This window comes from Diabrotica undecimpunctata, chromosome 9 (genome assembly GCF_040954645.1).
Source record: "Diabrotica undecimpunctata isolate CICGRU chromosome 9, icDiaUnde3, whole genome shotgun sequence".
Taxonomy (NCBI): domain Eukaryota; kingdom Metazoa; phylum Arthropoda; class Insecta; order Coleoptera; family Chrysomelidae; genus Diabrotica; species Diabrotica undecimpunctata.
The window spans coordinates 44,594,667-45,748,099 of record NC_092811.1 but is presented as its reverse complement, the minus strand read 5'-3'; the positions used below and the strand labels follow the sequence as shown (position 1 = coordinate 45,748,099).

The 1,153,433-nt window shown below is 33.6% G+C and overlaps 14 protein-coding genes across 18 annotated transcripts; 5 read left to right on the top strand and 9 right to left on the bottom strand.

The window, feature by feature from the left end:
* Positions 1-21,965: 21,965 nt before the first annotated feature.
* LOC140450596 (uncharacterized) lies at positions 21,966-22,625 on the top strand. Its single transcript, XM_072544252.1, has 2 exons — positions 21,966-22,275; positions 22,333-22,625. Exons 1-2 carry the CDS (start codon positions 22,194-22,196, stop codon positions 22,623-22,625), a joined length of 375 nt encoding a protein of 124 aa, XP_072400353.1. The 5' UTR covers positions 21,966-22,193.
* Positions 22,626-102,452: 79,827 nt separating this feature from the next.
* On the top strand, positions 102,453-106,291 carry LOC140450595 (uncharacterized). Its single transcript, XM_072544251.1, has 2 exons — positions 102,453-105,486; positions 105,717-106,291. The coding sequence occupies exons 1-2, from the start codon at positions 102,453-102,455 to the stop codon at positions 106,289-106,291; spliced, it is 3,609 nt and encodes a 1,202-aa protein (XP_072400352.1).
* Positions 106,292-108,076: 1,785 nt separating this feature from the next.
* Positions 108,077-109,333, top strand: LOC140450594 (uncharacterized). Its single transcript, XM_072544250.1, has one exon. It carries the CDS (start codon positions 108,077-108,079, stop codon positions 109,331-109,333), a length of 1,257 nt encoding a protein of 418 aa, XP_072400351.1.
* A 2,071-nt stretch (positions 109,334-111,404) lies between these two features.
* LOC140450593 (uncharacterized) lies at positions 111,405-112,616 on the bottom strand. Its single transcript, XM_072544248.1, has one exon. It carries the CDS (start codon positions 112,614-112,616, stop codon positions 111,405-111,407), a length of 1,212 nt encoding a protein of 403 aa, XP_072400349.1.
* A 97,655-nt stretch (positions 112,617-210,271) lies between these two features.
* On the bottom strand, positions 210,272-213,235 carry LOC140450591 (uncharacterized). The gene has a single exon (XM_072544247.1). It carries the CDS (start codon positions 213,233-213,235, stop codon positions 210,272-210,274), a length of 2,964 nt encoding a protein of 987 aa, XP_072400348.1.
* A 12,075-nt stretch (positions 213,236-225,310) lies between these two features.
* On the top strand, positions 225,311-229,006 carry LOC140450590 (uncharacterized). The gene has a single exon (XM_072544246.1). It carries the CDS (start codon positions 225,311-225,313, stop codon positions 229,004-229,006), a length of 3,696 nt encoding a protein of 1,231 aa, XP_072400347.1.
* A 12,636-nt stretch (positions 229,007-241,642) lies between these two features.
* On the bottom strand, positions 241,643-768,913 carry LOC140450061 (proton-coupled amino acid transporter-like protein pathetic). 4 transcript variants are annotated; one of them, XM_072543492.1, is made up of 5 exons: positions 768,694-768,913; positions 273,158-273,216; positions 262,358-262,498; positions 257,968-258,786; positions 241,643-249,560 (listed from the first exon to the last, which is right to left on the bottom strand). In XM_072543492.1, the coding sequence occupies exons 2-5, from the start codon at positions 273,163-273,165 to the stop codon at positions 249,158-249,160; spliced, it is 1,371 nt and encodes a 456-aa protein (XP_072399593.1). In that variant the 5' UTR covers positions 273,166-273,216; positions 768,694-768,913; the 3' UTR covers positions 241,643-249,157. The 4 variants fall into 4 exon arrangements, with proteins under 4 accessions (XP_072399593.1, XP_072399591.1, XP_072399592.1 ...); XM_072543490.1 differs by lacking the exon at positions 768,694-768,913 and adding an exon at positions 617,031-617,166; XM_072543491.1 differs by lacking the exon at positions 768,694-768,913 and adding an exon at positions 472,138-472,207.
* On the top strand, positions 526,254-893,740 carry LOC140450060 (glucose dehydrogenase [FAD, quinone]-like). Of its 2 annotated transcripts, XM_072543487.1 has the most exons (7): positions 526,254-526,377; positions 542,577-542,648; positions 844,282-844,327; positions 867,798-867,928; positions 879,170-879,385; positions 879,718-880,560; positions 893,043-893,740. In XM_072543487.1, exons 1-7 carry the CDS (start codon positions 526,296-526,298, stop codon positions 893,681-893,683), a joined length of 2,031 nt encoding a protein of 676 aa, XP_072399588.1. In that variant the 5' UTR covers positions 526,254-526,295; the 3' UTR covers positions 893,684-893,740. The 2 variants fall into 2 exon arrangements, with proteins under 2 accessions (XP_072399588.1, XP_072399589.1); XM_072543488.1 differs by lacking the exons at positions 526,254-526,377; positions 542,577-542,648 and adding an exon at positions 838,440-838,645.
* A 2,082-nt stretch (positions 893,741-895,822) lies between these two features.
* Positions 895,823-896,461, bottom strand: LOC140450589 (uncharacterized). Its single transcript, XM_072544245.1, has one exon. The coding sequence runs from the start codon at positions 896,459-896,461 to the stop codon at positions 895,823-895,825; it is 639 nt and encodes a 212-aa protein (XP_072400346.1).
* Positions 896,462-897,277: 816 nt separating this feature from the next.
* LOC140450588 (uncharacterized) lies at positions 897,278-898,636 on the bottom strand. Its single transcript, XM_072544244.1, has one exon. It carries the CDS (start codon positions 898,634-898,636, stop codon positions 897,278-897,280), a length of 1,359 nt encoding a protein of 452 aa, XP_072400345.1.
* Positions 898,637-898,753: 117 nt separating this feature from the next.
* On the bottom strand, positions 898,754-899,839 carry LOC140450587 (uncharacterized). The gene has a single exon (XM_072544242.1). It carries the CDS (start codon positions 899,837-899,839, stop codon positions 898,754-898,756), a length of 1,086 nt encoding a protein of 361 aa, XP_072400343.1.
* Positions 899,840-906,236: 6,397 nt separating this feature from the next.
* LOC140450586 (zinc finger MYM-type protein 1-like) lies at positions 906,237-906,944 on the bottom strand. Its single transcript, XM_072544241.1, has one exon. The coding sequence runs from the start codon at positions 906,942-906,944 to the stop codon at positions 906,237-906,239; it is 708 nt and encodes a 235-aa protein (XP_072400342.1).
* Positions 906,945-1,014,185: 107,241 nt separating this feature from the next.
* LOC140450584 (uncharacterized) lies at positions 1,014,186-1,014,680 on the bottom strand. The gene has a single exon (XM_072544240.1). It carries the CDS (start codon positions 1,014,678-1,014,680, stop codon positions 1,014,186-1,014,188), a length of 495 nt encoding a protein of 164 aa, XP_072400341.1.
* A 78,936-nt stretch (positions 1,014,681-1,093,616) lies between these two features.
* LOC140449457 (uncharacterized) lies at positions 1,093,617-1,152,512 on the bottom strand. Its single transcript, XM_072542633.1, has 6 exons — positions 1,152,357-1,152,512; positions 1,139,378-1,139,506; positions 1,139,257-1,139,292; positions 1,120,700-1,120,802; positions 1,112,627-1,112,694; positions 1,093,617-1,093,722 (listed from the first exon to the last, which is right to left on the bottom strand). The coding sequence occupies exons 1-6, from the start codon at positions 1,152,426-1,152,428 to the stop codon at positions 1,093,705-1,093,707; spliced, it is 426 nt and encodes a 141-aa protein (XP_072398734.1). The 5' UTR covers positions 1,152,429-1,152,512; the 3' UTR covers positions 1,093,617-1,093,704.
* Between the last annotated feature and the right edge of the window lie 921 nt (positions 1,152,513-1,153,433).

The following is a 1,153,433-nucleotide window of genomic DNA, read 5'->3' as shown; positions in this document are numbered from 1 at the left end:
AATAAACATCCTACATTTCTTGCAAATTCATTAGTACCTGTTAATCTCCATCACTCCGACACTGGCAACTTTATTTAGGGATTAGTAACCCTCAAAACTATTGTATTCTATTCTGCTTCAACCTTTATACCTGGTGGTCATACTCAATTTAAAATTGTTTTCCTATATACTTCTGTAAACTTGTTGACAAATATCTATTGTTCATTGAGTCACCAGTATCAACAGTTTAGGGATTTGCATACATAATGTGCTATCAATATGATGGAAATGGACTATAGATGATAATAAAATACAAGATAGGTTTACAAATGATTTATTTACAAAAAATGGTAATAAATAAATTTTACAAAACATAAACAAAAATTTAAAAACCATTTTAAGGATTTTAATGCTTTTTGATATTTGTAAGATGAATTACATTTTAAAAGAAATGTAAAGGAATTACATTGAAATTATATAAAAACAGGAGTAAATTGGTTTATAAAAATTTAACAAATCTTTATAACAGTGCCTAATATTTTATCCATAGAAACAACTGATTTGGTTTGATAATCTTTAGGGTTTTCGTTCTTTTCTACCATTATGCGTTACTCTTTTGTCTGAATTAATTTCTTATCTTATATAAAGTTTTTATTATTCTCGCTCATTCTGACTTTATAACATTGCTGATGGATACATTTATGAATCATACAATCAGTGCATTTCACAGTATCCTAATCTAAGTTTTTTTACGATACACATTTGGAAGTTCCCGCTAAGCAATATTTTTGAAACCAAATTACATAGCATAAAATTAGCAGAGATTCTTCTGGTGTCTATTCTTTACCAAAAACAAGTCCTCAAATTCCTTTATTCGGTTTCTCCCAACGCTTTTCTTACAATGCTCTTTGCAGAATAAATATTCCAATTTAATTTTTTCCCTGTTTTTCTTGGCTTAAGTGAAGTTTTTGAAGTACTTTATAATTTAGTATTGTATCCCTATATATTATTTTCAAAATTCTTCGAAGTTTTCATCTTATAGTTTTAAATATCCATTTGGATGAATTTAATTCTGGTTTTTCAGAAGTTTTCAGGTATGTCAAACTGTGTATATGTTAAGAAGCGTTCCACTGCTACTTCAACGCTGTTCAAGGCCCCCGCAAACCTGCTGAGCCAAAACAAAAACCACCCAAGAAACCAGCACCAGCGGCCCCCCCCAGGCCATCTCAGTGCTGCCCCCCCCCCCCCCCCAAGAAGGACGAGCTTATCAAGACTCCTACTGCTATCGAGCAATCTGCATTCCAGAAGAATCAGGTCGTTCAAGAGGTTAACATCAATGTAACCTTCTTCCCCTCGTCGTCTTGCTACCTTGATATCGTGCGAAAGGTCTATCAGGAAATGAAAGTAGACTTGCCAAACATGGAAAAACAGTGGACATACGAGTATTTTGAATACTACTGTGTCGCGCACTACTGGTTCCGAGCCCTGGTACTAAAGTCGAAATTCCAACAGGATCTGACCGCGATCGAGCTTGAGGTCATCAGAAAATATGAAGACATGAGCTTCAATCTCCCTGAACCGATTAGGTTATACCTAAACGCGATCGGAAAAACACAAATGCGTGGAGGCCAAACTCTTTATCCGGCATTCCCACCGCTTCCGACCCAAGCCATCGGCGTTGTCCCCGCCACATGGGGCGTCGTTACTGACGCTAACCACAATTTGTATGAGGAGCTTCCGCATCTAGGAATATCTATCATTCAAATCAGCTAGCTAGCTAGCTAGCTAATGATAAGCTGTATTACCTAAACTTTATGTGTTATAGGGTTTCTTGGAAAAATGCTTTTCATGAAACTTTTGAATAAATATTGCACATGAGAACTGATAATTTAAATCCTTTCGTAATCAGTTTCGTCAGTAATTCCACTATTTTACAAGATGTCCATTCTTTTGTTTTATTTGACTTTGTCATATCTTTTAATTGGATAATCTATCAAACAACTATATAATAAAATTTATACACTTGTACACTTGTGTGTGTGTATGTGAGAGAGAGAGAGAGAGATGGCATTAGACAAAAAATCTTTTTGCCACAGAAAAAAATTATATTCTTAAAAAGTTGTTTTTTTTATGTCTTTTAGCTCTGATAGCAGTCGTTCAAAAATCTATTACACCAGTGTTGTATATCAATGGTTTTGATTAAAGTATCGCTTCGCTTCTTAATTATTTCAAAATAATTTCGTGTTTTATATCCAGTTATTTCTTTTCGGTTGATATTCAGTCTTCTTCCTGACTGTTTCTGCTATTTTTTGTATATGCTATGTATGACAGCAACGTAATTTATTAAACATCTGTAGCCCTTTTCTCAGATATCTGAAGTAACAAGCAAAAAAAATAACTGGTTAATGTTATATTTATGTATGTTATTGTTTTGTAACTCTTCCAAACCGTAAGCAGTTTAAATCCTATTGCATTTTCAGTAATAACCAATTATTAATAAACAATTCTTACACTTTTGTATGGTTTTATCAAGCGCATTGAACATTAATTTTTATTAAAGTAAATACTTCCTATCGCTAGGTATGATGTTTTTGCACGGGCCCAGAATAATATTTTGCGTGACGCGAAATATCGAGACACGTGTAGTAACCTTGCGGTATACATTAATATCAACAAAAATGACATTAACATAGTGAGAAAACTCTATTGGAATCAACAGGCTGTGGTAACATTAGATGGAAATAGCACGGATGCGCAACAGATAAGTAAAGGAGTGAGACAGGACTGTGTACTTTCACCATTACTATTTAATATATATTCCAAAGAGTTATTTACGCAAGCACTTGAAAATTGTACAGAAGGGATCAAGATAAATTGTGAAAATATAAAGAAGATTCGTTATGCTGACAATACAGTCACTATCGCTGAAAGTGAGACAGACCTGCAGACGTTGCTAAACACAATTTGTAAAACTGGATAATGGGGAACAGTTTGGTTTAACAATAAACTTAAAGAAAACAAAAACCACGGTTATCAGTAAGAGGGGCAAAGTCATTACAAGGATCCAGATAAAAAATGAAGATATTGAGCAAGTGGACAAAATTAAACTTAGGAGTCTGGATTACGGAAGATTTGATTCAGAAATTCGCTCAAGAATAGAGCAATCAATAGCAACCTCTTTTAAGGATGAGGAAATTTCTGAGTAAAGAAAGACTCAATCTGCAAATCCGATATCGGATGGTAAAATATTATATCCACTTTATTCTTCTTTATGATGTCAAAGCCTGGACTGTTAATGTTCACTTAATGAGAAAACTAGAAGCTTTTGAGATGTGGCTTTTTAGGAGAATTTAAAGATACAATGGACCGGTCATATTACGAACGAAATAAATGGTGTTGCACAGAATGGGAAGAGACAGAGAACTTTTGATCATCATTAAAAGGCGAAAGGCAGCATATTTGGTGCACATACTTAGAAATGATAAGTACGAGTTGTTGCAGCTGATTATGAAGGGTAAAATCGAAGGAAAAAGGGGTCCTCATAGACGACAATAAGCCTGGCTGAAAAACATTCGCGACTGGACCGGGTTAAACACACAGACGCTCTTAAGAAGAGCAGAAGATAGAGACGAATTTGCAATGGTTATAGCCAACCTTCATTAGTGAAGACGGCACTAGAAGAAGAAGATATAGTAATATACATAATATAAATATATGTACACTTATTATAAAAATAAAATGACGTTTAACAAACTTCAATTTATTTTTTTAGAACTTTTTTGTAACAACTCAAGAACAATACAAAATTTTGTTCCATAGATCTTGTTTCTCTTTCTTATAGATGCCGCAGCCCGAGCGCCCGTCCTGTCATAAGCACTTCATTATCGATTACAAGTTTTAAATTGTTTATGGCTCGAAAACGATCAAGTTTACAAAAAAAAATATAAAGACCTGTTCAGAATAGTCTAAAAAATTCAAAAAAAATTTTTTCGGAAATGTAGAGTACAAGTGTGTATGTACAAGTAGAAAATTGTTTGTTTTCAAAGCAACTGAATCCTATATCTCTTGTATAATTTCGTGTAATTTCCAATAATCTTTTTTTAGGTATCGTAGTATCTTCCTTACTTTTTTTAATATATTTTTTTTTTACGCATGACATTGTGCTCGATTTCTAACAGTTTATTTCTTAACAGCAGACCATTCTATTAGATTAAGATAATCTCTCTCCTTATTTTTGGAGCCCTTGTCAGGACATGGTGACCCTCTAAATATTGTTAGCTTGCTGTCTCCTTTGATTGCTATCTTGTGCCATATGAACGGCTTCATGTAGGGATTTTCGCACCATAGTCTTCATTTGGTCTGCTCATCGTGTTGAGATCCTCTTAGTTTGCCGTTTTCTACCCTTTCTTCTACTACCAATAGTTTCATGGTCCGCGTTCTTTTAGCTAAGTGTCCAAAGTGATTAATTTTGGTATGCACGGTTTACTGTGTTTAATAGTCGGTCTTATATGAAGCTCTTCCAGAACTGTCAGGTTGGTTCTATGTTCTGTCTAGGACACGCGTAGAATTCTGTTATAGACTTTCATTTTGAAGGCTTTCTTCCAGACAATAAGGGCATTAACCAAGCTGAGCTTAGTATTCTTTGTTATTGTTCGGTCTTTCCATATTTTAATTAATTTAGATGTTCCTGTTCGGGCCATTGCTAGTCTATGCTTGATTTTTAAGGAGCAATCGCCATTTTTGGTTATCAGGGAGCCCAAATATACAAAGCTGTCTACCATTTCGAAATTCGACAATTGGTGTGTTCTGGCCAACAAAGGGGGAAGTGAGTCTCCCTTATGTAACAGTAAAGCCAACAGAGAGGAAAGTGGTCAGGCCAACAGAGAGGGAAGTGTTCTGGCCAACAGAGGGGGAAGTGAGTCTCCCTTATGTAACAGTAAAGCAAACAGAGAGGAAAGTGGTCAGGCCAACAGAGAGGGAAGTGTTCTGGCCAACAGAGGGGGAAGTGAGTCTCCCTTATGTAACAGTAAAGCCAACAGAGAGGAAAGTGGTCAGGCCAACAGAGAGGGAAGTGTTCTGGCCAACAGAGGGGGAAGTGACTCGCCCTTATGTAACAGTAAAGCCAACAGAGAGGAAAGTGGTCAGGCCAACAGAGAGGGAAGTGTTCTGGCAACAGAGAGGGTAGTGACTCGCCCTTATGTAACAGTAAAGCCAACAGAGAGGAAATAGGTCAGGCCAACAGAGAGGGAAGTGTTCTGGCCAACAGAGGGGGAAGTGAGTCTCCCTTATGTAACAGTAAAGCCAACAGAGAGGAAAGTGGTCAGGCCAACAGAGAGGGAAGTGTTCTGGCCAACAGAGGGGGAAGTGACTCGCCCTTATGTAACAGTAAAGCCAACAGAGAGGAAAGTGGTCAGGCCAACAGAGAGGGAAGTGTTCTGGCCAACAGAGAGGGTAGTGACTCGCCCTTATGTAACAGTAAAGCCAACAGAGAGGAAAGTGGTCAGGCCAACAGAGAGGGAAGTGTTCTGGCCAACAGAGGGGGAAGTGAGTCTCCCTTATGTAACAGTAAAGCCAACAGAGAGGAAAGTGGTCAGGCCAACAGAGAGGGAAGTGTTCTGACCAACAGAGGGGGAAGTGAGTCTCCCTTATGTAATTGTAAAGCCAACAGAGAATGAAGTGGTCAGGCCAACAGATGGGGAAGTGTTCTGGCCAACAGAGAGGGTAGTGACTCGCCCTTATGTAACAGTAAAGCCAACAGAGAGGAAAGTGGTCAGGCCAACAGAGAGGGAAGTGTTCTGGCCAACAGAGGGGGAAGTGAGTCTCCCTTATGTAACAGTAAAGCCAACAGAGAGGAAAGTGGTCAGGCCAACAGAGAGGGAAGTGTTCTGGCCAACAGAGGGGGAAGTGACTCGCCCTTATGTAACAGTAAAGCCAACAGAGAGGAAAGTGGCCAGGCCAACAGAGAGGGAAGTGTTCTGGCCAACAGAGAGGGTAGTGACTCGCCCTTATGTAACAGTAAAGCCAACAGAGAGGAAAGTGGTCAGGCCAACAGAGAGGGAAGTGTTCTGGCCAACAGAGGGGGAAGTGAGTCTCCCTTATGTAACAGTAAAGCCAACAGAGAGGAAAGTGGTCAGGCCAACAGAGAGAGAAGTGTTCTGGCCAACAGAGAGGGTAGTGACTCGCCCTTATTTAACAGTAAAGCCAACAGAGAGGAAAGTGGTCAGGCCAACAGAGAGGGAAGTGTTCTGGCCAACAGAGGGGGAAGAGAGTCTCCCTTATGTAATAGTAAAGCCAACAGAGAGGGAAGTGGTCAAGCCAACAGAGAGGGAAGTGTTCTGGCCAACAGAGAGGGAAGTGGTCAGGCCAACAGAGAGGGAAGTGTTCTGGCCAACAGAGAGGGTAGTGACTCGCCCTTATGTAACAGTAGAGCCAACAAAATGGGAAGCTGCCGTAGGATAAAAACGACGTCACCAATGAATGAGCTGTAAATTCTATAAGGGAAACACTCACTCATAAATGTTTATTTAGGTGCTGGTATAAATTTTGTAGGAACAAAATCCTATTTAGAAGACATTAAGTCACATTTTGATAAAAATGACGTCATTACATGGCATTTAAATCCTCCGGCAGCTTCCCATTTTGTTGGCTCTACTGTTACATAAGAGCGAGTCACTACCCTCTCTGTTGGCCAGAACACTTCCCTCTCTGTTGGCCTGACCACTTCCCTCTCTGTTGGCCTGACCACTTCCCTCTCTGTTGGCCTTACCACTTCCCTCTCTGTTGGCTTTACTGTTACATAAAGGACTCACTTCCCCCTCTGTTGGCCAGAACACTTCCCTCTCTGTTGGCCTGACCACTTTCCTCTCTGTTGGCTTTACTGTTACATAAGGGCGAGTCACTACCCTCTCTGTTGGCCAGAACACTTCCCTCTCTGTTGGCCTGACCACTTCCCTCTCTGTTGGCTTTACAATTACATAAGGGAGACCCACTTCCCCCTCTGTTGGCCAGAACACTTCCCTCTCTGTTGGCCTGTCCACTTTCCTCTCTGTTGGCTTTACTGTTACATAAGGGAGACTCACTTCCCCCTCTGTTGGCCAGAACACTTCCCTCTCTTGGCCTGACCACTTTCCTCTCTGTTGGCTTTACTGTTACATAAGCGAGACTCACTTCCCCTCTGTTGGCCAGAACACTTCCCTCTCAGTTGGCCTGACCACTTTCCTCTCTGTTGGCTTTACTGTTACATAAGGGCGAGTCACTACCCTCTCTGTTGGCCAGAACACTTCCCTCTCTGTTGGCCTGACCACTTCCCTCTCTGTTGGCTTTACAATTACATAAGGGAGACTCACTTCCCCCTATGTTGGCCAGAACACTGCCCTCTCTGTCGGCATGACCACTTCCCTCTCTGTTGGCTTTACTGTTACACAGGGGAGACTCACTTCCCCCTCTGTTGGCCAGACAATTCCCTCTCTGTTGGCCTGACCACTTTCCTCTCTGTTGGCTTTACTGTTACATAAGGGAGACTCACTTCCCACTCTGTTGGCCAGAACACTTCCCTCTCTGATGGCCTGACCACTTCCCTCTCTGTTGGCCTGACCACTTTCCTCTCTGTTGGTTTAACTGTTACATAAGGGAGACTCACTTCCCCCACTGTTGGCCAGAACACTTCCTTCTCTGTTGGCCTGACCACGGCCCTCTCTGTTGGCTTTACTGTTACATAAGGGAGACTCACTTCCCCCTCTGTTGGCCAGAACACTTCCCTCTCTGTTGGCCTGGCCACTTTCTTCTCTGTTGGCTTTACTGTTACATAAGGGAGACTCACTTCCCCCACTGTTGGCCAGAACACTTCCCTCTCTGTTGGCCTGACCACTTTCCTCTCGGTTGGCTTTACTGTTACATAAGGGCGAGTCACTACCCTCTCTGTTGGCCAGAACACTTCCCTCTCTGTTGGCCTGACCACTTTCCTCTCTGTTGGCTTTACTGTTACATAAGGGCGAGTCACTTCCCCCTCTGTTGGCCAGAACACTTCCCTCTCTGTTGGCCTGACCACTTTCCTCTCTGTTGGCTTTACTGTTACATAAGGGAGACTCACTTCCCCCTCTGTTGGCCAGAACACTTCCCTCTCTGTTGGCCTGACCACTTTCCTCTCTGTTGGCTTTACTGTTACATAAGGGCGAGTCACTACCCTCTCTGATGGCCAGAACACTTCCCTCTCTGTTGGCCTGACCACTTTCCTCTCTGTTGGCTTTACTGTTACATAAGGGCGAGTCACTTCCCCCTCTGTTGGCCAGAACACTTCCCTCTCTGTTGGCCTGACCACTTTCCTCTCTGTTGGCTTTACTGTTACATAAGGGAGACTCACTTCCCCCTCTGTTGGCCAGAACACTTCCCTCTCTGTTGGCCTGACCACTTTCCTCTCTGTTTGCTTTACTGTTACATAAGGGAGACTCACTTCCCCCTCTGTTGGCCAGAACACTTCCCTCTCTGTTGGCCTGACCACTTTCCTCTCTGTTGGCTTTACTGTTACATAAGGGAGACTCACTTCCCCCTTTGTTGGCCAGACACTTCCCTCTCTGTTGGCCTGGCCACTTTCCTCTCTGTTGGCTTTACTGTTACATAAGGGAGACTCACTTCCCACTCTGTTGGCCAGAACACTTCCCTCTCTGTCGGCCTGACCACTTCCCTCTCTGTTGGCTTTACTGTTACATAGGGGAGACTCACTTCCCCCTTTGTTGGCCAGACACTTCCCTCTCTGTTGGCCTGGCCACTTTCCTCTCTGTTGGCTTTACTGTTACATAAGGGAGACTCACTTCCCACTCTGTTGGCCAGAACACTTCCCTCTCTGTCGGCCTGACCACTTCCCTCTCTGTTGGCTTTACTGTTACATAGGGGAGACTCATTTCCCCCACTGTTGGCCAGAACACTTCCTTCTCTGTTGGCCTGACCACTGCCCTCTCTGTTGGCTTTACTGTTAGATAAGGGAGACTCACTTCCCCCACTGTTGGCCAGAACACTTCCCTCTCTGTTGGCCTGACCACTTTCCTCTCTGTTGGCTTTACTGTTACACAAGGGAGACTCACTTCCCTCTCTGTTGGCCAGATCACTTCCCCTTTCTGTTGGCTAGAACATTTCTCTCTCTGTTGGCCTGACCACTTCCCTCTGTTGGCCAGAAAACTTCCCTCTCTGTTGGCTTTACTGTTACATAAGGGAGACTCACTTCCCCCTCTGTTGGCCAGAACACTTCCCTCTCTGTTGGCCTGGCCACTTTCTTCTCTGTTGGCTTTACTGTTACATAAGGGAGACTCACTTCCCCCACTGTTGGCCAGAACACTTCCCTCTCTGTTGGCCTGACCACTTTCCTCTCTGTTGGCTTTACTGTTACATAAGGGAGACTCACTTCCCCCAATGTTGGCCAGAACACTTCCCTCTCTGTTGGCCTGACCACTTTCCTCTCTGTTGGCTTTACTGTTACATAAGGGAGACTCACTTCCCTCTCTGTTGGCCTGACCACTTTCCTCTCTGTTGGCTTTACTGTTACATAAGGGAGACTCACTTCCCTCTCTGTTGGCCAGAACACTTCCCTCTCTGTTGGCCTGACCACTTCCCTCTGTTGGCCAGAAAACTTCCCTCTCTGTTGGCTTTACTGTTACATAAGGGAGACTCACTTCCCCCTCTGTTGGCCAGAACACTTCCCTCTCTGTTGGCCTGACCACTTTCCTCTCTGTTGGCTTTACTGTTACATAAGGGAGACTCACTTCCCCTCTGTTGGCCAGAACACTTCCCTCTCTGTTGCCTGACCACTTTCCTCTCTGTTGGCTTTACAATTACATAAGGGAGACTCACTTCCCCCGCTGTTGGCCAGAACACTTCCCTCTCTGTTGGCCTGACCACTTTCCTCTCTGTTGTCTTTACTGTTACATAAGGGAGACTCACTTCCCACTCTGTTGGCCAGAACACTTCCCTCTCTGTCGGCCTGACCACTTCCCTCTCTGTTGGCTTTACTGTTACATAGGGGAGACTCACTTCCCCCTCTGTTGGCCAGACACTTCCCTCTCTGTTGGCCTGACCACTTTCCTCTCTGTTGGCTTTACTGTTACATAAGGGAGACTCACTTCCCACTCTGTTGGCCAGAACACTTCCCTCTCTGATGGCCTGACCACTTCCCTCTCAGTTGGCCTGACCACTTTCCTCTCTGTTGGCCTGACCACTTTCCTCTCTGTTGGCTAAACGGTTACATAAGGGAGACTCACTTCCCCCACTGTTGGCCAGAACACTTCCTTCTCTGTTGGCCTGACCACTGCCCTCTCTGTTGGCTTTACTGTTAGATAAGGGAGACTCACTTCCCCCACTGTTGGTCAGAACACTTCCCTCTCTGTTGGCCTGACCACTTCCCTCTCTGTTGGCTTTACTATTACATAAGGGAAACTCACTTCCCCCTCTGTTGGCCAGAACACTTCCCTCTCTGTTGGCTTTACTGTTACATAAGGGACTCACTTCCCCTTTCTGTTGGCTAGAACACTTCTCTCTCTGTTGGCCTGACCACTTCACTCTCTGTTGGCTTTACTGTTACATAAGGGAGACTCACTTCCCCCTCTGTTGGCCAGAACATGGTGTATGTACGGTAGATTAATATTTGCTCTGTCTACAATCATTATTTTTATTTTTTGGTGTTGATCTGATGTCCGAATTCTTCGCTTATCCGGCTTAGTCGTACGTGAAGGTAATCATTTCGGCTTTATTCGCTGCTAGTACAAGTGTGCCATCTAAGTAACGCGGGTTACTGATTTTTCCTTCTCCTTTAGTGATTCTCTTATCTCATTTGTCTTGTACTTTTCTTATTCAGAATATAAGTTGTATATTATTAATGATAGTACGGAGCACTGTCTAGTTACTTTTTTTTTAACTAATTTAAATATATTCCCCGTATTTTAAATTTTTTCTGAGTTTTTTTCATACGTATTTTTTATTAGATTAACTAGGTGGTTAGGTGGTCCTATATTTTTAATTATACTCCAGAGGGGATTTCATTTTACTAAATCTAAAGCCTTTGTGTAATCTATGAAACAGAGCAGCATTGATATTTTGTGTTCTCTCGCTGTTTCTGTTATCTGTCTGATGTTCATTATCTGCTCCCGCGTTCCTTTTCATGGTAAGAATCGGCATTATTATTCGGCTATCTCTGGAAGTAAAGTCTGGAAGTTCTTTAGTCGTTCATTGATTATACATATAGCAGGATTTTGCTTGCATGAGAAATACAAGCAATGGTACTGTAATTGCAGCATACGGTTAGTGTTCCTTTTTATTGATATGGATAAAGGCATGCCATAGATCCCTGGATTTTTTGTTTCCTAGTTGGTTCAGAGATTTCTTCAATTCTGCTCGTAAAATAATTGGTTCTGCCTCTCTGATTAAGATAATAGTCTTATTGAATTGCCACCTCTATTTTCTTAGCGTCTCTTTTACTTTCAAACATGTCTTTACAGTTTTTCCAAGTTTTTCCTTATAAATATAGTTTGTTTTTTTCTTTATTTAAGATGTTTGTAGCGTGCAAATCCGCTACTTTTTAGAATCAATTTTCAAATACCCACATTGCATTAGAGGTCCTCTCATTTAGCCGTGTTTATTTTCATTTTAGAAAATATTTGTTAGTTGGTCCATCTACATTTTGTGTCCGCCCGGTATAATACATATTCAATTTTATAATGCACATAGTGAGACCCGATTCGGATTTCAAAAGGTATTTCCATTATCCCGAATAGTATTTATTGAGAAAATACTATTGCCATTTTCATTTTGAATCCCTACATTATTTCCCGTAAAATAGTCATTCTTATACGATATTTTATTCCGAAGCAAAATTATTATCAAGTCGTTAATTTTTTGTAATTTTAAAACATTCAAAGTTTGGCAGTCTCAATAGAAATTTCTGCTTCCTTATCAGCTAATACTGACCTTCAGGTAATTTCTTTTGCTGTTATAAATACCACGCTGGTCCCATTGAGTGTGATTTTCTATCGATTCCAGTCGCCCAGTAGGTGTAACGAAAATACGTTCCTAGTTGACACCCAGAAGAAGGGCGTGGCCCTGATATTACGATGTTTCGTTCCCAGTAATAATATATAGTAACAGTTCCCCAGAAATAAAGGAAATAATATATAGTAGCAGTTGCCCAAAAATAAAGGAAATATGTAATAGGTACCAGTTCCCAGAAATAAAGGAAATATAATATATGTAATAGCAGTTCTCCAGATGGATCCATCCTTTTAAAACCCAGCAGTTTCACAAACAACAGTTCCAGAGACAACATATGAAAACTACCAACTGACGCCTCACGAAGAAGATCTTGAGCTGTAAATAACCCAGGACAGCACCGGAAGAAGCCCGCAGACCACAAGCTAAGTTTTTTTTAAATAGAATTTCGTACTTGCCTGTCAACAAGGACAGATTATTTTGTATACAGTAACTTCAATGAATACTAAAATGTAGATCCTTATTGTTACTAATAAAATGAGAGAATAAAGCATTTATACCGAAGTTCATTTCTTTTACTGATAGTGTACCGTATGGATAGGGAATGCAGAGGAGTGGAATAAAAGGACCCACAAAAGTCTCATGCTCGCCGCGTTGATGTTGGCGATGTTATCTTGAATTTGTTTCTTGGTCAGTGTTGGCATTATGAAATAAGTTCAATATTTCATCATCAACCTGAATACGACATGTTCTTCGTGTTTTAATATTTTGCTCCATTTAACATTGGTATTTTCAATTTATTTTATTTTCAATTAGTAGTTTGAAGATGACCGTACTTTTTTATTCCATTTTGTTATACTTTGTTCCTTTTGTTACAGAATGTCCTTTATCAATAATCTACTCTAATTTGAAAGCCAAAATAATTTTAAAATATCTGCGATTTCCATTTCTTACTAGGTACCTGTTTTTTACCTTATAGAATTGAATTTTTATAATTTTTTGAGCTCTCCTTTGTATAGCATATTTTTGTCTTGTAAATGTGGATATGATGAAATTTGAGTTTATTTTTCTAACAATGTTCTTTTCTTCTGAATAAAAATCTCTAAACCACAATCTAATTAATTTTCTTTGCCATTTATTCCTTCATTGATTATTTCCGTTTCAGATTCTTCATCTTCCATATTCAAGCTTTCGCAATTTCATGTAATAATATTAGAATCTTTCTTTATTTGCATCATTTGTATACATTACTTAGTGATTATGAAATGAAAATAATGACATTACACTGAGTTTGAGAAGGCTTCAATTCTATAAACAACAAAATTGTTCATATTAATATGTAAATGCTCATATTTTAAAATATTTATGAAAAAGTATTTTTGCGATACTTCAGTATAAGGTCATAATTTTTTATTTCCTATGTTATAAATATAGATTTACGAATTAGGTATCAACCACAAAGTATTTACCATTATAATGTATTACTCCAGTCATCAGTCTGTCGTCATTATACCCCTAAAAAATGCCTTAAACGTTGACATTGCAAACGATTTAAAAACGTTTAAAACTGCTTCTTTTCGATCATATAAGTACTTTTTCACGATTACATAATTTCAGCTACAAATTTCATCCAATACCATATTGGTAGAGGTATTTCCCGTAGCGCGCTAACATTTATAATGTGAAAGAAACATAATTCAAATGCCAAAAATATTTGTTGCCAAAACTCAAAATCGAAATTCTATGTTATAGATTCTAAATATTACGGAAATGAAACAATAACAATGGAAATTCCACTACGACTAATCAATGGAAGTGATAAATTTTATTGATCTTCAATTTCCACTTCGGAAATCTTTTAGAATGATTTCCTAAGTGAAAATTGAAACATCGATAAGCTTATTTTAAACTTCAATTGTGGCATATTCTTAATTAAAATAGTAATTGCTTTAAGATGCCACAAGAAAATAGCTTCAGAACAATACGTTTGTGTCTGCGGCAGCATTGTGGACCATCACTGGATGTGTTCCGTTTCATGTTTTGGCGGTGGAAAGAAAAGAGCTCTATGAGAGAAGAGGCCCAAACCTTACCGTGGCCGAGAGAAGACAGGAAAGGGAAAGGTCAATTGAAAGATGGCAAGAAGAATAGAAAGACACGGAGGATGTGGCACAGTAGACGAAGATGTTGATCCCGAACATAAGAGATTGGGTGGACTGTGGCCACAGGCGACTGGATTATTTCCTGACGCAGGTGCTGACACAGGACACGGGTGTTTTAGGGACTACCTCTTTAGGTTCGGAAAGGCTGACACAGATGAATGCCTGTACTGTATATACTCGGACACTGTGACACATACGATGTTAGATTGCAGCAAATTTATAGTAGAAAGGAACAGAATGGAGAGAGAGACAGGTGTAAATTTTGTTAAAGTGAGAGAATGATTGAAAATAAATCAGGTTGGACTAACATACACAGCTATATCCGTGCAGTGATCAAGAAAAAAGAAGAGGAAGAAAGACAGCTGGACCAACGGCAAAGGTAAGAGTGAAAGATGCTGCAAGTTGAAGCTAGAGAAGTGGGTCACACTGTATGAGTTAGATAGGCGTGAGTCAGACTGTGGGGAAGGAAATGCCTGTCTGAGAATGATGCCGAACTAGGAGCGATGAGAATCTTCTACGTGCTACCTGGAACGAGACAGGGAGCTTCTTGCTGATGAATGGAGTGTGGATGTGTATGAATGGAGAATGAATGAATGAAGGTAGTGCTTCGGAAGTGATGCCGGCCTTACAGCGGCCATTCTGCTTCCGGATCGCTGGATGACCGAGGAGGGTCTGGTTTAGCAAGTAGGCGTATTGCTAGGAGTACGAAGAACGAATGCTGCACTAAGGTCAGTCAGGCGGCGTCCTGGACTGAGATGTCTTTTGAAGATTCTAGACCCCCCCTCTACAAAGACGAAAAAAAAGTTTGATTTTGAGTGACTTTTAGTGGTCACGACTATAATGTTAATTTAAAAAAAGTAAAATTTGTTTAATTTACTAATGTTTGTATTTTGAGAACGATTTCCGAAGTGGAAACTGAAACGTCAATAAATTTACTTTAACCTTTAATTGTGGCTTATTCCCATTTAAATAGTAATTAATAAAAAAAGTAAATTTAAACACGTAGCTTATCAGTCTCATTAGAAGCGTTACTAAAAAGATTAAAATTCATTTATATAGGAGCTTCTTAAGTTTTTATGTTTATTTAGGATCCAATATTAGTTAGTATCAAGAATAAAATAAACATATCTTAAGAGTCTGAATAAGTATGTCAATAAAAAACAATTATATAAATTTTCTAATATAAAAATCATAGAAAAAGACAATAAAAAAGTGAAGTTGTTTCGCACCTTCACATTGTTTTGTGTTAATCGTTCACACTGCGTCATAGATTATATAACCGTTATTAATATCTCGTCAAAAAGTTCCAACATAACTGACAAAAAGCTTATCTACTTTCATAATATCAGCGAATTCTTTATACTTGTGTTCCTAATAAAAGAAAACTGTTTTAAGATTTCTGGTAAATGTTTCCCATCATTTTAAAGCAATTTGTGAAGGTATATTATTTACTTGTGCAAAATTTTAACATAAATGTTAACTTTTTTATTTAAATTTTAATTTTTTGTGTAAAACAAAATATTGTCTGTTATTTTAAGTAAAAATTATTAAATAAATGTAAAAATGACACTTGGTTAAGTTTAATTTTTTATTCCTTAACAATTATCTTAGCTTTTGTTTATTTTTCACGTTCTTAAATATCTATCTACTATTGTAAATGTTATACAATTAAATTTTTTCAGCAATAACTGTTTAAATCCCTTTTTCGTGGACATTGAGGGAGCGCACTGGATATTCAACTTTTTACCTCTTTGCCGTAAAAGGATAATTTACGACACACAAACAAGATCTTCCTCGAGGATATGTTCTGAGCATCTTAGTTTTTACCCAGTATACATATATAATACAGATATTGAGACAGCACTTTTGTTTTTTTTTTGAGCTTATCTCCACGGCCAACAATTTTTTGGATTATGGATGTATATTTTATTACTACTGTAATACTACTGTTAGTCATTTTTTACTTAATAATATAGATAAATGTATTTTAAATTACTTCTCTCTTTTTGTCTGGCCTCACACTCCGGATGAGTCTTATCCGCCATCACCCATCATTTTCTACGATCTTGTGCTTCAATTTCCCATCGTTGTACCCCGATCTTAGACAAATGTGCTTTGACATGGTCCTTCCATCTGTTCCTGGTCTACCACCTGGTCTTTCAAAAAATGTTGTTTTTAATACTCTGTTGTCCTCTGATCTTACCACACGACGTACCTGTATTATCAGGTTATGTTTTATGTCTCATTATGATTTCACCACCATACAGTCTTGTTATTTCGTCTACTTGAAGGCCAAACATCATTCTAATAACCTTTCTTTAAAATAGCAGCAGCTTGCAGCAACTTTAAAAATAATTGACTTGTACAGTGTTAGTTAAAATTGTCTTTTAAACAGCGTAAATCTTAATGTTGAAAGAAAGTATATTGCTCTTTTCCCAGCAGATATTCTTGCTGTGATCTCTTTTTTCTTCTTGGTAGTAATTTATGATTACTACCCCAGATATTTAAACTCCGTTACTACTTCGAAGTCGTAATCATTAATAGCTGTGTCTGTGATGTTCTGCCTAATTCTAGCCCTTCGAGTTTTGGTTACTACCATGTATTTCGTATTTTTTTCATTTACTTGGTGACCCAGAATACCTGCTTCCTCCTCAAGTCGTGAAAACAGCTTTCGCACGTCTTTTGTAGAATTAATACATTGTATCTATATTATCACCAAAGTCACACATCGGTTTTAAATTTTGGTTGGCAATTGGCATCTGTCAGCTCTGACGATATTTTACTTATTGTGTGTTTCAAGACAAAATTGTACAGCGATGGTGGCAAGTGGTCTCCTTGGGCGAAATTCGATTTTTATGGGCAAAGGTATACCTTTACCATGACCTTTGGTTAAAACTGTGAAACAATGACTGGAGAGAGTTTTCATTGACTAATCAGTTAAAATATACAGTGCTTCAAACAAGTGTTCCAAAGTCATATTCGCGCGCTGATTTTAACTTTATGTGTAAATATGGTGTGAGTAATTATTAGTCGACTAAAGTTTAGATACATAACGAATATAACGAAATAGTATAACGTATGCTGTAACGAAAACGGAATATGGAGATCCAGGTAAAACCATAAACTCTGCCAACTGTTCAACGAAGCACCGATCTCAGAATTCGTTAAACTTCCGAAACTTCAATGGACTGGTCATTTAGTGAGAATGGAGACCAAAAGGTTGCTAAAAAGAGCCCTAGATAGTGAAATGCAGGGTGCAAGACCAAAAGAAAGGCCATGTAAAAGGTGGGAGGATGAAGTGGCAGTGGACGCGCAAAATTTGATGGACATTAGAACCTGTAGAAGATCGGCGCGGGATCGGCAAGTTAGACACATAGTTTGGAGAAGACCAAGGCTCGATTTGGCTGTAGCGCCATTGGAGGGAAAGATAGAGAAAATTTGGATATGATTGTGAGTCTCAACATTGCAGAACAAGCCGAATAAAGATCACATTTTGTGAACTGGATCACATTTTTTTAAATGTTCAAAGTATAACAATTTTTTAATAGAGCTTCATTTTATGCTAACTGTCGAGGTATGCTAAGTATCCAAGCCAAAAACTATCGTGCTTTATCGGTGTGTGTTACTAAGCATTATCTAGTACTTTTTTCTGCTTCTTATAGTGCTGTACGCCTATAGTGTATTGTCTGATTGTCTATCCTTCTTGGCATGACATAGCTCGCTTGTGTTATATATGCCTGTCCAGTTCTTTATATTCCGTAGCCACACCTTGCCCTTAATCTTTCCTTGGATAATTAGTTGAGAGATTGCATATCTTTTCCTTCTCAGGATGTGGCCCAGGTATTACATTTTTCAGGTAGGTACATGATCAAGTTGTTCAATTAATTCTCCTTAAATAATTGTCCTCTTTAAGACTTCCTCCTTTCTCACCCTATCCGTCCATGGTATGCGCAACATTCTTCGCAGGGTCCATATTTCAAAAACCTTTTAAAACTTATTAATGTAGAATATTTTTCAACGTCTATGTCTCTAAACCGTACAACAATATGGACCACACATAGTATTTAATCAACCTGTAGCGGAGATGAAAATAAAGATAACGGTTACAATTTAATAAAATCTTATCTTGTTTGTTCGGTGCGGCATTTTATTTTATGTTCATGTTCATTGACCATTATTCCTAAGTATTTGAATAGTCTCACTTGCTCGCTTGGAGCATTATCTATTGGCAGCTGTGCTTTTAAAAGTGTGTTTTTTCTTATTGTAATGTATTTAGTTTTCCTGCATTTATTTGTAAGCCATATGTTTTTCCTACATTATTTATTTTATTTAGCAGCAACTGCATATCATGTTGGTTATTTGTGATTAGTCTGGTGTCGTCGGCGTAGGAAATGTTGTATATCGGGTACTCCTTGAATTTTCTCCACATAGAGGTTGAACAGCGCAGGAGACAAAATACAGCCCTTTCGTACCCCTCTTAAAATTTTAAATTCTTCTGTGTTTGTTCAATTGTTCAGCCTCAATCATGCTTTGTTCCAATAGAGATTGGTAAATGTTATATATTTTCGTTAATGTTGACGTTTTTATCATTTTTATCGCATTTTTATCATTGCGTCGGGACTTTCGTTAGTCCGTGTAGTTTTGTATAAGCGTATACAAGCAGAAAGCTGCTTTACGTGTACTCATTCCGCTCTTAAACCCAAATTGTGCCTCGCCCCTTAGTTCCTCCAGTTTTCTGAATATTCTTGTGTCGAGCATGTGAATACTTTAAGCACATGCAACTCTATAAGCTGACCAGTCGGTGGTCAGCTTAGAAATGTTGAATAAGATAAAATCGATTTAATATGGCCGGTGTTATATATGTCATTAAAAATTATTACGATGTTGTCATCTTCCAACAGTTTTATGGCTTTCGTAGTAATGGCATCTGGTCCAGGAGCCTTGAGCAAATTTGCTACTTTTATAGCGTAATCTACCTTGGCACAAATAATGAGATTTTCGGATAAATTTTTCGTGGGTAAGGTAGTATAGTTGGGAAATTCGATTTATTATCCTTAAAGAGAGATGAAACGTAGTCTGGTCAGATTTTAGCTAGTTTTTTCTGGTTATGTATGGCTAGTCTCCTTGATTATTTTTAAGGCTAGAATTATGATGTTTTCTGTATAAACTGGAAATTGCTTTAGCTTTCTTATGTAGCTCAAAGCTGTCTACCTTTTCTTGTAGTGATTCCAAGGCTTCACAACGTTCTTTCATCCAGCTTTATTTTGCAGTTTTTTATCTTATCTTACATTGGTTTTTTTTGTATTTATGTTGGTTCTGAAGTATTTTGTACTGTCTGCGTTGCTCCATTAGATCAAGTATTTCTTTCGTCATCCACTCGTTTTTGTGATTTCTTTTTATTTGATTGGCGATTGCTTCGTCAGCCTTGGCTATAGCCATCATTATTTTCTCAAAGCATTCCTCTATGCAATTTTCAATTGACGTCATTACGTATGTGGTTCTAAGCTATTCATTTCTCATTATTTCTCTCGTTTTTATGTATTTATTGTTAGCTGGATTTTTAATCTTTGCCAATCGAAGCCTTACATTTACGATTAGGAGATTGTGATCCGATTGGACTTTTTCTTCTTCTTCTTTTTTTAGCTTTCTATTGTTCATTCTTTGACACAGCACCACTCATTTTTACTTTTTCCTACTTTGTGCTGATTACTAATTGATGGCTCGTTTTATAAGAACCTTGTCTCTAACAAAACTAATTACACAAAAAAATGTCGGAAGAAAGCCAAAAACAAGACGGACCATCGGAACAAAACCAACACTAATTAGATTGTGATTTCCATACTCATACAGCCAATAAACACAACGACTCACCAAGAAACTTGACAAATCTTAGCAACGCATATGTAAGACTAAATAACTAACACTAAAAAAGCTATCGTACCAGGTAATCTCCGTACTATGTCCACTGCTGGATATAGGTCTCCAGTTATCTCCGGCATGCATCCAGTTATTCTAACACGCTTCAGATCGTCAGTCCATCTAGTTGGTGGGCGTCCGCTGCTCCGTTATGTTTCTTATCTTGGTCTCCACTCGAAAGTACGTTTTGTCCATCGGTTGTCTGATAATCTGGCGACCTGTCCTGCCCAATTACATTTTAGAGACGCGATTTTTTCGATGACTGTTGTTTTTGTTCTACGACGTATTCCTTCGTTTGGGATTCGGTCTCTCAGAGAGTATTAGTAGTACAATGTGTGTTACCAGGTAACACACATTGGTCAAAGATTTGCCTTTAGGCATATGGGTAGATCCGATTTAAATACATAGTTTTATTTACCAAACGCTTGAGGTTGGACCAAAACGTTCACCTCAGTCTGAAGCCGCAGATAGGGATGGACAGCAATGTTCACCTCTAATCTCGGCCCAACCGGAGGCTGGACCAAAACGTTCACCTCAGTCTGAAGCCGGAGCTAAGGATGAACAGCAATGTTCACCTCAAGCTTCGGCCCAAGCGGAGGATGGACAAGGACCACCTCGGGAAAACCGGCCAAAACGCCACAGAATTAGCGGCGCCGAGGCAAAAAGAAGGAAGAAGGCCAATGAGGCGATGGGAAAAGCACCCACGGGAGCAGCTCATCCCTCTCCAGCCCCTCCCAAAACAAAGGCGAAGATGCCCACATCGGAGGCTGACAACGGTTCCACCTCCAAAAGAAGACAGAAACCAACAGCCCCCGGTGTGAAGCGCCTTCGCCCAAGTACCTCCACAGAGGGCACGCCGAGGAAGCACAAGAAGTCTCGCGGTGGTGGAAACACCGCTGCGCCTTCCCAAAGCTTCGCGGAAGCTACCTTGAGACATCTCAAGGTTGCTATTATAGATAAGGTAAACCCGTATGGAAAGGTCACGCCGACCGGGCAAACCTTATTAAACACAGCCTAATCGAGGAGTTGGACAGAACAATCTTGTCACCCTCGAGCAGCCAGATAAAAGCACCCACGTTCAAGTCGTGGACTTACTCGGGTGAGATCATCAAAGTAGTCTGTGATGACGATGAGGCGCTTGCATGGCTGGAAAAGGCTACATCTGACCTCAAACCGTGGGAGGAAGCATCACTGTCTGTTGTCAGTCAGGATAAGCTTCCAAAACTTACCAAAGCCTCTCTATGGATCTCGGAGGATGCTATTAGCACCTCTGATGGCCCAGAAAGAGTGCTGCGGAGGTTAGCGGCGCAAAATCCAGACATGGCAGTTGCGAGATGGTGCACCTTCCACCATGAGGTAAAAAAGGATCCTAAAGGACACCTGTTTGTCTTCGGAATCGGAGACGATGACATGGTTGTCCTTAGGAAAAGGGCAATGAGGCTGAGCTGCACGTTCACCTCATTGTATCTAAAAACAAGCACAAGCAAAGTGCAGGATACCTCTACGGAACCAGGAACCTCAGACATGCGCTAACCGACTACGGTTGCTGAGACTGAGACACCCCTGGTCCCACAGCAGGGACAAGATCATCAGATATATATATCATAAAGACATGTTGACTATAATGGTTTAAGCAGAGTTTTTACTCTGCTTAACCCATTTTCGGCCAATGGTGCGTATACGCACCATTACCTTTTAGATTTTTTTTTTATTAAAGCATTTCAACAGAAAACCTCATTGCGGTAGTTTAATATACAACCTTTAAACATTTAATTCAATATATTATCTTTCTATTTTTATTGTTTCCTTGCTTTCTGTGAATTTTTTAATATAGTTCATGTTTACCATTTTAAAAATGCCTAGCCATAACTTTAAAAATAAACTATATGATACATTTTTGTTTGGACGCTTTTTATTTATTACTGTTCTAAAAAGATAAACAAATCTATGTATAAGTCATTTTTGGTGATAAGATATTTATTTTTCTAAGAAACAGATTGTCATTATATAGTGGTGCGTTAGCGCACCGTTGGCGGAATCTGTGAATAAGTACGCAGCAACTCGACAGATCTTGTCGGCTCATTCTTTAGTAGTTATAGTGGTTAGTTATGCGGTAGATTTCGTATCGACAAGAACTAAGTATACACGTGCTGTTTATTACTGAATTTAGCTATGCCAAAAAGACATATTTTGACCCATAGGGAGCTAGAAAGTGCGTTAGAAGAAATTGTTAATGATTTAGAAATAGAACGAGGTATGTTGATATAATTTTTTATTTTTCGTGTATAAATAACATCATAAATTTTGATAGGATTTGTGGATGCTGTCTATATACCACCTAATGTAGACGAGTTGACTGATGAAGAGGATATTGACGAGAATTTACTTATGAATGACGAATCAATTGATAAAGAAATAGCTGGTACCTTGGAAATTGAGGTTGATATCGATAATGACATTTGCGATGAGCCTGAAGAACCTGTGCCAGGAAAGAAAAGACGATTTTCTGGTAAAAAAGAGAGGGAAAATATAGAGTGGGAAAAAAAGAAGTTGTTTATACCCATTTACCTACCTCAAATGAACATAATAGTCTACAACAAATAAAAGACGCACTGGAGGGCAAAACACCATTGGAAATTTTCTTAATGTTTTTTGACGAAGAACTTTTGACCATGATAGTTGAGTTTTCAGTAAAATATGCTCGTGATAATAATCGTCAGGATTTTAAATTTTGCATAAAAGACTTAAAAAAAATTTCTTGGTATTTTGATACTATCGGGTTACCACATATTACCGCAAACAGATTTATACTGGAGTTTGGACGAAGATAAGGGTTTGCCTATTGTAAGAAAATGTATGAGTAGAAACATGTTCAGGAATATCAAAAGAAATATCCATCTATCAAACAATGCAAATCTCAATCAAAATGATAAATTCGCAAAACTTCAACCATTTTTTGAAGCCATAAACGCTAGGAATAAACAGTTTGGAATATTCGCCCACAATCTATCGATCGACGAACAAATGGTACCCTATTTTGGTCGCCATTCCTGTAAGATGTTTATAAAAGGAAAGCCGGTAAGATTTGGTTTCAAGTTGTGGTGTTTGTGTTCATCAGATGGGTACTTGTTTACTTTTATACCGTACGCTGGAGCAAACACGGAAAAAGAAAAATCTCCACTTGGACTTGGTGGCCAAATAGTGATTGACCTTTTATCTGCACTTGAAAATCCATTGCACCACAGAGTTTTTTTTGATAATTATTTTTCGTCGTATAAGCTTTTCGAAAAATTACAACAGATGAATTATTTTGCTACGGGTACCATTCGAGAAAATCGAACAAATAAAGCTCCTTTAGATGGGGTCAAAATATTAACAAAAAAAGACAGAGGAGCATATGACTATGCTTACAGTGAAAAATCCAAAGTTACTCTGGTTAGGTGGAATGATAATTCAGTTGTTACAGTCGCTAGTAATAATTTTGCTGTTCAACCACTTACAACTGCTAAAAGATACAACCGAAAAGAACGTAAAGATATCCAAATCCCACAACCTGACCTCATAAAACAATATAATAAATACATGGGCGGAGTAGATCTTCACGACAACGCCATTGCTAATTACAGAACAAATATACGAGGTAAAAAATGGTGGTGGCCTCTTTTCATCAATACATTAGATAGCGTCATAACTAATTCGTGGAAATTATGTAGAATAGCAAATAGTTCAAATATGTCTCAATTAGAATTCAAATCTTATTTAGCAGTCTGTCTGATGAAATGTGAAGGCGACGCTACAAAAAGTACCAGCATTGGGAGGCCACCAAGAGAACCCGTTCCATCAGAAGTAAGATTTGATAAAATGGGACATACAATAACAAAACATGCCGATAAGACTCGAAAAAGGTGCAAAGAGTGTAAAAATCATACTATTTACCTTTGTATAAAGTGTAATGTACATTTACATGCAGATTGTTTTGAAAAATTTCACAATAGAAATTAAATTAGTTTTTTTTGTTTGTACAAATTATGTTCTTGGATTTGGCCAATGGTGCGTATACGCACCATGTCATAATTCAAACATTTTTGAAAAAATTCCAAATTTTTTATACTTCTGTTACAAATAGCTCTCATTAACATAGAAAAATAAAACTTTACTAAAAATTAACGATTTTTTCTTATTTTGGCCAAAAATGGGTTAAACCTTGTAATATTTTAAAGTAACATATTTTACTCTTGCAAATACCGCACTGTCTAGTCCAACGTTTTATTCAAAATAATAAATTTTACCTGTTGTTAATTCTGCTGTTTTTTTTTTTATTTTTTGTTTCACTCTTGCGAATACCGCACTGTTTAGTCCAACGTTTTATTTAAAATAATAAATTTTTCTAATTATTTTCTGTAAGTAATTATTATTTATTAATTGCAGAATGGATCTTTCAGCTATTAATTCAACCACAAGTGTCTCGAACAAAATCACCAAGCGGTTGGTTGACTTGTCTTTTGGTGAGAGCTACCTTGTGTTAAAACTAAAACTAGTCAAAACCAGGTATGGAAATCGAATTGTCGCATAAACACCCGAATTTCGTGTTTTTCTACCATAGAGATGCACGGAGGTCATCCAGTCTAATCTAGAAAACTTTGAACAGAAAAGTATTGTTTAACACTGCTGGGAGTGGAGAAATTTGGAAGCGGATGCCAAACAACACCTAATTTTACGCTTAACAAAATATAAGAAGCACCTAGGTGAGTTTTTCATTTATTTTTAACATTATTACTATTTTATCGTTCAAAAATCATGAGTGACATTGGTGACCTGAGTAGTGACATTGTATAACAATTAGTTAAGACCCTAAATATTTTGTTTAAACACTATACACCGCGAGAAGCCGATAATTGGTTAAAACATACAAATGCATGTATCAATATTAAAAATGCAGATGAAGCATGCTTTTTTTGGAGCATAGTTTCAGCGTTTTATCCGCCCGAAGGTAATATCAGTCGTACTGCTTCATATCCACATTATGCAACAGTTTTAAATGTTGACGGTTTGGATACACCAATGACTATGGGGGGTATTTCAAAATTTGATTGATTTCAACAGCTTGTGATCTTGAACAGGATGTCTCTGTAGATGGTAGTTTGGTATGGAGTCATACAGGCTTTGCGAGGCAAGTTCGGGGTATGTTTATAAAATACTTATGTATACCGGAAATGATACGGATCTGCTCTCAGAAATTCACGGACGTGATATATCACGTTCGACAAAACCCACAAAAATTGTGTTGTCTTTGGCCAATGATTTACTAGGAAAAGGTCACAGGATCGTTACTGACAATTATTGTTCCTCACCAGAGTTATTTGACATTTTGTGCGATTTCAACATCGATGCCCTAGGAACTGTACGCATAAATAGAAAAAATCTTCCAGTACAAGTAACAAAAAAGAAGCCTAAAAAAGGTGAAACTGTTGCTGCATATAGAAAAAAAACTTCTGTATCTTAAAAGGAGAGATAAGAAAGATATAACCATGCTAAGTACAACCCATGACGCTAATATGATACAAGTACAAAATAAAAGAGGGCAATTATTGCAAAAACCAGAGGTCATAGTAGACTACAATAAAGGAATGGAAGGGGGAGTCGATCTATCAGATCAATATTTAGTCACATATAGCATGGCAAGAAAAAGGTTAAAAAAAAATACTATCAAAAAATATTCAGGCATTTAGTAGATGTAGCAATGTTCAATGCCTTTGTTTTATACAAAAAACTAGGTGGGCAATTGTCACATATGTATTTTAGACTTGATGTTATAGAGTTTTTGAGAAATATGGTTCATCGACAGCAATTTCCACCAGCAGAAGGTTAAATCCTGACACGCCCGCTCGACTTACTGGACGACATTTTCCAGAATTCTGTGATAGATGGCCGAGGAAATGCTGGATGTCACAACAAATTAAATGATGCTAAAATCGAAGAAATTGTCAATCATATTTCTAAATTATTATCAATCATATATCAAACAATAAATTATTTATTGTTTGGATGTTATTTTCTAATGAATTAGTTAGCTTAAAATGTGTTTAGAAGCTTAAATTGTTTTAAAAATTCTGTATTCTATCTTTTTGCAAACAAGATCTTATGGTTTTGAATGTTATTTTTTAACTCATTACCTCCCTTAAAATACGTTTAGGAGCTATATTAAATTGTTTAAACATTCTATATTAGTGGAATTTTTTTAATAAATTATTATTATTATTATTATTCTGATATACTTCTTTGTTTTAGATTGACCTAACATTAGATGATGAAAAGTCTATTTATTGAATTATTTAACACAATGGATATACCGATGCCAAACCCTCCAGTTTCTACAAGTACCAGGAGTGTTAATTTAAATAATATTAATATTGACTCCTTTACAAAAATACTGGAGGAAAAATATACCAACATATCTAGCCAATTCAAATCCTGGAGTATTTTAAAAGAAAAGGTAAAGGCTAGTGAAATAGAAATACATGAATTGGAAAAAAAAAAGAAAAAAATTGGAGGAAGAATTAAAAGTTCTTAATTCAAAAAAAACAAGAACATATTCTAACCTTTACAAATGCAAAACAGGATATGTTAAAAATTTATAGTTGTTATAATAAATAATTAAAATTGATACTTTTATTTATGTATATATTAGTAATAGATATGTTTATAATAGTAGTGTGTATCTTAGTTTATAAGTTTTATAAAATAAATTTATATTTCTACGTATTACTTTTGTTTGGGAAAGTATATACTATTTGTTTTCATATTTTTACATTTAATATTTTTCTGTTACGGTACTGTAATGTGATCCTAATTCAATGCTATGTATTCTAACGACTTTGGTAAAATATATTGCTTCCTGTAAAATTGCTAAACTGGTTCTCATTTATTATGTTTTAAGTACGGAGAATTTGACTTCCTTTGTTATTTTTGTCTTGTGTCGCCAATGCACACAAGTGTACGGTCACAATTAACTTAAATTTTCGCCACTCAAAATCGCAATACAATAGAGTGATTTATGGGTTTGCCCTCTTGCTACCGACCATCTCGAAGCGTGGTCAGAGGGTGGTTTCTGAAGATTTCAAGACGACACTTCATCCCCAGACAGCGAACCAAACGGACCTAGCGTGTTATAGGTTCTCGCCATCGAGCGTCGGCGGGCGCCCCGACGCGGTATCAACGAGATTTCCCTGGCTAAGAACACATCAATATTTCAAGGGGTAAGTCTATATTATTTGTACAAACATCAATAATGAGTAATACCAGTTAATTTCTTAATTTACTTACAGTTGTGTTTGCTATTTGTCGCTAATTTATTTACAAACCCAATATTACATTTTTACTTTATAATTATTTATCTAATACCATAACCAGCTACCTCTTAAGTTTTATACAAAACAACTTTTATTTTATGGATTAAGGAGTAATAACGAAAAATAGGTTTAAATGATTAAAATGTTAATTGCATAAATCTTCTACAAAATTGCATTTATTTCAAAAGAATTTATTATTTGTGTTTATAAATATCGGTAGTTACTGAATGTCGAGACTTAAACAGGTATAATAATACCGTAAACATGGCCTACTTTGCCCAGTGGGTTCAACTTTGCCCACTGTAAAGGTTACAAAATTTGTAAAAAAAAATACTTTGCAACATAGCAAAGTACCACAGTCGTTTACGCGCGCACTAAGAAACATGTAGAAATCAAGACAGTGTGAACTAAACTTCGAGACTGAAGTGTAACGCTGCACTAAGGGGTATTTGAGGCTAAAAACCGGTCATAAGTAGTTTTTCTAAAATTCACCAAATGAGACAAGTCATGAATTTTATAAAGTTCATTAACCGCTTCATACAGGGCGCACCCCACTTCCCCCATTTGATCAGAGCTCGCGCCTGGAAATTAGTCAAAACACTGCACTTGTGTGTATGCATGTCTTTGTTGACAGCGCTCTCGATTATTTTATATATTTGTCTTTGTTAGTATGTCGTCGTGTGGTGGATTATTCCAAAATTTCTTACTGAATATGGAAGTTGAAGGTATGTACTTTGTTTTATTATATATTACACTTAATTTCTCCTTAAGTTTCAGCATTTAAACTTATGTTTTAAATTTACATTTAAATAATGTTGTATTTTGACTAAAATTTTAAAACATTAGTGTTTTTGTTTATGTGTCGCACTACATTTAAGTTATTGTAATGAAGTTTGAATATTTGCCTAACCGAAACAGTAATAAAATCTCACCCCAAGGCACCCCATCTTTTTATTTTATTTTTACAGTTTATAGGTGCAATTAAAAAAATATATTTTTATAATAAATATTTATAATTTTTTTTGTAGATACTCCGGAAAAGGTAAAAACTATCACCAAACGAGAACTATATGGAATTCAAAGGAAATAAAATTGTTTTCTCTTTTGTTGAAATTGTTGAAACAAAAAAAAAATTCAACTTCACCAACTTCAATTTTTGAATAAGATCTACACCGAAAAAGAAACGGTAGACAGCTTCAACCCAGAAATTGTACCAGGAACACTCGAAGAAGATGAAGAGCCTGAAGTTTCTACCAACGTAAACCTGCCATCCAAGTCCGTAGGAACAAGGAAACGAAAGAAACTAGATGAGGTTGAGGTGAAAATGCTCAAAGCTCTGGAACATAAAACGCCCTGCAGTAAAATGTCCTTCCTTCAGAGTTTAATGCCTCATTTGACAAACTATTCCAACAGTGAATTCCTTCAATTTCAAGTGGGAGTGTTAAACGTAATAGAAAACATAAACAAACTAAAGGAAACTCCTCATCTTCAATCAAACAACCCCTCTTCTGTGCCCTCTTATCAACCACAACCTCAGTACATGCTTCAGCCATCTCCCGTTAACCAACCGCAAGCATTTGTCCATGTTCAACAACCTCCATTTAAACCTCAACAATATGCAAATCCTAGTTTTTCGGGCTACGTTAAAAATAGCGCACAACAGCTTCACTTTTCTCAATATGTACGTGAACAGCAAAATCAATCAAGGCCAACGCAGCAATCAACGCCTAAACAATCAGATTCACAATCCGAACTGGATAAAGCATCCGCATCTCAGTACCTACAGGGATTTAGTTACAGCGACTCTTCAACAACTGAAACTGAGCATAGTCCGTCTATTTCGGCTTCACGAGATTCCTCGATGTCTGATCTATTTTGAGTGATTAAAATTAAATAAAGTATATTTGCTTATTCAAAAGGTTTTATTATATTACCTACTACTGTAATATTATGCTTACCTTAAACATATTGCCAGCATTTCAACAGGTTGTATACAGTTTCTGAACTGCGTGTTTTGTCGTTTGTAGAACACTCTTCAGTTTCCCATGTAACTCATCAAAGGAGCGAACTGACATACGAAAGTAGTTGAAAAACTTTTGGTCATCGTTTCTAAGATCTTCAAATAATGTGTGGAACATCCCGACTTCCTCTCGTCTCTGATTAATTGGGTGAATCCAGTGAAGGCGATTGCGCCTTTGTCTTTTCCGACGCCGATACAGTATCCATAACGCAATAACTTGTTCGCGATCCATAATTTTCATCCAGACCAGACCAAATGTTCCGATGAACTGATAAAAATGTACGATTTTTATCGTTCAATGTGAAGTAGCAAAACCACGATTAAAAATCGGGCGATTTTTTCCCGCACGAGCGAAATCGTGTAATATGAAAGGAGCGTTAGCGTGAGCGACCGATAACAGAATTATAGTGCAATACACTAGTTCTGAAGTCGATTGCAAACGCAAAAACGGCTGCAGGAACAATGGTTACTACAGAACACGGTTCCGGTTTCTGTCGATTCAGACTCGCACACATGCATACTAAGCACAAATTCACATAACACACACACACACACACACACACACACACAAATCTAACAGTGAAAGGGGAACTCTTTATGCTACCGAAACATCCTCATCACCGGGACCTCCGACCATCTGCAGCCTCCGTTACTTTACACGGAGTTTGTGGGTGACCGGAGAAAATCTAGGTGATTCGACGGAGTAACATCGAAATGGTAGCGGCCGTCACTGTTTGATTTACACACACATTCACACAGAGCGAAATGCGACAGGTCAACTCTCGAAAGCCGAGGGCGATTCCACTCACGAGCACACTCGGTTACAAAATTACAGTGCAATACACTGGTTTTGGGGCCGAGTTAAGCTCGAGACTGCACAGGACCAATGGTCACTAAAGACCTGGCCTAGTCGCATCTAGCTCGAAAACCAACACATTCAATCTGGAAAGAACATCAATCCAGACAAACCCTTTCGCCCCTGGCTCACTGGCTGACAATACCGACTGACAAACCCCACAGAAGAAGAAAAGTGCTAAAACACCGGCGGTTTTTGGGACTGTTTGCTGAGTACACTTTTAAAAATCAAATTCAAACTCTAGCCTGAGGAGGGTCAACCGACCCTAAACGGGTACAACAAACATTCTCTCCTATCGAAATAAAGCTCCCTATCCTATCCTATCGAGAATAAACATTGTATGATGATACCGTCACTCATTCAGTCGCCAACCAGTCGCTAATTTGAAAACTAGGAAGCAAAATGAGTTTTGATACAGAAAGATTTATTGTAGAAATCGAAAATCGACCATGTTTGTGAAACAGTGCGTCAAATGATTACTCAGATCGCAACTTAAAAATTACATGTTGGGAGGAATTAGTTTATATTTTTCAAGATAAAGAAGAAATGAGCAACCGAGAGAAAAAACAACTATGTAAGTACAATGATTTATTACCAGTTTATAACATAAAATATATGTTAATTATTTATAATATATGTTAATTAAAATGTAATAACCCAAGAAAAAAATTTCCTAACCTAAGAATCCGTGCTCTAATTATATATTTCGTATTATTACAGATTTATCATGCATTATTATATTAGGTATAATCTGTAATAATAAAAAATATAATATAATTAGAGGACGGATTCGTAAGTTATTAAATATTTTCCTAGCCAGATATTAGAAAAATTCAAAAAAGTTAATAGGTAGTTATTCGTTTATGAGTCCTATATACCTATTATACATTTCTTTCTTGCTGTGGTAGTGGGTGATTAACAAAATATTCTGCCGGTTTGTCTCGAAATGTAAGTGCTGTTCTACCTCCTCCATTTCGTTCTTGATCTGGACCAGTTTGGAACCCCGGTATCGTCAAAGTATCGTCGTATGAATAGCCATCTCTTGACCGTACAAAATTGTGCAAAATGCAACATGTCTTTACTATTTTTTTTGCTAATTCTATATGTACATTCAACGGTCTGTGAAATATTCTCCACTTATTGGATAATATACCAAATGTGCATTCAATGAAACGGCGCGCCCTGGATAAACGATAGTTGAAAATTTTTTGCTTGTAACTAAGATTGTGTCCTCCATATGGTCTCATAAGGTTTTCGTGTTAACCAAAGGCTTCATCTCCTACTACCGTATATGGAATGTAGACACCATTTCCTAGTGGTTTGGCTTCAGGAATATTTAGAAAATTGCTAACAAGTTTCTGGTAAAAAGAAGTTTCTTTGAAAATTCCCGAATCACTTCTTTTTCCATACGCTCCGATATCTACATATGTGCAATTATAATAAGCATCACATATTGCAAGTAAAACAATGGAAAGGTAATGTTTATAGTTATAGTACAGCGATCCGGAATTTATCGGTTGAATTAGTCTGATATGTTTTCGTCGATAGCACCGATGCAATGTGGAAAATTCGAGTTTTTTTCAAATCCATTTGCAATTGTTTCCCAATCGTTTTTTGTGTTTGGCATAATTATAAATTTTTCTTAATGTTGGCATATTATGTCGCACACTTCTCGAATTATAGTACAAATCGTTGTATAACCAAGTCTGTAGTTGTAATAGAGTTCTTTGAACGTACCTCCTGATGCAAGATACCTAGAATAAAAAAAATAATTAAATTATCTCGTCAATTTATTTTTATCTATTATGTATATTATAAATATATTATCATCTATATTTATTATATATAAATTTTTATTTGTTTCAGGTGTTGCTTTACAGAAAAAGTGGAAAAGTATACGAGGGTGTTATACAAGGGAAGTTAGTCGACAAAAAAATTTAAAGTCTGGATCCGGTGGTGGATCACGAAAAAGTCAATATGTATTCTTACAGCAGCTGCAATTTTTAAAACCTGTGGTAGCTATTAAGGAACCAGAGCACGTTGCTTGTGACGAATCTGTGGAGAATATTGATACAGACAGGGGGGTGGTACGATGTCCCAAAAGGAAAAAAAAACAAAAGATACCACTACAGAACCTGAGAAGGATAAATTCCTTGAAACACTTAACAGAAGTATTCAAATGAGAGAAAAACATAAGGCCAATAGTGAGGACGAAGATAGACTATTTTTGCTATCTTTGTTAGGTACCCTATTAAAAGTACATCAAGAAAAAAAATGGTTACGAGGCTTCAAATGATGATTTGAATGATTTTCACGTAAATTTCAAAATATGGCCTCCATGACAGGATGCGCACGTAGATTGAGCGCATTTCATTGCACAATGTTGCCTCATTTAAAAAATATAATTATTTTTTATGGAAATAGAGACCTTGTTATTTCAGTTATGATTATTTGTTGTATTTACTTAATATTTATTTCTAATATATAATTAATGAAACATATTGCTTATTTTTGTCTGATTTCTTTCTTTTTTTTTCATTCAATGTGCTAAGCCTTGGCTGGCATGCCTTAGTTGTAAAAGTCTTACATTGTTGGAAAATAAGGAATTTGTTAATTAAATATAAATATTGTTTATTAAGTGGTTAGGTTGGGTTAGGTTTGTTGTGTTTTAAAGTTATTAAGTGATTTGGTTGGCATAATTTATATTGGACAATTTCAGAAAATTATAATATAATTATTATTGTGTAGCTAACTTCAATTTGCTCTTCGCGCTGTTGCCATGTAAATCATCAAACAATCATAAATAAGGAAATACCAATATTTTTTTTATTAATATGTATCAAATATATTAGCGAAAATTGATTTATGGTTGGATTTTGAACTGAAATTAATGTAAATGTTTTGTTTTTAACATGTTTATAGATTTGTACGTAAATATATGTCTAAACAAATTATATGGTATGGAAATATTTCTGCGAACATCGAAACTTGGCAATCATGTTTCCACCCTTAACTAAGGGATGCGCAAAAGTAGCATTTCTTTAAAAATTGTCGTTGCGAAAACGTGAAAGGCATTAAAAAAATGGCGTGTGTTGGTTGTAGCGTGGGAATCTTTGAAAGTGGTTTTGTGGCTAAAAATGAAGGCAGAAGGTCAATGGTTGACGTCGAGGCTCGGAAACCTCGAGTTACTATTGGCTAAGCAAGCTCTAAGACTTCTTAAAGCGTCACAAAACCAGTTTGTTCTGAACTAGGTTGCATCCGGAGGAAATTTATTCCCGCAAGATGGCAGCCAATAGTCAAGAACATAATGAGGGATGTGGGGGGGAACTGACACTGCAAGACATGGCGGATATCCGTCGTGCTGCAGAGTCAATGAACCCTGGGGTGAGCACCCGTGTCACCGCTGCTGACTGGGAAAGTATCCTGGTCGCAGCAAGCAACGTTCTGGGTCGCCCAATTACCAGACGTGTTGGTTACACGCCCCCGGCGTCTATGACCCTGGATCTGTCACGTACGATCGGCACCCTTTCGAGGGCTGTTGCCGACCTGTCCGTGTCACCTGTGCGTGCGGCGCCTGCAGTGCAGACGGCCCGTGCGCCCAGACCTCCAGTACGGGAAAGTGCCCAGCCAGTTAATACTGGCAGAGCGGCTCCCGCGAGCTACGCAGCGGCTGCAAAGTCGCCAAAGGCCCCCGGCTCCTCGAGCAGCGCCCGCAGCGGCCGCGCCTCCCAAAACCCGGACTGAGCCACAACGGCGTCGGGAGAAACTCTTAAGCAGGTGCTTAAGAGCAATCCCCGCCTGGCGGAAGGTTCTTGATTATGTCAAGATCTCCGAGGCCCAGATCCGAGCTCGTGTCGCAGAGTTAACGGACACAGAGGTGTTACAGGGAGACCCTGGAATACCTCCCCTGGTGCGGATAGGCATCATCAATGATGATGTCCTAACCCGTGTTCACGGGGACTGGATGGAGGAGATGGACGCCGAGGAGGCGCTCCGCAACCGTGTTGCGGCAGCGCGTGCCATCACAGCCAAGATGGCTGCTGGTGGCTCCTCCTCGGCACCCACCGCCCGCCCACCTGGGGAACAGCCAGTGGCAGTTCTCCCGGGTGTTCCCGTGTCACCAAGTCCTGAGGTCGGTTACCAGTACAGTAACTGGTCAACCGCCACAGTGTCCGAGGGCGAGAGTTGGCGATTGCCAATATTCTTCGACCCTCTCTGCAACGAGGATGTCTTGGCAGGAATAGCCTCCGAGGTCCAGTTGGACCCCCCGACTATCCCCGAGAAACTCCGGGCCCGTGGCAAACATAGCCACGATCCCAGTCGTCAAGGAAAGGCTCTAGCCTTTCGAGTTGACGCCTCCATGGTCGGTCCGGTGGCCTGGAAGAAGAAATTCTTCATCCAGGTCCTCACCTCGACGACGGGTGCCATCTTGGCATTACCGTTCGTCGATAAGACTAAGACCCTCCCTGTGGGCCACACTGTGGTCCGACGGGTAGGAGAGGGAGTCTCGGCAGTGGATATTACATTCACTGTGCCTGATGACATCATCCCTTGCTGCGCTTTGTCCACTGGTCCTCGCGGAAGCAGTGTACAGCGGATTTTTACTTCAAACACGGTGTTTTGAAGGAGGTGATAGTGTGTCAGTGCGGAAATACCTTAAAAATGGACAGCAAAATGACTTTTAGATGCAATAAAAAAGTCATAATGAAGAAAAAAGCTCCTAAAAAGTGTGGATTTTGTATCTCGGCAAGAAAAGGTACGTTTTTTGAACATGCTAGATTGCCGTTGGACAAAATTTTTCTTCTGGTGTCGGCTTTATTGCATCTTAAGGCTCCACGGCAATCTCTTGTGGAGAGTGAATTAGGGATATCTTCTTCTACAATGGTAAATTGGTACAGTTATTGTAGAGAAGTGTTTATTAGTTTCGCTAAAAACAACTCTACAAAGCTGGGCGGAAATAATACTGTTGTAGAGATTGACGACGTAAAATTTGGAAGGAGGAAGTACAATAGAGGACGTCTGTACACTGGCCAATCGATATTTGGAGGATACGAGCAAAACACTGGGAACTTTTTCGTTATTCCTGTTGATAGGAGGGATCCCGATACTTTGCTCGGAATAATTCGCGAATGGATTCTTCCTGGGACAACCATTTATAGCGATTGTTGGAAGAGAGATTAAGCGGAGAATAGGAGTGCAATCAGACATAATCGACTATATAGAGAAGAGACTATCCTGGTACGGCCACGTCAGAAGAGCGGACAGAGGACGCTGGATAAACAAAATCACAGAATGGAGCCCGATTGGAAGAAGAAAGAGAGGAAGACCCCGAAGGTCATTCAGAGATGAAATCGACGAGGCTATGGAGAAAAGAACCCTGCGAGATGGAGACTGGAATGACAGGGAAAATTGGAGAAAACGGTTGAGTGAAGGAAGACAGTGAAAACTGTGGAAATCCTTAGTAGTAGTAGTGGAAATCATATAATTGTTTGGCCCATGAAGGATTTAAACATCAAACTGTGAATCATTCCAAGCATTTTGTCGACCCTGATACTGGCACACACACCAACAACATTGAGAGGTTGTGGCGGGAAGTTCGCAGTAGTATTCCCAGATATGGCGTCAGGCAGGAACATTTTATTGGATACCTCGCCGAATTTTACTTCAAGAGGAGATATCCTGACCGCATGGAGAGGCTGTACCATTTTTTTAAAGCTGCGGCAGAATTATATCCACCAGCATACTAAGGTAGGTTAATATACATATATATTTGACTTCTTTTGATTTAACAATATATATCTTTGTTTGTTCCGTAAAAATAAATTTTAAATATGGCAACAATGTGCAGGTCTACAAAAACTCAACTAGTGCGCATAACGGTAATTTTGATGTGCAACTTAAATGAATTTGGACTATTTAACAATATTAATATGCATTTTTACCTGATTTAACATCAAAATCCTGTTGATAATTACAATTGTTTTATTACATGTCATATTATTATGATAATTTACTATTTTATTAGTTGTTTGTACTGTCCATTTTTAATGATCTACCGCCTTTTATTCCACTTTTATTTTTTTTTATCTTAATTCATACTTTTATTAACTTTCTGCATTGCAATTATTGAAATTTGGCCTTTTTTCGCATTTTTAGGCGAATTAAAAAAAAACCGCGATTTTTGGCAAATCCGTTTAATGTAAATATTTACCAATTTAAATTTTCTACTTAATTTTATTTAATGTGTAATAGTTTAAATGTAACAATACTAGAAATAAATGTTTACTAACCTCAATGTTACAAAGAGTTTTTCTTCTGGACTCACGGATTTTCTTAACACAGTATCTTGTTAAGTCAGATCATCCCAACATAAGCTCAATAATTCATTAAATGATGCCACTGACATTCTCACGTAATTGAAAAATTTGTGAAGTGTAAACACATATTAATGAATTAATGAAATATTTTAAATAAATTTCACATTTTTAAGGTTTTTCTTCAGTGTGAATTTTCGAATGGCTAGCCAAAGATTTTTTTAAGTAAACTGTTTAAAACAAACTTTTACACTTTCAATGTTTTTTCCAGTGTGCAATCTCCAATGTGTAATCAAATCACCAATCTAACATTTGGAATTATTACCTCTAAATTTCCCATAGCACTTCCAACTTATTTTTCTCTAAGTGCTTTCTGTTGTTAATCATAGGGAAAAAGTTTTTGGCCATATCGTTAAACATGTGGTCTGACAGTAAAAACTGCTTAAAACAAATTTTACGATTTTAATTGTTTTCTCTTGACTAAGTCCATTATTAAAATTAAATCTTGGGACTCCGAATTTAAGATCTCATACCAGCATTTATGTAAAAGGCTGTTTCAATTTTCTTTCGATCAAGGCAATTTTCATGATGATGTTGTAGGCATGGTTCTTCTATCATATGGTATCATAAAGTCACATCAAACCAATTTGATGTCTAGATTCGTCTTCTCGCACTTTACCAGATGCGAATTAAATAGTTTTCTTCGTATTAGATGAGCACTGTCATAAGGACACATTATTTATTCTTCAGGGTCGAGATAATGTTCCATTATTATCCAACTACTTTTTCTACAACCTTAAACAAAACTTGATATGTAGTATATAACTTTGATATGTACTATATACTCTATTCACTAGTAACTAAACTCGCTCCCAACTCTGCGCGCTTCACAACGCCCAATAGAGATGTGCTGTGATTTTACAGGAAGTTTAACAATTGTATAAAACCAACGTCAAAAAAAACAAAGCATTATTTAGATTCACCCTATAGTGAGTCTTATGGAGGCTGCCACGGCAATATGTACTTTAACTCAAATAACCTACATTGCTTTGTGATTTCTAATACTAACTTTACTACTCATCAGACTAATTATTCTATATTGTGTAGACTATAATATACTATTTCGTCCCGTTTCTGCGTCAACCTCGTATGTACACTTTTTTCATTTTTGTCGTTGAATTAATAATATTGTTGTAAACGATAATCTGCGTGCCTAGAAATAACTCGTAACTGCTATTATTAGCCTTTAATGGTATAAAATCTATTATGCCAACCTCGTAACTGCACTGCTTGTATTAAGTTTCTGCTCCAAACTCGTAACTACTGATAATAAGTTTCCCTCCTTTATTTTGCCAACACTTTTATTTACGATAAACGTTGCGCATATTATTATTAAATGCGAAAATATTATTAATAGTTATGGTAAATCTTCAGATAATTGTGGTAGTGATTCGTCAACGTCATATCATCCTGAAGCCTCAGATTATGCAAATGAAGATTCAAGTAGTTCTGAAGATATGAACTGCAGATTAAACTTCTGGCTTGGTTATGAGGAAGAGAAGAAATAAAGAACAAGGCTATGAGGAAAACTGGTTAAAAAACAAAAAGAAAAATGCTAGACAAACAGGTAAAGAATATTATAGTTGTAAAAGGGTCAAAGGTAAAAGAACTGGATTAGAGAAAAGAGAAAAACGGAGACTTACCGGCATGTGACTAACAAATGCAAAAAGAGTAAATATTTTAAATGTGATGAAATATCAGAAGCACACGAAAATATTTATTTCATGTGTTTTGGAACAATTTGATTTGGGAACAACGTAAAGTGATGAAAATAAATCTTATCAAAAGATGCCCAGTAGCAAGACGCACAAAAATGACACTGACTCTAGGCGTGGAATGTCTCTAAAACATAATTTAAAGATTTATAATGAACTGTTTAAAATTATTTCAAACTATTTTATTCTATGTATATGTAAATTCCTAGCCCTAAGTTTTAATTGTCTAGACGGCAACCCTGTCAGTGTTCTCTGGAGCGTTCATTAACGCACCAATTAGCGAACGAGGAACATCTGACATGGGAAAAATTGTTCATTGGTTGGAATAAGGGTTATTCCAACTTTTGAGCAATTCAAAATTTCCCATTGGCCGATTCTACGGGAAGTCCACTTTCCTACGTCATAATCCCTCCGAACAAAGGATTTTCGGATATAAAAGAAGGTGGATTTTCTGTAGTCGCCAGTTCGAGTTCACCTCGTATTATAAGACTCTAGGTACGGTGCTAGTTCATCCACCTAGAATCTGACTTTTATTTTACCTATTTTCTGCTATATTTTATTATTGATTTTTGTGTGCATTTAATATATATATATATATATATATATATATATATATATATATATATATATATATATATATATATATATATATATATATATATATAGGCTCGTGAATATGCTCTAGCATTTGTTACAAAATATTCTGGTTCATTTCTGTCACCTCCTACTATACTAAATCCTGTAGTATCCTGTATATATAGCTAATCTATGGATCCAACAGATTTTTGGGGCCGTAAATGAAAATGGGCTATGGCGTCGAAGATACAACTTTGAACTGTATCAGTTATACACCGATCCAGATATTGTGAAATTCGTTAAAGTGCAGAGACTTAGATGGGCTGGACACATTGCTAGGATGTCAGATCACGAATACACGAAGAGATTAACATTTTCACAACCAGAGCGCACAAGAAGCAGAGGACGACCACGAATGAGATGGATTGATGATGTGGAAGAAGACCTACAGATTCTGGGGGTTAGAAGATGGAGGGAAGTTGCCAGGAATCGACAGGAGTGGCGACTTCTTTGTGAGCAGGCCAAGATCCACAACGGATTGTCGAGCCACTTATGATGATGATGATGGATCCAACTCTCCAATACAACAAAAAAAAACAGATGTTGTGGATGGCTTTCAAGACAATGGTGGTGAAGAAGGAAGGCAGCCAGTTATTGCTGATAAAGTAATGGTTTTTATGGCACGAGGAATTTGCAGGAAGTGGAAACAACCATTAGCATATTATTTTAATGAAGGAACGATGAAAACTGATATGCTTGTGAAAACAATCAAAGAGGTCGTCATTTCATGTCAGAATGCTGATTTAATTGTAAAATCTATAATTTGTGACCAAGGTGCTGCTAATGTTGCAGCCATTAATAAGTTGTATGCCCAAACTAACGAGTATTTTATCCGAAAAGGGGAAGAAAATCGATTATTTGGCATCACTATTGGAGGTAAAGAGGTGGTCCCTCTTTATGATCCTCCACATTTACTAAAAGGCGTGAGAAATAATTTTTTTAAATATTTCTTAAGGTTTAAGTGGCGAAAAGTTGGTGCTGAAACAGCAAAATGGAAACATCTCACAAAATTATTTGAAATTGAAAACTCTGAAGATGACGATTACAAGCTGTGTAAAAAATTAACGGCACCACATACAGAATACAAAAAAAAATGAAGGTGTCAGTAGCTGCCCAAGTTTTCAGTAACAATGTAGCAGCTGTAATGAAGAGAATGGCCATAGGTAATAAAAATAATGACCAGGACATGCCAAGAGAGGCAGAAAGCACTGCTGAATTTTTATTATTTATGGATAAAGTTTTTGACAGTGTAAGTGGGACGGGTTTTAAACATCCAGAAAATTTAAAATGTGCTGTTTCGTCAAAATCAGCCCATCGAAAATTTTGGGTTGAAGCCATAAAAGTGCTTCCAACTATGGAGTTTTTTACTACCACGAAAGGTAAAATTGTTCCTCCTACTTTAAAAAATTGGGTACACACACTAAAAGGATTTTTGTACCTTTGGGATCAACTTCAAAAAGATGGTGTTTCCTTTTTATGCACTCGACACATGAACCAAGGATCCCCTTGAAAAATTTTTTGAATCCATTAGAAGTCATGGTCTTCGAGTTATAAATCCCAATGCAGCTTCCTTTGTAAACTCATTTAAATCATTAATTGTGAATAATTTTTTGTCTAGCCATTCTTACATTGGACAATTTAAAACGTATGTTAACTTCCCTAGTTCCATTGCAAACAATCTTTTTTGGATGCAGGTGGCCAAAAATGGCGCTTAAGGTGTTAACAGTTTGACTGCCGAACACACCTATAGGTGTGTTCTGGTGTCATGCTGCGATGCCGAACGCACCTATACGTGTATTATGTATCGATCATTTTTATCAGTTGTTGCAAAGCTGGCAGCGTGTGTAGAGGTGTATTTTTGTTGCTCAGTTTATATCAGTTTCTCGTGTTGGTTGTCAAATTTTTTTTATAAGTAGAGGTGTACAGTGGTTGTAACTGTCATCAGTTATTATCAAGTGTCTATACTACTGCATTATTTATATAAGCTTCTTTACAAACATTTTAATGTTGTTTTTTTGAACTTGTTGTAAAAAGTTGGTGTTAATTTTTTTTACATCAATATGGACGATCAAGCTGGGACGCTTACAAAAACGGCCTACTTATGGGAAAAGTGTAGCAGAAAAAAGAACAATTATGTCTAAAGAAGAACTTTATCAACATTTAACGAACAACTGTAGTAGTGATGAGGACTATTTAAGTGAAGATACATTAGGCTCCAGTTCAGATGACGAAAAAGAAACAATAGAGGCAATACTGTCTGAGATGCAAGGGAGAAGCCAAACATCGTTACCAGATAATAATCTACAAGAGACAGAAAGAAAATGGTGTATTGAAGGTATCATAGAAAATATTGAGTTCGCTAAACGTCAAGAATTACTAGTACCAGTACCAGGGGAAGGCAAACCAATAGATTTCTTCAATATGCTGATTACAAATGATTTCTTGCAAACTATTATAGATTAAAGTAATAATTATGCTGTGGAAGTTTTAGTTTGTCCAGGCACACGTGTGAAATCTCGCATTACAGAGTGGAAAACCCTGAGTTTAGATGAATTTAAAGTATTTTTAGGTTTATTTCTCCATACTGGTACAATATCACTTTCGCGACTAAGCGATTATTGGAAAACTGACCCCTTATTTAACTTACCATTGTTTAGAAGATACATGTCAAAAAATTGATTTCTCATCATCTTGAGATATCTTCCTTGTACTTCCCCTCCTAATCGAAATACAAGCGATCGTCTTCATAAAATAAGACCAGTGGTCGACTATTTCAATAAAAAAATGTGTGAAGTGTACTATCCAAACAGAGAACTTTCTTTAGACGAAGCTATGGTTTTGTGGCGAGGCAGATTACAATTTAAACAGTACATAAAGAATAAACGTTATAAATATGGCATTAAATTGTACATGCTAACTGAACCTACTGGGTTAATTTTGAAATTTTGCATTTATGAAGGTGTCACCGATATTTATGGCGGATCCGGACATACAGAGAAGATGATCTTATTTTTGTTGGAGGAGAAATTAGGCAATGGGCATGCTGTTTACTTAGACAATTTTTATAATAGTGTACAGTTGGCGAGAAAACTATTAGACAATAAAACGTATTGTACTGGAACCTTGAGAATAGACAGACAAAATAATCCTAAAGAAGTAGTAACCGCCAAGCTGAAATAAATCGATGTTCAAAGATGGAGTACACTGTGGAAAATGGCGAGATAAGAGAGACGTTACCTACATTCCCACAGAGTTTGGAAATATAATGGGAGAATTTAAAAATAAAAGAGGAGCAGTAAGTAACAAGCCTAAAAGTATTATTGCGTACAATACCTTTATGAGTGGAATTGACAGGCAGGATCAAATGTTGGCTTACTATCCCTGCAATCGAAAAACCATCAGATTATATAAAAAAAATATTTTTTCATATACTGCAAATGAGTTTACTAAATGCCCATCATCTCTATAACAAGTACTCTGGAAGAGAAAGGTTGTCATTGTATGATTTTCGTTTAGAGACTATAAAAAGCTTGTTGGATACATGTGGCAGTAAATAAAAATCAGTATCTTTACAAAAGATCTATAAAATTAGTAAAATAGAGAAAACGATACAACAAATGTCAGGAGCCAAAGAATTTACCAGAATTGCTCGAAAAGAATGCAGATTCTGTAGAAGGAGCAAGAGGAGAAAGATGACTAGTTTTGAATGTAAAGCATTCCCGGAATATCCTGGTCTGTGTGTAGAATGTTTTGATGAGTTTCACAAAAACTGATGATTTTACTGTTCATTTTTTATTGTTTTACCTTTTCATAACTTGGAAAATAATTTTGTTAGTTTTTATTGTAACCACTTATGACTTTTGCAAATAAATAAATGTCTGTATTTTACCACTACAATAGAATATTCTAACACACCTTATAGGTGCATTCTAGCAACTGATTTCCGTATCCGATGCCAATCACACCTATAGGTGTTTTAGTTTTTTTTGTGTAATTCTTATCACCAAACCTTCATATAACTTTATTTATATATTTATGTATACAAAATACACACATATCTTTAAAAAAAATTAGTCGGCACCGGACACAAATGTTATAATTTTTATCGGCAGTTAACCTGCTAAGCAATATGTTACCTCAGCTTTGTCACTTTTCAAGCATTACCTCTGTAATGAAATTATTGCTAAAAAATGAATTTAAAGGAAATATTTTTCTTTGTGAGGATCATAATTTACGAGATCTATTTCTAAATTATGTTTCCAAATTTCATTTATTTACCGTCTTATGTTTTACCACACAGATCAACATTTAGCAAATCTTTAAGGCCAGCTAAATATGAAAGAAAAGTTCTCGAAGTTAAAGCTCTCCTCAAAACTGCTGAATATGTCACATTAAGTACCGACAGTTGGACTTCTATTAATACAGAAGGATATGTAGCAGTTACAGCAGATTTTATAGCAACTGATTGGCAGTACTATGGGTGTTTACTGTCATGTTTTAAATATGATGGGAGGCATACTGCTGAAAATATAGCTCGTGAATTACGGCGAGTTGCAGATGAATGGAGTATTTCTGACAAAGTATACGCTATAACTACCGACAATGCGACAAATATTATAGCGGCAGTAAAAATATCTGGTTGGGTGCATATTCCTTGTTTTGCACACACTGATCGTTAGGAATGGATTGGTGCACATAGAGGAGCTGCAAAAAAAAGTCTGAACTTTTCAAACACAAAGTTTATATCAGTGTGCTTAGCAAATGAGTTAAATTTTGCGCCGTGCGTCAAAATACTGGATAATAAAGGACATTATATTTTCTTTAGTGAAACAGAATGAAGTGAGTTTTTATCATATCAAGATTTAATCAATAAATTTATAGTGAATGGTGAAAATCAAGACTTGATCGATGTCAAAAATTTTTGGATTAGTTTTGAAATGTTTCAAGACATTAAGGCCTTAAAAATATTAAGTGGTCACGCTACTGTATGGTTAGGCGGCAATTCCATTTCAGAGCTGTGGAGATTACTTTCAATAATTAACCACAATCTACAATCACTGAAGGAGCAGCACTTTTTCGGTACCTTCAAAATAATTCAACTTGGAGATAAAAATGTAGAAGATGTAATTACTGCAGCGCTTAGTATTATGGAACCTATAAAGTTTGTTAATCCTATTACCTATAGTTGAGCGTTGGAACTAATATACAAGTATCCCAATCTACTAAAGAATGAAGAAGGTAACATTTAGGGAAAGCAAAAATTATTTGGAGGAGGAAAAAGAGAATTTAATTTCAATAATAGAAAAGACCATGCATACTATTGAAAACAAAAAAAACGACAGTGTTTGGTCTAAACAAAAGCATATAACATGGGAGAAAATTGCTAGTGAATATAACAGCACATGTAAAACTGGCATTCGAAGTGGAACGCAGTTAAAACTGTTATATGAGGGATTGAAAAAGAAGCTTAAAAAACAAAAAGCTGATGATAAGGTAGGTAGTATAAAATTATTTGTTGTTTATATATGATAATAAATTGCAATTTTTACATGTTCAGACATATATCACAGGAGGTGGTACGAATGTACCACTTATAAAACCGCAAGATGAACGCATTCTTGCCATTATCTTTCTGTTTCTGCAATTACAAATTGATTTTAATAATATAAATGCATTGATCCTTATTTTGCTTACAGGTGATATAAGCAACTGCGAAGAAGATAGTGTCTCAGCAATACCACTATCCAGTATTGAGGAGATTGCCTGCACTTCCACCTGCAGTGTCTTACCCAATATCGTAATGAGAGGTAATAATATAATTTTAAGCACTATAAACGCCAGTCTAATAATTTTTACTTATAATGTGTCAACCCCAAAAATAAGGGATTGGGCAACAGCTAATACTACCCCTTCTGATTGTATCCAAGGTAAGATTTAGTATCATTTTACCTCAATACTATAGTTGCTAAAATCTAATAGTGTTCAATGTATGTCGAACTAAACATTTGAGTAATTACAATAAGCTGGTTGTTTCTATATTTAAAAAAGTAGAGCATGGCATAGGAGATAAGGCGTTTCTAGTTCTGTTAGAACTCCAGGTTGGTCAGAATGATATTAAACTATCAATATATATTGTCTTATATACAAACTAGGAGCATTATTTTTCAAAGTAAAACAAAAATAACTTAGGAATTGTTTTAATTCAGTTGTCAAATTTAGTAAAAACACATTTGAAATACCGTTATTAAAATCCACAAGGAACAATTAATTTCCTGTAATAGACTATATACTATATATCCCAAACAATTTGTAGTGAAAATCTTTTATATGAGTTTTACTATTTAAAAAATGTTTTGGGCTAAATTACAGAACATTTTTTAAATAAATATTCTATGTTCAGTGTTACTACAAGTTATACATGTTTAAAACCACAAAATAGATTTAAATGTTATTAAATTGGTTTTAGATTACATAATTGCTGATAATTTTATAGGATCTTAATAATAAGGATAAGTTTTAAGTAAATTCACTTCATGGCAACGTAAACTCCCACATGAATTACTAGTCTAGAGATGTGTTCTCCATTCGGATCTTGGGTAGCTACTTTAAACATCCTATAAAATTAGCAGCAAATATATAATCTAATACCAATTTAAAGTATTTGCTGCCATGAATTTAGTGGCTTTAAACATTTATACCTTGTAGCAGCAATTAAGATAGAATATTTATTCTGAAAACGTTCTGTACTTTAGCTTGACAGGGTTTTTAAATCAATATATCTTTTATAAAGGATTTTTTACTAAAATTTTATTTACATTTATTACCTACTATTCTATATAATATACAAATGATACAAATTTAAGAAAGCAATTAAATCACTGATCTTATATTCGAATAACTGTGGTGGGCAAAACAGAAACTTTTTAAGTGTTATCTTATGCAGCTGTCTATTTCCAAGTTAGTATTATTCATAGATTTTTAAAAAAGGATCATACCCAAAATGAGGGAGACAGCATGCATGCTGTAATTGAAAACGGCGAAAAAACGTCAGTCGGTCTTGTATGTTCCTGAACAATGGATTACTTTCATAAGAATGGCCAAAACTGTCGGAAAAGTATATAATGTAACAGAAATGTCACAAGAAGACTTCCTAGATTTCAAAAGCCTTGTTGGCAACAAAAATTGGAAAACTAACAATGGAAAGGGAATGATCAAAATAAGTCAAATAAAGGAAATCAGTACTTCGTATAACACACATGTTATTTTTTTTTAAGTATGATTTAAGTTCCGATTCTATCAGGTGTGATCTAACAAAAACAAAAAGGGGACCGTCCATCTCGTATTGATCAATATACACAGTAAAATTTACTGAGTTAATAACCCCACGCCGCGAGGGGGCGCCGTCACGTCTAGTTTGCATTAAGCTCCGCCTATTTTGATGGCCAGCGATCTTTCGGCGGCCGCGACGCGAGTCAAACAGTGAGAAAGCTATCGAGCGTCCGCACGCACGTCCAACCAGCTAGCATTCGTCAAATTACCTATCTAATTTGTTTTAAGTCAAGTTTAATATATTTGAATTAACATGGATAAGTGGCTTAGTAGTGTAAAAAGACCTTGTGCTCAAAATAATGTACCACCAACTTCATCTCAAGAATTAAATTGTGCAGTGATTCAAGATGATATTAAAAATTATTTACCATCGAGTTCCACTTCGGAGCCAGATTGTGCGGTAATTCAAGAAGATAAAATACCTATTACTATTACTAAAATTCGAAAAATTACTAGAAAAGATGACCCAGAATACATAAATATTGGATTTACGGTGACGGATATAAATAATGAGCCAATGAGGATGAAATTTTATCAAATCAAAGTATGAACCCCTCATTACTGAATCGTCATTTTAACACAAAACATTCTACATTAATTAGTAAGCAAACCGAAGGATTTTTTTCACCCGAAAATTAACAGAAATGAAAAGCACTAAGAAAGTCATGTCTTCATTTACTGGTAGTAAGTACCGAATAATCAGTAGAGGCATCATTCTTAGTTAGCCTAAGAATTGCAAAGTCAGGAAAAGCTCACACAATTGGCGAATAGTTGTTGTTACCTGCAGCAAAAGATATGGTTAACTGTATGTTGGGTGAGGCGTCAGCTAAAACGCTAGAACTGATATCACTGTCCAATAATACCGTTCAACGTAGGATCGACAGTATGGCATCAAATGTTAAAAATAAAGTCATCAATCATGTAAAAAGTAGCGATTTCTTTTTGATACAACTTGATCAGAGTACAGGGCCCTGATTCTATTTCATTTCGATGTCGAAATTTAAAAGCGACTACGCCATGACAGTCAGAATCGCTAGCGATTCTCATTCGTTTCGATTGTAGTTAAAACTGGGGATATTTACTTTATCATTTTGACACTGCTGAAAATTTGGGTTGGCCCTCTTGTTTATTGGCTGTACGCTGCACTACGCTTGTTGAATGTTTGTTTTGTTTACGTTACGTGAACGTATTTTTTTTTTCTTGTTTGAGTTGTTAAATCATAAATAGTGGACATTCGCAAATATATTTTGAATTGAAAGAAAAGATGGCAAGGAAAGAAAAAAGGCGATGTGGGAGATCCTTAACCCATTAGGTACTAGTGTGCCATATATGATACACTAAAGAACGATCTTTTCATTGTGACTTACAGCGCTTAACGAGTGACCTTCAAAACCCTAGTAGATGTTTTTAGGTCTGTTAGTATGTAGTTTAGTTGCAGGCGAAAGCAAAATATATTTGACAATTATTTGTTGTTGTGATTATAAGCTGAGAGTTCGTCTTTGTTTTGACTACGTACGAAATGTGTTCTAATAAAAGGTAAGTTATTTTTTTTTACCAGTACGTATTAAAAATTTTATATCTGTGTACAAATTTAGTTCATGTGATAAGTTGATAACATTTATGTATGTAAAAAAGGAGCATTAGATATACCCAGTGTTCATAAATTATGTGTTTTTGTCCATGTAACTTATATGGCACGCTAGTCTTTTACGGTACGCAATTGTTAAATCTACAAAAATGTTTTTATTTTTTGTTACAGATTGACAGTCAAGAGATTGCAGATCTCTTTGACTCAGAACAATTTTGGGAGGATTTTGACAATGAAACAGTTGATCGGGTTTATATAGAACCCCCGGAAAACCGAGAAGAATCAGACGAAGATTCCGGAGATGAATCTGGTGGTGGACTAGACAATTTATCAGGCAAACAACTTCAAGCGTCTGCAGAAATAGTATTCAATAGTGGAGAACGAATTGGTACTGACGATTATGGAAATACTGAAGATATTGCACATAAAGACTCCAATGAAGGTAATACCATACTCCATACTAAATCTGGTAAAAATTAAAAAAATAAAAAAATAGTAAACTGGTTGAAAAATCGTGACTTACCCGGGGACAGGGACAGTTAGAGAAAATAGACTAACAAGGAATTGTCCACTCCGTACAGTAAAAGAGTTAAAAAAGACACCTAGAGGTACTTATGACTATGCTGTAACCACAGATCAACAAGTAATGGTGACACGCTGGATGGATAATTCTGTAGTTACTGTAGCATCAACTGTTCATGGAGTTTCTCCAGTATCGAATGCAAGCCGATACTCATCGACTGAAAAAAAGAAAATAGGGATTCCTATTGGAAAATACAATGCTTTTATGGGGGGTACCGATCAAATGGATGCGAATACAAATGTTTATAGAGTTAGAATTAGAGGCAAGAATTGGTGGTGGCCCATCTTTACTTGGCTACTAGACACATCTATCCAAAATGGATAATATATAGAAAACATCACCCAGGTGCACCCCAACTGAATTTTCGAAGAGAAATAGCACAAGTGTATTTAACACTTACACTGCCACCATAGTGAGAAAAAGAGGGTCCTTCTGGCCGTAAATATTTTCCCCTCTATATACACACACAATTAAAAACTAAGCATATATTTACACGTTTCTTTTCAAAAAAACGTTAATTTGCGTTTGTTAGAGATGAGAATCACCATATGATTCACGCGGCCTTGTTGGCTGATATCGTTTATTACAGCCGTGTGCATCATATACCGATTCACACAAAAACAAGTCCATATAATTCACGCGGTCTTGTTATCTAATATCGTTTATTACAATTTTATGCCCATTCCCACAAGATGAGTCATTTCTTGCAAAAATGCAATTTCGCAAATTTCGCTATAAATGGATATTATTCATTTCCAAGCGTTAGCCCGTAGGTGTTAGTCGATTTCTCTGAGTATTTTGTGTAAATCTTTATACTGTGAAAATGAATTACGAAAAAGAACAAGAAAAATTAAATCGTCTGTGGCAGGAATATCTTTCAGATAAAGATAATGAACCATTTGAAGATTCTGATGATGAGTTTCTCCCTAGTAATTCTGATAGTTCTTTAGATAATGAACCAATTTAAAAAAAAGTAAAATTAATAAATCAACCAAGTACTTCTGGCACATCAAGAAATATATCTGATAGTGTAATGGAAACAATAAATAATGTTATTAAAAACAATTTAGAAGAAAGTGAAGATGAGGATAAAGAAAGTGAACACATTGATAATAGTGCGAATTTATCGTGGAAAGACGTGAGTGGACAGTATATGAAATTATTTGATTTCACTGAAATAGATGTTGGTGTAAAAGCAGACCTACACGGTGAATATTTTGATAAAGGTCCTTTAAATTTGTATGAGTTATTTCTTACTGACGAGGTATTGGAATTAATGGTGACGGAAACAAACAGGTATGCAAATCAGCTAAAAAGTACTGTAAAATTACCCCATGCCAGAATTTCTGAATGGCGTGATACAAATGTTGAGGAAATAAAATGTTTTATTGGGATCTTGATTTGGATGGGCTTATGTCGTTTTCCTACAATTGAAAGTTATCGGTCTAAAAGTAGTCTGTACGATAATAAAATGAAAAATTTGATGCCTTTCAACCGTTTCCAATTATTACTCAAGACATGGCATTTTCATAACAACGAAATAGTAACAGATGATAGATTACAAAAAATTTCTCCGTTGACAAACCTGTTGATAAAAAATTTTCAAAAACATGTTGTTCCCAAAGAGAATATATGTATAGACGAATCATTAATACCATTTAGAGGACGGTTGAGTTTTCGGCAATATATTAGTAATAAAAGACATAAATTTGGTATAAAACTGTACAAATTATGCATTGAAAAAGGATACACCTATAACTTCCAAATTTATTGTGGCAAGGATAAACTACCAAATCAATCGTCCTCTGAAAATGTAGTACTGACTTTGTCTAATAACCTACTGGAGAAGGGACGTACAATTTATACAGATAATTATTACACCAGTATTTCTCTAGCCCATAAATTACAGAACAGAAACACTCATTTAGTTGGAACTCTGAGAATCAACCGAAAATTAAATCCCAAACATATAATTGATACAAAATTGCAAAAAGGACAAACAGTTGCAGCTGAAAGTAATACAGGAGTGGTGATTCAAAAATGGAAAGACAAACGCGATGTTTATACTCTAAGTACAAAACACACTGCCGAACTCACAGAAGACAGCCAAAAGCCAAAAGTTGTAACTGACTACAATAAACATAAAATATACATCGATATGTTTGACCAAATGAAAACATACACCACCTCATTGAGAAAGGGAGTAAAGTGGTATAGAAAGTTAACAATTGAACTGCTTGTGGGTACTACGGTAGTAAATTCGTATATATTACACCAAGAAGTTTCAAATGAGAAAATGACTATAACAAAATTCAAAGAGAACCTTGTAGTAAGCCTAGTAAAGTCCATTCAACAAAACCCTAATCCTAACGACAGTCATTTGTTGGAAGACGTAGGTTCCAGTAATCGTCGAAGGTGTGTTGTTTGTTATGAAAATATTGCTAAAACTGGACGAAAAAACGCTCAATTGAAAACTCCTCAGTCAAGATATCTTTGTACACAATGTAATAAGCATTATTGTTTGAGTTGTTTTTTTGAAATACACAAATGTACAAAATAAACATAACTTTTAAAATTTTGCAATTTTTATTAATAAATAAAATTTTTGTTAATTTCTTATTAAAATAACAATGTATGAAAATGATAATTTTCGTTAACAAATAAATAAATAATAGTTGACTTGAGTATACAGTTTTTATCAGTAACCCACTTTTCAGGCTGTGAGAATCAAACATTGGTTAACATATTTCAGAGGCCAAATAGAGTTTCTGTTGCTTACAGCCGTCTATTTTCATTATATATCAACGATACATTGATATGAGAGACCAAAACTGCTTCTCGCAGCTTTTATAATTTGTGATGCGTGAGAATCGATATTTGATTCTCGTGGCTGTAAAGTCATATTACCCGTGCATCACGTTATGCTTCTCATGGCAGTGAAAGTGTTAAAAAGGTTTCAAAATCTACCTAAAGCTGTTGGACGACCAGCTACATATTCACCTGAAAGCAGGATTGCTGTCGATATTAGGTACGATCACAGTGATCACTATGTTGAATATGTTCCGAATGATAAAAGAAGACGTTGTGCTGGCAGTCACGCACAATCGAGCGCTGGGAGAACACAATGCGGCAAATGCAATGTAGGGCTGTGTATTCAGTGCTTTAGTGACTTTCACAAACAAAATTGAAGCTTTGTAAGCGATTTTCATATTTTCATAATTTTTGTAAACTTAACAATAAAAATACATCTTTCCAAATATTTGTTTACTTTAGTAGTATAGGGGACTACTGTGTCATATATGGCACATGCTGTAATATTGTTATTACCAGACGGGTATTTAAAATATTAGTTATATACAATATTTGGACACCCCTATTATAGAAAATATGAAAAATTACAGCAAATTCCAAAATTATAAAATTCAGTACTTAATGGGTTAAGTTATAACCACAAAGGTTAATATAGCCACTAAAATTTGACTTAGTGGTTATATTCTAATATATTTTTAAATTTACCGCAGCTTAGTAATATACTTGCCCTAAACTTTTTGGGTATCCTAGAGGCATAAACACCCTCTTCCAAATATGGTTCTAATACCCTTATCAAATAATTTGCAGCTTGTTTATTAAGCCGGAATTGCTGCCTAAATTGAACATCACTTAGTGAAAAAGGATTTTGAGTATCCCGTAACATTCTTCTTATCCTCCGTTGTGAGCGTCGGATATCTATCCTCTCTAATTCCTCCAAAACCAGCAAATGTCCGTAAAACACAGCCATATTAATACTTTTTGCCTCTAAACTGAACCTAAGTTCACTTCTCCCAGTCCAGCCAGTCATGTCAGATTAATTTCGACTCGAAATGAAATTTCAACCACTTTCTTGAAGTTGAAATTCATTTCGATAAATCGAAAATTAGTGACGTCATTTGGTTAGTTCAGCTGAAATCCACAAGATTCGCAAAGTCGCATTTCGATGTCGCCATATTAATTTCGACATGTTTTGAGTCGAAATCTTAATTAGAATCAGGGCCCAGATGTAACGAACTATGCTCAACTTATGGTTTACGTGCGGTATATACATGAAAATAAAACAATTAATGAAGATTATTTATTCTGTGAGCCGTTATCAACACGAACTACAGCGGATGAAATTGTCAACAAACTGGATGAATTCTTTGCTGAAAATGGACTTGACTGGATGAATTGCGTTGGCTTCTGCTCTGATGGCGCTCGAGCTATGACAGGTAGATTCGGAGGTGTAGCCACAAAAGTAAAATCTGTTGCTAAGAATTGTACTTTTATGCACTGCAGTATACACAGACAAGCGTTAGCAGTAAAACGAATGCCCGAACAATTTAAAAATGTTCTCCAAGATGCAATCAAGGAGGTAAATTTTATTAAATCTCGGGCACTTAACTCTCGTTTATTTTCAAACTTGTGTTCCGAAATGGGCAGTAACCATATTCAGTTGCTGCTACATACAGAGGTTAGATGGCTTTCGCGAGGCAAAATGCTGAACAGATTATTCCAGTTACGTTCTGAGGTGCAGCTGTTCCTGATGGGGACTGATTTTGAATTACGCAATCGACTGACAGACGAACACTGGCTTATATCATTGGCTTACTTATCAGACATTTTCAATCGCATCAACGACTTAAATCTAAGTTTGCAAGGTAGATCTACAAATAGATTTTTAGTAAATGACAAAATAAAAGCATTTATCAAAAAATTTCAAATGATTGAAAAGAGCTTGTCGAATGAGAACCTAGCATCTTTTCCTAATTTAGAAAATTTTATAACTAAAAATGAACTTACAGTGAGTGAAATTGTTATCAATAACATCAAAAATCACAGCCAAATGATCGTTGAAATATTTGAAGAATACTTTAAAGAAGATTATTCGGAGTTCAATTGGATAAGGAACCCATTCGTTTCGGATCTGGATAGTGTTCGTGAAAATTTAAGTGTAACTGAAAAGGAATCTCTGATAGAGTTATATTGCGATGGAGCTTTGCAAGTGGAATTCAACAAAGAAGAGCAGTGTGAATTTTGGCTAAAAGTTAAAAATGAATATCCATCGCTGTCCAGAAAAGCATTACTGTTTCTAATTCCATTTACAACCACATATCTCTGTGAGAGCGGATTTTCTGCTATGTTGATAATAAAAAATAAATATCGTAACAAGCTTAACATAGACACTAATTTGCGCCTGAAATTAAGTACAACTGAGCCAGATATTTCCTCTCTTATCTCGAACATGCAGCATCATTTTTCGCACTGAGTATATTGTATTTTTTCCTATAATTAATAAATAATAATGTTGTCATAAACAGTTGTTGCAGTTTTTATTACTTTACCATTTTCAAGGTTTTTTAAAGATTACCACAGTTCAGTGGTACGCTACTACTTTATAATTTCGTGTGTGGTACGCGAGATTAAAAGTTTGGGAACCACTGATCTAAAGTATACACAAATATTTTGCCAATAGATAAGAAGTTAACTGGCTTATTATGGCGTTGTGATACTGGAAAAATCCTACTATGTATCAGGGCTTCTATAGAAGTCTACATTCTAATACATCAGAAAAGTATGAAATCACTGCTAGCAGTGACGGCGATGAACTGTAATAACGTTTGTTTATAATATTTTGTAATTTAACTTCGATGTAGACTTTAATCATAAATACAATTTCACAGAACGATGGTATGTATTATTTATATTCCCGATTTTTTTCCAGCGAATACTGTACAAACTCATTCAAAATCAAAATAAAGAAACAAAATTGACATGTTTAAAAGCACAAATGGAACAATACGGTAAACACAATGGATAAATATAAAAGAATTTAATAAATAAGAACCCTTGATTTTCTGCGCTAATCAAGACTGACTATAAAGTCAGTTGAAACATTTTATTTGGATGCCATTTATAAGGGGAGTTCAATATCACATTTATCGGTAATCAAATCAAGTTATAAATAACACGTGTCAATGTTTCGAACGTATTTGAACAATCCCTGTACTCCGTATAAGAGAGATGGAAAAAACAGCATGAAAGTTACATCCCATCAAATAAATATTGGACATTGACATGTTATCAAAAATCACCAATATTTTACATACTGCTTGGACGTTCGCTACCGGTTGCTACCGCCGGCAATGATGCAGGTAGATAAGAAACAGCTATTGAATTATGCCAGTGCTGTGCAACTAAATGTTAGTTTAGTATTTTACGACGCGACCTGTTATTTTTATAAGTGTTAAATAATTATTATACTGTAAACTGCCTTTTGGCGACCATTTGAAAATGCGGAAAATATTAACCCAGAATCGAATTGTGTTGAAAATAGTTCAGAATTTAAGAACAAAGAACTACATATGCAGTGTCAACGTATTGTTTTGAACATATATGAGTGTTTAAAAAAAGAAAATGAACAAAACTCTGACACAACTGTTATAAATAGAATACGTGAACTTACCAAACTATCACCATCAACAATTTATAATATTGTGAGGGAAGGAAACGTAATAAATCACTGTCTAAAACGAAAACGAACGAATCAAAAATTCAGAAAAATAGACGATATGGATAAGAATGTTATTCGAAAGATTGTATAATTTCTACAAGGAAAACAAGGTACCTACACTGCATATGATCCAGGATGCTCTAAGAGAATACCCTGATTATGACTACCGATGTTTAGCGACATTGCGAAATATTTTGATAGACTGTGGGTTTAGATATAAGAAAATAAATAATAAAATGGTAATAATGGAGTCGCAGCGAATAGTTAAACTTAGGCAGAAGTATTTACATAAAATCAAAGAATATCGACAGTCCAATAGATTAATAATATATCTAGACGAGACGTGGTTTGACACACACGACGTCGTTAAGTATGGTTGGGTAGATAACTCTCAGAGCCGCAGTTTAAATACGTCATGTTCAAGGGGAAAGCGCATAATAATCTTGCATGCAGGTAGTGAACAAGGAATTGTACAAAATGCATTGTTACTGTCTGTCAAAAACATCAACGAATCATCTGCTGATGATCATGAAGACATGACCGCTCATTTATTTGAAAAATGATTTAAGGAACAACTTCTACCTAATATTCCGCCCATTTCTGTAATTGTCATAGACTCTTCACGACTCTTAAGAAAAATACCCAACAGTAGTACTAAGAAAGATGATATTGTAACTTTTTTGAGCGATAAGAAAATACGCCTTCCTAATAGAGTCCTTTTAAAGAAAGATTTATTAAGTATTGTAAAGTCCCACAGTTTTAACAAAGAATACGTACTTGACGAACTATGTAAGATACAAGGACATACGATTTTACGCTTGCCACCTTATTACTGCATTTTTAATCCCATACAAATAATTTGGGGAATATTAAAGAGGCGCTTAAGGAAACGCAATGAGTCACCGACATTGAACGCAATGCAACTAGACAACATACGCCAAGCAGTCAGCGAGTTCGATAGTGAGATTTTGAAGAACTGTATTTGCTATGTTATCGACATAGAAAATGAATACCCCATAGTGGATCAGTACCACCGTCCCAATTGTTATTCAGCCTTGTTTTATTCCACTTTGTTCATGATATTGGTCATAGGTGAAATACCCTATGCATTTTGAGAATGAGAATGAGAATGCGATTGCTTTCTCTGTTAACATTTTACTATAGTTGAGTCATAAATATTCTATGCGTATTGCTTCGTTTTGTTTTGAAATCTTTGATCTTGCATGTTTTGTGAATGAAGGATTTTTCGAGTCTGGATTGTAGTAACATTTGCCCATTCGTACGTTTGTCGTACCTCTCCGTATATCCATTTCCACTTTTGAAGGTTAGTGCCACCATGCCTAGCCCGATTCCACGCTGGTAGCCAGTTGAAATCGTGGGGAGGGCAGTGTAACCGTTATCAGATATGGCGATGCAAACTATGAAGAAAATTTGCTGAAATGGGCGGATGAGGTCGATGAAAACGAGAGCGATGCTGATTCAGATTCCGAATTTATTTATAGCGGTCATGAAAGCGATTAGGAGCAAGAAATGGAGGATAATTGTGAAAGACTTTCTAGTGAAGATGAAGATGTAATAGAAAAAGGTGAGCCATCGCATGAAGTTTCTGTAGAAAACTATTTTTACGGAAAAAACCGTTTCAAATGGTCCAAGATATCCCAAGGGGAGGGGCCATCAAATACGTAGACACAGAAAAAAACACATGGCGGTGTATTACCAAAAGGACACTAAGCTTGTAACGCCGAAACGGCTTGACGTACAATAACGTGCAAGGTATCGATGGAAAGGGGAGCATCCATCAAATACGTAGACACAGAAACAAAGACAAAGACATTGCCAAAAGGACACTAAGCTTGTAACGTCTAAACGGCTCAACGTTCAACAATGTGCAAGGTATCCATGGAAAGTGGAGGTGATAACGAATATGTAAGGACAAAATAAAGTTATTATACGGAGTAGAGGCCTGGATACTTTCCGAAGCTTCTTTAAGAAAACTCGAGACATTCGATATGTGGTGTTACAGAATTTTAAGAATTTCATTAGTGGATCGTGTGACTAATGTTGAGGTCCTACGTAGAATAGGCAAGGAATGCGAGAAGAGCGCAAACTATAATATCTTGGCCATGTTATGAGGAATGAACAGAGATACGCCTTGTTGCAACTCATTCTTCAGGGCAAGTTATTTGGAAAGAGAGGACCAGGAAGAAGAAGAATATCTTGGCTTCAAAACCTGAGAAAGTGGTTTAATACATCGACAACCTGACTATTCAGCACCAAGCAAAGTTAGGATAGCCATGTTGATCGCCAACAACCGGAACAGATAGGCACCGTAAGAAGAAGAAGAATGAGACATATAGAGAGGTATAACCTTCTACACTTCATAATACAGGGTAAAATCGCCGGAAGGAGAAGCCCAGGTCGACGAAAAACATCCTGGCTCTGAGAATGCTATCAAAAGACCAACGCTAATTTATTTAGAGCCGCCGTAAACAAAGTTATTATTGTCAATATGATAGCCAACGTTCGATAATCGGACCAGGGTACTGAAAGAAAAAGAATTATCTAACATATAGATACGGTTGCAAACTTTAATTTTATCTACAACAAGTAGAGTAATATTATGTTTTGTAGGTTGATATTCAACATAGATCTCCGATAAGAATCAGAATTATATGCTGAAACCGTAACGCGTTGCACGTCATATTTTATTTACAACGCGCAAGTAATTTATTGTTTTTAAAGTGGATAATGAACATAGGTTTGCAATTTTATGTAAACCCCCCCCCCCCCACCAATCGATAAAGATACAATAAACATACAGGTGAGAGATGTTGCAGATATGACAAACGACCAAGACTCAAATTTTCGATTATATTCAACTCCTATCATTGCAAGAAACCAACAATACCATTCTAAGATTCTTTTTAATGGATAGAAAGCATATATTTTTGAGAAAAAAAAAACGTATAACTTTTTAAAGTGTACCTCGTAACATGCATTTGAATAGTAATGCACTAACTTGGTATTCTCCAATTTGGCTAAGCGGATATGCACCTTATACTCTCTCTGCAATTATGCAGGAAATCGTTTGTTATCAAGTAATGACTCAGATATTCAATAACAAGCTTTTGCGAGCATTTGCTATTTACAGGGGTAAGATTTCATGTTTCTACATATTATATTCTCTACTGTTAGCAGTTTTTTTATTACAGCTCAAGCTTATAAATATAGATAAGCGTTATTTTTTATCATACTGCTTTTTAAGATGCTTAAATGTACATATACTCCTTTTTGTGCTCCACTTGTGAGAGTACAATATTACTGTAGTACATGTACGCATTATTTTGCTAAGGATGTAGCATCAGCGGAGTTTGATGCATACATCCAGCATAACTTAACCCTACACCCTAGGTGTCGGAGGCTGGCAGTAATATCCTCATACACATTTACCTGTAACGAACGGAGGCATAGTGTCGGCGTTGCAACAATTCTTGTTGCAAATGCCGACAATGAGTCCGACACTGATTCGCAAATAGAAGATAGTGATGACGATATTTCGGAGGATTCATATTAGATTTCTAAAAAATATCACTATTATTTGCTATAGAAAATTGAGTTTAGAGAGTATAATGTTATTGATCTATATAACGTTAAAAATCTAAATAGCTCAGACAATATATTTTTTTTAAGTGCAATTTTTAAAATTTATGTACAGTTTATAAATATTGCTTTTGCAGAGATACTGATATATGATTCTCCGAACGGAGACTAGTACGTATGGCAGTAAAATAAACGTGTTTATAAAACTTTTTTAATTCCTTCTGACATCAGTAAATTTACAGAGTAAAATGTATGGTCGTTACATTTTATTTTGTAAATGAATTGATAGTAAACAGATATATATGGACAAGGTTGGATGAGGTTCAAGCCTGCATCCGAGGTGACTTTCGATGATGTATGGAACAAGATAAATTCTATATATAAGAGTAATAGCACCGGACTCAATACCGAAACGTTCTGTCTCGGTATTACAACCGTAAAGAGGGCCACACCATTTCTTGCCTCAAATTCGAACTCTATAAACACTTGTATTAGCCGCTTACATTCGATACTTGAGAAACTCCATGAACAGTTGGTGCTGCAGTAACATATGTGTTACGCCATAATTGCATGTGTTCTATTTTCTAAGGCTTTGGCTTAGCTAATGCTAAGGTGAACAAAAAGTTATATGTCACAGAAAGCGTATACATAGTCATATTTTTCAGTAAATAGAAGTTTTTCAAACATATTATTTACAGGAAATGTTTTTTCGTCTCCCACACGGTACTCTATAAATTATAAAATTCATATGGAAGATATGTTCTATTATATATATACGAAACCGTGTATACGAGGGACCCCCTATAAATTCTATCTCGGACAGATGTCTTCTTTTTATTATAAATATCAAAGCGTCTCAACCGTTTTTTTTTTTTTTTTTTTTTTTTTTTTTTTTTTTTTTTTTTTTTTTTTTTTTTTTTTTTTTTTTTTTTTTTTGATGAAAATACCGTCGCAGGTGATGTTTCCGCTATGAAGACTCTAAATTATCACTGTTGACAATGCGGGCGGCGCATAAATTCTATTGTTGCATTATTAAGCAATCCATCCACTGGCTAATTATACTTTTCTTGTAAAGTAATTAGTAACGTTCAGAGATCTGTTTTATTATCGATACTTTGTTCATATTTATGTAGATAAAAAATAGAATCTTTTTCAGAGAAATCATTGCAAAGCATGCATGTGAACGTTAGCATGAAAAATAATACGTGTACTCCCTTCAACATATTTACTGAGAATGATTTTAAACATATAGGTGTTGAGAATATAACACTCTTTAAGTAGTAGATATCAATTATTTATAAGTAGAAAGGTCTTTTTCATGAATATTCAAGTATTTTACGATTTCGTTATATATACGGAATAGTTCGGATCAAAATATTCATTCTCACAAAAGATTACGTCAGCCCATCTGGAACCTTTAATATTACAATTAAAATACGTTAAAATATGTAAGCATTCACCCTGTGTCTTAGCGGATGTGCATTTCCTTTTAAGATTGCTCACACGGCCGCCGGAAACACGTGCAACAATTTTTTAAGAATCAGCTTTTTAGTCATATACAGTATTGTGGAAATGAAAGGAATAAAATTCGTAAACCGGAGACTTTAAAGAAAAATCCTGAAACCCGTCGATTTTTATTTTTAAATAAGCTATTCGTAAGAATACATTTTTATTTTTGACGTCATCTATGTGAGCGTGATGACGTCATTGCTAAAATTTTTAAATAGAAAGGGGGGTATTGTAATACATCATTTGAAAGGTCTTTTAAATACCTATTCAGCCATATAAATATGTCTGAGTATTTGATGTTTGTAATTGTTTAAAAAAATTGTTAAATATTTATTATTACAAGAAATATCTATCAAGTATTGATATGATGTATTATTGACACCCAAAAATAAATTTTATAAAGGCCATCACTGGTAATGAAAATGTCTTTTTTATCTACTTTTTACCTTTTTAAAAAAAACTAGTTACCTTATCAATATGAACATTGATAGTTGGACATTCAAACTTAATTATCTTTCTGTCAAGTGATTAATAGTATTATTGTAGTAAACGTATTCAAAAAGTCTTTGTATCTTTGAACATGAAGCTAACTGAAACGCAAAGAATTAAAATGCAAAATTGAGAAACGATTTAGAGAAATGGGTCATGTTAAAGACCTTCCTAAAGGTAGTAGAAAACCAATATCTGAAAACCAACAAGTAGACGTTCAAAGTAAGTTTAGTACAAGAACTTATGGAGGATGATTTTGATATACGAATTGAATTTTGTGACATTATAATGGAACGAAATAACAGATCCGATGTTTTTAAAAAAGATTATTTTCTCTGATGAAGCTACATTTCTACTAAACGGTCATGTCAATCGTCAAACTTATCGGTACTGGGCTACGGAAAATCCACACTGGATGCAAGAGTACCGTACTCAATACCCAGAGAAAATTAATGTTTGGGTGGGAATAATAGATAATAGGTGTATTGGAACATACTTTTTCGAAGAAAACTTAACAGGTCATAGATATTTAGAATTTCTTCAAAATTTCTTGCTTCCAGAATTGAACCGGTTGTTTCCAAACAGAAATGATTTATGGCTACAGCAAGATGGTGCGCCTCCACACTATGCTGTCTTGGTACGCAACTACTTAAACAACGTCTTTCCAAATCGGTGGATAGGTCGAAGAGGAACAATAGAATGGCCGCCTAGGTCACCTGATTTGACTCATCTTGATTTCTTTTTATGGGGATATTTAAAAAGTAAGGTGTATCAAAATAGACCACAAAATATTAATTAACTGAAAGAAAGAATACGTAATGAGGTTGTTCAAATAACTCCGGAAGTTTTAGAGAATGTTAGAGAAGAGTTCGCGGCACGCCTTTCTCATTGTATTTTAGTTGAAGGTAAACAATTTAGCACTTAATTTAGGTTTGGTTGTATTTATTAAATAATACTTAATAAATATTTATAGTAATAATAAAAATTAAATTATTTTTTTAAACAATTACAAACTTTAATTACTTAGACATATTGATATAGCTGAATAGGCATTTAAAAGACCTTTCAAATGATGTATTACAATACCCTCTTTTCTATTCAAAAATTTTAGTAATGACGTCATCACGCTCACATAGATGACGTCAAAAATAAAAATGTATTCTTACGAATAGCTTATTTAAAAATAAAAATCAACGCGTTTCAGCATTTTTCCTTAAAGTCTCCGGTTTACGAAATAACGAATTTATTCCTTTCATTTCCACCATACTGTAGAATGATACGGCTGGACGTAATATGACGCGAAATATTGCTAACGAGAACGTCACACTTCGGCGTTTTCACAGTCGAGAATATCCGGTGCACGTGTAACACGAATCAGCTTATTATTAATAGTATGCAGTCCTTAGTAATTTCCGGTCGAGTTACGTCATATCAGCCTGCCTATTTAATGAACGACTACATTCTGTTATACTCAGTCTACAGTTAACCTTTGTGATAGCGTGTTCGTTTTGTGTTACAAGAGAAATTTGTGCTACAAATAAAAAATTTAAAAAAGTAAGTACTATTTTATAAAGTGATGAGTGCCTTAAGAACCGGCAAAATTACGCAAAAGATAGAAAACATAATACGTTGTGAAATAAAAAGAGATGAAAGTAGTAGAGGTGGGAAACTATCGATAGAAACCTCTTATTTACATTACATTATATTAGGACTATCGATAGTTTCCCACCTTTAGACGTTAGCTTATGAGCTAGTTGACTTCAGTCATAATATTACAAGTATGACGTCGAATATTAACATTTTTAAATTTCGGATAAAGTAAAAACTAATTGCAAATGTTAATAAACAGTTTAATTAGTAGTAATTTGATAATTAATTCTGTGTTGACGAATATAGAATAACAAGCTATGATAATTCTGTACTGAGAAGAGTGTATGCGACGTCTCAAATCATAGTTTATTATTGATCAATACTTTAATTTTGGATAAAAAAATACTAAAAAAAAACTGGAACTGGAAAAACTCTCCGGACACTGGAACTCACTTAAAGCATGGGTGTATGTTACCTGAAGTAAAATTTAATTAAAATATTAAACATCAAATAATATTAACAACATCATGTACAATCTTTGGTAACATTATATATTTTAAAGGGTTTTTACTGAATAGTTTTCAATGCCGTGTTTATTCATCATATGTCGATATATATATATATATATATATATATATATATATATATATATATATATATATATATATATATATATATATATATATATATATATATATATTAATAAGATCCCCAAATTTGTAGATAAAATTAAAATTAGAAAGACCATTAAAAAATTCGAGAACACCCTGTATATAGAAATAGTTTAGTTGTACATGAGTGGTTTCTGAATAAGTGAATAAGTGATTTGGACAGTTTTCTCCAATAAAAAAGACAATACGGTTTGGACATAAGCAGTTAGATTTAGTACACAACTATTTGAAATTTGCAGTTATAATAGATTAGAAAGTAATAAGTAAGGATTATTGGTTATTGAGTTTTCTCCTTTATAAAAGTTAAAAAAGAATTCAAGGTCCTTTGAAAGAAAGTATTTTAACGTCAAGTAATTTTTGGAAAAACAAAAAAAAAATTTATGAACTAAGAATCCGATGATGCGTTGGATGAGAGGGAACTGTCAAAAGAACTGTCAAAATAACTGTCAAAATAACTGTCAAACTAGAAGGCGAATTTTGAGATGCTCCTAAAAAAAAAAATATTAATTTTTGGTGGTTTTCTGATATTGTAGAAAAGATATTGTAATTGAGAATTTATAAGAAGTAGTGTTTAGTGTTTTGTGTGGAAAATTAAGCAGCCATTGTGGTAAGCAGAGACGAATGCCAGTAGAAATAGAGGCATTACTGTGTAAGTACACACAGATATATTTTCGTTGTGTCTGAGAGGAAGCAGTTTGTTTATCTTGGAGTTTGGAGATTGTGCTAAAATCCAAGCAAAGGAACCAATAATTCTTTCTTAAAATTTTTATATTAAGAGATAGTTGATTTAGAAATATGTGTAGTTAAACCTTATTGATTATTAAGGGATGTGTGATTTGATGGATGATTGATTAAATTTTTTTTATTATTCTATTTATAGTGTATGGTGTAGGATTTATCCTCAACGGAATTTTCAATTAATTTGATATATTTTAAAATAAAGGACCATTGTTATAATATCAGAATTGATTGTCTAGTATTTTTTTTTTCTTTTTGTTTATCTTTCTTAAATGGAACTAGCAGAAGATACTTTGAAGCCACGTTTTAATTAAAAAAATTATATATAATAATTATTTTCAGCCCTGAGATATTTTTTGATTTTGATTTGTTTGATAAAGATAAACTTATTACTTTTCAGACTATATAAGTAGATTTACAATTATAAGCAAATCACAACAATTGGCGCCCAGAACGTGAGGGCTGGTAAAAAAGTATTACTGGTTACATTTGGAAAGAGATACAATTTGAAAAATAAAAACAACAGGTAGTTATAGTTTTTTTTTTGGTCAAGTGAATAATAATTTGGTACATTTTGTTTATGACATTTAAAATTTTATCTAAATTTATATTTTCTAACAATTTATTTTTAATTTTTTTTTGATTGACGTTTGATAACATTTGAAAATTTTTGACAAATATTTATATTTGGGTGAACGGAGGATTTGCCGTATTTGCAACAATTCGAGGAAATTTAAAGTTGGCATTTGGCGGGGACAATATTTCAAGAGATAAACAAATGGCTGCAACGAGAAGCAAAAGTAAAGAAAACAAAAAACAAGAAGAACATTTAGAACAAGAAGAACATTTAGAACAAGAAGACATTTTCGAAACAACAATTATGGAGAGAGAGAGTCAGGAATTATCAGGATTAGAGAAAATATTACAACTGATGCAAATACAATCACAAAAAATGGATAGAAATCAACAAGAAACCTCAAAGAAAATAGAGGAATCACAACAACAAATGAAACAAACAATGGAAGAAACAAAACAAACAATAAATAAAAATCAACAGGAAACAAAACAAGCCATAGAGGAGAACAACAAAAAAATGGAGGAACGCATAGAAAAATATGAAAAGGAAATAAAAGGATGTTTGACAATGATGAAGAACGAAATGGGACAGCAAGAAATGAGAATTAAAGATCAAATGAAAGAACAAGAAACAATTATTCAAAATACAATGAAGGAGATAAAGAACGATCATAAAAAGGAGCTAGAGAAATTGGAAATCAAATTTAAAAATGCGTTACAAGAAGACAAGCGAGAAATAGAAGAAAAAGTTAAGCAGAACGAAAGACAAATTGCGGAAATCAAGACGCAACAAAATTTTGGAGAAAAAAGGGAAATGCTTATCCATAGTACAGATGATGTGAAAATAAGGTTTGGCGGGGACGTAAAAAAATTACACCCAGTAATTTTCATAAATAATTTAAAGAAGAAAGTGCGGTACATCGGTAACTTCGAAACAGCCAAAGAAACGATAAGGAACCATCTTAAAGATGAGGCGAGTTTATGGTTTGACAGTAAAGAAGAGGAATTTACCAATTGGGAAAACTTTGAGAAAAGATTTTTGAACTATTTCTGGGGAAAAATACAGCAATTGGAGATCAACAAAGAACTGCAGAACGGAAAATATAACGAAAAGTTGGGAGTATCAGAAAAAGTCTATGCTTTACAAATCTACAACAACGCCAAACATTTAGAGTACAATTATTCATCGGAACAATTGGTAGAATTGATTGCCAGACAGTTTGAGGAAACATTAGAAGACCACATTACTTTGCAAAATTACAAAGACATTGATAGTATCTGTCAATTTTTACAAATAAGAGAATCACATTTACGAGACAGAAAAACTAGAAGACCACAAGAAATGCAGGAAAACAGAGATAGGAGACAAAATTATCGTCAAGACCGACCTAAAAGATAATTTATTCCGAGAAGAGAATACGAAAATAGAGAAAACAGGAGAGAGAGATACGAATCCAGGAACCAGCAAGGAAACCGAGACAGATACAGAGAAAACCACAATAGAAATACATACACAGACTATAAAGAAAATAACAATTACAGGAGGACAAATGAACAAGGATATAGGGACAACAGATACGAATCCGAAAGGCCAGGAGGAGTGAGAAGAGAGGTAAATAACACACAAATAGAAGAATACGGGGAAGAGAGACAATGCGAGGACAGAAGAAGTACAGAAAGACAACAGGAGGATTTTCGCGAAGGCGCTCACTAAAAACAAAGAAAAACACCGGAATTTTTTGTCACCCAAAGGAATTTATAAAACTCGCAGGACATAAGGACAAAGAAAATGGATCAAATTTAAAATATATAAACGGATTTATAAATGAGACACCCATAAAAATTTTGATAGATTCGGGTTCTGAAATTTCGCTGGTAAATAGAAAGTTGATAGAAGAAGTTAATTTGACAAATTTAATTTATAAAATACCTAGGGTAAATTTAGTGGGCGCGAATAAACGAACGTTAGCAACGATAAATGAAGGGATACGAATTAGGATACGATTGGGAAAGAAATTTTTTTCACTACAATGTGTGATAATGCCAAATATGTCGCATGATATGATAGTAGGAGTAGACGAATTATCGGAAAAGCATATAGTGTTGGATTTTAATAAGAAAACCATGAACATCGAGAATGAACTGATAGAATTGGAAGAAAAATTAGATAAGGACAAGGACAATGAAACAAGGAATATAGATGAAGCGGATGAAAAAAGAATAGTAGAAATGAATTTGGCAACGAAACAAGGACAAAGAAACATGAGAAGATACAAGCAGAGAAGTATAAAAGAAGTTAATGCCTGGAATTCCTCAAAAGAGACGAGTCCAGAAGAAGAAGAAAAGGAAAAGATAGAAGAATTTAAAGAATGGCATTCCTCATATGAGACGAGCCCAGAAAAGGAAAGGATAGAAGAAATTAAAGAATGGATTTCCTCAAAAGAGAGAAGTTTAGAAGAAGAAAAAGAAAAGAGAAAGGAAGAAAAGGAAAGAAAGTTAAAAGAAGACAGTCATACATGGGATGTATGGAATCCAGGGAGCATAAACGAAAAGCGAGATGATAAGTTAGAAACAACTGTATTTGAAGAAGAAGTGTATGCAAACGAGGACACCGAATACGCGGTAAATATATGTAAACAAGATAAGGAGAACGAAGGAGAACTAATTTGCGGAGAAGGACAAGAAAAGGAGATGCGTTTGATGTTAAAAAACTACGAAAATTTAATAAACGAAGAAAATAGAGTGGCCAGAAATTACGAGCATACATTTGAGGTGAAAAATTTGGGAAGTTTTCGTTCAAAAACATACCCCATCCCATATAAATATCGACAAGACGTGAAAAGAGAAATCGAGAAAATGTTGGAAGATCAGATTATAGAGAGATGTGATTCACCCTATGTCAATCCAATAGTGATAGTGAAGAAAAGCAGTGGAGATTTAAGGCTATGTTTAGATGCGAGAAACATCAACCAGCATACAGTATCCCAATATGAATCACCATTAAATATTGAGGCTATTTTTGGAAGAATAACTGGATCACATATTTTTTCCAAAATTGATTTAAAACATAGCTTTTGGTTGATTCCATTAGCAGAAAAATGCCGAAATTATACAGCTTTTTCAATTGATGGGATAGTATATCGTTTCAAGGTAGTTCCTTTTGGATTGCAAAGTGCATGCGCAGCACTGGTGAGAGCTCTGCACACCATTCTCAACCGTCATGAAGATTTTATTGTCCACTATATAGACGATTTATTGATTTTTTCTCCGGATACGCAAAGTCATTTGAAACACATTAAATTGGTGCTGGAAGAATTGGATCAGGCTGGTTTGAAACTAAACATAGAAAAATGCCAATTTTTTTAAAAGGAAGTAGTGTATTTGGGGTTTAAACTGGACACGAGCGGAATTACTTTAGCGGAAGACCGAGTAAATTTAATAAATGATTATCCGAGACCGAAAAATTTGAAAACTTTGAGAGGTTTTCTCGGAATGGTGAATTACTTTAAAAAACTAATCCCAGATATAAGCGAGAAACAAATACCGCTAATAAAATTACTAAAAAAAGGAGTTAGATGGAATTGGAAGGAAGAACAAGAAAAAGCTTTCTTAAGATTAAAAGAAGAGTTCTCAAAAGAAATCAAGGTGTATCATCCTATTTACCACCAACCATTTATTCTGAGAACCGATGCTTCAATTCAAAAATTTGCTGGGGTTTTATCACAAATACAGAATGAACAGGAAGTTCCGATATGTTTTATTTCTCGAGTAACGAAAACGCATGAAAGAAAATATAGCGTTACTGAACTCGAATTCGCGAGTGTATTATTTTGTGTTGAGAAGCTACGATTCTACCTATTAGGAGCGAAATTTACAATCGAGACGGATCATGCCGCTTTAGTCCACATCATGAAGAATCGATTAGTAAATAACAGAATACATCGAGGAATTTTGTTACTACAAGAGTACGATTTTGAATTCAAGTACATCAGAGGAAAGGACAATATCATAGCCGATGCTTTAACCCGGGATGAAGAAACAGGAAAAAAGGATACGATTGAATTGCATGTAGGTTTAAACCGATTGGCACAAGAAGACGGTATTTTCTCGCTTAATGAAATAAGAAGGAATCAAGAAGGTTTGGAGGAAAAGGATAAAAGAAGAGCAGAAAGAAAAGACGATATTTTCTTTAAAAGAATTGAAGGAAAAGAATTATATTTGGTGACACCAACACTGGCCGAGAAACTGATGGAAAACCTACATGTAAATAACGGACATATTGGAGCCCGGAAAGTATGGTTAGTTTTCCGTGAAAATTATATTTGTCGACAAGATTATTGTATAGCTAAGAAGATGACCCAAAAGTGCAGTAAATGTCAAAGATATAAAAGTAAGAATTACAAAAATGAAAATGTCGCCAAAAACATCGTATCCCGAAACAAATTGGACATCGTAGCAATCGATATGTTGAGTGATTTAATCATAACAAATCAACGAAATAAACACATCCTGGTAATGGTAGATGTATTTTCAAAATATGTGAAATTGTATAGTTGTCGCACGACAAAAGGAGTCGAAATATTGAGAAAAATTGACGATTTCATAGATTCCGTAGGAACGCCAAGGAGGATTGTATTGGACAACGCGACGTATTTTGGAAACGATCGTTTAAAAGGACAGCTGAGGGAAAGAGGAATAGAGACAAATTTTGTCAGCATTCGTCACCCTCAGAGCAATCCATCGGAAAGATTTATCCAAGAGGTAACAAAATTTCTTCGTATTGCTACAGATGGACAACATAATCGATGGGACAGAAAAATAACAGAAATAGAAAAATATTTAAATACGATCCCGAGCACGGTGACAAAAGAAACCCCGGAATATGTTATGAAAGGAATAATGCCAGAGAGGCCGTGGGAAGATACAAACATCCGAGAATATCAACAAGTTTTGGAATTGGTGCGGAGAAGACTGCAAAGAAGTAATGAGAAATACGTCCAAAGACAGGACCGTAACAGAAAAAGAAGGCCTGTCACTTTTCAGGTTGGCGAAAAGGTGCTGGTGAGAGCTCTGAGAGTATCCAACATCACCAACAATGTTTGTGCTAAGCTAATGCCGGTGTTTGAGGGTCCATATATCGTAAATAATGAAAACGGTGTAAATAGTTATGTCCTGAGACATATGGATTCTGAAAGAATCAGAGGAATTTTCAATATTCACGATGTATACAAATATCATGAATAGAAAACGAAAAGGTTTTTTTTTTTTTAAGTAGAAATAAAATTTTTGATTTAAGGAATTTGGGTAATCTCATTAGTTTGAAATTAAGTGTTGACGCGAGAAAATTTGTTGCATATGCGGAAAATTTTCATCTTTTCACCAGGCGGGGAGTTAATAAGATCCCCAAATTTGTAGATAAAATTAAAATTAGAAAGACCATTAAAAAATTCGAGAACACCCTGTATATAGAAATAGTTTAGTTGTACATGAGTGGTTTCTGAATAAGTGAATAAGTGATTTGGACAGTTTTCTCCAATAAAAAAGACAATACGGTTTGGACATAAGCAGTTAGATTTAGTACACAACTATTTGAAATTTGCAGTTATAATAGATTAGAAAGTAATAAGTAAGGATTATTGGTTATTGAGTTTTCTCCTTTATAAAAGTTAAAAAAGAATTCAAGGTCCTTTGAAAGAAAGTATTTTAACGTCAAGTAATTTTTGGAAAAACAAAAAAAAAATTTATGAACTAAGAATCCGATGATGCGTTGGATAAGAGGGAACTGTCAAAAGAACTGTCAAAATAACTGTCAAACTAGAAGGCGAATTTTGAGATGCTCCTAAAAAAAAAATATTAATTTTTGGTGGTTTTCTGATATTGTAGAAAAGATATTGTAATTGAGAATTTATAAGAAGTAGTGTTTAGTGTTTTGTGTGGAAAATTAAGCAGCCATTGTGGTAAGCAGAGACGAATGCCAGTAGAAATAGAGGCATTACTGTGTAAGTACACACAGATATATTTTCGTTGTGTCTGAGAGGAAGCAGTTTGTTTATCTTGGAGTTTGGAGATTGTGCTAAAATCCAAGCAAAGGAACCAATAATTCTTTCTTAAAATTTTTATATTAAGAGATAGTTGATTTAGAAATATGTGTAGTTAAACCTTATTGATTATTAAGGGATGTGTGATTTGATGGATGATTGATTAATTTTTTTTTATTATTCTATTTATAGTGTATGGTGTAGGATTTATCCTCAACGGAATTTTCAATTAATTTGATATATTTTAAAATAAAGGACCATTGTTATAATATCAGAATTGATTGTCTAGTATTTTTTTTTTCTTTTTGTTTATCTTTCTTAAATGGAACTAGCAGAAGATACTTTGAAGCCACGTTTTAATTAAAAAAATTATATATAATAATTATTTTCAGCCCTGAGATATTTTTTGATTTTGATTTGTTTGATAAAGATAAACTTATTACTTTTCAGACTATATAAGTAGATTTACAATTATAAGCAAATCACAACAATATATATATATATATATATATATATATATATATTAAACTTAGAGCTAAGATTAATATTATTATAAAAATTAATATTAAACTCACCAGTCTTCCGGGTTGAACCGCGTCGATATCCATTTTGCCGAGCTTTCGACATCCTCTCTGATGTCTTCTTCAGGGCTTCCGAGGTCTCAGTCTCCCGAGCCCCCAGACACTACTACACTCACTAGTCACTTCTAGTTCACTCACTAGTTCACTACTACGACTGGGACCAGGGGACGGTTCATTTATACCGTCGATGGTGACATGGCCTAGGTGGGGGTTAGGGTGGGGATTGGCGCGAGAGTTGGCGCGAACATTTCCGACAGTGGGATTTTGATTCGAAGATGGAGGGGGCGATATTTTGTTTATGAGAGGTCTCCATGTAGAAGGTAACCGTATGGCGTCATCTCTTTTATTAAGGCAATTTGGTCTTTTTTCTATTTCTATGGCTTCTCGGATAATTCTTGGTTTATAAAAGCGGATGGGGGCTATGGTTCTGGAGTTTTCGAAATCAATTTTGTGACCTGTATGAAGATGGTGTTGACCGAGAGCTGAAATTGAATCGGAATTGCGAACAGAAATGGAATGTTCATAAATCCTATTTTGAATTCTACGATTTGTTTGGCCTATATAGGATCGGGGACAGTCTGCACAAGGAATTTCATAAACTCCGTGCTGTTCGTTTGGAATATTGTCTTTGATTGATCGAACAAGAGATGAAAGTTTTTGTTGGGGGGTAAATATTGTTTTTATTCCTCTTGGTTTAAGAATTTTGTCGATTTTGTCAGTGACACCTTTGATGTAAGGAAGAAACGCTTTCGTATGATAAGGGTCTGAGTCTTTGGATTGAGATTGAGTGGGAGATTGATGTCTGTGGATGCTCCTATTGATGTGATTTTCGCGGTAGCCATTTTGGATGAGGGCTTGTTTTAAACAAGAAAGCTCAGCGGATCTGCTTGCATCATCGGAAAGGCGTATTGATCTGGATACAAGAGTATTAATGACTGAATTAATTTGTGAAGGTGGGTGGTGAGAGTTGGCATGCAAGTAACGATTGGTATGTGTGGGTTTTCGATAGACAGAGTAATGAAAACCTTGGGATTGGTGTTTCTTTATGAAAACATCGAGAAACGGTAGGGATGAATCAGTTTCTACCTCCATCGTGAACTGGATACTAGGATGTATACCATTCAGATGGGTTTGGAAAGACACCAAAGCATCCCTGCCATGGGGCCAAATGACGAATGTATCGTCAACATATCGTAGCCAACATGTGGGTTTGAGCATTGATGTGGATAGTGCTCGGGTCTCGAAGGCTTCCATAAAGATATTGGCAATCACTGGAGATAGAGGGGAGCCCATTGGGGCACCATTTATTTGTCTGTAGAATTGTTATATTGAATTAGATTGATTGATATAGAACTGTATATATATATATATATATATATATATATATATATATATATATATATATATATATATATATATATATATATATATATAAATATATAAATATAAAATTTTAAATGTCATAAACAAAATGTACCAAATTATTATTCACTTGACCAAAAAAAAAACTATAACTACCTGTTGTTTTTATTTTTCAAATTGTATCTCTTTCCAAATGTAACCAGTAATACTTTTTTATCAGCCCTCACGTTCTGGGCGCCAATTGTTGTGATTTGCTTATAATTGTAAATCTACTTATATAGTCTGAAAAGTAATAAGTTTATCTTTATCAAACAAATCAAAATCAAAAAATATCTCAGGGCTGAAAATAATTATTATATATAATTTTTTTAATTAAAACGTGGCTTCAAAGTATCTTCTGCTAGTTCCATTTAAGAAAGATAAACAAAAAGAAAAAAAAAATACTAGACAATCAATTCTGATATTATAACAATGGTCCTTTATTTTAAAATATATCAAATTAATTGAAAATTCCGTTGAGGATAAATCCTACACCATACACTATAAATAGAATAATAAAAAAAATTTAATCAATCATCCATCAAAACACACATCCCTTAATAATCAATAAGGTTTAACTACACATATTTCTAAATCAACTATCTCTTAATATAAAAATTTTAAGAAAGAATTATTGGTTCCTTTGCTTGGATTTTAGCACAATCTCCAAACTCCAAGATAAACAAACTGCTTCCTCTCAGACACAACGAAAATATATCTGTGTGTACTTACACAGTAATGCCTCTATTTCTACTGGCATTCGTCTCTGCTTACCACAATGGCTGCTTAATTTTCCACACAAAACACTAAACACTACTTCTTATAAATTCTCAATTACAATATCTTTTCTACAATATCAGAAAACCACCAAAAATTAATATTTTTTTTTTTAGGAGCATCTCAAAATTCGCCTTCTAGTTTGACAGTTATTTTGACAGTTATTTTGACAGTTCTTTTGACAGTTCCCTCTCATCCAACGCATCATCGGATTCTTAGTTCATAAATTTTTTTTTGTTTTTCCAAAAATTACTTGACGTTAAAATACTTTCTTTCAAAGGACCTTGAATTCTTTTTTAACTTTTATAAAGGAGAAAACTCAATAACCAATAATCCTTACTTATTACTTTCTAATCTATTATAACTGCAAATTTCAAATAGTTGTGTACTAAATCTAACTGCTTATGTCCAAACCGTATTGTCTTTTTTATTGGAGAAAACTGTCCAAATCACTTATTCACTTATTCAGAAACCACTCATGTACAACTAAACTATTTCTATATACAGGGTGTTCTCGAATTTTTTAATGGTCTTTCTAATTTTAATTTTATCTACAAATTTGGGGATCTTATTAACTCCCCGCCTGGTGAAAAGATGAAAATTTTCCGCATATGCAACAAATTTTCTCGCGTCAACACTTAATTTCAAACTAATGAGATTACCCAAATTCCTTAAATCAAAAATTTTATTTCTACTTAAAAAAAAAAAAAAACCTTTTCGTTTTCTATTCATGATATTTGTATACATCGTGAATATTGAAAATTCCTCTGATTCTTTCAGAATCCATATGTCTCAGGACATAACTATTTACACCGTTTTCATTATATCATTCATCATATATATATATATATATATATATATATATATATATATATATATATATATATATATATATATATATATATATATATATATATATATATATATATATATATATATATATATATATATATATATATATATATATATATATATATATATATATATATATATATATATATATATATATATATATATATATATATATATATATATATATATATATATATATATATATATATATATATATATATATATATATATATCGGTTCTATTCATACATTTTCCACATCTTTCGCAAAGTAGCTGACGTCTATCATAATCAAATTGCCATTTTTTGAAATCTTCAGGAAGAAAAATTATATGGAACCCACTTTCCATTATTTAAACCTCCTTTAACCTCCTTTACCAACCTCCTTTACCAAGTGGTATCGTTGTGAAGCTACCGCTAAACAAATTTTTACTGAACATCCCAGTGGTTCCACGGTGAATCTACGTGTGTATTGTGTTGCCTATAACGATTCTCTCTATACACAAAATTTAACCCTTTGACTGCCAAGCAAAATTATTACAGGTTACGTTTACGCCAAAATTTTTTATAATGAAAATCCACATTTTTTATAATTAAGAAACGTATGGGAGGTCAGTTTAATTTATTTTTCCAAATTTAGTGTCATTTTAGACAAAAAAAAATTGTGTGATAAAATGACGCACGCGGCGTAGACTAGAACAAAATGGTTTGTACGCCGTGTGCGCTTATGTGACGCACACATTTTGGAGTGGGGAAGCGTACTAAACTTCGCACGGTAAGACAGGTTTATGCAAGTCAGTACGTTTTGAGTTATGGTTACGTTTAGTTGTATTTCGTAGTTTTATTGTTTACGAGGTTATCATAATTTGGTTGTATTTTTTATGCTGTTAGTGTATTAGTTATATTAGTTGGTATATTGTTAGTGTATCAGGACAATAAAATGTCTTGGGAAAATGTGAAAAGCAACAAAAACAGCTAGAAATATGGGCAGCAGATACTGACGAAATTGAGCTGGATATGAGCATTGAGAGCGGCATGAGCGATGAAATTGACGATTCTGACGACTCGTTGGCGGATAAAAATTATTCCCCGGATATAACAGAAACGTCAGAAGATGAAGCTCGTCCGTCGACTTCTAAACAAAAAAGAAAAGGTAACGGCTAGAAATAATAATAACAATTATAAGTAAATTTTATTATAAATATTTTGTTTTAGGAAACAAAATTGACCAAACAAATTTAACGAAAATTCGTAAGAAGTACACCAGTGCTTTTGAATCTGAAGTCGAAAATATAGGTAAATTGGTATATTATCTTAGTAGTTATAAGTAGATGAGGGTAAGGATCAGGACTTCCGGTCCTGATCCTCACCCCCATCTACATATACAGGATAAGAACTTCCTGATCCTCATCCCCATCTACATATACAAAATTAAGACTTCCAGTCCTGATCCTCACCCCCATCTACATATACAGGATAAGAACTTCCTGATTCTCACCCCCATCTACATATACAGGTTAAGAACTTCCGGTCCTGATCCCCATCTACATATACAGGATAAGAACTTCCGGTCTTGATCCTCACCCCCATTTACATGGGGGTGAGGATTACAGGAACGATCATCGATAAAAACGGTAAGATCGGAAGTCTAAGAATCCGTTAGATAAGAGAAACCGTTAGATAAGTTGTCAGATAAGAAAAACGTTAGATAAGGAGGAAGTCCACAAATAAATCGGTAGCATAAGATTAGATAAGAAAAAATATAATATAATAAATATCCGTTGGTATGATCGGAAGTCTAAAAATAAAGAATCCGTTAGATAAGAAAAACGTTAGATAAGAAGAAAGTCAAAAAATAAACAAATCGGTAGTATAAGATAAGATATAAAAAACAGCTAATTAAGATTGGAAAACTTATCAATAACAAGAAATGATAGGTTATCTTATCACTGTAAACATTATTATAAATAAGGGAATATTACAGCAGTATTTATTTGTATTCAATACTTTCTCAAGATGAAGTGTGATCAGTGTCAACGAGATTTTGCTAACAAAAGCAATTTAGTTAGACATAAAAGAAAAATAAATTGCGTTAGGCTTTCACGGCCATCGTCTAACTTATTAAACTGTTTATTCGGGCTGTTGGGCCGTTGTCTTCTGTTGAGATTTGTTCTCGACGTTTCGCCAACACTAGGGGTTGGCATCTTCTGGAGATGTTGATGCTTCGCTTGTAAGCAGAAACTGACGACGCGTTGTACTACGGAGGCAATATTTATAATTCCCACTCGCCTCCCCTCCACTGGTTTCGGCTTGAGGGGGCGTGTCGTTGTTTATAGTAGCTTTTCTATCTCCGTGTTTGGCGGGAAGGGCGTTTGTGGATTTTAATACTGGTATCCATGTTTTGTTGATTTTTAGTCCTTCTTCTATCCTATTGAAATTGTTTGGGTGCTTGTATATTTCCACCGCTTCCCGATATAACCGTGGGTAGTACTGTGAAGTTTTGTCCAGCATCTGTGTTTCTTCAAATAGTATTCGATGTTCTCCGCTTCCCAAAGCGTGTTCGGCAACGGCAGATTTGTCGATATGTCCTAAACGACAATGGCTTTTATGTTCATTTATCCTGGTGTTGGTGTGTCTTTTTGTGGTTCCCACATATACCATTCCACATGTGCATGGTATTCGGTATACTCCGGCCGTTGCTAATGGGTCGCGTTTGTCTTTTACCGATCTTAAACAATCCTTGATCTTCTTTGTAGGTCTGAAGATGGTCTTTATGTTGGCTTTCTTGAGTATTCGCCCAATTCTGTCCGTTACCCCCGATATATAGGGCAAGAACGCTTTCCCTTTACATTCTGTTTCTTCGTCCCTTCTTCTAGATACGTTGTTCATCGCCTTGTGTATTTCTCTTCTGGTGTACCCATTAGAGGTGAGCGCTTTTTCAATATAAAGCAGTTCACTTTGGAGATGTTGTGGTTTACAAATTCTCTTCGCCCTCTCTGCCAAAGTTTTGATGATACCTTGTTTTTGGCTAGGATGATGATTTGAGTTCCTGTTTAGGTATCTGTCTGTGTGTGTAGGTTTTCGATACACTTTATGTCCTAAGTGACCTTCCTTTCGATTTACTAATACATCCAGGAACGCTAGTTGTTGAGCTTTTTCTGTTTCCATCGTAAATTGAATATTTGGATGTAGTGTATTTATATAAGCCAGGAAATCGTTTAGTTTTTCTGCTCCGTGACCCCAAATCACAAGGGTGTCATCAACGTATCTGAACCATACCCTAGGCTTGTATGCTGAGTCCATTATCTTCTTCTCTAAATGCTCCATGAAAAGGTTGGCTACGACCGGGCTTAGTGGGCTTCCCATTGCTACTCCATCCATCTGTTCATAAATTTGGTCTTCCCATGAAAAGTATGTGGTAGTTAGGCAAATACGGTATAATTCCACCATATCCTTGGAAACTAGTCCCTCAATTAAATTCAGAACGTCTTCTAGGGGGACTCTTGTAAATAGGGAAACCACATCAAAACTAACAAGAATGTCAGATTCCTGCAAAGTTATTCCTTTGATCTTCTCAATAAAATGGGCGGAGTCTTTTACAAAGGCATCGTTTTTTCCTATATGTGGTTGTAAAATATCGGCCAGATGTTTTGCAAGGCTGTAAGACGGAGATCCTATGGAGCTCACAATAGGGCGGAGAGGTACATCGTCTTTGTGTATTTTCGGCAAGCCATACAAGCGTGGTGGGACTGCTTCGCTGTTGCATATTCTTGGCTTTATCTCCTCTGGTATGGACGAAGATTTAATAAGTCTGTTGATTTTCCGTAGGGTGACTGCTGGAATAACTTTGCTTTGTGTTAAAGGAGAGTGTATAGATCCTTCCCAGTTTATGTGTGACGTAAAGCAAAAAGTAAACCGCGTGTTGAGTGATTATATTAGAAATCATCACAGCGTCAAGGTTAGTTTGGAACTCTTTGGACTTTATATTATACCTGCTAAAGAAATATCAGAAATAAAGTCATTTAATACAAAAAATAAAATAGTAACAAAGTCCTCTGATCTCCACCAAATTTACGATGATTTTCAAGACGAAATAATGACCAAAGCTTCTGAGTTTGAAGAGTCGAAATCTGGTTGGAGTCTGAAGCAAGTTATGTTTTTGAATTTATACATTAACAGGTACAGTCCTTTGACAGCGTCATCGTATATAAGATTACCTTTTCCAATTGAAAAGAAAGGAGGTACGCTGAATATACAAAATCATGATAGTGCCTGCTTCGCTTGGAGCATCAACGCGGCAATATTACCTGCAGAAGGCGACCCTACTAAACCAGAATCATATCTTCATTATAATACACTGCTTATTTTTGATGGAATTGGGTTTCCTGTCCAACTAGGAGATATACATAAATTCGAACAGTTAAACAATATATCTGTCAACGTGTTTGGGCACGAAACATACTTCAAAGATGGAAAAATGGTCACTGAAGTAGTTGGTCCATTTTACCATACAGCCAGCCGTCAAGCTACTCATGTGAATCTTCTACTAACAACAAGTAGAGGGCAAATGAGAGTTCTAGCCGCACCATTCGTATACCCCCCACCACCGACCCCCCACCATTATTATACCCCCCTCCAATGGTAAGGTAAGGGGTGAGAGTTCTAGCCGCACCGTCCGTATACCCCCACCATTTTGTATACCCCCCACCATACCTCATACCCCCCCACCACTGACGAGGTCAACGACCGGTCAAGGTCAAGGGGGCAACGACCGGTCAAGGTCAAGGGGGCAACGACCGGTAAAGGGGTTAAAGACCGGTCCAGGGGGTCAATGAACGGTCAAGGGGTCAATAGCCGGTCAAGGGGTCAACGACCGGTCAAGGGGTCAATGAACGGTCAGGGGGTCAACGACCGGTCATGGGGTCAATGAACGGTCAAGGTTAACGGTCAAGGGGTTAATAAACGGTCAATAAACATTCAATGGCCGTTACACACGAACGAGTAAAATATACATTACCAGTGAAAGGTATTTAAAAACATTAGAAATAGATAACTTTGTTTTCATAAGGTAAAAACAAGAAGTAAATATTTCATATTTATTTTATGTAATACATTTATGACATTGGTATTTGTATGGTAGGTAAGTGTTAAATAGCGAGATTGGATAGTGCTCCAAACAAGGTAGCTTCATTTGGATGACTTCATTACGTCGAATATGTGGTGGAAGTTCATTCCATTTATCCAATAGATCAAACCCATCAACATGATCCAGAAGGTACCACGTCGGAAATCGTTCTAACTCTTGTTTGTTAAATAAACAAAAATCTTTACGGCGAAGATAATGATCCGTTATCACTTGTTCTAATAAAGGATCGTGTTGAATAAGATTTAGAATACAAATATAGCAGTCGCTGACGGAAGGTGGGTACATCACTCCATCAAAGGTGGAAGGCCAATGATTATAACAGCGAGTAATTTTCGTTAGAATATGTGAATCATTTTTCACTTCATCTGGCAGTTTATGTTTAATATCTCGTAACTCTGATGCTTTCATATACCGGAGATATTGTAATGGAAAATCTCGTAATTCTTCGAAAGAAAATACACTCAACGGAACAGCAGGAAAGTGTTTACTGTAAGAAGTCATGTTGAATACTGTTTGATTGCATGTAAAATATTACCGCAAGAATAACTGGTTATACTTCCCACTCACAGATACCTCCCTCTTACTGATAACCCACTGAGACCCCCCACTTACTAGACATAAATGATATAAGGTAGGGTGACCTGTATATCGAGTTAGTAAACATGTCTCAATACGACTTTAGTGATAACACACCCGTTCAAAAATATCGGGTAGATAATAAAAAAGATGTAATAATATGAGAAAAAAGTTTTCAGTTAAACAGATCGAAAAGCAAATTTGTGTCTATTGGGTTAAAGTACGGTGCGGAGTGTACACCAGTGATATCACTATACGGAAATCAAGGACAACGAGTAGTATTCACGGAAGAAGATTGGAAAGAATTTTTATACTACTGTTGTGAATTTATTAAAAGGTTCAATATTTATAACACTTACGGATTTAATTTATTTCTTTATTTATATTAACTTATCTGACAATAATTTATTATATCCGTACGTACAAATTCGCGAGCGCGGGTCTTGAGTATTAACTGTCTCTCCATATAAAAATGTTGTATTTATATACGAAATCCTGATATACTGGAATAGTCGAGAACATCAAGTTGGAGAATTCACCATAATTTGAATCTAGACTTCCACCGAAATTTCTACAATAAAACAGAATAATTAGTCATAAAAGTTAGGCCAGTATATTTATCGTAACATTGCCCCCCTCTTAAAAGATGGTTCCTCCTGGAACCTTGTCGGGACTGGAACCGGAACTGTATGCTGGTATCGGCAACTGGACCCTCTTTTACAACTTCCAGTTGTATAAAAATGACAAGGGACGGTTTTCTCTCCGCACCAGTAACTATGCGGATTGCAACAGACTAACACCTGGACTTCGGTGTCTTTAAAGATCTCCTCCACCATATTTCGGATAACCCTCCAATCTAATTGGCGGCACTCCAACTTTGGCATGGCTAACTTTTGCACGTCGGACTCTAGTACGTGCTCTCTCAATTGAAGTAAGGCTTCCCATACATCTCGGTAGGTAGGTTGGTCACGGGCAGTGTCTTTTGTTACCAGGTAGAAAAGGTAACGTGATGCATCTTGGAGTTTCAAGGTTTTACCGGGAGCTGGCACCTGGCATTGAAGTTCTGCAACTCGACCAAACTTCCTTCGAAAGACGGATGCCAACCCTGGTGCGTCTTTGATACTGGCCGGGATGGTAAGGGCCAGCGAGTAGTCATCGGGGAGCGCGAGTAGATCTTGCTTTTCTTCAGTGGTAACACCATGTCTTGCTTTACCGGTACCTCCATAGGCACCCATGAATTCCTCAAACGTGAGGTCAAACACATCTTGGACTTGGTTTACTTCCACTTCTTCATCTACGTCGTGGTCACCTTCGAAAGATGCCAACCGGTTATGGTGTACTATCATCGGCTTTCCCCTCGGAATCTTGCTTATTCGGTAGATGACATCGTTGATCTTCTCCATGATGAGGTATGGACCTTCCCAAAACTGCTGCAGTTTGGGAGAACAACCTATTCGCTTCTTGGGATTATACAGCCATACTTTGTCGTTCTTCTTAAAGCAACCCTTTTCGGCTTGTGTATCGTACCGTTTCTTCATTCGGTCGCTAGCGATCTGAAGGTGGGAACGGACCAACTCATGTACATCGTCCATTCTTCTTCGTAATTCGATCACATAATCTTCACCTGCTACATCTTCTCCAGGTCGACACCCAAATTCTAGATCACAAGGTAGTCGCATTTCGCGTCCGAATAGGACTTTGGCTGGTGTCTGGCCTGTTGATTCGTTAACAGCAGATCTGTAGGCCATTGTGAAGAACGGAAGGTATTGGTCCCAGTCTCGCTGATGATCGGACACCATCTTTGTCAAATACTTGCCAACTGTCCTATTCATTCGTTCTACCATACCATCCGATTGCGGATGATACGCGGTAGTTCTTGTTTTCTTCATGCCTAGTCTATCACATATTCCTTGGAATAGATCACTTTCGAAGTTCCTGCCTTGATCACTATGGATCTCCAAAGGCACTCCAAATCGGCTGATATATTCTTGGATCAACTTATCTGCAACGGTGGCGGCCTTCTGGTCTGGAAGTGCGTAAATCTCGACCCACTTAGTGAAGTAATCCATTACTACCAACATGTACTTGCCCCCATTTTCACTTTCTGGAAATGGCCCTGCAATGTCCAAAGCTATTCTTTCAAACGGGCTTCCAACATTATATTGTCTCATAGGAGCTCTCCTTTTCCGGTGAGGCCCGTTACTCGTAGCACAAATAGTACATTTCTTACACCAGTCTTTTACGTCGTCGGAACTGTTCATCCAATAAAACCGTTCCCGAATTCGCTGAAGGGTTTTCCTTACACCAAAATGCCCTCCCGATGGACTGTCGTGTAACTGACGAAGTACTTCGGCTATTCTGCTCTTTGGGATCACCAACTGTCTTCTCTTCTCTGAACCGTCATCATTTTCCAGGACTCGTTTAAGCAAGCCATCTTCGATGATAAATGAGTCCCACTGGGCCCAATACGTCTTAACTACTGAGCATAGGTTTGATATTTCCTGCCAAGGTGGTCGACGGTTTTCCTCTTTCCATTTTCGGATTTTCTGTATAACTGGATCTCTCTCTTGTTCTTCCCTTATCTTAGTAGGCGTCCAGTCGTCGTTGACAATCGTCGTTCTTAGCACTGCTGCTTCCTTGGATTCCGTTTTGTTGCAGTGGGGACACTCTGCTGGGCATGGCCTTCTGGAAAGAGAATCAGCGTTTCTGTGGCTAACTCCGGCTCGGTGCTCAATCTTAAAATCGTATTCTTGGAGTCGTTCGATCCACCTGGCTATCTGACCCTCTGGATTCTTAAACTGCATCAACCACTTAAGGGCGGCATGGTCGGTTCGGATTAGAAACTTTCTGCCATAGAGGTATTGATAGAAGTGCTCTACTGATTTAACTACTGCTAGAAGTTCTCTCCTCGTGACGCAATAATTCCGCTCAGGTTTTGAAAGAACTTTACTAAAATATCCGAGGACTCGTTCCTGTCCTCCTTGAATCTGAGACAGCACTCCTCCAATTCCCACATTACTTGCATCTGTATCTAAGATGAACTCTCCTTCTGGCAGTGGATACCCTAAAATTGGTGCTGTTATTAAATGCTTTTTCAAGGTCTCAAAGGCATTTTGGCAGTCTGTATCCCAGCGGTAATCTCTTGCTTCCTCCGTAAGTCGCGTTAATGGCTTAGCGATATCTGCAAACTTCTTAATAAACCTCCGGTAGTAAGTACATAGTCCAAGAAAACTTCTCACTTGATGTTTGTCAGTTGGTTTTGGCCATTCCTTAATGGAATCGATTTTTCCTTTATCCACGGCCACTCCTTCTTTACTGACTATATGACCCAGATAATTGACTTTACCTTGAAATAGCTGGCACTTCTTGGGGTTTAGCATCAATTGGGCAGCTTTAAGTCGATTAAAAACGTTTTCTAAATTCCTCAAATGATCTTCGAATGTCTCCCCCAAGACGATTATGTCATCTAAATAAACCAGGCATGTTTTCCAAGATAACCCTCTCAACACATTTTCCATAAGCCTCTCAAATGTCGCAGGAGCATTACAAAGTCCAAATGGCATAACGTTGAATTGCCACAATCCAGATCCTGTGGTGAAGGCTGTCTTTTCTTTATCGACTGGGTCCATTTCTACCTGCCAGTATCCAGACTTCAAATCTAAAGTAGAAAACAATTTACTTCCAGCCAATGTGTCCAATGTGTCATCGATCCGAGGCAGAGGATAACTATCTTTCTTGGTAACGTTGTTCAGCAAACGGTAATCCACACAGAACCTCGTCGTTCCGTCTTTCTTCTTAACCAGGACCACCGGAGAGACCCATGGACTCGTAGAAGGTTCTATCACCCCGTCTTTCTTCATTTCCTGAACAATCGTTTCAGCTTCCTCTCTCTTCGCCTGTGGTAATCGTCGAGCTGTTTGACGAATTGGCTTAGCATTACCAGTATCAATTTTATGCTTAACAACGGTAGTTCTTCCCGTCTTTCCTCCTTTCGGTACGAAAATATCACGATACTGCCGCAGAAATTCCCTTAATTTTCTTTTCTCCATCTGATTTAGAGACTGTCCTGCAACTGCAACCATTTGGTCGAATTTGTCGTTGGAATTATCAGATGTTGTCGCCTGACGGATTATGGATGTCACAGGTACACAAGTTCCTACTTTTGTCTCTTTCTTTATGGTCACTGGGTAGTCGTTGACATTGATAAGTCTCACAGGAATTTCTTTAGCCGAAGTCACCAATTCCTTTCCAATTATGATTCCACGACCAACCTCATCGTCGTGGTTCCAAGGCTCCATCATAACAGGTCTCCCTTCGTCTACAATTCCCTGTAGTCGCGCTACTATGATCGTTTCGCTTCTCGCAGGCACGACTGTATCTTCTGTAATGGCTGCTTGCACAGTGTTGTCATTATGTGGATGGAGAAATACTTCCTCGTTGCCAACTTTGATTACCTTATTCTTAAAATCCAATTGGAATCCATGCATATTCATTACGTCCATTCCTAATATAACATCCTCTTCGATGTCAGCAACTATAACAGTATGGACAAACTTTTCTGCTCCAATCCCCAATTGTACCTGGATTTCTCCATGAATGTTGGCATTTTCACCTGTAGCGGTCCGAAGTCGCAACCTCGTTGGTAACAGTTTCTTTCGGCTGTTTATAACTGTCGGGCGTATAATGGTTCTGGTCGCTCCGGTATCCACCAACAACGTATGCTTTTTACCATTTATGTCTCCATCTACATATACACTATCTTCACGACATTTCAAAGAAGCTATTAGTATAAGAGGGTCTTTGGAAGAGTTCCGGGTCGAAGCTGCCCCCCTAAGGTTGACTCGTTCTGGTTTTCCTGATGGTGAGTTTCTTGATTTTATGGTCTTCTTTTTCTTGCATGTCATGCTTTTCATCAAATTAAAGAGCTGGTCAAGTTTATCTTCATCCCCTTCCTCTTTTACAGTCCTAACTTTACTGTAACCGCCAGAGGCCTGCGTAGCTGACTCGTATTCGAGGGCGGCGGATAAAACATCAACCAGCGTCTTGTGACGAGCTAATCGTAGTGTTCTCTGCATTTCATGATCACGAAGACCATCAATAAACGTTTGAACGGCCAATTTTTCCATCATGTCTTCGGGAGCTGTTGGATAAGCATATCGTACTAATCTGGCAATATCTACCTCATATTCTTGAAGAGCCTCATCTTTCTTCTGTCTACGATTTTTAAGCTGCGACTGATATACATGTTCCAAATGTTCGTGGCCATATCGCATATTTAACCTCTTCTTCAGTTGTTCGAAATCATCGGTCTCCTCTACGGCTATGGTCTGAAGCACATCTAAGGCATCTCCTCGAAGAGCGATAGTCAGGTTTACAGCCTTTTCTTTTTCAGACCATCCATTTGCTCTTGCGGCTGATTCGAACTGTTTCATGTAGTTGTTCCATGATGATTTTCCGTCGAAAGTTGGGACTTTAACATGAATAGAACCTCCACTTCCTTCAAATTTCGGCCGTGTCTCCAACTTAAATTTCGTCTCGTCTTCTTTTATCTCCACTGTAATCGGATTGTTACCTCTCTCTGCTGTCCCTGTTTCTTCCATCTTCCTTTCCATCTCTTTAATCTTTTCTTCGAAGGCTAACATATCGGCAGCAACTTGGTTTTTTAACGAAGATATTCTATCGTCCAGGGCAGACATCTCAGAAGTGACTTTGCTTTCTAAAGAAGCGATGTCGCCGGAAACTTTCGAAATATCGCCAGAGACTTTGTTCTCTAATTTCGAAATCGACGAGATGACAGCATCATGTTTGTCTTCAAATATATAAGTCTCTGGATCTAGTCCTTCTTCTAGCAAAGCGTTCTTTAGTCGTTGGACTAACTCAGCCTTTTTTCCGGTAGAAGCTAATTCTCTGTCTTCTAGATGTCTTCTTAAAGTAGTCACTGTCAGCTCATAAATCGTCGTCATTTTCACAATTTATTTTATATTCACTTGTATTATTATTATAAGTCTAATTTATGTTCGATCCCACTTCTGACACCATTTGTTGTGAATTTATTAAAAGGTTCAATATTTATAACACTTACGGATTTAATTTATTTCTTTATTTATATTAACTTATCTGACAATAATTTATTATATCCGTACGTACAAATTCGCGAGCGCGGGTCTTGAGTATTAACTGTCTCTCCATATAAAAATGTTGTATTTATATACGAAATCCTGATATACTGGAATAGTCGAGAACATCAAGTTGGAGAATTCACCATAATTTGAATCTAGACTTCCACCGAAATTTCTACAATAAAACAGAATAATTAGTCATAAAAGTTAGGCCAGTATATTTATCGTAACACTACCAAGGAGTAATTACTAATTATCTGTACACGGTAGAAAGCAGTGAGTCTATAAGAAAAAGCTATAGTATAGAATTTGAAAAGGTACTGGAAGCGAAAGTAATAAAGATATCACAAAGTAACTCCTACATTTATTTAGGGTATGAAACCATCTGTAAATTATGGGAGGTGTTACCGCTTATACAACATCATATTAACCATTTGAAACAAGGAAATTTCTCGGAATATTTAAAGAGTATATATCCACGATTACAAAACAACAAAGGTGATTTTTATGAAAACGTGTTAAGAAGTGTCAACGCAAACACTCAAGTTTGCTTTGAAGATATAAGTAATATTTTGGAATTGGTGTACGTGTATCCAGAAGCATTAAAAGATGTCTGCACAAACGGGAAAAAGAGTAACTTTTAATGATCATCTTAACAAAACACATGTTCTACGAGTTTGGAACCACGCATATCGTCAAGCACGACAAAGGTACTGGGAAATATTTGTAATAGATTCAATAAGGTTTAAAAAACGAATCGAAGAAACTTCGAAAATATTATCTCCGATTTTAAATATAAATCATAGAATGTTTGTACACAATAGTAGGTTTAAATAAATATTAAATCACAAAAGTTTTTTATTTTAAAAATTTATTAAATAAAAAATGTTTAACATATTTTATAATTACATTTAAAAGTAAAAAAGTAACACAAATAACTAAATACCAGGATAAACAAATATTTGATAGATATTCCCCACCAACTTGAGTAGCACCAGAAGAGATGTAGAGCTGACGCCATTCTGTTTCATCATTAAGGTAATTGGGAAAAGGTAATCGTAGTTTATATACTGTACTGTTATATGGTATATAAGCGAATCTAAGATCTACTCCATTTAGCTTATAAAGACTCATGTTAGTCCACTGCGATGGCCAACTATCATTTTTTATTCCATTTCTATCAAAACATATATGAATATCGTTTACAGCATAAGGTTGGTAAATATAAAGTACTCCCTGCAAAACAGCATGTAAAATAAGTAGACCTGCTCCAGGCATTATTTTATCGCGAACTAAATTCTGTTAGATAAATTTTCTATATTTATACAACATTATTTTTACTAATCCACGAGTTGTGACTTTTATCTAATCCCAACCATTTAACATAAACTTGGTTAGCTTTGCGTTTTAATATCCGTTCCACAAGATAGACGTCTGAAAATTTAACTTTTTGAAGTTCTTCGGTGTAAAATGTCCCATTAATTTCCTCTTGTTTAGAATCCTCGAGTAAGTAGGTAGTTGGATTGGTTAACTGAACTTTTTTAATCTTAAATATTTCAGTACTCCAAGATGGTGTATATCCTTTAGCAAATGCGTGGCGATATTTACTTATACGAACATAATCCCCTCTTTGAAATTTTGGTTTACGTTTATCAACGGTTTTTAACCAGTTGTAAGCAATTATCTGCTTTGCATTTCGATTAGTTACTTTACTTGGAATGACACCCGTAGTTGAATGTTTGGTGTTATTGTACTGTTCAACGATAGATGGTAGTATGTTAACCCATTTATAAGAACCTTGCAAACTAAATTGTTTCCACAACTTTGACTTAAGAGTTCGTATCACACGTTCAGCAATACTTGCTTTTAAATTAGAATATGTGCTGTAATGATTTATACCATAAGATGACATTAGGTTTTTAAAGTGGGAATTATAAAATTCAGTCCCATTATCTGTTTGTAAATGTTTAGGAATTTTAGGCATTTGAGATAAAATTTTCTTCATACAATTGGTAACTTCAGACCCCGTTTTTCTTTTAATCGGTGACGCCCAAACATATTTACTAAATGCATTTATGACAATAAGAATATAGTTATATCCGCTGTTGTATTTAACAAAAGGAGTCATAACAGCTAAATCTGCTTGACACAAATCATGCAAACCTTTAATAATAACATGCCTCCGTTTAAAGTTTTTTTTTGCGGGTTTATGAAGTTCATTAACGACTTGTTCTTTGGGGTTAGACATTTTTTTCTAGTGGACACTGAAGAGTAATATGGACAAAAACGTTAGGATTCGTATCAAGTTTAAACGAAAGTTTATCACCTTTCTTTACATGTAAACCAGGTAATTCATGATATTTATACTCTATCGAATTTATTAAAACTAATCTATTAAAACTGTAATGTTGTACTGTTTCAATTTTAGCGTTTACAGAAAATACATACGACGTCCCTCCATGATCCAACACATAAAAGTCCTTGTTTAAACTTGTTTTTTCTTCTCCTTTTAAAGCTATTATACATTTGGTGTGGTAAGAAGATGGATCACAAATAAAATATAGTGGATTTGTAGAATTACCGTGAGATTTTAAATCAGTTAGAAAATGATTGCCAAATTTATTAATGGGCATTATTATTGAATTATACCACCTTCTCGAAGTTCCTCGATAATGGAAATGATTTCGTTACCGTGACCGTTATTTCCCGCAGATTGTGATGCTAGAAGTAGTCGAAGTCTATCTATTATCTCATTAAAATTGTCAAAGTATTTATACTCAGTTGGTTTCGTAGTGTATTGTTTTGTTAGTAAAGCCCCACCTTTTTTACCAGTAAATTGTTTGGCTCGATTTCTAGTTGTCGCACCAAGACTTGAAGGTAAAGAAGTTAATCTTTGTCTGTGAGGTTGGGGTCTAGTTTCCAATACTGGCTTAATAATAAAATAATATTTATCTTTTATTTTAGATTCCATTTTTCTAATTGGTAATTCAGGATTATTGTTTCTATGAAGAGCATTGGTTCGTCGTAAAATATCCACGTATTCGTTAACATCCCCCTGTTTAAAACTAACGGGATTAGCCTTAAACATTAATTCATAGAGACCAGGTGTCCCTATATACTTAACCCCTTTTATAATCATATCTGATCCGACCAAGTCGATATTTGAATCACCGATTGAAAATTTTTCGTTGGCCAAATCATGATACACTCCTAATATATGATCAAATTCACCTTTTGTATCCTCTATATTAGCTTTAACGTACACACGAGGTAAAGGTTCAGTGAATTGCTCATAGTACTCACCCATTACGTCAGGATTATTAACCGTATTGTTAAACTCTAATACAGTTTCTTCAAAATATCGATTTATATCTTCACTACTATTACCCCTTACACGTTGTGATGTAAATGTATCTTCTGCACTATCTTCTCCAAGTCGTGATTCAAATGTTTCTTCGATCCCGCTAGGTGGGATAAAAGAAAGTTCTCCAAAGTTGGCAAGTGTTTTAGATGAAGGAGAACGTTTATTTGGTGATGAAGTCGCAAGTTGATATAAACTAAGATTTGGTGTGCTTAATCGACGAGGATTAGACTTGGGAGATCCTAATTTAGGTGATTTAGGTAGTTTAAGTGGGACAGATTCTTGTTTTATATTACTTGTAGGTTCTTGTTTTACATTACTTGTAGGTTCTAATTTTAACAACAAATCCTTGAGAGGTTTTGTTATGGGTTGATAATTTTTTTCTAACTGACTCTGAGACTTGATAATATCACTTTTTAAACTACGATATTTTCGTTTTAATGCTTGGCGGGTTTTTAACAGTTGTTTAGCGATTCGAGTATCCATTTTTACTAACACTAAAAAGGTGTACTTCTTCTTTTATATATGTACAAATGTATCAAACCCTTTGCGATATTTTCCTGAAGATAACAAACAATCCTTATCAATCACTACAAATCCATATTTATCTTTCCAACAAAAAGAACAAAAATCTTTAAATTGTTGAAAACTCATATCAATATTGACATGGTCGTCATATATGTGTTTTAAATTCGTCATATCTTGTTGAAAAATCACTAAAAGATTGGCATTATCCCGCACTAACTGTTTTGGTATAGCGCTATAAGTTTGACACAAGTAAAAACAGTCGGTAAATTTATGTCTACCAAAACAAAAATAACTTTGAATAAGTTTTTGATCACACGAAGCAACATCATCAAAGATTATTATTGAATGATTTTTAATATCTTCTGGAGTAGGTATGTTTGCAGAATCACCATATTCTTCATACCCAATCTCAGACATCGGTTTAATTAAGTTACGTAGGTATATATATTTTGGTTGGTGAAGTGATTTAGAATAAACATATATGTTTTGAAATCTTAAACCATTAGGATGCTCAATCAACGATAATAATGTATTAGTCTTACCACATCCACTTGGTCCAATAATAAGACACCGTTTTGAATCACCACCATATAAATTACCGTGTTTTTTTATTTTATTATCTTGTGCAACTATATCATGGTTTGTAATAGGTAGCGACAGTTGTTGTTTTTCAATCTTCATTGTATTTGGGAATGATGTGAGTATATATAGGGTATCAGATTATATATAAAAGAAAGTATAATGAGGCGAAAAAGGATTAGTAGACATCGAACAGTTGAAAGAAGAGGTTGCGGATTATTAAATTCCGTCATCAATACACTACCAGTCGAGGTACACATTCCAGGTTATTCGTATTGTGGGCCGGGGACTAAGCTAGAAAAAAGACTTGCACTTGGTAATTCAGGAATAAATTTATTAGATAAAGCCTGTAAAGAACACGACATCGCATATTCCCTACATAAAGAACTTAGTAAAAGGCACGAAGCTGATAAAATATTAGAGAACAAAGCTTGGGATCGAGTAAAATCCAAGGACGCTACATTTGGTGAAAAAGCAGCAGCTTGGTTAGTTACAACGACGATGAAGGGTAAACGTAAATTGGGGATGGGGTTACGTAAGATTAGACGTCGGTTAAATAAAAAAGGTGGATCCCTTAAAAGAAAAAGAATAAATTTAAAAAAACCTATTATTAAAACCCCCAAAAAAGGAGGTTTTCTACCTTTATTATTACCGTTAATCGGAGCTTTAAGTGCAATTGGAGGGGGTACTGCATCAATTATGAAGGCTATTAACGACTCAAAAACCAACCGTGAACAAATAGCTGAACAGAAACGTCACAATCTTGCTATGGAAAAAGGAGGTAAGGGGTTATATTTGAAACCTGCTAAAGGGTATGGGATGTATTTAAAACCGTATTCAAAAAACTAATATTTCCTCATCACCCACTAACAGATGTCGATATAAGAAAATACGCAAAATTATTAAAAATCCCATATTTTAGAGACGTATTCATGAGAGATACCTTACCAAGTAAAATTCAAAAATATGAAAGCGGTATTATAAATATGGATTTAAATAAAGGTAAAGGCACGCACTGGACAGCTTATACGAAAGAGAACAACAATATAATATATTTTGATTCTTATGGTGATTTATCACCACCACATAATGTAATCAAATACTTTAAAACTGGTGGCCCTGTAAATATAAATTATAATTATAAAAGGTTCCAACATCATTCTTACAATTGCGGTCAATTGGCATTACAGTTTCTATATAACCATTATAATAAGGATGTGTGAATCAGTCTAAACAATAGAACCGTTCAGCAAATATGTCGTATAATTTCACCCTGACCGGAAAGTCGTGTATTTTAAGTTATAATTTTAATCCTCCCATTTACCTGGATGAAAGTCTTGAATATGAAGTTGGTTTAACGAACTTTTATTCTTTTAATTCTATACCCAACATTGATGAATCTAATAATGTATTTCTCTTTGGTCGCGGTAACATTACTTATACAACTGTTATCCCACTGGGCTCGTATGAATTGGAAGATATAATTCAGCTTTTAACGGGGTTGATGAAAAAAAGAGATAAAGATGCTTATATAGATATTATTCCAGATAAAAACACATCTAAAGTATCTATTAAAAGTAATTGTTCACTATATTTCGGTATTAAAAACTCTATAGGTAAAATTTTTGGGTTTAAGAAAAGAGAACTGGAAGCAAATAAAATTCATGTTTCTGATGAGCCAGTAAATATTTCAGTGACAAATGCAATCTGTGTTGATTGCAATATCGCTTCAGGCTCGTATTTAAATGGAGACCCGGTTCATATAATCTACCAATTTTTTCCAACCGTACCTAGTGGGTATAAAATAGTCGAGTCACCTCAAAATATTTTATATTACCCCATCAGCGTTAAGACAATCAACAACATTAGTGTAAAAATTGTTGATCAAAACGGTAAACTACTTAATTTTCGACAAGAAGAAATAACTATTAATTTACATTTACGACAGCGATTATAATGGTTCTAAACTTTTCCCGTCAACAACCCGATTACATAAAAAACTATAAAAGAACCGCCAAGAAACAAAAATTGAACAGTTTAAAAAAAACGATTGGAATATTAACACCATCTAATCGCTTATTATTAAAAAATCTTGGTTTTAAACTTTTAGTGTGATGGAAGTGTTACAAGTAACGGGTCAACCTTATAACGATACAACTATACAGGAATATCAATTTCACAGCTATTCACCATACATTCCCGGAAAGTTGAACTATAACGACGAGATAAAAATTCCCATATATGACCTTGACACATATACGCTCCCTTCAACATCATACTTAGATATAGAAGGAAAGCTACTCACCCACGACGATAAGGAACCAACAAAACTTAAATTTATAAATAACGCTATTTCTTTTTTATTTCGAGAGCTACGATATGAGTTAAATGGAGTTATTATAGACTCTGTTCGAGAGGTTGGACTGGTATCAACGATTAAAAATTATTTAAGTCTTAACGAAAACGAAAGTATTCTGTTCCAAAATGCTGGATGGTTTCCAAAAGCAGGAGATGAAAAAATAATAGTGGACGCCCATGGAAACTTTAACGTGTTTATCCCATTACGATTATTATCAGGATTTTTTGAAGATTTTAGAAAAATTATTATGAATGTAAAGCAGGAGCTTATTTTAATACGATCGAATGATGATGTGGACTCTGTTGTGAGTATAGACGACAGCGAACGACCTAAAGTTGAAATTACAAAATTACAATGGAATGTTGCCCATGTTAGCCCAAGCATGCGTGAACAACTACGATTGAATGGCATAGCTCATAAAAATATTGAGCTACCAATTAAATTCCGTTCGTGGCAAATGATTGAATATCCATCATTAAATAATACAACACGACATACGTGGGCGGTAAAAACTAGTACTAACATTGAGACACCGAGACATATCATTATCGCATTCCAAAAAGGAAGAAAATCCAAAATTACTAAAGATATGAGCAAATTTGATCATAACGACCTCAAAAATATAAAGGTATTTTTAAATTCTGAAAGATACCCTTATAATGACTTACACATTGATTTTGACACCAACAAGTTCGCTCAAATTTATGAGATGTTTGGAAGTTTTCAGACAAGTTATTATAATTTAAGTTTAAACCAACCGATATTTAGTCCTCAAGATTTTAAAACTAAAACACCACTCATACATATAGATTGCTCTAGGCAGAAAGAAGTGATCCAAAATGGGTCCATTGTTCTACGTATCGAATTTGAAACAAATACACCTTCAACACCTGATGTATCAGCATATTGTTTAATTTTACATGAGAAGGAATTTACATATAATCCATTAACAAAAATAGTAAAGCAGTATTAATACGCATGCGTTATAACTGTATATTAATTAATAGTAATAATTAAAAACGTTAGTTCAAGATGAAACGTTTACACGAAAACACAATAGACAACTTTATAGATAATTTAAAAAAACTTAAAAAACAAATTCAGCAGTACGAGGCTTTTAAAGAGGTTATACAAAAATTTAAACAATTGCAAATATGAAACTTGTTATTGACATCCAAGGTTTTAAAATTGAGAATAATAGGTTTATTTGTAAAGAATTGGCGTGTTATTCAGGAGATAAATGTGTAGTATATATATTTAAACCACCTTTCCCATTACGAATGTTACCTCCTAATTTAATTCAGCAAGCGACATGGTTAAGCAAACACCACCACTGCATCTCTTGGAGTGAAGGTTATACCCCCTTATACGAATTAAAAACAATTATAAAGGAATTAACAGACAAAGCTGAAATTGTTTATGTAAAAGGAATGGAAAAAGCGAATTACATAAGAAAATATTCTTCCACACCTGTAATTGAAGTAGGTGAATTTCCACCACTACCAGTATCGGAAGCAAAATGTTTTTACCACTCTAAACAGAAATGTATATGCGCCCTTTCAAATGTATTTTTTATTTATGAAAATTTTGTAATGGAGTAAATTTGAATAAAAACATTATATTTTTTACTTTTTTATTTTTTGATTCAAACTACAATAATAAGTTTTGTCTATAACCTACTTACAGAACCTAAACAACCTTCACATTTGAAGGGGTGTTGATACCCCTTAAACTGCAACCGTTTCAGAATCCTTGGTGGTAGCAGGTCTTCTATTGGTTTAAGAGATTCCAATTGTTGGTATTGGACAAGTTTTTGAAAAAGGGTGTCGAAAGTTGACGTCTTTTTTAAGAATTGGTCCACCCACAACCAAACGTCGGAAAATTTGAAAATTCTTTCCAAAGCTGTGTCTAATAGATAACGCTTCGTCAGGTATTCGTTAACGAACACACGTAATTTTATGGGTAGGCACACATTATCAAACATGTTGTTTTGACCGAGTTCACAAAGTGTCTCCACCCAACAGTATACACAAATTTTATTCATTTTTTTTTGTTGGTATAATATTCAATAGATGTTAAATTAGGTGTTGATTTTTCACTAAGTAATTTCACTTTATCCATAGTAATTTTAATACTTTCTTGAAACATGATTATAGTCTAAACTGATTTTGGAATTACATCAACGAAGTTATATACCATCGACCCCCACTAAACCATATCGAAACCGGTTTTAAAGCTCGTGGCGCTAATATCCGCACCTTTATTTGTTACCAATAATATATTCAACTCTATAATAAGTAGTACAAAAATATTTTATAATTTATTACAAATTATATATAAAAAGATAGAATTACATTTCATCAGTCTTGCAAACAGACATGTAGAATGCTTTATGCACTCATCAATAGGTATATCGTATGGCTCCCATTTGTGTATTTCGACCTTACAGTAGAAACGACATCGACATTCCCTATATGCTAGAACCCTGCTTTGCTTAACAACACGAGTTAACTGCACCTTTTCAATATTTAAAGGACGGTAAACGATCTTAAAACAGATGTATACTACCAAAGTTACCATCGTCAAGACACATTTTTAATTAAAATATATATAAAAATATTTTAATTATTTATTAACAAAATAAAAAAATTAATTATACATATTATTAAAATATATGGTATTACATTGTTAAAACTTCGTTGAACACATTTTTTTTTAACTTCGATATTTTGTCGCCAACATTTTTGCAAAAAAACAGTCGCTGTACTTTAAATGTTCTTCAATTGGTATATCGGAAGGTTCCCATTTATATATTTCAGTATTGCAGTAGAAACATCGAACTACATCACTAACCCCTGTATAGTAAAACCCAGCTTTGCTTAACAACAGGGGTTCAACTGCACCCTTCCAATATTTAAAAGAAAGTAAACGGTCTTCAAATTGCCGCCCAGTACGAGATATACTATCATTGTTACCGTCGTCAAGACACATATTTGACTAATAAGTTAGTTCGGAAAATAATCTATGTATGTAAACTTATATTGGAGGGAGGTATAAGCTTGAAATTTTTAAACAATTATCACATTAATAACACTAATTGTGCTATAAAAAAATTTATATTAACAAAAAAAACTGACAACAAGATACAAAACCAATAAGACCTTGACCGTTTGTTTACATTTGTTACCCACGTTCATATAATAAAAAGAATAAAACCTTGACCGGTTATTCACCTATCTTTGTTTGAACCGGTTTTTTGAATGCATATTCACTTTTTCTTGTCTATGGTCGGACTATAGAATTAAAAGAAAAAATCCAACAAGACCTTGACGGGGCAATTACCCCCATTGTTGTTAAACCTGTTTAGCTCAGTCTTAAAGATGCTACTTTCGGTTGAGTTCTATCCAAAAATATTTGTTAGACAGTAAGCCTTACACATTCAACCATGGAAGTTGGTTCTCCAAGTATCATTGTAGATAGTGGTGTATGTGACTCTAGTACAGATTGGGATAATTGCTGTACTATTAGTGAAGATGGCCCATGCGATTCTACTACGAATTGTAATCTATCTGTATGGAGTTCATCAACACTCGAGCTGTCAGAGGACTTATCTTCTTTGTCGGAGAGTGACATGTCTGATGTAGAGAATGACAGTTTATTGTATAGTGACGTGGAATTTGAGGATGTATCGGAAAATGATGTGTTTTTGGAACCTGTGATAGCACCACCCGAACTGATTGAGGATGTATCGGAAAATAATATGTTTTGCGGACCAGAGATAATACCATTCAAACTAATTAATGAACCGATAATTATCTATTAATCATTTAAATATTAGTACTTTATTATGGTAATATATTTGTAATTCAATTATGTTGCAAATCCTTATTAGTTATTTTTGTACTCAAATTCTATACTTATAACCATATACTTACCATGAAGTTTTATTAAAATCTCTTTTTAATAACTGTATTTAAAAATTTAAAATAAATGTCTTAATGCTTTTCTGTTTTTTCCTTTATTACATACAAAAACAAAATACATGCTTATAACAACAAATCTACTAAGTTATAAATTAGAGCTGGAGGGTTAGATAATAGAACAAGTGATGAGGATTTACTATCTAGGCGTCGCACTATCTAGCTATGGAAAGCTTAAAACAGAAGTGGAAGATCAAGTTAATAGAGCAGAGCTGCAGGTCACCTGAATGAAACAATATGGAGAAAAAAAATATCAGGAAAGAAATGAAAGGTAGGATTTACAAAACAGTCATCAGGTCAATAATGACATACGCAATAGAAACACAACCTGACACAGCGAGAACAAAAAGAATGTTAGAAACAGCAGAGATGAAAACCCTCAGAAAAATCGATGGTAGGGTACTATGGGATAGAGCTAGAAGTCTAAATCTTGAAAAGAATGCTAGAAACAGCATAGATAAAAACCCTCAGAAAAATCGATAGTAAGACACTATGAGAGAGAGCTAGAAGTACAGATATACTACGGAGATGTACGGTGGAGAACATTAAGAAATAGGGGAGAAATAGAAGAGTAGAATGAAATAATTATATGAGTCTAATAACAACAAATAGAGTAGTAAAGATGGTAAGAGACTGTCACCTAATGGGGGGGTGATTAGCGGAAAGACCATGAAAACGATGGAGCGACAACTTACTGGAGGACCATTTAAAAACGAATAGAGTCATATCTACACGAAATAAAGAAGAAGAAAATATAGAAACACCAATTTTTAGATGTTTTTTAACGATATAGAAAATCACAATGAAAAATATGTATACACAAAATGAAGAAGAAGAAAATATAAAAACAACAATTTTTAGATATTTTTTATTAAAAAATAAACAATATATACAAATATAAACATAATTAAAAGTAAACTATATATACTTATATACACAAAATGAAGAAGAAGAAAATATAAAAACAACAATTTTTACATATTTTTTATTCAAAATGAAACAATATATTTATATAAATATCTAAACACAATTAAAAATAAACTATATAGACTATATATACCTATATACACAACTAAAACTAAATATTATATACAAAATAGACTAAAACTAAATTTAATTGACAGGGTCGTCGGGATGGGATCTGTAACAAAGAAATAGCAGAATGTAAAACTACATAAAATATCATAATGATGTATAAAATTAAAGGCGACACTTAATGAAGAAAAAATTAAAATTTCACAATAGATAATAAACTAAATTTTCGTTGTAAAAATTCATGGAAAACTGTTTTATTATAATCCTAAAGAAGGAGAGGTTGGTGTACAAAATTAAAGGTGGTACTTAATGAAGAATAAATTAAAATTCTGTAATAAATAATAAATTAAATTTTCGCTTGTAAAAATTTGTGAAAAACTGTTTTAATTATGATCGTAAAAAGTAAAAGTTAAGGTAAAAAATTGGATTACTCACGGTTTACTCATCCCCCAGCAGCGCAGGAAATCACCACCAGCATTTTCGTTGAAAAAGTCTGTAACAAACAAAAAACATTATCAGTATTGTGTATAGTATATTTGAAGAATAAGCTGGAGTAAATTCTCAGAAAAAAAAACTAAATTGTTAAGCATATTTTAGTACGTGTGCTTTTCGTACAACGTCAATATTTTAGCTTATTTTACGTTGGGTTTGACTATTTAGATAGAAATTTTTCCATGTCACATGGACTATCGTAAAATTTAAATACCTGCTATTGTTAGAACTGTGTAGGCTAGGGTTTTTTCAGCTGGTCACAGACGTACTTTAAGGGTATTACATTATTTGTTTCGGTTTGTTAGATATTTAAACCATTTTCAAAGCATATTATATTTATATAAATCTGTTTATTTTAGTAACGTTATTTATGGTTATTTTTGTCGTTATGATAATGACCCATTAAATAACAAGAAATAAAGAAACTCTTAAAATACACAGGTATTTAGTTAATGGTCTTTTGATAGATTAGATAGAAAAAGTCGATTAGCGAAAGATGGTTTCTGATAAATGTGAACGCTATCTTAAATAGTATAAATTTCGATTTTGTTTGGAAAACCAATGATTAATAAAATGGTTAATGGTCTTTAAATAGTCATTCATTAATATCAGAAAATTTTTGTTTAGTCGATTATAAGCGAGTGAAGAGATCTGACACAGTTGTTTTTTGCAAGAGTGAATAGTGAGTTTATAGAATATGGAATTAACGTGTGATTATACACCAGTTAAAAAATTAAAGTTGAATCATTTATCACTTAACGAAAAGAGTGTTATCCTTAACGTCTACAATTATTTTAAGCAACACAATCCTTCCAATACTGTTGATAGTATAGTTGAAATTTCGTCTAAAGTAATGGGATATTCAAAATCAACTGTATATAACATTTTAAAAGAGGAAAAATCAGCTAGTATAACGCCACCCAAACCGAGACCAGGAAGACCAAAATTGTCGAAAGTGAATGTGGATGAATTCTTCAAAAATGCAATTCGTAGAATGGTCCACTCATTTTTTTTTAACAAACAAATACCAACTTTAGATAAAGTTTTACAAGCCATTACCGACGATCCCGATTTACCCACAATAAGTAGAGACCAACTTTGGAAAGTTTTGCATGAGTTAAACTTTAAGTATGAAAAAGTGGGCAGACAGTCAATGCTTATCGATTCCGAAGAAATTGTGTGTTGGAGACGAGACTACCTCAGAAAAATAAAAAAAATGAGGACAGAAAATAAGAACATTTATTATTTAGATGAAACGTGGGTTAATGAAGGTCATACTGTAGGGAGAGTTTGGAAAGACAAAACTATAAAAACATGTCGACAAGCATTTCTGGAAGGATATTCACCTGGTTTCAAGGAACCAACAGGTAAAGGTCGACGATTAATTGTTACCCATATAGGTAGTATGAATGGATTTCTTAAGGAGGGTTTACTTTTGTTTGAATCAAAAAAGACCTGTGATTATCACGAAGAGATGAACGGAGACGTGTTTGAAGAATATTTCGAACAGATGATTGAATTCATACCTAAAAATTCAGTTATTGTGATGGACAATGCAAGTTACCACTCTAGATTAGTTGAACGTTTACCAACTACTCAATGGAGGAAAGATGAAATTGCAATGTGGTTAACTTCTAAGAATTTAATCTTTGACGATACAATGACAAAAGCAGAATTATTAGAGCTTGCTAAAATTAATAAACAAAATTATAAAAAATATGTCATTGAGGAAATAGCCAAAAAACGAGGAATTGAAATACTTCGCCTTCCACCGTATCATTGCGAGCTAAATCCGATTGAATTAGTATGGGCCGAAGTTAAAAGTAATGTTGCTCGAAATAATACAACTTTTAAATTGTCAGATGTTACTATTCTTTTTCATAAATCAATATCCGAAGTAACGACTGAACATTGGCAAAAATGTATTAATCACGTTATGGATATTGAGAAAAATATGTGGAAGCTTGATCATATAATAGATAGCAGTATAGAACCTATAATAATTCATCCCGGATCGGATAACACTTCGTCTGAAACAGAATATGAGGAAGCTTAACTTTAAACTGTAGCTCAGAAGTTTATTTTACATTTGAACTAATTGCCGACAACTTCATTGTTTATTTTTTATTTATTTTTTATTGCTAATATAATTTTCATTCTTATTTCCAATATTATTAGTATTAAGAATATTATTATTTATTAATAGGAATATATAAAAATTTACAGTTTTTCTGTATGTATTTTACGTTTCAGTATAATTTATTGTATTTTATTATTTTATATTAACTGTATGTTTCACAAATAATAGAATTTTTATTCTTTTTATGTATATCTTTTTATTTTAAACCAGTATTGGATTGGATTACTTTGTTCTAAATATCCAAATAAATTTAAGGCAAACTTTTCTTTTAAGATTACGTTTTAGTTAGAAGATGTGCACGCCTATGTATTTCGAGGTGCGAAGATTAGTATTCTGAGAATTTACTCCAGCTTATTCTTCAAATATACTATAATTATTATTAATAACATTACGTAAATTTTGTTAGTAAAATTGTTGCAACATATTGTAATAAAAATTCTTACCTCGAGAATCCGTTCTTACAGTATTGGCCAGGAAAGTTTTGGTGTTTTTTATGTCTTGTGACAATCGAATTTGTTCTTCGTGGAAAGCCACCATAATTTTTTCAGCATATGCTAAAATATTTTCGGTGGCTTTCTTAAGCAGCTCACTATTTTTTACACTTTCGTTCAAACTTTCCTGGAGACGTTCCGCATGCTGCTCCAGAGCCGACACAACTCCCCCCTTGTAATTTTCGCAAAACGCCTGATGGTGAGTTTCTACTTTGTTCGGGATTTGTAGGGCGCTTGCGGCTACATTAATCAATGACGGCTCTGAATTCGATAATTTTTTTTCCCATACTTGGGTTTCCGTCAACGGTTTCTCTCTTGGTGGTGATTCCCTATCGGATACTTCTATTATATCTTCGATAGAGGGTAAGTTTTCATCTGAAAGTGTTCCCTCTTCAGAGTCGGAGATTTCACTATAGTTCGCAGCCTTTTCGGCGGCATGTAAAATTTGATCTGTCTCGACAATCGCCGCGGAGTGCATCATTTTCTTCAAATTGTTCTTTTTATTCAAATTTATTTTATAAATTAAGCGTTGCGCTTCGCTTATTTTTTTCGCGCCGACGAAAACCACACTTTCTTCTGAAGGTGCACGGCGACGCGATTGAAAATCGACTTTTACACACCGACGACGGCGAGACTGAAGATGACTGCGGTTTTGCAAACTCCGGTACACTTTCAAACAAAATTCTTTTCTTCGCCAACAACCCCGGCTCGCGACGCGCAGAACGTTGTTCGGTTTTCATTGTGAACAGAAGAGACTATTTGAAATTGCATAACTTAAACGGGGTTATACACAACAAACCGAACCCAAGCCAAGCAACGCGAAATGGTGGGTAAAACAGGATCTACACTTGCTGTAACAAAGAAAGGTGAATACTCGAAGGCGATGTAAGCTCTCGCAAATGAAGAATACTCTTCCATGACCTCTACATAGACAACAAAGAAAGGGTATTGACCGGCTATAGTTGAGTTTATGTCTGCACAGCTTTGCACTTATTGTTGGTTTGCACATCAAGTTTTTTTTCATTTTTTTTTTTTTTTTTTTTCATTTTTTATATTTTTTTATTTTTGAGGTTTTTTTTTTCTTTATTTTTAGTCCTACACCCACCTTCCAACCACTCTAATGAAAGGTCTTGACGCCAGGAATACGAATATGTTATTACTTTGAGAAAAACTTAACGCGTAAAGCGGTAAAACGCTAAAAAGCGTATTTTTAGTCCTACATCACGTTTCGACCACTCTAATGAAAGGTATTGACGCCAGGAATATGAATATGTTATTACTTTGAGAAAAAATTAACGCGTAAAGCAGTAAAACGCTAAAAAGCGTATTTTTAGTCCTACATCACGTTTCAACCACTCTAATGAACGGTATTGACGCCAGGAATACGAATATGTTATTACTTTGAGAAAAAATTAACGCGTAAGGCGGTAAAACGCTAAAAAGCGTTTTTTTTAGTCCTACATCACGTTTCAACCACTCTAATGAAAGGTATTGATGCCAGGAACACGAATATGTTATTATTCTTTAAAAAAAATTATGCATATAGTGGTAAAGCGGTAAAAAAACTATTTTTTGTTAAATTTTACTTTTAACCCTGCTTATAAATGCGGTAATTATCTATATTTGGAATATATTGTTAATTTTTGTAATTATTTACTCTAATAATACCATAAAACCGGTATTTCCAGTTTAAAACCGGTATTTCTAGTTTAAAACCGGTATTTCCAGTTTAAAACCGGTAATCAAAACAAGTTTATATTTATACCCCACACTTCTTTCGTTATTGTTCATTCTTGTGTCGTACAGTCACCTAGCTTCAGTCAACAACCATGCAGTGTAACTCTTGTTTAAAAGTTTTATCCAACAAAAGCAGTGTAAGTAGGCATAAACGGGAAAGTTGTCCGGAACGATTCAATAAAGGGAAAAAGGTGAAACTTAATGATGACCCAGATGTTGTTACATCAGCTAATAATTACAATTCAACCATTGTAGAAGCAACTCCCTTTAGATCTATTGTTCATCCAGTTACCACTACATCCAATGTTATCGAATGTCAAGATTGTTATAAAAAAATTTCTGGGAGAGGGCTAACAGGACATTTACGTAGTAATTCGCACGAAAGTGTTATTAGTAATGATAGTGGGGTTGAGAAACTATCAAGTGCGTTTAAAAATCGTATCGGTAGTTACCGCCTTTCTAGCAACAAACATCATACTGATTACTTAGAATTTTTTAGTGAAATTGAAGGTAACGTTTTGAAGCTCCTACATAACTATTTACATAAATTTAAAGTGTTAAAAGTTAATTTCGAACTTTACTCTATGTACACAATACCTGAAAAAGATACTTATGATTTAAAATCATTTAATACAAAAAATCAGATTATTACTATTTCTACTAATTTGAAACAAGCATATCAAGATTTTATTAGGGAGATATTACCCAAGGTTTCGGAAATACAAGAAAAGGAATCTGGATGGAGTCTTTTACAAATCCAATCATTAGAAGTTAACATTAATAAGTACAACCCTCTACGATCTTCTTCATATATCAGGTTACCACGACAAATCGAGATGAAGAAAGCAATTATTAATATAATGAATAAAGATGAAGCATGTTTTGGTTGGGCGGTAAACGCATCAATTTTTGATCCAACAGGTAAATCCAATCTTACTACTTCTTATCCGCATTATACTAGTCTCTTAAAGTTCCATAATATAGAATTCCCTATGAAACTCTCAGATATACCAAAATTTGAATTACTTAATAATATTTCGATTAACGTTTTTGGGATTAGTGAATGTTTTAAAAATAATATCACACAATTGGAAATCGTTGGGCCGTTATACCATACAAAATCTAAAAAAGCTACACATGTTAACCTATTACTTATTTTTGATGAGTACGGGAATAGTCATTATTGTTACATTAAAAATTTATCGCGGTTAATATCAAAACAAAAATCACACCATAATGGTCAGACTTTTCTATGCAATGGTTGCTTACAATTTTTCTCATCCTTAGAACGTCTTCGCAAACATGAAGACAACGATTGCAACTTTGTATATACTAAGCTTCCAACTACCAACATGATTCTCAATAAATATGGACATTTACAAAAAGAAAATATCTTACAATTTTCCAACTTTCAGAAACAAATGCAAGTTCCGTTTGTTATATATGCTGATTTTGAAAGTATACTGCAACCGATACAATATGCAACACCTTCTGATAATTCCTCGTTTACTGTCAAAACCTATCAGCATACACCATATTCATTCGGTTTTTATGTTAAATGTTATTTTGATGACAGTTTATCAGAACTTATCATTTATCGCGGTGACAACGTGGTTGAGAAGTTTATTCAAAAACTAGAAGAAAAAGTTTACACTATTTATCATAAATATCTTAAATATATTAAACATATGAAAAAACTCACGCCAGAAGAGGAATTACAATTTTTTACTAGTAAATGTTGCCACATTTGTGATAAACCGTTCGATATTAACGAAATTAAAGTTAGAGATCATTCACATCTAACAGGGTTGTTTTCTGGCGCAGCGCATAACGCTTGTAATTTAAATTACAAATTACCTAAGTTCATACCTGTTTTCATGCATAATTTAACCAATTACGATTCACATCTGTTTATAACAAAATTAGCTCAAAATAACGAAAAAATTGATGTTATTGCACAGACTAAAGAAAAATATATATCATTCACCAAACTACTTTTAGTTGATCGTGGTGATTTAGAGCAAAATATATATTTAAAATTAAGGTTTGTGGATTCTTTCAGATTTCTACCTCATTCACTGGATAATTTAAGTAAAACCCTAAATAATAATCAATGTCTAGAGTTACAAAAATATTGTCGATCAAATGAAGAGTTCGGATTGTTACGACAAAAGGGTGTTTTCCCTTATTCATACCTGGATAACTTTTCAAAACTTGGTGAGGTATCTTTACCCACACAAGAAGAATTTTTCGATATTTTAAAAGGTGAAGGCATTTCCGATGAAAAGTACTTACGAGCTAAGCGAGTTTGGGAAGTTTTTAATTGTAACACCTTAGGAGAGTACTCAGATGTTTATTTAAAATCAGATATTTTATTATTAGCTGATGTGTTCGAAAACTTTCGACATAATTGTTTATTTAACTATAAACTAGATCCTGCTCAATATTTAACAGCTGCATCACTTAGCTGGGATGCTATGTTGCGTAAAACTAATGTTCAGCTTGAATTATTGACGGATATAGACATGCTCCATTTTTTTAAAAAGGGTATACGTGGAGGTATAAGTCAGTGTAGCACTACAAACCTTTATGGTTACGCTATGAGTCAATTCCTTCCGCATGGTGATTTTCGATGGTTAGATGATGTAGAAATCACTCATTTTGATTGTTTATCAGTCGATGATGAATCTCCAAAGGGGTATGTCTTAGAAGTTGATTTAGCTTATCCTGAAACATTACATGATTTCCATAACGACTTACCGTTTTGTCCTGAAAATCTGATTCCTCCTAATAGTAAAGATCCCAAGCTTGTATTAACGTTGTTACCGAAAAATAAATATATTATCCATTATAGAAATTTGAAACAGTGTACTGAACAAGGTTTAAAGATAACTAAAATTCATCGAATTCTAGAATTTTCTCAATCACCGTGGTTAAAACCTTATATCGAATTAAACACAAATTTACGTAATTCTTCAAATAATGAATTTGATAAAAGTACATATAAAAATTACACAAACTCCATTTACGGGAAAACTATGGAAAACGTTGATAAGAGGGTTGATATTAAACTTTTATCTCACTGGGAAAACTTGCCTGGAAGCGTCGGTGCTGAAGGGTTTATTAGTATGCCGAATTTTCACTCTGTTTCAATATTTTCTGATAATTTGGTTGCAATTCAAATGAATATCCTAAAAATAATTTACGACAAACCGGTATATGTCGGTTTTTCAATTTTAGAAATATCCAAAATTCGTATGTATGATTTTTTTACAATTACATTAAAGCTAAATATGTAAATAATGCCTCACTTTTGTATACCGACACTGATTCATTAATTTTACACATTCAAACAGAAAACGTTTACCGCGATATCAAAGAAAACCTTCATTTATTTGATACATCCAATTACCCCGCCGATAATATCTTTAATATACCAAAAACACCATCAGTGGTTGGTAAATTAAAGGATGAGTTTAAAGGTAAACCAATTACAAATTTTTGTAGTACTGGTGCCAAAGCTTATTGTGTGACATTAAGTAACAATGATAACCTTAAAAAAGCTAAGGGGATTTCCAAAAACGTTATAAATAAATCTTTAACATTTACGGATTATAAACAAGTAGTTGATAATACTAATGCGAAAATTTATCGTAAAATGTATACATTTAAGTCACATTTACATGAAATGTATACTGAATTAAAAAATAAGGTTGCTTTAACTTCCCACGATGATAAGAGATATGTTATACCCGGAACTATTAATACATTAGCGTGGGGTCATTACAAAATAGATACGTTTATACCTAACCAACAACAACAAAATCTCGATTATTTAATCCAGCAAGCTAAACTACTTCTACCAGAAGCAAAAAATGATGGTGGGGATGAATTTTATGTAGACAGTTTTGAAATGGATTTTTTATCGTAGTGGGGGAGTTTGTTGGTGGGGTGTTTGTTTAATAACACGTTGTAGAGCTAATTCCTACAGTTCTTCATCAGCTTTACTGCTAGTATTTACAATGTGGATGTGTTACGTTACCGAAATTGAAGTTACGGATTTAAAAAGTGGTGGTCAAAACTTACACCAACTTTTTTCAAATCTGGAGTTTGATGCTTCTCATGAAGCCGTTTATGGTGCAGTGCGTCCATCATCTTATTCTCCAGAATTTTGTACAGAATTAGCTAAAAAATATGAAAAAGGTGCTGAAATCTGTGACTTGTATCTTAAAAACCAAATATGTTTATATGGATTTGTATCGTTACTAAAAGTTGTAAAGTTGGATGGTTATTTAATTCGAATAAAAGACTATCTTCCATCTGTTTTATACGAAAAAGAAGAAAATAACGAAGATGATACTTCCAGTAATGAAGTTATTGATAAAGACATTGATGGTGTGGTTGAAGATGGTTCAAGTAAATCACAAACTTAATAATCTTATATTTTACTTTATTGTATTAACTTTATTGTATTAACGGTATAATGTATTTAATAAAAGCATTTCTGTACTAATAATAATAATTGTTTTATTCGCGTATTTAGCATTTATTAATATGGTGTGAGTGTAAAATGTATCTTGTTTCCACCACATATTCTATATAATGAATTTATCCAAATAAAGCTACCGTGTTTGGAACACTATTTAACTTAACTATTCTCTTTCACTATTAACCTACTTTTTGTTTTTTCTTATTTTACTATATAAAAATAAAGTTTACTTTTGCTAATGCTTGTTTTTACATACCTGACCTGTTTGACTTTCACTAATAATGTATATTTTTATCCTTTGTGTGTAACATTCATTAACCCCTTGATTATTAACCTTGACCGTTCATTGACCCTTTGACCGTTCATTGACCCCCTAACCGGTCTTTGACCCCTTTACCGGTCGTTGACCCCTTTACCGGTCGTTGACCCCTTGACCGGCTATTGACCCCTTGACCGTTCATTGACCCCCTGGACCGGTCTTTAACCCCTTTACCGGTCGTTGCCCCCTTGACCTTGACCGGTCGTTGACCTCGTCAGTGGTGGGGGGTATACAAAATGGTGGGGGGTATACGGACGGTGCGGCTAGAACTCTCACCCCTTACCTTACCATTGGAGGGGGGTATAATAATGGTGGGGGGTCGGTGGTGGGGGGTATACGAACGGTGCGGCTAGAACTCTCATTTGCCCTCTACTACAACAGATAATAATGGAAACAGCCACTACTGCTTAATTACAAATTTATCCAGACTTGTGCGAAGCCAGAAGACTAAACGTCAAAACCAAACTTTTATTTGTGACGGATGCCTACAATTTTTCTATACCCAGCAACATTTAACCAAACACCAAGAATTTGACTGCAACCATCTACGAACAGAGGTGCCGTATACTGATTTAAAAATTAATAAATATGGTGAGTACAGACCTGAAAACATACTTAAATTTACTAATTTTGAACGACAACTACCGGTACCGTTTGTCATATATGCTGATTTTGAAAGTTTATTGAAACCTTTTGCTTACACTGAACCTAACAACAAAGAATCTTTTACTATAAAAACATATGAGCACGAGCCTTTTTCATTTGCTTTTTATGTAAAATGTAACTTCAATGATAAATTTTCTAAATATTATTCTTATCGGGGTCCTAATTGTGCGGAAGTTTTTACTGCCATGATTGATGGTATAGTACAAAAATTGTATCATAAGCACTTTAAACATGTTAAACCTATGAGTCCATTAACAAAAGAACAAATTAATGAATTCGATACAGCTACTTTGTGTCACATTTGCGGTAAATTGTTTGAACAGGGAGATGAAAAAGTGCGAGATCATGATCATTTAATTTCGGAAAACAATTTTCGAGGTGCCGCTCACTCGGTATGTAACTTAAATTATAAAATTCAAAATTATCTTCCTATTGTCCTGCACAATTTGTCTAATTACGATTGTCATCTGTTTATCAAAAAACTGTGTATGAACGAAGAGCGTATTGATGTAATTGCACAAAACAAAGAGAAATATATTTCATTTTCTAAATATTTATTAGTGGAAAAGTCTAATGACTCTAAAGCTCCAAATGTTTATATGAAACTGAGGTTTGTAGACTCTTTCCGCTTCTTAGCAAGTTCTCTAGATAAATTATCTGAAACATTAAAATCAGATCAGTGTAATGAAGTAAGGAAACATTTTCCTAATGAAGAAGAATTTAGATTGATTAGACAGAAAGGTGTTTTCCCCTATACATATGTAAATAGTTTTGAAAAATTGAACGAAACTTGGTTACCAAATAAGGAATGCTTTTACGATAATTTAAAAGGAGAACCCGTTTCTGACGAAGACTATAAACGAGCTTCTGAAGTGTGGACAATTTTTAAATGTACTACTCTTGGTTCTTATTCTGATGTGTACTTAAAATCAGATGTTCTGTTATTGGCAGATATCTTTGAAAATTTTAGAAAAGTTTGTCTGAAACAATACAATTTGGATCCTGCGCATTACTTAACAGCGCCTTCTCTAAGTTGGGATGCTATGCTAAGATATACAAAAATAGAGCTTGAACTTTTGGTAGATATCGATATGATTCATTTTTTCAAGAAAGGGATTCGCGGCGGAGTGAGTCAATGTTCAAAAAGGAAAGTTGTTGCTAATAACTCATTTGTATCAAATTATGATCCTTTACAACCAAATGCTTATATTATGTACTTAGATGCAACCAACTTATATGGAGCTGCGATGAGTAACTATCTTCCTACAGGTGGATTCAGATGGCTAGAAAACTGTGATAATTTTGATTGTTTTGCAATAGCAGATGATTCGTTCAAAGGATATGTGTTGGAAGTCGATTTAGATTATCCAACCAACTTACATAATATTCATAACGATCTGCCGTTTTGCCCTGAACCGATAAAGACTTCAAATAATCAATACACAAAACTTGTGCCAAATCTGTACGATAAAAAAAAAGTACATCATTCACTACCGTAATTTAAAGCAATGTCTTAAACACGGTTTACAATTAGTGAAAATACACACAGTGTTAGAATTTTCCCAATCTCCCTGGTTAAAAACTTATATTGATTTAAACACAAATCTTCGTAATTCGTCTAAAAACGAGTTTGAAAGGGATCTGTTTAAGCTTTTAGTTAACTCTATCTTCGTAAAGACTATGGAGAATGTAGATAAGAGACAAAATATACGCTTATTAAGTCATTGGGAAAACAGGAAGCAACTTAGGGGTGTAAAGTCATATATCGATAAACCCAATTTCAAAACATGTTCAATTTTTGAAGAAAATTTAGTAGCTGTTCATATGGAACGACTAAGAGTTGTATATGATAAGCCCCTTTACGTAGGCTTTTGCATACTTGATCTATCTAAAACGGTGATATGTGATTTCTTTTACGATTACATCAAACCAATGTATAAAAACAATGCTACTTTATGTTATACAGACACAGACTCTCTTATATTAGAAATTAATGCAGACAATGTTTACAATGACATTAAGAACAATATATCATACTTTGATACATCCAATTATCTCACCGATAATATTCACGGTATCCCCAAAACTCCATCAGTCATCGGAAAAATGAAGGATGAATTCAAAGGTGTTCCTGTTGAAAGTTTTATTGGGACAGGCGCAAAAGCTTACTGTGTTAAGTTATCAAATTCTAACTTATTGAAAAAAGCAAAAGGTATTTCAAAAAATGTAACCAAACATCAGCTTCAATTATCAGATTATATTCAAGTTATAGAAGATAAAAAATCAATTCTTAGAAAAATGTATGTTTTCTCGTCTCACTCACACACCATATACACAGAATTAAAAAATAAAATAGCATTATCATCATCGGACGATAAAAGAGTAATTTTACCAGATAATGTTCACACCTTGGCTTTAGGTCATTTTCTCACTAGGAGAAATTTACAGGGAGATTTAGATAGATTAATTGAGGAGGCTGTAGGTTTATGTGAAAATGATGTACAGTTGGAGGATTTAGATATGCTACATGATTTATATGTTGGAGATAACCTAGATTTAAGTCTATATATGAAATAAAAAACTTTATTATATTAAATAATGTGTTTTATTATTTATTATTTTAAAAATATACTTTATGAAGGTATACAAACTAAATATATTACAAAAAATTTAATCAGACATTATAAAATTCTCATACAAAAAAAATACATTTGATAAAGCGCATATACAATTGGTTTTTTCGTGGTAAAAACATGTAGATTCCATGGGTTGAAGATGGGGATACTCATCAAACTCGTACACTGGAGCATTTGAGTACTTCCTTATGTAATTTGCTTTTTCCAAACCTTTTACGTATACCATAGCAGCATTAGTTGTTATTTTTTCTAAAATATTTGGTAGTTGGTGAATAGGTGTGAAACCATTAGTCCAATTAATACAGTGATGATTATTCATCAGCCATACAGCCTGTCTATGAAAATCTGGAGGAAGCATTCTTAATGGGAATGGGGGTTTAAACACGAAATGAGTTATATGACTTCCATCATATGCTGCCAATTCTTTTATGATAAATGTGTTATTTTCCATTTTAAAACCTTGAACATCTATTACCAGCTTCATATTTTTAGGTTAGATAATTGTTGAACAACCCGTTTTTGGTTTTCGTAATACACAATATCAGCTTTTAGTTTAGCTATATTTTGAAGGTACTGCTCTAACCTCCGCAAATATTCATCCAACATTGTTAACTGACAATGTTTTAGTTGGAATCAACTATTAAATAGATCGAGGAGCATGCGCATTACAACTGCCTTACAATTTTAGTTAGAGGATTATAATTAAATTCTTTTTCATGTAAAATTAAACAATAAGCTGATACAGTATCACCAACATTTTTGCTGGTTAATTGTTGAACAACCCGTTTTTGGTTTTCGTAATACACAATATCAGCTTTTAGTTTAGCTATATTTTGAAGGTACTGCTCTAACCTCCGCAAATATTCATCCAACATTGTTAACTGACAATGTTTTAGTTGGAATCAACTATTAAATAGATCGAGGAGCATGCGCATTACAACTGCCTTACAATTTTAGTTAGAGGATTATAATTAAATTCTTTTTCATGTAAAATTAAACAATAAGCTGATACAGTATCACCAACATTTTTGCTGGTTTCAAATTCAAGTCTTAATGAAACAGAACCACTTTGAAGAATTTCTTTCTGGCGAGAACAATCAATATAAGCAATAGGAGTATTAACTTTGAATTCTTCAGGGTTAAATATAGGTTGATTAGTTTGAATATGATAGTAAGATTCTTGGAAATTTGCAAACATTTCATATAATGTAGCAAAGCGGTTGGTATCAAAATCCAAGTGTAAATCATGATATGGAAATTTTTCAGAGTTTAGGAACACACGTACATTTGTTAAATTACAATGATCAAATTTACTCATATCTTTTAATAATTTTCCTTTGCGTCCGTTTTGAAAAGCTATTGCGATATGTCGTGGACTTTCTAATTTTGTTGATGTTTTGACAGGCCATGTATGTCTTGTTGCATTGTTTAATGTAGGATATTCAATTAATTCCCAGCTTCTAAATTTAATAGGTAGATCTACATTACTACGAATTATCTTATTGAGCCGTAGTTGTTCGCTAATATTAGGTAGAATATGTGGTACATTCCAATAAAGCTTATTTAGTTGAATTTTTGGTTTTTCTGATTCATCTGTTGCGATGACTGCATCTAGATCATCTTTTTCGCGTATTAGAATTAATTCTTGCCTCATATTAACGACGACTTTACGAAAATCTTCAAATAGGCCAGACCATATTTTTAAGGGTATACATACATTAAAATTACCATGTGTATCTATAAGAAGGTTGCCATCTTTAGGAAACCATCCACTATTTTGAAGCAATTTAGATTCGTTTTCGTTATAAGATAAATAATGTTTTAATGTAGAAACTAACCCAATATTCCTCACAACGTCAATTATTACGCCATTTAACTCATATCTTAGTTCTCTAAACAAAAACGAGATACCATTATTAATTAGCTTAAATTTTGTAGGTAATCTGTTTTGATCTGTAGATATTTTTCCTTCTATGTAAATATAGCTATTACAAGGTAATGTTAGCTCATCCAAATCCTGAATAGAAATTCTTATTTCATCGTTATAATTTAAATTGGCAGTAGAAAATGGCTGGTATTGTTGAAATCTATAATCTTCAATAGTTGTGTCACTAAATGGCTGACCCAAAACATTTAATATATCCATTATACTAAAACTTGAAAACCAAGAGACTTTAAAAATACGCGATTTTCTGATGTTATCGAGTTGGAGGTTGGCTTTGTACTAATTTCTTTAGTATATATCTTATTTTTATATTGTTTATAGGGATGTTCAATGCGATAAAATTGCCATACCATTTTATTCAATTTTTCTAAGATGGAGTCTAACAGTAATTGTTTCGTTGCCAAAATTTACCAAGTTTCCAGCTTGATCGAGTATTTTCACAGTAATGTTGTTTATGGTTTTAACGCTGACGGGGTAATACAGTATTGTCAGAGGTTGTTCGACTATTTTATACCCGTTGGGAACTTGTGGAAAGAATTGGTGTATAATGTGCACAGGTTTTCCATTTAAGAATGATCCAATTGCAATGTTGCAATCGAGGCAAATTGTGTTAACTTTTAAAATGTTTACTTTGTTTATAGAAGTATGAGATATATTTGGTTCAAGTATAATTTGCGGAAACCCTAGAAGTTGCCCGATAGAATTATCAACATTAAAATTAATCCTATCACTGCTATTAATGATTACTTTTTCAGTTTGTGTATTTGCTGTTATATTAACAGTGGTACCAGCTGATAGCATTTCCTTCTCTATGAGTTTAATTATGTCATTTATTTCGTAAGCCCCTGTTGGAATTCTTAATGTGAATCGATCATTACTACCCCAAACAAGCAAATTATTGTTTTCATCGATATTCGCAATACTATTGAAAGTATCAAAATTGGCAACTCCTATTTCATAGTCCATATTTTCATTAAGATATAGTGGTGGGTTAAAGTCACCACTTAAAACGGAAGATGCTCCGCTTAATATGAATGTATATACCATGGTGGCTAAGAGATAACTGAATTAGATTAATTAGTTATATTGACTAAATAAAAATTTTAAGCAATAGTGGCCACAATGATACGAATTATAGTTTTGAATAACATTATAATTAAATTGTATAAAAACGTTTCCATTACTCTTAAAGTATTCAACTAATTCAGTAGGTGGGGATAAATTTCCATAAATTTCCGTCAAAATAAATAATACACTTATTCTTTTTAGAATATGCAGTCCAATGGGTTCCGCTTCCGTTTTCAGTATCAAGATTAACTATTCCACATTCATTTTGTTTAATTTTTTGCGGCAGAGAATCACGCATAAAAACACCACGAAAGTGGGGGATCTTTAATATTTTAGCATATTTTTCAAGATTTTTGTTTGTCAGTGCACGCTTAAGTAGCTTTATCGGGAGCGTTTTGAAGATTTTTTTTTTCCCCTTTCTGGTCTTTATTCCGTATCCTTTGTACGGTCTCAAGTAAAACCCCATTCCTTTTTTCGTTGCTTCTTCCATTGCTAAGTTATGTCTTTGTTGTTCTGCTAATTCTTCACGATCAGCTTTAGCTTTATTGACTGCGCTCGCAATGGAGGCGGCACCTCCCCCGACAGCTCCTAAAGCCCCTAGTAAGGGCAATAACAAAGGTAAAAAGCCACCTTTTTTTGGTGGCTTAATAACACGCTTCTTTTTTCCCACCTTTTTTGGTTTAAGACCCATTCCAAGCTTGCGTTTACCTTTCATTGCAGTAGTTACAAACCAAGCAGCAACTTTTTCACCTAGTTTAGCGTCTTTTGCTCTAACTCGTTCCCACGCTTTATTCTCCAATATTTTGTCTGCTTCGTGTCGGTCACGTAAATCTTTATTTTGAGAATATGCAATATCGTGTTTTTTACAAGCAGCGTCTAACGAATTTATTCCTTCGTCTCCTCGCCTCAGCCTTTCTTGTAGACGCGTTCCTGGCCCGCAGAATCTATATCCTGGTATATGTGCTTCAAACGGAAGTTTGTTGATTAGACTATCGATCAAACCTTTTCCACGACGTGTTCGCACTTGCTTACACCTCACCATTCTGGTACTTATATTTCAAACACACCCTATTTATACTTTCAGTTGTTGTCAAACTTGAATACAATGAAGATCAAAGAACATAGCCTACGCCTTCCTATTACAAACCATGATATTAACTCAAGAGAAGTCATGGGGAAACATGGTCTTTTATTTGGTGGAGATTCTAAAAGGGGTTTAATTATTGGACCAAGCGGATGTGGTAAAACTAATGCAATGTTATCACTAATAGATCATCCTAACGGGTTAAGGTTTGAAAATTTGTACATATACTCCAAGAGTTTACATCAGCCGAAATATATTTACTTACGAAATTTAATCAGTCCTTTAAAAGAAATAGGTTATGAGGAATATACGAATGCTGAAGATATTATTAGTCCGGAACATATAAAGGATAATTCAATCATAATTTTTGATGATGTAGCCTCATGTGATCAAAAAATTATTCAGCAGTATTTTTGTTTTGGTCGGCACAAATCTACAGATTGTTTTTATCTTTCACAAACTTATTCTGCAATTCCTAAACAACTTATTAGAGATAATGCGAATTTGTTGATAATATTCAAGCAAGACATGACAAACTTAAAACATATATATGACGACCATGCTAATATTGATATGTCGTTTCAAGAATTTAGAGATATGTGTTCTCAGTGTTGGAAAAATAACTTTGATTTTATGACTATTGACAAAGATTGTACATCGTCATCGGGCCGGTATCGAAAAGGGTTTGACAAGTATATAAGCTTATAAGCGCCTAACATGATCTTAGTCACCATGGATCCTCACTTGACAAAACAACTCATTAAAGGTAGACAAGCATTGAAGAAAAAATATAAAATTTTAAAACGGGGTATTACCAGTTCCCAAATACAGTTGGAAAAAAATTATGCTCCTATTACTAAACCCATCAAAGAATTGGTTACCGCATTAGAAGCAAAACAACCTTCTGGTGTTAAACGAGAAATTGTTACTCCTAAATCTGAAACATTAACCTCTCGTACATCATTGACTCCTATTAAATCTGACAACATGCCTTCTTTTGTAACTGAAAACCTAAGTCCTATCAAAAGAAATCCATCGACTTTCACAAAATTAACATTTATGACACCAAATGTAATGGATAGCACCCGTATGGAACCTACTAATTTTACAACAAATGAGACAACATTTGCATCTAGGAATACGTCACCTGACAATACACTGGAATGCGATGATGAATATATGGAAGATCAGATTTCTCAGTTTTATCGAACACTTCCTCAACATATTTTGGAAGACTACTTTGAGCACTTTACAACTCCCCTACCCAGAGAGTATATTGAGGGAATGGTGCGCGATACCGATAAAAAGTTCGATCATATCCTAGGCGTTTTTCACAACCCTGATGAAGAAAAATATTATGTAGGAGATTCAGAAATCAATTTCCAAAATGCTAATTTGAGAATAAAGGGTGTGGATTACAATGGTACTGATGGACTTTATCAACTATTATTTTTAAAAAATCCGGTCAGATATACCAAGACTGATATTGCTAATTTCGTTGATATAATAAAACGAACAAATGCACACCGCAGAGATAATAGAGAAGATTTGCCAGTTCGTAAATTCTCAGCTGATATAAAAGATAAGTGGACTCATATAGTTAAACCCAACTTAATTGAACGCCTACGCCCGAGAACTGGTTCGGTACCTGATTCAGTTTTAAGAAAAGTAATCACGAGAGGAATGTCTTCCAAACGAGGTGGAAATATGACTATGATGGATTATACAACAAAAGCAGTTGACTACAAATACTTCGATAATTACAATGAACTGGTTAAGAGATTAGAGTTGCTTGTGGCATCTCAACAAGCGGGTAACACAGGGAACAATAACGAAATTGTATCAATTATAGAGGAATTGAGAGAGGGTGGAATTATTGCATAAATAGAAGCTCATTCTTTATTTACCCACAGTACAAATATGCCGTTTAACAAGTTCAATCAACACTATCTTACTGTTTCTGGTACTACGGAAGAAAATGTTTCATCTCCTTTAGATCTTCCATTCTACATTTGTCAGCCATCAGATTATCGTAGTGTATGTATAATCACTATTCGCGGAAAAAAAGATCTTAAAGTTAACAAAGATTTCTTTGTATTGGAACATAAAAGTGTTGGTTATACTATTCCAGTGACTGGAACAGTGAAAAACATTGTATGTTATCCAGATATGCTAAAAGTAAAATACCAGAATGCATCCAACATGATATATGAGTTGGTTGACGGCAACGGTATTACTAAAAATGATATCATTGCATTCCCTCTTGTACAATACAAAGCATCAGATGAAATTTATGTTCAATTTACAGTACATTGCCCCTTAGTAAAAAATGAATAAAATACCAATAAAATTCTGTACATATTTAACGTTTTTATTAAATTTAACATACAATTAATAATACTTATTCTTCTCATTTTTTTGGTTACTGGTCCATCGCAATTACTGGTTGACTCCTTATCGGAATAATAACCAGAATCTTCATCATCGGTATCATATAGCACAGATGGAAGGTATTTTTTAAATCTTTTTAGATAGAAACCAAGATCTAATTTATGTAACAAAGTCACAAACCCATAAAGATCAATTTGTTTTTCTAGAAATAAATCACAAAGCTCACATCCTTTTGTATATCTTTTGGACTCCTGCTTACAATATTCATCAGGAAAAAAACCTCTTCCATAAACTAGTTCGTGTTCAGTGTCCCATTGTAGTTTTCTAAATGTTTCTTGTATACTTCTTACACCAGTCTCGAGATCTGTTACCGGTAGATCTTCAGAATACATTGCCCACATTTTTTAGTACACACTAAAACTTTGACACATAGACTGTTTATTTCTTTCCATTTATAGTATTTCTCCCCACCATTTCATGAAAAATAATCTTTTATTCTATTCATTTCCTATATTTAGGACTTCCTCATTATCTACTGATTTATTTTTGGACTTTTTCTTATCTGATAGATTTTCACCTTATCAACGTTTTTTCTTATCTACCGGTTTTTTCTTATCTACAGATTTATTTTTAGACTCACTCTCTTATCTAACGATATTTGTATCCAACGATATTAATCTATATTTAATTAATTAAAGCGATTGCATAAAAAAAGGTACCTTGTCTCGTTTTGGTTCATTACCAGATATGCATTTAAACAAGTTCAATCAACATTATCTTGCAAATTGCTCTTCAGATGAGATTATTTCGTCTCCTTTACGACAATTGCAATCAGCGTTCTATATTTGTGATTCTTTTGATTACCATGTAAAGTCTCTAATTCGTATACGAGGAGAAAAAAAAGTTAGCCTTAATAAAAAATGTTATGTTCTTGATAATGGCGGAACAGCATTTAAGTGCCCTCTTAAGGCTAAAATTGAAAGTGTTGCTCATTACGCAGCCGATGGAGATGTAGAGATAAATAGTAAAACATATAAATTTCATGAATTGGCAGGTATTACCCTAGAAAAAGACGATATAATAGTATTTAAGCTGGGTAAACCGAATAGTATCTGTATTGAACTTCTGTTGCAATGTCCTTTAGTAAAAAATGTCTAAGGCTCAGGTTGTTCGAGAACTGCATGCGCCAGCTAGAATTAATTTCCGACGACGACATGTTATAGTTAAAGGCTTACATGATCTTATACAAGCAGATCTAGCTATTATGAATTCATTCGCTAAAGAAAACAAAGGATACGGATATATTTTAGTTGTTATTAATGCATTCAGTAAATATGTTTGGGCTGTACCCGTTAAAACAAAAACGGGAAAAGACGTTGCAGCTGCTATGGCGAATATATTACACCAAATGAAAGTGTCTCCGAAAAACTTACAAACAGACAATGGAACTGAGTTTTACAACAAAGATTTTAAAAAACTTATGCACAAATATAATATAAACCACTACAGTACTTTTTCTAACCTTAAAGCTAGTATTGCTGAACGAGTAATTCGAACCCTCAAGTCATTTCTTTGGAAACATTTTAGTATGCAGGGTTCATACAAATGGGTAGATGCATTACCTCAAATTGTAAAAAAATATAACAACACACATTCTACTACTAACGCTGTACCCAGTAAAGTAAATGAGCAAAATGCCAAGCTCATATCAGCGTTCCACCACTTAAAAACTTTAGATCCGAAAAAGCCAAAATTTAAAAAAGGAGACCATGTTCGTATTAGCAAATATCGCCAAGCTTTCAAAAAAGGTTATACTCCAAATTGGAGTACTGAAATATTCAAAGTCAAGAAAGTTAAGCTAACCAATCCAACTACTTACATTTTAGAATATGAAAATAAAGAAGAAATTCAAGGTGGCTTTTACTCTGAAGAATTACAAAGGGTGAAGTATCCTGATGTTTTCCTTGTTGAAAAAGTTCTAAGAAGACAAGGAAATCAGGTTCTGGTCAAATGGTTAGGAATGAACCAGGAATCATGGATAAATAAAAATGCTTTAATTTAAAACTGTATATATATATTTTTTTAATAAAATACAATTTAATTATAAGTTTGTTTTATTATAAACCTTAACTCTATTATCTGTATCTAAAATAGGATTAATAACTTTAGCAGTTTCTTGAATACGGTGACGAAATCGTATCCTGTTAATCATTTCAACGTTGAATTCTCTTTTTGGCTTGTGAATTAGGTAGATTCTGTTTAAATCTTCCCTAAATGTTACCTTCTTCATTCTTGAGTAGATTGGGATACTTGTATATTAGTTCCAACGCTAAACTATAGGTAATAGGATTAACAAACTTTATAGGTTCCATAATACTAAGCGCTGCAGTAATTACATCTTCTACATTTTTAACTCCAAGTTGAATTATTTTGAAGGTACCAAAAAAGTGCTGCTCCTTCAGTGATTGTAGATTATGGTTTATTATTGGAAGTAATCTCCACAGCTCTGAAATGGAATTGGCACCTAACCACACAGTAGCATGACCAGTCAATATTTTCAAGGCCTTAATGTCTTGAAACTTTTCAAAACTAATCCAGAAACTCTTGACATCTACCACATCTTGATTTTCAGCACCATGAAGAAAATTGTTAATTAAATCTTGATAAGATAAAAACTCGTTCCATTCTGTTTCACTAAATACGATATAATGTCCTTTATTATCCGAGATTTTGACACATGGATCGAAATTTAACTCATTTGCTAAGCACACTGATATAAACTTTGTGTTTGAATAATTTAAACTAAACTTTTTTCACCTAGGTATACATTTTGCTCTACACAGGACGACATAGTGACTGTTAATGGCTTCTATAGCGGCTTAGATGTTTTTTATACAGTTTTAAAGTGGTGGGGAAGGAAAATATTTATGTTTGTGATTTTCTTACTGATTTTACTTTTTATTTCTGTTTATTGATAAGTTTTCCACGCTTTTTCAGATCTTAGACTTTCGCTCTTATCTCGGCTTCTTTTTTTATCTAACGGCTTTTCTTAAACTCCGCGCTTATCTAACGCAATTCCTTATCTTAGACTTCCGCCTTGTCTAACGGTTTTTCCTTATCTTAGATTTCCATTCTTATCTAACGGATTTCTATTTTTAAACCTCATATCTAACAGACTTCCTCATTATCTAACGATTTTTTTATATAACAGATCTTGTTTATCTAAGGACTTTTCCATTTACCGAGATTTCTATTAATATGAGTTCAAGACAATTGATATCTGCTTGTTATTTAAAGTGGTTAATTTCAGAAAGTTGTAACAAGTATCATGAATTCTTATCGATGTGTAACACCTGAGCTAGTGGGAGAATATCTTCTTACACCTAGTCTTCAAGAATTAGCTGCGAATTGTATATACTGGGCAGTAAGAGATACCTTAAATAATATTCCTGGTTATCATAACCAATCTCGTTTTGTGATTCCTAAAAAAAATTCTCAATTATTAAATATCCATTGTCTGAGAGAACTTAAGAAACAGGTAGTCAAAAACGGTGGAGGTGAAATATTCATTGCCTCAGAGAACTTAATAAGCAGGTAGTCAAAAGGGTGCCGGTGAAAACTAGACATTCTTTGCAATGTTTGATCCAATAAAAACAGATACCTCTGACAGTTTGAACTGTAAAGTATCTCACAATGAACCAGTTAATATATCCTTATGGAGATCTGATTTTAATAAAGTTCTTTGCTTAACACAGTATTGTTATAAAGTGTGTGAAAAAACTTTGTGTTGTTTGCTTTGGCAGTGCACTTTTAAAATCTACAATTGAAGCCTTCCATTTAATGGAACATTTCAGTGGAACAGTGTATACTTTAATTCCTATCGCTTTTAATTGCAGTGTATGTTGGAAAAATTTGTTTCAATAGACTTTAATAAGATATTGCCTTATTTGTACCACTAAACATTCCTGAATTAAAGAGATTTTAAAATTATCTACATGTATTTATTATATTTAAATTAATAAACGTTTTAAGTTTGACATCAATAATTTAATATAAGCCACTATATATAATAAAATATTATTTAATGAAAAAGTCAGATTTAATATTACTAATTAAAAAAGAGAAAAATGACCTGTACTATTTTTTAAACATATAATATCATAATTATCGGGTTTTAACTATCTAGTTTCCGGAAATTACGATAAGAATTTACTACATTCATTAAAGATTATGTAGCTGTCGTGCAAACTTATGTGATGTTTTTCTAAATGTTTTGATAAGATTTTCCCAATATAAGGTATTGTACAATTATTTTCCGTATTTTTTATTACTTTTTTTCACATTAGAAAAAATGAGGCTATGAGAGCAAGAGTGGGCTAACCAACATTTTGTTGATAATTGAGTTATATATTGCAATCACTTCTAACGATCTAAAGTTATAAAGCAAAACCGGTCTAACCAACATTTTCGTATATTATAACATAAATCTCGCCAGTAAGGTGATTTTGCATTATAGAAAATAACAAAAATTTGAAAACACGAATGGGCTAACCCACGAAGTTGTGGAATAGACCAAAATTGTTCAATGCATAAATACGTAAAAGAATGCAAGAGTGGGCTAACCATCCTCCATCAGTAATATTTAATACCCAATTTAATATTGGATTCCATGCACCAATTACGGATTCGCGCAAAAAATGTGATTTGTATAACAATAAAATAAAGTTCTCAACAGTGCAAGCAGAAAAACGTGAATTTGAAGTAACACTAGAGGTTCACTAACGAAAAGCAGACCGTGCTAGATGTGGTATGAAACAAGATGCAGAGTATGCAAAACAAATTCCTGAAGAAATTACAGTGATTGCAGTTGACTTGATGCGAATGTTGCCCACATCAGTTATCAGCACTGGAATGTCTCTACTAATAATGCTCATATGTATGTTTGGAACGAGACACAAGCATCACGAGGACCTCAAAAAATAGGATCCTGTTTACTGCATTATTTTAAAAATGTTGTTACAACAAAAAATGTAATACTATATTCCGATCAATGCGGAGGGCAGAACCATAACATTAAAATGGCTGTCCTTTGCGATTTTATTTTGTCACATCCTGATATTGTGGTGGAAAATATTGATCATAAGTTTTCAGTCAGCGGACATTCTTACCTTGCCTGTGACCAACATTTCGGAGTAATAAGTAAGCAAAAAAGATTTTTAAAGATATCTACGTACCTGACGACTGGATAAAGGTAATAGACATGCACGGAAGAAAGCACATTTTACAGTAATAAAGATGACAGAAAACGATTTTTATTCTACTAAGAAGTTAGAGAGAAATATAACAAATCGCAAACTTAATACACAAAAATCAAAAGTCCAATGGTTACAGAATCAGTGGTTGCAATACAAGAAAACAAATCCATTTACAATTTACTACAAATACAGCAATAATGTAGATGTTCTCTTTTACTCACTAGATGACAAAAAGAGGACATCCAGGGAAATACTTCAGCTAGATTATCTTTATCCCTAAGGTCGTCCAATAACCGAAGCAAAAAAAAAGATATTTTGGAATTACTTTCATTTATACCTCCAATACATCATGGATTTTACACAAGGGCCAGAACAATAAGATCCACTATACGGCAGAAAGAAGAGTTCATTAACGATGTAAATTAAGTATTTTTGTTACTTTGTTTTTTAATAAAGCATATTTTCAACATTGATACTGTTTAATTGTATTGTACTGTAGGTCTAATCCACATTAATATTAAAATTTTTAAGGACACGCTGATGCAAAAGCGGTCTAATCCACAAAAAAAGCTGAAATTTTAATATTTTTGTTAAATATACTGCATGATCTTCGAGTTTTTTGTTATTAGTTAATGATTTGTAAACAATGACCACCTTTTAGCATCGTATTTTAATTTTATAAAATTTCAAAAAAACGCAATAATTCTTGGTTCATGTAAATCCATTATTCAATATTTGGGGTTAGCCCACTCTTGCTCTCATAGCCTCAAATATCCTTAATGTGAATAAATAGTTAAAGCTTTGATACTAAAAATGATATTAAATAATCGTTTCTTTAGAACTTAGTTTTATAAACAAAGAAAAGCATGTTTTTATTTCTAGGTGATTTCTGTATCTGTTTTTGTAACACGTAAAAATATTACTATATATAAAATTATACAAAAGAAACTGATTGCTTAATATTTTATTTATCAAATACTATAATTATATACAACAGTTGTAATTTTATTAATACAAACAATTTTTTTATTTATATAATCTAGTGAAGCCTGAAGTTCTCTTTTCCTTTTTTGTATTCTCTGAAGGCTTAACAAGGCTTCTTCTTCCTTTTTCATGTAAGTTTCCAGTTTATTTTGAAGACTCATCTTTTTCTCCATTTTATCGCTAAGGGCACTGCTATTAATTTTTATAAATTTGACTGCTATTTTCTTTAACTTTTTATCCTGATCTTTCTCAGATTGTACTTCCTCGTTGTAGTTAAATGTTTCGTCCAATTCGCTATTGCTTGTAGATTCAACGTCAGATCGATTGTGATAACTTTCATCCAACACAAATTCTTCATGTCCTTCTTCTATGTTAATGCTTTCCCCAAACATAAATTCTTCGTGACCCGCTTCCATTGAATTTTTTTCTCTTTCATCGGTATTTTCAGGGAGACTTTTCATTGTTTCGTTAACTATGGAATTTATTGTACTATCTTTATCGTTATCTTCCTTTAGGTCTTCATATTTTTGACAAAACTCACCATTTCTTTCTGCTTCTACTAATTCCCGTTCAATTTCTTCATCACTCGAAATATCCTCAATCTGGGTAGGCGGATGGATGGATGAATCTGAATTATTACCATTAGTACGTTCCACGTCGGACCTAGGTGTTGATGATGATGCAGGTAACCCTTTCTTGAAAGATTTATAACCAATAGGCTTAATGTTAGATATATCACCAAAAAACACTAACGAACTTGAACTGGTATTCAACTTGTTTCTTTCGTTGGTAGTTGTTAAGTTCACCAAATGGTCAGAATCGGCATCTTTTTTATAGTGGTTGATTATTTTAATGCCTTTACCTCCAGCCCTAGGTTTGGGAATAACTTCGTTACTTCTAGCAGCTTTCATTATAACTAATATATATGAATAATATATATAATAATAAGAAGTCAACGATGACTGTAATAAGAAATATAACTTTAATAAAAAGTCAAGTAAGACTTTTGTATTTATACTTGAGGTATACCACTCAAATATATTTAATCTGTATCTATTCCAGAAGTTCTCAACTTTTTTTATTTAATTTTTTGTATTCAGAACAGGAGTAACTGCTTAGAATATTGCATATTGAATATTGAAAATTTTAAAGATGATTTATTTTTGTAAATGATTTCAGAAATTTGTTATAAACAGAGTTAAATAGATAATTTACATTTTTTCATAGAGCCGTTTACATTTAGTTGACTTCAACTTTTGGAAACCTCTGATTCACCTATGACTTTTTGCAGTGATTTTTTAATTATATAAGATTTGAAATCCCACGTACTTTTTCTAAAAATATATATTTGTATTACTTATCTTAAGGAAAAAAGGCATAATCTCGAGGATGTTTTCGTCTGAAAAGCTTCCGAAAAAACATGCGTTTTTAAAAGTTATCTTAAGGTGATTTTAATTATATAACATATAAATCCCACCTTATTTTTCTAAAAATATATATTTGCATTACTTATCTTAAGGAAAAAGGCATAATCTCAAGGATGTTTTCGTCTGAAAAGCTTCCGAAAAAATATGCGTTTGTAAAAGTTATCTTAAGGTGACTTTAATTATATAACATATAAAGCCTACATATTTTTTTAAAAATACATGTCTGTAGGTTGGTCTCAAGGAAAAAATGCAGATATTGTCTAGATTATTTTTAAAAAATATCAATACTGATACTGCAATCACGGTCCCTAACTTATATGTAATTTTTTTGTCGGTTTGGGATCTAATTTTAAATTTGAAGGTAAATTCAATTATTTTTAAAGTTTATCTTATTTTTTTACAAGTAAAAAGAATTTGGCTACACAACTGAGAAAACTAATTTATTTTACCTATGATACAGTACTACTCAGGCTTATAATATAAAACATTGCAAAATACACACTTTGAAGTCATGAAACAACCACATATATCACTCCATTCATGTTTAAAATAATATTTCTTGCAAGGCACAAATTCTCTTAACATTTCACGTTCTTCTGGAGAATACTTACACCACACGGCACTAGTCATATTTTTCATTACTAGAAAAATAATATTTTCTAATTTCGTATTTTGTGCTATCGTTGAAGACATTATCCCTTCAGTGTTTTTTCTTATGATCGGAAGTTCATTTAGTACTTTTATTGGTTTGATTCGTCTTGAGTTGGTAGTTTTTCTAAATCTCTCCTTATCTAGAAAAACTACTTTCCATTTGGAGTAAGACTGCCACATTTTGTGTTATTGAAAGTATTGAAAGTTCTTATTAAATGTTCTTACCTTATCTTAAGGATCGGAACTGGAAGTCTTAATACTGTATAACTGGGGGAGGGTGAGGATCAAGACCGGAAGTCTTAATCCTGTATATGTAGATTGGGGTGAGGATCAGGAAGTTCTTATCCTGTATATGTAGATGAGGGTGAGGATCACGACCGGAAGTCTTAATTTTGTATATGTAGATGGGGATGAGGATCAGGAAGTTCTTATCCTGTATATGTAGATGGGGGTGAGGATCAGGACCGGAAGTTCTTATCCTGTATATGTAGATGGGGGTGAGAATCAGGAAGTTCTTATCCTGTATATGTAGATGGGGGTGAGGATCAGGACCGGAAGTCCTGATCCTTACCCTCATCTACTTATAACTACTTATCTTGATTATTGAATTGTATTACAAGTAACATTCTTTTAGGTTGCCAGAGCCCAGTAACATTTTACAATTCTGAAGAATCGAGTTCCTCTGATACTTCTACTCCACACTCACAACAGCTATCACAGATAGACGAGGAATTATTTCTAGACGAACACAACATAACATGGAGAAAGTGTTCTGGCAGAAATCTAAAAAAATTTGTCTTTGATAAAACTCATGGAATCCCCCCAGAAGTTATTGTGGATTTAACAACAAAAACTGAACTAGAGATGTTTAAATTATTATTATTTGCTACGCTGAGCAAGTTATTATACAAAAGATTACAGATGAGTCACTAACTAAGCAGTCCCGTCTGAATGACTGGAGAGATACTAACGCTGTTGAAATGCACGTCTTTTTGGGTATACTTTTATGGATGGGTTTAGATAAAAAACCTTCTTTATCACATTATTCGAGTCGATCTGAACTGTATAACAGTCCGGCATGTAAAGTAATGACCAGAAACAGATTTGAGGTAATACTTCGAATGTGGCATTTTGCCAATAATGAAGTGTGTCCTCCAGAAGATCGTTTACATAAGATTCAAAGTCTTATTGACAAGCTTGTAACAAAATCTCAGCAATATTTTATTCCCTCCAAAACGGTATGCATTGATGAAACGATGATACCTTTCAAAGGAAGACTAAAGTTCCGTCAATACATCAAGGGTAAACGCCATAAGTTCGGAATCAAAATATTCAAACTATGTCAATGGTGGTTACACATATAATATGAAAATATATTGAGGAAAAGAAGTAACTAAGCAAGATGGACAATCAATTGCGGACAGAACAGTATTAGAGCTTATGGAAACTCTTCTTAACTCTGGAAGGACTTTATTCACTGATAATTGGTACACAAGTGTGAATTTAGCCAGGAAGTTATCAAATCAGGCTACACATCTCGTTGGTACTTTACGAAGCAACCGTAAATGTAACCCTAAAAACGTCATCAAAAAGACTCTCGCGAAAGGTCAAATTTTTGGAATGGAGAGTGATGATGGTATTACAGTATTCAAGTGGAAGGACAAACGAGATGTCCTGATACTTAGTACAGTACACACCGATGATATGGTAGAAGTATGTCAGCGACAGAAACCACTAGCGGTAGTAGATTATAATGCTGCTAAAACCTTTATAGACCTTTCGGACCAGAGAGCTTCCTACTCTTCGGCAGTCCGAAAGGCTCTAAAATGGTACAGAAAAGTAGCTGTTGAGAGTTTATTGGGGACAACGGTTGTCAATTCATTGTTTATGTATAATAAGAGCCATCAAAATAAACTATCTGTAGTAAAATTTAGAGAAAGGTTATGCAGTCAGTTACTCTGCATATAGATATTACTATACGGAGTATACTTTGCATGAGTAGAGATAATTTGATTTTAAAAATCTCTGTCAGGAGTGATTTATACGGGTAGTTTCATTTGAAGCTACTGGGAGTCACAGTGTATTTTATTTTAGGTAAGAAGAGATATAGTTATTTGGAATTGGAAAAAATGACAGACGAACAATTCGGTGAATTTTATGCACCAATTCCATCTGATCAAGAGTCTGTCATCTGAGATACAGATGACAACTCTGATTATGAGAATGAGCTTACAGAGCCTTCTGAATATGTCAATGTAAATACACGTATTTACGTAGCCAACGACGACAATAATCCCAGTACGTCGACAAACCATCAGGAGTACTTCCATGATGACAGCAGTGACGACGAACCGTTGGAGGAACCATTGACAAACTACAGGAGTGTCTCCTGGAGTAAGAATAGTCAAATTGAACCACTTGTTGAATTTACCAATTTTTCAGGACCGGTAAACATACCAGATGATGCTGTCATGCCATATCAAATATTTTTATGCTTATTTCCGGAAGATTTATTGGATGAAATTGTCTTCCAAACTAATTTATATACTACACAAAAATTAGGTGGGGCAACCAATTTTTCTCCAATAACTAAAAATGAATTAAAAGTGTTTCTAGGCATAAATATACTAATGGGGATAAAAAAATTGCTATCTATAAAAGATTATTGGTCTTCAAATGACGAAGTACGGGACACGTACATTTCCAGTAAAATGTCCCGAAATGTCCAGAAATAGATTTTGGAAAATTTTGGGCAGATTACATTTAGTGGACAGTAGGACTGAAGTAAAGAAAGGAGAACCTGGGTATGATAAACTATTCAAGATCCGACCACTTTTGAATAAATTGTCAGAGACTTTTCGTCATTACTATGCACCCACACGAAATCAAAGTATAGATGAATCCATGATACGATTCAAAGGACGATCATCAATTCGTCAATATATGCCTCAGAAACCCATAAAACGTGGTTATAAGGTGTGGGTTAGAGCTGATGAATCTGGATATATATCACAATTTGGGATATATACTGGCAAAGTTGGTAATGTCGCAGAGAAAAATCTGGGACAGCGTGTTGTCATTGATATGTCTAGATGCCTTACAGGAAGTTAGTCAAAAATTTATTTTGATAATTATTTTACCTCCTTACCACTTATGCATGAATTGAAGAAAGCCAACATATATGCCTGAGGTACCGTGCATAAGGATAGAAAAGGATTACCTAATGACTTCAGCTCTGATAAGGAAATGGTGAGAGGGGATATGATTGGAGAAGCAACAAAGAAAATATTGTTTCGTTGAAGTGAAGGACAAAAAAGGTATATACTTCCTTAGTAATTTTCATAGTCCTGCAGATAATTCTACCGTAAATCGTAAGCTCAAGGATGGGTCTGTTGCAGAAATATTTTGTCCGCAATTAGTGAAGGACTACAATGCTCACATAGGATATGTAGACAAAGCAGACATGCTACAAGCCATGTTATGAAATAAACCGAAACAGCAAAAAGTGGTATATGTGTATAATTTTGTATTTTCTAGATGTGGCACTAGTAAATTCATATCTTATTTTTTCTAAACGTGGAGAAGGATCTGTACTCACACTAAAAGATTTTAGGTTAGCTGTGTCACAGGGACTAATTGGAGACAAAACAAGAACAAAAAATTCAGGCCCACCTCGAGGAGAGGTGGACCCGCCCAGGAACAGCAGCGACGAAATAACGAAGCCAAAGAAAAACATTCAGGAAACGACATAGAAGAAGCTATGGCACAAAACAACGTAGAAATAATGGATGAGGAGCCATTCCAAACCGTAAAATGTACCAGGAGGAACTCCAATGAGGATATCCTAGGAGCAAGACAGAGGGCGTCAACAAGCGCAGGAACAGGATCCGGAGTCGTTACTAAGACCCGTTACCAATTCTTAGAAACGGTCAAAGTAGAAGAACCTACACCAACTACCAGCAAGAAGGAAAGGATCCCTCCCATCGTCATTTCAGGACAGCTTGGAAGCTACACCACCTTCATCAGAGAAATCAGAACATTTCTGGGGCATAATAACTTCCAGATTGCTCCAGCCGGCAAAGCAGGTACAAGGGTGTACCTAAGAACAAACCAGGATTACGAGAAGCTCAAACAGGACTTCATCTCTACAAGTACTGCCTGCCACACATACACCAAAAAATCAGAGGTCACTAAGAGATAGTGATGAAGGCAGCCCCCGGCATGGACCTAGATGATGTTAAAGCAGAACTACGAGATCAGGGAATTGTCGCAAAAGTGACAGAGATGAAAGCTAGACAGGATGGAAGAACTAGCAAATCCTACCTCCTCCAAGTCGACAAACAGCAGGACCTGAAGGAAGTGAAGAAAATCAATGGCATCCAAAACATTCGAGTGAGATGGGATGCTTACTCGAAACCGTCAAGAGCTACACAGTGCTACAACTGCCAAGAGTTTGGGCACTCAGCGAAAAATTGCTTTAAGGCTTCAAGGTGCATTATATGTGCACTTGGACATCAAACTAGGAACTGTCCACTACCGAAGAGAAAGGAGAACAAAGTCAGATGTTGTAATTGCCAGGAAGAGCATACTGCCAATTATTCAATGTGCAGGAAACACATTGAATACTTAGATCAACAAGCCGCTCGAAAGAACAGGAACCAGCCTCAACCTAAAGCCTGCCACCACACCCATCGACCTTCAGGACGACAGTAGGCAGACTATCTTACGCTCAAACAAGGGGAACCCAAGAGCCAACCTCCAAGCCAGAAGGAGTCAAGAGCGCATGGGCAGAGATTAACAAAATCGTCAACGTGGAAAAGATGATGGCCATTCTTCAGGATATGAAAAAAGAACTTCTCGCAGCCAAATCATTTGCAGAACATGCAATGATTTTCCTGAAATATGAAGAAATCTACAATGCCAATTAAGCATCTAAGGATCCTTCAGTTCAACATAGCCTCACTCCGGATAAGAATAAACGAACTTCGAGAGACGGTAATAAGGCACACTCCAGATGTCATTTGCCTGTCTGAAACAAACACGCTACATGACGGAGACTCAACTACCAAGGATCACAAATTATGACGAATACGGAAGGAGAGACGTGCCCAACGACAGAGGAGTAGCCATCTATGTTAAAAATAACATAGAATGGAACCAAGTAGTCATGGAAACCAACCACTTTGAGAACGTGGGAATCAAAGTAGGTGGTACTAATATCTTTTCTATTTACAGGAAACAGTCAGAAGAACTAGCCATTGAAGAATTAGATGCCATGCTTAACTCAGCACCAACCGTTGTCTTAGCAGGAGACTTCAACGCCAAACACATATCATGGGGATGTGTGACGGACACAGCACCAGGAACTGCACTACTAAGGTACTGCGAAGACAATTGTCATTGGTCAAATTGCAACACAATTGCAGCCAATGAAAATCTCCGAAGTGGAGTTTTGGTTATCGTGCAGGTCCAATCAGAAAACGGTCAAAAAGACCGATAATGACGGTTGGAACTTGACCTAATTTATTTCATATAAATATAGGTGCACGATGGCCAGAAAGCCGTTCTGGTAAGGACATGTTCTCAGAACCAGCCTTCTTGGCATATAAGAGCGGCGGGCGTAATTTCGGCCGGTAATCCCTTGGCCTACCTGCATAAATCAAGGGGTACCATTTATGACAGGGGTAATTTCGGCCGAGGGGTTGATGTTTACGATGAGATTAAAATATTGGTAATTACGCTTCATAGTTTCTGTAAAATATTAATTGTGTATTTATTTGGAAATACCTAATCCTGTGTACCTGTCGGAAATACCTTTAATTTACTTATCTCTTTATTCTAATAACTATGTTGTACCTACTTAAGATTATTCCTTTAAATGTATAAAATTCACAAATAACAGGTATAAAATTATTATAGCTAGTCAGTATTATAACTTATCTTGAAGCTACTAGTCGATAGAAAGCATAAAATATATTATTTGTATACGATGGCATCTGTTTCAGTAATTAAGAGTTCACGCGGTTGTGACTTACTAGTTGTAGAAAAGTTTCAGTTTTGTAAACAGGACGTATTAAAAAGTGGTGAAGTACGTTGGAGGTGTATAAAGAAAAATTTAAGATGTTTAGCCAAACTGTACACTGTTGGTGCGGAATACACAGTTACTAGAAGTGAATTAATCCACAACCACGAGTCCGATGAAACTACGTTGGAGAGAAAAATAGTGACGACTTCATGCAAGCGCAAAGCTGAGGAAGACATATCGGAGAAACCTTCAAAAATTATTAAAAGCGTTCTTTCAAATCATTTGCCAGAGAATTTGTCATCGATAGATGTCAGTCTAATAAGAAGAAATTTGTACAACAGCCGCCGTAAGCTCTTACCAGCCCTGCCTAAGGATATTCACGATGTACATTCTGTACTCGATAGTTATGGACCGAAAACCACAACAGGTGAAAATTTTTTGTTTATTAACAGCACAGCTGATAATATCATTGTTTTTTCTTGCCATACAAATATAATAAGTTTATGTAAAATGAAAGATTTTTACATGGATGGCACATTTTCTTATTGTACAAAATATTTTTATCAGTTATTTACCATCCATGGACTGGAAAATGGGCATTATGTTCCTCTTTTGTATTGTCTGTTGCCCAATAAGACCAGTGACACATATATGAGACTTTTTCTGTTGGTAAAATCTAAAATTTTTGAACTTTATAATATTGTTTTTGAACCGAAGGAGGTATTTGTGGATTTTGAAATCGCAATTCATAACGCATTAAAAGTTGTCTTTCCCAAAACCAAACTAAATGGTTGTAGATTCCACTTGCACCAGGCGTAGTATAGGAAAATACAATCATTAGGGTTAACCCAAATGTATAAAGATAAAAACTGCGAGGAAAGCAAATGGCTTACTCATACTTTTGGGCTAACTTATTTAGACCCCTCTGAAGTTGAAGATTGTTTCATATTTGATCTCATGTCATACAAACCGGACCATAAACTTATAGATAAATACGCAGACTATTTATTAGAAAACTACATAGCGCCAGAATCTCATTTTCCACCAAATATATGGGCATATGAAAACCCATCAATTAAAAGAACCACAAATGCCTGCGAATCATTCCATTCGCACTTTAATTCTAGTTTTTATTCAAGTCACCCTTCTATATTTATTTTTATAGAAAAATTAAAAGATTGTCAGATCGATGCATATTTAAAAATAAAAAATTTAAATATTCCAGCAAAAATTAAAGACAAACAAGTAAAAAACAAACTAAAATTTATCGAAAACATGGTAAATATGCTTCGATCTGACAATATTTCTAGAATTAATTTCGTTAAATCTGTATCACATCAAAACGTTTTTTAAAAATTTATAGTTTACTTAATTTATAGAAATAAGTTGATGTAATAATTTTATTGAAATAAAGAAATATTTTAATATAAAGCATTCTGTTATTTTATTTGATTTGCGGCCGAAAATACCTATGAGATAAGGAAGCAACTTAAAACCTCCGGCCGAATTTACCTACCGGCTTTTAGTACCTGCTCTTTTTCCGGCCGAAATTACGTCCGCCCTATAAGAGACCCTCTTGTTGATTAAGTTCCTAGAGACTCAACAGTTGTTTTTATTTAATACCTTGTATTCTCTTTCAGAATTTTGACAAAGTTTCAAGGCGAAACTTTGTCGGTTTGTATTAAACCGCCGCCATTTTTGTTGGATTTATTTCGGATTTTTGACTTAGTCGGATTTCTTGAATATTTTCAACATTAAAAACTTTTGGTAAGATTTTTCTCTTTCAGGGATTTATCTCATTAACCGTTTAAACGAGCTTTTGTATCCTTTTATTTTAAACACTTGTAAAATTTCTCCGATTTTAATACCTCTATATATATTTACTAATTTGAACTTTGAAATATTTTCAGGATAAAATAACTTTTAATTTTTCACCTTTTTTTATTTTTACTTTAGGGACTTTGAAGAAATATCGTAGTAAAAATAACTTGTATAATCTTTTTTAGATTTTATTCTTATTTTTTGGACTCTGAAGAAATTCAGATCCAAAAATAACTTAGACGGATTTCGTCTTATTGTATAATATTGTGCAACACTTTGAAATATTTCGATATTTAAAATAACTTGTGATTTATTTTACTTTTTCTTAGGTTCATCGACTTTCAAATTTTTTACTTAAATTGTTAATAACTATTTTATTTGTTGACTTTTGGTACATTTTTTTGTTGTTTTGTTCGAAAGGCACTACGCCTGACAACCCCCACCTATATTTGGGGCTCTGTCACATCTGCAACCTTTCGACGAATTTTGGACTTTTATAAAAATTTATAAATAAAATTTTTTATTTATTCTTTAATGACCTTTAGGTGTTTAATTAATCATAAATTTATTTCAGATTCTTAGTTTAGGCCTAATCGGCATAATTATCTTATAGAGTTCCAATCTTAAGATAATTATTCATTTTCTTACAGATTCTTAGGCTTAGTATCTGATTGTTATTTTATTATTGGTTAATAAACATTATTTGTGTGTTTTTAAACCCTTTTTATCCTTAGCTAGTGACCATAGACAATATCTATGGCCACTGACCGTGAACGCTATCCCTTACGGTCACAAACAGCGACGGACAGAGCGATTGACCCGCTTTCTCTCATTCCTGAGGGAACAGGTCATCAACATCGCAATAAGGTATATATTCTTCATTCTGTTTCAGATATTCCTAGCGTTCGAACGTGTGCTCTGGTGAGTTTTTAATCGTTCTGTAGTGTGCTCTGGTGAGTGATATATTTTGAAAATTTCTAATTTTTATAACAATTGGTAGTTTTTTGAAAATTTTTTATATTTTTTGATAATTCTCTGGTTTCTCGAAAATTTTTTGAATTTTTTATTTTTAATTTAACATGTTAACTAAACTTATTCAGTTAATTGCAACCATCTTAGGCTCAATTAAAAATAACTATAATGATGAAAAGATAAAAGAAGGACTCTTAAAATGTAACAAGGCAATCAAAAATATCAGGAACTCTATGAGATATGCCAAAACGATTGGCGAAAAGCAGCACCTTGAAGCCCAGATGAGGCATGTTAAAACTCTGCGAAATCAGTTAAAGGCCGAAAAAAAGAAAGGAGTGGGACTTACACCTACTAAGGAGACTGCAAAGCATAGGGTACAATGGGATGACTCCACTTCAGCGTTTAACTCTAGGATAAGAACGGGAGTCATCTCAAACCTTAAACACAAGGACCCGAGTAGTTTCCTTAACCCCTTAACGCCGAGTGAGGATAATTTGATACAAACCGTATTTTAATTTTTATATAACGTTTGTGGACGTAACTGGATCTATTGACGATTGTAGCGAATTCGGTACATTCCTGACTGTACAATTCGACAGATATAGCTCAAGGTCACTTCATCGATAAACGGAGGAGCCGATAGTCAGTTGTAGAACAACCTCTAAAATAATATTCGATTAGGCAACACCGCATCAATCAATGTCTGCTCGAGTCAAATCGTCACCATCGCAGTTATTTCTGTTTACTTGTACATTAGTCACGCTTGGGCAAGCGTTTTATTTTATTTGGGGTTATATCCTAACGTTGATTCTTAGTGTATTCTTGAGTTGGTTAGTGATCAGTTGTTATATATTTGCAAGTTTGTTTATAAAAAAACTAAAAGGTAAGTGCTTTCAATAAAAATATTTGGTAATTGTTTGATACATAAATAGATGAATATGATATTTAGATTGAGAAAATAGTGAAAAATAAACATGTGACTCACGGTTAAATGGTTTGTCGCAAATTTGCGTTAGTCGACAATTGTGTTATATATAATCTGTTATACATGGTTATAGATATATAATATAGATATATTTATATCTATATATAGACATATTTTACCGTAATAATAGATTTTATTTATTTCAAATTTACACTTTAAGCCATACAGTGGCGTACTAAAGATTTCCCTGGGTGGGACTTACATTTTGTAAGAAATGGGGTTGATGGACTAATACTAAAGATATTTTCAATAATTCGTACGTTTTTTTCTTTTATAGATGGTACCTACATCAACTTTCTATGGAAGAAAAAAATACGTTGAACTTCAGAAGAAATCAAACTGCCAGTAAATTATTTTAGATATTTTTTTAACAATGAGATTTTGAGCCACATGGTTGAACAAAGTAACTTATTTGCGACTCAGCAAAATACTAATAAACTACTAAGGTTGACACAGTCTGAACTAGAACAGTTTTTTGGAGTTACTATTTACATGTCTGTATTTGGTCTTCCAAGGTCTCGCATGTTTTGGGCACATGAAAGTCGAGTAACTCAGGTTACAGATGTAATGAGTAGAGATAGATGGGAAGAAATAAAAAGACAACTTCATGTAAATGATAATTCTAAAGTACCTAAACGTACTGATCAAAATCGTAATAAATTATATAAAATTAGGCCACTTATATACAAACTATTGGAATCCTTCTTACAGATTCCTCAAGAGCAAATGCTCAATGTTGACGAGCAGATGGTTCCGTTCAAGGGACAATCAGGTTTGAAGCAATATCTTCCCAATAAACCATATAAATGGGGTTATAAGATATTCATAATTTGTGGTAGTAATGGACTTGTACATGCTTTTGATATATTTACTGGTAAAATTGAGAAACATCCAGATGTTGTAGACTTAGGACCTAGTTCAAATATTGTTTTGAAATTAGTAAAGACCTTACGAAAAGATGTAAACCACATAATTTATTTTGATAATTTTTTTATTTTTATCACTTCCTACCAAATAACTGAGACCACGAGGTACTATTTTCAAATAATTCAATGGGCTATTCTTACAGTATATACCTTCTAGGACACGTGTATCTGTTAGTCTAAGATATTAGAAATTATTATGAACCAGCAGCCTAACAAGCATTAAAAAAGGTGTTGGTCCCATGGGACCAACGTGGCGCGTTAAGGCAACACCAGTGTTGGTCCCATGTGACCAACGTGGCAGGGAACGTGTTAACCTGTATAATATTTTAACTTAAAAAATAAATTATTTGCTGTAGTAAATGATAACTATAATAAGTACATGTATCTTTTGACTCATAGTTACCTACATAAATATATTAACTAACTCTTCAAATTTTTAGAGAACTGTTACGCAACTTAAACGTTGCTGGGACAAAGTAAAAAGACAGAGAAAATGGAGTTATCCAAAGAAAGGCAAACTCGCATGTCTACAGGTGGAGGAGGAGGAATTCCATATATAAATATTTTGCCAGATGTAGAGGTAATTGCAACCCATTTGTCAGAGGAAGTAACAAATTTAGTGGATAGCGATGCCCAGTATATGGAAAATAAACTTCGTAAGCAAATTGCAAATAAAACTTAATGACCTATTTATAAAAATAAAAAAATTTAGGTTCAAGAAGTAGAAGCCCTGTGTTTCGGAATAATCCTGTTGCAAGCTGTGATATGGCTACGGTAAAAGGTAATTTACAATATGATACTTAAAATGTGAATCTAATTTTGTTATGTTTTTAGAAACTCCCTCGACAAGTATACTGAGCGAGGAAATTTTGTCTCCTAGAAGTATTATCACGGACACTGAAAAAAGTAATGTCTAACTAACGATGTTTAAAATTGGTAACTATTATACATTATTGTTTGTTTTCAGCCAACACTAGTGTAACACCCCAAAGTAAAAAATCTAATTTATCTTAAACAGAACAATTTTTAATTAAAAAATGTTTTTCATATCATATCCTTTGAATAAAACTTTTTTCAATATCCTGAATTATAATTTTGGTTTAGATGGGGTGATCTTATTTGCTTAACAAGCAAAACTTTTTATAAAAAAAATAGTTTTTACCTAACCTCATTACAAAATTTTGATGACGTGTATATTCGCCCTTATTGAATTAAAAACACTTTTTCAACTTTAATCGCGTTTTTCTCAAAATGCCCATTTGGCGTATTCGCCGTTTGTCCACGGAGCGCCTCATATGTACTGTCAGTGACAATACATGTTTTTTAATTTTAAAAATTAAAAATCCGCCATTTTGAATTTTTTTATTTATGAAGCGACTTGCCTCAAACTCGGAATATAGGGGTTTACATTGACGCTGATTAAAAATTTTTTAGCGTTAGCGACGCTAAGTCTATTCATTTTATTAAATGAAATGAATAGACTTAGAAACATATCCAACTAGAACTAAAAAATAAAAAATAAATTTATTGTAAAAAAATCTTTTTTAAAAAAGCTTTTATTTTAATGCACTAAAAAGACGAAAATAAATTTTAAGAAGAATCTATTTATTACATTACACAATTTATATTATATAAAAACTTGAGGCCTTTCTCATTGTATTTTAGCTGAAGGTAAACAATTTGAGCACTTAATTTAGGTTTCGTTGTATTTATTAAACAATACTTAATAAATATTTATTGTAATAATAAAAATTTAATTATTTTTTTAAACAATTACAAACTTTAATTACTTAGACATATTGATATAGCTGAATAGGTATTTAAAAGACCTTTCAAATGATGTATTACAATACCCCCCTTTCTATTCAAAAATTTTAGCAATGACGTCATTACGCTCACATAGATGACGTCAAAAATAAAAATGTATTCTTACGAATAGCTTATTTAAAAATAAAAATCGACGGGTTTCAGGATTTTTCCTTAAAGTCTCTGGTTTACGAAATAACGAATTTATTCCTTTCATTTCCACCATACTGTAGAATGATACGGCTGGACGTAATATGACGCGAAATATTGCTAACGAGAACGTTACCGGATGCTACTGCATTCCTTTTTTTTAACATTTTCTCACACTTCGGCGTTTTCAGTCGAGAATATCCGGTGCACGTGTAACACGAATCAGCTTATTATTAATAGTATGCAGTACTTAGTAATTTCCGGTCAAGTTACGTCATATCAGCCTGCCTATTTAATGAACGACTACATTCTGTTATACTCAGTCTACAGTTAACCTTTGTGATAGCGTGTTCGTTTTGTGTTACAAGCGAAATTTGTGCTACAAATAAAAAAATTTAAAAAAAGTAAGTACTATTTTATATATTTAGAGGACTCGTATTTGATTTTATACACCATCATTCCAAGTTTGTCATATTGTTTAATTTATTTCTACATTGACCAAATACTGTTGTAAACTGTTGACACATGTATTCTATTAGAACATTTTCTTTGTATTTTCAGTAGATCATTTCGACAACTGGGTTGTAAACAAAAATACAATTACTTTAAACATTACTTTTTTTTTTATTAAGTATCTTTGCTACAATATTAAAAATATTTTCGTATTTCAAATAGACACTCTGGAGCCTCTTCAAAATATTCCGTCGTTGATTTGGTCTTCTTAAAATCATAATAAATGTCAATCATTCTTGCATCTTCATCACTTTTACGCATCAACACTCCCTTTTTCAGTGAAAATTCGATTTGATGAGGTAGATGATGTTTTGTAATTGCATCTGTTGGATCGAATACTACCTCATTATGTTCATTCCAGAAATGTGGCGTAATTACAATTCCATTTGAGTAGACTTTTGTACCTACTACCACGTTTGTCGTTATTCCATACTGCTTGGCAACTTCATGAAAGATTAAACTAGCCGGTAAACACACGCCTGCGTAGTTGGCTCGATTAAATTCTTGCTCGATACATGTCTTAATCAAGTTTTAACTGAATGGACTGTTTCATACTGGAGCAGCTGATGTGTCTGCTTTGACTGTTTTTCGATGAATGAAAACTTGTTGGTATTATTTAAAATAAATACGAGTGTGTTAGTGATGCAAAGGTTCTCTTGGCGAAAGTTTATGCAAATCTAACTGAATAGTTTTCAATGCCGTGTTTATTCATCATATGTCGATATATATATATATATATATATATATATATATATATATATATATATATATATATATATATATATATATATATATATATATATATATATATATATCGTCGGCTTACTGCCAAAACCCACTAACTCCACTTTTTGTCAATTCTGAGTTAAGTACGCCTTTGTACTTAATAATTATCAAAGAATGTACTGATGAAACCAGACACGTCCAGACAGATTTTAAATGTGAGAAACAGAAGGGTCTCAAAACAACTAACTCCAATGATGACACTTTTATTCAGCCAAAAACAGATATGTGCAGTTGTCTGTTAAAATAAAATAATATTTTATCATTTACAATATTATAGTTCTGCCAAAACCAGACAAGTGCAAGTTAAGTTATTTTCACTGTACTATTTCGGTATATTTCATGATAACTGTCTTTAGTTCTCAGCGTAATACGATATTGCACGTAGATAATTCGGTAGGTATTTAGAAATTTGCAGATATGCAATTCTTCTCCAGTAAATGTCTGGACTTGTCGACGCCCGTGTGTCTTCAATTTTAAACATAGATAGATTTATTTTGTGTTACAGTTGGTGAATTTTTTTGTTAATTTGTGGAAAAGTTTTATTAGTTGAAAATGTCTTCCCGTTGTTCTCGTATATTAAGCATGGCATTAGAAGCTGAATTACTTAATGGTAAGTGTTGATAATAATATCAGGTTTGTATTTTAATATCGGTATTTACGTTTTTTTATTAGACGATGGAATGGTGGTAGATGGCAACTTGTGTGCTAATTTAGACACTGATGTTATCGATAATAATTCGTTACAATCAAAAAAAGAGGAAACTGTCGAATTATCTCCATTTGGAATACCAATAGGCTTAAATAGCTCGAGTATTACGACAGAATCTGGTATCGATGATTTAGACCTCGACAAAGAAAGAGTGTGCCTCTCACAATGTGCCCCAATACTTGGGGCACATTGTGAGAGGTGAAAAGTACGAACTTTTAAGAAATATCATGCAGGGCAAAATTAAGGGCAAAAGAAGTGTGGGAAGAAGAAAAATATCGTGGCTTCGTAATCTACGTGAATGGTTCGGGTGTAGTTCGATTGAACTTTTTAGGCGCGCTGCTAACAAAGTCGCAGTGGCCATGGTGATTTCCAATCTCCGCTAGGAGTGGCACGAGAAGACGAAGAAGAAAGAAAGAAAAATTAATGATTTGGCAATGATTTTAGATTATTCTGATTGCTCCATAAAAGACAAAGATTATGTGCCTGTATCAGACAGCTCATTGGAAATAAGTAGTTTGGAAGCAAGTAAGTTTTTTTTCCATTTTTTTAGTTCCATGGCTCGTTGAGTAACTCTGAGTTTATTCGCGGATTTTTGCGTCAATAAGTTTGTATGGGCAAAACACATTGGTTATAAACCTTTCGCTTGAGACACATGGGAATTGAACTTTTTAGAATATGGCTTAGCTTGCTAAATGCTGCACAAGTCAAGCCTATTGGCCTCTATATTTCATGTGTTTGATTGTCTCTGCTTATCCTGATCTCGTGTCCCAGATATTTGTAAGTGTCTGTTTGTAGTATAGTATTTTTTTAGTAAATTTTGGTAAATAGAGATTTGTTTTCGTTTGCAAATTTAAGGTCTTTCTTGCTATTTTACTGAATAATTTTAATTTTAGGTAGTTCAGAGGGTAACCTTACCCTAAATAATACTTTGCCGAAAGATGTTACACAATCAATTACACGCTGGAAAAAATGTGACCCCAGCAAATGGAAGAAGAACATTAAAAAACGTCAAAAACTTGAAGCCAAGGCACCTAAATCGATTGATTGCAGTAAATGCCGCTTCAGATGTACAGACAAATTCTCTCAAGATGCGAGAAGCGTGATCTGTGCAAATTACTGGTCGACTGATTTTAACCGTCGAAAAGATTTCATTTTAAGTAAAGTTGAAAGCCATGTTCCTGAACGAAGAAGAGCAAAAGCAGGAAGTGTTAAGAAACAACGAGCAGATTCTAAAAAATATTTTCTTGAACTTGACAATCATAGAATAAGAGTCTGTAGAGACTTTTTTATAAAAACACTTTGTGTATGCAAAGACGTTGTTGAACATGCCTTCAGGTTTAAAGGAGAAGGATGTTTATTTGTTGGCAATGACAAAAGGGGTAAAAATGTACCCCATAATAAAACAGCTGATTCTGATTTAGAAGTCGTTAAAAAACACATTGAAAGCTTTCCCACTATGGAATCCCACTATACTAGACAATCTACGAAGAGGCAGTACCTTGACTGCAAATTGAGTATTGCAAAAATGTACAGCTTGTATAAAGAGATGTGCGAAAATGAGAATCTAACGCCGGTTTCCCAAATAACTTATAGAAGAGTATTCTGCAACAATTATAATATGTCTTTTTTCACACCTAAAAAAGATCAATGTCAGATATGTGCCAAATATAAGACAGCTGATTTGGAGAAAAGAAAGGAATTGGAAGAGAATTACGAAAGTCACATTATGCGAAAGAGCGATTGCTACAGGGCCAAAATGGAAGATAAAGAAAGAGCACATAGAGAGAGTAACTTTATGTGCTGCACTTTTGATCTGCAATGCGTATTACAGATTCCAAGTAGCGATGTAAGTCCGATGTATTATAGCCGTAAGATTTGTACTTACAACTTAACGGTGTATGAGTTGGCAATACCCAACAACTCATACTGCTTTTCATGGACCGAGCTAAATGGAAAAAGAGGAAGCCTGGAAATCGCTACGTGTGTATTAAAGTATATCGATAAACTCTCGACAGCTATTAGCGAACTTTCTCTTTTCTCTGACACTTGCAGCGGACAGAACCGCAATCAGAATATTAGTGCCTTTCTTTTGTATTTAGTACAAACAAATCCCAACTTATCTGTGATAGAACAAAAATTTCTCGAGAGTGGACAGTTACATGGAGGTAGACAGCATGCATAGTGCTATAGAAAAGGCGCAAAAGTATGTTCCAGTTTACACCATGCATGATTGGCTTAATATTTTCCGTATGGCAAGGACGTGTAGCTCTGGCAAGAAACCGTATATTGTAGAAGAACTGAAGTATAAGGACTTTTTTGACTTAGAGGCCCTGTCAAAACTAATAATGAAAAATCGAACAAAAAATACAAATGGCTACAAGTAAAATGCTTGAAATATTTAAAATCCAAACCAGGCATTGTGTTGTACAGGTACGATCACAGTTCGGAATACAAAGAAATAAAAATTTTTGATAAAGGTCGTCCTCTTAATCTGAGAGAAATAGATTTTAAAAAGGCATACTCCAAACCTCGGCCCATCAGTTTAAAAAAAAACAGGATCTATTAAAACTGTGCAAAACAGGAGTCATTCCAGATGAATTTCATCAATACTATAAGTCGTTATCGACCTCGAACGACATCGACGACAGTATACCTGAGCCTGATATGGAGGACAGTGATGTTCAAAGCGACCTGGAAGTTGACTAAATTTGTACAGCCAAAACCCGACAAGTGCCGGAAAAAAAATGTTTTTTTTACTTTTTTTTAACTTTTGCTTCATTTTAATAATTTTTTTACAAAATGTTTTGTTTATAATGTTATTTACTTTAATATTTTTCAGTCATTAAATCATTTTTAAATTTACACGATTTTTCATTTCAAATTAAAGTTTAAAACGTAGATTTCTCAAAACTTTAAAAAGTGGAGTTAGTTGGTTTTGGCAGTAAGCCGCCGACGATATATATATATATATATATATATATATATATATATATATATATATATATATATATATATATATATATATATATTGTTATGATGTGTTTTTTGTTTGAATTATGAGCAATGAGTATTTTTAATAATATAATATATAGGGTTTTTATCGCGGTTCTCAAAGAATTAGCTTGTAAGTACTTTTTTAAATTATCTTTATTATAACTATTATGAAACACACATATATATCTAACTTAGCCAATGTAAATTTAAAATAAACTATCTTTAAATTGATATTCTTATAAAACTAATTAAATTCTATAGACAATCTACAATTTAAACAAAACTATCTTCAAAATTGAAATTGTTATGACACTAACTAAATTATATTAACAAAATTTTGTACCTTTCTTTCACTGAATGCCTAAATGAACTGTTTTCTACTATATAGATTCTAATCTCCACTGAATGTCTTCGTACTTCAGTTATCCTTGTTTTTTGTGAAATTACTTTTTCCAATTATCAGCTTCTACCAATTTAAGATATAGTTTTCTTCACCAGCATTTATACACCACCAACCAAACCAGCAAACAGCATTTATATTTATTCTTCTTTTCAATATACCAATATCCACTTATTATAAGTTGATTTATACTAATCTCCAACCATAATATAATTTAATTTCTTCCAATATACTTTTTTTTTAATCTTCAATAATTATTTGTGTATAATTATAAATGTGCATTAAATTATATGCATAATTTTTAATCTTCATTTAACTCACTATATTAAACAATTGGACTATCTCCAACTAACTTTCATATTTCTTATAAAACTGCTTGACTGATTTACTAAAACTGTGAACAATTGACTTCACTAATTAATTGTGTCTATCTTCTACTAACTTTCATAATAAACTGCTTGACTTCTGACTAAAAACTTAAAAACTGCCATCTTGAATCCAAATCACGGGTATTTATATCTTTTCAATATTCTAGAACCATCTCGTAAGAGATCATGTTCCAATTTGTTCTATTTCATACTTGTATGAATTTTCTGGAACAAACCATTTCGCAAACATGGCCATCTCCGGAGATCCAGAGAATTCCATTCTTTTCTATTAATAATTTTGTTTACATTTAGGCTTTTCAGATCAGAATATATAATTAAATTAGTAACTAACACTCTAATTTAATAAAATACACATTTCAAACAATATATTATATAACCCCACTTTATATTCCCTTATGATTAATTTCTATCTGTCAAATTACTCCGAGAGTATTTTTGGTTGCCTATGCACATGGCTCACTTATATATATTTACAACATTAAAATTACTAAAATACAACTTTTTACAATTATTATATGCTAATTTATTAAAAATGCCCTCACATAAATATATTTTTATTAAATTCTCTAGTATATAACTTATTTAAAATAATCAAATACTTTTTTATATCTAATATTATGTAGTATATCTAATCTATAGTTTTATATCTAATATTATGTAGTATATAACTTATAAATTATTTTCTATAAACCCCAATCGTCACAATATATATATATATATATATATATATATATATATATATATATATATATATATATATATATATATATATATATTGTTATGAAATTAAAGCTCCTAAACAGTTTTTTTTTTATGAATAGTATGAACATAAAACAAAATGACAATATTGAATATACCACATATATATTTAACTCAAACAATTGTATTATTGTTGTTAATTTAATAGTTGAAACTAGATTCAACAATAAGAAAGAAACTAAAAGCAAAAATAAGCAGAATTCACAGACATGTAACAAACCAATAAGGACTATATTGTATCACCAGATTTAATTAATGTTTTCAAAATAATTTTATTATTATTATAATTAAAACCAGTTGGTTTATTATAAACAAATTTAGCATAATAGAAATAAGATTCTTTTAATACGTGAGTTATTATAGCCACTGAGTTATAGTTGGTTGATAAACACTTTTCAATTAAAAAAAAATATATATATATATAAAAAAAAAATTAAACCAAAAACAATTGTTGATCATGAAATTGATTATGATTTAAACTTAAGTTATTGTTCGTTATATATATATTATATTATTTATGTAAGAGATACTTACAGAATAAGCCAATATAGCCACAACATAAAGATACAAAAAGCAAATATCAAACCACTTCGGATCGAGTGGAAATAAAAACCATAAATTTGTATTTATTAATTAATTACAATTTTTATTATAATCCAAATTCTAATATATACAAGTCAATAGAATCTTCAACAGTCCTAAAACAGATAAAATATTTAAGTCATTTATTCACAAAGTAAGAAGTTTCAATTTGTTAGTAAACATACAGTTAACATGGATAGAGCTCGGAAAATAAAACGTGTTAGGAGGTGAAATAGGATATATCTCATAAATAAGAGTTCAGAATGATATAATCTTTAATGGACAGGTAATCTGAAGACAATTCTCAGTGATTCAATATCAAAAATGCTTTCAGATAGCTTTAAAATTAAATAAAAGCAAAATAAAAGCAACTAATTCATGTTAAAATTGGTGTATGTCAAATTTGTTAGTAAAAATTTTAATATTTAAATTATCATTTGTTGTAGAAATTATATGTCAAAAGAATGCTTAAATTCTCTAGTATTTGTTTCAATTCATTTCAAAAGTCAATATAGTTCTCAAGATTTAACAATTTATGAAAATTTAAAATATTTTTTATTTTAATCATAAATGTCAAAAATATACAAAAATCCTGTCAGATCTTAAAAAACATTGTCAAAATGCTTGGAGATCTGGTAAGCAATGAAAAATAAAAGATAGAAAATCAATAGTTACGAAGAGGGAGAAAATTTTTGATTTTTTTTCAGCAGTCACAATTTTTCAAAAGTATTTTAAAAAACCTTAAAAAAGTCCTGAATTATAACAAAGTATATTCAAATTACCTTGCCGATAAGAAACCATCGTTTCTGATTAAATTTTAGCAAAGCCTGCAGATTAACAGTATATTTTCCGATAAGGGAATTGTTAGCAGTCATCATAAAGAGGTCCACAGCTACCAGAAAGGTGAGTTTTTCCACTCATTTGAATTCTCGCTGAATAAAGAGACCGTTTGGTGTTTATTTTTGACTGAAGATCATTTAAAATTCATTTTGGGTACTTATAAATATTTCTCAACCATTGGAGAGATAATTCTGATAGTTTTGCGGCCCTAATCCATTAGAAGACGTCACTAAAAGATGCAATCTTTGTTATTGAAGATTTCCATAAAATTTTTAGAGAAGGGATTATCTGAAAGACGAAAGTGAACTTTAATAAAGTTAAACGCAAGTTTTGAAATTTCTTTAGAAATAATCTTACCTTTTTTTTTAAACAGCCTATATCATCCTAAATCATCTTTGTGTTAAAAAACAAAATAATTTGAAGTCAAGTTCACAAAAATTTTATTATCGCTTTTGTAATATTAACCAAATATAATTCACCGTTTCTTTTGCTTACTAAAATCATTAAACAAAACAGTTAAACTAAAAAAAAATTGAAGGATTATAAACCTTTGTTTTCGCTCTAAAAAGATAGTAAGTGAGGTTATAAATACTTTGACAAACAAACACGTATTAGATCTTAGATCAAGTATTTCTTGTTGCAACTTCACAAAACACTAATTTCATATACTTACTTCAATATTGTATTACGTCATAAATCTAAATCCATTCATATTAGTATTAAACGGTTAAGTATTGGCTTATTTATTGGAAGAATCTTAAATAATTTTTTTTATATATTATACAAGATATCGTTGTGTAATATTTAATTGATCACTTGTGAATAATTGCACAGTACATTAAAAATAAAACTTCTTGTGTGGTGATTTTTGCTTTATATAATTTTATATAGCTTTATCAAGCAGTACAGGTCACAGAACTCGCTTGAGTTAAGAGTCTGCATGTTCTAAGACAAATAAGTAAAAAAAAATTTAAATTCAAAATACAGATTTAGAGAATACAAGGTGAGTATAATAAATGTTTGTCAAATTTTTTTTTATTTTCAGGCGTTCAATAATTTTTATTAAAAGCATTTCTAAATTTAACAATATTACAAATTAATCAACTTAAAAAAAAAATTATTTTTATCTTCATAAAGCTAGCCGGTAAATAAGAGCAACTTGTAGTTTTCTTGCATCGAATTCACATATCATAACAATATATATATATATATATATATATATATATATATATATATATATATATATATATATATATATATATATATATATATATATATATCTGTTCTATTCATACATTTTCCACATCTTTCGCAAAGTAGCTGACGTCTATCATAATCAAATTGCCATTTTTTGAAATCTTCATAACTAGACCAGGAAGAATTATATGGAACCCACTTTCCATTATTTAAACCTCCTTTAACCCTTTTCATCTAAGTGGTATCGTTGTGAAGCTACCGCTAAACAAATTTTTACTGAACATCCCAGTGGTTCCACGGTGAATCTACGTGTATATTGTGTTGCCTATAACCATTCTCTCTATACACAAAATTTAACAAGGCTATATTCTCGCGGTTTTTTTCATTATCACCCGTCGATCAACAAACAGTCAGAGAGAGGTTGATGTAAAAATTTGGTTATTGTTTGCGTGATTGATAAACAATAAATATTTTTAAATGATGGCTGCTAAGTTATTTATATTATAGATATTACTATACAGAGTATACTTTGCATGAGTAGAGATAATTTGATTTTAAAAATCTCTGTCAGGAGTGATTTATACAGGTAGTTTAATTTGAAGTTACTGGGACTCACAGTGTATTTTATTTTAGGTAAGAAGAGATATAGTTATTTGATGATGATGATAGTGTGTTTGGCATGGAAACTAGTCCTTTTGCCACATATTTTTAAATGATTTATGTTATGTTTATCAATTAAAAACTTGATTGTACTAAATTTATATTATATATCCGGATGCATATAAGTGATTACATATGAGTTCGTATATAGATTTCTGATTCAATGACAGTAGGTGGGTTATGTTTACTGGAAGTTGCACATTACTTTTAACTAGGTTTTCATAAAACGTAGATGAGAGTGCTTTATTTTTAATACATCCAAACAGGATGTGATTAACATCCCACTGGGAAATATTATCGCATAAACACTTTCCTGATTCTATAATGTTTAATCTAGCCAGGTGCGCAGGAACAGCACCGTGACTAGTTTTTAATCTTGTAATAGTTGCTGCTGATCGTTTAGATATATTATAATGGAATATGTGTGGTAATTCTGTTAGGGATGGTAACCTAGGATGGATCTTGTAATAATGATTATTTGAAGTATTCGCCAATATTTTCCATTTGTCTTGCCAGTTAAAATTTATTTTTTTATTATAAAAATTGATTAGGTCTGATACTGTGTAAATATGTTCTTGTATACCTGAATGAGTAGAATCCTTAGCGAGCTCGTCTACTATTTCATTACCTTTTATCCCGGAGTGACTTTTTGTCCAAATAAATGTTATATCTCATTTTTTGTTTAATGTCACATATCAGCTCACATGTTTTATGGTTTAACTCAGTATTATTAAGTCCACTAAGAATTGACTTAGAGTCTGAGATGATCACAGCATCTTGCAAATTTGCGTGCTCTAGCCAATCCAGAGCTTTCCTAATAGCTACCGCTTCTGCAGTGTAAATAGAGCAATGTGGAGGAAGCTTTATTTTAAGTGATTTGTTTTTGGAAGGAATATACACTGCAGACCCTACTTTCTCATCGTTCAGTTTAGAGCCATCTGTGTAAATTATAGTTTTATTAGTATAATCACTCAATATGGAGTTCAACAGCTTGTTATTTATTTGATGTGAATCTGAATATTTCGGAAATATAATATTTAATTTTTGGAAGATTGTATTAAATTCTAATTTATAAGATGGTTTAATAAAATTTGTTGAAAGTGTAACCGGTAAATCATTGGTTTCCAGAAAGGCATCTGCTAATGGTGGTGAATTTTTTATTCTCCAATAATTGTTTACTAGATTTTGTATGGATAATTCATACAGCATACTTAGTAGGCCACTTGTTCTAGCCCTTAATTTTAATACATATTTTGTTGCTAATAAATTTCTACGATTTTCTAATGGCATTTCATTACTTTCAGCAAGTAACAGGGGGCATGGTGTTGATTTCATAGCACCCAAAGTTAATCTCAAACTTTTAAACTGAATACGATCTATTTTTAGTAAATGTGTTTTGCTTGCTGATCCGTATAACACACATCCGTAATCCAAAATTGATCGCACGTAGGTCCTGTAAAACATCAATGCAACTTTGGGATCAGCACCCCATTTCCTGCAAGTGACACATTTAAGGAGATTAATGCCTTTCTCACATCTTTTTTTTACATATTGGACATGTTTAGACCATAGTAATTTGGGGTCTAGGATTATACCAAGATATTTATACTCAGTGACAACGGGTATATCATATCCTGAAAGGTGTAGACTATCAGGCGTACGTAACCTATGTCTTGTAAATATCATAATGGCAGATTTTTCTGGGGATATAGTAAGTTCGTGGTCTTTAGTCCAATTATCTACTAGTTTCATGATGTGTTCCAGGACCTCCACACAATCGTCATATGAATCACGGACGGAGTAAATACATATATCATCGGCGTACTGTATACATTTTATGGAATCAACAAAAATGTCGTGTATACTTGCCGAAAATATGTTGAAGAGAATTGGGCTTAATACAGACCCCTGTGGTAATCCTGTATGAGTTATTCGTGGACCATATAACTGATTACTATGGTCTCTGATATATAAAGTTCGGTTGCTAAAAAGATTAACTATATTAGCGGATAAATTTGTGGACAACCCCAGTTTGCATAACTTTGAATGCATTACTGTTAAATTAACACAGTCGTAAGCGCCTTTAAGGTCTAGAAAGAAACATGCTAAATATTTATTTTTTGAAAAATTTAGTTGGATATCTGTTGTTAAGTGACTTATTGCATCTAGTGTTCCCAGACCAGATCGAAATCCATATTGAGTGCTTGGCAAAAGATTATAGTGTTCGACTGTCCAGTTAAGACGATTTTTGATAATTCTTTCGAAAGTTTTTGTTATACAAGACAATAGAGAAATGGGTCGATAAGACGATGAGAGAGTTTTGTCTTTATTGGGTTTAATAAAAAGACATATAATTGTTTCTTTCATTTTGTCAATGTAATTTCCTTTCAAAAGCCAATCATTAAATATTTTTAATAAATGATTTTTTGCCTTATCGGGAAGGTGGTTAATTATGGAATAAGTGATATAATCTTTCCCGGGCGCAGTAGATTTTGATATTTTAATAGCTGCATCCAGTTCTTGGATGTTTATTGGATTTTCTAGTAATTTAAATTTACTGGAATTGCATATTGATACGTGTTTTAATTGGTCTTGAACGTATGGTAGAGCGAACTTGTCAAGTAACTCTTCTATTAGCTCTGTTGAAATTGGTTGTGTCTTTGAATGATAATTTTTGTTAGCCATTTTATTAACAAATTTCCATATTTTGTTGAGCGGTGTATTTTTATTGATAGTATTTACAAAGTTGATCCAAGATGTTATTTGTTTTTTCATAAAAGTAACTTTGCATTTGGCTTGGATGTGTTTAAATTTTAGATAATTTTCAAGATTTGAGACAATATTATACTCTCGAAAAGCTTTTTTTCGACACGATATTAAATTTTTACATTCGTCGTCCCACCATACGGGAAGACCGGATTTTGGTTGAAATGATTTTTGAGTAATCATAGCAGAGTCTGCAGCGTCGCTAATTGTTTTTATTAAGTTATTAAACATTTCCAAAGATGTAACATCTATAGAATAAGTGTCTAGAAGGCATTTTTCTAAGTAATTTTCAAATATAGACCAGTTCGCTGAAGACACTTTCCATTTTGTGGAGGTATGGATTGTTCTTGGGGAATATTTCAAATCTATGGTGATTTGGATAGGGATGTGGATTGTACCTAGTGAGTCATTTAGAGGATTCCAGGTAGTAAAGCCTGTTAAATGAGGAGATACTAATGTTAAGTCTATCATTGAAGGACGTTCGTTTGGCCTGGATATTTTGGTTGGTCTTCCGTCATTGAGTAAAATTAGGTTAGTATTGTCTAAAGCGTCAGCTAAAATATTACCTTGTGCACTATCCTGTATGGAACCCCACCTACAGTGATGACTATTAAAGTCGCCACCAATTAAAACTCTGCCTTTAATTTGTCCAAATAAATTTTCCCAATCTTTGGATGAGACATTTATTTTAGGAGGTTTGTAAACACATAGTATTGATAATTTTACTTGTTCTAGAAAAACACCGCAAACCTCTATATTTGGATTATAATTTGTTTTGAATTTTATATCTGAAAAGGAAATGTTGTTTGCAACTAAAACAGCAACGCCTCCATAGCCATCACGTCGATCAACTCTAACATTATTAAAACCTTTAATATATAAATTTTTATTTTGTGACAACCAAGTTTCGTTCAGAAGAATGACATCAATTGTATGACTTTCTAGAAAATTAAGCAAATTAGTCTTTTGTTTTATAATAGATTGGCAGTTCCACTGAAGAATATTAAGTGTTCTATGATTCCCCATCACTATCGTTGTCTGATAAACAAGAAAGTATATTTCTGATTTCATTTTGAGTGACTTTTTGGAATTCAACTGAGACTAGTTTGGGGTTAATTTGTTTAATTATTCTTTCTAAAGCAAATGGAATTTCTTGTAGAATTTGTAATTGTATTTTTTCTTTATATGCTATAAACTCATTACGATATGGGTTAGGAATTATAGGATGTGACACTGATTTTGTTTTAGAAGTTGAAGGAAATTGTAAGGCAGTTTTACATTGAGTCGGGGATATGGCTTTTCGTTTAAGAGGATTAGAACTTTGTTTAGGTTTAGGAACGAATGAATTGTTTACTGTACGGTCATTTGCCGCAGTCGGGAGTTGGGGAAAGTCATTTAAGTTACTAAGCAATTCAAATTTATTATGTGTCGTGATTTTGGCATAGGATGGATTTTTTGCTAAAAACTCAGCTTCTTTAAATGTAGTATTCTCAATCGCCATTATTTTTTTAATATTATATTGATGTTGATAAGCTGGGCATTGTTTCGTTATAATCGTATGATCGTTTGTTTTACAGTGAAGACAATATTGTGAGTTACTACAACGGGAGTTGTCTTCGTGTTCTTTGCCACAATTTTTGCATAAGCTGAAAGTGGACTTACACTGTCTGAGAGTATGACCAAATTTAAAACAATTTAAACACTGTACTACAGGGTAAATGTATTGTTCAACTTGAAACCTTACCAAATCTAACGTAATATATTGAGGAATAATATTTCCTTCAAATGTTAAAACTGCCATTTGCCTAGGAACAAAAATGGTTTCATTATCTGAATCAATAAGTTTTCTTTTCATACGTCTTACCTCGGTTATTTTTTGGTCGGAAATAATATTATTCATCATATAATTTTCGTCCAAAAAAGTATCAACTTGTCTAATTATTCCTTTTTTGTGATTAAAAAAATTTGGAATATAAGCAATAAATTTGTTAGAAATAATTATGTCGTGATTGACTAAACTATTAGCACAAGTGTAAGAATTAAAAATTACTTTCACTTTATTTTTACCGACGAGTTTAATATCGAGAACATCTTTCTTAAAAAAGTTATTAATGAATAAATAATGACCTACTCGGACTGGTGATAAACGTCGATGGACTCGACAAAAACAAAAAACGGGCCTTTATCAGAAGATTTATATCTATTATTTAAATCAAAACGGGCACTTACTGCCTCCATATTTTCACCTTTATCAGGGGGTGGCTTTTCGCCACCCGAAGAATCATCCATTTTTAAATATAAAGAACAATCCTACCTTGTTTTATTATTCCTTACTATTTAAAAAACTAAACTTTAACTGCTTAGAAATTGACAACTAATTAGCACTTAATTGATGTGGACACTATCGATGCCAGCACACAACTGAGATATAGTTATTTGGAATTAGAAAAAATGACAGACGAACAATTCGGTGAATTTTATGCACCAATTCCATCTGATCAAGAGTCTGTCATCTCAGATACAGATGACGACAACTCTGATTATGAGAATGAGCTTACAGAGCCTTCTGAATATGTCAATGTAAATACACGTATTTACGTAGCCAACGACGACAATAATCCCAGTACGTCGACAAACCATCAGGAGTACATCCATGATGACAGCAGTGACGACGAACCGTTGGAGGAACCATTGACAAACTACAGCAGTGCCTCCTGGAGTAAGAATATTCAAATTGAACCACTTGTTGAATTTACCAATTTTTCAGGACCGGTAAACATACCAGATGATGCTCTCATGCCATATCAAATATTTTTATGCTTATTTCCGGAAGATTTATTGGATGAAATTGTCTTCCAAACTAATTTATATACTACAAAAAATTAGGTGGGGCAACCAATTTTTCTCCAATAACTAAAAATGAATTAAAAGTGTTTCTAGGCATAAATATATTAATGGGGATAAAAAAATTGCCATCTATAAAAGATGGTCTTCAAATGACGAAGTACGGGACATTTCCAGTAAAATGTCCCGAAATATATTTTGGGAAATTTTGGCAGATTACATTTAGTGGACAGTAGGACTGAAGTAAAGAAAGGAGAACCTGGGTATGATAAACTATTCAAGATCCGACCACTTTTAAATAAATTATCAGAGACTTTTCGTCATTACTATGCAAGAAATTCAGGTCCAAAAATAACTTAGACGGATTTCGTCTTATTGTATAATATTGTGCAACACTTTGAAATATTTCGACACTGGAAAATAACTTAGACTTAGAAAAATTTCAAAAACAATTTTTTTCTTAAATTGTTAATAACTATTTTATTTGTTGACTTTTGGTACATTTTTTTGTTGTTTTGTCCGAAAGGCACTACGCCTGACAACCCCCACCTATTTTTGGGGCTCTGTCACATCTGCAACCTTTCAACGAATTTTGGACTTGTAAAATTTTTCGGAGTTATAAAATTTTTTATTTATTCTTTAATGACCTTTAGGTGTTTAATTAATCATAAATTTATTTCAGATTCTTAGTTTAGGCCTAATTGGCATAATTATCTTATAGATTTCCAATCTTAAGATAATTATTCATTTTCTTACAGATTCTTAGGCTTAGTATCTGATTGTTATTTTATTATTGGTTAATTAACATTATTTGTGTGTTTTTAAACCCTTTTCATCCTTAGCTAGTGACCATAGACAATAGCTATGGCCACTGACCGTGAACCCTATCCCTTACAGTCACAAACAGCGACGGACAGAGCAATGGACCCGCTTTCTCTCATTCCTGAGGGAACAGGTCATCGACATCGCAATAAGGTATATATTCTTCATTCTGTTTCAGATATTCCTAGCGTTCAAACGTGTGCTCTGGTGAGTTTTTAATCGTTCTGTAGTGTGCTCTGGTGAGTGATATATTTTGAAAATTTCTGATTTTTATAACAATTGGTAGTTTTTTGAAAATTTGTGATGTTTTTTGATAATTCTCTGGTTTCTCGAAAGTTTTTTGAATTTTTTATTTTTAATTTAACGTGTTAACTCGTGACTGATGATACCTCGTTAATAGTCTCTGCACGTACACTAGAGGAATTAAAAATGACAATGAAGACTGTTGTTGACTGCTTTATACGCTGGTGTAATACCAACAGACTAATATTAAACATTGACAAGACGCAAATTATTTATTTTCATTCATACAACTCATCTAAATATGACTATATCTTAACCATCCACGATAGAAACAATATGTTATCTTCCACTCACTCTACAAAGTTTTTGGGTGTATTCATTGATTGTAATCTCAAATGGTCAGAGCAAGTGAATTCAGTGAACATGAAATTGAATAAAGCTTTTTATGCTATATCTAGAATTAAAAACACACTACCCATCTCGGCATTAATGAACGTTTATTATAGCCTTGCTTACAGCCACATGTGCTACAATGTAATTTTGTGGGGGAACTCAGTAGATAGTAACAAAGTGTTCATTAACCAAAAAAAAATTATCCGTAAAATTTTTAATTTGGATTATCAACAGTCTTGTAAACCAGTTTTTATTAAACATCAAATTTTAACTTTCTACTGCCTATATATCTATAAATGTTTACTTTATGTCAAAGAGGAAATCAATACATTTCCAGTAAATTCAGACAATCACTACTACAATACAAGAAGTGCTGAATCTTTACGAGTTCCTAAACACAGAACATCCAAATTTCAAAATTGCTTCAGATATATGGGACTGACCTTATACAATCATTTGCCAAAAACTGTGAAAGAAATACCACTTATCTCTAAATTTAAAAAAAATGTTAAAGATTTACTCTTAAGAAAAGCATATTATTCTATAAATGAAGATCTTGAGGACAAACTGCAATAGCTTCATATTTTACTTGTAAAAATGTTATTTTATATATTTTATGTTTTGTCAATTTCTTTTACACTGTAAATATTGTATTATACACACTAATGTTTTTTATACCAAATTCTGTAGTGACGTATCCTATACATTTATTTTGAATGTCTTAAAGGATCAATAAAGATGACTATGACTATGACTAACTAAACTTATTCAGTTAATTGCAACCATCTTAGGCTCGATTAAAAATAACTATAATGATGAAAAGATAAAAGAAGGACTCTTAAAATGTAATAAGGCAATCAAAAATATCAGGAACTCTATGAGATACGTTAAGACGATTGGTGAAAAGAAGCACCTTGAAGTCCAGATGAGGCATGTTAAAACTCTGCGAAATCAGTTAAAGGCCGAACAAAAGAAAGGAGTGGGACTTACACCTACTAAGGAGACTGCAAAGCATAGGGTACAATGGGATGACTCCACTTCAGCGTTTAACTCTAGGATAAGAACGGGAGTCATCTCAAACCTTAAACACAAGGACCCGGGTAGTTTCCTTAATGATTGCAAAGCCCTGTTCAAACGTCGGATTCAAAACGCACTTAAGAAAGACGAGGCAGTAAAGGTGAATATGGTATTTGGTGGAGACTTCGAGATAGCCAGCGGAGAGAAAATCCTTAAAGATACGAAATATTTCGCCACATCTAACTCACCAATCTATCGTGATACAAATCTTGAAGAGTGGTTTGAAAAAAAGTGGTGGAGCCCATCAGCAAAGATTTGGAAGAATTTCAAGAGCGAGATAGCGGATGGGCACTAAAAGCTGTTGGGGGGTGAACATAAACAAATTAACGCCTCAACTTGGCTTCCCATATATTGAACTTCCCTCTCAGATAAAAAGAAAGCATGCATGTATTAATGTTAAGAATGATAACGAAGCATGCTTTGCATGGGCTGTTGTATCGGCATTATATCCGGCAGCTAAAAATGTCGATTTATTGTCATCTTACCCACAGTACTCCCAAGTGCTGAAATTGAAGGGAATTCAGTGGCCTATGACCATCAAACAGATTCCTAATTTTGAAAAACAGAATGACATTTCAATTAATGTATACATTTTGAAAAAATATAATAGAGATTTTACGACCCTCCCAACTTATTTGACAAAAGAAAAGAAGGATCAACATGTGAATCTTCTTATTCAAGAAAAATATGATGAGCAAGGTCCAAATAGATTTCATTACGTTTGGATAAAAAATCTATCCCGCCTCCTCTCCAACCAATTAAGCAAAGAAAAGAGAACAAAATATTTCTGCAATGCTTGCCTCCATTACTTTCGATCACAGGAAAAGTTAAATATTCATAAAGCATGCTGCAAAGGAAGATCAGATCTTATCTGTGATAGGTGCTTACAACAGATTTCATTAGCTATTGAGCTAGAAGCTCACACCAAAGATTGTATAAGAATTAACGAAACAGCCATTAAAATGCCAGAGGAAAGTCATAAAATGCTTAAATTTAGGAATTACAGGAATAAGATCCCCCTTTGCCGTATACGCGGATCTCGAAAGTGCTTTAAAACGCACAGGAGATCCAAAAAAGCAGCAAGAACATATTCCTGTATCAGTTGGGTACTTCTTTAAATGCTCATATAATAATGCGCTCTCTTTTTACAAATCATATCGAGGAAGAGATTGTATGCGGTGGTTTGCAGATGAACTTAATCAGCTTGTTGAGGATGTTTCTACAGTGTTTTTGTGCCCATATGATATAAACATGATATCTCAGCAAGAGAGTGATTTTCATGCAGCCACTCGTTGTCATATCTGCGAGCAGCGCTTCTCCACCAGTGATAAGAAAGTACGAGATCATGACCACCTCACTCCAGAAAATAATTACAGAGGTGCAGCTCATGAAGTGTGTAATATTAATTACAAAGATGCTCACACTATCCCAGTGATATTTTAAAACCTTAGCGGATATGACGCCCACTTCATTATCAATGATATTGCCTCACATATAAAAGGACCTGTAGATCTTCTTCCTATTACTACGGAAAAATATATCTCTTTTCCGAAACACATTGATGATGCTCGTATTAAATTCCGTTTTATCGACAGTTTTCGATTCATGGCTTCTTCTCTCGATAAATTATCTTCTGATTTGATAGAATACCCTAATCTCAGCTCTCAATTTTCATCGCTTCCTGAGGAGCAATTCAATCTTCTAACCAAGAAAGGTATCATGCCCTATGATTATATTGATTCATTTAAGAAATTTGCTGAAACGTCTCTACCTCATATTGAGTCTTTTTATAATAAACTTGAGGATAAACCTTGTCCTCGTCGACATTATCGTAGAGCCCAAGACGTCTGGTCTTCATTCTCCTGTTCAACTCTCGGAGATTATGTTGATTTATATATGAAAACCGACATCCTTCTTCTTGCAGACGTCTTTAAGCAATTTAGATCTAGTTGTCTCAAAACATATAATCTCGATCCTGCACATTACTTTACTCTCCCTGGCTTCACGTGGGATGCTATGCTTAAGCATACAAAACAGGAACTAGAGCTTTTAACAGATCCAGATATGTTTTTGTTTGTGGAGCGTGGCATTCGCGGCGGTTTGAGTCAAGTATGCTCGAAACGTCGCGTTCACGCTAATAATAAGTATATGGCGTCCTACGATCCTTCGAAGCCTGACTCCTATCTGATGTATTTCGATGTCAATAATCAATATGACTGGGCGATCTCGCAATTTCTTCCAGCTAATGGGTGATAGCTGACATTAAAATAAAGCGTTTGAGCTCAAATTGCTTAGGAAAAATGTTGCTAGTTTTCTTTCGACAGTTAGATTCATTAATATTTTTTTATATTATTTTTATGGATATATTGAAAACTATTCAACCGATTTAAGTGAAATTTGGTACCTTGCTATTATTTAGTATGCTTAATAAGAAAATGATATTAGTTTTACCATTGACACTAGGTGGCGCCACCTACTGTAACATTGGTTCATTAATGGGGCCATAATTTTTTTGTCCGCCCTGTATAAACATTCTAGAAAAAAAAACATGAAATAACGTTCAATTCTACACAAAAAAGGTATTCTTGTTTCAAATAAAAAAAGTACACCGTTTTCGAAATAAACGTATTTTGTTTTTCGCAAAACAAGCAGGTAGCTAGGTATGCCTTTTTTTTTAATCTTATCATCATATTTTAATATCTATTATCCTATATCCGACGAAGACAAATTCAAAGACACAAAAATTATAAAATATATTTTTTTCACACTTTATTTGCACTGATACATACGTAAATTCAAAGATTTAGCAACTAGCACATCTTTATAAAAAATCAATCTCAACATTTTTCCCAATTGCACCTAAAGAAGTATAACTTCAAAAACATGAACTAACATTCAATTCTACACAAAAAAGGTACCTAGTCTTCTTTCACATAAAAAAAGTACACCGTTTTCGAAATAAACGTATTTTGTTAATGATGCATGTCTCTATTTAATTTTTTGCAAAACAAGTATGCTTTGAACTTAATGACAACGTCGATGAATGCTTATGATTGGTTAAAAAGGAATGATGGGGAATGAGAGAGTTGAGAAGGTTGTCTGGGGAGATTGAAAAGATTATTATGTTACTGGCAGACCAGAAGAGAAGACGTGTTTTCGTGTAGTCAATCTGAGTACCAGTGTTTTCATTTGTTAGTGAAAAAGGTGGAAGCTGAGAGCAGATCAAAATCGAGAAGATTAATACCTTTTTTGAGTCTGCATAGTCCACGAGATATAATTGAGAAAGAAAGGAGAATTTGTGAATAAAGAGTACCGGTCAAAAGAGGCTTGGGCTTGTGTTTTCGAAGGAGTAGTTTGCTGGTATGCGGTTTGGATCGATGCTGAGAACGGGAAAGATTTGATGGTAGCCGGACATAATCAATCAAGGAAGGAACTGTGGTTTGATCGAGACGAGACATCATTGGTGTAAAAAAATAAAGGTCAGTCAAATAATTTGAATGAAAGAAAACTTTAAGATATTCTAAAGATAAAATCAAATATAAGCATACGAACTAAGATTCCAAGTTTCAAAGAGTTATTTTTTTGTGAATAAATTATATTTTATATGGTCAATTTTTTTTAGATATTATTATAAAACAGATCAATAGATAGTTTGTAATTAAAATTAAATTTAGAGTATAGGAGTTTGTTGGGAAAGATAATTGCCCACAAAAGTTATTTATTAATATTCATCGTATTGCTTATTGAAAATAAATAATAATTTGTGTGCATATTTATGTTGTTTTAATGTTAGTTCCGTTTCCTATTCTATCCCGATTATGAGCAACTAGGAGATACTGAACCAACTAGAAGAGATATATAAAGTAAACTGATTAAAGTAAAATTAAGAAGGCACCCTGAGAATTTTTAATAGTAATTGATTTGTATGACTCTGCATAAATTAGTGAATTAATTAATTAAATAATTGGATTAATTAAATTAGTGTTAATTAATAATAAAACATCATAAAGCAGATCACAACAGTATCTGTAATAAAATCATTCAATAAAAAAGTACTCTACCAGGAGTCTGTAAAATTATCAATGACTCAGACGTATAATAATACAAATTTTAAGATTCCACTTGATATTGACATTCAGACGTGTCTGGTATGTTTTAAAATATGGGCAGTCAACCAATTAAGTTTTCATCGAACTTATGATAAGTGCACGTGGACTAACGGCCAATGAAAACATCGGATATCGCTGTTATGACAAATCATAATGCATTATCTTTTGTCGGTAGACTTATTCATACTTGGGGTAAGATTATATCAATATTTGACTGAACTTGCGGAGTCATAAAATAAGGTATCAGGTTTCGACCGTCCAGTGAAGGGACGGAGCACTTAGGTAGGCAAATTTTTAGATTTTATTTTTAAATTGCGGATATGACCAACAGATTTTTGGGAGACAAGAATACTGTTAGTATAATCATAACTGCTACAGCGTTCAGTTTAATTCAAATTTCAAATAGTGACCCGCAAGTTAGTTTGGTAGTGACTTTTTTCAGTGTTCTTTCTACGAAAAACTTTTTACATTTTACATTTTTTACTTTTTTTGGATACGTTTTTACGTGATAATACGTTTGATACTTGATGGAACCCTCTAATCAATTGGAAGATTTACAAAGGCGTGTAGTAAAACGTAAGCGACATTTTCAATACCTTTCTGATGATGCCAAACGTATGCTAAAAAATGTTTATAGGACTGTGTACTGAATTGTCTAAATCAGAGGCAATTGCAGAAACATGTTTTTTAACCAGAGTGCCCAAAGCAACCTGCTACAAAATTATAGGAGAAACATCTTCTAGACAGAAGAGAAAGGATTGTGGCAAATTCAGAAAAATAGAACCGCACTTAATTGAATCTATACTAGAACAATATAGGTACCAAATGCGGCTAATATTTTTCCAACTATTGAAAGCCTTCGAAGTGAATTAGTTCGAAAGGGCATTATCTCGTGTTCAGCAACAACACTTCGATAATTTCTTAAAGCCAATAATTTTAAGTACAAAACTATAGACAAGCCACAGACACTAATGGAAAGTACTAGAATAATTTCTTTAAGAAACAATTATATCAGACAGATAACTGAGTATCGAAAAATAAAACGAAATATTATTTATTTAGATGAGACCTGGTATGATACTCATGACACCGTGAAAAAAGTTGGACAAATAATAACAAAAAGTGTTTCAACTCAGTACCGCCCAATAAAGGAAAGAGGATTATAATTTTACACTGCGGTGGAGAAAATGGATGGATCGACGATGCATTATTAATATCTGCAAATCAAATTAAAGACGCGTCTCTGGATTATCATGATGATATGAAAAGTTCAATTTTTGAATCATGGTTTGAAAAATCCCTTCTTCCGAAATTACCCAAACACAGTGCGATTGTCATGGACAACGCATCATATCATTCAAGATTAATGAAAAAAACTTAAAATAATAGTTGGAATATATTACAAATTCAGGAATTTTTATTCAAGGAAGATTTGTATTTTGAGGCATCTTATACTAAAAAGCAATTGTTGGAGGTTGCTCATAGTAAACAGTACGAAAAGAAATATGTTGTTGACAACTGTGCTCGTACTAACGGGCATACTGTGCTTAGACTTCCTCCTTATTATTGTACATTGAACCCAATAGAGTTAATATGGGCTCAACTTAAAGGAATTATAAGGAGAAGAAACGTTGCTCCTAACTTTTCGTCTACTGTTCTCCAATTAATTAAAAGAGAAGTTACAAAAATCACAGCAACCAACTGGAAAAATGTAATAAAACATGTGATCGGAGTGGAAAATGACTATGTTATATATTTACCAGCATTAACCAAATTAACTATAAATTTAGATGATACGAGTGATACTAGTGATATGTCCTCGACGCATCAAGGAATTTGGATATCGGTTAAAATACTTGGGAATTCCAAGGTTGGCCAAATCCAAATTTCTAATTGATTCGATGCAGGGAAATTCCACTTTCGCTAAGTAAAACAAAGGATTTGTTTTACATAAAAGCAGGTAGATTTTCTCTCATCGGTCAGTCGAGCTTGCCTCTTCTACTGTAGACCTAGTCGGTGCTATTATTGTTCCTACTAAGTTATTGTTTTATTTCTGATTTTTTTATATACCATTTTATTTTAGCATTATTGTATATTCAGACCTTTTCAGGTTAGAATAATACATTGATCTATATTTGTTCATGTACTGATTGTTTGATATTTTATTTGATTATTTTGATTGTTTATTTTTCTTGTATTTTGTGTCTAAGTTGTTCTTCCGTAAGTTAAGAACACTTAGAAATATTTATCTTGCTTTTTCTATTTTATATTTTGATTTGTACTTTGTCTAAGTAGTTCTTTCCGGTAAGTCAAAGAACTCTTAGAAATATTTCTCTGAATATTTGACTTGTTATTTTAATTGTGCGTCTAAGCCATTCTTTTCCGGTAAGTCAAAAGAACACTTAGAAACATTTTCATAATTATTGTTGCATTATTATTTCCGATATTTTATTTAAGATATTTTCTTCCTTAAGTTAAGAAAATACTTAATACATTTGTCTCTTTCATTTTCTATTTTATGCTAAGTTGTTTCTTCCGTAAGTCAAGAAACACTTAGCAATATTTCCACATCTTTTCTGTATTTGATTTTTCGTATTTGTAAGTCGTTTCTTCCGTAAGTCAAGAAACACTTATAAGTATTTGTATTCTTATTTTTCCATATTTGATTCTCTTGTTTATTGTCACTCTAAGTTGTTTCTTCCGTAAGTCAAGAAACACTTAGAAATATTTCCATACCTTGTTTCATATTTACATATTTCATTTATCTGTATTTCTGTCCTAAGTTGTTTCTTCCGTAAGACAAGAAACACTTAGGAATATTTCTGCATTTTTCTATTCTTTTATCTTGTGTATTTTACTTTTCATTCTAAGTTGTTTCTTCCGTAAGTCAAGAAACACTTAGAAACATTTTCTTTGCATTGTACTTTTATACCATTTTATTTTTCTTGTTTACTAAGTTATTCCTTCCGTAAGTCAAGGAATATTTAGACTATTTTACCTGTTCTGTTTTCTATTTTTGATCTGTTATTTTGTAACTGCTCCTTGGAACTGTTACCTATAACAGATACTTGTCACGGTAACCGTTATTTTATACCAGTAGAAGTATTAAACCATTTTATCAGTGACAAGCAAAGATGGTCAACACCCGGTCTAATTCCGAGGACAGGAAAAAGTCCGCAGAGCCGGCGATGGGTCCTACAGGCCCAAACGCCCCCTCTCGGCAACAGATAACAGTGACTCTGAGTAGATAGTAAGTACTTAATTCGAATTAGGTGTTAGACGAAACCTTTATTTCTATTGTAATTGTAGATATTCTCATTTTGCTTATAGATCTTTGAAAACAGGATATAAACACACTCCTTGATGGGACAAAAATTATTAACGTTTTAGAGGAGTATGTGAACTAAAACTGTCACTGTCACAATGGCAGTTGCCAAACTCATCCGATACGTCTAAAGGTGAGAAAGAATGTAAATTTATAGGTTTTTATCGCTCAATCTCCCACCTCCACTAGTTTCATTTCTTTTTATCTCATAACTTAATGTGTTTCCATCTCTTGCGTTATTCTGTCGGTTATTAGCGAGCTCATCACTGTATAGTTTAATATAAATATACATTAAAACTTTTTAAAATACGTTCACCGATAATAGCCATTTCCTATTTATTACAATGACAGCAGTAGGTACTTTATACTTATAATTTTTCAGAAATGAATGTAACTTGAATTGACTATTTCATGTTGTGTTTTTTACAATACATAATTAAGACAGCATGGCTAATAATAAGCAACCAATTATTCAGCCGAGTACTACAAGTATTAGTAAACAAAATTTATTTTTGTAAATTATAATTTTAATCTCGAGTAGATGATAATTATATATATTTTTTCTAATTAAAACAAAAAAAGGTCGTAGAAAAGGTCACTCTGGACAAACTTCATCATCGTGAGTAATAGCCTTCATTAAATGCTTGTTGAATAATATACTATTATTAACAATGTTTTATAAAGATCATTTTACAATAAGTTGTGTTCAGTTGGGTCGATTAGTGTTATCACTCCCAAGATATATCACAGATGTTAACAACACCGATATTTTTTATTTAAACTTTACAGAAAATGAAACTTTTTGGTAAATAAAATTAAATAAAAGTAAAAACTTTTATTTAATTTAAAATTAGATATCTACGCTACTGTTCAATAAATTATATATGCGGTCATTCTGACAGTGTTGCCATTTTACTAGTATTTTACTCGCTCTAGTTCCTATAAACTTTCTCACGAAATTACGTGCCGACTATACCAGATGAATTTCAGGGTTGGTACAGGTCTCTTCCCACGTCAAAACTGGTAACAGATGTCATAATTGAATCCGGTGTTGAGGATAGTGGTACCGATACATGAGGGATCAAAACTCTTATAGTGTATTTTTATGTATGAGAGAGTAATAAAACAATAAATTATGTATGCAAATCCCTAAACTGTTGATACGGGTGACTCAATGAAAAACAGATATTTGTCAACAAGTTTACAGAAGTATATAGGAAAACAATTTTAAATTGACTATGACCACCAGGTATAAAGGTTGGAGCAGAATAGAATACAATAGTTGTGAGGGTTACTAATCCCTAAATAAGGTAGCCAGTGTCGGAGTGATGGAGGTTAACAGGTACTAATGAATTTGCAAGAAATGTAAGATGTTTATTTTATTGGTTATATATAACCAATAAAAGTTTAATAAGTACCTACCTATTTGCAAAATAAAGTTTAATTCTTTAGATAAAATAAAACGTTTTATTTTATCTGAAATGAGTGCATTCCACGAAGTAAGGGTTTCAACAATCAAACATTTAATTCTTTAATTCCAGGAATCTACGACAGTAATTGACTAGATAATTACCTTCTAAACTTATTCCACAGAAAATGTGAAATGTGTGTGGGTTTTTCCATTTTGTAGGAAGGTCCAAGTGGCGTATTCAAAATTCTTAACAGTTCACTAAAAGTAGGTACTTCAGTTGCAAGGTGCAGTTTATTGTGTATACTAGTGTTATGGAAAATTTGGAAGTGCCGTGTAAACGCCGAAAAATTGGTCCTCTAACAGTTAATGAAAAAACATTAATATTTAATTGTTTTAAATCATTTACAGACAAACGTTTATGTGAAAGTGTTGATGAGACCGTTGAGTTAGTTAGCAGTACACTTGGTGTTGGGAAATCTACGATTTACAGAGTTATTAAAGAAGAGAAATGTGGTAGTTTTCAAATGCCACGTAATGCTCCAGGGAAACCAAAATTTCAAATAGAATATCATTTTAAAGAAGGACTTCGACGGAAAGTGCATGAATTCTTCTTTAGACAAGAATTTCCAACATTGGATAAAGTTCTTGTCTCAGTTCGAGATGATAAGGATTACCCAGAAATGAGTCGAAGTACGTTATGGAAACTTTTAAAAGAAATAGGCTTCCGCTGGAAAAAGAATCCCAGAAAGTCTATTTTATTAGAAAGAAGCGATATTGTCATATGGAGAAGACATTTTCTAAGAACCATAAAGGAAATGAGAAACCAAAAAAGAAAAATATTTTATCTTGATGAAACATGGATCAACGAGGGTCATACACCAAATAAATTTTGGCAGGATGAAACTGTTACAAGTGAAAGGCACGCTTTTGTAAATAACTTATCTACTGGTTTAAACCCACCATCAGGAAAGGGACGCAGGCTGATAATAGTACACATTGGCAGTTCAGACGGTTTTGTTGAAGGTGGTTTATTAACTTTTGAATCAACTCGTACCGGTGACTACCATGAAGACATGAACGCTGATGTCTTTCAAGAATGGTTCGAACAAATGATAGATCTTCTTCCTAAGAACTGTGTAATAGTAATGGATAATGCAAGTTATCACTCCAGACTTATAGAAGGACTGCCCACAACCAAGTGGTTAAAAAAAGACTTGCAGAATTGGCTGAGTTCAAAAAATATTACGTACCATCCCGGATCTATAAGAAAGGAACTTTATTCGTTGTGTGCCCTTCATAAAGAAAAATTTGAAAAATACGAAATTGATGAAATTGCCAAAAATCGTGGAATGACAGTACTTAGATCCCCACCATATCATTGTAAATTAAACCCGATTGAACTGGTATGGGCACAGATAAAGAGTGAAGTTTCAAGAAAAAATACCACTTTTAAAATTCATGATGTTAAACAGTTGTTTTTGGAGGCCGTAAATAATGTAAAACCTGAAAACTGGGAAAAGGCAGTAAATCACACTATTAAAGAAGAGGAAAAAATGTGGAAGCTGGACAATATTACTGATAAAATGATCGAGCCAGTTATTACAAATCTTGGTTCTGAAATTTCATCTTCTGAATCTGATTTGGATTTGTAACAAGTAGCTGTAAGTTTTATATTAATATTTTTATTCATCTATTTAACATACCTTAGACGGTTTTAAAAACTCTTTTTCTCTTTTGTAATTTTTAAAAATTAAAAAAAATGTGAATTTTTTAAAACCCTTTTTAATGTAGGCCAGTCAGTTCTAATATAGTGTGTGATAAAAGAGGTCACTTTTGTTTACATACACATAACACTTTATAACACTGAAATAATTCATTTATTTTTTACAATTATTCAAAGTAATTTTTCAATTAATCTTGAGCACGCCCATGGACTGGTCGGAGCTACCAGTTAAAATTATGCTAATTACTCTCTCGTTCATAAAAATAAACTATAGTGTCTGCACTTATCTCTATGTATCTGTTTTTTGATAATATAAATATTCAAGACTTTTTTGTCTTTTGGGTTTTACCCCATAAATATTAATTTATACATTTAAATATTTTAACCGTTATATTAAATAAGTGCATTCAATGACAAGTAAAATCAACTTACTCCATCTTTTTCACAGTTTTCATCAATAAAATAATGTTTTTCAAAATATTTTTACATGAATGTGCACATCACGTGTGGATAAAATATTTCCAAATCATATCCAGGTACCAGAACTTGACCAACCAGTGTACCTGATTTTTAAGAGGTATAGAAATCTTTAACCCTTTAACCCTCTGGTAGCTACGTATACCACAAGCTATTACGGCTTATTTTGTCATCAGAGTTGCAATGAAAACAATCCTTAAGGCGGAGTCGATACACTAAATGCTTGCTGGGTAGTTATGAATACCGAAAACCTGTATGTGGCTTGGCAACCATGTGCTTTTCACAAAACTGGTATGATGTGCTACCAGCGTGCCTTACTGACAAAAATTGAAGGTAAGTGTTAAGTGTACTTTTTTCATTATTTTTAACTAGCAAATTCTTTAACCCTTTAAGGATCAGTGGTAGCTATATTTACCAGTGTTGATAGAGGATATTTTTCAAACTTATAAGCAATGAGCATTAAACCGTAAGCACAAACAATACTGTTTTAAAGGATTTTTGGTGGAATTAAACAAAACCCGACTAGCGTAAGCCTACACGGACGAGAAGGCCGTTGGGCGGTAAACGTACCAGTGATCATTTGTGCAGGGTACTTTACCGGTGTTAATATCATAGTAATTTATTCTCGTTTTTCATTAGTTTATTCTTTGAAATATTGGATAATAACAAGTGTGTTAGTGTAAAATATAGTGTGAAGAACGTTTTGGCATAATAAATAGTAAGTATTATCAATTTTTAGAAGTTATTACAAACCATTCAACATTGCCAACAAACCTAACCAATTTTTTTTTACAAACTTGACAATTATTTTCCATGAATAAAAAAATAAATTGAGGAATTGCATGTTGTGAGAATGTTAGTGCACCTGCTAGTCTTTCATATGAAAATTAGTTTTCTTTTGTAAGTTTTTGCAAAAAGATGTTCTGGGTGAATACTGAGATAAACGTTTTTTTTTTCAGTGAGCGAAAATACGAAAAGGCGATGGCAACCTGCTCTTACTGCAAGACAACCGGAAGAGCTTCTAAATAAAGGACTTAATGATAGCGATGATGATAATTATTGCATGCCGGACTATGGAGGTGATTCTGATGCAGAAGACAATATTTCATTTGTACCTTCAGCTAAGTGCAGCATTGGATCCAATTCAAACATAAATATTTCTTCCAGTTTAATTTCAAATATTGCTTCAACATCAAACAATCCTGAGAAGTATCAACAACCTTATTCAACTTTGGGTTTTCCAGATAGCGATGATGAAAATTCTGACGATTCAGTTTTGGATCCAGATTATCCTCCGGAAGAGATGTCTACTAAGAAGACAAAAACATTTATATATTCATCTGATAGTGACACAGAGCCAGAAGTAAATAGTAACAACGACCATGTGGATGTTTCATCTTACAAAAACTTGGAATACAAGTGGTCCAAAAAGATAGATCCAATATTAGACTATGATCTATTTCATTTTAGTGAGAATTCAAAACTTAACATTGACTTTTCAGAAGGTGCCACCCCCTTAGATTTCTTCAGTGCTCTTTTCAATGATGAAATATGTAAAAAAATTGTGGAGGAATCAAATATTTATGCAATGCACCTAGGAAAATCTTTAGATCTCACTGTGGAAGAACTAAAGGCTTTTTTTGGAATCCTGATAATTATGGGCTTTCATACGTTACCTACGATAAAATCCTACTGGTCAACTGACAGAAACTTTTTTGTACAATGAGTCGCAGATGTCTTTACTGTGAAAAGGTTCTTAAAAGTGTTGAGGCTGTTACATATCAACAATAATTCAGAAATGCCCCACAAAGGAGACCCTATGTTTGATAAATTATATAAAATTCAACTTCTCATAACGTATTTCAAAACAAAATTTTCTGAGGGTTACACGCCATCACGAAATTTGTCAATCGACGAAAGTATGATCCCGTTCAAAGGCAGAACTAGTTTGAAGCAGTATATGCCAATGAAGCCAGTGAAGAGAGGAATAAAAATATGGGCAATTGCCTGTGCAAAATCTGGTTATCTCATCGACTTCGAGATCTATCAAGGCAAAACTAAGAAAGTTGTTCAAGAGACGCTTGGCGAACGAGTTATATTAGAATTAAGTCAGCAGTTTCAAAATCGTGGATATTGTATTTATTTTGACAATTTTTTTCCACAGTGCCAATTTTCAGTACTGTTAGAAAAAAGTCTGTTTGCTTGTGGCACATTCCGAACAACTAGAAAATACTTCCCAAAGCAACATTTAGCTGATGACAAAAAAATTAAAATGAGTGAGTCTGATTCTGTAGCTAGTGAGAACGTTTCCGTATACAAATGGAAAGACCGTGGGACAAAATGTGTCACAGTTGTTAGCAATATGCACAATTTGAAAGAAAAAAACCACTGTTCTCAGAACAACAAAGGATGGAACATATGAAGAAGTAGCTTGTCCAAGAGCTATTGCTGATTACAATATGTATATGGGAGGAGTTGATCACTTTGATCAAATTATGTCCATCTATTCAATCCAATGGAAATCAAGAAAATGGTAGATTAAAGTTTTTTATTACTTCCTTGATGCATCAATAGTAAACAGCTATATTCTGTACAAGCATCTGCATCATCAAAATCATCCTCGCTAGGCAACTATCACACAGCTCCAATATAGAAGCCAGTTAGCTGACCAACTTATCGGCTTGTTCACATGCAGAAAGCGGTCTGGACCGAATCCTGGTCAAGTTGGCAAGGCAAAAAGGGCAAATCTTGTTGATGTTGGTTGTCATCTACCAATCAAAGGCACTTACCGTAGATGTGCTAACTGCAGCTCAAGTAAGAAACAGAAGAGGACCAATATAATTTGCCAAAAATGTGATGTAGCATTATGTAAAGAATGTTTTTCCATATATCATCAGAAATGAATGTCATCAGAAATTTAAAATAAATATTTTTCTCTTCTACAACTTTTGTTTTAGTGTGTAATAGATGTAGCGGTAGCAATATTTAGCAGTGATTTGCAGGTGATGGCAAATACCCAAATGATCTCTCTCCGGTAGCAATATTTACCACCCCATAAAAGAAAAAATTGAAAATAATTTCGGTTTTTTTCTATCAGGTAACTTATTACATTCTATTTGATTTCATAATATTAAAAAATATTCGTCTTAAAAATAACAAATGAGTTCTGCGCCTTAAAGGGTTAAAATCACTGGATTAGTTATTGTAGGAATAAATATGTTGTATAAGAATTCTAACCCCAAAATTCATTATTTTTATTTATCCTGGCATAAAAACAATTATTTCTTAGCTATGAAACTTACGCCAGTTATTAAACAATAGTGTGGCAACAAATTTCTATAAAAATCTTGTTTGACATTAGCGCTAGGAAAATATTTTTAATCATTTTGAGGATTGTACCAAATAAAAGGTTATTTTTCACATACTAAACCAAAAAAATGTTGAGACCGTAGTTTACGCACAGTACCAAAATTTTTACGGGTACATTAAAGCAAAGTTTAGTATTGATTTGCTAGACAATGTTCTATAAGACTTTAAATTATTAATTAGGCCTATTTGTCATTAAAAATTTTTCAGTACATTATTTATTATTATTGTCTTTCCGAATTTGATGGTGATGAGGATGCGGACAATTTCCTTGAGACAAGCTCAATTTCCAGAACTCCGTTACAATCCTCGACTGCTAGTATCGACAGCCAACCGTCATGTTCCACTACTTCTGTATAGAACTTGAAAAGAGTGCGCCAATGTAATCTTACAAGAAAGACAAATAATTCTAGCGGAATTTTTATCTGACTGGCTGACTTTTATCCAGATGATGATTTTGGTTTCAAACATAAGTTGGCTAGGTTATTTCCTAAAAACATTTTTTTCTGGTGACGAAGGCGAGAATGAACAACTCTTAATATTACCTCAAGCAGCAAATTCCTTAACTCTTGCCGATAAAGACGAGAAAGAGGAACAAGCTGCTGCTCCTTTAAATAAATCTTTTGTGTGGTCCAAGAAAAACGTCCCCAATCTCCTTTACGAATCATTTAATTTCACTGAGTCTTCAAGCGTCAATGTTGACATTAATTCAAGTAAGCCAATCGACTTCTAGTGAGAGTATCTGTCAAACAATTTGCAAAGAATCGAACCTCTACGCTACCCAGAAGAATTCGCAACAAAAACCTTTCAAAATGCTTTTACGCCGCATAGACACCTATCTATTGACGAAAGCAGGTGTGCTTTCAAAGGACGTACATCACTAAAACAGTACATGAGAATGAAACCAATAAAAAGAGGCTTTAAAATTTGGGCATTGGCATGTGCTAAAACGGGATACCTTCTAAATTTTCAAATATATCAAGGAAAAGCCACTGAATCAACATCCGATATGTTAGGAGAACGTGTTGTTTTAGAACTTACGTCGACATATCAAAATCGTGGTTATTGCGTATACGTTAATTTTTTCACCAAAATACCATTGATGCAGAAACTACTGGAAAAGAAAACTTTTGCTTGTGGCACTATAAGGCAAACAAGAAGACATTTTCCAAAACAAATATTATGTGTTGATAAAGAGCTTTCCCAAAATCAGTCAGATTCGGTTAGTTCTGGGGAAATATCTGTGTAAAGTAGAATGATAGAGGCGTTAAATTGTTGTCAGCAATCTACATAATTTTCAAGAAAAAACTCAGGTTTTGAGAACAAATAAAACCGGCAACAGAGATCAAGTACCATGTCCTCAGGCAATAGCCGGTTATAACAAATACATGGGTGGAGTAGATCTATTTGATCAATATCATGCTAACTACTCGGTAGTATGGAAATCAAGACGTTGGTGGGTAAAACTATTTTACTACCTTTTAGATGCAGCAGTAATAAACAGCTATAGTTTATATAAGGAGACTCTGAAAAAAAAATAACTCAAGTACTAAGCCTATGACTGCATTACAGTTCCGCAGTGAACTAGCAGATAATTTGATTAGCACTTTTACTTTCAGAAAAAAGTCTGGACCTCCATCAAACTCAACTTTGAATGCTGGTTCACACTTACCAAATTGCTGGTTAGCAATTTGATTTGTCAAGTTTGTAACGTTGCTCTATGCAAGTACTGTTTTGTAAAAATAAAGTATTTTTTTAAAAATGTTTCTAATTGTTTTTACCGGTAGCTATATATACCATTGCCCAATAAGTATTAGTCGTTTGTCAAAATGCACACTGGTAGCTATATCTACCACCCTTTCCAGCCCTTCTGACAAAGAAAATATTTTTTTAACAGGTTAAGTGCCACCATATTAAAAATTTTACGGTCTCCATTGACCTTTTTTTTTTAAGTATTTCTATTACTTTCTTTAACTTTCACATCAAACACTAACACTATAAAATGCGAATTTTGGTCAAAATTTCATTTTTCAAAATGTGAGTCCACGTTGGAGTTTCGCGGCCACCAGCAAGACTTTTTTCACAAAATGCCAGTCCAACGTGGAGTGACGCCTTGACTTGTCTATTCCTGTTGATAACGTATCGGCAAATCTAACAAGCGAAGGCGCCGGGCCGTGGCTTGCGGGTATTTCTTGTCAGTACTTGATAAGAGCGGTACAATGCAGTCGAACGAGAAAGAGCAACAAAAACTTGAAAAATATTGGCAAGAAATTCTGTCAGATGAAGAGTTGGATAAGTTTGGCAACACGTATCTTTCGGACGAGTACCAACCAACTGATTCTAGTGATAGTGAAAATGAATCGAGTGCTCCAAAAAGAAAACGAGTGGCCGGAAATACCAAACCGTTGGGACAAGATGTATCGGCGTCCACCAGTAAAGGAAAAGAATATACGAGTATCGGAGAACATGTTGATGCTGCTATAGAATCTGTCATTGCCCAACATTCTGAAGTCTCTGAGGAGGAAATTTTAGAAGGACCAATAGTATCTAATGAAATGAATGCAGCTATAGTCTGGGGGCCGGTTAACAGCGAAAATTTACAGAAATTTACATTTGAGGACTATGATTCTGCAGGTTTTCATACACAATTATCGCCCATTCAATTCTACGAATATTTTGTAGACGATGATCTTTTATCCATGATGGTAAAAATGTCATAATTTATTTTGTTAAACTGATTTTGATTTTTTTTTAATTTTTAGGTTGAAGAAACAAATCGTTATGCCCTGCAGTGTCAGGAAAAAAATCAGAAAAAAAAAGCACGTATTACCGCGTGGCACAACACTGACGTTGCCGAGATAAAACGATTCCTAGGTAGTTATATGGATGGGATTATGTCATTTTCCATCTTTTCAATCCTACTGGTCAAATAATGATCTTTATGTGAATAATATCAAAAAAGTAATGTCAAGGAATCGCTTCCAGTTCTTGTGGAAAACGCTGCACTTCAATGACAATTCAGTAACAACAGATGACCGTTTGCAGAAGATTGTTCCCTTGGTTAGCAGACTGAAGGATAAATTCAAGGCTGCCGTCATTCCAAAGGAAAACGTGTGTATTGACAAAACTTTAGTGTCTTTTCAATGGCGCCTAAAATTCAAGCAGTATATTACCAAGAGGCACAAATTTGGGATAAAATTATTCAAACTTTGTCTGGAAGGTGGTTATACCTACGACTTTAACGTATATTGTGGAAAAGAACATGCTGAAGGTAGTAGCGTACCAATAAATGTAGTGACGAAACTTATGGATGGACTGCTTGACAAAGGAGGAACACTTGCGATTGATAACTACTACAGTTCTGTCACACTTGCACATGAACTCCTACTCCGAAAAACTTATATGATTGGTACGCTGCGTGAAAACCGCAAATATAATCCCAATAACGTTATTTCCAAAAAATTAAAAGTAGGCGAATATGTAGCTGAACAAAGTAATTCGGGCATCGTTGTTCAGAAGTGGAAGGACAAGCGAGATGTGCTGATGATTAGTACCAAATTCGCAGACGAAATGGTGACAATGCAGAAGGCACGCGGTGATGTTGTAAAGCCAAAGAATGTCATCGAATATAATAAATTCAAAAGCTTCATTGATATATCAGATCAAATGAAAAGCTATAATTCGCCATTATGTAAAGGACTAAAATGGTACAGACAATTATCGATGGAGCTCTTGACTGGAACAGCACTTATAAATGCCTATGTCGCCCATCAAAGCATTGCCAATGAAAGCATGACGATAACCAAATTCAAGGAAGAGGTAATTTGGGGTCATTAGATTTTATTGTCACACCACTCATTATGGAAAATAGCCAAATATAGTTTATAGACCATCTGGCCAGGCTCGAAATGTCCCCGTGTATTTTAAACGAGTTCGAGAAGCCGCTGTTGAGAGAGACAGCATTTTCTGACGAACTAGTGCGTGGGTCCACGTTGGCATCACGCGGCCCGTATATACTTTTATGTGAGAGTCCGTGTTGGCCTCTTAACCTGTCAAACATTTTTTGTCTTTTTAATGATGCATAATGAATTACTTTTACTATTTAAAAGTATATTTTTACAAAAAAAAATAGTTCTGCCCGTTAAAGGGTTAAATGCGTTTTCTTCAAAACATTAATTTTGTGAGTTAGTTGATTTTCCCAGAACGCCCACGAGATATGAAATAATTTGTTCTTTTCACCTCTGATTTAGAGGACAAAGGGCGTTAGATTTGCTTCTAGATATAATTCCAAATTCTTGTTTTATAATAATCATAAATCGACTTTTAAAATTTAAAGTCAATGCTAAGCTGATGATTATTATAAACAAATATATACGTATAGTAAGCCGTCCTTAGTGTTGGAAATCCTTGATGTTGATCTACCACTTCTCACGTCATAGAAATGCAGTCAATATCTTGTATGGATTTCAGTTATTGCTCATTGTGTAATTATACAGATTTTTTTAAATATAAAGCAGACACTAACGTAATGATTATTACGAATAAACTACTTACGAGTAATGACTTTGGTTACGACCAATTAGTCAGACTTAGTTGAGTATCATCGCTACGTTACACCATGAGCATAATAAATATATTATTACATATTAGTAAAATAGTTTTACTTGCAGGTTGTTCTTGAACCAGTCTCATTTAGTCAAAAATGTATAAACAAGACGATGAGGTCCTCAGAGTTCCACAACAAACTCTTCTGCAGCTCTCTACTTAATTCGAAAGCTACTTTGCTGTGGACTGTCGAAGTTCCCCACCACATCTGGATTATATACATACATTTGTGTCTGGTCAAGTAATTTCACACAAATTTGTGTTGATAAAGTACGTAAAATATTAATACTTATGAAAAAATAATACAATTTAGATATATAGGAAAACTGGCTGTAAAAAAACACACCACAACAAAACATTTATTATTAACAAGTACAATACTATATCTATGTTAGATCAAGATTTGGAATGCTATTTGCCGTTGTCTCTTTTTTGTGAAAAGCTTTTGTGGTAACCAGCAAACATAACTTCATGATGTATGCATTCCTTAATCACCAAAAATCCATTTATATGTATTCAGACAGTCATCATGGCTTCTACTGTTAACCTGAAAAAAAAATAGAATTAGAGTAAATCAACATCTATTATGTTTCAAATATTAACAAAAACGAAGATCAGTATAAAATGACCTGGCTGAACTTTTAACGTTGATAATCAGCAGATTTGTGCAATTCTTTCAATAAAAGTTTTTAAAACATTTCGTAACTTTAATAAGCTTTAAACTGCACCATTGGCGGAAGGAGTAACGAATGTGTAGATTAAGAATAACATGAATATTTTTTAACATCATTGTCCCCCCCACCCCAAGCCAATATTAAGCAGTAATTTCACTTTAAGCGGGGTTAAAGGATTTCTTTGAATTTTTTGTTCGGCAGTAGAACTCTTCAAGAGTATCCAATTAAAATTTCAGAGTGATCGGGACAAAATTGATGGAGCTATAGTCATTTAGCAGTTAGTGAGTAACGTGAATAAGTGAATGAATAAAATGAGTGATTAAATCTCTGTTTTATCGACTACGAAAAAGCGTTTGATTCGAGAAAAACACGCAGAACTCATAGAAATCCTAACACATCATGCTATAGACTATAACACGGTGGCTCTTATTAAAAACCTATATTGGGATCAAATGGCGTCGATCAAAATAAACAATCGTATGACAGCAGAAATGTCAATAAAAATGGGAGTTCGTCAGGGCTGTGTACTTTCTCCACTATTGTGTAATATATATTCCGAAAAGATCTTCCAAAATAAGATACGCAGACGACACAGTCTGCGTATTACGTCATTATTGCGAACAGTGCTGAGGGTTTGCAGACTTTTAAATGTCATAACCAGAGAGGGAGATAGCTTGGGGCTGAACATAAACACAAATAAAACAAAAGTAATGGCCGTTACATATGAACCAAATGCCGACATTAATATTCGTATCTAAAACAAACAGATAGAACCCGTACAAAAATTCCAGTATCTGGGTTCCTGGATAACAAACAATCTTGACTACGAAGTTGAAATACGGGTAAAATAAGTATAGAGTATGCTAGGTCCGCTTTTCAAAGAATGAAAAAATTCCTAATAAACTCTACCTTATCGTTGGATATCCGATACCAATTTGTAAAATCATTTATTTATTCCATATTGCTATACGGAGTGGAAACATGGACTCTCGGAATTACAAGTATGAGACGTGTAGATACCTTGTGAGATGTGGGTTTTTCCGAAGGATGCTGAAAGTCTCTTGGACAAAGCACGTAACCAACAACGAGGTACTGAGAAGAATGGGGACGGAGAGGGAACTCCTAAATATGGTAAAAACCAAAAAACGAGTAATCTAGGACATATTTACAGAGGAGAAAAATACAACTTCCTACGACTGATAATGGAAGGGAAAGTGGAAGGAAGAGGAGGTCCAGGATAAAAGAAAATGCTCCTGGCTGAAAAGTGTAAGACTAGAGAGGCATGGACACACAGTCGATACTAAGAACTGCTCAAGATAGAGAGCAATTTGCTGTAGTTATAGCCAAACTTCAGTAATAGAGAGGGCACCTTAAGAAGAAGAGTGATTAAAGTAATTGAGCAAGAAGGGCCTCGTGGTTGAAGAACTTGCGAGATTCGAGATAACATTCTTCCTTTATAGCCTGTGTCTTCTTCAATATTGACCTCCTAAATTGTTTAAATTGTCGCACCATCTTGGTCTGCCAATATTTCTTCGTCCATTCGGTGACTTATCTCGTGCTATCCTATCATCTGCCATTCTACTAATGTGTTCGTTCCACTGTTTCCGTTTTTTCACCCATCCATTTATGTCTTCTATACGTTTTGTGTATGTTAATATAGGTCTAATTGCTGCTCTATAGATTCTTGTTTTTCTGTCTTATCTTAGGTGCTTGTGTCTTCCAGATTGTGTCATTAAGAGATCCCGCCGCTTTACTTGGTTTTTATGCTTTGTTGTCGTACTTCTTCAACATCTCCGTAATTAGTTATAACTCGTTTTACCCTTTTATATTTATTTGCTTTATTTGGTACCAGTACACCAGAAAACAGAACAAAAACGAACCGGCACATAAAATAATATATAATTTATGCCTAGGTAAACTTGGATTTAATGTTGGTTTTGTTATTTGGTCCAAAAAGAAGTAATTCGGAAATGATACCGTGTCCAGATTTGCCCGACATCTAAAAAGGCTAGATATCTGACCATACAATAATTGTATGGTGAGATATATAAAAGGACGATGTAGATTTAATATTGGAAGTGACTCTAATTGGCAAGATCGCTACCGCAACCGATGATGATGATGATTTGATGCAAATACAAAATTTTATTCAACTACCCTATGGAGAACAAAATCAAAATGAACCGGAAATAGCTGGCATTGTATGGTCTTCAGAACTAAAACAATATCGTGAAATAACATTTGTTGTTAGTAGCCGGATTTAAAGTAGATCCAAGTGGAAATGATCCCATAGACTACTTCAATGCCAATGATTATTTCCAATACAAATTAATATACTGTCGAAATACTTTCACAAAGTCGTTCAGAAAAATCTAGGATTGATTGATGAAACAAACGTTAACCTAAGGATTCTACATGGAAATGTGCAATCATAATGAATAAAGTAGATGAACTGAAGGCTTTTACGGCAGATAAGAAAATTGATGTTTATTATATAACAAAAACTTTATGATTTAACAGAACATTGGCTGAAGGAAGAGGAGATTCAAGCAGTCCACATACAGGGAATTAAACTGGCAGCTTTTTTTAGCCACATTATATTCAGTTGGAGGTGGAACATGTATTTTTTTAGGGAGAATTTGAATCTTAATGTGTTTAATTATAATGTGAATTTTAATTTAGAAAAGTGTATTGAATACTGTATGATTGTATTAAAGAAGATAAATAAAAGTATTATTTGTTTATATCAAAGCCTATCTGGCCCTTTTGACACCTTTTTAACATGTTTAGATGGACTTTTGGAAAGTATTGGTCTTGGCAGGTGACTTCAATGTAAAATTTTGTACAAATGAGATCAATACAACTAGGATATGAACTTAGAGGTTACAATTTAAATCAAGCCATTTTTGAGCCGACTCGAGGAGAAATCTTTCTTGATAACATTTCCCTGTATTCTGAGATACAGTGTGAGATGGAGTATGTGAACTTGGTTTCTCTGACCACAAAGGACAACAACAGATTGGAAGAAAAAATTACTTTCTGCCAATTACACAGAAAGGGTATTTGGACTAAATTATTTGGTATAAATTTTGACTTTGTGAATGTGAGAGAAATTAATGTGAATGAGAAGTTTAACAGATTTATGAATGTTCTGGAAGAAGCTTATTTGGAATCTTTCCTAGAGAAGTATAACGTAAGGGGAAATCAAACTAATAAAATTAATTGGTTTAACAATGACTTAACAGCTATGCGTAATCAACTGCACTTTTTACAACAGCTGAAAAACCAGCATCTATCACCAGACATTGAGAGGACATTTAAAGACTTAAAAATGCAATAGAGAATGCAAAAAGCATGGCAAATAACAAGATAACAACATCATCAAGAATTCCAGTAATCCAAACTCTATGTGGAAAATCACAAATGAACATCATGGTAATAAGAAAAATACTAGCCTCTTAATATCAGTCCAAAGATCTTTCTTGATTACTTTTCACAGGTAGCATCCAACTTGATCAAAAATATCACAGTTTCAAATCTGAATCAAATAGATATAACTCAGGTAATTATATTAAATCACTCTTATTTCTCAGAAGTGACTTTCAATACAGTACGGGATATTATCAATAATTTAAAAAATAAAAACAGCCGTGAACATCTTGGATTTAATGTAAAGTTGATCAAAGAAACAAAACATAACAATCCCACTTCCTAATCTAATACAGTAGGCGCCAGTTACGAAGAACCAGCACAACTCCTTATTTTCGTACGGTTTCGATCCGAGTGCCTTGTTTACATAATTCAGTAGCGCAGCGTTAACCGTTCGGTGCCGTAATTATATAAAAAGCATAATCACGCCACTGTCCACCTCTTCGAAAACCAGCGGCACACGCCACATGCGGAAGGTTGGATCTTCTTATGAGACATATACAGTATCTGCATCAAAGAACATGTTTTTCATGTCTTTAAAAAAGCAATAATTTGTCCAATCTTCAAAAAAGGGGATTCAAACCTGCCAGAAAATTATCGACCAGTCTCACTACTGCCGATTATTTCCAAAATTGTGGAAAAGTGCATGGCACTACAAATAGAAGGTTTCTTTGAGGACAATGGTATTTTTTCTGAATGTCAATTTAGTTTTCGCAAGAATAAAAAATACAATATTTTGAACCTTATATTATATATTACAGAGTCATTTCATAAGCTTCAATTTAACTCTTTTGTGTGACTTGGGCAAGGCTTTTGTATATATATATATGGAAAAATATAACTTTTGTTCCGAGAGTATTGAGCTTATAAAATCATATCTAAAAGATAGGGTACAGGTTGTGAGGATTGGTGGGGTGTTATCGTCAGAGAGTGTGTTAAATATTTTAGTACCCTAGGGTTCAATACTGTGCCCTATTTTAATTTTGATTTATATAAACAATCTTCCAAACATGGAACATAAGGCTAAATATAAACTCTGCAGATGACACTATGGTGGTCTTTGGAGCTGATAATATTGAAGATGTGCTGGAGGGTTCTATGGTGGCATGGCAGATGACAGCAATGGTTTACTACAAATAGGTTGGTTCTGGATAACAGTCAGCGGGATTGGATTTTAGGAGTTCTTTTGGACCCAAAATTACAGTGGGCCCACATATTATTAACTTATGCAAAAGTATTAAGAAATAAGCCTCTTTATTTTGAGAAATCTTTCAAAATGTGTCTCACTGAAGACTCGATATCATTCCATATTCCACTCACATCTTTCATACTCTATCCTTGTCTGTGATCATGTAGCTGACACGGGCTATTTGGTCTGCAAAGAAAGGCAGTGAGGGTCCTTGCTCGTTTGGGATTTAGGGAAACCTGCTGTTAGGCTTATGAAAAATTGGGAATTCTTACTGTATCAGCACTTAGAAAATTCATAAAGAGGAATACCAATCCTTATAGAGATCACAAGGATCAGCATGGTAACAATACGAGACACAAACAGATGATACCCACATATTGGCATTTAAAAATGTGTCAAAATGAACCAGAGTATTGGGCAATAAAATGTTCTGCATGAAAATATCAGAAACTTGCCTGAAAAGGAATTTGAAAGTAAAATTAAAAAAATATTGATAAAAAACCCCTTTTATTCAATTCATGAATATTTACAAAATAATTTTAATTTTAATTAATGTTTTGTACACATTTGAGATACGTAAGATTTTATATGAATAAACAGTATTGAGTGTTGAAGCCACTGCTAATGTGCATCTTAATTTGAAAAGAGTGAACACCATTTGAGGCTATATATTTTCAATATTATTATATGGACTTAGGAGTGAAGGATACGAAGAAAAAAAGAGACTATAGAAAAAAATAAAACATCAAACAGAAAGATAAACAGCCTGTTTACTTATGCAACAGGGGCACTGAAACTGACAAGCAGAGGAGGAATATAAACAACTATGTTAAGAAGAAAATTGACTGAAGAAAGAAGAGAGAAAATATGAATAAAGAAGTCAACAGAAAATAATTCAAAATGAGAACAAGGATGTGTAGAGATAAGGAGGGTAATATATTGACAGAACAGCAAAAAATACACAGAAAATGGACAGAACATTTTAAGGAAAACCTTGAAACAGATAGGGGAGAAGCAAATGATGTACTGCTGTAAAGGATGCAGCTAGATCAAGCAGATAACAGGGAAAATAGTTCAACGATGATAGCTGAGATTCGAACAGAATTAACAAAGGTGTGGTTGAATAAACAGTTTCCAGCAGAGTGATATCATGCAATTGAAAGCAGCATACAAAAAAAAATGTCAAACTTTATTGATGAAACGCTGAAAACATAGTTGGCAAATATCAATATGCCTTCTGCAGGCAGAAAACAATATACAACAAGAAACAAGTTAATTTAACATCTACACATCATGACTTCAAAAGTACATATGACAATATAAACAGAATTCTTCAGAGAAAAGGAAGACCCAGAACAAGGTTCCTTGATAGCAACAATGAAGTTATGAGAAATACGGGAATCCATGCTTAGCTGAGGAAGGCAATGGATCATTCCTTGAGGAACAATAATTAATAAAAGTGTGCAAATACTAGCATATTAACTATAAGGACAATAAGAGAAATAATAGATGCACTCAATCAGATAGAAAGAACTGCACAAAATAGTGGCCTTAAAATCAATTAGGCCAAAACAAAATATATACATGAAAGTAAAAACACAGCAATAAGGCAGCTAGAAGAGAATCTAACAATATAAGATTACAAGATTGAGGGGGTAAAAAACTTTAATACTTAGCATCCTTAGATACATCTGATAACAATGTTGTAGGGGAAGTGAAGAGGAGAATATCCATTGCCAACAAATGTTACCATAGCTCAATTATGCAACTCAGATCAGATATTGTCACAAGAAAAACAAAATGCCAAATATAAAAAATCCTATAAGACTGGTTCAGAAATCTGTCCACTTTCTAAAAGTGTGCAAAGATTATAGCTACATTTGAAAGAAAAATCTTGCGACATGTACAAAGGCACAAAAGAAAATGGAGTTTGAAAAAGAAGATATAACTTTGAACTGTAGAAAATATACCAGGATCCAGATATCATAACATTTATTTAAATGGGAAAGCTGCATTGGAATAGGGCATGTGGAAAGAAAAATGGAAGAAAAAATAAGCCAATAAGTGCCAATAGGAAAAATAATAAGAAATCCTCCAATTCTCTTCTACCCTAGGAGTAGGGATAGAAAATTATAGAACAACCTTAGATATAAAAAATTGAAGAAAAAAAAAACATAACACAGTCCAGAATGGAGAAGAAACCTGAAATAGGCCAATACCAAAACAAGCTTGTTGAGCCATAATGATGATTATAGAGCTGAGGCATGGATATTAAAAAATGTAATTAAAAAATCAAGGCTGCAAAACATCATTTGCAGATGATATCCATATCACAGCCAAACACAGAAGAGATATATGATAGAAGCATTTAAAAATTAATGCAAAAATTAATGACTTGAAAACAAAATACATAAATGTAGACAAATCCACATGATTGAAATATCTACAGAACATAACCATGAGATTATAACATTGAAAATGTGAAAACAATTTGCATGATGTAGGTTCACTAGTTACCAGCCGAAGTAATGTCAGAAGAGATAAAAAGAAGGGCACAGATTGCAAACAAAAAAAAATATAATGGTCTCATTAATGACTTAAGATCTGATATAACACAAAAACCAAATATAAATCCTGGTACCACAGCATAAGGTAAACAACCAGTCCTTGCCACTCTACAAATTATTGCCACTGGCCCTTAAATTCTAAGAAAATAAGAAAATGACTTGAAATCAAATTACATTTTTTGCGAGTACTAATACCTTATTAAGTTTGGCAACTGTGTACTGTTGTACAACATTGTACAATACCCAAGCTTCAGCTATTTTTATTGTATACCCCTTGGAGTACTGTTGTCTAAAATTTCTTCCTATTTTTTGTGATTTCTTATGAAAAATTAAGGTAAGTACATTTTTATTTTTGTTATTCACTTTTGTAAATTATTGTTTTATAAACTTATTTACACATGTGCTCCTCTTAAATACTCTAAAATACATTTGTTTGCTGTTTAAATTCAGTTAAGGGTACATATTTCTAAAGAAATGTACCTGGCAATGACTGGTTGCAAAATATTTTATGAATACTAGTCATTGCCACAAGTGGCCATTATTGGTTTGAGTTATTTTTAATTCATTATAACGTGTAAATTTACTATTTAAAATTACGGTGTTGCCACTATTTTTTTATTGCAAAAACTTTACTTTTACCAATTATTGCCAGTGGTGGCAATGACTGGTTTTAAAGTATCAATCATTGGTTACATTAATATTTGGTATTACAAGTATTTTGTTCATTCCAGAAATTGCACCTAAAAGGAATTATTCGAACGAGCAATTGGCCAAATCCCTAGAGGACGTGAAAAAGGGAATCCCAGCGGCCACAGCAGCAAAAATTAATGGAGTTCCTTGTAGTACTTTGAGGCATAAGAGGGATGGAAAGTCACCATTTGTTCTATGGACCCTTCTACAATTTTAACCAAAGAAGAGGAATCAGTCTTAGTGAAATGGATTTTACATTTATCAGAAAGACATTTTCTTGTTTCAAAAGTTCAGTTTTTGGATACAGTTCAGAAAATAATGAATTCTACAGAAAGAGAGAAATCATTGATTCATAGACGTCCCAGTGACAAATGGTTTCGCTTGTTTTTGAGAAGACATCCAGAAATATCTCAATGAGTCTCACACAATTTAACTTCCAGTTGGGAAAATGTAAGTGAATATAATTTGAGACAGTGGTTCAGTCAAATTGAGGAATACTTAAAGTCAACAGATTTGTTTGATATAACAATAGAACCCAATCGTGTTTTTAATGCCGATGAGAGTGTATTTTATTTATCACCTAAAGAGGGAAAGGTTTTGGCTAAGAAAGGTGATAAAAATATTTATCGCTCTGCTGGAGATGACAAGGAAAATATAACAGTATTGGTAACAGCTAATGCTGCAGGAAAAATCGCCCCTCCAATGATTGTGTTGGCATATGAAAGAATGCCATCAGCTATATCACAAAGTATTCCAAAAGATTGGGCTCTGGGAACTTCAGATAATGGATGGATGTATTCTAGTACATTTTATGAATACATCACCAATATATTTAATCCGTGGCTCATTAGAGAAAATATTAAAAAACCTATTTTATTTTTTGCTGATGGGCATGTTTCTCATCTTACGTTGCATGTGTCTTTTGCAACTTTTGCAAAGAAAATGGAATAGAACTGATAGCTTTGTATACCAACTCGACCCATCTGCTACAACCTATGGATATATCAGTGTTTAGGCCCTTAAAATTGGCGTATAAAATGAAGTTCAAAAGTAGAGAATGGACAATGATGGCAATAAACTTCAGAAATATCATTTTGGCTATGTTTTTGAAAAGTCACTAAATCAGATAAATGAAGAAATTATTCAGCAATGGTGAACGGATCCGTTATGAATTTACTTTGCCAGTGGATGTATTTGAGACCTAAAACCTGTGGAATTTCTATTAATAAACAAGATTTTTCAGTAAAATGTAGAATTATTTCTGTATGGCAATGACTGGGTGGAAATAATTGGTATTTTGAAAAATTGTGTGGCAATTATTGGGTTTTTGGCTTTATATGGTTTTTAGCTTTAACTTTCTTATAGTGGCAATGACTGGTCATTTACTTACATGAGGAGTGAAAGAAAATAATGTATGGTGCAGATGATTAATTCTGAACTATATACAGCATACAAAGAACATAAAATCACAACATGAATAAAGATTATTGGACCTTTACTTTGTATAATGTTCAAGGGGTGCAGAAGGAAACATCAAAGAAAATATGCCAGACACCAGTAGGAAAAAATTAAATGGAAGACCCAAACTTGCATGGAGCAAGACTGAGTACCTTAAAAATTATAATGGGAAGAAGCAAAACAGATCACAATTGAGGAAAATATTGGAAGAATGAGGAAAACACTAGAAAAAACAAAACTCGAAAGGATTGCCCAGCTAATGATAATATATATGTGTATCGTCGGCCTAATTGTAAAAACAACTAACTCAAAAAAACTCGAAATTAGTTTTTTTTCTCCATTTTATGAGGCCAGCTTTGTACAACCTATTAAAAATACATAACTCTAAAAAAATTATTTCGAGAGATAAATGGGATTTTACAAATCACCTATATTTTCGGTGGGATTTTTATATTTGCAAACCTGCTATCTCCAGCCATTTACATTGCGTGACATGGTTAAACACTGTGATGTTTCGCTATGAATAACTGTAGTTCTTTATTATATGTGTTACGAAATGGGAGTTAAGTGTTTTGAAAATAGATAGCTACAAACTGACTGATAGTTACATTATTATAATAAATTTTTAAGTTGTTTAATGCTCGTTTTTTGTATCTTTGTAGCATCTCCACCAAGTATAAAATTTATCTCAATAAAATAATTAATATGGGAATTATTGGTTTTTGTATTTATAAGGCTACGGAGTAAGCTGATTTGTTACTAGGAGGTAGGTGGTTTGCTTTCTAGTTTTGAACCTATTCAGTTCGGAGTTATGTGTTTAGTATATTTATCATTTTTCTTCTAACATGCTAAAAGTTAATCAAACAAAAGTATTAATTCCAGAATGCCACGGAGAGCAGACCTCGTTTTTGAGAAGCTTCGACTAACAACAAACAATCAAAAGACAGGACTTGAAGATGTGAAAAGTAAAATGAAAATAAATGTGTCTGATGAAACATTGTTCAGAAAAATGCAACACTTCAACAAAGGTTGAAGATCCTGAAAAAACAACTTCCTGTGGTTCAACAACTGTAACCTTTAATAATAATATTCTTGGAGATTCATCAGGAACTATATCAAAATATCTGAAATGAGTGAGAACACTTTCAAAGTATCAAATGAAGTATATGAAACATCTTTAAATGTCATTGACCAAGATATTTGTATTAATCTCAACAATTCGGATGATGAACCATTGATATTTATTGTAAGTAAACGTGGCGAGTTGACACCAATTAAAACCTTTGTAGAAAATAAGAAAACTTTACCGATATTGTCAAATGAAGTACACCTATTTAGTGGTAATGACTTTGATGAAATGTGTATTTGTGGGATTGATCCACATGACACACATGTTTCAAATATGTGACACAGAAAGAGATAAAACTTCAGAACAATCTGAGATTATTAAAGAACGCATGGCTATAACAGAACAAATTAATGTTGAAATAGACCTGAGGAGAGAAATAAAATTGGAATCAGTAGAACAGACAGGCAATTCCTCTAATTCTGCTAAAGTCAATAAAACAATCAACTTCAATGAAGAAAATCAAGATGAAACTGATTTTATCCCAAATCCAATAAGGAGGAAGAGGCACCAAGTTAGAGATAATGATTGGGACTATAAACGAGCTAAAGTTTTAAGAGAGAAGGGTGAACAGTACAAAGGTCAAATACTTATGGTAAATCAAAATTTGTGGTAGATAGACCTCCCAAACAAATGTTGCCCATTAAATGTAAATGTAAGTTACCAACTTTTAGTTCTAGTCATTTGTCAGATGACAGGAAACAGCAGTTCATAAAGTTTTGGAATATGGCCTGGAACGAAAAAAAAATCTATGTAGCAGGACTAACACAAATAGATTTACCAGCAAGACCACGACATAGAAAGGTAGAAAATATATCAAGAAGAAAGTTTTCTTACAAGTTGTACCTAAGCTTTGATAAAAAGGAAATGAGGGTTTGTAGACAGACTTTTCTTAATACACTTGATATAAAAGGTTGGACAGTTAACTGTTGGCTTAAGGGAAAAAATTATAAAAATGAATATAATTTAAATGAAGTGAAAGAAAATGGGAATGGAATGGAATGGATAATATTATATTAAGCAACTCAGGTAAGAAACAGAAGAAGAACAGATCATCTAGACAAAAACAACTTAATGCTAAACAGAACAGCTTAAAAGAGTCTTGTCATTACCAATAATATATCTAAAAATAACATATATAAAATGTAGTAATGAAATGCACACAAATCGTGTGCAGTATATGTCTGTAAAATATGTTTTTTTATTTATCATAAAAGTTGTGCTGAACTTGGAAGAGGCAAAATTATCATACAAAATGGAAATAAAATAAAATAAAATAAAAGATTAAAAGTATGGAAAAAAATGAAACTGTAAACAAAGGAGTGAATACTGTCACGATGGCCGGAATCGTAAGTGCAAACTCAAAAGAGTCTTTAACTGTTGTAAATGCTACAGATAATATAGATGCAAATGATAGCTACAAAGCTAGGTCAGTAGAACAACCTAAAACCTTACCATCCTCGTCTTCCTCTTCTCATAAAGTACATAAACATAACCCTCAAAATAAAGTTCTCATTCGGCAAGAAGTAAACAGTCCAGTTTTACAGGCACAGATTACAAATAACATGAAAGATATCCAACAATTAGGGAATCAGGTAAACACCTAATAAAAATAATGAGTGGCAAGTAGCCAAACGCAGAACCCGTCGCTTTGTGGTGGGCCGAAATGAAAATACTTCCCAGGTTCAAGCAGTTCCAAAATTTATATCATTTCATGTCACTAGGCTTACTCCAGGAACTAAACCTGAGCAACTGAAGGCCTTTTTGGAGCCAAATTTCCCAGGCCTAAAATGTGAAGAGCATTCATCATCCCACCCGGAACATTATGCCTCAATGAAAGTTACCATCAGACAAGACGATTGTAGAGAAGCATGGAAACGAGAGGCTTGGCCAAATGGAGCAGTAGTCTCGAGGTTTTTCATGAAAAAGAGGATGCCACCAATATAGGAGGATCCTCAGTTATAGTATCATCCATCAAAATGCTCAATCAGTGGGAAATTGTATGGATACAATACAAGAAGAAATCTTACAACATAAAGAGTGCATCGCAGTTTGTTTAAGTGAACATTGGAAATCAAATACCCAATTACAAAATCACAATTTTATGGGTTTCAAATTAGTCTCTGCCTTCGGTAGAGATGAAGGCGAACATGGGGGCACAGCAATCTATATAAAAGAAAGCTTATCATGGAGGATAAGAAAAGATGTAAGTGCTAAGGCAAAAACATATGTTTTTGAATGTTCATGTGTAGAAGTTTTTTAAATTGCAAAATTTTAATTCTTTGTATATATCGTACTCCAAAGTCTTGTGTGCAGGAATTTTTAGATATTCTAGAAAATGTTTTAATGTATATTTCAGGTGAGAGCTCTCTAGTTTTTATTGCAGGTGATTTTAATATAGATTTGAGGAGTCAAACTAAAGATAAAACAGACTTTCTCTATTTATTACAAACATTTAATATATTGCCATCAGTTTCTGAATATACTCGCATATGTAGAGCTACAAAGACATGCATTGATAGCATTTTTACAAACTGTGAACTTTATGTAGCAGAAGTATTAGATACTCATATTTATGATCATCTTGGTCAAAAAATAACTTTCAGTATTAATGTAAACAAAAAGAAAATATAAAAATTAGGAAAAGAATTTTTGATTTCCACAGTAAAGAAAATTTTAGGCAAATGCTGCAAGATGAAGACTGGGAGGAGCTTTTTTCAGTACCAAATTGGGATATAGAAAAGCAATGGGTTGTATTTATGAAAATCATTTCTTTGTTATTTGACCAATGCTTTCCAGAAAAAAATATAAATAAGCAGAAAATGTATCAAATACTATAATACAAATGAAATAAATCAATATAAAAGTCGTTTAGACCTTTTGCTAATGTTAAGTAGAGTAGATGACCATTACAAAGATGAGTACAAACAAACAAAACGTCAGTATAATAAAATGCTTGTGGATTCACGAAAAATGCAGTATGGGAAAGAAATACATAATAGTCAAAATAAGTCAAAAAGTCTATGGAAAATCGTTAAAGAAATCATACAGGTAAATTGTATCGATAATAATGTAGCTATACTAGGAGATCCAGTCATGGTAAGTAATAATTTTAATGAATATTTTTTAAATGCTGCTACACATCTTTTTGAAAATATACCAAAAATAGAATTCAGCACCAAAAAACAGTTTAACAAAAACTCATTTTTTCTAACGCCAGTAACTATAAATGAAGTAAGTGAATTAATTAGAAAATTGAAAAATAAATTCACTTCAGGTTATGATGGGATACCTACAAATATAATAAAACTGTGTGCATATGAGCTGGCTATACCATTATGTCATATAATAAACAATACCTTCATAAGTGTGATATTTCCAGACAACTTAAAAATAGCTGTAGTAAAACCAGTGTATAAAAAAGGTGATGCCACTTTACTAGAAAATTATCGTCTGATAAGCCTCTTACCACCATTCTCTAAGGTTTTTGAAACAGTCATGTGTGTCAGGCTTCTCGGTTTTTTCTATATTGAAGGACTGTTATGCCATGCACAACATGGGTACCTTAAGGGAAAATCTATAGAGACTGTCATTTATGATTTTATAACAAAGATAAATGAGGGTTATAAAAACAAAGATATATCCATGGGCATATTTTTAGATTTATCAAAGGCATTTGATACTTTAAATCACAAAATACTAATGGAAAAGCTTTACAGATATGGTATTAGAGGGCCAGGTTATAATTGGATAAAATCATACCTATCAAACACAAAAAAGAAAGAAAAATTTGAGTACAAGAGAAGAAATTGCTTCTCTGATGAAGGACTCATTTCGGTAGGAATTCCTCAGGGAAGTATTATGGGTCCTCTTCTCTTTGTTTTTTATGTAAATGATTTAGCTTTGGACATTACAGATAACAATCAGAATACTCTTATTGTGAAATTTGCAAATGACACTAACATTTTAACTATAGGGTCATCCTTGAATAATTTATTGAATATCGCTAATAATTGATTAGATACAGCACAGAGATGGCTCAATATGAATAAACTCATACTGAACAGAGAAAAAACAAATTATATCTGTTTCGTCACTAAAACAAATAATAGTACCTTACCAGAAACTGTCTCAATTCAATCACAAATGGTTACTCTAAACCAAAGCACAAAATTTCTGGAGGTACATATTAACCAAAATTTAGATTTTGGAGTGCATATAAATGAGATCTGTAACAGGTTAGCATCTATCTGCTACTCTTTCAGAATAATAGCAAATTTTCTGGGGGGGAAGTGGTAACACTGAACAGGTTTTTATATTACAAAAAAGAGCAATCAGAACTCTACTTAACTTGAAATACAGGGATTCATGTAGAGGTAATTTCAAAAAACTAAACATACTAACAATGGCTGGAACATACATATATGAATGCTTACTTTTCATTTTTAAAAATAGACATAAATTCTTGAAACACCTAACAAACCATCATACTAATACACGAAACAATCTCAAACTATAATATACCAATACATAGACTAACAGCATCTGAGAAAATCACAGAATATGCCTGTATTAAATTCTTTAATAAACTACCTTACAGCATCAAAATAGAAACTGACATAAATAAATATAGAAAGTCTGTTCAACAGTTGCTCATACACCTTGAACCATAAAAGGCGAAGAATACCTTCAAGGTGACCTTAAGGGAAACTGAGGGCTCTTATCTGAATCTAAATGTCACTGTTATTATCCTTATATTTTAATATTACTTTTATGTTAAGTATAGGTTGTTACAGCAACCATTATAAATTGTAATTGACACCATTCTCTTTATTGATAATTTATATTTGTGTGTAACTTATGAATCCTGAGAATAAAGCTTTTTTCTATTCTATTCTATAATCACACTATTATCATAAATTGTCAACTAAACTTTATCCTAGAACCTTTTTGGCCTTCAAAAAGTGGGATTTACGAGCACTACACTACAAAATGGTGCAAAGAAAGGAATAGTGAATCTTTGTCTCAATGCTCATTTCAAAAGTCTTTTGAAGATTTAAATCTAGCTATATTTCAACCCAAAAAGGACCAGTGCAATTTGTGTAGGGCCTATTCAATGAAACATATAAGTGAAGAAGACTATCAATGTCACATAAAGAAAAAAGATGAGCCTCAGAGAGAAAAAGATAAAAGATAAAGCAAAAGAACATGTTTTTACTATATACCTTCAATATTTACTACTATGTCCAAAGTCAAATGCATCTGCACTCTATTATAGATGCAAACTTTTAGTTCACAACTTTTGTATTTTTAATTTGCAAAGCGAAGGTTATTAATTTTTATGGAACGAGAGTGAAGGTAAACTATCATCAAACAAATTTTTAAGCATACTTTTCGATTTTCTTGAAAACAAAGTTCTCTCTATTATTCCTAAGAAATTTATAATTTACAGTGACAATTGTAGATATCAAAACAGATGTTCTACATTATCAAATGCATTGTTACATCTTGCAATAAAACATAAGGTGACATATTCCGTTATGAAAGGCATCTTAAAAATAAAGATATCAATGTTCCAGCAGATTATATCACTATATGTAAAAATGCTAGAAAACATCCTAAACCTTATGAAGTGAAATACTTAGACTATTCTTTTTTTAAGGATTTCAGCAAGGGCATGAAGTATAAATCTATAAGGCCTGGGAATACTGAAGGCAAGATTTATTTCAAATTAAATTACTAAGATAACAACAAAGAGCTTATTATGCCTTATATAGAAAAAATAAGGCTCAAAAGAAATCAACTACAAATTCAAGTAAATTAAAAACTGATTCTGACGAAGGTAATAATGTTACTAACTTTAACTTCCCCAATTATATAAAGCCAGACAAAAGATACCAGGAGAAAAGTTTAACCACCTTTAAGAACTAAAGCTAAGTGTATTCAAGGATTTCCATTCATTTTACGATAACCTATCAACTGAAGTTTAAGCAAGAATAGTTACAACTATTTTTAAATTTTCAAAATCATTTACAGTGCACAGATTCTAAATATGCCGGTGGGAGATGGCTTCTATGCGTTGTATTATAGTTGGTGTATGAGAGAAAAAGTTTACGAAGTAATGAAATAACAAATTTTATATTATTATTTGTTATTTCATCATTTTGAAAACTTTCTCTCATACATCGACTATAATACAGCGCATAGAAGCGTCCGCTATAACTTTAGCTATGATTGTCTAAATATATGGCAAAAGTATAGAGAAAAATTAAGATTAGGATTAAAACGTAGTTATGAACTAAGCATATTACTTACATTCCTTTGTTGTCGTCGACGATACATTTTATGTGGTTAAATATAAATTCAAGAGTTCGATTATAGATTTATCTTTTAGAGAGAATAATGACTACAAATGTAACATATTATCCACTTTACCATGACGCCACGCCAGAGGCCAGCTACTAGCTAGCTAGTAGCTACCCTGCCAAAAACAAAATGGGTGTCGTGTCGACCTGTCGACTGTCGTGTAGGTCTATTTCCGGCACGCCGGCGCATGTTCTTACGACATCAATACCAATAACCAATAAGATCTCACCTCAGACTCAGCAGATCATTCTGATTCTAGGATCAGAATATATTTTTTTATGTATTATCACATTTTAATTCTTTTTTATACGATAGTATTATTTGGTATTATGTTCTAAGGTTACGATCGTTAAGCCGTTCAGATCAGATCAGATCAAACCGGAAATTGAATGAAGAACGACCATGAGCAAGGTTAGTAGATATTAAGTAGGTTGTCTCGTAACTATAGACCAATCAAATGCTCGCTTTTTAAAGGCGGGAATACGTCACCCATACGACACTTTTAAAATTGCCATAAGCTTCAATGCTAATAAAAGGTTCAAAAACTGAGGTTTTGCAATATATTTTGGGATTTTCTTGGGTATAGGGATGTTAAGTGGTTCTTATATTAGTAATTATATAATTTTTTTTTTTAAATTCAATAGTCTGATGACAAAAAATAGAATTGATTATAGTGATAATATTGTGTGTTTTAAATGGAGATAACAGTTTATTTCGCACAAAAACCCAAAAAAACAGTAGAAAAAGTTCAAAAGCAAAAATACTAAATATGTAGGAACTTACTTATTATGTTTTTTCCTGGAATTTGCAGCATTCTTATCATATCTAGTGGTAGGCAAAAAAAAACAAATAGGTAATATAAATAATTTATTATTAGATTAAAATACAAAAAATGATTAGTCCTTCAAGCACAAATCTTCAAGCTATATATACTTATCTCATCTAAAAAATATATCATTATTATAAGGTACAAAACTACATATAATTGTTATGACAAACCTTGATATCACATCTACGAAAACAGACTTCACAAGCGTTTATGTCATCGAGCAAAAAGACAAAAGAGGGAATCTAATCGTTATGAAAAGGCGACCAAAAAAGTGGCCTCTGATGGCGGACATATCCGGAAATGCGAATGCGCCAAATTTAAATTTTCCGACACTTATTAACAGTAGCTATAAAATAATTTTCAGAATGTGTCTTAGACGAGAAAATTTTAATTAAATATTAACGATAACAGTCTAAAATGTGAAACAATTGTTAAAAAACTTATACAAAAACAATATAAATAAGATCTCATGTGACAGTTGGGACAAAAAATAACATAACCCAACTAAATTCGATATCTTAAACAAGGAAAGACTCTCTTTCCTTGTTTAATTTGGCCTCTCAAGATGGCACTTCCTGTCTAACAATATTTTTGCCCCCACTACCTTTACATTCCCTCTTTTGTCTTTTTGCTCGATGGTTTATGTACACAAATAACTAAATAATAAGTCTCTATAAATAATATTGTCCTTATAGCTATACTTAAAAATAAAAACTAAACAAATAAACGAACTAATGATACTATAGAGACAACAACAAACGTGAACTTAAACTCAGACGTGCAGACAACTGTCCATCAACTGTCAAATTTGACTTTGTCGTATGAGTGACGTCAGCATTCTGCCTTCCCCTCGCTTCGCCCACATAGTTACGAGACAACCTACTTAACATCTACTAACCTTGGACCATGAGAGTGACTATGGCAAATGGCAATGTTGCCAGCTTGTCTAAATAATGCCTATTTTTAGTTAAAACATAGCTGTTTTACCTGTTTTATCATCGGCGCGGTCGTTTACTAACCTTGGTCGGCGAGGAATAACGCTATAACATCTCTCACAGCGAGAGTACGTATTATAAAATTGGCACCAATGCTAAAAGAAAAAGTTTAGTAAAGCAGATCTATGATGGTTTGTGGCTCTAGTGATAGAAAACAAAATATTCTGAATATAAAATCGATTGTATATCTCACTGTTTAATAATCGATTATTTATTTATTAGATTTTTCTTTAAAAACTGTGTAATATATAGAGAGATATTAAACCGATATTAGTTTGATTTCTTTGAATAGATAGGAAATCGTTTGCAGGTTATTACAAAACTAATTATTAGTTCTTTGTATGGTATATAGATGCAGTAATAAACTAGATGGTAGATGAAGAACTGGAGGACAATAAGTAAAGTCGATTTTTTAAAGTTTAGCGTGAGTATTCCGCTAGGTGGACACAAATAAGGGGGCAAAAAAAAATTAAAAATTTGAAATTTCACTTGTTTCCCATAATAATTATATGGAATTTTGTGTGAGTGGTTTTAAGTAAGATAATCTCCTTCCTTAAAAAGAATAATTGTTTCTTATACGAGTTTATTTTAACATTATAATGATATAACTTTCTATCCTGATTCCAATTTTATTGTATGAAATAGTCTAAATGACAATGATAATGCGCAAAATGTAGTGCAAATAGAGTGGAGAAGAGGGAAAATAATATTCTTTACATATAATAAAATAAAAGCTGATATGGATCCAAGTATGGATTTATTATTAGAAAAATTGTTCCTAAAGTGTTTAGATTGTATTTAATGTTTATTTAAAGCACAATTCGATCATTCTTATTTATACTTCTGTTGGGGAATTTAGCAGGTTAGTAAATTTAAAAAATAATGGGGGTTAGTCATTACCACAAAAGACACTTTCAGATTTTCAGAAAAAATCTTGTTTTTGGCAAATGGTGACTTCAAAAATCATTTGTTTGTGAATGATAACATAGTGGATGACATTGTTGTGTATGTAGTAAATAACCTTTCTTCAACCTGCATGTGGTGGGCAAATATCCGGATAAGAATAATAATACATAGTATTTCGATTGTAGATCGTTTGTAGATGATTGTAATATGTCCACTTTTTTGTAGGCCAATTAATAAGTTCACATATAATTCATGAAATTTTGCCATGACGTTAGCCGACACCATGTGTTTATACGTCCATGGCCGACACAAATTACTTATTTTTATATAAAAATTAATATAATAGATAAAAAATCGTTTGTAGGTTATTATAAATAAAACAAATCGTTTGCAGGGTCGGTTATTTAGTTGATTTCAGGATTAAATAATTAAAAAAACAATTAAATTATTCCGATTGCGCCATCTACTAGCTGAATTCCAGACTAATTATTATTGAAGAAAAACTCATTACATGTTTTAAATAAAACCTAATCTAATAGATGGCAAATAATTTGTAGGTTATCATAAAACTAACAAATCGTTTTGTAGGGTCGGTTATTTAGTTGTTTTTAGGATTAAGGTAGTTCAAAAATAATTAAGCGTGAATAGTTATGATAATTATATCAAAGAACATAGACGCATGTTGAAGAATCTTTTACTGTCATTTTTTAGCGTCGGCAAAGGTTATACCAAAGAATATAGACCAAATATTTATATTCTTTGGTTATACCGTTATACACTAAACAATCAGAAGTTGATCATGATTTTAGTTCCTTATTTTTACCACTAGGGAGCGATCATGTCAGCGCTATTATTGCTTCTAAAATAAGAAAGAGTGGGGCAACAATGCAACTTTAGATATTTTTAATTATATACAGTCTATCTAATTTACTTACCGTTGCACGTCATTATCATTGATAGAGATCGAAGTTGACATAGTTGCCAAAGTATAAAAAAATCCTGAATTCATTTTAAGTAACAATAAAACACTGAAAACTTTGTTTTCAAAACTTCCACAAATTTTTATTTTAAATTCTTATCACTACAGCTGTTTCGGCTGATTGCCTTTCTCAAGTGATCTGTTTTTGGCATGGGTTTACACTTTATAGTCTCTAATGAAATACGTTGAGGAGGGGAGAACTGTTTGTCTCAAGCTGGTCATTCAGAATTATATCTGTGTTTTGTAATTTGTTGATTTCCATAGATTCTAACAAAGATAGCTTAAGGCCTTTATTTTGAATGTGTAGAATTTTAAATTTGTCATCAAAAGAATGATTATGATCTAGAAGGTGAAGTGCGTATGTAGAATCTGTTTTTCTATTATTGAAAGCCCTTTTATGTTCTGCTATTCGTTTATTAAAATTTCTACCTGTTTGACCAATGTAAGTTTTTGGGCAGTCGCCACATTTAAGTTTGTACACACCACTGTGTAAGTGTTTTTTATGTTGGCTCTTATTGTTTTTAATATATTTGCCTAGGTTGTTATTTGTTCTGAAAGCTGGTGTTATTCCTTTCTTTTTTATGTGTTTGGCTATTTTTGTTGATATTTTGCCTGTATATGTAATCGAGCAGAAGGTACTGGGTTTTTTCTCTGGTGGTGGAAATACTAAGTTCAGGGCTTTCTTGTGTAGTTTTTGATTTAACATTTTATTAATTGTTTGTTCGTTGTATCCATTGTTTACTGCTATTTGCTTAATGATATTTAATTCTGTCTCAAAATTGTATTTTGACATAGGAATTGCTGTTAATCTATGTAACATACTATGATAGGCTGCCAGTTTATGTTGTGTGGGGTGTGATGATGAATTGTGAATAGTCGTGTCAGTATGGGTAGGTTTATGAAATATGGAGAAGTCATGTTTGTTTTTAAGTCTGGTAATATTTAAATCTAAAAAATTTATGGATTGATTACGTAGACGACGTACTGGTATGTTTCACAGGAACTAACAGGCAACTCGACCAATTTTTATCTTATATTAATTCTCTTCATAGTCATATTGAATTTACAATAGAAACAGAACAAAATCAATCCATAATTTTTTTAGATTTAAATATTACCAGACTTAAAAACAAACATGACTTCTCCATATTTCATAAACCTACCCATACTGACACGACTATTCACAATTCATCATCACACCCCACACAACATAAACTGGCAGCCTATCATAGTATGTTACATAGATTAACAGCAATTCCTATGTCAAAATACAATTTTGAGACAGAATTAAATATCATTAAGCAAATAGCAGTAAACAATGGATACAACGAACAAACAATTAATAAAATGTTAAATCAAAAACTACACAAGAAAGCCCTGAACTTAGTATTTCCACCACCAGAGAAAAAACCCAGTACCTTCTGCTCGATTACATATACAGGCAAAATATCAACAAAAATAGCCAAACACATAAAAAAGAAAGGAATAACACCAGCTTTCAGAACAAATAACAACCTAGGCAAATATATTAAAAACAATAAGAGCCAACATAAAAAACACTTACACAGTGGTGTGTACAAACTTAAATGTGGCGACTGCCCAAAAACTTACATTGGTCAAACAGGTAGAAATTTTAATAAACGAATAGCAGAACATAAAAGGGCTTTCAATAATAGAAAAACAGATTCTACATACGCACTTCACCTTCTAGATCATAATCATTCTTTTGATGACAAATTTAAAATTCTACACATTCAAAATAAAGGCCTTAAGCTATCTTTGTTAGAATCTATGGAAATCAACAAATTACAAAACACAGATATAATTCTGAATGACCAGCTTGAGACAAACAGTTCTCCCCTCCTCAACGTATTTCATTAGAGACTATAAAGTGTAAACCCATGCCAAAAACAGATCACTTGAGAAAGGCAATCAGCCGAAACAGCTGTAGTGATAAGAATTTAAAATAAAAATTTGTGGAAGTTTTGAAAACAAAGTTTTCAGTGTTTTATTGTTACATAAAATGAATTTCCATCAAGTAACGGTCGAATCCATTAATTAATTCATTTTAAATCAAATTGGTCACATAATTATTGCAAAAGTGGATTATACAACAAAACAAATTAATATTTAATGTAAATAAATAGAAACAAAACAAGAGTTAAAAACAGTCTTGTTAAAAACAATTTGAGCCGCTTGTATACTTGTGATAGAAGTGTATTAGTTTTTACGGTCTGCGAAATAGAACTCATAGTTGAAATATGTAAATTTAAAGCTGCAGCTACACGCTAAAACAAGAATGTATGTTTTAAGCATCTACAATAATATACAAAGCATACATTTACATACAGTGCATCTAATTTACTTACCGTTGCACGTCATTATCATTGGTAGAGATCGAAGTTGACATAGTTGCCAAGGTATAAAAAAATTCTGAATATATTTTAAATCAAATAGGTCACATAATTATTACAAAAATGGATTATACAACAAATCAAATTAATATTTAATGGAAATAAATAGAAACAAAACATTAAAAAATAATCTTGTTAAAAACAATTTGAGCCGCTTGTATGCGTCGTAAAAAGAAGTAAAATGGAATACATAGTTATTTATTTTATTTTATGTAAAATGTAAAATAAAAAGTGTCAACACCGCAACTGTCAAATAAGTGTTACCAATTTATGCCAAAATATCACCTTCGTTCGATTACAGTTACAGTGTGTTCCGAACAAATATTCTTCATAAAAACGCTTTATAATGCATTTATACAAATTAAATTAAACATATTATTGTGTATTTCTTTAAGTTAACATTAATAGAAATCAATATTATTTCTACGCGTATATAATAAAATATGTCTATTGGCTGTAATGTCAGTGTAGTCGGCAAAGTGATTCTAAAAAAGTACACACCTAACGCCTAAATATTTCGTGTTATCATGTGACCTTTCGGGCTATGACGCGGATGACGTGCAACGGTAAGTAAATTAGATGAAGTATATGTAGATGCCGCGTGGTCGTAGAATAGCATTAAATTTTGGCGTTTTATAAAAAATTTTTAAGAAAATAAAATATTATTTTAACTTTTGATAAATGAACCTTTTTAGAAAAAATATTATGATTCAAATTTTTAATTTAAATATGTACAAATCTACAAATAATATAATTAAAACTCTCTCTCAAAGAATTATTTTTTACAATTTGAAAATTCGAAATTGTGAAGTACACTTTTTGTTTATTAACAAATAACACCTCACTAGAGCTCAACAAACGAAGATGGGAAAAAAAGCAAAAATGGCTGCTGGGAAATGGGCCGTAGCGAATCCCAAGAAAAACAAATCAGCAACACTCGAGGATGAAAAGAGACTTCGGGAGTATACCATCATCCCTCTCGTAACAGAGTTGCTAAGAAACCAAGAGGCTCTAAAGAGCAGACTAGGTCATAAAGCACCGTGACTAAAGTATTCAGAATGCTGGTAGCACACAGACACCATCCTGATACTCAACTAGATCGGGCTCAAATTTAATCATTAATCCACAATCCATCTCTATCCATACAGGAGTGTGAAATCCTACAAGCATTAAAAGGCTTTTGTAACCAAACTAAAGCCAAGAACACTGTAATATCTACATATTCGATGTCTTCCATAGACTCGATTAAAAAAATATATTCCGAACATCCGAAGCTTCATGTATGGCATAGTTCATGCCATACATGAAGCAACAACCTGTCTCACTTCTTCTGAAACAACTTACTTACAACCAAATCAGACATTAAATCTGCTCAACTAGCATCAGATCTAAAACCACTTTTCAGGTCCCAAATCAAAAAGTCCTGGCAAAACCAATGGAAGAATTCAACCTTGAAATTACACAAATTACAACCTACCATAGAAACCTTTCAGCTACCTAACTTAAGTAGAAGAGACAAATTAATCATTTGCAGACTAAGAATTGGTCACACACGGCTGACACATGAACACCTAATGGCTTCGGAGAAATCACCTGTTTGTGAAAAGTGTAGTGAATTATTAACCGTTCAACATATTCTTACACAGTGTATCAAATACGAGCAAGAACTAACAAAATATTCTATACAAGGTCTTACAAATGTTCTTCTTCTTCCTTTGCCCTATCCGTTTCGGACGTTGGCTATTAACAAGGCTATTTTGACTTTGTTTACGGCACCTCTGAACAGTTCGGTCGATGTTTGTCCCAACCATTGTCGCCGGTTATGCATCCATGAGTGTCGTCTTCTTCCCGGTCCCCTCCTACTGTCGACTCTTCCTTGGACTATTAACTGTAGCAGCCGGTACTTAGTATGCCTCATGACATGTCCGAAGTACTCAAGCTTCCGTTTCTTTACGGTGAAGATTATTTCTTTGCTTTTGCCTATTCTCTGCATTACTTCTACGTTAGTGATGTGGTCTGTCCAGGATATCCGAAGAATACGGCGATATATCCACAGCTCAAAGGATTCTAGTCAATTGCATCGGGGGTTGTTGTGTTCTGCTGATGAGCATGCATTTAGTTTTGGTTGTATTGAGTTCTAAACCATATTCTTGACTTGCTGTGTGTATGCTTTGCATGAGTCTTTGAAGCTCTTTGCAGTCATTTGCGATAAAAACTGTGTCGTCAGCATATCTAATATTATTGATTACCTCTCCGTTTACTTTGATACCCTCCGAAACTTCTCCCAGTGCTTCTCTGAAGATTTGTTCAGAGTATATATTGAACATGAGCGGCGAGAGGACGGATCCCTGTCGTACACCCTTTTTAATATCTATCTTCCCACTGTGTAAGTTGTCCATCTTTATCTCAGCCTTTTGGTTCCAATAGAGACTGGTTATTATGCGCAGATCCTTGCCATCAATATGCATCTTCCTGAGCATTTCCATGAGTTTATCATGTTTGACCTTGTCAAACGCCTTGGAGAAGTCGATGAAGCACAAGTGGACGTCCTTGTGCATGTCTCTGCATCTTTGAATTAAAACTTGCAGACTGAAGATCGCCTCTCTTGTGCCCAATGCGCTTCGGAATCCGAACTTTGACTCCGATATATTTGCTTCGCATTTGTTATATATTCTATTGTGTATGATTTTGGTGAAAACTTTGGTAATGTGATTTATCAAGCTTATTAAGCGGTGTTGATCACAGTGTTTTGCATTTGGTGTTTGAGGTATGGCTACAAAGGTCGATCGAAGCCATTCCTCCGGAATCTCCCCTTTGTCGTAAAAGGTGTTAAAAAGGCCTGTCAGAAAATCGAGGAAGTGATCATCCGTTTCGCATAGGAGTTTTATGATCTCGCCCTGTATGTTGTCGGGACCTGGTGTTTTGTCGTTTTTTAGCGATGAAATGGCTTTTTCCACTTCAGACCTTAGTATTTCGGGTCCAGTCATGTCGTCATCTTGGTCCACTGTCGCTCTGCGTTTATCGTTAAAAAGTCGTTCTACGTAATCTTTCCATGTGTCAATGAGCTTCAAGTCGTCTGATATAAGGTTACCGTCTGCGTCTATTAGTGTCGGGTGGGGATTATTGGTTTTCTTTTTAGTTGTTAATTCTTTGATCTTTTTGTGCATGTTGTGGTAGTCATATGTTCTGTCGCACTCTTCGATTTCATCGCATTTCTCCTTCAGCCAGCGTTCCTTCGCTTCCTTTATCTTTGTTTTTATATTGTGACTTGTTTCTTAATACTTCACTTGATTTTTGCATTTGTGTTGTCTTCTTTCTTCTATCATATCAAGGATTTCATCCGTCATCCATTCTTTCTTCTTTACGCGCTCCTGAAACAAAAGTGTCTTGTTTGTCATTTCAACAGCTCTTTTTATTTCTTCCCGTTTAGCAACTGCGTCTTGTGCGGGTTCACTCAAGTTTCCAATGTTTCTTCTTAAGGATTCCTGTACTTGTTGTTTAATGTTGGGATCCTTTAATTTCCTAATGTTTATCTTGGTTTTGTTAGGCTTCCCTTCTATACGTTTTAGTTTGATTCCCAGTTTACCCACCACTGGGTTGTGATCCGATTGAGCGTCAGCCCCGGGATAGGTTTTCACTGATGTGATTGAGTTTCTGAATCTTTCTGGTATGGCAATGAAGTCGATCTGGTTTCTTACATTTGTTACAAATGTTATCCTAAGCCAATTAGAACTTGTTCAGAATGTACTAGATTTCCTTCGAGAAACAAACTTGTATTATAAAATTTGGTGTACTCTTTTTTATTACTTTCTCTTTCACGTAGTCTCTTTATTATAAATTATACCTCATGTAATGTAAAATGTATAGTGTATGTATCAACAAAATTGACCCAGTGTCAATAACCTTGTAGTTGAGACACAATAAACTAAATAAAAAAAAATCTGAACTTTATCTCATCTTGATCTAACTGTGAGTTTATAATTGCTCAGAGGTATTTATACTTGTCGACTCTCTCTAACGGTTTACCATCCAATGTCAGATGTATGTTGTCAACGGGGGTTTTCGAGATCACCATGTATTTGGTTTTATCTATATTCATTGTTAGTACCATCTTTTTGCTTTCTGTTAACGATTTCTATAAGAATTTGTAAATCTTCTATATTTTCTGATATGGTTGCTGTATCGTCTGCAAATATTATGTTATTAATGCTGCTCCCTCCAATCCTTACACCTTCAGTTCTTTCTCAGTTCCTCCTGAAATATTAGTTGGGAGTATACATTAAATAATTGTGGCATTAGCACATATCCCTGTCTGACTTTTCTTTGAATTTCTACTTAGTTTGTCTCACTATCTTCCACCCTTACTACCGCTGTTTGATTGTAGTATAGATTTTTGATTAAATTAATATCCTTGGGATCTATGTGTCTTGGTTTCAATGCATGTATGAGTGTACCATGTTGAACTCTGTCAAACACTTTTTGAAAATCTATATAACATATGAATAAGTTTTAATTATATTCCCTGCATTTTTGTAATAGTACCATTATTGTGCACAATGCCTCTCTTTGTCCCATTCCATCTTTATTCTGACCGTGCTGTTCTTCACATTTTTATATATACGCTGTTGAATAACTTTGAGTAGCATTTTTATAGTGTGGCTCATGAGGCAAATTAATCGCTATTCATCGCATGATTTAGGATTATTTTTCTTGGGTAGGGGTAAAAAGATAGATTTTAATCATTCATCAAGAATTTGAATTTGATTTCAAATAATTTAGTTAGATAATCAATATATTCGTCGTTCAGGATTGTTAATATTTCTACTGAAATTTCATTAGGACCTGACGCTTTAACACTTTTGAGTTTTTAATTGCCTGTTTCACCTCTGATGTTATCTATAGATAAGTTCTTGATGTATTTCTTCCAAGTTTGTTGTTTTTCTTTTTCTGATAATTGGAGATCTCCATTATTACCTGTAACTTCTTTCAGTTTCTTATGTAGGATATGTGAGTCGTGTTTCATAACAAATTCTTGCTATTTCCTTGCAACTTTAATCCATCCAGTAATCTTAAGCTTCCTTGATCTGCGTTTCTACTAGCTTCTTCATTTACTTGTATTTTTCTTCATTTGTATTTCTGGATTTTTGTTTTACTTCTATAAGTTTTATAATATCTGGTGTCATCCAGTCTTTTTTGGCACTTGGTTCTTTTCTATCCACAAATGTTTCGCCTGCGTTAAGTACTGCCACCTTCATTTCTTTCCAGGCATCTGTTATCTTTTTTTGAAGTTTCTGTGAATGCTGGTGCAATTGCTTTATTTATTTGTTGTTGTATTTTTCACCCTCAAGTTTTGACAAATATAGTCCCAATTTTACGTTTTTGTTGTTTTCTCAGTTTAATGTTAACGTTGGCAGGAAGTGAATTGTGGTCGGAGTCTGAAACAGCACTAGGACGTTTTCACGCGTTTAATCCCATTTCTAAATCTTTTGTTAACGAGAATGTAATGTATTTGGTTTCCTATCTTAATCCTTGAGCAGTACAGATGTCATTGACATATATGCAATTATATTACTAGACCTTTCTAGATTTTTGTGATTTCTTCTTTATAAGCAATTCTGCTTATTCCCTGGAAGATTAATACCTCTATGGAAAGTTAGCACTCCATATTTTGCCCGGTCCTCCGATACTTCTGCCGATTGGTGACCTATCTCTCACTATTTTGACGACACGAGTCTTCCCCATTCTGCTTATGTGGTTATGCCATTCCCTTTTTCTATTTAGTGTCCATTTGTTTACACACTGTACGTTACATTTTCTTCGGATGTCTTCCTGTAATCCTGCTCAGTACTCTCATCTGTACCGTTTCCAGTAGCCTTTGTGTTGTGGCTCTGTCGCGTCTTGTTTCTGAAGCATATCATCGCTTAGGATGCAAAAAACTCGCATCCCACATATTTTACTGCAACATCTCGTAAACCACATACCCATCTAGTCTATGTGGAATATGAGGTATTGCAGTTCTAAGCAAAACCTGATAACCCGCATACAATGGTGCGCATATGGCTTACAAGCTTTTGAATCGGATACTTGTTTTACTTAACTCAAATGTTTCTAAACTTAAAATTATTTCTTAAATACCGCAGTACTGAAAAGCAAACTTTGTGCAAATTAAAATGAATATGGACAATATTAAGGTTTCTAAACGTTTTAGATTACTGTTATAATATCACATATCCAAGACGTTTATTATCAATTGGTTTTTAGTTAAAAACTTTTAACTATTTAAAACGATTTAATCAAGCTTAGTTCATCATGACGATAAATCATGTTTAGTTTTACATTGTGCCCATATATATATATATATATATATATATATATATATATATATATATATATATAAATATATATATATATACATTGAACGTGGTCTTTGGTTTTTACCTATTCTATTGTTTTAAATTCACGATAATATGCATTTCTCTACAAATACATATATTCAAACGATTTTAAGCAGCGTGTTTTTTTTACCGCATCAACCCCTAGGGTTATTAGCGGGGTGGTATATCTTTATTTTAGGAAAAGTTACACTTAGTATATTATTAAAATTTACATAACAGTTTTGGAAAATACAAACATTTTGTTATGTTGCAGTTTGTTATACAGTTTACAATTTTTGATAAAATTTATTGTATTGCTGATGTCTTCTTTTAGAGTTTCTTTCAAATTGTGTTTTATTTTTGCTGTCGATCTTGCTGTTGAGTACACTGGACAGTCTATCATTATATTATGTTGCACTGAAAATGGTATTTGACAGGTGTGGCAAATCGGCTGAGGGTCCTTGGAGATGATGTATCCATGTGTAAATTTTGTATGACCTAGCCGCAGTCTGTTAATAACTACTTGGTCATGTCTTTTAGCTGGGAGCGGTAGTAAAGCAGAAGTAACATCTGGTTTGATACTTTTTAATTTTGCTTCTGTTTGGTTCCATTTTACTTGTCAGGTTTTGTTCATGTAAGTTTTTATTAATGTTTTTTTGTCTGAAATTGGTATGTTTTGCATAATAGGAATTGTCATATTATTGATAGTTTCTGTTGCTGCTTTATCAACTGCTTCATTACCCTTTACCCCAACATGGGATGGTACCCATAAAAATGTTATGTTTTTACCACATGTTTGGGCATTGTATAGCATGTCTTTTATTAATGCTAAATTGGCATGAGTAGGATACATCTGCTTGACACCATTTAAGGCACTTAGAGAATCTGATATAATAAGAAAGTTTGTATCAATGCTGGTACATTGGTTCAGTGCGTTGAAGATTGCCTGCAGTTCTCCAGTATATATGCTACACTCCTTGGCTAGACGGGTGACAGAGGTGTTGTCTTCAAAAATAGCTGCAGCAGCTACACCATTACTGCGTTTAGAGGCATCAGTAAAAATTAGTTTGAAATCAGGGTATCTGGAGATGGTAGACCGGAATTGTTGTTGTATTTCAGAAGGATTGTGTGAATGTTTGGGATAGTTAAGTAAGGTAAAATCTACTTTTGGTATGTGAACTGTCCAGGGAGGAGACTGGCATCTGTTTGTAGAAGTGGCTCTCAATTGATGTATATCGAATTCAAATCGATTTATTCGTTCATTGAAAGGTAAGTTTCTAGGGCAATAATTTGAGTATAGATTTGGAGGGTTGCTCCTTATTAGGCTTGTTATAAACGGGTTTTCCTTTGCACTGCGATATTTAGTATCACAACACATTGCAAAATATTGTCTTCTGAGAGTTAATGGCCGTTCTCCTGTTAGGACTTGAAGGCTGCTAATTGGCGTGGTTCTGAAAGCTCCGAAAACTATGCGTAATGCTGTGGATTGGATGATGTCCAGTTTGTTGATTTGACTTTTAGTAGCAGTTTCGTAGCATATACATCCATAATCTAGTTTGCTTCTAATTAGAGCTTGATATAATCGCAGAAGAATAGTTGTGTCTGCGCCCCATTTGTGATTGGAAAGAACTTTTAGAAGATTTATTCTCTGTTGGTATGATTTAATTAGTTCATTTATGTGCGATGTCCATTTTAGTTGAGAGTAGTAGATATTGCGGCACTTGGCGCTGGGAAAATTTTACCGACCGTGGGAAAAAGCGGCATCCTTTGATGTTTGCACCTGCTCAGGTGTTCGGGTGACATCACGCTTACTGACAAGTCGAATCATTTTTTCTTTTCCTTTCTTTCCTCTTCTTCTTTTTCTTTCGCTAATCTGTTTTTCATCTCATGTTACCTTCTTCTATTCACTAATTGAACGTTCACTGCTTGACAGGGGAACTCAATATTTTATACACTGTTACATATAAGCTTTCGTTCTTTCGTCTAGTGCTCGACACATATTTTTTCGCCCAGTACTCTACATAGGTCTACGATTCTTTCCTCCAGTGCTATACATAGGTCTACGATTGTTTCCTCCAATGCTTTATATAGGTCTTCTTTTTTTTGTCCACGGCTAGACACAGATCTTGTCGCAAATCATCAAAGTGGTGTCCCACTGCCCAAATTAGATAACCAATATTTTCTTCTTTTCGTCCGTTGTCTACTTTTATATTTAGATGCTGATATATACAAGGTAAGGTGAGAAAACACAATTCATGTTACAGTGATAGTGGGGATATGATCACAGACGGTTCTTCGATAACCATCAGACAACAATTCCCCGATGCATATTAAAACATACAGAGAACACTTTACGTACTCAACTCAATAAGTGACAGCCCGGTTTGTAAGCGAGTCTGACAGACACCCTAAGTTTACAGTACTACTCCCACAATGTGGTACCTGGCGTGTTTCTGTGCGGCAAAAGTGGACCATCCGTTTATACTATAAAGGGGCCACCAAATATTCAACGTTGAAATGTGATATAATGTATCAATATGATCAATTATTAAAGAATAGTGACCAAAACTCTTGCGAGTTGCATACTATATTTTATCTACGATCATAAGTTAATTTTTTTAAAAAATCCAGAGTATATAATATACAGAAGAAATTTAAAAGGACAGTTTGAACAAAAATTCAGTCTTATCAGCAGTCAGTACGGAGAAGGTGCTACTGACAGAAAATGATATTAAAATGGTAGATAAGCGAAGGAATGAAATTGAGTGAATATATTATGAAAAAAAAAAACATATATTGAAGGCAAACGTAACCAATTCGGTTCGAACAAATTTTGTTCTTAACAGCATCCACCGCTAGTCGGTACGGTTACACGACTGCCGGAAGAGGTTTTGTTAGTATGGGACAAACAGTCAGTATGAAAGCGAAATGATTGTCTTTTTCCATCACACACTTGAATAAACATTTTTATTGATTTTATTAGAAGATACTTAAACTGAAAACTAAACTCCTGTTGGGTAACTGGCCATTAAAAACATACTTAAAAATTAACTCAGGAAAGCAGACCATTAAGATTTGTCGATCGATTTTCTTATTATTATTTTAGGTGACAACACGAACACTAGATCCTAATTTAATAAGATCGGTTCATAATTCGCCAATGGTCCATATCACATATCTTTGTGAATATTAAGTTTCAGTAGATGTTTTTTACGATCTAATGCTAGACAACTTTGTTACATTTTATTAAAAAGATGGCAACACGAACACTAAATCCTAATTGAATAAGATCGGTTCCTAATTTGCCAGTGGTCCACATCAGATATCTTTGTGAATAATATGTTTTAGTAGACGTCTTTTTACAATCTGAGGCTAGACAACTTTTTTTTACAATTTAGTAAAAAAGTGGCAGCACGAACACTAGATCCTAATTTAATAAGATCGGTTCATAATTCGCCAGTGGTCCATATCAGATATCTTTTGTGAATAATATGTTTTAGTAGACGTCTTTTTACAATCTGAGGCTAGACAACTTTTTTTTACAATTTAGTAAAAAAGTGGCAGCACGAACACTAGATCCTAATTTAATAAGATCGGTTCATAATTCGCCAGTGGTCCATATCAGATATCTTTGTGAATAATATGTTTTAGTAGACGTCTTTTTACAATTTGAGGCTAGACAACTTTTTTGTTACATTTTATTAAAAAAAGTGACAACACGAGCACTAGATCCTAATTTAATAAGATCGGTTCATAATTCACCAGTAATCCATATCAGATATCTTTTGTGAATAATATGTTTCAGTAGACGTCTTTTACGATCTGATGCTAGACAACTTTTTTTTACATTTTTATCAGATAAAAACGTAACAACTCGAACACTAGATCCTAATTTAATAAGATCGGTTGATAATTCGCCAATGGTCCATATCAGATATCTTTGTGAATAATATGTTTCAGTAGACATCTTTTACGATCTAATGCTAGACAACTCTTTGTTACGTTTTTATCAGAAAAATATGGCAACACGAACACTAGATCCTAATTTAATAAGATCGGTTCATAATTCGCCAATGGTCCATATCAGATATCTTTGTGAATAATATGTTTCAGTAGACGTCTTTACGATCTGATGCTAGACATATTTTTGTTACATTTTTATTAGAAAAAGGTGGCAACAGGAACACTTGATCTTAATTTATTAAGATCAGTTCATAATTCACCAGTAGTCGCTAACGGATATCTTTTTGGTAGTCTTAACATCTTCTAAAACTTAATGAACAAATTTTATGATATTTAACCCTAATATGCTATACATCGTTTTAAGATCTTTAAATTAATCAGTAACTCATAACAGATACCTGGTAACGTTGTTTTACTATAAAAATTTTAAAAGCCAACTACAATATGTGATAGAAAAACAGACAACCAAATAGACGCTGGATAATAGAGAACGGAAAACTAATTTATGAAAAATTCTTAAAAGACACATTTAATACTAATATAAAATATGTACATATAACTAAATAATAAAAAGCCGTGTATTAAAACTACAATAATCAATAATATTAACACTATAAATAAATTTATACATATTTTTAAATTTTCATTTTCTTATAACCAAAAGGAACGGAACTAAAATCTTCTAAAAATTTTCTTTTTGTAGAATGTGGTCGATAATTTTTATGGATTTCCTGTGTTATGACTTGTTGTTCTGTTGTTCGTCTAACTTGTTTACTTATGATTTTAATACCTTCTGACTTTACAAGTACCATCTTTTTAATAGTATCAAAATTAATTAATTGCGAGTTTAAATAATTAAGGGAAATTCCCTTAACTTTGCAACAAAATTTTTCGTCACCATTAGGAAGTATATATTTATAAGCATAATTTTTGGGGCCTCCAGAAACGAACTCCGAAATATGACCACCACTTAGCTCATCAGTTAAATCACCAATACAGTCACCGGTAGGAAGATCAGGCAGACCGTCTCTGGAAATGTACACAATTGAATCGGTATCATAATATAAAGTACGCTCGCCCACCATGTCTAAATAGGAATACAGTTTGAGGCGGGCTAGAGCCGTAACGTATGAGGCCAGAACGACGTTTACAGTGGAAGACATTGAAAATGCTTCTTCCACATACTCCCACGTAACAACCAGTGTTTCCTCGTTTACAGGAACCACAGTATTTACATAGATCGAGGGATTAATTATCATAGCAAAGAATTCTTTAGGATTGTTTACAATAGAAGTTTTGGGAAGATTTTCTCGCTGTGCAAATTTACCCCAGAACGAATTAAGCATTAATTTAGCTAACGATCTAAGGCCAGGATTCGCCGTTATTTCGGTAAACGACGTCTTCTATCTGGAGAAACTGTTCGATGTATCGGTTTTTTTCTTCGGCTGTTACACAACCACGGGGCCATCCTGAAGCTTGCTGCTTGATTTTGATGAATTTATTCATCATGTCGGAAAAGAGACCATTTTGATGTTTTGACAATTCACGGATTTCGTACGACCAGATTTCGTAGGTCTCAACTATTTTGTAACCCTTTTCCAAAGCTTTTACAACTTCTTCAATTACCCATGTTCCTGTAAGTGACTTCTGTTCGTCGGAATGCTGACATTCTCCTTGCATAAAGTCCTCGCTGCATTTACGACAAAGAACAAACATGCATTTATTGTTTATTTTTGCGGGTAGAACAGGATGATAAAGGTTTGAGGGAGGAAGTACTTTACACTTTATTAAACCAGATACTCGTGATAAATCTATATGCCGGCATTCATCTCCTACAAAAATTTTAGGATGACCTAGAGGAAATTTTCCACGCTTACATACCCAAGGGTATAGGGAACAAACATCGACATATTTAATCTTTTCATTTTCTTGAGCCTTATAATACTCCACGGTGTTACCAGTACGACCACCATACAAAGCATCCCTAGCATTTATAGGTTGAGTTCTCATTAAGGGGTGATCCTCAGTAAATGATTTTATCTCAGGCGTCATAGTTTTTCTGAAGGCACACTCCCAGATTTCAACGACTTCATATCCCAGAGATTTTAGATATTGATTTTTGGCAGCGGTTCTGTCATAACGATTTTCCATGCAGTGTGAAGGATCGTCATGAAGAGGAGCCAATCTGTTTTCGGGATAACATTGGGGACAACCATGATAGTAACAACCCTGAAATTCAAACACGATATTTTCGTAAAGACCATCCACTTTACAAGTATTAATAACAGCCTCAAATCCTCGTGCAGCATGCTGTATTTTAATATTACGCTGTTTCTCTTCCCAAAGTAGCCACTGCAGAGCTATTTTTGACTGATTATCTTTAAAACGATAACCACCTTTAGGAATAAGACCTATTGTGTCAGATTGTAGAAAATTTCGCCTAAATACTTTACTACAAGTCGAGGCTACGGTAGTAGCTTCCATAAAAGGACAGACATTTGACGTATTCAATAATTGTTTCCTAAATGTAAGACAAGCCTGTGTTAATATCATGACATCGGAAATACAATAGTCAACGATCTCTTTCTGAAAATCAAAAACATAACCGTTAGCAACTTTAGCAGTATGCCAATTTATTAACTTATCACGTGCATCCTTCTTCAAATTATCGATATCATAGAATTTTAGAGAAGGTATAGGTCCGAGATAAGATTGATTTTCCCCTTTATTAAACAAATGTGGGAAATAGCCCTTTTTTAACTCTGTTAAACCAAAAGCTTTTGGTAAAGCTGACAAGGCCATAGGAAAATAATTAAGACTGTCGAGAAAACGGACATTCCCAACACTCATCGAAACTAACTTCGTACCCCGCATGATAAGATCAGGGGTTAAATCGGTCTTTGTGAGGATGTAATTCAACACGAACTGATTATCGAAACCCCCTCCGTTATGTGCCAAAACGACAACATTCTTATTAAATTTTTTCCTAATTTGAAGAACATATTCAATAAAAATAGAAATAACATTTTCGTTTAAAACATTTAGACGAAAACCGCATGTTTGACAAAACTGTAATTTTTCTTCCTGAAGACAATTGTAACATCGCTGACTAAATACACAGAGATTTGGTTCTTGAAGAAGTGAACCATCTAGCAATATTTTTTCCTGACGAGTCTCAAGATCATAAAAAATGAACAAAAAATCTTTTGAGGGAGGTTTACCAGAATCAGGCTGCATGTAACAAAGATGATCTGATGGGTAATTTTTACCACAAGTTTTACAGAAGATCTCCCCACAGATATGACTTTTAGTGTAGATTTTGTAACATTGCTTACACCTTTTAATTTTGTCACATATGTCGTTAATGTGAACGTTGAAACATACCTCACCATAAAAGTCCCGGCCGCATTTATCGCAGGGAACTTTAACAGCTTCTTTGGAACAAGCTGGTGAACGACGACATGCAAAGCACGTATCAACGCAGCTGTGTCCGTCTTTATGGTCGTAGGGTTGATAACATTTATCACAGAAATACGTACTGATAAACGCACTGGTCAGTGACCGAATTACATTAAAATGACCTTTATGAAAGAGAAGGTTTAATTTTGGTCCGTAAGTGTGCCCCTCATAAATGACATCACGTCCCTTAGTTCCATATCTATAGACCACAATCTTATAGTCTGTTAGATATGCCTGAAACTGTTGCAACTCAGGAATTCCAGCTCCCTCACTAGGAATAACAACACCAGACCTATCTATTAACTGCAATGCTCTTTCCCGTTGTATTTTCCCTCTATCGCGACATATTTTTGTAAGTTCAGGGTCTTTGTCAACGTAAGCTTTGGCTACAACCAAAGCGTATGCAAGGCATAGGTTATCGTTGTTTTTAATAACAACAATTCCTCGCCGTTTAGAACACTCCTCTTTAAATGAATTGTACTTACGACCTCTACCCTTTCCAGTAGGCATTTTTACGGTAGTAATACCAAGACAAAACGTTTCGGTGTTTAAACCGGTGCTGTTGCTCTGATATATGGAACTTATGTGGTTCCATATATCGTCAACTGTCACCTCTGAGGCTGGTTTTAACCTCATCCATCCCTGACCTCTAACGAAATCCTTGGAGCAAAAAGTGAAACCGACCTGATCATGTGGCAAAATATTTACAGTACCCTTTCGAACAATATCCTCGATGGCCTTTTTAATCCAACTTACGGGTTCCTCACCTGGCGGTACATCCTTAATTTTAAATTCCAGAGTTCGTCCCTGGACACCAAATTTACGGATTTTCGTGGTTTGATCTCTGACAATTAAAAACTTTTCCATTTTACGTATAATAAACTTATAAATTATTGTAAAATCAAAAAAATCAAAAAGTCAAATTTTTCAAAAAAAAATTATTATACTCACCAAAGTACGTCTGAACACTAGAAATATCTGGAACAGACTAAATAAAATACTTTAACGTAAGGTATAAGGTAGACTTCTAGCTGGACGGAAAACTGAACGATAATTCCAAAGGCCCCAAAAAGGTTTAGATTTATGTAAAAATGTGTAAGAATCAATCTAAAAGAGTAGATCTGTTTAAATTTATAAATTTGGTTACACCTTAAAAGTGGGTAACAGTGCTACACAAAACCAAACATGAAAGTAGTGGAAGAAGCGTTGTATTAATAAAAAAAAAACTATACCTCACTTGATCGTTTATTGTAGCGGCCACAATGCCTAAACCGTGCGATTGAAGAACGGCGTGAGATTGTCAGGATGTACTGCAGAAGTTAAAAACATGTGTGAAGTATGCAATATACCTAAGGCATATGAAGTAAAAAGCACATCAAAAAAAAAAAAATTGTAAAGATATTAAATACTATGGACTTAATATAAATGTCATATGCTATAAATATCACAAAAAAAAAAAATATGAGCCGAGAAAGAAGCCATTTATAACATGTTGCTAAAAGCTTTGAAAAAGGTTCAAAGTTCAAACTTTCCCGAATTATGTAATTTTAAATAATTCGTTAACAATTTATAATAAAAATACTAAAAAGTAACCTTTTGTAAAATATATGTAAGCATCAACACAGAACCCGGTACTAATAACATTAGGTCAAAATCGGGGTAAATGGATACCGTTTACCACTAAATTCTGGTCTATTAGTTATAAGGCATTTAAGAAATAGCAGTATCAATACGACAAAACTTGGTCCAGTATGAAATTTATGGTAAAATTACGGGGCGGTTTGTATTTATAAACAATTTAAAAAATTTAAGAGAAGGTGCATGTAAGAAGGAAAAGAGCTTTCCCAAAAAGTTTATTTATAGTGATTGTTAGAATTAATTCGGAAGTTTTAATTTGGTATCTTTTCTACTTAGAATTTATTTATTGGGAACAATTATTTACACAAGTAACACATCTCGAGAAAATTTATAAACGGACACTTTCGATAACCCTTTAAAATATATATTTACACAAGAATTTTCGCATTTAATATTTTGCGGTTAGTAGTGTATATTTCAATAGATATAAAGGACAAAAACGTTTATTAACATGTATAACAAAGTTGTAAAAGCACAGTAAAAAATTGTCAAACTTTTCCGAAATAAAAGAAAAATTAATAAAAGTATAGTATTTCTTGAAGATATATTTAAAAGATTCGTAGCTTACTTGAAAAATGTTAAGATTTTTCACTAATATTTTCTCTTTTTAAATTTGTTTATCTATACATACCAATAAAAAACTGCATATATTTTAAAAACTATAACGATTTACCTTATGAACTCCCTAATAACTGTTAAGTAACCACATATACAATAAAATATATTTTTTAAACCTACAAAACAAGCAAATTTTCATGTGTGATATCATACAGCAAAATTAAAATACATTTACCGATTTACAAGAAATTAATCAACAGTTTGAATTTTTAAATTAAATCTTATTTGTGTAACCTGCCTTCATCAATTTGACACATTTGTAAAGAAATCACTATAAGGTAAAAAGTAAATGGCCTATAAATCAAATATATACACTTTGTAATACCTGTGACAAGATTTTCTCATCTCTGAGGTAAAACAGTTAAGTAGCATAAACGCCTAATTTAATTACGAATATTTATAAAAATCACGTTTTAATACAGTTAAACTAAATATATTTAATATACTGGGGTGAATGTATTCAAACGCATGTGCTCCTCAAAATGCGGGATACAAAAGTATTAGTATCCATGCCATTGACCTCCTCCTCATTTTGCCCATACACACTACTTTTGCATCTCGCATTTTAAGGAGCAGGTGCGGTTTAATACATTCACCCCACTTTTCTTGTCATAACAAGTTGTATTCTTAACCTATATATAAAATAATAGTCGATATTTGGTATGAGTTCTAATTAGTATTTTGTGGTAAAGTAACAAACCTAGTGATTTAGTGAATTTTTTATTAAAGGTAAGCTAAATGATATTTTACTTCGAATAATAATTGGTTTTGTAGAAATAATTAACGCGTTGACGGTGATAACTGTTCTTATTTTTTTTTTGTTTACTTAAAATATCTTTATTTTATTTGTGGCTGCTTGGTAATAATTGTTAGTGAGTGCGTTAAGGTAAATCTTTGTTATAGTTTTTTTGAATATGCCGTTTGTTTTATTGGTATGTAAAGGTTAATAAATTTTAATAAACTATAAAACAAAGAAAAATATTATCTTACACTTTTAAGTAAGATTTGAATCTTTTCAGTATATCTTCATAAAATTATATACTTTCAACATTTTTCTTTTATTTCGGTAATTTGGCCAAATTTTAACTTTGCAGTTACAACTTTTGAAAAGTACTAATACATCCATCAATTTCTTCAAATAAGTTAAGATACTTTTATTTATATATATATATATATATATATATATATATATATATATATATATATATATAAATTAATGACTATAAAAATAGTGTAAATTCTTTTGTAACCAAATCTTCTAAAAAGGTCATACGTAGTGGAGTTCCCAAAAGTTTAGATTTATTAATAAATCTCTCAATTATCGCCCATAGGTACCTATTTCTATTCCTAATACCTAACTAACCATTAAATTCAAGATAATATTAAATTATACATTTTTAATTAGTTCTAACCATGCTATAAATGGATCTTGGAAATGAACATTTTAAAATTATATAGGAATTTCTTGGAATTGGTCTTGGGTTTTATATTTAGATACCTATTATAGTTTACTCGTTATTTGGTATTCTATATTAGTACTACCGAATTAATTAAAATGAACGAAATTTTTTTTTTTAATATTAAAAATTTTTCGTTCTGTTAAAACATAATTAAAAAATATTGCTTTTAATTTTTTTGACTAAGATGGTTTTTATATTTGAAAAATCTTTAAAGTAGTTGTACGTATACAAAGGAGTTAGAAAGAAAGGAATATATTTTTATAGTTTTTCTACGTTACCGTTCAATCGAGAAAATTAATAAATACGATCAAAGAAAAAAGCTGTCTTAACCCTTTCGAAATTGCATAATAGGGTTGTTAGGGCCATGCATGTCACAAAATAATAAGTTATTCAGAGACAGTTAAATATATTTAGTTTAACTGTATTAAAACGTGATTTTTATAAATATTCGTAATTAAATTAGGCGTTTATGCTACTTAACTGTTTTACCTCAGAGATGAGAAAATCTTGTCACAGGTATTACAAAGTGTATATATTTGATTTATAGGCCATTTACTTTTTACCTTATAGTGATTTCTTTACAAATGTGTCAAATTGATGAAGGCAGGTTACACAAATAAGATTTAATTTAAAAATTCAAACTGTTGATTAATTTCTTGTAAATCGGTAAATGTATTTTAATTTTGCTGTATGATATCACACATGAAAATTTGCTTGTTTTGTAGGTTTAAAAAATATATTTTATTGTATATGTGGTTACTTAACAGTTATTAGGGAGTTCATAAGGTAAATCGTTATAGTTTTTAAAATATATGCAGTTTTTTATTGGTATGTATAGATAAACAAATTTAAAAAGAGAAAATATTAGTGAAAAATCTTAACATTTTTCAAGTAAGCTACGAATCTTTTAAATATATCTTCAAGAAATACTATACTTTTATTAATTTTTCTTTTATTTCGGAAAAGTTTGACAATTTTTTACTGTGCTTTTACAACTTTGTTATACATGTTAATAAACGTTTTTGTCCTTTATATCTATTGAAATATACACTACTAACCGCAAAATATTAAATGCGAAAATTCTTGTGTAAATATATATTTTAAAGGGTTATCGAAAGTGTCCGTTTATAAATTTTCTCGAGATGTGTTACTTGTGTAAATAATTGTTCCCAATAAATAAATTCTAAGTAGAAAAGATACCAAATTAAAACTTCCGAATTAATTCTAACAATCACTATAAATAAACTTTTTGGGAAAGCTCTTTTCCTTCTTACATGCACCTTCTCTTAAATTTTTTAAATTGTTTATAAATACAAACCGCCCCGTAATTTTACCATAAATTTCATACTGGACCAAGTTTTGTCGTATTGATACTGCTATTTCTTAAATGCCTTATAACTAATAGACCAGAATTTAGTGGTAAACGGTATCCATTTACCCCGATTTTGACCTAATGTTATTAGTACCGGGTTCTGTGTTGATGCTTACATATATTTTACAAAAGGTTACTTTTTAGTATTTTTATTATAAATTGTTAACGAATTATTTAAAATTACATAATTCGGGAAAGTTTGAACTTTGAACCTTTTTCAAAGCTTTTAGCAACATGTTATAAATGGCTTCTTTCTCGGCTCATATTTTTTTTTTGTGATATTTATAGCATATGACATTTATATTAAGTCCATAGTATTTAATATCTTTACAATTTTTTTTTTGATGTGCTTTTTACTTCATATGACTTAGGTATATTGCATACTTCACACATGTTTTTAACTTCTGCAGTACATCCTGACAATCTCACGCCGTTCTTCAATCGCACGGTTTAGGCATTGTGGCCGCTACAATAAACGATCAAGTGAGGTATAGTTTTTTTTTTTATTAATACAACGCTTCTTCCACTACTTTCATGTTTGGTTTTGTGTAGCACTGTTACCCACTTTTAAGGTGTAACCAAATTTATAAATTTAAACAGATCTACTCTTTTAGATTGATTCTTACACATTTTTACATAAATCTAAACCTTTTTGGGGCCTTTGGAATTATCGTTCAGTTTTCCGTCCAGCTAGAAGTCTACCTTTGTTGCCGAGAGGGGGCATTTGGGCCTGTAGGACCCATCGCCGGCTCTTCGGGCTTCTTCCTATCCCCGGAATTGGATCGGGTATTCACCATCTTTGGTTTGTCGCTGGTAGAAAGGTTAAATACTACCGCTGTTATAAATAACAGTTCCAGTGACAAATATCTGTTATAGGTAACGGTTCCAAGGAACAGTTACAAAGTAACAGAGCAAAAATGGAAAACAGATAGGTAAAAATGATCTAAGTATTCCTTGGCTTACGGAAGGAATAACTTAGTAAACAATTAAATTAAATGGTATAAAAATATAATGCAAAGAAAAAAATGTTTCTAAGTGTTTCTTGACTTACGGAAGAAACAACTTAGGACAGAAATATAGATAAATGAAATATGTAAATGTGAGAGTAAAATATGGAAATATTTCTAAGTGTTTCTTAACTTACGGAAGAAACGACTTAGAGTGGAAAAATAAAATACTCAAAATATAAAACGAGAAATGCAAAAATGAAACAGATTATAGAAATATGTCTAAGTGTTTCTTGACTTACGGAAGAAACAACTTAGAATAGAAAATAAACAAGAGAATCAAATATAGTAAAATAAATGCACAAATATTTATAAGTGTTTCTTGACTTACGGAAGAAACGACTTATAAAAGAAAATAAGAAAAATCAAATATAGAAAAGATGTGAAAATATTGCTAAGTGTTTCTTGACTTACGGAAGAAACAACTTAGCATAAAATAGAAAATGAAAGAAACAAATGTATTAAGTATTTTCTTAACTTAAGAAAAATATCTTAGATAAAATATCGGAAATAATAATGCAACAATGATTATGAAAATATTTCTAAGAGTTCTTTGACTTACCGGAAAAGAACGGCTTAGACAAACAATTAAAATAACAAGTCAAATATTCAGAGAAATATTTCTAAGAGTTCTTTGACTTACCGGAAAGAACTACTTAGACAAAGTACAAATCAAAATGTAAAATATAAAAAGCAAGATAAATATTTCTAAGTGTTCTTAACTTACGGAAGAACAACTTAGACACAAAATACAAGAAAAATAAACAATCAAAATAACCAATTAAAATATCAAACAATCAGTATATGAACAAATATAGATCAAAGTAATATTCTAACCTGAAAAGGTCTGAATATACAATAATGCTAAAATAAAAATGGTATATAAGAAATCAGAAATAAAACAATAACTTAGTTGGGACAATAATAGCACCAACTAGGTCTACAGTAGAAGAGGCAAGCTCGACTGACCGATGAGAGAAAATCTACCTGCTTTTATGTAAAACAAATCCTTTGTTTTACGAAGCGAAAGTGGATTTTCCCTGCATCGAATCAATTAGAAATTTGGTCCCGGTGGTCCAGGTGGTCCAGGTGTTTCGGCCAGGCTACTTAATTCACCCGGCTGGGGCCTTACGACGTTTCAAAACACGTAGAGTTACTCGATTCACCCTGGTGTCTGTAACGTTTCGTAACAGGGCCCCGTTATCCTCAGCTGTTCTGGCAGGGCTACTTAATTCACCCTGAGGAAGGTCTTACGACGTCGTGAAGATATAAGGTTACTCAGTTCACCTTGATATCTACACGTGTCGTAATAACCTTAATCCTGCTCTGGAGGTTCGTCCCTAGGTGGAGGAGCAGCGCGGATGTCATCTACATGGATGGTCCTATTCACGTCCCGGTCGCGGTGTATCTCATAGGTATGATCGCCTAGCACCTTCAGGATCGTGTGTGGTCCCGTCCATGTCGGTCCGAAGTTCCCTCGGACGTGGTTCCTCACCATGACCTGCTCTCCTTCGATGAACCTCCTGGCGGGTGGAGCGTTAGGGTTGTCAGGAAACATGTTCCTCGCATATACAGTGGCCTTTTGAACCGCTCTGGCAACCCTTTCGTCTCGTCTGGCTGCGGTGTTTGCCAGACGATGCTCACGCTGTGTTTCTTCTGCGCGCCGTGGCAGATAGCCTAGCAGAAGTTCAGCGGGTGTTTCCTGGGTGGCCTCGTTCCTCCGTGTCCTTAGGCTGAACATGATGTCAGCCAGGTAGGATTCCCATTTCGGATCATTTGCAGTTTTGCATCGGGCGCGGAGTCCCTTTTTGAGCTCCTGAGCTCGGCGTTCAACCGGGTTGGCCCTCTGGTGGAAGATAGGGCTAAATTCGGCTTTGATGTTGTGCCGTCTCAAGAATCTCTCCCATGCATCTGTCCGAAATTGGGCTGCGTTGTCCGTGATGAGGGTGGTAGGTTTCCCCCAGCGGCCGCAGATTTCCTCCTTGAGGAACTGGATGATGTCCCGGCTTTTTGTAGATTGGACGCATCGATATTCCACCCAGTTGCTCAAGCAATCTGTCGCCAAGAGGATGTAGCGGTTGCGTGTTCCTCTGGCTGGTGGATATGGTCCCAAAATGTCGAAGGACACTCTCTCCCAGGGGTTGGCGGGTTCCCTGGGCATCACAGGAGCTGCTGGTTGTCGTGGAGCAGCTTTGGTCCTCAAGCAGGTCAGGCAGGACTTGACGTAGGCGCGAACATCCTTTGATAATGTGGGCCAGTAATAGATATTTTTAATGGCCCGGATGGTCTCGTCTTGTCCTGGGTGGTTGGCCTCCTCTGAGTCGTGATAGACCTTCATCACATCCTTCCGGAGGGATGGGGGTACTATCAGCGTCCTGTGGTCTGGTCCAGCGTTGTAGTAAGCGGCGTTATCGACTAGTGTGAATTTACGGAGAAGGTTTTCTTCGACTTCGTTCCGTGGTCCACGTCCGGAGATCTCTAGGTAGCGTCTCCGAAACCGCTGCATACCGTGGTGTGTCTGGTGGCTTCTCCGGATTTTATCCTGGAGTGGTAGGTCAACCAGATCATCTAGGATGGGGTTGGTGTCTTCATCCTCGTCGACGTCCTCCATCATACATAGTAGAGGAAAGGACTCGTCTTCCTCCACGTCCGTTGTAGGCCAGCTAAGTCGCACCACTTCCTCGTCTTGGTCAGCTTCTTCTTCTCTCTCCGTGGTTGGGTTCCTGGACAAGTGGTCAGGGAGTTCGTTCTCCTTCCCTGGGATATGTATCACGGTGAAGTTGAACTCCTGAAGTAGCAAGGCCCATCGGGATAGTTTGGCCTTGTCTTCCTTGAACCGATGGAGCCACAGGAGAGCCTGACTGTCGGTGTACAGCGTGAAGTGCTGATCCTGGAGGAAGTGCTTGTACCTCTTGAGTGCCCAAACTAATGCGAGGCACTCTTTCTCGTTAATATGGTAACGGGTTTCTGCTGGTTTTAACTTCGTGGAGGCATATGCGATGACTCTCTTGTCGTCTTGGGTTCCTTGGAACAGGACTGCGCCCATGCCGACATCGGAGGCATCCGTCTGGAGGCAGAAGGGTTTGGACGCGTCTGGTCGGTGGAGTAGGAGATCTCCCTCGATTTCGATCTTGAGACGTTGGAAGGCGGCTTCTGCGGCGTCGTTCCAGTGCATCCGTCTCTTATTACCCTTGGTGAGGTCCGTCAAGGGTGTTATGATGTCCGAAAATCGAGGGATGAAATCCCTTAACCAGTTGGCTGTCCCGATGAAGCTTCGCAGTTGCTTCATCGTCCGTGGAGTGTCGAAGCCTTTGATTTTCTCCACATGCTTCTCCAGAGGTTGGGTGTTGGCAGAGGTGATTTTGTGTCCTAGGTACTCCAGTTCGTCTGCTGCGAATTTACACTTTTTTAGGGATGCCCATAGTCCGTGTGTCCGAAGTCTCTCTAGAACCAGGCGGAGGTGGTTCTGGTGTTGGGTCCAGTCTTCTGAATAGATGATAATATCATCCATGTATACCTTGATGAAAACATCGATGTATCCTGCGAAGACTGAAGTCACGAGCTTCTGGAACACAGCTGGTCCGTTCTTGAGGCCGAAGGGCATCACCGTAAATTCGTATGAGGACCCGTCAGGCAGGCTGAACGCTGTCTTCGGGCTGGAGTCCTTGTGCAGTGGGACTTGCCAAAATCCACTCTTCAGATCTAAGGTGGTGAAGATCTGAGCCGTGCCAATCTCTTTGATGGAGTCGTGGATTGGTGGCATGCTGGAGGCTTCGTCGATGGTCACGTTGTTAAGCTTCCTATAGTCTACGCAGAAACGGGGGGTGCCATCCTTCTTGGTTACAATAACCACCGGGCTATTGTAAGGAGATTTGCTGGGGCGGATGACTCCTGCGGCTAGCATCTCTCTCACCTCCTTGGCCATTATCTGCTTCTTCTCCGTAGAATATTTATAGGGCTTAACGTTGATAGGCGTGGCGTCGGTCACTTCGATTTTCATTTCGGTGGCCTTGGTGGTCGGCTGACGTAGACGGTCGTCGAAAACGTCATCGTACTCTTGAATCAACTTTTCAACTTGTTGCAAAGCGAAGGATGGAGCTTGATGGGGTTCCAGCCGCTGCGTCCTGGATTGCCTTTTTGCTGGGTTCTTCCAGTAAATGGTGGTTCTGCAGGTGGTACCGACGTGTAGACATTTACGTGGTATGTCTACATTGGCCTCTTCCTGTTCCAACCAAGGCATCCCCAACACAACGTCGTGGTTCAAGTCCTCCATAACCACGCAGTTGACGGTTGAATCCAGAGTCTCGATGTTAATCTTGACTTCAGCAGTCCCTAGGGTGCGGGACGTGCTGCCCGTGCACGCCAGCTGAACCAATCCTGATCCTCGTTGCAGGTCCCGTCTCTGGATCAATCTCTGGTGAATGAAGTTCCCAGATGCACCGGTGTCGACTAAGATCTTCACACGTTGTCCGTTGATCCTTCCATGGAGTTGGGGGAGGCCTGTCGTCGAGGGTCGTGTCTGAATCGGGTTCAGTTGGGGCACCATCTTCACAACAGGGTTTAGTTGGCGCCCCTGTTGGCGTTTCCCTGGTTCTGAGGTAGTGGAGGTGGTGGTTGGCTCATCGGTGGCATCCTGGACTGTCTGTTGGGGTTCCTCCATTCCTCGATCACTTCAGGGTGGCGTGGTGTGTTGTTTTGACGTGGGGGACGGTAGTGCTGTCGCTGTCGGGATTGTTGCTGGGATTGATGTTGGGGTTTGTTAGCGACGGTGTTCCGGCGGGTATCAGCTTCCATTCCTTGGGCTATTGTTAGGAGGTCCTCCTCGGTCTTTGGAATGTTCACTCGTAGGCAGATCGCGATGTCGGGTCTTAGTTGGTTTACGATGGTGATACACCTCTGGTCCTCAGGGGTGTATGGTGCGAGACGTCTGAATAAGGCTGATTTACCGTTGATAAAGTCCTCCGTGGGTTCATCCTTCCGTTGATGCTCTCCATGAAGTTTTGACGTCAAGGCTGAAATCACGGCAGGGTCGTTATATTTCCTTAGGAGACGGTCTCGGAATGTGTCGTACGGCAGGTCCGTGTGTGTAAACTTCTGGGCCCATTTCTTCGCATCGCCGTGGAGTGAGTTGTCGATGAGATAGTCTATCCAGTTGTCCTCGTCATCGCTTGCATTAGGGCAGAGATGAAGTCAGCTGTAGAAGGCTGGCTTGAAGACGGTCCTGGGGTCGTGAGTTCGGGTTTTGTTTGTTGGGCGCCATGTTGCCGAGAGGGGGCATTTGGGCCTGTAGGACCCATCGCCGGCTCTTCGGGCTTCTTCCTATCCCCGGAATTGGATCGGGTATTCACCATCTTTGGTTTGTCGCTGGTAGAAAGGTTAAATACTACCGCTGTTATAAATAACAGTTCCAGTGACAAATATCTGTTATAGGTAACGGTTCCAAGGAACAGTTACAAAGTAACAGAGCAAAAATGGAAAACAGATAGGTAAAAATGATCTAAGTATTCCTTGGCTTACGGAAGGAATAACTTAGTAAACAATTAAATTAAATGGTATAAAAATATAATGCAAAGAAAAAAATGTTTCTAAGTGTTTCTTGACTTACGGAAGAAACAACTTAGGACAGAAATATAGATAAATGAAATATGTAAATGTGAGAGTAAAATATGGAAATATTTCTAAGTGTTTCTTAACTTACGGAAGAAACGACTTAGAGTGGAAAAATAAAATACTCAAAATATAAAACGAGAAATGCAAAAATGAAACAGATTATAGAAATATGTCTAAGTGTTTCTTGACTTACGGAAGAAACAACTTAGAATAGAAAATAAACAAGAGAATCAAATATAGTAAAATAAATGCACAAATATTTATAAGTGTTTCTCGACTTACGGAAAAAACGACTTATAAAAGAAAATAAGAAAAATCAAATATAGAAAAGATGTGAAAATATTGCTAAGTGTTTCTTGACTTACGGAAGAAACAACTTAGCATAAAATAGAAAATGAAAGAAACAAATGTATTAAGTATTTTCTTAACTTAAGAAAAATATCTTAGATAAAATATCGGAAATAATAATGCAACAATGATTATGAAAATATTTCTAAGAGTTCTTTGACTTACCGGAAAAGAACGGCTTAGACAAACAATTAAAATAACAAGTCAAATATTCAGAGAAATATTTCTAAGAGTTCTTTGACTTACCGGAAAGAACTACTTAGACAAAGTACAAATCAAAATGTAAAATATAAAAAGCAAGATAAATATTTCTAAGTGTTCTTAACTTACGGAAGAACAACTTAGACACAAAATACAAGAAAAATAAACAATCAAAATAACCAATTAAAATATCAAACAATCAGTATATGAACAAATATAGATCAAAGTAATATTCTAACCTGAAAAGGTCTGAATATACAATAATGCTAAAATAAAAATGGTATATAAGAAATCAGAAATAAAACAATAACTTAGTTGGGACAATAATAGCACCAACTAGGTCTACAGTAGAAGAGGCAAGCTCGACTGACCGATGAGAGAAAATCTACCTGCTTTTATGTAAAACAAATCCTTTGTTTTACGAAGCGAAAGTGGATTTTCCCTGCATCGAATCAATTAGAAATTTGGATTTGGCCAACCTTGGAATTCCCAAGTATTTTAACCGATATCCAAATTCCTTGATGCGTCGAGGACACCTTATACCTTACGTTAAAGTATTTTATTTAGTCTGTTCCAGATATTTCTAGTGGTTAGACGTACTTTGGTGAGTATAATAATTTTTTTTTGAAAAATTTGACTTTTTGATTTTTTTGATTTTACAATAATTTATAAGTTTATTATACGTAAAATGGAAAAGTTTTTAATTGTTAGAGATCAAACCACGAAAATCCGTAAATTTGGTGTCCAGGGACGAACTCTGGAATTTAAAATTAAGGATGTACCGCCAGGTGAGGAACCCGTAAGTTGGATTAAAAAGGCCATCGAGGATATTGTTCGAAAGGGTACTGTAAATATTTTGCCACATGATCAGGTCGGTTTCACTTTTTGCTCCAAGGATTTCGTTAGAGGTCAGGGATGGATGAGGTTAAAACCAGCCTCAGAGGTGACAGTTGACGATATATGGAACCACATAAGTTCCATATATCAGAGCAACAGCACCGGTTTAAACACCGAAACGTTTTGTCTTGGTATTACTACCGTAAAAATGCCTACTGGAAAGGGTAGAGGTCGTAAGTACAATTCATTTAAAGAGGAGTGTTCTAAACGGCGAGGAATTGTTGTTATTAAAAACAACGATAACCTATGCCTTGCATACGCTTTGGTTGTAGCCAAAGCTTACGTTGACAAAGACCCTGAACTTACAAAAATATGTCGCGATAGAGGGAAAATACAACGGGAAAGAGCATTGCAGTTAATAGATAGGTCTGGTGTTGTTATTCCTAGTGAGGGAGCTGGAATTCCTGAGTTGCAACAGTTTCAGGCATATCTAACAGACTATAAGATTGTGGTCTATAGATATGGAACTAAGGGACGTGATGTCATTTATGAGGGGCACACTTACGGACCAAAATTAAACCTTCTCTTTCATAAAGGTCATTTTAATGTAATTCGGTCACTGACCAGTGCGTTTATCAGTACGTATTTCTGTGATAAATGTTATCAACCCTACGACCATAAAGACGGACACAGCTGCGTTGATACGTGCTTTGCATGTCGTCGTTCACCAGCTTGTTCCAAAGAAGCTGTTAAAGTTCCCTGCGATAAATGCGGCCGGGACTTTTATGGTGAGGTATGTTTCAACGTTCACATTAACGACATATGTGACAAAATTAAAAGGTGTAAGCAATGTTACAAAATCTACACTAAAAGTCATATCTGTGGGGAGATCTTCTGTAAAACTTGTGGTAAAAATTACCCATCAGATCATCTTTGTTACATGCAGCCTGATTCTGGTAAACCTCCCTCAAAAGATTTTTTGTTCATTTTTTATGATCTTGAGACTCGTCAGGAAAAAATATTGCTAGATGGTTCACTTCTTCAAGAACCAAATCTCTGTGTATTTAGTCAGCGATGTTACAATTGTCTTCAGGAAGAAAAATTACAGTTTTGTCAAACATGCGGTTTTCGTCTAAATGTTTTAAACGAAAATGTTATTTCTATTTTTATTGAATATGTTCTTCAAATTAGGAAAAAATTTAAGAATGTTGTCGTTTTGGCACATAACGGAGGGGGTTTCGATAATCAGTTCGTGTTGAATTACATCCTCACAAAGACCGATTTAACCCCTGATCTTATCATGCGGGGTACGAAGTTAGTTTCGATGAGTGTTGGGAATGTCCGTTTTCTCGACAGTCTTAATTATTTTCCTATGGCCTTGTCAGCTTTACCAAAAGCTTTTGGTTTAACAGAGTTAAAAAAGGGCTATTTCCCACATTTGTTTAATAAAGGGGAAAATCAATCTTATCTCGGACCTATACCTTCTCTAAAATTCTATGATATCGATAATTTGAAGAAGGATGCACGTGATAAGTTAATAAATTGGCATACTGCTAAAGTTGCTAACGGTTATGTTTTTGATTTTCAGAAAGAGATCGTTGACTATTGTATTTCCGATGTCATGATATTAACACAGGCTTGTCTTACATTTAGGAAACAATTATTGAATACGTCAAATGTCTGTCCTTTTATGGAAGCTACTACCGTAGCCTCGACTTGTAGTAAAGTATTTAGGCGAAATTTTCTACAATCTGACACAATAGGTCTTATTCCTAAAGGTGGTTATCGTTTTAAAGATAATCAGTCAAAAATAGCTCTGCAGTGGCTACTTTGGGAAGAGAAACAGCGTAATATTAAAATACAGCATGCTGCACGAGGATTTGAGGCTGTTATTAATACTTGTAAAGTGGATGGTCTTTACGAAAATATCGTGTTTGAATTTCAGGGTTGTTACTATCATGGTTGTCCCCAATGTTATCCCGAAAACAGATTGGCTCCTCTTCATGACGATCCTTCACACTGCATGGAAAATCGTTATGACAGAACCGCTGCCAAAAATCAATATCTAAAATCTCTGGGATATGAAGTCGTTGAAATCTGGGAGTGTGCCTTCAGAAAAACTATGACGCCTGAGATAAAATCATTTACTGAGGATCACCCCTTAATGAGAACTCAACCTATAAATGCTAGGGATGCTTTGTATGGTGGTCGTACTGGTAACACCGTGGAGTATTATAAGGCTCAAGAAAATGAAAAGATTAAATATGTCGATGTTTGTTCCCTATACCCTTGGGTATGTAAGCGTGGAAAATTTCCTCTAGGTCATCCTAAAATTTTTGTAGGAGATGAATGCCGGCATATAGATTTATCACGAGTATCTGGTTTAATAAAGTGTAAAGTACTTCCTCCCTCAAACCTTTATCATCCTGTTCTACCCGCAAAAATAAACAATAAATGCATGTTTGTTCTTTGTCGTAAATGCAGCGAGGACTTTATGCAAGGAGAATGTCAGCATTCCGACGAACAGAAGTCACTTACAGGAACATGGGTAATTGAAGAAGTTGTAAAAGCTTTGGAAAAGGGTTACAAAATAGTTGAGACCTACGAAATCTGGTCGTACGAAACCCGTGAATTGTCAAAACATCAAAATGGTCTCTTTTCCGACATGATGAATAAATTCATCAAAATCAAGCAGCAAGCTTCAGGATGGCCCCGTGGTTGTGTAACAGCCGAAGAAAAAAACCGATACATCGAACAGTTTCTCCAGATAGAAGACGTTCGGTTAGAGTTTACCGAAATAACGGCGAATCCTGGCCTTAGATCGTTAGCTAAATTAATGCTTAATTCGTTCTGGGGTAAATTTGCACAGCGAGAAAATCTTCCCAAAACTTCTATTGTAAACAATCCTAAAGAATTCTTTGCTATGATAATTAATCCCTCGATCTATGTAAATACTGTGGTTCCTGTAAACGAGGAAACACTGGTTGTTACGTGGGAGTATGTGGAAGAAGCATTTTCAATGTCTTCCACTGTAAACGTCGTTCTGGCCTCATACGTTACGGCTCTAGCCCGCCTCAAACTGTATTCCTATTTAGACATGGTGGGCGAGCGTACTTTATATTATGATACCGATTCAATTGTGTACATTTCCAGAGACGGTCTGCCTGATCTTCCTACCGGTGACTGTATTGGTGATTTAACTGATGAGCTAAGTGGTGGTCATATTTCGGAGTTCGTTTCTGGAGGCCCCAAAAATTATGCTTATAAATATATACTTCCTAATGGTGACGAAAAATTTTGTTGCAAAGTTAAGGGAATTTCCCTTAATTATTTAAACTCGCAATTAATTAATTTTGATACTATTAAAAAGATGGTACTTGTAAAGTCAGAAGGTATTAAAATCATAAGTAAACAAGTTAGACGAACAACAGAACATCAAGTCATAACACAGGAAATCCATAAAAATTATCGACCACATTCTACAAAAAGAAAATTTTTAGAAGATTTTAGTTCCGTTCCTTTTGGTTATAAGAAAATGAAAATTTAAAAATATGTATAAATTTATTTATAGTGTTAATATTATTGATTATTGTAGTTTTAATACACGGCTTTTTATTATTTAGTTATATGTACATATTTTATATTAGTATTAAATGTGTCTTTTAAGAATTTTTCATAAATTAGTTTTCCGTTCTCTATTATCCAGCGTCTATTTGGTTGTCTGTTTTTCTATCACATATTGTAGTTGGCTTTTAAAATTTTTATAGTAAAACAACGTTACCAGGTATCTGTTATGAGTTACTGATTAATTTAAAGATCTTAAAACGATGTATAGCATATTAGGGTTAAATATCATAAAATTTGTTCATTAAGTTTTAGAAGATGTTAAGACTACCAAAAAGATATCCGTTAGCGACTACTGGTGAATTATGAACTGATCTTAATAAATTAAGATCAAGTGTTCCTGTTGCCACCTTTTTCTAATAAAAATGTAACAAAAATATGTCTAGCATCAGATCGTAAAGACGTCTACTGAAACATATTATTCACAAAGATATCTGATATGGACCATTGGCGAATTATGAACCGATCTTATTAAATTAGGATCTAGTGTTCGTGTTGCCATATTTTTCTGATAAAAACGTAACAAAGAGTTGTCTAGCATTAGATCGTAAAAGATGTCTACTGAAACATATTATTCACAAAGATATCTGATATGGACCATTGGCGAATTATCAACCGATCTTATTAAATTAGGATCTAGTGTTCGAGTTGTTACGTTTTTATGTTACATTATGTTTTTAATGGCCAGTTACCCAACAGGAGTTTAGTTTTCAGTTTAAGTATCTTCTAATAAAATCAATAAAAATGTTTATTCAAGTGTGTGATGGAAAAAGACAATCATTTCGCTTTCATACTGACTGTTTGTCCCATACTAACAAAACCTCTTCCGGCAGTCGTGTAACCGTACCGACTAGCGGTGGATGCTGTTAAGAACAAAATTTGTTCGAACCGAATTGGTTACGTTTGCCTTCAATATATGTTTTTTTTTTTCATAATATATTCACTCAATTTCATTCCTTCGCTTATCTACCATTTTAATATCATTTTCTGTCAGTAGCACCTTCTCCGTACTGACTGCTGATAAGACTGAATTTTTGTTCAAACTGTCCTTTTAAATTTCTTCTGTATATTATATACTCTGGATTTTTTAAAAAAATTAACTTATGATCGTAGATAAAATATAGTATGCAACTCGCAAGAGTTTTGGTCACTATTCTTTAATAATTGATCATATTGATACATTATATCACATTTCAACGTTGAATATTTGGTGGCCCCTTTATAGTATAAACGGATGGTCCACTTTTGCCGCACAGAAACACGCCAGGTACCACATTGTGGGAGTAGTACTGTAAACTTAGGGTGTCTGTCAGACTCGCTTACAAACCGGGCTGTCACTTATTGAGTTGAGTACGTAAAGTGTTCTCTGTATGTTTTAATATGCATCGGGGAATTGTTGTCTGATGGTTATCGAAGAACCGTCTGTGATCATATCCCCACTATCACTGTAACATGAATTGTGTTTTCTCACCTTACCTTGTATATATCAGCATCTAAATATAAAAGTAGACAACGGACGAAAAGAAGAAAATATTGGTTATCTAATTTGGGCAGTGGGACACCACTTTGATGATTTGCGACAAGATCTGTGTCTAGCCGTGGACAAAAAAAAGAAGACCTATATAAAGCATTGGAGGAAACAATCGTAGACCTATGTATAGCACTGGAGGAAAGAATCGTAGACCTATGTAGAGTACTGGGCGAAAAAATATGTGTCGAGCACTAGACGAAAGAACGAAAGCTTATATGTAACAGTGTATAAAATATTGAGTTCCCCTGTCAAGCAGTGAACGTTCAATTAGTGAATAGAAGAAGGTAACATGAGATGAAAAACAGATTAGCGAAAGAAAAAGAAGAAGAGGAAAGAAAGGAAAAGAAAAAATGATTCGACTTGTCAGTAAGCGTGATGTCACCCGAACACCTGAGCAGGTGCAAACATCAAAGGATGCCGCTTTTTCCCACGGTCGGTAAAATTTTCCCAGCGCCAAGTGCCGCAATATCTACTGAGAGTCGAATGTAATTCCCAAAAATTTGATTTCGTTGATTGTTATAAGAGTATTTCCGTTTAGTTTTAAATTTAAGTGGTGTTGTGTTTTCCTTTTGTCAAATATTATTACTTTAGTTTTTTCGGTTGAAAATATCAAGCCTATATCTAAAGACCACCCTTCTAATTTATTTAGTGTATTTTGTAATATTGATGCAGCTGATTTTAGGTTTTTACTTCTCATATATATTACAAGATCATCGGCGTAAAGGTTTGCTTTTACTGGAAGCATAAAATGGTTAGATACGTTGTTGATTGCTATTAACACATTATGAGCGGGTCGGGTACTAGTACCCGCTTTGGCGGATTGCCACTTATAAGCGGGGCAGGTACAAATACCCGCTCCGCTCATTGCCGCTTAAAAGCGGGATAGGTATTAGTACCCGTTTAAAATCATCACTTTTAAGTGACACAAAAGTAAAAATAATGTTTTATATAATGTACGGACACAGTATATTGGTGTATTATTATTAGGAACGCGTTAGACATAACATCCGAAGTATTCATAATAAAATTTGTTTGTCTTTCAAATTTCCTTCATATTATGTTTGTTTCATTTCGTTTATTATAATACTTTATTACTCCTATGGCAGTACAACGTGTTCTTAGACGAGTTACAACAAATTTATTATAATGCTTTTTTGATGGAACTAATTGATGAACAATTTGGTCGTCTCTTTTTATTTACTTTTTATACACAAAGGTCATATAGTCTTCTTCTTCTTCAAGTGCCATCCTCGTTCCGAAGGTTGGCGATCATCAGGGCTATACGTATTTTCAAAACTGCTGACCGAAACAATTCGTTGTTGCTACAGCTATACCATTCCCGTAGATTGTTTATCCAGGAGTTTCGTCTTCTTCCTACGGACCTTTTTACTGCTATTTTCCCTTGCATAATTATTCGAAGCAGTTCATATCTTTCGCCTCTTGTAATGTGTCCCAAGTATTGCAGTTTTCGTTTTTTGATCGTAAATATGACTTCCTTTTCTTTATTCATTCTTCCCAAGACCTCGACATTTGTGACTCTCTCGGTCCATGATATTCTCAGGATTCTGCGATACATCCACAGTTCAAATACCTCTAATTTTTTGGTATCAATCTTTTTCAACGTCCATGATTCCATTCCGTAGAACAGCACAGAAAGTACGTACCATCTCATCAGGCTAAGTTTCATTTCAAGGCTCAAATCTCTTCCGCAGAACACTCTCTTCATTTTAGTGAATATGGATCTGGCTTTTTCTATTCTTATTTTGATTTCTGCTGAGCTATCGTTGTCTTCATTTATAAAAGTGCCCAAATATTTGTATTTGCTAACTCAATCGATAATTTCATTGTGTAAATATAAATTTTGGACATTTTGTGTTGATTTCGATATTACCATAAATTTAGTTTTCTTTATGTTCAAAGATAGTCTACATTCTTCGCTGCAGTCTGCTATCTTATTCACCAATGTCTGTAGCTCTTCAAGTGTTCCTGCGATCAGAACGGTGTCGTCGGCAAATCTCAGATTGTTTAATCTAACACCATTTATTTTAATACCTACGGATCTCTCAGAGAGTGTTCTATTCATTACGTCTTCGGAATGGAGATTAAACAGGGTTGGTGACAGTATATACCCTTGTCTCACACCTCGCTTTATTTCAATTTCTTCAGTGGTATTATTCTCTACTCTCACTACTACTTTCTGATTGTAGTACATATTTGCTATTAGTCGGATGTCTCGTTTATCTAAATTCTTTTCTGTCAGGAGTCTGGTTAGGTGATCATGCCGCACTTTATCAAAGGCCTTGTTGTAATCTATGAAACACATGAATACATCTTGATTTCTGTCAAGACATCTTTGAGACATAACGTTCAGTGCAAACAACGCCTCTCTTGTTCCAAGTCCATTTCGGAATCCAAACTGGGTATTATTGATGTCCATTTCCAGTTTTCTGTGTACTCTAGAGTGTATAATTTTTAGGAATATTTTCAGTACATGGCTCATCAGACTGATTGTATAGTATTGAGTTCTTCAATATAGTTTTGCCATGTCTTCAACTGTTCTTTTAGTTCTGTTATTATGTTTCCGTTGACATTATACAGGGTATTTGGCTGCTTACGTTTTTGTGTACCTGCAAGTTCTTTCACTTTTTTATGTACATTAAAAATATCATGTTTTGTCTGCAATGGCTCTATTTCTTCACATTTTTTTTATAAAAATCTTCTTTTGCTATTCTGATTTCTATTTTGATTTCTTTCTGTACTTCCTTTCAACTTTTCATTTCATAAGTTGTTACCTAAGAGCAGATGTGAGAATCAGATTGTTTAGTCTACAATAACAGAGCCCTAGTTATTAAATTTTATTAGTCTAGATAGTCTTGGTTTCAAAGATTTATTTCTTTTACCGGAGCCAAAAAAGAGAAACCAATTCTGCTTGTTTTAGATGGACACTCCACCCATACCAAGAGCTTGGAATTAATTGATCTTGCACGAGATAATGGGGTAATTTTGTTGTGTTTTCCGCCCCATTGTTCTCACCGACTTCAACCACTAGACGTGGCATTTATGAAACCGTTAAGTAAGTACTACGAGGATGAAGTACGTAAATGGTTGAGATGTAATCCTGGAAAAGTCGTTACCTTGTTTCAGATAGCTTCGTTATTTGGGGCCGCTTTTATACAGGCTGCAGCGATGAGCACAGCTATAAATGGTTTTCGAAAAACTGGAATCTGGCCATGTGACATGAATGTTTTTAAAGATGAAGATTTCTTACCTTCTGCAACGACAAACATTGAACTTTCTCTCAATGATACAAGGGAGATGCAAGTCCAGAGTACTACAGCTTTCAAAGATTCTGCCCAGTCACCTCCAGGCCAGCAACATCTAACTTCCATCCATCTAACTTCGTCCCGACCATCCATGATTGTACAAAATATTTTCAGTCCATCGACTTCGGCACAATCTTCCATTTACTCAACTTCTCAACCAGATCCGAATTGTAGTAGTTTTAAAGGTGCTAGTCCCCAAATCATTTTGCCAATTCCCAAAGTATCACAGACAAGTAAAAGGACTACCAGAAAACGTGGAAAAACTGTGATTTTGACATCATCGCCATATAAGGACGAGTTGCGGAATGCTGAAAATCAAAGGCAAGGAAAAGCAGACCAAACCGTAAAAAGAAATCTGCTTAAAAATAAAAAAGGCACTGTTAAACCAGCCAAACAACAAAAAACATCATCTACTATTCAGAAAAAAATGCCAATTCCTACTCCTGCTTCATCTGATAGTGAAGAAGAGGCTGCAGAAGATGAGTGTCTATACTGCCATGACTTCTCTGAAGAAGGGTGGATTCGTTGCCGATCATGCTCCAAATGGGCACATAATTCGTGTGCAGGAGTTGATGAAGATGACGATGATGCTACACACTTATGCGCTCTATGCGAAAATAACTAAAGATACATATGTATTTTATTGTTCAATACTTATGAATACAAAAATAAAGATATTTTTTACCTTCCGACTTTAGCTTTTAGGAGGTACCCTGTTCTGCCCCATAGGTGGGGCAAAATGGGGCAAATGACACATGCGTCAAAATATTAGTATACATCAGAAACGTCAAAACTACTATGTCACGCAATATTATTTTTTTACTTATTATTTCATAGAGATTACGCTTACAGCTTGAAACAAATAATTTTTAATACCGTGTATGAAATATGTAAGTTCAAATCTTACGTACCCCATTTTGCCCACCTTTCCCCTACTTACACGGATTTTAGCAATCCACCTACAACTAACCTACAAAGTTGGTAACCCTAATCCTATTATAGGCAATACGGATGTAGAAACTTATTCTAGGCATTTTTTTATTCTTATATTTTTTCAAAAACTTATTAGTTTTTGAGTTACAACTCTCAAACTTTTATGTATCCGGGCGTATACATTGTATTTTCGCCCGCTACGCAACATTGTTGACCATGCTAGATCGCCCGCTCATAATGTGTTAAGAATAGCAGGGGGCTTAATACAGATCCTTGAAGGATACCATTTTCCAGTGATTTCTTAGTTGACATGACACCGTTTGTTTTAACTTTTATACTTCTGTTCTCCAGGAAGTTTTTGGCGAAGGCTAAGAATTTACCATCTATTTTCCAACTCTTCATTGTTTTTAAGATGTGATATGTCCACGTGATGTCAAATGCTTTTGTGATGTCAAAGAAAATTGCTATTAATTTTTGTTTATGTATAAAAGCTTCGTGTATTTCAGATTCTAATGCTATAATGTTATCTATTGTAGACCGTTCTGATCGGTACCCACTTTGGATGGATGTAAGGGGATTTTTCTTTTCTAAGTACCATTTTAATCTTTTGCTTAGAATCTTTTCCATTATTTTGCAGATGCTACAGGTAAGAGATATTGGTCAATACGAAGAAGATAAGTTTTTTGGTTTATTGTCTTTTAAAAATGGTATTATAATTGCTTCGCGCCAGAGAGATGGAAATTTATGGGTCGAATAAATTTTGTTGAAGATCTCTACTAAAGTAACCTTCGCGCTTATAGGTAGTTTTTCTATGAAAATTGGTGGTATGTCATCAGGTCCAGGTGAGGTATTTTTGAGGTTATTAAGACTTTCATTTAATTCATCAAGTGTTATGGAAGTGTTTAGTGGATCAGCAGTATCTTCTATATTAATTTTTGATGCTTCTGTTCTTTCTTTGTGTTCTAAGAAATTTGGGTGGTACTGCTGATTGCTTGAATACAACTGATAGTGTTCTACTAAAGTTTCTGAGATTTCGTGTTTGTCTGAAGTTGTTAGATCATTTGTAGTGATTGTGTCAATATGGTTAAATGTTTTTGAACCTTTTATTTTCCTTATTTTTTGCCATGTATCCCTTATGGGCGTAGACGAGTCAATTGACGAGACGTAATTGATCCAGCTCTCTTTTTTTGCTTGCTTTATTCAAAATCTAGATCTGGCCCTTAAAGATCTAAGATTGTTTAAGTTATTAGGTGTGTTAAACTTCTTGTATATATTAAAAGCATGTTTTGTTTGCTTTAAAGCGAATGCGATTTCAGTGTTCCACCAAGGAAGAGGAGCTTTTGTGATATTTTTGGTTTTTCCTATAGAATCTCTGGCTGCGTCTAAAATTATACCATTGAAAGATGCTAGAGTAGTGTCTATATTATCTGATATAACGAGATTTGGTATACGTATGCTTACTAAGTTCGAGTATTTTTCCCAATCAGCTGACTTTAATTTCCAAGTTTCATATGGTGTTGTACAGATTTTTTCATCTTTGTCATGAGTAATTATTATTATCGGAAAATGATCACTGTCGTATAGGTGGTCCAATGTATTCCACTGTAAAAATGGAGCTAAAGTTGAATCACTGATAGATAAGTCTATGTAGGAAAAAGTGCCATTATGTGCATTGAATCTAGTAGGTGTTCCTGTGTTTAACAAAACTAGTTTTATGTTATTAATTGCTTCTAATAATATTCGTCCATTTTTATCTGTTCTTAGTGATCCCCATGCGATTTTGTGACAGTTTGTTTCACCCAAAATTAATTTTGGAGATGGAATTTGTTTAATTACATTTTGAAGTTCTAATAGAGTAGTTTCGTCAGGATGTGGTAAATATACGTTGCATATGTTGATTTTAAAATGATGTATTATCGAAACTGCTACTGCTTCCAGATTTGAATTTAACGGAATTTCTTTGGATTGGATGGTTGAATGTACAAAAATTCCGACTCCACCTCTGGATATTTGCTGTACTGCTCGATTTTTTGTATAGGGCATATAATTTTTTAGTTTTGCTTGATTGTTGGAAAGACGAGTTTCTTGAAGACATATTATTAGTGGTGACAGTTCATTGATTAGCATTTTAATGTTTTCAATGTGGCTATAATAGCCATTCAAGTTCCATTGAAGAATGAATATAACTGGACTATTGAGATAAATCGTAGTCGCTTTCTTCAGTGAGGGAAGATTCATTTGTTGGATTTATTTTCTTTATAATTCTTGTGATATTATTTTTCATGCGTCTATCATTTAATTTTGAGTGAACCATTTTTAATAAGGTGTATAAGCCGTCAAAATCTTCTGTATAGTTTTTAGCTGTGACTTCAGGAAATTTTAATCTTATTGCGTTTATAACGAAGTCGCATAATTCAGAGAAATTTAGCGTATATGAAGGAGATGCTGTCATTAAAATGTTTTCAATTGGTTTTAATGTGGCTTCGACATCTAAAGCCTTTTTCTTTTTTTTTTGGGTGCGTTTTTTTTTTGGAGTTATGAAAGTTTCGTTTAGGTTTTTAGTTTCTGAGATTTCAGGAGAGGTTGAAATTTGCCTTTTTGTTTGATTGGTTGTTTTAGTATTATTGCTGTTAGCTGTAGTTGAAGGTATACTGTGTACTATAAGCGAATCATTTGTCATTGGGATATCTGCAGAAATAGGGTTGGAACAGTTGGTTGTATCATCTGAAATATTTGTTGCTGAATTATTCTGATTTACTTCCATGGGTTCGAGTTCTGAGGTATATGGATCTTTAAGTGTTTCTGTACCAGTTGATGTTGATGTGCAGTTTTGCACATCAACATCAACATCTCCTGTAAGGAGTGTTGTCATAGGTTATTAGGATTGTATTTGGAATTGGTTTGGTGATTATCGGAGAGACAAATATTTGCCGCCTAAAGCTTAAGACATGACTATACTCAGACTCGGGCATGCCAACTTTTAAAAACGTTAATTTGGATACTGCAGTTATTTCTAGTTGTTTCAGTTCGTCTTCTAGAATACTGTTCGGGATGCTGGGGCAGATGTTTGATATTACTAGTCTCCTTGCTGGTGTAATAAGTCTTCGAATTTCTATCTCATTGCTTTGAATGACTACTGTTTTATGGTTGTTTAGTAACGTATCTACTATGCTAGTACTGTTCAAGTAAATACAAACTCTGTTGCTAGCTATTCGTGATGCAAAGATATCATTTTTTGGTGTGAGTAGAGACCCTATGGCTACTATGTATTCATGTATTTTAATACCTTGGATAGCTGACAGAATAATGGCTTGTTCTTTTGAAGGAAAATTGAAGTTGCTTACTGCATTGGAGTATGTCGATGTTGATGATGTAGTAGGTATGCTAATATTTTCAGAATCATCCATTTTTAATTTTTGTTTTCTTCATTTGATGAAATTTTTCTAGAGCCGGTCCTGTATCGGCTAATTAGTTCGACTTGTGGAAGTTGCCAAAAAACCAGAAACTGGATTAATTGATGTGTTGTATTGAATTATGGGTTATGTATAATATTTAATAATATTGAATTTGTATTAAATTGGTAAAGTACTCACAGTTTATTTTTTGTGTGAAGAAACTTTGTTGTTTAAATACTCTATTTAGCTAACAATATTTTACGTTTCTTGATTATAAACCGCTGAAAAGTTAGTTTTAGTAAGAGCAGATTTTAATCGGCACCTTATCAACTAAACGCAGGGTTGGACTCAAGCAGCGTGTTTGTTTTAGATCAAACGGCTGCTTCTAATGTAAATGTTAAGCAAAAGGGAAAATGTTTAAGTTCTGATTCTATTTTCCCGCCTATAGTTATAACTATTCAGCCTGCCAACCAAGCTATAGTCCATAATAGTAATGTATAAAATCCTGATGATATAGTGATTGAAATGTCTGGACATGACGAGGTTTTCGAAATTTTAAAGGACACCAACGCAGCCAGCACAAGTGAAGAAATACCAAAAGAACCAACGAAAAAAGAACAATACATAATTTCTGAGTCAAGTGAAAAATTAGAGTTGCATATCTATGAAAATGCTATCGATCAAGAAAATGTAAGAGGTGTAGAACATGGAGAAGTTTTCGAAATTTTAACGGACACCAACGCAGCCAGCATAAGTGAAGAAATATCACAAGAATTGCCGAATAAAGAACAATACAAAATTTCAAAATCAAATCAAGAATTAGATTTGAACATCAATGAAAATACTACTAATAAAGAACATGCAAGAAGTGTATCCAGTGATTTGGAAGGCACACAAATGGGTAAAATTAGAAAGAGGAAACCGGAGAGGCAATCTTGGAAAAGAGAAGCAAACAAAAGACTACGAGAAAGCGGTAAAGTGTATCTTGGTTTTCAAAAAGATCCTGAAACAAAAGTATAAAAACAAATTGCTCCTAAACCTGTGAAAAAATGGGACCACGGTGTGATTCAAATCAGTGTATAAAAAGTAAATCACGTGCTTGTTCCAACTTTTTAGAAGATACGAGAAAAGAAATATTTAACAAGTTTTGGAAAATGACATGAGAACAACGGAAAATTTTTGTGACTAATAATATTACATACACATCTGTAAAACGAAGGTATACAAAAAATGAAACATCATCCAGAAATTTTTCAATGTTTTATACTTTACCAGTAAATGGTCAAAATACAAATGTATGTAAAAATTATTTGTATCTACTTTATGCTTGGGTGAATTTCAAGTATGCTCATGGGTTAAGAAAGCTAAACACAATATTCACGAATCCAATGTATCAGAAGAAACAGGAATGAGACGAACACAGCCCAAAATGAATGGTGACAGCAGTTTTTAGATGAGCTACCAAAACTGCCATCCCGCTACTGCCGTAACAGCTCAAGAAAATTATATTTAGACCAGACTGTTCGATCTATTACAGCTTTATATAGCGAGTATCTGTTGAAGTGCAAAAATGAAGGCAATCAGGCTATGAGTAGAAGAACATTTGACGAGTTATTCCATGAGAAAGGAATTTCTATATATCTGCCCAAAAAAGATAAATATGCCATTTGTTGTCAACATGAAGTAGGGAACCTGGATGAGAAATCTTTTGCCAATCATAATACTAAGAAGGAAAGAGCAAGACAAGAAAAAACTGAATGACATCAAGCTAGCTCAAGATGAAACAAGGATCGTTTTAATGCTGGATCTACAAGCTGTTAAGGTATGTCCCAGCCTTAACGCAAGTGCTGTACATTATAAAACAAAATTATGTTTTGTTTATAATGTACAGCATATATAATTATAATTTCACCATAATGAATATAAAGACATAACATCTTATGTGTTATTGGTTTACCGAAATAGAAACCGATTTGTCCGCCTCTTTGGTTGTGGACTATATTACACTGTTTACGGATAGCAACTTGCCACTTACAGTGTACAGTGATGGATGTACATATCAAAACCGTAACAGTATCATGGCAAATGCACTGCTTTTTTGCTCTATAAGTAGAAATCAAATAATTGTAACACAAGGATAAATAAAAAGTGATATACTTTTTTCATAATATTACATATCCTTGTGTAGCTTAATTCCTTTTAGCTCAAATTTTATAATGCAACACTAAGACAACATACATATCATACCATTATATTTTGTCGTTCACCCATTTGGGCATCAATATTAATGCAACACTAAGTTATCTTACGCACATATCCTACTGTTGCCATGTCTTTGTTTATACCATCCAGCTTGCGGTCACAATTTTATCTTTAGTAATCTTAAACAATAGTTCTATTACATTGATGTTGAAAGGTGTATGTTAAAGAGTAAAAAATGAATAATTCGACCAATTTAAATGGTACAAATTATGGATATCTAGAAGTCAGTATTTAGTGTATTTAACGAACAAAATAACACTGATTCTGAGTTGTTATCTGGAATTTATAAAGCACAGGAAAAAGGTAAGTTAAATTCATGATAAATTCCCCTTTAAAAATTTTGGGCTGATTTAATAAAATGCAATAAATTTGTACTTTTACAACTTTCAGTATCCGCTATTACCATTACTGATTTTGATGATTTTTTCATTTTATTTTGTTTATTATATTTTGGAAAATAAGTATGTTCATGTTATTATTTATGTAATAACATGTTTGAACATCAAAATTGTTTTGTTTTTTGTATTGAAATGTGTAAAATTTTAAACAAAACTTTAGTGCAATATAAGTTTATATAACAGAAATTTACGGATATTGTTAAAAAACAGATTATCTTTGAGGGCAACAGTAGGACAACTAACTTTTTTTTCCAATTATTTTTCACTTTTTTATGAATTACTATAAATATTTATGCAAGGCCTGTAAAGTTTTATACTCAAACAAAATTTCATGTAAATCCATCCAAACATAAAAAAGTTATTCAAGTAATGAAGTTTCGTAAAAATTTCAATTGCGTTTTTCTAGAAACTACATTTTTTGACATATCCTACTGTCGCTTTGAGGCGACGATATAGGGTTAAGGCATCCTTCCAGTCTTTGCTTCTTGTACTTGATCTCTCACTTTTTTGTCTAGGTCTCCATAGCTGGACAGTGTTAATTCCATTTCTAATTTTTGTGCCTATTTGAGCAGCTTTTTTTTGTTTTATTCTAAAATACAACAGGAAGAAACGTTCCTTTTGATTTGATGTAATTTTTTTAGTTTAGTATTGATATAGTATGAATAAGGAAACAGGAGTAATAGGGCACCCATCAATAAAACAACTAAAAACACAAAATATTTGTCGTAATTATTTTTTATTTTCTTTTAAACGATTCAAATAAAATATCCATAACAAAATTCTTTTTGGAACTACTGACTTCTGGACAGATTTCAAATCCATGCACAAGTTACGAAATAATACTAAAAAAATTAAAACTAATGTTGTCTATTTAACTCTCTAAAACACTTGGCACATGAATTTTAAATCATTCATCACATTCAGACAGTATATCTTTTTGAACAAAGCTATTTGGTTTCATAATTACCATTTACGATATATCATATGATGGATTGTCAGTTAAGTTAGTACCTTAGAAGTGACGTACTTTGTCGCATTTCGAGTTAATAGTAAAAGGCAATTATGCAAATTAAATTTGTTCAAAAATCTAAACCATTCAAAGGAAACTGTTAAACACACACAGGTACGCCTTTACTATTAAAAAAATGTAAATTTTGATTAACAATTTATAGGAATTAATTAAAAGAAAATTTAACGTTACCAATTGAATATGAATAAAGATCAAAATAGCTCTTAGTTTGTGAATTTTTTGGAATCTACGTACTCTGTGTGTTTTAAGGAACATATGAACTATTCTTCCTTTAGATTTTTGTTACCAAACCCTGTTTTCAACTTCTTTTCCATCGTCTGGAGAAAAGCCCAGATTCAGGTATTAAGGCACCAAGTCACACAGTTCCTTTGGAACTATAAATACTGTTTTTCTTACTGTGTTCACTTGTTTAGTGTTCAAACCTTCTACTGAAATATAAAGATACATTTAAAACAAAAAATACTACCGAATCATCACTATAACTGTTCACAAAGTTGTAGAACTAAACAGTTCCCGTCATTTTATCATATACAGCTAAAATATTTCTAAATTTATGTCAAAAATATAAAATAAATCACTGGGAGTTTGAAGTATGCCAGTTTGTCTTTAAAGGAGGAAACTAAAGTTATTTATCATGTACATATACAAAGCACTACACAGTTACAAAAACTGCATGAGATGAAGTTTATACTTAACAAAAATCATTCTTTAAGAGTGTTAATATAGAACTTATAGATATTTTTCGGTAGTATCTAATATGACCTCGTTTTCAAAGTCCAAAATATATTAGCCTAGAATAATTCTTTTCTCTAACTATTTGAGAAAAAAATCTTAATACTGCTATAAAATATTTTCTTGTATGTCTAAGTTTTAAATTTCAAGTTGAATAGATCTTTTAGAATATTCTGATTTATAGAAAACTAATAATTTTACTTTATGTGTAACAACTTCATATATTCTAAAGATTTATTGGCCAGAATACAACTTTTTGCTACAACAAAATACTTTTTATATGAATCACAACAATCAGGTATTCTGTTATATTATATTGCTTAATTATATATTATTTTTTATAAAAATAAACTTTATCACACAAAATGTAATTATTTTATAAATTTATATATTAAATATAAGATTTAATATATAAATTTGACGTAAGATTTATGAGGGTGATTTGACATTAGTCTAAACTGTATACGGAGAGCATCCACCATCATTAACCAAATAGTGAAGTTCTGGCAAGGAGAATTTGTTCATAGTAGTATGATGATAGATTTAAGTGTTCCAAAAACTGGTACGACTCCTATATGATCATAGCAGATCAAAGAATCAAAATTGTGGGATAGCAGAGGCTCTAAGCATATTAAATAGGCGTGTACATAATATATACGATCATTAGGATATTAAAGGGCCATTTATGCAATGGGTGCTGAGTTTGAGAAGAGAAGAATGTTTTGACAATGATAAAATGCAATTAGAAAGATTTTGTGGGACGATACTTGTCGAATGAGCAGTCAAAATAGTGAAGAAAAAGAAGCGAAGGTTCGGAAAAGTGATTTTCTGGACCATTCCATTTTTTCTGATGGAATAATTATTGTTCCATATTAATTACTTGAAAAAAAAACGTACAGCAAGAACTATCGTGTACTAAGCTTTCGATGTTAATTTAAAGAAAAAAATTGTCAAAAATTACAATGAGGAACGTATCGACCATCAACAACGTATCGTACCAGAGAAGGTCGTATTGCAACGAACAAGGCAGCCATAGCGGAAACTTTACACTATTTTCAAGAGCTCAAGTAAAAATTAATTTTCAGAGAGGATAAAAACGTTGGAAAATATCTAATGATGTGAACAAAAATGCCAAATATCGTTCACTTTCTTAGTTAGTCTAGAATAATGTGAAATTACCCACTTATGTTTAATAAAGGAACGTTTTCAATAAAATGACTCATATAAATAAGTATATATATATATATATATATATATATATATATATATATATATATATATATATATATATATATATATATATATGTATATATGTATATATGTTAACTACATGTTCTACATTACGCAACTTTGGTTATGGAAAAACAGAAGAAATGAACACTGACCTAAGACACTATAATTTGAGCTTAAATTATCAACTAAACAATCACAATATAAATAAATGACGTCTCACTATAAAAAATTATGAAATGGAAATAATGAAATTAAATTATTTTTTTTAAACAAATCACCGAAGAACTACGTAAAAAACTTTTTTGAAAATCACAGTTTCAACTGCAGTCTACATTTGTATACTCGGCACAGCATTTCTAAAGTCCTTATCTATAGATTATTTATTATACTGGTGGTGAAACATCCCACTAAATCTTTTTCTTAAATAGTTTAGTCAGTTGTCTACATAGATTTTAGCGGTAACGTTTCCTTAGACAGGGAGTCTTGTTTTTTAGATCCTTTATTTTAAGTATACATAAATAATTCCTTAATAAGGATCAGGTGAATACTTTTTTTTCGTCAACGGACGTATTTTTATTTTATGTTAATACTGATTTCTGTGCATCCAGATCTAATATTTCACTTTATCTGCAGAATTGTGAGAAAATTATTTAAAAATATGGAGCTGGAAAATGTTTAACGAACATTATAAAATCAATCAAATAAATCCATTTTGCATAATGAATTTTTTGGATTATTCTTTTTATCGTTATTTCTTTTTTATTTTGTTCTATTGTATCAAAATCGTTCCAATATTTAAATAATCCCTCATTTTCTAGAGAAGCACACTATTATTACTTTTCTATAAAAGTAATTAAAAATATTAGGAATTGTATTGTTTTAAGCTACTGCTAAATAGGTGTTAGGATGTTATGTTACTATAATTTTTGGTTTTCCTTCTATGTGTGGCCATTAGTTGGTTAATTGACCTGTAATACATTCTGCCATCAATGGCTTTTAGTTGAGACCGTTTTTAAAAATAACTGAATAATTCTTAAACACGTGACTTAAAATGTACTCTCTAATGTATCATAAATGATAGACTATATATATATATATATATATATATATATATATATATATATATATATATATATATATATAAATAGTGGAACTTGGATATTACGGCCTTGGTAGTTACGTCATCTCGGTTGTACCGTCAATTTTTAATAGGTCCAGTCAAGTACTATTCGATAACGGTATTAAAAACATGGTTTCATCGGCTAAAAATAAAGTAAGTCTCGGCTATAGCGTCATACAATTTTACAATAGGTTGACGTTTTTTATTTTATGAACAATAAAGAGCAATGCGTTTCTGGCTTTGCGGGATTGTTCCTTCCAAGAATGTGAGAAATCCTGATTATCCCTTCTGTGTATAGTTAGCAGAACAGCCAGTTTAAGCAATTTTCGCTACCGTGAAATTGTGTTCGGCTCGTTTTGTTTTTAGATTTTAATTTAGTAATTAACTTTTTATTTTTTTAATATGGCAAGTTGTAGTACTAAAAGGAAGGCATTGCATATTGAAAATAAGGTGCGTGTTATAACAGCATTTGAAAGTGGTCGAAAAATTGCTGATGTATGTCGGCAATTTGGACTTGTTAATTCGACTGTAAGCTCAATCCTACAAAACAAGGACACAGTTTTAAAAGCCTTTAATGAGAAGGGGAGAAACTGTTAAAAATATTAGGACGTGCATTCGTAGTGATGTAGATTCAGCTCTACTCAAATGATTCAAGCAGTGTCGCAGTTCTGATATTCTTGTGTCCGGACCACTTTTAAAGGAGAAAGCTATAGAGTTCGGAAAACTGTTTGGTGAAGATTTCACATGCTCCAATGGCTGGCTAGATCGGTTTAATGGAGAAGCAAAATGTGTGGACGAGAACGTGACGGTTACAAAACACATGGCCACTACTAAGGCAACTATACAAGGATGAAGATATCTTCAATGGCGATGAAACTGGTGTCTTTTACAAATTAACGCCAGACAAAACTTTCAAATATTTCAAAAATCAAAAATGTGTCGGGTGGAAAGCTTTCAAAACAAAGAGTCACGGCTTTTGTTTGTGCAAACATGACAGGTAGAGAAAATTTTGGTTATTGGAAAAAGTTTACATCCTAGATGTTTTAAAAACATAAAAACACTGCCTGTAAACACAAAAAAGCGTGGATGACTTCTGCTATTTTTGAAGAAGAATTGAAAAAGTGGGACAAGGAACTCTCTCCCAAAAAAAATTCTAGTTGACAACTGTGCAGCCCAAGCTTAATTTGACCAATATCAGCCTAGTTTTCTTACCAGCCAACCGCAAGAGTGTCTTACAGCCTATGGACCAAGGAGCAATAAGAAGATTAAAGTGCCATTATCGGAAATAGTTTTTGAAAAGTATGATTTTTTTTGTATGGACAATGGGGAAGAACCCGTGACCATTACCATCCTTGATGCAGTTCCGTTTTTAGACAATGCGTGGAGTGCGATTATGTCAGTGACAATTTGTAAGTGCTTTCGTCAAGATAAATTGACTGTAGTTTCCCCCAATGTTCTGGATGTTGACAAGGATGCCGAAATGCCTTTGTCAGAGTAGATAAAAAAATTTAATGTAAACCAGAGAGAGTTTGGAACTGATCTTAACTCCTACATTTCAGTGGACGATCAGGTAGAAACATTTTAAGTTTTAAGTAATAAAGTAATTGTGGAACAAGTGCAAAATGTGGAAATAGATGTTGATGAAGATAATAAAGAAAACGAAGAACACGACGTTGATTGTCCTACAATCCAAGAAGCAATGAGAACTGCCGAGACCATATCCAGGTTTTACCAGTACAGGGAGACATCGACAACTACCAAAGAAGAAGCTCAGAGTATTAAGGACACTACAGAAGAACTTTATTTTTCGGAAAGTCTTGTGCAGAAGAAAATAACGGACTTTTTTCAGTATCAGAACTTTTTCATCAAAAATGTAAGTTTCATATACACGATACGCTTTATTTCTTAATTTTTTTATCCTAAATGCAGCTGTAATAGTAAATAATGCTGTAAAAAATTTTGCCTCGTTAAAATTTCATTTTTTCTACCCTCTTTTATAACGTCTCTCTGATATAGCGTCATTTTTTTTACTGGACCTTCAATAACCCTATAACCAAGTTCCACATATATATATATATATATATATATATATATATATATATATATATATATATATATATATATATATATATATATATATCCTATATAATATATTTTTTATTTCTAGTAATAATATAAAATGTATATAAATCGACAGCTTGAACGCTATTTGCGAATATAATTTAATATCTAGGATATATCGCATTTAACACAAAAGTAGTGAAATATTAACGGTGACCACTGTAGATAACAGGTGGCAACTTTGCCAAATTTTGTGAGTGAATTTGAGAATCATAGATCGTGCTTATTATTTTTATAGAAAAAAATAAGCAAGCATAGTTTGTTTTTAATACACTTATGTTTAAAATCGTCATAATTTAATCTTTATGTAATTTTAAATGTCTGTTGCCTATATGCTACATCTTTTATACCATATTTTATAAAAAATATAACTGTTGAATATATGCTACATTGCGCGCTTTTATAAATTTTTACATTTTTTGAGGTAATGGATAAATTTGAGTATTTCGCCAAAAACCTGTCAGAGTAAGATCAATAATGGTTTAATTGGTAATCAAGATGATTAAGATGGGAGGTGCAAATTGTTTAAAATATTTTACTTTTAGAGCTTTATAAAATATGAAAAATTCTGTGTTAGTTTACGTTCCAATAAGACTATAAACCAAACAGAAGAATAAATTGGGACCTACTTTCTAGTCATTGCCACCTGGAAGCAAAGAATTAGCAATGCTACTATTAGCAATGCTACTATTAGCAATGCTACTATTAGCAATGCTAGTCATTGCCACCTGGAAGAAAAGAATTAGCAATGCTATGTAAGTAAAAAATGAAACATAAGTAAACTGGACAACAAAGCAAATCTAAGAGTATAAAACTGCAGTAGAGGTGGAATTATATAGAGACGAAAATCTATTAGATGTGGAAGGGCGATTGCAACATATCAAGAAAAGCGACAGGTAATATGAGAACAGGAGAAGCATCGAAACTAAGAGTGATTTGACGCTGAATATAAATTGACATAGACGAAAAACGACGATGCAATGATAAAATATTTACAACTAGTAAAAAGAAGTAACAATGAAGATTACAACATCAAAAGAAGATAGGCAACACAAGTGTGAAGAAAGAAACAGAGATCGAGACGACCAATTAAAAAAACGGGAACTTGGCTCCAAATATGGGATGATGGGAATTATATTAATAAACATATCATACGAAGTAGTTTCTTTTCTCTTATATACCAAATTAACACTGTAGACAAACCGATCTACTAGTGATGTGATACACATTGCTGAGGCAATTGTTAGAAAAGAGTCACGAATGTAACATCGCCATAAACAGTCTATTTATTGATTTCAAACAAGCCTTTGACACCATAAACAGGAAAAAACTACATGAATACTTAATAATTATGGGTATATCAAAAATACTAGTCAGATTGGTAAATACATTAACTGTTTATCGGAAATTTTGGAAAATCGATTATAAGAAGATTTCGACAATTATATAGAATGAATAATAAAACTCGAGACGTTTTTCAATGGAACAGAGTGGCTATACCACTGCCACTACACGTTGCAAAAGAACGACTTAATAGAGTACTTAAAAAAGTGCTACACCAGAAAACAAATGAACATACTAATAATTTTCGACATGATGGAGTGGGTGTAACATATTTAAGATGCCATATAAAGTTTGTTCTATAAATTAATTGAAAGAAATCAAAATACTTTGTTGCGATATACGCTGTTTAAATAAATATTCATTATTTTTTTATTTCCTTTTATTCAATAACATCTAAAACTGCTTATATATCGGTACTTTTACTAAGGTTCAGTAACAGTTTAAAAACTATTCTGTTATTTATAAAACGGTCCCTATTTTACCGACTGTTTCCTCTGTTGATATCTAGAGATAAAACCATTGAAAATATAATATATTCAGGTAATCTCTGGTCGAAGAAACAACCGGGTTCCAGCCGGAATGGAAAACCAACTTTGTAATTGAGACTCCCTGCGAAGTCGACTGTAGAAATACTGAATAGCGGTAGAATGTCTCAACCATGAATAATTTCTTGTATACTGACGTAGGTTCCCGTAACGAAACCCAAAAGACCGAACATAATCAGGAACATGTTTTTCCATAACCGCCAGTTGAAACGACCCAAACCTGGGTCTTCGTAAAACGTAACTAATTCGATGATACTTGGAAATATAAGCCCCAACATGGACAGGCATACAGCACCTACTAGCGAGATGAAGGCTCCCAAGTTAGGGATTAAAATGGCCATAACCACTGTTACGATTACTAAACTGGCTCTGATGCTGTATTCTGCCAATGTTTTTCGGTTAAAGTTATTCTTTACCGCCTTCCAGATTATCTCCATAGGTACGTAGAACTGTAGAGCGTACGTGCAGAAAATCGCAACGGCAATCATCACCTTCACTGATTGGGCCAATCTAAAAAAAAAACAAAAATTATTAAAACATATTACTTAAATACACGCATATATATATATATATATATATATATATATATATATATATATATATATATATATATATTATTGCGATATTTAAAGTCTTGGTGCGCCAAGCAATAATTAGCTAATTAATTTTTTGATTAATTAAAATTATTTAAATGATATGATTATGACTCTATCACAATTTTTAATTCTTTTATCTCAGGGTTAAATTCGTGCTTCAATATCTATGCTATTACATGTGAAAGGTAAGGTCCAAAGAATACCGGAATAATAAAAAACACATATGATCTAACACTATATATTGAAATAAAAATAATGAAATAATTCACACTCAAAAGTTTTCAATAAACAAATCTCATATAATGATTCTCAAAATTTTGTTCTGCGTACGTGAACAATCAAAATTAATGGTACAAACAATGTTAATTGAAATCTCAAAATCCCAAACTATTCTAACTCTCCTAATCAAAATATTTATATCCTTTCTAAATTAAGTGTAAAAATTGTGTTATCAATAAAAGAAAAAAACTGCAGAAAACAAAAATATCTCTCTCTGATGATGAGTGGTCCAAATCCTTGTTCCTTGTAGACTATATTATCTCCTCTCAACCGCTCCCTATGTAATCAGCAATCTTACAACAGATTGTTGCAAGTATATCGTCCTTAATGATCTCCTTCAAAAGCACAAATCATTCAAATTATGATAGCCTTTCTCCTCTCGATAAACTGAATCTCTCGTTGGCCCGAGTGAAAAATGACTCTTGGAATATCTTCTCTTTACGATAAACTGAATCTCTCGTTGGCCTGAACAGTGACTCTTGGAATATAAGTAGAAAAATATGACTTACAATATTTTGCTGCTTCAGCTTCTGTCAGATACACTAACTCCACAAAACTCACTAACATTCAACACTACTGCTTGCTACTTCTCGGGAACCGGCAGAGAACAATCACTGTTCGTCTTACAGACTTGGAAAACCAACTGATTATCTTTTCTCTCTCCTAAATCTAGCTAAACTTTCATTCCTACATACCTATCCCACCTTTTTCAATCTCCGCCAATCAAAACTCGTCACAATTCCCCCATTTTTTCATTTCGATAACAAACAAATTTTTACCTATAATTATAAAATTTCCTAAAACTTATTTACAAATAATATTTTTCTATAATTCTTAAAAACTAACAAAAACCTCTTTCTAAAATCTCTTCTATTGTCTCTACTCACCGCATTAATGTATTTGGAAAACCCGGTTCAATTGTCTTTGGATTTCACTTAAAATTATGCGGGTCACTCAAGTATAACAAATAAATAATTTATGCATAGCTTACATTTTTGTTGGTTATTATCCTACTTATCTGAATTATTTTAATGTTTTTGAACTTTGAAATATTTTAATCAACCCAATATTTTTCTCGATTTTACATATCATAACAAATCCCCGCCATTTGATCTGCCGAAAACTCTTTGTTAAATTTTAAAAATGACAAAAGTTTTCTAGGATCAAATTATTTCACTATGTTATTAAAATCTACTTATGATACTGATAAATGTCGTGAATGTTAAAATACCCCGTATATTGCCTGTCTTTATACGGGATTGGATATATTTTCGTTTTAAATTTTTCCAAGTATTTTCCCTTAATAGAAAGTTCATAATTTTTAGCAACTCGGTTTACTTCATTAATAAGATCTCCATAATTTTCTAAAATCTTCTCTATTTTCTTCTCCATGTTTTCTCCACATATTATTTTTCTTTTATCCTCAGTTTGTTCACATGTGTTCACTGTCCGTATTACTTCTTCACAAAATTCTGGATTCTCGTCCATCAGTGCCATTTTTTCTTCTGTTTTCTTTCCGAACTCTTCTTCTTTTTCTTCCTTCTCTTTTTCTCTTCTGTTAGATCTTGTTCTTGTACTTTCGGTTTATCCTCTACAGTCATATCGATTTCTTTGCGTTTTTCCTGTGCATTGATCCTTCCAAAATTTGTTTTCCTATCTGTTTGCTTTTCTTCTCCTGTGTTGTCTGGTTCTGCTCTGATTTCCAGTTTATTTTCCGAAAAATTTATGGTGATATCTTTTTTTCTCAATTCATCAATTCCCGCTATCATATCATGATTTAAATCTTCAATCACCACACATTTCATAATATGGAATTTGTTTCCCACTCTTATCTGTACTCCCAAACCTTCGTTTACTGTCGTCAAATTTTTATTGTTTGCACCCACTAAATCAACCCTAGGAATCTTATACACAAATCTGTCCAAATTTAATTCTTTTACTAGTTTTTTATTGATTAGCGATATCTCCGAGCCAGAATCAATCACAATTTTAATCGCTTTATGTTTTATAAATGCATCTAAAAATATTAGATTAGAATTAGAAATTTGCCTTTCGTTTCCTATTGCTACATGATTCATCTCCCTTCTATTTTGTTGTTGGAAACTCTGGTTATTTCTATCGTCCATTTGTTCGTTAGTATTCCTATTCGGAGGATTTTGTGCATCTCTATTCCTGTTGTGATTTTCATATGTTCTATGTTGTGTGTCATTCCTGTTATCGTAATGTTGTTGTCTATTGTAATTATTGTAATTTCTCGGCCTATATTCGTTTGTTGATCTGGGATGTCGGTTTCTCTGGTCATAATTTGATGAATACCTTCTTTCCGGTCCATTATATTGGTCATGTTGCCTTCTATTTCTCATTTCTTTTCTTTTCGCTTCTTTTAATTGAAGGAATTTTCACAAACTATCAATATCTTGATAGTTTCTCAAAATCACGTGATCTTCCAACGTTTCCTCAAAATGTCTGCTGATCATTTCTACCAGCTGTTCGGTAGAATATTTGTATTCTAGATATTTTGAATTGTTATATATCTGCAAAGCATATCTTTCTTCAGATATTCCCATTTTTTCGTGATATTTTCCATTCTGTAGCTCTTGGTTGATTTCTCTCTGTTTATTTTTCCCCCAGAAATAGTTGAGAAATTTATTTTCAAAATCTGTCCAATTTTCAAACTCATCTTCCTTGCTTTCATACCATAACGCTGCTCCTTCTTTCAAATGGTTTCTAATTGTTTCTTTGCAATCGTCAAAATATCTAATATGTTGTAATTTGGTTTTCAAATTTTTAACAAACGGTACTGGGTGTGTTTTCCGAATATCCCCGCCAAATTGTATTTTCGCCTCGCTTGTTCCATGGATGATAACTTCTTTTCTCTCTACCCCTCTTAGTTCAATTTCTGCCATTTGTTTTTCATTTTGCTTTAATCTTCTTTCTACTTCCTTCCTGTCTTCTTGTAGCGCCATTTCAAATTTTTCTTCTAACTGTTCTAATTCCTTTTTCTGGACAATCTTTATTTCCTTCATCGTATTTTGGATATCTTTTATCTCTGTCTCTTGTTTTGCATTCTTTATGGTTATTTCTTCTATCTGTTGTATCAGTTCTTTCTTTATCCCCTCAACACATCCTTTAATTTCTTGTTCATAGTTTTCCAAACGCTGCTCTATATTCCTGTTATTTAGTTCTATTGCTTGTCTTGTTTCCCGTTGGTTTTCTTCCATTCTCTTTGCTGTTTCATTCATTGTTTGTTTTGTTTCCCTTTGATTCTCTTGTATGGCCTGTTTTGTTGATTCTTGTATTTGTTGTGTCTGTAATTGCATTAGTTGTAATATTTTCTCTATTCCTGATAATTCTTTTTTTTCCTCAACTATTGTAACATTTCCTTCATTATCCGATCCTTCTTCAACAATTGTTTCCTCTTCTCTGTTATCCTCCTTCCTTTCTTGCATTTTGCTTTGACTCCTTGTGGTCGACATGTTGTTTCTTTTCGTTACTGTTTTTGTCCCCGCCAAATGTGAAATTTTACAACACTCTATATGTTTCAGAACACGACAATATTTCTCCCCAAATGTATTAAATTTTCACGACAAATATCAAATATGCAATCAGTAAAATTCAAATAATTCAAAATAAATATCAAATGTACGATTGGTAAAGAAAATAAAATCAAATAATTCAATAGCAGTAAATATCCACTAACTACGATCAATCAATAAATCAAATTTATATTCCCTGGAAAAATTGTCAAAATACTTTCAAATTCAAATTCCCTCAATGTTATATGTTTTTATCTCTGGATCACCTGTACTTATTCCAGATCTCTTTCCCTTCCTTCAAATGTAAAGCTGCGATATTTTCAAGCCCCACGTTTTGGAAGCCAGTTATTGCGATATTTAAAGTCTTGGTGCGCCAAGCAATAATTAGCTAATTAATTTTTTGATTAATTAAAATTATTTAAATGATATGATTATGACTCTATCACAATTTTTAATTCTTTTATCTCAGGGTTAAATTCGTGCTTCAATATCTATGCTATTACATGTGAAAGGTAAGGTCCAAAGAATACCGGAATAATAAAAAACACATATGATCTAACACTATATATTGAAATAAAAATAATGAAATAATTCACACTCAAAAGTTTTCAATAAACAAATCTCATATAATGATTCTCAAAATTTTGTTCTACGTACGTGAACAATCAAAATTAATGGTACAAACAATGTTAATTGAAATCTCAAAATCCCAAACTATTCTAACTCTCCTAATCAAAATATTTATATCCTTTCTAAATTAAGTGTAAAAATTGTGTTATCAATAAAAGAAAAAAACTACAGAAAACAAAAATATCTCTCTCTGATGATGAGTGGTCCAAATCCTTGTTCCTTGTAGACTATATTATCTCCTCTCAACCGCTCCCTATGTAATCAGCAATCTTACAACAGATTGTTGCAAGTATATCGTCCTTAATGATCTCCTTCAAAAGCATAAATCATTCAAATTATGATAGCCTTTCTCCTCTCGATAAACTGAATCTCTCGTTGGCCCGAGTGAAAAATGACTCTTGGAATATCTTCTCTTTACGATAAACTGAATCTCTCGTTGGCCTGAACAGTGACTCTTGGAATATAAGTAGAAAAATATGACTTACAATATTTTGCTGCTTCAGCTTCTGTCAGATACACTAACTCCACAAAAACTCACTAACATTCAACACTACTGCTTGCTACTTCTCGGGAACCGGCAGAGAACAATCACTGTTCGTCTTACAGACTTGGAAAACCAACTGATTATCTTTTCTCCCTCCTAAATCTAGCTAAACTTTCATTCCTACATACCTATCCCACCTTTTTCAATCTCCGCCAATCAAAACTCGTCACAATTCCCCCATTTTTTCATTTCGATAACAAACAAATTTTTACCTATAATTATAAAATTTCCTAAAACTTATTTACAAATAATATTTTTCTATAATTCTTAAAAACTAACAAAAACCTCTTTCTAAAATCTCTTCTATTGTCTCTACTCACCGCATTAATGTATTTGGAAAACCCGGTTCAATTGTCTTTGGATTTCACTTAAAATTATGCGGGTCACTCAAGTATAACAAAGAAATAATTTATGCATAGCTTACATTTTGTTTAGTACAGGTAATCCAAGAATTTAATAACTTTTCTTCTTCGAAATGTTTGTTGGTTATTATCCTACTTATCTGAATTATTTTAATGTTTTTGAACTTTGAAATATTTTAATCAACCCAATATTTTTCTCGATTTTACATATCATAACAATATATATATATATATATATATATATATATATATATATATATATATTGTTGATTCATTTTATCAATCAGAGATAGAATAAAAATTTGATTTTGTTATAGAACGCGGGCCTCTAAATTTCCAAGCTCTGTACATCGATTTGTAAATATTTGTTATAAGTAGTTTTAAGCAGTGGGTTTATCCATAATGAGTTTTACCCTGAAGGACTGAAAACATTAGTAAATACTTATATTTCACCGGTAGGGCTGTTGCATAACAAACAATAACATTTTGGACAATGAACAATTTGGACGCCGATAACAAGTTATCGACGTCCAAAATACGTTGTTGTAATAGTTTAAATAGATTTGTTAAAACGTTCTTTTCGAAACTTTCATTTGTCCCAGTTTTCTGGGTGGTCCTTCAAAGAAGTATATAAAGTGAACCTATTTCCCTAAGGACAAAACTTGTTCCCCAAGGGAAAAAACCAGCGACCTATGACTGGTGCGCGAAACAAAGGCATCAGGACAAGGTGTAAGGACAAACACACCTGCATCTTCGCTCAACGGCTGTACCGGTGAAAAGGCGTACAAGCAGAAAAGACACGAGGGGGCAAAGATTAACCAGAGTTCATTTGTGTACAGGATTAGAGTAAAAAGTAATGACAGTTTTCGTGACGTGCCTGTCTGTATTAAAGCTTTTATTTCTATTCACGGGGTTACTTTTCGAAGAATTCAAACAATCAGAAAATCGTTGGCTTCTAATCGCACTGTAAAACCAGATGGAAGGGGTAAGCATAATAAGGCCCCACCAATTAAGTGACGAAACTAAACTTTGTGTCAATTCATTTCTTCAATCACAAAAGGGTAGAAAGTCATATTATTCTGTAAAAGACACTGATAAAATTTATTTATCGGAAGATCTCAATATTTCAAAATTATGGTCAATGCATAAAGGTTTGAATTCCAATCACAAAGTTTCCTTCTTCTTCTTAAAGTTCCATCTCCTATCGGAGGTTGGATATCATAACGGCTATGGTCACTTTGTTGGCTGCTGCTCTGAAAAGTTGTAGTGAACTACAGTTAAACCATTCTCTAAGGTTCTTCAGCCAGGAGATGCGTCTTCTTCCTTGGATCCTTCCTTGCATAATAATTCTCAGCAGCTCATATTTTTCTCCTCTGATTATGTAGCACATGTGACTAACAAGTCTAAAAAAGCTGCATTCGAACAATCTATTGCTACTGCAACTGTGGAAGGGAAAGTTAACCTTGAAAAAGACTTGAATAAGTTGTTGTGAGGAAAATCTCTATTTACGTAAGAGTGCTGCATTTTATGACTTGAAGACTTAATACAAAAGAAAAGCCGGAAAAACTCATGACATGGAATCCATTGCTATGGATTTCCAAAAGAACTTGCACACTCCCAACATCACTACAAATGATGTTTATTACAAGCGACAATTAAATTTTGTCTCATTTAACATTCATGTTCTTTCTGATCAAACATCTGTGTTTTATACATACGATGAAAATGTCGCTAAAAAGGGAGCTGATGAAGGGTGCTCGATGATTGACCATGTTGTGACTTCCATTCTATCTACGACTGTTCGTAATCTTGCAATATTTTGCGATAGTATCCTGGTCCAAACAAAAACTATACATTGATACGTTATCTGCATTATTTAGTGATAAAGCAAAAACGATTTGACAATGTTAAAGTAATGTTTCCTATTAGAGGTCACAGTTACTTAGAGTGTAACCGTGACATGAGTCTCATCAATCAAAAATCCTATGTCGAGGTTCCAAAGGAATGGAGGAAAGTTATAAGAAGTAATCGTGTGAAACCATCTCCATTCATAGTAACTGACTGTAAAAAAGGCATGTTCAAGTCTTGGACTAATTTTTTGAAGCCGATGTACCAATTAAAGTGCCCAGTACCTACAAGGACAATCAGACGTCTTCATGTAGATAGTTCTATACCAAGTTTAGTTCGTCACCGTTCTAGTTTCTTTGGTAGTTATTACAGCCATGAAATTACCAATAAATACAAGAAAAACGGATGAAGGGCCATCAACAAGAGAACAACATTCCCACACAAGAATTAAACGTTTTGTATGAGGCCCCAATCCCAATCTCACGTGTGAAATACAATGACCTACAGTCTTTAACTAAATTTCTCATCAATACTGAAGCTAAGACCTTCTACAATAACTTGATGTAGGATGGACGTGAGAGCCATGATCAGCATGATGACATATACTTGGACTTCATGAACGACAATGATGAGTAAAGGTAAATATTTTTCTGCACTACAACTTATATTATGGACTTCTATCTGATTTATTAGTACCAGATTAGATTATTAATTATAACATTAGTAGATACACTACAACTCATACTACAACTGGGTTTTGTTCCAGAATACTGCTCAAAGAACCAGAGTGCTGGTGGAGGCCAAGAGAAAATTTAAATCGAGCATCCATTTTATATTACCAACACATATAGTTTTTTAGGTTTTATATCACATATAACATGATGTAAAATTAAAATTAAGTTTTTAGAACAGAAACTAAACCTTATTTTTAAAGCATAAACTTTGTTTTTCGTTTCATGAAAAATTTAGCTAATGGACTAAAACCGTTTTCCCCCTGACCCTTCAATTATCTCAGCTCCTTTTATCAAGCAAGCTCTTTCATATGACTTTTCAAGCTTTATCTTTACTTATTTTTAAAACTTATCATAAAAATACTAATATATTATTCATAAAAATACTTACGGTTCGTCGGGAAGATTCAAGCTGATACTTCCAACTTTGACATCATCTCCATAGCGTAAGTATCCGAAGAATCCAACAGATGCGTATAGGATCACAACGAAAAACATGCCAATGTTGAGCACGCCGGGACATCCAATAAAGTGACCTGGAGTTTTCATGTTATTCTCCAATGGCATAACTACACCAATACCTTCCAAAGCGAAAATGGCGGTGCCGAAGAAGGCAGGCAAAGTGGAAACACTAGCAAAATGAGGTCTGGAACTGAGTGGTGGTAGACCGTTAAATATATAATAGAAAGTAATACCAAGGCCTACCGCTACTAGGACATTAGCGAGCATGGATAATGGTGCGAGATATTTGAGATTTCTGATAAGATTAGTGCCGATTAAGAATGGTAACAAGGCCGCCATGTATATCCTGACGTCATAATGGTATTCGACGTCGGTGTAACCATCTACCACTTGCTTGAGGTTCTTTGCCACGAATAATACGTACACACAGCAGCAGCCTATGAGATCTACCACCAAAAAGAAGTTAATCATAGCTTTGGCAAACTTAGCCCAGGGATGGAAACCTTTCGGTCCGATGAGGAAAGCAGCTTCTGCAACCTCGGCAAAACCGAGAGCTGAAACCCTTTGCCGCCTGTAGATTTCATGCGCACTTTTGACCAAAATATGGACGCAGTAGGTGCAAATTATACCAATGATAAACATACATATGAGACCAAAGAATAAGCCGGCGTGGTGGAAGGCTAATGGCATGGCCAAGATACCGCTTCCCAAACATCCTTTAAGAAGATGGATGAGCGTATCCAAGTCCCTGCAAAAAGTAGATAAAACTGATTACTTTGTTGTTTTTATTGGGTAAATAATTTTTAGTAATGTGTGAGATTTATTTTATAAATAAAAATGCAATTAAAAATTATTATTAATCTTTCAGAAAAAGGTATAACATTTGTGACATATTGACGTAATTGAGGAGATACGATTACTCCAACCCCATACATATGTTGACCGTCATTATTTCCCGAGGGACATACCAAATGGTTGTCAACAATACAAGCACCACTATTTGGCCACCTCATATCGCGTATGCCCACTATACCTACTCCAAGTCTGGTCATTTCTTGAATGGTATTATGTAGTTTTCCAGCCTGATACATTGTCTTCACATTCCAGGTACCGTTGGCGTCATAAAAAACTGATACAACTCTTATAACTAAAAACCGTGTTTTTTAAGTTGTGTGTAAAGGTCTAGTCACATGTGTCATTCTAATTTCTGGGGCACTGTTGCCAGTTCAACGAAAATATATGAAACCAACTAAAGCAGGACTGTGCGACAGACCGCCAGTTTTGAGTATACTAAAAACTAAAACATTATCGAACATTCTCTATCAGTCAGTCATATTTATTTAAACATGCATCCTAAAAAATTCTCCTATTACTATTGTAATTTTCCATAATCTCAATTAAGTACCCACACATTGATTTGTGTTTTATTATAATTTCTGAAAATATTTCAATTCAAAAATAATGATAGATAATCAATCTAGACATAACTTTAAATTATTATAATAAAACATTACAGTGAGATATTGGATTGTAACTTTCACGCTTTGAAAAGCGTTTTTTCGTCCGGGATATTTTATAGTTTATAATACGTAGGATAAAGTATAATGTTAGTTTTTCACATTTATTGTTCTTGTAATAAATAATAATTTAATTTTAGTAGTTTGCCTGTTACTAAACTTATTGACACAGAATACAACTCGTGTTCGGTAGGTAATTGACGTATAAAATTACAGTATATGCATTCCCATGTTCCCTGTGCCAATCCCCTAGGTTTAAAGATCCTTCAAACATTTTTGATATTAGCTCAACCCTATCTCTGGTTATTAAATTTATTAGATACGGTTTTTGGTTGTTAATGATAAAAATAATACCTATACAAAAACTTTGTACATTTTTGAACGTTATTTTTTATACAGATTGAACGAATTTAAAACGGAACATACGAAATCAATGTATTTCGGCTCAACTCCGCTCTAGGTGGTTAGCCAACAAAAGGTTGTCAAATAATTATATTATAAAAATCCAATACTTCAGCGGGCTGCTGGATTCTGAATTCTTTCAAGAACAAGTCAAAACTCCACCTAAATAGGTTGCCTAGAATCACTGAAAAAACTAGACTACACAAGTAGTTATTATGCTGTCAAACCACTTATCGCTTCCTTATAGTCCAAGAGATAGAGCCGAAATTTTGAACTGATTAGTAATATGACATTTCTCTATTGGAATATATTCATTGTAACTGGGTTAAGACTTTGCCTTACAGGCGGGCGCCCCTCGTGGTACAGGGGGTGGCTATACAGGGATGAAGTTGTCATTTTTTTCGGAAAAATTAACGATCGATAATATGGCTGAAAATTTGCCCAGAGGTATATTTAAGAAAAAAATGTGATTTGTAAAGTAAATATTACTTTAGTTTGAAAAAAAAAACATTATCATAATATCATTTTAAAACTACAAAATATTCTATAAAAGATTCAGACGATGACGTAGAGTTTTATCAAATGTTTTAGAAAAGTTTTTCTAATTTTTTTTTCTTATCGGAAAAATCGTTTGAAAATTTTTGGAAAAAAATCATGGTATAACTGACAGAAAATCGAAAGGATTCTACAAATTAGATTTTACCTCAAAAAATTACGAAAATTTTCATTTACGGAAATTTTTTGGAAAATTTTGAGGAAAACTCTACTTGACGCTTTTCAGAATAGTAACAGAAGTGAGCATACAAATTTTCAAATCAATCGGTATAAAAATATCATAATAAAATCAGTTTGAAAATTGTTACCGAGACCTAAAATGCGCAGGCAAGTGGTACATTTGATCCCGTTTTATGGCTTCCTGTAACAACCCAGCTGTCCGCTCTTTTCGATTTAGAATTTTTAGGGGCTAAATAATGAGCCAAGAAAATGGCGGACATATTACTTATCGTTAATTTTTCCCCAAAAAATTGCAATTTCACCCCTGTCCGCCACCCCTTATGTATCCACTCTCGCGTCCGTCCTTTGGGATTTCGTCTAGTTATACCAAGATCTTACTCTGGGCAAATTTTCAGCCATATTATCGATCGTTAATTTTTCCGAAAAAAATGACAACTTCATCCCTGTATAGCCACCCCCTGTACCACGAGGGGCGTCCGCCTGTAAGGCAAAGTCTTAACCCAGTTACAATGAGTATATTCCAATAGAGAAATGTCTTATTACTGATCAGTTCAAAATTTCGGCTCTATCTCTCCGACTATTAGGCAAGCTCCTCTTTCCTTTAAAGGAGACAGATAGTTGAACGATATTTTATACAATGTCTATCACCGGGTATGGATTTATTTTTGTCCAAGTTTTATATTGGTCCACTATTTCAAATGCAGTTCAAACAGACATATATTAAATTGTATGTTCCATTTTAAATTCGTTCAATCTGTATATTTAGATTTTGTGCAATTTCGTTATCTGTGATGGCAACAACGAATTGATTCACGGACCATTGTGTCCAGTCTGAACACAGGTTTACATTGGGAAAAAAAGTGTACATATTTTGATAATCAACTCTTAAGTTTTTAGAGACACTTTTCCAGTTCTGTTACAGGCATTTCTCTGGACTACGACCTGGGAGGCCCTGTGATCTAAAAGTGGATCACCTCCCCTGCCGAATCTTGGCTTCAGTATTCCATGACTAGTAGCTGTTTAAACTTTAGTTGTGTTTGTCATGATAGCTGTACTATAGATGTCATTAGAGACTTTTAATGCAGTGGTTTCTCGTTGCCTTCTACATTCTGATACCACTGACCACTTTCTTCCGCCTTCGAGACAAATTTCTCAATCTTAGGACAACAGAGTGCCGTTCCACTTACCAGCTCATCCGACCGAAGCCGTTGGCCAGTAACTGGTGGATAGCTTATCCCGGTTATCGTTGTACATAGTTTTTGTTCTTGTAGATCTTCAGGATTATTGGCAATCAGAACGATATCGTCTGCAAATCTTAGATGGCTGAGGTATTCTCCATCAATGGATATTCCTTTGTCGAGTTCATTTTGCTGATATAATATATAACATATATGAAATAAAAGCTATATATTATGGCATTTGAGAACAAATTAGTCAAACTTTTTACGTCTGAATCGGAATCAACAGAACGATATAACAGTTATTTCAGTATCTCTACTTCGTCAGCTGTTCGAGCTAATAGCAAGTAGATCGGGTGAACCCTTTATGCTTAGGAGTAGGTTTATGGGCGTTTTTGTTGTGGCGAATATCGTATTGTTTTTATCGATATGTATACACGTATTCAAAATTCAATGATATAAAGTTTTTTACTAAAAGACTACTTACGATGTTGGATGCGGCAGATTGGCCCTGTGTTGAAACGGATCATAGTCTCCGACTTCTGGATCAACTTTCCTGGTATCCACCAAAGGTACAGTGGACCCATTTGCAGATTGTGTAGGAACTTGATTTTGGTCACACTTAAAACTGTAAATAAATCGAATTAGTATCCGGACCGGACTTGAATATCTGTTAATGGATCTGTTTTGTGAAAATGTGAACGTGTTAGTTAAAAAAAGATGTTTATGATTCAACAGCGAATTCGGGGCGAGGATGAGAATGAATCCTATAAATGCGGGATTCGATGAAGGGTTATTTATAGATTTCTGACAGATTAACTGTAAGAGACCGTGTCCGCCTGCTGGAATTATGTTAAGTGGCAATTGAGACTATTTTTAAAATTCTTATGAGATGATTATTTGGTACGATGAATAAGCGTGGTATAGAAATAAATCTAAATTAACTGTGTACATCTTGTTGTTTAAATACTTATCACAAAAACATTTTTTAATGAAAGGAATCATAAAAATTATTTAAAATATTTAGAGAATTTAACAATATTTTGTTTCAGTTACGTATCACCTTGTGATAAAGTAAATTAAAATTAGTCATTCACCTTGTTTATCTAATTGTAATTTTTCTAGCTGATATAAACGCGATCGAGTGCTTTCACTAATAATACACAGATCCTTATATAAACTAGCGCCATCACATCTCATCCACTAACTACTTTGTTAAACCTGTTTCAAACAATAAAAGAAGCCGGCTTTACGGTAACACAATTCAAACAGGCATATTTGTAACATTTGTGTTTATATATTGTAGGAAGTAAACTGCTCATCAAAAGTTGTGGTTATTTTTAGAATGTGTTCAGCCTTTAGAAGACCAACATTAATTTTAATATTTAAATGAGGAACAATTATTTATTAACATCCCTGCATCTGCCACCCCCCTCCCCCAGAAATTGTATTCTGAATCAATAATGACTGGTCAGTTTTTGGAAAATAATCCATATCAAATGAACAATTTCTTTAAAAGTAAAAAAAATGATCACCAGATGATCATAAAAAAGAAAGACAGAATGAACAAGAAACAAAATCGCTTTTATCTCCCGATGTGACAATAACGACCAACAATGAAATGATAAAAAATTATATACCCAAATAGATACGGAACAAGCATTTCATCGTTTCTTTACTTACTCGGTAAGGCGAAACGCGTGCGTAACTGTCATGGCATTCTTAAGTCAAGGGCACGGAGTGATGTTTCGTTGCGTTGTGCCCGGCGTGTGCTTCATTTAGAGCGTCCGCTTACCTCCACATTGACTCGGTTCGAGGACACTGCCAGGCGAGGAGTTTGACTGGTGGCGGTACATCTGTCAAAGAATAACACAGGTATCCTAAGGCCAGCTCAGCAAGGACAGAAACCTCGCATAGAGCAAAAGCTGGCTTGATCCTGATGTTCAGTATGCATAGGGACTGCGAAAGCACGGCCTACCGATCCTTTTGGCTTAAGAGTGTTCAGCAAGAGTTGTCGGAAAAGTTACCACAGAGATAATTGGCTTGTGACCGCCAAGTGTTCATAGCGACGTCGCTTTTTGATCTTTCGATGTCGGCTCTTCCTATCATTGCGAAGTAGAATTCGCCAAGTGTTGGATTGTTCACCCATAGACAGGGAACGTGAGCTGGGTTTAGACCGTTGTGAGACATGTTAGTTTTACCCTACTGATGACTCGTTGCGATAGTAATCCTGCTCAGTACAAGAGGAACCGCAGGTTCGGATATTTATTTGAAAGATTTACCATTCGTGGAATTATGCCTAAACGCCTCCAAGGCCGTATCCTTTCTAGTCAAAGGAGGCAACGATATCTCTTGGAGTTCCGAGAGTCGAAAGGCTCAAAACAATGTGACTTTACTAGACAATCGTAGTTCGCTATTGCCTAGTAAAGTCACATTTATTAACGGTTTACGGTGGGATCGATCCTTGCCAGTAGACCAGATCTTTAGACAGATGAACATGGGTAGACGACTTACGTACCTGACAGTGTTGTACCTGGTAGAGCGGTTTCCACGCTGCGATCTATTGAGACTCAGCCCTCAGCTTGGGGATTTGTCTTGTCGGTTAGAAGAGACCCCTGATATTAAAATTAAAAAAAATAAAGAAAGAAAAGATTATGGGTTATGGAAAAGCTTTCGACAGGATCAAATAGCAAAATTTGTGGCAGATACTAAAAGAAGTAGGCACACCACAACACTTAATTTAGCTTATATCTGAACTGTACGACCACACTACTGAAACATTTAAAGTGCTTGACACACTTTGACACGAAACAAGGTGTCAGACAAGGATGTGTACTATCCCCACAATTATTTAATGAAGAGCGCTTGAAGGATGGGAAAAGGGCATGTCAATAACTGGTCGAAAAATAAACAACGTACGTTTTGTAGATGACACAGCCCTTCCTCTCTATAAATTATATTGGTCATATTTCTCATATTTCTTTTTAAAATCAATAGGTTGGTGTGTGAGTATGGGGTGTAATTAGTTTAAATAAACTAATTACACCCCATACTCTAACTTAACCTCCTCGAAATGGATAAATTTCCCGAATAGAACCAGTGAATTGGACACGTACACTTCAAATATCAAAATACCTTCCAAAACGAGATTCGTCGCTACAAATTACAGATATTCATTCTCCTTGTCAATTTTGATGTTGCAGAGATCAAGCTAGTCTTTGAGTTTTTGTTCTGCAGTAAGTTCTTCTTCTAAACTCTTCTAAAAAAACGTCTTGCTCTCAAATTTCTGAAAGTCTTGAATTTAAGAATGCCACAGAAAGCTCGCATTTAAATACCTCAATTTTACAGCTATCGAGTGAGGTTGTTTGAACTTATAAGGGTTATGTAAAAGTCCTGGAGAGATGTAGTACCGATTGGCCTACCAGTTCTAACGAGATCCATAGTATTTGCAGAATATGAAAGACCAATTGGCATGCAGACAATTTATCGTTGAGTTTGCAGTTGTGGTCTTTTTTCATTTTGGCCACACTGGGTGCTACCTTATACCCCTGAACTTCGACGTAATCGTCTTGAATAGTGCAGAAAACGATTGTCTTGTTAGTGATAAATCACGATTTCTGTTTAGAGATGCATGATGCCGAGCCAGGATCAGAAGCCAACGTGATGAAAGACGAAATCCAGTTTTTTATCGAACGGCACGTGCACCGTACTGTTGGGGTTATGGTATGGGGTCCCATCGCATATGATTCAAGGTTACCTCTAATATTTGCCAGAGGAATGACATGCTCATTTATATCCTACCTTCAGACGCCCCAAAATCCAATTTTTCAGGCTGGCTCCCGAGATCCACAGATTTATCCCCAATTGAACATGTGTGGGACATAATGTGGCGGAGCCATGGAATAAGATACCTCAGGAGGATATTGACCACCTAATCAGAAGCGAGTTTAGGAGAAATCGACAGTCTGTTGCCTACATTGAGGTGCATCAAGATATTATTAATTGATTTACCCCTTCAAGTTGTTTTAATCATATTGGAATTTTGATGGTTAGTTTATTTTGCTACCCTGTATAACTGTACAAAATATTTTCAAAGTATAATGATGAAAAATGTATCGATATTTTGTTGTGAATAAAAAAATCCCTTACTGGGTTTGTTTACCTCTATTTGATCTGATAATACAAAAAGTTATAGAAATTGATTTATTAGGATACCAGCAATATCCTAACTTTTGACAAGCAGATTACTCTCGCCTTAGAAGTCAGAATATATTGGAAATATAAATCTTTACATCAAACTTAAAAAGGTTTTAAAAATTATCAATATTTTGTTATGCGCATTGAGAATTCATACATCGTCTTGTAAATCTATAAATATCCTTTTTAATAAAAATGGAGTGGGTCGACGCGGGGGTGTGAAGTTAGATGAACGTGAGAATGGATGAAATGTAATAAAAAATAAAATAAAAATAAGTAATTACTTTCAACTCAATTGTAGGAAGGAACAAAATTTGCAGTATCTATTTTTCTCTATTTTGAACAAAAGATGTACATTTTGGAGTATCTAGAGAATTCACCACTTTCAATAGATTGTTTTTAATTTACATACCAAGAAGACTTTTTCGAGATTTAGATAAATAATCAAAATCAAATTTGAAATTATTTAAAGCTAAAATTAAAATCTTCGTTGTTCTGGCCCAATCTCTACGCTTACTATGATGGTGCTATTTATATCTGCAAATCATTAAATATTCATCATCACCCAGCCCTTTGCGTCAACTGCTGGACATGACCTCCCTCATTTTTGTCTATTGTGCTCTATCTTGAGCACTTTTCATCCAATTTCTTGACATTTTCTTGAGATCTCCAGTCCAACGAGTAGGGGGTTTTCCTCTACTTCTTTTGTCTAACCTCGGTCTCCACTCGAACAATCTCTTCGTCCACCTTTTATCATTGATTCGGTCGACGTATCCGGCCCAGTTCCATTTCAGTGTGGCAATTCGGGAAATTACATCGCTAACTCCTGTTCTTCGTCTTAAGTCTTCATTTCTAACTCGGTCACAAAGCGATATACTCAGCATTTAACTTTTTCATTTTGCTCTGAGCTATTTGCAGCGTTTTAGAAGTTGTAGCTGTCAATGTCAAAGTTTCGGCAACATAGGTCATCACAGGCAACACACATTGGTCAAATGTTTTACGTTTTAAAGAAATTGGTATATCGCTTTTAAAGACGTCTTTGAATTTTCCATAGGCTGCCCATGCTAGGTTTATTTTCGTATGTTTGGTTGTCTCTTGTGATCTTTATTTCGTGTCCAAGGTATATGTATATTTCTTCAGCTCTACTTCGTTGTCTACAATATTGATATTTTCGCTAGGTACTTGGTTTGTAATGAAATTTGATTTGGAGATGTTTATTTTAAGACCCACACTGGCACACCTCTACCTCTGGTTAATCCTCTATCGTCAATGTTCAGGCCTTTCTCTTCCCAGTTAAGTAAGTTTTTTACAAGCATATTCTAGTACTGTAGTAAACAGTTTAGGCGATAAGGTATCACCTTGTCGGACTCCTCTGCCGATTGGAATATGATCCGTGTTTTTATGTAGTTTCACCGACATAGTTGTAGTAGTAAATTAACCGTGTATATCGGTAGTCAATGCGGCATGCTTGTAGTGCTTCCAGGATTTTGTCGAATTCTACCGTGTCAAAGGCTTTATGGAAATAAACAAAAGTCAGAACGAGTGGTCGATTGTATTCAATAGTCTTTTCTATTACCGTTTTAATGCTCTGTTACTATTCTTGTAAGGAGTTTGTTTAGGTGACTAAGAAGACTTATAGGTCTGTAGTTTTCTAATTCATGGGGATCTCCTTTTTTGTACAATAGAATTACCTCAGCATTGTGCCATTTGTCGGGTATATTACTGTCCAAAAAGCATATGTTAAAAAGGGTTTTTATTTTCATAAGTGGGCAAGTACCTCCGATTTTGATTGCATCAGTAACTACACAATCTTCGCCTGGAGATTTGTTATTCTTAGCTTTTCTTAGGGCTAGATTTATTTCGTCTATTCTGATTTCCGGTAGTACTTCTGATGCTCGGTTGAAAATGCCCTTTTTATATATATAATGTCGGTTTACAACGTTCTTCGACGTCTTCCGATTTCCAATCTCCATCTCTAACTATCCTTCCATAGATCGTCCTCAAGTTCTCTTTCCCTGATTTCTTTATCAAATCCTTCTCTCCAACTTCTTCTAGGCCTTCCTGGTCTCCACCTACCTCTTGGTTGCCATTCAAGAATAATTTGTCTTGGTATTCTGTTCTCCGGCATTCTCCTTACGTGTCCGTATCATCTGAGTTGTGTCGTTTTGATGTCATCAACAATACTATGTGTTACCCCCATAATTTCTCGGACTCTCTCGTTTGTTATTCTGTCGCGTCTGGAGATTCCCGCCAAGCAGCGCCACAGGTCCATTTCTGTTGCTCTAAGCATTTACTCTGTTCTGTCTTTTAGGGGCCACACTTCGCATCCATATGTTGTGATACTTTTTATTATGGTGTTACATATTCTTCTTTTATTTTCCTTAGAGGTGTTTTTATCCCACAGTACGCTATTCAGTAAGGCTATGCCTTTCCTTCCCTGTGTATTTTGTTCCTTAATGGCTGCATCTAATTTTTTACAATGCCCTTTTTCCTTGTTAATATTTCTGGTACTTGATCTTCTCTGCTATGTGCTTTGTCTTGGCTTGTGTAGAAGTCTTTAACTATGTTAATGGTTTCCTCTCTGTTGGTTGTAATTCGCCAAGTGCTCGGTCAAGAGTGAGCAATGAGCACTCTTGGCGCGCATCGCCCCGCCTTCCTTCCTTTTCCAATTTTTTCATTAGTCTTTTGGTTTGGAATCTTGTAAAATATTATGTATAAATATTAGTTGATTTCCAAACCAAAGGACAGTCTACCTCGGTCTCTCCTAGAGCCCTAAACTCTAGGGAGCCGACTAGCGGGGCTCTGCTCCACCTACCTTAGACACTGAGGCTTTGTCTTCGCTTTCTACGAATTAGTTTTATTTTACCCTTCGAAAAGAACAATTTAACGTCCCAACTTGAATAAGGGATAAGTGCCTAGGATGTTTTGCACACCGACTTCACGAAATATCCTAGAGCAGAGCGTATAGCAGAGTGGATAAGTTCATAGGTCCACTCTAGCTACGACGACAGTAAAATGACAATTTCTATCTATAATCTTTATAATTATAATTTTTTTTAAGATAGAAAAAATATTCATGGTGAGGTCAATTTATTTTCTGATGCTCAATTTTCCATGGGGTTGTGAGTAGTCGGTTGAATATTCAAATCTGAAGCGGTTGTTAAACAAATAGTATATTAAATGTTCATTGGAATCATGTTATGTTTATGACACAGATATATTTTTCCACATGTTCCGTTATTACACACGACTCATTAATTTATTTATTGTAGTAAATCCTCTCAGTAAATTTTCTGTACACTAATTTCATTACATCATCTCACAATTATTGTATTTGTTGTAGAGACCGTTGTACTGTTTACAACGGCCTCTTTATTTAGAACCAAATATACTCACATCAAACGATCAAGGATAAATAGTGAAAAAGATTTACCAGAGCAACTCTCGTTGTAGTTATTACCTCATGGAGTATTTTCGTTTGTTTATTTTGGCAATTGCAGTTTTTTTTAACAGATTTGAACTGTTAACGTGCAAGCTACTATATTATTTTCAGCACAAAATATATTGTTTATGCACTATTTCTATGTGTAATTTAAGCTCCGTAAACTATTAATCTCATGTAGGGTCATGGGTGTATATTAAGTTAGCTTCTATGAGAAAGAGCAAATTTTTAACAACGATTGAAAGAGGCAAATCGTTCCAGATCAAATTTTTTTTTTCAAAAATTTTAATAAAAAGTGAAGTAATTGTACCGTTGGTTGTCCAAGACTCTTCCGAGGCTCCCACAGCAGCATCAAACCACATGACATGCGGTATCAGCATACTTCAAGCAGCTCCGGTTTAAGATGCCGATAATCTTACAAAACTATCAAAATATAATCAACACAATACTATAGCCGAACCATGTATAAATGCGTGGCTACCCTACAAAAACTGGCACATATGTTTCGTACGGCAAAAACAATATATAAACGAGACCTTTTTGGAAAAAAATATTAGTAAAATCCGGTAAATCAAATTGGTAACGAGGAACACAATGTATTTCCAAAAAAGATACTATATATTTTTAAAACGTTAATAAGTTGTGTAGCTGGAGCTACCAATAGCTGATTTTGATATGATTAGACCTTTAATTTTAATTGTTATCAACGAGTTTATTTTGTAACAAATACTGAAATTACTGAAGAGACTAACCAACGTAAAAAATATTGAAAATGAATTTTACAATAATTGGTGCCACTAAGTTTGGGTTTTATGTCGGTCTCAAAACTAAAGAAGCATTTATTATGAAAATGCGCTAGGCCCAGCATGAGAAACCATTCCATATTCTTAAAGAAGTTGTCTTAGATGATCACGATCTACAGATAATTGCTAACTTGCTTTTAATCAAATAATTTGTCTGATTACAAAGATAGATTCGCCAGCCAGTAATCTGTAGAGCTGTACTCGGCTATGGTGCCGAAGTTTGACTGTTAATGTTGACTTAATGAGAAAACTGGAAGATTTTGAGATGTGGCTTTTCCTTCATACATTCTACTAATGTATACGTTCCACTCCTGTTTCCATTTTGTCACCAATTCATTTATGTCTTCTATATTGAATGCTCTTCTTATGTTTTCGCTTCTCTCTCTATCCAACAGACCTTTCCCCTGATATTCGTCGGAGTATTTTTATCTCTGTTGTTTCTAGTAGTCTTCTCGTTTTAGATGTGTCAGGTCTTGTTTTTGTGTCTTGTCTTAGGTGTTTGTTCTTCTAGATTATATCATTAAGAGATCTCGCCGCTTTACTTGCTATCTAAACCTTGCTTCCTGCTTTATTATTTTCCCATCAATTTCGATTTTACATCGTAGTGGGTATTTAGTGTCATACATTTGGTTTTTTCTGCTGATATTATCATATTTTATTTCTTCGCTGTTGTATTGAAGACGTTTGTTAATCTTTGGAGTCGGCGATTAATGCGGCGTCGTCTTCATAACACAATATTTGGATTTCTTTGTAAGAAATCCAAATTTGTAAAATACCATGGACTGGTCATATTAAAAATGGAGTAGTGTTGTACAGAGTGGGAATTGACAGAGAATTTTTTACCCATTAAAAGGAGAAAGGTACCATTTTTGGGGCACATGCTTAGAAATGAGAAGTACGAGTTGTTGCAGCTGATTATAAAGGGTAAAATCGAAGGAAAAGAGGGTCCTGGTAGATGACAAAAATATCCTAGTTGCAAAACATTCCCGACTGGACCGGGTTAAACAAACAAACGCTTAAGCAGAAAATAGAGACGAATTTGCAATGGTTATAGCCAATCTTCATTGGTGGAGTCGACACTAAAACAAGAAGATAACGCTGTTCAATATAACGTACAAGGTATTATCAAATATATTGAGAAGTAGAATAACCCCATATGCAGAAGAGAACCGCGGGGACTATCAGGGCAGCTTTCGATCGGGAAGATCAACAATAGATAAAACTTTTTACTATCAGGCAACTGATGGAAAAAAATCGGAAATTCGATAAAAAAGTTACAACAGTTGTTCATAGATTTTCGACAAGCGTATGATAGTGTCGCAAGAGATAGTGTGTTGATGAACATAGAAAATATAGGTCTACTCAGTAAGATCATTAATTTACCAAAAATATGTATCGAGAATGCAGTCGCTAAGGCCAGAATAGGAAAACAGACCATGGAAACATTCTCTATTACCACTGGAGATAGACAGAGATAAAGAGATTAGACAGATTAGAGAGCGATTTAAAAGGGAGGATCGAGAGAGAGATAGAAAGCAAGATATCGAGAGAGAAATCGAGATATATCAATAGAGAAAGATCGAAAGATATATATATATATATATATATATATATATATATATATATATATATATATATATATATATATATAGAGAGAGAGAGAGAGAGAGAGAGAGAGATTGCAATCAAAACCAACTATTTTCGGACTCAAATGAAATGTGAGAAAAATAAAATGGATGGTGATATCAAAAACAAAAACTACCAGGGACAAAAAAGTTCTCTTGCTTCAGAATATTGCAACTTCTCTTTTTTTCTATAAGAGGTTATATATATATTGAGGGAGTATCTTAAAATTACTCTATTACCGTGGCGTTTAATTTGCTTATTTTGGTAAGAAAAATTATAATTATAAATTAGAGTTTAAAAACAAGCATTATCCGAACACAAGATCAAATATATTTTATGAAATTTTTGTATTTTCATTTGAAAATACATAATACGTTTCATTTATGGAAATACATTATATTTCTCGGGAAAAAGGAATCACACCAAATATAAATCTAACTTTTTATAAGACTCTTTCAATCGCAAAACGGCAACTATGTTGAACACCTCCTGAAAGAAAAGAGAGGCAGGCAAGACAGGCAAACAAGACAAAGAGAACATAAAAAAAAAGAAAATGTCAGTGAGTTGATAATGCAGTGTATGAATATGCTTATGAAGCAAGCATATGATTGATTTTCATTCATTTTGAAGGTTGTTTTGTCGATGATTAGTCTGGTTTTGTTCAAAAATTTATTAAAAAATAAACAAATCAATTTGGAAATATTGAATGATCAAAAAAAAACTTATGGGAAATGATTAAAAATTAGAGATATTAATTTAAACCAGTTTGTAATTAAAAAATAGTCAGACTAAAAATCGAAGAAATTTTTCAATATTGTCAGATAGTTTAAGTAAGGGGTTTGACTTATTAACAATTTGATATTACAAAGTTAACATTAACTTGAGATATGTTATCATAAAATCAATACTAGATATTCTGATAATAAAATAGTAAATTGATCAAAGTGATTTATATTTGGTGAAATATCAGGTTTAAGCGCCCTAACTATCTGGCCCACAAATATACATGGTTTCAAAAAATGAGAAAAATCATGTTAAAATATCAAGATTTAAATAAAATTAATAATCCAATCACCAAAGAAAAAATAAATTAGAATAAAATACCAAAACAACTGTTTTTTTTAATACGTTGATAATAATTTCAATACCTTCAAAAGGAAGCATTGTGATGGTCGATGAATGAATATAGTGTTGGAAAGCTGGAGCTTTGTGTACTTACTTAGTCATAATTACTGTGTTAACACCACCCTTTTTCTGGTCTAATTGGGCTATAATAGGCTGTAACAAAAAAAAAGAGATCAGTCTAAAATACATCTACGAATTTTGTTATTTAATATTAGCTAACATTTCGTGAACAGTGAAAGTAATATAAGTAAATATCTCTAGATAAATATTTATTTCTACTAGCAAGATAGTCTCAAAATAATGACGGAGTAAGTCCTTCTTTAAAAATAATAATTCAAAGTGAATTATTATTTTTAAAGTATCGAATCCATTAAATTCAAAAACAATAAGGCACCTGGACCAGATAAAATCCAGTTCCAGCCAAAACGGCACAGTTAAAAATAGACAATTCTATATCCAAACCCATACATATAAGAAGGGGCGTTCGACAGGGATGTGTGCTTTCCCCTCTTTTATTTAACATTTATTCGGAAGCCATATTTCAAGAGTCTTTGGAGGATGCAAAGATGGGAATCAAAGTGAATGGAGTATTGATCAACAACATACGATATGCTGATGATGGTGTCTTAATTTGTGACAACATAATCGGAGAATACAGTAAGCGAATGGGATTAGAGATTAATACTAAAAAAACCAAATTTATGATCATCTCCAGAAACTTGGATGCACTTGAAAACTCCACCATATCCCATAAGTCCATTGAAAGAGTGAGTAAATTTAAATACCTGGGATCGTGGCTTTTTGAAGACTGGGCATCGGACAGGGAAGTAAAATGTCGCATTGAGCAAGCTCGACAAGCTTTCGTAAAATTCAAGAAGGTACTGACTTGTTCAGAGTTCGATCTTCAACTGAGACTAAGGTTTAATAAGTGCTACGTGTGGTCAGTGCTGCTATATGGCGTAGAGGGCTGGACACTCAAAACGAGGGATATAAACAGATTAGAAGCTTTCGGAATGTGGCTCTATCGCCGTATCCTAAAAATACCATGGACAGCGAAAATCACAAATATAGATGTCCTTAAAAGAATGAACCAAGAACGCCAACTTTTCGAAACCATCCAGAAAAGGAAAACGGCTCCAACTTATAATCTAGGGTAAAATTGAAGGCAAGAGAGGAATGGGACGCAAGAAAATTTCCTGGCTCCGAAACATAAGGCAATGGACAGGGATCAACGATATACAATCTCTGATACATATTGCAAGAAATAGAGAATTAATGGAAAATGTGATCGCTAACATCTATTAGTGGATTTGCATCTGAAGAAGAAGAAGATCGAATCCATATTATAAATAAAATTGTCACGAAATGGAATACACTGATTTTATTACCTTTTTCGTTTCCATTTATAATTTTTCATCCGATATAATATTATTGTATTATTTTTTTTTATTATTGTTCTGAAGCTAGTTTTTGTGACAATACAATTTACTATTTTTTTTTTGGAATAATCCACAATTTTACTTTAAAATAAGTTTATTTTGACGGAGTTCCGTAAATTGCAATTTTTTTTTATCTAAAATAACATATTGTTACAACATTTCGTAGAGTAGGTTATAATTAATAGTCAAGGTAATATTTAGCGACGAAGCTCGCATATCCAGTGCAGGAATATTTAACTGACACAATGAACTATACTAGAATGACTCAAATCCTTACTTAATTCAGGGGATCTGGAGGTAAGGGAGATTCGGTTTTAACGTTAGTGTTTTGTCAAGCATAATAAATTAGTTTATCATATACACTCCGCGTCATAGAAAACGGGCCACCCCAAATATTTAAAATATTTTCGAAATTATTGTTTATTGGTACAAAATTAAGCATTTATTTTTTTGTATATTGAATCAATAACTCGTTGAATATAAAATTTCATCATTATCGTAAAACATCAATCGAAAATAAAAACTTTAAGAAAAATAGGAAATTTATTCAAAAAATCAACTTACAGTTTTTAAAACAGCAATGAATTGGATATTTAAAAAAAAAGCTGGTATCCATTTTCAGTAATGGGTATTGCCACCTCGATTCTGGATGACACTCCTCATTCGATTTGGCATGGAATTTATAACGTTTTGGATATCTCTTTGGGGAAAAGTGGCCCATTCATCAATGAGTGCCATCTGAAGCTCTAAAGGTGTTGTTGGAGCAGGTATGCGACGCCTAACGCGACTTTTTAGCAGGCTCCATATATGCTCAATAGGATTGAAATCGGGGCTTTGAGCAGGCCAGTCTATTTTTGGAATACCAACCTCGTCAAGGTACTCCGTTACTATCCTTGCCGTGTGTGGTCCCGCATTATCCTGCATTAGCAGGAATTCGTTGCCAATAAATCCAGCATAGGGCATCACGTAATGTTGTAAGATTTCCGTTATGTACCTTACTGCTGTTAACGCACCTCTGTCGATCACGACGAGATCCGTATGCACATCAAAAGAAATCCCTGACCAAAACATTACTGAACTACCACCAAAAGCAACCCGTGGTGCCAAGTTCAACCAGCGAAATGTTCTCCAGCCCGTCTGTACACCTTACTGCGTCCATCTTTACCATAAATAGACATTCTACACTCATCCGTAAACAATACTTTTTTCCAATCGTCTGCTGTCCAATTGATGTGCTCACAGGCAAAATCGAGTCTTCGTCTTTTGTGAGCTGGGGAAAGTAAGGACCCTATTGCTGGACTGCAAGCTGTCAAACCTTGCTCCCTTATCTTCGCCGAATAGTAGAAAGGCTGATTGCTGGTCCTTGAGCTTGCTGTAAATGGCCTTGAAGTATTCTAGCGGTTTGGGTCTGATTCCGTAATGCAGCAAGAATGACGACGCGATCTTCCCTAGCGGTTGTTTTCCTTTTTGGACCTGTACCAGGTCGTCGTTTGTGAGATCCTGTCACAATAAATCGTTGCTGGGTCCTTTGTGCAGTCGAACGACTAACATTCAATTGTCTTGCAACTTGCTTTGACTTAATCCACTTCCCAGTAATTCCATCGTTATTAACTCAAGACTACTTCACACTAAGTCGGCTACTGTAATCTGAGATGCGTTTAAAACTCATTAGAACCCTTTACAATATCATACATTTCTCAAAACAATCGCTTTCTCGAAAATTGATCAAGTTGTAAACAACTTTTTTTCAAAATTGTTTTGTTTTATAGGTTCTATGAATATCCTTAATCCAGTTACATGGTCGGTTTGCTTTCGCAACACCCCATTTAACTTAAATAACCCAAGACACATTAAAAATAAAATAATATTAATTCAATATACAAAAAAATAAATGCTTAATTTTGTAGCAATAAATAATAATTATGAAAATATTTTAAATACTTGGGGTGGCCCGTTTTCTATGACGCGGAGTGTATTTGATGATAAATGATAAAGTAACTGCTATCGGATATATGAGTAGCTTAAAAACGAATTTAATAACATTTTTAATGAGAAATATTTGGCCGAAAGGAATACATTTTTATTTTAACAACACGGGACACCTGCCCTTAATGCCGGATTCGTTGGAAATTATTTAAATGACAAATTTCATAATCGGTGGATTGAAACTTAAGGCCCTTGTTCACCAGAACTAAATCCTTCTGATTTTTTTATTCGGCGATTTTTAAAAAAACAATATTTATAAAACTGACTTCATACTAAGGAAGAAGTATTACAAAGCATCCATTACAAAGCAAAGTATTTAGAAAAATAATGTCAATTATTATTATAATAAAACGCATTTCGAACATTTATTATAATTTTTAAATTTTTGTAAAATGAATTCTAGTTGTTTCGTTGTTTATTATTGTTGTATTTATGTTTATTATAATGGTAATATTTTTGGTAGTTTTTGTTCTGGGGCAAATTTGTTATTTCCAGTTTTAAGTTGATTGATCTTATTTCTGGTAAATAAAACTGCGAAGGATTATTCGCATAATAAAATGTTAGAATGTGGTACTGAGCGTTTTGTTTTTACGTGTCTATAACGTGATGTTAAATAAACAATGTATTTGCAGAGTAGCTAGAAACACTGAAAATAGATATATAATATATGTCATATCAGCCGAAAGAGCTGATGTTGATGCCAAAATTAAAAATGTAAACGAAAAATGTCGAAATATATAGGGTGTCCCATATAAAAAAAATAAGTTGATATTATTTCCTTAGTGAGACCCCCATAAAAAAATTTGTAAGTCACTGAAGTCTTCCATAATATATCTATCAAAAGTTTTAATAAGGTTTATTAAAACTTATCTTAATAAAACCGATATTTAACCTTCTCGTTTTCGACATTTTTCAATAATCGCCCTGTATCTCGCTAATGTGGATAGCTATTGATGATTTTATTTGGCAATCGTTTCTTTAATGAAAAAAGGAGTCATGACATGACAAATGAGTCATCTCAACTACTTTTTTCTATCTCCTCTAGTGTTCGGTATACCCTACAAACATACCAATTTGGGACATGGTGATGCGTTAATTCACAAATTCCTAACATTACTGTTTGAGAAATTGAGGGTTTTTGATCAGTTATGTCAGGAGTTAAGCAACAAGAATAGATCTATTTTTCAAAGAAAGAAAAGCTGAAGGAAGCATGGAGCCAAAAAAACCTATCGGAAAAAAATTAATGGAATCTGATGACATAGAAAGGACAGACAAGATTTGATTTCACGTATAGTGTCTCTACTATTAGCTTATATGTATTTCGTCTGTATAAGACTCATCAAAACGACTGATGTAGAAGGGCTTCTGATACATGTCAACTCACGAAAGCCCCGTGTCGTGGAAGTCCAGATGATAGCTACGTAAAAAGTAATAACTATGTTTGAAGTTGTGAAATTACAAAATATTCAGCTAGAAATGGCCAGACTAGACATCCTCATCCTAGGTGTCTGCGAAACGAAATGGCCAGGATCAAACATATTTGAGAGTAACGGATATATTGTATCTCACTCGGGAAAAGCAGAAGGACAAAGATGTAACGGAGTCATATCATTGTCAAAGAAGTAACTGTATTCGAAATTTCGTTCTTTTCAATGATCGCATCATATTGATGCAGCTGAAAAATAAATTACTGAATATCGATATAATAAAGTATATGCACCAACATCCAACAAACCCATATGCCAACCGCTGTAGAATTGTTATTTTGTGAATTTCTGTTAAATGAACCATTGTTCTGATATGCAGTTAAAGAAAATTCAAAAGACTATAAAACTAACAACTACTGCCATGTAGACAGACAAGAATTTGTAAAGGTAAAGCGTTTTAGATAAAAGTAAACAAAAATATTATAAAAAAGATTTTTTTAAATTGCATATCAGTAAAAAAGAATGGCTGAAATAATAAGCATTGAGTCTATTGTAGCAAATTTTGCAATAAATCTGAAAACAGTTAATATTTCCGAAACAGTTAAAGATAGATATAGGACATTGTATATATACAGGGTATTGTATTTGAAATAAAATGTTGATATTGGCCACTGTTACATGACACACACTATATGAAAAGTTGTTATTCCAAAAAATGCGCGACTAAAAATACCAATCGAAGTTTCTGAGCGTTTTTTTGAACATGCCACCATTTATTTATACCATTTGGCTGTTCCACTCTGTATATATATATATATATATATATATATATATATATATATATTTACATACATAAATAAATATAATAGGCCCTGTGAATAATTCCTCACAAGTCACAACAATATCCATAAATATTTGCATTTTTGTGTTGTGTTATCATTAGTCAGACGACAACAAATATGTATTTTGCTAAGTCGTTGAAATTTTCCACTCTTTTCTAAGGTCTGCAAAATAATTGTTTCATCAATGGTAATTTACACCACTGTTCTTGGTAATATGAGAAGACAAACATGGTCGCACTTGATTGAAATTAATGGTATTTAATTTTTATCAGGCAATGCAGTTCAGCGAAGAAATGTTATTGTTAAACGATGCATTAATATTATGTATGTATTAACTATCTATTTGTCAGAAAATAGATCGATGGTTTATATATTTTTTTCAAAATTACCAATCAATAAGAAATTGATTCATAATAATAATAATAATAGTCTCCCGTTTTATACCGCTGTCGCGGCTTTGGGAGTATAGCAGGGTAGTCTAGTAGTAGAAATTGATTCATTAAGTTAAATATTATATATATATATATATATATATATATATATATATATATATACATATATATATATATATATATATATATATATATATATATATATATATATATATATATATATATATATAGTCTCGTAAAACAGGAAAACAAAATAGGTATATCGATGGAAGGCAACCGTAAATACGTATTTCTGACTGTTGGTCGTCTTCAGTACGGTGCAGCCAAGTTAGAAAAGGAGCATGTTAACTTTGGAAATGATCACTGCAGGAGCAATGCTAGAAAGAGTTAGAAGACCCTGATGGTTTCCAGGGCAATAACTAACAATAACCACGGAGGAAGCTACAGCTACCTGAGGAAAGGAATGCCAAACGTTAAAACGTTTAAAACAAATAGAAAAGGTTAATGGGAATTTCTCGCATTATATAATCAAAGTTACCGCAATAATAAACAGATGGTGTTAGTTTACTACGTCTCTGAACAATGTGTCATATTATTTCGGGACAGAGTGGATCAAGTCCAGTTGACTAGTCAGATTGTGCTCAGTGTATGTCCAAATATGATCAACTGTCCTTAAAAATAGCTGCAGCAAATAAACCTGAGACGTCCCATCTACTTATTGTTGAGCAAAATGTTCACCTCGCAAAAACAAAACAAGCTCGAGATGTACTAAAATCGTACAGTGATGACGCATCACATGAACGCTATGTTGCTACTTTTGACCTCCAAAAAGCACTGCCATACCCAAAATTGTCTACAACCATTCATAGGAATTCATTCCTTCAACAAGAACAATGGCTGTATGTATATGTGGGACGAAACAGATGGTGGTAGAGGATCTCAGGAAATATCTTTGTGTTTCAGAGGACACGTAAATTATTCGGTCACTGCTACCTAAGTAGTCTTTACCACTAAAACCTAAGCCAGAATACACGAATGAATGATGAAGCACTGATCCATTCCACGGCCACTTTTTGATCAATCAGTGAAGTTTTTTTATATCTTTGTCTTTTTATTTATTTTTCTTGGCTAATATTCATCGTCTGTCAAAAACTTCATATACAGTATCTTTTTGGAGGAGTAAATATTAAAGAAATTAGCTGCTTCAGATTTGATTTTTATGGGACTTTATTAGAAAATCGTCTACCTTTTCTTCCCCTGCTTAAAATTAAAGTTCTACCCGACAAATTACACCTTTTGTCAGGTAGAGAATCCAACGTACAGTGTTACGTATAGCTTTACGAATACTTAGAAGTTCGTTTTGTTTCGTCTCAATAGAATAGAGGTAAACGACCGTCGCCGTATTTTCCACAAGTTTCTTTTTGCCAACACAAAAGATTGTTTTATGCGCTTTGTTCCCATCTATACATAAATTTCAGGAAGGTATTTCAAGCAATAGTAAATGCTTATTTAAATATCGGCAATTGGTCGGTCACTACGTAGATGGAATACAAAGATACAAGGTGGACAATAATAATGTAATAACTATTTAGAGACCGGAATATAGAGAACAGAGCAAATTTGCGCATATATACACAAAATTGGTGCAAATATGCCATTTGTTTAAAGAATACATATGTATAATAGGGTAAGGTGGGGTAATTCGATCATGATTTTACAACAAATCTGCGTTCGGCTCAGATTTTTAGGTACCTAATGATCAAAGTATAAGTAAATTTTAAACTATTTGTATAAAAACATGAGCTTTATTTAATACTATTTAAATGTATGCAATCTTAGTTTGATTGAAAGTTTTACAGTAATAATAAAATAAATAATAAAATTTTGATTACCCACGGTGGGTTCAGTTACCTCAATTAACAGGGGTAACTGGAGCAACCGTCGTAAAATCTCATAAGAGCTGGTAAAAATCATTATCGGCTATCTCTGGGCCTGATTGCGTATCTTTACACAAAGAAACCTCAAACAATAATTTAAATTGATCTAATTTGAAACCAGACTTAATGTAAAAGTATCGTCTCGTATAGCAGATAAGGTTTATGAACAAATTATACACAGTTTGGAGCTAACAACTTGAAATTTAATGCCATTACATTAAAGAGCTTATAAACTTACATTTAAAGGGTTTATTAAAACTGAACAAATCAAAACTAATATCTTAATATATTCCTAAACAAAATTCTTCATGAAACAGAAACTTCAAATTGAAAAATAAGATTAGTAAAGAAGCGTTTATGATCTCATGTAATGTTTCACGAATGCTGCAATTCTTTCACATGGAGAAACCCTCTTTTAGAAATAATTTTTGTTCTTCAATTGTACCAATAACGTCATCCCAATTGTATTTTCCAATGTCTGCTTTATCTGGCCACTTCCAAGACTTCAAAGTCTCAAGACTCTCAACCTAGTTGAGACGTAGCATAATTCAATTATTATTAATGAAGTATCACCTAACTATTTCGGCAAAAATCAGAATGCCACCTCTCACATACACCTCACAACAGATCCTGGTCTACATATGTCGCCAAGTGCTCGGTCAGAGTGACCAATGAGCACTCTTGGCTTTCGTCCGTTTGTCATTTTTTTATTGGTCTTCTCCTAGAGCCCTAAACTCTAGGGAGCCGACTAGCGGGGCTCTGGTCCACCTACCTCAGACTCTGAGGCTCTGTCTTCGTCTCTTACGATTGAGTCTTATTTTATCCTTCAAAAAGAAACAATTCAATGTCCCAACTAGAATAAGGGATAAGTGCCTAGGGTGTTTCGCTCATCGAATTCACGAAGCGCCTAAGCAGAGCGTATAGCAGAGTGGATAAGTTCATAGGTCCACTCTTGCTACGACGACATGGCGCCCAACAAATGGATTAAAATCCGAACTTACGACCTAGTTCCTGATCCACAGAAGACAACACTCCACGGACTTTAACATGGGTTGAAGTCAAGTGAACATTGGGGAGAGGAACGGAGTGTTAGAAAGCTATACTCTAACACTCCGCCATCGAGCTTTGCAGCAGTCCTGATGCCTTCAGTGTACCAAGTGTTTCAGCGAGCCAGCCTTCTTCGACGTTTGAAGCCCCGGAAGCTACGAAAATCCTGGAGTAGCCACAGTCCCTGCCTGCCCTCCAGATATGTGGACCGCGTCACCACGGAGCCCCGGGCAAACTCACCTACGAGACCCCAGGATAAGCGGATGGAACCCTGATAGCAGAGAAGAAGACGAACCCGCTGGGAGGAATAGTACACCGACCGTGGAGGGAGCATGCCGCAGAGGGAGATGCAGTAACATCCGGCCCCCCAGGTTCAAGATAAGTGCTGTATGTGAGTCACGAACCTTTTGAATTTATTTTGGACACTTTTAAATTACTGTATTCATTGTTCTATATATTTTAGGGCTCTCCTAGAGCCCTAAACTCTAGGGAGCCGACTAGCGGGGCTCTGCTCCACCTACCTCAGACTCTGAGGCTTTTTCTTCGTCTCTTACGATTGAGTCTTATTTTATCCTTCAAAAAGAAACAATTCAACGTCCCAACTAGAATAAGGGATAAGTGCCTAGAGTGTTTCGCTCATCGAATTCACGAAGCCCCTAAGCAGAGCGTATAGCAGAGTGGATAAGTTCATAGGTCCACTCTTGCTACGACGACACATAGTCAATCACATACTTCCGTAAGCCTATTTTAGGCCATACAATTTTTAAATTGTGACGTTCTTCTCAAAAAAATACGATTTAGATGCTTGCAAGATAATTCACTTCTTTCTTCAAAATGAAGTATTTTTGTGCATACACAAAATATAATTATAAAGCAGTTGACTGGTTCGTTGTTATTGTTTAAAATTGAACATATCACACAAATATATTCTCTAGCATAAAATTAAAAGTCGTAGTTATAGAAGGTCGTTGTCAGTGTTTTGCAAATATGTATATTCAATATATAAACAAACGTCGTATCAAAACGTTATGCTTTGGTTTGGCTTATTAGTTGGCAAATTTGCCGTTTCCTTTGGTAGTGATGTGAATTAATATTGACCCCGATTTCTATTAGAGAATTAACGGTTACAAAAATAAACCGTAGAAGGGTGTCCAACAAACCTTGGACCAATTCATAGTAATTGGGGTATTAACCTCTGGTCGGGAGGCCCCACACAAAAAAATTGCGATACTTATTTACATTCTTATTTTTAGATCATTTCCGTCTAAATTTAGACAGCGAGCTTTTTCTATACGTATGTACCAAGGTGCGATAGAGCTCTTTGCAGGAAAACAAACAGTATCATGCTAGTATTATGGACACTGTAAATCTAAACATTACCTAACATTTGTACTTGAATATAACTTTGTAACAAAAGTTTCTATAAATAAAGGATTAGACACATTTCACAGAATATTCTTACTTGAGCGAGGTCAAACTTATATTTTTGTGCTTATTTGACTGTCTTTTTTACACTGTGTATAATAATTTGTCTTCCCGAAGAGTAGAAATTTTAAAAACCCATAAAAATCAATCTATCCCTAAGATTTTATTTTAAAACTTGCATCATTTATATCAAGCAAATTTAGAATATTTAAAATTTGAAATGTGTAAAAAATTAAACAATTTTTTACTGTATAAGAAAATATTGGAGCGTAGAAATATATACGATTACCAGTAGATTATATTAAAACGAGAACTGAATGAAAATCTGTCTATACTCCGTTTGAAAATTATTGGTAGCACGCAGCTGACAATCCCATCTTTTTATGTCATCGGTAGTCGACCTCTGTCTGACCAAGCTTCCGAATGGGATAGTAGTACTGGTATTCTTCCACCTTCGAAGGACTTTGAGCCTTTACAACCAAACAATTTCCAGTTTAGTGGATTAACATTTGAGTAAAAATTTATTCTTCGTTTGCTTGCCGAAGTATGGCAAGGAAAACAAGTTTTTTTATGTTTGATTCCTGAGAAACATGGTTTGGGTAATTGGGAAAGCCTTAATTATATTTAAAGAATCAGCAAGTCTACAGTGGAAATAACGTAAATAAAATATAGAATTCGAAGTAAGTTTTTTTTATCGTGTAAATGCATATTTAACTGCTGCTGAATATTTAAAAAGAAGTTGATCTGTACAGGGTGTTACATTTATATTTTTCTTCAAAATTTTATGTACCCAGTGTCGTGCAGTGTTGGTGTTTTAAAGGGGTATATTCCGTAATCTTATTATAATCATTGTTTATTTTTATACACTACGTTTTAATTAATTTCATCATTTTTAGAAAATGTTTATCAGGTCATTGAGAGAATATTTTAATGAACTTTATATGACGATGTACAAAATTATTCATTTGTGATGACATTGCTGTTTGTAAGACCTACATTAATATGTCCAATTTTTGTATGTTTTTGATTGAAATGGCTTGTACGTTACAATAATGTTGAATTGTTTCAATTTCTCTAACAATCTTCTGTTGTCTTGGACTACAAATAAAATTTTATAACATGTTTACTAATCTAACATACAAGCTATTAAATCCCCAATTCTTCTTTATTTTCGTTTTTCTTTTGTTTCTGAGCAAGTAAGAATGATTTAACGAACCACGCCTACATCTCTTCCGATTCTGAGCAACGCTTCCTCGTTCATTTTTTGTGCCTCAAATATCACCAACGTTTGTTGTGCCACAATTCCTTATGTAGTGAATTTGTCCTTTTGCAGGATTTCCAGAACTTCTGAAAATACTTAATTTAGACCACATGAAGTTAGACTTTGAATAGCCTTATTTATGCATTTTATTACATTACTGCCAAATAATATACACAATGTCTTATGCAGGTTACAAAAGTAACAAAAACTGGTTTAAGGTTCGTATATGACCGTACGTATTTGCTTTAAGTTTGTGTTTTGAATTCCTTGTGTGGGAGGCACTATCCATTCAAAATAAATAAGGCTTATCTCAATGCCTGCCCTAAGTAATTTTCTGTGTAAGTAATTTTATGTTTTTTACCTTAGAATATTTCATTATTTCCCACAATTAGCGTTCAAAAATACTTTTAACACACACAATTATGGTAATTGATACTTAAAATAGTTCGCAAAAATTTAATTTTGATGTCGTTTCCTCATTTTTTTATTGACCTTTCAATGGTGCAATTGAAAATGATACCTTATATAATACTACTTTAAAAACCGTAATTGGTTGAATCATTACAGATCCTTCTAATACCTGGGTGAAATCACACTTTTTAACTAGTGACTAACAATAGCAACGTCATTTATAATTCAGTGGATTGTACTATTCGTTGGTAGTACTTGAAAATAAAACAGTTCAAACATAATGATTTAGTCAATTTTCACAATAGTGCAGTTTTTGCTTCTATAAATAAGAAATTTTAATGATAGTGCCCAACGGTGGAAAATCTAAAATTTTTTTTTTTTTATTAGAAAAAGATGTCGCATCCACCAAAAGGTTATTAGCAACGGAACAAAATATAAATAACAAAGTTAAACACCTACAGATTATACAAAATGTTTATGGATCTAAGATAATCCACTATATTGTCACAGGAACAGTTTTGACCTAAAGCCTGTGGTAGAGCGAGTGGATCTTGTAGCGCTGTCTTTCTTGGTCATATTTACTACAAATTGTTAAAAAGTGTTCGACTGTTAATCGGACGTTACACTGATCACATATAGGTGGATTTTTCTTTGTGAAAATGTAGGAGTGCGTTAATCTGGTATGTCCTAGACGTAAACGCGCAACCGCAATTTGTTCTCGTCTATTGCGCGACGATGGAAACCACTGAGACACATTATTTTTGATTTTATTTAAATTGGAATTAGTTTGAGACCACTTATTTCGCCACAAACACAACACTTTTTAAAATAAGCTTTTAAGTCACTGGAAACACACTTGTCTATCGGCTCCGACAAATCACTTAAAATTGCCTCTCGTGCAATTCTGTCAGCTTCTTCATTTCCTGTTATTCCGACGTGTGAGGGAACCTCACACCTGAGAGTTAGATGATACTGAACGATTGTCTACAGAAGAGTCACTATCTAAGTCAGAAATCTCTTTCCCTAAGTGGTTGTGTAGTTTCTTTTGAAGTTTTGTAAACTTGCTTTTTGTAGATCTATCATTTGCATATTGATAGCTGCTTTGTAAAAGATGGAGTAAACCAGCCATATCAGTTGTAAATTCTTTTACGACGCTAATAGTGTCGGGGGAGCCTTGGATATTATCAATCAGTAAGGACAATTGGTGGAAATTTAAAACGAATGGTGGGGTATGATTATCAATGAAATTTTCAAGAGTTTCCCGTGTAGATTGGACTTTAGATGAGCGTGGTTTTTTTGGTTTAGAGAGTTTGGGTTTTGCAAACAGATTTTCTGATGAAATTGCTGAATCTGAAGGAGGCGTGTCGATCTCACCAATACTGCGTTTTATGGAAGAACTTGCGTTTTCGCAATTGCTATTAGAGTTTTCACTTAGATGATGTGGCTTTATTACATTTGGAAGTACTGGAGCAAACTCATTGGTAGTGACAGAAGTCGAGCTTGTAGTTTTATTTGTAAGATTGGTTGAAATGGTTGTTTCAAAAAATTGTGGTGATGTATCAGTTTTATTAGAATTTTCTGCAGTTGTATCTAATGGAAAAGGAGCTGATAGATTGGAAAATAGTGCTTCCGAAGTTTGTGAAAACGGTATTGCCGCTGAAGGAGGTTGATTAAAAGTGTTGCTATGAGTAGGAGTATTAGTAGTTTCTTTGTCGTGGAGATTTGTAGGTGTAGGTGATATGCTCGGATTTGATAATGGATAACTTGATAACTGCTGGGTGTTTGGTACCTTGTGTAGTATACTTGTTGAAGCTGTTTGATTTGGTACTTCATTGTTTGACTCAATATGAGTTGATTCCGTTACTGAACTGGTTTTGCATTGGGATGATATGTGTCCTGCATTTTTGCAAATAAAGCAGGTGAGTGTACCTTGTGACAAAAATATGCGGTAAGGTGTTTGGTCGAAATTTATTAGAATAGAATCTGGAATTGGTGATGTTATAGGGTTTATATAAACTTGCCTCCGAAAGCTCAATATGTGACTATATTCGGGAAGAGTCGAGGTAATTTTCAGAAATGTTATTGGGGAAATAAGCTTTAAACCGATATTCTGTAATTCTTCAACTAATACTTGATGAGGAATTGACGGGCAGACTCCAGACAAGACTAGTCTTTCTGCTGGAGAGACAAGTCTTCGTGCTGTTACAACTTCGCCGAGTACTTCTATAGAGCCATGTTGTGTCATGAAGTTATCTACTACGGTTTTGTTTGCCAAATACATGCAGATTCTATTATGAGATAATCTAGATGAAAAAATAATATTTTTTGGGTTGATGATTGTACCCAAAGGAATGAGATAATCCTGCAGTTTAGCATTATCGATACAACTAAATACAATTGCTTGGTTCTTACTCGGAAAAGAATGTGAAGCGGCTGAAGCATAACTGTTTGTGATATTCGAACGTTGATTTACTGGACTGGTTAGATCGGAAGGTGTGTTTACATTGTGTGAAGTCATTTTAAGCTGCGGTGGCGAAGGCCTTACTCCGACTCTGGTAAATGAAAAAGCAATCGCATGCTACTATAAGCTACTTATAGCAGCTAACCTCACAAAATGATTGTACGGTAGTGTATATTTATTATTTGACGTTTTCTTTTCACAATAATAAAATAATAATTACGTATAGATGACTTACGTAGTAGTATCTAGTAGATAAACACTTTAATTTTAAAAAACTATTTAATAAAACCACTTGTTTTTATTAAAAACTAGGAGTACGATATCAGTACAACTTAACCGTACCTTGCCAGGGCCGGTCCCAAAAATCTAAAATTGATTGCGAACAATGTTAAAAATTAAAAAAGAATTACTTAACAGTTATTTATGTACCAAAGGCACTAAGTAGATGTTTATGCCCGAGGGCGACTGTTTTACAAACACGAGGGCCTCTGGCCCGAGTATTTGTAAGTCGCCCGAGGGTATACACATCTATTAATACGCCCACGGAGCGTACAAACTTTTATGTCATACTTGTTATCGTAATCACAATCTAAATATTTTTAAAAATTCAGAAAATTCATCTGAGTAGAGTGAGCAATACCGTCGTTAGTGTGAAACATATTATAATGAATGAACATCTGCCGTTGTCAAACCTAAAAAGGAAAAATGTCAGACCTATCTATCACCGGATCTTCCCAGAATTGCCAGTTTGATGTGAATTATACTAAATAATGCTATGTAGTTATACTAATTTAAATTCATCTTTTGTTGGACTTTAATTGGACAAGAAAAAGATAAAGATAAAATTATCAACCGAAACGTCAAAGTGTATTCTTGAAATGAATACTTTTTAATAGGTTGGATTTAGTTAGCTGATGAAAGAAACAAGTTGTAAGAACTGTGCATGTCTTGCCTCTTGATCCATGCAGGATTGTATGCAATGTTGCACGTAGCAACTCACGAAGGGATGCGCTTTAAACTTGAGCACAAAAATTAACCGGATGACTTGACGGATACTTAAGCAACCTAGAGAAAGTTCTACTAGAAGAACTTGAACCAACCAACAGACACCATTAAGTTTAATTTGACATATCGTTTGAAGTGGTTATAAAATCAATGGATAGCTGTTGTAGTCAGAATTAGAGCGACATTCACTGTTCTACAGATGGATCTAAGAAAGACGTTAGGATTGGAAAGTAATGGATCGTTCTCTTAAAATACTTTGGAAGCTCTGTATGACCAAAATTTCGATCTTCTTTCAGGGAGTCAAATGGCTTTAAATGTTAAAAGGGCTGGCTTAATACCCTTTTGAACTGAGCAAAACAACATTAAATTGGTGAAAGACCTTTTTACCGTAAAGTGCCTTTAATAAGGTGGACAAAACAGAAAGTGAAAAATTTCTAGGAAAATTCAAAACAAAAAACCAGAACATATCTTTGTTCTGTAAACGACCTAATTTACTGATAGGAGTTACACCCCCCAGAGTTAAAGAAAATACCCTCTAGAAAACTACTTTGCCAGAAGTATTGGCATATCAAAATGGTCAATATGAAGAATTTTGTTGGTGTATATGTTACGGTTAACATCCGAAATCAGGTTAGGTGGTTTATATTACCTAGTTAATATCAAGACTCACCAGTCTAGTTGGTTAATATCCGAAGATAAACGATGTTCAGCCTTCAATCGGACATTAACCGGCTAATCTCGACATTAACACAAGTGTCTTGTTAAAGTCCACACTGTTTTGATGCGTAATCAAGTGGCATTCGTGCAAGAAGTATTATTTGAAAATGAAAATTTAAGTATTCAAATGTCCAATGAATTTAAAGACCGGTTTTGCGAGAATATTGATAAAATTATTTCCACAAAAAGGAATGACAACAGTGCTCATTTATCTTGTGAAAAATATGATTTAATTTGTAATAAAGTGAAAGTGAAAGAAAACAGCGTTTTATATCAGCGTCTTATCGACGTTTGGCCAAATACGATGTAGTGAATGTGGAAAATGATTTCAAACTTATTCTTCCTTTGCAAGAAAGCAAGGAGAAATTTTTATATTACGTAAAAAAGAGGCATTATTTGATATTCTTTATGAAGCACATTTAAGTATTGGCCATGGAGGAAGAACAAGAATGTTAATTTTTTTAAATAATAAATACAAAAATATAACACAAGAAGTAGTAACAATTTTTTTAAATTTTGCATACCCCGTCAGCAAAAACAATATTTTCTGAAATGAATAGTCGGTGTCAAGTTGATTTGATCGACATGTAATCCGAAGCTGATGGATCATTTTGTTTCATCTTTGTATACCAAGATCACCTTACAAAATTCGTTAAATTAAGATCTTTAACTTTAAAGAAGGCATATGAAGTAGCTACACATTTGGTAGAAATTTTCTGCATTTTTAAAGCGCTACTCTAATCGGATAATGGCCATGAGTTCGTTAATAAATGAACTGAAAAATATATGGACGGATTTAAAAATTGTTCATAGAAAGCCTCAGCATAGTCAGTCGCAAGAAGGACTAATCGTGACATTGCTATATGGTGTGCCCTCCAAGTATTAAACCTGGCAGGACCCTGGGCTACCTATCTCTCGACATACGCCCGTTAGTGAAACCTCTGCCCCTATGAGTCCGACACCAAAGTGAAGGTGCCACGGGGCGCATACCAAAAACGTCCCGTGGGTCCCCCCGTGGGGTTACCACGACACGTCTACTATACGCGACCCGCGGGGGCTCCACCTTCCCCGTAGTACCTGTGTTGTGAGTACCTTACCTACCCGTTAGTCCCACACCACGGGCGGGTAGGTTCGGCAGGCGGAGGAATTTCCACCTCACACGTAGACAGGTCGCCGCCGAGGATCTCTCCTCTACCACTCTTGGATCTCCTGGTGGGTACGTGCCGGGGCACCCACACCACGCCTGACCGAGGTCAGGAGAGGTATATACGGGCCCAGCTCGTTCAACCTCACCAGGCTCTTTTGGAATGGGAGTAGAGTGGTCCCACGAGAGTCTCGTCTCGGATACTAGGAATGTAGACCGGTGACCGTGTCGCCGAAGCGACCGTGTGCGTTTCTACCAACCCGACACCTCAAACGACGGCTCTCCACCTCCCTATTCCTACCCATTAGTCGCCTCTTACGACAGGCAGGGCTTTCTGACCCCGGCCGTATTCTTATCTCCGCGAGCCGGACGGAGACTAATCGTGACATTCAGGATATGCTAATCACGTGGATGCAAACAAATAATACATCTAAATTGAAGGCATTAAATTTATTTAATTAATGAAAAATAAGGCCTTTCATGAAGGAATAAAACAGTCTCCCTACGAAGCATATTTGGGTCTAAAATAAAAGTTTTTCTATCTTTCCAAAGGACTGTATTAATGAAATTGATACAAAAGATCTTGCAACATTTATTAGATGAAGTAAATCATGCAGAAGGTAGCAATAATAATAGCAAAGTTACTGGAACCAATTCATCAAACTCTCTTAACAATGATAAGAGAACTACTACAGGTATATTGTAAAGCTATGGATAGTAAATAATTATTGTTATTAATTATTCGTTTCTTTATTACTTACAGGTACAACTTTTATAACCAGTTCAAACATACCAAATGAAAATGGCAAATTTAGCTCTTCTGTAAAATTATTCCTACAGTTATCACAGAAGTCTCTTGACAGATATGAAGTACAAAACGAAAACAACCATTCCAAGACATCCGTTAATATTATTTCCCCAGATACGACAGAAATCGATGAAACAAACGAAGTACAAGACAAAAACAACAATTCCTGGTGTTCTGTAAATGTTCTTCCTCCAGTTAACCCAGAAGTCGAAAGAACATTTGAAGATTTACAGTCTAATTTTTGGTGGTGTTTGTGTAGAACGGTTGCGTATGTATCTCGTGCAATATGTTTGTTCATTCACACTGTTGCACTGTCGGCAATATATTAGACACTGTTGTGCCTAATATGTTGCCGAAAGAAATCTATTATCGAAAATAGATTTCAAATAAAAGATGGTTTGCTTCAACAAGCTATTACCGGCTGCAAAAATTGGTGATACTGTTAGAGTACCTGTCCCCGATGTTGATAGAGGACTAGCTGATGCAAGAAATATATTAGGCATTGCTATCTCTATGTGGTGGTCAAGGATACAAAGGATGCTCGTGCAAAAACTAACGTGGTTAAAAAAATTGGTACTAGAAGGCAGCTAATATTTTATGCAACTCTAATTGATACGGAAGTTTGTCATGTTTGAATAAACAGCAGGTATTTTTTATACAATTGGCAACGCTGTATTACTTTCACATTCAACATTAACCAAGGGAAATAGATAAACTCGACATTAACCTCTTAATGTCAATACAGTAAAACCTCCCTTAACCGAATTCTTTTTAACCGAAACATCGTTTAACCGAAACGGCTGACAGTTTCGATAATTTCGTCAATAAAAAGTAAATGTTTGTCGCAAAACGTAAACAATTCCGTTAATTTCACTCACCGATTGATGTCTATGTGTGTTGGGAAATCACAAAAAACCAAAAGCTCTAAAAGATATTTGCGAAAAAGCACTTTCAGTTATAGAAGCCAAAAAAAGTTCATGGATGTCGACCACTTTATTTTTAGAATTGTTTGAAAATGAATTCGTCTCAAGTGTAAAATCCTTTTTAAAATCCAAAAACCTTCCCATCAAAGCATTGTTGCTTGTTGACAATAAGCCAACTCACCCTCAAAATCTACAAAATGGTGACAAGGAAACGACAAAAAATTAAACTTTTCATAAAAAATTTGCCGGGATGTGACGAAATTAACCAAGAAGAGATACATGAGTGGTTAGCAGCCGATGACTCAGAAAGTGGACCCAAAAGGCAACAGGCAGCACGAGACCTCCGACGAGATTTTCAACGCCTTAGACGTAAGAATTTTATACAGTAGGCCTAATTAGTTAGGGACACGACCAGGTTCTTAATTTTTTTGCATAAAGTTTTGTCCTTTTCAGATTAATTTACGTTTCATCGAATAATCGAATGAGGCAAACTCATGACGTTCTGCAAATGAACGATGGAGAGAGAGAAAAACATCGTTGTCAAACGAAAACGCAAAAGAAAATAGAAAATGTTTTCAAAAAAGCATGTTAAACTTGTTCATTTTCCTTAATTTTATTACTTTAAACTGGATCTACTTATTAGAAAACATTACGAAATCAACTCATAGTATTTTTTAATACCAATACTTTGATCAGGAATATTATAAAAAACAATATTATTTTTAACCGAAATTCTTGTTATCCGAAACGGCCTCACCCCCAATTATTTCGGTTAACGGAGGTTTTACTGTATATCTGAATTTCGTACGACATTAACATTCAATTTCGGTTAAAGTTTCGTAGTTCAACCGTAACATATATTATATACAAACCACAATCTAAAATGTTGTACATTATTAAAACTGTACCTACAAACATTTTTTTTTATTTTACCTTTTTGTAATTTAGGTATCGTTTTCGCAATTTTTTTATTTGTGGTAGTATCTTGATAAAGAACTTCCTTTTTGTACGTTTGATATGGAGCACTTTTGGAATTCTCTTGGAATGTAATATACCTTCCCTTTGAAAACCCCGAAGAAGAACGTACTATAATAAAACTTATTTCAAACAATAATTCTAAGATCAGAAGGTATAGATATTTATAATTTTTTGCTGTGTATAGCCCTATATAAAGACTTTTGTAATCCTCTGCCATAAAAACACTTCTATAGAGAGTGGATTATTCGAATCGAGTTATGGCACAAAATCATTTGCATTTTATGTTGTCTTGTGTTCTTGCCGGCATGGCCATATTATTTATGTGCAAAACTGAGACAAGACTATTTGAATACATAATTGAATAAGGCGGCCTATAATAACAGTATAATATATTATATTATAATGTATTTTGTCTTATCAACTAGTTGGGGATCGAGCACGGATCGCGAACGAAGACGGATTACCGGATACCTGGTTATATTATTGTAACCAAATATTCGATCTGACCCAATAATATAAATACGCTAAAATAATAATAATTATGTCGGACTCAAATGTAGAAGGGCGACAGAAAACAGATGATTAAATTATGACGTGATAAAGTGGGAGCCTATTATTTGGAAATTTATAATCACTGTAGACTGTGACACGCTACCTGTCCGGCTAAGAATTAATAAATAAAAACTGACGAGGTGGCGGCGGAAAGGTCAAAATAAGGTAATATTCAATTCTTAAATTGTGGTTAATTCTTAGTGAAAAAAATTATTTGTAGCGATGGGGAAACCTATAGTTTTGAGAAAGCTGAACATTTTGTTGAACTAGAAGTTATAAATAAATAACAGATATATCCAATCTTAATTAAATTCAGACAAAAATAGATTATTACTATTATACAATTAAACCTCAGGTGTTCTATCATGTAAAAATTATTTGCACTATCTGAAACAACCTAATCACCCGCAAGGTCAGTTTTATGATTATCTTACCCTGTTGAAAACTAAATATATTATACAGATTGACTGAGCATGAATCATTCATTTTTATCACCTTATATAATGTATTGTGTCGAGGCAAACCGACAGTGGAAAAGTACCAGGCGATTTCTTGATATTCGTGACGTTGTCAAACGCCGATATAGCTGACCATACACTGTTACAATCTAGTTTAACTTCCGAATTAAATTAAACTAAATGTGACAATGTAAGTTTTTGATATTATATATATATATATATATATATATATATATATATATATATATATATATATATATATATTAGAAGTGATTATTTCGACCAAAAAATAATTTATAAATACGTTCGAATTATCGGGTAAAGTGATCTGTAATGAAAAACTTTCTTTTTTCTGAGATACTCAATATTTTGCCATTTATTTAATAGTTTGCTCAGGAGTAAACAAAAACAAATTGAACATTACAAAAAATGGCGTACAAATACATTTTAAAACACTCACAGAATTTAAAAGATTTCGCAAATAAAAACTGACATTATATATATATATATATATATATATATATATATATATATATATATATATAATGAAATTATATATATATATATATATATATATATATATATAATTTCATTATGTATATATATATACATAATGAAATGAAAATTAACTCCAATATTAATAGAATTGAATATACCGAACTGTGCAAAGTAATACGGAAAAAAATCGCAGAAGATATAAAAACCTACAATGAACGACTTGTACAAAATACAATCGAAAACCATAAAAGTTATAGGAAAACCAAGAGGAAGTTGGCAATCGGTAGAAAGCAAATAATAGCATTGGGAAACAACAACGGAAGGATCACAAATAGGGATGAAATAATAAAACATGTAACCGAATTCTATGAGGGTCTATATAAAGCTCCGGAAGCACAAGAAATAGGCGAAGAAGAAATTGCGGTTCAAGAAGATGTACCAGATGTTCTCGTGGATGAGGTAGAGGCAGCTCTTAAGAGCATGAAGAACGGCAAGGCAGCCGGTAATGACGGTGTTACAGCCGAACTTCTAAAGATTGCTGGTAAAACAACTTGGAAAATCCTAGCAAAAATATACACAGACTGCCTAAAATCGAGACATATTCCAAAAAAGTGGAATTCAGCCAACATAATCCTTATTCACAAGAAAGGTAGCAAGGAAGACATTAGAAATTATAGACCGATCAGCTTGCTACCTGTGATATACAAGGTATTCACCAAAATCATTAACAATAGAATACAGAACACACTTGACGCTGCACAACCCCGAGAGCAAGCAGGCTTTAGAAGTGGCTTCAGCACAATGGATCATATTCAAACATTAAGGGAAGTAATGAGCAGAACAAAAGAATATGATCTACCACTGGCGCTAGCATTCATAGACTTCGAGAAAGCATTTGACTCCGTATACCCAAGAGCAGTCATAGAAGCTCTTGTCGACCAAGGAGTAGATAAACCATATGTCGAAACGCTAGCAAATATATACAAAGAGGCCACAGCTAGAGTAAGCATATATGAAAATACCCCAGAATTTCCCACTCAAAAAGGAGTCCGACAAGGAGACACCATATCCCCTAAGCTCTTCACTGCAACCTTAGAAAATATCTTCCGGAAATTAGACTGGAACAACCAAGGTCTATGTATAGATGGAGAATACCTAAACCATCTTAGATTCGCTGATGACATCATTCTAATTGCTAGAAGTCCTGAAGAATTACAACTGCAAATTAATGACCTTAATACAGCCAGCAATGAGGTAGGCCTAAAAATGAACCTAGCAAAGACTAAAATAATGTGCAATGATCTGATCGCCAACGTGGAAATAAAAATTAATGAAACCTCGCTAGAAGTAGTAGATGAATACATATACCTGGGACAGCTCATACATAAATCGGGATCACTACTTCCGGAAATCAATAGACGAATAAAACAAGCGTGGTCAGCATTCGGACGAAATTCCATAGTCTTCAAGTCCAAAATGCCACTATACCTCAAGAAGAGAGTATTTGATCAATGCATATTACCCGTCTTGACATATGGATGTGAAACTTGGATATTAAAGAGAGAAATAACGTCGAAACTCCAAGTAACTCAAAGAGCAATGGAAAGATGTATGCTAGGGATAACAAAGAGGGATCGTAAAAGAATTGAATGGATACGGAGGCAAACCCAGGTGACTGATGTAATCCAAAGAATAAAATCCCTGAAATGGCAATGGGCAGGACATATGGCAAGAAGAACAGATAACAGATGGACCACTAGAACAACTATGTGGTATCCCAGGAACGCTAAGAGACCAAAGAGGCGCCCGAATCTCAGATGGGATTATGATATTAGAAAATTAACAGGAACAACGTGGTCTCGAATAGCACAAGATAGAAAAATATGGGCGCAAATGAGCGCAAATTATTACAACAACGTATAACTAAGACATCGTCGAATAATAATAAGAACATAGAATAACTTTGAAATAAGGGAGGCTGCACCGTAATTGGAAACGGTTGATAAAGCTGCACATGATGATGATATATATATATATATATATATATATATATATATATATATATATATATATATATATATATATATATATATTTACACTGACATGAAAGTGAATTGGCATGTGGCTGCTGGGGCTGGATCGGATCAGATAATCTAATCTGTAGATCTAATTTTTGATAATGTTTTTTAATATTTGTGATTGTATATCGCCAATAGCGTAGCGAATGTTGTCCTTTAAGTATTCAATTGTTATTCAGTATACAGAATGTTTTGTAAATTCTGCCCGTCATTTTTTTCTCGATATTTTTAGGGAAAGTTGGCATACAATGTCAGAGCACAGGTGCCCAAAAAGAATATTGGACTGCTTCAAGATGGAAAACATACATAGGAAATACTATAACAGATAGAAACCGCAGAGAAGATGACTGAGAAAACAGAGTTCTGTGTAGGACGAAAATCGCGAACTCATATGGAAAAAGCCGAAGAAGAAAACGAATAATCTAGCAGTAATATTTCGCTATCTTGAGAGTTCAATTTACAGGTCTGAAAACTGGAATTACGTAGCAAAACCAAACGTTTTTTTTTTCAATACATCGATTGAGACACGAGCTGTGCGACATGTTGTGTCGTCTTGTTGAAACCATAGCTTCCTCATATCAAGGTTATTCAATTCAGGAACTAAAAGTCAGTGAGCATGTTTTGTTGCAACACTTGAAACGTTAAAATGATGATCCACAGAATACAATCTACTGATTGAACATGACACACACTCACACATGTACATCAATTCCAAGCTCAATAGGCAAATCACTAATAGAGAGCTGCATTACAACTGACTCATCATATAATGAGATTTGTGTTACTACTACGCTCCTCAATCCCGAGATTATTACCATCGTGCCCAGGAGATGCATGACACAGGAGGAAAATTGTTGCTTAAGCGGCCGGCGCCAAACAGTTGGCGAACTTTGGCAGATTATAGCTTGGACACTGTATGAGTGCAATAAATCTTTTGACACGAGAGAAAACAAAAAAAAAATGTAGAGAGAACGATCACGGTCGCAGAATCTATATCTGTCCCAAATCGGTATTAATGACCTCAATTATTAGGGTCCTACAGGACAGGCAAACCTTTTAACAAAGTAAGGCACTTTCTGTATTTTTTGTCGAACCTACCGTTGCTAAGGGAGTAAAGGTTACTACGATCTCTAAATTCATAATACAAAATGTATGACGAGCGTTTTATGTGATAATTACATTAAAAAACAGAGTATCTACTAACCGATGGTTAAATGTGCAAATCGTCTTATCAAATAAAAATAGCGGAATACGCATGTTCATGCGGTCTACTCAAATGTTATTAGGTATACAAATATTATGTGTCATTTGGTTCTAGGAATTATTTGTTACGCAAATGTAATGACAGCTAATGGCTTTTTTAATAAATAAACATCCTATACCGTTTGTTTTGTAAGATAAAATAATAGACTTATTAATGTATATGGTTGTGATATAATATAAAGAAATAGATCTGCATTTATTTATTTAGAAATAAATAAATATATGGGTAGAGAAATTCCATTTAACAAAATGAAAAAAGTGATCTGTAACAAACACATATATGAATGTTTACCTTAGACAAGGAAAGATAGACCTGTCTTTCAGGCAAGGAAGGAGAGACCTTTCTTTCCTTGTCTGTTAGACTGTAATGTATTTTATATCTTTTGCCATAGATTACAATTTTTTTACACAAACCGACCGACGTCCTTATGTTTTTCTGGACAATAAATGTAATATCACGATCTTTTAATAAATCTGGTACCCCATTTCCACCAATTCCGTCATTTTACAACTTTGTATGAAATTTAATGTTATTTTTACTGCATGGCAATAATATTAAAATAATCTAAACTTGTAAGCAACTAAAGAATTTTAATTAAAAGTAAAAAAATAATTTATTTAGAATTATACAATAAAATGTTTATATTTAGTTCACTATATTATTTGATATATGACGTATCCTTAGTTTCTAAAAAAATGTAAAAGTAGATAATGTTAAAATATTAAGGTGATGGCATTATGTGGTTATGATAAAGATAAGGAGATTATCTTAAAACCGAAACCTGGGCTTTTTTAAAATTTAATGGAAAAGTACCACAAGCAACGAATTAAAAAATACATGACATGATGACAAACATAACGGTGTCAGCACTTTTTCACTATTCTTCATATTAAATTTGAATTTCTAATTACCGATACAAGTCCACCAAGTTGTTATGGACGAAATTATGAAAGATTCGTTGTTAAATATGAATTTTTAATATTTATATGAACATGAAGTATGAAAGGAATTATATTCATACAAGGAATTACACAGATAATTTTTCCACTGTTCTAACAACCATTCAAATTTCGTCATTTTGTGTCATGTGGAACAATTTCACCCAATCATGTCAACATTAGACTTATAATTGCATTCAGTGCAATTTTCAATCCCTATGACAACACGATCGAGTTTGACAACTTCATCCAAATAAATTTCAAAATGTCACGAATCTAATGTTAACTTAAATTTTAATAATTGTACTTTCACTAACTGTACTTTTAATAAATAAATGTTTCGTTATGTTGTGAGCTTTACTGAGTGAGTTTACTGAGTGAAGTCGTTGACATTAAATTGCGTGTTGTCGAATTCGTTCTTAGCTCTCCCAATAGCTGAGACAATAAAATACTTAGGATGTTCCTTAAATAAAGACGGGAACCACTCAAGAGAAAGAAGATGTCAAATCGAAAAAACAAAGGGCACATTCAATAAAATTGAAACCCATCTCCTATTCCTGGACTTGAAGACCGCATACGACAGTGTCAAAAGAACAGTACTACCACACCAATCAATGCGTGAGTTTGGTATACCAGAAAAACTTATCCGATTAAAGAGAATGACAATGTTTAACTTAAAAGCCAGCGTTAGGATAAAGGGAGAAAATTCCTGATCCTTTGATATAAAGGATGGACAGACAAGGGTGTCTGTCTGGCTTGCCTCCTATCACATACGGGGCGGAAACATGGACTCTAGCGCAGAAGGATGAAAGACTTCTGGGAATATTCGGACGTAAGATACTCCGCAATATCCATACCCCAATAAGGATTCTAAGATGTCCTTTCGACTTTGCACGACGAAGCAGAAGTACGGATTCTCATCGACGCCTCATGCAAACGCTTAAATGCAACTGAGATGTGATGATATCAACGCATATTTATACAAACATCTTACAATGTATCGCTGGAGAACTAGAATACCCCTTAACTATCAAACGTAGAAAATTGGACTACTTTGGGTAAATCATGAGAAATGAGTAGTACCACTTGCTACAGCTTGTTCTACAGAGGAAATAATTTTCAATTGTTTAGTCTACTTACGTTCGACTTAACGAAATATATACCAGATCATTCTTCGTGTGCCTCATCCTTTGCCAAGGACATTGGCGATCTTTACAGCCCGTTTTACCCTGTTCGCAGCAGTTCTGAAGAGTTTTATTGTTGTTTTTCCACTCCACTGCTTTAAATTTTTCAACCAGGACGTGCGTCGTCTACCTGGTCATCTTTTTCCTTCCACTTTCATTTGTATAACCAATCACATCAACTGTTATTTTTCATTTCTTAGTATGTGACCAAAGTAGCTCATTTTTCTTTCCTTCATAGTGTTGAGTATTTCTTTTTTATCTCTCTGAATGTTGCCACATACTTCGATAACACCACATCCCAAAGCTGGCAAGTCGTTCTTTAGTTGCTTCCGTAATTGTCCAGCTTTCAACTTCGTATGAAAGGGCATAAAATATGTAACATCTGAGTACTCTAGTTTTAGCAGGAAATCCCAGTTTTCCATTGCATAATACTGCTTCCAACTTATTGAGAGCGCTTCTGGCTGTATCAATGCGTCGTTTTATTTCAAGGCTGCGGTTCCATTGTTCATTTAGCTCACATTCCAAGTAATTGTATCTGGGTATTTTCTCGATAGTTTTCCTTTAACGTAGATTGTTTCGCCTTCAATCTTGTTCTTAATGACAATCATGATTTTTTGTTTTTTTGCGTTCAGAGCCATTCCATAGCAATCGCAGTACTGCGTAGTGCGATCAATCAAAATTTGCAGCCCTTCTCTGCTGTCCGCAAGGAGAATTGTATCATCTGCATATCTGAAATATGTAGACGATACAATACCAGATTATATGTATATTTCGTAAAGTCTAACGTAAGTTTTTTTGAGAATTTATTTAGAAAGTTTGGTTCTGAATAAGCCATAAATATATGTAATTAGAGATATTTTGTTTAAGTTTCGACTTCCAGCTTGAACATTGTTTTCAAAACATATTTTGAAAATAGTAGATTGTTAAAAATATCTATGCCACTAATTTTTATAGAACCCACAACGTAATGATGGTTTCTATAATAGCCAACACCAAAATTGGCTGGATTACGTATTTGCACGCGTATTCTGGAACTAATTTAACATAATAAGAGTTTATTTCCTCGAATACGGAGATGAGATTTACGTCAGGAAGTGGGTAATGATCGTATTATCGTATTCTGAGTTGTATAATAGGTCAGTTTGCCAAAAACAGTGGCGTATTCAGACCCAAACAATAGAAAGAATAATTTTATTTTATAATTCGTTATTTTTAGAAATGCTATCAGTTTTTAATGATAAAAGGAAATTGACTTTCTTATTCTTTTTCGTAGTTTATATATAACCGTGTCCTTCTCGTGCCTGCATGTTTTGGACAGCCTATATGTGGACCATTTAATCAGAGTTGATCGTTATGGACATTGTAATACACACCTTGCCTTCTTTTTTGTATTTAAGCACGAACATGTCAATATTTCAGACCATACTAATTATACTTCAATAAACCTTGATAAGATTATCTTCCTTGAGTTCTCTGTTATAAATAAAAAATGTAAAAACGCAAAACAGTTAACGACGTATTAAACGATTTGTGAACATAAATATCAAATGTTCAGTAATGAAATATATCCCCTTATCTAGACCGCAGTGTTTTTCTAGCGTAACATATTATTTATGAATGCATATTTCAAGGTAAACCATAGGTAATATCATATAAAGTACGTGTCTTCTAGTGGCTGGATACGGAAACAATACATTGACTTATAGGACAGCAGGATCCTGGCCTGCATAGAAAAATGTAGGTATGTGTGGGGTAATTCTGCATTTTGAATGCATTGGTGGAGTGTTGGCTATATTGTGCAGGACGTGATGCTGATAAAAATCGCATTCAGACATCAAATGTCCAAAAATTTTTTGAGGTCATAGAAAAGACCTTCTCCAATGTAACAAAAAAAATTAACTGAAATGATAACATCTTCTGAGACATGACAACATCTTCGGAGCCAAACAGAATTTTTGTTCTGATTTCCGGGGAACACCATTACAGGTTATAAAAATTATTAAAGGGTCTTGGAATCTTTTAAATATTACCAAGAAAGAGTATATAGTTGGTCGTATTCTTCTTCCAGTGCCGACTCGGCTAATGAAGGTTGGCTATGACCATTGCAAATTCGTCTCTATCTACTGCTTTTTTTAAGAGTCTGTGTGTTCAACCCGGTCCTGTCGCTAATGTTTTTCAGCCAGGATATTTATCAACGACCAGGACCCCTTTTTCCTTCAATAGTACCCTTCATAATCAGCTATAATGAGCTGTAAACTCGTACTTCTAAGTATGTGCACCAAATATTCTGTCTTTCTTTTTTTAATGGTGGTCAAAAGTTTTCTGTCTCTTTCCATTCTGCGCAAAACCATTTCGTTCATAGTATGATCGGTCCATGGTATTTTCAAAATTCTTCTAAAAAGTCACATCTCAAAAGCTTCAAATTTTCTGATCAAGTCAACATTAACAGTCCAAACTTCGGCACCATAAAGAAGAATAGAGTGGATATAACATTTTACCATACGATATCAGATTTTCAGATTAAGACTTTGGTTACTTAGAAATTTCCTCATCTTCAGAAAGGCCTTTTTCTGATTTCGGATTTTTATTTTTAGTAGTCCAGACTTCTAAGTACTCCATTTTGCCCACTCGTTAAACACCTTCATTTTTATCTGAATCCTTGTTATGACTTTACCTCTGTTATTGATAACCATGGTTTTTATTTTCTTTGTGTTAATTGTTAAACCAAACTGTTCCCCAGTATAAATTGATTATAGTAGCGGCTGCAGGTCTTTCTCACTTTCAACGATAATGACTGTATCGTCGACATAACGAATGATATTTATGTTTTCACCACTTATCTTGATCCATTTTGTACAGTTTTCAAGTGCTTGTGTAAAATAACTCTTCAGAGTATATATTAAATAGTAATGGTGAAAGTACACATGAGTTGTCTCACACCTCTACTTATCTGTGTTGCGCATCCGTGCTATTGCCATCTATCGTTACCACAGCCTATTCACAGCTACATCAGCTCGATGTAAACTTTCTCTGGCCCATGGCCTTTGCCAGATTTTGAATTGTTTATAGCATGTTGGACTTCAGATTTTAATATTATTGGAGCTTCCCCGCTTTCAATGTGTGATGTTTCCGTTCTTGTGTTCCATACTTGTTTTATTTTAATTGGGCTATTAATAGGTTTATTGTTTTTGTCAATTAACCGGTAAGGTGTTTGTTCGTGATTTTCCAGATAATTCTCTGACTTTTTTATGTAAATTATAACGATCATGTTTTTCCGCAATTCCTCTATTTCAATGCATGTTTATACCATCCAGTTTTCCTTAATCTCTTTTATTTTGTTCCTTATTAATATGTTTTCTCTCTCTATTTATTTGGGTTTTGGTTTCTATATTTTCTTCTTTGTTCCATGATTTCCAGTATTTCTTGAGTCGTTCAAAGTTTTCGGCATTCTTCTTTCTTTTTTAGAGTTTTGTTCTGTATCTTTATAACAGAATCTTTGGTTTTGCTCCACATAATGGTTGCATTCTCTGTGTTTTTAATTTTTAATGTTAATCTTTTCATTTCCTGATTTATAGAAGTTGAAGCCTCAGCACGTATTTCGTTAATCTAGAGCAACTTTTTAAGGTCATAGTAATATAAAACCTTAGAACTTCTGGATTTTATTATCATTTTGCCCTCAGTTTCATTCTTGAGATAAGGAGGTTATGGTCCGATAGGATATCTGCTCTAGGCTAAATGTTAACGCTCATAATGGAATTTCTAAATCTTATTATTGGTTAGTATAAAGTTGGTAGTTGCGCTTAAAAGAAGGATAGTACAAATCTTGCATTCAAGAGAGTAGGTGGAAAGAACAGAGAGCAAAAGATCTAGGTGAAGGAGCCAAATTATGGTATATAGAGTATACCTATATATACCATATAAAATAACAATAATGACGGTGACATTTGAACTTGATAAAAAGAAGTGTTGAATGTTATGTACGTTTGTGAAACAAAAGCTTTCTATGATCAATTATAAGACATACTTAGAGGAGAAAGGAGGCATAGTAGGTGATTTTGATGCACATGTAGGCCAATCTAAAAGAAGATGTAAAGCACTACATGTATCAGTAGGCTTTTAAACTAGAAATGAAGCATAACATGATATGCTGGAATTAACAACAGCATTAGATAAGGCGATTGTTAACACATTCTTTCAAAAAGAAAAGGTACTCCACTTGAAGATAAATAATGACAAATAGAAATAAAATACTATGGTTAAAAGTAAATTTCCAATAGTCTAAATGAGTTATAGAAGTAAAAATCAATTCGGAGATGCTTTTTAGGATGAAATTATTGCCAAAAGTAAAAAATAATATTTTACAAACGCGTGAAATTCTTCCCATAAATGTGAAGATTTTAAATTACTCTGAATGGATGTTTCCTCATATATGCAAAAACTAATACTTTTACTAATATAAAAATCTTATTAAACAAACAATGCAAATAACAATATGAAAAATACCATCAAACTCGCATAATAACTATTAAGTTCGATAATCATTACAATAAGAACCGGAAGCACAAACGTACACGGAAACTAAAATTGATCTGCTCAAAACGACGTAACTGAGATAAGGCAAATTTACTTCCAGACAATGGTTATTCAGATTGCTAATATCGATAAAATAAACAAAAAAATCCTTGTTGCAAACCTGGCCTACAACTACGCGACTACGCGTTGGTAGTCGTTCAAGCGATTGCTGGCAGTTTTTGTCGTTCGTGGGCAGAATGTGCTGATGCAATACTGGGTGCGTCTTCTATTTCGAATTAGATGCAAGCCATCAGCCGGTAAAATTGCCGATCTTTTGTTTTCAATTAATGTAGTCCTTGAAAGTGGGTCACATGCAACGAAACGTTTCACCAATTTGCAAAGATAGTGGGTAATTTATTTAGAAAATATTTTTTATTCTGCTGATATTAATTATGATATTAATAAAAAGTAAGTTACTGAATCGTGAGTCTAAGCTTAGATTCTACAAAACAGTAATTAGACCAGTGGTCACATATGAATGTGAAACGTGGACTCTTTCAACCACTTGTGAAAATCAATTAAGAATATTTAAGCGCAAAGACAAGAAGATATTTGGATCATTGTGGCAATGGTTTGTGGAGAATAAAATGAACTATGAGCTGGATGAATTATTAATGCAGATATCGTTAGATTTATAAAGTCAGAAAGACTAAACTGGTTTGGCAACTTAGAAAGAACGCCAGATAATCAAGCTTTAAAGTAATTCAGAGATGGAAAGTCCAAGGAAATAGGACAAGAGGAAAGTCCCGTAAAAGGTCGATAGACGATGTAGAAGATGAGAAAACGATGAACATCAGGCAGTGACAAAGGAAAGTATCCGACAGGACGGAATGGAAGCATATTTTTAATTAGGCTAAGACCCTCAAGGCACCATTAGAAGAAAAAGATATTGATTATTATTTTCTTTTACGCTACTATCTATATGATTTTGATTAGTCTAAGTTCTACAATATGAACTTCCATTTGAAATAGCAAACAGCTTTTTATATCAAACTTCTGAGAATCATACTTTTCTAGACATTTTCATCTTACTTAGTGGAAGACCTAGGAAAAATACAACCTGCATTAGATAGGCAAAGTATCTGTTCAATCTTGTATATCTTCCAATCATTCGTTAAGTCAGACCAGTAATCTACATATACGTTTAAAAACAGTATAATCAAAGAACCCCTAGTCTGTCATCAAAACGACTTAAGTCACGAAATTAAAAATTACTTAAGATAACATGGACGAAAAAATATTTTTTTTGAGTATATAAAATTAATTTACGTAAATATCAGACTATCTAATAGTGACTATTTCACTAGACTATTTTTAACTGATACAATGTCATAGTAACGCCACGTTTCCTACTGACAAAACTCCCTCCCGACAGTGATTTCTCAGTGACAAAATTATGACAGAGAAGGTGTCTGGTAATTCTAATGTTGTTAGTTTGACAAACGTCATTGAGGCATAATCATTGTGGACAGATATGATGAATCCAGACGAAAAATCAAGATTTGAATGCCAGTCAGGTGACGAAATCAAAAAATTGGTTTCAGAAAATGTCCCATTGAACACGGAGAGGCCCAGAAGCTCTATTTGCACCCAATTTTCGAAGTTCCTACGGCTGAGAACTTTTACGCTTGAAAGATGTGCCACCATAACCGAACTAGCAAAAATTCTCGAGGATTATGTCTTTAACATGAAAAAAGGCAATGGCGAAGGCTATAAAGAGTCGTATGTAAACTCAATGTGGAATACTGCAGCAAAAAATGGCACAAGAAAAATATTTTACGGAGTGCGGCATAAAAATCGACCCTTTCACTGATATATCTTTCAAATGTGCAAGATTGGCCAGAGATACCAAGCGGAGGCAGCTTCAAAATGTTCAAGAAAAAAAAAAACTCGGTTCAAAAGCATTATTAACCTTCTTCTTCTTTAGGTGCCGTCTTCTTAGCGAAGGTTGGCGATGACCTCTGCAAAGTCTTCCCTATTTTGGGTTTTCCTTATTAAACTTTGAAAGTCTAATCCTGTCCAATCTTTGATGTTGCGCAGCCAGGTCATTTGTCGTCTACCCGGGGAGTCTACATATTAACCTAAGAACTATTAAAAATTATGCAAAGCTACGATGAGGAAACCCCCGATGGAACACAAAAAAGTTTTTTCACCTTTGCTCTTGCTCTTTGAACTTGCTTGGAGGGGCAATGAGGCCGTAAACTGCAAGATTTGCTTTTTCCAGAAAGAATTTGATGTTAAGGGAGAATTTATGGGCAGAATTGAATACAACAGCATTTTTTTTCAAACCACATCAAGGCAAGCAGCAAATGGCTGGTAACAAAATCATCCAACGAATATTTATGTCCAGTTAGATTATTTTTGAAAGTAATGGAAAAAAGGGGACCAAAGATTTTATCAGACAGACTCCTTCTTACCGTTCACCCCAACTGGAAGGATGGATCTTGGACAGGGTTCGCCTGGGAGACATTCTAAATATATTGATAGAAAATAAAACACCGACCAACATAACAAAGATAGTCCATAACCTAAATAACAACAATGTAGCCAAAGATAGAGCAGGAGACCAATTCACTGAAATTATTCCAACACCGGGAGGAATTAGACAAGAGGATAGTTTAAGTCCCTTCTTGTTTAACGTACTCATGGGCAAAATTATAAATAAAGTAACATCTCTCAATCTCGGATACAGAATGGGCAACAAAAGAATTGGTATGGTTACGCAGATGATGCAACAATTATTGCCGAATCAGAAAATGATCTTCAAAGACACCTCTTTCAGTTCTTTCAAATAAGCCGCCAAATAATTATGACCATTTCTACCAACAAAACTAAATGTATGACAATAGCAAAAGATCCGCTCAGATGTAAGATAGTGAACCCCATAGAACAGGTGATGCAATTCAGATATCTGGGCATAGATATATCAAGCACACACGACCCAGTAAAGGACCTAAGGAGTCAGATCAACAAAGCATCCGCAATGTCGGAATGTCTGCGGGAGATAGTCTGGGTCAAATCTGTATATGCACAGAGATAGTAAAATTAGAATCTACAAAACTTGCATACGACCGATCATAACATATGGCATAGAAGTGCGCGAAGATACCAACAAAACGAAACAGATGCTAAGGGTTGCTGAAATGAAAACCCTAAGAACAATAGTGGGCAACACAAAAAGAGACAGAGTGAGAAATACATACGTCAGAGAGCAGTGCAAAATTCAAGATATTGTAAGATGGAGAAGGCAACGTAAGAGGATGTGGTACGATCACGTAAGACGAATGGATGAGAATAGACTCCCAAACATTGCCCTAGAAAACAACCCGCCCGGTTCAAGACCTCCCGGAAGACCACCTATGAAGGGATAGTTGGAAATCTACCTCCCAGGAAATTAACCAGAGGCAGCTTCAGAATTAAACAGATCGAAAGATCTCCAAGAAGAAATTTTGACAAAATCACTCGACTGACGTCTCGTGATTAAACTTTCAAAATTTAATTCGCGAAAATTGCCAAGCAACAAACTTTCATACCAGTCGAAAATATTACCAGCAAAATTTTCTCTCTTATGATATTACATACGAATATTTACATAAAAAACTTCCAAATTTCAACGAAAACGAAATTTCCAAATATAGGAAAAATATACACATTTAACAAATAATTGAAAAAGACACCTCAAAAATGTGTAAGAGAAACCGTACTGAAATTATAACTTGTGCCAACCTTTCCCTACCTGTTTTTAAAATGTTATACCTGTGGGTATCACATTAACAAAGGACTAGCCAATTTAGACAGTTTAAAATTGAGTTCCACCTATTATTTTTTATATTCTAGTCAAGAATGAACTATTCGGTCTGTCTAGAATTTATAATTGGTCAACGTTAACACCAAGAAGTAAATTATTAAAATATATGGTTTTTAACTTATATGTCAATGGCGTACCATTCAACATTCATCAAAATATTAAAATATCTTGAAAATTAAATAATCGTACAATGTCTTTCGATATTTTTAAATATTACGTTGAAATTAGATAAGTAGATTTTTTAATAAATTTTAAATTACAAGCGAAAGATCATACTTTGTACTTGTAGTATTAAGTATCTAAAACCACAACACTGGAGTGATATAAATTTCACAGCGCCTTTAATATATTCCGTATGAATATTAATGATAGAAATGAATACAGTGTATATTTATGAAAATTCTATTTCTTTGATCAAACGTTATTTCCTAATGAGAAAAACTACACTGCCCGGCAAAATTAACTGACACGTGAAATTCAAAAGTTTCCTCCTTTAACTTTTGTTGAATTGCCTTGTATATTAATTAAATATATTTATCAAAATATATTGCCTTCATCCATTCGTTTTTTAAAAGTTTGTTATTTTTGTGACTAAAGAAAGTTTTTGTTAAGGTGCTCTTTAGGAAATAATTACTTATAAAATAATGCTTATTATATTATACTCCATTTTTTGTATATTGTTGGCTGCTTTTTCGGCAAAGAAAAGTGTTTTTACTTACAAATGATAAATTCAAATGTGGCCTGACCAACAATGCTTGGCGTTCCGTGAACGTGAAGTACAAAGATTTCCAGAAACTGGTTCTTACTCAAGAAGACCTGTAACGGAAGACCAAAGGCAACAAATACCGTGGAAAATCGGTTTCTTAGATTCCACATGCTTCGAGAGCGGACAGTTACTAATACAGCTTTGACTAGAAGACTGGCAGATCGATGGTACCCTAGTTTCATCTGATAACGTATGCAGAAGTTTAGGCGAACAACATTTTTCATATGGACCTGCTACATTTCCTTTATCGGATAAAACTCATCGAAGATAACGCTTGGAATTATCTCGTGCTCATACATATTGGTATATGGATAATTGGAGAAAAGTTCTGTTTACAGACGAATCGCGTTTTACTAGATACTTACCTAGATAGTATGAGACACATACATATTATCCAAACATTAGGGAATGTCTGGAAGAATATATGGTGCCTTATATGATTTTGTAGGTGAAACTTTTCTCATAATGTAGGATAATGCTCGGCAGCACATAGCCAAGGTAACAATACAATACTTTACAGATGTTGATATTCGGGTATTAGCCTGGCCTGCTAGAAGTCCGGACCATAGAGCATTTGTGGTGAAACTTGGAAAGACTAGTTAGGCAAAATTACACCGTGTTTAAAACTGTGGTAGCGTTAGAACGGGCGATGGTAAAAGAGTGGAACAAATATCGCAAAACGAGATTACCACTTTGAACTAGTCTATGCCAGAAACATGAGAGCTGTTATTCGAACTCGAGGAGGAAATACTCTATTTTAATATTTACATTGAATATTTTTATTTGTTAACCCCATATCACTCGCACTATGAGCATTTCATTCATTTGCACTGTTGTCCCCACTTCTAGCTGACTTTTGGAGTGTCTTCAACGATATGCTTAAGCGTTAGTCGTCTGCAGACTTGTGTGAGAGTTTCTCTCATCGCGTGAGTTCTCACGATAGGGTTAAAGACAATTCTGATAAGTAAATGTACGTGTTTTGATATACAAGATGTTTCATTTTTGTTATAATATAATATTAGATAGTTAGTATACAATAGTAGAGTAGAGGACGAATTCTTGTAGAAGGCAAATTGATATGAAGATAGATATGAGAATGTTGAAATGCATGTCTTGACACCATTTTATTGGTAAAGACAGTAAAACTCACTGGATGTCTAATCCACCACGACCAAATTTACTAATACCTAAAAGAGTATTGTTTGTCACATTCCTGGAGTATAAAATGTTGCAAAAAATGCAAATGGAAACCTGCAGAGGATTATATTTTACAGAATTGCCATAACACTGACACTACAGATATATATGCTTTTATTGGCCTATTATACATGACTGAGCTACGGAAGGGTCAATATGTAAATACTAAGTAATTTTGGCAAAATTCGATATTTGCACTTGCTTGCTTTAGACTAACGATGTCACCAGAACGCTTTCATTTTTAGAAAGGGTACTAAGATTTATTAATGTCAATGACAGAAACGAAAGAAAAGAGTACGATAATTTGGCTGCTATTAGAGAAATATTTGAACATTTCGTGTCCAGATGTAAAGAAAATGACTAAGTTGGAGATTATGGTACGGTAGATGACATGTTAGAAAGTTTCCGAGTACGTTGCAAACTTCGGCAATATATTGTTAACAAACCTGCCAAATATGGCATAAATATGTCTTAGTAGATTGGAGAACGTTTTATATCTGAAATATGGAAATATATGCAAGAAAACAGCCAGATGGTCCTTTTCATCTAGACAACTCTTCATATACTGTTGTTATATATCATATCCTATATTACATACAGGTAAAAAAATTACACTTGACAATTATTTCACGTCAGTGCCTTAGCCAAATAATTAGTACAAAAACTGTACTCGTGGGGACCCTGAGGAAAAACAAAAGGGAATTCCACCAGTATTCATACAAGAGAAACGGCCTGCACCTAATAGTATGTTTGGTTTTCAGAAGGATATTGTGTAGCTATCGTATAAACCAAAGCCTCAGGAAAACGTACTGATGTTGTCTACATTTTACTCCGCCGACTACATCGATTGGTGAACAGGTAAAACCTGAGATTATTACGTTCTACAACCTAGCAACAGGGGAGTTAATGTGGTTGAAAAATATAGTATATAAAACTAATACTCGAATTATTGAAGAACGTAGAATTTACCTAAATAATCTGGCCAAAGCTTTGATTCAACCACTGTTGGTTCGTGGTTCATCGATCTTGTTTTTGCCAATTAATATACGAAGCATGTTACGGGAATATTTAAACATGTCCCGGATTGAACAAAATAGAGAAGCGCCTCCAGAATATTGTGTACTTTGTCCCAGAAGCAAAAAAAAGAAAGTCAAAAAACGATGTGTTAGCTGCAATGTTGCTATTTGCACAGAGTATACCACCTTCACATGCTCAACGTGTTCTGGCGTAAACGATAATAGCGATACTTCAAGTTTTCCATTAATACAGTGTTTTTTTTTATCTCATTTGATCATAACATTCACCTAAAGATAGATTGAAAGTAAAACATATAGAGTATTTTAGAATTTTCTTTTTTTTATTTTATGATTTGTTATAGAATATAGAATAAAAAAGATTATAGTTTATCTAATATTATTTAATTTTACTTACAATAAACTAAGTGGTCGGTTAATTTTGTGGAGCAGTGTAGTCATCGATAACTGACGTAAAAATAGATGGTATGTTAATTAACTTGATATAATGAAATAAATAAATATGTAATTCAAATGTATGAAGTATGAGTAAGTCCAAAAGTATTCTTTTTAATTTTTTTAGTCCGGTTTGAAATATTCTTATTAAAAATTAAAGTACTTTAACACACACAAGGTAGTTTAATCGGCACTTTGTGTACCTCTTATTATTGTCTAACAACAAAGAATAAACGACAAAATTGTTATTGCTTGGTGTTTAGACTCATATAAAGTATCACAAAGATTCAACAAAACGAAAGCGATTGAAATATGACAATATGAAAACGTCAATACCTCAACATAAGGTCCGCTTGCCATTATGCTCATTTCAGTACTAAATATATTAGTTAGTTGCGCGAGTCGATTTAAAGAAAAAATTCATACACTTCTTAAAAAAAAGTATATGAAGAAAAAAAAATCGAGAGAAGAAGGTTAGGCAAAGGAATATTAAATATGCTGAAGACACTTTGGCATATAAAACCTTTTTCAAATGAATAATATAATAATGGTCTCCCGTTTTATACCGCTGTCGCAGCTTTGGGAGTATAGCAGGGTAGTTTGCTATATCTAGGACCTACGGTATACAAGGAAGGTAACATGGCCAGTGCTACGCTTCAACCGTCTATTATTACCCCTGGTTTTACCCAAGGTACTCATTTTTATTCAGGCTGAGTCGACCTGGGGCCTATAGACATTTTTAAAATGTCTAGTTGTTCTTGCCGGCGGTAGGATTCGAACTCCGGACCACCGGCTTGCGAGGCAAGCATCCTACCGCTTGCGCTACGCAGACCCACAAATGAATAATAATATTTTGTTTATAAATTGTTACGAATAGTTAAGAATATCCGCACTTTTAGTTAATATATCATCATTTTTAGTAAAAGAAATTGGAACATGCTCTAATTTTTAGTAAATTCAGTACTGAATTTAGCATAATGGCAAACAGATCTAAGACAAAAATTGCGACTGTATATTTGATGATGTAGTTACAAATTAAATAGTTATTTTGCATATTTTTTTATTTATTGTTCGCTCTGTAGTTGACTAATTCAAATATTAAACTTAGATGTACATGTTGGGGTCAACATAACCTGTGCTAATACGTTATCAGAACGTGTAGCCCACGCTTTTAATATTACTATTGATATTTATAAATCACTTTGTTTATACTAAAGCTTTATTTATTTCAAATCTTTGTTACTGAAATATAAATATTGGAATATTTTCCTTATACTTGGGTCCACTTCAACCTTTGGCTACCCTTGTAGTACTTGTTTCAGGACTAGAGGAAAGTATTTTTCAGTAACACAAATATACAATATATCTAGAAGTGAAACGTATATATACAACCACACTATATCGACAGCTGATATGAATAACATTGTAACTCTATTTACAATGTTTTTCGACTATGGATTAAACAATATCTATAAAGGATAACCTTTATTTTGGTCTAATAACTTTTATCCCATCTTATTTGTTTGGCAAAGTATTTAGTCTTTATTTTCATATTTTATATTAAATATTTTTCTTTTACTATGGTCTAATATGATCTTATTTAATGGTATAATCAAACTACTTATTTGTTTCAAAAGATATTTTTTCTGCTATTCAGTAAAATCTCATTGTCAAACTGGCTAGCACATGTGTCTGTTTTTAAGAGCAAAGAATCTGATTTCTTTTTGTTATTTTGATACCATTTAATTGAACTAGCGCCATTGAAAACGCCATACAATATAGTTGATTTATGGGATGCATTTGCCCCACGAACCGTTGACCACCCCTTAGAAGTTGTAGGTGCAGATTTTTTATCCTTACAAACGCCAACACTTCATATCGAGAGAGCGTACAGTAATCATCTTTATTTTAGTTTATAGGGACGTCTCTTTTTTGTGCCTCGGATGGGCAAATACAACTCTACTCCACTGATTACAATAATTAATACACCAATATTTCAAAAGGTAAGTCTATTATTTGTACAGATCAGTAATGAGTAAAGTCAGCTAAGTTTCGTAATTTATTCACAATTAATATTTGCTATTTTCGCTAATTTATTTACAGTCAAAATATTGCATTTTCTCTTCCATTATTATTCTAATATCATTTAACCAGCGACCTCTAGTTTTACACAAAAAGCATTATGTAAATATAAAGTGATTTAACCAAATAACCTCATTGTAAGTGCAAATTTTGAATTATTTTTTTGAAAAATCGTTGTAATCAATGTTTAACATTGAACAATTTTATTATTGACGAATATTTTTTATAAAAACCTAGTAACATTGTATACAATGTTTTTCTCGAAAAATTTATCGAGAAAATTTTTACAGCTTTATTGTGATACAAGAAAGCAAGGTAGTGGAATATTATAATGAATAACATTCAAGTCAATTTACCAGGTTTTTCTACTTAGGAAGATGACAGACGAGAAGTAAATGCTGTATTATTAACTGCTGACTACATATAGCATATCTTAAATCTTAAAAACTTGCGTGAAAATACTAGTTTAGAATTTCAAACAAAAATAATGACACCTATATCATTTACGACCGAACTAACAAATGCACCAAAAGTACAAGTTCATCATTAAATACGTCTATTAAGAAAAAACAATAACCATAGAAGAAAAATGCGGGAAGGGAGAGGCAAAGAGTGTGTGAAAAATGAATGTCTTAAAAAAACTGTACACACAACACTACGCAAGAAAATAACAACTAAAATGTATTTTGATGAGTCTTTATTGTTTCCCAAATTCTGTTCATTGTATAACGAATGGATGCTAGAGAATCATCCATGCGATAAGCCAATCACCAAAAGTCAGTACAGACACAAAAACACTAATAATGATCTCTTTATTTTGACTCTTTATACTCATTAGTTACCAGTCATATACACTTAATCAAAGAAACATACTTTGTTGAAATATCATTGTATAAACCACTTACAATATTCTTCACCTAAAATTTTTGAAAAACTTGGTATTGTAACTCGATCTAAAGCAGGATCATTAATTTTATCAACAATGTGATACGTGAAAGTGAAATGAAAAATATGGATTAAAAAAACTACAAAAAATATAAAAGCTGACGAAGTAAAAAAAGAAAATTTTGAAATTTTTTTAAATCACTCTCCTCTAAACTAAGCAAAAATGAGTTTCAATTTTTCATATCAGGTGTCGATATAGTACTATTGATACTATTGAATATATTCATTAATTGCATTCAATATTAAACCCCTTCCTAAACAGTACCATTCAATCAAATTTTTCACTAACAATTCTACTGAAAAAGTTAACAAATATTGACTGGTCTAACATTCTGTTAGCAAAAGGTTACCGGTCTCGCTGGGCAATATATATGGGGCATGACGTTGCAATGGAAAAGTACCCGATATTTATATACACTTAATAACGAACACATGGTTGGTTATCTACTATATATTGTATTGAAATTAACCGAAGGTCTTGTTTTATTGATATTACTTTATTGTTAGCCATTCTGTGTAGGAACAATATCGCACATACACCATTTCGGATTTGAATATAGTTTAATCTTTACGAAAATGTAAATGTTAAGTTTTTTTTTAACTACGAGTATTTATGTACAGCTGCGGTCATTGAATAGTTTACACCCTTAAATATCTATAAATTATGAACTTTTACTTCGTGTAAACGCGCATTTTACGTCAAAGTTACGTTAACTACCAGTGGCGTATCAAAAATGGATCAACTAAAATGAAAAAATCAAAATAAAATAAATCTTTTTACAAAATTTAACAAAATAATAATTATAGAAAAAAGATTTTTGAATAAAACAGATTGTTTTTTTGCAATCTGTTCATAGATAGCACCAATCTCCTCACGTTATATTCAACAAGCTCCTCCCATGCCTGCTCAATTGCTCATAGTTTAAATATATTCCGTGGCCTAAGGTTTCTTTCATTTCTTTATCAACTCTGCCCACACATTTTCGATGGGGTTAACGTCTGGACTCAGGGAAGGTCACGGAAGAACACTAACATGAGTTTCTTCTAAGCATTTTCGAACAATTCTACTCGTAGCATCGGACAATTGTCATATTGGAAGATGAAGTTGTTATTGGGAATCACTGATGGCAACATTTTAAGTAGGTATAGGTGAACTTATCCATCCCCCTACGTTGACCGAGAATCCTCCACTATTGCTCAAATGATGCGTATACCGTTCTTCAAACCTATGATTTCTCGGCCTATAAACTCTTATTCGACCATTGCTATATGATTGAAAACACTTTTATCGAAAAATGCAACGTTAGATCAAAAATTGTCTTCACCTCTAGTGATCCTCAGCCAAAACAGGTTTCCTTGTAGCTACATAATTTATCAATTCACTTGCTTTAATCCTTCTACGTCGAGTGTGAATGCCGCAATCGCTGTTTCTTCGCAAGCTTTTCGAGCTGTGGCAAAAGAAGTTTCTTTCAGATAATCTACAAACACCTCATCTTGTTGCTATATGGAGATCTTCTGCCATGTTGAACTACCCAACTTACTAGTGCAAATGTTCGGAGAAAATTGCTAATTGCTATACATTCTTCGTTTCTTCGCTTCTACAATTCGTTATTTCAAAATGTCAATACTGTTTGGTGCTGTAGCGTAAACCTTAGATTTCAAGTATCTCAACAGAAAAAAATCTAATTGTGTAATGTCCGGTGAGCGAGCTGGCCATTCTATCGAACCCCGTCGTCCAATCTATCTACTAGGATATTCCTCATCTAGGCAACGTTTTACTGCACCATAATAGTGTGCAGGAGACACATCTTGTTGAAACGTCATTTTCTAAGTTGCCGAATTCATCTCCAGATTATCTTCCAGAATTTCAAGAGTTAACGACTCAATTGCATTTTGTAATGTGGTTTCCCAAAATACCTGGTTAAACATAATAATTTTTCTGGAAATTAAGTATATTTTTGACGACAGACGTGAGGATTTGTGTCACTCCAATACCTGATTTGTGTCAATATTTCCATTGAGGGAAAAAGTATATTCGTCTCTAAAACAAATTGTTTTTATGGAATCTGGCTGTTGGTTAATTTGATTGTGACATATTTTCATATTTCAAAGTTGGTGCACAATTTTTAATTTGTATGGATTGATTGATTGGTCTTGGTTGATTGATGGTCTTTTGACTGATTCCATAGATAGATGCAACTTGGGCTGCAGAAGAAGTAGGGTTTACTACCATTTCTAAAATTCAATGTCAATTTTTTTGTCATCACTAATTGTTGGCCGACCAGATCGTTTGGCATCTTGAACATTACCTGTTTACTCAAATTTCCGAAGAAGCTCTCTCAAATGAAGAGCAATTTAAAACATGCGAAGGAAACATACTGAGAAAAGAAATCAGTGCGGAGTAAGAGGAAGACGAAACATGGAGAATCGGGAGAAACGACGAGATTAATGAATTGAATGAAGGCCACGATATTGTAAGATTTATTAAGTCAGCGACTTGCATGGCTGGGACATGTCCAAAGAGAAGAAAATACAAAATCAACAAAGATAATATTATAACGGAAGCCGATAGGAAGATGAATAAAAAAGGAAGATCCAGAACGAGATGGTTAGATGACGTGGAAGATGACTTAAAAACTTTGAATATAAGACAATGGAGGAGAAGAGTTTTTGTGACATAGTTCATTTGGATTTTAAGTTGTATTCGAGGTCTGTTGTATAAGCTTGTTATAATGTTTCTGCTTTAAACAGTGTTATCATGAATTTCCAAATTGAGTGTAATTATTATACCCCGGTATATCTCATGGAGATCTTAACAGTCGAAATTAACAACAACAATATTTGACTAGAGACAAAATGTGATTAAACGTTGTTGTAAGTGTGTAAATAAAACAATACCAAAATATTATTGTTAATGATTCAAATTTTGTTTAGATCATTTAGATCATTTAAAGATTAGGTATGTATATCCTTAAATAATTTAAAGGAGTTATTTTTAAACAGAATTATATAAATTAGGAAAATTAAATATAAATTAGGAAAATTAAATATAAATACCGAGATATTGAATAAACCGTAGTTACACTAGACTCAAGACTTTATATTTAAGTCACTTCGGGTGTCATTTCAAATTGTAAACAATAAGTTATATTATATGAATGATAGGTACAGTTGCTATAGTATAAATCCCGATTCACCTCATCGCATCATATTAAGTGACGTCACTTGATACAAACACAAAATCTTGTAAGTCTTAGGTCTGTTCCTTCTTAGATCTTTTAGCTAGTACACTGGAATTACATCCACTAGACATATTTTATTATATGCAAGTAGAAATAATCTTTGAAGATTTCTTCTTCTTCTTCTTCAGGTGACATCTCCGCTACGGAGGTTGGCAATCATCATAGCTATTTTAATTTTTGAGGCAGTAGCTCTAAATAGTTGTTTTGAGCTGCATCCAAACCATTCTCTCAGATTCTTAAGCCATGAAATTCGTCTTCTTCCGATGCTTCTTCCGCCATCTATCTTTCCGTGCATTATGAGTCACAGGATGCCATACTTCTCGCCCCGCATCACATGTCCGAAATAGTGTAGCTTTCTTTCTCTAATTGTAAGTTCAACTTCCTTCTCTTTACCTATTCTTCTCAGTACTTCATTGTTCGTAACTCTATCTACCCAGGAAACCCTCATAATGCTTCTATAGGTCCACATTTCAAAGGCGTTAAGTCGTCTCATTGTGTCTAGATTTAACGTCAATGATTCCACTCCATAGTATAGAACACTGCATAAGTAACAGTTTGTTAGGCGTGCTTTAAGAGCTAATGTTAAATCTTTGCCACATAGGACCTTCTTCATTTTCATAAAATTAGAACGTGCTTTTTCTGACTTTGATTTCTGCAGTGTAGTCATTATTTTCTGTTATAAGTGTTCCTAGGTAAGTGTACTTTTTTACTCTTTCGATCTGCTGGCCGTCTACTACCAAGAGTTCGTTAGTATTATGGTTGTTTTTACAAATTTTCATAAACTTCGTCTTTTTGATATTGAGCGAGAGTCCGTACTCCCTACTACACATTACTATTTTACTTATGAGTCTTTCCAGGTCTTGTAAAATATCGGCTATTATTACTGTATCATCTGCATATCTGATGTTGTTAACTAAGACTCCATTTAGTCTTATGCTGACTGTTTCATCTTCCAGAGTTTCTCGAATTACCTCTTCAGAATAAGCGTTAGGTGATGGTGATAGTATGCAGCCTTGCCTGACTCCTCTCTTTATTTCCATTTATTCAGAAGTCTCTTTTTCAATTCGTACTATTGCTCGCTGATTGTAATAAAGGTTTGTTATTAGCCTTAAATCTCTTTCATGTAGGTTTTTATTTTTTAGAATTTCTATGAGTCGGTGATGTTTTACTTTATCAAACGCTTTATTGTAGTCTATAAAACAGACGTAAAGAGGACGCTTAACATCCAAACATCTCTGCGTCAGCACGTTGAAGGAGAATAGTGCTTCTCTGGTACCCATACCATTGTAGAACCCATATTGTGTGTCACTAATATCCAGCTCCAGTTTAGAGTGACTTCTGGCAGGGATAATTTTCAACACAATTTTCAAGGTATGTGACATGAAGATTTCTATTAATGTAAATTTAAAGAAATACACCATAACTTGTTTCACTTAATTTGTAAAAGTGGATTATAAGGCGTTTTTATAAAGCACACAGAACAATACGGCCATAAGGTATTACGTCCATCTCCATACCACTGTATTTTCAATGCTATAGAATAGTGGTAGAGATGGCTATAAAGAATGTGATGCTTTACACATCTCTACAGACTGAAAGAAACTCTACAAACTATTATACCTCAGATATGGCAAAATTCTATTAGTCATACAGAAAATGTAATTAAAACGTGGTATTACCGACAGCATATACTATAGGCAGGAAATTCTACCTATTATAATTAATATAAACGATATTCCAATAGCAGCTGTGACATACACACTGATTAGTAAGTAATGCATCTTCTGACTCTTTGGGCACTAAAATTAAGTTTCATTTTTTATAGGTTTAAACTGATTATGAAACAAAGTTTTTCTAAAAAAAAACACAAGATGGATGAAAAAAGTTTAATAAAGACTAAAATCTGGAAACAGAAGCATTTGTGTGTAACTTTTGTGCACCACACTTTTTTTTACATTGTTCACAAATTACATAAAACCATCATATGCACAATTTTAATGTATCGATCAGAAAACTGAAAGCTAAAGAAAAACATTGATTTTGAAAAAAAAAATATTTGAAAATCTAGTTGTAACAAAACACTTAAAGTAAATAAGTAATCTGACGTAGATAATGACGTGCATCTGGATTTATACTCTATCAACTGTACATGTGTCTAAAATCTTAGCAGTAATTTTATTGCACAGAATCTTGTGCGTTGTAGGTGTTTTTACTGTATACCAGAGGTGGCCCACACGTCGACGGATCGACCGCAAAAGTTAACTTTCACAAAAAAATGAAAATCGTAATTCGATCATTTTTTTACAAATGCACTTTTTGTACAACATACCTATACTGTTTGTGTTCATCCCGATGAACAATGCAAATGAATAACTTTTAAATTAATTGCAGACGTAAAACATACGCATAAATAAATGGTAATCGCACAAAATGGCGCAAAATCATATGCCAGACGGACCTCGTAGCCCCTGACTACAATATACTTGCTAATGTGTTTGTGACTTGTGTAGGGTCTTTAATTAGGCACTTCCCATCTTTTAAATTGAAATAAAACTAAGATTGACTGGATTCGGATAATAGTCCTCTCGAAAGGACGATTATGGCCACCGCAAAAATGATCGAATCGTGCGGAACGTTACCTGATCTGAATACTCATTTTGATAAAACAATTGTATCATTTGCACGTGTTTTGGTATAATATATCCATCCGTTTCGCAAATTTGCGAAATCAAGCGACCATCGTATGGTGAGAGCCACCATAGTGTTAAATACCAACTATGAACGACACAATATGATAAAAAAGAAGCAAATAAACATATGGACACATCCAAACAACGAACAAAATTTTGAAGATCATATCGGTAAATTCCTTCAAGAAACATCATCAACAAATGATATTAACGTCCTAAATGACATAATAGTAGAAGCAATAACAGAAGCTCAAAAGAAATGCTGCCCAAAAAGCGTGAAGGAAGAAAAAATTAGTCTGGACACACAGAAAAAAATGGAACAAAGAAGAATACTGAGAAGCGACGAAAACTCTAGTAACGACGATATAAATAAAATAAACAAGGAAGTATCAAGAGAAATAAGAAAAGACCTAAGAAAATACAGAGATGAGAAAATCATCAAAACTATTGAGGAAAATAAGAGTATGAAAATAATGAGACGCAAACTCACAAATGGAAATAAACAAATAGTCAAACTCAAGGATAGAAATGGCAACATCACATCAAACAGAGAACATTTGTTACAAATTGTGGAATCATTCTATGGGACATTATATAGCAACCAATCGACTCTAGATATAGTTGAATATCAGCAGAGGAAGGTTCAAAATCAGGGTTCCGAAGATATCCCAGAAATCTCCTTGGACGAAATTTACAAGGCTCTAAAAAAGATGAAGAATAACAAAGCTCCGGGGGAGGACGGTGTCGTCACGGAAGCGATAAAGATAGGAGGCTCAGTACTGATAACCAAAATTCAAAAGCTCTTTAATCTATGTCTATGGAATCAAAATATCCCAACAAAGTGGAATAATTCAATAACTGTACTCTTACACAAGAAGGGAGATATAGCAGACCTGGAAAGATACAGACCAATCAGTCTCCTTAACCATCTTTATAAATTATACACCCGAATAATAACGAACAGATTAGAGACAAAGCTGGATTTTTACCAACCTCGGGAACAAGCCGGTTTCCGCCCTAATTACGGCACAAATGATCACCTGCAGTGCCTAAAAACCCTGATAGAAAAAACTAACGAATATAACCGTCCCTTGGCATTGATATTTGTAGACTTTAAAAAGGCGTTTGATACAGTGGAATTACCGTCCATCTTAAGAGCACTACAAGATTGCAGGGTCGACCACAGATATTGTAATATAGTTAAAAATATATATGAAAATGCCACAACAACCATAAGTCTACATTCAGCAACTAATAAGATAAAGATAAAAAGGGGAGTTAGGCAAGGTGATACCATGTCACCAAAGCTGTTCATTACCGTTCTTGAGTATGCATTTAAAAGACTAACATGGCAACAGAAAGGAATATCCATCGATGGAGAAAGATTAAACCATCTACGTTTTGCGGACGATATCGTGCTTCTGTCAGATAATCTGGGAGAGATCAAAGACATGCTCCAAGAACTGAATTACATACTACAAGAAACTGGGCTGGAGATAAATTTCGAGAAAAGCAAAATGATGACCAATATGGTTCCCAGCGAAGAGATACAGATCAATAACAACAAGGTAGAATTAATCGATAAATACACATACTTGGGTCATGAAATCAGAATAACCAGAGACAACCAAACCTGCGAGCTAAATAGACGAATCACGTTGGGATGGGCGGCATATGGAAGGATGAGAGACATTTTTAAAACAAATACTCCAATTCACCTGAAAAGAAAGGCATTTAACCAATGCATCCTACCAGTCTTGACCTACGGAGCAGAGACCCTAACTTTAACGAAAGTTACTGCCGAAAAACTGAGGGTAACACAAAGGCGAATGGAGAGATCAATGCTGGGTCTGACCTTGAAAGATCGCGTGAGAAATGAGGAGATACGCCGACGAACTGGCGTTGACGATATTATACTGCGAATCAATAAACAAAAGTGGAGGTGGGCTGGACATGTTGCTAGAATGGAAGACGGAAGATGGACGAAGAGATTATTGGAGTGGAGACCAAGAGCCGACAAGCGAAGTCGAGGCAGACCACCCACCCGATGGACCGACGACCTAAGGAGAATAGAAACAAACTGGATTGCAGCAGCTAGAGATAGAGAGAACTGGAAACGTTTGGAGGAGGCCTATATCCAACAATGGATGTGAAAACGGGGCTGGATGATGATGATATCCATCCGTAGTGGATTTGGAAAAACATACTGAACAAATCGCAGCAAATTTGACATATGCAACTTCAACAATATGGCCGCTATCAGTTGCTAAAGTTCGAAAGAAGTTATTGTTTTAAATATTATTGGAACTCCAATTTATCACAGTGAATGTGAAGAAACTTATTTCTTTATTATGAAAGATAAATGTGTGTATGTTTTATTTGCAATGCAACAGTAGGTTGGCCTAAGAAAACAAATATCGGAGAACATTTTCTAACAGTTCATAAAAGCTCTGAAGAAGATTATTCACATGGTACTGCATTAAGAAAGGCCAAAAGGCAACAACTGAGGGCACAGTTAGCTAGGCAACAAAACGTTTTTTTTTTCAAATACAACACGAAGCCAGCTATGATTTTCTCATTCAATCAAGTTGATGATACTTTAAATAAACCCAATAAATTGTTTGAAGATAGATAACTATGAAAATAGGCTTTTATTAAAGCTAGATAAGTGTTGTTTCAAAAGTTTAAAATAAATCGGAAATAATGAGATATTTTAACATAAAAACTTTTATCACGGAACAAATTACAATTTGACAGTATCCACACTGCTCAATTATTATTATGCTTCTATTTAAATGCTGTTCGATAATATGTCGACCAAAGAACAATTATTCCAATGTTTCTGTAATGTAACTGAAAAATTATACCAATTAAATTTACATCTACATATATATTTTGGCATTGCTTCTAAAATAATTTGAAGACAGTTTTTTTCCTGCCCATTTAATGATAACATTGATGTTGAAAGTGTTGAAAATGTTAAAACACTAAACTACTTCTTCGTTATTACAAATTTAACAGACTTGGTAGAAGAAACAATAAGTATTAAATAATACACATGTACTGATTTCAGATTTTAATTTTTGGAAACTGATGAATAAAGATAATTATCCAAATATTTGGACAATTGTTTACGTCTCAATGCACTCTTTGGATGAACATATTTATGTTAATCTGCATGGTCATTTATAAACTTGATCAAAACAAAACATCGATCGCAATAGTTAACAGACCAACTTTTGGAATTGCGTTAAGAGAATTGTAAGTATGAGCCAAATTTTGAAAAACTTTTAGTTCAATTAAAACATTTTTATCCATTTGTTTATTTTAAAATGGCTTTTTAAGCGTTTGATCTTCAATAATCAAAATATACTTATCATTTTTTCTTTATTTGCTAAACTTCTGTTGTGTATTTTTATTTGTTAACATTAATCCATATGTGCATCCTTGACGAAACTGTCATGGAGTACATATTTTGAAATTTCTACGAAATTACATTTTGAACATCATAAAAAAATTTAAGCTGTGTGCCATAAACATGCATTGCATGATGATAAATAAGCAACTCAACATCCATAAATACAATTTTCAGATTCGTACGAGCTGTGACTAAAGCTAGAATATATACCATTTTTTTCTTATTTTCTATCTTTTTTGAATTGAAATTCATGTGAACTATTTATCAAACTATTGTATATAAAACATTTTGAAAAATCCTAAGATTGTTCGTCCATATTCATAGTCGTCACTGGACTATATTTTACAGAATAACTTATCATCAGGGATACGTAAGTTTAGCCATACGTACTCTAATACAATATAGGTACTGAATATACATTTAAGATTTTAATAAACTACTAGTTCTTGGATGTAGACTGAAGAAAACTTTTCAGACTGTAAGTAACTCATCTCTTCATTAAATATCTGAAACATTTTACACACTGAGAATATGCGAAATGACATTAGAGGCTGTGGAAACTACCATAGACGAATTAAAAAAGGATATTACAGATGTTTTAAAGTTCAAAGCATACGCCAAAGAACACAAATGGATTTCTAGATTATCAAAAACATGATACAGAATATCAACGCATTGCATAATATAAATACTGTTGATTTCAACATTTTGTAAAAAATAGTAAGTTTAAAAGTTTACAATAAAAATGAAATGTTACACAAATTGCTGGAGATGAGGAATCAAATAAGTATTAAGAATATGTATTAAGAATAACTACGGCCAGAGATTCTGAAAAACAAGGCTGTTTTTTAGTGAACAATATTTAAAGAAAATATTTTTATCGAAATGAATCATCGAAATTAATGGAAAATAATGTTGTTTACACACAAATGTGTGGGAGAAAATAAAACCGTACAAAAGATTTTTAATTAACTTTCAATATTATGGTAATATTTTCATAATTGTTTTTATAACTAGCTAAATTTGCAGGAAAAATAAAGAAAGTGGCGATGTAGAAACATTAAAGATCAGAATAGATATTCTGATAGACAGATGACAGATAAAAAACACGTTTTTGATGTACTGTTTCCTTTTGGAACAATCTAGAATATTCTATCTATATTCGTTGATTCTACTGTCAAATTAAAACAAATTTTCAGCTACAGTAACAGTACCGATCTGAATTTTTCTGTTAGTCTTGTTGAGTCTTTCTGTTAAAAACCAGTATTCAAACCATTAAAGTTAGTGCATAAGGATTTTGTGAATATAGTTTAATTTGAGATGAAACTAAAAACGTTATAACATAATGAAAAGAGGAATGAAGCTTTAGTCGAGATCAAAAAACTTATTGCATAATATGAAAATATATGATGACCAAACTGTTTCTTGGTATTTTTTACACCTTAAATTTTAATTATATAGTGTTATTTGAATTTCTTATATACACTTTTCTTCGCGTTATCCTATTGCTATTGCGTCAGACTAAATTTGCGTGCAAAGGTTAAGGTAGGATTGCATATATTACTAAATTACGTAGCTTTTGCTGATTCCTTAACGTGCCTAATATTAAATTTATCATTTATTTATAAAAATTATGATTTCAAAAATATAGTTTTTGGTCGAGTCCAGTCCTGTTTTCGATTACAGTAAACATTTAAATTTAGTTTTTCAAGTGTAAATATAAGTATTACAATACACTGTAAAAAGCTGGAAACGATTTCCGGTTTAGACTAAAAATAGCCACGTCCGAAAAACCGGCGAACAAAAATTTCACTAGCAATCAATAAATAAAATATTTTCCTTACCTTTTCAGCCCCTTGTAGAAGGGAAGTATTTCCGTTTTTCTTAGACATTTTTGGCAATAAAATCACAAACACTGAAAACACAGTCTTGTACCTCCGAAAGCTTAATTCAAAATGCTTGGCGGTTGGCGCTGACTACTATTTCTGCGGTGGTTTCAAACCTAGAATAGAATTCGGCGTTCTGTGGTGGGGATGTGTTCTACGATTCTTTGCTGTTGGATTATAACGTTTTTCTGCGCACACTCAAACAGTTTTGATGAGACGTTTCACAACTTCGACGCCGAGAATTTCAGTCAACTGAATGTATATTTTTGCAAAAAACTTTTTTATAGTTTCTCGGCATGTAAATATTTACTAAGGCAAGGCGCTGATTGGAAAAAATTAGATAGGAAATGATAGAAATTGTTGACAATTACATCAATTGAATATTACTCTGATGAAGTGCAAGGTTGCTAGGATGTAATGATACTAAGAACAGAATTAAAAGGGAATTATAAATTAAGTATTTATTATTTCCAATTATGTATACTTATGTGTTTCTTATTGTCATTCTTGTCTTGTTTACTATTAATCTTTTATCTATACTGCATTTATCATGTTTGGAATTTATTTACCATATAAATAGGGGACACTGGGGAGGGTTGAGGTACTTTTTTGTAAAAATTGTTAGGTATTTAAGGAAAAAAATAAATGATTTAAGTACAACTTGCGCTTGTCTCAAATCTCCCTTATGAGGCTTGAGACAAGCAAAGCCAGGTTAAAGACAAGCATAGAGAGGATTGAGACAAGAGTAGTAGGTAGTATGTAGTAACAAAATCGTTCCTTGGTGCACAACATTCATCTGCAACATCGGGAAAAACAAATTTGTATCCCGGAGGTTTTATTCTGATTCACAATAGGTCGTAATCGTTGTCATTAATATTTATGACTTTAGCAACGTAATGTCGGAAAGTGTTTTTGGTAGAAAATCGTAGAAGAACATAGTCATTCTTACCATACGTCTTGATTCATAAAGATTTCTTCAGCATTTTCTTGTTCAATATGTTTCTCAATATCAGTTAACTCATCAGAACTCGAAAAATTGAAAGAATTGTTAGATTGTTCAGTCCTCCATGACTATCTCAATTTTATTTTGTTTAACTGACACTAACTTGTTTTTCAGCTTCTAATGCCAATTTTTTTAATCTTTCCACCCTTTTCTCCTTTTTTTATTTGGCTTTTCCTTGTTCTCATCTCTTTCTTCAAATTCTTTGTCTATTTGGTCTTTTTCGGGGGTGTCCGTTAAAATCCGTGTTTTCCCACATTTCCTTGCAACTTTCTTTTTACGTCGAAGAGATTTCAGAAATGGCCTTATAACCTCAGGGGTTACAAATGCATTTGGATTATTTTGGGAAGTATCAGGGGTAGCCAAAAGTAAATTTTCTGTATCCTGTAAAGCTTGAGATGAATCTGGTCGGTCTGTAATTTTCGCACTGGTAAAATTACTATCTGTAAATACATCTGGATTTTATGGACAAATACCAGTATGTGAAAATCCACCTATGATATTGGTAGGTGTAAAATCGCGAACGTAAACACTTCCCACAAGTTCAGGTATTTCTTTTAAGTATATCAACTGTGCAGGATTCTTAACCACCCAGTTATCGGCTGCTTCATTATAAAATCTTTTAAATGGCCCAAAAACGTTGGTATCCAAGGACTGTAACTTATGGCTAGTATGAAGTGGAATGGTGAGTAGTATTACTCCATTGTTTTTACAGATGTTAAGCCCTTTTGGCGAAATATGGCCATATATCTTTATTATCTAGTAGCAGCAGACACTTGTGATTCATGTCGACTCGGGAATATCTAATGGAGTGCAGTAAATATTTTTCAAAATTATCATGATTAATCCAGCCTAATGGGTTAACAGTAGCATCAGCACCAATGGGAAGCCCTCTTGTCATGTAATCCTGGATCCTAACTCTCGGATAAATTAAAAAATGGGGGAATAGTGTTACCAGACGCATTTATAGTGCATAAAACTGTTACCAGTGATCCTCGCAGTATTTCGCGATTCATCCATTGTCTTGCATTCTCTTCGTTTTGCCTTTTTGGCCCCAGTATTTTCCTGTTAATCTTCCTCTCAAAAACTTTTAATTGCTCTTCTTCTCTTGCTGTTAGTGTAAATGTTTCTGCAGCATATACTACTATTGGTCTTCTGGTCGTTTTGTAGATTTTCATTTTTGTGTTTAGGCTTATCTTTTTATCTCAACATTTTTTATTTCTATAAAACGCTGTATTTCCCGCTTGAATTCTTCTTTTCATATCTACACTTTCATTTCTTCTGTTGACTAGTACTTCCAAATATTTGAATGTTTCAACCTCTTCGAAACTGTGCATCTATTGTCAGTTCTGTCATTTGTGCCTTTTTCTTACTTATGTTCATGTATTTTGTTTTATCTTCATTTATTTCCAGTCCTCTCAGTTTAAGAGCCCATCTCATTGTCTTACTCCATTTCTTATTTTTATTAATTCTGTTAATGTCTGTGGTGTAAGTCTTTGATCACTTTTCTTCTGTTTGGTTTGTCAAACGCCTGTTTAAGGTATAGGAAAAGTATATGTGTTTCTCCGTCGTACTCGTATGTTTTCTCTATCACTTGTTTTAGCGTATGTATCGTGGATCTTCCTTTTATAAAACCGTAATGGTAATCTTCTATGATTTTTCTGTATATATTGTTAGTCTGTCTCTAATTATACCAGTCACTATTTTATATGTTAACATTCAGTAAATTAATTGCTCGGTAGTTTTTGCATATTATATGGTCTCCTTGTTTTGAGATTGTCACTATAATTCCCTTCTTCCATTCTTCAGATACTATTTCTTTGCTCCATATATTCAGTATTAGTTTATAAATCTGTTTGTATAGTGCCTCTTCACCGTATTTTATAAGTTCTGCACATATTTCGTCTTCTCCACTTTTTTCCCGTTTTTAAGTTTGCATATTTTTTCTTTCACTTCTGTATAGGTCAATTCTTCTTCTTCATCATCTTGTTCTGTGTTCGTTATTGTTTCCCTTTCTTCTTCTCTATCCGATTCTTGATATATTTCTTCGAAATACTTCTACCATTTTTCTGCTTCTATAGCTATATTAGCTGTCCGTTTTCCTTACCTAGTTTGGAAATGCCAATATTTAGACAAAATAAGCGATTTTGTTAGACTTAGGAAAAAGCCTTTTAGAGCCACACATAAAAAGAAGAATAAGCGACCCAACAATTTAATCTCGTCTAACCAACAAAATAAAAGAAAGTATCTACCAGATCTTTAAAGAGCTGGATGATTATTACAAAGTAGAAGAACCCGTGGAAGAACTGAATTCACCACAACCAAAAAGTAAAATTCTTCTTGATGTGCCTATCCGTTACGAATGTTGGCAATCATCTTTATCTTATCTGCAGCAGCGCGAAAAAGCTGCACAGATGTTGTATTGAACCAGATTCTGAGGTTCTTTAACCAAGATGTTCTTCTTCTTCTTGGACCTCGTTTTCCAAATATTTTTCCTTGCAGAATGGCTTGAAGCAGAGCACATCTGGATTCATTCAAAAAGTAAAATAAGTTGTCATATTTGCCCAAGGAAGAAAGATTACAAGTATTAAAGCAAATGTTCTTACATGTAATAACATTGTATGTCCATTACACAGCTAGAAAGGTAAAATATATAATAAATGTAAAAGTTGATTTGGTAATTTAAAATTTTTTGAATAAAATTATATTTTTTAATATTTCTTAAATATTTCTAGTAATAGTTATTGGTAAAATTTTAAAATTGACTTGTTTTTGGAAAGGTTAAAACCGTTATGTGTATCTGCAGTGGCGCACGCAGGGGGGGTTTTGGGGGTTAACCCCCCCCGGACCCTATTCCAACACTGTTACTCACACATTTTAAGGACTCAAAATGGAGGTAGCACCATAAAAAAAATTCGATGACCAACCAAAACCCCCCCTAGAGGCAAATTCTAGGTGCGCTACTGGTTATATGTGACATTAAATAATATGTATTATTTTTTATTCAAATGTATTAAATCATAATCTATTATTTTAGACAAGTAATATTCGTTTTGTAAATTAATTATCGATCCTTTTTGCGAATTCGAGTTAAACCAGCTACGAGTTTTTGCAACAATCATTGTAGACATCAACAATAACGGTACCTATCAACTAACGATAGAAGCATTAATAAAAAAATATTAGTAAAAAATCTGTTTTATCTTTCTTATCGGAAATTATATGACTCACATTAAAATAATTTGCTTGTAATAAATTACATCAATCAATAAAGAAATTATTAAATTCAAGTCATGGTTTTTGATAATTTATTAATGATTTGTAAAACATCAATTATAAATAATATAAATAAACAATTTGTATAAATAATTTATATATTTTCGTCTATATATATATATATATATATATGTATATATATATATATATATATATATATATATATATATATATATATATATATATATATATATATATATATCTTCTTCTTCTTCTAATGGCGCTACAACCCTTTGTGAGTCTTGGCTTGCTTAACAATGTTCTTCCATTCTGCCCTGTCGGATACTTTCCTTCGCCACTGCCTGATGTTCATGGTTTTAAGATCCCTCTCTACGTCGTCTATCCATCTTTTACGGGGCCTTCCTCTTGTTCTGTTTCCTTGGGGCTTCCATCTCTGGACTACTTTTACAGCTCGATTATCTGGCATTCTTTCTAGGTGACCAAGCCAGTTTAGTCTTTGTGATTTTACAAATCTGACAATATCTGCGCTCTGCATTAGTTCATCCAGCTCGTGGTTCATTTTAATTCTCCACGAACTATCGCTGCATTGGGTTGGTCCAAATATCTTCCTTAGTATTTTGCGCTCAAATATTCTCAGTTGTTTTTCATCAGTGGTTGAGAGGGTCCACGTTTCACATCCATATGTGACCACTGGTCTAATTACTGTTTTGTAGATTCTCAGCTTAGACTCACGATTCAGTAACTTAGTTTTCATTAAGTCTTTGTATGCATAAAAGCACTTATTACCGCTAAGAATCCGTGCTTGTATTTCTTGACTGATGTTGTTGTTGTCATTTATTATTGAGCCTAGGTAGGAAAAAGTGGAGGCATATTTGTAGGTATGGTTGTCTACCTTCAGATTCTCATGTTCATTCGATTTTGTGCACTCCATATATTTTGTTTTGCTTTCATTTATATATAGACCAAACGTAGCAGCTTCTCGTTTTAGTTCTATAACTTTTTCGCTTAATACCCTTTTGTTGCGGCGTATTATGGCAACATCATCCGCATATGCGCATATTTGCATAGATTTTGTATTAATACAGCCGTTTATATCCAGTTTTCTAACAACAGCTTCTAAAGTTAGATTAAAAAGTGTTGTTGATAAGGCATCCCCTTGTCTAACTCCATTTTCAATATCAAAGGTCTGCGTCATATCTCCATCTATTCTCACCATAGCTTTGGAACCCTCCAGAGTCATTCGTATAAGTTTAACCAACTTATTGGGTATCCCTAACATAGATAGTTGCTTTAACATCTTTTGTCGATCTACTCCATCAAACGCCTGTTTGAAATCGATATACAAGTTGTAAATAGGTATGTTATATTCAACACATTTTTCATGTATACCTCTTAACATATGTATTTGGTCTATAGTTGACCTCTTTGGTCTGAAGCCACATTGGTATTCACCAATAATCTCCTCCGAAAACGATTCCAGGCGGCTATATATAATTCTGATAATATCTTGTAGATGACATTTAAAACTGTTATGCCCCTATAATTTTTTCAGAGTCGTTTGTCTCCCCCTTTGTACATAGGAAGTATGATTCCCACTTTCCAATCTTCTGGGATGACTTCTAGTGTCCATATGCGGTCGATTAGTTTATGGATACGCCTCCATAGCGCATGTCCACCATTCTTTATCAGTTCTGCAGTTATTCCATCTGTGCCAGGTGCTTTGTTATTTTTTAGATGTTTTATGACGTTTATCGTTTCTTCCAATGTTGGTTGCTCAACTAGTTGTTCTGCTGTGTGGTGAATTATCTCTTCATCTTCGTTTTGTTCTTTTTCTGGGTTTAACAGCTCTTGAAAATGCTCCTTCCACCTTTTCATTATTTCCTCTTTCTCGCTGATAATTGCCCCATTTTTGACCTTGCAAACTGTTGATCTTGTTATGTATCCTTGAGTGCATTGCTTGATTTCCTTGTAAAATTTTCTAGCCTCTCTTCTGTTATTATAATCTGTAATTTGTTGTATTTTTCTATTCAACATTTCCCTCTTTTTCCTTCTGCATATGTTCTTTGCATCTTTTCTGAGTTCTTCATATGCCTTTCTATTCGATCGGGAATCCCTTTGTAGACATTTCTGTCTAGCTATATTTTTGCTATTTATTACTTGTTGGCAATCTTGGTCAAACCATTCCTCGTTTCTTTGGCTTGAGGTTTCACCTAATGTTTCCTTTGCCATATTTGTAATTGTCGTTTTGATGATATTCCATTCTTCTTCAATGTTGTTTTGTTCTCCTCTTTCATTTAATATTACTTTTATTTTCTGCTGGTACTCATTCTTCTTTTTAGGATTTTTAAACATATATGTATTCCATTTTCTTTGTTTGGCGCCTTTCTCTTTTCTTACCATTGATATTCTTTGTTTTATCTTCGATATAACCAAGAAATAGTCCGAATCGCAATTTGCGCCCTCTATATGTTCTAACATCTGTTACGGAGGTTGCCCACCGCTTAGATATTAATATGTGATCAATTTGATTAAATTTATTAGTACCAGGTATCATCCAGGTTCCTTTATGAATATTTTTATGAGGACAACACGTACTAACAACTCTTAGTTTGTTTGCCATTGCCAACTGTGCCACTCTCATACCGTTGTTGCTGGTAATATCATGTAAACTATGCTTACCAAAGGATTCTGCATATATTTTCTCTTTTCCCAGCTTCGCGTTCATATCACCCAGAACTATAACTGCATCTCTCTTCTGTGCGTTTTCACATTCTACTTGTAGTTGGTCATAGAATTGGTCGGTTACTAGTTCATCTGCTGCTTCTGTTGGGGCATGGATATTAATAATTGTAACATTATGAAATTTTCCCCTTAGACGTATTTTGCATATTCTTTCATTAACTGGAGTAAAACCCAATACTGACCTGCGGCATTTATGGTTTACCATAAAACCCACTCCAAAGTCTCCTTGTCTTTCTGCTCCACAGTAGTACATACTGTATTCTTTTTTATTTATGCAACCAAGCCCTTTAAATCTGATTTCTTGGAGAGCTGCTATGTCTACTTCGTACTTCAATAGTTTCTGTGCAATACTTTGCATTTTGCGTGCCTGCAGCATGGTTTGGACATTCCAGGTTCCCAGTCGCAAATCCATCATTAAGTCCTTATTCCGTAGCTTTGGTCGTTGTCCGTTGGTCCGTCCGGTTAGTTCATTGTTCGTAGCATTCGTGATAGCTGAGTTTAAGGTGAACAGGTTATCGGCCTATTGCAACCGAGTCCAGTGCCAGGGCTGCTGGCTATAGCCTCTGAACAAGCTGTGCTTTCTCCCTTCCTCGTCCGCCCTGACCCTACCTTCCATTGGGGTTGGTTACCCAATCTCCAATAGGGTTGCTCAGGTTTACCGGGGTTCACCCGTGTGATCAAGATCACACTTCTTGGATATATATATTTTCTTCTATATATATATATATATATATATATATATATATATATATATATATATATATATATATATATATATATATACAGTGTGTCCGTAAAGTATGGAATAAATTCGATATTTCCTAAATGAAAAGCCTTTTTAAAAAAATCTAAAACACGTCAATTTTAAAGTTTAATGTTGTACATTCTACAACAAAATTTCATTATACCCTATATTTTATGAAATTTTTAGATAGATAAAAATTAGCTGATTTCAAAATTATCAATTGCAAAAAGTAGCCTACTACTAGTTTTTAGTGAAATGTAATTATTTTTAGTAACGTTCAATAACAATTAAGTAGTACAGTAATTGTATTAATTCGTGAATGCTCTGTATTATTGCTCTAGTGTAAGGAATAGACGTGTGTAAATTCTGCTCCATAATAATTTCAATTTTTGGTTATTGTGAGTCGTTAATTTTGCTGATTTTTATTTACTCTCAACACAAAAAACTAAAAACAAAACCGGCCCAAGCAATTAACGCTAATATATTAGTTTTAAAAGCTAGAGGTGGGCGTTGCTACATCAAACCGTTCCAAAGTAACTTACAATTATTTTAATTGAAAATTAATTTAGCTAGGAAGAAAACGTAAAAATAAATTACTACAAGCTACTGCTTAAGAGAACCATCTTGGTTCGACGCGTTGAGTGGGGAGGTTGGCTCTATCGCGAGTAGTAGTAGTAGAAATATGGATTCAGATGATAATACATCCGATGACAAACGGAAGAGAAATAGAGAAGAAGAGGAACTGTTATTTGGTCCCAGTAAAAAAGTACAAAGAAGCCCAGTTAAAAGTCACAGAGATGAAAAGAAAATAGATCAAATACTAAATATGATAAAAAATTTAACAATAGAGTTACAAGAATTAAGAACTGATATAAAAGAAGTAAAAACGGAACAAAAACAATACAGAGAAGAAATGAGGGAACTCAAAATTGAACTAGCAGAACTAAAACATGAGAATAGTGAAATCTGAAATGAAAATGAACAAATCAAAAAGGATCGGAATGATACAAAAGGACGCCTTGAAAGGCTGGATAGAATAAGAAAAAAAAAATAATGTGATAATACAGGGAATGACAATAGAAATTGGAGATAGAAGAACACTAAAAGAAGTAATAGGAAATTTTATGACAAAAGAGCTAAATATTACCGTAAATATAGAAGAAGCAGTGAAACTAGGAGATAAAACATGTTTAGTCAGACTGCCAAACAAGAAGAAAAAACAAAAATTATGGAAAACAAAAGTAAATTTAAAGAAGAGAAAAAAGAAAAAATATATATATAAACAATGATCTAACGACAGAGTAATTACAAATACAGAAGGAAATACGAAGAATAGCAAAAGATAAAATAAAGAAAGATAAACGTGTCCAAATTAAAGCCAACAAACTGATAATAGATGGTCTAGAAAGGAGATGGAATATAAACACCAACCAGCTGGAGGACCATCATGGAGGTTGTTCAAAAAACTAGCAAGGGATGAGAGGATGCATTATTCGTTGACGGACGAGGCAAAGAAACAGGAAATGACTGCAGATAAACTCGGCTACAACAAAAGTGAAATAAAGAAAGATAGACAAAAAAACACAAATAAAAGACAAAGACAACAGAACAAAAAAAATAAAGAGTTGAAAATAAGCACATGGAACATAAGAACTATGCTAGCTCCAAGAGCATAGCTGATTTTTATCGATATAAAAATGTCATAAAATACACTTCTCCAAGAAATTAACGCATTACTTTGAAATATTAAAATATTTTATTAGCGTTAATAAAAATTTCCATTGTAATTTTATATCTTGCAAGCCCCTTGTATATGCTATTCGTACACTCTATATTTATTGACTGTATTTTATCGCTATAGTTTTTTTTGCAAAAAAACAAAAAGAAGCAAAAAATGTACCAATTCTATAAATATACTAATTTCCAAGTGTTCACGAATTTTATTCGGCTACTGTTTAATTGTTGATTATTGTTAATTGTGTTTATTATGGAGCGTCAATCACGTAATTCAACCCGAGATAAACGTGCCCAAGCAGTGATAATGTCGGAAGAAGGTTGGAGTTACCGGAGAATTGGTCGTCGGTTTAATGTGTCCCACACATCCGTCCCACGGGTGTTAGAAAGATTCCTCGAAACAGGGGATCATACTCGCAGACCAGGGCAAGGACGAAACCGGGTAACTACCCCTATTCAAGATCGATTTTTAAGAATTTCTGCTCTTCGACAACGTTTTATAACACATCTAAGTCTACAAATTCAGCTTCGAGACGTGCATGCTATACAAATTAGTACTGAAACTGTTCGCCAGCGACTTGGGGAATACAACTTAGCACCTAGGATTGCCGCCCGAGGTTGTCTATTAACTGCAGAGCATCGAAGGGGGAGACTACATTTTGCCAGAGAACACGTTAATGGTTAGAGGCTGACTGGAATCGAGTGCTATTTACTGATGAATCCCGATTTTGTTTGTACAATAACAACAGAAGTGTTCGTGTGTTGCGACGACCCAACGAACGATATGCTCAGCGTAACTTCTCACACCACATTTTTTGGTAGAGGATCCGTTATGGTGTGGGGTGGTATTTCTTTGACCGCACGTACGGACCTAGTGGTCATACAAAATGGAACTGTTACAGCTGAAAGGTACATATTGGAGATCCTGGAGCAACATGTAGAACCATTCGCTCCTTATATCGGTGAAAATTTCTTACTAACGCAAGATAATGCCAGACCTCACGCTGCACAGATCGTCAAAAATTATCTAGAAGAGGTAGAAATTAACTCTATGGAATGGCCAGCACATGGTCCGGATTTAAATCCGATTGAAAATCTCTGCAATATCCTTGGTAGGCGATTAAGAGCGACACCGATCCAACCAAACAACTTACAGGAAGTGTGAGAGACGCTGATTCAGATTTGGAGAGAACTAGACCAAAATGAAATACGGCAATTAATTTTAAGTATGGGCCAACGATGTGAGGCTGCTATACGTACTAGAGGTGGAAAAACTCGTTATTAAGACTTTTTTCATATTTTAGTTTACTTTTCTTATCATTATTTTTTTATAATTTTCCGTTTTTTTTTATTCTCCTGTACTTCAACATTTTCTGATGATTAGGCAAATTGTTATAATTACTAATAAAATGTAGAATAAATCTGGTAAAGTTTTATTTTTTATTCTTTGCCTGTTTACAAATAAAATTAATTTATTGAAGTGGTGCGTTAATTTCTTGGAGAAGTGTATATGGTGTTACATTTAAAAAAAGAGCCGATGACGTCATCACTTCAATGTGTATCACCATGTATAATGAAGTTTTATTGTAAAATGTAAAACATTAAACTTAAAAATCGACGTGTTTTAGATTTTTTTTAAAAAGGCTTTTCATTTAGGAAATATCGAATTTATTCCATACTTTTCGGACACACTGTATATATATATATATATATATATATATATATATATATATATATATATATATTCAATTTTTACTCTTATAGTTGTAAGTATTGAAAAATTCACTTTGTTTACATATAATAATTATTCTGATAAATTTACAGTTTAATTTAGCAAAAAGGCTTAATTTAGCAAAAACAAATAAATTAATTTTAATTAAAATTTGGTCTCAGGACTCCTTTTATCGTTATAGGTGGCTTCAAAGTATCCTTTAAGCGGTTGCCTTTGAGGAAAGAATGAACAATAAAATAAATTAAAACATATAATTTTGTGATACCAAACTATTAAATGATTTATTAAAACAGAAGCAAAAAAAATATTAAAGTCAATTTTACAATTAATCAAAATCATATATCATATGCGCTAATCCGTATAATTAAAATTACAAATTAATTAAAATTCCTATACAAATTATCAAAAATTGTTTGGACTTGCATTCAAATAAAAGATATCTTATCTGTGTTTTTTTTTTAATTAAATCAAGGCAAAGAATTTTCTTTCAAGAAATATTACTTCTTTTAAATTTTTTATATCTGAATTAACAGATTATATTTATTGCGAAATGAAATCACTATTAATAACAAATTAAAATAACAATTTAAAATAACATATTAAAAAAACCAAATTAACGCCTGCTATCTCTTCTGCTTGTCACCGTCTCTCGCACGCTATCGCCGCAACAGTCTTTCCAAAAGCTCCTGGACCAAACTTCTATCTCACAAGAACCCAATTTCTTTCGAATTTAGTCGAAAGAATTTTCACTTAGTAGACTAGTACCAAATATACTATACACCTGTTTGTTTATTACAGGATGTACTTTCGTTGTTCACTGCTACCAATCCTTGGGGCTCGTTTCACAGACACAAAACACCTTTCACAATTATTATTTGACAAAAACTCTGCTAACTTCCACTGCAGGATATGGAACAAAAAAATCACAGTAATTTTCCTTTTTCCGGGCAAAACCTGTCTTCCTTCACTTCAATCTCTCCTTCTCCTTTTCACCAATCAGACGCACACATCCTACATACCACGCCATCCCTTTCGAGCAATCAAATTCTGTGACTTGTTAAACACAAGCTCAATCCTATTATGATATCACATAACCTTGGTATTTCCAAATTTTACATAAACAAGATCTTTTTTTACTTTGATACTTTGCCCCGTGTGGGGTATAGTCCCCCATCGGGCGCGTCCCCGGGTGGCGGATAAGGGAATGCCTCCCAGATATGGGTGGTACCACGGAAATGAAATACCCGGCGTGGACCAAAAACTAGCAAAACAGTAGCGTCTGATCCAGAGTGGACGGCTACGAACAGCGTCTGACCCAGAGTGGGCGGCTGATACAGAACTCACCAACTCGTCTGGCAAGCTAGGTGTTTTAATGCCAAAAAACCCTCTTCAGGAAACATGTCGAATCATGAAACAAACGGAATAGGATCCCAGGTGGGTAGAGTTACTAACTCGGAATCCCACACCGGGAAACCGGTCCGCCTCAAGGATTCTGGGGGAGGCAAATATTCGACAAAAATTAATGTAGGAACGTATAACATCAGATCCATGAACGAAGACACTAAAATTCACGAACTAGAGGAAGAACTGACTAAAATACAGTGGGATATTATCGCCATATCCGATGTAAGAAGAAAATGAGAACAAAAAATACAACAAAAAATTTGTTGATAAAATTTGTTGGTAATGAAGAAAACACCAACAATGGAGTAGCATTTATAATAAATAAAAAAGTAGTTAAACACATACAATCTACCAAGGGCACATCAGATAGAGTAGCATACATGACGCTTAAATTAAAAAGAACGTCCTTAAAAATCGTACAGGTGTACGCTCCAACAAGTACCTACAGCGATGAAGATATTGGACATTTCTACGAAGGCATAACAACAGCTGTCGAAGAAAAGAAATCAAAATTAACGCTGATAATCGGGGACTTCAATGCCAAAGTAGGAGAAGTACTATATAAAGAAGAAGACAAAGTAGGACACCATGGATACGGCAAAAGAAATAATAGAGGACACACATTGATGAATTACTTGGAGGAGAAGCAACTATATGCAATGAATACATTCCTTAGGAAAAAACCTCAAAGAAAATGGACATGGATTAGTCCCAATGGTGAAACTAAAAACGAAATTGATTATATTCTTTCAACACAAAAATCCATGGTTAAAGACGTAACAGCCTTAAATCGCTTCTCAACTGGTAGCGACCATAGACTAGTCCGAGCCAAGCTGATCATTGATAGTAGATTTGAAACAAGAAAGGAAATGGAAAATAATCAGAAATTAAACATGGAAAAACTAAAACAAGAAAAAAAGACGTACGAAGAGAGAATAAAGGAAATATTGCAGCCCAAGGAAGATATAGAACACAAACATACCGATGAAATAAACATGATATTTACTGAACTCTAATGAAAGTGGGTAAAGAAATAGCACAGACAACAACAAAAAAAGAAAGTTTTATATCCCAGGAAACAAAGATTCTTATGAACACAAGAAGAACATTACTAGAACAAGGAGACAGAAATAAAATGGAATACAAAGAAATAAACAAAATTATTAGAAAAAATACCAAGGAGTGTAAACGGAGAGTACAGGAAGAAAAGATAGAGAAAACAATTGAAAAAAATAGAAAAATGAAGCGCTTAAAGCAGAACCTGGGAAACATACAAATTAATAGAATAAAGAACAAAGAAGGAGTGAGACCAACAATATAAAAGAAATTTTACAGATAAGGCACGAATATTATACAAATCTCTATAAAACAGAGACCAACCCAAGAAATCCGTAATCAGTTACAACTGAAAATAAAGAACGTTAACTCTGACCTACTACCAGAAATCAGTAAAAATGAAATAAAAAAGGCACTTAAAGAAATGAAGAATAACAAATCTCCTGGGAAAGATGGAATAACTGTGGAAATGCTAAAAAATAAAGGGGAAAACTACAGTGGAAGTCCTTCATGTACTAATGAATAAAATATTGAACACAAAACAAATACCCACCACATGGAACGAAGCAATAACACTATTACTGTTTAAGAAAGGCGATAGAAAAGATCTGAAAAACTATAGGCCCATAACGCTACTGAATGTAATGTACAAACTGTTAACTAAACTACTAACAAACAGATTAAGTTAACAAACTAAGTTAGATAATTACCAGTCAAGAGAGCAAGCCAGTTTTAGAAAAGGATTCAGTACAAGCGATCATCTGCTTACGATAAAAATATTAATTGAAAAGGCCAACGAATATCAAATCCCAATGTATATGACATTTGTAGACTTTGAAAAAGCATTCGATAAGGTGGAACATTGGGCAGTAAATAAGTCTTTACAAAATGGGAGAATAGACTATAGATATACGGACTTAATTTCCAATATATATGATTAAGCAACAACATCCATCAAAATAGTTGAACAAACGGAGCCCGTTAAGATACGGCGAGGAGTCAGACAGGGTGACACTATATCATCCAAACTATTCAATCAAGCTTTGAAAGACGTTATGAGGAAATTACATTGGGAAAAACGGGGTATTAACATAAATGGCCAATACTTGAATCACTTGAGATATGCAGACGACATTGTATTAATAACAGATAAAAGGGAAGAATTGCAAAATATGATGGATGAATTAAATAGCGAATTAACAAAAATAGGTCTACAAATGAATTATAATAAAACGAAAATTATGACCAACCAACCAGAAGAATTAATAATTACAATTGCACAAATAGCTATAGAACAAGTAAAAGAATACGTATATTTGGGACAACTCATTAAATTAAATAAAGAAAATCAGACCTGAGAAATAAAGAGAAGGATACGGTTGGCTTGGGTATACTTCGGAAAACTTTCCTATATACTAAAAAATAGAAAATACCCCTAATATTTAAAAACAAGAGTCTTTAACCAATATATACTTCCTGTTCTCACCTACGGTTCTCAAACTTGGACGTTTATAAAGGAAAACATGGAAAACATAGCAAAGGCCCAAAGAGCCATGGAAAGTCAAATGCTGAACATCAGGCTATCAGACAAGAAAATAAATACTTGGATACGCAACAAAACAAAAGTGACCGATGTATTAACGCAGATAGCAAAACTTAAGTGGAAGTTCGCTGGACATACCATAAGACAGAAAGACGACATATGGAATAAGATGAATATACACCGGAGACCATATAGTTACAAACGAAAAAGAGGAAGGCCACAAATCAAATGGTCAGATGACTTGAAGAAACACGCAGGCCCGAAGTGGATACAGATCTATAGATAGATAGATAGAAGATCTGTTTTTGTTTCCAAGTTTGAGGGGAGTAGGCAGATTAAAACCTGTGCAGTTTGACGGTTCTTGTATTTCTACAGAACAAAAAATTATGGTTGACGAAATTATTGAGTTAATTGACATTTTATTTTCCAATTCAATTGAAACGTTAATAATCTCACTTTAACCTTTAAATGTGGCTTATTTCCATTAAAATAGTAATTACTTAAAAATCTCACAAGAAAATAGCTTCAGAACAATATACAGAACAAGATACTGGTACGCCACGAGTCAGGGGAGTAGGCAGATTGAGACAACAAACTCAAACGTAAGTATATAACCCCCTTGTCATATCTAAGTATCTCTTTCTTTCTTTCACTTTGTCTCCATCTTAGCACTATCTGATGATCTACAAAAACAGCGAAACTTGACATAGCTTAGCCGGCGCCAGACAGAAATGTATATCTTTCAGATGCATATTACATCACCCTCTATAAACTGATTAAAGAAATTCATTGTGTAAATCTTAAAGTTAAAAATTATTAAAATATTATTAAAAAATTTAAATCTCTTAATCAATTTCCAGATTAAGATGAATCTTTAAATTTAAGACTAAATACGTATCAACGGAAATTCACAAAGTCATAAAGATTAAGTTTCGTACGTAGAATAAGCGATTCCAAAATCCTTAGTGTGATAACAATCTAAAGATCATAATTTTTTAATAAAAATGACATGGAAAGATAATAAGAGGAATTTTAAAAATAGTATTTGGTACAAAGGTTTCATGACAAGTTCCAGAGGCAGTTAATGTTGCGTCTTAAACTGAAGAAGAAGAATATACAAGTAGACAATCTTCTTCTGATTTATTGCTTTTAGTTGTGTTGTTTTTACTACTTTCTTAATACTGAAGTAGGTATTGTTCTTAATAAATATCTGTATCCGTTTCAAATTCACTTTCTTACAAAAACCAATATCATTTTCTCTCCCTAGTCTCTTTTGACACAAGTTGGCTTCAGGAATGCACTTGGGACAAGAGAAGCCTTAGGGTTCTGTTCTGTTAGGTTGTGTGGACCTTTAAATAAAATATATTTCAATCTGATTTGAATAATAATAAATATAACACCATAAAAAATTCTTAATACTCCAGTCGTCAGAGACGAAAATGCCACTGAACCTCCAAAAATCATACGAACAAGCTGAATTTTGCACAGAATATTAATTTTAGGACCCCAAAAAGACGCAAGAAAAGTTTACCACTTTTACCCCAGGGCTACCACCTAAAATTCCCCTCATAGGGGGATAAAAACGGAAAAAATGGGATTTACTAATAATCTGTATGCCGTAGACAAAAATATTTTAATTAAAAAATGCAGCTGAGATAATTTTAAACAAAAAAAAAACGCTGAATTTTCACATTACAAACGATCTAAAACGTTTCAAACTTTTTTTTCGATTATACTAGTACGTTTTTCAAAAGAACCAAACTACTACAATAAACTACACCCAAAACCGTATCCTTAAATGCATTTCCCGTGTCGTGTAATCGTTTATAATGTAAAACATTAAATTCTGCGTTTTTTATTCATATTTCAAATGTCTCATATTCGTTGTCGCAACTCATAATTGAAATTTCATGATATAATTTTTAAAAAGGAAGGGAAGTGTTACGTGAAAATATGAGTCATATTAAAAACCTGTAAACATGTTGTTTATTCACTAATACGTTGTAGATTCTACGAGACCCTTCGATCAGCTGGCAGAAATCTGCCTGAAAAGGTCGCTTCGAAGCTCTTCCAGAAACCGGTCGAACGATGACCCGGATTTACTTTCTAGTATAATCAGAGGGATTCGCCTGAATTCTCGACCGGTTGTATTTTCATATATAATAACGGAGCTTTCATTGAAGGGAACAGTCAAAAGAAGAGATTGCGATCGGGTATTTTAAATGTGACGCTCGGATATACAAATTATTGTAAGATAAATTATGTAATTAGTCAAATAAATTGTTGTACAGTGGTTTAATAAATTGATATAAATTATCGTGTTTTAGTAAATTAAAATAAGAACAATATAATAAACTAGAATTAAATAAAGTCGTAAGAGAAGACAAAATGTGAAGAAAAGAAGAAAGCCTTTTTACAATACAGAACACAACAGACATACAACCACTATAAACGAATCAGAAATGAAACGAATACTTTAGTTAGAGAAATAAAAAAGGAACACTGACAGAGTTTCTCAAACCAGATGGAACACGACTTCTACGGAATACAAAAAGAAATATGGAGAATGATTAGAGGACAAAGAAAAGAGATGAACGAACTAATAAAAACGAAACACATTCAGAAGAAAACATGGGTAAACTACTTTCGATCCCTATTTGCTAAAGGCGACGATAATGAACCATCAACCCCAGAGGTAACGATAAACGAAGAAATCAATATTGAGGAGAAAGAGGTAAAAGAAGCATTAAGGAAATTAACAAATAGAAAATCACCAGGAGAGGACAGAATACCGAACGAACTCCTAAAGTACGGAGGACCTAATCTGACCAAACAACTATTTAAATATAATAATACCAAATACTAATTTAAAAAATAATATAACAAAACAGAATTCCTCAAGAATGGAGATCAAGCATCCTAATACCTCTCTTCATACAGGGGACAAATGGGACTCGGAAAATTACAGAGGAATTAATTTATTAAACACACGACTAAAATTAACAACCAAAGTGATAACAAATAAACTGTATGAAATTATAACACTAGCAGAAGAACAACAAGGTTTTAGGTCGGGAAAATCATGCACCGACGCTATATTTATAGTGAGGCAAGTCCAAGAGAAATCATTAGAATACAACAAACAGGCATATCTATGTTTCGTGGAGATTACGAAGGCATTTGACCGGGTCAAATTAAAAGACTTTATACACTTACTGTAGGCAAGAGACATACCTCTAGGAATATTCAAAACAATCATAAATATGTACCAAAACAACACAACAAAAGTAAAAGTCGAAGAAAAACTAACCGACCCTATTGAAGCTGGCAATGGGATAAGACAGGGAGATTCCCTGAGTTCTCTATTATTCAACCTGATTATAGATGAAATAATAACAAAAGTAAGAACTAAAAAGGATACCAAATTAGAGAAAAACAACTTAAAATAATCTGCTATGCAGACGACGCAATACTACTCTCTCAAAGTGAAGATGATTTACAACGTATGCTGCACCACTTTAATATAATCGCCACAAAAATTTAACATGTTAATTTCTCCAAAAATGCATGGTTACAACAGCAAATTTACTAAAATGTAAATTGGAGCTGGAAGGTCAGATAATAGAACAAGTGATGGAGTTTAAATATCTAGGCATCACATTATCTAGCTACGGAAAGCTCGAAACTGAAGTGGAAGATCAAGTGAATAGAGCAAACAGAGCCGCACGTAGCCTAAATGAAACAATATGGAGAAATAAAAATATCGGGAAAGAAACGAAAGGCAGAATTTACAAAACAGTCATCAGACCAATAATGGCATATGCTGCAGAAACAAGACCTGATACAGACAGGACAAAAACGATGTTAGAAACAACAGAGATGAAAACACTTATAAAAATTTATGGTAAGACACTATGGGACAGAGCTAGAAGTACAGATATACGACGTATATGCAAGGTGGAGAACATCAAGAACTGGCTAAGAAATAGAAGAGTAGAATAGAACGATCATATAAGCCGAATGACAACAAATAGAGTAGTAAAGACGGCAAGAGACGGTTCCCCAATAGGCAGACGATCAGTAGGAAGACCACGAAAACGATGGAACGACAATTTACTGAAGGTACATTGAAAAATAGACAGATTCATGCCGATATAAAAAGAAAAAGAAGAAAAAGAAGTTTTAAAGATCAATCTTTAGTAATGAAAATTTTATTACAACTGTTCAACAAAAGTGAACAATTTTATTGATCTCACAAGAATCGTAAAAACTGGCAAAAATCGCGCCACGTGTATTTATTTAACACCTTTATAAAAACTGAGTTTCTTCTCAGCAAAATACAAAAACTGCACTCTTAACCTTTAAAGTGCATCTTGATTTTTCTCGATAAGACACACGGATCGAATTTTTACCGTCGAAGTCATACAAATTTTATTGAACATTGATTTCTTGAGCATAACTGACATTCAAAATCGACGGTCACTTCAAGCGTTGTTTCTAAGAACGGTTCATTCTACACAAAAAATGCTAATAAACACTTTTGTTTAAAATTATCTCAGCTACATTTTTTATTTGAAACATTTTTTTCTATTGTGTACAGATTCTTGACCAATCGATTTTTTTTGCGTTTTTACCCGCGTACGAGGGGTGTTTTAGGGGGAAGCCTGGTGGTAAAAGGGGTAAACTTTTTTGCATCTTCATTGGGGTCCCAAAATTAATATTGTCAGCAAAATTCAGCTTGTTCGTATGGTTTTTAGGGGCCAACTCTCTGACGATTGGACTATTAAAGTTATAACATATCTCCACTTTACTTTTTTCAAAAACACCGAAGATACGCCCATATAAAAATAATTATATATTAATGACAATAAATCATGACATATCGGATATGAATTTTTACTTCTGTCAATGCATTACTGTCAGTTTCCCGTTTTATGTTTTGGTAAGTTTTTTTTATATATTTTACAATAACTTTTTGTTCCTAATATTTTACAATTTAGAATCTTCACAAAGGCAAGAGTTTCCTGCCGAAACGTTGATTTCATGGCACAATAAAATCTAGTTCAAAATTTAGTATATTTCAACTATACAGGGTGTTTGGTAGGTCGATGGAAATTTTTTAAGGGATAATAGGGGACGCCATTTGCAAAATTTTTTGCTAATAATATATCGCTCAAACTGTTAACGTTTCCGAAATAAAGTTAAATTTGTCAATATTTGACAATTTAACGTTTAAAAATTATCTAGGCGTACTACCTCCCTGTTTTACAAATGGAATAAAAATGTAAACCTACAACACTGACTCTTCGCATAAAATTTCCATCAGCTATCGTCATTCTCCGAACGCATAACAAACAAAAAACAATATACCTGCTACGGTATGCTATGGTTCAACAATCACTATCCCAATAGGTGGATCGGACGAACTGGACCGTTTTTGTGGCCTGCTAGATCGTCCGATTTAACACCGTGTGACTACCACATCTGGGGTAGATTCAAAGAACTTGTTTTTCAACTTCCAATCCGAACTAGAGCTTATTTAATGGAAATGATAATCGAAGCAGCTGACATTATAAGGGCAGAATTGAGGTTAAAAGTAACCACATCAGAAATACGACGCAGGGCAACAGGTGGTTCTCATTTTGAACAACAATGACTGTTTTCTGAAGTTTATGTCCATACTTAATAAGGCATAATAAATGTTACAAAAAGCATGATGTATCGTTGTTATGTTTTACCTTTCTTACCCGTTTCATTAATGAAGGTTACTTTAACAATGCATTGATATTTAACGAAGGGTTTTTGCAATCTGAGCAAGTAATACGTAAGGTATTTTGTATGTCAGGGAAGTCTCTAGCTTGGATAATTATTTTTAAAAATAAAATGAATGAGCAGCTTTATTTTCGAATATTGACAAATTTAACTTTAGTTCGAACAGTTTGAGCGATACATTATTAGCAAAAAATTTTGCAAATGGCGTCCCCTTTTATCCCTTAAAAAATTTCCATCGACCTACCAAACACCATGTATATTTTTCTGTTTTATATATTTCAACGTTATGCTGATGTTTTCATTCTTATACTGCCTCTTTTGATATTTTTCTTAATGGTCTCAATCATATCTTCTCCATGAGGAAATATGAGGGATTTCAGTATGACTTTACATCTGTAAATACATCTCCTATCTCCTGATAGTGTTTTCTCCTATCGGTATTATTGGCAGGATATAGTACAAAAACACCTCTGGAATTGCTATAAAAGCGTATTTTAGTAAAGCAAAACAATTATCGCGTGTATTTTGCGTAACACGTATATAAATAATGTTGGCAAACTTCGTTAAAACAATATTTACATCTATGTGAAAATGACGAGGATGTCACACCTTTAAAAGTATTTTTATCTTTGTACTGTTTGGTTAAAAAAATACGGAGATGCGTAATATTAACTGAATAATTGATTTTACTGAAAACATCTTATTATAACTTTAGTACAACCAAAATTAAGGACAATCCTAATTTGGTGTATATACCTATACTACTCTACAGTGAAGTAGCAAAAAAAAGGCCAACGAATTTTGGTCTAACTAATACACCAAACCTAATAATACATATTCAGGAGAATTGAAACATCAAGAAGATGTATAATTAATCTGACTTGATAATGGCAAGTGTGACCTTGCCGAAACGTCGCCAAAACAATGGTATTTCAAAAAACCAAAACTACTTAACGCGGAGTCAAACCCGGAAAACAACTGAAACTATATATATATATATATATTTATATATATATATATATATATATATATATATATATATGTATATATTATATATATATATAATATATATATATATATATATATATATATATATATATATATATATATATATATATATATATAATTCAAATTCATATAAACTTTTGTGTTTCAAATGTTATTTACATTTTTATTAGTATTTTACTTTTTGTTCTCACCTGTACGCATTTAGAGACTTTTATATTTTATTATTGCATACTTAACGATGACGTAAACTCATCTAATCGCTTAAGAATAAAAAGCAAAATACTAATAAAAATGTCAATAAAATTTGAAACGCAACAGTTTATGTTTTTTTCAGCCTGGTCATAACAGTGAAAAATAGTAGAAAACTAAGATTTTAAGAACAAAAATTTAAATAAAAATAGACATTTTATAATTGAAAATACATAACAACCGTATTCACTCAGAAAATATGGTGTAATAGCAAAAAGTACTTTAAATGTTTAATAGTTATTTATGCACCAAGGGTGTTATAAAGATTATTACGCCGGAAAGCAACATAATCCAGCCAGAGGGCCTCTGGGCCGAGGGATGGATGTTTCCTCGTTTAGTTTGTTTATGATTGTTATGCTCGATGGGCATAATCATTCGGTAACATCAGTGTTACATACTAAATATGCATATACAGGGTGTAACAAAAAGGTAGCTCATACATTAAATCACGTATTCTAAGACCAAAAATAGTTCGATTGAACCTAACTTAACGAAGTACAAATATGCATATATAAAAGTTACAGTCCTTTGAAGTTACAAAATGAAAATCAATTTTTTCCAATGTATCGAAAACTGTTAGAGATTTTATATTGAAAATGGACATGTGACTTTGTTAATGCAGGAATATCTTTAAAAACATAACAATGAAATTTTTACACCCCATAAGAATTTTACGGAGATTTTGTTCTCTTCTTCTTCTTCTTTATGTGCCATCATTTCTAAGAAGGTTGGCAACCATCATGGCAATTTGCACTTTCGATACCGCTGCTCTAAAGAGATCAGCAGAAGTGCAGTTAAACCAAGCTCTCAAATTGTTTAACCAGGAGATGCGTCTTCTTCCGCGACTCCTTCTACCCTGTATTCTTCCTTGCATTATTAATTGCAACAAGTTATAACGCTCGCCCCTCATGACATGTCCCAGATATTGCAATTTTCTGACTTTAATTGTATTTAAAACCTCTTTATCTTTTTCCGTTCATTCATGTGTCAACACCTCGACATTCGTGACTTTATCCACCCAACTTATTCGTAATATCCTTCTGTAGGCCCACAACTCGAAGGCTTCTAATCTGTTCGAAACATCTTTCTTTAATGTTTAAGCCTCCAACCCATAAAATAATACGGAGAACACGTAGCATCTCAGAAGTCTTATCTTTAAAGAAATTAAAATGTCCCTGCTGCAGAGTACTTTTTGAGTTTGTTAAAAGAATTTCTTGCCTGTCCTATTCTCTTCTGTGTACTTATTATTTTCGTAAATTGTTATACCCAGATATTTATATTTTTCAACTTTTTTAATTTGTTTTCCATGTATTGTTATGTTTTCTTGGCACTGTTGGGCTTTTGTAATTACCATAAATTGTGTTTTTTTTTGTGTTTAGGGACAGTCCGTTTTCTTTACTTCTACCACTCTGTCAACCATTTGTTGTAAATCCTCAAGATATTTTGCTAATAAAATAGTGTCGTAGGCAAACCGTATATTATTGATTGGTCGGATATTTACTTTTATTCCCATAGTTAGTTCTTCTAGTGCTTCCTGGATTATTTCCTCTGAATACAAATTGAACAAAGTAGGAGACAGGACACAGCCCTGCCCGATGCCTCTCTTAATCTGTATTTTATTTAAAAATACGTTGTTCTCTTTTACCACAGCGATCTGATTATAATACATAGCGCTAATGATCCTGATGTCTCTCATATCTAAGTTTTTCTTTTCAAGTAATTCCATAAGACGGTGATGTCTAATCTTATCGAAGGCTTTGTTGAAATCCAAGAAACACATATATACTGGCTGATTAACATCCATGCACCTTTGCACAAGTACATTCACAGCGAACAGGGCTTCCCTCGTTCCCAGTGCATTATTTCTAAATCCAAATTGTGTGTCACTTATGTCCTGCTCAAGTTTGTTGTGTATTCTGCGGTGTATAATTTTAAAAAATATTTTGAGCGTATGACTCATTAAACTTATTATCCGGTGGTCTTGGCATTCTTTTCCATTTGTTTTTTTTGGTAGTGTTGACATCAGCCAATCTCTGGGAATGATTCCTGTACTGTATATTGTATTGAATAAGTCGACCAATATTCTAATTTGCTGTTCTTCTTTTAACCGTATTATGTCTACAGGTATTTCGTCAGGACCTGTTGCCTTGTTGTTCTTTGTTCGCTTTATCGCCTCTAATACCTCTTTTCCTGTTATGTCTGGGCCGTTGTCTAACTTTTCCTGTTCTAGTACTATCTCACTCCGTTTGTCTTTAAATAGCTCTTGAATATATTCCTGCCATCTTTTAAGCCATTCACCGACGTCTATAATTATTTTGCCGTTTTTATTCAGTAGTATGTTTGATTTTTTTTCTTAATATTAATCCCTGTTATTTCCCTAATTCTTTTATGAAGGTTTAAGTTATCATGTTTCTCTACCAACTTCTCAACCTCTTCGCATCTGTCACTATACCATATTTTTTCTGCATCTATGATCTGTCTCCTTATTTCTATGTGTATAATATTATACATGTTTTTGTCTTTGGTTTTATAAGATCTCCTTGCTTGCATGAGATCCAGAATCTCATCGGTCATCCATTCATGTTTGTTCTTAATCAGCTTAAGTGTTAGTATCATCATCAGTAGGAATAATTTCTATTTTGGTGAGCCCTTCTTTAATTTTTAGTGTGACTTGCTATTTTGTTGATGGATCTCTCAAACGGGATACTTGTATCCTCTCTACTTTAGTTTTAGCCACAAGCTTTTTTAGATTAATTCTAAACCTTCCTACAACTGGGTTGTGATCTGATCAATTTGGTTTCTGATGACGTTATGTTGGTTGTCTGCTGGAGATTTTCATGTATAGAGTCTCCTGGGCAACAGATCATAATAAGTATTCGCGACAATAAAATCGGTCTCTTGGCAGAATTGAGCCAATCTGTCTCTCTCTCGTTACGGGTGCCCAGTCCAAAGTTTCCAATAAACTCACCTTGACTTCCCTTACCGATTGTTTGCATTTAGATCTCCCATGACTATTGTAACGTCTCCAGACTTGGTTTCTTCTAAAGCTTGTTGTAATTCATTATAAAACTGTTCGAGCTCTTCATCCGACTTTTCTGCTGTGTGAGCATATACTTGAATTATATTGACTCTAGATTGAGCTGTTTTTAGTGTTGCCATCATAACTCTATCCGAGATGGGCAAGAAGCCAGTTACACTGGGTAGTTTTGTCAACTAATATCGCTAGTCCGTTCCAGTGATTTGGGTCATTGTCATTACCAAAATAGTATATCTTTGTTTATATGTCACCTGAATTAAGCCATCTGGTCTTACTAATCCTAATATTTTACGCGCCTATCTTCATACACTTTAGGTCGATTTTATTCTTCTTTTTGGACGATGTGTTACTAATGGGTATTTCACAGGGATTTCGTTTAATATCGACCTGAGAGGCCCTGTGGTCTATGTGTGATTTGCCTCCACTGCCGGATCTTGGCCTCCGATATCCATGATCAGTAACAGAGTTACTTTTTTGCATAGCCATGACATTTATACTAAGGATATCTGTGTAGAATCTTTAATGTAGTGGTTTTCCCTTGCCTTCTACATTCTTATGCCTTTGACAGTTTTTTTAAATTAAAATTATTAAGAAAAACTAAATTATTATTACAACGGTGTACATGTTTTTTAGAAATGGCAGATATGCATTTAATTCTGGGTAAGTTTGAGCAGGCTAAATTAGAGTTTTAGATAATTATTGGTAATTTGTTAATTACAGGTGAATGCCAAGGGAATAGGGCATCAGCTGCAAGGCGTTATGCAGAAAAATATCCTAATCGAAATACACCAGGCAGACGATTATTTCTTTCCATTAATCGTCGTTTATGGGAGACAGGCATATTGCGACTGCAACTTGTTGGTAATAATGGTCGACCAAAAGTAGATACAAACGATGAAGAGATTTTGGAAGCAAATGAAGAGAATGGAGGTCATTTTGAATATTTGTAAAATTCAACACATATTTGTAAATGGTTAAGTAAGATTATAGAAACCTGGTAATTATATGAAAATTTATTTATATTTTACATTTGATTAGGTACCAGAACTTTTGAAACATATTAAAAAAGAAGCCGCATGTCGATAAAAACTGGCTTATCAAAAAAGTACTAAGAGCCAAAAAAGTTTTAAAAATATTGTATTTAACAAACGTTACCACAATAATAATTTAACTGGATCGTATACAAACATTTGGGGGTGTTTAAGGGAACAAAACCCCCGTAAACTTTTTATAGGGTGTACAAATTTCACTGTTACTTTTTTCAAAGATATTCGTACCATAAGAAAGTCACATTTTCAATATAAAATCTCAGTTTTCGACATAGAGTTTTCGATATATTGGAAAAAATCGATTTTCATTTTCTAACTTCAAAGAGCTGTAACAAATGTGCACATTTGTACTTCGGTAAGTTAGGTTTATTCGAACTATTTTTGGTTCTAGAATACGCTATTTAATTTATGACCCACGTTTTTGTTATACCCAGTACATTTTGTAGGTACAGTACCGGGTGGTCCAATAAGCCGATCTCTCGGCTATATATCAGAAACTATGAGTGGCCAAGAGAAATTGCTGGAAATAACTTTCAAGTTTCTGGGTTAACCGCTAGGGGGCGTAACCTGTGAAGAAAATTTTGAAAACCAGTTTTTTGTGAAATATGCCCAATTATACCAAGTGTTAAATAACTAAACTAGAAAGAGGCCTAAATTTCGCACAAAGTTGTTCAAATACTTTTTTTTTATTTTTTTCAAATAAAGGGTGGGGAAGAGTGGGAAAGTATTTGTGGATAAATACCTATAACTTTGGTTTGGGTCAATAGATTTTAACGAAATTAGTGTCATTAGAAAGAGTATAGATTATTTAATTTACATCTACTATAAAACAATTGCACTTAGCTTTAATTGTCATGGGTAGAGGGTACTTTCGAATAGAAAAAATTAAAATTTGTTTTTCTTCAAAATGTTTAATGAAACACCTATTTATTGTAAATTATAATGGAACTGGATTAAATTCATAATAAAATGGCGCAAACCGCATGTTGATAGCTTTTGTCGAACTCGAGATATGAATAAAAACGCATAAACCTAAGTAAGTATAGTATTGACTCACCCTTTATTATAACTTAAAATTAAATATTTCAAAGATCATACAAATATCTCGATCATTAAAAATTAATGTCCAATTAAATGTTCAAATTGTTTTACATCGTTGTCCACACAAAGATATAATCTTTTGAGCGTAGACATAACAGCTGCTTCAATCTCAGCTGTTGATATACTATTGATTGCGTTGTTTATAATGCGTTGTTTCATGTCGTCTCGCGTGGTTGGTCGAGTTTGGTACATTAAGTCCTTCAATCTTCCCCACAGATAAAAGTCCAGACATATTAAGTCTGGAGATCTAGCTGGCCTTGAAAATATAATTTCCCTTCCAATCCATTTATTTGGATAACTTGCATACAAATAATCTCGAACTCGTCTGGAAAAGTGCGCAGGACACCCGTCATGTTGTAAAATCATATCTCTTCTTATTTGTAGGGAAATATGTTCTAATAAAACAGGCAACTGATTTTCCAGAAATTCCAAATATGTTTCGCCATTTAAAGTTCTATCAAAGAAATATGGACCTACGATCTTTCCATCAACTATACCACACCAAACATTAAGACTCCATCTACCTTGAACCTGCACCTCATGTATCCAGTAAGGATTTTCTTCAGCCCAATAATGCATATTATGCAGATTAACACCACCCGCACTATTAAACGTAGCCTCGTCTGTCCACAAAATCTTTGACATGATATGCAGTTATTCTTCTAGCAGACCTAACATCCAATTGCCGTAATCCAGCCTTGCATCGAAATCTCTCTCATGTAAAGCTTGGTGGAGAACCAACCTGTGATGTTTTAAAATCCTTAGAACAGTAGTTTTGGGTATGTTTAATTGTATAGAGATTTGCCGACTACTTATATGTGGATTCTGTTGAATTAAAGCAAGAACATTGATTTAATTATCTTCGGTCATACATCTACAACGTCGTTTAAAACAAGGACCATGAAAACTACCAGTTTCTCTTAATCTTCTTGCCTTTCTTTCAAATACTTCTTTGCCATAATCTCTTCTGCCAGGATATCATACAGAATATAATATACGTGAGGTAATAGCGGCATTTTGGTGACATTCGAAATAAACTCCAATCATATTATACAATTCTGCATTTGATATACTCATCAGGAATTATTAATACTGATAATTAATTACTAATATTACCAATATAATATCTATTAAAAAAAGTGCAATCTTCAATTCAAATTATAATATAACACTTCTTAACAATGTTTTGACTGCTGTCAATAAATAAACAATATGAACTCCCCGTCAAATTTATTGTCGTAGCCTACTTAGTTTCGAAAAAACTATTTTTAATCATATGAAGTAACAATGCTCAAAATAGGTATCAACATTAAGATTCTTCTGCTATAAAAAAATTTGAAAGTACCTACTGACTTATTTTTTAATTTAATTTATAATACAGGGTGAGTCAATACTATACTTACTTATGTTAATGCGTTTTTATTCATATCTCGAGTTTGAAAAAAGTTATTAACATGCGGTTTTCGCCATTTTGTTACGAATTTAATCCAGTTCCATTATAATTTACAATAAATAGGTGTTTTCGTTAAATATTTTAAACAAAAACAAATTTTAATTTTTTCTATTCGAAAGTACCCTCTACTTATGACAATTAAAACTAAATGCAATTATTTTATACTGGATGTAAATTAATTCATCCACATTCTTTCTAATGACACTAATTTCGTTAAAATCGGTTGATCCAAACCAAAGTTATAGGTATTTATCCACAAATACTTTCCCACTCTCCCTCACCCTTTATTTGAAAAAATAAAAAAAAGTACTTGAACAACTTTGTGCAGAATTTAGGCCTCTTTCTAGTTTATTTATTTAACAGTTGGTATAATTGAGCATATTTCACAAAAAACTGGTTTTCAAAGTTTTCTTCACAAGTTACGCCCCTTAGCGGTTAACCCAGAAACTTCAAAGTTATTTCCAGCGATTTCTCTTGGCCACTTTTACTAAGGATTTTTTTCTTCTTAAGTTATAACATAAATAGTTTCTGATATATAGCCGAGAGATCGGCTTATTGGACCACCCGTTACAATAGAAAGTAAAAACGTGTTGATTTTAATTTTTATATTATGTGAAGTGAAAAATAAAATCTTTATCTTGTAATTTTGGGGTATCTCATGAAAGTGACTATGCAAAAAAATCTCATGGGAATATTTTTCCAAACGAACCCCGAGCTTTTCGCCTTGTCTATATAGCATTCAACAATAAAGTAAGATTTGTCTTATCGACAAGTACATATCGATCTAATTAGTGACTGGTACATCTTGAACTACAAATTTACTAAAATATATTTTTAAAACATGCTAACTATTTTTGCCGTTGGAATTGAATTATTTTTTTTATTCACGGAAGTATTTGTGTATCAGTAATAACGAGCAGTTGGCGGTATTTTATGATCTAGACGACCGATAAACCCGTACGAAATGAAGGAAATAAAGCCCGAGAGTAGCGTGATAAAAGAAAATTTGGAAATTTTTGCATGACAATATTTGCGATCAATAAACACAGTGGGAGGATATTGCATGAATGTATTAGCTTCGAAACTACCGTGTAAGTCAACGCCAAACGATGTATACTGGATGTTACACAGATACTCCCATAATAATTCTAAATAAACTTTTATGAATCTATTCTCAAGATATTTTGACAAGTAGTTGTTTAATTTAATTTGAAATTTTTTTCACTCATTTCACTCATGGCTTCGTTCTTTATCGAATTTCTAACAGTTACCAAAACATTTTTGTATCGTTCCTAAAGTAACAGTATATTATTAAGATCACTTTATCAATATTACTCTTTTCTCGATTATTAGTTTTTATTGCCTAGTATATAAATTATGTTATGTATTATTGCCATACTTACAGGTGTACGTCCCCACTACAGATACAGATGAAAATGAAATAGAAGAATTCTACAATGACATTAAAAAAGCAATAGACAGCACCAATAATAGAGATATAACAATAACAATGAGGGATTTTAATGCCAAATTAGGAAAAGGTAAATTCCAAGACATTTTTGGTCAATTCGGACTAGAAATACGGAACGAAAGAGGGGAAAGACTGACGGAATTCTGTCAGGAGTTTGAAATGATAGCGACAAATACATTCTTTCAGTTACCACCACGTAGATTATATACATGGAAATCACCTATGGATAGCAAAGAAAAAATTATCCGTAACTCCATCAAATCGGCAAAGAAATATCCAGGAACAGATGTGTCATCAAACCACAATCCAGTAATCGTAAAATTCGAAATCCACTTAAAGAAAATAAAAAATCAACAAAAGACAAATAAGCACTCTGCTGAAACACCCGAATATAAAAGGAGAACTAACGTTGAAAATTAACGAGGAGTTAAGCAAAACAATAATCAATGATAATGACGATTCCAACGAAAAATGGGAAACATTTAAGAACACATTAATGATGCCAATTAAAGATACGCTGAGTAGTCACAAAATCGATGAAGCTAAGACTCCATGGATGAAAGATGAGATCCGACAACTAATGGACAAAAGAAGATCATACAAAAACAAAAATTTAAACGAATACAAAAGCAGGTATAAGACGGTCCAACAATAGTAACACCCTGGTTGATACGAATGGTAAAATAATATCTGATATCAAAGGCAAACTAAACAGATGGAGAGAATACGTCCAAGAATTGTTTGAGGACGACAGGACACAACAAGATAGCATGAACGATTGCGAGAAACATGATATAGGTCCAAATATAACTGAGGATGAAATAATACATGCAATAAATCTTGCAAAATCTTATAAAACTGCGGGTCCTGACACAATTTCAACTGAAATAATTAAATTAATATCAGAAGATCAGATCAATGTATTAGTAGACTTATATAATACTATATATAATACGGGTATTATTTCGAGAGATTGGCTCAAATCAACATTTATTATATTACCAAAAAACCTAATGTGAGGGAATGTAATGCCACCGTATAATTAGTCTAATGAGTCACACACTAAAAATATTCTTAAAAATTATCCATTTAAGAATTTTCAGAAAAGTGAAACTGAAACCCAATTTGGATTTAGGAATGCCATGGGTACACGAGAGGCTTTATTTGGATTTAACGTTCTCATGCAAAGATGTATGGATGTAAACCAACCACTCTATGTTTGTTTTATTGATTACAATAAGGCGTTCGATAAGGTCCGACACAACCGTCTTATATAGTTACTTAAAGATAAACACATTGACAAAAAGACTTAAGAATAATAACTCATCTCTACTTTAACCAAACAGCAAAAGTCAGAGTAGGCAAAGAACTTTCAGAGGAAGTAGAGATAAAAAGCGGCATAAGGCAAGGTTACATACTCTCCACCCTATTGTTCAATCTATATTCGGAAGAAATAATTAAAAAATCACTCTAAAATGTAACAATTAAAATAAAAGTCAACGGCAGACCCATCAACAATATCAGATATGCCGATGATACTATACTAATTGCAGAAAATATATGGATCAACAGACACTTTTAGATAATGTAGTAAATGGTAGTGAGGAAAGCGGACTAACGCTTAATGCTAATAAAACAAAATTTATGACAATTTCCAAAACACAACAACAAGACATTTTAAGCATAAGAGGGGTTCCAATAGAAAAATTAAAAAAATACAGATATCTTGGTACAATTATTAATGAAAATAACGAATAAGATATAAAAATGAGAATTGGACAAGCTAGAGCAACATTTAATAATATGAGAAAAGTATTATGCAGTAGAGACCTTAGTTTGCAACTCAAAATAAGAATATTACGTTCATATGTATTTTCGGTGCTGCTGTATGGGAAGGCCTGAAGCTCAAAGAAAGAGGTGAGCGATCGACTTGAAGCATTCGAGATGTGGATCTACCGAAGAATATTAAAGATAAGTTGGGTAGACCGAATAACGAATGTTGAGGTCCTCCAAAACGAAGTATTGGAAAAAGACGCATCTCCTGGCTCAACAATCTGAGAAAGCGGTATAATTCCATTCTAGTCGACTTGTTCAGAGCTGCAATCTCAAAAGTGAAAATAGCTGTGATAATTACCAACCTCCTTAGAGAAGACGGTATCTAAAGAAGAAGAAGATATAAATTATTGTTATCACTGAATGCATAGTTAATGTAAAAATAATCATATTAATTAAATTAATGAATAATTTAAACGATTATGGAAGTAACGATTGCCCGAGAATATTCAAAAGCTAAACGAAATTACCATCTCTATTGTGCTGGAAAAATTGCTACTCGACGTCGTCGGAAACTGATTCGGGCCAGATTTACTATTTTGGTATTGAAGCGGATTTTAAATGGACTTGTTAATAATGTTTTTGTCGTTTTGATGGTTAAAGGACAATTTATGTTTATGCTGTTAATATTTAACAATATAAAAATAATTATTTGTTGTGCGTTTTAAAACTACTTAAGTATTTATTTTTATCTGTATAATGACTTTAAACTGTATAAGTGATTACTGTAGTGGAAAAAAAATGGAGTCTCTTTCGAAAAAGAACTACAAGAAGTTTTTCTTAGAGCTAAAGTAAAAGAAATAATTTGAAATGTATTTAAATAAGAAACAATAGAATATATCAGGTTAGAGGTTGAAGATATTGTAAAAAAAGTGTCGAGCAAAGTTGGAGTTTGTGATCGAAGTGTATTTAGGGTAATTAAGCAAATTTTTAATGAGAAAAATAACCGCCGTGGATGAGGTTTTAAAGGAGGTGAACGACGATCCTGATTTGCCAAATTTGACGAGAACCACATTTTATAGAACATAAAAAAAATCAATGTCAAAGTAGGGGAAGAAAAGCCCTTTTATTCTACAGAGACGACATTGTAGTGTGGCGACGAGAATATATTCAACAGATAAGGACTTAAAGAGAAGAGAAGCACAAAAATTATTATCTAGATAAGACATGATTAAACGCTGGGCATACAAAATCTAAAATATGGGTAGACACAGCATTCAAATCTCCTAAACACGCTTTTTTGGAAAGATTAACAAAGGGATTAAAAAAATCCTTTAAGTAATTTATTACATTCTACATATTTTAAATCTCAAAACTTACAAATACTTTAAATTTTTAGGAAAAGGTAAAAGACTTATTATTAAAAAAGAAATTATTAAAAAATTATTAAATATTATTTGAAAGATATTTGTCACATTAGCAGCGAGAATGGGTTTGTTCCAAATCGCCTCTGGGTATTGGAGTCGAATAAGTTGGTGATTACTATGAAGAGATGATCAGATCAATCTTTTGAAAATTGGCAAACATTTTCAATGTCTTACTAATATAAGACACCTAAGAGAGAAAATTATAAATTTCAAGCCAATATGCGAAAGGATGGCCTATGTTAGAGTCAACAGCAAACCATTTAATATATCAGACTTGAATTTATACGCCCCCACAGAAACAAGCAATGCAGACGAAAAACAAATCTTTTATGATAGGGTCGAAGAGGAGATAGAAAAAATACCCAAAGAAGATGTCATATTTGCACTAGGAGACCTCAACGCCCAGATTGGAAAAGAGGACTTTTTACAACAAATTGCAGGAAAGCATACAATACACGAAGACACGAATGACAATGGGCGAAGACTATGTAACCTAGCAACAAGAACAAATTTGTTAATAAGCTCAACAAAATTTGAACACCCTAAAATACATAAGGTAACATGGAGGTCACCAGATCAGAAAACATATAGTTAAATTGATCAAATAATGATTAATAAACGAAAACAATCGTCAATAAAAGATGTAAGAACGTTCAGAGATGCGTGTGCAGATTCAGACCACTACATGGTCACAGCCAATATAAGACAAAAAGTTAAAATTGAAACAAAACAAAAAAACCAACATAAAAAGTGGAATGTCAATAAAATGAGTAATAAAGAAGTAAGAAAAAAATATGAAGAGGCAGTAACAGTTCAAATAAAAGAGAAATATAAAGCAGAAGATATAAACACAGAATGGGAGACGATAAAAAATCAATAGAAGAAGGTGCAAATATGCAGATAGGTAAAAGTCAGGCTAAAACAAAAAACGGATGGTATAGCCAAGAATGTAGAGAAATAACAGGAAAAAAAGTGCAAGCCAGAAATGGAGGGAATAGAGCAGGAAAGAACAAACAGAAATACGAAAAGTTTTTACAAAAAGATTAAAGAATAAAACAAAAAATACAAGGGCAAAACAAACGGAATAAAAAATAGAGAGGGAATAGTGATAATAGAGGACCAAGAATACAAGCAAGTATGGAGAGATTACTACAGAGAGCTCTTGACGGAGGAAACAACAGAAGAAGAAATGCATAACGAGGAGGAAACGGTGCACGAAGAAGAAGCAGATGAAGTAGATGAAGTAGACATCGAAATTTCAAAAGAACCAACATTAGAGGAATTGGATGCAAAGCAAAAATGGAAAAGCCCCTGGTAAAGATGGAATTAATAGGGAACTAATAAAATACGAGGGAAGGGAACTAAGAGGAAAAATACTGGCACTATTGAAAAATATATGGAAAGAAGAGAAAATGCCAGGGGACTGGGAGGTAGCGCAGCTCATAACAGTAAATAAAAAGGGAGACCAACAAATCTGTGAAAATTATAGAGGAATAACGTTACTAAATACAACATATAAAATATTGACATTAATAATAAAAAAGAGGTTATCAAAGATCACAAAGAAGACAGTAGGACAGTACCAATGTGGATTCACAGAAGGAAGATCTACAATAGATGCAATACACACAATAAAACAAATAATGGAAAAAGCAAAACGAGTATAAATTAGAATTGGAAATGCTATTCATAGACTTCAAACAGACATTTGATTCAATTAAAAGGCACGGATTAATGATAGCACTTAAAAAATTAAAAATTCCACATAAACTCAGAAAATTAATAGAAATGACAATGAGAACTACAAAAATAAGCATAAAGACACAAAGAGGAGAGACAGAGGAATTCAGTATAAATAAAGGGATGAAACAAGGAGATGCCTTATCAACAACGCTATTTAATCTAGCATTAGAATATGTACTACGAAATATAAATAAAGGAAATCTAAGAACAAGAGGTGGTCAAATAATTGCATATGCAGACGATATTGCTATTATTGCAAAGAACAGAAAAATAATGAAAGAAATGCTAGAAGAAATAAGAGAGAAAGGGGAGGTAATGGGGCTAAGATTAAATCAAGAAAAGACAAAAATATTAAGATTAGGGAAAAAACCAATGAAAGAAAAAATCAAAATATCAAGTTCTGAGTTTGAAGAAGTAGAATACTTCAAATACCTAGGAGTTACAATAAGTAAATCCGGAGAAAGGAAATCCGAAATAAAAGAAAAAATATTAGCAGCGAATAAAGCTTATTTTGCAAACAAAAGATTACTTAAAAGCAAAACACTGACTAAAAAATGTAAGATGAGCATTTATAACACCATAATTAGGCCAATATTATTATATGCAGGAGAAACAATGGCGATGGTTAAAAAAGATGAAGAAGACTCAAGAATAGCAGAGAGAAAGATTATGAGAACCATACTAGGACCAATCAGAACAGAGCAAAATGAATATAGAAGCAGAACAAATGCAGAAATAAAGGAAGAACTTAAGGAAGACATCGTAACTAAAATAAAGCAATGCAGAGTTAGATGGTTAGGTCACATTTGGCGAGCAGGCGATGAGGCAGTGATATACGCAATGATAGAATGGAATCCAGGAGGAAGAAAGAGAAGGGGAAGACCGGGATCAAAGTGGCTGCAAGGAGTTGAAGAAGACCTCCAAAGGGCAGGAGTCAGAGAATGGAGAGGAAGAACTAGAGACAGGAAAAAATGGAGAGATATTGTCAAGAAGATAAGATAAACAAAAAATACTGATCCACTTAAGAAATAGGATCTAGAAAGCATTTGCGGTTTACCCCCACACTGGGGTGTATAGCCATTATATATATATATATATATATATATATATATATATATACATATATATATACTAATATAAGAAGACAAATCTATCACTGTTTTTGACAAAGCACTGTACCATTCTCGTAAAATAGAGAAAATACCAACAAGTGCATCTAAAAAAAGCAATATCCAGAATTGGCTCCATTTCAAAAATATAAACTTTGATCAACTTATGTTTAAAGTACAGCTTCTTTCAATCGTAAAAAAAATCGTAAATATGTAATTGATGAAATGGCGAAAACCCAGAATAAACTGGGTAAATTAAGACTTCCTCCATATCACTGTGAGTAAAACTCCGTAGAACTCATCACCTTTACATGCTCAGATGCCATAAATATATTTTATAATTTAATTTCATTAATTATACCAGAAATATGGAATAACTACATTTGACGTGTAAAAGAAAAAGTAGAAAAGGAAATGTGACAGCTGGAAAATATAATTGAAACATATTTTAAACCATTTGTTATAAACGTTGATGATAGTCACATATTATCCAGTTCATTAGAATAATGTTTAAAAGTAGCCGATTTCTCCGATCTCTGCCATACATCTACGCCGAACTGAAACAAGTTATGAGTCACTTTGTATTTTTATTCAAAAAAATTAACCGTTGTGCAATATTTAAACTTTTTGAAAACGTACAAACAACCATAACAAAAATTATAAATAAAGCTTATATTTTTTGAAAACACCCTATATAAAAATTTTTTTAGCCGTTTTTGAGATAAAAAAATAATTTCTTGGTTTTTTCGTCTTGTATAAATAGTTCCCACTGTCGGATATCAACTTAAAAGAATCAGGTTCTTTGTCTTGCATTTTTGTAAAATTTAAATATAAATTTCGTATTTTACAAGACAATTCTTCTGGCCAAACGGACAGATAATCGTAAATGAGGTCCTGTTAGAGGCCTACACGTGCAAATGTTTACGTCCGCTGCATCGCTTATTAAAATTTAGTATAGTTCAGAGTTTCCCAAACTTATCTAAACTGCGACCCCTTTTTGCTAAAAAAATTGTTCGCGACCCACCAATTTCCCCCCACTCATTTATTCAATATTATTTGACAGAAATAGCGTGCCTAATTTACAATTATCTGATGGTTTCTCAAATTTAATTTTACTTTACCGTTTAAGTTTAAATCAAAAACAATTATTTTATTTTAATACAATTATTTTAATGATTGCGATCTGTCCCACTAGTAATTAGTAGTAGGTACTTCTGCCAGAATAGCATTTACAATAAAAAGAAATAATAAGAAGTCGACTTCACATTGTACACCGCGACATATTAGCTTGTGTCTACATCGCAAAACTCTTCCATGATAATTGCGAAAGCGCTCGCTACTAGATGGCACTCTGGAACGTTCTCGTAGCCTCGTTTTGGCTTTATATAAGCGGCGATGCGCAACGAAACCTCAGTTCGAATCCAAACAGCCTATGGTGGCGAACGCGGTGTTGAGTAATGAGTAAAGATTTTACGACTTACGTATTCCCGTTTACGTATTTACGTCTACGATAAATTATAAATTATCGATAAGTTTTTAAAAAGAAGTGCAGAACCATCTAGGTCTGAAAGTGGCAGTAGCAGCAATAAAAACAAAAACAGATTCTACATTGATGAATATCTTAAATATGGTTTTACCGTTATTTCCAATAAACCACAATGTGTTATTTGTGGACAAGTCTTGTCAAAAGAAAGCATGAAGCCATCAAAGTTACTTCGACATTTAAATAGCAAACATCCAGATAAAAAAGACAAGCCTGTTGAATTCTTTGAAAGAAAGCTGAACGTCCTTCACAAACAGCAAGACAGTTTTCCCTTGGAAACCACTACTAATGAAAAAGCATTATTAACAAGTTATAAAGTTGCTTATCTTGTTGCCAAAACTAGTAATCCGCACACAATTGCTGAAAATCTGATTTTTCCAGCAGCTGTTGAAATGGTACATAAAATGTGTGGGGAAAGAGAGGCTACAAAATTAAATACAATACCTCTGTCAAATAATACTATCCAAAGAAGAATTAGTGATATGGCAGAAGATATACTTCTCTCTTCTAATGGACGAATCCACAGATATATCTTACTGTGCCCAATTCATTACGTTTGTAAGATATAATACAAATAATGGCATTCAAGAAGATATTTTATTTTGTTCCCCATTGCAGACCAATACCACTGGAAAATGTTTACTCGACACTTTTGTGAAACGTACAAGTAAATATGATATTGACTGAGGTAAATGTATTGCTATATGCACAGATGGCGCTAAAGCTATGACAGGACATAAATCTGGTCTTGTCGTCAAATTACAAGAAATAATGCCTAATGCCAAATGGAGACATTGTTTTTTACATCGAGAAGCTCTTGCGTCCAAAGCTTTACCTCCTGAAATGGACTGTGTTATGAAAACCATCATTAAAGTTGTAAATTCCATTAAAGGAAAAGCTTTGCAGACTCGTATTTTTAGAAAAATTTGCGAAGACATGGGTGCTTTATTTGAAAATCTTCTCTATCACACCGAAGTAAGGTGGCTTTCAAGGGGCAACGTCTTAAAAAGAGTATTTCACTTAAAAGCAGAGCTTTTAATGTATTTAAAAGATGAGAAGTCCCCATATGAAAATCAATTTTCCGATCCTATTTGGCTTCTGAAACTAGGTTTCCTTGCTGATATTTTCGAGCAATTAAATATTTTGAACAGTCATTTGCAAGGTCGCGACATTAATATAATTACAGCCACAGATAAAATTAAGGCGTTTCTAAGAAAAATCGATTTATGGTCGACCTCACTTGGCAAAAAACAACTCGATTCATTCCAGTGCCTTCAGGAAATTATGGAAAATGTATCCAATTACAGTGCTACAAATTTTGAACAAGTTTTTGCTGACATGCATGTTACTTTGCTCAATTTAAAACAACAGCTCTGTGATTATTTCCCCGAAGAAATTCAAAACAGTTACGACAGTTGCAGAAATACCAATAAACATGAAAGAAAAACTTATTGAAATATCAAGTGATGGAATGTTGAAGCTCCAATTTTTTTCCCAGAACTCGGACCAATTTTGGACCGAAAAGATGCAGGAATACCCCCAGTTGGCGAGTGAAGCTGTAAAATGTTTGGTTCCATTTGTAACATCATATTTGTGTGAGTTAAGTTTCTCGTCTATGACTGCCATTAAAACAAGAGTTAGAAATCGTCTCGTACTTGAAAATGATATAATTGTGTGTGTCTCAAATACACAGCCTACAAGCCTAGTAGATTTGAAAGATTAGTTTCACAGAAACAGGCGCATAGCTCTCATTAAGATTATAGTATCTTTGTTTTACTCTTTTATTTTTACGGACTTTAATATTTAGTTTTATATTTCGTCTGATAATTAATTGTTAATTTCTATTTACGGCGTTGTTAAAATAAAAATACATGATCTAACAAAGTGGTGCTTTTGTCTTATTTTGGAAATGTTCGGCGACCCCCCTAGTACCTCATGGCGACCACACTTTGGGAAACACTGGTATAGTTGAACCTTCTAAATAAAGTTCTTTAATTTATAAGAAGGTAATGTCATGATTATAGTGTTTGGTAAGTATTAACTAAAACAAATAACGTGCTATTTGTAAATGGACGTTAAAAATACTAACAATAATTCTTGTGTCTTATATTTAACATGTCCAAATTGTTATTGCATCGAGGCTATATTTATAATGAGGATAGTGCAAGGGAAATCTTTAGAATAAAACAAACCGGCATATCTGACTGAGAGACTAAGGACGTTATCGAAGAGAGATACCTCTAGGAATAATTAAAACGATCGAAAATATCTACCAGAATAATACAATAAAAGTAAAAGTAGAAGAAGAACTAACTGACCCAATTTAAGTTTGACAGCGATTATTCATTCTGATTATGGATAAAATAATCAAAAAGTAAGAACTAAAATAACATACCAAATGGAAGAAAAACAACTTAAAATAATCTGCTATGCAGACGACGCAATACTAATCGCTCAGTAGGCCAATTAAGTTAAGTTTTTACTCGATTAACTCTTTGACATAAGATATTACAAAAATACTCTCATCTAAGGATTTATCAATTTTTTAGTGGAACTATGTTTATATAAACAATCAAAACGTCAATACTTTAACGTCATAACTTTAAAATTTATCTATTTAGAGTAGTGTTGCCCAAATGCAAGAACAAGACGAGACTTAGACAGTCTTGGTCTTGGTATTACGCCAATATACCTGGTCTTGGTCTTGGCCTTGGTATTGCACTCCCGGTCTTGGTCTTGGTCTCTTCTTGCAGCAAAAGTCTTGCAAGTCTTGCAGTTACCCATTAGCCTATTGCTATTTATTAAACGTTACTTTAGATCTTAGAACAACGTAACAGAGTAATTACATTTTAAGCTTGAATTAATATAGCCATAATAAAGACTAACCAAATTAATAAATGTCTAAACAACTGACACCGAGTAAGGTTTAAAACCACGATCTAAGCGATCCGTGCCTATGCTCTAACTAACTCAGCTATCTACCAGGCCCCACGGAAGTCAATATGTTTCTGAATAAATGTTTGCATTTACTAAGCTTACATATGCTTAAACATGGTTAAAACAAAAAAAAAACAAATTAATGACATAAGCATGCCTGTATTTTAAAGAACATTATCTGCCTAAAAAGGGATTGATGGACATAATGGGCAAAAAATCCACATACATGTATTAAGGGCACAGATTTTTTAGCTGATAAGATAACAAATTAAAATCCACTTATTAAAGCAAAATAAATGTTTTTACCAATCTTATCTCTACTTTTATATAAAAAACTAACTTGAAAAAATAAAGGATAGTTAAAAAAAAGCAATAGTAATCAAAAGAAGTTATTTTAAATTAAGGAGATCCTACTTAATAAATACATTAATTTACCAAAATAAAGTAGTAGGTACATAATATATGTAATTGGTAATAAGGTAATAAGTATATTTTTTTACATGTCCACTTTTTCTAGCGGTTATTAAAAAGCTTGTGATATCTCCGCCGAATTTTGGTTTTTCAGGAAGAAATATTTGTAATTCCTTTTTATGAAAAGATATTAGATGCTTATTTAAATCTGACGTGTTTCTGTTGATCATTTTCATTTCAACCTTTCTATGTAGGCAGAATTTACACAAAGCCATTTGTGATGCATGAATAATTTCGAAAAACTATTATATTAGACTCAAAGAAAATCTCAATTGGGAATGAAGTTAAGTGATGTTGAAAAAGTAACTACTAGGTATACTACTAGTTACTTTACTTTCGTTTCGTTACTATTCAATACCCTAAGTATCTAATAACAAACCGAGAATTATATATCGTTACTTCGTTATTCTAAATACTTCGGTATTTTGTTTACACGGTATGCGACATTATCTGTTATTAATTTGTCTCGTTACTTTTGAATATTAGCCGCGCTCTTTCAGCAAATTTTGGTTAACCGAATGATCTCATCGGTCTTAGACCGATTAGATTTGTTTATTCAGATTCCTCCTGACTAAATTATAATGGGAAAAAAATGTAATTATTAAGTGGGCGTCCGTAACAAATATTTTTTATTAGCTAGGGTGGGTGACATATTTTAAAAAATATGGATACGATATTACTGTCGGAGTCGCAAAGCAAGAATATTATTTTTATGATTAGAGGGCGGCTATTCTCAAAATGTGGACAATTAATTTCAGAGCGAAGAAGCTGGAAAGAATGTACAAAATATTTTATTTTTACATTGTCATTATGACCTCTGAGCACGTGTCAAATTTGTTTTTTTAATGAATATTTTGATTCGGTATACATGTTTATGGTATTGTTTGTAATGCGAATAAGTCCAGTTTTTCAAATTTTTATTACATATTTTTTTGCGTCTCATAGGGTCTTTAAGCACATACCCTAACTACTATACTCGCTAAAACCACACTCAGTCCTAACTGCAAGACGCAAGAGTCTCGCAGGCTTAGTCTTGTTCTTGCTTAAATCTTGCACGGTCAGTCTTGGTCTTGGTTTTGCTATAATTAGGCGGTCTTGGTCTTGGTCTTGAAAAAACGCAAGAACAAGACCAAGACTGCAAGACCAATACCGATTTTGAGATCATTTCATAAGATCATTGCCATGAGGCAACACTCATTTTGAGATTTGACGTCAACAGACAATTTTTCCAGAAAAAAGATACACAGAATGAGATATGCCAAATTAAAATCAGTAAATAATCAAAAACGTTATTGCCAAAGGAACAACAAAATCGCTATTTTTGAATATTGTTAATAACTTTTTTATTATTTATTAAAATTGGTTTAAATGTGACTCAACTTGAGAGTCTTATTGTGTTTGAATTGTGTGCAAAAGATGGGCCAGATTAGTTAAATAGTTTTTTTTGTTGAGTTGCTTTTTACTGTCATCATGGCATGTGTTTGTCTTTTTAAAGACGAATTACATGCTATGATTTTTTCTGACGGATATTCTCAAGTTAAAGTTGATTTCATGTAATCGAATAAACCAGCTTACAAGTAAAGTCGTCCCAGGAACGCAACTCATCAATATTGGCAATATCATTTTAAAGTCGTCTTTTTTAAAATGTATAGTGTATGTCTGAATTGTCAATAAAAATGAGTCAGATAAAATTAAATTATTAGAAGAATTTTTCACCAAGTAACAAAAGAACAAAATTTGTTTAATTTACTAATGTTTGTATTTTGAGAACGATTTCCGAAGTGGAAATTGAAACGTCAATAAACGTACTTTAATCTTTAATTGTGGCTTATTCCCATTTAAATAGTAACTACTTTAACATGCCACAAGAAAATAGCTTCAGAACAATATTACCAAATCTTATTTTACTCATCCACATTTTCCGCCAGGGTTTGGTTTCGGATCTCTGGAGACTTCAACCTCTTGTAGAGTCTTATATCTTCTAACAACAATATTAAAACATCACATATCTTTAATTAAATTTAACAGAGCCACCTACAACACATCTACTCTTGCAGTTTTTACATATATCTTTTCCAAAGTCTATTAACTTTATCTACCTAGCTTAAGCTCACATACTTATAACTTATCCTTTTTTAAATTTCTCAGATACCAAATGATGCTTTTAACATATAGAGCTTTTTTCTTCTCTAAGTTATAAGTTGAGTAATGTATGAACATTACATTACAAAACCACCTTTCAGCCATCAATTTTCTGTTTGTCTTGCATATTTGTTAACACACAAAAACTAACTTATCAACTTTATTCTTCATACCGAATCAGTGATTTATGTTTATGAACTTGTAACTTAAAAATCTTTTATATTTACCAGGTACCAAATGTTGTTTTTTTTTGACATAGAGGGCATTTCATGCTTAAGTTATAAGTTAAGTACTACATGAACATTACATTACAAAAACATTTTATTCTATTTACATTTCATCTTAACAGCACTTTCAAATACATCGTTTACTACATTACTCCTTAACAATAAAGTTTATAGAACCCACCTCCCTACATATGTCTATTTTTCTATTTTCTAGGTACCGAATGTTGCAAAACATAAAGGGCATTTTTGTTAAAATCTTTAGTTTACAGCCAATTAATTAAGACTTATGTAAATTTGGTTGCCTATCAGTACCCTCAACATTTCACCACACTTCAGTCTACGTACATTAATTTGTAAACCAAATTTTTTCAATATTCTCAACACAAATTTAGGACATATTCACATTAAAAACTACAACATTGATGGTTGCTACTGTTATATTGTTATAATTTTAACTTATTCAATTTTAAATATTGCTGGCTTCTGTCATATTTAGACAAATACCTTAAGTTACACTGACTGCTTTGTTCCGACTTCCGTCCTAACATGTCAATATTGTTATTTTAATCAGTTGCTATCAACAAGTCCTCGTAGACACTTTGTCTCAGGACCAAACAACCTCATGTAGAGTCGTACGCTGCCATGTTACCAATTCCACTGGTAGCTGTAGCATCTCACTTATAAGAACATATAATGTAACAGAAATTTATACTAACAACACTTAACGGGTTTTTACCCAAATATTTTAGTGGCTCAAAACATGTACACTTAGTAAGTATTAACCGCATTTTGCATTAACCTTTGTCAACATTTCAAAGTTCACGTTCTTTTTAATTAAAGTGGTTATATACTTTCAGGTTACACTGATGATGGAATATAGATTCCGAAAACGTTTTGTAATTGTGATACAGCCCGTTTGGATATTTTATTATATACCTTTTATAAATGATTTAAAAAAAATTTGTGATACATGGTATACAGCCAGCTACAGGAACTTAGTTTCCTAGTGGATACCACATAAACCTTTGTTTGTGCTTAGATTAGCTCAATCGGGTTCAATTCACAGTGATATGGTAGAAGTCTTAAAACAGTAACACCACGAGCACGGGCCATTCCATCCACTACGTAATATATATATATATATATATATATATATATATATATATATATATATATATATATATATATATATATATATATATATATGATTTGGGCGATACTGTTTGATTAAACACATCAACTTTACTCTACCTGCATTCTTATAGTACGGAATATTTTTTTCCTAAAGCCATTTTTGCATTTTAGCTTTTTGGCTGTTTGAAATGGGAATATGTTCACTCCGGCGACTATGGTATGTTTCATTGTCCATAAAGATGACGCAGTTATCTTTCACACGTTGCAGAACATAGTGAAACCACTGTTCGAAATGTATTCATATCGATCTGCATTCATATACTCATGGTAATCAGTGTAATCACCTTTACTTGTCGATCCTGGGAATCCTTGAGATAAGCCTTCAACAAAAGCTTGCCGACTACTTGTTACAGTAGTGTCAGTCCACACATTTTTAATAGTGTGTCCAGCACTGACTCAAGTTTTGTCTAAATAATAGATTTTTCTATTTTGTTCACGGAACTCTTTTACGTAGATAGTTGCGACGCCATGGAATAGTTTCAGGTTTTTCTATCAACGCTGAATTCCTGTTGTACTTAGCATAAGTAAATTCAAAATTATGTAACTACTTACGCAAAGTTTCATGACTCATTTGGGGAATTACTTTGTTAGTTTTTATTGCAGAAAAGATTTTGTCTAGAGTAGGAATTTCCTTATTAAAATAAAAAGAATGAACTGTACGTCTTATTTCTGAATTGTTATGTTCATTAAATTCAATTGGTTTTCGACCTCGTAGATGTTTCTGTGGGACCTGAACTTCACCCAGGCGTTATTTTTGACTGACAATTCTGTAAACAGTGGATGACGATATTCCTGTCATACATTCACAACGACTTATTGCCTCTGTCTGAGTCAATGGTTTTCTCAAATACTCGTATACATTAGACACTATTTTTTTAGCTTCAAGTCCTAACTGTTTGCGAGAGCAGGGATGAAAACCATTAGAAAAATCGATGGTAAGACATTATGGGATAGAGCTAGAAGTACAGGATAGTAAAAACAGCGACAGACGGTTAACCAATAGGGAAACGATCAGTTGGAAGACTACGAAAACGATGGAACTACAACTTAATGGAGGTACATTGAAAAACAGACATGTCTACACAAAAAGAAAAAGAAATTGTTAGTATAAATGATTGGATAAGATTAAATCATGAGTAAGATTAATTTTTCTTATAAGAACATGAGATAGTTTGTTTCGTTTTAAAAATTATATTTTGAAAATAGCTTTTCATCTGGAACTGTGTATGCCAAAGATTTAAAATTTATTGGCCAAAATATTTTAAAAAATAGTGATGCCACAAAAACTTTTTTAAAACGCAAGGAATAAGCTCTCTGAGCTTAAGTGCCGATGATGACAATAACTTAGGTAGAAATACTTTCTTAGTACTGTCTCTTAAATTTGGCTTAAAAAAAATACTTTTTTGTTGGCATTATTGCAAAATAAACGATGTCGTATTTGTACACAAAACATAAATGAGTTTTTTGCGGTAATCTTTTATCACGCAATCATTTATGAGATTTTTTGGCAGATAGCCAGAAACCTTTCAATTTTTCATCGATAATGTACAAGTATTTGCACTCCAAATACATTTACATGTCGAGATTTACTGAGCGAACATTATGTAATTCCGACCTATTTTTACACGGTTTTGAAAATTATTTACGATTATTGGATTGTCTAATTTCTTACTAATAGTTGTAAGCGATTATATGTGTTTTAATGAGGTGCAACACTATCAGACTCTTTTTCGACTCACTCTCATCATTGTCTTTCATTCTTCTAGTTTTAGTCGAATTTATCTTACTTACTTACTTTCCGTGTCCGGAACACCAACAGCTTTCAATTTTGTGTTTCCAATGGTTGGCCACATAGATGGCCCTGTCATTCGCTAAGAATAGTTCTTCTTCTGTGCATGATAGATGGTGACTATTCTGAACCTCGCCAAAGTGGCAGGTATCGTCTTCCTTGTGTCCCCATTTTTTCAGGTTACTAACACAACGTGAAACGCCAATTCTTAGTCTGTTTAGCGCTTTCCATGTGGGATACGGCAAATTGTGTCCAGCGGCCATTTCCTCTGAGGGAGCAAAATGTGTTGTAGCTGACGCTTGCCATAGGTGTATTCGGCGCGTCTTCGGCTCTTCAGGAAGCAATCATGATTTTTTAAGAAAGCTTTTCCGAGATCTTAATCTATTTGGCTGAATTTGGTGGTCATACAAGGGGTGTCTTTGACCTGTCTCCTGCTTCCTTCGTTCTATCGCTGACGTGACCTGTCTTCTGATAGAAGGTGGAGCGATTCCAACTATAGGGTAGACCTCTTCGATAGGTGTAGGCTTCAGGCAACCAGATATTATACAAACGGTTTCCTTTAACACAACATCGACGTTTTTAGCGTGAGCAGAGTTTTCCCACACTGGTGCTCCAAACTCGGCGGCAGAAAAACATAATGCTAAGGCAGAAGTACAGAGAGTGTGTGGTTGTGCTCCCCATTTTGTGTTTGTTAGTTTGCGGATGATATTATTTCTGGCGCTCACTTTTTTCTTGATATCTTGACAGTGATATTGATAAGACAGAGTTCTATCCAGACGTACGCCGAGGTATTTTGGCGTATCATTGTGTTCCAGCATCTGAACACGCCATTCCACCTCCAGTGTCCTTCGACCATGCTTGTTTCTAAGGTGGAAACCACACACATGAGTTTTTGTGGAACTGGGTTTCAGATGGTTTTCGTCATAGTATAGTGCTAAGTCTTCTAGGGCATCTGTCAGTTTTTCTTCGTCTTCATTGAAGGTACTTTCCTGAGCTGCCACAACTGTATCATCCGCGTAAATAAACTGTTTTGTTTGTTGGTTTTTGGGTTGATCGTTGGTGTAAATGTTGTATAGCAATTGCGCGAGGACACTTCCCTGTGGGAGTCCATTTTTTTGATCCCTCTACCGACTGTTCTTGGACTGAAGCATTACGTAGAAACGTCTATTCTGGAGAAGACATTTCTTTTAGACCTTGTTATTCGGAAATCCTTTGCAATTTCGTAGAGTTTTACCAGTAGCCGTTGAGGGTTAACTGTGTCATAGGCGGCAGTCAGGTCTATGAACGCTACTCCTGTTACTTATTTCCGTTCAAACCCATCTTCAATATGTTGGGTGAGATTAAGAGTTTGACTGCAGCAGCATGAATGCAAAGCATGAATCTTTGATCTCTATGCAAAGCATGAATATTTTGTATCTAATTGTTAGTTAATTTTATAATATGTCCATGATGAAGTTGAATAAATAAAGTCAACGAAATATCGAACTAATGAAATTTAAGCCAGTGACAGCAGTACCGACAGTCTAACGCGATTCTGTTATCTATACAATATAGGCATCTCTAAGCTGAATGTACCCGTACATGTTCATTTAAATGAACATGTACATTTATTTCGAATTAACGTGTCTCGACATCTTAGGTCATTGACACGGGAGCAAAGGTTTACAATACTATCTACAGAGGCATGATACAGAATTTACAATAGTAAACAATAACAATATTATGTTAATTATATTTTGTTAAACAATTGTATAGTCTTTAAGAAGTCTATTAGCCTCTTAAGTCGGTTTTAACAGTTCAAAAGTTCTTTTGAACTGTGGGTTATATTATTGGCAATGCGAGTAGCCTGGTTGTGTTGATATTTTGTGAGGATGTGCTTGACGGTAATAGGAATATCGTTACCGTGGGAGAATAACTGTTGGTCTGTACGTGAGGAATCGGTGCAGAGAGGCTACACTTTCATGATTGTCAAAAGGGAGCTCGAGAGCTTTTAAAATACTAAAGAGTTTTCCTGAAAACATGCTACATTCGTTGGATATTCGGTATTGTCCTAGCACTGTATCAACTGTAGTGACAAAACAGCCAACGCCATCTGCGTTTCGAAATGCATCGTTATAAGGCACCTTATCATAGTGGGATATCATTGGATCATTTTTTACAATAATTTACAAAGGGTACATGTTATAGAGATTGGCCTAAATTAGTTAGGAGATTTGGGAAGTGAGCTGCTTTTTTATATAGGAAATATAATGGATTCTCTCCAATTGAAAGGAAATTCTTGTCGGGACCAGATTAGGCTGTACAATTGAAGCAATTTATTTATAGTTTCTTCATGGAGATATTTGACGGGATGTCATCAGGGGCAGCAGCTAAGTTTTTTGTAGTAGATAACCGAATCAATTCTTGTTTAAAAAAGAGTAGGTTTGTTGGGTTGGTACATTTAAAATTTTAAAGTTGTTGAAAAAGGATGTTTTTATATATTTTGACATAAAGCGTAGTTTTTAAGGATTGAAGTGTTGCAATTAACCAAAATTATTTTGTATAAGCAGATAATTACATTATAAAAAATGCAATACAAAAACGTTTGAACCTGTTACACGATTTTTTACAATGCTTTAATATTCATTTTTGTCAACAAGGGGTCGTTTTCACCCCCTAAAAATAAAAAGCTCACCTAGCGCATATTAAACTATTGAAGAAGCGGTAAGATATCCCCAATTTTAAATTTTTAGCAAAATCAATTCGGTTAAAAAAAATTATAAATAATATTGACCTGTGTTTCTCCACAGTGACTCGACTATTAGTAGGTACAAAACTATATAAAACCTTATCTTTTATTAAAATTTTTGTGTATCTGTCTGTATTTTCAATTAGATTTCTTTGATATCATTCCAATGAATGGATGTATGATATGCCATCGATTGGAATCATTAAAAGCAAATATTTAATCGATGATAATGTCACTGTAACATTTCCAAAAAGTATTTTTTCGACGCCTACAGTGTAATCTATTTTTGAAGGTTGCGTTTAGTAAAATGTTTGGTTAGTTGAATGATTTTATAGATGGTGTAATTCATCTGATAAGTTAGATTAAACGTTTGAGGATTTATTGAACTTGGAAAAGCTTAATGTGTGGATAAGAGGTAATTTATGATAAATCGAGATCTATGTTTGGCTAAATTAAAAGTAATATTAGAAAATCTTCGTCTTTAATGTAACTTTCATAACAGATATATTTAAATTATTATAACTCCCTAACAGGCCTGGAGGTTCATGGCTTATATTTTCTTTAATATTTTTTCCACTCATTCTGCTTTTCGTCTTGTTCTCCCAGTCCGGTATTCTTAGTTTTCTTGAATTTGTTTTAACCTCTACTAACTACTTTTCATTTGGTCTTCTTCTTTTGCCCTTTCCGCTCGCTTCTGTTAATACTTTTTTTGCATGTCTGTTTGTGGGTATCCTATAAAATTGTCCCATCCAACGTGCTTTTTGTATTTTTAGTTTTTGCATTATGCTTGGTTTATTATATAGCTCCATTACTTCCTTATTTGTTATTCTTTTGCATACGTCGTCATTGTCAAATTCAAGTCCATTATTAATCAAAACAAAGGTATTAGTGCCATCTGGTGAGAAACGTACAAATTCATGAGTCGGACTTGAGTTACGAGTAGAACTGTGATTGTTTACATTAAATCCGAGCGATCAGAGTAGTTTCAAAGAGAATTTAAAAATGGCGCCATCAAGAACGAAACGAGCTGCTGTTGCATTAGTGTTATTAAACATTTTAGAGGAAAAAAAATAAAGACAGAAAAATTAAGAAAAAGAGAAGCATTTGGGTGAAACAACATTTACAAGAGCGTCACATATTTGGGATTGGAGACAACTTTACTAACGCAAGATGGAAAGGAGATGGAAATTTTATGCGTATGGAATACGACGTATTTATGATGTTACATCAGAAGGTAAGTTTTAGCACTTTAAAATAGGTATTTATGTTTAAAATTATTTTAATTTAAGGTTCGTCCATACACCGATAAACAAAATACTGACTTAAGAAGTAGTGTAAGTTCTGAGGGGAGCCACTGGGGATAGCTATAAGTCATTAGAATACTTAACAAGAGTGTCATCTTCGACAATAAGATTATTTGTCTCTCAAGTATGTGAAGTTGCATATTCTGTTTTGCAGCCAGAATATATGAAGGTAGGTACAAAATAAAAATTGAAAGAAAGAAAGTAAAGTATTTTTTGTAGGTGTGTAAAGTTTTATATAATCAACCCCTTCTTATAAAATAAATATAAAATATAAAAACCTTTATCCAATAACCATAACTGATATCCTGGGTGTTAATCTAAAACAGCGATTATTGCGATTAAGTTCATATAAGAACATTAGTCAACGCTGTAGCTTGAAAACTCGAAATTTCGAATAGTTGAGACACAGTTGCAAAGAAGTTGCTGAAATCTATTATGAAGACGTACACGAAAAGTTAGGAATAAAATGTCTGCATTTAACAGAATACGTGGAAGACACTAACAGTATTCTGGAAATATGTCACTTTTTGAAAGGGAAAAAAATTGAAGACACCTTTCCTGGTGCTATTGCATTGTTTAGTATGCAATCTACCTGTCTATTTATTATAATGTGCAAAATAAGTCAATGTTGTTGCTCACTCCCAATTAGTAAATTAACATGACAAAGTATCAGTTTTCAAAATATAAACAATAATTTGTCTGAATTATGCACCTTATTTACTTTGTAAAGATTTTTTTGTTGGCAGTGGCACTTGTGTGGCCAAACAATACCATAATATTGTAAAAATACCACTTTTTTCTTTTCTTGTAAGTACGTGGATCTTATGTTGTTGATCTTTTTCTTGACTTGGTCTGTGGTAATGGTCGTGATATCCGCAATAGTCTCGTACGCCTTATTTCTTTCGATAATATCCCGATACTCCTTCAGTTTCACATTCCATAGACATTCAAAAGAACGGTAAAGATCGATAAATTCATCCATTTGATCTGCAGAAAATCTTAGTTCCGCCATTTTTAATTTGGAATTTCCACCACTTTGACACTCACTCGTACAGGAACTGACAATGAACTGACAGGAACTCGTACTACTGCTACTCGCTTTGCGTTCAACTTCAATCCGAGCTCGGATCCGAGTGACAAGAGGCTCCGAGTAGACGTTTATACTTCCGAGTTGCACTCCGAGTAGAGTAACTCGGATTCGAGTACTCGTAAATGTAAAGCGGATTTAACATTTACGCGCCATAAATCTAATCGTTAAAAATAAATACAATACATTCAACCAAGTTACACCTCTACGGCACGGTAAACTGCACTGGACATCTCCATAATCTTTTTAATTACTTACTTTGTTTAGAATATTTTTGATTGTATTATCAATTAGAGTTAATTTGTATAAAATGAGGAGCAAAAATTGAAATGGAATTTTAAATATTATTGTTTAAGTGGCTAATAATGAATGTATAAATATAAAAGTTAATCTGCTGTACAATTATTTTGTAAATAACAGTATACTTACTTAATACTAAGTAATAGTAATAGTGTACTTACTTACTGATTATTTAAATTTATATATCATCATCATCGTCATTAAATTCACTACCGCTATCATTATATAAATCTACAATCAATGGAATAATTTCACTAATTTCATTTTTCCGGATCCACCATTCTTCTATTAATTTGTCACATTTATTTACAGTTTTGGCCCATATTTCTGGAGTTGCAGTTTTAAGAGCTTCTTGCCATATTTCCATAACTGCATCATATTCACCGCATCCAACGTGATTATCATAATACGTTTTACATATACCCCAAATGTGTTCGATGCGATTAAACTGGCAGTGATACAGCGGTAACCGTTGTACTTGGTGTCCATAACTTGATACAATTTGGTCAACTATATAAATTGTTGGTTTCTTATTACATTTTGAAATTTACAGAAACTCCGATTTGAAGGCGTATTCCAGATAATTAATATTATTTTTAACTAACCAATTTTTTATGCTCGGTACGTTCCACGACTGTTTTGGTTGTTTATCCAAAATCTCCGAATAGTAAGGTGCATTACCTAAAACTTTAACTGGTGGTTCACTCAGACTAGGTAACAGTTTCTCTTCAAGCCATTTAACAAACATATCTGCATTCCTGTTTTCATGGTAATCAGTAGTATATTCTCTCAAAAATTTAATTCTTTTGTGAACCACACTACTCCTTTCGCATAAAAGTAACCCATTATTTTCTTTTTTTGAATTTAAATCCTAAATCTCTTAACACTTTCCAAAGGCTAGTCCTCTTAATTTCTGAAACTTGTCTTTTTTTATTTTGGCCAGTAAAGTATCTAAACCACCACCATTGTCTCTTTGCATGAATGTCACCATGTCTCATTTATGTACATTTGCAATTAATTTATCAATATCCAACTTACGTCTATATTGATGGTCACTTGAAACTACACGTTTGAATTACAATATACTGAGTTTAGATCAATATGACAAAAACTTTCTAACTGTAGTGCTTGAGAGGTAACACATAATATAATCAATTACAAAGATCCTAAAGACATTAAGCAAATTAGCCTAACGATCATTAGGAATGCCGATTGTAATTTAATTGTTTTATAAAAAGTTTAGAAATGGTTGGAAACCGTACATAAACAAATTAAAATGTTTCCCTCAATTATTTTATTTTCATTTGAAAATAAAAAGTTAAATATATTTACTAAAACCCTAACTTTAACCCGTAATCGCAGACGTCTCAAAAATGGTACACTCTAACAGACTTATGATCAATCTAACCACTACTATTTAAATTGACAAAATGTTCTAGTTTACTTCGAAGTATTTTTTAACAAAAATTAAAAGTGATATTTTAGTACTATCTACTTTGAATATAAATTATCCTTAGCACAGTAGTATTTGTTTCAGAAAAAATTAATAAACAAGTGGGTGAAACAAATTTACGTTAAATAACATTATGCAAGAATACTATTTATTAAAAAAATATAACAAAATATACAAAACTATGAACAATGGGTTAATAACACATATATTTATTTTATACCTAAAATTTAGCAAAGTGTTAAACATTATGGAGAACGCCAGTGCAGTTTACTGTGCCTTTTACTACATTGAAAGGTTTTCTGCGAATTCCGTTAATCGGTTAGAGGTGTAAGCTGGTTGAATGTACTGTACGCATTTTGCCTAAGTCCCACATTTGTAGTGAAATAGTAATCGTAGTTTGTAAACAAAACGTGGTTCCTATTTTAGTGCTTTTTTAAGTTTAAAAAGTATGTAAAAAAATTTATGAAATATTGAAATCAGCATTTTCCCAAAATTTTAATCGTAGTAAGTAGTATGTAATTAGCATAAAGTTTCGATGAATTTTTGTAGTTTTACGAAGTTTTATCGGCGCAGAGTTGGCAAATTTCTACCTCAAGCAAATTTCTAATATACCTTTTACGTGGCGTTCTGCTTTTTATGTGGGATTGTATTTCTTTTAAGTATAAATTTGTGCGTTCTTTTTTTTACCACTATTTCATTATTTTTACCACTTGGAATTAAACTTTGCATTCAACTCTGAATATTTTGAACCGGAAAACACATTATTGGTTTCGAAATATACGTTTTTAACAAACTATGCTTTCAAAGCACCTGTACAATAATATTTCCTGATTCTCGTAAATTATTTGTCTTTTGAATATAAATTTTAGATTTTTTTGCAGAATGGATCCACAGTTCAGAGCATCAAAAATTTTATCCCTTGCTGGCGTTTGTACTCATTATGGAGCTTCAATTAATGATAATGATTTGCTTAAAATGGCTGATGAAGTCGTCTAAAACTTTCAAAACATTTGCGAAAATTTGCAGGACTCAACAATGGATCTGCTTAAGCAACTTTTTAACTCTGGAGATGAATCTTGCAATCCAAAAAGCCGATATAACGAATGTACTACTTTGCCAGAGGTACTAAATTTTGAGGGTGGTGACAATTTTGAAGGAGAATAAAGAGACAAGAGAAGGAACCTGTGTACCTGTGACATATATAATTCGTCAGACGACAATATCAGATAATTACAACGACAAATTCGACCAAATGAGTGCAATTGCTGGCCAGTATCTAAATCAGGTGGAAAGAAGGAAATTAAGGGAATTTCTTTGGCGGTATCGTGACATCTTCGTACCGAAAGGAGAAAAGACAATAAGAAATACTACAAGAAGCTGAAAGGATTGTTCAGCAAATAAAAAAAAGACGGGGTAATGTAAACTTCTACTAGCCCATGGGTCTCTCCGGTGGTCTTGGCCAAGAAGAAAGACGGAAATACGAGGTTCTGTGTGTACTACCGTTTGTTGAACAATGTTACCAAGAAAGATAGTTATCCTTTGCTTCGGATCGACAACACGTTGGATACATTGGGTGAAAGTAAATCGTTTTCTACTTTGGATTTTAAATCCGGATACTGGCAGGTAGAAATGTTCCCAGTAGATAGGGAGAAGACAGACTGGATTGTGGCAATTTACCGTTATGCCGTTTGGACTCTGTAATGCTCCTGCGACATTTGAGAGGTTTATCAAAAATGAGTTAAGAGGTTTATCTTAAAAACGACGACATTAGACACGAATTTAGACGACATAATCGTGTTAAGGGAAACTTTTTAGGTCTATTTGAAGAATTTGGAGAACGTTTTAAATCGACTTAAACCTGCCCAATTGATGTTAAACCCCAAGAAGTGTCAGCTATTTTAAAGTAAAGTCAATTATCTGGGTCATATAGTCAGCAGAGAAGGAGTAACCGTAGATCAGGAAAAAATCGACTACATTAAACAATGGCCAGAATCGACCGACAAACACCAAATGAGAAGTTTCCTTGTATTATGTATTTACTATCGGAGGTTCATTTAGAAATTTCCAGATATCGCTAAGCCGTTACCGCGACTTACAGAGAAAGGAAAAGATTACTGTTGGAATGGAGACCGGCAAAACTGTCAAACTGCCTTTGAGACCTTAAAGAAGCATTTAATCGCAGCACCAATATTAGGGTATCCAATTCCAGAAAGAGAGTTAATCTTAGATACAGATGCAATTAATGTAACTGCTGACTAACGACTTTGAGTAGTTATATTGCATGTCATTATGAAAAAAAAAAAATTTGGAAACTCACAAAATAAAGAACTTTTTATGATCTACAACTTTTATTTAAATTATTTTTCTTTAAAATGCATAAGACACGTTTTAACACTTTGGATACTGCGTGTACCATTTCTGGTACACAGTTAATGTTTACCAGAAACTGCGTGTACCATATGTGGTTACATGAAGTGGTAATATTTCAAGCTGAATTAAAAAGTTTGTACAACATTACTCTTGTGTAAAATTCGTAAAATTTCTAAAATTAGTAAAATATTAAATAAAAAATAAGCTGATTCAGAACTACTTGAAACAGCGGAGACTTTGAGTGAAATAACGTATAGACGCGAATAGACGTCTTTGATCAAAAAGCATCATATTCACCAGCAGTGTGTAAAAATATTAAATGGTATATAGAACTTTTGTTTAACACATCTAATAAAAATTGACATAAAAAATAAGTGTTACTAAATTTCGAGAAAAAATCGTATCTGAAATATTTTATATTCAAAATCTGCAGATGAAAAATTTGGATGATCTTCGTGTTAACCAAGAAAGAAATCACAAACTTTCCGAAGTAGAACAGAAAGGTCGTTGTACAAGATGATAAAATTAATAAAGACAGAAATGGACATAACTTTGCTATAACACAAACAAAACGTGTTAAAACATCTTGTCTCCAGCATGCTGCGAGAAGTTCTTGTGTACCAACTGCTTTTTTGAGACTCATTAAAGCAAAAAAATGAACATTGTGTCCAAAAATGGTACGCACAGTTTTTAAGAAGATAATTACGCGTCTAGGTAAAGGTAAAGGTAAAAAATATTTTTTTCATTTTTTAAGATTGTTAAAAAAACAGCAAAATCAGCAGTACCCCTTACTTACCTTTTAGAACCTTCAAATATCTTTAAAAGGCTTCAAATTTCTTTATAAAGCCTTTTTTCCGCTTTGACTGGGGTACTACAACCAGAATTGAAATTGCACATAACTTATTTATGAAAATGAAACAATTTTTTTGCGCTAAAACGTTGAGTGTCTACATAAAAATGTGCATGTTTGGATGTTACATATTTATTATACTCCTATACGGTATAGAGGCAGCCATTCTGACTAAAGCGATAATGTAGCTTTACAGAAGAAGCCTAAGAATATCTTACGTAGATATTCATGAATGACGAAATCTTGCGAAGACTTTCAAAAGAAACTGAATAATGGAATTCAGATACAAAACTACCAAAAACTACGAAAGCTATGAAAACTGATGAGAGAAACAAAATACCTTATAGCTTCAGCAGAATATAAGACGATTTTAAGAAAACGCAGCATTGGAAGGCGATAAATCGTCGTCTTAGAACAACACTAGGACATCCAAAAAAATAGTGATTTTCGGTTATCAACATAAAATGGGTCAAAAAGAGTGCCTTTAATGAGTGTAACACTAAGGTATGGTGTAAATATTCACACTAACGTGATAAAATACATAACCTTATGTTACACACATTTTAAAGTATATTTTCAATCAGCGCAACACTAGGTTAAGATAACATATCCTACTGTTTCACCAAATTCGTTGCTGTAAAAATATAGAACTTACTGTTGCTCCATAAGTTTGGGGCGCCGCTCGCAACGAACGATAATAAATCAACAGGTCTTTTCTTGTTAGTCTACTAAGATCAGTGGAAGATAATTAATTGATGTATTGTGAAACTTGTGAATCGTTTTATGTATTTTAAGTTTTTAAGAAAAATTAAGTCATTAAGGAACAAACGTATATTATAATTGCCCAAGAAAGAGTTTGACGGCAATTATGAGAACAATAATAGCAGTAATGGTAAGTGAACTAAATAATAAGAACCCCTAAAATTGTTAAAAGCAATACAAAACAGACATACACCTTTACAATAACAATTATTGTTTAGTTCAGAGCAAATTTGATTTGTTAATCCTTTTAAAAGTGTGGCGACCAATGCTTTTACCTGGTATTTTTATTATTCACGGCATTTTTAAGCAGATTAACAAAACAATTTATTTCTTAACTCAAGAATATCAATAATTTAACAAGCGCAGTTTTTGTTTACTTTTTTAGAATTTCTATTAATTATTATGTTGTTTGTCACTTAATTGGCGGCAAAGATATTAGTTGCTGTTAGTTTTGTAAGGTTATTTTAGGTTTCGTATATTTTGGGATAAAAAAAAGAATAAGTAGCTGAGTATATTTTTTAGAACATGAATTATCTTCTGTGCCTCCGTTGAAAACTCAGGAATATAATTTTGGACACCAGAGCCAACGTACTGCTGAGAGCAAATAGATTATGAAATATCTTCATATTATAGCCCTAGTCCACGTGCTCAAAAAGTTAGTTTAGAAGACATACAAAATTATCCACTTCACTTGAAAATACTACCCATAGTAATACTGAGTTAACAGCCTTAACCTCCGTACCAATAAACGGTAATAAGGAGCACAATAAAATTTTCCATAAAAGTAAGAAAAACACCTTCTTTAATTTTCATATTATCTTAATACCTAATTGTTTACAAAGTCATTTAATTTAGATTATAGCATATTAAAACAGTACAATTAAAAAACTTTTTGTCTAATTTTAGTGATTTATATTGTATATTGTCTTGTAATAAAGTTATCTGTTTGTTTTTTGACTTAGCACGAGCTTTTGAAACTGTAAATCATTCAATACTGCTGGAAAAACTTTATCATAGTGGTGTTAGAGGAACTGCATTAAAGTGGATCCACACCTTTTTATCGAAAAAGTTTCAAAAAAGTAAGGTCAATGTAAATGGGAATATAATATTTTTTTCAGAAGAAAGTGTCCTGATAAACAATAGCTCAGCATGTTTGGTTCGGAATCAATTAGATAATTTTTCTGACGCAATAAGTGTGCGAGTAGAAAACGTGGAACAGCAATCAGGCTGTTATGTCACTCAATTTGCTGACGATACCACAGTTGCACTAGATTCTAATAATTTTTTTCATGTAGCACAAAAAGCAAACTGTCTTGTAAAAAGTATGACTCATTACTATTTAAATAATGCCCTAATCTTAAATGGATCAAAGACCAATATGGTAACCTTTTCACCTTCTACTATGCAGATGAGTCCATTAGTAAAACTTGACAATGGGTCAGTGGTAAATACCCACTCCACTAAGTTGTTAGGTGTTTACCTGGATTCTTATTTGTCTTGGAGCTCTCAATTTGATTATGTAGTGGGAAGATTGTCTGTGCACTGTTATGTTTTATGGCTACTTAGGAATTTTGTCTCCCTAGATATCTTAAAACTTTACTATTTTGCTCATGTACAGTCAATTTTGCAATATTGCTTAGTTTGTTGGGGAAATTGCTCGCGAATTAATGAGGTGCTCGTTCTTCAAAAAAAAAATTATTCGTACCATGACGTTTAGAAGGCGCTTGGATTCCTGTAGACCAGTTTTTAAACAATTAAATATTTTAACTGTAAATTCGCTGTATATTTTCAATTTGTGTTGTTTATGTAAAGTCACATAGATGCAATTTTATTTGCAGAAATGATGTTTCCTTAATGAGTTGCTACAATTTTCGTTGCAGAAATGATTTGGTGACTCCTGTTCGTCACTTGAACGTTGTGGGCAAGGGTCCTTACCCAACATGCGTTCGTTTGTATAATAAATTACCTAATTATGTTAAAGAGTCAAATATTCATGTATTTAAGAGAACAGTATGGGTAGCGGGTAGACACTCTTTACGATCCCGGTAAAGACAGGTCAGCTTCAGGGATGCGCCCCTGCCCACGCGAGCTCGGCTTTTTCTCCCAATCCTCTTCCGGGAGAGAAACGGATCCTAAGCCCTAAATCCTACCCACCAACCCAGACCTACCCAAATCCTTCCCTTCCCTCCTCAACCCGCACTGGACCAGCGTGAGGAGATAACGGTCCGAAGAAAAGGCCTCCAGTGCCCAGCACTTCCCAAAGACTTGATCACGGCAGCGATCAAACAACTAACGGAAGGGGGGGTGCTAAGAATCCCTGGGTAAGACCCGGCTGCCACAAGATGACAATTTGGCTATGCTCCTACAATATTCGAACACTGACGGACGACAATAGATTCCCAAAAATAGAAAGTGAACTAAAGGATATAAAATGGGATATCCTTGGTATATGCGAGACCAGAAGAAAAAGTGATGAGTATATAATACTAAAAAATGGCACACATTTTATGCATAAAGGTGGCGAATACACGGGAGTGGGATTCTTGGTAAAACAAAGCCTCACACAGTGTATCGAAGAATTCAAGCCCATATCAGACAGAGTAGCATATCTCATCATCAGGATTAATAAAAGAACCACTCTGAAAGCGATCCAAGTATACGCTCCGACCAAAAGCCACGGCGATGAAGAAGTAGAAATATTTTATGATAAAATAAGGACAGCTATAGATACAAATAAAGCAAATTACGAAATACTATTAGGAGATTTTAATGCTAAATTGGGCAAAAAGAGGAAGATTACGAACATTTAATTGGTAACTATGGCTACGGGAAAAGAAACGATAGAGGAGAAATGCTTCTTAATTTCATGAATGAACATAACATGTACTGAATGAACTCCTTTTTCAATAAAAAACCAAGCAGAAAATGGACATGGATGAGTCCCGATAAAAAGACAAAGAATGAAATAGATTATATCTTAACGAAGAATAGAAACCTAGTAGAAGACGTATCAGTATTAAATCAGTTTGACCTAGGAAGCGATCATAGACTAATAAGAACAAAACTAATAATTAACAAAAAACTAGAAAGAAAATGAATACATGAAAAAAGATACAAATGGACTGTAAAGAGACAAATCTGAAGAAATCAAAAATAGTGAATTTAATAAAAAGATAGCGCATGCATTAAATCAAGTTAGCATGCAACAGATAAACTCCAATGATATTGATGATTTGAATAACCTTATTACCGAAACAGTGAATAAAAGCCTTCTGCAACTGAAAAAACCAAAAACAACATACAATGAATTAGACAAAGAAATATTACAACAAATAAAAAGAAGGAAGATCTTAAATAAATCTAACAAAAGGGGAACCGACGAATATAGAGAACTTAATAGGCAGATTAGAAAAGGAATCAGACAACAAAAAAGAAAAGAAAACGAAAAATTAATAACAACAACTATTGAAAAAAATAAGAGTATGAAATGTCTCAGACCGACACTAGGACGACGTCAGATGATATCATTAATGGGAAAAGACGAAAATGAAATCACAACTAGAGAAAACATACTGACACGAATAGAAGAATTTTACACAGAACTTTACAGAACACATCAACAAGATGATGAGATGAGACCAGCACGGAAATTAATAAAAAATGTTGGATCAGAAATAATGCCAAAAGTAACAATTTCAGAGGTAACTACAGCATTGGAAAACATGAAGAGAAATAAAGCCGCAGGAGAAGATAGTATTACCACAGATATGATATTAGAAGGAGGTAAGGAACTAATTGCAATTGTAACTAAGCTTGTGGACAGTTGTTTACATCAGGGCAAAGTCCCTAAGAGCTGGAACAACTCTAAAGTAATCTTATTACACAAGAAAGGTGATAGTCGAAAATTGGAAAACTACAGACACATCAGCCTACTGTCACACCTGTTTAAAATGCTCACCAAAGTCATAACTACTCGACTAACAAGGAAATTAGACGAATACCAACCATATGAACAGGCAGGTTTTAGAAAAGGCTATTCAACTTCCGATCACCTGTTAACCACAAAAATATTAATAGAAAAATGTAACGAATACAAGTTTCCAGTTTTCCTAGCATTTGTAGACAACGAAAAAGCTTTCGATACCATAGAACACACGGCCGTAATAAACGCAATGCAAAATTGTAGAATAGACAGCAGATATATTAACTTAATAAAAGAAACTATGAACCAAGCTACAGCTACATACTACCTAAATGAAAATGAACACACGAACCCTGTACCATTAAACAGGGGAGTCAAACAGGGAGATACTTTATCACCCAAACTGTTCACCTTAGTTTTGGAGGACGTTTTTAAAAACCTAAATTGGAAATATAAGGGAATAAACATCAATGGCCGCTACCTCAGTAATCTACGATTTGCAGATGACATAATCCTGATAGCTACTGACCTACAAGAAATGCAAACCATGCTTTTAGAACTACATACCGAATCTTCTAAAATAGGACTGAAAATGAATTTAAACAAAACAAAAGTCATGCACTCCGAAGACACCGTGACAATAATAAACGATAAAGTTATAGAAAAAGAATATATATACTTAGGACAAAAAATAATACTAAATAGGGAAATTCAAACTGAAGAAATAAAAAGAAGAAGAAAGTTAGCTTGGGCAGCATTCGGTAAACAGAACTATATACTCAGAAATCAACAAATTCAATTATATCTTAGATCTAAAGTTTTTGATGCATGCATTATTCCGATATTAACTTATGCGGCACAAACATGGACAATCACAAAAAAGAATATGAATATACTTAGAGTCACTCAACACGCGATGGAAAGAGCAATGCTAGGTATATCACTTAAGGACAAGAAAACAAACACATGGATAAGACAGAAAACCAAAGTCACCGATGTGGTGCAAAAATCATTAAAGTTGAAATGGGAATACGCTGGACATGTAGCTAGGAGCGATCTAAACAAATGGCACAGATCAATTTTAACCTGGAGACCATACCAACACAAAAGACCCAGAGGCAGACCTCCTATGAGATGGACAGATGATCTGAAAAGGACTGCCGGAAAAAATTGGCTACAAGTAGCGTACAATAAAAAACAATGGAAAGGAAGACTTGAAGAGGCTTATGTTCAGATGTGGACGTGAATGGCTAGACGAAGAAGAAAAAGAAGAAGAAGAAGAGAACAGTTAAGGACTTATATATAAGGACTAAGGTAAACACTTTCTATTCGTTAGAGAAATATGTACTTGAAGGCATCTTTTTAACAATTTGTATGTTTTTGTGTATAATTTATATGTTTTTGTGTTAACTGTTTTTACTGAGCATAGATTGTATTTGACGCATTTCAATACTTGTAAAAGTCAGATGAAATAAAGAATATTGATTGATTGATTGAATTCAACTACTAAAGTTTCCTTAACCAGCCTATGTTTCAAATCCTCTCGCTTGTTTTGATATAAATGTTTATGATTTATTAGTTAACTTTGTAGTAAAAGCAATATGCGAATTGTGATGCGAATTTGTCTCTTCTGTGGCCTTTATACACACAGATATATACACGCACACGTACACACATAAATTAAATACACAAAAATCTAGTCTATCAACTTAATCTATTTTAGACTAAATCAAGTCTATAAATAAAAAATTTAAGTCAGAAAAAACTTACACTATAGTGATATAAGACGGGATGTTTTTTGGAAACAAACCACTACTTTTAGAAAATCGTGATTTATAGCAAAAATATTAAATAAAAATCTTTAAAAACTTACATTATTGGTAGCATTTTGACGTATAATTTGGTGTAAAAATTTTTACAGTTGAGACCAGTTATTCAGTTGAGAATCCAGTATTTTTTTAATTTAAACCAGACTTCTTCAGCCCCCAGACAGCAGGGACAGTTTGTGCAAAATTATTGATTTTTCCAGAAAATTCTTCACCCCTTATACGGCAAACAAATGCGAAGTACATGCAAATAGGGGACCGTAATCCCTTTATTGCATATCCTGTATGAAACAATTCAAAGTGGACTTATGTAGGATCACGTGTTCCTTTGGATTCAATGGGACCCCACCTTTAAATTGCTCACGACACGCAAATAACCACAAAAAAGTGTATACAGGGTGAAATCTTATACAGTATACAGTATTTTTGATCGGTATATTACTGCTCTGTATTATAAAATTACTCCGAGATGTCAAATTCAATTAGGCCAATCAATTTAGGCCAACATACGATGTATTTCATAATATATCATAATTATTTATCAAGTAAATACATAAAAAATGTCTAAGAAACACGGAGATTTTTTTCTCATATATACATAAATTTTGATTGGATTTTAAAAAGTGACATACCGTTATAGATGCCTGATTAGTCAACAATGAATTCATCTTAATTTTAGTGTACTCTGATTTCCTTATGATGAAATAATCAAACAAAAGTTAAAAAATGCACTAATTTAATAAAAAAAATTAACATAAAAGTCAATATAAAACATACAAATCTAACAACAAATGCATGTAAATGTTAATAATCTGTGTTTCCTCCAGCAGCATTACTTTTACAGCTTGACACCTCCTTGGCATGCTTAAAATAAAATTATCAATTTCGTTTTGAGGAAATAGGATCCATTACTGAGTAAGACAATGGGGGCTATGATGTATCATTTACGTAAATAATTACATACTAGTGTAAAATTCAGAAAACGTACATCAGATTACAGTTCTCAAAACATAATGTGTAAAAACGGTATGATGTATCATGCCCTGCGTTGCTATGCGTAAAATGACCAAGCCACAGCAGAAATTACATAAAACGTTATTTTCGGTTCTGTCATATCCTGAAGATCTGTCAGATAATTCAAATTAACCTAACTTTTGGCTTCTTGTTTGTTTTTGAAAAAATGGATTTTGTAAATTTGTTATTACTCAATGAATTGAATGATGTGGCAGAAAGAAATTATGTAAATGTAGAGCAACTTCAGTTACGGGACACCAATAACCCATTTGAAATAGATAACCAGCTCTAACTAAATTGCAATAGAATTAAAGGTTCTCTCCCTACTTAATTTTGTAGGAAATGAAAGTTACCAAAAATGTACTGGTAACAACCTGTTATTTTCAATGGAACAAAGTACATTTAGTAAAGTATTAACATAAATAGCTGCAGGGATAGTGGAACACTGTGCCAAAATGGTGAAAAAGATGAAGTACAGCCTGTAGTTCTCATAGAAATGATTCCAAAGGAGGCAAATCAAAACAATGGTTGGGTGTTGGAAGCACAGAGAATAAGAAGTGTTATTGCTGCAAACTTTGTGTAGTGAAACAAAAACTTATTAATATTTTCATAATTTATTTATTTCACAATGATAAATAGTGATATAGTTTTATAATCAAATATAGTTTAGTAATATAATTTTACAATTTAGTGATATTTCATTATTTTATAATATATATGATAGAGTTTTATAATCTAGTATAGTTTAGTGATATAAATGTTAATATTTCAATTAATTACAAAAAGCTCAAAACAAACAATCTAAAACATATTAGTAAGTGGCTCAAAAATTTTTTAAACTGTTTAGATAATAAGAAGATATTATATTGCTGCACACTGTATTATAACATATTAAATTAAAAATGTTTATATATTGTTAAAAACAAAAACATAAATCATGTATGTTACAATTAATTACAAAAATGACGCAACACTAACAAAATAAAAATATATTACAACCTGGCTCGAAAAGTTTTGAAAACCTTTAGAGAATATAAAGAAGTGTTATCGCTGCAAATGTTATGTTATAAAATATTTAAATAAAAATGTTTATCCTCAGTTTATTTTATAATTATATGATTTATATTTATACAAACTTTGTGTTATAAAATTGTTAAATAAAAATGTTTAAAAACATAAAACCCGTATGTTACAATTAATTGCAAAAAGTTCAAAATACACAAATTTAAAATATATTAAAAAGAAGTCCAAAATTTGTTAACACCCTTGGAAAATTAAAACATACAAGTAAAGAATACAATTTCAAAAATTAACGCAAACCTAAAATATACCACAAAGTAAACCTACAAATACACCTAAAATATACTACTACAAAGAACAAGGTTTATAGCACAAGCATTACAACTTTGGGTTGTATAGAACCTAACATAAAATTCATTACGGTAGCATACCTTACATGGATAGAGCAGAGCATTTCATCAGGCAAGAGGTAGGTGCAACAGTTGGAAAGGTTTTTCCAATAAACCAGAAGAAAACCAAGACTTAGGTATCAAGACAATTTAGACGATGATTTAAAATCTATTGGAGTTAGAATGTACAGAAGAGTTGATAGACACAGGGGTGAATGGAGGATTGTCCTAAAGAATTATTTGCACAAGCACAGAGTTTTACATTATAGCCTTGTTAAAGCTGGAAACATATATTCCTGTGTTGCATTGATGTTGACTAATGATAATGGTAAAACAAACTAAAATATATTACAAAATGGTCCAAATGTGCTCATAACCCTTAGAGAATATGAAGAAGTATTATTGCTGCAAACTTTGGTGTTGTAAAATAAAAAAAAAAACAAGTTGTTAAATAAAAGTGTTTATAATTAGTATATTTCATAATGATATGTAGGTATTTATGTTACAATTAGTTACAAAATCAAAAAGAATAACACAAAGATCAAGACAAAACAAAAAATCTGAAACATATTACAAAGTGGCTAAAAAATTTTGAGTTATAAAATTGTTAAATAAAAATGTTTATATTCAGTTTATTCCATAATTAAGATATAATTTTATAAAGGATATGTTTATAGAATTTTAAATAAAACTATTGCATTTTTAATTTTTACAGGTTGACTTCCTTTTCCTTCTGAAAAATATTATACACCATAATAAACATAATCCATCAATAATTAATCTTTACTTTTAAAATCCAATGTATTTATAATCTGGGGCTCCCCAAGATGAATCTTTGAAATGAGTTGCAAAATCTTCCACTCATTGAACACCTAAAAATTTAGCATTTATTAAATTTGATAGTAACATAAATTAATCTTCTTACATGTCTTCATTGTTCTCCTGTTTTTTAGGGCCACCATCTACTGTATTTACCATGATAGCAAATTCCTCTCACAATTGGGCTACTTTCTTAGCCCTCCTTGACTATTTTGCCAGTAAGCACTATTTATTTTTATACACAAATTACATACAATAACATAACCTAACTAAGAGCGAAAACGGCACCTAATTTTAGACAGCTTAAAAATTACATTTACATATAGATAAATTACATATCAAGGTAGGCAACCCGTTATACGTAGTTCTTACATCATACCGATTTGAAAATTTTTACATAAATGTGTTAAAATCGGAGTTTACAGCATGTAATTATTTCACATAAACGATACATCATAGCCCTCATTGTCTAGTATGAACCGTCTCTGAAACATGCCCTCATTATGAAACCAATACTGTTGCTACAGTATGTGGCCTAGCATTATCCTGCATGTAATGCAAATCAGGACCTGTAGCAGTGGCAAATGGAAGGTTAACAGATTCTAAGATATGATCAATATATTGAGATTTATTCAAAGTGCCTTCCATAAATAGGGAATAGTTCGCATATAAAAAATTATTTCACTCCACATCATAACTTGTAGACTACTAGATAAATGAACCAGTACATGCCTGAGTTTTTCTTGTCAACCAGGTCCTCTCCAAACTATCACTCTTCTTGAATCGGGATAGGGACAAAACCTAGCTACATCTGTAAATTACACACAACTCCATTCTTGTAAGCCCCAATGTACATATTATTCTATCCACCTTAATCTGAGTCCGCGATTTCCATGACGTAGCATAGGAACCCTCAATGGTCTGGTATGCAGGCTTCTGGTATTCTTGTAATTTATTTCTATATGTAAGTTTGGCCACATACAATAATGTGGGTATCTTCCAAAGTCCCAATGGGTTCCTACCACATACCGATCCTCTCAAGGATTATTTGAACGTTGACGACCTACATGTCTTTCAGTTTCATTAGCAAAATGTTCATATCCAAACTACAATTACGAAATCATGCTTCTAGTAAATATTCAAATTATTGTTGCTCACACCATCTATCCGCCGAGTGCGGAAGGACCTAAATTACCTCAAGAATCCAACTGTAGTTCCGACTTTGGCCTCAAAATCCAAGCGTTCATAACCTCCCGGCAATTCATCTCTCTTTGCTGTCTCTTAATGTCCAGCATACAGGACCAATTTTGGTTGAGTGGTCTCTTGACGAGGTAAGCCGAAAAATTCCTTTTCTCTTTTATTTCTCAAATATTGCCAGAACTATGTTTATTGGTCCAAGATTATCTAAATAGCTATGGATTTATGGTATGTGTTCTAAAACCAGAATATATAGTTGGCCGCCATTACATGACACCCTCAATAATTCGAAGAACATCCTGTTTGCTTGGCGGCCCAATCCTATATATTTTTATGGCGGATATATGTTTTTGCTGCTAATAGTTTCAACGTTCTGAAATCCCAGCCTGAGTTACTAGTTGGTAAAAATTATATCCTTTCGAATACACAAAAAATTAGAAGCTGATATCGGACACACATAATTTGCTTTAGAAACGGACTCGGAACCAGAGCTGCACTATTTGCTTTTAATTATTTAACCCGGCGTCACCCAGGTGGGGTCTAATGATACCCCCAACACACTTAGAACTAGCATCATTCTATGGTTAATACACGGATATTTTATTGGTTGCCTATAGCTTCCTAAAACATGTTGTCGTTGGGTATTCTGAACCAATTTCAGTTATAAGTTGATCGTCAAAGTGAGTTCAGTGTTCTGCAATCCGATTAGACCCCATCTGGGTGACGAAGACACAATTTTAATTCGCAAGGTAACTAAGGCAATTTTAATTCGTGGAGTTATTTGTTGTACATATAAACTTTTTTCTCTAGAATGAATTACGAAAAAGAACAAGCCAAATTATTGGCACTTTGGCAGGAACTCGAAGATGATGCGTACGAAATTATGGACTCCGACGATTAAAACGAAATTAATCAGATAAGTAATCGGTCTGAAGGTGAACAAAATAAAGAAATTGAGGAACTAGAAGTATTGGAATTTGAAAATAAGCGAAAAGAAGATAAAATATATCTTAATTATTTAGGTAGGGATTCCAAAACAAAATGGAGAAAACCATAGTAATAAATCAGTTAGAACGAGGGCAGAGAACATAATTTCGAACTTATCAGGATCCAAACTATATGCTAAAAACACTAAAACTCTTTTAGATTGCTGGTTTCTTTTTTTGATGAAGAAATGCTTGAAGGTATCACGGTCTGCACCAATGTATTGACGGATAAAAAAGCGCTAGCCTACAAAGATAAAACATATTGTAGCAGGACCAATATTGTTGAAATAAACACATTATTGGCCTCCTTTACTTAGCGGATGTATATAGAAATGTTCATCGTAATCTAGAAGACCTTTGACGAACAAATGGTACAGGAATCGACATATTTCGTTCAGTGATGGCACTCAATAGATTTACATTTTTATTGCAGTGGTTACGTTTCGATAATGTAGACAATCGACAAGAAAGGCAACAGTCTGATAAGTTGGCTCCGATTACGGCAGTTTTTGAAAATTTGTCGCAAATTGTCAACAAGCTTACTCACCAGGACAGTACTTGACTATTGAAGAGAAGTTAGAGTATTTTCGTGGGCGTTGCTCATTCCTACAGTATATTTCAAATAAGTCCGCGAAATACGGAATAAAAATTCAGGCCCTAGTAGATTCCCATACTTTTTATGTTTTTAATATGGAAATTTATGCAGGGATCCAGCCAGATGGGTCGTACCAAATAAGAAATAAACCTATTGAAATTGTCCAAAGACTGATAGTACCCATTTCTGGTAAAAATCGAAATATCACTTTCGTTAATTGGTATACCTCTTACGAACTTGTAAAAATTTTGCGTGAACGACATAGTTTAACTTCAGTAGGAACTATGAGGAAAAACAAGCGAGAGATTCCCTCAGAATTTATACAGATTAGGAACAGACAACCACAGTCCTCGGTATTTGGATTTCAGGAACATATAACTATGGTATCCTTTGTACCAAAAAAAGGGAAAAACGTGATTTTATTATCATCACTTCATCACGATGATGAAATAGATAAATCTATCGACGAGAGACTTTTACCAGAAATAATAAGTTTCTAAAACTTTTACAAAAGGAGGGGTTGATACGGTGGATGAGTTGACAAGAAGTTACAGAATAGCTCGTAATTGTAGAAGGTGGCCACTAAGAATATTTTTTTCACTAATGGACACAGCTAGAATCAACAGCCAGGTAATTTACAGAACAAACACTAGTAACTATTCAAAGAAACGTCGTATATTCCTGGAAGATCTGGGATTAGCATTAGTTAGCTAGCAGTTAATTTTAAATGGGGTCAATAATACCCCTCTTGGGTTATTATACACACATTTTTCACCTGGGTGACGCCGAGTTAATTTAATCTTTACACAGATGCTTAGACTTAAACCAAGACATGTTTGTTTGTTTTGTAGACTATAACAAAGCATTTTATACAGTACACCATAAGTAATTAACGCAATTGCTTAAAAATAAAAACATTGATATCAATTAAAACCAAAAGAGGTGTTTGACAGCGCTGTTTATTGTCTCAAAACAGCTTGTCTTTCTCAACATCTACTCGAAAGATGTAGTTAAAAAACTCCTTGAGAACGAAATAGTCGGAACAAAGAACAACGGTCATCGCTACGCTGCTGATCCCCACTATATCGGCAATGTTTTGGCAAAGAATATATAAGCGTCTATATTCTTTGGTTTTGGTTCGAAGAAGCTGCGTGTTTGTCTAAGATGATTCCACAGATTCATGTTATGTGAACGATAAAACAGGTGTTAGATATTACCAAGTAAAGGCACTCTGACGTCACGAGGGGGCCTAGAAACTTGCCGAGACTTGGGAGACATTGTTGAAATTCCAGAACAACGGAATAAAAAATATATATAGAGAAATTACAATTGTAGATGGTTAGTCTAATAAATATATTTGTAGCGTGAAGTAAATAGAATGTTATAAATTAATTGTGTTTAATGTTAGTGTTAAAAGACTGTAAATAAATTAAAGTAAATGTTAAAAAACTGCAAATAAAAATAAAATATTAGTATTATACAATACAAAGAAAATCAAAATTCAGATAATTACCAAGAAGCATATCTGTTAGATAAATTTGTTTATAAGGCGTGAACAAATAGAACAAGTAGAAAAAAATTACAATTACCGAGGAACATATTTTTACTAGTCAAATGAATACATTTGGGAAATAAGAATAAGAATAGAGAAAGCCCGGTACGCGTTTAACATAATGATACAAATACAGTGTAGTCGAAACTTATTATGTTCATTATCTATCATAATCTAGTAAACATATTAAAATACGTTAAGAAATATGCTAGAATGTTATTGAATTTATTTATAGTTTTTTTTTTAAACTTTAGTTTGCGGAATTTGTTAATAGTTTGATTAATATTTACCTATTTTCTTTAGTTAAAATCCATATAGTCTCCTCTTAAAATTTTTTCTTCTAGTAATTTACGGACTTACCTGAAAAACAAGAAAATTTGTTAGTATGTAATGTAATTATCATACGATATGAAAGTTGTTTTTAGTACGTTGAATAAAAAATCTTGGTAATTTTATTTCTGTAACCATTTTATTTAACTCAACAGGTGACTATTATACTGACAGGTAACTTATTCATAAATATAGTGAGCATGTTTGTTCTCCATCACTCTAGAGTCACTCTTCTTAGATCAGCATAGAACCACTTGGGAAAAGTCCTATTTTTTCTTTAATGGAACAAAGTAAGCAATTCCTATAGAAAGAACTTTATAGAATAATTTTAAAGCAACATCAATATCATCAAGCGGCAGATACAATAACGAGCTAGAGTCTCTATTCGGAAAAGAAAATCTAGTCAGATATATAAAGGCCAATAGACTCAGATGGGCAGGGTATGTGATACGCAGTAACGGCAATCGCCTTATAAACAACGTGTTCTGGGAAAGGCCAGAGGGAAGAAGGTCTGTAGGGCGGCCTAGAAAAAGGTGGAAAGATGCAGTCAAAGAAGATCTAGAGAAGATGGGAGTGCGACAATGGGAATTACTGGCACAGGACCGACAAACATGGAAGGCAAAAGTAAACGCGGCAAAGACTCACGAAGAGTTGTAGCGCCATTGATGATGATGAATATCATCAACCATACATGCCTGCTTGTCTATGGAAGCAAGGAAGTTGTTAAGCGCTATGTAATCGCTATTCCAAAAATCATAAAACAACTCATCATAAACCAACTTATTTTTATTTGTTTCTTTCACATCGAGGTTAAAGCAACTTTCATAAACCACATGATGGATGGCTTGCTGGATCTACAAGGGGATCGCTTGCTTTTAAGATATTTAGCTCCCTAACGTTAGAAAAAGCTAAATCTACAAAACATTACGATTATTTTAAATACTATTATGTTGACAATTTAAAAAAACCGAAGGGTTGAGCAATATTCACAGCTGGATCACCTGTAGGACAATATATCATCAGTCCAAACTCATCATTCTCCCATGATGCATTGGGAAAACTGTAATCACCAAAAACATAGATATTCTGTGTTGAGTATTGCAGAACAACATTTTCCTAGAGATATTTGCTTAACCCGATCTTCATAAATACTAATGGTTTGAGCTTTTAGTTTGTACAAACTGTTTGTTTGTTGTAGTACACACTCTGAGATCTATCACATCTGTTGATGCTAAAACCATCACATTTAATTTCACAGTCAGTTATGTTATCATTTAAGTTACTCTTCAGTAAAATAATTATGTTGTACAAGCAGCAGGAAATACTTTTCAGGATTTCGAAAATATTTGTACGAATGTCTCCAACATTTTGATAAAAAACTATTAACAGGAAGCATATTAGTTTTGTTGCTGTTCAACTTTACAAACTGTAGGTACACTACTGTGGTATCTAATGCATAGATTTTCATCGCTAACAGAGTTTCTTTTATCTAGTTCCTTTTTAGATGTGTAGTGAGCGTCTTGTTCTATCTTTGTTTGATCCTTCTATAAGATTGTATAACCAGTATTTCGCACCGCGTTAACATTACATATGTTTTTTACTGGTCTAGCTTGATTGGAATTGGACACTTTGCCAACTTGGACATGTAATACGGTGGATTCATCCTACTGTAAGCCAAGTAAACGAAAGACCTTACACACCTGAGAATTTACATAGATTATGAGCTCGTTCTATACGTTGCTGCACTTCATAAAAACAGAATTGGCTGTGGTCTATAAGTTGCTATTTTCCATTAATGTAATCATTTCTTTGAGACTGGCGATTTCTTCTTCTAGTTTAGCAAATCTTCGTACAAACATAAGAACACTCTATTATTTGCTTTTCATTAGAACCGAGATCTAGGAAAAAAAAGCTACAATTATTGGTCATTAAAACCCCAACATTATATCTCAAAATATTTCAGCAATCTTCGGCTTTTTGCGGTGTATTATTTATAAAATATAAAAAGCACTAGCCGAATTAACTAGTACGCACAATATTTATAATATACTTTTTAAATTTAAAAAGTTTTTAGAAAAAAAAAACAGCAAAATTTTGTTTGTTTTGATAATCTAACTCTAGAATAATTACCAGATTACATAAAATCGAAAGTATTTTATACATAGTTGAACTGGTACTGAAGTGGAAAAATTAAGGTACAATATACAGGGTGAGTCATAACTATTGGGACATAGACTAAGGACAGGTTATTTGGACCAAAATATGGCTATTGGGCCAAATATGCCTTAATAAAATGTTACTGAGAAAAAAGATACAGGGTGTTAAAGTTAATTTTTGTTTTTCTTTTTTTGCTAATAGTTTCCCTGTATATTTATAAATTGCTATCAAAATTGGCACAGAGGCATAATCTTAGACAAGAAATAGTATTTTATTTACAATTTTACGTTTTGTCATAGAGGGCGCCACGTGGATCATTCCTAATGATCAAATTGAGTCTAAACTTTTTCTGATGAAACTTTTTAGTAATTTTTATTAGAAAATATGACGTAAACATCATTTTTACGTAAAATTGGTACTCTTGTTTAAACATGATAATTTCAACCGTTTTCGATAAAAACGCAGTCGAACTGCTTAGAGTTTTAAAAAAGGATTTCAAATATTATTTCATTTATGAAAAGTATGCTTTGGACTGTCAGATAATTGTTGTTGGTAAATGTCATTTGTTCAGAGTAAATTATTTTTGATGTGACAGTGTAGTGTAATGTTGCATTTTTTAAAAGTAATCATTACTTTTTTTGATTGAAATTCCTCGTCACAATCATTTTACTAATGAAGAAATGCGAGATATGATTTGCGTATACGCACAAGAAAATTTTTGCGGTCGCTCGGCAGCCAGAAGGTATGGAATGTTATACGCAAAGAGAAGGCAACCAAATCACAAAACTTTTGCAAGATTATATCGTAGTTTAGGTGAAACTGAAACTAAAATATCACTAAGAGTATTTTCCAAAAAGAATAAATAAGAATCTCTATTTACATTCGGAAGAAGAACATAAGGCCCTAGTAGTTGGTCGCCTATAATGCGACACCAAATATTCAATTTAAACTCATGCTGAAAATGTCTAGCTTTAATAGCATGCGGGTTTTCTTCTTCCCAGTAATGAGTATTTCGCTAATTAAAAACCCCTCGTCTGGTAAAAGTTGCTTCGTCGGTGAACATAATATTCTTAAGTAAGTGTCTGTCATTGCGATGTTTATTTAGAATACGTTGGCAAAACTGTAACCGCCGTGGAAGATCTGTTGGAAGTAAATTTTGAACAAGAGTGAAGTGATAGGGATAGAGGTTCTCTTTTTTTTAGAATTCTAATAATAGACGACTTACTCCTGTTGCTGCTGATAGATGTCGTGAACTTATTTCAGGATTTTCATCTACTCGATCCAAAAGTTCATCTTCTTGATTAGGTGTGATTTGTTTCGGTCGACCACCCCGATTTTTAGTGTGAAATGACCCAGTTTCACCTACACTACGATATAATCTTGCAAAACTTTTGTGATTTGGTTGCCTTCTGTTTGCGTATAACATTCCATACCTTCTGGCTGCCGAGCCGCAAAAATTTTCTTGTGCGTATACGCAAATCATATCTCGCATTTCTTCATTAGTAAAATGATTGTGACGAGGCATTTCAATAAAAAAAAGTAATGATTACTTTTAAAAAAATGCAACATTACACTACACTGTCACATTAAAAATAATTTGCTCTGAACAAATGACATTTACCAACAACAATTATCTGACAGTTCAAAGCATACTTTTCATAAATGAAATAATATTTGAAATCCTTTTTTAAAACTATAAGCAGTTCGACTGCGTTTTTATCGAAAACGGTTGAAATTATCATGTTTAAACAGGAGTACCAATTTTACGTAAAAATGATGTTTACGTCATATTTTCTAATAAAAATTACTAAAAAGTTTCATCAGAAAAAGTTTAGACTCAATTTGATCATTAGGAATGATTCACGTGGCGCCCTCTATGACAAAACGTAAAATTGTAAATAAAATACTATTTCTTGTCTAAGATTATGCCTCTGTGCCAATTTTGATAGCAATTTATAAATATACAGGGAAACTATTAGCAAAAAAAGAAAAACAAAAATTAACTTTAACACCCTGTATCTTTTTTCTCAGAAACATTTTATTAAGGCATATTTGGCCCAATAGCCATATTTTGGTCCAAATAACCTGTCCTTAGTCTATGTCCCAATAGTTATGAGTCACCCTGTAGAGGGTGTGGTATTTAAAACTCAAAGTTACTAATGATACCATAAAATGGTAAATCTGGCAAAGTTACAAACATCAAATTTCAAATCTTCATAATGCAAAATAAGTGTATCTCTATTTTTGTATAATTTGGACCATCCATTCAAGGGATAATTAGACGTTTCCACATTTTTGGTCCACTCTATATATATATATATATATATATATATATATATATATATATATATATATATATATATATATATATATATATATGTATATATATATATATATAAATAAATAAATAAATATATATATATATATATATACACAACGCAAAAGTCTAAGGATATTTTAATAATTTGACAATACCAATGACAGAAATTTCATGACCATATAAATTTGCTTTAAAATAAAACATGAAAATCAACATTTTTATATTTTGTTTATTTTTAATTTTAGTCACTTTATACCATTCTTGCTTAATAGGTGAGTTAAAGATATTGTCTTTTTACCATGCAACGACAATATTTAACGTTGGACGAGATGAATAGAGCCGTGGGCCTCCTTCAAGCTGGTATGCGACAAACTCAAGTTGCTGACCAGCTGGGTGTCTCCCAAAGCGTCGTCTCCCAAAGTCGTTTGTGGCGTCGGTTTAGAGACACTGCGAGTCCAGTCGAGCAACATCCAAGACGTGGTCGTTCTACAACCGTCGCTCAAGACCGATATTTAATTTTAAATGCCAGAAGGCAGCCAACAATCACAGCACCCGAGCTGGTTAATGAATTACAGCTTGCACATAATGTAACTATTAGCAGCAGTACTGTGAGGAATCGTCTCCATGAAGCCAATCTTCGTAGTCGGCGACCACTGAGATGTCCACCTCTATCTAGATGCAATCGCGCTCCAAGATTAACCTGGTGTCAAGAGTTTCAGAATTGGACTGACAATGACTGGGCCACAGTTTTGTTTAGTGACGAGTCTAGATATGGATTTCATTCAGATTCTCGTCGGACAAGAGTTTGGAGACGACCTGGAGATGGAGAACGATTACGACATCTTCAAGAAGTGTATGCATACAGAGGTGGTACATTAATGGGATGGGACGAAATCATGATTGACGGAAGAACTGACCTCGTTTTCCCACGTGGCTTTCTCACAAGTCAGCAATATTTGGACACTATTCTTGAACCTGTTGTGCGCCCGTTTGCTGCAGCTGTTGGAGAAAATTTTTACTTTATGCATGATAATCCATAACGAGGGTATTGATGTATTACCGTGGCCAGCACAATCACCGGACTTGAATCCCATTGAGCATGTATGGGACATGCTTCAACGAAGAATTACTCCACATATGGGCAATATCTACAATGAGTTTCAATTAAAAGAGCTTCTGAGAGAACAATGGACACAATTACCTCAAGCAGACATTAACAATGTGATTCGGAGCATGAACAGTAGATGTATAGCTGTGATAAACCAACGTGGTGGCCATAGTTTATTTTAAGTTTATATTTTTTCGTATTTTTGACATTTTATGGTGGTATGTGAAACATGAGTGATTTTTAATATATTTGTTTTGCTCCAATTTTCTGTTTTTTTTTGTTGCAATTTATGGTTTTTGACATATTAAACAACAATTTAAACTACAAATTTTATATTACTTTTTTTAAGTTGATTACAGATAAACAAAATACGTCTATTTATAAAAATATCCCTAGACTTTTGCATTGTATATATATATATATATATATATATATATATATATATATATATATATATATATATATATATATATAAGTATAGATATTTATCGTTTCTTAAAAGTTTATGGTGTCTTTTTCCAAATTTAATTTAATCTTCATGAGTATTGTCATCGAGCAAATAACATGTTTGTTAATTTCGCTTTTTAACATTTTGATGCGACAGCATATTCATGAATAAATTAAACTAGCAATTATCATTCATCATTAATAAATTTCTTCACGGAATCACATTTTTTAATCAACTAATTTTGCCCGGCGTCGTAGCGGTGTCGAAAAGGAAGCTTTAATTAACACGAAACGACCTATGAAGGCCACTATCAGATGTTTCAATTCCATCGAGAAATGCAGAAAACACAGGCAACGTAGAATGCATGTCGCAAATGAATTTTTTACAACTATTAGTGTCGATATCGCAATTTGAGATCGGCTGTTTTGATAAACTATTCATTGGTAATTGACAGCAAGTGGACTAATCTGAATCGTAGTATGTTTGTTAAAATGAGAGTTAAAAATACAAGCATAAAAATGTATTTACTGGATCAGAGATTGGACAAAAATATTTGTACTATATCCTTAAATGAAAGGCTAAGGTCTAGTAATAGAACAATGTTGAATATTTTGTTATGACAGTTCCGCGAGATTTATTTCATATAGAAAAAGTCGCTTAACGGAAAAGAAGTTGTAGTTCAGATTTTGAAGTTTTATATAGTTGTCATTGAGTTATTGTAAACGAGTATTGTAATATTGTTGGTGTTTCGAATAAAGTTATTTTCAAGAAATGTAGACAGCGGTGGGATAAAAGAGAATTGTTTATGGTTGATACAAGATCTACTAAATTTGATAAAGAAATGGATACGTCAAGACCCCCGCATGATTTTTAGAAATGAAATACCTTGATTAGAATAAATTTGTAGCTGCTGTTCATTCGGTAAAACTTATGTCGTTTGTGTTACAGTCGTGGAAGCATATAATATTTCAGAATGTGAATACTTAGTTAGATTATCAAATCGTATAGTACTGGATTAAAAGTTCACCCTCGAGATTCAAGACTTTCGTCGCAAATCGCATTTCGTATATCCAGACCCATAGTCATAATTATTCTTGGCAATATATTGAATCTCGAAATATGCAGCCAATGCGCCTTTGCGAGGTATGCTACTGGTCACTTTTCTATCAAAATTAGACTGGTTAACAGGTCCTTCGTTTTTGCATATTATTCCATTAATTTTTCCAGAGGAACCTCCCTCAATGCAGGAAAAATCCTCTTTGGAAGATATAAAGAAAACTTTAGTGTTTGTTTCCATTTGTGAGGAACATTTTTTGTCTTGTTTGCTAAAAAATAAATGGTCTGTTACCTCTAACCAAAGAATTTTGGCTTTTATGATTCGATTCGTGCACAACTCTCGTTATAAAAAGTCGAAACAGTCAGGATTCTTGGCTTTTATAGGATTGGAAAGCTCGTTAATTATTCTTGTCCGATTTACATGGGAAAAGTATTTTGAAGAACATTTTCAATCAAACTCGTTTCCAAAACCATTTCGTAAGTTGGGAGTATTTTTAGATGATAATACTCAGTGTCTAAGAGTAGGTGGTCGTCTATCTCAGTCTTGTTGTATGAAGAAAAACACCCCTTTTTGTTATTAAAAAAGTCTAGCCTTACTACTTTTCTAGTTCGTCATTACCATGAGAAGTATTTACACGCTGGATTTAAGAGTACTCTTCTAAACAAGTCGTTAATTTAGTATTGTCCAAATGTATTGGATGTTGGAAACAATCTCCCAAAACCTTACAACCCCCTATGGGTAATTTGCCTAAATTTCGTCTCGGTGTCATTAAACCTTTTTCGATTTGTGGGTTAGATTATGGTGGACCGATAACGACGTCTCGCTACTGGGAGTTAGAACTCAAAAGCCAGTTGTCTATTTGCATATTGTGCCACAAAGGCTTTGCATCTTGAATTGGCTAGTGATTTAACCGCGGAATCCTGTTTGGCCGCTTTGCAATAGTTTATCGCTCGGAGTGGTCGAGTATTTCAAGTATTTTGTGATAATGGTACTAACTTTCATAGTGCTTATCGACAACTAAATAGTCTTATGGAGCTTTCGATAAAGAAAATATTTCGCAAAAAAAATAATCATCGCGTCTTACAATGCACCGCTTCCAACTGTCGCATTTTTCATCAAAAACACAATAGTTTGTTACATTTCGATAAACCAAAAAAAGCTTCGATTAACAATCAAAATACAAATACGGATACACCTAGTACTAGCGTAAATTTGCACGCTCATTTATCCACGGAAGTACTATTAGCTACCGCGGTGGTAGATATCGTAAACGGTCGCGGAAAAGCTAAAACTTGAAATCGTAGGCTTCCACGGCCAGAGTCAGAATTATAGTCAGAATTATAGAATTCTGTGATCAACTCTCTCATCCATCGGGCCATTTCGATTTCTGAACCTGACAACCTTAGAGAAGAACTTGGCCATCTGCAAAAAACCCTTGTCGCCAACGGTTACTCCAAGTCCACAATTCAAAATATTACACACCGACATCTACATCCCCCTTTACACCCTAGGACGACAAATTCAGAATCTTCGGGTAATACTCCTGTGGCTTTTCTTCCGTATATTCGAAGTGTCACTGATAGGATTGGCAAAATTCTTCGCAAAGAAGGTATCAGGACTACTTTTCGACCACCCAAGAAAATCTCACAATATCTACCCTCTCCTAAGGACCCATTACCGCCCCTATCTTCCTGTGGTGTCTATTCTATTCCTTGTTCATGTGGACAAGTGTATATTGGCGAAACTGGTCGTTCCGTCAAAACTCGGATTCAAGAGCATCAAAGATGCATTCGATCATGCATCACTGCCAAGAAACCGGTCATTCCATATTGTTCGAAAAAACCCATATTATTTCTAAGAGCCCCTTCTTTTATTCCAGGAAAATCCGCGAATCTCTAGAGATCCGAAAAAATCCACATAATATCAATCGAGAGGAAGGATACTACTTTACTTGTCTCCCATCTGGAATCTCAGTCTAGAGCCGCCGTCCGGTCCCGCTACCACGATGCAGCCACATGATTGGCCAGCGCGCGCTTCTTGACGTTCGCGCCACGGAGTGTGCCGATACGTCCCGACACGACAGGTCACCGCGACTATAAATAGAGCGGTAGCGGAGTAATCGTCGGATTCACTCCCCGCCTCTCGACGCGTTAGTGTTCTGAGCTGTTGAATCCCTGTCCTGGCATTTGGTTTTCACCTCTGGCTGCGTTAAGTAGTTGAGGTACTGTGACCAAATGCCCATCTTGGCAGTTAGTATTCGCCTCTGGTTGCGTTGAGTAACTGAGTTACCGTTGCTAACTACCCATCTTCCTGTTTTCTTTTCCTTTTTTTGTTCTCCTGAAGAAGCTACATACAATTGTAGCGAAACGTCGAGATGAACCCACTTTTGGGTCACTCACAAATGACACGGTCCAAACCCGGAAGACGAATAAACTATAAAGCTAAAACTTGTCGAGTGTTTTTGGACGCAGGTTCCCAAGCACATTTTATTACCCAATCCGTGGCTCAATTTTTGAATCTAGATCAAAAACCCGTTAATATCATAGTTTCCGGGGTAGATGTTTTATCGACTAAAATAACAAATCTGCTCATGATACAATCAAATCGCGTTTTAGCAAATTTCAAAAAACTGTTGAATTCTTGATTTTACCACAAATTAGCAAAACAATGCCGTCGATTCAAATAAATCCTACTCAATTCGAAATACCAAAAAATCTCATGTTAGCTGATCCTGAATTTTGCAAACCTGCAAAAGTAGATGCCCTTTTGGGAGTCAAATTATTTTAAAAACTGCTCAGTGTAGGTCAAATATCGTTAAAAAATCAGCCTAATGCTGTTCTACAAATAACTCAACTGGGTTGGGTTGTTGCAAGTAAAATAAATAATTCGTCTCGATTGCACCATATTTCGTGTCATCTTTCATTAAATAGTCCATTTTCGGATTTCAATTTAAATCGCTTCTGGGAAATGGAAGAAATTCCAAGCATCAAAATTTTGTCACCGGAAGAAAAGGCATGCGAAAAGCATTACCAGAGTCACACTATTCGAGATGTTAATGGTAGATACATCGTAAGGTTGTCATTTAATAATAAAAAATCGAAATTAGGTGATTCATACAATAGCTCGTTAAAACGCTTTTATTAGCTAGAAAATCGTTTTCGTAAAATCCTGTTTTGCAGCTGGACTATTCTGATTTTTTGACTGAGTATGAGAAATTAACACACATGTCGTATACAAATGATGTAAATGGTCAAGAAATTATCTTCCTCATCACGCGGTATTAAAACAAGATAGTCTCACAACCAAAACTCGCGTAGTTTTTGACGGTTCGGCAAAAACGTCAACGGGAATATCACTCAATGATACCTTAATGGTCGGTCCCAAGCTGCAGGATGACTTATTTGTCATTCTTCTTCGTTATCGTCAACATATATTCGTATTGGCAGCCGACGCAGAGAAAATGTATCGCCAAATTGTTGTACATCCCGATGACGCAGTTTATCAAAAAATTTTATTTCGGAAAAATCCACAAGAGCCAATCAAAACGTACATTCTTAATACTGTCACGTACGGTACCGCTCCAGCATCATATTTATCAACTCGGGTTTTTAAACAATTAGCTCAAGATGAGGGTTTTGCACATCCTCTCGTAGCTATCGCATTAAAGAGAGACTTTTACGTCGATGATCTTCTCACTGGTGCAAAGACTCGCGCAGAAGCGTCCGCTTTGCGAGAAGATCTTATCGCATTGTTAAAAAAAAGGCGGTTTTCTTCTTCGAAAATGGGCATCAAATGATAGCTCTTTAATAGTTGATCAAAATAAACACGATGAGAGTACTCACATGTCTCTAGATCCTGATGCCACCATAAAGGCATTAGGAATTCAATGGAATTCTCGCGAAGATACTCTATGTTATAGGTCGGACATTTCAAGTATCCAAACTGTAACGAAACGCTCTATTTTGTCGCAAATCGCAAAATTCTTTGATCCACTGGGATTGTTAGGCCCAGTTATCGTATACGCAAAAATAATTATGCAAATGTGCTGGAAATCGGGAGTAACCTGGGATGAATCACTTCCGCTCAAAATTCACGATTTGTATGGTTGTCATTTCAGGCTCAATTAAAACTTATCGAACATTTAAATTTTTCTCGTTGTATTACAATACCAAATCCCGTCGATACCCAAATTCATGGATTTTGCGATGCAAGCGAAAAATCTTATGGCGCTTGTCTTTATTGTCGTTCTGTTGATGCTAAGGGAAATATTTTTGTGCGATTGATTTGTGCAAAATCTCACGTGGCCCCTCTCAGCTCAATATCGTTACCGCGATTGGAGTTATGCGGCGCTTTACTTCTAGCTCGGTTCTATGGAACGCTTACGCATTCTCTTTTACTGGAAGTCAGCGGTACTTACTTTTGGTCGGACGTCGGACTCGACAATCACGCTTCACTGGATAAATACCCAGCCGTATCTTCTTCGCACATTTGTCGCCAACCGGGTTGCGGAAATACAAAGATTAACTAGTCGGTGTTATTGGCAGCACGTTGCCTCGTTAGACAACCCGGCAGATTTTTTATCGCGCGGTCAACTTCCCTCCGAATTTTTAGCAAATAATATTTGGCAAATCGGTCCGTCTTGGTTATCGCGAACTCAGTCTTCATGGTCGAAAGGAATTTTGGATTAGATCGAAATTCCCGAACTAAAAATGGTAAGGCATCAATCAATAAAGTGTATGTAGGTTTTGTTGAATAATAATAATATTTTAGAAACATAGCGCTCGATGCATAAATTAATTCGAGTGATTGCCTATGTTCGCCGATTTATTTTCAACGCAAAGTTGAAGGGAAAAGATAAAGCGCAATTTAAACGAGCTAGTGGTCAAGATGGTGCTAAATGGTCAAGAGTTAGTCGATTCACAATCTTTAATAATTAAGATGATACAATTCTCGGAATTTTCAAAAGAAATTAATTATTTAAAAAACAAGGATTTCGTTACTGGTAAAGGTAAATTGGTGCCTTTGAATCCATTCCTAGATAATAACGGAATCTTAAGGGTTGGTGGCAGACTTAGTCGATCCTCGTTATCTAAGTCGCAAAAACATCCAATCTTGCTGCCAGCTAATCATTACACTACGCGATTAATTATACGTGAAGAACACGTAAAATTGAAACATGCTGGTCCCCAAACCACCTTATACTACGTGCGCCAAATTTATTGACCTTTAGACGGACGTAATGTAACTCGAAAAATTTTAAATCGATGCATCCCTTGTTTTTGCGTAAAACCTCGTCCGGCTAATCATAAAATAGGTATATTTCCCGAATACCGAGTAACTCCTTCTCGACCTTTTTTTAAAATCGGAGTTATTATTGCGGTCCTTTGTTTATCAAGGAGAAAAGGTTCCGCAATCGTAGACGATTAAAGGTATACATCGCAGTGTATGTATGTATGTCTACACGAGCCGTTCATTTAGAACTAGTAATCGACTTAACCACCGAAGCATTTTTAGCTAGCTTTCGCCATTTTTGTGCTAGACGAGGAAACTGTGCAGAAATATATTCGGTTAACGCAACCAATTTCGTGGGAGCAAGTCGTGAGCTGTATGAATTATTTAATTCGTCTGATAGTCAAAATACCATTAGAAAATATTCGGATGTTGAAAGGTTTGCTTGGCATTTTATACCGCCCAAATCTCCCCACTTTGGAGGAATTTGGGAAGCCGCGGTTAAGTCCTTTAAGAATCACTTAATTCGCACTGTAGGTGATACTTTGTTAACATATGAACAATTAGAAACTTATCTTCTTGAAATAGAAGCAATATTAAATTCTCGTCTTATTTCTCCTATGTCGTCTAACCCAAATGACCTTCTTCCCCTTACACCTGGACATTTTTTAATTGGTGGTCCGATGACAAGTTATCCTGAGACTGACTTTTTCGATATGTCAGCCAATAAATTATCAGCTTTTCAGCACGCCCAGCAGTTGAAGCAGCCCTTCTGGAAACGATGGTATAAGGAATATCTTCATCAATTGATCAGCAGCAATAATGTTATTGCTACTGATAATTGAATAGTGGTCGATGCTTTGGTGTTAATTCTTGAGGACAATTTGCCACCGTTACAATGGGCAGTTGGACGCATCACGTCGGTGCACCCTGGGGAGGACGGCATTGTCAGAGTGGCAATCTTGAAAACCAAAACTGGAGAGTACAGACGCTGCGTGAAGAAGTTGTTTCTACTTCCGATCAGCTAGATTATCGACGTCAACCAACAACTTTATTTTGAACTTCAGTAGTTCAAGGCGGGCGGCATGTTCCGTCTCATTATAAGTCAGTTCATGTTATTGTCGATTTTATTTTATTATTTTAGATTCATATCGGTAATTGTTAAAGTTTAGGTAAATTAGCTTCCAGAAATCTATTAAAAGATTAAAATGTTTGTCAGTTTTACATATTTTCGGTGAAAGTTTGTAGATTGAACCCTCCCTTTAGAAAGTAGGTACCCGGCAAATCCTTTAGCCCAGTCTGGTTATACAAAAATAATCGATTTCACGGCAAAATGTTTCGCAGATATCTGAAGCTTTTAAGACATAGGTGGGGGTTACTAGATGACGAATAGATAAAAAGATACTCCTATTTTTACCTTGCGTTTTTTTTAAACAATAATTTATGGTCAGAATTTGATTTTTTATCTATAAGTTTTTTCCCTTATAATTTAAATAAACAATATTTATACCATTTTTTTATATCAAGAATATCTTTACTTTCCCGTTTTTTCAATTAAAATTGATAAATAATTTACAGAGATATTTGCAAAAAAAAAGTTTTTTCGCACTAATTTATAAATTTAATAAATTTTTTTATTAACAAAATAAAATGTTATTAATACATTTCAACATTTAGGAATTACCGTCCTTTAAATTTGTGCGAGATTTCTCCCCGATTGGTCAAATAGTTTAAAAGTTATTCAATTTGTTTATCCCTGGGACTAATTATTTAAACCATTGAACTTGCCCTTTGAATGATGCTAGACACATTTAACAAATTTCATAGGATTCTTAAAGACCTATACTATTTCAGAATTTAAATGAATATTAAGTTTTCATCGAAATTATTTACAAAATAAACGTTTGAAAAAGGGGTATGTTTTTTACTTATAAACAATTGCAATACTTCCATATTTTTTAAGCTACAGACTTGTACGTACAACCATTAGATAGCTGGTAAAAAAACTCACATTTAACAAAAAAAAACCTTCTATGAACAATAGGAACGAAGTTAGCGACAATTTTTTTGTTAATTATATCTCCATTGTTTATAAACATTAAGAAGTAAAATTTGCACAAATTTTGAATGAAAATCTAAACTTTATATTGAATTTTATAGCTATAAAATTCATCCAATTTTTCGAAACGAAGTTACTTTCGAAAGATCGACATAGGAAAGTGGAGGAGAAACTGTTTTAGATCCTCGCTGCAAAATTTAATGTTATGGTTACGGATTTATCATTCAAAAGCTTCAACAGTTCTGTAGGAATTTCATCAGGTCCATTTGCTTTTCCATTTTTAGCGTTTATTATTGCGTATTCTACTTCTTCTTTCAATATGTCTGGCCCAGTTGCATTGATTATCTGAGTTAAGTTGTTTCTATCGTCTTCAAATAATTCTTTCAGGTATTCTGTCCATCTTTTTATTTTATTCTCTAGATCTACAATAAGATTTCCATCTTTGTCTTTAAGTTTACCTATTTGGCATTTCTTTATGCTTCCTGTTATCTCTTTTACTTTTCTGTGCATAATGAATCGTATCTTTTTCTCATAGGTTTCCATTTCTTCACATTGTTCTTTAATCCACTCCCCTTTGGCTTCTTTTATTCTCTTTTTTATGTGTTTATTAATTTCTTTGTATTTGTCTGGGTAATTCTTCATCTTTCTTCTTTGTTCCATAAAGTCTAGTATATCTTGTGTCATTCTTGTGTCCCTTATTCTTTGTTGTTGTTTTTGTAAGATGTTTTTTTCCTGCTGTTTGTATAGACGTATTTATGTACTTTAATTTTTGGTTAACGTTGTTTGTATCGTTAATTTGTTGCTGCGCTGAACGGAGGTTTTCATTTATTTCTTCTCCTGTTTCTTGTCGTATATTTTTGTTTCTAAGTTTATTTAAATCTAGTGTCTTTCTGTGTGGTCTTCTAATCTTTTTTGGTCTCGCCTCTATCACAGTAACTACCGTGTTATGATCTGAGGCTATATCAGCTCCTGGGTACGTCTTAGTACATTTAACATCATTATGATACCTCCTTGCTATCATAATGTAGTCTATTTGATTTCTCACTATTTTTTCTTTGGTATGTTGTGGAGATGTCCATGTATATAACCGTCGAGGAGGTAATTTGAAAAAGGTATTTGTTATTACGAAGTCTTCACTTTGCCAAAATTGAATCAATCGATCTCCTCTGTCATTTCTATTTCCAAGCCCATATTTTCCTACTTGTTCTCCTACCTTACCTTGACTCACCTAGGCATTAAGATCGCCCATTAATATGTTAATGTATGGAAAGACTGACTTAATAAGTGAAGACAAACAACCTGCAACAAAAAGGTTCAGACCTGACAGTAAAGTCGAATAAATGAACCAAATTTTAACTTTTAAACCGATGTATGTAAAGAAAATAAAAAAAGTAAAGTTCAATAAACATTGCAAAATTTAATAAAGCAAGTGATGAAAAAATCGACTTATTTTATCAAAGCAGTAATTCAGATTAGGTTAATATTGTATATCATATTATTTGTAAGAAAAATAGAATAAAAATCAATATTGTTAATTATAAAAATACAAACAATTATAATTAATATAAGGAATATAATAATATAATGTGTAAAATATTACCTGAAATTTAATTTATAAAATATATAAGTATTATTACATCGATATAAAATGAAAAAACATTTATGTTGATTTTCCGGGATTTTCCAACATTTATGGTGGGTGAAAATTATGTCATCATTATTAATACTGCGACAGACTATTCAAGCAAATTAAAAAAAAGTAAGTATTTAGGGTGAATTTCAAATGGACTCAATTTTTCCGAGTTTTCCCATATTTTCCGGCCAGTGAAAACTATGTAGTTATTCATATTTCTACGAGCTACCCCAGAATAAAAAAAAGAGGCTTGTAGCTGCAAAGAAAGCCAAGATAATGTAAATTTTTCCTACGTGTTGCAATTTGAAGTTCCGATGCCGAAAAAAAAAACGGAGCTGAAACAGATATCCTCTCCACTTTCCTATGTCGATCTTTCGAAAGTACCGTCGTTTCGAAAAATTAGATAAATTTTATAGCTATAAGTTTCAATATAAAGTTTAGATTTTCATTCAAAATTTGTGCAAATTTTACTTCTTAATGTTTATAAACAATGGAGATATGATTTTTTTTAAAATAGTCACTAACTTCGTTCCTATTGGTCATAGAAGGTTTTAGTAGAAAATTTCGCACAAATCTAAAAGATGGTAATTCCGTGATGTTTAAATGTATTAATACCATTTTATTTTGTTAATAAAAAAATTAATAAAGTTTATATATTAGTGCAAAAAAACTGCTTTTTTGCAAATATCTCTGTAAATTATTTATCAATTTTAATTAAAAAAACGGAGAAATAAAGATATTCTTGACATAAAAAAATGACATAAATATTGTTTATTTAAAATATAAGGGAAAAAATTTATAGACAAAAAATCAAATTGTGACCATAAATTATTGCTTAAAAAAAAACGCAAGGTAAAACTAGGAGTATCTTTTCATCTATTCATCATCTAGTATCCCCCACCTATGTCTTAAAACATTTTTCCACCTTTTTTTTAACCAGACTGGGCTACTTCGGCTATTGTTGTTGCAGTCGCTGCGTCTGGAGATGGTTCTGATAAGGACACTATAAATAAATTTGTAATGTACGTTATTTCCAAAAGTTAAAATCTTATAGTTTTTAGAAACGACCCCCCTCCCCTAGGGGCTTCTGTTATACATTTTGTAATGTATTTGTAGCAGTAGCATTCGACACTCAGTTTTGTAAACATGTATAGTTAAGCAATAAATAGTTCTATGAAAATTGTCGTCGTATATTATTTTAATTTAATAAAATATTATTTTATAGCAAATATATCTCACGATAAACTAATCGTGGGTTGTGACAGTATTAAAATTAAAAATTGTAAATATGTCAAAAATTGAATGTGTATACGAACATATTACTCCCTGTAAATTTAGATTATAACTAGGCTGAGGTAATAAAATCAAAAATTGTAACTACCGCAAATAGTCTGGCTAATTGGCTATGCCAAAGCCATTATACAATAAAAAAAAGAAAAAAAAGTATAAATACATTGGGGATATAGGTATAAAATAGCTTATACAAAGAAATTACTCAATGCAAGAAACAAATATTTGTATCAAAAAACGAAGAAACATTCTCCGTTGGTCTCCTGTGTGCCTTTAATTGCATCAGGTATTTTTACTTGCTTAATAATAAACATTTTTTACCTAAAAATACCTATACAATATTTACACAAGGCTGTAAATGTTATTTATAATGATTTATAATAGCCTAAGAAAACAAGCTCATACATTATTTAAATTATTATAAAGATTACATCAAGTATTTTTTATATTTAGGAAAGTTTTTGTGTTGTTATTTTTTTTAAGTAAAAAAATGGTTTTTATCAACAATCGAATATGCATTAAAATTATTTAACGATTTGCACAAATGTATTATATTACGTTACATTTTGTTTGAATGGTTCACTTCTATTATGCAACTTGTAGTCGTAATTGTTAACTTAACTGATTCGTTTTAGTTATTATTCTGTTATTTTCTAGAATTAAACATTTAATACTATCTATAAATCGTGGAGTTAGTTAACATTTTTATCAATCTTCTTCTTCTTCAGATGCAAATCCGTTAATGGATGTTAGCGATCACATTTTCCATTAATTCTCTATTTCTTGCAATATGTATCAGAGATTGTATGTCGTTAATCCCTGTCCATTGCCTTATGTTTCGGAGCCAGGACATTTTCTTGCGTCTCATTCCTCTCTTGCCTTCAATTTTACCCTCGATTATAAGTTGGAGGAACTGGTATTTTTCATTTCGCATGATGTGACCTAGATACGCCGTTTTCCTTTTCTTGATGGTTTCGAAAAGTTGGCGTTCTTGTTTATTCTTTTAAGGACATCTATATTTGTGATTTTCGCTGTCCATGGTATTTTTAGGATACGGCGATAGAGCCACATTTAACATTTTATCAATACTCTATTTTAAGTTAAAATCACAATATTTTCGAAAATTTACACAAGATTGGAATTTACCGCCAATATCCAAAAAAATGCTCACAGAATGGCTCACATAAAATTCATGCTGTAAAAGCTAAAACTTATTTAAAAATATCTAGAAAACGTGAAGAAGTTAGCTGTAAAACTAAATTCAAGCTGGTCAACAAATTAGATTAATTTATGCAAATTTAGTTCACGTAACTTGTTTAGCGCATGGATTTAACAGAGTAGCAGCACATTCTTCTTCTTCGCGTGCCATATCAGAATTATCCGACGTTTGCGATCACCATTGCCAAGGCTTCTGGATTTGATATCTGTGTCCATTCACGAATGTTTCTCAACCAAGAAACCCGTTTCCTTCCTACACTTCTATGGCCCTCTATTTTGCCATTAAGGATCAGTTGTAATATTTTATATCGACTTCCCCTTACTGTATGTCCCAGATAAGACATTTTTCGATATTTAAGTCTTTAGCAGTTCTCTATTTTTGTTGACAATCCTTAGTACTTCTTCTTTAGTTTTCCTTGCTGTCCAAGGTATCTTTAGCATTCGTCTACGAACCCACATTTCCAATGCTTCAATTTTGTGCATGATCGATACTTTTAGCGTCCACACTTCTGCACTATACAAAAGTACGGACCAAACATAACACTTAACCATTCTCTGTCTTAGTTCTAAACTGAGATGACATTGCAAAAAATGACTTCATTTTTATAAAAGTAGTTTTAGTCATTGCTATTCTACGTTTTATTTATATGTCTGGACCTAGTTGGTCCGTTATCACAGTTCCCAAATATGTCATTTTGTAAACTTTCTCAACTTGGACTCCGTTTAATTGAAGCTATGCATCGGGATGTGGGTCACGACTAAACACTAAAAATTTGGTTTTGTATGAGTTTATTTTAATGCCCATTTCCTCTCCTACCTCATGAATACGATCAAGCAGAATTTCTTCTTCTTTTCATGGCGACGTCTCCTTTCTAAGGTTGGCGATCCAAATGGCAATTGTAGTTTTGGAAACTGCTGCGCGAAAGATTTCTGCGGATGAGCGGTCAAACCATCCAAGCAGAATTTTGAGACCTTTAATATTATCTGACAGAATTACTGTATCGTCTGCATATCTAATCACAATAAGTAGTTCCCCGTTGACTTTTATTCCATATGGTTGTCTCTCAAGTGCCTTTTTAAATAACTGTTAGCGACAAAATGCCACCTTGTCTGACTCCTCGTTGTATGGAGATTTCATCGGTAGTTATCTCCAATTTTTACGATAGCAGTTTGACTCCAGTACAAATTCTTAATGACACGAATATCCTTGTCACCTATTCCGATATTTTTCAGTATTTGCATTAATTTTACATGTTGTACTTTATCGAATGCATTTTCGAAGTCCACAAAACATGCAAATACATGTTTTCTTTGGTCACGGCATTTTTGTAATAGGATGTTAAGCGCAAAAAGTGCCTTCCTGGTTCCCATAGCATTTTTAAAACCAAATTGGGCATCTTCGAGATCTTCTTCGCATTTGCGTCTAATTCTGTTGTTAAGTATTCTTAGGAAAATTTTAAGAGTGTGGCTCATTAGGCCAATTAATCGATATTCTGAGCATTTTCTCGCATTGTGATTTTTAGGTATTGCAACAAAGATGGATTTGAGATAATCTGTGGGAATCACTCCGGTGTTATATATTGAATTAAAAAGTTTTACTACTACTTTTATGTCATCATCCTCTATTAGTTTCAGCACTTCAGTTGGTGTATCATCTGGACCACAAGCTTTTCTAATTTTAGCATTATTTATAGCGTGTTCTACCTCGCATTTCATAACTTCTGGGCCGCCAGTACAGTTTTGGTAGAATTCGGCTATATTATTCCTGCCATCTTCAAACAACTCTGATATCTTTATAAAGCTGCCATTATTTTCTTCTTTCGTGCTCATTTATAATAATTTTTATTATTGTTAACAAGTACAGAGGGAATTGGTTTTTTAAATATGTTACTCGAGCAGCACATACTAGATGCACATTTCCTGATATAAATGTATTAATAAGTTGATAAAAAAAGTACTTGTCAAAAGTCCTTTACGATTCCAGTTGTACAGGACCACACTATCGAATGTACCTTTACCTTCCGAACCAGTATTGACTAGGTGAAGAACTTGGTTGGAAGCTGCAATTTTTTATGCTGAACATTTCGTCGCAATTAGGAATTGCTTTTAGAATTCAACGCCGAAGACAGTGCTACTATTATAAAGGCACAAAATATTGTTAAAACAACTTCATTGGCAAATCAGCTAACTTTTATCGAGATATCATTATAGATTTATAGTAAAAACCATAAATAGATTAGCAAAGCGGAACATGTCTTTAACACAGCGTTTCTCAACCTTTTGCCATTTGCGACCCAATTTTCCATAATTATTTTCACCGCGCCCCCTCTCATACAATAACAATATAACTATGTAATAATAATGTACCTTGAGTATTTTGACAAAAAGCTTACAGTAAAATCTTACTGTAATTACCATATTACCGAGAATAAATAAATTTATTGATATGTGGCAAATATTGTATTTGAACATTCTCGATCGTCTGTCCGCCTGAGTCTCCTCTCCTCATTCCTTATAAAAAAAAACCTGACCGTGACCAGTCTTAGTCGAGTCAGTTTAGTCAGTCCTTCTGTACCTGTTAAATTTATTGTGAACTTCTATGTTCTAGTTTGCGTGTTAATTGCAGTTGACAATACTACAATAAGATATCCCAAGCAGTAGGTAAATATAAATTTATACAAAATCATGGATAAATTTTTAACTGGGCGTAAGCGAGCATTAGATATCAGTGAAGCATCAATAAGTGTACAGGCGAGAGTGGTTTCAAAAATAAAATCAAGAAAATATTCTCATTAATACTTAAATTTTGGGTTTACTTTTACTGAAGTAAATGAAGAAAAAAGACCTCTATGTATTATTTGCTCAAAAATTTTAGCAGCCGGCAGCATGAAACCAATTAAACTTAAGACATTTGGAAACACTTCTTAGTGAGTACATTAACAAACATCACATGAAAAGGAAAAATCATTTAAAAAAAAAACTTTGACTGTGAATGAAAAAGCTTTACTTGACTCTTATAAAGTGTCATATCAAATAGCCAGATGTAAAAAGCCTCACACTATTGATGAAGAGCTTATTTTGCAGCTGCAATTCAAATTGAAGAAACTATGTTTGGAAATAATTTTGCCAAAAAATTGGAGTATATACCTCTATCAAATGCTACTGTTGCCCATAGAATTGGTGATACAGCTGCAGATGTAGAGGATCAACTACTCTGGAAGTTGCGCGACAAGCTGTTTTCGATTCAGCTTGATGAGGCAACCTATAGCAATAAAGATGCTCATTTTATTGCCTACGTTCGATTTTGTGATAGCACATCAGTGGTAGAAGAATTACTTTTCTGCAAACCAATAAAATTGAAAGCAACATCGCTTCCATTATTTGCTCTCTTAAAGGATTATATAAACGAAGCAAAAATAGAGTGGAGGAATTGCGTCGGAATATGCACCGATGGTGCTCTTGCAATGCTCAAAAAATTTCAACCGTTTTCTGCGCTGAAAACCAGAGTCTTCCGTATACTATTATACTACTATAAGACCAAATATAGATCGCAACTAAATATAGAAAAAGAACTGAGAGCGTCTATACACCCTGTTTACGATAAACTTTTCTCTACAAAACAGGCCTAAGGAAGTCACTAATATACAGTTGATAATTTAGTATTCAAGTGCTCTTTATAAATTGTACCTCTTTATCAGTGTTCATGTGTATTTTATTTTTTATTTTGTCAGAATGTTGGTTGGTTGGTCTGTGTCGTCTTAACTCAGAAGAACCACGTGTTAAAAACCGAGCAGAGAGACATGTAGTTCCTCAAGTATTAAATTTATCCATTGTCATCGACCTAGAATCAACATATAATTTAAGTATGGAAAGATGTAACCCATATATGGATGTCATAGCAACAAATTTTATTGTTAGCTTCAAGTACATAAGGCACTGAAGATGATCTGATTAGATCGAAAACGTTATGCTGCTACTGTATAAATTTTGACGACACTTGTAAAAGTTTTAACTACATGTTTATTTTAAATACCTAAATACAATGGTGAAGTGTTTTAACTTCTGTATGTTTTTTTAAATGTTGTTTTGCTTTGATTTTAGTAAATTGGTCAATGTTGTTGGTGTTTTTTTTTATATTCTCACGCCCCCTCACTAGTAAAAGCGCGCCACCTAGGGGGCGCTCCCCACAGGTTAAGAATCACTGATTTAACAGATCGAAATAGTTAGAAACTTTAAAGCAAACATTTTAAAAGTTCCTGGTGAAATCGGTAATTCAGTTAAGAAGAAATTATTATTTGTTCTGGAAAAAAAAGAACGGCTTCCTTAATAAGACATGAGAAATATGGGAATACGTCCTTGGCGGAGGAAGGCGATGCATAGGGACGACTGGAGAAAAATTCTTGGGGAGGCTAGGACCCACACAGGGTTGTAAAGCCAAAATGATGATGATGAAAAGGAATGTTATTGGAACCAATAATTTAGATAGTACGGCCATGTAAAAAGAATGTTTAAAGCACGCCTTCCAAAACAAGTCTTGATGTGGACCCACCCTTACGATATAAAGACAAGAAGAAGACTCCGCCTTAACTGGATAAAAAGTTTTAATCGGGAATGAGAGAAACAGAAAGACTTATGGACGAATCGAAAGGAGTAGCGACTGGATATCAGAAGAAGTAGAAAAATAAGACAATTTTCACATTTGGTCCCGGTGAAGATAGTCTCAAATGTATTTGACATAACGAAATCTTGCTGTTTGGCAGTGTTGAAATTTACATTACACATGAAAGATATGCAATCAAAAGCAATTAATAGTTTAGAATTACAAAAAAAGAAAAAGTAAATAGTTTTAAAATAGATTTTAAAAGTAAATAGTAAAATGTCAGTATAAATAGAGAATGTCAGTATAAATAAAGACATCTGGCAACTGGTGGTTTGACTGTTCTGACTCGATTGCCAAATCTATCCGATAACCTATCAAAGGGCAACTGTCCTTTGACCTGAATCAAAATTCATTCGTGTTTTATGAGAGAAAAACAACTTAAAATAATCTGCTACGCAGACGACGCAATACTAGATGTATCTCAAAGTGAAGATGATTTACAAAGTATGCTGCACCAATTTAACATAACCACCAAAAAATTTAACATGTTAATTTCCCCCAAAAAGACAAAATGCATGGTTACAACAGCAAATTTACTAAGATGTAAATTGAAGCTGGAAGGTCAGATAATAGAACAAGGGTTGGAGTTTAAATATCTTGGCATCACATTATCTAGCTACGGAAAGCTCGAAACCGAAGTGGAAGATCAAGTGAATAGAGCAAACAGAGCCGCAGGCTGCCTAAATGAAACAATATGGAGAAATAAAAATATCGGGAAAGAAACGAAAGGCAGAATTTACTAAACAGTAATCAGACCAATAATGACATACGCGGCAGAAACAAGACCTAACACAGAGAGGACAAAAAGGATGTTAGAAACAGCAGAGATGAAAACACTTAGAAAAATTGATGGTAAGACACTATGGGACAGAAATATAGATATACGACGTAGATGCAAGGTGGAGAACATCAAGAACTGGGTAAGAAATAGAAGAGTAGAATGGAACGATCATATAAGCCGAATGACAACAAATAGAGTAGTAAAGACGGCAAGAGACGGTTCTTCAATAGGAAGACGATCAGTAGGAAGACCACGAAAACGATGGAACGACAACTTACTGGAGGCACATTGAAAAACAGACATGTCATGTCTATATAAAAATAAGAAGAAGAAGAAGTGTTTTATATAAATCATAAATTTGCAGAATCCATAAAATAATATAATAAAAATGTACATTTTAAAAGCTTTCTCTCTTTGTATTAGAAGTATATAACATATCGATGGCTTAATCTGCAAACAAGCTAACTCCACTTTTTTCGTAATATCGTTTTATCAGCTCACAAACCGCTAACTACTAATTTTTATCGTAAACCTTTCAAATAGCATGCCCAAAAACAAGCTACCTCCATGCATAAGACCCCCACTCCACTACAGTAAAAGCGCCAACTCCGTGTTGCGCCAACCATTAGAAAGTATGTAGTTTAAACGTGGAATCGTGCCCATACGGTTGTTATCAAAACAGTCACTTTATGATTATTATGTTTCGGACTGGTGTTCTAAAACAACGTACTACCTGTATTGGTGGCAAAATTTAATAATACTTTAGGGACGGAAAACATACCATTATTTCATCCTTAAAAAGTCGCCTCCGAAAAATGCATGTCATATAAATTGGGTTTTGTATCTAAAGATGAATACAAGAAACGCACAACAAGAAAAGAGCAGGCTCGTGCTGAAAAAGAATAGCATAAAAACTGAGAAGGTTACTTATTTGCAGTTGATATTCAGGCTCTGCTACAGAACTAAATCATAATGTATCATCACTGTATTACAAATCTAAACTTAATGTGCATAATTTTTGTGCACTGCATTTAAACACTAAGTAAGCACACTGCTTTTTATGGAATGAGACAGAAGGTGGAGTTTCCGCTGAAGAATTTGCTTCTGTCATTGCATACTTTCTTATAGAATAGAATAGAATAGAATAGAAATATGCTTTATTGTCACTGAAAATTATTGAACAATTTTATGGACAAAGCTTAAAAAAATCAGTTCAAAAGTACAAGAAGTATAAAACAAAAACAAATATAATAAAAAAAAAAGAACAATATAATTTTAAATTAGTAAAATTATTGTATCACTTACATAATTTGTACAGACAACAACAAATGAGACAAATTGTAGCCACTGCTTGAGACACCCAAATGTAATTATAAACAATACTAATTTTGTTTCTTTGTTATACATTAAGAAACTCGTCAACTGAATAATATGGTCTTTCAGAGAGATAGATTTTTGTCATCTTACGAAACTTAATGAAAGATGTTACGGATTTAATTTCTCTTGGAAGGTGATTATAAAGTTTTTTTGAACTATATAGAATAGAATTCTTCACTAGCTGAGTGGACGGGATCGGTAAATAAACGTTACAATCCGAATTTCTAATGGAGTAGCCATGATCAGGTCTATCGGGAAAAATGTTTAGATGCTTGCGAATCAAACAAACTGTTTCCAAAATAAATAAAGAGGGAAGCGTCAAAATTCCGTGATTTTTGAAGTAGGTCTTGCAATGAGTTGTTTGTTTGAGACCAAATAGATAACGAATTGCTCTTTTTTGCAACTTAAAAATAGTATCAAATTGGCCGCTGTACTAGAACCCCAAAATGGAAGCTCATATCGAAGATGGGACTCGAACAATGAGAAATATGCCATTTTGACAGAAGAAAAATTTAGTTCCTTCGAAACAAATCTTATTGCAAAGCAAGCTGAGTCTAGTTTCTTCCTTAAGGAGTCAGTATGCAAGGACCATTTAAGATCGCTGTCGACAAGAATACCTAGAAATTTCACGGAATTAACGATACTGATTTGGCTCTCATTCAAAAACAAGGGTTTTATGACTCCTTTATAAGATAAAGCTAAGTAAGTTGGAGTCTGACCAAGCCTTGATTATAAGCAAGTCAGCTGTTATAATTGAATGAAGCGTTGAAATATTATAGCTGCTCCAAGTAATACTGGTATCATCAGCAAATAGAAAAATTTTCCCTTTAATTTTCAAGTAAGTGATGTTATTAATGAAAAGTAAAAAAAGAATGGGACCTAATACTGAACCTTGCGGTACTCCACACTTAATGTCTTTACAACTAGAGTCGGTGTCTTTTATTCTAACCAATTGTTTCCTAACTACCAAGTAAGTTTTGAACCAATTCAAAGACACACCCCGAATTCCATAGAAAGTTAATTTTTTTAATAGAATGTCGTGATTTACGCAGTCAAAGGCTTTGGAATAGTCGCAGAAAACGGTGGCGGAGGAGAGGTTACTATTTAGTGATAGATATACCTCATGTAACACAGAAAACATGGCATCACTAGTACATTTATTAGACAAAAAGCCGAACTGATTTTGCGATAAGATATTATGTTTAAGGAGATATTATGTTATTATAGATAAAGTTCTACCACACATCTTGGACACCACAGACAAAAAAGTAGTGATTTACAGCGACGAATGCGCAGCTTAAAATCGAAACGTTCGGCATCAAATGCTTTGATAAATGTGGCGATGACAAGAAATATCGTTTATGAACAGAAGTACCTTGAAGTAGGTCACACACAGATGGAGGTAGATTCTATGCATGCCTCCATCGAAAAAAAAACCTTCGAAATAAAATTATTAATGTACCTGCTGAATACATTGGTATTTGCTGAAGTGCTCACAAAAATCTAAAACCATACTAAGTTGAATATTTAGCACATTCATTCTCTAAATCGTTTAATGATGTCAAATTTCTTAAATCCATTCGACCTGGAAAAATGAAGGGGAATCTCGAGGTAAATTTTTTTTCTTCACCTTTGACAGCTAAGGTAGTAAACATATTTAATTTTCCTTTTCAAGGTTAATGAAATCAGAGCCCTGAAATATACGTATTTTATAAAGTAAATTTTGAAGAAGAATGGAAGTTACTTCCCCAACGGCGTGAAAAAATGACTAATCCAAAGAAGTTTGCTCAGCTGCCGAACTTCCATTCTGATAGATTGCCATTAACTATCAGAAAGTTCCAGGATCTTCAAGATCTAAGAACCTCCATCCCAACTGATTATCATTCCTACTACAATTATCTACCTCATAAATAAACATTTTTTTTAAACAATCTTTTTTTTTACAATCAAAAAAGTTTTTTACACTGTAATATTTTATTTTTTATTGATACTTTTGAATTTTAGTTCTTTATATTAATTTGTTTTAAAATATGTTAAAAAGAACAGGCTAACTCCTTTTTTCTATTTCTTACTGAATATGTAAAAAAGCTAACTCCTTTTATGGCGCAAAAAAAAGTTCTAGGTAAAACAAAGTTATTTTTGATTAATTATTATTAACACTAAGCATTAAAAGAAAGAATTAAGATTTAGTAATTAACCGTAAGTATAATTATTCATGAACTGAATGGTTTTATGTTCATGTTCATACTGAAAAATTTGTCTAAATGTAGTTGGCTTTTTTTCGATATTCATTATAAGGACACACTGCAACGTAATATTACGTTCTGTGAAAACTTAATTGACAGCTAATTTGAGGCTATCTTCACCGGGAATAAATCTAAAAAATGTCCGAAAAATGTATATAAAAAAATATATTAATCAAGTTTTTTTATCATTATTTTTAAACCTAAAATTCTTAAGACAACCTAATCGTGACTATATCCAACTTAGAATATAATTTATCAACTGCGCAGTTTGAGTGCCTGTTCTCATAAATTTAGTGATTTACTATTATAATAAAAACTTTGATTTACTGACGTCAATATTTGTTATTGAGAGCATCCGCCGTTTAAAAATTTTGCAGAGTAATTCGTGCATTTATTGTCGTTTGCGTCGTCGTCGATAGGGAACACCATTACGCCACAAGGCGTTAATAGAAAAATTTACTCTTGACATTGATTGTTTTGTCTGGGAAGAACACTGGCCTCATTTTCACTACCTCGTTACAGACTGTGACACTAAAATGTAATAGTAGGTCTATTATATTTTTAGGTACCGATTCATACAAATGAGAATGTTTTTTATTAAAATAATATTGTTAATATTTCGAATTGATTAATTAAAAATGTAATATATTAACAATATTTTAATAATATAAAAACATTAAAAAAATCTTATTTAAGATATACCATGGAATCACGTATTAATATGGCTTGTAAGTATAGTCCGTCTTAGACTAGGCGGCATCTGTAGAAATTCAGACCATAATGGACATTTTCCATAGGAAGCTATTTTTTTGCTGGAATCCTTTCAGGATGTGCTCAATATCGATAATCACGATATGCGCCAGTGGCAAACCCTGTGCTAAATTTTTTATTTAACAAAATCTGAAAACAATTGAAAATTTCTCATTTTTTTGCTCCTATTTTCGTTTATAATTCGGAAAATATTGATCCTAGAGAAAAAATTATAACAAGTTAAAAGTTTCGTTATTCAATTTTACACAATATTTCGTTAGCTAGAAACTGAAAATTTAATGTTTATTGGTGAAAAAATAGCAATATTTGGAAAAAATACAAAAGTAGAGAAAGTACAAAAAAATGAAGTTAATCCTTTAAATGTTTTCGACTTTCTAAACTTGACTTACAAGCTCCATATTCCGCCTAGAAAAACTTTTTAATATGTTTAAAACGTGTGCTAAATTTTGTTAAGATCGGTCGGATAGGTTTTGCATAATAATTTTGCAATCCAGCCTACTGGAAAAAAATCGCAAATTTTTAAATTTACAGTAGGTCCTAAATAAGGCTCTCAGATAGTTGCAATTTTTTTTACATATAAAGAAAGGCTCAAACTTTCAAAAACTTTTTATAAAATTCAAATCGGTTCACTAGGAGAGCCTAAAATTTTTTTTAGTTTTAAACATTTTTTAGGCTTATAAACAAATTGAATAACTTTACGAGCTTTAAACATATCAATTTCAAAATTTATACACTTAAAGAACATTAAAAGATGCTTCTTTAAAAAAAAACGATACATTCGGCTTACTGGTTGCCGAGATATTGAAGGTCAAGGTCAGACCTGAAGATTCTTGTCCTTCCAAAAAAAGAAAAAGACTTTAAAAAAGATTATTGAAGATTGAGTCAATCTTCAATAATTCAATCAATATTTATGAAAAAAAAAATTTTATCGTTCGTCTTTGTTTTAACAATTTAAATTATTTATTAACAATTTATAAATACATATTTGTTTACTAAAAGTAACAATTTACTTCAATGTATAAATTGCAAGCTCAAAAAAATGCATGAAGAAAAAATGCAATTACTTGTTTAACATACAATTGTTTATTGCAAATTTCCCAATTTTGCAATTAAAAATGGTATTTGAAAATATGATATTTGAAATCCTTGTCGTCCGAGACATCGATTTAAAAAAGAAAGAGCAAAATTGGTTAACAAGAAGCCGAGATAATGCAATTTTTAGCGCGCGCTATAATTTTGAACTCGCCGATTCACATTTCGAGTGAATGTCCCCCACCACCACCTCTCATGCATTCGGAGCGACATTTTACGCGAAAACGGTTTTTTATTTGTCTTTTTTATGGATGTTGCCATAAAGCGCATTACGCAAAACTTTTCATATAAAAAGTACTTGACAAGACGAGGGTATTTGTTTAAAAACGAGCCCTCTATCACTTATGGTTACACGGCAAATGTATGCCAACTTTGACCTTCAATATCTCGGCAACCAGTAAGCCGAATGTATCTTTTTTTTTAAAGAAGCGTCTTTTAATGTTCTTTAAGTGTATAAATTTTGAAATTGATATGTTTAAAGCTCGTAAAGTTATTCAATTTTTTTCTAAGCCTAATATATATATATATATATATATATATATATATATATATATATATATATATATATATATATATATATATATATATATATATATATATAAACGTTTAAAACATTTAAAAATTGTTCTAGGCTCTCCTAGTGAACCGATTTAAATTTTACAAAAAGCGTTTGAAAGTTTGAGCCTTCTTTTATGTGTAAAAAAATTTTCAACTATCTGAGGGTTTTATTTAGGGCCTACTATAAATTTGAAAATTTGCAATTTTTTTCCAGTAGGCTGGATTGCAAAATTATTATGCAAAACCTATCTGACCGATCTTTTATCAAAATTTAGCGCACGTTTTAAACATATTAAAAGTTTTTTCTAGATGGAATATGGAGCTTGTAAGTCAAGTTTAGAAAGTCGAAAACATTTAAAGGATTATCTTCATTTTATTGTACTTTTTTTTCCAAATATTGCTATTTTTTCAACAATAAACATTAAATTTTCAATTTCTAGCTAACGAAATATTGTGTAAAATTGAATAACGAAACTTTTAACGTGTTATAATTTTTTCTCTAGGATCAATATTTTCCGAATTATAAATGAAAATAGGAGCAAAAAAATGAGAAATTTTCAATTGTTTTTAGATTTTGTTAAATAAAAAATTTAGCACAGGGTTTGCGACTGGCGCATATCGTGATTATCGATATTGGGCACATTCTGAAGGGATTCCAGCAAAAAAATAGCTTCCTATGGAAAATGTCCAATCCAAAACAGATCCCGCCTAGACTATCTAGAAAGTATCCGGAAAAAAGAAAGCCCAATTATAATTTTACGGTATTTATTTCTACCACTTGAAATATAAAATTTCAACAAATAATTCATATCATTTACTTATGCAACCTCCATTTAAATTTAAACACTTCACTAAACGTCCAGAAACACCCGAAACTAGGTCAATGCCATAATTTTCGGTAATGGTGTTCCAGGCCTGTAAAACTGACCGAATCAAACCTTTATCTCGTGACGCTGCTCGTTCCACTTCAATCTTTATCAGTCCCCATATGTTTTCAATGGGGCTAAGATCTGGAGATGCTGCTGACCACGGAATTGTTGCCAATTCGTGTTCTTGCATCCAACCTTGAGTATAAGCAGAAGTATGGCATCTTGCATTATCTTGCTGAAAACGATATAAAACATGAGCCGTTTCAAGAAGAAAACCATTTAAGGATGTCACAATATTTCGCACTATCAACAGTACCATTAACTATACAGAAAGGTATACCACGCTGAGATATTGCTCCCCAAACCATTATTTTAGTGGGAAATTTGGAAATTTGCATGGTAACATTTTCTCTTGATGACTTTTAGATGATTTGCACCAAGCTGAAAACAACTTTTATCAGATATACAGACATTATTAAAATTATCTTCTCTAAAACGTTGACAAAAATCTATTCTTCGTTGCCTTTGCAGAGATTTCACTGTAGGGATTTTTTTTGGATTCCTTGATATGTAGCCTTGCTTTTTCAGTGACACGCGGAAAGTTTCTGGGTACACTTTTATTCTTTGTTGATTTCCAAATTTGTTCGCTAATTTTCGAAACCCTAGGCGCGGATTTTGTCGTCCTAAAGCCACTAAAGCATTTAAATTGTTTTCGCGAATCTTATGAGGCCTACCCGAAACTGGTCTATGTCTCATATCTATGCTTGTTTATCCGCTTTATTGTCTCATACACTGCACTTTTTCCGAGTTCAGTTAATTGCACTCATTTTTTAACGTTTCGGACCCTTTCTATACAAATACTTTTCTTTTTTCTACTTGCGACATTGTTTCACAAATCTTAAGGCTGTTTACAAACAACAATATCTGACAGATGGTGTCATGCGATTTTGTCCATAACCTACTATCGGCACAACATACTTGATGCATTACTTTTGTCTTAAAATGTTACAAAAAGGAAATCTATTAAAATTAGGAAAAATTCAAAATTCCGGATACTTTCTAGACGGACTATAGTTTGGTCAAAGCTCTGAATGACGCGACTGTGCCAATTTTCATATTTATGCTTTGGAAGAGATTTCTAAATTAGAACATCCACAAGGAAACTAAGTTCCTGTATTTGGCTGTATACCATATATTAAAAAATTTTTTTGAATAAAATCCTTTATAAAAAGGTATATAAAAAAACCCAGTTGGGCTATGTTGAATTGACAAAACGTTTTCGGAATAAGTATTCCATCATCAGTGTCCTAAAAAAAGTATTTAACCATTTAATTAAAAAGAACATGAAATAATTTAAGTTTTTACTAAGGTTAATGTAAAATGTGGTTAATACTTACTAGTTAATACATGGATGTAGCCACTAAATATGTGGGTAAAAACCCTTTAAAAATTATTAAATGAAATTTAGTTTACATTATGTCTAATTTACAATTAAGATGGTAAAGTTACCGTTGGATTGGTAACATGGCGACATATGACTCTACATTAAGTTGCAAGTCCTGAGACGGTATGTCTACGAGGACTTTATTAAAGCAACTGATTGAAATGACAATCTTGGCAGGTTATGACGGAAGTTATGACAGAGCAGTCAGTGTAACTGTATATGTCTATTTAAGACAGAAGCCAACGTTGTTTAAAATTGTGAAAGTTGAAATAAAATAAAATTATAACAGTATCAACCATCAATGTTATTGTTATAAATTATGTATGTGAAATGAAATTGTGGTGAGAAAATTATGTGATTATAGTTAGGCAGGACTTGGATTTGAGGAACTCTTAAGAACAGCTGAAGATAGACAAACGTTTGCCACCATAACCGCTAACCTCCATTGATGGAGACGGCACTTGAAGAAGAAGAATAGTTAGGCAACCAACTATACAGTGTCAAGTGGTGTGATGAGAAGATTCTAATATAAGGCCCTTTATGTTTTAATAACATTTGGTACCTGGAAAATGGAAACTAGACACAGGTGGAAAGTTGGGTTCTTGAAAAAGTATAGGAATTAATATATTTAATATGTGAGAATGTTATTCAATGAATGAAATAAAACTATTATGGTATAAAGTTCATGTAAAAATTGACTTATAACTCAATTATATTAGGCCCTGTATGTCAAAAAACAACATTTGGTACCTGGAAAATGTAAAACTTCTTGAGTTGCAAGTTCATGAATATAAATATCTGATTGGGTGTTGACAAACTGAGTGATGTAGTTATATTTTGTGTGTTGACAAGTATATGAAATGGACAAAATTTGATGGTTGGAAGTGGTTTTGTAATATATTGGTCGTAAAGTACTCAACTTCTAACTTGAGAAAAGGCCCTATCTGTTATAAAGCAACACTAGGTACATAGGTAAAATAAAAGATTAAGTTATAAGTTGGTAAGTTGAATGAACTATTGGTCTATATTGACTATAATAGTAAAATGAAATTGTTGTAGGTGGCTCTGTTAAATTTGAGTAAAGAGAATGAAAATTAAGGTGTTTTTGAGAAAATTGTGATAAACGGATAGACTACGGAAGGCTGAGGTCCCCAGAGAACCGAAGCCAAACCCTGAGGGAATTGCGTAGAGAAGTAAAATAAGAATTTAATAATATGGAATGGGTGGTGGATGACGGATTTTATGGCCAACTAGTTTTTCGAAAAAGTGATAAGAGGCATAAAAGTTTTAAAAATAATGTGTTAAAGTAATGATACCACAAAATTCATTTGATTTGAACGTACTCAAAAGTTTTGGGGGATTTAGGGCTGCACACCCCCTTCAAATTTTTCTGTGCGCTTAGATTTTATTGTTTCTTTTGTATGAAAAATGCTTTCAGAACAAGAAAGTAACGTGTCCATTTTTATTACAAAATGTCAAGTAGTTTAGGAGATAATGCAAAAAAAACAATTTTTATTTTGTAACTTCAAAGGGCTGTAACTTTTTTGTGTACACTTTTGTACTAAGATAAGTTAGATTCAATCAATTTATTTTTGTCCCCGGAATGCGTGGTTTAATTTATGACATACCTTTTTGAAACACCCTGTATTGAATATCAAACGATAGTAGGGACAAATAAATATAGCATATAGTTTCAAGGAAAGTGAACTTGAAATAAAATATAAACTTGCTGAAGGAAACACGAGACTAAGGTGCACAAATTGCTACAAAACACTTAACAAAAGAAATGGAAGAGCGTATTTTATGAAACATTCAAAGAAAGTAAAAACATCTTGCAAGGTATGTGGTGAAAAGTTTTTATGTCATGACTGTTTTTTTACTATACATAATTACTATCAGATACAAAAATAGCCATTTTGTTTGCTGGTAGTGTATATAGTTTTCAGACAATGACTTTCGTTAGAAACCGTATGTACCATACTTTGACACGATGTTTTGAACAATTTTTTTTCAAAATTACACATTTTTATATTATATATTATATTCATACGTACATGCCTTTAATATTAATATGCAGATATTAATAATTTAACAAAGTCAAAGACTGCTCATATCAACTCAAATCAATCATAGCTTTTTGTGACGAATAAGATGTTTGTGATGGGAATGTGATACGAAATGCACTAATTTTGATTTATATCCTTGCTAATAGGCGCACGTGTAGTCTATTTACAATAACCACTGACATCCTTTTAAGGCTAACGCGCAAAACCTTAAATTGGGCAATTGCTTCAGTGATTTTGCACATGATTTTAGCTACACTGCGAAAAATAATGCCTCGAAAAATAGAAATGAGTTAAAAAATTGTTTGAGGAATGGTTAAAATTAATAATGAGATTTTAGGCTTTAATAAATTAATTATAATATATTTATTATAATTATTACCTTGATACCATTTGCGGCATGGTGAATTTTCTCTCTAGAGCGAGTGAGTGCTGCGTGGCTTAAATCTGGATTTTAGGATAAAGTAATAGTAAACTGTTATAAATTTTCATAATCAACACATGTTTCATATTTTTTTAAATGGAAAAATATCTTTTAATAAAATAATAAACTAAATAGCAAATTTATACGAAAATACTGTAAAATTTAAAATATTTATAAAATTAGTAGTATGTAAAAATGTGTCTACATGGATCTGACATAACAAAAAAAATATTACTCTAAGCCTACAGTAATCGCACTTATTTCTGAGGCACTAATAGTCGCTACTGACTGTTTTGTATTTCTGGATACAAGCTGTTATTGCTTGTCAAATTTGTAGCGTTTTAAATTTGGTGGAATATTTTCGTTTTTCTGTTTGCAAATGAATTTTAAAACGATCAATATATTATGGCATTTTAAGTTGAGATTCTAAATATCAAGTTTTGGTATTCAGCTGTTTTTGTCTTTCGTCGTTAAAACGCAATAAACTGAAATATTTAAAAGTTGTTTCGAGTCCCCTAATATCATATTGCAAGTCAGATATACGGTTTTTCTAAGACGTATTAACTGAGAATATTTTTTTTGTCTTTGTTTACATTAATATTCCCCTATTCTCTGTATATATTGTGAGGTAAAAATTTTCCAGTTAACCAATTTAAAAGTAAATAATCAAGAAGTTTTTTTGTTGGTTCGTTGCTAAGAACGAGGTCAAAAAAGGGTAGATTGTTTGTTTTAAGTTTGTAGGCAAAAACTAGCTGTGAGACGTAAAGGGAAATTTATTTTGCGTTGAAATTTGTAAAATGTAAGGCATTGAGGAGTCGACATTTAAGCCCCAAGCAGAGCAGACGTGCTACAATGGAGTGAAGCAAGAGATGCCAGAGTAGAAAGATTTTTTTTTGTGTTATGTCTTAAGACCGGTTAAGGTGATAATACTATCTGCAATATGGCAGTTTAGAACGTAGTAATCACCATAAGATTTGTGAACCGGCACTGAAGAAATTTGGAAAGTTATTATATAGGATGTCCCCGTTTTCAGCTTGCTTCCTCCACAGAAAATAATTCTACATCTCTTGATTGTTCGTCCCTGAGTATGGAAATGGTTTGCTTTGTCCCTGTTGGAGAATATGTCCAGATAGAGTCCCATAGATGTTAACAAGTTTTTTTGAAAGTTAAGTGCTAAACAGTGAAATCAAGGTAACATTTAACATATTAATTTTAAAGTAAAGACAGACATTATTTTTGATAATTATTAATAATTGCTTTCGTTAAAATTTAAAAGGATTTTGTAATAATTAATAAATTGTAAATTTTATGGTTTAACTTAGTTGTCATTTTAATTGTTTTTTTTTAAATTTAATGCTAACATATGACAGCTAGCTTCATTTGTTTCGATATTTATTTGTTTTGTTTGTTTTAAAAAAAGGTTAATCTCTGTGCGGTAATATTTGTAAGTTTTTGTAGTATCTCCAACCCCTTTGTAAACGGAGTTTGTAAACGGACACATGTAAGTTTTTGTATTCTGTATTTGGCAACTATTTATATAGTATATTTTTTATGCCATTTATGTGTTGATAACTGTTTGTATGAGACAAAAATAAACGTTTTGATTTGTTTCTCTGATCCATTTTTGTTTTTATTTTAGAAAATCTCCTAACCTTTTTGTATGTTTACTTTTTAGGAAGGAAGAAACTTTCTTTCCTCCAGCAGGAAGTTTTCTCGAAGCGGCGTCCCTTTTAAATAGCTAGAGGTATTTCTTCTTGTCTTTTTTTGCCCATTTGTCCAGGAGATTTATGTAAGTAACCTTTTTATTTCATTCATTGTGTAGATACCCCAATCCGACCCATTTATTTCAACTTATCCACGACCCCAGCTCTCCAACAACCAACTGAGTGTCGTTCGCACTAGTAGCGTTTATTTTGCTTGCCTTATCTTCGCCCCCATAGTTTCTGCCCCCAATTTTTCTACCCCATGTTCTTACCCTATGGTAAGCAAAATAATTTCGTTACAAATTTAACGTGATACTTGACCTTGGCCGATTTGAATTAGGCTCCACCCACGATGCGGATTCGCCGCATTCGACCACAACACAATTCGTCCTTATTATTTCTTGGCCCTTCGAAGTGCAAGGTACTTGTATAGTCTGCGACAAAGTTTTTTTATTTTACTTATGTTTAAAGTTACTGTGTGTTGAAGAAATATCGTATTACAATAGATTTAACTTTTTAAATAATTATTGTTAAGTATTTTAAATTATAAACATGCATTTTCATTCAAAATTAGAAGGCAAAGTCTTGCCTGGACAAACGAGGGAGGTAATAGGTAATAGCAAATGTAATTATTTTTATGCAGAGAAAAGCGATGCAAAATCCGCATGTTAAAGATTTTAAAAAAGTTCAAGAGCGTGCTTCCTTAGCAACGGGAGTAACTATAGCCACTATAAATCGGATCTCTCGTGAAATGAAAAATATAGAAGAAGGTGCTTCTACATCATTTTCGACGCCTAACAAAAGAATGAGATCTGCCTCAACTTAAGCGATTTTGACAAAGGTTTACTTCGGCGTATAATAATAAATTATGTCACGGAAAAACGAGTTCCTACATTGCGACATATAACAAAAAACATTAATGAAGACAATATTTATACAGGGTCGCATGAAACTTTGAGAAAAGTGATGAGAAAGCGAAGAATAACAGGAAAATCCTAATGGAAGAACCCGATATACAAGTGATCCGGAGGAAGTTTCTCAGAAATATTAAACAATATAGGGAAGAAAATCGGCCCATAATTTACATGGATGAAACTTATATTCATTCCTCTCATACCCATGACAGATACTGGGGAGACAATACCACCCAACGGGGCTGGTATTATTATAAAGAAATAAACAACAGATTAAAATATTTTTAATAAACAACAGATTTTATAAACAACAGATTAAAGAAAATAAAGTGTCCATTAAAATGGGAACAAGAATCATAGGAGACTTCACCACAACAAAAGGGCTCCTGCAGGGTTGTTCCACATCTCCAACCCTATTCAAAATATACTTAGAGAAAGCCTTGACAACATGGAAAAGAAAATGCGAAGGCATGGGAGTACCGGTACGGAACGAATACCTATATACATTAAGTTTTGCAGACGATCAAGTAGTGATTGCACAAGACCAAGACGACCTCAGCTACATGATGAAGAAACTACAAGAAGAATATACCAAGGCTGGCCTAGATATTAACCTCGCGAAAACAGATTACCTATCTACAAGTAAAGAAGACATAGAAGATCTACAGATTGATGACAACGTAACAATCAAAGGAAAGGATAAATTCAAATACCTGGGGTTTATAATCACGAAAAAGGCAACAACAGAGGAAGAAATTACACAAAGATTAGGACAAACAAGAACAGCAATCCGACAACTTAACTCAGTATGGTGGGATAGACACCTAAATATGAAGACAAAAACGCAGATTTATAAAACATTAGTGCGAAGTATTATGACATATGGGGCTGAAAATTGGATCATAAACAAGAAAAACAGCAGTAAGATAGTAGCAACAGAGATGGAATGCCTGCGAAGATGCTGCAGAGTAACAAGAATGGATAGGAGAAGTAATGACGAAATAAAGCAAAGAACATCAATCGAAACAGACATACTAACATATATAGAACAAAAAAGACTAAAGTGGTATGGACATGTAAGAAGAACTAGCGACAGCAGATGGATAAAGAGAATAACCGAATGGAGCCCCATAGGAAGGAGGAAAAGAGGACGACCCCGAAAATCCTGGAGAAACGAAGTAGACGACGCCATGAATAAGAGAGGACTAAACGATGGAGAATGGAACAACAGAGAGGGATGGAAACGGTTGAGCGAGGGAAGGCAGTGAATACTGTAGAATCCCTAAATATATATATATATATATATATATATATATATATATATATATATATATATATATATATATATATTAAAATATTTATGACTTACTAAAATGCCGAAGATCCGAAGAATAAAATTATATGACTATAATATAAAATATTACGACAACTCTAGTATAAAAATTAAGTAATAAATGTTTCGTCGGTATGTTCCAGGTATAAGATTAACTACTGTTCTTTTATTCTTATACAGTTTACTGTAACGCAAATGAAAGCTTTCATCTCTGCCAATATTCCTCTCATAAAATTACGGAACGAGACATTTATAGAAGTGTTCAAAAAATCTGCTGCTTCAACATGACTGAATGGTCAATATTAATGAGTCAAATAAAATGATTAGAAAAATTTTTTTACCAAGTAACCAAAACAAAATATTTTGTATTTTGAGAAAAATTTCCGAAGGAAAAATTGAAAGGTCAAAATAACATACAATACAGACATATCATAGAAGTTCCATTAATAAATTTGGTCACTCTCTGTAAACTTGTAGTATGGAATGTACCAACGAGGCGAAGAGACCGAGTGCATTATGTATCTCTTTTCCTCCGAATGCGTTCTCACTTAATTTTCTACGCAAGTGGACAAATTTGTCAAGTATCATCTTAAATTTGACAAGCTGTACTTGAAAAATGCGACTTTCGTTCATAAATAACCAATGTGAAAATTACCTAAGCCAACAAAAAAATTTTATTTGAAAACTTTTTTGACTTCAATAGTTGATTTTTATCGATTTTTATGTGCTGAAACCAAATCTGGTACTAATTTTTTGTATCAACTATTGTTTTTGAGCAAACTGCTTTTTGTTATATCGTTTAAAATCCCTATACGGTATGGTAAAATTAATGAAACGCTATACCAATCGCATGGTCTTTATTTAAAGTAAGTTACTTGAAATAATGATACAGAGTAGTAATGTAGGTTTTACTAGTCAGATGGAATTGGTTTATACTTCTTTTCTCTTTGCAGCTTCTTGTGTAGCTTTTTCTGTGATGAGTCGCTTGTAAAGCTGCTAGGTGAAGTGATTAACATTAGTCTCCTATCATGTTGCTGTCCAAGCGGATCGGTAGTGTTATTTCATCAATTTATTATCCTGGTGAAAACGCTCATCCTGCTTTACACTAACGTCTCCCCAATTTTCCGGGAAGTAATTAAGATAACTTCAAAAAGTTAAATTTTAGGCTCACAAAACATCGTAGTTTTTTTTGGAATCGATTGTATAATTTTAACTTCGCTCGAAAAGATATACATAAAGACACCTGGAAATCACCAGACGGATTTACTACTATTTTAGAATCAAGACACCAATCGAATAAAGTAAACGTCCCCATCAGAAGAGTAGCAAATGATCACTACTGGGTCGAAAGTAGGATAAGGGCCAGAATATTAAACATTTAAAAAAGTAAATAGGTTCTAAATATGAACGATACAGTTTAGAAGGACTTAAAAATACAAAAAATAGCGAATATGAATAAAATTTAAACATCGCACTAGAAAAGAGACTAAACATGAAAACGTAACTAAGGAGTGGGAAGGGTGCAGAAACATGGTGGAAAAAGCTGTTGAATAACTACTAGGCATGAAAGGTAAACAAAGAAGGACAAGAACGAAAGACTGTTTTGACGAAGAATGTCAAATTATTACAGAAAGGAAAAACAAATATTCACTGATGCAACAGGGGAACCCAACAAGCAGAGGAGGAATATAAATAACTGCGTAAGGAAGAAAAGAAAATCAACCGCAGAAAGAAGAAAGAACATATTAACAAAGAACTTCAAGAACTATAAAATGTACGTAAGCCAATAGAGACGAGAAAATTTTACCAGAAACTGAACAGAAGCAATAAAGAATTCAAGCAAACATTTAGATAAATTTGTATATTAGATGTTAGTCCGTAATACTCAATTTAAAGTTGTTTATAAAAATATTGCTTTTAACCCATGAAGGACTGGAGTTGCCATATGGCAACACTGGTATTGACGTACGAATCTTATTATTTTGAGGTTATGTTAGTTTGTTTTGTTTCCAAGAACGTGCCGGTCTGCAGAAAATAAGTGATTTGAAGATATACACCTAACAAAAACTTAATTCGTTGGTGTTTGTGAGATTTTATAGTCATCGTTTTTGATAGTTGTAAAAATGGATATAAGATTTGTGTAAGTAGCTCAATTTGTCAATTACTTCTGAATAACTATTACATCTAAGTGGCTAAAGTAACAATTATGCTCTAATAGAAAGGTCATTTTCCCTCTGTGAATATTTGACAACCCTTGAAAAAAAGCGATCTTTTACAATATTTTGTTTTTATTCATCGCGTTGCCATATGGCAACGCTAGTATCTACAGGCATCTTGTTTTTTCAGGCGGGGTTTCTCTCTACAAGAAGCTTTGAACATGGTTTACGAAGATGACGTATTGGAGACCTCACTGATGAAGATTCTGGCGAGGAGGATGGGGGAGGATTCATCGACAATCTGTCTAGAAAACAGCTGGAAGCAAATGTTAAGGTGCAAATGTATGGCGAAGAAGCAGACAAGGAGGATGACGACATCGAAGAAGATGCAGTTCAAGCGATGGATATTTCCCAGGAAAGCAGCGGAAGTTTCATCCCACAAACTACCTCTCAAGTGAAGAAAATTGAATACGAGTCCCTAAATTGGATAACGGGTGATTTGGTCGACAATGCCGCTAGTTTCCCAGAATATAGCTACGAACCATTCAATACGTTGACACCTGTCGAGATGTTCGAATTATTTTTCGACGAGGATATAATTAGTTACATTCTCAACCAATGCACGAGTTATGCAATACAGAAGAACTTTCCCGACCCCAAAATTTCCGCAGGAGAAATGAGGTGTTTCTTTGCCATTTTGATTCTATCGGGGTATAATTGGCTCCCGGGAAAAAAATTTTACTGGGATACGAAAGGCGATATGGGTAATGCAATGGTCATGAACGCTATGCGAAGAGATCGCTTCCTTACAATTTGGCGTTTTTTCCACCTGCAAATAATGAAGCCATCGATGAAAGGGACAAATATTACAAGATCAGACCCTTAGCTGACTATTTATAGAAAAAATATAAAGAATATTACGTCCCTGAAGGCGAATTAAATTACGACGAATCTATGGTGAAATACTTTGGACGCCACTTATGTAAACAGTTCATAAAAGGAAAGCCGATTCGTTTCGAATACAAAGTTTGGTGCCTCAACACTAAAAGTGGGTATCTTGTAAGCTTTAACATGTACCAAGGAACCGATCCCAAAGCAAATAATCATTATTATAAAGTTTTTGGAGCATGTGCGGCTCCATTCGTCACAATGCTCGATGAACTGCCCAATGATAAATCAAGATTACCCTACAAATTTTTCTGCGACAATTTATTTACGAGCCTCCACCTTTTGAAACATATAAAGGATCGTGGCTATAGCCTTACCGGAACAATACGGGAAAATCGCATTCCCAAAAACTGCCCTATAGAATCGAAAGCTAATATGCAGAAACGCAAAAGGGATGATGTAGAGTCGATTCTTGAGAGAGAAACTGGTATTATAGTTGTAAGATGGTTGGATAACAGCGTCGTAAGTGTAGCGTCAACATGTTATGGGGTGGAACCACAATCGCTCGTGAAAAGATATTCACAAGCTGAAAAGAAAATCATCCAGGTTCAAAGTCCATGCCTGATTGGTAAATATAATAATGCAATGGGGGGCACCGACCTAATGGACGAAAATATAAACCGCTTTAGAATAGGAATGAGGGCAAAAAAATGGTACTGGAGCTTGATTACCTGGATGCTAGATGCGACTATACAAAATGCGTGGGTGCTACATAAAAAATCCGGCAACAAGTTGACACAGTTAGAGTTTAGGCGTGAAATTGTGCAAGCCTATCTGACCAAATACGGAGTGCCTGCAAAACAAGGTGGCCGACCGTCTAGTTCACTCTCAAGTCGTTCCTTTCATAGAGTATCTGATGATATTAGATACGATGAAGTTGGGCATTTACTGGAACCAGTACCAAATAAAAAGAAAATTAGGTGTGCAGGTGAAGAATGCAGGTCGATCATGAGAACAAGATGCGCCAAATGTGAAGTAGGTTTATGCACAAAGTGTAATGTTAAATTTCATACACAGCTATAGAAAGTTTTTTGCCGATTATCTCTCAATTTCATAGAATATTTTTTACTTTTATTTCATTCGGTTAATGTAGCCATAGGAACCTAGCGTTGCCATTTGGCAACAGGCAATATTTTTAGGTTTTAATATATTTAATATTTATTTTTGTCTTTTTCTAAGTAAGTTTTGTCCATTCATAAGAGTTATTTGTATTATTTATGTAAAATAAAGATTTTCGAAAACTTCGTCCTTCATGGGTTAATTATGTGTTCCTAATATGCCATGATAAATAAATAAATAAATTCTCCGCTACTTGCACGCTTCTTTGAAAATCTCATAAGGACAACTAAATTATATGATAGCCTAAGAAATCACGTTTGTTACCTAATTAATTTTAATTCATAATTTTAGTACAGGTCGATCGTTAAACATATGTTTAACTCACACTGGATTAACGAATCAGTATATTTTTTGCAGTGCAGTTAAAAAAATGCAAAAGAGGACGTAGATTAGTTCTCATATTTCATATAAATTTAATGATAAGTGGTATATTTGATTACTTTCATCTGATATATTTTTGATTATTTTATATAGTTATGATACTTGATATAATTAATATGATAATCAACAATTTCCTTAGCTATGATATTTATCTACGTTATTTGATATGATATCTGATTACTATATCTGAATATTTTATGCGATTCTGATATCTGAATTTTGTGATATATATATGACACAATTGATATGATATTTGCCTATTCTATCTAATCACGTTGTCTGATTATGTTTCGTTATTCTGTGGTATATATGAGATGTGTCTATTTTTGAATATATAGTTTAATTTAGTTAATCTTTTCATTCTTTATTTAATGATATTTGCTTTTCTCTTTATCTTGTAAATATCCTATTTCTATTTTATTGTGCTCTTCCCTGTTTCCTTTTTGTTGTTTTATATTTATTCTTTCTTATGTTACTCACCTCTATGAAGTACCCCGTCCATAATCTACCAGCACTTAGCAACGGAATCTTCGAGCCTATTGTGTACTAGTTCTAAGATTAATTATTCACAATCTACATCACCTATGCAAGGTACACTACTTAGTACCTCAACATTAGTCACACGGTTCAGTTATGAAATCCTTAAGATGTGTCTGTAATACCACATCTCGAAGGCCTGGAGCTTTCCTAAAGAAGCTTCCGAGAGCGTCCATGCCTCTACTCCGTGTAATAACGTAATAAGTATCTTATCACCAACAGAGAAGGAAGGGTCTGGAATAATAAGGCTCCTTATCTATTTCCACGGTGCCCTACAAAGCGATTTCGATCAAACAATTCGAGGTGCCTTCCGCGTAGATTCCATCTTTGGTGAACTATCATTAAATATTAGATCGGTAGTGAAATAAAAATACATTTTTAAAGGTGAAAAGGATCCAGTCAAGAGTCTAGGTTCATAGAACGGGAGCAGAGCCCCGACAAAGGGGCCCCCAGTCTATAGAAGACCCTATATGGGAGCCGAAGCAAGACTAGACTGTAACCTTAAAATGTGCCATATTTATACATAGTGCCATCCTGTGTTTTGATATGGGTATTTTCAGGTCAATTGGCCAATAGTAAAATTTTAGATGTTTAGAGGCGGGGCAATACTTATCGGAGTGTGTATTAGTCCACCACTAAGAGATTTTGGTACCAAGTGGTAAATCGTGACTTTTGAAAAGACACTTCATCTTCACAAACGCTAATCTTGCTTTCCCTATGCATTGATTTATTGCAGTAGAGGGGTACCATTTGCTGTTTATGCTAGTACCTAGGTATTTGTAAGCTGTTTATCCTGTGAATTGGCTGTTGGATAACCAAGAGCCGAGTATTTATTATTTCGCACTTACTGTCTACCACGTACTTGGTTTTTTTGTATTGAGATCCAGCTTAATATTCTCTACTTATATCTGATATGAGCGACATTACTGTTTATGAATTATCCAAGCTATTTGCAAAAATCCTACGTCTTTGGCATATTTAATTCTGTTTAGACACACTTCCTTGACTAATACGCCTTCCTATAGTTCTCCCAGTGCTTGTTCAAAGATATGTTCAGAGTACGTGGTAAATAACAATCAGAGATTGCCCCTGTCAAATGGTCATCCACTTTAATGTAACCGTTTTTTTGTAATATGATTTATAGAACGATTCTCAAATCTCTATCATCTAATTGAATCTCAAATCTCTATAATTTCTTCAAGATGGTTATGATGTTCATTATGTTTTACTCTATCAAATGTCTTTTTCATATAATGTAAAGTATGTAGTCGATAAAACAAATATATACGTCTGAATCGACATCCCTGTACCTCTGCATAAGAAATTGTAGAGCGAATAGAGCCTCTTGAATAGATTTTTTATATTCTGCTGAGTATGACTTTTAAAAACGTGTTAAGTAAGTGACTCATTACGTTAATTATTCGGTAGTCTTCGCATGTTTTTAAATTTATTTTTTTTGGTAAAATTATGAAGGTCGACTTTAAACAGCTTTGAGCGATTTTTCCAGTTACATATATCTTATTAAATATATATCGTTGTTATCCGTTTTATTCCATGTTATTCCATAAATTTCAGGAATTCTACTCAAAACTTGTCAGGCCCTATAGCTTTACCATCTTTAGTTTTTCTAATAGCTGACGTGACTTCTTGGTAATCACCCGATGGTAATCAGGGGACCTGTCTGGCATTCCGTATCTTCAATGGTATTCTGCCTTTCATCTGCCAAAGTAACTCCCACATATATCTTCCAAGTGTTTAGTCTCTCTTCCACAACTAATATTGGTTTGCCTTGGTTTCCTGCCAAATACCGAACCCTTTTAGGCTTGCATAAGCCTACAGCTTGTTTAGATTTCTTGTGCATATTTAATAAATCGTATTTATGTTGCAATAGCTGTATTTCCACACATTGTTTCTCTTAGCCGTGTATCCTTAGGTATTTGAATTACTTTTTTGATCTCTTTGTCTATCTCATTGTATAACGTCATATCCTGATCTTCGAACTTTCGCCTTTACTCTATAATATCTAAAATCTCATTTGTCATCCACGATTTTTTTTTCATTTTTGGTGGTTTAAGGAATTTTTTTTGTATGTCTTGTGAAACTTAATGTAACTTTTTAAGCTCCTCATCCCTTAGATGATATACAGCATAATCCCTCTATAACGAACACGGTTATTACGAGGTTTCGCTTATATCGAGCTACATTAGATGTCCCGTGAAATTTCTATTGAACTATAACCGTCTATAGCGAGGCAAATTTGGTTATAACGAGAGAACATAAGATCCAAAAACGTGTTTTTTACGTTTTTGGTCGGGTCGTGGCTATAAATAAATACCTTTTCAAACAGACCCTCAATAAACTTAACTGCAGCCCGCAATAAACTTCTTTACAATGAATAAATACAACTGTTTCACATCTTTAGAAAATATGAGGGAATGATACTGGACCATTTAAAGCAGTTAAAAATGACAGAGTTCTTAAAATTGCAGAAGCAATAGTTTATGATATCCTTGAAAATACGCTTTATACATTATGTAGTTGGAAAAAAATATAAGTACAGATTTTTTATTTTAACGTATATCATTGATAATAAAAGTAAACAACTCTTTTATGTTTTAATATATTTCATTGACGATAAAGGTAAATAACTTTTTTTCAAAAACGCCATTCAAACAATATTTATTAGCATCTTATATTGCTCCGAATGGCTTCACTATAGGAAGTTAATGGTTTAGAAAACTACAGATTCATATGTATGTACAGTATTATTATTGTCTGATATAACGAGATCGGCTTATAACGAGGTAAATAGTATGTCATTTCTCTTCTCGTTATAGAGGGAGTCTACTGTATCAGAATTTCGTATGTTGACGACCGAGCATATTCTGATTATCCTTCTTTGCTAGATATTGGTATCCGAATCCCATGATCAGTAATATCTTTTTTAGGATTTATCGTAGTCATGCTACTTGTACTAAAGGTACTCTCCGAGTCTTTTCTAATTTTCTGTTGCCTTCTGCATTTTTATGCCTCTGACAGGTGTTAATAGGTTCCTCCACCTTCGAGAACGTTTTACCAATCTCAAGACACAGGGTGTCGTTCCATTTATTAACTCATTCTCCTGAAGCTATTGGCCAAAAAGTCGTACAATAACTCGGTGATTTCTTCGCTTAGTGTTTTTAACAATGTTTTGTTCACAAATACAAACAAGACAAGCAATCCGCAGTATGGTAGAGATATGTCGCTGTGTTCCCCATTTGGCCTCAGGGACCAGAATTTTGAATCAATTTATGATGTAGAAGAAGAAGTTTATTGATTCAAAAATAGGGAAAGCCCTAATACATACAAAATTAATCAATTTATAACATTCATATATGATAAAAATAACAATTACACTTAAAATATAGTATCTACACTTATTAAAAAATATAAAACAATAATATATAACATAAAACATGACAACAAAACAACTACTTAACTATTGGTGCTTTTAATATGGTCCATTAATTTGCTTTTAAACATTTGTATAGATGAACAACTTTTAACTGTTTGAGGAAGCTTATTAAAAAGATCAAAACCCTTAAACAACAAAGAGTTTCTTGAAGCCATCCTTTTTGTTTTCACAATGTGTACATCGCACTTACCTCGAGTAGGGTAATTGTGAATATCAAAATTCCGTGTAATAAACTCACAAAAGTAAGCAGGGGCCAAATTATTTAGAATTTTATAAATGAACAACATTGTAAGGTAAAAGACCCTTTGTTGAACTAAAACCCACTGCAGCAAGCTAAGCATTGTTGCTATAGGTGTATATCTGTTTCCACCAATAATGATTCTCATTCCACGATTTTGTAATTTTTGCAACTGGGCCGATTGATTTAAATTGAAGAGAAAAATAACTGACGAGCAAAAATCGAAGTAAGGTTGAATAATTGCATTAAAAACTGTAATTTTAGTTGCAGTTGACAAATTTTTAGATATTCTTGAAAAAAAGTATAATTTTTTAGAAATCTTTTTTAATAGGTAATTAAAATGGTCATTAAAAGACAATAAATTATCCAATTGAAAACCAAGGTACTTAATTGTTGTAATGTTTTCTATTTTGTCATTGTCAATTTGAAGATTAATAGTATTACGTCAACAGAATAGCATGTACGTCAACAATAAAGAAGAACCACAACGCCAGTATCAAAAAAGGAATCATCACACCATTATATGATATAGAACCCGAAGCACCTACATCTAACGAAACATCTAACGAAAATACAGTTCGAGAAGGGAAAAACTTGCTAACAAAGGTTTTGATAAATAATGACTATCCGTTGTTATTTATAAACAAGGAATTCCACAAGATTGAAGAAAGCAAACAACAAAACACCACAAGCAATCCAGAAACACTCCAGACGGGGTGTCATAGTTACCATATGTTAAGGGCTTATCAAAAAATTAAAAAGGATAGGAAACATGTAAAACGTCACAACAATATTCAAAAACAAAAACAAGCAACACACTGAGATCTATCCTATCCAAAACCTAACCCTACAACACACAAGAGAGATCGAAAAACTGCATCTACAAAATACCCTGTGAATGGAACAATTTCTACGTGGGAGAAACCTTAAGACCACGTGTCAGGATAAACGGGCATAAAACATACATAAATAACAGAGACTTCTACAGATCCCAGATACGCAAAGATGCATCAATAATCATTAAGAAAAAAGATATCAAAAAGAAAAAAGTCAAAGTAGCTCTCATCCTACTCAATAAAGAAACATTTGTAGCAAACCGATTAGCAGAATGTAGCAGACTAAAAAACAAACGGTTGGTTATAATTCCCAGAATTTTTAAAAATAATCTTTTTTGAGAACGATTTCCGGAGTGGAAATCGAAACTTCAATTAGTTAGTTAAAAATGTAATTTAAATTACAACCAATTGCGATTTATGAATACTTTCAGAACACTTCTAATAAAATTTTTTAAAATTCATTTAATTAATAGACTGACATTGGTGTATATAAATAAATCAGTTTATTTCTACATTATTTAAGTAACATAAGTGACTAGAACAATAAGATTTATAGAAGTTAGTATACATAAAAAGAGGAAGAAGATTTTAAATAGATTTATTATTTTCATAATTACATTTTTATTAGCTTTAGGTTTTAACATTTAAATTCTCATACATTAACAGGTTGACTGCCATATGAAAATCGTTAAATCTGTCATCTGTTGCCAAAAAGATAATACTTACTATAACAGAGCGATAAATGAGTTTTACTTTATGTTTTCCAAATTATTTAAAACAGTTAATAGTAAACACTAACGACATATTTATGCCACTGTTGCTAGCTGTCGTTTTGGAATAGGCGTGCCATTCAGTTACGTTAGGTTAGGACTTGTTTCGCACATTGGAGCAGCGCTCATCTAGTCTATTTAATATTGATGTTTGTTGTGTAAGTGCTGTAAAACTGTAATTATTATTGTTTTTTTATAGAACATATGATCTTACCCTTTAATTACTCAAACAAGAATGTAATACTGTAACACTGACGGGATACGGTCGTAATGAGCGCCAGTAAAGGAAGAGGATAAGAATGGGGAACAACAAAATTAAAATTCTTTGTTACGTAGACGATTCAATATAGATAGCCCTAAATAAAGATAGCCTTCAATGACTAGTTCAAAGATTTAATACAAGAACAAAGTAATTTAACATGCCTATTTCAACTCAGAAATCTAGAACAATATTAATCAGCAGAGTCAGGCAAATATGCAAAAGTGCATTTGCCGAGTCTTCCTCTTTTACCATAGTTACTGGACACTGGAAAACGTATAGTTACTGGATGGGAAACTTGGTTAGAGGCTGCAATGTTTTATGCAGAAAACTTTGGACAATTGAATTCGGTGATAATTTAATTAGTTGATAATTCTTCCGAACCACTCACGAATTACAAAGAATTGTTTAAAAATCAAATAGTACAACAAAAACTTTCATACATTTTGTGCCAAGTTCTATCCTTCAGCTGCATAATACAAGTTTATGTTTAATTGAAGCAGTGGCTGCTCGTAGCTTTAGAGACAGGGTCGGCAAGGTTTTTTTGTCTCTACAGATAGGTATCACGTCTAATAAAAAGGCTCAATCATCATAGGAGATTTTTTGTTTTTTTTTTGTTTTTTTTTTCCTATAAATTTAAAACCTAAACATGTTTATAAATTAACTCTAGTCTACGTTTTAGAAGTAGCAAAATGGATTATAACGTCATCGTAAAATTTATTAGAGTTTTTGAGAGATTTAAAAGTTTTTTTTCTATTGGCATTTGAGAAAAGCTTAACATTCTCTCTTGTTTCATGGTGTTTGGACAACATGTTTTGATTCTTTTGAGGCAAGAGAAATCTCCTTCATTTAAGGCAGAAGTTGATAGTAATGAGGGAATTAAATTTTATTTTAATCAAAAATGATGGATAATTTTGAATTAACTTTCCTTGTTTCCCTAAATAGATATTTTGGAAATTCTTTGGCTTAACTTTTAAATTTTGGAATCGTTAAAGAGGTCAAAGAATTAGGTTTTGGCGGTCAGACTATTTGGACGTGTGTAGTGTCGCTCCGAAATTAAATTCCAATTTTGGGTGGTTTCGAGTGTAATCTGCATGCAAGTTAGTGTCTAGTGTATTTAAAAAGGACCTTTATGTAAGTAAATAATCAGTTATCTGATTTTGAACTGTATTAAATTAATAGTTAGTTTTAATTGCCCTACGGATAAAAGTGAAACTTCTGAGTGGTCGAAACGAGTTGAGCTTTTTGCGCTGGACGGGTGATTAAGAACGATAAACAATAATAATTATCAACAAAAACAATAGGTCTGTTATTCAGGTTTCGGTAAAACTATACAGAATTATAAAGGCTGAATTTATTTGCTGTTTTGATATTGATTGTATTTTTGTATTTACAAGTGGTAGAAGTCGAAACTGGTTAGGATCGAGAATAATTGCTAAAATTTAACTGTAGAGGTAGGCGCGGCGCTGGTCGAGATCCGTAACCGTTACTTATAATATTTATATTTATAAATACTTTAATTATTTGAATAAGAAGAAAGATGGCGGATGGTAAGGTTGATGAAGATGGTAAAAGAAAAAGCAAAGAGGAGATAGACATATTTAGCAGGAGCAGAAAAGTGAGCCGAACGCCAGACAGGTCGAAACCAACAACGAATGAAACCAGCAGCCAGAACGAAATGATGGAACTAATGAGAGAAATAGCAAGCGATAATAAAAAGAAAAACAGGGATCTGGAGGAGATAAAAAATACAATGGGTAATATGATTGAGGAACTAAAAGAAATTAGGAAGGAAAATAGTGAATACAAATTGCAAATGGAAGAAATAATAAGAGAAAATGAAAATCTAAAGAAAGAAATGACAATGATGAAACAAAAAATAGATAAAATAGAAATAGCCTTGGAAGCATGTCAGAAAGAAAAGAAGAAAAATAACCTAATAATGAGAGGCTTCCCAATAGACACAATAGAAGTAGAGCAACTGGAGAACTTCATAGAAACAAAAATGGGAGTAAAATCAGAAATAAATAGGGTACAAAAGATAAATGAAACAATGTGTGTTATCGAATGTAAAAAATTCGAAGATAAAATGAAAATACTGAAAGCCAAGGGTAAACTAATAAACTATAAGCAACATAGAGTATATATAGAATGTGACCTAACATTAAAAGAGATAGAGATACAAAGAAATCTTAGGAAGGTAGCAGCAGATGAAAAGACTAATGGGAAAAGGACAAAAATTGGATATGGTTTCATAATTATAGAAGGCATTAAGTGGAAATGCAATCAAAAACAAGCCAGATAGAAAAGATAACATACAATACAGAACCAACTGGTTCAAAAAACTAGCTGAAGAAAACACAATGACGGACCGAGAAATAAAACAGGCACAGAACAGGGACATGAGTAGATCTAAAGATAATAACACAAACGGAAGTAAAAACAAATTGAAGTACAACTTAAACACAGAAAAGAACAAAACAATTTGGAAAATGGCATCATGGAATGTGAGAGGTATAAATGGGAAGGAAATAGAACTGGGGGAAGAAATTAGAGATAAGAACATTGAAATAGTAGCTATAACAGAGACAAACAAAAAAGGAAAAGGATCAATAATATTAGAAAACGGAATGTTACTAATATACAGTGGAGTGGAAGAAACGAAGAGAGCTCAGGCAGGAATAGCGTGCATGATAAAGAAGGAGAGTATCAACAAAATAAAAAATTCGATATATTACAACGAACGTATACTAAGAGTAGACATAGATATGGATACAGAGGAAACCAATACAAACCTAATCATATGTTATGGACCAGATGAAGACGCAACAAAAAACGAAAATAATGAATTCTGGGACAAATTACAAGAAGTAATAAATGATTGTACAGAGAAAATTGTTATCACAGGAGACATGAACAGCAGAGTGGGGAAAGAAACAGAAAAATGGAACAATGTCATCGGACCTTATGGGGAGGACAAACTAAACAAAAATGGAAAATTACTACTCGAATTCTGTCTAGACAATAACCTGGTGATTATGAACACACACTTCCAACATAAAAGGATACACAAGATCACAAGAGAAGTCAAATCAAGAGACGAACAATCAATTATAGACTATACAATAGCGCAAAAAACAGAGAAGAACTGGATAAGAGACGTAAGGGTAAAAAGGAGTTATGAAATTGGTAGTGACCACTATCTACTAGAAACCACATTCAAAAGCAAAAGAAAAGAAATAAAAAGAAATGAGAACATAAACAGAAAACACAAAGAAAAAATAAAAATTTATAAACTAAGGGAAGAAACAACGAGAATAAGATACTCAGAAGGACTAGAGAAAGAGATGGACAATGAACATGAAATAACAGAAACAATAGAAGAAGAATGGGGAAAATTTAAAAATGCGATGATAAAAACAGCTAAATCAATATGTGGAGCCACAAGAAATAACAACAGAGGGAAACAAACTTCTTGGTGGAACGATGAAGTGAAAAGAGAAATAAAAGAAAAGAAGAAATTATGGAAAGAATACATCCAAGACAAAACACAACAAAAATATGAAAATTATAAGAGACAAAGAACAAAAGTTAAAGAGATAGTTAAGAAAAAGAAAAAGAAAAGTTGGGAAAAATTCGGGGAAAAAATGGAAGAAAACAGCAAAGAAAACGTAAAATTATTTTACAGAACACTGAAAAACCTAAGAAGCAACAAAGAAATGAAACTGAAACAAATAATGAACAAGGAAGGAACAATAATAAACGACGATAAGACAATAATGGAAAGATGGAGGGAACATTTTCAGCTGATACTGAATGGAAATCAAGCGAATACAATGGAGAAGGAAAGCCACAACAGGAGAGTATCCATGGGAAACACGGAAAATCCAGAAACTATAGAAAAAGAAGAACTGGAAGAAGCAAGAAAGATAAAGATTGGAAAAGCACCAGGAAGCGATGAAGTAGCACCAGAAATGATGAAATATATAGGAGTAAAAGCAAAAGAAAAATTGTTATACATATATAACCTAATATGGAAGAGAAAAGTAATACCCAGATAATGGACAAATGCAGTAATTATACCTATATACAAGAAAGGAAACACAACAGACTGTAGGAACTATAGAGGTATATCACTACTATGTGTAGCAGCAAAAGTATACGAAACCATAATAGAAAGGAAAATTAGAAAAGAAATAGAACATAAATTAGAGGATGTACAAAGTGGATTCAGGAAAGGACACAATACACAAGACCATATATTCACCATGCAAAAAGTAATAGAAAAAGCCTTAAAGAAAAATAAAGAAATACATCTAAGCTTTATAGACATGGAAAAAGCATTCGACTCAGTCAGAAGAAAAGATATATGGGAAAGCCTAAAGAAGAAACAAGTAAGTGAAGAACTGATAGAAGCAACAAAGAGTATATACATGAAAACAACAAATACAGTAAGAATGTTAAATATACGGTCAGAACCATTTGAAACAACCCAAGGAGTTAGACAAGGGGGAAGTCTCAGCCCAGTACTATTCATAAATGTAATAGATGAGATAGTGAAAGAATGTAAGAAAACATTTAAGAAATACTGCATCGGTTGTAACAAAATGCAAATGATAAATGCTGAGATGTGTATATTTGCAGACGACATAGTATTAATTGCGGAAACTGCACAAAAACTGAAATACAACTTAGAGAAATGGAACCTAAAAGCAAGCAAATACAACTTAAACGTAAACAAAGAGAAGACTCAAATAATGAAAATATCAAGGAAACAAGGGACGGAAGATCAAATAGAAGTAATGATAGACCAACAAAAAATAATACAGACAAATTTATACAAATACTTAGGAACAGTAATCAACAACAAAGGAGACATCGAGGATGATCTTAACAACAGAATGGAAAACACAGGAAAACTATTCCAATCACTAAATAGAGGATTCCTTAATAACAAAGAAATATCAACAAAGACCAAGATGACAATATAGAAAACAATATATAGACCTACAGTGACATATGGAGCAGAAAATTGGATATTAAACAAAAGACATCAGAGCAGAATTCAGGCAGCAGAGATGAAATACCTCAGAAGAACGATAGGAGTAAAAAGAACTGATAGAATCAGAAATGAAGAAATTAGAGAAAGACTCAAAATCAAACCGATACTCGAGTCAATCAAAGAGAAAAAATTGGCGTGGTTCGGACATCTAACCCGGATGGACAATAATAGACAAGTAAAAAAAGTGTGGGACGCCAAACCATTAGGGAAGAATAGAAGAGGAAGACCCATTAAAGAATGGAACAGTGACATCTCGCAGATACTGCAAAGTAAGGGTAAGACTTGGCAGAAAGCAACACAGATGGCATCCAATAGGAAGGAATGGAGAAAGTTCGTTAAGAGCTAGGACACCTCAGAAGACTGTCAAATATTGTAATTTAATGAATTGTATTGTAAACGGCCCAACACCGAAAGGTACAAATGGGTTCTACTGATTAAGTTAAGTAAGTAAAGAGGTCAAAAATTTGCAAATCTTCAAAATTCGAAGAACGAGTATCTATTTGCATAATAATAGTATCCAAAATTTCAAAATGTAGGGTAGACTGGTCCATAGTGGGACGCGGTCATTTTTATTTCCATGTTCAGATTTCTTCGAATAATCCCCCGAAATGTATACTTTTTAACTTGAATTTGGTATGGATATCTAGAACATACATAACCTCAATATCGTCTTATTCTGTTTAAACCTAGCTCTACCACTTTGATAAAATTTTTGGTTATTTGTATTTTGATGCGCCATGGTCTATAGTGGGAATAAAAAAGCGGTACATACTGGGATATGGCAACATAATGCGATCCATGCTGAAATATACCCAAACATGCTAAACATTTTGATTCTTTGCAGAATTGAATATGTAAGATCTCCACTGTCAGCAGACATCCAAGATCTCAACTGTCGGCAGTTTTCGAAAAAATCTTAGAGGATCATGAAGTACAGCAGAAAGTAAAGAAGTTCAAATTAGCTAATGAAGCTAATGAAGAAAACACAAATGATTTTGAATATGGACTAACCCAGGGTTTCAAGACAAGATTTACAAGTAGAGAGAAACAGCTATTGTGCGAGTACATAATTCAGGCTTGTGAAATATGCCACAGCTTAACATTAATACATTCTCTTGAATTGGCTTATAAGTATGCCATTACTAACAACAAATCGGTGCCTAAAGCTTGGTACGAGTAAAAACGAGCTTGAGTCGAATGGTTGAATAATTTTAGGAAACGACACCCTATATTATTGCTTCGAAAACCAGAAACAACTAGCCTTGACAGGGACACCAGCTTCAACAAGCATAATGTGGCTACATTTTTCACAAACTGGAGAAGTGTGGTAACGAAGTATAATATCCAGTCGGACCAAATATACAATTGTGATGAGACTGGTGTCACCAATGTGCATAAATCCGAGAAGGTAGTTGCTAGCATTAAACTAAAACAAATTGGAAAAGTGACAAGCGCTGAAAGAGGCACATTAATAACAATGTGAACTGCAATATGCGCTAATGGGACTTTTGTGTATCCATTCTTTGTATCTCCGAGGAAAATATTTAAGCCTTTCATGCTTACTGGAGCTTCTTTAGGATCAGTTGGTGCAGCGCCTCTCTTTGGTTGGATGACGGGAGAAAATTTTTTGAAGTATATATTCTCCGTTCATAAATTGTTGAGAGCACGAAATGTGCCTCAAACTCATAAAACGGTCGTAAACCATAGGCGTTCCTGAGGTGTTTATTCATTAAATAATAATATAATATTTTTTAATACTGTTATATATATATATATATATATATATAATATTAATAATATTTTAATACTAATATATTTAGCAAAAAAAACTTTCACGGCTAATGTTATGTAATTATATTATATTAATAAAAATAAGAATTTAACCATTAACAATTTTGTAAATAAGAATACCTTATCTCTTTGGATATTTCAATACTAATCTTCGCGTTTAATCACTTTACTAGAAAACCTGGAATTCATATCCGAAGGTACTATTTATTCGTTGCAAGATAATTAGGATGGAATTCCCCAGATTTTTAATAATATAATGGGTATGCTTTGGCCACGTGCCTCGTTTGTTCAGTTTATATTCGAAACTTAACTTAAAAGGGTGAAGATATTACGAACGAAAACAATTTTTTTGTTTAGTACGTTTTTGATCGCATGTAATTTACGGCTCGTCGGTGTGTCCGCGTCTACGGCAGTAATTAGCGTCTCGAATATTTCTTTTGCGAATTATATGCAGTGCGTGAGTGATTTTGTATTCCATATACCTACGAACATATAAATACCTTTCGCTCGTGCTCGTTTTGTTGGATTGTTTGTGATGGCTTCATCATCAACATCATCAAGTTTTACACCGGTACTGTTGCGTACAGTCAGTAAGTCTGTCTATTCACCAAGAGAGAAGACTATTGTCCTGAATGTTCACGATGCTCTGGTTTCTCAGAATCCCACAAACACTGTTCGCAACATAGTCGAAAGTTGTGCCAACATGACTGGCGTAGGAGAGTCAACTATATATAGGTTCCTATCAGAAAGAAAAAAACACGGTATAGCTAACCCAAACACAAACGAACACTTAAAGAGAGGGAAAAAGCCTATTGAAAGTGATGAATTTGCCAAAAATGGTATTGGAAGGAAAATTCATGGATTTTTTTTCAAAAAAGAAATACCAAACCTAAACAAAATTTTACAAGAAGTTAGAGACGACCCGGATTTGCCTCATATCGGACGAACTAAATTGTGGAAAGTTTTAAAAGAATTAAATTTCCGGTGGGAGAAATCAGACCGAAAATCACTTTTGATTGACCGGGAGGAGATAATATGTTGGATAAGAAATTATCTAAGATCCATACGAAAATTCCGGGCTGAAGGAAGGCCCATCTTCTACCAGGATGAAACGTGGGTAAACTCAGGTCATACTCTAAAAAAAATTCGGTCAGATAAAAATATATTAAGCTCCAGGCAAGCCTTTATGGAAGGTTGGTCTACTGGTATCTCCCCACCTTCTGGTAAAGGCAGTAGATTAATAATTTCTCACATTGGCAGTGAAAAAGGATTTGTTAAGCATGGTTTGTTGGAATTTCAGTCCAAAAGTACAAAAGACTATCACGAGGAGATGACAGCTGATGTTTTCGAAGAGTATTTTGAGCAGATGATTGAACACATACCACCAAATTCAATTATAGTATTAGATAATGCACCTTATCATTCACGACTAGTAGAAAGACTTCCAACGACTGCGTGGAAGAAACAGGATATTCTTGACTGGCTGCGGAATAAGTATCTGCCTTACGAAGATGGAATGGTAAAAGCAGAACGTCTAAAAATTGCCCGGCAACACAAATCTAAGTTCAAGGAATACGTAGTTGACAAAATGGCGGAAAGGCGAAACATTACAGTCCTTAGACTTCGACCCTACCACTGCGAAATAAATCCAATTGAACTTATTTGGGCACAAATGAAAAGTTATGTGGCTAGAAAAAATACGTTATATAAAATACAAGCTGTACGTGAATTGTTATACGAGTTTTTACAACATATTATAGAACAAAACTGGAAAGATGCAGTAAGGCATGTAATAGAAGAAGAACAAAAAATGTGGGATCTTGATAACATAATTAATGCGACCGTAGAGACACAACCGCTAATTATTAACCCTCAAGATGACTCGGATTCCGAAGTTGATCCTATTTATTTTGAATTTGAATAGTTTTCTAATCGTAATTATATAAGGTAAGTAATAATAGTTGTAATCGTAGGGTATTAAAGGGGAAAGGCGCAAAATGTCGCCTGTCAAAATGTTCAATGTGTTTTAAATGTATCCATTTTTTTTTCAAATCCTGAGAAAACTAAACAGCATTTTTGAAAAATTTAAAGGCAGAATGAAATATTTTTTAGAATAAATAAAAAGTTTCTTTTGCATGCAATATTTTCAATTAAAAATTAGACTATATTTTCTCTTTTATTTTCACCCCTGTTACATAACATATTAAAATAAACATTGTAGAAGTTTTCAGGGACTTTCTGCCCTGAGTAATAATGTAATCTTTCATTCTGCGTTTAAATTTTTCAAAAATATTTATTAGTTTTCTCCGGATTCGAAAATAATGGATACATTTAAAACACATGGGAAATTTTGCCAGGCGACATTTGGCGCCTTTTTCCTTAATTAAATAAATGTATCTTTTACAAATGGCAAGAAACTTTTTATTTTTGAATAAAATAAATAAGTTTTATTAAAAAATACAATTTACATAAGTACAATTTAAAAAATATATTTATTTAGTTCAAATAAATGTTTCGATCATATACTCTACGACACTGGTCGTTCATCTCTAACCATTCAAAATACCCCCGTAATAGGATTATAAGGTATTGTATTCCTTCAGATATAAGGTGGGTTAGTCGAAAACGTCTTAAACCGTCAGTTTTAGGTTGGTTTTTACTATTATATCGTATTACCTATCCTCTCTGTATTTTAGTTTTCTAATTAGGGTTAAACTTGTAGTGAGCTATCAACAAATTGTGAACCGACTGTAGAGCACTTTATCAAAGACGTACGATGCAGTAAAGAATTCCCAGTTCTATTAATTCTTAACAACCATGAGAGCCGTTACGATCTTTATGTGCTTATTCTGTGTAAAGATAATGGAATTATTTTATTGACATTGCCGTCCTATTGCAGTCATAGATTACAACCGCTCGACGTGAGCTGCTTCTTTCCATTTAGAAGCTGTTATAACCGAGAAGTTGATGACTGGATGCTAAAGCATCCAGTCATGAGATGTCATACCTATGAGCATTTATCATGTTTGTAGTGTTGTTGGTACCGCCTACCCTAAAGCATTTACTCCTGTCAACATTCTCAACGGATTTAAAAAACAAGCATAGCACCCCTGAATTCCGAAATTTTTTCGGAGAGTGGTTTTATGTCACTGATAGACCCGAAGAAAATGAATTTTCCTGAATCTCATATTCAACGTTATTCAAAATGTAACTAATTAATTCTATTAATTAATTGATCAATTAAACGACGTAAAACTGCGTGATAATTTTTTACAATTTCGTTATGTTTAATAGCATTTTCACGTTGGACATTATCTAATGAAACATATATATTTTGTTTTCCACAAAAATCTAATTTAATCTGGCTGTATGTATGATCTTTCGAAATATCAAATTATTCGAAAATAATCTATTACTTCCCTTATCCCCCGCACTAATGTTTATAAACCGAGACATTTTAGACAAAGCATGTCCCTTATTTTTAATATCAATTTGTTCTTTTTATGGAATAGATTAAGAAGAAACAAAAACAACATGGATGAACTATGTGACGACAACATTTGAAGACGATAGGAATGTCACCATCACACAAAATAAAAATGACCACACCGGACCATCTATTCTCGAAGCGGAAGTAGAAGCTACTATAAACAACATTAAGGAGGGAAAAGCCGCAGGACCAGACGAGTTCTACTCAGAATTTTTGAAAATTATGGATAAAGACGAAGTAAAAAGACTTACCTTGATCTTCAACAATATATACCAAAGTGGAAAAATACCTCAACAGTGGCTAAGATAAACTTTTATAACAATCCCTAAAAAACCCAATGCCAAAAAATGTGAAGATTATCGAATAATAAGCCTTATGAGCCATCTCCTGAAAACTTTTTTAAAATTATACATAAAAGAATATATAAAAAGTGTGAAGAACACATGACAAACACACAATTCGGCTTCAGGGATGCAATGGGTACTCGAGAGGCACTTTTCGCAATACAAGTTCTCTTTCAAAGATGTAGAGATGTGACTTGTTATATATATGTCTGTTTTGTTGATTACCAGAAAGCTTTCGATAGAATAAAACATGACAAACTGATGAAAATATTAAATTCAATTGGTCTAGACAGCAGAGATCGCCGTATAATAAACAATATCTATTACGAACAAACTGCAGCTGTTAGAATTGGAGATCAGTTAACAGACGACATAAAGATAAAAAGAGGTGTGCGACAGGGATGTATATTGTCCCCATTATTGTTCAATGTATATTCAGAGCACATTATGTACCTAGCGCTAACGGACATAGACGAGGGAATACTTATAAACGGAGAACGATTGAACAACATAAGATACGCTGATGATACTGCCATTTTTGCAGACAGTCTTAAAGGTCTACAGACACTTGTCTCCAGGGTGGCAGAAGTAAGTAGCAGGTTTGGGCTTGATTTTAACATCAAAAAAACCAAATACATGGTTATAAGCAAAAATAGGATACCACCTGGTCAATTACTAGTTAACCAAAAACCTATAATACAAATCACCAACTTTTGTTATCTGGGTGCAAACTTAAATGAACAGTGGGACCAATCGACGGAAATTAAGATAAGGATCGAGAAGGCAAGATCAACTTTCGTCAAAATGAAAAAATCTTTAACAGCCACGATATAAAATTGGAAATAAAAGTTCGTTTACTAAAATGCTATGTATTCTCCGTTCTTTTATGTGGTGTGGAGTCATGGACCTTAACTGAAGCAACACTGAAGAGACTCGAAGCATTTGAGATGTGGTGGTATAGACGCATGTTGAGGATTTTTTGGATAGACAGAGTTACCAACGAAGAAGTACTACATAGAATGGGTAAAGAGTGCGAACTAGTCATCAATGAACAACGATACAACCTACTTCGGACCATACTTCAAGGTAAAGTGCATGGGAAAAGAGGTCCAGGATGAAGAAGAATATCCTGGCTGCATAACCTGCGAAAATGGTTTAACTTAACCACTACCGGACTTTTCAGGGCAGCAGTCAACAAAGTCAGAATAGCCATGTTAGTGTCCAACATCCGTAACGGATAGGCAACATAAGAAGAAGATATGGCTAGTTCCAAATACTATATAGACGTTTTTCACTGATGATGGTCTGATAGTATCGAAAACGTTCTGCAAATTTATAAATTCATTTTGGATAATTAAAAAAAAATTAATAATAAAAATTTTATACTAAAAATAGACACCTTCTTTCACTAGTTTGAAAGTACTACCTACTCTCTTGCGAATCCATGTTTTTATATGTAAGGATAATTATTTACAACGCCTTGATTGTAAATAAACAATTAAATTATTATAATTTTTTTAATTATAAGTGTTAATGAGATGTGATGCTTGCACATATCCTAAACATTTCACCGTTTATTTGTCATTGCCACCATCGATCTTCCACGAGCTAATTTCGTGATCGAGTTCCGACATCGTTCTCAAATAATTTGTGACTATTCAAACTACCAATCATACCAATGTATAGACAATGTAATATGAGTTGGAAGTTGGCAAGGCACAATACACAAGTGTAAAAAGGTCAAATGGCTGCTGCCCAAACAACGAACTTTTATTGATAGATATTATGAATAGGATGAATATTTATTAGGATGTATTAATATGCTAAAAATAAATCTGCTCTCTAGATCTGCCTTCAGCGTACAGTACACTCACAAAAGTTGTGACGATATGTATTAAATAAAATATTTGGCAAAAATAAAAGTCTTTGTATTTTTTTCCCGTCAAAATTATAGATATTTTTTCAAAATTTGAAAACTGCTATAACATTAAATTTGAAAACCATCAGATTATTCCTTTATCGGTAGACCAATGGTTCTGGAAAAGTTTATAGCAACGATTAGATAATTTAAAGTTTTTTTTTATTTAGAATTACCGCAAAAACCATAACAGGTTATTAGCGAATATAATAGTACAATAGGTTAATTTAATATAACAATAGAATTACAGCTTCATAAATTATTATTAGATTTTGTTTATTACATTTAAGTCCTTAAGGAATTTAATTGTTATTAACCCATTCAAGTCCAACAACGTGACTGTCGCGTTCAGTGAATATAGCCTCAGAGGCCACCAACGCGAGTCGCGCGGTCTATGACTATATGGCAATATAATGAACGTTATCTCAGAGGATTTTTCACGAATTACAACAAATATCTGCTGGCCGCTTGGAAATACTGGCATATACTGGAGTTTGTGTTTGGTTTTCGAATTTTGATGTTAAACTTTATTCTAAGTATATGACAATGTTATCATATACTTAGACATTCAACATTCATTGATAAATTGGATGATAAAATATGAAACCCTCAATTTCATTGCTTACTTTTCAAATATTCAAGCTAGACGTGCTAGAAAACGACAAAATTAGCTGTAATAAAAGGTTATAAAGTAATAAAAGTAAAAGCATCGGTAAGCTTTGAAAGAATCACTAGATGTATTTAGATTATATTGCATTTCCAATAATTTGTTGTATTATCATAATCCAATTCCATCGGTTTATTTTGCTATGCATTTAGTAATATTTTCTACGCCTTCGATGTTGGATGTCTTTTGGTTTTATTGTGAGCCATTGTACGTGTTTTGCTAAATACTTCAATTTTAAATTATTTTTTTGATTCCTATTCGAAAAGCCAACGAGTCAACACCTCGGCTTCTTCAAATAGTATTTCTTATAAAAAAAACTTGTCAGTTAATGTGTTTTGTTATCAAGTAATTATTGAAAGTGAAAAGTTTTTTGTGAAACAACTTGGTATGTAAACTTTATAATTGATACAAACACAATAAATAGGCCAGGCATTGCGCCTGATTTTCATTAAATATTTTGGCATCCAGAATATTTAAAAATGCTTCTTCAACCCACCGCTCCAAGCTACGCAGCTGTTACCACATCAAAAACAACAAAACCTACACCAGCAACCACATCATATCCTAGCAGAAAGCAAGCAATAGTATTAAATGCTCTTCCGGATACAGCTCTCTTCGATTACATTAAGGCGATCGGTGAAATCGTAACACCAAAGCGTATTACCCACGCTTCCCGCATATCTAACCAACGCATTTGCATCTTTCTTGCTTCTATTTCTGACGTCGATATTCTTCTTAAAAACAATCCCACCGTTTCCGTTAAAAATGAAATTGTCCACATCCGCAGACTCATTTCCCCAACTAAAAGATTGTTAATATCTAATGTATGTCCATCGATTCCAAATCAACTTATCGAGCAGGCATTAAAAAACGAACTTGGTCTGCAACTAGCCTCACCTGTATCTCAGATTCGTACAGGCTCACCCGATGAAGATTATTCCCATATATTAAGTTTTCGACGGTCTATCTACGTAATACCAGATAAAGACAATTTCGAAATACAAACCTCCGTATTAATACATTTTGAAGACACTTCCTTCCGAATCTTCGTTACATCAGACAAACTAGAATGTTTCCTTTGCCAAAAAGCCGGACATACGGCTGAAACCTGCCAAAACCCACCGGATACCACTACCCACCCCCGTTTCGCCCAAGTACCTAATGAATCCACCAACAATAGCCCCACCGCACCTTCCGGCACCTCTCACACTTCTGACCCAAATTCTGCCTCCGACAATTTATCCAACATCACACCTCTACCTTTAGATCAACCTCAACCTACACCTCCTACTATCGCCCTCCTGAAAAGAGCCCATTCAACTGACTCAAGCCTCGATTCTCCCCCTGTAATTGCCATTTCAGATCCTACTACTCACACTCCAATAGATCTACATTCCCTCGATGACACCTCCTTCCGGGCCCCCAAATCAGCCCCTAAAAAAAAATCGAAAACCAAAGATACAAAACCATCAGCTACTATCAGCCCGTCTGCCCGCTTAATCATAGAAAATCTTATAGCAGCAAACCCATCATCCTTTTCAATTAACTCGCTACAACTAATTGCTTTCTTGGAAAATTCTTTCGACTGCCATGACCCCTTAGCTGAAGCATACCAATTTACTACGAACATTAACGCCCTTCTTGATGACCTTAAACAAATATACCATAATATCTCTGACAGATCACTTAAAAATCGTATAACTCGCCTACAAAAAAAAATTAAGGCTACGATGAATCTAAATGATGTTATTGACACTGTTAGTCTTGCATCTGTTAGCTCTAATGACAGTGACCCATCCTTAGACAAAACCGACCTGCCTTAATTTATACCTTTTATATTCACTATAATTCAATGGAATTGCGACGGATATTATCCGCGCTTAGAACGTCTGCAGCTACTGATATCTCTCCACCACCCCACCTTCATTTGCTTACAGGAAACTAACTTCACGTCAACTAATCTTCATACACTCAAAGATTTTGAAGGGTATCATTACATCAGATCTGTCTGCTCCAGAGCTAGTGGAGGTGCATCTATATTTGCTTCTAAAGACCATTACTCCACTCTTCTTCCTCTGACTACCAATCTCGAAGCCGTCGCCATCACTACTTACTGCCCTAAAAAACTTACAATATGCTCTATATACATCCCTCCTGACTACATTCTAAAGGAAGAAGAACTTCTTGATTTAGTATACCAACTTCCCCAACCCTATATAATTGTAGGAGACTTCAACGCCCACAACACTATGTGGGGCTCCTCGCGTACATTCGGACGTGGTAAAGTTGTTGAAACTATTCTTGATTGCACTAGTTCATGTATCCTTAATACGGGATCACACACCCACTTTAACATTGCTTCAGGTGCTTTTTCTGCCATCGATCTAAGCATATGTGATCCCAAATCGGCCCCCAAATTATCCTGGCAAACAGCGGACGACCTTCACGACAGCAACCATTTCCCTATAATTATACGTGACAACACCTATGACCAAGTTTCAGTGAGAAGTTATTGGCGCTTCAACAAGGCTAATTGGCCAGAGTTCTCCAAAAAATCGGAATCCCTAATATGTAAATTACCTAACTCTAATAATATCGATGATTCCATAAAACTATTCTCAGATGCCATAATTAAAGCAGCATTAACTCACATTGGCAAAACTACAATTAGCTCCCGACATAAAGTTGTCCCTTGGTGGAACTCTCAATGTGAACTCGCAATTCGACAATCAAAGACTGCGCTCAATCAATACCGCAAACATAAAAGTCCTGAAAATCTAATTAAGTATAAAAAGCTGAAAGCCAAAGCCAAATACGTTGTCAAACAGAGCAAGAAAACATCCTGGCATAACTATGTATCGTCTTTGAATGATAACACAAATCCCTCCCAAATGTGGAAAAAAATCCGACAAGTTCAGGGACAAAAAACCAACACCAAAATTACCCATTTAATCTCTAACAGCACTTCTTCTAGCAACAGCCAAATTATTTGCAATACCCTGGCTAATACATTTGAGGAACAATTTCACAACAAACTCAAACCCCTAATTGCATCCTCTACACAAGAACCGCTCTCCTACAACCTCACTTCACAGCACTTACAAGATATCGACAATATTAATTCTCCTTTCTCACTTTCTGAACTTACATCTGCTTTATCCTCATGCAAAAATACTTCTGCCGGCCCTGATGATATCCCTTATATTTTTCTTAAAAACCTACCCAACCGCTGCCTCACTTTCCTGTTAGACATATATAACTCTATCTGGTCTTCTCAAATATTTCCTACTCAATGGAACACATCCGTAATTATACCTGTCCTAAAACATGGCCAAACACCAATCTTTCCTCAGTCCTATAGACCGATTTCTCTCACTTGCACCATGTGCAAATTAATGGAAAAGATGATAAACAGACGTCTTTTATGGTTTATTGACAAACACCAAATTTTACCTAAAGAACAATCCGGTTTTCGCCGACATCGTTCTACAAGCGATAACCTCGTCCTCCTTCATACCCACATCGCCGGAGCTATTAATAACAGTCAAGAAGTGATTGCCTGCATTTTTGATATTGAAGCTGCCTTCGATAAAATACCTAGACAGGTTATTCTCGATAAACTATTATTATATGGCCTTAATGGTAATATTTTTAAATTCATCAAGCACTTTCTTAGCTCTAGATCTTTCAGAGTCTCTGTAAATGGTTGTATATCATCACCACACATCCAACAAGACGGAGTCCCTCAGGGCTCTGTATTAAGCCCTACATTGTTTATTTTATCAATTAACCATATATGCCACAATCTTCCCTCCCCAGTCAAATTTACTTCATATGCTGATGACCTTGTAATTTACTGCCATGGTGTTGCGACCACTACTACTTGCAAACTTCTCCAAACATCTGTGGACTTATTACAAAATAGATTGACTGCCATCGGCCTGTCCCTCTCATCCACAAAATCACAACTCATTAAATTTACCAGAAAAACACTCTCCACTGCCCCTAAAATCTTAGTGAATAACCACCCTCTCCCAGTCGTTGATCACCGCAAAATTCTAGGACTAATATTCGACTCCCGACTTTCTTGGAAACTACATATTCAGGAAACTAGAGCAGAGTGCCTAAAACGTTTAAATATTATTAAAACACTTTCCCACTACCAATGGGGCGCTAACGAATGTACACTATTAAAAGTATATAGGTCTCTCATTCGCTCTAAACTCGATTACGGCAGCTTTATATATATGTCAGCATCCAAAACATCTTTACAAACCCTTAATTCTGTGCATAATACTGCTATCCGCCTCTGTTTAGGAGCTTTTCGTAGCAGTCCAGCTGAGAGCCTCTACCGCGAAGCCAACGAACCTCCTCTTTGGCTTAGGCGCCAATATCTCCTCCTTTCTTACGCTGCCTCTACTTCAGCTAACCTTTCTAATCCAGTACACACACTGCTGACATTACCCAACTATACTAGTACTCACCCTCCTGCTCCACGCATACACACTATCGCCCTCTTACTTCCAACTTTAATACCACATATAAATTTATCCCTAACTAACCCTCTCCCGATCCCGCAGAACTCTCCTTGGACCAAAACTTTACCGAAATTTAATGTGTCACTTACAAAGTTTAGTAAGGCAGAAACCAACCAGGATTTGATTAGGAAATCCTTACTAGAAATTCTTAATTTTAAGAAATTCGATCGGGTACTCTACACTGACGCATCAAAGAGCGAAACGGGGGTTGGTTGTGCGGTTACCACTACGGAAACAGTCGTTAGTTCATGTCAAATACCTGCCACATGCAGCGTTCACACTGGTGAACTGTATGCTATTTACCAAGCCTTCAAACTCTGTACAGCACCCAATCAACATATTGCCATCTGTACAGACTCCCTTGCCTCTATCCAGTCCATCAATAATCTATTTACTAATCACCCTCTTGTTGAAAAAATCCATGATATTTACCAAAATCTTATCATCCACGACATCCATATCACTATCATATGGATTCCCTCCCACATCGGGATTATGGGTAACGACAACGCCGATCGCTTTGCCAAAGAAGCTGCTGTATCCAATTGTACACCACGTAATATACAAATTGCCAGTGACCTAAAAACTAGTATAAAGAAACTCGTACGAAATTACTGGCAGAATCATTGGAACCAATCCACTACATTTTTACACCAAATAGATCAGACGATTGAGCGGTTTGTTATCCCTGGTATAACTAGAAATGAGATGGTTGTTGCTAGAAGATTGCGTATTGGTCACACCAGATGTACACATGGTCACCTAATGAATTCTGCACCTAAGCCAATCTGTCACTATTGCCAATCTCCACTAAGCGTTCTACACATCCTTGTGGACTGCCCTCACTACAATAAACGACGCCAAGAACTGGGCATGGAAGGCGACATCAAAGATATATTATCGAACCAGAGCCAAGTCATCACAGCTATCCAGTTCCTGAAGCTAGAAAACTTATTAAATAGTATATAACCATAGTATATAATATGTAATTGAACCTTTATAATTGTATCCACGGTGCCTCGTGCTAATGGCCGAAGCTGTCACAAGCACGTTAAATTAAATAAAAAAAAAAAAAAAATTATTTTTAAAATTAGTGATGAATACTGCCAACCTTCAACTTCTAAACATATATTAGAAGATTCACATGACGATAGTAATGCAAGTGATGAAGATTTATATTGTGATGAAGATGATCGGGCAGACGATCCTAATTTACAAGAAGAATCTAAAGATGACGATGGTGATGATGAGTCTCAAAATATTATTGAATGGTCTTCAGAGCCTCAACATCCTACAGTGCTACCATTTACAGCAATACCAGGATTGAAAATTATTGTAGGTGGTAGCAATCCTAGCAATTTATATGCCGTTGATATTCTTTCTCAAAGTAAATCTGAGAAAAGTAGAATTGCAGCTTGGAAGGATATAACTGTAGAAGAATTTAAAATTTTTCTTGGTTGGTTGTTTCACATGGGAACCATAAAAATGAATCGTATGAATGATTATTGGAAGAAAAATCATTTATTTGGTATTCTAGTGTTTGAACAATATATGAGCCGAAACACCTTTATGTTAATTTTGCGTGTTTTACATTTTAAAAATAATAGTGACAATAACCAGTTCAGACTTGCCAAGATATCTCCATTGTTAGATTTTTTTAATAATGAAATGGAGAATCTTTATTATCCAGAAAGAAAATTAGCCCTGGACGAATATATCATTTTATGGAGAGGAAGACTTAGTTTTCGTCAATTTCTCAAGGGCAAACGACACAAATATTGTGTCAAACTGTATACTTTGGTAGAATGTACCGGGATGATTCAACGCATGTATTAGTTTATGGTGGGGCTAGTGACCCAGTAGTTGGAGGACGTAATTATACGGAAAAGGTAGTGCTAAATTTGATGGATTAGAAATTAAATGTTGGTCACTCCTTTTATATGGATAATTTTTATAGTAGTGTTGTATTGTGTAAAAAACTACTTTCGTTTAAAACTTATCTTACAGGAACATCGAGAATAGGAAGAGCGGAAAATCCACACGAAGTTTCTCGAACATTAAAACAAAATGAACTGGTGAGTGCTTACAATATTAAAGGGATAGGCGTGTTTAAATAGAAAGAACAGCGAGATATTTTAATGATCTCTTCAGAATTTGGTCATGAAATGATTCCAATAATATCTAGGAAAGTAATTGATAAAGAAAGCCCCGTTTAGTCGCTGAATATAACAAACACAAAGGTGGCATTGACTTAGGCGACCAGATGTTGAATTATTATAGTTGCGAACACAAAACTATGAGGTGGTACAAAAAAATAGGCATACATATTTTTCAAATTATGCTAATCAACGCATACTATTTCTATAATAATTCTAATACAAAAATGTCATTTTATGTCTTTCGATTGTCGGTGATTGATAGTCTTTTGGGACCAAACCCAAAAATCCCTCAGGTCAATAAAAATTTGACGTTTCATTTAAATGAAAATTAATTTAAATTTAAATGTTACAGAGAATTATCGATGAATCCATTTTCATTTCTAGAAAAAAGATTAAGAAATATAATTTACACATTCTACCATCAGTGTAGTTGAACCATTACCCGGTTATCAACAGCTATTCGTAACGTTATCGAAATCACCAAATAACTCACAATCAACAGTTTAATAATTTTAGAATAAGAAGTGTAAATGCAATATCTACCCTCTGGGTAAGTGTTTGCAAATCTTAAGATCAAATCGCTACATAAAAATAAATTCACAGCTGATTAAAAACAAAACAAATAAAACAGTTGGCAGTCGTTATCAATGTTCTCATGGGAGAGAACCAACTACACAAAAGGATAAACAATAATGATTATTAAATTTTATTCCCTACACCAAAAATGTTCCCGACCGAGAATGGACCCGGATTAAATCAACCAGTAGACTGATACAGTCGACTAACAATCATATCCAATGCCGAGGATGCAAACATCATATATACTTCAACAACAGCCAAACCCAATATCGGTAGATATCTAATAGTATCATTACAACCAATTACAACCCTTCCCTAACACTTATGCTAATCAATTCAACCTTCAGCCATAACCACCTTCACCGGCTCAAGTTAATCCAAATCCAACACCCTTATACACTAATTCAAATGATTTTTTAACAGGTACCTGGTTCCTTAACATAAAGAGAAAACAATTCAAGCAACCACAAATCAATGCAGAAGTCAGAATGGCGATCTATTAACAAAAACGAAAGATGTGTTGAATAGACGGGTGGAATACTTTAACCAGACACTTAATACAGATGAAGAAAAAAAACCTGGAAGACGAAAGAGATGAGGTAAGCGGAAGAGACGAGAGGAAAGAGGAACCACCAACGATTTTTGAGGTTAAAGATGCAGTTAAAAAACTAGCCACAAATGATTAACTCACTGACAGGGATCACCCCCGCGGAAACTTATACAAAATAAATAAATAAATAATTATACAAAAACACTTACAGATAGTGTAGTAAAAATAAACGCCTAAGTCCAGAAACGTACAAAAAACTAGTAAGCTATATAAGAGAAAAGAAAATTGTATTCCACAGCTACCAACTTCAACAGGTTAGAGCGTAATGAATTTTAGTAAGAATAAGAGGATCACACAATTGATACAGATGATATAAAAACCAAACTTGCGAAAAAGGGTCACTATGTTAGAAACATAATTAATGTTAAACATAGACGAACAAAAGAACCTCTTTCACTATTCTTTATCGATCTTGAATCCAACACAAATAATAAAAAATGTGCACCACCAAATGCCAGGCCTATGGGCACTCCAAATCATATTGCTTACGCATATAATTGCGTAAAATGAAGTTGTCTCCATGATACAAAAACATGTACTAAACCTAGATCCTCCTGCAACTTGCACTTTATGTAATGGTAGCCATTACAAACGTTGCACTGTATATAAAGACTTAATAAAACACAGAAAAAAATATTGTAAATAAAACACATAAAAATACTCAGACTACAATACAGCGTGCAACCCAGAAAACACAATGCAGCAGCCAATTACATATAGAGGTAGTTTTTTCCCAAGTCGTTTCAGGAAACACCAAAGACAAAATAAAAACAGTAATAATCTCGAATAAGGTCTCGAAATCCACAGCTAAATAGACTAATACACCAGCTAACGTCAGCGTTAAATCAAGCTCGTAATGACACCTTCAATTTTTATATTAACAATCTCTCTCCAGATGACCAGTCTATATGGAGAGCAACTAAAAAATTTAAGAAACCGAATTCTAACTCTCACAATAATAATTTAATCGATGGGAGAGGGAAACCTCACCTGGAAGCATTACATAAACGCCAAAAAAACTAAGCTCACTACAAAATTAAAACAAACGAATTAGTTATTTAACAGAAAGTCACAACTGTCATTGGAGAAGAAAATACTGCTCTAAAAAGTAATACTGAAACTAATATGGACTTACGGCGTAGAACTCTGGGGCTGTAGCAAGCCTTCAAACACAAAAATTTTGCAAAGTATCCACAATGACCTAGGAGTACCAACCATAAAAGAGGTCAAGAGGTCATTCAACGCACCACAGCCAGATTATGAGTGAATTATATCAGCTACCAATGGAGGAACGAAGACTGAAGAGGACTTGGCCAGAAGATCTGGTTACATAGGTAAAATGAAGAACTGTCGCTGGTCGGTACCCAAATCAAGTCAATATTGTCATCATATTTACTATTACTCAATGTACTGTTTATGAGTAGACTGTAAATATGAATTTAAAAATAAAAAAAGTAATTAAACGCTGGTTATCATCATGTTTATAAGTTCTTGGAATGTTTCTCTATGAGTTGGTGCGCGAAATATCTGAAGATATTTTCATATGTCACTATACAGTGTGTCCGTAAAGTATGGAATAAATTCGATATTTCCTAAATGAAAAGCCTTTTTAAAAAAATCTAAAACACGTCGAATTTTAAATTTGATGTTCTACATTTTACAATAAAATTTCATTATACAAGGTGATACACATTACAGTGATGACGTTATTGGTTTTTTTTGTAACACCCTGTATTTTAGGACATTTTAGATAGATAAAAATGGGCTGATTTCAAAAAAATATAATACTTGGGTCTAATGGATTTAATTTGAAAGATATCATCATCATCATCAGTAGCTCGACAACCCTTTCTGGGTCCTGGCTTGTTCTAGGATTTTCCGCCATTCTGTTCTGTTCCTTGCTTTGTTTTTCCAGTTGGTAATCTTAAGTGTTTTCAGATCTTGTTCCACTTGTTCCATGTATCTAAGTTTGGGTCTTCCCTTTGACCTTCTTCCTACTGGTGTTTGCCTCATAATATGTTTTGGTGTTTCAGTCTCCAACATTCGTTCAACATGGCCCATCCAGCGCAGACGTCCGATCTTTATGGATGTTATGATCTCGGGTTCATTGTATGCTGTGTACAGTACAATTTGAAAGATATGCGCTTAGAAAATAAATTATTTAATATCAATTGCAAAAAAGTAGCCTATTTCTGGTTTTTGGTAAACTGTAATTATTTTTAGTAACGTTCAATAACAATTAAGTAGTACAATAATTGTATTAATTCGTGAATGTTCTGTATTATTGCTTAGAATTAATTTTAAGTAGAAATGAATTTGAGTGTAAAGCAAAGAATTGAAATACTCAAGATGATTGGGTATGGAGACAAATCGCGAACTCAGGTGGAAGTGTGTAATTTATTAAATGATAAATTTCCAGAAATACCCATTACGCAGTCAACAGTAAGTAAGATTGAAAAGAAATTTCGAGAAACTGGTACGGTTGAAAATGCACGCAAATCAGGTAGTCACTCTGTAAATTATGTTACAACATTAGATGTTCTACTTGCTTTTGAAGAAGGTACGCACATTTCTGTTCGTAAGGTTAGTAGTGATCTCAATGTTTGCAAAACAACGATACACAAAGTACGTAAAAGTAAGTAAACTAAGTAAAATGCATGATTGTACAGGAATTAAACGAGGATGATCCAGATAAAAGAATACAATTTTCCAAAATAATGATGAACAACAGCCACCGAAACCCTTTTTTGGTTCAAAATATTATTTTTTCTGATGAGGCTACATTCAAATTAAACGGCGAGGTAAACCGTCAGAATTGTAGATACTGGGCAAAAGAAAACTCCAACTGGATGCGGGAACACCATACACAATACCCGCAAGAGATAAACGTATGGGCTGGCATTGTAAGAAATAAAATCATTGGACCCTACTATTTCGAAGGTAATTTAAACGGGCCAGCATACCTTCAGTTTTTAAGTGGGTATTTCGTACCTACTTTAGTTAATTTATTCCCCAGTACAATTAATCTTGGAGGTTTTGATAAAAGTTTATGGTTTCAACATGATAGTGCGCCTCCTCATTATGCTTTAGATGTTCGAAAGTACCTAAACGAAATTTTTCCGAACAGATGGATTGGAAGACGTGGGCATATTGAATGGCTAGCGAAGTCGCCAGACCTCAATCCTTTGGATTATTTTATGTGGAGTAATTGAAAGAATGTTGTTTATAAAACGAAACCTGAAAGTAGTGGAGACTTGAAAACAAGAATTCGTAAAGAAAAAAAAAACAATATTTCTCAAGAAAGCATAAACAAGGTTCTAAAAGAATTTGTACAACGTTTGGGTTACTGTCAAATCCAACAAGGGCTACAATTCGAACATTTAAGATTAAGTCATGTATTAATTACTGGATTACTTTCAAGTTATTTATTATAATTTATTTATAATTTATTAATATTATAAATCAATAAAAATTAATTTTCTAAGCGCATATCTTTCAAATTATATCCGTTAGACCCCCAGTATTATACTTTTTTGGAATCAGCTCATTTTTATCGATCTAAAAATGTCCTAAAATACATTTAAAAAAAGAGCCGATGACGTCATCACTGTAACGTGTATCACCTTGTATAATGAAAAAATCGTCCAATGACGATTGGACGTTTCTAGGCTTTTGTATATATTTTTTTAAATTCCTAGTTAAATGAAATCGAAAGTATATACAGTTGAACTGGTATTTAAGTGGAGAAATAAAGGTAAAATATACAGGGTGTTGTATTTAAGAAACCAAAGTGACTAATGATATCAGAAAAGTGGTAAATCTGACAACGTTACAAACATCAAATTTTAAATCTTCATATTGCAAAATAGGTATATCCCTGTTTTTGTCCACTGTATATATATATATATATATATATATATATATATATATATATATATATATATACAGAATGTTATTTCATTTGAGTTAACTGTATTTATCTGTTTTTATCCAAACGATTAAGTAAAAGTAAAACATCCTACCTTTAAAATCGATTCTACGACTTAGTGATCTTCGAAATACTTCAGATCCCCTCAACAACACAATATACAGTGATTCTACAAGTACATTTTAAATATGCATAAGAAAAAAATTATCTTTCTTGATAAAAACGTCAACTCATTATCTTTCTTTAATTACCATAGAAGTAGTCCATAGGTACTTCGATTGATATAAGATGAACTTCGTATGTATGTACTTTAAATAATTGAAGAAAATTTTACATATTGTTATAATTAGAAGTTAGTAAATATTAGTCATTATAACATGAGTATCATCTGGGAAATGATTTTTTAAAATCTCATACAATGCAAATTAAAGATGATAGCGAAGATACAGAGGGGAGGCTCAATAAGAATTTCAGAAGATGAAACATTATTGATTATAAATAGATGCCGACATTGTCAAAACGAAATTATAAATAGATCACGAGATTAGAAGAAGTTTGCACACATGCAAATACTGTAATATAAGCCACCAAGATGTGTTAAATATATCGGTAATCACGTTACAAAAGTGTAAGAAACCACTAAAAGAGAAACCAAAATGCTTCCATTGTAGTGAAAATCATCCTGTAAAATACTGCGCATATTGTATAGTAAAACAAATACAAAAGTGGAGAGATCAGAGGACAAATAAAGCTAGTGCTCCAAAACCCCCACGAAGAGTTAATGACAAAGAAAAACCGAAAGCGCAAAACGTCACTGAAAATAAAAAAATATAGCGGTAGTAGTAAATAACGCAAACACAATAGGAAAAAGAATTGGAAACCGAAAATACATTGAAAATGATATGGAAAAAACTCATCAAGATATATGATAAAATAGCTCAAATAGATGTAAGAGTGACTAGATTGGAAAATAGTGCTAAAGGAGCTATAAGAAAAATTAGAAATGGCTACGCAACTACGAATCATGAAATATAATGCCAATGGATTGCTACAACATCAAAATGAGCTGCAAGAATTTCTGACTTTAATGCAAAGTACACCCAATGGGGATTAAGATTAACAACAACTAAAAGAAAAGTGTTACGGGCAGCCATGGAAAAATAGAAATGTGAAGCAGTATCAATAGGTAGACCGAGTTATTGGCCAACAGATAGAAACAAAATATTTGATTTTACATATATTTAGACAATTACATTAAAAAACCCAAACAGTTAAATAAGGAAGTAGAGTTATTTATTAAAATATATAAAAATTAGTATGGGAAAGCACTCCTTCCCTAAGATCAAAAGTAACAGGAAACAGATATTTAAAAGAAATTAAAAGTTAATTAAAGAGGAAAAGAAAACTAAGAAGGAGGTGACAACAAACCCAAGCTCCTGAAGATAAAACAAATTTTTTAAAAAACTTAAAAAGAGATTCATAACATACAAAATGAATCAATCAGTCCTTACCTGAGAGAGTTATTGGATGATAGCAGCTGGAAGCTAATAGCTCTATGGAAACCAACAAAAAGGCAGAAAGGCCAGTAACCCATTCTACACCCATTAAGAGGGTAGCTGGGCCACAAGTAATAAGCAAAACGCAGAGAAATTTGACACATATTTCGAAGATACATTAAAACCAAATATCTTTAGAGCCTAATCAGATATAAGAGCGAATCAGACTTACATTTAATCACTGGAGAATTACCAAAAAAACTATCTCGTAAAGCCATAGGAACATTGATCACCCTAATTAATGCTGTATTTAGATTAAGATATCTGCCAAATTTATGGAAAACAGCTGAGTTAAGGTTAGGTTAGGTTAGTTATAATGATACCAAAACCAGGGAAATCACCACATAAACAGGGTGTCCAAAAACTCTCCTGATAAACGAAGACCGGAGATTCCTCAGATAATTTTAAGACAATTTAACCCAATTGACCTAGTCCGAAAATACTTCCTAAGAGAGTTAAAGCTCTTTGAACATCGCACTTTGTAATTAGTTGTTTTTTAAATACATACAGAAGGCTTCTATTTAGAAAAATTAAAAGTAGGCGTCCGTTTTGGGCAGGTCAATGGTTATTTTATCGCGTAACTTTTTTGTCTGTAACTTTTAAGCATTCGTGATACTAGATTAATAAATTGTCAGGTATTCTAGTACTAAGAGTTAGTCTTATTAATTCTGTAGGACACACCCTTGTCTAGAAAAATCTATTTAAAAAGTTTTCGTCTTTTGGTTATGAAAAATAAATTAATATTTTTTGCACTAGCTGCACTAGTAGGCTTGTTTTGGGGTTGCGAACAAACAAAGTCACAGTCGATTTATTAACCCACAATTGAAAGACTTCCAGGGGACTGTTGACAGTACATTTTAGGCTCAATAACCGTTGAGTTGTGCGGACTAGACGGAAGAGAATATTTATCGGTTCTATCTAGAAAAAGAAGAAGCCGCTCTGCACGACAGGGCCCCTCTAAGAGCTGTGGAAACTTATTAAGAGAATAGGGTTGGATGAGAAGCTTTACGTGACAAAAATAAATCTGTAAAGGTCGCTGTGTGTCAGGCCGAGAGCCGCTTGATCTTTCTTTTATAATTATTTCTTCTTTTTTATTTTCCCTGAATTTTAAAGACACTTACAATATAGTATTTTAACTGTTAAGTATAAGTGTAATATCATCAATAGAAAGATTGTATGAGAAGATACTGCGAGAAAAGATAGAGCAAGCGATTAAAGGCAAAATCGGGGAGGATCAGGCAGGCTTCACGGCAGGAAGATCATGCATATACCACATATACACACTGGAACAACTGTTGGAAAAGAAAAAAGCAAAAAATAGAGATATACACTTAGCATTTGTGGACCTGAGAAAGGCGTATGACTCTGTACCAAGGTCAGAACTATGGGAGGTAATGTACAATTTGGAAATACAGACGGAACTCATAGAAGATACAAAAGCTCTGTATAAAGAAAATAAAGTGTCCATTAAAATGGGAATAAGAATCATAGCAGACTTCACCACAACAAAAGGACTTCTGCAGGGTTGTTCCATATCTCCAACCCTATTCAAAATATACTTAGAGAAAGCCTTGACTACATGGAAAAGAAAATGCGAAGGCATGGGAGTACCGGTACGAAACGAATACCTATATACGTTAACCTTTGCAAACGATCAAGTAGTGATTGCACAAGATCAAGACGACCTCAGCTACATGATGAGGAAATTATAAGAAGAATATACCAAGGCTGGCCTAGATATTAACCATTAACCTCGCGAAAACAGAGTACCTATCTACAAGTGAAGAAGACATAGAAGATTTACAGATTGATGACAACGTAGCAATCAAAGGAAAGAATAAATTCAAATACTTGGGATTTATAATCACGAAAAAAGCAACAACAGAGGAAGAAATTACACAAATATTAGAACAAACAAGAACAGCAATCCGACAACTTAACTCAGTATGGTGGGATAGACACCTAAATATGAAGACAAAAACACAGATTTATAAAACATTGGTGCGAAGTATTATGACATATGGGGCTGAAAATTGGATCATAAACAAGAAAAACAGCAGTAAGATAGTAGCAATAGAGATGGAATGCCTGCAAAGATGCTGCAGAGTTACAAGAATTGATATGAGAAGTAATGACGAAATAAAGCAAAGAATATCGATAGAAACAGACATACTAACATATATAGAACAAAAAAGACTAAAGTGGTATGGACATGTAAGAAGAACTAGCGACAGCAGATGGATATAGAGAATAACCGAATGGAGCCCCATAGGCAGGAGGAAAAAAGGACGACCCCGAAAATCCTGGAGGAACGAAGTAGACGACGTCATGAGTAAGAGAGGCCTAAACGATGGAGAATGGAACAACAGAGAGATATTGAAACAGTTGAGCGAGGGAAGGCAGTGAATACTGTAGAATCCCCAAATATATATATATATATATATATATATATATATATATATATATATATATATATATAACGATATTAATATATCTTTTTCGTTCATGGCCGCCAAAGCAGGTGGCGCCTCTGCATGCTAACCACTGCTGTGGTGAAAGTTTGGGAGACATTCGTTGGACTTTCCGAGTTTGAATTTGTATCAGCCCAAGTGTCTGATGAGGCTGGGATAGGCCGAAATGAGTCATAACACTTTATTGATACCGATTCGAGCACGGGAAGTTTAACGAATTTGTGCTCCTAGGCCATATATTTGGCCATTTAAATCAACAAAGCGATAGCAGCTTTTGCTAGAAGATTTATCCTTTTACATATATATATATATATATATATATATATATATATATATATATATATATATATATATATATATAAATTGATAAACTTTTAGTTATTTGTTAAAAAATAGCAATAGACGATCTAACAAAAGGTTTCAGAATAGAAAGAACATTTACTATAATCAGTGAGCGATCGTTGTCATCAATTGTATGTAGTTAAAGCAGAACAAAATATCTTGTTCATCATCTTGTCACTTGTCTCCTTAGTATTTATTCTAACATGACTTGTCTGCTTAGCTTTCTGATCCCATTGACGATTTAATATTTCCTATTACAGCTTTTATTTCTCGGTTACAATGTCTTAATAAATACCCTAATGAATTCTACGTTATGCTTAGTAAAATGTCAGTTATCGTTACTAAGCATATTACATAAAAGAAATAACAGATTTATTATTCCTCTCAAATTTATGGCTGTAACGGCTATAAACATTAATTAACTTGAAATTAATTTTATTTTATTGATGGTTACTCTGGTATTAACATAAAAACGCAGTAAAATCTTAATGTAAAGCACCAAAGCCATAAAGTTAGTCTAAATGTCGATAAGAAAAAGTCAATACTTTTTGTATAAATGACACACACACACACACACAAAAATATATATACGTATATATATATATACATATATATATATATATATATATATATATATATATATATATATATATATAAAATATATATATATATATATATATATATATATATAATATATATATATATATATATATATATATATATATAAAATATATATATATATAATATATATATATATATATATATATATATATATATATATATATTATATATATATAATATATATACGTATCTCAAAATACAAACATTTTGTATTTTGAGAACGATTTCCGAAGTGGAAATTGAAACGTCAATAAACGTATTTTAACCTTTAATTGTGGCTTATTCCCATTTAAATAGTAATTAATGAAAAATCAAGAACTGTCAATTATATAAACTAGGTATTTTAAAGACAATTAATTTAAACCAACCTATCCCATGGCTACAAAATCGAGAACAAACCAAGGATAAATAATAAGTATAAACCAAAGTTAAGTAATTTAAATGCAATAATTCAATGTACGTGTAAACATTAATGAATGTATTAAACATTCCTTTTATTCCTTATTGCTATACGGAGTGGAAACATGGACTCTCGTAATTAAAATTGTGAGAGGTATGTGGGAAATGTGTGTGTTTTTCGAAGGAGGCTGAAATTTTGGTGGACAGAACACGTGACCAACAACGAGGTGCTGAGAAGAATAAGGACTGAGAGAGAACTCCTAAATATTGTAAACAACAAAATCTAGGGCATGTTTACAGAGGAGAAAAATATAATTTTCTACGACTCATAATGAAAGGGAAAGTAGAAGGAAAAAGAGGTCCAGGAAGAAAAATGCTCCTGGCTGAAGAATGTAAGCTATTTTTATAGTTAGGCATATTTGGCTAAAAGTAAGTGAAATATTTTTTTACTCGGTATTGAAATTTTTCTCACGAATTGTCAGCAACAGCCGGCAACGAGTGGTAAATAAAAGTTCAGTGATTAAAAATACTATAAGAATAAGATAAGTAAATATTATATAATTTTATAAAATGTATTCTTTTCGCCTATCCGATTTAGTATATCGCTCTATGATTGCATCAACATCTAGAGAAATTTCAGGATGCACATTGATGAAAAACTACGCTCTGCTGTTGCTGCACTAATTGGCAGTGTAATTAATACTTGAAAAATATTCTGATATTTGCATACATATGAATATAGTAGTTATCTAATACTTCTAAAATAGAATCAGGAAGTTTTCATGACTCTTTTCCATTTTTGAATCTACAGTGAAAACTCTTGTTCTACTGTGGAATATGCAGTAGATGGTCCAATAATATCCTGGAAGGTGTCAAAAATTTTTTTAATGCAATTTTATCTTCTGGTGTGTTAGTTTTAGGTAAAACAACTCGAAGATTAAATAGATTTAATAAGATTTAATATTAATATATTAAATAGACTTTCGGTGAAAGTCGTTTTTCTAAATCAGTTAAGATATTGTAAGGGGTAAATAAATAGATCTTCGGTAATATTCTTTGCAAGAGTTAGCAGGTTGGTTTTGACGACAGATTTGTTTGTTCAGCTATTTCCTATACTTCATAGTAAAGTTTACCAAAAACAGATTTAGTATTTGATCTTTTATTTTGAAGAATGCATTTAGTGTCCTCTATGGCCTCAGTAGCCTTCTTCTAATTTTGGTAACTAAAGAAGACGACGTGGTACCTAAAACGTCACTAAGACAAACTCATACTGAAATGAGAAATTCTGGGCTCCTAATAGTTTGCATTAATGAAAATGCATCAGATATTTTACTGTCCTTCCACGTAGAAATTGTTTCAAGAACGTTGTATATTTTGATGATAGATTCGCCCTGGAACTGAAGATGACCTTCATGCTCTTCAACCCAATGAGTTTCACAAATACCTTGGAAAGCCGCACCCAGTTCCTTTATTTGTATTTATTATAGATAAATTATCAAATGAAGCACACAGTCTCAACAATTATAAAACGCCGTCTGCACTCTCGATTGAAGTTCTTCGGACGAAGTGTAGAAGTGAAATTAATCGAGGCAAGGTGACTCTCTACATACTCGTTAAGTCGAGTAATGTGTGACATTTCGTATTCGAACTTCGGGCCCTTTAACTCGGACGCGAAAAACCGACACAGAACGGAAGTAGAAAGCACGAGGCGAAGCGAAGTCGCATGAAGTACCTGTCTACACTCTCGTACAGCTTGTCAAATTTAAGGTGATACTTGGCAAATTTGTCCACTTGCGTAGAAAATTAAGTGAGAACGCATTCGGAGAAAAAGAGATACATAATGCGCTCGGTCTCTTCTCCTCGTTGGTACACTCCATACTACAAGTTTACAGAGAGTGACCTTATTTATTAATGGAACTTCTATGATATGTCTATATTGTATGTTATTTTGACGTTTCAATTTTTCCTTCGGAAATTTTTCTCAAAATACAAAATATTTTGTTTTTGTTACTTGGTAAAAAAATTCTTCTAATAATTATATTTTATTTGACTCATTAATATTGACTTTTCAGTTATGTTGAAGCGGCAGTTTTTTCGAACACTTCTATAAATGTCTCGTTCTGTAATTTTATAAGAGGACTATTGGCAGAGATGAAAGCTTTACATTTGCGTTACAGTAAACTGTATAAGAATAAAAGAACAGTAGTTAATCTTGGAACATACCGACGAAACATTTATTTGCCCTTTGGACACTGGCTTGTGCAAACCCTCGGTGGTATTGTCTCCCCAGTATCTGTCATGGGTATGAGAGGAATGAATATAAGTTTCATCCATGTAAATTATGGGCCGATTTTCTTCCCTATCTTGTTTAATATTTCTGAGAAACTTCCTCCGGAGCACTTGTATATCGGGATTTTGGGGCAGATCTCATTCTTTTGTTAGGCGTCGAAAATGATGTAGAAGCACCTTCTTCGATATTTTTCATTTCACGAGAGATCCGTTTTATAGTGGCTATACTTACTCCCGTTGCTAAGGAAGAACGCTCTTGAACTTTTTTAAAATCTTTAACATGTGGATTTTGCATCGCTTCTCTCTGCATAAAAATAATTACATTTACTATTACCTCCCTAGTTTGTCCAGACAAGACTTTGCCTTCTAATTTTAAATAAAAATTCATGTTTATAATTTAAAATACTTAACAATAATTATTTAAAAAGTCAAATCTATTGTAATACGATATTTCTTCAACACACAGTAACTTTAAACATAAGTAAAATAAAAAAAACTTTGTCGCAGACTATATAAGTACCTTGCACTTCGAAGGGCCAAGAAATAATAAGGACGAATTGTGTTGTGGTCGAATGCGCATCGTGAGTGGAGCCTAATTTCAAATCGGCCAAGTATCACGTTAAATTTGACAAGCAATACTCGCTGAACTTCGATCAACTTCGTGAGTAGTATTTATAGTGTAATACATATTCAAATTACAAATAACCAATTCGTAGACAAAACTGAAGATAAGAAATACCTAATACAAAATAAAAATGTGCTGATTTCCTGTCATGTCATGTACATTGAATGAGAGCAATAATGTGTGGGCGGTAATCAAACGATTCTCTGGCACTAAAATGACGAATTGATAAAATTTGAAAATCGCTTAACTCTGAAGTCGGGTTAGCGTTAGTCGAGATATTACTGTATTCAGAACTGTTGATTTTTTTAAAGAGCAATGTAAAAAGGCTTCCGCATAATTCTACACTTACCCCTAGAATAAGTGAGTTTAAATCATTTCAACTAATGACTTCCTGCTTATAGGGTTGATGGGTTTTAAATTATTTTTTTTTTTTAGGATTATTTGATTGATATTTAATTTTGTTTGGAGGGGGTCATGACCCCCGTGCCCCCCCCCCCTTGTATCCGCCACTGACAACATGATTGCTAAAAAGCTAAAGACAGGAACACCTATAGGAAGAAGAAGCAGCGTCGCGAATTAGGTGGTTAGATGGAGTTGAGACTGACTTAGGGATACTAGAGATCAGAAGACACGTTGCCAGAAACTGAACAGAATGGCTACTAATCTTAGAGCAGGCCAGGATCCAGTAAGAATGATGAAGTAATTTCTACATACAAAAAAAGTATTACAGCTAGTACCCCCAAAGAAAAGTATTGAATGTATCCCAGAAATTTAAAGAAAACTAAAAATATCTCGAAAAGCAATGGGTTTATCAAATAAATAAAATAAATGAATAATTTTAAAATTATAAAAATTGAATTAAATACGAAGAAGTGAACAATCCACAAGATCGCCAAATTAGAAAAAGAGCACTGAACACAATCAAACAATGCAGTATGGTAAAGGTTTTAGTTGAGTGCGTCAGTTTTTCTATAAATCTTTCTTAATATCTGCTTAAAGGAAAATGATTAAAGTCACAATGTGATAATAGCATATTATTAGTATGAATGGATCCATAAACAATACTTCGGTCGTCACAGAAAATTCCACGATCATCATTTTTTATTTAACGAGCCATCACGTGCTCTATCTACAACATTTTTTTCAAATAGTTTGGCAGCCTATAAAATGTTGCCAGTCGCCTCCTAAGCTGTCTTAGTCGGCCAAACTTTGGAAATATTTTGGATCTATATATAAATCACTTGCCTACACATTTTTTTAATTGGTCAACGTATTTCAAAAGCATTAATGCATGCATTAAAATGATGTTTGTATCATAATATCAAAGTTGGATGAATATTTTGAAAGATGTTTATAAAAATATGATCAAAAATAGATTGTGTAAGGTATTAATAACAAAACATACTAATATATTGTAAAAGGTGGGCTTTCATCCTTTTTGGCACAAACATATGTTTTTCAATAGATGAAAAGTTAATTTATAGTCTGAGAAAGGTTATTGGTTTTTGAATAAAAAAATAACAATACTTATTCATGTTGCGGTAGCAACCAACGGCTGAATGTGAAGTAAAATTAAATGTGAAAGGTAAAATGGATGATAGTTAATAAATATAATAACTCTAATGATTTTCGAAACGGGAACGCCTTTCGAAAGAAATGGGACATGATTTTTACGGTCTGCAAAAGGAAATATGGCGCTTCATAAGAGGTCAAAGAACGGAGGTAAAGGAACTAATAAAACCAAAAAGCATAGAAAAGGGTCGCTATCTAAAAAAGCTCTATGCAGAGGAAGGACAAACGACGCTAGAACCGGAAAGACCAAAAATGACCACAAATGAAGAACTTAATATAAATGTACAGGAAGTTCGTAAAATACTTGAAAACCTGCAGAACAGAAAAGCAGCAGGTAAAGACGGGATACATAACAAATTACTGAAATATTGTGGAGCAGCAATGGCAGAACAATTAACAACATTAATTAATAAAATTATAAAACACAATAAAATACTGGAAAAATAGAGAACGAGCGAACTAATTCTACTATTCAAAAAAGGAGATAAAACAGCCAGGAAACTACAGAGGTATAAACTTGTTGAATACTACCCTAAAACTTACAACCAAAATTTTACAAAAAATAATACATCAGAGCATAAGTGTACAGATGCAATATTCGTTATAAAGCTAATTACTGTGAAATAAATAGAGTATAATGGACCAGCATTTCTGTGTCTGATTTACCTAAAGAACAGAGTACGAAAAAGCTCCCCAAAATATCATAAAAACTATCGAAAACATCTACCAAAACAACAAAATGGAAGTCAGAATAGATGGACAGCTTACAGAACCTATAGAAATAAGTAGCGGAATAAGACAAGGGGACTCATTGAGTGCCATACTCTTCAATGTAATCATGGTTGAAATCATCAAAGGCGTTAACAACGGAAGAGGATACAGAATGGGAAACGAAAAAACTGGTCCACAGATTTAACATAAGAGCAAAAGAATTTAATATAATAATCTGAGCAAAGAACCAACCAGATGTAAAATAGAAATTAAAGGCATAAGTATTGAACAAATAATGGAAATAAAATACATACTTGGAAATTACACTCTCCAGCTATGGAGACTTGAACAAAGAAGTTAGAGATCAAGTACAAAAAGCAAATAGACCGATAGGATGCCTTAATAACACTATATGGCAAAACAGACACATTAACACTAAGATGAAGTCAAGAATTTATAAAGCCAGTGTAAGACCAATAATGACACATGCCTCAGAAACAAGACCTGATACAGCCACAATGCAAAGACTACTGGAAATGGCAGAGATGAGAGTACTGAGAAGAATTACAGGAAATACGATGAGAGATCTAAAGAGAAATGAAGACGAAAGATGAATTAGAAGAAAGTAACCTACAGTGTATAAATAAATGGACACAAAATAAAAAAAGAATGGAATAACCACATAAACAGATTGGAATAGACCCGTGCCGTCAAAATAGCAAGAGATAAGTCACCAATCGGCTAAAGAAGTATCGGACGACCGCGCAAAAGATGGAGTGACAACCAAAATTGCTTATAAAGAGAAAGAAGTCTTAAGAACTTTAACTCTAATCACACCCACCACGGTAGCATCATGGTTACTTTGATAAACTTTTCTTCTTGTTCACTGTAAGCAATTCACCTTCTAGACCATAATCATTCTTTTAAAAACGAATTTCAAATTCTTTACATTTAAAATAAAGGCCTTAAACTATCGATTAGAACTATCGATTAGAACTACTTATTAGAATCGATGGAAATCAACAAATTTAAAAATACAGACATAATTCTGAGTGACCAACTTAAGACAAACAGTTCTCCCTTCGTCAACTTATTCAGTTAAATACTATAAAGTGTAAACACACACCAAAAATTAAGAAAGACATTCTAGCCGAAACAGCTGTAGTGATCACCGAATACATTGCAGCTGGATTCAAAGACAAAAAATATACAGAAGCTGCCTTCCTGAATGTAAGCAAAGCCTTAAACAGAGTATTGCATCAAGGGCTAGTATATAAAATAAGACAATATTGATTGATACAGAGGTTTAGGGTTCGAATATGACGAGTCCTTTTTGAACACGATGCCCTGAAGTACCACAGGGGGCAGTGTTGCCATTCCTACTGTACAGTATATACAAATCTGACGTTCCCAGAACACCCGGAACTCGTCTCAGCGTATATACAGATGATACTGCTATAGCGGCGAAACAAAGAAACTAGATGCAGCCGTGAGAAACCTATGGGCGACAATGGACACAATAGAAGACTGGTTTATCCAATGGAAAATAACAATAAATTCAGAGAAGACCCTAGCGGTTATCTTCAAAAAGAGAGGAAATAGGCCAAAAGAACAATTAATAGTACAAGACAGATCTATCGAATGGAAAAACGAAGCCAAATATCTAAAGAAATTTTTAATAAAATCCTTTATAAAAAGGTATATAAAAACCCAGTCGGGCTATGGTAAATAGACAAAACGTTTTCGGAATAAATATTCCATCATCAGTGTCAGGTTAATATATGAATGTAGCCACTAAATATGGGGGTAAAAACCCTTTAAAAATTACTAATTAAAATTTAGTTTACATTATTTCTTGTATAAAATTAAGATGATAAAGTAAAGTTACCGTTGGATTGGTAACATGCTTTGCTACGCCATGTTACCAATCCAACGGTAACTTTACCATCTTAATTTTATACAAGAAATAATGTAAACTAAATTTCAATTAGTAATTTTTAAAGGGTTTTTATCCCCATATTTAGTGGCTACATTCATTTATTAACCTGACACTGATGATGGAATATTTATTAATTTGGAATATTATTCCGAAAACGTTTTGTCTATTTAACATAGCCCGACTGGGTTTTTATATACCTTTTTATAAGGGATTTTATTAAAATTTTTTTAATATATGGTATACAGCCAACTACAGGCACTTAGTTTCCTTGTGTAAATACCTAAAAGTCACATTGAATAAAGGCCTAACATTTACACAGTACGTAAACGCCACAAACCAAATCAACAAAAATAAACATCAGACTAAATAGTAACATACTGCCTATGATCACAAACTCATTGCTCACACGGGAATACAAGTGCAAAACAAACAAAAAGAAGAAACAAGCAACTCACAACAAACGATTGAGACAAATAGCCAATGTGCCGAGATACGTAGCTGAACGCTTCCTGCTCAGAGAACTGTAGCAAGTAAGAGTATTAAGGATAATGAAAAAAAGTAAGGGAAAAATTTGCTGAGCTTGAACATCACTCAAACCAGATTCTGCGAGAATCCATAGGGTATGATGCATTTCATAGATGAAAACATAGAAAATCAAAGCAACAAATAATAGCAAATGGTTAAATAAATAGTACGACCACAAAATAACCACGTAGTTCTATCCGAAGAATCCATTAAGTTCAAATCACAAGAAGATAAACACTTTAAATTGATAAAAGGCTGAATGCTCGAATAAATGAACTTTTATCGATATCTGCCTTTGTTTTATCAAAGTTTAAAATAATAAACACTTTAACCAGAGTCTAGTATTAGGAAGATACATATATTTAGACACCCCCATTCAAAACAATATAAAAAAGCAAACAAAAAAAATCGTGCAAGCCACAAAAAATATTACTAATAACATTTCGAGTCCAGAGTCGCCGAACTGGACCCAGTTCGAAACAGTGTGTCGCCGCCCAGGGAAGCAAAAGCACAATGACAATAGGTTAATTAAGATGATAGCAGGATTATAGCGTCTCAGGCTCTCCAGCCTAACTAACTGGACAATTAACAACTATGTGACAAGCATTTTGCCGATTTGTAGGCTCTATAGCGCAACAGTGTGCTATCGGGGATTGGAGGATGGTCTGGAGCGTTGGAACGAGGTGGATTGAATCATGATCTACTCGAATCAATTCCTCTCCCTCTATGAATTACAACACATATATGTCATTCTTTAAGGGGTGTGAGTTTTTCTATTGCTTGCGATTGCCAGTTTGAATTCAAAAATTTCAAAGAATAGTGTTAAAACGCCTAAACCGCAGGCCAATCAAAAATACGACAAAAGCTACTTACAGTATGGTTCTGTTTGCTTGTGGCATGTCTAAGATAATATTGTGTTTATATGGGATTAAGCAACAAATGGATTGTAATGAAAATTACATTTTAACTAAAAATTGGACGTATCGATTTTCACACCGGAAATTGTTTTCAAAAAAGATTATTTAGGAATTGTTGAAAAGTGTTTAATATATAACAGCCATGCTTTTGGCTGAAAGGTCTGAGGGTGGATTTTATAATTTGCTTGTTTTTTAATTTTATTAATAATTTGTTTTATATTCACCTATTTTCTTTAGTTAAAATCCATATAGTCTCCTCTTAAAATGTTTGTTATAATAATTTACCAATTTACCTGAAAAACAAAAAAAATTATTAGTATATAATCAGTATATATATATATACATATATATATATATATATATATATATATATATATATATATATATATATATATATATATATATATATATATATATATATATCATACATCATAAAGTTGTTTTTAGTGGGTTGAAGAAAAAAACCTTGTTTAAGGTTTTATATTATTTTCGTAACAATTTTACTTGTGATACAGACAACAATACATTGGCGTTTAGGGCAGTCATAATACTAGGGCCCTAGCCTGTACTGCGAAGTGTAAGTGGATGCGACGGGATACTGCAATTCGTGAAAAGTTAAAAGTGAAAAATCGTGAAAAGACCATTCTAAAACTGCTTTCTTGTGGCATGCCGTAATTTAAGCAAGTTAAATTTTGTGTTTATATGGGATTAAATCACAATTCATTGTAACGAAAGTTACATTTTATAATTGAAGACGTGAGTATATGAAGGTGTTAAGTGACATTTTTTAATTTGTTGGTATTTTTGCAATATTGAAGGTGTTACAAACTTCATCTTCTCAAAATATTAAAAGAATCAATATGTACGGAAAAAGTTGGGGCATGAAGGTGTTATATGTAACAAAACATTTGGTTAATTAAGTCAATGAAAGAGTCAAGGGTATTTGACACCCCATGAAAATCAAATAATTGCCACTAAATTACTCTTTGGGACGATAATAATGGATTATGGTAACATACTCCATTAATATACGATAAAAAATATTTTTTATCAATCATGTTCATGCAGGTGATAAGTACGTACGTAGAACATTATAACACCTTAATTTTGGAAAACCGCGCCATTTTCCGAGTTCATTGAAAGATTGATGCACAATATGCATACCATTTTGGTTATCGGTGCGAAGTAACTTTGCGCATTTCTCTTGTTTTAAAGTAAAATTACTCCGTATAGTGCCTTTCAAATAGTGTAAAACCAGCTAAAGATGTCGAGGGCCAGAAAACTAGTAGAGGCAGCACTTAATTCAATGGAATGTGATGTATTTATATATGATGTATATATAATTTACTAAGTCTAACTAGTCTTTAAGGTGGGATTCTTTATAAACATTGTATTTCAAGTATATTCAGATCAATGGTACCATGGAGAGTAATCTCAGAACGCAATACATTCATATAAAGGTACAAACAAAGGTATTTTGATACTGTTGGCTAAGTTTACTTTTGGTGGGGTAATATCTATGTATATAATCTTTCATAATACTTGTTTTTATTTGTTCTACTCCTTATCTATTTTTATTTCAAAATTTGGACCTACTTAGTTTACCTACATACCTATGTACAGTCAGCGTCACATCAAGTTACTGTTTATCATCACTACTGTATGGGACTTCATACAATAGTGATTGCAAACAGAGTAGGTCAACAAGTTAAATAGGTAGGGCCTAGTATTCTGGTATAAAGTACCTATTTCACAGTGTAGGTATCTTACTTACGTATAGCTTTATTTGCATTGACCATTTGTTAAAGCTGAGATTAAAACTGTAGCATATTTATTATTTGATATAACTAAGTACCTACTTTATATATTACAGTTTAAAGTTAAACCTTTGTGTACATTAAATACTAGTTTCCAGTTTTACTTGGGTTTTTAAAATTTTTTCCGAATATAGACACAGACAGGCGTGGATTGTGTTTTCTTTGCTCTTTTTTTTATTTTGTTATCCGCTATTGTTTGCATGTAAAATAAAAACTGCTTTTGCATTCACCTAACACTTTATACATTTTTGTTTTTAAATCGGTCATAAGAAATTAGTAATGAAGTGCTAAAGTGTCGTCTCCGGTGTAATTAATAAACGTATGAAAAACTGATTGCACCTTAGTGCAAAATTCCATGTTTATTAATTTGTCCAACTATTGCGCAATATGGTGTAATATTGCGTAGTTGGCCGGTACGCTCTTATTGTGGCATTATCTTAAAGAGACAATGCCATTGTGGCTTTATTAGGTGGTGGAATAAAACACATTCTTTCTAAGAAGAAAAAACTCAGCTTCAGAGTCTTAGAAAGATTCAGAGCCCTTCGAGCAAAGTGCTCTAGGGAGCTACCCTACACGGGTAAAACCATGTGTTGACACTCACTATTTGACTGACCTGAGATCCGAAAATGTCCCATATTTAAAGATAAATTAACTTTTATATGAAACTTTTTCATTTCTCAACCAATTAAATTTAATTATATGTTCCAAAAGGAAGGGCGATGAACATCGAAGTGCGTGATTGGTGGCACTTGATGACATCCCCCCTGCTTTGGAGACTCTGAGGCTGATAAAAAAAGCTGATTTTATTAAAAAACTTAAGAAAACAATTTTTTTACAAATCACATATAGGAAAGAAAAAAAATGGATAAAATATATTAAAAGTGTATATGTCCATATTGTCAGATCTACTTACAGTCCTCTAACACACACTACACTCGCGTACACTCGCGTAGCGCGCACTTTCACTGCACAAAAACACTCACAGGCGGTGGTCGGTGTTGTTGACAGCATCTGCAGGTCCATCCTCGACGACGTGCTCTTCTACGGCGGCTTCGTCCTCTCTAGCTGTACGTTTCCCATCTGCATGTCGCCCTTGTGTCGTAGGCGAGTTTGCCTGAGCCTCCGTGGTGCTCTGGACCACATAATGGTAGGGCAGGCAGTGACTGGCTACTGCGGAGACATCCATTGCATCAGGTACTTAGCATCAAGTAGGCTGGCTCGTCGGAGATATGGCACATCGACGGTTTCAGGGCTGCAGAAGGTGGATATCGGCATGTTAGTTTGGTGTACTAACATCCGATGCTTCTGCCCGCTGTTTTCTTAAGTGGTTTTGATGCAGGCATCGTGTTGGAACTGTTTGCGATTTTCGATCGCGGAGCATGAGAACTCTAACATCTCGGAGTCGTGGTAGAGTTCGTTGAATGTTGGGCGCCATGTCGTCTCCGGTGTAATTAATAAACGTATGAAAATGTGTTAGCAACTTGGTGCAAGTTTCCATGTTTATTAATTGTTCTAACTATTGCGCAATATGGTGTAATATTGCGTAGTTAGCTGGTACGCTCTTATTGTGGCATTGTCTTGAAGAGACAATGCCTTTATGGTTTTATTGGTGGTGGAAATAAAACACAGTCTTTCTAAGAAGAAAAAAACTCAGCTTCAGAGTCTTAGAAAGTTTGCAGAGCCCTTCGAGCAAAGTGCTCTAGGGAGCTACCCTACACGGGTAAAACCATGTACTAGACACTACTGACTTGAGATCCGAAAATGTCCCACATTTAAAGATAAATTAACTTTTATATGAAAATTTTTCATTTCTCAACCAATTAAATTTAATTATAAGTTCCAGAAGGAAGGGCGATGCACGTCGAGGTGCGTGATTGGTGGCACCTGACGACAAAAGGCTGTTGTTACTGCGAATTAATCTCCAGTAGCACTTCATAGATCCGAAAATGAATCTTTTTATCAGATTCGTCTGATGTTATTCCACCATCAGATTGTGCAGAGACTTCCTACTTCCTACAACATCCTGAATGATCTTTGTTTCTTAAGATCTCATCGATTTGACTCTTCTTCAATACGTCAGATCCATAACTCAGATATTATTGAAGACTCAGAAGGTGAATCGTCCTACGCTAAACTGGAACTTCCTCGGGAAAACATTAAAGTAGTGTATTATTCATCAGGTAGTAGTGAACTGTTTGTACCGGAATCCTCAAAGTCACACTCTTCTGCTGAGTCGTCAAGTTTATTGGCTCACGTCGTAGAAGTTTTACAAAACAATGTGTCCGGTACACACGATCATTTGCTCAACAACGACGATGTGAAAAGTACATCACGCAAAAGAAAAACCTTTTCTAAGAAAGAAAATAAATCCAAAAAAGGCCAAGGAATGCAGCAAGTTGGAAAACTAAATCTAAGAAAGAAAATAAATCAAAAAGACAGCAAATTGGAAAACTAAATCAGCAGCTATTTCCAGAGAAAGGGGAGAAATATATCGGGCATACAAAAATACTATAGTACCTAAAAAATCTATATGCGAAGGTACTTTATGCCATGAAAATTGCAGGTATCGCTGCTCTGACAAGATTAATATAGAGCAGAGGAAACATTGTTGAAGGCTTTTTATTCCCTTGATGTTAATAGCAAAAATGCACTGCTGTTCAAAAGTAAGCACAACAATCGAACTATGAAAATGAGCGACCTATGAACTTCTTTCTAACCAACAAGATGATTTTTTAAACGGATTCTATTTTAAATAGTTTAGGAATCTTCTCGTGACTGTTGTCCAGGAAATATCTGTAAGTATATTTTTGATTTCTTTTTTGTGTAGTTAGTTTCCCAGTTCCTGCCTTTTAATAGAGCAGTTTTGAGAAGGTCTAGTAAGTTTGTTTTGTTCTTTTCATTACTAAGAAATTGGTCCAACGGTGCTTTTTCGTTCGACGCAAGCGCACGAGATAGGGTAAGTTTTGTAGTGGCGGAATGGGCCGATAATAAATTAATAATAAGATAAGAATGTTAAAAAAAAAAATAATAAATTGATATATAATGATATGAACAAAAAAATATATAATAGAAAACTAAGTCTAATAGTTCGTTTTTCTTACGAGTAATCAAGAACCCGTTCAACTTCGGAGCACTATAAAACCCAGAAACATTATTGAAATTATACAAATTTGTAGTGAAAATAATTTGTTCTAAAACCCTCTATAATATTGCTCTAGTATAATTTTATTGTAAAATGACTAGAAAAAAAGTAAGGACTGAAAAGAAAAATGTTTGTTAATAACTTTCTTATTTTCCATTTTATCATAAAATATAATAAAAACAAATTTGTAGATAATTTGATTTGCTACAAATAATATCTAATATAATTTTCTGTATGGCTGCTAGTTTACGAGATATAAATCAAAAAACCCTGTCGTCCCTTATTCCAAGATGGCAAGTATTCAATAACCCGGCCAACTTTGGAGCGCTGTAAAATCCAGAGAAATAAATAAAATTAGGCAAATTTGTAGCAATAATTATTCTATGAAAAACCCTCAACTCTGCCTGGGGGGATATGAGCTCGAGAGGTGGCTCGAAATTTTAATCTTATTTTGAGGTTATAGGGGTGTATTCTGTAACACTTCCGTTAAATTTTAGAGGCCTCTAAAATTTTAGCGTCCGCTAAAATTATTTTTGTATTCTGTAACTTATGCATCCGTTAAAATCATAACCTAAACCGTTAAAACTCCCGTTAAAACAGAATATTTTGGAGGATGTCAAAAGTTGTCCTCTTATTTTTAGCAGTCCGTTAAACATCATTTGATTATTTTTATTTGGTTAGGTTTATATGATAATTAGTTTGTTATTTATATATTATAGTGCAGATACACAATTAAAAAAGACAAATGGCTTTTTATGATGTATTTGGCGAAGCTATAGTTGATGAAATAATAAATAATAATGAAAGGTAATTCTCTGTTTACTTTATAATCCATATTTTACACCTATAACAAAATTCAAATTTGTTATTCTTTTCGTAGAGCTGAATTCAGATTACATCAAAGAATAAACCGAGATATAAGCAATCCTTTCCAGCTACCCACTTCAACATTTAGAAAACATTTTAGATTTAATAAAGATGTTGCAAAGATCATCATTGATATGATTAGTCCATATATGCAAGAAGGGCAAATCAGCAATTCTTAAAGAACTGAAAATTTTAGCAACTTTAAACTTTTATGGTTCTGAAAGCTACCAATTATCCTCTGGACAAAGATACAATTTTGCTTTAAGTCAACCAAGCATGAGTCATTGCATTGATGAAGTGACAGAAATAATTTATTTATTAGAGATTTTGTGGGTCGTGGAGCACAAGACGTAATACAATTTTATTAAAACGAAAATACAAATACAACGCGAATACAAATAAACTGAAATGAAAATAATAATAATAAAATAATTAGTCAAGCAGACTGTCGTCAATTTCTTCTTCTTTCTTAAATTTTTGGCCTCCGACACTTAGTTTTTGATCAATTTCTACCTTAAAAGTAGTTTAAACACGATCAACGTGCGACGTTGCCGTATCTGATTGAAAACCTTTTAGAGGATTCTTCTAAAAAAATATATTTTATCGGTCCTCTATAATATTTCTTTACAGAATGTCAATGTTACCTAAAACTTTAAGAGGACCGTTAAAAGTTAAATTTTAGAGGCCTCTTAAATTTAACGGAAATGTTACAGAATACACCCCATAATGTACCATGACAAGATATAACGTCCACGTCGACAAGAGCATTGGTGAGTCTGTACAATAAATTTCTGTAACACTATAACAATTTCAAATTTATAGTCACTTATGGTTATAAGTTTAGTATCTCTATTCGACCACGTGAAATTTGTATATGATTTAGGATTAAAATAAATTGATTTAAAAAAATCTTAAACTAATTTTCAAAACCAAATTTAGAATTTCGCTTTAATCTGTACCTTCTAAGAATTGCAAGGCAAAACAGACGTTGATAAAGATGTTATGAGAGACATGGGGAATCTAAAAACTGCATTCCACAACATGATTCCCCATGTCTCTCATAACATCTTTATCAACGTCTGTTTTGCCTTGCAATTTTTAGAAGGCACAGATTAAAGCGAAATTCTGAAATTGGTTTCGAAAATTAGTTTCCGATTTTATTATCAGATGTCGCTACATTGCGTCTATACGAAGCCACGTTAGAGTTGCTTCCTAAGACAGAGGCTTCCTAAAGCCGTTCTGATAAGGCTATTAAGCCGAAATACGTATAAGTGGATGCGCAAGCGCCCTGTACATGAAATCAAATCTTAACTGTCTTTTCCTTTTTAAATTAATTTAATTAATAATACTAGTCTGAACGATTCTTCAATGTTGTGTTGGAATTTTTCTAATCACGTGTTGACTTAAAATCAAATACTATATAACGAGTACATATATTAAAAGCCAGGTGGACTATATTTGAAAACTTGGGGCAAATTAGTTGAGGTACCATACCAGTCAAATACTGATATTTAATTTAGTTTTAGGAAAAAGAAGGTTTACTGGAAATATATCAAGAAAAGTATCGTGGATGTGAGGATGTCGTCGGATCCAAATTTGAAATATTTTGTTGAAGATTGGAATAATTAATAAGGTGTATTAAATGTATTATAATTTGTATTGACTATATATGAAGTTATGAAATATATATTGTTCATTTTACAGAATGTTGAAGATATTTTACATACCACGTGGTGATAATGACACATTTCTAAAATATATCTCTTGAATAAATATAAATAACTTTTAATAATTTAAATAATATACAACATGACTTTCATTTAATACACATTCACATATACCTAATTCCTATTTCATTTATTAACATCTCTCCCCTCAAGAAACTTCCCCGCTATTTGCCAGAGGGTTACAGTATTAACCGAAGATCACCCATTATCAGAAATACAGGATAGTTAGAACTATGTTTCCCGAATCATTAACTAATAATTGTAACGGCATCTAAATAGTATTTTGTTTTTTACTAATTTATTACAATTCAATAGATTATGTCTTACCAATTTGTGGGTTTTCACTTTGTCTGCTAAATCAATTTTATTCATATTAATAAACACAGACATGTAATATTGGCATAATTACTAAATTTTTTTTTATCTTTATCTTTATAAGACAGCACCCTAATATGGGCTTTTTATAATTTCAGCATTTAATTTAATTTGTACCGTTTGACCTGAAGATGCTTTGCAAAGTGTAGAAAGTGAAACCGGTCGTTTTGGTAGTAAAATTAAATTGATTGTAAGTCTTATTTTATTTCTTTTACCTATTTCTTATGGATGACTTTAATGCACGAATCAAAAATGTAATAGTTCCAGGAGTAAAACAAATATTCAATGAAAACCATGTCAACGCTAATGGATAACTCATGGCTATTCTCTATATCATCTATATCATCTCTGTGCTTTTAACGAACTGAGAATCAATAATACGTTTTTCGACCATAAGCTCCAGTATAAATATACATTTGAAAACTCCAGGGAGCACAAATCTATGATTGATTTTATAGTCAGTAATAGAAAAATCCACCCAAAGTAAATTCTAGGTATCGGAACTTATAAACTATATATATATAACTTATAAATCGGAAGATATAAACGCGAGCTGGCGAGCGATACCAGACGCATGGAGAAACAGCATAATGATACCAATGTTCAAGAAAGGAGATAAAGAAGACCCAACAATCATAGAGGTATAAATCTACTGAACACCGCACTTAAGTTTACCACAAAATTCCTAACAACAAAATCAATAAACTAACAACTTTATCAGATGAACAACAAGGATTAAGATCCGAAAGATCCTACGTATACGTTGTATTTGTACTAAGACAAATTACAAAAAAGCCATTGAGTACAATATACCAGCATATCTATGTTTTATAGACCTGACAAAGGCTTTCGATCGCATCCAAGTCGAAGACGTCTTACACCTACTGTATAAAAGAAACATGCCAATCGATATTATACAAACCATCGGAAATATCTACTCTCATAATCCAATACAGGCAAAGATGAATGAAAAACTAACACAGTGTATGCCAGTACAAAGCGGAGTCAGAGAGGGTGACCCGTTAAGCCAACTTCTCTTTAATATAATAATGGACGAAATAATACAAACAGTACGTAAAGGTCAAGGTTACAGAATGGGAAACAAAGAAATCCAAGTATTATGTTATGCAGACGACGCCGCATTAATCGCCGAGACAGAAGACGAGCTCCAAAGATTAACACACATCTTCAATACAACAGCCAAAAAATACATGATAATATCAGCAGAAAAAACCAAATGTATGACAACATCTAAATACCCACTACGATGTAAAATCGAAATTGATGGGAAAATAATAAAGCAGGAAGCAAAGTTTAGATATCTGGGAATAGATATAACCAGTTACGGAGATGTTTAAAAAGAAATCGCTAGATCAGTCTTTAATAGAATGCGCAAACTCTTTTGCAATCGTGATATCAATATAAAGTTACGAATACGAATGCTGCGGTGTTATGTCTTTTCTACCCTGTTGTATGGAGTAGAGGCTTGGACACTAAAACAGTTGACCACAAAAAACATCGAAGCTTTCGAGATGTGGTGCTATAGGCGCATTCTCAGAATATCATGGATGGACCGCGTCACTAACACGCAAGTACTCCAAACTTTAGACAAAAGATGCGAAATTCTAAATGAGATAAAAACTAGAAAGATGAAATACTTGGGGCACATTGTGAGAGGTGAAAAGTACGAACTTTTAAGAAATATCATGCAGGGCAAAATTAAGGGCAAAAGAAGTGTGGGAAGAAGAAAAATATCGTGGCTTCGCAATCTACGTGAATGGTTCGGGTGTAGTTCGATTAAACTTTTTAGGCGCGCTGCTAACAAAGTCGCAGTGGCCATGATGATTTCCAATCTCCGCTAGGAGTGGCACGAGAAGAAGAAGAAGAAAAAGAAGTACGACAACAAAGCTTAAAAGCAAGTAAGTCGGGATCTCTTAATGACACAATCTGAAAGAACAAACACCTAAGAAAAGACATAAAAATAAAAATCTATATAGCAACAATTAGATCTATATTAACATACACGGCGGAGACAAGACATGACACATCTAAAACGAGACGACTACTAGAAACAACGGAGATAAAAATACTTCGACGAATATCAGGGAACAGTCTGTTGGATAGGGAGAGAAGCGAAAACATAAGAATAGCATGCAATATAGAAGACATAAGTGGATGGGTGATGAAACGAAAACAGGCGTGGAACGAACACATTAGTAGAATGGCAGAGGATAGGATAGTACGCATAGCACGAGATAAGTCACCATATGGACGAAGAACTATTGGCAGAGCAAGAAAAAGATGGTGCGACAATTTAAATAATTTAGGAGGCTAATATTGAAGAAGAAACAGGCTTTAAGGCCTACGTGCAAGAAGGAAGAAGAAGAAGAAGAAGATGATATTGCTTAGATGTCATTTTATTGTAAAAAAATGGTATAATCCCAAAAAAAAATTGTTCCAAAATTTTTAGTTATTTTTGTTTATAACTTTTTCATCTTCCATTTTACGCTTAAAAGTAATAGAAATAAAGTTGTAAATAATTAAATTTGCTACAAATAATTTTTGATTAAATTTTTTGTAGGGTTGCTAGTTTCCGAGATACAGCTCGAAACGCGAAACCCCTTTCCCCTCTTTTCTAAGATAACGACCGGGGGGACAAGGATGACTTGACTACAAAAACTAAATTGCACCCTCTAAGAAATGCACGCTAAGGCATAAAAAATAAGACATTTCAAATGACTATTTACTTTTTTGAGCACATTAATAAGTCGTGGCAGGATATCACATCCTGGATTTTGTCGCACCTTTCTCTAGTCTACTTTTCTTTGGCTAATTTTATTTCCCTTTTAATTCTTCTCTGTAGATGTCTATGCATCTATAAATACGACTACACCCGTAAAATCGGACAAATCTATGACCTAATATAAGAAGAAAAAGAAAAGTCTATCGAGCACAGAATTATCGTTCACAGTATTATTTGGTTATTTAATCAACAATATGCAGCAGATATTCTATATTATATCGGATATTATATCGGATATTCAATTAACAAATTTTTTATTTTATTTTTTTTTTTGTCTTTTAGATAGGTTTTTCTGTATTTTTAATAAGACATTTCCTTTATTATTTAATTAAAACAATTAAAATGAAGTCAAAATATGACAAACAAGGGCCAAAAAATGTATCCACATATCAGCCAAGAATATGCGTTCACTACTGTACATCAAGAAATTTACTACCAACGTCTTTGTCACTGAATATATCTCCAAGTACAGATGAATCGATCTAAAACTTATCAAAACAGCTAAAAAATGTACTCATGTATCAGAATCGTCTGGGAAGCTCTTAAAATGTTGCAAGAGAAACTTGATCCATAATAAACGATCTTCGAAATAAAACTAATAAGATCCTATTTCCTATCTCTCCAATTCAAAAAAGTTCTCGAATTCTTTCTTTATACGACCAGTTGATGAATCTGAACTGATCCAAACAATAAGTAATATCAAAAGCAAATCTTCCTGTAGTACTGATGGACTAGCCATAAAAATTTTCTTAAATCTCCCAAAAAATGTGTTGGAAGTCCTACTCTCACTAATTAAAGATTCCTTTGAAAAAAGTATATTTCCAGAGTGCCTAAAGACAGCCATTATTATTCCTCTTTGTAAAGGTGGTGAAAAATCTAATGTTTGCAACTATAGACCTATTTCCTTACTACCGGTCCTATCCAAAATTATTGAGAGACTTCTAAAAGCCCGACTTATGTCATTTTTCGTTGAAAACAACATTTTATCACAAAGTCAGTTCGACTTTTTACTATGCCAAAGCTTTTGATTATGTAAATTACGACATTTTAATTAAAGAACTAAATTTCTACGGAATTCGAGGTATTTCTTTGAATTGATTCCAATCTTACTTAAGGAATAGGAAACAACTAGTTCGAGCAAATGATACTGACTCTAGTCACAAAAGCATTGTATGTGGAGTACCACAAGGTTCAGTATTAGGTACACTACTTTTCCTTATCTTTATTAATGACATCACTAACTTATAATTCGATGGAAAAATTTTTCTTTTTGCTGATAATACCAGCATTACCTGGTGGAACTCTAATATTGCAACTCTTCATGCAACTATAACTTCTGATCTACTTAAAATAAAACCTGGCCCGAGTCTAATTTACTCAGTTCTAACGTGGATAAGACAGTAACATAAAATTTCTTGATATTTTTATAGACATCAACCTTAAATGGTCCCTTCATACCGATTTGTTAAGTAAGAAACTAGCTTCAGCTTGCTATGCAATAAGATCTGTTTCAAATTAAATCAATTTAGCATCTTTCAAAATAACATATTTTTCTTTGTTCGAGTCTCATCTTCGATATGGCCTTCCTTTTTTGGGGTTCTAGTACAGCTGCCCAATCTGATGTTATGTTTAAATTACAAAAAACGGTATCTTTTTGACCTCAGTAGATTAACACATTGCAAAAACTACTTCAAAAATTACGGGATTTTAATTCTTCCCTCTTTATATATTTTAGAAACTGTTTGCTTAATTTGTAAACACCTACATATTTTTCCAACAAGACTTAATCATGACTTCTCCACTAGAAATTCAACCTTTGATGTATATTTACCGATCCCGTCCACTGAGTAAAGAAATCTATTTTATATTCGGCAAAAAAATTATACAACCTTCTCCCTTTACAACTTAAATCTACAACTATTAACAAAATCCTATCTAAGATAAACCTGAGGGATATGACGCGGTCAGGGATATGACGCGTTTTCAATATCTTTCAAATTCTGCATGCTCGCGCGGGAACGTTTTGGAAAACGGTAGTACCTACCATTGCCACCAGATGAAGAATGTCTAAGTTAGTGTATAGCGATCCGTCGTGGAGGGAGCTTTGGTGTTGTGTACACTTTTGCAGGTAAACACCATAAAAATTTTATCTTAGTAATTTCAAAGTTTTGTAATTTGTCTTTTTTTTTAATTTCTTGTTGCTTTAGTGTATTCTACGTTGTTGCACATTCTTTAAACTTAAGAACATGACTTATTTAGACACATAGTCCTTCTTATTTACTATTTGCATTTTTTTACTTAAAATGGCGTCGAGTCGGGGGTATGACGCATTGTTGTTGTGGTGGATATGGCGCGCGTCATATCCCCCACATAAATAAAACATTTCTAATTTTTAATATAGGACTTATTTTTCTTTTATAGATATTCCTAGCTACAACTGTAAGAGCGTGCGAGGCTGCTGGACTGAAGATAATCTTCGTGCTGCTTTCAAGAATGTTGCAGACGGCTCTTCAGTTAAGGGTGCAGCTAAAAAATATGATATACTGGGAAAACCCTACGATTCCGACTCAAAACAAAGAACAGCATTAAAGTTAAGCTAGGACAACCTCCTGCCTTTGGCCTGGACGCAGAACAAAAATTAGTGCTTCATATCAAGAGATTGCAGGCTGCAGGGTACGCGCCAACAAGGGATGCACTTTGCCGAATGGCTTTCAACCTGGCTGAACAAATGGGCCGAGCTTCCTACGGTCATTTCAATGAAGAGAAAAGCAAAGCAGGAAGGTGATGGCTTAACGTATTTCTTAAACGGAAGCCATCATTGGCGATTCGAAAGGCCCAAGGATTGTCTATGTCCCGCTCGGATGGCACGGTAAAGGAAGAAGTGAATGATTATTTCAATTGGTTAAAAAAAAACGTTAGAATCGTTAACCTCTTGAACAAACCCGGAAATATTTACAATGTAGATGAGTCAGGTTTGCAATTTAACAACCCTCCGCAAGAAGTTATAGCGGCCAAAGGCAGCAAGGCAGTTCAAGTGCGGCAATCAAAAGAACAAGGAGAGACAGTGACAGTTGTTGCATGTTGTAATGCAGAGGAAAGTTTTTACCTCCCTACGTAGTGTTTAAAGGTGTATACAAACAACAAGTGTGGCTCGATATTATGCCTAACGGTTCTGAAGTGGTGATGGGTGGAAAATCAGCCTAGATAAATGAAGACCTCTTTAAAAATTGGCTGGAAAACCACTTTCTTCCAAGGAAGCCAGCTGGTACATGCCTATTACCTCATTACTCATTACTCACATTACTTACTTACACCCTCTCGACCGATCGTTTTTCAAACCGTTGAAGGCCTATTACCGAAGTGCAGCTATCGAATAGAAAAATGCAAATCCTGGAAAGAAGATAGAACGCAGGCACTTCGGCCAACTTCTACAGAAAGCCTGGTCACAAGCTGCAACAATGTCTACGGGTTTAGCAGGCTTCCGGGCCTGCGGGGTGTTTTCATTCGCGCCCTCCTCTATTCCTGATTACGCTTACCTACAAGAAACCTTGGAGTCCAAGTCTATGAATAACCCACATTCTCATAAAACCACAAAAGCAACTCCTACGAAATTTCTACAAATTGTGTCACCAGTACCAAAATATGATGCTCCTGCCGTAGCGAAAAAGAAACAGCATACTCAACTCTTGACAACGACTGAAAATATAGAAGCTAAGAAGGCCAAATGAGCAATCGAAATTGCAAAGCAGGAGAAGACATTCAAGCTTCGAAAGCCAGCAAAAAAGAAGATCTTACTAGAAGAAGAATTGCCATCATCATCTGGAGGCGAGTGGGACGAAAAATCCTCCGATGATGAAACTGTAGATGAGGAAGATTTCCTCCAATGTGTAGAAAGTGTGAACGTCGACGACTACGTATTGGTTGAGTTTCCAGGAAAGAGCAAGCCATTATATTATGTGGGCGTAGTCATTAGCATCAATATTGATGGCGTGGAAGTTAACTTAATGAAGAAAGGAAAGGTTCAGTTCGTCTTACCATTAGCTGAAGACATCGGCATTGTCAAAATGGAACAAATTAAGAAAATCCTGCCAAAACCTAATGTCCGTTGTGGAAATTTCAATTTTGTTGTTAAATTAACTAACATCATGTCAGTTGTGTAGACAGTTTTATTTCACCTCATTTCATTAAAAGTTGTAAAGTTAATCACTCTGAGTTTTTATTTTTGGTTTACATGTAATTTCCCATAAGTCATATGCCCCCCCTGTCGGGAATATGACGCGTTGACTTTTTTTGTTTTTTAAATTATAGTAATTCTCATTGTAGGATTTAGTTGGACTTTATGCTGTGAGTACCTGATAGTACTAGGTGTCATAAACACTAATCAACATGTTATTATCGGTATTACTGTTTGAGATCTGTCAAAACCCGAATTGTGCGTCATATCCCCTACGTTTACCTTATCTGAAAGACCATATTATTCAGTGGAAGAGTTAGTTTCTTAACGAATAACTAAGAAATTACAGTACGTTTAGGTACAAGTGTCCTCCGGAGGCGTGTCAGCCGGGAGCTGACAGCCGTGCCGGACGCATCCAGGAATTTGGATATTGGTCAGAATACTTGGGAATTCCAAGTTTGGCCAAATCCAAATTTCTAATTGACTCGATGCAGGGAAATTCCACTTTTGCTAGGTAAAACAAAGGATTTGTTTTACATAAAAGCAGGTAAATTTTCTCTCATCGGTCAGTCGAGCTTGCCTCTTCTACTGTAGACCTAGTCGGTGCTATTATTGTTCCAACTAAGTTATTGTTTTATTTCTGATTTCCTATATACCTTTTTATTTTAGCATTATTGTATATTCAGACCTTTTCAGGTTAGAATATTACATTGATCTATATTTTTGTTCATGTACTGATTGTTTGATATTTTATTTGATTATTTTGGTTTGTTTATTTTTCTTGTATTTTGTGTCTAAGTTGTTCTTCCGTAAGTTAAGAACACTTAGGAATATTTATCTTGCCTTTTCTATTTTATATATTTGATTTTGTACTTTGTATCTAAGTAGTTCTTTTCGGTAAGTCAAAGAGCTCTTAGAAGTATTTCTCTGATATCTGACTTGTTATTTTATTGTGTGTCTAAGTCGTTCTTTTCCGGTAAGTCAAAAGAACCCTTAGAAATATTTTCATATCGCATTATTATTTCTGATATTTTATCTAAGATATTTTCTTCCGTAAGTTAAGAAAATACTTATATATTTGTCTATTTCATTTTTCCATTTTTTGCTAAGCTGTTTCTTCCGTAAGTCAAGAAACACTAATAAATATTTGTGCATTTATTTTACTATATTTGATTCTCTTGTTTATTTTCTGTTCTAAGTTGTTTCTTCCGTAAGTCAAGAAACACTTAGACATATTTCTATAATCTGTTTCATTTTTGCATTTCTCGTTTTATATTTTGAGTATTTTATTTTTCCACTCTAAGTCGTTTCTTCCGTAAGTCAAGAAACACTTAGAAATATTTCCATATTTTACTCTCACATTTACATATTTCATTTATCTATATTTCTGTTCTAAGTTGTTTCTTCCGTAAGTCCAGAAACACTTAGAAACATTTTTCTTTGCATTATATTTTTCTACCATTTAATTTACTTGTTTACTAAGTTATTCCTTACGTAAGTCAAGGAATACTTAAATCATTTTTACCTATCTGTTTTCCATTTTTGCTCTGTTACTTTGTAACTGTTCCTTGGAACCGTTACCTATAACAGATATTTGTCACTGGAACTGTTATTTATAACAGCGGTGGTATTTAACCTTTCTACCATTGACAAACCAAAGATGGTGAATACCCGATCCAATTCTGGGGATAGGAAGAAGCCCGAAGAGCCGGCGATGGGTCCTACAGGTCCAAATGCCCCTTCCCGGCAACACAAGCAACTAAAGTATTTTTATATATACATAATACGCAGCAACTTAAACTTATTCGTAAACTACTTCTTACGGTTTTATTATGAAATTTGCATTTTAGTTAAATTTTGCAATGGATTGTATATTTTATTAACTGTTATTTTGTGCTATAGACGATTTATGTCGATTTATGTAATTTAAGTAAATTTTAATTTTTATTGTTATTTTTTTTTTACTTTTTGTAAGCTTTGTCGATAAAATTCTACAATTTTCAGTGACAATAAAGCATATTTCTATTCTATTTTATTCTAATATTATATTTATTGTTCCCTTACTGTTTTTATTGCTATTCACGAATGGTAAAAATAAATTAACAACTCTTTAAAAAAAGTACAAGTAAAATTGGTTTGTTTAATAACAAAATACCACAAACACATGACAGCTATTTATAATAACTAAAATATATTTGTGGTTGTGCGCCGTCTTTAATAGGTCTGGACATTATTGATTGGTCATTGATTTTTCAGAAACAAAAATAGACTTACAATTTTTTCCGATAATTGCTTCAATAAAACTTTTTTTAATTGACCAATCAAAATACAAATACGCAGATATAAACGTCAATTAAAAAGCGTTTAAGTTCGTTTTCACAAGATCAGGCTATTTTGTTACATTGTTATTATTGTTGTTAATAACCTAATGAATGACAAAGACAGGAACAATTAGCTCTCGTGGAAACAATCAATGGGTTTTGTTTATTTGCGCTGTTGATGAATTAGTCGGTGTCGACTATTTTTTTTTAAGTGATTTGTAGAGTTAGTTCAATTTTTAAAGATATCTTTATAGGAGATGTTAAATTTGGGAAACAAATAAGAAATAAACACAGGGGCGTAGCTACCACTGTAGCAGCTGTATCAATTATACCGGGCACTCGACATATCGAAACAAAAATTCTATTTAAAAAATTATTCTAAAATTTCACTATTAAGTCGTATAGTCAATCATCTAAAGACTTTACAATAGCAACAAAATTGATGACCGATTTTTGTGAGGCGCTTCCAATACAGACTAATTTTACTGCTACAATACCATAATATTCTTTAAAAGCATTGAAAGCAAAAAACTAAAAACGGCAGAGGTAAGTAAAAATAGAAGTCACATGGGTGTAATAAAGAATGCAAGGAGACATGCACCGTCCAACAAGAAAAAGAAACGTATTTTACCTTAAAAATAATATTGGAAAAGGTCACCAATATTAATGACAAAATAACTCAAATCGATATCAGAGTTACCCGACTAGAGCATAGCGCTAAAGAAGCTATTCCGAAAATCAGAAATGGCTAAGGACTTCCGAATAATTGCGACCTCCATTTGAGTTCCGGCGTGGAACGCAAATGGACTTTTACAACATCAGATCGAGCTGCAAGCAGTACTAGACATTGAGAAAATTGATCTGTCTCGTTTCTGAAACACACTTCACTAAACAGTCATATGTAAAATTTAGGGAGTATAAAGTATATTCTACTGTACACCCAGATAATGCAGCTAAAGGAGGAAGCGCTATCATAATTAAAGATAACATCTTGCATCATGAAGAATTAAAATATGCGACTGAGCACATACAAGCTACAACAGTATGTGTGAAGATGAAAACACATACAGTAAAAATAAGTTCAATATATTGTCCTTCTAGACACTCCGTTAAAAGAGAATAATATAAAGAGTTTAAGAACACTTTAGAAAAAAGATACATCATCGGTGGCAATTTTATTGCAAAGAATACCCACTGGGGCTCTACGCAAACTACAACTAAAGGAAAATAACTATTGTCAGCTGTTAAATAACAAAAGGGTCAGGTAATATCTACTGGTAGACCAATATACTCGCCTACCGATAGGAACAAAATTCCAGACCTGATACATTTCTTTATTTACAAAAATATCTCAGCTAACTATCAGGATATCAATGACGGTGGAACATGTACTCTGATCACTCACCGATAATTTTTACCATATTAACAATTATATAGTAATCAAAAAAGAATTCATTCCAATATTGACTAATAAAAAATTTTACTGGGAGAGCTTCAAAATAAACCTTAAAAACAAAATTAATCTTGCTATGCCATTGAGAAATACGAGGCAACTTGATGACGAATTAGAAGTTTTTATAAAAAATGTCCAACAGGTAGCTTGGGAAAATACTCCCACAATAACTTCCAGAGCAAAAAGGAACAACTATCCAAAAGAAATCAGAGAATTCATAGTAGAAAAAAGGAAAGTTAAGAAAGAAATGGCAGCAATACAGAGCTCCATGAGACAAAACTAGTCTAAATAATGCTACACAAAAACTAAACAGGGAGATACAGAATATAAAAAATTCAGCAATTGATTCCTTTGTAAGTAATTTAACAGCTGACCAAAACACAGATTATTCGTTATGGAAGGCAACAAAGAGAAAGAAGAGACCAATTATTCATTCTCCACCTATCAAGTTGGAAAACGGCAGAACAGTTAGGCTAGAAGTAATGAACAGAAATCAGAACGATTTGCAGATCATTTAGAAAGCACGTTCAAACCCGACGTCAATGATGGTGAAGAATTAAGGTGAAAAGAACCTTTCCAAACCAAAGAAAGAATAACGTTGAGATCATTTAGAGAAGTATCAACAGAGATATAAGAGAATATAAATCCTAAGAAAGCTCCAGGACATGATCTCATATCAGGAAAACTATTAAAAAATCTACCAAGAAAAGCCATAGTTCTGACATAGTAAATGCTGCTTTTAGATTGAGATATGTAAAAGTCATTATCGATAATGATATGATGCCAAACCAGACAAACCTTCTACTGAAGTGACATCCTATCGACCAATATCACTCCTTCCGGTGATGTCAAAACTATTTAAAAAACTTCTAATGAAAAGATTAAAACCAATAATAGAAAGCAAAAATCTTATACCAAATCATCAATTTGGTTTCAGAAATAAACATTCCACTATAATGTTTAAGTTTACAAAATAACGAACGTAATAGAATATTAGAAAACATTAAAAGAGAAGAAAGTCTGCTCTACAATATTCTTGGACGTAGCACAGGCATATGATAAAGTCTGGCATGAGGGTTTAAACTATAAACTAAGAACGTTAATGCCTAAACAGTATTCAGAAATCATAGAATCATACATTACGAATAGATATTGCAGAGTAAAGCAATAAGAAGTGTACACCGATTTAAGGGAGATCAAAGCGAGTGTATTAGGTCCGGTCCTGTACCTATTGCATACGTGTGACATTTAAGAGCTAGAGCAAAACACTATTGCCACCTTCGCAAATGATACAGCCATACTAGCGATAGGAGACACTAGTGAAGAAGCGACTGATAAGTTGCAACTATCAGTAAATTTAATACATACCTGGACCAGAAAATAGCGAATAAAATTAAATGAGACTAAATCTGCACACATTAATTTTACAAATAAAAAAATAGAAAATTTACCAGTTAGAATAAATGATACCCAAGTTCCTTATGCAACATCAGCAAAATACTTGGGTCAGCCGAGACGCGAGGTTGCGCTGGAAAGTCCATGTTAAAAAGAAAAGAGGGGAGCTTGATATTAAATATAAGAAATTATATTGGCTGATTGGAAAAAACTACATTATCATTAAATGTCAATCAAAACATTATCCATTCATAATAAATAATTCATTTACTAGCAAATACTGAGGCCAGTATATGGGTGTCAACTCTGGGGCTGTACCAAAACTAGTAATCTACATATTATCCAGAGATTTTAAAAAAAAGTACTGAGTTCAAACATTGTTGATGCTCCTTGGTATATCCGTACCAGCAACCTCTACCAGGACCTGGGTATGGAAACTGTGACCGAAGTAATCAAGAGAACAGCAGCAAGTCACGAGCAGAGGGTGCATAGTCATGTGAATCTCAAGGCAATCCAGCTTCTTAACAACACTGAACTAAAGAGAAGACTCATAAGGACAAAACCATTTGAGTTAGTGTAAAAATTGCATGTTAGTTGTAGTGCATTAGTTGATAGATAAAATAAGAGTAAGCTCTTAGATTTAAGTATTTGCTGTCTGATAATTGGTCATTTGTGACCACATAGCCGTATACAAACATCTACAGGTGTTATATGATTATATAAAAATAATATTCTTACTTGATTTGCTTTGGACGACTATACCGAGAAATGAAAACGCCTTATAGATTTATTACAGAAAAAATTTATTACAGTCTAAATCCTGGCAGTAAGTAGCTGGTTTTTCCTTGCCCAGTTTTCTACCTGATTTTCAACAATTTAAATTTATTTTTTGACTTTGGTTTATTAGAGTTCATTTCAATTTGTGCAGTCGATTCACAACGTTTAAATTCTGAAAATATTGTGAAGTTGTGAAAAAAAATAGTGAAAGAAAAAGAGAGGATTTACTTTAGTGGAGCTATGACAAGAAAAATGATCTGAAAAATTTAGACAGTGATGATACACTTTCAGAAGGAGGGTCAAAAAGGAAGGACAGATATAAAGACAGCGAGGAAGAAGATAACATTTGCAGAAAGAGCAAGATGTTCTCGAAAACAACAACAAAAACGCCAGAGAAAAAAAATGAGGAAACAAAAATTGATCAATTACTAATAATGATAAGCCACCTCTCCAATGACATTAAGGAAATAAAAAGTAATCAAAAAGTAAGCAAGGACCTCATTATCATCATCAGCTCAGCTCATCAAAACCGAGAGCTGAGAAAAGAAAATGCAGAACTAAAACAGGAAAATATAGAGATCAAGAAGGAGCTCAGAGAAATAATAAAAAACATGGAAGTTATGAAAAAACACCGAAGAATAAATAACATAGTTATGAACGGCCTAAGAATAGACACATATGAGCAAGCAGGGTTAAAAGGAACAATCAACAATTTTATCAAACAACATATAAGGAATGCTTACAAGTTAGGCGAAAAAACATGCCTAATTGAATTAGAAAACCAAGAAGAAAAAGGAAAATAATGGAAAAAAAGCACAAGTTAAAAGAAATTAAAGAGTAGAAAGTATATATTAACGAAGATGCAACCATAAAAGAACGAGAAATACAGAAAACAATTAAAGACATTGCTCAAAAATTAAGAAATAAAGGAAATAAAGTCAAGATTGGAGTAAAAAAATATGGGTAAATAACAGCGAATGGAAGTGGAATGACAAAGAAGGCGCAATATGTAAAAAAAACATCAAAAAACTAGCAACTAACTGGAAGGAAAAAAGAGGAAAAAAATGAAAACCGGACCAAAACACAAGAAAACATGTCGAAAAGATCACTTACTTTTAGGAACATGGAATGTAAGAGGCACATATGGAGAATGCAAACTTAAACATTTAGCGAGCGAAATCGAAAAGTTTCATTTTGACATAGTAGCTTTGCAGGAGACGAAACAGCTGGGAAATGATATATTAGAAATAGAAGATACAGTGTTTTTTAACAGCGGCGGAAAGAATCGAACGTTAGGCACAGGTTTTATGATAAGAAAAAAGCTAAAAGAAGCAATAATAGAGTTTAAACCAGTATCAGACCGCATATGTAGTATCAGTTTCAAGGGAAAATACCAAAAAACACCCTCATAAATATTCACGGCGCTTCAGAAGAAAGAGACAATGAAGTCAAAGAATATTTCTACAGTGAATTAAACAGAACAATCGAAAATATACCCAGATATAATATGAAAATTATTTTAGGCGACGCAAATGCCAAAATAGGGAAGGAAGAAGTATTTAGACCGACAATAGGAAAATATAGTAAACACAATGAAACTAATGAGAACGGACAATTCCTGATAGATTTCGCAAGAGAAAAATATATGATCATAATGAGCACATATTTCGAAAGAAAAGAAATACACAAGGAAACATGGATATCGCCAGATAGAAAGACTAAAAACCAAATAGACCACGTGCTCATCGAAAAAGAAGAAAAGCAATGTATAAAGAAGATAAGAACATACAGAGGACCAGACGCTGACTCAGATCACTACATGGTGGGCATCCAAATTAAACAACTGATACCAAAAAAACAAAAACAAAATAAAAGAAAAGAAATGTATAAATAACCCAATTCGATTAGCAACAAATAAAGAGCAAGAAATATACGAGGAAACAATGGAAAGAGAACTAAAAAAGATACAAATAGAAGAGCAAACTGAGAACAAATGGAAAAACATAAAGCAAGTAATGAACAAAGCAGCAAAAGAATGTAATAAACAAGAGAATAAAAATAGGAAAGACTGGTTCGACACAGAGTGCCAAAAAGAATTCGAACTAAGAAAATCATTAAGGATGGAAATGATCACGAAAGAAACAACAGAGACAAGGAATAGATATATGGATCAAAGACAAAAAGTAAAGAGGATGCTGAGAGAAAAGAAAACACATAGAAAATAAGCTAAAAGAAATAGAAGAGAATTACAAAAATTAAAAAATAAAAACCTATATCAAGGTGCTAGAAATGAAAGAAGAGATTTCCAACAAAAACCCATATTCGTTAAAAACAAAGCGGTGAAGCGGAAATAATATAAGCGGTGAAGCAGAAATAGTCCAGAGATGGAAAGAGTATTTTGATGAATTACTAAATGGCAATAATAAGTCAAACCAAAGAGAATGTATGGAAGCAGAAGCAAGAATCGAACACTTAGAAGACATAGAACATAATTCACCCAGCAAAGAACAAATCGAGGAAATCATAAACAATCTGAAAAACAACAAATGCCCTGGAAGCGATAACATAACAGCAGAGATGATGAAATATGATGGAAAACTGCTAAATGATTGGATATACAAGATCATAAAGAAGATATTGATAAAAGAACGAATACCAGAAGATTGGAAGGAAGCAATTATGTGCCCATTACACAAAAAAGGAGACAAAACAGAATGCAGTAATTACAGAGGAGTAGCATTACTAAATACCGTATATAAAATCCTATCAAAATCCATAAAAGATAAGCTAGAAAAAGAAGTTGAAAATATAATACGCGAATATCAGTAGTAGCTAGTAGGCTAGCTACCCCACTGAATAACGAGTATGATATTATTAAACAGGATGTTTGTTGTAAATAATTTTTTTATTTTTGATACTTGATTGATAATAGGTAGTTAGTTTTTCTTTAACTGTTACAATTATATATTAACATTAGAACAAAATAATTAAAATAAATGATATTACATAATATGTACTTAAAACAATGTTAGACTATAACCATCCAAAAATTCATGTTCAAGAAAATCGTTATTTAATTGAGAAAGTTAAAATTTTCTGAATGTGACTTTTATTGCAACATGATTTAGAGCCTGTACATACACCACAAAAATCTAATTCGGAATTGATGTATGAACATATATTACTCGGGCAAGATTTTTTTTACATGTAAATAGTCCATTGGATTATTTCCTTCGAAAAAATTCGGTTATAACTTACCACCTTGTTAAACAAATCCATGCTTTGTTACTTTATATGAAGTAATTTCTGGCAAAATAACTCCACTCATTAGTTTACCAAGGAAAATTTTACCTAAGTTTCAGTAAGTTTACACTGTATCTATCAATTTTTGATTTATTTAAAGGGTCATATTTATGCTGAAGTTAGGAAACAATTTTTTTTTGCAATAGGATGCAAGAATCGAAACATTTTGTAAATCGACATCACCCATTTGTTCCAAAGCTAAATATGCTTTTTTTCTTTCCAATTAACAAAAAACTGTATGTAGTATCACATCCACTCATAGCGTGTAAAGACAAAAGTGAGTTAATAATACTTAAACTAAGTTTTTTTGCCAAAGAATTTATTAGTAATTATAAGTTGCTGTAAATTTTTGATCATTCGATTTTAAAATCTGAAACTTTCCAGAAAATTTGTAAAACATCGACAAGTAGCATACGATTTTTTCAAAAACTCGCCATTTCTTTTGTAATTAAAATAAAAAATTTTGATACAAAACGTGTTTTGCGGAAATAACCATAGTTTATTGTGTCAAAAATAAAAACCTAAAATCAAAATTTTTGCTTTTTTCTTATTTAATTACATCAGCGGTTCTCCACCTTTTAGCACTGGCGCCCCCTTTGAACACTGAAGATAGCTCACGCTTCCCCTTCAGTCAATAATTGGTTGGTTCAAGTTAGAACAGTAAAATTGTGAAACTGACGATGCTAACTCTACGTTAGCAAAAGCTGGGATGCAAAATAAAAATCCAGATATATTTCAACACGAAACTTTATTTGATGTCTCATTAAACTTAACATTATTTATTTCTTTGAGAAAAAGAATAATCAAAAAATCAAATACGCATATAAAGTTGAAAGTCCTATATGAGTGTTTTTGCGCTTTCAATGAGAGGCTTGGCATTGTCTGTTCTTGACAAGTTTTTCGATATTTGGTTGAAACTGTGTCAAAGCACACCTCAAGTCACTTTCAACGTCCATATTTTTTGGTATTTTGATTTTATATACGCCAATGCAGAAAAACCAGATTCGCTAAGATATGTGGATGAAAACTGGACTAATAACTTCACAGATACTAAAGCCACTAAAGATACATTTTAGGTCAATTGCCTGCTCTTGAAGGTTAACTGGAAGAATCTCAACTTCGATATGAAAAGGATCTCTTGTCAACTTAAATTCCCAGTTTTCCGAGCTAACATGTGGAAAGTACTTTCGAATTTGATTTTTCAGTTCTTCCAAATGCCGTGATATGACATCTTTCATATCCGAAATTGGATGTAGTGGAAGGGTTTGAAAATCATCGAGGAGGTCGTTCAGTTTAGGAAAAGAGGAAAGTTGGCTTGGAACTGTGAAGGCGGCGTTGCGTAAGCGATATTTTTTCTATAAACCCCTTAATTGCATCATAAGTGTTTAAGAGGTTTTTACGACCTTGAAGCTTCAGATTCAGGTCATTAAGTGTCTCAAAAAAGTCAGACAAATAAGCCAAGTAAAAGATATTTATTTTTATCATCTGTAAATCTTCTGTGAAGGTCTTCTTGTTTTGAAGTCATTAACAAAATTTTAACTTCTGACTTTAAATTGAATAATCTTGCAAGCATCTTTCCTTTGGATAACCACCGGACTTCTGTGTGAAACAGGAGGGTTTCCTGATCACTACTCAGTTCTTGACATAGTGCCTGAAAGAGCCTAGTGTTTAATGCGCTGGATTTGATGTGGTTAACTATTTTAATTGCTAAGTTTAATGTGACGATGAGAGGTTCAGGTAAAGTCTGACTAGCTAAAGCTTTTCTGTGAATAATACAGTGAGAACCAATTATCCTAGGGTTCTTTTTTTTACCAATTCCATAAATCCAGATCGAGATCCTGTCATGGCTTGGGTCCTATCAGTACATATGCCAATTACTTTCTCCCATGGAAGTTCATTGATTAATAAAAAATCTTCAAGAGCAGAAAATATGTCAATGGCTTTAGTTGTTGTTTCAAGAGATGTTGAAAACACTGTTTCCTTCAGGAACCGTTTTCTGTCAATAAATCGACAGTAAAACAATAACTGTGCATGCTTTGAAATATCAGTTGTTTCGACACACTGCAAAGAAAAAAACGGTGAACCTTTAAATTTTTTCAATAGTTGATTTTTCAAATCCAGAGCAATGTCATCAGTTTTACGTTTTACTGTGTCGTTTGAGAGAGAATTTTTTTCTACTTTCTTACAACTGTCTTCATAACAAGCAGTAAGTAAACAAGAGACTCACCAATAGTATGTTGTTTCTGGTCTTTAACTATCAAAAGTGGTATTTTGTATGATGCTTCCACAGCTTTCTCATTTTCAACACGAAAATTTGCAGTAGAGTCAAGTTTTATACATCCGGGGAGCATTGCATCATTACTAAGAACAGCATGGCAGTTGACACACTGAGGTAAATGACTGCCGTTTTTCTCCATAAAGGTAAAACCATACTTGATATAATTGTCTGAATACAATCTTTTCTTTAGAAGTGACTTAGCCATTTCCAAAGCTGTTACACAACACTATTAAATAATTCACAAACAATCACTCTGTTATTAAATAAGGATTACACTGATTGCTACCAACAGCACACAGACGCTGTCGACTGAGACTGACGCGTGAAACGAAGTCACTGAACTGGAGCCAGGAGTGCTTGCAATACAGTGTTGGTAAATATACTTTGCGCTCCTACGATGTTGCCATACACAAGACTGTCGTATTTAACTCAGGTTTTGTATTTGAGTAAAACGATTTTAATCACGTTTAAATAAAGAAATATTTCTAAACAAAATAAAAATACGAAATACAAAATATTTGGTTTTTTAACAAAATATGTATATATTTTTTAATTTTTATTTTTTTCTTTGTACCCTCACGCCTCCTCTGAAATTCACTCACGCCCCCCAGGAGAGCGCGCCCCAGGTTGAGAAGAATTACATGATCTCTCCCTATACAAAAAATTTTATCAAGAAAAGTTGTGCAGATTTTTATTACAAACATTTTGGTACCAAAGCTCGGTGGTCAACGAGTTATAGGTCACAGTGTCATGTTTCTGGGGGTTTCCCGCTTGCCTAATCACATTAAAAAGGATAAATTCAGTAGGGAATTTCCTAAAATAGATTTATAAATCTAAAATAATCTATATGTATTATCTTAAGTCAGTTAAAATTTATGAAAAAAATTGACATAAACATAAATTGTAAATATTATCACTAGAATGTACCGACTGGAAATAATTGCAGATAATAAAATTAAAATTTACAATTTTTCGCATATTTACGAAATTTTCTCCTTGCTTATTGCAAGAATGCAGAATGTAGAATGTTATGCTTGTTTCGCCTTTAAAATATTATGACAAGGTTCTTAACGTTTTTTTGTGTTTTAGATTAGAATTAAGTATTTTTTTTGGATAATTTTCGATTTTTATCGTATATAATATAGGAGAGAAAATTTTGCCGGCAATATTTTCGACTAGTATGAAAGTTTGTTGCCTGGCAATGACAGGTAATCTGGAAAGCTCAAAGTAGTTGGCGCTAGTGTAGTTCGAGGTCACGTCAACTGTTCTTCAGCTAAGGCTGGAACCATATACTACTCAAAAACTCGTTGGCTTGAGAAATTATTTCATTATGAATTAAATCATTTTTTCTACTTATAGAAATACATCTCATATCTTTTGTTGTCCAAATGACAAAAACACAGAATTTACGACCAGTAACTAACATCCATTTGGCCCACATTAGCCCCATTTATAAAAAGGGAGACAGAAAAGAATGCGGAAATTATAGAGGCATTAGCGTAACTAGCTCGCTGGGAAGGTTATGTGGTCGTATATTGAAAAGAAGAATAGAAGAGGAGTATAAAGAAATTGAAGAACAAAGCGGCTTCAGAGCAGAAGATCGTGCGTGGACAACACATTTACCCTTCAACAAGTAATTGAAAAACGAACAGCTCAAAACCTCCCTACGCATCTGGTATTTATAGACCTGGAGAAGGCTTATGATACAGTTCCTTTAAAACTCTTATTTAGTGTCTTGACAAAAACGGACCTTAGTAAAACATATCTAAAAGCAATACTAAACATCTATAAATGTCCTCAAAGCACTGTAAAAACAGGAAATACTTTCTCAAGGGTATTTACAGTAACGAAAGGCTTCAGAAAAGGATGTTGTCTTTCCCCCACCATATTCAAAATATATATCCAAGAAGCACTGCACCAGTGGAGACAAAAATGTGCGGGAATGGGGTTGAAGCTTGACAACCATTATCTGACAACGCTGTTCTTTGCAGATGATCAAGTACTAATTGCAAGCTGTGAAGAAGATGCAGATTATATGCTTAGAAAGCTCAAAGATGAATACGAAAAATGGGGGATGAGTATGAATATGTCTAAAACAGAATATATGCGAATAGGCAGTGAAGACGAAGACCCGGATTTAGAAATTAGACAAATGAAAAGGTGCTACGAATACAAATATTTGGGAAGTATTATCTGCAGTAAAGGAACAACGGAACGAGATACAGACTATAGAGTGCAACAAGGCAGGAAGAGTGTTTAAATTCTGAATTCGATACTTTGGTCCAACAAAGCTACTATGAGAACTAAAATGACTATCTACAAAGTAATTGTAGAGCCCATTCTTACATATGGAGTAGAATGTTGGCAAATGACAGTAAAAGGAAAGAAAAAAGTTGACACGGTTGAAATGGACTACCTGAGAAGAGCTTGTCGTATATCAAGAGTAGAACGTATACCTAATTCTGAAATTAGAAGAAAAACAGATAGAGTACATACAACTTCTGAAAGAATAGAAACTAGACAGTTAATATGGTATGGACACGTACAGAGGATGGACGACAACAGATGGCCAAAAAGAGCTATGGAATACAATCCAAGTAATAGAAGGAAACGAGGAAGACCAGCCAAGTCTTGGATACAAGGTGTTATGGAAATCATGAAAGACAGAGCCATTGATGAAGACACCTGGAGAGATAGAAAAAGATGGCGATCGAAATGCGGGAAGCGGCAGAAACTGTAGGATCCCCGCTTATATATTATATATATATATATATATATATATATATATATATATATATATATATATATATAGTAAACTCTTAAATATTGGGGAAATCTGCAAGAAAGACTCTAATGTGTATCAATTGTTTCGCCGAACGTTTTCGCCAAAGAGAATTAATTTGGCTTCTTCAGGGCTGAAAGAGAATAAATTATAATTAGCTACCATATATTATCTATTAAAACATTATTGATCCTACCGTAACTTAGAATTGTAGAGTTAGAATATTAAAAAACTTAGCTAGTAACATAGTGGTGTTTTTTGTTACTATGTGCAAAAAAAGTTTTTTGTAAGGTTTGAAATGTATGGTAGCTTTGAACTTGACACGTAAAGGCTTACCCAAGGTTAATCGAAAAATATATATATATATATATATATATATATATATATATATATATATATATATACATATATATATATATACATATATATATATATATATATATATATATATATATATATATATATATATATATATATATATATATATGTAACTAACATCCGAGTTTGTACTTGATAATAATAATTTGAATTAGATTTCAAACATAATTCAGCTTTCATTCCTAAATATGGCAAACTATCAGAAATAATCATTGAATCATTTATTGAATAGGGGCATTTAACTTTTAACACAGTTAGTAATCCCACAAGTCCATCAGGAAAAGTAGCTAAATAAGGATGGTTCAATGAAATGAAAAATCCACAGCTAATGAAATGGTTAGTAGTTGCCTCCTCATAGGCACGGATAGCTATGACTTTTGTTTACTCCAATATGTTGCACTGTTTACACTATCATTAAAATTAGGCATATTTGTATATTGTTGTGGTCTTGGATCATAACATAAGTTTGTCTTTTCCTTTTTTTGCACATTGCACACTGGAACTATAAAATTTATTTGTTCGGTTTTCTTTGGCGATACTTCAAGTCTCCTTTTTTTTTGGCATATGCCAAACTTGCTTTTATTCAGTGCAGTTATCTTTTATGTATCATTTACCAAGATCTTTTAGGTTTAGTAAAACATCGCAACAGCATCATGTTTTCACACTGCTCTGTATCGCTTGCCACCAATACATTCACATAAAGCTTCAGTTATACTTCCATCCATGAAGAGGACCAGTTTTACATTGTATGTAAGTGCTTTGGTCATTTCACTATTGACTTGCGCTCGGTAAAAATGATATTCATCTGTTATTGATTGACCAATAGCTAACAAACAATTATTTTGCATCATACTGTAGCCTTTTCTGTGGACTGCGACACACATTCTCATTCCTTCTGCTAACTTATAAATACATAGAAAGTAGTTATTTCTGTCGACGAAATCTATTAGAGAAACTTCTGAGGAGTAGTGAAATCCACATTAGTGACCGTAAAATGTTTGATTTGATATTGATTCTCCAACAGAACAGTCCACAATGTCATGTCGGAAATTATTATTTTGATCATAACCTATAATATAATATAGAATACTTAATCAGTTTCTGGACATGCAAAGCAATGAACTTCTGGCAGCGACACAATATCTTTCATACATATATCAAAAGTGATGATTTATAATGAGTTTTGTTTTAAGGCAGTACAAAATTGTATTCAATGTATGGTAGGTAGCTAAAATTACCATATTTTAGTTATATGACTGTATTGGTTCAAACCCAAATACAAATGAAGAGCTTAATGTGAAACAATGGCAAGCCTCAAAAAGGCAAAAGTGAGATATTTGACTTTGAATGTTAAAAATAATATTATAAAATCCAGTAACAACTTTTGTTGTTTTAATTTAGATATCGTCCCATGTATGGTAAAGTAGCGAATCTGCGAAATTCACGAAATTGCATTAACCAGTTAGGATTACATATTATAACTAGATTTACAGTCTGTTAAAGTATTGAATATGTATCTTCAATATTAAACTCATAATTAACTGGTTAAAAGTAACGTATGTGCTTGTCTTTCAACTTTTGCAACAGTGAACTTACGAATAATTAGATTCGTAAGTTTACCGTTGGGATTTATTAAGTTCTACACGTCCAAAATTACGAATATTGCACATTCGCGAATTACTAGAAAGAGAATTAATATTTTTATATTACTGGACGGACTGTAAAAAATGTAAACTAAACCACACCCATGAGTAAATTAAACCAACTCTCGGGGAATTAGTCACTTTAGTAGTTTACTTTTAGTAAAGTTTGCATTGCCAATGAAGAACGTGCTAAATATGACGAGAATGATGAAGAATCTTATAAAGAACAATGCAATCGGAAAGAAGCTGCTCGAAAACTAAGACACAATGATAAAAAAATTGCCAAAGAGCAAAACAATATTGTAGCTTTTCAGTCAGATCTTCAAGCTGTTCTCTCTACTCCGAAAGGACCTAGTGGCCCCTTCTTTTATGTTAGAAAACTTACAGTTTATAACATGACAATTAATAATCTTAAAGATGCAAGTGCAACTTGTTATGTTTGGGACGAAACGGAAGAACGACGTGGAAGTGTTGAAATTTCAACATGCATTTTTAAGTATGTAATGGCACGACCTACGGTAGAGTATATGCGAATGATGTCTGACAGTTGTGGGGGCCAACAGAAAAATTTTAGGTTTATTATAGTCGTCTGTATGCATAGCCTTAAAGAGCAACCAAATATAAAACAAATTGACCATAGATTTTTTGAACCGGGACACAGTCAAATGGAATGTGATTCAATGCACGCTAAAATTGAGCAAAAAGCTAAGAACGTACCAGTGTACACAACAGAAGGTTGGGCTCGAGTTATAAGAACAGCTCGCAATAAACCTCACCAATTTGAAGTTAACCCTTTAGTGCACCAAGAATTTATGGATTTTTGTCCAGATAAATGTAATTTTCGTGGTGAAGACAACAGTAATACAAGTCTACCGTTTAGAAAATCAGTTTGGTTTATGTACAAAAAGACAGATCTAAATGCCGTATTCGTTAAAACAAACTATGAAGAAACGACACACTCTGTCAAATATGTACTTAAATTACAACGAGGTCGTCCATCAAACTTCAAACCAGCTACGCCTTATACTAATCACCTCCCCATTTCCATTGCCAAATACAGACCTGAAAAAGTTATGCGAAGATCTACAGATTCTATGTGCATACCATGGATTTTATGAAAGCCTTCCTACCCAAACTCTTATAAGGGATACTCTGCCTGAACCAGATATTTCAGAAGAATCTGAATATGACGACACAATATAATATTGCTTTTTGTTGTAATTTTTGAGTTTTGTGTTTGGTCATGGTTTTATTTTCATATTTTTTATTTCGTATTGTGTCCTAGTAGCTGTCAATAAAAATTATTATTAGTAGTTAGTACCTATGTTATTATTATGTGAAGTATATCAATTTTTTCGCATATAAGCTTTAAATTAATTGTAGGAAATGGTGCTTAATATAAATACTAAAGTATATTCAATACTTTACATTAGCCTAAGTATATTGGACTAAGGAATAATTTTGCAAAAGATAACTAACGAATCTGCGTTTTTTTGCTTTGATAAAGGATATTGAATTTTAGATTAAGTTAATTATATAAAGGCACATTTATAAAATCTAATACAAAAATGTCGTTTATTTAGGTTAATATCCCTATTTTTCACAATAACTTGAAATGTTTTTTAGCTCTCCTGTAAAATTTCAATTTTGCAGATTCGTTACTTTACCATACGAGGGACGATATGTGGGTGCATGTTGCGCTATGGAACTATATTTATAACAATATTAATAAAATTACTCCAAAGTTGGGATAAAAACAGTCTTTATTTAAAAAAAATGTGGCTTGTTACATTATTACATTAATGATAAGTACCCAAAATCTTATTTAATCAACCAACTCGGCGACCTCATCAGCAACATCAGGGCTGACATCCTCTTGTAAACTCTTGTAGAATGGATGATACACTGAAGGTATGTAGGGTAATAATGATCTTACATTTTCGAGTTTCTTTTTTGCAATCCGAATGGGCTCAATATACTTCTGTTTTAAAGCAGATACAGTAAGCACATTAGGACGTCCCTTCTTGACAACACTAACGGGGTTGTAGGTACCATTCACAGAATGTTTAACGTAAAATGCTTATCTGTTATCACTTCTGAACAAAAAGGAAAAAACATTGGAAAAATCCAAAGATTGCTGGTCATCAGTGCGAGTACTCTTTTTAATGTTCTCTAAGAGTGGTTGTACATTGAGGAAAACTTCCTGCTTCATAACAGTTAAGTTGAAGGGCTTTTTTTTATTAGATTCTTTTATAATTTTTTGCCATTCCTCAGGAGAGTACACAAGCGGAGCAGACTTTCTATGTCGTTTTTCTATAAGAGCAAAATCCCTGTCGGAGGGAAGGTGAGTGTGTCCGCTGACTAAAAAATGGTGTGTAATAGACTTAAACTTTTGTTCCTTCACTAGCTGGAACCATAAAGACATTAAAAGCCAGTTTTTGTTTTGCCCGGGACAATTATCCGTGAAGAAAACGAGATGCTCTACTTCACCTATCTTTGAGCTTAGAAATTTTATGAGTATTGATGCTATTTCATCACTTCCTCTTTTTGCAATGTTTTCCGTCCAGACAAACATATGACCAGCGTCTTCCGTACAATCATGGATTCCTAGATTATACATCCAGATTTTCCTGCAATAAAATGCAGGACCAGTGGTTAATTTGGGAATCGGTAACGCTTGCTGCAAGTCAAACGATATAACACATGTCCTGTTATCAATTTTGGACTGGGCTGTTTCGCTCTTCAGTAGTTGTTGCATTGCCTGAGCCTTACACTTGTGCAAGTTAAGTCTTGTTGTTAATTCGCTATAATCATTTTTTTCTGATTTTGCTGACTCTATTTGGATATTAATGTCGTCGCATGTCTTGCAAGTATCTGATTTTGGCAGCTTAAATCCAATATTATACTCGGTACAAAATATTTTACGGTAAGTATGCTCTTTGACTGGTTCAATTCCCATTTCTGTACACCAAGGGACATATCGATCCAAATAGAGACTGGCTATACTCATGTTATGATCCAGATAAACTTTATTCATGTTCTTGTGTCGACTGTAGTGACTTTGATACTTGGAAACGAATGTATGTGGTTTTTAACACTTAGTATTTCAGAATCAGATATTTTGTTCACACGGTTTGTATGCTTTCCTCTGTTGTCTCTTTCTGGCACTAGATTTCCTTCTATCTTCTTGTGAACAATGTTATTTACTCTGCCCTTAGAAGCTTGAAGTCCATGGATATTTAAAAATTCTGTTTTACAGACACGTGTAGTTTCACCATTAACATTAATGGAGTAGACTGCATTGCTCTTTCTATGCGATTCTTGATGTTTTTTCTTCTTTCGGTAGGACCTTTTCTTCTTAACAATATCTATACATCCGAATAAGTAGCTATTTTGTAACTCCCATGAACCGAGGTTCCAGAATTCGTTAAAAATATTGCTCTCGTGGCCCTGAAGCTTTTCCCTACACTTCTTAGTGCAACTGCAAGGTGGTCCCAATTCTCGACCAGGCACATTTTTTTTCGTTTTGTCGCTTACATATGGTTGCCCTAAATTTCGTCGAATTTTTCTTTTTGATCTTGAATAACAGTGTTCATTGTTTTGTCTCCATCGACTTGTTGGAGTTTTGTCGGGTGTGTTTGGTTTTGTCCTTTTTCTTGACGGACCTTTTTCATTATCCTACAACAAAATGCAATAATATAACAAGCCATGTCACAAGCCACAACAATCATACTTTAATCTTTAATGGTAATAATATGACAAGCCACATTTAACAAAAAAATTACGTACCGCTGTATTTTCATCACTTGAGTCACTTCTAGATTGTACATAGTCAGGATCACGGTCACTGTCATCGAATGTCGACTGAACTTCAGTATTTGTCTTATCAGAATCGTCAGAACTCACAGGAATATCTGAATCGCTTTCGCCCATGTTCGCCATTTTGATGTGGCTTGTCATTATGTCGAGTAGATACTAAGACAAACTAGATCTATGCAACACCGTTACCATAGGTTTGTCACATCATCTATTAACGACGGGCTGAAATAAATTTTTAGTGGCTTGTTATACTATTACTTTAACCGATCATAGCACTAACTCTTTTTGAACTTATGTGTGGCTTGTCATTGTTTCACATTAAGCTCTTCAAATATATCACTATAAAACTCACACCAATATAAATATTTCTATTTGGTTTGAGATGAAGAAATGAAACATTAAGATCATGATTAATATAGTTTACCTTTCGATAACGTCTTCCTGTTTTCCAGTAATTCTCGCATTTCTTCTCCTCAATTCTTTTTCTAGTCGCAAATAGTACAAGATTCGTATTTTTCTGCTATAATTTATGAAATCGCAATAATTACAACAAAAATACCATACAATTCCAAAGAATTGTCAAAATGTGTTGACCTCCAACCACACTAGCGCCGCCAAGCGGAAGCAACGGCGTACATAGCTGCCATTCTCGCGAATTAAAATTTTGACAGTTAGATCACGAGACGTCAGTCGAGTCATTTTGTCAAAATTTCATAAGCGAAAATTGCCAAAAGGCAACAAACTTGAATAAAACCAAAAGAAAATTTTGCCGATAAATAATTTTCTCCCGAATGATATTTCACTAGACAATTAATGCACCAAATCAACGAAACAATCATTATTTATTTGTTAACAATATTGAATGTACAATTATTATAAGCTATAGTAGTTTGCATATTCTTTTTTACCAAAGCATAATTTTGTGTATTATTGACCTGTAGCATTTGGGAACTCGAAGGTCCATCTTCATTTGTTGTTCTGGGATTTTCGATCAACTTCTGGTGGTGACTAGAATCCAGCTGCAGATATGGTTTAAGAGAGCTTGCATTTGAGCGACCCGTTAATTTTAATTAACTCCTGTTCAGAAACACCTTGCCTAAACAAGGCTGACAACTGAAGAGTATGTGGAAGAGTATATGGAAGTGTATCCTCTGAGAACAGTTTGTTATTGTATGTTTTTTTGTGTCTATTCCAATTTTTTTAGCTGACATTTTTGTCCACTTAGATACGGTGTTGATTCCAAGTGGACAGTTTTTGAACCAAGATCCATCCTTCCAGTTGGGGTGAACGGTAGAAAGAGTCTATCTGATAAAATATTTGGTCTCCTTTTTTCCATTAATTTTATAAGTAATCTAACTGGGCATAAATGTTCGTGTGATGAATTTCTTACCAGCCATTTGCTACTTGCCAAACTTTTTGAACCGCCTTGATGTGTTTTGGAAAAAATGCTCTTGTATTCAATTCGGCCCGTAAATTCTCCCACAACATAAAATTCTTTTTTGAAAAAGTGCATCTTGCAGTTTACGGCCTCATTGCCTCTCCAAGCAAGTTCAAATGAGCAAAGATGAAAAAACTTTTTTTTGCTTCATAGGGGGTTTTTTTGTCATAACTTTGGATGATTTTTAATAGTTCTTCGGTGGATAATGCTTTTGAACTGAGTTTTCTTTTTTTCTTGAACACTTTGAAGTTGCCTCCGCTTGGTATCTCTAGCCAACCTTGCACAGTTGAAAGATATATCACAAAAATTGATAATCCATCTACTACAAAGTAATCAAAGACAACAAATAATGTCTCAAGGGGAAAATAGCAGAAAATGATAATATTTGAAATATAAGCGCAGCAATTGATAAACTTGATGAGGTAGTGCAAAAAATAAAAGTATTTTTAATGATAAATTCGACATATTTGCCAAACATCGCTATCCAGCTGAGACATATGCCTCTATAAGATGCAATCATGTGCCAAGAACAAATTTAAAATATAGTACGACAAAAGCGATTAAAGCTCATATCAGTGAGACAGCCCGATTGTACAATTCCATCACATGTGCGTTTATCTTCTGACTATTATTATCACACAACTCCATCAATAGCGTTTTCACCTTCTGCATATCATTCATCTAAATCACCAAAGTTAGCAAATAACATGGTACCAGAACAATCATCGTCTTCATAGCCTGATGTACTTATCAGGCTATGAGTACTATTTTTATACTTACTTTAATAAGGTCTTGTAACGCATCGTATATTGTTGTACACACTTTTCCCAGAAAATTTAAAATGGCATTTTTGGTTACTCGGTAAATGCAAGCAAGCGTTGCAAATGAATCTGCTGTAGCTAAATATCTTAAAAAATTTTAGTCTTGGTGAGGTTGCTTGTCGCATCAGCGTATTTTGTTTTTATATGACATCCTGCACTTTCAACAGCAGCTCTTTAACTGTTTCTTCAGACATTCTTAAGTGATTTCTGTACCTTTCTTCGTCCACTAATGTTAGTTCCTTCAACAACGTTGCTGATGTTCCCAGTCTATTCCTGCTTAGAATCCACTGCCTCTCCCAAAAACGACGTTTCTTTTGTTCATATTATTAATAATTTTTCTCAAATCTTCTTGTAACGAAACAACAACACTTTGTACACATTCACGCACAACCGCAGTCGATCCTATTTTACATTGAACTGCTGATTCAGTTTCAATTATAGAATAAAATAGGAATATACTTTATTTTCACTGAAAATTGTACAATTTTATGGATAAAGTTACAAAAATCAGAAAAATGACACTAACAATTTAAATTTACTTAAATTACATTAATCGTCAATATCACAAAATATAAGATAATAAAATACACAATCTATTGCAAAATTTAAATAAATTGCAAATTTCATAATAAAACATTACGACATTTTATTTTTTTTCATTTCATATCAATTATGTAATAATACGTACATATTTTATAAATTAAATTTCAGGTAATTTTTTACACATTATATTATTATATTCCTTATATTAATTATATTTATGTTGATTTTCTGGGATTTTCCGAAATTTCCGGGGGAGATGGGGGCGTGAAAATTATTCCAGCCAAATGAAAAAAAAAAGTAAGTTTTTACGGTGAATTTCAAATGGACTCAATTTTTCCGAGGTTTCCCATATTTCCTGGCCAGTGAAAACTATGTAGTTATTCATATTTCGACGAGCTAGCACAGATTAATAAAAAAGAGACTTCTAGCTGCAATGGAAGCCGAGATAATGTAAATTTTTCCTACGTGTTTCAATTTGAAGTTCCGATCTCGAAAAAAAAAAAACGAGATGAAACAGTTATTCTCCACTTTCCTACCTGGACTCTACTCCTGAAAGTACCTTCGTTTCGAAGGGCTACAAGTTTCGAAAAATTGAATGAATTTTATAGCTACAAGTTATAATATAAAGTTTAGATTTTCATTCAAAATTAGGGCAAATTTTACTTCTTAATGTTTATAAACAAACAAGATATGATTTAAAAAAAAATAGTTGCTAACTTCGTTCCTATTGGTCATGGAAGGTTTTTTTTTTAATGTGAGTTTTTCACCAGCTATCCAATGATTGTACGATGTACGTACAAGTATGTAGCTTGAAAAATATACAAGTTATTATAATTGTTTTTAAGTACAAAACATACCCCTTTTTCAAACGTTTATTTTGTAAATAATTTCGTTGAAAACGCAATATGCATTTAACTTTTGAGATAGTTTAAGTCTTAAAGAATCCTATGACATTTGCTAAATGTGTCTAGCATTATTAATAGAGCAAGTTTAATAGCTTTAATAATTACCTCAGGAAAAAACAAATTAAATAACTTTTAAACTATTTGACCGATCGGGGGGAAATTTCACACAAATTTAAAAGACAGTAATTCTTCGATGTTAAAATGTATTAATAATGTATTAATATTTTAGTTTGTTAATAAAAAAAATAATAAAATTTATAAACTACTGCAAAAAAACTGTTTTTTTTCAAATATCTCCGTAAATTGTTTATCAATTTTAATTTAAAAAACGGGAAAATAAAGATATTCTTGATATTAAAAAATGATATGAATATTGTTTATGTAAAATATAAGGGAAGAAGACAAAAAATCAAATTGTGACCATAAATTATTGTTTAAAAAAACACAGGCAGCCTTTTTTTAAACAATAGAAAACCCAAACCCAAATACCAAAAAAAAGGTAAAAATACCAGTACTTTTTCATCTATTCGTCATCTAGTAACCCCTAGCTATGTCTTAAAAGCTTCAGATATCTGCGAAAATTTTTTCGATTTTTTTTTTAACCAGACTGGGCTATTGTTGATATATAGTGACAAAGACGTTGGTGGTAAATTTCTTGTTGTACAGTAGTGAACGCATATTATTGGCTGATATGCTGATAAGGAAATGTCTTATTGAAAATACAGACAAGCCTATCTAAAAAACTACTGAAATTATAGTGCACGTCAACACAGGGAAAGTGACACTCAGAAGTCACGCACAAATTTTTTAATTAACGAAAGTTCTGAGCGGAAAAAAACCTGCCTAAGCGTTGGGTTTTTGAGGATGGTTTGTTAAAAGTGTTAAACTTGGTATATACTGCTTTATAATCAGATAGGCCTGAATTGTAGAGCGTACATCAAGGAATGAGAAATCTGAGACAATATAATAAATATGGTAGATGTTGTTTTAATAATTAATTCTTGTAGGAGAATTAACGTGCATTGTGAAACCATACGATTCGAATATATTGACCAAGGATAATTGGGTAGTACAAGCAATAGCGTAATTAACATTCAAGTCACCGTATAGATTTTTTTTGCTTTTATTTAGCACTTCGTCTAACAAATTTAGCAGGTTCTTAAAAAAAATTTCGTGGAAGAATAAGTTGATCTATAAATGCAAAGAATTGAATACCTAATATGAACAACAATGAATTCAAGATAATATATTCAACTTTTGTTAATCAACTAAAATTGGTCAACTAAACATGGTCTGACTTTTTTTAAATATTAAATTTGATGAAAATTTAACAACATATCACCCGAACTAATACTGGTATCGATAACAACGCTGTTTACGAAGCCTTAAGGTGCTCATTGCACATTGAAAAATATTTTGTTTCAATATATTTAAATATATTCAAAATCCATGAAATAGTTTTGTTTCTAAAAACATATAAAAAGCAGCTTTAAACACTGTTCAACAGTCGCTAATTCGGTCAATATGCGGTTGGATAATAAAACGGAATTTAGAATGTGTGATGTTCGGCTTTGTTCTATATATTTGATTGTGTCACTTTCTTTAAGTAAGCATTTCCAATTATTATTATCATTTTTAGTAGTTGTATTTAATTGCGACATAAAATCAATATTTTCTTTCTTCTTCTTTTTCTGTAGATATGACTCTGTCTGTTTTTTTAATGTACCTCCAGAAAGTTGTCATTCCATCGTTTACGTGGTCTTCCTACTAATTGTCTTCCTATCGGGGAAGCCGTCTTGCTAAGTAGCAACAAATGGAGCTACTACTCCATTTGATGTCCGACATATGTGGCAGTGGCCAGGCCAATGTGATGAACCGATTGGAGGCCTTTGAAATGTGGGTATTTAGAAGACTACTTAAGATTCCCTGGACATATCACACAACAAATGTTGAAGTATTAAATCGAATGGACAGGAAAAAAACTGCTTATCTGGGTCATATATTTCAAAATTCTAAGTACCAGTTCTTAAAGCTTATTATGGCAGGGAAGATAGAAGGAAAATGGAGCATCATCGGAAGAAAGAAATACTCATGGCTTAAAAACATAAGGGATTGGACACAACTCGATGACCATGTACTCTTTAGAACCACACAAGACCAAGAGGAGTATGCCAGAATTGTCGCCATCATCCACTAATTGGATAAGGCACCCTAAAAAAAAAAGAAGAAATGTGGCAGAATGAACATGTCTACCTTTATCTACAAGATGGTCCTTATTGTTTATTATTGTTTATTGTTTTTTCTTAAGTAAGAGCTTTGACATCGTATATATTTCTTCTATTTTACTTTCGGTTTTTGTCTTCAGCTAATTTCATCTTTATTTTGGCTTGACTAGCATCTGGTTTAACCTCAAGTCCACTTCTTGTGCGTTCATAACCTCCTGCAGCCATCATTTTCACTTTAACTGAATCAGTACTTGGTCGATTTGATTTTTATACTTTCCTCCCAGAGATCTCCATATTTTTGTGTGTATCCTCTTAGGTTTAAATATTCTGCTAATTTTTTTGAAATTTAATATTACTTTATCATGCTGAAGCTATTTTCATGTAGCATCTTAAAGTAATTACTATTTTATTGAGAATAAGCCACAATTCAAGTTTAAAATAAGTTTATTAACGTTTCAATTTCCACTTCGGAAATCCTTGTTAAAATACAAACATTAATAAATTAAACAAATTTTGTTTTTTGTTACTTGGTGAATAATTCTTCTAATAATTTAATTTTATCTGACTCATTAATATCCGTCAGAAAAAATCATAGCATGTGGTTCGTCTTTAAAAAGACAGTAAAATGATATCACTTTTCTAAGAAGAGCATGTGGTGTATCCAAAAAAGATCATATCAGGAATATTAGAGGGAGGACAAATATTGTATATTCCAGTGTAGACAGAATTGAAACGAGACAACTAGTGTGGTATGGTCACGTGAAGCGAATGAATGAAGATAGATGGCCAAAGAAAGCTTTAAATTACATACCACAACAAGGAAGAGGAAGGCCTTCAGTTGCCTGGGAAAAAAATGTACGGCACATAATGATAGAGATAGAGCCATCAAAGAATACGAATCGATGGACAGAAAATGATGGCGGTAGAAATGCGAGAAACGGCAGAGGCTGTAGGAACCTCGCTTTTTATAGAATCAGAAAGCTGTTTATAGAATTCATTATTTAGTTGAAAATAGGTATTGTCAATAACTTCATTATAGCTGATATATTTAGTCTTGTTCTAGTTGCCAATGTATCATCACTCTCTAATTTTGTCTTAATTGTATTCAACGTCGTATCTAATGGCACATTTGTAAGTAAACTATTTATGTTAATACTTAATAAAATATTATTTGAATTAAATTCAACACTTGATAATTTATATAAAAATTATTGTGTATTTTTTATAAATGTGTCATTTTTATTTGCAAATGGTTGTATAATATTTAATAAAAATTTTGACAGTCAAGTGACAACAAGAGGAATTCATGGTAGTACAAATAGGTCTAAGTGGTATATTCGTTTTATGAATTTTCGGTACTCCATAAAAATAAGGGGTCTTACTGTAAAGAAGTGTTATTAATCTTCTTTAATTTTAATTTTAATTTAATTTGTTAAATAATCTTTAAACTTGAATAAAGTTCTATATATTTGGTTTTTTAGAGGCTTTGTTGGATTCTTTGTTAATTTTGTATAAGCTCCGTTTGTTATTAGATTTTTAAGTTTGTTTTCATATTGAATTTTATCCATTATCACAGTTGCATTTCCCTTGTCTGCTGGTAGGATAATTATGAAGTTCTTTAGTTCCTCTTTGCTTATGTTTTGTTTAATTTTAATAGACTTTTCTATTCAAGTTTACATAATATTCTATATTCTTCATTGTCGTCGGTTGATAAATATTAAGATATTTTTTCCACTGAGCTAATTATGTCTAATTTTGAGATAGATAGATGACTAACAGCAAAGTTTAGACTCTTTGACAGTATTAAACTCTCCGTTGCATTTAAATGTCTATTTGATAGATTGATAACTGTCGCTAATATGTCGTTATTTCTATTAAAGTAGACTATCTAAAGTATGTATACTGTTTTGTTCTAAAAGAATATTAAATTTATTTAAATCTATATTTCTCTATTTCTCATATGAATTTTCATATACTATATGTAAACTAAAAATAATTCGATCAAAATCAGAATTTGATATCATATTGATAAGCAAATCTTCAATCTTCTTCTTAACATGCCATACACCAAAGTGCGTATTCGACTATCTCATTACTAGAATTCTGTTCTTGGCGGCTTGACACAGCTCGCCTGTATTGTGTATTCCTGTCCATTCTTTAATATTCCTTAACCAGGATAATTGTTTGCGGCCGGCTCCTCTCCTACCTTCGATCTTCCCTTGTAGGATTAACTGTGGTATTTCATATTTTGCTCCTCTCAATATGTGCCCAAGGTAACCAATCTTGCGTTTTTTAATTAATTCAAAGAGTTCTCTTTCCACGCCGGCTCTCTTAAGGGCGTCATCGTTTTGAACTCTATTTACCCAAGGTATGCGCATCATTCTTCTCAATGACCACATTTCAAATGCTTCAAGTTTGTTGATAGATGTTTTTTTCAAAGTCCACGTTTCCATGCCATAAAGCAAGATGGACCATATGTAGCACTTGACCATTCTGTAGCGTATTTCAAAATTTAGGTTTTGATTACATAGGAGCGGTCTGAATTTCACAAAAGCTTGTCTTGCCATTTGTATTCGGGTTTTTATTTCTTCTTGTGGATCCGATTGGTCATTGATTGTGGTGCCAAGGTATTTAAAAGTTTTCACGCGTTTTATGCGATCGTCACCTAAGCATATTATCGGGTTTTCTGGAGGGTTTCTGCTAATGACCATATATTTCGTTTTCAAAATGTTGATTTTGAGGCCATATTTTTTACCTATGCTATTCACCCTATCAAGTAATAACTGCTGATTTTCCAAATTATCAGTTATAATCACTGTGTCGTCCACATAGCGTAGGTTGCTAATTGGTATGCCGTTCACCTTAATGCCTAATTCCGTGTCTTCTAATGCTTCCGCAAATATATTTTCAACATATAAATTAAATAGCATCGGAGAGAGTATGCAGCCTTGGCGGACACCTTTCCGGATTTCAAATTCATCCGTATATTGGTCTTGATCAATCCTCACCTTTGCCATTTGGTTCCAGTATAGATTCTGAATAATTCCGATCTCCTTCTGGTCAATGTTGGCCCTATGTAGTAGTTCCATCATGATATCATGTTTAACATTGTCAAATGCCTTCTTGTAGTCGATGAAGGTGAGGTAGACATCTTTTCGTTGATCTAAACAGTTTTGTATTAAGGTGTTCAAACATAAAATTGCCTCTCTTGTTCCTAGTCCTCCCTTAAAACCAAATTGTGTAATATCCTAAGGAAGAGTTTCAGCAAGTGACTCATTAAACTGATTAAGCGGTGTTCATTGCATTTTGTGGCATTAGCTGTTTTTGGGATCATCACAAAGGATGACTGCAGCCATTCTCGCGGAATGTAACCAGTATCATAAATTCTATTGAACAGCTTTACCAAGATTTCGATATTCTCCTCGTCTATTAGTTTTATTGCTTCTATATTAATTTCATCTGGACCTGTTGCTTTATGCATCTTTGTGGTTCTAACTGCATATTCTATTTCACTTCGCATTATTGATGGCCCTGATAAGTTTTCGGAAGGAAGTTTGCGCGTTGGTTGTGTTGGTCTTTCGTCATTAAAAAGTCTTTCTGCGTATTCTTTCCATGCCATTGCTATCTCCTCTTCTGACTCTATGTATTCGTTTCTGTCGTTGCGTATTCTTGTTCTGTGGTGGCTTTTGTGTATATTCGATATTTCTTTGATCTTCTTATGTAGTCCAAAACTATCTCCTTTTTCCTGCAATTGTTCTATTTCATTGCACCTTTCCACCATCCAACGTTCTTTTGCTTTCTTAACCTTCTGGCGAATTTCTTTGTGTATCTGTTTGTATTTGTCTTGATTACGTTGTTGTTTATGTTGTCTTCGCTTTTCCATTAGATCCATAATTTCGTCCGTCATCCATTCGTTATGCTTTCTCTTTCTGATCTGTGTTTTAACTTCCCTGTTTACTGCCAGAATCGTTCCTTTAATATCATTGACCATCTCTTCGATATCATCATTTTGTTCTATTATTCGCATTCTTTCATTAATTTGATTTGCATAACTCTTCTTAAGATTTTCGTCTCTCATCAGTTCTCTTGTATTTATAGGCGTGCTGGTGTTTGTATTTGTTCTCTTAATTTTTGCTAGTTTTAACCTCACATCTGCTATTAGCGGATTATGATCGGATGCAATATCAGCACCTGGATAGGCTGCGATTCTTTTGATAACGTTACGAAATCTTCTGTTTATTAAAACGTAGTCAATTTGGTTTCTAATTATTCGATTTGGACGGTCTCCTGGTGATTTCCAAGTATATAACTTATGAGGCGGGAGCTGAAACCATGTGTTCATGACGACAAAACCGTTCTCCTGGCAGAATTCACACAACAGGTCGCCTCTTTCATTTCTAACTAAAAGGCCGTACTCTCCAATTATGTCTTCATATCTTCCTTTACCCACCTTGGCGTTAAAGTCGCCCACTATTATGTTTATATCCTCTTTCTTTGTTAGTCTTATTGCCTTTTCCAGATCTTTATAGAACTTAGTTATTTCTTCTTCTGACTTATCTGCTGTTGGTGCATATGCTTGTGTCACATTTATGTTTACTGGTTTGCCTGTCATTTTGATCAACATGACTCGTTCGGAAATTGGAACAAAATCTGTCACCGATTTACTGGTCTTCCTGTCAAGAGCAATAGCCACTCCATGTCGGTGATGTCTATCTGTTGGGTCACTACGCGAGTAATAAATAGTAATCTTATCTTTCGTAAACTGTCCAGATCCAGTCCATCGGACTTCACTGACTCCCATTATATTTATTTTCAGCCGATTCATTTCCTTTATAAGGTTGCGTAGTTTTCCTGGTTCGTAAAGACTATTAACATTCCATGTTGAAATTCGTTGGATATCATCGATTTGGCACCGGGAGATTCTTCGCACCCTCTGACCATGTAAGTCCTGCCCGGGACTGAGGGCCATTGTTTTGTTTTGTTCTACCATAATGAGATGAGTTAACCTGGGGAAAAGGTAGTGTTGTGGTATCCCGTTACTTTCGACACCGCAGTAGCACAGCCATTCAAACTGTCCTAGTCATGCCTGTGGAATTCCAATAACAAGCCGGTCCAAGATAATTTCTTTTGCGCCTTGCGTTGGTACTGGTGATCGCTGCTGCCCTTCACCATCTTCACCAAATCTTCAATACTTACAATATATTGTTCAACAAAAAATAAATTGGATTAATTAAATAATTGAAGATTTGCTGCAGATTGATTTGCAAAAAACAAAAATATTCTGAACAACAAACATATTAAGATCTATTTTATCCAAAACTAAACCTAATAATGAACAAGACAGAACAAAGAATTTTAGTTATAAAATACCTTGTGAACGCGATCAGTTTTATTTAGGTGAAACATCAGGACCATTAAATGTTAGAATAAGTGAATATCAATCTTATATTAAAAATAAAGAATTTGATAGATCTCAAATATGTAGACACGCATGGGAAAATGGACATAGGGTTTAATGCAACGATCCAAGTATAGTCCTGAACGAAACAGATGGTAAAAGAGTAAAATCAAAGAAGCGGCTCTAATTGCTAAATGAGACCAATTGTGTCGCAAATTCTTGGACATAATGCAGTAGAATCTGGTTACCCATATTGAAAGAAAAAGTTAATAAAAGAAAAATATCACTATAAGTAAGTCAGTAACATATCGAGGATACACAATTTATGTTTTTCAATAATATACATATAAACTTAGAATTTGATGTTTATTGGGAGTAAAATAAATGTAAGACCAAATACTTACCATATCGGGATAGTTTTTTTTATTTAACATCCAATGTTTATTGCAATCTGTCTCATTACAAACAATGAGCAATAGCTCATTGGTATAGCTAAAGAAAGGAATTAAATGATTCTCATTAATACTTTTTAATAATTCCTGTGCACGTGATGTTACGATTCTGGAACTCCATTTATGATGTTTGGCATTATAATCTCCAGCAGTAATGAAACGGTGTCCTAGCATCTTAAAGTATTCAGTAAAATAATCAGCTTTAATTATTTTATTCGGTGGACAGTAAACAGCAGATAGAATAATCAAGCCTTGTGAATCTTCGACCGACACTGATGTGGCTGGGATGTTAACTTTACTAATTTTATTTGTTTTATGATGCTTAATGTTATTTCTTATATTAATTGTCGTACCGCCGTGAGCTTTACCTAATGGATGTTGAGTTACATAGGTTGAATACTTGGGAATATGGAAATGGCTCTTATTAGTCATGTGTGTTTCGGAAATAAACATAACATCTAGATTATGATTAAATTACAAATTTAGGGAAAAGCATTATTATATCATGGATAAAGGGACACGCGGGCATTAAGGGCAATGAAATAGCAGATAGCCTAGCCAAATCTGCCCTAGGCATAGGCGAAGAAGCTTCCTTGAACTTACTCCCCTTTTCAGACATTGATATAATTAGTAAACAGCATCAAAAAGAAAAATGGCAAACATATTATCGAAACACGAGAACTGGAAATAATTACAAACAAATGCAGCCTGAAATACCCATAAAAAAAAGGTTTCATACTCTATCAAATCGCCATTTCATAAGGGTTATAAACAGATTAAGATTATAATCATGCTCTTACCCCCCTTCATATGTACAAGTTTGGTCTCGCGGAGTCACCTAATTGCAAGTGTGGAAAAGAAGGTAACCTATTACATATTTTTCTTGAATGTTTCCACGAATCTGTAAACATAAACAAATTTTATGATAATCTTATTATATTAAAAATTCCACTTCCCGTCTACCTGAACAATTTGATTTTCTCTAGAGATATCAATATATTAAAAACGATTTACGAACATATCAAAAACTGTAAATATAAATTGTAGCTTAAAACTAACTTATATTTAAGTAAATATTGTATTATAGCAGAAAAAAAAATAATAATAAATTTAAAAAAAATATATATATAAATATATATTTAAAAATATATATAAAATATAAAAAAGAAAAAAAAGTCATAAAGAATTAAAAAATAAAAAGGAAGATGTAAACCTCCGAGATGTTGAATCGGGTTATGTCTTAGCGCAGGAAAAAAAAGAATTAAAAAATAAGTTCTAATTTATTACTAATTGCACGTTAGATGTACGGATGATAATTGTAAAAAATTCCTCTGATTGTAAAAATTGTTTGTCTTTAAATTTGTCTGGCTAATTGGCTCGGCCAAGGCCATCAAACTTAAAAAAAAAAAAAGATTATGAGAGTAAATAAATGCTTTAACCTCGTGGAAATGAGTGGTTAAGCCATTGGCATTCCAATAGCACATCTTTAGTTTAGTGTTGAAGGTTAAACTTAGATATCATTACGAGATCAAACATCTTATCCATTCTTTCCATTAACTTATGTACTAGTAGTTCTAGATTATTTTGTATATGTTGAGGAGTTGTTGTTTCTATTACATGAGAAGCCTCATCTATGGTAGATGTATTTCTATTATCTCTTCCTGCGACAATTTTCGCATAGCTAGTAGTTGGTTGAGTGATTGAAGGATGTACTGCATGAGGTGGTTGACTTGCGTTTTTGTCTCTAAGTATTGGAAATTTTTTTTTCTGTAGCTCTTTGTGTACTGAGCATCCCTTATAGCTGGCAGGATGATTTTCTAGACAATTTACACATTGAACATCTTTCATATTTTTTGGTTTTGGGCATTAAGATTATAGGTGATCGCCCACGCATTTTACACAGCGTGGACTCCTGTGGCAATAATTGTGAGTGTGGCCAAAATTTTGACATCTTTGCCATTGGGGTAGTTCCCTTTTCGGATGCGGTGGCTGAACTGTGACAATAGAGTTTAGTATTTTTTTAATATTATATATATATATATATATATATATATATTTTTATTGTTACTTTGGATAGCCAGTTCTATATTAAATAGTGGCAGATCTTTCTTTGTGCCTCTTTGCTTAATGTTTGAGATGTTCAGTGCTGTATGTCCGTGCACTAGTAACGCTTTTTTATTGGCATCTGGATCTGTTGAAGGATGTAAATTACGTATAACAAGTCGGAATCCACGGTTTGGTTTTAGATGGTATGTATGGTACTGAGTATTTCTTTCTGCTAAAGATTTTACAATTAATGAATAGTTTTTGGATGAGTCAGCTTGAACTTCAATTTGGTTGTTAGCAAGACATTTTAAAGTATATTTAACTGGAGTTATCTGCTGTAGTAACTCCTGTAATGGTTTGATACACTCGACATTTTGGATAAATATAGATGGTGGCTATTCATCTTTTTTTTCTTCCAGCATTTCATACTCTTCACTAGGTTTATCATTTTTAAGTGCCTCGTATCTGTTAGATGTAAGAACAGTTTTACTTAGCCAATAATCTTTGAGTGTGGCCTGTTTGGTGTTTTTCAATTCAGGACTATCATCGCTGCGTTGACGTTTCTTGTATTGGACTGATGCCCATTCACTATCACTTTTTACCTCATCTGCATCTGTGGTTTTTTGTGGTTTCTCTATTTGAAAGTTTGGTAAATTTGTAGATCGTTGTTGCGTATTTTAAATTTTTTCTGCTGTTCATCTAGAGAGTTGTAACTGTCTTTTCGATTTCTTCCAGGTGGAGGAGTCCGGGCTAGGCAGGATTTTCTAATGGCTGGATTTATGTCGTCAATACATTGATAACTAGTTGGTTCTTGGTTATCTAGTTGGTGATCCATAGTTTTTCACTAATTACAACTAGAAATTATTAAGATATTCCGGCATATTTTGTTAATATACCGGACTATTTTATTTATATTTATGTTAATAAATGTAGTAATTAAATTTGTATTAGTTCCTTGTTGGATAATAATTATAATAACATTGAACACAAACACTTTTTTCGGTTATTGTTTTTAATTATCTTGATAACGAAAAGCTTATACCAATTATTGGTACTAATTACAAAAAGATAAGATAATTATACACAAGTACTTCTTCGATGCTTGTTTCCAACACGAAGGTTCGAACGTGACTGTCGGGATAGTATTATGAGATTTTTTCCTGGTTTTTGTCTCATGATTTGCTATGGAATCAGTAAGGAGAATTTTCCTGTCATCATGGCATGTGGTTGTCTTTTTAAAAATGAATCACATGCTATGGTTTTTTTCCCATTGTATCACTAACTATGGAATTACTAACAGTAGAATTTTTATGAAATCATTGCACGTAGTTGTCTTTTTAAAGACAAATCATATTCTATCGGTTTTCTGACGGACATTCTCAAGTTAAAGTTGATTTCATGTAATCGAATGAACTATCTTACAAGTAAAGTCGTCCCAGGAACGCAACTCAACAATATTGGCAATATCATTTTAAAGTCGTCTACTTTAAAATGCATAATGTATGTCTGAATTGTCAATATAAATGAGTCAGATAAAATTAAATTATTAGAAGAATTTTTCACCAACTAATAAAAAACAAAATTTGTTTAAATTATTAATGTTTGTATTTTGAGAACGATTTCCGAAGTGGAAATTAAAATGCCAATAAACTTATTTTAAAATTTAATTGTGGCTTATTCTCATTAAAATAGTAATTACTTTATTATAATATCCATACTTAATCCGTTCCTATATAATCCTTTCTGATGTAGCCTTCCACTTCATTAAAGGATTTCTTCTTTTTGTTACTATTATTATTGTAACTCCTTTCTCATGTTTATCGTTTTTGTTTGTGTTGCCTAGTACATCATCAGCTGCTGGTTTCCTACTTGAACTTCTCTGTTGCCATTTTAACGTGATTCAATGAACTACTCTGTCATTTAAAACGTAACGAATATAATCCAAGTATATGCACCCACTGCAGACAAGGAGGACACCATAGAGAACTTTTATGAGTAAGTCAAAAAAGATAATACAAAAACTCTAACTATTGATCAAAAATGGGGAAAAAATTCAACATGCCCTTGTGTCAGTTGGAAAAGAAACCCTCAAACCACTTGGCGAAAAAATAAAAGTGGATGACAGTAAAAATTTTTGAACTTATGGAAGAACAAAGAAAACATAATGCAAAAGACCTGAATAAATACAAAGAAATTCAGAAAAAAGAAAATTCGAGAGGCAAAAGAGAGGTGGCTCTTAAGAAGAGGAACTCAAGAAGAATGCCAAACTCATTGAAAGGATGAACCATTCACCGATCCATAACAAGGAAACTGCGGAGGAAATACTGAAAAACTTTAAGGACATCATAACAGTTGGGATAAAAAAAGGAAGAAACATAAAATAGATAACCCAACATACCTTACAGCTATAACAAACGAAGAAAATCAAATAAAAAATGTTACAGAAGGAATCATCTACCTTGTATTGTTTTGAAGCTATTTTTTGTGGCATCTTAATACAATTAACTATTTGTATGGGGAATAAGCCAAAATATTTTAAAACTAAGTTTATTTGACGTTTCGATTTCTACTTCGGAAATGGTTCTCAAAACACTAAAGTTTAATAAACTTAAAAAATTTTGTTTTTGTTGTTTAGTAAAAAATTCTTCTAATAATTTAATTTTGCCAGACTCATTTATATTGATAGTTTAGACATTATTATACATTATAAAGTAAATAACTTTAAAATGATATTGCCAATATTTTTGAGTTGCGTTCCTGGGACGATTTTATTGTAAGATAGTTCGTTCGATAACATGTGATAAACTTTAACTTAAGAATATCCGTCAAAAAAAACATAGCGTGAGATTTGTTACAATAACATGCAATGAATAAAATACTTAGAGAAAGCCTTGACTACATGGAAAATGCGAAGGCATGGGAGTACCGGTACGGAACGAATACCTATTTACGTTAAGCTTTGCAGACGATCAAGACGACCTCAGCTACATGATGAAGAAACTACAAGAAGAATATATCAAGGCTGGCCTAGATATTAACCACGCGAAAACAGAGTACCTATCTACACGTGAAGAAGACATAGAAGATCTACAGATTGATGACAACGTAACAATCAAAGGAAAGGATAAATTCAAATACTTGGGGTTTATAATCACGAAAAAGACAGAGGAAGAAATTACACAAAGATTAGGACAAACAAGAACAGCAATCCGACAACTTAACTCAGTATGGTGGGATAGACACCTAAATATTGAGCGAGGGAAGGCAGTGAATACTGTAGAATTCCTGAATATATAATTATATACATGCAATGGTGACAGTAAAATTCTACTGTTAGTGATCTCATAGTAAATCATGAGGAAAAAAACCGGAAAAACCTCATATCACTATCCCGACATGGTAAGTATTTGGTCTTACATTTATTTTTACTCTCCTCTAATATTAACACCAAACTATGGTTTTATATGTATTTTATTTTAAAACATAAATGATGTATTTTCGGTCCGTTATTGACTCACTAATAGTGGTATTTTCTTTATATTGATTTTCTCTTTTAATATGGGTAACCAGATCCTACTTTATTCTGCCAAGGAATTTGCGACGCAATTGGATTTATTTAACATAATTAGAACAGCTTCCTTAATTTTTCTCTTTTAAGAATCTGTTTTTTTCAAGACTATACTTGAATCTTTCCATTAAACCCTATGTTCATTTTCCCATGCGTATTTATATATTTCAGATCTATCAAATTTATTTTTAGTAAAAGATTGATGTTCATTTATTCTAACATTTAATGATTTTGATGTTTCACCTAAATAAAAAGGATCGTATTCGCAAGGTATTTTATAAATACAATTCTTTGTTCTTTCTTGTTTATTATTAGGTTAAGTTTTTGATATAAATTATATTTAGATAGATAGATTTAGATTTCAAAGTGTTTATTGTTTTGAATGTTGTTGAAATGTTGAATGTATTTCCTATTGTTTTAAGTTTTTCAACTAATCCTTTTATGTATGCTAATGTTATTTTGCTCGTATTATTTCATGTAAATATTATAGGATCCCGTTCTACATTGCGTTTGTTGCGTAACAACAATATCTAATATTTTTATTTTATTTTTGTATCATATCATTATATCACACAGTATATTAGTTTAGATTTATAAAATTCCTTTGTACCATCTAATAATTTGTACGGCGTCGATAACTTGCATTCAAATTACTTTCTAGACATAAGCTTCTAAAATCGTCAAAGAAACATAACAATGAAGGGATTAGTAATTCCAAATTATCGGTTTTGGAGTCATTTGAAATTTCCCAACGGAGTCATTTGAAATTTCCCAACATTAACGAAAGTTACCCTTCTCAGGTAATTTTAAACATAAAATGAAAGTCTAAGGTATTTAAAATGTAAACATATCCTTTAGATACGTCGAGGGGTTCAGGGGGAGATTTCTGAATGTTAAGAAACGATTACTAGCCGAGTGATTGAAATCAGTTTGCATCAGTTCGAATTCAGCATTGGATTCTACTCGCGCCAGCCGCACTTCAGAAGGTTTAACGCAGTCGGGATATTAATAAGTTTACTCAGTTCGTGTCAATATTGTATCACCGAAAAGTTATCTAGTTTTATAGTTTCATAAAGTTTGGTTTCATAAATCAGCTATCTTAAGCAAGTTATCGGCGTCCAAAATACCTTGTAATTGTTAAAACTTACTCTTCGAAATTTTCATTTGTCCCAGTTTTCTGGGTGGTCCTTCAAATAAGTAAAGTGAACCTATTTCCCTAAGGACAAGACTTGTTCCCCAAGGGAAAAAACCAGCGACCTATGACTGGTGCACGAAACAAAGCTATCAGGACAAGGTGTAAGGACAAACACACCTGCATCTTTGCTCAGCGTTGGTGGTTTCCATTCTGTCTATTCTTGAAAATTTCTTATTTATAAACGACAAAGTTATTTTGGCTCTATCGTATAAGGATTAAATGATTCCCTTTTTAACATTGATGTTGTGATTTGATCTGTAATTTAGATATCTGTTGGTGTGTGTTGGTTTTTTATACACCTGAAACTTATATCCAGTATCGTTCTTTGAGATTACAACTTTATGATGGTATTATGAAGTTGTAATCTCAAATGAGGTTTTTTTTGGTTTTTTTCCCATTGTATCACTAACTATGGAATTACTAACAGTAGAATTTTACTGAAATCATTGCACGTAGTTGTCTTTTTAAAGACAAATCACATTCTATGGGTTTTCTGACGGAGATTGTTAAGTTAAAGTTGATTTTATGAAATCGAATGAACTATCTTACAATAAAGTCGTCCTAGGAACGCAACTTAAAAATATTGGCAATATCATTTTAAAGTCGTCTGTTTTAATATATATAATATCTGTCTGAATTGTCAATAAAATTGAGTCAGATAAAATTAAACTATTGAAAGAATTTTTTACCAAACAGACAGTAATTAATAAGACACTAGGTCAATGATAAACAATTATATTTTTTTAAGGGAATGTACAATTTCCCAGCTCGAAAAAGGTAACCTTACGCTCTGAGAAGTAACAACTAACTCAAATGCAAAAATGTCAAAAAAGTTGCACAGGAAAACAACCTATTGTTACGATAAATATATGATTCATATTTAACTGTAAACACTATATTTCTAATTATATTCCATTCAGGTCTTTTCTAGATCATACACCAGCCGGTAGAAACCCCAGGTAATACCTGACGGGTCTCCTACCATTCGAAGTTTCCAGAAGCAGGTCGAATAAATACTACACTATAAACACAATACACCATTATACAGAACTTGTCAGGGAAAATACCTATAAATTATATTAAATGGGAAAACCAAAAACTTACAATAATTATTGTACTTTTTATACTTCAAATTTGTCAAAAAAAAACACTAGAAAGTTAAATGCTTCTCAATATTTTGTATTACAAATTTATGTTTTGTTCGAAATATACAGTGTCAATTTTAAAACTTACAATGGGCTATATTTCACGAATAAAAGCTGATATCGAAAAATACTTGAAACCGTTTCTAGGATAGTAAGGGGAAACTAAAATGACATGAAAGAGAACCAAAAACTATAAAAGTTTAAATTGCAAATTCCTACTTGTGATACATCATTGAAAAACTGTAAAAAATGCTATCCAAAGGTATAAATATTAATTATACAGGGTGAAGTAATAATTGTTAAACTTTTTCTTAAATGGAAAATTTAATGAGGTTTTTGTTGATTCTGTTAATGACCCTGTATAATTATTGTTTAATAATTATACATGGTGTTAATATCAGCCGGCTTACTATGACTTTTGTATTTGTAATGCTATCTCCAGACTATTATTTTTAATGTTAAGTGCCCATCGGATTTTTTTTTGTTAAATAAAAACTTAATTTGCCGTTTTTGCAAAACAAGTTGAAAACATCTGTTTTTTGAGTTCTGTCAGATTCAATAATTTTTGGTTTATTTGAGAATTTTAAATATCATTAGTTTTCATAATTTGTAAAATCGGTACTGTCATTCAGCTGTAGATGTCACGATGGTTTACACTATACCTGAACACGTAGAGATCATTTTTATATTTGCATCCCAGAACCAGTGTTATTTACGAACAACTCAAATATTTCATGAACGTCATCAGGACAAAAATGTAAGTCACGTGTACGTCCGCGATTTAGTTGAAAACTTTAGAGGAAGGTGATCAGTGCAAAATAAAAAAAGGATGCCCCAAGATTACTGAATGAAGCATCCTAAATTGAGGTTATTGGACATTTTGCAATAGAGCCTACTGCATCAACACGTCAAGTATCTGCAATGACAGCACTTTTACATGAGTCGTTTAGAAAGGTGTTGAAATTATATAAGTTTCACCCATACAAAATACAAATTCTTCAATAACTAGGCGATGATGATCCAGAATTAAGTTTTATGAACTCATGACTGAAAGAATTTGCGTTGAACCGAGAATGTTAAAAAACGAGCACTTCCAACAAGTAGGAGCACCTCCTCACTATGCAACTCCAGTTGTTAGACACTGGTAGGCTACTAATTATCCGAACATATGGATTGGAAGGAGAGGTCCTATTGAGTGGCCACCGAGGTCACCAGACTTACCGCCACCTGACTTTTTTCTATGGGGTTACCTCAAGTCAGCTGTTTACAAAACTCAACCTGCGTCACCTTGGGAATTGCGAGAAAGAATTACGCAAGCATGTCGCGCTATTTTAGAACAACATTTGCCAAAGTTCGTGCAGAATTTAAAAATAGGCTGTATTATTGTTTACAGAACAACGGAACCCACTTTGAACATTTACTTAATTGACATCTGTAACAAATTTCTAGTTAAAAAAAAACCTTATTAAATTGTCGATTTAAGCCAAAGTTTCATAATTATTGCTTCACCCTGTATAATTATTATTTATACCATTGGATTTTTATAGTCTTTTCAATGATGTATCACAAGTAGGTTTGCAATTTAAACTTTTTTGGTTGTGGTGGGTTGGGTCTAGGAGGTTGATGGAGGTGAGTTCTCTTTCATGTCGTTTTAGTTCCATCTTACTATGCTAGAAACGGTTTTGAAGCAAACGAAACATAATTAAACCAGAACAGGGAATAAAGATGGAAAAGATAAAAACAATTTTTTGTTTTTACACTTTATTTTTTTTTTAGGTATTTACACAGTGTATCCGTGTTCCTGTCAAGCTACGAATGGTAAAGATTATGGAGAAGGTATAAGTAATGGTAAGTCTAATATTTTTAAACTTCTTTTCTTTTGCTTTCGTTTTAATTATTCTTTATACACTGGTTTTCCGTGTAGGAGTTTGTATCTACACGACTGTCTGAAGAAGTAAGGTAGACAAAAATAACGTTCTAATAATCTATTGATACCAATTCATACACGGAAGGTTTAACGAGTTGTGTTCGTTTCGCCTGTTTTTTTTTTAATAACGGATTGATTATGGCTGTCGCAGCTTCTCCGCCCCAATTTCCATCTTTTTCTGTCATATGCAGTTGCTTTTTCTAAGTCTCTTGTCGCCATTGCTTCATCAATATCGTTGCGCCAACTTCTCTGTGGTCGTCCTCCCTTTCTTCTTTCAGGAGGGATTCATTCCAGTACTCTTCTAGGCCATCTATACTTTGGCATTCTTTTATTCCTTTCCTTTTATGCCTGTTATTTTTATATATTCGGCGTCTCAATTCATCAAAGCCGTAGAAAAGCTCTTGCTGAAATTTGTAAATCTTTTATACATTTAGTACAGCTCAAAAGACAGAAAATTACAATTTACAGCTTACACTGGAATAGGTGTTACATTTGCTGGCTTTTCGTGTATGAGTTTGTATCTACCCGACTGTCTGAAGACGTAAGACAGTAATAGGGTTATAACACTCTATTGATACCAATTCATACACGGAAAGTTTGACGAATTGTGCTCCTTTCAGCGTTCATTTTTATATATTCGGTGTCTTAATTCATCGAAGCCGTAGCAAAGCTCTTGCTTAGTAGATACGGCAGAGATGAAAATACTTAGAAAAATTGATGCTAAAACACTCTGGGACAGTGAAAATATTAATAGCCCAGTCTGGTTAAAAAAAAGGTCGAAAAATGTTTCGCAGATATTTGAAGCTTTTAAGACATAGGTGAGGGTTACTAGATGACGAATATATGAAAAGGTACTCGTATTTTTACCTTGCGTTATTTTAAACAATGATTTATGGTCACAATTTGATTTTTTTATAGGAGTTTTTTTCCTTATATTTTAAATAAACAATATTTATATCATTTTTTTATATCAAAAATATCTTTATTTTCAGATTATCTTCAAAAGCAGATTTTTTGCACTAATTTATAAATTTTATTAATTTTTTTATTAACAAAATAAAATGGTATTAATACATTTACATCGAGGAATTACCTTCTTTTAAATTTGTGCGAAATTTTCCCCCGATCGTTCAAATAGTTTAAAAGATATTTAATTTATTTATCCCTGAGGCTAATTATTTAAACTATTAACTTGCCCTATGAATGATGTTAGACACATTTAGCAAACTTCATAGGATTCTTTAAGACTTAAACTATCTCAGAAGTTAAATGCATATTGCGTTTTCATCGAAATTATTTACAAAATAAACGTTTGAAAAAGGGGTATGTTTTTTTACTTATAAACAATTGTAATAACTTCTACACTTTTTAAGCTACAGACTTGTACGTACTTGGCTGGAATAGTATGTCGCAGTATTAATAATGATAGTTTTCACCCCCCTCCCCGGAAATCTCGGAAAATCCCGCGGAAAATCAACACATATTTTTTTCATTTTATCAATGATGTAATAATACTTATGTATTTTATAAATTAAATTTCAGATAATTTTTTACACATTATATTATTATATTGCTAATATTAATTATAATTGTTTGTATTTTTATAATTAACAATATTGATTTTTATTCTATTTTTATTACAAATATGATATACAATATTAATCTAATCTGTGTGACTGCTTTGATAAAATAAGTCGATTTTTTCATGACCTGTCTTATTCAATTTTGCAATGTTTGTACAATTGGGGTCACCCGAAATTATCGAGTTTTATAAACAAACAAAAGGAGGCGTCGATGCATTAGATGAAAAATGTACTCCGAAAATGAAAACCCCGAAAAAAGTCGAGGTATGAATTCATAAAATCTCTGGCTCCACAGCTTGTGCAGGATGATATGGAAAGAAGACTAACTATTTCTCAAATTCCAAGGCAACTGAGACATAATATCGCTTCCATTTTAAAAACAGACATTCCTGAACAGAAAAATGCTATTTTAGAAAAAAAGAGTAAAGTGTTTAAAATGTCCACGATCATTGGATAGAAAAACGAAGATAGTTTGCGTTAGTTGCAAAGCGCCAATATGCCACATGTATGAAACACACATTTGCAAAGATTGCCTATAAGAATGGATTGTAGTTTTTATGATGTTTTTTGTTTTTGGTTATTTTTTTATGTTGGTAGGTTAGACTGAATATTTAAGTTTATGTGTTAAGAAAAAAAATTTTTTTTTTGTTTTGCTCATTTTTTTGTTACAGGATAATGTTTAGTATAGTTACAAAATAACTCAGTTTTTGAGGCTGTTTCTTAGTTTAATTTTTTATGCTTTATAAGTATTTCAAATATTAGTTAAATTTATGTTATAATAAAATAAACGTCTTTAAGTTATTGAAGTCATTTTTTTTAAATATAAACAAATATCAGTGTCTAATTTTGCAAAACAAATTGGGGTCAGTGTGACCCCAACTCACCATACACGTAACAAAAAATGGACCTCACCAGTTACTGGTTAAAAAAATTATTGTATTTACAGTTTCAATAAAAAAAAAAAATACTACAACTACACGAATTTTTTCGCAAAGGGTGGTTTTTATAAGGATAGAAATTATGTGGTAAGAAATTAAAACAGTAAAGAAATCTAAATTGAATGTCTCTGTATAATTAAATAATTCCAAATTGCTTGAATTTACAATTATATGATTTTTTCTAACAGGGATAACTTTCACCCCTAAAAAATAAAAAGCAACCAACGGCAACCTTTTGGCAAGAATCCAAAAGTGAAGTGGAGGGTATGTAGAACCGAAATCCAAATTTTTATGCAATTCGGTGGTGACACAGAAAATTACAGTGCATCGCCGCATTTCACGTTCATTTACTGGACTATAACCATACTAAGTCTAATCAAATTACATTCACCAACAGGAACATCATATGTCCAAGAATTAGACTGAACAACATATTACTACCAGTAAAAACAGAAGTCAAATACCTGGGAATGACACTTGATCAAAAGCTCACTTGGAAAGCACACATCTTGGCAAAAAAAATCCAAATCAACATGAAAATACGTCAAATGAATTGGTTAATAGGCCGAAAATCACAGTTATCCACAGATAATAAACTTCTCTTGTATAAGTGCATAATAAAGCCTATATGGACATATGGGGTGCAACTATGGGGCTGTGCAAAGCCTTCTAATACCAAAATCATTCAGAGGATCCAATCCAAAATACTCAGAATGATTTTCAATGCGCCGTGGTACGTTAGTAATAAAACACTACATGATGACTCTGGAATACCGTTCGTTGAAGACGAAATCAGCAGACTAACAAGAAATTATCTAGAACATCTACCAGCCCACCCCAACGAGGAAGCAAGACAACTACACCTACAACCAGATGTCAGACGAAGATTGAAGAGACAGTGGCCAACAGACTTTATTCACTAATTTTAATTTTAATTTTAATTTCCATTTCAATTCTAGTTTCAAATTATAATCCTACACTGATTTTATTTGTTAGTGTTAGTACTGGGAGTGTTATCAGTGGATAATTTCTCCTCTCATGTATTTGCAATACTCACATTTACTAATAGCTTGTAATAGCAGATTGTAAATTTACAAATTTAATAAAAAAAAAAAAAAAAAAATTTACTGGACTATACGCCATAAAAGTAATTTTGACTATTTTTATTCTCTTTTGTCTACAATGACCTGTTTTTATAGCATATATCTTTTGTAATCTTATAATATAGGTTCCGCGTTTATATAATAAATAATTAATTGGTTAATATTCGAAAGATCATCCTACACTAATTCATTAAACGATTAATTACTCCCATAAACTTGGAATTTTGTTTGGAAGCAGATAAGTTTGTATATATCTTCCAAGATCTAATAAAATATGTACAGAATATACAGATGTTTTACAGCGCGTAATATCTAAATAATGAATCATGGTTTATTTAATAGCAATATAACAAAATTTTCCTACTAGGTATAGTTTATATTCACGTATAAATGTGGAGAATTAATAAAAATTGTATATGTACTATTCGATCATAAAAACTTATCAAGTCAACGAGATAGTTTGCTGCACCAAACCTTTTTGTGTGGCCTGGAAATGTTTATTAACAAATAACTTTTAACAATCAAACAATTTCCCGAATCGCTTTGAGTAAATTTTTTTAGGCGTCATATCGACGTAAATACTTTTTTTCACATATGAAATTTTCCGAAAAATGCTTCCTTTTCGAGTAATTTGCAATTTTTTGTTGAAAAAATGCTAATTGTGGTGATTACTGGGATTTTATTTAAAAAAAACTACTAAATAATTTACAATTCTACAAAAAGCTTTCTAATCTTTAAACCTTTTACGTATAAGGTAACTGTACTCTTTACCGACCATTTCCTATTACCGACCGCAATGATTTTTTTCAGTATTAGACGCATTATGAAAAGTCCATATAACTACTAAAACTTTTAACAGTTTTCTTTAATAAACCATAGATATGGCAACATTACAAACATAAGCCAGCCGCTGACTAATGCCAAATTTGACAAATTTTAACGGATTTCGCAGTGGTGTTGCAAGACTCCATAAGGCAGGTTATAAGAATCATTGTGCATGTGTGTTGGCATTATTAGGCGTTTGTTAATATAGCAAGGTTACTATTGCACTTTTATAACAAGAAATAGCACAAAACCACGTTTTTTTTAAGATTTAATGTGTTCCTTGGTTAATTATTTTCTCCAATTAAAATTTATATACAATTAAAGAACGGTCGGTAAACGGTGCTTTAAAACTCAAAATCAACCCTTTACCGACCGGGCGGTCGGAATGAGGGGAATGTAGTCATTGAAAATTGTAAAATTTTAAAAATATTTTAGCATAAAATTATTCATAATATATATTTTTTTTTCTTAAAGGTAATAAACTAACGATTCACTTGAGCATTTACCGACCGACTAGATTGTAATTTTAAATTGAAAGAAGTAATATGAAAGTTGAACACAATTGTATTTTATTGGAAGAATTACTTCAAATAGAATAATAGTGTCATATTTCCAAAAGTCTGTTTTTGAACGGGAAACGATAATCATATTTATGGTACTTCATTGTTTTAAACGTGAATGAAATATATGAATTTTAAAATATTCAAAAGTAGTCTTCTAAAATAATATTTTTTTCACGGTCTGAGTACAAAAAATATATATTGTGACCTGTTACCGACCGAGAATATTATGAACGTTTTCTTCCAGATTCAAGAAAAACTTTGAGCTATGTCTGAAAAACGAAAAAACTATACCAATGAAATTATTCAGCAAGCATTGGATTCAATTCGAGATGGCAGCGAGATGGTTCTGCAGCTGAAGAACAAACCATAGTAGATTGGATTCTATATTTAGAAACTGTTGGTTTTCCTGTAACAAAAAATCAACTGTTGGGGTACGAAAATTTTTTCGCCAGTTCTCTCATCGAGTATGTCACAATCTGACCAGACTTTGGGCAAATGTAACAGAAAAAGTGTAAGAGGTTTGTTTGATAGAGTCTCAGACTATTTAAAAACCAATAATTTGGAGGAAGTTCTATCAGACCCAAAAAGAAATTTTATTTGCGACGAATCACCAAAAGAAAAATGTGTAATCGTAAGAAAAGGTTCGAAAAAAGTTTATACCAGAATCGCTAATGTGCTGGGGTATTGGCCATTTAGACTCCGGGTGGATGACTGGAGAATGTTTTTATGAATTAATTACGAATGTAAAAAATGTATTGTTGAAAAGAACGTTCCTTTACCTGTTGTGCTTTTTCTAGATGGCCATTCTTCACATTTAACGCTTCATCTAACTAAAGCAAAGGTATTATACTAATTGCTCTTGTCTAACTTCAAACATCTATTGCAACCACTAGATGTTGCTTATTTTTTAACGGAAGATTTTGTAGAGGAAGAATATACTGTTTATGAAGGAGAGTACTTTTCTGGAGTAAGTCTTGGCTTTGACGGTACGGGACTAGAAGTGAAGACTATGATAAGAGGTGGTTCACATCGGAAATGGCCTGAGAAAGAGGATATTTTATCATATTCAGAAAATGAAATATTTAAAAAAATTAATTCTCCAAAAACTGTGAATACAAGGGGCATCAATGCAATTCGGGAGATGGATGCAATAAAAAATATAATAATAAAAAAATAAAATGATTTCATACCAAAGTTGAATCTATTATACATGCCCAACATATTATGTAACTTTTTATTTGTTGTATTATGAATTTATATTTTTTAAAATATTAAAATCTTCAACTGCGTTTGTTTTTCCAATTGAGCCAGTAGATATGATTATTTTTAAATAAATAAGTTAATATAATGTTGTTAATTACTTAAATAAGTAGTCACCCAAAAAGGTCACTGATAGGACTGAAATGTCCGGTAATTAGGTGCTTGTGGTCGGTAATAGCAAAGAAATCGGTCGGTGATAAGTGAGTTTTTTTCAAGCCGCTCGGTAAATGGAGCATTTTAATGAAATTGTACATAGTTATTAAAATAATTTAAAAAAGAAATAAACTGTGATAATATTATTTTTTTTTATATTACTAGCTGAAGCGACTAGATTAAAATTATTATTATTAGATTAGATTAGATTATATTAGATTAGATTAGATTAGATTAGATTAGATTAGATTAGATTAGATTAGATTAGATTAGATTATATTTTAATTAAAATTAAAAAACTTATCTTTAAAAATTATGCAAAGAAAAATAAAAATGTATTCTTCTTATTATTGAATCTGCTTATAAGAAAAAGCTTAAGTGGTCGGTAAAAGGTACAGTTACCATAAGTAAGAATATTTTGACAAGGATAAATGGTTTCTATCCCGCTAAAAACATAGTTTTAAATTTAAATAAAGATTTCTAAGCACCGAGGGCCTTTATCGCCGCAACTGACACGCTTATTACCGTATACAGCAGGGCTTCCCAAACTTATTCGTACTATGGCTCCCTTGGGATTTTTTTGCGACGCCCCCTCAACCCAACCCCCAATAATACTTACCACTTTTAGTACCAGGCTAGTAACAGGTAATAGTTATAACAAAACCACTATTTGAACATTTATATTTTTTATTAGAAATTAAGAACGAAATCAAGACATAGGCACAAAAATAAAAAGGGATATTTATTTATGTAACTGGTTGGCTAATGTGTTGCTTTTTTGAGCACAGCTTATGAAACCGGGGCTCCAGTTTGGAAATTGCCATTATCATTTCTTTTTCTAAGTTTATGTTTAACCTGTACTTGTTTTTAATTACTGTAACTGCAAAAAAGCCCGTTTCGCACAAGTACGAAGTCGCAATAACGAACAATGGCGAAGCCATAACCTCAGAAGGACTGCATCAAATTAGATAATTGGATAATTCTTTTTTTTTTTGTTGTGTTATAACTATCAGAAAAATATTTGTGTAGAAGATAATTTTCAAAAAACTGTATGCAAAGCCGTAAATTTTTATTCCGTCCGAAACACGAGTAGTCGTTCGCAAACGTTTCAATTTATTTGCTGGCCCTATCTTCTGCCCAGTAATATAGTAATGTTCAGTCCCCCCTTTCAACTTCCTGTAAGCAAATTAATATTGCTACAACTGGCACCCAACGTGGTAAGCATTAAAAAATTGATTAATACTAATACAGGAATAAATATTCAACTCACCAGTGTTCAGGGTTGAAGCGCCTAGATTATCATGAAGCTGAGCTTTCGACATCATTTTCGATGTCTTCTTCCGGGCTTCTGAGGTCTCAGTCTTCCGAGCCCCCAGACACTACTATACTGATCAGTAATCAAAGCATTACTACTGCTGAGAATAGAGGACGGGCCATTTATACCGTCGATGGTCGATGGTGATGGCTTGGGTGGAGGTTGGCGTGGCCACCAACGTGGGGATTGGTGCGGGAATTGGTGCGAGGATTGGCGCGAACATTTCTGACAGTAGGATTTTGATAGGCGGATTAAGCGGACGGTATTTTCTTTATGAGAGTTCTCCAAGTCGAAGGTAACCGTATGCCGTCATCTCTTTTATTGAGACTATTTGACCTTTTATCAATTTCTATGGCTTCTCGGATAAGTCTTGATTTCTAGAAGCGGATGTGAGCTATGGTTCTGGAGTCTCCAAAATCAATTTTGTGACCTGTATGAAGATGGTTGTGACCTAGAGCTGAAATTGAGTCGGAATTGCGAACAGAAATGGATGCTGAAATGGTTCATGGTCAGTTTGGAAACGCTTATACCACTCATAAATACTTGTTTTTTCATAGCATGTTTACCATAGGCGTTTTTGGTCATTTCGCACACTTTGTTACACTGTGTTTCATATTTTACGCAAAATTTAATACAAAGTCTTTCATCAAAAAAAAAAAAAAATGAATATCGCTAAGCTCATAAAAACCGTCGAGCCTTAGCGACTCTCACAGACAATTTAAACAATGAATAAAGCTGCAATTTTTTTATATTTAGGAGCATGTATACCAACACATTAAAAAAATTTTTTACGATCTAGAACTCTAGAAACCCGCATGAATTTACGTAGTAAGAAATTACGTAGTAAGAATCACGCTGCTTACACTGCGATATAAGTTCTTTGAATTAAAGCTCTTCGATGATCATCTTTTTTAAATTTAAAGCCCAAATTTTTTAATATTCTACTCAAGGATGTTTTACTATACTTTGTCTCAAAGTGACTAGTCTGTACAGGGTAAGATATGCAATGCTAACCTTATGGGAATTTCGCTAAGACGTTGCCAGTTTTATGTAGTGAGCGATGGCGTTCTCTATTGTCTGTCTTTCAAAATAAACGGAATAAACCAACAAGTCCTCATGTACAATTTTATGTAATTTACAAATATCATTTGCTAATAATTTTACATAATACTATACATTATTTGTTTCTAATAGTAACTTATCAACTTTTATCTTTTATTAGTAGCAGTAGTATAATAAAATGTGCATTAAATAAACATTTGTTTCAAAGTTTAAAATAATTGTGGTAATTTCTACTAACTGAACTGTCAAATTTAAAATGTTATTTATGTCCCTGCGGTGCTAATTACTGCCATAATGTGTAAGGAATTTGTAATTTTGGTTAATATCAATTGCAAATACTTTCTTCTAAATTATTCAGTAATTAAGAACCAATTAGAGTAATGCTTGTACAGAATATGCTTCATACATCCAGGGCCTTAATTAGTCTTTATTTGTTCTTCGGAGCGCGTAAACATATTCGAGTTACGATTATTTGTACCATCTTGGATGTACTGTTACTGTTTAGTATTGGTATTATTTGTTGGTGGCTGTTGTTGTGATTTGCTGTTGGCAATTATTGTTATTTTCTGTTGTTGGCTATTGTTATATTTGACGCCGAATCTTTACCGCAAAATGGAGGAAATTGTTCAATGGAAACGTGGAAAAGCTCTGAAACTTTCAGAGAAGCAGATACTAATAAATATTATTAATTATCATCTTATTCAGGATAACAACGATTCTGTATCAAGTGTAATTAGGAAAGTGTCAGAAATGAGTGGTGTTTACGAACAGACTCTGTTTCGCATACGCCAGGAATATTCATCACTTGCTGGATTACAATATCCAAAGAGCAGGCCCAAGAAGCGAAAGGTTGGTAATTCTCGTGACAACAAGTACGATGAAGGTGTCAGGGGCCAAATTCGTAGAATAGTTCATCAATTTTTTCGTTACAACATACCACCAACAATAAACACCATATTAGCTGTTATAAATGTCGAAGAAAATTTGTCCAACTTTTCACGTGCTACATCGCTTGCTGACTGATATGGATTTTGTGTTTATAAAACATGGCAGAAATTAAATTTTGATTGAAAAACCAGAATTCAGCTCGTGGCGTCATCATTATTTATGCGCAATTCGTAAATACCGTGCAGAAGGATACAACATAGTGTATTTGGATGAATCATGGGTAAATATCGGGCACAGTGTGAAAAAAGGATGGGTTGATAAAACAATTACATCTCATCACGATGCTTTTGTTCGTGGTCTGACAACAGGATTAAAAGCTCTAACAGCTCGTAGTGCACGGTTCGTTTTATTGCACCATGATCTACCAGTGGATTTGTTGATGGAGCAGAGCTCACGTTTTTGGCAAAGAACAATACTCAGGACTACCACGACGAAATGGATGAACCGACCTTCGAAGATTGGTTCGAAAATAACTTAATGCTAAATTTGCCAGAAAAAACTGTTGTGGTAATAGACAATGCCTCCTATCACAGCAGAAAGTCAGAACAAATTCCCAACAGTTCAACACTAAAAAAAAATATTCAAGAATGGCTTCTGTTAAAGGACCTATTTTTTGAAAAAGACTACCTAAATTACTTAATATAGTCAAGGCCTTCAAAGCAAAATATGACAGGTACATAATAAAAGATATTGCCAAAAAGAACAATGTAAAGATTTTGAGGCTCCCACCCTTTCACTGTGAACTCAATCCCATAGAAATGGTTTGGAGTGAAGTGAAACGGTATATAGCTGGACGCAGCGCGAATTTTAAAGCAGCTGAAATGCGAAATTTAGCATTTTATTACGCCAGAGAAATGGAAAAGCTACGTAAACCACGTAATAGCAACAGAAAAAAAATGTGGGAAATTGAAAATTTGTTGGATGATTTCAAACCAATTATTATAAATGTAAATAACGAAAATAGTGATGACAGTGACGATAATAATGATGATGGTGATAGTGAAGCAGAAACTAAATGTGACGGCGATTGACAGAAAAAGGAACTAAATATAATAGTGTACAATTACGATTACTTACACACGAAATTAAATACAATAACTTCTTTTATTTTCAACTTATTTATTAGTTTTATTTTCGAATATGTCTACGTTTTGTTACTGCCAACATATGCAGTGCGGTTTTTAAAAGTCCTTCCTCCCTTAACTTTTGAACGGAACAATACATAAATAAAATGTTTCTTTATATTTTAGTTTTATTTTATTCGATTTTATTTAAATCTATAAACAAATGTTTTGTATCGCTAGCACATACTGTAGAATTAAAAACAAACTGCTTGTGTGGCATAAATAAAAGGCATTTCTTAATTTTTATTTTATTTTAATTTAACCCAAGTATGTTGTAGCAAATATTATTTATGTTTGAGAATCACTGACAGAAGGAAGCCAGGCAGGGTCGTTAGTGGGCATTAGTACTTAAGCTACCCTCAACACAAAACATGGATTAGGCTAAGTAGTAAGAAGTGACTTTTATTTTAATACAAGTTTGCAAAGAAGTATGGCATCGATTTTGTGCATTTACCCTGTACAGACTAGTCACTTTAAGACAATCTATAGTAGAAGTAAACAAGGATCTTTCTTTAGCCTGCAGCTCATTGATCAACGCTTCACGGATTACAAGTTTCTCTAAAAACTTATTTGTTTTAATAATATTATTACTCTCAGGTAAATCAGTAGTTTTCGTTTTTAAACGAGATCTTTTTTTTCCCGGAATAGATAAAAAAGATTTTTTTTTCTTATAGTATATACCTACTGTTTTTGTCGCCAATTTGGCTAAGTCTGGCTAAATCTGGGATAATAATAATAATGTTGATTCGACATAAATACAACAATGTACATCAAAAAAACTCAAATATAAAATCTTAAGATTTAAATAGATCTAAAAATAGAGATAATAAGGAATAATAAAGAATAAAGATTAATTTTTGCAAAAAAATGTTGTTTTACTTGTTAGGCCTAGGACTTATTGACAGATGTAATAAACGATAAAGTGCCCCCTTTGGAACATTTTAAGCATATAGGGTTAATAGACATATTTACATAACCAATAAATTATTAACTTCGGCTATTAATTATATTATTAAAGGATATCTCACAATGGAGAGAATTCCTGCATGTCATTACATACTAAAAAATTGACACAAAATTTGCTTATTGCATATTGTGATTGGTAACATCATACTGTAAATCAAATAAGGTTGAATAAACAACAAATTTTCTGTAAGAAATGTAACCGACGAATACTTATTTCGCTATACGTACTTTTCCATAGCTAACATTTTAAATCGAAAAATCATTATACCGTACCACCGACCGCGGTTTTTAATTATGATCTATTTTTAACAATTATTCCACCATTAAAGCTATCGAATTACAACTGTTCGACCTTGGCGTTTAGGTAATTAGGTGGCAGACAAATATTAATTTATTGATGTTACTAAAATCTACATCGAGTTTTTCCTGTATGAAGTCAAGTTGCATCTTGAATGATATGTAACTTTATTTTAATTTATAATAACAATATTATACAATAATAATAATAATTTTTCGATTATAAATATGTAAAGTATATAACTTTAGTATACAGATTAGGTTAACAGATACTTCTTCTTCTTCTTCCTATGCCGTCCCCGTTAACGAAGGTTGGCGACCACATTTTTAAAAGTTTCTCTGTCTTTTACAACGTGGAATAATTCGTCTACAGCCATGTTTATCCAGTCTCGAATATTTCGCAGCCATGACTTCCTTTTACTACCTATTCCCTTTTTGCCATCGACTCTACCCTGCATGATGACCTGCAGAAGACTATATTTATCATTTCTTAGTATGTGTCCAAGGTATGCAGTCTTGCGTACGCGCTTTTAATGTCCATATTTCTACCCCGTACAATAGTTGCGACCAGACGTAACATTCAACAAACCTCAGTCTCAGCGCAGTATTCAGATTTTTGTCACAGAACAATTGCTTGAATTTTAAGAACGCCGCCCTTGCCATTTCTATTCGTACCCTGATCTCTTGGTCTGGATCTAATTCTGTGTTGATGTAAGCTCCCAGATATTTATATTTTGTCACTCTCTTTATTTGCTGTCCACCAAGAGTTAGTTGTTCATTATTTAATGGACTCGGTATACAATCGGTATATTATTTGTTTCTATATCGTTCACCTTTACTACTGCTTTCTGGTTCCAGTATATAGCCTTAATAAACTCAATGTCTTTTTTGTCTAAATTGATGTTTTTTAATTCATCTATTAACTTCATATGCTGCACTCGGTCAAAGGCCTTCCTAAAGTCTATGAAGTATACATATGCACTCTTGTTATATTCCCGACATTTCTGCATGAGTACCGTCAACGCAAATAATGCCTCTCTTGTACCCATGCCTCCTCTGAAGCCAAACTGCGTTTTATCTTTCTGCTCCTCACATTTCTTATAAATTCGGTTTTGAACAATTTTTAAGAGAATCTTTAAAGGGTGGCACATTTCAATCTATAGTCATTACATGATTTGGGATTGTTGTTTTTTGGTAGAGGTAAAATATCGATTTAAGCCATTCTTCCGGGATGTTGCCCTCTACATATATGTGGTTGAGAATTCGGGTGAGTCTCTTTATATTACCGTCATCTAAGGCTTTTAACAGTTCAATTGGAATTTGATCAGGACCCGGTGCTTTTTCTTGTTTTGCATTCTGTAGGGCATTCTTTACTTCTAAGGGTAAAATTTGTAGGTATTGTTCTTCTTCACCTATATGTTGTTCATTTTCCCTCTCGTTATGGAACAGATGGATTATATATTGTTCCCATACTTCCTTTATTTTGCTCTCTTCAGTAAGTATTCCTCCATTATTATCTCTTGTTATGAATGTTCTTCTTTGTCTGGTGTTGCCTGTAAGTTCTTTCATTTTTTTATGTAAGTTTGAGGTGTCTGTTTGAGGTGAGGTGAGATGTTTGTTGCTGAGTTCTTCCAATTTCTGGCATTCTTTGTTCATCCATTCCTCCTTAGCCTTTCTGATTTCATATGTTGGTTTTATGTTTATTTTCATCTTTATTTTTGTATTTTCCTTTTTCAGTTATTAGCTCAACTATTTCCGGTGTTATCCAGTCTTTTTTAGTGGTTTTCTCTTCTTCGCCTAAGACCTCCTTTCCCGCTTTTAGTATGGCTTTTTTCATATCTGCCCATTCAACGCTTCCTTCAGTTAATTTATTTATCTCTGTGTTTAGTTGCTGTTGGCAGTTGTCGTCTTTTAGGTTTTTGATGTTTATTTTGGTGGTTTTAACTTTTTTCTCCGGTTTTCTGAGTTTAATGTTGACATTTGCTAGTAATAGATTATGGTCCGTATCTGCATCTGCGCTTGGATAGGTTTTTGCACTTTGTACTCCATTACGAAATCTTTTGTTAATCGTTATAAAATCTATTTGGTTTCTGATTATATTGTTGGTGTTATCTTTTGGAGAAATCCACGTGTATAATCTTCGTAAGGGTAGGTCGTAGTATGTATTTGTTATGACTAATTCTTTCTCCTGACAGTACTGGACTAGTCTGTCTCCTCTTTCGTTTCTTTTACCTAACCCAAAATTTCCTACTATATTTCCAGTTTTTCCTCGACCGACTTTAGCATTAAAGTCGCCCATAATTATTTTTACTTTCTGCTTCTTTATGTTTTTTGTTAACAGTTCTAAGTCCGCGTAGAATTTGTCGACCTCAGCATCATTGCTATCAGGTGTTGGAGCATACACTTGGATTAGATTTAAGTTTAGAGGTTTGGCTTTCAACTGAAGTAGCATTATACATAATATAACAGATACTAGTGGATTAAAAAGTAATTTTTTCATTATTTAATTTAGATAAAAAAATCTTAATTTGTCTGATTTCGCTGTTGTTTAAATGATCTGTTCTGATCCCAGTCAATCAAGAAAAAAGCTGAAAAAATCTCATAGAAATATTTGAAGTTTAAAGCTTTTAACCCTTCGTTTAACCCTTCGTTTAAGTGGTGAACTGAGACACGGTTGGTCAGGCGGTCTACAATCGTAGATAAATATAATTATAACAAAAGGTTTACTTATTTCTTTACTAGATAATAAAAAGACGACTCCATACATTTTCAAATTTTTATTAACCATCAAAATTATTTTGCTTTAATAACAACTTTAGTGTACTACGTAAATAAAAGTACTGTTAAAAAATTGTATGACTTTGAGAGACTACAGAGAACATCACATTTTTAGTCAGTAAAACAATCATTGCAGATTTCTTTTATGTGATTTTTGCATGCAAACGCTCCGCACTTCACACAAGACGTTCTAGATTTGTTCAAATTTCGAGGACAAACATGGCTACACCAGACATAATTCTGTGGTCGCACAGAGGGTTGACGGGGATTATTTTCTTATGTCCAGTATAGATTGAGCTCGCTTTCTCATTTCTCTTGGCAACCGAGGAACTGTTGATCTAACTTCAATTTGTGGTCGGATTAATTCCCAAGCACACTTTTCAAGAAAGTCACTGCGTTTTATTTTCTGTTTGGGTTGATTAGCCTTATACACACAGAAGGCATTTATGTCAAAAATATTCAATAAATTGTAAAACACAACTGTTGGGAATTTATCTTTATTGTACAGCCAGCAATTGACGGATTTGTAGTTTACTGTTTTTATTTGCGAAAACCAAACTCAAATTCCTACAATATATAAAATTAACAATATAAAAAATTAATTAATTCCCATTACTTACTGTTCTCTTGCTGTCTGCTAAAATTATTTAAATTTTTCCCTAATCGGTGACAGTTTATTTTCTGACGTTTTTATTCTATTTGACATAGTCTATAGAACAGTAGCAACGGGAAATTTTGGGTAACATGATAGAACTTAAAATTAACTAAATACATTGTATAAAATAACAAATATTCGTAACACTCCCACCCCGTTCCAGTTCTATGCAAAAGAGAAACTGTACCACTTATTTTTCATCATCTTTTTAGTCTCCATTTATTGGTATTACTGCTAATTTTATAACAGGACGTTCATATATTCCGTTTTTTGTTTGAACTATTGCTCGTCGCACTTGCCCATCAGATGATTTTTTAACTTCAATTACCTTACCCTTTGGCCAATTGCATCTTGGTAAATCTTTATCACATATAATTACAATATCGCCCTGTTTAATTGGTACAACTTGTTTATGCCATTTTGCCCGAAGTAGTAGTTCAGGTATGTATTCAGAAATAAAGCGTCGCCAACATTTATTTGCAAATTGCTCTCTGTACAAATAATTAAATTTAAATACTTTAACATCTTCGTTTAAAAATCCAATTGGTTTATCTCCGTTTGAAGATTCAATTAGAAAATGATTTGGGGTTAGAGATTCAGATTCTTCAGATTCTATTGGAAGATAAGTAAGTGGTCTTGAGTTTACTATGTTTTCTGCAGCTATGAGACAACTATAAAGTAATTGGTCAGTAGGGTTCCTGCTTGGTAAAGAATTATATAACGAAATTTTAACCGCTTTCACTAGGCGCTCCCAGGCCCCACCCATATGTGGGGAAAGGGGTGCGTTGAAGTGAAATTTTAGCTCTGGGCTAATCAGTGAATTGGCTATTAATTTACTGTCAACCTTTTGCAGTTCTTCTCTCAATACTCTTTCAGCTGCAATGAAATTCGTACCTCGATCACAATATATATATGCCTTGGTCGTCCTTTTCTGTTAATAAAATTTGTCAAACATAGTATAAAACTGTCCACATCTAGTTTGTAAGCTACTTCGAGATGGACTGCTCTAGTCGTGAGACACGTAAATAAAGCTCCCCATCTTTTCTCCGTCCGTCTTCCAACAGTTACATTTATTGGACCAAAATAATCCATGCCAGTATGTGTAAACGGAGCAGTAAATGTTGCAAGTCTACATGGCGGTAGAGGTGACATTTCTGGTGGTTTTGGCTTAGCAAATTTGACCTTGCAATTTTGACAATTCGTCCTAATCTTTTTAACCAGTTGTCTGAGTTTTGGTATATAAAATTTTTGTCTTATCTCATTTACTACAATTTCATGATTTCTATGGTGATATCTTTTGTGATAGTCTTCAATAATTAGTAAAGTTAAACGACTTCCTCTTGGTAAAATTATTGGCCTTTTTGTTTCTGAAATAACATCTCTAGCTTCATCTAATCTTCCTCTTATACGAAGTAAACCATCTTCATCCAGATATGGCGATAATTTATATAAACTGTTTGATTTATTAACTGTTTTCTGTAAACTACCAGAATTATTAGTGTTTAATAGTTTTATTTCATTTTTGAAATATTCACATTGAGTTTGCTTTATTAAAATAATTCTAGCACCTAAAAGTTCTTCCGAAGTTAATATTCCTTTAGGCTCTTCAGATTTCATCAGTTTTGCATAAACAATTCTTAAAAATCGAAACATATATACAGTTGCTCTTAAAATTCTATTAAATTGACTGAATCTTTCAAAATCTATTAAACGTGGAATATTAAATTTTACTTCATGAGTGGTTAAAATTTCATCAGCTTTTTCCTTTTTAAGGGTGGTGTCTGGAGGCCAACTAATTGATACAGAAAATCAGGACCTTTAAACCAACACCTGGTGTTTTTCAAATTGGGACGTTTTGTCCATTTAGTAGCTTCGTCAGCTATGTTATTCTTAGTAGGTACATATCTCCAATGTGATATCATTGAGTTTTGTTTAATTTCAGCCACTCTGTAAGCAACATACTTTGGTAATTTTCTTGGGTCTTCATTTCTTAACCAGCTTAAAACTGTTGAAGAATCTGTCCAATAAACAATGTTGTGCACAGTTATGGAAAGATGTTGACAAAGGCTTTTAGCAAACCTTGAACCCATTACCGCACCATTAAGTTCCAATCGAGGAATAGTTTGTGGTTTAAATCGTGCTACATGTGTCTTCGCTCCAATCAAAGTACACTCTATGACATCTTTTTTCATTATTCTTAGATATGCCACAAAAGCACTTGCGTGTTCGCTGGAATCTACAAAAATGTGCATTTGCGTATTGGTATCCTTCCAGTTTTCGAGTTTATTAAGAAAATATCTTGGAATTGAAACTTTCTCTATTTCTGGAAGCTGTTTTAACCAAACAAGCCATTTTTGAAACTGTTCATTGGTTATTGGTTGATCCCAAGAAATGTTACTCCTCCATATTTTCTGTAAAAGAATCTTCACCTAAATCAAAAAGTTTGCTAACAAACCTAAAGGGTCATATACAGACATTAAGATTTTTAAAATTTCTCGCTTTGTTGGCTTTCTTAATCCACTTAAAACATCTTTGTTTCCTTTATTACATTTTAAATTGAAAATAAAATTATCACCCTTTAAATCCCACCACATTCCTAGAACCTTCTCTATGCTCTTATTGTTTCCTAGATCTAGGTTGACTTCTTCGTTATTTCCGTGGGAGGTGTTCATGATTTTCATTAATTTTTCAGAGTTTGATCTCCAGTTTCTTATTTCAAATTTTCCGCTGGCGTGAATTAAGGCAATTTCTTTTGCCAATTGGATGGCTTCATCCTCAGTGTCTGTTGATTCTAAGAGATCATCGACATAATGATTCTTTACTATGGAATCAACAGCGCTAGGATATTCTACGCTAAATTTCTTCGCATTAGCGTTTTTAACAAACTGTGCACAACTGGGTGAGCAGGTAGCCCCGAAGGTCATCACAGTCATGATATAAACTTCCAAAGGATTATCAGAGCTACCATTGCGCCACAAGAATCGTTGTGCATGTTTATCTTCTTCTATTATACCTACACGCAGAAACATTTCCTTGATGTCTCCAGAAAAGCCAATCTTTCTTTCACGAAATCGTAGGAGGACGCCTAATAGAGAAGCAAGTTGGTCATCTCCTTTTAATAACATAGAATTTAAGGATATTCCCTGTACGGTTGCTGCTGCATCCCAAACTAATCTGAATTTGTCAGGTTTATTAGGATTAAAGGTCGGAAATATGGGAAGATACCATGTTTTTTCTTGATGCTCTAAGAGTTCTTGTTCTGACAGTTTTCTAATATATTTCTTTTCTAGAAAATCTTGAATTTGTTGATTAATTTTGGTACCTAGTTTTGGATTTTTCTTAATTTTTCTCTCTATACACTCCAGTCTTTGAATAACCATGGGTTTACTATTAGGGAGTTTCAAGTTGTCGTATTTCCAGAGTAATCCAATTTTATATTGGTTACCAATTTGAACTAGGGTACTTTCTTGTATATGAATAGCCCTATCTAATTCTTTGGAAACAGACGGTTTAATATTTTGAACTCCGAGGCTTTCAACTGAAAAGAAATCTTTTACAGTATTGAAGAGTTCTTGGTTAGTAATGCTTTCAGAACTACATTCGCAAATGTGATATGAGTAGTTTAATTCCACATCGTTATTTGAAAACATTGCAAAAATGGTCCAACCTAACCTGGACTTTGCAGCTATCGGTTGAAGTTCTAGACCTTCCTTCACTCGAAGTGGTAACGCCAAGTCCCAGTTATCTAAGCCTATCAAGATCTGAGGAACAGCGTTCTTATATGATTTGAAAGGCAAGTTTTTTAGATAGGGAAAGCTTTCTTTAATTGCCTTTGCATCGAGAGTTTGTTTTGGAAGTCCTAATTTTCTTACCGTTCTGGCTGGTCGGTGGTCAAATTCTTTGGCCCCATTATAATCACCAGCAATAGAAAAAATACTTTTTCTGACGCATCTTCTAAGCGTTGTTGATTTCCTGTCCATTTTAAGCAAAGTTGTTCTGGGTTTCCCATTATATTTAGCTTTTTAGCAATACTTTCTTCTAACAAAGTAACGGAAGACCCTTCATCTAGAAAGGCAAATGTAGTGACCTCCCTACTTCCATTTCTTAAAACAACGGGAAGTATTCGAAAGCGTGTTCCTTTATGTGCATTACTTTCTTCATCTGCAGATAAGAGGTGTGATTCTACTGTTTGCATACCGCTTTCCTTTTTGATAAGCTTTGTACTTTTATTGGATACTTGTTCTGAAAATTCATGAAGAACAGGATGATGCTTCTTTTGGCATTCTTCTTTGTTGCATTTTACAGGATACTTACAGGGAAATCTGTGTTTCTTTAAGCAAAGCCTACATAAATTTAAGGCTTTAACAGCCTCCCATCTTTGAGATAATGAATATCTCTGAAATTCTGAACAACCTGCAATCTTTTTACAATCTCTCTGATTACACAGTTTACAATTATGTGTTTCACTGGAGGCATTTGGTTCATGTATATTAGCATGCACATTATTATTAAATTGTCTTTTTTTATTACTTTGGTCATTAAGGGCTAGTGTAGGTAGAGCAGAACAAACATTTGTTGCCAGATTATACAACCAATCAGCAAGTTCCCTTAATCCCTGAAAATTTTAAAAAGCACTGCGATATATCGCCCAATTAACTTTAATTTGTGAAGGTAGTTTCTCTAATAGTTCATGCATAAGGGTAGGGTTATTAAGATAGTCTTTTAAATTAGATGCTTCCAATAAAACACATAAATTTTTAACTGCTAAAGCAAATTCTACCAGAGTTTCAAGTTTTTCCGGTTTAGGAGGTGGTAATCTACGAATAGAATTTATATGAGCTTCAATAATTTGCTCTGGTCTTCTAAAAAGAATTTTTAATGTAGCTATAATTTGGGGCACACATTGAGGTAATATTAAAAAACTTGAAACACGGACTCTTGCTGGACCTTTTAAACATTTTTGTAATCTTAATATATTCTCATGATTATCTACTTGACATAGCTCAGTAGATCTTTCAAAACTACTAATAAAAACGGGCCAGTCATATGGATTACCATTAAAAATAGGGAGATCTCCAGGATCCCTTCTTTTATATAATATACCTGAACCTTTATCGTTATAAGTTGGCAGAGGCTTACCAAGTGTTGGTGTTAAAGGGGCAATATTGTCGATAACGGGCTTATCTATATTTAGAGAAAGGAATTTATTGACCAAAGGGTTAGTTTCAATTATTTCTTCTTCATCGATGTCTTGACTAGCATTCGAGCACTCATCTTCTTCTATAATTCTCCTAGACTCCTTGGTTAACTCTCTTTCTTGACGTAATAGATCTCGTTCTTCCTGTAGAAGTTGAAGCTTCATTTTTGTTTTGCTGCTTGTTGATGAGGAGCTTTTTAAGGAGGTTGCAGAACAAGATTTCTTGATTTTGGAACCTTGTGGGTGAGACTTCTTAGTGGCTGCGTCTACACAAAGAGGGCACTTCTAGCTGTCATCACCAATTACTTCGGAATCATCCTGTACATTTACGCATTCAAAACAGCACCATTTTTTACATTCTGTACATTCTACCATCCGTTCTTCACGATGTGGTTTGCCGCACACAGGACATAGATCAATTTTGGTTCGTCCAACAACTGATGGACCCATATTCGTAGATCTTGTAAGATTGTGTGATTCAGCAATCGCGTGTGATGAATAGAATTTGAGCTTGTTGGGAATTTATCTTTATTGTACAGCCAGCAATTGACGGATTTGTAGTTTACTGTTTTTATTTGCGAAAACCAAACTCAAATTCCTACAATATATAAAATTAACAATATAAAAAATTAATTAATTCCCATTACTTACTGTTCTCTTGCTGTCTGCTAAAATTATTTAAATTTTTCCCTAATCGGTGACAGTTTATTTTCTGACGTTTTTATTCTATTTGACATAGTCTATAGAACAGTAGCAACGGGAAATTTTGGGTAACATGATAGAACTTAAAATTAACTAAATACATTGTATAAAATAACAAATATTCGTAACAACAACCATTGGCCAACAGCGTGTATTTCTTGCGACGTTATAATTCTGACAAAATTGATCTACCATATCCACGCCGATTTTGGTGTTGTTATAATCAGTGATCATTACTGGCTTTCTATCATCTCCAGTATCTTCATCTATAGCATCATAATTGTGCATGAAGGATATTAATACCACCAACTTAGGTAATTTTTTTTGAGACATATGATACCAGAGATGACAAGAGATGACTTAACTTCTCGATTTTTTTGGTGCAGAAACTCTTGAGAAACCTCTAATCTGTTTTTCCCAAATATGTAAGTTTTTTCTTCAGTAAACTGTTGACCAATGATAAACTGCTAAACCAGTTGTCTGCCGTAATATTACGAATGGTACTTGCGATAGGCCCTACCAACCGAAGAGTTATTTCGTTACTGGTATTTACAAATTTGTATGGACCTTCTGGCTGAGTTCCCACATAAGTTTCCAAATTGAATGTGTAAAACATTTTTGCATCTACCAGGGCAAATGTTTTAATGCTATATTTGGCTGGCTTCATTGGGATATAAGGCTGAAACGCACAACGTCTCCTAAATGCTAGTAGTTATTCATATACTGTAAGATACTCACTAGAAAATAAAGTTATTTTGGAAATTCACCAAAAATATTTCCAGAAGTTCTCTAATGGGTGCAAGTTTATCAGTTTCTCTTCGCTATCATCGAACCGTAGACATCTTATGAGAAATCGAAACCTTTTCTCGCTCATTGCCAGGTAGCATGACTCAACTCCGGATCCTTGAGAATTATCCCATATTTTATGTAATTTTTTTCTGGAACTTCTAAGAATACCAATCAAGAACAATATCACAATACATGCACGAATTTCAGTTTCATTAGTTTGTCTAGTTGATTTCTTTGGTAATTGCTTTGTACCTTTTCAATAAGAATATTTGTTAAGACAGTTATTCCTCTAATAACTATTTTATCCAAAAATCATTTTAGGCAATCAATTTCAGTTTCAACAGTGCGTGCGTTTCCTTTTGCACCAGGCATAAGCTTGATGAGATTGGATCTATTCTTTTTCCATTTAGTCACCCTGTCTTTTCCTATGTAAAAATTTGAAGGACGTGCTTTATCAGAGTCGTCTGACGTTCCTTCATCTTGGGCCAATTCCTTTTGCTCTGGTGTTTCTAATTCAGAGTCTGTTTCGTGATCACTCCCTTCAACAAAACTCACATTCACATCAAGATCATCTTCGGACTCATCATCACAGTCTTCTTCTTCCCCATTTGATATCTCCTCAAACCATCGAGACCAAACTTCCGGGACATTCGTTCCACCCGTCTTCGTTTATTATCAGACATAGTATTATCTAAAATATATCACAGTAACTACAAGTGTACCAAATGGTAATAAATAAATGTTACCTTGAATTTTGTAAACAATAGAATCAAATATCTACAATCTGGCTAGATGTTGTAACGTCAGTGGACACGTGGTGTAAATCGTAGACCAGTACTGTTCTATGCTTGACAAAATACTCAACTGAAAAGCCATAAATTACACTTAGTTAAAAACACAAATAAAACCATAAATTAGAATAAGACGCCCGTTAGCAACATCTACTGAGATGCACGCGTATGTAAGAAAAAATGACAGAGATATACAAGTGTTTGCAAAGAGGTGGTCTATGATTGTAGACCACGTGCCTAATGGAGGGTTAAAAGGTAAATTTTAGAAAAGGAATACTTTCAATGCTTTCAACAAAATACTCATTAAAACTGCTAACTATTTCTACTCTGTTTGTTAACCGTTTTAGGCCAGTAGTAGTTTCAAAGATTACAGTGTTTGGCATTTCCCGACTATTAACATTGATTATTTTTTTTTAAGTTTTCCAGATTTGTTTTGCATTGTTTCTATCTTTTTCTTTATGTGCCGTCTTCTACCGAAGGTTGGCGACCATCAAACGATAGGTTTCTCTGTTTTGTGCCGCATGTATTATGTTCGCGGCTTCTGGTATTTGAAACCATTCTCTCAAATTTCTCAGCCAGGATTTCTTCTTTCTACCCAAACCTCTTCTACCTTCAATCTTGCCTTCCACGATAAGCTGTAGCAGACTGTACTTATCATTACGGAACACATGGCCCAGGTATGACGCTTTCCTCCTTTTAACAGTTGTTAACAATTCCATCTCTTTACCCATTCGTCTTAATACCTCTGTGTTGGTCACTCTGTCTGTCCAAGGTATTCTCAGTATGCCTCGATACAGCCACATTTCTAGTTGCTGCTGTTAACGTCCACCCTTCAACTCCGTAAAGTAGCGTAGAGAGTACGTAGCATTTCGTAGCGCGCCATCGGAGGTTAACGCTTAGGTGGCGGTTGCTTAAGAGCTTTCTCATTTTGATGAATTTGGATCTTGCTATTTCAATTCGGATCTTAATCTCTACATCTGGGTCCCACTTATCATTTACTGTATATCCCAGATATTTAAATCGGTGTACTCTTTCAATACGTTCGGTTTCAATATTCAGGTCGGTATGTTGAATGTTCTTTTTACTGATCACCATAAATTTAGTTTTCTTTCTATTGATCTTCAGTCCAAATTGGTTGCCAATTGTATTTACTCTATTTAGCATCATCTGTAAATCTTCGATATTATCGGCCAGTATAACAGTATCATCTGCATATCGAAAATTACTTATTGGTACGCCATTAATCTTGATGCCCTTGTTGTACTCTTCCAGTACCTCTAGAAATATTTGTTCCGTGTACAGGTTGAAAAGCAGTGGCGAAAGAATACAGCCCTGTCTAACCCCTCTCGAAATGGTTACGTTTTCACTCACCATATGTCCATTCTTCATGTGGGCTGTTTGATTCCAATATAGATTTTTTATAATCAAGATGTCTTTAGTGGCAAGTCCTGTAAGATGTAATAGTTCTATGAGTTTGTCATGTTTGATAGTATCGAATGCTTTCTCATAGTCGATAAAAACAGGCGTAAACATCTTTCTGTTGATCCAGACATTTTTGAATCAAGACTTGTATTGCAAAGAGCGGCTCTCGAGTTCCAAAACCGTATCTAAAACCGAACTGTGTTTTACTTATGCTGTGTTCTAATTTTGCTCGTATTCTGGAATGGATAATACGCAAGAATACTTTAAGGGTGTGACTCATTAAACTTATAAGGCGATATTCACTACACGTCTTAGAATTCGATTTCTTGGGAAGGGGCACAAATGTAGATTTCAACCAGTCCGATGGAATTTGACCAGTATCGTATATCTTATTAAACAGTTCTAATACTACATTCAGGTTGTTCTCGTTAAAAACTTTTAAAAATTCGACTGGTATTTCATCGCATCCTGTTACTTTCCCATCTTTCGTTTGATCTATAGCTTTTATCACCTCACTTTTCAATATTTTTGGTCCATTCAGATCAAGAGTGTTCGTAGGAATATGACGATAATCCGTAAACAAATCTTTTATGTAATTTGCCCAAGTCTGTAACTGTTCTTCTTTATCTACAATAAGTTTGTTGTTCTCGTCTATTAACCTACCAAACTGTTTTTTCTTGTAAGTAGAAGTAAACTCCTTGATTTTTTTATGCATATTAAAACTATCATGTCTTCGTTCTAGCTCTTCTATCTCTTGACATTTTTCTTGTAACCATTTCTCTTTGGATTCTTTTATCTTTCTGCTGACAGTTCTCTGATTGTTTCTATACCTGTCTATTTTGTTAAACCGCTCTTTTTTTAGCTTTAGCATATTTACTACCTTATTTCTATGTCTCTTAAAAACCTGCCATTTATGTTGTTTTTCAATGACGTTAATACATTTTTTAAAATCTTTATAAGCCCTATCACGTTGTTGAATTTGTTTAAACACCTTATAATCAAAACAAGGTAATTTTGATTGAAACTGGCTTATATTTATAATAGTGACTAATTCACTAGACTTTTTTAACTAATAAAAAGCCATAGCAACGCCAAGTTTCCTATTGACAAATCTCCTTTCTGCTCGTGATTTCTCAGAGACAAAATCATGACAGATCCGTCACGAAGGTGTCTGACAAGTCTATTGTTGTCAGTTTGACAAACGTCATTGAGGCGTAATCAATTTTGGACAGATATTATGAATCCAGACGAAAAATCAAGATTTCGATGCCAGTTAGGTAAAGAAATCAAAAAATTGGTCTCGGAAAATGTCCCATTGAACAAGCAGAGGTCCAGAAGCTCTATTTGGACGCAATTTTCGGAGTTCCTACGAGTGAAAAATTTTTTGCTTGAACGATCTACTACCATAACGAAACTAGCAAAAATTCTCGAGGATTATGCCTTTAACATGAAGAAAGGCAATTGCGAAGACTATAAAGAGTCGTCTGTACAGCCAATGTAGAATACTACAGCAAAAATAATACAAGAAAAATATTTTACGGAGTACGGCATAAAAATCACCTCTTTCACAGATATATCTTTCAAATGTGTAAGATTTGTCAGATATACCAAGCGGGGGAAGCTTTAAAGTGTTCAAGAAAAAAGAAAACTTAGTGCAAAAGTATTATCCACCGAAGAACTATTAAAAATCATCAAACGCTACGACAAGGAAACCCCCGATAGAGCACAAAAAAAATTTTTTTACCTTTGCTAATTTGAACTTGCTTGGACAGGCAATGAGGTCGTAAACTGCAAGATTAACTTTTTCCAGAAAGAATTTAATATTATGGGAGAATTTACGGGCCGAATTGAATACAACAGCATTTTTTACAAAACAAATCAAGGCGGTTCGATAAGTTTCGCAAGCAGAAAATGGCTGATAAGAAATTCATCAAACGAAAATTTAGGTCCAGTTAGCTTATTTTTGAAATTAATGGAAAAAGGGGGACCAAAGATTTTATCAAACAGACTCTTTCTTACCGTTCACCCGAACTGGAAGGATGGAACTTGGTTCAAAAACTGTCCACTTGGAATCAACACCGTATCTAAGTGGACAAACATTTCAGCTGAAAAAATTGGAATAGACACAAAAAAACATAAAATAACAAACCATTCTCATCGATCCCCAGCTGTGTCAGCATTGTTCAAGCAGGGTGTTTTTGAACAGGAGTTAATTGAGTTAACGGGTCACTTAAATGAAACTGTCTAAAACAATATCTGCAGCTGGATTCCAGTCACCACCAGAAGTTGATCGAAAATCTCAGAACAACAAATGAAGCTAGACCTTCGAGTTCCCAAATGCTACAAGACAATAATACACAAAATCATGCTTTGGTAGAAAAGGATGGGCAAACTAATATAGCTTATAATAATTGTATATTTAATATTGTTAACAAATAAATAAAGATTATGTTTCGTTGATATGGTGCATTAATTCTCTCGTGAAATAGTCTTGTCGAATATCATTCGAGAGAAAATTATTTACCGGCAAAATTTTCTTTTGGTTTTATTCAAGTTTGTTGCCTTATAGCAATTTTGGCTTATAAAATTTTGACAAAATCACTTGACTGACGTCTCATGATTTAACTGTCAAAATTTAATTGGCAGGCAACAAACTTTCATACCAGTTGAAAATATTGCCGTCAAAATTTTCTCTCTTATGCTATTATATACGAAAATATTTATAATAGAGCTCAATGCACAAAGTTGCTAGGACAGTTAACCGATTTTGCTTTATTTTAGATCTCATAGCTTTTTTTATGCGAAAAAGACTACTAAAGGATCTTAAGCTTCAGCGACTGTCACCGTAATGTGCAAAATATTCTTAACAGCGTTAAAAAACAACTATTGATATGCTTAAGTTTTTTATTGCTTCTTCATCTTCATACCTGGTAGAAAGTGGTTACAGTGAATACGGCCGGTTTGCGCTCGACCGTTTTGCGCCCTTACCTGAAATTGACCGGTTTGCGCTTTGCAATATTTATAATAGAAATATCTAACTACTATAGTTTCCTTAATCGGTCGATTTGCGCTCTCTTGCAATATAATTTGAATTTCATTCTACAATAATAGTCTGGTGAACCTGCAATGAACAAACTAACATGTCAAATAAACAGAAACATCTTTTTCCTTTCGATTTAAAAAAAAATGTCAAATCAAAACTAACAAAATTATTAAATTTTTCTAATACTGTCGAACAACATAGTGTTCTTTAATCTTTAATACCTCTGTTTATAACTCTTCTACCTGGAAGTTAATTGTTTAGATATAATTAGTAACTAGAATTCCCTAAATGAGAGATCGCAGGAACTAACTTTCCTTTCTACCTGATGATGCGAACTGGTAACTACTTAAGTCATTAACAAAGTGTATGGTAACAGAAAAATTACCTGAAAATTCTACGTGATAATGACCATATTGATGGTCAATCATTTCTATTGCGTTCTTTGAGATAGTAGGATCAAGAATTATTGTGAATCAGTGTGAGTTAGTGTGAGTTAGTGCTTTAAAAATGGATGTGCAAATTATTGAAACTTCGAAGGGAAAACCATGTGCATTGTATAAAGAGTACAGTTTTCGTATGAAAAAAACAAATAAAGATGGTTCGGTTTTTTGAGTTGTTTGAAAGAGAAAACTGAAAAATGTCGAGGCCACATAATTATGGATAATAATACAATAATTAAGGAAGCCGAACATCTGTGTAAGCCGAGTGTTGCAGCGACAGAAGTGAAGCAGTGTGTCTTCAATGCTCGAAAATGAGTTAGGGAAGACAATAGTTATTTGCCGATGTCAAAAATATATCAAGATGAATTTCAAAGACTATATAGTCAAGGACTGGATTTCGTGACAGACATTCCAAAATTCTCTTCAGTGAAAAGTGGTTTAAACGATTGTAGAAAACGTGCGCGTGGGCTGCTCACAGATCCAGCAGCAGCATCCGAATTAGTATTTCCAGAAGAAATTATTACAATGAGCGACAAAACGAAATTTTTATTTATCGACAAGACCACTCCCTCGGGATACAGAATCTTGGTGTTTGTCAGCAACAAAGCTAGGGAGTTTTTGGTTAACAGTAAGGACACTGTATTAAAACATTTTGGATGAAACATTCAAAAGCTGCAGTAAGCAATTTAATCAAATATATACCGTTCATATCGATATTGGTAGTACGTCAGAGGAGACAAATACAATTCCACTGATATTTGCGTTACTTCCTAACAAAACCAAAGAGACATACGATATGTTATTTTCATCGATGAAAGAGAAACTACCAAATTGGAAATCATCTCTTATAAAACTGGATTTTGAACAGGCAGTGATTGGTGCCTTAGAAAATTATTTTTCCGAAGCCAAAATTTCTGGTTGTAATTTTCATTTCAATCAATGTATATGGAAAAATGTTCAAAATATTGGACTTGTTTCTGAATACACTGACAACGAAGAGATACGTTTGCACATAAGAATGTGTGCTGCGTTAGCGTATCTACCCATAGAAGATATCGATGATGGTTGGTTATGCATTCAAGAAACTCTCCTATTTCTGAAAAAATGGAACAGTTTTATGACTACTTTGTCAAACAATGGTTATAAAATACTCACATTACCAAGGAAATGTGGAATTCCCATGATCAAAGACATCGCAGTAATAACGTTTTAGAAAGTTGGAATCATCGTCTGAATACATTAATAAGACCACATCCCAATGTATTCCAATTAGTGAAGTGCCTGGTTAAAGAAGCAGAATATTGTGATCACCTTTATGATCGATTTACTTTCAATCTAGAAGGAAAGCGGCGCAAGAAAACATATATTAATCTTGATGAAAGAATATCCAAAACTTTACAGAAATATAAAGGTACAAGGGACTTAAGGTTGTGTTTAAGGACATTGGTATATATCCAGAAGCTGCAATAAATAGACAATTTTTTATTCCCAAGAATTTTTTGTATTTTACTGTATAGTTTGAAAAAGAAACGAAAAAAAAACAAAAAAAAATAAAAAAAAAACAAAAAAAAATTAACAAATTAAAAAAAAATTAAAAAAAAAAGATCTAAACACGCCAATGTTTATAATGTGTATAGACTATGACAGTCTTAAGCCTGAATGAAAGTGTAAAAGGAAGATGGTTTATTTTTATTTTTTTATAGTTTTATGATTTTTTAAAACTGATTTTACTAGCCTAACCGTTACCTGATCGTTATGGTAGAATAAAATTAAACGTCGATTAGAAAAGAGCGCAAAACGGTCATATAAGAAAATCATTAGCTGTACATCTCCATTAAGAAAGTGTTAGAGCGCAAACCGGCAGATTTCAGGGAAGGGCGCAAAACGGTGGAGCGCATATCGGCCGACACCGTTCCAGTGCAGTTATAAATTTCATAACAAAAGAAAAGAACCAAACTGGCCATCATTAACCAAGGAGATTGTAGATTAAACCTAACTAAATTAATGACAAATGTTAGTAATTTATTATTAAACCAATATTTTAATCATTTAATCAAGTTAAATGAATTTATGTTTTGCTTAGTTTTTTTAGGGAACAGACACAATATTTTGATTTAAATTTAATGAATAAATGTCTATAGACGTGTTTTTCACGATATAGGTACTTCACTACTGTTAAAAATTTAAATCTCAATGTGAATAGCAGGGGTCTATCTAAAATTAAAAAACATGAAAAGGGGTCTACGAGAGAAAAAAGTTTGGGAAACTCTGGGTTTGTCTAACATACAAATACTTCCGGCATGTAGACATACATATAGATAATAGAGATAATAGAAAATAAATACAGTGAAACTTGGATAATTCGAATCTCAAGGGACCGTTAAAAAAATTCGAATTATCCAAAAATTCGAATTAAAAATATATCCACAAAAAACAAAGATGCCTACAAAAACATCTGCAAACGATAAAAATCAACAATAGTTGACCATTTTTATCGCCTGCAGATGTTTTCTGCATAAATATCGAATTATTTTATCGTAAACATGCCTAAGAAAACATCTACAAATGATAAAAATCAACAATAGTTGACCATTTTTATCGCTTGCAGATGTTTTCGTTACAATTTTTGCCCGAATTTTGTCAACCGAAAAAAATGGGCCAACAAAATTCGACCAGAATACTAATTAAAGCATTTGCAAGCTATAACAAATGGTCAATTATTGTCGATTTTTATCATTTGCAGGTTTCTCATTGGTATTTTTGGCCAAATCTTGGCCAAAACAATCGGCAGATAAAAAATTCCCAGTGAGAACGCATCAGTAAAATAATAAAACATTTTGTCTCAAAAAATTTATTGAAAATAAGAATACATATTTGTTACAATTAATGAAAATAGACTAATTTTTTCCAAAGAAATTTTTAGCTGCTTTTTAGAATTTAACTTCTCGGTAATGACAAACGATTCTAAGATGTTTAGTGAACTAAAAATAGAGTGACTTACATCATTTTTACTTTTAAAGTACCGCTTAAGTTGCGTAATATAGTGTGTTGCTTCGGCCCCACTCGGAACATGTATTTCCCCCGCCACTGATGGCTGATAAGAGATGACAGGATCAGAAATGATGTCCCCCCAGCAATCAACTGAAAGCAGCTCTTCTGTTAAATTGCCGTCTGTGTTCTCCTCCTTTTTTTATAAAACCAGCTGTTTTGAAACAGTGTTTGATCGTTTCAGGTGTTACTTGGTCCCAAGCTTTCTTACACATTCGAGATGCTTGTAGAATGTCTAACTTCTCAGTTCTCGAAAAGATCACTAGTCATCCAATCTCTTGCGCTGCTCATATATTCCACTGGTTTTGACTAGACGTTCTTAAAACAACGCGGATTAGCCGACTTGCCAATCATCAGTAGAGGCAGTCTTTCCGATCCGTCCATGTTTGCACCAATTAGGAGAGTTACTATTTCTTTACTTAGTTTTCCTCCGTGACATTTTTCGTTTTTAAATACTCGTTTTTTCGGGAGTGCATTTAAAAAAGAGACCCGTCTCGTCAACATTAAAGATATAGCTTTCATCTATACCCTGAATCATCTCTTCCAAATTTTTTTTCCACTAATTGGAAAAAGCCACCCTGTACTCGCCTTAAAATTATTTTTCCCCATTTCAATAGCAAATTTTTCAGCTTTGCTTCTTATAAGGGGACCACTCACGGGAATTTTCTTATCCCTAGCTTGTTTGAACCATTTTAACACACAACTGGCTCCCTTAACCTTTTTCGATCTTTACCGCACCCACTTTCACTGTTGAGAATTTTTTCTTTATTCTTCAAGTAGGTGGATAATGTGTTAGGAGGAATTCCAAAGTCCCTGGCAATCTCAGATTTTTCTTCGTCCCCTTTTCTGCTTCTCTAATTGCCGCTATTTTTTCCGATAACGTTAAAGTTTTGTATGTTTTCGTATTACCATGCGACGACATCTTTACTCAATACGAAGTGACTTGACGTGATTTGCGGTGATTGTAATTGCAACGCCAACACATCTCAACTGAAGGGGCGGGCCAGATGGGGTAGAATTTAGGTGACAGGTACGGGTACAATGTACAATGGCCATGAATGCCTTGAAAACAAGTGGCACGTTAGAACAGAAAAGAATACTACCTCTTTTAGCGGAAATTTCCAGCATGAAATTGGCATTTTTAACTTTTTAACTTGTAGAAAAGTTCGAATTATTCACGACTTTTTAACATTACTTATATAGGAAATGCTAGGGACCAGAATAAAAATTCGAATTAAAGAAGATTTCGAATTAACGAAGTACGAATTAAGCAGGTTCTACTGTATCAACATTAAAAAACTTGATATAAATTAAAACAAAAATTCTACAAAAAACTTGAAATATCACTCTATTCCTGAAAACTCAAACACGGATGTTTTCCACCTATCTGTGTTGTATTGATCAGTCAGTTTTGCAGTTTCTTTGATTGTTAACTCCGAGAGCCGTTCAGTCTAGCCTTTTCGGATAACCGGGACGGCACCATCGTGGCGCCGTCCTCAAGTGACGTCATTGAGCGTCGAATAATTTTCGAAATCTACGCTTTTCTCAAGTTTATGGAGCAAGGTTATCGGAGAGAAAACAAAAGCGACACTTGGAGAGATGCGTGGGCGGGAAATGTATGGAACTTTGGGTAGGGGGAAAACGATTAGGGGTCAACCAATTGCGATGCAGCTGAAGTACGTTATTATTGTATTTACGAGTTAAGCAATAAACGTTTTTAAACTGCAACTAAAAGCACAAAGTAAATTACTGAAATAGATTAGTTTTAAATACCTGCTAATTAGAAAGTCGCAGTAATGATGAAATTATATACCGGAAACACTTAGAACATCACTTAATTAAGAATAATGATAATAATAAAAATTTTATTTTAATGAAAGTTATTTTTCTTCTACTTTTATCTAAGCATATAACTTGTATTTCTTAAATTTTGCCACAATATTTTTTTAGATCTGTTTATGTTTCTTCCTCCAATAGGTGAATAGGTAGACTTATGTCGTCTATCTTGAACGTGTTTAAGGTGTCGTTATTTCTTGATTTGTACAACATTCTCTTGTTTCCAGGAATCATTTTGTTGTGCTAGTTTCTCGTTTCGTTTTCGTCTCTAAATTTGGGCATATGTTTCTTCTTGTCGTATCGATATTCTCGTCACATAATACATTGATTTTGGATGCCAAACTTTGGATGCTTATTCTTCCGTGCTAAGCAAGAAGGCAGTTTCGAGATAATGCAGATTTGAACAAACAGGGCTGAGCCACTACGAAAATATTTATGGATTCCGGAATTGTTTAACTATGTTGTAGTTCTTTTTCATATCATTGAAAAAGTTTATTTTTTTATATAAGCTATTTTTATAAATTTTATTGAAAATGGCGGATACTGCTTTTAAGCAAGGTATATTTTTACAACCAGTAAGAATAAGTTACATAAAAAAGCAACTCCAATTAGTTTGAGGTTACTGCCTTTTAGTGTCATATTTCTTCAACGGAAAGCACAGTAGCAACAAAAATCAATTTCGTTTTTTTAACTTTATTAATTAAGAACTTTCTTATAATATCATTAAGCTTAATTCTACATTTTGTTGAATTAAGCTTGATTACTAATTATTAAAAAAACACAAAATCCACTCGTTAAACATCATCAAAATCCGATCTTAAATCTGCGACTGCATCATTGACGGGAAAGCTCTGCCAAAATTGTCTTTGATTTTCAAGAATTAATGCAACCAAATTTTGCAAAATCATTAGCTTCCTTTCTTCTGTAATCCCTCTTGGTTTTGAAATGCTGATAGGTTCTTTGAAGCCAGACTTGGTTAATTTTAATTTCAAAATTTTTTTTGTTTCATTGGAAACAAAATTTGTTTTATAAAATAAATTAAAGATATTAGCTTGTCAAATTTAACGTGATACTTGGCCGATTTGAAATTAGGCTCCACCCACGATGCGCATTCGACCACAACACAATTCGTTCTTATTATTTCTTAAGTAATTTATTTATAATGTTTCCAACGGGGAATGGACCAGGATTCGATAACTACATAGTTAGCCAACAAATGCAGAATGTAAACAGCCAGCCATTACCAATCCAGTATCCATCAAACCAAATGAATTGTTACCCACAAATGCAGATTCCAAACAACACACAGGGTCAATCACAAATCAACAATATACAGGTTTATCCACAAATCTCATCACAAACACCAGGTATGTACAATATGCAAATAAATCATCCAACCACCAATTCTTCGACGAATATGATATTTCCGCCCAATCAAGAACAATATATAAATCAACAAAACTCGCCACACAACAGCAATATAAATAACAGAAATAGCCAGCAATACTACAGAATGTCATCAACAAGCGATGACGAACCAGAAAGGGCAAATGTGTCAACAAAAAACTCATGGCAAGTAGTTAAAACTACAAAAAATCAGATCAAATGTAGAAGCAGACAAAGAAGATGATACCATTACACTATCGAACAAATATAATACACTAACGGATACCCAAGAAAATGAAACCAATCAAAATGAAACAGCGCCAAGAAAACCTAAACCACCACCAATATTTGTTTACGGTGTAAGCGACTTCCCAGAAATGAGGAAAAAATTTACAGAAATAGCTGAAGCTGAACAATACGAAACCAGGACTATGGCAAATAATACAGTCAAAATAATTTGTAGCGATCCAGAAATATACAGAAAATTATCAAGATATATGAGAGAGAACAACATTATTCATCACACATATCAACCAAAGGAAGAAAGGGCCTATAGAGTCGTAATTAAATACCTTCACTATTCACATGCAACAGAGGATATCAAAGAAGAACTGACAAAACTGGGTCACAAGGTAAGAAACATCATTAATGCTAAACATAGGATTACAATATATATATAAGCGGGGATCCTACAGCTTCTGCCGCTTCCCGCATTTCGATCGCCATCTTTTTCTATCTCTCCAGGTGTCTTCATCAATGGCTCTATCTTTCATGGTTTCCATAACACCTTGTATCCAAGACTTGGCTGGTCTTCCTCGTTTCCTTCTATTACTTGGATTGTATTCCATAGCTCTTTTTGGCCATCTGTTGTCGTCCATCCTCTGTACGTGTCCATACCATATTAACTGTCTAGTTTCTATTCTTTCAGAAGTTGTATGTACTCTATCTGTTTTTCTTCTAATTTCAGAATTAGGTATACGTTCTACTCTTGATATACGGCAAGCTCTTCTTAGGTAGTCCATTTCAACCGTGTCAACTTTTTTCTTTCCTTTTACTGTCATTTGCCAACATTCTGCTCCATATGTAAGAATGGGCTCTACAATTACTTTGTAGATAGTCATTTTAGTTCTCATAGTAGCTTTGTTGGACCAAAGTATCGAATTCAGAATTTGAACACTCTTCCTGCCTTGTTGCACTCTATAGTCTATATCTCGTTCCGTTGTTCCTTTACTGCAGATAATACTTCCCAAATATTTGTATTCGTAGCACCTTTTCATTTGTCTAATTTCCAAATCCGGGTCTTCGTCTTCATTGCCTATTCGCATATATTCTGTTTTAGACATATTCATACTCATCCCCCATTTTTCGTATTCATCTTTGAGCTTTCTAAGCATATAATCTGCATCTTCTTCACAGCTTGCAATTAGTACTTGATCATCTGCAAAGAACAGCGTTGTCAGATAATGGTTGTTAAGCTTCAACCCCATTCCCGCACATTTTTGTCTCCACTGGTGCAGTGCTTCTTGGATATATATTTTGAATAGGGTGGGGGAAAGACAACATCCTTGTCTCAAGCCTTTCGTTACTGTAAATACCCTTGAGAAAGTATTTCCTGTTTTTACAGTGCTTTGAGGACATTTATAGATGTTCAGTATTGCTTTTAGATATGTTTTACTAAGGTCCGTTTTCGTCAAGACACTAAATAAGAGTTTTAAAGGAACTGTATCATACGCCTTCTCCAGATCTATAAATACCAGATGCGTAGGGAGGTTTCGAGCTGTTCGTTTTTCAATTACTTGTTGAAGGGTAAATGTGTTGTCCACGCACGATCTTCCTGCTCTGAAGCCGCTTTGTTCTTCAATTTCTTACATTGGATTACAAAAGAGCCGGTAAATATGTTCTTTGTTGACCTTGAACCATCAGACAATAACCAAGATATTTATAAAATTCAGAAATTACAACACTGCAATATACAAATTGAACCACCCATAAGAAACAAAAATATCATCCAATGTATGAGATGTCAATTATATGGCCATTCAAAAACATATTGCAATAGACCATATGTCTGTGTGAAATGTGGAGGGCAGTACAGTACAAACAGCTGTAAAAAGAACAAGAACACACCAGCTTACTTACTTACTTACTTAATCAGTAGACCCATTTGTACCTTTCGGTGTTGGGCCGTTTAAAATACAATTCATTACATTACAATATTTGACAGTCTTCTGAGGTGTCCTAGCTCTTAACGAACTTTCTCCATTCCTTCCTATTGGATGCCATCTGTGTTGCTTCCTGCCAAGTCTTACCCTTACTCTGCAGTATCTGCGAGATGTCACTGTTCCATTCTTTAATGGGTCTTCCTCTTCTGTTCTTCCCTATTGGTTTGGCGTCCCACACTCTTTTAACTTGTCTATTACTGTCCATCCGGGTTAGATGTCCGAACCATGCCAATTTTTTCTCTTTGATTGACTCGAGTATAGGTTTGATTTTGAGTCTTTCTCTTATTTCTTCATTTCTGATTCTATCAGTTCTTTTTACTCCTATCGTTCTTCTGAGGTATTTCATCTCTGCTGCCTGAATTCTGCTCTGATGTCTTTTGTTTAATATCCAATTTTCTGCTCCATATGTCACTGTAGGTCTATATATTGTTTTGTATATTGTCATCTTGGTCTTTGTTGATATTTCTTTGTTATTAAGGAATCCTCTATTTAGTGCTTGGAATAGTTTTCCTGTGTTTTCCATTCTGTTGTTAAGATCATCCTCGATGTCTCCTTTGTTGTTGATTACTGTTCCTAAGTATTTGTATGAATTTGTCTGTATTATTTTTTGTTGGTCTATCATTACTTCTATTTGATCTTCCGTCCCTTGTTTCCTTGATATTTTTATTATTTGAGTCTTCTCTTTGTTTACGTTTAAGTTGTATTTGCTTGCTTCTAGGTTCCATTTCTCTAAGTTGTATTTTAGTTTTTCTGCAGTTTCCGCAATTAATACTATGTCGTCTGCAAATATACACATCTCAGCATTTATCATTTGCATTCTGTTCCAACCGATGCAGTATTTCTTGAATGTTTTCTTACATTCTTTCACTATCTCATCTATTACATTTATGAATAGTACTGGGCTGAGACTTCCCCCTTGTCTCACTCCTTGGGTTGTTTCAAATGGTTCTGACTGTATATTTAACATTCTTACTGTATTTGTTATTTTCATGTACATACTCTTTGTTGCTTCTATCAGTTCTTCACTTACTTGTTTCTTCTTTAGGCTTTCCCATATATCTTTTCTTTTGACTGAGTCGAATGCTTTTTCCATGTCTATAAAGCTCAGATGTATTTCTTTAAGGCTTTTTCTATTACTTGTTGCATGGTGAATATATGGTCTTGTGTGTTGTGTCCTTTCCTGAATCCACTTTGTACATCCTCTAATTTATGTTCTATTTCTTTTCTAATTTTCCTTTCTATTATGGTTTCGTATACTTTTGCTGCTACACATAGTAGTGATATACCTCTATAGTTCCTACAGTCTCTTGTGTTTCCTTTCTTGTATATAGGTATAATTACTGCATTTGTCCATTCTCTGGGTATTACTTTTCCCTTCCATATTAGGTTATATATGTATAACAATTTTTCTTTTGCTTTTACTCCTATATATTTCATCATTTCTGGTGCTACTTCATCGCTTCCTGCTGCTTTTCCAATCTTTATCTTTCTTATTGCTTCTTCCAGTTCTTCTTTTTCTATAGTTTCTGGATTTTCCGTGTTTCTCATGGATACTCTCCTGTTGTGGCTTTCCTTCTCCATTGTATTCGCTTGATTTCCATTCAGTATCAGCTGAAAATGTTCCCTCCATCTTTCCATTATTGTCTTATCGTCGTTTATTATTGTTCCTTCCTTGTTCATTATTTGTTTCAGTTTCGTTTCTTTGTTGCTTCTTAGGTTTTTTAGTGTTCTGTAAAATAATTTTACGTTTCTGTGCTGTTTTCTTCCATTTTTTCCCCGAATTTTTCCCAACTTTTCTTTTTCTCTTTCTTAACTATAACTTTTGTTCTTTGTCTCTGTCGCACACCAGCTACGTGTGCTTTATGTGGAGGAGATCACCCAGCTAACTGTAAGGGATGCGAATATTATCGTAATTTAAATAGAAATAAAAATATAGCACAAACTACATATAATCATCACCAAAATATGTCGCAAGCACGTAACAGAAACTTTATACCCAATACAGTAAGACCAAATGTAAGCTATGCTAATGCAGCGAGTAATAGACAACCTCCTGCTGCTCCTTCAGATAACCAAGATTCAAACACTATTCTTATGAAGTTTTTAGAAGAATTCAAAGCCATGTTTAATCAAATCTTGCAACAAAACAGCATGGTAATAAACATGCTAAGTAAACTCGTATGCAAATAAAATTCTTTTTACGAATAGCTGAATGGAACGCCAATGGCCTGCTGAATCATAAGGACGAGGTGATAATATTTCTACAACAAAATTTTATAGATATTATTAATAAGTGAGACACATTTTACAGACAAATCGTATTTTAAAATACCTCATTATCTAACGTACCATACTAACCACCCAGACAAGACAGCCCATGGAGGTACAGCAATCTTGATCAAGCAATCAATTAAACATTTCATGATGGAAAAATATATAACAGACTGTATCCAAGCTACAGTAATTAAAGTGTGCTCATTACCTTACGAAATAACAATAGCAGCAGTATATTGCCCTCCAAAGCACAATATTAAAAAAAACCGATTTCGGATCCTTCTTCAATACTCTAGGTCCAAAATTTATGGCAGCTGGTGACTTTAATAGTAAACACACTTACTGGGGATCAAGATTAATAACAACAAAGGGGAGAGAGCTCTATAGCTTAATGCAAGAAAATAAATACTCATATTTATCAACAGGAACACCAACGTACTGGCCAACGGACCCCAAAAAAAGACCAGACCTCTTAGATTTTTGCATCATAAAAGGAATATCTAACACCTTTATGGACATAGTTCCAAGTTATGATCTATCTTCAGATCATTCACCAATTATTGCAACAATTAGCACATGCGTTATTAACAAACAACCTACTCCAAAACTGCATGGACCTAGAACAGATTGGAACCTTTACCGAAAAATACTGGATGAAAACATTAAACTAAATGTAAGACTAAAAAGCCCTTAAGAAATAGAAGCAGCTACAAACAACCTTATAACTTTATTGCAAAACGCTGCAAAAGAAGCGACACCGAACGATGCAGATAAAAATAAAATCGAGAAAAGAATAAATATTCCATTAGAAATTAAAAAGCTCATTGCTGAAAAAAGAAGAGCAAGAGCCAAATGGCAACAAAGTCGGAACCCAGCGGATAAAACCTTTTACAATCGCTTAACCAATAAATTAAAAACACAACTAAAAATTGCAAGAGAAGAGTCAGTCAAAAAATATGTAACACAACTTAATAGATACGACCATTCAATATGGAAACCAATCAAATCATCCTTAAAACCTCAAGCAATATTCCCACCAGTAAGAAAAACTACAGACACACAGAACCAATGGGCAAGAAGCGATAAAGAAAAATCAGAATTATTTGCTGAACATTTAGCAACAGTATTCCAACCACACAACAATGAAGAAGATCAAGAAATTATTAATTATTTAAACTCAGAACAACCATCAGTAAATCCAATAAAATTAACAACACCCAAAGAACTTAAAGAAGAAATCTTAAGACTAAATATCAAAAAGTCACCAGGAATTGACCTAATAACACCAAAAATGCTAAAAGAATTACCAAAAAAGGGCATAGTAATCCTTACATATATATTTAACGCAATATTAAGATGTAATTATTGGCTTAACAATCTAAAAATTGCAGAAATACTATTATTCCCAAAACCAGGAAAGTATCCAAGTGAAGTCTCATCCTATCGACCTATCAGTCTGTTATCAACAATCTCCAAATTACTAGAAAAACTTTTAATAAAAAGAATAGATCCAGACTTTATAAGCGCAGATTGGATACCAAATTATCAGTTTGGATTTCGACGAGAACACTCAACTATCCAGCAATGCCACCGAATAACCCATAAAATCAATTCCGCATTAGAAGAAAAGGAATATTGCCCAATGGTATCACTAGATGTACGTCAAGCTTTTGATAAGGTTTGGCATAAAGGACTTCTTTATAAAATTAAACAAATATTACCACCATTCTTTCGAATACTTACATCATACTTGGAAAACCGACAGTTTAGAACACAAGTAAATGGAGAAATATCCAAAACGCATCCCATTAAGGCGGGAATTCCACAGGGAAGCGTCCTGGGACCTTTATTATATATATTATATACGTCTGATCTACCAACATCACATAATGTAACAATTGGCACATTTGCAGATGACACAGTAGCACTTACAAGTCACAAACACATTAACATAGCTACACAACAACTTAAAGACTATTTGTATGAGCTTGAAAACTGGCTAAAACAATGGAAAATAAAAATAAATGAAAACAAGTCAACCCACGTAACTTTTACTTTACGACGAGAAACACCACCACCAATATATATCAACAATGAGGAAATACCCAGGACTAAAACAACCAAATACCTAGGGCTACACCTGGACCAAACCCTGTGTTGGAAAGAACACATCACCAAAAAAAGAAAACAAATACAACTAAGACAAAAAGAAGTCAATTGGTTAATTGGAAAAAACTCCAAGCTGTCAATAAATAATAAAATTCTAATTTATAAAACAGTTATCAAACCAATATGGACATATGGCATAGAGCTATGGGGCTGTAGTAGTAAATCTAATATTGCTATTATGGAAAGATGCCAATCAAAAATCTTAAGAGCAATTGTTGATGCACCCTGGTACGTAACCAACCAAAGAATCTATGAGGATCTCAATATCTCAACAGTGAAAGGAGTATACCAGCAAAAGAAATTACAATACATTCAAAAAGTGAACACACACTCCAATCCATTAATTTCCGCCATACCTCAACATCGAGTTATCAGAAGACTAAAGCGACGTTGGCCAACAGACCAGTAACATGGACCCGTGATTCTCTCACTGGAGGGGACCACATCACGCCAGAACCAAGGGACAGGACCTAAAATCATCACATTAACTTATAGAATACATTGTTTTATTCTGATTGTTAATTTATTAGTTATAATAAAAAAAAAATTATTTCTTGGCCCTTCGAAGTGCAAGGTACTTGTATAGTCTACGACAAAGTTTTTTTTATTTTACTTATGTTTAAAATTACTGTGTGGTTAAGAAATATCGTTTTACAATAGATATGACTTTTTAAATAATTATTGTTAAGTATTTTAAATTATAAACATGGATTTTCATTCAAAATTAGAAGGCAAAATCTTGTCTGGACAAACGAGGGAGGTAATAGCAAATGTAATTATTTTTATGCAGAGAGAAGCTATGCAAAATCCGCATGTTAAAGATTTTAAAAAAGTTCAAGAGCGTGCTTCCTTAGCAACGGGAGTAAGTATAGCCACTATAAAACGGATTTCTCGTGAAATGAAAAATATAGAAGAAGGTGCTTCTACATCATTTTCGACGCCTAACCAAAGAATGAGATCAAAATACGAAATACCAATAAATTAAACAAATTTTGTTCTTGTTACTTGGTAAAAAAATTCTTCTAATAATTATATTTTATCTGACTTATTCATATTGACAACTCAGTCACTATTTGAGATATATTTTATACGATATATTTCTACAAAATCTCCTTACAAAAATAAAATATTCAGGAAAGTTAATAAAGTTATACAGTTTAGTACCTAAATACCGGATGTTGACAGCCATCCCAACGGGGCTGGTATTATTCTATTGTAAAGAAATAAACAACAGATTAAAATATTTATGACTTACTAAAATGGTAAAATGCCGAATATCCGAAGAATAAAAGTATATGACTATAATATAAAATATTACGACAACTCTAGTATAAAAATTAAGTAATAAATGTTTCGTCGGTATGTTCCAGGTATAAGATTAACTACTGTTCTTTTATTCTTATACAGTTTACTGTAACGCAAATGTAAAGCTTTCATCTCTGCCAATATTCCTCTTATAAAATTACAGAACGAGACATTTATAGAAGTGTTCGAAAAAACTGCCGCTTCAACATGACTGAATGGTCAATATTAATGAGTCAAATAAAATATAATTATTAGAAGAATTTTTTTACCAAGTAACAAAAACAAAATATTTTGTATTTTGAGAAAAATTTCCGAAGGAAAAATTAAAACGTCAAAATAACATACAATATAGACATATCATAGAAGTTCCATTAATAAATAAGGTCACTCTCTGTAAACTTGTAGTATGGAGTGTACCAAAGAGGCGAAGAGACCGAGCGCATTATGTATCTCTTTTCCTTCGAATGCGTTCTCACTTAATTTTCTACGCAAGTGGACAAATTTATCAAGTATCACCTTAAATTTGACGAGCTTGTACCTCGCTTAGCAACAACTTCAACCATGTCTTTCAAGTAGGGTCGGGGTGTTGTATAGTTTATCTTCGGAGATTTCGGAACCAGGATGTTCTTCTTCGGTCTGGGCCTCTCCTTCCGGCGATCTTATCTTGTATTATGAGGTGTAGAAGGTTATGCTCAGAAGCATTGGAAATGTGGGTTCATAGACAAATATTGAAAATACCTTGGACATCAAGGAAAACGAATGAAGAAGTACTAATGAGTGTCAACAAAGATAGAGAACTGTTAAGGACTGTTAAACATCAAAAAATGAATTATTTGGGACATATAATAAGGGGAAGTCGATATAAAATATTACAACTGATCCTTAAATGCAAAATAGAGGGCCGTAGAGGTGTAGGAAGGAACTGGGTTTCTTGGTTGAGGAACATTCGTGAATGGACTCGGATATCAAATGCAGGACATATTGCAGAAGATCGAGAAGCCTTCGCAATGGTGATCGCCAACGTCGGATAATTCTGATATGGCACGCGAAGAAGAAGGTTATACCTCTCTGGATGTCTCATTACATGACCGAAATATTGTAACTTTCGAATTTTTATCGTTATCGTTATCGGCAGGCTCAACGAAGAAATCCTCCAGCTTCATTTCTTTGTTCTCAACCATTTCGGAATTAGCTGACTAATCGCAAGACATAAAGTCATACACCGTTTTTATTCTGTGCAAAGACTTCGACCTGATGGTGAAAGCTGTCAGGTGACATAAAGGAATGACCTGGTTCAAAATATCTAAAGCTAATTTTCATGGCTAAGTATGAAAACAGTGCCCAATTCTTGTTTTGGCCCGCACAGTTGTCAAGCCAAATGATTATTTATCTTTCGCCATAACATTTGTGATAAGTTTGTTGTTTTTGAATGATATCCTAGAGCGTACAGAAAAAAATTTTTGCACACTTCGTGATTTTTACCATAACTTTTTAAAAAATAATGAAATGTTTTTTTTTTCGAGCATTTTTTACATCTTTTCACATCATAAATTGTTACATTTGACGAAACAAAAATCCTTCTCTCTGGCCAATTCATTGACCAGTACTGCTTGTTTATCGATATCCGCTGATTCTCATTAAACAATATTTTACATTTCCTATGGCACACATTTTTAACGAGACTCTTTACGGAATAGACGAAGGCATCCTTCTAAATGGTGAAAGAGTAAACAATGTTAGATATGCCGACGACACCATGGTGATAGCAGATAGTTTAGAGGGACTTCAGAGGCTAATGGACAGAATAAACGAGTACAGTCAACAGTACGGACTAAACATTAATACCCACAAAACCAAACAAATGATTGTCAGCAAGGAGAATATAAATGGGGCTCATCTATACATTAATGGGACGCAGATAGAGCGAGTAAAACAGTATTGCTACCTGGGAACTATTATAAACGAACAGTGGAGCAATGTACAGGAAATAAAGTGCCGCATAGGAAAGGCAAGAACGGTCTTTAACAAAATGAGCGCCATCTTCAAAAGTCACAACATATCCCTGGATACAAAAATGAGACATTTGAGATGCTATGTTTTCTCTGTGTTGTTGTACGGGGCGGAGGCATGGACGCTTACAGACACCACTATTAAAAAACTTGAAGCATTTGAGATGTGGCTTTATAGAAGAATGCTGAGAATATCATGGACAGCAAGGATCACGAACAAGGAAGTTCTAGAAAAAATGAAGAAGGAACCAGAGATTGTGTTTACGATCAAACGCATAAAATTGCAATATCTGGGACACGTTATGAGAAATCAGCACCGTTACTCCCTGCTGCAGTCTATATTGCAAGGTAAAGTCAAAGGTAAGCGAGGACCCGGTAGAAGGAGAATATCATGGCTGCGGAATTTAAGAACATGGTTTAAGAAAACCTCAACGGAGCTGTTTCGAGCCGCAGCGAGCAAGGTTATGATTGCCAATATGATTTCCAACATCCGAAACGGATAGGAACCAGAAGAAGAAGAAGATGGCACACATTGCACCTAGGTCGCATATAGTGTTTGTCTCGTTGCATCTGAGTATGTTCTTCTTTCCTTTCTTTTTTTGTTTTATCATTTCTCTTTCCAGTTTTCCATTTTTAGTAGTATAAGTTTCAGTAATGTTCTTGTAATTGTTACAACTCTTATTAGTAGCTCTGGAACTGGAGCTCATCCGATTCTAATTCAACGCTACCTTCTGAACTAGATTGCAAAAAGTCGGGGCCTTTAAGCGAGTCATCAGAATCAGCCTGAAAACTCGTTAAAGTGGGTGTAGCTTGCAATGCTGAATTTTCACTTTCGGAGATTTGCAACCTGACGGGTTCTAAGTTAATATATATTTTATCTTCTATCTCTTCACTGTTACGCGGTTCCTCACCAGAACTTGTACTTATAATTTCCATTGTCTGCAGCATTTGCATTATTTTCTTACCACGAGTTCGCATGTTTTAAATATCTTTAGGTTAACTGTAACAAAATAATATAGGACAATATAACTATTAACAATCGATAATAAAACATACCTATTAAAACTTTCTGAAGGACATAAATATACTGTAATCTTTTTTATTGATAAGAACACGTACACACAGAGTGACTAGTTAGAATAAACTGAAAGAAGCTTACTCACGCTTCCGGCTTCACTTCGTTTACACCCAGAAACTAAGAATTGTGATATGAATGTGTGGTGGGGCATGTCGCAATAAAGTCAAGCAGTTGCTAGATTAGAAAGCAGTATCTCCATTTTCTGCAGGAGATGCTTGTATAAGGTACTTTTAACTAAGGAATGCGTAGCAATGAGTTACTGCAATTTTAATAGTCTACCAGAACAAGGAATGAACGCTTACTGCTTTCTAACTAATTGTATAAGAACCAATATAAAAAAGAAAACTCGAAAATTGTAAAAATTGGAGATACTGCCTTCTTATTTAGGACGACAGTATTTGGATGACAAACTAGCCACTGAGCTATCGTGACAATGAATACGATAAAGAAAAGAAAGAAAATTAATCTCCTTTATCAACGGAATTTGACAAGCGGTATCGAATCAATCCTTCAGATATGCCAGATAAACATAAAGGGAACTCGTAGATCGAAATCTGAATTAATTTAAAAACCACTAATCGAAAATAACGTTGACGTCATAGCCATTCACGAAACTCATGCACCATCAGAAACCGAGTTTTCTACGAAAGGCTACAAATTTACAAAGTGTGATAACTGAAAAATACACGCCGGATTTACTTCAGGAGTATCACCAATTAACGATATTAATAGTTCAATAAGATATCCTCAATAGGACATTGGAGAATAACATTGAAATCTATCACCTATTCGTTGACTTCAAGGCCGCATACAACAGTATCAAGAGACCAGTACTATATCAACGCGTGAGTTTGGTATACCCGAAAAACTTATCCGACTAATTGAAAAGACTATCATTAATAACTTGTAAGCAAGTGCTAGGATATAGGGAGACAATTATAGAACTTTAGTGATAAAGGATGGACTTAGACAAGGAAATGCGCTGGTGTGTCTCCTATGTCTCCTTGGAACAGGCAGTTTGAGAATCGCGAATTATAGATTTCGGTACTAGGTACAATAGATCTATTACAAATGTTAGTATACGCTGATGACATTGACATTTTAGGACGTAGCAAGCGAGATGTTATACAATATTTCGTAGCCTTAGAAACGACGGCGAAATAGGTCGGTCTAGTCATCAACGAAGACAAAACCAAAAATAAATTGGTTCCTAAGGATCATATGGCAAACGAGGAACGGGGTCTTTAGAAGTCTTTAGAAGTCATGTCATTGAATGTGTTGAAAACAAGCGAAAAAATTCAATGACAAATAAATCTTATAAACCAAAGTACTTAAGGCAAATAAATTTGGGAATTAAAAGAAGAGTAAATAGTTCTAGAAAGATAATGTGTTGACGTGGAAAAGTACCTAAAATAAAATAACGTTAAAAACTGGGCGCGAAGGACAAGGACCGAAGAGAATGGAATGAAATTTCTTTCCTATCTATCCCTATCTCCTTATTTCTCGCTAGTAATGTAATTCTGTATTCTGTAATTGGTTATTATTTATTGTATATTAATCTGCGACTGTTGTAACTCCATATTTTAAAAATTTATTTGTTACCTATTCTTCTCTTATCGATTTGCAATTCTTAGTTTGACAATTGATAAATTCTAATACCTACCTGTTCTAATATATAGTGGTAATGTTATCTTTCTTTACAGTATCGTAATAATTCTTATCGTAAATATTATTTTAACATCACGCTTTTATAATTAGTGACGTTTTTTCTATGACGCTGTCTCAACAAGTTGCCAAAAGTAATAAATCTTCGTCGTTTGCTAATTATTAATATTGTTTATTTCTACAATTAGAATATTATCTATTAATTATTCAGTTACCAAGTGATGTGCGAACAAGCTAGGTGTCAATTAGTGCTATGGATATTTATATCTCGTATACGAGCCCTAACAACTAAATGTTCGGACAAACGAAAATTTATTGAAAACGTTTATCTTTACAAGATCGAGATCAACAATACATTAGACTCTATTATTAATAACAAAATATGGAAATGGCTCGGTCTCTGTAAACTTTAAATTGCAGCGTTGGCGGCAAACTAAACGAAAATGTTTCATAGTATCGAGGACAATTCAAGAAATTACTACTTTAATATTGGGTTACATTGCCACGCGCCTTTACAACCGCGGCAATCCTGTCTGGCATTGTTCGTATTAAGGATTTACACAAGGGTCGGAACTATCCCATAATTTACCTAATTTATTTCTCAAATCGACAACGGTTCTCTGGGGATCATTACGCAATTTGTGTTTCATCTTATGCCAGAATATCTCAATAAAATTAAGGTCTAGACTGTTAGAAAGCCATGAGAGGACGTTAATGTTATTGTCTTTAAACCATTTTTAGTTGTTTTAGCTGTATGGCATACAGCACCGTCTTGCTGGAATATAAAATTCAAGTCTTGGTAGAGATCGTGACTACTTGGTACAAAAATCCGTTTTTGTACGAGAACGTAGTTCTCCGTTTCGAAAGTCTCCCATGCAAACATCAAATTTCCATTCGTCACTTAATATGAATCTGGACCGGTCATCAAGAATCTACGAAAACTTTAGGCAACCGCTCTAATTGGATAACATCGAAGATTTCATGGACCGCTGATGAATGGGCCAGAGTCATATTTAGTAACGAATGGAAATTTGATGTTTGTGTGGGAGACTTTCGAAAACGAGTTGTCAGAACTAAAAATGAAGCATTACATAAATATTGCCTTAAAAGAACTGTGAAGTGTCCCAAAGAAATTATGATTTGGGGGCGCGTGTCATCAGCTAGTCTAAGAAGATATGAGGTGGTGGAAGGTACATTAACGCAGCAATCAAGAAATTATGTAAAATAGTCTTGTACCAAGTGCTCACGATCCCCAGTAAGACTTGAGTTTTCTATTTCAGCACGACGGTGTTGCAAGCCATATAGCTAAAATAACTAAAAAATGGTTTGAAGACAATAACATTAGGTCTGGTTATTAAAATTCCAATGGCATTATTTTGTAGAAATATATACACTGATTGTTCAATCACAACTTAATCCCTTAATTTGTAATCTCACATTATTCTTAACTTAACTTAACATTTTATAGTTTCACCGTGTATAATTCAAACATTGTGAAAATGATATCGAGTAATATTTTAATAATTAAAGTCCATTCACATGTTAATGAATTGTCGAATAATATATTTTTTCTAATTGAACTTCCTGTTGCAATGATGGCCTAGATTAAATTGTAATGCAAGCTAATAGTTCAAAGTTGGTTAGTATGATAGAAGCAATAACCTCTGTGCTGATATATGAATTATTTGTGAGATTATAAAATTGGGGATTTGAGCTCATGTGAGAGAGTTACCTAAACATCATCATATAGTGTAATTTGTAGTAGCTGTTAATAAAACCAGCACTTTTACTCCACAACTTCAACTTTTTATTATATTTATCATCGTCGATCGACAAGAAGCGGACAAAGGGGCATTATAAAACGATTCGGACCTCATAACTACGTTTGAATCTGTCCACTAATGAAATCTCATAATAATACGAGATCCGGACATGGGATAAAAAGGGAATCATTAAATCCTTATGCAATAGACCCAAAATTACTTGACCTAACGAAAATTCGTTCTTGAAGAAAAAACATTTGTTAATATCTGTTTTATTAAAAAATGATTATCCTTTATCGTTTATAAATAAGGAATTTTCAACAATCAAGCGAATGGAACAGAACAACTTAGAACGAGATCCTACAGCATAGGATCTCTACAAGGAATAATACGAGGAAAATGACAATACCATTCATAAAAGAATTATCAGAAAAACTTAAAAAGATAGGAAATAAATTCGACATTTCAACAACATTAAAAACAAACACATTGAGATCTATTTTATCTAAAACTAAACCTAACGAGGAACAAGTAAGAACACATAATTGTATTTATAAAATACTTGGTGAGTGCGATCAGTTTTATTTAGGTGAAAACTCAAAACCATTAAATGTTAGAATAAGTGAACTTCAATCTTATATTAAAAATAGAGAATTTGATAGATCTTAAATATGTAAACACGCATGGGATAATGTACATAAGGTTCAATGGAACGATAAAAAGTAAGTCAGTATTATATTGAGGATACATCATTTATGTTTTTTAAACAACATACATATAAAATTACAATTTGGTGTTTACTGAGAGTAAACTAAATGTAAGAGCAAATACTTACTATGTCGGGATATTATTTTGAGGTGTTTATTCTCCTCATAAGGTTCTTGAACATGAGAGTGCTCATCTGTCTGGAGCATAGAGCTTTAGTAAAAACGCGCCATCGAGTTTTATTTTGTGCTAAGACCTTCACCTCGTTCCAAGACTTTCCGTGACCTCTTATCTCATCCATGATAGATCTTCTCCAAGTTTGTATTGGGCGACCTCTTTTTCTTCTTCCTTGTGGATTCCACTCTTGGGCAATCTTTGCAATACTAGAATTATTTTTTCTGAGTATGTGACCAATCCATCTCCACTTTTTGGACTTTATTTGATGTTCTACTCTTTTTTGTTCGATCAGGTGTAGTAGATCTTCGTTTCTGATGATGTTAGGCCAGAAAATACAAACAAATGATCGTAGACATTTATTAATAAAGACTTGCAGTTTATCTTTAAGGTTTTTGTCACTTTCCAGGTTTTACATCCGTAGAGTAGAAAAGGCATGACATTCGACTGGAATATGTGGATCTTTGTACTTGTAGTATACTCGCCAGATCTCCAAAAAGGGTTGAGCATACTGAATGCTTGTTTAGCGTTTTACTGAATCCTTATACGAATATCGTCCTATGTACCTCCGCTTTCTGTTATGATACTTCCAATATACGTAAAGTTTTCCACATTTTCAATCTGCATGTTGTTGATAGTAAAGAGCGAGGTGTTTCTTGCATTTAATCAATCTCAGATAAAGTAGAAAGGAAATAAATCATTGAAAATGATGAAAACGTTAAGATTAGAAAGAAGACATTCAAAATATTGAAATCAACTAAGAAATTGGTCAATAAAAGTCAATTCAATGAAATTAAAGATAATTTTAAAAGACATCATACTCGTGAATTCTATCAAGCTTTTAAATTACAACTGAGCAAATTTAAACCTCTAACGTGACATATTAGAAGACTTTAGGGAAAATTAAATCTTGTGCTGCATATTTTGGAAATTATTTTTCATCTATGCTTAATGCTGAAATCCCTAATGAAATACTTAGACTAGACTATACTTCTACCCTAGTGCCTCCTTCCGGTAGTCTTTCGCTCACTTTAGATGAAATCATGTAAACTATACGTGGCATGAAAAACAATAAATCTGGTGTATTGTGTACATTGTATTTTGGCGAAGTGTTAATATCATTTTTAATATTTGGGAATCATAAACTCTACCATAAATTGGACAATAGCACTTATTTATCCACTGCACAAAAATAAGATAAAAGTTTTCTTCTTCTTTTTCTTTTTGTATAGACATGACTTTTCTGTTTGCAATCTGCCTCCAGCAAAATGTCGTTCCTACGTTTTCGTGGACTCCCACTGATCGTCTTCTTATTGGGGAACCATCTCTTGTTGTCTTTACTACTCTATTTGTTGTCATTTGGCTTATATGATCGTTCCATTCTACTCTTCTGTTTCTTACCCAGTCTCTGATGTTCTACGCCTTGTATATCCGCCGTATATCTGTACTTCTAGCTTTGTCTCATAGTATCTTACCATCGATTTTTAAAGTGCCATGCCTATCACTCGTTCTATTAGCTGATCCTCCAGCTCTAATTTACAACTTGGTAGATTTGTAGAAAAAAAGATTTTTATTTTTAGGTAACTACACAGAAAATATTTATTGAAAAATATAAAATACCTGCTTTATGAAGACAACATTCTCTATTTACGCTGACCCTGGCCATTCATTATTATTCGTTTTGTACCTTCTAAAGGCATTTTAAACTATCGTATCTGAGAAAAATATGGCCGGAGCTAATTTATCCCTGACCCTTTTCTGTAGGGTATTAAAATCTGACTACCGAAGCGAACTAGTATATGCTCTTAAGTTTAGCCTACTGAAAAAATATTTCATGCCAAAGGAACGCAGAAAGATTATTAGAACATTCTGCACGTTACGCAAAATTACTTTTCAAGAACACCAAACGAGTATTCACAGGTGTTTTCACTTTACACTCATCCAGATACCATCTCTTTAAAATTGGCAAAGGAAAAAGAGTAACATGTAGTATCTGTAAAAATACAGAGCAAATGGCTGAACATAGTGTCTGCAACTGAAGAGTACTTAATCGCCGACGTCATACCTGGAACATGTCTTTTATAGCCTGACCTGGTAACAAATATCCTAAACGGATAATAAGCTTTCTTACAAGCCTAGATCTGTTGGACTAAATATAGATATAGGGTATAGAAAAACAGATATTTTAGGTCGCATTATGAAAAGGTCTGCGAGATCAAGGGGCTCCTTTAAAATCTACAATTGAAGACCTTATTGCAACATAATGGTAAGCCACAATTTTACAGAATTCTATTTTATTGCATTACGTATTTAAAGAAAGCTATGTTAAGCCACACAAAAATTATTTGGTAATTAGTGCAATAGATGGCGGAGTTATTGATGAATCGTGTTTATGCAATCGTCCGTTTCTGTTCACTTTTTCGCGTAAACTGTGGTAAGGCACATCAAAATAACGTCGACATCAGGTGCACGTGCTGAATTAAGAGCGGATTTAAGCAAAAATAGCACTTTAAATGTAAATTTTATTGATGATAGTGATGATAGCGTAGCAGATAAAGACTTTAGGCCCAGTAGCGATGATTTTTCGTCTCAATCTAGCGAGGTAAGCTTTTTTTTCTGATTTTTTGGCTTACCATGTTTTTGTACAAAAATATTTCGTGTATATTACATGAAAAAATATGATATGCCATGTGGCTTATCGAGTTGTTGATATACAAATTCTGAAATATTCGCAAATTCTAGGGTCTAATGCAGTCATTTTTTGTTGTATTTTAGGATGAATTGCAGGAACCAATACCAAGGCTTTTTGAAGATAAGGAGGTAAATCCAGAGAAGAGAAAACCAACAAGATAGAGACAAAGAAATGAGGAACACTATGATTGAAATGGCAGAAAAAGAAGCCGTAATTCTGGACAGCAGTATACTTCGAAGAAAACCAAAACGATTTTTAGTTCACGTGAAATTGGCGAACCGTGTGAATGTAAAAATAAATGTAGGGAGAAACTGCAAGGTAATCATGAACATTTATTTAAGAAATTTTGGGAGTTGGGCTCATTCGACCTTCAAAATAGCTATCTCTTTGGGTGTATCAGAGTAAAAAATAAGAATAGATCGTATAAGAAAAAACAAAAACGCAACATTTCTAGAAGAAAATTTACCGCTGAATATTTGGTTAATGTAGGGGAGATGGAAATTAAAGTATGCAAGACTGAATTCCTAAGTGTTCATGGTCTTCAAAAATCTCGTGGAAGAATTTAAAATATTTTTAAAATGAAGTCACTCGGGGCTATGGTTCCTATTCCTGATAAGAGAGGTAAGCACACAAACAGACCTAATAAACATTCAGAGGAACAGATTCAATCAATCAAAACTCATATTGAATCCATTCCCAAATACCAAAGTCACTATAGCAGAGCCAAAAATATAAAAAAAGAATATCTGAACTGTAATATGACAATTGCAGGACTATATACAGATTTTTATGTGCCATGGTGTAGAGAAATGAATATTACGCCAGTTAAAGAAAGTGCGTACAGAAAAATATTTTGTACTCATTATAACATATGGTTTAAATTACCTCGTTCTGATACGTGTAAGACTTGTGATGAGACGACTATTAAAATTCAGGCATCAAAAGACGTTAATAACGAAGAACAAGAAAAAGCGCTAACTACTTTCTTAAACGTACATATTGCTCGAGCTGAAGCAATGCAAACTTTGCTAAAAACTGAAAAAAACGAATGTGTTACAAACAAATCAAAATTGGTAATCTCGTTTGACTTACAGCAAAGTATGCCGATGCCAAAATTAACCACCGGTCCTGCATTTTACTGCAGAAAACTGTGGCTTTATAACTTAGGGATTCACGACTGTACCAATGATAAAGGACACATGTACTTATGGACCGAAGATCAAGCTAAGCGCGGAGCAGATGAGGTTATTTCTGTTGTGATGAAATTTTTGAAGAACAAGTCAGATTATGACTAACTCGTTTTTACCGATAACTGCCCTGGTCAGAACAAGAATTGGCAGTTAATTGCTTTTTGGTTGCAGTTAGTCAGGGAAAAGAAATTTAAACAAATAACGCATCACTTTCTGATTAGTGGTCATTATGTTATGCCATCAGACCGAGATTTTGCTCAAATTGAGAAGCGTCAGAGAAACCGTGCACCCATTATTTATTCGCTAGAAGGTTGGGTAGATATTATTACGAAAGCAAATAAAAAGAATCCTTTTGTTGTTACCCAGATGACCCAAAATGATTTTTACAGTGTTGAACCTCTTCTCAATAATATTAATAAAAATGAACGTTTTCCGGATAAGAAGAGCTTAAATTTTGCAAAAATATACAGCTTTCAATTTAAATCAGAAAAAGTGGGGTCAATTTTTGTCAAACACACTGTCAATAGAGACTATCAAGAAGTTAATATCTTAAGGATAGGCAGACCTGTAACAATAGAGTTGTCAAACATTCTCAAGAAATATAACGAGCCTCTGAAAATTGCGAAAAATAAACTGGAAAATATAAAAAGCTTGTTACCTTATATTCCGCCAGTCTACCATACTTTTTATAATCAGTTAAATGAAGCTTCTGATTATGTGAATGAAGAAGCGGAAATTGTAGAAACAACTTAGTTTATTTTTTTGTGTTACGATTTTTTTAATTTAAGAACATGTTAAGCCACAATTTTTTCGAATAAACATCTTTTTTTATGTAAATATGTGTTTTTTATGTGAAATAATAAATGCACATGGAATTTAATAAATAACATAATTAAATAACAAGCGTTAAGGTTTGTACATTTAAAGCAATAAATAAATAAAGATTTTTTTAAAACTTTAAACATCAATATCTCGGTTTTATTATTTTGTGGCTTACCACTATTTTGCAAGAAGCTCTTCAATTGTTACCGATATAATCTATTCTACTCAAGCACCTCTATGTAATTAAAAATATTTTCCAGGTCGGTCCCATTACTTAAGCTGGTTATTTATTAAAAATCATACACATTATATATTAATTTTATCAAAAAACTTACTTCTTACTTATCTTTTGCACACAATTTCCTTCAAACTCACCTGAAAAACAAAAAATAATAATGAACAATGAACATACTTTATTTTTAAACTAAAAGCTTTTTATCAGCATTTTGGGATGTTTAATTTATTATGCTTTTTATCAGCATAATATAAGAAGTCAAGGCCGTGCAAAATTTTTTTTTTATTTCTCTAATTCAATATTAGTTCAAAAACTTAATAAATATTTTTTACTTAGAAGCGTTTCCAAAAAGTTCTAATTTTAATTAGAATAAATTCCAAATATAAATTCTAATTTTTAAACTGCAACTTATTCTATAGAAATATGCTTTATTGTCAGTGAAAATTGTACAATTTTACGGACAAAGCTTATAAAAGTTAAAAAAAAATACAACAAAAGAACAATTAAAATTTCATAAATCGTCAATATCACAGAATAAAACATAATAAAATAAAATATACAATCCATTGCAAAATTTCACTAAAATGCAAATTGCATAATAAAACCTTAAGAAATAGTTTACGAATAAGTTTAAGTTGCTGCATGTGATACACAAATATATATATAAAAATACTTTGTTGCTTGTACCTAAACGTACTGTACTTTCTTAATTATTAGTTAAGAAACTCTTCCACTGAATAATAAGGTCTTTCAGATAGATAGGCTTTTGTCAATTTACGGAACTTAAGGAAAGAAGTTGTAGATTTAAGTTGCAAAGGGAGATGGTTGTATAATTTTTTTGCTGAATATAATAGGTATAGATTTCTTTACTAACTCAGTGAATGGGATCGGTAAATATACATCAAAGCTTGAATTTCTAGAAATTTCTGAAAAACATGTAGGTGTTTACGAATTAAGCAAACAGTTTCTAGAATATACAGTGATGAGTGTCTTAAGAACCGGCAAAATAACGCAAAAGATAGAAAATATAACACGTTGTGAAATAAAAAGAGATGAAAGTAGTAGAGGTGGGAAATTATCGATAGAAACCACTAATTTACATGAAATTACATTAGGACTATCGATAGATTCCCACCTTTCGACGTTAGCTTATGAGCTATTTTGTTGAGTCAGTCATAATATTACAAGTATGACGTCGAATATTTACATTTTTTGTTGACGAATACAGAATAAGAAGCTATGATAATTCTGTATTGAGAAGAGTGTATGCGACGTCTCAAATCATAGTTTATTATTGATCAATACTTTAATTTTGGATAAAAAATACTCCTACTTAAACTGTTTTTACTTACATTACGTGGTACCATCGAGCAAAAAGACAAAAGAGGGAATGTAACGGTAGTGGGGGCAAAAATATTGTTAGACAGGAAGTGCCATCTTGAGAGACCACATTAAACGAAAAGAGAGACTCTTTCCTTGTTTAAGAAATCAAATTTAGTTGGGTTATGTTATTTCTGATGTTATTGTTTGTCCCAACTGCCACATGAAAGATTATTTGTATTTTCTATTGAAGTTTTTTAACAATTGCTTCACATTTTAGACTATTATTGTTATTATTTAATTAAAACTTTATTGTGTCCTAGTTTAAAAAAAGTTTTTTAAGTGTATTATGTATTAATATTATGTAATATTAATATTATCTAATATAACAAATAAATAGATAAATTAGAACCACTACACCACTGTATGATTATTGTGAAGTGTCTCCTTCATTTTGGTCTCCTTTTCATAACGATTAGATTCCCTCTTTTGTCTTTTTGCTCGATGCGTGGTACGTATTACTATGACTGAAGTCAACCAGCTCATAAGCTAACGTCTAAAGGTGGGAAATTTTCGACAATTCTAATGTAATGTAAAGTAAATAATTATAGGTTTATATCGATAATTTCTCACCTCTACTACTTTCATCTCTTTTTATTTTACAACGTATTATGTTTTCCATCTTTTGCGTTATTTTGCCGGTTCTTAAGGCACTCATCCCTGTATAAAGAGGGAGAAGTTAAAATCCCGTGATTTTTGAAGTAGCTTTTCCAATGTGTTATTCTACTAAGGCCAAGAAGATACAGTATTGGTCTTTTTTGTAATTTAAATTGTAATTGTAAATTGTAATTTAAAAATAACGTACAGGTAGCTGTGCTTTCTTTTTAGGGTTCTAAAAAGAAAGGCCATATCGACGATGAGACTCGAACAAAGAAAAGTATGTTATTTTGGAAGATGCTAAATTCATTTCCTTCGAAACAGATCTTATTGCATAGCAGGCTGAGGCTAGTTTCTTACTTAACAAATCGATATTAAGACTGTGGCGCACCCAGGGGGGGTTTTGGGGGTTAAACCCCCCCCCCAGGCCATATGAAGTAAAGAATATATAAAGAGTAGTAGGAAAATGTAACTTGTCTTTTACACACAATACAAAAAATCCAAAACGCTATTTGAATAATTAAATTACCACTTTAAATATGTAGAACACAATAATTATTGTATAAATACACAATAATTAATAATATGTTTCACTATATTTAGATATAGATACCTAATATTAGGCTTATGACAAAAGTAGACTGAACGATTTTGTTTCGAGTAGCATGCGCCTACAGGACTGTATCTGCGGCGGCCTTGTGGACTATCACGGGTTATGTTCCTCTGCATGTGTTAGTACTAGAAAAGAGACATCTCTATGAGAGAAGAGAGCATTTGACAACAGCTATAAAAAAAAGAAGAAAGGGAAAGATCAATGGAAAGATGACAAGAAGAATGAAATAACAAGGAAGATGTTACCCAGTGGACCAAGATGCTGATCCTGAGTCTAAGGGACTGGGTAGATTATCTTTTTTAGGGCGTATCTTCATAGGTTCAGAAAGACAGATATAGATAAATGTCTATACTGCGCATTTTCCGACATTTTTACTCACACAATGCTGGAGTATAATAGATGTACAGTGAAGAGAAACAGAATGTATAAAGAAATAGGTGTGAACCTGTCACTGTAAGAGAGATGACCGTGAAGATGACGGGAAGTATGGAGGGATGGAATAGTGTTCACAATTACATCCGATCAGTCATTAAAAAGAAAGAAGAAGAAGAGAAACACCAACCAAGCCAACGACAGAGATAAGAACTAATTACTATTTTAATGGGAATAAGCTGCAATTGAAGGTTAAAATAAGTTTATTGACGTTTAAATCTTTGATCTTTGATCTTACACTGATAACAGGAATAATCAAAGAAGCATACAGGGATAACACTATTTACCTAAAAATCGGAAAGAGACTATCAGAGCCAATAAAAGTACCTAAAGGATTAAAACAAGGATGCAGTATGTCACCCTTACTGTTTAATTCATATATTGAGGCCGCCCTCCAAAATTGGAAAAACCACTGCCAGGGAATGGGAATCCTCATAAGAAATGACGTACTGTCCTCCCTGAATTTTGCCGATGACCAAGTCGTCCTAGCTCAAGATTCCTATGATCTAGAATTAATGATAAAGCATCTATACAGAGAATATGTAAAATAGGGGTTACAAGTCAGCATGAAGAAAACAGAATATTTAGTTATCAATTCAGATGCAAGGTTTATAGTGTTGATAGACGCAGAACGTGGAAATCAAACATGTGGAAAAATTTAAATATTTAGGTACACTCATTGCTAAGAACAGCTTGGGAGAAACCGAACTTAAACACCGAATTAATCAGGGACGTAAAAATTGTAGGATGTCTGAACTCTTTATGGTGGGATCGCAACATTTCCCAAAGGAACAAAATGGACAATTAATGCAGACCTGAAGAGAAGATTGTTGGCAGTTGAAATGGATTATTTGAGAAGAAGTGCTAGAACATCAAGGCAGGAAAGGAAGACCAACACGAATCTATAAGAAATAACATAAATGCTACAGAATCGGTCATTGACAGAATAGATAGAAGAGGTTCAAAATGGTTTGGACACCTATTGAGAATGCCTGACGAACGTTGGCACCAAAAACTTCAAGCAAACAAAAAAAAATGGAAGCCCCCTGGAAGAAAAAAAAGAGGTAGACCTCGACGCTCATGGAATGAAGGAATTATAAGAGCGATGGAATCGAGAGGTTTGGAGGAGGAGCGTGCTGTTGTATTTACAAGTTGGATTAATGTCAAACGTCAATTAACTTATTTTAACCTTAAATTGTGGCTTATTCCCATTAAAATAGTAATTACTTTAAAATGTCATAAGAAAATAGCTTCAGAACAATAGATAAGAGAAGGGAGTGTTCCAAAAATCTCGTTAGCCTTACAGCGGCCACCCCACTTTCGGAGTACGGTACGTGCGACAGTCAACTGCGCACAAGTAAGAGAGGGTGGTTTGTAAGCAGGATAATAGATACCTGAATCTTTGTCACTGCTAGCTTTAGCACTTTAAATTAAATTAAAACCCAAATTTTGGGAACTCAAAATGGAGGTAGCATAAAAAAATTTTAAAACCCCACCCTCAGACAAATTCTGGGTGCGCCACTGTATTAAGAGACCATTTAAGGTTGCTGTCTATAAAAAGACCAAGAAATTTTACAGAATCAATTATACTGGCTGTTATTAAAAAGCAAGGGTTAAAGAGCTCCTTTAGAGGATAATGCTACTGTCTTATCCACGTTAAAAGAGTAAATTAGAGTCGGACTAGGTTTTTATTTTAAGTAGATTAGAAGTTATAATTGCATAAATATTAGAGTTTTTCCAGGTAATACTGCTATCAGTAACAAAACTGGTATCAAAACAATAGACCCGAGTTCCTATGAATTGGTCATTTTAAAAACCACATATATACACATTTTATCAAAAATAACTTTTCAACCTTATCAGGTAGTTTGTACCAGCCTCTATCATTTTGTGAACAAATCACACTAATCCCATCCTTAGTTAGTGATGTAAGCATTCCAAAAATATTCAGTTCATTTGAAAACCACATATATTATCCGGGATATATGTTCTTTTTTAAATGACCCGTTAGGAAGCGCGCTCATCGTAATGTTGACATTACTATTTAAAAGCAACAATAATTCTGTGAAAATGGATACGGACGTACGTGAATCAAAATAACGACGTAAAAAGGGTGTGAAATAGTTAAAAAAGCTCAGGTGCAAGGTATAGAGTATATAAAATATAAAGGAAATAGGGTTCCCAAAATTGAACAAGGCAAAAGTTACAAGTAAGTATTTCTTATTTCATAACCTCAAACAGTCGATTATAAAATGTTACTTTTAGATGCAGGAAGAAGTGTATTGCTCAACTCTCAGATGAAATAAAGTTAGAAGTGTATGCAAAATTTAGAGGATTTACCACAAAAGATGAACAAGATACGTATTTACAAAATCTTATTTCACCTAAAACTGTTGTTCGGGACGTCCAGTACATGGAGAAAATGTAAAAAGAAAACCCCACTGCTCCTCATATACATATTCAATATTGTTTTCTTCTGGCAGAAAATATGTGTGTAAAGAAGCTTTTGTCAAATTGCACGGGATAACAGACAACAGAGTACGTCGTATTTGTAACTTATTAGTTATTGGTAAATCGCCAATAGATTTACGTGGCAAAGGAACGCTATTGCTAAGCTTGTTTCTACTATTATAAAAATTCGAGAACACATTGAGTCTTTTCCCAGAAAAAAAGGGCATTATACCAGTGGAGAATATGAATATTTAAATGAAAAATTAAATGTGAAAATCATGCATGAAATGTTTGTGGCGCTACATCTTGACTTGACAGTTAAATATAAATTTTACTTAAAAGTGTTCAAGCAGAATTATAATTTTTCATTTGGCAGGCCACAAGTGGATAAATGTGAAGAGTTAGATTTAAAACTCAAATCAAAAACCCTCAATGATACTGCAAAACGTGTAGCTCTAGCAGAAAAAAATGTCCATTTGCGTAGAGCAAAAAATTTTTATAATAAAATGAAAGAAATCACAGAACTATGTCAAAATGATCGTTCTGTTGGAGGTATTTGTGTAGATTATATATTATGCAAAATCTGATGCTCCCGTACATTCCAGTACAGGAAACTTTTTACCTGCAACAATTAACTATCAACGTATTTAATATACATGATATGAAAACTGGAAAATCTTTCTTGTACCTATATCATGAAGGGGTAGGAAGGAAATGTCCTAATGAGGTTTGTTCTTTTATTGTTGATTTCATTATGAAACAGAAAATTCTATCTGCAGAGGTAAAACATCTTCATATTTTCATGGATGGATGTCCGGGACAAAACAAAAACCACACTACGGTAAGAATGTGTTCTGCTTTTGTTCAACTTGGTATATTTCACACCGTGGATCAATACTTTCCTGTTCGTGGATATTCATATATGCCATGTGACCGCGATTTTTCTGTTATTAAGCGAAAATTAAAGAAATTTGACCGAATTTATACACCATTTTAGTATGTGGAACTGGTATTGTCATCGAGTCAGAAAAATTATTTTACCGTATTTTTGATTGAAAATAACAGCCTCATAAAGGATTTTAAACGATGATGGCCTAAGTATTATAAAAAAACGTGCTTATCCGTGTAAACTTCTAGCAGAGATGTACCAAAAGATCAAAAGCAAGCATTCACCATTGCATCGTTCAATCACTTTTCTTACTCTAATACAACAAAAGGATATGTGATGGCACGTGACTTCATAGATGGTTTTACACAACATTCGTTTAAACTTTCAATAACAGGTCCTGTTTCTGGTTTTCCTGTAGAGAAAGCTTACCCTGACTAAAAAATTTGTATTTAAGACAAGAAAATGATAAATTTACACAAGTTTAAGCCTTACGTAGAAGTAGAAGACTGTAAAGAGTTTTATTCTGAAATTTTTGACTGGCCTACAACAGCAGTAGAGTACAAAGATTATTAGTAAAATTATTATTTTTTGTATACATTACTGTTTAGCAATTTCTTTCTATTGTTCTATTCAAAGTTTAATATGTAAAATATATTATTAAGTTGACATTGCGAAAACGTAGTAAATTTTCGAAAAATAGCAGTCATTTTAAAAACCACATATATCCATCGACTTTAATGGTGTTTTATGAAAAAAGTATTATGTCAAAATCTGCAACATATGATAGAAAGCATTGCATATATTATGTATATTAGTACCAAGCCACAATAATTGGTCTCTCAAACAATATATTGCGTTAAAACAGTTTTCCTTGTTTTTCTCAAAAGCACTACTACTGGATATATGTGGTTTTTAAAATGACCGATTCCTATGTTTTGTCTACTTGAAAAAGGCATTTGACAAACTATGACAAATATGTAATATATCTCATGTCTATTAAAAATATTTCGCTGAATATTATAAAACCAATTGAAAACGTCTATTAAAACAATAAAATGGAAGTTAGAATAAGTGCACCAACTTATGGAACCTATAAATACAGGCAATAAAATATTATAGGGGGTTCACTAAGCCTTATGGTATTTAATACTCACTTATGGAGCTGAAATATTAACACTCATGAAAAAGGTAGTGAATAAGATTCTTGTGACTCAGAGGGCTATGGAGCGCCAGATGTTGAGTGTATCTCTGAGAGACCGAATCCCAAATGAAGAAATACGTCGTAGAACAAAAACAACAGATTATCAGACAACCGATGGATAAAACGTATTTTAGAGTGGAGACCAAGACAAGAAGCAATACGGAGCACAGAACGCACACTTACTGGATGGACTAACCACCTTAAGCCTATTAGCAATAGCTGGATGCAAGCCGCACAAGACAGAGACAGATGATAAGAGCTGAGGGAGACTTATGTGCAGCAGTGGACACATACAGGTTGATAATGATGATAGTATTCAATCTAATCTTAAATGAAGTCATAAAGAGCGTCAATAAAGGAAAATGATAGAGAATGGAGAAGGACCGTAGGAACGGTAAGAAGGAATGTAAGAAGGTACAATTATCATAATCCATAAAAAGGCTGACAGATCAGTGTGTAATAACTATAGAGGTATGACTCTGCTAAAGGTAAGTACTCTGCTGTAAAATGCAAGGTACTATCAACTATATTAAAAAGTAGAATAACTCCATATGCAGAATAGAACCTCGGGGACTACCACGGCGGCTTTCGATCGGAAAGATCAACAATAATTCACATACTATCCGGCAACTGTTGGACAATAATTTGTTGGAATTGATTAAAGAGATACACCAGTTGTTTACAGATTTCGACAGGTATATGATATTTTCGTAAGGGATAGTTTGTGGAAGGCTATAGAAAATATAAGGATACCCAATAAGATTGACAAAATTATGTAACGAAAATTCAATAGCTAATGTCAGAATAAGAAAACATACCATGGACACATTTTTTATTATCACTGGCTTACAACAAAGCGAAGGGCTATCACAGTGTTAGATATGGCCATTTAAGGACTTAACATACAACCGGAAGTGTTTTCTGACCAAAAACTTCAAACGACATTAACATTGTGGAAAGTTACACCTTCAATACACAGAAAATGTCCACAGGAAGAAAAAGGAATAAAGGGAGAACTAAATATGAACAGAGAAAAACCAGATCGAATAGGGCAACATATATCTATAAAGGTATCGATCATGAACAAAATTGAAGCATTGGAAATTGTGGATTCATTAACGAATGCTAAAGATACCTTGGACAGCAAGGAAAACTAATAAAGAAGTACTAAGGAGCGTCAACAAAAATAGAGAACTGCTAAAGACTGTTAAATATCGAAAAATGTTGTATCTGGGACATATAGTAAGGGGAAGTCGATATAAAATATTACAACTGATCTTTAAAGGCAAAATAGAGGGTCGTAGAGGTGTAGGAAGAAAACAAGTTTCTTGGTTAAAAAACATTCGTGAATGGACACAGATATTAAATGCAGGACAATTATTCCATATTGCAGAAGATCGAGAAGCCTTCGCAATGGTGATCGCCAATATCGGATAATTCTGATATGGCACACGAAGAAGAATATCTATGAACACATATAATTTCGAAGCTGTCAAAGAATTTTAGTATCTAGCTGCCACAATAACTTAAGACAATGACATGAACAGCGAAATACGGGCAAGAACACAGGAAGGTAACAGAGGCTTCTAAACATTACAAGATATATCGAATACGGTCAAGATCATTGGAGATTAAAATATACAGAACAGTGATTAGACCAGTCGTAACATACGGCTATGCGTTGGATATATAGACTGTGAGAAGAAAAAATCAGCCGAACACAGTTTGGTTTTCGGAACGCAGTGGGTACGAGAGAGGCTCTCTTTAGCATACAAGTGCTATTTCAACGATGTAGAGATGTAAATTGCGATATTTAAGCATGCTTCATTGATTACCACAAAACGTTCGAGTAAAGCACCTCAACCTGATGGAGATATTAACAAATAATGGAATAAACATCTGTAATCTAAGAATTAGTAGCAATCTTTACTGGAATCAAACATTGTCTATCCGTATAGAGGTAGGAGAATCTGATCAAACGTGGGGTCCGAGAGGGATATATACTATCACCCCTGCTGTTCAACATATACTCTGAGAAAATCTTTTAATATTGTTCTGAAGCTATTTTCTTGTGTCATTTTAAAGTAACTATGTACTATTTAAATGGGAATAAGCAACAATTAAAGGTTAAAGTAAGTTTATTGACATTTCAATTTCCACTTCAGAAATCGTTCTCAAAATACAAACATTAGTAAATTAAACAAATTTTGTTTTTTTGTTACTTGGTGAAAAATTCTTCTAATAATTTAATTTTATCTGACTCATTTATATTGATAATTCAGACATACATTATACATTTTAAAGTAGACGACTTTAAAATGATATTGCCGATATTGTTGAGTTGCGTTCCTGGGACGACTTTACTTGTATAGTTCATTCGATTACATGAAATCAACATTAACTTGAGAATATCCGTCAGAAAAAATCATAGCATGTAATTCGTCCAAAAAAAAACACCTCATAATACTATCCCGACATGGTAAGTAGTTGGTCGCGCATTTAGTTTACTTTCAATAAACATCAAATTCTGATTTTATATGTTTGTTATTTAAAAAACATAAAAGATGTATCCTCCATATGTTACTGACTTACTAATACTAGTATTTTCCTTTTAATATGGGTAACCAGATCCTACTACATTCTGCCGAGGAATTTGCGACACAATTGGTCTCATTTAGCATATTTAGGGCCGCTTCTTTGATTTTTCTCTTTTTACCATCCGTTTCTTTTAGGACTATATTTGAATCATTCCATTAAACCTTATATTCATTATCCCATGCGTGTTTCCCTATTTGAGGTCTATCAAATTCTCTTCTAACATTCAATGGCCTTGATGTTTCACCTAAATAAAACTGATCGAATTCACAAGGTATTTTATAAATGCAATTATTTGTCCTTTCTTGTTCTTTGTTAGGTTTGGTTTTAGACAAAATAGATCTCAATGTGTTTGTTGTTTTGAATGTTGTTGAAATGTTAAATTTATTTTCTATCCTTTTAAGTTTTTCTGATAATCTTTTATGTATGGTATTGTTATTTTCCTCGTATTATTCCTTGTGTATGCTGTAGGATCTCGTTAAAATCTCTTAAAAATCTTTTAAGAAGCAGTAGGGGATGAATGTAGTAATAACATCTGATACGCAGATAACACGGTGGTATTCGCTGACAGTTACGAAGCCTTCCAGGAGTAAATAAATAGAACACAGAAGTGTGTCAGAGATATGAACTTTTACTAAATAGTAAGAAAATAAAATGTATGTTAATCTCTAAGAAGAAAAAGGATAGGGAAAGCCAGATCTGCATTTCAAAAAATTGCTAAGCTATTCAAATGTCATGATTTATCAGTACCCATAAAAATTAGGTTACTAAGATGTTATATCTTTTCTGTACTGTTGTACAGATTTGTACAAAAGTCGTGGACTCTCACAGATGCTACCTGCAAGACAATTAAGGCTCTTGAAATGTAGCTTTGTTGTCGAATCCTGAAGATATCCAATACCGACCACGTTACTAACCAGCACGTTTTATTAAGAATCTTCTTCTTCATGTACCCTGTCCTTTCAGAACGTTGGTTACCATCATAGCTATCTTAATTTTATTCACTGCCACCCTAAATAGCATCCTTGTATCAACACCATACCAATCTCGCAAGTTCTTTAACTATGAGGTTCTTCTTCGTCCTGGACTGCGTTTGCCTGCTATTTCTCCTTGCATGATATTCCAGCTTTCTCTGCTTGATGCTTTTTATGATGTCAGTAGTCAAAGTAGTCTTGCTGAGACGTTCTACTATTGTGGAGTTTCGAATCTTCTCCACCCAGGAAACTTTTAAAATTCTTCTATAGCACCACATTTCGAAAGCCTCAAAGCGATTTAGATCGATTTTATTCACAGTCCAGGACTCGACACAATAAAGTAAGACCGAGAACACGTAGCAGCGAAGTAGGAGGATCCTCAGTGCCAATTTTAGGTCTCTGTTACATAACATCTTGGACATCCTTCTAAAAGTCGCTCTAGCCTGCTCTATCCTAGATCTAATTTCGCCGTGACTTTCTGCGTTACAATTTAATTGCTGTCCAAGGTAAACGATTTTATCAACTTGCTTAAGTTTGGTATTATATATATATATATATATATATATATATATATATATATATATATATATATATATATATATATATATATATATATATATTATTGTGATATTTAAAGTCTTGGTGCGCCAAGCAATAATTAGCTAATTAATTTTTTTTTGATTAATTAAAATTATCTAGATGATATGATTATGACTCTATCACAATTTTTAATTCTTTTATCTCAGGGTTAAATTCGTGCTTCAATATCTATGCTATTACATGTAAAAGGTAAGGTCCAGAGAATACCGGAATAATAAAAAACACATATGATCTAACACTATATATTGAAATAAAAATAATGAAATAATTCACACTCAAAAGTTTTCAATAAACAAATCTCATATAAGGATTCTCAAAATTTTGTTCTCCGTACATGAACAATCAAAATTAATGGTACAAACAATATTAATTGAAAACTCAAAATCCCAAACTATTCTAACTCTCCTAATCAAAATATTTATATCCTTTCTAAATTACGTGTAAAAATTGTGTTATCAATAAAAGAAAAAAAAACTGCAGAAAACAAAAATATCTCTCTCTGATGATGAGTGGTCCAAATCCTTGTTCCTTTTAGACTGTATTATCTCCTCTCAACCGCTCCCTATGTAATCAGCAATCTTACAACAGATTGTTGCAAGTATATCGTCCTTAATGATCTCCTTTAAAAACAACAATCATTCAAATTATGATAGCCTTTCTCCTCTCGATAAACTGAATCTCTCGTTGGCCCGAGTGAAAAATGACTCTTGGAATATCTTCTCTTTACGATAAACTGAATCTCTCGTTGGCCTGAACAGTGACTCTTGGAATATAAGTAGGAAAATATGACTTACAATATTTTGCTGCTTCAGCTTCTGTCAGATACACTAACTCCACAAAAACTCACTAACATTCAACACTACTGCTTGCTACTTCTTGGGAACCACACCAGAGAACAAACACCGTTCCTCTCTAGACTTGGAAAATCAACTGCCCCTCTCTTCTCCCTCCTCAATCTCGCTAAACTTTTTCCTACATACTTATCCCACCTTTTTCAATCTCCGCCAATCAAAACTCGTCACAATTCCCCCATTTTTTCATTTCGATAACAAACAAATTTTTACCTATAATTATAAATTTCCTAAAACTTATTTACAAATAATATTTTTCTATAATTCTTAAAAACTAACAAAAACCTCTTTCTATAATCCCTTCTATTGTCTTTAATCACTGCATTAATGTATTTCAATTGTCTTTTGGATTTCACTTAAAATTATGCGGGTCATTCAAGTATAACAAAGAAATAATTTATGCAAAGCTTACATTTTGTTTAGTACAGGAAATCCAAGAATTTAATAACTTTCCTTCTCCGAAATGTTTGTTGGATATTATCCTACTTATCTGAATTATTTTAATGTTTTTGAACTTTGAAATATTTTTAAACAAACCAATATTTTTCTCGATTTTACATATCATAACAATATATATATATATATATATATATATATATATATATATATATGTATATATATATATATATATATATATATATATATATATATATATATATATATATATATATATATATAGACGGTTTTATATGCTGTTGTTTACTTATTAAGAGTACTTTAGTTTTCCGTATGTTCAGATCTCAACGACAATATCAAGTAGTGTTTGCAGATCTTCTTGACTAGAAGCTAGGAGTACTGTATCGTCCGCATATCACAAATTATTGATGACTTTACCGTTCACAAGTATTTATTAAGAGTGCAAAAGGGAAAATAGTTGATAACCACAATAAAAATAGCCAAAATCGAATACCTGGGTCACATCATGAGGAACAGCGAAAGATATGGGTTGCTGCAATTAATGCTACAAGAAAAAGTAAAAGAAAAACGAGGACAACGAAGGCAAAGAATTTCCTGGTTGAAAAATCTACGTAAGTGGTTCAACACAACAACCACAAATATTTATAGAGTAGCAGTTTGCAAAATACAGATTGCCAACATCCGAAACAGATAGACACTACAAGAAGAAGAGAACATTCGGCTCAGAAACCTAAACCATGACAAAACCAAACTGAACTATTGTTAAAGCGTTTTGAATGCAAAATACTGAGAAAAATGTATGGCCCGACAGTTCATAGGATAACAGCATACTATCAAATTAGAATAAATGAAGAACTGGAAACCTTGTATTACCAACCAAACATCATCAACGAGATAAAAACTTAAAGACTAAAGTGGGTAGGACATGTGCATAGAGCCAATAAAGAAAGGATCATCAAATATATTGGAAGGAACATTCGATCGGCAGGACACCCCATAGACAGACCTAGACTCAAATTTTTAAACAATATAAAAGATTTGCATGCCATGTTAGTACACAACTGTCTAAAAGATATGTTTGGGCGAAGTATACGGAGGCAAGTGGTACGGATAGCGACGACCCACAAAGAGTTGTGAAGCTACATAGAAAGAGAAAGAACGAGAGACAAAAACTTTTATTAATTAAAGTCTATTTGTTGGTACCAAGAGAACTAAAATAATCCTTGAAGTAATGTTATAAGTTGATGATTGTATAAAGCTAACTTTAAATCTGTTAACAAGACATTTTTTGTGTATTTCGTCATCATCGTTACCTATAAAACGTTTTATTTGAGATTAACCCTAATAACTTAATCCTAAACTCCGTCTGCAGTTTTGTTGGGTGGATCAAGTAGCTTGACAGAACTGTTGCCGGTCCCAAACCCGGATAAAGGAGGAGGGAGTCTACACCCTATTGATAGTCTTTAAAACCATACAGCTCATAGAAACAGGATTATGCCTCAGGAATGATTTCATTACGCCGACTAACGCGAGAAAGAGGAAAACGAATTTATCTAAAACGAAGAAGAAAAAAGGAGAGGGACAAATTATGCTAGATGACTATCTGATGATTTACAGTGGTGTTGTGAAAGAAACCAAAGCCAAAGAAGGAGTAGCCCTATTAGTACACAGAAAATGTTTACACCAAGTACAAGAATGTAAAAATAACTCTGAAAGAATAGTATGTAACTGTAAAAGTTAAACTGGATGTCAAACTTCTAAATGTGATAGCAATCTATGCACCCAAGAACAGCAGAGATACCACCAGAAGGAAAAACTTCTACGAACACCTTCAGACTGTCATGAACGAGAGCCCAAATGATGAATATATAGTCCGTCTAGAAAGTATCCGGAATTTTATATTTTTCCTAATTTTAATAGATTTCCTTTTGGTAACATTTTAAGACGAAGGAAATGCATCTGTTAGGTTGTGCCAATAGTAGGTTATGGACAAAATCGCATGACAACACCATCTGTCAAATATTGTTGTTTGTAAACAGACTTAAGATTTGTGAAATAATGTCGCAAGTAGAAAAAAGAAAAGTGGTGGAATATTTGTATAGAAAGGGTGTCCGAAACGTTAAAAAATTAGTGCAATTGACTGAACTCGAAAAAGTGCAGAATATGAGACAATAAAGAGGATAAAAATGGCATAGATATGAGACATAGACCAGTTTCTGGTAGACCCGAAGATTCGCGGAAACAATTTAAATGCTTTAGAGGCTTTAGGACGACAAAATCCGCGCCTAGTGTTTCGAAAATTAGTGAACAGATTTGGAAATCAACGAAGAATAAAAGTGTGCCCAAAAACTGTCTGCATGTTACTGAAAAAGCAAGGCTATATATCAAGGAATCTAAAAAAAATCCCTACAATGACACCTCTGCAAAGGCAACGAAGAATAGAGTTTTGTCAGCGTTTTCGAGAAGATAATTTTAATAATGTCTTTATATCTGATGAAAGTTGTTTCGAGGTTAGTGCAAATCATGTAAAAGTCCTATCAAGAAAAAATGTTAGCGTTCAAATTTCCCATTGGGGAGCAATATCTCAGCGTGGTGCTACATCTCTCTGTATAGTTAATGGTACTGTTGTGTATGTAATGTAGTGCGAAATATTGTGACATCTCAAATGGTTTTCTTCTTGAAACGGCTCATGTTTTTGATCCGTAGGGGTGGCGTTTTCAGTAAGATAATATATACTCAAGCTTGGATGCAAGAACACGAAGCAACAATTCCGCGGCCAGTAGCATCTCCAGATCTTAGCCGCATGGAAAACATATGGAGACTGAAGTGGAAAGAGCAGCGCCGCGAGATAAAACTGGTTTGATTCGGTCAGTTTTACACCATTACCGAAAATTATGGCTTTGGCCTACTTTCGGGTGTACCTGGACGTTTAGTTAAGTGTTTAGATTTAAATGGAGATTGTATAAGTAAATGAGATGAATTATTTTTTGAAATTTTATATTTCAAGTGATAGAAATAAATACCGTAAAATTATAATTCTGCTTTCTTTTTTCCGGATGCTTTCTAGACGGACTATATAATCATTATGGGTGATTTTAACGTACTTGTTGGCAATGATATAGTTCCAGGAATAAAACAGCAATACAACGAAAATATCAGAAATGAAAACGGAGGCCTTCTGACGGATCTCTGCAGCATAAACAACATACATATTAATAAAACATTTTTCCCGCACAAAGAACAATACAAATACACTTTTGAAAACAGTAGAGGTCAAAGATCTATGATAGACTATATTCTGTCGAATAGAGTTACAGCCCTCTCAAATCTTGAATGCAAGGGAACATCTGCAAAAATAGGAAGCGATCATAAATTGATATTGTGCAAAATCCGAATGAAAATACATATATGTGATAACAAAATACCAGAATACACCACAAAGAAAAAAGTCGAAAGCTAACAGGATGATTCCACAAGATACTTATTCCAAAAAACAATAACCGAAAAAAGCAGGAACACAGAAATATATATCTAATATTATCTATATACTGTGATACTAAATATATCACAGAAAGTGATGGAGTCGAAGAAAGCTGGGCAAAAATTAAGTTTAATATCGTAGCCTCGGCCAAGGAAGTTTTTGGTGCAAGAAATATAAATAAAAATAAATCGTTACTAAGGCGAAGATCCATGGTTTTGTTCAGAAGTGAAATGTAAAGGAAAGAGAAAAGCTTACGTGAAATACATGTCAACCAAAACACAAGAGGCATACCATAATTACAAGACAATTAGAAACGAAACACATGCATTTGTAAGAAAAATAAAAAATGATCACTGGGAACGCTTTTCGAAAGAAATGGAACATGATTTTTACGGTCTGCAAAAGTAAATATGGAGGCTTCATAAGAGGTCAAAGAACGGAGGTAAAGGAACTAATAGAACCAAAACACATAGAAAAGGATACGTGGATTGACTATCTAAAATAGCTTTATGCAGAGGAAGAACAAACGACGCTAGAACCGAAAACACCAGAAATTATCACAAATGAAGAACTTAATATAAATGTACAGGAAGTACGAAAAATACTTGATAACCCGAAGAACAGAAAAGCAGCAGGTAAAGGCAGAATACCAAACGAATTACTTACTTGTGGAGCAGCAATGACAGAACAATTAACAACATTAATTAATAAAATTATAGAAGACAATAAAATACCGGAAGAATGGAGAACGAGCGAACTAATTCTACAATTCAAAAAAGGAAATAAAAAACAGCTAGAAAACTACAGAGGTAAACTTGTTAAATACTATGCTAAAACCTACAACTAAAATTTTACAAGAGCTAATAAATCAGAGGATTATTTAGCAGATGAACAACAGGGTTTTCGTAGTGAAAGATCGTGTACAGATGTAATATTCTTTATAAAGCAAATTACTGAGAAATCATTAGAGTATAATAGACCAGCATTTCTGTGTTTGATTGACCTAAAGAAAGCGTTTGATAGAGTAAGACTCAGAGATGTAATCGATCTTCTGTATAAAGTTCCTCTAAATATTATAAAAACTATCGAAAACATCTACCAAAACAACACAATGGAAGTCAGAATAGATAGACAACTTACAGAACCTATAGGAATAGGCAGCGGACTAAGACAAGGGGAGTCATTGAGCCTCATGCTCTTCAATTTGATCATGAATGAAATCATCAAAAGCGTTAGCAAATGAAGAGGATACAGAATGGAAAACAAAGAAATAAAAATACTCTGTTATGCAGACGACGCAATATTTATAACCCAAGATGAAGATAGTCTGCAAAGACTGGTCCACAGATTTAACATAAGAGCAAAAGAATTTAACATGACAATCTCATCTCAGAAAACTAAAACAATAGTAGTCAGCAAAGAACCAACAAGATATAAAATAGAAATTGATGGCATCAGTATTGAACAGGTAATGGAAATAAAATACCTGGGAATTATACTGTCCAGCTATGTAGACTTGGACAAAGAAGTGAGAGATCAAGCACAAAAAGCGAATAGACTGGTAGGCTGCCTTAATAACACTATATAGCAAAACAGATTTGAGATGTGGTTTTATAGAAGAATGCTGAGAATATCATGGACAGCAAGGATCACGAACAAGGAAGTTCTAGAAAATATGAAGAAGGAACCAGAGATTGTGTTTACGATCAAACGCATAAAATTGCAATATCTGGGACACGTTATGAGAAATCAGCACCGTTACTCCCTGCTGCAGTCTATATTGCAAGGTAAAGTCAAAGGTAAGCGGGGACCCGGTAGAAGGAGAATATCATGGCTGCGGAATTTAAGAACATGGTATAAGAAAACCTCAACGGAGCTGTTTCGAGCCGCAGCGAGCAAGGTCATGATTGCCAATATGATTTCCAACATCCGAAACGGATAGGAACCAGAAGAAGAAGAAGCAAAACAGACACATTAACACTAAGATGAAGTCAAGAATTTATAAAACCAGTGTAAGACCAATAATGATATATGCCTCAGAAACAAGACCCGACACAGCCACAACGCAAAGGCTACTGGGAATGGCAGGGATGAGAATACTAAGAAAAATTACAGGAAATACGCTGAGAGATCGAAAGAGAAGTGAAGACATTAGAAGAAAATATAACGTACAGTGTATAACTGAATGGACACAAAATAGACAAAAAGAATGGAATAACCACATAAGCAGAATGGAGGAGAATCGGCAGAAGAAGTATCGGACGATCGCGCAAAAGATGTAGTGACAACCTTCCATGGAGGTATTAATCCGCCAAAGAACAAGCAGAATTGCTTATAAAGAGGAAGAAGAAGAAAAAATTTGCGTGCCATGGAGAGACCCAGCTGTCTAAAAGATATGTTTGAGCAAAGTATCGGGAGCAAGTCGTATGGGCAGCGACTACACATGAAGAGTTGTGAAGCTACAGAGAGAGACAGAAAGAGAGACGAAAAACTTGTATTTGTTGGTACCAAAAGAAATAAAATAATCCTTGGAGTAATGTGACAAGTTAATGAGTGAATACAGCTAACTTTAAATCCGTTTACAAGACATTTTTTTGCAGTTCGTCATCATCGTTGCCTATAAAACGTTTTATTTGGGATTAACCCTAATAACTTAAATAACATAAACTTTTGTTGAAGTCTGACATTCATTATTGAATTTCTGAACATGCACGAATACCTTAACGTATAGACATTTGTTTTTAATTCTACTGAAAGTTGATTGCAATGTTGTGGAATGGTTTGGATAAGATTACATGAATAAATTACCAAGTTTTTTATCAGAATTCTATTTATTAATGAATATTTAACTTTTTTCGAAAAGTTTTATTTTTAAAAGTACATTTCATTAAATCTCTTCTTATATTTTGGTGAGTGTTTGGCGTATATAATCTAGGTATCTAAAGAAGCACTAAAATATTACTTGATTTTCTGATAATGGGAAGTGCTACCCTTTAAGTCCATAAACAGAAATAGAAGGTTGAATATATGAATATCAATTTTTAACATGAGGATCGACCCGACTGTTTTTCTATATTTTTTTTATAGATATTTTAAATACACAATACATTTTTCCTGAATTAAAAGTAAGGCAGAAAATCATAGGCTGTAAAGATTCCAAATAGAAAAAAAATCATAAAAAATATCACACTATTATAGGATCACTGATTTAACAAAAAACTGTTAACACACGCACACACAAGAAAAATACAAACACAAAATTTTAATAAAAACAATCCAAACCATTCCTTGTTACCTGTTTCATTTCAGCAAGCTCCATTTTCATTACCCGAACGAGGTCAAATTACAAAACAAGCGAGAGCTAGAGAGAGAGGTTAGATCATGTTTTGATCAATATCCGGAAAAAAAACAAATAGACTAGTACTATAGGCATAGGTTTACTAATGATCTGCCAACTGTTTTGCTCCTAGTACATATACTCAGCGTAACGGTGTTGCCAATTTTCGACAAAACCATTACACATTATTTTCAATGACTACGATATTTAAAAATAATTCAATATTAAAACAAGAAATTAATCCAAGAGAACTAAAAAAGAGCCAGGCGTATAAATTAATAAAAAAGGGAATAGCAACTTAGAAATAATGTAATTTAGAGAAGCAGTCAACTGATAAGATAAACGCTGTCAAAAATATAAATATTAAAATAAAATACAAAATAAAATTATGGAATTATCAAAATGTATTTGCTAAGCTGTCTAGAAAAAATATAGCAAAGGAAGGAATATTATCTTATTCTCGAACAATATCTCTGAATAGTCCAGTAATATGGGCGGAAAATAGGACCTTACGTCCAAATTCTGTAGGACTACATGAATTTAGCTGAAAATTTGGATTTAAGCTTGTCTTTACCCTACTCTGTAAAAGGCCTTACATGGGTGAAGTGTGCTTTTGTTTTTAAGTGGTTAAAACTACCTCTAATTGGAAATAACGGGAAAACACGTACGTTTTATGCAATAAAATCTGATTGAATTAAATAAAATAAACATATTCTATGATAATTTGTACTTTAATACAAATTTTCAACCCTTAGAAACCACCGCTTATGACGTAAATAACGTTAAAAAATAATTTTTTGAGATGTAAAATGCTTACCTTATCAATTCAAATCAGTAACAATTTATTCATGTCTTTTGAAATGATATTTCATTGGATTCAAGTTTTTAAACCCTAGAAAGCAACCCTTTATGCAAAAAATACTTAAAAGCCTTTTTAGGATTTAAAATGTTTTAATTTGCCATTTAGATAATTAAATTCATTTCTCGCTTATGAAACGATATTTCTTTAATTTAAACTCTTCAATTCCTAAAAATCATCCCTAAAGACGAATACAACGTTAAAAATTGTTTTCTTTTAACTCTCTACCGCATACGAAACCTTTTATGCTGTCTTTCTTTCTTTCTTTCTTTCTCTCCTTCCTTTTATCCTATCAGGGTGTCGGATTTGGGCTAGCTATTTTAATTTCCATTTACCCACCTCTTCCATTCTTTTCTGTTTCCTGCCATTATTTTCAATTCCTCGAGTGATTTTTGTTTAAGTTTTCCCGCCTCTACTACTTGCTGTATCCATTTTTTTCTTGGTCTGCCTCTTTTTCTTTTTCCGATATTTTTTGCTTCATAAATTTTTCTTGCTATTCTATTGGATTGCATCCTCATCAGATGCCCATACCAGTTCATTTGTCTCTTTGCTATTTTGTTCATTATCGGTTCCTGGTTGGCCATTCTCCTAATAGTCTCGTTGCTTAATCTATCCCATTTTGTCTTTCCAACTATCCTTCTTAGATGTCTCATCTCCATTGCGTTTATCCTGCTCTTATGTTTTTCCATTGTCCAGTTTTGACTTGCATAGAGCACAGTCGGTATCACTATTGTGTTGTATATTTTTATTCTTGTTTCTCGTGCAAGTTCTCTTTTTCCCATTATTGGGGCTAACGCATAATATAACATGTTTGATTTCTTTGCTCTATTTGTTATTTCCCAGTCTATTTTTCCGTCATTAGTTATTATACTTCCCAGGTATTCGTAAGTTGTTACTATTTCCAATTCTGAGTTTTTACATTTTATCTTTATTTGATTATCTTCCTTATCTCCTTTACCGCTGATTATCATTATCTTACTTTTTCCTCGTTTATCTCCATTTTAAGTTCTTCTATTTGTTCTACCCATATATCCATTAGTTTTTGCATTTTATTCTCGGAATCTGCTATTAGTACTATGTCGTCTGCATACATTAAGGACTCTATTGTTACCGGTTGTAATCTGCGGTAACCTAATATTGTCTGTAGTTGATTAGTTCTGACTCTAGTGTTTCTTATATGTTTCTTTTATGCTGTCAAAATTTTTAAAGTGTAGTATGCATAATATCCACCACCCATCGAAAATTCTGACTAAATCATAGTTAGTACTTATTATACTACGCATCTGTATGTTTGGTTGTCTAGCAGTCAAGAGAAAGATCGTTCTAACCTCATTCGTTGGTACACGTGTAGTGAATGAACGGTACCTTATCTATGACTCCAATTTCAAGGAATATTTTTTATAGAAATAGTAAATTTATTTGTTAAAAAAAAATTTTGGAGAAAGTAAATATTATTTTTTATTGTATAAATATTTTTCTACATCGACTTTCACATGGTTTCGTATGCATTCTGTCTAAATTGGTATAAATCCTTAAAATCCATAAATGGTTTCGAATGCATTCAGCCTTATTTTAGATATACTGTTTTTAGAAAATTTGTCATTTGGTTTTTGTTTTCAGAATGGATCCTAGAAAGTTTTATGGCTCATCTAAATTCGTTAACCGTATTTCTAGTGATGGAGAACTAAGACGATTTAGGTTCAGATTCAGATCATGAGTATATTCCTCGATGGCGTCAGTCCCAGTTTGAACAATCAAACATAAAAGCTCTGCAGAATAACATAAATAAACCTGCCATATTACCAAAAACGAAATAAAGCAATTCATAGGAACTATAATATTTATGTCATTGGTGAAATTACCATCATCGAGACTTTACTGGAATGCAACTGTAGGTCAACCACAAGTATTTGAACCTATGACCTGCAACAGATGGGAGGTTATAAAGAAACACCTTCATTTTAGTGATAATAGTAACTCCGTTCCTGTTGGTAATCCAGGCCATGATAAACTGTTTAAAATTCGACCTCTATTAGACAAGATTAAACAACGCCTTTTACTGGTTCACAAGAAGAGACATCTCGCTGTTGACCAACAAATTATCCCTATGAAATGCCGGCACCACCTCAAACAATATAATCCGACAAAACCTCACAAGTGGGGATACAAAAATCAAATACATAGAGGGTTTTCAGATGAGGATACTGTATGCGAGATACTGTATGCGAGATACAGAATTTGCGATGGCTGCTGTATCGGTTTCACGGGCATGCTCGTCAGTATGAAAATAGTAGCAGTGCAGTGCGGTTATATTTTTGGATTATGGATGTAGAAGAGAATGTTATGCTGTGGTACATATTAAATAAAAAGAAAAAGAAACTGAAAAGACGACGTAATTTGTGGGTTCATCCTATTGTAGAATTAAGAGAAACCAAGGGAACGTATAATTTGCTGTATCAAGATTTATTGCAAGATCCATCGAAGTTTTTTAATTATTTTCGAATGTCTGTGAAGTCGTTTGAAGAACTTTATAAAATTTTGGAAATTCAATTGAGTAAAAAAGACACAACTATGCGTAAAAGTATTTCGTCAAAAGAACGGCTTGACTTTAAGTTAAAGTTAAAGTCTATGACTTAAATTTAAAATAAATCTGTGTACTTATCTCCAATTTGTAAATTGTTTACCTCGCCCTAAATAAAAAATAACCGTATTCCTTTCACAATAATGTAGTTTTATATTCGTTAAATAATCAAAATTTCAATTAGCAAACTTTTAAAACTAAACTGTATACGTATGTAACAAAATACCTATGTATTTATAATAAAAACATGTTTACCTCTTACCATATTCATTTTGCTGTACTGCAGTCATGGCCTTAAAATTGTCGCACATTTGCTTAGAAATTTCGACCCAGCACTGCTGCTTTTTATTTCTATTGCAGTAATCTGGCGATGCTGTATCCCATAGACAGGGATTTGATTATACCAAACAAATAAATTTGTCGTTATCAAATACAGCACGCTCCATTATTTAACTATATTCAGAAAACACCTTCTTTCTTTCGTTGCTCATTCACAATTATTCGACAGAAAATCGCGCGTCTATGGAATGTGGTGCAAAAGTATTCGTGTCTGAAAGCGTTCATTTAACGTAATGTTTCTTCTGTATCTGGCATACGCATTCAGTCGTCGGCGACAGGAAGGGCCGAGATACTGAATTCGGTATCTCGTATACTGTATCTCTCGCGCGTCCCGTGTGAAAAGCTCCATTTGAGTCTATGTAATATCTGCGTCTCGGATACGCGTATCTCGGATACGCGTATCTCGGATACAGTATCCTCGTCTGAAAGGGGGCTTAGTGGTGTATCAGGTTTTAGTTATGACTTTGATATTTTTGCTGTTAAAAAAAGCAATACTTTTCCAAATGGAGCTCCTGATTTAGGAGTCAGTGGAAATGTTGTCATTAGACTGACAGACACAGTGCCAAAGAACGTTAATCACAAAATATTGTGTTCCAAATTCAGGAATCCCATCCGAAAATAACTAAAGAAAAAAAAACCCGGTTTCATTGTAAAAAAAGTTGCCCTTGTTGAAGACCTAAACATAAGTCTAACAACTTGGTTCGATAATAAGCCAGTAAATATGTTATCAACTTACGTTGGTAGTGAACCTAAAACCACAAAATGTAGGTACTTCCGAAAAGAAAAAACGTAAAAAGAGATACGAGACTTATTAGACTCAATGCTGGGGCTTTACAGAATCCATCTAAGATCAAGAAAATTGTATAAACGAATTTTTTTCCTTTGGTTGGATCTATGTGTTGTGAACGCATGGATACTCTGGCGTAGAAAAATGAAAAAAATGCTGTATGCCATTATTTGACTTCAAACAAGCCAGTTCTGAACAATTATGTAAGTCTGGGAAGTCACTACCATGAAAGACAGGTCGTCCAGTATAAAAAAATTGGACTCCAATGTCTAGTTATCAAGGAACTCCAACGTCCAGTTGCCAAGGAACTCCACCTCTGTTGACCAATGCGTACGGACAACATTGGACACATGCCAGAATGGAAAAATATTGCCAAGTGTCAAATATGTACAAAAAAAACTTACACCAAATGTATAAAGTATAAAGTATTTTTATGTTATAATGAAAAAAGAAATTGTCTATCACAATTTCATAACTAATGTATTTTTGTATGTCAAAATTTTAATAAAATCTGTTTGTATAATGCATGCGAAACCACATATGGATTTTCAAAAAATCTTCCAGTTTGTAGTTATTGCATATGAAACCATATATGGGTTTACAAAAAAACTTCTATATATAGGACTAAACAGTTATTTTAAATGTAATAAGGCCTTTTATATACTTTAATAAAAATCACAATACATAAAAATATTTTTTATTTCATGTTTGCAATAATTCATACAGCAGAGGGCTAAAATAGATAATATTTAAGTAGCTAGTGTCGATGTACACTATCCCAGGGAGACCGACGGCTTAACATGCCCTCTAAAGTACGGTACACAGCTCCTATTATTTTTAGAAATGAAGATGTCATTGTTGGTATCCAGATTTTTATCTACATAACTATTATGCGTACTTTAGATATGTGAGAACACCAAAATACGTATATTTTTCACGCTCCAAAAATATCTCCAAAAATATCATTGTTTTTCTTGAGATAATCAGTCAGTCAGTTAATTTTTAAGCTTTGATATATGTATACATAGTCATTTAAAAGGTAATTTCAAGGGGTATAAGGCTAGGTTTATTATAAAGCGAAAACCCATAGTTTTGAAAAATTTAGGTGTGAAGCATTTGAAACGGGGAGTGTTCACACCAAGACATACATTTTTACGGTACAGAAGTTTATAAAAACGAGAACATTTATTAAAAAAAGAAATACATTTGTGTTCATTATATTTTCTTACCTAAACGTCATAGTTTTTAAGTTCTTTTGAAAAATAAACACTTTTTTAGAAATTTTCAAAATAGACCATACAATTTAATATACTGTACTATACTATCTAATATACTAATAAAAACTGTCCTCAGGTTTTTCAACTACGAGTTCTGGCGTCTTCCAACTGATCTCTTGCCTTGCATTTTATCTTCTAATATGATTTGGAGTCATTCATATCATTCACCTCTCAATACATGACCCACGTATTGTATTGTCCTCTCTTTGATTATGCTGAGTAATTCATTTTGTTTACTCATGAGCCGAAATACCTTACCATTGGTAATTTTTGGTACCATGGAATTCTAAGCATCCGTCTGTATATATACATTTCAAAGGCACCTATTCTTTTTTCTGTGACTCCATTGTCCAACTTTCACAGCCATGCAGCAAAATAGAGAAAACTTAACATCTGATCATTCGAATTATGAGCTCTAGGCTAAGGTCTGATATTGTAAAAAATGTTTTCATGTTTATGAGTGTTTTCCTCGCTTGTTCGATTCTTGACAAGATTTCTTGACAGGATTACACTGGCTCTTGATATTTGCTCCCAAATATTTAATGAAAGTTACCTGTTCTATTATTTGTCCCTTGCTGTACAAATGTACGTTTATTGGTATCTTTGAAAATACTAGAATTTTAGTTTTAGAAACATTTAGATGTAAACCGAACATTTTGCTATGACGAACTACCGCATTTATTGTATTTTGTAGTTCTTGTGCGTTGCTTACTATTAGGACGGTATCATCAGCGTACCTGATGTTGTCTGCGTATTCCTTTAATCTTGATTCCACCTTGATCTAATGCTTTTCTAAACGTAGATTCCGAATACAGATTAAATAATAGTGGTGATAATACGCAACTTGTCGCACTCTTCGTCGGATTCGTATATCTTCGGATATTGTGTGCTCTATTTCAATTTTTGCCGTTTGGTGCCAATATATTTCTGAGATAATTCGCAAGTCTGGTTCGTCAATTCCAGTTGTTCTCAGAATTTCGATCATCTTTTGATGGTTAACACAGTCAAATGCTTTTCTATAATCAATAAAACATGTACGTACATCTTCATTCATGTCTCCGCATCACTGTGTTAACACATTTAAGGCAAAAACAGCTTCTCGTGTTCCCAGTCCATTTCGAAATTCGAATTGATTGTCACTCATCTGAAACTCACACTTCTTGTAAATTTGTGTATGAATGACTCTGAGAAAAGTTTTAAGGACATGAGACTTGCGCATGCTTAATATTCGATAGTCATCACAGTGTAAGGCATTGGATTTTTTGGTTATGTTACGAATGTTGATTTTAGCAATTCTGATAGTATTTTACCTGTGTCATATATCTTATTGAATAGTACTGTTATTAAGTCGAGGCTTTTACTTGCGTTGTCTGCAATTAATTTAAATATTTCGACATTGATATTGTCTGGACCGACGGCTTTTCCGTTCTTCTGAGCTTTTACTGCATAAATAACTTATTATTTTGTTATTTTTGGGTCTTGTACATTTATTCGTCAGGTCGTCGACATAACAAGGTCTATCATCGTCAAAATGTATTATTTCCATTTCTCCAGTTTGTCTTCTGTATCTATAGCTATCTCGTTATTATTATTTTTTAATATTGTTTCCTGTCTCTTTCTGTGCCTAGCTGTCATTTCTTACACTTGTTTATTTACATTAAAGGTGTATGTTTCCTGAACTTATTAAATTTTTAGATATCCAGTTTTCTTTAGCTTCTCTGCACTTTTTTCTAATGATTTTATTGACTCGTTTGTATTCCATTGGATTTTTTTTATGTTTTGGTCTTACGTCCATGATCTCTTGCGTTATCCATTCTTGTTTTCTGTTGCTTTTCGTAAATCCGATGTTGTCTTCTTGTATCTTTGTTATTTTCGATTTTAGAACAGTCCACGTTACTTCAACGTGTGTCTGTACCAAGTTCTCTAACGTTTCTATTTTTTTCTCAACCTTGATGTTTATTTCATTTTTCTTATCAGGTCTCTTCAGTTGTGAGATATCTTTTTCTTTTAACATTTTTGCCCTTTTTATTGTAAGAAACCTTTTTAGTCTAAATCCATTATATGTAACTGGATTGTGATCGCTATGAATGTCAGCTCCAGGATATTTTTTAGTAGATTTTATGTACTTCTTGAAGTAGTTATCGAGCAAAATGAAGTCAATTTGATCTCTAATAATTTTATCTTTTCTGTTTGCAAGTGATTTTCAAGTGTATAGCCTTCTAGGATGTTGTTTGAAGAAGATGTTTGTCTCGTTCGGCACCACGACAACACGGCACCGTGTTCTATCAATTTACCGTTGAATAAATTGATCCAAATATTCATAAAAAAATGTTTTCTTTCACCGGCCATATCTCAGTTTGTACTGTATCTAGAATATCTTGTAAAAGATGAATTTAATTCTTCTTTATTATTGTTTTCTATCCTTTTTTATTAAAGGCAAATTTTTAAATTTATTTATAAAAAACTGTTGCAATTTATGTTATTGCACGACAAATTTGACACTATTGGGTCTAAAATCGCATATTTATCCACAAACAGAGCATAAAAAGAATAAAACAAAAAAAAATTGTTTGGAAATCGTTCAGAATATAATTGCCCTGACCTGTCTAGGAAATAATGTAGACAGGGAAGGAATAGTATCTCATCATCAGTTCCGTATAAACATCATCGCTGCATCTAAAAATTCGGAGAACTTATACCAAGAGTTGAAGAAAAAAGTTTGTAACTTGGTCTTGGTTAGAAAAAGAATTGCACTGGCGAAGCAAGCCATGACAAAACTAACAAAGATTTGGAAAAGTCATCGCAATACGCTTACCATACAAATATATTGTTGGACATTAAAACAAATTGATAAAAAGAAAATAGATGCCTTTAAGATACATTGCTGGCGTTGAGTGCTAACAGTGCGATGGACCAAGAAAAGAACTAATACGTCAAGCCTTCAACAGATACAAGTAAAGAAGAGACTACCTACTATAGTAGCTGAAAATATAGCTTAGTTTTTTTGGAAACATCATTAGAAGAACTGGTTTGGAAAGACTTACAGTGGAGGGCATAGTCCACGAGAAAAGAAGTCACGAAAGATTTCTAACCTAAAGTTCTTATTGCGAAACTCACAGGCAAGACTATATCATTGCGCATTGTTTGATTGAAAACAGGCTACCGACTAGAAAGAAGAAGGATAAAAAAATTCGTTAATAAGTGTTTAGTTTGTTGTTTTTTGTTAAGCGATTTTAGTGAAACATTAAAAATTAATTAGGTACTTTAAATACAGCTCTCCATGGGGAGGTTTTGGACACCTGTTGGTAATAAACAATATATACCGAGGTGATCGTTGGTCTAGACGTTCCAAAAGTGTTTGAATTTAGGAATCCAGTAGAAGTGTATTTTAAATAATTATGTGTGTGTGTGTGTGTGTGTAGAAAAACTAAATGTGCAGAATGTCAATATTCTGCACCCTATGTCGGTAGGAAATATTTGGTATAAAAAATGGAACGTGCAAAATATTTGAGAAATAAAAACATAGAAAGAGACCCTGTCAAGATAATATTAAAATCAATAGCAGATGCGATCAAGTTCGTCGCAAATATGTAAACAAAATGTAATTTAAAACGTATTTACAATAAAATCTAATATCAAACTCAAGAATTGTAGTAGTTAAAATACGTCTGCAAAGAAAGTAGAAAAATAAGCAAACTAGTATAAATATTTAAAAAACAATTGTAGTCAATTTTAAAGATAACATGTCGCTCAGTTAATTTTGTACATTTTAGAAACTTTTATAGGTAGAGTCGCGTATTGTTACAAATGTTTTTGACAAAAGATTTTGACATCTTACTAAGCAGTGCAAAAGTAATTAGGAACTTTAGAAATGCATAACCAAGTAAATTCCAGCTCCAGGGGACATGAGAATTCCGGAATAAGGTGTTCTCATGCCCTAAGATCAAAGAGGTCACATCTCTTGGAGACAGTATCTTCCTGTCCCCAAGCTATCTCCACCCTCCTTAATTGCAGACATAATGTTAAAGATGCTTTACTTGTTTTTGATCTTGGATGGTCTGAGAAAGTATATTATGTAGTTCAGTAAAGTTCAGTAGTGGAAATATTATATACATTGTTAAAGAACCAAAATGCAAAATTCAAAACGGTCTCGAATTTATTCTTTATGAGACCAGTTGATAAATCTGAATTGATCCAAACAATCAGTAGTATCAAAAGCAAATCTTCCCGTTGTACTGATGGATTATCCATAAACGTTTTCTTAAATCTCCCAAAATATGTGTTGAAAGTCCTGGTCTCATTAATTAAAGATTCCTTTAAAAAAGGTACATTTCCAGAGTGCCTAAAGACAGCCATTATTATTAGTCTTCATAAGGGTGGTGAAAAATCGAATGTCTGCAACTATAGACCTATTGTCTTACTACCGGTCCTATCCAAACTGACCGACTGATGTTATTTGTTCGTTGAAAACAATATTTTATTACAAAGTAAGTTCAGCTTTTTATCTAATAAATGTACCAGCGATGCTAAAATGTGGTTTGTACTACATGAGGTCTATCAAGCACTAAACAATAAACTTTATATTGCCACTGATTTTGTGACTATGCCAAGCTTTTGATTGTGTAAATCACGACATTTTGATAAAAAAAACTAAATTTCTACGGAATTCGAGGTCAATTTCATTTGAGGAATAGGAAACAACTAGTTGTCTAGTCACAAAAGCATTGTATGTGGTGTACCACAAGGTTTAGTACTGGATCCTCTACTTTCTTTATCTTTATAAATGACATCACTAACTTAAAAATCGATGGAAAAATTTTTCTTTTTACTGATGATACCAGTATTACCTGGAGGAACTCTAATATTGCAACTCTTCATGCAATTATAACTTCTGATCTACTTAAAATAAAAACCTGGTCCGACTCTAATTTACCCCTTTTAATGTGGATAAGACAGTAGCATTATCCTATAAAGAAGCTCTTCAACCTTTGCTCCTTAACAACAGCCAGAAAAATATTGTTGATTCTGTAAAATTTCTTGGTATTTTTATAGACAGTAACCTTAAATGGTCCCTTCATATCGATTTGTTAAGTAAGAAACTAGCCTCAGCCTGTTATGCAATAAGATCTGTTTCGAAGGAAATAAATTTAGCACTATTAATTATATATCACTTATAAATCATACAACTAACTAAAGTATTTATATATTTATATTTGGGTATCACAAGCAGAAACTTATTCGTAGACTAGTCCGTAAGGTTTTATTACGCAATTTGCAATTTAGTTAAATTTTGCAAATGATTGTATATTTTATCTTTTATTTTGTGATATTGACGATTTATCTAATTTTAGTAAATTTCAATTGGTATTGTTATTTTTTTTTACTTTTTGTAAGCTTTGTCCATAAAATTGTACAATTTTCAGTGACAATAATGCATATTTCTATTCTATACTTCGTTTTCGTTAATAGGTGCAAATATTTTTCTTATTACTTTTTTTTTCTCTCCAGAAAAAGAAGACATCCAATTTTCGCTTTGTGTCTTCAGTCATCACTCTCGCATCCATAACATACTATTGGTCTCATAATAGGTGTGAAGACCATGATTTTCGATCCCCAGTGTGTGTTTTTGGAGCGGAACACATGGGCGAGAGAAAAGTAAGCTTTGTTTCCCTTTACTATTCTTCTTAATTTCTGGTTCTTCTGCTCCATCCGTATTTAATATAACTCTCAAATATGTTAAACTTTCTACAGTTTCAATATCGTCCTCTAATTCAACTGTGCGTCTGTTTTCCCTAGCTATTGCCTGTCTTTTAAATATTTATTTCTAGTCCGGTCTCTTTTGCCTCTGGTTTGAATTGTGATTAGGAAGACTATACTGAATAATAAAGTGTATTGCAAACCATAATATCGTGTTTTTCTTATCCAAACGTAAAACTAATTAAACAGTCTATTATGTGGCTTTAGCTAGTAATTTTCAATATACAATATTTTTAATATACTTTAAATTGTATTCGTATTATTTCTGGAAAACAATTAAAAATCTTCTTCTTCATGTGCCTTGTCCGTTCCGAACGTTGGCGATCAACATGGCTATTCTGACTTTGTTTACGGCAGATCTAAATAGTTCAGCAGATGACAATCCGAACCATTGCCGCAAGTTTTGGAACCACGAGTGTCTTCTCCTCCCTGGACCCCTTCTGCTGTATATTTTCCCTTGAACGATCAGCTGTAGTACTCTATATTTATTATGTCTCATAACGTGACCCAAGTATTCCAACTTTCTTTTCTTTATACTTATTCCTACCTCTCTCTCTTTACCTATCCGGCGTAGTACCTCTTCGTTGGTCACGTGCTCAGTCCAGGATATATATATATAATATACGTCGGTAAGCCCACATTTCGAAGGCCTCTACTTTTTTCATCAATGTTGCTGTCATTGTCCACGCCTCCATTCCATATAACAACACCGGGAATACATAACATTTCAGAAGTCGAATTTTGAGAGGTAGGGTGAGGCTTTTAGAGGTGAAAATTTGCTTCATGCTAGTGAACGATGCTCTTGCCTTTTCTACTCTTATACGTATTTCCTTCGCTTGATCCCAATTTGAGTTAACTGTTGTTCCCAAGTAGATGTATGAATCCAGGTGTTCAATTCTTTCATTGTCTAATATCAGTTGCTGTGGTGGTTGTTGGGTTTTGCTTACTAACATCCATTTGGTTTTTGTGATATTTAGTCTGAGTCCGTATTGTGCACTTGTTTTTTGTATCTTACTCATTAGGCAACTCAGTTCCTCCATGCTACTTGCTAGAATCACAGTGTCATCAGCATTTATTAAAAATCTATTAATAAGTATTAGTCACATTTGCTCTAAATATATGCAACTATTTTATACATCGAGTTTCGACATAAGTTCATTGGATAAGTCTCATTTTGTTACAATCAAAGGTGAATTCTAATTCTTGATTTGTTAATTTGACAAAAAAATCATGTTCATTATAAATTTCTAGAAATTCCCGAGATCGAGCACAGTCTGGCAACCCAGAGGCATACGCTGATCTGATTAGACAATAAATTTATTTCGAACCACTGGAATCGACTCTAAAATTAAATTTAAATGGAGGGAATTGCGTGTCGGGCTACGTCATTGAAATCTATTTTGAAAATCGGAATGCACTGATTCCACTCTGGAAAAATGATGTCTACGCGATGAGTGATAGATGAGACCAGACGATGTTTCAAAAAAACTCACAAGTCGGCATCAGTTTATAGCACTCAATGATGCAGTTTTATTGTGCGATTTTAATTTGATGCTGTAAATACTGGAAAATGGGTCAAGTAAATATGCAATGATATTATTTGTAACAACGGTCAATGTGGGTGGAAGCACATCGCTTTATAATAGAAAGATTACCTTGCTACTACATTTTTTATATCTTTATATCAATGAAATAATTTAACAACTAGATACTATTAAAACTTATGTGAAGACAACTGGAGAATCTGAGTGAAATTAAAACTGCCATAGTTTTTAAAGGATATAGGCAAAATATAAGGTATAAATATAGGCAAAATGCTCTCACTATCAGAATTTAATTTTTTTTCGTTCTATGTTCTATGTGATTAAAAAATAAGATAGCCTAATTTTAACTCGCCATCTCCTCTTCCTTATCCTACCCACAAAAACCTCATTTTTTCGTTTTTAGTATTTTTGTTTTTTCGGTGAGTTGCAATTTAATTAAAAAATTTTAAAAATTCACCTGCAAAGTTGAGGCTTTTAAAAAATATTTTTTTATAGACCCATAGGTTAAATATATATTCCAAAAAAATGATCTTCTTTTTTCGACAAAAGCGTTTAACTTTTTTTTGAGATAGTTGTTGTGTGCCACCTTCAAAAACCCTAAAAACTGTATTTTTAGGTGTTTTTTTGGGTTTTCAACATTTTGTAGCCTTTAAAATAGATTAGATCAAGGTTTTTTTATAGGTTATATATAATTTGAAGTAACTGAATCCTTTAAGACATTCAAAAATTGGACGAAACAGCCTTAAATCGCAAAAAAAAAGTTTTTGTTTCAGGGTTTTTAAGGGTTTTTGCGGTAATAACGAAACAACTTAAATCAATTTATCCCCCCTTCTCTTTATAACTGTTTCTTCAAAATTTAAAAGAGCACGTCAGTATATATATATATATATATATATATATATATATATATATATATATATAGGGAGGGGGAAGAATTTTTATGCAAAATTCATAGCCTCAAATGTAACAAAATACTGCCCCGCATCAACCCCCAGTTTCTTTTTTTAAATAAGTGTGGTCTAGTGGCACATCATTTGAAAGGTATTTGTTTTTTTCACCTGTTTTTTATGTTCAAAAACATAAAATTTGACCAAATTAACTAATTAGATGTTCATAGTGACCTCCAATACAATAATTCTACCAACCTGCAAATAGATATCAACACGCCACTGTGTCAAGATATTTTTTTTTCTTTTTGTAAAAATATCACTTTTTCATATGAATTTTCTTTTAAAGATAATGAATCTAATTATAAAAAGGTAAAAGAAATAATAAATTAGACTTACTCACAATCAATTTAATTTACTCACACCAACAATTATTTCAAAGAAAGTTTGCAACTTTGTTATACATTTTGATTACAAATGTACACATTTAATTACCAAATAATCACTTAAGTTTGTTCTGTAATTTTGACTAAACTGAGTTTAAAAACATAAAATTTGACCAAATTAACTAATTAGATGTTCATAGTGACCTCCAATACAATAATTCTACCAACCTGCAAATAGATATCAACACGCCACTGTGTCAAGATATTTTTTTTTCTTTTTGTAAAAATATCACTTTTTCATATGAATTTTCTTTTAAAGATAATGAATCTAATTATAAAAAGGTAAAAGAAATAATAAATTAGACTTACTCACAATCAATTTAATTTACTCACACCAACAATTATTTCAAAGAAAGTTTGCAACTTTGTTATACATTTTGATTACAAATGTACACATTTAATTACCAAATAATCACTTAAGTTTGTTCTGTAATTTTGACTAAACTGAGTTAGTTATCATAGAAGATGTATTTCAATTATTCATATTGTTACATTGAAATTTAATTATTTAAAGTTAGTTAAAGTATGCCAATATTTCAACTAACTTTGATATCTAAAATTAAAAAATTTTAGAGACATTTATTAATATCAGCTTATTTCATAAAACTAGATAACTTAACTTACAGTAATTAAAATAGAAGAAGAACTGTCACACTTTAACCTACATTTGTCAAATTTACCTCTAAAATCTAATAAATAACATAAAAAACTCATTGTCTCCAAGTAAGAGATGTAGTGTTTTCAAATCCTCCCCCTTTTTTAAATTTAATGTCTGTTTCGCCCCCCCTTTTTAAGTGTTTTCTGTGTGTTTTCTGTGTGTCTTAAAGTGTCTTTAATTTTTGATCTTTTTAACTTTAAATACTGGACTTTACAACCATTTGCCACATATTACAACAGAACTTTATCAAAGAAATTTGATAATTACAAGTTGATAGAATTGCACACCCACAAAATTTTTTACATCTAATCTCATTCATTGTCTCACAACTGTCACCTTCAAAAATAAAATCTCAATAAATAACACACATTTCATAAATATATCTCTAGAATAAATATAAATAACTTTTAAATAACTCAATGGTATAGAACATTACTTTAATCAAACAAACAATTACATTACACCTATCTTTACTTCATTGGATAAAATCTGTCTCCTCAAGAACTTCCCCGTTTACTGTCAAACAATTACAATAGCAGACTTAAGTTCTCCAATCAACAATACAGGATAGTTTGAACCATGTCCTTTCAACCATCAATTAATAGAGCACCGGCATGTAAGTAATGTTTTATTTATTTGTTCATTTATTAATTTATTACAGTTTAATAGACTATTTTACCAATTTGTGGGTCTTACCTTGTCTTCTTAAACATTTTATTCATTTTAAAAAACCACAGACATGTAATATTGGCATAATTACTGTAATTTATATAATTTATATCATCTATCTTTGTTTATCTTTATTAGACAACACCCCAATATGAGTTTATTATTTCAGCATTTATTTAACTTTGTATCGAGACCTGAAGATGCTTTGCATATTGTAGAAAGCGAAACCGGTCGTCTGGATAGTTAAATTAAATTGATTGTGAGTAAGTCTAATTTATTATTCCTTTTACCTTTTGAAATGGACTCACACAAGCAACACATTCATGATTTGAATCTAATTATCTTCTTTACCAGGTTACCTTTGATTTGAGATTTGTCAACGACTGATTAATCAGAGATATTATTGTAAAGACTTACAAAAATGAGATATTATAGTGAAGAAAGAATAGAATTATTTAAGCTATACTGTAGAAATAACCAGTGAGCTAAGGCTACGGCAAGGATCTTTAATACGAACCACCCAGAAAAAAACGTAAGTCACCAATAGGTTAAACATTTAACTGATAAGTTTGAAGCTGCAGGTGACGTTAACAAAACAAAGCACGAAGTAGACCATGGAGTGCAAAATGAAGCAAGTGAAGTGGCGGTATTGGGTCATTTCGAAATGGATAATCCATAGTTTATCAGACAACTATCCCATGCATCTAGTGTATTAGCATCTAGTGTTTATCGAATTATAAAATCCAATATCTTTCACCCTTATAAAGTACTATTATTTCATCAATTAAACAAAGATGAATCTGAATGTCGGCTTCAATTTTGTGAAGAATTTAGTGAAATCATTAACGACCAACATCTATTGTACAATACGTGTTTTTCCAACGAGTGCTTCTTCTTCTTCTTCAAGTGCCATCTTCGTTCCGAAGGTTGGCGATCATCAGGGCTATACGTATTTTCGAAACTGCTGACTGAAACAATTCGTTGCTGCTACAGCTATACCATTCCCGTAGATTCTTTAGCCAGGAGTTTCGTCTTCTTCCTATGGACCTTTTTCCTGCTATTTTCCCTTGCATAATTATTCGAAGCAGTTCATATCTTTCGCCTCTTGTAATGTGTCCCAAGTATTGCAGTTTTCGTTTTTTGATCGTAAATATGACTTCCTTTTCTTTATTCATTCTTCTCAAGACCTCGACATTTGTGACTCTCTCGGTCCATGATATTCTCAGGATTCTGCGATACATCCACAGTTCAAATGCCTCTAATTTTTTGGTATCAATCTTTTTCAACGTCCATGACTCCATTCCGTAGAACAGCACAGAAAGTACGTAACATCTCATCAGGCGAAGTTTCATTTCAAGGCTCAAATCTCTTCCGCAGAACACTCTCTTCATTTTAGTGAATATGGATCTGGCTTTTTCTATTCTTATTTTGATTTCTGCTGAGCTATCGTTGTCTTCATTTATAAAAGTGCCTAAATATTTGTATTTGCTAACTCGATCGATAATTTCATTGTGTAAATATAAATTTTGAACATTTTGTGTTGATTTCGATATTACCATAAATTTAGTTTTCTTTATGTTCAAAGATAGTCCATATTCTTCGCTGCAGTCTGCTATCTTATTCACCAATGTCTGTAGCTCTTCAAGTGTTTCTGCGATCAGAACGGTGTCGTCGGCAAATCTCAGATTGTTTAATCTAACACCATTTATTTTAATACCTACGGATTGCTCAGAGAGTGTTCTATTCATTACGTCTTCGGAATAGAGATTAAACAGGGTTGGTGACAGTATACACCATTGTCTCACACCTCGCTTTATTTCAATTTCTTCAGTGGTATTATTCTCTACTCTCACTACTGCTTTCTGATTGTAGTACATATTTGCTATTAGTCGGATGTCTCGTTTATCTAAATTCTTTTCTGTCAGGAGTCTGATTAGGTGATCATGCCGCACTTTATCAAAGGCCTTGTTGTAATCTATGAAACACATGAATACATCTTGATTTATGTCAAGACATCTTTGAGACATAACGTTCAGTGCAAACAACGCCTCTCTTGTTCCAAGTCCATTTCGGAATCCAAACTGGGTATTATTGATGTCCATTTCCAGTTTTCTGTGTACTCTAGAGTGTATAATTTTCAGAAATATTTTCAGTACATGGCTCATCAGACTGATTGTACGGTAATCACTGCATTGTTTGGCATTTATCTTTTTTGGTATAGTAACAAAGGTGGATAAAAGCCATTCTTGTGGTATTTTTCCTGATGTATAAATGCTATTGAAAAGTTTAACTAAAATGTGAATCGAGTCTTTTTCTATTAGTTTAAGGATTTCCGTTGGTATTTCATCTGGACCTGGGGCTTTACCATTTTTCATTCATTTTAGTGCGTACATTACTTCTTCTTCCGTTATTTCTGGACCTTCGTCTCCTTGTATGTTACTTAGCTCAGATTGTTGTCTATCATCTGCAAAGAGTTCTTCAATATAGTTTTTCCATGTCTTCAACTGTTCTTCTAGTTCTGTTATTATGTTTCCGTTGACATTATACAGGGTATTTGGCTGCTTACGTTTTTGTGTACCTGCAAGTTCTTTCACTTTTTTATGTACATTAAAAATATCATGTTTTGCCTGCAATTGCTCAATTTCTTCACATTTTCTTTTATAAAAATCTTCTTTTGCTATCCAACGAGTGCACTCTCTCCTTGTATGTTACTTAGCTCAGATTGTTGTCTATCATCTGCAAAGAGTTTTTCAATATAGTTTTTCCATGTCTTCAACTGTTCTTCTAGTTCTGTTATTATGTTTCCGTTGACATTATACAGGGTATTTGGCTGCTTACGTTTTTGTGTACCTGCAAGTTCTTTCACTTTTTTATGTACATTAAAAATATCATGTTTTGCCTGCAATTGCTCTATTTCTTCACATTTTCTTTTATAAAAATCTGCTTTTGCACTCCAACGAGTGCACTTTTATGTTAATTGGTCAAGTAAATAGACATAATTTTCGTTACTGGAGTAACAGTAATTCTCATTTATTGATGGAGACACCTATACAAACACCTCAGAAATTAAAGGTATGGGTTGGCAATTTAGGGAATCACGTTATTGGACCATTATTTATTGAAGAAAATCTCAACGCAACAACTTATTTAAATTGGTTAGAAGACGTTATTGATCCGCTAATCTCTGACATATTGGAATCTGATAATAATCTTTTAGAGGATCAACTGACTTTCCAACAGAACGGAGCACCCCCAATTTATGACATACGCGTAAGACAATTTTTGAATCGACGTTTTCCAGAGCGTTGCATTGGCAGAAGGGGTCCAATAGAGTCGCCGGCCAGATCACCGGATCTTTCGCGTTTGGATTGTTTTTTGTGGGGATACCTAAAATCAAAAATATACGCCACTTTGCCTGCAGATCTTGCGACAAAGAATTGTAACAGAATGCCGATTAATGACACCAGAGGTATATTTGCAAATGCACGAAGAGGCTTTGAAAATATACTGTATTATTGTATGGAGGTCACAGGAGGACACTTTGAACAATTAATTGGTTAATTTGATTGAAATTTTATGTGTTTTGTTATTACTGTGTTTAACCAATAAATTAGTTAAGTCCAAAATTATCCGAAAATTAAAAAGAAAATAGAGTGTCGTGTAGAGAAAAAAAATACATTTCAAATGATGAGCCACTCGACACTTGTTGTTTAAAAGAACTGGTGGTTGATGCGGGGCAGTAGCGGGTTGCGTTTAAGGGCATGAATTTTGTATGAAAATTCGTCCCCCTCCCAATACAAATTGACGTGTTTTTTTAATTCTGAAGAAGCTTCTGCTTTCTGTGTTTCTGGGGTGGTCAAATTTTCGTAGGAACATACTGTATAAAAAAGAATACTTTCAGGTTTGAGACTTTTACTCAAACTACTCAAAGTACTTGATACTCAAAATTGAGTCTTAAACTATTATTAGTACTATATTATTAGTATTAGTACGGTATTAATATTAAATGTTACCTCAGTCGATTCTTCCAGCCAATACCGAGTTCAAACGTAACCTCCTGAGAGACTAAAAGAAAGTCTAAAAACTTCATTACCCGGGGAATGATTGCAAAGCAAAATTTTTCTTATCCCCGATACTCTTGGGCTTAGTATTATATAGCTTATTCGCATCTCGTATTTCTACATTTACCCCACCCCTAAACACTGCCTGGGGTGATTGCGGGGTGGATTAACTAGCTCTGCGGTTACCACAATCGGTCCCAAGCCCGGATAAAATGTGGAAGGTGATTGGCAAGGTTAGCAACCTACCAATCGTAAGCACAAATATTGCTCAAAAAAGCAATGCGTAGCCTCGGAACTGGAACCTAGATGAGAATTAATACTTGGAATATCAGATCGCTCAACTCAAGGGATCAAGAAATAACCCAAGTGCTGAAAGAGAAAGAAATAGACATTTGTGCTCTACAGGAAACAAAAAAGTAAGGAAAAGGACAATCAAAATTAGGCGACTACATACTAATCTACAGTGGAGAAGCAAAAGAAAACAGGGCCATAAAAGGTGTAGCCTTGCTAATACACCAAGAGTGCCAAAATAGCTTTAAAGAGTGTCGATACATATCATAAAGAATGGAGAAAAAGACCTGAACATCATCGGAGTATATGGCCCAGAAAATAACATTCCTCAAACAAAAAGGGAAACGTTTTATGACCAACTAGTAATAGATCAAATCAGAGGGAAGATAATAATATTAGAGGATTTTAACGCTCGAATAGGCAATCAAGACATACCCGGAATTAAGCAAAAACATAACGAGGATGTTAAAAACGAAAATAGAGAACTGATGATCAACTTCTGAACGAATAACAAACTAAGAATAAACAACATATTTTTTGTCCACAAAGATCAATCCAAATACACATTTAATAACACCCGTAGACAAAGTCTATGATAGATTATGTTATACCCAACAGAGATATACATCTATCGAAAATAATCAACGTAAGATGCCTCATCTCAGCAGATGTAGGTAGTGACCATAGCCTAGTAAGTATAATGTAAAACAAAAATTATCCTGAACTACTTCACACCCAAGAGAGCGGCGCCAACACAAACAAAAATCAATGTCAAACGACTAAATACGGAATAAACGGAATACCTATTCAAAAAAGGAATATCAAAGAAGATTGCTGAGAATAAAATATTGAAAAACCATCCAAGAAATACTTATACAGAAAAGGAATATCAAAGAAGATTGCTGAGAATAAAATATTGAAAAACTATAACATCGACGAAAGCTGGGAAAAACCCAAAAATAGAATAATTGATGCAACAAGAAAATCACTTGGAGAGAAGAAAGTAACGAACACTAACATATCAAAAAAGAAAGCACCATAGTTTAGAGAGAAAGTAAAGACAATAATTAAAGAAAACAAGCAAGCCTTTTTACAATACAGAACATAACAAATACAACCGGCATATCACCACTATAAACGAATCAGAAAGAAAATGAATATTTTAGTTAGACAAATAAAAAGAGTAAATTTATATTTAAATGGGAATAAGCCACAATTAAAGGTTAAAATACGTTTATTGACGTTTCAATTTCCACTTCGGAAATCGTTCTCAAAAGAACGATTTCCGAAGTGGAAATTGAAACGTCAATAAACGTATTTTAACCTTTAATTGTGGCTTATTCCCATTTAAATATAAATTAATTTAAAATGCCACAAGAAAATAGCTTCAGAACAAAAATAAAAAGAGAACGCTGGCGGAGCTTCTCAAAACAGATGGAACTCGACTTCTAAGGAACACAAAAAGAAATATGGAGAATGATCAGAGGACAAAGAAAAGAGATGAAAGAACTAATAAAAACGAAACACATTCGGAAGGAAACATGGGCAGACTAATTTCGATCCAAAGCTGACGATAATGAACCACCAACCACCAATTGAGGAGGAAAAGGTAAAGAAAGCATTAGGAAAATTAAAAAATACAAAATCACCAGGAGAGGACAAAAAACCGAACGAACTCATAGAGTACGAAGGACCAGATCTAACCAAACGACTATTAAAACTAATCCAAAAACAATAAGAAAAAAAATGAATTCCTCAAGAATGGAGATCAAGCATCCTAATAAATCTTTTTAAAAAGAGGCAAATCTGAGCCGGAAAATTACAGAGGAATTAATTCATTAAACACAACACTAAAAACACTAAAATTAACAACCAAAGTGATAACAAATAAATTGAATAAAATTATAACACTAACAGAACAACAACAAGGTTTTAGGTCGGGAATATCATGCACCAACGCTATATTTATAATAAGGCAAGTGCAAGAGAAATCGTTAGAATACAACAAACCGGCATATCTATGTTTCGTAGACCTTAAGAAGGCATTTGACCGGGTTAAATTAAAACACGTTATCCCCTTATTGTAAGCAAGAGAGATACCAAGAGAGATATAAGTTTAAATATCTATGCATCACATTATCTAGCTAAGAAAAACCTGAGGTTACCTGATTTAAGCAATATAGAGAAATAAAAATATCGGGAAATAAATGAAAGGTAGAATTTACAAAACAGTCATCAGACCAATAATGACATACGCAGCAGAAACACGACCTGACACAGACAGGACAAAAAGGATGTTAGAAACACCAGGATTGAAAACACTTGAAATTGATGGTAAGACACTATGGGACAGAGCTAGAAATACAGATATACGACGTAGATGCAAGGTGAAGAATATCAAAATCTGTGTAAGAAATAGAAGAGTAGAATGGAACGATCATATAAGCCGAATAACAACAAATATGGTAGTAAGGACGGCAAGAGACGGTTCCCCAATAGGAAGACGATCAGTAGGAAGACCACGAAAACGCTGGAACGACCACTTACTGGGTGCACATTGAAAAACAGACAGAGTCATGAAGACATAAATATATAATATGTCATGAAATCATTTTTTTTTTGGCATAGGCATTTGCCATTCAGCTAGTCACAACTTTTTAAGTTCTTCCCAAAGGAAAAAAAAGAAAATAATTATCACAATGCATATTTGGTTATCAGTAAAGGAACAAACATGGTTACTCGATGGGACCAATCACAGGAAATAAGATGTCGTATAGCAAAGGCGAGAGCTGTCTTCAATCGCCTCAAGAAGATTTTATGTAATATGCACCTGAACATTGTTATAAGAACACGAGTCTTGAGATGCTATGTATTTTCTACCCGTTTATATAGAGTCGAAGCCTGGACCATGACGGAGGCAACATTCAAACGATTAGAAGCCTTCGAAATGTGGTGCTACAGCCGCATGCTCAGATTTTTCTATATCCATTATGTTACAAACAACACCGTGATCCAACGTATGAATGAAGATCTGGAAATGATGCGTATCGTGAAAATCGGAAAGATGACATACTTGGGCATGTGATGCTCAATGAGAAGTATCAACTAATTCAACTAATTTTATAAGGCAAGATAGAAGGCAAAAGATCTCAAGGGCGCAGAAGGACATCGTGGTTGAAGAACATCAGACAGTGGGTAGGAATCACTACCATACATCTATTTAGAGCAGCTGTCAACAAAGTTGTATGGACTAACGTGATTGCGAACATCCACAGAGGATAGGCACCAAAAGAAGAAGAAGAAGTTCATTATACTACTAATAAATTGTGAAACAATTTTTCAAATCAACTTAATAGTTTAAATTTTTTTTTAGTTAAATACCTTGTATCAATGTTTATTGTATATAAAGGGTGATTCATTTAGAGGTACTTTTTTGGTGGGGATTTGATTGGAGATCGTGCATGAATACTGTCAAACTAACATTTCGCTTTTGTTCAGTATTGTTTGACATTTCATGATGGAAAGACTTAGCCCCGCACAGCGTCTAGAAATTATTAAGTTGTATTTTGAAAATGGGAGTTCCGTGAGGAATGTGTTTCGCGCGCTTAAAGCAATTTATGGTCTACATAATCGGCCTACCGAACGTACAATTCACTTTACGATTAGTAAGTTTGAAACTCAGTTTTCATTATTGGATAACACGCGACCAAATAGACCACATTCATCACGTACTAAAGAAAAATAGCTGCGGTAACGGATAGTGTACTCGAAAATAATGAAGAATCGATTCGTCGCTGTTGCTTGGCTTCATATGCAACAACTTGGCGTATTTTACGTAAGGATTTTGGTTTAAAAGCATACAAAATTCAATTAGTGCAAAAGCTGAAGCCGACCGACCTTCCGAGTCGTCACCGTTTACGTCGATAGGCTCTTGATAAGGTTTCTGAAGATTCACTGTTTTTAAGAAAAATGTTGTTTTCTGATGAGGTCCATTTTTGGCTTAATTGGTAGGTTAATAAACAAAATGCCCGTATTTGGTGTGATGAACAACCCAAAGAGGTTCAAGAGTTGTCATTACACCCTGAAAAAACAACTGTTTGGTGTGGTTTATGGGCTGGTGGAATCGTTGGTCCATATTTCTTTAAAACAGAAGCCGGCCAGAATGTTACTGTGAATGGAGACCGTTATCGTGCCATGATAACGGACTTTTTGGTACCTGAAATTAAAGCTCGTAGTCTCGGCGACATTTGGTTCCAACAAGATGACGCCACTTGCCATACAGCCCGTGAAAGCATGGTTTTACTGCGAGAACGATTCGGTGAACAAATTATTTCACGCTTTGGACCAGTGAATTGGCCGCCTAGATCCTGTGACATCTCACCTCTAGACTCTTTCTTTTGGGGCTACGTAAAGTCCCAAAGTCTACATGAATAAACCAGATACGATTGAGGCATTGGAGGCCAATATTACTCGAGTCGTTGGTGAAATACCAATCGAAATGCTGGAACGAGTCATCAAGAATTGGAACTTCAGAATGAACCAACTTAATTGTAGTCATGGCCAACATTTAAAAGAAATTATCTTTAAAAAGTAATTGTATGATAATAAATATTTTCAAATAAAATTTATTTTTTCCATTGTTTTTCCTTGTTGAAAAAAGTACCTCTAAATGAATCACCCTTTATATACCATTTTTTACGAGTATTAAGTTACGAAAAACAGCAAGTGTACAAATGTGTACCGATAACCTACAAAGGGTTAAACGAAGTATACACATTATAGATTAATTTTATCAGACAACTTACTTGTTACTTCTTCTTACCTACTTCTTGCTCACAATTTTCATCTGACTCACCTGAAAAACAAAAAACAATAATGAACATTCTTTATTTTTAAACTAAAAGCTTTTATCACCATTTGGGGATGGTTAAGGTTTCACTAACGTTACATACACACTTAATGAAATATGTAATTGGTAGTCATATTGAATGTTTTTATCATTAGTTATCATAAAATAAAGGATTCAATCAACATCTGCTAAAAGCATTCAACCGATCTGATTACATAATATAAACAATATAAAAGCTCCGAAAAACTTAAAAATAAAACCTTTCTGCTTTGATTAATGCACTAGATAAAAAGAAGTAGAGGCCACGAAAAAATTGCCTTGTGTTCCTCTAATCCAATATTAGTACAAAAAATTTATCCTTTTTAATCTTGAACTGTTAACCAAAACGTCATTTTCTTGATGTACAAGCCGAATAGCAAAATAAAGAAATTTTAATTTTGAAATTACAACTCAGTCTCAGTCATATAGTAAATAGAAAATTGATATGCCATAAGACATTAGTACAGAACAATTTCATGTAATTGTATGTTTAAAATGTTTTCAGTCTTCTATTTGACAGTATCCAAGTATACTACTACTACTACTACTACTACTTGTCGGTTTATAACGTTCTCCGTCGTTTTCCGACTTCCAATCGCCACTTAGACTGGTTGTTCCATAGATCTTCTTCTATGGCCCTCTATCTCAGTTCTTTATTTATTCCTTCGATCCAACTTTTTCTCGGTCTACCTCGTTTTCTCTTTCCTTCTGGTTGCCACTTTAGTATTTCTTTTGGCATTCGTTGTTCGTCCATTCTTTGTATGTGTCCGAACCAGATAAGTTGTTTTGTTGTTAGGTCATCTGTGATTGTTCGTTTGATTCCCATTATTTCTCTAATGCGTTCGTTGGTAAACCTTTCTCTTCTAGATCTTCCTGCGGCTCTTCTCCAAAAATCCATTCCGTCGCTTTCAGCGTTGACAGTGTTCTTTCTTTCAGTGGCCATACCTCACAGCTGTATAAAGTGATACTTTTTACTAGTCTCATGTATCCTCTTTTTATTTTCTTTGCTGATGGATTGGTCCAATAAAATGGTGTTTAACATTGTGATGGCTTTTCTCCCTGACGTATTTATCTCTCTTATGGCTTTGTCTAATGTTCCATCTTGTAAAATAGTGATACCTAGGTATTTGTAGTCACAGCAGTGCTTTATCGTAGTGTTATCGTCTAATATGAGATCTTTTTGTTCTGCACCAATGCACAGGTATTCGGTTTTCTTTTTATTTACTTCTAGACCCCATATATCATACTCTTCAATTAATTTTCGTGCCATATAGTTTAAATCGTCATAATCTTGAGCCATTATTACTTGATCGTCTGCAAAGTTAAGCCATAGTAAGATAAGCTACTAAGATACCATAGTATTGGTGAGCGGTACCCCATTGTCCTGCATTTTTGTTTCCATCTTTTCAAAGCACTTTCGAGGTATATTTTAAATAAAGTGGGAGACAAGCAACATCCTTGCTTTAATCCTTTTGATGTTATAAATCCTGTTGTTATTTGTGTTCCTGCTTTTATCTTTGTTATTGGTTGGTTGTATAGCACTTTGACGGCTTTTATTAATTCTATATTAATATTCGTGCTTTCCATTGATTGCCATAGCTTCTTCAGTGGAACGCTGTCCTAGGCTTTCCGTAGGTCGACGAACAACATATGAATCTCTTGATTCCTTGCCATCTTTTTTTCTATTATCTGGGTTAAGGAGAAAATGTGGTCAATAGTGGATCGACCCGTACGAAATCCTGCTTGTTCTTCTGCTTCATAATCTAAGTATTCTCTCTCAATTCGGTTCTTTAACACCTTTCCATATATTCGACTCATAGATCCGGTTACAGCTATTTCTCGGTAATTTTCACAATTATTTTTATCACCCTTTTTATGTATAGTGCTGAGGTATGATATCTTCCATTCTGTAGGGATTTCGCTTGTGTTTATGCATTCTTGAAAAAGTTGTCGAAGACATTCGTACAATTTGTTCGTTCCGTACTTAAACAATTCTCCGGGTATATCTCCTGGTGCGGGTGCTTTGTTCCTCTTCAGCTGTTTACATACATTTTAAATTTCCTCTATTGTTAATCTTATTGGCGAGCCAACTATTAAAATTCTATCTTGGTTTTGATTTCTATGTTCCTGAAATTCGAATCTATTCTCTACCAAAAGTCCTTTGTAATACTCTTCCCAGTCTTCAGGTTTTATGCTCTGTATTACTTCTTTATTCTTTTCTTCTGTCAATTTTTTTATCAGTTTCCAGCTTTCTGCGCTTCTGGTTCCTCCTAGATAAGTATTTATTCGTTGGCAGTTTCTTTCCCAACACTCGTTCTTCTTCTTAGAGATTTTCCTTCGTACTTCTGCTTGTTTTTCCTTATATTTTATTTTATCTTGTAATGATTTAGAACTTAAATATTGTTGGTATAGTTGTGTTTTACATTTTATTTCTTCCTCTATTTCGTTATCCCACCAGTATCGTTTGTTTACCTTGGGTTTAATGTAGTATCCCATTGCTTCAAATGCTGCTTCGTGTAAACAGTTTTTTATATGTTTATATAGCTGGTCGATATTCTTCGGGGCGGGAGTTTGTAGCTTCTTATCCAATCTATTTTTAAATAAGTTTTTGGTACTTTCTTCATCTAGGCTTCTGATGTTGTATCTTCGTTCCTGTATCTTTTCTGTTGTGTTTATGTATATGCGTGTTTCTCTCTGTTGTCTTCGGATTGGGAAGTGTATTTTTGAACGTAATAAATAGTGATAGCTACCGCATGTTGCGCTTCTCTGAACTCATACATCTTGTACTCTTAGTCGGGTTTTTTGTTTTGTTACAATATAATCGATTATTGATTTTATGTTTCGTGTTTCCTGAGTCCATGTATAGCTGTGTATCAGTTTATGTGGAAAGTATCCATTTAAGATTCTGAGTTGATTCTGGTTGCATAAATCTATGAATCTTTCACCATTGTTGTTCGTGGTGTCTTCTCCGTATTTTCCTACTATTTCATCTGCATCTTTGCTTCCTACTCTACTGTTAATATCCCCCATTAATATTATTTCCCGCGATTGACTTATTTTCAATATTTCTTCGTGAAGCTGTTCAAAAAATGCGTCTTTTTTGACGTATGCCATACGTTGGCTAGTGCGTCGTTATTTATTGCGTATACGCCCATAATTGTTAGTTTATATTCGTGAAGACACATATTTACTTTAATCAATCTTTCACTTATGGCTTCCCAGGTTGTTATGAACTTTCTTAGTCTTCTGTGAATCATTAAAGAAATTCCCTGTTGAGCTCTACATTCTTTTGGTACTCCACTATAGAAATGGTCATATTTTCCTAGATTTTCAGAGCCGGTTCCCTTCTTTTTTGTTTCAGTAATGACTGCTATGTCTATTTTTAGTTCTGTTAATTCATGTAAGACTTCATTGAGTTTTTTTGACATACCTTGAACGTTCCATATACCAAAAAATCGTGTCCCTTTTCGAAGCTTATGTCGTCTTTGTTGTGCCGTCCTATTCCGAGGCGTGTGATTGGGTTTTTTAACATTTTTATGTTTTTTACAAGTACTGGGTAGTTAACCCAATGCCTTAACCCCCAACCTGGAGGACCAGGGGTTTGGGTTAAGAGTCTCCCTCTCCTAGACGAATTGCGGGATTTACCGCTAACGGGTTTCGTCCACCCTTTTTAATTTTATACGAACCCTAAAATCGGAGGTCGCCACTTCCGCCATACACACCGTACTGAAGATGTTCTTCTCCGCCGTGGATACCGTTGTGGTCTTCATCCGTGACCCTGGACAAGGGACCCTAATCAGGTACTAGTTTCCCGGGTCAGGAAACTCCTGGAATCTGCGGAGGGCAGGGATTGATTCATTTTCTCTGGTAGGACTGTCCAAAGGACAGTCCTACCCGCTACCCGCAAGTATACTAATCGCAAACCGCTAATCCAAGTATACTAAAAAACTGATATGAAATTGTGCAATTGTTCATTTGTTCACCTGCTTCATTTCTCATAGCTTGTGTTACCCAAACAGTTTTACCTTGTCTGACTGTCTTCACTTCCCTAAAGAATTTCCTTACTTGATTCATCTCGCCACTTATTTTCAATTGACGTATTTTCTGTTCTATATAATTCATCTTTAAATTATTGTATCACAAACAAGGACAATGTAAACAATTTTTTATGTTCATTACTCATTCCAGTTGTTTAATATTTCGCGGTAAAAGTTTCATGAAAATACAATATGAACATTTAATCGTAAAACATTACCCATAAATTGACGCGTGATGTATATTTGCGCTAAAATGTTAATTATATAAATTTCACATTACAAAGTTAACTATACCTAATTTCGTAAGACATATGACCAGTTTTAAGTATGTGTTAAGTCATGGCTAAAAATGTGTTAATTTTTTAATTGTACTGACACGAAGAGGTCGAAAAATAAGCAATAAGTATGAATTATATTATGTTTCAATTGTAACAATAAAAATATTTGTTTATAAACCATTAATTCGTCAATAAGAGCTTTTATTGTAAAATTAAAAAAATCTTAGTTTTCAATATATCTCATAACATATTTAAAAAACAGTTACTTATCCGTGTCAGGATCAGTTCTTAGGATTTGATACTGCCAATATTTCGCCACTTGGATGGACTTATCATTATCTGCCATTAGGTGAAGGTGGGTACATGCCTTGTTTAAGTCCTGTATATTCCAGTCTTTTTCAGTATGACCTACACCGTGACGTGCCTGTTCTGAGTCTATTAAGAAGGTGGTGTAGGGTAACTACTGATAGTATGTAGCCATCTTTTCTTTTGGTGTTAAAGCACCAGCAACTGGCGCTTTTCTCCAAAGTTGTAGGCGATGGTGTTCAACAGTGGTTTCGATCGAAGGCGTGGTATTCATGAAACCCCTACGAGATTTCTCCAAACTCCACGAATCTCCACAAAACGTGAGTCGCTCTTTTGCTTCCTTGCTTGTTCTTGTTCTAGATAGTTATCGTATTTGTTATTTCTTAAGGAAATCTTTGCCTTTTTGTCTTTGCAGTGACCTGTAAATGTGAAACTGCCTTCAAATTTTACCCCCAAGTACTTTGGTTCTGTACATTTCTCTAACAGTTCTCCTCGCCATGTTATGTTTAGCTTTTTTCTGTCTTGATGGTTGTTCAGATGCAAGGCGCAGCCTTGAATTTTCTTTCAGTCGACGATTTGGTTTCTACTTATTTAAAATCTTTCCCCTGTGTATTATCCCCACCGCTGTATTATCAGAATAAATGAAGCGTATCGTATCAAAGTGATCTGGAAAGTCATTAGTGTAAATATTATAGGGAAGCGGTGCAAGCATACTTCCTTGAGGCAGTTCAATCCTCTGATTTCTTCAGCGACCCTTCCTGAATCATAATTTAATATAGAACCGACGATTATAAAGGATGCACCTCAGCAGGCACATCAGTATAAAATCCTTGGTCATTTCATGCACTTTTACTAGCAATTTTTGGTGGTTACCGGTGCAATACGCGGCATGTAAGTCAATGTATTTGTTAATTTATTTTCCTCAAAGTCATTTTCGATGTACTGTACAAGATTCAGGATTTATCTGCAGTAAGACTTCCAGCTCTGAATCCAGCCTGCTCTGTTATTAGCCTTTCAACGATAATGGTGGAGATTTAGAAAAAGTTTGAAAGTATGAAACGCAATGAAACTGGGATATTACTTGGTTTCAGAAGTGCGACCATTCTTGATTTACACCACAGCTTAGATAGTTTTAAAACTCCTACGCACAAATCCATCATTTCTAACAGCCAATGTATTTTTTTTTTAAATTTTGATCTGTTGAGTTTTAATATTATCTAAGATTGCTGCCTTAACAACTTTCATTGCAAAAATGGCTGCTCGAAGATTTTCATAGGTAAAGGGATTGTTATTTGTATTATTTTCATTGTCTATATCACGTAGTATCACTGGCTTATTTTGTTTTCCAGAATTTTTTTTATTTATTAAGAGGTTGTGTACAATCTGATATGTTGTTATTTTTGTTATTTTGTGCCATGTCTAATTCGCCAAGCAACTTCCATCTTTGGGTTTGGGAGTGAGATACTGCTTTCATTAGCTCTTCACCAAGCTCGTTAGTTTCATCGGAGAATGAATTATTGTCATATGCTTGTTGGTATTGCTGCAGCAGCGCCTTGGATTTGTCAGGAAGATCTGCGATATATTCTCTGTGGCAGCACTTTGGAATATGTTTTCTAGATGTCTTTTTTATAAGCTCGACAATATTTTCATATTTTTTGAACATTTACTATTTATTCACGAGTTCCTCATCCTGAAGGAAAACCAATTTTTTCCTTCTTTTTATTTTATGCACAATAACGTTATTTTTAGTACTCTAAACGCGAAATTTACTGTGGGAATAAATACAGTAATCTTCATTTAATCAAAAAATGATACTTTTAAAGTAACAACTATAAAAAAGTATGAAGCACTATGTTTTACAGTAAAAATACTATTTTTTCAGATTCAGGTCATGAAAGTTTCATTACATCTATCTCGTTATGATAATAAAATTTAAGTTATTTTGTAGTTTTCTTTCTTTTCGTTACTTCAGTTGGAGTTTCTTGGTAAGTCAATCAACGTCATTGCTACTGTCCATTTCCCATTGTAGCCTCTGCCAATGTGCAATATATCCTGATAAAACCTTTTATCATGCTTATCTCATATAGCGCCCCGATTTTCAGAAAAAAAATTCAAGTATTAATGTACAAAATGAATATTGAGTGGCATGTTGCATTCTAGATTTTCATAAACACACAGAAGTTCTTGAATGAGTTCTCGGTAGATGTCATGTTTCGTATTGCCAAATAAATTATGACACATTTTATTAGAGCTATGCTCTGTTTACCATCAGATTAAAAATTACACTGGCATAAGCTCTCGTATTTGCAGATCAACAAAGATTCTTTTTTTTTTAACTTCGCGGCACTGATTCGGAGAAATTTAGTTTTAAGGTTCTTCACCATTTTTGTTCATTGCTTTTACTAAATTTTTCATGAGTCCCAGCGTTACCTGAAGTGGTGGTAGGAAAACTTCTAGTCTAGTGGCATTAGAGGTTTTTGAGAAAAATGTTACTTAGCGATTACTGATTTTAACTTTTTGGCCAATTTTTCGCTACGTAATGTTTATCCCTTGCACGACTGTCGCATTCACACAAAACATAGCAAAACTTTTGTATATTTTCCCTGTATGCCAGGAGATATAGCTACGACTTTCAGACGAGCATATATACTCCACAGGTATTGAGAATATTTGATTTCCTTAAGTAATAGTTCCAAATTTGTATCATTGTCTTTTATGTTTATTGCATGCGCGAGGAGCCCTGAAGGGTATTTATTAACATTGTGAAGTTATAAATAATTTTAAAAGCATCAATAAAAAGTATCCACTTATGATATTCTTATTTTATCTTATCTTAGATTTTGATACCCCTAAATCTTACCAAAATATTCGATACAAAACCGAAACAATTACAAGATAAGTTTTTAACTAGCTGCTGTCAACACAAAAAGCTAGCTGAGCAAAAACTGCCCATAAGCATATGTACTACTATAAAAGTGATCTACGACTCTATCTACATATTTTTATTTTACTACTTTCTAAAACCCATCTTGTATGTATATACACCATTTATAGTGTTGATGCAAAACACAAATTAAAAAAATTCTAAATTTTAAATATTTTGAAAAAAAAAAATCATAACTGAAGATCTAGAAGTGATAGAAAAAATCGGTCAACGGAGGTAGATTTAGAGCATATCTTCATATATATACGATACAATTTGTGGAAGGAAGATTTGAAATCATCGTTAAACCTGAAGTATCATAGAATGGCATTTATATTGAATGTACGCGAGGACAGTTGAGGGTCGAGTTAGTTTGACAAATTAATTAATTTTTCAATGGCAGCTAGTTAGTTCAGTATTCTATACAATTTTTAATAAAGTTTGAGTTCGTGATCTACGTGTTTCAAGAAAACCACGGTACGAATTGGTGTCAGAAGTAGGATATATTAGTGGCCAAGCACAGATGATTATTAGTTGAAAAAGCAAAGAACTAGAGGTCAAAGCGATTTGCTGACGGATTCTGGAGATATTCCAGAAGGTTGTTCCTACCAAAAAGAACCTTTATTTACATCCATACGGCCGGGCCTGCTGACTATATTGCAAGAAAATTTGCAAGTAAGGTAACCGAAAACCAGACTGCATTGCCAGAAAATATGAAAGAAAGTCAAGCTAAAATTACGGAACAGTTAGGTGGTCTTAAAGAAGACATGTTCGGCAAATTGGCAGAGCTCGAGACGAGCAAACGAAAAACCAATTCAGAACTTCATGCGGAAGTGCGTGATACTGCTACACAACTGTGTACTGTGAAATTGAATTGAAACTGTGAATTAGAATACCTCGCAACTGCGAACAGAGATGTAGGAATTTGACCGCAAATTGAGAGGTACTGTAGCCAAAATAATGAGTCAGGCAAACATTGCAACTATTCCTCAATTCGCACGTCATTTCAGCCCAGCTAAAATCAAACCACCAATATTCGATGGCACGACTAGTTGGTCAGTTTATTTGACACAGTTTCTTGCAGCTGCATAAGCCATGTTGCGGTTCGATGAAGAAAAGACCAATGCACTTGCATTTTCCTTTCGAGGAGAAGCTCTGAATGTTTTGCAGACCACCGTTGATGAACAGCAAAAGAAGAACTATCCAGCTTTTTGTCCCAATTGGAAAAGCAATTTGCAGCAAGTGTACCAAACTCAGTTAGGGTTCACACAACAAAAATCAGGTGAATCTCTAAGAGAATTTACATCTACAAACCGATATAACCCGCCTTATCAGACTAGCCTATCCTACTGCCCCAGATGACTTTCTGGAACAACTAGCTGTCCAGAGTTTTGTAGATGGTACCACGCGACGTCGAAATGCAGCAGGTTATGCGAATGGCCAGAAATAAAACACTAGGAGACGTCTTAGATCATGTATTAGAGTACGAGGTAACCAAAACCACCTCAAAAGGTCAAATAAAAATTCGATAAGTTCAGTCCACCCACAAGAATAAAAAATTTGGTAAATTTCTAACAAGACTTAAAGGTTTTCTCAAACGAATAGAAAAATGTAGCCTCAATAGTCGTCCAACCACACTTAAATGTTGACAGTGTAGAAAACTAAGTCATCGTAGAAATCAATGTCAGTATAAGGTACCTCAGCAGGAAAATGAACAGGAAAACGATCAGTAACCAGTTATAAGGGGCAACAGCTGGTTGACTCCTACAATGCTCTAGCAGTTAGAGTTTCACAACTTCAACACAACGGGAAAAATCTTATGATTTCTGGTAAGCTTAATAAAACATTTTTCAAATAACCATTGATACTGGCGCAATCCACACTATAGTTTATCCAAGAATAATATCTGTTATATATAAAAATAAATTATTAAGTTATACTTTAACAACTGCAACCGGAACAATAGCTCATATCCATGGTTATACTGACTTGGAGTTGCAGCTCGGAGGGCAGAAAATCATACATAGTGTGCTGATAACTAATATCATGCTTGATGTCATTGTTGGTCTAGACTTCTTGCTTTCTCATAACGTTAACTTGGATTTAAAAGCAAATTTTCTTCAAATTAAAGATGAAGAAGAATTATTGATGTCAACAGAATTTAGTAAAACAATATGCCGCATCTGTGTTGAAGAAGATGTTCTATTACCAGCCCGATCAGAATATCGAGATCAGAATACCTGTTGCGAAAACCAGAACCAGACCTTCCGACTTCTGTTCTCAGAATTTTCAATCCAGCTATCCAACAACTCCCTTAAAGCATCCTTCCAGCAAGAAAGCTAGTTAAAATGCACGGAAACTCATTTCCTGCCCGAATAATGAATCTCAACGATTACGATGTTCGATTAAAGAAAGGAATTTCAATGTGTACGCTCGAGAGTATCACTAGTGTTAGAAATTGTATTGTTCAACCACAAACATCACCGATGGCTTCAAAATTAACAGCACCGCTTCAACTCCTATACCAGAAGTCTAGTGAACATTTCAACAAAAATCAGAAGGACAAACTGTATAAACTGCTGAAAACTTCTGAAGATGTTGACTTCTCCTTGACATCCAACGATTATGTGCGAACAAAGGTAACCTAACATCGAATAAACACTGGAAATGCTGCTCCCATCAAACAAGCAGCTAGTAAAGGCACTAGAACTAGAAATCAAAGCCTGCGACCTCCGTTGGATAGAACTGTGGAGATATTCAACCGAACATCTTTAAATTGTTGTCAATGGACATCAAGATAGCCAGTACAATTATATCCAGCTTTTCCTTCTTGCCTATCGAAGTCAAGCCATGAGTCGACAAGCGAAACACCAGGGAAAGTTTTATTTGAGGACGAGTTACGACTTCCTACTGATCTATTATTTGGAACTCCTGAACCCCGTGAAGAATAAAATAAAACTTATCTGAAAGAATAGACGATTTTTATGTGAAGGTTCGAGAATATTTGAAAATAGAAAGCGATAGGATGAAAGTTCGATATGACAGACGAGCTAACTCTACCGGGTTCAAGAAACTGATTCAAGATTTGTGGTTATATATAATCTATTACGTTATAAACGGCGATGTCTAACCACAGAAGCTAGAGAAGTCGTGGAAAGTTCCGTAGGTCGTGGTAGTCCGAATCACTGATGTTGTCTACCGAATCAAACGTCCGAAAACAATAACGAAGATCGTACATCTGCATCGGTTAGCCCCGTATTAAGTAGACAGTGGACTGACAGGGTCGCCAGTCTAAATGAGGGGGCAATTTAACGACTGATAATCGTATAGCAGCTGTTGGTATTTGGAATCACCCTTAAACCAGAAGCGTTATAGGATGACATTTATATAGAATGTATGCGAAGACAGTAGTTGAGGGTTGAGTTGGTTTGTCAAATTAATTAATTTTTCACTGTTCAGTATTTTATACATTTTTAATAAATTTTGAGTTCGTGGTCTACGTGTTTCAAGAAAACCACGGTACAATATACATATATGTAAAAGACAAAATCTTTTAGCGAAAGCCGCTATCGCTTTATTAAATTAAATGGCCAAATATGGCTACAAGATTTTGTCTTTTACACATTTCGCATAGCGCAGAGGATACAGAAAACGATATTATCATATCGTTTTCGTTCACGGCCGCCAAAGCAGGTGGCGCCTTTGTAAGCTAACTACTGTTGTAGTGAAGTTTTGGGAGACATTCGTTGGACTTTCCGAGTTTGAATTTGTATCAGCTCAAGTGTCTGATGAGGCTGGGATAGGCCGAAATGATCATAACACTTTATTGATATCGATTCGAGCACGGGAAGTTTAACGAATTTGCCCTCCTAGGCCATATATTTGGCCATTTAATACATATATATATATATATATATATATATATATATATATATATATATATATATATATATATATATGTGTGTGTGTGTGTGTCTATGGATTAATAGTCTGTTTAAACTTTTGTCTGTCTTCTGTCTTTTTAAACTAAACGAATTTCCGCTATCAATGAACGCTTTTTACTGGAAACGACAGAGATGAGAGTACTGAGCAGAATTACAGGAAATACGCTGAGAGATTGAAAGAGAAGTGAAGGCATTAGAAGAAAATGTAACGTGCAGTGTATAAATGAATGGACAAAAAATAGTATCGGACGACCGCGCAAAAGATGGAGTGACAACCGTCCATAGAGGTAATAATCCGCCAATGAACAATCAGAATTGCTTATAAAGAGGAAGAAGAAGAAGAATGAACGTTCCATTGTTTATAACTTAAAATGCTTCTTACACTATTACACTATTAGTATTTAAAACTAAAATTATAAAGAAACAGTTGATTCCTTAAAATCGAAATATTGTTTATACGGATAATACCTATACTCTTCAAGATGTGACCTAGGCCAGTATCGTAATAGATGTCTTCACAATTAATTAATTTAGTATAATATATATTGGAGAGGCATTTGATATCGATTTTATTATTGATACAAGTTGGTTCTTTTTTATTATGCACCGTCTCCAATATACATCTTTTATTGTAACTTGACTCTCTAAAAATCTAGATATCAAAATCAAAAGAATGGTTATTTTCCAAAGAATGTTTAGCTAAGGTTGTAGTGTTTGGTTTATTATTTCTTACACGGTTTATACGTGCAATATTAGTCAATTGAAATAGAGCACACAACATCCGAAGATATACGAAGGTGGAATTAAGATTAATAAAACCAGCATAGATAACATCCGGTACGCTGATGTGAAGTAAGGTACGCTGATGATACCGTCCTAATAGCAAGCAACGCACAATAACTACAAAATATAATAAATCCGGTAGTTCATCATAGCGAAATGTTCGGTTTACATCTAAATGTTTCCAAAACTAAAATTCTAATATTTTCTAAATTCTAATACATATAATATAAGGTAAATTCTAGTATAAAATACCAATAAACGTACATTTGTACGCCAAGGGACAAATAGTAGAACAGGTAACTTCCATAAAATATTTGGGAGCAAATATCAATAGCCAGTGTAACCCAAAAAAGAAATCCTGTCAAGAATCGAACAAGCGAGTAAAACGATAAAATCAGATATTACGTTTTTCTGTTTTGCTGTATGGCTGTGACAGTTCTACAATGGACTCTGAAACAGAAAAAAGAATAGATGCCTTTGAAATGTATATATACAGACGGATGCTGAGAATTCCATGGATACAAAAAGTTACCAATGGTGAGGTACTTTGGCGCATGAGTAAACAAAAAGAATTACTCAGCATACTCAAAAAGAGAACAATACAATACTTCAGTCATGTGTTAAGAGGTGAAAGATATAAATTCATCATCATCATCATTATCATCAACCTGTATGCGTCGACTGCTGGACATAGGTCTCCCTCAGCTCTTTCCATCTGTTTCTGTCTTGTGCGGTTTGCATCTAGTTATTGCTAACACGCTTCACGTCATCGAAAGATATGAATTCCTCCAAATCATATTAGAAGCTAAAATGCAGAGCAAAATATCAGTTGAAAGACGCCAGAACGCGTGGCTGAAAGACCTGAGGAGATGGTTTGACCGCTCACCCACAGAAATCTTTCGTGCATCAGTTTCCAAAGCTACAATTGCCATTTGGATGGCCAACCTTTAAAAGGAGACAGCGCAATAAGAAGAAGATTTGTCGATGTAAATACTAATTCGTCTGTCTGATATATGTTGAGTTAGTGTTTACAATTTATTTTATTTTATGAGTCTATGTACACATGACAGAGCGGTAAGCATGGGCGCCGGCAGCGGGTTGCAAGGAGGTACCATTGTACCCCCTGTCCGGAAAGAAATTATGTAGATATACATGTATATAGTCTTACAAATATTAAATGAAAGTATAAATCACAAATAACGCGTCGTAAGTGGTCAAAAGTAGCTGAAATCACGTGTCTATCATACATTTTCGGAAATTTTAAATTCGATCATTGGTGGAGCGTAAGAAAATATGTTTTCTTGCTGGTCACTTTACATTGTAACAATAGAATATTATATTTCTACTTATAATAATGAAAATAATGCATTAGATCTAGTTTGTACAATAAATTTTCATTCAAATTAATAACGTGTACACTGAGCAGATTTACGGAAGTCGACTATATACCTAAAGATGTAAAATACTCGAATTAGTATATTCCTTTTATTTCAGAGCGATATTCAAGTACGAGGCGTGTTTTTTAAGTAAGTACCAAAGTAAGACGTGCAAAGATATGGCAATAACTTTATTTTCACATGAAAGCCTGTACCTTAATCTACTTTTCTACATAATTTCCGTGAATATTGAGGCACTTGTCATAACGTGGCACCAGTTTTTAAATACCCTCCTGATAAAATTCTGCCGCCTGACTTGTTAACCACTGCATCACAAATATTTTGACTTCGTTATCGTCTTGAAGACGCTGGCCGCCCAGGTGTTTCTTCAAGTGCTGGAACAAATGGTAGTCGCTGGGCGCCAGATCAGGGCTGTATGGAGGATGATCTAGAGTTTCCCATTTAAATGGTTTGATGAGATCTTTGGTCTGATTAGCCACATGTGGAAGGGCATTGTCATGCAGCAAAACGAGAACCTTACTCAACTTGCCACGTCTTTTGTTCTGGATTGCACGACGCAGATTTTTCAATGTCTCACAATAAGACGCTGCATTGATTGTCTCATTACGAGGCAGAAACTCCACTAGCAATACTCCTTTTTTGTCCCAAAAAACTCTGCACATGATTTTCCGGGAAGAAATTGTTTGCTTAAACTTCACTCTTTTGGGTGATGATGAATGTCGCCATTCCATGGATTGTTGTTTCTATTCTGGTGTGGCGTAGGCCACCCACGTTTCGTCACCAGTAACAATTTGGTCTAAAAAATCTTCACCTTCACTGTGGTACCGCTCAAGGAAAGTCAATGCACTGCCTAAACGTTGGGTTTTGTGCAAATTCGTCAACATTTTTGGAACCCAACGTGAACACAATTTCCGGTAATTCAAGTTCTCGGTAACAATGCGATACAAAACACTACGAGAATACTAAGGAAAGCAGTCGGACAATGATGAAATTGTAAAGCGTCTGTTTTCTCTCACCTTTTCGTCCACTTTCTGCACCAAATTTTCATTAACGACCGAAGGACGCCCACTCCGTTCTTCATCATGCACATTTGTGCGGCCATCTTTAAATGCTCTCACCCATTTTCTTACCATTCCATCACTCATAATGTTTTGTCCGTAAACTTCAACGATCTCACGATGAATATCGATCGGTTTTACGCCTTTAGCACTAAGAAATCGTATAACAGCCCGTACTTCACAATCAGCGTGACTCACGATTGTTGGAGGCATCTTAAACACTGGAGTAAACAAGTATACAATGAAGAATCAGACTGCCTCGTATTTAGTCTGTCAATAGATATAATGCTAGCAACCGTAGATGCTTGTTTGGTTTGTATGTACATAATGTCTTTTGAAAATTAAAAACATGCCAAAATGTGTTTATTTGGAAGAAGTTATACATCGAGAATCATATTGTTACAAACACAATACTCCCCGCAATTATTTCTACGTATTGCGTTTATGGCAGTAAACAGAACGAAACGCAATTATCGAGATTCGAAGTTTATGTACAATCCACCAGAGATGCAAAAGAAGTTTTCACCCTATTAGAAAACGGAGCGAAGAAAGTTGGTCTGAAGGTCAACGAGGACAACACCAAGTACCTGGGGGTTACGAAGAACCCAAGACCAAGGGTTAGACAAAACGTAACAATCAATGAATGCAACTTTGAAGTCGTCAAAGAATTCAAATACCTGGGAGCGATCATAACATCTGAAAATAAATATGAAAAGGACGTGGCAGCCAGGATCATTGCAGGAAAGAGAGCATATCAAAATCTTAAATCAAAAATACTCTCAATACCAGCAAAAATAAGAGTGTGCAAGACAATAATTCGTCCCACAATAACATATGGAAGCGAGACATGAACTCTGAACTAGCGGGAAACGACAAAATTACTGGTACTAGAAATAAAGATACTGCGGACTATCTATGAGCCTTGCAGAGAAGATACAACAGGAGAATGGAGAAGAAGACACAATGATGAACTCCAGACAGTATATGGAGATGAAAACAGAGTACGCTACATTAAAGCAAACCGAATAAGATGGGCGGGCCACGTACTAAGATCGAGTGACGAAAGACTACTGAACGTTACATTCTGGGAAAGGCCCGATGGCAGAAGGTCAGTTGGTCGCCCAAGAAAGAGATGGAAAGACGCAGTAGCCAGTGATCTACGCAAAATGGGAATACAGCAATGGGAAATAGCTCCTCAGGACCGACAACAATGGAGGGAAAAGTAAACGCGGCCAAGACTCACGTAGGGTTGTAGAGCCAAATGATGATGATGATGATAAAGTTTATGTCTGAGAAAAATTTAATTCTCCCCTAAGTGTCAAATAAACGAGTCTATTTAATAACGGAATTATTTAATGCACTGACATTATTTTGATATGTGTTTACACAGCAAAATAAAGACATAACAGATGAATCAATAGCTGAATCAGCAAATTACCGCAGCTACACAACGAAGCAAATACTTCCATTTTATAAGCGTCAATAAATAAACGTTTAACTTGCATGGTATGGAACAGAAATGATAACACAGCCCAACAAATTGAAAAAATTTGATGTTTGAGAAATAACAAATTTTAAATATTTTTAATGCTCTGATTTCAAAAGTGACTTTTTTATAGTAGTTTGTTTTGGAATTGATGGTATAATTTTAACTTCGCTCGAAAAGATATACACAAAAGTGCCTGGAAATCACCAGACCGACTAACAGTAAATATAATAGATCATTCTATTGCAGATCCAAAACACCAATCCAATATAATAAACGTTCGCACCAGAAAAGGAACAAATGCGGGTTCTAATCACTACTGGATCAAAAGTAGGGTAAGGGCCAGAATTTTAAACGTTTGTCAAAGGAAAAAGGTTCCAAATATGAGCGATACAATGTTGGAAGACTTAAAAATACAAACAAAAATAGAGAATATAAAGAAGAACAGGAACGAATGACTGTTTAGACGAAAAATATCAGATTATATTAGAGAGAAAAAGCAGAACATATTTAATGATGCAACAGCGGTACAGAACCCGACAAGCATAGGATTAATATAAATAACTACGCAAGGAAGAAAAGAAAATCCACCGCAGAAAGAAGAGGGAAACTATGAATAAAGAACTTCAAGAACTACAAGATCTAAGTAAGCCAATAGACATGAGAAAATTTTACCAGAAACTTAACAAAAGCAAAAAGGAATTTAAACAAAAGAAGTAAAGAGGTAAGGAGGGTAATATATTGACAGAACAGTAAAAAAACTCATGAATTCATGAATGAGCCGGAAAATGTTACATTACATTGATATATTAGATGTTCGTTTGTAATACTCCATTTACCGTTTTTTATAAAAATATTCGTTTTCATTTTGTGTTCTTAACATGCTATACGCTAAATAAAAAATAAATTCTATGCTACTGATACGCTTCTTGGTAAAACTCATAAGGACAGCTTAATTATACGATAACTTGCGATATCACGCATCTGACTTATTTCATTATTTCTTTGCTGGAGTATGGTTCCATATTTTATATTGGTTAATAGTATGTAAAGATGCAAATGCACACCCCTCAAAAGCAGATGCGCCGCCCCCCCATGAAAATCATGCTGGCGGCGACCATGATGGTAGGTTTTAATGATATTTTTTGTAAACTTGAAGTGAAGCATTACACAAATGTTTATATAACAGATATACGTAGGTATTATGCAATTCTCATGTAAATTGCAGTCTAGACTTTATAATCAAATTTTTGCTCATAATAAGGAAGTTAAATCTTCTAGTCTATTTTCTGGCCTCTAATAGAAAATAATGATTACTGCACTTAGTAAGTCGTTATGCAGATAAGCAATTTAAAAATAAAGGACAGTGTGTTTGTATTTCGTATCATTTAGATGTATGTATGACATTATGTAGCTGATAAACAAATTAATATCTCTGCAGTTGCTTTGTTGACAAACGCATTAAAGGATGTATACACTAATATAAAATCTCCACCATTAGCTATATGGTAAGGGGATATAATATATTGGTGATATAAGTAATTTGGTGATAATTTTAAAGCACATTACCACACAGTTCATTATGCAAGCACATTCATGACAGAGCGCTAGTAAGTTGTTTTAGTCGCTTTACATGCAGCCATTACTGCTGCTACTCCCGTTATCCACTGTCCTGTCCGAAATAATTCCACGGCAGCATTTAAGGCAAATTACTGTTTACATACAGCTACCACAGTGTTGCATCCTTAGACCATTAAAGCTTATAGACACGCCGTATGCTATACCCCCGTTTCGAAGAGTGAAGCAAACATAAATTGCTTTGCGCAGCTATGCGTGACGTCAGTTTATGGCAGAGAACGTTAGAAACTAGAAGTGCTTATAGGTATTTGCAAACTTTTTATAAGTGTTAAGTTCCAATTTAAAACTTTTTCAATACATTTTTATTTTTAAATATCATATCATATTATCTTTCAGTGCATTTAATTGTACACAGCGAATTGGAAAACCTACCAGAAATTTAGCACCCATTTAGCATCTAAAGTGTTTAAAATAGACACATATGAGAGTCTTATATAATTTTTATTTTATAATTACTTTGAAAACTGAAGGATAAAGTAAATAAATTGTTTTAGATTTTCTAAAGATTCATCATTGCAAAAAATGGACTATAGCGATGCACCGCGAAAACTTTAAACCATCAAATAGTTCTAAAATTTGCTCCAATCATTTCACGGCGGATTCGTTTATTACTAGATGGAGTTCAAAAAAAAAACTCAAAAAAGATGCTGTAATCAGCACTTTCGATTTTCCAAACCGTTTAATTAAGCAAGTTAAAACTAGAAAATTTTCAGTAAAAATAGAAACTGTTTCAGGCAAAACAACAGGCTCTGCAAGTGAAAATATAAATATAACAACGAGTGAATCTACTACCATAAAAACTCCAGTAGAAATTCTAAAGGAAACTAACTTAGAAAGATCCTTCATTGAAAAAGCGAAGACATTATCTTGGTGACTTTGTTGAACAAGAATCATCTAACAGAGATCAGGAATATAAAGTGGTTGTAAACAAATTATTTCAAAAGAGAAACAAACAAATCAAAATGTTGCAACAAAATAGAAGGCTTGTTAAAAAAGTTATTACTGTTACGATAAATTTTATGACTCATAAAACTGTAAACATATTATTTCTAATTCTATTCTATTCTAGTAAGTTCGCTGCTCAGCTGAAAAACCTGTCTGCCTTCCATCCTTTTCGAGAGGGTCGCCGTCCGAATTTGAAGGGATTCTCGATTAACGGTATTTTATATTTAAAGAGGGAATTTTGTTGAAAACAGTTAGTTCTAGTTCTAGTTTTGAATATCGAGTTTATTGTAAGCCGGAAATAAATATTGTGAAATAAATTAGTGAATATTGTAATAAAGACTTTAATAAACTTGTAAGTGTTATAAATGTAGAACCTTTGATAATAAATAAAGACAATAAATTAGATTAATAAAAATACTACAATACTTTAAGATCTTTACTAGAACATCTTAAGGAAATAATATAAAAATCTAATAAAGATAATTTATTTTCAGTATTGCAATAAATGTGAAAACTTCAATAATAATGTAAATAGACTTAAAAGTAAGTTAACAAATCTATTTTATTTTGTGGTCAATAAATAGATTTATATACATAATTTTTCCCCTAAAATGAAACTACCATCCACAAGTAAAATCTCTATCCTTTAAATTTATTTTTCATTATCAAACAAGAAAAGGTAGGTAAAATTTCCAATTAAACATTTATTTTTACAAAATTACGTTAATTCAAAAATATTCATTAATTCCTTTGCTAAATGATTTATCTTCCATATCTTTTACAAAATATTGCAGTGGAAAAAGTGGATCCATTCGATCGATTCCTCGTATTGAGAGCCATTATCTTCGCAAGAAAACCAATAGGGAATACATCGAAGTTGGAAAAAATTTAACTAATATATTTAATGACTATAAACAAAATTGACACAAAAACAATTTACCACACGCAAATTGTGATGTTCTCCAAAAATTGTAACACAGAATTTAAAATTAGTTTCTTTATACTCAAAAAAGATCGCTGTGGCTTGTGTGATGCAAGTGTGAATGCAAGTATGTATTCGATTTGGAAGAAAAAGATTTATCCAGAAAAGAAAACACCAGGCCTAAAAAAGTGTACTTAGCATTAAAAAGAATAAGAAAAAAAGATATCTTAGATTTAGTAAAGAATAATCACAGTCCCAGTTGTTATTCAGCAGTCTATAACTTTTTGTAATAATAAATAGAAAAGTTTTTTTGTTTTTCTTTGTGTTTGTTTTATTATACTCTAAAAACGTGATTTTTAAGATATCTTGTTCTAAAAAAGTGTCACAATATCGGCATATTACTATTTTTTACACTAGGAACTACAAAAATTGAATTTTCTGAGAAAAATAATGCACCAATAACACTGAGCTAATATATTCCAGTTTACAATAACATAACATATCAGCTTGCATTTAGTCATGGAACTGATAAATAGATGTTCAAATGAACTAAAATCTTTAACATCAATTTTCTCAAAACAACGTTTTTTGAGTTGTGAGCGGAGGTGCGAAATAATCTTGCAAATATACGACTATCAATACCCAACCAACTCAAGGATATATACTAACAACATTTATTTTAAAATATAACTCAAAATAAAATCAAAAGATTGTTCAAGCAGTCCACTGCTGAACATAGGTCTCTTCCTCATGTTTCCAACCCCGTCTATCTTGCGCCGCTCTCATCCAGTTTTTATTGAGTCTTCTTAAATCGTCAGTCCATCTTGTAGGTGGCCGACCGACGCTTCTCTTGACTTCCCTTAGCCTCCATTCCAATAACCTCTTTGTCCATCGCCCATCTGTCATTCTGGCTTATGTGTCCTGCCCATCTCCATTTTAGTCTGGCTATCTTCTCGATGATGTCAGTCACTCCGGTTCTTCTCCTGATGTCTTCGTTGGTTATTCTGTCTCGCAGAGTTATTCCTAACATGGACCGCTCCTAACATGGATCGCAAGACTGGGAGGACGCACTGATCAAATACCTTTCTCTTTAGGCATGTGGGCAGCTCACTTTTAACAGTTTCTCTCAGTTTTCCAAATGCTGCCCACCCAAGGCCGATTCTTCTCTTCAGTTCATGAGTCTGGTTATCCCTGCCAATCATAATTTCATGTCCCAGGTATTTATATCTATCTACGAGTTCTAGTTCTTTCCCACCAATACTGATGTTCTGGTTGGGTACCAAATTGGTGATGATTTTTGTTTTCGAGATATTTATATTTAAACCTACATTTTCTGTAGCGACAACGAGTTCCTGTACCATCTCTCTTGCCATACCTAGATCTTCAGCTATTATAAGTATAATCGACGAAACGTAAGTTGTTTAGATATTCTTCATCTATTTTTATTCCTTTTGTCATCCAATCCAAATTCTTAAAAGCATGTTCTAGCACCTTATTAAAAAGTTTAGGTGACATTGGGTCTCCTTGTCTAACCCCCCGTTCTATTTTTATGCGATTACTGTTAGTATGTAATCTGACAGTGGTTGTTGCCTGCAGGTATATTTTGTATAATAATTTAGTATATCTATAATCTAGCCTGCATTCTTTAAGCGCCTGTAATATTTTGCTTAGCTCAACTGTGTCAAAGGCTTTGTGAAAATCGATAAATATTAGAACTAGAGGTTTATTGTATTCCACTGCTTTCTCTACTAGGGCTTTTATACTTTGTAGATGGCCATTTGTTCCGTAACTTTTTCGGAATCCTGCCTGTTCCCTTGGTTGATAAGTCTCTAATCTTCTTTCCATTCTCTTAACTAGTATTTGCGTAAACAACTTATATATATGGCTGAGGAGGCTAATCGGTCTGTAATTCTCTAAATTTGCTTTGTCTCCTGCTTTTTGTAATAGAATCATAGTAGCGTTGTTCCAGTCTGTTGGAATATTGGCGCTGTGAAGGCAGATATTGAAAAGTTGTTTAATTTTTTCAAGTAATACATCCCCTCCAATTTTTAGTGCTTCTGATACTATTCCATCTTCACCCGGGGTTCGATTATTTTTCATTTTCTTCAGGGCTTCTTTGATTTCTGATTTTGTTATATCGGGCATTAAATCTGATCCTTGGTTTAATACCCCAGTTTTTAGTGTAATTAGAGGTTCCGTATTGTTATCTTTATCTTTTTTTCTTGATCTATATAACTCTGTGTAGAACTCTTTGACTATTCTTAATATTTCATCTCTGTTTGTACGCTCCTCTTCAAAACTTTCATATTCTTATTTTGCTCTATTGACTGTTTTGTTTTTTCTACATTGTAGTTTCTTATGTCTTTTCTTATTGCCTTTGTGATCGTCTTATTTATTTGATTTTATAGTTAGGAATGATAGTTAGGAATGTACTACTGAATTGAACTGACGTGAAAATTTAAATACGGTTTGTGCCAAATTATCTCTACTTGGCGTTAAATTATTTAAAGCAATAATTATATTACTTTATACATAATATGTATATTTAAAATATTATTTTAAATTTCACAAAAAAATAATTAATATTTAAGCATCAATCAGTAGATTGTACGCCACTGAATTTTAGAAACCGTGTGGAGTATCATTACCTGCACAAAGGTAGTTCCTACTACTAAACCAATGGTTTCATTCATCAGTTTCTGAGAAAAATAATTCATGGAACTAAATTCTACCAGCGCCAGCAAACAAGTTCTGACTTGTTTCGACAAGTAGAGGAGATTGTAGTCACAATAAAATAAAGGAGAGACATACGAAGGTTATAATAAAATTATAAGATATTTTTTGGGTAGTAGATATTATTCTGTGTTGAAATTTATGTACTTTAACAATTCGAAAAATTAATTATATATTACCGTAAAACTAAGAGAAAATAAAACAGACTTTCAGCTAGTCTTATTTCATTATTTTGAAAAAGGTGTCAATTTAATTGACAGAATTCACTATTTGTTTTTTCTATGTTAATCGAATTCCAGATTTATTATAAAAAATGTGACATAATATTGTACCGTTTTACTTTTCACGTTTTTGTCTGAGTTACAATTAACGAAAAACTAATGGAACATCTAGAAATGCGAACTTTTTAGTATTTGAAATTTAGACTTAAATGTTAATGACTACTCATGATACATCAACACTTTTGGAAATCCATTAGCAACTTGAATTGTTAATTGAAACTACTTTAACTTTATTGTTGTGAGTCATTTGGTTATGTCATGAATTATAAACAATAAGGCACTTGTTTTAACTACAAATAATATACTTACTAATATAGATCTGAATACTGTATTAGTATACCTAGTACATTTAAGGGAAAAGTACAAAATTACTACAAACATGATTCATAAAACAATAATTGAGAATTACTTAATTCGTAAATTGGTAGACCTAATGCAATTTCTGTTCAACAAGTTAATGATGATGGGATGATAATATTAATTTTTATTCTACATGTTCTATATTTTAAAAATTCTGGCTGACAAACACAAGAAACGTTTTGAGCTACTTTGAAATTTATTTTTTCCGTTATCTTCCTTCTTCTTCTGCTACAATAAAAACCAACGAGAACTGGAGATACGGAAATACCTATAGTATTTTATTTTTTTTTTATTTTTTGAATGCTTGAATTTTTAGTTTACCTCGACACACGGCCCGACATCTTCATTTCTGGCTCATTTTTTAACACTCAGAAAATGATATTTAATTTCAATCAGTTTTAAAACATTTATAACGAAACTTTAAGTATTTTAAATCTTTAACATGACTTCTTTCTTCTCTTTAATAAAAGTTATTCTAATTGCATTTAAAAGTAAAAGTATTCAACCTTTACGAGCTATCAGTTGAATTACCATATCTTCATTGAAAACAAGTACCTATATAACTTTTTCGAACTAAATTGCTAATAATTAAAAAAGCTGCCCGAAATTTATACAGAAAACCATGATACTCTATATATATAATAATGAAAAAATCATCAAATACCTGGCTGTTGCAGGGTACCGAAAAAATATAATTCCTTTGACTAAAATATTATTTCGTTTGTTCTTTTTTGACGTCTCTTTAACCCGGCGACTGTGTGGTGAAATTTTCTGACAGGAGCTGTGTGTTGGGGTAATTATCACCCCATTTTTTTTATTTATAAAATTGAGAAAATATTTTATTTTTAGATGCAACCTTAAGATTTTAAATCATGGTTATATTGTTATATAATCTTTTTCAAAATTTAATCATTTTAAAAATTTCCGTTAAAAATTTAACGATTCAAAAAATATCCTAAAATTTAGTTTATATTTTAACCACTACCACAATTTTTGTTACCAAAATTTTTATTAGAGATATAGAATAAAAAAATTTTTATAAAAAGTAACTCTGAACTTTTGTTTAAATAGCATAATTAACAATTATTTGCACATTTAGAACAAAAATATACACAATGTACAAGACAAAGAAAAATGTCACATTTCACACATTTCTTTTGACACTTTTTGTCCTTTTCACGAAGAGATATTCCACCACACTCCATATCTGGATGTTGTTCGCTGTTTCTTGTTTGGAGGTCCTTGAGAGTCATCTCCGCTGTCATTTCTTTTTAGTTTCGCTCTTATGTCTGATGGTATTCTTTGATTGTTACCTCTATTTTCAATATATTTCAATATATTTTTCAGTTGGCTTGTTATGTTGATAAATAACATAACTATTTATTCCTGCATTATTAAGCAGTGAAAAAAAAAATGTTAGAGGCCATCGCTTGCTATTACGAGACACATTATATAACGCAGACATTTCGTCAACCATATCCACGCCACCTTTTGTGGGATTATAAAAGTCTATAATCTTACGTTTATTTGATTTGTGGTCAAATTCTGTATCATGAAGAAGTGAAGAAGCTATTAACACTATTTTATTTTTCTTCGGGACAAAAGAAACCAAAGAAATATCTTTTTAAATCCGAAAATTGCGTGGTTTTCAGTTCTGTTTTTGGAATTCAAAAAGATTGTCGGTATTTCCCTCTTGTTTTTACGAATAGTTCCAACAGATCTTAACCGATATTTACTAAGCAAATACATATTCCATTAGCGGTATGCTGGTAAACCAGTTGTCGATGGATTGGATTTACAAGCCTGTTTACTATATCAAACGGTCTATTACCAAATGGAAAAGGTCCTTCAGGCTGTGAGCCAACATATACGTCTAAATTTAAAATGTAGAATGTTTTGGCATCCACTAAGGCAAATATTTTAATGCCATATTTGGACGGCTTATTGGGGATATATTGCCGAAAGGAACAGCGTTCCCAAAAAGATTCTAATTTTTCGTCGATCGTCAAGTATCGACTAGGAATAAAATATTGTTGACAATTGGATACAAATCGATTAAATACAGCTCGTATAGCTGCCAGTTTATCTACTCTTTTTCGTTCTTCTCCATTTTCGATATTTTCGAATAATAGGCACTTTAAAAGTAATACATATAAAGCTTTACAGGGACATTGTTAGCCTGAAAATGTCAATTTCTGTTCCATCTGTAGCCCAAAGATCCTCCAGATTTAACCTATTGGCTTGGTGATATATTTATGCTGGTCATTATAATTCTGAGCGACTAAACTGATTTTTTTATTAGTGCATTGGACAATATCTTCTACAATAATATTATCCATGAATAATTCCCAGCAAGAAATGGACGACTTGCAATGTTTTGGATTATTTCGAACACCGCGAAATAAAGTAATTAAATTTTCTTGTCGTGTTCTAACCGATTTATTAGGACAGTTCTTTGTCCATTTTATTTTCCTATCCCGTCTTACTTTATTATCTTCAAACTTAGATCGTCTTACTTTATTATCTTCAAACATATTGTTGTCTTGAGAAGATTCTTCCGACGATGATTTACTTTCCTGATTAGAATTTCCAGTCTGACAATTTTCTACTGATTAAAGTTGGTTTTCTAAAACGTCCTCACTGGGACGAAGGCTAACCTGCTGACTTTCATTTTTAGATTCGCTTTCTGATCCTAATTCTGATCCAGTTAATTCATCCCGCCAAAGCTTCAAGAGAGCTTCTTGTTCTTTCTCCCAACTACACATATTTGTATCTAATCAATATCTAATAAATTTTTAATATTCCTACCAATTAAATAATGTTTCTGTCAAACAAATCAAGATAAATTGTGCTAGTATAATAACTTACCTGTTTAAAATTAACCGGTGTTCTGGGGTTAAAATTAACCAAAAACTAAAAACTAAATAATACTGCACTACTGCCACTATTTTAACAAGCGCTAATGAACGACGTGGGTGATTTTCACCCCACAACACAGTTGTAGGGTTAAAAGAACTAAATTTAACCAGTAAATTGTATGTTGTGTTTTGTTCTAATACAGTTTTAATATATTTTTAATATCACAGTGAAAGCATACAACAATGATATAAAGATATCAGCGCTGGTAAATAAACAAAAAATAGTATCAGCCGTTTGCCTCAGCATAGTTTTAAAAAATACAATAAAGTTGAACAATTATTTGCCAAAATTGATAGATATTTTTATATCCAGTTCAGCTCAACAGGCCCAGAGTCTTAAGGCTTCAGTAATTTCTTCCATTTCTTTGTATTATTTCCTGGGTTTTTCAATTTTATATCCATTTCCCATCCATTTTCTTCGTGGAAGCCATGCTTTTCTATTTAAATCAGCCTTAATGTTAAATAATTCTTCTTTCTTTTATTCTAGTAATGTGATCCTTCTTAATCTTTGAATGCTAACAAGTATCGTTATTTTTGGTAGTCCATATACACTTAAATGCAAAAAATACGATCCATGACATACATTAATCAAAGAGTTTTAAAAGATATAGCGAACAAGACCCATGGGATGCCCTTGGCCGCCAATGCAATTTAAAATCAGACATACATACTCGTAGATGATCTTTTAGCCGGTAGGCAAGCGTCAGGTGAATTGCAAGTCTTGTATGAACGCAGCTTGTTTTTCTCTTCATAAGTTTAACTCAAACTCATCAGAGTTTTTTGTCTAACAATCTGATAGCTCGCGATAATGTAGAAATTCACACTAACGAATCTCAAAATAGCAAAGTGTTAGGATTACACTGGAAAACTGAAATAGTTTTCGTTTCTCTACTCCTTGTTTTCTACTTAAAGGTAAGCTTACTAAACGTCGCATATTGTCAATAGTAAGTCAGTGTTTTGGAAAATTCTCATTATTAACTCGTTCGTTTTAAAGGGAAAGCTCTTAATGCAAAAATTGTGGAAACTGAAAATTGGATGGGATGACGTCTTCACGAAGGAATGGTTAAGGTTGGTCAATGGCTTTGAACATGTGTAGAATTCCGAGATGGTATTTTCATGACAAGTTAGTACGAGAACAGGAGCTTCACATCTTCTCAGATGCCAGCAAGGAGGCTTATGGTACATGTGCGTATACAAAATTTCTTTATTTGGATCGATCAGTTTCGTCAATTTTGGTCGAGACAAAATCTCGAGTAGCTCCTAAAAGAAAACTACAATTCCTCGATTGGAAATAGGAGGATTAGTGTTAGTTGCTAGGTTACTTGCAACTCTAAAGCAGATTTTTGAGAAGAGCTTATCCTTTAGCTCATATCACATATATTCGGACAGTATGATAGTTCAGTTGGTTAGCAGGTAATTCGTACAAATGGAAACAGTATGTCGCAAATAGAATATCATTAATAAAGGCATTGACTCCAGAGGTACAACGTCATCATGTACCAAGATCCTGCAATCCCGCAGAGATAAATTCTCGACTCCTTTCCTCAAGAGCTGTCAAATAATTCTCTATGGTCTGATGATAAAATTAATAGTACTAGACTTATTCACATCACATCGTAATAGACGAGGTGTTAGATTGACTTGAACTTTTCTCGCGATTTTCGGATTATGAAAGACTTGTTAAGGTCGTTAGCTATGTATTTCGGTTCGTTTATATTGCTCGTTTTATGAGGAGGGATAGTAGTTTGCAGTCAGGTAGGATAGTAACCGCGGATGAACGACTAAATGCAGAATATTTCATCGTTAAAAATCTCCAAAAAAATATTTAAATGAGGAATATAAGACTCTTTTAGATAGCGACAAAAGAAACTCGTTAATTATTTAGTCTCTCTCCCTTTATTAATAAATCCAGTTGACTTATATTAGTAGATGAACGATTCGGCTCACTTGATTTACCCTTTAACCATAACACCCAGTTTTATTGCCAAGGGACGATCATACAGTATATTTTTTGATAAAGTTTGTGCATATGTCACTCGGACACGCTGGAGTTCAAGCTACCCTATGTAATATACGGCAACGATTTTGGATAATAAACGGTTTAAATGAGATTAAGAAGATTATTCACAGATCACAGTCATTTGTTATAGATTTAGAGCAAAATTTTCTACTCAAATAATGGCCGATATGCACAAAGACCGAGTTCAAATATGTAGACCATTACCTAAAACCAGTGTGGTCTATGCCGGTCATTTTCTGCTAAATGCCGCTACTGAAAAGTGTTTGTATGTATGGTAACAAAAGCCATATATCTCAAAGTTGTTACCAGTTTGTCAACCGAGTTCTATATAATGACACTGAAAAGGTTTATAGCACGTAGGGGTAATCCTGTATAGTCCCAAAGGCAACACATTCGACAGGTCTTCAAGAAGCCATTGTAAAAAGCACAAAGCGTATTTTACATCAAATAATGGGAAATCTTTCGGTTACATATGAAGTTTTCTCCACAATCGTAACCCAAATAGAAGAAATTTAAAATTCACGGCCTCTCTCACCACTGTCCAATGACCCAAATGATTATAGTTGCCTTACATCTGTACATTTTCTTAATGGAACTGCATTATCTGCTCAATCGGAAATGGATATCTCGGAATGTAACTCAAATAGATTGGATATGTACCAGAAAATTTGTCAAGCTCGACAACTCTTTTGGAAAAGGTTGAAGTTGGAGTACCTTCACCCGATAGCATCCGATACTAATGAGTGTACTTTTAAGCTAAAGGAAAGACCACGTATAAAGACCGGTTAGTAATTAAGCGATGATTAGTGGACTTCAACCAATTTTTAAAATTTCAAATTTTGTTCCAATCACTTGAAAAGTAAATTATTTAATTTCATATTGTAACGATAAGACTACCAAAGAGAATTAAAATACTATTATAAAATAATACCTCAATCAACTATAACTAACTTAGCGTCTATGCTTGGTTGTTTGCCATCTTTGCCATGCTTTGACATAGAATCATCTATAGATTTACCAGTGGACAGACAGAGTGACCAACACAGAGGTATTAAGACGAATGGGTAAAGAGGTGGAATTGTTAACAACTATTAAAAGGAGGAAAGCGTCATACCTGGGCCATGTATTCCATAATGATAAGTACAGTCTGCTACAGCTTATCGTGGAAGACAAGATTGAAGGTAGAAGCGGTTTGGGCAGAAAGAAGAAATCCTGGCTGAGAAACTTGAGAGAATGGTTTCAAATACCAGAAGCTGCGAACATAATACATGCGGCACAAAACAGAGAAACCTATCGTTTGATAGTCGCCAACCTTCGGTAGAAGACGGCACATAAAGAAGAAGATAGATTTACCACGTGTTTATTAAAATTACATGTATAATTAAAATAATAAAATTACTTTATTCAGTTTTAAAAATATTAAAAATTTAAAAATACTGGACCCTGTACCACTTTTTTTATTTTCTCGAGCTTTTCGGTATTATGGTTCCACTTCCACCATTCATTATTTAAATATATTTTCTGATATCCAACCTTCCTTTCACTACTCTTTCTTTTTCCTCTCTCGCCATGTCTCTTAGTTCCTTTTCAACTTTTGCTTCAGCTTGTGTTAAATAACTTTTAAGGACATACGTAAAGAACTACGTAAATTTTAGTTTATTCTTATTCTTATTAATAAGTTTTTTATCCTTATACATGATGCAAATTGTATTATATTTTAACGTCTTAAAATTTAATAAGCCAATGCTTTCCTAATAAAATGTATGTAAACTGTCATAAATATCAAAAATGAAAGTAATTATTGTTTTTCTTGTTATTGTGACACCTTTCCGTTACGCCCATGCTAGAGTTCAGGCATTCCTCTTTCTTTATTCTTCAGTAAGTTACCGACACTCGATGTCTATACAAAGCGCGTGGAAATTTCCACTCGTTAAATAATCAGTTGGCAGCTTCTTAAAAAACTTGTCGGACGCAATCCACTGATACACACAGCGCCATGCCACGTGGTTTTACACGACTTAACAGGGATGGATTCAGTACAATTATTGCTGTTAAAAATATTTAACAATTTATATTTTTATATCTACCAAATATATTGTCATTTTAATTAAAAATTAGTTTGTCTACAGTTTTCAGAAATAATAGAAAATATATACATACTTATACTAACTGGATCTAATTAATAAATTTACTTTTTTATAATAATTAATTATTAATAATTTTTGGCAGTGTCCGTCCAGCCCCTCAAATTGCTTAATTTTTTTTTTAAATTACTTTATATGTATATACAGGTTTACATTTATATGTATATACAGGATCAAATTCACTCAACACCATGAAAAAGGATGTATAATAGATTTAGTTTCTGTTTGGCACAAGGTAGTTATTTGTTTGGACATTAATTCGCTAAGAATTTTATTTGGTTTATAATTTCTAATTTTTTAGATTTATTTTTAATTTAAGCAGTAGTTTTTGAATGATTTTTTATTTTATTTCATTTTGATATAACTTATTTTATTTTCACACCCACTTCTTCCAAAAAATCTAAACAAAAATAGGGTTTCAAAGATATTAGTTGTAAATCCAATTACTCTTTTTATTGGGAATAAGGGACACTTTAAGTATAAAATAAGTTTATTGACGACTCAATTTTCACTTCGGAAATAATTTTCAAAATACAAAACATTAATAAATATTATTTATTAATCTATCGACACTCTTCCAATGCCTTTAGAAGTGCGAGTAGTTTGATAGAATCAACCGCTTTATGGAAGTCTACAAGCGTTAGAATTAGAGGTCTATTATATTCAATTGATTTTTCAATTCACACTTTTATGCACTGTAGGTGGTCATTTGGTCACCAGACGGTTCTCTTGGCTAATACGGTTCAAATTTTGTTTCCAATCGATTGGTTATTATTCTGGTGTACTCGTACAGTTTGCATAAATGGTTTAAGTAGAGAAATTGGCCTGTAATTCTCTAGGTTCATATTGTCACCCTTTTTAAACAGAAGAGTTAAAACGGAGTTATTCAAAGTTATAGAATTTTTTTTGACTATACGAGCAGAGATTCCTAGAGGCCTGGTATTTTCTTTAGTAGAGAGGTTCCATTATCTCCCGGAGTCTTGTCAGATCCCTAGCTTTGTAGCTTTTGTATATCGTTTTGATTGATGTTATTCTTATTTTGGTTTGTGTATAATATAGTGTAGAACTTTTCGACTAAAAGTTTAATTTATAGTCAATAAAAATGTTTAAATTCAAAAATATTTAAGAGTGTAGTAAATAGATAAAACCCCCTTTACTGCGCAGCACATCTAGTCCTACTTAAACATCACACTCTTTAGAAAAATTCATGTTAGTGATAATAACAAAGCAACAGGAACTATAAAAACAGTATAATGTCAAACTTTTAAGCAAGTTTCGTATCAAAGTCATAAGAAACTAGTATATTGTTAAAGTATATTATTGAATTATTATTATTATTATTCCTTATTATACCAATTATACATTAATACCAATTAAAGTTATTATTCCTTAATAACTTTAATTGCTATTATTTTGCAAAGTGTATCTACTTTAATTTTTGTTTTGTTAACATCTCAGGATGACTCCGTGTTTTGTATAAACACTTTTAACTTAATTAGGTGCGTAGGCGGGTTTATGCGGTTTAATAAAATAGATGATGATGCAAAAGTTAATTGTTGTAAATCAGTAGATCAATAATCAATACCATCCATTACTTCATTCCTTGATTATTGTGATTTGTTTGACGAAATTGGGTTTTTTTAACCAATATGTGGTTTTATTTAAATCACATTTAAAATTATTGAGAAATATTTATATTGTTTTTACATTAATGTTTTTTTATGTTATTGTTGCAGTTTCGCAACTGTTAATAAACATTTATTAAATATTAAGACTTTTCTGGTAGTTTTGATTCTCCCCGTATATCAAGATTTCATGTACAAGGGTACATCTGGGTTAAAAACTACATGCTACGAGACGGGCAATCTGCAAAATGACACAGATGTGTATTCGAGATAAGCGATGCATCTACACAATCAGAGTCGAGTTTTTATCTCTCAAACCACACACATGTGTGTGCGTTTGGGTTAAGAGTACCTTACGACACTTAGCATCGGTCCTTTGACCGAGGAAGTCGTTTTGATGCAGAAAAGTTACATTAGGAATTTTGTGGTTCCTGTTATTCGTCGGTGAAGACATATTTTTTGCGGTGGCCGGAGTGCCATCTTCTCATTGGGTAAGGAACAATACCATAATTTTGTTGCTGCATGGGCTAAGTACGTTTATTTGGTGCCCAATTATTACATATTGTGTCGCGATTTTGAACTTTTGAACTTTATTCAGAACATTAAACGTTGTCAATTGGACAGTTTGCCTTTGTTTTGTGTAGTATTTACTCTATTCTTATTTTTTGTAATATGTCATTCCCGATTATAATTTGAATTGAGTTTAAATATTTGTATTTGAATATATAATTTGAGTTGAGTTTGATATAATTCATATATGATATTTTTGATTGCATTTTGTGTAACTGTATTAACAAGGTTTATTCATTTTATTACGAATTAAGTATATTATAATATGTGCGTATATTTTTCACTCTTTCACGTTTAATATCAATTTTTTTATATGACATATATATTCATATTTATATTTCTTTTTTGTATAATATTATTTCTATCTATGGTTTGTTTATGGTTCTCTTTTTGTGTGTCGTTACGTATTGATTAATATTTAAGTTTGTACTACATATATTCTTCTTCTTTTAAGTAATATATTCTTCCTTATTTATAGTTGTATATTGGGTTATGTGTATTTATGTTTAATTTCACCTTCTTGTTTAAAATAGAGTTTTATACAGTCCACTGGTTTTCATTTCTTTTCTTTATTTGAATATACATACCCAATCCGAAAGGGGGAAACCAGCGAGTTCTAGATTGAACAGAATATCTTCTCTCCCCCTTCAGGATGACCAAAATTGTTATATTGAGGTCATCGTATGTGCAGAACGCAACATAATGGTCCTTCGAGCCGGATTTTCTTCTTCTTTTTCTGTTTTTTTGTGTGTTTAGGTTTCTCTGATAGTAGATACCTTTTTTCCATGTTCTTTTCCATGTGTAGTTGCGGTTTCCTTGTGGTAGGAGCCTTGTCGGTTATGATAACCAGTTAATATGTCATTGTTTATGGTTTCCTTATGGTAGGGACCTTATCAATTATGATAACCATTTTATTTGTCTTGCTCACGGGTTCCTTATGGTAGGAGCCTAGTTGGTTGTGATAACTATTTGTTGGGGTATTTCTTTTATTTGGAAAAGATACCCAGTCGTCTGCCGAAAGACGATACCTAGTCTGCTGAAAGACTATTTCTTTGTCGAGGTTCTCTTATGCTAGAGACCTTATTGCGGTTATCACAACCATAGTATAGTCGGGTATTTCTTTTATCTGAAAAGTTACCCAGTCTGCCGAAAGACATTTGACTTTTTACGTTGTACAAGATTTATTTACTGTATACCTTTTTGCGGTTATCATAACTATATAGTGGGGTATTTCTTTTATGTAAAAAGATACCTAGTCTGCCGAAAGACTATTTCGTTGTCGAGGTTCTCTTATGCTAGAGACCTTATTGCGGTTATCACAACCATAGTATAGTCGGGTTTTCTTTTATCTGAAAAGTTGCCCAGTCTGCCGAAAGACATTTTACTTTTTACGTTGTACAAGGTTTATTTACTGTATACCTTTTTGCGGTTATCATAACTATATAGTCAGGTATTTGTTTTATGTAAAAAGATACCTACTCGTCTGCCGAAAGACGATACCTAGTCTGCCGAAAGACTATTTCTTCTTTACATTCTTTGTTCCAGGTGCTCTTCTGACAGAGACCTTCTTTTTGCGGTTGTTATAACCATTTATTGTATATATAATTCTTTTCTACTAAAAGATACCTAGTCTGTCGAAAGACTATTTCTTTTTTTTACATTGCTTTTTCGAGGTTCTCTTCTGACAGAGGCCTTTTTTGAGGTTGTTATACCCATTTTACATTACGGTATATCTTTTATACTAAAAGATATTCAGTTGTCTGCAAAAAGACGATTTTGTACTTTACATTAATTAATTTTCAAGGTGCTCTTTTTACAGAGACCTTTTTAAGGTTTTTTATAACCATCTTACATTGAGACTTCTTTTATACTGAAAGATAACTAGTCTGTCGAAAGACTATTTCTTTTTTTATATACATTATTCAAGGTGCTCTTATAACAGAGACCTTTTTGAGGTTTTATACCCATTTCTTGCTGATTTTTTGATAGTGCTTTTAGTGGAGTATTTCTTTTGTCTAAGCATATACTCAGTCTGCCGAAAGACATTCTTACTTTTACTTTTTCAGGGTTTTCTTATGCTAGAGATCTTTTTGCGGTTTGTATAACCATTTACATTGGGGTATTTATTTTGTGAAAAAAGATACTCAGTCTGTAGAGACATTTCTTCTTTTGTGTTCGTTAGTGTTTGTGAGGTTGGAAAAAGTATTTTCGGTTATTGCAACCATTTTTTTGTTTAATTTTTCCTGATTGCAGGGACATTAGTAATACATTGTAATCGTTTTATGTTGGGATATATCTTTTCCTTGATAAGATACCTGGACTGTGGAGACTGTTCTTTTTTATTTTGTTTGTAGTTGTCTTATTATAGAGACCTGCTTTCGACTAATACAAGTATCTCTTTGGTTTGTTTCTGTAACAAATCCAGGGATTTACAATTACTTTTACTCGTTCACAATCTTTTGCTTCGTTGTCTTGTGAGTTTTAAATATAAGCTGTTCCATTTTTGTCTAAACAATGGACACCCTCAAATTCAAGAGACGGTCTGCAAAGAATGCAATTATTCGTCACTGTAATTGGATTGCAGAAAATGTTTCATTGGTCGATATTGATTATCTTTTGAAAGTTCGTCGTGAGTATTTACAGGTTGAATATGATAAATATGAATGCGCACAGGATGCAATCGAGAATTTATTGGTAGATTCCGCTGAAGATAGCGAGGATCGAAACATTGTAGATGATTTGTTTTGTAAGGCAATGGGACTTATAATATGGGAGCCCGTCCTCTCATCCTTTACGTATTATAAAGTAGGTAGTGCATCCCATTGTTCTTCTAGGTTACATGTGGGGGAAAGACCTTCCACACTTATTTCAGATTTATGCCATCTACTCAATGTAGTTAAATCTTCTAAAAATCATATGTCAAAAGACTCATCTTTTTCACAACCTCAACCTTCTTTCGAGACATCCACGTCTCAAATACCTCGTGTGATGGCGCCTAGTTCGTCAGGTCAGCTATCCTCGACTTTAGCTCATATAGATACTGTCCCTAAGGCGTTACCTACGGGCCTTAGCAGTATTGCATATTCCCTTCCACATGTTGCAGTGGTAAAAGATAGTGAGTCATACAAGATTCGTGACGCTGATACAGGCGCGAGTTCTTCTACGGGGCTATCCTTTAATGATGTACATCTCTCTGGGCCTCAGGTCCATTCTAATATTCCATCCTTGTCCAAGGATTTTTCTTTGCACGACTTACATGATGGGGTGTCTGACGATGACGCTGCCGATACAGCTTCGCGGGGAGCTAACCCCGATACACTGGCTCGATCGAAATCTTGGCATTGTGAGCCAAAATTCTTATCGTCTCGTGACAGAGACAATTCTAAAGAAGCTATTAACTTAGATATTGCGACCATAATTGGGTCAAAAGTTACTAGAGTGACGTTACACCCATCTCTAGATTTAGCATTCGGGGTACATATGCTTAAAATGTACTCCTATCTTTCTCGTTTACGCCGAGTAAAGACATTTGTGTTTTGTTTCATCAGAAACGTTCTTAAAAAGCAAGCTGAATTGCTTATTGTTCAAGACTTAAAAAGTCTCTCGTTTCCTCGTATATTGAAATCGTTGCCATCCAGTATTGCCAATCCGGATAATCAGTTTGATATTCCGAATTTATTTCCAGAGGAAATTATTCACCGTGCGAAAGTTAGCGGTATGTTGAGGAATGCTACCATTCCTTATGCTAAAAAGCATCCTTTTCTTGTTTCTTCGAACAATCTACTTGGTTTAAAGATGTTTAAAACACACGTACAGTTGGGCCATGTAAGGCCCCAAGGTACGTCCAATTGTAGAGATCATTTCGGACTTAGTTGTTGCACATTTTATAATGTTGAAAGTCCCATCCATCATTGTGTTACTTGTTCGAGATATCTTTTTATTGCCATAGATTATGGGATATATTTTTGCTTAAAGCTTGCGTAGCTTTATTTGTTCATTTATTTGCGCCACGTTATAAAAATAACGGTTTTAATGTTTGGAGACTTATGACATTTTATAGTGACATTGTACGAATTCTTTAAGGTACAAAGAATTCTTAGGAGTCGCACCATTTTTGTTTTTGTTCATTTCAAAATTGCCTTCTTATGTAAAAAAAGCCTTGTTTATTGAATAGCATAATGTTCGTATTTTATCTACTTTATCTATTTATCGTAATTTTGATTTATTCTAATTGTCTAAGTCTACTCCTAGCTTAGAGTTATTCACCGCTTTTTATGAAATGGAGCTGAGTCTCAACCTGAGATATAATTGTTTATTGTTGTACAAATTATCATAATTGTCTTTTATTAATAAAGCTTATGGAAGAATATGGTTTCTTCATTTTACATTTTTGTCGTGATTATGTCTGTCCAGGTAGATTGCTAATATCTAGGGACAGTGTTATAATTCATACGATATTTCTTTGCGTTTGCTGCTTATTCGTTTCGAATATTGTAGTGGCCATTCGGGCTACAATTATTCTGTTTATTGGTCCTTAACGTAGTTGTTGTTACGGAGAACCATTTCCTTAGGTTTGTTAACCAGGATATTTGTCTTCTCCCATTTCCTTGCTTTTCGAGAACTATTAGAAGGTTATTTGTAGTATTTGTATTGAGTGCCGTCTCTCATCAGGTGTCCAAGACATCCTGATTGTTGCCTTCTAACCATATACATCACTTTTCTTTCTTTCCTCGTTCTTTTTCATACGGTTCCGTTGGTTAACTGGTCCGTCCATGATATCCTGAGGATTCGCTTGAGTAGTCACATCTCGATGGCGTCAAGTTCATGTATTGTATCCTAGGATAATAGAGGAATGCACTTCCTATAAGAGAGGAAATCTGTTTTATGTATAGTACTGATAATTGTATAATTGTAGTGATGTATATTTAGTATGTAGTTATGTATTTCTATTCTATTATCGTTTGATGTATAAGTTATTGTTCTTTGTACTCTTTTGTAAATGTATTTTTTCGTAGTATTGTAAGTGTGGCGTTCGTTTCGTAACCGAAGAAGTGTTTACGGTTTCCTAATTTGTACAGTGCGTCGGGAGTACAAAGTACAGTTATGTTTTATTGGCACGTATGCCAACGCGGGGAGAATGTTGCAGTTTCGCAACTGTTAATAAACATTTATTAAATATTAAGTCTTTTCTGGTAGTTTTGATTCTCCCCGTATATCAAGATTTCATGTACAAGGGTGCATCTAGGTTAAAAACTACATGCTACGAGACGGGCAGTCTGCAAAATGACACAGATGTGTATTCGAGATAAGCGATGCATCTACACAATCAGAGTCGAGTTTTTATCTCTCAAACCACACACATGTGTGTGCGTTTGGGTTAAGAGTACCTTACGACACTTAGCATCGGTCCTTTGACCGAGGAAGTCGTTTTGATGCAGAAAAGTTACATTAGGAATTTTGTGGTTCCTGTTATTCGTCGGTGAAGACATATTTTTTGCGGTGGCCGGAGTGCCATCTTCTCATTGGGTAAGGAACAATACCATAATTTTGTTGCTGCATGGGCTAAGTACGTTTATTTGGTGCCCAATTATTAAATATTGTGTCGCGATTTTGAACTTTTGAACTTTATTCAGAACATTAAACGTTGTCAATTGGACATTTTGCCTTTGTTTTGTGTAGTATTTACTCTATTCTTATTTTTTGTAATATGTCATTCCCGATTATAATTTGAATTGAGTTTAAATATTTGTATTTGAATATATAATTTGAGTTGAGTTTGATATAATTCATATATGATATTTTTGATTGCATTTTGTGTAACTGTATTAACAAGGTTTATTCATTTTATTACGAATTAAGTATATTATAATATGTGCGTATATTTTTCAACTCTTTCACGTTTAATATCAATTTTTTTATATGACATATATATTCATATTTATATTTCTTTTTTGTATAATATTATTTCTATCTATGGTTTGTTTATGGTTCTCTTTTTGTGTGTCGTTACGTATTGATTAATATTTAAGTTTGTACTACATATATTCTTCTTCTTTTAAGTAATATATTCTTCCTTATTTATAGTTGTATATTGGGTTATGTGTATTTATGTTTATTTTCACCTTCTTGTTTAAAATAGAGTTTTATACAGTCCACTGGTTTTCATTTCTTTTCTTTATTTGAATATACATACCCAATCCGAAAGGGGGAAACCAGCGAGTTCTAGATTGAACAGAATATCTTCTCTCCCCCTTCAGGATGACCAAAATTGTTATATTGAGGTCATCGTATGTGCAGAACGCAACATTTATAGAAACGAGTTATATTTATTAAGTTCGTTTTACTTTTTTTTATCTCCATCTATAACTTTGTCGTATTTGAAAGAAAAACTGATATGAAAAAATGTTTTAAAAAACTAAAGGCTTATTTCCATGATATGATTAACAGAGCAGTAAGACAAAAAAGTTTATCTCACTCAAATTATCACTTATTATGACACATAGAAGGGCATTTAAACTTTCAAACGCATTTTGAACAATTAAATTTCGTTAATTACGAAAGCCATTTTTTCGTCTTTAATGAGTGGGGTTATCAAAATGATCGAAACATACCTCGATCCTAGAAGGTGGACAGAACCCCATGCAGCCTCATTTATGCAAGATTCCACGATAATATCCAAGGCCGCACTTATCAGACCTACCTGCTAAGAAAACAACCTCTTCAACAATAAATTTATTACCAGTCCGAATGCCCTGATTGGGACACAACGTTGGCACGGCACTAAATCCTTCTATCTCTCTTTCTTTCTCTCTCTCCCTTTTTCTCTCTTCCTTTCTTTTTATGTTTAATCTCGCCACCTCTCACTCCACCTTATCTTCTTACTTGCTCCTGGGCACCCTGCCTCCCTTTGATCGCTTGTCTTGCTGTTCCTTTTTCTCCAGCGTTCCCTTCTCATCTCTCTGAATTGCTCTCAACCGATCTGACTACCTAAGCATCTCCTCCACTAGTTCCGTGACTGATTGCACCCTACCTCCTAGGTTTCTCTAAAGCAGGCTCCTCTCGGCTATTCATCTATCGGATACCAATAGAGTGTTTGAGACAGTATCAGACATTTTACTGTACGAGCTCCTTCCAATATCAGTTGGCCCCTCTATGAAATTTGCAGTTTAAGTTGATTAACATAAACAAATTATATTCTGCATGTTTTTATAAGTTGCTATATTAATTAACATGGTATTTTTATTAATATTTATTAAAAACATTACCCTTATGGTTTTTTATTTTCAAAAATAAAAAAAAATTTAGTAAACCCTCGCCATGTCAACATACGTTGATCTTTTCCAGAGGTAGTTATGGAAAAATGACATGAAAACAATAGTATTGTCAGTTAATGACAAATGTATTTTGTAGTATTATAAAGGTTTTTGCCGTTTGTGGATTATACAATGGGTCGATGTAAAGTTATCTATGAGAACATTTGTTCAATCATTATAAGATCTTTTAATTCTGGAAAATCCAATTTGAAAACTCGAATATGTTGCAATTGTCACGCTATAGTGTAAGAAATATAGTCAGAAGATACAAAACTACAGGTTCGGTCGTCACAAAACCTAGAAATGTACGAAAAAGTAAAATAACCGAAGCATATCGAGGGGCAATAAGATGCATTATGGTGAAAAATTGACGAGCAAATTATTTGGAGTGACGTTATTGGAAGACACGTTTCTACATTAACATGTCACCAAGAGGCCCACAAATTAGGATTTGGTACTTACAAAGTAAGTTTTATGGTTGAAAAAATTAGTACGAATTGTTTTTAATAAATTTCATTTTATTTTAGGTTAACGAAAAACCACTTTTAACATTACAACAAAAAAAAAATAGACTAAGATGGTCAAAAGAGCAAAAGAATTGACTCAGTCACAATGGGATTTAATACAATGGAGTGATGAGTCCAGATTTAAAGTGTGTGTTGGAGACAGAAGGAGTCGCGTCATTCGCAGGAAAAATGAAGCTTTCCATCCCGACTGTCTGAAGAAAAAAGTCAAATTTCCTGCATCTGTTATGATCTGGGACAGCATGTCGTCTAAAGGTGTGGGAAAGCTACATTTTATCGATGGGATTGCAAACACGGACAAATATTTGAATATTTTAGAAATATCTCTTTTACTGATTATGGAACACCGTTTATCACCAGCGGAAGATTTTGTCTTCACACAGAACGGCGCAGGTTGTCATACCTCAAAAAGAGTTTAAAGTGGATTGAAGACCATGACATACCACTTCTGGAATGAGTTTCTAACTGAGACTTTGTGGCGCGAAATGACAAAAGCTTTGAGAAAACATCCTGCCAGGTCCGTCAAACGAATTGAAGGAAAAATTGCAAGAAATATGGGATTCGTTTACATTAGAATTTTGTCAGAATTTGGTAAAAACTATGTCTCGAAGAATTGTGGGTGTTATTAAAAATAAAGGGGGTGTAACGCAGTGGTAAACTTAAACATTTTTTTTTGTTAATATTACATATTCTATGCGTTTCTTTAAATTTATTGTTATTCTGTTTAATTAATAGTTTTCATTACGTTATAAAATATTTTCCATAATTAGGAAATTCAAAAATGTTGTTTGAAGCACTAAAACTTCTCTAAAATTTAATTTTCTTATCAATCTAAGGTTGGGCTAACTGATATGGGAAGGGATTCGTAGAAGCATTTGTCACCTTCTACCTTTCTGAATATGTAAAAGTATGCCATGTCCTATGAGGTTCCGTCCAACCATCCAACCAACCATCTTCTCAGATTAGGAATCAGCGACTTCGACCACTGCATCATTCATCACTCTCGTATGCTCTTACTCTTTTCTTCACTAACACTTACATCGGAATACACCTGGTCATAACTTCCTATCTGCTTAATAGACTCTTCCTATCTGTACGCAACTATTCAAACTGTCGTACTGCAGACAGGCGCGGCGTAGAGTACGATCGATTTCACAACATAATGAAGGATCCTCCTCCTCTCAGACTTGGGCATTAAAAAGTTCGATCCCTATGAGTTCTATGAGTTGGGCACTGCGATCCCCCAGCGCGACAGATCTCACCGCAGCTCTTTCGGTCACCACTTTCATATGTTCACCACATCTTTCTTTATGAACCATAGTTATACCTAAATATCTTACGGATTTCCTTCCTGCACATTCCAATGTTATTTCGTCCTTTTCCCTTTGGTCCCTTGAGAACTATAGCCTCGGTCTTACGCGTAGCCACTTCTAGTCCATGTATTTTCATCCATTCCTCGACTTGGTTGCAAGAAAGCTGCGCAGTGAAGATAAGGTCTTCCCTGTCTCGCGCCACTACCAGCATAGCGAGGTCGTCTGCAGATACGAAAGAGTTTGCACCCTCTCCATATTGTGGGCTCACAATTTCGTCAGATGCCAGGTGCCACAGCGTGGGACCTAGGACCGACTCCTGTGGCACTCTACCCGCCACGTCAAACACCACTCCTTTTTTTACCACAACTTTTCTCTTCGACAGATAATCCGAGACCAAAATTCATCAAGTAAGTCACGACACCTTCGTTCTCGTAAAGCATTCATTACCTTTTTTCATGTTAAGGTGTTGGAAGCATTCCGGACACCAAACAGCAGACGGATCGCCCACTTTTGGTCAACCCTCTGCTATCGCTACCTATGCCTATGATATATCCCGTCTGGTAGCTTCGATTCCTGCACCTCTTCCTCTTGTCCCCGTAGTGTCTTCGGATGACAATGCATTCCTTCGTTTTTCGATCTTTTCTTACTACCAATACAGCATTTTTCTTCTTTCATTTAAACTGTTTATGCAATTCCTCATTTTTTTCTTATCAATGATTCGAGTCCTTCTTAGGAACATTTGGGCCCAGGAACATTCGTTAAAAATTTTTGAGCTAATATCAATTGGAATAACTTCATAAATTGTAAACCTTTTTTTCCAAAGTACATATTAAAAGTGATTTTTTGAAATTTTAATATTTTTTAATAATAATAATGTATAATATTTGCAACTATATTATTTATCATATGTAAATTTTAATTGCAACACTTTTATTCCTCTTGAAAATTGTTCTAAAACTAATAGTTACTGAGACATATACGATAAAAAACGAGGAAAAATGCCGATTTTAAAAAAAAATTTTAATATACTGTTTAATAGAAAGTTAAGCCCACTTTTTACTATTCACGCGTAGTGAAATTATGATTTCTAGTGATATTTGGAAGCAATTTATGCAAAAAACTAAATTTATATACTTCCCACCCAACTCAAAACAACCGCTTAATCTATAAAGGTGCGTTTTCACCAAGCGCGCAAAATGTTTGCAAACGTTTGCAAATGATTGCAACTGTTAGCAAACAATTTTATTTGGTTGGTGTAGACAGATTTGAGAAAGCTACCAAACAATTGCGAACGTTTGCAATTGTTTGGCACGGTTCGGTCGGCTGTCGGTACTTCAAAGGGATTCGTTGTTCGAGCGTGTTTGGTGGAGACACTAGGTTTTATAGTCTGTCATAGTAGAAAGGAATAGTTTGTTTTCGGTGAGTGATTAGTCGAGACTTATTTGTTTTTTACAAAAAAAAATGGAATGGGATAATGAGAAATGTTTAGAGTAAATTGAATTTTACCAAATGAAACCAGACATGGAATGCCAGTCATAAGCTATACTACAATAAATTTAAAAAATTCGACGCCTGGTGTGAAATGGCAACAGAAATAGTGTGGACGAATCATTTAGAAGTTCTATTGAACTCTAAAGGTCTTCTTTAGAACAGTTCAATAGATTTAAGTACGGGGATGTTGGATCGATAGTAGCCTAAATCCTGATCTAGAAATAAGATCGAGAATAGAACAGGCCAGAAAATCTTTCGAAAAAATAAAAAAACTGCTTTGTGATTCTCGAATAAAACTCGAAATTCGACTACGTTTATCAAAATGCTACGTATGGTCGACTCTTCTATATGCAGTTGAAACGTGGACCCTAAAAACATCAACCGTAAATAAATTGGAGGCAAGGAAAGAGAACTGTTTAACACAGTAAAAGTTAGAAAAACATCATACCTAGGCCACATACTGAGAAATAATAAGTTCCAATATGCCCAACTTATAGTGAAAGGAAAAATCGAGGGAAAGAGAGGCCTAGGAAGGAAAAGACTATCGTGGCTCAGAAACATCCGACAATGGACAGGGCTAAATTTTGAACAGCTAATAAGAACAGCTGAAGATAGAGAAGATTTTAAAATTGTAGTAGCCAACCTCCATTGAGGAGAGGGCACTTTAAGAAGAAGATTGAACTTCTCCTTTTTAAAAAATTTGACATCCAAAATCTACGATTTCTTCTTTTTTTTATATTCTCGTTTTTTACTAACTCAAACATGATTATAAAACTAGTCGCACATATAACTTCTCTTCTCGGAGCCATTTTGTACAAACAAGACGGAACGATGGCAAATGTTTGCAAACTTACTCAAATTCTCGAGTTCTTGTTTTTGACAAACTATGCCAAACATATCTTGTCAAACGTTAGCAAATGTTTGCTAATGTTTGTGTGTGTAGATGTTTGTAAATGTTTTTTGTCGTAAACGCACCTTTAGACTGCTTCCATTCATCGAAACATTAAGCAAAAAACCTTAGGGGTTCAAAACCTTAAGCGAAAACAAACTATGTTTGAAATTGCTACTAAAAAATTGTAATTTATCTCGTGTTGTTTATAATTTAGTAATTTGAAGTTTCTGTGGTTTTAGTAAAATTTACATGCAATCAGCAGTCGCTTGGTTAATTGCAAATAAGAAAAATAGGGTTCGTTTAGAGAATGTTTGTTCCTTATCATTTAGAGAATATACGGACAGTAATAAGAGGAGGGATTGTACGTTGAACTGGTTTCAAGGACAAATCACCAAGTCCAGACGATCCGTCTATTCCCTCGTTCATTTCTCAACTTAAGAGAGGTTATGAAATAAAACCGGAAGGTGTGCCAAACCGATTCATAATAGTGGACAGGGTAGTATCTAGGCAAGGAAGTAAGAATTTTCATAAATTTCAAGGCCATAAACATCACATTAGAAATATGGAAAAAGGTGTGTAGAAAATTATCTTTTCTACAGACATTCTACATTGTAGAAATGGCTTGTCTAATAAATAAACTATAATATATATATATATATATATATATATATATATATATATATATATATATATATATATATATATATATAAACTATATGTTGTTATGTTACTGTTACTATATACGTTAAAAATATTTCAATTTCATATCTCACTAAATTAAATACTATACGATCTTCTTTCTGCTGTATTGTATCTTCCTGTCAGTTTTTCAGATTTAATTAATTCAAACCAAACTACCCTTAAGGCACTTCGTCTTTGTCTTCTCAAATAGAAATACGAAAGTAAAACTTCATTTTTAGCTTGTTAAAAAGAAGCAAGTATAATAGTTATAATAGTAAGTTATAATAGTTCATCTCACGCTTCTCAAATAGAAGCAGATTTCAAGTACAACTTTTTGTTATTAAATAGTTATAATTAAATTTAGTGTCAGTGCATAAAATATGTAAGTACCTGCTATTCAAATTTATACAAAAGAAGTTAACAGTTTTTGTGCCAATATTTCGTAAATGCTAGTCCGAGAAATTACAGGGTTGACGGATATACTACTAACCTTTCAGAGTTAACGTGCGGACTGTGAGTCAGCTTGTCGAATTATTTCTCGATTTCTGACGATTAATTAGGATCTCGGTCGTGGCGTGCTCGCTATAATAGCTTCAAGTGAGGTGATACTCTATTCAGTACAGTAGTTGTAAGAGTTGTGTAGTGCATTTAGTTCCGCTGTTATATTGAACTGCGGAACGTGAGTCCGCACGTTATACAAGTTGTCACAAATCTTCAGGTAATATTAAATTTGAAAATATTTTATTTCTAGGGTAAATAAAAAATATTTGTGTAATTTATAATTGGGAGTGATCTACTGGTTATGTTTTCTGTATAAATGATTGATATAAACTTATTTTTTTACAAATTTTTCTAATAATGAGTTTTGAAAAGCAACACGCTTATCTTGAAAAGCTTCATGCGGAATTTCTCTCTGATTCTGAATCAGAAGCTGAACCTGACGATGACGATGCTAGTTTAGAAGAAGATTTCGAAGAGATCCATGATCACGACACCAATATGGAAGAAGAAATTGAAGAGCCAATCTCAGAAGTCTTGGATGTTCCACAAAGAGTACCGCATTTCATTGGTAAGGATGGAACAACCAAATGGAAGAAACATGTAGGAAACCGCCGAATACGAACTCGCAGTGACAATTTAATTAAGGTAAAAATTTCTGGAGTAACTAGGGAAGTACGAGATATGAAAAGCGCATCAAAGATTTGGAGTTGTTTTTTTACTGAAGAGATTTTGCAAACCATTGTAGACATCACGAATATCTTTATTGAACTGTGTTCTTACAATCTCAGTAATAAATCTGAAAAGAAAACAGATATTTTAGAACTTAGGGCACTATTGGGTCTTTTATATATAGCTGGGGTAACCAAACATAATCACAGAAATGCAGAAGATCTCTTTAGGACAAACGGCTCACCGCCAGAGATTTTTAGATTGACAATTTCCCTTGCACGGTTTAAGTTTTTGTTCAGGCACATCCGTTTTGATGATAAACGAACACGATTAGAGAGGCAAAAATATGACAAATTGGCAGCTGTGAGAGAATTCTTCGATTCGTTTAATTCAAATTTACCTAAACATTTTTCATTATCAGCATATACAAAGGTAGACGAAAAACTGGAAGCTTTTCGTGGCAGGTGTGGCTTTAGGGTATATATGCCCAATAAACCTAATAAAAACGGCATAAAAATATACGCATTAGTAGACGCAAAGTTTCCTTATACCGCAAATCTAGAGGTGTACGTTGAACAACAGCCACCTGGCCCATATAAAGTTGATACGAGCTATATTTCCCTCGTTCCTCGCCTCTGCAGTCCTATATCTGGTTCTCACAGAAATATAACAATGGACAATTTTTTTATGAGCCTCAGCTTGGCCGATCTTCTTTTGAACGAACATCATCTGACTATGATAGGCACTATAAGAAAAAACAAAAGAGAGCTTCCACTTCAGTTTACTGATTCTAAGAGACCAGAAAAAACAAGTATGTTTGGTTTTAGAGAAAAATGTATGATTGTGTCATATATATCCAGAAAAAAACAAAAACGTTATTTTACTCTCAACGATGCACCACGACGATTTGCTAGATGAATTAACGGGCAAGCCAGAAATCATCATTGACTAATAAATCCAAAGGAGGAGTAGATTTAGTTGATAAAATGTGTGCCGCCTACAATTGCGCTCGAGCCACTCGCCGATGGCCTATGGTCATTTTTTATTCTGCAATGAATGTAGCTGGTATCAATTCATTTGTAATAAACAAATATAAATCTAATGAGATAGATAAAACGCATGGAAGACATTTTCTAGAAGCTCTTGGTACGGAACTAGTAAACGATCATCTACAACGTCGATGTTTGAATAAACGTATTCCTAGATCAATTAGGTCAAGAATAAAAGAAATTTGCCATATTGAAGAAGAAATTGTTCCAGCCCCAAATCCACAACCTAATTGTCGAGGTCGTTGTTTTTACTGCAGTAGACAAAAAAATAGGTCAACCAGATATATATATACACATCGGTTTAGAACGTCTTTCGACGTTGTCCGATACCTAAACACCATCTCTTCCTATCTTCGCAGTCGTTTGTTGTTAAATTTCTTTCACTCATGGACTTGTTTACGCCGTGTTGCCATTCTAATCTGGGTCTTCCTCTTTTTCGTCGACCTATCGGTTGCCATTCTATTACTTTTTTGGGGAGTCTTGATGCTGGCATCCGTTGAACATGCCCATACCACCTTAATTGTTTCTTCTCTATATCTTGAGTTATATTTCCTTCTATTCCCATACGTTGTTTTATTACATCATTTCTGATTCGGTCTCGTCTGAAAATACCTAAAGATCTTCTCATTGCATCCATCTCTACTGCTTCTATTCGCTTTTTGTTCTTTTCACTAATTCTCCATGTTTCAGCGCCATAAAGAAGAGTAGTTTTAATCATGGTCTCATATATATTAAATTTTCTTCCTTTCGTTATCTCTTTACTCCACAGTATACCATTGAGACATCCTAAGACTTTCTTTGCTTGAGTGATTCGTTTTTCTATTTCCCGTGTATCAGTTCCTGTATTGTCAAAGGCAACACCCAAGTAGTCATAGCTCTGGCAGCAGGAAATATGTTGTCCGTTTTCGAGGTCTATGTTATCTGACTCGTTTCCAATACAAAGATATTTGGTTTTTGTTGTATTGACATTCATTCCCCAGTCGTTATATTCTTCTATCAGTTTTCTTAGCATGTACTGCATGTCTTCCCTGTCGGTCGCTAGCACTACCTGGTCATCAGCAAACTGGAGTGTATATATACATTCATTGCTAAGCTCTATACCCATCCTATGTACCTTTCTTTTCCATCTTTCCAATGCCGCTGCAACATATATCTTGAATAAGGTTGGTGAGATACAGCATCCCTGTCGCAAGCCTTTTGTAACCAGGAATTCTTCCGTTAGATATTTTCCTGTTTTTATCTGTGCCTTTGAGTCTCTATATAGTTCTTGTACAGCATTTATCAATGTGTGGTTGATGTTAGATCTTTTCAACGTTGTCCACAGTTTTGTTAAGGGGATGTTGTCATATGCTTTTTGCAGGTCTACAAAAGTAATATGAGTTTCTAGATTCTTAGCCGATCTTTTTTCTATTATTTGTTTAAGACAAAATACGTTATCGGTGCACGATCTTCCTGCACGGAACCCGCTTTGTTCTTCCTCTTCATTGTGCTTATATTCTTCCTCGATCATATTTCTCAAAATTCGTCCATACAGTCTGCTCAGGGTGCTGGTTACCGATATGCCTCTATAATTATTACAATTCCTTTTGTCCCCCTTTTTGTGTATTGAGGACATGTATGCCGTTCTCCATTGTTATGGTACTGGGTGTCCATTTAGACACTGATTGATCACATAAGTTAATATTTCAAATAGTTTATGAGTTCCATTCTTAAGCATTTCAGCATAGATTCCCTCAGGTCCAGCGGATTTACCATTCTTTAGGGTCATTACAGCCTTCCTTACTGTTTCGATGTCTACCCTCGCTTCCTCTCCTTGTATATGTACTGACTGTGTTGGGGAGTTCGCTAGGTATTCTTGTCTTGTCTCTGTCAGCAAGCTTTCATAGTGATCTTTCCATTGTCTTGGTTTTATGGTGTGTATGTGTGCTTTGTCTTTTCCTGTATTTTTTATTGATTGTATAAAATTCCATACCTCTGTACATTGCTTCCCTCCGATGTATGTATTGATTTCTTGACATTTCTGATCCCATGTTTTATTCTTTTCTTGTTTTATCATTTTTCGTAGTTGTCTATCGGCTTCTTTGTAAGCTTGATGGTCTTCAGTATTTTTTGTATTTAGCCATTTTAGATGCTGTTCTTTTTTCTGTTTTACCATATATTCGATTTCTTCGTTCCACCATATTTTGTTTCTAATTTTGTTTTGCTGTGTCCCGAGTGTCTCCTTAGAGGCCTGGTGTAAACTAGCAATAATATTCTCGTAAATATCTGAAAATGTTTGTCTCTCTATTTCTCGTAGTTTTTCATCCAGTCGTCGTTGGTATAGCTGTTTAGTACTATCATTTAGAAAACTATTGAAGTTGTACTTCGGAGTATCTACTGTCTGCAAGTCTTGCTTGTCTTCTAGGTTTTGGTCTCCGTGTATTATCTTAAGTGGCTGATCAGATATACCTGTCAAAAATGCCTAAAGTTTGTATGTTTAGAACACGCAAAATGCATTTGCTCCGACTGCCTACAAGATGGTATTTCCAAAGACAGCAGCGAAGATTGACTTATTTTCAAGTTATAAATTCATTCATGTATCTACTTTACACTTTACGCAGCTCAAACATTTGTTTTTTATTTAGTCTTTGTTTAATTTCTTAAAAATAAATGTTTTTTATTTGTTTAGTGTTTTTGTGTTTTATAGTACTCAAAATGAGAAAAAGATATATCTGTTAATTTTATTTTCAAAGCATGAGTTTAAATACAAATTATAATAAATTGTGTGTAAATGTTTTTTTGTCTATTTTAATTATAATTTAAAGAATCGACCAGTTCTCAGACCGTTTTTCTGAAAATATTTGTTTTTTGAACCTTTTCTAGATTTGCGGACTGCTAGTCCGACGTTATACTTTATGTACCATCATGTCACATTATCGCTGAAAGGCTAAACATTTTTGCTATAGAAATCTCATTTTTTTAGTTTTAAGAACAATTACTATAAACAGTTGTGTGTTTTCAAAACATTTTATTTGAACATTTATGTTTTTTATTATCATTTAAAAGGGCGATTTGTTAGCAATTCCGCTACTTCTATTTATTTATGTAAATAATAAAATAAAAATATTTCTACCGGATATCTTATTTTAATTATTCTCTTTTTAATTTTAATATTTATTATACTATTAATAATCCGCAATTTTGCGACCTATGGGTCTTAAGTCCTTTGAGATTTATATTTATTTTTTATCTACCAAATGTAGAAAGGTGAGAATATAATTTTAAATATTTACTTTTAAATCATTGAACCAGCTACCTCATTCTTTCCCCTACAAGATGTATTTTCCTTTCACGCAAAAAACGACATCTTTAGTTACATATTTATCATATTTTATGGAATTCCAAACACCATGAGAGCGTAGAATGTTTAACTATCTTTTTGAAGGTCCAGATTATAGACTGTAATAGCAATGAAAGAATGTATCCCGAAAAATATCATAATGATGGCAAATCAAGACAAAACGGATATTTAATGTGGAAATCTGCCACATAAACCTGGAATTTTATCTTCTTTAGCTATCTTCAGCTCCTGTTTCCGACTACATATTATACACTGTATTGAATAAACACTGCTGACATAATATTGGTACGTAACATGGATCTGCAGGACATATGTATCTGAGCGAAAGCGAATCTTGTGATTTGCGAATCAGTCATCACTCGCAGGGTACAAAAATACCCAGAAACCTCAAGACCACCTTTTAAACCGAATTTGAGGAAATTCTATGAACGCTAGAGAACTGGAAAAATTCCAGTGGCTCCAAAAAGGTCATTCAAAAACGATAAAAGGCACTTTCCATCAACAATGGAGACGACCTAAGGCATTTGAATTTCAGTTAGCAGTGAGTATGATCAAAGAACTTGCTAGTAAAATCGATGAGACTTCTAGAAAGGGCGATAAGATATTCCAAACATTGTCAAACAACACTGATGAAGCATTTAGGAATACAGATGGTAAATTCGGGAACGTTTCTCAAAAATTCAAAAAAGTTTCGAAAATCACTGAAGAAACTTCTAAAACTAATGAAGAAAAGATCGACAAAAATGCAGAAAAATCTAGAAGAAAAATTAGGAAGGAAAAATAAAAAACTAGAAGTTATGACAGCAGTCCCATTGATAGTTATATCACCAAGTCTGGCAGAAAGACAATTAGTACCACCAGGTCCGATAGTAATGGAAGAATCAACAAAAGAAAAAACACCACACTAGATTAAAATTGCCCCGTTTTGATGGGAAGCCTTTTTGGTCTCTTTATCTCAGATAATTTGAAGCTATTGCTATCTTTCGCCAGAAGAAGAAACAACTGTTTCCTTAACTGACCCATTGTAAAGCGTTTCTTGCAATAATTAAATCATATCCTGGAAACTTTTTGGGGTTTAATTTAGTGTAAATAATATTATTGACTTCGTTCAATGTAAATTTTTTAGAGCGGTTTTAAGTTTATATGGAGATTATAGATAAATTTGGATTTCTTTATCTATAATAATACGTTCATCAGCAGAAAAAGGCTGTAAAACCGATTTAAGATGTTCAGCGAAAACGTCGGCTTTCTCTTTATTGCATTTTGGCCATGCGCCATCTTTAGTGCGGATTGGAGGGTTGGAGAATTGAGGACGTTCCAGAAGAAATTATCACAACTTAAAATAAATTATCACACAAAACTTAAAAGAAAGAAAGCACGAAAAAAGGAACACCATAACATACAGGATTAAATAATCAAGCTAGGAAAAAAGTAAGAGAATACATTAGACACTAATACACGCAGTAAGAATAATTACAAAGAACAACAAAGGCATGAAAGTAAGTCATAAAGTCCATTAACACATCGTGAAAAACGCAGAAAGTTTATATACTTCAAAAAATGTACGACCCAACAGCGTAAGATCGATTGATGTTACTAATGCCGGATCAAATCATCAAATGAGGAAATTGCGCACGCTCTATCTCAAATGAAATATAAACGTACCCCTGGTGAGGACGGAATTATTAAAAAAGTGCTACAATTAGAAGGTACCACAACATTAGAGGCAATAAGAGTTCTTCTGAATAAATACTTAAGAGATGGCAGAGTCCCAGACACCTGGAAAAATGCTTAAGTCATTTTATTGCACAAAAAGGGCGATAATCACATTGAAAATTATCGTCCAATAAGCCTATTCCTGCACCCATACAAAGTTTTCACAAAAATTATTACTTACAGGCTATCTAATTAAATAACCTTCGACAGATATCAACTTCCAGAACACATACAGGTCTCCGTAAACATTATAGTACTATGGAACAGATTCAGTACATCCAAACATTGATAGAGAAATGCATTGAATACAATGTCCCATTAAACTTAGTCTTTGTTGACTTTGATTCAGTCGAACTGATGAAAACTTTGCCGTAATTTCCACTAATTGTTTGGGGAAGGCTTATTGAATTCCTTTCCTCAGAGGGTATAGTACCCAACATTTTAGGACCATGGAACTGAAAGATATTCCTTTAATATAACTTAGCAGATCTCAAGGAGTTGAGTATGTATTTGGTTTTATCCGGTTGTACTTAAGAGAAGCATAGACAAAGAGTGAGACAAGGCGATACGATTTCTCCAAAGTTATTCACATTGGCCCTAGAGGACGTTTTTAAGCAGTTTAACTGGGAGCAGAAAGGTTTAAATATTGACGGACGATACCTAAGTAATCCCCGCTTTGCAGACTATACCTGAGTCATCACCGCTTTGCGGACGATATCGACATAATTAGATGCGAACTCAACCAGCTACAAGAAATGCTTTCAGAATTAAGAATTGTTTTCGAAAAAATAGGCTTGAAAATTAATTTAACAAAGACCAATATTATTTAGAGGAAGTACCAGTTACTGTGGGGAAGAAATAGATAGAAGAGTGCGAAAGTATATTTACTTTTGTTATCTAATAATCTTGATTAGAGGAAACCAATAAGCGGAAGTAGACCAAGGAATTCACATGACATGAGCTGCCGTTGGCTTAGAATTGAATAGAATTAGAGACAATTACGGTGACGTTGACCATAAAAGCCGTCAACAAAATGAGAGTAACACAGCGTGCAGTATGCAGACTTGTGCTGGAAATAACTTAAAAAGCCAAAAAACCAGAAATAATTCTATTCTACAACAGCACTAAGGGGGGCGTCGATACCTTTGATCAACTGTCTCATGCATAACAGTTGCCAGGAAAACAAGAAGACGGCCACTGAGAGTTTTTTATAGAATATTAGACGGAGGTGAAGTAAACACAATGGTTTTGTACGGACTGAAACATTCTGATAAAAAAATTTCCCGTTGGAAGGCCTTAGCTGATGCATTAGTACAAGATCGTATGTTGTTATTGTCCAAGAAGTAACGAGAGAAAAGGCCGCCATGTTTGTGTTTATTATGAAAAAAATATGTATGCAGATCAAAAAAATATGTGTGCAGAACACCAATTTAGTATTTGTGAAGATTGTAAATAATATAAGAATAAACTATATATTCTTCCCAACTTGTTTTTTAATTTACTTTTGACATCTTAGAAAGTATTTGCCAAATATAAGTGCTTTTATATTTTAACTCACTCTGTATATTAGTTTTGCTTATTATTATCTAGCAATACATTTTCTGATTAGAAATCAAATCATTTAGTAAATTTTTTGACAAATAACTTTTAAATATTTTTTTTTCTGAAAAATAATTTCAGCTCGCCGGTGACCCCACCTTGTGAAAATCGTTCCACCAATTTCACCTTCTGGTTCTAGGGTTAAACAGGCGATTTATATTGTTGGATTTTTGTTGATTATTGTTGGTTTATTAATTGAATGGCATTTATGATGACTTTTAAATTTTGACGTTCTAGAATCATTACGAATCGAATTTTAATATATTATGTATCTTTTATTTTTTTGTTTGTTCTACTATCTTTTATTGAAAGATATAGTGAATCGATGAGAAGAACAGCTATTTTGGGATATTTTCCCTAGCGTTCGCTTCAGCATTTTATTATAGACACAGTGGCGCACCCAGAATTTGTCTGAGGGGAGGGGGTTTAAAAATTGTTTATGCTACCTCCATTTTGAGTCCATAAAATTTGGGTTTTAGTTTAATTTAAAGTACTAAAGATAGCAGTGCCAAAGATTCAGATATTTATTATCCTGTCTACCAACTAAAACCACCCTCTCTTACTTGTGCGCACTGTCGCACATACCGTACTCCGAAAGGCTGACGACATTTTTGGAACACTCCCTTCTCTTATCTAGATCTTATATATTGTTCTGAAGGTATTTTCTTGTGGCATTTTAAATTAATTACTATTTTAATGGGAATAAGCGACAATTGAAGGTTAAAATAAGTTTATTGACGTTTGACATTAATCCAATTTGTAAATACGATACACGAGACGGCTATCGCCGTATTCCCGTTCATCTCCCTCAATCCTCCCGGTCCAATTCATGCTCCTGCTCCAAACCTCTCAATTCCATCTCTCTTCTAATTCCTTCATTCCGTGAGCGTCGAGGTCTACCTCTTTTTCTTCTTTCAGGGGGCTTCCATTTGTGAAGTTTTTGGGGCCAAGGTTCGTCAGGCATTCTCAATGTGTCCAAACCATTTTGAACCTCTTCTTTCTATTCTGTCAATGACCATTTCTTTAGCATTCATGTTATTTCTTGAAGATTCGTTGGTCTTCCTTTCGTGCCTTGACGTTCTAGCACTTCTTCTCAAATAATCCATTTCAATTGTCAACAATCTTCTCTTCAGGTCTGCATTAATTGGCCATACTTCAGAGCCATAACAAAGAACTGACAACATCTGCATGACAACATCTAAATACCCACTACGGTGTAAAATCGAAATTGATGGGAAAATAATAAAGCAGGAAGCAAGGTTTAGATATCTGGGAATAGATATAACTAGTTACGGAGATGTTGAAGAAGAAGTAAGACAATAAAGCTTAAAAAAAAGTAAACGGCGGGATCTGTTAATCACACAATCTGGAAGAACAACACCTTAGAGAAGACCCAAAAACAAGAATCTATAAAGCAGCAATTAGACCTATATTAACATACACGGCGTAGACAAGACCTGACACATCTACAACGAGACGACTACTAGAAACAACACAGATGAAAATACTCCGACGAATATCAGGGAAAAGTCTGTTGGATAGTGAGAGAAGCGAAAACATAAATACAGCATGCAATATAGAAGACATAAATGGATGGGTGACAAAACGGAAACAGGAGTGGAACGAACACATCAGTAGAATGGCAGAGGATAGGATAGTACGAATAGCACGAGAGAAGTCACCAAATGGGCGAAGAAGTATTGGCAGACCAAGAAAAAGATAGTGCTGCGACAATTTAAACAATTTAGGAGGCTAATATTAAAGAAGAAACATACATACAAGAAGGAAGGAGAAGAAGAACAAAGAACTGATTCAACCATGCTTTGCACTATTCTTTTTTTGTTCCTTTTGGAAATGTTGCGATCCCACCATAAGGAGTTCAGACATCCTACAATTTTACGTCCTTGATTAATTCGGTGTTTAATTTTGGTTTCTCCCAAGCTGTTCTTAGCACTGAGTGCATCTAAATATTTAAATTTTTCCACTTGCAACCTTGCAACTTTTCAACCTTGCATCTGAATTGCTAACTAAATATTCTGTTTTCTTTATGCTGACTTGTAACCCCCTTTTTACATATTCTCTGTATAGACGCTTTATCATAATTTCTAGATCATAAGAATCTTGAGCTAGGACGACTTGGTCATCCGCAAAGTTCAGAGAGAACAGTACGTCATTTAGTATTGGGATTTCCATTCCCTGTCAATGGTTTTTCCAATTTTGGAGGGCTGCCTCAATATATAAATTAAACAGTAAGAGTGACATACTGCATCCTTGTTTTAGTCCTGTTACTTTTATTGGCTCTGATAGTCTATTTCCGATTTTTAGATAAGTAATGTTATCCCTGTATACTTCTGTGATTATTCCTAAACGGTATGGACTAATGTCGAGTTGTTGTAAAGCTTGCCACAATTTAAGTCTTGGAACTGTATCATACGCCTCTTCTAGGTCGATGAAGGCTAGATGTACTTCGGTACCAACGGCTAATCTTTTTTTTTTCGATTAATTGTTGGAGTATAAACAAGTTATCAGTGCAAGATCAAAGATTCAAACGTCAATAAACTTATTTTAACCTTCAATTGCGGCTTATTTCCATTAAAATAGTAATTAGATCTTATCTCTGTCGTTGGCCCGGTTGGTGTTTCTCTTCTTCTTCTTTCTTTTTAATGACTGCTCGGATGTAATTGTGAACACTATTCCATCCCTCCATACTTCCCGTCATCTTCACGATCATTTCTCTTACAGTCACAGGGTTCATACCTATTTCTTTATACATTTTATTTCTCTCCACTGTACATCTATTACACTCTAGCATTGTGTGAGTAACAATGTCGGAATATTCGCAGTATAGGCATTTATCTATATCTGTCTTTCTAAACCTATGAAGATACGCCCTAAAACAGACAGTCCACCCAGTCCCTTAGGCTTACTCCACTGGGCAACATCTTTCTTGTTGTTCCCCTCTTCTTGCCATCTTTCCATTGATCTTTCCCTTTCTTCTTTTTTTATAGCTGTTGTCAAATGCTCTCTTCTCTAATAGAGATGTCTCTTTTCTACTGCTGACACGTGCAGAGGAACACAACCCATAATAAAATAGTCCACAAGTCCGCCGCAGATACAGTCCTGTAGGTGCATGCTACTCGCAACAGACTCGTTCTGTCTACTTTTGTTATAAGCCTAATATTAGGTGTCTATATCTAAATATAATGAAAAATATTATTAATTATTGTGTATTTATACAATAATTATTGTGTTCTACATATTTAAAATGGTATTTCAATTATTCAATTAGCGTTTTGGATTTTTTGTATTGTGTGTGAAAGACAAGTTACATTTTACTACTATTTTTTATATATTTTTTACTTTATACGCCCTGGGGGGAGGGAGGGTTTAAGCTCCAAAACCACCCCTGGGTGCGCCACAGTATAGAAAAAAAAGTAATACAACGCCAATAGCACTTTAAATATTCAGCTTACATCTTGATCTATTCCAATATTATTTGTTCAATATTCAGTTTATATTGTTAATATTATGACTAGATAATTAAACATTGTCAGACTATAATTAGAAGTCTTCAAATATGCGAAATTCATCATTACATATCAGTATTTAGGCTTCTATAAATTATCATATCGACGCGACGCGATTATAAATTCGACCGGATTGGACGACTTTACCGATATTTACCTTGCGTTCGCCTGTAAACTATTTTTATATTATGAAACAAACTGGATAAAACCAGTTTGTCGCTGTCGAATGTAGTCTTATCTCGTTCAAGCAGTAGTTTATTATTCTGTGTGACAAAAAAGCGTTGTTCATGTTAAAGGTGACCTCACACTACGACGATATTTAACAATAAGTGAAACGTGATAATATCATTTGCCATTTTCTTACGTTATGTTGAACCTTTGCTTTAAAACTGTTTAACCTTTTACGAAAGACCAAATATACATTAAAAAATGGTTAACTACGAAGTTTTCTTCATGGAATATTGTTTTTTTTTGTAATTTAGATGACTATCTTTAACTCTTAACTGGAGAGACCCTATTTTAATACACACAGAGATGCCATCTGACAGACTACAATGTAGGAAAGGGGATAAGAACTAAACTTACAAACTTTTTTAATATATTTAAAGTACTCTAAAATCTGTTTGTAATTGAACACATAACGTAATACAGTGAAAAAATAAATATACATCAAGTAAGTTTTTTTATATGAAAGGCACTAACACATACTGGATTACGTAAAAATTAACTCGCGAAATTATTTTGATCTTGAAAAGAATGTCCAGCAACAGTAACAGTTACATACAATTGGTACAAATTGGTTTCGTACACTGAAGATACACAGGTTTTCTACATCGGCCACAAAGGTATTCTGTCATACGGTTCTTCTTGCGAGGTCACAAATAACATATTTTTTGCTTCTCTAGTACTAATGGCTCGTTATCATCTACTTGGTTATTCTCAGGAATTCCAAGAATACTCGCTATACTACCACGAATTAGCCGCGGTAAATGAAAATTACCCATTCTTCGCTTCATGTGACCTTTTACTAATTATTTGCTAATATTTTAGCAAAAGCAGATTTTTCTTGAATTTTAGAATTGTTTTTGTAACTTTGGTGCAGTATGTATGCATTTACAATAGCAATATCTATTATACGAAAGAAAACAGCAAGAGTCCATCTTGCGAGTTCTTCGACTACACGAACTTTTAGTCCATTTTTCGTCCATGCAGTCTACACCTCCTTTGTTGGCATTATAATATGGAATGATTTCTGGTTTTTCTATTGAAGAATCATTACAAGCTCTATCATAAATTGATGATATTAAAATTGTAGCTTTGTTTTTTATGGCCACATAAGATACCATTGTACACTCTTCTCTAAATCCATAAACACTAGAACCAGATTCTCTGGTTTTATTGGCCAAAAATGACGGAGGTTTTTCACGATTGTTCTTTTTCAAAGTTCCTACATACGTAAGATTATTTTTCTGCAAAACATCTATTAGCTCTAATGACGAAAACCAGTTGTCCGCAGTTATGTTCCTGTTGCTGCCAATTAAAGGTTTAGTTAACCGCAAGACTGCTTGTGTTGGTTTTGAGTATTTTTTTTCTTAGGGTAAAAGACTTAAGCTGTCCGAGTCTTTGCCAAGGTATATATACCCGTTATAGAAATAACTGGTTCTTGCATCAGTAAGAGCCATTATTCTGATGCCATACTTACATGGCTTATTAGGCATATACATTTTAAAACGGCACCGTCCCGTAAAACTGACAAGTATTTCATCAACAGTTGCCGATTGACCTAGCCTAGACCATATGCGTTTTGACAATTTTCAATAAAAGAATTGATTATATAAGAAACTGCTGCTACTGGATCATGTTTTTTTCTTTCTTTTCAATCATCTGGATTATCAAAACGAAGAGCTGATAAAATCAGTATCGGTAAAACGGATTTTTTTTATGGATCGGCCATGATTGTAACAAATACGCGACGTTTTCAATGAAACAGAATGTAACCTGAACCGAGACGGGCGTCGTGCCGTCTAACAGAAGAACTAAAACTGATTTTCGGTTATAACTTTTCCAAATATGCGTATTTCTTTACCTAAGTCGGGTCACTAATAGTCAACGAATAATATAAAGAATAGATGAAGTGATGTGCCGATGGGCGGAGTTATTTGTACAGGGTGTTAAAAATTCTTTAAGATGTAGTCTGTCAGATGGCACGTCTCCAGTTAAGGGTTAATAAAATAATAGGATATACTGCTTTAACAGTTTTTATTTGATGCTCATGCTCACTAGTAGTGGAACAATTATTTACATACAAAGGTGTAGTTGTCATGAATAAGAGAAATTTTGATTTGAATCTCTGCAAAATATCTACATTGGACGTCGACGATGATCACCTTGGATTGCATAAGTCCCCGCTCGCTTTATGACTGATTTATAAAGGACGATTTTGTTTTGAAGATAATCAGACATCAGATAATTTATCGGAAGGGAAATCATAAACAAAAATGAGCCACTTTCGCTAGATGTTTTAACTTCATCTAAAATAATTTTTGTAACCCCAGTTTTCTTTTTCTTTGCTATTTTCAGTTATTCTAAGGTCCCTTTTCTGGCGTTTTAGTGAAAGTTTTAGACCTTCCTTAATTTTTACTACGAGGTTTCTCAACACAGCCCAACAGCCTCAACAGGGAATGATAGAGAGGCGGAAGCTTCAATAACAGTTGAGAAGAGTTGAGGTTGAGATCTATAACAATTACAAGAACTAGTTGATGGTTGCGGTTCAACGCGTATGTTTGAGATTTCTATGATGTGTTCTATAATAGGCCTGTCTATAACATTTGCTGCATCAAAGGCATCGAGAATACATTTCGATTCAAAGGATATCTTACAGTTTTCTTGAAGCCAGCTACTATGTTTTTGACTGTAAAAGAGCTCTTAAAAGCCTGACCCGCAAGTTCCACAACATTATGAATTGTGATGGTCTTATCGTGATGTACAAGCATCCAATCATTTTGAACAACCTTATATTTTGCCTTAAATGGCTCCATAACAGATACATCAACGGTTGCAATCTATGGGAGCAATGCAGAAGAAAAATAACAATTAAAATACATTGGATTTCGCATAAATAAGACATATCAAAAGTTGATTTTGAAAAAAAGGTACTTTTAATTAATTCTTGTTGAGTGATAAATCTGATGGATCATTTTGTGATAAGACGTAATCCCACGAGGGGCTAGACTTTCAAACACCAGTAAAGAAAATAAAATGGATAAAAAAATGGAACGTGCAAAAGCTGAGAGATGCTACAATTGCAGAACGGTATTCGGAAAACATCACCAACAGGCCAAGAAATCAAAATGTAAATAAAGAAGGCCAGACAGATATAGATTCCTACTGGACCAAAATAAAGGAAGGCATTGAAGCAGTAGCGAAAGAAGAAATAGGAACAGAAATTTGTGCCCGTAAAAATCATGGTTTGATTTTTACGGGCACCAAAAAAGAAAAAAAATTAAGCCTACATAAAGAGTCTTAGAAGAACTAGCAACCATTCTTGAAGTTAAAGACGCAGTTAAACAACTAGCCAGAAACAAATCAACAGGAATAGATAATCTCCCAGCTAAACTATATAAAGAAGGTGGCGATGATGCTATAAGGGCAAAACAGCAGCTTATAAAAAAAATATGGACACAGGAATCCCTCCCCAATGATTGGAATATTGGAATACTTTGCACCGCACACAAAAAAGGAGATATCTTTGAATGCTCTACCCACAGAGAAATTACGCTTCTAAATGCAGCGTATAAAATATTTTTCACCGTACTATGTCACCGTATGGCACCATATGCAGAACGGATAGTAAAAAAATATCGGGCTGGTTGCAGAGATGGTAAATCGACAATTCATCAGATTGCAACCCTGAAACAAATTTTAGAAAAAACACTTAAATGTGGCATTATTACTCATCATATATTACGTTAGAAATGTCCTACGATTATTTTCGCAAGAGACTCCTATAGTTTATTTTTATGAACGAGAGAGTAATTAGCATAATTTTAACTGGTAGCTCCGACCACTCCATGGGCGTGCTCAAGATTAATTGAAAAATTACTTTGAATAATTGTAAAAAATAAATGAATTATTTCAGTGTTATAAAGTGTTATGTGTATGTAAACAAAAGTGACCTCTTTTATCACACACTATATTAGAACTGACTGGCCTACATTAAAAAGGGTTTTAAAAAATTCACATTTTTTTTTATTTTTAAAAATTACAAAAGAGAAAAAGAGTTTTTAAAACCGTCTAAGGTATGTTAAATAGATGAATAAAAATATTAATATAAAACTTACAGCTACTTGTTACAAATCCAAATCAGATTCAGAAGATGAACTTTCAGAACCAAGATTTATAATAACTGGCTCGATCATTTTATCAGTAATATTGTCCAGCTTCCACATTTTTTCCTCTTCTTTAATAGTGTGATTTACTGCCTTTTCCCAGTTTTCAGGTTTTACATTATTTACGGCCTCCAAAAACAACTGTTTAACATCATGAATTTTAAAAGTGGTATTTTTTCTTGAAACTTCACTCTTTATCTGTGCCCATACCAGTTCAATCGGGTTTAATTCACAATGATATGGTGGGGATCTAAGTACTGTCATTCCACGATTTTTGGCAATTTCATCAATTTCGTATTTTTTAAATTTTTCTTTATGAAGGGCACACAACGAATAAAGTTCCTTTCTTATAGATCCGGGATGGTACGTAATATTTTTTGAACTCAACCAATTCTGCAAGTCTTTTTTTAACCACTTGGTTGTGGGCAGTCCTTCTATAAGTCTGGAGTGATAACTTGCATTATCCATTACTATTACACAGTTCTTAGGAAGAAGATCTATCATTTGTTCGAACCATTCTTGAAAGACATCAGCGTTCATGTCTTCATGGTAGTCACCGGTACGAGTTGATTCAAAAGTTAATAAACCACCTTCAACAAAACCGTCTGAACTGCCAATGTGTACTATTATCAGCCTGCGTCCCTTTCCTGATGGTGGGTTTAAACCAGTAGATAAGTTATTTACAAAAGCGTGCCTTTGACTTGTAACAGTTTCATCCTGCCAAAATTTATTTGGTGTATGACCCTCATTGATCCATGTTTCATCAAGATAAAATATTTTTCTTTTTTGGTTTCTCATTTCCTTTATGGTTCTTAGAAAATGTCTTCTCCATATGACAATATCGCTTCTTTCTAATAAAATAGACTTTCTGGGATTCTTTTTCCAGCGGAATCCTATTTCTTTTAAAAGTTTCCATAACGTACTTCGACTCATTTCTGGGTAATCCTTATCATCTCGAACTGAGACAAGAACTTTATCCAATGTTGGAAATTCTTGTCTAAAGAAGAATTCATGCACTTTCCGTCGAAGTCCTTCTTTAAAATGATATTCTATTTGAAATTTTGGTTTCCCTGAAGCATTACGTGGCATTTGAAAACTACCACATTTCTCTTCTTTAATAACTCTGTAAATCGTAGATTTCCCAACACCAAGTGTACTGCTAACTAACTCAACGGTCTCATCAACACTTTCACATAAACGTTTGTCTGTAAATGATTTAAAACAATTAAATATTAATGTTTTTTCATTAACTGTTAGAGGACCAATTTTTCGGCGTTTACACGGCACTTCCAAATTTTCCATAACACTAATATACACAATAAACTGCACCTTGCAACTGAAGTACCTACTTTTAGTGAACTGTTAAGAATTTTGAATACGCCACTTGGACCTTCCTATATACAAAATGGAAAAACCCACTATCACATTTTCTGTGGAATAAGTTTAGAAGGTAATTATCTAGTCAATTACTGTCGTAGATTCCTGGAATTAAAGAATTAAATGTTTGATTGTTGAAACCCTTACTTCGTGGAATGCACTCATTTCAGATAAAATAAAACGTTTTATTTTATCTAAAGAATTAAACTTTATTTTGCAAATAGGCAAAGAATTAAACTTTATTTTGCAAATAGATAAAATAAAACGTTTTATTTTATCTAAAGAATTAAACTTTATTTTGCAAATAGGTAGGTACTTATTAAACTTTTATTGGTTATATATAACCAATAAAATAAACATCTTACATTTCTTGCAAATTCATTAGTACCTGTTAACCTCCATCACTCTGACACTGGCAACCTTATTTAGGGATTAGTAAACCTCACAACTATTGTATTCTATTCTGCTCCAACCTTTATACCTTTATACCTGGTGGTCATACTCAATTTAAAATTGTTTTCCTATATACTTCTGTAAACTTGTTGACAAATATCTGTTTTTCATTGAGTCAACCGTATCAACAGTTTAGGGATTTGCATACATAATTTATTGTTTTATTACTCTCTCATACATAAAAATACACTATAGTTCGAAAAAAAAAACAAAATTAAATTTTTATTACAAAAAAATACTTTTGTATTAAAATACACAAATGTAACTTTAACAGTTTTATTTAATTCAGTTTCCTTCGGTCGACTCAACTAACTAACTATCTACGCAATTGTATATATTCTTATAATATGATATTCGATACATTCTACATTCTCAGACGAGAAAGTCATTAAATTTTAATTACCTTCACCAGCCCTCAGCCCGAGAGACGATAAGCTGATTATCGGACTTTTAAAATAAACGTTAAGTATTTACTCGACATATTCATCACATATTTATAAACTAAAAAGCTACGACTCTGTGAATAGAAGAGAAATGTTCAAAGCAATGAAAGAGCTAGAAATATAAAATCAGTTGGTAAATTTAACAAAACTAATGGAAAAGTTGAATGTAGAGTACGAGTTAAGGGGGAACTCTCTGAACCTTTTAAAACAAATAACGGACTGCGTCACAAAGACACTCTCCCCTGTATATTCTTCAATCTGGCTCTGGAAAAAGTAATACGTATGCCAAAAATCACAACCACTGGTTCAATATATAATACATTAATGCAAATCCTGGCATATGCTGATGATATCAATATTGTTGGGAGAACCGAAAACATTAAAAAAATCAGCTATAAAAATGGGTTTAATAATAAACATCAACAAAACGAAGTATATGAAAATAAGCGCGCAACCACAAATCCTATGACCACTTGTTATAGAAAACGATGTCATCGAAGCAGTGAACGAATTTGTATGCCTGGGAACGTTCCTTAACACTGAAAATAATACTACCGCAGAGATAAACCGCAGAATTGACTGCCAACAGATGCTGTTTCGGGCCCAATCTCCTCCTTAAATTCACAATTATATCGAGAAAAACAAAAATAAAACTCTACAAAACAATAATACTCCCAGTCCTAACATATGGTTCAGAGACCTGTACTCTAACAAAAAATAATGAAAATATTTTGTGATTTCTCGAAAGAATAGTATCAAGGCGAATCTATGAAACAGTAAATGATAATCGAGTGTGGAGAAGACGATAAAACTTAAAACTTTATAGAATATACCAGAAACCTAATATCGTAAAACATATTAAAATAGGACGTCTTATGTGGATAGGGCATGTAATGCGGATGGAACAAAATGACCCAGCTAGAAACCGCTCCTGGATAGACCTGTTGGTCAAAGAAGCAGAGTAAGACCCAGAACAAGGTTCCTTGATAACATCGATGAAGACATAAGGAATATGGGAGTATGTACTTGGCAGAAGAAGGCGATGGATAAGGACGACTGAAGAGAAATTCTTGAGAAAAATACTGAACAACAAGATGGATGGGAATTAACTCTATAAAGTGCAATTTTTGAATCTGGACACTTAAACAATCGTGGTAAGAAGTTCCGATAATAGCAACATTGTAGAAAGTTCCAATTTTGTAATGCTTGGACTCATATGAGAGATCAAGAAATTGTTCCATGGTATAAACTGTTCCAAAAAAAGACACATGCTGCATATGCTACAAAACTGGCATGCCATGTAGGTAAATATGTCAATTTTTTACATAGTTTTATGGAAACACAATGGATATTAGGTATTTTAAGACAATTTTAACAAACTAAGAAAATGTAAATTATCAATAAAGTTTTTCCAACCGAAAACTAAATCCATTTCTGTTTCTTCTATATCCCATCCCAACTTTAAGGACCATAACTGTAGGATATGTGTTCCCACAACAATTATTGGGTTCATAAATATCATCGAATCAAAACATTTCAGCAATTGTGGACAAGATCTGCTTTTGTGAGATCTTTTCCTTGAAGTTTCCATTTAAGTCCTAAAACTTAGTCATTAAAACTTTAGTACATCATCAAAGTTAATATCATAAACTTTGTGAGTAACTTAATTCAAAAATCACTTGGATTTGAGTTTCACTTATGTAAAGTGTTTCAACTTCTGTTCAAATAATGATTCAGTTCATTGCACAACTTAACTCATTGTTTCCTGTTAAAATACCATCAGCGTATATCTGATCCATAAGAACCTTTGCAGCTAAAGGAAAGGTGCCTTGAGATCAGCATACAATTTCCTTTAACATCCTTGTTTCCTGAAAGGGAATGTGACTGTCTAAGTTCAATGCATCAATTTTTTCTGTTTTTTCTTTCCATAAAATATTTTATAAGAAAGTTTGGGTAGGTTTAATTTTGATTTGACGATACATCTTTTCGTTATCCGCAATCCATAATTCCTAATTTGTACTCCAGTTTCCCGAAAAATCACTTCAATCACGCTTCTAACAATCTTCTCAGTCTCAGATTAACTTTCGCCATCTTGTAAATGCAGTAATTCTATACTACTAATTTTTCAACTTAGCTCATCAAATCGTCCAAACTTTTTATTAAACTCAATCGAGATTCATTTGGTAGATTTACATCTTGGGCTACACAATAAGCTATGCGGAACTCTTTCGGAACGGCAAAAATATTTTTTTGTAATTTGATGGTCACGCAGAATCTTCCCTTATAATAATATCTACATAATTTGCCATATATTGGTTAAAACTCGGTAGGCAACTTCAGATGATTTTGGTGCACAATTTTTCTTTTTTTCAGTTTCTTTCTTAATCCGGTATATCATATCATTTATTCGTTTTTTATTTTAATCTGACCAGTTTTAAAAATAAATATAGATAATACTAAATATATTATACATCATTTTGAAATATTGATATTGTCTGTTTTTTTATATTCATGTCATCCACAATCATTGATTGTTTTCAATTACTATGGTTAATTACAGCGCGTTATTCCATTAAAACTTACTTTTATTATTGACAATATTACTGCTGCCATCTAGCGTTTAGTAGAATAACTAAAATTGACCGAAGCGATTTGTTACAGAACGCTAAGTACCAAAGAGTTAGCCTTAAAAATTTCATTTGGTAATGTATAACTAGATGTCAAGACAATGTAAGCACCATTTTACATTATATTATGTCTTTTTTGAAAATATGTACGAATTATTATTTTAGAATAAGGCGTTATATCTAATGCCACCTTAATCAATTATTAAAAAAATAAAATACACAAAAACAGACATTTTTGAGATTGTTTTTCACATAAACAAAATATCACACATAATCCATTTTCCAAACAGGTTTAGTTCGTCCATTCCCCAGCAGGTGGCAAATTATTTGAAACAACCATTTTAGATATTATTTTGGATCTTTTGAACATTTACATATTGAAATCTTAAGAATTGGTAATTCACAATCAGGTATGAAATATTTGCATAGATTAACGTTTCTGTTGACAACGAATAAACTTGTTTTCATTTCATTCTGCTGTACCTGTGTCCATTAATTATGGTAATTTCAATTAAAGATAAATAATTCCTCCCACATTTATTTTGGTTAACAATATTTTGCATCTTTCTATAACAAACCTGTTGAATAAATATATATAAAAAATGTGCTGGTTGTTAAAATATTTAAATAAGATTTTATTGTTAATTTTGTGAATATTTGTTTAGTGTTTTAAAAATAACTTGTTCTTGAATACAATGTTACCAAGTGAACTATATTTGACACAAAAAGAGTAGGTACATATAACTAGTTGACCATGAGCTAGAATGTAGTGTACTTATTACTATGTAAAAGAAAATATAACAAATTTTTAAACAGTCTAAAGACTGTTTATTTTAGACTGTTTATAAACTTTTAAAAATTACCCATCTTGAAGTGGCTTCTTGGTAATTATCTGTTCTTCTTCTTCTTCTTTTTATGTAGACATGACTCTGTCTGTTTTTCAATGGGCCTCCAGTAAGTTGTCGTTCCATCGTTTTCGTGATTTTCCTAGTGATCGTCTTCCTATTGGGGAACCGTCTCTTGTCGTATGTACTACTCTATTTGTTGTTATTCGGCTTATATTATCATTCCATTCTACTTTTTGATTTCTTACTGAGTTTTTGATGTTCTCCACTTTGTATCTACGTCGTTATTATTGTCTTCAAGAACTATAAATTTGTTTATTTTTGTTTGGAAAATAAGCCATTTCCAGTATTTAGGATAGTTAAATACCTATTCATAACTTAAGAAAGGAGGCTGTAAAATTGATGTAAAACTGATCAACTTTGTCAAGAAAACTCATAAAAATAAAAAATATAATGTAATATAAACACTCGGCTCTAACACTCAAAGACAAAGTGAAAAACTATGGTGGAACAAAGAAATAGAAGCACTCGTAAAAGAGAAAAAGCAAGCGTATATCAGATGGCTGAGCAGTAAAAAACAAAAAGATAGAGATGAATAGCGTTTGTATAAAATAAATTATGTATTATTGAGTGGTTAAATAAATTGATATAAATTATAGTGCTTTTTAATAAATTAAGATAAGAACATTAAATTAGAATTAATAAAGACATTATAAATTGAATAAAGACATAGCAGTTAAATAAATTCACTACACTACGAATCTCTTATTAAAAGCAGTCTATTGTACGGAGCGGAAACTTGGCGAATAACCGAAAACAACAAAAGAAAACTGGAGGAAGTAGAAATGGACGCTTTTAGAAGATCAGTAGGAGAGCTCTAACAACAGACATAGAAAGAAAACAGCTGATATGGTACGGACACGTCCAGAGGATGGATAACTCAAGACTCCCAAAAATAATTATGCAATGGATACCACCAAACCGCAGAAAGAGAGGAAGACCCAAGAAATCTTGGGGAGAGGGAGTAATGAAAGCGATGAGCGCAAGAGATCTTAGAGAGGGCCAATGGGAAGATAGAGTGTCATGGAAATTAGGCATCGGACAACGTCGCAAGACGTTTTAAAACAGATTGATATATATATATATATATATATATATATATATATATATATATATATATATTTAATATAAACAACCCTCTCAAATCTTGGATGTAAGAGAACTAACATCAGCACAAATAGAAAGCGATTATAAATTGGTATTGTGCAAAATCTGAATGAAAACACATATATGTAATAAAAAAACACCAGAATACACCACAAAGATAAAAGTCGAAAGCTTACAGGATGACTCCACAAGATACCTATTCCAAAAAAGAATAACAATAAAAGCAGAAACACATATATCACAGAAAGTGATGGAGTCGAAGAAAGCTGGCCAGAAATTAAGTCTAAGATCTTAGCCTCGGTCAAGGAAGTTCTTGGTGAAAGAAATATAATTGAAAATAAATCGTTTTACGATTTATTTTCACGGAAAAATGTAAAGAAAAGAAAAAAGCTTACCTGAAATACATGTCAACCATAATTACAAGACAATTAGAAACTAAAACACATGCACTTGTAATGTAAGAAAAATAAAAAATAATCACTGGGAACGCTTTTCTAAAAAAATGGAACATGATTTTTTACGGTCAGCAAAAGGAAATATGGCGCGTCATAAGAGGTCAAAGAACGGAGGTAAAGAAACTAATAGAACCAAAACACATTGGAAAGGACACGTGGATTGACTGCCTAAAAAAGCTCTATGCACAGAAATAACGAACAACGCTAGAACCGGAAACACCAGAAATTACCACAGATGAAAAACTTAATATAAATGTAAAGGCAGTTCGGAAAATACTTAAAAACCCGAAGAACAGAAAAGCAGCAGGTAAAGACGGGATACCAAACGAGTTACCGAAATATTGTGAAGCAACAATGACAAAACAATTAACAACATTAATTAATAAAATTATAAAACACAATATAATACCGGAAGTAGGAGATAAAAAAACAGCCAGAAAACTACATAGATACAACTTATTATTACATGGAATCAACTATCAACTGAAATGTAGACCGAATCAAAAGATCAGGTAAATAGATCCATGCTTTTGGTCCCTTAATTTGACTTGACCTGCCAGTAAATGTTCATTAGTGCAACCTCCAGTAGGTTATTTTAAATCTGGACAAGAAAAAAGAAGCATTTTCCGGGGATGATGCTAATAACAATGCTTGCATAAGTGTATTGTACAGATCTTAAAAATTCAAAATGTAAAAAATAAAAATAAAGTTAGGCTCTGTAAATTGTGCTGTCAAATAAAAGAGGAAATGATCTTATTTTCTGTGGTGAATTTTATTAGTCTTTCCATGAGAATCCTACAGAAAACTTTTTCCAAAAACGTTAAGGTGTTGTTAAAGTTGTTTCGGGGTTGTTATGTCATCGAATGCGATAGTCTGTGGACTAGTACGCATTTCGATGCGCATCGCCCCGCCTTGAATTTTCCCATTGGCTTCTTCTTCTTCAAGTGCCGTCTCCATCAATGGAGGTTAGCGGTTATGGTGGCAAACGTTTGTCTATCTTCAGCTGTTCTTAAGAGTTCCTCAAATCCAAGTCCTGTCCAGTTTCTGATATTACGTAACCAGGACAATTTTTTTCTTCCAATTCCTCGCTTTCCTTCTATTTTGCCTTTTATTATCAACTGAGGGATGTAGTATTTCTCGTTGCGCAACAAATGCCCTAAATAACTGGTTTTTCTTCTTTTGACTGTTCTCAATAGTTCTTTTTCTAAATTGAGTCTCGCTAGTACTTCTTCATTTGTTTTTCGTGCTGTCCAAGGAATTTTTAAAATTCTACGGTACACCCACATTTCAAATGCCTCGATTCTATTCAGGCTCTTTATTTTTAAAGTCCATGTTTCGACTCCGTAGAGAAGAACAGACCAGATAAAACATTTTACAAGTTTTAATCTCAATTTAATATTTATATGTGTATCGCAGAATAGAACGCGCATCTTAAAGAAACTATCCCTAGCTTGAGCAATTCTCGCTTTAATTTCTTGTTCTGGGTCCAGCTTGCAATTAATCCAACAGCCAAGGTATTTGTATTGGTTTACCTGTTCTAAAATATTCCCATTTATTTTTATAGGTAAGGGGATATTCTGTTTTCTTTGGATCACCATTACTTTTGTTTTTTTTTCGTTGATCTTCATTCCAAACTCTCGACAAGCATCCTTAAGGTGGTCTATAACCCTCTGTAAGTTTGTGTCTGTATCAGCCAGTAGGACAGTGTCATCTGCATATCTTATGCTAGATATTGGTTCTCCATTAATTTTTATTCCTGTGGAAAGGTTTTCCAAGACTTGCTTGAATAGTAGTTCCGAGTAAAGATTGAACAGCATAGGGGATAGTATGCATCCTTGCCTTACTCCTTTATTTATACTAATATTTCTAGATGTATGATCGTCGATCCTAATCTTGGCACTCTGCCTCCAATATAAGTTCTTAATTAATCGGAGATCTTTGCTATCCAAGTTGATGCTCTGCAAGGAATTTAACATTTTATTATGGTTTACGCGATCAAATGCCTTTTCAAAGTCTACAAAACATAGAAAGACATCTTTTTGTTGGTCGTAACACTTCTGCAGCAGTACTTGTAATGAAAACAAGGCCTCTCTGGTCCCCATTCCGGCTCTGAATCCAAATTGATCGTATCCAACTTCTTTTTCACACCTTTTGTATACCCTATTGTGAAGTATTTTTAATATTGGCTCTTGACCTGGAAATCCCTATTTATCGCTCGAACAGCGCATATAAATATGGGCGATTTTCAGGTCAGCCAAGTCAGTCCCTCACGGGCTCTCCGAGAGCTTAGTGCTCTCGGGGCTCTGCTTCCTGCATTTATTTTCCATACTCTGTGGCTGAGAATTGTTTCAACTTAACTTGGTGTTTTATTTCGACGAAGAAATTGTCATGTAAGAAATATCTTGCCTTTTTCAAGGCAAGACACCGAAGATAAATATTTTCCTAGTCCATAACCCGAAAATGGACTTAAGTAGAGGAACTCTCGACAGTATATTCGAAGCCCTCTACAGAGCACCCGGAAACAACAGAAGGTGGTTAGACCCTTATTTGTTCCCCCGAGGTGACAGTTAGGGGTATATGGATCCACTGGTATCATGAGTGGAATATCATAGTCTTGTAGATCTTTGGGGGGGTTGAGCATCGTTTGCATTGATCTCTAAGCGATTTCAGGAAAGTGTGGATCGAATTTGGAGTTATTGAAGTAACATATATGTTTTAAAGATATGCATCTTCTCAGCATCTAAATTAAAAATTTGATTATTTACCAGATGAATTTGATATATTTTGTTTTGTTTTGATAGGATTTTAAAGTTTTTTCAGAATCCACCGACGTTGCGATAGTCCAATTTAGAAGTGATCTCAGCTTGGCTGGTAGTCACTTTCAGATTTATCTGTTTCTATAGACGGTTGTATTATATTTTGACAAGGGGTCTCGAGATTGTTTGAATTCACGAAGGAGTATTCTTTTGTGCTGAATTTTAATTATGATGTAGAGTGGGAGAATTATTCCGAAATGCTTTAGTTACATATTGCGGAATGCTACGTCAATTGCTTAATTTATCAATTCTTGCAGGGGCGTTGATTGCCAAAAAGTTATTGTAAGCTTACAGTCTGCGTTTTTATTTTGTTATTATTTTGGAGTTGTTGTTGGTGGTTTAATTTTTGGAAAATATTTTTTGTTTCACAAGGATGGATAGGTGGTCCGATGTGATTTAATCGCCAATAATACATCCTTCATCGAGTCTATCTATACGGCTGGTTGTACATATGAGATAATTGATAAGGGATATACTAAGGTTATTTAGATATGTCTGCACGGTTTGTTGCAATGTCTCTGAATTGGATGTACCTGGCGTTAAAACTTTCAATGATTACGGCCTTATTTAGACTGAAGACATAATAAAGTAGAATTTATAATAACGATTATAGGGGTTGTTTGTAATAAGAGATTATCCTCCTCCTCAGTCCTAATCCCTTTTGGGATGTGGTGACACCATCAGGCCTTTACAGTTTTTTCACGATTTCTCTCCATCCTTCTCCGTCCTGGGCTAGTTGTTAGGCTTCATGTAACCTTTGGTTAATCAGTATTTTTGTTTGATCTACCCAACGGTTTGGACATCTTCCCCTAGATCTCTTTCCTTCAACTCTACCCTCGACTATCAGTTTTTCCATCGTACCTGTTCTTCTAGCAATGTGTCCAAAATACTGCAAATATCTCTGTTGTATTTGTTTAAGCAATCTATCCTTTACTTTAAGTTGTTCTAATATCGATACGTTAGTGCGATGATCAATTCAGGATATTCTTAATATGCGGCGGTATACCCACATTTCAAAAGTGTCCAGTTTATTTTTATCCGCTTTCTTTAAGGTCCACGTTTCGGATGCATATGTGGCTAAGGGAAAAATAAGTGCCCTTACCAGACTTAGTTTGGTGTGTATTATTATGTTAGAATTTTTCCAAATTTCTACCAGTTTCATCATAGCTGTTCTAGAAATAGGCAACCTTCTACATGTCTCTCTGTCACACCCTTTATCATTTGTTATTAGGGACCCAGGTATATGAAATGATTTACTACATCAAAGTCCCCAATTTCTTTAATGTATTGAAGATTATTCCGAGCTCTGTCTACTATCATGATCTTTTTTTTGTGGCTAATGTTTGTATTTTGAGAACGATTTCCGAAGTGGAAATTGAAACGTCAATAAACGTATTTTATCCTTTAATTGTGGCTTATTCCCATTTAAATAGTAATAAATCATGATCTTTGTCTTACTCCTATTTAGCTGTAGTCCATATGTTTTGCTTTTTTCCTCCAGACGTCTCATTATGTCTTCCATTTCTTCTTGATTTGCCGCGATTATTAAAGTATCATCTGCATATCTCAAGTTATTCATTTTTCGACCTCCTACTGATATTCCGCCCTTCCATCCGTCTTGTACCTTTCGCATAATGTGTTCGCTGTAGATATTAAACAGAGTTGGCGAGATTATGCATCCCTGCCTGACACCTGCCTCTGTTCTGAAATGATCGGAATCGGTGTTGTTTATTTTTATTGTGCACTTATTATTTTCATATAGACTTCTGATTAGTGGTAGGGTGTTCCCATTTCCGCTAGTATGAATCATAGCTGCTACCATTTAACTTTATCGAAGGCCTTTGTGTAATCCACAAAGCATATAAGCATAGGAGTATTGAATTCACGAGTTTTTTCGATTAGCTGTTTGACATTAAGGATGTGTCAGATGATGAAGAGATTATAGTCAGTACAATATCGTTATATAGGTGTGTCGACTGTCAGAAAGTCTTCATCGGTAAGGACAATGCGTTAAAAGATTCTCTGTGTGAAGAATAGTACACCATGTTTAATTAGGATGCCATTACCATGAAATATCTGACAGTGGGGATGATGGATTGTGGAGTGTCTTGCGAATGTAGGTTTGTTTTGGATAGGGTGAGGGAGAGGGCTAGCATTTGGATAATATTTATTTTGTTTTCTTATGACACTTTAATATTATTTAGCATCCTCAACAGAAACCAACCACAGTTTCAGTTGGAAATACGTATACTTAGATGTTTTGGCCTCTAACTCTGAAATGGTTTTGGAATACAATATAATTTATATGTTTTGTTTTAGGGGATATATTTAATAAAAATGCATTTTATAGATACACCTTGATAGTTTACTACATCTAGAGTGCTGTCCAATTCAGTTTAATCTTAAAGGAGGGACGAAATTGCTGCGGTATTGTTGTGGGTGACGAGGGTACTCAGGTATCCAAACAACAGTGGGCATAGGGGGTTGGTTGTATCGTGAACTAACTAGTGACGGTGAGGTAAGAGGTTTATTAGGACGAGGGAAGTAAAGTCCATCAAATATTCATACCTGCTCATATTTCATGATCATGTAGTCATTCAATCTGATGGTGTTAGCCTGATGGGAGGAGCTAGGTTTATTTTTGGCTAGGTCTTGACAGCTACTGAACAAGGCCATCAATCTGGTCATGGGTCACGTTCTGTGCCAAGTCTTTTGATAAGTGTGTCGGTGTGTAGGGTTTCAGAAGTTAAGGTTTAGGGTTTTTTCTTGCGATAAACCTTGTTATTAGGTAACATAAACGAAAAGCTAAGAAATTTTATGACAGAGGAGATACTTACTTGATAGAATAGAAGAAAGACGTGTATCTAAACTAAAAAATAGCAAAGTAGAATATAATTTATTATACACAGATATACTAATCAAATAAGACAAGCAAAAGATAAAAACGAATATAAGAGGATCCACGCAATAATCAGGCAGAAGATAAGACATGCAAAAACACAACTTAATATTAAAAGATTAAAGAAATTAAATTACATTTCACCTATTCAAGAAATTAAAAGAAATCGCCGGAATCAAACAACTATCCCAAAGTTTAGAAGACAAAGAATATTAGATATCAATAAACAATTAAAAGAATAATAAAACCAATCTTCTAAATTATTTAAAAAAAAAGAGTAAAACCGATTGCCATAACAGGTCCATCTATAAAAGTAGGTGAGGTTACATATACAATACAAATGGCAAAAATGAAAAAGCACTTGGTCTCGATGAAGTAAGCGCTGAAATACTTAATTTTGTTAAAGAAAGTGAAACTAAAGCACTGTGTCGTCTCTTTAACATAATTTATGATATTGGGATATCACCAACTGATTGGATTAAGTCAACATGACGAGGAGCCTGCTTGAAAGAGAGCTAGAAAGTAGGGTGCAATCAGTCACGGAATTGGTGGAGGAGATGCTTGGGTCATCAGATCGGTGGAGATAGTTCAGAGATATGAGAAAGGAACGTTGGATAGAAAGGAACAAGAAGAAAGGCGATCCGAAAGAAGGCAGGGTGGTCACGAGCAAGGAAGGAGAGAATGCAGTGTTCAAAAAACCCCTGCACGCCAGGGGTTTTTCGAACTCGTTTTTTGAACCATATCATCGTTGACACTGGAAGGCGGTTCTGTCCACCTTCTAGGACCAAGGTATGTTTCGAATATTTGGGCCACTCCCCTCATAACAGACAAAAAAAAAACATTCAAGAAAGTTGGACTAGATACAAAAGATTTCCAAATTATACAAAATTTATCCAGGAATAATTCATAAGTTGAGGATCAATAGCTCACTGTCAACCCAAGAAATGCAAATAACAAGAGGAGTACTCCAGAGCTGTATTTATTCACTCTACTTTTCAATGTTTATGTAGAGGAAACATTTCAGATAGCGATACAAAATCCAACATAATATGGGATATGGAATAACAATAAATGGAACAAACATAAACAACATGCGACTTAAAGGTTTAAACTCACGAAGGTACTTTTTAAAAAGACCCTTTATTAACTTTTACAACTATACTGCACTGCTTTATTATTTGAAAATAACTGAATTTAATTACAATACTATTTCTTTTATATAAAAATTAAATGCTGACAAAACTGTTGATTGGGTTTGCTGACCTCCGGGGTTACTGCACCGTAATTTCTCCATCCCCTTGGGAAGTTTTGTGAGGGATGAACAAAACTGAAGGTATGGATTCTGGATCGGCTGTATCTTCTTCTTCGGTTGTCTTCTTTTTCCATATCTCTCGTAATTTGTAAACCAAAATAATGATAAGGGCTGTTGCCAGGATATATATTGGTGGTGTCCATAGATGGTAATGGTCCATTGTTTTTAAAGACACGGGTTGGAGTCTTTCTTCTTCCGTTGAGAGTTTATGTAGTTCATCTAACTGGATTCTATCTAATTTTAGAGGCTTTACTGTTGGATTTTCCCCTTGAAGACTAATTTTTATTTTTGGCAGGGTTAACGGTTCTTCTTTTATTGTTGCTTTGGAGTTGATGTAAACTTCGTTGTTGGTTCTGAGCTCACATCCTGGGGGTAGTTCTATTAGAAATGTTCCTCTGAGTACTTCAATTTTGGAAGTAGAACAGTGGGTGGAGATTTTAGTAGCTTTTGAGAAAACAGCAATATAGTGAGCTTCCGATACTTTTTGGATAATTGTTGTGCTAATTGTGATCGGCACGTTTTGACATTGGGCGGCATCATTGGATAATTTTAGGATTTGATTGATGCAGTCGTCAGTTTCTGTATTTTCTTGCGGGAACTTCTCTGGACAAATGAATTTCTTTGGTTCACTCTTTCTGCATGGTAGGTCCATGTATTGAAAAAGTTCTGAGTTAGAAGCTAAATATGGTCCAGGTGGAATAATTATTGTGTTATTTATGGTTGGAAGTGAATATAGATGAAAGTATGTGAATACTTTGGAATAAAGAATGGGAAAATGTAAGATAAAGACTAGAGAGTGGTTGGAGTAGTAACCATCTACTTCTACTATCTCGTAATATCTCATCAGGTCTTCTTCTTCGAGGTATGGTAGCTGAGAAGCTGGATGATGTTCTAGCATTTTCTGGATGGTCCATCGTATTTCGTCTGGTTTTATAAGTCCATTATGAAGAGTTTTGATTTTTGCGAATGTGATTGCTGTCTGTAGGTCATCTAATATTTGGATAATGGTTTGTAAGGCTAAATTCATCTGGTCTAAAACGTTTCGAACTTGCATGTAATGGTTGAAATCAAAGACGAATTGGTTTAAGTCTGTTCGGATTTTGTTGGTTTCTGCGGCTATTATCTCTTGATTGTGGGTTAGTAGTGTCACTGTCTCGTTATAGTTGTTCATTATTTTCCTATTAAGGCTTAATTGGTTATTAATGTTGTTAATAATATTTTGTTGATTGAGTTCAAGTGACTGAATTGCTGCATCGTATCTTTCTGCGTCTTCTTGATCTAAGTTTCCTGAGATGGATTTTATAATATTTCCTAATCCATTGATAAGACCTCTTTTATTTCTGGTTGCTGGATAAACTGAGTCGAGTTTCTCTTGGGCTGTTTTAAGAAGATACTGCAATGTTTTGTCGAAGTTCTGTAGACTGTCGAAGTACGGCTGACTTAGTCCATTTTCTATAGCTGTAGTTGTAGTTTGATATTGATATGCCAATGTTTCGATTTCCTGTGCTATTGGTTCCAATTGGAAATAGTGGATGAAATCATGGGTGCTGGTTTGGATTCTGGCTTCTCCAAGCTTATAACTGGGAGGATCCCTGGATTGTCTCGAAGGTCCTGGATTTTCACTTCTTGGGCTGTTACTGAGATACATCTGTAAAGTATTTTTGCGGTTAGTTTTTATTGGTGGTTGATGTTTAATATTTTTCTTATGCACCGTAGTATCTTGGGTATCAACAGTAACAGGATTGTTGTTTTGGACTATTTTAGGTGAAAATCTGGGGAGCAGTTTGTTTCGTTTTACTGTTTTTCGAGTGTATATTTTCGTGCTGGGTTTATATGTTATCGGAGAGTGTCGTTTTTCGTTTATCTTTTCAATGTTTTTCTGTTTGCTCTCTTGCAATTTCTTATTTATTTCTTTATACATCTCTTTTGTTTTCAATCTGTGCTCCTGTGTGTAATTATTTATCAGTGTTCTATTAATGTCAATATCGAATGGATCTTGAGCATCTATGTGACCATTAAGGACGTTGATGGGCTTCTGTTTGGTAGCTGAGTGAATAGAATTGTTGTATGCCATAATGGCGTATAGCATCTGGTCTTTTATGTTAAGTGTTTTCTTTTTTTCTTTTAATATTCGAAGATGCTCGATGATTGTGGAGTGAAAGCGTTCGATCATTCCATTGGATTGCGGGTTATCAGGTGTTGTGTAGTGGATTAAGATCTTGTGAGTGTCTACGAATTCTTGAACAAGTCCATTTTTAAATTCAGTTCCACTATCAGAAATTATCATATGTGGTAGTCCATGGTGGGTGATGAATAGCAGCAATGCGTTTAAGATGTTAATCGCGTTTGATCCTTCTATTGGGTACGCTTGACCGTATTTTGAAAATGCGTCGATGATGGTAAGGAATTTTTGTCCTGCTGCTTGAAATGTGTCTATGTGAACAATTTCCAGTGGTTTCGTTGGTGTTGGAGTTAACATAAACTTCGGTTTTTCTGGATTTCTGTCGTATTTGTTTGTTTGACAAGTATCGCAGAGATTAATATAATCTTCTATATCCTTTTTCAACGTTGGCCAGTAATAATGTTTTCTGATTTGAATTTCTGTTTCATTAATTCCTCTATGATTTGTCTTTCCTTGGTGATAGTCTTGTACGATGGTTTTCTGTCTTTCTGGACTGCTTATATCTTCAAGTAAATTATTACATTTTACAAGATCAAATGCAGAATTCTTGAATGTTTCTCGAAGTATGTTGCAGACAGACTGGTAGAGTTCATCAGTTTCGAATAGGATGGCATATTTCTTTTTTGTATCGACGTAGTTCTTGAAGAAATTAAAAATATCGTTTTCAGGTCGTTTTTATCTAGTTGGACGTGCATTCTTTTCTTTGTTAGGAAGCACTGTTCTGTTATAGGTTTTGCAGGATTGTAATTTACCAATTTAAATATGATTTGGTTGTTGTAACAGTTCAATGGTCTTTCGCTGATTGGAATTCCGAGTATTGGGTTTTCCTCTGTAGAATGTTGGGTACCATCTATGTTGTTGTCTTGTTGGTATAGCGATTTTGTTGGCTAACTGTCAATCTTTTGGTTTTCTTCTTGTAGAAGTTCGTCTATTACTTTCATTTCTTCTGCAGTTAGGCCGGATGTTTGTTTTTCTTTGATAATTTCGTCTAAGTTAACCATAGGATCTTCTTCATCTGGATCACATACTGAGTTTGGATGGTTGATCATAGATATGTTGTCATCTTCTTTTCTGGATAATAGACTGATTATTTCTTCTACGTGTTCGTCAATGGTATTTACTTCTTTAGTGTGGATTTCGACACGGGATAATGCATCAGCGTTCGTATTGGATTTTCCTTTTTTGTATATGACTTCATAATCGAATTCTTCGAGTTTTAGTCTCCATCTAACAAGTTTCGAGTTCGGATCTTTTAAAGAGAATAGCCATTGAAGTGGTCGATGATCGGAGAGAATTTTAAACTTCCTTCCAAATAAATAAGGTCGAAAATATTTAGTAGCCCATACGATTGCAAGCATTTCCTTTTCGATGGTAGAATATTTAAGCTCGGTCTCGTTCAGTGTTCTTGATGCATATGCAATGGGTTTGTCTTGTCCCACAGGACCCTGTGACAGGATAGCGCCTATAGCAAAGTTGCTTGCATCTGTGGTGAGATTGAAAGGCTTCGTAAAATCCGGATATTGTAGAAGTGGTTCGTTGGTTAACAGGTTTTTGCAGATTTTGATACAGTTTAGGAATTGTTCTGTGTGTTCTATCTTGGCATCTTTCTTTAAACATGAGGTGAGTGGTTTTGTTATTTTTGCGAAATCCTTAATGAACTTTCTGTAATATCCAAGTAGTCCTAGAAATCCTCTAATCTGCTTGGTAGTATTTGGTATGGGATAGTCTATGATGGCTTTAATTTTGCTTGGATTTGGTTTTATTCCTTCAGGAGTTACGACGTGGCCCAAGAATTCAACTTCTTTTTTTAAAAATTCGCATTTGTCTATCTGTATCTTGAACCTAGTTTCTCGTAGTCTTTCAAAGATTTTCTTAAGGTTGACCATGTGTTCCTGAAGTGAGGTTGAGTATACGATTATGTCATCCATGTATACTAGGCAGATTTCTCCTATGAGTCCTTTAAGCACATTGTCCATTATTCTCTGGAATGTAGAGGGTGCATTCTTTAAACCAAAAGGCATTCTAAGGTATTCATAATGGCCATTTTCCACGTTAAATGCTGTTTTCTGTATATCTTCCCTTGCCATTTCTATTTGGTGAAATCCACTGGCTAGATCGAGGGTGGAAAAGTATTGACAGCGTCCGAGTTTATCAAGGATGTCCGTGATATTTGGAATGGGATATCTATCGTCTATAGTCTTCTCATTTATCTTTCTGTAATCGACTACGATTCTCCATTTAATTTTTCCAGAGGCGTCTGGTTTTTTTGGTACGACCCAAATTGGAGATGACCAGGGTGATTGACTTGGTCTGATGATGCCTTGGTCCAGCATGGATGTGATCTGTTTTTGAACCTCTTCTCGATGTACGTGTGGATATCGATATGATTTTGTGAAAACTGGGACTTCATCCGTTGTTCGTATGTGGTGTTTTATTTGATTTGTAAATGTTAAAGTATCATCAGGATTATGGAATATATCTGCAAATTTTCTGCATAAACGTCTGATGTGCATCTCTTCTTCTGGATTTAGATGATCTGTTCTGATGAGAGGATCGCTATCTATTCTTGTTTCTGTTTCCATTGGAATGATGTCCGAGGTATACAGGTGATATTCATGAAGATCTATTGGATTGCTTCTAACAGGATCGGTGAGTGCTACTTGAATAGGTTCATCAGTATTGTTGATCATTTCGGTCTAGGCTAGCTGATTGCAGGCTTCACTGAGAGTTTCTCTTAGAGTTGCCCCTTGTATTTTTTGTTTTGGTATAAGTATTGTGCCCTTTGTTTGTTTTACTGGAAGTCTTACTTGTGTGATTGTTCTGGGTTCCAATTGAATTGTATAAAATTGTGTTTTGTTGGTTTCATAATAAAAGATAGGGAGAACTGAGTGTGCTGAAGTTTTAAGTTATCGAGGCCGATAAGACCATCAAATGTTTTATGGAATTTAAAAAGGTAGAATTTTAAATTAATATTAGAGTTAAATTCTGGGAAGATTGGAATTTCAGCACAATATTCCTGTGAATGGTTTTGAAATATTGAACTGACTACAAACGGTTCATGTTTGATAAAATTTTTATAAAATTTGGATGCAATTTCGGGGTTAAGAAATGATTTGGTTGCCCCTGTATCAAGAAGAAGTTTAAGGGGAGGATTTTTAATTTCGATATATGGAAGTTCTTTTTTATCTGAATACGAATTGAGTTCGATTACGTTTCTTCGTTTTCCTCTTGGAGTTTTGGAAAATTTACATCTTCTTCTTCGTATTGGGTATTTTGGTAATCTTCTACGTGGTAGTCATCTGAATATGCGTCCTGATTTGGATAGTAGTATGTCTGTTCTCCATAGTAGGCATCGGTATCGTTTTCGTCTTGTTGTTCAATATTGAATAGCTCCTCTACGGTGAACTTTGGGGTGTGTGGTTGCGGTTGCTGCGGCCTAAAGTTTCTGAAGCTTGAACCTCTGTTATGTCCCGTTTGGCGTGTACTTATAGACATCGGTGTTGGTTTCTACTGTTGTGGTGGTCTGCTTGCCCATGGGTTAGGTCTTGGAGGTTGTGTGTTTGCCATGAATTGTTGCCTTGGTTGTTGGAATCGAGCGGGTTGTATTGGCCATCTTGGGGTAAATGTTGGTCGGGACGGTGCTGGATTACTTCCGAAAAATGGTTGATGTAACTGTGGCCTGGGCATGGGTTGTTGCCATTGTGGTGGTGTTGTGAACTGCGGCTGTCTCTGGGGTTGTGTGTGGGTAGAATTCTTATTTGGCAATGAAAAATTGGTTGTTTTCTGCAAATACCTAATATTGTTTTCTTCTTGGATGAATTGAAGAGCGAAAGCAAGATTTGTAGGCCTCATTGATCGTATGGTTGATCCCATTGGTTCTCGTAATCCTGCTAAGAACGTAGTTAGGGCCTGTTGTTGAAAGAATTCCTTTTTGCTCCTCTTTACATCTGCATTGTCGGTATGTAGTTCGATGTGGTTCGAAATTGTGTTTAAAAGTGACATTACTTTCTCGTGAAACTGTTGAGGAGTTTCGTTGGGTCCTTGCCTTAAGTTTACCATGTCTCTTGTAAGCGAATTTTCATTACGCTGATCGGCAAAGTTTTGAATTAGTATGGTCCTTATCGTGGGCCAATCTTTACACCCATATACGGAAATGATTTCTCGAGCTCTTCCTTTAATTTTATTCATTACACCTCGAGTTATCATGTGATTTTGGAAGTTATCGGGATTATTGTGATCCCTGAAATGATTAAGAAGCATTGTAGTAACTTCAATGAAGTTGTGAAGTTCATTAGGGTTACCATCGTAATCAGGCACGATGGAAAGATCTTTATTGACGTCGAAAACTAGAGCGGGAGCGGGTGCCATGGCCATAGTATTTAATTCACTAGCGGGAGTAATAATTATAGATGGTATATCTAAGCTATTTAAAGTATTATCTAAAGAACTAACGTTGGTTTTTAAACTAAATTGAGAAGCTGAGTTATTTTGCGAAATAGAAGCAGCACCAGGTTCGATAATCGATTCACTAATAGTTGAAAGAGAATTACTAATTTTAAAAGATGAAGCTTGTGAAGCAATTAAATTATGATTAGAAAATATTTTAAATTTGCTTACAGATAAATGATGATGCTTGGGTGCATTTCTTTTCGAAGGAACTGGTTTCTTTTCTTCTTTCGCTTTCTTTTTATCGTCTTTCGTCATATAAATCGATTTCTACTCTTTAACTCTGGATTTTCGTTGACTTCTGGGGTTGAACGGCCGTAGTTTTCCCTGGAAGTTGGTTGGTTCGTAGCGGGTAAACGTTTAAGAACGACGAGGATCTTCTGTAGACTCTCCCACTATCTTACTGCACTGTGCCACTTAAAGGTTTAAACTCACGAAGGTACTTTTTAAAAAGACCCTTTATTAACTTTTACAACTATACTGCACTGCTTTATTAATTGAAAATAACTGAATTTAATTACAATACTATTTCTTTTATATAAAAATTAAATGCTGACAAAACTGTTGATTATGCTTGCTGACCTCCAGGGTTACTGCACCGTAATTTGCGCTATGCTGATGACACTGCCATACTTGCAGACAAGTTGGAGAATTTGCAAGAACTTCTTAATAATGTTAACAGAATGGGAAGAGGATTTTGCCTAAACATCAATATTGACAAAATTTTTGTTCATTAGTAGACAATAACATAATCAAGCCCAGATATAAGTGGACCAAATAATAAACCTTTGTTGCATTATTATTGATAAACTAGCTAGTGCTATAGGAAAAATAATTAGAACAGTCATGGTAAGATCGGCAATGACTAAATTCCAAAAATACTTACCAAAAATACCGGAGGGAGATTCCGCTATCCTCACGACTCCGCATGGTAAAATATTATATATGGCCCATAATAACATACGGAGCTGACAAATGGTCCCTTAAGTTTAAATTAATAAATCACATAGAAGCCTTGACATACAGGCTCTTCTTAAGCTAGTGCGTATCTTATGGCCTGATCATGTGATAAACTAGAAGGAGCGTAAATTGTTATGAAATATTAAACAACCAAAACGACGAAAAGTTCATAATTGGGACAGTTAATAAGAGGTTATTAAACTGTCAAGAAATTATCACCAAATTATATCACCAATAACAATATAAAAATGGGAAAAATATTTCAAAAAATTACTAACAGAACAAAGACCAGAATTTACTAACATAGAAGACAACACGATAGGTAACCGTATAAATTCATTACCATTACAAATAAGTAAATCAGAGATGGAAGAAATAACCAAATCCCTAAAAAATGAAAAATCCCCTGGTCCTGGTGACATCCCTGCAGAATTAGTGAAATCCGGCACAGACAAACTCCAGGAACAGTTAAGAAAACTCTTTCAAAACTGCTTGAATGGGGCCGAATTACCAAAAGAATAAAAATTATCTATTATGTCAACTATCCACAAAAAGGGCAGCCAGAAGCAGTGTAAAAATTACAGAGGAATTGCGGCAAACAGCACAATAAGTAGGATGTATGGGAAACATATTAAAAACAAAATAGGAAATGACTATAGGGATTACGAAGCAGAGGAGCAAGCTTGTTTTAGAGCTGGGCGATCCACAGTAGACCACTTGTACTCTATTAAGCTAGTTATTGAGAAAAAAACAGTAAACTATGGTCAACCCTACAGCAAACCAACAACCAACATTAAGCATGGTCTTATGAAAGCAGTCCAAAGTCTGTATAATGGAACGACTGCAAAAATTAAAACTGGATCAAGGATGTCTGAGGGATTTAAGGTAACGAAAGGATTAAAGCAGTGTTGCTGTATTTCGCCTACCCTTTTCAAAATTTATCTGGAACAAGCACTTAAGCTGTGGAAAAGAAAATGTAATGGCATGGGAATCCCTCTCAATGACGAGACTAAACTGTACACCTTATGTTTCGCTGATGACCAAATACTGATTGGTCAGGATCATGATGACTTGAGTTACATGACTCGGAAGCTAATAGAAGAATATAACAAATGGGGTCTCGAAGTCAACATTAAGAAAACTGAAACCATGTGTATTGGAGGGACAAAGCAGTCCACTATATTAGACGATGGGGTAGAAATTGGACATTGTGATGAATACAAGTATCTGGGTATGAAGATAACTCAAGATGGAACACTCGATGCTGCTATAAAAGACGGAAACATACAGGGTAGAAAAGCCATATCCATGATGAACGGCATTCTGTGGGACCAAACAATATCCAAAGCGAACAAACAACTCATATACAACACCATACTTAAAAGTGTAATCACATATAGCAGTGAAGTTTTGCCAATGAAACAAAGAACAGAGAAACTGTTACTAGCAACACAAATGGACTTCTGGAGAAGAGCAGCAGGCAAATCAAGAAGAGATCGGATACCAATTGAGAGAATACGAGAAATGAGTCAAGCATACAATGGTTGATGACATAAAAACAAAACAATTAATATGGTACGGCCATGTACAGAGAATGCCAGATGACAGGATTCTGAAACAGATTTTGACGTGGACGTTAAGTAGAGAAGAATCGGAACGCGTCGGAGAACGCTGTAAACCGATAGTAGTAGTAGTAATAAGAGGTCATAAGTATGAAGTCTTAGGATTGATTTTGATGTGCAAAGTAGAAGGAAGAAGTGGTACATTTGTGGCTGTGACATGTAAGAGTTTGGTGCGGATTCAAAATGGGGGGGAAATTTTTAAGCTGGACATGGAAGGACAGTTACTTATAGATGAAAGCGTATACCACTTAAAGTAGAAGAAAAACCTTGTAAAATGAGTCGATCGTGACATGACTGTTATTTGTATGAAAAAAGTGACGAAAATGAATAAATCTCTTAACTCCAATGACAGACTCATCAGTATAACAAGATGGTAAACTTTCCTGGACTAAGGTGTCTTGGCCCCAAACAAATATACTGTACTTATAGTCACAGCAAGGATTCTACTACGTGCGGTCTAGCCCGTATAAGTTATCTGTATTTTTTGTAAAGAAGTGTCGTTTCATTAAGATTTCATAGAAATCTACTTTCACAGATATCTAATTTCATACAAATCACTATTATATTTATTAGATATTAATTAGTTTTAAGGTTTCCCATATTAGTAATTATCTTCCATTTTTATTGCTATGCACATTGATATTTTCGATGATCTTTATTAATCTGATTTATCAAGATATAACATATAAACAATGTTTATAAAATATGGACTCTATTCATTTCGTTGTGGTAGAGTGCTCTACTTTTAAGTGATCAAATTTTATTTGTAAAAATGTTAGATCTGATCTTAACATTATAAAACTGCTTCCAAATACCAACAAAGAAGTTTTTTGTGAGTTAACGACTGGAACAAATTGTGAATAAAAGTACCTTCGAATTATTTTAATAGTATAGTATATAACATAAACCCAAAATGATAACAGTTGGAAGGTCAAAACCACAATTACTGTGACGCAATTACCACGGTGATCTAATGCAAGTTCGTTATGGCGTATAGTCTCCCATAAAAATAAAACAATTGCTTATTTTTTAATATGGAAACCCAAGTAGTAGATGATTTTCTCTAGCATCTAATGAAAATGGTTAACAAATTGTATTTCAATATGTTGCGAATCATTTAACAGTTCGGAAATTATATCTTTTTGTTAAAAATATTCATTCTGTATATTTTTATAGATTATTAGACAACGCAGCACTGAACACAAACGTTTAAAAGCTTTATCAATTTATTTATAGGAGAGAAAAAAAAGACAACAAAATTTTTATACTATACCTAGCTGACCGGGCGAATTTCGTACCGCCTTAGAATTAAATAATGTGTCTAACAACTTTTTTTGTGTACACTTTTGTGCTAAGGTAAGTTAGATTCAATCAATTTATTTTTGTCCTCGGAATGCGTGATTTAATTTATGACATACCTTTTTGAAACACCCTGTATATATATATATATATATATATATATATATATATATATATATATATATATATATTGTTATGTTTCTTCTTTCCCAACCAAAGAAAAATAAATAAAAAAATCCATCGAAATAAAATATTAAGATATCAATATAAACAAATTGTATATAGTAATTTAAGATAAGATTTAGATAAGAATAGAAATTTGTTTGGCAAACGACCTTTTTCCGTTTCAAACAAAATTATCAAAAAACCTTTGTTTAGAATTAGAAGACATTTTACCTGTAAGTTAATCTTTTCATTGTTTGTATAATCGAGTATTAAATGACCATATTCTAATCTTTTGAAATATGTATAAATTGTGTATTGACAAAACCAATTTTAAAGTAAGCTATTTAGTTTTTCTCTGAAACCGAAATGAGGCTTTTCCAAAATCATGGTAAACACAATTTGAGCTTTTGATTGGACGGTCGTTTTTAAATGGGAATTTGTGAGCCGATCATGAGAACCGGAGAGGTCAGTTATAATTTGGTCATCGAAGGAAACAGTCGTTTGTCTCAAGATAGGGTGTGGTTCGTGAGTTGGATACCGGCATTGTGAAAGAATTGAATAGTTTTGCAGAAGGAGATAGCAAGTAGATAGAAAGAGGTCCTTGTGTCTACCGTTGGCATTTTGTGAAGATTTGTGACAGTAGTTTTACGGCATCAAGTCGACAAAAGGAGGTCCTTGTGTCATTAACAAGTAGTTTAGTTTTTGGAGAAGTGTATCAGGTGTTTTTGGTTAGTGCAGCAGGTTTGCAGAGACGTTAGGAAGGAGCCTAGGTGCCAAAAAGGAGAGATCACATCGTTGAGGAGACTGGATTTTTCTGGGTATGTTCCAACATACAACTCAATAAGAAAATAAGCTGTAAGTGTTTTGTACAATTGAATTTTATATCTGTGAAGGATCGGTTTGACATCATGGTCATTAGCATTCAAATTTAAGAACTGAGGTTTTGTTAGGCTAATCAAAAGTTTAAAGTTTTGTTGTTTCTTGTTTCAAGTAAAGAAAAATTTAAGTAAAATTGGTTTGCACTTAATATAAATGTATGTAGATTTAAAATCTTATTATTATAAAAATTTGATTTATTTTCTTTTATGCTGATTGATAAGATAACGACAGAATTTGATAATTGTTTTATTCGTTCATATAAAATAAAGAAACGTAAATTTTTGTAATATAATATATTTTTTATTCTTATCCTTCTTCTCTATCCCGATAAAAGACAACTAGAAAATCTTTGAATCCATCGAACACAGGTAATATAAGGAGTTTATTTTACTTTTGATAACAAATAAGTTATATTTTTTTATTGGCTCAATAAACTAAGATTAAAGTCAAAATAAACAATCATAACCATATATATATATATATATATATATATATATATATATATATATATATATATTTATATATATATATATATATATATATTTATATATATATATATATATATATATATATATATATATATATATATATATTTATATATATATATATATATATATATATATATATATATATATATATATATATTACAGGATCCAACTTGTAAATACAATACTAATTCCTTCATTCGATGAGCGTCGAGGTCTACCTTTTTTTTCTTCTTCCAGGGGGCTTCCATCTGTGAAGTTTTTGGGGCCAACGTTCGTCAGGCATTCTCAATAGGTGTCTAAACCATTTCAAACCTCTTCTTTCCATTCTGTCAATAACCGTTTCTGTAGCATTCATGTTATTTCTTATAGATTTGGTCTTTCTTTCCTTCTTCTTCTTCTTCTTCTTTGGCTTTTCCCATTATGAGTTCGCCGTTTTCGTCCTCCACAGCACTCTATTCTTCCAGTCACCTTCTCTAAGGTCTCTATCTATCATAGCATTTTCGACGTATGTTTTCCATCTTGTAGCAGGTCTTCCTCTCCGTCTTCTTCCCGACGGGTCCCAGTTTAATATTCTTTTCGGCCACCTATGCTCTGGTATTCTTTGTACATGCCCGTATCACTGCAGTGCTCTGTTTTCCAACTTTTTTGTAATTGAGCATTTTATTTCCATTCTGTTCCATATTTCCTCCGTTCTTATTCTATCCGCTCTTGTGATTTGTAGACATCTTCTCATAAAGTCCAGTTCAACTGTTCTTATTTTATTTCGTATTGTTGTTGTCATTGGCCATACTTCCGCTGTATATAGGGTAATATTCATCACTATGCTTTGTAAGATCTTCTTTTTGTTTTCTTTGGTTATAGTGTTGTTCCATATCACTCCATGAAGTGATCTTGTGACTTGTTTTCCCCGTGCTATTTTCATACAAGTACCATCTCGGCTAATCATTGACCCTAAATACTTAAAAGCCTTACAACTCTTAATAGTCTCTTCTTCTAAACTTAAGTTCAAATCTGCAACCTCGGGTCCAATACATAAGTATTCGGTCTTGCACATATTTATCTTGAGTCCCCAAAGTTCATATTCTTCCTTTAATTTCCTTATCATATATTCCATATCCTCCCTATCTTGTGCAAAAATGACTTGATCATCTGCGAAAAGTAGTGAATGTAATATATTCTCTTGTACTGGTATGCCCATTGTTCCGCATTTTCTATACCATCTTTTCAAAGCCTGATCTATATATATATATATATATATATATATATATATATATATATATATATATATATATATATATATATATATATGTTAAAGAGTGTAGGTGAGAGACCACATACCTGTTTGAGGCCTTTTGTTGCGGTGATTGTTTTTGTTATTTCATTACCTAACTTTAATTGCACTTGTGTTTCTTTATACAGTCTTTGTGTTATATTCACCCATTTCTCTCTAACGAGCATTCTTCTCATTGAGCTTTCTTTCCAGCCTTGATTTTCTAGCACTTCTTCTCAAATATTCCATTTCAACTGCCAACAATCTTCTCTTAAGGTCTGCATTAATTGTCCATACTTCAGAGACATAACAAAGAACTGATTCAACCATGGTTTACACTACTCTTTTTTTGTTCCTTTTGGAAATGTTGCGATCCCACCATAAGGAGTTCAGACATCCTACAATTTTAAGTCCCTGATTATTTCGGTTTCTCCCAAGCCGTTCTTATCAATGAGTGCACCTAAATATTTAAATTTTTCCACTTGTTTGATTTCCACGTCCTCGTCTATCAACACTTCAAACCTTGCAACTGAATTGATAACTAAATATTCTGTTTTCTTCATGCTGACTTGTAACCCCCATTTTACATATTCTCTCTATAGACGCTTTATCATAAATTCTAGATCATAAGAATCTTGAGCTAGCTTTAATGCAAGCTTTAATGCTTTCTTATAAAAATATTTTAATTTTTTTTTGCATTGCGTAAATATAAAACGATTACGGTTTTTCAATACGGGAATAATTGTCTATGCGCGAAACATGGAAACTATAAGTAAATTCCGCAAACTTTCAAGGTTGGCTTTGTGATTTGCTTATTGTCATTGCAAAAGCGAGAAGCAATGAAAACTATAAATGTTTAAAATCGAATGGTATGTTCGTTAAAATCATCGGTATATACACGATCAAGACATCGTCTCCTTTGTATTTTTTCTTGATGATCGTTGCCTCAATGATAATATTGATTAGCCTCTCCACAGTCAGTTTCGTTCTAGTGCATAGCCAAGGTTGATTAATGTTACGCAGAATAATAACACCCGATTCTACTTTTAATTGTAAATTGTTAGGTGGGAGTCTATGCAACTCCAATGAATTCAAAATTCTGTAGGATACTTGACAACGTCATCCTGATTTACAACAGTGCCAACTGATTTGAATGAAAATATCTTTCCTGGAAGAAAATTCAGAGTAGTATGTTCAACCGAATATACATATAAAATTTCATAAAAATCGGTCAAGCCGTTTCGAAGAAGTATGTCAACTAACCCTGTGTTACAAATATGACTATTAAAAAATAGAGGTTGATGATAGAAGGGTTGTATGTATTTATTGCCATATCAACAAAAAAAAAAAAAATAAAAATACAAAATTTTGTTCAAAAAATAAAAGAATGTTTGAAGTGGACCACTCTTGGACAGTGTAATTCCAAGGTATTTCTAAAATCTATGAAATATATCTATCTGAAATGTATCGTTCCAATAATTCTGTGTATTTACTTGGAAAAATCCTGCTTAATTTATACTGATCGCAAAAAAAAAACGCAACACTCTGTATACAGTTATTTATTTTGATTTAAAGTATTTCTTCGTAAGTCGTATCTAAAAATATATATGTGATAAAGTTGTTATCCCGTTATCTTTCTTTAAATGAAGTTTTTTTCTGTTTTTCTTTTCGCAAAAACGGAGAGGAGAGGAAAGTATATTTCTGTGTATTTAACTTTAAATTTTAGTCATTTTGGTTTGATTTTACTTTACCTTAAACATTTAAAATGCCACGAGTTCGCGGTCGTCAACAATTTTGTCATTTATGCGACTTAAAAGAACGTATTGTATGCATGAAAGGGGCCGTTTTTGGTTTAGTTGAAACTTTATGAAGGGTTAAAGCTAGTCCATCAACGGTGTTATGAGTTTAGAGGAGGTGGTCCAATGGTGAGACTTATTGGCTTTATGGAGGGTCTGGATGTCCTAGAATATTACAAGGTCGTGATTTGCGTCATCTCAAACTTAGAGGTTAGAAAATGCTTCCAGAAATAGACAGGACAGTATACATCAAGTTGGAAACAATTTAGTTGGAGCTACCGGAAAAGAAAAACATTTTTATTCAAAGATAACTTGGAATGGGACTGTGAGATTACCGTCTGCTTTTGCTGTTACCTTTGACACCATAACATAAGGCTCGACGCTTATAATGGTGCAAATCGGTAAAACTGGAAAGGCCAATGGATTTTTGTCTGCTTCAGTGATGAATGTAGGTTTTATTTGGGTGGCTCTAACCGGCGCATAAGAATAAGACGTTTTGGAGGTGAGAGACAATATATAGACTTGGCTGCTACACGTCGTAAAGCGTCAGCACCAATCATTATGGTATGGGGTGCTATATGTTTGGAAAGCAGATCACCTCTAGTTCTTATTAACAGTACTCAGACAGCTTGACGATATATTGGTCAAGTACTGCAACCAGTTTTACATCCCTACCTACAAACCATTCCAAAATCAGCTGATTTATCATCTGGGTCGATTTAGGCAACCTAAATCGATTGCCATATACTCCAGCAAACTTAGAGCACCTGTGGCATACTACAAGAAGAATCTGGATGGGTATTTCCCAATATGATATAGACCATTTAATTAAATCAGTGCTCCAGAGAGTAACTGAGTGTAGACAAAATAAAGAAGAATTTTTTTAACAAAAATGACGTTGCAAATTTGTTTATAATGTTATCAAATAAATAGAATATTATAATGTATACCTTCATAAATAAATATTTAAAAAAATATTTGTCCTTCTAAGTGTTGCATTTTTTCGGTTATCTTCTCCTTCTTTTGGTGCCTATTCTGGTTATAATGATTTTATTAACTAATACTTTAAATAAATTAGTTGTTGTGGAACACCATTTCCTTAGGTTTTTTAACCTGATGATATTCTTCTTCTCCCAATTTCTTGCTTTCCGAATACATTTCTTCTTTAAGTTCCATCTTCTATCGAAGGTTGGAAATCATCCTGGCTATGCGGACTCTGTTGAGTGCCGCTCTAAAAAGTTCTGCACTACTGCATTCAAACCATTCCCTTAAGTTCTTAAGCCAGGATATTCTTCGTCTTCCCACATATCGCTTTCCTCGGATTTTGCCTTGCATAATAAGTTGTAATAATGCGTATTTTTGCCCTCTCATCAAATGTCCTAAGTACTCAAGTTTTCGTTTTTTATTAGTTGATATTATTTCCGCCTCATTTCCTATCCTTCTAGTTACTTCCACGTATGACATTCTTTGAATCCATGATATTCGTAGGATTCTTCTGTAACACCAAAATTCAAAGGCGGCCAACTTATTCAGATGGACTTGTTTTAGTGTCCACTATTCCAAGCCATAAAGAAGAGTAGAGAACACGTAACATCGAAGCATTCTCAGGCGTAGTTCTAACCTTATATCCCGACAACAAAGAAACTTTTTAAGTTTAATGAATGATGCACGTGCTATTTCAATGCGCGTCTTAATTTCTTTGGTTTGGTCTACATCGGATGTTATCCATGTTCCTAAGTATTTATAGTTATTAATACTCTCAATTGCAATATCTTCAATAGTCAATTGGATATTTGCATGTGCAGATTTAGTGATGATCATGCATTTGGCTTTCTTTAAATTTATCTTCAGTCCGTACTCATGACAGCGTTCATTAAGGCGTTGCATTACGTTTTATAAATCATTGTTGTTATCCGTCATTATTACTGTATCGTCTGCGAAACGTAAGTTATTCAAATATATTGCCTTAAAGAATTATTTTCAGTAATCTGTATTTAGTGTCGTTTCTCAGTAACCCTTTTGGTTATCAGTATGTATTTATGTCGTTCGTGTCATACGTTATCAAAAGGTTGCACCACATCGAATAAGATAATGGAGCAAACTTTCTTTTCTTCATTCGTATTTTCAAATACCTTCCAGATGTATTTGAGGGCTTGATACCATTTCTGCATTTCATGAAAAACCACCAAATAGTATAGACATTAAAAATATAAAGTGTATTATGTAAAGTTTAAATAATTAAAGTGCTTATTGAAAATAAGCCTTAATTTACATTATTCAACTACATACTTGAATATGAAAACAGGGAAAAACAAGAAACAAACATAACTCTCGAGTCTTAGTAGAATACAACTGCCACATGGGAGCTATAGACACAGTAAATCGCTAAAGAATATAGTGATAGTGAAAACTGAGCAAATGATATCATATTACCCGTTTACAAGAGAAACTCAGATCTTATAAACAACTAGCAATTCATGTTTTTCACGTGCATTCTTTAATATTCATGGTAATTCGCGGAAGCCATTAAAAAAAGAATTCTCAATAAGTAAGAAAGTAAGGCACATATGCGTTGTGTAATATGCTATAAAAAAGTGATTTGAAAAAATTGTTGTGTAACCTGTCCAAAGAATCCTGCTTTGTATGCGACTGGTACTTGTTTTTGTTTTTTACAGAAATATGTAAGTTTTGTTTTAAATATTTTATCTAGGGTTTTAACCGCACGTTCCGATTTTTACCGAGATCTATAACTTTTATTAAATTTTTTAGTTTAGAGTTTCATTTTTGTTTTGTAACGTGTTATTGTCAATTAAAGGTATTCAATTTATGATAACGTTCTTGTACGTCATGAAAACTGGAGTGTAGATCCCAAACAGTACCCGTGCCGTTTTGAGATGCCATAGTCTAAAACATTGCCCTGCAATGGAAGGCCAGAATATTGAAATTTGGCAACAGTGAATAGTCAACAAGATTAATTAGTACGGGGTTTTAGTAGAATATACTGGCCCCGGAATTTTTCTCTTGTTAGGCAAAAACCAGATAACGCTTTCAGGAACACGTGCCAGTAAGCAGTGTTGCACTATTCACTCTTGCCAAATTTCAATTTTCTGGCCTTCCATTGCGGGGCAATGTTTTAGACTATGGCATCTCAAAACGGCACGGGTACTGTTTGGGATTTACACTCCAGTTTTCATGACGTACAAGAACGTTATCATAAATTGAATACCTTTTATTGACAATAACACGTTACAGAACAAAAATGAAACTCTAAACTAAGAAATTTAATAAAAGTTACAGATCTCGGTAAAAATCGGAACGTGTTACACACGATTAAAACCCTAAATAATATATTTAAAACAAAACTTACATATTTCTGTAAAACACAAAAATAAGTGCCAGTCGCATACAAAGCGGGATTCTTTATGCAAAACTACAGTGCAATACACTGGTTTTGCGGTCGAGTACAAGCTCGAAAATGACACAGGAACAATAGTAACTAGAAACCCGACTCTGTAGCATCTAGCTCAAAAACACACACACACTCTCTCTCTGGAAAGAACATCACAATCCAGACAAGCCTTCTACCTCTGATTTGAATAGTGACTCCATCTCAACAGCCTCCAAGATGTTTCACCAGAAGAAGAACGCTAACGACCCAGCGGGTTTTCGGACTGTTTTGTTTTTTGCCCTCTTAACACATTCAACGCAAGCCTGAAGAGGATCAAACGATCCTAAACAGGTACAAATTGTTCATTCCTTTTCAAAATAAAGATAACCTAACCCTATCCCACAAAACGAACATTAACTGACTTTATTTACATATGTGTTCTGTTGATAGAGTATTAAAAACTTTTCCCAGGAAAGACCTTCTTTTAGAGAAAGTGCTGTATCCAAACATATTTCCAGAAGTTTCAAAATATTTGACAACGCAAAACGATGGTGCTTAAAGGAATAGGTAGCAACTAAAACAAGATCACTGACTTCAAGTTATGTGATAGTGTATTTTTGTAGTTTCAGTGACAATTTTAAGTATAAGTTATTATCTGCTGAAATGCAAGTGACATCAAACAGAAAATTAAATTTATTGTTATCCTGTGAAATTTGAGTATGATGAGACAAAATTCAGGAGTAGTCTTAAAATTAAAGAAACAATGAAAATTCAAGAAGTCATTAACCAGATATTATTATTAAAGATAAAATAAGTTGGATATTACCCACAATTTGAGAACTAAGTCTTTGGTGACATACTGAAAATATTTTATCCTTCTGATTCCATTCTGAAGCCGAAAACACCAGTATTAGTTCAGAAACGTTTTTATCAAATTTATTTTTATAAACTTGAAGCTAATTTATTAATTAAAGGAGCTTCGAATTTAACTTTAGTCCAAGATCCAACTGCAGGATCACTACGTTCATAAAGTAGTTCATCAAACTTACATTTTTACATACATATAAAATTAGGAGAATACATTTGTTATGAAAGTACCTTTAGAAAAGAGGCCACTATGTTTTATGTTAGGTTAGGTTATCTGTGTCATGTCAATTGTGAGGGGGTCAATAGTTGAGTCTTATGTATTATAATACTATAAAAAAATATAATAACATTGATAGTAGGTTTCTAGTCAAAAAGTAGCTGCAAATATTTTTAATTCTATCTATCTATTTTTTAATATTGTTCTGAAGCTATTTTCTTGTGGCATTTTAAATTAATTACTATTTAAATGGGAATAAGCCACAATTAAAGGTTAAAATACGTTTATTGACGTTTCAATTTCCACTTCGGAAATCGTTCTCAAAATACAAACATTAGTAAATTAAACAAATTTTGTTTTTTGTTACTTAGTGAAAAATTCTTCTAATAATTTAATTTTATCTGACTTATCTATATTGACAATTCAGACATACATTATACATTTTAAAGTAGACGACTTTAAAATGATATTGCCAATATTGTTGAGTTGCGTTCCTGGGACGACTTTACTTATAAGATAGTTCATTCGATTACATGAAATCAACTTTAACTTGAGAATATCCGTCAGAAAAGATCATAACATGTAATTCGTCTTTAAAAAGACAAACACATGCCATGATGACAGTAAAATTCTCCTGTTAGTGATTCCATAGTAAATTATGAGGGAAAAACCAGGAAAAAACCTCATAATACTATCCCGACATGGTAAGTATTTGATCGTGCATTTAGTTTACATTCAATAAACACCAAATTCAGATTTTATATGTTTGTTATTTAAAAAACATAAATGATGCATTCTTTATATGTTACTGACTTACCAATACTGGTATTTTCCTTTTAATAACTTCGTCTTTCAATATGGGTAACCAGATCCTACTACATTCTGCCGAGGAATTCGCGACACAATTGGTTTCTTTTAGCATAATTAGAGCCGCTTCTTTGATTTTTCTCTTTTTACCATCCGTTTCTTTTAGGACTATATTTGAATCATTCCATTGAACCCTATGTTCATTATCCCATGCGTGTTTACATATTTGAGATTTATCAAATTCTCTATTTTTAATATAGGATTGATGTTCACTTATTCTAACATTTAATGGTCTTGATGTTTCACCTAAATAAAACTGATCGCATTCACAAGGTATTTTATAAATGCAATTCTTTGTCCTTTCTTGTTCATTGTTAGGTTTGGTTTTGGACAAAATAGATCTCAACGTGTTTGTTGTTTTGAATGTTGTTGAAATGTTGAATTTATTTCCTATCCTTTTAAGCTTTTCCGATAATCCTTTTATGTATGGTATTGTTATTTTCCTCGTATTATTCCTTGTATATGCTGTAGGATCTCGTTCTAAGTTGTTTTGTTCTATTCGATAGATTGTTGAAAATTCCTTATTTATAAACGATAAAGGATAATCATTTTTTAATAAAACATATGTTAACAAATGTTTTTCCTCCAAGAATGAATTTTCGTTAGAACAAGTAATTTTGGCTCTATCGTATAAGGATTTAATAATTCCCTTTTTAATATTAAAATTATATTATTTTTTAAATAATATACTCTGCTCACGACGTATATGCATGTTTTTTTATATCAATGTAAAGCTAATTGTACACAGATGATGAAAAATTTTGTAGTCAGCGAAGATATATGATTAGTAGCAAGATCCATAGACCAGGTAAAGTCCTACCAGAGATCTAAGAGAGTCATTCTTCTTCTTCAGCCTTCAGTAATCCAACTTTGGACATAGGCCTCCCCCAAATCAATCCAGTGTCTTCTATTTTGTGCCACTTGCTTCCAATTGTGTCCTCCGATCTTCTTAATATCATCAGCCCATCTCATTTGTGGTCTTCCTCTGCTTTTCTTACCTAACCATGGCCTCCACTGTTGTATTTCGTGGTTCCATCTCTTATCTTTCAGTCAGGCATTGTGTCCTGCGAAGCTCCATTTTAATTTGGCAGCATGTTCTCCTGCGTCTTTTACCTTCGTTTTGCTTTTACTCCATTTGTTTGTTTGTTTGTGTATAAGTCTCACCCGAGCATTGATCTTTCCATCGCTTTTTGTGCTTTTACTATTTTATCTATATTGGACTTGGTAAGTGTCCACGTCTGTGAACCATACGTGAGTATAGGGAGGATACACTGATCGTAAATTCTGGTTTTCAAATACTGTTCTATTTTAGTGCTTTTCAAGATCCAACTCAGTTTTCCAAATCCTGCCCACGCTAACCTTATTCTTTTGGTAATTTCGGCAGTTTGATTTTCTTTGTTAATTTTCATTATCTGTCCCAGGGAGATGTATTCGCTTACTGTTTCTAAATTTATGTCGTTCAATGTTATTTCTGGAATGTTCGGTGTATTTTTCATTATTTTTGTTTTTTCCAAGTTCATCTTAAGACCTACTTTTTCCAAGGCTTGAAATAGTTGCGTCATCATGGTCTGTAGTTCTCCGAAACTTGTAGCGAATATTACAATGTCATCAGCGTATCTTCAATGACTCAGTTTTCTTCCATTAACATTTACTCCCTTATCTGCCCAGTTAATGTCTTTGAACACGTCTTCAAGTCCAAGTGTGAATAGCTTTGGTGAGATAACATCTCCCTGGCGAACTCCTCTGTTGATTGGTATAGCTTTGGTTTTCGCATCAATTTGTATTTTCATTGTAGCTTTCTTGTACATATTGTGTATGAGCATTCGGCATCGGGAGTCTATCCTGCAGTTGTTCATAGCTCTCTCTATTGCCCAAAGTTCTATGGAGTCGAATGTCTTTTCATAATCAACGAAGTAAATATATAAGTTTAAGTGATATTCATTGGCTTTCTCTATTAGAGTTCTGACTGTAAGAAGATGATCCGCTGTACTGTAACCTTTTCGGAATCCTGCCTGCTCTACCGGTTGATAGCTATCGAGCTTCGACGTTAACTTGTTAGTTATTACTCTCATAAACAGTTTGTACATTTGACACAGCTGGGAGATTGGCCTATAGTTCTTGAGGTCTCCCCTGTCTCCCTGTTTGAAGAGAAGTATTGTCAAACTTTCATTCCAATCATCTGGGACTTCTCCTCTGTGAAGACATTCGTTGAAAAGTTTTTTCAATTCTTCGAGAATAATTTCATTCTCCTCCTTTAACATTTCTACAAGTATTCCATCTGGACCCAGAGCCTTATTGTTCAAGAGAGTCATTAATATTTATTATCGAAGTGTCTACCGCAAGGCAGTAGGGGATCGCCTATGTACTTTTATTTTCGATTTGCATTAATTATTCGATAGTGTGTTTAAAAGCCGGTCTTTATCATTGTCTACTAAAGTTATAATAGTTTCAAAAATATATACGTACACTATATTCACATATTTACAAAACATTCATTTCTAAATAGAGTACAAAAAGAACAGAGGCAAAAATATTTTAGAAAATTATTTTCAAAATTGAGGTCTGTCTAAAAACTGATTTTATACCATTATCAACTGAATTTAAAAATATTTACATATATTATCTATATATAGAAAGTTTACGCCTGTCACGCCGAAACTAGTGAAGGGGAAGCGGGTAGAAAACATAAATACGACCTTCGTAGTACAATGCGGCGTCAGTTTCCGCTTCCAAGCGAAGCAGTAACATCTCCAGAAGATGCTAACCCCTAGTGTTGGCGAAACGTAGAGAACTAATCTAAGAAGACAACAGCCCGAACAACCAGTTCATCATGCAAAAGTTTCAGAAAGATAACAAAGGAATCAAGGACTGCAGTGAGACAGTTAGGCAATGTCTTTGGCAAACGGCTTTAAAATAAAAATAATCAATAAACGCCAAGTGATTATGGAATCTGCTCGTCTATAAATATGGAGGGCAGAATTTTTAATTGAAATTCATGAATACAGAGAAAATGGAAGAAAAATTGTTTATCTGGATGAGACGTGGTTTGACAACCATGACGTTTCAAAATATGGTTGCGCAGATTCTTCTGGTCGCTGTACAACAAAAGAAATAAAACAAGGAAAATTCAAATAGAGGAGAACGCATTACAATAATCTATACAGGACAAAAATGGTTCTATACCTAATGCTTTAGCCTTGTCATGCAGAAACCTTAAGGACTCCGTGTCGACTATCATGATGACACTCCATTAGAATTATTTGAAAACTAGTTTTTAACGAAGTTATTGCCAAATATACCGCCAAATAGTTCAATAACGATGGACAATGCCAGCTACCACAGTCGTAGGCTGAATAAAGTTCCATGTTCTAATGACACCAAACTTAGAATCCAGGAATATAGGCTGGAAAATGATATATATTATGAAGATAATTATTCTGAAAAACAATTACTTGAAACTTTAAAATCATTTTTAATCAGAAAACAATATTATTGCGACAGTTTGGCGGAAGAAATGGGACCTACAGTATTAAGACTTCCTCCTTACTATTGCATGTTCAATCCGATGGAACACATATGACATGAGCTAAAAGCATCGGTAAGGAGAAGTAATGTTTCACTGATCCTAAATTTATCTGTGGTTCATCTAATTGAATTAGACGAACTTAGAAGAATATCTTATATAAATACAGATAGGTTGCTCAAAGAAACAGTTATTATAGATCTAGATAACGACAGTGATGACTGACTTGATTGACAGTGATGAGTCCATGTATTTTTTTTTTAAATGTAAGTACTTTTTGAATTGTATTTATAAATGGTAATCTTTCTATGTATACGTAATTTATGTAAATATTTTTAAATTCAGTTGATAACGGTATAAAACCAGCTTTTAGAGACACCTCAATTTTGAAAATAATTTTCTAAAATTTTTTGTCTCCGCTCTCTTTGTACTCTATTTAGAAATGATAAACTTTTGTTAATATGCGGATGTAGTGTATGTAAATATTTTTGCAACTATTATAACTTTAGTAGCCAATGATAAAGACCGGCTTTTAAATACACCTAATAATCAAATAAGTAATGCAAATCAAAAATAAAAGTACGATCCTGTCCAGAGGCGATCCCCTGCTGCCATGCGGTAAAAATCATCATCATGCAACCTCTTCTGTCCACTGCTGGACATAGGTCCCTCCCATTTTTCGCCACTCTTCACGGTTCTGTGCGTCTTGTTGCCATTTCTTGGATATTCGTTTAATGTCGTCAATCTAGCGTGTTGGTCGTCCTCTGCTGCGTTTGTCTTCTCTTGGGCGCCAGTCAATTAGTTTTCTGGTCCATCTTGAGTCTTGCTGTAGACACTTATGGATAATAAATATTAATAACTCTCTTAAACCTCTGGCAGGACTATAATAGTATATAAATACCTAAGTAACGAGATTCGCATAGGAAAAGATAAATAACCAGACCTTTAAGCTTCTCCGTAGTATAAGACTGACTTGCGCAGCCTTCGGGTAGTTGAACCACATTTTCAAATCGTCTGACATATCAATATGTCTTAAAAGAAAAAGCTTTAATCAGTATGTTTTGCCAGTGTTGACTTACCAAGCGGAAACGATGACCATGATAAGGATAAAGTGCAAAAGATCCATGAATGGAGACCATGAGATGATGACAACCGAAGCAGAGGTCGTCCACCAACAGGATTGACGATCTAAAATGTTGCCATATCATAATTAAGGGAAAATTAGGGAAATCTATGTCTAACAGTGGACAAGCGAAGATTGAATGATTCTGATACAGAACAGTAAGCTAACGCTTCGTAGACCACGGGTAACCCTTAATTTCGCTTGTAACTTAACTGTAAATAATATAATTTCGATTAATAACTTTTTAAACATATCCATGACTAATGACTCGTCAAAATTTAATCGTTCATATTGCCAATAAATTCATCATGCACTGAAACTACTTAACTGGAAGCAATTGCCACTCTTATATCAATACAAAAGTATATCTTCATCTTCACCTTGGATTGCAAAAATTTCAAGAGTCCATTGTAGTTTATTACAATTCCAAAAAAATAGTGCTATCATACAATATCACAGAAATCTAAATAATTCTCATTCCAATGATACGGTATAGTATACAGACGCGTCTAAAACTAAAAAGGAGTGGGAATAATTAACAACACAATGATTCTCTCACATAAAATTCCAGATAAGGCAACTATATTAACAGGAGAACTTTATGCAATTTACCAAGCGATATTGCATGCAAATGTAAATAAGTTGAACAAAATATAAATTGTAACAGATTCTATGTCATCACTACATCTACCAGCTTTACTAATAAAGGAAGAGTTAAATAAATTGCATGCTGAAGATATAACATCAAGTTTCTCTGGGTTCCATCACATGTTGGAATAGCAGGTAATAAAGCAGCAGACAGAACTGCCAAAGAAGCTGAAGTATCTTCATGTCACCGTAATCTGTAAGTATGGATCTAAAAAGCTACTTCATAAAACACCTGACCAGAGGTGACGACAAACAAAAAAATAAATATTAAGGAGGAACCATTAAGGAAGTTAAATAATAGAAAATCACCAGGTAAGGACAGAATATCGAACGAACTCATAAAGTACGGAGTACCAGATCTGACCAAACAACTATTAAAACTAATCCAAAAAATAATAGAACAAAATATAATTCCTCAAGAATGGATATCAAGCATCCTAATAGCTCTTTTTAAAAAAGGAAACCAATGGGACCCGGAAAATTACAGAGAAATTATTTTATTAAAAACAACACTAAAATTAACAACCAAAGTGATAAAAAATAAACTGAATGAAATTATAACACTAGGAGAAAAACAACAAGGTTTAAGGTAGGGAAAATCATGCACCGATATTATATTGATAATAAGGCAAGTGCAAGAAAAATCATTAAAATACAACAAACCGGCATATCTATGTTTCGTGGACCTTAAAAAGGCATTTGACCGGGTCCAATTAAAAGACGTTATCCACTTATTCTACACAAGAGAGATACCTCTAGGAATAATCAAAACGATCGAAAATATCTACCAAAACAACACAATAAAAATAAAAGTGGAAGAAGAATTAACCGACCTTATTGAACTTGGCAATGGGATAAAGCAGAGAGATTCCCTGAGTTCTCTATTGTTCAACCTGATTATGGATAAAATAATAAAAAAGTATGAACTAAAAAAGGATACCAAATGGGAGAAACACAACTTAAAATAATCTGCTATGCAGACGACGCAATACTACTTACCAAAGTGAAGATGATTTACAACGTATGCTACACCAATTTAATATAAGGACCAGAAAATTTAACATGTTAATTTCCCCCCAAAAAAAAAAAAAACAAAATGCATGGTAACAACAGCAAATTTACTAAGATGTAAATTGGAGCTGGAAGGTCAGATAATCGAACAAGTGATAGAGTTTAAATATCTAGGCATCACAATATCTAGCTACGGAAAGCTCGAAACTGAAGTGGAAGATCAAGTAAATAAAGCAAACATAACCGCAAGCTGTCTAAATGAAACAATATGGAGAAATAAAAATATCGGGAAAGAAATGAAAGCAAGAATTTATAAAATAGTTTTCAGAGCAATGGTGACATACGCGGCAGAAACACGACCTGACACAGAGAGGACAAAAAGAATGTTAGAAACAGCAGAGATAAAAAATCGATGGCAAGACACTATGGGACAGAGCTTAGAAGTACAGATATACGACGTAGATGCAAGATGGAGAACATCGAGAACTGTATAAGAAATAGAAGAGTAGAATGTAACGATCATATAAGCCGAATAACAACAAATAGAGTAGTAAAGACGGCAAGAGACGGTTCCCCAATAGAAACCCGATCAGTAGGAAGACCACGAAAACGATGGAACAACAACTTACTGGAGGCACATTGAAAAACACACAGAGTCATGTCTACATAAAAAAAAGAAGAAGAAGATAAAGAACCTGTTTTAGACCTAAAACAATAAATCGAAGTTCAGATCATTAAAGCTTCAGGAGATAAAAAATAAACTTTGACCATGGCAACCACTCAAGGTATCCAGACAAAAGTAAGTTATTATTTTCCGTTTACGCCTTGAACATACCCCGTTTTCTTATTAAGCTTTGTTTAAAACAGAAGAACGCCCAATTTGACATGAGTGCGATTCACCCCTTGCAATAAAACATGTGCTAGTGGAAGAGTGCGAAAAGTTCAATCGTCACAGAATTAAATACCATTTACCAAACAATCTTAAAGATATTTTCAACCGCTCCGCCAATAACCTTATTACGTTAAAGCGGGTTTTTGTAAATAAAATAAACGTTTAAATAAGATGCTTAGGCTACAGGAACATTGGATAAGTATTTTGATAAATATCTTCGTGAGTATTGTTTACATAAACATGCTTGTGTTCTTTCATGTAACGTCGAACGTATGTTTTCCGAGGAGAAAAATAACTTAACCGACAACCGAACGAAATTTACATAATGATAATTTAGTTCACGACTAAATTACATATAATTACTTACTTACATTACATTACTTACAAGTCAACTGCTTTTAATAACTTATTTTAATATCGTATTATCCTTTTCATTTTTTATCAATGCTAGTTAATTATTTATGGTTTTTACAGCATATTCGTATGGTTATTATATACAGTGTGTAAAAGCCAAATGGAATAAATTCATTATTTAGGTTACTGTACATATTTATAAAAAATCCCGAAACACGTCAAATTTAAATTATAATTTGACATTCTTTAACCTGAAAATGCAACCCCTACCTTCAACCCCCTTAGAATTACAGGTACAACCCCCAATTTTTAAAATAGGAAGTATAGGCTTGTGATATATCCTTTGAAAGGTCTTTTCATTCTGCATTCAAAAATGTGGTCGCTTTCAAGTTTATTAAGATTAATTAAGATAAAATAAATTAAAATCATGTGGTTACCGAAATTTGCTACAATACAATCAAAAACTAAAATGTAATGCAAAACGTAATAAAATGTAGAACACGAAAAAGAACTATGAATGTTAATGAAGTAGATGTTCAAAATTTTCACCGCGAACGTCTTGGCAACATCCTAATCTCAAATAAAACTGTCTTCTAACATTATTTAACATAACAGGCGTGATCGACCTAATCGCAAGCGTTATTCGTTCTTTTAAGTCATTTAAATCAGAAGGTTTTGTTTTGTACACATGGCTCTTCACATATCCCCATAAAAAGAAATCTAATAATGTAAGATCAGGTGATAGCGCTGGCCATTCAATCGATCCTCGCCTCCCTATCCACCGATTGGGAAATATTGTATCGAGGTACTGCCAGAAATTAAGTTGGTAATGTGGTGGTGCTCCATCCTGCTGAAACCATATCGTATTCGCTGGAACTTGAGGGTTTCCTGGATCAGGATATAAATTTGCCAACGTTGGAATGACATCATTTTGAAGTAGTGCCAAATAATTGTTGCCATTCAAGTTGCCCTCAATGAAAAAGGGCCCAATTATATTGTTTCCTACAATCCCTGCCCAAACATTAACCTTTTGAGGGTATTGAGTGTGTTCTTCTCTCATCCAGTGAGGATTTTCCGTGGCCCAGTAGCGGCAATTTTGCTGATTAGCATGACCGTTAAATGAAAAAGTACACTCATCAGAAAACATAACGTCTTCTAATTGGATAATATTGTTATCCAACATGTCCATCATTTGCTCACAAAAAAAAAGTTCTCCTATCAAAATCGTCTTCCATGAGCTCCTGAGTAGGTATCATCTTATAGGGATGCAATTTATTTTCTTTTAATATGTTTACTATCGATGTATGGCTAGCATTGAATGTAGTGGATGCCTGTCTACTCGATGTATGTGGATTTTCCTGAAACTCAAGCAACACATCTAATTTGAGTTCATCACTTAGTGCATTGGCAGCTGCTTTTTTTACCTGCCTTACATGACCAAACTCGGGAAACTGCTTCTCTATTTTACTTATTGTTCCTTGGGATATAGGCGGTAAATTAGGAAATTTCTCATGAAATAGGCGAGTTACTTCCTGTTGCGTTCGGGTGTTATCTCCGTAACCAATCATTTGTAAAACTGTTATTTTATGCATTTCCGTTAATCTAACCATTTTTCAGAATTGAATTGAACGAACTTTTTACTTAAATTAAAATACTGATAACTTAAATAAAACAATTTACTAATGCGTGTTAAAATAACGTTGCCACGGAAATTCTTTAAAGTTTTTTAATGGTTACCATCTAAAAACCACATTGCGATGGTTTTTGTTCACTTTCTCATTATCAAGACCTAAACGGGAAATAAGTTTTGAGTATATTTTAGCGAATTTCGGTAACCACATGATTTTAATTTATTTTATCTTAATTAATCTTAATAAACTTGAAAGCGACAACATTTTTGAATGGAGAATAAAAAGACCTTTCAAACGATATATCACAAGCCTATACTTCCTATTTTAAAAATTGGGGTTGTACCTGTCATTCTAATGGGGTTGAAGGTAGGGGTTGCATTTTTACGTTAAAGAATTTCAAGTTATAATTTAAATTTGACGTGTTTCGGGATTTTTTATAAATATGTACAGTAACCTAAATAATGAATTTATTCCATTTGGCTTGTACACACTGTATAATCAACTGGCTTGTAAGGCAGGCGAACATGAGCTTTTTTCTGCTAGTGTTAAACAAAATACTTAAATAAAAAAAACGATTTCTACCTGGCGAAACCGAATTCAAATTTTTACCACTGTGCCTGCTAAAATTTGCAAAGCAAACAGCTTGATAAATTACTTGGCAAGGGAATCTAAAAATTGCATTCCACCTGCCGTTCATCATGGTCAAAATTCGTAGTGAATTCAGTTTCTGGTACTCCAAACGGAGTAAAGTAATAAAACATAATGATGGTATTAGATTTTTGTTTCGACACAGGGCAGCGACAAGCCGCTTATACGTATTTCGACCTCTTTAGGTCTCCTCAGAGACTGTTGAAGCTTTTGAATAATAAATCCATAACCATAATATTACATATTGTTGTGGATTTATTAAAAGGTTCAATATTTATAACACTTACGGATTTAATTTATTTCTTTATTTATATTAACTTATCTGACAAATTTATATATATCCGTACGTTACAAATTCGCGAGCGCGCGTTCAGAATTAACTGCCCTCCATATAAAAATGTTGTATTTATATACGAAATCCTGATATACTAGAACAGCATCGAAAGATCGAGAAGCTTAGCCGGCTCATTCACCATAATTTTGGTTCTGGACTTCCACCGAAATTTCTACAATAAAACAGAATAATTAGTCATAAAAGTTAGGCCAGTATATTTATCGTAACATTGCCCCCCTCTTAAAAGATGGTTCCTCCTGGAACCTTGTCGGGACTGGAACCGGAACTGTATGCTGGTATCGGCAACTGGACCCTCTTTTACAACTTCCAGTTGTATAAAAATGACAAGGGACGGTTTTCTCTCCGCACCAGTAACTATGCGGATTGCAACAGACTAACACCTGGACTTCGGTGTCTTTAAAGATCTCCTCCACCATATTTCGGATAACCCTCCAATCTAATTGGCGGCACTCCAACTTTGACATGGCTAACTTTTGCACGTCGGACTCTAGTACGTGCTCTCTCAATTGAAGTAAGGCTTCCCATACATCTCGGTAGGTAGGTTGGTCACGGGCAGTGTCTTTTGTTACCAGGTAGAAAAGGTAACGTGATGCATCTTGGAGTTTCAAGGTTTTACCGGGAGCTGGCACTTGGCATTGAAGTTCTGCAACTCGACCAAACTTCCTTCGAAAGACGGATGCCAACCCTGGTGCGTCTTTGATACTGGCCGGGATGGTAAGGGCCAGCGAGTAGTCATCGGGGAGCGCGAGTAGATCTTGCTTTTCTTCAGTGGTAACACCATGTCTCGCTTTACCGGTACCTCCATAGGCACCCATGAATTCCTCAAACGTGAGGTCAGACACATCGTGGATTTGGTTTACTTCCACTTCTTCATCTACGTTGTGGTCACCTTTGAAAGGCGCCAACCGGTTATGGTGTACTATCATCGGCTTTCCCCTCGGAATCTTGCTTATTCGGTAGATGACATCGTTGATCTTCTCCATGATGAGGTATGGACCTTCCCAAAACTGCTGCAGTTTGGGAGAACAACCTATTCGCTTCTTGGGATTATACAGCCATACTTTGTCGTTCTTCTTAAAGCAACCCTTTTCGGCTTGTGTATCGTACCGTTTCTTCATTCGGTCGCTAGCGATCTGAAGGTGGGAACGGACCAACTCATGTACATCGTCCATTCTTCTTCGTAATTCGATCACATAATCTTCACCTGCTACATCTTCTCCAGGTCGACACCCAAATTCTAGATCACAAGGTAGTCGCATTTCGCGTCCGAATAGGACTTTGGCTGGTGTCTGGCCTGTTGATTCGTTAACAGCAGATCTGTAGGCCATTGTGAAGAACGGAAGGTATTGGTCCCAGTCTCGCTGATGATCGGACACCATCTTTGTCAAATACTTGCCAACTGTCCTATTCATTCGTTCTACCATACCATCCGATTGCGGATGATACGCGGTAGTTCTTGTTTTCTTCATGCCTAGTCTATCACATATTCCTTGGAATAGATCGCTTTCGAAGTTCCTGCCTTGGTCACTATGGATCTCCAAAGGCACTCCAAATCGGCTGATATATTCTTGGATCAACTTATCTGCAACGGTGGCGGCCTTCTGGTCTGGAAGTGCGTAAATCTCGACCCACTTAGTAAAGTAATCCATTACTACCAGCATGTACTTGCCTCCATTTTCACTTTCTGGAAATGGCCCAGCGATGTCCAAAGCTATTCTTTCAAACGGGCTTCCAACATTATATTGTCTCATAGGAGCTCTCCTTTTTCGGTGAGGCCCGTTACTCGTAGCACAAATAGTACATTTCTTACACCAGTCTTTTACGTCGTCGGAACTGTTCATCCAATAAAACCGTTCCCGAATTCGCTGAAGGGTTTTCCTTACACCAAAATGCCCTCCCGATGGACTGTCGTGTAACTGACGAAGTACTTCGGCTATTCTGCTCTTTGGGATCACCAACTGTCTTCTCTTCTCTGAACCGTCATCATTTTCCAGGACTCGTTTAAGCAAGCCATCTTCGATGATAAATGAGTCCCACTGGGCCCAATACGTCTTAACTACTGAGCATAGGTTTGATATTTCCTGCCAAGGTGGTCGACGGTTTTCCTCTTTCCATTTTCGGATTTTTTGTATAACTGGATCTCTCTCTTGTTCTTCCCTGATCTTAGTAGGCGTCCAGTCGTTGTTGACAATCGTCGTTCTTAGCACTGCTGCTTCCTTGGATTCCGTTTTGTTGCAGTGGGAACACTCTGCTGGGCATGGCCTTCTGGAAAGAGAATCAGCGTTTCTGTGGCTAGCTCCGGCCCGGTGCTCAATCTTAAAATCGTATTCTTGGAGTCGTTCGATCCACCTGGCTATCTGACCCTCTGGATTCTTAAACTGCATCAACCACTTAAGGGCGGCATGGTCGGTTCGGATTAGAAACTTTCTGACATAGAGGTATTGATAGAAGTGCTCTACTGATTTCACTACTGCCAGAAGTTCTCTTCTCGTGACGCAATAATTCCGCTCAGGTTTTGAAAGAACTTTACTAAAATATCCGAGGACTCGTTCCTGTCCTCCTTGAATCTGAGACAGCACTCCTCCAATTCCCACATTACTTGCATCTGTATCTAAGATGAACTCTCCTTCTGGCAGTGGATACCCTAAAATTGGTGCTGTTATTAAATGCTTTTTCAAGGTCTCAAAGGCATTTTGGCAGTCTGTATCCCAGCGGTAATCTCTTGCTTCCTCCGTAAGTCGCGTTAATGGCTTAGCGATATCTGCAAACTTCTTAATAAACCTCCGGTAGTAAGTACATAGTCCAAGAAAACTTCTCACTTGATGTTTGTCAGTTGGTTTTGGCCATTCCTTAATGGAATCGATTTTTCCCTTATCCACGGCCACTCCTTCTTTACTGACTATATGACCCAGATAATTGACTTTACCTTGAAATAGCTGGCACTTCTTGGGGTTTAGCATCAATTGGGCAGCTTTAAGTCGATTAAAAACGTTTTCTAAATTCCTCAAATGATCTTCGAATGTCTCCCCCAAGACGATTATGTCATCTAAATAAACCAGGCATGTTTTCCAAGATAACCCTCTCAACACATTTTCCATAAGCCTCTCAAATGTCGCAGGAGCATTACAAAGTCCAAATGGCATAACGTTGAATTGCCACAATCCAGATCCTGTGGTGAAGGCTGTCTTTTCTTTATCGACTGGGTCCATTTCTACCTGCCAGTATCCAGACTTCAAATCTAAAGTAGAAAACAATTTACTTCCAGCCAATGTGTCCAATGTGTCATCGATCCGAGGCAGAGGATAACTATCTTTCTTGGTAACGTTGTTCAGCAAACGGTAATCCACACAGAACCTCGTCGTTCCGTCTTTCTTCTTAACCAGGACCACCGGAGAGACCCATGGACTCGTAGAAGGTTCTATCACCCCGTCTTTCTTCATTTCCTGAACAATCGTTTCAGCTTCCTCTCTCTTCGCCTGTGGTAATCGTCGAGCTGTTTGACGAATTGGCTTAGCATTACCAGTATCAATTTTATGCTTAACAACGGTAGTTCTTCCCGTCTTTCCTCCTTTCGGTACGAAAATATCACGATACTGCCGAAGAAATTCCCTTAATTTCCTTTTCTCCATCTGATTTAGAGACTGTCCTGCAACTGCAACCATTTGGTCGAATGTGTCGTTGGAATTATCAGATGTTGTCGCCTGACGGATTATGGATGTCACAGGTACACAAGTTCCTACCTTTGTCTCTTTCTTGATGGTCACTGGGTAGTCGTTGACATTGATAAGTCTCACAGGAATTTCTTTGGCCGAAGTCACCAATTCCTTTCCAATTATGATTCCACGGCCAACCTCATCGTCGTGGTTCCAAGGCTCCATCATAACAGGTGTCCCTTCGTCTACAATTCCCTGTAGTCGCGCTACTATGATCGTTTCGCTTCTCGCAGGCACGACTGTATCTTCTGTAATGGCTGCTTGCACAGTGTTGTCATTATGTGGATGGAGAAATACCTCTTCGTTGCCAACTTTGATTACCTTATTCTTAAAATCCAATTGGAATCCATGCATATTCATTACGTCCATTCCTAATATAACATCCTCTTCGATGTCAGCAACTATAACAGTATGGACGAACTTTTCTGCTCCAATTCCCAATTGTACCTGGATTTCTCCATGAATGTTAGCATTTTCACCTGTAGCGGTCCGAAGTCGCAACCTCGTTGGTAACAGTTTCTTTCGGCTGTTTATAACTGTCGGGCGTATAATGGTTCTGGTCGCTCCGGTATCCACCAACAACGTATGCTTTTTACCATTTATGTCTCCATCTACATATACACTATCTTCACGACATTTCAAAGAAGCTATTAGTATGAGAGGGTCTTTGGAAAATTTCTGGGTCGAAGCTGCCCCCCTAAGGCTGACCCGTTCTAGTTTTCCTGATGGTGAGTTTCTTGATTTGCGTCGTACCTAGGGTGCTTACAGGAGCTTCGTACGTGTCCTATTTCGCCACAATTCCAGCATCTGATGGTCTTCGTTTTCTTGTATGTCATGCTTTTCATCATATTAACGAGCTGGTCAAGTTTATCTTCATCTCCTTCCTCTTTTACAGTCCTAACTTTACTGTACCCGCCAGAGGCCTGCGTAGCTGACTCGTATTCGAGGGCGGCGGATAGGACATCAACCAGCGTCTTGTGACGAGCTAATCGCAGTGTTCTCTGCATTTCATGATCACGAAGACCATCAATAAACGTTTGAACGGCCAATTTTTCCATCATGTCTTCGGGAGCTGTTGGATAAGCATATCGTACTAATCTGGCAATATCTACCTCATATTCTTGAAGAGCCTCATCTTTCTTCTGTCTACGATTTTTAAGCTGTGACTGATATACATGCTCCAAATGTTCGTGGCCATATCGCATATTTAACCTCTTCTTCAGTTGTTCGAAATCATCGGTCTCCTCTACGGCTATGGTCTGAAGCACATCTAAGGCATCTCCTCGAAGGGCGATAGTCAGGTTTACAGCCTTTTCTTTTTCAGACCATCCATTTGCCCTTGCGGCTGATTCGAACTGTTTCATGTAGTTGTTCCATGATGATTTTCCGTCGAAAGTTGGGACTTTAACATGAATAGAACCTCCACTTCCTTCAAATTTCGGCCGTGTCTCCAACTTAAATTTCGTCTCGTCTTCTTTTATCTCCACTGTAATCGGATTGTTACCTCTCTCTGCTGTCCCTGTTTCCTCCATCTTCTTTTCCATCTCTTTCCATATCTTTTCTTCGAAGGCTAACATATCGGCAGCAACTTGGTTTTTTAATGAAGATATTCTATCGTCCAGGGCAGACATCTCAGAAGTGACTTTAGAGATTTCCGAAGAGATGTTAGCAGAGACTTTGCTTTCCAGCGAAGAAATCTCGTTAGAAACTTTGTCTTCCAATGAAGCGATGTCGCCGGAAACTTTGGCTACATCACCAGAAACTTTGGCTACATCAGAAGAAACTTTCGAAATATCGTCAGAAACTTTGTTCTCTAATGATGCGATGTCACCAGAAATTTTCGAAATCGACGAGAGGACAGCATCATGTTTGTCTTCAAATATATAAGTCTCTGGATCTAGTCCTTCTTCTAGCAAAGCGTTCTTTAGTCGTTGGACTAACTCAGCCTTTTTTCCGGTAGAAGCTAATTCTCTGTCTTCTAGATGTCTTCTTAAAGTAGTCACTGTCAGCTCATAAATCGTCGTCATTTTCACAATTTATTTTATATTCACTTGTATTATTATTATAAGTCTAATTTATGTTCGATCTCACTCTGACACCATTTGTTGTGGATTTATTAAAAGGTTCAATATTTATAACACTTACGGATTTAATTTATTTCTTTATTTATATTAACTTATCTGACAAATTTATATATATCCGTACGTTACAAATTCGCGAGCGCGCGTTCAGAATTAACTGCCCTCCATATAAAAATGTTGTATTTATATACGAAATCCTGATATACTAGAACAGCATCGAAAGATCGAGAAGCTTAGCCGGCTCATTCACCATAATTTTGGTTCTGGACTTCCACCGAAATTTCTACAATAAAACAGAATAATTAGTCATAAAAGTTAGGCCAGTATATTTATCGTAACAATATATTCAATACAATATACAGTATTGGTATAATACCTCAAGAATGGTTGCTGTCTACGTTTGTCACCATACCAAAGAAAACTAAGGCAATGCAATGTTCAGATCATCGAACAATCTTCTTGATGAGTCATCTGCTTAAAATATTTCTTAGAGCCATCCATAATCGAATCTATCAAAAGTTAGATATCGATATTAACGATACACAGATGGGATTCAGAAAAGGATTAGGTATAAGAGAAGCTCTCTTTGCCTTAAACGTCCTAACACAGAGATGTCTAGATGTTAACCAAGAGGTAGACGCCTGCTTTATAGACTTTGAAAAGGCCTTTGACAAAGTACGCCACAACATATTCAAAGAAATCCTGGAGGGTAAGAACATCGACACCAGAGACATACAAATAATATTAAATCTTTATTGGAATCAGCGAGCTCATATAAAAATAGAAGACCAAACATCGGACGAAATAGAAATACATAGAGAAGTACAACAGGGTTGTATATTGTCACCGCTCTTGTTTAATATCTACAGCGAACAAATATGCCAAGAAGCTCTCTTACATGTAAACGAAGGGATAATAGTCAATGGAGAAGTTATCAATAACATTCGATATGCTGACGATACTGTGATAATGGCAACAACAGCGGAAGAACTACAACATCTAGTTGAAATTATGAATGAGATATGTAATAACTACGGCATAAGGATAATATCGCAATACAATATACGGCATATATTGCAATAAACGGTACCCAACTCGAAAAAGTAAACGAATAAAAATACTTAAAAAACCCTCATCAATGAAACAGGTGACCAAAATCACGAGATAAAAAAAACGTATTGAAATTGCCAGGTCTACCTTTATAAAAATGAAAAAATTATTTTGTATTAGTATTCAGCTACGAACTAGAATGTTAAAATGCTATGTATTCAGTACTTTGCTTTACGGTGTTGAGGCATGGACTCTTAAACAGCAGAATGTTAAAAATCTCGAAAGCTTTGAGATGTAGTGCTACCGCCGTATACTAAAAATAAGTTGGGTAGATAAAATTACAAATGAAGAGGTAATACGCAGAATAAATAACGATCCAGATGTTATACTGAATATAAAAAAGAGAAAACTTGAATACTTTGGCCACCTGATGAGAGGACAAAAGTACACATTCCTACAAAATATAATGCAAGGAAAAATCCAAGGACGCAGAAATCCAGGCCGTAGACGAATGTCCTGGATGAGAAATTTAAGAGAGTGGTTTGGCTGTACCACTAACGAATTATTCAAAACAGCAGTAAATAAAATTAGAATCGCCCTAATGATATCCAATCTCCGATAGGAGAGGCACTCAAAGAAGAAGAAGAAGAAGGTCTCCTCAGAGCAGTATAGCCACTGCTCTGAATCAAAACAAAAATCTTTCCCGTCCTAGACCAAGAGTTATCAAAATAACTATTTTCGGAAATATGTATCGAAACAAAAATGCCCTGTATCGAAAAAAAAATCTACCGTCATTATGTTTTATTACTAGAAACTGAATTCACTACGAATTTTGACCATGATGAACGGCAGGTGGAATGCAATTTTTAGATTTCCTTGCCGAGTAATTTATCAAGCTGTTTGCTTTGCAAGTTTTAGAAGGCACAGTGGTACAAATTTGAATTCGGTTTCGCCAGGTAGAAATCGTTTGATTTCTCTTTTTGTTTTTAGATGGCATAGTTACGTCCGTAAATAGTTATTTTGATAACTATTGGTCTAGGACGGGAAAAATTTTTGTTTTGATTCAGATCAGTGGCTAAACTGCTCTGAGGAGACCTAAAGAGGTCGAAATACGTATAATCGGCTTGTCGCTGCCCTGTATCGAAACAAAAATCTAATACCGTCATTATGTTTTAAAATAGAAAAATTAATTTTTTAAATAATGTAACAAGAAGAATATGTGTGAACACGCCTTAAACTACCAATTGACGGTTCGACAGTTAAGTCAAACTAATTAAAAAGAAGAGGAGAACAATGTAGTCATGGTAATGAATTTTATTTTAATTTTACCGCTTAGTCAGCTTTTGTTGGTTACTATGTATTTTTTGAATAAGTGAATGCTCAATTTTGTTAATTACACTTGCACATTAAATAATAGTTTATTTCCCAAAGTTTATTAACCATTATCATAGAATGTTTATTTCTAGCTAAGTTTCAATAATGAAACTTAATTACGTTTATCTGCAAAAAGGACAACTTTATTAATAGTTCTACAATATTAAATTAAAATTACATTACCTTAACAACAAATTAAGTTATTAACGAATTAATTACATTAACATCTGAAGCTTTTAACTAGTATTAAAAATAAACTGACGTTTCTTATGGCAGTACTGAAAATTAATAATGACAAGACTGACTGTCACTGTCAATAGAAGACTTTAACTATCTTACTAATAAAACACTCGTATTCTAAGGTTATTCCGTATTTATACCTACAATAGTTATTCTAAGTATAAGGTAAATATAATACTAAAATAATTTGTTACAAATAAACTCGGTATATGTTAGTTATAGTAGACTTCGGCAAATATGCAAATAAAAATGTAGAAAATATGCGCATAAATATGCACGTGTTTACCCGAAAATATGCAAATATTTTACAAAATATGCATACAAATAAATAAAAAAATCGTAAAATAGTAACAATTTTATTTAAAAAAAAAGTGTACATAACTAAATATTTCCTACTATTCATTAAGATTTACATTTATTTTAAGTAACTACATCATTTTTAAGTATGAATAAACTTATTTAGAATTATGGTAACAATAAATGACCAAGTGGTGTTCAAAATTTTCTAACAAAAACTTGTGGCTTCTGTGTGAGTACATATATTTATATATGGAAAAACTTCGTTCAACATCAACTGATGTAACGGGAGCATTTTTCAAACTAACCAAAACATTTGGTTCTAAATTAATTGTTTCCGAAATATTTCCAGCTAGAACACTGACTACTTCAGAAAGAATATGGTAACCTTTATTTTTTTCCATAGTAGCTTCAAATTTTTTTAAAATATCTTTTCCAATATTACCTCTAACGTTCCGACAACATGACGCAAATTCTTTTATTAATGCTGTACTTTCGAACAATGACAGTTTTGGTGATTCTAACTGAGTAATTGTTTTTTGAACAAAACTAAAATTTGATTTTATAAATGAAAGTTCTTGTTGAAGCAAGTTACTCTGAAAAGTTTGTTTAGAATCCAAAAGAGATTGGGAACTTTCATCTGTTAACGTATCAATTATGTTCTTTATTTTAACAAAATGATCTGCATAAAAATTAGCTGCTTCTAACCATGTTCCCCATCGCGTTAAAATAGGTTGTGGTGGAAGAGGAATGTTAGGTAGCATTTCTTTATAAAGTTGAATTCTTATAGGAGATTTAAGAAATACTTTTTTGACACTGGATATCATGGTATTTACAAGAGGAAACTTTTTTCGTATTTCCTCTGCAACTCTGTTTAATCCATGCGCTACACAAGTAACATCTATTAAATCTGGGAAAAATATTTTTAAATTTTGTCCTGCTTTCACCATATAAGGAGCAGCATCCGATAAAATAAGCAGTAATTTATTAGAAGGAATAGTTGTCGGAAGAAAAAAAGTTGCTAATGTTTCTTGTATAAAACGCGAAATTGTTAAAGCATTTGTTTTCTTAAGTTGCTGGCATGAAATAAGATGAGATTTTGGTAAGGTATCTTCTTTAAGAACACCAATCAATAAATGAGCAATATACTTTCCTGAGGAATCAGTGGTTTCGTCTACAGATATGTAAAAATAATTATCTGCAATTTCTTCCTTAATATTAATTAACACCGACGAGTATAGCCCGTTCACATTATTTCTTCTTAGAGACCGATCACTTGGAACATTAAGTTTGCAATATTTTTTTAGAAACGAACTAAAATTTACATTTGCTAATTTTGAAAGCGGTATGTTTGCAGACACTAATGCGCGACACAAGTCTTCATTAAAAGTTTCTTGCTCATCTAATTTTTTTGAAGTAGGTTGGAAACATTTAGCCATTGAAGTTTGATGTTTTCCTCCTATTTTTCCTTTTTTTGCAATGTGTGAAGCAGTTCTCACATGTTGGTCTATCTGAAATTTCTTCTCACATGCTATCTATAAATAAAAATAAAAACCTTTATTTTAACCCAACCTTTAAAATATAAAAATATACAAGGTGTTTTTGGTTAATCAAATAACTGGTTTGGAAAAAAAACACTCGCTAAGTGTTTTAAATGCAGTATTAATCCACAAATTAGTTTTTGTTACTAACCATTAGTACATCATATAACTTATTTTAAAATTCAACAAAAGTTTTTTTTTTGTTAATTCAATTACAATAAAAATAATTGTGTTTTAGAATAGCTGACTTCATAAAAAAAAGTAAAGGTGAAAAAATTTTCTAAATACACACCATTGTATTGTACCATGGACAATTTTTTCTCACTAAAGGAAGCTATTTTTCATTTAAAAACAACCTACGAGTACTAAATTTCAAGTAAATACGTTTATTGGTTTTAAAGTTATTGTTGTTATTAACTAAAAGAATTTAATTTTTTTTAATTTTAACACCCTGTATCTCGAAAAGTAAATAAGCTTGACCACTCATTAACTATATCGTTTTGTTCAATTTTTCGAGAAGTATCTACAGTCAAACGTTGTAAGTGTCATTTGGAAACACCCTGTATGTATGAAATATTAGATATTTAATAGAAAATATTAGATACAATTTTGCCACAGACTGAACAGTAGATTTTTCCCATATCCATAGACAGCTCTTTATAAGGTTTAATCCAAGTTGAAGCACTGGTTGTTTTAGGCATTATAAAATCACAATCTTCCTTTTTGTTACGCACAACGAGTGTTTACGCTTTGAATATCAAAACAAAAATGATTTACAAATCTGAGCATCAAATTAGAAATGTTTAGGTACCTAATTCAATAAACTGGGAGATTTTGGAAAATCCCTAAATTAGGAACAAAACTATTAGCCGTTTACCTGCTGTTAAGATACAATAAATTGTAGATAGATTTGGGGATTAGATCATAAAATGCAAATGAGCGAACCCTTAGCGATTATCCAATAACTGAATGCCTCAGTGACCGAGACTTTCTAAGAATGTTGAGGGCTACTTAAATTGATCTTCTTTGAAATTGTAAATTGTACCTGTAGAGATTACGTACTTAGATCATTTCTTGATTAAAATGACTACAAAATTTTATACAAGAATTGAAATAAATTGGTATGTTTAAAAATTTTCAAATACAGTATAAAAATCTGAACTTTTATGCACTTTATGCAAACTTTTATACAAATATGCCAAAATATGAAATATTTGCATAAAATATGCACAATATGCAAAATATGGAATATGTATATTTGCCGAAGTCTAGTTATAAGTATTCCCAATTTATTCCGAAATAATAGTTTGGCAATGTCGCAATCTTTTGCACAAATACATAGAACAACGAGATATTGAGTGAAATATGTCAATTTTGATTTTTATTTGAAACTGACAATGACAACTGTCACCAAATATATCTTTATTTGTTATCTTATATGTTGAGTTTGAGTATTTTAAAATTACAAAAAACCTTACACCATCTTTAGAAAACCGATATTTTATTCTAAATTCTCTATCAGTGAATTTTGAAAAGGGATTTATTCTTTCTTTAAAAGTTTTTCTTTTTCGTGTATTTTCCATCATGTAAATAAATTATCAACTTCCTCGACAGCCGCGACAACACCTCTTAAATACATTTTTTTATATTTATATTATATAGCTACTCACAAAACAATACAAAAAATAATATATTCTTGTCACTGATGACTATGACATTCATAAAATAGGTTATACTAGATTTAACAAGGGCGTGGGTCAGTATAATCCTGGAATAAATTCTTATATCAAGTATAACCTATATCTAAGTTATTCCGTGTTTATTGGTAGTGATTTTGCCTATACCTGATTTATTCTGAGTATAAGTTTTATTCTTGGTTTATTAGTTATGCTGTAAGTATTTTAACAGTGACAAAATTATGTTAAGAGGTAACAAACTATAAAAACCTAAATTACACAAATTAATGAAAAGCAAGCAAAAATTCTATTTTTTACATCTCCCCCCTTTTAAAGATTTGACTGTTTTCCTATTCCCAGTGTCAACTTCGTAGATTAAATTGGAAATCTTGTTTAAATTTTTGTATGGTCCAACTTTTAGTTCATCTAACTTCTTTGTGTTTAAGTGGTTTCCGTTCTCTACATATACTAAATCTTCAACATTAAATTTAATTTCCTTTCTATGTATATCAAACCACTTTTTATTATAATTGTGGAAATTTTTGTATTTTCCAAAGCAATTTTTAGGACTCTTTCGAGATCTGCCTGTGTATCAATAGACTTCATTTGTCTGTTTTCAGTCCACTCTGTTTTCTTATTACTTTCAATTAGTTTGCATCTTATTTTACCGATGTTGATCATTGATACCATTTGAAAATGCAAATATCATTTTAATTTTCTTGTTAGAAAATCTTTGAATTCTTTGGCATTTATTTGTTGGTGTAAATATTTATTTGTTGATCGAGATCTTCCAAAACCACCAATGATATCGATCGAAACAATTTCAAATGGATATGTCTCTGATCCCAACTGTGACATTTAACCATATGTAGATTTCCTTCTTTATTTGTTATTTTATGCAGATATCATAATAATTGTAACTCATTTTCTTAAAGTTAGTAGTCATATTTTGGGCTGTGTAAAATGGTGTTATTTTATTTAACATCTGTGTTTTTCCTAAGTAGCAGTAAGTATCGTGTACCTTTTTAATTGGGACTTATTTAAGTGTTCTGGTAAAATAAGTTTGTGTTTTTAATAAACGTGTATTAATTAGTAGTATTTTGTAGATCAATATTTGAGCGTTGATCATTTTTTATATCTTCCAGATTAATTCAGTTTAATAATTTTAATATTTTATCTGTATTTTCTTGAGATTCTAGAACTGGATTTCTGCTTAAACAGTCTGCTTCTTGGTTATATTTTTCTGGACTATACTTTACTTTATCATAAAAATCTTACTACCTCATAAAAATATTTATAAAGGAACCTGGATAATACCTGGTACTAATAAATTTAATAAAATTGATCACATATTATTATCTAAGCGGTGGGCAACCTCCGTAACGGATGTTAGAACTTATAGAGGCGCAAATTGCGATTCGGACCATTTCTTGATTATATCGAAGATAAAACAAAGAATATCAATGGTAAGAAAAGAGAAAGGCGCCAAACAAAGACAATGGAACACATATATCTTTAAAAATCCTAAAAAGAAGAATGACTACCAGCAGAAAATAAAAGTAATATCAAATAAAAGAGGAGAACAAAACAACATTGAAGAAGAATGGAATGATATTCAAACGACAATAACAAATATGGCAAAGGAAACATTAGGTGAAACCTCAAGCAAAAGAAACGCGGAATGGTTTGACCAAGGTTGCCAACAAGTAATAAATAGCAAAAATATAGCTAGACAGAAATGTCTACAAAGGGATTCCCGATTGAATAGAAGGGCATATAAAGAACTCAGAAAAGATGCAAAGAAAATATGTAGAAGGAAAAAGAGAAAAATACAACAAATTACAGATTAAAATAACAGAAGAGAGACTAGAAAATTTTACAAGGAAACCAAGCAATACACCCAAGGATACATGACAAGATCAACAGTTTGCAAGGACAAAAATGGGACAATTATCAGCGAGAAAGAGGAAATAATGAAAAGACGGAAGGAGGATTTTAGGAGCTTAAACCCAGAAAATAACAAAACGAAGCTGAAAAAATAATTCACAATATAGCAAAACAACTGATTGAGCAACCAACATTGGAAGAAACGATAAACGTCATAAAACACCTAAAAAATAACAAAGCACCTGGCACAGATGGAATAACTGCAGAACTGATAAAGAATGGTAGACATGCGCTATGGAGGCGTATCCATAAACTAATCGACCGCATATGGACACTAGAAGTCATCACAGAAGATTGGAAAGTAGGAATCATACTTCCTATGTACAAAGTTGGAGACAAACGACTCTGCAAAAATTATAGGGGCATAACAGTTTTAAATGTCGTCTACAAAATATTATCAGGAATTATATACAGCCGCCTGGAATCGTTTTAGGAGAAGATGATTGGTGAATACTAATGTGGCTTCAAACCAAAGAGGTCAACTATAGACCAAATACATATGTTAAGAGGTATACATGAAAAATATGTTGAATATAACATACCTATTTACAACTTGTATATCGATTTCAAACAGGCGTTTGACAGAGTAGTAGACAAAAGATGTTAAAGCAACTGTCTATGTTAGAGATACCTAATAAGTTGGTTAAACTTATACAAATTACTCTGGAGGGTTCCAAAGCCATGGTGAGAATGGATGGAGATATGACGCAGGCCTTTGATATTGAAAATGGAGTTAGACAATGTGATGCCTTATGAACAACACTTTTTAATCTAACTTTAGAAGCTGTTGTTAGAAAACTAGATATAAACGGCTGTACTAATACAAGATCAATGCAAATATGTGCATATGCGGATGATGTTGCCATAATAAGCCGCAACAAAAGGGTATTAAGCGAAAAAATTATAGAACTGAAACGAGACGCTGCTACGTTTGGTCTGTATATAAATGAAAGCAAAACAAAATATATGGAGTGCACAAAATCGAATCAACATGAGAATCTGAAGGTAAACAACCATATCTACAAACATGCCTCCACGTTGCCCTACCTAGGCTCAATAATAAATGACAACAACAACATCAGTCAAGAAATACAAGCACGGATTCTTAGCGGTAATAAGTGCTTTTATGCATACAAAGACTTAATGAAAAGAAAGTTACTGAATCATGAGTCTAAGCTTAGAATTTACAAAACAGTAATTAGACCAGTAGTCACATATGGATGTGAAACGTGGACCCTCTCAACCACTGATGAAAATCAACTGAGAATATTTGAGCGCAAAATACTATGGAAGATATTTGGACCAACCCAATGCAGCGATGGGTCGTGGAGAATTAACATGAACCACGAGCTTGATGAACTAATGCAGAGCGCAGATATTGTTAGATTTGCAAAGTCACAAAGACTAAACTGGTTTGGTCACCTAGAAAAAATGCCAGATAATCGAGCTGTAAAAGTGGTTCAGAGATGGAAGCCCCAAGGAAACAGAACAAGAAGAAGGCCCCGAAAAAGATGGATAGGCGACGTAGAGAGGGATCTTAAAACCATGAACATCAGGCAGTGGCGAAGGAAAGTATCCGGCAGGGCAAAATGGAAGAACATTGTTAAGCAGGCCAAGACTCACAAAGGGTTTTAGCGCCATTAGAAGAAGAAGTAGAATGTTAAGTCTTCCTAATCAGTTGTAGCTTTTATGTATAAATTTTTTAAAGGTTTGTGATCTGAATCCACTAAGAACTCTTTTCCAAGAAGTAAATGTTGCCAATACTTTAGAGCTTTAATTATAGCTAAACATTCTATGAATGTTGCCTTTTTTTTTACTTTCTGTTTATTTTTTAAAAAATGGGCTTACCATATTCATTTTTATTATTTTGTTATACAGCTCCTACTCCTTAGATGGGGCGTCTATATATATATACATAATACTCAAGGAGGGAGAAGTGGGGAAAAAAAGAAGAGGACGTCCAAAGAAGAAATGGTTGGAAGCAGTAAAGCAAGACTTGTCAAAAGTTTTTAGAAGCCAGGGATCTACAAGACCTGTAGCGCTGTTATCGGTAAATCGGAGTTAAAAATTATCAAAATTGGTTTCAAGCAAAGTAATGACTTTTTGACATTCATTCGAACATCATGAATTCCTTTTCTTTTCTGAATATTTTCTTAATAAGTTGTGTAGTGGATCTAAAATGATTAAATGATTAAAATATATTGAACCAACCTATGATAATAATTTATTTTTCTCAAGAGTTGACGTACATTCTTTCTTGTTTGTGGAATAGGAAACTTTTTCGCGGTAATCAGATAATCTTCTACAGGTTTGATGGAATTATTTTTATTATGTGACCTTTTTTTTCATGCTTTGTGAAGCATTTTTTCGCGAAAGTGCATTTAGAAAATTTTGGTCTGAATCCTTCATTTTCTGTTGCTTCTAGTAATTTTAATAAATGCATTATATGTTCATCAAAGCTTTTGGAAAAAATTGAGATGTCATCTATATAATTTACTGTAAAGTCTGAAAGAGTATGTTTGCTTATAATGCTACTTAAAATCCCTTGAAAAATTGCCGAAGCCATCATTTAAACCAAATTTGAGGCAAGTCCATTAAAAATGGCTATCTTGTTTTATAAATGCTGTTTTTTTCTTATCTTATATTCTCAGAGGAACAGTATTTACAATTGCCAGTTTTTACCATTAAGTCCTCAATCAATATGAAAGGTTGTGACTGTGGGATAACAATTTAATTAAGTTCCCTAAAATCTATCTCAAGTTTTATTTTTATCGCTTGTGATATTTCACTCTGCTATTTGATTTCTTATCTATTTTCTGTATTTAATGGTATACCCGTATGGTCTTTTGGAGCAGTACTTATCTACCATTAAGTTAATATGAGCTTCGTAATTCCTTACAGTGCCTACATCATATCTGTCTTTAGAAAATACTGATTTATATTTGTTAAACAATTCCTTAACTTCTGATTGTTGATTTAAATATAAATGATTAATTCTTATTTCAAAATTGTTTATATTTATACTCTAACTCTAACTAAATAAAAATTACTTGATATTTGTATACTTTATTATTTTTTTCTTTTGAGGCATTTGAATATATGGAAACCTGGAAACTCAGGAATATTGACGTTATCTACAATTGATGTATTCTCAATTTTTTAGTGTTGTTGTATTGAGTGATCCTTAAATCTTCGTTTTGAATTAATTTAAAACTCTTGAAATTTTTAGTATCTACAGTAAATACATCAAGTTCTTTACAATCTCATAGATTTTTATCTTTACTATACCTTTTGTTTTTTTACACAAATAATTGCGCAAAAGTTTATTATTTGAAGGTCACCTCTTTCTGATCTTTTATCTCTAATTTTGCATTGATCAATGACACATTTGCTCCCAAGTCCCGAGTCTGAAAAGTTCATGGTAGTTACAAAAGCACACAACATCGAAGTTAAGCTCGTACTAGATAAAACAGAAATTGAACAAATATCTTCATACAAATACCTTGGAGCATGGATCACAAAAAATACTGATGAAACACAAGAAATAAGATACCGCATTGAAATTGCACGGTAAAATTTTACAGAATGAGAAAACTTTTCTGTAATCGCAATATCAATATAACGCTAACGATAAGAATGATTCAATGTTATATTTTCTTCACCTTTTGGATGGGGTTGAGGCCTAAACAATCAAACAATCCAACATTAAAAACCTTGAAGCATTCGAAATGTGGTGTTACCGATATATTCTGAAAATATCATGAATGGATCTTAACGCAAACGCACAAGTTCTGGAACAACTACAAAAAAAATTCCAAGTTTTAAATTTAAATCTTAAATAAAAATCAGAAAGTTGTAATACTTATAATATATGGCAAACTCAAAGGCAGAAGAAGCGTAGAAAGACATACAATCTCGTGGCTGTGCAATCTATACAGATATAAGGCAAGGTTACTGAAAGAAAGAACACTGGCAACGCTAAGAGCCACTGAATTGGATTTTTGGGGAAGAGCAGCAGGAAACAAGCAAAGCAAAGGAAGATCTAGAAGAGAAATGATTAACAATGAACGTATACATATGGGAATCAAACGGACAATCACAGATGACTTATCAACAAAACAACTTATCTGGTTCGGACATATACGAAGAACGGATTAACAAAGAAAATCAAAAGGAATACTAAAATTGCAACCAGTAGGAAAGAGGTAAACTGTAAAGACAAAGTGCTGAGAGAAGGAAACATGAAAGAGGACCTATCGAACAACCGGACGAAGTGGCGCTTGGAAGTCGGAAAACGGCGGACAACGTTATAAACCGACATGTAGTAGTAGTCGTAAGTGACAGATGAACAAAAATAACTTTATAGACCCTCATTTTTTACGATTTTCCATGCCTTTTTAGTAAAAATGTGTCACTTTGCCAAATAACTTACCAGTGTTCACCTTTAGTATTTAAAATCAAATAGTGATCTTTTCTTCTCTGCAGGAGAAGATAATATTACCACAGATATGATATTAGAAGGAGGTAAGGAACTAATTGCAATTGTAACTAAGCTTGTGGACAGTTGTTTACATCAGGGCAAAGTCCCTAAGAGCTGGAACAACTCTAAAGTAAGAAACTTTAGCTGAAACAACTCGAAAATTGGAAAACTACAGACCCATCAGCATACTGTCACACCTGTTTAAAATACTCACCAAAGTCATAACTACTCGACTAACAAGGAAATTAGACGAATACCAACCATATGAACAGGCAGGTTTTAGAAAAGGCTATTCAACTTCCGATCACCTGTTAACCACAAAAATATTAATAGAACAATGTAACGAATACAAGTTTCCAGTTTTAGTAGCATTTGTAGACTACGAAAAAGCTTTCGATACCATAGAACACACGGCCGTAATAAACGCAATGCAAAATTGTAGAATAGACAGCAGATATATTAACTTAATAAAAGAAACTATGAACCAAGCTACAGCTACATACTACCTAAATGAAAATGAACACACGAACCCTGTACCATTAAACAGGGGAGTCAAACAGGGAGATACTTTATCACCCAAACTGTTCACCTTACTTTTGGAGGACGTTTTTAAAAACCTAAATTGGAAATATAAGGGAATAAACATCAATGGCCGCTACCTCAGTAATCTACGATTTGCAGATGACATAATCTTGATAGCTACTGACCTACAAGAAATGCAAACCATGCTTTTAGAACTACATACTGAATCTTCTAAAATAGGACTGAAAATGAATTTAAACAAAACAAAAGTCATGCACTCCGAAGACACCGTGACAATAATAAATGATAAAGTTATAGAAAAAGTTGAAGAATATATATACTTAGGACAAAAAATAATACCAAATAGGGAAATTCAAACTGAAGAAATAAAAAGAAGAAGAAAGTTAGCTTGGGCAGCATTCGGTAAACTGAACTATATACTCAGAAATCAACAAATTCAATTACATCTTAGATCTAAAGTTTTTGATGCATGCATTATTCCGATATTAACTTATGCGGCACAAACATGGACAATCACAAAAAAGAATATGAATATACTTAGAGTCACTCAACACGCGATGGAAAGAGCAATGCTAGGTATATCACTTAAGGACAAGAAAACAAACACATGGATAAGACAGAAAATCAAAGTCACCGATGTGGTACAAAATTCATTAAAGTTGAAATGGGAATACGCTGGACATGTAGCTAGGAGCGATCTAAACAAATGGCACAGATCAATTTTAACCTGGAGACCATACCAACACAAAAGACCCAGAGGCAGACCTCCTATGAGATGGACAGATGATCTGAAAAGGACTGCCGGGAAAAATTGGCTACAAGTAGCGTACAATAAAAAACAATGGAAAGGAAGACTTGAAGAGGCTTATGTTCAGATGTGGACGTGAATGGCTAGACGAAAAAGAACAAGAAGAAGTGATCTTTTATTGTTTATATAATAAAAAATATCGTTTAATCATTTTGCATATTTTATTAATTACATATTGTTATCACCAAATTTATCAAAAGCAGCTATTAGATACCTGTATCTACGAGTGTTATTATAAAATCGTTATTTCCTTGGTCTAAATATCCTTTCATAATACGTTTTTTTTTAAATTACAAATTTGTAGGTGGACAAAAGTTTTCGAATTTGTCAAAATATTAAATTTTTAAAATTCCAATGACCACAAATTGTAACTGATAAAAATATTAAAAATTAGGTTATCTAATATTCAAGTGCATAAAAAAAAATCCTACCTTTAAGTTGAATTTTTGGTCGTTTTAGTACGCACTAGACACTGGGTTATTCCGGGTACCGGAACGATCACGATAAACAACTACTCGCAATGGGTCCTATTTCGGCGACTTAATCACAACGTCTGTCTATGTGGTGTGGAGTATAAAAACAAAACACTGCGAAATTTTTGCAGGTCAGTGAAACTACTGAGAAATCCCCATATGATGAAGGTTTTCAAACTTGTTTCGTATCGCGTCGAGTGAGTTTCCCAATAGTTGAATATGAAATGTCTTTGAATTACCAATTCGTAACAGTTTAAATGTCTATTATATTATTATCAAGGATTAGACCGACTCATGAGTTGAATACATTTTGTTTAATTAAGGCTAAACTTTTTTCCAGTTACACGCAGAAAAGAATGTTATACTTTTTTACATTTATCTTATCTATTGAAGTGTTAATATTGCAACAATATTATACAATATACAAGGTACATCATACTCAGAATAATTTATAATGTCGTCATCGTCGTCTTCTTCATGGATTAGGCCTTATGACTAAAGATCGGATTACAGACAAAATGCCTGTTTTTACCCATTTTGCCTATTCTACAGTAGTGCCAAAATTCTGGAAACTTTACAAAAGTCATTGTTTTTCCATTAACACATTAGCTGCCACCATAAGAGTGTTAGGTAAGTTTCCAGTTGCCAAAGTGAAAAATAATACAATATTTATTCATACAAATGGTTAATAATACGAACTTAATAATACTATACTTAATAATACTAATACAAAGTTAACACTCTTACAATTTTTTTTGAAAAAAATAGCAAAATCACAGGTGATCCAAATGGCACTGAAGTAACATACTACACACTAATGTGCCACTAGTATCACTGGTGATCGTGAACAACTTAATGCTTTTCAGTGAAACATGTCACTCAGTAAAATTTTAATGATAAATGACCAATGGGATCCTCAAGAAGAAATAAAATGCCGTACCGAACAAGCAAGACAAGCTTTTATCAAATTTAAACCACTACTATGTAACCGCAATCTTTCCTTCAATCTCCGCTACAGGATGGTTAAATGCTATGTATGTTCCATATTGTTATACGGCATAGAAACATGGACGTTAAGAGTACCTTCCATTAATAAGTTGGAGGCCTTCGAGACGTTGCAAAGAATGCTCCGCATACCATGGACAGATAGGGTGATAAACGAGGAAGTCTTAAGAAAGGCAAATACTGAGAGAGAACTACTCAATTTGATCAAGGTACAAAAAATTGGATACCTCGGTCATATTCCGAGAGGAAAAAAATACGCAATCCCTCAACTAATCATCCAGGGAAAGATTGAAGAGAGGAGTAGGTCGCAAACAAATGTCGTGGCTACAGAACATAAAGAACTGGACAGGCATAAATAACACTGGCGATTTTTCATTGCCGCAAAAGACAGACGTCTGGCCTTAAGATAATTCGCCAACTCACTATAGGTGCACGGCCCTATAAGAAGAAGAAGTAAAATTTTTCGCTAACATTACAAAATGTAGAAACAAGTTTGGGTTTCTTTTGAACTTTTTAACTGCCTTTTGTTGCAACTGTTTCAGTGAAACATTGGTAATAACATTTTCTATTCTTCCTATTATTTTTAGTTTTGGCGTCAATTGTAACAAGCATATGCTTTTCAGTAGAAATAGGTTTAGGCATCGGACTGTAATTGACTAAACAAAAGATTAGCATTTTCCGAAATGAGATAACTTGCTTTTTTGGTGTATTGACGAAATTATATATTATTAAACTATTGATGACAGCCGTATTCAATAAAACTACAATTGCACTTTATGGTACCAGCGAACAGTTTTTCTCAGAGGTGAGAAATAGCTTCAGAGTTGATCTGAGACGTCAACACCATCTTTTTCTTTGTTGTAGTCTATAATTACTTCAGGTTTAATTATATTTACACCATCTTTCTTATGTTTACCTGTCTCTTTCATGTAGATTCCATCTCTGGTCGTCAAGAAGAGGACATCAAGTTTATCGTACCATTTGTCTATTACAATGCCATCACGATGTTCCTTTTCAATTATCTTTCCTTTTTCTAACTTTGCGGAAAGTATATTTTCTGGAATATATTTTCTGTTTTTACGTAGTGTCCCTAATAAGTGACTATAAGCATCTAATAGCTCCTATTACAGCTAGCATTTACGCGGATGATATTGTTATTTACACCAAATCTAATAACCTAGCTTCAGCAACAAATATATTACAACTTATGTTAAATCGACTTCAAAATTGGGCATTACAAACCGGATTTAACTTTTCTACAGAAAAAACTCAATACGTAATTTTTAGTAAAAATAAGACTCACCATACAATTAATTTAACATTAAATGATTTACCTATAAAACAGTCAACAGAAGTAAGTTTTTTAGGCCTAACTTTCGATAAAAAATGAAATTGGAATGTGCATATTAATAAATTACAACAAGCATGCCAAAACCGGTTAAACATACTTAAAATATTATCAAATAAATTTTGGGGTGCCGACTGTAAAACATTAATTAACCTTTACAAATCACTTATTAGAAGTAAATTAGATTACGATTGCATATCTTACGGTGCTGCAAGCAAAACTGATTTAAAAAACTAAATAGCATACAATCTATAGCTTTGAGATTAGCACTGAGTGCCTTCAGAACTAGTGCTATTAGTAGCTTACAAGTTTTAGCGAGAGAACCACCTCTATATATTAGACGCCAACAACTATCCCTAAACTATATAGGGAAAATATCAGCACAGAAACAACATACAGTATTCTCCCAAATTTGCCATCCCAGTATTGGTTCTACAAAACCAACTAAAAATAGTACTCCCCTTATAGAACGAATAAAATCTTCTAACTTTGATATGGATAAGCTAAATCGATCTCTACAAGTTAGTATAAATTTTTCTCCATGGATAATCCAACCACTTACCATTGATTTAACCCTCACAAAATACCCCAAATCAACTACAAATCCGATTTTCATTAAACACTTGTACTCCGAAGTGATATCTCATTATCCTAATCATCTCCAAATTTTCAGTGATGCCTCTAAAGCTCATGACGGACATGCTGCTGCATAGTACTGTAAATACACTACTCACACTATATCCATACCTACAAACTGCAGCATCCTCACAGGCGAGACCACAGCCATTTTGGAAGCCTTAATTTTCTTCAAAACGCGTAGTGAGAATAAATGTGTCATCATCACTGACTCATTAAATGCTCTATTAGGTGTAAAACAAATATACCCTACAAATCCAATATTACGGGCTATAAAAAATGAGATAAATGTAATTCAATCAACTCGAAAAGAAGTAGCATTTATCTGTGTACCGTCGCATGTAGGAATAGCTGTAAATAAGAAAGTGGATAACCTAGTAAACACAAGTCGAATAAACTCACAATACACAACCAAATCAATAAATTACCCATATTCCGATCTCATAAACCTAATTAAAGACCACTGTATGAACATATGGCAAGACCACTGGAAAGACTCAGGAACCAAACTATGTGAGATTTATCCCTCTGTAAAGACCATCTTGAATAATCCATCCAATAGAAGGGATCAAGTAATAATTAACCGACTAAGAATTGGACACACTGCACTGACCCATAGATTATTAATCAACAAAGAACCTTCTCCAACCTGCAGAAACTGTTCTCTCCCATTGACGGTGAAGCATATTCTGATTGACTGCCAGTACCACGAAGAAATAAGAAGAAAATATGGAATCTCAGATGACATCAAAACCACTAACCATAAACACTGACCATGTAATAAATTATTTAAAAGATTTACGTTTATATACATCTATTTAATGTAAATAAAATGAACTCTTGTGTACGTTACTCCACTAATAACCCTGCGTGGTTGATGTAGATTACATGTTTTTTCTAAATAAAAAAGAAGCATCTAATAATTGTTTTGCTAAAGATACAGACGTGTAGTAATTATCGGTTATTACAACTCTTCCTTTTTGAAAATCTAGTATAATTTTTCCCGATAAATCCTGTCCTTTATTAGCCATTTTGCCGGTATACATAATCATTTTTAGAGTATAACCTGCAGGATTACATAACTTAAACAGTTTCAAGCCATAGTGGTGACGCTTTGAAGATGTACAGTTTAAAATCTTTGAAAAGTAGTCTTCCTTGAAAGGGAATACTTTCATCAAAAACTAGTATTCAGCCAGGATTACAATGTTGGGCAAAACGTAATTGTGTCATTTTAAATAATTTTCTAATTTTATGGCAACGATCGTTTGGTAAAGCAGCCGTGTTATCAACAAAATTTAAAAATCTCAAAAGTTGCTGAAATCTGTTTCTGCCCATTACATAAAGAAAGAAGAAGGATGATCTGCTATAACGTTGTGCATTTTTTATTGCGCAGCATTTCTGATAGTCTCCTCTATAAAAGTTGTAAAATTTCATCATCAATCAGTTTCCTGTATATATGAAAAGAAGTTAGTTGAGTTCTATTTGAGAATAACTGTTATCATAGACATGATTCATTACCAGGAAACTGTATATCCAGACGTAAATGAGTACAGTCAACTTTGTACCTTTCATCGTCTTATTTTGCTGGTCGTTAGATTCTATCGATTGTTGTGAATTTTTATCCAATAAGCTTAAATCACTGAATACCTTGAATCTTCTTTATTAGATTATTCATCGACACTTGGGTTGTATTCTGAACAGGATAACAAAAATTCATCAGAATCCTCCTTCTCTAACAATTGCAGCAACGCCGCATCTGTCAACTTTTTATTTTTATTTGGCGTACGCTGCGTTTATTTGTACTTGGTAAATTATTCATGATCTAATAACAAATTCCAATTAAAAAAAATAACTTTACTAACACGATTTTTCATTAATTAAATGTAAGCAAAAGCATTTGAGGTTATGTCAAATAAATACTGTAATATTTTGTTTATCCTTACAAATAATCCAACAACAAGATTTTAAAATAAATAAACTACATATATTTACTTCATATAGTTTCAAATTTATCAAAAAAAAACTGCTAATTCCGTAGAAAAACTTGATAATGAATGCCACTACTCGTTTTTACAACGCCTGATTCGCAACTGTCGTTACAAGCTATTTCCGACATTATTGCGCCTAACAAAAGAAAATAAGCAAGCTATGGGTTCCTAGTGGGCCACAGTAAAACCATTTGAGCGTTCCTATAGTGCCGACCGTTATATTAATTCTGAAAGTTAAATAATACGCACAAGTAACACCGGTGATCCTAATGGCACAATTGTAATGTGTTAGTTAGGATCGCCGGTAATCCTTGTGGCAGCCAACGTGTTAACATTCATCTTATGATTGTGATTTATATAGTTATTTCAATCCCAATTAACTTAATACAAACGTTAAGAAGACAAAGCTTATGATAATTAGCAAGAAAAGAATAACAGAAGGTCAACTCTACGTAAACCAATCCCCTGTAGAAAGAGTGACGCACTACAACTACCTTGGCACCATAATAAATGAAGAATGGACCAACAACCAGGAGATTAGAGCACGCATCGGAAAAGCTAGATCCACCTTCAATCGGATGGGGGCCTTCTTCAAGAGTCACAAACTCTCCCTTGATACAAAAGTAAGAATGCTGGAATGCTACGTCTTCTCTGTCCTTTTTTATGGTGTTGAATCGTGGACCTTAAACGAAGATATGTGCAGAAAACTGGAACCATTTGAGATGTGGCTATATCGGAGAATGCTTAAGATCCTGTGGACTGACCGAGTCACAAATGAGGAGGTCCTCAGAAGAATGAATAAGATTCGAGAAGTACTGACCACCATCAAATCTCTAAAGTTACAGTTCTTCGGACATTATGCGAAATTAATCCAGATATGCTCTTCTTCAACCCATCCTGCAAGGAAAAATATTTGGAAAACGAGGTCCAGGAAGAAGAAGAACATCTTGCTTAAAGAACCTCAGAATCTGGTTTAATACAACATTTGCGCAGCTTTTCCGCGCTGCTGCAGATAAGATAAATATTGCCATGATGATCGCCAACATTCGTAACGGATAGACACATCAAGAAGAAGAAGAATCAATCCCGAAGACACGGATGCAAAAAGGAGGCAGCTCCATTTTTCACTTTTTTTTCAGCAGAAGCAAAAAACTGTTTTACCTACGAATTCTATTAATTTATGTTTTATTGGTATGTATGAGTAAAATCTGATATAATCGTTTTCATCGTTCTTGGCGTGTGCGTGTAAAAACACTTGCAATAAGTTGTTTCATCTGTCTTTCCTTGTCTAAGCTCGATTCGTTTACCTCCTCCAGTGGCGGAGCAAAATGTAGCATGTCAAACGAAATAATAGTTATAAAAGAAAATTATAAATTATTTTTCATTAAATTTTTAATAACGGAATATACGTATACATTGCGAAGAAGTATTTTTCTAGCTTGCAGTACAATAGTACAGTATATAACGAAAAGTACATTTTAAAAGGATTTTGAAATATACCCAAAAAAGTGTTAATTATTTAACCCACTTTAATTAAAAAATGATACAGATTTTTTAAGTTTTAAGCACTGTAGCGAATTCTGAACTGTTACAACGTACTGACCTTGATTAATTAGCTAATCAGTCAGAGTCTTCACTGGAACTGTCTTCATCATTGGAATCTTCCGCCAAATCGATGATAATCCTACTTTCATTTTCATCATATGTTACCATTTTTGCCCAGTCGTCCTGAATTAATTTTTCAGTATGGTTAACACAACTCGCCCACACTGCAGGTGTTGCCTCAGCTAATGCATCGCCCCAAACTTTTTTCACTGTTTCATCTCCACGTCCATGTTCTCCAATATGACGATCATAGTATTGTTTAGAAATGCCCCAGACCAACTCAATCGGATTATATTGACAGTGATATGGAAGCAATCTCAAAACCTGATGCCCATGTTCTTGGAGTAGCTTGTCTATAACGTACCTGGTATTTTGTGGTTTATTCTGGCGACAAAGACTCAATAGCTCTGTCTTGCCCGAATCGTCGTCAAAAATGATTTTTTTCGCTCGTAACCATTCTTGTAAGTCCGATTTTTTCCAACTGGCATTCGGTAACTTTTCTATTAAAGAGCTATGGTATGAGGCATTATCCATAATAATTAGAGATGGTTCCTCCAACATTGGTATCAGCTTTTCGGAGACCCACTTTTTAAAAGACTCTTTATCCATAGAATCAGGATAGTCTGCACTCTTCGATTTCGTAGAAAACAGTAATCCAGCATCTTTAACAAATCCTTGCATACTTCAGGCATGTAAAACAACAAAGCGTTTACCTGTATTTTCGTGTCCTTTTCTGATGCTTTTCACAGTCATCTTGGCAAGTACGTTTATATGCCCCTTTTAGGAATATCCATGTTTCATCTAAAAAAACGAACTGAAGTGGGCTTGGACTTGAAAAATTTCTGATATAATGCCTCAAAAAATACAGTCGTTTGGAGACAATACATGGTTTCTCACATAGCACTCGTCTACTATTTTCTAGTTTGTATGAAAACCCACAATTTTTCGTAAGACGCAACAAACTTATCAGAACCGTCATAGAGATGCTTGTTTCTTAATTGTGTATTTAGAACTTTAATTGTAACGTGCTCTCCTTTTGCTTTCATGCCATACAGTACATTTCTAATCTCTCCTTTTATAGAATCGCTGACATCATTAGTCTTTTTTTTTGTACATTACGTGACTCTCCTGGTGTAGTCAGAGCTGCCCCTGTCTTGTATTCATTCTTTATTCTTGTCACTGTGCGAAGACTGATTTTCAAAGCGTCCGCTACTCGTTCATGTACCGATGATAACGAAAGCAAAGGTCCGTTGTTTTCTTTTTCTTTTTTAAAATACTCCAATAAATGAACTACACATTGTCGCATTTCTCCTATTATCGTTTTTCCCGGCATTTTTTTTATTAAATAGAACAATTAGTTATTCACAACAAAAAATAATAAGTAAAACTGTTCGGAACAAATTCCAACAATGACTGACTAAAATCGACTAAAAGAACATAAAATATCAATGGTAATTGCTACAATTAAAAACCTATTAGCCAGCTCATTCAAGAACAATGCCACAAGTCATTATTGCAATGGGTATCGGAAGAGAGAGAGTTAATTTATAATAAACTGGAATTTTTAAGGCGTCGAGAGTATTATTTTATGTAATGGAATTCCACACAGTAAGAGCTCAAACTATTAATTAATTAAAAACTGTTTACTTATAAAAACGATTTCATCAGCTACCTCAAACCTGCACAGATCAGGGTAACATGTTAAAAAAAAACACGTCACTGTTAGCTATCTTTATTCGTAAAGAGGCCGAACTTATCACCGACACCGTATCGGCCAAACGCATCGGTGTTATTGCTACAATACTGGGAGAAGTGAGTGGTCCCTTCATTCCCTTCTCATCGCACTTTACCATGACGAACGTGACTCGCACAATTGAATTACGTATCTCTGTATCAGATAGAGACGAATATTAAAAATTCCGTAGTAGCTTATTTCAGGCACACGCCAAGAACGATGAAAACGAGTATACACACATACTCATATACATAAAATATATTCACAATATACCCTTTTTTGTAAATTTGATTGGATAGTAATATCGAAAACAAAACGTTGGAGCTATCCTCTTTTTGCACAGGAAAAATAAAAAAAATATCAAATACAAATTTAAATACCATTTATTAACCAAACGTCACAGATAACAAATAAACATAAACTAATTATCTGTACAGCTATCTTCTTCATGCTGAGTTGTTTTTTTTCCTTCACACTTCAGCTGATCTTAAGACTACATACAATCAGAAGGCACATATTTTGTTGCAAGTTTCTTTACATGGAGGCATTTAGGGTGCTTAACAGGTAGCTGTACAATAAACTAATGATATGAAAGAAATAAAATCCATGATGACAGAACTGATAAATCAAATGGGTACAATGATGAATCTGATTTCTACTCTCGTCAATAAATTATCCAAATGACTCACCTAAATAAAATTGTTGAATGGAACGCCAACGGCCTATGCAAGCACGCGCAAGAAGTCCGTCTTCTTCTTAGGATGCCTGTCCATGCCGAACGTTGGCGATTATTCTGGCTATGACTTTGTTGGTTGCTATACGAAATAGCTGTCTTGAGGTCTTTCTATACTATGCTCTTGGGTTAGCAAGCCAGGATATTCTTCTTCGTCCTGAAGCCCTTTTTTCTTCAATTTTACTTTGCAAAATGTATTGGAGTAGTGTCCATCCTCCGTAGTACTTCTTCATTGGTGACTTTGTCTGTCCATGGAACCTTCTGTATAACCATAGCTCAAAAGCCTGAAGTTTTGATGGAGTTTTCACCTTTAATGTTTACGTTTCTACTCCGTACAGAAGCACTGAGTACAGTTTACCAAATATAGCTGAAAGTCTGAAAATAACCACGCCCATGATGCGCATTCGTCATCCGACGGATCTCGCACTGATCGTCCACTTCCGTTTGTGACGTGAACAAGTCGATACAGTCTGTGAAACATTTTTTGTAAGTACAATCCGCAAAGGAAAGTCATTTCCAAATTTGCAAATCTGTGTTGTGTACCTATATTAAACATGGAGTTTAAATCGAATCTGAAGGGAAAAGTTTTAAATAATCAGACACGGGAAGTGATAGCAAATGTGATTCATTTTATGAGAAAGGAAGCCAAAGAAAATAAACCGTGTAGAGATTTGAAAAAAGTGCAATTAATTGAAGACGGTGAATGTTCTTCATTTGTAACTCCAAACAAAAAGTGGAAAAAAGCGCTTCAAAAACGTGCTTGGACGATTTTGATATAGGGCGTCTTCGACGTTATATAATGGATTTTTGTATAACACAAAAACAAGTGCCAACTGTGAAAGGTGTACATAGAACATTTGCAGAGGAGTGCAACTACTCAGGTCCCATAGAAAACCTACGAACAGAAATTAGAAAGATGGGATTTCGTTAGCGAAAAACCAGAACTAATAGAAAATTATTAATGGAAAAGCCCAATATTCAAAATCTTAGAGTGAAGTTCTTACGTAGTATGAAACGTTACAGGAACGCAAATCGTCCAATTCTATACATGGATGAAACATACGTCCGTCCATCTTATACCTATCAAAAGAGCTGGTCTGATAGTTCAAACAAGGGCCTACAAAAACCAGCATCTAAAGGACAGATGCTTGTGATAGTGCATGCTAGAGGTGAAAGTGGTTTTGTTAAAAACGCTCATCTGCGCTACAAACCTACTATAAAAACAGGAGATTATCATGATGCAATGAACTACGACATTTACAAAAGTGGCTTCAGGAAAAGCTGATACCAAATTTTCGTATTTTTCATACTCAAAGACAAAGGCCGCTTTAAAAACAAAGGTACTGGTACAAAGACAAAATATTTATGCTTCACCGGAACCGACCATCTAATTTCTATTAGTATTGCATTAGACGATTTTATTACTACTTTATTACCCTACTGCTTACGCCCTTTTTCTCCGAAACCTTTTGGTCAATATAATGGTAATATAAAGTATAAATGGTCAATATAAAAATATAACTTATGGTTTATAATGCCATAATTTATAGCAACACAAGCGGTTTTTTTTATCTATTTTTTTACATCTCACTTTGTAGAACAAATACTATAAATATACTGAAATATACTGAAGAAAAGTAATGATAGTAATAATAATTGTGTACGGGACCTATTAGAAACTATTCAAACTTTACGATTCTATATTTGTTTCTACGATTGTACCCATATTTTAAAGTTCACCCGCGCGTACAGGCTATCTTTTTCCTTCCGAGTGCTTTCTCACTTCATTGTTCGCGCAGACAGTTAAAATTTCAGACTTTCAGCTATTTTTGGTGAACTGTACACGTAACATTTAAGGAGCCTTATTTTTGTTTCTAGGGTGAGGTCATGGCTCGTGAAAACAGAGCTCATAGTCAAGAATGCACTTTTTGCCTTTCCGATGCGACATCTCTTAGGTATTGTCTCACGACTCATTGATTATAGTTTCCAAGTAGTTGATCATTAGCTTACTTTTGCTGGTGTTTATATTCAGTCCATATGTTGTACTTGTTTCCGTTATTTTATTCATTCAGTTTTGCAACCCTTCTATGGTTTTGGAAAACACTATTGTATCATCCGCATACCGCAGGTTATTGAGCTTGACTCCATTCATTGAGATCCTTTATCAATAACTTTTAGAGCCTCTTCAAAAACTTTTGTACTCCGAGTACAGATTAAAAATCAGTGGTGAAATTATGCACCCCTGTCTCACTCCCCTTAATATTTAGACCTGATCTGTATATTATCCATCTATTCGGAGCATCGCTGATTGATTTCAATACAGGTTAGCTATTATTTTTAGGTCTCTTTCGTCAATCCCTGTACTTTTTAGCACTTTCATCATTTGTTCATGCCTGACTCTATCAAAACCCTTCTTGTAGTCAATAAGGCATAAAAAAGATCACAGCTGACATCTCTACATTTCTTAAACAATACCCGTACGTTAAATAAAGCTTCCCTTGTACCAACTGCATCCACAAATCCAAACTGATTGGGCACAATTTGTTCCTCGCATTTCCGGTAAATTCTTTTGTGGATGATTTTTAAAAACAGATTCACCAGATGATTTATTAGGTTAATGGTCCTATAGTCTTCACAAATTTTTGCTCCTGGTTTTTTGATACTGATATTTTTCCTGCCTTGGCAATATCATTAAATATGGCCAAACTGGTTAAATTTACAATTACAGTTTTTGTCAGTTTTTCTTTCACCTTTTAGACATTTATTTTTATTTTTAATGCCGATATAAGATTTCCTTCAGCTTCCCTTTTCTTGGAAATATTTCTATTCCACTTGCTTTTAGAGTTCGAATTATTTATTCGAAGTGAATAGACGTCTTCGAGTTTATTGTGAATTAGCTGGTGATTAAGCTTTTGTAAAATATAAACATAATTAATTATTGTTTTTAATATTTGTATTTCCGGAGAGCATAATTGAATTTTAAGCTGTAAGTAATGTAACAAGAAACGAACGGCGATAAGCAGCCCGATGAAAAAAATATATCTAATATTAATGATACTGATAACAGGTATGTACAACTAATAGATTTTAATAACAGATATAGACCAGGTGATAGTGGGCTATTTTATGTGTTCGATGAACTCAAAAATAAAAATTTAGGGAGACTTTTTCCAATTTAAATAGTTCACTTTCTACTTGCCCCTGGGGATTATAAGCGCGAGCACTGGGTCGATTAAGCATCCTACCCACTGTAAAAGAAAACAAGGCTCAAAAATCCGACATAAAGCCTTGAAACCAGACCGAACCTAAGATGACAAACCACGCAAAGAAAAGGAAAACGGGAAGGAAAAATAAGCCCACAATCAGATGAGCAACATGAAACATTACTTCTTTTAACAGCAAAGACCAAGAGATAATAGAAGAACTAATAAATAAAAACACGAACGAGCACGAGCAGGCGTAGGTATACTTGTCCATAAAAAATTTAAAGACAACATAAATAACTGGCGTTAGATCTCCGAAAGAATAATACATATGAACATCACAATATCATGTCATATCTATCTATAGCTCCGAGGACTGCAAACCTAAGGAGGAATGAGAGGCATTCTACGAACAATTGCAAACCATCCTGGATAAAACACCTCATTAGGAACCCTTAATTCTTATTAATTCTTATATCTTTTAATGAGCGAATCGGAAATCAAATAGTTCCAGGAGTAAAATAAAGATTTAATGAAAACCATTACAACGCAAATGGAGAACTCATTGCTAATCTCTGTGCTTTTTCGACCATAAGCTCCAGTATAAATATACATTTGAAAACTTCAGGCAGCACAAATCTATGATTGATTTTATAGTCACTAATAGAAAAATCCACCCAAAGCAGATTCTAGATATCAGAATTTTAAACTCAGCAGACGCAGGGAGTGAACACAAGCTACACTTGAGTGCAAAATAATCGACTCAAAATTATTTTTCGAAAGTATGTCTTTTGTTTCAATCTAAAAAGTGTAAATTTAAAAATATTTAGTGTATAATCAATAACCTCGTTATTGAGTTTTAAAAAAGTTTTGTTTTTTGGTGAATCCGATGACTTATTACAAGTAAATAATGCAACACGTAGATAAGGGGTCAGAATTTGACTCATTTAAATCGACACGCACCGACTTAACGCGTTCGGTTAACATCGTACGTATCAATTTCCATAGCAAACCCACTAATACATAAGTCACTAAGTTCGCAACTGCATTACAAATGGATACCACATCCGTCAAAGCAGCTCAAGCAGTACCATTATTGTGAGAAGGCCTGAGTCAGAGGGCCGTGGCAAATCGACTAAATTTAAGCCAATCTGCTGTGTCCCGATTGTATCGTCGTTACCAAGATACTGCTGATTATGTCCGCCACTAAGGAGGAAGCCGTAAACGAATAACAACAGAAAGAGATGATCGATTTCTTGTATCGAAATCCCTGAAAAATCGACATTTAACTGGTGCTAATCTCAAAGAAGAGCTTAGCGAGGTCCGAGGTATAGTTACCACTGTTTGGACAGTCAGAGGGAGACTGAAGGCAGCCAACCTGATACCAAAAAGGGCAGCTACGGGTCAAAAGCCAACTACAATCCAGAAGAAAAGGCGATTAGAATTTGCTCGAGAACATCTGGATTGGGACGACTATCAATGGTTGAATAACATTAGATATGCAGATGACACTATAGTTTTTGCCGATAATTTGAATGACTTACAGATATTAACAAATCGCATAACAGAAGTCAGCAACAGATACGGACTAGCTCTTAACATAAAGAAAACCAAATTTATGACAATTAGTAAAAAACCAATACTAAACGCTCAACTTACAATCAACCAACAGAATATCGAAAGAGTCGAGCAATATACATATCTAGGCACCAATTTAAATAGCCAATGGGACCACTCAACAGAAATTAAACAGCGAATAATAAAAGCAAAAGCAGCATTCGTTAGAATGAGAACTATTTTCAACAGTCGAGACATATCATTAAAAACAAAATGCCGTCTATTGAACTGCTACATATTCACAGTTCTGCTCTACGGAATGGAAGCATGGACACTGACTGTTGCATCTATGAATCGGCTCGAAGCTTTCGAAATGTGGTGTTATAGGCGCATCTTACGTATATCCTGGGTTGACAGAGTTACTAATGTGGAGGTCCTGCGTAGAATGGGGAAAAAATGTGAAATTCTCATGACCGTCAAAACTAAAAAGTTGGAATATCTAGGTCATGTAATGAGAAATCAAGAACGTTACGGCCTTCTCCAGCTGATTCTCCAAGGGAAAGTAAATGGTAAGAGTGGACCGGGAAGAAGACGTATTTCCTGGCTTCAAAATTTGCGAAAGTGGTATAACACGACTACCACTGAACTGTTCCGCGCTGCAATAAGCAAAGTGAAGATAGCCGTGATGATCGCCAACGTCCGGAACGGATAGGCACTTTAAGAAGAAGATCAATGGAGTCAGGTATTATTCTCCGACGAAAGTAGGATATACCTACATGGCAACGACAAGAGGCGTCGAGTCTATAGAAGGCCAGGAGACCGATTTGCTTATATCGTCATATGGAGACGGTTCTTGTACGTCTTGGGCAGGCATTTCCATGGATGAAAAAACCGAGTTGGTTTTTGTGCCTGGTGGAGGACGTTGAGGAGTTTTAACGGCGGATCGTTATATCAGAGACATTTTGGAGGAATATGTGGTTCAATACGCGGGATTTATTGGTGATGCCATTATTTTAATGCACGATAAGGCACGATGCCATACCACACTAGTCACCATCACCTATCTGACTGAGGTCGGTATACCTACAATAAATTAGTCTGCGTTGAGCGTGGACATAAATCCAATAGAGCATGTTTGGGATGAGCTTAAACGAAGGGTCCAGGACATAAATCATGCACCAAGGACCATAATGGAATCGAGAGCTGAGCTTAATGATGAATGGGAAGCAATGCTTTAAGAATTTATTATAAAAGTCATCTGATCCATGCAAAATCGATTGAAAAGTGCAATTAGGGGTAGGGGTGATAATATCAAATACTGAAAAATAAAGAAATTCATTTTGTAATTGATGATTTCTCTGTTCATAACGTCTTTCTTGCGTTAGTTCCAATGATGAATATTTAGGAAAGTCTGTTCGTATTGCATATTGTTTTTATAATGCGTCTTCCAAATAATGCAATAGCAGTTTTTGTAAGTTCAATAATAAAGTTATTGTTTGCACATGACGTCTTTTTATGTTCATACTTGTTACATTAAAACAGAAGGTGTAACCTCAAATATCACTTTTGAGTCGATTGTTTTGCATTCAAGTGTAGTACTATCAAAAATAAGAATGAAAATAACACCAAAACATTTGCTACAGGAAATCACGGAAAAAAAATGAATGCAGAATCACTGTGGAATGACTACAAGAGAAATGTACCAAAGGAGGCTAGCACAGAAGATAAAGCTGAAACAAATAGATCACATCGAAGATATAAACGTGAGCTGGGAAAAAATTGAAAACAACATTAAAGAAGCAGCAATAGAAGCTTTAGAAAAACGCAATGTCACCTAATGTATAAAAGGAACATAACAATCAATATTACACAAACCATTTACTTCCAGAATAGAATACAAGCAAAAATAAATGGAAAACAGTATATACCAGTACAAACCGGAGTCAGACAGAGTAACTCGTTAGGCTCACTTTTCTTTATAATATGGGGAACCAAGAAATCCAAATATTATGTTATGCAGACGACGCCACAATAATCGCTGAGACAGAAGACGAGCTCCAAAGATTAACACACAGCTTCAATACAACAGCCAAGAAATACAATATGATAATATCGGCAAAAAACCAAATGTATGATAACATCTAAATACCCACTAAGATGTAAAATAAAAACTGATGAAAAAATAATAAAGCAGGAAGCAAAGTTTAGATATCTGGTAATAGATATAACTAGTTACGGAGAGATTGAAGAAGAAGTAAGACAACAAAGCTTAAAAGCAAGTAAAGCGACGGGATCTCTTAATGACACAATCTGGAAGAACAAACACCTAAGAAAAGATACAAAAACAAGAATTTATAAAGCAGCAATTAGATCTATGTTAACATACATGGCAGAGACAAGAATTGTCACATCTAAAATGAGACGACTACTAGAAACAACAGAGATGAAAATACTTCGACGATTATCAGGGAAAAGTCTGTTGAATAGGAAGAGAAGCGAAAACATAAGAAGAGCATGCAATATAGAAGACATACATGGACGGGTGACAAAATGGAAACAGGAGTGGAACGAATACATAAGTAGAATAGCAGAGGATAGAATAGTACGCATAGCACGAGATGTCACCAAATAGACGAAGAAGTATTGACAGACCAAGAAAAATATTGTGCGATAATCAAAACAATTTAGGAGGCTAATATTAAAGAAAAACCAGGCTTTAAAGCCTACATACAAGAAGAAAGAGGAAAAAGAAGACTTTCTACTTAAAGATGAAAATTTAAAGAAATTTGTATTAGATATAAAACCGATAGGAGTTAATAGGGTAAAGGTTATATTTAGTACCTTAGAAATAGCCACTATAGACTCATAAAAAAGGAGTTGTCAGAATGGGAGATACGTTTTTCTCTAAAGAATATTTATTATTGGCTATTAAATCAAACAAACAGGTAGCAAGTGTTCATCGTATAAAAAGGAAAATTATAGACTCTGATGGAAACGTAGTTTTGGTAAACAGACAAACAATATTAGTAGAATTTTTAGTAAATGAAGTTCCAAAATGTGTACAAATTAATTTTTGCAATTTCAATGTTGAACAGAAAGTGTACAGATACAAGTCATACAAAAGAGGATTGTAAAGAAAATAATTTGTGTATTTATTGTATTAATAACAATCACCCCTCAATTTCACATATTTGTCCTGTGTGTACTAAGCAAAAGGGAATAAAACAAATTATGTCAGTCGAAAACATTTGTTTTAAAGGAGCCGAAACTATGTATAATAATCCATCATATGCAAAAGTGGCTACGAATAACCGATTCTCGATTTTGAACAATGATAACAATTTTCCGACTTTACAGAATACTTCTGGTGACAGTTCATCGTCTAAGTTTATTTTAAAAAACCAAAATCAGCTTCTAAAGTCAATACTAGTAATACAATTAGGGGAGAGTCCCACAGTACCGGCCGGCATACAGTACCGGCCAGTTGAAAGTTCTACAAACCTATAATAGATGGTATGGTGATGATAATCGGTATAAGTGCTAGACACTCCTAGTGCAAAGATTTGTGTTGGGCATCATAGACGTACACTGCATATTTAAAATTCTGTTGGTGATTTTCAACATTTAAGGATCCAATTTAAAACAAATAACTCCTGGTATGTATAGTGTACTTATATAACTATAAAAAAGTATACTTTAAATCAATATTTGTGCGTTTGTTTTTACCTGTAAACAAACTTATTTTTTTCCTCCAGTACCGGCCACTGCATTGTCCTGCAGTACCGGCCAATAATAAAGTTCGTTTTTAAAAGATTTCTTTTACTTACAGGTACGCAAAAATGCCAAGTGATAAAAATAATATTCATGTGTGGCAAAAAAGGGCAGCTGGGATCCTGCGAACATGCGAAAAGCCGTGGAAAAGGTACTGAATAATGAGATGAGTGCACTCCAAGCTGCCGAACGCTATCAGATACCACGAACTACATTGAATGACAGAGTAAGTGCTATTAAAAATAATAAAGAGATATCCATTGAGCCAGTTATGGGTCGTTTTCACAATACTTTTTCACCTGAACATGAAGAAACATTGGCGACACATGTTAAAGACTTGGCCAATAGACTAATGCCTTTAAACAGGCAAGAATTTTTACGTCTTGCTTTTCAACTGGCAGAGAAGTTGAAGTTACCTCACCAGTTTAATAAAGAAAAAGAAATGGCAGGGAAAAACTATTATTATTCTTTTATTAAAAGACATAGTGATTTATCATTGCGGAGTGCTTAATCAACGAGCTTAATGAGAGCAGTAGGATTTAACAGACCTCAGGTTGAGCGTTTCTTTGATGGTTTAGAGACTTTGATACAGAGGTTTAAATTCACTCCTTATAAAATATGGAATTGCGACGAGACTGGTGTCAGCATTGTCCAAAAACACGCCAAAGTTTTAGCTACTAAAAACCAAAAACAAGTAGGAAAACTGACTTCAGCAGAACGTGGAAAGAACGTGACGGTGCTTTTTGCAATGAGCGCTGGAGGTCAATTTGTTCCACCATATTTTATATTTCCACGAGTCCGAATGAATGAAAGACTAATGGTTAACGCCCCAAATGAGAGCGTAGGCGAAGCTCAGCCAAACGGCTGGATGAATGCCGAATTATTTTTAAAATGGATGCATCATTTTGTGCAGTATTCTAATCCTACAGCCGAGAATCTAGTTCTCCTGATTTTAGATGGACATGCGAGTCATAAGGACTTAGATGTTATTGAATTTTCCCGGAAAAATAACATCCATATGCTTAGCACCCCACCACATACGACCCATAAGCTACAGCCACTAGATCGTACGTTCATGAAGCCATTTAAATCTGCTTATAATAATGACTTGTGGATGAGATTAAATCCCGGTATTAGAATCAGTGAATACGAGATTGCTGGCTTAGTTGCTTCAGCTTTTAATCGAGTTTCTCGAATGGAAATCGCAGTTAGTGGCTTTCGTTGCACAGGCATACACCCCTTTGATAAAAATGTCTTTAATGATTTGGACTTTATTTGATCTAACATAACCAACATTACAGAACAACAATCAACGTCAGAATCATTGCCTTCATCTTCCAAACTGCTAGAAACAACACCTTCAACATCAGAACCGTTGCCTTCATCTTCCCAACTGCTAGAAGCAACACCTTCAACATCAGAACCGTTACCTTCATCTTCCCAACTGCTAGAACCAACATCTACTACTCCTGCTCCTGATCTCGTAGCCCATATTACAAATTCTGTGCATTCCGACAACCAAACTACTCTTGCTAATGGAGAATCACAAATTGATTTTTTGCGGCAATTAGAATCTCAAGAAGAAGCTACAATTGACCTATCCACAGACAATTTTAAAGCTGCACTTACAGAACTCTCACCGGTTCCTGATGCTTCTAAAAGAAGAGCAACTGCCCGGAGTCGTAAAGCTGAAAAAAGCGAAATTATAACTGGTTCTCCATACAAAAAAATGCTGGAAGAGAAAAAAGCAGGCGACACAAGCGTCGAATCACTTAAACGAGGGAAGAATTTACTTGTGGAAAATGAAGTTAACAAAAAAAATAAGGTCTCGGGAAAATATGTTCCAAAAAGGTAAAAGCTTGTTGTCAGGAAGATATGTTAGTAAGAAAAGTAGGAAAAATAAAGATGAAAACCTACCTCCTCCTAGCAGACCGGTTGAAGAAGAGACAGTTTGTCCTTTGTGCACTGAATCTCATGAAGAGGATTGGATACAGTGTGGAAACTGTAATATTTGGGTTCATGAGGCTTGTGCGAACATATCAGAGCTATCCAAACAATATATTTGTGATTTCTGTATTGTTTAATTGGTAATATATTTACTGGCCGGTACTGGAGGCCAATTTTATAAAGTTTGATTTTTCCTTATCTTTAATTTTCATTAATAAAGTGATTATTTTGAAACATTATGATTGTTTATTACTTTCATTGACAGCATAACAGTCCTTTCAAACATGACAGGAAGTATTAAACATGTACCTTTTAGAATTTTGATTTTTTTGTTGATAAACCTTAAGGTCACGGTACTGTAGGACTCTCCCCTAAACGAACGCACCTAACCTCTCCTACACCTGATACGATGCCTGTGAAAAAATCATTTAAGCCAAGTCAAAAACCTAAACACATTACTCTTGACCCCTACAGAGAAGATTGTATGGACTATAAAAAAAAACTATAATGTTACCTCCTTCATAAATAAATTTTAAAAAAGTTTCCAATTTACACCAAAAATTCCCATGGAATTTAATATCAGGGACTTTGTAGAAAGTTCCAAGTGATAGAAATAATGCTATGGAAACATATAGTGAATCAGATTCAAGTAAAAAACTATTTTACTGATTAAACTTAAAAAATGGCTAATAAACAAACAATCAGAAACCAATTAGTAATTTTGAAGTGGAATAGTAGATCAATAACATCCAATAAAAATACTTTATTAAATTACCTTAATAAAAACCATGTTAATATTATCATACTTTCCGAAACTTGGCTGAAGTTTAATAGTAATATTAATATAAAACGATAAAAGTTCATTAAAAAATTCCGTGATGATGGATATGGTGGGGTTGGTATATTTACTCTGAGAACAATTAACTATTAAGAAAGTGTAATAATCGAAAATTTTTTAAAGGGATTAAGGTATGTGCAGTATTTATTCCAGATATAAAAATTTCTTTCGTTTCAGTATACAAAACTTTAGACATGGCAGCCACAAAAAATATTGGTTAAATTTATTTGAACAGTTTGAAATTCCTCGCGGGGGAATTAATAATTGCTTTAAATTATGTATCGCCCACTAGAGTTAGTTCCAATAATACCCACTCTGCAGTTGATTTAACTCTTATCTCCCCTTTAGCAGATTTAGTAAACTGATCTGTATATCAAGACGCTTTGGGTTCTGATCTCTACCTTATTAAAATTCAACTCCAAATTGCTCCCGTATCTTTCGAAATCAATCTGGCAGCCAAGTGGAATGACGCTCATGCTGATTGATCAGCCTTTTATGCATTTGTTGAAAATGAAATCAGTACCACTTTATATCTAAATGATTCAGATAATTGTCAACTAACAAACAAAATATTTGAAGTTATATTTTCAGCAGGATCTGTAACCTAGCCTGTTAAAAAGATTTTCATTCCTCCCATCCCAAGACCATATGGGTGGGACGAAGAATGTTCTAATATAGTTTAAAGTCGCTCCCAAGCACTTAAATTATTCAGAAGACAGGGAAATATTACAAATTATCTGTATTATCAAAATATTGCAGCAAAGGCTAAACTGATCTTCAAGTTAAAATAAAAAAATAGTTAAATAACTTTTCTTAAACAACTCAATAGATTTGCATCCCTTTCAAACATTTGTATAGAAGCTATAGGAAACAAATATCATCAACAAAAGAAACCTCCATTGCACGAAGATTTAATTGAAAATATGCTTAATCAGCTGGCCATGCCTTCGGTCTCTAATGTCGATGTACATAATCTAAATAATTTTCCTTTTTATTCTACTTCAGATACCATGTCTAAAGCTTTTACCTATTCAGAGTTATTTTTGACAATAAAAAAAACCAGAAGCACAGCTTTTACATACAGTGTGTCAATTTTAAAACTTACAATGGGCTATATCTCACGAACAAAACTGATATCTAAAAATGCTTGGAGTGAGGCGAACCCACATCGATTCGGAGAAGGTCACACTCAATATCCTGAAAAACTGAAAATTTGGGCAGGAATATTAGGCGATGCTATAATTGGCCCCTTGTGCATACTAGGCAATTTAAGTGGCGACATTTATCTCGATATGCTGGAAAATAGCATCGACCGTTTAATTATGCATAAATTAGAAAACCAAAGGGACGATCAAGGCAACCTAGCTCTGGACGAAGATTTGCTTCACTTCCAACAAGATGGAGCACCTCCTCACTATGCAGTTCCAGTTAGGTACTGGTTCGAAACAAATTATCCGAACAAATGGATCGGAAGAAGAGGTTCTATTGATTGGCCACCGAAGTCACCAACTGGTTCTTTCCCATACTTCATTCTTTTGTTATATTATTTGTTTTTTCACTTCTCTATCTTTTTCTCTATATTCTTTATAAACTTCTTCTGTATAGTTGCTTTTTTTTTCAATTATTCTTTTTTTTTTGGTTAATTTATTTCATAATAGTGCTGTTTATTTGTAATATGTTCTTTTTCTATAAGGGCTTCGAATGCTGCTTGCTTTATACTCGTTTTTTATACAGCTCATTTTTATTGATCCAAAAATGTCGCAAAATACAAAGTGTTACATTTAAAAAATACTGATAATGTTATCACATTAATGTATACCAAATTTTATTGTAAAATGTAGAACATTAAAACTAAAAATCGAGGAATTTAAAACTTTTTTAAAAAGGCTTTTTATTTAGGAAGTAGGTATCGAATTTATTCCATACTTGACGGACTCGCTATATAGATTCCTTTTCATTAATATTATCTCTCTGTTAATATTTTGATTATCTCTAATAACGTCACTGAATATTTAAATACGCTTTATAAATTCTGGTTAATCCTCATTTTTGACTATGATGCTATTCGGAAAATGTTGGAAATTTAACTGTAGGAAGAATGAAGATCCCATTTAAATGAAATTACCGAAAAATATTATTTTATTATTAAAAATCTTTTTTAAATTTAGCGTTTTCACTTTTGTCGTTAAGTAAATAAACAATCTCTTCGGGATTCAGTCAAATTTAATCAAGCTATTAAACGCTCATTTCCTGTTGGGTAGGTACGATTGTTTGTCGTCAAAGAAAAACCGCTTGTTGCGTAACAACGGTCATTATGCAGTGGTGACATAATTTTCGTTCGCGAATGCAGTAGAAGAATTAATGGTTTTATAGGCCAGTTTTCAGTTTTAGCAAATATTTTATTATACGCGTTTCTGTTTACTAATAGTAAAATAATATGAAATAAATATTGATAAATAGAAATACTAGTTATTTCTTTAAAATAATTAAATACTTGCTAAATTCCACTTTATCTTTATATTTGCTTTATCAATCTCTGCAGTAAGCTTACATGATGACTTCACAAGATACCTATTCCAAAAAAGAATAACCGAAAAAAGCAAAAGTACATATATCACAGAAAGTGGAGGAGTCGAAGAAAGCTGGGTAAAAATTAAGTCTAATATCTTAGCCTCGGGCAAGGAAGTTCTTGGTGAAAGAAATATAAATAAAAATAAATCGTTCCCAAGGCGAAGAACTCCAGGTTTTGTACAGAAGTGAAGGAAAATTGCAAAGAAAACACAAAAGCTTACCTGAAATACATGTCAACCAAAACACAAGAGACATACCATAATTACAAGACAATTAGAAACGAAAGACATACACTTGTAAGAAAAATAAAAAACGATCACTGGGAACGCTTTTCGAAAGAAATGGGACATGATTTTTACGGTCTGCAAAAGGAAATATGACGCTTCATAAGAGGTCAAAGAACGGAGGTAAAGGAATTAATAGAACCAAAACACATAGAAAAGGAAACGTAGATTGACTAGACGTAGATTGATTGAAATTATCACAAATAAAGAACTTAATATAAAAGTACAGGAAATTCGGAAAATACTTGAAAACCTGAAGAACAGAAAAGCAGCAGGTAAAAACGGAATACCTAACGAGTTAGTGAAATATTGTGGAGCAGCAATGGCAGAACAATTAACAACAATAATTAATAAAATTATAAAACACAATAAAATATCGGAAGAATGGAGAACGAGCGAACTAATTCTACAAAAAAGGAGACAAAAAACAGCCAGAAAGCTACAGAGGTATAAACTTGTTAAATACTACGCTAAAACTTACAACTCAAATTTTGCTATTCTGCAAAAGTGCTAATAAATCAGAGGATAAGTTTAGCAGATGAACAACAGAGTTTTCGTAGTAGAAGATTTTGTACAGATGCAATATTCGTTATAAAGCAAATTACTGAGAAATCACTAGAGTATAATAGACCAGCATTTCTGTGTCTGATTGACCTAAAGAAAGCGTTTGATAGAGTAAGACTCAAAGATATAATCCATCTTCTGTATAATAGAAAAGCTTCCGTAAATATTATAAAAACTATTGATAGCATCTACCAAAACAACAAAATGGAAGTCAAAATAGATGGACAACTTACAGAACCTATAGAAATAGGCAGCGGAATAAGACAAGGGGATTAATTAAGCCCCATGCTCTTCAATTTTGATCATGGATAAAATCATCAAAAGCGTTAACAAAGGAAGAGGATACAGAATGGGAAACAAAGAAATCAAAATACTCTGTTACGCAGACGACGCAATATTGATAGCCCAAGATGAAGATAATCTGCAAAGACTGGTCTACAGATTTAACATAAGAGCAAAAGAATTTAATATGATAATCTCATCTCAGAAAACTAAAAAAGTAGTCAGCAAAGAACCAACCAGATGTAAAATAGAAATTGATGGCATCAGAATTGAACAAGTAATGGAAATAAAATACCTGGGAATTATACTGTCCAGCTATAGAGACCTGGACAAAGAAGTGAGAGAACAAGTACAATAAGTAAATAGACTGGCACGATTCCTTAATAACACTACAAGTATATGACGAAACAAACAGATTAACACTGAGATGAAATCAAGAATTTATAAAGCTAGTGTAAGACCAATAATGACATATGCCTCACAAACAAGACCCGACACAGCCATAACGCAAAGGCTACTGGAAACGGCAGAGATGAGAGTACTGAGAAGAATTACTGGAAATACTGTGAGAGATCGAAAGAGAAGTGAAGTTCTTCTTCTGGTTCCTATCCGTTTCGGATGTCGGAAATCATATTGGCAATCATGACCTTGCTCGCTGCGGCTCGAAACAGCTCCGTTGAGGTTTTCTTAAACCATGTTCTTAAATTCCGCAGCCATGATATTCTCCTTCTACCGGGTCCTCGCTTACCTATGACTTTACCTTGCAATATAGACTGCAGCAGGGACTAACGGTGCTGATTTCTCATAACCTGCCTCAGATATTGCAATTTTATGCGTTTGATCGTAAACACAATCTCTGGTTCCTTCTTCATTTTTTCTAGAACTTCCTTGTTCGTGATCCTTGCTGTCTATGATATTCTCAGCATTTTTGTATAAAGCCACATCTCAAATGCTTCAAGTTTTTTAATAGTGGTGTCTGTAAGAGTCAATGCCTCCGCTACGTACAACAACACAGAGAAAACATAGCATCTCAAATGTCTCATTTTTGTATCTAGGGATATGTTGTGACTTTTGAAGATGGCGCTCATTTTGTTAAAGACCATTCTTGCCTTTCCTATGCGGCACTTTATTTCCTGTACATTGCTCCACTGTTCGTTTATAATAGTTCCCAGGTAGCAATACTGTTTTACTCGCTCTATCTGCGTTCCATTAATGTATAAATGAGCCCCATTTATATTCTCCTTGCTGATAATCATTTGTTTCGTTTTGTGGGTATTAAGTTTAGTCCGTACTGTTGACTGTACTCGTTTATTCTGTCCATTAGCCTCTGAAGTCCCTCTAAACTATCTGCTATCTCCATGGTGTCGTCGGCATATCTAACATTGTTTACTCTTTCACCATTTAGAAGGATGCCTTCGTCTATTTCGTAAATAGCCTCGTTAAAAATTTTCTCTGAGTACATATTAAATATCAACGGCGATAGGATACATCCCTGTCTAACTCCACGTAGTATTTTTATGTGATCTGTTTCTTCTCCGTTGATTTTCATGTATGCGGTCTGATTCCAGTAGAGTTCTGAAATTATTCTGAGGTCTTTGTCATCCAGGTCTGCTTCTTTTAAAATGTTTATCATCTTTTGATGTTGAACTCTGTCAAATGCCTTTTCACAGTCGATCAAGCACGCGTATACGTCGCAGTTAACGTCCCTGCATCTTTGAATCAGTACCTGTACTCCAAAAAGTGCCTCTCTGGTACCCATTGTGTTAATGAAGCCGAACTGTCTGTCCGATATTTGTTCCTCGCACTTCTTTTAAATTCTTCTATGGATGACTCTAAGAAACAGTTTCCACACGTGGCTCATTAGGCTGATTGTTCTATATTCTTCGCACTTTTTAGCCCCCTGTTTTTTAGGTATCGCTATGAATTCTGATTCTAGCTATTTATTAGGGATGATTCCTGTATTGTATATTTTATCGAAGACAGCCGTGATCCAATTTATTCCTTCTTCCTCCAAGAGTTTTAAAAATTCAGCTTCGATATTATCAGGCCCTACAGCTTTCCTGCTTTTCATCCGTTTTATTGCTTCTTCTACCTCAGATTTAAGTATGTCCGGGCCCGTCATCCTCTCTGAAAATGGATACCTATAATCCGTTCTTTGATCTTGAAAAAGTGTCTCCAAATATATTCTCCATTTGTCTTTCATCTCTTGGGTGTCAATGATTAATTTTCCATTGGTGTCTATGAGTTTCATTTGTGTTCGCTTTTTAAAAGTACCCGTTATTTCTTTTACCTTTTTTTGTACATTAAAATTGTCATGCTTGGCTTGTAGTCTTTCTATTTCTTTACATTTCTCTACAGCTTCTTTTTCTTTAGCTTCTCATATTTTTCTTCTGATGTAAGCCTGCATTTTTTTATATTCATCTTTATTTCCTTAAATTAACCTTCTGGGTTCCATTAAGTGAAGGATTTCTGGAGTCGTCCAAGATTTCTTCTTTGTTTCTTTGTTTGGCTTTAGCAGATCTTGTTTAGTTTTCTTAATTATTTCTTCGAATTGATTGATTTCTCGTTGGATGTTATTTTCTTCTTTTAGTTGTTTAACTTGGTTGTTAATATATTCCCCCACTTGCTTTTTAACTTCCGGATGTTGCAGGGCTGTCATGTCGTAGTTAGGTCTAGACTTTTTCTTTATTGTCTTCAGTCTCACATCCATGACTCCCACTAAAGGTATGTGGTCAGATTCAATGTCCGCTCCTGGATATGTTTTGACAGATTTAAAACTGTTTCTGAATCTTCTATTTACCAATATATAATCTATCTGGTTTCTAATTACGTTATGGGGTTTATCTGCTGGTGCCTTCCATGTTTACAATCTCCTCGGTGGTAGTTTATAAAATGTGTTTAGAACCACTAGCTTGTTATCTTCTGTGAATATTTCTAGTCTGTCACCCCTTTCGTTTTTTTGTCCTAACCCAAAAGGTCCGATTAGAGACGTTTTCCGTTCGGTCCCAAGTTTTGCATTGAAATCCCCCATTATGATGCTGACTTCGTGTTTAGGTATTCGTTCTAATATATCCTCTATGCTTTGGTAGAGAGTCTCTACTTCCTCGTCGTCTTTATCTGCAGTGACAGCGTATATTTGTATTATGGTTACATTCACTGGATTGGCTCTTATTTGCAGTAGTATTACTTTGTTGGACACTGGGACAAAATTTAAAATACATCTACTATTTTTTCTCGTTATTACACACCAACTCCATGCTCTAGTTTTCCATCTAGTGACCCTGAGTAGAATATTCTGTGATCTATGATAAATGTAACGTACAGTGTATAAATAAATGAACACAAAATAGAAAAAAAAAATGAAATAACCAGATAAGCAGAATGGAGGAGACCCGTGTTGTCAAAATAGCAAGATATAAGTTACCAATCGGCAGAAGTATCGGACGACCGCGAAAAATATTGAGTAAGAACCTTCCATAGATGTTTTAATCCGCCAATGAACAAGCAGAGTAAAGAGGAAGAAGAAGAATATCTGTAGTCTGGCCTGTACTGGCCTAATCGATCTAGAATGTGTTAGTTCGAATTGGACCTCTGCAATATTTTTGTAATAATTTAAAAGACGAAATAATTTATACCTATTATTTAATAAAAATCACAGTGGAGTAAAGTTATTGTGTTGGGCACCTGCCATTAATATTTCGTTAAGAAAAAATTTGGTTTTACTTGAACTTACTAGCGTAAAATATAAATACTTACTACACCTAATTTCCATGTAAACAACTTTTTGCTCCTATTGTCAATTATAACAAACCTATTGGAACAATACCTGTCGATAGGCAGCCAGTATTAAGATGATAAAATCAAATCAATAAACGATATTGCTGTTAGAACGCCAAAAATTTCACAATTTAAGGTACAACATTGATTGTATTAAATTCAAACACGTCTAATTTATATAAATACTACTACGGAACTATATTTAATACTCTTTTAATCTCTAAAAAATTGTAAGGAACTTTAAAAGCGTGTTTTAACTTTGACAGTTTTTTGACGTTTTTTTGACAACCTATTATCAATATATTCTCCTATTTTTAAATGCATGTAAAAATGTGAGTTTGATTAACTACGTTAAGAACGTACTGATCTTGCAGTAGGATCTCGTACTAAAACGTCAAATAAAAATTATAAAATGTAATTTTCATTAGTCAATTGTGGCTTAGTTTCGTATAAACATAATATTTATCTTAGACATAAGACATGAAAATAATAGAACACAACAAAATAAATTGTGAGCCTAAAATCTTTTTTAATTTTTATTTTTCTCCTTTGAAAATGGACTGGAATTAGCAAAAAAATCATAGAATATAAATATCTATAAATTGCTTATTGCATGAATATAATATGCCTCATTTTATGATATTTTTTAAAAATTAATTTCCTTAATTTTGTAAAAAAAATTTCCGTATACGCTTCGAAAATTTATTATTCAGATACATATTTCTGAAAGTAAATTCTTATTTTTTTAACTTCTTTACTATGTTTATAGAAAAAAGTGTATTTTCTATTATAACTTGCTTCCTGCCCTTGAGAATGCTGTACATTAAATAAGACTGCTATCTAAGTCACATAAAACGATATACCAGCAAATTCTATTACCTGAAAGGAGTATCTAAAATTAATTGCCACTTAATTGTTAGAATAATAATTATCGACAGTGCGTAATCAATAATTTAATATGGTTACATGATTTCATTTTGTCCATACTTTTAATAATTAATGTTCCATTGTGTATCAGAATCACCAATATTTTATTGCATAGCTTCTTGATAATTGAACAGGATATTCGCGTAATAAATGTTAAATCGTTTCGATAACTAACTTGTTTGGGCACACATTTCTGGCTTAGAATATTTTTAAATGTCTGATTAATATTCTATTGAGTTTTGATTATAACAAACCAATTTTATGTTTATACATAAATACAGTAAATGAACACCTGTAGCGATTACAGCAAATAACTTGATTGAAAAATCAGTTTTACGAATCTACATATACAGGGTGAGTCAGAACTAATGGAACATACGTCAGAGTTAGATTATTTGGATGGAAATATAAACATGTGATCAAATATAATTAAAAGAAAATAAAATGGATAGAAAACAATGAAATGTTCAAAAGCTGAGAGATGCGACAATTGCATAAAGGAAGACATTAAAGCCACAGCGAAAGATGAAGTAGGAACAAAAATTTGTGCCCGTAAAAATAATTGGTTTGACGATGAATGCAAGAATGCAACAACAGAAAAAAATGAAGCCTACAGAAAGATGCTTACCCTAGAACACTAGAACAACTGTAGAGAATTGCCAGACAAAGGAAAAAAAAGGAAAAGGATACACAAAAAAAAGAAACCACTTAAATAGGGAACTTAATAGGGAATATAGAAAACCTCAACAGAGAGAAAAAAGCAAGCTGAGCATTCTATAAGAAAGTTAACAATAACAGAAAAGAATTCAAGGCTACCACAAGACAGTGCAAAAGTTAGAAGGGCGACCTATTAACAACAAGGAAAGATGTATTGAATAGATGGGTAGAATACTTTAACCAGGCACTTAATATAGAGCAAGAAGAAGAAAACCTGGAAGACTAAAGAGATAAGGTGAGTGGAACAGACGAGAGGAAAGAGGAACCATCAACGATTCTTGCAGTTAAAGATGCAGTTAAAAATCTAACCAGAAATTAATCACCCGGAATAGAGAATCTCCCAGCTGAACTATATAAAGAAGGTTATATATATTACACAGAAATCGCTCCCCAATGATTGGAATATTGGAATACTTTGCACCATTTACAAAAATGAAGATATCTTTGGATAGTAAGAAAATACCAGACTGGTTTCAGAGGTGGTAAATCGAAAATTCATCGGATTGCAACCCTGAAACAAATTTTAGAAAAAACACTGAAATTTTTTATTTAGCGTATGGACTTTCACAGTACGATAAATACACAAATACAATAATATATGCATATATATTAAATATATTATTTAAACACTAAAGATAGAATGAATGACACTAAATATTAATGTCCAATTTACATAGCCATTCAATTGATTCTGGGGAACATTCCGCAAAGTCCTGGAGGTTTTCACGGTAGGCACGATTCAAGCAGTCTAAAACACAATGGCTTATGGTCTGTCTAGATTGTCCGCAATGGCACTGTGGACTTTCTGCACGACCCCACCTGAACAGCGAATCAGCACATTTACCATATCCGGTACGTATACGATTCAGCCTTGCCCAAGTGGACCAGGGCAGATTTGATCCGATGAAACCCTGAGTTGGGGTGGATATCTTAATATAGTCCGATTCTACTGTTCGCATCCATTTTGTTGTCCATTGCCTATATATAATATCATAGGAATTATCAATTTTTCGGGCAGATCGTATTGGAGGATTTCTAGATCTCAGTCGCTGGTGCTCTTTTGAGATGTCTGGGATATCTTGATGTATTGGTAATTGTACGTTGGCTACAATTTCCTGGTACACTCTCACTAATGCTGCTGTACGGCGTAGATCTGGTGGAGCAATATTGCTCAGAGTAGGCAGCCATCTCACTGGCGTTGGTTTTATTGTTCCAGTGATTATTCTCATGGTTTGGTTAAGTTGGACATCGATTTTGCTTTTATGTGCACTATTTAGCCATACTGGTGCAAAATATTCTGCCACTGAAAAAACCAAAGCTAGAGCAGAGGTCCGAAGAGTATCTGCAGAAGCACCCCAGTTGTTCCAGCAAGTTTTGATATTGATTAAGTTATTTCTTGTTCTTAGTTTACCGGCCGCGTTTGTAAGATGACTTTTGAAGGTGAGTGTTCTATCAAGTGTGACGCCTAGATATTTGGGGTTGTTGTTATGTTTGATAGCTGTATCATTTAGAGTCACATTGAGAGTATCGCCCGCAAGTTGATTCGACAGGTGAAAGAGACAGGTTTCAGTTTTGCTTGTGTTAGGACGTAAGCGCCAGTTCTTAAAATAGTTACTTAGTGTAGTTAAGTCCTCGTTTAGAGCTCGTTCTCCTGCTTCTTTACTATTATCTTGGAAGCCAATGGCCAGGTCATCAGCATAAGCAAATTTTCTCGATTTTGTTTCAGGTATATCTGCTGTATAAAGGGTAAATAATAAAGGAACTAGCACTGAGCCTTGAGGTAAGCCGTTGTTAGGTTTTCTAACGTTACTCTGTGCATCATTCATATATACCTGGAACAGTCTGTTAGTCAGTAGATTGTTTATCAGCTGACAAGTTTTGAGGCAAGTTATGATTTTCATCAGCTTATAAATAAGGCCCTGTTTCCACACAGTGTCATAGGCAGCCGTGAGATCTATAAATGTTATGGCAGATTTTTCGCGTCGTTCAAAGCCAGCTTCAATAAATGTAGTTAAGGACAGCACTTGGTCACAGCAACTTCGTCCTCTTCTAAATCCAGCTTGTTCAATTGGTACAGCATCCTCAATGGTGTTACATATTCGGTTATATAAAAGTCGTTCTAGTAATTTATAACAGCAACTGAGTAAGGCAATAGGCCGGTAAATTTCAGGCAGCTTGTTGTCTTTGCCAGGCTTCTGGATTGCGATAATTTTTGTTCTTTTGAATTTTGGGGGTAGCACAGCTGTATTCACAATGTCGCTAAAGAATTTTTTGAGTCACTGTCGTGTTTTTGTACCAGTGTGGACTATAAACTCAGGATACATTCCATCGAAGCCTGCTGCTTTTCCTGTTTTAGTTTGGTTAAGCGCTTCGTTTATTTCATCCAATGAGAAGGCACGTGAGTATTCTGATGTTGCGGGAGTATTTGCTTTAAGTTGTTTAAGAGCTATTTTCACGGTAGATGTATGAGTTTTCTCAGATGGAACTCGGGAGTTCTCAATTATTCTATTGGCTATTTTATTTGGCTCAATTGTTGATTTGTTTAAGTGTTGCTCTGCTTGCTTCGCCCAGTTTGCGGATCAGTCCCCATGCCTTTCGACTGGAACGCGAGAAATCAATATGTTCTACGGTAGACTTTTATTTATTAAGTCTTGTTGAGTAAAGTGACTTCAGTAAGTTGTCACCAATTTCGGGATCTTCTGATTTCAAAAATTCGTCATATAGTTTTAGGCTTTCTTCTGTCCAGCCTGGGATGTACTCCTTTCGGAAACCTCGATGGATATGTTTTTTGGCGATAGAGATAACCATTCCTAAAAAACGGTGATAATTGTTGGCCTTTGGGTCAATGAAGCGAATGCAGGTGTCCAGCTCTTTGGTGAATTCGGGCCAATTTCCTTTGTTAAAATTCCAACGGCGTCTCGGCGTGGATTCAACGATAGGAATTTGTATGCCTAGTTCGATTATGACAGGTCGATGTTGGCTGTGAGGGAAACTGGGAAGTACAGTTCGTTAGCTTGGGAGTGGTTGCATCTGTGAGTTAGTGGAAACCCAGCATAGATCAGGGTTGTAGCCTTTGCGCCATCTTCTAGAAAAGAAGGTAGTTTTATCTTTTAGACTATGGATAAAGTGAATATTATTTTCTTTTGCCCACTCCAGTAGTTTCTCCCCATTTTCATCATTGTTTTCATATCCCCATTTGTTGTGGTGACTGTTAAAGTTCCCAATGTAAACTGTAGGTTGGTTGTCTACAGCTTTTGTTACATCTCCTGGCCATTTAGTTAATGGTGGTTTGTAGATGTTTTTTATGATTACGCCATTCACTTCTGTAGAGACTATGGACACATTATTTTCGCAGCTGCAGTCAGTTATCTTAGCATTTTGTATACTGTTATGCACGTAAGTTGCAGTGCCATAAACATTGCTGTAAGTGGCTCCAATCATGCTATATTCCGGAATTTTACCCATCTTAAGAAGCTCGGTTTCCGATGGTGCGTGAGTTTCTTGAATGGTTATGACGTCAACGTTATTTTCGATTAGTAGTTTTGAAAGAAATTCGTATTTTGATCTACTAATTCCTTCTATGTTTATTTGACATATACGGAGGGTAGGCCCGATACGTCTCGTCAAATGGTGTTGATAAACACCTTGGTAGTTTTCCATATTTCTATATGGAGATTCCTGTTCTTATTTTTCTTATGACACTGAAATATGACATTGATACTCATCACATATTTATACACTACAAAGCAGCCTATGACTCTGTGAATAGAAGAGAAATGTTTAAAACAATGAAAGAGTAATACCAATTTAGTTGGTATATTTAACAAAATTAACTTTGAAAAAGTTAAATGCAGAGTACGAATTCAGGGGGAACTATCTGAACCTTTTAAAAGAAATAACGGGCTACGCCAGGGAGACCCTCTCTCCTGTATACTGTTCAATCTGGCTCTGAAAAGATTAATACGTATTTTAAAAATCACAACCATTAGTTCAATATATAATAAATCAGTGCAAATGCTTGCATATGCTGATAATATCAATATTGTTGGGAGAGCGGAAAACGCTATACGAGAGGCGTATGTAGCATTAAAAGAATCAGCTACAAAAATGGGTTCTTTGATGGGTACAAAAAAATCCTTCGACCACTTGTTTTAGAAAACGACGTCATCGAAGTAGTAAACGACGAATCTGGGAGCTCTCATTAACACTGAAAATAATACTATAGCAGAGATAAACCGTAGAATATGCACGGCCAACAGATGCTATTTTGGGCTTAATCCCCTCCTTACATCCACAATTATATCGAGAAATACAAAAATAAAACTCTACAAAACAATAATATGCTTAGTCCTAACATATTTTTCAGAGACCTGGACCCTAACAAAAAATAAAAAAAACATGTTAGGATATTTTAAAAAAAAAGTACTAATGCGAATCTATGGAACAGTGAATGACAATGGAGTGTGGAGAAGACGACACAAATTTGAACTTTATAGAATCTGATATCGTAAAACATACTAAGATGGGACATCTGAGGTGGATAGGGCATGTAATGCGGATGGAACAAAATGACCCAGCTACAAAGACGCTTCTTGATAGACCCATTGCTCAGAGAAGAAGAAGAAGATCCAGAACAGGGTTCCTTAATAACATCTATGAAGACATGAGAAATATGGGAATACGTGATTGGCGAAGAAAGGCGATGAAGGTCAAAAGGTCGTTTTTGAGCTGACGGTCGGATGAGGATAAGTGGATGAGGTCTTAATAAGACAGTCGATTATCCAGTTTTACTCCCAAGACGTCAATCGATTCTGAATAATTTATTTGTAAATTCTTTATGGAGAGTTTCGGTAGTATATTGTGCTTCTTTAGAGTTCTACTAAAGATGATTGCTTTCGTTATAGTAAGAGAAATTTCTAGGACAGTATTGTTCGTCTATTGTTCTCTAGTTTGTAAATAGCTTGGTGTATTTGGTTCATTGTTGTTGATCTCGTTCCTCGTCAGAAAATATCAAGATCATCAGCAAATAGACGGACTTTGACTAATGGGTTAAATGATTAAGCGATCTCATTGATGGCAATAAAAAAAGTGCAACACTAAGAGTGGACTCTTAAGGAATGGCGTTTAATTGGATTTTGGAGTATGAAAGAACGTTTTCTGTTCGAACTTTAAAGTTTTGTCTATATAGGATTACTAAAAAATTTGATAATATTTCCTAATTGAATAACTTGACAGAATTCTTATGATATCTAATTTCCAAATTGTATCATACGCATATGTTATATCAAAAATGATAGCCAAATATTCTTGACCACATCCAAATTACTTATGAATTACAAATTCAATATCCACTAGGTTGTCTAATGTAGATTTGGACTTTCTAAATCCAATTGGTATAGAGTTAAGTAGCTGTCGATATTCTAGGTACCACAATAGTCAGTTGCTTACCATTTTTTCAAGTACTTATGCAAATATTTTGTAGTTCAGCTTCTATAATACTGCAGGATATTGTTGGGCAGACATTAGAAATTATCAGTCTTTAGCTTGGGGTGACTAACTTCTAGCTTGGATACATTCGTGATTGATAACTATTGTTTTTAATTATCTATTCCTAGGATCAACAGAAAGATGTTTACGCCTGTTTTATCGACTATGAGAAAGCATTCGATACTATCAAATATGACAAACTCATAGAACTATTAAATCTTACAGGACTTGACACTAAGGACATCCAGATTATAAAAAATCTATATTGGAATCAAACAGCCCACATGAAGAATGGACATATGGTGAGTGAAAACGTAACCATTTCGAGAGGGGTTAGACAGGGCTGTATTCTTTCGCCACTGCTTTTCAACCTGTACACCAAACAAATATTTCTAGAGGCACTGGAAGAGTACTACGAGGGCTTCAAGATTAATGGAGTACCACTAAGTAATTTTCGCTATGCAGATGATACTGTTATACTGGCCGATAACATCGAAGATTTACAGATGATGCTAAATAGAGTAAATACAACTGGCAACCAATTTGGACTGAAGATCAATAGAAAGAAAACTAAATTTATGGTGATCAGTAAAAAGAACATTTAACATATCGACCTGAATATTGAAGCCGAACGTATTGAAAGAGTACACCGATTTAAATATCTGGGATATACAGTAAATGATAAGTGGGACCCAGACGTAGAGATTAAGATCTGAATTGAAATAGCAAGATTCAAATTCATTAAAATGAGAAAGCTCTTAAGCAACCGCCACCTAACCGTTAACCTCCGATGGCACGCCACGAAATGCTACGTACTCTCTACGCTACTTTACGGAGTTGAAGGGTGGACGTTAACAGCAGCAACTATAAAGAAGTTAGCGGCTCTAGAAATGTGGCTGTATCGACGCATACTGAGAATACCTTGGACAGACAGAGTGACCAACACAGAGGTATTAAGACGAATGGGTAAAGAGGTTGAATTGTTAACAACTGTTAAAAGGAGGAAAGCGTCATACCTGGGCCATGTGTTTTGTAATGATAAGTACAGTCTGCTACATCTTATCGTGGAAGGCAAGATTGAATTTAGAAGAGGTTTTTGCAGAAAGAAGAAATCCTGGCGGAGAAACTTGAGAGAATGGTTTCAAATACCAGAAGCTGCGAACATAATACATGCGGCACAAAACAGAGAAACCTATCGTTTGATGGTTGCCAATCTTCGGTAGAAGACGGCACATAAAGAAGAAGATCTATTCCTAAAATTGTGTCTTTAGTAGTGAAATATATGCAAATACGATCATCTAAAATACTGGAAATTGCGAGAATTGGAAATATTGGGATCGATTTTAGTAGTTATTTCATTTAAATGTTTTTTAATTTTAGTATTTGAAAGTGGATTGAACAAAATGGCTTGTTTTTTGCTTGGGAATCTTTTGTATAACTTTGATGTGTTGGATGGAGGAGTAACATGTTGAGAATTAGTAAATCCAGAAATTCCTTCTCCTGGATCCTTTATATTGAGTCTATATTACCTGATTATGGCTCTCGTACTTAAACGTGTTCATTAGTAATAAAGCAAATTAATTAACTTTATGTTAATATTATCTGGACAGTAAAACTTGTACAGAAATCACTTTTCTAAATTACATTTAGACAAGCCGAAAAGCTCGGGTTCGTTCGGAAAAATATTCCCTTAAATTTTTTTTGCAGAATCACGATCATGAGATACCCCAAAATAAGGTTCAAAAGGTCGCCCAGGCAAAAAGTTGTTTAAATTTATTTAAACAATTTTTTTAAACAAATTGTAACAATCAGTTTTTTCGGTCTGGACTCCTATTTTTTAAATTTTTGTGACCCTTCTGAACAAAATAAGTCTTCTGTAATTTTTCTGTAAAATTGATCGTTTTCGAGTCATAAACAAATTACAACTGAAAAAAAAAAACGCAAAATTACCATTTTCAATACTCAAAAACACAACTAAAAAATATTATTTTTGATTTTACTAATGCCCCAGCAAGAACGCCCGTCCTATCATAACGATTCATTAACGAATAAAAAACAATATTCTAAAATTAAATAAACCCAAAATACTTATAGGAAAATGATAGAACAAGGTTTAGATTGTGTTTTGTGTACTTTGAAAATCGTAATTTTGCGTTTTTTTTAGTTTTGAATTGTCTATAACTTGAAAACGATCAATTATCTCCACGTCAACCACCCCACCAGCCTTCACCCAAACCAGGTCACCATTGACGGTATAAATAAACCGTCCTCTGTTCCCAGGGCAGTAGCACATTTCTTGTTAATCAGTGTAGTAGTGTCTGGGAGACTGAGACCTCGTAAGGCCTGAAGAAGGCAAATTTTGTATATCTATAGTCTAGCCTGCATCCTTTAAGCGCCTGTAGTATTTTACTTGGCTCAACTGTGTCAAAGACTTTGTAGAAATCGACAAACATTAGCACTAGAGGTTTACTGTATTCCATTAGTTTCTCTATTAGGATTTTTATGCTTTGTAGATAGTCATTAGTTCCGTTACTTTTTCGAAATCCTGCCTGTTTTACTAGTTGATAAGTCTGTAATTTTCTTTTTATTTTTTTAACCATTATTCGAGTAAACAACTTATATATCAACAGAATCATAGTTGCGTTTGTTCAGTCTGTTGGAATATTGGCGTTGTGAAGGCAGATATTGAAAAGTAATTTAATTTTTTTAAGTGCTAGATCTCCTTCAATTTTTAATGACTCTTACACTATTCCATCTTCACCTGGGATTTTATTATTTTTATTTTCTTAGGAGCCTTTAGCTTATGTAGTAGATCGGAATACTTTACATGTAGATACCGATAAGGTAAATGCAATGTTTGATATATCTGCCCCTTCTAATGTAACTAAAGTTCGACTTGTTTTTGCAATTTTTTCGTGGTATAGAAGATTTGTGCTTGATTCTTCTTCTATTATTGCTTCCATTACCACTCTACTAGGTAAAAAGATTAAATTTGAATTGATAGATTAGTGCTACTGTGTTGCGATGTGTTGATTACACGAAGCCGTTTTTAGTTTAAATGGATGCCTCTAGGTACGGTATTGGTGCTGTTTTTACTCAGTTGCATGAAGAGGTTCATTATGTGATAGCTTGTTTGAGTTTTTCTTTATCTCTTCAGAAGCGTAATTACTATATAACGTGAATGTGTCGCAGTTTTATTGGCTATTGAAAAACTGCGTCCTTATCTGAAAGGTTCTCAAAACTGATCATTATAATTTATTATGGCTCTAGAACCTGAAGTATTTAAATGGTCGTTTGGCACGGTAGGTGTTTGTTCGCAACAGTTTGTTTGAAAGATTATACATTGTTAGCTGATAAATTATTTAGGTCCGTTCCTATCGTTCATGTGTAACCATATAACTACCTCCGAAAGTTGGGAGCCAATGGAGAACAATATAACAAGAGGGTAGTATAATACAAGAGAGTAATATACCAACTAAAATTAAAAGAATGATAGAAATGACAGTGCGAGATTCCCAAGTAATTATAGAAACCGGAAGAGAAAGAACAAAAATAATAAAAATAAAAAATGGAGTGAGACAAGGAAATGCGTTTTCAACGGTACTATTTAATCTATCACTAGACAAGATAATAAAAAAGCTATCAAAAGCAGAAACTATAAACAAGAATGCAGTACAAATAATAAGATATGAGGACGATATAAACATAGTAGCCCAGCCTGGTTATGCAAAAATCATCGATTTCACGGCAAAATTTTTCGCAGATATCTGAATCTTTTAAGACATAGATAATGGGGGGGGGGGGTTGTTTTGAGTAGTATGGACCTCTGTAACAAAAACCTATATGTTTCCTGCAGTCGATTTTTTGGACTTAATTAGTTATTAACAAATTAAGGTCAAAAAACAGAAAATTTTTGCTTTTTTCGTCTATCGACAAAAAGTGAAGCATTTTAAACAAATTTTACAAGAAAAGAAACTTTTGAGTCATATAAAAACCTTCAAAATGGCGTTTTCTAAATGTTTCTATCCTTATTTGTTGCTTAGGAAATTGCAAAATAGGTCAAAAATTTCGGTTTTTTATAAATGTTAATAACTTTTTTGAAAATAAACTTATAACATTCATATTTTATGAAATGCTGTGTCTTGGAGTGCTTAAAATATTGTAAAAATTTCAAAGTGATCGGTATAATAGTTTAAAAGTTATTTTATTTGTTTATCCCAAATTAATTTTTTTTGCAGCAATATAAGTTAGAAAATGATATAGTTTTAGTAATTGTAATGATAGTTTCTGGAAGAAGAAGACGTGTTCTATTATTAACATTAAAAAAAATTAAGAAAATTAATTTTAAATATTGCAAAATAATTTTGCAAAAACATGTCGATTTTTTGCTTATAAACAATTAGAATAACTTTTTAACCATTGCATGTAAGAATATTGTTTTTTTATATTTAAAAAGCCTAAATTTTTTCGCAAATTTAAAAGAAAAAAAATTCGTCCTAAAATAATTTAGGACAATGTTAGCCTCTTTTTTTATTTAATTCATAGCAGCTTTGTTTATAACAATTAAGATATCTTAGTAGATCTGTTATTGTAGAAATAACAAAAAAAAGTTATTGACAAAAATTGTAGGCAGCTTTAAACTCCACATTTTAAAATTAGTTACAATCTTACAGGGTGTTCCCTAAGGTGGTGGCAGACCAAACTTATGTTTTTTTAAATGGAACACCCTGTATTTTATTTTAAATTTAAAATCTGCACTGCCACATCACAACAGTGTAAAGTTTTATTATGTTATACCAGGTATTTAAAAAGTTAAAAGTATAATATTCGTTAAATCAAATACAGGGTAAGTCAAAATGCAAATACATTATTTTCTTGGTAATTTTAAATAGAACATCCTGTATTTTATATCATTATCGAAAAGTACTAATATCGTACTTCAAATTTTATAAAGTACCTAAAGTTATCAGTTTTCTAGATATTTTTATTTTTCCATCAAAGTACTAATTTGGTAGATATTTTAACTTTACCAATAATTATTGAGAGTTGGCCATAATTGATTTGTCAGAAACTGACAGTTTGACATTATTGTTTATTAATTTAGTAACGAAATAACGACACATAAAAGAAAACAATTTATTTAAAATAAAATTTATAAAAAATAACAGACGGAAAATTAAAAAAAAAAAATAACAACATATAGAAAATATATAAATATATAAGTATAAAAAACAACAGTAATTTTAACTTATCTTACTTAAATAAGGTGTTCAAAATGACCTCCCAAAACATCTATGCATACTTAAAAGGGGTCATTGAAAGAGTTGCTTACATTACCTACTAAGCATTTGTAGAGAAATATTTTGAAATGCAATTCGGATTCTATTTTTCATATCATCCCTTCTTGTTGGAGGTATTTTATACACTTCGTTCTTAACGTAACCCCAAAAAAATGAGTCCATTTTATTGAATTCTGGTGACCTTGGGGCCACCTTACCAGTGCGGTTAAATCGATTTTTCAATTTTTCAAATGTATCTTGTCTAGGTTGCCGCCTATCTGGAAACCGTTCTTGATAAGTTCTAGCTGATAGTAATGAATTTTTATTGCATTCCCCCAATATCCAGATCATATTCACCATTTCATCAATAGTAAAATTCATTATTGCTAATTTAAATTGAATTAATTACTGAATTACTAATTAATAATTGTTGCTAATTAACGGTGTACCCCAATACTGAATTAATAAATAATAATGTCAAACTGTCAGTTTCTGACAAATCAATCATGGCCGACTCAAAATAATTATTGGTAAACGTTAAAATATCGGTAAACGTTAATTAATACTTTGATAGAAAAATAAAAATATCTAGAAAACTAATAAATTTAGGTATAGGGAGTACTTTATAAAATTTGAAGTACGAAATTTGTACTTTTCGATAGTGATATAAAATACAGGGTGTTCTATTTAAAATTACCAAGAAAATAATTGCATTTTGACCTACCAGGTATTTGATTTAACGAATATTATAAAAACGAATATGATTTAAAATTTTTAACAATTATTAAAAAACTACGGTTTCAATAGATTAATGTTACTATACTCCTTTTTAATTATACAGGGAGTTAAACTTAATACGATTTTCAGGTAATATTGGTTATAACTTTTTAAATCCCCGGTATAACATAATAAAACTTTACATTGTTGTGATATGGAAGTAAAGCAGATTTCAAATTTAAAATAAAATACAGTGTGTTCAGTTTAAAAAAACAAAAGTTTGGTCTGCCACCATCTTATGGAACACCCTGTAAGATTGTAACTAATTTTAAAATTTGGAGTTTAAAGCTGCCTACAATTTTTGTTAATACCTTTTTTTGTAATTTTTACTATAACAGATCTACTGAGCTTCCTTGCACTAATCAATCACCCTGTATATATATATATATATATATATATATATATATATATATATATATATATGCATTAACATATATTTTAAAGCAGATGACTTTAAAATGATATTCCCAATATTACTGAGTTGCATTCTTGGGACGACTTTATTGTAGGATAGTTCATTCGATAACATGAAATTAACTCTAACTTAAAAAGAATAATAATAAAATAATAAAGAATAGCCATTAGAAAAATTATTTTAATTAATATTTCCAAAGCAATACTATTTTTAGAAACAATTGAATACGACAATTTGTTGTTTTCATAAAATCTATTATAAATAAATTATTTACAATTTTATTAAAGAGGTATAAATTAATTATAAATATTTATGTTTTTAAACTAAACTAAACTTTTTAAACTAAAATTATCTCAAATATTACAATAAAAATTAAAAAAAAATTGAAGCAAATTAGATAGTTTATTTAACAATTTATTTATTGAAATAATGCATATTCGTAATGTACGCAAACAGTACATACAAATTAAAAAAAGGAACGTCGAAATCCATAAATAAGAACCAGAGACACAGCTAACAGCTCCTTACCCCTCCCTTCGACTCCCGTGAGTTTCGAAGCCAGCCGATTTTAAGGACCACATTTTGAAGCTTTGTGGACGATTTTATTAAAGGGCAATCACTTTAGAATTTGGTACGTTAAAACTATAAAGTATGGTCTTTTAAATATCGCTAATTAGATTTATTAATTGTTCTAAACAAAGCTGCTATGAATAAAATAAAAAAAGAGGCTAACTTTGTCGCAAATTATGTTAGGACAAATTTTTTTTCTTTTAAATTTGTGAAAAAATTTAGGCTTCTTAAATATTAAAAAATAATATTCTTGCAGGCAATGGTTAAAAAGTTATTCTAATTGTTTATAAGTAAAAAAGCGAAATGTTCTTGCAAAATTATTTTGCAATATTTAAAATTAATTTTCTTAATTTTTTTTAATGTTAATAATAGAACAAGTCTTCTTCTTAGAGAAACTTTCATTACAATTACTAAAACTATATAATTTTCTGACTTACATTGTTGCAAAAAAAATTAATTTGGGATAAACAAATAAAATATCTTTTAAACTATTTAACTGATCACTTTGAAATTTTGACCATATTTTAAGCACTACAAGACACAGCATTCCATTAAATATAAATGTTAAAAGTTTATTTTCAAAAAAGTTATTAACATTTATAAAAAACTTAAATTTTTGACTTATTTTGCAACTTTCTACGCAACAAATAAGGATAGAAACATTTAGCAAACGGCATTTTGAAGGTTTTTATATGACTTATAAGTTTCTTCTCTTCTAAAATTTGTTTAAAATGCTTCACTTAATTTGTTAATAACTAATTAAGTCCAAAAAATCGACTGCAGGAAACATATAGGTTTTTGTTACAAAGGTCCACACTACTCAAAACAACTGTCGTTTGCCTGGCCGGACGAGTGTCATGAAAAAATGCTTATTTCCCTGGGCTATCAATATTGTTAATTATAAAAATACAAACAATTATAATTAATATAAGGAATATATTAAAAAATTGCCTGAAAATGTAAAAAATTACCTGAAATTTAATTTATAAAATGTATAAGCATTATTACATCATTGATATAAAATGAAAAAATATGTTGATTTTCCGGGATTTTCCGAGATTTATGAGGGGTGAAAATTATGTCATCATTATTAATACTGCGACAGACTATTCCAGCCAAATTAAAAAAAAAGTAAGTATTTACGGTGAATTTCAAATGGACTCAATTTTTCCGAGGTTTCCCTTATTTTCGGGTCAGTGACTATGCAGTTATTCATATTTCGACGAGCTACATCAGAATAAAAAAAGAGGCTTCCAGCTGCAATGGTAGCCGAGATAATGTAAATTTTTCCTACGTGTTGCAATTTGAAGTTCCGATGTCGAAAAAAAAAAACGGAGCTGAAACAGTTATCCTCTTCACTTCTCTATGTTGATCTTTGGAAAGTACCTTCGTTTCGAAGGACTGTAAGTTTCAAAAAATTAGATGAATTTCAATATAAAGTTTAGATTTTCATTCAATATTTGTGCAAATTTTACTTCTTAATGTTTATAAACAATTGAGATATGATTTAAAAAAAATAGTCGCTAACTTCGTCCCTATTGGTCATAGAAGGATTTTGATTTTTTTAATGTGAGTTTTTTTACCATCTATCCAATGGTTGTACGTACAATTATGTAACTTGTAAAATATAGAAGTTATTACAATTGTTTATAAGTAAAAAACATACCTCTTTTTCAACCGTTTATTTTATAAATAATTTCGATGAAAACGCAATATGCATTTAACTTCTGAGATAGTATAAGTCTTAAAGAATCCTATCAAATTTGCTAAAATGTGTCTAGCATCCATCATGCATAGGGCAAGCTCAATGGTTTAAATAATTAGTCCCAGGGATAAACAAATTAAATACCTTTTAAACTATTAGACCGATCGGGGGAAATTTCGCAAAAATTTAAAAGACGGTAATTCCTCGATGTTTAAATGTATTAATAACATTTTATTTTGTTAATAAAAAAATTAATACAATTTATAAATTAGTGCAAAAAAACTGCTTATTTGCAAATATCTCATAAATTATTTATCAATTTTAATTGAAAAAACGGGAAAATGAAGATATTTTTGATATAAAAAAGTGATATAAATATTGTTTATTTAAAATATAAGGGAAACAACTTATAGACAGAAAATCAAATTGTGACCATAAATTATTGTTTAAAAAAAACGCAAGGTAAAAATAGGAGTATCTTTTTATCTATTCGTCATCTAATAACCCCCACCTACGTCTTAAAAGCTTCAGATATCTGCGAAACGTTTTTCGACCTTTTTTTTAACCAGACTGGGTTATAAAAAACATCAGATAAAAAGGCATTAAAATAATCTTTTAAGAAATAGAAAACGAAGCCAAAAACTAAGAGGACTCGAAATAAATGAAAATAAAAAAAATACATAAACGTATAAACGTAAGCAAAAAAAGAAAACAAAAATTACAGAACTGACAATAGATGCACACAGTTTCGAAGAGGTTGAAACATTCAAATATTTGGGAGTATTAGTCAACAGAAGAAATGAAAGTGTAGATATAAAAAGAAGAATTCAAGCGGGAAATACAGCGTTTTATAGAAATAAAAAAGTGTTAAGAGATAAGAAGATAAGCCGAAACAAAAAAATGAAAATCTACAAAACGAATGACCATAAGATCAATAGTAATATATGCAGCAGAAACATTCATTTAACAGCAAGAGAAGAAGAGCAATTGAAAGTTTTTGAGAGGAATATTATCAGAAAAATACTGCGTACAAAGAGGGACCCAAAGAGGGAAAACGAATAGGATGCAAGACAATGGAGGAATCACGAAATAAAACAATGGATGAGCCAAGAGAACATAGTTAGAGCAATAAAAGCACAAATAATTAGATGGTATGGACACAATAAGAATAGAGAAGAAAAATCCGTTAAGAGTTATAACGGAATGGATACCACCACGTAAAAGAACCAGAGGCAGGCCTAAGCTGAGATGGACGATATTGATCACCTAATTAGAATCAAGTGCAGGCACAACCAAAAGTGTGTTGCCCACCATTATTAATTGATTTACTTTGTAAGTTGTTTCATTCGTATCGAAAGTTTCATCGTTTGTTTATTTTGCTACACTGCATAATTTTACAAAATATTTTCAAAATATCAGAATTTATAATGGTGTTATTTCTATTAAATTTAATTAATTTATATAACAGATTAATTAGAAATTTGATAAATATTTTTTTTTCTCTCTTGAATTGGACAATTTTGTCATTCAGCTAGTCTGAATCAACATGAGCTTATTAAATATGCCAATTAGTGAAACTTGATCAATATAACAATAATAATATAATAATTATTCCGTACTTACCTAATGTACATACTATGTTAATAAATACTATATTATCCTTTATTATAATTCATTTATTGAAAGACGTCATGTGAAATACATAGTGTATACATCTTACAAATAAAAATATCTGCGTACTATGTTAATAAATACAACATTTAATACATATATCTTAAGTTATTTTTATCGCTCATAATAAAAGTAATTGAATTATTTACTGTTGTCTAAAAATTATGCACTGACGAGATAAATGACTAATTTCATGGCCAATACTTAATTAAGTATTACCTGTATTATATAATACACTGTAAATGGATATTATATAAGTCCAATAACTGCGACAATGGAATGAAATGAATATTTCATATTTAGGTAGCAAAACCGATATGGATAGCATTCCTTCATTAAATATCTTGTTGTTTTGATTTATACTTTTTATAGTCTAGCTAGTAATTATATAAAAGTATTATATTTTACTTACTTACTTAGTCCTAAGCCTTTCTACCGTTAGATGTAAGGCTGGTGGGGTTAAGTTTTGCACTGTTGTCTCCATGCTATCCGGTCTTGTGTTAGATTTCGTGCACTTTCCCATCTCAATCCTTTCTTCTCAACTTCTTTTCTGTTTTGGTCTACCCACCTAACTCTTGGTCTTCCTCGTTTGTTTTTCCTTTGCACTCTCGTTTCAAACACTCGTTTTGTTAATCTTTCATTCGACATTCTACACACGTGCCCGAACCATCTTAGTTGCCCCTCTACTATTTTTTCGTTTATTGGTTCTAGTTTTAGGTTTTGTCTGATTTTCTTTTGTCTGAGGTTTCGTTTCGTATTTTGTCCGTCCTCTTTCTGTTTGCTATTTTCCTCAGGAACCTTATTTCCATAGCATTCACTCGAGATTTTTGTCTCCCAGTCAATGTCCAAGACTCGCTATTATACATGATTGTAGGTCTAACTACTGATTTAACGACTGCCGTTTTTACCTTCCAAAAACTTGCTTTACTTCCTTTAAAATGTTCCACTTGTTCTAGTTGTTTTCCGTTTAATTGTATTGCGTGTGTCTTTCTCTTATTTGAAATTATCATTGTTTTTGTTTTCTCTGTATTTATTTTTATGTTTATGTTTGACAGTTCTTCTTCTAGGATTTCAAGGTTGTTCTGAAGGTCTTCTCTGTTTTCTGCTATCAAAACCAGGTCGTCTGCAAATAGAAGCTCTGATGTTGAGTCTGTTTCATTTGCCAGTATCCTAATGTTAGTTTTTTCATTCTTCTCTTGGCTTCCTTTATTGCTTCATCGAGTACCACTGAGAACAGCAGTGGGCTCAACACGCATCCCTGTTTGACGCCTTGACTTGTAATAAATTCTTCGGATTCCTCGTTGTTGGTTCTCACCGTATTTGTATTAATATTGTACATATCTTTTATTACATCAATTGTTGTCATCAATCCTGTCAACTACTCTTTCCGTTAATGTCCTCCATACGTCCTTTCTTTGTATTCTGTCAAACGCCTTTTCCAGATCAATAAAGCATATATGTATTTCTCTATTTTTATTAATTACTTTCTCACTTATTTGTCTTATTGTGAATATGTGGTCTTGCGTGCTTCTGTCCTTCCTGAATCCACATTGTGTATCTTCCATAGTTGGTTCTATTTGGGTTTTTATTCTTGTTTCTATTATTCTTGCGAATACCTTCCCAAGAATACTTGATATAATACCTCGGTAATTATTACAGTTTCTCTTGTCGCCCTTTTTGTGTATTGGTAGTATAATGTCTTTCTTCCAGTGCTGTGGTATTTCTGCTCCCTTTATGATATCATTCATTAGTTCTTTTATGCTGTCCACTTCCTCTATTCCCATGAATTTTATCATTTCCGGGATGATATGATCCTTGCCTGGTGCTTTGCCTAATTTAACTTTTTCAATTGCCTTTTCTAGTTCCTCTGTTGTTATGGGTTCTACTTTTTGTTCTTCATTTATTTCTTGTATCTGTACTATGTTGTCTACGTCTGTATGAATTAGCTCTTTGAAATGTTCTCTCCATATTTCCATTATTTGGTTTTCTTCTCTTATTACCTTTCCATTCTTGTCTTTTATATTTGGCATCCTGTGTTCTTTCTTTTGTCTGAGCTGTTTTAATGCGCCATAGAAGAGTTTTTAATTTTCTCTATATATATTTGTCAGTTTTAGTCCAAACTTTTCCCATGAGCTTTCTTTTTCTGCTTTCACAGATATTTTACCCTCTTTTTTTTTCTTTATGTGCCTCATAATCTTCAGGGCGCTTTGTACTTAGATATCTCTTCCATTTTTCTTTTTTGTTCTTTACTTTCCTTCGTATTTCGTCCGTTCACCATTCAGTTATCCTCATGCTATTATTTGCTATTTTTGTCTTCCCGCAAGTTTCCTCAGCAGCTATGATTAAGCTGGTCTTGAGATTTTCCCACTTTTCTTCTATACTTGCAGTTTTTGCCATACCTTTCAAAATATTTAATTTTTCTTGGAATATCTTCTTATATCTTTCTTCTTTTAATTTGTAGCATTTTACTTTTTCATTTACTACCTTTCTCCTATTTTCTTCCTTTTCTTTTGCTGTTCTTATTCTCATTATTACTAGATGATGATCACTGTCAATCTCTGAGCCTCTTTTCACTTTCGTGTCTTGTACTCTTTTCCATTTGTTGCTACTTACCAAAAAGTAATCTATGATTGATTTTTCATTTCTGCTTTCTTGTACTCTCGTGTATTTGTTTACTTTTTTATGTTTAAATTTTGTATTTGTTATAACAAGTTTATTCTCCATATATATTTCTATTATTCTTTCACCATTTTTGTTTAGTATTTCTTCTCCTTCTTTTTCCATGAATTCCTCAATTCCATTGTTATTATTGTCCATATTTTCTCGTCTATCAGTTTCATTTTCAGCGATATTATTCTCTCATTAACATATGTTTCTTCTATAACGTATTGTAGTCTATTCGGTGCAATTATTATTCCTATGCCTTCTTTTGCTCTCTCCTTTGCATCAGCTCCTACCCAAAATAACCAATATCCTTTGTGTATCTTCTTAAAACCTCTTTTTAAAACATTTCTATTTTTTGTCTGATCATTTCTTCTACAAGTTCTACCTTTTTTCCATTGATGCTTCCTACGTTCCATGTTCCCATTTTTATCTCTCCTTTTTTCTGCGGTATATCTTTCATTTTCTTTCTATTTTCATCCTTGTTTACCTTTGCATCGTGCTTTTTCCTATCGTTATTTCTATTCGTCGCCCTGGTCGTCATTGTCAGATCCTATCCGTTGCTTTGGTCGTTATCAATATTCCTCTTGTGGGTGTAGTTTTCTAGTTTTTTGGATGTTTTTTCAGTTCCTTTTTCATTTTGTTTCATGTCCATCCTTTTTGGTTTACTAACACCTTGTTATAATCAATTTTGACGTCTTTGCCTTTCTCTTTTTCGTTTTTTGCAAAATTTCTTAGGTGTTTCTGCTTTTCTTTCTCTTCTCTAATCAAGTCATCATTGATGAATACTTTCTCTCCTACGACGTTTTTTAGTTTATATTTTTTTTTGCCTGACTCTGACTCTGCCTGAATTGGTGTGGGGTGAATTGAGTAGCTCTATAACCGATGCAGCCGGTCCCAAGCCCGGATAAAAGAGGAGGGATAGAGGAGTAACACCTCTAAAAAAAACCAGGGTTCAGCTGACCCGGCTGATAGCACCCTGTGAGGGTCCCTGCCTGGGATACAGGTGAAAACCGGTCAACGGTCTCGAGAGCAGAGGATGGCTGGAAAAGTCACAATGGTCAAGAGGGCGGAAGAACCAAAAGCGTCTGATCCAGAATGGGCGGCTGAAGAAAAGGTCCTCCAAACGGGGGTTGTGGCGTTAGGAATTAGCAACCTAACACACAGAAAAACGTAAGGGTAAGAAGAACGAAAATCGCAAGATGAAAAAGCCAAATACGGAAACACATCCCCGGGTGGAAATCCACACCTCTGATAGAGGGAGCCCCATCGGATACGGGGGGGGGGGGGGGCAATGTTGCGAAGAGTTCGGAAGACCCAGTCTTATCAAAGCTCAACCAAAAATCGAAACGAAGAAAAGATAGAACATTCATATGTGCAACATGGAATATACAAGGATGGAACAAAAAGGCGACGGAAGTGATCAAAGAGTTTAAAGAAAGCAACATCGACTTACTAGTAACAACAGAAACCAAAAAGAAAGGAAATGGAACGGAAACAATAGAAGACCATATCCACTGCTGGAGCGGAGTTAATAAAGAATGTAGAGCAAAGGCAGGAGTAGGAATACTAATCAAAAATAAGTGGAAGAACAGGGTTAGAACATGGGAACCAATCAACGAGAGAATAATTAAAATGCATATAGACATATACGGTAAAGAGACAGTGATACTCGGAGTATATGCACCAACAGACGATTCTCCGAGAGTAGAAAAAGAACATTTCACGGAACAACTCCAGAATCAAATAGAGCTAATTAAAAAGAACGTGGAGATAATTATAGCAGGAGACCTTAACGGCAGAACCGGAAGGAAAGAAAACGATAAAGTAGTGGGGAGATTTGGAGAGGATGAACAAAACGATAACGGAGAACGTCTGATTGAATTATGCGAATTAAACAACCTAAAAATCACCAACGGATTCTTCAGACATAAAAATATTCATAAATATACATGGACGCAAGAAACACGAAAGCTGAAATCGATAATAGACTACATAATAATCAAACAAGATACCACAATAAAGATAAAAGATGTGCGAGTCAAAAGAGGAGCAGAATGTGGAACGGACCATAGACTACTGACAGCAAAAATGGGCATTAATTGGAAACATAACAAGACCTCCTCCACAGAAGAACCGTTGAACACTATAAGAGAAAAACAATACAATATAGAACTACTCCAAGAGTAATCAATAAGAGAACTATACCAACAACGTCTAGACCAAAAATTAATAGAATTTAGATACGGCAACATCGAAGAAATATACGAGCACATAAAGGCGAGTATAAAGCAAGCAGCATTCGAAGCCCTTGGGGAAAAAGAACATATAACAAATAAACAGCACTATAATGAAATAAATGAACCAACAAAAAGAATAATTGAAGAAAAAAAGCAACTATACAGAAAATGGCTGACTACAAACAACGATGAAGTTTATAAAGAATATAGAGAAAAAGATAGAGAAGTGAAAAAACAAATAACACAGCAAAAGAATGAAGAATGGGAAAGAATCTGCTTAAATATTGAAACATATATAGGAGGTACAAGAACTTCGGAGTCATGGAAAGTACTGAGAGGATTGAAACAAAACTCTAAAGAAAAAACTAAATTGGGAAATATACAGGACAAAGAATGGAAGGACTACTACAAGGAACTATTAACAGAACAAAGACCACAATTCATTGGAAAAGAAAACAGGCAAAGACGAAGCAGATTCCCACAACAAGAAATAGAAATAACAGATAGGGAAATGAGAACGGCCATAAAAGCAATCAAAAATAAGAAAGCACCAGGACCTGGAGGCATCTCACCTGAGCTTATAAAATACGGATCAAAAAAATTACACCGGATGATACAATGGATATTTCAGAAAGCCATAAATGGAGAACAGCTCCCAAAGGAATGGACGGCGGCATATATGACATCTATATTTAAGAAAGGAGATAGAAAACGATGCGAAAACTACAGAGGAATAAGCGTAATATCATCAATAGGAAGATTATATGGGAAGATACTGCGAGAAAAGATAGAGCAAGCGATAAAAGGCAAAATCGGGGAGGATCAGGCAGGCTTCACGGCAGGAAGATCATGCATAGACCACATATACACACTGGAACAACTGTTGGAAAAAAAAAGCAAAAAATAGAGATATACACTTGGCATTTGTGGATCTGAGAAAGGCGTATGACTCTGTACCAAGGTCAGAACTATGGGAGGCAATGTACAAATTAGAAATACAGACGGAACTCATAGAAGCTACAAAAGCTCTGTATAAAGAAAATAAAGTGTCCATTAAAATGGGAACAAGAATCATAGGAGACTTCACCACAACAAAAGGGCTCCTGCAGGGTTGTTCCACATCTCCAACCCTATTCAAAATATACTTAGAGAAAGCCTTAACTACATGGAAAAGAAAATGCGAAGGCATGGGAGTACCGGTACGGAACGAATACCTATATACGTTAAGTTTTGCAGACGATCAAGTAGTGATTGCACAAGACCAAGACGACCTCAGCTACATGATGAAGAAACTACAAGAAGAATATACCAAGGCTGGCCTAGATATTAACCTCGCGAAAACAGAGTACCTATCTACAAGTGAAGAAGACATAGAAGATCTACAGATTGATGACAACGTAACAATCAAAGGAAAGGATAAATTCAAATACCTGGGGTTTATAATCACGAAAAAGGCAACAACAGAGGAAGAAATTACACAAAGATTAGGACAAACAAGAACAGCAATCCGACAACTTAACTCAATATGGTGGGATAGACACCTAAATATGAAGACAAAAACGCAGATTTATAAAACATTAGTGCGAAGTATTATGACATATGGGGCCGAAAATTGGATCATAAACAAGAAAAACAGCAGTAAGATAATAGCAACAGAGATGGAATGCCTGCGAAGATGCTGCAGAGTAACAAGAATGGATAGGAGAAGTAATGACGAAATAAAGCAAAGAACATCAATAGAAACAGACATACTAACATATATAGAACAAAAAAGACTAAAGTGGTATGGACATGTAAGAAGAGCTAGCGACAGCAGATGGATAAAAAGAATAACCGAATGGAGCCCCATAGGAAGGAGGAAAAGAGGACGACCCCGAAAATCCTGGAGGAACGAAGTAGACGACGCCATGAGTAAGAGAGGACTAAACGATGGAGAATGGAACAACAGAGAGAGATGGAAACGGTTGAGCGAGGGAAGGCAGTGAATACTGTAGAATCCCTAAATATATATATATATATATATATATATATATATATATATATATATATATATATATATATATTTTTTGCCATGATCTCGTGTTTTTCCTCTTCATTTCTTAGTTCTATTACGCATGTATTCTCGCCTATTTTTGTTACTGTTTTAGGTGTAATATCAATTTGACGATGTTTATTAAAAAGTCCTTTTATTCTTTCTTTTAGGCTGCTTGGTTCATTTGTATCCATTTTTAGACCATTCATTACAATGTTGTTTTTCTTCAATTTTTTTCGATTATTTCGACTGCTTTTTTTCATTTCTTCAGTATATTTTAATGAATAAAAAATCTCAAGACGACTAGAAAAGCTCGGATCGTAGTTCTTAATTGTTCTTTGTCTTAGTTGGCTAGGGAAGTTTCGTATGGATCATAGCCCATGAGTCCTTTAAATATCAGCGGCAAGATTTTTTTCGGATGTTGTATACACCAATCGTATTGCATCTAATTGGATTATCGTACATCATCAAAGTTTAACAGCCATTGATTTTTGTTAAATAGTAGCAGTTTATCGGCTTTAATTTTGTAAATGTAGATAATCGATCTGTAAACTTTGAAATCATAAAAACTGTTTTTAGAGCTCATACTCAGGGTTGAAAAAAAACATTTATTTTTTATTGTATGCAAAATATATGTTCTTTCGTGTTAAAGGTTTTTTGTTGTTTTAAACATATTTTTTATGATTTTTAAAAATTTTTTAAAGTTTTTTATAATTTTTTATCATTTTTAAAATTTTTTTAAAATTTTTTATAATTTTTTATAATTTTTTTTAATTTTTTATAATTTTTTATAATTTTTTATAATTTTTTATAATTTTTTATATTTTTTTATAATTTTTTATAATTTTTTATAATTTTTTATAATTTTTTATAATTTTTTATAATCTTTCATAATTTTTTATAGTTTTGTATCATTTTTTAATTAATTTCATAATTTCATTTAGTTTCATCTATTGTTTTTTAATTTTATATAATTTATTTATCTTATTTTTATTTCATACAAATATTTTAAAATCAAAATTAACCAAATCGATCCAGTCGTTCTGGAGTTGTTATAAAAAAATATTATATAAAATTATGATATTTATGTGTATGTATATTGTGTATTTTAGGGTATACCGCAAGGTTACTACACCCTTCTCGATTTTTCGGGTCACGCTAAATAGGATTTAAGTCCCCTCCAAACATCATACCGAGTGATCAGAAGTATTCATTTCAATAACTCTTACTGCATACCACGGAAAGAGTCACACAAATCTGTTTTTGTTTCTTTAAAACGATGGCCTATGCACGTGTTTTATAACATTCTTAACTTAGGAGAAATAAATGCATGGATTATTTATAAAGAAGTAACTGGAAGTAGACTCAGTCCTCGTAAGTTTATTCTTTAGCTCTGAGAAGAATTACGGCCTCCATACGTTGCCTCCCGAAATCTGGTACTACACCCAGCAATACCGGTTCTACCAACAACCAGCACTGTTACTATTTAAAAACGAAAATAATGTCAGTTTAAAATATTTTGTAGAGAAAATCATAATTCCAATCAGTGCCACTATTGTAACAAGGCAATGTGTAGCAAATGCCAAAAACTGCAATGGTGTTTCAAATCTTTACACAATGAAACAAAAAAAAATGAAATTGGATTCTATCGTCTAGAGTTGATGTAATTTCCTTAAACTCGGTTTTAAATAATTTAAGAACTTAGTGGCAAAATGATCCTTTCAAGCTTTCCAGGTAGGTATGCTAAGCCATACTTTCTGGTGTTAAGGTATTCTGAGGTGGAATAGTCTTCTTTCTCCTTGTTTTAATTACAATTTATTGTGTGTTAAGTAGATTTCATTATCTTTTCTATTTTTGCATATTTCCTACCATTGTTTTATTTTTTTCGGTTTTTACCAAGAAATTAATGAAGAACAAAAAGTAGAACCCATAACAACAGAGGAACTAGAAAAGGCAATTAAAAGAGTTAAATTAGGCAAAGCACCAGGCAAGGATGATATCACCCCGGAAATGATAAAATTCATGGGAATAGAGGGAGTGGACAGCATGAAAGAACTAATGAATGATATCATAAAGAGAGCAGAAATACCACAGGACTGGAAGAAAGACATTATACTACCAATACACAAAAAGGGCGACAAGAGAAACTGTAATAATTACCGAGGTATTACTATATCAAGTATTCCTGGGAAGGTATTCGCAAGAATAATAGAAACAAGAATAAAAACCCAAATAGAACCAACTATGGAAGATACACAATGTGGATTCAGGAAGGACAGAAGCACGCAAGACCACATATTCACAATAACACAAATAAGTGAGAAAGTAATCAATAAAAATAGAGAAATACATATATGCTTTATTGATCTGGAAAAGGCGTTTGACAGAATACAAAGAAAGGACGTACGGAGGACATTAAAGGAAAGAGGAGTTGACAGGATAACAATTGATGTAATAAAGGATATGTACAATTATAATACAAATACGGTGAGAACCAACAACGAGGAATCCGAAGAATTTACTACAAGTCAAGGCGTCAAACAGGGATGCGTGTTGAGCCCACTGCTGTTCTCAGTGGTACTGGATGAAGCAATAAAGAAAGCCAAGAGAAAAATAAGAAAACTAACATTAGGACACTGGCAAATGAAACAGCTCAACTATCAGAGCTTCTATTTGCAGACGACATGGTTTTGATAGCAGAAAACAGAGAAGACCTTCAGAACAGCCTTGAAATCCTAGAAGAAGAACTGTCAAACATAAATATGAAAATAAATACAGAGAAAACAAAAACAATGATAATTTCTAATAAGAGAAAGACACACGCAGTACAATTAAACGGAAAACAACTAGAACAAGTGGAACATTTTAAATACCTAGCAGCAATAATTGAATCAAACGGTAAACAAGACATGGAAATAAATGAGAGAATGGGACGAACAGGAAGCTTATTTAACACTATGAAAACAACATTTTTGGGGAAAAAAGAAATACCGGAGAAGGTAAAAACGGCAGTCGTTAAATCAGTAGTTAGACCTACAATCATTTATAATAGCGAGTCATGGACATTGACTGGGAGACAAAAATCTCGAGTCAATGCTATGGAAATGAGGTTCCTGAGGAAAATAGCAAACAGAAAGAGGACAGACAAAATACGAAACGAAACAATCAGACAAAACCTAAAACTAGAACCAATAAACAAAAAAATAGTAGAGGGGCAACTAAGATGGTTCGGGCACGTGTGTAGAATGTCGAATGAAAGATTAACAAAACGAGTGTTTGAAACGAGAATGCAAGGGAAAACAAACGAGGAAGACCAAGAGTTAGGTGGGTAGACGAAATCAGAAAAGAAGTTGAGAAGAAAGGATTGGCATGGGAAAGTGCACGAAATCTAACACAAGACCGGATAGCATGGAGACAACAGTGCAAATCTTAACCCCACCAGCCTTACACCTAACAGTAGAAAGGCTTAGGACTAAGTAAGTTTTATTTTCATAAATTTTATGTAGTTTTTCATGTACTTTCATCTTTTTGTTCCTGTTCTCTTTTGGCTTCTTCGTTGAATTGGGATCCATATTGTAACTTTTTTAATCATCTCCTTTATCGGTCTTCTGATGATGTATCCTATTTATTAGAAGCGTTGTGATTTTATTATTACTCTCATTATATTTTCGTTTCCTAAAACTGACTACAAAATATACCGGAAACAGTATATGAGTATATATACCAAAAACTGGAACAGTGGAGACAAGCTCTTTAGGAAAAAGGTTTAAAACTTAGTAGGACAAAAACAGAGTATTTAAAATGTTCATTTAAAGATGGATTTAGTACAAATAGATATATTTGGATAGTGAAATGATTGTGAAAAGTCTTCTTCTTCATCCTACTTTTTAAATAGGCTTAATGCCTGTTCTACTTAGGTTTTTAGCCTCAGTTGACGTTGTCTGACCATCTTTTCTTCGGTCGTACCAATGATCTTGTTCCATTTGGCGATTTGTCTCTTGCTATTCGTACTATTCTATTTTCTGCCATTCTTTCCATGTGTTGATTGTGAAAAGTAATAGTTTTAAGTACCTAGGATCGGTGTTATAGAGTAATGGGGGAATATATGGAGATGCATGCAGTAGAATTAACGTTGGATGGATGAAGTGGAAGGAAGCGAGTGGTGTGTTGTGTGACAGAAAAATTCCAATCAAGCTGAAGGGAAAGTTCTATAAAATAGCCGTAAGACCAGCTATGATGTACGGAATTGAATGTTGGGCAGTTAAAAAAAAAAAGAACGACGAATGCATGTGGCAGAAATGAGAATGCTTAGATGGATGAGTGGAGTGACAAAAAAGGATACAATTACAAATGAGTATATTAGGAGAAGCCTAGGGGTGGCACCAATTATTGCTAAGATGAGAGAGCATAGGTTAAGATGGTTTGGTTATGTTCAACGTAGAGACGTTAATCACCCAATATGAAGAATTGCTGATCTGCGGGTTCTGGAAAGTAGTAGGAGAGGAAGACCAAAAAAGAGCCTGGGGAGACGCTCAGGCAGGATATGTCCATAAAGTGTATTAATATTGATATAAACCAAGATAGAAACTTGTGGAGAAATGTAATTAGGGAAGCTGACCCTGCATAGGGGTAAAGGCAAAGAGAATGATAGAGGAATATCTGTACGGAGTACAACATATAAAATTCAAATAACCATCATCAGACAAAAACTCGCTCAATTCACAGAGAAAAAATTGCCAGTATAAACAAGAATTGAGAAAAGGCAGGTCCACTACAGATGTAATCCACATTATTACATAAACACAATCCAGATGCAATCTACATTATTACTCATTATACAGCTGGTTCCTCAAAAACTGATACGACGCTTAAAGCGTATTTTGTAGAAAATTGAGCAGTATATGTTGAAGGATAAACACTTATTATTTTAATTGATGGATTCGACCGTTACTTGATGGAAATTCATTTTAGGTAACAATAAAACACTGAAAACTTTGTTTTCAAAACTTCCACAAAATTTATTTTAAACTCTTATCACTACAGCTGTTTCGGTTGATTGCCTTTCTCAAGTGATTTATTTTTGGCATGCGTTTACACTTTATAGTCTCTAATGAAATAGGTTGAGAAGGGAAGAACTGTTTGTCTCAAGTTGGTCATTAAGAATTATATCTGTGTTTTTTAATTTGTTGATTTCCATAGATTCTAACAAAGATAGCTTAAGGACTTTATATCGAATGTGAAGAATTTTAAATTCGTCATTAGAAGAATGATTGTGATCTAGAAGGTGAAGTGCGTATGTAGAATCTGTTTTTTTATTATTGAAAGCCCTTTTATGTTCTGATATTCGTTTATTAAAATTTCTACCAGTTTGACCGATGTAAGTTTTTGGACAGTCGCCACATTTAAGTTTGTACACACCACTGTTTAAGTGTTTTTTATTTTGGCTCTTGTTGTTTTTAATATATTATATAACAACAACCCTATTTTATGTACAAACTATCATTTATAATACTCTTTATAAAATGCAGGAATTCAAAATAATATCAAAATTTAGACATTAATAATTATAACAATTTATGAATATAGTTAATAATTATAACATATCTAATCAACTATTTGTTTGTTTATTTTATTTTTGTTTGTCATAATAAATATAACATGATGTCAAACCAATCAAATACACTGCTCAAAATGATCAAATCTTACTAAGAGTCGTATCAGTTTTTTTAGGAACCAGCTGTACATGATATGCAAACATTTCCGTGTCACCTGTGAAGTAGTGTACTCGGCGCGTTTTTGACCGTGGTTTCCCTTGTAGGTCTACTTCACTAACTGTCTAGATATTACCCTATCATTAATATTGATTATTGATATTGCCATTGATTATTGGGTTAACTATTGTTTTGATTTAATTAGAAATTTTAATTAGATTCATACTCTTGAAAGTCTACTTTAACAGTCAAGTCTTCTTCGATTTCTTGTTCTTCCTCTTACTGGATGTTCATAAATTGTGCAAATGTGGCTGAGTCATTTGTCTCTTTAGTAAAATCACAGGAATCTTCCTCTATTGTACTCAACTGAACATTAAGCAAGACTGACCTTGACAATCGGTACAAGCTGGAGAATACAGAAACCCGACTTTTTTACAAATTTATACACATTATCAAAATTTATCATATTTATTTTGCTGTATAAATAGTTATTTGTGTCTCTTTTATATATATTACACTATTCTAAAAAAAAGAAGTCAGTCTTTATTGAATCTCCTCTACCCACGTGGCATTGAAAAACATCTGGCTATTTCATTGGCCGTAGGTCTCATTCATATACCTGTTTCTTTTAGTGCTAAAGGTTCAGTTCAAGTGAGTACGTGTACTTATTACAAGCGCCAGTGTTTTGATATACCTGTATAGGCACATGAGCATTTGCTGCAAAATCTTTCTCTGAAAGAACTTCAGTTACTCGTGGCGTCGGCTTTTCTTGTAATACTGAGTTTTTGGAAGTTACAATTTAAATAATACCCATTATATGAAGCGATTCATTACCGTCCAAAGTATTTATTATTGAATGAATGTGTCTGTTTCTGATGATAAAATATGAGATGGACTACTGAAAACTGCCGCTGATTCATAGTTCATTGTTTCACTGTAAGATGCGCATAAGCCAAAAGACGAGAAAGATCCAGCGGTAGTTTGAATTTCAAGATTCTAGACCGAACAGCAGCCATGATGCAGTGGCTAATTTTCTAACCTTAGTAGATCTAAATTATAATGTTTATTTTTTATAATGAGTTGTTCCTTAACATATGACAACGATTCGTCAAACATCATCAGGCTAATTTCAACAGGGATTCTTTGAATTTTAGTGTAGTCACGTTACAATTTTTTTTTCAAAGATTCTGTGTTTTCTTTTCTTCAATTTCTTCATTGGCTTCATGACCACAAAATAAACAGTATTTTTGATTCACTTACTTTATATTTTTGAAGTACTAGTCTGTTCCTCCTCACGTTGTTTTTTTACTACAGCAATTAAACTTTTCCGAGTTTATCATTTTTGCAATACACGTGTATTATAACTGATTTTTGAGTTCTTAAATATTCAGTAAACTCATCGCCTCTCGCGGCACACGCCTTGATTAAATTTGGTATATTACGATTAACTACAACTGTTTTATCTACACTTAAAAAGTTTATTGCAAATAAAGCCAAACTGAGACATTTTTTAGAGCTATAAAATAGCACAAATTACCTAAATGGTAGACGCTTGTAATAAGTACACGTATAGTTTATTTTACGAAAAATGGTTGAGTGCTTAATGATTGCAATAAAACCCGACCGCAAGTACCCCAGCTTAGTCAACATTAGTTGAGCAGGTAAGTATTCAGGTAAAATTGAAGCTACTGTGAAGTGTCGTTATCTTGTTTGTACATATAATAAATTCCTGGTAATATAAAAACGATTAAAAATCGTATAAAATTATAAAAAAGATTAGAATACATTTTATTTCATAAAGTTGTAAACATTTTAACAGTGAGTTTCACTATCAATGGTTGATCTTTTAATGACCACCATAAATTTGTTGATCGTTAAGTATATCCTGGAATAATTATACAGGTTTCCTCTATTCTGTATAATTTGTAAAAGTATATAAAACCGATGAGAAATTTTTAAATATACATTTTGTTTCATTAAGTTGAAAGTGTTACCAGTGTTATACCTATAAAACAGCATTATGTGGCGTCCGTGGAAAAACATTGATGGTGCTTCTTCCAGTGTTCCAGCAAAGAAAAAGCATTTATCTGCTGACGCTAGAGAAATCGTAAAAACAATATATAGTTCTTTACTTACAAGAGGACTTACTGCTAATACTGCTGCCAGTGAAATATCTGAGTTAACGAAAATACCTCTAACCACAGTGAAAAGAATTACATCAAATCCCATTAGGTCAAGCAGGAAGCGTAAGGATGCCGGTTCTACCAAATGTATTAACGAAAGTGATAAGGACTTAATAAGACGAAAAATTTACACAATGTACGAAGAGCAACGGATACCTACATTAGATGCTTTAAAACAACGGCTTACTAATGATGATACACAAATAAACTGTAGCCGCATTAGTCTTTGGAGGATTTTGTCTAAAATGGGCTTCAGATATCGTACAATTGACAAAAGGCAAGTACTTATGGAGTCTCATCGTTTACAAAAGTGGCGCACTGAATATATAACTTCCATAAGAAAGTACCGTACAGAAGATCGACCAATAATTTATCCGATATGGCCCGATTCTTCCAAGAGGTGTCAAACAAAAGCTCCATCAAACAAAGGGAAAAGAATAACAATTTTACATGCAGGATCAGAAAATGGTTGGGTCCCAAATGCCTTATGGCTTTCTGCAAAGAACATTATAGACTCCTGCGTGGACAACCATGAGGATACAACGGCAAAACTTTTTGAGCAATGGTTTAAGAATTGTCTTATACCTAACCTTCCTCAAAATAGTGTGATAGTAATGAACAATGCAAGTTACCATAGTCGACAATTACATAAGTATACAAGTGCAAATAACACGAAAATTGAAATTCAAAACTACCTGTTAGAAAACGATAAAAATTTTGAAGAAAGTTATTTAAAAAATTAACTGTTAGAAGTGTTAAAATCATTTTCTATTAAAAAAGAATGTATGGGACATACAGTGTTACGGCTTCCGCCCTACTATTGTTTATTTAATCCCATAGAGCATATGTGGCACCAACTAAAGTCAAATGTTAGGTCACAAAATGTTTCTCCGACATTGAGTGGTAGTGTAGTCGAATTAATAAGGAAATGTGTTGATGATATCTCCCCAGAAAGTGGAAAAATTCAGTACGTCATGTAATGAACGCAGAAAATTCATGTTACTTTGAATAACATAATTAAACCAATTGTTATTAATCTTGAAGAGGATAGCGACAGCGAAACAGAATTAGGTATTTAGGAATTCATAAATATATTTTTGTTATTTTGGGTATTTTTTTTTGTAAATATTAACTTGTATATATTTTTCTATATTTTTTTTTCAATTCATCTATTTTTTGTACATTATATATTCGTTTGTATGTATATACTGTAAATAGAACTATTATTACTGTACATTTTTAACGATATCCGGTTAGGAAGAGCAAAAACTTTTACACACGCCAGTTTTTTGCTGACAGTCCTTAGCCTGTAAAAAGTGTGAAGGAAAGTACCTTTCTGCATTTAGATCCATATACTACAATTATTCACGTAGAACAAAAAAACTACTTTCTTCATGTTAAAAATTGTTCAATTATCAAGTATATTCACTTGAACAACCTGAAAATACCATATGAAATAATTAAATAAATTTTTATAATCGTGTATTAGACAGCTACCAATAAAATATATTAAATAACAAACTTTCTGAAGTGCGACCCTGTGTACTTCGGTAGTTTATGGAGAGATTCTTGTATACACAATAGCTCAAATACTCAACTCAGGTAACCATTAAGCACTTAATCATTTTTCGTGAAACAAACTATACTCACTTGAACTGAACCTTTAGCACTAAAAGAAACAGGTATATGAATGAGACCTACGGCCAATGAAATAGCCAGATGTTTTTCAATGCTACGTGGGTAGAGGAGATTCAATAAAGGACTGACTATCTTTTGAACAAATTTTTTTAGAATAGTGTAATATATATAAAAGAGACACAAATAACTATTTATACTTGTCTTAAATGCCTGAAATATACGTGGCTTATATGTAAAAAAATCATAACAATTATTTTTGAAGAGAGTTTTAAGATCTACAACTTTGGTTTGAGGTAACCAAACTTATCGTTTTCGAGAAAATCTAAAAAAAACACAAATTTTGACCTTTGACCCCGAACAACTTTTGTAGCACACACACGATCTATGGGGATTTTTAAAACTTTATTTGTGATGGTAAACCCCAGCTTACACCAATATTTGGCTTTTTGGGAATTTTTGTTATTTGACCACTATTTTTATATCCAAATTGATCGGATTAAAAAAAAATGTCCTCGATATTTGCATTTTATTTGTAAAATTTATATATTCGAGCATTCAACCATATCTTATTTTACTATTTCTTCATTTGTCTTATTAAAAAAACCGTTTTTTGCGACATGAATATATTGTGTCTCCCCATAAACTGATCAGACCGTCGGTACCTAGGAGTTCACGTCTTTACGATTGTTTTATAGAGTTTATGATTTTTAATAAAAATTAACCACAAATTTTGATTTTAAGTATAATTTCTAAAGTGGAAAGTATTATATTGAGATTGTGGTTGCTTCCCATTAAAAATAGTAGATCACGTAAAAATGCCACAAGAAACTAGTTTCTGAACCATGTTCTCGATTTGTATGGATATTTTTTTTCAGAAGTTGGTATTTTGTTCCTCTCATCACGTGGCCAAGAAATTGATAGAACAGACACAATAGAATTTATTTAGTCAATATACAAGTCAAAGAAATAGTGACAATTTTTACATAAATACGTATACAATTATATACATGCGAATTTAAACATTACAAACAGATATTTAATATTAACAATTTAAGAAAAAACAAACACACTAAATAAAAATATAAAAACATGAAATGTCGTCATCATAGGCAAATACCCTGACCAAACTACATAGTACTATTGTATAAAAGCTGTACTTAGGTACTCTGTTTTTGAATAGAAACAATGTTTCAAAAAGTGTGATTTGATTTTAAGCTTAAACGATGATAAGTGAAGACTTTTTACTTCATCTGACAAAAAGTTATACAAACCAACATCAGTCAAATTGTTTATGCTCTTTGTCAACCTAAAACGTTGTTCTCTAATAGCATTTTCAGATGCTATCGTGATCATGGAAGTTGGAGTTTAAATTAAACTTACTTTTGTTGGCACAAATTTCAATCAGCGTCTCATATATACAGAGTTAAAGTAGTGGTATAATACCTAAATCCAGAAATAAAGGTTTACAGTGTTTTCTATACTCTGCTCTTGCAAGAGCATCCTCACTACTCTTTTTTGTAGTTTAAAAATTTGATCTGCGTGACAAGAATTACCCCAAACAATTATTCTGTACTGTAGATGGCTATAAAATAGTGCAAATTATTTTATTATAAGGGTACTTTTAGGAATCATATAAACTAAATTTCGTATTAAAAATATACTTGCAGCAAGTCTAGAACTTAAGTAATCTGTATGAGCACTCCAATCCAAATTATCATCTATAAAGATTTCTAATAGTTTAACATTATTTCTTGAGATTTACTTCCAATCGGAACTAAAAATTAAATTTTGATTTTTCTCTTTATTTAACTTCAGCCCATTATGTAAAAACCAGTTTTTTGCTTTCTGGGTATCACTATCCATTTTACTTTTTAAATTATGCTGATTTATATTAGTATTAATAAGAGTTCTATCATTTGCGAAGCAAACACATTTTATAGGAAAAGTATAGTGAAATAAATCGTTCAGATAAATAAGAAACAAAGTGGGTTATAATATCGAACCTTAAAGAACCTCATATTCGACAGTGTTAAACTCAGAATAGCGGTTATTAAGAAAAACTGCCTGTTTTCTACTCGTTAAGTATGATCTTAATAGATTAAGAGTATTTTCCCCAATATCGTATTAATGCATTTTTTTCCAACAGTAATTCATGCGAAACACAATCAAAAGCTCTGGATAAGTCAAACAATGTCAAAGACACAAAATGACCTTCCTCCAAGGACATAATTGATGCATTAACTGATACGGATTTAATATTTCTAAATGGTGATTCGGCGACTAGAATTACCCCTACAAACTCTACAAAATCAGCTGTAGACTTAACGCTAATAACTTCTGGACTAATTGCACTAGCTCATTATCAAAAATTGGATAGAACTCTTGGATCTGATCATTATATTATTTTAATTATTATTATATATTTTCAAGTTAAATATTGATGTACCCTCTTCTGTTGTCTATCCAAGAAGGAAATGGAAATTAGAGAGGGCCAACTGGGAATTGTTTCAGAGCACTCTTGAAATGGAACTGAAGAATGTTGTATACTCTAAAACCTGTAATGAAATGGCATTTAATCTAAATAGAGCAATTAATACAAGCAGTGAAGCTTCTATCCCCAAAAACGTACCCTTCAGTCCTAAACATAGACAAAAATCAATTGATGGGATGATGAATGTAATACACAGCTACAGCTTAAGAAGAATGCTCTTAAAAAATACAAAACCGCATCTACACTGAATAACTTTCTTGAATATAAAAAGATAGAAGCTACAACTAAAAAAATGTTTAAACACAAAGCCAAAACAACATGAATTAAATTTTACTCCGGTCTTAACTCTAGTTGCCCATCAACTCAAATATGGAAGATGGCTAACAAATTAAACAATTGTCCACCATTTGTTGACGAACATTTACCTCACACGTACTACTACATATTTATAACTGTATTTTGCAAACTGGAATATCCCCTTACAAATTTATTGATTGCTTTGTTATATTAATTCTAAAATCGCGAAAAGACAAAGATAATCTGAAATCATATAGACCAATAACATTATTGTCATGCATTTTTAAAACATTTGAAAGGATTCTAAAATTGAGAATGGAAATTTGGTTAAGGCGGTATAATATTCTACCAGCAACACAATATGTATCTAAACAAGGCTATGGAACCACGGATGCAGTAGTTCGTCTGACTACAGATGTTCAAATTGGTTTTTTTGATTCCATGACAACAGGTGCATTGTTTATCGACATCAAAAGTGCATAAGACAATATTGATTTAAATATACTCTGTGATAAACTTGTGTTTCTTGGCATTCCAAAATCGATAGCACATTTACTATCAAATTTATACAAAGACAGAAGTGTATCGATAAGAGTAGGTCACAATATTATTGAACCCAAGATTACATGAAAAGGTATTCCACAGGGAGCTGTTTTAAGTCCAGTTCTTTTTACACATACGATTTGCACAAATTATGGTCTCCCAATATTGTTTGCTTACAATATGCTGATGATATTGTCATCTACTCACATAAGAAAATGTACAGTAAAAGCACTACTGAACAAAAGCACTACTGAACTCAAACATATTATGTATAACTTGGATAATTGGACTTGGTTAAATGGATTCACTATTTCGTAAAAAAATGTGCCGTAGTATTTTTTTCAAGAAAACACCCTATTAAAGATCACGCTGTAACCTTATATGGCAATGATATTCTAATTGTTTCGGAATTTAGATATCTTGCTCTCGTACTTGGCAGAAAATTGCTTTGGACTCAACATATTAATTATACAATTGGTCGCTGCGAGAAAGCTATTACTTTTCTTAAAATGGTGTGCAAGAGATCGTGGGGTGCAGATCAAACCATCGCATTGAATTTTTATCCAGCCTATATAAGATCTATTATAGATTACTGCTGTTTGGTATATGGGTCAGCTAGCATAACCAATTTATGAAAACTTGATAGAATCCAATTTAAAGGCCTACGAATTGTGTAAGGTTTGATGAAAAGCTCTTAAATTAATTCTCGATATAATAAATACCGGAGTAGTACCAGTGGAATGGAAGAAAAGTCTCCTGCTACCGATACTTAAAAAGATAGACTCGAGAAATCCTGAAAATTATAGAGGCATTAGTCTGATGAATAGTGCATTAAAAATGTTAACGGCAGTCATAAAAGATACAATCGAGGAAAAAGCGAACATAGCAGATGAACAACAAGGCTTCCGGAAGAACCGCAGTACAATAGACGCAATTTTTATTATCAGACAAATAATAGAGAAGTCTATTGAATATGGAAAACCAGCATACATGTGCTTTGTAGATTTAAATAGTGCTTTTGACAGGGTGAAGCGAAATGACATCTTAAATTTAATTCAAGCTGAACAAATTAACCATCAGATAATAAGGACAATTAATGAAATTAACAAGAACAAGAAGACCAGAGTTATAATGCCAACAGGGGAAACAAAATGCATAGAACTAAAAGGAGGAATCCGCCAAGGAGACTCGCTGAGCCCATTGCAAAAACTAAATGTATAGTGATCAGGAAAGAGTCGCGTAGATGCAAACTAGAAATAGAAGGCAAAAAAGTGAAGAACAAGTAACGAAATTCAATTACCTAGGAGTATCACTAGTCACAGGGATATAACAACAGAGACCACAAGGCAAGCATCAAAAGCGGCAAAAGTAAGTGGTTGCCTCCGAGAAACCATATGGAGAAACAAATATCTGACTACCGAAAGCAAAATGAAAGTATACAACACAACAGTAAGACATATGCAGCGGAGACGAGGATCGATACAAAAAAGACGAAACAACAAATCAACAATATCGAAATGAAAGTATTAAGATCAATAGCGGGCATATGATTAAGAGACAGACAAATCAACAGAAGTTTACACGAACAATGCAAAATTCAAAATATTACCAGGTGGATAAAAACAAGAAAAAAAAACGGGTGTGGCAGTCCAGTGGAACTGCCGGTGGAAGTTACACTTCTATACACGCATTCGCCGTTACAAATTTATTTGGGAGTCAATCTGCACAATCATTACATATGTAATTTTATAGGTAAGACATAGCAGAAAGAGAAACAGAATTAATAACAACTTACTAACAATGAAGGATTGAATCAATATTTTGATGAAAATGTATATTTTTATTTTCATGTATGTATGAAAGGAGTTGAATGCAAAATTTTTTTACACATACCTACTCTGCAGTAAAATTCATTTTTTATTTTGTTATTAATATAATAATACAATACAAATTAAACTTCAATATTCATAAGTATTTAAAAATGACAATAATATACATAAAAAAATACACTACAATACAGTGCAACATAATTCCATATATAATAATACAATACAAATTAAAATGCAATATCCATAAGTATTTAAAAATGACAATAATGTAATAACATTAATAAAAAAGTACTCCCCGACTGGGAATCGAACCCCGGTCTCCCGCGTAACGGGCGGGGATACTGACTACTACACTACCGAGGACATAACACAAATGTATTTCAAAATTGACAGTTCTGGATCATACAGTGATTTATTGAGATTATTATTTTGAAATACAAAAGAATAATATAATTATGAACATTTAATAAATAATACAAAACATATCACATAAATAATAATATTAATAAATATTTTATTATATGTATAATATTATATGTATATATATCTTTATATAATATACTTATATAATATTAAATTATATATACAAAAGAAACATTTTTATATTCGAGAGAGGCAGAGAGAGAAAATATATCTTCTGTCTCTCTCTTACTCATTATCTTACAGATGTAATGGTTTCACAGATTCACTCCCATACAAATTTCCAACGTGGAGCGCGCGTATAGAAGTATAACTTCAAAAACTGAAACGAACATGTAAACCGAATGGGACCAGAGATAGATTAGCGAACATCTATAAAAACAACAAGCCGTATAGCAGAAGACCCGTTGGAAGGCCGCCAAAAAGGTGGAAAGATAATGTACAGTCAACAACGACTGAAACAGAATAAGAGGCAGACAAACAGGAGTAATCCTAGCCGCACGAAGAAGAAGAAGAAGAAGATTAGAAGTTCTAGCATCTGAAAACCCACTCATTCATTACGCAGAGAATATCTGGCAAGCAAATATTTCCTAAACCAACAGTATCGTGGCACTTATAATGCAAAAATAATTAATGCATTAAATACAGCTGATTTAACATCCACATACTTCATTAAAAAAACTCTCCATCACTTGCAAGAGCAATTATTATAACTCGCAACGAACTCAAGTTAATAAATTCCCCTTGTAATCTTATCTGGAATCGTTGGATATACCACCTCTAACAAGTGTTCTAGCTACAAATATTATTATTCCTAAATACCAAAACGAATTTTGTTACACTACTCACAAAAAAATCTTAAGTCACTATTCAAACCATATTGTGATCTATACAGATAGGTCAAAATCACCAACATGTACAACCAGTGCTTACTTTGTACCAAAAATGAAGATTAAAAAATCATTTATTTTAAATAATCAATCCAAGCATCTTTTCTGCTGAAGCATGTGCTATATACAAAGCCCTTGAATTGTGCTGTAAAAACCAGTAGAACAAAATTGTCATATGCAGTGATTCACTGTTAGTATTACACTCCTTACAAAACTTTAAATTCACAATCAATAGCAATATATTCATATTAGAAATTTTTCAACAGATTGGTGAAAGCACAGACACTAATTTATACAAATTACAACCAACAGTAGCTGTAAAACAATTTTACAAAGAGTTATCCCAACAGACCGATGTGAGTGTGGAAATAGTATAGCTGATTTAAATCACATATTTTTTAACTGCCCACTACATCGTAATAAAAGCACGTGGCTGCTAAAAGGATTGATAAAAGAGGGTTTAAGTACACCATTGAACGTAAATCTTCTATTAAGTGAACACAATATAAAAATTTTTAAAATCATTATGATATTTCTTGTAAAAATTAAATTATGGTATGAGTGTACAATAAAGGTATGAGTGTAAAATTGATCGTATGCATGAATATCTCCTTTGTATGTTTACCATATATGTTGCCCACCTACCTAACCGTGGTTTATGTCTTGTTTGTTAAAATAAAGCCGCTCTGATGAATCCCTAAGCGTGAAAAGTGTCCTCCTTGTACAATCCTGTATGAATAAATACTAATATTCATATGTAATTACGTGGCTAAACGTTCCAAGCCAAAGCCAATAAGCAAAAAAATTCCCTGCAGTGTGAACTTTTCAATATATGCAAAACATTTCTGATTTCAGTATCACTAACAGCATTAAAAATAAAGAGTCGCAAGGAGAGTGTACATCTTTTAAAAAATCTATGGCTACATTTTATTTTGTGAAATTAAAAGAACTTCTAATATGTTTAGCTACTGAAGTAAAGTAATTATTGAAATCGTTTGATGTAATAGCGCTTGGACAAACTTTTTTATTTTGAAATTTATTTCTGTAATAATTTATAGCTTTCCAACTGTTTGCAAGCACTGTTTGTTTTGGTGTCATTTTTCAATATATTGATAATAATATATTTTGTTAGTAAAATATCAGTCTTTTGTATTTACTGCCTGCCTTGAGATATACACATTTGTTTTGAACTAATTGTTGTTTTTAAAATTATCTAAGTTTATGTACATATTGTTTGTAATTATTTTTTATGCTAAACACTACTCCTTATAAATATGTATGTGCAATTTACAAATTATCTATAAATCGATTAAAGTACTATCTTTTCAATACGGCTATTTTACTTCTAAAACTATTTCATTTTATATATTTTACCTTCGCCACACTATTTCTTGCGATAAGTGAACGTAGCCTACAACAAGAATAGCTAACCTTATAAGTAATAATGTATAGTGTACTTACATTGTTTCTGTTTTGGACTCTTAAATTTACAGTGTTTGAAGTGACCGCAGATTGGTTTGGTGATATTAATAGAAAATTTAAGGATATTAAACAAACATTCCCTAAGGGCAATAATTATTTTGGTAATTTTTTACTACATATTTATATTTGTGTCTGCATTTAAAAAAATACGTGTTATACTGCACAGCCATAAAGGATTTTCACTGTAGACATGATAGCACATGTAGACATGATAGCACAGTCTCAATGGGAAGCTAAGCTTCATATTTTCTTTCCAGTTTGTTGAGAAGCTGTTCTTGAAATTGAATTAGTCTGCCTATTTTTTAATTGAGACACTAGTAAAATGGCCACCATATCAGTCCGATAATTCTATCATATCCAGATGTTCAGCTGAAAATCTCATTCTAACAGCGTTTCGGATACTCGTCTGTTGATAGTCGGCTGGTTTTGACTGATGAAAATTATTCCTTATATCATAAATTTTTAAAAAATCTTCCTGTTTCATACAATAATACACTATGAATGGTGTTTTCTGTGAGGCAAGTAAAACTGCTTCCCATTACTTTGGAAAATAGACATATTGGCAGTGAGCTCTAATTTGTTTGTCCATCATCATCATCATTTTGACTTTACAACCCTGTGTGGGTCCTAGTCCCCCCAAGAATTTTTTTGAATTTTTTTGTCCGCTATGGCAAAATCGAAAGAAGCATTGTATGTCCAACTTGAGGAAGCATTGTATGTCCAAGTTGAGGAAACACATGAATAATTTCTTTAAAACGACCTACTGTTACTTGACATATCCAAACCGAGGCAAGTGACCAATTCTTATTTTGTCCACTGCAGTTGTCAGAAATGGCAATAAGTTTAAAACCTTTTGTATCATGGGATGAAAAATGTTTAATTATACAGCTTCCTAATTGTGTCTTTCGACCATTCCTCTAATTGCGAATCGAGAGGCGTTTTGTGAGTTTTATTAATAATCAGGATTTTCATTAACTCTTGCCATACTTCTGATTTAAAATTTTGTCCTTGATTAGAATATAACACTAAAGCAACTTCAGATTTTGACATGACGTGTGTTAAAAATGCTTCTGCTAATATAGTCGCTTCTTAATTTTAGGCCATCTTAAAAAATAATTTATTGCGACCATTACGTACTTGTTTTATTACTTTGTTATCAAAAGTGGAACGAGAATATCCACTGCAAGTTGTTCAAAAGGCTCTCCGGGTAAATATTGTACCATTTTACCACGACGTCTTGTTCTCAGCAACAATTTATCTTTAAAATCTACATGAATTAAGATCAATGGCTTGTTGTATTCTATAATTTTTTTTATGGACTTTGTTTTTAACAATTAGTTTGCCTACCACATAGGGTATTACTATAAGGGGTTGAAAATTGGGGACAGAAATTATGGGGCTAGAGATAGGGAAAGCAAAATAAACCGAAACGTTGCGAACGGCTACTCAGGGTTTCTCTGGAGAGCTGGATCGTGGATAAGTGAATAACAAGATGGGATTGGATTCGAGCAACTACAAAAAGTAAAGCAAAAGGAGTACTTACATGAATCTCCTGGAAAAATACAATAAAAAAGAAATTTATAAAATTCTTTATAATAATAGTCACCCGTTTTATACCGCTTCGCGGCTTTGGGAGTATAGCAGGGTAGTCTGCTATATCTAGTGCCTACGGTATACAAGGAAGGTAACATGGCCAGTGCTACGCTTCAACCGCCTACTATTACCCCTGGTTTTACCCAAGGTACTCATTTTATTCAGGCTGAGTCGACCTGGGGCCTATAGACATTTTTACAAATGTCTAGTTGTTCTTGCCGGCGGTAGGATTCGATCTCCGGACCACCGGCGTGCGAGGCAAGCATCCTACCGTTTGCACTACGCAGGCCTATTCTTTATAAAAGGTATATAATTAAAAAACCCAATTGGGCTATATCATAAAGACAAAACGTTTTCGGAATCCGTATTCCATCATCAGTGTATTGGTGTACATGTTTTGAGCTACTAAATATCTGGGTAAAAACCCGTTAAAAGTTATAGGTTAAAATTTAGTTTACATTATTCGATCTTATATATTAAGATGTTAGAGTTACCAGTGAATATTATAACATGGCAACGTACGACTTTATATGTAGTGTCGTACGTACATCGACACTGATGATGGAATATGGATTCTGAAAACGTTTTGTCTTTATGATATAGGCCAATTAGGTTTTTTAATTATATTTATTTTTACGCACAACAGGCCGTTAAGGCATAGGGTATTTTTTTAAAACATAATCCTAATATTATCTAATTACAATTATTTTAAACAAAACTTTAACTTAAATATGTATATACAATATTCTTAACTACTCTAAAAGACCTGGTGGACAATATTTCTTCATTCGCTTCTATTTTGTGCTTTTCTTTTCCAGTCCTTCACCTTCACGTGTTTAAGGTCTTCCTCCACTTTACTAATCCACCTCGTTCTGGGTCTACCTCTTCTTTTGGGGCCGATTAGTTTTCTGGTTATTACTAGTTTAGGCATTCTGTTTGCTGCCATTCTTTCCACATGTCCCAACCATCAGAATCTTTGTGACTTGACGAACTTAGTAATGGTAGGTTCTTTGTATAAAGCCATTAATTCATTGTTGGTTCTTTTTTCCCAACCATCTTCTGTCTTTTGTCCTCCGAATATGCGTCTCAATATTTTCCTTTCCCATCTTTCAAGAGTATCCTCTTCCTTTTTATTTAATGTCCATGTCTCACCGGCATATGTTACTGTGGGTCGAATTACTGTTTTATATATTCTGAGTTTACCTTGTCTAGAAACGTATTTTGAGTTCAGTAGGGCTCTTAAACTACCTAATTTTTTATTCCCTTTTGCTATTCTGGCTTCGAGCTCCCATTTCTCTATTCCATTTTTATCGAAAACTACACCCAGTTATTCAAATATGTCCACTCTTTTAAAACTATAGCTTTTACCACTTACAGACCTCACACTAAAGTCTTCTTTTTTCTTTTCTGTCCCTCCCATGATCATATATTTGATTTTGTCTTCATTTAGTTCCCATCCGAATTTCTGTGCTTCTTCAATGATTTTCTTTACAACTCTTCTAAATTCTTTCTCGTTTTTTGCTAGGATCGTTAGATCGTAAGCAAATCCACTGGTGCTCATTTTTCATGATCGTTTCTTCCACCTTCATGCTGTATTTTCTGATTACAGTTTCTAACACTAAGTTGAATACTGTAGTGGATAAAGAATCTCCCTGTCTCAAGCCTTTTGCAACCATAAATTGATCTGATATGTGACCCTGCCAAGCAATTTCACACGTAGAGTTATTTAGTGTCATTTTAACTAGCCGGATAAGCTTCTTTGGTATACCCAAATGTTCCATTTGGTACGATACATTTTGACTCTATCGACTCTATCAGATGCTTGTCTAAAATCCACAAACAAAACATGCAGGGGAACTTTACCTTCATAACAAGTCGTTTGTATCTCCTTTAATTAGAAGATTTGGTCTACAGTAGATCTGTCCTTTCTAAAACCAGCCTAATACTCATGTAGGATTGTTTCCGTAAAGAAATTTAGTTTATTTCTCAATATTCTTGCCAAGATTTTGTATACCGTGTTTAGTAAGGCTATACCTCTATAGTTATCACACTTCAGCTTGTCTCCTTTTTTATGCAGAGGGCATATGCGGGAATCATTACAACTCCGATGGCATTATTTTCTTCTCTTATACTTGCACTAGTAGCTGGTATATTTTTCTTAATAGTTGTTCTCCACCAAACTTGATCAGTTTTATGCATATGTCATTTTTACCAGGACTTCTGTTATTTTTCATTTCTTCTATTGTTTTTTCCATTCCGTCATTATTTCTGCCGGATCGCTAATTAAATTTCCATCTTTACCTTTCATATAACTACAGTGGCTTTGATAACCTTTTCCCATCTTTTAGCTTTTTGATTTTTAATTATGTACCTACCTTTTATAAAGGATTTTAATAAATTTTTTGTGATACATGGTATAGAGCCAGCTGAAGGAACTTAGTTTCCTTGTGGAATACAAGAAGGTTCTTAAGCTATTTAAAATGGACGTAGAAGAATCTTCCTGCTGGATGAAAGAATGGCTCTTTCTTCCTAAAAAATACAAAAAGAGGTTAAAAACTTTTTAAAAGAAATAAAAAAAAATGGTTTAAGGAAAAAAAAATTACACCACAAACAGTTAAAATAGAAATAGTATAAAAAATATTATATAAATAGTTACAAAAATAAATACAAAATACCAAAAAAAAAACAAACTTACTATGTTACTATCCGTTTACAAACTCTAGAAATTGGAGATACTTTTAGAATTTACAATTGTTACTGGGCGATATTTTGTAGCAAGAATAAATTATTACAAATGAAAAATATCTTTTTAAATGGGACTACGCGTAGAGGTTAACCTTCTTTAAAAAACAAAAACAAAACAAAATCTCAAATATGATTAGATAATATATGTATCAACTGTCAAAAAAAAATAAAACTAACGATCATATGTCAATACTAAAATCTTAACGTTGGGAATAATTAATATGACAGCTTAGCCATACCCTAACATTTATAATTTTATAATATCTAATATATCTATATCTAATATATATCATAATATTTTTACTTATGTTAAATTTATTTCTTAAAAATTTCTGAGTTTAGAACTGTATTCAGATTCTCTGCCACACAAACAAATGTATCCCCAAACTGCGAAATAGCCTGGGATGACAACCAGGGACAACCAAAATGAGGATGGAGGCTGCTGGGCACTGGTACGTAAACTTTGGAACTCAGCTTCTTAAAAACTCAAATACAACTGGAATGCAACTGGACACAATGGAGTCATAGAATCACCTTCAAATTTGTTGAAAAACGCCGTTTTACAAATTTCTCAGATGAGAGACGGCATAAAAATAAAACAGTGACTACTTTTATCAAAACTGACACATAACATTGAGTATAAATCACTTTTTCACAACAAATTTGCCGGTTCTTAATGCCAACCCACGTCGCGTGTTGTCTCTTCAAAATCTCTCCCCAAACCTCCTTAACTTCACTTACTGCACAACTAACTGCCACAATACTACATATTTTCCCATGAAAAGAGAAAAAAACGAAAAAATTACGAATTTGAAGAAAAATTCGGTTTAGAATAAAACTAAACGCCTTTAACAGCGGCCGGCCTTACCGAGAGTGATGTAATTCTCTTAACCCGCAATACTTTCTTAGCGATCTAAGTGGATGTTTATTTGAAACGCAATATTAAGCGGAAACGATCAAAGAAAATACCAAAGAAACACGCGTCTGTGATATATAAACAAACTTTAGAATTGTGTTTATTATCAACTACAGCGATGCAAAAGGATCGAAAATACTTTTTTGGCGTTTTACCATATATGGGGTGCTTTCAATATATACGAAAGAAGATAAAAATACTATATGTTAATTGTAGGTGGTCGTACGTTGCAAAACTACATCAAAATCTGGAGTGCTCTAGTGGCTGTTGGAAATCGAGCTTAGCCCATTAGTTTATAAGCTAGAATTATAATATTAGACGTTTTTTTAAGATATTTTTGGTAATTCTTAACAATCTTTAATACTGCTGCAAAAATTGTTTTACTGCAAGATTTTTTAGATTTTAGAACGAATTTAAATTTGAAGTTAATTTTTTATTGGTATATTTGTTCAATTATATATTATTTGTTAATTTTTTTTTCAGACAGTTCCTATGATTTTGGACAATTTAAAGATTTCGATATCAAAAGGTAAGTAATATTTACAGATACAATACACGTAAAACAAAAATTATTTTTTATCCTACACCGTGTTCAATTACAATCTTTAGTATTCTTATTGGGACTAATAATTTAGTTTGTGGTAACTCCAAATAAATCAGCTAACGTTTGAAAATACCACCTTCAGATTTTTTAAAGTAAGAATTTTTTGCTTTTTATCACATGATAAGTTTATTGGTATCTTTTTGTTTTTTAACAATACACTAAGTCTGCCTACCTCTAACCAATTCATTTGGGTTTGTCTAGTAATCTCTGCTGCTTGATTCTGTTTGCTCAGTATGATTGTGTGACTTGGGTCACTGATACTAGATGTGACTTTCATCTAAATCTGTTGTGATATTTTGATTTAGCATCAGTTTCGTTTGATTTGAATTTATTTTTAAAAACCGATTTTCTCTAATTTTTTAAACTTCTTCAGCTTACAGAGTAGTTCCTCTGTATTATTGCTTACGAGTAGTATACAAATGGGAAATGTACCTGACGGTTCTGTTTAAACGAAAGGAAAATAATAATTAACACAATAACGTACCTGAATTAAGACATGAAATAGAAATCAGTTTTCAGGAAGTAGAGATAGCCATAAATTCACTCAAAAAAAGAAAGTAACAGGACCAGACGAAATAACCAACGAGCTTCTAAAACACGGAAGAGAAAATATAACCCTAGAGATGACAAAACTGATACAAAAACTAATATTGCACTGCAAGATACCAGACGCACGAAGAAACAGCATAATGATACCAATGTTCAAAAAAAGGAGATAAAGAAGACCACAGCAATTATAGAGGTATAAATCTAGTGAACACCTCACTTAAGCTTACCACAAAAGTCCTAACTAACAAAATCAATAAACTAACAACTTTATTAGATGAACAACAAGGATTCAGATCCGAAAGATCCTGCGTAGATGCCGTATTTGTACTAAGGCAAATCACAGAAAAGGCCATCGAGTACAATAAATCAGCATATCTATGTTTTATAGACAAAGGCTTTCGATCGCGTCCAAGTCAAAGAAGTCTTACACCTACTGTATAAAAGAAACGTACCCATCAATATTATACAAACCATCGAAAACATCTACTTCCATAATTCAATACAGGCAAACATAAATGGAAAACTAACACAGTGTATACCAGTACAAAGCGGAGTCAGACAGCGTGACTCGTTAAGCCCACTTCTCTTTACTATAATAATAGACGAAATAATACAAGCAGTACGTAAAAGCCATGATTACAGAATGAGGAACAAAGAAATCCAAACATTATGTTATGCAGACGACGCCGCATTAATCGCCGAGACAGAAGACGAGCTCCAAAGATTAACAAATATCCCCAATACAACAGCCAAGAAATACAATATGATAATATCAGCAGAAAAAACCAAATGTATGAGAACATCTAAATACCCACTACGATGTAAAATCGAAATTGATGGAAAATAATAAAGGAGGAAGCAAGGTTTAGATATCTGGAAATAGACATAACTAGTTATAAAGATGTTGAAGAAGAAGTACGACAAGAAAGCTTAAAAGCAAATAAAGCGGGGGGATCTCTTAATCACACAATCTGGAAGAACAAACACCTAAGACAAGACACAAAAACAAGAATCTATAAAGCAGCAATTAGACCTATATAAACATACACGGCGGAGACAAGACCTGACACAACTAAAACGAGACACTGGAAACTACTAGACTTACTAGAAACAACAGAGATGAAAATACTTCGTCGAATATCAGGGAAAAGTCTGTTGAATAAGGAGAGAAGCTAAAACAAAAGAAAAGAGTGCAATATAGAAGACATAAACGGATGGGTGACAAAACGGAAACAGGAGTGGAATGAACACATTAGTAGAATGGCAGAGGACAGGATAGTACAAATAGCACGAGATAAGTCACCAAATGGACGAAGAACAAACCGTTACTGATCATGGAATTTGAAAACTAAGATCCGGCAGTTAATCATAGCATAGCATAGCAAGCAAAAACCTGGTTTAGATAATAAAATTTCACGTCTAAGAATACACCAATGTAGACCAATAAGAACACAGTAAGTCAAGAATATGGTTTAGAACTCAATACAACCAAAACTAAATGCATGCTCATCAGCAGAACACAACAACCTCCGATGCAATTGACATTAAACAACCGAAAATAGAACAAGTGGAGACATACACATACCTTGGAACCACAGTCAACACAAAATGGGACCAGTCAACAGAAATAAGATCACGAATTGAAAAAGCGCGAAACGCGTTCAACAATATGAAAAAGTGGTTCACAAGCAAAATCTCAATGGAACTAAAATTAAGACTGGTCAAGTGTTATGTCTTCCCGGTCTTGTTCTATGGAGCAGAGGCATGGACCACAACGGAAGCCACCCTGAAGAAACTAGAATCCTTTGAGCTGTGGATATATCGCCGTATTCTTCGGATATCCTGAACAGACCACATCACTAACGTGGAAATAATGCAGATAATAGGCAAAAGCAAAGAAATAATCTTCACCGTAAAGAAACGGAAGCTTAAGTACTTCGGACATGTCATGAGGCATACTAAGTATCGGCTGCTACAGTTAATAGTCCAAGGAAGAATCGACAGTAGGAGGGGACCGGGAAGAAGACGACACTCATGGATGCATAACCTGCGACAATGGTTCGGACTAACATCGACCGAACTGTTCAGAGGTGCCGTAAACAAAGTCAAAATAGCCTTGTTAATAGCCAACGTCCGAAACGGATAGGACAAAGGAAGAAGAAGAAGAAGACCAATAAGACTTGCAACATGTAATGTAAGGGAACTAAATATACTGGGCATAAGTGACACAATAGCCAGACACCGGCAAAATTATAAGTAATAACGGCATGATGTATTATGCTTAAAACAACAATCCGGCTTATCGCTATGGAGTCGCAATCTTGTTAGACACAGAAACTAATAAATCAGTTATAAGCTTCACTCCTTACTTAGAGAGAGTGATAATGGTTCAGCTGAAGACAAACATACAACAAGTTAACTTAATTCAAGGCACCAACAGCGGATAAGGATGAAGAGGAGATCAAAAGTCAAAAATAAATACAAAAACTTAATTAAAGCAGTAAAAGCATACCCCCAACAAAAAGAGAAATACATCAAAAAGTGATCCAACAAGTCAACTCACATCTAACAGAAGTAGGAGAAAAAAAGTTAACATCAGAAAATGTCAATGAAAAGTGGAGCAATATTCAGAAGGCATCTAAAGGCTGTAGAAGAAAACTTAAAGCCTGAAAAGACAAATAAAAAACAGAAATGGGTGACTTCAGAAATTCTAGCATTAATGGAAGAGAAGAGAAGAACCAAAAGGAGAAATGCGCCAAAAGGAGAAATGAGCCAAAATATCAAGAACTACAAAGTAGAATTAAAGTAGAGATAAAAAAGGCCAAGGAAAAGTGGTTAACAGATCAATGCATATAAATAGAAGAGTATGACAGAAAATACGACAGCTTTAATATGCATAAAAAAATAAAAGAACTAACAAATATCAAAAAGCGACGAGCACATTATGGGATACTCAAAGATTATAATGGTAAACTCATTGCAGACATCAAAGATAAACTGAAATTTTGGCAAAAATACACAATGAAACTATTCGACGATGATAGAATGATACAAGAACAACCAAAGGAACAAACAGGACTGAAAATTATAATGTGCGAATTAGAACAGGCAATTAGAAATGCAAAGACCGCAAAATCAGTAGGCCCAGATCAGATACCCACTGAGCTAATTAAATGCATTAACGAAAAAACACTGCATATACTTTTAGATCTGTTCAACAACAATTTCATTAATAAGCCACACACTTAACATTTTTTCTCAAAACAATACATGAAAGACTATACAAAAAAAAATAAAAGAATGTGTAGATGACACCCAGTTTGGATTCAGAGGAGGACGAGCAACGATAGAGGCTCTATTCGCTTTTAACGTTCTCGCGCAAAGACGATTAGATATGAACCAAGATCTCTATGTCTGCTTTAACGATTATCAAAAGGCTTTTACAGAAGAGTACAGAGTACATTAGAAACTCGTAAAACTGTTAAAATAAAGGAATGTAGATAGTCGAAATATACGGGTTATTGTCAATCTGTACTGGAATCAAAAAGTAAAGGTTAGAATCAAAAATAAAATCGATACAGAAACTACAGAAATCAAAAGAGGTGTTAGACAGGGTTGTATGCTGTTCCCATTATTATTCAATCTGTACAGCGAAGCTATTTTTAAGGAAGCAATATTACAGAAACAACAGTTTATATCAATAAACAAAAATATCTTAAACAAGATAAGATTCGCAGACGACACGGCTGTTTTTGAAGACAGTCTAGAAGCATTGCACCGCTTAGTAAATAGATTACGCCAGGGCAGTATAAAATATGGACTACAAATGAACGTTAAGAAAATCAAGTGCATGATTATTTCTAAGCAACATACAGTAGGAAGGCTAGGTATCGAGGGAAAACAAGTAGAAAGAGTGAATAACTATAAATATCTGGAAACCTGGGTAAATGAAAACAATGGCCAAGGTAAAGAACTAAGAACACGCATTGAAGTTGCAGGACAAGCATATATAAAAATGAAAACAATGTTTGTTATTCAAGACCTTCCTCTGGAGCTGAGGATAAAAGCCTTAAGATGCTACGTGTTCTCGCCTTTGTTGTAGTGGTATAAAAGGATTTCGAAAATACCATGGACCCAACGAGTTACAAATGCAGAAGGGTTAAGAAGGCTACAAACGATTGCGAGGTCATAAAGCACATCAAAACAAGAAAGCTGGAATATTTAGGCCACATTACCAGAGGTCCGAAATATGAGATATTGCGGCTCATAATGCAAGGTAAAATTAAGGGTAAAAGATCCGTAGGAAGACGAGGAATTTCCTGGCTAAGAAATCTAAGAGAGTGGTATAATTGCAGATTAGTAGATCTTTTCAGAGCAGCCGCCAATAAGGACGGATAGCTGTGATGATAGCCAACCTCCGATAGGAGAAGGAACTACAAGAAGAAGAAGACCGGTTTCGATCACTAAAGTTTTCTGGCCATCATCAGTTCACCGGTAAAGAAAAATTTTAAAATTATTCCGGTACAAGGATACTAACGTTGTTAAAATGACGTGTATGGAACGCTCATTTATGCTGAAGTTTTGTATATGAATGTTCAGCTTATTACACATCGACATATAAGAGATGTATCTTAAGGAGGCAGTCTAGAAGCTGCCTTTTGTTGTTGTGATTGGTTGAACATTAAATATATGCTATTATTTGCAACAGTATAAGTGGCATTGTATTTATTTTATGAAGCTATTTACACTGATTCTAGAGGTATATTTTTGAAAACGTGTATTATTTATTTATTGATATATTAAAAACCTGTTCCTAAATGATTTTAAAGTAATATGGCTTTTAAATTAGAAATGTTTGGGACATCAAGCTTTTCCCCAAGGTCGATTTTTAAATAAATATTATATAAATACTCAATAAGTAAATAAAAACCTATTCTTTTTATGTCTTTTGTGTAGAAATTAGGTAAAAATTATAGACTTGTGAGTTTATCAATGATAAAATAGTGAAATAATTAATAGACAGGAATACACAATTACAATTAAAAAAAAACATTTAGAAAAAAGCATCACACATAATACACTAAACAAATTGTGGATTTATTAATTGACTATTTTGGTAGCTGATTGGATTTTTTGGGATAAAAAGAGTAGTAGGAAATACCAGGCTAGTTTCAGAGAATCTAGCCTGATAATTTCTCTCTACTGAAACAAATTTTAGAAAAAACACCGGAATATGGCACAGATACTTATTACATATTTATAGATTACAAAGCAGCCTACGACTCTGTAAATAGAAGAGAAATGTTCAAAGCAATGAAAGAGTTAGAAATACGTTAGAAAAAGTTGAATGAAGAGTACAAATTCAGGGGGAACTGTCTGAACCTTTTAAAACAAATAATGAGCTGCGCCAGGCGTACCCTCTCTCCTGTGTACTGTGCAATCTGGCTCTGGAAAAAATAATATGTATGTCGCAAATTGCAACCACCACTTTAATATATAACAAATCAGTTCAAATTCTTGCCTTTGCTGATGATATCAATATTGTTGGGAGCGGCGTATGTAGCATTAAACAAATCAGCTAGAAAAATGGGTTTAATAATAAACACCAACAAAACGAGGTATATGAAAATAAGCACACAACCACAAATCCTACGACCACTTGTTATAGAAAACGATGTCATCGAAGCAGTGAACGAATTTGTATGTCTGGGAACGTTCTTTAACACTGAAAATAATACTACCGCAGAGATAAACCGCAGAATTTGCACGCTAACAGATACTATTTTGGGGTCAATCTCCTCCTTGAATCTACAATTATATCGAGAAATATAAAAATAAAATCATGAATGTGTTGCTTGTGTGAGTCCATTTCAAAAGGTAAAAGAAATAATAAATTAGACCTCACAATCAATTTAATATAACTATCAGACGACCGGTTTCGCTTTCTACAATATGCAAAGCATCTTCAGGTCACGATACAAAGTTAATTAAATGCTGAAAATAATAAACCCATATTAGGGTGTTGTCTAATAAAGGTAAAACAAAGATAGGTGATATAAATTATATAAATTACAGTAATTATGCCAATATTACATGTCTGTGGTTTTTAAAATGAATAAAATGTTTAAGCAGACAAGGTAAGACCCACAAATTGGTGAAATAGTCTATTAAACTGTAATGAATTAATAAATAAACAAATAAATAAAATATTACTTACATGCCGGTACTCTATTAATTGATGGTTGAAAGAACATGGTTCAAACTATCTTGTATTGTTGATTGGAGAACTCGAGTCAACTATTGTAATTGTTTAACAGTAAACGGGGAAGTTCTTGAGGAGACAGATTTTATCCAATGAAGTAGAGATAGGTAAATGTAATTGTTTGTTTGATGAAAGTAATGTTCTATACCATTAAGTTCTTAAAGTTATTTATATTTATTCTGGAGATATATTTATGAAATGTGTGTTATTTATTGAGATTTTTATTTTTGTTTTTGAAGGTGACAGTTGTGAGACAATGAATAAGAATATATGTACAAATTGTGTAAGTGTGCAATTATATCAGCTTGTAATTATCAAATTTCTTTGATAAAGTTATGTTACAATATGTGGTAACTTAACTTATTAGATATTAGATAACTTAACTTACAGCATTTAAAATAGAAGAAGAACTGTCACACTTTAACCTACATTTGTCAAGTTTACCTCTAAAATCTGATATATAACACATAAAAAACTCATTGTCTCCAAGTAAGAGATGTAGTTCTTTTAAAATCCTCCCCTTTTTAAATTTAATGTCTGTTTCGTCCCCCCGTTTTTTAAGTGTTTTCTGTGTGTTTCTGTGTGTCTTAAAGTGTCTCAATTTTAAATTTTAACTTTATAATTTGGACTTTACAACAATTTTGCCACATATTGTAACATAACTTTATCAAAGAAATTTGATAATTACAAGCTGATATAATTGCACACTTACACAATTTGTACATATATTCTTATTCATTGTCTCACAACTGTCACCTTCAAAAACAAAAATAAAAATCTCAATAAATAACACTCATTTCATAAATATATCTCCAGAATAAATATAAATAACTTTAAGAACTTAATGGTATAGAACATTACTTTCATCAAACAAACAATTACATTTACCTATCTCTACTTCATTGGATAAAATCTGTCTCCTCAAGAACTTCCCCGTTTACTGTTAAACAATTACAATAGTTGACTCGAGTTCTCCAATCAACAATACAAGATAGTTTGAACCATGTTCTTTCAACAATCAATTAATAGTGTACCGGCATGTAAGTAATGTTTTATTTATTTGTTTATTTATTAATTCATTACAGTTTAATAGACTATTTTACCAATTTGTGGGTCTTACCTTGTCTGCTTAAACATTTTATTCATTTTAAAAACAACAGACATGTAATATTGGCATAATTACTGTAACTTATATAATTTATATCACCTATCTTTTTTTTACCTTTATTAGACAACACCCTAATATGGGTTTATTATTTTCAGCATTTAATTAACTTTGTATCGTGACCTGAAGATGCTTTGCATATTGTAGAAAGCGAAACCGGTCGTCTGATAGTTAAATTAAATTGATTGTGAGTAAGTCTAATTTATTATTTCTTTTACCTTTTATAAAAATAAAACTTTACAAAATAATAATATGCCCAGTCCTAACATATAGTTCAGAAAACTGGACTCTAACAAAATGTAATGAAAACATGGAGCAGTGAATGAGAGTGGAGTGTAGATAAGACCATACAACTTCAAACTTTGTAGAATATAGGTTCAGAACAAGGTTTCTTGATAATATCTAAGAAGACATGAGAAACATGGGAATACGTGATTGGCAGAGAAAGGCGATGGATAGGGATGACTGGATAGAAATTCTTGAGGAAGCTGGACAATATACCATTTAGTAACTAGGACAACAATCAAGGGCCTGTCTCCAGATGTCACAATGGCCCATTTAACCACTAATTTCCAACCAGTATTCAGAGCAGTTGAGACGATAGGCTGCTATCATGGCTTCGTGCTCTACAATATGATATAGAGAACTTAAATCCAGTAAAGCCTCAAGAGCCGTTGTGAAAGTGGTCCTCATGGCTCCTGAGATGCCAACGCATGCTAACCGCTGAAGGTGAGTCAGCTGGGCCTTATATGAAACCAGTGTAGCCCAGGACTACCACACAATTGCTGCATATATCAGGATAGGCCTTATCATGGATTGATACATCCAATATAAAAGTTTCGGCTGCAGTCTCTATTTGACTCCGAAAGCTCTTCTACACACCCAGAAAGGCGGCCTCCTTCACCTTGGCGTCAAGATGTTCCTTCTTTGAAAATTTACAAACGAGGATCACTTTGATATGGCACGTGAAGAAGAAGAATTAGTTCAGAGAAAAGAATTAAAAAAAAATGGTGATTTAGTTTAAACTATTTTAAATTTGATTTATTATTGAATTGTATTGTTACTTTTATGCATTGTGTTTTTATTCGTTTGTTTATAAATGATTGAAATTTAAAATAAATTGAAAATACTTTTTATGTAGAATTAAGGAAAGTATTAAGAGTAAAGTGTAACAATTCTCTTAATACCTATTTCTTAACCATTAACCCTTAACCATTTTTTGTGGCAGAAATCGTAAAACAACATGGCATGATAGAAGACAGATATAGGTTATGTATGAAAACAAGCACAAGCGTGAATAATATATAAGCAACAAAAGACAAGTTTAGTGTTTAAATTTACAAAACGACAACCTCAATCACTTGGATAATAAATTTGGCTATATACGTCCTATTATTAAGTCAAAATGCTTCTAAAGGGACTACCATTTTTAAAATGATTACGTCCTATCTTACACTCTTTGCCGTACCATTAAAAATGCATGTTTCAACCGCATCATCTGAGTCGATGAGAACCTTCATCGAAGTACAAGATACCTATTTGTGGAAATCAAGTTTTTTTTAATTCGAAGATTAGAAGTACTAAATAAAATAGCTGTTATACTTGCAGATTGTGTAGTAATTGTTAACAGTTTATTTCTAAAGACTTAAAAATAGCGAACATTTGTGGATAAACATAGGTAAAATTTATTACATTATTCATTTACTAATATTTGATAAATGGGTATTATTCTAAATTTAACCAATCACCAACGAATCATCTTGCATTTCAGTTTATTATCTATTCTTATTACTGGTGAATTACTATTGTATTTCAACCGCATGTCCCGGAAACTCTCTTTAATATTAATGAAAACTTATTACTTTATAAACTAGATCGATTTATTATTATTAATGTTATATATATATATATATATATATATATATATATATATATATATATATATATATATATATATATATATATATATATATATATATATATATATATATATATATATAATTTAAAAATATATGATTTTAAAGAAAATTATAGTTTGTTGCCAATAAACATAGTAATTTATTATTATGAGCAGAATCATATATGAGCAGACTGTCGATATAAACAAAACCACCAGTTTATTAGGTTGCAGCCAGAACGGTTACTAAAACAAGGTTTGCAATACCACTCCGTTCTTAGCATGCCATCACTGCCACGATGAATAAGCATGTCTAAAAAAGGAATCATACCATCTGCCTCTCTCTCAACCGTAAACTTTAGGTGTTCACATTGGGAGTTAAATGTGTTTAAAACATCAGTTACTTTGTTTTCAGGGACCGACAAAATCAAATCATCTACATATCGTTTAATAAGAGGTATGTGAAAAAGTATATTTTCTTTACACGTTTACCGTTTCATAAATTTTTATTCCCAACATCCATCCAAGATAAAAACAAATTTGATTTTGGCCTTAAACACTAGGGTTACTAACTTGTCATACATCGATTTCAGGGACAAGGGACTAAAAAAGTTGAGATCTATACTACTAGACAACTCCTACCCCATAGGGCTTTTAAATAAACTCATTTTCGGTTCTCCCTTTCCTTCGCAATTTTCCAACAAACAAAATCTTCATAACAATGAGACCGAATAACCGACAAGTGACATTGACAAACAACACTTCAATAATACTATCTAAAATAACTTATGGTTCCTTACTCTACATTCCAGTTCTGACGCCTAAGCTAATGAACATTTCCAAAAATGTTAATGGCTTGAAAATTGCAACTAAGAATGTGAAAACGGTATCGAAGTTATACACAAAGACAAAAGATCATTTCACAATACAGGAGTCATTGAATGTTGGTTATTCTATACCGTGTGCCAATTGCAACACCGTTTACATCGAAGAATCATCTCGTAATTTTCACAATAGGGTGACCCCACATCTCAGTGACATAAAAACTAACAAAATAAATGCATGTGCACTCACAGAACTTGTAATAACTCAGAAACATGAGTTCAATTTCGAGGATTCCTGTATTTTAGCAAAACAAAAAACCATACAAACGTGTTTTCTTGGAAATGTTGCATAAAATCCAGTACATCTTGCATTAATAAAAAGTCTGACATAGATAAATTGAGCAACATTTATTGGTATTTACTGAAAAAACATCAAAAATAAAATAAATGTCTAAATATTCTTGTATGCATAACTGGTTGCATACTATTAAGACAGGTTAATAATTAAAAATCTAAATTACCCAAATATGAGCCCCTTGCTTCTTAAAAAAAAAATACAATATTAAGAACAACTAATTACACTTTATTCACATAGTTTTCTTTTTCTGTTCTCTATGTATTAGAGTTAAAACATACCATCAAAATATGTCATGAAATAAACTAAGTTTTACTATCCTGACCAAAATTTTTAGAATATATTGTCCAATATTATATTTTAAATTTGGGTTTTTAATGTTGAGTGTCAAAGTTTATTTTAAATAATCTCAACGACTAGTAAGTTGCACTGACGAATTGTGATATTTTGTAAACATTTACACTTTTTTTTTATATACATTACAGTGTTTTGAAAAAGGAATAAAACCATTCCGAAAGCTCGACAAAAAGTCAAAAGAGTGTTTCTCTAACATCTCGGCCAACCTTGTGCCTGCAGCCCTAATAAACTTGTGGTTTTGTATATATATATATATATATATATATATATATATATATATATATATATATATTGTTATGATGTGTTTTTTGTTTGAATGATGAGCAATGAGTATTTTTAATAATATAGGGTTTTTATCGCGGTTCTCAAAGAATTAGCTTGTAAGTACTTTTTAAATTATCTTTATTATAACTATTATGAAACACACATATATATTTAACCTAGCCAATGTAAATTTAAAATAAACTATCTTTAAATTGATGTTCTTATAAAACTAATTAAATTCTATAGACAATGTTAAATTTAAACAAACTATCTTCAAAATTGAAATTGTTATGACACTAACTAAATTATATTAACAAAATTTTGTACCTTTCTTTCACTGAATGCCTAAATGAACTGTTTTCTACTATATGATTCTAATCACCACTGAATGTCTTCGTACTTCAGTTATCCTTGTTTTTTGTGAAATTACTTTTTCCAATTATCAGCTTCTACCAATTTAAGATATAGTTTTCTTCACCAGCATTTATATACCACCAACCAAACCAGCAAACAGCATTTATATTTATTCTTCTTTTCAATATACCAATATCCAATTATTATAAGTTGATTTATACTAATCTCCAACCATAATATAATTTAATTTCTTCCAATATACTTTTTTTAATCTTCAATAATTATTTGTGTATAATTATAAATGTGCATTAAATTATATGCATAATTTTTAATCTTCATTTAACTCACTATATTAAACAATTGGACTATCTCCAACTAACTTTCATATTTCTTATTAAACTGCTTGACTGACTTACTAAAACTGTGAACAATTTACTTCACTAACTAATCTACTAACTTTCATAATAAACTGCTTGACTTCTGACTAAAAACTGCCCTCTTGAATCCAAATCACGGGTATTTATATCCTTTTTGATATTCCAGAACCATCTGGTAAGAGATCATGTTCCAATTTGTTCTATTTCTTCGATATAGATGTTCTCGAAAAAATATCTGTTCCATCCACCGACATAATCATTATTCCAGAATGTTCGACCGTAAACAATGGTCACACTCTGCACTCTGGAGAATTCGTTAATGTTCCATTTATAATTTTGTTGACATTTAGGCTTTTCAGATCAGAATAAACATTCAAATTAGTAACTAACACTCTAATTTAATAAAATACACAATTCAAACAATATATTATTATAACCCCACTTATATTCGTAAAAATTCTTAATATGACACTTGGAGTATGTATAGTTGGTTGCCTAGTCACATGGCTCACTTAAATCTATTTACAACATTAAAATACAACTTTTTACACTTATTATATGCTAATTTATTAAAAATACCCTCACATAAATAATTTTTATTAAATTCTCTAGTATATAACTTATTTAAAACAACCAAATATCTAATATTATGTAGTATATAACTTATAAATTATTTTCTATAAACCCTAATCGTATCAATACCCCAAAATAATATTTAAAATAAATAATTTACTTATTATTTTTTTAAATATTAATTTTCTCATACCTTATTAAATTTAATAAATTAATTTTTTTTTTAAATCTTTTTTTTTAAATAAATACATCCCTGTTCGCTGTCTATGTCAAAGCAGAGAACAACGGAGCACAGTTCGGCTATTCTATGGTCAAACTGTCATGTCAAGTGGGGGGATGCGATATCAGAGAATAAAATATAACCTTAATTAAAAATATAATCGATATGGTGTTCTGTTTGTTTATAGACAAAATCTAGGAATTATTTCCATTCAAAATAACTTCCATCAATATAAATTGGTAAGTTTTTTTTCACTTTATTATATTAGAAAGACATTTTTATAGCAATTATAGTATCAATTTTGTGTCTAACCCCAAATTATGATTTTTAGGGTACAAATTAATTTCCATATATACAAAATTCAACAAGTATGATGTCAAATTGATTCAAAATAATGAAATCTACCATCTACCATTTAACAAATCAAGTCTATTGAATAAAATGGATATATCAGTAAGTTATTAGTGTTATTATATTTGTGTTAAAGGTATAGAAATCATTATTCAATCTCTTCATGATATTGAAAAATGTCGTTGATATGAAATATGCCTCTTAGTCTGTTCTCTGCATCTATTAACACATAACTATTTAGTCCATTCTGATTTTCAATTGTATATGGACCTTCAAACATTGGTTGTAATTTCTTACAACGGTTTTGTTTAACATTACTTTTTCTAAGTGAACGAATTAACACTAGGTCTCCTTTTTGAAATGTGATTGGTTTTTTTATATTTCGATTTTGTCTTCTGATATATTTTTCAGCTTTCCTCCTAATTCGGTTATTCACTTTCTGCATTACTTGTTCTAACATATCCTGATTATATTCACTAATCCACTTTCTGTTTCCTATATGGCCAAACATTAAATATTCTGGTACTTCCTCTGTATTCAAATTATGTGTATTATTTAAAAAATACTCTACTTGTGGTATATGTTGCTGCCAAGTTTCGTGTTGATTTTGGCACAGTATCCTTAAATATTTTATAACTTCTTTAATATATCTTTCTGCAGGATTTGCCTGAGGATGTCTGATACTTGTAAAATGAATGTTGATTCCCTTTTTCTCACAAAATGTCCGAAATTTTTGGTTGTTAAAATATGTAGCATTATCTATTATGCAATTTCTAAATGGTCCTATTTCTTCGAAAAATTGATTAATATATAATTTTAATGTTTTAACATTTGTTCTAGAGCAGGGATATAGTTTAATAAATTTTGTATATAAATCAACTATCACTAGTATATGTTTTTTTCCTGTTGGACTGAGAACTAAATTTGAAATAAAATCCATGGAAACTGTATTTAGTTTTTCATATACAACATTAGATTTATATGTGTTCTGGTTTTTGAAATTCTTTTCTTTGTTTAGTTGACATATTGGGCATTGGGTAGTAATTTCTTTTGCTATACTTATGTCATTCTTTGCAAAATAATTGTCCCTAAATAGCATCCATAGCTTTCTTGAACCAATATGCATATAATTGTTATGTAAATTTTTCAATATTTTCTTTGCTAAAGTTCTAGTTATTACATATACTTCTATGCCATTTATTATTTTATAATAAACTCCATCTTTCTTAAGGACTTTTTGTTTTTCACTCAAATTGATCTGATCTCTTATAATTTCTTCTCTAGAATATAATCCAGTACTGTCTACTAATTGACTTAATCCAATTTTTATTGTTCGCTGCCCTTTTTGTGATGTATTTTCTAACCTTGATAAAGCATCTGCCACTATATTGGATTTTCCAGAAATGTATTTGATTTCAAAGCAGTATTCACTAAGTATTAGACTCCACCGATGTATTCTACTGTTTCCATATTTGTTATTTAATATAGACGTTAAAGCTTGGTGATCTGTTTCTATTGTAAATTCATTACCCAACAAATAAAATCTTAATTTTGTGACACAGTGTATTATACTTGCTAGTTCTAATTCTGAAACTGAGTAACCCTTTTCATGTGGCTTTGTAATTCTTGAAATGAATTGTATTGGGTATTCGACCCCATCATGTATTTGTAATAATACCCCTGATAATCTCTCTATTGATGCATCTGTTCTTAATATGAATGGCTGTGTGTAGTCAGGATAGTATATTTTCAAATTTGACAGAAAAATGTTTTTAATCTCTTGGAATGCTAGTTCTCTTCTCTGATCCCATCTCCATTTTACACCTTTTCTCAGTAGTTCAAGTAATGGAATTTCTTTTATACTTAGATCTGGTATCATCCTTTTATAATAATTAATTATTCCAATGAATCCTCTTAAAGTTCTTAAATTGTGTGGTGTTTTATATTCCTGAATGACTTGTGTCCGTTCTGGATCCATTTCGATTCCCTTAGTGTTAAGTTTATAACCTAGATATATGACTTCTTTTTGAAAAAATGTACATTTTTCTTGATTTATTTTTAGTCCAACTTTGTCTAATCTATTTATTATAATTTTTAGGTGTTTCTCATGATCTTCAGCCGTTTTAGAAAAAATTAATATATCATCAATGTAGTGAATTACAAAATGTTCATATTGATCCAAAATATCATGAAGACATCTACATAGAGCACTGCAAGATGATTGAAGTCCAAATGGTACTACTTTGAATTGATATACTACTCCATCTATCTGAAATCCTGTATACTGTCTACTTTTTCTTTCTAGAGGTATTAACCAGAAACTATGCTGTAAATCGATTTTAGTGAAAAATGACATTCCTGTAATTCTTCCTAATATTCCATCTATACTCATTGGTGCTTCAAATTGCTTTTCAGTTATCTTGTTAATATTCCTTGCATCCAAACATAACCTGATTTCACCTGATCTTTTTCGTACTACTACTATGGGGTTGATAAAACGTGTATCTGCCTTCTCAATGATTCCATCTTCTAACATATTATTAATTGTTTTGTTTACTTCTTCTCTGTATTTATATGGTATTGGGTATGATTTTGTTTTAAAATCTTTTTCTTCTTTAACTTTTATACTATGGATATAATTTTGTGCAATTCTATTTTCTTTATTGACAAGTCCCTTGTGTTGCTGCAATATGGAAATGACTATTGATTTATATTCTTCAGGGCAATTTAAAACTTTCATTATATCTTCTTCTTTACAAATAAAATTATTATTCATTATGTACTCATTATTCCTTGCTTCCAATTTTACGCACGCCGCCTCGTAGGCATCCATCTGCTTAAAATTTCCATTCCTTAAATATTCACTACAATAATTATTCTTTACATTCTTTTGGGACATTTCCCTATCATCAAAATACATTTCTTCTTCATAAACATCATTATTTTCTTTTAATAATATCCTATCAACTCTTATTCCTTCTTCTACCTCATCTTTCTGCATAAATTTAATTATTTGCCCTTCCAAAGTTACCATTTTTTCTTCAAAATCTATCTTTACTTTCTTCTTTTCCAATTCATCATTTCCCATTAATATATCAACACATAAATCCTTGACAATAAATCCTTGCATATTAATTTCTTTATTAAGAATATTAATTTTAAAATTGGCTAGTTTATCAATTTCACCCAACTTCTTATTATTTGCACCAATAATTTTAATTTTTGGAATCTTTATTATATCTGATAGTTTTAATGTATTAAAAATAAAATTCTCCGAGACTAAAGTACTTTCTGAACCAGTATCTATCATAATCTTAATCATTTTATTTTTGGCCAAAGCATTTATATAAATTAAATTAATAGATTCAATAATTTTCTCTTCATCTAAAGAAATAAATTCAGAAGGTTTTTCATAATAGCAATGGCCTAACTTGTAATTCAGAAAGTTTACTGCACAAAATTTTGATTATTAGAATTGTCAGATTGTATCTGACCACTTGGATCTGATGTCCTATGTCTTTCCCTACTATGACTTCTACTCACATTTTCTTGCCTTGTACTATTTCGTTCCCTGTCTTCGCAGCTTCTATTTCTTCGAACACAATTTACCTGTCTGTTATAGTTAGGTCGCTCTGTATTTCTTCTATTGTTAAAATCTTGTCTATTATTATTAGTACTGTTATTAAAATGTTGTCTATTATAATTAGTATTATTATTAAAATTTTGTCTATTATAACTAGTATTATTATTAAAGTTCTGTCTATTTGGATTACTGTTAGTATTATTAAAATTTTGTAAACTATCACCATACCTAGTATTATTGTTATATGATTGTCTATATTGTTGATTATCATTTTTATTATATTGAAAGTTATTGTTGTTTTTTCTGTTGTTATTATTACTTGTCATATTGCCTCTTTGTATTCTTTGAATAAAATTAATAAAACTATCTATTGTTTGAATATTTTGTACAGTTACGGTTTGCACAACATCAGCATCAAAATGTCTAGATACATTTAAGACTGTTTCATCCTCTCTAAGTGGTGGTTCTAAATATTTTGCAACTGTTATCAATTTCAATGCATAATCTACCATATTTGATTTTAAATTTTGATTATACTTTCCAAAATATAGAATTTCTCTAAACTTGGCTTGCTCTAATTCACCCCAATAATAATTTAAAAATTTATTTTCAAATGTTTGAAAATTATCTAAATCATTCTCAATACTAGCAAACCAAGTTGCTGCATTGTCATTTAATGTCATTCTAATATAATCTTTAATATCATTAATATTATTCACAAATCTTAATTTATGTTTTAAACTATTTATGTATACTCTAGGATGCAAATTTTTTATATTACCAGAGAATTTAATCCCAGTCTCATTTGTTAAATTTAAGTAAGGTCTTCCTATGTCTCTCATTTGTGAAATATCATCTATTCTCTGTTCCACATTTCTTATTTGATTATTATTTATTTGGATATTTTGTTGTATATCATCTAATTTTTCTTCTGTGTTTCTCCTGTCTTCGTTAATTTTTACTTCTAAGTTACATTTCTGTAACTCTATTTTCTGTTCTATATCTATCTTATTATCTTGAATAATCCTCTTTACTTCTGTCCTCTCATTGTCTATCCTTTTCTTGTAGTCATTCCGTATACTTTTTATTTCATTTGCAACTTTTTTCTCTGCAGCTTCAAGTTTTTTATCCATTTGTTTTTCCATTTGTTTTACAATTTTATTATTATTATCTTCTATTTTCTTTTCTAATTTTCTATAATTCTCTTCCATTTTCTGTTCTATTTTTTTTATGTCTTCTTTGACTTCTTTTGAATTCTCTTCCATTTTTTTCGTATTCTCTTCCATTGTCTTGTTCATCTGCATCATTAATGACATCAAAGCTGCCATATTGACATTTTCCTCTCTTTCTGGATTCATTTCTGCAGTATCTTGTGGAACTTGAACTAAACTCTCCTCTTGTATAGGTTGTGTTTCTACTTCCACATCTTCTTCATTCTTTTTGCTTCTTGTACCTTTCTTTCCTTGAGACATTTTGAGACTTTACTTGTTCAAATATAATTAAAAATAAAATCTATAATTTTTCCTTTCTACTGATAATTAATTTAATTATATGAGAGCACTTATCTTCCCAAACTAATTCTTTTAAATAGAGAGCCCCACGTTGGGCGCCAAATTGTTATGATGTGTTTTTTGTTTGAATGATGAGCAATGAGTATTTTTAATAATATAGGGTTTTTATCGCGGTTCTCAAAGAATTAGCTTGTAAGTACTTTTTAAATTATCTTTATTATAACTATTATGAAACACACATATATATTTAACCTAGCCAATGTAAATTTAAAATAAACTATCTTTAAATTGATGTTCTTATAAAACTAATTAAATTCTATAGACAATGTTAAATTTAAACAAACTATCTTCAAAATTGAAATTGTTATGACACTAACTAAATTATATTAACAAAATTTTGTACCTTTCTTTCACTGAATGCCTAAATGAACTGTTTTCTACTATATAGATTCTAATCACCACTGAATGTCTTCGTACTTCAGTTATCCTTGTTTTTTGTGAAATTACTTTTTCCAATTATCAGCTTCTACCAATTTAAGATATAGTTTTCTTCACCAGCATTTATATACCACCAACCAAACCAGCAAACAGCATTTATATTTATTCTTCTTTTCAATATACCAATATCCAATTATTATAAGTTGATTTATACTAATCTCCAACCATAATATAATTTAATTTCTTCCAATATACTTTTTTTAATCTTCAATAATTATTTGTGTATAATTATAAATGTGCATTAAATTATATGCATAATTTTTAATCTTCATTTAACTCACTATATTAAACAATTGGACTATCTCCAACTAACTTTCATATTTCTTATTAAACTGCTTGACTGACTTACTAAAACTGTGAACAATTTACTTCACTAACTAATCTACTAACTTTCATAATAAACTGCTTGACTTCTGACTAAAAACTGCCCTCTTGAATCCAAATCACGGGTATTTATATCCTTTTTGATATTCCAGAACCATCTGGTAAGAGCTCATGTTCCAATTTGTTCTATTTCTTCGATATAGATGTTCTCGAAAAAATATCTGTTCCATCCACCGACATAATCATTATTCCAGAATGTTCGACCGTAAACAATGGTCACACTCTGCACTCTGGAGAATTCGTTAATGTTCCATTTATAATTTTGTTGACATTTAGGCTTTTCAGATCAGAATAAACATTCAAATTAGTAACTAACACTCTAATTTAATAAAATACACAATTCAAACAATATATTATTATAACCCCACTTATATTCGTAAAAATTCTTAATATGACACTTGGAGTATGTATAGTTGGTTGCCTAGTCACATGGCTCACTTAAATCTATGTACAACATTAAAATACAACTTTTTACACTTATTATATGCTAATTTATTAAAAATACCCTCACATAAATAATTTTTATTAAATTCTCTAGTATATAACTTATTTAAAACAACCAAATATCTAATATTATGTAGTATATAACTTATAAATTATTTTCTATAAACCCTAATCGTATCAATATATATATATAATTATATATATATATATATATATATATATATATATATATATATATATATATATATATATATATATATATATATATATATATATATATATATATATATATATAAAGTAGTTAGGTATTATTGACTGACACGTTATGTAAAATAAAGTTTTATTATGAGGTTGCAGTCATAAATAGGGCAGGAAAGTAAAACTCTTTGTTCGTTAATCAAGCTTTCGCAAAATTTATTTGCTTCTTCAGGATTATGCTAAAATATGGTATTAGTAAATACAACGAAATTAGAACTAAATAGCATTGTATAAAACTATCATAATGAATTTTTACAAAATTAAATTAAATTGGAATATTGTACTTACATAACTGTACAATTTTTAAAATAAGTTAAGTTTTAATGTTTTGTAAATTTGAAAATTTAATGGATTAACCTCATGTTGTAAGTTTTTATACTAGTTTTATACAACGCTATTTAGTTCTAATTTCGTTGTATTTACTAATACCATATTTTAGCATAATCCTGAAGAAGCAAATAAATTTTGCGAAAGCTTGATTAACGAACAAAGAGTTTTACTTTCCTGCCCTATTTATGACTGCAACCTCATAATAAAACTTTATATTATATATATATATATATATATATATATATATATATATATATATATATATATATATATATATATAAATATACATATATATATATATATATATATATATATATATATATATATAATATATAATATATATATACACAGGGTGGTCCTTAAGTAATTGTACAAACAGAAACCGTAGATTTTGCACTTTAACATATTACGATTTAAGCCAACTTGCTTTAATACAATGTTGATATTAAGAAGGATACAGGGTGTTAAAGTAGAAATTTAAAATTTTATTTTCCGCTATAACTTTTACATTTGTAAATATTTTTGGACAAAAATTTACAGTTGGATGCTTTTGAGTAGGATAAATTATAATTTTTATACATACTTTAATGTAACTAATAGAGGGCGCCAGATATGCCACATGTGTGACATAAATTTGCGCTTAACTTTTTTGCTCTTTAAGTTGTCTTTATTTGTGTTAACACAAATATTAAAGATACATTATTTTTACAAAGAAAAGGTATACTTGTTAGTAACCTGAAAATTCAACCGTTTCGAGTCAGCTGCACAATAATTCTTAGTTGGATATTTGTGCGGTAAAGCACTGGATACCTGTAAATAAGCATAATTCATAGTTTATTCTTATTAAAACAACTCAAAGATGATAATGTAACATCACAAAATGCTTTGTTATGGGTGCTAAATGTCTTATTGGAGAAAAGATATTTCATCTTCTTCTTTAGGTGCCGTGTTCGTATTCAGACGTTGGTCGTCATCATGTTTACAATTTCCCTTTGCTATCGCTTCTTAAGTTTCTATAATGGCGTTGTATTACTTTTTCCTTTATTGTAAAATGCTAAAAACCCAAAATATGTGGTTTATGCAAGATGATACAGTACCACATTCTAGAGAGAAGGCAGTTAGAACATACTTAAATACAACTTTTCTGAACGTTGGATTGGTCGTGGTAGTCATATTCCTTTTCAATGTGGTGAGATATTGACATAATTATTTAATTCATAAAAAAATCCGAATAGAATACTTATTATTCATTACGTAAATTGTTTACCCATTGTTATTAGGACAAATAGAAACTAGAGCACAGGTATTGAATAACACATATGTGTCCTTTTTCATAATATTTTTGCTACAAATCTAACCTGAAAGACTCAGCATTTTTACAAAAACATCATCGTTGTCCTAATAACCGATATTGTTATAAATATAGTAAACACACAGGCAATTTAGTTCAGCATAATATTAGTTCGTTAGTAAATCATAATAGTCCATTTGTTCGAGATGTAATTATAGTTACTCGTAAGCTGTAACGTAATCATATAAATAAGTAATGTCATCGATAGATTATTCCGTGTGTATATAAGTAATGAATGAACGAGACACATCACAGTTTAATACATTATTTAACTTCTACGACAAATAAGATGTAGTTCCATAATATACCATAAGATTTGGATATGTATTCAAAACATTATATTCATCCATTATACATTATAGCCACCACGTAACCCCGAATTTAATCCGCTTGATTTTGGTGTATGGTGCGCATTAAAACAACGTGTCTATAAGAATCCCATAAACATTCGGAACCAACTATGGGAAGAAATAAATACTGCAGCAGTTTCTTTAGAACCAATGTTGCTATTTAATATGAAACGATCTTTTATGGAATATATTGACAAATGAATTAAAGAAAATGGTGGACATATCGAACACTTACTTTGACAAAAAGTTATGTTATTTAGTTTAACTATTTCTTAATTTGGTTTGTAAACAAAATGTCTTGATTATGACTAATCGTTGATTGAATAACGCTTTAATTGAACATAAAACGTAAAATGTTTGATGTAAAATCCTATTATTCTGTTATTTTGTCAGATCCTGTTATTAATTATCCTGCTGATATATTTATTTTATTTAATATTTCGTTAACTATTAACTTTAGTTAAAGGTATTTTATACCAAAATTCAGAAGTATTAATGTTTTTGTCCATTTTTTCTTCGCTGCATGGAGTAAGTGCCTTAGATCATAATTATACAGCTAATTTTTAAAATGCGATTATCTTGAAAACTGTTAAGTTTTGAAGTTATTAACTAGTATACCTTTTATTTTGTTAAAATAATGTATCTTTAATATTTTTTATTTCAAATACAGGTAACTTAAAGAGCAAAAAAGTTAAGTGCAAATGTATACCACATATGTGGCGCCCTCTATCAGTTACATCAAAGTGTGCATCAAATTATAATTTTTCATATTTAAAAGTACCCATTTGTAAATTTTTATACATAAATGTTTACAAACATGAAGTTATAGCGAAAAATAAAATTTTAATTTTGCACTTTAACACCCTTTCTTAATATCAACATTTTATTAAAGCAATTTGGCTTAAATCGTAATATTTTAAAGTGTAGAATCTACTATTTCTTTTTGTACAATTACTTAAGGACCACCCTGTATATATCATCATTTTGGCTTTACAACCCTGTGTGGGTCCTAGCCTCCCCAAGAATTTTTCTCCAGTCGTCCCTATCTATCGCCTTTCTCCGCCAAGCACGTATTCCCATATTTCTCATGTCTTCATCGATGTTAACCCTGTATATATATGATAATTATTTATTTCAGATTTTCGAGCAACACAGCTAAAGATGTGGAATTTTTGACAAATTTGATAGAAGATGTACGAAAGCAAAGTCTTACTTATGAATTACCTATAAATGCCAGCAAATATAAAGCCCACAAAAAGTCTATTAAAGGTAATGTAATCATTTATTTTATACTCCTAAAACTCTTGTTTGCTTTTTTACACGTCTATTCAGTGCCAATAATTTTTTATTGTGGACATGCTGTAGCAATATATCAATAGTTAAAAACTTTAGGTTGACACATTCTTCAAATATGAAAATTAGACTAGATCTATAAAAATTAAGCCAACGTATCAATAATAACAATGAGACAATTAGGAGTAATCCGAAACTCATAGAAATAAGAGAATCTTATAATAAACGAAACCAATGTCGAACAAATGATTATCTCATCATCATCCAGACTCCAAAATTCACTGCTGAACATAGGCCTCTTCCTTGTGTTTCCAACCTCGTCTATCCCAATCCTTCCAGTTTTTATTTTGTCTTCTTAAATCATCAGCCCATCGTGTAGGTGGTCAACCGACGCTTCTCTTATCTTCCCTTGGTCTTCATTCCATTAACGTTTTTGTCCATCGCCTATCCGTCATTCTAGCTATGTGTCAGCCCATCTCCACTTTAGCCTGGCCATCTTTTCCATGACGTCAGTCATCCTAGTTCTTAACATTACCTCTTCGTTTTTTATTTTGTCTTGCAGTGTTATTTCTAACATTAATCGCTTCTCTGAGACCTTTAGTTTGGTAGTCGAGTCTTTTCTAAACTAAGTGTTTCTGCTTCGTATGTCAACATTTGGAAGACGCATTGATCAAATACTTTTCTCTTCAGACATGTGGGCAGCTCACTTTTAAAAGTTTTTCTCAATTTTCCATATGCTGCCCATCTAGGACCGATTCTTCTCTTCAGTTCATGAGTCTGATTATCTCTGACATTCACAATTTCATGTCCTAGATATTTATATTTATCTACGATTTCTACTTGCCCACCAAGACTGATGTTCTGGTGCTGTACACAATTTGTCATTATTTTTGTTTTAGAGATGTTTATATTTAAACATACATTTTCTTTAGCCACAATAAGTTCCTGTACCGCCTCTCTTGTCATTTATAGATCCTCAGCTATTATAACACTATCATAGGCGAAACGTAAGTTGTTTAGATCTTCTATATTTTTTTCTTTGTCAGCCAATCCAAATTCTTAAAAGCATGTGTAAGCACAGTATCAAAAAGTTTAGGTGACATTAGGTCTCTTTGTCTAAATCCCTGCCGTACCTCTAGTCTAGCCTGCAATCTTTAAGCGCTTGTAGTATTTTGCTTAGCTCAACTGTATCGAAGGTTGTGTGGAAATCGACAAATATTAGTACTATAGGTTTATTGTATCCCACTACTTTTTTTATTAGGGTTTTTATGCTTTGTAGATAGTCATTAGTTCCTTAACCTCTTATACGTAACATACAGCTTCTATTGAAAACGGTAACTTTTCGCAAAATTTATATGTACGTGATCATCTTCGTTTGGTCCATATAGAGGAAGGTCGATCAAAACCTGGTACCTTTTTTTTTGATATCTCTTGCTCCATCTATACGACTTTAATGAAATTATATTAAATACGTGTGTTTACGGCTTCTGTCATAAAGTAGGTATCATTAGTTGTTAGTTGATTGTTGTGAACAGTCTAGTTTCCGTCAAGATATAAGAAATTTTGCCTGACGCTGCGGTACATATAATATTTTTATAGGGTTGGAACAATAAATATAAAATTAAATATCATATCATATTTAATACGTATTTATATCTATGTAGTTATAGGTATGTTATTATGTACAATGAAATAAGAGAAATGAACAAATTAGATAAATTAAGGAAAATATTGTTCATAACAGTAAAAGATTGAAAGAGTGGTAGCAAAAATCAAAAATAAAAAAGATAACATAACGCTACCGAAGGGTCAAGTTGTTTTGTAGTTGACGGAGGGGGTACATTATGTACCTCATACATTTTTATAGATTAAATATTAACATAATGCAATAATTTTAGTTAAAACATAATTAAAACAAATGCAAGTATTTTTTATTGAATATAAGTAACCATAAAAAAATATATGGTGTCTTGAAAAAATTAATTATCGTTTTCTTGATTAGCTTTACATTTTGTACATATTATTGTTTGAATTGTTGTGGTTGTTTGATGTTCAGCACAAACAAAGAATTTACAAGAATTGCACGTTTTTCTGCTTTTGCGGTCCTTCTTGCGTGGACAAAGTAAACATCGCCCTGAGGATTTCAAGATGGTGGCGTCGTTTTCGCGATTCTCCCTCGGTGGCGGTGGGCATAATTCGTACATCGCGTTTATAATTCGCTTATGGAATTTTTGTAGACTTTGTAGTCGCCTATCGACATGGGGCTTTATAAGTTCTTGACCCAGGTTTAGTAAAAATTCTCTGCGTCTGTGAGAAGCTTCATACGCACGAATGAAATTCTTTGTCGTCCACAGTACGTATGCATTCAGACTTGCAATGTCTAGAAGATTTTGAAACAAAACAAATGGCGATCTCTTAGAGGCTCTTTTACAAGAATATTCATTTACCATCTTATCCATAGTATCTACGGCACCTTTTGTAGAATTGTAATGCAAGATTATGTCTGGCTTATAGTCCGTCTCTTCTCCGCTAATTTTATCGTCGTTATGTTCTGTACTAATAAAATTACTGCCTTATTATTTTTAGGAACGTAAGACGCCAGTGTTATTTCCTCAGTGAAGGCAAAAACTGAAGACTTTTCTTGTCTAGAAATATTGGGTAGTAGGGCTGGAGGGATATCCTGCTTGTTTTTTCGAAGTGTTCCACATAATGTTATTTGTCGATCTAGGAGTTGTTTTGCCAAGGGAACACTGGTAAATAAATTATCAGTAGTGATGCCATAACCAGTTTTTAGAAATAAGACCAAATCAAGTACTACTCTTTTGCCCTGGTCTTTTTCTGGTTTGTTACCATCTTTTCCAGTATAAATCTGAAGGTTAGCAGCATAGGTGATTGTTGCATCAACTAGAGCCCATATTTTGATGCCATACTTGGCTGGTTTTGATTTAATGTAGACTCTAAATGGACACTTACCTCTAAAACTTACAAGTTGTTCATCAACAGCTAGATGAGAGTGGCACTTAAAACTTTCTTTACAGTGTTCTACAAACTTTGTAAACACTTCCCAAAAAGCTGCTAGTTTATCAGAACTTCTACGTTCTTCTCTAGTGTTCAAATCATCGAATCGCATAAGTGAAATTAAATCTAGAAATCGGTCGCGTGACATGACAGCCAGAAAAATAGATCGACTGTACAAAGGGTTTCGACACCACAAAAAGTGCACTGGTTCCCTATTGGCTTTTAGCGCACCCGCCGTAATCAAGAGTCCCAAGACCGCATAAATTTCCACTAAATCGGTGGGCAACCAGGTTCTTGTTTTATTAGGATTTTTCCCATTCCAATCCTGAAAGTATTTCTCCGCTTTCTGGTTTGTACATTTGACGATGATCCTTAAAATTTTCTCATCTACAAATAATTTAAAGCAATCACTGATTTTAGCGACATTTTTAGATGTTTCTGTAAGCCCTGGTTTTTCGAGCAAGTTTTTTGTGCGACATCTAGTTTGTCGTAAAGGACGATTTTTCCAAACTGTACCATTCTTGGAAATAAATGTGGAATCTACTGCCCCCAAAACTGGTTTATCAGAATCATTACTGTCGCTCTCAGATGGCTAAAATATAATAAACTCAAGATAGAAATATCGTACATAAAACAAAAATAAAAATTACCTGCAGAATTTCAGGCTCATATTCCGCTACTTCTAAATTATCATTTAATTCTGAATCATTTGATAAACTATCTCTTTCAGAAAGGTAATCATCATCACTTTCCTCTAACCACTGCACTGCAGTTTCACGATCCTGTTCTTTCCGAAGGTCTAACTTTATTTTTTTCGACATATCGGTAAATCGTGTAATCACAAATGGATAAACTAAAACGGTATGTTAGCACTAAGTCATCCACAGAACTGATTTGTGTGTTATTGCAAACAACAGGTTTGGTACCGTGCGCAAAACGTCTGGTTTAGTCAGTGGCGTCAACTGCAATGAACTGTACCGCGGTTGACGGACTGGGTACAACTTGTACCCCGAGCACAGTGCTGCATTTTTCATAGGTAAAAATATGTCAAATTGAAAACAAATGGTTGGATATGCTTTTACACATCCCAATGAAGAAGTAACTAGAACAGTTAAACAAAATTCCAACATTTTTAAAAATTATTCATAAAAAATCGAATTTGGGGTACAATCTGTACCCCCCTCCGGTAGCGGAGGGATAATAAAATTAGAAACAATCACATAAAAAAATTAAATTTGAAGTTGAGATGGAAAAAAATAATTAAAAATTAAAACTCTATGTCACTATCGCTGTCATCTTCAGTAGAATCGTCATCATCTAATGTTATAATTATTCGTTTAATGTCAGAGGTTAATGTTTTGTAATGATCCTCCGTTTTTATAACATGGAAACACAATTTTGCCACAGTGCTGGGGAAATATTTTTTATTTCTTCTACAGCAAGTGATACCAATTGGCTACTAAATTTGGGACAGCAGTTGTTTTGCCGTAAACTTACCTTAAGTTGGCTCCAGATTAGTTAAATAGGGCTGAAAATACAGTAATAAGGAGGTAATCGCAATATAATATGACCATTACGTTTGGCTAATTCGTCTATAACAAACTGTTTCTCAAATACTTTTGTGTGAAGAACTTCCAACATTTCTTTTTTTGTATATATTTTTTCAAAGTACAAATCATTTGCATACAAAAAATCCGATATTTGTTTTTTCGTCGAGCCTACACTGGGGATTTTTCTAATTTGTTCGCTGTGATACGTCGCGTTATCTATTACAATGACACTTTTTGGAGGCAACTTTGGCAACACTTTATTTTCAAACCATTCCTTAAACAAGTTACTTGATATATTTTCATGGTAATACAGCTTTGAATCTTTAATGTTTTTTTGCCGATAGTAAAAAACTTTCTCCTCCAAGCCAGCCATTTTTGGATCCAATGTTCAGAATAATTATTCGCTGACCTCTATTAATTGGATAATTGGGTGCACACTTAATAGAGTCGTCTGTCTAACCTTTTTGAGCAGTATCCTGGGTAACGAACCATGTTTCATCCAGATAAAATATTGGTCTTCCTTCATCTCTAAATTTAGATATAGCATCCAAGTTTTCGTTTCTCCAGTTAATAAGTCGAGTGGAATCCATTATTGATAATCGCTTATTAATTTTCTTGTATCGAAAACTAATGTGATTAAAAACCATTGATAAAGTTGAAGGCGAATACGTACTAGAACAGTCTTTAACAAGTTGATCGTAGATCATACTAAGGGTTGGAACTAGCTTCTTTGAATAGAAATTATAAACTGCTCTTCTAATTACTTCAGCGTCTTTTTCATTTACTGCTTTATATGTAGAAAAGTCACTCCGCTTTTTAGGAGGTTGAATTCTATCTATAACAATTTTTCACACTGTTGTGTATGGCATTCTTGTCAATCGAGATGTTGCCTTGATGAGAAATTTATTGTCTTCTGGATTTAGATTATCTTCTTTTACTGTTTGATAAACAATCTTAATAATTTCTTTGGCATCATCAGATAAATGTAAACGTGTTTTACATTTAGCACTAGCTTCACCGATTCCTGACATTTTACTTGAATAGTCGTGACCTAACCACCGATCTAAATGCAATAAAATAACTGCCTAAATGTGCAAATGTCAAACTTAAATATGTTTGCTCCCTTTCATAATGTTTCATAAATTATGTTTTCTAGATAAAAAAATGATATCTAATTATACCTAAATACCTATTAGCACGAGAATTATAATGTGTAAAGCTATAGAATAATAATAAGAGGTATACTTTATTTTTAACTAATATACTTGCTTATGATTTTTTAATTTTCTTTTATTTAAAGATAAAAAGCTTCATTATCGAAAGTCCATTTTATTTAAAGTGAAAACGACGTAAAAAAGATAATATTCTAACTTCATAAATTTCAAGTAATGAGCTCGTTGAACATGAAAATTGTTTGTGATTGTTAATAATAATTGATTCCAAGCAACTTAATTTCAGATCAGTAAATCAGATGAGTAAGCAAAGATGACTAATTCGTGTATAGCAAAATTTTTTTAATACGAAGCATTGGGTAGGAATTTTAATTTTAACAATTTATTTGCACTCATAGAAAACAAGTCAGTTCTCTAAATAATATAAAGTCCGGTCCTAGTAAGCTGTTCCAAAACTATTGCTAGCCGTCGCAAAGACAATTGAGGGATTAGTAACATCAATAGGTGTTGTTCATTATTATAATACTGCGGTCGATTAGGTCATCCCACCAGCCACAGCCCAAATTTCTTATATCTTGAACGAAACTATACATATGCGTTTTAGTTAACCAAGTTATAATATCAGCCAAAAAATAACCCATTGTGAGTATTACCAAACCGATTTACTATTAAATAACATTATTTCCAACAATTGTGAATGTGTTCTAGAGAATATCTTTGTCATTATGTTAAACAATAAATACTTGTAATGATTTAAACAGGTCTTAAAATCTCCTTTTTGGACGAAATGGGGCACCAATAATTGGAGTAAAAGTGGTACCCCTTTTGCCCTATTTATTGGTACCCTCATTTACTCATACAGTATATGTTAACATTATGATCCATTTATTTTAATATAAAACTTATATCTTATTTAATGCAAGTTTCCACAAAAATGTTAGGAAACAATATGGTTTTGTTCCAGATGGTGTTTACCTACAAAACGAAAACTAATCGTCAAAAGAAGTTAACAAAGAGACAACTGGCTGTAAATGCTATAGTAACTGGTGAGATGGGTTACTATCGAGCATTAATTGCATTTGCTGTACCTCAAACAACTTTAAAATGTAATAATAAAAAACAAGTCATGATGCAAAAGTTTTAGGCGCTAAATGACCTGTTTTCACTCCAGAACAAGAAGTAAAACCTGTCGCTTATCTAACAGATATGGAAGTCAGATTTTTAGACTTTAATATGAAAGAATGTAGGCAACTTGCCTTTAAGCTTGCTGATGAAAATAGGATTAAGCACCCTTTAAACAAAAATCATAAAATGGCTGAACAGGGATATATGCAGGGATTTTTAAATTGCAATAAAGAATTGTTAATCAGGAAGCCTGAGGCTACGTCAGGTGCCCGTGCGATAGGATTTAACAAAGTGGCTGTTCAACAATTCTGTAAACTGTTGGAAGAAACTATTCAGAAAAATAAGTTAACAGCAGAAAAAATTTTCAATGTAGAGGAAACAGAAATTACGGTTAATCCAAAGGGAGTTTCTAAAAATGTAGCTTTAAAAGGAAAGCGCCAAGTTGGCGCGCTTGCATCTGCCGAGAGGAGCGAAACTATAACTGCAGAAATTTGTTTCTTTACCTCAGGAGTCTATATGCCTCCTATGCTATTATTTTCCGAAAGCAAATATAACAGGAGTTTTTAAATAGCCTCGCGCCTGGTGGATATTTTCGTGGTATAAGAAGTTTGTCGAGTATTCTAGAGCTTCAAAGGATTCACTGGTTATGCTTCTGCTAGATGATCATTCATCATCATCATCATTATCAACCTGTATACGTCCACTGATGGACATAGGCCTCCCTCAGCTCTTTCATAATACATAACACGCTTCAGGTCGTCAGTCCATCTAGTTGATGAGCGTCCTCTGCTTCGTATTGCTTCTTGCCTTGGTCTCCACTCTAAAATACGTTTTGTCCATCGGTTGTCTGATAATCTGGAGATGTGTCTAAACCCAATTCCATTATAATGACGCGATTTTTTCTATAGCGTCTGCTGTTTTTGTTCTACGACGTATTTCTTCGTTTGGGATTCATTCTCTCAGAGAGACATTCAACATCTGGCGCTCCATAGACATCTGAGTCACGCAAATCTCATTAACTATCTTTTTTGTAAGTATTAATGTATCCGCTTCATAAGTAAGTACAGGTAAAACACATTTGTCAAAGATTTACCAAATGCTGCCCAGGCTAATCCTATGCGACGTGCGAGTTCATTAGTTATTATTTGCATCTTGTTAGTCCAACCTCCTACGAACAATTTATGTGCAGGTGTAAAAGATGAGGATGATGAAGCAGTACTTGTATGCGTATTTTGTCAATAGGCTTTTTTGGTTTTAATTTCGTACCCCATTTTACTCAATACGACGACATAATGGGATAATTTACTCTATTCTGTGATTTTTTATATAATAAGGAAGATTTTTACTTTTTTCTTTAAATAAAATTTGTCATATCTTCTTTTGTTTTCTCTTCATCATGTGTATCAATTTTAAATACAGTGACTAGAATATCGTTTCTTCTCGATTCCTTTCCCATCCTTTCTAATCTATTTTTACCTCATTTATACGTTGCTTTGTTCTAAGTTTTCTTTTAATTTCATCTCTTATTATTCTTAACATGCCGTACACCAAAGTGCGTAGGCGACATCTCATTACTAGAATTCTGTTCTTGGCGGCGTGACACAGCTCACCTGTATTGTGTATTTCTGTCCATTTTTTAATATTCCTTAACCAGGATAATTGTTTGCGGCCGGCTCCTCTCCTACCTTTGATCTTCCCTTGTGGGATTAACTGTGGTATTTCATATTTTGCTCCTCTCAATATGTGCCCAAGGTAACCAATCTTGGGTTTTTTAATTAATTCAAAGAGTTCTCTTTTCACGCCGGCTCTCTTAAGGACGTCATCGTTTCGAACTCTATCCACCGAAGGTATGCGCATCATTCTTCTCAATGACCACATTTCAAATGCTTCAAGTTTGTTGATAGATGTTTTTTTCAAAGACTTTTTTAATTCTATTACCTCTTCTTTATATTCTTTATTTTCTTTTCTCATTTCTCTTAGCTCTTTGTGCATTCTGTTTTTCCAAAAAACTCACCCTGTATATTTATATATATATATATATATATATATATATATATATATATATATATATATATATATATATATATATATATTGTTATGATGTGTTTTTTTGTTTGAATGATGAGCAATGAGTATTTTTTAATAATATAGGGTTTTTATCGCGGTTCTCAAAGAATTAGTTTGTAAGTACTTTTTTAAATTATCTTTATTATAACTATTATGAAACACACATATATATCTAACCTAGCCAATGTAAATTTAAAATAAACTATCTTTAAATTGATATTCTTATAAAACTAATTAAATTCTATAGACAATGTAAAATTTAAACAAACTATCTTCAAATTTGAAATTGTTATGACACTAACTAAATTATATTAACAAAATTTTGTACCTTTCTTTCACTGAATGCCTAAATGAACTGTTTTCCACTATATGGATTCTAATCACCACTGAATGTCTTCGTACTTCGGTTATCCTTGTTTTTGTGAAATTACTTCTACCAATTTAAGATATATTTTTCTTCACCAGCATTTATAAATTACCAAGCAAACCAGCAAACAGCATTTATATTTATTCTTCTTTTCAAGATACCAATATCCAATCTCCATATAATTATTATAAGTTGATTTATACTAATCTCCAATCATAATATAATTTTAATTTCTTCCAATATCCAACCACTATTCTTGTAATATACTTTTTTTTTTTTAATCTTCAATAATTATTTGTGTATAATTATAAATGTGCATTAAAATATATGCATAATTTTCAATCTTCATTTAACTCATAAAACTGCTTGACTCTCTTACTAAAACTCCTTGAAAATTCTGAACAATTGACTTCACTAAGTAAATGTATCTATCTTCTAACTAACTTTCATAATAAACTGGCCTGACTTCTGCTGACTAAAAACTGCCATCTTGAATCCAAATCACGGGTATTTATATCTTTTTGGATATTCCAGAACCATCTGGTAAGAGATCATGTTCTATTTAGTTCTATTTTTTCTATATGGAATTTTCTGGAACAATATATGTTCAATCCAGAGACATAACCATTATTTCGAGAATGTTCGACCGTAAACAATGGTCAAACTCTGCATTCTGGAGAATTCGATCATTTTTTATTGATAATTTTGTTTACATTTAGGCTTTTCAGATCAGAATAAATATTTAAATTAGTAACTAACACTCTAATTTAATAAAATACACATTTCAAACAATATATTATTATAACCCCACTTTATATTCCCAATTATTTCCTAAATGTCACTTACTGTATAGTTGGTTGCCTAATCACATGGCTCACTTAAATATATTTACAACATTAAAATACAACTTTTTACAATTATTATATGCTAATTTCTTAAAAATGCCCTCACATAAATAATTTTTATTAAATTCTCTAGTATATAATTTATTAAATTAATCAAATACTTTTTTATATCTAATATTATGTAGTATATAACTTATAAATTAATTTTTTAAACAATATCATTTCAACATATATATATATATATATATATATATATATATATACCTACATATAGTTTTATGATAATATTATGTAGTATATAACTTATAAATTAATTTTTTAAACAATATCATTTCAACATATATATCTATATATATATATATATATATATATATATATATATATATATATATATATATATATACCTACATATAGTTTTATGAGTTTCTTGAAACCAATTGCAATCAAAAGAGTGAAAATGCCCTTCTAAATAATGCATATCTCGAAAATCTAATCGAAACTATTTTCAAATCAAGACTTAATAAATTTTACAACAATACGAATAACAATAAACCCAACAGTATCAAGACTACGTATACAACTGTTCCATATTTAAAAGGTTTATCCGAACAACTAAAAAATCTTTTAGCCAAACAAAACATAACCGCGGCTCACAAAGGCAACAACCTTTTAAATAAATATTTCACTAAACTAAAAACACGAACTCAAAAAATCGCATGTTGTTTACGAGATACCATGTATTAACTTTTAAGGTGTCTATATCGGGCAAACCAGTCAACTGCTTCAATCCAGAATTCGTTCTCACAAATATTACAATCACAACGTCACTGCGCCCAAAAAACATGAAAATAAAAATAAGCATAAATTTGACTTCGAAAACATCAAAATTTTAAAAACCGAACAAAACAAAAAGAAGAGGTATACATACGAATCAATAGAAATAAAAAGAAATCAACGCAATCAATGACAAAAAAGATACACAGAACCGAAATAAAATATATTTCAATCTGATTTAAATAATAATAAATATAGCACCATAAAACATTTGCTTACATATATCTTTTTCTTTTTAGATTTCGGTTCTTTTGATTTTATTATAATTGGAGCAGGACCTGCCGGTAGCCTTTTAGCTAATAGATTGTCAGAAGTTGAAGAATGGAAAATATTGCTAATAGAGGCTGGTGGATATGGAGATAACATCACGGATATCCCTAATATGTACTTCGAAGTCGAATATACAGACTATAATTGGGGATTCGTCAGTGTTCCACAAAAAACTGCGTGTTTAGGTAAGGATATTATTTTATAAGTCAAGTTTTGTATAATTGTTTATATAAAATTATCTACATTGTACAATTATATCAAAGATTAAGGAAAATATTAATTAGTAAGATGTTTATTAGTGAATATAATCTCATTTACAGTTGTATGTATTTTTGTATGTATGTTTTTTAATTTTCAAGTAATTTTACCGCTGTTATATAATAAATAATTGAAAAAAACTGATCTTTTCTAACATATGGTTTTCGTATTTTGGTATATCTAAAATTACGTTTTATTTACTTAATGAATCATAATAATTTTTTTATTTTATTTTATATAATCTTCGTTAAACTTACAGGTATGGTTGAAAAAAAGTGTTCAAATGCCAGAGGACGAGGAGTAGGTGGTACAACTTTAATAAACGGCTTGGTCTACTCCAGAGGTTCAAGCCTAGATTTTGATCGGTGGGCAAATAAAGTACAAGATTCTAGATGGTCATACAATAACGTTTTGCCTCTTTTTAAAAGAACCGAAAGGTTTAACCACAGAGATAAGCGAGCACCTGTTAATAAATCAATCCATGGATATCAAGGACTCCTCAATGTCGAATACCATTTACCAGAAAGCCCTCAACTAGTAGCTTGGCTAGGGGCACATGCAGAGCTTGGTTTACCGATAGCTGATTACAATGCTGGAACGGGATTAGGAGCATCTCCTGCTCAAATCAATACACAAAATGGACGAACACAGGATGCTGGAACAGCGTTTATATTACCCATTCTTAAGAGAAAAAATTTATGGGTTTCTACCTACAGCTATGCTACTAGAATCCTTATAGATAAAAACAAAGTAGCTAGAGGTGTTGCTTTTACCCGAAATGGTCAAAATTTTATTGCTACAGCCTCTAAAGAAGTCGTGGTAAGCGCAGGAGCATTTCAAACACCACAGCTTCTTATGTTGTCAGGAATAGGACCTAAAGATCATTTAAACAGTTTGAATATACCAGTAGTTCAAGATTTAGCGGTAGGTAGTACCCTTCGAGATCACGCTTGTTTTTATGGTTTGTCATTTAGTACCAATTATACAGAGCCTATTTTGCCACTGGAGAATTACGTGTCCCAGTTTTTGAAAGGAGTAGGACCACTAGCTGCACCGGGAAATAATCAAGGAGTTGGCTTTTACGAATCACAATTTACTAGAGGTAAATGTTTTAAAGCAATTAATAATTACATTTTGGCAATATACAAAAATATCAAAATATAGGCTAATTAAGTTAGATTCTGACTAGACACAACTGTATAAATGGATTTAACAGTTGAAATGTGTAGTATGAGATATTACGAAAGGCTATAGTGGGATAAGATGGTCAAAATTATAAAGGACATAATTATAACCTCACTCAGTTAAATTTTCAAGTCCCTAGGTGCTTCTGGGGGTTCGTTATGGAAAAAAACGTATTTAAAAAAAAATTTTTTTTAGACGCTCTATTGCTGCAAAAAAATCTGAAAAAATTTATGAAAGCGTATTTCAATAATACAAAACTGTCTGATTTTTTTCAGATTTTTATCTTGAAAATTGAGCCCAGGAAAAATATTTGAAATTTTCAGTGATATTTTAGGTTATGTCAGAAATTTTTAACCAACTTTAAATTAATGTTTTTTTATGGGTTTTTCCCGTTCTTTCGAATGGCATAGGTATTATTATTATTTTCAACGTGGAAAATGCCTAAAAATCGAAAAAACTGCTTTTTTGGCATTTTTCTGAAGTTTTTGACTCATAACCTCAACAACATATACATAAATTAATGATAATTCATATTTTTATATATATATTCTTATCTTTTCAATCGAAATAAGATATTAAAACTATTATTTTTTTCCTACAGCATGCTCCAAAAACCGAAAAACCCCGGTTTTTCGGCGTTGTTTTTAAGCTTTCGCTATATAACCTCTAAATTCAGTGTCTATCTGAATGATAATTTACATTTTCACATGTATCTTTCACTCTACAATTAAAATCAGCTATTCAAAGCATTAGTTTTATCTCACAACATTCTCAAAAACCGAAAAACCCCGTTTTCTCCATGTTTTTACTACATAACCTCAAAAATACCTCTGAAAAATGAACCATATTTTTGATATCTTTTAATTAATTATTACAGCTGATCGGACGCAGGAAAACAAAATATTTTTTTAGAGGTAAAAAAAATTCATATATTTACTAATTAACAATCTATATTTACAATATTCTATTTAATCTAGATACATTGAATGACAGAATAATTACATTTTATTAATCTTCCTCACTATCCTCGTCGATTACCGGATCAATCTCCGTTTCACCAAATATTTCTGAAAGAAATTTAGCTGTTCTAATAATGTCCGATTTGTACCTAGCATTGCTTAAATAATATATAATAGCAGCAACATGTGAGCAGGATCCAACAGTTCTCAATGCATTAGCACAATCGCACGAGTGACGTAAAATTGCATTGTAGCCAATAGATTCAGGCTTATACTCAATGTAACATTTATAATTTTTTTTTTGATATGTCTGGATTGTATCAAAACCTTGATAATATTCGGTTTCATTCGAATGTATTCTAAATTAATTTCGTTTCTATCGTTCAATAACTCAACAATAACAATAACGTAGCTAGGTAACATACAGCTTGACCTAACTGGTACGTACCCGAAAAGAATATTTTGAGATCTCTCTCTCTGTCATCTCTGGAAAATCAAGAATTTCTCGCGATGTTATCTTGGTTGTCGTCGTACTTTGTCTAGACCACCTTGCTGTTTCAGCTTCTTTAGCCAATGTGTTATCCAGTTTACTCTAATTCAACATTCTCTGTATTCTTCTTCTTCTTCTTCTTAGCCTTCTGTCGTCCATATTTGGACATATACCTCTCCCAACTCCTTCCATCGGTCTCTATCCTGAGCAACATATTTCCGATTTAAAATCCACAAGGAATCTACGTTCCTGTATTGGGCTGTATACCATATATTAAAAAATTAATCAAAATCCTTTGTAAAAGGTATATATTTAAAAACCCAAACGGGCTATGTTAGACAAAACGTTTTCGGAATACATCATTTCATCATCGGTGTCTAGGAGTACATGAATGTAGCCACTAAATATATGGGTAAAAACCCGTTAACAAATAATTAGTTGCATTTGTTCGACCAGTTGCCTCCATAAAGTCCTCGTAGACACACCGTCTCAGGACTTGCAACTTCAACGTGGAGTCATATGTCGCCATGTCACCTAATCCAACGGTAACTTTAACATCATAAGTATTTATAAGATATAATGTCGAACAAATGCAACTAATTATTTGTTAACGGGTTTTTACCCATATATTTAGTGGCTACATTCATGTACTCCTAGACACCGATGATGGAATGATGTATTCCGAAAACGTTTTGTCTAACACAGCCCGTTTGGGTTTTTAAATATATACCTTTTACAAAGGATTTTAATTAATTTCCGATTTCATCTGTGGTCTTCCTCTTGGTCGTTTACTTTCGTAGGGTCTCCTTCTTCATCGCTATATAATCTTTTTCCATAACGGTTATTAAGGAAACATGCAATTCTGCAATATGCTCCAACTTTTGGTAACAATTTATTATCCAATTGTTGATGGAGGAGCTTATATTTTTTTTCAAGAATGCCGTGGACAGCTTCTACTACCCATCTTAGTTTCGTAACGTAACGAGATTTATTAGCTTCAGCTGTGGATAAACTTGGTCTTTTTCCTTTTAATGCAGGCATCAGAACCTTAAAGCCAAGATCTTCTAAATAGGATACGACGTCCCTATCTACAATACAAACATCACCTTTTTTTATAAGTGACCTTATTCCATTTGGATCTTCCATAACCTTCTTCATGATGCTTGCATCATTTTCTGTAGCTAAGAATGGACCGGGTAGATCTACAACAAACCCGTCTGTTGTGCAGATGATAAACGGCTTGCACAAGGGTTTTTTCTTCTTTCCCGAATATGATTTTCTTTGATACCAATTATTTCTGCTTTTTTGGTGAGCTAAATAAGCTCCATCGAAAATTAATGTGAGCTGATCATCGGTCAAATTAAATAACTTTATGGCATAAACAGAAGTATGGTTACGGATTAAGTCTTCTCTCACGAGACTTTTTACTCCAAAATATTGTGGCAATACATCTCTCTCGAATGAATTGATTACAGACTCGCAAAAATCAGATACTTTGATCTCATTATCTATCCCGAAAACTGATGAAATAAACTTATTTGATGATCCAGTTCTTAATTTAACAATAATACTGGTTATTGTTGCCTGTTATTTTAGACACGACACAATTCTGCTGTCAAATTCAAAATCAATTGAAAATAAACACAAAAACAGAGAGCCATTGAACATTTGAGGAAAAGCCCCGCCGAAAAGATAAAGGCCCTAACACGCAAACTGACTAAGAGAATGAGAGCCCGATTATAACAGATATACATGGCGTTGGTAGTTGCGCCGCGTAATGTCAACTACCGTGCGGCGCAACTATCAACGCCATGTTTTGTGTTACAATCAGGTTCCCTGGATATGCGGGATGTAGGGCTAAGACATGAACGCCAAAACAGTTAAGTAAATATAAAATATAAAATAAAGGAATAATGATATAAGCATGGGTATAACGCTCTTGTATCTAAGCGGAAGAGTAAGGCATGGACGAGCTTATGAATGTATATAACAAGGATCTCAAAAGTCATGGAACTATACAGATATGCGTCTGTGTATAAATGTATGTACATTGTGATATAATATCACGTATATAGATATATTCGCTAGCTTATAATTCCACAACTTTTGAGTGTACAAGTGCGTTCTAATTCACGATTCATTTTTCGGAATCTTTTGAGGTTATGTAGTAAAAACATGGACAAAACGGGGTCTTTCGGTTTTTGGAGCATGCTGTAGGAAAAAATAATAGTTTTAATAGCTTATTTTGATTGTAAAGATAAGAATACATATAAAAATATGAATTATCATTAATTTATGTGTATGTTGTTGAGGTTATGAGTATTGGCAGAAAAATGGCAAAAAAAGCATTTTTTTTTTATTTTTAGGCATTTTCCACGTTGAAAATGATAATAATACCTATGCCATTCGAAAGAACGGAAAAAACCCACTAAAAAACATTGTTTTAAAGTTGGCCAAAAATTTCCGGCATAACCTAAAATATCACTGAAAATTTCAAATATTTTTCCTGGGCTCAATTTTCAAGCTAAAAATCTGAAAAAAATCAGGTACTTTTGTATTATTTAAATACGCTTTCATGAATGTTTTCAGATTTTTTGCGGCAATACAGCGTCTTAAAAAAATTTTTTTTTTTAAATACGTTTTTTCCCATAGCGAACCCCCAGAGGCACCTAGGGACTTGAAAATTTAACTCGGTGAGTTTTTAATTATATCCTTTCGAATGGCCAGACCCAAAACTAAATCGAGCATTTAGACCATCTTATCCCGCTATAGCCTTTCTTATAATAATATATGTACGATTTTGAGTTCTAAAAAAATATTTTTTTAATACTGAAAAATTGACTTCAACAAATTTAATAAGAGTATTAGGAACTATTGTGTATAGATAACAATTTAATACTGTTTATAAATAATATTTTTTTGATGTAATTATATTTTAAATAAATAAATAAAAAAATAACCATAAACGCGACTTAAGAAAAGGTTTGTATATACTGTAGTTATTAGATGCTTTGTTTTTGGTAACTTTGCATTGAAAATACGATAAGTATTATTATTTTAATGTTGTCATCGTCATTCTGGCTTTATAACCTTGCATAGGTCCTAGCCTCCTCAAAAATTTCTCTCCAGTTGTCCCTATCCATCGCCTTTCTCCGCTAAGCACGTATTCCCATATTTCTCATGTCTTCATCGATGTTATCAAGGAACCTTGTTCTGGGTCTTCCTCTTCTTCACTGACCAATGGGTCTATCAAGGAGCATTTTTCTAGCTGGGTCATTTTGTTCCATTCGCATTATATGCCCTATCCATCTCAGGCATCCTACCATAATATGTTCTACGATATCTGGTTTATAGAGAAATAAATAAATTGTTGGTGTGGGAACGTAAAATTCTTCGAATGATATATGGCCCTTGCAGAGACAGCGTGACAAACGAATGGAGGGATAGATACCATAACGAACTAGAGTCTCTATTCGGAAAAGAAAATCTAGTCAGATATATAAAGGCCAATAGACTTAGATGGGCAGGGCATGTGATACGCAGTAACGACAATCGCCTTATTAACAATGTGTTCTGCGAAAGGCCAGAGGGAAAAAGGTCTGTAGGGCGGCCTAGAAAAAGGTGGAAAGATGCAGTCAAAGAAGATTTAGAGGAAATGGGAGTGCGACAATGGGAATTACTGGCACAGGACCGACAAACATGGAAGGTAATAGTAAACGCAGCAAAGACTCACGAAGAGTTGTAGCACCATTGATGATGATGATGATGATATCTGGTTTATGGTATACTCTATAAAGTTCGAAGTATCACCTTATCCACACTCCATTGTCATTGACATTGACTGCTCCATAGATTCGCCCTAGTACTTTTCTTTCGAAACATCCTAACATGTTTTCATTACTTTTTGTTAGAGTCCAGGACTCTGACCCATATGTTAAGACTGGTCATATTATTGTTTTGTAGAGTTTTATTTTTTATTTCTCGATATATTTTTGTAGATTTAAGGAGTAGATTGAGCTCAAAATAGCATCTGTGTACATTTAGCGGTTTGTCTCTGCGGTAGCATTATTTTTAGTGTTAAGGAGAGCTCCCAGATATACAAATTCATTCACTGCTTCGATGACGTCGTTTTCTATAGCAAGTGGTCGTAGGATTTTTCGTTGCGTGCATGTTTTCATATAGTTCGTTTTGTTGGTGTTGATTATTACACAAATTTTTGTAGCTGATTCTTTTAATGTCATACGCCTTTCGTACAGCATTTTCCGTTCTCACAACAATATTGATATCGTCAGCATAAGCAATGATTTGCACTGATTTATTATATAAAAAACCAATTGTTGGGATTTGTGATATACGTATTACTTTTTCCAGAGCCAGATTGCACGATATACAGGAGAGAGGGTCTCTCTGGCGCAGCTTGTTATTTGTTTTAAAAGGTTCAGACAGTTCCCTTGAATTCGTACTACATTCAACTATTTCAAGAGTTAGTTTTGTTAAATTTATAAACTGATTTGGTATTCCTAGCTCTTTTATTACTTTGAATATTTCTCTTCTATTCTCAGAGTCGTAGGCTGTTTCGTAGTCTATAAATATGTGATGAGTAGGGGAAAGTAAGGTAAAATGGGATACTTGAGTAAAACGGGGTAGTGCCTCTAGCGGCCAACCAATGACGTCAGCCGCGGTAAAAAATACTTAAAACATTCGTCTAATGCGCATTGGCTTGTAGTTCGAATGCTCCGTAGTTCAAACAGCCGACCTCGTGCTCAGACCAAAATATGTGTTTTGACAGGTGCCTGATGTAATTTTCGGATCCCACGTTTTAAGCTGTAACTTTTGTTTTAAACAAGTTTTTGAAATAATTTTTTAACTCGGATGATGTGTAGTGCCCTGTGCATAATATGAATAAGTTTTTTGAGTGAACCAACTCATATTGAGCATACAAGGTAAGTTTTTTTTAAACAGCATGTGGGGTGAAACGGCACATAACCGGGTGGGGTAAAATGGGATATCCCGTTTTACCTCTTATGTAAAAATTCTATAGTTACATTCAAATCATAATTAAAAAAAAATAAATGACTTTTAAAAGCAAAAAATATTCAAGCTTGTTTGGGGTACTTAATATCAGAATAAACTTAGAAGAATTGTTTTTGTTTCAGATGCCTAGAAATTACCAACGAAAGACTGAGCGTCAAAAATGGTCTGAAAATCTATGGCCAGCGCATTCGAAGCATTAGAAAAAGAAACTTGTAAATTTTTAACAGCATCCAAAAAATATGGAGTTCCAAAATCAACATTGGAAAGAAGGTTCAAGGGAAGAAATAAATACGCAACAGGTCATTCTAACTTACTTGGGGACCGGCTGCCTACATTTCCTCTAGAGTTGGAGTAGCAATTGGTAACATATGCAAAGAATATGGAAACTATGATGTGCGGTCTTACAACTCGTTCCATCCGTAGCTTGGCATATCAGATGGCAGAGAAAAACGACACCAACCATCATTTTAACAAAAACACCAAGTTGGCTGGATGGGAATGGATTCGCGCTTTTTTAAAACGGAATAAACTTTCGCTCGTGCTCAGCTGCACGTGTTCGAGGTTTTAACAAGGAAGCAGTATCATCATTTTTTGACTTTTGGAGCCTCTTAAAGAAAAAATAAACTTTCCACCCTTCCATGTTTTTAACGTTGACGAAACCGGAATTACAACAGTTCAAGGTCGTCCATCAAAAATGATTGTTGTCAAGGATAGAAAACAGGTCGGCATCCTAACATCTGCAGAATGATTGGAGCTTTCTACTGCTGTAATCTGCATGAGGACCAGTGAAATATTTGTTACTCATATGATCACAATTCCCAGAGTTCGTATGAAGCCGCAGTTCTCAAAGGGTGCACCGCCAGGAACCTTAGTCGTTACTGATAAATCTGGTTGGATGCAGCTTAACTTGTTTGAACAATGGTTTGACCATTTTCTTCATCACACTCAATCGTCAAAAGAAAACTCATCTCTCTTAATCTTGGATGGCCATAAAACCCATACACAAAATATTGCTATTATTGATAAAGCACGTGAAAATGGAGTGACAATAATTTGCCTGCCTCCTCATACGAGCCATAGGATGCACCCCTTGGATGTTTCCTTAATATATCCGTTAAGTACATTTTATACGCAAGAAATAGAAGTGTGGCTGAGACATCATCCAGGGCGATGTGTAACTATCTCAGAGGTGCCTCACCTATTTGGAAAAGCTTACCTACGAGCATCTACTCCATTAAATGCCATTAATGGTTTCCAAAAAAACAGGAATTTTCCCACTTAATCGTACTGTTTTTACTGAAGAGATGTTCGCTGCAAATTTGCCTACTGATCATGAGCCAAATATTGAAGAAAAGATATCCAGCCCCAAAAAAAGTCAATCCAAAAATGACTAGCATGTCGAAGAACAAGTTACTCCAGAAAGACAAAATAATGAATCTTCTAAAGATTTGCTTATGTCCTCAACAAGCACTGGTTTAGGTCTATTTTCTCCGGAATAAGTTGTTCTCTATCCGAAAGCACCGCAAAAACAAATTAAGAAACAGCGTAATAAAAATAAAAGTAAAACTGACATATTAACAAACATCCCTTATAAAGAAGAATTGGAGACATCTCTAGCTACCAGAAAACCAAAAGTTAATGATAAAAATGTTAACTCAAAGACCAAGATTAAGTCACCAAAGCAGAAAACCGTAAAAAAGAAAATTCTTCCAAGAAGGTTAAAACAGTGACAGTAGTGCAGATGAGAAATGCTTCTATTGCAACAATAGATATTCTTCAGACAAAAAAGGAGAAGGCTGGATACAATGCTGCAATTGTAAAAAATGGGACATGAGGCTTGTGCAGGAGCTGACAGCGATGATGATGTATTTATTGACGAATATTGCATATATGATTAAGTTAAGAAAAATGTTTGGCATTATTATTCCTATTAATATTTAAGCAAAATGTTCAGTATTATTATTCCTATTAATATTTAAGCAAAATGTTCGGTATTATGATTCCTATTAATATTAGGCTTTTTTGGTTTAACCCATCGTTATTTCTTATTTAATTAATTGCTCTTTTCGTTCCTTTTAAATTTTTGAGTTTAATTTGTTGTATTTTGCATAAAAAAAAATTAAACTTAAAAAAGAGAAAATTAATTAAAATAACATAGAAAAATCCTATCCCATTTTACCCCCACGGTGTATCTCGTTTTACCCACTACTAATTTAATGTGGTGTGTTAATGAATGGACAGCAGCATTGGAAAAAAAAAAACCACCTATACATGTTATGTATTTAGATTTTGAAAAGTATTTGATCGGGTACCAAGAAGAAAGTTGTTGTATAAACTAGAACACTTTGGAATTCGCGGACAACTTCTTGAGTAGATTAATGATTTTTTAACAAATTGGGAGTTTTGTGTTAGAGTTGGCAAATCGCTGTCATCTAAAAAACCAGTTTTAAGTGGTGTGCCACAAGGATCTGTTTCGGGTCCACTACTATTTGTGTTGTATACTACTGATCTTGATTTTCATATCATATCTAGGAAAGCTTTCTACGCAGACGATACAAAAATATTTACTGTCCCACTTTTGAATGAATAAGACTTACAAAGTGACTTAGATTCGATCTTTAAGTGGTGTTCGGATTGGATGTTACCTCTAAATAGAGATAAGTGAGTAGTTTAACATTTGGGAGAAAATAACCCGCTTTTGTCTTATTCGATAGACGGGCATTTACTGGATACTGTGGGATCATATTGTGACCTTGGTGTTACAATTACTGAAAATTTGAGTTGGTCGGAGCATATTTCAAACATTACTAAAAAAAGCGAATAGTAAATTATACCTACTTAATAAGACTTTTACAAGAATATACTTTTCGGGTTCTATTTGTTTGTATAAAACTTATACTACCCCTACTGGAGTACTGTGGAACAGTTTGGTGCCCAGAATTAGTGCGCGATAGAACTCTTCTCAAAAATGTCCAAAAGAAAACCACCAGACTATCTTTCAAACGAAGAAGGCCAGATTGCCCACAAAGACTTTCTTTAGCAGGGTTACCAACTTTTGAAGCTCGTCGACTCCATGGTGACTTATCACCTTAAGAATTTTAAAGTTTGGATATGGAAATCTGCAGCATTTGTTTATTTTAGATCATCACAGCAGACTACGTGGACATAGTTTGAAACTAAAGAGGAAATCCTTTTCATGGACAAGACGCCAACATTTTCTGTGTAATCGTATGTTTAGTATATGGAATAGTCTCCCAACGGAAATTATAAATTCTCCATCTATAAATTCTTTTAAAAACCAACTAGACTGTTACATGTTTGTATTTGTAAACTGAACAATACTGTATATAATTTACTAGTTCATAGTTTATTTGGGCAACTAATTATTTTGTATCCGTAAAATAGTTTTGAAACACAATTCAGATTTCTGCCTTAATCTGAGTCTTCTAAAAATTGCAAGGCATAGCAGACGTTGATAAAGATGTTAATAGAGACATGGGGAATCTAAAATTTGTATTCCACGACATGTCTCCTCAACTAAGCAGAAATCTTTAGCGAATTGGTTTCTTGTACTCATACAGAGTAGATCCGAATAAAATGAAAAAGACAGTCAAGATTTGATTTCACGTACAAAGCGTCTATGTATCTGTTTATACGTATTTCGCTTTAATAAAGCTCATCAGAACAGCTATTCATAGGCGTTCTCAACGTGAAAAATAAATCTTTCCTGTCTTTAAGAAGCAACAATAAAATGGCTTCGAAACGGACGCAATAGCGACATCTGATATTAAATCCGTAAAATAGTTTTGAAACACAATTCAGATTTCTGCCTTAATCGGAGCCTTCTAAAAATTGCAAGGCATAGCAGACGTTGATAAAGATGTTAATAGAGACATGGGGATTTTAAAATTTGCATTCCACGACATGTCTCCTCAACTAAGCAGATATTGCGACCGACGCTATTGCGTCCGTTTCGAAGCCATTTTATTGTTGCTTCTTAAAGACAGGAAAGATTTATTTTTCACATTGAGAATGCCTATGAATAGCTGTTCTGATGAGCTTTATTAAAGCGAAATACGTATAAACAGATACATAGACGCTTTGTACGTGAAATCAAATCTTGACTGTCTTTTTCATCAAATTATTTTGTAATGTACTATTTCATTTTTCTTGTAAATGGGCTTATGGGTCTTCATGACCCCAGCCTTAATTACTATGTAATAATATTAATAATAATATTAATAACACTTTTGTCATAGTATTTCTCTAGAGATTTCTGTCTTTTGTTTATGTATTGTGATTAGTCTTGACCACATTTCGGCAGCATTTTCACAGTTTATTAAATGCATATGATCTTGACATATAGTAGATCACAAAATTACCTCTGCCTTTGAATTCTTGTCATCCAGATTTTTCCACTCATCGCTAGTTTGGCCTTCGGGTTCTGTAACTTTTCCATTCACAACTACAAGCAGTTTCTCTGCTTTAAACAAAATGATTACACTAAATTTGAATAGCTAAAAATTTGAGTCAATAAACTTGGTGATATTCCCAGAATCAATTTTCACAGCTAAGGCTATTATTTGCACTGTACTAAATGTTTATTTTATATTTGATATGACTCGAAAGTAGTGAAAATAAATACTGGGGCCACTTACGACTTAAACGTGACAACAACTAAACTTTTTGAAGTTATACTTCTATACGCGCGCTCCACGTTGGAAATTTGTATGGGAGTAAATCTGTGAAATCATTACATATGTAAGATAATGAGTAAGAGAGAGACAGAAGATATATTTTCTCTCTCTTCCTCTCGCGAATATAAAAATGTTCCTTTTGTATATATAATTTAATAAAGATATATATATATATATATATATATATATATATATATATATATATATATACATATAATATTATACATATAATAAAATATATTTATTAATATTATTATTTATGTGATATATTTTGTATTATTTATTAAATGTTCATAATTATATTAGTCTTTTGTATTTCAAAATAATAATCTCAATAAATCACTGTCTGATCCAGAACTGTCAATTTTGAAATATCTTTGTGTCATGTCCTCGGTAGTATAGTAGTCAGTATCCCCGCCTGTTACGCGGGAGACCGGAGTTCGATTCCCAGTCGGGGAGGACTTTTTTATTAATATTATTACATAATTGTCATTTTTAAATACTTATGGATATTGCATTTTAATTTGTATTGTATTATTATATGGAATTATGTTGCACTGGATTGTAGTGTATTTTCTTTTTATGTATATTATTGTCATTTTTAAATACTTATGAATATTGCAGTTTATTTGTATTGTATTATTATATTAATAACAAACTAAACAATGAATTTTACTGCAGAGTATGTGTAAAAATATTCTTGCATTCAACTCCTTTCATACACATATGAAAATAAAAATATACATTTTCATCAAAATATTGATTCAATCCTTCATTATTAGTAAGTTGTTATTAATTCTGTTTCTCTTTCTGCTATGTCTTACCTATAGAATTACATATGTAATGATTGTGCAGATTGACTCCCAAATAAATTTGTAACGGCGAATGCGTGTATAGAAGTGTAACTTCACCGGCAGTCCCACTGGACTGCCACACCTGTTTTTTATCCGAACTTGACAAGCTACCCTTTAAATCTTAAAATACGGTGGCTGGGTACATAACCTGATGAATAAAACAACCCGACGATCGATTAGTAAAAATTTTATTGAATAAGAAGCCTGAGAATATTAACAGAACATGTGCTTACATCTAACAGTTGACACGAAGTAATATAACCTAAAAAACAAAATTCTTCTATTTTCAAATCTTTAATATTACTTACGTTTAGGAGCTTATTCTAACATGTATTATTAATAAAATCATATTTCTACTATTTTAGGTACTGGTTATCCAGATATAGAAATAATGTTTATACCATCAAATGCTACAACCAACCTATCCCAGAGAGCTTTCAGGTTGACCAACGAGACCTACGAAGACGTTTGGAAGTATACCGATCCAGCTAAGTCTTTTGTAGCTTATGTAACATCACTGCATTCTGATTCCATCGGTACTGTCCGTTTGAGAAGTAATGATCCTTTAGATTATCCGCTAATCGATAACCGATTTTTATCAGATCCTTACAACAGAGACTTGAGACGACTGTATGAAGGTGTACTCCTTTTTTTAAAGTTAACCGAAACTAATGCCATGCGCCGTATTAATACAAAGTTACAAGGAGGACCTTTAAGAGCCTGTAATCAATATTCGTACAAATCTAGGGGCTACTGGTTCTGCGCAATTCGACAAATGACCATGAACCTTTATCATCCTGTAGGAACTACGCCTATGGGTCCAAATCCTCATCGTGGAGATGTCGTAGATTCCGAATGCCGTGTTCATGGTGTTAAGGGGTTAAGAGTTGTAGATGGAAGTGTTTTTCCGTTTACACTAGCAGGTCATCCTAATGCCCCCATTACTTTAGTAGCGGAAATGGCGTCCGATTTTATTAAGAATCAATATGTATATTATGAGCAATAGTAATATATTTACTGAAACAATGTGTATAATATGAGCAAGAGTAATATATTTACTTAATCCTTTAGCATTTTTTATCGCAATGATACCCATATAGCCTAGAAGGACTAAAATATGGCGGCTGTAGCTCAGTGGCTATGTTACTGTCTTAAAATGCTGGAGGACCCAGGTTTAATTTCCGGTACTGATAAAATTTTCGGTATCTAATTTAACTGAACCGCCACCGTGCTTAAAAATCCTAAAACTAGACCTTGTGCAGAAGGTTACACAAACTTTACTTTACTTTTTTTAGGATTAAAATATATAACAAAACTTATTTCCAAAGATGAATTTCCTACTACTACTCACTTAGCAAATATATTCAAGATCAGTTTTGTAAAACCAAAAGGGTAGTTTCATTCCTAAACGTAGCAAATGCCCTGCAGAGAAAACAAAGTGATAAAAATTTAGTAGATTAACCTTATTTTTTCTATAGAATATGGAAAAAATATTATTTACATAAGTGAAATTATTGTCCACTTAACCGGTGAGGACCGTTCTAATAGGACCCTACCCAAGATGTCGTTTGGTAGACGTACTCCTAAACAATACCTTATGCTGCAATTCTCCTTCGTTTTATTGTTGGAAATAACGGTTCCAAGAACCGTTATTGAGTGGTATTCTGGAACTGTTGGTTGAGTAAAGGGTTTAAAGTTTTTCTATGTATTATTTGTGTAGAACAATTTCTATACATTATATATATTATATATATATATATATATATATATATATATATATATCTATATATATATATATATATATATATATATATATATATATATATATATATATATATATATATATATATATATATATATATATAGACCGGTAATTCTCATCGTTATAAGGAGAGATCGGTATACAGAGAGATAGAGACAAAAATCGTTACTATAATAATAATTATACTGTACTAAATACTATTGTAATTAACGAATTAGCACTGTATACACTGTACACAACAAAGATTTATTAAAGAATGATATAAGTAATACAGTATAAAAAAATACTTTACAGTAACAAAATAATATGGTACTGTACAGTATTTTCATCAAGGTATGAAAAAAGATTACATCCTATATTAAGCCTACAATAACGAAAAAGTCTTGGAGAAAATTACCGGCGTTTGAGGTGGAATTATGTGTGATTCCACGTGCTTTCAATCTTCAACTAACTTATACCGCCGGTATTCTTTGGGTTTTTAAGTGGACTGTATTATTTTTCTATGGTACGTAAAGAATACTAGTAACTTACAACTAACTTTTATTTCTTAACGTATTATAGGTAACACAACCTAGTGAGTACTATATGTGACAATATACGTGTTACACAAATTTATTAGTTTCACAATCGCGGAGACAAATTTTCTTATTGCTAAACACTTGAGAGAGAGACACGCTCTGAGAATCCAATCACAAATTTTGTTATTACAGCACCATGTTTCTTCCGCGAGAATTTCTAACAGACAGCCAAGGGTTTTTCTTGGGACCGTCGGTCGCCGGTGTCGGGAACAGGTCATTTTTAACGGGGTTTAGTAAGTACCGTTAGAGTTTATTGATGGAATGAATAGGGCGTCTTGGCATAAAGGGTGGAGTACAGTTATGAACAAAGGGAAATATACTACTTTGAAAATTACAAGGTTGTAAACAAAATCAGTTTACAACCATACTGCCCCCCAGAGAAGGTGCACTATCTTGAAGCTTTACTTTTACTATAAGGCGGAAGAAGGTCCAAAAACATGCGTTGAAGTCTCATCTGGCGGTAAGTGGATCAGTCTAGTGATAGGGCGAATGAACGTTCCACTTTTCGTGCGAACTTGAACTGCTCGAACGTTGTGGTCTTTTCCTTCATAAACTTCGGTCACCCGAGCTAGTGGCCACTGTAAGGGAGGGTAGTCAAGGTTTTTAACCAAAACTAAATCGCCGACTTTAATATTAGGAGTTACGTGAATCCATTTGGGTCGGTTTTGGAGCCGATTTAGGTAATCCGAGGTCCAACGCTTCCAAAAGAGTTGCTGAACTCGAGTACACTGCTGCCAGCGCTTCAGTCGATTATCCGGAGTGCATGAAACATCTACCTCTGGATAAGATAACAGGGGAGCACCTATTAAGAAACATCTACCTCTGGATAAGATAACAGGGGAGCACCTATTAAGAAGTGTCCTGGAGTAAGAGGCTGTAGGTCTAGTGGATCAGTAGACAATGGAAATAGAGGGCGAGAGTTAAGAACGGCCTCTACTTGAGCAAGAATAGTGCAGAATTGTTCAAAGGTATATACAGAGTTACCAGTGATTTTAATCAAAAGTGACTTAGCACTTTTAGTTGAGGTTTCCCATAATCCACCCCAGTGTGGGGATCTGGGAGGAATAAATTTCCAAGTGATATTTTGAGAAGCAAGGAACTCGTGAAACACATGAGGCTGTATTGAGAAATATTTTCTAAGAAGAGTGAGATGGTTATTGGCACCCACAAAATTAGTTCCATTGTCACTGTAGATAATGGATGGGATACCACGTCTAGCTATGAATTTTTTAAGACAAGCCAGGAAGGCGTCTGTCGTGAGGTCAGACACTGCTTCTAAATGGACTGCTTTGGTAGCTAAACATACAAACAATGCTATGTAACCTTTAGATGCAGGGGCTCTTCTCAAGGAAGAGGACTTTATGCAAAAGGGGCCTCCAAAATCTATTCTTGTGTTTTCGAAAGGTCGTTTCGATGTGACTCGTTCACGAGAGAGATCTCCCATAATTTAGGTTGAGGCGATGGCATTAAACCTAAAGCAAGTGTTGCATGAGTGTATTATACGTTTTACACACCTAAGTCCGTCAAGGAGCCAATATCTTAAGCGGACATTGTTTAAGGTGGTTTAAGATCCTGCATGTCCCAGACGCTGATGCTCTGAGGTGAGCAACAGTGTAGTGAAGTCATTACGCGCAGGGAGCAGTAAGGGGTGTCGTTGATCAAAGGGTACATTTGAATACTTGAATCGACCACCTACTCTAAGTAATGTAGACCTGTCAAGGAAGGGATTCAGTGAAGCAATTTGCTTGTTAAGTAACAATCGACCTTGTGTCAGAGATAGTATTTCGGACTTAAAGAAAATGGCTTGAACTTGATGTATTAGGAATAGTCTGGAATCTTGCAATTCCTTAGGAGACAAATGACCAGATAAGCGGTCTTTATTTCGGGCATTGTACACAAACCGACGTATGTACGCCATGGATTTTATAAGTTTAGTGAATGATGAGAATAGGTTTATATATTCGATCCAATAATTTTTCTGAGTTTTGGTATATACATTAACTCCTTTCTTTTCTTCAGGGAGATTGACTATAGGCTCAAACGAGCTATGTTTAAACAAATAGCTAGATCGATCTAGTAGAAATGATGGTCCAGATGCCCAAAAGGATCTGGCCTGATCTGAAAGCTTGCCCCGAGATAAGAGGTCTGCGGGATTGAGTTCAGACTTTATGTGCTTCCACTTTGGGGAAGGGCTAGCGTTTTGGATTATTTCCACCCTGTTTGCCACAAAGGTAGACCATTTTTTGGAAGGTGAGTGCGCCTAAGAGAGAGCTACCATAGAATCTGACCACAAGATACTGTCAGAAATGGTAAGAGAACGAGATATTATGGCATAAAGCTTGGTGTAAAGACTGGTTAAGAGGACCATTGCACACAACTCTAGTTTAGGTATAGTGAGAGGTTTTCTCACTGGAGCAACACGCGATTTTGCAGCAATAAGTGTAGATGACACAGATGAATCAGAGTATTCTGCTCTTAAATACATGCAACATCCATATGCCTGAGTACTGGCATCACAAAACCCATGTAATTCGACTTGAACTACGTCCTTTTCTTCGATTATGCACCGAGGAATCGAGAAGGAGGACAGGTTGGTTAAACTTGACAAGAACTTAAACCAACTGTCTAAAAGATCGGGATCGGTTATAGTGTGGTCCCAAGAGAGATTTTTGGCCCATATTTGTTGCATTAGAATTTTTCCGTGAAAAATTACAGGATTTACAAATCCTAGAGGGTCATAGTACTGCGCTATGACAGAGAGAATTTTTCGTTTGGTAGGTAAACTAACAGTAAGCGACTCTGGAATGGCAACTTGGAATACATCAGTTGCGGGATCCCACTTAATGCCTAGCACCTTGCATGGCCCTTTTTCAGGAAGAATGTCCTTTGACCCGCTGCTAAACTCTGCAGAAGACGCAGCAAGAGATGAATTGGATCTGATCTTGTGTATACTGAAGCCAGCGGAAGAAAGAGTAGAGCTTAACGAACGATGCAGTGAAATGATTTCTTCTTCAGTACTACAGCCTGATAAGATGTCATCCACATAAGTCTGATATAATAGGGTGTCTTTCACTGCCGTTGAACGAGAGGTATTTTGAGCAATGTCCTTTAGAACTCGACAGGCTAGATATGGAGCACTCTTTTGACCAAATGAAACTGTAGTTAGTTCAATGCAAGAGAATTGGTCTTGTGGCGTTTCTCGCCACAAAGCGTTCTGAAGAAAGTGAAAGGAGGGGTTTAGTTTCACCTGCCGATACATTTTCGTTATGTCAGCAGTAAATGCAAATTTATGAGTTCGGAATCTGGTAAGAATTTCGAACAGTTCGGGCTGAACCTTAGGACCACGGAGAGTGATATCGTTTAGTGAGAGAGCTGAAGTGGTCTTAGCCGAAAAGTCGAAAACGACTCTCATTTTCGTAGTAGAGCTTTGGTCTCGTACAACTGCTAAATGTGGGACAAAGTATTTATTCTCAAATTTGGAGCTACAAAGGGCCAGAGGGACTTCCCTTCCGTGTCCTAGCTCAATATACTCCATCAGAATTTTTCTATATTCTTCCTTTAGGAAAGAATGCTTGACAAATTTCTTCTCAAGGGAAAGGAATCTGTTTTTAGCACACATAAATGAATCGCCCAATTCTTTGTGAGCTAAAGGGTGAATGAGAGGGAGGTCGACCTGGTAGCTGCCGTCTTTCAGAATTTTAGTAGTCGAAACAAAGATTGCTTCGGCAAGCTCATCCTATTCCGAACTTTTAGAAATATCAAGCTCTCGTTCCTGTTTAAAAAAGCGATCTAGGGTTTCATTAAGTGATTCCTCGGTTTCTTGAAAACCGAGGGTCGAGTGAAATGTGTACGATTTTGGGTGAGGTTGAAAGTGGGGTTTAAGATAGCTGAGTGGTACAGAGCCAGACACAACCCATCCTAGCTGTGTTTGTATAAGAGAGGGTAATCCTTTCCCCAACTTTTCAAGTCCTGGTAGCAACAGCTCATAGTAGGCATCCGCTCCTATGAGCAAATCAATGCCAGCTGGTTGACCGAAATCTTCGTCGGCCAGCCTATTTAATATATGAGAGGGAATTTTAAACTTTCTTATGTCAATGGCTATCTGAGGCAAGCAATTTGTAATAGAAGGTATTACTGCACACCGCTTAGCAGAAGAATTGCGAGGAAAGATATCTATTGTAACTCTTTCCTTAATGACATTACTATCATTAAGGATTCCCGAGATATGCAGACTGGAAGGATGCCGTTTGCATCCTATTGATTTAGCTAGTGACTCAGTGATAAATGAACTTTGACTTCCAGAATCCAGAATGGCTCTGGCTAGAATAGGTCGTCCATTTACTGGATAAATGTGAACTTTGGCTGTAGCCAACAAGACGTGAGTGTCATGTGTAGTGATGGTCGATAGTACAGTTGAGCGTGAAGTGAAGTTATTTTCATGTACGACGCTGGACTGGTCAATTTCTGGCTGAGTCGTCAGAAGAGTGTGAGATATAGAACGAGTGGAAGACTCTCCGTGGTTGAGTGAGTGATTAGAGGGCTCAATTGGAGTATGAGTGTTAGCCGCTGAGCTGCGAGTGTTGTGTAAAAGAGAATGGTGCGTCGAGTGGCATAGGGAACAGGAAGACTTTGAACCACAGTTTTGTAAAAAGTGCTTACTACCTAAACAGTTAAAACAGAGCTTATTGGCCTTTGAATATTCAATTCTATCAGATACAGGCAATGAACAAAACTTAGTGCATGAGTAGATGCGGTGATTTTGCTGCAAGCAGTAACCACATCCTTTGGGCTGTGAGGTATATGGTTTTGATTTTGAATCCATTTGACTGGAGGGGTTTGAGTGTGAGTGAAAAGCTACCTTGAACTTACGTGGGTGAGAATGGTCATTACCTTGAAATCTAGTCACTTTAGACGTGGGTTGTTGGGCCGCAATGGAATTCTCAGAGTTGATATTTTCCAGAACAACACAACGGTTACTCAAAAAATCGAAAAAGTCATCAATAGAAGGAAGCTGATTCACTGAAACTTGCTCTTCAAATGAGCGACGAGTGCTATAATCAAGTTTTTGTTCCAATAACTGAACAAGTAAGGATTCAAACAATTCTGTTTTACTTAACTTTACCGTATCTAAGGCATCCAAAATTGCCTTAGAATTTGCAACGAATTGTCTCAGAGATTGCGAAGTACATTTTTGCAATGTAGGAGTGGCTAGTAACTGCTGATGCTGCCGTTGGTTACTATACCGGCTGTGTAATAAATCTAAAGCTATGACATAATTATCATCAGTTACCGGCAACCTATTAATTAGCTTTAACGCTTCTCCCTTTAGATATGATTTTAAATAAAAGAATTTCTCAACATTTGATGATAACTGTGAATTATTGACAATTAGGGCTCTGAATAAGTCGATAAAGGAAGGATATTCGATGCAATTTCCACTAAATGTGGGTAAGTGAATGAATATTTGGTAGCTTAATATTTATATGAGAGTGGCCACTACGAGAGAAATGATCAGGATCTGGTCGGGAAGACACTTGATTTAAGGCTTCGACTTGAGCTTGTAGGGTACATTTTAGATCCAGACATTTATTTTCATATTCCTCTCTGTCCTCTGAGTCACTAGGTGAGTCCAGTAACTCAATTTCATTTTGAATGGAGTCATAATTAGCTAAGTTCTCCTTAAGAAGGTCTATACGAGACAACAACTGATGTTTATGATCACAAGAGGTATTAGCGCTGTACCACTTTTCTATGCGGGTGAATTGCGCCTTGTAAGTACTACGCTTTTTCTTAAAAGTGTCCATGTTTGTATTTACAAACAACGAGTTAACTGAGAATTTACTAAGTACTACTTATATTAAGAATACTAAGAAAGAGAAGTATTTATTGCTAAACTAACCTAACCCTTCGGGTAAAATACAAAGATAAGACACAGAGTGAGAGAGAGAGAGATGCAGAGAGGTATATATTTTTTTTAACAACACTTCTATTGAAATACAAACGGGCAAATGCTGAACAAGACACAGAACGAGAAATAAAGAGAAGTATTCTTGCTAAATCCAAATAAGAATAACAGTATACAAAATAAAATGAATTATTCAATATAAATAAATTTTACTTCAAAATATACTATGCAGCAATATATAAATTAAGTTTTCTATTAAGAGTAAAAATGAAGAATTAAATTATATTTAAATTGCAACTTTGTGACTCGCACTGTAACAGAATCACCAAATATCATGAGAAGAGTGATAGCTTAATTGATAATCTACGGTTCTATATTACTGTTAAATACATAATTATAATAATGCATATGCCAATCTGGTTTACGATGAAATAAATAAAGACATGCAGAATAAAACAACTAATTCGTAGCTTTTATTATTCTCGTAGCATCACCTGAAACATACAAAAAACATTCCAGACCGGCATAGCTTTCTCAAATTTATACAATCTAAATTATGTTCTAAATTACTTAATTATATTCACTTCTGAGAAAACAATCTGCTTATAATTATATGTGTTTAATGCTATCACTACACTTTGTTTATTAAGAAAAGAGTTTACCTCGATACACTAGGCTTTCGGGGAAGCCTATGTCTACTTGCGTCTGCTTCCTGCGGCTGCTGTGCACCTTCCAACTCGATTGAGCTTCAATTGTAAAGAGCTAATCATGCAGAATCATCCATCCAGTTCAAAGATAGACCATGGAGAAAATTACCGGCGTTTGAGGTGGAATTATGTGTGATTCTACGTGCTTTCAATCTTCAACTAACTTATACCGCCGGTATTCTTTGGGTTTTTAAGTGGACTGTATTATTTTTCTATGGTACGTAAAGAATACTAGTAACTTACAACTAACTTTTATTTCTTAACGTATTATAGGTAACACAACCTAGTGAGTACTGTATGTGACAATATACGTGGTTACTCAAATTTATTAGTTTCACAATCGCGGAGACAAATTTTCTTATTGTTAAACACTTGAGAGAGAGACACGCTCTGAGAATCCAATCACAAATTTTGTTATTACAGCACCATGTTTCTTCCGCGAGAATTTCTAAAAGACAGCCAAGGGTTTTTCTTGGGACCGTCGGTCGCCGGTGTCGGGAACAGGTCATTTTTAACGGGGTTTAGTAAGTACCGTTAGAGTTTATTGATGGAATGAATAGGGAGTCTTGGCATACAGGGTGGAGTACAGTTATGAACAAAGGGAAATATACTATTTTGAAAATTACAAGGGTGTAAACAAAATCAGTTTACAACCAAGTCTGTTATCTTGATTTGTTTCCTTTTGCCTTTACACAGAACTGACCTGAGCTTGTCCTAAAGACGCATAGAATCTTCCACATCACTCATATCGTGTTCCTGCTGAATGAAAAACCGATGAATTACTTTTGACGCATCCAAGGCCTACTGAAGGGTCGGAGATGGTTCTGGCTCTGCTTCCACTTCCATGTCACTGTTCTCTTCTTCTACTTTTACACGAACTGCTTGTAGGATGTCCTTATCAGAAAGTCCAGATGTTATAGCTACATTTTCATTAACTTTTTCGAAATCTGTTAGCTCTTCCGGTCCGTAGTTGATAGAAAGTTCAAACTGTCTGGCTCAAATAGCTAACGGCAGGTCATCTTCATCCATAGTCAATTCTTAATCTTTTAGCCATCCTGAATGTTTAAAGAAATGTTTTATTGTATTTCTCGTCACCTCGTTCTAAGATTTACTAATCATTAGTATTGCGTTAAGAACGTTTAGTTTGAGATCGCCATTGTTCTTTTGATGATACTTTGGTCTATGCGCTGAAAAACAGTCGTTGTGTTTTCAAAGTTCAATGTTTTAAAGGTCATTCAGTACAGGAGGAGCAGGACAATTGTCTATAAGCAAGTTATTCACGCACTCTTGTTTGATTTGAAGGTCACGGGTAGGTCTTGGTAATATTTTTAAAGCAACCTGGGTTTTAGACTTCCCTACCACTAACAATTTTTTTTCACTGAACCTGTCATGTTAAGACGTCATTACTAAAACCGTAATGCATTCTTAGAGAGCTTTCCACCAACACATTTTTCAGATTTAAATTTAAAAGCTTTGTTTGATGTCATTTTAACGTATATCGTTCATACTATATCGGTATATCGGTCATATCGTTCCTTCAGTCCAGGCCACACGTTTTCTAGCTAATCTATCCATTACGTTTTGTTAACATCGCGAGCCTCTCCTCCGATCTGGCCGTAATTGATCTCTCACCCAGAATGTGAAATATGGTTCATACGCTGCTGCTGGAACCACTGAAACATTGCGCGATCTAAAACTTCGTGCTGAGGTTTCCGCCACTTCTTCCTGCTACCGCCCCGGTAGCTACCGCTACAAGCCACTTTTTTCTGGTTTTCCATATCGTAGCCACAGTTGAGTAGAACAGCCCCGGACGGCAAATGACATGCAATTGCTTCTCACGTTTCTCTATTGCCTAAATTATCGATAACTTTTCTTCTACCGAGAGCACTTTACGCTTTTTCGAAAACATGTTGACTGTTCACACAAAACAGTAAGACATGCCGCGTGTGTCATCCAATAAAATTAATAATGTTAAAATCCGTAAACTAATTTTCGAAACCAAATTCAGATTTTTGCTTTAATCTGTGCCTTCTAAGAATTGCAAGGCAAAGCAGACGTTGACAAAGATGTTATTAGAGACATGGAGAATCTAAAAATTGCATTCCACAACATATCTCCTCAACTAAGCAAAAATCCTTAGCGAATTGGTTTCTAGTACTCGTACAGAGTATATCGGAATAAAAGGAAAAAAGATAGTTAAGATTTGATTTCACGTACAGTGCGTCTGTATATCCGCTTATACGTATTTCGCCCTAAAAAGGCTCTTCAGAGACGTCTATTCACAGTCGCTCTGAACGTAAAAATAAATCTTTTCTGTCTTAGGAAGCAACTCTAACATGGCTTCGTATAGATGAAAATAGCGACACCTGATATTAAAATCCGTAAACTAATTTTCGAAACCAAATTCAGATTTTTGCTTTAATCTGTGCCTTCTATGAATTGCAAGGCAAAACAGACGTTGATAAAGATGTTGATAAAGACGTTGAGAAAAATGTCATTCCACAACATATCTCCTCAACTAAGCAAAAGTCCTTAGCGAATTGGTTTCTAGTACTCGTCTAGAATAGCCGTCTCTGAAGAGCCCTTTTAGGGCGAAATACGTATAAGCGGATACACAGATGCACTGTACGTGAAATCAAATCTTAACTGTCTTTTTTCCTTTTATCCGATATACTTTGTACGAGGGCTCAATATACTTCTGTTGTAAATCAGATACAGAAAGCATGGACGTCCCTTCTTGACAACAGTAACGGGGTTGTAGGTATCATTCACAGAATTGCTTAACGTAAAATGCTTTTCTGTTATTACTCTTGAGTAAAAAGGAAAAAAACATTGGAGATGTTCTAGTTCACCTATCTTTAAGCTCAGAAATTTTATGAGTATTGATGCAACTCTATGAGTCTTGTTATCAATTTTTGACCGGAGAGTTTCGCTCTTTAGTAATTGTTGCAACCCCTGAGCCTTACATTTATGCATGTTAAGTCTTGTTGTTAATTCGCTTTAATCTTTTTTTTTTTGCTAATTTGGCTGACTCTATTTGGATATTAATTTCGTCGCATGTCTTGCAAGTGTCTGATTTTGGCAACTTGAATCGAATATTATACTCGGTAAAGAATATCTTACGGTAAGTATGCTTCTTAACTGGTTTAATCTTCGCTTCTTTACACCAAGAGATATATCGATCCGAATAGAGACTGGCTTTACCCATGTTATGGTCCCAAACAAGAACCGTTTAGAGAAATCTTCAATTTTCGGATTCATTCCAAAAACATCTCTTGTTTCTTACGTTCCGAAAAAACAAAGAAGCGTCCTAGTCCTGTCTATCATACATTACAATGCTTACTGTGCATCCACAGCAGTTCCACAATTGCACCAGTGGAAACTTGACCCCAAATTTTGGAGTATCACAAAAGATGAAAATTTTAGACCAAAACATTGACACATAACTTCAAAATTCCATAAAACGTCAAAAATCTTTTGTTTTAGCCATAACTCACTTAATTTTATACCAAAATAAATTTTGTTTCTTTTACATTAAGGTTTTTTTGGGCTCAACAAAACTATTTGAATGAAAATGAGAATTGAAGGGAAACTCAAATTAATTTGAGCGTTTGAGAGTCAGATGAACTATTTTGGGCCCTTAGAACCAATGTTATGGTTATTTAAAAGACGAAAATCTGATTAGAACCGTTGCGTCAGTTCTCTGGCGTTTTCACTGTTTTTTTTTGCCGTTCTGAGTTATACCTTTAGTTGGAAAGACTCTTTTAATAATCGTTTGAACCAGTGCCGAATTTAGTTCATGGACCGCCGGGGGCTAAGTCATACTATACCGCCACTCTCCAGTAGGTATAGATGCGTCTTAGGTTAACAATTCATTAAAACTATTTTAATATTATTACGTAATTTATTACAAATATACAAAAAAGCCACAAAGACACAAACTCACAACTTATAAAGTAAATTAACATAATTATTTACAAACAAATTTTCCTGGACTTCCTACTTGCAAACAGGTCAATGATTTTATTAAAATCTAATTTTGTAAGCAGATCATTATTATTATTTAAAACAGCGAACGAATTTAATGTTTCTTCCGTCATCGAATTTCTCAAATAATTTTTGACCCGTTTTAAAGTGGAAAATGATCTTTCACCAGTTGCGTTAATAACCATCAACGATAAGAAGATTCTTAGTGCTATTTCTACGTTTGGGAAGGTTGCAATTATATTATTTTTATGCAAATGCTCCATCACAAAAGTAGCACTGTGATTTGCTGAATTTTTATGCTCAACTTGGCCTAGTAGTGACATTATAAAATGTTTTAATTGAATACACTCACTTGGTAGAGATGTATCCAAGTCATTCGAATAAATATTCACTAATACCGACGCTTTGTCTGAAATCACGTTATCCTCTGAAAGAGGTAGAGAAAATAAAAATGAGAAAGTGATGGCAAGATCTTCATAAGCTTTTCCTCTAGATTTCAGATTATTTGCCAAATAATCAATTGTTTTATACAGCACTTGGGTTCTAATCTTATTTTGCGGTGTAAGGTTCTCTTCTGTATCTGCTTCGTCAAACTGTAATTTTCTTTTGCGACTTCTAATTTATTTGCTGTATTCCGTTTGTTGTGATAAGAGCTGCCCCTTTTGTTCAAATAAATTACATTTATCACGAAGAGACTCGTAAAAATGTTGTAATGAGCTATACAAAGACGAACATGTATGTAAGTCCATATTTGCGCTTTGTAAAGATTTACTCGCTAGGTTAGTTCTTTCCAGTACTTCGAACCAAAAGGCAACATAAATACCAAATTTTAACGTAGCCATCTTTTCGTGTAAAGTGTTTGCTTGACAGCGTACTGGCATCTTCTCGTCATCGTTAGCGGATAACTCTAAAAGTGCTTGCTTTATATCTTGATAGCATAAATTAAGAGCTTTTAATGCATTAAATCGTCCTGACCATCGAGTCACATTAACTCTTTTTGGAACAAATGTTGTATGGCCACAATTTTTCAATAGATCAGTGAGTCGTTTCCATCTGTAAGTTGAAGTTGAGAAAAAAACATAAATTTCTTCAGCAACTAAAAAAAAAGAAGTACTTTCCATAGAGCATTCTGCTGCATGCTGCACAATCAAATTTAGGGAATGGGCTGCACATGGTACGTATTTTGCCAAACTATTCCTAGATTTTATTCGGGCTTGGAGACCGCTATAAACGCCAGACATGTTATTCGCATTGTCATACGATTGTCCCCTGCAGTTATCGATATTTATATTCAGGTTGGACAAAATTTTTACAATGCTGGCTTCCATATCTTCGGCTTTGTGGCTAGTGTTGTATAAAAACTGTATGAACCTCTCGACAGGTGTTCCAGTGTCCGAGCAATACCTAATAATGAATGTCAGTTGATCTGTATGTGTTATATCAGACGTAGAGTCAACACTGATTGAATAATATTTGCCACAATGAATTTATTTTACAATTTCTTTTAATATGTGGTCCGAAAGCAATTGCAAAAATTCAAAACAAATTGTTTTTGATAAATAAGATACTGAACCACAGCCTTTTGAATAAATATTTTTCAATATGTTCTTTTAAAAGAGGATCATATTCCGTCAACAACTCTAGTAATCCAAGGTAATTGCCATTGCTAGTCGAACCAAATTTTTCGTCGGTTTCTCTAAAAGGTAGTCCCCTACTAGCTAAGAATTTTATGACACAAGCGACTCTTTGTAATATGTTTCACCAATATGTGGTCTCATGTTTAATCTGTTGCCGCAGAGAATCATCGATATTTCTCATACTACATGAATTTCTTAAAATAAAATTTTTAAGATGTTCTAAATGAACAACTGATCTTTCATGACTGTCACATTTTTCTTTAGCCTTTTTCCAGTCGTCAAATCCAGTAAAAAAGGAAAAAGTGCAATTTTCGCTTGAAAAGAGTCGACAAAGAGCCTGTGCTTTTGGAATAAACTAACCAGTCACGCCGAATTTTTTCACCATTCTTTAAAACCTTATAAAATAGTGATTTAGTGCAGTACCTGTTTTGTTTCCCTATTTTTCTTTTTGAATATTCAAAGTCTAAAGAATTAAGATCGTGTTTTGAATTCTTTCAGCACTTCATCTACACAATTTCTTGGCCAGAATTTTGGATCTTGTAAATCAACTCGATTAACACCACTTTCGACTAAAATTTGACGTTCAGGAGAACTCTTTTCAGGATGTAACTCGATATCACAAAGTGGGTCTGAATTTGCTGTGGATGAATCATCTCGACCTGATGAAGATCCTGCTGCAAATTTTATTTTATTAAACAAGTAACTAAAACAGTCAAATAAACCTACCTTCTAAAACATCTGAAACTGTTGCAATTGGATCGTCTTAAAAAGAAGTGCTCGTTGGTATACTATCTTGCCTGGTTTTGGTAAAAAAAAAGCTGAATCTTGGGAGTTTTTTTAATACTGCATTTAATTTTTGTTACTTTTCTAACTTTTGTCGCTTCCAAAATGCACCTCCTTCCTTTCCGCTCATTTTTTAGAAACTTCACGAAAACACTTCACTAATAAAAATAAGTAAAATTTGAGACTAGTCTCGAAAACTGCGCTAACACGACTAACGATTGACGACATACCGTGTTGGAGCCGGACACGCTGTCGCCAGGCGCAGTGGATTTTCCGGAAACATGAAACGTGTTTTTGTGCGATCTGCTACTACAGGCACGGATCTTGTCGGTGACGAGACGAAGTTTTATTAATATTGTTCTGAAGCTATTTATTTGCGGCATCTTACGTAATTTATTATTATTACCATGACATTTCAGAAAATCAACCCCATAAATTTGAAATATCCACATATAGAATTAAAACGTGATGGGAGCGACGTACCGCCTCTCAAAATTTACCGCCGGGGGCTAAGAGTCCCATAGCCCCCCCTTAATCCGGCACTGGTTTGAACCATTAGTTGATATTATTATCTTAAATTTGGACTCCAAATGAACCATTTTGTACCCTTAGAATAGGAGTTACGATGATCTTTAAGACAAAAATCTTGTTAGAATCTTCGGTTTGTGTAATGTTTCTAGTTAAATTATTACTCAACTAATTCATTTCAAAAACTGAAATCAAGACACAGTTGAAGCCTAGATTTTGCCCTGTGAACCTGTGATAATTTAATAAATAAAAAGGTTTTGCCATTTTTTTACTATTTTAATGTGTATTTAACTTAATATTTACATATGAAATATTTTCTGTGCGTAGCTATGGTTTTTTGAAACGGTAATGAATTTTTCTACAAAAATTTTCTTGCATTTAATTATTTTGGACAAATCCTTCAGGTAGATCGCACCCTCGAGGCAGACTGCATAATATACTAGCACCTTCTTTTAATCTAGACAATTTAAATTTAACTATAATAAAAAATCAAAAAATAATATTTGAAGTATATGGTAGGGATGGGAAAAACCATCGGTTTTAACCGAAAACCGGTTTTTTTACTTCGCAATAACCGGTTTTATCGGTTGTTTTTTTTGTCCCGGTTACAACCGGTTTTTTATTTTTAAAGTAAAAACCGGTTATTAGGTTTTTACGGTGATTAGGATTAGATTAGGTATTATTTTGGATTCCAATCATAATTATTATTTTCAAGTAATTATTCCAAACAAAACCAAAATTCAAATTTTATTTTTTTTTTATAAATACAGAAGCAAACTGAAAGTGCAAACTCTCATCAGCCAGAAACAATTAAGTTTTATTATAATATTTCGTTGAAAAGGTATTTGTAATCATAATATTTACATAAGAAGTGATCTGGTACATCATCTATTTTTCACACTTGACTCTTGACATTGAAAGTGGGTGAATGGCTGTTTCTGATAACCAAAAATAATGTTCTGACTATAAATATCGAATTACCGATTGCGAATACGAATCTCCAAGGATTTCCCTACGTTTTCAAAACAATACACCCATACAGGAAGTATTAAATGAGTTAAAATGTACCTATTATACAAATATACAAACGTGTTAAAAGTAATACATGATAATTTTTTTTTGATGATAGTAAAAATAAAAGATGAATTGCACTATTCAATTTATTTTTAAGTAAAATATTTATGTTGATATTTTTTTTAAATCCAATTTGAAAGAGTCTGGGAAATTTCTTATAAGTTAAAATGGTTGGAGTGGGGAATTTTTTGGGTTTGGGAGGAGAAGAAAATTGGTGGGTATTTTAGAGGATTATATTTTTAAATGGTAAATTAAATTTGCATCATTAATTGAATACAATAATTGCATATTATATTCTACTCTCATTATATTCATTGACAATAAAACCTGAATTATTTTAGCGCTCTCCGTTTAGCACTGGTATAATAATTTTGGTTTACTGCTCTCTGCATCTGACTACAACCAGATGGAATTCTGTCTACCATATGCTTAAAAGATTTATACTAATGTCCCCATATATAGCTGCAATATTGGCAGATCCCTCGATTAAAAAAGCACCAAGGATGATTTCTGGTTCAGATATAAAACTAATCACTGAAATTGTAAGCATTTTATCGCCTTTTGATGAGGCCACAAAGGAGATCTCGGGTTCCCAGTACATTACTGCTAGCCTCGTTATCCCCCTTGTGTCTATTATCGAAAGATTTTTTAAAAACCTCAAGCCAAACCTTAGTACAGCTTAAAAGTTATGCCAAAAGAAAACAAAAAGAGAAATCAAACGATTTCTACCTACCGAAACCTAATTCAAATTTATAGAGCAGTGACTATACTGTTTTGACGAGACCCAAGGAGGTCGAAATACGTATCAGCGGTTGTCGCTGCCCTGTATCAAAACAAAAATCTAATACCATGATTATGTTATGCCAAAAGCTTATAACTAGCCTTCAAGACAAGGGTACTAAGCTTTTACGAAATCCCCTGCTTTGCCATGCTACAATCACGGACCTGAGGTTCAAAAAACTATATCTGAATCCGTATATAGCGGATACAGTCACATCCAATTTAGGCTCGAAAGTTAGGACGTACCTTACCGAAATCGGAAAACTTTCTCCTTCCTGCTCCTTCCAGAATGAAGAAGCCAAAGTGAGTTTAAAATCAAACCCTCTTTAGTCTTCACACGGTCTGGAGTTGGTGAATAGTGGTTTCAGTTCCAGTTCTCAGGACACACAGATTCAAAGTTCTTTTTCAAATGAACTGACTCTATATCTGCAGCGGCCTTTGCTGCCAAGTGATCCGTTTTCATTATGGGATCAGAACAGAACCTGTATACTAGGCTTGGCTTTTATAGCTAAAAAAATACATGTCGTTGGTCGGAAGTTCGGTGGCATCAGAGAGACTGGTGTCATCATTGAATGATAATGTGTCAGATGAGAGAAGCCACTTAACCGACCAACATATATATGAACGAGTTTTTCTCAATAGGCTTCATGAAAAATACTGGCCAACATAATGCTAAATCCATTTTATATACTATAACCTATTTGTAACCTTCTAACTATACTTTTTTACTTAAAATATTATTTCATATTCTTTTATTGTATATTATTGCAATATGTATATATTAATCTTACGCTATATTATATTTAATAATAATCACTAAATATATATTAATAATAAAATGATAAATAAATATAATAATTAATAGAATAAAATGGTTTTATTAAAAATTGTGTTTTATTTATATTGATATTGATGTTCTTTCGATAGTACTAATTTTGATCATATTGATATCGAGTCGAATGAAGTATCGCAAACTAAAGTGCATTGTAAATGTAACTTTGTAACTATTGGATTAAAAAAACCGAAAACCGGTTTTTGGAAAAACCGTTTTTTTTTTGGCCGTTTATAACCGCCAGGTTAAACCGTAAGCAAAAAAAAAACCGGTATATCCGAAAACCGGTGTTTTGTCAAAAACCGCCATCACTAGTATATGGGTAAATATGAATAGTACATTCAAGAACAGTGGTGGGCCCAACGGACCCGAGTTGCCTGGTTACGTAAGTAAAATGTGTTTCCCGGATAATGGTCCATGTTTTCATCGCCTTTCCTAAATAATTTAAATCCTTTATTTTTTTTTCTACTTGATTTACTGAATGGAAACTTTTTTGGAAGAAGAATTATCATTTTTAGTATTCTCCTCTAATACCTTTTTCTGCTTTACATACAAAAATTCTTTAACTTTTTCACGAAATTTTGTTTGGTTTGTGCAACCCCCGTATATTGCTTTATTCCTGTTTCTAAAGTTTAAGCAATTAAAAATCTATCGCCAGAAATAAAAACAAGAAAAGCAACATTTTCAACTTACGATTTCCCGGACAAATGGAATATGATCTTTCGCCAAGTTTTCAGGGGAAACTTTAAGAACTTTAGCTCCGTACTTTGCTAGGGCTTGCTGAAGTTGGGGATTAATCTTTTCATCCTGAAAATAGAACAAGAGTTAAATGTTTTACAAACTGTTGTAGAAACTGTAAAAGGGGCGTTGTATTTATATACGTGCGATGAAATTTTATGCAAACAATTCAGATTTTTGAATAACAAAAAATTAATCAACGTAATCCGTTGAAGTATGTACTAGAAGAAAGCTATATAAAACTTAAATTGTCAATTGCATTAAAAAATAAAATTTGTTGACTTGAAGTTCTGTTCCATGACACAAGTAGTTGACAGTGCTATAGTCGTTTGAGTTTCATTAACCACAAACCAGAAATCCACAAAATTACAATTATACGGATGATTGGCTTTGGAGATAAGACACGGACGCAAATGGAAGTAGCTCGTTTCACGAAGCATTTTCTGATTTGCCGCACATAATTATATCAAGGGACAATTAGTAATGTTAGGGCCATGTTAGGAAGATAAAAAAAGAAGCTGCCAATACAATAAGTGAGGATACCAAATTGGCTGTTATGCTTGAGTTTGAGTAACACCCACATACATCTGTTTGAAAAACAGCCCCAGTACTGGATATTAGCTATTCATCGGTTATTCGAATATTACAAGAAAGCAAGATGCATTCCTATAGAATTATACACACTCAGGAGCTCATGAAAGATGATTTTGACAAGAGAACGTATTTTTGTGTACAAATGATGGCAATGTTAAAAAGAAATGTGATCCAATTAGAATATGTTTTGTTTTCTGATGAGTGCACCTTGACTCTCCACGGTCATGCTAATCGGCAAAATTGCCGCTATTGGTCTAGGGAAAATCCTCACTGAATGAGAGAAGGCAATACTCAATACCCTGAGAAGGTTAACGTGTGGACAGGAATTATTGAAGATCAGATCATAGGTCCCTTTTTCATAGATGGCAATTTGAATGGCGACAATTATCTAGCATTACTCCAAAATAATGTAGTGCCAGCGTTGGTCAACTTGTATCCTGATCCAGGGAACCCACAAGTTGCAGCGAATACGATATGGTTTCAGCAGGATGGAGCACCACCTAACTACCAAATCCATGTCCGTTAGTGTCAATGTCAAATTATTTTGACATTGGATTGGTACCAAAAGCCGACAGCATCAGACAGGTATATAAATTACTATTCAAACCATACCACCCTTTAAAAATATAATACCGTACTAGGTATGAAAAACAGGATAATGTCCATTGTTGATGACAACTTTTTACAAAAAAATCTGGACATAATATACCAAATTTTTCGTAACAACGGATATCCTAAACAAATTTAAAAAAAACTCATTTACAGCACTAATTGCTATGACGGTCCTGTCCATGATTCTAACAACAAATCAATCAAATATAAAAAACTCCCTTTTATTGATGGTCTAACTCATGCTGTCATATCCACACAACATAAAAGTGATTGCCGCTTGGGAAAAAATACTTGCGCAGTGGTTGAGCACTATGAAAATACTGGTCATATGCTAGACTATAACAAAGCTCATATTTTCGCACAGACTGATAACTACAAAAGTAGATTATTTCTTGAGATGTATTACATTAACAAAAATAAAAACACTTTAAATTATAAAACGGACACTTGACAGTTAAGTAAGATATATTGTAACATATTGAACAAAATTTATAAATATTCAAAATAGCCAACATTCATCTTAATAACAACTAACCTTAATAATTCATCAAAGAAATATCATTCTTCTAACGTTTCTTTTATTGTTATTTTTAGTTTTTCATTTGAAATAATTTTAATTTTTTATCGGAGAAGATTTTTCATCTATGGAGAAGCTATGAGCATATTAACGTGTGTATTAAAAACGGCGTAGGTAGGCGTGGCTAACGGTGATAACAATATGGCGGTGGGATCATGGCCGGACTCAATAATATTAAAACTACTATAAAAATGTGACCAGTTATTCAGAAGATTTAATCATAATCTAAAAAAGTGCAATATATTTTTAATAAACTATGATTTATTTATCCCGCGGTAAACAGTAAAAATACGATATATTATACATAAAGATAAATTAATACACTCAAATACTATTAATTTATTCTCTGAAGTACGGGCCATTTCTTTGTTTACATATTTGTATACTAACCTGTAGAATGTTATTCCTGAAGATTTGTTATTAACCTTGCTTCTGCTACTGCAACTACGTTGAGAACAAGAAACCATTATTATGCACAATCACAATATATTATTACAGTTTCTATAAAAGTATTATAAAACTAAAAACATTCGAAAAACAACAAACGTGAACAAACATATATGATCTGTCAAAAGTGTCAAAACAATCTTAACAATATGGCCGAAGTGAGGTCGTTTTTAGTCACGTGATGCCCTCTCCATCTATTCTAACTCGATGGCTGTAACGAACGTGCTTAAGACAATTTAATCTAGACATTCAATATTTAGAATACTTCAATGTCAGTTTTTATTTGCGAAATCTTTTAATTTCTGTGAGTGTTTTAAAATGTATTTGTAAGCCATGTTTTGTAATGTTCAAATTGTTTTAGTTTACTCCTGAGGAAGCTATTAAATAAATAGCGAAATATTGAGTATCTCAGAAAAAAAAAGATTTTCATTACAGACCACTTTACCCGATAATTCGAACGTATTTATAAATTATTTTTTGGTCGAAATAATCACTTCTAATATATATAAATATAAATATATATATATATATATATATATATATATATATATATATATATATATATATATATATATATATATATATATATATATATATATATATATATATATATATTTATTTTTTTTTTATTTAAAGGCAGCCGCATCAACCATATTGGTTATTAGCGGATGAATTTAATACAAACAATAATGATTACAAATAACAAATAAATAACATACTTATATGTGGTTCAATATGTTACAGTCCCTTATAACTGATGGAATTTTATTAGTTAGTCTTTCAGCACTATATTTGGGACACTCCGTTAATACGTGTTTCACTGTTAACGGCACGTCACAACTCGTACATTTTGGTTGAGGTTCCTTCTTCATGAGATATTCATGGGTGAGTTTGCTGTGACCTAATCGGAGCCTGGTTAATACAACCTGAAGGAAACGGCTAGGGGCGTTGTTAGTCCATCGTCCAAAATTTGGTTTAATTTCTTTTAACTTTGAGGATTTTTCTTCCCAACATTTAGTTCAATTACATATCAGCTTTTGTTTAAAGTACGGATTGAGATCTTTTGCTATTGGTTTTATTATCGGTCTGATATTTGGGGAATTTGCTATTTCCCGAGCATTTTTATCAGCTAGTTCGTTTCCTTTAATGCCTATATGTGATGGTACCCACACGAAGACTAATGTTTTGTTTTCCAGCTGCTGCATCTTGTTTTTAATTAATTTAGCTATCGGGTTGCAAGTGTACATTTTTGACAGTATATGAAGGGAATTGATTGAGTCAGTAATAATAAGGAGTTTATCTGGTTTGACTTTTTGTATGTGAATTAGAGCTCTGTATATTGCATACAATTCTCCAGTTATCACAGTGGATTCTGTGTGTAATTTAAAACTTTTTTATTATGTCTCTTATAACAAATGATGATCCTACACCAGAAGTTGTTTTAGATGGATCTGTTTAAACTTGGGTATATTTAGGGAAAGAAGAAAGTATTCTATTATAATTGCTTATAAATATTTGTGGATTAGTTTCAGATTTATGATATGATGATAGTTCTAAATTTAAAGTAGGCAAAGGTATTAACCAGGGAGGTGGCGTGTTTTCGTTTGCTGAATGTGTTGAGGGAAAGTTAAAAATTTCAATAGAGTTTAAAATGTTTTTGATCCTTAATTGAAATGGTAAATGTGTTCTTATATTGATATTTGATAACGATGGCTGAGTAAGAAAATGGTTGTCAGGTTGTAGTGATGATTGTTTTGAAGCGTGAGATAGACTAAGTAATTTCCGTCGTTCATGTAATGATGGCTCTCCAAGTTCCCACTCGAGGCTTGCAACAGGAGTTGTTCTATAAGCTCCATATGTCTAAGATTTTTAAATTTGACTTCGACGCTGAAGAATATGCAATGCATCCGTAGTCCAATTTTTATCGGATTAGGCTTCTTTACAACAGTAATAATGTATCTCCGTCAGCACCCCATTGTTTGTTGGCTAAACATTTAAGAAGATTTGTACCATTTTGACATGATATCGCCAATTGTTTAATATGTGGTTTCCAACTTAAAGTTTCGTCGAACGTTATGCCTAAATATTTTATCTTTGTACTTCGTTTTAAAAACTTTGTGCCTAATTTTAAGGCAGGTATGTTAGTGTGAATAGGCTTTTTGGAAAAAATAATATATTGTGTCTTGTCAGCTGAAACATAGAATCCACTCCTATTAGACCACCTTTCGATTTTATTTAGTTCTTCTTGTAAAAGTTTGACCATCGAGTTAATATTTTTTCCTTTGATAAACATTATCATATCATCAGCATATAATCTAGCCTGCGCAGGTCTCTTGAGATTTTTTAAAACATCATTCATTGCAATTAAAAAAAGTGTAGGGCTAATTACAGATCCTTGTGGTGTTCCATTGTCTTGAGACTTAATACTAGAAATTTCTCCATTACTACGTACTGAACATTTGCGTTCATGTAGAAAGTTCAAAAATGCCAACATATTTCCTTGAATTCCCCAAGTCTGCAGCTTTGTTAATATTCTGTGTCGCCATGCTAAGTCAAATGCTTTGTGGATGTCAAAGTAAACAGCTAAGCATTTCTGTTTGTTACAGAAGGCTTCATTAATTTGACTTTCTAAATGTAAAACATTGTCTATAGTAGATCTCAAAGGACGAAATCCAGCTTGTTCCGGTATAAGTAAATTGTGATGTTCCAAATGCCACATAAGTCTATTATTTATTATTTTCTCTAGCAGTTTGCAAGTAGAACATGTAAGTGATATTGGCCTATATGATTCTGCCGCTGTAGCCGGTTTGTTAGGTTTTAGTATAGGGATGGCAATAGCTTGTCTCCATAAGTCAGGAAATTTTTGTTTACACCAGATTGTATTAAAAAGATTCAATGGAAAGTCTAAAGCTTCGTTAGGTAACTGTTTTAAGAATATTGCGGGTATGTGATCTGGACCTGGTGATGTGTCTTTTAACATTTGGATTGTTTCTAATAGTTCTGTTTTATTAATTGGAGTATTTATATCATCGTTATTGGCTATAATTTTTATTGGATTTGCTTCTTCTTCTTTCCGATATCGTAAAAAAGTATTGCTGTAATTTTCATTTGTAGATTCTTGTCTGTATGTTTCAGCTAATTCTTCTATAATTTTTTTGTTTTCATTATTTATGTTTCCATTTCGTTCTAGGTATTTTATTTCATTTTGTGTACTGACGCCAGAAATCTTCTTAACTTTTTTCCATGCTGATGACATGTTTGTATTCCTGTTAATACTTTGAACGTATTTTTTCCAAGACTCTTTTTTAGATCTGGTAGTAATTAATTTTGCATATGCCCTTTTTTTTTAGCTCTATTAAGTTCTCATTGGTTTTATGTCTTTTGAAAGTATTTAAAGCTTTTTTACTTTGTTTTATTGCCAATTTACACTCTTCATTCCACCAGGGAACAACTTTGTTTTTTGTTATATACTTTGTTTTTCCCATTGCAATTGTGGCGGCTTCAGTGATTAAGTTATTAAACAATTTTAAAGTTAAGTTTATGTCTTCTTCAATTATAGGGATATTCGGTATTTCTTCAGTACTTTTTGTTTTAAAAATGTTCCAGTTGGCTTGCTTAATTTTCCACTTTTGCAAAGGATTGGTTTTTGTTGTGGGGTTGGAAATTTTTGATACTATTATTAGATAATCATCACTTCCATATAAATCGTCTACGGTTTGCCATGTGTGATTTAGTAACGTCGATGGGTCAGAAATAGACAAGTCAATAGCTGAAAAATTTCCAGTAGCTGCGTCGAAACGAGTTTTAGCTCCGTCGTTCATTATTGTTAAATTCATGCTATTGATTACGTTTGCTAATACCTTTCCATTTTTAGTTGTTTTTCCGGAACCCCATAGAAGATTATGGCTGTTAAAGTCCGCGAGAATTAATTTTGGTGATGGAATTTGCATAATTAAGTTGGAAAGTTCATTTCCTTGGATATTTTGGCTCGGGGGAATATAAACGTTAAATATGTTCATTTTTTGATTAGTACCTATTGTTACTGTTACTGCTATTGCTTCTAAGTTTGTTTTAATTGTTATTCTGTTTACTTGTAAATCGGTTTTAGCATATATCGCAACACCGGCACTAGCGTGATTTGTTTGTCTATTTTGGTAGTAAACATTATATGACCTCAAGTTATACGCATTGTTGCCTTTAAAATTAGTTTCTTGAAGACATATAATATCAGGTGAATATTTCCTAATAAGGACCTGAAATAAGGGTAGGCGGGTGTAAAAACTGTTTAAGTTCCACTGTAAAATATTATTATACATGAATTTATTTTTATTTAAATAATTAGTTTTGAGATATATCGCTGTCTACGTCAGATGAGCCAACATGTTCGAGCAGTTGTTTGGTTAATTTTTTTACTTAGTCTAGTACATTTAATTTTCATATTTCGATCTTCAGCCTGGGTATGTATTTCATTTATCATTTCTATAAGAGATGGAATATGTAGGGTATAGTCTTTAGCAATGCTTAATGCATCATTACTACCGTGAGTGTTCTCTAACAGATCAGTCAATTGTTGACTATCGAGTGGGAACTTGGGATTGTGATTGTCAATAAAATTGGTTATCTTTTGGAGCAATTCTCGAAATTGTAATGAGGGTTTATCTTTTGACTTCAACTTTTTCTTTGGAACTTTTGGAACAGGTGTTGGAAAGTAAGATTTTGGTTCTGAGGAATTAGTAATATCTGGTGTATCTTCTGGGCTAGGTGTTGCAATTTCAGATAAATTTCGTTTGGAGGTCTTAGGTTTAGTTATCGGAGTTGTTTGAAATTCAAAAGAAGCGGGTATGTCAGGATTGGGCTCATTAAATGTAGGAGTAATTGGTGTTTGTTCACATATCATTTCAGGGTTAGTAGTATTTGATATAGACTCACCTACATTATTGCTGTCTAAGGAATGGTTTAGAGAGAAACTTTCTTGTTGTGATCTAGTATATGAAGAAGTTGAAGTTTGGAGTTGATGGCCGGTACATTGAGATGCAAAATGTCCTGATTGCTTGCACTTATAGCATAATGAATCTGTTGTAAGAAATATGCAATATTTTAAGTCATCATGATTAATTTCTAGTGTATCGGGAATTTGGAAACTATCTTCTGGAGGAGATATGTACACCTGCCTTCGAAAACTAAGTATGTGACTATACGCGGGATCGGTTGCTCCAATTCGTAAGAATGTAAGGGGTGACATTAGCTGTAATCCAATGATTTTTAACTCGGTTTCCAATAAATTATGTGGAATTGTGGGACTTACGTTGGATAGAACAAGTCTTTGTGACGGGGTAACTAGCTTTCGTACTGGTATTACTGTGTTATTAATCTTAATAGAATTATGTTCTTTTAAAAATTTGTCTACAGCTGATTTACTTAATAAGTTAACACAAACACGGTTGTTTGAAATTCTGGATGAAAAAATTATGTTTTTTTGAATCTACAAGTGGTCCCAGTTCTAATTAATAATCTTGTAATTTGAGGCCCTATATTGCAGAAAAGATAATTGCCTGATCTTTGCTAGGAAAAGTTGTTGGTGAGTGAATCAATGCTGTGGAGTATTTTTTAGTGTTTGGTGAGTTCTCAGTCTCAATAATAACATTGCCGTTATTACTATTCATTTTGGTCGTTTTCGATTTTTCGGTTTCATCAATTCGGCTGAGTACGGATCTGTTTTATATAAAAGTTGACGAGCAACCAGATTTTGATAATTGCTCTTTTTATTTTAACCAAATTGTTAGGTTAGTTAGGACAACAATTTATTCAGTTTATTATCATGCAATCAAACAAAATCAAAGTTTTCTTTACTCACGTATGATTTCCTGCACTTAAACAATCACTATAATTACTTTAATAATAATTTTAACTTGTTAATTATCGGTTTTTACTATTAATATTTCAGAGCTGTTTGTGAAACCAGTTGCTGGTAGCACGATCAATTTGTGCAGATTTGCATGGATCTTTTAGAGTTTTTTAAGTTTATATTTCTCGAGCCCTATTTATAACCTTTCAAGAAAACAAAAATGAAAACTTCTTAGTAAAAAGAAGTATTGACAAAAATTAAAAATAGTAATTTTTGGTGATTTTTGCTATAAAATCAATTTCTAAATATTGACGTCGATATTTTAAACTGATTGTTTTGGCATAAATACAGATTGTCCTACCAAAACTTCAATTTTTTCAATGATTCGTTCTGTAACGAATTATTTTACTTTAGTTTTTGACGTGACAACGTCTTAAATTAGGTTGTGGCTCGGAGTCATTTAAGAAAAAGTGTAACGCCCGCTCACGTCTGTTAAAGTGAGTCGCCGAACGAGAGAGAGGCCCGCCGGACCGGCGAATGCCTTGCGTCTCTCTCCCACTCAAACATGATTGGTCCGCTGCGCGCGGCACTAGAGAATTAGGCGCGTTGAATCGCTAAAGTTGAAAATTGTTGAAAGTATCGTCAGCTGTGTCTGTAGTGAAAATGTGGAGTGCTTAGATTCGTCATTTACAACAACTACAACAATAAAGGTAAATAATTGTACACTAATATTTCATTATCGTAAACTATGATTGATTGATTAATTGTTAGATTGACACAAAAGTTGAAAAACTGAGTTTATAGGTTATGTCATACTATTGACAAATGTTGATAGTGTTAAGTAAATTATTAGTTTTAATCACTCTGCAATCAATCGTAATTCAGTCGATTGAGACGAAACAGCGCGTATTGCTAGTCAAACATTTAAAATAACAAATTATAACTTCTAACCTGTCAAAACAGGGCGACCAAACAAACGAACTAAACCGACCAATCACCACGCGCGGAGTTAGAATTTAACTGTGTTTAGCAAGAATTTCAAATTCCAATTTTAGTAAATGTTTTAATTTTCAACTTTACCATTTACATTTACAAATTTTAATTAATTTCAAATTTTTTTTTTTTTTTTTACCGCATCAACCCCTAGGGTTATTAGCGGGTGGTATATCTTTATTTTAGAAAAGTTACATTTAGTATATTATTAAAATTTACATAACAGTTTTGTAAAATACAAACATTTTATGTTATGTTACAGTTTGTTATACAGTTTACAATTTTTGATAAAATTTATTGTATTGCTGATGTCTTCTTTTAGAGTTTCTTTCAAATTGTGTTTTAGTTTTGCTGTCGATCTTGCTGTTGAGTACACTGGACAGTCTATCATTATATGTTGCACTGAAAATGGTATTTGACAGATGTGGCAAATCGGCTGAGGGTCCTTGGAGATGATGTATCCATGTGTAAATTTTGTATGACCTAGCCGCAGTCTGTTAATAACTACTTGGTCATGTCTTTTAGCTGGGAGCGGTAGTAAAGCAGAAGTAACATCTGGTTTGATACTTTTTAATTTTGCTTCTGTTTGGTTCCATTTTACTTGCCAGATTTTGTTCATGTAAGTTTTTATTAATGTTTTTTGGTCTGAAATTGGTATGTTTTGCATAATAGGAATTGTCATGTTATTGATAGTTTCTGTTGCTGCTTTATCAGCTGCTTCATTACTCTTTATCTCAACATGGGATGGTACCCATAAAAATGTTATGTTTTTACCACATGTTTGGGCATTGTATAGCATGTCTTTTATTAATGCTAAATTGGCATGAGTAGGATACATCTGCTTGACACCATTTAAGGCACTTAGAGAATCTGATATAATAAGAAAGTTTGTATCAATGCTGGTACATTGGTTCAGTGCGTTGAAGATTGCCTGCAGTTCTCCAGTATATATGCTACACTCCTTGGCTAGACGGGTGACAGAGGTGTTGTCTTCAAAAATAGCTGCAGCAGCTACACCATTACTGCTTTTAGAGGCATCAGTAAAAATTAGTTTGAAATCAGGGTATCTGGAGATGGTAGACCGGAATTGTTGTTGTATTTCAGAAGGATTGTGTGAATGTTTGGGATAGTTAAGTAAGGTAAAATCTACTTTTGGTATTTGAACTTTCCAGGGAGGAGACTGGCATCTGTTTGTAGAAGTGGCTCTCAATTGATGTATATCGAATTCAAATCGATTTATTCGTTCATTGAAAGGTAAGTTTCTAGGGCAATAATTTGAGTACAGATTTGGAGGGTTGCTCCTTATTAGGCTTGTTATAAACGGGTTTTCCTTTGCACTGAGATATTTAGTAGCACAACACATTGAAAAATATTGTCTTCTGAGAGTTAATGGCGGTTCTCCTGCTAGGACTTGAAGGCTGCTAATTGGCGTGGTTCTGAAAGCTCCGAAAACTATGCGTAATGCTGTGGATTGGATGATGTCCAGTTTGTTCATTTGAGTTTTAGTAGCAGTTTCGTAGCATATACATCCATAATCTAGTTTGCTTCTAATTAGAGCTTGATATAATCGCAGAAGAATAGTTGTGTCTGCGCCCCATTTGTGATTGGAAAGAACTTTTAGAAGATTTATTCTCTGTTGGCATGATTTAATTAGTTCATTTATGTGCGATGTCCATTTTAGTTGAGAGTCGAATGTCATTCCCAAAAATTTGATTTCGTTGATTGTTATAAGAGTATTTCCGTTAAGTTTTAAATTTAAGTGGTGTTGTGTTTTTCTTTTGTCAAATATTATTACTTTAGTTTTTTCGGTTGAAAATCTCAAGCCTATATCTAAAGACCACCCTTCTAATTTATTTAGTGTATTTTGTAATATTGATGCAGCTGATTTTAGGTTTTTACTTCTCATATATATTACAAGATCATCGGCGTAAAGGTTTGCTTTTACTGGAAGCATAAAATGGTTAGATACGTTGTTGATTGCTATTAGGAATAGCAGGGGGCTTAATACAGATCCTTGAGGGATACCATTTTCCAGTGATTTCTTAGTTGACATGACACCGTTTGTTTTAACTTTTATACTTCTGTTCTCCAGGAAGTTTTTGGCGAAGGCTAGGAATTTACCATCTATTTTCCAACTCTTCATTGTTTTTAAGATGTGATATGTCCACGTGGTGTCAAATGCTTTTGTGATGTAAAAGAAAATTGCTATTAATTTTTGTTTATGTATAAAAGCTTCGTGTATTTCAGATTCTAATGCTATAATGTTATCTATTGTAGACCGTTCTGATCGATACCCACTTTGGACGGATGTAAGGAGATTTTTCTTTTCTAAGTACCATTTTAATCTTTTGCTTAGAATTTTTTCCATTATTTTACAGATGCTACAGGTAAGAGATATTGGTCGATACGAAGAAGATAAGTTTTTTGGTTGATTGTCTTTTAAAAATGGTATTATAATTGCTTCGCGCCAGAGAGATGGAAATTTATGGGTCGAATAAATTTTGTTGTAGATCTCTACTAAAGTAACCTTCGCGCTTATAGGTAGTTTTTCTATGAAAATTGGTGGTATGTCATCAGGTCCAGGTGAGGTATTTTTGAGGTTATTAAGACTTTCATTTAATTCATCAAGTGTTATGGAAGTGTTTAGTGGATCAGCAGTATCTTCTATATTAATTTTTGATGCTTCTGTTCTTTCTTTGTGTTCTAAGAATTTTGGGTGGTACTGCTGATTGCTTGAATACAACTGATAGTGTTCTACTAAAATTTCTGAGATTTCGTGTTTGTCTGAAGTTGTTAGATCATTTGTAGTGATTGTGTCAATATGGTTAAATGTTTTTGAACCTTTTATTTTCCTTATTTTTTGCCATATATCCCTTATGGGCGTAGACGAGTCAATTGACGACACGTAATTGGTCCAGCTCTCTTTTTTTGATTGTTTTATTAAAAATCTAGATCTGGCCCTTAAAGATCTAAAATTGTTTAAGTTATTAGGTGTGTTAAACTTTTTGTATATATTAAAAGCATGTTTTGTTTGCTTTAAAGCGGATGCGATTTCAGTGTTCCACCAAGGAAGAGGAGCTTTTGTGATATTTTTGGTTTTTCCTATAGAATCTCTGGCTGCGTCTAAAATTATACCATTGAAAGATGATAGAGTAGTGTCTATATTATCTGATATAACGAGATTTGGTATACGTATGCTTACTAAGTTCGAGTATTTTTCCCAATCGGCTGACTTTAATTTCCAAGTTTCATATGGTGTTGTACAGGTTTTTTCATCTTTGTCATGAGTAATTATTATCGGAAAATGATCACTGTCGTATAGGTGGTCCAATGTATTCCACTGTAAAAATGGAGCTAAAGTTGAATCACTGATAGATAAGTCTATGGAGGAAAAAGTGCCATTATGTGCATTGAATCTAGTAGGTGCTCCTGTGTTTAATAAAACTAGTTTTATGTTATTAATTGCTTCTAATAATATTCGTCCATTTTTATCTGTTCTTTGTGATCCCCATGCGATGTTGTGACAGTTTGTGTCACCCAAAATTAATTTTGGAGATGGAATTTGTTTAATTACATTTTGAAGTTCTAATAGAGTAGTTTCGTCAGGATGTGGTAAATATACGTTGCATATGTTGATTTTAAAATGATGTATTACCGAAACTGCTACTGCTTCCAGATTTGTATTTAACGGAATTTCTTGGGATTGGATGGTTGAATGTACAAAAATTCCGACTCCACCACTGGATATTTGCTGTACTGCTCGATTTTTTGTATAGGGCATATAATTTTTTAGTTATGCTTGATTGTTGGAAAGACGAGTTTCTTGAAGACATATTATTAGTGGTGATAGTTCATTGATTAGCATTTTAATGTTTTCAATGTGGCTATAATAGCCATTCAAGTTCCATTGAAGAATGAATATAATTGGACTATTGAGATAAATCGTAGTCAGTTTCTTCAGTGTGGGAAGATTCATTTGTTGGATTTATTTTCTTTATAATTCTTGTGATATTATTTTTCATGCGTCTATCATTTAATTTTGAGTGAACCATTTTTAATAAGGTGTATAAGCCGTCAAAATCTTCTGTATAGTTTTTAGCTGTGACTTCAGGAAATTTTGATCCTATTGCGTTTATCACGAAGTCGCATAATTCAGAGAAATTTAGCGTATATGAAGGAGATGCTGTCATTAAAATGTTTTCAATTGGTTTTAATGTGGCTTCGACATCTAAAGCCTTTTTCTTTTTTTTGTGTGCGGATTTTTTTGGAGTTATGAAAGTTTCGTTTAGGTTTTTAGTTTCTGAGATTTCAGGAGAGGTTGAAATTTGCCTTTTTGCTTGATTGGTTGTTTTACTATTATTGCTGTTAGCTTTAGTTGAAGGTATGCTGTGTACTATAAGCGAATCATTTGTCGTTGGGATATCTGCAGAAATAGGGTTGAAACAGTTGGTTGTATCATCTGAAATATTTGTTGCTGAATTATTCTGATTTATTTCCATGAGTTCGAGTTCTGAGGTATAAGGATCTTTAAGTGTTTCTGTACCAGTTGATGTTGATGTGCAGTTTTCTTCTTTGTGGCCAGTAGTATTACATCTAGAGCAATTTAAACCATCTAGGGATAGGAAGATTCTGTAAGGAGTGTTGTCATAGGTTATTAAGATTGTATTTGGAATTGGTTTGGTGATTATCGGAGAGACAAATATTTGCCGCCTAAAGCTTAAGACATGACTATACTCAGACTCGGGCATGCCAACTTTTAAAAACGTTAATTTGGATACTGCAGTTATTTCTAGTTGTTTCAGTTCTTCTTCTAAAATACTGTTCGGAATGCTGGGGCAGATGTTTGATATTACTAGTCTCCTTGCTGGCGTAATAAGTCTTCGAATTTCTATCTCATTGCCTTGGATGAGTACTGTTTTATGGTTGTTTAGTAAGGTATCTACTATGCTAGTATTGTTCAAGTAAATACAAACTCTGTTGTTAGCTATTCGTGATGCAAAGATAACATTTTTTGGTGTGAGTAGAGACCCTATGGCTACTATGTATTCATGTATTTTAATACCTTGGATAGCTGACAGAATAATGGCTTGTTCTTTTGAAGGAAAATTGAAGTTGCTTACTGCATTGGAGTATGTCGATGTTGATGATGTAGTAGGTATACTAATATTTTCAGAATTATCCATTTTTAATTTTTGTTTTCTTCATTTGATAAAATTTTTCTAGAGCCGGTCTTGTATCGGCTAATTAGTTCGACTTGTGGAAGTTGCCAAAAAACCAGAGACTGGATTAATTGATGTGTTGTATTGAATTTTGGGTTATGTATAATATTTAATAATATTGAATTTGTATTAAATTGGTAATGTACTCACAGTTTATTTTTTGTGTGAAGAAACTTTGTTGTTTAAATACTCTATTTAGCTAACAATATTTTACGTTTCTTGATTATAAACCACTGAAAAGTTAGTTTTAGTAAGAGCAGATTTTAATCGGCACTTTATCAACTAAACGCAGGGTTGGAATCTCGAATTAAACTTTAAAATGTGGAGAAACTTTAAAATGTGTTACCACACTTTGACAGTTATTTGACACTTTTTCTAATTTCAAATTTATTTAGCAAAAATTTGAACCTTCGATCTGAATAAGTGTTTTGATTTTCAAATTGATTCTTTAAAATTAAAAATATTAAAATATATATAATCAGAAGTGAACGTCACATAACATTATCTGTACTTATTATTATTTAATATGTAGGCAAATACATGTGACCATACTTGGTAGACACAATTGGAAATAGTAATTTTTTATAACTGAAAAAAATAAATATATAAAATACTGGTAGCAAACAATAACTTCAATGATCGATATCTCCGCAACTAATTGATATATCGAAAAAATTTTCAAATAAATTTTGTAGAAAATAATAAGATCAATAATATAATATAAAATAAATAATATATAAAATAATATATAAAAATATAATATATAAAATATAAATAATATATAAAATACCTAATAAATCGGTAATGCAATTCTTATTTTCATTCAATTCCTTGTTCCTATTGTGCAATTTAATAATATTTATATCAATAAATATTCTACCGAGAAAAAGACGTTGTCACGTAAAATCTTCGCCCGTAAAACCGACTTTACAGGCAACCGATTTTTTTTGTAAAATTTGACTATAAGTTTCCTTTTGATTTCAATCTCGTTTTATTATTTCTATCAGTAAGTTGTTAAATTTGTTAATACAAAATATTTTTAATTACTGACTATAATTATTCATCTATCTCTTATTTACTTTTTACTTTTCAAAGAGGTGTTGAATAAACACTTTACGAAGTATTTATCCCATCAGCAACGTGAAATTACAAATTGTTATGAACGCTTTTATTGTGAATATTTTACATTCCTCTCCAAGAAATATGCCTCGCTGAAAGTAATTAAATATCCAGTTTGTCACATACTTTACCGTAAAATATATTGTCTAGAGTAAGTGATCTTGAAATCCTATTAACTCAAATGGTATTATACTTTTGATATATTTTTCATTGCTGCAGTCTCTATTGATCTGAGTTTAATTTTAATTTTATTTCTATGTGCTTCGTTACAGATTTAGATAAAAAATTAGTCAATAGTTGGTGAGACTTTACACGTAGTTGATTTAGTAATTAAATTAAAATGAACATTTCAAAAAAAATCTAAAAACTTACTTAAAAAACATATAAAATTTTGCTACCAAACGAAGAAGGCTTACTGTGTTAAAGCTTTGTCTTAAGCGATAATATTCTTCTTCTTCTCTGCTACGGAAGTTGGAAATCATCATTGGTACACTTATCTTTGAGGTCACTGCACGGAACAATTATTGTATTGAATAGCATCCAAATTATTGTCTGAGATTCCTCAACCAGGACATTCCTCTTCGGCCTATGACTCGTTTACCTTAAATTTTGCCCTGCATGATCAGCTGTAGGATATTGTATTTTTCGATCTGTCATCCTAACTAAAACTGAGTTCTAGATTCTTCCGATGCAATGATAAATTTTGTTGTACTGTGTACTTAGCACACAGGGAAACCACCACTACTTCCACTTTCTATAAAAGCAAACACATTCGAAAAACAAACTTACTCTCTTTTTTAACACAACTTATTCTTTTTCATCGTTAAAAAAAAACCTTCCGGCATGCAAAACTCTTTCTACTTTTGATGTTAATTCTGACGGTCAGGAACAGATAACCACACACTCTACTTTTAAACACACCAAGCATACCACTTCCCTTTCTACTATCTTTTTCTAAACCAATCACATCTTAACATTTTCAAATTAATTTTAAAATAAAATTAATTTTCGGGTTGAACCGCGTCAATTATCATTGCGCCGAACTTTCGACATCCTCTTTGATGTCTTCTTCAGGGCTTTCGAGGTCTCTCTACCAAGCCCCCAGATACTACTACACTCATCACTAACTAATACAATAATGGTATTAGGAACAGAGGACGGTTTACTTATACCAGCGATGGTGGCGTGGTTCAGGTGGAGGTTGGCGTGGGGGTTAGCCTGATGATTGGCATGGGGATCGGTACGGGGATTTGCGCGAACATTTAGGGCGAATAGTCGGATTTTGATTGGAAAAATCAATTTTGTGACATGTATGAAGATGATGTTGACCTAGAGCTGAAATTGAATAGGAATTGCGAACAGAAATGGAAGACTTGCGAACAGAAATGGAATGTTCACAAATTCTATTTTGGATTATACGGTTTATTTGGCCTATATAGAATCGGAGCAGTCTGCCCAAGGAAATTTATAAATACTGTGTTGTTCATTTGGAATGTGGTCGTTGATTGATCGGACAAGAGATGAAAGTTTTTGTTGGAGGATATATATGTAGTATTTTAAAATTCCTTGGTATTTTATTAAATTTTTAAAAATTAATTTCTTAAATTTTAATTTAAATTTAATTTAATTTAAAAACTTAAATTTTATTAATGGTATTTGATGGTATTTGCTAAAACACCAAAGAATATTTTTTCAATTCCTCTGTGCGTCGCCGAGTTGATAGACACATTTTTAGAGTTTGTTTATATTTCACAGACGCATATTATTTGGTATTTTCTTTGATCCAAAGCCGCTCGATATTGCGTTTTAAATAAACATCCATTTAGATCGATGAGAAGGTTTTGCAAGAAAGATAATTGCGACACTCTCGCTGAGGTCATTGTCAGGGGCAGTTACTTCAGCGTTTGTCCAAATTTTACGTCAAATTTGTAATGTTTTCTTGGTTTCCGTTCCTTTTTATGAACAATATGTAGTGTATTGTGGCAGTTAATAGTTCAGTTACAGGAAAAGTGATGTTTGAATTTTTGGTCAAGATGAAACAGACCTATTTAATTTAGTCGGAAAAGGCCGGAAAATTAGTTGGAAATAATGAATTACACTCTATGTAATATGTCAGTTTTGAAAGAGTAATCACTGTTTCTATGTTTCTAAGTATCTAAGAGATTTGTGTCGTCTACAACATCCTTCATGAATAACGACAGGTTGCCATTGTGTCCTGTTGTAACTATTCCTGTTTTTTAAGAAGCCAAGTCCAAGGTTTACGTCTAATGCCAATTTCAACCTCAAATAGTCAGCCCTAAGAAGTCGTTTCAAAATGCTTTTCGTAGTATGGAGATGAATTTGTTCGTGTGACAGAGAATGTAAGTCCAGTTTCCAACTCCAGAAATCTTTTAAAGTGTATTTTAGTGAAATCCAGGTAACTTTTTTGTTTGAACTTTTAAAGTAAAGATAGACATTTTTTTCCTAATAATTGCTTTCATAACAATTTAAATTGTTATAATTAAAATTGTAGGGTGTGGCTTAGCTTTCATATTATTTGTTCTGTTTTAAGGTTTAGTTTTGACATACGACAGCTAGCTTTATTATTTTTTATATCTGATAAATACCTTATTATAACAGATCTTGTTTTTGTTTTGTTTTTTAAGAAGATTAACCTCTATACATGGGTTCGCTTAAAAAGTTATTTCTTTATTTGTAGTAATTTATTTCTGCTACAATTTATAGCCCAATAACAATTGTAAGTCTTGTAGTATCTCTCCTCTTTGTTATTTTGGTATTTACCATTGTAACTATTAATACAATATTGTTGTTATTGTCTTTATTTGTAACTATTTGTGGTGAGACAGTAATAAATGTTTAATTCTTTTCTCTAAACCACTTTGTTTATTTGTTTAAAAACATTACTGGCCTTTTGGCTTTGCCAGTGCCATTAACTTAGGAAAAAAAAATTTGTTTAAAAAAAAGTTCCTAACCTTTTTTTTTGTGTTTTTTAGGATGGAAGAACCTCTTCTTTCATCCAGTAGGATGTTTCCTCGAAGCGGCTTCCATTTTAAATAGATAGAGGTCCTTCTTGCTGTTTTGTTTGCCAATTTGTCCAGGAGATTCATGTAAATGCCCTTTTTTTTTCATTTTTGTAGTTGCCCAATTCAATCCCATTGTTTCATTCACTTATCCACGACCCAGTTTCTCCAAATAACGGTAACAATTAATCACACTTTACTTATTAAATTACAATCTTTTAAAAACAGAAGTAGTTTTTCAATATTGTTATTGGAGTTTAAAATGGCTTTAAGATTGTTGGGTAGATGGTATTTAATTCTATGGATATTAAACTTTTCGCACTTTTCCACTAGCACATGTTTTACTGTAAGGCGTGAACCGCACTGATCAAAAATTGGGTGTTCTTCTTTTTTAAACACATGTTCTTGGGAAAACTGGGTATGTCCAAGTCGTAAATGGGAAATGTCCATTTGTTTTCGTTTAGATATATCGGGTGGTTGCATGGTCCAATTTTATTTTTTATTTCCTGAAGCTTTGATGGTGTGGATTTCCATTTATTTTCCCAGATCTCGAAAATATGTTTCATAAAGTAGCTTTTTAGATCCATACTAACAGATTGAAGAGACATTTAGGTACTTTTATCATTTATGGCTTCTTTGGCATTTCGGTCGGCTGCTTCATTACCTGCTATTTCGACGTATGATTGGACTCAGACAAACTTGATACTTTTATCTTTAGTATGTAATTTATTTATTTCTTCCTTTATTAGTAAAGCTAATGGATGCTGGGTGTATATTTTCTTGATTAGGTGTAGTAATGACATATAATCTGTCACGATTAATATTTTGTTCACCTTATTCGCATTTGCATATAGTAATGCTTGGTAGATTGCATAAAGTTCTCCTGTGAATACAGTTGCAGTATCTGGAATTCTGTGTTTGAGAATCTATGTGTTGTTTTTTATTACCACTCTGACTCCATTTTCAGCTCTAGACGCGTCTGTGTAGTATACTGTGTAATCGGAATGAGAGTAAGTTAGATTTCTGAAGTGTTGTATGATAAGATTGGGGTAGTGCTATTTTTTTTGGAATTGCAATAGACTACTGCTGAGTATTGGAATTTTTACAATCCGAGGTGGACATGAAGATATATATTTTTGTATTGAAATAAGGGTGGAAATTGCTTCCAGTTAAGTAGTTTCATTACATGATGGATAGATTCTGCGGGAATATGGAAGATTAAAATTTGACGAGTCATTCATCATAGATATCTTTAAAATGTTATTTATTGGAATTCTTTTATTTGCATGTATGTTAGAAGCGTAGTTTAGGGTTAACAGCTGTCTACGAAGCTTTAGCGTGGGTTCACCTATTTCGGCTTGTATGCTACTTATCGGAGTCCCGTATGCCCCAATTATAATCCTTAGGGAGGTATCCAAATGTTTTAACGTTGTTTTGCTTGCAGATGCTACACATCTGTAATCCATCTTGGAACGAATTAAGGATCTATATAACATGAACAGTGTTTTACCATCAGCACCCCAAGTTCTGTGAGCTAGGTACTTTAACAAATTAAGGTCATTTTGACATCAAAGAACTAACTGCTGAATATGACTTTTCCAATTTAACTGTTGATCAAATATCATGCCTAGGAATTTTATTTCGTTTGTATAGGAAAGATTTTGATTCTCAAGAGCGAGGTTTGGTTTATCCTCGACATGTTTCTTTGAAAATAGTATACATTTTATTTTATTGTAACAAAAAACTAAAACCAGACCTTAGGGACTAATTTACTAGTTTATTTAGGTGTTCTTGTAATATTGACGCCATATTATTAACGTTCTTGCCTTTGATGTAAAGAATCAGGTCATCAGCATATATAATAGTCTTGCCTGGACGGGTCTCGCAATAATTTTTATTATATCGTTTATTGCTAATAAAAATAGAGCATGACTGATAATAAATCCTTGTGGGATTCCATTTTGTTGTTCTCTAATATAAGATATAGCACCGTTGCTGTGACTTGAAATGTGCTTTGAGTTAAAAAGTTGCTTATGTAGGCCAAAATATTTCCTTGATATCCCAGCTTTTTTAGAATGTTCAATATACGGTGTTTCCATACTGTGTCAAATGTTTTAGTTATGTCAAAGTAAATTGCCATACTTTTAAAAGCTTCGTGAATAGCGTTTTTCAGATCGATAATGTTGTCGTTTGTAGATCTGCCTGGTCTAAATCCAGCTCGTTCGATGATAAGTTGATCATTGTGTTCCAACGTCCACATTAATCTTTTGTTAACTATTTTTTCCATAGGTTTACATAAGGAAAATGTTAATGAGATAGGACGATATGAATCTGGGTGTAATTTATTTTTATTTGCTTTGATAATCAGAATAACGATGGCATTTTTCCAGCTTTTTGGGAATGATTTTTGTGACCAAATAATATTAAAAATTTTGAGCAGAAACTCTTTTGCTACTATGGAAAGTTTTTTAATAAATTGTATTGGTATGTATACATCAATGAAAATGAAAAAACTGGAATCATTTGAGCTGTGGGTGTACAGAAGAATTCTGAAAATATCATGGACAGAACACGTCACAAACAAAGAGGTTCTGGGAAGGATCAACAAAGAAATGGCCAAAGAAGATTGGTATGTCATCTGGACCTGGTGAAGTGTCTTTCATGCTATTAAGTGCTTCTTAAAACTCCCCATAACTAAGGGGTGTATTGATTGGGTTGAAATCGTCAGAGATTGTAATAGGTACTGCATCCTCCTCTTGTTTGTAGGTTAGGAATTCGTTACTGTAAAATGGACTGGATGAAAATTTTTGATAGGTATCAGCTAGTTCATTTACTGTTCATTCCTGTGGGCCAGTTAGTAACGTTCTTTCTTTCTCCAGACTTATAATTTGTTGGTAGGTGTGCTGTTCTGTTATTTTTTAACTTTTTTCCAAACGGATGATATATCTGTAGTGCTGTTTATGCTAGATATGTATTTCTGCCATGATTCTTGTTTGTTTTTTTTATGATTGTTCTGGCTTCAGCTCTACGTTTTTTGGACTCTGTTAATAGATCCATACTTTTGTACTTTTTGTATCGGTTTCAAATTGTCTTATTTAATTTAATAGCGATTTCACATTGTGTATTCCAATAGAGAACTGGTTTGTGTTTTTTTTTAAGTTGGGATTTTCCTATGGCTATATTAGCAGTATCAAATATAAGCTGATTGAAGCACGTGAGTGTGTCATCAATAAAGTCTGAAATTTTAATCTGATTTATTCTGTCTGATACAATTTTCTCAAATTCAATCCAATTTGCCTTTTTTAGTTTCCATTTTTGAGTTGGTATTGTGTTTGTTTTTAACCCTGCGTTGGTCGCATGGTGAGCGCAACGCTCACCATTTTATTTTTTTCTTAACATTTTTCACAATTTTACTCACATTGGCAACTGCGCTCATGTAATCCTTCCTACTATTATTGTATATAGAATGTTTTACGCAGAAATGTGATCGAGCAACCGTCAGTCTATTCTAAGTATTGACTTTGTGTTTTAAATCATATAACTTTAAAATATTATTGTGTAATGGATCCTAAAGAAGAAGCCAGACTGTTATAAATATATGAAGAATTGGAGCAAGAGGATTTGTTACTTGAACAGACACAAGAGCAAAATTTGGACGATGAAGAAAGCGACATAGATTCAGTAGAAGTCAGTTTTAATCATGAGGCAGACTCAGAGTTTTCGGCCGATGATACGACCAATACTATTTCAAAGTTTTGGTTTGAAGATTGTCCCAAATATATCGGCAGAGACAAAAAAACCATTTGGAAAGGTCACCGTGAGCAAAAAACTAGCCGTATTCGACAGCACAATATTATTGGCAAACTACCGGGAGTGAAACATGCGGCAAAGGATGCTAAAACTCCATATGAAAGTTGGAACCTGCTCATAACAGATGATATCATTAAAGAAATTGTGACGTGCACAAATTTGTACCTAGAGAAAATAAGAGGCAACTATACAAGCGAACGAGATGTTTTAGATACTGACTGTGACGAAATAAAAGCAGTGTTTGTATTGTTGTACATGTCAGGAGTTTTGAAATCCCGACACACCAACCTAAATGACCTATGAAGCAACGATTCTACAGCACCAGAGTTATTTAAAATGGTAATGCCCCCGAAACGTTTATATTTGTTGCTTCGAACACTACGTTGTGATAATATTCACACAAGAGCTGACCGAAAATTAATTGATAAGCTAGCTCCAATAAGAAATATATTTGAGAAATTTATAGAAAGATGCCAAGCCTGCTACACGCCTGGTGAGAACTGTACTATTGACGAAATGCTGGAGAGTTTCCGTGGAAAGTGCAGCTTCAGGCAATATATCCTGAGTAAACCAAACAAATACGGGATAAAAATATTTGCCTTGGCTGAAAGTCGTGTATTTTATAAATGGAGATTTACGCAGGAAAGCAGCCTGATGGTCCATTTTGTATTGACAACAGTCCAGCCAGTGTGGTGAAACGATTGTGTGAACCCATTATGAATTCAGGACGAAATTTAACCTGTGATAACTGGTTCACGTCAGTTCCTTTGGCCGAAGAATTAAAAAAGAAAAAAATAACTTTAGTTGGGACAATTAGAAAAAACAAACGTGAAATTCCTGAAATATTTGTTGCAACTAAAAAAAGGCAGATTCGTAGCAGTTTATTTGCTTTTGGTCGTGAATGTTTATTAGTTTCGTACGTCCCAAAAAAAAATAAGAATGTCCTGCTTTTGTCAACCCTCCATGAATATGACAAAATTGACAAGGAAAGTCAGTCAGTCCGGTGTTGTGTTGATATGATGATTTTATTTAGACCGATTTCCAAAGTAAATATATATTATTTCAATACAATTAATGTTATTTTACTCACGTTTTTAGGTCTTCGTACAACACTAACTTTATTAAACAGGTATATCACTTTTAATAATTTACTATGGTGAAAATACTCGTATAAAATTGCGAATATATCGGAGCTGATTATATTTTAATTTGATTCTTTGCTCCTTTTTCCAAACTTTTTTTTACAAATTTTGTCCTGCATTTATTGAAATAAAAGATAATTTATAAAATTAATTCAGGTACCTATGAATTTAACTTTCATGATCAAAAAACGAAAAATTTTCAAATCGATTTTTCTAGAGAACGGTGTATTCTACAGACTTCAAATAAGAGTAACTTTTAGGACTAGAACACCCAAAACTTTAATAATACAGTATTATTAATGCTTTTTTTTTATTTAGAAAAAAACATATAATCCACATCAACCACGCAGAATTATTAGTGGAGTAACGTATACAAGAGTTCATTTTATTTCCATTAAATATATGTATATAAACGTATATCTTTTAAATAATTTATTACATGGTCAGTGTTTATGGTTAAAGTGGTTTTGATGTCATCTGAGATTCCATATTTCTTCTTGTTTCTTCGTGATACTGACAGTCAATCAGAATATGCTTCACCGTCAATGGGAGAGAACAGTTTCTGCAGGTTGGAGAAGATTCTTTGTTGATTAGGAATTTATGGGTCAGTGCAGTGTGTCCCATTCTTAGTCGGTTAGTTATTAGTTAAAGTTGGTCCCTTCTATTGGATGGATTATTCGAGATGGTCTTCACAAGGGGATAAATCTCATATAGTTTGGTTCCTGAATCTTTCCAGTAGTCTTGCCATATGTTCATACAGTGGTCTTTAATTAGGTTTTTGAGATCGGAGTATGGGTAATTTCTTGATTTGGTTGTGTATTGTGACTTTATTCGACTTGTGTTTTCTAGGTTACCTACTTTCTCATTTCCAGCTATTCCTACATGCGAGGGTGCCCAGATAAATGCTACTTCTTTTCGAGTTGATTGAATTATATTTATCTCATTTTTTATAGCCTGAAATATTGGATTTGTAGGGTATATTTGTTTTACACCTAATAGGGCATTTAATGAGTCAGTAATGATGACACATTTATTCTCACTACGCGTTTTGAAAAAAATTAACTCTTCCAAAAAGGCTGTGGTCTCGCCTGTGAGGATGCAGCAGTTCATAGGTTTGGATATAGTGTGAGTAGTGTATTTACAGTAGTATGCAGCAGCGTGTCCGTCATGAGCTTTAGAGGCATGACTGAAAATTTGGAGATGATTAGGATAATGAGATCACTTCGGAGTAGTGTTTAATGAAAATTATCCCTTGATTATCCCTCAACTAGTGATGATTCGTCATTTTCGTCAGGGTTAGGGTTTATTTTTTTCTCTAGTTGGGTGATAATATACTTCGATCATTCGATGAAGGAAAAGCAACCTCAGTCATCTTGCTTGATTTTTCTAAAGCCTTCGACACTATTGATCACGCTCTTCTGTGTGCTAAATTGAAATATTTTGGATTTGATGATACCTCCTTACAGTTTTTCAAATTTTATTTGGTAAATCGTTATCAAAAGGTCATAATCGATAATAGTTCATCAGAATTTGCATCTGTCAGTTCAGGGGTGGCTCAAGGTTCGGTTCTTGGTCCTCTTCTTTTTTCAATATATATTTCCGACCTGTATAAATCTTTAAATAATCTGAAATTGCACTCTTGTGCAGATGACACACAACTATATTTCTCTTTTGAACCTAACACTGTAAATCAAGCGTCACAAAAAATAAATCAGGAATTGGAATCTATTTGTACTTATTCCACTAGACATAATCTTAAACTTAATGCCAAAAAAATGTAATTCTTTGTTATATTGTTCAAAAAATTATAAAGCCACTGTTCAGGATAACTTAAAACGAATTATAAAAAATGAACCTCTAAAAAATGTTAATAGTTGCAGAAACTTAGGAGTCATATATGACTGTACGCTACGTTTTCAAGAGCATGTCACCCTTTTAGTAAAAAAGTGCTATTTAGTTATGCGTCAACTGTATAGAAGTAAAGGCATTTTAAACTTTAAATTGCGTAAGTTACTTTGTGAAACTATGGTTATGTCAATTCTTAATTATGGGCTCTTGGTATTTTACCCTTGCTTAGATCAAGTTACGAAATTGAGGTTGCAAAAAATTCAAAATAATTGTTGCAGATTTGTTTTTGGCATAAGAAAATATGATCGTGTATCATGCAAAATTAAAGAACTTCAATGGTTAACAATAGATAATTTATACAAATATCACCTCGTCTCATTGATATATCGAATTATTTCGTCGTCAAATCCTATTTATTTAAGGAACAAATTAGTATTTCGTGAAGACGCTCATAATCTGGATCTGAGATATCCTCATAGTCTTATGCTGCCAAGATATAGACTAGCTATTTTCCAGCGATAATAGTTTAACAAAAAATTTAAGAGGTAAATCTCTTGATTTCCTGAAGCGGCATTATAAGAAATTTTTACTACAATCGCAGTAACGTTATTATTATTATATAGTATATCGTTGTCGTAATTGTTACCATTAGAATTTTTAGAATTTTTTTTTTGTTTTTAATTATCATTAATATCATTTATCACATAACATCACAATTTATTTTCTTTATCTTATTTTTCCAGTAGCCACATGACTATTTCTACCATTTCAATATTATATTATTATTTATGTCAATTTATAAATCATTTTTTTTCTACTTATTTCAAACTGACTTTGTAAACTTGAGGTTAAGTGGAGTAGCTCTAGCTAGACTTCGCCTCATGTATCTCTTGTTTGTAAATTTTTACAGACTAAATAAAGGCAATTTATTATTATTATTATTATTATATTATTTCTTAACCTAGAATTTTGTGTGTAACAATAAACAAAATTAAGGATCTGAATTAGTTCCTCTGGTTTATTGGAGTAATCTTTAGAAGTTAATTCAGGGTTATGAGAGTTTACAACATTTTCCATAAAATCACATATTTCATTGAAATTTAGTATAAATGGAGGTGATCTATTTTCGATTTTGTCTTTGATGGATTCTAGGGAGCGAATGACATCTTCGCGGGGGGTTTTGGGTTTCTTTTTTGGTTTATATTGTTTAGGGGTATTAAAAACGGAGTTGGTTTTTGTGTTTTCTTCGTTAATTTCAGGAGATGATATATTGTTATGTCTTCTTATCTGTTTAGAATTGACATTATTGGCGTTATTTAAGGTTATTGGTGTTTCTGGTGTCGTAGTATTTTTAGTGTTATTTACAGCTGGTGCTGTTGTTTTGGAAGAAGAAGTGTTTGGATTATCTTTAAACATGTTTTGGATGAGGTCGATTTCCGTAGTATTTTCAGTGTTATTTACAGTTGGTGATGTTATTTTGGAAGAAGAAGACGAAGTGTTTGGATTATCTTTAGATATGTTTTGGATGAGGTCGGTTTCCGTAGATGGATATATTTTATCATTAGGTTCATTAGGTTTAGATAATGCCGATGTGGTTTGAGTTGTATCTGAGAGGGAAGTTGAAGGGGTATCATTAGGTTCATGAGGTTTAGATAATGATGATGTGGTTTAGGTTGAATCTAAGAGGGTAGTTGAATTAGTTTGGTTTGAAATGTGAGCGCATTCTGATTCTTGATGACCAATGGTTTTACATTTGAAGCAATTGAATTCGTCTATGAAGAGAAATACCCGGTAGGAAGTATTATCATGAGTTATGGTAAAAGAGTCAGTAATAGACATATTTTTCAGGGGTGTAATGAATAATTGCCTTCTAAAGCTCAGAATATGACTGTACTCACTTTCAGACATACCTAATCGAAGAAAAGTCATTTTGGATTCAGTGTGAATACCAAGTTTTTGTAATTCTTGTTCAATTATTTCGTTCGGGATTGTAGGACATGGATTAGATACTAGAAGTCTCTGGGCTAGAGAAATTAATCTTCTTACTTCGACTTAACATCCATTTTTTTCAATATGTTTATAAGAATGAAGAAGAGCATCAACAGTGTTTTTTGAAGAGAGGTATATGCATATCCTATTGTTAGCAATTCTGGAGGCAAAAAGTACATTAATTGGACCCACTAGTGATCCAACAGCTACGACGTAATCATGGATTTTTGTACCTTCAATGCTGGAAATGACTATTGCTTGTTGTTTTATTGGATGTTTAAAATAATTTACAACATCTGAGTAACTGTGTTTAGTGGAGTTGTGAGTAGTATTCTTGTTGTATAAAGTCATTTTATTTTTTTTGATCACAAGTTAAGGCGATCCCTTTAAGGTCCAAAAAACTGGTCAAGACCCAACCGGAATTTTCGTTATCTCTTTACGTAGGTATTATTTAAAAGTTATACTAAGTGACATAGAAATCCGAACACCCAGTTTAAATGATTTTATTTTAATAAAATTTTGTATAAGTACTTAATGAAGCATAATAAGTAAATGATTAACATTTCAAAATGATTGCATTGCTTTAAAGCCCTTTTACCTTTAATAATGTGTGGATGCACCCCGATGTGTTACGCATTCTCCAACGCGCCTAAGCATGCTTCTGATCAGGTGGTCAATGTCCTTTTGTGGTATCTCATTCCAGGCAACCACCAACTCCTCTCGAAGTGCTTGTAGAGTCTGAGGAGGACGTTGCAAATTGAGCAATCTCCTACCCATCATATCCCACACGTGCTCAATTGGGGATAAAACGGGAGATCTTGGTGGCCATGCTAACAATGTGACATCATAATGTTGAAAGAAGTCTATTGTGACTCTTGCAACATGTGGTCGGGCATTATCTTATGGGTTCTAGAACTTCTTGGATATAACGCTGCGCGTTCATGTTACCTCTAATGAAGATTAAAGGTGACCTGGAACATGTCCATTCCTGGGTATGAAAACAGGCCAAAACTTCTCATTCGTCGGTAAACACTTCGCATGCCAATAGGTCTTCCGTGTTCTGCAAACCATTCATTTGCAATGGAGCTGATAGTGGAGAAACGGTCTCTTAAGGTCAATAATCTTATTCGGCGATCTTCACGGTCTGTTGTTCTACGGCGGAGTCCAGTGCCCCTTGCTCTTTGCGTACGGTCTTCTTGAAGCCATGCCTGACAACACCTAACTACAAGGTCTACATTTCTTTGCACTCTAACTGCAACTTCCCGAAAAGAAAGTCCAGCTTCCCGAAGTCCCACTATACGGCCCCTATCAAACTCACTAAGTTGACGAAATCGTACAGGTCTCCGTACTCTAGGCATCGTAACCAATCGTAAAGAATGTCAAGAACCACAATAAGCCAAATTTGGATCTTTACTGCGGCTGAAATATTCATTTTTAGTTTGTTAGTGAATTTAAAAACAAAAAATTTAAAATCCGGAATCTCCAACTGATAAGGCTAAAAACTTTATCACTTGTTTTTTTCAGTAAGATAAATAAATTACACCAAATTTTATTGAAATATTATCATTTAAACTGGGTGTTCGGATTTCTATGTCACTTAGTATATTTTGTTGTTGTTTCAAAAATAATACGAAAATAAGTGCTACTCACTTGGGATAATATTGCCAGCACTAACTAATGCACTTAAATTTGTAGTAGAGGTATAAAATATTAAATTATGGTTTGTTTTTACCATTTAAAATGACTATATTTCAGGACAGCTGATAACGTGGTAGATTTGATCGCTATCAGGGCCGAACTCCCATTATAAATGCTTAAAACTTAAAGACAAGAAAGTTAGCGTTAAAATAAATCTCAATATGTCAATTATTTATTTAAGGATTAGAAAATAAATTTTAATCGTCTAATTTTATTTCTTGCATGCTAACAGTTCTCTGTAAATTTGGTACATATTGTACTACACTGTTTCCTGAAAGTAAATACTAATTCTCGTATTTAGTAAACTCAACTGTTTCAGCTACCCTATACCGTCACATTCAGCGCCTATCGGTCCGAGAACACGAAACATTTAAAGCAAACACAAAACACTACTACGATTATGTACAAGCCAGCGGCCATCATCAAGAATTGGTTAAATTAAATACAGTCGTGCCAACCGTAATCCACCTAACTGTCAACTACGATAGATACGAAGGAGCCTATGGGAACATTGTAGTGATGCCGCATCCTGGATATTCTAATGGCGTTGCAGCTAGTGCCCAGGTTGGTTAATTTAGTGTAAATTGGATAGTAATTGGGCGATATATTTGTGCAAGAGCAAAAGCGAATTGTTTGAATAGCGAATTTAGTTATGTTGTGGAATAACGGTTTAAGTTGATATATTTTTAGGTCGACTGGTAAACTGATTATATTCGTACTTAGTATTCCGTGAATCCGTAAATAGTTAAGAGGGTAGATTTTAATATAATATATGCAATATAGAAAATAAGATAAAAAAATTATACAGGTTACTACAAAAGTCTGTACTTTTATTTTTTACTTTTTACGGTACAGTAATACCCTAAACTTACGCGATGAACGGGACCGAGCGATAATCGCGTAAGTGTACGGCCAGGCTTGCGAGCGATTTATCGTGCGAGACAAATCGTTGACGACAATGTAGCGACAAGCAAGAAGCTATCCACAGAAAAGCGATTCAAATATCAGTTTTCGTCATGCCTCTCACACGAAAACGTCGACATGCTCTTCTTTTAGAAGATGATCCATTTATATAGTGTTTGTTAAAAAGCAAAAGGAAGTATGGTGTACATCCCATTAATATATATAGGAAAGCATATGGGGAATTTCATCACTTATACAAACAGTTGCGAAAATACCTAGAGAGATCTTTCCAGTACCTCAGAATAAGCATAAACACATTTGACCTACTCCTAAATAAAATTAAAACAAGTATTGGAAAGAAAACTACCAATTTTGGAAAACCAATTTCTACTGAAGAATATTAGTGGTAAGGCATAGTAATAAGGCAAGTAAAAAACTATTTTATTAACATAGTAAATAAAAAACTATTCTAATGACATGTGTGTGCTGTGGGTTTCTTTTGACTGTGGACTTATTCTAATGACATAGTAAGTAAAACACTATTTTAAACACATACGGTCAGAGCCTGTGTTGAACTCTTCTTCGGTACGCATGGAGCAGTAATTGTGTGGTAGTGACTTTTGTGATAGCTGACAGAGCAAAAGTTCATGATCATCATCATATTCAGATAAAAAAGGCTCAACAGACTGCTGTGTCTGTTGTACCAGTGGCTGATGTGGCGTTACAAACTGCTGTTTCTGTCGCACCAGTGGTTGCTGATGAATTAAAAACTGCTGTTTCTGTTACTCGGGCTTCTTTTGGTTTACGGTTTCTTTAAATGTGTCAAATACTAACTGTTGTATTTTACTCCTGAGTTCTAATTTATCAAAAAGGGACATACTTTTCATATATGGCAGTAAACTTTTGAAAAAATGCAAATCTGCACTCTCTGGTTCTTCACCTCGGTTAATTTCTTTTTCCAACAAGGTAACTTTCTTTTTTTGTAACTCCAAGTATCGTTGGTTGATATTTTGGGTTTTTCGTTTTTCAGAGATGCGACGTGGTTCAAATTCGGATCTAACAGTAATGGCAACAGTAACAAACCTTCGTAATGGCAGCGGTGTCACTACTGAGAGCGCATGCAATGTGAGATTATCTGCATCACTCTCGGGATTACTTCCACTAATATTTTCTATTTCATCATCCGTATTTTCATTATCATCTCGTTGTGTTTCATCGACTTGCGAACGTCTGGCATCATTTAAATTACCCTGAGTCTGGGCACATCTGGTATAATCTCTTAAAAATTGCATACTTTATTTTAATAATTAAAACAGGAATGCTTTAAACTTTACGTCTTAACTGATCTTTAAGATTCTTCCACTTTAATTTTGCGATAATACCTAAAACAAGAAACCATTCTCGTTATACCGATACTACCAATAAAATATCTTTTTTGATACCACTTGATGGATTTTCAATATTTTTAATCCATTAAACTTTCAATTTTGGACACTGTTTTTTAACATTAGATACATTAACAACATTAAAGGGACAGTTTAACAATCTATATAAAAACTAATTCGATTGCTTTTGTTTTAGGTATTTAGCTACTGGATGTTCATGTAGAAGTCTTGCATTTTCATTCCGAATGGGCAAGCCTACAATAAGCATGATAGTTTTTGAAACAGTCGAAATATTTTGGAGTAAATTGATACAAGAATATATGCCCGTGCCTTCTGTCTGCCCGTCAAGTGTACCTCTCGGCAGGAGAGGTACACTTGAAGAATATGAGGCCTCTCAGGTCGTCAGCAAGCGAAACCCTCATAATCAGAAGGAAACCAAGAAAAGCATTGGTTTAGAGAAAATAGAAAAAGGACGAACCCTAAGACTGGCCACATGGAACGTGAAGAGTTTATATCAACCAGGTAAGCTGGAGAACCTAATAGCTGAAATGGATCGCCTTAAGATAAATATATTCGGTATTAGCGATGTTCAATGGCCCGATTCAGGAAAACTAGCCACAAACAACGGCATGATGTATTACGTTGGTAACAATGATCCAAGACATCGATATAGAGTTGCCATTCTTGTAGACAAAGCGACAAATAAATCAGTAGTTGGTTTTACTCCCTACTCAGAGAGATTGATGATGATTCAATTGCAGACATTCTCTAAAAAGATAAACATTGTACAAATATATGCACCAACTGCCGACAAAGATGAGACCGAGATAGAGAGGTTCTACATGCAATTGAACGAAATCATAAGATCCATAAAAAAAGATGATATATTGTTGGTGATGGGAGATTTCAACGTCAAGGTTGGAAAAGAAAAAGTGGACGGATGCGTGGGGGAATTTGGCTTGGGAGAAAGAAATGAAAGAGGGGACAGACTTGTCGAATTCTGCCAAAGCGAGGAGATGGTAATAATGAATACAAATTTTAAATTACCTAAAAGAAGACTTTATACTTGGAAATCACCTGCGGATTCAGAAGACAACATTGTTCGAAACCAGATAGATTACATTTTAATAAAATCTAGATATAAAGTCTCTGAGAACATACCCCGGAGCTGACATAAATATTCAGACCATAATCCATTAGTAGGCGTAATGCAGATCAAATTGAAGAAGATCCAAAAACAAACAAATATACCACGGTTTGATGTCTCAAAGATAAAAGAAGAACCTATACGTCACAGCTTAAAACAAGAAATAAATGATAACTTAAAGAAAATCAAACAAGACGTGATAAAAACAACAGATGTTAATGACAAATGGAACATGGTACAGGAAACTTTAATAAAGGCAGGAGAAAAGTTACTGCAGACAAAAATAAGAAAAAAACAGAGATGGATGACTTCAGAAATCTTAGATCTAATGGAGGAAAGAAGGAAACATAAAGGCAGGAGTAAAGCAAAATACAAGGAACTACAGAGATTGATAGGAAAGAAAATAAAAGAGGCCAAATCCACCTGGCTTGCTAATCAATGCAGTGAAATAGAGGCATATGCTAAACAGTATGATAGCTTTAACATGCATAAGAAAATAAAGGAAATGACAAATACACAGAGAAAAAAGAAAGATGCCCTTCTGAAAGACGCAAATGGAAAAATCATTATAGAAATTAAAGAGAAATTAAAAAAATTGAAGACATACATAACAGATCTGTTTGAGGATAATCGGCAAGAACCGGAAGAAATCGACAGCGAAACGGGGCCAGAGATCATAATAGAGGAAATCGAACAAGCAATACGAAACGTAAAAAAACGGAAAAACTGTAGGTCCAGACGAAATACCTGCGGAACTACTGAAATGTCTAGACGATGAAACTCTACCTGTACTTCTGGACCTATTTAATGAAGTATATAAAACTGGAAAAATCCCACAGGAATGGTTGGTGTCCACCTTTGTAGCAATACCAAAAACAGTATATGCCAAAGATTGTTCAGACTATAGGACAATATCACTAATAAGCCATACCCTCAAAATATTTCTAAAGGTGATTCATGGAAGATTATATAGAAAACTAGAAGATGATATGGATGGATACTCAGTTTGGGTTCCGCAAGGGACTGGGAACGAGAGAGGCATTGTTTGCTTTTAATGTCCTCTCTCAAAGATGCTTAAATATGAATCTAGATATTTATTCCTGTTTCATCGACTTCGAGAAGGCATTCGACAGGGTCCGACATGAAAAACTAATAGAAATACTGAGAAACAAAGATATAGACAGACGAGACTTACGAATCATTATCAATCTGTATTGGAATCAAAAGGCCAATATAAAGATAGAAGAACAAAAGTCCGAAAATATAGATATAAAGAGAGGAGTAAGACAGGGCTGTGTTCTGTCACCATTACTGTTTAACGTGTACAGTAACATATTCCAGGAAGCGATAGCGGATCTGGATGGTGGAATCTCTGTAAACGGAAGAATAGTAAATAACATAAGATTCGCTGATGACACCGTTATAATGGCAGACACCCTGGAATCGCTACAAGAATTGGTAAATAGAATTAACGATTATTGCATTAGATACGGACTAAAAATAAATAAGAGAAAAACTAAATTCATGATTGTCTCAAAAACGCAACATGGAAATGAAAGATTAATGATAGAGCAAACCCAAATAGAAAAAGTAGAGACATATAAATATCTGGGAACCTGGGTTGATGACAAAAATGACCAAAGCAGAGAAATCAAAGTCAGAATTGAAACTGCAAGGCAGGCATTTGTGAAAATGAAGACAATGCTTACCAACAGAGACCTTCAGTTGCATCTCAGATTGAGGGCTCTAAGATGTTACATATTTTCTATCTTACTATACGGAATGGAAGCTTGGACATTGAAGAAACAACACATAAGGAAAATAGAAGCGTTCGAAATGTGGTGTTACAGAAGAATATTAAAAATTCAGTTGGTTCAAAGGATTACCAATGCTGAGGTACTACGACGTCTAAATAAGGAGTTAGAAATTATGAACAGCATAAAATAAAGAAAACTAGAATATTTGGGTCACATAACCAGAGGAGAAAAATATGAGCTGCTGAGAATTATTATGCAAGGAAGGATCCAAGGAAGAAGAAGCATAGGAAGAAGACGCATCTCCTGGCTGAAGAACCTTAGAGAATGGTTTAACTGTAGTTCACTACAACTTTTCAGAGCAGCAGCTAACAAAGTGACCATAGCCGTTATGATATCCAACCTCCGATAGGAGATGGAACTTTAAGAAGAAGAAGCCTTCTGTGGAACATTTACAAAAAGTAATATCGGATTAAACAAAAAGAGAAATCAAACGATTTCTACTTAGCGAAACCGAATTCAAATCTTAACCACTGTGTTTCCTAAAATTTGCGAAACAAACAGCTGGATGAATTACTCGGCAAGGGAATCTAAAATTGCATCCCACAAGCCGTTCATCCCAGTCAAAATTCGTAGTGAATTCAGTTTCTTGTACTTCCAACGAAGTAAATAACAAAACAGAATGACGGTATTAGATTTTTGTTTTGATAAAGTGCAGCAACAACCGTTGATACGTATTTCGACCTCCTTAAGTCTCTTCAGAACGGTATAGCCACTGCTCTGTAGAGCATACCATCATTAACACCTAAATTAATACAAACACTAAAGGTTATTGACAATATAAAAATAGCAACAAAGAATATCAAAACTATTTCATCTTTATATTCTAAAACTAAATATCCTATAGACAAATTTGAAAAAACGAATTTAGTATACAGCATTAGTTGTACTCAGTGTGAGGCTGAATATGTTGGTGAGACCGGAAGAAATCTTTCAAATCGCATTATTTCTCACAAAAGTGATTGCAGAATTAAAAAACCATCTTGTGCTTTGGCAGAACATGTAATCGATAAAGACCATATTATGGATTTTGATAACATTAAAATTTTATGTAGTGAAAGTAATAAATTTAAAAGGACTTTTTTAGAAATGGTTTGTATTAGCAAAAATGATAAGAGTTTAAACAAAAGATCTGAAATTCAAAATTTAAGTAAAATTTATAATTATATTCTTTCTTTATGATTTATATATAAAACTTGTAAAATGTCATATTTAATTCTCCATATATCTATCACATTCTTTCAGACATCTGTCAAGGGTGAATAAATCTTCTTCTTTTTGTTACTAAACAAAAAAGAATGTTTAAACGAAGTTTTACTTTTGGCAATATAATTGTCAAAAATAAAAATTTTATGTTGGCATTTATGGCATTTATGACATTGAGGCTATTTGTAATTGGTTGCTATTTGAACTTATTTATAAATTCAAATGTTTTCAAAATTATAGAAATTTTCGGAGAAACATTTGTTAGATCAAAACATTTTTATATTAAATATTTTGAACATAAGTAAGCAGTGATTTTTACTTACCAAACTAATTTTTATTTGGTAAGTTAACAAAAATTGTTTTTTCTTTTTAGTTCAACCTTGTAAGTATTTTGTCTTTTTTAGCTCTTGATAATAATTGTAAACACAATTGAAAGCTCGAGAATAAAAAAATAGTTAACCAATAGCCCTATTATTGACTCCAACCCATCCAAAACAGTTATATATTTGTTCCAAACGAGTCACAAGTACTTCTTTTTTCTTATATATATATATATATATATATATATATATATATATATATATATATTTATAGATATATTTATAAAATATATAAAAATAAAAATATAATACAAAATTTTGAACACCCAGTATTAATATTGGCAAATTTTTTTATGCTTAAATAAAAATAGAGTTTAGTAACGCTGAAAAAGAATTTTTATTTTTTCAGCATAAATAATATTAACCACAATATTAATTTTTGAATTTGCATGTGTAATATGAAAAATTTTTTAGTTATTTTTTCGAGAATGGTATCCTAATAAAAATGGATCCAGAATTTTACGTAGATTCTAAAAAAAATAACAAAAAGCACAGTTTCTATTTAAAATAAGAAATTCAATGGCGACTTCTGGTACAACCTTCAAAACTATCAAAATAATTCGTGACCGGTCAAAATATGGTACAAATTACAAATATAAAAAAATAACAAAAAAAAAATTTAAAAATTTAACATATTTATAGTTATATTTTAAAAACTGTAACTGTTATATGTTATTTATAAGTTTACAAACGAAAAAAAAAACAACAATGCCGTACATTTTTTACTGATGGATTTTGCAGAGCTGTTATAGTCTATTGAAATGCTACATTTTTTAGGGATTTTAAGGTGTTAAGTTTTTGCGGTCACCACTATTGTCCCGTGGCCCCTATCTTGGAAAAAGTGGTAAAAGATTTTACAATGCTTCTGTATTTCCTTTTTTTTCTGTAAATCTTCTCAAGTATCTTTTTTTCCTATAAATGGGACTCTGTTGTTCCCAATGAAGTGACCAACAGTAATCACCCATCATGTTGGTTTTCCAACGTCCCTGATATCGTTTCTCCATCACCTTTATATCCTGGTAAAATAGTTCGCCTTGTTCTTTACTGACATCACCCAGATTTTCAGGGAAAAAGTCAATATGGATATGCAAAAAGTGGATTTTGAGACACACTAGACATCATAGGGTCTTTCACATTACCTAAAAACTTGATTACAACTTTTTTAAATGCGATCAAAGCTTCTTTTTCCTTAGTAGTCATCTTGGTTTCAAAGGTGGAGCTGAACATCATTTCACGAATATCTAGTTCAACAAAACACCTTGTTTCAATTTGGCTTCTGATAGAACCTCTAGAGAGGGCGTCCCCAGGTGGCGGATAGGGAAATGCCCGACCCGGTTAACCGGTGGGTAGGATAGAAATAAAATACCTCCCGTGGACCAACAGGTAATTCACTGAATGATTGCTGATATAAGCAATCCCCCACTGATGACCAACGGCTGTGGGCAGATAAGTTAATAAGTGAAAGGGCACTCTTTTGTCCAAGGGTTGGGAAACTGGTCCTAAGGGCGGATGAATCGAAAAATAGGTCAACGGCGTAAGGATGCAGAAGGCAACGGGGAACCACTGCATTAAAGACTCATAGAGTAAACAAACTTACTGATTATGGAGCACGGAATCCAAGATCCGGCAGGGGAGGAATAACTGTAGATCACAGGACCTCCCAGGTTGTAAACCAGAGAAATCCCTGTGCACTTAAGACATTGAAAATAGTAACCTGGAATGTCAGTGGTCTATACGCAAGTGGTAAATTAGCGAACGTACTGCTTGAAATGGAAAACCTCCAAATTGATATTATAGGTATAAGTGACCTACAGTAGCCAGGTTCAGGAAAACAAATAACAAATAATGGAACCATGTATTATTCAGGTAAAAACGAAGTAAATCATCGATATGGTGTTGCTGTCTTAGTTGCAAAAAAGGTCAATTACTCTGTAAGAAGCTTTACTCCTTATTCTGATAGGATCTTATAAATACAACTTCACTCTAAAAAAGGTATGTATTTATGTATGTACAGCGTTAACAGGCCTTTTAGGCTCATTGTTGGATGGATAATTTCCATCGTTTTCTATTCTTAGCTATCAGCTTCCAATCTCTGATTTCCATCTCTCTGACATCTTCCATCACTACATCTCTCCATTTCTTTCTTGGTCTTCCTCTCTTCCTGGTGCTCTCTTTTTTTTGCCCTCAGATACTCTCCAAGCAATATTCTAAACTAGTCTATTACCTTGCATTCTTTCTAGATGGCCGAGTCATTCTAGTCTACGTTTTTTCACCACTTTTGATATTGTAGGGTTAGCATGCAACTGATACACTTCTGCATAAGTTCGTCTTCTCCATTCTCCCTCTACTAATTTTCCACCAAATATTCTGCAATTCTGTATTCTGTATTCTGTATCTTTCTTTCCGATACTTCCAATGTGTTCTGTACGGTTTGGTTCATAGTCCATGTCTCGGCAGCGTACAGCATTGTGGGTCTAATTATAGTTTTGTATACTCTTATTTTTGTATTACGAGATATATCTTTGGCCTTAATTATTTTGCTCATGGCTCTAGGACACCTGTTGCTCTTGGTCAGTCTCAAGTTGATTTCAGTTTCTTCCTTACATGTCTGATCAATAAGAGTACTATATTCATCCACGTTCTCGAATTCTACAACTGATCCATTCTTCACCTCCAATTTAAAGGATCCCCTGGTGCTTATTCCTTTTTTGCTCGAGATCTATATGTACTTCGATTTATTAATATTAACTTTCAGTCCCATTTTAGAGCTTTCCCGAATCAGTCTTTTTGTTATATTTGATAGTTCTTTTCCATTTCTTGCAATGAGAACCACATCATCAGCGTATGCTAAGCATTGGTGCTCCTTGTATAAAATAGTTCCGGACCTATTTATCCCACTAATCCTTACAATTTTTTCTAGAACTATATTGAATAGCAATGTAGACAACGGGTCTCCTTGGCGAACACCTTTTTTCACTTCGAATTCTTCTGAGACTGTACCGTTGCATCTCACAGCACAAATGGTTTGTCTAATTGTCATTTTTACCAATCTTATTATTTTTTCTGGCACTTGGAATTCTTTTAGTGTTTCTATTAACTTGTTTCTGTCTATTGTATCGTAGGCAGTTTTGTAATCAATGAAAAATACGTGTGCTGAAATGTTGTATTCATAGCAATTGGTCAGGATTTGTTTTAGCATAAAAATTTGATCGGTTGTTGATCTTCATTTCCGAAATCCTCCCTGGTATTCTTCCAGATTCTTCTCTATATATATTTACTAAAAAAGGTATAGTAAAGTTTATTCAAGTTTATGCTCCTACGGCAGATAAAGTTGACGACGATATCGAACTATTTTACCAAGAAGAAGAATAATGTTCATACTGATCGTTGACATGGCTTCTGTGTGTGTGTCACCTACGCTTTCATTTGACACCTCATACGTCAAAATCGTGCCAATAGCAACAAAGATACATTCTAGCGCCCATTTGGCAATGCTGCCATCTTTGTTTTTTGTGTCCCCGTCTCCTCCCCGTTCCAACGAGCCCTCGTACGTCACGATATCGGACCAATAGAAACAAAGATATGACGTAATGACCTTTTGGCATGCTCCGATGCGCACGGCACATACTGCGTTCAACCCCATTTTTCATCCCCTTTCCAACGAGCCCTCGTACGTCATCCTACGTTAAGCCGTTTGGAACTTACGACCGGGGGTTGCGATTTTAGGGGATGCGATTTAGGGGATGTGCTCAGATATACATAGTATATCTACTGATTTGGAACAAGTCTTAAAATCAATGAAGAAACATTACACTACAATAGTAATGGGCGACTCCAATGCCAAAGTTGACCAGGAAAGAGTGGCTGTATATGTGGGGGAATATGGTCTAGGAAATAGAAATACACTTTTTAAGCTACCAAAAAGAAGATTGTATATATGGAAATCTCCCGGTGACACAACGAATAGAATAATCCGAAATCAAATTGACTTTGTCCTCATTAGACAAAGATTTCGTAATTCTATACTGTCTGCCAAAACTTACCCTGGAGTAGACATCGGTTCAGACCATAACCCCATAGTAGTCACATTAGGAACCAAATTGAAACTGGTTAAAAAACCCACACAAAGTAGAATTGATATTAAGAGATTAAGGGAACCACAAACAAAGGAACAAACTGTAAAAACTCTTACTGAAAAGCTACGTAATGCCCAAGAACTGAGTAAGAGTTGTTATAACATTGATCAGAAATGGAAAAATATAAAAGTAGCAATAATTAAAACAGCAAACGAAAACTTAAAACCAAAATAAAGAGGACATAAAGACTGGATGACTGAAAAAATACTACTATTAATGAATGAAAGAAAATCATTCAAAATAAAAATTCCAATTAAATGTAATGAAACTGATTGATTAATTAAAAAAAGAATAAAATAAGCTAAGGAGAGAATGTTACATGAGCAGTGCCAAGAACTAGAAGAAATTGAGAAAAAATATGACCTTTTTAATATGCATAAAAGAATTAGAGAATTAACAGGAATGAGAAAAACACTTTAAACTAGGTAACTAAGGCAAGGCGCTCACCAACGTGGCAACCAAATGACGTGGCAATGGCGAGCGAGTGCTGTGGTGTCCCAGTGGCAGATAGAATTGTTAAACCTTTATAAACATAATGTAGTCGCACGTATCGAAAGGTCGCACGTGCGACTACATATTTTTATACATTTTACCTGCCACTGGGACACCACAACACTTGTTCGCCATTGCCACGCCATTTGGTTGCCACGTTGGTGAGCGTCTTGCCTTAGAGATGAAAGTGGTGCACTTATAACAGATATAAACAAAAAATGCAGAGATATAATAGACACAATATATAGCACAACTTTTTGAAGACAAAGAGAGAACAGAAGCACCAAAAGAATTTAAGGATAATACTGGGCCTGCATTATACGAGAAGAAATTGAATATGCAATGAAACAAGCTAAAGGTGGTAAATCTCCCGGGCCTGATGAAGTTTCTATCGAATTACTCAAAATTGTGAATACTGAATCTATTGATCTTCTTTTGGATTTATTCAATACCATCTATAGAATAGGTATAATACCTAAAGAATGGCTCCAATCAACATTCATACTGCTACCCAAAAAAGCCACTGTAAAGGAGTGCAATGAACATCGCACCATAGCCTTAATGAGTCTTGAAATTGTTTTTAAAACTAATTCACAATACAATACATAAGAAATTAGATGAAGGCATAAGTAATACATGGGATTTAGGGAAGGACTGGGAACACGATATACACTGTTTGCTGTCTATGATCTTTTGCAAAGATGCTAAGATATAAATCAGGAAGTATATGCCTGCTCATTGATTGTGAGAAGGCATTTGACAGAGTGCAGCATAATCGGCTTAAAGAAATTTTATTAAATAAAAACATAGACAGTAGAGACACTAGAATCGTATGTAACCTCTATTGGAACTTATAAAAGTTGAAAATGAACTAACCAGAAGATAACAGAAGATACTGATCAGACAACAGATCAGAAATTGCATGGTCAACTTTTAATAGAATGAGAAATCTTTTTGATAATCGCGATATCAATATATCGCTCCGAATAAGAATGCTTCGATGTTATATTTTCTCTACACTTTTTTATGGGGTTAAGGCATGGACACTTAAAAAATCCAACATTAAAAATCTATAAGCGTTCGAAATGTGGTGTTACCGACGTATTTTGAAAACATCTTGGATGGATCGCAAAACAAACGAAATAGTTCTCGAACAACTAGGAAAATAATGCGAAGTTTTAAATTCCATAAAAATCAGGAAATTAGAATACTTGGGGCACATCATGAGAGGTGAAAAATACGAACTACCAAGGAATATAATGCAGGGTAAAATCAAAGGCAGAAGAAGCGTAGGAAGACGTAAAATCTCGTGGCTATGCAATCTTCGTGAATGGTTTGGATGCAGTTCAATTGAACTATTCAGGCACGTAACCAACAAAATTATAATTGCCAGAATGATTTCCAATCTCCGATAGGAGCGGAACTTAAAAAAGAAGAAGAAGATGGGATAACTTTTTACTCAACTACTTACAAAATTCTTCATATTTACGCAGGGCAGCTTTGAAAAACTGTTTCATTAAGCCTAACTTAGTGTGTAGAGGTGAAAGGAGGATCTTTTTTGGATCTAACAAAGTTTTTACCCAAATGTTCTTTTCGCACACAAAAACACAACAAAAAAAAAACAGTAAAATAATAAAAAAAAAACAAATAAAAATATAACAAAACAAATGTACGTATCCATAAAATATTATTAGGTATATGTATCTAGTAGTAACATTCGGTAACCAGAACATTTTGACTTATGAATCTGCAATTAATGATAATTAAAATACAGTCGACTTTATTTATAAGAAACAAACAAGTCTGGCTAATTGGCTATGCCAAAGCCATTTTTCAGGAAAAAAAAAACAAAAAAGAATTATCTAATTTGGCGCAGTCGTTGTGACCTTATGCCTGTACAAACATTTCGGCGATTAATTTTTATTAATACAGATAAACAAAAAGATCTAGCTCAAATACTTAGAAAAAACAGCTTGCCTATTGACTCTAACGTATCGAATATGAAGTCTAACCCTTATAATATTATATTCAAGCATTAATTATCGCTAAAAGGTCCTTTGTTGGTGATTTAGCAGGTAAAAGTCAAAAGGCCTGATCCTCTCGCAGATAAGCCTTTGATGAAAAATAATGGAACAAAAACCCCTTTTGGGGGGATTTGAATGCATACAATTTGGTGTATTTCATGATTTAATTATTTAAATTGAAAATCTAATTTTCATTGGCTCAAATATTTTGTCGTGTGCGGCCGTTCTCTTTTAAAGAGTAATACTGGAAGAGTCAAGCTAGAGCGAACTGGAAAGATGGGATTTGTAACAACTATATTTGATGAGTGCTATTATTTTTTACGGATACTGTAATGTTCTAGTTTATACAGGGTGTTTCAAAAAAAGGTAACCCCGTCTCTAGGGTAGGTAAAAAACTGAAAAATATTTGAGGTTTGCTTGGTAAAAAATTTTTCTAACGCCATCCGTTTTCAAGATTCAGGGCGTTGAAGAAAAAAACATTTTACGCATTTTTTACCATTTTGCCAAAACTACTGGCAACACTATAATGAGATTTTATACGAATATGTTTTGGAAGCTGATACATCCCATAAATTTGTTTTTATATCTGATTCTCATAGAGGGCGCTAGTTACACGGATAATACTACTAAGTATTAGTCAACATAACTTTTTTAAGAGAATAATTATTAATCAAAATTTCAAGTAAACTTAAACATCATTCAATTTTACACGAACAATGTACTCTTGGTAAAACTCGATACTGTGTACCGTTTTCGGAATATTTTGATTTGAAAATTATGAAGTAATAATTGTTGCTGGTAGTAATGATAAAGTTCTAATAGGTATACCTCTATTTTCTCCAAGTGTGCCATGGAAATCTGACATTTATTGATCGTTATGACGATAAATCAACAATAATTAGAGTTTTGAAACCTTGTTATTTGTAAAATCAAATCAAAATGTACTTAAATGTTGAATACACTGACATGTTATTAACTTTAGGCGAATGTTTAGGATGCTCTAGTGAAGCTGTGACACGTTACCAATTACCAATTAAAAAACATTTAGAGCCGTTGAACGACGTTGTCGAGAAACAAGAACTAATAATAAAGAAAATAATAATTTAAATTCACTTGATCAAGATCCAACAGTTAGCGTAAGGAATATAGCAAGAAAAACAAATACTTCTTCTTCAAGTACTTGGCGGATACTGAAAGAACAGCAATTACATCCTTATCATTACAGACAAGTCCAAGAGCTCTTGCCAGATGATCTACCGGTTAGAGTGGATTTTTGTGAAATATTGCAACAAAGGACAGCCCACAATCCAAATTTTTTAAAATGCATTCTTTTCACGGACAAGGCCACCTTTACGCGACAAGGTATGTTTAACTCCCATAATGCACACTACTGGTGTGATGAGTCAAAGGAGTATCACATTACCAACACTCATTTAAAGTTAATGTTTGGGCAGTAACTTTAGGTAACAAATTAATAGGTTATCATATTCTACCTGGAAATTTAAATGGTGATATGTATCTTGATTTTTTAAACAATTCCTTATTCGAGATATTAGAGGATTTAACGCTAAACGAGCGAAGATCTTTATTTTTTATGCACGATGAAGCTTCACCATACTTTGGTAGAAGGTGTCGTAATTGGTTGAGTAATCATTTTCCGAATCGATGGATTGGTAGAGGTGCAGAAGCTCCGATTCATTGGCCTCCTCGGTCATGCGGTTTTAACCCTTTGGACTACGCAGTTTGGTCGTATATTAAGGAAAAAGTCTATGCTACAGAGGTAAATTCACGCCAAGAATTGGAAGAAAGAATTCAACGTCAATTTAATGACATCATAGCTGATCCCCTACCATTTAGAAGGTTAATGGAATCTTTAGAAAAAAGAATAGACTTATGTATTCGCGAAAACGGAGAGCATTTTGAACACTTACTGTAATTGAATTTTATTTTATGTTCTTAGTCATTAATTTAATTTTATTCTTGTGAGTTTTGTTTAATTACTAACTATTTTATACCAGCATCAATTATTACTTCATAATTTTCAAATCAAAATATTCCGAAAACGGTACACAGTATCGAGTTTTACCAAGAGTACCTTTTTCGTGTAAAATTGAATGATGTTTAAGTTTACTTGAAATTTTGATTAATAATTATACTCTTAAAAAAGTTATATTGACTAGCACTTAGTACGATCCGTGTAACTAGCGCCCTCTATGAGAATCAGATATATAAACAAATTCATTTACAATGTTGCCAGTAGTTTCGGCAAAATCGTAAAAAACGCGTAAAATGTTTTTTCTTCAACGCCCTGTATCTTGAAAACGGATGGCGTTACAAAAATTTTTTACTTAGCAAATCCCAATTATTTTTCAGTTTTTTACCTACACTAGAGACAAGGTTACCTTTTATTGAAACACCCTGTATTGTATCTTAATAGGCTACCGTTAAAAATCACTGTATAAAGTACAATTACGTCAACATTATCTCATATGTATTAGGAATCGCGAAAACTAGCGAAGTTACTTCTAATACCTCTTACATTTCTATTTCTGAAATAAAAATATATATACAGGGTGAGTTTTTAGTGCGACTTCGGTCGATAATTCCATTGTGGTACAAGATATTCAAAAAACTTATTTAGAAAAGATGTAGGTAATGATATTCTCCATACTTGGAAAATATGTGGAATTTTACAGGGTGATTAATACCTACGTGTTATAGCAAACATACAATTTTTTAAATGGGACACCCTGTATATTTTTTCATATTAATATTCCTCTGTGAAGTATTGTGTTTTATGTTTTATGTAAAAAAATGCATTGGTTCATTTTTTAGAGCCAAATGAATTTGCCACCCACAATTTAGGACTTTTTTAATTATGATTATTTTGGAGTTATTTTGTAATACGACAAATCGGCTTTGGTGACTGTTATCATTATGTCGTATTAACACTTAAATTTTGTTAACATATGATTGATCATGGTTCTTAGTGTCGAAGATTGTGCGAAAAGCGTTACTCTGGTTGAAGATACGCGAAATTATAAACATCTGGCTAAAGTACTACACACTCATCGCTCTACCATCCAAAGGGTAATTTAACTACCGTTTTCTTCTTCTTTAAGTTTCATCTTCTATCGAAGGATAGAAATTATCATGGCTATGCGGACTCTGTTGTCCGCATAGCTCATAGCTCCTCAGACTCAGGATATTCTTCGTCTTCCCACATTTCGCTTTCGTCGGATTTTTCCTTGCATAATAAATTGTAATAATGCGTATTTTTGCCCTCTCATCACACGTCCTAAGTACTCAAGTTTTCGTCTTTTGATAGTTAATATTATTTCCGCCTCATTTCCTATCCTTCTAGTTACTTTCAGGTTTGACATTCTTTGAATCCTTGATATTCGTAGGATTATTCTGTAACACCAAAATTCAAAGGCGGCCAACTTATTCAGAAGGACTTGTTTTAGTGTCCACGCTTCCAAGCCATAAAGAAGAGTAGGGAACACGTAACATCGAAGCATTCTCAGGCGTAGTTCCAAGTAGTAGCAGTATCTTCAATATTCAATTGAATATTTGCATGTGCAGGTTTAGTCATGATCATGCCTTTAGTTTTCCGTCAAATCCGACAAATCATTGTTGTTATCCGTCATTTTTCTGTATCTGTATCGTCTGCAAAACGTAAGTTATTCAAAACTTCTCCATTGATAGATATACCTTCTATTGAGTCTGAGAGCACTTTTTGAAATACCGTTTCACTGTAGACATTGAAAAGTAGTGGGGACAGCACGCAACCCTGGCGGACTCCTCTCTGTATTTTGATATTTCAGATGTACTGGTTGTCAACTCTTACCTTTGCAGTTTGATTTCAATATAAATTAGAGATAATTTTCATATCACGACTGTCATTATTTTTGCTTTTTAATATATCTACAAGCTTTTTATGATAAACCTTATCAAATGCCTTTTCAAAGTCTACAAAACATAAGTACGTGTCCGGATTCATGCCCATGCATCTCTGAGCCAGCACATTCAAACCGAACAACGCATCTCTTGTACTCATACCATTTCTAAAGCCAAATTGTGTGTCACTAATTTCATATTCAAGAGTTTTAACAATTCTGCTGTGAATTATTTTCAAAAATGTTTTAAGTGTGTGACTGATTAAAGCTATTGTTCTGTGATCTGAACTTGCTACAAAGGTCGATTGCAGCCATTGTCTGGGGATTGTGGCAGTCTGATATATTAGATTAAAGAGTTTAACCATTACTTCATCGATGAGCTTTACCCTCTTTTGTATTTTTGATGGCATATATGACTTCTTCTCTTAATATTGGTGGTCCGGTGTCCTCGGTGATTTCTAATGACAGTTCCTCTCTCTCATCATTAAATAGTTGTTGGATGTAATTATTGGTTCAGTGACATAATCTCTTCTTCATATCGGTAATAATATCCCCTTTATGATTTTTACGGATATTTGTTCTTCTACGTTTTCTAGAACCTGTCGTTTTTTTGATTTTTTTTGTGTAAATTAAAGCTATCATACTTTTTATTCAAATCTTCTATTTCCTTGCATCTGTCGGAGAGCCACCTCTCTTTTGCCTCTCGAATTTTCTTTCTGATGTTTCTCTGAATTTCTTTGTATTTATTCAGGTCTTTTGCTTGATGTTTTCTTCGTTCTTCCATAAGTTCAAGAAGTTCTACTGTTATCCAAGGTTTTTGGTCAATAGTTAGAGTTTCCGCTTTATCTTCTTTGACTTTCCTAAAGTTCTCGTTTATTTTAAATTTCGTTTCCGCATATGTGTTGCCTTGTTTGAGACGTCTTGTATCCATGATATTCTTGGTGCTAGGGCTGTTGACCTTCTTTAGTTTCACTCTCATCGACAAAACAACCGGGTTGTGATCGGAGGATATGTCCGCACCTGGATAAGTTTTAAGTGATATTATAGAATTTCTATATCTTCTGTTGACGATAATATAATCTAGTTGATTTCTGACTATTTTGTTGTTATTGTCAGCTGGTGACCTTCATGTATATAGACCACGTTTAGGAAGTTTAAACAAGGTATTTGTAATTATGAGTTCCTCATTCACTTTAGCGTTCAAATCGCCCATTATAATATTTATATCTTGTCTTTTAGTTAGCCTTAAGAAATTGTTGATTTATTTGTTCATAGAAGGCCTCTATGGTTTCTTCATCCTTGTCTGCAGTGGGTGCATATACTTGAATTATATTTATTTTACGTTTTAAATGAGAGTTTAGAGACAGCATTAATACTCGATCAGAGTAAGGAACAAAGTTACAAACAGCTTTCTGAGAATTCTTATTAACTATAATGCCAACTCCAGGTTTGTGCTTGGAGTCGTTGTTTCCAGAATAATACATTGTTCCAATTCTGGTGTTACATTTTCCTGATTCAGGCCATTGTATATCGCTAAGACTCAGTATGTTAATTTTCATTCTGCACGTTTCCGACACAGCATTATCCAGTTTGCCTGATTAGTATAAACTTCTTACGTTTACGATTTACCTTGATGACGACTTAAGAGGCTGATAGTCCTTCCCTGCCGGATCTTGGATTTCGAGCTCCATGATCATTAAGTAAATTATCCATTAGTGGATCCATGATGATTTTTACTAAGGATATCCTGACGGATCTTTAATGTGGTAGTCATCCCCTGGCTTTCCATATCTTAATGCCGTTGACTAATTTAGTTCTTTCGCCTTCGGAGTTAATTTCTCAGCTCCAGGGCAATGAAGTGCCCTACCACGTGTAAATTCTTTTACTCGTAGCTGTTGACCAATAATTGGGATTATTTATACCGGTAATCGTTCGGTTAATTTAACAGCTCTAGTATCCATTAATATACCGATCCAGGATAATTTCCCTTACGCTCTGTCTTGGTACTACTTGGTAGTACTGCTGATGTCTGACAGAGTAGGAAAGTAGGATAGAATGGAAACTTTGGTAATTGGGTGGAAGAATGGGTTTAGGAGATAATTTCTCTCAGGTACCAGGAGATTGGGAGATAATTATGGCTGACGTGAGCAAGGTCGCATTCCTAAAGTATATCTATCTTCTATCGGGAACGTAAAAGAGTATCTTACCCACTACCGCTTTAGATGATCGTTTTATGCGAGTCAACGCTTTGCGGAATCGTTATTTAACAGCGGTGCAAACAAGAAACTAGCTTCAAGAGATCGTCGAAGATTACATAAATTTGATTTGCCAAGTTGCAGACCAGCAACTGGGCCCAAATTACTTCCACGGTACAGAGTGACTACACTACAATTTTTCAAGGAACATTTACATTGGAATTTAGGATAATGGAGTAATATTGTTTTCACGGATTAGTCGACGTACTGTCTTCACTCATCAGATGGGAGAAAACTAGTATGGCGTCGAACTGGAGAGAGATTTGCGGAGTGCGCTTTAAGTCCCCGCGTTAGCCATTAAAGGGGTTCGGTGATGGTATGGGCAGGAATATTCCGAGAGGCGCACACTGAATTGGTATTTATTGGTTCGTTGACTGCACTCCGGTATATTCAGGAAATTTTAGAATATATTGAGAAATCTGTTTCCCGATATGTTTTAAGCAATATTTAGAGGAAGTTGGTATTAATAAAATGAAGTGGCCAGCGTGTTCGCCAGATCTGAACCCAATAAAATAAGTTTGGGATATTCTTGGTAGAAATATTAGAGGTGGCGAAGTCGCACCAGCCGCAATTAATGAACTTCGCTTGGCTCTAGAAGAGGAATGGCAAAACATTCACCAAGATGATATTCGCAACCTCATAGACAGAATAAGCCGACGTAAACAGGCAGTTATAGAGGCTACGGTGGCAATACAAAGTCACCATTCGATATCACCATTCGAAGTATGCATAGACATTTTATTACAGTTTATCCAAATATAAAGTGTTCATATGAACTATATAGAAAATGTGTGTCTAAGGATTTAAATATTTCCTTGGCATCGTTGGGCCATGAGGAGTGCGAATTGTGTGAGGGTTTTAAGCTTCACAATCCTGAACATACCGAACAGACATTATCTGAGGATTGTAGTAACTGTAACTTTTGGAAAGAACACATCAAAAAATCTAAGGGAGCGCGTGAATAGTACAGGCCTGATGCAGAGTATGATTATCCATCAAGCACAGTTTGTGTTTCAGCTGACTTGGAGAAAGTGATTATGTTGCCCAGAATCGATATGTTAAAAAAAGTTGTGTTTTACCAAAGAATTATAGTTTTCAACGAAACCTTTGTAGCCGTCGGAAAGAAAATCAAATCCTTTGCGTGCCTCTGACATGAATGCATATCAGGAAGAAAAAAGGAAGACTTGATAAGTTTATTTTATGCATATTGCACATGCGTGATGTAGAACATAATATAATCATTTGGCTTGACAACTGTGCGGACAAAAACAATAATTGGTCACTGTTCTCATACTAAATATACATTATCAATTCTAATATAATTGCAGCACAGGCAATTACCTTTAGATATTTTGAATCAGGTCATTCCTTTATGTCAGCTGACAGTTTTCACCATCAGGTGGAGCAGTCTGTGCAGCGAATGAAAAAGGTTTATGACTTCGCTGATTTTGTGTCTTGCGTTCAGTCAGCTAATTCTGGAAAGGTTGAGACCAAAGAAATGAAGCTTTAGGATTTCTTTGTTTGGCCTGACAACTCATCAATTTACAAAATAAACCATACAACACCACGACTCTACTTGAAAGACATGATTGAAGTTATTGCTAAGCGAGGTATCTTTATTTTATAAAACAAGTTTTGTTTCCAACGAAACAAAAGAATTAAATTTTTTAAAATTTAAAGTAGCCAAGTCTGGCTTCAAAGAACCTGTCAGCATTTCAAAGCCAACAAAAATTACAGAAGAAAGGAAGCTAACGATTTTGCAAAATTTGGTTACATTAATTCCTGAAAATCGAAAACAATTTTGGCAGAGCCTTCCCGTCAACGATGCAGCCGCAGATTTAAGATCGGAGTTTGATGATGTTTAATAAGTGGATTGTGTTTTTTTTTTAATAATTAATAACCTGTTTTGACTAATTATTTGTTTTTCAACAAAATGTAGAGTTAGGCTTAATGATGTTTTAAAAAAGTTCTTAGCTAATATAGTTATCAAAAAATTAACAATAATTTAAATATGGTTAATAAATACTTAAAAATAAATAAACTGAAGTTGAATGTGAAAAAAACAAAGTCAATGGTTTTGACTACCAAACATAAATATAGGTTGCTTGATTCTGAAATCATAAATTTAAATATTAATAATGAAAAAATTGAAATTGTCACAACAGTCAAATATTTGGGATCCCAGCTTGACAATATTATGAATTTTGAGAGTCACTTCGTGTATGTTCATAAAAAAATATGACGAAAACTTTACTTTTTGAGTAGAATATCTGAAAATTGATCAATTGAGTCAAAAATAACAGTATATAACACAATTATTCAACCTCATTTTGACTATTGCTCATCAATCTTATATTTATTTAACCTTAACAAACTTAACATGCTACAAAAATTACAGAACCGTGGAATGAGAATAAATCTCAAAACAAATCGCCGTACGGTGCGACGATTTTAAATACTCTAAATTGGTTCTCTGTTGAAAATAGACTGTTTTTTTTTTCACCATGATTTTGGTCTTCAAAATAGTAAATAGCTTATCACTTGAATATTTTTAAGAATTCATTTCTTTCAACAAAAGTATTCATTCTTATAATACCCGAGGTTTAGATGACATGTACCTAGAACTATGTATAAAAGTACGATGAATTTATTCTTTTTTAAAAGCTTCCTTAAATTTAATCAGTTACCAACATCTGTAAAAAAATGTATCAGTCTCAATAATTTTAAAATGTTACTTAAACAATATATCAAAAATTTATAGTGTACTTTCTCTATGTCGTATGTATATTAGGTTCTTCTATTTAAATAAAGATCTATCTATCGAAAATTCCCAAAATTGAACAATAGAAGAGAACAAGTAACCTTCACTCGCCTCCGGATTAGTCATACTCCGTTAACACACGACTACCTACTAAAACGTACTGATAAACCTGTGTGTGACATGTACAAAAGTGTCTTAACGGTAAAACATTGTTTATTGAAGTGCCCCAGTATGATGTGCAACGCAAAATATATAACATATATCATCAACATTAAATAGTGCTTTTGAAAAAGACAGTGATACTAAAAATATTTTCGCCTTTCCCAAAGACTGCAAGCTGTTATCAAAAATCTAATATTTTACTTTGTATAGATTTAGGTTTATTTCTAATTATGTATTCATATGGTTAATATTCTATTGTTAAGTTCTAACTCTGTATCACAATCCATACACGCTAATAACCCTGCGTGGTTGATGTACCATGTAAGGAAAAAAAAAACAAGAAAATAAATGTGTAACTTTAAAACTTTGATCGCCTGTAACTCAAAATGGCTTTCGCACAACATAGAACTTTGTTATTTCAAAACAACGAAATATTAAATGTTTAAATGGAAAATAAAAATTGTCTCAAAAGAATTACAATATTTTCAAAAAATGACAAGAGCAAAATTGTTTGCTTATATTTTCTAGTGTTAATCGTGTAAACAATAATTTAATAATATGACAATGTCTATTTCTTATAGGACGTTTTTTTGTATATTTTAAACTCGATTAACTGTTATACATCCGAAAACATACTATGAATAGAGGGAGCCATTAGTGCATATCTAGAGCGGCACAATGGCAAAGGCTATTAACGGGATTTCATAATAGTGCAAACACTTTCCCAAGAGTGCCTTTTATCCAGTTACGTCATAAACACATGGCCTGTGACATCGAAATCGAGCAATGCTGGAACTGTAGAACTATCGCAAACTAAGACTATCTCAACATCAGCAATCAACAAACAATACCGTTGAGCTCGATAACTCCTTGGAAAATCAAATAAATGCCATTTGTGTTCAATACAGTGACGTTACTTTGTAAAAGCTGGATAGGTACAATATGTATATAATAAAAAAAAATAGAAAGGGTATATTCGCTATCGTAAATTTGAGCAGATTAAAATAATATATACAGTAAGTTCTCGTTTTATGCGGTAATAGGTTCCACAGAAAAACGCATATAAAAAATTGCATAAAATTATTTGCTTTGAAAAAATAGGAATACGTTTCGTAGCCTTCTAAAATTACATAAAACTCAGATAAAAACAGAAAATATTGCAGAAATTAAAAGAAATAAACTGCATGATAAATTACTTTGAATACCTATCTGGAAGAAATTCATACAAAAGCTTAAAAACTTAATTAATTATATTTTATGTTTATTAATTGTTTTACAAAAAACTGCCTCTGCAATAGATATTTGCAGTTAAGTCGATGGATTTTCATAAACTTTATTCTCGTTCTGTGTAGCTCTTCCTTTTCTGATAATGTAATCAGTAATTAAACTTTGAGATGATGATGCTAGTAATTTTTTATGTAGTTCACGATATCCTGACATGCAGTTCTGCAGCTCACGTTGTAATTTAAAGGCTCGTTCAGAATTGGGGCCATTAATAAGAAAATGATTTTCTAATTTACTGCACAGTTAAAGTTTTGTTGATTGGTTTTTATGTCTCATCAGTATCATCTTCTAAGCTCACAACGCCTAAACTGTCTAACAACTTAACAGTTACAACATTGACCGAAGATCACTCATTATCAGTAATACGGGATAGCTTGAACTATGAATCACCAATCACTATATAGTAATTCTTGTACCGGAATGTAAGTAGTATTTTGTTTATTTCTAATGTATCACAATTCAACAAACTTTTCTCTTACCAATTTGTGGGTTATTACTCTGTCTGCTTATGCAATTTATGCATATTAATTTACACACACATGTAATATTGGCATAATTACTAAAACTTTTTTGATCTATAACTTTTTGATCTATATCCTTATAAGACAGCACCCTAATATGGGCTTTTTATAATTTAATTTACTTTGTACCACCGACCTGATGATGCTCTGCAAATTTTAGAAAGCAAAACCGGTCGTCTTAGTTAGTAAAATTAAACTGATTGTGAGTAAGTCTAATTATTTCTTTTTTACCTTTTTTAAAATGGACTCACATAAGCAACACATTTATGATTTTTATTTTTGTATTTCTCGATATAATTGTGGATGTAAGGACAAGATTGAGCCCAAAATAGCATCTGTTGGCCGTTCTACACTTCCAACAGTATAATATTAGTTGAATTTGATTTTAACTTTAGGTAACATTATTAAAATTGAATTATAGAGATATTTAAAAAAAAATATATAATGAAGTTACCACTCTTAAGCTTCTCAGTCGCTGTCTGTTAAATGCAATATGCAGTTAGGTATCACGCCGAACGAGAAAAGACAGTGGCCTGAAGGTCAAAATATGACAGAACATCATCTACTATCTTACTGCTGTTTTTCTTGTATATAATCCAATTTTCAGCCCCACATGTTATAACACATCGCATTAATGTTTTAAAAAAATGTGTTTTTTTCTTCATATTTGGGTATCTATCCCATCATACTTATTTCTTCCTCAGTTTCCCCTTTCCTTTGATTGTTACGTTGTCATCAATCTGTAGATCTTCTATGTCTTCTTCCCTTTTAAATAGGTACTTTGTTTTTGCGAGGTTGATAACTTGGCTATTCTTCTTGCAGTTTCTTCATAATTTAACTGGGGTCGTCTTGGTCTTGTGCAATCACTACTTGATCGTTTGCAAAGGTTAACGTATATAGGTATTCGTTTCGTACCGGTACTCCCACGCCTTCACATTTTCTTTTTCATGTAGTCGACGCTTTCTCTAAGTATCTTTGAAATAGGGTTGAAGATGTGGAACAACCCTGCAGGATACCTTTTGTTATGGTGAAGTCTCCTATGATTCTTGTTCCCATTTTAATGGGCACTTTATTTTCTTTATACAGACCTTTTGTAGCTTCTATGAGTTCCGTCTGTATTTCTAATTTGTGCATTGCCTCCCTTGGTACAGAGTCATACGCCTTTTTCAGGTCCACAAATGCCAAATGTATTCTCTATTTTTTGCTTTTTTTCTTTTCCAACAGTTGTTGCAGTGTATATATGTGGTCTATGCATCTATTGTCTATAGATCTTTCTGTTATGAAGCCTGCCTGATCCTCCCCGATTTTGCCTTTTATCGCTTGCTCTATCTATTCTCGCAGTATCTTCCCATATAATCTTCTTATTTATGATATTACGCTTATTCCTCTGTAGTTTTTCCATCGTCTTCAGTCTCCTTTCTTAAATGTAGATATCATATATGCCTCCGTCCGTTCTTTTGGGAGCTGTTCTCCATTTATGGCTTTCTGAAATATCCATTTTATCGTCCGGTTTAATTTTTTTGAGCCGTAGTTTATATGCTCAAGTGAGATGCGTCCAGATCCCGGTGCTTTCTTATTTTTGATTGCTTTTATGGCCGTTCTTATTTCCCTATCTGTTATTTCTATTTCTTGTTGTAGGGACCTACTTCGTCTTCGCCTGTTTTCTATTCCAATAAAGTGTGGTCTTTGTTCTGTTAACAGTTCCTTGTAATAGTCTTTCCATCCTTTGTCCTGTATATTTACAATTTAATTTTTTCTTTTGAGTTTTGTTTTAATCCTCCCAGTACTTTCCATGACTCCGAAGTTCTTGTACCTCTTATGTATGTTTCAATATTTAAGTAGGTTCTTTCCCATTCTTCATTCTTTTCTGTGTTATTTGTTTTTTCACTTCTCTATCTTTTTCTCTTTATTCTGCTATTGTAAGTAGCCTAATATAGTCATTTTGGAATAGCATGACGGACAAGCGGATGCAACTAATAATATCTTAAGAAATTTTGAAATTAGTAAAAAAGCGGCATACAGGACCAATAGCGCGCCTGCCGAGGGTTAAAAAGACAAAACAACGTAAATCAACATGGTTAAGACCAGACGTTCGTTTTGTTTGTTACATTAACAAATACATTTTTTTCCATAATCTATATTAATTTCGCGTTTGCGTCACTGGAAGTCATGCCCTTGGGATGAATTTCTTGTTCTGTAATGTAATAAAAAAATTAAGAAGAGACCGGCCTTTGTGTTTCCAAGGCGATCTGCTGTGTCCAATTAAAAATACGTTGTATATTTTTTAATAAAAAGATACCCCGATATATAAGTCAGAATTAATCAAAAGTTTTCATTTTACGGTAAATACTTGACAAAGGGAAGTTTATTAATAGAGAGAATGTAGAAAATTGATTATAATTAGTTACAGGACCGTCGTGTCCGTATTTAAACTATTAAAATGATCCGAGCATACAATAAATTGTGGGAAATAGAAGATAACGATGAAACTACTGTAAAAATATGGTTGAATGGAATATATGAATTTTATAAATAAAAGGCAAATGTCGAGCACAGTTTTCAGGAGCATCTGAAATAAGCCAAAAAACGTTTTTTCAAAACTTCAAAAACACTCGAACTTGATTGTTGATAATGTAGTAGACAGAGTGGACAAAAATATTTAAAAATAAAAAAAAACAAAGTTAAAAACAAATTATGCAAACTGAATATAAACGTCACATCTTTGTTAATCTTATATACTAAAACGCTAAGCCCTTTTCTTGTCCACCACTTTACTTAAAAACCATATTAGATAATTAAAATATTTTTTTGGAATATTATTAGTATTACGTATGAGATTGTCAAGATATACTTTTGGTACAAAAATTCACTTCCGGTTTTGAAATGACCGGAAGTTAAAATGTACTTTAAGTTTTAGACCCCACAATGTATATATGGATCGAAAGGTCTCGTAGACACGAATCTAAATATGTACTTCCGGTTGCAATCCGACACCGGAAGTGACCTGAAACGCGCATAAAACGTCAAGATAGAGCAAATCTGACACCGGATTCGTGATCAGCATGCAAAATTAACTGCTAAATGATATCCATGTCGACATTTGATGAACTAAAAATTGCATTCCGGTTTTGAGGTCGACTTCCGGTTTCGTTTTTATTAGTCAAATCAATAGAGAATTCAACGTAGAGTTCAAAAATGTAAGTTCACGAAATTATCATTTATAGTTTTTGAGTTATTGATAAAAATATTTTTACTTCCGGTCAGTGTATATATTGTATATTTTTCTCGCAAAATAAAAATTTCATTTAAAAAACTCGATGTCGAGTTGGTCCGCTAGTTTAGATTTTTTTATTTTTTTATTTAAAAAGTAGTTGGCGCCCTCTGTTTCTCTTTCTCCCTCTGTCTTTTTTTCTTTCTCTTTCTGTCCTGTAGAATAAATATTCCCCCTTTATCTTTCTGTCCGGTAGACTAAATATTCTCTTCTGCATTGACAGAAAAGCTAATTCTATGATATAGGAACATTCTATGACATCTGTGCTGACTTCATTCATCTGTGTCTCCCTACTTTCTCTCAACTTTTCTAACGTAATGGGAATATAATTTTTTGCCTCTTTTCGAAATTTATAAAAGAAGGCAAACATTATTATAAGATTTATTTTATGATCTACAAAATTCTCTTGGGGTTATTGACAACATTCAAATTTTATTGGCGGCTTTATTGGCCATATTGAATAATTTATTGGCAAATTTATTGACCATATGAAAGAATTCATTTACAAATTCAATAGACCATATCCAAGAATTTATTAACCACTTAATCACCAGGCTACATCGACATGTTACAACTATAGCTCTCCGGAGGACATATCATCTAATTGGGAGGACATACAAGCAGCTTATCGATAGCATAAGTATCATCCTCACTAATTATTGTTAAGCTTTGGCAGGGTTGTATATTGTTTCTTATTTTTTTTTTTAATAAATAGGTTTGGTTAAAATTTGTTTTATTTGCTATTCGCTAAGAGCTTAGGTTCAATCCCTAGTTTAAAACGAAATGAACTCACACTTGAGATACTGAGCTAGGCAAGGCATAGACGATAAGCTCCCATGGTTGACTGAGGTATTATTTTTATAATAGTACTTCAATTCTCTTTGGTAGTCTGATCGTTACAATATACTAACTACATCCCAATGCCACAAATAACATAAGATTTTTCTCCTTTACTGATATCAGTATCATTTTTAAAAAAATATCAAAACTTTTTACTTCATTGAGGACATCAAAATATCTTTTAAGTCACACAACAATTTAGGTTTCTTTTTGATTAACAGTAAAGACAGGGTGAACTCTCTGGATAAGAGAGGTATATGTAGACTGAAATATGATGATTGCGACGCCCCTTATATGGGTGGAATTATTTAAAAGTTGTTAAGCTGTTCTTACCGTATCTAAACCATACCCTCGGCTTGTATGCTAACTTCATTACCCTCTTCTCTAGATGTTCCATAAAAAGGTTGGCTACGACCGTTCCATTGCTACTCCATCTACCTGTTCATAAATCTGGTCTTCCCATGAAAAGTAGGTAGTAGTGAGGCAAACACGGTATAATTCCACCATATCCTTGGAAACTTTCCTTAGATACGTCGATGACACTTTTGTGATTTGGGGTCACGGAGTAGAAAAACTTAACGATTTCCTGTCTTATATAAACACCTCTTCTTCATGTGCCGAGCTCGATTATCGAGCGTTGGCTATCACATTGGGTATAGTAATTTTGTCGACGGCAGCTCGGAAAAGAGATGCAGAGAATCTGTTAAACCAGTCTCTCAGGTGTCTAAGCCATGACGTTCTTCTTCGACCTGGCCCTCTTCTTTCGTCTACCTTGCCTTGTATTATTAAATGGAGTATATTATATCTCTCTGAGTGACGCATAACATGGCCAAAATATTCAAGTTTGCGATTTTTAACTGTCTTGACGACTTCCGTAACTTTTCCCATCCGATCCAAAACAATTTCGTTACGAACTCTATGTTACGTTCCAAATTTAAAGTAGAAAGTCCCACCTCTATTTTATCAAAATTTAAGTAATTCAAGACGTTTAAGAGCGGTTGCCTATAATATATTATAAGCAAGGTGGCGAAAATAAAATTAGTAATTTTCAAATGGGGGTAATGTCTGGCAAATTGTGCTGAAGTTAAGGGAAAACGTCCTCTTTTTTGTGAAGAAACTAATTTAGATCGTTCTTTCTAGAGTGATCTTGGAAGAATTGGGATCATAAAATTGAAATGTTTGAATCTCGGTATTATTCGGTGACCTCCGTGTGTCAAATTGTCAAGTGTTCGGAAAGACGACGGAAAGGAAGTGATTCTAGGTTTTTTGCTGCTGTTCCATGTGGGATCTGGACTAGTCCGAACCATGTGGATATTCAAGGGGATTTGCTGCCTTCGTGGAAGGGTTTTTTTTTGGAATATCCACAATTTCGCTAAAAAAGCGGATCTACAGTACACGTGAATACCGGGAGTCGCATTTAGATCAAGAAATTAACCTTAATCACGAGTCCAAATAGCCGACTACGTTTCGGTCCAATTTGGGATATTTCAAACCCCTAATCTGGCTAAGAAGGGTGAGTGTTAGAACACTTCGTTTTTAATTAATTAAAAAGTTGTAGAGAGAATCTAACAATTAGTGAACAATGGGAAACGTGTAAAAATTACATTAAAGACGCAGCAAATAACATTCTAGGGCCGCAAAGACCACCACCACGCAATGAGTGGTTCGATGCTGAGTGCGAGGACATTACAAGAAGAAAGAACAATGCATATAAACTGATGCAGCAAAGAAGAACCCGAGAAAAAGAACAAAAATATAAAGATCTCAGAAGAGAAGAGAAGTACATCCATCGGAGAAAAAAGCGAACTTATGAAAATAGAATATTGGAAGAACTTGAGACATTAAAAAAGGAAAATCAAACAAGAAAATTCTATAAAAATCTAAATAAAGCAAGAAAAGAATTTAAACCAAGGATAGGACTATGTAAGGATAAGGAGGGGCATATACTCAATACAAAAGAAGAAGTGTTGAAAAGGTGGGTGGAACACTATAAAGAACTGCTTACTATCGAAGTAGAAGATCCAAATCAACCACCCCCAGGAGCAAACAACAATACACCATTGGAGCCTCCATCAATTCAGGAAGTACGGGATGCAATAAAACACCTAAAAAATAATAAATCTCCAGGAAGTGATGGTATACCCGCGGAACTTATTAAATGTGGAGGTGCTACTCTGACTAATCATACATATAAAATCATACTGAGAGCCAAGAATGAGGAACAAATCCCAGAAGAGTGGTGTATTGGGATCGTTTGCCCGCTACACAAAAAGGACGATGAATTAGAATGTAGAAACTATAGGGGAAAAACCCTCCTTAATACAGCATACAAAATATTTTCGAGTATTTTATATGGTCGCCTGAGTGAATATTCAGAGGAGCTTCTTGGCGAATATCTAAGTGGTTTTAGGCCTGGTCGATCAACAACAGACCAGATCTTTGTGCTAAGGCAAATACTGGAAAAAACCAATGAATTTAATATCGACACATACCATCTTTTCGTAGATTTTAAATCGGCCTATGATAGTGTCCTGAGAAATAAATTGTATGAAGTCATGGATGAATTCCACATCCCCGATAAACTGATAAGATTGGTTAAGGCTATAATGCGTAAAGTTGTTTGCAAAGTCCAAATACAGGGCGAACAATCACAGGCATTTGAAACGCATGTTGGGCTGCGACAGGGAGATGCGCTGGCGTGTCTCCTTTTCAACATAGCTTTGGAAAAGGCGGTCAGGAATGCCCAAATAGACAGCAGAGGAAACATTTTTAATAAATCATCCCAAATTTTGGCATATGCAGATGATGTTAATCTAGTTGCACGCACAACACGCAAGCTAGAAGAAATGTATACCACCTTGTCAAACGCCGCAAAAAATATGGGCCTGCAAGTAAATGAAAATAAAACTAAGATAATGGCATCAACACCCAACAATAGAGCCAGAAACATCGGCCACCAATTCACGGTTGATAATTCTACCTTTAAAGTGGTGGACAAATTCACATACTTAGGCTCCTTGATCACCAAGGAGAACGTCATGACGGAAGAAATCAAGCGAAGAATAATCCTAGCAAACAAATGCTATTTTGGACTAAGTAGACATATGAGAAGCAGAAACTTAAGCCAAAAAACAAAAATAACCATATACAAAACCCTTATACAACCAGTGTTGACATATGGGTCGGAGACAGGGACCATTTCCAAGGCAGATGAAAATCTCCTGCTTATATTTGAACGAAGGATCCTGAGAAGAATATTTGGTGGCATCTGTGAAAATGGTGTTTGGAGAAGGAGGTACAACTACGAGATATATCACAGATATAAACATATATTTGGTGGTAAAGACGTAGTATCCTTTATAAAAATAGGAAGACTAAGATGGGCAGGACATTTGGCAAGATCACAGCAGAACAACCCTCCTAGAAGAATCCTTATGTCACAACCTGTGGGAAGTAGAAATAGGGGTAGACCAAAACTCAGATGGAGGGATGGTGTAGATGAGGATGGTAGACAAATAGGCACAGCAAACTGGCAACAGTTGGCAATGGATAGAACTGACTGGCGTAATAGACTTGGGAAGGTCGAGGCTCTTTTATAGGGCTGTAGCACCAATGATGATGATGAAAAAGTTGTAGTTATTTTTTTATCCCATCTCTAAAAAGCTATTCACATTTTTATCAGTTTTCATACATTCAAGTTCGGAGACAAGTTTTTTTTGTATTGATAAACAAAGTGTTAAAATCAATATATTTATTTCCAAATAATTATTTTAGACACAGATGGTAATTAATGTTTTCTTGCTTCAGGGTTTGTTTGTTTTTTTTCTGCTTCTTCTTATTCGTATTTTTCCGTCTGGCTGTAATTTTCAACTTTTCAACATTGTCACACAAGTCTATGTACATCGGCAATCGTATGCGATTTTGGATTAAAGACACGCTGAACTGTAACTGGAATTCCACGCGGTGAAGTATATGAAAATTCGAGGTATGCATCGATAAATTAATTTTCAACGGAAGATATAAGCGCCGTCTAATTTGTTTACGGAATACAATAGTTTTTTTTTTAAGATTAGTTGCTGTTAGTTTTTATTTTCATATTTACAAATACTTTACAGTTTTTTTTAAAGATTATTTGCGGTTTATTTTATTAATTAAATATTTACACATACCTATTTTAATTTTGTAAACTGCTTCTAAGGGGGGGTTATATATTTGAGATTTATTTTTTTTATATTATTTTCTGCGCACGCACTTGAGCTTACGTGGTGTCCTATTTGCGTTAATTATTTTTTTTTGGTTGGTATTGAACCGCACACCCCTTAGCGTCCGATACTTTTGATACGTCTTACCTTTTATTTTGTTTTGTTAAATAGAAATAACTTATGAATTTTTGTTAGGCAAGTAGAAGCCGCATTTTTATATTATTTTTTTATTAAGCCTATGGTAAAGTTAAATAATATTGTAATATGTATTTATTTTCAACTATCTTGGGAATCTATTTATTAAAATTGACTAAATTCTAATCTGACAATTTCATTTATTTTTTTATTTATTCAGGTTGTATACTGTTACTTAGTATTTTAGTAGTAAACCTATTGGTAAGTTGGTGGTTTATTGAATAATAGCGTAGGAAAGGCTGTGGGCCAATTTACCTGACGCCACTGATATAACTTCGGATTTTTTTTTGTTTTGTGGACCGCACGCCCATCTCCACTGTTTTGTCTAGCCGCGAGCCATTCCCAGACTGTCACCGTATATTACTTTTCTTTCCGGGTGTACGTCTGGAAACTTATTCGTAGGATTCTCCGATACACCTAGATTTTAAAGGCTTCCAGTTTCTTGAGAAGTGTATCGGTTAAAGTCCAACCTTCGACACCATACAAAAGAGTAGAAAACACATAACATCTCACTAATCTAATTTTCAGACTTAAAGTAATATTGTTTCCACATAACAGTTTCTTCATCTTAAAGAATGCAGCTCTGGCCTTCTTTATCCGTATTCTAATTTCTTTGCTCATGTCCCAGTTCTCATTTAGATTACAACCAAGGTAAGTGATACTGTTAATTCTCTCCAGTTGTTCACCATAAGCTGTTACCACTTCCTGTTGTATTGGCGATTTAATGACGACCATCACCTTTGTCGAGTGTTTAGTTTAAGGCCATATTCATCACACGTTGTGGTAATCCTATTAATTAGATGTTGAAGTTCTTCATAGTTACTTGCAATTAACACTGTGTCGGTCGTACTCCGACTGTTGACTAGTAAAGACGTGATATCATACGCTATACGAAGTGACATCGGTGTTTGTAGGTTATTTGGTTCTCATTATTAGTTATAAGTATATTAAGTTTGTGTTTAAAAGGAAAACTACTGTAAGTAAATTTTGATTTTTTGAATATTTCTGCCCCGGACCAATGTCCGGGGAAAATTCCATCCACCAGCGGCAAGGGGCCCCGAATGGTAATTTTAATAAAGATAATCGAGTCAATGTTCTTGTTGAGGATATCATTGTACATGAAGATATTAATATGAGTTCATGTATAAACAATATATTAACAACAAATATTGGGAGATTACATCCATTGAAATTGGGTGAAAAGTTAATAAATTTAAAAGAGTATGATAAAAATATTATTGAAATTAGTACGGTTGGTCGCAATCGTATAAAAATCGAACTAAATTCGGGCAGTATTGCCAATAAATTAGTTAAAGATCCATTCTTTGAAAATAATAATTTACTTGCATATATTCCGGGCCATCTTATAGAAAAACGCGGGTTAGTTAGGTCAGGCGATACTTCCTAGAGCGAGGGGGCCCTCCTACAAATGATTAATTCTAGTGTTTCTATTAAAAAAGTAAAACGCATGACTAGAGTTAACCAAAAAGATAACAATATGGAACGTGTTCCTCGTCAAATGATCATTGTTACGTTTGAATAAATAAAAATAAAAATAAAAAATAAAAATAAAAACGTTTATTGCCATTCCTTGATATTTACATGTCAAAACTTAAGATATTTTAGCCTTCTTTCTTCCTCGACGTCCCGCTCGTGCACCGCCAGCTCTTGAAGATTTCTCCTTTCGGTTCCTGGATTTTCCTGGGTGGTGTCCTCGTCTGCTTCTGTAGGTACTAAAATCGGCAAACGTACCTACTTCCCTGCACACGCCTGGTTAGACCCTGATCAGGTGGTCGATCAGTCTATGGGTGGATCTGTGTATCCTCTGGATCCTGTTCTTCTCGAGGATATCCCTGGTCTTTCGCAGTCTTCGAGTGGCCTGGTTGAAGAACCACCTGGTTCTGTTCTCGGCCACTTCCCTTAGTGGCGTGTATCCTAACCTGTTCTTGATTGTAGCATTCGTAACTCTATCCTCCCATGCTGTTCCGTCGATGATTCGGTAGCATGAGTTCTCAGTTGCTTCCAACTTTTTCCAGTGTGATTCCGCAATGGAGCTCCACACTGGAATAGCATACAGAATCACCGACCTAACATATGCTTGGTAGAGCTGAATTTTCTTCGCCTTCGAGAGTGGACTGGACCTAAAAATGAAAGGAAGTATTAGTTTTTTAGCTGCATTAGCTTTTACCTTAGTTTTTTGTGTATGCACCCGGAAGTTGAGTTTTCTGTCGAGGTGGACTCCTAGGTATTTGACCGTCTCTGTTTCCTGAATTCTGTTGTCTCCTACTGTGATCTGGTTCCGTAGTTGTCGTCTATCCTGGCCGAAAATGATGAACTGCGTTTTTTCGGCGTTGATCTTGATTTTCCATTTTTCGGTGTAGTCCGTGATTCTTTCCAGGTGGCTCTCCATGTTATCTATGATTCTTCTTTCGTCTTTTCCGGATGCATACACTGCTGTGTCGTCTGCATACAGGGCTGTAGAAGTCCTTGGATCTGTAGGGAGGTCTGAAACAAAAATGTTATATAAAATGGGTGATAAAATGCTGCCCTGAGGCATTCCTTCCTGGATTTCTTGAATCGTCGACATCTTTTGGTCAGCTGAAACTTGGAATGTTCTATTAGATAGATACATGTCGCAGATGTTGATGAGGTAGTGTGGAAGTCTAGCCTTGTCCATCTTGTAGATTAGTGCCTTCTTCCAAACCGTGTCGTAGGCTTTCTCTATGTCCAGTATGGCTAATCCTGTCTTCTGTTTCCTGTTGAATTTTATCTTCGTGTCGCTGATGATCCTTGCTAATTGGAGTTCGCAGTTTCTTCCTTTTCTGAAACCAAACTGGTCTTCTTGGATGACTCCTCTTCTTTCTGTATGCTTCACCAGTCTCTTGTAGATGATTTTTTCTAAGATCTTTCCCATCGTTTCCAGGAGTGATATGGGCCTGTAGCTTTCCGGTCTTCTTCCATCTTTCCTTGGTTTCAGAAGAGGTATAATCTTGGCGTGTTTCCAGTTGTTTGGAAAATGTCCTTTTTCCAGGCAGTATTTGAAGATATAGTACAGTTGTACTATGATCTTCTTCGGAAGTTCCTTGAGGGTGATGTTGTGGATTCCTTCTTGTCCTGGTGCTCTGCTTCCTTTCAGTTTCCTGATGATTTTTGCAACTTCACTTGGGCTGATGTGGTCTTCTTCGTCTATTTGGAACTCGTTCCTTCTTCTGATCCTGTTGTATTCTTGCTCGACTTTCCTCTTTGTTCTTGCATCTGACATATCCTGGTTTTGTCTGTGTGTGGCTGCCATCTTCCTTGATATTGCATCAACTTTTCCTTGGGTGTCGTAGTGTGTTCCCTCGTTGTCCATGATTTGTGGCATCTTTTGTTTTCCTCTTCTTCTTGCCTTCAGCATTTTCCAAACGTTTCCATGGTTTTCTTCAGCTCTTCTGATGTTGTTGTGCCACTGGTTTTCAGTAAGACTTCTCAGTCTTACTCTTATTTCTTCGGATAGGATGTCTCCGTAGTCCTTGAATTCCTGTCTTCTGGTTCTTTGGAATGCTCGTCTGGCCTTGTTTCTATCCTTGATGATGTCCTGTAGTTCTGTTGGGATGATCAGTCCTCTGTTGTTCGTCATGGATTTTGGGATGTTGGCTTCCATTGCTCGTTGGATTCTTCTTGTGATTTCTTCGATCTTTTCTTCTACTTCTTCTGTTGATTGGAATTCTCTCTTCATTTCCATTTGGTTTAGCTGTCTTCTGTAGTTAGGCCAGTTAGCATCTTTCCATCTCCATCTTTCTACTGGTTCTATCCTTGGCAAGTCGACTCTCGATGTCATCCTTCCTATTACTGGTTTGTGGTCCGAACTGCATTCGAAGTATGTTCTGACGTCTTCCATTATTACATCCTTGGTGATGAACAGGTCCAGTGTTGAGTTGTTGTGTTCTCTTATTGGATTGATCCTTGTTGGTTCGTCTGGAGCGAATAACATCCTATCTCTGTCCTCGCAGTATCTTAGTAGAGTTGTTCCTGGTGCTGTGTCCGTCATACATCCCCATGCTGTGTGTTTGGCGTTGAAATCTCCTGCTACGACTACGGTTGGTGCAGAGTTAAGTAAGGCATCCAGTTCTTCTATGGCTAGTTCTTCCGAGTGTTTCCTGTAAATTGAAAAAATATTAGCTATACCTACTTTGATTCCAACACTTTCGAAGTGGTGTGTGTCTATCAAAACTTGATTCCATTCTATGTTGTTCTTAACATAGATGGCTACTCCTCTGTCGTTTGGTTCGTCTCTTCTTCCGAATCCATCGTAGTTTGTTATTCTTGGAAGTTGGGATTCCGTCATGTATCTTGTTTCAGACAGGCATATGACATCTGGGTTATGTCTTACCACTGTCTCTCGAAGTTCGCTGATCCTTAGCCTCAATGATGCTATGTTGAACTGGAGAATCTTCAGGTGTTTATGGTTCATTGTAGATCTCTTCATACTTCATGAAAACCATTGCTTTTTCAGCAAATGATTTTGCTTGTAATAGTTCTTTCTTCATATCCTGAAGAATTGCCACCATTTTTTGGACATTAACTATTTCGTTAATTTCCGCCCAGGTGCTTTTGACTCCATCATTCCTTGGTGTCTGTTGTTCTCCTTTGCTTGCTTGTGCATATGATATGCCACTAGAGATCTTCCTGAATGTTGATGGATGGGGCGCTGGTGGAGCTGTCTTCTGAGGCTGGTTCCTCGCTCTTCTTGCTGCCTGTCTATCGAGATATTCAATGTGCTTGCTGCACATGGGATAATTGGAAGTGTGTGCCTCCTGGCAGTTGCAACACTTCACTTTATTTATCTGTCCTTTCGGCAGAGGGCAGTGTCTCGTTTGATGTCCATTAGCACACTTCATGCATCTGGGCTGCTTGAAGCAATTTCTTGCTGAGTGTCCGAACTCCTGGCAGTTGTAACACTGCGTTGCCCTGGAAGGTTTGGAGTAGGCGTCCCATTTCACTCTGATGTTTTGCACTCCATTAATTTTCTTAATCTCCTTTAAATCTTGTTGTTTGTCGACTTGCAGTAAGTAGGAGCTGCTTTGTGCTCCTGGCTTCCTGGTTTTAAGTTCGGTAACTTTTCCGATTATGCCTTGCTCTCGTAGATCAGCTTCGACCTCGTCGAGGTCCATTCCTGGAGCCGCCTTCATGACAATTTTCTTCGTAACCTCAGACTTCTTTGTGAAGGTATGGAAGGCCGTGGAGGTTGAGATGAAATCCTGTTTTAATTTTTCGTAATCTTCGTTGGTCCTAAGGTACACCCTTGTACCTGCTTTTCCGGACGGTGATATCTGAAAGTTATTGTGCCCCAATAACTTCGTGATTTCTTTGATGAAAGTTGAGTAACTCCCTATTTGTCCTGCTATGACAAGGGGAGGTACCCTTTCTTTCCTGTTGTTGGCTGTTGGAGTGGCTTCTTCCGTGTCGACTGTAGTTAAAACTTGATAACGGTTTTTAGTTGTAACCGTTCCGCTAGTTGTTGGTCGCTGTCTTGCACCTGCGATGTTTTCGTGGGAGTTTCTTCTTTGACATTTAACTGCTTGGAAGGGTTCCTCCTCCATGATTTCAATATTATTGGAAGCCATTGTTGCTGTGGTTTCTTCTACTGAATTTTCGACTTGTCCTATTTCGGTATCTTGTAACTGTTCCTTATCCTGGGCGGGTCCACCTCTCCTTGAGGTGGGCCTGAAGCTTCTATTCTTGAATAGTTTCCTGTGAAGTGGGAATTCTCGTCTTATTGGACTGGAAGCTGAAATTAGATCTGCAATTTTATTAGTAATAACAGTTTTATCGTCTTTTTTAGTCTTGAAAAAGACTAAATCAGAGATATCCTGATTTTTCTTACATGAAAACAATTCAGTCAACGTAAACCGTTCAGTTTACCGCCGACTGGATTGGGTTGGGGTAGCTGTTTTGTCGCCAAGGTAACCAATCACGACAAAGATTGTTACTTTGGGCCGGCCAATCACAGCGCTCGTTATTAACTTCGCTGTCATTGGCCTCTCGGCGGAAGTGTGCTGAATTTTCTCAAACACGATGTGTATAAAAGAACAGCACATCTTCCGATCGGGTTCCAGTCGCACATACTCTACTAGCCCCGTTAGACCTTGTTGGTTCGGTGCGCTACTAAGCTACCTTTGAGTTTTATTTATTACCGCTATCCTGTTATCGTCGAAGACGTCCTGAAGTAAAGAAATACTTAATAATGGTTATTCAATTTAGAAGTTAAGTCATCGAGAATACGAGAACCGGCGTGTCGACTGCAAAACGCTTCCTGACAGTAGAACACGACTTACTGAGATAGAAAAGACATTGGTCTTAGAACTACCTCACATCGTGTCGAACTGACCACAGCGTTATTTGGGCCTGTCACGGTAAAGAGCGAATAAAAGCCCCGACGGGGACTTGTAATTGCTTTTCCGATCAGGTTGAGCTGCAATAACGTTTCGTCTCCGAAACCTTACGCAAATAGTAACTATATCAAATACTGTTAGCGAAAAGGTAGCTATACGAAGCGACTGGCAGCAGGAAGGGTCGACACGACCGGCATTCTCGCACCTCTCTCGAGGAGAGGGAACACGGCTCCACGACGTGAGAAGGCCGACATCTCTGTGGAACTTGAGGTATACACCACGCATCAGAATTCTAACATATATATAATTCATGTAAGAACATTTTATCTGTAAGAAAGCTCGAACGGTTAGAGAATTCTGATTGCCGGTGTCCCCTCACCTACCACAGAGGTTCGGCGGATCTTCTTGCCCGTAACGGCCGATATCCTAATAAGCTCCTTAAATACGAAGATGGACTCTCGAAACTTGAGATCCTCTTCAAGAGCGGCGGTCGTAGATTGTCCAGAAACTCCTGAAAACCAGGAGGACGCTACGGCCGTACGACAGTTTGACGTCAGTCGCTCGGACCTAAGCCAAGAAGCAGGAAAATAGACTGTGATACTATGGTCAACCTTCCAGTTGCGAGTCTCACCGTCTACTACGTTTGAAGGAAAACATTCCTCAATATATTTATATTAATAAAGTTAGATGCCCTGTAGAAACTTATATTAATCCAGTTATGCAATGTTTTCGTTGTCTCCGATACGGCCATTCCGGCTCACAGTGTAGGGGAAAGAAAAGGTGTAGAAATTGTGGGTCAGAAAATGAATCTGTGTGCGAAGCATGCAATATTTTTTGTGTTTATTGCAAAAATAATAGTCATAATTCTACTTATAAAGAGTGTCCAGAATTTAAAAAGCAAACTAGAATCAAAGAGGCAATGTCTAATTTGAATATATCTTTTAAAGAAGCTGAAAAAGCTATTAACAATCCGGCCTATTCTAGCCTCATACAAAAAAATAAATTTGCTCCATTAATTAATTCAGCTATAGAATTTCCCGCTTTAAAAACTTCTTCAGCACAACATCCAGTCCATAATACCTCTTCTAAATCGGACTTTAGGTCAACACATGATCAACCATCTTCTCCTAAACCCTTGCCAAAAAAAAAGAAAAACTAGTGATTCTTCTCCCCATTTCCCACCCATTAGACGAGAATATAATAATAGCTTTTGTGCAGGACCGGTCTTTCAGTTTGGAAAAGAGCCACAGAATGATTTTTCAACACTTAAACATCAATTAATTACCATTTTAACAAGTTTTTTTCACCAATTTTCACAGAATCCATTAGCAAATAGTAGTTTAAATTTTGAAGATATAGAGTTTGAAAATAAAATAAAAACATTGTTAATAACATATTTAAAACCTAACAAAACAAAACAAAAACTCAAAGATGTCCTTTAAACAAAATCTTAAGATTATTCAGTGGAACGCTAGATCTCTTGTAACTATAATACTATCAAAGAGAATTGAAGTACTATTGTAAAAATAATACCTCAATCAACTATGGGAGCTTATCGTCTATACCTTGCCTAGCTCAGTATCTCAAGGGTGAGTTCGTCTTGTCTTAAACTAGGGATTGAACCTGAGTTCTCAGTTGATAGCAAATAAGACAAATTTTAACCAAACATATTTATTTAAACGAATAAAAAAAAACAATAATTAACCCTGCCAAAGCTTAACAGTTAATAAGTGCTACTTATTGCTTAGATGGGCTGCTTGCGTGTTCTAGCTGTAGGGTCCTCCAATTAGAATTTGTGGCTTCTGGAGAGCTGCATTCACACGTGGCTGTATGTCCTGACCAATTGTTGAAACCCAAATAAGGTGGTTGATATAAAGCCAATAAAACCAATAAAATTTTGATATGTCCAATAAACCAATAAAATGTCCAATAAACCAATAAACTAAAAGATAAGGAACAACTTGCATTAGAAACACATCAAAAAGAAAGGTTTAACTTCCTTGCCATCTTACAAAATTACACTTAAACAAATAGCGTATGGCAAGGATAAAATGAAATATGAATGTTACTTTACTTTACTTAATCAGTAGACCCATTTGTACCTTTCGGTGTTGGGCCGTTTAAAATACAATTCATTACATTACACTATTTGACAGTCTTCTGAGGTGTCCTAGCTCTTAACGAACTTTCTCCATTCCTTCCTATTGGATGCCATCTGTGTTGCTTCCTGCCAAGTCTTACCCTTACTCTGTAGTATCTGCGAGATGTCACTGTTCCATTCTTTAATGGGTCTTCCTCTTCTGTTCTTCCCTATTGGTTTGGCGTCCCACACTCTTTTAACTTTTCTATTATTGTCCATCCGGGTTAGATGTCCGAACCATGCCAATTTTTTCTCTTTGATTGATGAATGTTACTACTTTGTTAAATTCTGTTAAAGAGTCCTAATGCATATATCAGAATGTGCTTTCGAAAGAAAGTAAGGTTACAAATATTGGAAATGTGGTCAGAATTATAGAATAAATATCACAATGAAAGTACTTACCCCAAAAGAATTTGTAGACGATAAAAATGAGTCTTATAATAATTTTTGCCTTCTTTTATAAATTACAAAAAGAGGCAAAAAATAATCCCACTATAGAAAAGTTGTTTTGACAGAAAGTGGGAGACTGAATGAAGTTAGCACAGATGTCATAGGATGTTGCTATAGATATCATGAAACTAGCTTGTCTGTCAACACGGAACAGAATAGTCTGCCGAACAAAAAGAGATAGGGCGAATATTTATTCTACGGGACAGAAAGAGAGATAAAATAAAGACAGAGGAAAAAAAGAAAAAACATAGGGCGCCAACTATATATATATATATATATATATATATATATATATATATATATATATATATATATATATATATATATATATATATATATATATATATATATACAATAGCACTAAAGGCCTTGGAGGCCCATGGCTTAAAAAGTTTGTTCTTTCTTCATTTTCGCTTTCCTTTATGTACTGAGATCTTCTCTGGCTCGATATGTAATTTTTCTCCATTTCTTCTTGTTATTCATTTTTCATTTCTGGCCTTCTAGTCCAATTTCTTCCATATCTTTTTCTACCTCCTGATTCCATCTATTTTTTGGCCTTCCTTTTCTCTTTTTTTAAAGTTATAGTGTAGTTCAGTACTCTTTTTGGAGTCCTCGTGTTCGGCATCCTTTCTAGGTGACCTCGCCATCTTAATCTCTGTGCCTTTATGACTCCTATTATGTTAGGTTGATTATATAATTTCTTTAACTCATCATTTGATCTTCTTATCCATAAACCGTCCCTTATTATTCCTCCATATATCTTCCTCAGGATTTTCCTTTCCCATATCTCCAGTAAATTTTGTTCATTTTTTGTCATTGTCCATGTCTCACTGCACTACGTTACTATTGGTTGTATAGTTGTTTTGTATAACTGTATTTTTGCCTTTTTTGATAAAAACTTGCTTTTCAACATTCCACTAAGAGCATGTACACTTCTATTGCCTGCCATTATTCTAGCTTGTATTTCTTCTTTAATGTTAGGTTTGCGTGATATTATTGAACCTAGGTATGTAAATCTTTCTACCATTTCGAATTCGTATGATAATCTTTCTTCTACTTCTACTTTAAACTTTTGTCCATCCCTGAACTGATCATCTGTCCACTGCATACATTTTGTTTTAGTTTCATTTATGTAAAGTCCCATTTTCTTTGCTGCTTTTACTATTCTCTGTACTATCTCCTGTAGCTCTTTTTTCCTCTTGCCAGCAACACTATATCATCCGCAAATGCCAAAACTTGGTGTCATTTATGATATAGGAGTCCTTCTCTATTGATTTTCGCTTCTCGCATTATTTTTTCTAGGCATAAATTGAAGAGTAATGATGACAAAGGATTTTCATTTCTAGCACCTTGATATAGGTTTTTTATTTTTTTATTTCTGTAATTCTCTTCTATTTCTTTTAGCTTATTTTCTATGTGTTTTCTCTTCTTTTCTCTCAGCACCCTCTTTACTTTTTGTCTTTGCTCCTTATATCTATTCTTTGTCTCTGTTGTTTCTTTCGTGATCATTTCCATCCTTAATGATTTTCTTATTTCTCTTTCTTTTTGGCACTCTATGTCGAACCAGTCTTTGTTTTTTTTATTCTCTTGTTTATTACATTCGTTTGCTGCTTTGTTCATTATTTGCTTTATGTTTTCCTATTTGTTCTCAGTTTGCTCTTCTATTTGTATCTTTTTTAGTTCTCTTTCCATTGTTTCCTCGTATATTTCTTGCTCTTTCTTTGTTGCTAATCGAATTGGGTTATGTATACATTTCTTTTTTTTAATTTTGTTTTTGTTTTATGGTATCAGTTGCTTAATTTTGATGCTCACCATGTAATGATCTGAGTCAGCGTCTGGTCCTCTGTATGTTCTTATCTTCTTTATACATTGCTGTTCTTCTTTTTCGATGAGCACGTGGTCTATTTGGTTTTTAGTCTTTCTATCTGGCGATATCCATGTTTCCTTGTGTATTTCTTTTCTTTCGAAATATGTGCTCATTATGATCATATTTTTTTCTCTTGCGAAATCTATCAGGAATTGTCCGTTTTCATTAGTTTCATTGTGTTTACTATATTTTCCTATTGTCGGTCTAAATATTTCTTCCTTCCCTATTTTGGCATTTGCGTCGCCTAGAATAATTTTCATATCATATCTGGGTATATTTTCGATTGTTCTGTTTAATTCATTGTAGAAACATTCTTTGACATCATTATCTTTTTCTTCTGGAGGCGCGTGAATATTTATGAGGGTGATTTTTTGGTATTTTCCCTTGAACCTGATACTACATATACGGTCTGATATTGGTTTATACTCTACTATTGCTTCTTTTAGCCCTTTTCTTATCACAAAACCTGTGCCTAACGTTCGATTCTTTCCGCCGCTGTTAAAAAACATTGTATCTTCTATTTCTAATATATCATTTCCCAGCTGTTTCGTCTCCTGTAAAGCTACTATGTCAAAATGGAACTTTTCGATTTCTCTCGCTAAGTGTTTAAGTTTGCCTTCTCCATATGTGCCTCTTACATTTCATGTTCCTAAAAGTAAGTATTCTTTTCGTAATGTTTTCTTGTGTGTTGGTCCGGTTATCATTTTTTCCCCTTTTTTCCTTTTTTTGTATTATCGCTAACCTTGTTCTGTGCTTGTTTCGTCAACTTTATTCCAGTAGTACATTTAGTTGCTAGTTTTTTTATGTTTTTTTTACATATTGCGCCTTCTTTGTCATTCCACTTCCATTCGCTGTTATTTCCCCATATTTTTTTTTACTCCAATCTTGACTTCATTTCCTTTATTTCTTTCTTCTTGAGCAATGATTCTAATTGTTTTCTGTATTTCTCGTTCTTTTATGGTTGCATCTTCGTTGATATATATTTTGTACTCTTTAATTTCTTTTAACTTGTGCTTTTTTTCATTATTTTTCTTTTTTCTTCTTGGTTTTCCAATTCAATTAGGCATGTTTTTTTGCCTAACTTGTGAGCATTCCTTATTTTAACCTCTACCCCTATATGTTGTTTGATGAAATTATTGATTGTTCCATTTAACCCTGCTTGCTCATATGTGTCTATCTTTAGGCCGTTCATAACTATGTTATTTATTCGTCGGTGTTTTTCCATAACTTCCATGTTTTTTGTTATTTCTCTGAGTTCCTCCTTGATCTCTATATTTTCTTGTTTTAGGTCTGAATTTTCTTTTCTCAGCTCTTTGTTTTCCATTATAAGCTTTTCTATCGTTTCCTTGCATTCTTTTTGATTTCTTTTTATTTCCTTAATATCATCGGTGAGGTGGCTTACCATTATTAGTAATTGATCAATTTTTGTTGCCACATTTTTTTCTCTGGAGTTTTTGTTGGTGTTCTCGAGAACTTCTTGCTCTTTCTGAAAATGTTATCTTCTTCGTGGCTGTCTTTATATCTGTCCTTCCTTTTTGCCCCTCCTTCTGAAAGTGTATCATCACTGTCTAAATTTTTCATATATTTTTCCATTTTCCGGCGCCAAACACTGTCTTCCACCTCAACAGTTCAGAGAAGACAGCGTTTACCGTATTTATTTTATGTTTATTAATCGTTGTTATTTTTCTGTGTCTACCCCGAAAGTCTACTCACAACGGCAACGTCGCAATTTCAAAGGTCAGAGTTTCGTTTCTATGCTTTAATGTTAATTAGGCTTATCAATTACAGCGATATTACTTTTTATAGGGCCTTTTTTTATAGAGTTTTTTTCTTAGCACTCTTCTTCACTTAATGTCTTATATTGTTCACTGGATATTTTCAATAATTTATTTCCCGTTACAACTCTCAGAAATTGAGTTTATTGCAGACGACAAATAAAATATTTGTTTACGTTTTGGTTACCGTGTTGCCAATCCCAACAACGCGCCAACTACTTTTATAAATGAAAAAATAGTAAAAATTAAACTGAAGATAAAGGAATTAATAAATAAATAAACAAATTAAAATGAAATAATTATTAAAATATAAATTAATAAAGATGTGACATTTATAACGTTACACTCTTAAAACCAACAAAAATTCTTTTTACTAAATTTTAATGAAGGAAAAGTTTGATATTGCAATAATTTCTGAAACATGGTATAAGCCTACTGATAACATTAAGTTTAATAACTTTAACGTCATTGCGGTTAATAGAGATAAAGGTTATGGGGGAGTAGCAATTTTTATTTCAAATAAAATTATATACGAAGTCATTCAATTTAATCATAATTTTAATCCAAAAATTGAAGTTTGTGGAATCAATATAATTCTTGGTAACCAAAAACTGGCAATAGTATCTCTATATAAACCCTCCGATGTTAGAGCGAAATCTCAAGACTACATAAATTTATTTAGTCAAATAAAACATGATTGCATAATAGGAGGCGACTTTAATGCCCATCACGGCATGTGGGGCTCACCTGCATGCTCACATGATGGCAGAGTTTTGGTGGATGCTTTAGATCATTTTCAAAACTTGATTGTTATAAACGATGGATCTGCCACAAGGATTTCCCCTCCTGGTCAGGCTAAATCTGCAGTAGATCTCACAATTGCTTCATCCAAGGTATGTCCTACACTTGGTTGGTCTGTTAGTTAGGATACGTATGGATCAGATCATTACCCAATCAGTATTACGCTTAATAACTATTATCATAATGATGCAATCACGTCCCCATTATATAGATGGTCTACGTATGAAGCAAATTGGACCTTATATACAGCTGAAATAGAGAAAACATTTTCCACGCCACCAAACTGCATCGATACCAACGGTATGTGTATATTTTTAATGGAACAGATTACGAATGCTGCGAACAAAGCTTGCAACATCCTAAGACCAAGACTCAAATATATCATTCAAATCACCTAAATGGTGAAACGAGGAGTGCCGTGAGATATCGAATAAGAGAAAAATTGCATGCAAAAGGTACAAACAAAATATGGGTATGGCAAACTTTGTTGAATATAAAAAAATAAATACTAATGTAAACTAACCTTTAAACAAAAATGTAGAAATAGTTGGGCCAACTTCTGTCTCAATCTATACAGACAAACTCATCCAAGTGAAATATGAGATATAATTAAGAAAATAAAAAAAAATAAAAATCTGTATGTGCACGACGAAAACATCGTTGAAAATTTGTTTCATAAAATAGCTCCTTTCTATGTTCCTATAATATATCCCACTGAAGATACATTTAAATCACATTTTTTGTCATCTCCTATTAGTATCAATGGACACTTTGGTTAAAACACATTCCATTGCACAAATGCAGGACAATTATTCCATATTGCAGAAGATCGAGACGCCTTCGCAATGGTGATCGCCAACGTCGGATAATTCTGATATGGCACGCGAAGAAGAAGATTGCTTGCTTTACTTCTTTCTCCTCAATATTTATTTCTTTGTGTTAAACTTAAAAGTACTAAAATAATTTAAAAATTTACGGTGAAAATTGTGTAATAATATCTTGTGTCATTTTGTATGAAATTAGAAAAAACAGAGAATTTATAACAATTTGCCACCCACTCCTAGCTAATAATAATAAATAAATTTTGTTTCAACTGCATTAAAGAAAGTTAATTAATTGCACAAGATTACACAAACTAGGAACACGAGAATCGAAAGTCCCATTTCTTTTTATTTTTTACGTATGAAAACAAGTTAGTTTCATTCATTAGAAAATTGTAATTTGAAAATGGTTTTTGTTCTGAAAGCAGGCCAAGATTCATATTTAACAATATATGAAATTACACAAGAAATTATTTCAGAACAATATTAATAATTTAGTATTCTTTATTCTATACCTTATTTCTTAATATGGTTTTATGTATATTAAAATAATTTTTATATTTTATAGCATGAACCGTATAGAAACATTTTTTCGTCGAAATACTTTCTAGAGAAAAAGCGATACAATGGAAACCATCCAGTTTCCCAATACGTATTTTATTGTAGCCATTCTTTTATCTTTTTTCTCTATTGCTTCCATAATAAAAAACAAATAAAAGTCGAATTGCTATCTCAATACATTTTGTATTTTAAAAGAGATATTGAGGATATTTTATTAGCAGTGAACAAGCATTCGTCGATTGGGCTCTTGTTTTTTTCATTTTTAATTGACACCAGCCTGCTTTGATGTTTTGGTGGAGGCATATCCAGAGGCGTAGCGGTTTGATTAACTTAAAGATCAACACTATAATCCACACAATTTCAGGAATATTTTTTTGTTTAAATTTATTTACGTTATCTATCTACATTGACAGTGTTTCTAATAACTATCAGTTTACCTAATTTATAAATTAGATATACCCTTTAAAATGACTTTTAGGGAGTATTCCAGTGAATGCTCACCTTTCAAAAATCAAAAAATAAGATTTGTCATAAAAAATATTTGACCGATCTAATTATAACTAGAGCCTAGTGAGTAACTGTGATGGTTCAAACACACGATGAATCTGTCTTAAGGCGGAAATCACCATTTAATTCGGTTGAACAATGTGGATGATTTAATTACATTGTTCAATCAGATTAAAAAGCACACATATACGCTTTAAATATTCTTTTCATTTCAAACGTCGGCAAATGAAATCGTGCGTGTCGGTGTTCTAATTATTTGCGAACGTTTACTTGAAGTGTGTAAAAAAAAATCTGAAAAATAAGCAGAAAAGACTAGAAGGAAGACTTCGACGTTGGTGGACTAGACCAGTGGTTTCCAACCTTTTTCCCATGATCGCCCCCTTAGACAGGCTTCACCAGTTATGAATACTACAATCGCCTCCCCCCAACACCCAATTAAATTGAAACAAATAATGAATCTATACAAGAGGTAAGTATCCATATTTATTTATTTTTACATTTCGTAAAATGATAAATGGTTATATATGTGTAAAAGAATTGTTAATTGCTTCCTTGGGCCTGGTGTCCCTCATATAATTTCTTTATGTCTGGCTCAATGTTGGTTAATAACAACCTCAAATCCCCTCTTTCTATTATGTCGAGCCTATTTCTTTGTCTGTTTTTCAATATACATACAGAACTAAAACCTCTTCACTAGATATGTTGTGGGGAATGCCAATAATAATAATTTGATTGCATTCCACAAAATTGGATACACTTCTTTTATCCGCGGCCAAAATCTTTCGTATCCACACTCCCGAAAGAAACTTTCAATTTCAACATTATGTCTCAAATCAATCAAGTTTTATTGAAGAGAAGAATATACCGTTGAAACTTCTACGCTGAAAGGATTGATAAACCAAGTTGGCACTTTCAGACTAGTCAAATCTTGAAATCGGGACTGCAGATCTTCTTTCAGTGTTTGAAGGTGGAGGCAGTATGTTTGAAGATCCTCAGAATCACCATAAGAAGATTTCAAGTTGGGGAATTTGGTGCATATTTTCTTCTCTCTCTTCTCTGCACATTTTCTTCAAAAATAGATAGTTTGTCAATGAATGCTCCGACTACTCCCTTCGCTTTGGCCATATTTATGTTATTCCCCTGTAGTTGTAGGTTCATTTCATTTAATTTTGGAAAAATATCTGATAAGTAAACGATGTCATTTCGCTTCTTTTGTAGTTCTGTACTCAGTGTGGGGTCAGTAGTATTAAGAAATTCAATAACAGTATCCATGAGACTGAAGAACCGCCTTAAGCAATTGCCTTTAGAAAGCCAGCGGACTTCCGTATATAGTAGCAATGTATTAAATATCTCATCATTTTCTTCACAAAGTGTACGAAATATTCGATCATTCTTTGGTTTTGCTTTAATTTTATTTACCGCATCTATGACAAGTCGAAGAGAATCGTGCAACCTCCCACTCAAATGCTTGGCAGCCAACTGCTCTCTGTGAATGACGCAGTGAACACACAAAATTCCAGGTACTGCTTGTTTCAGATGTGCAATAAATCCCCAATGGCGTCCTGTCATTGCTGCTGCACCGTCAGTAGCATAGGCGATCATATTTAATAAGGGAATCTCTTTTTCCTCAAAAAATCTCTTAATGACTTCAAATATGGAAGATCCTTTTGTATCAGACTTCTAACAAATAGCATTTCCTTGGCCATTTCTCCATTGTCGTCAAAGAAATCGGACATATGACAGCAGCAAAGCTATGCTGTCACTCAGGGTACTCTCGTCAAGTTGCACAGTAAACTCTCTGCTTTCCAATTTGTTGCAGAGAACATCTTCGACATTCGCTCCCATTTCATCAATCCTTCTGGAGACAGTATTATTGCTGACAGGGACTGCATCTGTTAATTGGCTGGCCTGACTGGATCCCAACATAGTATCAACTATCTCTTTGACAGCTGGGAGGATGAGTTCTTCTCCAATTGTGTGCGGCTTGCCACTTTTTGCTATTAAGAATAATACCTTGTAGGAAGCAAGTAAACCCTTGTCATTTTTCTTGGTAGCTTTTGCAATCAATGACCCAACAGTAACTCGCCTTTCATACTTTGCCTTGAGCTCCTGTAAACGAAAGAAATACACATTCACTTTAATTATTATAAGTAATGATAATAAAGTTTAAAAAAGGTTTTCTTTCAGTCTGATTTTTGGTAATAGAAAGTAAAAATAATTATAATATGTTGATACCTAGGTACAGTTACGATCACTAAATAGTTTACAGTTTAATTTTTACATTGTAATACTTTTGACGTAAAAGGTGCGTTTAAACGGAGTAAAAATTTAAAAAATAGGCTCCTAGATACGTAAGTCTGTAAACTATTCAATGATTGTAACTGTACATGGAAAAATTACATCCTACAAACAAAAGACTTTTACTCACCGCAAAATATTGGACGGGTCTGTCTGACTTCTCTGGATGAATCCTCTTCAAGTGATCCATAAGACGAGGTGGCTTCATGGATTCGTTTGACAAAGATTTTGCACAAATGAGACACAATGGTAGATTATTATTTCCTATTAATTCAATGAATCCATATTTCAAATACTCCGTTGAGTACTGCCGGCACTTTTTTTTAGGTGCTGACATTTTGAGAGCAAAACAAAAGAGTAATTAATTACAACTTATTGAGAAGGCAAAGAATAAAAACACTATGTCGCAATTCTCAATAAATAATTATATTGCCACGCGTCGACGTCTTTGTCCGAAATCTAACATTGTGACTAATATTGATTCTAATATTGTGACGCCTCGTGTTCGATAAGATCTGTGACTAGACGAGATGTTTGTGTTATTATTACCTGCATTGGTATACATATATTTACTTTTTATTATCCTATGGATATCCGATCGAAAGTATTGTATTTTTTTTCTCTCTTCTTATTTTTCTCAATTACCCATTTCTCATTTTCCGGATGCTAAACACCCCCTTATTGCCCCTTTTTCTCTGTCGCCCACATATCGCCCCTTCGCTCTATCGCCCCCCTGAATATCTCAAATCGCCCTCAGGTTGGGAATCACTGGACTAGACCATAGGTGATGAGGTGAATGAGAAAGGGGCATCACAAACGTTAATGCTGGAAATGGCAACGGAAGATCCAGAAGCCTATAGGATTCATCCACGTTTGTCCGAATACTAATTTGAAGAACTATATGAGAAAGTTAAGTTAAAAATTCAAGAACAAAATACCATTATGAGCATTTTGCACTTTCAGCAAAATTGAAACTACAAATTACTTTGAGATATGTTGCAACGGGTGATTCCTTTGGAACATTGGAAGCTTTATACAGAGTACCAAGATGTACTATTGGAAGATTTGTGCCCGAAGTATGTAGAGCAATTTGAGAAGCACTGGAAGATTAAATGAAGGTAAGGAGTAGCCTACGCGAGCCTTGATTCTCTCTCAACTCCTGTGGAGAGAAATTATGTCCTAACCCCATTCCTACCCAATACCTACTATGCTACCAATTTCCCAAACCAACTTACCAACCCGCCTGGCAAGTGTGGTGTTTAAATGCCAAAACCCCCTCAGCATGAACAAGCATTCAAGAAAACGGCCCTCAGTCCCCGTCAGCTCGCTAGTTCCCAACCACGGTAGCGGTAGGACTCACGGACAGCGAGCAGAGCGTGCGAAGAATCCCCGGGTTGTAGGAGGCTACCAAGAACGACGAACACTGCACATAATTACGTATAATGTAAGAATCTTATGTAAGGCTGAAAAATTAAAGGTACTGGAGGAAGAACTCAAACATGTGAAATGGGAATATTATAGGAATTAGCGAAGTCAAAAGATGAGGTGAAGATCAGGTCAAACTAAAATCAGGCAATATATTCCACTATAAAGGGGAAACAGAATCGACAACTGGAGAAATAGGTTTAGTACACAAAAATTACAGAAAACTATACAGAGCATTGACTGCATCTCCCCAAGAGTTTTGTATATAAATCTAAGACTAAATAAGAGATACAATCTGAAAATAATCCAGGTATACGCCCCCATCAGCGATTACGAAGATGAAATTGCTGAAGGCTTCTATGAGAAAATCGAAAGAGCAAAAAAGCAGGAACCGGCTCATTAAATCTGATAATGGGAGATTTTAACGGGAAACTCGGAAGGAAAAAGGACAAACAAGAAGTGGCAATCGGAGATTTTTTAATCGGAGTAAGAAACGAAAGAGGCGAAGTGCTTACCAACTTTCTACTGCAACACAAACTGTATGCAATGAACACCTTTTTTAAGAAGAAATAGAATAGAAAATGGATGTGGGCTAGTTCATACGGAAGAACTAAGAGCGAATATGATTATATAATAACAGACAAAAAACAAATTATTCAAGATGTCACTGTACTCAATAAACTATCAGTAGGAAGCGACCAAAGACTAGTAAGAGCTAGAGTAATGATAAACCTACAAAAAGAAAGAGAAAATATGATAACCAGTTGCAAACGCATAGTTTGGAATTCACCAAATCAGCCAGAAGCATATATAAAAAATATAGCTGAATCTTTACAGAGTAATAATTCCAAACCTCTAAGTATCGACGATCACAATAAATTAATAACAGACTCGGTTAGAAACGCACAACTCAAATTTTGCAAGAAAAATGACAAAATGGCAAAAGTAAAAAGATTAGCAAAGATCCAAAAGCTCTCATGGAAATACGACAAAACCTAAGCGAGAACCAAAAGGGAAACAAAGAAGAATATAGAAAACTAAGTAAAAGAATTTCAGCGGAAATTATAAAAGATGTAAGAAGATATAATACTAATGTAATTACTCACACAGTAGAAGAGAACAAAGGTTTAAAGATAATGAAAAGAAAACTCACACAGAGTAAAAAAGAAATATACAAGCTGAGAGATAAAGACGGAAAGGCAACAATAGATAAACAAAATATTCTGAAAATAACCAGAGAGTTTTATAAAGATCTCTATACCAGCCAAAGACCACAAGACAATTTCCCGACACGAGTAAAGACTCTTATAAATCAGGGATCCGAAATATTTTTACCCATTACAGTGTCCGAAGTAAGAGCATCTTTAAAGGAAATGAAGAACCATCGATCGCCTGGTGATGATGGACTCGTTATTAAGGCAATAAAAGCAGAAGAAGAAATTCTATTAAAATCAGTAAGCGAACTATTTAATAAATACTTACATGCCGGTACGATTCCAAAAGACTGGAACAACGCAGTGATAGTCTTGTTACACAAAAAAGGCGATATTACTAAATTAGAAAATTATAGACACATCAGCCTCTTGACACATATGTACAAACTCGTTATGAAAATCTTAACAAAGAGACTAACACCTAAACTTGATTTCTATCAGCCCAAGGAACAGGCAGGCTTCAGGATATGGCACAAATGACCATTTGCATACCTTAAAGATCTTAATAGAAAAGTGCATCGAGTACAACATACCACTGGTTCTTGCATTTATCGATTACGAGAAGGCTTTTGATTCTGTAGAGTTTGAAACAGTACTGGAAGCCCTAAATCAAAGTTGAATAGATTACAGGTACACGACACTAATCAAACACATCTAGAGATCGCTACATTAAATATACGACTACACGAAGACACAGAAAAATTCAGCTTAGGTCAAAGAGTTAGACAAAAAGACAATATTTTACCAAAATTTTTCACAGCAGATCTAGAATTAATATTTAAGAACACTCAATGGCAAGATATGGGCATCAATATAGATGGAGAAAGATTAAATCATCTAAGGTTTGCAGATGATGATAATCGCAGATAACTTACAGGATACAGTTTCTATGATACATTCGCTTAAAAGTCTATCTGAAAGAGCAGGATTAAAGATAAACTTTGAGAAAACTAAACTTATGGCAAATCTAGTAATGAGTGGAAATATAACTATAGACAATAATACCATATAACAAACAGACACTTACAAATATTTGGGACCCGAGATCAAAATAAGCGGAGACAATCAAACACAAGAAATACAGAGGCGAATAGGCCTGACATGAGCAGCATTTGGCAAATTAAGCCATATTCTAAAAAGTTCAATTCCCATGTGTCTCAAGCGAAAGGTTTATAACCAATGTGTTTTGCCTGTACAAAATTATGGAGCAGAGACTTTAACAGTCACGCAAAAATCTGCGAATAAACTCAGAGCTATAAAACGAGCCATGGAACGTGCAATGCTGAACGTAAACCTTCAAGGCCACATAACAAACCAACAAATCAGGCCAAGATTAGGAGTTCAAGACGTCATCGAAAGAACCACGACGCTTAAATGGAACTGGGCAGGGCACTTAGCCAGAACACAAGATGGACGGTGGACAAGATGTATTATGAAATGGAGACCCAGAAACTATAAAAGAAGCCGAGGACGACCACCGACTAGATGGACCGATGATATAAAACGTGTAGAGGGAAACTGGCTACAAGCGGCCCAATGTAGAGAACACTGAAAAAAACTAAGGGAGGCCTATGTCCAGCAGTGGACGCGATTAGCTGATTGATGATGAAGGAGTAGCTGAATAAATTATTTTATTGATATTTATTTATTAATTCATACAATAAGTACTTTATCATATTCATATTATAGGTGTATTTATAATTGAAGCCAAAGCTTCCGACAGTATATATTCTCCTGTATAAAAATCATTGCTTAGGTCTTGGGAAGTTTGAGGAGATAACACTTCACATGCATCCGTAGAATCTTCTTGCTCAAAATTAAGTTATTAAGCAATTAGTTGCTGAAGCAGAGATATTGTAATTTGATGAGTGTGATGAAGAATTTGACATACTATTCTGTTTCTCATTGTCTGCTGAATTATTCTTCCTCATTTGCAAAAGATATTCCTGTAACATTACTGACTGAATTTTGACTGACAAATTAAAGTTCGGTTAAGTGGCATTTTATTTAATTGAATAGCCAAGCTTTTGCAAAAAAAATCAAATTCAGTTTTCAGACAACTGGGTTCTTGTGAGTTTTTGTTTTGCACTTATTAATTGCCATCTCTATGGAATATACTTCGGAAGTATTATTCCGTTTTGTTCCTCTCTATTTTGATGTCCTTGGAGTAGACAATTTACGGACTGGTGTACTTTGCCTAAATTCAGATGGTGTGTTTGCGCTAGTATCTGGTGTAACGTCAGTTTCTAAGATTCCTTTTTCATCGATACCAACTACTCCTCGGTTTCTCCTCGGCGTCATAAGCCTCATTCACATGTCCCCCGGCCATTTGTGGGATTGTCTAAAAATTTGCAAATCTTTATTTATTAAAATTGTTTTTTCTGACCTTTTTAATAAATAGTTAAAATGAAAATCATGACATTTAGGTTTATTAAACCATGATCAGAATTTTGTTCTACTTATGTAGATAGTTAAACATAACTAACAAAATTAACAACTGACCTTTACTATTCCTTTCTATCGGTACAATAGAAATTGCATAATTTGTATACTTCTGTGGCGCACCCAGAATTTGTCTGAAGGGGGGGGGGGGGTTGAAACTTTTTTTAGGGACATTTTGAGTCCCTAAAATTTGGGTTTTAGTTTAATTTAAAGTACTAAAGATAGCAGTGTCAAAGATTCGGGTATCTATTATCCTGCCTACCAACTAAAATCACTCCCTCTTACTTGTGCGCAGTTGACGTTTTTGGAACACTCCCTTCTCTTATCTAGATCGTATCTATTGTTCTGAAGCTATTTGCTTGTGGCATTTTAAAGTAACTACTATTTTAATAGAACTAACCCACAATTGAAGGTTAAAATAAGTTTATTGACATTTGACATTATTCCAACTTGTAAATACAATACATTTTGGAGACGGCTATCACCGTATTCCCATTCTTCTCCGCCAATCCTGCAGGTCCAAAGCATGCTCCTCCTTCAAACCTCTCGATTTCATCGCTCTTCTAATTCTTTCATTCCATGAGCGTCGAGGTCTATCTCTTTTTCTTCTTCCATGCATGACATTTCTTATAGATTCGTTGGTCTTCCTTTCCTGCCTTGAGGTTCTAAAAATAGAAATTGGCTCAATTCATTTCAACGTTCAATTTCGTTGAACGCTTTTATTGAATTGCAAAATACATGGTTCATGTTGGTTGAATCATACACATTTTTCAACCGAATTGAATGGTGTATTTCCTCCTCACGGTGCCATGTTTGTTTTGGAAACTAAATTAAAGGTCATAAAGAAAAGAAAGTTAAGATTTGATTTCACGTATAGTGCCTCTGTATATTCGCTTATACGTATTTTGTCATTTTAGGACTCATCAGAACGCGTCTATATCTTTATTTTCTTGTATTGTATTTTGAGTATTAGAAGCCAGTTTATGAAAGGTTCTTATTTAGTTGAATAAATATCACATGAAATGCAATTTTTAATGCCTTATGTAGGTTTATTCATCGTCTGTTTGCTTGGAGGTTGAATTTCTATGCGTTTAGCACCGTATTCAAGTCCTTTCAGCGCAACTCTATTTAAAAAGAAGAGCTATAAAAAATTTTGCATACATCACTTTGTATATTTTAAAATAAGCTACAAAATGGTGTATATTATATTTTTTTCAAGCCCTTCGTTTTAAAAAGAGTTGTGCTAAAGGGCTAAAGATGGTTCAAAACGCATGGGAATACAACCTTTACACAATCATATTTCGTTTAATTTTACAGTCGATGACCAGATTCAGGTCAAGTATAACGATAAATAGGGATAATATATTTATTGTCCTAAGAACGCATGTCAGAAAAAAGCTCGACTTTAATTTCTCTAGAACACGTCAATTAAGACCTTGCCAATAGCAGAGTTTTATTCTCTGATGAGAGTCGAATGTGCTTGCATAACAATGACAGAAGACGACGGGTCTACCTGAGGCCGGAATAACAATTTTCCTAGTGCTGCAGTGTTAAAACTGAGCTATGGAGGTGACTCGTGTATGTTTTGGGGTAGTATATCCTTGGAAGGAAAAACAGAGCTTATGTCCATGCCCGGTGGTGGTCGCGGAGGAGTTTTGACAGCGGATTGTTACATTACTTATATTCTCCAAGACCATGTTGTTCCTTACGCCGGCTACATAGGCGAGGGCTTCATGCTAATGCATGATAACGCTCGATGTCACATAGCGCGGATTACGAAAGATTACCTGGCCAACACTAATATAACAACAATGGACTGGTCTTCATTGAGTTCGGATATGAATCCCATCAAGCACCTATGGGATGGACTTAAACGCAAGGTTCGCATTTGTAATCCAGTACCAGCGACAGTGGCGGAGCTAAAAACTGCATTAGATGAAGAGTGGGAATGGTTTGCTCAGGAATCAATTAGAAACTTAATAAGGACCTGAACAGATCGAATGGAAAGTATATTACAACTTAGAGAAGCAAATACTACTAGTAATAATTTTGATTTTTTATGTTACTTTACTTTTATATTCATTACATAATGACTTTCATTCACAACATTATTTCTCACACACAATATTAACACAAGTTATCTTTGCTATGTTCTTTACTTACTAACTTTATAAATATTGGTGTCATTGCAATAAAAATTACTTCTGTTCACGATATTTTACTTTTAATTTTATGTATCTTCTTCTTCTTTAAGTGCCATCTCCGCGGCGGAGGTCGGCAATCATCATAGCTATTCGGACTTTTGAGACGGCTGCTCTGAAAAGTTCATTTGATGTACATCCGTACCACTCTCTCAGGTTGCGCAGCCATGACATTCTACGCCTCCCTACGTTTCTCTTTCCTTGGATCTTTCCCTGCATAATCAGTTGGAGAAAGGTGTATTTCTCTCCACGTGTAATATGTCCGAGATATTCTAATTTTCTTATTTTTATTGAATTTAAAATTTCTATTTCTTTGTTCATCCTTCCCAGAACCTCTTTGTTTGTGACGTGTTCTGTCCATGATATTTTCAGAATTCTTCTGTACACCCACAGCTCAAATGATTCCAGTTTTTTCATTGATGTCGCATTCAAGGTCCAAGATTCCATTCCATAAAATAAAGTCGAAAAAACATAGCACCTCGCCAACCTAACTCTTAGTTCCAGTTTTAAATCACTGGTACATAGAACTCTTCTCATTTTGTTGAAATTTGCTCTAGCCTTTTCTGTTTTTATTTTTATCTCCCGGTTGTAATCATTTGTGGAGTTAATCATTGTTCCCAGGTATGTATATTTGTCCACTTGTTCGACGTTGGTTTCGTTTATTAGAAGATTCTCGTTATTTCTTTGAGTTTTCGATATTCTCATAAATTTCGTCTTCTTGTCATTCATTGTTAGACCATACTCTTTTCCATACTCTGGTATTCTGGTCACCAGTCTCTGAAGATTTTCAATGTTTTCGGCTAAGATCACAGTGTCGTCCGCATATCTAATGTTGTTAATGGAAACTGCATTTACCTTTATTCCAGCTGTTTCACCCTCAAGAGCTTTTTTCAGGACCTCTTCGGAGTAGGCACTGAAAAGAATTGGCGACAATATGCATCCCTGTCTTACTCCACATCTAATTTCAATTTCTTCTGACAGCTGTTCGTTAACACGTACTTTTGCTAGCTGTTTATAGTATAAATTTGATATGATCCTGAGGTCGTTGTAGTCAATCTTGTTTGATTTCAGGACATTCATTAAATGTTTTTTTGTGTATTATGTATACACTAGCCCAACAGCGTAGTCAAAAAATATAACTTATTTTACTTTTTTCTCGATTTTTTTGTTCGCAAATGTAGTATGAATCTATGAATAAAGTATAAATCGCTTAGCTACTCCCTAGGATAGGTCATGTTGTAGACCTTCTGCAAAAATTTAGACATTTTTAAAGTCCTGCTTCTAGCATTATAATATGTGAATGTTTTTTTTTTGGTTATTATGCTTCTTTACAGCCTATATAATTACGGAGAATTAATAGTAGTCCAAGTGGCGATTTTTCGTGTTACTCGAGCGCGTCAGAAAATCGTATGGGGAGAAATCTTGTACCCCGTAATGTACCCCCGCCATATATGAACCCTTAATTTAGAGGCGTACATTGACAGTGTGTTAGACAGTCCGTCAGATTAGTAAAAAAATTGATCCTCAGAAAAAGTCGAGCGCGTCGGATTAAGACAAGGTAAGTTAAGAACATAAAGAACTGTATACATTTCAATAATCACGATTTGAGCGTGGAATTAGGAAATGGGCGAGTCACAAAGTTATACTCGAGTGCGATTGAGTTTTTTAATTTTAAAGGAAATCCTCTCAGGATTACGGAAAAAATTTAGTCTGACGATTTTCGTGGGGCGATTTAGTTAAAACAAATTTAAAGATTTAAACACAAAGAATTCGACTATGAAGTTATACACGAAAAAATTCCAATACAAACGCTGATAAATTATCCCGTATTGAAATTCACACTAACAAAGTAAACACTATTGACGAGTACATAAAAGAAATAGTCAGCCTATTATCTAGAAAAGAAGATTACAGCGTATCCAGGACCAAACATCCAAGTTCAGTGTGCCATCCAGATCAAGTAGATCCTATGGATGACTTAGACGAAATTGTTAATGAAAAACAAACATTCTGCCTAACTGTAGAAAAATTCAAAGTAATAAACGAACTTCTATAAGAAGAAAATCAAAGCATTAAAAGTCAGCCAAAACGTTCGCTACACCAGCAAGACAACAACAAAGATGGTACCTGGCATTATACAGAGGAAAACCCAATAATCGAAATTTCCTATATTTTAATTGGTAAACTACAATCCCACAAAGCCTATAACAGAACAGTGCTTCGTAACAAAGAAAAGAATGCACGTGCAACTAGATAAAAACGACTCAAAAAACGATATTTTCAACTTCTTGAAAAATTAGGTTGTCACAAACAGGAAATGCGCCATCTTCTCCGACGAAACTAATAAACATTTGATCTTGTAAAATGCAACAATCTCCTAGAAGATATAAACAGTCTAGAAGGACAGAAAACCATCATACAAGACTACCACCAAGGAAAGATAAACCATAGAGGAACCAATGAAACAGAAATTCAAATTAGAAAACACTATTACTGGCCAACGTCGAAAAAGGATATAGAAAAACATATTAATCCCTGCAATACCTATTAGACAAACTAACTTGACAAAAATCCTAAAAAACCTAAGTTTATGCTAACCCCAACACCAACGAAACCAATGAAAATTGTTCACATAAACACATTTCAAGCAGTAGGACAAAAATTTCTTAGCATCATTGACGCATTTTCAAAATACGGTTAAGCGTACCCTATAGAAGGATCACCCATCATGGACTACCACATATAATAATTTCCGATAGTGAAACTAAATTTAAAAATGGACTTGTTCAAGAACTAATAAATACTCACAAGATCCTAATCCACTAGACACCACCTGATAACCCGCTATCCAATGGAATGGTCGAGCGCTTTTAGTTCACAATGATAGAGCATTTTCGAGTATTAAAAGAAAAAAGGAAAACACTTAAAATAAAAGACCAGATGCTATATGCCATCATGGCATACAACAATTCTATTCACTGTAACCAAACAAAAGCTCATCAATCTAAATCAGTTCTAAATGGCATATGCCCCATAGATGCCCAAGATCCATTCGACATGGACATTAATAAATCACTCATAAATAATTACAATCAGGAGCATATTATTGAAAACAAAAGAGATCTTCTTCTTCTTAACATGCCATACACCAAAGTGCGTAGGCGACTATCTCATTACTAGAATTCTGTTCTTGGCGGCGTGACACAGCTCGCCTGTATTGTGTATTTCCTGTCCATTCTTTAATATTCCTTAACCAGGATAATTGTTTGCGGCCGGCTCCTCTCCTACCTTCGATCTTCCCTTGTAGGATTAACTGTGGTATTTCATATTTTGCTCCTCTCAATATGTGCCCAAGGTAACCAATCTTGCGTTTTTTAATTAATTTAAAGAGTTCTCTTTCCAGGCCGGCTCTCTTAAGGACGTCATCGTTTCGAACTCTATCCACCCAAGGTATGCGCATCATTATTCTTAATGACCACATTTCAAATGCTTCAAGTTTGTTGATAGATGTTTTTTTCAAAGTCCACGTTTCCATGCCAAATAGATGATATCCAACGAATTTCAACATGGAATGTTAATAGTCTTTACGAACCAGGAAAACTACACAACCTTATAAAGGAAATGAATCGGCTGAAAATAAATATAATGGGAGTCAGTGAAGTCCGATGGACTGGATCTGGACAGTTTACGAAAGATAAAATTACTATGTATTACTCGTGTAGTGACCCAACAGATAGACATCACCGACATGGAGTGGCTATTGCTCTTGACAGGAAGACCAGTAAATCGGTGACAGATTTTGTTCCAATTTCCGAACGAGTCATGTTGATCAAAATGACAGGCAAACCAGTAAACGTAAATGTGACACAAGCATATGCACCAACAGCAGATAAGCCAGGAGAAGAAATAACTAAGTTCTATAAAAATCTGGAAAAAGCAATAAGACTAACAAAGAAAGAGGACATAAACATAATAATGGGCGACTTTAACGCCAAGGTGGGTAAAGGAAGATATGAAGACATAATTGGATAGTACGGCCTTGGAGTTAGAAATGAAAGAGGCAACCTGCTGTGTGAATTCTGCCAGGAGAACGGTTTTGTCGTCATGAACACATGGTTTCAGCTCCCACCTCGTAAGTTATATACTTGGAAATCACCAGGAGACCGTCCAAATCAAATAATTAGAAACCAAATTGACTACGTTTTAATAAACAGAAGATTTCGTAACGCTATCAAAAGAATGGCAGCATATCCAGGTGCTGATATTGCATCCGATCATAATCCGCTAATAGCAGATGTGAGGTTAAAACTAGCAAAAATTAAGAGAACAAATACAAACACCAGCACGCCTATAAATACAAGAGAACTGATGAGAGACGAAAATCTGAAGAAGAGCTATGCAAATCAAATTAATGAAAGAATGCGAATAATAGAACAAAATGATAATATCGAAGAGATGGTCAATGATATTAAAGGAACGATTCTGGCAGTAAACAGAGAAGTTAAAACACAGATCAGAAAGAGAAAGCATAACGAATGGATGACGGACGAAATTATGGATCTAATGGAAAAGCGAAGGCAACATAAACAACAACGTAATCAAGACAAATACAAACAGATACACAAAGAAATTCGCCAGAAAATTAAGAAAGCAAAAGAACGTTGGATGGTGAAAAGGTGCAACGAAATAGAACAATTGCAGAAAAAAGAAGATAGTTTTGGACTACATAAGAAGATCAAAAGAGATCTATAAAGAAATAAATAAAAAATTGCAAAAGAGTCAGAAGAAAAACAGTGAAAATGTTTTAAAACGCCACTCACCTATATATAACATATAAACTCAACATGGATTTATATGCAAAGCTTGAGTTTCTAGTGGAGTAGTTATAACTAGGTCTTGTTGGAAAAACATGTAGGTGTTTACGAATTAAGCAAACAGTTTCTAGAATATATAGAGAGGGAAGAGTTAAAATCCCGTGATTTTTTAAGTAGCCTTTGCAATGTGTTATTGTACTGAAGCCAAAAAGATACCATATTGCTCTTTTTTATAATTTCAAAATAACATCAGATTCGATAGCTATACTAGAACAGTGACGCTACTAACCCACAATCAAGAAATATTAGCCGCGGAAACCAACAAAATCCAAACAGACTTAATCTAATTCGTTTTAACCAATACATACAAGTTTAAAACATTCCAGACCTGATTAATTTAGCCTTACAAACTATTATCAAAATATAAGACGTCCTACAGACAGCAATCACATTCACAAAAATCAAAACTCTTCATAATCGACTTATAAAACCAGAGGAAATAAGATGGATTATCCAGGAAATACTAGAATATCATCCAGCTTCTCAGCTACCATACCTCCAAGAAGAAGATCTGATGAGATATTACGAGATAGTAGAAGTAGATGGTTACTACTCCAACCACTTTCTAGTCTTTATCTTACATTTCCTCATTCTTTATTCCAAACTATTCACATATTTTCATTTGAATTCACTTCCAACCATAAATAACACAATAAGAATTCCACTTAAACCATATTTCACTTCTAATTTAGAACATTTTCAATACATGGACTTACCATGCAGAAAAAGCGAACCAAAGAAATCCATTTGTCCAGAGAAATTACTATTTAAATGGGAATAAGCCACAATTAAAGGTTAAAGTACGTTTATTGACGTTTCAATTTCCACTTCGGAAATCGTTCTTATTTATTTTATTTTATTTAATCGTTTATTGAAGTGGAAATTGAAATGTCAATCTTCTTCTTAAAGTGCCTATCCGTTCCGGACGTTGGCGATCATCACGGCTATCTTCACTTTGCTTATTGCAGCGCGGAACAGTTCAGTGGTAGTCGTGTTATACCACTTTCGCAAATTTTGAAGCCAGGAAATGCGTCTTCTTCCCGGTCCTCTCTTACCATTTACTTTCCCTTGGAGAATCAGCTGGAGAAGGCCGTAACGTTCTTGATTTCTCATTACATGACCTAGATATTCCAACTTTTTAGTTTTGACGGTCATGAGAATTTCACATTCTTTCCCCATTCTACGCAGGACCTCCACATTAGTAACTCTGTCAACCCAGGATATACGTAAGATGCGCCTATAACACCACATTTCGAAAGCTTCGAGCCGATTTATAGATGCAACAGTCAGTGTCCATGCTTCCATTCCGTAGAGCAGAACTGTGAATATGTAGCAGTTCAATAGACGGCATTTTGTTTTTAATGATATGTCTCGACTGTTGAAAATAGTTCTCATTCTAACGAATGCTGCTTTTGTGACTTACTTTGTGCAAATTTTCTAGTTCTACATCTGTGTTATCTGTTTCTGTACGGGCCCATGGTTTTTCTGTACGAGCCCACGTTTTTTCTTTTAGGCGTTTTTGTACCTTTTCCTTTACTGTTTTATTTTTCAGTTGGTTAATATCGTACTTCATAATTTTTGGTCTTTGAACTTTCTTTAAACTAAGTTTCATTTTGGCGATAAGTAGATTGTGGTCCGAATTTATGTCGGATCCCGGGTACGCTTTAACAGATGTTATAGAGTTTCTAAATCGTTTGTTAATAAGAATATAGTCTATTTGATTTCGTACTGTGTGATCTGGAGTATCCTGGGGAGATTTCCACGTATATAGTCGTCTTGGAGGAAGATCATAAAAGGTGTTTGTCACTACGAGCTGTTCTTCAGTTGCAAATTCAATCAAACGGTCTCCGCGTTCATTACGTTCCCCTAGACCAAAGGATCCCACTAAATTTCCACTTTGTCCTTTGCCAACTTTGGCATTAAAGTCTCCCATTATTAGTATTATTTCGTTGTTCCGAATCCTTTTGACAATATTAGTAAGGTCATTGTAAAATTCTTCTATGATTTCTTCTGGGGCGTCCGCTGTAGGAGCGTATACTTGAATAATGTTTGTTTTTATGGGAGTTGTGTTGAGCTGAACTAAGAGCATCCTTTCTGATACAGGTACAAAGTGACTGACACAATTGGCGATTTTATTATTCATAATTAGGCCCACTCCATTTATATGTTCGTTCTTAAGATTTCCTGAGTAAAATATTTTGTGATCTTTGATAACTCGGTATCCCGTATCTGTCCAGCGCATTTCGCTTATTCCCATAATATTAATCGAGAGTCTTTCCATTTCTTGAATGGCATTATAGATTTTTCCCGCCTCGTACATTGTTCTAACGTTCCATGTACCTATCTTTATGGCTGTTCGCAATACTCTTAGAGATCCATCATCTAGAATGTACGGTTTGAGCTAGATTTACCTTCCCTGCCGGATCTTGAATTCCGATTTTCATGATCAGTAGTCGGAATCTTAAAGTTTTTTATCACCATGATAATTGTACTAGAAATACTTACAAGAAGTCTTTAATGCAGTGGTTTCTCCTTGCCTTCTGCATCCTTATGCCGTTCACTAAAAGTCTAAGTTCTTCCGCCTTCGAAGCCGATTTCTCAAACTCCAGGACAAAAGAGTACCCTAAGATCGCAGTATCACAGCCGCTTAACTCATGATGTGAGTGTCGCCTGTGAGTATCTGGAATTAAGCCTACAGGATTTTTACTTCTCACAGCCTTAATCCAGTAATGACATTACTGCTGCCTAATGTCATATTCTCAGTTGATCCGCGGGTACTTATTTGGCAATGCCTTATTCGTACCTGTCCTGCATATCTGCAGGAACTTTCCCTATCAGCCATATGGGACGTGCCGTGTCGAGGTTGAGGATATCCCCCGCCCAGTCTGTCTTCCGTGAAGTACAGAAGAGCCCCTACTCAGTTCGGAGCTCCTCCTCCACGAAAGCGGAGACCGGCCACGGTCAATACGCTTTCGTCAATAAACGTACTTTAACCTTTAATTGTGGCTTATTCCTATTTAAATAGTAATTACTTTAAAATGCCACAAGAAAATAGCTTCAGAACAATATTGTCCAGAGAAGTTCCCACAAGAAAATACAGAATTGACAGACAACTGCATCAATAAAATCCTAAACTTATCCAATGATGCCGCTCAATATCAAAACGTGCTGATCAAAATTAGCACGACAATTATTCAAAAAGTATGTGAAGCCTACTAAATTGCTGTTTTCCCAAAAGCTATTAAAATCCTCACCCATTGTTCTATTTCTAAAATTGAAGTACTAAGAGGATCATTCCTAAAATAACTAACCCCAGGATGTGAGTTCAGAACCAACAACAAAGTTTACATTAACTTACAACAACAATAAAGGAAAAATGGTTAACCCTGCCAAAGATCAAAATTAAACTTCAAGGGGAAAATCCAACAGTAAAGATTCTAAAATTAGATAGAATCCAATTAGATGAACTACATAAACTCTCAGCAGAAGAAGGAAGACTTTAGCCCGTATCTTTAACAACAATGGACCATTATCAGCTATGGACACCCTCAATATATATCCTAGCAACGGCCCTTATCACTGTTTTGGTTTACAAACTACAAGAGTTATGGAGAAAAAAGAAAACTGAAGAAGCAGAGGATACAGCTTATGCCGAATCTATACCTTTAGTTTTGTTTATCTTTCACAAAATTTCCCAAGAGGATAAAGAAATTAAATGCAGTAACCCCGGAGTTCAACAATCCCAATCAGCAGTTTTGTCGGCATTTAATTTTTATAAAGTAAATACTATTGTAATTAAATTTAGTTTTTTTCAATCAATGAAGCAGTGTATTTGTAAAAGCTAATTAAAAGAGTCTTTTTAAAAAGTAAACCTTTAAGTTGTTCTTTACACTAACAATAACTACTATACTAAATTAACAGACAAAAACAAGCTGCCTCACGCAAGTACACTACAAATACCGCTAAATTTGCTTGCAGTCACTTTCATGTATGCATGGGTGCCTAAATCAATGAGCGTTTGTAGAGTAATAGTGTGTATCAAAAGCTAACAGATTTCTGCACCCTGGTGCCGCATGTGTAAATATGCCTCCCGTGACCTCTGCTTCTATTTAGAAAAATCGTGATATAATGTTCAAAACATCATAATTTCAGCTATTGATGGCCATTCAAAAATTAAAATTGATGTGTTTTAAGTGTTTTCTCTGAAGTTGTCTGATTTAAAATAATGAATTTATTCTGTATAAAAAAATACAATATTTCCCTAAGTCAATAAGGAAACTTTCAAACCTTAGAGTGGAACAACCAATTAATTTTCGGGGTTTTAAGCTACTAGAGTGAACATTTTTACGTTACGTATTTAAGACTTTCTTTAAACTTGGACATTGGTTGATAAAATTTTCATAACTACCCACCGGTTAAATAATGTCACTGACGTTAGGTAATTAGATTCCCTCCCAAAAAATTACTCCCTAGTGTTTTTTAACGAAGTACACAGTCATAGGAGCGTTCTATAAGGAGCTGCCGTCGCGGTTTAGTTCCTTCCACTTCTAAACTTGGTGTTATTTCCTTTGGGAAATAACCTACATGGCTGGGAGACTTGAACGAGGAAAAGAAACTTCTGCGAATGATTGAAATATTTTCTCGTATGTATTGTACAAATCGTTTTGGAAATTGCAGTTTTATAAAAAGCTGTTTGTATATGGTGCAAGTCATTAATTTTTCCGCTGGCAGTTTTGAATTTATGTTTCCTTATGAAAAATTTCCATTACATCTTAATGCATTTACATCTCTGCAGTTACAGAGGATAAAAATTTAGGAGCCATTTCACGATTTTATTTTCCAATGTTGTAGAGAATTTTTTTTTAAACAATTACTTAATTACAATTACTCTTAAATCTTTACCGATTACACAAATTATCAAAAACAAGTTTTACGACGGGTAGCTCTCTTACGATTACGATAAAAGCTTAGACAGCAGACTCAGTAAAACACAGTTTTAATTTAAATAAAAGTATAGTTGAAATAAATAAATGAAGGCACAAGTGGATAAAGGTGTCATGTATGTCACCTTTATCCACTATTTATTGTCAAAAATGTTCCCTAAATATACTGTATTTTCATTCCGTAAGGGTTTTGCGCATGTATTTTAAACAATTAATGAGATTTCTAAAAGATATGAGTCATGCGTCATACTAGGGTGCCTTCTGTAGTGAATAAAGGTGACACCTTCATCCACGAGAAAAAATTTACTTTTGATTTAGGTGCCACCCAACTTGACACCTTAATTTGAGGTTATTATTATTATTATTTCTATGTTCCTTAGTAAAACTGCAAACAGAAACGTGTTTGCAACAAAAAGGTAGGTAAAATTATTAGTTTTGTAGTTAGAATGCAGAATGTTGAGGTTATGCAACAATACTAAAAAGGAAATAATATTAAATCAAATAAATAAATCTAGTGACAGTGTACATTTAAGTGTTAAGTTTTAAAGCAAGTTAAATTTCTCTATTAATAGTCTAGTAACTAGGTAACTTGTGTTTAATATTGCAGATTCTAATTAAACAAAACATTGTGACGTTGTTGCTAAAACCAACATTTTCTTTAATAGCTTTTAAAATGAATGCAGTTAGGCTACTATTGCGCTGCTCGATACTGTTGCTATATTTTATTAATGGTAAAAATACATTTGTAGATACTGCTGATCAGCCTGGAACAAGCAACGGAATTGTAGAAGAAAGGTCAAATATATCTAATCTAAACGGTACTGGCGAGGTTACGTCTGACGAAAACGGTAAGTAAACTATACTAATATTGCAAACTAGTTCATAAGTAATAGGGTTTCTTCTCATAGATAAAACGTTTGCATTTTGTTTTAGATGACGTGCATGCAGTATTTGACGACTCTCTATATGATAGACATAAACTCTGGTAGTGAGTATAACCCTGAAAGCAATGGAACCTCATCATCAAACGAATCAGATAACGAAACTTTCACTCACATTACTGCAGATAGTTCGTTTCAACAAAGGACTGCAGACCACATTTTTGAACAAAAAAGAGAAATCGTTAAAAGAAAAGTATTTGAATTAAAAGAAAAAACGTCAAAAATTCGTCCGAGAAATCCTGACGGATGGAAAAAAAGAAAAGCAGCAATTGCTAGAGAGAGAAGAGAAGAATATAGCTCTCAAACGTAAAGAGAAATGTCGACTCAACTGTCATGTTAAATTTGACACAGAACTGAGGAAGGCTATTTTACAAAAATATTTTCACTGGATTGCAATGCAAAAAATGCTTTGTTATTTAAAAGCCTAGTTATAAAACCAGTGGCGCGACATAGGACAAACATTAAAAAAGCAAAGACGTACTCTTTTACTTACTCAGTAACTTTCAATAAGAAAACTGAAGTAATTTGTCGAGATGCATTGTGTTCTCTTTACCAAATTGGCAGAGAAAAGATTGAACTTCTTCAACAAACGTTAACAAAGGGACTAAATGCTCCATAGCCTGATAGCAGGGGTCGTCATACAAATCGGCCTCATAACTTAAAGGAAGAAGTAGTGACGTTTATTGTAGACGAAGTAGTGTATTGTATTGTTTATAAATTAAAAAATTTCCAGCAGAACAGTCCCATTACTCGCGTAACAAAAATGGACACAAAAAATATCTCTCGTCTCTCTTGAATATTACACAGATGTACAAGATGTACTTAAAAGAGTGTGAGCAAAATCAACTGGATAAGGCATGTAGAGTAACCCTTTCATCTTAAGTAAAAATATTTTCAACTAAATTTAACTTGTCGTTTGGGCAACCCAGAAGTGACACTTGTAGTGTCTGTGACTCGGGACAAAATACAGTAATTTACAGAGAGAAGTACAAATCGGCATTTGATTCTCAAAAACTGGATAGAGAAAAACCAGCTATCCAACCTAACACCTGCTATATTACTATGGATCTTTAGCAAACAATGCCTCTTCCAAAACTGACAACAAATAAGGCGTTTTATTTGCGTCAAATGTGGTATTATAATTTTGGGATTTACTGCATAACTTCTGAGCAAGCACAACCATTTTTCTTTAATTGGACGGAAAATATGGCCAATCGAGGCAGTCTTGAAGTCGCTAGTTGCTTGCTGAGGTTTCGTCAATTGCTCAAAGAAAGCCAAAAAAATATTGATCACCTTATTATCTGGTCAGACTCGTGTGCAGGACAAAACAAAAACTTTACGCTTATCAGTCTCTATCAGTTTTTGGTATTAAAGGGTATGTTTAGGGTTATCGACCATAAATTCCCTGAGGTGGGTCATTCATACCTCGATTCAGACCAAAATTTCGGACGAATAGAAAAAAATACGGAAAGTTGAAAACATCTATGTATGTGCCTGAACAATATAGTGATCTTATCAAGTCCTCGAGCACTAAAAATAGTGTTGTTGTCAATATGGAAAATTACTTTTATGATTTTGAAGAGTTACCAGCAAAGTTACATCTGTTTAACAGGAAAACAAACCTGACAGAAGACAAAGTCAATTTTAGGGACGACATTAAGTGGATAAGAGTAGACGAAATTGGTAGCTACCTGTAAAAAACTTCTTTAGATAAATTTTCACCTTTTTAAAAGGTAGACCTATTAAAAAAAGGAAGCAGGGTAGTAACAAACGAAGATCACGTCACACTGAGACGAATTGAAGAAAAAAGGGGCAGTATTAGTTCCGAAAAAAGAAACAACTTGCACGATCAGCTTGCATTTGTTAAGGATGAATATAAGTGGTTTTACGAAAATATTATAGGAGATAGTCAAGAAAACACAAAGAAAATGAGAAAACCTAAATAGTAATTAGTAAATGTAGCATATAATTTTCTTTTACAATGTTCTGTTTTTGAAAATACAATATTTTTTGGTACATAGCCTCTTTTTTCATTTCCCACCTATAATACCAGCGTCTGATTTTTGCTGGATAAAAGTGTTATGTACATTCAAAGTTTATTTTCATCAAAATTATAATGCCTTTTTAAAATTTTATAGTTACTTCAAAAAACTACAACCATATATACAAAAACACCTTGATATAATTTTAAATCAGAAACAGCGCAAGAAAGTTCCAGTTAATAAACTTTAAACTCATTTTTCTGGAAATAATGATTTTAGTACATGACACCTTTATCCACTTGTGTCTTCAAATAACAAAATAAAATTAGATCCTAGGCAATACGCATGAAATACTTCACACCCAAGACAGCGGCGACAATATAAACAAAAATCAGAGTCGAAGGACAGAATTCACGGAATACTTCAAATCCACCAATATTATTATATTTTCTCAGACTTATTGTTATTTGTCATAAAACGTTTCTTTTGTTTTTTAAGACTTGTTATTTTCTGGGCTGTATACTCCGATGATGTTCAGGTCTTCCTTCTCCATTCTCATCTTTACTGTTACAACCCTTTCTGATATCTTTTGACACTCTTTGATGTGATTTTGGTACCTTTGGCGTATTAGTAAGGCTACACCTGCGTTGGCTGTTTTCTTTTGCTACTGCATTGTAGATTAGTATAAACACACCTAATTTTGATTTTCCTTTTAATTTTTTTTTTGTTTCCTATTGAACTGAAATGTCTATTTGTTTCTCTTTTGGCACTTGGGCCATACCTTAGTCCCTTAAGTTAAGCGATTTGATATACCATGTAGAATTGTCATCTACGTTTTGAATATTCTTCACGTATCCTTATTTCTTGCCGTAGTTGTCTTCATAATATTAATTCGGTTCCAAGGCTGCACATTGTTTTTTTGAGTAGTATTGTTTTTACGATTGGTAGGTTGCTAACCTTGCCAATCAGAGTCAACCGAATAAAATGAAGCTTCCCCTGTGAGTCGGCCCTATGCGACTGTGGGGAAGATCAATCTACAAAATACCTTCTGGTCTGCCCTTTATGTCTAGCCAAATACTCAATGAACAACCTGGTTAGCACTATACAAATGGGAATGACGTCGCCAAGTTTGCTTAACAAGTACCTATGGACAAATTCACGAGAGGATTTCAGTACAGTGCTTATGAGAAGCGACGTTGCCGTTTAGGCCGCTAGGCACGTTCATAGTCTGCAGGTGTGATATAGGACCGCGTTGGCACCCCTGTACGATAACATTAAATCATGCAATCCTATTAGAAGTAAATGTAACATTATTTACAACTTCAGATTTTGCAAATTACACAAAATTTAATAAAACTATTTTCTTTGAAATCTTTTTTACTAAATTATACCATATAAACACCAAATCAGTACAAATTACTGCATATGCAGACGATGTAGCCATCATTAGTAGGAATAAGCCACGGCTAATGGAAGTGTTCAAACAAATTGATCCTGAAGCAAGAAAAAGAGGTCTCAAAATAAACGAAGCAAAAACGAAGTATATGACAGTCAAACGAATAACTGACAATGAAAATAATATCACAATAGACAACTATACTATCGAACGAGTGGATGACTTTACATATCTCGGCACAGAAATCAATCAGAATAACTCCGTAAGTAGCGAAATTAATGCACGTATTTACAGCGGGAATCGTACATACTATGCTAATAAAAGATTGATGACATCGAAATTATTAGACAAAAGAACCAAAATGACTATCTACAGAACACTGATTAGACCCGTAGTAACCTATGGATGTGAAACTTGGGTAATGACGAAAAAAGATGATGCCCAACTCAGGACATTCGAGAGAAAAATACCGAGGAAAGTATATGGCCCGTTACAAGAGGAAGATGGCACATGGAGAATCAGGAGAAACGACGAGGTTAATGAGTTAAATGAAGGTTATGACATTGTAAGATTTGTGAAAAGTCAAAGACTGTCATGGCTGGGACATGTGCAGAGACAAAACGATGCAAAAACAATAAAGAAAATGTTACAATGGAAGCCCATAGGAAGGCGAAAATGAGGAAGGCCCAGAACGAGATGGTTGGATGACGTGGAAGACGACCTGAAAACAATGAACATAAGACAATGGAGAAGAAGGGCACAAGAGAGATCTGAATGGAAGGACATAGCCAGACAGGCAAAGACCCCTCCAGGGTTATGATGCCAAAAGAAGAAGAAGAAATTATACAGGGTGTAACAACAAAACGGAGTGTACTAGGGAAACTGCTACAAAAAAAAATCGTAGCTCCGTAGTGGCTACAAATTTAAATTGTTAATTTATATACCGACAGGATATATACCAACTTGGATCAATTATTACTATTAACAGTCTTAACAATTATTACAAAAAAAAGTGTGTATACACCAAAGAATAAAATTACACTAATAAAAGAATACAAATTTATGTAGCCTAAACGCGATCTAATAAACAAAGATAAGACTTACAATAACAGTGTCTGATCTCTACTCCATTTCGGAAAAATCGTCCTCACTGGAACTGCCGGTGTTGGTTGTGATAATCACCGGTAGGATATCTTCTTGTAGGTTGTCAGCTATCCACATTTTTTTTTCAATTCTGATGACATGCTGTATATAATTTTGCCACAGTTCAGCAGAGACATTGGAAAACGCTTCATGGATGAGTTGTTGCACACGATCTTTTTTAAAGTCAGCGTTTCGGGCTGCAACGTAATGTTTAACTTGGCTACAAACCATCTCCATTGGATTAAGCTCACATTAACAGGGAGGCAATCGTAATACTTCTACGCCGTATTTCTCGACCAAAGTGTCGATGTTATACTTGTCGTATATATCTGTATAACTGTTTGCTACATCCAATAGTTCTGACTTTAAATAATCTTCTTCATAAAATATATCCTTCTCTCGTAACCATTCTTGAATTTGTTGTTTGTTCCAGGAGCTTCTTGGGAAATTTTGTTTGCATGAATGATATGGAGCATTATCCATTACTACCACATTTGTTTCTCCTTTTGGGCGGTTTGCGATTAGTTTATTTTCAAACCAGTCTTCGAAAGACTCGCCGTTCATTTCGTGATGGTAGTCGCCTGAATCTTTTTTTGCTAAAAATACACATTCTGAATTTGGTAGAAAACCTCTATCAGATCCGACATGTAACAAGACAAATCTCGAACCTCTTTGTTTTGGATCATTTAGACCAGTAGTCGAACCTTTTAAAAATGCATCTTTATAACTGGTTATGGTTGAATCCATCCATACCTTATTTACTGTATATCCGCTATTTACCCAACTTTCATCCAAATAGAAAATATTGTATCCTTGATTTCAATAATTCTGTATATTTTTAAGAAATTTATGCCTCCAATTTATTATGTCAGGATGTTCCATCATTACTGCTTTCTTTCCTCTTTTTTCATAAACAAACCCCATCTCTCGCAATAAACGATATAGAGTACTTTTGAAAAATTTAGGCAAATGTTCGTGTAAATTAACGACATCCAGGATAGCTTTGATTGTAGGAGGTATGTTCTTTCTGCTCTATTTTGAGGAAAAATTCCATGTGAACAAGTCTTCTCAATTGACTCCTGATATTTTCATCGTAGATAAACTCCCGATTGGTTTCCTACTGGTCCGTTAACGTGAGTTTTTCATAATTTTCGGTAAGTCTCCATTAGGATCCAATCCTTCCTGACGAATTTTCCAGACTGTCCTATCGCTAACACCCAGCGCTGTACTTGTTGTAGAAAAAATTGGTGTTGGAGTCAGATCGGAATTTGTTTTTGTTGTATATATCAACATATTCAAAATAAATTGTCGCGCATATAAATCTAAAATTTGTCCTTGTTTGAAACTTTTCATCTCTAAATGCTCCATGTTTTTGACACAGTACATAAAAAAAGTTTAAAAATAAATTGCACTTATTTTTTGACAAGTTAACGTACCTTCACGAATGCACACACAAAACAGTTAAACCGTTTCTACAAACTGCAAAACTGCTATAGATATACGCACTAGTATAACAATTACTAGATACTATTATCAGGAAAATTCTAAATGGGTATTTAATTACAACAATACCGAAATTTCTACACGGTTAAACCATTTCTACAAACGCCCATTAGTCAGTAAGCTATTCCACGAATTCTACGACTTTCACTTCGGAGGTCATTATCGAAATACAAAATATTAATCAATTGCAAAAATTTTGTTGTTAGTAAAAAAATTCTTCTAATATTTAAATTCAAACTGACTCATTCATATCGGCAAATCAGACATATTAAACATTTTAAAGTAGAAGACATCAAAATAATATTTCCAATATTTATGAGTTGCAACGATTTTATTGAAAGATAGTTCATTCAATTATATGAAATCAACATTAAGTTAAAAATATCGGTCACAAAAATCATAGCATGTGATTAGTGTTTTAGGTTAAATCTTCGTATTTCGTGCTAAGGTATCTCCAGTTACTATATGGATAACTGTTAATAAAACACCCTGTATAAATAATACTAAAATATAAATGATGTATCCTCGATATATTTTTGATTTTTTTACTAATCGTGGCATTTTCTTTCTATTCATTTCAATTCTATTCAAAAGGTCTCCAATCATCCATTTCCGTAAATATGACAACAAGAAATGTAAGAAATTTTCTATTCGTCAAATACAACAGTGCTCAACAATTGATAAGGATCGAAGTAATATTTTACTCCAGAAATAGCCGAAGTTTGTAAAAATTTAATATAATTAAAGTAATATTAATACCCCGATTTCATTATAAATTTTAAACAAAATAAAATAAATTTTGCCATTATCAAAAGGTTGAATATTAAAGTCGTCTATTTTCATTTATTCTATTTGAGTCATCATACTAGGATCTCAACAAACTTTTAAAATATTTGAAATCATAATTATGATTCTTATCAATTATTGAGCAGTATATTACGACGACGTCCGAATATTTTCTGAAACAGTTATTAGGGCAAATCAGTGAATGTTAGTGCAAAATTGCAAGTGCTCCGTGTATAAGGGAGTGCTAAGTTCAAAGCCGGCTCTGCCACGTTGAAGCCGACGATGAACTAGCAACGCTGCAACGTCTTCTTCCATTTGATTAACATTGTCCGTAAGAGCCAACGCTGAAATATACTGGTGAATCCGAGTTTAGTCATAATATCTTTGTTTTTGTCTTTTCTTAATTTTATACATATACATTTTATTTGTTACTTTTATGCTGTTATTATTTATGTAAAATGTATATGTTACTGTGAAAGTCCGAAATCTAGTAAATGTCGAGATACACCAGTGAATGTCAACATTCGGTAAGTCGCTTGGCGTGTGTTCGAATTATTGGTTAAATATCATATTTTCTAACATTCATCATAGTTTTTAGTGTAGGTTGGAAACATATATTTTTTATCAAGTAAAAATTAAAAAAAAATAGTTAGGGTGTGTTTTTTATTTGGGAAAATTGTTTTAATAAATATAAGAAAATATTTTTTTTGACACAGATAAAATTTTATTACATTACATTACAAGAATATACGCTAACAAAATTATTGATTTTTGTCTTTACAAGAGAAAAGTTAAATCCACTTACTGAAGTCCATTCAAGCAATTGGTCAGTAGCATTCTGAAGCAGTTTGCAAGTGGCAACAGTGTCTTTGATTCGGCAAAAAATTATTAAATCATCTGCGTAGAGTGCAAACTTGAGTGGAAGCTCAATTTTTTACATATATCGTTTGAAACAATTAAAGAGTGTAGGATTCAATATCGACCCTTGGGAAACTCCATCAGTTTTTTTGAAAGTCCTAGAGATTTTGCCATTTCCTCTTACGTTAAAGGTTCTATTTATTAGAAATTAATTAATAAATGGAGATATATTTCCAGATATACTCTACTTGTCGAATTTAGCTTTAATAAGAGGCCTATACAAAGTATCGAATGCTTTTTCGATATCAAACGAAATAGCTATTAAGTACGTCTTGTTTGCGTGGAAAGGCGTTAATGACTGACGTTTGGAAGATTAATAGATTGTCTGCTGTACTTTGATATGATCTAAAAGCTGATTGTGCCAAATTTGTTATTTTATATTTTTCTAGGAACTACAGGAGTCTTTTATTGATCATTTTCTCCATAAGTTTTCACATTGTACATGTGAGAGAAATTGGTCTGACGGAATTTGGATCAGTTGAAGGTTTGCCTTGTATTTTAAAAGGAATAATTATGGATTTTTGCCACAAATTTGAAAATGATTTTGTCCTATATTAAATTGTAAATTTCAAGAACTTTAGCTAGAATAAGCCTTGAAAGATTTTTAAAAAAGATAAAGGGAAAGTTACCTGGATCTGCAGCTGAATTTTTGCAACAATACAATATTTCTAATATTTCTTGTAATGTAAACGGCGTATTTAGAGCAATTTAATCTGATTTTCTGCTATCAGATAAACTGAAGTTTAGATTAGTAGATATAGGAAGCTGCCAATTTGACGTAAGTCTATATGTTGCTTTCTTATGAAAAGTTTTACCCAATATGTTAACAATTTGTTGACTATAAGTGACTATGCTGTTTTGAATAAGTATGGCAGATATTTTTGAATAAATTTTCTTTCATGTCATGTGTTTAATTTGTTTTCCAAATTTTGTTAGAAAGAGTGTCAGTATTTATGGATAAGATATATTTTTTCCAAAAATCTTTTTTGTTTTGTTAAATTACATACTTAGATTTGGCTATCAGTTTTAAGTTGATTACATTTGCTTTGATACTGTCTCTGCGGTATATATTTAATGATGCCTTACTTTGTTGTATAGCCAGAGAGCATCTTTCATTCTACCAAGGTGTTGTTGTTTTTGTACCAAATTGGTATTTATCCAATATTTGCTATAGCAGCAGAGATTATACAGTTATCAAAAGATGCAAACGAAAGTCCTGGCGCTCCTGGAAGTTGATTTAGTTTGCTTTAAGTATATAATCGAAAGCCATCCCAGTTGGCATTAGAAACGTTCCATTTTTTAAAGGAGTCAAAATGTTATGCCTTCTAGGTTTGTGCAATTGGGAAGATAAGTGGAGTAGAGATCATTAGATACGAATATGGCTGTTTCAACACTAGCTCTAAGATAGTCAGTTCTTAAGAAATAATATCCTAAAAAACCATTTAGAAGTCTTTTGTAGTCAGATTCGAAATTCGTTTCTTGTAAACATACTATGTCGACAGTAGTATCAAGAATTAGCTTTTGAAGGTGTTTGTCTAGGGTAGAACCCATCACAATTCCATTTAATTATATTAAAGTTTATTGAAATAAGGATTTTTGGGATTTTTGGGAGGTATCTGAGAAACATTCTTTATCCTAAGGTTCCAGTGATGACAGAGAATTTATACCCACTGTGTCTGCTATGTCGGACTAAAAATCTTGTTTAAGTTGTTTTTGATATTCTTGTAAATATGTACTTTAGTGGCCTATCTGTTAGAAAAGAATAAACATTATACATATCAGAGAGTAATGATTTGATGTGATGTGTAAACTGTTGTGCTTCAGATAATAGATTACCACTGCCATAACTATTTTCAAGAAAACTTGTGAAATTATCTACAGAAGTAGAAAAAGAGTGTAATGACTTACTTAAACAGTCTTTTATTGCTTTTTTTGAGGCATCCGTGATTTTGGAACTATCAAACGAACCTTTTTTTAACTTTTTCCCAACTTGTTTCATTGGTTTTCTGTTTTTATCTTGATAAAGAGAAGGTATTGCAGCTGAAATTTCTTTTGCGTTTTTGATACGTTAGATAAATAATGGAAGATGATGTTTTTCGGTCCAATAATATTTCCAATTGATTTAAAGTAATCAAATAGTGTTAAGAGTGTCAAGAGTGTTATCAGTTATATGAAACACTATAGCCCTTTCTTTGGGTACGTAGTTTTAGGTATAGATCTGGCAGCACCAACATATGGAACTGAAGAGCTGTTACTTTTAGTCGTATTACTGTTATTTGCAGTTAGAGCACTAATATTTGATTTCATCCCCTGTAGTCAAAGTGATAATGGCTTGGTCGCTAATATTAATAAGTTTTGTTTGTTATAGACAACTTTACAGCATACCGAGAAACTGGTTGCCTATACGAACCAGAAAATTAGCGACTATTCTAATAATTTAATCACTCGTATCACAGAACAATATTTATTAAAATTGTCAAAAATAGTGTCTTTGTTGGTTATGTCTTCAATATAATATAAAGCAAATTGACTAATGTACAACTCACCTTAAGGCGGTTATAACATAATTTCACGATTCACTGTTTATTCCATCAACTATATTGTTCAAATTTTTTAGATGTAACAGTTTTATTTATAACACTTCTCACACAGAACCAAGCATTTATAACAAACAGCAAACAGTGGTAATTTAAATATTATCAACATAACATTTGAAATTTTTTTTTAAATTTTGATAAAGAAACAAAAACAAAAAAAGAAAACAAGGAAAGATTATGTAAAATTTCATTCATTGCAACAACTTAAACTACCATGACACTTCGAATTGTACAAAAGCTTCTTGCCTTTACAACTAAATTTAGCCGTGGAACACTTTCTTTTGCAGTTACAACGTGTATTGACGTCCCCCACTTCTCGAATTATCACAAGCTGCTTCTATTAACGACATTTCTGTGGCTAGAAGGCAAAAGTGGATAACTCTCATTTGAAAGTTTTTCAGTACAGACATTTTTAGTTCATATGGTCTTTTTGTTAACTTATAGACGTAATATTAGTAACGTTTGTATATTTTTAGATCCGACTTACATTAGGTTAGGATATTTAATATTTTTAATTATTTCAAGAAAGCACATGGAGATAAGTCAAGTTATAGTTGAAATGGACATAAAATCATCTTGGTAAAGGGGGTTATGTAGATTTATACCCTTATGCTCGGTAGTAACTTGGCTAACATTATATGTGCACTGTAGTGTTAACTGCAGTTATTTCTACTTACAACGGGCAACCACAATAAAGCAAAGAAAATATTTTGTTCTGGATATAGCATTGACAGAACAAGAAATAAAACGTAAATGTTTTCGAAAAGTTTATTAAACATGGAGGTTTCTACAGCAAGCTGATGATACGTTTACAAATTAACAACTGATCAAGATGATGCTTAGAAAGAGAATTAAAGGCGCATTCTAAGCAGTTTCAGCTTCTGTATGATGATCTGCTTATAAATTTTCATACTTTTTCCTTGCATCAGCTGTCTTACTGATATTAATATGAATGTGAAAAATATCACAATTGTTACAGGTATCGTTGCTTGGTTTTTTAAACTTAAAGCCTAACTTATCGATTGTTTGTGAGTAAACTTTATAAGAAACCGGTTCAGATGTTATGTCCTGGGTATACACTTGATACATCTTAGGTTTGGTTAATTCTGCTACTAGATACTTTTTACTAGTATGTTTTCGTGAGTAGTCAGACTCATAGGCAGGAAATTTTGATATGTGGCTTTAGACGAGTTCCATTCTAGATTCGGAAATTTTTTTTTGGTTCATGCCTGTCTCCGCCATATCAGCCATAGGAATACCACAGTTGGATGACATTTTCTTTTTTGTAACAGTTTCTATAAATTTATTACTTTTGTCAAAAATAGCACAAAAACATACCTTGAAGCATTGGATTCTTTCTCCTTGGATTTTTATAAAATATGTAAAACTCTTTTCCCTATTTCTTGAAGGTTTATCAGTATCACTTCTGTTAGTAGTAATCTTCTTGTCAGAAATTTGAATTAATGAGGCAATATAACTTACCTTTCTATCGTAGTTGCTCATTCCCCAGTAACTTTGAAACAGGGATAATCTATGTTCATCAAATCTTTTTTTTTTCAATTTCTTTTACAATCTCGCAGTGACCGTGACTGCCTAGCTTTTATTGCGTTTCCTTTGTTTGTTTCATTTCCTTTACATGTGTTTCGTAAAACCTGTCTATTTTTTCTTTTTCCTACTATTCGTTTCAATATTTTGTGTATTGGTTGGCCATGTTCTTCTTTGTTTTCAAAATTTGGTACATCTGAGCCATTTTTCTCCTGTTCGGTGTCAGAATCACTATGGTCCATCTGGTCTTCTTGAATGTGATCATAGGTCGGGTCTTTTACGCTTTCGTCTGAGTCGAAATCTTGCTGTCCATTTTCTTTTACTAAAAAAAAATGTGGAATGTAGTAATCAATAATCAACAGTTATACCACACGTGTTGGATATTTTGGTGAGTGAACATTTTTTTTTTCTCAATACTGTCTTAAATTCACGAGATAAAAATATCTTCGAAAATACCCCGACAGCGAAGCAATGTTTGGTCAAGTGGTACTTGCAGGACCAAATGGACGGAAAAATAATGGTAACGTAGCTTAACCAAAACATCGCTGAGACATTTTTGATCATGCAGTGGTATTTTCGAGGAAGTTTAAATCTGATTGTTTAGAAGACTTCATGTTGATTGGTTAAGACTTTATCGAGGTATATAATCAAAAAAAATTAATACGTCGAAGTAGAAGAGTTACAAACTTAATAGAAACAAAAATATTTACCATTGGTTTAAACAGTGTAAGTTTTTTCTTCATCCAAATCAAAGGCTGGGAACGTATGAACATAATTTACTAAAGTTTCAGTTGTAACGTTATAAACGTCACATCTCTATTAATTTATATTTAAATAATTATTTCATTTTAATTTCTTTATTAATTTATTAATTTCTTTATCTTCAGTTTAATTTTTACTATTTTTTATTTTAAAAGTAGTTGGCGGTCTCTGTTTTTATTTTCTGCCTCTGTCTTTATTTTCTCTCTTTCTGTCCCGTAGAATAAATATTCGCCCTCTCTCTTTTTGTCCGGCAGACTATTCTGTTCCGTGTTGACAGACAAGCTAGTTTCATGATATCTATAGCAACATCCTATGACATCTGTGCTTCATTTAACTTCACTTAGTCTCCCACTTTCTGTCAAAACAACTTTTCTGTGGTGGGATTATTTTTTGCCTCTTTTTAAAATTTATAAAAGAAGGCGAACATTATTATAAGACTCATTTTTATGGTCTACAAATTCTCTTGGGTTTATTGGCTTTATTGGCATATCAACAACTTTATTTGGATCTATTGACCAGTTTAAATTGATTGGCCATATTGGATTTCAACTACTAATCAGGACATACAGCCACATGTGACTGCAGCTCTCCAGAAGCCACAACTTAATTGGAGGACCTAACAGCTAGAACACACAAGCAGCACATCGAAGCAATAAGTAGCACTTATTAACTGTTAAGCTTTGGCAGGGTTAATTATTGTTTTTTTTTATTGTTTTAAATAAATATGTTTGGTTAAAATTCGTCTTATTTGCTATTAACTGAGAACTCAGGTTCAATCCCTAGTTTAAGACAAGACGAACTCACCCTTGAGATACTGAGCTAGGCAAGGTATAGACGATAAGCTCCCATGGTTAATTGAGGTATTATTTTTACAATAATTCTTCAATTCTCTTTGGTAGTCTTATCATTACACATTGGCAACATAAATTGACAAATATAAATTAATAGAGATGTGACGTTTATAATGTTACACAGTCTCGTTCTGAACATTCGGATAAAAATCTGAAAATATGATAAATCACTACTATTATAATGTAATATAAAATAAAACCTATTTTTTCATAAAACATCGATCATTAGTACGTCAAAGTAGAAGAGTTACAAAATGAGTAGGTACATACAAAACAATTTACCATTGGTTAAAACAGTGTAGAATTTTTCTTTATCCGAATCAAAGACTGGGTAGGTATGAACGTTATTTACTGATATTTCAGTCTCGTTGGGAACAATCGGATAGAAATCTAAAAATAACGGTAAATCAGTACTATATTTAAAGTATTATAAAAAAAATCCACAAGGAAAATAATTCCTGTAGCTGGCTGTATACCACGTATAACAAAAGAGGTTATTCTTTGTATGTGGGTATATTTTATTTTATAAAAACCCTTAAAAGGGCAACATTACAAGCACGAACGTTTTCGGAACAACTGTTCCATCATCAGGTTTAAAATGCCTAAAATAAGTATAAACCATTTAATTACAGCAACGTGGTTTAAAATTTTGACTAAGGTTAAAAACAATAAAATGGTTATACTTACAGGTTAACATGCCTGAGCCACCAAAATATTTGGGTAAAAACCCTTTAAATTGAAAAATGTTACCAAAGATTGTACATGATGTTTATAATATTATGTGATGTTTAATATTTTAATTAGATTTTACTTCAGGTAACATACACCCATGCTTAAGTGAGTTCCAGTGTCCGGAGAGTAAACCTCTTCAAACGGACTACGGTTGGCAACTGATTGATGAAATACTCATGAGCGGTGTCAAAAACAAAATGTCAGTGAACCATGAAACAGTGTTAGTTAAACATTATATTACTACAGCCAAAAGATTAAAAAACTTTGATGATGTTAAAATGATAACAGTAATCCAGGTGTTGGGATTTAAAAATTTTTCTATAATTATTTAATATTGGATGTAAAAGATGTAAATTACTGGTGTTGTTGAAGGTCATGTTTAAGAGGATGACGTATGCATTAGGCAGCTTATGTTACTCTTTATCGTATGGAGTGTGGTCTAAAAGGTGTAATTTGTGAAGAATTAGCTGAAATATATGGAAATGTCCTTTTATGTTGCTAACATCTAGGACAAGGAAAAATAAATAATATATATTTGTAGCTAATGTAAGACTTTTTTTAGTAGATGAAATTGTTTAATACTGCTAGTATCGTAAAAATTTTTTTTTTTAATATAAGTGAGTCCAATAGATTGAGAAAAAATGATTGAAAATCTTCCGGCTGAAGGAATTAAAGTTATAATATATGTGATTAAATTTAAAAAATTTTTGGAAAGACTGAGATCCTCAGAGACCTGGCAGGAATAAAAGTAAATGGAATGACTAAAGAATAAAGGAGAGTGGGTTAAAGGGAAATGAATGAGTTAATCAACAAAATTAGAGATGATAGAGGTCATTCATGCTTAAAGCATCTAGCACCCTGAACAAAATATATTTTGGTTATATTAAAATCCGATACATAAAAGCCTGAAATTTTATTTGTGAGTATGGTGTACTAAGTTGTTGACTAAGGGAGGGGGGAGCAATGGTTGATTAAAGGTTTAGGTAAAGTGGGAGAAATTGAATTCTGATGAATTGCTGGATTGTGTTTAAATGTTTACTGAGTTTAGAACTAATGGGTGGATGGAAGATATATGAAAAGACTGAGAACTAGCAAAAGAAAAAAGAATGGACAGGAATATGGTGAAAACGTGAAGATTGTAAAATAATGAAATAGTGAGGTATAATAGATATGATGTTAACAATAGGGGGCTGAAAAATTCTTTTGGAGGGAGTGTTGTGACAGTAGTGTAGAGAGAATGATTGTTTTAAAAAACAACAATTGTTGAGAAGGATTAAGGTGTTGACATTTATAGAGGAAGGACAGATGAAGAAGATGGGGTAAATTTGAGAAGTGTGGGTTATGAGAAGAGTTGTCGGTGTAAGGGTTGAAAGTCACGGTTGAAAGATACATGGCGATTAACGCAGTTGGGGCTTCTTTGCTTTTCCTTGACTATCTCCAAGTCTTCATATAGATCTAATTTTAGAAAATTTTTTTGGGGTATATTATGTAACAAAGAGACGTCTTCTGGTATGTTGAGGGTATGTTTATGTTGTGCAAGATGTTGTGAGAAGGTTGAAGTGTTCTCTTTTTTAGTGTGTTCTTGGGAACGGGAAGTTAGTGATCTACAGGTTCTACCTATATATGTAGCATCACAATCAGAGCACTGTAATTTGTAAACACCACTACGATCCATGTAGTTGATGCAATCTTTTGAATTGGTTAAACATTGTCCTAGATTGTTCAGGACCTTAAAAGAAATGTGGGTATTCTCAACAGATCTTTTTAAGATATATCTGATATCTCCAGAAAGACGTTCTTGAAGGTAAGGTAAGGAAGCATAATGAGGTTTAATGGTCAAGTCTCTGGGGAACGCAGCCTCTCTCAATAGTTTGAGTTGTCTCTTATTAATAAGTTTGTTAATGAGGTTGGGGTCATACCCATTGTTGGATGCTATTTGTTTTAGAATATTGAGTTCTGTTTGGTAGTTAGATTGTGATAGTGGGATTGTTTCTAGGCGGTGAATATAACTATGGAAGGCTGCATATTTATGTGACATATGGTCGGTTTGTGTGGGTTTCCTATAGATACTGAAATCGAAATGGTCGTTTAATCTGGTAATAGTAAGGTCGAGGAAATTAATTGATTGAGACGACTCTAGTTCCATGGTGAACTTTATGTTTGGGTGGATTTGATTTATTTTGGAGAGTAATAGATCAGCTGAATTCGAGTTACCTGATATGAAGACTAAACAGTCATCAACATATCGAAACCAATGGAGAATTTCAGGATTTTTCATAATGTGTGTGGATTCTAAGTGATCCATAAATATATCAGCTAGGAGAGGGGAAAGGCAACTACCCATGGCTAAGCCATCAGGTTGTCTGTAAAATTTACTATTGAAAACAAAAAAGTCTTGAGCTAGACAAGTTTGTAATAATTGAATAATTGAGTTAGTGGTAGACATAGTGATAGAATTTGCTCGTAGAAGAGAGTGGACCAGATTAATAGTTTCTTGTTTGGGGACTGAAGTAAACAAATTGCTGACATCAAATGAAAGCATTGTGATGTTGGGATGAAGATTTATTTGTTGGAGATTGTTGACTAGATGAATTGTATTTTTGACTGAAAAGCGAGGGGTGAAGTTCGTCATATTGTTAATGAGATTCAATATGAATTTTGACAGGATAGAAACTGGAGTGTTTATAAAACTAACAACAGGACGAATGGGAATTCCCTCTTTGTGTATCTTAGGTAAACCGTACAATCTGGGTGTTAATGGGTTGCTAGGTATTTTATAATATGGAGCATCATGTTCTGACAGAAATTCTGTGAAAAGTTTATTGGTAGCTTTGATTTTATTAATGAACTTTTTTGTTGGATCTTCGGGGAGTGGAGTGAAATTGTTATCTGAAAGAAATGTAGTGACCTTGTCGTTATATAACTTCTGATCAAGAATGACTAGACAATTGCCTTTGTCTGCTTTACTAATGATTAAATTATGGGATTTAATTTTGTTTTGAATAGACTTGAGGATATGGAGTTGGTCTTTCTGTTTTTTGTATGAAAATTGTGGAAAAGGAACGTTGAATGAGTAATTTTGAGAAGTAGAAGGTAGGTTGATGGATGATGAGTTGTGGGATGTGTTAGATGTAGTGTTGGTAGTAGAGATATTGAAAGAAGTAGAAGTTGATGGAAAATTTTTGTTTTTGAATTTGAAGATGGTTTTGTAGCAGGAGTTTCTAATTGAAGTTTTTTGGTTTAGAGGGACTGAGAGATTCTGTATGATAACATCTAGCTCAATGGAGAGACTCTGAAGGTCCTTTTCAGAAACCTTCCTCGGAATTGAGTATTTGAGACCTAGATTCAATAAGTCGATTTCATTTTTATCAAAAGTTACGGATGATAGATTTTTGAGCCTAGGGTGAAATTGAAAATTAGAAAATTTAGTTTTGTTCTTGTTACTGTTATTATTTTGTGAATAAGATGCATTATTAATGAGTTTATTGAGTTTAGATTTAAGTTTACTGAATTTAATAGAGGTTACACTGTCCATTTTGTCCTGAACATCATTCAGAAGGTTACTTAAGTTATCAAAACCTATGGATTCAAGTAAAAAGTCATATGTTACCTTAAGTTTACAGTTTAAAAAGTTAAGTTTTCCATAATGGTTGCAAATCTCCTTCTTTAAGATTTTTAGTTGAAAGGTGTTCCTTAAGGTGGTTGGAACATTTCCTGGTGTTTTAATTCTACAAAAGGTTGGAAAAACTTTGTAGTTGATACATTGTGAGATGAACCATATATCCAACTTGAGAGTACATCTTTTAGTGGCTAAGCGCATGTATTGAAGAGCCAAGTTGACCATACCGTCAATTAACAAAATCCACAAGGAAAATAATTCCTGTAGCTGGCTGTATACCACGTATAACAAAAGAGGTTATTCTTTGTATGTGGGTATATTTTATTTTATAAAAACCCTTAAAAGGGCAACATTACAAGCACGAACGTTTTCGGAACAACTGTTCCATCATCAGGTTTAAAATGCCTAAAATAAGTATAAACCATTTAATTACAGCAAACGTGGTTTAAAATTTTGACTAAGGTTAAAAACAATAAAATGGTTATACTTACAGGTTAACATGCCTGAGCCACCAAAATATTTGGGTAAAAACCCTTTAAATTGAAAAATGTTACCAAAGATTGTACATGATGTTTATAATATTATGTGATGTTTAATATTTTAATTAGATTTTACTTCAGGTAACATACACCCATGCTTAAGTGAGTTCCAGTGTCCGGAGAGTAAACCTCTTCAAACGGACTACGGTTGGCAACTGATTGATGAAATACTCATGAGCGGTGTCAAAAACAAAATGTCAGTGAACCATGAAACAGTGTTAGTTAAACATTATATTACTACAGCCAAAAGATTAAAAAACTTTGATGATGTTAAAATGATAACAGTAATCCAGGTGTTGGGATTTAAAACAGGACAGAATTTTTCAGCCCCCTATTGTTAACATCATATCTTTGATACCTCACTATTTCATTATTTTACAATCTTCACGTTTTCACCATATTCCTGTCCATTCTTTTTTCTTTTGCTAGTTCTCAGTCTTTTCATATATCTTCCATCCACCCATTAGTTCTAAACTCAGTAAACATTTAAACACAATCCAGCAATTCATCAGAATTCAATTTCTCCCACTTTACCTAAACCTTTAATCAACCATTGCTCCCCCCTCCCTTAGTCAACAACTTAGTACACCATACTCACAAATAAAATTTCAGGCTTTTATGTATCGGATTTTAATATAACCAAAATATATTTTGTTCAGAGTGCTAGATGCTTTAAGCATGAATGACCTCTATCATCTCTAATTTTGTTGATTAACTCATTCATTTCCCTTTAACCCACTCTCCTTTATTCTTTAGTCATTCCATTTACTTTTATTCCTGCCAGGTCTCTGAGGATCTCAGTCTTTCCAAAAATTTTTTAAATTTAATCACATATATTATAACTTTAATTCCTTCAGCCGGAAGATTTTCAATCATTTTTTCTCAATCTATTGGACTCACTTATATTAAAAAAAAAATTTTTTACGATACTAGCAGTATTAAACAATTTCATCTACTAAAAAAAGTCTTACATTAGCTACAAATATATATTATTTATTTTTCCTTGTCCTAGATGTTAGCAACATAAAAGGACATTTCCATATATTTCAGCTAATTCTTCACAAATTACACTTTTTAGACCACACTCCATACGATAAAGAGTAACATAAGCTGCCTAATGCATACGTCATCCTCTTAAACATGACCTTCAACAACACCAGTAATTTACATCTTTTACATCCAATATTAAATAATTATAGAAAAATTTTTAAATCCCAACACCTGGATTACTGTTATCATTTTAACATCATCAAAGTTTTTTAATCTTTTGGCTGTAGTAATATAATGTTTAACTAACACTGTTTCATGGTTCACTGACATTTTGTTTTTGACACCGCTCATGAGTATTTCATCAATCAGTTGCCAACCGTAGTCCGTTTGAAGAGGTTTACTCTCCGGACACTGGAACTCACTTAAGCATGGGTGTATGTTACCTGAAGTAAAATCTAATTAAAATATTAAACATCACATAATATTATAAACATCATGTACAATCTTTGGTAACATTTTTCAATTTAAAGGGTTTTTACCCAAATATTTTGGTGGCTCAGGCATGTTAACCTGTAAGTATAACCATTTTATTGTTTTTAACCTTAGTCAAAATTTTAAACCACGTTTGCTGTAATTAAATGGTTTATACTTATTTTAGGCATTTTAAACCTGATGATGGAACAGTTGTTCCGAAAACGTTCGTGCTTGTAATGTTGCCCTTTTAAGGGTTTTTATAAAATAAAATATACCCACATACAAAGAATAACCTCTTTTGTTATACGTGGTATACAGCCAGCTACAGGAATTATTTTCCTTGTGGATTTTGTTAATTGACGGTATGGTCAACTTGGCTCTTCAATACATGCGCTTAGCCACTAAAAGATGTACTCTCAAGTTGGATATATGGTTCATCTCACAATGTATCAACTACAAAGTTTTTCCAACCTTTTGTAGAATTAAAACACCAGGAAATGTTCCAACCACCTTAAGGAACACCTTTCAACTAAAAATCTTAAAGAAGGAGATTTGCAACCATTATGGAAAACTTAACTTTTTAAACTGTAAACTTAAGGTAACATATGACTTTTTACTTGAATCCATAGGTTTTGATAACTTAAGTAACCTTCTGAATGATGTTCAGGACAAAATGGACAGTGTAACCTCTATTAAATTCAGTAAACTTAAATCTAAACTCAATAAACTCATTAATAATGCATCTAATTCACAAAATAATAACAGTAACAAGAACAAAACTAAATTTTCTAATTTTCAATTTCACCCTAGGCTCAAAAATCTATCATCCGTAACTTTTGATAAAAATGAAATCGACTTATTGAATCTAGGTCTCAAATACTCAATTCCGAGGAAGGTTTCTGAAAAGGACCTTCAGAGTCTCTCCATTGAGCTAGATGTTATCATACAGAATCTCTCAGTCCCTCTAAACCAAAAAACTTCAATTAGAAACTCCTGCTACAAAACCATCTTCAAATTCAAAAACAAAAATTTTCCATCAACTTCTACTTCTTTCAATATCTCTACTACCAACACTACATCTAACACATCCCACAACTCATCATCCATCAACCTACCTTCTACTTCTCAAAATTACTCATTCAACGTTCCTTTTCCACAATTTTCATACAAAAAACAGAAAGACCAACTCCATATCCTCAAGTCTATTCAAAACAAAATTAAATCCCATAATTTAATCATTAGTAAAGCAGACAAAGGCAATTGTCTAGTCATTCTTGATCAGAAGTTATATAACGACAAGGTCACTACATTTCTTTCAGATAACAATTTCACTCCACTCCCCGAAGATCCAACAAAAAAGTTCATTAATAAAATCAAAGCTACCAATAAACTTTTCACAGAATTTCTGTCAGAACATGATGCTCCATATTATAAAATACCTAGCAACCCATTAACACCCAGATTGTACGGTTTACCTAAGATACACAAAGAGGGAATTCCCATTCGTCCTGTTGTTAGTTTTATAAACACTCCAGTTTCTATCCTGTCAAAATTCATATTGAATCTCATTAACAATATGACGAACTTCACCCCTCGCTTTTCAGTCAAAAATACAATTCATCTAGTCAACAATCTCCAACAAATAAATCTTCATCCCAACATCACAATGCTTTCATTTGATGTCAGCAATTTGTTTACTTCAGTCCCCAAACAAGAAACTATTAATCTGGTCCACTCTCTTCTACGAGCAAATTCTATCACTATGTCTACCACTAACTCAATTATTCAATTATTACAAACTTGTCTAGCTCAAGACTTTTTTGTTTTCAATAGTAAATTTTACAGACAACCTGATGGCTTAGCCATGGGTAGTTGCCTTTCCCCTCTCCTAGCTGATATATTTATGGATCACTTAGAATCCACACACATTATGAAAAATCCTGAAATTCTCCATTGGTTTCGATATGTTGATGACTGTTTAGTCTTCATATCAGGTAACTCGAATTCAGCTGATCTATTACTCTCCAAAATAAATCAAATCCACCCAAACATAAAGTTCACCATGGAACTAGAGTCGTCTCAATCAATTAATTTCCTCGACCTTACTATTACCAGATTAAACGACCATTTCGATTTCAGTATCTATAGGAAACCCACACAAACCGACCATATCATACCTTTATCTTCCAACCACCCAATGTCACATAAATATGCAGCCTTCCATAGTTATATTCACCGCCTAGAAACAATCCCACTATCACAATCTAACTACCAAACAGAACTCAATATTCTAAAACAAATAGCATCCAACAATGGGTATGACCCCAACCTCATTAACAAACTTATTAATAAGAGACAACTCAAACTATTGAGAGAGGCTGCGTTCCCCAGAGACTTGACCATTAAACCTCATTATGCTTCCTTACCTTACCTTCAAGAACGTCTTTCTGGAGATATCAGATATATCTTAAAAAGATCTGTTGAGAATACCCACATTTCTTTTAAGGTCCTGAACAATCTAGAACAATGTTTAACCAATTCAAAAGATTGCATCAACTACATGGATCGTAGTGGTGTTTACAAATTACAGTGCTCTGATTGTGATGCTACATATATAGGTAGAACCTGTAGATCACTAACTTCCCGTTCCCAAGAACACACTAAAAAAGAGAACACTTCAACCTTCTCACAACATCTTGCACAACATAAACATACCCTCAACATACCAGAAGACGTCTCTTTGTTACATAATATACCCCAAAAAAATTTTCTAAAATTAGATCTATATGAAGACTTGGAGATAGTCAAGGAAAAGCAAAGAAGCCCCAACTGCGTTAATCGCCATGTATCTTTCAACCGTGACTTTCAACCCTTACACCGACAACTCTTCTCATAACCCACACTTCTCAAATTTACCCCATCTTCTTCATCTGTCCTTCCTCTATAAATGTCAACACCTTAATCCTTCTCAACAATTGTTGTTTTTTAAAACAATCATTCTCTCTACACTACTGTCACAACACTCCCTCCAAAAGAATTTTTCAGCCCCCTATTGTTAACATCATATCTTTTATACCTCACTATTTCATTATTTTACAATCTTCACGTTTTCACCATATTCCTGTCCATTCTTTTTTCTTTTGCTAGTTCTCAGTCTTTTCATATATCTTCCATCCACCCATTAGTTCTAAACTCAGTAAACATTTAAACACAATCCAGCAATTCATCAGAATTCAATTTCTCCCACTTTACCTAAACCTTTAATCAACCATTGCTCCCCCCTCCCTTAGTCAACAACTTAGTACACCATACTCACAAATAAAATTTCAGGCTTTTATGTATCGGATTTTAATATAACCAAAATATATTTTGTTCAGGGTGCTAGATGCTTTAAGCATGAATGACCTCTATCATCTCTAATTTTGTTGATTAACTCATTCATTTCCCTTTAACCCACTCTCCTTTATTCTTTAGTCATTCCATTTACTTTTATTCCTGCCAGGTCTCTGAGGATCTCAGTCTTTCCAAAAATTTTTTAAATTTAATCACATATATTATAACTTTAATTCCTTCAGCCGGAAGATTTTCAATCATTTTTTCTCAATCTATTGGACTCACTTATATTAAAAAAAAAATTTTTTACGATACTAGCAGTATTAAACAATTTCATCTACTAAAAAAAGTCTTACATTAGCTACAAATATATATTATTTATTTTTCCTTGTCCTAGATGTTAGCAACATAAAAGGACATTTCCATATATTTCAGCTAATTCTTCACAAATTACACCTTTTAGACCACACTCCATACGATAAAGAGTAACATAAGCTGCCTAATGCATACGTCATCCTCTTAAACATGACCTTCAACAACACCAGTAATTTACATCTTTTACATCCAATATTAAATAATTATAGAAAAATTTTTAAATCCCAACACCTGGATTACTGTTATCATTTTAACATCATCAAAGTTTTTTAATCTTTTGGCTGTAGTAATATAATGTTTAACTAACACTGTTTCATGGTTCACTGACATTTTGTTTTTGACACCGCTCATGAGTATTTCATCAATCAGTTGCCAACCGTAGTCCGTTTGAAGAGGTTTACTCTCCGGACACTGGAACTCACTTAAGCATGGGTGTATGTTACCTGAAGTAAAATCTAATTAAAATATTAAACATCACATAATATTATAAACATCATGTACAATCTTTGGTAACATTTTTCAATTTAAAGGGTTTTTACCCAAATATTTTGGTGGCTCAGGCATGTTAACCTGTAAGTATAACCATTTTATTGTTTTTAACCTTAGTCAAAATTTTAAACCACGTTTGCTGTAATTAAATGGTTTATACTTATTTTAGGCATTTTAAACCTGATGATGGAACAGTTGTTCCGAAAACGTTCGTGCTTGTAATGTTGCCCTTTTAAGGGTTTTTATAAAATAAAATATACCCACATACAAAGAATAACCTCTTTTATTATAAAAAACTTCACCCTACATAAAACATGCAGACTTATTTTCTCCAATTTTCTAACTAATTAGGACTATAAAAATATTTAAATGTATTTAAAAATGTCAAAAACGTATCCTCTCCTATCCTAGTAAAAAATATTTTACGTCACAATAATAATTTTCTAAGTATATAAATGTTTTCATTCAAACTATTAAAGCAACCCTTACAGAATCAATATTATTGGGCAATAATCGGAAATATGTATCCTGTAAGGCCACTTAATTTTAAGAATAAAATAATACTCACTATAATTTTTTTCCTCACGACCACGATTTTCTTTATTTTCATCTAGATAATTCCCTGCGAAACAAAATCACAAAATATTATTTAAAAAATTTAAATATGGCAATTAACTTACTTGTATTTGATGGCTTGTAATCGTTATTGTCATTGTTTAAATACCTTGATACAAGCCCTTTAGTTCTTTCGCGAATGGAGGAATAATAATTGTTATTTCGAGTTGCCAGTATAGTAAACGTTCCTTGATAAAATTTGCATGTGCTCTCTTCACAATCTAGACAAGTACTGATAAGAAACTGATACGAATATGATTTGCGTGGACACCGCATTCTTGCAAAAAGGGAAAACTTTGTATATCCTAGCAATACTTTCATATATATTTGTTCTACCACATTCCGGCAAAAGGGGATATCTTGATTTAATGCCTTTTTCTAGCACACATTTCGAATAATTATCAAGTTAACATGACTTAAATCGTTTTGCTTCTTAGTTAATTTTATAATGTTAGAAAATATGTGCACATATACCATTTTACTAGTAATTACTATGTTGCTCTCCAGAAGATATCTTGAGTTATATTCTTAAAACAGTCGTAACGATTAAATCGTAGCCAAGTTACCCCTTTTTGATCAATAATAATGTTTTAATTAGTAAACTTTCACTTAACTCTCTTTACCAAGATTGTGCAAAATCAAAAATGCTGTCGAATGGTATACATAACACTATTTTGCAAAAAATCGACTTATCGCCTTTTGCCTTTCAGCCACAGATTTAATCAGTTGTAATTTCATCCATGAAAAGTAATTTTTCTTTACAAATTGCAAACTGATTACGTGTATAACGCTGTTTGAAGGTACCATTTTTTTGCTAATTTATAATAGTCTTAATCCTCTATTTCAACAACAACCACTAACACATTTCGTGGAACTGTGTTACTACCGTCAACATTAAGCACTTTAATTTTCACATATTACTTGTTTGGAGAGGAGGGAGCTTTTTCTGAGGTTCGCAACATTTTTGTTGCTTGAAGTAAACGATTATCTTATACAGTTGCTCGCTTTAAAGAAATTTGCTTGTGATTTCAGTCAGTCCTTGGGATAAAGACGTGCTGGGCTGCGGAACATCGATTTCTTAAGATGTAGAAGTACTACACTGCTAATCAGTTGGTGCTTGAGACATGGGCGTGCTAGTTTGCGGATCGAATCTAGTCAAATTTTATTAAAAAAATTTCAAATAGGTATGTAGCTGTTTCTCAGTTTTCTTCTTCTTCAGATGCCATCTCTGTTACGGAGGTTGGCAATCATCATAGCTATTTTAATTTTGAGGCAGTAGCTCTAAAAAGTTGTTTTGAGCTGCATCCAAACCATTCTCTCAGGTTTTTGAGCCATGAAATTCATCTTCTTCCGATGCTTCTTCTGCCATCTATCTTTCCTTGCATTATGAGTCGTAGGATTCCATACTTCTCGCCCCGCATCACATGTACGAGACACTGTAGCTTTCTTTCTTTAATTGTAAGTTCAAATTCGTTCTCTTTACCTATTCTTCTCAGTAATTCATTGTTCTTAACTCTATCTACCCAGGAAACCTTCATAATTCTTCTATAAGTCCACATTTCAAAGGCGTTAAGTCGCGTCATTGTGTCGAGTTTTAACGTCCATGATTCCACTCCATAGTATAGTACACTGTATACGTAAAATTTTGTTAGGCGTACTTTAAGAGCTAATGTTAAATCTCTGCCACATAGGACCTTTTTCATTTTCAAAAAATTAGAACGTGCTTTTTCGATTCTGACTTTGATTTTTGCAGTGTAGACATTATTTCCTGTTATAAGTGTTCCTAAGTAAGTGTACTTTTTTACTCTTTCAATCTGCTGGCCTTCTACTGTCAAGATTTCGTTAGTATCATGGTTGTTTTTACAAATATTCATAAACTTCGTCTTTTTTTATATTGAGCGAGAGTCCGTACTCCCTACTACACATTACTATTTTACTTATGAGTCTTTCCAGGTCTTGTAAACTATCGGCTATTATTACTGTATCATGTGTATGTATGATGTTGTTAACTAAGACTCCATTTACTCTCATGCCGACTGTTTCATCTTCCAGAGTTTCTCGAATTACCTCTTCAGAATAAGCGTTAAATAATACTGTAGTGTAAGTAGTACTGTCTTATTACTCTGTAATACTGTAAATAGTATTGTCTTCAGAATAAGTGATACTTTGCAATCTTGCCTGATTCCTCACTTTATTTCCATTTCTTCAGATGTCTCTTTTTCATTTCGTACTATTGCTCGCTGATTGTAATAAAGGTTTGTTATTAGCGTTAAATTACTTTTACCTAGGTTTGTATTCTTTAGAATTTCCAGGGGTCGGTCATGTTTTACTTTATCAAACGCTTTATTGTAGTCTATAAAACAGACGTAAAGAGGATGGTTAACATCCAAACATCTCTGCGTCAGCACGTTGCAGGAGAATAGTGCCTCTCTGGTACCCATACCATTGCGGAACCCATATTGTGTGCCACTAATATCCAGCTCCAGTTTAGAGTGAATTGTGGCGTGGATAATTTTCAACAGAATTTTCAAGGTATGTGACATTAAGCTTATGGTTCGATAGTCACTGCACTCTTTGGCATTCACTTTCTTTGGCAAACACACAAATGCTGATGTCAACATTTCTCTAGGAATGATTCCCGTAGTATAGACAGCGTTGAACAGTTCTACTATTATGTCCATGTTTTTCTCGTTGACCAACTTTAATAGCTTGCTTGGTAATTCATATGGACCAGCTGATTTATTGGTTTTCATTGAGTTTAATGCCTGACTAACCTCTGATTTGGTTATCTCTGGGCCTACATCTCCCGTTTGGCTATCTACAGATGTACTAGCTCATCTCTGGTCATAAAATAATTCCTCGATGTACTCTTTTCATCGTCGTAGTTTTTGTTCTGTCTCCAATATAATATTTCCATTTTTGTCAAGCAATATATTCGAGATTCTTCTATTTCCTACTCCGGCTAGTTCTTTGACTTTTTTATGGAGATTAAAGATATCATATCTGTTTTGCAGTTCTTCTATTTCTTTAAATTTTTCAGAGAAGTAGGTTTCTTTAGCCTCCCTAATTTTTCTTCTTATTTGGTTTTGAAGCTGTTTATAGCGAACCGTATTGATGGTTTTGTTTTTTCTCCTTTCATTCATCAATTCTAGAATTTCCTCGGTCATCCACTCTTTTTTCTTACATTTGGTTGTTGTAAGTACTTTCTTACTTGGCTCCAACATAGAGGTTTTAAAGAATTGCCACTGCTGCTCTACGTTGCAATTATTTCTTGGGTTTCTATCTATATTTGTGTGGATTTCGTGTTTCAGATTTTCTTTTGTTTTTTCTAACTTTAGTTTCTGTATATTAAGTTTATTGTTGCTGCGGCTTTTTGCATCTTTTTTAGTTGAAGTTAAAACCTAGCCATAAGAATACTGTGATCAGAGGATACGTCTGCTCCTGGATATGCCTTTACTGACTGAATTGAATTTCGATATCTGTGTTTTATTAGGATTTAGTCAATTTGATTTCTGACGATTTTGTTGTCTTTGTCAGCTGGCGATTTCCATGTATAAAGGCGTCGCTAAGGTATGTATTTGCGGCTATAACATTATGCTCTTGGCAAAATTCTATTAGGCGATCTTCTCTGTCGTTTCGTTCACCAGGCCCATATGATCCTACATTAGGGTAGCACTTTCCTTCGCCAATTTTTGCACTGAAATCACCCATGATCACTGTTATATCTCTAGATGCTGTGAGATGTAATGTTTTTTGAAGTTCGCTATAAAAGTTTTCTATTTATTCTTCATTTTTGTTAGCAGTTGGTGCATAAATCTGAATTAAGTTCATTTTTCCATGGGTTGTCAATAACTGCAGCATTATAATTCTTTCGGACATCGGAACGAAGTCTGTTACTGATCTCGGTACATTTTCACTGAGGATCATAGCAACTCCATATCGCTGTGTTGAGTGTGGCTGCTTCCAGAGTAATAAATTCGTCCATTGTCTGTATTTAGTTCGCCAGAGCTGATCCAACTTGTATCGCTTATTGCTAATATATCAATCTCCAGTCGCAACATCTCTTGCTGTATATTCCTCAGTTTCTTAGGTTTATACATACTTCTTACGTTCCATGTAGCGATTTTGCAGATGGATTTGTATATATTTAGTGAACAGGGGTTTCGCTGGCTAACGGCCTTCATTACTGTTCTTTCTTCCCCTGCCGAATCTTGGCATCCGAGAACCATGATTAGTAGGTTGTTGATTGTCATTTCTATAAGCCATGACGATTTCTAGGGATACTCCATGAGTTTTTAATGCAGTGGTTTCCCGTTGCCTTCTGCATTCTTCTGCCGTTGACCAATTTATTGGTTCTTGCGCTTTTGGAGTCGATTTCTCAGCTCCAGGACAAAAGAGTGTCCTACTAGTTACCGACTCATCCGCTCGAACCATTGGTCGGTAAGCAGGGGATTGCTTATACCGGCAATCATTCGGTGAATTACCTGTTGGTTCAACACCTGGGGACAATCCGCCACCTGGGGACGCGCTCTCTAGGAGTTACAGGTTCTTCTGAGAGAACACGGTTACAAGAATTTAAAATATTTGAAAACGCAGCAGCAGACTACTTTCGAAGAATGGAGTTTTGTGAGACTGTAATAACGAAGACCAATGATGAACTTCATTTTAATAAAAACATTTTATTTACTGATAAATCTTTAGTTTCGAATTTGATGTTTCGTTAGTAGGAAGACATAATCCTTCCATTACGAGGTATTGGACGCGGAAAAACTAGCACAGAAGTATTGTTTACCGAACTCAACGTCCTCAGAACGTTAACGTCTGGATTTTCATTTTAGAAGACCACATGATAGGTCAATTATTATTGAAGACAACTTGAATAGTAGAGTATACCTCGATTTATTACAGAATCATGTTCTTCCCGCTATTCTCAATCTTCCTAATATAAATCTGGAGAATGTTTGATTCCATCAAGATGGAACCAAACATTTAGAGCCCAAAATTTGGATGAATTAACAAATCGAATAAGAAAAGTCATCAATTCTTTTCCAGCAGCAACTCTTACATCTGTCCACAGAAGTTTTTATGACAAGTTGGGATACTGTTCAGTCGTAGAAGGTTAAATATTCAGTCGTAGAATTATTTATGTAGGGCATAAAGAATTATTTCTTATTTTTATAGGAATTATTTTTTATTTTCAATAGGAGTGTATTTTTTGTTTTATTTCTCTAAAAAAATGCGCTTTCATTTTTAATTCAACCACAAAAAATAGTTCACATTATTAAAAACCGATACAAATGCACCGCCTTATAATGATCAGTGTATTTTTATCGAGTTTATTTTATAAGAAATAAAGCGGGTGTACGTAAGCAAAACAAAAACAGACGGACGATCTTGCATTATCCCTTGCCTTGTTATGTGTTACTAAATGGTTTTCTCGTTTTCTGTCTAGGAGTCTTGGTGCCGGAGTAAAGGGTATCGGAGAATTAAAGTTACCTCGTACGAGGCAATGTTGCCAATTTTAGCGCTTTATGTATTCGCAATATCTAATCCAAAACTTAACGCACTGTATATAAAATAACACGTATAAATTGTCACACATTTATTTCAGATATGTGTTTGAAGATTATTTTTGGTTGGGAATCGAAATATCAAACCAAAACATAAATGTACATTTCATCACAATTTATTGTAGTTTATGTCCACTAAGTATAGAATGTCTTCAAGCCAGAAACGTTTTTTTTCAGTGTAATCATTTTAATACGACAGATGTCTTAATTATCACAATTGTCGGATATTTTATATTTTTTAGACTATTATTCGAATAGTTTCGTGCCAGGTATGAATTCTTTCTCCTTTACAATAAATATTTGTTCTGGATATATCCCAATAAATAATAAATTATCTAAGGTTTACGTCAATCTACTATTACAGAGATAGAGCTATTTTTTCAAAACATATCAACAAACAGTTGGAAATCTCCCATGTTTAGTCCCATTATGAAATATTACTACAACCACACGAAGCATCTGCGCTTCCACAAATAATCCGGGGCTTAGAATCGTGTCAACCTTACCTTGTCTTAATATCCGGCTTATAACATGTGTGCAAAGGGCAAACTAGTTGACAGAGTCCCTTAAAGGGCAATCGCCCTTCATTCAAGTACTCCCTTAACGTCTAATTGATCCTTAGGGGAGTAGTGAATATCCACACTAGTGTTAGATGGGGGTTTAGTCTGATTATGCTTTATTAGAGATTGTAAATTAGTAATTGACAAAGGGATATTTATGGAAAATGTGACGCGTGTGTAATGTAATTAGGAGGAGACACTTTGATCTTTGATTAGGATCTGGTTATGTCGAATTTAATATCGAAATAGTTATATGTGACCTATATTTTATCTATAAAATTTGTGAAACTTTTCTAATAAATATAATTACCATTCAAATGTTTCTACGTTTTTAATTTTACTTGAATATCATCAGTTGTTTACAAAAAATTTTATTTTGTCAAATAATTGAGATTATATGAAATAAAAAAGAGAAGAAAGATATTGACCGCAATCTGGGTAGTAAGACAATAAACCGTTTTTTGCTAAAGACAATAAGACAAGTAAAAATCTGCGTGGACGTTGTGAAAAGTGTTCCTAGTAGATCAAAATTCAAAATGGTTACCCACGGATTCTGTGGGTATACTCAGATGCAAGCAGGAATGCCTAGTTCTCCCGTTTACTACTTAAAGCACCTCTTATCAGATGATGTATCGTGTAGCTGAAATTAGCAGTTTTTGTGTAAAATAATCCGTTCTCTTAACCCTTTGAAGCTCGATTTTTATTAAATTTAAAGGCAGGATTTTTGTGAAATTTATTTATTTTAGTATATTCTTAAAAAAATCAGTCAAAATAAACAATGCTGATCCTAAAGTATATCCTGCAGGATGTGGTATTCTCAAAATACTAGCAGAAACATATTGCAACAAAAAATTAAATGAGAAGTAAAAACCAGGTAGCACTTCTTTCCTCCAATTTTTCCTATTGTTTTGCATAGAACGTTGCAAAACAATTTTTGTCGTGTTTAAGACAAAGTCCGACAAAGCAAGATGAAAATTTTCATTGTGTTCTGCTAACATTTGCTGTCGTGTTGCAGTTGGCATATCTCAAAAAAGTAATTCTTTGGGGCTTATGAGAAGACTTTGAATGGCAGAGTTGAAAGGGAATATGCCTTTTGAATTTACTCACTGGTTTTTCTGCTGATCGTCTTCCCTTTTTTAACTGTTCTGAAGCTCCAACAAGGCCTCTAATCACAGAGAACCCGAATTCTTTCAAAGACATACTTTTGGATTGGCTTCTAAGATAAAATAGAACGACTGCCTTTACGACGCAAGCATCCACAAAATAAAAAAATAATCTATGCCATCACTTGTGTGATTTACGATTCACCTCATAATGACATTTTAGCATGTCAAATTTGTCAACATATCCCATATGTAAGTTGAGTTGTAGAGCACTACCATTTTGTAACGTATTATTTTGCCTACCACATAGTGTATAATTAAAAGGGGTTGACAATTGGGACAGAAATTATTGGGGGTGGAAATAGGGCAAGCAAAATAAACGAAACTGTGCGAACGGCACTTAGGGTTTGTTTGGAGAGCTGGGTCGTGGATAAGTTAAATGGAAAGGGGGTTGGATTGGAACAACTACAAAAAATTAAACAAAGGGGTGCTTACATAAGTCTCTTGGAACAAATGGACAGACAAAACAACAGGAAGGACCTCTAGCAATTTAAAATGGACGCCGCTTCGAGGTGCCAAATTATAACGATTACAACTAGTTGTAACTATTAAAATAATTATTAGAAATTCAAAAATGGTTAGGAGACTTTTCTAAAATAAAAAGACAAAATGGTTCGAAGAAATAAATTAAACATTTATTGTGTCTCATCACAAAGAGTTATACTTTTTCCAATGTCAGTTTGCCAATCGTCGGCTTTTGAGATTCTTTGATGCCAATGCCGACCATTGGCGTGGAAATTAAGAAAAGGGATCAGTTATCAAACGCATATTTCAAGAAAAATCATATAATTTTTATTAATTTTTAAGCTTGTTAATTTTAGTGATTTATAAGAATATTGGACTTATTATTTAGTTTTTACATAAACCATAATATTTTTTTACAATTATCTGTAAATAATGGCTTATTCTGTCAGAAAATTTTAAAAGATTGTCTATCCAGCAATTAAGATAGTCAACTGAAAATTAATTTTTAAACACGGCCTACTGTTAATGCACAAACAGGGCGAATCTTCAATATTTTGCTTCGAGTTAGAGATATCTGAAAAAGTTATTTGGAAAAGATGTTCCAAATATTATTATAACCCCACATAACAAAGTTTTATGTCAAAATTCGCACTTTTACTTTTTTCATTAATTGAAGAGCTTATTTCCAAAGTGTCTTAAATCCAAAATTTTGATTTTTTTAATTTTCTTTTTTTAAAGTTTATAGATTTCTTCAAGTCTAGAATAAAGTTATATGTACCAAAACAACTTCTTATTTACCATTTAAAAGTGCATATGAAAATTGTAAAATTGTATAATTTGTATGTTAAATTTGTATGAAAATCTGTAATTTCATGGATTTCATTATATGGATTTAAGACACTTTGGAAATAAGCTCTTCAATTGTAGTCAGGATTCTAAAACGGACAGTTGGCTGTCCCGAGATGCATCTTTAGACAGCCAATTGTAGATTTAGGATCGAGATTACAAATAATACTGAAAAACTAAAATTGCGAATTTTGTCATGAAATTTGGTATGTGCGGTTACAATAAGTGGAACAACTTTTCCAAATAAGTTTTTCCGATTTCTCTAACGCGAAGCAAAATATCGAAAATTTACCCTGTTTGTGGATTCGCAGTAAGCCGCGTTTAAAATTTAAATTTCAGATGACTATCTTAAAAAAATGTGCACTATCAACATGTATGACTGTGCAAAATGTCAAATCTGTATGTATTTTAGTAGCTGATATATAGAGGTGTCTTCATCTTAAATGCGACACACTTTATAATAATGAATACTATGGTTCAAGATGCATCGAGATAGCTGTAAAGAAATTGATTAGAAGGACTGAAAAGAATCGTCAGAGTCTTCTGAAGTCGAATCGTCCCCAGGTTGGATAACTACTGGTGCTATTGCCGGTAAAACAGGATATTCGTTTTCTATTTTTACAACATGAGCTTCGCAATTTTTCCACACATCGCTATTAATGCCACTAATTATTTCTCGAATATTCTCAATGGCCATTGCGCTTAATGTTGGTGACTGATTATATTTTCGCAATCGTTTTTTTACGGTACCCCAAACCATTTCAATTGGATTAAAAATGCAATAGTATGAGGGTAATCGCAAAAGAGTATGGCCGTGCCTGCTGCAAATGGTGTCAATAACGTATTCGTTTTTAAAATTCCGACTTTTGATAATTCTAATTAATTCTTTCTTTACTGGAATCTTTTTAGGAACAGTGATGTTTTTAAGTTGCATAAATTTTAAAATTTCGTCCTTTTTCGTGTTATTATTAGGTATTTTATTTAATATGCGGGAATGATACGAAGCATTATCCATAACAATCACTGAATTCGGCGGAATATTGGGCAAGAGTTGTTCAACAAACCACTTTTCAAATAAATCGGCTGTCATATCTTCGTGATAATCGGCAAAAGACTTTGTTATATTTTTGGCCGACAATAGCAATGCATTAGATACAATTAGAACAATTGCATTATCAGCCATCCCAATATTTTCTTTTTTCAAACACTCATATATATTTAAGACTATTCTTTGGGATTGTACGTGCAAATCTTTATTTTTTAATTCGGAGCTGTCATTAACATAATTGTCATTATTTATTGATAACACAGAAGTTGAGGCATCTTAAAAAATGCCATCCTAGAAAAATATAATATTACTTACCTTATAATAAGCCTCCGCCTCTGCAAAAGGAAATATTTTAGGGTGTCAAATAGCGAGAAAAACAGGTGTTCATTACGATTTATAGCTTTGCGCTTCGCTGTTGCCATAATGCATGAGTTTAAAATTAGTGAATATAACTTTAATACCATATTAATATATCTGCAATTTTTCATGTTTCCAGGTAAGGTATAAAATCAATGAAATTTGGAAAAAATAATACAATTCTTGAAACCGTTTTTGAGAACTTGGATTCTTAAAAGTTGTCTGATTTCTTAAAAGTCGATCATTATATCTATAAAAGTATTACCGCTAAATTAACCAACATGGCAACGTCGATATGGACGGAAGGTTCAAATTCTCTCCAGACTACAATGTTGCCGATATTCGAAAATTACTTAGAGTATAAGTAATATATACAAAGTTCACGGTTGCTTTAATTCATTAGTGAAGAGTCCATGGAAATATTAGTACCTAGTTAATTAATTTATATACATATTTTTTGAAAATATGTTCATATTATTTTTTAAGAGTGTCGTTCGTTGACTAGCAATTGAATAATAACGAATAGAGAATAGAGCATATTTTTTAAATATAACCTTAGGAATTTTAGGAAATATGTCTGACAACCTTGATTTGAAAGGCGGTCTCTTTGATACCAGAATGAGGCATGTTTATGTTGGAAAATTATTAGTGGATGTACTATACAAAAATACAGATAATACATAAAGACTATATTAATAGTCACAAAAGTAAATATAAAAATAACAAAGAAAAACTTACATGTTTCCTATTCGTTTACAAGTCGGAATGCTTAATAACTTACAAATGTTACTGGGCTATAAACTGTGGCAAATAAAAAATTATTACAAGTAAAGAATTATCTTTTTAAATAAAACTATTCATGAAGATTAACCTTTTCTAAAAACAAAACAAGCTAGTGTCACAACTATATGAATCTAGCTGTCATATGTCAAGATTGAATTTAATAACAGAGAACAATTAAAATGACAGCATAGCCACACCCTAAGATTTACAAGGTTAATTATTAAAACCTTTTATTTTTATTATTTATTATGAAAGCAATTATTATTTTAATGTTCATTTTTTTCTTTTGAAAGTTTAAAACAAAAAAAAGTTACCTTGGTTTCACAAAAAAAACAAAGAACTAGCACTTCTGGGGTTAAACTGGAATTATACTGGAATTTCTGCTATGCATGAACAAAAAGGACTAAGTCTAGGCGGGATTTGTTTTGGATTTGGCATTTTCCATAGGAAGCTATTTTTTTGCTGGAATCACTTCAGGATGTGCCCAATATCGATAATCATGATATGCGCCAGTCGCAAACCGTGTGCTAAATTTTTTATTTAACAAAATCTGAAAAAAATTGAAAATTTCTCATTTTTTTGCTCCTATTTTCGTTGATAATTCGGAAAATATTGATCCTAGAGAAAACATTATAACAAGTTAAAAGTTTCGTTATTCAATTTACACAATATTTTGTTAGCTAGAAATTGAAAATTTAATGTTCATTGTTGAAAAAATAGCAATAATTGGAAAAAAAGTACAAAACAATGAAGTTAATCTTTTAAATGTTTTCGACTTTCTAAACTTGACCTACAAGCTCCATATTCCGTCTAGAAAAACCTTTTAAGATGTTTAAAACGTGTGCTAAATTTTGTTAAGATCGGTCGGATAGGTTTTGCATAATAATTTTGCAACCCAGCCTACTGAAAAAAAATCGAAAAATTTCCAAATTTATAGTAGGCCCTAAATAAGGCCCTCAGATAGTTGCAAATTTCTTTACACATAAAAGAAGGCTCAAACTTTCAAACGCTTTTTGTAAAATTCAAATCGGTTCACTAGGAGAGCCTAGAAATTTTTTTAAAATTTTAAGTATTTTTTAAGGCTTATAAACAAATTGAATAACTTTACGAGCTTTAAACATATCAATTTCAAAATTTATACACTAAAAGAACATTAAAAGACGCTTCTTTAAAACAAAAGATACATTCAGCTTACTGGTTGCCGAGATATTAAAGGTCAAAGTTGGCATACATTTGCCGTGTAACCATAAGTGATAGAGGGCTCGTTTTTAAACAAATACCCTCGTCTTGTCAAGTACTTTTTATATGAAAAGTTTTACGTAATGCGCTTTATGGCAACATCCATAAAAAAGACAAATAAAAAACCGTTTTCGCGTAAAATGTCGCTCGGAATGCATGAGAGGTGGTGGTGGGGGACATTCACTCAAAATGTGAATTGGCGAGTTCAAAATCATAGCTAAAAATTGCATTACCTCGGCTTCTTGTTAGCCAATTTTCCTGTTTTTTTTTGGGTCGATGTCTCAGACGACAAGGATTTTAAATATCATATTTTCAAATACCATTTTTAATTGCAAAATTGGGAAATTTGCAATAAACAATTGTATGTTAAACAAGTAATTGCATTTTTAATTCATACATTTTTTTGAGCTTGCAATTTATACATTGAAGTAAATTGTTACTTTTAGTAAACAAATATGTATTTATAAATTGTTAATAAATATTTTAAATTGTTAAAACAAAGGCGAACGAAAAAAATTTTTTTTTTCATAAATAAACTTTATTTTGACTCAATCTTCAATAATTTTTTTTTAAGTATTTTTCTTTTTTTGGAAGGACAAGAATCTTGAGGTCTGGTTTTTTTTTAAAGAAACGTCTTTTAATGTTCTTTAAGTGTATAAATTTTGAAATTGATATGTTTAAAGCTCGTAAAGTTATTCAATTTGTTTATAAGCCTAAAAAATGTTTAAAACTTTAAAAAATTTTCTAGGCTCTCCTAGTGAACCGATTTGAATTTTTCAAAAAGCATTTGAAAGGTTGAGCCTTCTTTTATATGTAAAAAAATTTGAAACTATCTGAGGGCCTTATTTAGGGCCTACTATATATTTGAAAATTTGCGATTTTTTTCCAGTAGGCTGGATTGCAAAATTATTATGCAAAACCTATCCGACCGATCTTAACAAAATTTAGCATACGTTTTAAACATATTAAAAAGTTTTTTAGGCGGAATATGGAGCTTGTAAGTCAAGTTTAGAAAGTCGAAAACATTTAAAGGATTAACTTCATTTTTTTGTACTTTTTTTTCAATTATTGCTATTTTTCAACAATAAACATTAAATTTTTAATTTATAGCTAAAGGAATATTGTGTAAAATTGAATAACGAAACTTTTAACTTCTTATAATTTTTTCTCTAGAATCAATATTTTCCGAATTATAAAAGAAAATAAGAGCAAAAACATGAAATTTTCAATTGTTTTCAGATTTTGTTAAATAAAAAATTTAGCACAGGGTTTGCGACTGGCGCATATCGTGATTATTGATATTGGGCACATCCTGAAGGGATTCCAGCAAAAAAATAGCTTCCTATGGAAAATGTCCATTATGGTCTGAATTTCTACAGATCCCGCCTAGTTTAACTGCTTCAAATGGTCTGGAACGTTGATCAGCAGGGACAAACATAGGTGAGGTAGAAACAAATCAGCGGCACATTTTTACAAAACTGGAACCATTGTACGTAACGTAACACGTACTGCACAATTAACTGCAAAGCTACTAATCTTCCATAAAAAATTAAGAAACACAAGAACAATAAAAATTTGACGAACAAGTTGGACCCACACTGTAGGCCACTGCCTCTGACAGCGACCCAAACGAGAGTGTCGCAATTACCTTACCGGCAAAAACTTCTCAGTGATTTCAATGAATGTTTATTTGAAACGCAGAATATTTAGCGGTTTCGATCAAAGAAAATACCAAGGAAAAACGCATCTGTAAAATATAAACAAACTTTAAAATGGTTTACATTAACTCTAGCGACGTAAAAAGAACGAAATACTATTTGGGTTTTAACTCGTACGATAGGAACAGAGAAACATGGAAAACATTGTTCGTCATTTTAATACATATATGAGGGGATTTTAATTTAACACATATACGAGGGGATTTCAAAATATATATCAAGGAAAATGCAAATGCTCCAATTTATGGACATGAAACCTCGTTCAGAGTAGCGTCTTTTAATATGCTCTTTACAACTTCGTTTGTTGCTAGATTTTGGTGATTTGCTAAAAGAATCACACTTCTTTGATCCAACCACTTCAACGCAGATAGCCCATCTGTTGAAATACGGTAATCTGAATCTCCTCGATTCATTTGTTTGTCAGTTTTTAAGTCTGATAAGTCCTTCCTTTTTTTTTGAACGGTTCTACTTACGTAAATTTCGTCCGACAATAAGGATTAATACAGTTAAAATAGTTGTAATGAACATTCGGTGGTATTTATTTACTAAGCCCTTGTTAGATCCTGTACGACTCGTTGTCCTAAGTTTTTTTTGGTGAAATTTTCCACTTTACCGGTATATATCTGGAACTCACAGATGAATCCGCTTGAATCTGCTCTAACCCATACCTTGTAGGCACGTTTTATAGGTTTATTGGGCATGCACTATCGGATACTGCTTTGACTTTTGAATCGTATCATAGACTAATCGATCGCTTGAAACTTATGTGGATTAAATGCTGCAAGAAACATTTTCGTGAGTTTGGCCAGTAGAGGTCGCACTTTGTAAAGTTTGTCAAACCGGGATCAGTTTTTTGGCTGCACTGTATTATCAACCAGATGTAAATTGCCTAGTAACCAAGCAAAACTGTTACGTGACATAGCCGAACTGATGAAAGGATCTTGTAATTCATCACGTGACTATCAATAATCTCTGTAACTGGACATTTCTTTTATACCCATTAATAAATTTACTCCAAGAAATGTTTTGAGTTCGTCTTCTGTGGTAGATGTAAATCCATTTGCTCCTTCGTGTTTTTAAATGTAATATAGATTGGTTTGAAATAGAATTAGGTGAATTAGATGCTCAGGAAATAGTTCCAAAAACACATTTGTAGTGTTCTCTGCAGAATTTGGAATGTTTGGGCCTGTAGTTTCATTAAATTGGTTTTTTAACTTTCAGTTTAGGTCTAAAATTTAGAGTTATCTCGCTTTGCTAGCTGTACTGCTAGCGGTACATCGTCTTCACTATCCGATTCCGATTTTTGATTATTTGGAGTATTGGTTGTTTTATCTTGATTATTAATTAGGTCTTCAACTTCTTTTCTATTTTTCAACTTTTTGATTGCCTTTTCTACCTCTGACTTTAGAATGTTTGGGTCTCTCTCTGCAGTGAACTCATCGTGATTTGCATTTTGGGGATCAAATAGACTTTAACAATATTTTCTCCATACCTCCGCAATCCCTTTCTCGTCATTTATAATATGTTGGTTTTGATCCATTATTGTTTGTGTGGTTGGTTTAAATTCCCTGTATAGATATCGGACTTTGTTAGATAGCTCATGGGATTCATACCGGTTTCCATACCTCTCTAGTTTTTCGCATTCTTCATTTATATGTTTATTTTTATCATCCCTTTATATGTTTATGTTTTTGTTGCTGTAGTTTTGATATATGCGAGATTTGATTCTTCTTCGCTCTTCGAGAAGTTGCAGCGTTCTGTCTGTCATCCAGTGATTTCTTTTGATGATCTTTTCTCCGGTTCTGGTTCTTTCAACAGAGGTTTCTATGGCATTTCTGAAATCTTTCCACATTTCTTCTGGGTTGTCTTGTGTGTTCAACACACCAGTTTCTTTTAATGCATCTCTAAATGTTTTCGGATTTGAAATCTCCAGCCTCTTTTGATTTTATTGCAGCATTGTTCTTTTTAGCTTCATCTTGAAGCAAGCCCATAACAATTTATGATCGGATCCACATTCAGCTCTTGGTCCACTTTTTACGTTTGTAAAACAGGTCTTCTATCTGTTTCTAATCAATATGTAGTCGATTTCGTTTTTGTATTCTCCATTTGGGCTGGTCCACGTCGGGCGTGATGTTTGAACATTGTGTTTAGAATGGCCAAACTGTTTTCGATTGTAAAATCTATTAAACTTTCGCCTCGGCTGTTTCTAATACCTAACCCATAGTTTCTTACATTTTGGATGTTATCATTTCTTGTTTCTCCTACCTTAGCGTTAAAATCGCCCATGATTATGAGTGGTTCTTTAGATGGAATATTTCTTATTGTGTCTTCAATAACGGAGTATACGTCTTCAAACACGATGTCCATATTTCCAGAATCAAAGACATCCTCATTATTTGGTCGCCGAAATGCATCAACATTTAATTCATCTCCCAAAACGCTTTCAATATCAGAGACAATTGACTCCTGGTCACTTGAAATTTCATCCAATAAGGCGTCAACCTCGTTTTTGGACATATTTTCCAAATGCCTGAAGCTCCACTTTTCATTTTGCATATTAGTAGAATTAATATAGGAAGTGCACTGTGATCGTGCGAGAATACCACATAAAAGACAGTGATCTACAAAAAAAATTAAATGTATTCATGCAAATAACAGCACTTAGTGTAAAACAGACTTTCTGGATTATTGTTAGCATTAACCTCAAATTAGTTTGTAAATTACAAATCACCTACCTCAGTGGTCTGTGTTCCTGGCGTTCAAATAATATTTTGTAGAATAATAATAATTAGTTAAATATGGTTTTTCACAATAAATGTTGTATCCTACAATGTACCATTTCGTCAACAATTAGACATGCCTTTCCAAATCCTGATAAAGACATTATACGATTTAGGGAGTGGCTTAGTATTTAATTCTAATCCTAATTTAGATTTGATGAATTCCACAATTCCACTACAGTTTTTAAAACAAAACGAATATGCCACAGGCACTTTAAAGATAAGTTTGCTTCTACATAGCTTGTACCAAAATGCAATTCCCGAGAACAAATAGCTGATTGATTTTAGATTCCCCTTCTAATCTACATCCCAGAAGTATTTCAATGTTGTGTGCGGAAGCAAAATGTAACAGAAAGTAAGTAACCCCGATATGTAATTAATAAAAATTATTTTACTTGAAGTGAATCATGGTATAGATTATTATTAACTTTTTGTTTTAGTTGAAAGTTCTTCAAGAAGTAGAGATGCACAATCTACACACATGTTTCAATTATTTGAGATACCCCACTACAATGTAGTAAGTATTGGGAAAATAACAATTATTAATTTTCCAATTGGTTACTATTTAATGAAACTTTTTAGTTGCAGAACACAATTATGCACTGTTACCCAACGAAGAGATTTTAATTGTAAAAACTAATAAGAGTAAGGATTTAAAAGGTAATTGTAGTTAAAATTTTATATTTTGTATTGTCATCAATAGATTTGTAAACATTCTCTAATATGATTAATTATAAAATTAACAGTTTACTTAACCTTCGGATAATGATACTAGAGTTTTTTTATAAGTTTAGTTGCCTCCGTTTCATAGACCAGCTGGGGCTGAAAACTAGAAACAGTAGCTTGCCTGTGTTTATAATCTCCTATTGCTAAAATCTAACAAAGATATATGAAGGTACTGAAACATTCTAGTACTTACAATAAATTGTTTAATACTCACATCAAAAAACAGTCTACTAAGTCTCTCACGCAGTAATGCCACTACACAAAGGTTAATATAATGAATAGATTTGGCCTTGTAAGTATTGAATAAAGCAATTAACATTACATTTACTTTTAGGTGTTTCCCTTAAGAATATGACACCGCTGAAAATATTGCAGCAGTGTAAGATATCAAGAAGTACAATTACCCCTAAAATGAAAAAAATATATAAAGCATTAAAACAACTACACCATAAATATTCTTTGGAAAGAAATAGTAAAAGTCTTTTAAATGCAGACTGTTTGAAGCTAAAGAGTTTTATAAAGAAAATGAATTGGTTGATCTTCAGAACATTAATATAATGGCAGTTATGCTAATTCAAATTCAGTACAGAGAGAGCTCTAAAGCACAAAAGCTAAGACGATTTAATCTTAATGAGAAATGTTCAACTTTGTCTTTATAAAAATAAAGTGCTCGTTTGTATATTATTCCTTCCAATCTATTTATCTTACCCAGTAAGTCATCATTAAACGATTTTTTGGCTCAAACTATTGGGGGCCTAGGAATTAATAAGTTAATATTTAAATATATAAAAGTTAATATTTAATATTAGAGTCACTAAAAGCAACAATATCAAAAATGGAAGGAATTGATAAGCATATAGCTATCATATTTGATGAAATAGCGATTATGCCAAGTCTTCGTTCCACTAAGCAAAGTAGGTTTATAGATGGTTTTGAAGATATGGGCGATGACAGAAATTCATATATAGCACATCATGTTCTAGTTTTTATGGTAAGAGGTCTAAGAAAACAGTGGAAATCATCTATTTAATACCAATTTTGTAGCAGAGGTGGTGCAAAAACCCCTCAAATTAAAAACGTGTTGGTGAAAGTCATTTCTAATTTCTTAGAAGCCTCAGCCTGCTATGCAATAAGATCTGTTTCAAAGGAAATCAATTTAGAATCTTTCAAAATAACACATTTTTCTTTGTTCGAGTCTCATCTTCGATATGGTCTTCTTTTTTAGGGTTCTAGAACAGCTGCCCCAATCTGATGTTGTTTTTAAATTTCAAAAAAGAGCAATACAGTATCTTTTTATTATCGTGGCTGAATGGATCAAGTTATCCAAAGCCATTAATTAAATTAGGTAGTGCCTCGGAAGTGATGCCTACCTTACAGCGGTCATTCCGCTTCCGGATCGCTGGATGACACAGGAGGGTTTGGTTTAGCAGGTAAGCGTTCGGCGTAGACTCGGCGACGAGAGTGCAAGTACCTCGGGAACTATCGCTGGGAGTACGAAGAACGAATCCTGCACTAAGGTCAGTCAGGCGGCGTCCTGAACTCACATGTCTTTTGAAAATTCCAGATCCCCCCTCTATGAAGACGAAAAAAAAGTCCAAGGATTGTGTGGGATTTGCTGGATGTGCTTTTTATATTCCCTCCAAAAATATTAATTATTCCTACAAACTGGATAACATATTTTCTATATTTAGTGCTGAAGCTTTTACAATCTACGAAGCCTTGACATTTTTAAAATAGTCTACAATTGATTCTGCAATAATTATACCGGACTCCCTGTCTGTTTTAAATTCCTTGGTTTTGGGTAAGTACCCAAGTTACTCCTCCAATTATATCATATGCAATAAAAAACGGATTTTAGAACTAAAAAAATTTAACATTTTGTATGGGTTAAAGCACATATCGGTCTCGAACATAACGAGTATGTGGATACGCTGGCCAAAAAAGTGGCAAAAATGGTTTGACCAATAAACTACCTATAAGGTTTTGTAATGCAGTCGATTATATTAAAATGAAATATCTCAATATTTGGAGCGAATGTTGGGCACATTCCTAAAGATACCATGGACAGACAAAGTTACCAATGAAGAAGTACTGCGATGGATGAGCACAACTGCGGATTTGGTCAACATCGTGAAGAGCCGTAAACTGCTGTAATTGGGACATATAATGAGAAATCAAGGCAGATACGAGCTACTTTAATGCATTTTGCAAGGTAAAATTGAAGGAAAAAGGGCCCCAGGACGAAAAAGAATATCCTGGCTTGCTAACCTGAGAGCATGGTATAGAAAGACCTTAACACAGCTATTTCGTATAGCAACCAACAAAGTCATCATAGCCAGAATGATCGCCAACGTTCGGAATGGACAGGCACCCTAAGAAGAAGAAGTTGGGTACAACATACTTATAACAACCCTTCTAGACACCGCCATCTACAAAATCAAATACCGAATAGAACGTGTTTCCAGCAATATAATTATTCAAGAAAATATATCACAACTGTAACACGTCTTAGATTTGGCCACGCCTGTTATCCCACACATCTACATAAAATTCATGTTCTTGAACACGATCTTTGAAATGAGAAATGAGAGAATTTGTAATGCATTAGTAAAGTTTTGCCAAGTACCAAAATAGTTTTGTAGTATCAACTATCAAAAAATATATATGTATAATGCAAAATTGTGGTGAGCAACTTGAACAGTCCATAGCAAAGCAGCTGTTGGATTTAGTAGATAGCTGCTGAAGAGTTTGCTGTGGAACTCTGAGAACCTCATCAGCTTGTTTGTATGTAAATATAGATAAAAAGGAGATAATACAAAAAACCTTTTTGGAATTATATTGTGTGTACCGTTTTTTGAACACTGATGATGTTGAAAAGAAGCTATATATATATATATATATATATATATATATATATATATATATATATATATATATATATATATATATATATATATATATATATATATATATGTATATATATATATATATATATATATATATATATATCTATATATATATATAATAATAATAATACTTTATTTCCTTTTTGATAAATACAATTTGTATAGGATCAGTCACAGTATAGGATTTGTATAGGATTAGCATATACTTAAAATAAATTCTACTACTAAAATATTCATAAACAGAATAAAACGTATTCTGCAATAAAAAATCTTTTAAGTTAATTTAAATATTTTCATATTCTTACATTTTTTTATTAGCTCGGGTAACTTATTATATATCTTTTGACCTATTATTGCAGGTGAGTAAAAATGCATATTTCATTTAGAAAAGGGCACATGTAATTTTTGATTCTGCCTTGTACTTATATTGTGAATTTGACTATTAGTTTTAAATTTCTCAAGATTTGAATGAATAAAAATACAAACGAGAGTCCGGCCCCGATATCTAGCAGATCATACAGCTTTATATCGGTTCTGACAAATTTGTTAATTACTGGTAGTTAAAATTAAAAATATAATTTAATTTTTATACTGTTTGCAACTTAAAGTTAAATGTGACAGTGTACTGAAAATCGTAGAATTCTGTGAGCACAAAACTGCATTATTAATAACCTTAAAATCAGAAGTTTAAAAGACAAAATATTTTATGGATTTCAATTCAACTTATCGATTATCGACAACAACTTTTTGCTGGTTCTTGCTTCTAACAAGTTATTAGGCTAGGTTTCTGTTTAATTTAATTAAGTGGCCAGGTCCGGCTTCAGATCCTCTGTGCGTAAATGTACGTAAATTCTCAGCGGGAAGATGGATGAACCGGAATCAGCTACTACCTCACGAAATATACCCACTACGTCACATATATCTTACTCCAATGCATTAAACAGTTTCAAATATCCTTCAAAAGAACAAGGTATTATACTTTCAACCATAAAAGGAATAAAAGTTTTCGAGTGTATAAAAGCTGTTGGATTAATAGTAGAGCCCAAAAATGTTGTTTGGACATACAAAATAGCAAACAACCGCATCTGCATCTACCTCTCCTCTAAATATGTAGATGATCACTTATCTCCCACAAATATATAAATATTGATGGTAACCAGATTGAAGTAAGAATATTGATGGTAACCAGATTAGGTATAGTCCTACTATACCTAATAGCATAATTAAAGAGCACTTAAAAACTATGGGTATACAATCCGCCTCCAACATGACGTTTCTACGAGTAGGCATGCAAGACTGAGAATACAGCCACGTACTCAGCTTTAGGAGGCAAATGTTCATAAGTCCTTTAGAAAATGCATCAATTCCTGACTCTTTTCTAATCTCATTCGACAATACATCATATTGACTATACATTTCCATAGATGGTTTAAACTGCTCCAGATGCAAGATTGTCGGACATCACGATTCTGACTGTCCTTCTTTATCATCATCAAGCAACTCAATTAATCAAATGGAAACTGACCACCACATGAATATACATAACTCTACCAATGAAAAATATAATCAGCTACAAGATCAACCACGAAACCAATACCAAGAAGATACCGAAACATTAATGGAACCAGAACCCAATACCATACAAAATCACGCATCAGCTATAAAGGACCAGACCACTTTCTCACAAACAAACAATGAATTACAAATCTTGAATCAACCAAAAATATTCCAAGATAATTCCTTAGTAATTGAAAGCGATAGAAAAACCACTGAAATTACTCCTGCAACTAAAAGACAAATATCCTCTCCTAAAATTCTTGAAAATGACCTACCTCCTCCCGATACTCAAAAACCTAAGAAAAAGCCTAAAACCCAAGAAGATATTCCAATTATTCTAAATCAAATTAAAGAAAAAATTGAAAATAGAAACCCTTCCTTTACACTTACTTTTCATGAAATATGTGATTTTCTGGCAAATTCCCTTCACTCAAAACATCCTGAACGCATTGTTAAAAATTATTCAAATGAAAGCCAAGAAATAAAAGAAATTTTAAACTTTATATATTCTCAAATACAAAATAAACCTTCTTCTACTGACGAAACTGACTAAGAATCAAGTTCTCAACAATAAATAGTTAACACATAAAGAGTTAATGACCAGCACATTCATATTACAGTGGAACCCCAACGGAATAAAACAGCTATATACAACTCACGCCATACTTCTCAAGATCAAAGAAGAGTTATCTTATCTACAGACTCAACAAAAAGATATTTTCTTAATCTGAGTACGTTCCCATATGGGAATAAGTGGTAATGAGGAAGTGGACTCTCTGGCAAGCAATGCAACCACCGACCAAAGTATTGCTATCATAAATCAAATACCTTGGACTGATCACAAAGTAAATGTCAAAGCCCACGTGTACAGAGCGTGGCAAACTACTTGGGATCACACTGCTAACAAACTCAAAGAATGTCTAAGTCAAGTAGGAACCAAACTTATCTTACCAAATAATAGAAAAGACCAAGTCATCATCAACCGACTCCTAATAGGACATACTTTCCTTACACACAAGCATATCTTCAACCAGGAGGCTGCTCCGATGTGTACCAAGTGCAACACTCAGTTGTCAGTGAAACATATAATTGTTGAGTGTCCAGAGTACCAGAACGAAAGAATCGCGTGTGCCCTTAGTGATAATTTAAAAAGTACACTAACGTCAAATTTACAGTCTTTATTAAGTTATCTTAAAATGACTAAACTATATACCAGATTGTAAAAATATTTTTTATGTAACAATATGTATCTTACTGTTTGTGTATGTCCCCCCGCTAATAACCCTTAGTGGGGGGGGGGGGGGGTAAAAAATACAAACTTCAAAAATATATAAGCACGGCACAGTTAAAAGTTTATATCTAGTAAAATAACTATTACAACTAGTTATTCGAGAAATACCAGCAATACAACGGACTATTCTCTTTTGAGATAGAAAGACTTCACTGAATTTACAAGACGTATCCCAAAATACTATGCCATACCGCAAACGAGACTCCACCTGAGCATAATACAGCATAAATAGCTGTTTTTCACTTACTATATCTTTGAGGTTTCAAAGTAGGTAGCATGCTGAGTTTATTTTGGAAATAATACCATCACATTGCCTTTTCCAATTGAGGCATTAATCAATATACAAACCCAAAAACTTTAGGCATTGAACTTTTTCAATTTGTTTAGAATATATTGATAGCTCGATATCTAACAGATGTTTTTATTTATTGTGGAAATGAATAGCATGCGTTTTATCCGCATTAAGATGTAAGTAATTCGAGGAAAACCAATAACTAAGATCACACAAAAGTTCGTTACATTTATTTTCAAGAGATATATGTGAATTATCTGATATAAGTATTGAAGTATCATCTACATAAAGTGTAAACTGTACAGCAGAATTTATTAAGACAATACCATTTAAGTAAATAAGAAGGTTCTGTAATTGGGCCAATTACAGAACCCTGCGGAACACCCATATGAATGTAAATGTAATCTGATTTGCAAATATTTACTGATTGTTGGGATACATCTGTTAAGTAGACATACTGACGATGTTCTAATAGGTAGGATTCTATCCATTTTAGAGAGAGATCTTCTATTCCGATATTTTCTAACTTATTAATGAGTAACGTATAATCGACACAGTCAAATGCCCTACTAAGATCACAAAAAATCCCGACAGGGCATTCATCCGCATCAATATAGTTAGTTAAAGTCACATAAAATGAATGAACTGCTGTATTTATAGACTTACCTGCCCGAAAGTCAAGCTGATATTTACTAACAATACCGTTCTCCAATAAATAAGAGTTTAATCTGTTAAGATAACAGTATTCCAATATTTTCGAAAACACTGAAGGGACAGTTGTTGGGCGATAATTACTAATATCCTTTGGATTACCTTTCTTATGTACAGGAACGACTTTTCCCACTTTTAGATAATCTGGGAAAATATCATTTCAAAAAGACAAGTTTATTAGAAATGTTAAAGGTGATAGTATGAATGGAATTACTTTTTTTAATAAAAATTGAGCTATTTCATCAAATCCACACGATTTTGAAGATTTCAATTTTCCTATCAATAATTCAAGCAGCTCATTTGGAGTGTAAGGACATAATTGTAAAAAAATTTCATTTTCATTATAAGGGGGTTTCCTTAAAGTACTATTTTGATGACTGGGAATTTTATAACGTACCTCAATTGGAGCATTCTTAAAGAAAACATTGAACATGTTAGCAACAAGAGGGCATTTCTCTTTTATACAATTTTCATCTGATCTTAGGCATATATTTTTCCTTCCATTATTGTCAACATTATTAGTCACGTCAGCAACAAGTCTCCAGGCACTTTTTGTAGTATTATCTGATGACGAAATAATATTCTGGTAATAATTTTTCTTTGTCAAACATAAAAGTTTCTGGTGTTTCTTTTTTTCTAACTTGTAATATTCACGAAGACACGGACAGGATCTAGATAAAACATGCAAGTTTTTAAAGTTACTAATAGATAAGCGTACTTCAGTGTTTACCCATTTTTTACGATCATTTATAATACGTTTATTTTGCAATGGAAAATTAATGTTAAAATAATACGAAAAAATATCAACAAAACACATTAAAAGCCAAATTAGTATCAAGTATACCATAAACAAGATTCCAATCTTCCAGCACAAGAGTCATAACAAAATTTCTATCCCACTCTCAGAAAAATTTCGCTTTTGACAAGTCATAGGCAAGGTCGATATATTGTTTTCAAGTTTAACTACAACAGTTCTATGGTCAGACACAGTGTAATGACAGTGTTATTAAGAATACATGATGTACCTAAATTAGAAAAATTTTGAAAAATATTATCAAATATTGTTGTTATGCTGGTATTTGTTACTCTTGTAGGCCATTTGACAAGATTAGTATGTATGTTATAAGCAGATAAGCAATTCAGTAGTTTTGTTGGGTTATTGTTTGACGTTTTCATATCAATATTAAAGTCACCACAAATAATATAACATGTATTTGGCTTGTATAAATGATTTAAAAGACAGTCAAGATTATTTAAAAAATATTTACATCTCCACACGGAGATTGGTAACAATTCAATATGTAAAATGTATTATTGATTTTATCCCTAATTAAAGAACAATATAACTCTGAATGTTTATCAGAACAGAATTTTTTAACATTAATATTATGAGCGTTTACATTTCTCTTTACGAATATTCCTACAGCTCCTCTTACTGAAGAGTTTCTACAATAACTACTACTCATAGTAAATCGATCAATGTATACATTATTAATAGAGTCAATGGTTTCCCATAATTCTGTTAGACATACGATTTCTATATTTTTAAATGTATTAATATCCACAACGATATCACATATTTTATGGTTATTTATACTTTGAACATTTAATAAATTTAGGGTTAAACTTACCTTTGGAACCTCTGATTTTTCCGTAGGTCTAAAAAATTGTTCACACATGCATTTTTAGGCCAGAGTGCTGGATCCATAGCTTTATTGAAATTATTTTGATATATTCGGACCTTAAATGATGAGTAAAGACTTGGGTAGCAAGACTCCATAGACTAGCTATATATATATTTAACTCGTATCTTATTTTAATTTTAATTTACAGCTAAACGTTGTAAACATCATGTTAAAAGGAGAGAAAGAATGGAGAAAAGTACACTGTCTGATTTCTGCGGTGAAGAAAAGGTAGCAGGAGGACAGAGGAGGAAATTGAGTCAGGGATCTGAAATTTATGGTTAATATTATTTATTAGTTTATGGCCTAAGGTCTGAAACATTTGCTGATTTACGGTAATAGCTATGTTTATTTATTAATTTTTAATTTTTTATTTTGGTTGTTCGTTGAGTGGCAAGACCACCTCTCTGGAATTGTGGTTAAGGTTTTAGCCGGAACACGGTTAATCCGGCACTACCCTGGGGTCATCTGGCCTAGTATCCTACTTGGCTAAAAGATGCCAGGGTGTCTTTTTCCGTGACGTAGATGTCCAAAAAAGATTTCCCCTACCGTTCTTCTTCTTCTTCACGTGCCATCTCCACGACGGAGGTTGGCAATCATCATGGCTATTCTGATCTTAGATGCTGCTGCTCTGAATAGTTCAATTGATGTGCATCCGTACCATTCGCTCAGGTTACGCAACCATGAGATTCTTCTTCTTCCTACACTTCGCTTGCTCTGGATTTTCCCTTGTATAATCAATTGAAGTAGGTTGTATCTCTCATTACTCATAACATGCCCCAGGTATTGCAGCTTTCGTGTCTTGATGGTTTATATATATATATATATATATTTAGGGATTCTACAGTATTCACTGCCTTCCCTCACTCAACCGTTTCCATCTCTCTCTGTTGTTCCATTCTCCATCGTTTAGCCCTCTCTTACTCATGGCGTCGTCTACTTCGTTCCTCCAGGATTTTCGGGGTCGTCCTCTTTTCCTCCTTCCTATGGGGCTCCATTCGGTTATTCTCTTTATCCATCTGCTGTCGCTAGTTCTTCTTACATGTCCATACCACTTTAGTCTTTTTTGTTCTATGTCTTGATGGTTTCCAATACTTCCATTCTTTTGTTGATTCTTCTCATGACTTCGTTGTTTGTTACATGCTCGGTCCATGATATCTTCAGGATTCTTCTATACACCCACATTTCAAATGCTTCCAACTTTTTAGCAGTCGACGCGTTAAGTGTCCATGCTTCTATCCCATAAAGCAGAGTCGAGAAAATATAGCACCTTGCCAGCCTAACTCTCAAGTCCAATTTTAGTACTCTTGCACAAAGTACCTTTCTCATTTTATTGAAGTTTATACGTGCTTTCTCTATTCGAACTTTGATTTTTTTGGAGTAATCGTTTGTATGATTAATTATTGTGCCAAGATAGTGGTAGTTTTCAACTTGTTCTAAAGCACTACCGTTAATTGTCAGGCTTTCACCATTATTATGGGTTTTTGATATCCTCATAAATTTGGTTTTCTTGGTGTTTATTGATAATCCATATTCCTCTCCATACTCAACTATCTTGTTCATTAGCTTTTGAAGGTCTCGGAGGTTGTCTGTTATTATGATAGTATCGTCCGCATATCTAATACTGTTAATTGGTGTTCCATTGACCTTGATTCCTGCTGTTTCTCCCTCAAGAGCTCTTTTCATAATTTCTTCAGAGTATGCATTGAATAGTAGTGGTGACAATACACACCCATGTCGCACTCCTCTTTTAACTTCGAACTCTTCTGATGTGCGTTCATTAATGCGTACTTGTGCCTGCTGTTTATAATATAGATTTGTTATAATTCGAAGGTCATTGTGTTGTATTTGTTTTGCTTTGAGGATGTCCATTAGCTCTTTGTGGCGGACTTTGTCAAAAGCTTTGTTGTAGTCTATGAAACAGACGTACATATCTTGGTTCACATCCAAGCATCTCTGAATTAGTTCGTTGAATGCAAATAGAGCTTCACGGGTAAATACGCCATTACGGAATCCAAATTGAGTTTCTTCAATATCCATATAAAGTGTTTTGTAAATGCATTTATAAATGATCTTTAAAAACAATTTAAGTGTGTGAGACATCAGGCTTATGCTACGGTGGTCGGTGCATTTTCTAGCATTTTTCTTTTTTGGGAGACAAATGAATGTTAAGGTCAACCATTCGTTGGGTATGTCACCCGATTGATAAATTTTATTAAAAAGCTTTAAGAAGACATCAATGTACTCATTTTAAGGATATCAATAGGCAGTTGATCTGGCCCCGTGCTTTTTCCGTTTCTGGTGTTCTTTAGTGCATACAGTATTACTTCCTTTGTAATTTCTGCACTTGTTTCTCTGTCCTCAAAAGACAAGTCTTGTGGGTTTCCTCTTTCGTCGTCGAAGAGCTCTCCCATATACTCTTCCCATCGTTTTAGTTTTTCGTCAGTCGTTATCATAGTATTTCCATTTTTATCTAAAAGAGTTGTGTTGTGGTTTTGTTTTTGCAGTCCTGCCATTTCTTTAACCTTTTTATGTATGTTGAATAGGTCGTATTTGTTCTGAAGATCCTCTATCTCTTTACATTTTTCCTTATAGTAAGTTTGTTTTGTCTCTTATCTTTTTTCTGATTTCGTTGTTAATGATTTTGTAATTGTGACTGTCTTTGTTCTTGGCTTATCTTCGTTGTTCCATCATGCCGAGTATCTCGTCGGTCATCCGTCGGTCATCTCTTTGCATGGAGCGAGGAGGCAGTTTTTTAGTGTTTCCCATTGTTCGTTTATCTCGTAAGTTGCATACCGTTGCCTGTCAGAATTCAATGGATACCTTATAGACCTTCTTAGGCTCTTACTGGAATCTGGCAATACGGCAATTAAAAAAAAAGGTATGTCATGTTGTTGACACCTAGTCTATGCTAATAAAAAAATATTGTTAACAAATAAATATAGATTATAATTCGTTGATATGATGCATTAATTGCCTCGTAAAATCGTCTTGTCTAATATAATTTGAGAGTAAATTATTTACCGGCAAAAGGTAACATCCTTCTGGTTTTATTCAAGACTGGGCAATTTTCGCTTATAAAATTTTCACAAAATCACTTGACTGACGTCTCGTGATTTAACTGTCAATATTTATTTCTCGAAAATTGCCTGTTAACCCTAGAACACTAACCTTAATTTACACTCCCGTACTACTCCCGTCACTAACCATTCTAATATTTACGAATTTTTTTCAATTCCAAAAAAGTAAAACAAAAAATGAAGACGACATTTTAATAAATTTTATAAATGAACAAAGGAACATTTTATGCCTAAAATATGAAAAAAAAAAAAAATTCAAAATTTATTTATGTACGTCACAGGTAACGCAACAGCGAGCACGGTGTTCTGCGCAAAATGCTCGTTTGCAGTGATTGCAATAAAGAGACGTCGTTCTTCTTTTTTGGAGGGAGATATGTAGCATGTAGTACGTTTGTTAGAAGGTTGATTAAAGTTAAAACTTCCAAAGGAATTTAAATTATCTCGCCAATGAGAAGCTTCACCGAGCGTTGCAAAATAGGCATCGCAAAACGTTTTTCAAGCCATAATCTTGTGAGTTGTTTATGTAGATTTAACATAAAAGCTTTTCTTGTTATTGGCTTCTGATTATTTCTCGATAAATTATGATTATATATAATCCAAATGTTTATACACGCTATGTTGATCATACCATAAAATATACATAACGGCCATTTTCGAGTTTTTCGAGAGCAACTTCGATGGCCACACATTTGGTCCACACCACCCTTTGTTTGGTTATAGTTCAATATTATTTCGGGTTTTTTAGTAGTTTGACGAACAACTGAGCCTTCATGCATTGTTGATAAAACTAGAACGTTCTTGTTCTTTTTGGATTTATACGACAATAACGTCTTCTGTCGGTCAAAGCAAAATCTTGAATTTCCGATTTCTCTGTTTTTAAGATTAATCATTTCATGGGGTATCTCCAGTTTATTTTGCCGCAAAGTACCAATCATTGTAAGGTTGTAAGGAGGCGTCAAAAGAGTATCTGCAAGGTTAACTGAAGTGAACCAATTGTCCATTGTAACGTTTCGGTAACTTCCGTAAATAGTTTCAGTCAACTTTTTAACATAGTATTTTCCTAGAGGTTTCCCATTTGTGTGCGTATGTTTGCCGAGATACGGCCTCGCCGTATCATGTACTTGGTACCCACGTCGCAAGTCATCACAATTTTAATTCCGTACTTGGCCGGCTTATTCGGGATATAGATCCTGAAAGGACACCGGCCCTTAAAAGCTAATAACTGCTCGTCAATGGGTATATAGCTACCTGGGCGATAAGACTCTTTACAATTAAAAATAAATTCATCCCGTATTTCCCGGATAGGAGCAAACCCATCTAAATTTTTTTGTTCAGTTCTTGTGGTTTTATTATCGAACCTAAGATTATGTAAAGGAAAATCAAATTTTTTGTAGCTCATTGTTGCTCTATAAACGGAGACAGACATTTTGGAATTAAACATCTCTCTACTATGAAGATGATTATCTTTTTGTGCTCCAGAAAATACAGTCTAACAAGAGCATTTAATTCATCTCTTGTTACGAGAGAATTAGTATGTTTAGCAACTTTAAAATTGTTAGATTTTAGGCTGATTTGACTATTGGTGTGCAGCAGAATTTTTTCGTACATAGAATCATTCATCAAACACTGAAATACATCTAATGGTGTATAAGCATCTCTTGCCTGTTCAGATGGTCCTTGAACAATATACAAAATATTCCTTTTTGTAGTACGTTTCCGAAGATTAGATACAGTACACCAACGATGACCAATTTTACCTTTGAGACTTGTAGTCAAATTGGATCAAGATCAATAGAAAGAAAACTAAATTTATGGTGATCAGTAAAAAGAATTTTAGTGTTATAACTGCTACATTGCCTGCTTTCTTTCTTATGTTAATATATTTCGTTAATTCTATTCTCCAATTTCCATATCTTCTGTCATAATTCATATTCTTCTATATCCTCCATTGTATCTCTTATTTTTCTATATATTTTCTATATAGATATAGATTGTATCAGAATTATGTCGTTACTTAATTGATTCATTATTCTCTTTTTATTTTTACTGGTATTTGGTATAAAAACCAGTTGGCGTCCAAATCTATCTTCTCTATATATATATTTCAGTATCTACCTTTCCTATTTTCTTAATAATCATCATTTTTATCTTTTACTCAAGTTTCTAAAGAATGAATTTTATTTTCATCTCTATTTCTGCTACTTTGGAATGAGATGTGCCATTTTTATTCTCTGTTTAGTTTAATGCTAGTGACATTGGCATTGCATTGTTGGTTAACTGTCTGTCAAAGACTCCTTTTTGTTGACATTTCCCCCTTCCCGTTCGATACAAAAGTCGATATAATGGCTTCTATTTCTAAAAATGTCGATTTTCTTCATGACTTCTGTAAAAGTACAATAACCAATTGTTGTGTCGTCTCCTGATTAGGAGGTAAGAGTATAATATATTTTATAGGTTTCCTGATTCTGCCTGTTGTATAAAAATCTTTTTATAATTTTAACTTTGAAAATTCTAAGATCATTATTTATGGTTATGGTATGTAAGTAGGTACATATTTTTGTGGATATTTCTTATGTTTTTTATTTTATATAAAAAACTAGCGATAAGAAATATATAGTTTCTTTAATATAGTATGTAAAAGTTTTACGAATATTTTTATAGTTTTAAATATTAATTTTAAATCCTTAATAATATCTTTTGATTTTAATAATAATTAACTTTTGACAAACTACCATTTCTATATAGAAATGTTTCTAAATTCTAAATTATCTAGCTTTTCAATAAATATATCTTGTCATTTTTACCGAATCCGCTTTTTAATTAATATTAGAATATTTCAGTTGTAAAAAGTAATTACCATTTGCTTTAAAATTATATATATCCTTACTTTTACTTATTTGCTTTTGATAAATACATAAATAAGAATTGTTTCTAGACTTGCTTGGGTGAATAATGATAAAATTTTGTTAAATTTGATTGGTCACCTATTCATCCCCCAAGCAAGGTCTCTCATTTTGGTTTCACCATTTTCTGAAGCAAGGTGTGTTTTTCTTCATTTTAGTCAACCTCCGGGATACATTTCTCAGGTGCGGGTCAAATTCTATTAACATCCAGAAGACCAACCGGTCTGAGAATGGCACTATCATTCCGATAGGAGGGTTGACTCCGGAACAAGAAAATCCACAGCTAACAACATGGCTTGCTAACAACCATAGCAGAAAAGACCAGGATAAAACCTAGGATTTGGTGACAAACATTTTTCTTTACTATAATGTAACACTGTAGCAAGAAGTCGAATAATTTTTATTTAAATTCCATATCATATTTAAACATGTATTTTTCTGTCATTTTTTTAATATTTTAATAAACATGTGTTAATTTAACTGTGTATTGTTTCTTCTTTTTACTTGTTTGCGTGTGTTGCTCCAGAGTAGGCCATATTCACGTCCTGAGTGACCTAGCCAGGGAGTGTTTCGTATAATGTATAATGTAGCAATTTTGCAATTGATACATTAGGGGTTATGACGTTAAAAATTGGTCCCAACGGGAAACGATTTGTCGCTCCAACGTTGTTAGTGATGTTAGTCAGGTTGTAGCAGCAAACTAAGGTTTGCGGTTACAAGTTGACAACAGCAGCTCAACGTTGGGATGTTACAAATTGAGCCTCGAAGGGTTACAAATTGGCACCCAATGAATATTCGTTGGCACGTCATAGATTGACGTCCAATGAATGTTCGTTGGAACGTTACAAATTGGCGCCCAACATATCGACCTGAATATTGAAGCCGAACGTATTGAAAGAGTACACCGATTTAAATATCTGGGATATACAGTAAATGATAAGTGGGACCCAGACGTAGAGATTAAGATAAGATTAAGCAAGATCCAAATTCATCAAAATGAGAAAGCTCTTAAGCAACCGCCACCTAAGCGTTAACCTCCGATGGCGCGCCACGAAATGCTACGTACTCTCTACACTACTTTACGGAGTTGAAGGGTGGACGTTAACAGCAGCAACTATAAAAAAGTTAGCGGCTCTAGAAATGTGGCTGTATCGACGCATAATGAGAATACCTTGGACAGACAGAGTGACGAACACAGAGGTATTAAGACGAATGGGTAAAGAGGTGGAATTGTTAACAACTGTTAAAAGGAGGAAAGTGTCATACCTGGGCCATGTGTTCCGTAATGATAAGTACAGTCTGCTACAGCTTATCGTAGAAGGCAAGATTGAAGGTAGAAGTGGTTTGGGCAGAAAGAAGAAATCCTGGCTGAGAAACTTGAGAGAATGATTTCAAATACCAGAAGCTGCGAACATAATACATGCGGCACAAAACAGAGAAACCTATCGTTTGATGGTCGCCAACCTTCGGTAGAAGACGGCACATAAAGAAGAAGAAGTCAAATTGGAAGTATGTGGTTCAGATTCCTTCACAATGTCTTCGATTTCTTGCTCTTCCACTTGTTGAAAACTCAATTCTTCATTACCTTTTTCGTTTTGATGAGGCTGAGTTATAATTTGCTGAAATGAATGTTCTTGTTGAATGTCGGTTTTCACCGAAAAAATCTCATATTGAACTCTACATGAAGTACTAGACATAGAAACAGAAGTATAGTGTTTATTAGACTTTCTTTTTTTCGTTTTAGGACTGCTATGCTCAAAATCGCTGCTTTCGTCACCAGATTCTGGCTCGGACCAAAACAATTTTGCACTCTATCTTCACTCTCTAAATTAGTAGAAGTATCGTCATTTGATTGTTGGCTCTCATCATCAAATTCACCCATCAATATTTTTTCGACTTCCAATTCCAATTCCAATCGGGTTAAGGGTCTTTAATCTTCAAATTTTCCAGCCATTTTTTCATTAAATTGTCTGTGAATAAGAAAAGAAAATATTAATACCAAGATAAAAAAACTTACGTTAACACTAACCCTTCATAACAAATACGAAGCAACTGAGATCTTGCGGAAAAAGACTGCACAAAGAAATGTAACTACACCGTGAATGCACTCAGAAGACTAATTACTGTAGCATGGTACAATGAATACACAAGGTATGATACATAATGTTCCAAAATCGGTTCGCTTTCGCGCATGACGTAGTCAAGAACGCTTATTCCCGCAATATTTGAATGTAGTATAGGAAAGACTTTTAATTTTAAGTTTTTTATATAATTTGGCTAATTTAATTATAGTAATTATAAAGAGATGATAAAATTATGTTATTTATAATATTTTAACCATAAATAAAATTTTGAAGTTAAGTTAAATTGATTGATTTTTGGTACGGTTATTTTGTTAACATAGATATCCTTTATAAAACAAGTTTTAATTATCTTTTATTACACGTAGGTGCAGGTTAATTAACTTATACTCCAGAGTTCGATATTTCAGATGTTTAAAAAGATACAAAAAACTGGTAATGAAGGTACACAACATTTGTACTTATATACCTACTGAACAAAACACAAAATCAAAATAAATAATGATAAAGTCAACTTTATTTAGATCGGATGAGCTAGCTGGCCATCGAATATTGTAGTGTAGTGAGGTCACACAATATTGCACAACATTTTAAATGACATATTTTGTAATATTCAAACATAAAATTATCTTGGTATTGTTTATAATAGTGATAACATTATATATTTTAATAATGATAACATGATTTAACAAAGAAAAATATCTTATTCTGGAAGATGCTAAATTGATTTCTTCCGAAACAGTTCCCTTTGCAAATTGCATAGCAGGCTGAGGCTAGTTTCTTACTTAACAAATCGATAAGAAAGAACCATTTAAGGTTGCTGTCTAAAAAATAACAACAATTTTGCAGTAACATGTTAAAAAGCTTTAAACTGATATATTCATATGAATTCTGGGTCTTCGTTAATCTATAAAATGAAAGATATTATAATGGAGTTTTTTCTAGTTGCATAACTATGCACTCAGTTTATCCAAAAGTTTTTAAAAGCACCTATTTTTAACAGCGATGGTTCATAAAGATGTGGAATATTCACTTGCGACGTGTATATATTTGTATAAAGAGGCATATGTAAGCATATATCTAAATTATTTTTCTATTATAAAATAGATGACTCAGTCAGTATTGAGTTACTTTAAAATATATTTATTATCTCATAACTTGCAATTTGCAGATAACCGATATTATCGTCGAACTTTTGTTTTTATACAAGCCTTCTGTCTTGCCGGTGTAAAGTCGTCTGAAGTCGATATTTCTTGTGTTTTGCGTTTGAACTTATTTGTGCCTTATTTTTATATTATTATATTGTTTGATAAGTAAATTTTGTATATAATAATCGGTAGGTTATAGTAATGTGTATATTTTTTATTTTACTAAATTTCAATATAACTCATCTAAAATACCATATTGAATTGTAAAACAGATTTTTCTTTATTGTAATCTATTTTGTTTTTATTTCAGTAAAACTGCTGGGAAATGAGTGACAGTGAAACAGAATACGCAAATCTACTATTATTTACCTAATCACAGTATTTCCTCTGCAGAAAATTTTTAAATTGCAAAGGATTTGCATACAGAAAAAAAGCTTATATTATTAGTATATGTATGAAAACAAAAATAAATATTTTGCCTGAATCCCTAGGAAAATTAAAGGTTTTATGCTACTGAAAATATATTTTTTATTCAATTATAACCAAAACAAAACATTAAAAAAAAATTTGATCATTTTTTGACCATAATTTCAAAATAGCTAGTACAAAATAGATAGTACGTTAAGCTGTAATAATGGGTTCGAGGTGGTTCGAGCGGTCTTGACTACGTCACACTCCTGGGCCAGCTGTCAAATGTCATGCGCAATATCATACCTTCTGTATTCATTGTACCATGTTACTGTAGCAATAATCATGCTTCTAGAATTCGTGCAAGGTTGCCAATTCTTAAAAAAACAATTAACAAACTTTCAGACCAGTCAAAAATATTGCCGGCAAAATTTTCTCTCTTGTGATTATAATACGATAATACATAGCATTATAATTCGTCACAGATTATTTTAAGAATACTAAAAATATGTTACAATGTGTTTTGTCACAAATTTTTTTTTAAATAGAATCTCTATTATCAGATGAGAACCTAAACAAAGAAATTATGCTCATATATCAAATGTATTGAAAATTTTCACTTACTGATATGTTCAACCATTATTTGTCTGCGAGTCTCTCGCTCCACTTAGAGCACACTCCTAAAACAAACTACTAATGTTATTGGTACTTCAAATACCAACAAAGTTTTGTTTACCTCAGCCAACCTCCATCCATACTTATCTGATTATTCGGAAGTAACTGAACTTCGGGAAAACTTGCTCAGACTTTCCCATATTGTTCGGTTACTTTGAATTCTGTTTGAGAAATTCGATGCTGAATAATCTCATTTTCATTCATAAAATAATAGTATTATGGGAAAATAGGAACTTTGTTGTACGTTTATTAGCTCTGATTAACTTGACGGAGATAAAATATTTGCTTTATTCTGTTTTGCCTTATTTCGGTATGTTTTGTTTTTGTGTTAAGGAAATATATACGGGATGTGTTATTATGGTTTAAACGAAATATACCGCTTGGAAATGTTAGTAATAGTATAATTAAATAAAATACTCGTCATTCGTGTTTTGAGAAATTAAGAATATGTGTATAGTCGTATAACACGACTACCACTGAACTGTTCCGCGCTGCAATAAGCAAAGTGAAGATAGCCGTGATGATCGCCAACGTCCGGAACGGATAGGCACTTTAAGAAGAAGAAGAAGAATATGTTAGCCTTCTTATGTCCTCCGGAGGCGTGACAGCCGTGCCGGAGGCATCAAGGAATTTGGATATCGGTCAAAATACTTGGGAATTCCAAGGTTGGCCAAATCCAAATTTCTAATTGATTCGATGCAGGGAAATTCCACTTTCGCTACGTAAAACAAAGGATTTGTTTTACATAAAAGCAGGTAGATTTTCTCTAGTCGATCAGTCGAGCTTGCTTCTTCTACTGTAGACCTAGTCGGTGCTATTATTGTTCCAACTAAGTTATTGTTTTATTTCTGATTTCCTATATACCATTTTTTTTTATTTTAGCATTATTGTATATTCAGACCTTTTCAGGTTAGAATATTACATTAATCTATATTTGTTCATGTACTGATTGTTTGATATTTTATTTGAATATTTTGATTGTTTATTTTTCTTGTATTTTAAGTTGTTCTTCCGTAAGTTAAGAACACTTAGAAATATTTATCTTGCTTTTTCTATTTTATATATTTGATTTTGTACTTTGTATCTAAGTAGTTCTTTTCGGTAAGTCAAAGAGCTCTTAGAAGTATTTCTCTGATATCTGACTTGTTAGTTTATTGTGTGTCTAAGTCGTTCTTTTCCGGTAAGTCAAAAGAACCCTTAGAATATTTTCATATCGCATTATTATTTCTGATATTTAATCTAAGATATTTTCTTCCGTAAGTTAAGAAAATACTTATATATTTGTCTATTTCATTTTTCCATTTGCTAAGCTGTTTCTTCCGTAAGTCAAGAAACACTTAGCAATATTTTCACATCTTTTCCATATTTGATTTTTCTTATTTTCTATTATAAGTCGTTTCTTCCGTAAGCCCAGAAACACTTATAAATATTTGTGCATTTATTTTACTATATTTGATTCTCTTGTTTATTTTCTGTTCTAAGTTGTTTCTTCCGTAAGTCAAGAAACACTTAGACATATTTCTATAATCCGTTTCATTTTTGCATTTCTCGTTTTATATTTTGAGTATTTTATTTTTCCACTTTAAGTCGTTTCTTCCGTAAGACAAGAAACACTTAGAAACATTTTTCTTTGCATTATATTAATTTACTTGTTTACTAAGTTATTCCTTCCGTAAGTCAAGGAATACTTAGATTATTTTTACCTATCTGTTTTCCATTTTTGCTCTGTTACTTTGTAACTGTTCCTTGGAACCGTTACCTATAACAGATATTTGTCACTGGTACTGTTATTTATAACAGCGGTGGTATTTAACCTTTCTACCAGCGACAAACCAAAGATGGTGAATACCCGATCCAATCCCGGGGATAGGAAGAAGCCCGAAGAGCCGGCGATGGGTCCTACAGGCCCAAATGCCTCCTCTCGGCAACACTTAATACCAAATAAATTTTAAAACACATAGTACCAGGTATAGCGAATTATTGCCTCACTGTTTTATTGTATAACGTATACAAAATTTTTGTTAAAATTTAAAAGTGAAATTTTAAGTGGTTGGCTGTAGTGTTGCCCAAAATTGCTTTTGGCCTTGCAGTCTTGATCTTGTTCTTGCGTTTTCGCAAGACCAAGACCAAGACCGCCTAATTTTAGCAAGACCTAGACCAAGACTGAGCGTGCAAGATTTGAGCAAGAACCAGACTAACACTCTGCGAGATTCTCGCGTCTTGCAGTTAGGACTGAGTGCCGTTTTAAAAAGTATAATAGTTCTGGTATATTACACAGTAAAACAGACAATAACGGACAAAAACAGCAGGATGAAGCCTATGAAGACGAAACTGAGGAAGATAAAGAATATGCGAAAAATATTTCTGACTTACGTAAAGCTATAACAAAACTAAGTAGTATTTATAGTAAAAAAAAAGAAGTGAGATATTGAAGAGAAAGTTTCTGTCTGCTTGTGAAGCAGCTGACGTGCGATCAAATCTGAATCTAATACTCGACTGTCCAACGAGATGTAATTTCACACATGATATGATTAAATTTGGTATAAAATGAGAACTGGCGGTGACATATTGTGCACATCTGTGACCGAATTGAATGATTTTCCAATCACAGATAGTGAATGGCGAATACTCCAAAAAATACATCAGTTTCAAATAAATTTTAAATTTTGTCATCAAAACTTCGTCGAGACAATATGTTACTTTACCACTAGTTATTATATCATTCAATCTCTTGCTTGATTAAATTAAATCCGGCATAAAACAATTAGATGAGAAACCTAAACGATCTGAAGTGGATAAAAGGCTCATTCTGGGTTTTCAAGCAGCTCTAGACAAAAATTCTTAAACATTATAAGAAGAGGAACGGGATTTATTGTATTTCTTTAATTTTAGACCCAAGGCATAAGACTCAGACTTTTGACATGAAATTACAGGGGAAGCAAATTAAAACCAAAAGCCTGCATAAATTAAATAAACTTAATAAAGAATACAAAACTCTACACTTAGTGGATAAATCTCTAGAATCACCAAGAACTAAAAAGAAAGTATGTGAACATGATGAAGATGAAGACTTAATAGACTTTAAGAAGCTATGTGCATGCCTCTTGACTTTATCCGAATCTTGTCATCAAGAATTAGTTATTGACGAGTTGGAGAAGTACCTAAGTAAACCTAGAGCCGCCAGCTCGGTGACATTTTAGAGGGCTAGAGGACACATGAGACAGAATATCCAACTTTATCGAATATGGCCTGTTATTTTCTTTCGATACCTGCAACTAAGCTTAGTTATTGACGAATTGGAGGAGTACCTAAGTAAACCCAGAGCCGCCAGTTTGGAAGACATTTTCAGAGGGGTAGAGGACACATGAGACAGAATATCCATTTTTAACGAAGATGGTCCGTTATTTTCTTTCGATACCTGCAACTTCAGTAAAACTTCTACCTGCTAAGAGATTATCTTTAAGAGCATCAAACATAGAAATAGGTTAAGTGATGAGTCAACCATATGGTTTCTTTGTATTAATTCTTGGTCAAAGGAATTGATATAAAGTAACAGTAATGTCAAAGCTATTGCGTACTACTGTTCTGTAATTTAATTTGTATTGTATTTTATTTGATATTTAAATAAATGACAAACTGAATAACTTTGTTAATACATTTCATATAAGGTGAGGTCGATCAATCCCTTTCTAGACAGATAAAATTCTTTAAATTAGAGTCAAGTTTTTGTCATTAATTTGGGTTTTATATGTTTTAACCATGTTTTAGCACATGTAGGCATATTAAATGCAAACGATATCAGTTACCCGATATGAAGACCAAACAGTCATTAACATTCTCCATTGGTTTCGATGTGTTGATGACTGTTTGGTCTTTATATCAAGTAACTCAAATTCAGCTGATCTATTACTTTCTAAAATAAATCAAATTCACCCAAACATAAAGTTCACTATGGAACTAGAGTCATCTCAATCTATTAACTTTCTTGACCTCACCATTGCCAGATTAAACGACCATTTTAATTTCAGTATCTATAGGAAACCAACACAAACCGACCATATCATACCTTTATCTTTCAACCACCCAATGTCACATAAATATGTAGCCTTCCACAGTTACATTCACCGCCTAGAAACAATCCCATTATCCCAACCCAACTACCATACAGAACTCAACATTCTAAAGCAAATACCATCTAATAATGGATACGACCCCAACCTCAATAATAGACTAATCCATAAGAGACAACTTAAATTATTAAGAGAGGCTGCGTTCCCCAGAGACTTGACCATCAAACCTTATTATGCTTCCTTACCATACCTTCAAGCACGTCTTTCTGGAGATATCAGATATCTCTTAAAAGATCTGTTGAGAATACCCACATTTCTTTTAAAGGCCTGAACAATCTAGGAAAATGTCTAACTAATTAAAAAGATCCCATACACTACATGGATCGTAGTGGTGTCTACAAATTACAGTGCTCTGATTGTAATAATCTTTGATAATAGAGATATCGAGATAATTCATTTACGAAAATCTTGGAAAAGAATGAATCTATCTTAAAGTATTAATAGAATGTTGCGTTTATTTCTAATAAATTTCATAGGGTGTTGCAAAAAACGATGAAAAAACACAGCTTTATTTTTACACCACGTATACTGGCAGAACGTTAATATTTTTTTCTACTGTCTTACTAGTAAATTGTATATTACCTACTATTTGGATGCTAAGTAAATACATCAAAACAGATACTAACACATAATGACTAGTACATAATAAAAAAATTACGCTTTAGTTCTATAAAAATGTGTAATATCACATAAGCCTTGTAAGTCAGTAGGTCGAGCTACCATGGAAACGAATTAATAAACGTTATTTTGACAGATTAAAAATTATTATTCTGTCAGTGTAAATATACTGGTAATTTAAATACAGATAAATAAAATGAGTTCATCGAATAGTTATGATGAATTTAGTAGCACCCCACCCAATATTATGCAATTAGCTGCGAACACTACCGAGAACCTATTACCAGACAAATCTAGAGGAAGACATGAAAAGGTATATCAGCAATTTATGGATTGGTGTACAACAACTAATGTAAATTAATTTTTTGAAAACGTACTCTTGGCTTATTTTGGAGAAATCGCTAAGAAATTTAAACCATCCTCATTTCTTGCCGAGAGGGGGCATTTGGGCCTGTAGGACCCATCGCCGGCTCTTCGGGCTTCTTCCTATCCCCGGAATTGGATCGGGTATTCACCATCTTTGGTTTGTCGCTGGTAGCAAGGTTAAATACCACCGCTGTTATAAATAACAGTTCCAGTGACAAATATTTGTTATAGGTAACGGTTCCAAGGAACAGTTACAAAGTAACAGAGCAAAAATGGAAAACAGATAGGTAAAAATGATCTAAGTATTCCTTGACTTACGGAAGGAATAACTTAGTAAACAAGTAAATTAAATGGTATAAAAATATAATGCAAAGAAAAAAATGTTTCCAAGTGTTTCTTGACTTACGGAAGAAACAACTTAGGACAGAAATATAGATAAATTAAATATGTAAATGTGAGAGTAAAATATGAAAATATTTCTAAGTGTTTCTTGACTTACGGAAGAAACGACTTAGAGTGGAAAAATAAAATACTCAAAATATAAAACGAGAAATGCAAAAATGAAACAGATTATAGAAATATGTCTAAGTGTTTCTTGACTTACGGAAGAAACAATTTACAACAGAAAATAAACAAGAGAATCAAATATAGTAAAATAAATGCACAAATAAGTGTTTCTTGACTTACGGAAGAACGACTTATAATAGAAAATAAGAAAAATCAAATATAGAAAAGATGTGGAAATATTGCTAAGTGTTTCTTGACTTACGGAAGAAAGAAATTAGCATAAAATAGAAAATGAAAGAGACAAATGTATTAAGTATTTTCTTAACTTAAGGAAGAAAATATCTTAGATAAAATATCGGAGATAATAATGCAACAATGATTATGAAAATATTTCTAAGTGTTCTTTTGACTTACCGGAAAAGAACGGCTTAGACAAACAATTAAAATAAAAAGTCAAATATTCAGAGAAATATTTCTAAGAGTTCTTTGACTTACCGGAAAGAACTACTTAGACAAAGTACAAATCAAAATATAAAATAGAAAAAGCAAGATAAAATATTTCTAAGTGTTCTTAACTTACGGAAGAACAACTTAGACACAAAATACAAGAAAAATAAACAATCAAAATAATCAAATAAAATATCAAACAATCAGTACATGAACAAATATAGATCAATGTAATATTCTAACCTGAAAAGGTCTGAATATACAATAATGCTAAAATAAAAATGGTATATAGGAAATCAGAAATAAAACAATAACTTAGTTGGAACAATAATATCACCGACTAGGTCTACAGTAGAAGGGGCAAGCTCGACTGATCGATGAGAGAAAATCTACTTGCTTTTATGTAAAACAAATCCCTTGTTTTACGTAGCAAAAGTGGAATTTCCCTGCATCGAGTCATTAGAAATTTGGATTTGGCCAAACTTGGAATTCCCAAGTATTTTGACCGATATCCAAATTCCTTGATGCGTCCGGCACGGCTGTCAGCTCCCGGCTGACACGCCTCCGGAGGACACATTATGGGCAATATGCTAAGAAGTGTTATAACTTTGAAAAATAATGTTAATATTGAAAATTACCCGAAATTGCGAGCTTATCTATAAAAAGGCAATCAGAAGGTTTTAAAAACAAAAAAATCAAAAATTTTACATCCTGATGAAATAAAATTTTTTTTTACATGGAGCTTCTGATCTACAGTACTTGTTAATAAAGGTATGTTATTTAAAAGTATAACATAAATGTTTTAATATGTGGAGAAACAAGAGTTAAAAAATCTTAAAATATTGATGATTTAAGTATCATGTTATTGGTTAAAATTCCTGATACGAAAACCAAAATATGTCGATCTTTCGTTATTTCCGAAAATTTCAATAAAATCTGCAAACAATATATAGAAATTCGACTACAGATTAGATATCCGCAAATAAATCAATTTTTTCCTAATTATCAAAGAGGTAAATGTACGAAACAGGTGGTAGGATTAAACAAAATAGGCGCTGTTCCTAAACAAAAAGCCGAATATTTAAAGTTACCAGATCCCAAATTTTTACAATTAATTAATTATTATAAATAAATGTTTAATTTAAATTGGTCCCTAATTTTGTTACTTGTTATACTTTTTATTTTTATAAATAAAAATAATCGTAGAAAAAGTATAGTACACAACTTGAGTTGTAAGCTTATTACATGCTTGTACAATTACTGCAACTATTGTAACGCAACTTTTTTACTTGCATATTGTAATAAGCTTCTTACAACGCTCGTTATGTAATATACTATTAGAAAATATTAATACTTTGATTTACTAGAAATAGACCTATAATACGAAAAAAACATCATAAAAATCCAATCATTCGTTCAGAAGAAAAATAGCTTCAAACTTATGGTACATTTAAGGAGGTGCGTTAATTTTAGGCAGTAGTGTAGTTCAGTTTTATTATTTTGAATTCGGTATACTTACAGTATTCTTCTTCTTCGGCTTTTCCCATTATGAGTTCGCCGTTTTCGTCCTCCACAGCACTCTATTCTCCCAGTCACCTTCTCTGAGGTCTCTATCTATCATAGCATTTCCGACGTATGTTTTCCATCTTGTAGCAGGTCTTCCTCTCCGTCTTCTTCCCGGCGGGTCCCAGTTTAATATTCTTTTCGGCCACCTATGCTCTGGCATTCTTTGTACATGCCCGTACCACTGTAGGGCTCTGTTTTCCAACTTTTTTGTAATTGAGCATTTTACTTCCATTCTGTTCCATATTCCCTCCGTTCTTATTCTATCCGCTCTTGTGATTTGTAGACATCTTCTCATAAAGTCCAGTTCAACTGTTCTTATTTTATTTCGTATTGTTGTTGTCATTGACCATACTTCCTTTCCATATAGGCTAATATTCATCAAGCCAAGTACCATCTCGGCTAATCATTGACCCTAAATACTTAAAAGCCTTACAACTCTTAATAGTCTCTTCTTCTAAACATAAGTTCAAATCTGCAACCTCGGGTCCAATACATAAGTATTCGGTCTTGCACATATTTGTCTTGAGTCCCCAAAGTTCATATTCTTCCTTTAATTTCCTTATCATATATTCCATATCCTCCCTGTCTTGTGCAAAAATGACTTGATCATCTGCGAAAAGTAGTGAATGTAATATATTCTCTTGTACTGGTATGCCCATTGTTCCGCATTTTCTATACCATCTTTTCAAAGCCTGATCTATATATATATATATATATATATATATATATATATATATATATATATATATATATATGTTAAAAAGTGTAGGTGAGAGACCACATCCCTGTTTGAGGCCTTTTGTTGCGGTGATTGTTTTTGTTATTTCATTACCTAACTTTATTTGCACTTGTGTTTCTTTATACAGTCTTTGTGTTATATTCACCCATTTCTCTCTAACGCGCATTCTTCTCATTGCTTCCCATAGTTGTTTCCTGGGCACGCTATCGTATGCTTTCTCTAAGTCGATAAAGGTCATATGTGTTTCAATGTTTTTTTCTTTGTTCTTTTCAATCTCCTGTCTCATAATGAATATATTATCTAAACATGATCTGGCTTTTCGGAATCCGGCTTGTTCTTCGCTATAATGGTCCATGTGTTGTTCTAGTTTTTCTTTTATAACTGATGAAAAAATTCTTGCTATTGAAGGCATTACACTGATCCCTCTGTAGTTATTTGATGACCTTGTGTCACCTTTTTTGAAAATGGAGGACATGTATGATAAATTCCACTCATCGGGAATCTTCTCTCCTGCTTCGATTTTATTGAACAACATTCGTATAAAGGATGCTATCCTTGCGCCTCCATATTTCAACAGTTCCATTTTTATGTTCCCTGGTCCTGGTGCTTTATTGTTTTTGGATTTCTTTAGTGCTTTATTTATATCTTTCTCTGTGATTTCTGCTTCCTCAGTTATTATTGTCACAGGGTCGTATGAGATATACTCCGGCCTATTCTCCTGCAATAATTTTGTGTAATGCTTTGTCCACTCTTTTTGATGTAATTATCTGTATGGTATTTTTACTTCGTTTATTACTTTTAATGTTTTTTATTTTTTTCCATGCTTCAGTTGATCTGTTATAGCCTATCGTGTTGTCTATGTCTCTGCACATTCTCCCCCAGTATTAGTTTTCTCGAGCTTTATTCTTTGTTTAACTTGTTGTCTGAGGGTAACATATTCTCCCCGTGTTCCTGGGGTTCTGTCGTTTAGCCATTTATGAAATGCACTTTTTTTTTCTTTTAATCATCTCTTCTAAGTCGTCGCTGTATTTCTCCAAATATGTATTCTTATATTGTTCTGAAGCTATTTTCTTGTGGCATTTTAAATTAATTTATATTTAAATGGGAATAAGCCACAAATAAAACGTCAATAAACGTATTTTAACCTTTAATTGTGGCTTATTCCCATTTAAATATAAATTAATGTATTCTTATGTTGTTCAATACCCAGCACTTCGTTTGCCGGTTTGTTTATTTTTTCCTTTAGGTGTTGATACATTTCTGTTGGGGTCCATTCTTCGTTCATCTGCAGCATATTCTGTAGCCTATTCTGATATAGTGTTCGAGTGCTAAATTGTTGTAGAAGTTCTACTTTATACCTCGTATTTTTGATTTTTTGCATCTCCTCATCTTTCTGGATATTGTCTTTTTGTCGTCTTCCCGTGTATATGAATTTTCATAGCACTAATCGGTGGTTACTTGTACATTTTGCTTGTCTGTATACTCTTACATCTTGTATTATTGTTTTGCTGGCTTTTCTTACTATTATTAAATCAATAATTGATCTTTGGTTTCTACTAGGTTCTTCCCATGTGTATCTATGTATGTTTTTATGCTCGAATCTTGTGTTGGTTATGGCTAAATCGTACTCTCGACATATTTCGATTAGCTGACTTCCTTTGTCGTTTCTAATTTCTTCCTCGAATCGTCCCACTATATCTTCATCATCCTTTCCTATGTGGCTGTTAAAATCTCCAATTAGTAGAATATCTTCTTTTCCTTTGTCCTGTCTAATACATATTTTAGTATTATTCTGTATTTATTAAAAAATAAAATACTGAAAACAGTTTCAGACAGTTATAATTTCCATATATTCCTAATGAAACATTTCCAATATTGTTACACAAACATTTTACTATTAAAAGCAACAAAATATTTGTGGTACGATTTTCAGGTTTAATAACATCCGAATAATGTTTTGAATATTGTTTTTTAATAAAGCGCCCGATGTAAAAAAATTATATTCAAAACCTTTAACAGACATTTGAATATGATATTTCTCGTACATACTTCATGCTAGCCTTTTTGTTTTGTATCATTTTGAGGAAATATAAAGCACTTTTCTTTCTAAGAATTCTTTAATTATTTTCCACGCCCCTGGGTATGAAAACACAAATCTTTAACGTTTCCATTAGTATTCTCTTTCTCATATTATTGTAATATCCGCAAGTTCTTGTAAATTAAGATTCTGGAACAATGGAAAATACAGAAAACAATGGCGCCTTTTATTTTGTTGAGTGTCATTACCGTTTTGTTTAAAGATAGAAACACTTTATGTGGGTTTTGTTATTTAGATCTGGTGCATTCTTAACAGAATGATAACTATCGCTTGTAATATGTTTTAAAAATAGATACTGAATAAAAATTTTAACAAAAACGACTGTATTTTATTTAGCTAATGTAGTTTAGATAACAGGTCTTATCTTCCCCAAACGTCTTAAATCTAAGATCACTATTTACAACTGTAATTCACGTCTCCATCCAGATCGTTTATTACTATTTAAACATGTTCATATATAATATTTTTAAGGACAAAAGCTTCAATAGGTTTTTCTTAGAAACCTTAAATGTGTCTTATTAATTCCTCAAATAACACTTGACTTGACGCTGTCGCAAAAAAACTTTTCAAACAAAAGAAAAAACAGAATTGGGTAGAATATTGCGAAAGCCTAAATTCAAAAACACAAATCAGTGAAGTGTGGAAGAAAGTAAACGCTTTTAAAAACCGCAACAAGATTCCAATAGATCCAGAATCCAGCTGGCTAGATGAATTTCATAAGAAAATATCTCCACAGTGGGTACCTTCACAACATTTTCCAGAATACAGCGAAACAGTGTCAAGAGATAGGTTTGGCATAGAAGAACCATTTAAAATGTGGGAGTTAGAGCGAGTACTTAGTCAACAAAATAGCAGTGCTCCAGGTAAAGTCAATATTTCATATTCCATGATATACCATATTCCTCACCACTATAAAATATCATTATTAAATATTTTTAATGACATTTGGAATGATACGTCACAAATTCCAGACAGCTGGAAGAAATATATTCTAATACCTATTAAAAAACCTGGTAAGCCAGAAAATTGCAGTAGATCATATAGACCAATATCCCTAGCCTCTTGCTTCCTAAAGACGTTAGAAAGGTTAATAAAAAATAGAATTGAACATTGGTTAGAGCAAGAACATATTCTCCCAAAATCTCAGTATGGATTTCGAAAATCAAAATCAACCCAAGATGCCATAACTGCCTTAGTCTCATCCATACTAATAAACTTTACTGATAATATGTATACTATGGCTGCTTTTCTTGATGTCTCCTCTGCATTCGATACCGTTAACTTGGACATTATGCATAAAAAGCTATTAGACATCGGCTTCCCCATCGCCATAGCTAGCTTTCTGAGGACATTGTACACTAATAGATCAACTTTTTTAAAAATCAACCATTCCATCTCTCCACCACGTCTTACAAATATAGGACTTCCACAGGGTAGCATAATAAGCCCAATACTATTTATTTTATATAATATGGATATAGAAAATTGTATTAATAGCCCAACAAAAATTATTCAATATGCTGATGATGTAGTAGTTTACACAGCCCACAAATCATTGGATATATGTAAAAATAATTTTGATCTCTCAATTAAAGCTGTTCTTAATCACTATGAAAATATTGGTTTAGAAATATCAGAATCTAAAACAGAAATTTGTATTTTCTCTAGAAAACATCAAATTCCACAAGGGCATCTGGAAGTAGGTCAAATTCAGTTCCCTATTAAAAATTGTATAAAATATCTCGGTACTTATTTAGACAGAAAACTCCTATGGAAGGATCAAATTCATCATGTCATAAAAAAGTCTGAAAATGCAATGAACATTCTAAGAGCCTTTTGTAGAACTAACTGGGGCGCTGATCCAAATGTAGCACTTTTATTTTACCGTACTATGATTCGTCCCATTTTCGATTACAGTTGTCATTTATATGGAACTGCCGCAAACACACATTTAAATAAATTAGAAATACAAAAAAATAAATGCCTTCGGCTTTGTCTTGGATATTTGAATTCTACACCTGTTAATATAATGGAAGTTGAGGCGATAGAACCACCTCTGAAATTTCGACGGGAGTTTTTAAGTGATAAATTCATTACTAGAGCCATAGGGAAAAATACTAACTATCTACAGGATATTCATATTTTATCAATTTTAGATCTAACACATAAATATTGGACAAAGAAAAAATGTTCTCTTCTGGTAAATAGTTACCTGAGGATTTCTCAATACCGACATACTTTCTATACGTATGAAAATCAAGTTTCACCTATGTATTCCCATATATTAGAAGAGCTTTTTTCAAAACATATTAATACCTTTTTTATGGACAGTAATTTAGATTCAGTCGCTTTTCAATCATTTACACGACATAAATGGCCAAATTATCAGTTTTACTTTACAGACGGATCTAAAGTACAAAACAAAGTAGGATGTGCATTAATTAATGTTCAAAGCGGATTTAAAATATTATTGAAATTGCCAGCTGAATCATCGATATACACTGCTGAAATGACAGCGATTCTTCTTGCATTAAGGCATATACATAGTAACGAACCCTACAGCTGCATAATATTTACAGACAGTAAGAGTGTCGTCGACAGACTAACAAACGTACATAGGTCCAAACAACTAAATCATATAGAACTAGAAATTATGACTATTTACAATAAAATTACAAATTTAGGAAAAAGCATTATTATATCATGGATAAAGGGACACGCAGGCATTAAGGGCAATGAAATAGCAGATAGCCTAGCCAAATCTGCCCTAGACATAGGCGAAGAAGCTCCCTTGAACTTACTCCCCTTTTCAGACATTGATATAATTAGTAAACAGCATCAAAAAGAAAAATGGCAAACATATTATCGAAACACGAGAACTGGAAATAATTACAAACAAATGCAGCCTGAAATACCCATAAAAAGATGGTTTCATACTCTATCAAATCGCCATTTCATAAGGGTTATAAACAGATTAAGATCTAATCATGCTCTTACCCCCCTTCATATGTACAAGTTGGGTCTCGCGGAGTCACCTAATTGCAAGTGTGGAAAAGAAGGTAACTTATTACATATTTTTCTTGAATGTTCTCACGAATCAGTAAACATAAACAAATTTTATGATAATCTTATTATATTAAAAATTCCACTTCCCGTCTACCTGAACAATTTGATTTTCTCTAGAGATATCAATATATTAAAAACGATTTACGAACATATCAAAAACTGTAAATATAAATTGTAGCTTAAAACTAACTTATATTTAAGTAAATATTGTATTATATTGTAAAAAAAAAAAAAAAAAATTAAATAGAAAATAACAAAATAATAAAAATTAAAAAAAAAAATTTATAAAATTAATAAAAAAAAAATAAATAAAAAAAAAAAATAAAAAAAAATCAAAGAATTAAAAAAAAAAGGAAGATGTAAACCTCCGAGATGTTGAATCGGGTTATGTCTTAGCGCAGGAAAAAAAAAAAAATTAAAAAAAAAAAAAAAAAAAAATTAAAAAAGAAAAAAAAAAAAAAAGAATTAAAAAATAAGTTGTAATTTATTACTAATTGCATGTTAGATTGTATGGATGATTATATTTGTTTATTCCTCTAATTGTAAAAAATTCCTCTGATTGTAAAAATTGTTTGTCTTGAAATTTGTCTGGCTAATTGGCTCGGCCAAGGCCATCAAACTAAATATAAAAAAAAAAAAAAACACAGAGGGTGACAAGTTTAAAAGAGGGTAAAAGAGAAATGTCTTTTCAAATGAAATACAGATTGAGAGGGGCATCAGGCAGGGCTGTGTCCTGTCGCCTACTTTGTTCAATTTGTATTAAGAGGAAATAATCCAGGAAGCACTAGAAGAACTAACTATGGGAATAAAAGTAAATGGCCGACCAATCAATAATATACGGTTTGCCGACGACACTATTTTATTAGCGGAATGTCTTGAGGATTTACAACAAGTGGTTAACACCATGGTACAATGAATACACAAGGTATGATATTGCGCATGACATTTGACAGCTGACCCAGGTGTGTGACGTAGTCAAGACCGCTCAAACCACCTCGAACCCATTATTCTGTTATGGTCAAAAAATGATCTAATTTTTTTTAAATGTTTTAATCCGACATCCTGTTAGGGTAAAAGGAAGGGGAGAAAGAAAGAAAGTTTTTGTTATAATTTAATAAAAAATATATTTTCAGTAGCGTAAAACCTTTACTTTTCCTAGGGATTCAGGCGAAATATTTATTTTTGTTCTCATACATAGGTTACTAATAATATAAGCACTCTTTTTGTATGCAAATCCGTTGAAATTTAAAAAATTTCTGCAGAGAAAATACTGTGAATAGGTAAATAGTAGTAGATTTGCTTATTCTGATTCACTGTAACTCACTTCCAAGCAGTTTTACTGAAATAAAAACAAAATAGATTGCAATAAAGAAAAACCTGTTTTACAATTTAATATTATGGTATTTTAGATGAGTTATAATGAAATTTAGTAAAATAAAAAATATACACATTACTATAACCTACCGATTATTATATGCAAAATTTACTTATCAAACAATATACCTAATATGAAAATAGGACACAAATTAGTTCAAACGCAAAACACAATAAATATCGACTTCAGACGACGTTACACCGGCAAAACAGAAAGCTTGTATAAATACAAAAGTTCAACAATAATATCGGTTATCAATGGTGACTACTGCAAATTGCAAGTTATGAGATAATAAATATATTTTAAAGTAACTCAATACTAACTAAGTCATCTATTTTATAATAGAAAAATAATTTAGATATATGTTTACATATGTGTCTTTAACAAATATCCACTTCGCAAGGGCTTAAAAAATTTGATTAGTAAAATTTAACCGGCCGGCGGCCGTATCCCAGACGAGCGCGTAAAAAATTACCAGTAAGGCGCGCCTGTGTCTGAGACTTGTGTGTACTTGTGGTGTTTAGTTACTGTTTATTTATACTATATAGTATTCTTTTCTAAAAGTGCAAAAGTGCGATGTGCAATTGCTTGTTGCAATAGTGACAATGAAGATAAAATCTTTAGGTTTCACACATTTCCTAAAGATAGTGTGACCAGAAAACTGTGGATTATATCTTGTTGTAGATAGGATAACTTTAATTGTAATACTGCACGAATTTGTTCTAAACATTTTAAAACTGAAGATTACCAAGGAAATCTACACGACCTTTTAACTTACGTTTCTAAAAAGGATCTAAAACTCAAACCTGATGCAGTACCTAGTCTTTATTTGCCTAAATCAAAATCGGCTACCCTTTTAACCAACCAAAAAAAAAACGCGTACAAAGAGCCGAACACAGAGAGTCCAAAAATTATGTTGAGCAGCTTCTTATTACTTCTAGGTCAACGACGTAATTCTAAATCTTTATTTTTATTAATTATTAGTCATGAAACCTTAAATGGTTCTTTCATATCAATTTGTTAAGTAAGAAACTAGCCTCAGCCTGCTATGCAATTTGCAATAAGAACTGTTTCGGAGGAAATCAATTTAGCATCTTCCAAAATAACATATTTTTCTTTGTTAAATCATGTTATCATTATTAAAATATATATTGCTATCACTATTATAAACAATACCAAGCTAATTTTATGTGTGAATATTACAAAAGATATCATTTAAAATGTTGTGCAGTATTTTGTAACCTCACTACACTCATATTCGATGGCCAGCTAGCTCATTCAATATCAATAAAGTTGACTTTATCATTATTTATTTTGATTTTGTGTTTAGTTCAGTAGGTATATACGTTCAAATTTTCTATACCTTCATTGCCACTTTTTTGTATCTTTTTAAACATGTGAAATATTGAACTCTGGAGTATAAGTTAATTAACCTATACCTACGTGTAATAAAAGATAATTAAAACTTGATTTATAAAGGATATCTATGTTAACAAAATAACTGTACCAAAAATCAATAAACTTTAAATAACTTCAAAATTTTATTTATGATTAAATATTATAATAACATAATTTTATCATCTCTTTATAACTACTATAATTAAATTAGCAAAATTATATAAAAAAACTTAAAATTAAAAGTCTTTCCTAAACAACATTCAAATGTTGCGGGAATAAGCGTTCTTGAGTACGTCATGCGCGAAAGCGAACCGATTTTGGAACATTATGTATCATACCTTGTGTATTCATTGTACTATGGGTTGACACAGTGGTAGAAGTCAGTGAAGAAAACGGACGTCCCTAATTACAAAAGCCCAACAGCGCCAAGAAAATATAACAATATATGGAGAACAAATTAAAAAAAGTTGAAAAATATAAATATCTGGGTACAATAATTAACGAAAATAATGAGTACACAGAAGGGATTAAGGCAAGAATAGGACAGGCAAGAAATTTTTTCAACACACTGAAAAAAGTACTCTGCAGCAGGGACATTTCAATTTCTTTAAAGATAAGACTTCTGAGATGCTACGTGTTCTCCGTATTATTTTATCGGTTGGAGGCTTGGACATTAAAGAAAGATGTTTCGGACAGATTAGAAGCCTTCGAGTTATGGGCCTACAGAAAGATACTTCAAATAAGTTAGGTGGATAGAGTCACGAATGACCAGGTGTTGAGAAGAATGGGAAAAGATAAAGAGGTTTTAAATACAAATAAAATCAGAAAACTGCAATATCTGGGATATGTTATGAGGGGCGAGCGTTATAACTTGTTGCAATTAACCTGTTAAACAATTTGAGAGCTTGGTTTAACTGCATTTCTGCTGACCTATTTAGAGCAGCGGTATAGAAAGTGCGAATTGCCATGATGGTTGCCAACCTTCTTAGAGGAGATGACACATGAAAAAAAAAAAGGTGCCAAGTTTGTTCATAAACAACTGCAGGAGTAACTGCATCCTACAATAAGATTGTATCTCCAATAACCAAATAATATCAGAGACTAACCAACCTAACAGCAACTTCGCCGAGCTTGAGGAAATGATAGGTTTGTTCAAACACGTAATTTTTCTACCGTTCAGAAACCGTCACGAAACTACTTGTACCGTTTTTAATGCGCATGTTCATCATTTGGATCGTCTGATGACGGTAATTTGGAAACTGATGTTGGAACGATTATCTGACAACTGACATAATTTGGTGACAGCACAGCAATGATGTGGTGACAACTTGTTTGTTTGACGCAAACCGTGCATAGTCTGTGATCCTGTATACTATACGATTTGATTTGCATTTGTTTGCAGGTTATACACGTGGCTAACTAGTGGTCTGATAAATTAACTTGATATTTAATAATTTATAAATATACATAATACATATACATAATAAGAAAATTTCTCAGAACAATCAAAATATAGTAAATAGTAAGTCAAAATTATATTAATAATATATTTTATTACAAGAATACATTTGAGGCGTGTAGATGCAAAACCGGACAAGTCACAGTTAAGTAGTTTAGAGAAAAACGCAAACAACTGTAAAACAAAACTTGATTGGTATTTTTAACGTTTTTTTTACTATAAGGAAGATTGCACACAAATCTTTATAACTGAAAAGAAGAATTAGACTATCTTTACTGATTAATAATCTACAAGATTATTAAGGTTACTTGGGAACGAATTTGCAACAAAAATTTGGATATGTCCTGCTTTGAAACTTATATGACAAAGCGATGCGAAAATTAATAATAAGATTTTTTTTACTTTGATATTTTATTCTATTAAAAAGATGAACAAGATGTTTTTTTTTTTAAAAAGAACAATTTTTATATTAAACGTGGAATATTATTTGTCTTCTAAATATTTGAATGGTGAATTATTATCATCATTATCGTTAAGGCCGGTTTTCACGCTACGTCTTATTGTACGTTTTGTTGGATAGGACAAATCCTATACAATAAAACGTGGCATGTAAACAGCAAAACGTACGTCTTGTCGAATCGAAATGAAATCCAAGGTTAGATCGTAGAAATGATGGGAGAAGCATAGTTTTGCTAGAACTGATAGGATAAAACGTTACGTGAAAATACATGTTCAGACAAGTCGTCTGATCTTGACTTATTTGACGACTAGTTCCACTGCAGTTCGTTTCATTTTTCCCAAAAAAAGCCTCATAATGTCAGATTTGCGGCAATGCACCCACGATTTTCTCGCGGAATTTATTGAATTGTATAAAAGTTTTTAAGTAGTTATGTTTTAAAACCAAGTAGATTGCATTACAGGTTTCAGGAATTATTTGGCTTAACGCTGGTTTGGATATTATGATTGTGAACTCCAAGTCCTTGACGCTGCGTCCTGTTGTAAGATATCTGAGAGTTGCTGTGAGTCTTTCATGGGGTGTAATGGCTTTTCTCATGAGGTGTCTTATTTCAATATGTATGGTGTTACCAACTCTAGCAATTGACAATAGGCTGAGGTGTCCATTCGCAAATAATTGCGCCAGTCATCTGGTTCGCCTCTTTTAGTAACGAGACGTGGAAATACTGGCTTCTTTTTAGAAGCCCACTCTCTTGACCATCTTGTCTTTTACCTGTTCATCAGCTATTTCCTCAGTCGTAGTATCTTTATATTTAAAAAAATAAAAGAAAGCAGCCGTGTTTCCTCCATAATAAAAAAAAACACTAAAGAAACTTCATATAACTCAAGACTCTGAATTAGAAATGAGGTAGAAAACGGAAGGAAAAACGTAGTGTGTATACACTGGACAAAACGTACATTTTGTCGTACGTTTTATATGACCCACAAAACGTACAATAAGACGTAGTGTGAAAACGGGCCTTTATGTTGAGTGGTGTGTTGGTCTTGACCACTATCAAGAATGTTTTTGTAAAAATCATATTCAGGCATAGATGACTAATCATTACCAAAATGACAGCATAATATTGTCTCGATATCCTTCTTCTTTTTAAAATTCAGTGGAACACCGATTTGCAGTTCTGTTGGAGTAATTTGGGATATTTTTTTACCTTTTTTAGTAATAGGCAATGCATTTGACGCAGAAGAATAATAATTTATTTCTCCCATTACAAGGATATTGTGTTGGATGTATGGTTGATTATAAGGCGTTTTATTTGAGAAATCTTGAAATGTAATGAACTGGGTGCTTTAATGAATGCATCAGCTTCTTTTTTCCAATCCTGGATAATCCAGTCTTTTTTTAATAAAAACAATGTTGCCTGCTCCTCAAAAACTGCATAATATGTATCACGAGTTATTATGGTGTCTATCTGTCTCAATTTTTTCTCACTGATACCAAATACTCGATCAGGAGGTAGATAGGAATGAACTGTTTTCGCAAATATGACCTAAAGTTCAGTTACGTTCTTGGAAGCTTCCCGGAGCCATTTTGCACACAAAGTTAATATTTTACAGTTTTTGTTTTGTCCAGGACATTCATCGGATACTAGAAGTACAGTAGGAATGTCAGTCATAGTAGTCTCATTCCTTTTCAGACAATTATATACTGCTGACGCAATTTCATTTGATCCTTTGTATCGTTCATGTTCCATCCAAGAGTAGGCATATACATTATTTTTGTTTAAGTTTCCCTTTGAAGAACCTTTAACAACGGTGAAAGTATATAGATAAAGTTGACGACTATAGTAAGCCCTTTGGTCAGGTACTTTGGGCAGCACCAAATTCTTTTCACAATCGTATCATTTTGGTAATGTACCTTCTTCTTTTTTAGCAGTGTTTATTAGATATATAAAAATTGATGTATATTGTTTTTGTTGCCTATTTCTAAAATTTGGGATACGATGTTTTTATAACGCCATTTGTAACTTGCAAAGGCGTGGATTACAATGTTGCTACTAACATATTTTTTTTGGTGGATACTCATAATTCTTTAGAAATAAGTTATTGTAAATTTAAGTGGTGATTTTAGTAGAATTTGCTATATTACTTTTTTTTGGAAAACATTGTATATTATAATCATTATTTGGGTAAATATGCAAAACTAATAAAACTATGGCAACAGCACTTACATCAACGTCATACGCCTCTTGCTATGTCATACACCTCACCTAACGTGATTAGTAGCTCCGCCGCCATTACGAACGACTGGCCCCATGCAAATCACTCTCCCCACCCGTCCTATTCCACTGACACTACTATTTGTGGTATATACCCTGATTATCGTCACGAAACCGTTACTGAGCGATCACAATTTTTGGTTGAATGGTCGGAAGGACGATGAGATGAGCGATCATATTTTTGTTGGAACGTATTTTGTTTAGTGTGTAGGAGCGTAACCGTTAGGTGACGGTTTTTCGTTGTGTTGGAACAAACCTGATAAAAAAACTCATGGAGCAAATAGGTACAATGCTTAATTTAAATACTGCCGTCATTGGTAAACTATCTTCTTCTTCTTAAGGTGTTTACAATGCAATTAGGATTGGTAATAATACAAAAATAAATAACAAAATTTCTAGGATAGGGGTCTTAACATCTAAAATTATACTCTTTCAATTTTAGTAAATTCCCAAGGCCCGCACACATAATTCATGATGTCCTTCTCTAAAAGAAACAAAGGTACCAAAGAAAACTATTTACAAACAATAGCCGGCTTTCTACTTTACTTAATGGTAAATTTCGTAGCCATTTACAAAGGTAACAATTACACTTGTTGACCTTTAACTGAAAGGTAAATATTAAACTCTAATTTTAATCTTTAAAGAGATTTTAAGTAAAATAAATTTATCAAAGCAACATCAAAAATGAAAGATATAAAAACCAACTAACAAACTTAATTAAAATATAAGGAGATGGAACATGCCGCTCGCCTTCATTTACTAAAGTTTAAAATGAGAATGTCATTTGACATCGATGATCTAGCTGATCGAAAATGCACACAATTTATTTACGCAGCGTTTGTATTCTAAAGTTTTTATAGGTTTTCAGAGGTACCACTTTGACAAAGCCGTCATTTCCAGAGTGCATTGAAGTAATGAGACAGCTGACCATTGCAACGGTGTCTTCTTAACATTCTTGCTGCTGATCAATTGATAAAGATATTCTTTGTACCATCATTTCCAGAAGTGCTGCTTTAATTGCTGGGCAAGTTGCCACGCTGATAATTTAGTGAATGACATATCCGAAAAGACAGTCTCCAGATAGCTTGTCATCGGACATACAAAAAATATTCAGCGGCCAAAAAGGAGAAGAAGATCATTAGGGTAAGACGACATAGGCGAAAGATGACAGGAATTTAATATTGCCTCTATTTCAATAAAGTAAGTTTCTAATTAATCGTATTTTAACAAAGTATCCTCTACAGTGAGAATTATATGATTTTTGAAGGACTTAACCGCGGTTTCCCAAATTCCTCCATAGTGGAGAGATTTGGGCCAGTCTAAAATGCCAAGAAAACTTTTTAGTATACGAGTATTTTTTAATAGCATTTTAATAAGCTAACGAGTTAATAATTCATGCAGTTCGCAACTTGCTCCCACAAAATTGGTAGCGTTATCAGAATATACTTTTGCACATTTTCCTAGTCTAGCGAAAAAACGGTGAAAGCTGGTAAAAATGGCTTCGGTAGTCTAGTCGCGTATAGACATGCATACATACAACGGCAATATATGTATAGTGCTATTTCGTTCCCCTCCTCGTATCTTTGAAACAGTTATTGCCATAATAGTGAAATTTCTATCTATCTATACGAGTATATTTACAGCTGTCGCCGTCTTCCTTCGTTCAGCCAACGTCTTCAGTCCTTTCTGTTTTGCCATTCTTCATCTCTAAGGTCTTGTCTTTCCATGGCCTCGTCCACTTCATCCCTCCATGATCTTCGGGGTCTACCTCTTTTCCTCCTTCCTATTAGACAATAGCAAAGATTTCGGATTGGAGCCCAATAGGAAGTGAAATTTAAAGGAGAGTAATAAACAGACTTAGAGCAAGATTCTTAACTAGTCATAACAGGTGACGTAATAGTGACAGATGACATTACAGCTTCACTGTGACAGATAATTTTAAATAGGACTTATAGCAAGTGATACCTTGTTTAAAAGGTATTGAAAATACCCATTCAGTCATAATAATTTTGTTAGAGTTTAAGCTCGTTTTGATGAATAAATTAAATAAATACCAAAATTGTAGCTTCTCATTTAAATAAGAAATATTTAACCACCACTTCTTATTGTAAGTGTTTAAAATGTGCTCCATCTACTTCCTGACAGTAATGCATCCTATTTCTAAACTCTTGCCGTACTCGTTCAAATGTGTCGGGGGAAATTGCCCTACATTCTTTAACACTTCGTTTCAAAATGTCAATATTGTCAGGTGCTGTAGCGTAAACATTAGATTTCAATTATCCCCACAGAAAAAAATCTAATGGTGTGAGGTCCGGTGACGAAGTTGGTCATTCTATCGTACCTCGTCGTCCAATCCATCTACCATGATATTCCTTCGCTAATACAGTTCGATGATGAGTTTTCTGCATCGAAAACCGGAGCGTTACGTATAGTATTGTCCGTTTTCAACATCCTACCTTTGCTAAATAGGATTTTTGGCGGTGGCTGCTTTAAAGACCAAATATAAATCGCAGCTTAATATAGAAAAAAATCTTAGGGCGTATATTTCTTATATTAAACCATCTTTCGATAAACTTTGCTCTACAAAACAGGTCCCAGAAAGTCACTAATATATATTAAACTTGTTCATAATTAAGTATCAATAAGTTCTTGTGTAGTAGTAATACAGTGCTCTTTATAAGGGTACCTGCTATATCAGTGTTGACGTGTATTATATTTTTTATTTTTTCGTAATCGTAATCGTATTTTGTTGTGCTTTGATTTCAGTAAATTAGTCAATGTTGTTGGTGTTTTTTTTTTGAATATGCCTTCGCCCCCCCCCTGATTTATAATAGCGCGTCCCCATAGAGGGTCGCGCCCCACATATTGAGAATCACTGATAAGTTAAGATTAAGTGACTATTCCTCTCCAAAGTCTGTGTATAAATAACTGCTGCCCTGTACTAGGTTTAGGTTATGCCTATTTACCTTGTTAAAATAAGAATATATTAATGATAATAATAATCACAATATACAATAAAAGCTAGTAAACCATTCGTAATTTGATCAAAACAATGATTTAGCAAATAAGTTTTATAAAATTTATTAATTATTTGTTACAAAAAGAAATACTTGTAATAAAAACCCATCATTGTCTGCTTTTCTGCGATCCATACTAGAATAACACAAAGTTCTAAAAGAGAAAAGAAAAATATTAGTTTAATAAAAAACAGCAGATATCGTTATATTTATACAAAAATTAATGTTTTTATCTAAATCTAAATTGTATTATAAATCTAACAAAAACATATTTTCGAAACAATTGTCAAAAAACTGTTAAGTTTAAACACAATTTTCAAAGTTCCTCACGAATTTTTACTATTCAAATAGTACTAAACACACAAATTCTATTTAAGTCTAGACGAAAAGTATTTCAGGGCGGTTGTCTTTCGTGAAGTGTGTGAATCTAATTAACAAATTAGTCAGGTTTTTAGGTACTGTAGATATAGTATACATTAAATACGGTAAGTACATTGGAAAATTGTTATGAATAATACTTAGGACGGGCACAATTCCCCGTCTGTGAAGGATCCCCCATATAATGTTATAGAGAATAACATGGATACAAGTAACAAATCTTAATAATATTATATCATATATCAATCATAATTTAAATAATAAATCGACGGCCTAATTAACAAACCACGTAACTCCAAATAAATCGAATTTTGGATTTTAAAGTTATTATAATGATTTATGATAGCTCTACATTTCTGCCTAAAAACATAATCTCCAAAAGAGTTTAACTAATTATAGAAATGGAAAAAGCAAAACACGTATCGTTTTTGGTGACAAATTTGTTAATGCAAACCTCGTAACTCCTGGCTGTGGCAACCTGTTTCCATAGTGTAGCACGTGTGTTGTGTGGTGCTTGGCTGATTTATTCTGCCTGTGTAAATATTATGTTTCCAGTTCATCTAATGACTCTCAAATTTGATGGTAAGTTACTTTAATGTTCTAACCTCAGATTATTCTCGCCTGTTCAAGCTTAAATATATTAGCAAATCGATACATTACAAGGACATTATAGTTACTTGGTTTTCTTACAAATCAAAATGTTTGGTTAGTTTTCTATTCAGTGGAGTTATGGGTTTTGTTACTTACTCTTCGTATATTAAATAGTTTACTGTTGAAATATGTAGATATAATAAAGTTTTAATACATTTGATGTTGAATAATTATCAACTATATTATACCATAAGGATTTTACGACAAATTATAAATATATTTAGTATTAGGAGTTAAGTGTTATGTTACAAACTTTTTTTGGAGTTACGAGTTTTATTGATAAATGATGATGGAGTTACGTGTTTTTACAATGGTAGTTTACGTAAGAATGGTGTAAACTCAGGGAGTTAGGTACTCAAATTTTCAAATAAAACTGACCACTAACAGGATTTTGTTTTGTTTGCAGGAGAAAAATATTTTCGAGAACAAGAAAAATTTTAGACTTAGCAAAATGTGCAGCTAAATCGTTTCAAGAAGATACATCTATACCAACAGAGAAAAAAATCAATTTAACTCCTGAGACAAACACAATAAAGTCACTTTAGATGACTCCGGTTTATACACCGACATAGTAGCAAAATACACCACAAAATCACTTGAAGAGAACGAATCTTTTCCAGCAGAGGGAATATAGAAGTCAACTCTAGACAATACTAATGTTAGAAGCGATGATTTTCAATCTGGATTTTTCATTGTAAAAGATGACGGTATATTATTCCCAATACAGACAGTTGTACGAGACTCTAGTTTGCGTTTTAAAAATTTATCTTTTAGTTTAGATGTTTCAGAGAGTGAAGTCCTGACAGCCGTTAAAAAAATAAACTGTGATGAAACCCTGAGTAGCCTTAAAAGTGTTGATCATAATTATTCTAGTTATAGTTTTAATACGGAAAAAAATACTAGCAGTCATGACAAGGAGACAGCAGTTAAGACAAACTATACTTCAGAGTTGGATGCAGGGTTGATGGTTCAAACGGATTCGTGGTATATGCTGCAGTACACAATGAACAAATTTTAAAATCCAAACAAAAATTTGCTTTGGCTAAAAAGCCTTTAAAGCTCCATGATAGAAAATTACAAGAAAAAGTTGAACGTGATACGGAACACCTGATTGAAATGGATGTAACACATACAAAAAATAAAGATCAAAATAGTAGAATCAGATGTAGGTGTTGATGGTACTGACACACTTGTGGAGGTTGCTGAAGTGGGTACTAATAAACCAATTCTAAAACCCAAACCTACAGTTTTATTTTCTAAGAATTTTGTAAAGCCCTTAGTAGAGAATTACATGAACAAGTTGAAAACATCACGGAAAACCTGATTGAAATTGATGAACCACATACAGGAATTGACGATCAAGAAATAGTGGAACCAGATAGTTTATCTAATGTTAACGATCAGCTCTCAAACAGGAAAAGAAAAAAACGAAATCAAGTTTCAGAGGATAACTGGCAGTGTAAACAGGCAAAGATTTTACGTGAGCAAGGGAGGGAATACATAAGAAGGAAATTAACTGATGGGAAAGTAACAGGATACATTCCTATAGGACTTTCCCAAGGACTTTTAAATGTCATAACATTTCAGAACAAGAGAGAAAAAAGATTTTTGACAACTGAAAAAAGAGAACATTTGACAACTTTTGGGCGTTAACATGGAAAGAGAGAAAAATGTTAGAGAAAACTTCAACTGATGTGAATTCGGCACAAAGACCTCGGGATAGATCAAAAGAAAATATATCAAGACGATCTTACTCCTTTAAGTATTACTTATTTATTGATCAAATTACTAAAGTCCGTGTTTGCAAGAAAACATTACTCTCAACCTTGGATTTGGGCGAGTGAATGGTAAAAAACTTGGTAAAAAAATGGTAAAAATGGCTTGAAAATATCACAGAAAAAAATGATGACTTAATAATTGATCCAAATACGAATGAGAATCCAACAAAGAAGAATGAGAATACAGCAAATAAACAAAATGCAAAAAGAATGTCAAGGCAACATGATTTAAACAAAAGATTGGAATCATTAAAAGAATTTGTATTGACTTTACCGAACGTGAAATCACACTATTGCCGGGCGAGTTCAAAAAAACTTTACTTGGAACCAAATTGGTTATCAAAAGCTCAACTGTATCAGTTCTATGCAGAAGACTGGTGCAAGACAAAAGATTATAAGCCACTTTCTTCTTGTACATTTCAGAAGGCTTTTGAGGACCTGAATTTATCTTTGTGCAGGCCAAAAAAGGATCAATGTGATATATGCAGGGCACACAAGCTAAATCACATTACTAAAGAAGATTTTGAAACCCACAGAACAAAGAAAGATGAAGCTAGAGAAGAAAAGTCAAAAGATAAAATGAATGAAGAGCACGTATACGCAGTTGATCTTCAATCACTGTTACTATGCCCGAAATCAAACGCTTCAGGCCTTTACCACAGGCGCAAACTTTCGGTACACAATCTCACTATATTTGAACTGAAGACAAAGGAAGGGTTTTGCTACCTTTGGAACGAGATGGAAGAAGAACTTTTAGCAAATGAATTAGCCAGCATTTTAACACATTTTGTTGAATCGCAACTTCCCCTGCGGAACAATGCAACAAGGAAAAGGACTATAGTCGAAAGAAAACCTGTAATTTTACTGTTTAAGGAATTCTGCTCGCAATTATGCGTTTTTTTTTTTAATAATTAATCGGCAAATATGATTAACTTTCCTAATACCGGTTGGGACGAATTTTCACCCCATTTTTAACGTTTTTATTAATATGTGTAATTAGGTTTAGTCAATCGCTTTGACGGTTTAGGACATTGTTATTTGATGTTCTAAGAGTACAAAGAAGCAGTAAAACTCAAAATACCGCAAACAGAAAATTAAATATTCTCGTCGGATTTCGCAAAAATGTATATGGAGCGAGAATTCTCCCCACGTGGTATCGAGTGTTTTCACGTTCTACAAATCTGATTTTATCAGTTTAGACGAAAGTTTTGAAAAATGGTTACACCAATTACTTGCCATGATGTGCACTCACATTCTTTACATAGGAGTTGATTGTAATGCGTTTTCCTTATCTTTGAAATTCCATTCTTGCTATTACACAGTTGGAACTTTTAATTTCCCTATTAGCATATTTGTGTCTAGATTCTTCGAAGCATCACTGTCTAGTTAGGATTGTCTCTCTAAAAATTTGTAAAGTGCAATTAGCCATAAGTACGTCTGATATCTGATAACTGCTAAAATTACTTGTTTATTTGGTGAGTTTCTGAATTGTGCCTGTCTTCTGTCTTTGATTTTTAATATTTTGAGTTGGTACTAAATAAAGTATACAGACGATAAAGAGTTAAAAAAATGGTAAGATTAATGAGATATATAGAATCCTTGTGCTTAAAAGTAAACCAAACTACTGTGGTGAGAAGTCGCCCCACCTGGTACTGGTCGTTTTAAAATTCACTCGGTATTTCTTGCATTTGCTTATTAGATAACGTATATGACGACCGTAGTAATTTTATGTCAAGTATGATATTGGAAACATTTGATGGAATTAGAGAAAAGTGAATGAATATTAGCAGAATATATATTAAATAATGTAGGACTAAGTCCCTATCCCTGAGGCAACCCATGATAAACAATTTTTAAACTGTACAATTCATTTCTACGGTCTTTGATGTATATACATCGAGAGAAATATAATTGTAATATATTAAGAGCAGTCATTTCACTCAAACCAATATCAACCATCTTTGTTTAAGTATATTTAGATTAACCGAATCATAAGCCCCTTTTATATCAAAAAATATACAAGCAAGATACTTATACTTACTCCTAAAACCATACTGAGTAGTAGGTAAGAGAGTATTGTACTCGAGATATTACTCTAGCCTTGTTTTTATCATTATTTCAAACGTTTTAGTTATACACGATAATACGGACGAAAGGAAGAACCGAAGTTTTTATCTTTATTAGGTTTTAATATTAAAGAAATGGTGAATTGTTCAAACTGTTCAATCTATTTTCCATTTACCCACCAATCGTTGTATATTTTTATTATATCGAGATCAACCTCGGGTAGATTTTTATTGATCTCATATGTAATAAAATCATGACCAGGGGCAGTATATCTAAAGGTGTTAATTGCAGCTTTAATTTCGTCAATGCTGAAATCCGTAATCATAGAGTGATTTACAGTATTGAGTTTAGATCCTTTAAGCATATTTGGTATACAATATCAAAAATTTGGTTTATTTGTTTATCAGAGATTACCTGTTTTTTGAAAGCTGAATTTTTGTTAGATATTTTTTTATTAAGCTCGAAATTTTTGAGATTGGGGTATTTTTATTTAATTTATTAATAAAATTCTTCCAACATAGCTGCTGCTTTTACTTGAAAATCAATTTAGCTTTGACTTGAATATGTTTAAATTTAAGAAAATTTTAAAAAATTGTGTTATTTTTATATATCTTATCGGCCTCTTTTCTGTTTTTAACAATTATAGTACATTCATTGTCCCACCAGATGGGATTTGGTGTTTTTTTTACAATTAATTGACCGAGATTTGATTAACTTCGAGGCTGCGTTATTTATTGAATTAATTCAGAATTCAAAGGAATTATTGTGATTATAATTTTTATCAAATTGTGATTCCATGTGGTTTCGGAAAAAAATCCAGTCATCTGAATCCATTTTCTAGCAGGTATGATTTTAGCGGCAGTGTATTCTCGAGATAGTGTGATATGAATAGGAAAATGATTAGATCCAAATGTATCGTTTATAGGATTCCATTTCCATTCACACGAGACTTGGGGAAACTTAAGTGAGATCAATAATGGAAGGTCTTTCATTTGGTCTGTCTATCTTGGTCGGTTGTCCGTCATTTAAAATATTTATGTTAGTATTGTCGATGGTATCTACCAATCGATCTCCTTGAGTACTATCTAATATGGAGCCCAAGGAGTGTGATGATAATTAAAATCGCCACATATATAACAACATCGCCCTGCAGCTGTGAAAAAAGTTTAGCCCAGTTATGTTTAGTTACTTGTGTTTTGGGAGGTTTATAAATACAAACTAAGGAAATTTTAAGGTCATTGATATACGCATGCAATGCACAAACTTCTATTTGAGAATAGAAATTTGTGAGGATTGGAATTTCATTAAAAACTAGACAATATTTTATAAGTATAGCAATGCCTCCGTATCCATCTGATCTATCTACACGTATTAGACTGAAACCTGGTAAGTTGAATGTTCTATTTTGAGATAGCCAAGTTTGATTTACAAATAATATGTCAAATTTAGCTGTCGATTCGTTAAGAAAATTAAAGAGATTGGGTTTATTTTTATTAATTGAGTTACAATTCCATTGGATTATATTTATCATTTAATAATAATTATCGTTACAATCAGAATGATTGTAATGTATTGTACCTAAAATTGTTCTTAGTTCTGTTTGTGTCTCTCTTGTAGTATTTGTTAATTTGGGATTACTAAATTAAATTGACTGCTCTTAATATATTACAATTATATTTCTCTCGATGTATATACATCAAAGACCGTAGAAATGAATTGTACAGTTTAAAAATTGTTTATCATGGGTTGCCTCAGGGATAGGGACTTAGTCCTACATTATTTAATATATATTCTGCTAATATTCATTCACTTTTCTCTAATTCCATCAAATGTTTCCAATATCATACTTGACATAAAATTACTACGGTCGTCATATACGTTATCTAATAAGCAAATGCAAGAAATACCGAGTGAATTTTAAAACGACCAGTACCAGGTGGGGCGACTTCTCACCACAGTAGTTTGGTTTACTTTTAAGCACAAGGATTCTATATATCTCATTAATCTTACCATTTTTTTAACTCTTTATCGTCTGTATACTTTATTTAGTACCAACTCAAAATATTAAAAATCAAAGACAGAAGACAGGCACAATTCAGAAACTCACCAAATAAACAAGTAATTTTAGCAGTTATCAGATATCAGACGTACTTATGGCTAATTGCACTTTACAAATTTTTAGAGAGACAATCCTAACTAGACAGTGATGCTTCGAAGAATCTAGACACAAATATGCTAATAGGGAAATTAAAAGTTCCAACTGTGTAATAGCAAGAATGGAATTTCAAAGATAAGGAAAACGCATTACAATCAACTCCTATGTAAAGAATGTGAGTGCACATCATGGCAAGTAATTGGTGTAACCATTTTTCAAAACTTTCGTCTAAACTGATAAAATCAGATTTGTAGAACGTGAAAACACTCGATACCACGTGGGGAGAATTCTCGCTCCATATACATTTTTGCGAAATCCGACGAGAATATTTAATTTTCTGTTTGCGGTATTTTGAGTTTTACTGCTTCTTTGTACTCTTAGAACATCAAATAACAATGTCCTAAACCGTCAAAGCGATTGACTAAACCTAATTACACATATTAATAAAAACGTTAAAAATGGGGTGAAAATTCGTCCCAACCGGTATTAGGAAAGTTAATCATATTTGCCGATTAATTATTAAAAAAAAAAACGCATAATTGCGAGCAGAATTCCTTAAACAGTAAAATTACAGGTTTTCTTTCGACTATAGTCCTTTTCCATCATATTGATATCACATTATGTATACAAATCCTCAACAGGTCAAAAAACCATAGGCGTCACCCTATACTTGTTTTGAAATAAATAAAAAAATTAATATTTTAAGATGCCGTCAACAATTCATTATCTTTTAAAAAATCTTCTGTAAAATAAGTGTCCACTAATCTCACTATACCTTTTTTGTGCGTAAAAAACGTCGGTATATATGCCACACGATTATTGTTAATTATACACGGGTGATTAACGAGAGAATTCAATGTTTCACGAAATAAATTAATGTAAACAGTAATTTAACGGTGATTATTGTTTTCTATACAAGTTATCGCCTGACACAAAAAGAATACCTTCTTTGAACGATTACCTGGAATTACTGATAAGGCTTCACTAATGATAGTTTAAGTAGTTTTTATGCCACATTACAGGTTATGCCAATAATATAAATTAGAAATTGTTTGCACCTTCCATTTAGTTTGTAGATGTACATTGTTCATGTCTTACCTACCTTCGTTTTTGGTGTCGATATTTTGTTATTTGCATTTAAAAATGACGTCGACAACAGGTTTTATCCCGGTTAAGTGTAGTTTTAAAGGTGCCTTCAGTCTAAGAGAGAAAAATATAATATTACATGTACACGATGCACTTGTACATCAACGCCTCATTAAGTAATGTTCGTGAAATCGTTAACATGTGTTCAAATATGACAGGGGTTGGAGAAGCAACAATTTATAGATTCCTTAAAGAAAGAAAAGGAGGAACTGTTTTCATCTCCCAAGAAGAGTGGAGGAAGTAAACCCTTGGAAATTGAAGAAATACATAAAAACATGATAAGACGCAGCGTCCACTCATTTTTTTTTAACAAAGAATTTCCAACATTGGACAAAATCCAAACATTAATTAGAGAAAACGAAGAGTTACCAATCATAAGCAACAAAAAATTATGGGGACTATTGAGAGAGATGGGATTTCGTTGGCAAAAGAATAGAACAAAATCCGTTTTAATTGAAAAAGATTACATTGTATGTTGAAGACGAGATTATCTAAGAACTATTAAAAAGTATCCAGAAGAAGGGAAAACAATTTTTTATTTGGACGAGACTTGGCTAAATGAAGGTCATACTGTACCATATCTATGGGTTGATACAAATGTGAAAAGTTCCCGTCAGGCATTCATCGAAGGTGTATCAACTGGAATAAACAATGTTGCTGTTGGAAAAGGACGCAGACTCATAATAACCCATATTGGAAACGAATACGGTTTTGTCAATGGTGGATTATTAAGTTTTGCCTCAAAATCAACCAAAAATTACCACGAGGAAATGACTGCTGACGTTTGTGAAGAATATTTTGAGCAAATGTTGGATTTAATTCCAAAAAATTCTGTCATGGTCATGGATAATGCTAGTTACCATTCAAGACTAGCAGTAAAATTGCCAACAACGGCATGGAAAAAAGGAGAGATAATCGAATGGTTGGATAAACACGCAATTGAGTACAAGGAGAATTCGACAAAAAAGGAATTATTACCCATTGTAAGGCAACATAAAGCAGCTTATAAAAAATATATAATTGATGAAATGGCATTAAACCGTCATGTAATTATTTTACGTTTACCTTTATACCACTGTGATCTGAATCCGATAGAAAATATATGGTCTCAAGTAAAGGGTGAAGTCGGACGCAATAACAAAACTTTTAAATTAGAAGACTCACAACAATTATTAGAACATTCCTTATCAAAAGTAACTCCAGAAAATTGGAAGAATGCTGTTAGTCATGCTCACAAGGAAGGAAATAAAATGTGGAATTTGGATAATATGACTGATGCAATGCTGGAACCGGTAATAATTAACATTGGAGTTGAAGATTCCTTAGATTCTGAAGAAAGCAGTGAATCTGAAATGGAATTTGATTAAAATAATATTCATTTTTTTACAAATCGCCCCTTGTTACTGCCACAAATTATTTTATATATAACCAATAAAATAAACATCTTACATTTCTTGCAAATTCATTAGTAACTGTTAATTTCCATCACTCCGACACTGGCAGCTTTATTTAGGGATTAGTAACCCTCAAAACTATTGTATTCTATTCTGCTTCAATATTTATACCTGTTGGTCATACTCAATTTAAAATTGTTTTCCTATATACTTCTGTAAACTTGTTGACAAATATCTTTTTTTCATTGAGTCACCCGTATCAACAGTTTAGGGATTTGCATACATAATGTGCTATCAATATGATGTAAATGGACTATATGGATAAATGAGAAGCGATCAAAAAGACGATTTTTTTGACACAAGTGCCACGATCCTCTGTGTACGGACAAATAAAAGACGGTCCTGTGTTGCGAAAAAAAGAAAGGATTCTGGAGCCATCGAATATTACGAATTTTCATTTATCAGCTATATGGGAAACAATATATCATAATATAGGTATGTATTTAGTGAATAACTTACCAACTTTAAATAAATTTTTGAATGAATTAAGAAACAAAGAAATAATCCCCGAGTGTCATAAAATTACTTTTTGGAGGTTTTAAAAATCTAATGGTTTTATGTTTAAAACAGTGAATAAACGGCAGGAAATTACGGAATCCAGCCATTTAATAAAGCAGAGGTTCAATTATTTGGAGAGTCTAAGGTGCTTTGGGAGTGAAGGGAAGAACTTGTATTATTTGGATAAAACTTGGTTCGACACCCACGGTATATTTAAAAAATGTTGGACCGATGGTAGTAAAAATTGCGTCACCAATGATCCCCCCTCTAGAGGAAAAAGAATTTGTATTTTGGTATTATTATGGTCATAAAGTATTAAGATTACCTCTTTACTATTGTGTACTATATCCAATAGAATTGTTGTGGTCTTAATTAAAAAGTAATGTGAGGAAAAATAATAATTCTCCTAAATCATTTTCGACTGTTGTAGGAATGTAATAATATTACCGCAGATAATTGGAAAAAATGTATGGAGCATGTCAAAAAACTAGAAGAAAAATACTTACAGTTCCAAAACATTATAAATAAAGAAGGTATATATTTAAACGATAGCGATGATATTGATACTATATAAAAAATTATTTTTTTTATTTGTTCACTATGTTAAATATATATTTTAATATAAAAGTATTACGTGTATGTATTTTTCTTTTACTTTGTGGGATTGCAGTAATTTTGATAAAATTTATCAGTATATAAGTCTTACCCTGTATACAACTATACCTAGAAGATTAAATCTGAAATATCTTGCAACAAACAGTACAAACAACTACCCATATCACTTCAAAATGTACTAAACGATCATATAATAGAGGGCGAGAGGATATCATGTTAGCGATGACAGCATCGATAGAATATCTAAATAACTTGTATGTGTGTTTGTAACTTTTTAACCCATTATATGCTGTATATCTTATCTTAATATATATATAAATCTCGTGTCACAATGTTTGTCTTCAATGGACTCCTAAGCCAATTAACCGATTATAATAAAATACACACACCATGTGCAGTTCGATCCAACTTGAGAGATAGGATAGTTTAAATCTCAAATTATAGTCGCAATTTTAATTTATTGCTAATTATTTGTCTGTTATTATTTGACAGTCACAATTATCTCTTAACTCCAAATGATTCTAACAGATGTCGATACCTTTCGACTGGGTTGAGTAAGTAATCAATAGATGGCGCTGCTATGGTAAATCTACGAACGTGTCATATAAGATACATTTTAATAGCATAATTACCACGTGTTGTTGACGCTATAAAATTAATTAAATTTATTTTGTAGTGAACGAAATACTGTATAGTATTTCGTTCGTATTTCGAATATAGTATATTCAATTATTTCAACTTTTGAAATTTTTGGTGTTAGCATAGCCGGCCACGTGTTACTTAGACTGAAGTGTAAATTGAATTCATATTATAATGAAGATAATACAGTGAAATTAATCCTGTTTTTTACTTATTTGTGCTTCATTGATCAAAACTTTATAATTTAATTTGAATATATGTATATAAGTATTATCACATAATTATAAAATTTAATTAAAATGTCAATGCAAAAATGATACACAATTTCCTACCCTTTTTCAATAGTTGTACAAATATTTTTTTTATTGTTTTTATTTAACCTCTATTAAAAAATATTTAGCACTTATTATTTCAATGTGCTATGATAACAAGTTTTTCAGATTTTTTTCTTATATTTAAACGATTAAATTAGTATTTCAATTCTTATTAAAATTATTATTTAAAATCTATAATTTAAATATGTACATGTCAGTATTATCACATAATTATAAAAGTTAATTAGAATGATTTTCAATTTTTCTTTTCTCATATTTAAACAATTAAATTATTATTTTCAGTCAAATGCCACCGAAAAAATCTAACCTCAACAACGCGAGCAGCAAAGGGTCACGACGCAAACGTGTTGAAAGAGATCAGCAATTACCAGAACAAATCGAAACAAGAAATGCAGCTCAAAGAATCAGGACTGCAGAAAGTTGTGCACAAGAATCTCAAGAACAGCGTGACGAACGTCTGCAACAGAACATTACGAGAACAAGACAGCGGCACGAGAATGAAACATAGCTACAGTACGAGTACTAGATCGACAAAGGCAACGGATCAGCCGCTCATTAACACGTGCATCATTCGTTCGGCTTGCCTTTGAATATGCACCAGATATTAACTACTCAGCGCATTGAAAAATTGCTATCGGTGGAATGGATAAAGTATGTCAATATTGTCAGGCATTGAAATTTCGGAATGAAGCAGCCGGCATGTGCTGCGCATCAGGAAAAGTTGTGCTGTCACCTCTACCCGCTCCGCCGGAGCCTTTATTATCCCTTCTTACTGGCAATTCAGATAATTCCAAATTATTTTTGCGTAAGATACGCAAATTTAATTCTTGCTTCTAAATGACGTCATTTGGGGCAACTAAAATTTGCAATCGTGCATCCGATGGACGTAATTTTGAAACTACATTCAAAATTCAAGGCCAGGTGTACCATAAAATCGGATCACTGATGCCAATGCCTGATAACAATCCGAAATTTCTTCAAATTTATTTAATATGCGATTGTGAAGAGCGCGTGACGACTCGGTGCCTGTATAATTTTATTGAACAAGCAGAGGAAAGAGCAATTGTGATATTATTGGAAAATTTTTTAGAAGATCACAATCAACTAATTCAATTGATCAAAAGAGTTTCGCCACGACTGCAAAATGACAATTATCAAATCGTCATAAAAGCCGACAAAGTACCATTAGGTGAACATGCTGGTAGATTCAACGCTCCAACTGTTGATGAGGTTGCTGTTATCATGGTTGGTGATCCAGTTGACAAAAGATCTATAAAAATTACACGGCGAGACAACACTGTCAGTACGATTTCGGATCTACACCGTTCATATGACGCACTACAATATCCATTGATATTTTGGCAAGGACAAGATGAATATCACCTTAATATCAAACAGTATGATCTAAATACCGGTAAATTTGACAATTATCTATTTACTTTCTTACTGTATGTATAGATTTTAATTTCATATTGCATTTTATTTTTTATTTTTTTAGGTGATTACAGAAATAATAAAGTTAGCTCAATGAAATACTATACCACACCGAATAATGGTTAGGCAACATCAAGACAATTATATCCTTCGATATCGTCAGCTGTTCCATCAATACATTGTTGATATGTATGCTAAGGTCGAAAGCGAACGCTTGCGATTCCTTCGATTCAACCAGGCAAAACTACGATCGGAAGAATATATTCACTTACGAGATGCTGTTGCTGGAAACATCGATGGAAATTTAAATCCCAATGACATCGGTAATGCTTTCATTTTACCTTCAAGCTACATCGGCAGTCCACGGAACATGCAGGAATACATACAAGATGCGATGCACAACAAGCCATTCATCGTCATGATTTAACTGCACGTGTGTTTAAACAAAAATTTAAATCCTTAATTGATTTTATTGTTAAATATGTATTCAATTTTTGGTATCACACGTTGTTGGCTGTATACGATAGAGTGGCAAAAGCGAGGTTTGCCTCATGCTCACATTTTGGTTTGGCTTAAAGATAGAATCCGTCCTGAAGAAATCGATCAAATAATTTCAGCCGCAATTCCAGACCCATTAATTGATCAAGAATTATTTGATATTGTCACCAAACACATGATCCATGGGCCATTCGGTGCTTTCAACATGACGTTACCGTGCATGGAAAATGGAAAATGTAAAAAAAAACTTCCCAAAGCCGCATACGAATGACACGATCACGGATATTGATGGTTATCCAATGTATCGCCGCAGAAGTACTGAGAATGGTGGCCACACATTTACAATGCGACTGCCGAACTTTCCAAATCAAGTTGAGTTTGATAATCAGTGGGTGGTATCATACTCACCACTACTTTCAAAAACTTACAAAGCTCATATCAATGTTGAGCTTTGCAGTTCTCTTAAATCAATTAAGTATATTTGTAAATATGTAAACAAAGGCAGTGATTTGGCCATATTTGAAGTACAAAACATAAATAAAAATGACGAAATAGCACGATACCAAATGGGCAGATACATTTGCAGCAATGAAGCTATTTGGCATATTCTCAGCTTTCCCATCCACGAAAGAGATCCTGCTGTCCAACATCTGGCAATACATCTTGAAAACGGTCAACGTGTATACTTCACTGAAGAAAATGTTCTCCAAAGAGCGTTCGAAGCTCCGAAAATAACTCTAACTGAATTTTTTACATTATGTCAAAAACCTGATGTTTTGGCCAATTCGCGAAGACATTGGTGTTTGGTGATGTTCCACGTTATTTCACATGGAACAAATCCAGTAAAAAATGGGAGCCACGGAAACAAGGAAAACCACATTCTTCCATTATAGGCATATTCAAAGCTAAGACATTGGGGAGACTTTACACGGTACATCCAAAGCAACGTGAGTGCTTCTATTTACGTTTGTTATTGGTGAATGTTCCCGGACCAACGTCTTTTGAATTTTTACGAACAGTTAATGGTCGAGTATTCAATACATACCAGGATGCATGTCGTGAACTGCAATTGCTAGAAGACGATAACCATTGGGACTTAACGCTTGCTGATGCGGCGTTGACATCAACACCGAATAACATTCGTCAGTTGTTTGCAATTATTTTGACGACGTGTTATCCCTCACAAGCACAAACTTTGTGGGAAAAATATAAAAATTGTATGACAGAAGACATCTTGCACCGAATTAGACAAGCAAATCAATGCCAAAACATAGATTATACACCAGAGATGTACAATGAAGCATTGGTCTTGATCGAGGATTTATGTGTTCTTATTTCAAATTTACCACTTAATCATTATGGTATGCCATCACCTAATCGTCCAGCCACCGACTTAGTCAATACCGATTTACAACGAGAAAATCAATATGACCATGGAAGTTTAGCAACAATTATCATGAACAGTGAACCATTACTGACAGCAGAACAAAAAATTATTTATGATCGGATTATGCTGGCTGTTGCTGCTGAACAAGGCGGTTTTTTTTTTGATGCACCCGGTGGAACCGGTAAGACATTTTTAATATCGTTGATTGTTGCCAAAATACGGTCGTAACAAAAAATCGCATCAGCAGTAGCATCGTCAGACATTGCGGCTACTTTACTGGATGGTGGGCGAACAGCACATTCAACATTCAAGCTGCCATTGGACGTTCGTAATAAACCAGATGCAATGTGTAACATCAAAAAGAATAATGGAATAGCTGCAGTGTTGCGGAAGAGTTCTATAATAATTTGGGATGAGTGCACAATGGCACACAAATATTCACTTGAAGCATTAAACAGAACTATGCAAGATTTAAACAGCAATAATAAACTTTTCGGTGGTGCTATCTTCCGGCAGACCTTACCGGTTATACCTCGCTCTACTTTCGCGGATGAGATTAATGCATGTTTGAAACAATCATTCTTATGGCGAAGTGTTGAAACACTTTGATTGACCATAAATATGCGAGTACAATTGTAAAATGATCCATCAGCACAAATATTTTCCGAACAACTACTAGATATTGGGAACGGTAAAATAGAACTGTAACCAAATACGCAATGCATTAAACTACCAGACAATTTTTGCACTGTTGTTCAGGATAAAAATAAATTGATTCAGAGTATTTTCCCGGATATACAGAATAATTATTTGAATCATGAATGGCTTAGTCAACGGACGATTTTGGCAGCCAAAAACGTTGATGTTGACGCAATTAACTTCCAGATACAACAGTTGTTACCAGGTGATCTGATGTTTTTTAAATCAATCGATACTGTTGTTGATGAAAATGAAAGTGTAAATTTTCCGATTGAATTTTTAAATTCATTAGAGAAACATTCTTGAAGCAACCATTTTGGCTGGGAAGTTTAAAGGAAAAGTGGTCCTGCTGCCACGTATTCCGATGATACCATCAGATTCTACCATATCCTTCAAAAGGCTACAGTTTCCAATTCGTTTAGCTTTTGCCATGTCTATAAATAAATCTCAAGGTCAAACAATGTCCATTTGTGGTTTAGATTTGGAAAATCCATGTTTTTCTCATGGGCAACTATATGTTGCGTGTTCACGTGTTGGGAAACCGTCGAATCTATTTGTGTTAGCTAAAGACAGGTTAACCAAAAACATTGTGCACCGATTGGTGTTAAATTAAATTGAAATTGAAAGTATTTATAATTAAAAAAAATAGATATTAATGTTTAAAAGTTTAAGACTGTCTGCCTTGCCTACCTCATTCATGAGTTTAAGCGTCACATGTTATTTACTGTATTATACTGTAATATACTTATATTTGTTATAAAATTAAATGGAAATAATAAATCTGATAAATTTTTATTTTGTACCTATGGATTTCTGCTTAATATCAAGTGTAAGAACATTTTAATTAATTGTGTTCAACGTACTTCCCCTTCAAATCTCAATCCAGTGAATTTGTATACTAACATCAACATTTTCGTCTTTGTTCGTAAATAATTTCATTGTACTAAAGGGTTATAGTAGTAGAAAGTCAAATAAGGAGATCACCAAATTTTTTTACAAATACCATCTGTGTGAAAAAGCATAGTGGACTCCGTGACTGATGTTCTTAGATTGTTTACTATAATGTAATATAACAAAAACTTTAGCCACAGCAACGCGTGGCCGGGTCAGCTAGTACTTATAATAAAAATATAAGTTTTTACTTATTTTATATTTAAATATTATAATAAAATAAATACTTCTCTATTTTTTGTCATTCCTCTTATAATATCGTTTCATTCTACTCTTATCTTTCTTATCCAGTGTTTGATGTTTTCTATTTTGCATCTCCGTCGTATATCTGTACTTTTAGCTTTCTCCCATAGTGTCTTGCCATCAATTTTTCTAAGAGTTTCATCTTGACTCTTTCTAGCATTCATTTTGTCCTCTTGGTGTCCTCATGGTAACACGTGGTGTCATGTGTTTATCTTGTGATATTGTTTCAATCAGGCATTTTGCGGCTGTATTTATTCTATTCACTTGATCTTTCCCTTTTTTTCTTCGAGATTTCCGTAGCTAAATAGTGTAATGCCCAGATATTCAAACTCAATCATTGTCTGGCAGTTATATTAAATTGCCAAATCATATGCAGTAAATCACCTTCACTTTGAGAATTGAGAATTGGAGTATTACGTCGTCTGCATATCAGCTTATTTTAAGTTGTTTTTCCCTTTGTTCGTATTCTTTTTTAGTTCTTACTTTTTTTTTTATTATTTTATACATGATCAGATTTAATAATCAAAGAATCCTCTACTTATTCCATTGGAAACGTCAATTATGTTAGTTAGATGTTTTGACGTGACAACGTCTTAAATTAGGTTGTGGCTCGGAGTCATTCATGAAAAAGTGTAACGCCCGCTCACGTCTGTTACAGTGAGTCACCGAACGAGAGAGAGGCCCGCCGGACCGGCGAATGCCTTGCGTCTCTCTCCCACTGAAACATGATCGGTCCGCTGCGCGCACAGCACTAGAGAATTAGGCGCGTTGAATCGATGCGTGCTTCCGTGCTTGTGTCTCTGTCTTTCTCGAGCGTTCTTGGCGTTCAAGACACATTACAGCAGAAACACTTCCTTTCATTTCATATTTCTCCTATCATCGTCCTATCCTCAACAAAATCACTCAAATAGAAATTAGTTAAGTTTAAGTTTACATGTACAATATTTTAGTAAACAAAATATATTTCTATAGTTAAAATTTGTGCAATTCTTATTTTCATTCAATTCCTTGTTCCTATTGTGCAATTTAATAATATTCATATCAATAAATATTCTACCGAGAAAAAGACGTTGTCACGTAAAATCTTCGCCCGTAAAACTGACTTTACAGGCAACCGATTTTTTATACTTTTACTTTTATTGTGCTATTCTGGTAGATATTTTCGATTGGTTTAATTCTAGAAGTATCTTTATTGCATACAAGTGGCTAACGTATGTTACTCTGACCCTGTCAAATTCCTTTTTAAGGTCTATGAAACATAAGATGCCGGTTTGTTGTACTCCAGTGATTTCTCCTGCACTTGCCTGATTATAAATATAGAGTCGGTGCATGATCTTCCTTATATAAAGTCTCGTTTTTCTTCGGCTAGTGTTATAATTTAGTTCCGCTTATTTGTTATTACTATAAATTATTTTTAATTTAGAGGTATTTGGATGCTTAGATCTTCATTGTGGTGGTATTCTGTTTTTTTCTATTATTTTCTGAATAGTTGTTTGGTCAGATGTGGTCGTCCGTACTTTAAGAGTTCGTTCGGTTCTGTCTTCTTCTGGTGATTTTCTATTTTTTAAGCTTCTTAATGAAGTCATAGCATGAGAACTATCTTCTTTTTGGTTTTGTTTTTGTGGTAGAACTATTAAAGCTGGTAATAAATTTTTGTTAAAATATAAGACTAAACAAAGTCTTATCTAGGCTTAGGAAAAACAAATGCTTCCAGCAATTTATTTATTTGTTCTGAAATGACATAGAGAGGACAGACTACAACTTATTCCCAGATAATAATAACAATACTACCTGTAGATCAGTATATTGGTCAGATTGTAATCACAATCAGATCGGTCGAAATTTGAAACGACGAATATATTACAGCTTTCTATCCATTATGTAGAACTTACAGCAAGTCGCCCATTATTAAGAGTTTTACACTTTTATTCAATTCTTGCCTTTGGCCTTTTTTAAATACGATCGAGACCATGGATCCAATTCATTACATTCTTAGGAATTGACTATTGCCATTTCTCTTTATGCAAGATTAAAATATATTTTTGATGACATCTAGTCGAGCAACGAATAATGTCTTTATTATTTCTTACAGCTGTTTTTAACCTAAAAGCTTATAAATGTGTTACTCACCTCTGAATCGATTTTGTGAAGACATTTCATTATACTCCAGACTTTGTCTTTGAATTCCAGCTTAGAGTCTACAATAAAAAACAAAAAATTATTAATGTATATATATACATATATATATATATATATATATATATATATATATATATATATATATATATATATATATATTAATGTGATATCAAGAATTTTAATTTTAAAACTTTACAAAAAATATATATAAAACATTATTAAAATTTTTGATTTATATCACACCTTTCAATTTTGTTATCTCAGGTTTTACTCGAGCTTCAATATCTATACTTTACAGCTGATGGGTTAGGTCCAAAAAATAACGGAATAAAACAACGTAATATGATATGAAAATAATGTAATAAAATAAACTGATTAAAATACCTCCAAAAATTATTAGCATACAATGTTTATCAAACAAAATTCGTTCTACGTACGTGCACCTTCAATATTGCATGGATAATATAATACAATTACAATCTAAAATCCAGCTTATTATTCTACATAAACAAATTAAATAATATTCAGTGTCTTTCCTAATGCAATTTTGATATATCGATTGTACCAAGAAAAATTTGTATAAATTATCCAATTCTCTCCACAGCTGCGTGTCCCCTCTCAGAACAAATTTGATCTCCTTCTACTATCAACAACTTGTTCACACGTTACTAATATGATATAATATTATTTGACCCAAAATTCTGAAATTGAATATATTATGAATGTTTCTCCCGTTGAAACGCTTCCTCTGCCTTGAGTTGTCCAATTCCTCGTTCTATGCAAAATTAACTATCAGCCTCCTATGTAATTTGCAATATTAAACAATATATTGCAATTTAGTGTCTTCCATGCTCTCCTTCGAATGCACGTACCTTTCCAATGATGCCAGCCTCTTTTCCTCTCGCCAAACTTAATCTCTCGTTCCGAAATAAACAGCGATACGTAGAATACAAGTAGGAAAAGTTCACTTACAAATTTGTACCAGATCAACTATCGTCGGACACACTTACTTTACCAACTCACAACTTATTCTTTATCACTTACTACCCTTGGAAACCAACTCGAAAACCAACCATTTACTTTAAGAAACTGGAACTAACTAACTCTCACTCATCTCCTTTATCCTTATACACACCCATTTCACCACTTTCCCAATTCTCGGCCAATCAGAAATTTGCATACCACTCCCCACATTAAATCAGAAATACCTACAAACTTTCCTAATTCATATTATTTCTACAAGGACACTTAATTTATACTGGGTATTTCCAGATTCCGAAAAATCATTTACTTATTAACTTAACTTACTTACTAACTAACTTACTTATTAACTATTTTTATTGTCCTGTTCATGGCGCAAACCCGGATTACGGAACACTTTATGGCTTATGGGAAAAAACCATCGGTAACTTATATTCATTGTACCCGCACTATCCACTTCTATTTATACAAAAGATTATTTATGACTAAGATTACCTTTGGTTAATTCGAGGCAGCTCGGAGTATTTTTACTTTCTATAATCTCTAAAATATTGATTTCATCGTACATTTAATACTTTTACTCTTCAATTTTGAATACCACAACAATATATATACAGGGTATAGTAAAAAAACATGATGTCAGGTCAGAAGTGAACCAGATCATACATTATTATGGATTTGGTTTATATGGAAAAAGTTTATTATTTTAAAAATTTAATGACTGACTGAAAAGTAAATGCAACTTCAAGCTACGGTCGATGTATACAAATGGATGCTGGAAACACGCGTTTGTTCAGGGCCGGACTAGTAAATTAAAGATACAATATCAAACAGACAAACTTTGACAGATACAGATTATAGTACACCAATTTTTTAAATATAAAAATGATTTACGCGAAAAGAAAGTTTATAAAATTACCGTATTTGCGGTATTAACTTTCAAAATCTGATGTACTGCTGTCATCATTATTGTTGATATTAAGGGGCTCAATTTGGGCTTTAATTAAATTGTACAACTCCCACATTTTTGGTTCTACTTCTTCTTTTACATCTCTGACGCAGTTTTTCCATTTTTCCATGGTTACAGCAGATATACCTTTATGAAATAAATTTTTAATGTCATCAAATTTAAATGTTGTGTTATGGGCAGCAAGATAATTGTTGACTTGCGTCCATACAAGCTCTATTGGACTCAGCCCGCAGTGGTACGAGGGCAACCTTAACACTGTTCTACTTGTGCTTCTTACCAGTTCATCTACTATCTACTATGTACTTATATTCGCCATTATGTTTAACGATTTCTAAAAGTTTTAACAGCGTTGGTTCAAAGGGAATCTTTTTTGAGCGAAGCTAATTTTGAATATTTGCTTTTTTTCTTGTCATGATGGGTATCTTTTTCAATTTTCTGGAATGGTAAGGCGCATTGTCCATCACAAATACGACATTTTTTTCCAGTGTTGGTAAAATCTTTTGGAGCCAACTTTTAAATGACTTCCCATTCATCTCCTCATGGTAGTCTCCACTTTTGCTCGATTTAAAAGCCCACAGTGCATTTGAAACAAAACCATTCTTACTTTCGATGTGACATTTTATCAGTCCTTTTCCTTTTCGTAAAAGTGATAATTAAGATAATAGTAAAACCATTCAAAGTTTATTTAAATTTTAATTACCTGAGGGATTTTTTAAGCCTGTCGACAGCCCATCCAAAAATGCACGTCTTACAGAAGTCACAGAAGCATCCACCCAAACTTTTGATTTTGTATGGCTAGCATTTATCCATGTTTCGTATAAGTAACAAATTGTTTTATTTTCAGATCTATATTGTCTTATTTTCCACAGATAATCTCTTTGCCATAGCACAATTTCATTTCTGTCAAGTAGCAAACTGTTCCTTCCACGTTTTTGAAAAGTAAAATTTAATTTTCGTAAGTATGTAAAACGTGGTTCTCTTAAAATTTGGTAAGTCATTATCAATATTTACATCTCTTAGGACTTTGTCAATTGTAGGCACTTCATTACGGAAGAAATATTGATGAACCTTTCTTCTTACAGCTTTCTTAATAAAATCATCTACAGAATCTATTGATTTTGAACGATTTTGATTTGTTTTGGGTACAGATGAGGGTTGGGTACTTTTATACTCTTTAATGACATTGAAGACACTTTTCGAACAAACTTCAATTTTATCTGCAACCTTTTGTTAAATGTCCGTTAACGCTAAAGTAGGATTATCTTGTAATTCATATTTATATGTAATAATCATTATTTCTTTGGTTCTTATATCTATCTGATTCTTTCAGCTCTTTGCCTAGAAGGACTTAGTGGTATTTTTAATAAATGTAATTATTATACTTTTTCCAACTAAAATAACAAAATGTGCGTTTTCAAAATTTACTTTTATAGTAGAGAATCTAATATAAGGTCGACCTGCATCGATCTGTTTAATGGATAAAAATTATTTGATATGTAATTTAGTATGTTAAAAATTATAAAAAAGAATATAAATAATATATTCTCGATATAATTTTGTTCTTACTATAATTAATTCATAATTAAAAAATGATTTTTTTTAATTTGCAACAAACTTTGTATTTGACAGATAATATTTTTTTTGTATCATTCGAAACATAAAAGGCCGTTTGTAATTTTTCTATTATGTTGATGGTTTTCGAGTTCTAAACAACTAAATAATAAAATAACGAAAACTGGCGATTTTTAAGGCTCAAAAAACTATTAAAAAATATCATTTTGGTAATCGTCAAGAACATAAATTTAAACAAGTTTAAACCTTCTTCTAAAAGGTTCTGATAAATATGTTTGACAAGTTTTGTTATAAAATACGGTAACTTTACCTTTTACCGACCACTTAGGGTTTTCCTTACAAGCAGATTTAATAACAAAAAGGATACATTTTTATTTTTCTTTGCATAATTTTTAAAGGTAATATTTAATCTAGTCAATTCAGCTAGTAATATAGAAAAAAAATATTATCACAGTTTAATTCTTTTTTTAAATGTTTTAATAATTATGAACAAACCTCCCTTTACCGACCGACTTCAAAAAAAAACTCACTTATCACCGACCGATTTTTTTGCTATTACCGACCACAAGCACCTAATTACCGGACATTTCACTCCTATCAGCGACCTTCTTGGGGGACTACTTATTTAAGTAATTAACAAAATTATATTAATTTATTTATTTAGTTGAAGATTTTAATAATTTAAAAAATATAAATTCATAATACAACAAATAAAAAGTTACATAATATATTGGGCATATATAATAGATTCAAGTTTGGTATGAAATCATTTTATTTTTTTATTATTATGTTTTTTATTGCATCCATCTCCGGAATTGCATTGATGCCCCTTGTATTCACAGGTTTTGAAGAATTAATTTTTTAAAATATTTTATTTTCTGAATATGATAAAATATCCTCTTTCTCAGGCCATTTCCAATGTAAACCACTTCTTATCATAGTCTTCACTTCTAGTCCCGTACCGTCAAAGCCAAGACTTACTGTAGGAAAGTACAGTAAGTATAAATAACAACAGCATATTCTTCCTGTGCAAAATCTTCCGTTTTAGTTTTTTGCTATTATTTTTAATACGCCAATTATGGATCCTGTTTTTCCAGGAAAGTTTAAGAGGCCTAAAAATAGCAACATCTAGTGGTTGCAATATATGTGTGGAGTTAGGCAGAAGAGCAATTAGTATAATACCTTTGCTTTTGCAGAACTATTCCCCTCATTCCGACCGCCCGGTAGGTAAAGGGTTGATTTTGAGTTTTAAAGCACCAAGTCTTGCAACACCACTGCGAAATCCGTTAAAATTTGTCAAATTTGGCATTAGTCAGCGGCTGGCTTATGTTTGTAATGTTGCCATATCTATGGTTTATTAAAGAAAACTGTTAAAAGTTTTAGTAGTTATATGGACTTTTCATAATGCGTCTAATACTGAAAAAATTCATTGCGGTCGGTAATAGGAAATTGTCGGTAAAGAGTACAGTTACCTTATAATATTATTTTATTTATTAATGAGGAAAGTTTCTTATCGGGAATGACGATCGGGCTACATTAACAACTAAAAAAGAATGTTTCAAAATGAAATAAGTCCAAAGTACTTATAAAAAACTGATTGATAAAAGGTTTTATCTTGAATGTAGATACTTCGTATTTTCAAAAATTATATTTTTTAAATATCTTTTTAAACATTTAAAACATCATCTTTCGTTCTTTTTTCAGTTTTAAATTGTTTATAACTCGAAAACGATACAACTTACGACTTTTTTTGTTTCGAATGATCCATAAATCTAAAATAATATCTGTCCGGGCTAATTTTTTTTTTAATTTATACAAAAAGTTATTTTTTAATTATTAATTATTAATTATTAATTATAGTCAGGACAAAATTATATTAGACACACCTTGTTTTTTATTGCTTTTAACTATAATATATACTAAATTACATATCAAATACTTTTTATTCATTAGCCAGATCAGTGCAGATCGATCTTATATTGTACCTTAGGCTATTATAAATGCTTTAACATGTTTGAGACGAGGGTAGTTCCATAGTTATGTATCCATCCATAAAAGTGTAATTTTTAAAAAAAATTTTCGCTATATTTTTGTTTATTTTAATGTAAAAAAATGTAATTCCTATACCAACATATTGTGTTTTTTTGAGTTTTGGGTGTTTTTGTGTATGACCTACCGGTGGGTCACAACGTACCTGAGTTAAAATTTTTCCTCACAGTCGTTGTGAACCACGGGTGGGTCACAAAATTACATGTGTTACATGAATTACATTATGTATGCGGTAAATACACAAGATTATTTTATTTCAGATAATCGTTAAATAGCAGATCCGAGTAGAAAAGCTGTGAAAATGAGTTCCAGATCACGTAGAATAATGGCTTTTGGCCAGAAGAAAGGATATCGATAAATTGTTCAAGAAGCAGCATCCCTGGAAGATCTAAGTTCGCCTGCAGTATCCCCAGAAAATCACAGTCCGACTGCTGCATCTCTGGAAAATTTAAGTATGTCTCCAGCATTCCCGAGAAATCTTAGCCCACCTGCAACATCCACAGAAAATTTAAGTCCAACTGCAGCATCACCGGAATATCTAAATCCGCCAGCAGCATCTCCGGAAAATGCACGTGCCTCTACTTCTGAACTACAAGGAAGATTTCAACATCTATCATCCTCAGAATCCAACCTGTTTGAGGATTCTGAAGAGTCCTATGGGCCTTTAGATGATCAGGATGTGATCAAAAATGCTCTTTCTGATAATAACAGTGATAACGGTTACTCTAGTGATACAGTAAATCCTGCCAAATGGGGACCATTTACAGACTTACCTCTAAATTTTCAGTTCTTCGGACAAACCGGTTTGAAAGTTAACAATTTAGATTTATCTCAAACTTACGCTATCTACAAACAGTTTATTACTAATCCAATCATTGACATCATAGTAGAGGAAACTAACAGAGACGCATATTAGATCATTTAATCGAAGGCACTGCGACCGCGGTCTCTGTTGAAAACTTTGACAGATACTAACAGAGCAGAAATGAAAAATTTTTTAGCTATCTTGCTAATAATGGGGATTAATCAGCTACAAGAAATATGAAGGAAATGCGAGAAAAAGCAGAAAATGGTGTCCTAATTGCTACAAAACGCTTAAAGATGAGAAAGGTAGGAAAGTGGTATCGTCAAAAGCAAGTAAGATACTTACATTTTGCGAAGACTTCAATGGACAGCCTGTATTATGTATTCCGTGTTTTAAGAAAATCCACGAATATACTAAGTAATCTGTATCAATAATGTTAGTAGAATTATTTGTTATTTTTTGAGATTTGTTACCACAGCCACGGTAATATGTAATATTAAAATGTGTTTTATTGCCTAAACATTAAAGTTTAGTCACTAGTATTTTTCCCTTTACTTATATCATTGTTTTTGGGGAGAAAAACAAGACATCCTAATGTTTAAGTTAAGTTTTTAAATCATTTTGATACTTAAAATATACTTTCTTAGACTTCAAGTGTTTTTAGTGCTTAACCCAATTCCTTTCCGAAAACCAAGTTTATTCTAGATATATATATTAATCCTGCAGTCGTCACTGAAGTATTATATTCCCCAGAATAAACTGTACAATTTTAGGTTGAATAAGATATGCAATACACCGTGACCCACGAGTGGGCGCGCACGGCTCTTGGCAAGAAACGGTGTGACCCAACGGTGGGTCACATTGTCACCAAGGTGTTAATATACTTTAAGCAGGAATTATTTTAAAGTAGGGAAAACTTTTGTATTAGCAATAAATAAATAAGTTCTTAAAAAAATGCTTTCCACTATCAACACACGACCTAACTAATAACAGATCAACGAACCAAGAAACAGTTTTGCACAATAACTACTATGACTCTTTATTCCATAGACGAGGGAGCGGAAAAACGAAGTGCATGCCTGGTAGCCCAACAGGCATGACTAAGATAGTTCAATAATTTATGGCCAATAGGACATAGGACGTTCGTCGCCTTCGACTTGTGTTTATTCTGTCCGTAGCTTGAAGTTGAATTTATATTAGATGACAATTGATTGGATCCCCGTCGCATACGACGAACAAAGTCACTAATTTTTGAATATTTATGGAAAACCGTTAGAAAACGTGAAAGTCAATCAACGAAAATTTGATGTTTTCAACAATAAATAGCTCAAGTGTATTGACTTTCTTAAAAACTCTATAAAACAAAAGTTACTTAGAATTTAATTCTATATCGATTTCTTTAATTATTTTAAGCAAAAAATTTTCACCCCTGAGAACAGAGGTCATTACCCCTGGGGCGGAAGCACACATCGTCGTTATATAACTTTTGTTATTTGAGCACTTCTCCATCAAATCAGCAAATTTCAAGTGAATCGGTCAGTCAGATAAAATTGGGAGGTGAATCGCCCGAGTGACGGGAGTATATGTGCAGAGAAAAATTACTGAAGCACCTAAAAATTCTATAAAGATCTTCTATATAGTGTACGTCTAAATAAATGCAATAGTTAATTAAAAATTTTGCAGTTACCTTTTAATTCCTCATCGCATTTAAAATATTCGAAATAAAGATCCTTGTTTTTTGGCATGTAATAATTTAACATAGATGGATCCAGTTCAAATTTATTGTTGATCTGAAAAAATTTTATATTATTAAATAGCGCCTTAATATACAAATATAAATAAGAACAAAACCATAAAAAAATCTAAATAAAGCAGGTATTGGGATAAACCTTATTTTTTTAAATGAATAGTGAATATAGCTTAACTTAAAAATAAAAATAAAATTGTTAGGTTTAGGTTTAATTTCGTTACAGCGTACCACCATTCACTGATATGCATATTTCAGCCTATTGGCTTCATCAGAGGGAACTCATGGCAAGATCTAATAAAACAAAACCTGCGACATTAAAAGTAAATAGTTGAAAAATAACATAACAATAACATTTTTGTTTAAAATTATCTCTGCTATATATCTCAGCTGAAACAAATTTTATAATATTAAATAGCGCCTCGCTATAGGACGTTCAGCTCCGTCTCTTTTTTTAAGGGAAAACAGTGGGCCACTGAGATGTATTTGTGTAAACTAATTAATTTTTAAGTTACAAATCATGAATGTGTTGCTTGTGTGAGTCCATTTCAAAAGGTAAAAGAAATAATAAATTAGATTTACTCACAATCAATTTAATTTAACTAATCGGACGACCGGTTTCGCTTTGTACAATATGTAAAGCATCTTCAGGTCACGATACAAAGTTAAAATGCTGAAAATAATAATCCCATATTAGGGTGTTGTCTAATAAAGATAAAACAAAGATAGGTGATATAAATTATATAAATTACAGTAATTATGCCAATATTACATGTCTGTGGTTTTATAAATGAATAAAATGTTTAAGCAGGCAAGGTAAGACCCACAAATTGGTAAATTAGTCTATTAAACTGTAATGTATTAATAAGTAAACAAATAAATAAACCATTACTTACATGCCGGTACTCTATTAATTGATGGTTGAAAGAACATGGTTCAAACTATTTTGTATTGTTGATTGGAGAACTCAGGTCAACTATTGTAATTGTTTAACAGTAAACGGGGAAGTTCTTGAGGAGACAGATTTTATCCAATGAAGTAGAGATAGGTGAAATGTAATTGTTTGTTTGATGAAAGTAATGTTCTATACCATTAAGTTCTTTAAAGTTATTTATATTTATTCTGGAGATATATTTATGAAATGTGTGAGATTTTTATGTTTTGTTTTGAAAGGTGACAGTTGTAAGACAATGAATAAGAATGGATGTACAAATTACAATGGATAGTCTTACAACTGTCACCTTCCAAAACAAAACATAAAAATCTCAATAAATAACACACATGTCATAAATATATCTCCAGAATAAATATAAATAACTTTAAAGAACTTAATGGTATAGAACATTACTTTCATCAAACAAACAATTACATTTCACCTATCTCTACTTCATTGGATAAAATCTGTCTCCCCAAGAACTTCCCCGTTTACTGTTAAACAATAACAATAGTTGACCTGAGTTCTCCAATCAACAATACAAGATAGTTTGAACCATGTTCTTTCAACCATCAATTAATAGAGTACCGGCATGTAAGTAATGTTTTATTTATTTGTTTACTTATTAATTCATTACAGTTTAATAGACTATTTTACCAATTTGTGGGTCTTACCTTGTCTGCTTAAACATTTTATTCATTTATAAAACCACAGACATGTAATATTGGCATAATTACTGTAATTTATATAATTTATATCACCTATCTTTGTTTTATCTTTATTAGACAACACCCTAATATGGGATTATTATTTTCAGCATTTTAACTTTGTATCGTGACCTGAAGATGCTTTGCATATTGTAGAAAGCGAAACCGGTAGTCCGATTAGTTAAATTAAATTGATTGTGAGTAAGTCTAATTTATTATTTCTTTTACCTTTTTTAAGTTACACTTTAAAAAGTTATTTATAATAAATATGGGTACAAAAAAAATTAATTTGGTCACAAAAAAAAGTCGCGTTGGTGGCCACAGGGCAGAAAATGTGTCGGTTGAACTTAAAAAAAAATAATAATCTGATTGAGAAAAGATATAATTATGAACCTAGATAACTAACATAAGTAATTATTAAATGGCAACAACATCAAGAAAACAAATTAATTATCTAATTTTCAATTTCTTCATGAAAACGTCTAAAACAATTTTCTAAGCACAATCCCGGATGTTCAGGGCACTCTGCACAATGAAACACTGAGTCCTTTCTTTCTTTTTTAGTTTGCCAGCAATATTTACACCGGCGTCGTTTTGTAATACCATTAGCTGATTTAGGGCAATAGGATGGCAAATGAAACGTCAAATTTTTCTTGACTTGAGGGATTTTTGGGCTTGGTCCCAAAAGACTATCAATCACCGACAATCGAAAGTCATACAATGACATTTTTGTATTAGAATTATTATAGAAATAGTATGCGTTGATTAGCATAATTTGAAAAATATGTATGCCTATTTTTTTGTACCACCTCATAGTTTTGTGTTCGCAACTATAATAATTTAACATCTGGTCGCCTAAGTCAATACCACCTTTATTTTTGTTATATTCAGCGACTAAACGGGGCTTTTCTTTTATCAATTCCTTTTCTAGATATTGTTGGAACCATTTCATGACCAAATTCGGAAGAGATCAATAAAATATCTCGCTGATCTTTCCATTTACACACACATATCCCTTTATTATTGTAAGCACTCACCAGTTCATTTTGTTTTAATTTTTGAGAAACAACTTCGTGTGGATTTTCCGCTTTTCCTGTTCTCAATGTTCCTGTAAGATAAGTTTTAACTGAAAGTAGTTTTTTACACAATTGAACACTATTATAAAAATTATCCATATATAAGGAATGACCAACATTTAGTTTCGAATCCATCAAATTTAGCACTATTTTTCCGTATGATTACGTCCTCCAACTACAGGGTCACTAGCTCCACTATAAACTAATATGTGTTGAATCATCCTGGTACATTCTGCTAAAGTATACAGTTTGACACCATATTTGTGTCGTTTGCCCTTGAGAAATTGACGAAAACTAAGTCTTCCTCTCCATAAAATCATAGATTCATCCAGGGCTAATTTTCTTTCTGGATAATAAAGATTCTCTATTTTATTATTAAAAAAATCTAATAATGGAGATATCTTGGCAAGTCTGGACTGGTTATTGTCACTATTATTGTTAAAATGTAAGGCACGCAAAATTAACATAAAACGATTTCGGCTCATGTATTGTCCAAACACTGGAATACTAAATAAATGATTTTTGTTTCAATAATCATTCATACGATTAATTTTTATGGTTTCCATGTGAAACAACAAACCAAGAAAAATTTTAAATTCTTCTACAGTTATATCCTTTCAAGCTGCAATTCTACTTTTCTCAGATTTACTTAGAGAAAGAATAACAACGGCATATAAATTGCTATTTTCAATAATCATATCATAGAATAATTCACATGCCAATAGATTGAAGTAATCAATAGGATTGCTGCCACCCACATTAATTTTCAATCCTGGTATTGCTGTAAATGGTAGCACTGTAGGATGTTGAACCTATGAAGACCATTCAATAATATTTTGAGACTCATCATCACCATCATCATCTTCAGATTCTTTTTGTAAATTAGGATCGTCTGTCCGATCATCTTGATCACAATATAAATCTTCATCACTTGCGTCACTAGCGTCATGTGAATCTTCTAATATGTGTAATAATTCATCATCTGAGATTGGCTGAGAAGTTTCCCACCTACCTCGTTTAGAAGTCGAAGGTTGGCAACATTCATCACTCATTTTAAAAATAATTTAAAATTGAAGTATTTAGCAAAACACGTGCAATGACTAACAGTAAAACCAAAACATATCTAACACCGAAGGCGTAGAAAATATTACTGAATGCATAGCAAAATAAACCGATGGGATTAGATTATGATAATACAACAAATTATTGGAAATGCAATATAATCTAAATACATCTGGTGATTCTTTCAAAGCTTACCGATGCTTTTAATTTTATTACTTTACAAACTTTTATTACAGCTAATTTTGTCGTTTTCGAGCACGTCTAGCTTGAATATTTAAAAAGTAAGCAATGAAATTGAGGGTTTCATATTTTATCATCCAATTTATCAATGGGACAGAAGATATTTGTTATAATTTTTGAAAAATCCGCCTAGATAACATTCATACATTGTCATATACTCAGAATAAAGTTTAACATCAGTCGCGTTGTCGGACTTGAACGTGTTAATATACAAATATAAATAAGAACAAAACTTTAAAAAAATTGTAAATAGAGCAGGTATTGGGATAAGCCAAAATAAAATTAATAGGTTTAGGTTTAGGTTTAATTTAGTTACAGCGTACCACCATTCACTGATATGCATATTTTTGCCTATTGGCTTCATCAGAGGGAACTCATGGCAAGATCTAATGAAACAAAACCTGCGACTATAAAAGTAAATAGTTGAAAAATAAACATTTTTGTTTAAAATTATCTTAGCTACATTTTTTAATTAAAACATTTTTTATACTGCATACAGATTCTTGGTAAATCAATTCTTTTGCGTGTTTACCTCCCTACGAAGAGGGTTTTAGGAAAAAGCCAGGGGGTAAAAGTAGTTAACGTTTTTGCATCATTTTTAGGGACCCAAAATTAATATTTTCGGCAAAATTCAGCTTGTTCTTATGATGTTTAGAGGTTTAGTGGCATTTTTGTCTTTGACAACTGGTGTAATAGAGCTTAAAGAATCATTTGTAATGTAGTCATGTTATTGTAAGAGGCAGTAATATCTACTGGAGAAATGGTTTTTACCAAAAATGAACGTTTCATATCTGAGACATGTATTGTGTTTAAAATTCCAAGTTAATGACTGTTAGGAAGATATGGATAAATATTTATTGAGTTTTGTATGGATTCATCAAATATGATAAAACCAACATAATTGATAAATGGAGGATTACCCTATTTAGCTGAAATGGCAATTAATTTATGATTGTATAGTGTTAGTACGTTGACTTTGGAGTAAACCTAAGTAATATTAAGGCCTGTATGTTAAAACAACATTTGGTACAAATTTGCCTATCACATACCAAGAGTTTGAAGAGGCTTTGCAAAAATCAAAAAATACTTCTCCAGGACCTGATGATATTCCAATTATTTTTATAAAAAACCTCCCACTCTCAGGTAAACTAATCCTTCTAGATATATTTAATCAGATTTTTATTAAAAAAACCTTTCCTATAATCTGGCGTCAATCTATAATCATCCTCATTTTAAAACCATATAAAACAAAAACTGACCCCTCTTCTTACCGATCAATTTCTCTTACGAATAATATTTGTAAATTACTTGAAAAAATCTTAAATAATAGATTAGTTTGGTTTCTAGAGAAAAACCAGCTACTGACCTCCATCCAAAATGGATTTAGAAAGAAAAGATCGACAAATGACAATCTAATACCTTTCGTAAATGATATATGTGAATCTTTTAGAAACAATCAACAAGTAATTTCCATATTTTTCAATATAAAAAAAGCCTTTGATACTGCATGGCGACATCGCATTCTGAAAATAATGGTTAGCTGCGGCATACAAGGAAACTTTCTAGCCTTTAACAGATCATATTAAAACAGACCCTTAGACAGACCATATTAAAAAATTAGCCTTATCCTGTCAGCCAAAAATAAACCTCCTTCAAATACTTTCTAACAGAAATTGGGGTGCTGAGACAGCTACTCTGCTATATTTATATAAATCACTCATCCGTAGTAAATTAGATTACGGTGCAATGTGCTATTCTACTGCTAGTAAAAAAATTCTTAAAGTCTTAGACGTTATCCAAAGTGCATCTTTGAGACTTGTGCTTCCGTACTAGTCTGGTGGCAAGTCTTCAAGCTGCACTAAATGAACCACCTTTATTTATAAGAAGACAATATACCACACTAAGATATGCTACTAAACTATATAGCAATATTAACAACCCTAACTACCTACTCCTACATACAAATAACACCACTTGCAAAAGTAACAGACAATCAAGATATTTAACCTTTAAAGAACTTGTAATGAATTGTGGATATAATACCAATTTGTTGACATACTCGCTATCTACATACCCAACTGAACCCCCCTGGACAATTAATACTCCTACTATTAATACATCTCTAGTAGCTTACCCAGAGAATACCACAAATCTTACCCTCGTTCGTACATTATATAAAGAAATTCTATCAAAATATGACAATTATGTTAAGATTTTCACTGACCCATCAAAAACCAAAACTGGCTGAGCACTTGATTTTTGACAAAAATATACAGATACTATTCTTCTGTTTATCTCAGATTCATTATCTGTACTCCAAAGCATCAAACAAGTCTATCCAACACCTAAAATCATCCAAAACATAAAATCTATGCTTCATTACTTACAAAACAAAAATGTCAACTTTCACTTCAGGTAATGAAAAGGTTAAAGCAACCTCAAATGAAAGCATCGATATTATCAAACAAATTTCAGTCACAGATATCTACCTTAACATCAAACAATACTGTACAGAAGTTTGGCAGCGATGCTGGGATTCAAATAACTCAAATTTTAAAGTAATTAAACCCTCTATCGGTGACCGGCTCCAACTTCTAGAAACAAGAAGAGAACAGGTGGTTATAAATCGCCTAAGAATTGGTCATACAACATTAACCCATCAACACTTATTAACGAAGCAGCTACCACCAGAATGCACATACTGTAGATGCCAAAAAACAGTCCAACACATACTTACAGACTTTACTCATATGAACGAAGCACCAACAACATTTCTGAAGAACCAGGTCAACTTAAAAATATATTAAACTGTAACTTAACCAATACGATCAAATATCTTAAGGACATTAACCTATTTCATAAAATGTAATTTTTCTTTTAGTTGATAAATTTTTATGTTACCTAACCTTATAATATGTACACTACCATATATATTGTAATAAACTTCCGCTTATAAAGTTTTACGGTTGATGCGGCTTTTTGAAAAAAAAACATTTGATACTTGAGAAATATAAAGTGTTATAGGTTGTAAATTTATAAATGTTGGGAAGAAAAAGAAAGTTAATTACTGAGTAATGTATGTTATCAAAAATATGGAAAACCAAAAAAATTGACAAGTGAAGGGTGACTTTATTTATTTCAAATGACAATGTGTGATATATTGTTATTGTGAGAGAAAAAATAACTGAATAAAGGACTGAGATCTCTAGAGATCCGAAACCATAACTTAAGAATATGTGAAAATAAGGAAAAAGGATGTATATAATAATAGAAAATAGGGTGGAGGGATGATGTTAATTAAAGCTGTAAAGTTGACAATGGTGAGAATGTTACTGTAAAATTGTATAAAATAAATATAAATTCTCCTGTGTGATTTGGCTTCAAATGAATCCTGAAATGATATTGGTGTGTAAGTGAAAAAGAATATACCATGCGGTCCATATGTATATGGACCGCATGGTATGCGGCAAATTAATAAATTCATTTTTAGCGTTATTATGTACTATGTGAAAAAAACCTGAAACAGGTCGATTTTTATTCTTAACCCTTTCAGGCTTAGTGGCTTCACGGTAGAACCACCTTTAAACAATTTTTTTCCTACTGCCCGAGTAATTGTACGCTGGGACCACCAGACGGAATGAGATGTAGACGTTGTGTATTTCACTTCCCACGCGATAACAAAATTCCAGTAGCAGTTGTGCACATTGTACATAATACATTTGGAGCGCTCACAAGTGAATAGTAGTGAGGTTATTTATTGTTGTAAATAAACAAACATTCTTCTACTGATAAAAGGTATGTATTATGTTAATTTGTTGATAAATAGATGTATTTATATATTGCCGTATTGAGTCTTTATGAACTACGTAGATAACTAAGTGAATTTTGATAGTTTGATTGGTGGTTCCAATAGGTGTCACTAGGCCGATCACTAACTAATAGGTATGTTTTGTTACAGAATTCCAAAATAAAAATACGTCTTGATTTGAGTCAATTAACAAGTCATGACGCTTACGATTTACTAGCAGATATCCCATCGGAGGGATCTGATGTATCCGATTTTGATGAGAACGAGGATGAAGATTTCGACATGACTTCGGAGTCAGCGGTTTTAGATGAACAAAAAAATATTTCAGGCAATGAAGATGTTGCGCATGACAGTGACGGTGGTGAAAACGAGGTACCAGTTGCTATTCTTGATGAGTTAAAATGGACCACCGATCCAAATAATGCCGCTCAACTCCGTCCTTTCTCAGAAAACGTTGGACCAAATATTCCTGATACTCTAGAGACTCCTATTGATTTCTTTCTTCATTTATTTAGTGAGAAACTGTTGAATACACTTGTTTTCCAAACTAATTTATATGTAGTCCAAGAAAATAACAAAAACAACACTCCCACAACACTTGAAGAAATAAAATGTCATTTGGGAATAAACCTTTTGATGGGTGTGAAAAAGTTGCCCAGTTATAGAGATTTTTGGTCTGCAAATTTTGTTATCAGGGATCAGTTTATTTCTTCATATATGTCCCGTGACAGATTTGGATGGTTGCTTACTCATCTTCATATAAATGACAATTCATTACAAACTAAGAAAGGTACTGGCAACTATGATAAACTCTACAAAGTGTGGTCTTTGCTAGAGGAACATTCAACCACTTATAAAAGCTCATTTTATCCCAGCAGGCAACAATCAATAGACGAATCGATAATAAGGTTCAAGGGACAAAGTAGTTTACGCCAATATATGCCGATAAAGCCCATAAAAAGGGGATAAAAAGTATGGGTACATGTTGATTAGTCAGGATATGTTTTAAAATTCCAAATATACACCGGAAAAGTAAACGATGTAAGGGAACAACAGCTTGGGGCAAGAGTAATAAAAGATCTTACAAGAGATTTAGTTGGAAAAAATTATGAAGTTTATTTCGATAACTATTTCAATTCTGTTGCATTACAACGCAACTTGATAAAAGACAATATCTACGCATGTGGAACAACTCGAAAAGATAGAAAAGGTTTTCCAACTGAACTTAAAACAAATAAAAAAAAAATAAAAAGGGGTGACTCAAACTGGAGAATAAGTGAAGACGGCGTGCTAGCTTTTCAATGAATGGATAAAAAACCCATTCATTTTCTAAGCAATTTTCACAAACCTGAAGAAAATGTCACTGTGAAGAGGAAAAAAAAGGATGGGACATCATTGGAAATTAACTGCAAATAATTAGTACAAGATTACAACAAATATATGGGCTATGTAGATAAGTTTTATATGTTAGTATCTTGCTACGAATTGGATAGAAAATCCAAAAAGTGGTGGCATAGATTTTTTTTTACATTTTGTTGACCTAACATTACTAAAGTCATATATAATTTTCAAACAATCAACAACTGGTAAGAGTATGTCTTTATATGTAAAAGAATTTAAAATTGTTGTGACCACTGGTTTGATTGGAGCAGACCCCCAAATGCCTAAATTTGAAAGAAGAAGCATGGACAAACTAGAGACAAACCTCTAGAAATAAGAACTGACAAAGTAGCCCATATGCCTTAGCATGGAGCCAAAGTACGTAGTACACACTGCAGTATCAAGGCAAGTCCTCGTCGTACAAGATGGCACTGTAGTACATGTCAAGTAGGTTTATGTCTATCTGAAAAAAAGTTTTTCAGTTTGTGGCCTAGTGGTTCCCCATGAAACCACCTTTTTTGTACTAATTACAAAAATATAATACAAAAACCTTTGATTTGTCTATTTTTTTTGTCCTAATATGTCCTAAAAACAAATTATTTACCGTTAAATATAAACAAAAAAATCCGTCCACAAAGATTTAAGTTGACAATTTACATGGAACCACCTTTTTTGTACTAATTACAAAAATATAATACAAAAACCTTTGATTTGTCTATTTTTTGTCCTAATATGTCCTAAAAACAAATTATTTACCGTTAAATATAAACAAAAAAATCCGTCCACAAAGAGTTAAGTTGACAATTTACAGTATGAAAATATTATCCAGCCCCAGCACCCCTTTTGAATTATAATGAACCCCTCGAAAATTTTAAATAAGAAAGGGGGTTGTGTGGCACCTTGTTAGAAAGGGATTTTAATCCTCTGTTCAGCAATATAAAGTTTTTTAAGTTTGTGGAATCATAACTGATAAAATGGATTTTTACAATTAAATTAAATGTTCAACTTGACCACCATTATTCACTCCTTGACAATAACCGAGGCGATTTTGGAATTCTCGAACAACACTGTATGACCTCGGGTTATTTTCTTAGTTTCTTCTGTTATCCTTTAACTTTTAAATCAGCAATATTGCCTGGTCTATTAAAAAATACTTTAGAAATAATCAGGTATTTTTGTATCTGTTCTGCTAAACATTGGGGAAAAGACTGTGAAAATGGGTATGTGAAAGTCACACACAATATCCTAAAAAAGTTAATGTTTGGGCAGGTATTAACAATAAAATTATTGGTCCTTATTTTTTTGAGCACAGTTCGTCTCTATCATTTCCAATTATCGAATGTAAAAAGTGGTACTTTTAAGGAGACGAATATAACTCTTTTTTTAGAGAATCCTAAATCAGCGCCGTGACAAATGGAAAATTTTTTATATTTAATGTTTAATCCTTATTAGATTGATAAAACAATTAAACTGCTTACCGTTTTTTTTTATTTTCCAAAAATCACATTCGTTATTTTGCTTTTTGTGTTAATCAACGATTTGTTTTAGTTCAATTTTTCAAAATTGCTAATGTGGCATTTTCGACAGTTCATATTGGTATAATTTTAACACATTCATATTCTTAATTGAAAAGAAGAAAAATAAAATAATTTTAATTATGTGTACAGAAAAGGTTTAAAAGTATTTTTATAAAAGTATGTATTGCTAGAAAATTCATGTAATTAGAAACGTAAAAAACACAAAAGTTAAAAATAATCATAATACATTAATTATGGAACTTCACGTCCTGTAGATAATTTAAGTACTGTCATGACCCTCAATTGTTGTAAAATAATGGTAAATTAAAAGTTTTAAATTTTGAATTAAACGGTATTATTGTCTTCAGTTGCGTCGGGTTCTGGAAGACAATCTCTGGCAGTATTAGATGTTGGTAAAGATTGGTAATATTGGTGGTATGGCCTAGGTATTAAGTTTTGTTCCCATAGTGACAAGAGGTTTTTTTCTTTGTATCCGTGATTGGGAGCCTTTCTTCGTATACTTAAACGGGGTTTATACTATTTTGTTTGCCTCTTTTTTGTTTGGTTTCAAGAGATAAAAGTTTCCGTCAATGCTAGCCTTCATGAAAAGTTTCTTCATAAAGTGCCCCACCGAAAGAACTTCTAGTAAGCAATAAGTCACACAATTGTGAATACGTACTTTTTGTTCTTGTCAACAATGTTTAGTATTTTCGACAGTTTGCACACTGTCCCCAACAATTATAGAGGTATAAATTCAATGAACACCGCACTTAAGATTTCCATAAAAGTCCTAACCAACAAAATCAATAAACTAACAACTTTATCAGATGAACAACAAGGATTCAGATCCGGAAGATCCTGCGTAGACGCCGTATTTGTACTAAGACAAGTCACAGAAAAGCCCATCGAATACAATAAACCAGCATATCTTTGTTTTATGAACCTGACGAAGGCTTTCGATCGCATCCAAGTTGAAGACGTCTTACACCTAATGTATAAAAGAAACATACCAATCAATATTATACAAACCATTGAAAACATCTACTTCCATAATCAAATACAGGCAAAGATAAATGGAGAACTAACACAGTGTATACCAGTACAAAGTGGAGTCAGACAGAGTGACTCGTTAAGCCCACTTCTGTTTAATATAATAACTAACAAAATAATACAAGCAGTACGTAAAGGTCATGGTTACAGAATGCAGAATAAAGAAATTCAAATATTATGTTATGCAGACGATGCGGCATTAATCGTAATGACACAAGAGGAGCTCCACAGATTAACACATAGCTTCAATACAACAGCCAAGAAGTACAATATGATAATATCAGCAAAAAAAACCAAATGTATGACATCCAAGTACCCACTACGATGTAAAATCAAAATAGATGGGAATAAATATAACTAGTTATGGAGATGTAAAAGAACAAGTACGACAGCAAAGCTTAAAAGCAAGTAAAGCGGCGGGATCTCTTAATGAGACAATCTGAAAGAACAAACACCTAAGACAAGGTACAAATAAGAAGCAAAGCAGCAATTAGACCTATATTAACATACACGGCGGAGACAAGACCTGACACATCTAAAGCAAGACGACTACTAGAAACAACAGAGATGTAAATACTCCGACGACTATCAGGGAAAAGTCTGTTGGATGGGGAGAGAAGCGAAAACATAAGAAGAGCATGCAATATAGAAGACATACAAGGATGGGCGACACAGGAGTGGAATGAAAACATTGGTAGAATTAAAATTAGTAGAATACATTAGTAGCAGAGGATAGGATAGTATGAATAGCACGAGATAAGTCACCAAATGCACGAAGAAGTATTGGCAGACCAAGAAAAAGATGGTGCGATAATTTAAATAATTTAGGAGGAAAATATTGAAGAAGAAACAGGCTTTAAAGACTACATACAAGAAGGAAGAAGAAGACAGTTTGCAGATTATAATTGAATAATTGTATCAATTACAACACAACTAATGAATGTGACACATTCGTCATTTTGCGTTATACAAATACGGCTTTAGTTATATTTTGTACAAAACAAAAGTATCGAATATTCCATTTTCGTGCAGTATATTCGATATTTTGACCAAAACAAAATGACAAAATGTTCATATTCGATAGTTTAAACAGAATATTTCCTGCGTTCCTTATCAAGCTACAATTTTAATATTTTCCTACAAGGTGTATCACGTCTAATGCAAGGATAAGGTATCGAATTTGAAAAACCCGATTTTTCACATTCGATAGTTGGAAATGATAGGGACGAGTTGATGGTGAGGTTTATCTATATTTTTTAATTAACTTTTTAGTACCTACATTTCGAAGATTTTTTCCTGAGATCCAAATGAGATAGATCGATCTATTTACTACCAACAATACGGAGATCCACCGCATTTTGCACGTATAATTAGAAATTATTTAAACTAGATTTTTCCCAATAAGTAGATTGGAAGACGTGGAACGATCGAATGGCCGGCTAGATTCCCCGATTCGACTCCTCTCAATTACTTTTTATGGGGTTATTTAAAATCTAAAGAAAAGAAAAGAAGAAATTATGGAAAGAATACATCCAAGACAAAACACAACAAAAATATGAAAATTATAAGAGACAAAGAACAAAAGTTAAAGAGATAGTTAAGAAAGAGAAAAAGAAAAGTTGGGAAAAATTCGGGGGAAAAATGGAAGAAAACAGCACAGAAAACGTAAAATTATTTTACAGAACACTGAAAAACCTAAGAAGCAACAAAGAAACGAAACTGAAACAAATAATGAACAAGGAAGGAACAATAATAAACGACGATAAGACAATAATGGAAAGATGGAGGGAACATTTTCAGCTGATACTGAATGGAAATCAAGCGAATACAATGAAGAAGGAAAGCCACAACAGGAGAGTATCCATGAGAAACACGGAAAATCCAGAAACTATAGAAAAAGAAGAACTGGAAGAAGCAATAAGAAAGATAAAGGTTGGAAAAGCACCAGGAAGCGATGAAGTAGCACCAGAAATATATAGGAGTAAAAGCAAAAGAAAAATTGTTATACATATATAACCTAATATGGAAGAGAAAAGTAATACCCAGAGAATGGACAAATGCAGTAATTATACCTATATACAAGAAAGGAAACACAAGAGACTGTAGGAACTATAGAGGTATATCACTACTATGTGTAGCAGCAAAAGTATACGAAACCATAATAGAAAGGAAAATTAGAAAAGAAATAGAACATAAATTAGAGGATGTACAAAGTGGATTCAGGAAAGGACACAACACACAAGACCATATATTCACCATGCAACAAGTAATAGAAAAAGCCTTGAAGAAAAATAAAGAAATACATCTGAGCTCTATAGACATGGAAAAAGCATTCGACTCAGTCAAAAAGAAAAGATATATGGGAAAGCCTAAAGAAGAAACAAGTAAGTGAAGAACTGATAGAAGCAACAAAGAGTATATACATGAAAACAACAAATACAGTAAAAATGTTAAATATACAGTCAGAACCATTTGAAACAACCCAAGGAGTTAGACAAGGGGGAAGTCTCAGCCCAGTACTATTCATAAATGTAATAGATGAGATAGTGAAAGAATGTAAGAAAACATTCAAGAAATACTGCATCGGTTGGAACAGAATGCAAATGATAAAAGCTGAGATGTGTATATTTGCAGACGACATAGTATTAATTGCGGAAACTGCAGAAAAACTGAAATACAACTTAGAGAAATGGAACCTAGAAGCAAGCAAATACAACTTAAACGTAAACAAAGAGAAGACTCAAATAATGAAAATATCAAGGAAACAAGGGACGGAAGATCAAATAGAAGTAATGATAGACCAACAAAAAATAATACAGACAAATTCATACAAATACTTAGGAACAGTAATCAACAACAAAGGAGACATCGAGGATGATCTTAACAACAGAATGGAAAACACAGGAAAACTATTCCAAGCACTAAATAGGGGATTCCTTAATAACAAAGAAATATCAACAAAGACCAAGATGACAATATACAAAACAATATATAGACCTACAGTGACATATGGAGCAGAAAATTGGATATTAAACAAAAGACATCAGAGCAGAATTCAGGCAGCAGAGATGAAATACCTCAGAAGAACGATAGGAGTAAAAAGAACTGATAGAATCAGAAATGAAGAAATAAGAGAAAGACTCAAAATCAAACCGATACTCGAGTCAATCAAAGAGAAAAAATTGGCATGGTTCGGACATCTAACCCGGATGGACAATAATAGACAAGTTAAAAGAGTGTGGGACGCCAAACCAATAGAGAAGAACAGAAGAGGAAGACCCATTAAAGAATGGAACAGTGACATCTCGCAGATACTACAGAGTAAGGGTAAGACTTGGCAGGAAGCAACACAGCTGGCATCCAATAGGAATGGAGAAAGTTCGTTAAGAGCTAGGACACCTCAGAAGACTGTCAAATAGTGTAATGTAATGAATTGTATTTTAAACGGCCCAACACCGAAAGGTACAAATGGGTCTACTGATTAAGTAAGTAAGTAAAATCTAAAGTATATTTTAATAGACCCAATAGTATTGCTGATTTAAAAGTTAAAATAATGGAAGAAATTAACAGAATAACCAGATAGGTCGTACAAAATGTTGTACAGGAATTCGAATCGCCTCGGTTATAGTCAAGAAGAGAATGGTGGTCATTTTGACCATTTAATTTAATTGTAAAGTACATTGAAAAATACATTTAAAATATTATGTGATATTATTATCTCCATTTAACCTAAAGTTTTGTGATATAGACATTATCAAAATTTTACATCTTAAAAATCAATTTTCTCAAATTTTGTGATATAGACATTACCAAAATTTTACATCTTAAAAATCAATTTTCTCAGTTATGATTCCACAAACTTATAAAACTTTATACTGCTAAACAGAGGACTAAAATCCCTTTCTAACAAGGTGCCATACGACCCCCTTTATTATTTAAAATTTTCGAGGGGGTGCTTATAATTCAAAGAAGGTGCTGGAGGGATATAATATTTTCATACTGTAGATTGTCAATTTAAGAATAAAAATCAACCTATTTCAGATTTTTTTTACATTTTGTAGGAGATGTAAAGAAGCTTATGAGGAATTGACAGGTAAAAATTTTTGGGCATTAAGATCAGAGGTGAAGTTGAAAAAAATACTGAAGAGGGGGGTGAAAGATAAGAGCGTAACACATAAACAGTTAAATATTATGAACATTTATTTATAAAGAATGGCTTTATGTAGACTGAGGAGGATAAAAAGGTGTTTAAATAACAAGAAAAAAAATTGATAATGAGATATGGATGTAAGGGAAGTTGTAGAAGAGGGGAGAAAGTCACGATGGAACGAGACATGGCGATTAATGCAGTTGGGACTTCCCTGCAGGTTTTTAATTACGTCCAGGTCTTTATATAAGTCCAGTAGTATAAAGTTTTTTTGGGGCATACTATGAATCAGAGATACATCGTCTGGAATATTGAGAGTGTGGTTGTTGAGAGAAAGTGGAAGTGTTTTACAGGCTCTTCCTATGTAGGTAGCATCACAATCTGGACATTTTAGTGTTTCTACACCGCTACGATTCATATAATTGATAGGTCCTTTTAAGATAAATAGTCACTGACTTCAATTATTGGGTACTTTGAATGAAATATAGATATTTCTCTATATTTCAGAAAGACTCTCATAATGATATGATAATGAAGAATAGTTCTCAGCAGCCAGTTCTCTCCCGGAGAACTGGCTGCAGTCAACATTTATCACGATGTTGAAGAAACCAAATGCCCAGATATGTGATGACTACCGGCTTATAAGCTTGATTAATCATGTCACTTAAGCGTTCACTAAGATCATTCATAGAAGAATATATGATAAATGTGAGTCAAATATTGATAGATCACAGTTTGGCTTTCGGAAAGCACTTGGAACTAGAGAAGCAATTTTCGCTTTCCAGGTGCTTATTCAGCGGTGTAGAGACGTTGATAAGGACGTGTATTTGTGCTTTGTGGATTTTAGAAAAGCTTTTGACAATGTCAATCATGAACAATTGATAGATATTCTGCGAAAGACAGGTATTGACGACAAGGACATTCGAATTGTGGCAAACATATACTGGGGTCAAACAGCAAGAGCAAAAATTGGCAACGAACTCACTGAAAGTGTGCAGATCAAAAGAGGTGTCCGTCAGGGGTGTATATTATCCCCATTCCTATTCAATGTTTATTCCGAAGAAATATTTAACAAATGTATGGAAAATGCAAATGAGGGCATAAAAATAAACGGCGAGTTAACAAACAATATAAGATTTGCCGACGACACGGTGATCCTTGCCAGTACCATAGACGAATTACAGCAGGTAATGGAAAGAGTTTATTCAGTTAGTAAGGAATACGGCCTGAGCCTCAACTTCAAGAAGACAAAGTGGATGCTGATAAGCAGGAAGCAACAGCCTGCTCGACAGTTACGGAGAGGTAACATACTAATTGACCATGTAGAATCTTATGTGTACCTTGGCACCAACGTAAAAGCAAAATGGGAACAGACCACAGAAATTAAGGCGAGAATAGAACGAGCTAGAGCAGCATTTAGCAATATGAAAAAGCTCCTCATAAGCAGGGATTTGTCTCTTCCCCTAAAACTACGTCTAGTTAAATGCTACATTTTTCCGATCTTACTGTATGGTGTGGAGGCCTGGACGCTAACGGAAACGCTCACGAGAAAACTAAAAGCATTCGAAATGTGGGTGTACCGACGCATTCTTCGTATATCCTTGACCGAACATGTCACCAACATAGAGGTAATCAAAATAATCGAAAAGGAGAAAGAAATCGTGAATACAATTAAACAAAGAAAGCTTGAATATTTAGGCCACATATTGAGACACGATAAGTACCGTCTACTGCAATTGATTGTCCAGGAAAAATAGACAGTAAGCGAGTGCCAGGCAGGAGAAGACACTCGTTGCTCCAAAATCTGAGGAAATGGTTCGGGCTCACATCGGTCGAACTATTCAGAAGCGCCGCAAACAAGATCAGAATTGCCATGTTAATAGCCAACGTTTGCAAAGGACAGGGCACTTGAAGAAGAAGAAGAATGAAGAATAACAAGGTTTAATGGTAAGGTCTCTGAGCAACGCAGTCTCTTGTAGGGTTTTAAGACGTCTTCCATAGATGAGTTTATTGATTAGGTTTGGATCGTATCCGTTATTGACTGCTATTTGGCAAAGGGTTTTAAATTATTTGTTGTAGTTAAACTGAGATACTGAAATAGTTTCTGAATGATGAAAGTAAAGTGAAAAGCTGTTTAGTCATATGACAATAATTTTACCTCTTACAGATTGAATAAATTTGATTTAAAAAAACTCTATTGTTTTATTTAATTTGTATATATAGTAGACAGTAATAGGCCAGTCTACTAAAGTTGCATATAGTAGACAATAATAGGTCAGAATATCGAAGGCAAGAAAGCCACAAGTCGATTGCATATTTGTTGGCCAAATAATTTTTGTTAATAATATAAAGGATCATTATTTTTCGAAAAGCAATAGATAAAGACATTGGCAGCCAATGATGAAGGGAATAGATATCTATTTAAATCAATATCACGAAGGTCTTCGAGAACTACACTTATGGTGCTATATACAGCAATCAGAGATCTATTGCATAAACTGTACGAACTCTATTTTTAAATATTTTATTGCATTGACTCATCATGCATAAGCAAAAAATAATAAACTGTCACTTACCGTTCTGGCTTGAAGCCAAGCGCAAGTTGCATAGTTCTAAAAAAAAAGCAATCAACTAGTTATTATAGAATTATGAAATTTGTAGCCAAATATTCAAACAAAATACTTATTAATTAACTACCTTAACCTCATCCCCTTGGTCGAAATTTCCTTCTCTTAATTGATCTATTTGGTCTTCAGTGGCACCTGTTAGTACTTTACAGTTGTTGTGGACGGATTTGCGTACCTTGTTCATATGTGGACCAAGTTTCTAAAAATAAAAAATATTGTGTTAATATACTGTGACTGGAAGTCTTATAAATGATATAATTATTATGTAGATATTTATTTATATGTAGACCACATGGCTAAAAGGTGGGTAATGAAGGAGCGCATTACAACAGGACCAAATAAGTTGGATCGATGGAGTAACATTTAAAGATTGGTTTGCTACACATTTTCTTTCAATCTTAAAGAAACAAGAAGGTAAAAAAGTAGTTATCGGTGACAATCTTAGAGCACATGTGAGCTTAAACGTGGTCAGGTTTTGTAAAGAGAATAATATCCAAATCGTATGCTTTCCTCCAAACTCCTTGCAACTAACACAATCACTTATGTGGCTTCTTTTAGGCCTCTCAAAAGTACGTGGCGACAGATATTCTTATCGCATGAAATTAATCTGATAGTGGCAAAACTGCTGCCACAGTACCCAAAGATAATATTCCAAGACTGCTAAAGAATCTTTGGATACCTTAGAGTTTCATCACAAGGAAAACTTAAAGTCTGGTTTTAAAAAGACCGGCGTACATTTCTTTGAAAAAGGGGAGGTTTGAAGCGCTTGCCTTCGAACAATGTGACATTTAATTTGGATTTAGAAGGACAAACATTTATCCGCCATTTGAAATAGAACGACTCAGCTACATGATGAAGAAACTACAAGAAGAATATACCAAGGCTGGCCTAGATATTAACCTCACGAAAACAGAGTACCTATCTACAAGTGAAGAAGACATAGAAGATCTACAGATTGATGACAACGTAACAATCAAAGGAAAGGATAAATTCAAATACCTGGGGTTTATAATCACGAAAAAGGCAACAACAGAGGAAGAAATTACACAAAGATTAGGACAAACAAGAACAGCAATCCGACAACTTAACTCAGTATGGTGGGATAGACACCTAAATATGAAGACAAAAACGCAGATTTATAAAACATTAGTGCGAAGTATTATGACATATGGAACTGAAAATTGGATCATAAACAAGAAAAATAGCAGTAAGATAGTAGCAACAGAGATGGAATGCCTGCGAAGATGCTGCAGAGTAACAAGAATGGACAGGAGAAGTAATGACGAAATAAAGCAAAGAACATCAATAGACATACTAACATATATAGAACAAAAAAGACTAAAGTGGTATGGACATGTAAGAAGAACTAGCGACAGCAGATGGATAAAAAGAATAACCGAATGGAGCCCCATAGGAAGGAGGAAAAGAGGACGACCCCGAAAATCCTGGAGGAACGAAGTAGACGACGCCATGAGTAAGAGAGGACTAAACGATGATGAATGGAACAACAGAGAGAGATGGAAACGGTTGAGCGAGGGAAGGCAGTGAATAACTGTAGAATCCCTAAATATATATATTGAAATAGAAAAGGCAAGAACTTATTAAACCCCGATTTAAGAAACAAAAAAAAATAGACTTTTTTGCTGGTAAAAGCATAGAAGCTAACGATATTATTCAGTATCAAGAAAAACAAGTGAATCAAAAAGGTCAAAAAAAAAAAAAGAAAAGAAAATGAACAACGAGAAGAAAAAACAGAAAAAAAGGGAAAAAAAAGCAACAGACTGATTTAGAAAAGAAATAAGAAGTTAATAGACAAAATGGTTCTTTCAACGGACGAAAAAGAGGAAATTAACACAATCAGTGGTCTCCAAGAAAATTACACAAATGTCGATCCAATGCATCTACTTCTTTCAGTGCCATAAAACCCTTGGAACAAAACAAAAAAGGAGAATTAAAGTCAAATGTTCAAGAAGGAAACTTCGTTGTTGTTGAATGGAATAATCTACAGTTCCCTGGGATAGCTTTTAATGTGTCAGAAGAAGGTGCTGTTGTCGAATGCATGAAACGTACCGACAAGGTCTGGAAGAGGCTAAAAGAAAAGGAATATTTTATGTTACAAATGGAGTACTATTAAGAAAACAATCAAACCTTCAAAACTGTTATAAAGAGGAGTGTTTTCTGTCAGTAATTTGTAAAATACATGAATTGTTTGCTAAAACTTTATTTTTGTACCTTTTCTAATAAATCCTCATTAGAAATAAATTTCTTTGTTATATAAATATCCTGTTAAGAAATAAACGCATGTCTGTCATTAACTGTAGCTATTTGTATGATGAAAGTATATAATAATAATAAAGATGTACAACCGCCGTATTAAACCTTATTACATGGCGCAGTTTTGTGATCAATGATGCCTGCTGCTTATAAATGAAAATGAAAACAAGAAATTGTTAGAATTAAAACAATACGGAGTTAAGAATACCTTAACGATTATTATTTAAAGGTAACGTGGCTGAAAACCAGGCCAGTGGCAAGGCGGAAAAGGAAGACAAAGTAAAAATTGCTCTACTGCTAAATTTTGTGGGAGATGAAGGACTTGACATGTTAAAGTTAACGGATGTCTAGAGAAAATCGTATGATACAGTATTGGGTGAATTAGGCAATTACTTCACCCCTAAAAAGAATCTGATCTACGAAAGACTTTTATTCTACAATAGAAAACAAGAGGAAGGAGAGCTATTTGATACTTAAAATTGGAAACAAATTGTGAATTTGGAGATGCTTTAGATTTGATGATCAGGGATAGATTAGCTTTAGGAACAACCAATGAAAATCTAAAAGAAAAAATGTTGCGGAATTATCAGTTAACCTTACAAAAGGCATATTAAATGTGAAGAGCATATTAAATTTTAAAAATACAATTTAAAGAAGTTCAGTCAAGTAACATACTGAATATTCGTTCTGTAAAATGAGGAAATAGTAATCAAAGGGCAAGGGCAAAAGCTTCAAATAAAAATTTAAATACTGGAACAGGCAAAAGATGGAAACAAGAGGAAAACTCAAGGAAAAGTGGTCCGTGAGTACAGGATCGTAAGAGAAGTTCAGGATTCAGGAGATTCAAAAAGTAGATATGTACAGTGAACAGGAAGAATTTATGGTAATATTATTTGAGTTAACTAAAATAAAAAAAAATAAGGAATTGTCTAGAAGATTAGTAATTGAACAATATGAAATAGACTTTAAAATAGATACAGATTCACAGGTAAATATTATATCAATCTACTTTTGAATATAATCAATAAAAATAAATCATAAGATAAATCAGTGCAAAATGAGGTTAAAAGCTTATGAGGATTTAAAATAAAACCTGTTGGTATTATTACATTAAAATGTTTATTTTAGGGAAAAATATTTCAACTAGAATTTGTTATAGTTAGAGATAACCCTATGCTAATTTTAGGTTTAAAATCATGTTTAGATATAGATTTAATACAAACAGTAGATAACATAGATTTAAATATAGCAAAAGATGACTTTATTAAACAAAATATTATTGATACAGTTCGTTCGCTATATCTTTGCACATGTATGAAATTATTCACGAACTATTTTTAAATTTTGTCTCATTTCTACTCACAGAATATAAAATGTTAAAATTAAGCCGCTTGTCCAACATTTAATAATACATCAGACAAAGACAGTAATATAATAACAGTCTATGATAAATTCTTATCATTAAACCTGCTTATTGTCAACTTCACAGCGTTGTGGTGTTTACAAAAATTATATTCATATTGTTTAATTTTCCATTACATTTTCGTGCCTTGAGTTTATAAATTTTCACAAAAAGAGTTGTTATAACAACTAACTATTCACTTAGTATTGGATTCCTTGATGTAAGTATAAATTTTGCAGTTAAATTTTCTTACCTTTAATAATTGATGTATTATTTTTGAATCTGGCTAAAACTCTGTCTAACGGATCGATATAAAACATTATTTGTTGTCATAAATATCAAACAAATATCAAACAGAATATTTTTCAACGTTTTTATATTTAGAATATGCCTGGAAATACATTAAATTCTCAATCCCAGTAACTGGTGCTGAATTTTTATGAATATTTTGAGTTGGAAAAAAGGAACGGAGGACCCTTATTGGCATATTTGGCTTGTGTTCAAGAGGTATTGTAATGAATTGTATGTTGTTTAATAATTTACCTATCATAAAATTGTTTTTAATTTAAGGGGGTAGTTGCTGCCATGAAAATATCACGGCGTACAGTATGAACAATTAAAAAACGAAAAGAAAGCAATCCTGTCCTTTCAAGTCCAGGCAAAAGTAGACGTCGTCGTAAAAGCTGTCTGAAGGAACTAAAATGGCAATACGAATCACTGTGTACAATATGTACCTACAAAGCAAGTATAAGTTCATATTCTACAAAATAAAAACGATCTAGTTTATACCCCAGCCATTAGATGTTTCACCTCAAAATTAACACATCCAAAATAGTTTTACTATTATTACTAGTTTTTATTTTTTTTTTGAAAAGCATGTTAGTCTACAAAGTTTGAAATGTGAATTAGAGGAAAAAAAGTTGTTACTATGGGAAAAACATCCTTGAGCATTGTACTGAGAGATATAGGATTTAAATATAAAAAGAATGACAATCGAAGATCATTATTCCAACGAACCAATATTGCTGGTTTAAGAGCAAAATTCATTCGTGAGTACTTTGAAAACCTGGAAAGTGTGCATCCAAGAGAACTTGTTTTTTTTTGGATGAAACATGGATTTATTCAAAAGGAAATAAAATAACTTCCTGGCAAGACACTAGTAGCAAAAGTGTACGTAAACCAGAAGGTTTTGATGGTAAACGTTTCATAATTGTTCACGCTGGTTCTTCTAAAGGATTTGTTTCTGAAGCAAGTTTATTGTTTTGTTCTAAGTCTAAACATATTGATTACCATGGAGAAATGAACAACGACATTTTTACTAAGTGGATAAGGACACAAGTAATTCCCAATTTAGAAGAACCATCGTTGATTGTAATGGATAATGCTCCATATCATAGTGTTCTTTTAGAAAAGCAACCTACCACTGATTCAAAATTTGACCCAAAATTTACAAAACCTTACAAGTTGCAAAAGTGAATAAAAAAGAAAATGTGTATGTTATTTATGAGTTACTAAGAGAGCATGGTCATGAAGTGTTGAGACTACCTTCTTAGCATTGCGAATTCAACGCTGTTGAATTAATTTGGACAAATTGCAAGCTATATTACAATAAGCATATTGGTAGGGACGGCTATTCTGATAGTGCTGTTATAAATATTTGGAAAGAGGCGCTTAATCAATGTAATGGAGACATTTGGGAAAATATGTAAGACACACTCATGAAATTATTCAAAAGTGGTGTGTCCGAGAGCATAATATATAGTTGATGTTGATATTCAACCTATTATAATAAATCCTGGTGATAGCTCGGATTATGAAAGTGAAGGAAATATATAATTTTCATATTTTGTTTTTTTTTTCAATTTATTTTAATAATTTAATTATTTAGTCATATTTGTGGATAAAGGTTGTAACAAAGTAATTGATCCACTCTTTAGGCTAAAACAATGAAACCTTTTACACATAACTTTTCACACTTTATTTTGGAAACTACAGAGAAGTTCGATACACAAGTAAAAAAAATGATAAAAAACCAACTAGTATAAAAAATAAATACTAAGTCTCTAGGTATGCGAAATAAGGAAAGTCGTATTATTTTAGCATAACAGATTGAGCACTAATTTGTAACACCCTTTAAGTTTTCTACAAATTAATGTATTTTCAAAATTTTTCTTTTTCCATTATTTTTATTGTTTTGTTTTGTAAAGTTTAAAATTTTTTTTGTGTTAGTAACTTAGTTCGAAAAGCATGCACAAGAGTTTTTTATCTTTTAGGGCATTTTCTTATGCTTAAGCTTAAAAATGGAATGTCATATGTATACGATGTAAATGTTTAATATTGTATTTTGAATGAAAACTTTTTTCATCCAGTAAGTGGCTTCGGCTGTTGGATGCTTTGGTGTATAAATAAATAAATAAAAATGAGAATTTAAGTGGTTTGATCTTGGGTCTATCTTTCTCGACTACAGTATTTCAAATAGAGCGTTTCTTCCAATAATTATAATAACGTTGAATACGTAAAAAACTCAAAATTACGTTCAAAACAATTATATAATGAGTTTTTAACATCAAGTACAATAAATAAACAAAAAAACAATCACTACAAATACGTTTAACGGGATATTAAACATTTCCTAATTATTTCATGAATCTAGAAAAGACTTACGTTTGATTTATACGCTTTGATTTAATTCGTACAACTATGATGTGCAAAGATACAGCGAACGGAGTGTATATTCACTGGATTAGGTAAATGTCCTCAAAAATGTAAACTAAAACTCAAAAAGAATTTTGTTCCCGTAACTAAGCTCCCGCGAAGAGTCGCTTTAGCCATTAAGAAGAGATTAAAAAATCAAGTGTTAGATTTAGAAAAACGTGGTATTATATCTAAATTTGAGGGTTCTACAGAGTGGTTGAGCAATTTGGTTATAGTTGAAAAACCTGATAAAACATTAAGAATTTGTTTGAATCCTAGAGATTTAAACCAAGCACTTAAAAAAGAATATAGTTTAATACCTACTATTGAAGCGAAATACAAAAGAAGGTATAAGGGTAACTAAATTTAATTTTCTCTAGTTTCCAGACTCATTTTTTCTTTACAAAAATATTTTCTAAAAAATATCCGACATTTTCAGTCCTTCGACACAAATTTATTTTTAGTGTAGTATTTTTATTGCGAAAACACTTTTGTGGTCAAATAAATTGAAACTTAATATATTTAACCTATTTGTACATCAATTGATATAAAAATAAATAAAAAGATTTTTTTGAGTCATCAAATTTCTTGTTTGAAAATAATGGTTCGATAACAAACCGTTGCTGGAAGTCGACTTAGAAACTTGTCTGGTCATGAATTTCAACGTGACTCACACGCAGTTATTATTAAATTTTGTATTAGAAAGACGGGTATTCTAGCGAGTCATTCGACGTTGAACCAACAACTAGCAAATCAAATAAAAAATGTAAAGTATGTAGTGTGACAACTCCAAAATGGTCTACAATAACTGATCCAATCAGCACCACAGTCACATGAAATTGAAAAAGGGATAGAACTTGAGAACCGTGTTGCTGGAAAAACGTCTTACGAATGTTTCCAGCTCTTCTTCGATGATGAAGTTTACAACCTTATTATTAATTTTACTATAAAATATGCCACGATAATAACTGTCACTATTTTCATTTGACAAACGCATCACTGAAAAGGTTTTTGGGAATATTCATTCTTACAGGATATCACACCTTGCCACAAATGGATATGTACTGGAGCAAGGACCAGGATAAGAACGTGACATTTATTAGGAACTGTATGAGTAGAAATCAATTTCGGCGTATCAAAAAGTATATTCACGTAAGTGATAATACGGTGTTAGATAAAAATGATAAATTTGCAAAACTTCGCCACTTTTTCGACATAATGAATCGAAAATTCCTGCAATTTGGTATTTTCGCATATAATTTATCTATAGACGAAGAAATGATACCATATTTTGGAAGGCACTCTGCAAAAATGTTTCTAAAGGGAAAACCTGTGCATTTTGGGTATAAGTTATGGTGCCTCTGTTCATCTGATGGATACCTATTCCAGTTTATCCCCTACGGTGGTGGTAGCACAACAAAATCAGATTTAGGCTTGGGTGCTGATGTAGTAATAAAATTACTAAGTGTTCTAGAAACTCCCTCTAACCACAGGGTATTTTTTGACAACTTCTTTTCGTCTTATAGGCTGTTCACAATATTGTAAGGAAAGGAAATTTATGCAACTGGCATAGTGCGAGAAAATAGGATTAAAAAGTGTCCACTGGAAACTTCAAAAATTATTTCTAAAAAAGATAGGGGGTTTTTCGACTTCGTTTTTGACAAAGAAGCTGAGGTATCTGTAGTTAGATGGAATGATAACTCAGTCGTAACAGTAATCTCTAATAACTGTCCGGTCCATCCCATAGGCTTTGCAAAGAGGTACAATTGCAAGCAGCGCAAAGAAGTAAATATAAAAGAAATGGTGGTGGCCACTTTTTAAAAACGTAATTAATAGTTCCATTGTAAATGCCTGGAAACTTTTTAGATTGGCAAACAAAAGCTCCATTTCCCAAATCGATTTTCGGTCATATATTGCTGTTTGTCTAATGAAATCGGAAGATGAACAAGAAGAATCAGAACATAATGAAAATGAAGAAGATGAAAAGTCAACTGTACCGTTGACAATAAACATGGGCAGACCGTCGAAAAATGGCTTACCTGATGAAATCCGAAAAGATAAGATATGTCATTTAGTTATAAAGCATACAGAAAATGCAAGAAGAAGATGCAGGCAGGGTTATAACCATACTGTTTTTGTTTATCAAAAATATCAGGTCCATTTACACAATAAATGTTTTAAAACTTTTCACTAAAAATAAAATTGTATATTTCAATTTTTATATATCAGTTCCGCAAAAAAAGGTTCGAAAACGAACCATTTTTTTGTTATGACACCTGTCAGTATCAAAGTGCAAAATATTTTTTTTACGAATGTTTAAGTTTATTTTACCCTAGTTAATAAAAAATATTACATATTATTGCAGTATTTCTTTGTTTGGCGGTTAATGGATTAAAAACAAATGTTATTTTTCCGTTTTAGACTTTAAAGGGGGATTCTATCAAGTTTAGCTTAAGAAGAGGTCCAGTTGAGTTTGTGCATTTGGAACTCCGTTTAAAATTTGGAAATTTGATAGACTTTCATTCGGACTAAATACTGTTCCTGAATTTTTTCAAAGAATTAACTTACAAAACTTTGGTGATATTGATTGATGTTTCTCTGGATCTATTTTGATGATTTTTAATATTTCGAGATAGTCTTAAAGAACATGATAAAATCCTTAATAAAGTATTAGAACGTTCTAGAAATATTGTATTAAAATTTATTTTAAATAAGATACGGTATAGAATGTCTAAAGTATAATATTTGGGAAATAGTTTCGATAAAGATGGTATGAAATCTGACTTAGATAAAGTTAAAGCTATTATAAATTCGAAAGAACTCAATAATAAATAAGAGTTACAAAGAATACTCGGAATGATCAATTACCATCGCAATTTTATACGAAATTTATCGGATGTATCAGCCACATTAGGAAATTGTTAGAAAAGAATACACTTTGGATGTCGACTAGAAGCCACATACACTCATTTAATTTAATACAAAAGTTAATTTGCTCACCACCAGTTCTTGCAAATTTTGATGAAAATAATCCAATTCAAGTCAAAATGTGTCAAAATTCAAGTGTTGGATGTGTATTATTACGAGGTGCTATGTTTTTTCGACTTTATTTTATGAAATGGAATCTTGGACCCTAAAAATATCGTGAACAGAACACGTCATAAACAAAGAGGTTCTGAGAAGGATGAATAAAGAAATAGAAATTTTAAATATAGTTATAACAAGAAAATTGGAATATCTCGGACATATTATACGTGGAGAGAAATACACCTTGCTCCAACTGAATATGCAGGGAAAGATCCAAGGAAAGAGAAGCATAGGGAGGCGTAGAATGTCATGGCTGCGCAACCTGGTACGGATGTACATCAAATGAACTATTCAGAGCAGGCGTCTCAAAAGTCCGAATAGCTATGATTATTGCCAACCTCCACTGCGGAGATGGCACTTGAAGAAGATTACAAAATCTTAAACCTGTATCTTTGCTTCTAGATCTTTATCCGATTGTTAAATCAGATTTAGCCAGATTGAAAAAGAACTAAATGCAAACCTACGTTTTTGTACTAAATTTTATAATTATATTTATGGTAGAGCCATTAATTTCGATAATATTGACAGGCATAGCAGAAGTAGACTCTCCTAGACTACAACGTATAAGGGTGAAGTTATTAAAATTTGACTTAACTGTAGAATATAAACCAGGCAACCAGCATTTGTTGTATCGAAATTTTTTTAAGGAAGAGGTAGAGGATGATGCTTTTGTAACGGAAATTGTGCATACATTAAATATCATAGAAGAAAGGAGAGAGGAATTTATAGCTGAAGCTAAACAGGATAACAAACTTCAAATGAACAGAGATTTTTATTAAAAAGGGTGGCCGTCATGACGGCATTAGGAGAGAAAATGGCATTCTCTCTCCTGATGCCAAACATAATGTAGCTTCGCCTATTTTTTTTAAATTTTAAGTTGTTTGTCCTTGTGTAGTGTAGTGTAATGTATAATTTTATGCTTATGACATTCTTTGATTGTTGGATAGCCCGAAACTGACGAAATGCCCCTGAGGATGCTCTAGTGAGGGAAAGTACTTGAGCAAGATTTAATTAATAAAACTGTCCTCGATATCTGCCTTTTATTTGATCAAAGTTTATTTATTCGAGCATTCAACCTTATATCAATAATAAATTCGTTTAAGACTATGTTTGCCACTCACGGAATTTCTTAGAAAGTCGTATCTGATAATATGTTTTTTGGCTCTAAGTAATGTCGAGAATTCTCTAAGGAGAGGAACTTTAAATTTATGACATCTAGTCCTAAATATCCTAGAGCAAATGAGCAGGCGAAAGAGCCGTCCATATAGCTAAAAGTATTTTTAGAAAATTTTTAATAAAATCCTTTATAAAAGGTATATAAAAACCCAGTCGGGCTATGTTAAATAGACAAAACGTTTTCGGAATAAATATTCCATCATCAGTGTCCTAAAAAAGTATTTAACCACTTAATTAAAAAGAACACGAAATAATTAAAATTTTGACCAAGGTTAATGTAAAATGTGGTTAATACTTACAGGTTAATACATGAATGTAGCCACTAAATATGGAGGTAAAAACCCTTTAAAAATTACTAATTGAAATTTAGTTTACATTATTGCTTGTATAAAATTAAGATGGTAAAGTTACCGTTGGATTGGTAACATGGCGACATATGACTCTACATTAAGTTGCAAGTCTTGAGACGGTATGTCTACGAGGACTTTATAAAAGCAACTGATTGAAATGACAATCTTGACAGGTTATGACGGAAGTTGTAACAGAGCAGTCAGTGTAACTGTATGTGTCTATTTAAGACAGAAGCCAACGTTATTTAAAATTGTGAAAGTTAAAATAAAAATAAAAAAAATTATAACAGTGTAAACCATCAATGTTGTTGTTTTAAATTATGTATGTGAGATGAAACTGTAGTGAGAAAATTATGTGGTTATAGTTAGGCAACCAACTATACAAGTGTCAAGTGGTGTGGTGAAAAATATTCTAATATAAGGCCCTTTATGTTTCATTAACATTTGGTACCTGGAAAATGGAAACTAGACACACGTGGAAAGTTCGGTTCTTGAAAAAGTATAGGAATTAATATATTTAATATGTGAGAATGTTATTGAGTGAATGAATTAAAACTTTTGTAATATAAAGTTCATGTAAAATTTGACTTATATAAGGCCCTGTATGTCAAAAAGCAACATTTGGTACCTGGTAAATGTAAAACTTCTTGAGTTTCAAGTTCATGAATATAAATATCTGATTAAGTGTTAACGGACTGAGTGATGTAGTTATATTTTGTGTGTTAACAAATATATGAAATGGACAAAATTTGATGGTTGGAAGTGGTTTTGTAATATATTGATCGTAAAGTACTCAACTTATAACTTGAGAAAAGGCCCTATCTGTTATAAAGCAACACTAGGTACATAGGAAAAAAAAGATTAAGTTATAAGTTGGTAAGTTGAATGAACTATTGGTTTATAGTGACCATAATAGTAAAATGAAATTGTTGTAGGTGGCTCTGTTAAATTTAAGTAAAGAGGATGAAAATTAAGGTGTTTTTAAGAAAATTGTGATAAACGGTTTTGTCTATTTAACATAGCCCGACTGGGTTTTTATATACCTTTTATAAAGAATTTTATTAAAAAAAAATTAATATATGGTATACAGCCAACTACAGGAACTTAGTTTCCTTGTGGATTTTTATTTTTAGAAAGTGTGAAGATCTTCAGTTAACCTAATTAGAATATAGGAACATACCGCTATTAGGATCAGATAAATCCCCCAGCACAACTCTTAAATAGTCGTAGAATTTCTAGTTTTACATAAAAAATATTTACCAGAACACGTAGATCCAAAATATGAAAAGAATAAATTGGATAACAAAAAAAATTGTACAAGCACTACTATGATAGAAATGCCTCTACAAACGAAGAATTAAGTCGAGAAGATCATGTGGTTATAAGAGAAGATGAGCAATAGAAACCTGCTGTTGGTTAGACGATGTTTACAAGAGCCAAGATCATATGTTGTTGAGAAAGAAAATCAGACATTGGTAAGAAGAAATAGCCATCACTTGAGACCATCTAATAATATGCCTAAACATCATATTAAACTAGCGGATGATTTTGATCACAATTAAAATGATAGACCTTCAACATCAACGGCCTGTAAGAGTGAAATACCGAATCAGTTTCTTACCAGAAGTAAAATATTAATCAAACCTAGATACAATGATTTCGAAATGTACTAGTTTTGCAATCAGTATTATTAGTAGTATATTCTTAGTTTATTGGTGTAAGTTTTATGTTTTATTCAACGGAAAAGATGTCATGAGAATGAATAGCATTTGAATGTAAAGTTTTGACAGGACTATGACGTAAGGCGGCACGGGGCTCATGATAGACATGGAGGTTAAGCACTTTAGAATAGATTATCATTATACTGTATTACTTAAATTAATAATAATAAAGATGCACAACAGTCCGTATTAAACATTATTAGAGTATATTATAAAATTGTGATGACACAAGGTCAATGTTATAGGATATTACTTTAAGGGGACATACATTTTCCCTGCACAAAATGACAATTTCGTCGGATGGTTAAAACCGTAAAAATAATATAAATAAAAAAATTATCTTACATCTGGAGTTAGAAATGCACATCCATATTGTATACAACAGAATACGGCAAAACACAAAACGAATTTGTTCATTTTTTAGGTTCGATATGGTTTCACAGTGATTTAAAGTCTAAATAAAAAAAACTGGAAAGTTTATTTAAATATTTAGTAAACCAGTTTGCGGCTGCAAGTATTATCGCATTTTCTTCCGCAAGCAAACAGGATGTAATTACAATATATTTTTATAGGTTATTAATCAGGAGTATTAAAATGTAGATTAAACGACTAATCTAATAAATAATCAAATCAAATTTCAACGAAGTTTCTGTAGGTGTATTTTAAGTTCATTGACTGATTCAGTTCAAAATATTAAATTTTTTATTTTAATTTCATTTAGTTGTTTTTTGGGACGTTTCGTCTTCTTTTTCGTTGTTGTAATATTTTTTCGAGAAGGTTTTATCCATAGAATAGGTAAATACGTTACGAGCAAAGACCGAAATTGCCTACTGCTAGCATTGTACACCCAAAGTGTACGATATCCGAAATGATCAAAATTAATATTAAACTCACCAGTCTTCCGGGTTGAACCGCGTCGATATCCATTGGGCCTTGGTGAGTTTAATATTAATTTTTATAATAATATCAATCTTAGCTCTAGGTTTAATTGTACTAACCGCGGAAATCTTTCCGAACACACACACACACACATATATATATATATATATATATATATATATATATATATATATATATATATATATATATATATATGTATATATATATATATATATATATATATATATATATATATATATATATATATATATATATATATATAGATCTAGCGGTTAATGAGAGCTCCGTACTAAAACGGTATTATACTAACTCCAGGCGAATATACACCGTGTATATTATTATCTGGGTAGCGCTTTATGTGGACTCCGACCAACACGTCGGATTAAGTGGACTCTGTAATAGGTTAAAACACTTTTGGGATCCGTATACATTTCTTTGCGTACCCAACTAAACTCCTCCGATGTTGCCAATAATTTGATTAGTCGTAGATTTTTAAATTTTACAGCAGGTACGTTTTGGAAC

Coding starts and splice junctions, on each gene's coding strand:
- LOC140450596 (XM_072544252.1), top strand. CDS start 22,194: ATGCCAAAAAGACATATTTTGACCCATAGGGAGCTAGAAAGTGCGTTA. Junction 22,276..22,332: donor TGATTTAGAAATAGAACGAG/GTATGTTGATAT, acceptor AAATTTTGATAG/GATTTGTGGATGCTGTCTAT.
- LOC140450595 (XM_072544251.1), top strand. CDS start 102,453: ATGCAGTGTAACTCTTGTTTAAAAGTTTTATCCAACAAAAGCAGTGTA. Junction 105,487..105,716: donor CGGTGCTGAAGGGTTTATTA/GTATGCCGAATT, acceptor ACATTCAAACAG/AAAACGTTTACCGCGATATC.
- LOC140450594 (XM_072544250.1), top strand. CDS start 108,077: ATGAGTCCATTAACAAAAGAACAAATTAATGAATTCGATACAGCTACT.
- LOC140450593 (XM_072544248.1), bottom strand. CDS start 112,616: ATGGATATATTAAATGTTTTGGGTCAGCCATTTAGTGACACAACTATT.
- LOC140450591 (XM_072544247.1), bottom strand. CDS start 213,235: ATGGAAAAGTTTTTAATTGTCAGAGATCAAACCACGAAAATCCGTAAA.
- LOC140450590 (XM_072544246.1), top strand. CDS start 225,311: ATGGAAAAGTTTTTAATTGTTAGAGATCAAACCACGAAAATCCGTAAA.
- LOC140450061 (XM_072543489.1), bottom strand. CDS start 326,319: ATGTCTAAGAAAAACGGAAATACTTCCCTTCTACAAGGGGCTGAAAAG. Junction 258,787..262,357: donor AATCTGCCGCATCCAACATC/GTAAGTAGTCTT, acceptor TACTTTTTGCAG/GGACTTGGATACGCTCATCC. Junction 249,561..257,967: donor TTGAATCTTCCCGACGAACC/GTAAGTATTTTT, acceptor TTTTTTTTTTAG/ATTGGCCCAATCAGTGAAGG.
- LOC140450060 (XM_072543487.1), top strand. CDS start 526,296: ATGCGGTTGGATAATAAAACGGAATTTAGAATGTGTGATGTTCGGCTT. Junction 542,649..844,281: donor TGGAGAAGGTATAAGTAATG/GTAAGTCTAATA, acceptor TTTTTTTTTCAG/ACAGTTCCTATGATTTTGGA. Junction 880,561..893,042: donor CGAATCACAATTTACTAGAG/GTAAATGTTTTA, acceptor CTACTATTTTAG/GTACTGGTTATCCAGATATA.
- LOC140450589 (XM_072544245.1), bottom strand. CDS start 896,461: ATGGGAGATCTCTCTCGTGAACGAGTCACATCGAAACGACCTTTCGAA.
- LOC140450588 (XM_072544244.1), bottom strand. CDS start 898,636: ATGTGTGCTAAAAACAGATTCCTTTCCCTTGAGAAGAAATTTGTCAAG.
- LOC140450587 (XM_072544242.1), bottom strand. CDS start 899,839: ATGGATTCAAAATCAAAACCATATACCTCACAGCCCAAAGGATGTGGT.
- LOC140450586 (XM_072544241.1), bottom strand. CDS start 906,944: ATGGAAGCCAGCATTGTAAAAATTTTGTCCAACCTGAATATAAATATC.
- LOC140450584 (XM_072544240.1), bottom strand. CDS start 1,014,680: ATGGATTCAACCATAACCAGTTATAAAGATGCATTTTTAAAAGGTTCG.
- LOC140449457 (XM_072542633.1), bottom strand. CDS start 1,152,428: ATGAACAAATTCGTTTTGTGTTTTGCCGTATTCTGTTGTATACAATAT. Junction 1,139,507..1,152,356: donor GTGCATTTCTAACTCCAGAT/GTAAGATAATTT, acceptor TTTTATTTTTAG/AAACTTGGTCCACATATGAA. Junction 1,120,803..1,139,256: donor CTTGGCTTCAAGCCAGAACG/GTAAGTGACAGT, acceptor AAATTTTTTCAG/ATCAACAATAAATTTGAACT.